Raw genomic sequence first — 1,140,017 nt, forward strand, 5'->3', positions numbered from 1 at the left:
CCTTTTTATAGTGGAGTAATATTCTATTGTACAGATGTACCACATCTTCTTTATCCATTCCTCTGTCGATGGACATTTAGGTTGTTGCCATGTCCTGGCTACTGTATGTAGATGTATTTTTGACGTATTTGTGGGAGGAGGTGAGTTCCACGTCCTTTTCTACTCCACCACCTTGATTGGAGCCCCAATTTTTTGTATTTCTGAATTTTCAATAATGAATATAAAATTCCTTTATAATCAGAATACTAATTAAAAACAAAATATGCTAATATTATTACAAAGGAATAGAATAGTGTCCTTTCTATTGTAAATATTATGAATTTGATTATCTTACATGTAATCTGATATGTATCCATCCAAGAAAATATTTCAGACGCTATAACTATGTCTTTCTTGATTTTATTAAATTAAACAGAACACTATGGATTCCCACAAATAACTGAACAATCAGGTAGTTGTTTGCTATTGGTCTAGATGTTGGTTCTGATAGATGGGAAGCTTCTTGGGGTTACTGCTCACTCAACCAAGTATTAAATGCATTTCCAAGAGTTCACTTAAGTTAAAAGTGTACATAATCTAGGCTTCTAATCTTAGTGTTTTTAAAGAAATATTTATCACAAAAATGATTTTGATGTATTTACCCCCAAGGTAACATGCAACAGATTTCCCTCTGGACAGGAGTAAATGTGGGAAACACTGCCTAACAGTCAGTCAAGTGCTAGGACCGCCTAAGAAAGTGTCAGTTCAGTGCCAGAAACACATAGGTGGACAAGGATTTATCAACTCTTTACTGTCTCAACCCACACTTACCTTAGGCAATGGCCAGAGCTCTCCAAAGTGACTAGCGGATGGGTATTAAACAAAAGAGGTAGAGGTAGACAAGGCTTTAAAACATGTGATATAACTTGCTACTACTTGCCACCCCCCACCCTCAAAAAAACAACACACCCCAAAACAAAAACTAAAAAAGACGAGCCTCACATAACCTAAACTCACAATCCTAGGAAATTATCAACTCTCAAGAATTATGAGCTTTCCATCGTCCCTTCTGCTGACATCCCTGTTCCTTTCCCTGGCTCTGGGCTGTCAGGCACTTGGCAATTTTTGACCTGATTTCCCTTTCAAGGATGCCTTTAAACTCAGATTTAGTCATGGAACCAAAGCCTGGCAATCTGTATATTTCAGCCTGTTGACCACAGAAAAGTCCATGTGAACCAAGTTGAAACAGAGGCCTAATCAATTTTTGTGTGAATTACTAGGAAATAGGGACGCTCTCTTTGCATTGTAATTGCCAGATATCAGGACAATATATACTTGGAGCTTCTGAGCATAAGTGTGGGGGAAAAAGTCCACTAGAGGATAAAACCTGCTTAGAGGAAAGCAAAGCTGAGAGATGGAAAGAGGGAGAGGCGGGGCAGGGGGAGGAGTCGAGTCAGAGAGACGGACAGTGCTAATGACATCGGATGTGATATGAGCAGAAGGAAATCTTTACTGAATTAAGCCACTGATATTTCAGAGTTGTTACAGCAGCTAGCATACCCTGACGAACACACCCCAAAGTGTATAATATGTACCTCCCTTCCCAGTGGTTTTAGAACACTGGATCTTCTACCCATTCTATGTTTCCACTTTAGAAAATAGTTAAGGACACACTTTTTTGGAGGAAGTTTAAAATGTTAAATAAAAACTCCAAACTAGTAGTTATTATAAAATATAGTTTAATTTCACTCTTCATTGTTTACCACAAAATTTTAAAAATACAACATACAGACGAGCAAGTGAAATGGAAAAGAGCTTAAAAATTGTATAAAAGACAAACCAAAACTCAGGATTGTATAAGCAGTGACATACACACCAAATACTCCCAAAGGAGTTCAGAAAGCATGTTCTAGGTTGGAAGGGTTTTCTTTCTAAAGTCAGCTTTTATCAGAGCCACATCTGGAAAGGTCTCTAAACCAAAATTCTTCTTCTATGTGGAAAGGATCTTCCCAGACTTCTCTTAAAAAGCATTTCTTATAAAACAGGGGCAGACTTATTCTAGGTGCAAAAGTCATAAATGCCTCTCCTAGGCCCCATGGAACTTGGAAAAATTAATCTAATGAAAACAAAGCCCTACAGGAATGGGAAAGTGACACCTAGTGGCCACCCGGAGGTTTTCTTTATGCTTCTGGTAATTGTAGATGTCAGCCCTGCTGTGCTTGGCAAATCTGAATCTCTAACCCCAGAGCCCAACAATGACCTACCTGAGTGGTAGACTCCTCTTTAGAGCAGGATCTGAAACTAGACCCACTATGAACGGTCTGATACTTAGAGAGTTGCAATTTTAGATACCTGTGCCCTAGACTCTATAGAGATTTGTCAAAGATTATGACAACCCATGAATACAGCCTTTTCCCATTATGACACTGTAATTAGATACTTTCCTTTAATTCCATTTGTTTACCAAAAGTCTACTCTGTATCTTCCTGTTTGTGCTTATCAAAGGATTTCCAAATTTAGTGACTACAATTGGGTGTCAATATATACCTCAAGTTTTATTTGATTTTAGGCTAATAAAATGTCTAACACTTTCGAGTTTACTCATTTCAGAAAATGTTTAAATTTGATACATGGATAGAGGTTCACAGCTGTCTGCACTGAATCGAGGATCAATAATTGTCCCTTAAACCATAGCCTTTAGAGGTAAATATCATAGTTATAGTATAACCTTTGTTCTACTTAAATAATATCCACTTAATAAAATGTTCTACAGCAGGGCTTTAGAACGGAAATATAATGTGTGCCACACGTTATTTAAAACTTTCTAGTAGCCACATTAGAAAAGTAAGAAAATAAAATTAATTTTAATGTTTAATTTAGTATATCCAAAATATTATTTGAACATGTAATCAATATAAAATTGTTAATGTGATATTTTATATTCCCTTTTTTCATACGAAGCCTATGATATGTGGCATGCATTTTACACTCATAGTACATCCCAAAATGTAGTAGTCATGTCTCAAGTACTCAGTAGCCACATGTGGCCAGTGGCTATTATACTGCGCAGCACATGTCTAACATCCATCAGACTAACACCCGCGTCCTGTGGGTTAGAATCCCAGAGTCAGAACTGGATGTAAACAGAGAGATCAAACCTCTTTTCACAAATAGGGAAACTGAGGTACAGACAGTTTAAATGGCTTGCTTGAGGTCACACAGATAAATACAGGTTGAGCAGGCTCTCCTGATTTCAGGCACGCCTCCCACTCCACTACATCACGGTAGGTAATTCTTAGAATTAAAAAAAATATAGAGAGTATTCCTTTTCAGATATTTTCATTAAACTTGTAGATATTTTTCACCAAAACGTAAAAAATTAATTGGTAGGAGAAAACAGTAACATAGTGTAAAGCATAAAAATATGTCACTCCTGGTAGCAATCAAACATAAATAGAATGCATTTCGAAGAAAGCACGGAGCTTAGAGCTACAGTATCATACAATGCGTGGATTCTGAGTCCAGAAAGCCTGCCTCTCAGATCCCTGCATCATGAAGTTTTGGTGGCTTTTTTTTGCTACTCTCTCACTTTGTCCCAGCTTCCTCTTCGCGCCCCACCCCCCCTTTGTCCTCAAGTCCATTCTCTACATCTTTATTCCTGCCCTGCCACTGGGTTCATCAGTACCATTTTTTTAGATTCCATATATATGCATTAGCATACGGTATTTGTTTTTCTCTTTCTGGCTTATTTCACTCTGTATGACAGAAGTTTTGCCCCACTTGCTTTGGAGCTCATGCAGCCACAATGACCTATCCTGCTAGCACTGGCTTAGGCCGACTCTGGAGGTCTAGCCCAACTTGCAATGGTCCAGACCCCTAAAATGTTACATTTGTAGGCAGACCTCTCTATCTGGCTTAGAGAACAGACGTGATCCTTCATGCTTCCTCAGACTTAACTAGCATGCTTCAGCCACTACAAACCAACATACCCCCCCCATCTTGTGAGGGATTTTTGGCTTATTCTAAAACTAGATGTGTCCCAAGTCCTCAAATGCCAAAACCAGAAGCGGTGCTGACCCTCTGACATTGCTGGAACAGTGAATTGGCTCAAGACAACAGGCCAATACGTTGGCAAGGTTAACACCCTTGCCCACACGGCCGCTGCAAACGTGAAACGTGAAGGCACATTTGATTTTGGTTGTTGCCTGTTGCTGTGCTTGCTGTTAACGTGCCTGAAAGTCCTCAGCTATTACTTACAGCCTAAGGAAATATGCAAGGTCAAAACAACGCAGAGGGGCTCTGAGGGAAATCTGCTGCAGAGCTACAGCACCACACAGAAAAGGAAAACTGGTTTCCATCCCCACATCTGAGCCTCAGGGTTTCCCCATTAGTTTCCTAGACCATCCTGCTTTTACTGATGGGGCACCGAAGAGAATGTATGCGGACACACTTGGTAAACTAGAAAGAGTTATTAAAACTATACGTATTATGGAAGTATGATCTTCAAAAAGGTAGATACACACACAGTATTTTATTTTTTGTTTGGTTTTTTTGTTTGTTTGTTTGTTTTCTTTGGCCATGCCTCACGGCTTGCAGGATCTAAGTTTCCTGACCAGGGACTGAACCTGCGCTCCCTGCAGTGGAAGCGTGCAGTCCTAACCACTGGACTTCCAGGGAAGTCCCTACATACAGTATTTTAAAAATCTTTAATTTTTGCACTCAGTTTGAGCTATCTCTGGGTTAATTACTGGTTTAAAAAAATGCCCGATTTTTAATTATAGCTAGAAAATTGGTTTTTAAATTCTTTCTCATTGCCTCATGGTTTTAAAAACATACTTACCATTTATATAATTACCTTTGGTTACAGGCAATAGTAACTGTAATTGCCTAATAGTTTAAAAAGCCACCAACTAGTTCCTAGGTCAGTTAACTAATCATTTGTCCAGTGAAACTACTGCTTTCCCAAATATGTATAAAGAAACTGGTTTATACACATTAAAAGACATATGAACTCAATTGTGACATTACACAAGGCATTGAATCTGCCTGGGCCTGTTTCTTCCCCTAAGACTAATCCGTTGCTAAAAACCTTTTCAGCATCAAAAACCTGTTCTATCTGTACTAAAAATCTTGAATGGTTATATTAAGAGTAAATCTTATATGCAAAGGTTAATCACCAAGCTCTAGGGCCCAAGATCTTTCCTTCTCTGTATGCAATGCTGAAACTCTCTCAGCTTTTTTTTTTTTTCTAGCTTTAAATAAGAAATCGTCTCATTTAAAATCCATCTCAAAGTGCTCAACTGAGCATAACTATCGTGCTCTGTGCTTGGCCAAGTCTACAGAGACTGCATACAGTATTCACTGTGATGACCAGTACACATTGCACTGTCCCTTTAAATGTTCAAGTACTCAACATTTTCTTAAAGTGGATAAGCCCCATCCTCAATTAAGGAAACATAAAAGGAATGGAAATGTTCCAAATAACACAAATCTTCTATTATAAATCAATTATACATGAATCTTAGACACAAGGAAAATGTTAACACATTAAATTCCCCAAACTCAAAACAACTGCATCAAAAAATAAAAGCAAAACCAAAACAAGACACATGTGGTATTCTTGGATAGAAAGACTTTAGCAAAAATATAGCAACTAGTAGATTTGAAGCCATGTCAATGAGTAAAGTGGTCTATAGAGAATTTTGAGAATTTGAAGGGAAACATCACATTTCTCCATTCCCTAGGAAAGTCAGCAGCAAATCTATAAAAACCAGTCAACCGTTAATAGGAATAAAAGATAAAAACAGTATCAATACAGTACAGAAGAATATACAGTCTTTTGTAAGTGAAATGCTTCAAAATGTTTCTCATGTGTAGAGTTAAAAATCAAATGTTAGAGTGTCCAGTGGATGTCACTGAAGTCCCCAGGGTCTCCCAGGCCTCCCTCTGCTTCTAAGTAATTCATGAAGGCAGCCATGGCTGTGTCGTCACTGTCACAGAGGGCATCAAAATCCAGCTGGGCACCTTCTCCTAGTGAATTAAATTACAGGCTTGTGTAAGTACATTTGGAGGGTAAGAAATAAGTTATCATCAAAAGTGGCAAAGCAAGGCTATACAATGTATTACTGAAGGCAACATATACGTCAAATTGCAGAAGCCTGATATATTTTTAAATGGGTCACCTATTTTTACAACAATCTGCTGTCAGATAAATTGCACTTCACTCATCTGATGCACATAAGTGAGCTGGTCTATGAGTTTTCTAGTAGAAAATAAAAGCTAAGAGGTACAGATTCCCAGAAAATTGGAATCTAGGGGCTGGGGTTTATTCATGTGTATATATAGAGCCTGGAAGGAGAAATTTAACTTTAATCTGCCTTGTGAAAATACTCTGCTTGTTTAACCCCAAAACAAGAAGGCTGAGACAAAAGCATCTTCCAAAAATGTGAAAGATTCTTATAAAAGGGGGGAGGGGGTTCCCAGATTTTTTATTGAAAAAGGATATAAGGAGGAACCATGGAAATGAGATTTAAATCAGAGATAAGGAAGAGGTTCTAGAAATTCAGGGTTAAAACAGCTACAGATTAATCGAAATTTTCTAAGTATCTTTCAAAGTACAACAGAATTTGAGATGATTAACATGTGGCTGTGTGTGAAGCTGGTGTTCAAGTTCCTTCATGCCCTTTGATTCTCTTTAACATACATTTTCAAGAGATGACAGCCAGTTATGGGTAAGTATACGATTGTGTCATTTCAATTTTCTTCATTTGGACTTTGCATAAACACAGTTAAAATGAATAACTGCATCTAAAACGTTTTATGATTGGTATCTTTAAAAATTCTTTTTCTTGAGAATGGACATTTTTTTCCTAAATATGAGAGCTTTAGTTTTATTCAAATTGTGTGTTTTAATAATACCCATAACTGATTCAGAGGATAATCAAATTTTCAATGACAGGTCCATTAAGTAGCAAACACTTAAAAATTAACAGTATGATTACTGTATTTATGATTTTGAATGGGAAAATCTTAGTTTTTTTATTGAAGTATAGTTGATTTTATAACGTGTTTCTGGTGAACAACAAAGTGATTCAGTTTTTTATATATATGTAATATACATGTATTCTTTTTCAGATTCTTTCCATTGTAGTTTATTACAATATATTGAATATAGTTTCCTGTGCTATACAGTAGGACCTTGTTGTTTATCTATTATATATACAGTAGTTTGTATCTGCTAATCCCAAACTGCTAATTTATCCCTCACCACCCTTTCCCCTTTGGTTAAACAAACTTTAACCATAAGTTTGTTTTCTATGTCTGTGAGTCTATCTCTGTTTTGCAAATAAGTTCCTTTGTATAATTTTTTTAGATTCTACATATAAGTGATATATGCTATTTGTCTTTCTCTGTCTGACTTACTTCACTCAGTATGACAATCTCTAGGTCCATCCATGTTGCTGCAAATGGCATTATTTCATTCTTTTTATGATTGAGTAATATTCCATTGTGTATATAAACCACACCTTCTTTATTCATTTGTCTGTCAATGAATATTTAGGTTGCTTCCATGTCTTGGTTACTGTAAATAGTGCTGCTGTGAACTTTAGGTTGCACGTATCTTTCTGAATTACTTTTCCGCAAATATACATCCAAGAATGGGATTGCTGGATCATATGGCAGCTCTATTTTTAGTTTTTAAGGAACCTCTGTACTGTTTTCCATAGTGGTTGCACCAATTTACACTCCCATCAACAGGGTAGGAGGGTTCCCTTTTCTCTCCACCCTCTCCTGCATTTATCATTTGTAGATTTTTTGATGATGGCCATTCTGACCGGTGTAAGGTGATACCTCATTGTAGTTTTAGGAAAAATCTTGGTTTTAAAGCTGTTTGCATCTCTAGAAATTTCCTAAGCCTGAAAATATAGTGATTAAGAAAGAGTTTTTGGAAAACCAAAAAGGGCAGGCAGTTGCCAAAGAAAACTTGCCGAAGAGTGGTGCGTGAGCACGGGGAACAGCAGCACTTTGGTTTTGCTTTGTAGCTTGTAGCGTCCCTATTTCGGAAGGACTTAGTGTAATCAACTCCTTATCTGATATCTGTAAAGAAAGAATAATAAATAGTAAGTTTCCTATTTGAATGAAATAAAGACCTCTTGGCAGTTTTCAGATGTGGGCATTCTGGCAAAGCCCCCACTACCATCAACCACATGGCAGCTGGCACTTAGTATCCTGTGCTACGTGCTCCACAGGCATCATCTCGTTTCACGCTACAAACGCTGTGAGCTCAGGAATCTGAGGCCAAAAGAGTCTAATATCTTGCACAAGTGCTGGAGCTGAGATTCTAACCCAAGTCTACCCGACTCCAAAGCTCTAACATTACTCATCACCATAACTGAGTGACACGTATAAGGAAAAGTTTCGGATTAAAAGTGAAAAGCTATTTCACTTTTGTAAAAACGATGATAAAACAATCTCTCATGTGAAACTACAACGGGAAATACTACTTTGGAGTCGAGAATGGATTAAACCAGAGAATTTTACCAAAAAGTTATCATACTGTTAAATAGTTACGGGCCAAACAATATAGTGTTCATGTAGCTCACCAAAAGAGGAAGTCATTCACCTATCCTGTCTTATTCAGTTGATGAACTTTACCACAGAAAGCCTAGGTAACACACACTACTTGGAGGTTCTTGTATGTTACAAGGACTTAAATCCCTGTTTCGGGTATGTTATCTGTCACAAAATGGGTACCCAGGAAACATTTGCTAAATGTATGAGTAAAACTTGAAAATACTAGATCAAAAGTCTATGTTAATATAAAAAGATATTTTCAAGTTCCCTTTTGTCCCTGGTCAGATTTAATTTCTCTTTTCTCCTTTATTCTTACACCACTTCGTTGATACACCTACCTTAAAGCTTTTTATTGTCTGGGATCCATCAGAATTATACTGTATGTGGGTCTTCCAGACATTCAGCACTACGTTCAGTCGTTTCTGTATATGCAGCAATGCACTTCAAATAGCTAGCATTTGTTCAACTGAATTAAACAGTAGGTAGCACTTAATTTGTAGCTTATATTATTTAAACTTTTTTCCAGACCATAAGGAGTACATTTAATCCACTGAATTGGAATCTATTAAAATAACAATAATAGCTACCATCTACTGAGCACATATTGTGTCCCAGGCACTGGTTTCTTTGTGTATTAAATCACTTAATTCACACATCACTGCAAGAGACTGGTGCTATTATTAATCCCTTTTCACAAATGAGGAAATTAAGGGGCAGAGTTTTTAAAAAATGCAGGAGGTTACTCAGCAGTAAGTGTCTGTATCACAACTTGGACCCAGAGAGTATGGTCCCAGTGACCTCACTATTAACCACTACTCTACCCTGCCTCTTAAAATCCCTGAGCTAAGTAGAAAGAGTTCATTATTTACAGGATGGCCTCTTTTCTCAAAAGAAAGAATCAACAAGGAGCAAATGTTATTGTTTGTTTCACGAATATTATCACTTACGATGGTACTTACATTCCTGCAGTTCATAGTGTGAGTATCTTTCAATAAATCTGTTGGACTTGAATCATCAAGGGATGAAGAAGACTGTAACCTTCAAAAAGTGACACGTAAAACATTTTATGTGTCTATTTATATATATTTTAGAAAATTTTCTACTCTGAATACATAATCTACTGATAAAAATACAGGAAGGAACATAAGACTGAATATCATGACAGTTTTCATAATCAGACTGGCTCACGTGCCAGACTTCTTTTTGACTATGGAGTGCTGAAAACACTATAATAAATAGAAACATAAACTCCAAGGTGAAAGCTCTTAAGTAAATCACGTTACCTGTCTTAGCATGTGGCAAAGTAATGAAATAACAACACGGTTCAAAATAGGCCTTGCCATCAAGAATCAGTTTCTTATTGGGATGCTGAAAAGCAGAACTAAGAATAAAGAAAGATTTCCTAACATCCTGCAACCTTTTTTTAAGTGGAAAATGTGTCATATTTTTACTGTCATCCCCAGGTCCAAAATCAATGAAACACATAAAGACAAAAATATAATCATACACTTTGATTATAGATCTCTTTAAGACTTAATATGTAAAACTGTTAATATGTAAACTTAATATTTTACATTATTTACTTAATATGTAAAGTATTATATGACAGTGTTATATATTATTAAATGCTCTATTACATGAAACATAATGGCATAAACATAACTTTATGTCCTTATGTATTCCCAAGAAGGCAACTGACAAGAAATGACAGAGGCAGAAATTAAAAGAGAAGAATGAAATGAATTAGGTAGGAAACACAGATGAAAAGATGAGTGACACGTCTTGGAGATTTTTCACAATGTAATGTACATAGCTTGGCTGGCTTCCCATCTGAGGTTCATGGTTTAAAATCACCATCTGCTCAATTAGCCTTTGTTTAAAGATGAAAACTACCTGTCCCCATATGCACATTACTGCCAGATGAATCTTCTAAAACATGGCTTTCTTCGTATTAGTCCATTGGGCAGAAACTTGCTTTTTAAGTCCCTCCACTACTTGACTTCGCCTTGGTTAAAAGTCCCCTTAACCGAGTTAAAACTCAGCCGCTCAGCAACCTGCCTCCTCTCTCCACGAGTCTCTGGGATGTTTGCTGAAACCACCATGCTTTCTCCCACTCACCTCCATACACTGGCTGAGGTGCCTTGGTACATAATTGCTCTGCCCACTGCATCCTGCAGCTGCACCCAGCTAGCAACTCCGGCTCAATTTCCATTTTCCTTACGAAGCCCTTCGGCATATACAGTCAAGTGATTTTCAGCAAGGGTGCCGAGACCATGCAGTTGGGGAAGGGACAGTCTTTTCAGTAAATGTGAGAAAACTGAATATCCACATGCAGACTCTAACCCTAATCAGGGTAATTTTTTGGTCGAACTTTGTCCTACTTACACAAGTATTTACAACTCACTCCAGAAATACATTTTAAGCGTTTATTATGGAAAACTTCTCACAGGTATAAAAACAGACAATATAATGAAATCTCATATACCCATCAAACAGCTTCCATAATTAGTCTTTCCTAATCTTGTTCAATGTATTTAACCTAAACTCATGCTTTGCCTCTCCTCCCAGACACTTCACCATTTAATCTGTAAAAATTTCTCACTGCAGAAACACTGATTTAATTGATTATGGGGTGCTGCCCATGATATAACTGTTCTCTGGAGGTATTATACACATCTCTCAAAAAACTGAATCCCAAAATGTTATCTTTCCAAAATCCAGAAAAATTCTAAGTTCCAAACCTACCTGGCCTAAAGGGTTTTAGGTGAGTGATTATGGGCCTGTATATACACATATTCACATGTATCCACACTTATCTTTCTTTTTTGTTCTATTCCTGTGCTTTTTTTCTATTAACCATATAAAGCTCTTTCCATATTAGAATAAGTAGAGCTATCTAATATTTAAGTGTTGCAGAGTACACCATTGTATGGATATACCATAATAAGTTATGGTTACGGTAAAGATTTAAATATTTAAACCACTACTGTAAACAGTACAGCAAGGAACTGTCTTGTGCATGGATCTTTGCACAGTTGCGTAAGAATATTTGCTCCTGGGGCAGAGTCGCTGAGTCTAAGATCATATACACCTATACTTTTCATGGGGATTGTCAAATTGCACTTCAAAGAGCTTGCACTAGTTTATACCCCCATGGACAGTTGAAGAGGGACTGTTTCCTCAGACTCACCAGTATTATCAAATTTCCAAATCTTTGACAATCTCCTAAATGAAACAAGGTGTGTCATTATTGTTTAATTTTGTATATATATAATTTTAACTGCGAGTGGGGTTGAGCAATTTTTAAAGTTTCTTGGCCATCTGCACTTTTTTTCCTATTTATGTCCACTCTCTAAATTTTTTATTATTGAGTTATTTAAATAACTCCTTTAATAACTTTATTCTTTATACTACAAAACTCTTCATGTATTAAGATAATGAGTGCATTTTATCCTATGAAATACATTTTCTGTGGTTTATAATTTGTCTTTTAACCTTGTTAATTATAATGGTTATAGTTATGTTTAAGTTTTGAGTTTTTATACAATTAAATTTACCCATTTTTTTCTTAACGAAGTCTGGGTTTTGTGTGATATTTAGAAAGGACTTTCCAAACTAGGTTGCTACTGTAAAGGTGATCTTCTCTTCCATTATATTATTGAACTGATTATTGTTTACATATAGGAAACCTATTGATTTTTTTAATATCGGTTTCGTAAATATGATGATAATTTTACTTGTGCAAGTATTTGCAGCAATAAAACATCACCTTTGCAAGTCCAGAAGTTCACTTGCAGTATCTGTTCTGATACTACCAGCACCAAGTACTGTTCCCGTAGACACTCCAGGCACGCTAACACAAGACTGTTTAGAGGAGCCTAAATACCAACAAAAGGAAAAGATTCAACTGAGGACTTTAAAAAGTATACAACTTTGCTCAATATCTTTCTTTCAATTCAAATACATTTCCTATTTCCCTCTAAAAGTAAGAAACCAGCTGCATCCTAAAATGTTAGAAATAGTCTTCCTTACATTACAAACATAACTCATGATGGTTTACGATGCTTATGAAGAGTAATGTGAATCAAATATGTAGAAAGTCATTGAGGGTTCAATCATGACCTGTAACCTGTGAGTACAGACAGTTCCTTCCCACTTTAATCTCCACACTAAAGCCAGAGCAATACTGCTTTTTTTCTTTTATTGAAGTATAGTTGATTTATAATATTGTTAGTTTCAGGTGCACAGCAAAACGATTTAGTTATATATATATATATATATATATATACACATATATATATATATACATATATACATTATTTGTCAGACTCTCTTCCATTATAGGTTATTACAAGATATTGAATATAGTTCCCTGTGCTATATAGGAAATCCTTGTTGTTTATTTATATATAGTGGTGTGTATCTGTTAATCCAACACTCCTAATTTATCCCTTTCTTCCCCCTGTTTCCTCTTTGGTAACCATAAGTTTATTTTCTATATCTGTGAGTCTGTTTCTGTTTTGTAAATAAGTTCATTTGTATTACTTTTTTCAGATTCCACATATAAGTGATATCACATAATATTTGCCTTTCTCTGACTTAGTTCACTTAGTATAATAATCTCTAGGTCCATCCACGTTGCTGCAAATGGCAACATTACATTCTTTTTTATGGCTGAATACTACTTTAACTATTTCCTAATATTTTAATTTTTCTTTATACAAATAAGACATTAAAATATTCCTGTGGTAAAGAACTAAGATAACTTCCCCCTTTGTGCTTTTCATTAATTTGACCAACAGATATTTGAGTGCCTTAATGTGTAAAAAGCTATGCTAGCTGCTGGGGATTGAGAATTAGTAAACCACCACTCCGACTCTTGAAGAACTCACAGTCTATCAGTGAGCCAGCTGAGTGAACAACGAATTGCAATGCAATGTAAGATCATAACAGAAGTGTGACCAAAGCACTGTGGGAATTCTGAGGAGGATAACTGAAATCTTTTGGATTTCACCTTGAAATTTTTCCCTCTCCAAGACAGAAAAAAATGGTAACTTAATAATAACCATCTTAGTAATAAGTCTCCATCACCTAAAACTAAGCTTACCTTCTGATGACTGAGAGCTGCAAGGAAGCAATGATGCTTCTCCAGTATCACTATGTCTCCTAGAATTAAGAAACACCATAGGTGATTTTTTTTAAGGTGAAGGAAAATGTTAAAGCAACTATATCAAGCTCTGTGTATTTAAATTATCAGTTCTTGACCCACTTACATTTTATATATACATATTGTTAATGCCACCACCAGAGACATTGATGTGCTAAGGACCAGCCATTTTGCCAGATGTTCTATTACCCTATAAAGTACACATTCTCACAGATACAAACCCTCAGTTCATATACTAATGACAAGAAGACAAGAATTATTGGCATGGGTAACCGGGGATACTGCTAGAGGTACTAAGATTTGGGGGGCTATTTTTTTAAACCAAATATTGTAGACAAAGAACTAGAATTGGCTTGATGAAATCTTATAGCAATTTCTACGGGAAACAGAAAAATAATACTTAGAGCAGGGCCATGCTAGCATATTGAGCAAACCAGGAAAAGCTGACTCTTCCTTCAGGTTACACAGCCATAGACCAGGGCTTGGCAGGCAGTGAATGGGCTGGATTTCTGCTTATCCCTCAGCAAGCCCTCTTGAACAAGCTCATGTGGTCCTGAGGTTCAGAAGGTGGACATGCAAAACAATGTGGAGGGCCAAACAATTTCTCACAATTATATACAGTTTAAATTCATGTCCACATTGTTTTTTGGAGAGACAGGAAGGGTAAGGGAAAAAATGCTTTTTGGAGGCTAGAAAGGGTAGGGGGAAAATGCCTGAATAAAGGCACTTACTATCACATTTTACACCATGCCAAAGGGAACTTATTACAAAAGGGCAAACTTTTGCTTAATTTTGAGGACCAGCACCAATGAGGAGTGAATGAATTACTCAAAATATATACTCAAGTTATAAAGCCAGAGGTTCATACAGTTTTAATGGTTTAGCAAGATGAAAAAAGGGAAGCAAATGCACTCATTTGAAATTAATATAAAGGTCTTAACAACATAAAAAATTACTTACAAAACTAAAGTGTTGACAGACACAATATATTCCAGTTCTCTGGTCCAGGGATTTGTGAAACTAAACCACTGGCTTTTTAAAGTCACGAAAGAGCCATCTTTCACTCTGAATTTGTAGGAATCGGTAAATATTTTCTCTTTACTCTGTAGAACTTAACAAGAAAAGATAATAATCAGCATGACAGTCTACCACCATATAAATCAATCTCTTAAGGATTAATTCAAGGTCCAGATTTCATAGGAATGAAACATTAAGAGTTGAAGCTGTAATTAAAAAGTACCAGAAAACTACCCCACTCAATGCATACCTGCTTTGTGCTTGTCAGTCAAATTACTATGGTCATCTTGGTGAAAATATTCATAACAAGAAGTTCCCAAAAGCTCCTGAGGCAGATATCCTAAAATTGCTGTTGCCCTGGTTTTAAAATTGAAAATAAAGTTCAGAATTGGTGAATGTATTCCCCTTCCAGAATACTGTTGGTCCACCCACGGTCAGGACAGCAGAGAAGTGGACCAGGGGATGAGGAGCCCACCTGCTTCACTGGACTCCCTCTGGCTGCCCTAGACCCAGATTAGAGCTGCAAAGCACAATGGACACCCAGGCACTTGGCCTCAACTTGGCTTGAACAAATTTACTGACGTATCCATATCCTCATTTCATTTAAACTTTATTTCCCATTCTAAAGCCTTAAAAAAAAATCCAGCTGTGCTATGAAGCTACATCTTTATTAGCCTTAAATATCTCATAGAACTCTAATCATTATGGCACATAAATGCTTACCTTTGATCAACATAGACAAATTTTCCATTCACTGCAAAACGGGTAATAAATTCAGTTGGTCTCACTTTAATCTCTCCACTGTTCTGTGGGACAATATATGGATGTAATCTTCCAATGGCAACAAGGCAGGTACAATTACTTCTGTCTTTCCTGTGGTCCCTTTCTTCTTCCATCCCAACAATGTTCGGGGGCCAGCTTCTCAAGTAACCAGTGCAGTGGATAGTACAGAATTTTCTGTGATCTAATTCAAAGGTTTACAAAAAGAGCATCTGTCAACTATACCTCAATAAAAACTAAAAAAAAGATAAAAATGTAAGAAGCATTTGCATCATTATGAATAAATTCTTAAATTTGTTACACTGACATTTATAATATTAACAGTTATAATTGTGCTATGAAATAGTCTTAAATATGCTAAATATGAAAATGGAATAGGATTGCATTAAAAAGAATCATCAGTCATGTTTACTTAACAACTTTATTCCTAATGGGCTATTCTTCTCAAGAACTAAACTATACATACTACATCAAAATGATTGTTCTAATTTCAGCATAAACAGATCTATAGCTATTTCATTATTTCCAAGTTCATTTTTTAAATTATAGTACTTTATATGTTAGAAAAAGTTAAACTTCATGCTCCCTTGCTCTTAGCTACAGAAGTATTGTTTTCAGCTTATTTAAATTTTGGTGTATTATAATTTACATTCATAAATTTAAAGGACACATACATATATTCTTAAATTTCTTATGTTAGCACTTATAATGGCTAATAGACACATATGATTATAATACATTATAGAAACATTTCTGAGAACATTTAGAGAAATTTACAATAAAATGTATAAAAATAAAATTTGACTCAAATTTCACTTTTCAAAAAAATCTTAAGCAATTAACTCATAAGAAAAAGCTCATCAAACAGATCCAACCAGGAAAATAAACAATTGGAAATAATCCATATGTTCAAATATCAGGAAATGTTTACAAAAACAATGACAGTGTAAAAGATAGGCAGGATGCAGATTATGGCAGTCTACAAATAAAGTAACTTAAAGGTTAAAAAGACAGGGGGGAAAAGCTGATAAAAATTACTTAAAACAGTTGCTTGTGATAAGATTTAGAAAAGACCAGAACAGTCATTGTTTTAAGTCAGCACCTTTTGCGAACAGTTATTACAAATCTTTAAAAAAAAAATTTTAATGGAAGATATGGGCTGTCTTATAAGACAGCAACTAATAGTAATAGCAAAGGTGTAGGGACTTCCCTGGTGGCACAGTGGTTAAGAATCTGCCTGCCAATGCAGGGGACACGGGTTTGATCCCTGGGCCAGGAAGATCCCACATGCTGTGGAGCAGCTAAGTCCATGCGCCACAACTACTGAGCCTGTGCTCTAGAGTACGTGAGCCACAACCACAGCCGCGAGCCTAGAGCCCGTGCCCCACAAGAGAAGCCCCCACCATAAGAAACCCATGCACTGCAACGAAGAGTATCCCCCGCTCACCGCAACTACAGAAAGCCTGTGCACAGCAATGAATAACCAACACAGCCAAAAATTAAACAAATAATAAATTTTTTTGAAAAAACTACAAGTCATTATCTCTTTCAACCCCAAACCAAGCCTTTATCACTTATTCCCTATCCTGTTTAAAGGCACCACAATCAACCCAGGTAGTTAAAGGAGAAATCTGGGCACCTCCCTTTACCTCACCCAATATCCAAGATATCTTAAAGGAATTAAAAGTTGGAATCAGTGGAAATACAAGATTTTCATTCATATTAACAAAACTAGATGGCAGTCAAAAATAAAAAGGTTTACATCTGCGACAACATGGGTGGACCCTGAGTGTATTATGCTGAGGGAAATAAGTCAGACGGAGAAAGACAAACACCATATGATTTGACTCATATTTGGAATATAAAAAACGAACAAAATAAATGAACAAAACAAACCAAGCAGAAACGAACACACAGATACAGAGAACAGAGTGGTGGTTACCAGAGGGGAAGGGGAGGAAGGGAGCGGGGTAGACGGGAGGACAAAGTGGGTAAAGAGGAATCAACTGCATGGTGATGGATGGAAACCAAACCTTCGGTGGCGAGCTCACTGTAGGGTATGCAGAACTAGAAATACAATGTTGTACACGTGAAACATATGTTATAAACCAAAGTCATCGCAGTAAAAAAAAAAAAAACTTTAAAAAAGGCTTATACACTGAGTTGGGCATTTCTGATGAGGCCTGCAAATTTACAAATGATACTGACTAAACATATTCTACTCAACTGAAAATCTAAACTGAAAAATGCCTTACATTATCTCATCACACAGAATTTAGCCTCTTTACTTCTCTAACAAGAGGGTTACAACTAACAACTTCCAACTTAATCTGTCCCTCAGTTCTCCCCTTGAACATTTACTTAGTTGGCAAATTTCTAGTTGGGATCGTGTAATTCCATTCACTGATGGAATTTGACCCATCTGATCCATTATCTCAACTTAAAAAAAATTCCCATTAAAAATCTTTTTATCTTTTTATCTTTAGACTTTTAACTAAATATCAGGGTCATGGGCCTCAATCTTCACAAACTAATTATTTACAATCAGCTCCACAGGGTAGATTCACATGCAATCTACTCCATGATTTTAAAAAGAGAAAACAAACAAACAAACAAAAAACCAAAAACCCAAACACCGCCTTAATCCACAGGACATCTTTTCCAAATCCTTTATGAAATTTTTCTTCCACAAGTTGCAGGCTGGGTCTGTCAACTTGGTATCTCACTGGCTTAGTTTGAATTCTCCCAGAAGCTGACCCTGAGACAGGGATTCGAGTACAAGAAGTGTATTTGAGAGGTGCTCCCAGGAAACTCTGGCAGGGAAGCGAGACAGGGAAGACAAAGAAGCCAATAACAGATACATTTTCCAACAGGTCCCCCACTTTGGGAAACTGAAGCTAAACCTACTGGGGCATTTGGGGAAAAATGTAGCACAAGAACCTCAGAATTAACATAGCCTGAAGGGCCTCAAGGAAAAGAGAGTGAGGACATTTATCCATCGGCTCCCCTCAGTCAGTGGATGAGGGAAACGCCCAGGCAGCACTGACTCCCCAATACTGGAGGCCCACCCCTTGCTGGTACAGGCAGAACTGTCTCTAAGGACCAGAGAAAGAGGTCAAGAAGAGAGTCACAAGTGTTGGACACTGGAAGCCAAGTGGCATGCGAGGATGCCACATCTTGCCACACTTGCACAAGAAGCCAATGAATTACTGATTATCTTACCAAGATGAATTTAAGAAACACCTAAGATATTTGGTAACAGTCATCCACCCCTATCGGCATTTGATTTCACAAGTGGAGATACAAGAGCGATCTTACCCCGTCTCAAAAGCTTTTTCAAAGTTTGAATCCATAGCGTTCATGTTCAAATCAGGGTAGAAATAATGTTTTTAATGCCAGTCATAATTTTTAAAAACTTTTTATTATGGAAAATCTCAAACATTCACAAAATCAGAGAGAACAATATAACAAAGCCCCACGTGAGTGACTCGTGGCCAGTCCTGAGAAATGGCCTTTCCATAACTTTAAATTTATCTTCAATTAGCATAAAAAGGGCTGCTTTCTAGTCTCCTTTCAAATTTAAATATATCAAAGGCAAAAACTAGGAGACAAAAAATAAGTGATTGCCAGGGGTAGTTTGGGGGAGAGATGAACAGACAGCACAGAGGATTTTTTAGGGCAGTGAATATAACAATGGATGTATGTAATTATATATTCGTCCAAACTCACAGAATGTACAACACCAAGAGTGAACCCTGAAGTAAACGAATGGGCTATGGGTGACTATGATGTGTCAATGTAGGTTTCATCCTTGGTAAAAAAAGAATACATAAATAGAGCTACCACATGATCCAGCAATCCCATTCCTGGGTACATATCTGGAGAAAACCATAATTCAAAAGGATACATGCACCCCAATGTTCATTGCAGCACTATTTACAATAGCCAGGACATGGAAGCAACCTAAATGTCCATTGATGGAGGAATGGATAAAGAAGATGTGGTACACGTATACCATAGAATATTACTCAGCCATAAAAAGGAACAAAATAATGCCGTTTGTGGCAACATGGATGGACCTAGAGATTGTCATACTCAGTGAAGTAAGCCCGACAGAGAAAAACAAATATCATATATCGCTTATATGTGGAATCTAAAAAAAGTGGTACAAATGAACCTATTTACAAAACAGAAATTGAGTCACTGATGTATTAACAGAAAACAAACTTATGGTTACCAAGGGGGAAGAGGGGGGGATAAACTGGGAGACTGGGATTGACATATACACACTACTATATATAAAACCAGCAAGGACCTACTGTATAGCACAGGGAGCTCTATTCTGTGCTCTATGACGACCTACATGGGAATGGAGTCTAGAAGGGAGGGGATATGTGTATATATGTGAGCAGACTCACTTTGCTGTACAGCAGAAACTAACACAACATTGTAAATCAACTATACTCCTATCAAAATATATGCGGCCTTCTGGGTGGAAGATGTTGATGATGGGAGAATCTACACGTGTGTGGGGCAGGGGTACATGGGAAATCTCTGTACCTCCCTCTTGATTTCGTTGTAAACCTAAAACTGCTATAAAAAAAGCCTTAATAATTTAAAAACTTAAACGTATGTGACACATCACGATAAAGAGGAAGAAAAACACCTTTACTGACGCCAGGCTTTCTTCATCAACAGGGAGCGGTCTTAAAACATAGTGAGTTCCACTGGCTAAGTATTATTGGAAAAAACAATTTAGTAGCAACTCTATGCAAAATATAATCATTTCACTTGCCAGACACTCCCTCTGGATAAAGTAGAATACAAAAGTATCTCACGAGTGGGAAGCCATCCATGTGCCCAATCAGGGCTACATTCTGTGGTTACTCATCCCGGCCCAGGCATCTGTCTGTACACGTCGGTCTACGTACACTTCTCCTCAACTTCCAACTCTTCCACTCGGAGGGAAGTGGAGGAAGGGCCCTGCTGATGGTTAGTCAACACACGCCCTCACCATTCCTTAAGCCAAACAGGCCTCATGCCTTGGACACAGTGCTCTGGAGTGTTAAGTGACTACTTGGTCAAGTACTTGAGCAGGTTAAAAAGTCCTGTTGAGGACTTCCCTGGTGGCGCTGTGGTTAAGAAGCCGCCTCCCAATGCAGGGGACACGGGTTCCATCCCTGGGCCGGGAAGATCCCACAAGCCGTGGAGCAACTAAGCCTGTGTGCCACAACTACTGAGCCTGCACTCTAGAGCCCATAAGCCACAACTACTGAACCCATGTGCTGCAACTACTGAAGCCCATGCACCTAGAGCCCGGGCTCCACCACAAGAGAAGCCACCTCATTAAGAAGCCTGTGCACAACAAAGAGTAGCCCCCACTCTCCGCAACTAGAGGAAGCCTGCACACAGCAACAAAGATCCAACGCAGCCAAAAGTAAATACATAAACAAATAATTTAAAAAAAAAAACAAAAAATCCTGCTGAAAAGATATTTGACTCTGACTGCCACCAACCGTATGGCCCAGCTTGGCATGGGACTGAACACCCGTGTGTGGGCAGTGACACATTCCTACAACAGGAGCCAACCCCTTGCTGTGTGTCTACCGTAGAAACTATCTAGAATGGATCTCTTTCGTTAATAACCTTCGGCATCGAGGAAGCGACTCTAGTAGGTGGCTTGGCATAGTGGAAAGAAGACAGATTTTAAAGCCAGATTCCTGATTCTGTCACTTTCTTTGTGACTCCACAGACAAGTTACAGAACCCCTTTAGGCTTCGGTTTTCTCATTTGCAAGACTGTGGAAGGTTTGCATGAAATTGTTATGCAGATGAAAATAGGTACATACGTAAAGTGCTTCTTTCTGAGCCACAAATAACGGCTTACATGTATTGAGTGCTTCCGAGGAGCTAGGCACTGCCTTGGCCGCATGTAGTCCTAGCTGCTCTGCCACGAGGTGCGACTGTTCCACCCATTGCATCAGTCTGCTCAGGCAGCCATACCAGATACCACAGACTGGGCGGCTGAAATAATGTAAATTAATTTTCCCACAGTTCTGGGGGCTAGAGGTCAAGATCAAGGTGTTGGAAGGTTTGTTTCCTCCTGAGGCCTCTCTCTGGCTTGGAGGTGGCCGGCCTCTCACTATGTCCTCACGTGGCCGCCTCTGTGCCTATGCACCTCTGGTGTCTCCTCCTCCTCTTATGAGGACACCAGTCACACCAGATTAGGGCCCCCCTCTTATGACCTCACTTAATCTTACCTACCTCTTTAAAGGCCCTATGTCCAAATACAGTCACATTGGGAGTAAGGGCTTCTGCATGTGGATTTAGGGGAAACATGATTCGGTCTACCCACGCATTTTTCATATATTGAGGGGAACTTGCCGAAGGCTGCACAGTTTCTAAGCAGCAGACCTGACATTAAAACTCTGTTGAATTCAGAGCCCAGGCCCTTTCTACTCTGTCCTGAAGCCTGTCCACCAGCATGGCTGTTGTGAAGCAGGGTCTAGCATAAGAACCTGGGACACTGGAGGGCCTTAAAAGAGATGTCAGTTCCTTTAACTCACCACAGAATTTCAGCTATAAATTAGCTCTGATTGACCATCTACCAGATATTCTTGAAATACCTATATTTTCCCAGTAGAATTATCAATATTTATTTCAAAGAAAAATTTTCCCTACCTCTTCTATAAATCTCTAAGACTTATAATTAAAAAAACAAAATCCTTTCAGAACCCACACGGAAGGACTAAAGTCTAATTGTTACATTCTTCAAGAATGCTGCTTGAATTTTTTTTTTTTAACCTATGACGATACACATGTGTTTTTGCTTAAGATTCAATATTTGCAAGACTGCTTCGGAATGCTATCACAGTACCATGTGGTTTCACAGAGGACATCTGACTTTCCTTTTAAGGAAAGTCAAAGGGTTAAAAGACCAGACACAGAAAGTATTATACCTCTAAGATCATTACCAGTGACTGGCTGTATATATTCAGTCATGTGCTGTCCTAGAATTTGACAAAAACCGAAATGAAAAAATCTAGGGTGAAAGGAAGGATGAGCCTAGACCAGGCAGAGTCCTACCACTGATTTGTGACGTGCAGTTCCACATTTCAGGACAAATTGTAAAAGACCAATTCAATAAGCACACACTTGTCTTCAGCAAGGCCCGGATTCCTTTGGTTCCCACTGCAGAGCCTTTTCAGGTTTACTTATGAGAATTACGGTAGAGAAGATGCTCCAAGTTGTCTGCTATCTTGGTCAGCTGGGGCCCCCATAACAAGGCACTACAGGCGGAGCAGCTTAAGCAACAGAAGCTTCTCTCCCCACAGTTCTGGAGGCTGGAGTTCCAAGATCAGCAGCACAGCTGAGTGCTGGTGGGGGTGCTCGTCCTGGCTTGCAGATAGCTACCATCTTGCTGTGTGCTCACAGACAGCAAACTCTCTGGGGTCTTCTCTGATAAGGGTACTAATTACATCATGAGGACCCCACCCTCATGACTTCATCTAAACCTAATTATCTCCCAAAGGTCCTATCTCCAAATACTACCACATTGGGCTACAACATATGATTTTAGGAGACAAAATTTAGTCCATAGTATTTGCTAAAAATTTCTTGGGAAAAAAATCTCAAAGTATGTTTAAATTGCTTCTTTGGTGAAAGGAAAACACTATACTGTAGATTAACTTACTGGATTCTTAACTTTTCTCGTGGACTGAAGAGCAAGATGTGGTCAGTGAGTCAGGAACAAAGGACAAAAGGATGGTCACTCATGCCTTCAGTAAATGTTTCAGTGCCCACCATGTGCCAGGCATCACAAAAAGAGAAATGAGACTCTCAGTCCAGTGTGGGAGGCAAATAAAAAATAATTTCAGTACAGTGTGGAAAGGGCAGTGACATAAGAGATTATTAATGGATTACCAAAAGTGGGTACTTGGTAGTCAAGCCAACCAGAAAGGGGAGGGTGTTAGGGAAGATTTCCTGGAAAGCGGTGTCGCCTGCGCTTTAATGGTCCAGGATCTGCAGGTGGGCTTGCATTCTCTGTTCCTTCTAGCAGGATGGTCTGGTGCTGCTGCTGGTATTCTGTTTTGGAGATCTGAATCCACAGCCTCCAGGCCATCCAGGCAGGCACCGAGCCACAGGCTTGACAGGCATCAATCTTTTCTTCCGTACTGGGCACTTGTCAATTCAGGATTAAACTTTCACTATGGTGGAGAAGCACATCACCAAGCTATCCTCTTAAATCTTTCATATCTCCACTGATCATCCTGTAGTCTTCCTTATTGGGCAACAGATCCTTTGAAATATTTTTTATAAATTTATTGATTTATTCATTGGCTGTATTGGGTCTTCGTTGCTGCACGTGGGCTTTCTCTAGTTGTGGCGAGTGGAGGCTACTCTTCATTGTGGTGCACAGGCTTCCCATTGTAGTGGCCTCTCTCATTGTGGAGCACGGGCTTCTAGGCGCGTGGGCTTCAGTAGTTGTGCCACATGGGCTCAGTAATTGTGGCTCGTGGGCTCTAGAGCGCAGGCTCAGTAGTTGTGGTGCATGGGCTCAGTTGCTCCCCGGCATGTGGGATCCTCTCAGACCTGGGCTCGAACCCATGTCCCCTGCATTGGCAAACGGACTCTTAACCACTGAACCACCAGGGAAGTCCCCTCTGAAATGTTTTTGTGAGGTCCTCCCAGCTGGTCTACATGTCCTGGCCTTCTTGCGGTCTTAACATGACGTCCTAAGGGGGGCAGACCCAGGGTGTCGGATTTAGTACTTTATGTCACTATGGTGATGGCAATGGTCGCTTAGCTCCCACTGCACCTAATGTAACATGAAAACATTCATCCTCACTAGCAGGTAAGGGCTATGTTCCTATAGGGGCAACCTGTGACTCATCTGTTTAATCTCTAAAGCAATGGCCTTCAAACATTATTTTGCATGCTATAAAAAAAAATGTAAGCACCCTTCACGTGTATAAATTCTACACATCTACTTTTTTTTTTTGGGGGGGAGGGGTACACCAAGTTCAATCATCTGTTTTCATACACATATCCCCGTATTCCCTCCCTTCCTTGACTCCCCCTATACATCTACTTTTGTACTAATAAATTAAGTGTACTAGCAACACAAAACTACAATTTAAAATATGAGAAAAAGAGGAAAAACAAGGTTTTAAGAACGAATTTTATTAGTGGTAAAACTTTTCTGTTCTTTAAAAATTATAATACATATTATTTAATGCATCAATAAGATTAATCATGCTTATGTAAAACCATGTTTTAACACGTGAAACAGTGATTTGAGATCTGATTCTAAATCTAACGTCTTATTCTACTTTCTCTTTCTTCACAGCACTAATCACTCAGTAAGGTTTTTGTTTTGTTCGCTGCTCTGGCCCTAGAATATAGAACAGAGTTTGGCCCATAGTGTGTACTTAATAAACATTTATTGAAAAAAACTCTTTTTGAACATGATACCATATAATGGTGTATTGTACCTCCCTTCGCTACTCCACGTTCAATGACTTCATGTTGGTAGCTTGAAATTAGCCACACTGTGATGATTTACACCACAGAAATTGGCAAAGCTACAAATTGGGGCTTGATTTACTGTTTGTTCCTTTTTTCCTGTCTCTGAAAGCAATGGACATGCTAATAATGAAGGTTTAACTTAAAAGTGCCTTTTGTCTATAGTTGTTATCTAGTGAATAACACCAAAAAATTGAGTAAATAATGTTCTAGTATTAAAAAACTACTATTTCAGCAGTCACTCATATCATTTAAAAAATGACAAGTTCTGACATTTTTCACTTTTATCTTTTTTTAAATTGAAGTATAGCCAAATTTCACCAACTAACATTACTATTTAGAATTACTTCCTTTTAGAATTTCTTCTATAGTTGTTATTATAGTACTTGAAATCATAGTGTATACTCTGCATTATTTGCATATCATTGCAATAAAAACTTTACAGTGTTCTTACAAATTCTTTATAAATGATTCTAATGGCTGCATAACACAGCATCATGTCGCTGTGTCATAGCTACTTAACCATGCTTCTACTGTTGGAATGTATGTTTGTTTTTATTTTTTCAACATCATAAATATGTATAATGCTTTTATCTATGTGTATAAGACTTTTATCTACTGGTTATTTCCTTTCATCTTCTAGTTATTTCTTTTTTTTAATTGGAGTAGAGTTGACTTACAATATTGTGTTAGTTTCAGGGGTACAGCAAAGTGATTCGTGTGTGTGTGTGTATATCTATGTGTGTATGTATGTGTGTATATATATATATATATATATATATATATTCTTTTTCAGATTCTTTTCCCTTATAGGTCATTACAAAACACTGAGTATGGCTTCCTGCACTATACAGTAGGTCCTTGTTGTATATTTTATATACAGTGGTGTATATCTGTTAATCCCAAACTCCTAATTTATCCCTCCCCCTACTTCCCCTTTGGTAACCATAAATTTGTCTTCTATGCCTGTGGGTCGATCTCTGTTTTGTATATAGGTTCATTTGTATCATTTTTTTCCCACATATAAGCGCTATCATATTTGTCTTTCTCTGTCTGACTTACTTCACTTAGTATGACAATCTCTAGGTCCATCCATACTGTTATAAATGGCATTATTTCATTCCTTTTTATGGCTGAGTAATATTCCATTGTATGTATGTACCACATCTTCTTTACCCATTCATCTGTTGATGGACATTTAGGTTGTTTCCATGTCTTGGTTATTGTAAATAGTGCTGCTATAAACACAGGGGTGCATGTATCTTTTCGAATTATAGTTTTCTCCAGATATATGCCCAGCCGTGGGATTCCTAGATCATATGGTAATTCTATTTTTAGTATCTTACACTAAACTTATCTGGCTTATTAATGTAAAGGAAGATATCAACCATCATCTGTATCAGAACTCTACCCAGAGAGCTGGTTGTTAAACACTGACCAGCACACCACAGGCCCCAGCCCCTGTGGGCCCACAAACCCGGCCCCAGCTGCCTCCCTTACTAATGCCATCATCCACATCTAGGAGCTAGTCACACTGGTCTTTGTTGAGTCCCCCCAAATACCAACTTGTTCCTACCTCGAGGTCCCTATACTTGTTTTTCTGTCGGGAATTTCTTCCCATAGATTTCTATATAGCTGGCTCCTTCTCGTCATTCTGGTCTCAGGTCAAATGTCCCCTAAGAGAGACCTTCTCTGAGTATTCTAAAGCAGGGGTCCCCAACCCAGGCCACAGACGGGTATCGGTCCCCATCTGCCGCTCCCCATCGCTCGCATTGCCGCCTGAACCATCCCCCCACCAGCCCATCCGCGGAAAAGCTGTCTTCCAGAAAATCAGCCCCTGGTGCCAAAAAGGTTAGGGACCACTGCCCTAAAGTAACTCCTTCTTCCTAGTTCCTGTCCTCATTACTTCATTTTATTGACGTCATTGCACTTTCCTAAAATATGTATTAATTTACATGTTAATTGGCTGCCTGCTGTCCCTATAATAGGAAGTTCACTAGAGCCATGATTTGTCTGCCTGTTTCCAGTGTATCTTTTGCATTTGATACAGCACCCAGCGCACAGTAGGCACGCAATGAATAACTGACTGACCAAAACCTATTTAATTAGACCATTACGTCAGGCAACGATCTCAGGCTTATTTCTATCACTGTTCCGTAAGCATAGCCCATATGTAGTAATCTTGTTAGACACAAGATTGTGATAGAAGCTGTGGGAAAATGCAACTGGGGGAGGACTCTCCACCCACAGAACTGCAGCACCAGTCTTGGGCACTGCAGCCCAGGGCATCCCCTCTTCCTCTCCTCTTTCTAGCTCTTTCCCCCTCGTGTTCCCAGAGAATCTCATACTTGAGACAAGAGTTTAAAGCAGTGGTTCTCAGAAAGAATAGAGAGGTGGAGAATCAAGCCCGTGGGGTTGCAAGGTTTAGAAGCAAAACGTAAGGCCAGGGGGCAGAGGGTGAGATCAGGTTTTACAGAAGTAAAATGTTTACCCTGGACACTCGCGATGCACCATGACAAAGAGATGACTGAAAGATTAGTACTAAGTCCATGTGGGAAAATCTTTTCTTCCCGGGAGAGAGAAATTAATCTGGCAGTCTTTAAAACACTTTCAGAACTTGATAATGTTAGCCTCTACGCAACCTGTAACTTGCATCAAACATCACAGACATTTCAGCCACGTTAAGATAGGGCTGCCGTGGTTTTCTCTCACGTGGACTGCTGTGTAGGTGAGGAGATGCGCCCATGGTTGGATCTCTTTAACACGGTCTTGGTTCACCGGGACCAGAATTACTGAGATAAATAAATGCTTTTGGCCTCAATTATTTGCCTTGACCATTCAGCTGATTTGTTTCTGTACAGAAAATATTTAGGACGTTAATTTTATATCCACACCTCCAATCACTTGACATTTCAAAAGGACGATACCTTTCTTCTCCGCGTTGGGTAAGCATTCGTGCTCTTCTTTCACAGGCATTTTACAACCCTTGATTCGACAGAAAAAGGATCGTCTTGAGCCAGAATACACACAAGGCCTTCTGGTGTGGAAGTTACTGTGAGCTTGCAAACCAGCTTTCATAGTGCAAGGAGGCAAGAGAATAGGTAGAAAATAATATTTTCAAATAATTTTGAAACCTATCTCCTAACATTTTCTGGTCGTCTACTACTTGAGATATGGTTATTGACATCATTATACAGTAAACCCCAAAGTGAAACACACCAAAAACATTTGTCAAACAATCACATTTTGATAACTTAAAATCACTTGCAATTTATCTTTATACTTTTCCCGGGGTGGGGGCAGATAGTAAAGATAATTTAAATGAAAAAAACCTTAACTAAAATAGTAATCAGTGGCATAAAGCATCATTATTTTTATGTTATAAATAATTATTAGGCAATAAGCCTTTTCAGAGAAGAGAAGTATTTCTGGAGAAGATGAATACACATACTTCTCAATTATACAAGGTCTTTTACATCGAGCAGACTTAACACATTTAAGAAAGAGAATAACCATCACTCAGCATACAACTAAATTATTAAAAAAACTCCAGCAATTTTTTATCTCAAATGATACTTTCCTATAAAGATTTTATTAGCACATGAAAATTAGAGAATATGAAGTAATCACATTTTCCCCAAAGCGTCTTCAAATGCATATATATGTTTTTATATACGTGTGCAAACACGTGACTTCTCTATATAGTGATATTGTTTTTTTAAACTGAGGTTGATGATTATAAAGTTTACTAAATAATTCTCCTCTTGATAAGACCATAATTAGCTAACTTTTCAAAACACTGTAAAGCTGTACTCTTAGGTAATAATTATATTTACATAAAACAGTAAGAATGTTGAAATGAGTACTTACTTTTGGCATCTAGTAGCTTCTCTCTCGGTGAACTATCAGAGGAAGAAAGTTGTTCCTTCACTTTGGCAACATCTTTTGGATGTAAGAAGTCAAATAAGCTTTGTCCAGTCAAACTAGCCTATTTATAAGGTAGATGTTCATTGAAAATCAGTATCATGTCATTTCTACCTTTCCTCAAGCAGATATATGATACTCTTTCTTTGGTTTAAGGTGGCTTTTTCTTAAGCTCAGATACACTTGCTATACTGGGTGACCTTAACTTAGTCACTGTTAAAAACAGAGTGATATTTGTAGATAGAAAAAACATACATGCACATAGACCAATAACTGGATACATGAAAACCACATACACATGCACAATAACTAATATTCTATTTACTCTTGTTAATCTTGGTAACATCCCCCAATTCATGTTACTTCTAAGTCATATTATGATTTACTTTAAACTTTACCGCTGGTAAAAGAGGTTATATTACAGTATAATATACAAGTCAGAGAATACCTGTGATTTTATGGTGTGACTCAGAAATTTACCATACTGTTTACAAAAAATTACCATATACTATTGCTAACCCAAATCCAACCCAGAACACCTCCCATTTGCATTCCACTCCTCCCTTACACGCAGAGCATTCCTTGGCCCATGGCTTTGCTTGCATGGTCTCATCACCTGGAATTCATTACCTTTTCTCTATAAACTTAGTTCCCTGGCCAATCCAGCCAATTGCCTTTTATTTCCTAGATTCCAAGTTTCCCTCTCCCAACCTGCAATGTCCTCCTCCCCTTCTCTACTCATCTTAAAGCCTAGCAGACATTCTACTTGACGTGTGAAGCCCGCAGTGGTTACTCCTCTTCTGAACTCCTTTATTACCCAAGCAGACATTCCTCCAGAAGGTTAAAAAAAAAATGGAGCAGATAGGGCTTCCCTGGTAGTGCAGTGGTTAAGAATTCGCCTGCCAATGCTGGCGATACAGGTTCAATCCCTGATCCGGGAAGATCCCACATGCCGCGGAGCAACTAAGCCCGTGCACCACAACTACTGAGCCTGTGCTCTAGAGCCCAGGAGCCACAACTAATGAGCCCACGTGCCGCAACTACCAAAGACCACGTGCCTGAGCCTGTGCTCCACAACAAGAGAAGCCACCGCAATGAGAAGCCTGCACACCGCCACGAAGAGTAGCCCCTGCTTGCCTCAACTAGAGAAAGCCTGCATGCAGTAACGAAGACCCAACACAGCCAATAAAAATAATAATAATAATAATAAATAATAGCCTGGAGTGCTTGGCAGTTAGACATCTCTATGAAAACAAAATAAAACAAACAACAACAACAAAAAAACCCAGCAATTTGATTTATACATCAGTCTATTGCATGATTGGCTAAGATAAGTCTATGACCAGAACTCTGCTTCAGAGCAGATCAGTTTCTTTTTAAACTGAAGTATAGTTAATTTACAATGTTGTGCCAATCTCTGCTGTTACAGATGAATCAGATTTCTGAAGCTGAAAAGCTGAAGACCCCCTGTACATGGGGATCCCAAAGTCCTCTGGAGCAGTCAGTGAGTCTCCTGAATGGTCTCTGAAATGCAAAGTCGGTGTCCAGTGGGACTGGACTTCATGTCACAAATTTGGAACTGAAGAGCTACCTTGAATTGTCAAGTATCTTGGCGTGTACATATGTGTGTGATGTTCTCTATTTCCAATCAGAAGATAGAGTAATCAAGTCTTGCCCTGCTTTTGTGTCCCCACCTATAACCAGCTGCACGATTCATCTGGTTTTCACTCTTGTGTAGGTAGGCTCATAGTATCTTTTTCTGTTATTTAACTCAGTGTCTATGAATGCCTTCCATCTCTCCAAGTTTTCAACTTTGGGGGGAATATAGGCTGAGATTAATGAGAGTTATTTAAGATTAAAGCTGTGGGCTATCTTATTTCTATATTACTTATATCTTTATATATATTATATTTATTAGACATCATGTTATTTTAGTTTATTTCTATTTTAAAGGAGACCACACGTGCTAGTGCATTCACTCTGTTGGTTACAGTGCTATAGTTTTTGAGTAACTAGCTTAAATTAAATGGTGTTCAGTAATAAGGAGGCAAATCAATCACACTGCTAGTTAAATAAAAGATGTATTTCAGAGTTTGTTGCCAGCGCCTAGATCAAAAGCTGTTTTGTAACGCGTATAACTTAATAAATAATAATTCTGTCTCTTGGAGGAAACAGAGAAGGGTGACTAATATTTTTCTGACACTCCAATATGGTATCTTATTTAGTGCTTACATCCTGAGAGAGAGGTATTATATTTTCCACTTTTTACAAAGGAGGAAGCTGAGGTTCAGGAAAATGAAATAACTTGCCGAAGGAAGTAAACACTCTTGTCAATAACAAAAATTCATACTCTTTCCACACATCTTCCCATCCCTCTTGGAGTTCTAACCTAGCAGAACCCAATCCCACAGCCCAACGCAAAGGAAGAGTTCAGAAAAACAGCTTCAGGATATGTTTTTTACAAAATAAACATAGTAAGAAAATATCCTGTTTTGGATACCTGATCATAATTAAGTATTTTGGAGACTGATTTAGAAACGAAGAGAATTTTTCCTCTTTCACATCCAACCACAAACAGGAAGCCTTCTGCAGTCTAGGATTTAAAAATACAAAGTGAAAATTTTAAAAGATATCTCCTGTCTCTCTCATACACACACACTCAGATTCTGAGGAAATTATCGTAGCAATAAAACTAATAGAGTAGTCATAAGAGCCAGTAAAATTAATTTTAAGAAATTTTCTCAATACGTAAAAAGATTGATAACATCATATTGAATCCCAGGCTTAACTACTATTTTTGACCTGGAAAGTCCAGGCATGGAATATCCAGTTGAGAGATATTTCAAAACATAAAAATTACCTATGTCAAATTCTATACTTATACAGAAACTCTGTAAAGATACCCAAACACATCAGTAATGGTTGCCTGTGGATGCAATGAGATAGAAGGACTGTGCAGACTGGGACAAAGAAAGCAGCAGGAATACTATATTCGAATTCAGCTGTTCAAATAAAAAAGGAGCTCTTACAAAATTAAAAGAAAAATGGACAAAGGTATATGAAAAATCTTTCTATTTAATTATACTAAGGCATAAAGCCTAGTAGTAACAGCACAAGATCAAGACGCATATTACCTCTGGGGCAGGATAAGCGAATGACATGGTCATATTTTCCACATCAAATAAACCTCTAGACTAGTGAATCTGAAACCCATGCATATGAAATAATGAGGACAGAAAGGGCAAAGCATTGACTCATAACTCATTCCATAAGCAGTGGCTGGCTCATCTGCGGAGAACAGGATCTTGAAGGAACTGAGTCCAAGGCAGCTGGCTTTGCAGGAGGGGTACTAGTGGGGAACAGAGCCTGTGGTGTGCGGCGTGAGTGCAGCAGGCTCGGCATTAAAGACAAGCTGTGCTCTCTCCTTGGAAAGTGCCTACCCTCTGCCTCTACATGCATCAGCCCAAACTACTAAGACAGAGTCACTTGTATAACTTAAATTTTTATATGAAAGGAAATTTGGTAGAACACAGAGTCCTGTGTGTTTAGAACAGAAAGCGAACTAAAAATCTTCCCTCCATTCAAACAAAAATGAAAGGACAAACACGACTTAGACAAATGTATGTCTTAACTTACCTTAAGAATTAAGTGTCTGAGCTCATCATCTTGAATGAATGAAGGTCTGTAATTATTTCCTGCATAAGAGCTTGTCATACCTAAAAATAAAGTAGTCTAATAATTATTAAAAAGAGAGCAGAGATGGAAATGTAGTAAATGCTCAGCGAACGTTAGCCACGCTGCTGCTATTGGTGACAACACACGCTAAGCCCTCTCCTGTAATCATTCTCTTTCTTCGTTATTAAGATTGAAATGTCCTGCTTTCAGACTGTAAATTCTTAGAACTACTTATTCCATTATACTCAAATGGGCAGACAGTGAGAGCTGTATATTGAAAAGTAATAAAATGCAATCTATTATCTATAACGTTATAATAACATGCAACAATATTCAAGACTGGTTATTTTTATAATTTCTTAGCTTATTAAAACTGATTGTATGAATTACCCTGAATAGGGAGGTTCTGGCATCCTACGTAAACTTGATGGATTTCCCACATGACCCTTTAAAGATCATATGGAGACTTGTAGTAATATAAAAAAATGTATAAAATATAAATGAAATAATTCACTTTAAGCCCTTAGCACAGAGATTACTGTATTAAAAGGAAAATCTCCAAAGCAACCAAAAGAGCTGGGAAAATGATAAGGAGTGATCAGGTTAAAGCTAGGTAGAAGTCTGAGCCGAGAGGAGGAAGGGAAGGACTAGAAAGTACGTTTGTCTTGAGAGCATCCACCAACCTTGACTGGGAAATCCCGTTATGGCCACAAGGGGGCGCAGGGGACAGTTTGCCAAGCCGAGGTGCCCTCTCCCAAGATAACCTCCAAGCAAGGGTGATTCAAAAGTAAATCAAGTTCCAACCTCCCTAACCCTAAACCCCTCCTCCTAGGGACTGCAAGGAAAAATGCTTTTGGAAAAGAAAGGTGGGGTAACACCCTGAGACATGTTAACCATTCATTGGCCCTGGGATGAATCTATAGCCCAAACTCACCAATTACTTAAGTGGTAGGGAAGAAACAAAACCAGAAAATCAAACACCCTCATAGAATGATTTGGTAAAGTCTTCTCAGACTGGCAGCACCTCTAAAAAGCCTGGCAGAAGCAAAAGAAATCTCTTTTGGAATCTACCTTCTAGGCAGCCCTCAAAGAACTTCCCCCGATGACTTCTTGTTATTATTAACTAGTACCCAGTAGCCTGGTAGGAGGGAGCTGAGAAAGGGCTGAAAGGTGCAGACCCTGCGTGCCAGGCCGGGCACAGGAATAAATCAACCTGAGCGACGCGGTGACACTCCCAGGCTGGCCTGAAGCGAGGCTGGCTGAATTGTGCCCAGGAAACCTCGTCAGTGTCAGCGTCCGTCAGCCAGGATGCGCGAGCCCTGACGAAACAGGTGAGTGAGGCCGTGAGGATGTGAGCACGCGCCATGGAGAAAAAGAGGGCGGTCAGCGCAGAGCTGCAGCCAGGCTGAGGTGAGCTAATAAAATGCACGCCGTGCAATTCTGCACACCTGCCAAAGAGCAGCGACAAACCTGCCTCTCAGGTTCTGGCGGCAGAAACAAACAAGGAACCATGATCACTTACGTTCATCCTAATGTACATCACTGTCATTATTAACACAATGACAATATGGCAATAATAACGACACTGATCGTTACAGTCAGTACAACAGTGATCGAAACGACAGTACAACTCTTCCTCCTCGTCCTCTGACCACCACCTCCACAACTGAGAAACACTGTGCTCTGGGACTTCCCTGGCGCTCCAGGGGTTAAGACTTTGGCTTCCAGTGCAGGGGGTGGGGTTTGATCCTTTGTCGGGGAGCTAAGATCCCACATGCCTCCAGGCCAAAAAAATCAAAACATAAAACAGAAGCAATACTGTTACAAATTCAATAAAGACTTTAAAGATGGTCTACATCACACACACACAAAAAACCTTTAAAAAAAGAAACACGTGCTCTTTCTCTGATATTTGTGTTCCATGACAAATATCACATGATATCACTTATAGTGGAATCTGAAAAAATGATACAAATAAACTTATTTACAAAACAGAAATAGACACACAGATATAGAATCAAACGTGGTTACCCAAGGGGAAAGGGGGTGGGAGAGGGATAAACTGGGAGCCTGGGATTAGCAGATACACACTACAATATATAAAATAGATAAACAAGGACCTACTGTATATATATGTGTGTGTGTGTGTATACATAACTGTATATCAATATACATTCCGTTATATACACAACTGAATCACTCTGCTGTACACCTGAAACTAACACAACCTTGTAAATCAAGCATACTGCGATACAAAAAGAATAATAATAAAACAAAGAATAATAATAAAACAAAGAAACACTGTGCCCACCCTACATACTCACTATCCTTTGCTCTTAACAACAACCCTATGAGGCAAAGCATTATCCCTGTTTTACGGCTGGGGAAGGTGAAGATCAGAACGTTAAATAACTTGAGTAAGCCCCGTGGCGATTAGGGCAGGGAGCTAGGATCGGAACCCAGGTTGGCCTCCAGGACCCGCGCATGCGCCACTGGCTCCCGGTATCCAGACCCACGCAGGTTCTCAGAAAGCGCCTGCTTCAGAAGAGAGCTTACTCCGCATGTGGTCTGCAAGCCACCGTCATCTTCAAAGTGTGGTAAGATGAGCACAGAAATTAAGAATAAGCATTTAGACACTTTTATGGAAATGTAACACTGTTGTGGCATCCCAGCCCATGAGCATTTTTCCACTAATGAATTCTACTATATTTTACAATGGATGGGCGTGGGGCACATTTGCCCTTCCCCCGGGTAGTTTGAGAAGCACTCTTGTAGAGCATAGAGAAAAAAAATCATTGCCATCCTCTGTCTTCAGAGTAATTACGCGTGGACCATCCACACGCATCCCTCTCAAGACTGGCATCTGGGCATTTGAGGAGCGAGTTGGCATACACTCTGGCTAGGGCACTGGAATGCAGCACCAGCTGCTTTAAGTCATCTCCACCGCAGGTAGCACTGGCTAAGGATCTGGTCGGAATGTGTGATGAGTATGTGACCACCTTGCTTCAGCTTAGAAGGGCCAATGGTGAAATCTATACTCTGTTCCAAAGAATCCCCTCTGGATTTAGGGGGTGTCTCCTCCCGGCTGAGCTTCCCCTGCCCCTCATCCCATGCACACATCCACATAACATTTATCACACTGGGTGTTAATGATTGCTTCCTGGGTCTGTCTCCCTTGTTCACCATGAGCCCCTCCAGCACAGAGATCTTGCCTCCTTCATTTTCCTAACCCCAGAACAGAACAGGAACCGAGTTGATGCTCAGGGCATGTTTGCTGAGTGAGTTGATTGATTCATAGCTTTCCCCTTAGGTCCTCCTCCCTCAAGACATGGTGAATGTGAAAACTGTTGGGTAATTTTAGGGTTGCAAGCAAATGACCTCAGCTGAGCCTGCTAATGTTCATTGCTAAAAGATTTAAGGGAGATGTTGCATACAACTTAGGCAAGACCCAGTTGTGGGTAAAGGAGAATCTTCTTTCACAATAGACTGTTATGAAAAAAAGATCTCCAATCATGCTCCCAAAAGGAAGCCTGCCAGGCAGTCCCCCAACACCTGGGCTGGTCTGCATGGCACTGAAGGGATCAAGGGCGTACTTGCTTTTCCGCAACACCTGCTCTCCAGGTCTGCATGCGCTCAGCTGGTTGGAGCGCTTGAGCCATTTTCCTACCATCTGCAGATATCTAAGAAAGGTGATTTAAAGTGCAACTTGTGGGCTTCCCTGGTGGCACAGTGGTTAAGAATCCGCCTGCCAATGCAGGGGACAAGGGTTCAAGCCCTGGTCTGGGAAGATCCCACCTGCCAAGGAGCAACTAAGCCCATGTGCCACAACTACTGAGCCCACCTGCCGCAACTACTGAAGCCTGCACGCCTAGACTGTGCTCCACAACAAGAGAAGCCACTACAATAAGAAGCCTGCACACTGAAATGAAGAGTAGCTCCCACTCTCCGCAACTACAGAAAGCCTGCGCGCAGCAACAAAGACCCAACGCAGCCAAATAAATAAATATTTTTGCCAATGAAGCAACGGACAAAGGATTAACCTCCAAAATATATAAGCAGCTCATGAAGCTTAATACCAAAAAAGCAAATAACCCAGTCCACAAATGGGCGGAAGACCTAAATAGACATTTCTCCAAAGAAGACATACAGATGGCCTACAAACACATGAAAAGATGCTCAAAATCACTAATCATCAGAGAAACGCACGTCAAAACCACAATGAGGTATCACCTCACACCAGTCAGAATGGCCATCATCACAAAATCTAGAAACAACAAATGTTGGAGACGGTGTGGAGAAAAGGGAACTCTCCTGCACTGTTGGTGGAAATGTAAGTTGGTACAGCCACTATGGAAAACAGTTTGAAGGTTCCTTAGGAAACTAAAAATAGAACTACCATATGATCCAGTAATCCCACTACTGGGCATATACCCAGAGAAAATCATTATCCAAAAAGAAACATGTACCATAATGTTCATTGCAGCACTATTTACAATAGCCAGGACATGGAAGCAACCTAAATGCTCATCAACAAATGAATGGCTAAAGAAGATGTGGCATATATATACAATGGAATATTACTCAGCCGTAAAAAAGAATGAGATGGAGCTATATGTAATGAGGTGGATACACCTAGAGTCTGTCATACAGAGTGAAGTAAGCCAGAAAGAGAAACACAAATATTGTATGCTAACTCATATATACGGAGTCTAAAAAAAAAAAAATGGTACTGATGAACCCAGTGACAGGACAAGAATAAGGATGCAGATTCAGAGAATGGACTGGAGGACACGAGGTGGGGGGGACAGGGGGTGAAGGGGAAGCTGGGCTGAAGTGAGAGAGTAGCATAGACATATATACACTACCAACTGTAAAATAGATAGCCAGTGGGAAGTTGCTGTACAACAAAGGGAGTTCAACTCGATGATGGATGATGCCTTAGAGGGCCGGGACGGGAAGGGTGGGGGGGAGTCAAGGGAGGGAGGGAATATGGGGATATGTGTATAAATACAGTTGATTAACTTCAGTGTACCTCAAAAACTGGTACAAGAATGTAAAGCAATTATATTCCAATTTAAAAAAAAAGGACAACTTGCACAAATTACTATTAAATAGCCCTTTAATAGCTGTCTCTAGTTTTACATCCTAATTTGTAGACGCCCCCGCTCCTCCAATCTGAACAGATTTGCCAGGATTTTCTGGTTCACTATGAAGTAAGAGCCTTTGTGTAGGCTCCAGTTTGCATCTGAAGTCCAGGTAACACCACTCTCCTCTAAGCCACTTTAACTCGACTTGGCAAAGTTCTCTGACCAAAGAACTCCCTTTTCCCTTGAAACAGACTTTCCTTTTCCTCAAATGCCGTATAGGACAGAGATCAAATAAGACCGTTGGTCTTGCTCTGCTTATTCCTTTTTTATACTTTTTGAGCCAGATTTCACTATAATCTTTTAGATCTTTAGCAATCTGCACTTTCAGAGTCTTCTCTGGTCTACAGTGAACTCCCCTGCCAGGTCTTCTGATCGTCTCAATATAAATTCATGTCATTAACATTCCCATATCTAAAACTCAATTGTATTTCCAACATCCTGCCCCCAAGTAGGACCGGGGTTGTTCCCAAACCAGATGTGACTTTGACTGTGTGTATACACAGAATATTTATTACACCTCGATTGAAAATTCGAGCTCAAATAGGGGAACTGCTAGAGTCAGAAATGATCACGCACACCCCAGAAGCATCAGCCGAGGGCCTCCTTCACCCGGTGTCTCATACGTGTGAGAATAGTAAGGTGTGGTCCATTTTCAGGTACCATTTACAAGTGTGAATGAAGTTTTAAGAGAAACTGCTTAAGTTAAGGAGTTTTTCTTTTCTAATAATGGAAATCTGGCAATAACTTAAAATTATAATAATTAACAACATTTAAGAATTTCTAAAATATTGAGAGGTATGTACAGCAGGTATTATTACCACCTTCACAATATACCTAGGAAAATAGGTAGAAATATAAAGACTTTTCAAATTCACATAGTAAACTTAAGATGAAGTTTTTAGTGAAACCGAGTTTTCTGACATCCAACTTAGTAATTTCTCCACATACAGAATACAAACATCAAAATGAATGCCTATAAAGCTGAAGGATACATCTGTATAAAATCTCAGTAGCCGATAACAACCAAACCAAACCATCAGGGACCTCAATTACAGGGAAGACTTCACAAACCCAAGGGTGGAGGCCATTTTCGAACTCACCTTTTAAAGATCTCAAGTGTTGAACAGCCATTCTTAACACTGTCAGTTTGTCCAGTTTCCGGGCCACGGGACTGCACGGAGGGATCATCGCAGACAATTTTTCAATCAGGTTGCTCATTTTCTCTCTCCTCCGCTTTTCGGTTTGGCTATGAGCTTCTCTAAGAAGGAGAAAGAGCCTCTGCTACAGTTAAGATTCAGCAGACCCCTGGTGACCCCAGCGGGAGCACGGGGTGAGGCCAGCAAGCCCCCGCTGTTCTTCCTCCCACTCTTGGCCCTGCAGGTGGCATTCGGGGAAGAGGCACGAGCGGCCGGGAGCAGGAGTGGCATCGTTCACACTGCTTTTATCACCCCACCCCAATACCCTTGCTCCTTCCTTCCTGGCCTCATTCCCTGAAACCTTCAAGAACTAAGACCTATGTCTGAGAGCTGAGACACGTGGTTTTTTAGCTTCCCTCCAGACTTAGAGGAAGAGATGGGTTCGCCTTCTATTCAAAGCTAGCTCCTCTTTTCATCTTTGCTTGAACAGTTTTCAGCATCTTAAGCTCATTCTCTGTCACAGCTCCATTCTGTGCGTCAATAAATGGGCTCGAGTCTCTTCCCGTTGGGGGAAAAAACCCCTTTCCCGAATTCTAGGGATTTTTTTCCCTTGCTACTGTCTTCCCTCCTTGGCCAGCTTCCTGAGAGTAACCTTTCATCTCCCTGATGCCTCTCCTTCTATTAAAATCAACCTCCCAGCCCCCGCTCCACTAAGAACACTCTAGCAAAGGCCATCCTCATCTTATGCAACCCCGGCTGATCCCTGCCTTGAACTTGACACTGTTGCCATTTCTCATTCTTCGCTGGCTTCTGTGACCTCTCCTGCTCCTCCATCCTCCCTACTCAGCTCTGTCTTTCAATACTGGTCCCCCCAGACCCCTCACTTGGCACCACTCTTTCTTTATCCCATAGCTTCACCCTAAGAGATCGCATCTTTCATAAGGCTTTGCAACTACTCATCAACTACTTACCATTCAGTCCGTATCTCATTCATTCTTTATCTAATTCCCGACCTTCAGAACTGGAATTATGCACCTCACTGATTCACAAGCGCCCTAAAACTCAACAAATCCCACACCGAAGGCATTCTCTGCAACTGACCTCATTTTAATTCTCCTTCCTCTGCCAGCCCTGATTACTCTTCCTTCCATAGGGTTTACCTTGATTAGTAACACCACTAGACTCACTCTAAATCCTTCCTTCTTCACCCTGAAGAGCCAAATAGTCACAAACTCCTATGAATTCCAGTTCTTAAAATCTCTCTTAAATGTGTCTTCTCTTCCTCTCCATCCACTCTGTTAGGCCCTGATGACAGCTCACTGCACGACCCCCAAAAGTCTTTGAAACTGATATGCCTGCTGTTTTTAGTGTCTTCCTCATCCACTCCATCCTACCCATGACTTCCAGAACTATTGTTTTAAAATCAAATCATCTAATCCTATTGCATAAGGGATGCTAAGATGCATTTCCACGCCTAAGAGGAAAGGCCAGACTCCTTAACGACATCCCAATGTTCTCATGACCCGGCTCATGACTTCATCTCCAGTTCAGCTGTCTCCCTACAGCTCCGGATGTCGTAGGGCAGCAACGCCAGATGACTTGCTATCCTTCAGCACACCGAGTCGGCTCATGTCTCCTCTACGCCTTGCGGTCTAATGAGCTTCGAATGTCCTTAGAATGTGCTTTCTGCTTACATTCTTGGAAAAATCTATTCCTTCTTCAACCCAGCTCAGTTATTCCTGTGGGAAACTTTGACTATTACATGTTTAATCACTTCCCCTTCTCAGCCACCTCAGTACCTTATTTCTCCAAATATACCACTACTGTATTTTCATCAAATCTAAGACACCATCAACTGTAAGATGCAACTGTAAGATTATTTAATGCATCACAAAGAAAGAAAAATGCTGCCAACTAATAGGAAGATGACATGGATGAGAAGACATGCTTCACAGGTGTTAAAATGTGGGGGGGGGGGCGGGAGGAAATGTATTAACTTTGATTTCAAGAATTAGGTTATTTTACTTTTTACACTTTACTGTGAACGTCTGTCTATTTCTCCTACAACACTCAGATCATGGCAACTCTTTTATATAAGAAGAGTTTGGGGAAGGGAATCTAATGGGAAGGAGGAAAAAGAGGAGACTTGTCCTGATCTGTTTTTAGAGACTTCAAACTAGATGAAAGAGTAGGGGTAAGAGAGAGAAGCACGATGGAGCAAACACGATCCCCCACCCCAACCATTCACGCTTGGGTAATGCCACTCCTGGAACAAAGTAAGTACTTTGGGGTGAACTGGATGGAATTCAAATGACCTGTGTATTTACATAAAATGCAGTGATCTACTCACACTTTGCTCTATTCATGAGCAATTTTTAAAGATGTATGATTTTAAAAACATTATCGTTATCCTCTTGCTAGAATGTTCACCTCTTTTTCTAACAGTATTACTCATTAGCATGGACAGTAGCAGTGGACAGAGATGCCTGATTCCAGGAATGTACAGCAGAAGAGGAAGTGACTACTCTTAGAGCCGGGGTTTGGAGGGAGGACAGGTGGGAACAAGGTCACCTGGGGATAATGAATGATGATGCTGGGAGCTAGGAAACACAGAGGAAGGTGAAATAGCCAGTTGTTTGTTTGTTTGTTTGTTTGTTTTTTAAATAAGGTACTTTACTTGAAGGAGGTGTACCTGAAAACATTTCTTGGAGGATTTTATGAAGAGAGGCATATTTACCCAGAGGCTAGTTCTCTGCTTAATAATTTATCAGGGCTCTAGCTCTTAATTCTGTGAACTGTTACAGTCACTTTGAACCATGTCAGTGCTTTGTAGAGTCATATAAAAAAAATGAGAATAAATGGAGAAAAAGCAAAACTGAGATCTGGCCATGTTGCCAGAAGTAGAAAAAAATTTGTTGACGTTGAAAGAATATGATAAAACAACCGACAAAATTTATGGTGATGGATTCCTAATAATCAGATGCTCCTTATAAGTAATTCTGATTTGCTCATTGGGTGAATTGGGTTTTCTCTAGTGCTTAAAGAAAATAATGGTTGTTTTCACTACACAGCTATTCTGAGAAAAATTTAAAGACACATAAACCAAAATGTTATTCAAGTACATAGAGAAAAAAGATATAAGGTATCTGATGATCACTACTTCTCAGAGCAGAACACATGAGAAAAAGCTAATATTTATGAATTTGTTCTATTCTATCTTGACATCCCCACTTTGGCTGATGGTCAGCATGTGCGACCTTTCCCACCCACCAGGCACCCTCTCAACGGTTCAATATACCTGAAGGACTTCCTTTTTACTTGTTGTTCACCATCTTCCATTCTACAAAAAAGCAGGATAAAATATCAAACTACATGAAACAGATTCCCGGTAATTCTTGAGAAATAAATGTGAGATTAAGTCCAATCATCCTAATTCCTATTAAGTCTTTAATTATACATGCTACCTTGAGCTCCTAATTGAAACAATTATTACTGTCTATGTGAGCTATTCTCCTACTAAAGCTGACAGGTACCTCATCCCCATCAGGTAACAAAACTATGTGAACTGACGATGAATAATAATTACTGCTCTATTTAGAAATTATCCCACGCCAACCTTGAAAAGGAATGTAATATTCATAGAAATAACATTAAATAAAATAGGTCTTTTTAAAACCATTGATGGACTGGCCAAAAATATTTATAATGGCTCTATTAAAATAGCCTGAAAATACATTAAGAATCTCAGACCTTTAATCAAAAGGAATTTATTTTACCTGAAAATTTTGAAAACTGGAAACTGATCACTTGCCAATAATATTAATTTTCACATTAGTATATGCCTTAGCAGAATATACTAAATGTATACGTGTGTGTATAAATATTTATGTATACATATACATACATGTACTTATGTGGGTGTGTGTTTATTCATTCAGAAATGTAGTCGCTAGACTACTACCAAAGTGAAACCTACTGATGGTGATAGAATACTTTCCACACTAAAAAACTATGCAGGCTGAATAGGTTTTTTAAAGATATATATTTTTAAAAATATATTTCCAAATGTATCATTTTTTGAAAGGGCATTTTAAAAATTCAGGGTAAAGTACCCATAATCTCATCTGGAAATAATCACAGTAAATATTTCAGTGGGTCTCCCTCCAATCTCTTTCCTAGACAATGTATCTAGATACATACAAAAAATAGCTTTGCCTATTTAACTCAGCCATGGAGGGGGAGGTTGTGGGGCATAGGAGGATATTTGCGTAGATGTGTGTTCTATCATATATATATCTATATACATATGATAAACAAAATTCAGATCTTAGTGTAAAATTTTTCATGTCTTATCTTATTCACGTAACACTATAAATTTTTCCCATAGCTTCAAATATTCTTGAAGAATATGGTTTGTAATGATTAAATAGTGGCCCATTGGTTAGCTACTCTATAACTTATTTAATAATTTTCTATTATTAGATATCTCAATATTCTTATTTTTCAATATTATAAATACTATGGCTAATACTATTATGGTGCATGCATCTTTGATTATTCTCCTACGATAAACCCTTGGATGTACAATTTATGGAAAACTATGAGGGTGAGTCAAAAATTATCCTCACTCCGGTTATGCTGAAACTTCTGTTAAAACTCCAGCCAGAGTCTGGATAATTTTTGACTCACCCTTGTATTTTAAGGCTTCTGACTCATCTTGCCAAATTTCCCTCTTAAAAGACTCAACAATGATAATTTTCCAGGCTTTGAAAAAAGGTTGACCTACCTTTGAACTGTTTTACTCATGTGATGTATTTTATTTGAGGTTTTAATAATATTTTCCTGCTTAACAAAGATAATACATGCTGCTTATAGAACACTTAATAAAATTTACAGAGATGCATATAAATATTCCAAACAAAAAAGAACCACTAAGATAAAACCTTAATCAAAGGAAGCTTCTCCCTATCACTGTCTAAATAAATAGCATTGATGATATTTTATCAAAAATATTTTTGCATGTGTTATTTGATTCTCACAGCATTTAAGAATCATGTGGGGGGGGAGGAATGAATTGGGAGATTGGGATCGCCATATATACATTACTAATAAGAAAAAAAATCAAATTGTACATTTTAAATATATGCAGTATATGTCAATTGTATCTCAATAGAAGTTCTTAAAGAAAAAAAAAATCATGTAGTTATTACTATGCCCATTTTACAGATGAAGGAATTGAGGACAAGTAAGGTTAATGACTGCTCAAGGTCATAGACTTAACAGGAGGCCAGTGAAGCTTATTCTATGCAGGTCGGTGTGCCTTCCTCTATGCCTTGACCTCTATGCCTACTTCATGGTATAAAATTAAACAGCTTCTTTGAAGCAAAAGAGAGGGTCAGATTAAGTCAGCTTCTTTTTTGTTCTCTTTTCTCTTTTCAGCCTGACTTCATATTTAAGGACTAAAATAGAAAATAATTATATAAATGAACAATTTTCTTCCTAATGGTCTGGAATTATATACACATATACATTCCTTCAATCTCAAAAGGTAAAGTTTGGCTGTTTTAAACCATGCTTTTTCTTGGATTATATGTGTTTTAGCAAATTAACTCACTGACTGAGCTTGCCTCCTTGGTGAAATCCAAACCTATTGTACTTAGGAAATCCAAATACACTTTTATTTAATGGTCCCTTGCAGAATAGAATAAAGGCATGATCTTTTTAGTGAAACAACTAATGTCTTTGTTTGCAGCATGAACCTAGATAATTAGTAAATTTGCTCTTTGTATTTTTTTCCATGCTAGCATTTGGTCTATAGTCATAATATTTTACTTATGAATTTTAATAAGCTCTGATAATAATATTCACATTACTTAGATGCATTTTCTTAGTGCAGCATCTTATATTACAGTAACATAATTTTTTCAAAACACAGTGTAAGCTTCCCTTGAAAACTACTTTCGCTGAATTTTGAATCCCTAAATCAGCCAAAGACAAATAAAACTGGAAGCAAATACGGTCAAAACAGCCTCCAGGGGCCTTCCCTAGTAGCCCAGTGGTTAAGACGTTGCCTTCCAATGCAGGGGGTGCTGGTCCAATCACTGCTTGGGAAGCTAAGATCCCACGTGCCTCACGGCCAAAAACCAAAACATAAAACAGAAGCAATATTGTAACAAATTCAATAAAGACCTTAAAAAATGGTCCACATTAAAAAAAAAAAAAAAAACCTTTAAAAAACAAAAACAAAAAAATAGACTCCAGATTTGCTGCTTTCCATGCATTTCTCTTTTTGAAACTTTCTTCCTTCGGTTTCTGAGATGTCCCTCCCACTTCAGAGCCTTGTCTCCTCACATCCTGGGTAGGCATCCCCCCTCCCTGAGCCCCGTCTTCCCACCCCAGTCACTGCACGTGCTCTCCATACATTAATGGTGTCTGAATCTCTATCTCCAGGCCAGGCCTCAACCTTGAGTTCCAGATCCTGGTTTCCAACCACCTACTTGAAGATCCCATAAATATCACACTCTCATTGTGGTCAAAACTGAACTCATCTTCCCCTCAGCCTCAGTGAACGAAAATACGTACCATCCTCCATCTAGGTGTCCAAGTCAGAAAACTTGGATGCTTCTTACATTTCTGCTCTTCCCCATGAGCAAGCATGAAATCTTAGGGATTCTGTCTTCTAAATGTGTCACAATATGTCCCTCCCTTTCCATGCCCTTCCTGCCCAGGGCTACTCTCTTGGACCAATGCTCAGAAAAACCTATTCCCTAGCAAGCAACCATCTCTCAGCTGTTTGCTCTGCCTGCTGGATTTTCTGCCTTCAGCCCATCCTCCATGCTGTTTCCAGAGTGATTCTTTGAAAACATAAATCTGTACCACTTTACACTTACTAGGATAACTTTTTTTTTAATGGAAGATAACAAGTGTGAGCAAGGAAATGGAGAAATTGAATCCCTCACACATTTCTGATGGGAATGTAAAATGGTGCAGACACTGTAGAAAACCGTTTTGGTGGTTCCTCAAAAACTAAACATAGAATTACCATATGATCCAGCAATTCTACTTGTAGGTATATACCCAAAAGAATCAAAAGCAGGGACTCAGATACTTGTACACCAAAGTTCACAGCAGCATTATTCATGATAGCCAAAAGGTGGGAAGCACCCAAATGTCCAAAAAATGAATGGATAAACAAAATGTGGTATACACATGCAATGGAATATTATTCAGCCATAAAAAAAGAATGAAATCCTAATACATGCTACAACACAGATGAAACTTGAAAACATTACACCAAGTGAAATAAGCCAGAGTCAAAAGGACAAATATTGTTCGATTCCATTTACATGAAGTATCTAGAAGAGGCAAATTCTTAGAGCTAGAAAGTAGGCTAGAGGTTACCAGGGGCTGGGGGAAAGGGAGTTATAGAGAACTACTGTTTCATAGCTACGGTGTTTCTGACTGGGGTGATGAAAAAGTTTTAGAAATGGACAGTGGTGATGGTTGCACAACATTGTGAATGTAATTAATACACTGAATTGTACCTTAAAAGTGGTTAAAATGGCAAATTTTATGTTACATATATTTTACTACAAGTTTTTTAAAACATACAAAGAACAAGCAAAAGTTTTAAAAATGTGATCTGATCAAATTCCTCTTATGCTTAAAATCTTTCCATTTTCCTTATTACATTCAAGACAATTTTCAGATTCTTTAGTTCAGCAGACATTCATGACCTAGTCCATGTTTATCCCTCAGGTCTCATAGCTCATCCACCTCCTGGTGCACCTTCTGCTCCACTGTGACAACCACTTATTTCCTGATCAGCAGTGTACTGCTTCATACTCTGTGCTTCTGCACAGCTGTTCCTTCTGCCTAAAGTACCTTCTCTACTCTTGCTCTTAATGGCTCTTTTCCATTCTTCATTCAAAACTTGGCTTACGTCAACATCTCCAGGAAGCTGTCCTTCACTTCTGATCCCAATATTATTTAAACACTCAACTTTTTCCTTGTTGCCTTCCTAGGGTCCCTCTTATGGAAGTTATCATGATATGTAATAATTATTTGTACCTTTCCCATTTGTACAAATTTCTTGTGTCTTATTTCTTATGCACATCTCCCTCCTGGTCTACTGGGTATCACATAGTAGGTACTCAATAAATGTTTAATGACTACATTCCAGGGAATCTTTATCAATGACCCTTTTAAAGAACCAGCTCTCCATTCAAACCCAACAATACTGCAGAAAAGGTGAACCTTCTCATATGTTCCTCCTTGTTTAAAAATATCCAACACTCAGAGGCGCCATCAATGAAATCAACTTCATGCCCTGAGTCTCTGGGAAGGATGCTATACAGTCAGTACTTTGTAAAATCCATAAAGTACTATGACATCCTCATTTCCTTAGAGAGAATGGAAAATGGTGGGATGAGAGAAGCACTGGGGCAGAATGGATACATAATGAGCAAATCAGTGAGGGGTGCGCTCTCTTCCTGCTGCCCCTTTATGCCCTCTTCGAGTAGGAATTATGTCAAATGATGGTCCAGGACTTACCTGCTGCCACTGGATGCTGATATTTCCACCCTTGTGGAAGGGAGGTAGGTAAAGGGATTCTTAGAAAGTTTTCCCACCACTTTTCTTTCATGATTCCTGACCTGGAATGAAGGAGGCCTTGGGTCACCCCTACCAGACATGCTGAAAATGGACAGCATGGTTGTCCTCATGTGCTAGAAGCACCCTCCCCTCCAGGTGCAGAGAAACAGGAAGCAGGTGTGATGAGGAAACCAGCACACAGACAATCAGGCATTCCAACTAGCTGGAGAATGTTGGGTAAGGCACTTAATATTTCTAAGTCCTAGCTGCTTCATTCTCTAAAATGCAGGTAATTGACCAAATAATCTCTAGTGTTGCCTTCTGCCAAAAAATCATTATCTGTCAGTACTCTACATGTTTCTAGTATTTTCCAAGTCACTGCCTTCATTTTCTCATTTACTCTCAAAACCACAATAAGGTCTCAACCATGGCCCCTACGTGGTGTAAAATCATGACTCTAGTTCTCACTTGAAAGCTACATTCTTATTTAGATATTGAGATAGAACAATGGTGCTTACGATTTGGAAGAAAAAGGAAGAAAATTAAAAAAGACTAACAGTCACTTTTAGCTTGAGGTAAGTGGGGACTAACCAACTGATAATTTAGGATGTGGAACAGTGAACAGTTCTAGATAGATTATCACTTAGTCAACTGTAATTATTTAAACCATCCACATTATTGGAAGAGATTAAGAGAATAAAGACAACCCCAAACAGTAGATAATATTCAAGTTATTTACATGTGGCTTGGGAAGTGCGTTGGTACTTATATTTGAATAACATTGATTCTGCTATCATGGAAACTGAAGCTGAATTTTAACATGTAGTAGGAGGAACTAAGTTAAAAAGAGCTAGGACGTTTCATTACATCCTCATTTTGTCTCTCACTCAAGATTTTCCCCTTCATTCATGATGGAGAACTATCATCAACCTTCACATTTACGTAAAGTACCAGCTTAAAATGAATTGCTCTACATCGTTACATTTACTTTGCCCTATTATTTTCACTGTATAAACCCTATCTTTGGGGAGGTCATTAAAGGATATTTGGGACTGCAAGGTGCATTTGGCAACAAAAATGAACAAAGAGTAAGTATTCTCGCACAGTGGTTAAGAATCGGCCTGCCAATGCAGGGGACATGGGTTTGAGCCCTGCTCTGGGAAGATTCCACATGTCACGCAGCAGCTAAGCCCATGCACCACAACTATTGAGTCTGTGCTCTAGAGCCTGTGAGCCACAACTACTGAGCCTGGGTGCCGCAACTGTTGACGCCTACACACCTAGAGCCCGTGTTCTGCAACAAGAGTAGCCACTACAACGAGGAGCCCGCGCGCCACAATGAAGAGTAGTCCCCACTCGCCACAACTAGAGAAAGCTCGTGTGCAGCAATGAAAACCCAACTCAGCCAATAAATAAATAAGGTAAATAAATAAATACATTTATAAAAAAAAGAGTAAGTATTCTCAACATTGATTGTATTACCTACTTGGCTTAATAAACATGGAAAACAAGAATTTTATTTGATTAAAGTTACCACAGATAACCAAGAGTTGGCTGTTACATAAATGATGTGTAAGGCAAGAAGCAAGTGGTGATTATTATTTTAAGCCAAACATGCAAAAAGATGTTTTCCTCAAGGATAAGTATTTCAATTAGGAAGGTAAATATCTTGCTGTGACCATAAATGTTAAGCAAATTAACCTCAAGTTCCTATGTCTTTCAGACTCCAGTTGACCTTCCTGGATACCTAATAACCTTCAGAGTTGGATCAGTCAATGACAGAGATGGCAGTTGGATGGATAAATAATTGACCTTATTAAATTTTAAATTACTGGATAATTAAAAATAATGATTTAAAAAGTAACCTTTTTCTAAAGAAGATATGGTATATATACACAACAGAATATTACTTGGCTGTAAAAAAGACTGAAATAATGCCATTTGCAGCTACATGGATGGACCTAGAGATTATCATACTAAGTGAAGTAAGTCAAAAAGGGAAAGATAAATACCATATGATATCACTTATATGTGGAATCTAAAATATGACATAAATGTACTTATCTATGAAATAGAAATAGACTCACAGCCATGGAGAACAGACTTGCGGTTGCCAAGGTGGGGAGGTGGGGTTGACTTGGGAGTTTGGGACTAGCAGATGCAAACTATTATATCTAGAATGGATAAACAACAAGGTCCTATTGTATACCACAGGGAACTATATTTAATATCTTGTAATAAACCATAATAGAAAAGAATATGAAAAAGAATATATATCTATATGTATAACTGAATCACTCTGCTGTACACCAGAAACCAACACAACATTGTAAATCAACTACACTTCAATAAAAAAACTAAATAAATAAAAAGAAACTAAAGGTCTTAATTTGTTTTTAAAAGAAAAAAAAGTAATATTTTTCTTGTTTCCCTGGAGGAGAAGATTTCATGGGGTTAGAGGAACAAATTCACTTACTGGGATGGGTCTGAATCACTCCCTTTTCGTTTTCTTGGAAACTCTGTCACGTGTAGATTGAAGGATCCAATAGCTGTTGGTTTTGTCCATGGGCTCAGATGACTGGAAACCATGGAAGCAATGCACTGGTTCCCTTCAATCAACACTTTCCCTATGAGACACAAAGCACAATAAGGCATCTGCTTGAAACATTAGCTTTTACTTTATACACAACCATAGCACACATTTTGAATGGCTTTTTACTTTGATATTTTAAAATGTCTACTAAACAGCAACATAACAAAGAATGAAAGGCTAATCATGTACACCCAAATATGAGTTAGAAATGTATCGTTAGTCTATATTTTTAAGTTTATTTTCCCCAATTGTAAAAAAAATATGGATATTGTAGGAAATATGGAAAACGCGAGAGTAGAAAGGAAAGGGGAAAACCAAATTTCACCAACTAATATTACAATTTAGAATTACTTCCTTTTAAAATTTTTTCTACAGTTGTTATTACAGTATTTGAAATCATAGTGTATACTCTGCATTATTTGCATCTCATTGTGATAAAAACTTTACAGTGTTCTTACAAATTGTTTATAAATGATTCTAATGGCTGCATAATATAGCATCATGTAGCTGTGTCATAGCTACTTAACCACTCTTCTGTTGTTGGAATGTATGTTAGTTTTTATTTTTTCACCATCATAAATATGTATGGTGCTTTTATCTATGTGTATAAAACTTTTTATCTACTGGATATTTCTTTTCATCTTCTAGTTTTTTGGTTTTTCTTTTTTTTTGGACAGCATCCCAGAATGAGTTAACGAGGTCAAGAGACATGAATATTTTTAACCCTGAATTGCTAAGTATGATAGTAAGATCCTTTTGGTCTAAACTGTAGTTTACTAAATGTTTTATAAAATGTAAAAATCAGAATTACTGAACTAAAAATAACTTATAGTCTAAATGTAGGCCTCTCTGAATAACTATATTTCTCATGAGAAAACTGACCTAACAAATTTAAAGGCAATTGTACCTTATAACATAGATTGAAATATATAAGCAATATTTACAAGGAGAATACAATACATCTTACAATAAGAGTGGGAACTTTTAACACATCTCTAGCAGTAACTGATAGAGTGAGCATTCAAAAATAATAACATAAGAAACGTGATCCACACAATAGGCAAGCGTGATATGACAGACTTATAGACCACTACAGCCAGCAGCTTCAAATCCAGTGTTGTTTGTTTTGAGGCACCCATGGGGCATTTATACTGGACCAAAAAGTCTGATATTATACATGAAACATTTTCTGACTACAATGTAATTATGCTAGACACCATAACAAAAAGACAACCAGAAAATCCCTATATGTTTGGAAATTAACATATAAATAATTCATGGGACAAGGAAAAACTCCAATGTAAAATTATAAACTGTTAAATATATTAAACACCAAAATGTGTACAATGAAAACATTACTTAGAGGGGAATTTTAACCCTTAATGTCTAAAGAAAGAAAGATTGAAATTTAATGAAATAATAATTAATTTCATCAATTAGGAAAAGATGACTAAAATAAATCTAAAGAATTAGGAGAAAGGAAATCATTAAAACAATACCAAAAATAATGAAATAGAATACAAATTAGTACAGGTCAAAAAAGCTAAACACAGATTCTTCCAAAAGATTGGAAACGCTAATAACCCTATGGCAAGATTTTTCAAAAAAAGGAAAGAGAGCATAAACAAATAAAGATAGGAATGAAGATGAGGTCATAATTTTAGATGCTCTAGAAATATAAAAGATAATAAATTCTCATGAAAAACATTCTAAATATTTGAAAATTTAGATGAAATGGAAAAATTCCTAGGGAATTTTTTTTATTGAGGTATAGTTGATTCACAATATTGTGTTAGTTTCAGGTGTATAGCAAAGTGATTCGATTGTACATATATATAATGCATGCACTTTTTCAGGTTCTTTTCCATTATAGGTTATTACAGGTATTGAATATAGTTCCCTCTGCTATACAGTAAATTCTTGTTGTTTATCTATGTTATATATAGAAGTAAGTATCTGTTAATCCCATACTCCTAATTTATCCCTCCCCCCACTTCCCCTTCGGTAACCATAAGTCTGTTTTCTATATCTGTGAGTCTGTTTTGTAAATAAGTTCCTTTCCATTATTTTTAAGATTCCACACATAAGTGATATCATATATTTGTCTGTAGAGAATTTTAACTGACAGTAAATGAAGCAAAAAGAAATAAAAACCTGAATATTCCTATATTCTTTCTTACACATACTATTCCAACATATAGTAAAAGAAGGAATACCTTGCCCCTCAACTCTTTTAATGAGGCTTACACAAATTTGACATTAAAACTTGACAATGGCAGCACAAGAAAGGATAACTATAGGCCTATCTCATTCATGAATAAAGATACAAAAATCTTAACAAAATATGAGCAAACAAAATTCAGAAATGTATAAAAAGAATAACCCATCATGACCAAGATAGTTTTATCTTGGAACACAGGACTGGTATAATATTAGTAAATTAATAAATATGATTTACCACAATAGCAGCTTAGCGAAAAAATATGATTATCCTAACAGATTCAAAAATACACTGAAAGAATTCTTTTCACAATCAGAAACAAGATCTTTTATCACTACCCTTTTCAACACTGTATTAGAAGAACTGCCAGCGGAATAAGGCAAGAAAACAATATATGAAGTATAACAACTGGAAAGGAAGAAAAAAAATTGCCCTTATTGGAAATATAATTGAGAATATAGAAAACGCAAAATAATCAACACATAAATTATTAAAATTAGGGAGTGTGTCAAGGTTGGCTGTATGTGAAGTCAACACATAAAAATCAACTGCCTTTCTGATCACCAGTAACAAACTATAAGAAAATGATATTTTTAAAAACATAACATAATAACTTCAAAAAATACAGAGTACCTAAAGAATAAATGTATAACCTAATAAAAATATATAAGGTCTTTCTGGAGAAAATTATAAAAATTTACTTAAAACAATGAAAAAGATTCAAGTAAATGGAAACATGCTTATGGACTGGAAGTCTCAATATCATAAAGACATCAATTCTCCTAAAATAGATGTGTTAATTTCTCTCAAAATATTCTCTCTTTTTGGTGGGACTTTACAGCTGAATTTAAAATGCATATGGAAGTGCAATGAGTTATGAACAGCCAAGGGAAATGTGGGAGAACTGGACCTCTCATCTATCAAGACATTATAAAGCTATGGCAATTAAGACATTGCGGCAGTGTGGTACTGGTGTGGAGACAGATCAAAGGAAAAGCATGGAGAGCCCAGACATGTAAATATGGACATTTGCTAAATGTCAGAGATGGAATTTCAGATCAATGTGAGGAGACCAGCTTTTTAATAAACGGTCCTGGGCCAACTGATTTTCTCTATGGAAAAGAATAAAACCAGATCCCCTGCTCCCTTATGCCAAATATAAAAACCAAACCAAATATAATAATTCAATTCAACTGGATTCAAGACCTAAATGTAAAAGGCCAAAATTAACAGAGAATACTCTGAAGGAGAAAGAATATCTTTATGTTATTGTGTAGAAAGAATTTCCCAAAACACAAAACCTGAAAACAATAATGGAAAAGACAGATCAATTCAATCTTCTTAAAATTAAGTTAATGTTGATCAAAAGACACTATAAAGAGAATGAAACCACAGGTCACAGACTGGGAGATGTTTGTTACACACATAAACAATAAAAGGTTACCATGTAGACCATATGAGGAATGCCTTTGCATCATTAAGAAAAAGACCAACATAAAAACCCAGTAGAAAACTAGATAAAAGACTTCAATGGGCACTTCATAAAAGAAATTCCAATTGTCAATACAAAAATGAAAAGACACTCAATTTCATTAGTAATCAGGAAAATCCAAATTTAAAACTATAGTGATATACTATATACCCATCTAATGGCTATAAATGAAAAGTTTGATGGTACCAAGTGTAAGTGAGAAAGCAAAGCAATGGAAAGAGAAAACTCATGCTTTGTTGGTGGGAAAGTACATTACTACAACCACTTTGGAAGCCATTTTTACATTACCTAATTAACACATGAAAATAACTTGGGTTAGCATTTCATTCGTAGGTATATGGAGAAACTCAATATATCTTAGGAGACATGCACAAGAAATACATTCACAACATTGCTTGCATTTGAACAACAAAAAATAATGAGAATTGGAAACTAATTTCCATCAAGAGATGGATAAATTGTTTACTCATTGATGTAATACTAAGAGTAGTAAAAATGAATGAAGTACTGATATACTCAGCATGGATAAATCTCAAAATAATAATGCTAGGTAAAAGAAATCACAGCCAAAAACAGTAGCACGTTTTTTAAAAAATCATATAAAGATCAAAAGCAGGTAAAACTAATATGTTTTTAGTGATATCTACATAGGTTACCTTTCTATACAGAAAAGAAAGGCAATAGTTAACACAAAAATTAGAATTCTCTTTGGGAGAAGAAAGTGGGGGTGTGATCAGTGAGGGACACACAGGCACGTCTAAGGAATTCATGCTCTACTTCTTAACCTGGGTGTGGGTTCACGGAAATTTGTTTTGTTTTCATCCTTTAAACTACTGGGTTGACCAAAAAGTTCATTCGGGTTTTTACTAAGATGTTATGGAAACCCCAAATGAACTTTTTGGCCAACCCAATACATACATAATTTTTACAATCCTCTGTAGGTATAATAGATCTCACAATAAAGAAGTGGAGAGAACAGCTTTACCAATGATCATGGGGAAAGCCATTTCTAATTGACTATATCCCAAGACATCCAGGCCTGGCCTCCCTTCGTGGCACCAATTTGGAACCATCAGATACCACGTGAGATTAATTATAGTTTCAGCCCCTAGACGCTGTTCTAATGGATTTTGGATGGCAGAATACCATCTTCTCCAGAGAGAAATGTTGTGAAATTTCTTACATTAAATAGCAGATCAATAGGAAAAATTCACTAGTATATGAAACATTAGACCCCTCCCACCCACCTCCCATCCCCAACTCACACTCAAGCAAGCACACTCTTCCCCTCACATAAGTTCAAACAGAAATAAAATGAAGATTTCTTTTTGCCTCTCCTTCTAGGAGGCATGATCTCCACAGTTCAATCGTACTTTCTTATTAACCTTGAAAATAAGAAATGGACTATCTTTAGGCAGACAGAATATTAGACTTCTTTTCACAAAATCAAAATCTGAATCACCTACAGGTCTTTTTTTTTTAATTTTTCACCTTTATTGAAGTACAATTGCTTTACAATATTGTGTTGGTTTCTACTGTACAACAAAGTGAATCAGCTATATGAATACATAGATGCCCATATCCCCTCCCTCTTAAGCCTCCCTCCCACCCTCCCTATCCCACCCCTTTAGGTCTTCACAAAGCATCAAGCTGATCTCCCTGTGCTCTGCAGCAGCTTCCCACTAGCTATTTATTTTACATTTGGTAGTGTGTATATGTCAATGCTACTCTCTTACTTCATCCCAGCTTCCCCTCCCCACCCATGTTCTCAACTCTGCTCTTTACATCTGCATCTCTATTCCTGCCCTGCCACTAGGTTCATCAGTACCATTTTTCTAGACTCCATATATATGCATTAGCATATGGTATTTGTTTTTACCTTTCTGATTTACTTCATTCTGTATGGCAGACTCTAGGCCCATCCACCTCACTACAAATAGCTCAATTTCATTCCTTTTTATGGCTGAGTAATATTCCATTGTATATACAGGCCACATCTTCTTTATCCATTCATCTGTCGATGGACATTTAGGTTGCTTCCATGTTCTGGCTATTGTAAATAATGCTGTAATGAACATTGTGGTACATGTATCTTTCTGAATTATGGTTTCCTCTGGGTATATGTCCAGTAATGGGACTGCTCGGTCATATGGTAGTTCTATTTTTGTTTTTTTAAGGAACCTCCATACTGTTCTCCATAGTGGCCGTATCAATTTACATTACCACCAACAGTGCAGGAGGGTTCCCTTTTCTCCACACCCTCTCCAGCACCTACGGGTCTTTAATTTTATGTTCCTTAATGGGTGGGGGAGTGTTGCCCTATAATTAGCTATGTTCAATCATGAGGCTATGTCAATAGATGTGTATTCAAAACAGGGCTTTCTGTAAACAAAAGGAAAAGATGGGTTAATGGGACTGAGTAGTTCTGGAAGAAAGGATCTGTTCTTTGGAAACAATTCATGTAGTGGATTTTTATTTTTTAGGAGGTGACTCACAATTTAAAGAGTAAAGCTTTCTTTTCTTTTTTTTAAAGCTTTCTTTTTAACCTTCCAGTTTACTTTGCTTTTAGTCTCCACATATACTTATGTAGAAGATAAGACTATGTGCTGAGAATTGAAATTTAACTCTGCTTTTATATAAGTCATTTTGGAGGTTATGATTTAATACTTTGGTATTGTCTTCCCTAGCCAAATTGGGTCACTTCCCAATAGTGAAAGTAATTTGTGTTATTTAACACTCAGTAAAATAATTCGGAATTTAATTTGAAAAAAGATATTTGTGCTTTTATTTAAAATGAGATCCACGGGGCTTCCCTGGTAGCATAGTGGTTAAGAATCCGCCTGCCAATGCAGGGCACACGGATTCAATTCCTGGTCTGGGAAGATCCCACATGCTGCGGAGCAACTAAGCCCAGGCACTGCAACGACTGAGCCTGTGCTCTAGAGCCCGCGAGCCACAAGTGCTGAGCCCAAGCTCTGCAACTAATGAAGCCCACATGCCTAGAGCCCGTGCTCCGCAACAAGAGAAGCCACCACAATGAGAAGCCCAAACACCGAAACGAAGAATAGCCCCGCTCTCCACAACTACAGAAAGCCCTCGGGCAGCAATGCAGACCAAATGCAGCCAATATAATCAATCAATCAATTAATCAATTAATTAATTTAAAAAATGAGATTCACAATAAATTTTGCTCTACTCTACATGCATTTTCCTGGTGATGGTAATCAATCTAACAGTATTTTAAAGTATTTAGTATCAACTCCTCCAGCATGGGAATAAATTGTGGGAAATGAGCTGGTGCTTAAGAGCCATACACAGGGGAGACCAGGCAGCCACTTGGTTCAGGCCCATATTTACAAAGCAGTTCAAATTTAAAATTTGACATTATGCTCGAGAGAATATATACACACATACATACACTTGGGCACACACATTCACAGAAGTGCAATGGCAGGATGGATAAAATATACTTCTTTAAAAACCTAAAAAATTCTTTCCCATTACCTAATTTTCTTGCCAGTGTGCTATATGTTAAAATTTATATAAAATCTAAATCATTCCATGAATTTTTTTGTTAAAAACCACTTGTTCTATGAAAACATTTAAATTACTTCCTAAAAAATGGAAGGGGCCTTTGTTTCTTAACTTCTGAGAGTCCATGCCCAGAAAATATTTTTAATCTGGTCTACACACTGTAAACTGAGGCATCTGGTGATCTAGTGGCTAGGATTCTATGCTTTCACACTATAAACTGTTTTATTTCACCCTTTGGACAAGTCATTTAACATATCTGAGCCTGTTTCTTTAATATAGAAGTAATTCCCTGTAAACCACATGGTTTCTTTTGGGAATCAAATAAAATAATGTATTTGAAATCTGTCTGAAAACCAGAGGTTTAATGATGCTAAGTAACTAGTCCAGCAAAATTTGAGTCCAGTGTTTTTGTTTTACTTTTTGTTTTCCAAAGGAAAGGCTTTTTAAATCAAAGTATAGCTGATGTACAGTAAGTTACAAGTGTACAATATAGTGATTCACAATTTTTAAAAGTTATATTCCATTTCTAGTTATTATAAAATATTGGCTATATTCCCTGTGTTGTACAATGTATCATTGTAGCTTATCTTATACATAATACTTTGTACCTCTAAATCCCCTACTCCTATAGTGCCCCCTCTCCCACTTCCCTCTCCCGACTGATAAACCCTAGTTTGTTCCCTATATCTGTGAGTCTTTTTTTTTCTTTTCTTTCTTTTTTCTTTTCTTCTTTTTATTAATTTTTATTTTTGGCTGTGTTGGGTCTTCATTGCTGCATGCAGGCTTTCTCTAGCTGCAGAGGGCAGGGACTACTCTTCATTGTGGTGCTCAGGCTTCTCATTGCAGTGGCTTCTCTTCTAGAGCACGGGCTCTAGACTCACGGGCTTCAGTAGTTGTGGTGTGTGGGCTCAGTAGCTGTGGCTCACAGGCTTAGCTGCTCTGCGGCATGTGGGATCTTCCTGGACCAGGGATTGAACCCATGTACCCTGGATTGGCAGGCAGATTCTTAACCACTGCACACCAGGGAAGCCCTGCTTTTTTTTTCTTATATTCACTAGTTTGTTCTACTTTTTTGGTTCCACATATAAGTGATATCATATGATATTTGTCTTTGTCTGCCTTATTTCACTTAGCATAATACCCTCCAAGTTCATCCATGTTGCTGCAAATGGCAAATTTTCATTCTTTTTTATGGCTGAGTAGTAGTCCATTGTGTGTGTGTGTATGTGTGTGTGTATAATATATATCATTGTGTGTGTGTGTGTCATATCTTCTTTATCTGTTCATCTCTTGATGGACATTTACGTTGCTTCCATGTCTTGACAGCTGTAAAGAATGCTTCTATGAACACTGGGGTGTGTGTATCTTTTTGAATTAGTATTTTTTTGTTTTTTGTTTTTTTCCAGATAAATACCCAGGAGTGGCAAATTCCCTGGAAGTCCAGTGGTTAGGACTCCACACTCTCACTGCTGAGGGCCTGGGTTCAATCCCTGTTTGGGAAACTAAGATCCCATAAGCCATACAGCCCCCCCCCAAAAAAAACCCCAACAAAACAAAACAAAACACCCAGGAGTGGAATTGCTGGTTCATATAATAGTTCTATTTATAGTTTTTTGCAAAACCTCCATACTATATTCCACAGTGGCTGCACCAATTTACATTCCCACCAACAGTGCACAAGGGTTCCCTTTTCTCCACTCCTTGGCAACATTTGTTACTCTTTTGATGAGAGCCATTCTGACAGCTGTGAGGTGATATCTCATTGCAGTTTTGATTTGCATCTCCTTGATGATTAGTGATGTTGGGCATCTTTTCATGTGCCTTTGGCCATCTGCATGTCCTCTTTGGAAAAAAAATGTCTATTCAGGCCTTCTGCTCATTTTTTAATCAGGTTGTTTTTTTGATGTTGAGTTGTATGAGCTATTTCTATATGTTGAATATTAACCCCTTATTGGTCATATCATTTGCAAATATCTTCTCCCATTCAGTAGGTTGTCTTTTCACTTTGTTGATGGTTTCCTTTGCTAGGCAAAAGCTTTTAAGTTTAATTAGGTTCCATTTGTTTATTTTTGCTTTTATTTTCTTTGCTTTATAAGACAGATCCAAAAAAATTGCTACAATTTATGTCAGAGTATTCTGCCTATGTTCTCTTCTAGGAATTTGATGATTTCCAGTCTTACACTTACATCTTTAATCCATTGAGTTTTTTTAAAATATGGTGTTAGAGAATGTTCTAATTTCATTTTTTTTACATGTAGCTGTCCAGTTTTCCCAGCACCACTTATTGAAGAGACTGTCTTTTTTCCATTGTATATTCTTGCTTCCTTTGTCATAGATTAATTGACCATAAGTGTGTGGGTTTATTTCTTGGCTCTCTTTTCTGTTCCAATGATCTATGTGTCTGTTTTTGTACCAGTACCATACTATTTTGAATATTGTAGCTTTGTAGTATAGTCTGAAGACAGGGCATGTGATTTCTCCACCTCTGTTCTCTTTTCTCAAGACTGTTTTGGCTATTCGAAGTCTTTTGTATTTCAAAATACAAAATTATTTTCATAATTTATTTGAAATAAATTATATTATTCATAATATTTTCAAAATTTATTCCATATAAAATTATTTGTTCTAGTCCTGTGAAAAATGCCATTGATATTTTGATAGGGATTGCATTGAATCTGCAGACTGCCTTGGGTAGCATGGTCATTTTAACAATATTAATTATTCCAATCTAAGAACACAGTATATAGCTTTCTATTTGTGTAATCTTTAATTTCTTTCATCAGTGTCTTACACTTTTCTGAGTACAGCTCTTTTAACTCCTTAGGTAGGTTTATTCCTAAGTATTTTATTCTTTTTGATGCATGATAAATGGGATTGTTTCCTTAATATCTCTAAGAGTTTGTTGTTAGTGTATAGAAATACAACATTTCTGTACATTAATTTTGCATCCTGCTACTTTACCAAATTCGTTGACAAGCTCTAGTAGTTTTCTAGTGACATCTTTAGGATTTTCTATGCGTCGAATCATGTCATCTACAAAGAGTGACAGTTTTACTTCTTCGTTTCCAATTTGGATGACTTTTACTTCTTTTTCTTGTTTGATTTTGTGGCTAGGAATTCCAGTACTATATTGAATAAAAGTGGTGAGAGGGGGGCATCCTTGTCTTGTTCCTGATCTTAGAGGAAATGCTTTCAGCTTTTCATCATTGAGAATGATATTAGCAATGGGTTTGTCACATATGGCCTTTATTATGTTGAGGTATGTTTCCTCTATGCCCTCTTTTTGGAGAATTTTATTTTTTAATCATAAATGGATGTTGAATTTTGTCAGAAGCTTTTTCTACATCTATTGCGATGATCATATGATTTTTAATTCTTCAACCTGTTAATGTGGTATATCACACTGATTGACTTGTGAATATTAAAAAATTCTTGCAACCCTGGAATAAATACCACTTGATCATTGTGTATGATTCTTTTAATCTGTTGTTGGATTTGGCTTGCTAGTGATTTGTTGAGGATTTTTGCATTTATGTTCATCAGTGACATTGGCCTATGATTTTCTTTCTGTGATATCTTTGTCTGCTTTTCGTTTCAGGGTGATGCTGGCCTCATAGAATAAGTTCAAGAGTGTTCCTTCCTCTGCAACTTTTTGGAATAGTTTGAGAAGGATAGATGTTAACTCTTCTCTGAATGTTTGGCAGAATCCACCTGTGAAGCCAACTGGTCCTGGACTTTTGTTTGTTGGGAGTTTTAAAATTACTGATTCAATTTCAGTATTGGTAATTGGCCTGTTCATATTTATATTTTCTCTTTCTTTTTGGGCTCAGTCTTGGGAGATTTGTACCTTTCTAAGAATTTGTCCATTTCTTCTCAGTTGTCCATTTTATTGTCATATAGTTGTTCTTAGTAGTCTGTTATAATTCTTTGTATTTCTGGGGTGTTGGTTGTAACTTCTCCTTTTTCATTTCTGACTTTACTGATTTGGGCCCTCTCCCTTTTTTTTCTAGATGGGTCTGGTTAAAGATTTATCACTTTTGTTATCTTTTCAAGGAACCAGCTTTTAGTTTCATTGATCTTTTCTATTTTTTGTCTTTATTTCTGCTCTGATCTTTATGATTTCTTTCCTTCTGTTAATTTTGGCTTTTGTTTGTTCTTCTTTCTCTAGTTACTTTATGTGTAAGGTTAGGTTGTTTAAGATTTTTCTCCTTTCTTGAGGTAGGCTTGTATCACTATAAACTTCCCTCTTAGAACTGCTTTTGCTGCATCCCATAGGTTTTAGATTGTCACGTGTTCATTTTCATTTGTCTCTAGGTGTTTTTTTATTTCCTCTTTGATTTCTTCAGTGATCCCTTGGTTGTTTAGCAGCATATTGTTTAGCCTCCAAGTGTTTGTGTTTCTGTAATTTTTTTCTTGTAGTTGATTTCTAGTCTCATAGTATTGTGGTTGGAAACAAGATGCTTGATGTGATTTCAGTTTTCTTAAATTTACTGAGGCTTGTTTTGTGGCCTAGCAAGTGATCTATCTGGAGAATATTCCATGTGCACTTGAAAAGAATGTGTATTCTGCTGCTTTCAGATGTAGTGCTCTCCTATATGTATCAATTAAGTCCATCTGGTCTAGTGTGTCATTTAAGGCCAGTGTTTCCTTATTGATTTTCCATCTGGATGATCTGTCCATTGATGTAAGTGGGGTGTTAAAGTCCCCTACTATTATTGTGTTACTGTCAATTCCTCTTTTTAAGTCTATTAATATTTGCCTTATATATTTAGGTGCTCCTATGTTAGGTGCATATATATTTACAATTGTTATATGTTCCTTTTGGATTGATCCCTTGATAATAATGCAGTGCCCTTTTAACAGTCTTTGTTTTAAAGTCTATTTTGTCTGATATAAGTATTGCTAGTCCACCTTTCTTTCACTTTGCATTGGCATGGAATACCTTTTTTGATCCCCTCACTTTCAGTCTGTGTGTGTCTTCAGAATCAAATTGAGTCTCTTGTAGGCAGCATATATACAGGTTTTTTTTATATCCATTTAGCCACTCTATGTCTTTTGATTGGAGCATGTAGTCCATTTAAGGTAATTATTGATATGTATGTTCTTACAGCTATTTGATTAATTGCTTTGGGGTTATTTTTGTAGGTCTTTTTTTCCCTTTATTCTTTTGTTCTCTTCTCTTGTGATGATGACTATCTTTAGTATTATGTTTGGATTCCTTTTTCTTTTTTGTGGGTGCATCTGTTATAGATTTTTGGGTTTTGGTTACCATCAGGTTTTTATATAGCTATTGATATATCTACCTACCTACATATTTATCTATGACTTTTTAAAGTTGCTGTTCTCTTAATTAAAATGCATTTTAACAACTCTCCTCCCCTCATTAATGTCTTGGATATAACATTTTATATCTGATTATTTTACGTATCCCTTAACTGCTTATTGTGGATATAGATGATTTTACTACTTTTGTCTTTTAATCTTCCTACTAGCGTTGTGTGTGGATGATTTCCTACCTTTATTGTGTGTTTGTTTTTACTGGTGAGCTTTTTCATTTCATAATTTTCATGTTTCTAGTTGTAGCCTTTTCTTTTTCGCTTAGAGAAGTTCCTTCAACATTTTTTGTAAATCTGGCTTGGTGGTGCTGAACTGTTTTAGCTTTTGATCTCTCCATCCAATCTGAATGAGAGACTTGCTGTGTAGAATATCCTTAGTTCTAGGTTTTTCCCTTTCATCACTGTAAATATATCATGCTACTCTTTCATGGTTTGCAGAGTTTCTACTGAAGTCAGCTGAAAGCCTTATGGGAGTTCCCTAGTATGGTGTTGCTTTTCCCTTGCTACTTTTAATATTCTCTCTTTATCTTTTTCTCATTTTAATTACAATGTCTTGGTTTGTTCCTCTTTGGGTTAATCCTATAGGGACTCTCTGTACTTCCTGGACTTGGGTAACTGTTTCCTTTCCCAGATTAGGAAAGTTTCCAGCTATTATGTCTTCAAATATGTTCTCAGCCACTTTCCCTCTCTTCTTCTTCTGGGACCCCTATAATGCAAATATTAGTGCACTTGAAGTTGTCCCAGAGGCCTATTAAACTGTCATTTCTTTCCATTCAAAAAGTGTCCATTGTTGATGAATCACTGCAGATGCCTAAGGTGTCAGTCAAGAGAAGGCACTGAATTCAAATGCCTTTGAATCTTTTTTTAATTAAAACAGTTAAACTTTTAATTCTGAAATAATTTCAGACTTGTAAAAATAATACAAAGAATTCCCATATATTCTTCAATTAGATTCCCCAAATGGTAATGTCTAATTTAACCCCAGTCTAATTATCAAAACCAGAAAATTAACACTAATATTATAATATTATCATTTAATTTATACACTTTATTCAAATTTTGCCAGTTTTCCCCCTAATGTCCAGAATCAATCCAGGATCACATGATACATTTTTGTGTCTATTATCTGTCTCAGTTTTCTTTAAACATCCTGTTTTCTTTCGTCTTTCTTGAGATTTTTAATGGGTACTGGGCAGGTATTGTATAGACTATCTCCTAGTTTAACTTTATCTGTTATTCCCCCATGACTAAATTCAGGTTATACACTTTTTTCAAGAATACCACAGAATTGATTCTGTGTCCTTCTCAGTACTAAATGACTTCGCTTTAAATTTAATTGCTTCTAGTGCTTTCTGTTGCTTTATTAAGATCCTATTCTTCAGGATGCCAAATGATGTTCAGCTCATGAAATCCACAGAAGAAGAGGCAGGGGAAAGATTTATGAGATCCTCTATTTAGGCTGTAAGCTCCAACACTGAAAAGCTTTCAGAATCATGTCATCTTTCAGCTCTAAACCTTAGCACAGTGCCTGACACATGGTGTTTAGGGTTTGCTGAAGGAATGAATCACATTTCATTTCATTACCCCCAGACACTTGAAAGAGTAACTGAAAGAGGTGTAACATTAGGACTTCCAGATGCATGTTTTTGGGCTGCTAGGATGACGAAATTCCCACAATAAGGAATATGCAATTCCCCACTATACCTACTTCACAAACAAGGAGGCCTACTCCCTACCATTACTTCATTTTTACCATTTGTATTCCACAAAAGGAAATATATACCTGTTTGTCTGCTGGGGAAAAAAGGCACTGTGTGGCATGAGATTTGGCAATCGAAAGGAGCTTTCTGGAATAACAAGCAGTAGTTGTTTCACAGGTTTGTGCTAATGTGTTACAATGTAAACCAATTACTGTTTCTTACCACTGACAAATTACTGTAAGATGCTTAGTCACATAATAAGAATGCAGTACTAACTGGCACTATTCAAGAAAAATACCAACTCACTATATATATACAAATTATGAAAAAGCTTTTGCTCAGCAGAGACTAAAAACACAGTTTTATTCCACGATATTTATAAAGTGTTTAACCCAAGTGGACAATATGCCTAAAAGGGTTAAGATTTAGTTCTGGTCCTCAAGAAGCTTACGATTCTGTATACGTTTGTGCATATGCAGGTGCATAGACATAGAAATCAAATACTGAATGCAATTAGACCTAGATGGAAGCACAAGCTTATGAGTTTATGCTGCCAGAACACAGAGGAAAGGGCACATAATTCTGTTTTGGGGAGGGAGTAACATTTGAAAGCATTTTTTGGATGGGCGTTTCAGACTAAGAGACCACCATGAACAGGAGGTGAAACAAATGCATTTAGCATGATCTTGTGCTATCATTTAAAATGACACGTAGGTAATGAATCTGGAAAACATAAAGTCAGGTGTTAGAAAATGCATCTGCTGATAGGACTCTGATCAGTAAAACTGACTTTTTCAAAACAAATTTTACCTTCTCACACATGAAACAAAATGCACATAAATTGACAGAACACCTATCAGACCAGAAACCAGATGCCTAATCATCATGCACCATCCAGAAATGCAGATTACTTAGAATATTCAAAATAGGGAGGAGGTTTAGATTCACTGATATTTCATGCAAGTCCATCAAGATTTATTTAACCATGAATCCTTACTACACTTGGAAAATGCAGGCACGTAAGTCTCCCATGACAGGAAAGTCATCGCCTTTCCTGAGTTTCATCCAAAAGCCAAACAAACTCTGAAGAAAAGCAGATATTTAGCCAGACTGGTCTTAACTGAAGCCAGTAGACTATCTTGCTCAAAATGGGGGCTCATAATGGGTGCTGAGATACAAGAGTCTAATTAGGTAAATTTCCAAATTTCCATCCATTCTCTTCAACAGGACTTGTCAACAGAACCTTCACAGTTCAAACACTCCCACTCTTTTCGAAGGGTACTCAATTTCAGACCCCAATGCATGCCTTCCTATTCTGGAAGAACTGCACCTGTGATAACCTCTTTTTTCCCACCATCTCAGCCTCAGTCACCATGGAAGAGGAGGAGAATCTGAACTTTGATTCAAAAGCAGGATTTCTATGTGGGTCTACCTACAGGGAGAAAAATGAAGGAAACCACATGGACACCCAGGCAAGGTCTTATGATGGAGACACTTTGCATTCACTAAGTAAATTAGCATCCTGTTTCTACATGTCAAAAAAATGACATTTAATGTCTCTCCCTATGACAGCAGGCTGCATCACTGGTATCTCCCACTTCCATTTGTTGAAAAATGCAACACCTTTGGCAAGTGGGTGTGGCTTGTAGGAAGAAGTTTCAGGGGCTTGGAGGAAGAAGTTTCAGGGGCTGACAGAAGTTATAGTCTAGGAAGTGCTTATTTTCTTGTAGCACCATTCAGTTGCCACATTTGAAGAACACTCCACTTGGCATTTGCCCTGTTATTTAATCTAAAATCAGAGGGTCTGAGATTTTATTTTGTTTTTATTTTGGTCTTATTTATGTTTGATTCACATGCATTATTTTTCTTTTTTTTTTTGAAATATAAAAATGTTTTACATTGAAGTATAGTTGATTTACAATGTTGTGCCAATCTCTGCTGTAGAGCAAAGTGACTCAGTTTTACATACATAGATATTATTTTTTTATATTCTTGTCCATTATGGTTTATCACAGGATATTGAATATAGTTCCCTGTGATATACATTAGGACCTTGTTGTTTATCCGTTGTAAATGTAACAGCTTGTATCTGCTAATCCCAAACTCCCAATCCCTCCCCCCCACCCCCTCCCCCTTGACAACTACAAGTCTGTTCTCTATGTCTATGAGTTTTTGTTTTGTAGATAGGTTCATTTGTGCCGTATTTAGATTCCATATATAAGTGATATCATACATTTGTCTTTCTCTTTCTGACTTACTTAACTTAGTATGATAACCTCTAGTTGCATCCATGTTGCTGCAAATGGCATTATTTCATTCTTTTTATGGCTGAGTAGTACTCCACCATATATACGTATCACATCTTTATCCACTCATCTGTCAATGGACGTTTTGGTTGTTTCCATATCTTGGCTATTGTGAACAGTGCTGCTATGAACATAGGGGTCCATGTATCTTTTTGAATTATAGTTTTGTCTGGGTATATGCCCAGAAGTGGAATTGCTGGATCTAAAAATCAGATCATAACTCTATTTTTAGTTTTCTGGGGACCCTCCATAAGGTTTTCCACAGTGGCTGCACCAACTTGCATTCCCACCAACAGTTTCGGAGGGTTCCCTTTTCCCCATACAGAGGGTCTGGAATTTTAACCTGACCTGTGGAGCAGAGAGGTTGAAAGTGCTTTACTCTTGTTCAATAACCATGTGCCTTTCTGCCTGGGAGTCTGTCTGGCCCCTTTCCATAAACAATTTTTTCCCAATCGTTATAGCTCTTCAGTAGAAACTTGTGACATGTATCATCATTTGTGAAGTTGCAAAGTCACAGCTTCAGCTATTCGACAGGCTTCCCAAAGTAAAGGCTTTGATCTCCATCACTCTGAGAATCTCAGCAGCAAGCTGCTCTCCCATCTCTCCCTTTCCTGCTGCCCTACCCCACAGGGGGCTCTGAGAAGCGTGCTCCTTCCCAGGTGATGGGCACTCCCTAGTTGGTTCTTTAACAGGCAATCTGAGGCAGAATTAAGAGGATATAATTTTTCCTTAGCACTTATTTGGATGCTGTTATGAGTGGAGTGAATGTGTCCCACAAAATTCATATGATGTGATTATGTTTGGAAGTGGTGCGTTTGGGAGGTAATTAGATCCTGAGAGTGGAGCCCTCAAGAATGGGATTAGCGCCCTTATCAGAAGAGGCCAGAGAGCTGGCTTTCTGCCACGTGATACAACACCAAGAAGCTGGCCGCTGCACCACCATAGCACTCCCTCCAGGACCCAACCACACTGAAACCCTGATCTCAGACTCCCAGCCTGCAGAAACGTGAGAAATGAATTTCCACTGCTGGCAAAAAATAAAATAATGTTTATGAGTTTTATAAATATGGAAAATGCTTATGTAATGTTCAGTTTAAAAAGCAGGATGAAAGACACAGAGACTACAAAATATCAAGAAACTAAGATAATGTATTTTCAGGGGAGAAAAAAAATCCAGAGAGAAACACAGAGAAATGTTTTCAGGTGTTTTGTCTGAGAGGCCAATTAAAGCTTTTTTCCCTTTTTACTTTTCTGTATTGTTCTAAAATTTTATAAGTATCACGTTTTACTTCTGTAAGACATACAGACAGCTCAGAAAGAAAAAAGAATATATATGAAGTATTAGGGAATAGCAAGTAGATCAGTATGGCTGGATACAGCGTGAAACGTTAGGAAATCAAGCTGGAAACGCAGACTGCACTAGTTTGTGGAGGGCCCTGGATGTCCCACTGAGTGAGCTTGGTTTCCAGGTAGCAGAGAGCTAGTGAAGTTACCTAGCACTGTATCACCAAGGCAGGGGGCACACCTGCACTGTTCTCTCTTCTAGGAACTAATCTTCCCATCATAAGCTACAACTTTCACTCTAATGCATTCCACCTTTGCCCACTCTGAATGGCTCACTTCTTAACTAGGTTCCTATTTATTTCTGTGTTGAAGACTGTACTCAGAGCTGTCCTCTGAACCCTTTCCACCTTGGCTGGGAGAATAAGGCTTTGCTGCCAAGCAGGGACAGGGAAAGCCAAAGATCCTTTCACATGGGGCTCAGGGTCCCACCTACAGATAAACCACCACGTATCTCAGGTACAATATTGAAGCATCACAGAAGAATCTAGCACTCCTATGTACACTGGAGGGAGGAAATTTTATTCTCTTGGCCTTGACTTCAAAAGTAGCAAGATGTCTAAAAGCTGGAGAACCAAAGCAGAGAAAATAGGTGGCTTTACCTGCCCAAGGCCAGTCATTAGCCAGGGAATTATGCAGAAAGTCAAAAGAACAAATGAGTAAGTGATGCGTACGACATCCTACAACTGACCCTTGAACAACACGGGTTTGAACTGCACAGGTCCACTTATACACAGATTTCTTTCACTAAACACGTGTTAGGGCACCACAGTCAGCAGCTGGTTGAATCCATGGATGTGGGAGCCACGGATATGGCAAGCTGACTGTAAAGCTATACACGGAGTTTTTACTGTGTGGAGGGTGGGCACCCCAATCCCCACTGTTTTTCAAGGGACAACTGTAGTAAAATAGTGTGTCACAGAGTACAGGCTGGTTAGGACAGCAAGAGACACCGAAAAGGAGCTGAAAGAACAGGCAGGTGGCTGGAATGTTCGTGTAAGTGGGAGAGTCATAAAAATATGAGCCCATGGTCAGCAGAGAGAAGTTCAGACCTGGGGATTCAGAGGTAAAGCATCTGCAGCTGATTCAAGGGGCAAGTAAGAGGTGCCCAAGGGGGCATTGCAGTACAGTGCAGATGGGGTATGTTGGGGAAGAGAAGAAAGGCCAGAGTCATCCACGATGACATCAGGGGATAGGCAGGAGAGGAAAATGTCTAAGAACACAAGGGGCAGCATCCTGGAGGTGAGTAGATGATTAAAATAAGGATAGAAGAGGGCTGAATAAACAGAAAACCTAAATGAAGGCAGACATACCTCGTTTTATTGTACTTCACAGATACTGTGTTTTTTACAAATCGAAGGTTTGCGACAACCCTTAGCATCGTGCAATTCTATCCGTACCATTCTCCCAACCAGCTCACTTCATGTCCCTGTATCACATTTTGGTAATTCTCACAATATTTCAAACTTTTCATTATTATTATATTTCCTACAGTGCTCTGTGATCAGTGATCTCTGATGTTGCTATCGCAAAAAGATTATGACTCATTGAAGGCTCAGATGATGGTTAGCATTTTTTAGCAATAAAGTATTTCAAAATTAAGGTATGTACTTTTTTTAGACATACTGCTATTGCACACTTAGATTACAGTATAGAATAAACATTACTTTTATATACACTGGGAAACCAAAAAATTCCTGTGACATACTTTATTGCAATATTTGCTTTATTGCAGTGGTCTGGAATCAAACCAACAATATCTCCAAGGCATGCCTGTCATTAAGTGACAGTGGGGAATAACGTCTGGAAAAGGCAGTGAGGCTCAAATAAATGCCAACCTCACTTCCTAATTCTGAAATACACGAGAGAGTGATGAGCTTCCACAACCCCACTATGGCCATTCCTTCAAATCTGGGCTGACCACATTACAGATCACCTGAGAATTACTAAAGTGAAAAAAGCAAAACTTTTTTACCCCTATCAAACTGACTTATCCTAATAAATTATTGTACCTGCAAAGGAGCCTTGAAGAAGGGGAAGTGGTTAGAAGAGAGACACTTGACACTCACAGTTTCATATACTTCTTGTGGGAATGACAACTGGGATAACCTTTCTAAACTGCAATTTGGAAAACTATTATCATGGGACACAAAGATACTTACATCCTTTGACCCAGAAATTCTATTTCTTTGAGTTTATCCTAAAAATATTAAAGACGTACATAAAGGCTTTTATACATAGAAATGAATTAAAATATTTCAATAGCATAAACCTGAAAACAACCTAAAAGTATAAACAAACAAGGGAACAACTGAAAAACTAGGCTGCAACCATGTGATGGACCACTCTGCAGCTTTTAAATACAATGTTTTCAAAGTAATTATGAAATAGTAAATGCTATAAAACATTTACTATTAAATTTTATATGATTTATTAAATTTTATACAATTTTTTGTTTATTGTTTAAAAATATAGTATATTAGAAGATTTAGGGTACACTAAGGCCAACAAATGAGGAGATAATTGCCAACAAAAAGACAGACTGCCACTCACAGTTCCCAAAAGGAGGGGGCATCCCAGGCCACACAGGGCCACATGGGGCAGCACCAGGGCCAGTCAGGAGGCAGAGGGAGAGGAGCATCTGTGGGAAGATTCTTTATTGTGGTTTCTGTGGGAAGGCATGGGCAAGACATGCTGAGCAGGTTTAGGATTGGCTAGTATGAATGATTTCAGCAGCCTGTGGGGCACTGGGGCTGTCTCTAGTTGTCTGGTATCTGGCCCAGGGGCAATGAGGACAGATAGACAGTAGCCCAGAGTGTGAGATCCCAATAAAGGAGGTGTCTGGGGAGTGGGCTCTCGATTGGTTAGTGTGTATTTGACAAGTACACTCCCAGGCAAGTTGTTTACTATCAAAGGGCTGATCCTGGGAGGGGCAGTCCCTCCTGAATCAGCAAGGCCCCAGATGTCAAAGCATCAGAATACAGAAAATAAAGAACACGGTGAATGCATTTATTTTCCTTAATTTAAAATTATTTGAAAATAAAAATTTTCAAATTTTCTACAGTTAACACGATATTATTTTTTTAATTTAGAAAAAATAAATATTCCCCAGAAAGTTTTGTGTTATTCACAGCCCTGGGCATTTCTTTGAAAGGATAAATTTATACCATGATTTGAAGAGTCACGTATGCAGCCCTTCTTATATTGTTTTTTAAATGCAAAGAGCAAAGCAGACTGCTGACGCCACGAACCCGGTGTTGCTGAAGATATGAGAACGTACTGAGTCACTTTCATGGCACGTTTTAATGTTTTCCTAAAGAGAAGGGACAGGGAGTTTCTAACCAAATGCACAGGAGTCCAAACTAACCCTTGTCCTAAACTGTGTTTGAAAGAGAGGTCTGTTGGCAAAGTATCAATATTTAAGAAAGAGTTGAGAAACTTTCCACAAGCATTACCTGCCTATAGAGTATTCCCTATGTTGCAGAGGCAGGCAGAGCAGGTAACTGTTCTGATTTCAGAAAGTGGCAGCCACTCTGGATAACTGACTGAAAGCATCCACCAGGCACCACGTTTAATGCTTTGGAAAGAACTGTCACACCACAGAGTCCATAAAGAGCTGCTACTAATGGCAGGGAACAGCTCCCAGTCTGCCAAAAGCCCCGCTTCTTCATGGGGAGTGACTAAGTAACTTGACAGCCTGTGCTGATTTCTGAGGACTCTTCTAACAGAAAAACCTCCTGACTGTAAGGACTTCACGGAGCCTAGCTCATGTTCAGCGCCTGCTGCAATAACACCGTTTCACACCGGTGAGCAGCCCACCACCTCCGCCAACCATGGGACTGAACCATGAGGTGGCACCGGGCACAGCCAAGAGCACTTCTGTCCAAGCCCTCCCAACTCACCGTGTGGCTCTAGGTGAGTGGTTTACCCTCTCGGTGGATTCCTCATCCGTAAAATAAAGGCTATGATACAGACTAGAGTTACCTCGCAGAGTTTGATAAGAAAAAAAATGAGATAAATGTTGAAGCCTCTTGGAATCTATGAAGTTCTGCTGGACAGACAGTAGGTAGGACATTAATTATTTATCTGAATTGGGTATGATGGGCTTATGGTCACACGTAAGATCCAAACGGGCACCGATGTGCATCTCTCTCTACCCTCACACAGTCAAATTGAATGATGACGTAACTGCTAAAGATCACTGAGGTCCGAGTCAAATTAAGGAGCAGATGTGGAGCTAGATTAAATCAGAAGTATAGTATCAGATAATTCAGATTTCCACACAAACACTCTCATATAATTAGTAAGCAATCAATTTCTCCTACCCCTTCTTAATTAGATAATGTGAGATTAATCAATAACCAAACCATAATTCAAAACTGTGATCGTTGCTGTGAAAAAAGCAGTGTGCCCAATATGCAGACCACTAGCAGTGTGACCACTGCACAACAGCTTTCATCATTCCATTCCACTGCTCACAATTCAACAGTGGCTCCTCACTGAATTTTTTTTAATTGAAGTAGAGTTGACTTACAATGTTGTGTTAGTTTCAGGTGTACAGCTCCCTGCTGAATTTAAGATGACATGAAATACAAAGTCTTGTACAACCCAGACTCCCTACAAACCTCACCCCATGCCACTCGCTCATTCATGATCCAGGCAAGAGCCACAAAGCAGTAAGTGACAGTCCCCAGTCACGTCACATTCCTCCCTGGCTCTGCTGCAGGCATTCTTGTGCCTGAAATGCCCTGTTCCCAGATCAGATTAACATAAACTTACCTGTCAAGACACCTGTTATCTCCTACAAAAAGCCTTCTCTGACCACTACCCCCAAACCTGCCACCTAACTGGGTCCCCTTCTACGTAGCACCTTGTAATTGATACCATCATTGACCTGATGTCACTTCACCGTAATTATCTCATCACTAGTCAGTCTGTCCCACCAGACACAGCTCCTTGAGGGTAGGGACCATGTTTGTATTCCCAGTTTAACACAATCCCTGACACACCACCCCACTCAATAATTGAGGAAATGATGGATTACTCAGTAGCTAGTATTAGGTCAATTCCTTAACTGTTTGGAAAATATAAGATCTCTGTTTCCCTCTATTTACCAAAATTAATTTGTGCTGGATGAATGAGTTAAATGTAGGAAAATAAAATAATAAAAGTATAAGGAAAAATGTGAATATATTCATAATCTTAAAGTGAGTACTTTCAAAGTATGATGCCAAAGTTAAAACTATGAAAGAGGGACTTCCCTGGAGGTGCAGTGGTTAAGATTCTGAGCTTCCACTTCAGGGGTACAGGTTCAATCCCCTGTCAGGGAACTAAGATCCAGCATGACTTGAGGTGCAGTCAAAAAGAAAAAGAAAAAACAGCAAAAAAAAAAAAAAACCATAAAAGAAATGACTACCTTAAAAAGTTAAAATTTCTATATGTCAAAAACCACCATAAAATTAAGACATGAGAAAACTGGGGGAAACTTTCCCCATGCCCTTCCCTCCACCCCAATCTCAGGCAAACAGTGACTTGCTTTATGTTTTTTAGCCATTTGTTTGTATTTTATAGATTTTATATAAACAGAATCATACCACATACTCTTTTGAGTCTGAATTCTTTCTTTTTTTTTTAAATAAATTTATTTATTTATTTATTTATTTATTTGCTGTGTTGGGTCTTCGTTGCTGCACGGGCTTTCTCCAGTTGCGCGAGCAGGGGCTACTCTTCATTGTGGTGCACGGGCTCCTCATTGCAGTGGCTTCTCTTGTTGCAGAGCACGGACTCTAGGCGCATGGGCTTCAGTAGTTGTGGCACATGGGCTCAATAGTTGTGGCTCGTGGGCTCTAGAGCGCAGGCTCAATAGCTGTGGTGCATGGGCTCAGTTGTTCCGTGGTATGTGGTATCTTCCTGGGGCAGGGATTGAACCCATGTCCCCAGCATTGGCAGGTGGATTCTTAAGCACTGCGCCACCTAGGAAGTCCGAGTCTGGCTTCTTTCCCTCTTAATGGTTTTGAGATTTGGCCACGTCGTTGTGCAGTTCTATTGCTGAGCTGTACTCCATTTGGGTGGGCATCATATTTTGTTTATCCATTGAATTTATTTGTTGATGGCCATTTGGCTTATTTCCAGGTTTTGGCTACTGTAAATAAGGTTGCTACAAATATTCATGTACCAGTCTTTGTGTAGACAAATGTTTTCATTTATCTTGGGTAAATACTTAGACACAGAATGACTGGGTCGCAAGGTAGATGCATGTTTAGCTTTTGGGGAAACTGCCAAACTGCGTCCCTAGGCGGCTGTGCCATTTCACACTTCCACCAGCAGTGTCTGGGAGCTCCAGCTGCTCCGTCCTCACCATCAATCGGCAACATCAGCCTTTCTAACTTTATCCATGGTAATGAGTGGGTTGTGCAATGGATTACATACTAATCCATGTAATTTTAAGGCATTTTTATTATTTGAAAAGTTTATTTCTTGGAAGGCCAAAAAGTCTGTCTGTAATTTCTATACATCATCCCTATGTCTGGCAAGTCTAATAAGTTTCAATTTAGTTGCGAGTATTTGCAAACTTACAATTGTGCGAGGGACCGTGTTAGATGCTGGAGAGGATGCAAGGACAAGTATGACGTAGCGTTCACCCTCAAAGAGTCCAGGCAGATAAGTACAGAAATAACCCAACTACAAAGTGGAACGTGTGTTTGGAGAAGTCTGGGTCACAGCCCTCCGTAAAGGCTTCAGGAAGGAGGTGGCATCTCAGTTTGCATATAGTATACAATTCCTCAAACTTTAGTGGACAACCACAATATCCCACACTTTTGTCCTAAATTCTTCTCTCTCCTAAACCAAACCATGTGATTCTTTCAAACATTACCCATAGGTTGCCTTGTCACTAGCCTGGTTGCTCTCTTCTGAACATACTTTGGCTAAAAATACTTTGATGTGTGGTGTGATCGGAATTCAACATCCAAGAGTTGTCCACAGAGAGGAGAGTACAACTGTGACTGATAATGTTCTGATTATACTTTCATTATTTATAAGACTGCATTAGCTTTTATTTTAAATATATAATATATATGGGCCTTCACTTGATACTGTTGATTCATTCATTCATGTAATTTTAGAACTGTACCACATTACAGATGGTCTAGTACAGCTCGCTCTTTTTTCAAGAAAGAAGCAGAGTTCCATAGCTGATTAAGTTCCTTGCCCTTTATCATACAGCCACACATGGATGGAGGAGGAATTACTATGTAAGTCTCCTGACTCCCAGATAGGGCTTTTCTGGAGTAAACCCAAACCTGTCTTTTTACAGGCTGTTGTTAAGTCACATCTTTACCATTTCATACCTCTGCGTTTTGTTTTACACTTAGGTGCTGGCCCTTTTTTTGTTAAGTTTAATCTTCTTTGGTATCACCCTATCAACATCTGTTTGGATTCAGATTCTATCTACCAGAATGACTAAGTCTCCTCAAAATATGCCATCTGCAAAAGTGACCAGCATGACATTTACATTTTCAAACCAAATGTCTGTCTGGCATATTGAACAACAAAAAAAAGCCAAAAAGGGAGGAGCAGAGAATTACTGTGATCAAATACAGCGTAGGCAAAGAGAGAGCCCCAGTCAGAGTCACAGAGGTAAGCAAGAGGCTGACACTAGGGAAGAGATATGAATGGTCAGAGTGGACTCAGACAGTCGCTCAGCAGATAGGAAAAAGGACCCACTTTGGGGTGGGGAAAGCAACCTGGGAGTAAGGCAGTGAACAAGGCGAGGGTGTCAGAGAGCCTCAGGGATTAAGCTGTGTTGGCTGCATGGACTATGTTGGGTCTCCTGACTTAAAATGGGCCAGAGGGGAATCTGGTTTCCTGTATGACACATCCTTCCTACTAGTAAGGAGGGGCCAGGCTTGCTCTGTGCAAAGGCATTTATATTCCAGGGCATGTGTGAGTTAAGATGTGGATTGGCTTACATCATTCCCATCAGACAAGGTACTAAAAATGGCCTTAAAATAAGCAGATGCCCTGGCTCTCCTGCACGGCATGTGCTAAGGCTCTCCATACCTGGTCACGAGGGCGCAGTGTTCGGGCTGGAACACAAACCAATTGCATGGGTGTGAATAGGAGGAGCAGATACAGCGGGACAGGAAATCTACGGCTTATAACCCTTAGAATGAACTCAAAAACCACTTCCGCAGTTTGCAGCACAACAGGTATGACACAGCAGGTAGAAAGGGCATGGGAGGAAGAGAGCTAGCCGAGTCCCCTACTGGGCTAGTCACCTGGTGAGTGAGTGGAACCTGTCAGCTGTGGTCCTAGGATGTCCTACACACCATGCAACCAGGACATGCTCATCAGGCGCCTATGAAGCAGACAATGTGCTACAGGGGCTGGGAATACGCTGATGACCAGGACCGCGCCTTCATGGAACTGGAAATCTAATCCATCCTCCGGTGTATCCCGGGATTCTACCAGGTATTAAGCAAAGGCTTGAATGCTGCTGGTGGTGCAGTGAAATGGAGAGAAAGGACAATTATTGGGAAAAGGTATCATTCACCCATTTCAGTGAACAAAACCGGGAACATGATCTTAAAGCGTTAAGGTACATAACCTACTCACCCGCCTGTGAGGCATTCAATGCCAAAGATGTTATTCCTATAGGCTTTAACAGTTCCTCAGTTCGTTCATTTGTTAATGTGTTGTTTCTCATCTGATGGAGTGGGGAAGTGGAGGATTCTCTTGGCTAATTCTTTATTTACTATTTAATTCAACTATAGTTAAATACTACCCTTTAAGTATCTGTTTTGATCTGGAAAAAAACAACTTTTGCTCAAAAGGATAAAAATTACTAAGAAATATTTGGAGAAAACCTTAAAAATATATATCTGATTTTCTAAATTTGCACTAAAAGGTTAAGAGGAGTGAAAAGGAACAAAAGAAATCATCCTGTCCAATTCACTCACCTTACAGCTGAGGAAACGGAGGCTCAGAGTGTGAAACAAGATGCCCAGCTGTGTGCTACATTACCGTTTCAATGAAAGAAACAGAAACAGTACTTACATACAACAGACTCCTGGGGAAACAGTTCTCACGCATATCCCACTCTCAATCGCTACAGAAATCAAACAAACACACAACACTCTGTGCCACTGGGGAAGGCAGTCTTCCCTCCCCGGAGCTTTCAGCAAGCAAGTGGGGGGTGGCACTTTTGAGGAGGGAGGTACGCTACTGCACTAACATACTGAGGAGAGCTGTAAACACAGTGGGCCTGGATTGCAGTAGGACATTTTCTCAAAGATGGAGAGTAGTGAGCTACTTTAATTCTCCAATACAGTCTTGAGAAAAAAAAAGAAAGAAAAAGATGGATGAGACGAGATTTTAGGCAGGAATGTCAGTTAGGCAGCAATCACTGCAGGGAACCAGACCCATCAGGAGAGTGACAAAAGGGGGGATCAAGTCACTACTGTAGGCAAGACCACAGCTGCGGCGGTCACCACTCCCACTCCCACCACCACCATAAATTAAATAATCTTGCGCTGAACCTTTACATGCCAGGCACTGCAACCTTTACATACCCTATTTTATACAATCCTCACAACGCCCCCTATGGTGACGGTTTAACATATGAGGAAACAGGCTCAGAGAAATGAAGTAACTTGCTGTGATGGTCTTTTTGCTGCGTCAACTTGGCTGGCTTCAGTCCTCAGTCACTCAGTCAAACACGAATCCAAGTGTTGCTGTTGAAGGTACTTTGTGGATGTGATTAAACTCCATAATCAGTTGACATTAATAGGGATGACTGTCCCAGATTAGGATTAGGGTTAGAGTGAGGGCCAGGGTTATCCTAATCTGGGTGGGTCTGATTTCATCACTTGAAAGGCCTTGAAAACAGAACCAAGGCTTCCCTGAAGAAGAAGAAGAAACTCCGCCTCTGGACAGCTGCTTCAGCCTGTGCCCCAGAGCTCCAGCCTGCCTTTCCTGATGGCTCACGCTATGAATTCCAGTCCTGCCTGGCCTCTCCCCACATTTGCATAAGCCAATTCCTTGTAGTAAATCTCTTAATATACATATACCTACTGGTTCACCTCCTCTGGTTGAATCCTGACTGGTACACATGCCAAAGATCACACAATCATTAGGTGAAAGAGCTCAGATTCTTTCAAAGCCAAAGAAGGCCAGCATTCCACATGCCTTCCAACAAACGTTCACTTTTAGACATCGGCACATCACAGAAATGGCCTCTCATCCAGGGATCTAGCAGGCACCAAAGAAAAGGATGAAAGCTCTGGAGGCCAGTCTACCTGGGTTCAAATCCTGGTTCTGCTACTTACTATGCAAACTTTACCTGGGGCCCCGTACTTAAAATCTCTGTGTCTCAATTTCTTCATCAGAAACATGGAACAATAACATCTACTTTATAGATTTGCTGAAGATCTGTGACTCATACCACGTAAAGCATTTAGACAACTAGCACGTAGTAAATGCTCACTAAAGGTTAAGAATTCTTAACTATTTAGAAGAACCAAAAGTGAGAATGATCTATGCTAAGCTTTTGAAATGGGGCAAAGGGGGAACAGAAGCACCCAGGTGACTATGAGGGAGTCGGAGTCATGGGAAACCCTGTAGCTGTGATGCAGAATATAATCAGTGATAGAAGCACCACGACTATTCCACAAATGGCATTACAACCTAATCCAGGGAGGGGCAAAAGCAAGACAAAGCAGCTCATCTGAATTTGTTCCACGTTGAAACAGAAAATGTCCCTAACTTAGTCCAGGCCTGATGGATCCTCACGCATGAGAATGCAGGGTTCAGCATCTTCGACATCAGCCGGTTTCTCCAAAAGTCACAGAAAGATATTTAGATTTTGATGGGCTACACCCACATTGTTCTTACAGAGGAAGATACAATTCTTGCAGGTTATAAGTACATAGAAAACACAGTGTAGGCTATTATCATGATTAATATTAGTCAAGCATGATTGGATATGCCAAATTTGATACAGAATCTCCAAAAGATATCATGGTTCCTCACATCTAAAGTATCAACAAGGGACTCCCCTGGTGGGGCAGTGGTTAAGAATCTACCTGCCAATGCAGGGGACACGGGTTCCATCCATGATCCGGGAAAATCCCACATGCCGCAGGGCAACTAAGTCCGAGCGACACAACTACTGAAGCCCACACATCTAGGGCCCATGTGCCTCAACTACTGAGCCCGTGTGCTGCAACTACTGAAGCCTGCATGCCTAGAGCCCACACTCTGCAACAAGTCACCACAATGAGAAGCCTGCGCACTGTAACGAAGAGTTGCCCCCACTCGCCACAACTAGAGAAAGCCCACACACAGCAACAAAGACCCAATACAGCCAAAAATAAAAAAACTAAAATAAAGTATCAACAAAATAAGACACCTTCAGTTAACTGTGAGGAAAAAAAAATCATCAGTGTTCACAAAAATATTTGTGTATCTTTTCACCCAATGGTGATTATTCTAGAAAGAAGAAGACCCTTTAAAAGGAGGTGGGGGAGAAGCACTGACATGGCGACAGGAAAATGCTAAAGTGCTACAAACTGAAATACAATATGAGTTTTAAAAGCAATAAAACCCAACGTGACATTTATGACTTTAATATTATCTACGTATAATATAACCATAGTTACCATGATGATCAGACTCTAAAGCTGCCTTCGGGCTCTTCCTAAACAAATAGCTAATAAAAAATTATTTTAAAACCTCTTGATAAAGAATTTGTCCTAGATGTCTTCTAAAATTTGAGGTGTGAATTCTAATGTCTTTCTACGATCAGGCTGCTTAGCTTGTGACCACATGTCCCAGAGGGAGCAATGGTTACTGCTGAAAGGAACTGGCAAGCCAAAAGTGCTAGCTGAACTCAAGCTGAAAAGTCAAGAAAAGAGAATTGTCATAAAGAAGCCACTAGCCCCAGGTTGCATGGAAAATTGGGTCTGGTCTCTCTTTTCTAGGTCAGTGTTGTTGCCTAGATGACTCATTACAGAATAGATGGCCTCCCTACAATGCAATATTGTTTGTCTCCATGGTAGTGTAAGCACAGCCTACCTTTAGGTACCACCTAACTCAGAGAGGAAATCCAATTCACAACCGCAGAGCTGGGAAGAAAAATAAATGTAGAGCTGGAGACGGTGTTCAATTTTCCAATAAAGACTATTCTCTAGCTTTTGACAAAACAATTACTAATCTTCACAATCTTCTATTCATTTAAACACATGCTGATCTCTGCTCTGAAAAGTATTCAATTTCAATTCTGCCCATGGTATACTGATCTCTTTTTTACAATCTGTGTTTTTATGAAATACATATGGCTTTGGTACCATCTAGGCTCATCAACAATCTCTTTTCCCTATATTCTCCTCTCCTAAGAAAAAAAGATGCAGAGATATTTTGATGTATATAAGAGCTTCTGCTTTTAAGTAACTTCTAAGCCAGAGATCCTCTGCACTGTGTCTGAATCAAAATAAGAACATCTTCTGATGTTATCACACACAGGTGTTTCCAGGAGTGTTCTTTTCACATTAGGAACACGTTTGGACGTGCACGGCAACGGATTTTTTTCTTTTTCTTTTTCTTTTTCTTTTTTTTTTTTTTGGCTTATAAACCTTTGCTGTTTATTTTGGAAGTCAAGGCTGAGAGTGCTGTTCAGCCCTGTCCCACGGAGCTGCGTGGGAAGGGTCTGAGAGCAGGTCTGGAGCATATGTCCCTATGAGGGGCACATCAGTGCTGGGACAGTGGAACAACGTAGGTCATTACATTGGACAGAGGAGGGAAGTCCAGAAACCTGCTTCCCAACTGGCTGCCATGGGAATAAATGAAACAGCACTAGTGATGCTTTTCAGAAGAAAGAATGTGAAGTGGATTTAAAGATACAAGCAGCCACATTTTTCAGGGAAAATAGAATGAAAAGTAGTGGCCCAGATGCACTTGGAGTGAAGGCTAAGACCGTATAATTAATCCTCTAGCAGGAACCAGGACCTCTGATTTTCTTCTTTCTGATCAGAAATATGCCTTTCAGGGTGATACAAAAGCTCCCTTGCCGGCCAGGGACCAAAAAGAGGAAGCATGGATCTTTCCTTTTGGAGAGAAGGCAAATCACCAGCCTGGAACTCAGGCTTTCTGTGTTAAATGTCCTGCCGCATCACAGACATGGGAGGGGAAGCCCCCAGTGGCACTGTTGAGGCGACAGGTCAGTTCTTCCTTTTCCACTTTTCCTGGCCCGACCTGAAGGATCCTAGCATCAGTTCTTCCAAACAAGCACGTCCCTGACAATTTTCCACATCCATGCCTCGTCTCTGTCCCGGATGACTCTCTTTGCTACCTCCACAAGAGTTATCTATCCGTCAATACTAAACTTGACCCCTTCTCTGAAACCCTTCTGTGAGTACCCCCCTCCACGACCTAGATATAATTTCTCCCAACTTTGGGTGGGGAGGCTCACTCCTTGCAGTTTCTGTAAGATTTTGCTAGGTTCTATCTTGTACAACACATATTTTAGCCACTTTTCATCTCGCCTAATACATTTTATTGATATAAGTTTTTTAACCCTTTTGCTTGCTTTTTCCATTTCTTCATCTCTGTTTGCCTAGAACGTAGTAAGTACGCACTTAATGGATACTTTATGAATGAACTGGCCCTACCTGCACCTCAAACCAACATGCACTTAAAATCAAGAAAACTTGATTAGGTATTTAATAGGTGCAAGGAGTTGAAGATTGTAGAAATGAGCAAGAACCAACCCTGCTCTCCTAGGAATATGCCACCCGAGGATGGAGCTGGGATGCGTCCTAAACAACCCGTGGCAAGCAGGCACAAGTGTTCTCATAGGCACACCAAAATCTACAGTGTGGAAACAGATGGGCAGAATCATTTCCATCAGGGGGGTAGGGGAAGTTCTGGGAAGGGTTCATGAGGAGAAGAAGAAAAATCATTTGCCGAACATCAGATTTCACTAAATAGTTTGGAATCATCTCATTTAAGTCACACGTGACTTCCCAAGTGAGGTAATCTTTTTACCCCCATGTTATAGATAGGGAAATTGGGGCTCAGAGAAGTTAAATAATTTAGCTGAGGTCACAGAGCTAGTATATATACTGGCACTCACATTCCCATGGCCTGGCTCCAAAGCTTGTGCGGATTTTCCTGCACCAGCTCTTCTGCTCCACACGCAGATGAAACACAGTGATTCCCGAGCCCAGCCTTCAAGACTCCTACAGGCCCACCTGGAGGGAGGGCAGGGCCATCCAGGAGCAGCCAACAGCCTGAGCAGAGGCCTGGACTTGGGAACTTTAAGCCATATGGGAAAAGGCACATAACTGAGTCTAGGACGTGTAAGGGAGACACAGTGGAGATGTTTTGGAAGAGAAAGCCAGTGGATGATTCCCCACTTTTCCTGTGATAGGCTCAGAACATACGGTAAAGCATACTTCTTATCTAAGTAAAAATATTAATAAAATATTGTAAGCAAAACATTTGAAATGTATTGAAATTGGCAATCATCTTGACAATTGTAAATACTGTATCATGTAAACCATGTTGAGTAGAAGAATGACTCTATATTTCATTTTTCTTGTCTTTGTTTTTCTCTCTATAAAGATACTATCTAGAGATTTAAATCATAAGATTAAAGACTAGAGAAATGAAATGCCAGTAATTTACTTAGATAAATGACAAATTTCTTATCATGCCAACCAACATTGAAGTATTTTCAAATGAGAATTTTAATATTATATAACTGGACTGATTTAAATATTTCAATTAGTTTTAAAATATTTTAAGTTTAAATATTGAAGGCTGGGTAAATGAGATATTATAGCCTAAAGTGATATAAAAATATGTGTCAGAGACCAGTAAATGTGACTTCTACCCAAGTAAGAGAAGAAAACAGGGTGAGGGGTATGCATAGCTAAGTGCTTCATAAATTAGCAGCAAATACCCAGAAACACTACCCACTACTATGGAGAACATCTTTCATCTGGAGTCCCAGCTCAAGAGCTTAAATTGTAGGTCCCTCTAAGTTCTCACAACCTCCTGCCACCAGGAAGGAGAGAGGCACTGGCTGAAGCAGGGCGTACAGAAGGGCTGGGATTTGGGGGGAGCCACTCCATACAGCAGACCTGCAAAAACCAGAGCAGGAAATCACTGTCTCAGAGCGCAGGCAGAGGGCTCAGGTGCACTTGTCTCCTGCAGGGCGCCTGGCTCACTGAGCCCCTGCTGGTGCTGATACTGACTAATTACCCAGATGCCAGGCACCTGCGTAACTCAGCTGCCATGGTGGAAAACTGGAGGTCTTCAGCTCAATGGGACAACTGAAATTAGGGCTATAGAATGAAATGTTATTACCTTCTTTATGATGTCCTGAATGCTATGTAAAGGCAGAGGTTTTGAAAGGATGCTCTAATCAGTGTTCACCACACATAAAGAGACCATGCCTTTTAGAACCAGAAGTCTTTCCACAAGGAAAAAAGCACCTTGAAAGCACTGTATTTACTAATGTTTTGGCTTTCCCATATATTTTAAACATTCAATTTCTTTTCTTTCCCCATATATTTTAAACATTAAATTTCCGTCAAACTTTGATGGGTGGCAGTCCCTACCCTCCCTTCCGTCTCTCCCCCATCTCTCCTCACCTCCATCCCTCCTCAGCCCTCCCCCTTGTCCCCAGTGCTCCTTTTCTTTCCTCCTCTCCCTCATCTCTTCCCCCACCCCGTCCTCCCCTTTTCACCGTTTCTCCCCAGCTCCTTCCCTTTCTCTCTCCTCCTCCCTGACTCTCTCTCCTTCTCTCTCATTACTCCACTCCTCCCCTCCTCACTCCTCCTCCCCCTTCTCTCTTTTCCTCTCTCTTTCCTCCCCCTAAAATATGTGAAAAGTAATTTTAGTCCATCCTGGTTTACCCTGAGTAACGCACGTCAGGCTGAAACTCGGCCCAAGGATCTAGGCCAGGAAAAGTAGGTTGTGCAAAGTTGATTTAGGGCATGACTTTTGATGTCATGAATGATGTCATGACAAAAATGAATTTAAGCCACTGTAACTACAGAACTACACCTCAAAAGAGCTGGGTCTGACAACATCACAGGTGAAAACATGAGATGGTAAAAAACAGGGAGAGAGGAAGGTGAGAAAGCTGCCCCTCAGATGCCTCGACGCAAGACCAAGTCTGGCAGTCAGTCTTGGGAAATGTCCTGCTCCCCCAAGATTGCCTGCTTACTGACGCCAAGGATTCTGGAATCATTTACCAGGAGGACGCCCAGTTACTGGTCAGTTTGCTTAATCTTGGTGTTTACCATAAGCCTGTGAAAAACAAGTGAGCTGGCAATTGTTAGGAACCAGCTGACTTTTGGTGGCCATCTTCAAAACCAGGCCCCCCAGTTTTTTTCAGCAGTGAGACCAAACCTTGAGGAGGTTTCTCCATACCACCAGTCTTAGAAGTTTCTTTTTTTTTTTTTGGCTGTGCAGAATCTTAGGATCTTGGTTCCCAGACCAGGGACTGAACCCGTGCCCCCCACAGTGGAAGCGCAGAGCGCTAATCACTGGACCACCAGGGAATTCCCAGATTTTTATTTTACCATGAGGGCCCTACTGTCAAATTGCCTAAGGAAAAGGATGCTGCAGGGATTTTGTGCCAGGGGAAAAAACCATGGCCCTGGATTCTGATACAGAGACCTGTTTTTGTTTTGTTTTGTTTTGTTTTTCCTCCAGGAATGGGAGAACTTGCAACAATATTTTTTCTTCTCCCTCTTTAGATAAAAAGGGTGTCTGGAAGTGAGTACACTGCTCATTAACCATCCAGCCAGACAGGAAAGAATGGAGAGCCGCCCAGGCAGTAGTCACAGATTTCAGCTTCAGGGTTGTCAGTTTCTGGCTACAGCCTCAGTTTTCTCACCTCATCTGTGAAAGGGAGATAATATCACAGAGCTGGTATGAGGCCAAGGAAGGTCTCCCTCATGAAAGGCCTGGTACATAATAGGACCTCAATAAATGATGTCCCTCCCAGCCCCCATGGAAACTTTGCTTCTCTTACCTGAAAGATTAGTTTTGATCACGCCCAAGTTAACATCTGATATTCAGCTAAATAGCAATAAACTTTGTCCAAAAACGTGTCATAAGACTTACCTGGTGGAAGCCCCATTTTGAATTAGTAGGTGTATTTTCACATCTCTTTTTTTTCAGAGGAGCCCAAATATTCTTCCAATTTGGCCAATTTTAACTTGTGTGCAACAACAATTTCTTAATAGACTAGACAAGACTCATTACTTTCACAAAGCAAATTGAAGCTGTAAGTTAATAACCATATTAAGCTAATATTTATGGAATACTTACTATTTCCCAAGAACTGAGCTAAGCACTTTATAGGTATTTAAATATATTTATATCTCATTTAATAGGTAACAATCCTATAAGACAGATACTATAATTAGCCCCATTTTACAGATGAAGAAACTAAGGCTAAATATCAATAACAACCCAGGTAACACAGAAAAGGGCAGAGTTCAGTCACAGCCAGAGCAGAGAGGATGTCTGAGCTTAAAATGATACATACTGCTTTCTCTTTTCAAACCAGTGCTTGCTTACATCTTCATATCGACCAGAAAGACTTCAAATATGCAAATGACAGAATTTTAGAAATCTCCCCCGATCCAAAGCCCCACAACTACATTAGATTTTCAAAAGCACCTCTTCTCACTGCTCTATTTCAGGGAAGAATCTAAACTCATTACAATATTCCAAAAGGAATGTGGAGACTGAATAAACTGCTTCCCTGAACTCGCCTCTGCCAGTTTTCCTTTAGTTATTTCTATGTTTTTTCCTGCCTCCTGTGCGTCTTAAGTAACAAATATTTTGTGATCAGCCCACAATTAAGAGTAGTCACATGGAAGAGACCACAGAATGTCGCCAGTGAATACTAGAGAGAGGAGAAAGACGTAGCAACGCTTACAGCTCAATTTACAAAAACTCCAAAATAAATATAAAACGAAACAAATTCCACTGATGGCTTTCCTAAAGCTGTAATGGCACAAGAGCTGCCTCTGGCTGATAGAGAGCTGTTGCGGTGTAATCTGTGGTTTTCGAGCATAAGAAATGCGGGGAACCTGCCTCCCCGCGCTCGTCTGCCCGCCCCACCGCTGGGCAGTTTTTGAAGAAGGGAATAGAAGTGAGTATTTCCAGTTCAGGGGAGATGGGCTCGCACAGCCCGAGCTCCTTCAATGGCTGATGACAACTGGTTTACCCATGAGAAAAATAAAATCGAAGTCCGCACAGCAGTCCCTGCAGACGGCGAAGTGGACGCCCCGTGGTGGGCGGGGGGAGGCTGCTCGCCCACAGGGTGGATGGAGCCTCGCCAGCTCACCTTCGCCGAAACGTCCGGCCTGGGGCCAAGAAATGGGGCTGCGGGCAGTCCGAAAGCCGGCGGCGATCGCGGGTGACACTCCCCACCTCCGCTCTCCGGGAGGATGCGCTGGGCGCCGCGCCGCCCCTGTGCCTCAAGGGACGACCTTGGCCCCGGAGCCCATCGGAGGTGATGCCGGGCGGGCGGACAGACCCCCGCCGAGTGCGCTCACCTGGCGTCGCCGCGCCGGCCGCTCGCCCCCCAGCCCGGCCCGGGCGCCCCTCGCGCATCGGGCGCCGCTCCCGCAGCCTCACCTCTCGCCGCCGCCTCCTCTCCCGTCGCCATCGCAGGAGCCACCCGGCCGGCTCCGCAACCCCGGGGCCGGCAGCATTGAGAGCCCCGGGCCCGCCCTGAGCCGGCCCAGGCGGCGGCCCCGGGGCGGGGGCAAGGGCACCCGCGGGGCTCTGCCCGGAGCTGCGGCGGCCGCCACTGCAGCCCTTGGGCGCGCGGCCAGCGGGGGCTCGCCCGCCAGCGCGCGGGGTCTGGGCGCAGCCGGGCCGGGGGCGGGAGCGGGGGCGGTGCGCTGGGCGGAGCCACGACGGCCCCACCCCGCCGACCCCTGCGGCTGGAGGCCGAGGGCTGAGAGGCGCGCTACGCGGCACCTCGAGCCTTTCGGGAAAGCCGCCTGTTTAAAACAGGTTTCCCCGATCACTTTCACATTAGTTGTCTGCCTGTTCCGGAGGTTGGAGTTGTTTCCCTTGGGGGGAAAAGGTAAAGGATGGATGGAGATCTTTGCCTGGTGGGGGTTACGGAGCGAGGCGGGGGGAAGGGTGCCGGGGTGGGTGGGAGCTGGAAGGAGGACGTCCCTGGCCCCTTCTCTTTTCTGCCTTGAAAGGGCTTAGCTGCAGAGGCGAGGGTACGATGACAGAGAGGGGTCACCGAGGAAGCCATTCGGGATCCTGCAACGGTTGTTGGGTAAACCCAGAAGCAAGATCCTTTGGGGATCGCTGGACCGCCCCTCATCATATGTGGAATACGCTGCTTCGCTCCCCTCCCACGGGACCCTAAGATTCCTTGGTCACAAAGGAACGGGAGAGAAAATACCAAAGCTTTGCCTCAGCCAGCCTAAATCTGTTCATTTTCCTACCAGGACTCTTCATTACAGGGTCGTAACTTAGCTGCTTTTTGTGTCCTGAGCGCTACTTAGGACAGATCCTGGCCGTGTTCCCGTCGGAAGTAGGCAGGACCCTGGGAAATTTGCAGTCTTAAGTGGGGACGGGATTTATCCTGCTGGAGGTGGAAGGAGATGTTGCCCTCAGTAACACGCACGGAGACTCATCCAATCAAAACCACTCTTGAAACATCCCAGTCCTAGCTTTGACTTGGAACTCTGCCTGAAATCTACCACACCAACGTATGTTGTCAGCTCGAAAGAAAAATTCCACACAGAACCTGACAGATACTCTTAAAATCTGGCCTAGGTTTCCCTGAACGTGTTCAAACCCTGGCTTCTAGGGTTTTACACTGTACAGACAAAGTGTACACCGTTTTGAGATGGTTTGCCAAGATTGCGGCGGCGAAGGGGATACTCTTAGACCCATACATGTGTTCAGTGCCACCTGAATGGTGAAGTGGAATTGCTACGATCCTGGTTAAAATGTGCAGTACAGACTGTGCATACACTCTTGCCTACAAAGCATTTTCCCCTTTATCATCTCATGTGAGCCTCTCCACAACCTTTGCGAGGTTGTTGAACACCTATAATTCTTGTCTTCTCAGTAGGCAAACAGAGGTTCAGACATGAGTATTTTGGCCGGGATCACTCGGTAGATGGCCAGATGGTAAAAGGCAGATCTCCTTAGGAGTTCGGAGTGGCATTATAAGCTTGCAGGCGAATCACTGCAGTCCTCATTTCTTAGAAATGATGATTCACTTCCACCAGAAGCCTAAGAGCAAGAGAAAGGAAATCCAGAACCTAAACATGATCGTAGGAAGTATAACTCAGGAGGAGAACAGACCCACAGGATTCCTTGGGGCAAATCATCCTCATAGTTTAGTGTGAGTTCTCCCAGTTGTTCAAGTTTAAATTCTACTTTCTAGCTTTTCTGTCTGCTCTGGAGCTTTACATTCTGATATGTTTTTTTTTTTAAGAGTGGTTATGTTACACCTCCTAGGATTAGGCAGAAATAGAGTCACAAAATATCTTGACAGATGGATAGGAAATTCATCTCTCATTTGCAACTAGTGGTCTTCTCATACTTTCTCCTTGGGCAAAATGTCAGAGAAGTGATTTGGAACATAATTTGCAGAGTGCATGGTATAGTTCCTTCTGGTCAATGTGGTTTCCTGGGCTTTTGGCCTTTTGGCCTTAAATAGCTTTGCTCTTTAGGAATTATTGCTAATCCTAGAGGGAACTTAGTTTGTTCAGTAATTTGCTTCACTGCCAAGTACTCAGGCAAGAACTGCCTAAATTCCTATTCTTGTCAGCCTCCTGCTGGGATTGTAACAATGTAATTTAGTTTGGGGGACCCTTTAAATTTGCTTAGATAAATCAGTTGGTCCAGGCCAAAAAAATAAATAAAATTCACCTGCTTTAGAATGTAGTTAAGTTGAAGACACCATTTCCAGTGATGCATAAAAATAAATAACTGCCCATTAGTGAGCTCCTAAGTGACTGAGAAAATAAATTATTGATATTTAAAACTACCCTTTTGAGGCAGAACTATATCATTGACTTCTGTCTTACTTGTATATTATCTATACACATCATTTTTTAAGAAATTATTTTATTTTCATTCAAAAATAATGCATGGTTTAAAAAGATAGATGCTGCAAGAGATTATAAATAAAAAGAGCAATTTCTAAGCCTCCTCCCATACTGCTTCTAGAGACAACAAATTTAAACTCTTAGCCATTTAACAGTCCCTTTGTGCACTACTAAATAATATGCTTATATTGCTGTTATTGGTTTGTCAAGACATTATTTGTAGACTTGCTTTTATGGCAAATGAAGTAGCTTTTTTTAATATATAAATTTATTTACTTACTTATTGGCTGCATTGGGTCTTCATTGCTGCATGCAGGCTTTCTCTAGTTGCAGTGAGTGGGGGCTACTCTTCATTGTGGTGCGCGAGCTCCTCATTGCGGTGGCTGCTCTTGTTGCAGAGCACTGGCTCTAGGAGCTCGGGCTTCAGTAGTCGCAGCACATGGGCTCAATAGTTGTGGCCCACAGGCTATAGAGCACAGGCTTAGTAGTTGTGGCACACGGGCTTAGTTGCTCCACGGCTTGCTCCATCTTCCCAGGCCAGGGATCAAACCCATGTCCCCTGCATTGGCAGGTGGGTTCTTAATCAATGTGTGACCTGGGAAGCCCCCATGGTGTGAAATCAATATCCATTGTTTATATTATATTTTATATATTATACAAATTATATACATACAATTCATGCTGAGCTAAGTATGTATTATGATTCTATTTTTCCTTGAACAATGTTTTTGTTAAAGTTAATTATTGCCTTCATCAAAAAATAAATAAAATAAAATAAAACTACCCTTCTTCCCCATCACTCCCCCACCCCCGACATTCTATGGAGGGTGAATACTGGGGAGGATGCTTGGATTTGCTGAGCAGGTTGATGAGTGGGAGTGCAGTTAGGAGAAACAGGAGGGCCAAATGTGTTTAGATGGGCCTCTAAGTGGGTTCTGGAATGGGAAAGATGGGCTTGAGCTTGGCCTATGGAGGGGAGAAGCAGAAGGTAATTGCAGGAGGGTATACTCATGAGAGAGAGGGCACGCGGCAGTGGCAGCTGCCACAGGGAGTGGACATTGGAGATTTTTTTTTTAATGGTATTTGGGGGGCTTCATTGTGTAATGCAAACCCTCTTACATTATTTCCCCGGATAATAACAACTTTGGCAAAAGCTACACTCCTTTTCAATGCTTTTTGAGTTGATGTAAGTTTCTTTTTAAAGCGAAAACATTTTGAGATTGGCCTTAGAGGGAAAGTAGGGCTGCTCACAAAATTGCCTTTATTTCATTTGTTTGTTTGCAAATGCTTATAGAGCACCTACCCTGTGCCAGGCGTGGCTGTAAGCACTGACTGCTGTACGTCACCTCCTGGGCATCCGTTACTTCATATAGATGTTCTCACAGCAATCAATGAGGCAGGGATTATTTCCCTTTAGAAAAGTCCAACCAGTGTCCTTTTCTCTTTAGCTCCGTAGTCTCCCAAGTTGGATTGAGACTGTATAGAAATTTAGACCCACCCCAGAAATTCTGATTTAGTAGGTCTGGGGTGACACACACTAAATTCTTATTTCAAATAAGCACCCTAGTTGATTTTGAAATAGTTGCTCTAAGTACGTTACTTCAGAAAATATTGCTTCAACTTGTCAAAAATGAATTTTCTTAAGCCTAGGTTGTTCTTGCAAGGGATAAGTTGTGTGTGTGTGTGTATATTTCTATAAGCCAGAGGACAGAAGTAGCAATACACTAAAATTCTGAGAAAAATACAGGGAGAACAAAACTTAGGATAAGAGGGAATAGTTGTGCAGACGTCTCTTTATATATGGAGTTATTGCCTATTTTTCCCTTAGAGATTATGTATTTGTGTATGTATGTACGGGTCAAAAGCTGAACTGATTTTTACTTTTGCAGGTTTTGGACACTCTTACAGCAAGAATGGTGCCCCAGGTTCTCAATCCTCCCCACATTGTACAGAACTGTACAGGAGGCTTCCTCAAGTTCTGTTCATGAGTGTCTTACCCAAGAGGACAGGAAAAGCAAAGGACAATGCATTTCTCCCTTTGGCAGAGACTTAAATGTCATCTCATGTTTATGGGTTTGAAGTTTTAGTATGAACAGGAACTTCAGAGATGACTTCGTAATGGTTAGCACAGCCTCCTGAGAAATGATCTGAATTCTGTTAATCAAAGCCCATCTTCTCAAGTTAGACGAAGTAGTTGAGTCACAGTGATTAGGCCAGTCTTTGTAATCAGGCCCATGGCTGGCTGGATCTGAGGGGAAGTAAGTTGATGAGGGTCCCTATTACTGAGATAACAGCTTCGGGGGAGACGGACCACTGAGGAGATAAATAGCAGTGAGGAGGGATGGCATAGTACTAAAAAGACCAAGCCCTGGTCACTGCGCCAAACATCCATTGTTTGAACGATGTCCAGAGACTCACCCATGCTTCTCGTTCTCCAAAGGACAAGAAACCTGGCATCCCAGCAGCTGAGTCATGGCCTAGCACAGTGGTACGCGGATGGGTCAGGAAAGACATTAATGGACCAGCCTTCAGTTCCTACATAGGCAGTGGCAGAGCCAGCAACAAAACCCAGGTGCGGTGACTTCAAGAACCATTGCAATAAACCTGTATGGTGCCCTTTTGATTATCTTGGAGGTTAACTCGAATTTGGTTCTGGTATCAGGGGGCCCTGTGCTCTAGGGGAGCCCCACTCTGGTACCAGGGATGTGAATCCTGGTAAGTTTTAAATCGGTCACCAGCTTAGGTACTGTTGTAGGAATGGATGGATGACGTAATTATGGCCAACAAATTGTGTGTGTGGGGGGGGGGTACTTAGGACGCTTCTGGAAAAGATTTTCCTTACTCTTAAAAAGAGGATGAACAATCAGTAGTTTCTCTTTTGAAAGACTTGTGTGAGGATTTGATGCTCAGATTCCCTATAGCCATCAAACCCCTCTGATGAAACAAGACCAGGGACATCCAAGACTCTGAGGATGACAGTAGAAAAATGAGAAGAACCTATATTCTTGATGACGTTTTTGAGAGGCTAAATTTACTCTGGAAGTTCCTTATCTTGTATCTTAGTTTTACACAAGATACTCATTTTCCTTATTGCTGAAACCATTTTTACTTGCATCTTCTGATACTTGCAGTCAAAAGCACCCCAAGTGACAGTTCTGTCACGAGCTTCCCATGTGTTTTTCTGAGGTCTACAAGCATATGAGGTACTTTGTCAATAAAGCGCGCTCATGATTTGGGGCAGTGGAAGGAGTACTGGACTTGGTTCGAGAGCAGTTGATTCCTTGTTTGGGTAAGTCACACTCAGCTTCATGTTCATCATCTGTACAATGACAGTAATTATGTTTACTTCACAGAGTAGCAGTAAAAACCAAAATGAATAAGGTAAGTGAAAGCATTTTGTGTCCCGGTGTAAGTTCTTCGAATCACAAGATGCTTTTGAAAGAAGGTAAATGTAGTATCCAAGTCTGCTCCAAAGTTCAGATTTTGATACTCTGTTTTCACCGTTTTGTCTTTTTTTAAAAATTTATTTATTTATTTTATTTATTTATTGGCTGCGTTGGGTCTTTGTTGCTGCACATGGGCTTTCTCTAGTTGCTGAGAGCGGGGACTCCTCTTCATTGTGGTGCGCGGGCTCCTCATTGCAATGGTTTCTCTTGTTGTGGAGCACGGACTCTAGGCGCGTGGGCTTCAATAGTTGCAGCACATGAGCTCAATAGTTGTGGCTCACGGGCTCCAGAGCACAGGCTCAACAGTTGTGGCGCACAGGCTTAGTTGCTCTGTGGCATGTGGAATCTTCCCAGAGCAGGGCTCGAACCCATGTCCCCTGCAGTGGCATACGGATTCTTTACCACTGCGCCACCTAGGAAGTCCCTTCACCGTTTTGTCTTAACAACAGCAGTACTGAATTGATGTCAGTCAGGGAACAGTTGGGAGCACAACTAGGGTGAACAGGATCCTGACTGGCTCCCTCTGAGCTCAGCAGAAAGAATGCCATGATCCCTGATCAGTGTCTCCCATAGGCCAGATGTAGTGGTACCTGGGACACTTATATCCCATGCTATTTTGAGGCATTTCCAGTTTCAACTCTGCCTGCTAATTGGTTTTGGCCTAGTGGGTGGGGCAGCCGTACATAAACCCATACAACTATCTTCATTGTTTAAATACAACTGAATCTTAAAATATTTATTTTGTTCTTGATGTGATCTTTAAGCGTAAAAGTTGGATACATTTACAAAATAGTCTTTCTTGAGTTTTGGATAACACCTATCTCAAAACTCGAAAATATAACCAAAAAAACCTCACCAACAGATATATTATAAACATAGTTTTTATTCTTTTCTTACCTTCAATGAAAAAGGCCTCATGCCACCAAAACATTTCTTTGAAACTCAGTAACTAAACACAGAACTCAAAAGCCTCGAGATTATTTTTCCAGACAGCTGCTGAATAATTTATATTGCTTTTTAAAAAATAACTGAGATCTATTTTTATTACTTCAGTCCTTTTTAAAGCAGCAATATCTCCCTCATTTTTTTTCATAAAAATCTAAAATATCTCTATTAGTCCTAAGTGTCTTGTATTTATATTTCTTCCAAGTGTTTGTTTCATTAAAAATTTTCCAGAAATAAGTGCACTTCTACAGAGGAAATAAAATTTAAATAAATCAAGAGGAAATGATCATGGTTGTAGCAAAATGGTTATTTTGAATGTTCTGAAATCTTAGCAATTCGAAGAGAGAACGTGTTTAGTAGGCAGGGACCTCTCTACTGATTAGAATCTCGATTCATTTATTTGTAGATCATTGATAGATGGATAGCTGTTTCTCCTACCAGTAGATACTGAGTTGATTGCCTAAAGGTTTTCTACAATAAAACACCAAAAATAAATGTACTTAAAGATATTTTAAGATTTACACAAAGATAACAGGTGTTTAAAAAAACAGAAAAAATATATTATAGAAATAAATGAAATCCTATTTTAAGCCTTAGCAACCAAAGAAAGTTTTGAATGTTACACACTTATTATTTTCCATTCAATGAATAGCTTATTAAATCAGACATATAGTCCATTCATAAAAGGCTGATTTATAAGAAATTCCCTATTCTCAGATAGCACTATGCTTCAATAAATTTAAAGACTTAAAGTTAGGTTAATAAGAAAAGCATAAAAGAAAAATAACATAACTTGCTTTAATACAAAGGTTTTTTAATAAAAAAGTCAAAGTCTACATTAAATCAGGAAATCAATAAATCTGAATTATACAAGCTTTCTATATACTTAGAAAAACCAAAAACACGCAGTTTATAACAAAACTCTTTAATTCAAAATAGAGTCTAATTTAAAGAAAATGTCATTATGCTCAGTTGATTAGCTAGGGTTTTGTCATTTAAATTAAGTGGTTCACCTGAAACACGGGAAGTATATAATAGAGAAAATTCAGTCTCAAGGGTACTTTGCAAATTATCTAGGTAATTTGCATCATGAATCAAATTCTTAGCTTCCAAAGGGCAGACACAGTCTTTAATTGCTTTTAGATAGGCACTTAAGAAATGCTTTTGATGAAGAGGAAACCCCAAAGATTATGAATCACTCTGTTAACTCCAGGGAAAAATGAGGCTCTAAACAAAGTAAACTTTCCATAACTGCCCTTCCACTGCCAAGAAACTACAACTATTCCTAAGTTCTTCCTATGAATAAGAATGAAGGACGTGGAAACTAAAATGCTCTATTCTTAGTCAATTAAAAGGTGAACTTAGGTAATTCAGCTCCTTTACATCAATCTCTCTCTCTAACTTGAATTAATGAGATTTTTTCATACTAGCATAGTTACCATATTAGAACCAGAGAATGTGACAATTTTCTCATATCTTACCCATTCACTACCACACTAGCAAAACATCCTTTTTTAAAACCGGGGAGCAGGGGGGAGGGGGAAGAAAAGTCTCATAAAACTGAACATAAGGTAAAGATTTTTTAAAATTAGAGGCAGTTATAATTAGAAAAACCAGAGTTAGTCAAATTGAGATAACCCAGGGATTTTAATAGTTCTCTCTCCTAGATGAGAGATGATCCAAATAAGAGAGATGGAGACAAATTTTGTATGCTAACTCACATATACGGAATCTAAAAATGGTACTGATGAACTCAGTGACAAGAATAAGGACGCAGATACAGAGAATGGACTGGAGAACTCGAGGTATGGGAGGGGGCAGGGGGTGAAGGGGAAGCTGAGATGAAGCGAGAGAGTAGCACAGACATATATATACTACCAGCTGTAAAATAGATAGTCAGTGGGAAGTTGTTGTATAACAAAGGGAGTCCAACTCGAGGATGGAAGATGCCTTAGAGGACTGGGGCGGGGAGGGCGGGGGGCACTCGATGGGGGGGGAGTCAAGGAAGGGAGGGAATACGGGGATATGTGTATAAAAACAGATGATTGAACTTGGTGTACCCCCCAAAAAATAATAAATTAAAAAACAAACACAGAAATAAAAAAAAAAGAGAGAGAGATGGAGATGAACTATTAGATGAAGACGTAGTAAGTATCAAATACTAGGAAGGAAGGAGGGCGAGGGAAGGGAAAAGGGAAGGGGAGGGGAGGGGAGAACAGGGCAGGAAAAAAAAAAACCAGGATGGCTTTCTTGAAACACTGTGGAGCTCCCTAGCAAGCAGCATCATTTATAAAAACTTTTGTAGGTTTGCATAATGATCCTATGCAGTTCTTCCCCACTGAGAAGATACATCCTTACAAATAAATTATCATTTTAGATTCTGATCACAGATCATTTGCGATATTGATAACTGTTGTAGCTAAAAAAATTCTACCAGTTAACAGTTAAGACACACATTAGGCCATTCTCTGATGGAGTATTACTTCTCCACCAGTACTGGTGAAACCAAAACCTCAGAGAGTCATTTTAAAATTAAAATGTTGAGCTAGAAAAGACTATTTCATTCTTAGGGAAATACCCACAGAATTTGCTGCTGACCTCATCTCCCCTGTTCTCTAATCACAACCCCCCGGCCTGCATTTACTTCCTTAATTCCATTTACATTAACCACAGAGATGTAGCTAAACATCAACAATGTCGCCCTTGAGTGCACCGGCCTCTATCAAAGATCTGAAGACAGCATTCTCACAGGACAGTCAAGTTCTCCCCAGCTGTGAACATCCACTCTGTTCAGGATCTTTGGTACATTTGGAGTATAAGAAAATAATGGCACAATAAATACAAGTACTATCAAAGGAAAAATTTTCATCAAAAGAAAGTTAACCAGCCATGATATGTAACAACCTTCTAGAAGACCAAAGTAAACAGTTCTTTGTTCTCTACAAGTCCATTTACATGATCAGAAGTCTGACGTTTAAAAAAATAGTTTAATAAAAATACACGAGTTCTACAAGCAGCCTTCATGGTCATTTCTTAAATTCAACTCACCATAATCAAATTAAAATAATGCCGTGTCCTCTCGTTAAAAAAGAAGTCCTCTTGTCACAAGAAAAGCAACTTTACATTTTATGTAATACAGTACATCTCCCTATGAGTATACAGACTACGTCTATAAAGGTCATCAGTATTTCTGAATGCAAAGTAAATATATTAGTGGAGTGCTTGAGTGAAAGTGTTCAACTTCCTCCTTATTATAAACTTGTCACTCCCTACTGTGGAGTTTGTGTAACAGCAAGATGATAAATTCTATTTTTTAAATAACCAGTGTATTTCCTTTTTAAAATGTCTTAAAACCATTACAGAAATTGTCTTCATATATATGCTATAGATGTCCAAACCAATAGGGCAAGTGTTCTAATACCAACTATGAAAGATGGCTTTTATTGATTATCTAGACCCATGAGGTTTGCAGTAAAACAGCGATACTGCAGGGTTACCTACAGGTTAGCCTATGTTGCTTTCAATGATATGTGTTTCTCCTGAATCGATTAGAGGTGTTACAGTACAAAGCCACAGCACACGCAGGCAGAATGGACCTTAATACGCATGTAGGCAGTGCAGTTAGAAAGGGATGTACATTTCTTTTATTCCAGTACCTTCATATAATAAAGTTAACAAAAATAATAAAATATTAAAAAAAAAAAAAAGCCAGCTGGCACTGCCAACCAATTCCTGTAGTAGTCTTAGAAATCCTAATCCTGTAGAATTTCCTCTTGTAGTCAGAAGCACCACCGTCTTCGGGAGTATTTCAGTGTATTGTTATCTACGCCAAGCAAGCCTGGTGATGCAGCTACCTGAGTTCTCCTGGTTGTGAGCGAACGTGATCTTCATTCATAACTTCCCAGCTTTCATGTAGGTGGGGATAGAGCCACGCTGAGTCAACCCTTCAAACCTTTTATAGGTATAATTGAGAAAAACCCAGTCTTTGGATTTGTAGTCCGGTTCTGTGGTGTTTGGCACTGGAAAGACAGAGAAATTAATCAAGAACAAAAGGAATTTCATTGGTGAAAATGTCATCATCTTCATACCCTTTTAACAGTATTAATTGTGTTGTAGATTGTCTTACCTGGTTGTAAAATATCAGATTCAGGAAAGTCATCGAAATTTGATGTATCATCAATGCTTTTGATTTCAATAGGGATTGCTGCTGGCCTTTCCCTATAAAAAGGCATTGAGTCACCATGGTAAATTTTCTTGAACTCAATTTTCCAAAACATAATTCTACTTGCAAATTCTGCATGTGGCTCTATACATATTAGAATAGTCAAGGAAATTTATTACAGATTTGAAAATACCTGTAGTTAAGCGGATTTCATAGTGGAGTATAATTTTTTGTTAAAATTTTATCATTTACTTGGAATTTTTATTTCTTTATACCAAGGCTTTCTCATACTGGGTCTTTTTTAAAAGAGGAAAAACAAGACTTAAAGAAAGGGAAAGCAGAACAGCAGAGACGTTGTTTTTTTAAAAATTTTATCATTATATAAAGTACCCTAGATATTGCGGGGACTGGATCCTACCTAATGAATTCTTCTAGTAGAGGATCCATAAATCTAGTCATTTGGGAAAATAAGGGGCTCAAAGGGTAAAGGGACTACACATCTGTGATGAAATCTGAATCCAGAAACTTCTCAGTCATATAAATTTTAAGGGAATCAGGGATATTAGGTTTAAAAATAAGTCATGAAAATACCTTCTTATCATGCTAAAAACAGTTCAAAGATTTTTTTTTAAAGAACTTTTATTGCGATACAATCTCCCAATTCATTCCCCAACCCTCCCCGCTTTCCCCACTTGGTGTCCATATGTTTGTTCTCTACATCTGTGTCTCTTTTCTGCCTTGCAAACCAGTTGATTTGTACCACTTTTCTATATTCTGCATATGTGTTAATATACGATATTTGTTTTTCTCTTTCTCACTTCACTCTGTATGACAGTCTCTAGGTCCATCCACATCTCTACAAATGTCCCAGTTTCATTCCTTTTTCACAGCTGAGTAATATTAAAGATATCAATTTTTATTGCTTCTATTTTTTCAACAAATACTTATTGGATCTATTAGGTGATAAGTTTACAACATTATGTAAAGCATGTACGTATTTTCCCCAGAATTATTCCAACCTGTTTACACTTAATTTACTAACAATCAATTTACATTAGTTTAGTGTAAAGAAGCATAGATCCTGGTGCCCTGAGATCTAATCTCTTGTCATTAACTGGCAGGATGACCTTAGGCACTGCGACTGCTCCCTCGGAAGAAACTGGCACGCTCAGATTTGTTTCTCAACTGCTGCTATGCCGGGAAGAGACTAGAACCACTGACAGCAGTGTGGCCACACACTGAATAAAGGCCAGTGCTCACAACGAGCAACTATAAGCAAATTCTTCAAAGCTACTTGCATTTTACTTTTCCCACAGTGTTTAAAAGAGGGACTGTATATTCTTACAAATTAATAAAGGAGACACAGTCTGGTATACTAGCGGACAGAAATGAGGGGTTATAATGTCACACGTAAACGCACCCTTGTTGTGCTAACAGCCTTCATCACGTAACTCCAATATCAAAATCTAAACAGGTACATGTGCTTTTTCCTTAAGGTGGACGTCACATAAAATGAGTCATTTAGCTATAGCCACTAGAGGCTCATTCATTTATATAATCCAGAAAACACTGACATCACGTTGCCTCAGTGCTACTCCTTGTATTTAATCCAGCAGAATCAGAGACAAATTAATCACCAAATCTAGTAAAAAAGTTTTTACTCAGACCTCTCCGTCTCAAAGCCTATAAACATACCTGATGTGCCCCCAATCTACACCTTCAAAAAAAGGATGACTTTTTATTTCTTCTACTCCGCTATTCCCAATTCTATTTTCAGAATCAATACAAAACCTAGAAAATGGAAACATAAATTATCATGTGCAGATTACATCTAAAGTATTCTACTGGCATTATTTCAAACATTTAATCTTTTTTTTCTGTTTACTGAAATTAACTATTGTGGGAAATGTGGAAAAAAATAAAAATCATCTACAACTGCACTATTCAGACACAACTACTGCAAACAGTTTGAAGCCATTTTCTTCTAGTCTTTTATTATAATTTCAAAAATATTGTGTTGATAAGTAATTACCATTTTAGGACTGTTTTTTTCACTTAACATACTGAGAACATTTCCCAAAGTAATTAAACATTTTTCTATACTTCATTTTCTAAAATTTACACATGGAAACACTACAATTTATTCAGTCGGTCCACTACTGTTGAAAATTTAGATGGTTTTCAATTTTTCATTACTAACAACAATATCAGGATAACATATTGTACCTACATCTTTACACATATCTGATTATCTGCATATGCAAAATTCCTAGAAGTAGAATTGCTGGGTCAAAGTTCATAGACAGTTTGAAGATTTTGTATAATATGCTGCCAACTGACTTTTGTCCCTAGGTTGTCCCAATTTGTATTCCTTCCAAGCCATTCACAACAGAACCTAAACACTTCATCTTAGTTGAGAAACAGAATAGAAGCTTTTGCTTAGAAAAGGTTTCATATATACAATTTTGTGATATGAACTGCTACTAACAATTTATTTTCCCTTTCTTTTTAGGGGATAAGGTCACTGTGTTCTAATAGGGGTGACCTTTGAAATAATACAAGACCTCTTCCCTCTTCTTAAGTCTTAACTTTTCTTCCTGCATACTTCCATTTAAGAGTCTGCAATTTTTAAAAAACACCTTTTCTTTACTGACTGTATAGATCAGTGATAGTCTTTTTCCTCCCACAAAGCTGAAATAGGCAATTCAGTCTTTTAGGTCCCTGTGAGGTTTTAAGATACCACAAACTCTTCTAGGGATTTAACTACTAACCTAAGAATTAAGTCCTTGGCTTTCTCAGATATAGGCACCTCTGGAGGAAATACCAGAGTTTCTTTCCAGTTCATCACTTTCCTATATGTTTCTTGAGGTGTTTCAGAGCAGAAAGGTGGATATCCTACATATCAGAGAAAACAAGAGTTTCATTAGCTTTTATGATCAAATATGCTACACCTACACAAAACAGCCCTGAGTGCTCTACTTAATTAAAAAAACTACCATTCATCCATATATAATAAAATTGCTAAAGTCAATAAAATAAAGGATTTAAAGCATTGTCCCTCTTTTACCTAAAAGGTCATGCAGATATAATTTTGATACATGGGAATTCCAGTTAAATGCCCCCTTCCTGACACAGGACCCCCTAGAGAGCTCATTCATATTCATCACTGTGTATTTAACACTGGGGGATGTCAGAAATCAGTTTAAAGTGTTCAGATATTTTAGCCCATAATATCTACAATACGTTCAATCAGTGGCACTCAAGGAAATTTATATGGTATGTACATGAATGACAAAACATACCTATTAGCATTTCATACATAATTACTCCCAAAGACCACCAGTCACACAATTTGTTGTAACCAGTCTGCATGAACACTTCTGGAGCAATGTAATCTGGTGTCCCAACTGTGGAATACGCCTGCAAAGGAACAGCTTGTCAAATCAGTGTTCTCAGAATTTTTTTTTTTTGAAAGATCCGAACATGGCTCACTGCTGGAAAAACCAATATATATAGAAGTTAACTTTTCATTTAATACTTGTTTTGCATGTTTATCATGTAGAAAGGTTTGGTGACAGGCACTGAGTCAGATATGTTATTTAAGACATGAGTTCTGTCCCCCAAAGAGCTCAACTGAATTATTTATGTATTTAGCCCTAAATCCATTCCAAAAAGAATAAAAAGGTTGTGCCCAGTAAGTCTGGCTTCCCCACTCACTAGCAATGTGCTCTCTGGCAAGTTATTCAACCTTTCTGAGCCTCAGCTTCTGATTACATAAAACTGGAGTAATAATACCTGCCCTAACAGAGTGGATACAAGGATGAAACAAGCAAAGAAATGTGTTTGTAAACTACAACCTACTATATAAACATTAGGTATTTTCATTATAAACTCATTTCCAGGGCACTGCTTATCCATTAGAAAGCAATGCAGTTTTTCATTCTTAAGTCATATAAAACCTTACAAAAACTTTCTTTAAGGCAATAATTTTCAACTACAGGTAGTACAGTAGGGGCCATGTGAAAATGTGTGACAGCAGACTTTGACATTTCAATGACCTGTGGGAGGACATGATTGGCATTTAGTGGGCAGGGGATACACGTTCTAAAGGAATTTCCTGTCCCAAATACCAAGAGCCCCTGCTATTTCTTCACTGGGAAATACTGATGTAAATCATGATGACGGGCACGAGAGTACTAAAACCCGCCCTGAGCAATCAGTGTGAATGCTCTGTCATCAGGGGGCACAGAATCCCACCAGAGTTTTAGGCAGTATTCATTTTCCCGTTAAAAAGAGGAAATACTGCAATTCTTTTCTCAATTGTAAAATCTGATCTAAAAGTGACACATTTAAAAGTAGAAGGAAGATTCTGTCACTGCATAGCTCAAAACATTTTAAAAACATTTTTAAAAACTTGTGAAAACACCGTAATGTTTTAAAAGCACAAAAAGTTTACTTGAACTAATGAGAGAAGGAGCTCAATAATGCAAAGGTCATTTTATTTGCTTTGAGAGGATGTCAGACTCTTGCCTTTCAGTCTATTTACCTTTCTGAGGGACTGCTGAATGAGTTTCCCTTCATGACTTGGTTGAATTTAACAAATATTTATAGAGCGTCAATATGTACCAAGCATTGTACAAGTTAGGATATTAAAGTCAAAAGGCACATTCCTAACCTGAACAATGTGCATGGATCTAGTTACCAGGATAAAGGGAAAGAGGAAAAGGGGCAAATGCTTCTAATATTTGCTAAGTAATGGAGGAGAAATAGTGTGGGGTTAAAAACAGACAGTGTTGTTCCACGTTAAAGGAGTCATTAAGTTCACCTGCAGTACACTCTGCGTTCCCATTTTATTTGATCTGTTTCATTGTAACACTGTTAACATGCCAAGCTTTCTATTCACTTCGTCTATGAAGTTCTTAGAAACACACAATAACCTTACTGATGTTGATTGCTATTTGTTGTATCAGGACAGGCAGGGAAAATGGAAACGTGAAAACCACACAGCCTTTGCTAGGATTGCATTCATCTTGGTGAGTTTTACAGAAAATGCCAACACGAGTAAACAGATTACGTGATTATATATGCTCGATAAAATCCTCTGAAGTGAAATCAGAAAGTAAAAATCGGCATTTTCCTTTACGGGCATGGAAGTATTACAAAGAAAACAAGAAAAACTAAGACAACAACAAGCTCTATCACTGCTGTGAAGTTAAGAACTAATCGTGGTGGAACTCCAAATTATCAAGCAAACACCAAATGTGATGTTAGGACCAGGGCACCAAATTCTTTCTTCAAAATGTGGCTACTCACCAGCTGTCGCCTGTTCTTCTTCCATGTTTCTGCTTTCCTCTTTGAGTTCATGTTCTGGAATGCTAATTTCAACAAGACAGAATTGTAATTACGAGGGAAAAACTCTCACCAAAAAACACGTTCACACACATTCGCTGAAAATACACTGGTTGAAGGGGTGGGGAGAAGGAAAGAGGCTTCAGTTCGCAACAGCCCTGGATTAAACCAGCTGTACGATGTTAGACTGCAAAAATCACACTTACAGAAGTCACTTGGTGGGTTGTGTGTAAGATTTCTGTAGAATTCAGTCCTATGCGCCTTCTTTAATCCCGTGCACAAACCAAAATCAGATAATTTTACATGACCCTAAGGAAAAAAAGAAAAAAAACCTACTAAAATCCACAGATTAACTTGGAGACAAAAGCCTTATTAAAAACTCTTCTTCTAAATGCAATTATAAGAATTCTTACAGGTGAAATGTAAAATTATCAGTACTTGATGATGATTATTTTAAGAAGTAGAAAATGCAAGATGATAAAAAGACAGCCGATTTTCCCTCGATGTCATTTCACTTCAGGGCTCTCTCCTACTGTACCATTCTATAAAATAATGCAGGTTAGCAATCATCTAAATTGCAGTTGTTGCCCATTTTCAACCACAAAATCACCTCTATTACTGCATAAAATAATCAGCAACTGGTCATTCACCAGTTTATTCACATGCCTTGGCATCCAATAAAAGGTTGTCTGGTTTAATATCCCGATGGATGAAACCCAGCTGGTGGATGGCATCTATTGCCAGAACAGTCTCTGAAATGTAGAACTGTGTTTCCTCTTCCGTCAAAGTATCTTTCTTCATTAGCAATGTCATCATGTCGCCTAAATAAAGGAGAATAAGTACCGTGTATTAGAAATGCCTCAGGAAGGGAACGGATGCCTTGTAAAAGATTTCTTTGTAATATACAACATATGCCTGATTTTTGTATTTTATGATCCATCCAATGTACCTCCAACCATCTCTAGGTCCAAATAAAAAAGTGATCATTGCATAAGGAAAAGTTTCATGACATTTGATGATTTTAAGGTAGAAAATATGTGAAGTCAGAGCAGAGCTGATAACAAAGTAATATCTACCACTCAACAACCAGCATAAGTTGCTGAGGAAAATATGTCAAATTGTGAAAACGCATCAGTGTAATGAAGCACACCTGGAAATGGGATATATCCTTTCAAATTCAAGTCTCATAAACAGCACTGTTTGGGCCAGAAAAAGTAGGTCATCATCCCACCAAAAGCATCACTTCTAGACATTCTGTTTTCAAGAAATTCTACTCTTTTACAAGGGACAAAGAATAAACACTGGTGAATTTACAACTAAGAATTGACAACTGTTAATATTTTTTCATGATGCTTCAGGTCTTAAAAAAAAAAAAAGTACCACGCAGATTCTTTGTCCTCCATTCCCATTCTATTCCCCCCCCCCTTTCTGCTGAGTAGCCATTATCACGGATTCGGTTTGGTGTATGTTCTTCCAGCTTATTTTTGAAATATGTTTTCATATACATATATGTTAATCTATGAATTTATAGTCTTTAGTATGTTTTTAAAAATTACATAAGTGATATCAATGGCACATATAATTCCACAGCTTGCTTTATTACTCTGTTTCTGAGATCCTACTGTTGAAACAGATACAGCTCCTGACTTTTAACTCCTGTAAAACACTTCATCACATAATTATGCCACATTTTATTTACCATTCTTCTACTGGTGGGCATTCATTTCGCATCTTGTTTTCCACTATTACAACACTGCTGCAGTAAGCATCCTTTTACAGGCCTCTTGTGCACAGGCAGGGAAGACTCCCCAGACTGCAGGACACATGCATTTTCAACTTTACTGGTATCTCTGAACTGCTCTCCATAAGAGTCAGAGATTCTTTGGCATAGATGAGAGGCCAGTTTCCCCCACAGCCTCATCAGACTTTTAATGGAATCTCCTTTTTTTAATTTGCATTTCCGTGAAGATGCGCGAAGTTGAACATCTTCCTATATCTCTGCAGACTAGCCAGAGTTCTCTTCTACATGTTGCCCATCATTTGCCCACTGGGTTGTCTATGACTTGTTCTTAACTCTAGACTTATGATGATCGACATAATTATATACAGTAAACACAGAATAATATTTAAAATGTGCCAACTTTATCATTTCTTCAAAATAATCTGATTTGTGGTCCCAATTAGCATTAGTACGAGAGGAACTATTAGAAAATCATGACTGACTGTGTAAAACCTCAGAGCTAGGGATGTAAAAGTAAACCTAATTGGTAAAATTATAATTACATATAGAGATGTGCTTGTGTCAGTCTGTCATTGCTACTATGTTTGCTTTTACCTCCAGGGAGAAATTCCATGATTAGGTAAAGGTTCCTCTTATCTTGAAAACTGTAAAACATCTTCACCACCCAGGCACCATCTGCTTCTACCAAAATATCTCTTTCTGCTCGGATATGAGCCACCTGGATGAATGTATTTGAAAAAATAATTGTAACACGTTACACATTTTTCAAGCTTCCTTCTTAACAATTATCATATTCTCATTAAGTATGGAGAAGCTCAGGAAATAGTTTATTTTAGCTGATATCTTTAGGCCTGAAAAGGTGGGATGATAAGGGGCCACTGAGGCCTTTGAGGCAGAAAAATGATTAGCCTAAAGTTTTTCTAACCAGAACCTCCACCTAGTCAAGGATCTTGGCTTTGTCACATAAATGCAGGGTCCTGATCTGACTCTTAAAAGTTGAAAGCAGTAAGCAATGCCCTATAGGTTGGTATGACAAAGTCAGGGTCCTTAGCAAACTAATTTTAACTCTTACTAGTCCAAAAAAGGGCCTGACTTGGTTTTTAACCATTAGGTCGTTTTTTTTAAGAAGCAGAAACATTTATAATAATTTTATATCATTTTGTTATAATAAACCTTTGTAATATCTATAAACATGATCTATAGCAAATTACTGTACACCTCTTGGGGGTTTTGCTACTGACTTTCATCGGACACATAATTACTAGAGCTACTATTACGTGAACATTTTGTAGACTCAAAAATTTTATAAAATGAGTGATTTGTGGGGGTGGTATAATCAATTTTTAGATGTTTTTCCACTGATATATATATATATTCTTTCTTCAAAGATTAATGATAGGATTTGATTTTATGCTTTTGTTATTTTCACTGTTTGCCATTATGAACTCTGGCCTAGAGCGAGAACACAGACTCTGTAAGCCTTTTCATGATAACAAAATGTGATCTGCTTAAAATATCTGGGATCACTGTATTATGATCTGATACAGTAAATGCTCTGAGATAAAAATCAAAGCACAAGGATAAACGTTAAAAACTAAGAACCTGTTTTCTGGCATCAAAAAACTTAAAATCTCTCCAGACCTGTTTCATAAAGTGGAAAATGATATCAAAATTCTGACCTATTGCCTTTTACAAAGCATTTTAAGATGGTAAAGGAAAAACCTTAAACTTCTGGTGTTGCCTCTGGTATTGTCTGGATAAACAACTACATCATAAACTTGGATCGATTATTTTTGAGTATCTTAAAGCCAGTTTAAAGGATGTGTTTTCAAAATGGGCCTATGTTTCTAAAGTATAGGAAGTGGATGAACTGGAGATTGGGATTGCCATATATACATTACTAATAGGAAAAAAATATCAAATTGGACACTTCAAATATATGCAGTTTATTCTATGTCAAAAATAAACTAAAGTACAGGAAGTATCATGCCCAGTAATCTGGTATCACAGTAGTGAGGAGAGAAGTTGCTACTTAATTTTGTGGAGTGGTTAGCATTCAAGTAAATGTGATAAAAACTTAAAATGACATATCATATTAGAATTGAGTGGAAAAAAGGTTTTCTAAAGTGAAATTCGACGGTGACAAAAGCAGATTAATTTATACAGGGGGAAAAACAACCTCAAGGTGCAAAACAGACTCGATGTTGGACTCCAGTGAGATTGTCCTGCAAAATATTCTAGCCCACGGCTGTCCAAAAGAAATAAATGCAAGCTACATATGTCATTTTAAGTTTTCTAATAGCCACACAAAAAGTAAAAAGAAATAGGTGAAATTATTTTTAACAATATAGTTTCTGTACCCCCATATATCCAAAATGTTATAACTTCAGTATATAATCAATATAAAAATTATTGAGATATTTACACTTATTTTTTTTTGGCACCACGTTTCAAAATTTGGTGAGTATTTTTCACTCACAGCATATCTCAACTTCCACACGCGGCCAGTAACAAAAGACTACAGCTAGAACTAACTGCTGCCTTTTGTTCTCCCTCTAAAACCCAATCCAGGACTAATCCCTTCCGGCTTAGTTAGAAGACTCCTGTTTATCTCCTGATCTCTGAGGCTCTACATCTTGACCAGACATTTATTCCCCATTATCTGTAATTCTCTAACACAGTTCAGTATCTCAGTCTTCCAAACCTCTTCCCCCATGAATCAGCCTGTGTTCCACAGAAACCCTGTCACCTCATCTCTGGATGGCTCCTGTCACCTTCTCATCCTAACGGAAAGCAGGCTGTCCACGGAGAGTCCCATCTTCCTGAAGAGTGAGTTGTCAGGGGTGACCTGCTTCCTCTCTCATGTCACTCGGTTTCCTGTGCATCCTCATGGCTGCTTCTGAACCACTGTGACACCCTCCTCCTCCCCAGCTCCTCGGCAGCACAAGCTGTCAGACACCATCAGCCGTCATCCTTCCTCCTAGTCAAACCCCTCACTCATTCATGACTTCAGCTCATGGTGCACCAGCTTCCTTCCCATCCTTTCCACTCACGGATGAATTTCAACATTCATAAGGATGAAGCAGCACCCGTAAGGACGAACCTTCAAATACCCCATCTACACAGCTCCTGACTTCTTCCTCTCCTCCAGTGATCTTTTCCTCCACTGCACCTCAGCCATTCACGGTAATCTTCTTGTCCTTCTCATAACCAATAACTGTCTCCCTTCTAAAAAATCTCCATTTTAAGGAACTCTGTTTCTGATCTCTACCTTTCATCCCCCCAGGTGTCTCACTCTTGTACTTCAACCTCCATTCCATGGACCCTACCACTTTTTCTCTATCACTCTCCTCAGAACCTCGTTTCTTTACCCAGCCTCGATTCCCTCATTAGGATGACTCTTCTGTAAACAGCCTCAAATCCCTTGTCGTTCTCTCCCTCTGTTGTATTTCCCTGGCAAAACGCCAACCCTAGTTAATCCCAAATTTCGGTCTATTCTGTACCTGCCCCAAAGCGATTAACTACTACTAGAGAAAAATCACCCAACGATACCAACTGGTTTCACTTTACATTCCTGATTGCAAATCTCAATGGACTTTCAACTGCAAGTCTGCTTTCCCACACTTCAAGTCAACAGTTGTGACTATTTCACAACTTCTCTCTCCTTTCACCTCCAACAAGCTACCTACCCCACCTTTCCTCCGGCTGATGACCTCTGTTCTGTGTGCTCAGGCAGGAACTCGGCACTTTACACGCCACATAAACCACCCCGCATTTGTTCCCACCTCCTCTGCTTTTCCTCCCTGTTCTACTGAATAGGTCCCAATTCCTATCAAGGCTCAACTTCTGTCATCCAGTACACTCCTGTGATTATCTGCCTTCACTCTCCTGCATCTTCAATTTTTCTCCCTTTAATGGATTCTTCCAGTCAGCAATGTCTTTACAAGCAACAACAACATTGTTTTGATCCTAAATCTCACTTTACCAAACTGTTCTTTGTTCTGCTTTATATGAAAGATTTATCTACTCACGGTCTCCACTTCTTGCTTCCTGTTTTTTTCCATATTCCAGTCAGGCTTCCGCCCTCATCTACTGAATCTGTCCTTGTCTAGTGACTCAGAATCTGCAAAGGTGACACCCGTGGCCCATCTGCCTCTTGCTCCCTCTCAGAGCAGTCAACACACCTGCCCATTCACCTCCTCCTGTGAACGCTCTCCTCTGCTGGCTCCCATCACACCACGTTCTCCTAGTTCTCCCCTAACTGATCACATGTTCTCTCTTGGTCTCCTTTCCTAGTTTCTCCCCTGCCTAGTGTTCCCTAAGGGCTTGGATCCAGGCCCTCTCTTCTTCTCTATCTGTATTCATTTCCTAGGCAATTTCATATGCCCCATTGATTTAAATACTATCAATCTACTGATTACTTCCAAATTATATTCCTAGTCAAACTTCTCCCCACGTTCTAGCCAACTGTCAACACAATTATCCCTACTACGATATCCAACAGGGAGCTCAAACTTAATATGCCACAAAGAGAACCCTTGGTTCCCACTGCACCAAACCCGTTCCTTCCTCGGCCTTTTCTACGTTAGAAAATGACACCATCAGGCATTCCATTCCCAAGTAAAACTCTAGGTATTATCCTTGGCTCTTCCCTCCTTTTTCACTACCCTTACCTCTCCTCTCACCCCTCAACATAGAGTACATCACAGAAAATCCCACTGGCTCTTCCTTGAAAACACATACTTAATCTGTTTGACTTTTCGTCCGCTTTGCTGTCATGTAAGCCACGATCACATCCTGGCTGGAATCGCTGCAGTCTCTCAAGTGTTCTCCCTGCTTCAACCCTTGTTTGTCCTTCCAGCAAGCAAAGGGGTTGATTCATCTTTGTAAAACATCCATCAGACATGCCACTTCTCTGTTTAAGCAGAACAGAGTCTTCCCATTGCATCTGGAGTAAGACCCACATGCCACTTCCCGGCCTTCAAAGCTCTGTGAGATCTGGTCCCTGCCTCCCTCTCCCCCTGCACCTCCAGCCACTCTTCCCCACTGAATTCTAGCCACAGTGGCTTCTGTCTGTCTCTGAGCAGGCCGAGATCACTCCTGCCTCAGGGCCTCTGCGCCTGCTCCCTAGATCTCTGTTCTACCAGACTGTTAGGTCTCACTCTTTCTTATGACTCAGTCCCTCATCAGTGTTCCCTTCTCATCTCAATCTTCCTCCTAAAGCCAGGACATCTGCATCACTTTATCCTTCTGTAAAGTTTGTCTTCACGGTACTCGTCAGACATGACTATTTCAGATAGCTGTCTGCCCATCCTCCCCACGACCATCAGTGAACAAGAATCAGGTTTCTTCTGTTAATCACTGTATTCCCAGAATCTAGAATAGTACTGACACACCACAGACACCTAATAAATACTTATGGAATTAATGGAATAGAAATAAAGTGAAACGGGGCAGTGAAAATTCAAGTGGGCCATATTTAAATAAAAATCAACATGATACTGCTGTCACAACAAAGCAAGCTTTAGGTGGGACTGAAGACTGAGGGACGCGTCAGGTACAGAGGGGTGCCACCCCTCCCACCCTCGTGGCTGAGTCCTTCACTCCATGTGATTCACTCGGGGTTCTAGCCAGACTGGAAACCCAGGCGAACACATAAAATAATACTGTTGATGTTTTCAAATTTATGGCCACCTCACACACTGCATCAAGTCACAGGAGACATGGAGAGCACCCAGAAGAACAAAACGGGAGTGCTTACAGGTTTTGGAAATATGTAAAATCAGCAGATTCTCAAGAGACTGGTTTGCTTACTTGGTAGGTGATAGGGACTGAGATCACTGAGAACTGTCCTTTATTTTCACTGAAGTCAGAGAAGAAGGTAATTTGTTAAGGACTGAATGTTCGTGTCCCCCCCGCCCCCCGAAAATTCCTGTGGTGATGTGCTAACCCCAGTGTGACTGGATTTGGAGATGGGGCTTCTAAGGAGGTAATGAAGGTTAGCGTGGTCATGAGAGGCGGGGATTAGTGTTCTTGTAAGAAGAGACCCCAGAGAGTTCCCACTCTCCCCCTCTCGGTGCACACACCGAGGAAAGGCCATGTGGGGACTTGGTGAGGAGGCAGCCGCCTGCACGCCAGGAACAGGGCCCTCACGAGCAACCACACCCTGCCTTGCTCTTGGGCTTCCAGCCTCCAGCACTGTGAGAAAAGAAATCTCTGTTGTTTAAGCCACTCGGTCTGTGGTATTTTGTTATGACAGCCTGAACAGATATGTAAATATGATTACGAATTTGGAAGAAATTTTAAATCAGAGAATTGAGAACAATGAAACAGGCTACTAAAAAGCTTATAGACTACATAGGAAGATGTGAAGGTTTCTTTTCAGAAATCTCAGTTTTGACAGTTACTCTAACACCTAGTCAGTGGCCATTCCTTGGGTTACACGTATTAAAGAACTCATACCTGCTCTTTCTCAAGCATATCAGCTTTTCTCAATATCTTCATTGCATAGATATGGCCTGTATCTTTCTTCTGGACCAGCCGCACCTAGAACGTAAAAATTCATATCACAAACGTCAAACAGTCACTTCTATTTATTTAGGAGTGAAAGGTAGGCTCCTTGAAAGAAAACAGTGTTGTAATTTGCCATTGCTGGTATTTTAGAAATTCTATTAAAATTAAGCTTTTTTAATACACATTTTAATATATTACACTATTTTAATACATATTAAGCTATTTTAATACATATTTTAAACTATCTTAAGATACATATTTTAAACAGCAGTGAATTTAAAAAAGAAGCACACCTCTCCAAACGCTCCTCTTCCTATAACTTTCAGAGACTCAAAGTCATCCAAGCCAAGTCTGGTCCGCTTGAGCCGTAAGAACTCTGTTTCCTTGCGAGCATGCTGTGATCGGCGTAACTTTTTCTATTAAAAAAGAACAGGTTTTTTACCCCGAATAGCCAAAGCAATCTTGAGAAGGAAAAATGGAGTTGGTGGAATCAGGCTTCCTGACTTCAAACTATACTACAAGGCCACAGTGATCAAGACAGTATGGTACTGGCACAAAAATAGAAAGGAAGATCAATGGAATAGAATACAGAACTCAGAGGTAAACCCAAACACACATGGGCACCTTATCTTTGACAAAGGAGGCACGAATATACAATGGAAAAAAGACAGCCTCTTCAATAAGTGGTGCTGGGAAAATTGGACAGCTACATGTAAAAGACTGAAACTAGAACACTTCCTAACACCATACACAAAAATAAACTCCAAATGGATTAAAGATCTACATGTAAGGCCAGACACTATAAAACTCCTAGAGGAAAACATAGGCAGAACACTCTATGACATCCATCAAAGCAAGATCCTTTTTGACCCACCTCCTAGAATCGTGGAAATAAAATCAAGAATAAACAAATGGGACCTCATGAAACTTAAAAGCTTTTGCACAGTGAAAGAAACCATAAACAAGACTAGAAGGCAACCCTCAGAATGGGAAAAAATAGTTGCCTATGAAACAACGGACAAAGGATTAACCTCCAAAATATACAAGCAGCTCATGCAGCTTAATACCAAAAAAGCAAATAACCCAAGCCACAAATGGGCAGAAGACCTAAATAGACATTTCTCCAAAGAAGACGTACAGATGGCCAACAAACACATGAAAAGATGCTCAACATCACTCATCATCAGAGAAATGCAAGTCAAAGCCACAATGAGGTATCACCTCACACCGATCAGAATGGCCATCATCACAAAATCTGGAAACAACAAATGTTGGAGAGGGTAGGGAGAAAAGGGAACTCTCCTGCACTGCTGGTGGGAATGTAAGTTGGTACAGCCACTATGGAAAACAGTTTGGAGGTTCCTTAAAAAACTACAAATAGAACTACCATATGATCCAGTAATTCCACTACTGGGCATATACCCAAAGAAAACCATAATCCCAAAAGAAACATGTACCATAATGTTTATTGCAGCACTACTTACAATAGCCAGGACATGGAAGCAACCTAAATGCCCATCAACAAATGAATGGATACAGAAGATGTGGCATATATATACAATGGAATATTACTCAGCTATAAAAAGGAATGAGATGGAGCTATATGTAATGAGGTGGACAGACCTAGAGTCTGCCATACAGAGTGAAATAAGTCAGAAAGAGAAAGACAAATATTGTATGCTAACTCATATATACAGAATCTAAAAATGGTACTGATGAACTCAGTGACAAGACAAGAACAAGGACGCAGATGCAGAGAATGGACTGGAGAACTTGAGGTTTGGGGGGACGGGGGGGTGAAGGGAAAGCTGAGACGAAGTGAGAGAGTAGCATAGACATATATATACTACCAACTGTAAAATAGATAGCCGGTGGGAAGTTGCTGTATAACAAAAGGAGTTCAACTCAAGGATGGATGATGCCTTAGAGGACTGGGACGGGGAGGGTGGGGGGGAGTCGAGGGAGGGAGGGAATACGGGGATATGTGTATAAATACAGATGATTGAACTTGGTGTACCTCAAAAACAATAATTAATTAATTAATTTTAAAAAAGAACAGGTTTTTTAAAAGGGTGATTTTAAAATCATTGTTTCAAAGGAAGCCTAAAGTATTAAAAGATGAGATACAGTATAATGAGGGTAACATATCTTAAATATTATATACTGGTGTTTTAACTTATTTACCAAAGTTGAATATTTACTAAGCATGGAAAAAATAATCTAAAAAAAAAAAAAATTAAAAAAATTTTTAACAATTGATATATCTTTATTCTTGAGGCAGACTCCATTAAGTATTTCATCTTAACTAGTCCACGTATTCTTTCCTCCATATGCTAACTTAATTCAAAAATAAAGATTAAACTTTAGGAAATGCTAATAGTATTCTGATCTTGATTTCCTATTGTCAAGAAATCTACTTTGATTCAATTCCCTAATTTCCAAGTTCTGTCACAACTACTTAGACTTCTGACAGGAAAATAACACAACAGCAGTATTTCCATATGCATTTATTTATGGTAGAATTTATTCTTAGATAGATTTCTAATAAAGTACTTGAGACTTGGCACACAACTTCTTAAAAATATGAAACTGCAACAAAAAAATAATTACACAAAACATCCTTTAAAATATCCAAGTCAAAAATTCCATAATTCATTCTCCAAAGATGACAAAAAATACTATTAATAAGAAAGATTACAAAATACCTGAAGGTTACACTTGGAATGGGCATGTATTTAATTGTTCTAAACCTCATTTTTTCCCCTCACCAAACAAAATTCTGTTTTTTGACACAGAATTATGTCAAATTACCTCTACCTAGTAGAGGTCACATAGAATGGATAATAAACAAAATCAGTGAAAAAATTAAACCCCAGTTCATCTTCAATTGAACCCTACCAAGCTTTCAGTGGTTCAGGTCTGAGGATGAAACAAGTCAAAATGACTGAAACCGTTCAGAAACATTGCTCCTAAATGCAATTCAAAGATATAATCACTGAATAGTCCCTTCCTATGCCATGTACATCTGTTTCCAAAAGGGTAAGGTGAATTATTAATTAGAAATACACAGGCTTCCCTGGTGGCACAGTGGTTAAGAACCTGCCTGCCAATTCAGGGGACACAGGTTTGATCCCTGGGCCGGGAAGATCCCACATGCCACAGAGCAACTAAGCCCGTGAGCCACAACTACTAAGGCTGTGCATCTAGAGCCTGCGAGCCACAACCAGAGAAGCCACCTCAATGAGGAGTCCTTGGACCGCAAAGAAGAATAGCCCCCACTTGCTGGAACTAGAAAAAGCCCGTGCACAGCAATAAAGACCCAACACAGCCAAAAAGATAAAATAAAAAATAAATTAAAATAAATTAAAAAATAAAGTTTAAAAAAATAAGAAATATGCAAGTATGTATCGTCGATGCAATGGAATTCTGATACAAAGTTACTCTATGAAGATAAAATTAGGAAATTATGTCTTCAATCTAAACATCTTTAAACAGCTAAATGAAGGCACATCAATGGTGGAAACAATGAAGACTTTCTTTGTTTAAAAATGCCTCTTGACTAATAATGGTGAAAAATGAATTATTAGTGTAACGAAAGGATAGCTCAAAAGTAGCTTGTTTTAAACTCTGACTCCAATAAAGAAAAGGCCACATGGTGGCACTATAACACCATCTTTAAAGGCAGCAAACACCTTTTTTAAAATCATGTAAATGAATAAATATTAGAATTTTGAAAAAGTCTGGATTTCTGACTTTATGGATTTAAAACAGTGTACAGTTGGATGTAGATTCAGAAACTTGTCTAATCTGAATGGAAAAGATGACCTCGTCACAGTTTCATAAATCATGCTCAAAATCGACAGACAAGAGAGGCAGCCACAGAAAATATTGCTTGTTACTATTTAACAGGTGCGTAGTACAGTGAGTAAATGATGTTTATGTAGTTTGGGGGACTGCTACTAAATGGCAAAAAGGGAGATCACAGTGTATAGACTATATAATCCTATAAAAAAGGAAAATCACCTACGACATTGTTACAGTACTTTTAAAAAAACCTATCCATGATATCCAAGTCCATGTTGTAGTCCAGAGAGAAGAGAAACAAGTTCACATTTTTGAAGAAAAGCATGTTAATATATCTGCTCACAACCTGTATAGATTAAGTTACCTTGAAAAACAAATAACATTTTTGTGGTAATCACATTCCTTCCTCTCCAAAGAGGACAACAAAAATCTGCAGACAGGCTTGACATATCATGGCTCTCTTGCACCTTAAACTTGCCCAGTTTGGTTTTCCATTAGAGTAAATAATATTCCATGTTTGATAGGATTTTAAATAAGATGAAACTAGAAATATGCCATTTTCTTTTTTCCTCCATTCCTTTCAAACGGATGTTCCTCAAACTCTCCATCTGTAGGGTGCTCAGTTTTTGTAGAAGACAGTGTACACAGAAGCTTTAAGATAAGAAAGGGGTCAGCTAACAATTTCATCTCCGTATAAATGCTTTTCAAGGCCACATTATATACGGTTTCGTTTTCACAAGTAACTTTCACAAATTATTTCACAAATAACTTTCTATTACAGAATGAATTAAGGATGAATTTCTTTCTACAAAACAATTTTACTTTGAAAAGACTCACCCCACATAAAGATAGCTCAAACATACTGTACATTCTACTGAGAGATCATGTCTGTTTCACAGAATGTGATACTCTAGGACCTAGCATGGGGCCAACAAGAAGCATGTGTGGAATTCAGATGTCTTTACTAAAAATTTTAGATGTTTTATAAATGGTTATTATGGGCCACTGAGCATTTTTAGGGGTAAAATCACCTCACATTTTCTACAAGTTATTTAAGAAGAATTAAAGAAAACAGCTCTAGATGTACTTAGTACTTCCTGGAGTGGACCAGAGACTGGAAGCTACAAGCTGTACTCAACTCATAGATGCATTTGATTTGGCCCCCAAGTTGTTTTTAAAACACTAATGACTTGCCAATATTTTAAAAAGCAAGTGATTTCATAAAGGCCTAGATTTCCAGCTTCACTTGAAAAACAGGAACTTGGCTTCACTGGGCCAACAGTACAGTCCTCTCAGTGGGCAGCAGGCAGCTCTGGAACCAGTCAGTCCCTATCACAGCGCCAGTCACCGGGCAACGGGTATCATTGGGCTGGTGCTATTGTTTTCATTCAGTAAAGTGAAAAGTGATATGTCTTTATTAAAAGATAAACTGTGAGAAGCAAATCTTTTAGAACAAGGCAAAAAAAGAATCTCTTTCTTTGTGAAAATGAAAAAAAAAAAAAAAGAGTTGAATATGCGAAGTATGTTAGATCAAAAGAATATAACCTAAGATGTCGCCATGAAACCAGCCTGGCCAGCTTCTCGTTTATGTCACCAGCTCGGCCCTTGGATGACTGCTTTCATACAGTTCATTATTAAAGTTCAATATTCTGCATATGTGCATTATTTTGCATATACCTCTTTTTTTTTTTAAGCTCTTTACTGGAATGTAATTGCTTTACACTCTTGTACCAGTTTCTGAGGTACACCAAAGTGAATCAGCTGCATTTACACACATATCCCCATATCCCCTCCCTCCCACGACTCCCTCCCATCCTCCCCGTCCTGGCCCTCTAAGGCATCACCCAACATTGCGTTGATCTCCCTTTGTTATACAGCAACTTCCCACTAGCTATCTATTTTACAGTTGGTAGTGTATATATGTCAATGCTACTCTCTCACTTCGTCCCAGCTTCCCCTTCGCCCCGCCCCCACCCCCACGTCCTCAAGTCCATTCTTTGCATCTGCATCTTTTTTCTTGCGCTGTCACTGGGTTCATCAGTACCATTTTTTTAGATTCCATATATATGAGTTAGCATACGGTATTTGTTTTTCTCTTTCTGGCGCATATACCTCCTAACGATCGTGTAAATTCTACCTATTTCTTTAAGATTCAGATCAATTGTAATTCTTCCATGAAACCTTTTCTGATCCCCTGAATTAGGAGATAACTTGCGTATTTTCAAAGTCTGTCACATCCTATCATACACACACGCAATCTCTCATTCTAATCTGTAAACTCTTTAGGGAGAGATCCACGGTCCATTTGTTCATTTGTTTACCAAATATTTGGTCTAGCCCTCTTCCAGCCCTGGATGTGTAATGCTAAGTAAGAGGTCATGGAGCTTCTACTCTGGGAAGAGGGTATTTTAAGGCTGCCACGGGGACAGGAAGTGTTCTGTCCCAGGGGACGTGATGCCTGAAGTGAGATGGAAAGCATCTTGAAGAGTGATGGGACTCCGGCAGGAGGAAGGAGGAATTCCAAGCAGCAGGAAAAGCGCGGGAAAAGGTACGCAGGCAAGAGCACGCAGAGGAAAGTAATTAGATATTGCGGGTCATCCTGGCGGTGGGTGACAAGAGATGAGGTTAGAGAGAGGGAAGCAGAGGCCAAATCGTCAAGGGCCTTGTACACCCATGTTAAAGAGCTGGCCTTACCCCGAGAGCACCTGGCAGCCAGTGAAGGGTATTAAGCAAAAGAGTGATGTGGTCAAATCTGGCTTCTGACAGATAACCCTGGTTGAAGTGTGCAGAAAAACTAGGAATGGCAACGTGGCTGAGACTGGAAGAAGAGAGGCCAGTTGCGGGCAGTGATTCTTCAGCTGAAATACATGGTAGTTTAACCACTGGGTTCGTGGCACTGGACTAGTGAACTGTGTGGTTTTAAGAAATACTTAGGAAAAAATTGAAGAAGACTTGGCAATTCATTAACTCTTCTTGGAGTCTTCTTTTCTTATTCCACACACCTAGAATACTGTAGCTACTATTCACTGAATATATGTTCTTAGAATTAAAAAAAAAAAAAAAGCTGTTCCCTTTCAAAGATTTCCATCATAGCAACAAAGTAAGAAGCCCATGTTCAAATATAAAACCCACATTAAGTTATAAAATCACCTGATATCAATACATAAAAAAGTCGCTGGGGTTGCTTTTGTACAGAAATTAGATTTTTTCCCATTTTATTGAGATATAATTGACATACAACATTGTGTAAGTTTAAGGTATACAATGTGATGTGTTGGTTTTTTTTTTTTTTTTTTTTTTTTGGCTGTGCTGTGCGGCTTGCAGGCTCTTAGCTCCCCTGACGAGGGATGGCGCCCAGACCCCCTGCAGTGGAAGCACAGTCCTAACCACTGGCCACCAGGGAATTCCCTACAATGTGATGATTTGATACAAGTATATATTGTATATTGTGAAATGACCACAATAAAGTTAGCACACTCATTACCTCACAGAAGTACTATTTTTCTTTGTAGTGAGAGCATTTAAGATTTAGCAACTTTCCAGTATATAATATTGTTGAGTCATAACAATTCCAGCTTATGTTACCTCTTCATCGGCTAATCCTTCTTCTTCCATAGCCACTTCTAATTTCTTCTGCCTTTTCAAAAGAAAAAATAATTTAAATTTTAGTACGTTCCTATTCCCATTTAAGAAGTGTACATTTATTTTTTCAAGTTTACACTTGTTTGCTATGCTAAAAAAAAATCTTTCAAGTTGAATCAAAATAATCGCTAAGAATAGTGATTAATATATATAAATATATATTTCTTTCTCAAAATATAAACCCAGTCCTAATTTAGCTCTCTCATACTAGCCAAATGAGTAATTTACTTCTAAAGTTGCCTAAATAAATGGTTAGCAAAGGCAACTCATGTTCTAATACAGACAACTCTGTTATCTAATGTTCAAATCTCCAAAGTCATTAACATTTATCAGTGTTTGTACTAGATGTATAAAAAGGTAACTATAGTGACAAAAAGTAAAAAATTTTACTGTGGATATCCCTGTGCTTGAATCTTGGTTTTAACGCTTATAAAGGAGCTTGTCTAAGTCCTTCATGTAAACTCTAAACTTTATTTTCCTAATTAATCAAGGAAAGGTGTTCAGTTCAATTAAGTACATTTTATTCTACTATAATTCTTGGAAAATTGGAAAGTCATACATGTACATTAAAAAAATAACCCATTAACTACCAGAACCTTTGCTTTTCTAGGTATAGCCAAGTTCAGTTCTTCAATATTTTAAAATGCATCCTTGAAGTTACTTACTTAAGCTTCTGGGTGGGGGAGTATGTCTGAAATAACTAGCAACCAGAGAGACAGCTGTGGTTTTGCAGCTCATTTCCAAGTGACTATTAGTATTTTATTTCTATCATATTGTTCTTTTCCCTAAAGATACACCTGGGAGAGCTCCTTCTAACTAGTTTTGGAGCGTACCAGAAAAAGATTAACTTTCAAAGCTTTATCCAAATGGGTATAAGGGCTGAGGATTGAAACCATCATACAAATTTTTTGGCATTTGTTGTTTATGACAAGATGTCCAAAGGTAAGCTCTTTCCTAAACCGTTGTGAAGATCCTTTTTATTTCTTATGGAAAATTCATGACACAAATAACTAAAGCTTGTTCATAAATCAGCATCTATAAGTATATTCTCCACTTCTTCAATTCTAGTCATAAGCACACCTACCTTGGTGCTAACCACACTGATTTTTACCTTTCGTTTACACATTGCTGACCCAAGCCCAACCCTTCGAATGGTCCAAGTTCCTAATACTGGATTCTATGCAGGCCGTGATGCACCTCCAGGTACCTCAGAGCTGCCTGTTGAATGATGTGCGTTTTCTTCTCGGCAGGAAGAATCCAAAGAGTAAGGGGACCATTAACCCAAGAGGGACTACCAATATACAAATAACTTTACTCTTCGGTCAAATCCCCACCGTCCCCTTTCCTCAGTCCTTGCCAAAGTTACGCTTCCCTGCTTGTGGGGAAGAGATGCAATAACTTTCATCCGTTTCCATACTTCGATGAGAAGACCCACGGACTTCTCTTGTACCTTTCTAAAAAAGAGTTTTCCTCCTAAAATGCTTTGTTCTGATTGGTACTTTATTTGGCTTATGCATTTATCCAATGAATTAAGCCTTAAAAATTCATCACTCGTTTCTTAAAGTATAAGCTTTTAGAAGATGGCCGACTATTTAATTTGACTTCCATGGCACAACCATGCTTTCAAAACAAAAACAAAAACAAAAACAGTAGATACTTTTACTCCTATTTTCCTTTGTTTGGGAACAGAGGGCAAAAGTGAATTACTTTAAGGTTTCAGCAATAAAAGACAATGAACTTTTAAAATTCTGATGAATAACTTAAGTGACTGTTGAAAAAATATAGGTCTTCCCTTCCTTGGTTCTCTTTTACTTTATTCAGTCTCCCCTGACGATCTGATCACTTCCAGACACTTTCACTACATTTACAATTAGTATAAATTCTTATATGTTTGGATTTATTTTTAATTTATGGTGTGGTTTCTACTTGTACCTGCTTTTTGGAATTGCAGTTTTTCTTTGTCCCTTGCCTTCTTCTGAACTTATTTTTCTCCCAACCGTATTTTTCCCTTCTATTAGTTTGAAAGTTACAAACTCTTTTTATTCTTCTAGTGGCTACCTGAGAAATTACAACATGTACACTTAATTTGTCAAAGCCTGAAATTAATCAACCTTTACCCTCTCTATGTTGTATCCCTATCCTTAGAGACACACTGATCTCTAAGAACAATTTAATTCCACGGACTTCCCTCCTGATAGTCTACTGCAGGAAAATATTTTTTTTAATACATAAGACATTACCATTATTGTTGATTTTATTTATACAGTCAATTTTGGCTAAGATTTAGCCATATATTTACATTTAGATCTTCTGAATGCAATCACTTTCCCACTGCCTGAGTTGAATCTTCTGGAATTTCTGCTGATGGTGAACTCTTAGCTTAACTTGCCTCTGTTCCATTCTCTTTCTTCCTTTAGGACTTTGATCAAAGATATGTTTGCTCTCCTCACTATTCTCCACGTTTCTTAGCTTTCTTTCATATTTCCTTACTCTAAGTTGACTTCTGAATAGTTGCTTAAGTTTTATTTTCTAGCTCTAATTCTCTCCCCAGCCATGTCTAACCTGTAGTTAGACCTGCCCAAAATTATGTTCAAAACCAGACTCTTCCCCCTCGAGCTCTGTTTCACTAAGTTGTACCACTCTCTGCTTGCCGAGGTTGAAATTTCAGGGCCAGCATTCGCTTATTTCTCTCACATTCCATATTTGGGTCGTTGCCATGTTTTTTCTGTCTTTCTCACTCTGTTTTTCCCTATTGCTGTTGTCATAATCCTAAAGCAAGCCTCCCTTCCACTGGCCTGGATGACAGCACTAGCCTTTCCTGCTTCTAATCCCTCTCCCCACAATCCAATCTATACATCACAACTGAAGTTGTCTTCCAGGGAAACACCAGCGATCGTTTACATCTTCTGTTCAAAAATTTTCAAGGTTCTTTACTACCATGAGAACAGCTCCATTATGAAGCATCCAAGGCTCTCAGGAAATGGTAAAAATCCAGCTTGAGTTAAACTGGACAGTGCCTGACCTGGCAGTGCAGGTGTTTTCTTCTGTCTCTAAGATCCTTCCGCCTGCTCTTTAACCTCTTTCTTCTCCCTTTTATGCATATATAAATAGTACTCTTCCTTAGGGGCTCTGTTTAAATGCTACCGCCATGTATGAAGCCTTCCCAGTTGCCTTGCCCCTGTCCCTTTTTTGCCCTTCCAAAAGGGCACACTTTTCACCCTCTCATGGAATATTCGTGTGCATTTATCCCCCTTACTATAAGGTTCCTGAAGGCAAAATAACATCATTCATTCTTTTTTTAATTCTCCCATTCCCACTGATATACACACAACACTACAAATGTTCCCGGATTAAAGGCAGTCATTCATTAAGGAGCCCTAAAGTATACTAAAAAAAAAAAAGTATAAAGATATGCCATCATTTCACGGTTAGAAATGTTTTGTTTAAAACATCAATTGACACGTGATATAAGCATATGGGTGCCCAGGACAGGACACTATTCTGTGAAAATAAAGCAAGTAACCAGGTACGCTGTCAGCAAACAGGGACGCACAATATTTACACTACTGATGGACAACATGTTTACACCCCACGTGCAGTAGTACTGAACCACACAGAACATTCTGACCCGCCTTTACTATACCTGGTTTCTCTCTCTTCATGCTGTAGAATTAAGTTGCTGTAAAAATTCTCCAGTGTGAGCTTGGCCACAGTCACTCTTTCCCGGGTATGGTTGCTCATAGGAAAGGTGGTTGTAGTCCCTGCCGTCATTGCCATAGTAACAGAACCTAGAAAAACACAGATACAAATTATTTAATAGAAAAACACCTTTCTATCCCTTTTAACAAACTCCAGGAATGGTTGAATTTCTACTAGGCAACAACATTGTACCCTAACAGTTAAGACACTGGTGTCTTTCACATTATAAGTAACGTAATATAATGCTAGTAAAGAAAGAGAAAGATGCACTATTCCCAAAGCAATAGAAATGAATTCTGTGCTGGCAAAACTGGGGGTAAAGTACAGTAAAGAAGCACCAGCGGCAGTCCACACACAACACGGACACATTTGCATACAAAAGGTCATATTCAACAAGCATTCAAAACAAGAAAGCTTCAGTCTATTTTGTGGGTGTCTTACTGATTACTAAATAAAATCCACAAGATTTTGCTAATACTTATGTCCCCAAGAAACACGTCTCCAAAAGAGTTAATGAAGTTTAGGGACGTCCCTGGTGGTTCAGTAGTTAAGAATCTGCCTTCCAATGCAGGAGATATGGGTTCGATCCCTGGTTGGGGAACTAAGATCCCACATACCGCAGGGCAACTAACCCCTCGAGCTGCAACTACAGAGCCCATGCGTCACAACTATAGAGCCCACAAGCTTTGGAGCCCGCATGCCACAACTACAAAGAAGCCAGTGCACCACAACAAAAGATCCCACATGCCACAACTAAGACCTGTGCATGATGCCTTAGAGGGCCAGGACAGGGAGGGTGGGAGGGAGTCACGGGAGGGAGGGGATATGGGGGTATACGTATAAATACCGCTGATTCACTTTGGTGAACCTCAAAAACTGGCACAAGAGTGTAAAGCAATTATATTCCAATAAAGAGCTTAAAAAAAAAAAAGACCGGTGCAGCCAAAAACAATTAAAAAAAAAAAGTTAATGAAATTTAAATAGAAAGAAGTAGCTTCTGCCATATAAATTCTATGAATCATGAAATATGTACACAAACATAAGTCAAAGCAATTCTTATGGGTATATGTTTTAGGGAAAACTACTTTTAGAAACAAGCCCCTTTGGCTGTGCAGCGAGGCACGTGAAATCTTAGTTCCCCGACCAGGGATCGGACCTGTGCCCCCTGCAGTGCAAGTGCAGAGGCTTAACCACTGCACCACCAGAGAAGTCCCAGAAATAAGCCCCTCTGAATGGAGTCCATGGATGTCCTAGCTCATTCTGAATCCTATCTCATTCCAACAGTGCTAGGACAACGTCTGGTACACTATTCCAGCCTGGAAGGTCCATTTCATTTTCAAATGAAACTCAAATGCCTGTAGGAACCAGGCAGGAAACAAAAATGTATGAATCAACCAGGTGACAACAGGGAAGTTTTGTGGCCTTTCCTGGACAATGTCTGTCTACTTAAAGCCATTCAAGTGCCAACTTTTAAAAACCACTTGAGCCAGCCAAACAAAGTACTGGTTTAAAGAAGGTAATGTGGGAACTCTGTGCTTCCACTGCAGGGAGCATGGGTTCAATCCCTGGTCGGAGAACTAAGATCCCACACGCCACGGGGCGTGGCCAAAAAGAGAAAAAAAAAAAAGGAAGATAATGTGGACAATTAGACAAGATAAGAAATGTAAGACTGAACTCTGGTGGCTGCTATAGGTGGGGCACTGACCCTAAGAGACTCGCCTACCATAGTCCGTATCTAGACCAAAAGAACAAAAAACAAACAAACAAAAACCCCCACAAACAAACAACAATAACAACAACAAACCTAGAATAGTTCCATACATTAGAGAGGTTTTTGCTTATGTGGATGGGAATCCACATAACAGACCATCCTAGACAAGACCCAGATTGCCAGGGGGACCATCCAACGCTGCATTCTCAGCTGAAAAGTAACCCCAACACCTACCCCTCCTTAACTACATAAAGATACAGAGCCCCAGATGCGGACCTGGGCTGGGCTATACTCCACGGATAATGGAAGGAACCAAAGACCTTTCCCATTCTTCATGTGAAACAAGTCAAACACAGGTTGAAAGTAAACAATTTAACTATGGCGAACTCCCAGTTCCACTGTTGTCTTAGTGGGTTTTTACCTCAATTTACTACTTGAGCCTCATTACGTCTAAAATTGCATCTATTATTTTAACATCAGAAACCTGTTCCTCTGCTGACTACTCTAACTCTTTTTATAACAAGAAGCTGATCACATTACTTGTTTAAAATTGCTCATGGCAGGTACAGCAAGTTGAATTAGCTTCACAAGATAAACAAGGACAACTCACACACGAGTGCTGATCTGATGTCTATTAGAAACTACATGAGAGTTTACTCGTTGTTAATTTCCCCCTTTCCTTGCCTGAGGATTCAACGCAGTGGCACTCCCAGGCGTGACGGCACTGCTTCCTCACCACAGCCCGGTAAAGAATGGACGTGAAGCTTGGAAAAGGCACACAGCTGGTGAGCGGCGGAGCCCAGCCCCACCCAGTGCTATCTCCAGCTCGCCCTCCTGGCCTTATCTGCCGGTGGCCCTCCCTGCCACTCACTCTTCTCCCAACACATGTGGCCCGTGCACGCCTCCGGGTGACCTCGTCCCGAGCCAGTTGCGTCCTACACTCTACTTGCAGGGGCCCTGCTGATCCTTCACAGCCCCGTTTGGCTGAAGCCTTACCGTGGCAACGTCTCTAAGGTTCCCTGCCAGAGGAGACAGCGATGTGACGTACCAGAAGAGACCAAATGGATTCTTTCAAGCGTGCTCTCCACCATTTGTAACAAATACCCGAGGTCCTGGTGCTGATCGCTTCCCCTGCCTACCCCACTAAACTAGGAGCACATCTGGGCAAGAACTTTTCCTGAATCATTATGAGCGATCCCCTTGACAGCACTGCACTGGATTCATGGTAGATGTTAATGAATGAATGAGCCCACCTATTAAAAGGGGGGGTTGGGGGTGGAGTTGAAAAAACTTAGCAACAATTGCCTATAAAGGTTGGCAAGTGTGGAAAAAGAAGCTCACTGAACCTGGGAGTCAGATGTTTAGAGGTCGACTCCAGGTCCTGCTGCTAACTGATCACGTGGTCTTAGACCCAACCATAGTTGTCCAAGATCTATAGTTTCCTTTCTAAAAGTGGATGGTGAAAAGATGAACAAACAAAACTTTCTTAACGCCCCTTGAAAATAGGACAAAGAAATAACACACCAGTAATACATGTAGAAGTCGGAAAGAAAGATGTATGATGAACTCAGGGTGTGGCCTTGGAAGGCAGCTGACAGGCTGCCAAGGGGCCTTGCAGAACAGGCTGCTCTACTCTGTCAGCCAAGGAGCAAGGTCTGGGCTTCAGCTGCCTGTGTCCCAGGGCAATCGAATTCTGGAAGTTACTGTATCCTCACAAAGTTAACAGGAGACTGATATACAAGACATAATGGCAATTTACTGATTTACACAATAAGAAACTGAGGAACACGAAACAGATACTTGCATCTTTCGGCAAATGCACTCTGTCCTTGCAGGCAAGCTAGATATAAAGACTTAAGAAGACTGCTTGGTGAGCATGGCATCAAAACAGAATGGTTATTCAATTTAACTGTTTAATGGCATAAGGATAGCTGGAAACTTAAAAAAAAGAAAGAAAAAAGATTGATGCTCTCCTGCCCAGGACACCTCTGCCCACTTCAAAGTGTCTGGAGAAGATGGCCAGCATTAAGCCCTGCTGCTGACTTGGCTTTCCCAGATGATGCAAAACTGGGGGGCTAGCAGTGGGCAGAAATATTACAGAGAAAAACTCTAGGGGAAGTTTTTGTGAAACATAAAAAAGTTAGGGAATTGAAAACACTTCCAAACTACAGAAATTGTCTGCATTAACAGTACAGGAATTTGAAATTGTTTTAGATAAAGATTTATGAACCTGAGGTCTTTATAAAAGGGGGGTAAACAGAAGATCAAGTTTCTCCCACATAAAGCTGGAATGAGTTTATAACTCCAAGATCCAGAAGAGGATATTGAGGAATGAAAAACTTCCAAACACTATATAATTTAACCATCATCACTATGGTCTTTCCATTCTAGGTATACAAACATGCAAGTGTGTATGCCTTGTTTAAAAACCAAATCAGAGCAAAACTTAAGTCTGCTCATCTTTGTCATGAAAGTATTACAGCACCTGGCAACGTGCTAAGCACACAGCATTCTGTAAATGATGGTGAGTAACTGAACTCAAATTTAATGGATTTTAAATTATATGTCTCATATATAATAATTTCCTTAGGATTAAAAACTACAGAATCAATTAGTGTTATGTTAACCTTCAGAGAGACAAATCCTATTTGAGAGATACAACTACAGAAAAAGCCAAAATTCCCACCCTGTCTTGACTAAGTAACATCTTTTAGAGATTAGCTTCAAAAAACAAGAAAAAATTATTACTCGCTAACCAGACACAAATAAGCTTTATAAAATTCAAATTAAACACAACTAAGAACAGAAGTGACCAAGTTATTACAAAGAATGATCTTGGATGACTGGCACTTATTATATTGCAAATTTATTCCTCTAATGGATTTCACACTGTTCTTTGTCTTTTACTAAAGCCCTTTCTTTAGCCAGAAAAAGAACAGGATACAATTTGCAAGTCTAGAATTCCTGGACTGATAAAAACAACACTAGGTGCCCTTGAATTTCCTGTTCACATGTTTTCTCCAGACTCCCCTATTCATTAATGGAGACACTACCAACCCTTGAGTCCAGCATTCTTTCGTTTATCAAGCCTGGGGAAAGAAGATAACAAATCTGACACTCAGGCCACCTATAAATAGATGTAATGTCTCCAAGCATTTACCATCGCACTTCTAAAATAGGAAAACAGAGCTGCTTTACCTGACTGGTAAAACACAGTATCTAACCATTGATTTCACATAGTTTTCTCATACTACGTTTCAGAGGACAGAGTACCGTTAATGTCTTGGAGTATAAAAATTTTCCTAGACTCATCATTGGTTGCAACCATAGTGTGCTCGGCTGCGACAGGTCCTCAGGCTGGACACTGTGTCTGCTGTCTCCCTAAGGATAACAGAGCAGCCACAGCTTCTTTCCTCTCTGAGATACAACCCGAAGAGCAAGAAATTCACAGTCAGGTGAGAGTTCAAGTTCCAGCACTAACTTTTACTAGTTGTATTATTTCCAACCAACATTTACTGCAGATGTACACTATGTGCCAGCCCTGAGCAAAGTACTAAGACTGATAAAATATAGGCCCTGCCCTTAGGGAGTCCACAATCCTATGGGGACACAAGGGAAACTTAAGGAAAAGTGTAGTCAGAGGTTTCGGAGAGGAGGAGACGCCTGAACTGAATCTTGGGGGGGGGGGGGGGGGGGGGGGGGCGGGGGGAGGATGTGTAAGAGCTCACAGGTCAGACGGCTCGGGCAGAGGAGGAATAGGTGGAAGGGCATGAACTCCAGCGACACACTCGAGTGTAGAGAATGGCTTGAGTAGACATGGTGAAATAGCCGAAGATGAAGGTGGTTAAGTTAGCTAGGAATCATGATAAAATACCTTCTGTGCCATGTTAAAATATTATCCTGAGTATAAATGGGAGTCATTTAAGGCTTTTAAGTGAAGAACTAACAGCCAATAAAGAACGTTTACTGAGTGCTCACCTAAGCACCAAGAGCTCTTCTAAAAATGCTACGTGTTTTAATGCTTGTAACCCTCCTAACCACCCCTAAAACTCTACCTGATTGGCACGTGGGATAGATTATGCCAGCACAGGGAGGATGGCAAGAAGGCTGGCTGTAGACTAGACTGGAGGAGTGTGAATCAGGTTGGGGACTCAATAATAAACAGTCAGGGGTAACACACTGGTGGCCTGCTGCCACATTTTGTGTGACTTTTACTATGATTCAGAAATTAGAAGATTTCATGTAAAAATCCAGATTTCTGGTTCCTCTCGAAAAATCAAATCTGTCAAATTTGAGCCCACATTCCTGACTGCCAACAGGCAGCAGGGACAGAAGCAGCAGGTCCCCTGCAACCACACATCCTGCCAGAGGCCACCAACTTTCTTCCCTCAGGCCCAGCTGCCTTCACTCACTGTATTACCGGCCTGCTTCCGGTAAGCATCTGAGATTACAACCCTTGGTTTTGAGCAGAATACTAAGGGCCCAATTTAACACAGTAGCAGAAGAGATTAAAAGAAGCACTCAGATACTCAGCTGAAAACATTGAAATCTACAATTCAATTTCAGATTTGGATGACTCAGTACATGTTATGATTAGTAAGAATAGGAAGTATAAGAAGAGCTAATGGTGGGGAAAGATAGTAAGTTCAAGGCTGATCCTGGGTTATTTCACCAGACACAGGATCCACGTCTCTAGAATGGGTATGAACCATGCCAGCCTTGTAGAGTTGATGTGATGCTCCAATGACGGCAGAGCGCAGTGATGAAGGCCCAGGCTGCTAGGTCTGAATTTTGACCCAGACACTCACTAGCTGTGTGACTTCAGGCAAATTACTCACACTTTCTGTGCTTCAGTTTCCTGTTGACTAAAATTAAGATAATGATGGCCAAGCTGTGTATGTGCTTATTATATTAATGCAAGACTTAGAAGAATTATGAAAGTTGATATTTGTAAAAGACTTAGAACAGTGCTTAGCACAGAGAAATGTCATGTAAGTGTCCGATAAATCAATATATACATGAGAAAATATTTTCTGGCTCATATTAAATGCACAAAAATGATTAATTTTCTTCCCTTCCTTACCCATTCTTCCTGCCTTGAGCTGCTGTCCTAGTAAGTTAGCTTGTAAATTTATTCTCTAGTGGATATTCTCATTCTCTTCTAGTCTTAAAACCTACTTGATTTGAAAATTTAGAGTGCTTTCAGCAGAGAGAGAACTGTATCAAAAAGTACTTATCAGTTTTCTAAATAGAAAGCCTTGAAGTACAAAAAGAAAAAAAAAAGGAAAACACAAAGACGACCTTTTGGTATAAGTCTTACTAGAAGTGAGTAGTGATTTAAGGGGTATGACTAGGACAGGAGAAAGTGTTCGAGAGACCTAATCACTCTTCTTACAAGACAGAGTAATTTTCATGAGGCAACTCTATTTATAATCTATTTACTGTGCTCAGTGTCAAGAGCTTCTGTTCTTTAATTAGTTAATGTGACTCCCTGCATGTGCTGTGTGCCCTGCTCACCAGTCCAGAGGAGTGAATTCAGACAGTAGTCCTCCTGTCTGCGTGTCCGAAGCCTGCTGGTGACGCACAGTGGTGCTCAAGTCAACATCGTCGTTATTACTTTCAAAACTGTCTTATAAAGAGGCATTTTTCCCTGCTGACCACAATATAGTTCAAAGGTTGAGCCCCCCAAAGCTTATTTGGCTGGAATAATACTGTTAATAGCAGACTACTTGAGTATGTCGATCCAAATAATTACTAAAAATCCCTCTGCACATTGTTTTTTCAACTTGAAACAGGGGAAAGTGTTTACGAAGCAAATGTAAACAATTAAGCTAAATTAAACAGCTGAAGTAAATTAAATTTTGCAAACAAAGTAGCAGTGATTTTATCTAAAAACTGGCCTGTTTACAGATCTTAATGCTTAAGCAAGGTAGTAACCCATTTTTCTCAAAAATATTCAGAAAGAAGCCATCTATTCTTAAATATATTTACAGAATTAACTTTTTATTGCTCTATCTCTGTGTAGTAATGCATTAGCCCTCATCTGTAAAAGATGCTCAGTGGAGTCTACCAAGTCATAGTTAACTTAAAAGAATAAACTACCTCAGCTGAAATGCTGAACAACTTCAGATACTGATAATTTAGTACCAGAATGGGAAAAAGACAAAGTTTCAGATAGTAGAGGTATCCCTAAAAGAATTTTAAATCAAGTTCTAGTAATTGGTACACATGTAAACACACACAAGAACACACTCACCTTTACTAGATGAAATGAGAAAAAAAAAATCACAATTTGCAAGGCAGGAAGTAGGGGGCACTAGGAAGGTGGGGAGAGTGAGGGAGGATCAGAATGAGGACTTCAAAGCTATCTGTAATGCAGAACTATTCAGAAGTAAAACAAAACAACAAAAATAACATGGTAAAAAAAAAAAAATTAGGGGCTCCCCTGGTGGCACAGTGGTTAGGAATCTCCCTGCCAATGCAGGGGACACGGGTTCAATCCCTGGTCCAGGAAGATCCCACACGCCACAGAGCAACTAAGCCCGTGCACCACAACTACTGAGCCTGTGCTCTAGAGCCCGTGTGCCACAGCTACTGAGCCCATGTGTTGCAACTATTGAAGCCCATGTACCTAGAGCCCAAGCTCCGCAACAAGAAAAGCCTACGCACCACAACAAAGAGTAGCCCCTACTCGTCATAACTAGAGAAAGCCCATGTGCAGCAACAAAGACCCAACACAGCCAATAATTAATCAATTAAAAAAAAAAGAATAGATTATACATATAGAGATACATATTTTATTAATAGTTTATTTATATATAGAATTCATATATTCAGAAATTATAGACTTTACAGACATGAAGTTAGTAGCCTAGAGAAGTTCTCGGAGAGTGAGAGGGAGTGAGGGATTACACTGATTTGGAGACTTGTGGGTGCCCAGATTCCAGATGCGGCTCTGAATTGGGAAGTGGAGGAGTAACATGAACAAAGGAGACATCGAATGTGCGCAAAGAACTATCCCTCCCTTTGCCCTGTCAGTCATGCTCCCCTCTACTTCCAATATCAAATAGCATGATTTTCTGTCTTTTCCCTTCTGTTATAAAGGATATGGGTCAGTGAAAATAAGGCAAGTTATTTTCTAAATAAAGAGTTCAATTTAAAGTTTAAAATTTACATCTTAAAAGGTGAATTTTAAATGTATTCATTTAGAAATGGAAAAGTAATCCTGTTCACAAAAGTAGCAAGGAGGAGGAGACGAGAACATTCATAAAATCCCTAGGATAACCTTGATCCAAAAAAAAAAAAAAAAGCGTTGGCCTTTTAGTGAAGAAAATCTCATCATAGATTGTGGAAGGAAGGGAAAAATTATTCAATTAATGTATTGGCACAAGTGGTTGTATATTTGGGAAAAAAGTAAGTCACATATTCATTCCATTCCAAAGGGCAAAGTAAGTTTCAAATGGTTCAAAAGGGTGAACATAAAAACAAAAGGAAAAAAAGGAAAGGAAGGAAAAAGAAAGGGAAGGAAAAGAAAAGGATGGGAAGGAACAGGGAATAAAAGGAAAAGGAAAAGTTAAAATTTGAAAAAATTACAAGAAAATAAGATGAATAACTGATCTTTAAAAGGAAACCATCACGACCCACCATCAGTCCCTCCCATCAGGAAGCACCCATGAGCCTCCTAGACAGCTTCCTCCACAAGAGAGCAGACAGCAGTATCAGCAGTATTTCGTCTTGTGGAACTGAAAACCACAGCCACAGAAAGATAGAGAAAATGAAAAAGCAGAGGACTTTGTACCAGATGAAGGGACAGGATAAAAACCCAGAAAAACAACTAAATGAAGAGGAGATAGGCACCCTTCCAGAAAAAGAATTCAGAATAATGATAGTGAAGATGACCCAGGACTTTGAAAAAAGACTGGATGCAAAGATTGAAAAGTTTACCAAAGACCTAGAAGAATTAAAGAACAAACAAACAGAGATATGCAACACAATAACTGAAATGAAAAATATACTAAAAGGAACCAACAGCAGATTAACTGAGGCAGAAAGGCGAATAAGTGACCTGGAAGACAGAATGGTGATAATCACTGATGCGGAAAAGAATAAGGGAAAAAGAATGAAAAGAACTGAAGACAGCCTAACAGACCTCTGGGACAATGTTAAACGCACCAACATTCGCATTATAGGGGTCCCAGAAGGAGAAGAGAGAGAGAAAGGACCCAAGAAAATATTGGAAGAGATTCTAGTTGAAAACTTCTCTAACATGGGAAAGGAAATAGCTACCCACATCCAGGAAGCACAGAGAGTCCCAGGCAGGATAAACCCAAGGAGAAACACACCAAGACATATAGTAGTTAAAATGACAAAAATTGAAGACAGAGAAATGTTATTAAAAGCAACAAGGGAAAAATGACAAATAACATACAAGGGAACTCCCATAAGGGTAACAGCTGATTTCTCAGCAGAAACTCTGCAAGCCAGAAGGGAGTGGCATGATATATTTCAAGTGATGAAAGGGAAGAACCTACAACCAAGAATACTCTACCTAGCAAGGATCTCATTCAGATTTGATGGAGAAATCAAAAGCTTTACAGACAAGCAACAGCTAAGAGAATTCAGCACCACCAAACCAGCCCTACAACAAATACTAAAGGAACTTCTCTAAGTGGGAAGCATAAGAGAAGAAAAGGACCTACAAAAACAAAAACAAAACAATTAAGAAAATGGTACTAGGAACATACATATCAATAATTACCTTGAATGTAAATGGACTAAATGCATCAACCAAAAGACACAGACTGGCTAAATGGATACAAAAACAAGACCCATATATATGCTGTCTCAAAGAGACCCACTTCAGACGTAGGGACACATACAGATGGAAAGTGAGGGGATGGAAAAAGATATTCCATGCAAATAAAAGTCAAAAGAAAGCTGGAGTAGCAATACTCATATCAAATCAAATAGACTTTAAAATAAAAAATGTTGCAAGAGACAAGAAAGGACATTACATAAAGATCAAGGGATCCATCCAAGAAGAGGAGATAACAATTATAAATATATATGCACCCCATATAGGAGCACCTCAATACATAAGGCAAATGCTAACAACTATGAAAGAGGAAATGCAAGGCAGAAAAACAGATGTAGAGAACAAACACATGGACACCAAGCGGGGAAAGTGGGGAGGGTTGGGGGGAGATGAATTGGGAGATTGGGATACCAAACTGTACACTCTTAAAAAAAAAAAAAAAAAAAAGGAAACCATCACAATGAAAACAGTGCCAGGTTCCATTATGGAAAAATTCATAATATACATACCTGTATATTGAACAAGATTAAAAGACAGTACTTTTTAAGGGAAATTGCAAAGTAACAGTATATATTAAACCTTTATGCTAAAATTACAAATTATATTTCTTAAAATACATACAAAGTTCATGACAGATTTTATAACATTAAAGCTGTAAAGAGAATAAAAACCCTAATAATAAGTGGATAATACCAACTGACAAATATGTAAGTAAAAGTAGCTAACAAACATACGAAAAATGTTCAATTTTACCAACAAATAGAAGACATGAAAACTTTAAAATAATGCAATATATTCCCTAAGTTTTTTCTAGCTTTACTGAGACATAATTGATAAATAAGACTGTGTAACTTTAAGATGTACAATGTAATGATTTGATATATGTATTATATTCTGAAGCGATTATCATAGTAAGGTTAGTTAGCACATCCATCACCTCACATAGTTACAATTTTTTGTGTGTCCAGTGAGAACTTTTAACATCCACTCTCTTAGCAACTTTCAAATATACAATACTTGCAATACTTTCAACTTTCAAACAGCAGTATAATGTTAACTATAGTCACCATGCTATACGTTATATCCCCAGAACTTATTCATCTGAAAACTGAAAGTCTGTAAGTGCAGGAAGTCAGACAAAGACATATGTCATATGATACCACTTAGATGTGGAATCTAAAAAAAATGGATACAAATGAACTTATTTACAAGACAGAAACAGACTCACAGACTTAGAGAACAGTACTTATGGTTGGGGGTGGGGGAGAGAGACTGGGAGTCTGGGATTGACACGAACACAACAGCTCAAATGACTTCTTCAGTTCAGTCACTGTATACTCTTCAGCCCTAAGATTTCTGTCTGGGTTGCTTGTTTGTTATTGACAGTTTCTACGTTCATGCATTGTTTTCCTAATTTCATCTAGTTGTCTGTGTGTTCTTTCAGTTCACTGAACTTCTTTAAGATGACTATCATAAATTCTTTGTTGGACAGTTCATAGATCTCCACTGTTTCAGGATCAGTTTCAGTTATCAGTTTCCTCGGGTGCTGTCAAGTTTACCTGATCCCTCGTGTTCCTTGATTCCTTATGTCGGCATCTGCACATTAAGGCAAACGGTCTCTTCCTCCAGCCTTTACAGTTTCACTTCAGCAGGGAACGACATTCATCAGTCAGCTGAGCGCGGAGTACCGGACAGGCCAGCTGGTCGTGTCTGTGGGCAGGCAGGGCTTGCTATGGGTTCTCCAGTTAGATGAGGCCACTGCCCACGTTATGAGGTATGTCGGGCTGCTGCTGGTGGGGCTCTGTGGTTGGGTGAGGCTGCTGGCTGGACTCCACATTCAAGCAGAGGTGCTAGGAGGACCCCCTGAGTGGGTGGGGCTGCTGGCGGTACCCACGGTCAGGTGGGGCCACTCGCTGGATTCTGCAATCACCTCTGGCGGGGCAAAGTGGCACGCTGCGTTCCCTGGCAACATGGTGCTGCAGGCTGGACTCCACGAACGGGCCGGGCTACGCAATTGTTCTTGGTTGGGTGGTGTCTCAGCTTGTGTTTCCTAACCAGAGGGTGCTTCTGGCTGGGCTCCACGTTGAGGTGGGGCCCCAGGCTGGGCTTCCCAAGGAGGCAGCCCATTGCTATGTTCTACTGCTGGACAAGGTCACGGGCCAGGGTCACTGGTCAGGAAAGGTTGTATCCTGCAGCTGGAGGAGCGAGACTGTGCTTCCCAGATGCTCAGGGCCACTACCTGGGCTCCCTCCACAGGCGGGGCCGCAGGCTATGCCCTGCGATCGGGCTCCCTGCCTGCGCAAGGCCACAGGCTGTGTTCACCAACTGGGCAGGACCCCAGGCTGGGCTCCGCTGCAGACCAGAGCAGGTGGGGGCTCCACAGCTGGGCGGCACCATGAACTGGCTCCCTGGCTGCCCAGGGGCACTGCTCAGGCCACGTAACCAGGCTGCTGGCTCGGCTCCCCGCCTAAGCAGGGATGCGGGACGGGCTCCACGGCCGCACAGGTTTTCTGTCCCGGTTTCCTGGCCAGGCAGGACTGCGGGCTGTACTCAGCAGTTAGGCAGCACTGTGAACGTGCGTCTCTGCCTGGGTGGGCCTGCAGAATGGGCTCCACGGCCAGTCTGCTCACCGGCTGCAGACTCAAATCAGGCAGAGCTGCTGACTGAGCTCCCTGGCCGGGCAGGGCCACCAGCTTGCCTCTGCCGACGGAGAGAGCCGCTGGTGCTCAGGCACCACGGTGAGCAGGAACGCGGCCCACCAAGATCTGAGCGCTGGTCTCTGTGAACCCCACCCCCGCTCTGTCTCCAGTGGCTCTCAGGGGTTGAGTCCTACAGACGTCCCCAGTGGCTTCCTAGGAAGCGTCCCACACACTGGGGGAGCTGCATGTCCAACCTGGGCTCCTTTCCCTACTGCACTAACTACAGACTCGGGCACCCTCCTGGTGTGGCACCGTGCTGGCCGGGGGGAGCAGCGGGGCACTCAGAGGGTGGCCAGCTGCTCTTTCCCCCTTTAAATGTGGTCCTTCTCCGTCTCTGCAATCCCGGGGCGGGGGGGGGGGGTCAGCCTCACCCCTGGGTTCTGGGATTTTTACAGCAGTGTCTGGTCCATAGATAATTGATAACTGGTCCTCTTGTGAGAGATACTGAAGTTGGCAATGACCTATGTCACCATCTTTTTTTTTTTTTTTTTAAGATTTTATTATTTTATTTATTTTTGGCTGTGTTGGGTGTTCGCTGCTGCGTGCGGGCTTTCTCTAGTTGTGGCGAGCAGGGGCTACTCTTGGTTGTGGTGCGAGGGCTTCCCAGTGTGGTGGCTTCTCTTGTTGTGGAGCACGGGCTCTAGGCGCGTGGGCTTCAGTATTTGTGGCGTGTGGGCTTCAGTAGTTGTGGCACATGGGCTCAGTAGTTGTGGCTCTCAGGCTCTAGAGCACAGGCTCAGTAGTTGTGGCGCACGGGCTTAGTTGCTCTGAGGCATGTGGGATTTTCCCAGACCAGGGCTCAAACCCGTGTCCCCTGCATTGGCAGGTGGATTCTTAACCACTGCACCACCTAAGAAGTCCTGTTTTTGTTTTAATCTTTTGACATAATTCCACTTTCAGGAATCTATGCTAAGAAAATAATCAAAATTGCAGCAAAGATTTGAAAAGTTTTTTTTTTTACATCAAAGCATTATTTAAAATAGCAAATAAAACAGAAGTTTAAATGTGAAATAACTGATGGAATGATGATAGCATACCATAGAAATAATACTGAAGAAAATTTTCCCCCCAAAATTTAACATGAAAAATAACGTTAAGTAAACAGGATACAATGTTTTATCTTCAGATATGAACTCAGCTATATGGGGGGCAGGGGGATAAATTAGGGTGAAATAAGATGTGAAATTATGGGTGATTCAAATGTTGTCCTCTATCTTTTTTTGAATTTTCTAATTTTTCCATAATGGGAAAACAACCATTTTTGTAAGAAAAGAAAAAGTATCTAAGAGTGTGTGAGGATGCGGGTAGGAATCAACTTGCACTTTTCAGCCTACAGAGGTGGTTTTCCAGGTACCACCGTACTTGAATTTTTTCTCTATGAACCAAATTCTTAGTTTTGGTTTAGTGTAGGATTATGAAGAACAGCAAAAAGAGTCTGAGGTCACAGAAGAAAACTAAAGGCAAACCGGAAGACTAATGGGAATTCTGCAAAGTTTTTCAGTCATCTACACTTCTTTTTAGGGAAACATTTTTTTAGTGGCTTTATACCTGTGCCCATTTACAAGGGCTCAAACTGTCACTCTCGTCTCAAATAGCTTTCCTACTGGTGACTCAAAAGGCCCATACCGAAATCGAAAAGCAAGGCAGCACAAATCTCAGCTAAATTAGCTTCAAGTCTTATTTAAGGTAAGGGAACCACGCCTCCAAATCATAAGAAGAGACAAAATGATGCCCTGGCTTTAAAGAAGACCCCTGCTCCCCTTTGCTCCTTCTTTGCCTGTTTTAAAGGAGATAATAATGCCTGATTCAAAACACCAGTACAGCCAAAACTGCCTATTTTGTGCTCAGAGGTTGAAGGTTCGGTGTGATAGGGAGCAACCAATGAATGGGCGAGGCAGGAGGATGATGAGTGGTGAGAGGTGGTGTGACACACTGGTAAAGGAAAGGGGAGGAGCTCTGGGAAGTAGCCTGAGCACACACACATTCCTCAGCAGCCCAGCTAGAAAGAGCTCGGTCATCTCTGCCCTCTTGCCTTTCACCTTCCTAAAGTCAGCTTCTAAGAGGGGAGAGAGACAGAGAGAAACAGATCAACATTCACACACAATAAAACTTGGAAACAGACCTGAGTTTAAGTGAGGCTGTAAAATATAAATTTCCTAAAATGACTTTAATTAAAAATATAAACTCCTCTCTTAATTTTTCCATTCATTCAAAATATTCAAAGCTTCTACATCACTCAACAGCTTCAGGAGAGGTTTATGTACAGTCCTCCATTGTATCACTTTCTTGTATACTTCTTAATTTTAATTTTAACATTACTGAGTTGCTTTTGGCTTGTTGCTTTTCTTTTTAAATAAAAAAGACTCGCTGAAAGAAATCAGACTAACTTAACAACATAAGAGCCAGAAGCAGAAGTCCTTTTGAGGGCAAAGATTGGATTAGACTAAAATTAAAACATGATATCACCGAGCTTACAATGTTAAGATATAAGCAGCTAGGAGTTACTTTTAGTTATTCTGAGTATTTTAAACTTTCCCAAGAGACTCTGGACCATTACAAGTGACCAACAAAAACTGCTCCCAGCTAAAAGCAGACAAACCATGTGACTCATCAGACTCAGATCCTGTGTATAACACACAGAGATTACTTAACTTCTGCAACCGTGAGAAAAATCCGGAAGGTATCCACCTCATTAAGACACCAGAGAACAGTAAACTTTAAAGCAGAAAAATTTTTTTGCAGTGCTAGTGACCTTTATAATTAATACCTGAACAGCTGCTTACCTACATATCAAACAGGGTCATACCTATTGACCTGTGATCTTTAGAACATAATTCTGTTCTAACTGGAAAACAAATATAGAAGAAAAAGTGCCTAAAATGGAAAAAAAGTAAATAATAGTTGTTGTTGTTGTTTTTGTCATCAGGGATATCCTATAATTCCAGTAACCATACTGGCAAACCCTTCCATAAATCAGCTTCTGAGCTCAGTGCTGTTCAGCGTTTTTCTAGACTCCACTATAGGTCTCAGGTCACAAATTTAGTTCACCACCAGGCAAGACTGTTAGAATCACAGAACTTGAAAACAGAAATTCCATTTACCTAATCCATCTCCCTCATTTTACAGATGTGAGGCCCAGAGTCACTCGTCTATCTGAGGGAAAGCCTGGACTGGAAGAGGTTACTCAACCTTCAAGGGGGAGCTCCTCGTCCAGCTGGAGAGTCCACAGTGCAGTGGCAGCTCTAGGACACTGTGTGGCCCCTGCAGAGACGCTGCCCTTCAGAACACTGACAGCCAGGTCAGGCCTGGACCACACGGGTGCCTACTAGCTCTGTCACTGATGTCCATGTCTGACACTAAGCCACTGCTTCCTATTTTAGGAATACGGATCTGTGGGTCAAATAACTGGTTTCTGCCTGCTTTTCAGACAACAGAAGAATGACATTTTTACCCCAAACTTCCTGAAAACCAAAGTATTGTGACTAAAGGCTTCTTAAAGGCTATTAGTACCATAATTACAGAAGTTGGTTACCATTAAGTGATCTAGGTTTAGCTTGGGACTCGATACCTCTATCTATAAATATTTCCTTATAAAATTATGTCCCAAAGTGAGGTTCTCAAAATTGTATATACTGGAACAGGGTCCTGTGTACTCCTTGTCCAAGACACCTGGGCACGAGGGCAAACCTAAGTGTACAAATATTCAGGTCTCTGGAATTTGCCACAGGTATTTTATAACAGAGGAAATAAGGTTTCTAAAACATAAAAATGCACTTTTTTCCCCAAACTGGGAATATCTTTTTCCTATATATGAAAGTAAACTGTCATGTAAAAATGTGAAAATATCCAGAAGTTTATAAACTGCCAAGTGAAAGTGACCTCACCATCCTACCTCCCATAATGTCCAGTTTTAACTCTTGGGTGACAGACTGAGGTTAGACTGGATTAAATTCTTGTTCTGCCACTTATGAACTGTAAGACCTTGCAGGGTGTCAGTGTCCTTATCTACGAAACAGAGATAATGACAGCATGTGAGAATGATTAACTAGTGTTGATTAAGTACTTTACGAAGTGTAGGTATTGTTCCAAGCACTTGAAACATATTAACCAATTTTAATAAAGTGGTTGGTTGATATGCATTAAAGCACTTAGAATAGTACCTGAGATTTAGTCGAGGGCTCATTAAACGCTAACTGTTATGTCCTTCTAAAACTTTAATGCCCATGTAAACACACACGCACATATAGTTTTAACATAAAGAGGTTTATATAAACTGTGCTGTAACTTGCTTTTTTCCCTTGCTATGTTGCAGATATCCTTCAGTGTTAATACTAACAGATCCACTTTATCCTTTGTAAGCAACACACAGTAATAATGTTTTCTAACGTATGACGAATTGTTTTGTGCTAGACACTGTGCTTTGTGTATTATCTCACTTAATCCTCATAAGACCCCTACAATGTGTGTGCCATTATTCTTCCTATTAAAGAAGAGGGAGGTGAGACTTAGCTGGATTAAGTAACTTGCCCGGGATCATACAGCTAAACGTGGTGCAACCAACATTTGAACCTGGGTTCCTCTGCAACTGAGGGACCATGCGCACTCCATTTCCTACAGTGCCATACTTTGTAACCAGTGTCCCCTGACAGATGTTTAGATGATTTCCATTGGGGGGGGGGGCAGGATTTTTAGCAATGCTGCAATGAACATATTAGATCACAGATTGTGCATTCTTTCTATTTCCTTACTATATTCTTCCAGATGTACAATTGCTGAGTCAAAAACATTCACACTTAAAATTCTGATACACACTGCAAGATTGCCTTCCGGAGATACAGAACCAATTGATCAATCACAGTTACATGAGAGAGCCAACACTGGTCACTGTCCATCTTTTTAATCTTTGCCAGCCGGATAGGTTAAAAAGGACATCTTAGTTTTTGCTTATGCCATTTCTTTGACTGTAATGAGTTAAGTATATTTTCATATATTTTAACTAATTATTTCTTCTTTTATAAGCTTCCTGATTTAAGTTCTTTGCCCAGCTAAAATCATACCATAATGCCAATATTTAAATAATTTCAATTTATACAATTTATCAATTGTTCATGTAGGAGCTATATTATTAGCAGCAGGGCACTTTCCTCTAAATCAACAGGCTCAAATCAAAACTACTGTCACAAAACTCAAAGGTTGAGAATATACGTAGAAATATGACTGCAAACTAAGTAGAATTTTCTGTGCTATAGATGTGACATTAGGATCCTGTTGCTTAGACCCTATTTATTTGCACTCGCACGTACAAATTTTTTTAATACGGCCAATTTATTCCTCAGCAGAAAACTTCCCAGCTCGGACAACACACCTCTGGAAAGCAATGAATTGGGGTCCTCACCGTTGCCGTGTGCATCGCTGCCCCCGTCACAGCCGCCATGCTGTGCCAGGCAGCACTGAGAGCCTCACCTCACTTAATCCTCACCACGACCATGTGAGGCAGGTACCACTTCCACATTTTCCAAATGAGAAACTCAGGCTCAGAGAGGGTGAGTTACTTGCCAGAGGCATCTAAACTGGAAAGCAGCAGAGCTTTGAACCCTGCCTGACTCCAGAGCTACTGTTCTATTGTTCTAACAAGGTGCCTATCCTTTATGACCAGACTCAAGCAATTAAACAAAGCTAAAGCCAAAAATAAATCTGTAACTTCCGAAAAGCAACGCCAGAGAATGACTGGTCTTTTCTTACATGATCACCTTACTTATTCTTGATAAATCTTAAACTGCTGTATAATTCCTAGAAACTGAAAAGGATGGACTCGCCCATCTTTCTACCAGAAACAAGGCTGTGCTAACTTTCCTGTCACCCAAGCTGCCCTCTCATCCACACACCTCTGGAAGCTGTTTAAAGAGTTGTATAACCTTGTTGGGAACTTGTGCTGTCCTCATTTACTTGTCTAAATAGGGAAGAAGTATCAGAATGCTTTGCTCTATGAGCAGGATTAACCAACACGGAGAGGCAGGCAGAATCTTGGCAAAGATACCATCGTTCGGGTTGGCGTCCAGGTTTAAGCTGTCTCTAGATGGGCTCGCAGGGGCCCTGAAATAACCTCAGGGGACAAAAAGGTTTCCTAGTGGTGACAAAGGAGTCCTTCTTATCTGCTTGGCAGCCTTACAATCAAACCATTCTTACATATAGCCTAAATCTCTCCCCCTGAAATGCAAACCTATTTTTCTCATATTCTCCATAAAAAGAAAGAACTTCGCTGCAGCAATTAACTTGCTCAAATTCTCACAGCAAATTTTTAAAAAAGGTAGCTGGAATCAGTACTGATTTTCTTTGATACTCCTCATTGCATAATCAAAAGTTCTTAAGTTTTTGGTCCTTTTTGCTAAGGGAAGAAAACTGTGAAACTGGTTTGAAAATAAAGTTTCTTTATTTATAAATCTTCATGACTAGTACCTACTGAGAATTTCAAAAACAAAATCCCTTTGCAGTGCTTTTAAAGGTCTTTATTAACAAAAATCAAACCACAGGTAACTTGTATCAAACACTTCTGTGTCAGGTATAGTGCTAAATGTTTAACATGTCTGATGTTCTTTCATTTTCACAATTCCATGAGGTAGATGTTTCCCGTATTTACAAATGAGGAAACTGAGGCTTAGTTAAGTCACCATCCCAAAGACATACAACTAGTAAATGGCACCAGGTCTGCCTCATACCGGAGCCTAAACTTATAACCCCTTCCACTACATCTTCTCCCATCTGACCTTTATTTTTAAATGGGTAAGCCTCTGTTTATAGAGCACGCTGTTCCTGAAAGCACTAAGTTCTTCATAATAAATTTTATTTTCTTCAGCTCTTTTCAGGACAAAATTTGTGCAAATATAACAACTCCAAGGTTTCAAAAAACTAAAGAGCTTCCCTGGTGGTGCAATGGTAGAATCCGCCTGCCAATGCAGGGGACATGGGTTCGATCCCTGGTCCGGGAGGATCCTACATGGCTCGGAGCAACTAAGCCTGTGCGTCACAACTACTGAGCCTGCACTCTAGAGCCTGCGAGCCACAACTACTGAAGCCCTCGCACCTAGAGCCAGTGCTCCACAACAAGAGAAGCCACCACAATGAGAAGCCCTCACACTGCAACGAAGAGTAGCCCCCACTCGCCACAACTAGAGACAAAGCCCATGTGCAGCAACAAAGACCCAACATAGCCAATAAACAAATAAATACATAAATAAATACATAAATAAATATATAAATAAATTTTAAAAAAAGAATGCAGCAAACATCTTCAAAAACTAAGGAAAAAAAATATGTGCACCAAGATTTAGGAGCCTGAGTTTCAGCAAGTACAGAACTTTTGCACTAGATAACCATCTGGCAACAGTCCATTTTGAAACTCTAGTCTGCTCCCTCAATCTACTTATTTATTTATCCTCATACCTAAACCAAGCTATTTTCAGAGCTGTAAAATATATGTTGACATCTGGTTGGGTAAGCCTCTCCCCTTTTTCCCTTGTTCCCCCTCTCCCCCAGCCTCAATTTTCACACACTCTTTTATCTGAACTTTATATTCTGCTGGTAAAGTTCAGTTAAAAATATTGTGGGGACTTTGATTGGGTATCACTTTTCTGAAACAGGGGAAAAAAGCACAGCTTAAGCAAATCCTGCCTCAGCCCCAGGATTAAAATTACCAATTTGATTTCAGTGCCTTTGCCAAGGTATTTCTGCCACCTGGGAGACAAATATCCAAATTGAAGGTTCAGGTTTTTAAAATCCTTTTTAAAAAGCTGCATCCAAATTTACAGGGTCTGTTACTGATTACAGAAAGAAAAAAACTCAATAAACTTATCAGGTGGTGTTTGCAAGGCAGGCCTTTAGGACAACCAAAGATAGAGACATAGAAGAAAACCAGCTGCTCAAATAATAGGCATCAAAAGCGCCCATCATACAACAGACACTCTGCTAGTAGGAAGAGACCCAAATAGAGAGACGACATGAGCACTTACAATCCCATAATCTGTTGAAAAAAGCAAGACCAACCCACAAAAACAATCCGTGCAGATGACAAACATGCCTGGGTGGGCCTTTCTGATATAAAGCAGGGCTTCCGAACAGGGGCAGATCAGTGTGGGCTGCAGCGCCCAATAAACACTAGTGAGTCTTAGGTAAGCTCAGCTCCAGAGCACCTGAAGGTGGTAACCCAAGTTTAATGACAGCTATTCAGAAGCCCATGGGAAGAAAAACAGTGATGAGCGCAACTTGGTGTCTAAATCATGACTGAGCCAAACTTCCAGCACCCTGATAAAAGGGCAGAGAGCAAGCATCTCTCCCTGTTCTTGCAGCAGCGGCTCCAGATGACATGCAGAAACTGTGGCCTGAACAGGATTAACCCAATGGGAAATCCCCAAATACTTTGCGGCCTGAGGGCTTTTCAATACAAGAACCTTATCTTACTCCCTTAGTCTCAACCTGAAAAGCCCCTGTTCCAGAGGACTGGCATCCACAAAAACTCTACCCAGTTTCCTGACATCATGGAAATTCACTAGTTCACTCAGAAGACCTAGTATGTGGGCTCATCTATTTGTGGAAAGAGGTAGTTCTTTCCAAAAGTACTGAGTCAGAAATTTTTACCAGCACCAGATTTGTTCAAAAAAAAGAAAGAAAAAAAAGAATTTTTTTTTTTTTTAGTTGAATAAACAGGATGAGCACTGTCTCTTTTTCCAAGGAGCAAAAAATAATGCTAAACATAGCTTGGAAAACTGGCTGGGAGGAATTGGGGTGGAACTTTTCAAAAATTTAAATCTATGCAAACTCTACAGCTATTAATTTAAAGCCATTAATTGATAATGCAAAGCAAGATGTCTCAGTGACTTATTTAACAACCTGACATGTCACGTAAGCATTACTTCGGGAGGGTATTTTCTTTGAAAATGAGTAGACAACTTACCTGTGAGTTAGTTTTAAGGCAGTTTCACTAAAATGAGGAAGTTAGGACTATTTAACTGAGGTTCCTTCACAATCCCACAACACTGGTTATACTTTTTAAAGGTAATTCTTAGTACTTTAAATTAAGCAGAGAAACTAGCAGGCTGGGAAGAGCTTTCACACACAAGCCTCAGAACTCAGTTTCTAATGAGATACACTGTAAATCATAAAACATCACTTCATATCCTATAGCTTTTACTAAGTGAAACTGGGTTAATTTGGTGGGTTGTACATTTTTAGAAGTGAAATAAACACTCTATATAGTTCCCTACATACTTCAGGAGTTGTGAAGATGAAGTGGGAGAGGTAAAATTGCTTTCTAAAGGGCAAAACACTACTCAACGGACAGTTATACATGTACCAAACAATAAAATTTCTGCCTCCGGGATAATGGTTATTTCCAGGGAGGAAAGGAAGGGAAAGACTACAAAGGCATCTCCAACTCCATCTGTAGTGTTTTGTGACTTCAATAAAATCTGAGGCAAACAGAGCAAAAAGTTAATATTTGTGCAGCAGGTACACAAATGTTCCTTACATTTTTCTCTGTAACTTTATAATAATTCATAATAAAAACATCATCTCTAAGTTTCTAATGTAATCTTGAGAAAATAAAAATGACAAAGGTTCCAAGGACTTTTAAAAGGTTTCTTGTGGATAAACTTTCCTAAAGCTATTTTACCTTATACTGTACATAAACAGTGTCTTGCTTTCTACTAACAACTATATTTTCCTTATTAAAATCATACCATCTCTCTTCTTCCTTGCACCTCCATCTAGCAGAGTCTAAATAAAAAGTACAACTCTCTCTAGGGCACGTGGACAAAGGAAGCTCAGGGAGATGGGCTCAGTGGACGAGATAGGCTTGGAACAGCTGGGGGTGAAGGGGGTGTACTGGGACAAAGACTGCCCCCCAGTGGGAGAGGCCACAGGTTCCTGGAGCCAAGTCTCCAGTGAGGCTTCATTATTCTGTCTGAAGTATCGTGACTTCCAAGAACACCAGAGAGATCTATATTCAAATCATTAAAAACATTTCCCATACATACTAAAATATTCCTAGATGAAACAATGTACCATCATCAAGAATTTGCTCCAAAATACTATGGAAGGAATGCGTGCGGATATAGATGAACTGAGACTTCTCATGGTTTGGTAACTGTGTAAGCTGGTGACAGTACGTGGCAATATAGTCTACTCTCCTGGGTACTTCTGTATACATTAAACTCTTCCCATGATAGAGTTTTCAAGAAACATCCCTAAACTAAAATAAACTGTTTAATTATTATGACGTTAAAAGCCCTGCCTCATTCCAGTTTATGAGACCTGTTCACAGCAAGGAGATCTGGCAGTCAGACCAGGGTTAATCCTGACCTATATCACTCCTCAGCTGTGTACTCTGGCCTTAGTTACTCAGTCTCTTTGGTTTTGAGCTTATCCATCTGAAAAAAAACGAAAGGGCTGGATGAGATGTCTTAAGTTCCCTTTTAGCTACAGCGTGATTACTGGATTTATAAACCTGATTTAGTTATTGTATAATACAGTTAAGAACTGCATATGTTATTAATAAGACTCTATGGTCACGCAGGAACATCTTTAATCCCTCATTTATCTATTTATTTGACAAACATTCAGGGAATGTGCACTCTGTGCCTTGCAGTGTTACATGTGGGTAAAACACCAAGTTAAGTGATGCACAATCTCTGCCTTCAAGATCCAGTCTAATGGTGGGAGACAGATGTATAAACAAAGGACAACAATAAAACGTAAGTATATGATGATAGCAGTGATGGAGGTGGAAATACTAGAAGGCCTTCACAGTGTGAGAAAGCAGGGAACTGTAAATAATTTCATGTGCAGAGGGAGAGAGAAAGTAAGTGGCAGAAGATGAGACTGGATAAGAAAGTAGGGACCACACTGAGCATAACCCTGTACGTTATGCCAAGGAATTTGGACACTATGTTGAAAAGCAATAAGGAATAAGGAAGGCATTTTAGAGATGTCTAAGCCAGAAATGATGCGGTCCAATTTACATTTTAGATGAATTGCTGGAACAGGAATATAGATTTGGTGGTGGTTGGTGATGTTGGAGGAACAGAGGAGGGTGAAAAAGAAGGAAGTTAAACCTAGCATTCAAGAGATAGCTAAAATGGTCCAGCAGGATATGATGAGGCTTTGAACTGAGGTAGCATGACTGGAGATTCCTGAGATACTATTCTAGCAGTATCTTGAGGTTTGGAGCAGGGAATAGAAAGTATACTAAGTTATATAAGTAGTTGTTAATGTAAATGAAGCAAAGATCTTAGAAATGCATATTTGAGGCACTCTGCTATATTTCTACCCCCATCTTTCAAGATAAGATAGAAACTACAGCATGAGACAACAGTATCTATTCACCATCGGTGGGGGACCAGCTTCAAGCCCTGTGCCACACATAGTAGGTGCTTAATAAATGTGCATTATGTGTTGAACGTGATGAGTTTTAATAAGCTAATGAAACAGTGCCACGTGGTACAGGTGGTTCACTCCCTGCTCACCAGTCGTATCAGCAATGCTTTGATCAAGAGCACCGTAAGGAAAGATGAAAATTCTTTTTCAGGTGCTTTTTATGCCCCTCTTCCCCTAACCCTTCATCCCCTTCAGATTTTTAGACCGTGTCAGCAATAACCCTCACACAATGGAGTGGACAGCTAAGTTCTTGTTATTTGCGTTAGACTACACCTCACATGTAGACTATTACAGATTTTTTTTCCTTATAGATTACATTGTACCTTTTACCTGAGAGAAGAATCAGAAGTGCTCAGTCAGTCCCAGGTGTTGCAAACCACAAGGACTTCTGTTTCAATTTTTACAAAACAAAAGCAACACTTTTTTCCCTGAAAAGCCATTATCTTTATTTGAATAAAGATAAACATAAAGCACAGGAAGGCAGGTCATCTAGACAATGTCTTGCTGTTAATGACTACTAGCCTGAAATTAGAAAATTCTGCCCATCTGTTACGTATTACTTTCTTATACGGTAAGATTTTCTCAGCAGTAAACCTGTGGTACTAAACAATGAAACTTTGAAATCTGATCATTCTATCCCAAACTCATAACTTTATAAAATGTTAATATCACCCCAAGTGTTATGGACAATAATAACTACAATTAATAATAATTAACTGAACATTCATTATGTGCCAGGTAATATGATAACACTTTATATACATTGTCTCATTTGATTTTGATTCCCACATTAATCCTAAAAAGTAGTACATAAAGTTACTGCCATTCTGCAGTAGGAAAAAATGGGGCCCAAAGATGTGTATCCCATATGATATTATACAACCAAAACCAGCCCATCAGGCTCAGTGGCCCAGAACTCTTCACCACTCTGCAATACTGTCTCTCCCAAACCATGCCAGGTCGGGGGGAGGTAATATTCCTATTTAAGGATAAAAAACCTGAGGCTCAGAAAGCTGACCAAACTCGTCAAAGGTCACACATTGAGAAACCGAGCCAGCATGAGGCTCCTGGTTCAAGGCCTCTAACCAGTCTCCCTCTAATACTGATCTGTTCCTTGAAACAGACCATAACCACCCCACAGGAATCAGCAAAGTATAAAATCCCACCCCGTTAAAAAAAAAAACCAAACACAAATGGCTTTGTCAACATAACATAAAGGTCATCAGGTTCTTTAACAACAACAAAAAAAAGAGCCAGTAAGGTTTCTTTTTGACACATCATGGCCACTTTTAACTCAAATCATAAAAGGAGCTAATTTAGAAAATAATGCTTTTCAGATTTCTAATTCTGCATTTATTTTTGCTTTCCCAATATTTACTTGTGTTTCTTTTACAGTCCACATTCAATTGTCATAGTGTTCAGCACTTACTAGGGACTTGGGAAAAGGTTAAAGAGCAATTTTCTGTCCCCAACCCACAGGGAAAACAATGTATACAATTAATCCTCATAAAACCTACTGCCAAGTAACAAGCAGGTGCAATATTTCTGGGCTGCCCCGGGTGGGGTGGGGGCGGAGGGGGTGAAAGTGGGCAGAGAGAAACATTAAACAACAAACCACACTTGGGGGGCTCATTTCTTCTAAGTGACTTATGTCTCATAAGGCATTTGGCTGTTGACAAGATGATCCCGCCCTTGAATACAAGGAAGTTGCACCCAGTCTCACAAAGCACAGATTCAATCGCCCCAAACAGAAGTCTGAACTTCCCTCCAAGACAAATATGGAATTCAATCTGTGTGAGGCTTTGAACACAGCTCATCAATTTGCAATCCTTCATTATGACCATACAAGGGAGAGGAAAGAACGACCTTCCTAGTCCTTCCTTGAGGGGGAAGCCACAGAGGAAAAAGCATATTTAAATTCCATAGCAAGGTTTTAAAACTTTTCCATGAAGATCCACACCCTAGCTGAGTCATCAGCTCAAAACCCTACAGTGGCTCACCTCAGGACTAACTACCTTTCCTACGCATGGTCCTTCCAACTCTGCGAGTTTTAGCCAAAACACAATGGGTAAGAAGCTATAACTTGTTTCATTCTTTTCATTTAGTCATTTAGCCCTATAATTTTTAGAGTAAATGCACTGACCTTAATTCACTTAAGTACTTAATCTATAGCTAAATGAATAAAGAAACTACAGCTCAGTAAAAATTACATCTGAAGACAGCCGATAACCAAAGCGGTAATAGCAACATAAAGAAAATTGCTTCATGAACCAATGCGAATGTTTTAAATCCAAAATAAAGATTGTGAGGGGGGGAATTCTCTTAATCTAAAGTTAACGAGTGGACCCTTTTCAAATATGTTTACCTATTTCCCAAATACTTGTGTAAGATTCCTCTACTAAATCTATTCTAGGAGGGCTCCAACCAAGCTTTAAAATCAGTGGGAGACCTCTGCGGTATTTCTACAGCCCTTTTCCCTTTCTTCCCTCTCCAAATAGTTGAAAATGGAATATGGGGGACTGAACTAAAGGCTATGGATTTCCTGAAATCTTTCACGGGCCATCGTCCACTCACAAAGATCCAACGTCTTCATAATGGAAGGCTGACACATCAGACCACTCCATCTCCAAGCTTTGCTCCTACCTTAAAAGTACTTGATCCCATCTACCATGCTGAAAATGTGTTTTCCATTCTTTCACCATCACATTAAAAAACAATACAGAGTTTTAGGTAAATTCGTCTTTTAAAACTAAACGAAGTCATACTTCTTCAGATAACAAGTTGATAACTATCTTAGGAACCTGCTTCTCAGACTGCAACTAGACTCCCTGGGTTTGAATCCCTGATTCCACTCTTGCTAGCTCTGTGATCTTAGAGAAGTTAATTCACCTGTCTGAGCCTCGATCAAAGAAATTCTTGTCAGTTACTACATGCAATGCCTTTAGGACAGCACCTAACACATGATATAAGTGGTCAATCTGAAGAAACTATTATCACCAATACCACTGCTGTCTATCCTCACGATTGCTAACTTGATAATCTGTTAACATGTCCCTTTTACCATCCTTCCAGAATGTGAAAGAATCTATCAAGAGATAATTAGATCTCTGAACTACTACTAAGCTAAAGAAAATAATGCATTAACAGCTTAGGCACCAAGTTACATATTCGGAAGAACTTAAGTCTGTGATTTAACATCATAAGGACTCAAAGACTCAACTATAACAACAGTTGAGGATTCATTTGAATCTCTCATGGGCCACTGTTACAGATTTCAGGTAGGCCCTAAGTTATGAGTATTCAACTTTTGAAATAATGAAGCCAAAAATGTTTTGTTTTCAGAATAATCACAATACATCTGGAGAGATGGATACATCTATAATAAGGCTACAACATAGAGAATTAAACTATAGTAATTTGAACAGGAATTTTCCTAGGGTTAGGAAAAAACAGCAGCAGCAACAACAAAAAAATGGTACTGAAGATTGAAGAGTTATAGGTTATGAACTACAAGATTTGCACCATGAATTTGCCATGGTGATAAATATGTAATTCAAAATTTTATACAAAACTTAATTTATACACATTAAAATACTAGGGTAGAAAAAACACATTCGCATCACAGAATGAAAAATAAGCCACAAAGTAGCATACGATATTTGCAACACATAAAAACAAAGAATGAAATACGATGGTAACACAGCTATTCTTATATAGTTAGTTTGTATCAGGCACTGTTCTAAACAATATACATGTATCATAAATACACGAAGAATTCCTATGAATCAATAAAAAAATACAAACAACAAATTTTTTAAATGAGCAAAAATCCCAAATAGGAATTTCACAGAAAAGAAAACACAAATGTCCCATACACATAATGAAAGATGCTCAACCACAATTCTAATCAGGGAAATGAAAATTAAAGCCCTGATGAGGTATCAGTTCATACCCTAAACGTGCACACACTGAAAAGGCTGTCAGCATCTAGTTCTATTGAGGAAGCAGAACAATGAGAACTCATCCACTGCTGGTAAAGGTCTAAATTGGTCTAAATAACCACTGTGGAGAAGAGCTGGATATTACCTAGTAAAAATGATCAGCCAATGACCAAGCAATCCCGCTCCTAGGTATATATGGTAAAGAGACTCCTGCACATGGGCAGTGCCTAACAACATTCACTGGGCACTGTTACTACAGCCCAAAAAAGGGGGGGGGGGGGGGGCGGGAACAAAAGATGACCATCAACAGAAGTGGAATAAACAAATATATATATTCTGGTATATTCACCTAACTGAAAACTACACAGCAGTGAACATGAACAAGGTACCACTACATGGATAAATCTCAGAAACATAAAGTTGAAAAAAAGGAAGTGAGTAATAGAATATGCACTGTATGTTTCCATTCATATAAAGTTCAAAAACAAGCAAGCCTAAAAAATAATATTGACTCAGTGGGATATATTCCTAGGTGATGAAACTATAAGTAAAAGCAAGGAAGTATTTACCATAAAATTAAAGACAGCAGTTACCACCAGGAGGAAGAAGGGCATATGGGGAGCTGCTGGGACACTGGTAAAGTTCTATTTCTTAAGCTCCCTGGAAGATACTTTGTTGTCTGTTTCATTATTTTTCCTTACTCTCTACAGACACATTTTATATTCTAATATGTGACACACTTCAAAATCTTAAAAAAACAACTTAACATGTATTCCTTCCAGATAAGCTGTAGGCAAGCCTACATAACAAAGCCATCACTGAAACAAAGTCTACATTGCAGACTACAAAAGTAACTATTTTTAAAAGAGAAAACCTTAAAATCTGCAACAGAAACAAAATCCTGAAACTTTAAAATTGAACCAAACTAATCCACAAGCAGAAAAACAACACAGTAATGACCCAAAGCATCATTTGTCCAAGCATGTTCTACAAAACCTTTTTTTCCTTAGATATCTAAGGGGAAATGGGTAATAGGAGTGAAATAAATTCGAGGATTAATGGGTTAAACAAATAAAGCTCCTAAGGAAGACACAGAATCCCCCAAACTCCTTGACTCTGGTGAATTACACACATATTGATTCTTTTAGGAGCCATATTTCCTATAACACAAATTGGGAAACATTTTATGACACAGAGGCTATACTAGAAAGAATATTACTCCAAGCCAGGTGAGGGCAGGATATACTCTGGTAAAAGGTACTCAGATATCTAAGCCTTCAGCAGCTGGTCTGTCCAAGCCAAACCCTGGGCAGTTGGGATCAAAACCCGTAACAAACACAACCCTTTAATAACTAAGGGAACAGTCACTTGAGGTGCTGCATGAACATGGACACAGCTTTCTGTGATTCCCTTGGGGGCAAAACATGATGTAAGCATAAGTGGAAGCAGAAAAGATCTGGCTGGAATAGAAAGAAATATTTCTAGAGCTTTTAGGGTCATGGTAGACTAACAGAGGGTCTTATTTGGCTTGGGCAGAGTTCAATAGAAGCCTTCAGCAGAAAAATCTCTTTCTCAGTTACAAGGTTTTCCCATTAGGCTTCCCCTAATACAGCTAGAAATTCTCTAGTTTTCTACTGAAGTTTTCCCTAGGCACAACAAATCTGGGACCTGGATCTGCCCATCCTCCACAATGTGCTTCTAATACCAGAGGAAAATAAGATGATAATGCTCTTCAAAAGAAAATATAAGCACTGCATATTTATTTTTAAAACTTCTTTATGATTAGACCACTATGAGACACTTTTGCAAACACTTATTTCCCTTGGAAGCTAACTTATGCGTAGCAGTGAAATGCCGTATTTTCAAGGAAAAAGTTGTCAATGTCTTTGTATCTGAAAGATGTTAAAATATTATTTGAAGAAAGTCAAACATCTGTCTTTTCAGGGTAGCACAGGGATTCAAACTGGAAAATGTGGTCCTGCCACAGGTTTCCACCAGGTGAAGATGGCAGACTGGCTTCTTCAGAGGGCTCTCAACAGATGGCACAGTTACTTGATGATGGACCACAATCCAGACCCAATCTACAGCCTCGCAGATTCAGAAATTTTTTAACCAGCATTAACAAGGTATTTCCTTCTTTTAGAAGCAAACAAAATTAACCAAGCTTCAGCAGAAATCAGAATACAAACCTATTAATACAGAATGACAAACATGACTATGACAGAAGGAAGTATGCCTGTTTGTAGCCCTACATGGCCAACTATTTCATTACAGCCAGATTGATACTGACAGCCAAATCACAATCAGAGGGTTCTTGAGAATCAGAATTCAGGAAGTAAGAGGAATTGAGTATTCAATGGTCTTCTTTCATCCTGGCAATAACTGGGTGTTTTTGTTTTTAAATTAAGCAACTTCTATGTCCGGGCATTTTCTAGGTCCTAGGAATACAGAGGTCTCTGCTTTCAGAGAGCTCATATTAATATTTAAGTAACAGCTGAAGAGTACACATTTCACTGAAGTTTACTGTAATATTATTAATAAGAGCAAAAAAAGTGGAAGCAATCTAAATGCTCAACAATAAAATTGTGATTAAACAATGATACATCCAAATGATTAAAAAATGCAGTTTTTAATGAACGGTACTTTTAATTCATGACATGGAAAAATGATCATGATGCAATGATAAATGAGAAAAGCAAACTATGGAAGTGTACATAGCATATGATCATATGTGCATATATGTGTATATTGCCTATCCCTCTATATGCCTAAGAAAAAGACCAGAAAGAAAGTCACCAAGGTACTGTTAATAATTATCTTTTTTTCCTTGATACCTTTTCAATTTTTCTAATTTTTTGAAATATCACTACATGCCTTTTATCACCAAGGGAAAAAAAATTACTTTTAAAGCAATTTCAATCAACACAAACACTAGAATCTCTTCAGATTTATCTGTAAGAAACTGTCCATGAATGCCAGTCCTTGACTGTCTTTGAACTCTCAGAAATCACCCTTCCCCATGCCTTTAAGAGATACTCTACAAGGAGGAGTCATACACCTGAGTAACACACCCTCTTATCTCTTCATCCTACTGGCAGTCTCGTGTCTCTCACTGTCATCTCAACTTAAACACCTTACAGATAACTCATATTTAATTATGTCCGAAAGTAAATGCCTAACTCTTCCCCCACAGCCCACCTTCTAACAACCCCATTTCTGGCCAGGGCACTAACCTCTCTCCCAATCAGATGGCTTGGAAGGCAGCCTTAATTCATCTCTCCCTTTCCCATTCCAGGTTCACTGATAAAATCTGTCGAAATTTCTCTACCATCCCATCTTACTCATCATTCTTACTTCCATCACCACGCAGGCCAGGCCCTGACGGCACTCACCGTCAGTAATGTGACTGTACCAGTATTCAAGTGGGTCTTCCTGATGCCATTCTCTTACTTCTCTAAATCATGGCTCCTTACACAGAATTTGGATGATGTCATTTCTAGGCTCAAAAACTGGTAAAGCTGTCTCCTTTTTACCATTCCAGTCTAAACCTCTTTGCCTGGCTTTATTAAACCCCATAATTTGGCTCCACCCTAACTACTTAACTTTATTTTCCATCATTTGCCAGTCTCACCCCTCGTCAACCAACAGACATGCCATAATCAATCTCACCACCAAGCCCTGGAATATTTAAATATAAAATGGCCCTTCCTTTCCCTTCTACTTATATGTAAAGAACCTAATGAATTTTCCCTCTTCTACAAAGCTTTCCTTGATTTCTCCAACCTCATTTATGTCTCTCTTTTCAGAACTTGGTGGGTGTGTGTGTGTGTGTGTGTGTGTGTGTGTGTGTGTGTGTGTGTGCGCGCGTGCGCGTGCGCATGCACACACAAGCTCTTCACCTAGTCACCCACTGATGGATACTTAGGTTGTTTCCACATCTTGGCTAGTGTAAATAATGCTGCTTGAATATGGAGGTTAGTGTTTTTCCAGTACATAAATGTATATCTTTACATACACTAACTTTTCCAGTTACTGTGTTTGTTTCCTTTGAACATATTCCCAGAAGTTACTATGTAATTTTGACTCACAGATCAAGTGGACTTTAAGTTTAAAATGGAAGAGGTAGAAAAAGTCCAGATATTACTGTAACTATGAAAGAAGCTGGTCATGCTCCTTAAAAAAAAATTGACAATGAGAATGGCCTAGCAAATTATTTATTGCAGGAAAAAAAAAAAAGGAAAGGGTGTGAACAACACTGTGGTCTTAGGTCCCTGCAAACCCACGTCCAGAATATGGGCATTAAAGAAAGAAAGAAAATTGACATTTTAAAAACAAGTTAATATAATACCAGTAAGCATCGCTGAGGTTTGATGGGATGGGACTCTGAACTAGAACAGAGCAATGGAGGAGAAGCAGAAGCATAAAGAACCGCTGGTTTGGAATATTTTAAACTGAAGCTGACACAGAGCTAAACTGAGCTGTAATGGGGACGTCACCATTTGGAACGTCTGCTAGAATTCTCCCACAGCTAAAAATCGTGACATCTGATAATTGCCTTGCTTAGCCTTCCCTCTCTCACCGAGGGAAAGAAACATTCTGGGTATGAATGCAGCCACTGGGAAGAAATTAGCTGACTAACTGGCATGGTTATCGGGAAACCTGACAGTAATTCTGAAGCTGGTTACAATGGCTGGGGATGGGCATATGGGACAGAATGAGGGGGAAAAATTACAAAAAGTTCAGAGAAAAGTAAATCCTGCTTGAGACCACAGAAGGGAAGATGTGTCACATATTTTAAGAAGTTCTCAAGAACAGAATCCTAGTTAAACTAGCCTTGATTAATTAATCCAACAAATATCCGCTGAGCACCAACTACAGGCCAGGAAGTGTTCTTGGCACTAAGGATACAGGTGACACAAGATACCTGCCCTTATGGTGCCTACACTCTAGCTGGGAAAGGAACAGAAAGTGTGGGGGCTGGGAGGGGCGTTAAAATTTCAGGAAAGTCATCAGGAAAGGTTCCATTGAGAAGAAAATCTGAATGATGTGGAAAAGAGTGATCTCAAAACCTGAAAGAAAAGAGTGCAATACAGGCAAAGGCCCTGAGGCAGGAGCGGGTCTGTGAGAAACAGCAAGGAAAGGAGTGAGCAACCGGGAGTGAAAAGAGCTCGGAGTTAAGAGGCGCCAGAGTTGGGGGGACTTGTAAAGACTGCGAGGACTTCGGGTTACTCCTGAACGATGCCCACAGGATTCCACATGCGCTAGGCTCGGTCATGCTACATGCCTGTGTGAAATACCTACATTTTACTATGTGTTATGAGGAAAATACAAAGGAAGCAGAAAACATGATTACTGCCCTGGAGATAGTGAACATTATAAACTTGGTTGAAAGTAAATTAAAAACTGAAAATGAATTTAAAAGAATAGCGAGGGAAATGTTTCATATCCACACGGGACTTGATAAAACAGCAAGTTTAAACTTGTGGGTTTTAGAGCACTAGAAGTATCCAGGAAAGAAGGCCGAGAGGAAGAGAGAATTAAAGAAAGAAAATAAGTCAGACAAACATGCAGAAAAAGGTATAACCAAACAGGACTGCCCTGTTCACTCTAGTCACACAGAAACTAAGTAAAGCTTGAAATGATTTGGTATAAAGAGAACGCAATTCTGGTCATAAACTGCAAAGGATATTAACAACAGAGAAAACGGAAAGATTCTGAAAAGACTGGCTGCACACAGGGCTCTCCAATGAACTGAGATTTTAAAAGACGCAGATAAAAGACAGGAGGGACACATAACATGGACGCCTAGAAAAGAAGCTCAGGGTGACATCAAGAAGCAAAATGCCCACAGTGAGTGGAACTTAAGAAAACCATCCAGGGCTACCAAAGGGGCTTGTGAATTTAGTCCCAAAGAGAAAATCTGCAAAAGGCCTGGGAGTACACTGGTTAAGGTGAATGGTGCAGTTAATACACGACAAGGAAAAAAGAACCACCTCTATTTCTGCTTTGCTTTTTAAAAATCTTACACTTAAATACTACCTTACAGTTTACATGTTTCTATTTTACAACATCCTTGAGAGGTGGGTACAACCCCTGCATTAAAGCGAACTCTCCGTCCAGTGTGTGTCCCTGACGTGAGCTCGGCCTCCTTCCTCGGTCTCATCCTCAGAACAACGGCCAGAAGCAGAGTCCTTGGGATGAGGGAACCGAAGCCCAAGACAGAGGAGGCCACCAGAGTGCTGCCCCAACACAGTGCAGGTGTTCTGACTCGGCCAGCTGACCAGTTCGCATACCAGGAACCTGCATGTGAACTGCTGAGTACAAGCGCTCTCTGATGGATTATGGAGACCAGAGAGCTCTGCTGAGAGACAGCAGACAAGCTGCCCAACCTTTCAAAATGAGGAAAGAGCGTGAACATTACAAAACACTAACACCAACATTACAAAAGAACATGGATGTTACGAAATACTAACTGTTGTGCTTATCATCCAGCCTGAGGAAAATTCAAGAAAAGATCATAAAGTAGATGGTTTCTGAATAGACAAAGTCGGGTGATCACTAAAAATCCGCACGGATTCAGCAGGGACAAGTCTTGCCTGGTAACTTTCTTTTCTTAGCAAATCTATAAGGCAAACAATTTATGTGACTCTTTGAAAGGTACTTAACAAGCTCCACTCTCCAATTCTTTTTAGGGGGGTAAGGGAGAAAGATGAAGAAAAATGGGCTGCGTAATAGACATGTTTATAACTGATTAAGCAACAAAAACCCAGAATGCTCAAAGTTCTGCAGGACTCACTGGGCTTAGGCAGTTATATTACCAATAAACCAGATAAAGCTTTTGATGACATCCTTATCAAAACGTGAGGATGAGAGACTTTCTAGCTGGCGCAGTGGTTAAGAATCTGCCTGCCAAGAAGCGAGAGAGTAGCACAGACATATATATACTACCAACTGTAAAATAGTCAGTGGGAAGTTGTTGTATAACAAAGGGAGTCCAACTCGAGGATGGAAGATGCCTTAGAGGACTGGGGCAGGGAGGGTGGGGGGGACTCGAGGGGGGGGGCGTCAAGGAAGGGAGGGAATATGGGGATATGTGTATAAAAACAGTTGATTGAACCTGGTGTACCCCCAAAAAAATAAAATAAAATAATAAAAAAAAAAAAAAAAAAAAGAATCTGCCTGCCAGTGCAGGGGATACAGGTTCAAGCTCTGGTCTAGGAAGATCCCACATGCCGCGGAGCAACTAAGCCTGTGTGCCACAACTACTAAGCCTGCACTCTAGAGCCAGTGAGCCACAACTATTGAGCCCACACGCTGAAACTACTGAAGCCCGAGCACCTAGAGCCCGTGCTCCACAAGAGAAGCCACCACGATGAGAAGCCCACGCACTGCAATGAAGAGTAGCCCCTGCTCTCCGCAACTAGAGCATGCCCGTGTGTAGCAACGAAGACCCAACACAGCCAATAAATAAATAAACAAATTTATAAAAAGTAAAAAAATAAAAAACCGTGAGGATGAATAGATCTTAAAGAACAACCAAAAGCGGGAGAGCAGAGTCAGATTCCAAACTAATTTTTAGAGAAGATTAACTTTACCAAATGAAATTTAATAGAGAGAAGGTAAAAATTACATTTAGATTCAAAAACAATCATATGCTAAGTATAAAGTGTGATAAACTGTTACATACATAAAGAACAATGAAAGTTGTTGTTGAGTAAAGCTTGACACGAATTACAAGTGTGGAATGGCTGCCCCCAAAATTTACACGATCTTAATCTTAGGCTGAGTTAGCAGACATAGGGTAGGAACAAGCAAGGCGAATGCCACACTCTGTGCTGCATGGCTGGGCTCCTGTCTGGAGAAGTTTTCAACAGTTTGCAACACCCTATAGTCAGTACAAGGGGACAAAGTAAAATGTCCTGATAATTTGGAAATTAAGTCACCCTCTGGGAGTAATAAAAGCATGAACCAAATGAATTAGAAATAGCGATCAACGTAAGCAATTCCAAGAAAATGTGTAACTGAAAATATCTGAGAACACCACAATCCAATCAAAAGTGAACAGGGTGTACTTTCTGGGAGGCAGGATTAGAATGTGAATTAAGAAAGCTGAAACCTTGTCAATTGTGTTTTCTTCTGGCTAAAGGAAAACTGTGTTAGCAGAAGGGGGCTACATTAATCTAGGGGGGAGAACAGGAATTTAACAAGTAAGAGTTTGCCTGCACTGTGTGAGGCGGAGATGGCTGACCACACCCAGAGCAGCACTGGGCAGGTGCATCCTTACACAAAAGAGGCTCCTCAGCTGCCCTGGCTTAGGGACTCTCCTATTAAGATGACCCATTTTGATTAGAATGACCACTTCCCACATAGGCTGTCCTACTGGGGTGACAGGGCGCTGACCAAATGATGCAAGGTTCCGTTCTACTCACAGTGATACTAACAAATTCATTAGCTGACATTCTCGTTTCTATGTCAGTATCCTGGTCACTTGCTAAATGTAAGTAAATTCCACAATCCTAAATATTTCTGGACACACACACCTACAAGTTCACATCTATGGATCTGGAAAAGTAAGGTCTATACCTTAAATACTTAATATCCTTAAATATCCAGATACTACACACCCGTGAAGTCCTGCTTCTCTTTATGACAACTGTTATTTTACCTAAAACTTAACCACACATTTTAAGAGAGAAAACTAACAAAATGTAACACACAGAGCGTTCAGGAAGGTAAAAAGTCTGGAATCCATGATATTTGAACAAATTAAATGAACATGCTTAGCTTGAAACAAAGATATAAGATGGCTGTCCTCAAACTTCATTCTTACAGCAATACAAAATTATCTCTACTTCTGTGATGAGAACCAGGTGAAAGTTGCATAAGGAAGAACTTTCCAATTTACACTGTCCTGTGCTTGGCACATACTAAAAGCTCAATAAGTTTTGGCACATGGTAAATGTTCACAATGTTACCTATGACTGTGTTTTAAGATATAAAAAATGTCATGAAAGAGGTATGCACAAGATGCTGTGGAAAAGCAAAGGAGGGGCACCTAACCCTGAACAAGAGGTGAGAGGTCAAGGAAGGCATCCCTGAAAGTGCAGATGGCTATCAGAGTACTAAAGAAAGCACAGGAGTTACCCAGAAGAGTGTGGGAGAGGGCATTCCAGAAAGCAGCATGTGAGACGCGAGGTCAGAGAAAGCTAGAGGTTCAGTACAGCTGCAGAGGTGAGTGGAGAGAGTAATGAAAGATAAGGCTAGAAAAACAAAAGGGCACCACTTCTTAAAGGGACTCAGGCTCGCATGCCATTTAAGGAACCTGAAGGAGGCGATGGGGAATCATTGGAAATTTTAACTGTAGGAGTTATATAATTAGATTTACATTTTAGGAGAACCCTTTTGGCAGCCACATGGAAAATGGATTGGAAGACAGCAAGACTGGTAGCAGAAAGATGGCTATTTCAGTAATTTGGAGTCTGCATGAAGATATTGACAATGTAAAAAAAAAGCTGAGATGGAGAGAATTCAAGAGGTAGTAAGGAGGACTTAATAAATAACGATGTGAGTGATGAACAAGAGGAGGAGTCAAGGATGATTTCCACATTTATGGCTGGAGCAACCAAAGAGAGAATAACATCTTGCACTGGAGCACGTAAGAAGCATGAGAAAGATTCTGGGAAAGGAGAGATAACATTGAATCTTGCGGAAGACACCCAGGTAGTGATATCTAGGAAGGAGATGGACCGTGGAGTCTCAAGCTCAGAAAAGCGTTTGATTTGGAAGTCATCATCACAGAGCTGTCACTGAAGAAGATATCAGAGCATGTGAGACCATCCAGACCCCAGAGTGTGTGGAGTGATTACAGGACTGGAGACAGAAGGCTGGAGAACACCAATCAAGAGAATGAAAGTCAGCTCTCTTGCAATCTGTTACGTTTCTTATCTTTAGGCGAGGAACTGAAATATTTAGGCAAAGACAACACCCACTTATCAGGGGTTAGAGGGAATTCACAGTAGAGAACTGGACTATTTGACCTCTACAGCATCTTTCAACTCTGAAAATGAGTCAAAGACTTTAATCCAATCCAGTATTTCTTACAATCTGAGAAAACTTCTTATCACCATTACAGAAAAACTAAAATCATACCTATTTTTATTCTTTGGCTTTGTTTGTCCAATGACGAAAAAACATTTTGAAGAACTAAAGTTTCTTGTTTCATAATGTTTTCATAAAGGGAAGGAGTATGTGGTTGACCTAGAAAGGACAGCACAGGCTCTAGATCTAATTTCCTATTCTATTTTCCCCTCTACGGGTCCAGGTATATGATTGGTATCAGAATGCAGTTTTACCCAAACACATGTGCCTACTTATTCTTCCTTTCCCTTTCTGTCACCTTGTGCCTGACTGGGACTGTACATAATCTATGGTTTTAAGTCTTAAAGGTTTTACTGCCTTTCAGAAATGTAGCTATAATTTTCTCTAATATCAACATGCAAAGTGTGTAGGTTTCTGTTTCCCTTTCTGCTCAATTCTAAAAACAGAGAGACAGGTAAGTAAACAAATGTTTTTAAATTGAATCCAGAATGTTTGATTAAAACAAACTGTCGGGGCTTCCTAGGTGGCGCAGTGGTTGAGAATCCGCCTGCCAATGCAGGGCACACGGGTTCCATCCCTGCCCCAGGAAGATCCCACGTGCCGCAGAGCAACTAAGCCCGTGCGCCACAACTACTGAGCCTGTGCTTTAGAGTCCATGAGCCCGTGTGCTGCAACTACTGAAGCCCACGCACCTAGAGCCCGTGCTCCACAACAAGAGAAGCCACGGCAATGAGGAGCCCACGCACCACAACGAAGAGTAGCCCCCACTCACCGCAACTAAAAAGAAAGCCCATGCACAGCAACGAAGACCCAACACAGCCAGTAAAATAAATTAATTAACTAATTAATTTAAAAAAGAAAAAAAAAACTGTCATTTTTGGCACCACAATACTCCCAGAGTATTTTAGACAGGACTACTAGCCACTCAAGTGGCACCTGGAACAGGTGTTAGAGGTACTTGACCTCCTTCAACCATACACACCTTTTCTTCTGCCCCCAGCCAATGCCTCTTCCGTCCCTCTGCAAGCCTTCCTTTTCTTCTCCTGTCCCTATCTTTCGCTTTCCTCCTGGTAGTAGCCATAAACTTTTATTACCACTAATGGCACTAAGGCTAACACAGCTGTCAACTCCCCCCCCCATCCCCGCAGAAACACAAAGGATATAAATCTAACTGCAGTCTACAGTGACCTTTTGGTTGTCATTAGAAAATAATTTAACTCTATTCTGTGTCAGTGGCCCAATTCACAGGGCAGAAAAAACAAAAGGCTGCAGAAAGTAAACCTCTGTGATAAGAAACCTCAAGTACTTCCTAGCTCTAGCAGTCTAACGTGGAGGTTCCGAAACACGACTTGCAGATGCAGGTTTCCAAATGACCGAGAAAGGTGGAAGCGAGCAAACTAGAGATGGTGGCGGATGCCTTCTTAAGTTCAGAGTCATGCTCAGTAATTATAATACAGTAAGTGTTAGCACAGAGAAGATGAAAAAAAAAATCAAGGCTAGATCCAGAATAAAAGGACTTCAGCACTAGATACTACAATCCTGGGAACGCTTTAGGACGCCATAAAACTTTATGGGAAAGGTAAATAATTATGTTCCTACCACCAGCCCCTCCCCCACGTCAAGTGCTCTCCCCTGAGGCTGCACTCTCCTTAGATGACAGCCCTACTTGCCCCAGGCATTCATCAAAGAAAAGGGTTTTAGTGGATTTCTTCCTGTCTCTCTGGCTAATGGTGTCATTACCTTTGCTGTTTAATTTCACAACATAGAAGCCAGAGACACTTTATCCTGGCAGCAGACTTGCAGGCTGAGAGGGAAGCACAGCAGGGGCGCTTCCACGAGGCTGGAAGAGGCAACAGACACACTTCCTTACAAAAGCTCAGGGTGCTAAAGCTGCATAAGACAAATATGGAAAAACACAGCAAATAAAAAGTTACTTTATTAGGACAAGTTCATTTATCTTATTCAGCCTCTTGTCCCAACACTAAAATAACCCCTAAACAGTCTCTTACATTCTATGCTATAATGTCTTCCTGCTGCTTGCTGGCCTGAAAAACTCCTACTCACCCTTCAAGTCTAAGCTCAAACACTACCAGCTCCCTGGAAACCTTCTTTGATTCTCCCAAATAGGTGCTCCTTTTCCTTGGGTGCTCCCCTGAGTGCACCTTCATTACAGCAGCTACATGCCACTGCAGTTACTTCTAACTCTCTAAGTAGCTCTGCAGGCACCTGCCTGCTTTCTGAGGGCACACCATGTCTTTCCATGACTGTGTCTCCTGGTACACGACACACACCTCATAGGTAATTCACAGCGTCAAAGAACTCCCCAGGTCTCAACAAGAAGGGGTGACACTCATCCATCCAAGTCTCTCCTTTCCAGTCCCACCTGGTTCAGAACCTCATTACCTATCTCTCCTAGATGATTTAAATTAGCCTCTGCATTGGTCTTCCTGTTTCCAGTCCCTCTCCCCTTGAATCCGTTCCTATACCCCCACTGCCTCTGTAATCTTGCTAAAGGACAACGTTAATTAAATGTACCAGGTTGAGCAGTTGATGCAGAGAATGAAGAGCTGAAAAACACCTGTTCCCTGAGCTGAATGGGCTCAAATCCAGAGGGCAGAGAAGTAAATAACTAACATACAATGTATCAGGTGTTACAGAGATACTTCCAACTCATGCTAACCCCTCTTGGCTGGCATGGCCTTCGCTCATAAATGGTCAATTCCTATTTCACTTTCTATAGAAAGCCTTCCTAATCTCTCCCGCCAGAAGCAATCTCTCCTTCCTTTGCTGCCACAGTGCCCTGTTACTTACTTATCACTTTCTGCTTGAATTACAGTTATTTGTACCCATACAGTATGTCTCTTCTTGGATTGAACCTTTCTAAATAGAAGGGCAATACATTTTACTTGTCTCTATTTTGCCATGGCACCTAATACAGTGCCCAGAAAATACTTGATAAATGTTGAACTGTGATGATTAACCTCACTAAAATATTATGAGTCTGTGATTCCTCCAGGATTTGCCAGTATTAAGAACATCAGTGGGTCAAATACATGCAATTCAAGACTGAAATTTTTCCACTCTAGCCACAAAAATAGAAAGTCCATTCTGTTTGGTGAGGTAATAGTGGACATATGGAGAATATCCTCAACCAGATTTAAAAGATGTGTCCAAATGAAACGGATCTCTATTGTAAAAGCACAACAAAAGGCAACTCCCTAGTCTTAAAAACCAGACAACCAGCCCCTGCTGACAAATACAGAAAAATTATGAAGGGCAAACATGGTGTGGTGTTTCCAGAATGCGAGCAGGTCAATGGACAAATGCTCAGCTAAGTAAAAATGTCCACAGTGCAGTAAAAACTAAATTTAATAAAATAAGATACTGGCACAAGATATTTCAAAAATGCATCACTAAATAAGCTCTCTGATCTCTCAAATAATACAACCTTCCAGAGGTGAATACTTGCTGCTTATCCATTCTTTAAGGTTTATCACCAATTCCCTACAATAGTGCCACTGTAAGATACCTCATCAAGCCCTTGTTAGAATCTCCAATTCTTTAATTTCGCTTCTGAAAAAATATCTGTCCTCCCCCTGCCATTCCTTCATCGTAATTACTCTAGTTACATCCAACAGCTGTGTGCGGATGAGGCAGACAGCAACTTAACTATCATTCACCTGAAACACAAGAATCGAGAACTTAAAACATTTTATGGTTTAAAAAGGAGAACTAAAAGTCCAACTTCTCAATTTTGACCAAAAAAGAAGCTGAAAGCTCAAAACTATAAGACCTTTTAAGAAAACGCTGTGCTACAAATGATATGTATCTGCTCCCATTTGGCTTGAATGAAGTCAGAACATTTGATCATATCACTTCTTCAGCATTAAAATTGCTGAGGGCAAGAACTGTCTCATCGACTAACTTTGCAGAAGCTTTAGCAAACTACCTGTGGCAGCTTTTAATCCAAAGACCCGAATTCAAGTTTGCTTTGAGGATTAAGCGAGAAAATGTGTAAAAATGCTTTATAAAATTCTAAAGCACAATACAAATGTAAGGTGTTACTAGTATTATTCTTACAGCTAGCTCTCTCCAAGAGCAAGTCCCCCTCTATAGGAAATCTGCATACAGCTGAAATATTTCTGTATACTTTTCCCAAGAGAATTTATGCTCTACTTCAAAAATGTAAACAACTCCTAAAAAAAGGAGGGAGGAGAGGGAAGAAAGAAAATTCACGTGGTGCTAGAAGGAGGAGGTAAATTAAATAGCAAAGGTGAAGTTTCTGTAACGAAATAAAGCAATATAAGAGAAGGCAAACCTGGGCTTCCCTAGTAGTACAGTGGTTAAGAATCCGTCTGCCAATGCAGGGGACACGGGTTCAAGCCATGGTCCAGGAAGATCCCACATGCCGTGGAGCAACTAAGCCCGTGCACCACAACTACTGAGCCCACACTCTAGAGCCTGAGCCACAACTACTGAGCCCATGTGCTGCAACTACTGAGCCCACGTGCTGCAACTACTGAAGCCTATGCGCCTAGAGCCCATGCTCTGCAACAAAAGAAGCCACTGCGATAAGCCCGTGCTCTGCAACGAAGGGCTGCCCCCGCTCTCTGAAACTAGAGAAAGCCCACGCAGAGCAATGAAGACCCAACGCCATCAATAAATAAAAATTAATTAATTAATTAATTAATTTAAAAAAAAAGAGAGAGAGAAGGCAAACCTGGGTCTTAGGGATCAGTTTCTAACTCTGCCACTTAACTATCTACTCATCTACTCATGCACCCCTGGTCCCTTCACCCCCACTAGGCTCCAGCTTCCTTGTTTGTAAGTAAAGATAATAATTCAGAGGCTTGCTGTGGGGATTAAATGAGATAATATTTAGAGTACTTAGCACTACATTTGGTACATAGTAAGTGTTAACTAAATGATTACTGTTGTTGACAAAATTATTAGACCTGTACCCTGACTGGTGACATTCAGGAAGGAAAAGGAGACAAGGACATGTCAGCAGGGAAGACACACAGAGAGCGAAGTCTATATACCACTGTTGGGAGACAGGGTTTGAGAAGTACAGAGTACACAAAGTATTTTTCATACAAAGCACACAAATTACTTACTGTGCCTCCAGGACTGCTGAAGAATCTAGAGAAGTGTAGCCAAAATCTCCAGGTCATAAAAGCTGAAGAGCAATGACTGTATAGAAGGAGAACAAGACCAAGAAAAAAAAAAGTGCTTATTGATGTGTACAGAAGCATCTCTGATTCCAAACTTTCAATGTTCTAACTATTCATAGACAGAATGAAAGCCAGGCTCCACAGCAAAGCAAGCTCCCTGCTTGTCCAAAACAGATGGTATTAGCATCATGCAGAGTCATTTAAGTTTCTGCCATCTTGTTCTTTATTCTGGGGAAGTGGTTGTATCTGTGGTTGATTCTGAGGTGTTAACCATTATTAACTCCATCATATTTGATAATTTCAAAAGTAGTAAAAGTGTCCCAAAATTAGGAAGAAGAGGAATAGAATCCCCTCCTGAAGCAGAAGCAGAGACAGCAAATAATTGTAAAAGGTGAAAAAACAATGGATGCTGCCTTTGCACGTGGTCTCAGCGATTTATATACCTGTGGAATCAATAAGACTCAGCAAAAGACAAGGAAAACAGGAAACCTTCCGTATGTGTGGCCAGAGAATCAGCACCAATTTGGGTTGTCTGCTGGTCTAGTGTTAATTCAGGGGAAGGCAAGGAGCTTGTTTAAGAATTTAAAAGTTGAATGTGTATAAAAACAGATGATTGAACCTGGTGTACCCCCCAAAAAAATAAAAAAATAAAAAAGAATTTAAAAGTTGAGCACTGTACAAGTGCTACTATCATAAGCCACAGACAAACCGCCAAAGTTCGAGGCCTTTCTGAATTTACACATCAACCTGAATGGTGGGCTCACTAGCTGACCTGCACCTGCTAAGGTCTTAGAGAAGCCACCTATCTCAATGGACTTTCAATGGAGACAAAACTAGCCTATGATGGGAAAAGATGCCCCCAAAATTTCTGTCAGCAAGGAGGTGAGAGTATGTCTGACTTCCCTGTAAGTTTGCCCAACTTGCACTCCTTTTTACTGAGAATAACCCTTGAAAACAAAACCTGTACTTAAAGGAATGTGGAACTTCTTTTATAACAAAGCATAGTGGACGTAAAAGCACCTCCCAGAAATTATGTCCTGAAGATCCCGAAAATTTTATGAATCAGGGGGTGGTAAATGGAAATAATATGCCATCACTATTAATTCAAGCTGTATGGGGAAAAAATTTTTTTAATTTGTTTTGCCATTTTTCTCTTATTATAATAATATACATACATGGGCTTTAAATCCTGGCTTTTGTTCTGCCGCTTCTTCCATTAGGTTTTAAGCTCATCAAGGTTTTCTAGACTCTACCACATTCATGCAAAGAGAGAACACACACACATTCGCAGAGACTGTGCCTCTGGAGCTCTACTTAAAACTATCAGTATGGTCCATCAGGGCACGGACAAAGGTCTGCATCTTGCTAGAAAGGTAAGGACAGGTAAGTACCCCTACCACTGCCTAGACATACTGTTTTCCCCTAACCTTTAAATCCAATTGAGTTTATTGTGATTTCAATATCTAGATAACCAATAACAAATGCAAACCATTCCTGAAACTTCATAAATAAAAGCAGTTGTACCATTCATTCAACAAAGAAGCATTTACTGAGTAGGCCTATACTGGGCCCAGTGCAATTCTACAATACCTTTTATTTCACAATCCCAAAGAGTTTTCAAAGTTGCCCTAACATAAAGTATCAGTGATTGAACTTGTCTCATTTTATACATGTACAACACTACTCAAAACACTGATTTAGGCATTATAAATTTAGCTGTTTGGAAATAAAAACTGAAAGGGCTGAGACTGACGTTCAATCATAAACTAAATTCCAATTTCACAATTCAATCCAAAAAATATGAAGGGCCACGTAGCTTTAAAAAAATTACAAGCCAAAATATACAATGATTCAAACATTCCACTAGGCAAAGGGGTTAATATAGTTAAAACTTCTCAGTTCTAAATCCTTATGGGTATTCTTATTAGGTAATTGGTCAAATTTATCAAAAGTCCCACTCAATAATCATATTTAATTTGCACCAAGAGCAACTTCCAAAAATGGATTAAATATCTAACATGCCAAAAATAACTTATTTACCTGGGTTTTCACTATTTTGGGGCTTTTCCTAGAAAACAGATCCCTAAATTTAGGTGTCAGAGGAATGTATTTTCCCAAATCAAGTCTTTGAAACTACAGACCTGAGAAAGACCACCAAAAGTGGGAGATAAAATAAGGAGAGTGTTTAAGCACGGGGCTGCAAGTATAAGCCAGAATGCCTGGGTTGGAATCCTTGTTCTACCATATTCTAGGTCCCTCAGTTATTCTGTCTGCAAAATGGGAATAAAAACACCTACTCCATACAGTTGCTATAAGGATTAAACCCAGGTAGGTTAGTACTGTAAGGGCTTAGCAGCAAGCAGCATTATATTAAGTATTCGCTCATGACGATTACCATACGACTAGATCATTCAAATCATCTACACAAATACCTTTCCCTGCTGAAAGCCTTCCTTCATCGGTCTAGTAGAATTTAACCTCTCCTCCCTTGGCTTCTCCATAAAATGATTGTGTATTATAGTTATTTGGGTATATTTCCCTCCCATGAGGTTGAAAATAGAGAGCACAGCTCATCTGAGTGGACAGGGCAGTAAATACTATTCATTGTTGCCCTTCGGCTCCCTCTCCCTAAAGGTTCTGAACAATAATACCCTGCCAATTAGCAAACCTTTACCTGGAGAAAGGAGCTTTATGTAATCAGCACACTGAAGCACTGGGCAAACCTTGCTAAATATTCTCTTAAGACTTAAACAAAAATTTGAGGGGGGTGGGGGAAAAGGAGTCACTTAATATTTTTTAACTACTGACCAAGGTTATCTTTCAAAATTAATTTTTAAAAATTTCTTATGCTTTAAAAGCTTACTCTCGTTATTTCATTCAAAAAGTCTACGGTGCTCTTACTACAGTAGCATAATTTCTGCATATATCAAGTCTACCTAATCATAACTTGCCCACCTGCTGATTTGAATGGGGTCTTGTGGTGCGGGGTGATCATATGCTTGCTTGATTCACCCTCCACTGTTTATGTAAAATAAAATCATTTTAACATTACACTGAGATGCAGATCTTTCTGGCTTTGATTTGTGCCCTCTTTCCTCTCTCAAAAAAAGTGCCACACACATCCAAAGAAGCTTCCAACTTATCCCAGGTTACTGGGAAAACACTTTCTGAAGTGTTATCCAACTCCGCCAACAAAATGATGTTGCCCTTACATTGAGAGGAAAGAACTTTTCTGAAAACAAATAGCTGAATTGAGTCTATTGCTTTGTTACCCCTTTCTATAAAGTATGATTCTTCCTTTGTTTTTATAGTGTCTTATCTTTTGAAATTAATTTTTTTCAGCATAAAAACTGCTGAGGACAACTTCTTATTTGCACAAATATTCCTGGTCTCTACTCTTTATTTTAAAACAAATTCAAAAACAAAAGGCTAAAGAAGAATTGCACTCATTTAATGTGGTTTTTCTAAGTCTAATTTTTTCATTCCCCAGTGGCAGGGCCTTTCAAAGGATTACAAAAACTACATCCAATTTGTTTCTCATTCTAAACATACCCCAACCAAATGAGGAACACTCTCAGTCATCTTAACAAGGAGAACACCACAAAGCTAAGCCAGATCAAACAAAAAAAATTTTTTTACCCATTGTACTTCCTTTGAGATCAGGATTTTTTTACATAAAGGTACTTTGATGAACCTATGCAATGAACAAATGTCATCATAACTTAACATCCTATTTTGGACTAATTTCTCGCCCCTCAAATAGTCACAAGAATGGCCATTCACATACAATACCTCTCAGCTACTGGGTAGAGAGTATAATAAACTTAATTGTTTTATAAATTCTGAGGCATACAAAGAAAGGCCAGCCAAACACAAAGAGGTTTCCAGTATTTTATATACATTTACGATTGAGACAAAGAACTTTCAAAAACGGGCCCTCAGTAAGCAGAACTGGGCTTAAAGAACAATAGACCTTGCCTTAAAGCAGGGTGACTTAACAGGTTTAAGCCCCCACTCCACTCACAGCCCCCAAAAGACAAGATCTCACTCCCATCTTACAGATTTTAGTAGTAATAAAGCTAATACTCAGGCCATCTTTTCCAAGGAATTGGCTCCTATCAAAACTTACCACAAGTTGCGTGAAACAGACAAGAGCGCGGGGTTCTGCATTTTATCAAGTGAGGAACAACAGCATCACAGTTGTTGGACAAGCCACTGCTTCTAGCACCACCAGCTCACCCCGCCCCCCTCCCATTTCTTTTTATGTCTTTCCTCCAAATTTACAATCCGAAAAGCGGTCCCACAAATCAAAAGTAGTATCAGTACAGGGGAGGCCACTAGTTTTGAAAATAAAGTTTGCTCTTTGCTATCAACCCGGCAACTTTTTAAAGGTGAAATGTCTCCTACTCACTCGGGTACAACCTTCCCTATTCCCATACGAAACAACCACTCGTTTGTCCCCGATAGTAAAGGTGAAAAAAGGGAGTCGGGGAAAATGATGTTGAAAGGCAGGGGCTAGGGTTCCAGAGGTAGGGACAGATTTTGAGACCGGTTTTGAACACTCCGTGGCTTCTGGGAGCTGGGCGGCTTTACTGTGTCTATTTGAGAAATGTTTAGCAATCTGACGCATCAGTTTTTAGGAATGGTACACAAACAGCCCCCACAATCTAAGATCCATGCCCAGAATCCTTCCCCTCGGCGGCATCCGCTGGAGGGCACGGGACGGGAGAAGCAGCAGATACAGGAGAGGATTCGCGACGTTTGTTATTGTTTATGAAGCCCAGGCAGGGACCGGGAGCGGGGTGCTCGGGGGCCGAGGAGCGGAAGGCGAAAGGAGCGGGGAAGGACAAAGATTCCTCTCCGGGCTCGAGGCCACCCCTCCGGACACCCGGTGCTAGTATCACCCCGGGGAACAAGAGGGCCAAGGCCGTCGCCGGAGCTTCGCCGGAGACATTTCCAACCCCGAAATTAGCCCGGCTTTTCCTGGACACCCAAAGATACCCAAGATCGTCTCCTGCTCCCGTGCTCAGAGTTGCGGCCGGCGCGGCGAGCCAGGCCCCCCGGCCGCGGAGCGCCGCATCCGCGCACTCACCTGCCTCCAGTAGCGCCCGCGGCCGGCTCAGCCTCCGCACGGACCACAGCCGGCCCGGCGCCCGTCCGCTCCCTTCTGTCCGCTCCGCCCTCGCCCCGCCCCCGGGAGGTGGGACCCGCCGCCGCCGCACTGGAATCTCGGGGCGGCCTCCCTGAACTCTCGCGAGTCCTCCCTCCTCCGCTTCTAGGTGGCTGGGCCGGTCGGACTCGGCCCTGACGTCATACGCACCACAGCCGGAAGTAGCGTTTTGTCGTCAACGCAGGCCACCCTCCCGCGCCCCAGCCACCTGCGCCCGGTGAATTCCTGACTGGTCCTGGAGGAGCAGTTTGAAGAGTCACCGCTTCCCTTCCTCATAAGCCTCACCTCACTTCCTTCTTCTGTGCTCAAATCTAGTTCAGGCCACTCTTGAGAGCGGCCCAGTGTGTTTGTTGCCACATTAGTCACGTGCCGTGAATGTCGCCAGAGTTTTTCTTGATGCTTCACAATGCAATGTGAGTGTTAGAGGTGGAAAAGGGCGTAGAGATCATTTCAATTGTTTTTTTGGAACATTTTGCAGAGTAGGAAAGTGTGGTCAACAAAAGTGAATTGACTGACCAAGCTGCTTAGTAGCTGTGGAATCTAGAAGCCACCCAGGCCCTTGACCCTTTTCCTTTTCACCATGACTGGACTGTAGAAACCTGAGAGGGATTCACATTTGGAAAAGCTACCCCAAAAAGTCTGCAGCGTTCATGAAAAACTTGCTTGGGTTATCTTGGAAAATCTAAAATAACTGACAATACTGGGCTGTTTATTTAGGATCAGAGAACTATGAGGAAAGTCACCTCCCTGTAGTAGACTCAGAAAGGATGGCTTTGGGAAGATGATGCGTTTGCGCGTTTACTGGGCAAGCCAAATGAGAGAATCGTTCCTTGTTATTGTTGACAAACTATCTTCTATCTGAATGTTGGAGATTTTATAAGGTACCGTTTGCTTTTAGTCTATTAAGACAATATACAAAGCTAGTACTGTGCTTGCAGAAAATATAATTCAGAGATGCCGGCCATTATCTTTGTTTCGCCAAGAGTAGGTGACACATGCGAAAGATTCAGGGAAGAATCTTAACATCACTTCTCTCTCTCTTTTTTATACTCTGCTTTCTCATGCACAGCTTGATAGTGGAAAAAGCACTATGTAGTCTGGTAATGAGTGTATTCTTGGGGAAATCATTTCCTTCTATATCATGTGGTCATTTTGAGGCTCAAATGACAATAGCCATATTTGAGCATAAGAGGTTTAATTGTGATCAAACATGCTTGACAGAGGCCTGTACACCTCTCTGCCTCTACCAAGTACATACTTATTCAAGTGGGTAGGATTGAGAACAGTGTATGGAGTATTCTATGGCAAATTTATGTTTTCAAACGTGCCATGCTTTTTTCATGGCACAAAAGTAATACGGACTAGTCTAGAGTATCAGACTAGTTTATAAATTGAGGCCATTCCAAACAAATTCCCCCAGGTTGCTGAAGTTACCTGACCTGAATCAAATTAGAGCCAAGTGCCCTTTTGGAAGTTTGGTGAAATCTATGGACCCTTTTTCACACTAGTGTTTTTAAAGGCACAAAATAAACTACCTAGGGCTATAAAAGAAATTGGTTATATTCATATACAGTATTAAAATACTAAAAAAATGAGTTTTTGATATAGTTTTGTGGTAGGCATCTTTTAAGATAACTTCCAATATTCCTCACCTTCTGGTGTTCTTGTCTTGCACAACCTTTTCTTCTTGAGTGTGGGCTAGACCTAGTGACTTGGTTTGTTTTTTTTTTTTTTTAATTTATTTATTTATTGGCTATGTTGGGTCTTCGTTGCTGCACACGGGCTTTCTCTAGTTGCTGCGAGCGGGGGCTGCTCTTCATTGTGGTGCACAGGCTCCTCGTTATAGTGGCTTCTCTTGTTTTGGAGCACGGGCTCTAGGCACTTCAATATTTGCGGCACATGGGCTCAATAGTTGTAGCTCACGGGCTCTAGAGCACAGGCTCAATAGTTGTGGCGCTCAGGCTTAATTGCTCTGTGGCATGTGGAATCTTCCCAGGGCAGGTCTCGAACCTGTGTCCCCTGCATTGGCAGGCAGATTCTTTACCACTGCGCCACCTAGGAAGTCCTAGTGACTTGGTTTTGAAAAAGAAAATACAGCAAAAATGATGGAAGGTCGCTTCCATGATTAGGTTACAAAAGACTCGGCTTCCATCTTGTTCATCCTCTCTTGCTCCACTACTTACTCACTCTGATGAAAGCCAGCTGTCATGCTGTGCCCTGTCTTATGGAGAGGCCCATGTGGTAAAGAACAGAGCAAGGTCTCCAGTCAACAGCCACCAAGGAATTGAGGCACTCAGTCTAATGACCAGTGAGGAACTGGATCCTACCCACAACCACATGAGTGAGCCTGGAAGCAGACTCTCTCCAAGTGGAACCTCGAGATGACTGCAGCCTGGTAAGGGACCCTGAGCCAACAGACCCAGCTAAGCCTTGTCAGATTCCTGGCCCACAGACACTAGAAAGTAATACATATTCACTTTTTAAGCCACTAATTGGGGAGAGCTTTATTACATAGCCATAGAGAACTAAGTTATGTATTTGCTTCTTTATTAATGCATTAAATAACAAGATCAATACCTACAGTAATTTTGCAGTAGTGATGCACATAAACAATATTGAGATATCTATACCAGCTTTAATGTGGTAGAAAATATGTGTGATTTCTATTGAGGGCAAAGTCACAGGTTGTTAATATTATTGTAGTTTGCTGACTATATTCATAATGGAAGAAATGCTAATTTTCAATTAGGGCTTAGTGAAAATATGTTAATGCATATATTTATTATTATCTATGCATAAGTTATACATATCTATATACTGTGTATATTTATTTTTTCATCAAAGTTCACAGACCCCGATTAAGAATGGTCTAAATAACAGATTTTTTTGTAGGGCTTTCCAAAACTCTTGTTATCAACTCTCTTATTATCAATTATAATTAAATAAACCCAGGTAACAACGGTCATTGTAAACTGTATTAACCTACAGTTGAGTATGAATTTTTATCCCCTGTCTTTCACTTATTCCCTCTTCTCCAAATGTATGCTACAGGTAGATAGAGCTAAAATTGTAGGCCAGAGAGAGAGAAAAATGATGATGAAAATCTTCTCAGCACTCAGAATTCATCTGATTTTTGTCTTCAGTGTGTGGAATTTGGTATTACTTTTACTCTTCTAGGCCTACCACATAGTAAATAATCAAAGAATGCCAAATGATGGTAGTCAATGAAAACAGAGGAAACTATTAACAAGGCTCTTCCATATAGAAAACGCGGAAACATAGAAAAGTTGCTTTTCTATACATGCAGCTTTGCAACAGTGGGATATGGTCAAAGTAGTATTTAGAGGACAACTTATTGCTTTAAGTGCATTTAACAGAAAACACAAAAATGTAAACACAAATGAACCAAGCTCTCAAATCAGGAAACCTGAAAAAGAAAACAAAATAAATACAAAGAAAATAGAAGGATGTAAAGATTAGAGCAGAATCCCTTCCAGGTGTCCTAGCCCTTATGTGTACCAAGTATTATAGATCAAATACATAATCACTCCCATATATAACTCTGTTTTTCAAATGGATGTAAATTCTGTTATGATTAACAAATTCAAATACAATTCTAAAATATTAAGGCAGAAATTAATGTAATGGGGAGTAAAATAAAGAAGTCTGAAATTGGCCAATAAGATGATTCTTTGAAAAGTCAAGGAAATAGGAAAAACTTTGGCTAGTGGGTGGGTGGGAGACGCAACTAGCAAGAATGATAAAAGAGATGTAACTGCAGATTTGGAGGTTTTTTTAAGCATTAAAAAATTATGATTAAAAAGAGGGTATCAAAACAAGCTGACTGAACACTCTCCACTGTGTGAGTCTGAGCAGTACTAATTCCTGATCAGCTCCATGGATAGACTAAGTAGCTAATATTTATTGAGTTCTTTCTGTATGCCAGGCACTGTGCTCTTTGCTTGTACTGTCTCATTTAATCTTTAAAATAAGCCAGTGAGTTAGGTAGTATTATCACCAGTATATAGATGATGAAACAAGGCTCAAAGAGCTGTAGTGACTTGCCTAAGGTCACCCAATAGCGCGTGGCAAAGCCAGCAACCCAGATTTCTAATAGTAGGTAAAAGAAGCACTACTGAGCAAAAGTAAAAATACGGAATTTGAAGACAGAGAAACTAGATTGAAGTACTTACCTATTTACAACATGTTCAATGAATGCTGACTGGATAATCCCCGTCCTTTAAATGGAATTAAGAAGACTACAACTGCAAACGTGCAGAGACATGGACAGAAATTCACATTCAGATTACCAAATTGTACACTCTAAATATATGCAGTTTATTGTATATTAACTGTATCTCAATAAAAGTTCTTAAAAAAAAAAAAGATGTGTATCTCAGCAGTACTTATCCGTAACTGTGAAAAGCTGGAACTAATGTAAATATCTAAAGATAGGGATTGGTGTAATAAACTATAGCGGATCCATGCAGTAATAGCATATATGTGTTAAAAATCATATGTAGATAAATGGTTAATGACATGAAAAGATGTTCAGAATATATTGTTAGCTTTGGAAGTTCTTCTAAAGCACGTTACCAACAGTGCAATAGCTTTCGTATAAAAATTATATGAAAAATAATGTATATATTCATAATATACACATTCCATATATATATTTAAAGACTGAAAAGGAAAACAGTAAAATAAAAACTTTCAATTCTGTGATTATGAAAAAAAGATTATGATATATAATGTTATACCAATTAATTTTTTTTCAAAGAGAGAATAGGTGCTTTTCAGTTCTCTTGGAAGACTGTCCTGATGGAAAGCCATTAATTTTTTTATTGTGGAAAAAGTGGAAAGTCAAAGGGATTAAAAAAAAAAAAATTGAATGGACCTTTCCAGTTTGACACGAAGAGTGCTTGACCCCTGGCTCTTTTTCTCATAGCTAAGACTTTCAAAGGGGCTCTTGACCAGGTAGGCTAAATGCAATTGAGTTTGTTTGAAAATAAAGGCTTTTTTCTACAAGCTTCAGGGAACTTTCATTGGACCACTTAATCAAGCACATGACAGTCCATTCAGAACTCTCACCAGACTGACTTCTGCAAAACACTTCATAAACCTGAAAACAATGACTTCTAATTGATTCATGCTTTAATTTTTAACTGGCTTGACTAAACTGCAAATCCTATCACCTAGGGTTTAAAGCATTCCAGGTTTAGCCTATTTCTCCCCTAAAGTTAAAAGCACCTATGTAAGTCAGAAACTTGAAGATAAGCATTAAGGAAAGGTGAAAATATATTACGTCTAACTATCTCTTTGCATTGTATTTATTGCTCTGCAAAGTGTAACAAAGAACCACGTGGGATTTGTATTCCAAAGACCTGATTCTGTTACTACTGTATGACCTTGCACAGATCAAAAAAGTTTTGTGAAGTCCTACTTCCTCATTTGTAAGATGGGAGAATATCAACATGATTGTTGCTGCAAAGGTGAAATATTTTTTGATGAAAGCACTTTGTGAGCCATGCAACACCATTGCTGTAATGGAAAGAATACTGAAGATAGAAAGATTTCAGTTTGAATAATAGCTACTTCTTAGGATTAAATGAAATTAAATGAGATAATATAAATAAAAACATAGCATAGGACTCAGGATATATTCACACTCAGTTCAAAGTAGCTATTATTATTATTATTGTCACTGAGTGGTAATTAGTGATATAACAAAAACACATGTTTCAGAATGAAACCCTTTTACTTTTGTCAACTGCAAATCAAATGGATTGTTTGCATCTACAAAAGATTTTTGGTGATATTTATATCCATGAAGAGAAACTCTCTGTCAGACCTTTCTTGCTTTGATTCTTGTCTACTCTCTGTTAATTTTTACAGAGTCCCGTTACTAACAGAGATACAGTGGATTTTCCATCTTTGAAATAAGAAATAGAGTTCATAAGTAAGATGAGGCTGAGGCTGTGGTATCAGACAATTACAGAATTTTAGTGGCTTAAAATGGTGAGCATTTATTTATTGCTAGTGTTTTATGCCCTTTGCAGTTCAGCAATAAGGCTTTCTCATCAGGATCACTCAGGCTTCCAGACCGATGGAGCATCTATCATCTTAAACTTTGCTAATCTTCATGCCAGAAGGAAAAGACAAGATTGGAGGGTCTCACGTAGATACTTCTGCTCACAGCTCATTGATTGGCCAGAAGTAGTTGGATGGCCCCATACAAGGAAAAGAAAGCCAGGAGGTACAATCTTTTTTTTCCCCCTCAAGCTCTTTATTAGAGTATAATTGCTTTACACTGCTGTGCCAGTTTCTGCTGTACAACAAAGTGAATCAGCTGTATTTATACATATATCCCCGTATCCCCTCCCTCCCGTGCTCCTTCCCACCCTCCCTATCCTACCCCTCTAAGTTATCACCAATCATCGAGTTGATCTGCCTGTATTATGCAGCAGCTTCCCACTAGCCATCTATTTTACATTTGGTAGTGTGTGTACGTCAGTGCTACTCTCTCACTCTGTCCCTTCGCCACCCCCGCCCCGTGTCCTCAAGTCCGTTCTCTACAGGTACAATCTTTTGATATTCCAGGAAGGAGAGAAAACCAGGAATATTTGGCAATAGTACTAATGACCACCACATATTGTATATGTGAAAAACACTGTCCAAATGCTAGATATTTCATGATTCCCTTTCTCTACCTTTTAAAGAAAAACTGATAGTTAAGCTGTTTGCAAAAGAAAAATGCCAGAGACTGTATAATGTTTTGTGATAATATATGCTATATTTGATAGGGTTTAAATTTTTTTAATATATTAAAACAGAAAAAAATAAATTTCTGTTTGATGTCTTCAGTTTCCTAAAAGTGATGTTCATTGACATTAGAAATTCGCTAACATTGTATAATAATATATTTATAAAGACTTTCTCTTTAAAATTAAAAGGTGGGTTTTTTTCCCCTTAAATCTCACTACCTTTCTCATTCCTAGTTTTAGGATTGAGTCCTAAAAATTTTATTTACTCTAGTAAGAAAAAAACACCCCCCCCCCAAAGACTGCTTTTCATCACAGTAGTGGAATTCAACTTATAAAAATACCCATTCATGTTTAATGTAGGCAGCCCAAGAAAGCTAAAATAATTTGAATACATTCTAGGAAGTTATTATAGTCACTTTGTTATAGAGTGTCTGTTCATATTCTGTGAACCTAGTACTTAAAATGATTATACCTTTAAAAAGCAATCACTTTCCAGTTTTAAAAGGAATTTTAATGGTACAACTCCTGTTTTAAAATATTTTTTCATTTATTTTAAATATTATTTACATATTTTAAATATTATTAAAATGTTTATTTTAAATAAATGAATAAATAAATAACTTATTTGGATTTTAGATCTGCACCAGAGTTCCTATACTTTATTTGGTTCTTCCTCTATAATTTATTAGTCCACTTAATATAGAATTTTTTTTAGTTGATCTCTTTATAAGTGATTATGACTCTGCTTCAAAATCTATTTGAATTGTTAAAATGAACTCTTTACAGATGATGTCAGGTCTCAGAAAATCTGTAAACTGAAAGGATTTAGAGGGGGTTTCTTTTTTACACCTCCCATCTTTTGAGGCAGGTATGTCTTTCCTTTTCTTACAGCCACCCTGACTCTAAGTGCAGGTGCTTCTCCTCAGCTACTACATTCTAGTTTCAATCTACTTTCTTTATTTTTTATTTTTATTTTTCAGATTTGACATTCCTGGGACTGGAGGAACAGGCCAGATGGAGAATATCTCTAACTCATACCCCCTTGGTAGCCCGGGTGCTAGTAGATGTTCCTACAGTTCTGTGGTCTGAGCCTGGAGAGACAGTTGGAGGTAGGGGGAATGATCAGATCTATTTTCCACAGTTTGAAGTAAATGGCCTGTGCTCAGAGGTGGAGGACAGGACAGCTCAAACAGTCCAGTAGTGCAAGGGGTCCCGACTGTGTCACTTTGTGCAGTGGGAGGAGGACCACATCTGCAGACCACATCTGGGGTCCAGACTGGGACAAAGGGCTGCGTCCTTAGTCTTGTGGTCTTGGGCACTTTTCTTAAACTCTCTAAACCTCAGTTTACTCATCATAACATGGAAAGTTTAGGAAGTTCTTGTTATCAGAGGATAATTGTTACCAGAAAAAAAAAAAAAAAGTGAATATCAGAGGGAGGGCCAGTATTTTATAGTAACTATGGAAGAACATTTATGTTATGTGTATTTTACCAAAATAAAAATAACTGGAAAAAAATTTCAGGTTACAGTTGTAGCCATGGAGTACTTAGACTGAACAAATGCTGAATCACATTAGGGACTTTCTAAACAGTATTTTTCTGACATTGTGTGATATTATGGCTTGACATCCCTCAGTTTGCATTTGATATAACATCATAATCATATAGAGGGTTGCTCTTAAAAAATATCTTTTCTGAGATCTTTAGATGTTCACATTTTTCTGTTTTAAACCATTGTTTGTAACAGTTTCCACTTTGTGAAAACAGTTAAAACAATTCAAGTTCCTTCTCAGTTATCTCTTCCCACTACAGAGTGTCAGCTTTAGGGCAAATTCCTAGAAGTGGGTCAAAGAATATACACATTTTATTTTTCCTACACCGATTGCCAAAGTACCATGCAGAGGTTGCACTAATTTCCACTGTTACCAGCAAGTAGTTCAAGGAAATTCCCATTTCCCCACATGCTGTTCACAGTAGGCTTTGTCCAGATTTTTAATCTTGCCAAAGAGAGAGAGACTTACAGTCATAGAAAGCAAACTTATGATTACCAAAGGGAATGCAGGGTGAAGGGAGAGATAAATTAGGAGTTTGGGATTAGCAGAGACACACTACTATATATAAAGTAGATAAACAACAAGGACCTACTGTATAGTACAAAGAACTATATTCAATATCTTGTAATTACCTATTATGGAAAGTAATCTGAAAAAGAATATATATATATGTGTATATATATGTGTGTGTGTGTGTGTGCGCATGTGTGTGTGTGTGTGTATATATATATATATATATATATATCTGAATCACTCTGCTGTACACCTGAAACTAACATAACATGTAGATTAACTATAGTTCAGGTTTTAAAAATGATTTTAAAAAAAGAGAGAGAGACTAAGACCTTGGCATGATAGAGATAAACCTTAGTGTTAAGCAGAAGGGAAATTTGTGTGGAGACTCATTTTGTAATAGGTCAATTGGTAGCAATTGTTTTCATGTTTTGATAACTCCCTTGAACAATTTTATAAGAGTGGAGACTCAGAGAATGAATAAGGGCCCCTTCCCTCCATCTGATAGAGTTGTGAAAACTAAATTCGGTAAGGTACATAAAATGACAGCTACTTCATAGGCACTCGGTCTAAGTACCTCTTCTTCCTTTCAGCGCTGGAGCTAAGGTTGGGAACACAGTAGTGTAAGGAAGTAGTCACAAAACCTGTGACTTGTTTGAACATAGAGGATTCAAATAGGGTCCAGGGTAGTGTTGGCTGTGTTGATAATTTCTCTTTGCCTGATCATTTTATAAATCTAGAGACAGGGATTGTGGGGGGGAAGTTACTGGACCTGCCTCTCAATCTGCTACACTTTCCAACCCCCGCTGTGAGTCAGGTTGTTTTCAGAGGGTTGGCCTCATGTGTTTTATGCTGATTTGGTTTCCTGGAGGAAGTTATCCAAATAGGTCTTTCAAAAAATTGACCTTTTTTCTGATTAGGCCACACAGGGCCTTGTGGACAAGATTAAGATTTGTCTTCACTTAATAGCAACTGCAGGCTATTAGAGGGTTTTAGGCAGAGGGGTGACGTCAAATTTGCATTTGAAAAGTACTCTGATGCTCCTATAGAAAACTGGTCTTATGAGTATTAAGTTGTATATTGCAAACTGCCAGGGACGAGAATGCCACTGTAAGCAGAAATGAATGTCTGGTCTGCTTGTAGGTGTGTCCCACCAAGGCTGAATGGTGCAAATATGATCAGATATGATGTCAGATAAGTGAACATTAGATAAATCATCTTGTCATCAAGTACATTTCTGATTTGGCTTCTCATTTAGATTTTCTTATGAATTAAGAGTGCACCAATCAGCCAATAGAAATTTTTGGTTTTCTGGGCAATTACATTTCTCACTGTAAATTGCTACAAGTTCTTTTCTGAGTTAGATTTTTGCTACTCTGTTTTAGTTCCTCTGAGTTAATCACCTCTGACAAAGTTAAATTTCTGGCCATGCAAAGCTAAGGATCAAGCCCTATCCTAAGCAATAGAGACAGTCTCTGTTTACTTCTAAGTGTGCTTGTTCTCTGACTACAAAAGTCTATGGTAGAATGTCACTGGATTAAAATTCTTATAAGAGGATTAATACGCAGATGATTTTAATATGTTTAAAATTGGCCTGTTTTAATTCTTGAAATGATTAAAAGACACATATGTAAAATGGCCCAGTGGTAGGTCAGGTTTCCTGGGGAAAAGACCCTAAAAGTCTCAGATTAACATGCAGGAGATTTATTGGGGAGTGATCTCTGGAACAATTCAGGTGAGCGAGAGAAGGCAGCAGTAATGATTAGGCAGAGGACGAACTTGAACTCAGATGCAGGTGTCATGGAGGCCTCAGCCCATCCTGCAGGGAGCCCCGGAGTTGGGATGACTTTTCCGAGTTGTCCCAGTTGAGACAAGTGGCCAGGCCTTTGTACCCCAACCTCAACCAGCTGTTGAATGTGGGAGAGGCAGCCTCTTGGCTGAGGGGATAACTGAAGAGGGACGTGCCTTTGGGCTGTCAGAAGCCAGTGTGCCCAGCAGGTGTCGATTTGGGTGGTGCCCCACAGCATCCACTGCCAGCCCACTGAAGTGGTCCTGGGCTTCATCCTTGGTCCTAGGCTTGTTTATTGCATGTACCAGTAAAATACTGCCCTTTAAAACTGTTCCACTTTGCCTGCAGGTATGATATACTGAGGTCACATCACTTCTGTCTTACCCTGCCTACCCTCAAATTAATCATGAAGAACAGCAGACAAACAAAAAGTCAGAGAGATTATACAAAATAACTGGCCTATACTCTTCAAAACATAAATGTCATGAAAAAAAAAGGTGGACTGAGAAATTGTTCCAGATTTTTTAAAATAAATTTAATTAATTAATTAATTAATTGGCTGAATTAGGTCTTCGTTGCTGCACACAGGCTTTCTCTAGTTGCAGCGAGTGAGGGCTACTCTTCGTTGTGGTATGCGGGCTTTTCATCACGGTGGATTCTCTTGTTGTGGGACACGCGCTCTAGAGTACAAGCTCAGTAGTTGTGGCACACGGGCTTAGTTTCTCTGCAGCATGTGGGATCTTCCTGGACCAGGGCTCAAACCTGTGTCCCCTGAATTGGCAGGCGGATTCTTAACCACTGGGCCACCAGGTAAGTCCTGTTCCAGATTTTTAAAAACTAAGACAGCTAAATGCAACACTTAATCCCCAATTGGATCCTCGACCAGAATTGTATTATTATTTGCTATAAAGGACATTATTGGGACAGTTGATGAAAATGTGATTAAGATCTGTAGATTAGATAAAGTCAATGTAAATTTTCTGATTTTGATAATCACTCTGCGGTTATGTAAGAGAACATCTTGTTCCTAGGAAATACACAGAGGAATATTTTAGCATAAAATGGTAAAATATTCCATTTGAACAGTATCATTTATTTTTATCTCAAATATTCCCAATTTTGCCCTGGGAAAAACTACTGTATATGTCAATGACATTTTCAGTAACTAGGACTAATTACATCTCACAGAAATATGTTTACCTAGAATGTATACAAGAAGAATAGATATTATTTTCTTTTTTTTTTTTTAAGATATTATTTTCTAAAGGGCCCTTTCTTATAGCTTTTTTTTTTACAAAAGACAGGTGGCTTTATTTATTTTACATTTGTGCAACTACCTCCTTCCTGCCTCTGTCTTTGTTCCTTAGGTGGGCCTAAGGAACGTTTACTTTCCCTCTTTGATATTTTTTAAAAGAACAATTTGTTGTAAACTAGTTCCATATTATGTAAATATTGTTAGTGAACCTCCATGGAAATTATAGTATCTAAATAATGGTAAAAGAATCCCTCCAAGTTCAATCAGTAAGGTGCTTTGAATCCTGCTGAGTCCCTCTGAATACAATAAGAATAATATTGTTACAAACCTTTACAGTTACTTAGCGCTTTCATCAAAGGATCCCAAAGCAATTTACAGGTATTAATTAAGCAATCAAACACTCCTGTGAGCACACTGCATATTACTCTCCTCACTTCAAAGATGATTCAACTAAAGAAAAATTAAAAGGCGATAGATGGATAGGTGCATATATATACACATATACACATAAATGTATATATTTAAGTGCTTATATGGGATATAAAATTAATGGAAAATAATGTTTACCACATAGACCTAATGCCATTTATTTACTTATTTTTATACCACTAATGTATATCTATATAAATATGATAACCGACTCATCCCAGTTTGCCAGGGACTTTCTTGCTTCCAGCATTGAAAATCTTGTGTCCTAGGAACTCCCTCAATATCAGGCAAAGCAGAACCATTGGTCACTCTAAGTAGAACTTTTGCTTTATTTTCAAGATGAATGAAAATTGACTATAAAAGTCAGAGACCTCTCTAGTTAATAAATTATGGACTGGCCTTGTGGTCCTATGCATTTCAGTTCAGTTTGTTCTGTTAAAGAAGTGAGACCTGGGTCAATTTACATGGGCTTTTGCATTTTCCATAAAATATTTTATATTGAAGTTTTTTTGAGAAACTGACTACATAGTGATACAAAACAGAATTGCATATTGCTTCTAGCCTCTTGTGAGCCTAATCTTAAAATTCATAGCTGAGAAACAGAAGTTACTAAAGTTTTAAGGTGCTTGAAGCTTCTTAATAGGAAGGTTGACTAGGAAAAACATAAAATCAAAAAACACATCAACAGAAATCTCAGAGACATTGTGAGGAATAACAAACTTCGGCAAAATAGAAGCAAGAAACATGTTAATGAATGGCTTCCTACAGCACCATTGGATCTTGATCCTAGCATCATCACCATCACCACCATCACCATCATCACTGTCATCACCATCGTCACCATCACCATCGTCACCATCATCACCACCGTCATCACTGTCATCACCATCATCACCATCACCATCATCATCATCACTGTCATCACCATCATCATCACCATCATCACTGTCATCAGCATCACCACCATCATCACCATCACCATCATCACTGTCATCACCATCGTCACCATCACCATCATCATCATCACTGTCATCACCATCGTCATCACCATCATCACTCATCACCATCACCATCATCACTGTCATCAGCATCACCACCACCATCACCATCATCACTGTCATCAGCATCACCACCATCATCACCATCACCATCAGCATCATCACTGACGTCACCATCGTCACCGTCACCATCATCAACATCATCATCCCACTATTGGTACTGTATATACTTTCAAATTACTCATATTTTATATATAAGGACAGATGAGGTCAAGAGGTGACTAAAATGAATAAAACAGCTATGGTATATAGCCATGTATATGACTATTGTGTATAGCAATTAAATTAATTTAATTAATTCATATAACTTTTCCTTAGAAATGAAAACTAAATGGAACAAAGAGGAAGCATACTCAGAAGAAACCAATCCCTCCTTTACACTGTTTGTATCCTGTGCACATTTTAGCATAGCATTTGCAACATTCCAAGCACCTACAAGTGATTATTGAAATATAATGAATATTCAATAAATATTTTTTGAAGAAAAGACTTGGAGAAAGAAAAGCATTCAGGCAAGGGTAAAACAATCTACTGAAAATTAGTTCTTCTAAACACACAGATGCTAACTAGACGATGAATGAGACATTGTTCTTGATTGGTAGGAGGGGTATGAGAACAAAGAAATGTAAGATTATGCCTTCTGTCATTAAGAAGATTGAACTTATATTTAGGGAGCTATGTTTAAAGGTTAAAAATGCCTTGTGTTAGTACAATAGTACCAAGCTCCACAGAAGTCAAAGTCAAATGAATGATAAGGACAGTAAGCGCGAAGGAGGCTGTAAGATCACCATGACCTAGACTAGAATAGGTGAGGTCTTAGTTTAGACTCACCTTCTCCAGGAACCCTTGCCTAATGACCTAAGATTGGGTTAGATGTTCCCCTTATGGCATCATTCTCGTAGTATGGAGGTTTTGAAATTGCCTTTTCTTCTCTTTTTCTGCCACTAGGCAACAATGTCCTTGAAGGTAGGAACTCTATTTCATTCACTGTCACATCTGCAGTAGCTGCCATTATGCTTAGCAAGTAAAAGGCCAAAACTGACTGAGTATATGAGTGAATTAAGAAAGCTTTTGGCTGACTCTTAAAGGGTTTGGAGAAAGTAAAGGATTGGACATTCAGAGACAAGGAAAACAATGTGGGCAAATGTGCAGAAGCAGGAACAAGTGACTGGATGAGAAGCTCCAGGAAGGAGAATTTAGAATATAAAGCTAGAAAAGTACATTGAGTGTGAACACCAGAGTAAGAATTTTTAACTTAATGTTCTAGGCAAAAGGAAGGCAATGAAGATCTGAAACTGGGAGATGATAAAATCGAAGAAATTCTTCAGAGATTGGTCTAGTAGCAAGGAATGGGATGGATTAGTTGAATGAGGGAAGGGAAGACACAGAGATCAGTTAAAAGGCCAGGGCACTGGTCCAAGTCAGAAAGGCAAGAACGTGAGGGTGGCTTTGAAAAAAGAAAAGCAAGGACAGACAAAACAGATATTTTACTTGTTTGTGATCCTACCGTAAAATAGATATATTCAAGAGAGATTTTGAAGAAATGATTTTTATAGTAGATTGGCTATGGGCAAGGCCAGGTAAAGAAGTAAAGAATTATGTTCTTGAGCCTGGATGAATAAGTGAATGACAGTTTTTGCTACATACATTAAAAAAAAATGGTAGGGGGATGAATTTGGTTTTGGAATGTTGCTGTGGTAGCTGGTCTTCAATATGCTTCCAAACAATTGCACGGCTCCCTATACACTCAAGCTACTTCTCCCATCGAGAGGTGGAGCTTCTGACCTCCCCTTGAATCTGACTGGGCCTAGACTGCTTTCACCAACAGAATGCAGAGGAAGTGATGTCCTGGGACTTCTGAACTCAGGCATTAGGAAGGCATGGCAGCTTCCACTCCTTCCCTCTTGGAGTTCTGAGCCATCAGGTAGGAGGTCCAGGATACCCTGCCGAAGAGAGTAGGCCATGGGGATCAGATGACACATGGAAAATCATCAGCCCACCAGACATCCAGCCCCAGCTGCAGCCCTAGATGCAATCTGATTGCCATTGCATGAGAGACTTCAAGTGAGAAATGTGCAATTACCAAGCTAAGCCATCCAGGTCAACCTACGAGTATTTTTTGTTTTTGCTAAATCTGGCCATCTTACCATCAGCCACAATATGGAGGACTCTTTCCTAAAAGAAGACCACATGCAGCCAGTGTGGGTGTTAGGCTTCCCCAGTATTTCTCTTTGCATTCAGGAATTTGGAGGGACCCATGTAAAGTCTGGCTCCTGAGGTGAAGTCAACCCACCAGCAAATCCCACCCAGGTGCACAGTTCAACTTTCTGTTGTCTCATTCTTACATATGAAGAGATAACCAAGCATTTGATGAAAGCCTACAACATTAAAGAGAAAGATCAAGACAACTAAATAGAAAAAGTGGCCCTGGACAAAACAGCTTATACAGGGAGTAGGATAGAACTTTTAAAAAATGCAAATAAAATCCTCAGAGAAATTGAAGTGATGTATTCCTAAAACATGAATGAGATGCCACGGAAAAGGAAAAGTCAGAGAACAAACCTCATTCTTGGAATTTGAAAATACAACTGCCAAAAATATTTAAAAGCTTGGAAGATAAAACAAGGAGGTTTTGCGAATATAAAATAAAAACACATTAAGGTAAAAAATAGGAGAGAAACTTAAGAAATGAGAGATCATTCCAGAAAGTCCCAACTGACTAGAAAGCATGTGAGAAAGAAAGAACAACAACATAATAGAAAAGCTAAATGGAGAAACAAACTGTCTTCACATTGCAAAAGCCCATTGATTGCAGAGCAGGTTGAGTAGCAAAAAAAGTAAAAACCCAGACACATCACTGGGAATATATAAAGATAAAATCTTAAAAGCTTCTAGAAAGAAATTTCACACACACACACCCCCCTCTGTCATCAAAGGCATGAAAGGTAGGCATGCCTCAGACTTCTCATCAGTGGTAGTGTGGTTAAAATTGTAAGAGAAAATGAGTTTCCACCTAGAATTCTATGTCCAGCTATCAATTAGGTTGAAGACCAATTAGAGACTTTTCAAATACGTAAGAATTTGGAAATGTTACTCCCAATGCATCCTTTCTTAGGAAGTATTTGAATACCATCTCCAGCAAAATGGAAACAGAGGTCATCCATAGGACCAATCAAGGAGGGTGATGAAGAGAAGTACAAGCACGGCATCTGCTCAGCTGATGTTAAGAGAGAAACTCCTTCATTTATCCAGCCACTATGTATTATGTTCTAGGCACTCTTCTAGGTGCTAGGAATTCATCAGTGATCAAGAAAGTCATCATAATGCTTCCATTCTGACACAGGAGACAAAAGAAGTAAAGAAATACATATATGAGCTAATTGTAGGAAGTGATCAATGGTATGATGAAAAATAAAGCAGGGAAAGGAGAGGTGTGCTCGTTTCAGCAGGGTGAACAAGGAAAGCCCCTCTGATGGGTGGCGCTTGAGGGGAGGCTTGAAAGAAATGAAGAACTGGCTCATAGGAAAAGCTGGGAGGGAATTATTTCAGGAAGAAGGAACAGGAAGTGCAAGGGCCCAGAGGTAAAAATGAGCTTTGTGTGTTTGCAGAGTGGGAAGAAGGCAACTGTAGCCAGAGTGGTGGGAGGGACACAAGGTGTGGCAGGAGATGATGTGAGAGAGATAAACAGGGGCCAGATCACGAGGGCCTCCTCTGCCCTGTTAACTGTGCGCATAGGTCACTGAAGGGTTCTGAGCAAGAGAATGAAGTGAGTGGGACAATGGAGGAATATAGGAGAAGGAGGGTTTCATGGGCTTGATGGTGTGATTGAAATGATGGAAAATATTAAGGATCAAGCCAAAGAATGAAAAAAAAAAAGAAAAAAGGAAGTTAATTTGAAACCATAGGGGGAAAAGGTGGTAGAAGAAAATTAATGTCATCATAGCACATTATGTGCCTCACCATTGAAAGATATTTAACTCAACACAAAAATAGAAATAATTTTCATTGACTTTCAATTTCAATTATTAACTGACCTTAGGAAAATTATTTAACCTCTGTTCTTCAGTTTTCTTACCTAGGAAGTGGGGATAATAAAAGTAGCTACCTCATATGGCTGTAAGGAGTAAATGATATTTGTAATGTAGATAAAACAGTATTTGCACAGAGTTGGCATTAAATTAGTGTTTCCTTAAATTATGAACGTGGTATGATTAGAGGGCAATAGAAAAGTGCTCCACCTGAATTTCTCCCTCCTACAGGTATGAAATTCCATTATCAGAAATTTTGTCCAAGACTTTACGATCTTTTAGAGTCCCCTGTGCAGTAAAATTTCTCTTGAGAGGAATGACATCTTAAATTCTCATTTGCTGCAAACATGTTTGAATGAATCGAATCCTTTCCAGCCTTGGTTGCTGTCTGAGCACAAAGGCAGCATGGCAGGCAGCTGAGCTAGGGAGAGGGCTCCATGTGCCAGCAGAGTAAACAGCTTCAGCAAGGGAGGCGAGAGAATAGTTCAAAAGGCAACTGACATGGAGAACTCCAAGACAAACAACCTCCCCATGTGACCAAGAGCCAGACTTCAACCAACAGAGTCCTGGCTCCTGTTTCCCCATGGCCAGCCCTGGCTGTGTCACGTTGGCCTGTCTGAACCAAGATAGACCCAGGCGTGAGTTCCAGGTTTGGCACAGGCTCAGGTTATTTATTAACAGACTAAGAAACCACATTATTTCTGGGTCTGCCATGGAGTCAAACCCAGGGACCACTTTCTTCACACTTATTTTTATCCAAGGCTCACTGGCCCCTATGGTGGACTTGATCCCAGAGGATAGTCCCTGAACCAGCTCAGCCTCACAGGCTTGGGAGGGGCTGTTTATTCAGGCAGGAAATGGTTCCCAGAAACTCAACCCGCCTTTGGGAGTGGTTGCCTTGGGAGACCTTCCAGTCCCCTCGGACTGGGGCCTCTGGCTGGCCACACTTCCCTACTATTTCCACAAAAACAGTGTCTGCATTTGAGTGGAAAGAACATGTGGACAAGTTAGGACTTGCTCCTTTTCTAGATGAGAATTTCTGATCTATAGACAGTCTGCTTTGGGAGTTGATGAAATCTGAAATGTGGCCATTTACAGGAAACTTTTTCAGGCTTTTAGGTTTCTCTTGGAGAGAAATATGATATAGGAGGAAACTGTGCTGGCTTAAACCATCACCATCTGTATTTGCATTTAAAGTACAAAAATCATAAAATTTTCAAGCTGGAAGAGACAACATCATCTAGTCAGCCTCCCTTCTTCTTATATATGAGGAAGCTAAGATATGAAGTAGCTGAGAGTGACTGAGATTAAACTCGGGTGTGTTGACTTCCAGGCTAGGAATTCAACTCCTCACACACCATCCATAACCTTGAGGGGATTGGAAATATGAGGTTTGGTAAAAACAAACAAACAAACAAAAAAACTATATTTTTTTTGTTTGATGCCATTATCTACAAAAATGCAAAAATAATTTCGAATACTGTAAAAATTTTAATAGTTCTTAAAGGGTTTAAAATTTTTAAAGACTATAAAAATTTAAAACCATCAACATCTCACAGACACCTATAACCTGTGGCATATCCACTGAGAAATTCTACAAATCAGCTCACCTTAGGCTTCTGAAGTGGAAGTAATTAATGAAAAAAAGAAGTACTAGATATCTCCCTTGCAGCCCCACTTCTACCCAAATGGCCAGACTTAGATATCTGGGTGTTTATGAGGGCAAAAGAAACTTGGAAGCTGGGGGCTGGCAACAGGCAAGGCCATGCCAGTCTAGCCCAGCATGTCCACCATACTGTGGGCCCAAGGGTTGTGGATCCAGAGCACCAGGGAGCTAGAGACAGAAAGCAAGGACAGGAGGGAACAGGAAAGTTTGGGGAAAAACAGGTAGGAATCAGATGCATAGGACTGTGCTCATCTCAGGAGGAGCCCATTACTCTGAGACTTAGCACAGTCTGTCTATGTCCTAAGCTGTAAAGTGTATCCACCCTGAAGTATGGAAATACTAATATTCGATCAGACTGATAAAATGAGCACATGGAGAAAAACAAAGAGACTGAATGCTTAAAAGGGTGGAGGTTGAGATGGAGTGGGGAATACAGGATGTCAGGGAAGAAAGCAAACTTTCCTCAGTAGGGCAGTGTCAGAGAAAACTAGCCTCTGCTACTCAACACTTTTATCCCTCTCTCACTGACTCATCACTTATACTCTTTTAAAAATGAACTTTAGTTTTTAGAGCAGTTATAGGTTTACAAAAAAATTGAGTGGAGATGTAAAGAGTTCCCCTCACAAGCACAACCCCCATCACTTTCACTATCCAGCACCAGAGTGGTACCTTTGTTAAAATCGATGAGCTTACACTAGCACATCCTTATCATCCAAGTCAATAGTTTACACTAGAGTTCACTCTTGGTGTGGCATATTCTTTAGGTTTTAGAAAAATGAATGATGAATGCAATCCACCATTACAATATCATACAAAATAGTTTCACTGCCCTCAATTTCATTTAAGCTCTGCCTATTCATCTATCCCTACACTGTAACCCCTGGGAACCACTGATCTTTTTATATGTCCAGAATATCATATTGTAGGAATCATACAGTTTGTAGCCTTCTCAGATTGGCTTCTTAGTATTATGCATTTGAGGTTTCTCCACATCTTTTTTGGCTTAATAGATCATTTCTTTTTAGAGTAAATAACATTTCATTGTCCGGATATACCACAGTTTATTTATCCATTTACTTCCTGAAGGATATGTTGGTTGCTTCCTTTCCTGATTACATATGATGTTGAGCATTCTTCATATGCTTATTTGCCATCTATACATCTTCTTTAGTGAAGTGTCTATTCAAGTCTTTCACCAATTTTTTATTCAGGTTGTTTATTGTTTACTGTTGAGTTTTTCTTATTGTTGAGTTCTTTGTATATTTTATACAAGTCCTTTATCAGATATGCCTTTTGCAAATATTTTCTCCCATCTGTGTCTTCTCATTCTCTTGGCAGTGTCTTTCACAGCACAGAGGTTTTTAATTTTAATGAAGTCTAGCTTATCAATTATTTCTTTCATGGATAATGAAATGGCATTGTATTTAAAAAGTCATTTACACACCTGAGGTCATATCAATTTCCTTATATGTTATCTTCTACGAATTTTATAGTTTTGCATTTTACTATTATCTATGAACCATTTTGAGTTAACTTTTGTGAAGGGTGTAAGGTCTGTGTCTAGATTCATTTTTTTGCATCCGAATGTCCAGTTGTTTCAATACCATCTCTTGAAAAAGCTATCTTTCCTCCATTTTATTGCTTTGTTTCTTTGTCAAAGTACCTTGCTTGGATTTTTATTGAGATTGCTTTGAATCTATAGATCAAGTTGGAAAGAACTGACATCTTGACCAGATTTGGTCATCCTATCCATGAACATGGAATATCTTTCCATTTATTTATTTATTTTGATTTATTTCATTGGAGTTTTGTAGTTTTCCTTAAGTAGATATTGTATATATTTTGCTATATTTATACCCAAGTATTTATTTAGTGTTTCTTTTGGGGAATACTAATGGAAATAGTATTGTGTATTTTATTTCAATTTTTACTTGTTCATTGCTGGTATAAGAAATTGACTGACTTGTATATTAACCTTATATCCAACAACCTTGCTACGATAGCTTATTAGCTCCAGAAGGTTTTTTGTTTGTTCTTTCAGATTTTCTACATCGACAACTTATGCTCTTTTAAGTTTTGTTATGGCTGTGTTTTGTTTCAGTTACTTCTGGTGGAGCAGCAGAGTTGGGGGAGGGGGTCTGTGGGCAGAGACAGTTTTCCCTCTGATTCCCCAAACTATACTGAGCAGAGCTGTGATTCAGGTCAAGTTTGTGTTTAGGTCAAGGCACTTGCAAGTTTAGTGAAGGGATGAGATAGTGGGTAAATAAGGTAATTACTTCACCAATTTTTCAGATCTTTTGTTTGATTTTTGGCTATTGTTTCCCCTAAGTGCTTTCTTTGCCCAAAGAGCCATGTATGGCTGGAGATGCCATCTTGTTCCCAGGACCTTTGTACAATGCTTCTAAAATTTCTAATATGGAACTGTCTGGTCCTCAAGTTTGCTCTTTTGCAACCGTGGCTACCCAGCTGGTCTCCAGAGAGACATCTTAATGGAGCAAACTTGGAACTTAAAAATATGTATATACCTTTGTGCTTTATCCTATTCCTCTCTGCCAACCTCCTGGAAATCCTGGGCCAAGTCAAATTGTCCTTATAAGCAAATATTCTACAAATATTTGTTCACCATTGACTTGGTCAGGATATATGGGTAAACTTTTTTAAATTAATATAAATGTATTTAGAAACATATTTACTACTAATTCACTTCCACTAGCTGAAGAACAGGAAATGTTCTAAAAAAAATTTTAACAGTCACTTCCCATTTTTCTGAAGCACTTTTGTCTCTTGAGTTTTGTTTGTTTGTAATTTTATGAACCAGAAAACATTTTGAGAGGCATATGAAAAAGTGAGAACAAAACACTCACCCTCAAAGAAATAGCCCTAGGTAGTACATTAATTGATTCAGGAATTTCAGCTGACCACGAGTGCACACATGCATCTCAAAAATATCCAAATTAGATGGGCTGCTACTAGTAAAGAGTGCTGTTTTCATTTCCTTTTGAGGGGAGTGTCTCCCTCAATGAGACTGGAACCAATTTTCATTTCCTTAGCTATATAAGGAGTTGATAGAAAAACCAGAGTTAAAGGACACTCCTTTCCAGCTCATCCCAGTGAACTGTTGGACTTGATTTGTTTTTGCCAATGTTATTTTAACACCCTCTTAAAATCACCCCTCCCCCAACCTACCTCCTTCCACAGCTGCCCACTGTCCTGCCTCTTTATTCTGGCTCTGAAACTTTGTGACCTAGTCCAGTCACCTAGTTTCTCCCAAAAGTACTCTTCCTTGACTTACTGACTTGAAGTTGAGAACATACTCCTGAATAATTTAACTTCTTTCTCGGAACTGCCTCCTCTTAAGACTTCTCTTCACTTTCACTTCTGAGGGTGGGAAGAAAGTGAAGGTGTTAAAGACTCACTGTGTAGCTGGCTAAGGAGCACATGGACCCAACAGCAAGGACTTTTACTCAGTCTAATGGATGGACATGATATAACCCTACCTTGATCAGTACTCATTGCAGTCCCCACCTTTGCTCACGCGAGTGTGACGGTTTGACTGGGATGCTCTCCTTTAGTCAGGAGGGGATGGGGGTATGAAAAAAAGAGATAAGGTTGATTCATACTGTAATTCTACACTGACCCATTGCAGCAATGTTAACTACAATTCAATTCAAAATTCCACATTCCACGAGTATATTTGGCAATATTGTTTTGGGAGGTAATTTGGAAATATGCATCAGAACCTTAGAATATCTGTATTAGTCAAGAGTCTTGGTTGCCTAAAGACAGAAAGCCAGCTCAAATTATTTTAAGTAGAAAGGGGACGTTACTAGGTAAAGCAATTGGAGAAGTCTAGGGGAGCATCTTGCTTCTGGCATGGCTGGAACCAGGAAATTGAATGATGTCATCAGGAATCTCCCTTCTCTCTCCACCTCTCGGCTCTGCTTTCTTTCTGTGTTGGCATCATTGTGGCAAAGATAGCTTTCGTCAGTTCCAATCCTAAAAAGTCGTTGGTGCTCATAACTAAAAAAAAAAAAGGATGTTTTTATCCAAGTATCATTATCAGACTTAGAAAAATTCCCCCTTACTGACCCTGCTTAGATCATATACCACTCCAGTTGCTATGTCTGGAATGGTAGGAAACAGGACACTCTGATTAATCCCAGCCATGTGACAGTAAGTTCCTCCAGGTGGGGGAGAAGCAATTCCTGAAAGGCAGTGCATAAATGGAGTATGAGGTCAGTTCTATCATCTGAAAGAGGGAAAGAATTTTGGGCAGGCAGAAATAAGGGACATCTATATCCAAGGTTCTTATTCTTCTATGTATTTACCCTTAGGAAATATTCAGGGGTGTGAGAGAGTGACCAGGTTATTCACCACAAAATTACTTATAATAATGCAAAACTGGAAAGAATTGAAATATTCAACAATAAGGGATTAGGTGAATAAATTATGGTACATGTATTCAAAAAACACTATGCAGCCCTTGAAAAGTGTGTTGCTGAAAAAAATGACATGAAAAGTGTTCATGTTGTGATATTAAGCATAACAGCAGTGTGCAGTGTCCCAGTTTATACACATTTTTACACACTGTATACATTTCATCTATAAAAAGCATATTGTGTAAATGTTTTGAAAGACTGAATGAATAGATAATGTTGATAGCAAAGTCTATGGAAAGGAAACTAATTAGGAGAATAAATTATTTGCCAGTTTTCTAAGATTAGCTAAGACACACATGTATTCTCCATTATGTCACATTTCCGTATTTTGAGGCTTTATTTGTATGCATATCACTAAGTCTTTCAGAATTAATCAACCAGCCAAGATCCATGCTCAAAGCACAGACCCAGATACCTACACAGAGACTCAAGATTCCTTTCTAAACTTTACAGTTACCCTTGAATGTATCTGGAGAAAGTAAAATGCATTTCTTACTGCTAGAAACCAGGACTTTTTTAAAATTAATTAATTTATTTAATTTTATTTATTGGCTGCATTGGGTCTTCATTGCTGCACGCAGGCTTTCTCTAATTGAGGCGAGCGGGAGCTACTCTTCATTGCAGTGCACGGGCTTCTCATTGCGGTGGCTTCTCTTGTTGCAGAGCATGGGCTCTAGGCACGTGGGCTTCAGTAGTTGCGGCACATGGACTTAGTTGCTCCACTGGCATGTGGGATCTTCCCGGACCAGGGCTCGAACCCGTGTCCCCTGCATTGGCAGGTGGATTCTTAACCATTGTGCTACCAAGGAAGCCCCCAAACCAGGACTCTCCTTGTTTGTATTAGAAATATTCAGATTAGAGGAAACTACTTCAGCAAAACAGAGAGCAAGAATGTCTTAAATGAACAAACCTTAGCTCCTGAGTTGCTTACTCACTTATTGCAGTTTTCCCTGGAGAACTGCCTTTTTGAATGAGACTTGGCATCATCCAAAGAGCCCCTGCGTTATCCCATCCCTGGAGAGAGGATCAAATAATTGGTTTGTCCCCAGTTTACCAATGAAGTACCAGTGAGCCAGATCTTTATAAGCCTAAAGGGAAAACTTTAATTATGCCAGTGACTTTTAGAAAAGCACAAAGTTAGAAGGAAGGACAAAAAGCAACAGTCATGTTCACTGATTTCTACCATTACCCGTGTCCATCATCTCACCTGGAAGCCAGCTCCATTTCTTTTTGAATTACCTAAACAGACGCAGCTTGATGCCATAGGAATATGGCCTACAGGGTGCTCTCTAATGAAGATGACACTTCTGTTTCTTGGCACCCTTCCACCATAGGACACAACTACTCACAGAAGTTTGTTCAACGCAGTCCCCTTTATCTGGCAAAATTGCTCTTGTCACTCGAGAAGGAAACAATAAAGTATATCTGATATGACAATGGCCTATACAATATTCTTTCTTCTTTCTTACTAACAGAACTCCAGATTTCTTTGGGAGGGCAACATGTCCTGCTGAAAACCTCCATTTCCCAGAGTGGCACACATGGAAATGTACCACGCAAATCCCCTTACTTCCGGAAAGGATTTGCTACCCATGTCAAAGAGTGTAGTTAGCTGTCCCCAGTTATCAGCTCCTGGCAACTTTCAAGCTGAGATCCTGCTTTCCTCAGGGCAGTCCCCAGCCAATGACTAAGCAAGGTGGTAATACAAAGACCTAGCCATTTCCACCCAACTCAGGATTCCCCTAGCGGGCAATGCTTGCTCTCACGGGACTGGCAGAGACTGTCAGGTCTGCATCAGGGAATGCTGGCTCCCCCTGCCCAATTTGGCTTCCTGCTTCTTTCACAAGTGTTACTCCCCATTTAACCTTTCTCAGTCCTCACTATCTCAGCATCTGTTAGGTTGGCCAAAAAGTTTGTTTGGGGTGTTATGGAAAAAACCCAAATGAACTTTTTGGCCAACCCACTACTTCCTAAAAAACATAACTGGTGACATCCAGCTTCCTTTGTGGCTTTGGGCGGCCACATGACACAATTCTGGCCAGTGAGATGTAAGTGGAAGTTGCTAGGTAGGAGTCTAGAAAAGCATTGTCATCAGAAGCAGTTTCAACTGACACACACCTTTTGCTCTCTGCTTCTTCTCTTCTTTTTGCCAGGGATACAGATGCATTTTAAAGGGTGGAGCAGCCATCTTGTGACAGTGAGGTAACAAGCAAAAGGTCTAAAACCACATACTTAGGATGGCAGAGTAGAAACCTGGAAAGAGCCTGGCTCCTGGAAAGCATTGTGAACGGGTCATACCAGCCTCGGGCTGTGTATCTCTAGGTTTCTTATTTTGTGTAGCAGATAACCCTCTTACGTGTTTAAGACTTGATATGCAGGCTTTACAGTGGAATGCAAATCTAGCCAATTCATAGAACAGGGGAAAATGGGCTTGGCATTAAGCATGTTGCTAAGCAACACTATAGGTTACAGAGCACATGTAGAGCATGGTCCTCATTATCCGTGTGTCTACATACATGCACACGTGCAGATATTTTTATATACGCATTGTACACATATTATACACATTTTATCTACATAAAGCTAAAATATGTGCTTAGGAAGAGGAGGGGTATGGTGATACCCACCTATCTAGCCAAATTAGTTAAAGGGAATCAGGAGTGACATAGTTTACCCTCCCCTTCTCCTGGAATGGTTTAGGCCATGAGGAATAAAACAATCAGTATGTGAAATATTTTGTGTGCAAGACAGAAAGCAAGTGTTTATTAATTGTGTAATACCCGCATTGATTTACCCAGGGTACTACCAGGCCAAATGCTGCATACAATTTAAGCCAAGCATCTCTTTTCCCAGTGGTGTAAGAGAACTCCAAATGCCTACCTTGTCATCCTCTGGGAGTTCCCAGTGACTAGGCAAGATAGCAAACCATTCAATTTCTGAATAAGGAAAATCAGGCAGCCACCTGTGCCTGGGAGTGGAAAGGGTTTTGAAAATCTGAATTGCAGGCCTAGTGTGCTGAATAACTTCATTGGCAAAGGCGGTAATGTGACTTGTCTTAACCTTTTTCACAGGCTCTTATGAAAATCAAACAAGCTAATTACTGTACCATGACACACAACATAAACTAAGAGTAATAACAGTAATAACCACAGCTAGGCTCTCTGTGTGCCAGGCACTGTTTACATACTTTATACATTTTAACTCATTCAGTCCTTGCACCACCAACCCAATGATATTATGTGATGCGACTACAGGACCCAAAAAACTGGGACCCAGAATATCCTGAGGGCCATTCACCCATTTTGTTCACATGTATGTATTTTTTATGAAGAAAACAGGCTTCACTGGTATTTTCACATTTTAGGAAATGTGTTTACTTACGATCGAATTGCACACTAAGACACTTGTAGATCTTTGTGCTTCTAATTATTTCTGAGAGTAGAAGACACAGAGGCAAGGAAAACTGTAGGAGGGAGGGACCTCCTCTCACCTTTTCCTCATGTGTTTGCCTCCTCCCAGAGGAGAGGGAAACTCACTATACTTCTGTCCTCTCTCGCGTCTCTCCTTTCTTTGTTTCTCCTCTTAGGAGTGACTGAGGTGATTGGTTGGGGACACTCGTTGGGTCGGTTCCACTGGTGGGTGACTGTTTTCAAGGCTAAAGGTCGGTGCTCATGACTGTCCTGTCCTTTGGTTCACTTCTGAGCCCAGATCTGAGTCTACTTCCTGTTGGAGTGGCAAGCACACGCAGGCAGGGCCCGGAGCCTACGTTTTAAAAAGGAACTTGTGGTCCTTGCGGTTTGCCCATTTGGGTGAGTGGCCCAGGGCCTGTTCTGAAGGCTCTGCCTGTGTTTCCCAGCCACGTACCTGAACCTGCAGGTACCACGTCTACTAATCAGTGTGCAGAGGAGGAGAGACCCCAGTGCAGCCTCAGCCAGACTGCAAGTTCAGCCTCTAACACTGCAGTTTATCACAGCCTCGCATTTGAGGGGATGTGTGGCTACTGCCTGGATTAAGAGAGTGGTACGTATCCTTTCCATTTGCCTAGTGATCTTTTCACACGTGCTCCTAAAAGAGAAGAGGGTTAGTGGCACCATAATCCCATAAAAGAAATCCAAACCGAAAAGAATATATACATACATATATATCTGAATCACTTTACTGGATACCAGAAACTAACACAACATTATAAATCAACTATACTTCAATAAAAAAGAAATAGAGAAATCCAAACTGTAACTTAAGAAACTTTATCTCTTCTGCTAAATGGAATCAGATACCCTTCTTCTATGTCTCCAGGTTGTAGCATAGGATTTGACCCATAGTAGCAGCTTTAAAAATGCTTCCTGGATGAATTAATAAATTATGTTTTGTTTTGTTTTTAAGTAGAGTTTTAAAAAAAAATTGGAAAGAACAGGTTTCCAGAAAGATGAGAAGGTAAACTTAGCTTAGACGGAGCAAGGAAGGATATAGGCTTTCACGGAGCCAAGCCAAAGTACTCAGAACTGAAGAAATACTGGACTTTGGAGCTAACAGAAGTATCCAAACTGAAGGGCTAGAGTCCGAACACAAGGGCAGACATCCTCAGGCAGTAGCAGAAATTCAAGTTAGCTGTTGACAGGTGGCTGCTCTCCTGCAGAGCCCCCCACAGGTAGCTCTTGAAATATACACTGTCTGGCTCCCCACAGTTAAAGCATCTTCAGATGCTCAGTCGCAGTATCTGTCAATATCATGTATTTTACACATCAAAGGGGAATAAACTAGTATAGGATAGTTGAAAGTTCTCGAAACATAAATGAAAGATGTGGAGGAGATGGTATGGGCAGTCCCCTTAAAAAAAGTTTAATTAAATTACTTAAATCTTATCAAAATAACACATATGCAGTTAAAACAATCAAATAGTGAAAAAAGGGCTTATAATGGAAAGCAGCAACTCCTGCTCCACCATTCGCCAGTCCCCAATACCTGTCATAACAGGCCATTCTTCACTTTTTATCTATTTCTTTTGGTGTGTTTCTAATATGCTTATATTATTATGTTATTATTATATTTCTTGACTAATTTCAGAAATCTACTAACTTCTTTTGATGGAGGATAAAACTTCAACTCTACTTTCCCTATTCTCATTCTCTCTATAGAGTCAGGTCACAATTTCAGGGTAATTCAATAGCGTTATTATAACTGTGTAATTGTTGACTATTGAAATAAGTAATGTACTTGGGGGGAGTTCTACCTTTTTATTTTTTCTGCAGTTAACCACTGCTTCATTTGTTCATATGCTTAATTTCCAATATTTATAATCCTTAATTTTTTCTATCAATTTGTTGTACTTGTAGCAATGATAATTTTCCAAATGCCAGATACATCAATTTATTTAATCAAATCCATTTTTCCCTAAAGCTCTCTGCTCTAGATCCCCTATTCCCAGCTCCAATTCTGACTGGCTTTTAGGCACAGGCAGACATCCATGGACTTTATTTTATCATTTTCTTATGTTAAATCTCTGTTCCTAGGTCTCATTTCTCAATTGTATTAAGTTGATGGCTTTATACTTTTCACAAATGTCAGCACTAATTTTTCTGCTTTCTACTCATTTTTACCAAATATTAAGGACAAGTTTTAGTTTTCCTAGGATTCCTCATCTACTACAATTCTAATATTAAAATGACTGTATTTTTAGCAGTACAATAAACTCCATCGTGTATTTGAAATTTCCCTTGAGAGGTGAAGAGAGATAGAGGCATTTAGCTCAAACTGGATGTTAAAGATAACTGAGTACTAATATAACTTGTCACATTAATTGTAGAGCCTAAATCTTTGGGTCCACCTCCCAATGTAAAATGTCTTCTATCTCACTGCTTTTACAATACTTAACTCTGGGTTTTAATAATTAACTTTAAGGTAACAAGCATAGGAACAAAAATGGTGATGTAATTATATTAAAAGGAAAGCAGAGGGGAAATAGAGGAAGGTATGGGGAAGTGAGTTATTTCATCATCCATTGTAACAGGATGTCAACATACCATGTTTAACATTGATAAATTAGAAATGGTTAAACATATATTATTTTGAAAGGTTCCTTTTGGGTTTTGGTGGAATGGGGCAGGGAGCTATTGCCTTTCAATATAAATCATTATTATTTGATTTTTTTTTAATCCTGTGATTGAGTTATTTCACTGAAAATTGAAATGTGAAGAGGAGAGCACTGACTATGCATGGGGATTTTATCTTCTTGGAATAAATATGATGGCGTGGCAAGAGAGCTGTTACAATTAATTAGCAATAGTGACCAAGAGAGTGGGCCCTAGTAATCAATGAACAAGGCAGAGGTTGTGTTTGGTGCCCACCAACCACTGCATTTCTCTTTTTACAGACTTTCTTCCTTTCCATCCACCCGAGAGCTAATATTTTTATTCTTCATAAAATTCTCACCTGCAATGATCAGAAATCCACCTACTACACTGTAAATTACCAACAAGCTTAAAGAGTTACTTCCTTCATGGCTATTTTGATTAAAAAGAGAGGAAGCTTTTAAGGTCAAGGAACAAAACTGGGTAGAACTCTGGGTCTCAGTTGTTAGCGAAAAGCTCTCTGGAGCAGCAGGTTTCTCTAGAACTCCTAAAATCAGGCAAAGGAAGTGGTTAGAAAAGATTTGCTTTTTGGTAAGGCTGTCATACTAGGAATCATTTATTTGCTCTAGAACTTTGAGTGATATGATTATTTTAAGGAATTGAATCATTTCTCCAACTTATGTTTGCAATTAAAATACTATACTAAAAACTAAAATAGTCTTGGGCAGAGTAGGTAAGCCTCTAAATCAGAGCCATATTTTAAATCAAGCCATTGTAACACAAATGTAGTTTTAATAAGGGCTGCTTTGAAATAGATCACTTTATAATAATTGCAAGGTATATTATTGCCACTACTGCCAATAGAATTGCTCCAACTTAAACATGCTATTATAGGATACACAGGATGTAATGTGATTTTTAAACCTCTTTATGTTGGTAGAATAGAAGAAATATTTTATTCCTTTTTAGTTTTACAGATTTAAAAATTGAAGTAATTTTACATTGTTTTTGCTCATTCCAAAATAATACACATTCATTGTAAAAATTAAAACAATGCAAAAGTATATATGATATACTGTGGCAGATTGTATTTTCCAAAGGAGGTTGCACCAATACATAGTGCATCCCACACATTCTTCTTTTTTTATGAAGAGATGGAGTCCAGAAATCATAGAAGCACAGAACAAATTGGAGGGTTTAGCTGGGAGCTGGGGCTGGGGGAAACAAATGAATGTGGTCAAAAGACACAAACTTTCAGTTGTAAGATGAATAAGTTCTTGGGACTAATGCACAGCATGGTGACTATAGTTAATAATACTGTGTTGCATATTTGAAATACTGTGTTGCATATTTGAAAGTTGCTAAGAGAAGCTTTAAAAGTTCTTGCCACACACAGGTAATTGTAACTATGTGAGGTGATGGATGTGTTAACTAACCTTATTGCAGTGATCATTTTGCAACAAACACACATATAAAATCACTACATTATATACCTTAAACTAATACAATGCTGTATGTCAATTATATCTCATTAAACCTGGAGGAAAAAAAGAGGTGGGGGTCTAGATGCCTCACCTTGGACCTGGGCAGACCTTTGTAATTGCCTTTGACTAATAGAATGTGGCAGAAACAACTTCCAAGGCTTCCAGTCATAAAAGGCAGTATGGCTTCTGCCTGCTTCTTGCTCTCTTTTGACACGTATCTTTGCAGCCCTGAAAAGCCATGAAAGAAGTCCAACTACCTTGACGCTACCGGTCTGGAGAAGCCACATGGCAAAACCACAAAGGGATAGAGAGAGACTGCTAGAAGTCACAGCTGTGCAAGCCTTCCCAGCCCAGGTATCGGAAGAATGAATGAACAAGCCTTCAAGATGACCCCAACCTAGTCACGGTCTGACTATAATCTGAATATAACAGAACCACCCCACTGAGCAGCTTCCAATTTCCAGGTCCACATAAACCAGAAGAGTTAAACATACTGTTGCCTTGGGGCTTCCCTGGTGGCACAGTAGTTAAGAATCTGCCTGCCAGTGCAGGGGACACAGGTTCAATCGCTGGGCTGGGAAGGTCCCACATGCCACAGAGCAACTAAGCCCATGCACGACAACTATTGAGCCTGTGCTCTAGAGCTCGCAAGCTACAGCTACTGAGCCCACATGCCACGACTACTGAAGCCTGGGCACCACGACTACTGAAGCCTGGGCACCTAGAGCCCATGTTCTGCAACAAGAGAAGCCACCGCAATTAGAAGCCCACACACCACAGCGAAGAGTAGCCCTCGCTCACTGCAACTAAAGAAAGCCCGTGAGCAGCAACGAAGACCCAATGCAGCAAATAAATAAATAAATAAATGTTAAAAAAAAATATTATTGCTTTAGGCCACCATGTTTCAGGGTGAATTGTGATGCAGGGCTAGATGAACAGAACGGCCTCTTCATTTTTCATTCAAGATGTAATTGCAATTACTAGTTGAGTGTCTATCCTTAAAGACATTTTGTTAAATTTTTAACAATCTTAAAAATAATACCAATGAGCTCATACTATGTATAATATTATGTAACCTTTTTTCTACTTAAAAATATATCATGGACATGTTTATCCGTTAGCATATAAATCAACCTCATTCTTTAATATTCACATAATACTCCACTGTACAGATGTCCACAGTTTATTTCCCAATACCTTAGTGGTGGTGTATATATTTCCAGTCTTTTAAAAATAAATATTTATATAAAAATATATATTTTGTAATAAAATTATAATCATACTATCACACTATTTTGTAAACTGTTTTTACATTCAAAGCATTGTAGTTCTCATGATTTTCATTTTAATCTTGGAATAATATATGTTATCTGAATGCACCGAATTTATTTAATGAGTATATTGCTGGACATTTACATTGTTCTTGATTTTAAAAATGCCACAGTTAAACATCATTATATGTTAATTTGTATACACTTGTCCCATTATTTATTCTAAATGTTTAAAAATAAAAATGCTAAACCAAAAAAGTCTGAACATTTTAAAACTTTATAAAAACTGCAAAATGTATCTGAAAAATATTGTTCCAATTAATCCTCCCAACAACAGGAAATGAGAATGTATATTTCTGTAGAACTCTATTAACTCTGATAATTTAAAAAAATGTATTGAGGTATAGTTGATTTATAATATTATATTAGTTTCAGGTGTACAACATAGTGACAATATTTTTATAGGTTATACTCCATTTAAAGTTATTATAAAATGTGGGCTATATTCCCTGTGCTGTGTCTCATACCCTTGTAGTTTATTTCTTTCATAGACAGTAGTTTGTGCCTCTTAATCTCTGTCCCTGTCTCGTCCCTCCTCCCTTCCCTTTCCCCATGGTAACCACTGGTTTGTTCTGTATATCTGTGAGTCTGTTTCAGTTTTGTTACATTCATTCATTTGTTTTATTTTTTAGATTCCACATATAAGTGAAATTATCCAGTCTTTCTCTGTCTGACTTATTTCACTAAGCACAGTATCCTCCAGGTCCAGCCATGTTGTTATGAGTGGCAAGGTTTCATTCTTTTTTACTGCTGAGTAATAGTCCATCGTCTATGTATACCTCTTCTTCTTTATCCATTCATCTCTTGCTGGACACTTAGGTTGCTTCCATATCTTGGTTATTGAAAATAGCAGTGCAATGAACATTGGGGTCTATATAGCTCTTCTAATTAGTGGTTTTGTTTTTTTTAGATATATACCCAGGAGTGAAATTGCTAGACCATATGGTAATTTCATTTTTAGTTTTTTGAGGAACCTCCATACTGTTTTCCATAACAACTGCACCAATTTACATGCCCACCAACAGTGTATGAGGGTTCCCTTTTCTCTACATCCTCGCCAACATTTGCTATTTGTATACTTTTTGATGACAGCCATTCTGACAGGTATGAGGTAATATTTCATTGTGGTTTTAATTTGCATTTCTCTGATAATTAGCGATGTTGAGCTTCTTTTCACGTGCCTGTTGGCCATCTGTATGTCTTCTTTGGAAAAATGTCTGTTCAGGCCTTCTGCCCATTTTTTTAATTGGGTGGTTTGTTTTTTTGTGTGAGCTGTTTATATATTTTGGATACTAACCCATTATTGATCATATCATTTGCAAATATTTTCTCCCAGTGAATAGGTTGTCTTTCATTTTGTTGATGGTTTCCTTTGCTATGCAAAAGCTTTTAAGTTTAGTTAGGTTCTACTTCTCACTCTCTTCATCCATTCATCTCCCAAGTTCTTTGATCATCTTTCGGATCATGACCCTGAACTCTTTCTCTCGTAGATTACCTATCTCCACTTCACTTAGTTCTTCTTTTGGGTTTTATTTTGTTCCTTGGCTTGGAACATGTTCCTTCTGTTGCCTCATTTTACCTCATTCGCTGTTTTTATTTCTCTGTATCTGGTAGGTTGGTTACATTTCCTGACCTTGGAAAAGAGGCCTTTTGTAGGAGACATCCTATTCATCCCAGCAACATACTCCCCTCTGGTCACCAGAACTATATGCCCTAGAGGTGTCCCTTATGTGGGCTGCAGGGGTCCTAATCTCATGGCAGATGGACTATGTGGGTGGTCTGGTAGGCGTGGCTGGCCCTCTGTCCAATCGGTTGCCAGGCCCTGCCTTGTGCGGAGGCTGCTGGCTATTGATTGGCGTGTCCGGTCCCCAGGTGGCAGGCTGCGGAAACCCCGGAGCTCCCAGGGCTAGTGCTGGCCCACTTGTGCGTAAAGCCAGGCTCTGGGGTGGGTGGTTGCAGGACCAGGTTCCCGGCTCTAGCATCGGCCTGCCAGTGGATGGGGGCCAGCTCCTCACACAGGTGGTGTGCGGCGTCCCAAAGCTGGTGTTGGCCTGCTGGGGGACAGGCTGCAGGGCCGCGGTGTTCCTGCCCACTGGTGGGTGGGGTCATGGCCCAGGGGATCCCAAGGCTGGTGCCTGCCCATCGGTGGACGAAATCGGGTCCTGGGTCTAGCAGGCCCACTGGCAGAGAGAGAGCTGGGTCCTGGGGTAGCAAACTGCTGGTGGGTGAGGCTGAACCCCATGGGGCTCTGGGGCCATTGCTGGCTCATTGGTGGGCGGAGCTGGGTCCTGGGATCTCTGGCTGCAGGGCCTGGGGGTCTTGGAACTGGTGTTGGCCCTCTAGTGGGTGGGATCGGTTCCTGACACAGCTGGCTGCAGGGCTGCAGTGGTCCTGGGGCTGGTGTCTGGCCAGTAGTGGGTGGAGCTGGGTCCCAGGGTCTCTGAATGCAGGTCCCAGGGATCCCAGAGCTGATATTGACCAGATGGTTTAAAAATTTTTTAACCTTTGCTGATCTCCGTGGTTAAATTATTTCACTTTTGTTTTAATTTACATTTGTTTGATTATTTTACATTAGAAAGTAGAGCCAACCTTAGTTTTGGTACACACTGTCCTCCAAGAAGTTTACTGGAGTAAAAACTCTCAGCGCCACAGGGTATCCAGCCTAGAGAATTCAGAGCTTTCCTGCCCCCTGGACCATCCTATGGCCTCACTCAGTACCCCTTTGCTTTAGCATTTCTGAGACTTCAAGGTACTTCTCTGAAGCAAGGATATTTATGAGATATAGGTAACATCAGGAGAAGATTAAAATAGAGACCTTTCACACTGGTTATGCTAGGCTACAGAAGGTGTTTAGATCCACCTAGAATAAAAGTGCTAAGAGAGGAAGATCAGACTTGATATTTGAATTGTTCTTACTGGACTATACTTCTTTCTTTTGCTTATCTTTTCTTTTCTTTTTTAATTTTGGCTATGCCAGGTCTTAGTTGTGGCATGTGGGATCTTTAGTTGCAGCATTCAGGATCTTTTAGTTGTGGCATGCAGACTCTTAGTTGCAGCATGTGAACTCAGTTGCAGCATGCAGGATCTACTTCCTGACCAGGGATCGAGCCTGGGCCCCCTGCTTTGGGAGCATGGAGTCTAAAGTATTGGACCACCAGGGAAGTCCGTTGCTATACTATATTTCAAGATGATCTCAACCTATAATCCCAGGGACCTTCTGCAGGCTCTCGGGAGGGAAATGCTCTTATGCTACTGGTTGAGGTTCTCATGATTCACGCAAAGGTCCTGGGACCACACAGGGGTTGCTGCCGGTGCTCCCTGAGGCCCTGCTGCAGCATCTTGCCCCTCTCCCAACATACGCAACTCAGGGTACCACCCTCTTGGTCTGGGGCAAGGATGGGAATATGTGGCATGCCTGCCATTATTCTCCCCATCCTTCCTGCCAGCCCATGGCAGACATTGCTTATCAGTTATGGTAGCCTTTCCTGAGAAGTCTGAATGTGGTCTCCAAATGTTCCAAAACACAGTACTCCAAATATCCACCACCTGCCAAATATCTAGCAGAGCAGGTAGATGGTCCTGTGATCAGTGATTCCAAGTGAACAGAGACGGGTATTTTCCTCTTCATCTAGGAACATCTCTCAGGCATCTACACCTGATGCCATCCTTCCATGAGGTCTGGTGACAAAGGGCTTAAAGCTGAGGCTGACAACCCTATAGTTTCTTGCCAGGTAGTTCTTCAATGGGGACCGGATCTCAGGGAGGTAAACTGGATTCATTGCTAATTAATCATGTTACTTCTTCTCATCAAGGCCAGATGTAGCCTCACAATCCTTCTCAAAACAGCACCAGAGGGGCCCTACCAAAAATTTTGGTCTCCCCCCATGGAGACTTTTTATCTTTTTTTAACTGGACAAACGGGAATCTTGACTGCAGACCGGTAACAAGGGAATCACAGGATGGCCCAGAAGCTGCCCTTATCTCAGCTCGGCCCATTTGAGGCTGAGGCTTGTGACACTGCACTAGCTCATGTGGGCTCAGGCACAGGGTAAAGGAAGTCTCTGCAACAGAAGGCCCGCAAGAAAAGACACTAAGCCAGGATGGCTGGAGACTGGCTTCTTTGGTCTGGACAGAGGCCAGGGAAAGACTTGGCTAAAGAAAAGGGCAGTCAGATAGTCCAAAGGTCAATATTCAAAGGGCAAATCCAGCTTGGATAGGATGACCTCATGAGCAGAGACTGGGCTAGTATAACTGGGGAGTCAGATAGGACATTGGTCAATTATCAGAATATCCGCCCTGATACAGCAGACTTACCACCTGTGAGCAGAGAGTTTGGGGAGTGAGATCCAGCTCCTAGAAGGAAAGACTGGGAGGTGCTAGTCTGAGTACCAAGGTCCTAGTCCTAAAGGGGCACTTGGGTACTAGTCAGGGAAACTCAGGAGGAGAAACTAGACAAAGAAGGTCTATTAAAGAAAAAGAAAACACAGGCATGGAAAATGCTGTAGTGAAGGAATCTCAGAGGGTGCAACTGCGGGAGAACAGTGCTGGTACCACCGGACTCTGGGCCCCAGGACCATGACTTTATTCCAAATCATGTTGGTGAGGCTACATGTGCTAAGCTAGGTCCCGAGGGCAACTAATCCCAGAGCGGGCACCCAGCCGTGTGACTCTGGGAAAGGCAAAGACAGAAAAGAAGTGAGGCCCATAACTATGTATCACACTTTATTCCTCAGTGTCTCCTGCTCCCTCCTGGCCTGGCGCTCCCTTGTCCCTCCTGCCTACAATCCCTTTCCCTCTTTCCAGATGAGCTGATCCTGTACCTTCCAGCCTTTCTGTGCCAGGAATATTTGGTCCTCACTTAGGACACCCCATTTCACATCGTGTTCTGTTCCTCTGCTTACAGATTCCCTCTACTGTTCTGAACTTGGTACTGTGCATTTTGCATTTTCATATTTCTCCACAATGCACAACACAGTGTTGGTAGGTTCTTTTTTATTAAATGCTCATAGTCTTTCCTCTTTCTTTTAGTTCAAATGTCAGCAAACTACAGCCTGTGAGCTAAATTCAGCCCTCTACCTGTTTTTGTAAATAAAGTTTTACTGAGACGCAGCCATGTTCATCATTTATGTATTGCCTGTGGCTGCTTTTGCTCTAAAACAACAGTGTCAGGTAGTTGTGACAGAAGTCTCACAGCCTGCAAAGTCAAAAATATTTATTATCTGGCCCTTTACTAAAAAAGACTTGCTAATCCTTGTCCATTTTTAGTAAGAAAAGAGATGCACCCTTTGGACTTAATCCATTAAACTACTACTGCTTTCCGTCTCACCTTATAAAGTCTGCAAGCATTAGAATTGTGAAGAGGGATATTCATCATAAAATAGAATCTCAGTTTGGGAAGTGTCAGGTGCCAGCTAAGGGCCCTGTAGGAAATTCATGTACAACTGAAATCTCTAGAAAGTGTCTAGCTATCATTGAAAAATAATGACCTGACATTTTAGATTTGTAGGTAATTTTCTCTGAACTTGGATAATAGGAACCTGCCATTTGTGTCCACCCCAGCTGGAGTTAGTCCCTGCTCCCCCAATGCCTCCAGAATACTTCCTTCTCTCTGTTACAACGTCTATTTCAATTGGCCTTGCGTTAATTTCTTTTCACTTGTGTACTTCCAGACTAGGGTTATCCACACCCTGTGGTAAGGAACTCTTACTCAGCTCTGTAGGCTCCATGGGGTTTTCCCAAAGCAGGTATTGATAAATGGTGATTGAATGAATGTCACTAATGCAAATATGACAAATAGGTTTACAATACGTCAATCTTTTGAAACCGTGGGTGAACCCTCAGCAGAGATTCTCCATTCTGTGCTTCACACAGACACATTTTCAATCCTGTTTATTCTGCTGATATTCCTGTGTCATTTGCTTATATATGTGTACGGAAAGGAAGTCATCTCAGGAATGCCTACTATACAATAACCCTCTGTTGTTTAAAAAAAACACAAGACAAAACAATTCTCTTGAAAAAGTAAATGCCTTGTCTGGGGTCAAGCAGTTTTCTCAGGAAGTTAACATTATTGTGAACTGAAACACCCTTCTGGACCTCATTTCTGTAACTCTTTACTGTTAAACTTCAGCAGATAATGAATCCCTTTTAGCAGTCCAAGTGACAGGTGATCATAGGCGTCTGGTTTTCATCTATGTGAAGTAATATTTATAGTCCAGACTCACTGGAATCTAACTTGAAAAACAAAGCATCCCTAAGGTACTTTGCCTTTGTAAAAGTAAAGCTCTTGGTTGCAAGATGATAGAAACACAGCTTGAATTTGCCTAAGAGAAGTGGATGAGCAGCAGGGGTTGCTGGTTCACAAAATCCAAGAAGGAAGTGAATAACCAAATAACGGGGAAAATTGGGATGCAGCAGAGCCTCCGGAACAATGAGAACCAGCAACTGGAAAGCGGCCAGAACTGTCTCCTTCCCCATGTGGAATCTCTGCTTCTCTCCACATGCTACCCTCAATCTCAGTGTAGATCAGTCTCCTCTATCAGGAGGAAACCTAATCTTACACAGCTCCTTTTTTTCCCTCTCTTTCAAATCTTACAACCTTATTCCTGAAGAGGAACAGTGTCTCAATTTTAATTAGAAAAATCCCAGGGAAAACCTTTGGGCCCAGGTTGGATCAAACCTAACAGGAGATGTGTCATATATGAAAACGACACTCTTGACCTAGCCGTGAGGGTACAGAGAAAGAGAGGATGGAGGAGAGACAGTTCCTAAGAGAAGGGGGCTGGAAGGGTATTGGGTCAACCACTCCATCAATGTTCTTTGCTCTTCTGGAGGGCATGGGCTGTCCAGTTTACAAACAAATCCTTAAGATTCTGGAAAGACCAAAAAGGGCTAGTGAAGAGCTGTACACTGGATACTCGACCTCAGAGAACAGACTTTCATCATAATAGCCTCAGCTAAAGGCAGGGAGAGGTGAAATGTTTATTTGAAGTATAGTCAGTGACAGTAGGCTTCCCATCAAAGGGCTTTGAGAGAAACTGACAAGAAGCACCTAATGTGTGTAGCACCTGAAACAGAGCCTACTGGGAGGGGTCTGGTCTGTTTTCCTAATATGAGAGACTATAACTCTGGACTGACTTATGGTTTCTCCACTCCCTGTCCAGGACTCTGCCAGTCCATGCAGCCTCTTTGTGCAAATTAGAAAGGCATGCCTTCGTTGAGGCACACCCAGCACCCGCCCACCTCTCTAGCACCCTGCAAGGACTCCTGTGTTGTGTGTTGAATTTCAGCCTCCACGTACCCCTCAGCCAGGCACCCTTGGGCAGGGCCCCACCTGCACAAGCACCTCCAGCATCCCTGGCCCACCCGGAAGGAGATGAGGTAGGCAGGCTATCCCTTCTCCAAAAGTGAGACTTCCAGCATCAGTAAAAGTAAGGCTCGGTGGTAGCTTGGACTTGGTGATGGAAGACAGTAGCAGGAATGGCAACAATGGCTAAGTTCAAAGGACTCTAGGGATGGACATCCCACTTCCAGTACCAGAGCCACAGGGCCATCTCTGGGAGTGGAGAGGCCAGCAGCAAACTCCATGGGCTGAGCGACGGCAGGAGCAGCAGTAGCCTCTGAGGCTCTGGAGTGATTCAAGAACAGCAGGGATGAGGCTCTCTGCATCCTTGTCTCTCCCACTTACAGTTTTTTTAAAAATCAAGAATTAATTAATCAATTAATTAATCAAAAATTTACATAGCAGAATGCCTTGATAGAGGTGAAACTTTTTTAATTCCTTCAAATACCATACGATATTAGTTATATGTGGAATCTAAAATACAACACACGGACTTCCCTGGTGGTATAGCGGTTAAAACTGCGCTCTCAATGCAGGGGGCCCAGGTTCGATCCCTGGCCAGGGAACTAGATCCTGCATGCCACAACTAAGAGCCTGCATGTCACAACTAAAGATCCCACATGCTGCAACTAAGACCCAGTGCAGCCAAATAAATAAATGTTTAATGAACTATTAAAAAATAATAAAATAAAATACGACACAAATGAACTAATCTATGAAAAGAAACAGACTCACACATAGAGAACAGACTTGTGGTTGTCAAGGGGGGAGGGATGGTTTGGGAGTTTGGGACTAGCAGATGCAAACTATTATATAGAGAATGATGGATAAACAACAAGGTCCTACCACAGAGAACTATATTCAATATCCTGTAATAAACCTAATGAAAAAAATATGGAAAAGAATGTATGTATGTGTATGTATAACTGAATCACTTTGCTATATAGACTATACTTCAGTAAAATAAATTTTAAGAAACTTTTTGTCTCCTTTATTTTTACCTTTGAAACATTAAAAATAATTCCCCTTTGAAGGGGATGGTTGTGTAAGGATTTAAGGAAGCTGTACTTCGAAAAGGTAATGTGAGGATTTAGGAATGCCATTTTTATAAGGTTGTATTCAAAGTTGGAGGGTAGCCACTCTTCAAAGAGAAGCCACACCCCCATTGTCCCCAAAGAGGGAGAAGTCAGTCCATTTAAGGTGGACGTGCAAAGGAAAGGCACTAGCTTCCTGAAGCAGAAATAGAGGGAGGGAAAATGATCGAGGTCAGGGTCTGGGGGTGGGGGACACGAGAATCTGGGTGCCTTCAAGATACCAGGGGGAGATCAGCATTCGCCCTGGAGCTCCTGAGCACCATGGACCTGGGCGATCAGGGTACAGTTCTGCTGCAAACGGGCATCAGGCCGGTGCCTGAAGTAATGGCCAGAAAAGAGCCATCATCCCAGCACTGCAGTCCAGGGAATAAGTGCCCAGGCAGCCTGCCACTGTGCTGCTAGAGCCCCGTCTATTTTTGTCCTTTGAAGGAGCCGCCCATGAATGTTCCAGTCGTGGCATGAGTCAGTCTTGTTCCCCAAGAGCTGCTGCAACGCTGCCTCCATTGCACCCTCTCCCCCCCACTTCCTGGATCCATCTGAGATGCTGCTGTGTACGAATTAGGGGCTGGGCTGGGTCTCATACTCAGACAGCACAGAGCCACAGGGGCAGGGAAATGGGAGAGAACTGGGCACTCGTTATGTGTGTATGTGACAAAAAGTGACATTCAAACCATTGATGAAAAGAATGGATCATTTTATTTTTTGGCCACACAGCAAGGCATGTGGGATCTTAGTTCTGCGACCAGGGATAGAACCCACGTCCCCTGCATCGAGTCTTAACCACTGGACCACCACGGAAGTCTCAAGAATGGATCATTTTTATTTTGTAAAATTTTTAAAATAATAAATTTATTTATTTATTTATTTATTTATTTATTTATTGGCTGCATTGGGTCTTTGTTACTGTGCTCAGGCTTTCTCTGGTTGTGGCAAGTGGGGGCGTCTCTTCTGCAGAGCACGGGCTCTAGTTGCACAGGCTTCAGTAGTTGTGGCACGCAGGCTCAGTAGTTGTGGCACACAGGCTTAGTTACTCTGTGGCATGTGGGATCTTCCCAGTTCAGGGCTCAAACCTGTGTCCCCTGCATTGGCAGGTGGGTTCTTAATCACTGGACCGCCAGGGAAGTCCCGAGAATGGATCATTTTTAAATGTTGGGTAAATGGACTAGTAATTAGGGAAAAAAATATTAGCTCATTACTTTACTGTATTTAATAAATACAAACAGGCCAAAGATTTAATTTAATTTAATTTAATTTAAACATTTAAAATATAAAAGTAATTTTAAAATAGGAAAAACAATGACAAGTAAATAATGTTTAGTACAAACAATTGGCAACTTCTGTGTGGCAAAAAATTTAGAACACATATAAGTTTGAAACATAAGTGACAAACTGGGGAAAATAATAAGGATAATGTGAGGCAAAGGGTTACTATTCATAATATTAAAAGAGTTCATACAAAGTATGAAAAATTAAAACTTCAATAGAAAAAAATGGGCAAAGTCACAAACAGGTAATTAAAATGCAAATAGCCAATAAATATATGAAAAAATGTTTCACTTCACTACTATTCAAAGAGGCAAATTGAAACAAGATAATTTTCACCTATCAGATTGGCAAAGATGTTTCATTGCTGAAACTCACAAATTGACGACATTGGAAGAAATGTGTACTTTGTGGGTTTTTTGTAGGCCTGTAAAATAGTACAACTTTCCCAGAGGGCAATCTGACAAGAAGTATCAGTGTATAAGATGTACATACTATTTGGTGCAACAATTCTGCATGTGGGACTTTAATTCAAATAGATTATTACATACATTTGAAAAGATGTATTCAGTCTTTATCATTTTGAAAAATAAGAAACAATCTTAATATTCCTCAGTAGGGGCTAGTTAAGCAATTGTGGTTCGTGCATCCATGGACTACTCTACAGCCCTTAGAAAGAAGGATATCAATCTATATCGACACAGAAAGATGACTTCAATTATTGATTCTTTGAGGACCATGTCATTCAGTCATCTCAACCACTATCCTTCCTCATCAGTAGAGTTTTTGATAAATCTCCCCTTATTAATTATAGACTTTGGCACTTGGTTCATAGTCTTCCAAACGACTATCATCCAAGGTGACTTAAATGTCTGTGTGGACAACCTGTTCCCTTTCCAGTCTCAGGAATTCTTGAATTCTTCATTTAAAGTAAAATACAATAGATGTTACTCTATTGTCACCTACTTTCTCGACTGTGGTCTGCACAAATTGCCCCATCTCTAAAATTACTAAATCAGGCGTCCCTCTCTCTGACCACTTCCTCTTATCCTCTCAACTAGCCTGCTCAATTCTCATGCTATGTTTTTTTTTTGCTTTTGCTTCAGACTTTCTAGTCCACCCCCTAATCATGGTAGACTTAATGAGTGACCATTTCAAACATTCTCGTGCCAATACTTTAAACTCCATTACCTCAATATTCTCACTGTACCTGCTACAAATTCTCCTATCCTTTGTGGTTTGGATTATCTGTTCTCGTATGTTTCATACCCTGGCTACCAAGCAATACTAGAGTATCCTGGAAGGCAGGTACCACTGTTCATTGATTCACTAATTTCAACTGGACCCTTGTCTTGAGTTCAGATCAAACAAATGCAGAGTCTGAATCAAAGATCTGGATGCAAATGATTTATTTGGAGATAATCCCAAGTAGAGGAATGAAGGGAGGAGAGAGAAGAGGAGAGAAAGAGGGAGAGAGGGATAGGAACAGGGAGACAGAAGCGGGCTTGGGGGGAAAGGGACGAACACAGGGCATGTTAACGAGCAGATTGCCACTGTGGGCAACTGAAACTTGGTTCCACCGGGACCTGCAAGAGACTGCATAGGGCCATCCCTTCCTCTGTGCCCTTGGTTGAGGGCTGCTCTCAGGGGCATCAACTCCCTCTAATTCTAGGTTGCCTCATGCACAGGTCACGTAAGCCTCTAGCCAAAGAACACCCTCAGGCAGAGTGGTGGGTGTTTGCAATAGAAAGCTATCGGCATGTTTGCACCAAAACAGTGGGCCAGCCACAACATATGCTGCAGCCTCAAGGTGGCCCAGCATCCTTGCCCTGACACCTTGGTCACCTGCATCTCCGCTCCCAACAACCATTTCAGAATTCCTTGTCACTTCAAACCTCTGATGCTTTTTGTTATCCCCTCACTCTCAGCAGATGACCTTGCCTCCTAGTTCACAGAGAGACGCTGAAGTTCTCAGAAAGGAGCTCATCGAATTTCTGCTAACAGTTCTACCACTCCTACATCTATACCCACACCTATCAATTCTCTCTTCTCTCCTCTTCAGTAAAAGAGGCACCCCTCCCCCATCAAAGGGCAACATCTCTGCCTGTTCTTGACCCTCCCCTCCGTCTTCTTGGTGACTCTCCTCAATCGATTGCATTTTCCCTGTTGTGAATCTTCAACTTCTCTTCCTCTCTTGCCTCCCCTCTCCCATCTTAAACAGGCAAATGACCCTCCCTAGAATTCACCACCCCTCCCATCTATGGTCCTGTTTCTCTCCTCCTCTTCACACCAGATTTATTGAAAGAGCATCTTATAGACGTGGCTTGCTGTATCTCTCCTCCCGTTCACTTCTTCCTGCTCCATAGTAACTTCTCTCACCAGGGTCACAAATGACCTCCTTATGGCAAAATTCAGAGGATAACAGCCCTGATTTCTCTTGGCATCTCAGCAGCACTTGACTTTGCAGAATAGTTTCTCCCTGGGCTTCCAAGATATCTAACTCTTTTGGTTTTGCTCCTTTCTCTCTGATCACATCTCTTCAGTGTCTTTATTCATCTCTTATATGATGCTGTCCTCAGCTGTCCAACACTCTCCACCAGTGCTCTCGTCCACTTCCACACCTCTAATCACCATGCTAGGAAGAGTGATGTCTAGATCTACAGGAAAAGCCCAGATTTCTCTGCTGAACTCCAGACCTAAATATGCATTTGCTTAATGCACACACTCAGTCTGTCACTTTGACCAACTTATTAAACTTCCCTTAACCTACAGTCTTGGGTGTAAGATGATAATAAGACACCTACCTCTTGTGTCCTTCTTTAAAAAGTTTTCTTTTATTTTGAAATAATTATGGCTTCACAAGTTGCAAACACAGTACAGAGATGTCCCCTGTGCCCATCACCCAATTTCCCCCAATGGTTACATTTTACGTGTAACTATAGCACAACATTAAGAGCAGGAAACTGACATGGGAACAATGTGTGTAGTTCTATACCATTTTATCATCTGTGTGGGTTTATGGAACCACCACTGCAATCAAGGTACAGAACTATTCCATCACCACAAAGAGCTCCCTCATTTGCATCTCTTTTTACACGTTTCTTTCTTTTTAAAAAAAATTCTCATCAGATCCTTGAGAGAAGGGACATCCATGTTATTTGGTTTTGTGTCTTCAGAGTCTCACGTGGTGCCTCGCTCTTAGAAGGCACTGCTAAATGTTTGTGAAAGCAAAGATGGAAGAATGGAAGAGGGATTCTACCCATGGAGGCCAGGGGCAGTAACCCGAGATCCAGGACAGGTTATGACAATGTTTAACTCCAAGCCAGTGGCCAGGGACCTGAGGACAGAGGCCTCTTCCTTGGATTTATCTCCTGTTTGAATAAGATATTGGCAGATGCAAGAAGAGTAAGAATGGTGAGGCTCACCCCACATTAATTCCAATAATCACAGCTCTGTCTGTAGTAGAGAAGGACCTTCTCAATTCAGTACCTTTTATGGGAATCTCTCACATTACACCACATGGCCACTTACCCACTCCACCCATCGTATGTCTGCCCTGCTCCACCTCACATCCCTGGCACATCCTGTGCTTGCTGGAAGAGTCAGGGAGACCATCCTGACCTCACCTTGTCTGCTACCCAGCTAGCATGTGGGGCAACCTTTGTCTCAAGGCTCAAGGAAAGTGTTCAGTCCTAGGGCATGGTTTCAAAATTTTTTCTTAGTAGTAATTGCTATTGATAGATAAGGAATATTTTTGTCTGCTCGGTAATTATTATAGTCAACAGGAAAACTGAAACTGGGAAGACAGGAAAAGCATAGAAGAAAACATTTACAGAAACTGCATAGACAATTATACACATACGTTCATGGCTATACACACCCCATATAGAACATGTATGTGTATGTTTATCATCAAATTACTATTCCTAGTAGAAGGAGAAATAAGGGACTATTTATCGAACATGATCCATGTTATTATAAAAGATTTTAATCAGGGCAAAAGTCAATTTGTGTTCCCTTAAATAGAGTGGTTAAATCCTCCAAAATGAGAAACATTAGCTTGGAATCTCTGTCAGCAGTGAGCAATTTGTGTTGTCTGGTCTGCAATTCTCAAAGGGCAGTTATTTGATTTCCAAGTCTTAAACTCGTTTATCAGTGTTAGTTTATAAACTTGGTGTAGTGATTTGTGAACTGACGTCATGATTCCAGCAGGGTGTTTTGGAAATGGTCCATATGGGAATTCATTGTCTCGTTTTTTTTTCTTTCTTTCTTTCTTTCTTTTTTTTTTCTTTGACCGTGCTGCACAGCATGCGGGATCTCAGTTCCCCAGCCCGGGATTGAACCCATGTGCCCTGAAGCCCTGAAGTGGAAGCACAGAGTCTTAACCACTGGACTGCCAGGGAAGTCCTGGGAGTTCCCTTTTCAATGGAGGACGTGAAAGGCATGGAATTAAGGCAATACCTGGCTCCCTCATCTGGGAAAATTGGGAGGGTTGGAAGTACAGTATGTCTTCTACATTAAGTGGAAGACCCACTGATCTCATGTCAGAGTGTGTATGATTTTAAAGATGGATGTTCACAGAGAGCATACCCAGGATGGACGTGGTTAGAAAGACAGGGTTCTTGTTTTATTCACCGGCATTTCCTCAGGGTTCAGAATAGTGCTTGGTGGATGGTGGGCTCTCAGAAAATTTTTGTTGAATAAATAGTCAATATTTACACTGCATACAAGGGAGAAAAAACAAATCAATAAGTGTTTAATTATCAACCAACCTAGGGCACTCTGAATAATAATGTCACAGCTTAGACTTAGCCACAGAGCCTGCTGGGTCACAGCAAAATGAAAGAGGATTGAGAGAGAAACAGGAGTCAGAAGAATAAGGACAGAGGGGACAGCCAAACCAGCTCTGGAAACCACCTGTGGTCCAGGGCCAGCTTGGGCTGGGTTTGGGCAAGTCAGTCCAGCCTGGAGAGGAGGGCATGACAGCATGAGTCCCAGTGACAGACTAGAAGCAAAGTCAGGTGGATAGAGAACATTCCAGTCCTAGCAGAACCTAGTTGGTGACTGAGGATATGAGAGAAAGGATTTAGTTTTATGTGAGAAGGATCCGGAAAGAGCTAAGAAGGGTGAAAGGATCCAAACACCAGCAAAATACTAGAGTGCAGGACAGTGGAATGGAAATCCACCCAAACTTACTGGGCTGACCTGATAGATGACTGGGGAAGGCTGATATCTGGGTGTCCACAGGGATGCCCAAGGTACCTGGTTTTCTAGGTGATTTTCTAACCCTAAGGGTCCTCCAGCTGATGGGCAAGGGCTCATATCACAGGCAGGGCTGAACCTACTGGTAAAGGGAAGCAGATCAGCCCCCCACGGTGTGCTTCCATGGTATCCTTAACATGCTTTGGGGTAACTCTCATCACACTTGCAATTCCTTCCGTGACTTGTGTTTCTTGCTGGTGCAAGGGGCTGTTTTATTTTTATTATCACTGTATGTATAGCACCAATACTTGGCACATAGTAGGCACAAAATATCAATAAAAGAAAGAACCAGGGTCTCTCTACAGAAGAGGCTTGGGAAAGCAGAGACAGACTCTGAGACTGAGCAGACTTACATCCCGGCAGTATTTCTCACCCCTCCACCTCTTATGTCCTTGCGATGGTCAGAGTGGCATTGAGAAAAAGGAAGGAGACTTGTCATGGCCAGCCTTGCAGAGTAAAGCTCAACAAGGTAGCCAGAATGTATGTGTGTGTGTGTGTATATGTGTATATGTATATATACACACATATACGTATTGGGTTGGCCAAAAGGTTCGTTCAGGTTTTTCCATAAGATGTTACAGAAAAACTCAAACTAATTTGCCAACCCAATATAACTGAGTCATTTTGCTGTACTGTAGAGATTGGCACACCATTGTAATTCAACTATATTTCAATAAAAATAAAACAAAACAAACAAACTGAAAAACAAATAAGGCACCCAGCCACACTGCCCCTTTTTTCCTGAGCAGCCCCAGATTTTCTGTTGCAATTATATACTTTGCTCTTTGAAGAATGTATTTTCATGCCAGCAGTTTCTTCTACTTTACAGAAGAGCGCTCGTAAGACAGTTTGAGTTTCAAGGAGAGGAAAGGTGAGGAGTAGGGAGAGGAAAGTGAGAAAGGAAAGGGAGAAATTGCTAAGGAGAAGCAAATTGGAAATCTATTAGCTACTTTCCATATTTCAAGAAACTTGAAATCACAAAATCTCCAACTTAAGGACTGTTCAGGCTAAAATGTCAAATTGCTTAACCTCTGACTTAAATTATATCAAGTAAGTTAATCTCTCTGGGTATATTATGCCAATCAGAAGTATCATTTGAGAATTCTATACGGAATTGATTTGTAATAATGGAAAACATAAACACTGTTACTTAATGAATACAATTTTGTAGACAATTTTTTCAATGATAGGATGAATGGAGGAAGAGGTATTTAAATACATGGGGTCCTAGAGTCCTCTCACATGCTTTTTGGAAACAGGACATTCATCAATGTGCCTGGCTGATAGATAGTGCTCAAGAGCCACCTGTTGAATTAATAAATAACAGATATCTAGGTTGTAGGCTTTAAAAAAAGGAAGAAAAGAGAAGGGAGAAATTAAGACATCCCAGTACCACTTGTGCCAGGATGGGATGGGATTGCTGATGCCCTGCCCCCATCCTGCCCGCTCCTGACTTCCACTCTCCCACAGCGCTGCAGCTGCAGCAAACCACAACCTCGGAAGAGCCATCCCAGAGACAGAGAGAGCCCTGCCCACCGCATCCCAGCACAGCAGCCACCTTTGTTCTGAGCGCCTGACTTCCCGTACCACGCACGTACACTGAAGTTCCACTTTCCTGGGGTTACTTGACCTTTTAGGGCATTTTTCTTTGTAGCATGAGCATCTCATTCAGTGAGACAGAGCTGGAAGGTCATATACTCTAGAATGCCTCTGAAACCAAAGCTAATAAATAGCTGAAAAATGGGTGAATGGTGGGAAAGAAAGACTCTGTGTGTCTAAGTGAGATTTTAAACTAATGGGAAAATCATTGTAAATAGAGTTGCAACAGGACAAAATCCTGTCCAACAGGAAATTGTAAATAGTTCTAAGAAATAGCAAAGAACATAAATTGTTTGCAGAAAAAAGCTGAGGGATGACATCATCACCTTTAAAAGGACTTGGTGTGTTAAAAAAAATAAACTGACGCATGAAGCAAGGAGATAATGGGAGCATATCTGGAATGTGGGACTCTTTGCCCCATATTTTCACAGCAAGTTAAAAAAAAAAAAAAAAAGGATTTCAAGCCTGATTCTAAGAGGGTGGAGAAAAACAACAAACAAACCAAGTGAACATGCAGTTTCTATTCTAGTGGAGTGACAGGTAATAAACCAATAAACAACATAGTATATAATACAGTGGCATGTAATAATAAGCACTCTAAAGAGTGTAAAGTGATGAGAATGCTTTTTTACATAGGATAGTAAGGAAAAGCCTTTATGAGGTGATGGTATTTGATAAAGATTGGAATGGAGTGAGGACACAAATTGTGTGGCTATCGAGGGAGAAGAGTATTCTAGGCAAAGGAAGTAGCATATGCAAAGGTCCTGAGGCAGGCATGTGCTTGAGGAGTTCCCAAGAGAGCAGAAAGGCAAGTGTGGCTCAAGAGGTGTAAGGAAAAAGGGTAGGAAATGAGATCACAGAAGTAGGCAGGGGCCAGATCACACAGAGTCTTGCAGGTGTGAGGAGGGCTTTGGGTTGTGTTTAAGATTAGCCGTAAGCCACTGGAGAGGGTTGAACAGTGAAGTAACTTTATCTGACATGTGTAGAAGGACTGTGAGGGTGAGAAGGAAAACAAGGAGAGTTGTTAGGTGGCAATCATCCCAATGTGAGATGATGGTGCCTCAGACTGGGGATGTCTGTGGCGTTAGTAAGAAGTTGTATTTGAAGGGAGAAGTTATAATAGCTTTGTGGTCAGGCTGGTCACACAGTGTGAGAGAAAGAGGAAGCACGGAGGTATTTGTTCTGAGCAACTTGGGAGAACGGTGTCGATATTCACCGAGGTGAGCATCATTCAGGAAGGAGCCACTGGGAGAGGGGAGGTGCTGAAAAGTTTAGTCTTGATTGGTTAAGAAGATGTGAGATATATAAATGTAGCGGACTATTACTCAGCTATAAAATAAGAATGAGATAATGCCATTTACGGCAACATGGATGGACCTAGAGATTATCACACTAAGTGAAGTAAATCAGGCAAAGAAAGACAAACATCTTGTGATATCACTTATGTGTGAAATCTAAAAAATAATACAAATGAATCTATATACGAAACAGAAACAGACTCACAGACATAGATAACAGACTTATGGTTTCCCAAGGGGAAAGGCAGGGGGAGGGATAAATCAGGAGTAGGGGATTAACAGATGCAAACTACTATCCATAAAGTAGATAAGCAACAGGGATTTACTGTACAGCACAGGGAGCTATATTCAATATCTTATAAAAACCTATAATGGAAAGTAATCTGAAATATATATACATATATAACTGAATCACTGCTGTACCCCTGAAACTGACACAATATTGTAAATCAACTATCCTTCAATAAAAAATTTGGGTCTTGGACATGTTAATTTTGAAATACAAATTAGGCATTCAAATGCAGCAGGCAGCAGCAACAAGAGTTTAGAGTTGAACATGAATCAAAACAGTGACAACAGGCTACCGCAAGTGTCTCCGCGACAGGGCTCAGGGCCCGTGTGGGGACAGCAGCAGGACAGAACAGGCGCCACCGTGCAGGTGGGGAGGACTAAAGGGGAAATGGCAGCCAGCAGCACAGAGGCCCCTGTGCACTGCTGTCGGGCCGGGCATCGGCCAGGCGACCGTGAAGGGAAGGGCCTTTCTTAGCTGGGTCCAAATAGCTCCAGGATCACGCTTGTTTTCTCCCTGTCTACAGATTCTGAGACCCAGGGTGTGAGGCTAATGTAAATTACTTAATATTCCTAAGCCTCTTATTTTTATCTGTAAAGCAAGGAAGACAGACTGATAATACTAATAAAAACTAATAATTATTGAATATTTTTCTATATGCTATACCCTGTGCTAATTATTTTACATGCATTGTCTCTTTTAAATATCACAGTAACCCGCAAGACATATGTCATTTTACAGACAAGGAAACTGAGATTTAAAGGAGTCAAGGAACTCTCCCAGGGTCACCCAGCTTGTAAGTGGTTAAGGGACAGAGACCAGGGTTGAAATCCAGACAGTCTGACTCTAGTGTCTGCTAAACAGTTTGACATTCAGCTCTCATGCCCCATCACCATAGGATAAAAATGCTACCTCACATAGGTGTTACATATGGCAAAGCGCTTTTTTTTTTTTTTACCAAACTATCATCTTTATTATGGACGAGGTTGATACAGAATGAAATTGATATGCGGAGGCAAAGGCACTTCCAGGACTGAACCCAGAGTGAGGCAGACTCAATGGGTTTTTATGTTTGACTTAACGTACGCTGTGGTAAAGAACAGTAGGGAACACATTCTTGACTAGAATGGGGAGCAAGAAACAGAGACAGAGATTGAGAGAGAAGAGGGAAAGGGAAGAGGCAGGTTCACATAGGCTTATTGTCTGTGTCCAGTCAGGGAACCCAATCTGTCCCCCAGGAAGTATGAGGTGACGTGAGAGGAGAGAGGGCTGTCATATTCCTCCCTCCACTTGGAGAGGTGCCTCAGAAGTAGGGAATAAATAGTCTCTCCTGACACTAAGTGTCTCCAATATTTTTTTTTGATGTACAATAAACTGCATATATTTAAAGTGTACAATTTGATTTTTTTTCTTATTAGTAATGCATATATGGCAATCCCATTCTCCCAATTCAACCCACCCCAAGCCCCCACCCCCACCCCGACACAGCACTGTTGAGAAGCACCGGCATGTTTAACTCAGGGTGACTACGGTAGTAGTAGCTGGCTGACGTTCAATGCTGTGGTGCCCTTCCGTCCCCGCTGCCTCCCTCCCATGACCATAAGGATGTCCATGTCTGGAACCTATGGCTGCTACATTCTATGGCAAAAGGGATTTTGCAGATGTGATCAGATTGGGGCTCTTGAGATGGGGAGCCTGTCCTGGATTATCCAAGTGGCCCCAATGTAATCACAAGGGTTCTTCTAAGAGAGAAGGCAATGTGAAGATGGACGTATAGGAAGACTGAGATTTAAGATGCTATGCTAGGGGCTTCCCCAGTGGCGCAGTGGTTTGAGCCCTGGTCCGAGAAGATCCCACATGCCACAGAGCAACTAAGCCCATGTGCCACAACTACTGAGCCTGCGCTCTAGAGCCTGCAAGCCACAACTACTGATCCCATGTGCCACAACTACTGAAGCCTGTGTGCCCAGAGCCCGTGCTCCGCAACAAGAGAAGCCACTGCAATGAGAAGCCCATGCACCACAGCAGAGAGTAGCCCCCACGCTCTGCAACTAAAGAAAGCCCGTGTGCAGCAACAAAGACCCAGCATGGCCAAAAATTAAATAAATAAATACATACATACGTACATACATACATACATTTATTAAAAAAAAAAAAAAAAAAGATGCTATGCTGGGACTTCCCAGGCAATGCAGTGGTTAAGATTTTGCCTTCCAATGCAGGGGATGTGGGTTCAATCCCTGGTCGGGGAGCTAAGATTCCACATGCCTTGCGGCCAAAAAACCAAAACATAAAACAGAAGTAATGTTGTAACAAATTCAATAAAGACTTTAAAAATTGTCCATATCAAAACAATCTTTAATAAAGAAAAGAAAAATGCTATGCTGCTGGCTTTGAAGATGGAGGAAAGGTCCATGAGCCAAGAAATGCAAGAAATACAAGACTAGGAGCTGGAAAAGGCAAGGAAACAGATTCTCCCCAAGAGCCTCCAGAAGTGAACAGCCCTGCCAACATACTGGCTTAGCTCACTGAAACCAATTTTGGACTTCTGGCCTCCAGAAATATAAAAGAATAAATTGTGCTGTTTTTAAGCTGTCAAGTTTGTGGTAATTTGTTACAATAGCCATAGGAAACTGATAGGACAGGATGGTGTGGCAGGCGTGACAGCTACTGAGAGGGTGATGTAGAATTGGGGAGGTGGTGAAAAGCCCCTGGACGTCATCAAGGGTAGGACAGTCTGTGAGAAAAGGCTAAGAAGTAGCCTCAAGCTTAGGACGGACATAATTTCTAACCAACTCATAGAAGGCTGTGCTCCCAGAAAGGTCAGGAACTGGTTTCCTGCTGTGAAAATGCACGCTAAATCAAAGCAGGTTGTGCCGGGCTGCCCAGGCTTTCTTTCAGGTTAAGGCCTGACACATCTGCACCAGGTGAGATTGGATCCCAGGCTTTGGGGGTGAGGAATGGCACCTAGGTTGAGCACCAGGGACAGTGCCTTGTACATAAAGGGGCTCCAGGAAAATGTGTTCCTTGTTTTCTCCTGGGCAGCATGGCTCAGAAACAAGAAACACATAGACATACAGATACTTTCTCTTTCTAAATTTCTAAATAAAGCCCTGCGGGAAAAAAGATCTCTACCCAAACTTAAAAGATTACAGAAAATAATGACGCACAGGGAGTGGTTCTGATTCTAAGGAAATTCATGCCATTTCTCACTCACATCCAGACTCATGAGCATTCTGCCCACAGGAGGAAAAAATGTCAGCAATAGCAAGAACAAGCACCTGATTTATCGCTGGCTCTGGGGTAACTGCAAACATATGCCAAGATAATTTCATTTTAATCAGCCACCGTGTGACTAACTGAAATACGAATACACTACCGTTTTCCATAGGACTACCTGAATTTCCTAAAGTTGGCCCCCGTAAAGGCTGCTTGCCAAACACTAGGGTGTATTGCTGATTTGCTCCCCAGGAAAGCATCATTCACAGAATGACACTGTATCATTTCAGCACTCCGAGGTTTTTAGAAAGCTTCAAGTACCCTTGGGTTGAATGACATTGAACCTAATGGGCTTTGGTACTCAGTCATTAGAATTCACAAATTCAACACCAGATACATCATTTTCATTATTAATGTTTTCCCGATTATTAAAAACAGTGCATGTCATTGTAGAAAATTTAAGGAATGCAGAAAAGTGTACGACAGGAAAATACAAATCAGCCGTAATAGAACCACCTGGATATAGAACTATTAGCATCTCAATGAATTTTTAATGTATTTTATTTCAAGACAATTTTTTAAATGTTTATATACTAAGGTGTGTGTGTTTTCTTTTTACAACATTCAGAACATGCTGAAAAACTACAACCTGAACTTTTGTGATATCACAAACATTCTCCCAGGTCATTAAATATTCTTGAAAAAAGTCTGAGTTTATTGGTTGTATCATACGGATTTACCATACTTATTAATGATTTTATATTATTGGATTCTAGATTGTTTTTTCAAGATTCAATTATGGGTTTTGTACTTAAATGTTTGTGACCACTTCTAATCATTTCACAAGCTAAATTCTTAGAATTACCCATACCTCCATCTACAGCCTTAGAGACACAAATCTGTCTATTCAATTTATCCACTGAAATCTACCACCACAGACACTGCCAGCAAATGTATCCCAAGTCCTCCTCTTTGCGTGCTTCTCCATCATTCTCTGTTGTGTTGGTGGCACTACTCAAGGATCCAAGCTAGAAACCAAGATACTTCCTTGATTTCTCCTGCACGTTTCTCATTGAATTATAAGCTGCAAAATGTCAGGCCACCTGTGGTTCAATCCAAACATACAATCATATTCCAAGAAACATTAGTCACAACACACCAAAATGGGAAAGCAACACAAATCCTTTTAGGGTTCTCTCAAAGAACACCAACTCAGGAGAATCCATACATAGCCAAGCTTCTTGAAATGTGCTTTCCTGGTCTGAAAACAGTCTTATACACCTGAGGTCTGACAGCTGCTATCCAGTCTACCTCTCTTCTCTCTCTCTAAAGTCCCTCACATTTCCTTGCCATTTCTGCTCAGAGATTCATCTTCCCTTTCTCTTTCTTTCTGACTTTTCAGTACTGTGCAGATAATCTCATTGTTCTGGCTGTCTTGGCCTTGCTTCTGCTTTGCCCCTTACCTAGATTCTACACACACACAAGTCCTTGATCTGACCCAGGAAGCAAGGTTAGAGAGGGAAGATATTGAATATAATTTATAATTCAATATCTTTCCTTCTGTCCTTTTATTCCTTCCACATAATCAAACACTCTACGCATCCTAACAATACCACGTCCTAAATATCTCTGAAATCCGTCCTTTCCTCTTCAAACAACTTTCCTTCACCCAGATTCAGTCTCTTATCATCCCTCATCTGGACCGTTCCCTCCACCCCCAAGTTTTCTCCCTGCCTCCAGGACTGCTTTCTTCAAATCCATCTTCCAGTAGCTTCCCAGGGCTCTAACCAGTACCACAGTCTAACTTTGTGACCCTCCACATATACCTCAATGGTTTCCCATTTTCTACAGCTGTCACAGCAAAGGGCCTAGAGTTTCCCCCAGGCCAACTCTAAATATTTGGTGGTAACTTCTAGAGTCTTGTGTTATGAAGCCATGTCAGAGGTTAATAAATGAACAGCATCTCTCGCTGGTATTGGAAGAAAGAGTGGCAGCCCTCGTTCTGTGTATTTACTTTTTCTGATCTACAGAACAAAAACCAAACTCCTCTGCCTTTACTTTTTGGAACTCTCTTCTCTCCCCTTACACGGAATGGCGTTAAGTCCCCTTCCCCATCATTCTGTTTCTGGAATCTGTGCTTTTGCTAAAGACCTACCCCTACATGGAATGCCCCATCTGCCTCCCATGCTCCCTTCTCCTGGCTCACTTGATCCCATCATTTGAGACTCATGCCAGAATGCTGTATCTCATACAGCTTGATTGGCCCCCACCTCCCCAGCCAAGGGGCGGGGCGGGGGGGCGGGGGATTCTTTCTCTGGGTCCCTCTGCCTTCCAAGTTTCCCTCCCATTGCACACTGTATTGTTATGCCTCTACCCCCACCCCCACTAGGTGGTCAACAACTGGAAAGTAGAAACCATGTCTTATTCAACTTAGAGTGGCTGTTTTAGTGCAAAGCCTGGCTCTTGAAAAGGACTGATTAATAAACAAATGCATAAAGGATATACAATGGAGAAAAGACAGCCTCTTCAATAAGTGGTGCTGGGAAAACTGGGCAGCTACATGTAAAAGAATGAGATTAGAACACTCCTTAACACCATACACAAAACTAAACTCCACATGGATGAAAGACCTACATGTAAGGCCAGACAATATACAACTCCTAGAGGAAAACATAGGAAGAACGCTCTTCGACGTAAATCACAGCAAAATCTTTTTTGATCCACCCCCTAGAGTAATAGAAATAAAAACAGAAATAAATAAGTGGGACCTAATGAAACGTCAAAGCTTCTGCACAGCAAAGGAAACTATCAGCAAGATGAAAAGACAACCCTCAGAATGGGAGAAAGTATGCAAACGAATCAACAGACAAAGGATTAATCTCCAAAATATATAAACAGTTCATCCAGCTCAATATCAAAAAAACAAACAACCCAATCAAAAAATGGGCAGAAGACCTAAATAGGCATTTCTCCAAAGATGACATACGGATGGCCAAGAGGCACATGAAAAGCTGCTCAACGTCTCTAATTATTAGAGAAATGCAAATCAAAACAACAATGACGTATCACTTCACACCGGTTCAAATGGGCATCATCAGAAAATCTGCAAACAGTAAATGCTGGAGAGGGTATGGAGAAAAGGGAACGTTCTTGCACTGTTGGTGGGAATGTCAATTGATACAGCCACTATGGAGAACAGTATGGAGGTTCCTTGCAAAACTGAAAATAGAGTTACCATGTGACCCAGCAATACTACTGCTGGGCATATATCCAGAAAATACCATAATTAAAAAAAACACATGCACTCCAATGTTGATTCCAGCACTATTTACAATAGCCAGGACATGGAAGCAACCTAAATGTCCATCAACAGATGAATGGATAAAGAAGATGTGGTACATACATACAATGGAATATTACTCAGCTGTAAAAAGCAATGAAACTGGGACATTTGTAGAGACATGGATGGACCTAGAGACTGTCATACAGAGTGAAGTGAGTCAGAAAGAGAAAAACAAATATCGTATATTAACACATATATGCGGAATATAGAAAAATGGTACAAATCAACCGGTTTGCAAGGCAGAAATAGAGACACAGATGTAGAGAACAAACATATGGACACCAAGTGGGGAAAGCAGGGAGGGTTGGGTGGGAATGAATTAGGAGATTGGGATATCAAATTGTACATTCTAAATATATGCAGTTGACTTCCTAGGTAGCACAGTGATTAAGAATCCACCTGCCAATGCAGGAGACATGGGTCTGAGCCCTGCTCTGGGAAGATTCCACATGCCATGGAGCAACTGAGCTTGCGCGCCACAACTATTGAGCCTCTACTCTGGAGCCCATGAGCCACAACTACTGAGGCCGTGTACCGCAACTATTGAAGCCCATGTGCCTGGAGCCCGTGCTCCACAACAAGAGAAGCCACTACAATGAGGAGCCCACGCACAACAATGAAGAATAGCCCCCGCTCGCATCAACTAGAGAAAGCCCGTGTGCAGCAACGTAGACCCAACACAGCCAATAAATAAATTAAATAAATAAATAAATAAATTTAAATACATGCAGTTTATTGTCTGTTAACTGTATCTCAATAAAAGTTCTTAAAAAAATAAACAAATGCATATATGGATTCAAATTCTTTGTCACGCCCCATCCCCCGAAGATGGGGTCTATTGCTCCGCCTCCTTGTATCTGGATAAGCCTGCAAGTGATTTGACTGATAGAATAAGATAGAAATGACTTTGTGCTAATTCTGGGCCTAACCTTTAAGAAGACTGGCAAAAAAAAAAAAAAAAAACAACAAAAAAAAAGAAGACTGGCAACTTCTACTTTTTTTCTCTTGCAACTCAGCTGCCAAGCTGCGAGGAAGCCCAAGCAGCCGTGGAAGGACCATGTGGAAGATAACCATCAGCCTTAGCTGACAGCCTTAGCTAGTAGCTACTTCAGTACCAGCTTGCTAGTCATGTGAACCAACTCTCTTAAAAGTGGGTCCTCTATTCTTCAGGAGCAGTTGAGTTACCCAGACAACATCAGTTGGAACAGAGATGAGCTGTGCCTACACATCCCTACCAAATTACAAAATCATAGACAAAGAGGTGAGTATTACTGCTTTAAGCCACAAAATTTGGGAGTGGTCTATTATATAGTATTAGATAAAACAAATGGTGTGGTTCTATTGACTAAAATCAGTCTTTGATTGTAACTTTTCCTCCTTTGTTAATCGTATTGCTTTCTTTCACTTAACTTCATATTTTGATTTTCCCTTGGTCAATTTTTAATAATATGCCTGGGTGATTAGTTAGGATGATTTCTCAACATTATAAAATGCTGTGGAAAAATACACATATGTGGTGTATATGGTTTCCCAGTTTTCAGCAATACAATAATTATTTTTCATTAGGAAGATATGCTTTTTCAAAGACGTGTCCAAAAACATATCAGGTTGCCTTTTGGTGCAATAAGCAGGAATTTATTAAAGTGAAATATAAAGGCATGCTTGTGCTCATGTGCCTCTGACCAGCACATCTTATTCAGGTTGGGTGGAGACTGGCTGTGTTTTCTAACTCAAGGAATGGACTGCTTGTGAAAGCTCGTCTGCCTAATGCATCCAGCCTTGTCAACGAAAAGTGCTAACCAGCTTACTTCTGTCTGTTTGAAGCACTCCAGCATACACAGCTCTAAGAGCTGATAAGATATTCCATGCTGTAAGACTCTAGTAGGATAAAAACTTCCCTCTATTCAGAACTGCTGTAAAAATTCTGATTGGCAAAAAAAAAAGAAGAAAAAATCCTGGACAGCAGTAAATTCAACATCACATAAGGTCTGAATGTTCATAATTCATTTTACTTATTTGCATATATTTAGCACATCACTTGACAACTTTCATGTGCGTGCTATAGAACTCAGCATCCTTTTGCCTTAAAGCCAAGGTACATTTGGATGTCTGTAGGTCTACTCTTCCATTTTAGGAGGAAGGAGGTTCTTTAGAATCTGCTCTATTCATGTGTTTGTAGTAAACCATCTTTCCTAGCCTTCCTTTTATAGCCTATTAACATAAATGACCCCCACTCTCTATGGCTATCCCCCCTCTAGGAGAGCTGTAGAGTTTCTCTCTTGAGTGATGATCTCCACTCTAAGTTGGAAATGAACACTATTATGCATTTGGCAATGTGACTCATTAAGTCAGTCGATAAATTTTTTTTGAACACTTGCTGTGTTTCAGGCATTGTTCTAGGAACTTCAGGTTTGGCCATGAAACAAAGAGACAAGGTCTGTTCTCATGGACCTTAAATTTTTGTGGGGGGTGGGGGGATTCAGTCAATTGAAAATCTGAGTGAACAAGATAATTTCAGGTATTATTGTGAAGAATATATAGCCCTGGGACTTCCTTGGTGGTGCAGTGGTTAAGCATCCGCCTGCCAATAGCAGGCAACAAGGGTTTGAGCCCTGTTCCTGGAAGATCCCACATGCCGCAGAGCAACTAAGTCCATGTGCCACAACTACTAAGCCTGTGCTCTAGAGCCCACGAGCCACAACTACTGAGCCCACATGCTCCAACTACTGAAGCCTGTGCACCTAGAGCCCATGCTCCTCAACAAGTTAAGCAACTGCAATGAGAAGCGCGCACACTGAAAGGAAGAGTAGGCCCTGCTCACCGCAACTAGAGAAAGCCCACACAGCAACAAACAACCAACACAGACAATAAGTAAACAAACAAATAAATTTATTTAAAAAAAAGTTCTTAGTCATTAAAAATATATATATATATTTTATTTTATATATATATGGCCCAGTAATGTGCTAGAGCATGCCAGGGGGCAACTTCATATCTGATGCCAAGGGAAGGCTCTCTGAGCAGAGGGCCTACAAAGGTAAGCTACCCCTCCCACTCCCAGCCTGGTCTGACAAGGAGGGAGTGAGAAAAATTAGCTGAACTTCCCTATGAAATACACTAAATGTTTTCTTCAGCGACAGTAGGGATGGAAAAGAATCTTAGGGAGACACTTTTGATGTGAACTGATTTTCTTTTCTTCTTCTCCCACGTCTTCTGGTTGGAGCCAGGAGAGAAGATGTCAGAGTCCCAGATTTCAGGAGGCAAGCACAGTGTCCTGGCTTCCTAAGGTGCCCATCATAAATTACCACGAGCAGCAACAACCAAAGTTTACTTTCTCACAGTTCTGGAGGCTAAAAGTCCAAGATCAAGTTGTCAGCAGGACCCTGTTCCCTCCAAAGTCTCCTAGGGAGGATTCTTCTTTGCTTCTTCATGGCTTCTGGTGGTCGCAGGGAATCCTCGGTGTCCCTTGGCTCGTGGAGGCCTCACTGTAATCTCTGCCCCAGTTTTCACATGGCCTTCTTCCCTGTATCTCCTGTGTCTCTTTTTATTAAAAAAATAAATATTTATAAAAATGTCCCTCTTTTTATAGACACCAGTCATTGGATTAAGGAAGACCTACCCTAACCCATTATAATCTCATTTTAACTTGATTACATCTGCAAAACCCTATTACAAATAATGTCATATTCACACGTTCTGGGCAGACAAGAATTTACAAGGGCGTGGGGGACACTATTCCACCCACAACAGAGATTCTGCTGGAACTCTCATCAGTGGGAGGAATTATACCCCAGCAACTTGATGTCATCCAGAGACTAAAGAGGAAGGAAGAGTGCAGAAACCTCCTGAGAGGCATGGTCTGCAGAGTCTTGGAACAATGCTATTTGCTATATAATTTTAACTTTTCTCCCAGTGTCATCAATCCCTTCTGTTATCCTCAAGAACTGAGTTAAATTTGTTAAACCGCTAAAGCCTCTTAGGAAGTGCTTTAGGACACGCGCACAGTAGTCGAGTCCATGATTAAGCAGAGTGGGGGAGGAGATCACAGCAGCCCAGAGAGGCAATTGCCACACAGCAGGTTGATCAGCAGTCTCGATTTGAGAGGACAACAAAAACCAGGAGTACCTGGGTGTCTTCAGAAATGCTTGGCGACAAAATCCTTAATGATGCACGCTCCATTCACCCACCCAACAACATTCTTCAAACATAAACATTCCTTGTTGGTGTTGGGAATAAAATGCTGAGCAACAGCAAGCTGATCCCTGCTCTTGAGAAGTTCATTGTCATCAAGGATGGTGAGAATTCGAAGCGTGGTGTTGTTTGGATATAAAGGAAAACGTGACCCCAGGAAGCTGAGCTGAGAACATGACTTACTCTGATTATAAAGTGATGGATAGCGCAACAAATGTTTGTTGATTGCCTCCCATGTGCCAGGCATTGTGCTGGGTACCAGCATTCAGAAGCAGCATCCTCCCTCCTCCCCCTTCTTTAGCTTCTCCTTCACTGTTCCATGGAATCTTTCGACACAACAAATCTACAAGACATTGATATCCCTATGACCTCCCCCAAATAATCCCTTTGATTGGTGTGCCTCATTTGGAAATAGCCCCATAGTAGTATCAAATACCAAACACTTGGTCACTCAGCATTCCAGCCTGAAAAAACCCAAACCAATGACTCAATGTCCCTTGCCTTAACTTCTGTTTAAACCCTGTACCACGGCACAAAGACACATGGCACAATGTCCAGGACAAAGCAGACATTCATTCACATTCACAGTAGAGCTCCAGGCACTGACCAAATGTGAGTTTCCTTTTCCTTCCTAAATAAACATCTCTGGTTTGCTTGCTGGTCATAGCAATGAGTTTAGTATAAAAGAAATAAAATTCTGATAAGTGAGCTCACTGTAACTTAGCCAAAGAAAGAATCACTGTAGTTCAACCTTTCAGAAAAGTTATGCCTCCTCAAAATCTTACAAGAACCCATTCCCAGCTTTTCTTTAATGTTGAATTTTCCTCCAGGCATAGTTCCTGTTACATAATTCTCCTGTCTTCTCTCCTTTCTTGTCTTCTCCTCTGATCCACCATCCAGGATATACAGTCACTCACTATTAAGTTTGGTCAACTACATGCAACTTATAATACTTTGGTCTAAATAAAAGTTAGATGGATAATTTACATCTATCTTATAAGAGCTTCTAAAAATCAATGTCTAAGCCGTCACTTGTAAACATACCGGATCTGACGTGGCTCACTTTTCTTTTACAATTATGGACACCATGATATTCTGGAGAAGAGAGCATAGTGTGATGAAAGACCAGGGCTTTGGGGTCAGGTCTAGTTTTGAGTCCCTATTCTTCCATTTGCTGCCTCAGTGAACATAGGCATGTTCCTTAATTTTTTTCAGCTGGAAATCATAGCTACATTTTTGGGCTATAGTAAGAGCTAGAAATGATCTATGAAAACTGTCTGGCAAATGATAGGCACTTAATTCATGGAGGATATTCCTATTATTCCAGTCATGCCCAGTCATCTACATAATCTCTTGGACCTATTTATGGTTGCTTCTGACATTTCTACTTTTGCCTTTTTTTATACTGGTTATGAATGTACTTGTAAAAATAAAGCTGGTGTCTTCCAAATGCAAGTGGGGAAAAAAAACCAAGTAAGATTACATTGCATAAAATTGTACTGGAATTCAAGCTGTGAGATATTAAACAGATTAACTATCATGGGCTGGTGGTGAGGTCATAGCTTAAAATAATTTGGCAGAGTTAAACCAGAAGAGCACAAACAGACTTCTGAATCGGCACATGGCATGAAAGGTAGTTCTCCTATGCCCAAATAGAGAGGTTGACTCATGCCGTCTGGTGAAACATCTGAGGAACAAAGTGATATCATCTAAGGAGGCAGGATGACATCATTCTGCAAATGTTTCTTGTCTGTCTGGTTTGGGCTGGAGACCTTTGGGCCTCCTATGTCTCATGATTTCCACCAGTTGCTCTTAAACTCCCCTCCTTGAGGGAGGCAACATCAGGTCCTGCCTATCTTTAAATTTCCTGTATGTTATAAATATTTTTCCATGTCTGGCACAGTATCTGGTTTCCACTCTGCTCATTCTATTGAAACTGGTCTCAAAAGTGTTGCTAAAAATAGTCTAGTTGCCCAATCCAATGGCTTCTTTTAAGTTTCCTTCCCACAGAAACTGTGAGCTGTGGCTGACATGGAGATCAACTCTTCTTCCTCGCCCCTTTCTTTGTTTCCTTATACTTTTCTCATGACTCTCTTGATTCTGGAGGTCACTTCTTAGGAGCTTTCTTCACTTGTTTCTCATCTACAACTCACCCTTAAATGTTCTCCAGAGCTATCATTCCAGCCTCTTCTCTGGCCATAGGCCCCCTTGGCAAGCTTATCTCCTTGCTTCCCGGATCTCAATCACTGCTTCTGCAACGACCTTCTCCAAACCAAACCTGGACAGGTCACTGCCCCAGCTAAGAACCTTCCACTTTCAGGATAGAGCACACACACTCCAGGAAGACTGTTGACTCCTTTATAACCTGGTCTAAGCAAATCTTCTGACCTTCATCTCCCACTAAGGAGCATCTCTGCCTCTGGTCATGCTGCTTCTTTGCTTCTCCACCCTCTGCCTCCAAAAAATCTTACAGATCTTCCAAGATCCCATTCAAATGCCCCTTCTACAAAGTCTTCCCTAGCAGCTTTCTCCCTGCCACCCCAGTGGAATCCATGGCTTCCCCACCACATAACGTGTTTTGCATACTACTCGTGGCGCTCTTGCCACATGTTTTGTTACTGTCTATCCTGCTCTTCTTTGTCTGTTCCTGTAGATGGTGATTTCTTGAGAGTAGGGACAGTAACCTTCTTTGTGTTTTTTTCATTATTCACACCACCCAGCACAATGCCTTACAGATAATTACATTCTCAAGAAATACTTCTCCATTTAAACTGAATCTATTTCTCAAAAATCAGTCTTATCATCAGGTTCAGTTGCTTTGCTGCTTGAAACAGAAGAGAGAGATAAACACAGTCTCTGCCACGCACTCCATGTATGTTAGGCCATATTCGACTTTCTTGGCAAAACTCTTTTCCACACTCTATATATAATTAAACTGTGGGTAAAAGAAAGGTGTGTTCCACGCTTTTATGTGTACAACCAACTGCCAGGTCAGCTAACTTCCAATGCAGAATCATCAGAAAGAACCAACATGTCTCATCTACATTACGTGAATACAGGGCTTCCTCCATCAAGTTGAGTAAGCCCTTCTAGGACATCAGGGTATCATTTGGTAAATTTCTTCTCCTAGGAGATTAAATAGGGCCTGGATATATGTTATAATAAATGCACATAAGCTCTAATTTTGTTCAGCAAAATAAATGGTTACTTAAAATTAAGCCTGGATCAACTCAAAAGTATCATGTAGCCAATCCAGACAGAAATAAAGCTCATAATAATGGTTGTGAAGAGGACAGTTTTTCTTCTTTCACCTGCTCCATTCAGTCAAGATCTGCTTCCACAATGATCTCTGCACAGGAATACTGAATGGAGTTCTTTAGCTCAGGATTTCATAATGGCAACAGAAAAAATCTACTGTGAGTGGCTGAGTTTCTACTGCTTAATAACGGTGCATACAATGTATACGTTTCTATAAAACAATGGATAACATATATTAAGCGATAGCATGTATATGCCAAGCCTCAGCTGTATATCTCACATGGACTATCTCATTTCCTCACAGTTAACCCTATGAGGGGAACTGTTATTACCTCCATTTGAAAGATGGGGAAGCTGAAGGTCAAAAGGTCAAGTAACGTCTGAGTGTTACAGAGCTACTGCACAGTCAGCTGGCAGTCAAAGATTGAACTTAAGTCCAGTGAACTTAGTGGGTAGAGAGAGATTTTTGATGTCAGCTGCTAGCACTTGTTTATGAAGGGAAGGATGAGGACCCATAAGCCAAGCGAATACGGAAACGTGGTCAGTCAGGTCTGAGTCTTCAAGCACTTTCTTCCAGCTCAGGCTTTATCAGTTACAGGTACGGAAGACTTTACTTCTTTTTGAAGTGGGAGAGGGAATGGGAAAGGGAGAGATGCCGAGGAAGTTAACATATGAACGCACACTTTCCTGCTCAGACCTCAGCTTACAACTACGTGTGGATGAGTGGAGGCTGCGCTCAAAATCCCTTCAGACCTTGACAGTGGGTCTCACCGCACCTTAGCACAAACCATTCCGCCTTTGCCTGGATCCCTCTTCCCCACCCCCGGGGAGTGCTGTGGCCTGGAGCCCAGGGGACTGTAGTACAGGATGGTCAAGCACCACCATGCAATCACTTCATTTATATGGACATTTCTTTTGTAAACTGACAGCTCGTTCACTTTTTCCAGTGTCTACTGGAAAAATACTCCCACATCCCTTTCCAAGTGGAAGAGCCAAAATATTGAATTGTATCTCTAAAAGTAAGTGTTACCATCTTTCAAACAAATCACTTCAAGGCTATTATTTAAAATAGAATTACAATTATTGTTAAATGCAATAATTAGTGCATGGTATTAGCTAAATATTGCATTTAAAAAATCTTAGATGGATTATTAATGATCAATAAAAATAATAGTACAGCAAAATACAAAGCATTGGCACCACACTAGATTGCTGAGGGTGTGGGAAAACAGACATTCTTGTATATTGCTGGAAGGTGTAGCAATTGATGAAACTTTTCATAGACAGCAATTTGGAAATAACTATTGAAATTACAAATGCATTTACAGATGATTCATAGGTGATTCATTGTAGCTTTTTTTTTGTAGCAGCAAAAGATTGCAGCCTAACTATCCATCAGTAAGGTATATACAATGTAAACCTAGAAAGAAAGACTGAGGAAGCTCTGTTGGTGATATGGAATGATAGTTAAACTACGTACCGCGCGCGCGTGCTCGCGCGCGCGTGCACGTGTGTGTGTGTGTGTGTGTGTGTGTGTGTGTGTGTGTGTGTTTATCCCATGGTGTGCTGGTAAATGTTCAACCACCAGCTTCCCAAGTGTAGTTGTAAGATGAAAGTGAAACAATGAAGATCTATTCTGGAGCTTCACTGGTTCTTCAGTGATGTGAGTGACTTCTTTGCCGGATTGGATAATAATTTCAAATATTGGAAGAATGTTGCCTTAATTTTTTATTATATTCCAGTGACAAACATTTAGGTTTAATTTCTATTATTAACATATTTACCATCATTTTCTTAAGTCTAGACAATCAATGAAACAAAAAAATAAAGTCCTAATTGTATGATATTCTGATTTCTGTGGTGGAAATACTCCCACAATAGCCAATTTCAAGCTACCAATGTGACATCACTGAATACAAAGTTGCAAAGAGATGCACACACCTACATGAACATCATTATGTAGCATTTACACCATTCAGATACAGTAGATGCAAATAATCTCACAACACACATATAATAGTAAAATATAGTAAAATAGGAAGTGATGAATTTTTAGTATTTATTACCTGTTGTAATTTAACTGTAAGTTTCTTTATTTTAAAATAGTGGCTGTGTTTGATAACCAGCACATGAAATTCCTGTATATTTAACAATCAGCTCTCAAGAGTTGGTATGAGCTTGCGCCAGCACACCACCACATATACAATTAGATGGTGTCTCACCCAGTAACAGAAGACACACTTAGATGAAAATATGAAGAAAACGTATTGAAGGGTGTGATCAAGGTTAAGGAAACACAGAGAAAGGCTGACAAATCTGTGCATGTATAAAAAAAGAATTGTACCCTTTGAGTGAATTGTATGGTGTGTGAATTATACCTTAACAAAGCTGTCTTTAAAAAAGAGAGAGATGCTGAGGCCCCCAGGGACCAGCAGTGGCAGGAAGCCACCACCATCTCTAAGTCTTATGGGCAAGAAGAGGGAAGGGTGTTATCAGAGCCTCTGTGAGATAAAGACCCAGAGGAGGTGCTCCCACCAAGAGCTGCAGTTGTAGAGGGATTCAGCCACTGCCCCACCAGTAGCTCTGAAGCAGAAAAAGTCTGAGGGCGGGCGGGGAATAGCCCAACCTTTTTCCTCTCCTGCCCTTCAGTCTACTGATGCCTCACATGGACCAAACTCAGCTCTAAGTCAGGGGATAAGGCAACTTGGGTGACGTTTGCACACAAGTCAACTTCCTGAGCACAGAGCAGACCCGTAAAAGGAGGTAATGAATCTGAGGGCAAACAGAGAATACACACACACACACACACACACACACACAAAAGCATTTGCTAATTAGGTATATGTTTAGTATATTTCTGGAAGAAACACAAGAAAATTGTTAGCAATGGTTGGCTCCCAGGGAACGAGAAAGATCGAAGGATATAGAATTTTTCACTTTATAACATTTTATTGCTGTTGAGTTTTGAACCATGTGAATATATTACATTATCTATTTCTAAATTATATATATAATCTATTTCTAAAAATAAATATTTACATTTTATTTGATTTATTTTTAAGTTTATTTATTTATTTTGGCCGCACCCCACAGCACATGCGATCTTAATTCCCCAACCAGGGATCAAACCCGGGCCCCCTGCATTGGAAGCTCAGAGTCTTAACTACTGGACCACCTGGGAAATCCCAATATTTACATTTTGAAATGAAAGTAAATTTAAAAACAAGGAAGTCTGCGGTAGTCATTAAGGGGTTCGTGAATAGCCTGATACTTTTCTCCTGAGTGCAGAGTAGGACTGTAACTCCCTATGCCTGTTGAAGTTAGGTGTGGCAACATGTCTTATTTGAAGAATAAGATATGAGCAGACCTCATGTGCATCACATCAGGCAGAAGCTTTAAGAGCCAGTGTGTGTATTGCCACTTTCTTTTTTTCCCACCTTAAGGATCATGGAAGCATCATGGAACCCCTGTGAGCCAGAGTCCATGACATACAAGGAGTAGACCCCTACCCTCCCACCCCACTACACTAACATTGGACTTGTAGCATGAATGAGAAATAACCTGTGTTGTTTTAAATGACTGAGGTTATGGGATTGCTTCTCACCACAGCATAAACGGGCCTTATCCTTGCTGATAAAAAATGGAACCAGATGACTCCTGGCATTATTTCCACATAAAAATATTTTAAAGAATATTTACATTTAGCCTCTTGTATTAAAAACAATACACGTATTTGCACCCATGGAGAAATCATTGATTTTTTCTTTTTTTTGGCCATGCAGCTTGTGGGATCTTAGTTCCCCAACCAGGGATTAAACTTGGGCCTTCAGCAGTGAGAGCACAAAGTCCTAACCACTGGACCACCAGGGAATTCCCAAAATATCACTGATGTTAATGACAGTGTGAATATTGATTTATGAATATTAATTCTAAGCTTAAATTTGGCAATTTATATCAAAACCTCAAAAATGCATAACTTTTGACTAAACAATTCTACTCCTAGGAATTAATCCTAATGAAAGAATCAATAATAATGGCTAAATTTTATTGAACAATTATTATGCATCAGGCACTCTTCTAAGTGTTTTGCACAAATTAATCTGGAATGCTCATAGCAACCCTATAATACATGGCTTATTATTATTGTGACCTACTATTATCACACTTTTACACAAGGAGGCTGAGGCTTAGAGAAGTTAAGCAACTTGTTAAAAATTATATAACTAATAGAGTAGCCAGGATTTAAATCAGTCAGCTTGACTCCTGAGATTGTGCAAAATTTCCGCCACTATGATATACTGCTACTTTTTTTTCTCTATTTCTTTTTTGACCTATAGATTTCTTAATTTCTAAGGGTATGGTCTTTTTTTTAGTGATCTTGTTTTTCCAAACTTTACTGAGGAATAATTGACAAATATAGTCATGTATATTTAGAAGTGTATGACATGATGATTTCATATATATATATATATATAATTTTACTTTATATATGTAATGAAATTATTACCATGATCAAGGTAATTAACACATACATCACCTCACATAGTTAACCCTTTGCATGTGTGGTGAGGATGCTTAAGATCTATTCTCAGCAACTCTCAAGTATACAATACCTTATTATTAGCTGTAGTCACCACGCTGTACATTAAGTACTCAGAACTTGTTCTTCTATAACTGAAAGTTTGTGCCCTTTGACCTACATCTCCCCACTTCCCCCTCCCCTTAACCCCTGGCAATCACCATTCTATTTTCTGTTTCTATGAAAGTGGCTTTATTTTTTTTTTAAGATTTCACATATAAGTGGTGCCATGCCTACTACTGCTTTTTAAATAGTTTCAAGGATGTGAATCATAGCACTGCTTTAGAATCACAGAGCTGGGAAACAAATTTAAAGTCCAAAGGTGAGACAGTGTGGAATCAATTGCAGTCACATTGTGTGATAGAATACCACGCCCATGCAGGCGCATGAAAAATAACTGCAATATATAGAAGGAGAATAAGTTAAAAAAATCTTGTCCCCTTTTTCAAAAAAGTATATGCATAAACAACAGTCTAGAAAGCTCATGCTTGGGTAGTAGATTGTGCATGAGTTTTTCTTGTAAGTGTCTACAGGTATTTTTTGACTTTCTATTACAACACATATAAATCTTATATTTAATAGTGCCACACTGAGCTCACATAGTAGATCCTGAAACAAGAGCTTGCACACAGTGATCCTGTTTTTGTCAGTGATCCCAGGGAGCGGGAGTGGGGATGTGGAAGAGTGAAACTGGATGAAAAGAAAGTGAAATCAAGGCTGTGATGTGTTATAAAGCTGATCACCACTGTGGGAAACTGAGGTGTTCTCTCTAGAACTCTCTCTGAAGAGCCAGGTCAGATTGACCTTCCCATCGTTTGCCTGAGGGACATAAGACGGGAGGACTTCTCGGTGGTCCCTTCCCACTGGTCAAGGTTGTTAAGTCCCTCCTGTTTCCAGGTTTGCACATTTGTCAGAAAAGATAAGAGGGTTGCTGCAGGTGACCCACTGCAGAGCAGAGACGCCGCTGGGCAGAAAGCCAGAGGTATGAAGAGCAGCTGCACTGAGATGCCACGGTGGAACTGAGGCAGATGAGGTGAAATGCGAGGGTGAGGCTTGGCACGCAAGAGGTGCACCATATATAGCTTGGTGAAGGTTTAGGGATTGAAATTCCTGGCTCTTCCAGTCATGACTCTCTTTTTAATTAGAATGTGATGAGACCCATGTCTTACCGTGTTTTTCTTTTCGAGTAAGAGCTTCATTGTAGAAGAAAAGGTCAAGTGAGATCCTCTGAAACGACCCACCTCCCCATTCCGCCACGATAGTGGACAAAAACCAAGTCACATCTCAGAGGAGCACAGCAGAGTTAGAGTCATCCTCAACGCTTTAAAGGCTGCAGGGGTGGCGGTTCCCACTTAATTATCATTCTGGCATCTAGGAAAGCCAGATGGTGGGTGATCATGCATTACTTAAACGTAACAAAGCAGTAGCCCCAGTTGCAGCTGCTGAGCTGGACGTGGGACCTTTACTAACGCAGATTAACGGAGCTCAAGGATGTGGTGTGTGGTTTACCTGGTGAGCATATTATTTTCCATATTAATCAAAAAGAAGGACCACAAGCAGTCTTCATCGTCATGGAATGACAACAGTATATAGTCACAGGATTGCCTTGGGACTATGTTCATTGTCCCATTTTCTCTGATAAGGATCCGTGCTATTTGGACATTTCGCGAACATCACATGGGTCCATTATTTTGAGGAAACATGTTAATGAGCCACATACCCTAGATGCCTTGAAGCGACATAGACTCCAAAGGGCGAGAGGTCAGCCCTACGAAGCTCCAGAGCCCTGCCACATCAGCACAGGACATGCAGGGCTTCCCTCCCAAGCGCAGGGTAGGTCAGTGCATCTTCCCCTCTAACCTAGGAGAAAGAAGCACACTACTCGTGAGGCCTCTTCGTGTCTGCCTGCAAACTGTACCATACCAAGGTGCCCTCCTTCAATCCGTTTTCAGGGGGATTTGGAAGGTTGCTGGCTTTGGAGTGGAGCCCAGAACAAGAGGGCAAGTCCAGTGTTCAGTAAAAGCAGCCTTGCAGCTTGGGTCATACCCCACCCCCCGCAGATCCCATGGTAGCAGGAGTACCGGTGGAAGAAAAGGTGCCGTGTGAGTTCTTGGGCAAGTCTCAACAGGAGGACCTCAGTGCAGATCCCCAGTGTCCTCCAGGCGACACCGTGCCACGTGCTGCAGAGAACCACACATCATTCAAAATGCAGCTCCTGACAGGCTACTGGGCCCTGATACAGTCTGAGTTGCGCTCCGTAGGACATCACGTGACCCTGTGTCCAGCCCTGCTCATCCTGAGTTGGATGCTCTCAAATCCCCAGGTTGTAAGTTCGGCCCAGCAGCAGTGGGCTTTTGTAGGAGAGAAGTGGGGCCCTGCAGACGGCGCTTGAACAGGCACAGAGGCCCAAGTAAACTGCGGGAAAGAAGACCCCACCCCCTGAGATTTCCCTCTGCTGTTGCCCTGCCCGACATCTCTTCCTCCGCTCACGGCCATGATATCATGGTGGTTTCCCTATGACTAGCTAACCGAGAAAGAAAAACCCAAGCTTGGTTCATAGACGGATCAGCTGGGTGAAGTTAGTTCAGGTTGATAATGGACTGATAATTCCCATTCAGGTGTGACTTTGAAAGACAGAGGTGCAGGTAAATCCTCTCAGTGGTCAGGCCACTTAAAAAAGTCATTAAATTGTCTTTGTATACATTCACATGTTAACTTTTAAATGTACATTACCTCTACCCACAAGCTTTATATAGGGCTTAAAAATAATATTTGTATTGTTTGTTTAAATGCCCTGGATTTAAATTGCATCATCAATAATAAAAGTTACTTAGCTATTATCATTAACATTGTTGTAAGAGCAAATCAAAGGGAAGGACTTCCAAGACCATATGGAGAACGTGCACAGGAAATAACAGCTCTGAGAATTCTGTTACTGTTGCCTCCCCAACGGGAGATTTAGTAAGCCTTAGCAAATGATCAAGAAGGCAAACTGAAAGAGCAGAAGGCCAACGGGGTTTCAGAACCAGACAAATGTGGCTTTGAGTGAAGGCTCTGCCACTTACTAAGTATATGACTTTGGGAAAGCTATTTAATCTCTCTTAACCTCAGTGTCCTTCTTTGTGAAACAAGGTTGATGATACTCTAACTAGGTTCTTAAGAGGCTTGCCAAGTACACTTGTGCAGCCTGTGAACTGCACAAAGGTACCAAGTGGAGGAAGTAAGAAGGGGCTGACATTCCACTCGGGCTCAGATCCCTGGGCAGCATCTACCATGGAGCGATACCTATTTCTAATTTGCACAGGACCCCTATAGGCTACTTCAGGCCTGCCTGTTGTCAAAATTTAAATGAGATCACATAGGTAAAGCACCTAGTAAGTAGTAATAACTGGTAGCTGCTACTGTATTCTGTTGTCTCAAGTGCATCAGTTACTGAAAGCCTAAGTTAAAAGCAGAAGTCAGAACCCAAGTCCTGCATGACAAAAGTGGTCACACAGGAAGGGCATGTCTCTGATGGAATTGGGCTTCCTCCAATGGACTCTAAAGACCACAAGGCTGGGACCCGCCTCACTTACCTCTGGATGCTCCTGGCACCTAGTACCACTTAATAAATATTTGTTGAATGATTGGTTGAATGAATGAATGGATGGAAGGATAACTTTACTTTTTTAAGAAAACAAAGTAACAGCATCTTGGAAAATATTTGCTTGAAGCTCTTCTTGAGTATCTTCCCATACCTTAATTTCAGCTTGCCAGTTCTCAGCGTTTCCTGTAGTTTTGAGGCCACTTATAGAATAAATCTAGGCCAATGTTGAGAATAAGTTGCTTCCACTGTCTTAAATTTAGAGAGAGAATCCTCAAATAGCGTAAGCAAGCAGTAACAATGCCACAGGTTCTCCAAGCTTGGCTCTTTATCATGTTCACCATGTCATCGAACTGTGTCTTTTGTCCCATTTACATTACACTGATCAAGTTTAAGTCTGATTTATTTAGAGTTATTCAGCTGACCTTTGTTGTCACTTTTAGACTATGTGGAAAGAGTCTGATACCTTACATTAAGCTTACTGAACTATGTGGTTGGTGAAGGCAGCTACTAGAAGATGGAGAAATTGCCTGTAGAGAGTTTCTGTGGTGGAACCCTCTCTGGTCCTAACCAGACTCCTCACCTTCTCAACTGTGCCATGGAGAATCAGATCTCCCTGGGGCACTGTTAGCAGCACAGTGAAGTTCCAGAACAACCCTCTTCAGTGATAAAGAAGGGTTGTTGTGAGATATTATCAAGTCTTTTCAATGGAAGAAACCTTTCACCGTAATTCAGCAAAATAATGTTTTCAGCTCAGCAAATTTAATTTTCCTGTCGTTACCTCTGATTTAGCGTAAGTGGTCTAAACTAGCTCTAAAATATATGTGATAAGATGCAATGTGATAGGGCTTCCCTGGTGGTGCTGTGGTTAAGAGTCCACCTGCCAACGCAGGGGACAAGGGTTTGATCCCTGGTCTGGGAAGATCCCACATGCTGAGGAGCAACTAAGCCCGTGTGCCACAACTACTGAGCCCGTGCACCACAACTACTGAAGCCTGCTGGCCTAGAGCCCCTGCTCCGCAAGAGAAGCCACAGCAATGAGAAACCCTCGCACTGCAACAAAGAGTAGCCCTCACTCGCCACAACTAGAGAAAGCCCGTGTGCAGCAACGAAGACTCAACGCAGCCAAAAATAAATACATAAATAAATAATAAATCTTTTTTTAAAAAAAGGTGCAATGCAATAAGATGCAATGTGATAAAATGAGATAAGCCTTACTCCTGTTGGTCATTTATTCTATTTGTGCCCCCTCCCTTTTGTTCCATTGCCTGGTTTAACTCCTCTCTCCCTCCTACCTCACCACTGACTGGGCTTACTAACTTGTTAGAATTAAATTCTACACGTGGCACTAACAGTTTTAAACACCATTGAGAACTGCAGGTCCTATAACTCTAATAGTGAAAAGGAGCTGCAGAACCTTTCCCACAGAAGGGCAGCCTCAGGAAGGATGAGAAGGGCCTTTGTTCTTCCTCAGAACGATGACTCTCTTGCTAAATTTGCCTTCTACGCAGTTCCAGAGACTTCTGAAGAGTGCTGTTCTTGGAGCATTTCTTTAGTTGCTCCTAAGATATTTCATTGTCATGGCAAGCCAGGTGTTTTGCTGGTTTTAGCTGCCTGTTTAGAAGGTTGCTTTTAGGATAGTCTGCTTTTAAATTAATCTTTATATTCACTAACTTTGATGGTATGCAAGCAGCATTATGTTGTCCTTTCTCTATGACAACAGGATTTCCCAAAATTAATTATATTAAAGGTCGAGATGATAAAGTTTTAGGGCATTTAAGAGAGCCCATATCTGTAAATGCAGTTTAAAAATCTTTTCTTGTTAAGTAAATTATATTAACTCAACTAACTTTACAGCAAAATGGTGAAAGGAAGGAGGAAAAAATTATGTTCTGCATAATTATTATGTTTTGGAAAGCCGCATTATAAAATCACAAAAGATTTGAAGAGAGGGTGATACAGATTTCTTCAGATAAGGTTTTCCATTTTTGGTCTTATCAAAATAACTGATGTCTGGCATTCTGTTCCTAATCTAAGAAGTTCTAGTTTCCCTTAATTCCAAAATGATTGTGCAAGACCCACTCCTTTCCCAGAACCTTCTCTATTTGCACCAAATTCTCTTTCTGGGATACTCCCATGCTGTCCAATTAACACCTCAAATCCCATTTCTCAGATAACCCAGAAAAATGACAACAGAGAGAAGTCTTGTAAGGGAGTGGTTAAGAGCATGGACCCTAATTCTAGACTAGCTCTACCACTTACTACCCGTATAGCATTGGGTAAGTGGGCTAAGCTCTCTGTGCCTCGTTTTCCCATCTGTAAAATAGGGATCGTAACCCTATGTACCCCATAGAGTTATTAGGAGGATTAAATGATTTAATCTTTCTAAAGTACTTGGAATAGTCGAGAGCAAGTACCATATGGGTGTTGTTAAATAAAATTTGTCTAACAAAGTCTAATCCTTATTTTAATTTTCCTCTCCAAAAGCAGAAGTATTTTTATCCCATAAATCCAGTGGAAGAAATTGTTAGTAATTTTTAATGCCTTTTATATGAATAATATATCTAATAAATATCTTCATCACAGATTATAAACAAACGAGATATCCAACAATATACAAATTGCTAAAACAACAGATATTTAAGTGACATATAAATTTATTTTCAATATGTTTAAGTGCAAAAAAGTAGGTTACATAAAAATAATATTTATTATGATTCCATTTTTTAATTGAAATAATATGTATCATATGAGAAGGCCAAAAACAGTCAGAACAGATAGACAACAAAATGTTCATGGTGGTTAGTTTTTGGTGATGAAATGATGGACGGTTTTTATTTTCTTTTTCAAAATCTGGACCTTCTAAATTATCTCCAAGAATATTAACTACTTATTAATAAAGGGAAACTAAAAATTAATAATAAAAATATAGTTTATGATTGTGGAAATTTATTTTCTCTCAATGGGACTCTCTAAGGAAAATGGAGAAATATATTTAAATTCCTCTGATTAAATTCAATCACAACTTCCATAAACCTGAAATTAATTATTTTATTTTATTTATTTATTTATTTTGGCCATGTCACATGGCTTGCAGGATCTTAGCTCCTTGACCAGGGATTGAACCTCAGCCCCAGCAGTGAAAGCACCAAGTCCTAACCATTGGCCCACCAGGGAATTCCCATAAACCTCAAATTTAGTAAGATTTTTTTTTATCCCATTGTTTTTAGATATCTTAAGACATTAAAAAGTATTTTAAACAATCAAATTTATAAGCGTGGATACTTTAATCATTTGTTCTCACTTTCATCTTACTTTCCTTGTGGAAAATGAATGTTTAACGTTGGTTTATTTTGGGTAACCAAACTTTTAAAACAACTTATTACACCAACTTTGAGAGCTGAAGTAGACATTCTGTGAATAAAATAATTTTAATTGTTTTTTCAATTTACCAAATTACAGAAATAAAAAGGTTTTAGGCATTAATTATGAGGCAAGATAGATGACTACTTAATTGGATACATTTTCCAAGAACCAGAGACAAAAATTAAATATACAAAAATTAAATATTATGGAACAGAATAGAGAGACCAGAAATAAACCCACATACCTACAGGCGATTAATCTTTGACAAAGGAGGCAAGAATATACAATGGAAAAAAGACAGTCACTTCAGAAAGTGTGCTGGGAAAGTTGGATAGTTGCACGTAAATCAATGAAGTTAGAGCACACCTTCATACCATACACAAAAGTAAAAATGGCTTAAAGACAAACATAAGACATGATACCATAAAACTCCTCAAAGAGATCATAGGCAAAACATTCTCTGATATAAATCATACCAATGTTTTCTTAGGTCAGTCTCGCAAGGCAACAGAAATAAAATAAATAAATAAACAAATGAGACCTAATCAAACTTACAAGCTTTTGCACAGCAAAGGAAACCATAAGCAAAACAAAATGACAACCTACAGAATGGGAGAAAATATTTGCAAATGATGAGACTGACAAGGGCTTAATTTCCAAAATATACAAACAGCTCACACAACTCAACAGCAACAACAACAACAACAAAAACAACCTAATTGAAAAATGAGCAGAAGACCTAAACAGACATTTCTCCAAAGAAGAAACACAGATGGCCAAGAGGCACGTGAAAAGATGCTCAACATCGCTAATTATTAGAGAAATGCAAATCAAAATTATGAGGTACCACCTCACACCAGTTAGAATGGCCATCATTAAAAAGTCTACAAATAACAAATGCTGGAGAGGGTGTGGAGAAAAGAGAACCCTCCTACACTATTAGTGGGAATGTAAGTTGGTGCAGCCACTATGGAAAACAGTATGGAGGTTCCTCAGAAAACTAAAAATAGAACTACCATATGATCCAGCAACCCCAGTCTTGGGCGTATATCCAGACAAAACTATAATTCAAAAAGATACATGCACCCTTATGTTCATAGCAGCACTACTTACAATAGCCGAGACATAGAAACAACCTAAATGTCTAGTGACAGATGAATGGATAAAGAAGATGTGGTGTATACACACACACACACACACACACACACACACACACACACACACACACACACAATGAAATACTACTCAGCCATGAAAAAGAATGAAATAATGCCATTTGCAGCAACTTGGATGCAACTAGAGATTATCATACTAAGTGAAGTAAGTCAGAAAGAGAAAGACAAATACCATATGATATCACTTTATAGGTAGTATCTAAAATATGACACAAATGAACTGATCTAAGAAACAGAAACAGAATCACGGACATAGAGAACAGACTGGTGGTTGCCAAGAGGGAGGCATTTGGGGGAGGGATGCAGTGGGAGGTTGAGGTTAACAGATGTAAGCTATTATATATAGAATGGATAAACAAGGTTCTACTGTATAGCACAGGGAACTACATTCAATATCCTGTGATAAACCATAATGGAAAAAAATATTTTAAAAAAGAATGTACACTATATATGTATAATTGGATCACTTTGCTGTACAGCAGAAATTAATACAACATTGTCAATAAAGTACACTTCAATTTTAAAAATGTGTAAATGTACCATCTTAGCATTAGGGAGATTGTACCGCATCACTTCTGATTTTGCCCTTCAAGTGTGACTTTGTTTCTCCTCAATCTCAGTCATAATTTTTTTCCAGATTCATCTGTGACCCTTGTGGTTCTTCCTTTAATCCCTTTTCAAGCGTTGAACCAATTCTTAAGTAAAATCCTTACGAAAGTGCCGACAGCTGATCTTTTTCTCTCTTTTTTTTTAAACTACGATGGAGATTATCTTTCTTTCTCATACTAAGAATCATAAACCTAAAAGCCACAATGAATCAGTACGTTGGGGAACTGATAAATCAATACACTTAAAGTTGAGGAAAGTTAGCTGACTTTTGTTCTCCCACAAAACTGAGAAACCAATTTCTGTCTCTCATTAAATCAACTGTTAACCCACTAATTCACATACTTTTTTTATCCATTAGAAATATTTATTTCAACATTGCTAACTCCATGCAACCATCCTCTCTAGCTATTTTGCTTCTTTTGTCCCAAAGAGGAATTCCCCACTGGATTGTTGAAAACTTTCCACCTTTGTTTCTCTTGAATATGTTCTCAGATTTAGAGAAAAAAAAAGTTCTGAAAAGATGACCAAGTTTTTCAGAGTGAATAAAAATTTTCTTCACCAAAGTGGAAATCTTATAGTATTTTTCCCCAGAGCTATAAGATGGTGGGAAAGGAGTATTTTTCTCTTATTTAGAAGTACTGAATAAAAGGTATAAAAAATGTTTAAAATCTTTTAGAAAATCTACCCAGAATCAGTAGAAAACACTCAGAAAACTGCAAAGAGGTTTTTAAAAAATTAAGGGAAAGCCTCTTCTTTTGTAATCTAATTTCTCTATTTACTGAAAGGTTCAATGAGTCTTTCTATTCCAGATCTTACAGTATAAAGACAGTTTATTAACCAATGAGACTAGGTTAGGAAAATATTTTGCTCAAGAAAACAGATAGCCTTTTTATGCCATATAAAAAGAGAATGCTATTTTAGAAAAACACTCAAAGTGTTAAACTCCTTCAATCTATATAAGAAATTTATCAGATTTTGTGGAAAACAGAGTTTTTCATATTGTTTCTGATATGCTGTTTCCCTTAAATGTATTGCCTCTTTATCTCCTGCTGTTAAAGCTGCAAGAAATATTCTGAAGATATTGTTTTACAGTGCCTAAAAAGTTAACTCTAATTTTTTCTACTGCCCCCTCTTCCCCTCCACTCCCAGGAATCCATTCTGATTACTTACATTTAATGTTTTTCATTCATCCACTTATTTATTCAACAAATACTAATTGAGCACTTACTATGTTTCTGTCCCTGGGTTAGGCTCTGAGGATGCTGTGGTGAGCACAGATAGACACGCCCCTGCTCTTACAGAGCTGAACATCAATGGAGCATTCAGATATTAATCACACAATCACACTAATGGAGGTATAATTATGAACTGAGGTTCACTTTCTGAAAAAAAAGAACACAATCTTAGAGCCCAAGCAGCAGGAACCTCACCAAGACTAGAGGGACAGCCAGGCTTCTCAGAAGAAATAAACCAACACAACAATGACCAAACTTGACTGGTCCTATAACCCAAGATTTAATTTCTTTTCATAATGGCATTGTTGTAAGCTAAACAAACAGCCTCTTTATTAATTCTAAAGGTAAGCAGAACAAAATTTAATCTTGACCCTTTCCCCGACAAAAGTATTCCTTCTCGTCTGAGAGGAAATATTTACCATCACTCATCTAAACTGTTATACACTTTACAGGGTGCCCCCCGCCCCCTGGCTATTTCTGTAAATTATCTAAGTGAGAAAAAAAGAGTCCAAAAAAAATCCTTAGCAATTTTTCATCATCTTGCTTCTCTGTCAAATAAATTTACCCTCTTGATATATTTTCTATATTAAAAAAGATGCTTCATGGGTTCTTATTTGCAAAACTATTCCATAGATACTGCTTTTATAGATTCAAAATGTATTCTTTTTTGCTCCCTTTGGAAATCTAAAGCTGCCACCAGCTTTAAAAAAATAAATTTGGGGCTTCCTAGGTGGCGCAGTGGTTAAGAATCCACCTGCCAATGCAGGGGACACAGGTTCAATCCCTGCTCCAAGAAGATCCCACATGCCATGGAGCAACTAAGCCCGTGTGCCAAAAATAAATAAATAAATAAATAAATAAATTTGTCTTCATTTCTCTTATTTTACTCTATCTCTTATACTTATTTTATTTTATTTTTTTGCAGTTTTTAAAAGGAAGATTTATTCGACAAGTTTCACTTAACGCAATACACCTAAAAAGGAAAATCACAATACAATGGAAGATTTAAATCAAGGCCTCAGAATTTCATACAAACACCAAGACCAAAATCCTAAAGTATTGGTATTGCGTCTCAAATTTTCCCCATTAACTTAAAAAAAAAAAAAAAAAAAAAGCTTAAACTTACGTGCCATAGAGGTTATTAAATGAAACTAGAACAAACATGCCAAATAGTTCACTTTTAATTGTGGACACAGCTCCTATATTGAGTTTTACAAAAAAGCATGTCTTTCAACATGCATCCAAACAGTGTTCAATGTAATGTGGTGTAAGAGCAACATTTAACATAATTCAACTGCTTTAACCTAAATACACCTACTGCTTAAGCACAGCCTACAATATAACTAACTTGAGAAAAGCTGAAAATTATTTAACAGTAATAGATTACTCAACCTAGTTGTTACATCCTAGATGAATGTTTGTGTTCAAAAATACTGAACCTTAAGTCTTTAAGACAATCCTGATTTCCACTTAGAGTAAGCATAAATCACAAGCTTGTATTGCAAAACTATTAAAACTTAAGTTTTGTTTTTCTTTTAAAAAATGTTGACTAAGAGTCAGTGATCAGGATCAATTACATTCCCCATGCACCACTCATACTGGACGTGCTAGACATCCCTCCCATTCCGTTCACTCCCATAGACGCTCGGCTTCCACTGCTGTAGTAGCTGCTGTTCACTGCTCCTTGGCTGCCTATGCAATGTTTGATTGAAAATCACTGGAGTTTTCCTGTAAAACTTGGTCATATCCACTCATGCTGCTCTGGCCACCATAGCCGCCTCCATAACCACCACTCAGCTGCTGGCCGGCTGGACCACCATAACTGGACTGGTTTGACAAGCCCATGCCTCCCATCATTTGGCTACCATAAGCACCACCGCTTGCTCCTGCTGTAGAATTCAAGAAGAGTTCTACATATCTGTGTTGCATATTTGCTTTGTCTTTTGACATAGCTGCCACAGCGTCTTCATGAGTTGCAAACTCGACATCTGCTTCACCAGTTACTCTGCCATCAGGACCAGTTTCAATATGTACTCTCACAGGGTTGAGTGGTGAAAAAAAATTATAAATGTCATTCTCAGTAGCTCTGTAAGGTAATCCCCGCATGTGTACACAGTGTCCTGTTGTGCTCTGGAAAGTAGAGCCACCATCCCTGTATCTGTGATCTGACATTCCTGAAAAACAATAATTGAGGTCTCTTCCAAATCTATCTGACCCAAATCCATAGCCATCATTACAGCCATTATAATCATCATAGCTTCCATAACCTCCACCATAAGCACCACACCTCATTCTTTCAAAGCCAGCTCCTCTTGCAATGCTGTTATACCCTCTGCCAGCCCCAGGCCTGTCATAGGGACCTGGTCGCTGCATGGCCATAAGTTTTTGTGGTGGATCATAGTGGGTTCTAACTTCAGCTCGACTGCTCTTAAAGATTTCGATATACCTGTGCCCTATTCTTTCCTTGTGTTTCTTTAGAGCCTTTTCAGCTGTTTCCTGTGAAGCAAACTGCACGAAGGCCTCCCCCGTACTCCTCCCCTGGAAGTCCACCGGCAATGTTATCCCATTTGGCACGATTTCCAATCCTGAGAAGAACTGAACAATTTCTTCCTTGCTACATCCAAAGGGGAGTCCTCTAAGCCGTACAAAGCCATCATTGGCCGTGTCAGGACTATTTGGACCAGTATGCTTCAACACCCAATCCATTTCAACGTTGTTTGACTTGAATACTTCAACATATCTGTGTCCCATAGTTTCTCTGTCTTTTTTCAGGGCCAATTTGACTTCATCTTCTGATTCAAGTTCAACAAAAGCCTCGCCACTCGGTCTGCCTTCTCTGGTGTAGATGAAACGAATACCTTGAGCTCCATTTTGAATTTTGCAGTCGGAAAAAAAGCGCTGCACTTCGTCGGCCGAGCAGGACCAAGGCAAGCCCCGGATCTTCACCACGAACCCCTCGCCGCCTTCGGTGCCCAGCATCATCGTGCCTTCGTGGATCCTGGCGTCCAAACAGACTGCAAGGCGGGGATGCCGGGCGGACCTGCTCACGCAACTTCGGCGCGGCTGAGAAAAAATCTCTTATACTTATTTTAAATTTCTACCGGCTTTTTCCTTTATCTCATAGATTCTATCTTTTTGCTATCAACACAGCATTTCAGTCAACAGAAATCCCTAGGAATGCTTATTTTATAATCTGCCGTTTAAGCTAAACCTTCTACTTTTCTGTCATCAACATATTTGAAAATAATTTCTTCTAAGCCTTCATTTAAATCATTTATTTAAAAATGTCAAACCATTTGCAGGATATGGTAAGGCTGGCTAAAAGAGAAAGAACAAGAATGAAGTAGCTCACTACACAACTGCAGTGAAAAAACAACGGGAGAAAAGTAAAGTGCCCCGCCCTATGGATGTGGTAAAGACTTGTTCTGGGTTCACAGTTGGAAGTCTAGCTTAAAAGAAGGGAGGGAACTGAAACTACACGCGAACCAAAAGCAGTAGGCACAGTGAGAAAAGATGTGAGAACGGGGAACTGAATTCAAACAAACCTGCACAAATCTTTGCTATTATCCAAGGAAGGGCTATATATCTACATGACTGCAAAAAGTTGCATATTGATGCCATTTAAGTCTGCCTGGAACATTATAGTAAAAATACATGCTTTTCTGGTTCTGTTTCATAGATAGGTTCATTTGTGTCATATTTTAGATTCCATGTATAAGTTGATATCATATAACATTTGTCTTTTTCTTTCTGCCTTACTTCATTTAGTATGGTAATCTCTAGGTCTATCCATGTTGCAGCAAATGACATTATTTTGTTCTTTTTAATGGCTGAGTAGTATTCCATTGTATATATGTACCACATGGAATTAGGGACATAGAGAACAGACGGGTGGTTGCCAAGGGAAAGGGGGTTGGGGGAGGGATGGAGTGGGAGGTTGGGGTTAGCAGATGTAAGGTTTTATATATAGAATGGATAAACAACAAGGTCCTATGGTATAGCACAGAGAACTATATTCAATATCCTATGATAAACCATAATGGAAAAGAATATTAAAATAAAAGAATATACTGTATATATATGTATAACTGAGTCACTTTGCTGTACAGCAGGAATTAAAACATTGTAAATCAACTACACTTCAATAAAAAAATTATTTTGTCAAAAAACAAACAAACAAAAACATGCTTTTCACAGCCAAGTAGACGATGGAAGGCAGATTTGATTGCTGACGTTTGAATCAGCAACGTGTGTACTAGTCTACATGGCACCTGTGTGCAAACTAGAAAAAGATGACATTTCCCCAGGCTGACAGAGCTACGCACACCCACCCTCACTCACCCCGGCTCAGGGGTCCCGGTGCTCTGACCACAGAGGGGTTCGCTGAGTCTACAAACCACACCTGGGCTTTGCCAGAGGGCTCGTTGTTAGGCTCTGACAATAGGGGGTGCTAGAGGGAGCCTGAAGGGCTGGAGGAGGACAAAGGCACTTGCTCCCGCCTGTGACCTTCCTGTTGGCTGGGGTTCTTGCCAGCGCGACCCCGTGAGCACTTCCTCCCCGTAGCAGCTGTTAAATCCAGCTGGCAGTTTTCCCGACACTTGCATCCCGCCCCCTCGAAAACGCCGGGCCTCAGAGGTGGGTCCCAGCATCGCGAGGCACCCTCTCCAAACCCAGAGACCCCAGCGCCCCCTGGGCAGCAGCCCCCTTCCTCAGACGCCTGAGTTTCAGCCCCACAGGGCCCCTCCTCTAAGTTTCTACCTCTTAACATTGTTTCACATTGTGTCCTCCATCCTGAAGGTAATTAGTTTCCTGAAGCTGCTATCTCGCCAATACATTCGATTTCTCTCCATACCTTTATGCTTACCAAGCTGACAAGTGTATACCTAACTGACAATTCATTATATTAAATTCTCTGTCAAATAACCGGGTAGTTTCTGTCTCTTGACTAGACCCTGACTGGTACAAAGAGGAAAATGAAGTAGAACAATAAAGGGGACAAACCACATACATGGCATGGTTCAGACGTTGCTTGAAATGCCCTAACAGCCGGACTACTCAAAAAGGGGAACTTTCCATCAGCCTCTTGAGCTGGGGATTATTGCCAGAATCAAAAATCTAGCTGGCTTAGTTGGCAGGCTCTCCTTAGGGAATCCTGATTGGAGAGTGCTAAACCCAGTTTATGTCTCTCCAAAGAGGTTGTATTAATCACAAACAGGTTATTCTACAATAACAAACAACTCTCCAGTTAGCAATGGCTTAGAACATTTACCTATCCTGGAGGTTTCCGGGCAGCCCAGGATCTGTTGCAGTTCTGTTCCATGGCTCTGCTCCAAATACCTTCTTCATTTGAGGGCTTGGGTCAAAGGGGATGCCCCTCTCCTTGTCTCCTGGCAGAGGGAAGAGAGTAAGAATGGGACCAGGCGATAGCTGCTGGGAAGAGGCAGAAGTCGCCTCCGCTTGTGCCTAGTAGTCAAATCAAGTCAGGTGGTCAAACCCATTACCAATGGCGCAGTTTGGATAAAAGGTTAACAAAATCTTTCCCCTGCTGTGTAAGGATCTGACCTTTAGTTAACTCACTAACTCTGTTCCCCTGGAACCAGATGGGAGTAAAATGTTAACAGTGTTCTTCAACAACATTGCTTATAATAAAAATGATCTCGGATTGGAAGTTGCATCTGTACTGGGAGGAATTATAAATGCACGATGGACCCCCGATGGAGGCTGTGTAGCTTTTGGCTTCCCTGAGTGTGGTGACTGTTTTTACTGGGTGTGTCCTTGTGGGGATGCTAGAAGCTATGCCTCTGCAGTTGTTAAAGGAGATCTTGGCTCCTGTTGGGAAGGAGTGGGTCCTGCACCTGCCGCAGGTGGAGCTCATCTTGCACTTGAGGTGTCCATGGGCGGTTGCGTGATTTGATATCCCGTAGAAGAGGAGCAGCTGATGTTGCCCTGCTAGAAAATTGTGGTTCCTATCCTGTGTTCTTCTGAATGAATCCAATGCCAGAGTAATCGATGCTAGTTTAGTGCATCTGAATGCTGAGTTGTGCCTAAAAGTACCCCATGGTGGGCACTGTAGGCGGAAATGTATGTTCTCCCACAGGGACGCACTACAAGGATGTAGGCTCTTCTTACATGGAGAGGAGCAAATAATTAGGTGTGATAATAAACTCTACATGGGAGATTCTTCTGCAGGACTCCGGCACCTTTCAACAAACAATAGATTCACAACTACTGATCAATAGAGGCAAAATGGAAAGAGAAATCGGCTTGTGATCTCTGAGATCTCAGTTAGAAGCCTGGATCTCTTACTTACTGCTCGTATCTTAAGTGATTGAGCATCAGAATCCTCACCTATGAATTTATTATCATTCTGGCCTTTTTATTAAAAAGAAAAAAAGACAACTGAAACTCAGTTAAGCAACAAAGTGGAATTATGTGTTCATGTGATTGGAAAGGGGGGCAGGGGTGGAGTCGTAATCTAATGGACTTGAGTCTCCAGGACTCTGTCTTTGTCCCGATCTCCGATTTTTTTGGCTCATTGGCTTCATTCTATCCTACTTCAGGAAGGATTTTTTTCACATGACAGAGCTGCGGACAGTTCTGGCTCACATTCTTACAATGAGCATATATAAGTCTTTTTAAATTAATGATTTTGTTTAAAAATGTGACTGGATTCTCTCACTATCTCACCCATCTTAATTAGACGGAACGTCTTTATTTAGGCTAATTGTCCTGCTGTCTGTAAATTGAAGACAATCCTTCTTGCTAGAGAAGCTGGAGCAAAGGTAAAAATTAAGTGAACTCTGAGACTTTCTTTTATATGACAGATTATATCTATCGTTCTACAGAGAAGAGTGACTCCATTTTCTAAGTGAGTTGGGAAGTTTTCTCTTGGTTTTTTTCATGACCATGTTATTACTTAATAAAATATGTCCTTCTGAAAAAAAAGAAATTGAGCAAGCTGATTATCATAAAGTTCTATGTATGGTTGAGACCATGGTGATCATCTAGTCCAGGAGTTCTGCCTTCATCTAACCTTATAGCATCCTTCCCAGGATGCTGGCCTAGGCTTCCTTGTTCAAATCATGCCTGAAAGTCTTTCCATTTTTATTGAGAATATTCACAAACTTATGTTTATTCTTATTTAATCTTTGTAGACATCCTAGTGTCTTTATACATTTCTCCTACTTTTTTTCCTTTGGAATTTTTCACATTTATGCAATCAGATATTATTTTAGAATGTTATCCTTTTTTCCCTATTACATAGGGTATTTCCCTGAATTTTTGTAAACCTGCTTTTCTACACCTATCCATTCTGTTAGGATGTAATTTTTTCATAGTAATTTTTCCCATATAACCAGTCTTTTTCCTTGGTAGGGAAAAGATAAGAATATTGGGTCTCCCTTTGACTTTACTTTCTAAGAATGTTTCAGTTAGAGCTCTTGGTTGCAAACAAAAATAAATCTAGTTCAGTTAAGGAGAAAAATAATTTTTGGAGGGGTTGAAAGTTGCACAGTAGGCAAGAAGGCTGAATAAACAGACTTGGGCAAGAACACAGATGGACAAAGCACATCCAAGATCCTGCCAAAAGAGCCATCTGTGTAGGATGCCCTATTGGCACTGACTCTGCTGGAGAGTCACAGCTGTGCTGCTGGCATCTGCTCACTTGGACACTCACTCTCATGCCTCTGAACTCACGGTGTCTCTGTAGGTCCAGTGACTGTACTGATGTTACCAGAATTAACTATTAATTAATCAGAAAGACTATCATTCCCTTTCAGTTTCCACAATGTCAATCAGAGCTCTTCATTTCTTGTTTCTCCCCTTGTGATTCTCCCAAACAGAGAAGATGTTCATGTACTGGGCTACGAAAACAGTAAATGACCGTTACAAAAATATCCAAGAAATGTAAGGATTTGTCAGTGTCATTCCTTTAACATAATTAGTTTTCAGGATCTTGGTATATCTGAATTCTTATATTACCACTCTAACCTGTCCATCTTCAGTTTTTATAATTTATATAAGGAAAGCATCTTTTATATAATCTACCATCCTATGTCCTCATTATAATCTAACAACAATAGCAGTTTTCTTTGTCCCTGTTTTTATCCTAGTCTCAGGTCCTATGAGGTGTTAAAACTGTGTTGGGGGCTTCCTAGGTGCTGCAGTGGTTAAGAATCCGCCTGCCAATGCAGGGGACACGGGTTCAATCCCTGCTCCAGGAAGATCCCACATGCTGTGGAGCAACTAAGCCCCCACCAAAAAATTAAAATAAAATAAAATAAAAAACAAAACAAACACCTGTGTTGGGGGGGTTACCATATAAAATTCAGAAGCCCTACAAACTACAACTCCCTTTTGAAAATTTTCAAAGGACAGCAGATATTAAAGATTTTGAGAAATCTTGAAGTAAAGAAGTGGCTTTAATTTTAACTCAGCTTTGACCATTCTTACTAGAGTATTGTTCTAGTTATTCGACTATTGGCCTTCAACTCCATAATATCCTCCTTTCCGCATCTCAGGGGCTGGAAGGCTGAAAACTACATCTCCCAGACTCTCTCATCTGCTGGGTCTGATGAGGTTCTGGCACGGGAGGTCCTGGCAAGAGGTTAGAAGGCAGGAGGAGCAGAGGAGCCCTTATTTTCCTTCTGCCCTGGCTGGGGTGGCAGCAGTGGCAGGCTATCACAGGCCACACACTGCTGTAATAGTGGCACGGTCGTAGCAACAGTGGCAGAGGACAATTAGCAGCTCCAGCAGCAGCAAGTCTATCAGCAAAAACGGGACTGTGGCTTCCAGAATCCTGAAACATCACTGGCTTCCTGTGAAGTAGCAGCTACGGTGGTTCCAACAGCAGCAGTGCAGCAGTGGTGCTCTCAAATCCCCAGCAGCACAGCATCGTGGGACCTGGGCAGCAACCCTTTCCCTTTTGCTCCTCCAGCCTTACAGGTTGGCAGCTTCCTAGACTTATGGTATCTGGGTAGCATCCTTTCACCTCTTTGCCTCTTCAGCCCTTCTAACACTTTTGCAAGCAATTCTCTATGTTAAAGTCTAAAGGTTAGAAGTACCTGAGTTGTTTCTATTGGTCTGACTAGACACTGAAAGATACAAGCACAGTAATTTCCCCCCAGCAAACATAACATCTTTTACGACTACAGTATCCTGCATGACACAGTTTAGGAAAGGCAAACAGCCCAGATCCTCTCTACCTTTCTTCTGTTTTCTAGTTGTTGTTTTTTCTACAAATAAGTACTTTGGCTATTTACAGTAAGTGAGGGAAAAAAATGGGAAGAAATTAAAAGTGGAAAAAGAGGAAGATTTTATATTTTCTTGAGCATGAACAATCATGTGTGCTTAAAGACCAGATTTATAAATAGGGATACAGAATTCCATGTCCTTGGTGAAGTTTACTAAGAGAAACTAACATTTCACAGATGAACCAATGCTCCTAAGTGTAAAAGTTTTGTTTCTCAAATATCTGCTGAAGAAAAATCATACATATTTCAACACTGTAATGAGTCAACAAGCTGAAACCAGTTTTGCCCTTCAAAGTACTTCAAAGGAAAGGTGTACCTCAGCCACTCCTATATTCTTTTTTCTAGAAAGTAAACAAAGGTGACTAAAGCAATTGGTGATCCGAAGCCTGTATTTTTCTTATACGGACAAAAAAGACCTCATAAGGATTTTGAGTTTCGTTATTTATAATGAGTCCTTCTTTTTATTCTTACAACATGCCACGCTTGATCCCGCTGCCTGAGCCTTGGCTCTTTGCACAGTTGATTCTCTGTAATGATCAAAGTCTTAGCTCAAACCGCCACCCCCACGGATAGGTCTTCCCAGACAACTTTATCTGAGACTTACCTCCCCTGCCTTCGCCACCATTTCTCCCCATCACCCTGTATCACTGTCTTCTTAGCTCCTACTTACACTACCTGAAATTACCATTTTGATGTATCTGTTTCTTTGTTGATTTCATCTCCTCCCTCCATAATGTGATCTCATTGAGAGTAAAGACCTGGTCTGGCTTATTCATTGCTATATTCCAGGGCAGTGCCTGCACACAGTGGGGGTGCAGTAAATGTTTGCATAATGAATGAACAAGTAACAAACCTCCCCTACTGTATTCAATTGTTCAGGCCACTGTGCTGGACTCTCTATAATGTTAAGATGGTCCCTGCTCCCTAGAATTTTGAAAAACTACCACATCAAGTGTGAGCCAATGTTCCTAAGTGTAAAGTCTAGGTCCATAAATATCTGCTGAAAAAAGACAGATTTTGGTATCATGTGAAAGTAATAAAACAATATATAGTCAACAGAAAATTAAATAACTCCAATAATGTATGCTTTGTTCACAAAGGTTCAAAGTTCAAGTTTATATACTTATTTGAATTCTATAAATCCTCCAAATTAATTAAATGATGTTTAAGACTATGTAAGAGACCAAGCTTTCATGATAGTGATTCCTATACTTACAAGATTTAGAATGGAGTATTGGGACGTGCCATGAGTTTGGAATCGGAGGGCCTGGTACAGGCAGGCTCTGCGTCAACAGACAATTAGCTGCTGATCCTCAGTTTACCCTTGAAAATAGTGGTATCTACCCCACAATAACCACAGAGATGTGTGAGGTTCAAGGAATAAACAAAAACCAATTGTAAATAACATTTATTGGCCACTTCATATCAGACTAAATACTTGACATTTATTATTCATATCAACTACATAATGCGATGAGGTAGGTCATTATATTTCTTATTTTATAGATTCGATATCTGAGACACAGAGCAGTGATGTGACTTAACCAAGGTTACATGACTTATAAGCGGTATGGCCAGGGTTCAAACCCAGAGCCTGTGTCTTATGCCTGCTAAATAGTAAAGATTTGTTCAAAGGTGATGTATCAATTCAGTCAAGAAGTTCTTGCAACAATAATCAGGAGATTGCAGTTCTTTCAGCAGTAATCAAGAGACTACATGGTAAGATCCCATTTTTCCTAAGCTCAACTTACATCTACTGAACCTGAAGCCAATGCTTCTGGTATTCTCAGTAGCTACATCTAATTTCCAGCAAAATCATGGGGGTAAAATTCAATGATGAGTCACCATATAAGTCCTGGATTCTGCATAGCGCACTTTGTTGGCAGCTCTTCCTTTGTTTTGATTTAGCCTAACCAAAAAAAAAAAAAAAAAAAAGGCTGACATTGCACTTGCATCTCAAATCTGAAAACAGCCTCTGTGAATTCCTATGGATCAACCATTGTTAGAAAGAATAAGTACAAATCGAGGGAATTAAGTTTAATCCCCCTAATAAATAAAAAGAGTCTCAGACAGGGTTAGGGAGAAATCTCTTCCAGCAGAGCTCTTAGGAAGGATGGGGATTTACTGTGCTGTTTGCGTTATTTGCTGAAGTATTTAGAACAAGCCACTGTCCAAGAGAGCAGACTACATCAGGAAGGAGCTTAACTCCTCTAAAATTAAAGTGGCATTCAATCTCATTGCAGTTTTTTCTTCGAAAAGCACTTGCTTTTAATAAGTAATTTTTTCACTGTGGGTTGAGAACAATAATTTCAAGATCATAGATATGATCCTGGTGTCTAAGACTTTTCCTAAATTTTTAGCTCTAGCAGAAGAAAACTGTAATGTAAGGAGAATTTTCCAACTGCAGCCAATGCTGGGTCTGAGAAATAAATAAGATCAACGTAAATAGTCTGGATAACTGACAAGGAAATGCTTTGTTATCATGCTCAGCAGGGTTTTTTTGTTTTGTTTTGGTTTGTTTTTTTACTTACTTATTGACTGAGTTGGGTCTTCATTTCTGCGCATGGGCTTTCTTCTACTTGTGGCGAGCGGAGACTACTCTTCATTGTGGTGCGTGGGCTCCTCACTGCAGTGGTTTCTCTTGTTGCGGAGCTTGGGCTCTAGGTGCATGGGCTTCAGGAGTTGCGGCACTTGGGCTCAATAGTTGTAGCTTGAGGGCTCTAGAGCGAAGTCTCAGTAGTTGTGGTGCACGGGCTTAGTTGCTCCGTGGCATGTGGGATCTTCCCAGCCCAGGGCTCAAACCTGTGTTCCCTGCATTGGCAGGTGGATTCTTAACCACTGCACCACCAGGGAAGCCCTCAGCAGGGTTTTGTGAGTTATGAGGGTCCCCCATGATGTCAAAATTCTTCTTGCCATAATAAAACAATTAAGATAAAATGCCAAGCTCTAACAGACCTCAACCAAAGGGGAAAGAGTAAGAAGCACAAATGTAATCACTAATTATAACATCTGCTGCATCACTATTTAATGTATCTTCTCCTCTCACCTAGACCCTTAAGCAATCTTAGCAAAGTAAAGGTACCATGCTGTCTTATCTTTCTTTTGAGGTAGCCGTTCTGAAACTTTTTAGTCTTGAGAATCCTTTAAGGCTTCCATGGTGGCACAGTGGTTGAGAATCTGCTTGCCAATGCAGGGGACACGGATTCGATCCCTGGTCCTGGAAGATCCCACGTGCCTTGGAGAAACTAAGCCTGTGGGTGACAACTATTGAGCCTGTGCTCTAGAGCCCTTGGGCCACAACTACTGAGCCTACGTGCTGCAACTACTGAAGCCTGAGCACCTAGAGCCCATGATCTGCAACAAGAGAAGCCACTGCACTGAGAAGCCCACGCACCACAACAAAAAGTAGCCATGCAACTAGAGAAAGCCCATGTGCAGCAGCGAAGACCCAACACAGCCAAAAAATTAATTATTTAATTAATTAATTAATTTTAAAAAAGAACCCTTTATACTCTTAAAAATTATCAAAGACTTGAAAGAATTTTGGGTTGGATGATATCTAATAAAGAGGAAATTGTTAAAGTTCAGGTATCCCTCAGAGGTATGCTTGGTTCTGTTCCACCACTGGAAACGAATCTCACAATAAAGGGAGTCACATGAATTTTCTGGTTTCCCACTGCATATAAAAGTTATGCTTACACTATACTGTAGTTGCAATTTGTCTAAAAAAAGTACATACCTTAATTTTAAAATACATTATTGCTAAAAAACGCTAACCATCATCTAAGCCTTCAGTGAGTCATAATCGTTTTGCTGGTAGAGGTTTTTGCCTCAGTGTTAACGGCTGCTGACTGATCAGGGTGGTGGTTGCTGAAGGCTGGGGTGGCTGTGGCAACTTCTTAAAATAAGACAATGAAGTTTCCTTTCATGAACATTTCTCTGTAGCACGCGATGCTGTTTGACAGCATTTTACCCACAGTAGAACTCTTTTCAAAATTGAAGTCAATCCTCTGAAACCTTGCTGCTGCTTTATCAACTAAATTTACATAACAGTTCTTTGGTATCATTTCAACAATTTTGACAACATCTTCAACAGGAGTAGATTTCATCTCAAGTTACTACTTTCTTGGGTCATCCATAAGGAGTAACACCTCGTTTGTTTCAAGTTTCACCATGAGATTTCGGCAATTCAGTCACATCTTCGGGCTCCACTTCCAATTCTAGTTCTCTTGCTACTTCTACCACATCTGCAGTTACTTCCTCCACTGAAGTCTTGAAAGTTATCCATGAGGTTGGAATCAACTTCTTCCAAACTCACGTGAATGTTGATATTTTGACCTCTTCCCCTGAATCGCAAGTGTTCTAATTGGCATCTAGGATGTGAATCCTTTCCAGATTTCAGTTTACTTTGCCCAGACCCATCAGAGGAATCACTGTCTATGGCAGCTATTGTCTTATGAAATTTACTTCTTAAAGAATAAGACCTGAAAACTAAAATTACTCCTTGATCCATGGGCTGCAGAATAGATGTTATATTAGCAGGCATGAAAACAACATTAATCTCTTTGTACATTTCCATCAGACGTTTGGGTGACCAGGTGCACTGTCAATAAGCAGTAATATTTTGAAAGAAATCTTTCTCTTTTTTTTTTTCTGAGCAGTAAGTCTCAACAGTGGACTGAAATTATTCAGTAAACCATGTTGTAAATAGATGTGCTGGGCTTCCCTAGTGACGCAGTGGTTAAGAATCCACCTGCCAATGCAGGGGACACGGGTTTGATCCCTCCTCCAGGAAGATCCCACATGCCACGGAGCAACTAAGCCCGTGAGCCACAACTACTGAGCTTGCACTCTAGAGCCTGTGAGCCACAAGTATTGAGCCTGTGTGCCGCAACTACTGAAGCCTGCATGCCTAGAGACTGGGCTCCACAACAAGAGAAGCCACTGCAATGAGAAGCCCGTGCACCACAATGAAGAGTAGCCCCTGCTTGCCGCAACTAGAGAAAGCCTGTGCACAGCAACAAAGACCCAATGCAGCCAATAAATAAACAAATAAATAAATTTATTTAAAAAAAAACAGATGTGCTGTGTCATTTAGGCTGTGTTGTTCTATTTATAGAGCACAGGCAGAGTTGATTTAGCATAATTCTGAAGGGCCCTAGGATTTTCAGAATGGTAAATGAACATTAGCTTCCACTTAGTCACCAACTGCAAAAAAAAAATTTTTTAATAAAATAAAATAAAGTCACCCACTGCATTAGCCCCTCACAAGAGAGTCAGCCTGTCCTTTGAGACATTGAAATCAGGCATTGACTTCTCCTCTCTAGCTATGAAAGTTCTAGATGGCATCCTCTCCCAGTAGAGGGCTGTTTCATCTACAGATTGACAATCTGTTGTGTAGTGTAGTCACCTTCGTGAATTATCTGAGCTAGATCTTCTGGATAACTTACTGCAACTTCTACATCACACTTGCTGCTTCACCTTGAGCTTTGACGTTATGGAGGGGGCTTCTTTCCTTAGACCTCATGGTGGTGAACCATGAACCTCTGCTAGCTTCACACTTTTGTTCTGCAGCTTCCTCACCTCTCTCAGCCTTCACAGAATCGAAGGGATTTAGGGCCTTTCTTTGGATCAGGCTTTGGCGTAAGGGAATGTTGTGGCTGGTTTGATCTTCCAGATCACTACACCTTTCTCCACATCAGCAATAAGATTGTTTCTCTTTCTTATCATCCGTGTGTTCACCAAAGCAGCACTTTTAATTTCCTTCAAGAACTTTTCCTTTGCACTCACTACTTGGCTAACTGGTGCAAGAGGCCTCGCTTTTAGTCTGTTTTGGCTTTCAACATGCCTTCCTCACTAAGCTTAATTATTTCTAGCTTTTGATTTAAAATGAGAGACATGCAACTCTTCGTTTCATGTGAACACTTAGAGGTCGCAGTAAGATTAGTAATTGGCCTGATTTCAAAACTATTATTGTGACTCAGGGAATAGAGAGGCCCAAGCAGAATGGGAGAGACAGGGAATGGTTGGTCAGTGGAGCAGTCAGAACACACAAAGCATTTATGGATTAACTTTGCTGCCTTTTGTGTGCACAGCTCATGATGCCACAAAACAATCAACAGCAGTAGCACCAAAGATCACTCATCATAGATCACTTTAACAAATATATTACTAACACAAATTTTTTTGAAATATTGTGAGAGTTACCAAAATGTGACACAGAAAGGAAGTAAGAAAATGCTGTTGGAAAAATGGTGCTGGGACTTGCTACATGCGGAGTTGCCAAAAACCTTCAATTTGTAAAAAAAGCACAATGTGTAAAGTGCAATACAGCAAAACACGATGTGATGAGGTGTGCCTGTAGTAATTTATTCTACAATAAAATAATGAGCCCAATATATGTAAATATAAATAATATAGATTTGTATGGAATTTAACTATGTTTTCCAAAACAAAAAAAAACTAGCAAGAACAGAAAGATTTTGCAAATAATGGACTGTCATATCTGCTTTTGTGTTCAATGTATTATGATATTGTTTTGATTGAAGTGTGTGAAAAAAGTCTGGGTGTGCAATTTGAACAGGGAAGAGTATTTTAATACTCTTTTCAGATAATTGTGTATATTCTTCTTTGATCCTGCCCTGAAAGTCAAGTCACAGTTTATTAAAAGTCAGTTGTGCTGTGGAATCCAAAATCATTATCCGTGAGTTTTCTTACTGCATTATGGTAAAATCCATTGCATTTAAATGGATATTTTGCTGGTGAATTATTTTATAACATCAAGCAATGGCCATTTGGGGGAAAAAGGTTTGCTGAGCTATTTAGATCTTCCCTATATTTACACACTTCATTAAACGGTACTTTAAAAATCACAATTAGTAACATCATCACTGATCTCATCAGAAAGATCTCAGGACAGTCTTTAAGTATTGGGAAGCTGTTGAGCTCATGAGTAGGATACAAGTCTTCCAAAATTCTAATTTTTGCTTGAAAACTCAAATTTTATTATTAGCTACAAATACTGTCAGTTGTGTTCCTTGAAGTGACAAGATTACTTGATTTACAATATTTTTGAGACAATATCTCCCAAGTTACCTAAGGCTGAATAGCTTGTCTCTCAGCCATTAGTAAATGATGTTCCCTGAAAACAAGCATCTGCTATAGCTCACAGGTCAAAAAATTAAGTTCTTTCTCCTTCATACAACCATTATACACGGATATGCAACAGAAGTGCTATATGTATCCATCATAGTTTGTCACACAGAATAATAAAAAGATGTACACTCAAGGGTCAAGATTTAATAAAATTAAATTTTACTGTTTCATCAGGGGTGTTATTAAATGAATAGGCTTTTCCCCCATGTGAGTGTATGACAGTAAAGAAGGACAGTTTATGACTAGTTTGGTTCCAGTGCCTTGATTCACGGCAAGGCTCCAGAAGTTTCACCCACCACGGCTTTTATCCCATCGGTACAAATGCCAACACAGCAGAGAAGGCACGTCGTACCTCAGCATTATTATGGACACCCTTTCAACTTCACAGACCTGGGTACCCATGAGCCACACTTTGAGAACTGTTCTCTATAACATAGCACATCAATACCTGGATTCCAATGTACCACTTTCTATGGTTTTCTTCTTGAAAAGACTGCCCCAGAAAGATATTCTGACTAAATGTTGCTATTGAGATGACCTGATATTTAATTAAGTATAGGGGTTGCTTTGTTATCATATAGGCCTATGATCCCCAAATTTTTCATTGGACACCCCATCCAAACAAATGTTGAGCTGATATACCTGATATATGTATATTTATTTCTTTACAAACTGTATACATAGTGCTGTGTTGATATATTTCAGTTATTATAATTCATACTTCCAAAGATAGAAATTTTAAAAGGATGAGATAAAAATTTAAAACTATTCTTCAATATAGTATTTTATTTTATGTTTTATAAAACATTTCTTTGCCTTCACCAAAGAAATTTTAGTAAGAGAAATATAATTGAATAGTTTTGTTTCTATAAAATTTGGTTTGGTACTATGGGATAAAGTGATATGAAGTTCCGGTTACAAATTTAGTTTATTCCAATATTTGGTGTTCATGGCTCTCACAGATAAAAAATATCCTGTAAAGACTTATCGATTCAAATTGAAAGGTTAGCTGCATTTACGAAATCAGTTCATCCACCAATTATAAAAAAGGTTTTTTAAACATTTGAGTAGTAAATTTCCATCTTCCCAGTTGCCAATAAATTGTTCTTGCAAACATTGAAAGTTTTTGCATTTCCATAAATTTAAAGTTGGTTCAAAACTAACTTTTTGGAAATTTTTTAAATAGATCAGATAGTTTTGTTTTAGATATATTTTAAGTGTTTTGATAAGAGAGCTTTATAGAGGATGAATATCATTTTGGCCAAACAATTTCAATAATAATGGAAATATTTCCAAACATCTGCTATCAAAATGTCTTTTACATTAGAAGAGTGTCTTTCAGACTGCAGATACATATTCTCACTCAGTATTAAGTATTCCCTTTCTCTTGAAATGACAGATTAAATTTTTTTTGTGTGTTTGTTTTATTTTGTTTCTCCTTCTTATTTCCATACAACCACTTTGAAAACAGTTTTGCAGATTCTTAAAAAATGTTAAATATATACCTATCACACGATCAGTCATTCTACTCCTAGGTATTTACCCAAGAGAAATAAAAGCATATGTCCATATAAACACTTATCCCTAAATGTTTATATGCAAATTTATTTGTGTTGGACAAAAATTGGAAACAGTCTAAACGGCCATGTATTGATAAACTGTGGTACATCCACACAATGGAGTAAGACAGCAGTAAAAAGGAATGAACTATTCACACATACTGCAACATGGATGAATCTCAAAATCATTACACTGAGTGAAAGAAACCACACAAAGTACACACTGTATGATTCCACTTATACAAAATTCTAGAAAATACAAACCAATCTACAGTGACAGAAAGAAGCTGAGTGGTTGGGGTCAGAAAGCAGGAGCAGGGAGGGGATAGAGGAAGGAACTTCAAAGGGACATGAGGAAAACACCTCCTGGAGCCGCTAAAGTTAACAGAATGTTACAAGTGTTGGTGAAGGTGTGGAACAACTGGAATTCTCACCCACTGCCAATGAGAAAGTAAAATGGTAAACTTTGGAGAAGAGTTTGGCGATTTCTTAAAAAGTTAAATATATAACTTAAAAAGTTAATATTTAACTGAAAAAGTTAAATACCCCAGTTGTTCCACTCCTAGATACTTACTCAAGAAAAATTATAACAAATTCACAAAAAGACTTGTATAGAACAGCTGTATTCATAATATTCCAAACCTGGATACAGCCCAACTATCCATCAACAGGTGGAAGGATAAATATGTTTGGTACATCCGTTAAATGGAATACTATTCAACAATAAAAAGGAATGAATTACTGATGAACTCAATAACATGTGTAATTCTCAAAATCATTATACTTAAAGAAGCCACATGAAAAAAAAAGAGTACACACTGTATGATTCCATTTATATAAAATTCTAGAAAATACAAACTAATCTACAGTGACAAAAAGCAGATGAGAATTTCCCTGAGGATGGGGATGGATGGAGGGATAAATTAAGAAGGGGCAGGAGGAGATCTTAGGGGTTCTTGGAAATGTTTGTTATCTTGGCTTTGATAATGGTTTCATGAGTATATGTGCACATCAAACTTCTCAAATTGTACACTACACCATCTCCCAACACACTTTCAGTTTATTGTTATCAATTGTACCTGCAGAAATTTGTAAAAATGAAGGACTGGAATATGATGGTTATTGTTAGGTGCTACAATCAAGGAATGGGGGTGGGCGGTTGGAAATGAGAGCTAGAGGTATTAATTACCAACTTAAGGCAAAGCGTGAAAGCCAGAAGGTGCCGTAGACAGCACTTAGCTCTTGAAGCCTGAAGGCAGGAAAAGCTGAGGATCACATTCAGCCTTTAACTGTAAGAGAAGTGAGGCTCCAGAAATATTTGATTCTCAACCTAGGCAAGTCAGCTTCACCAAAGTCAGGGCATTGATTGAGAAGGTGTGTGACCCTCCAACTTAGAATGGGGCCTTCTTGGTTACAGCACTCAAACATCTTGAATCCCCAGGTTCCTCTGGGCCTGAACAAAGCTAGCTCCTGCCCGTTAAAGGCTAGCTCTACTCACTTCTTCGAACATGATGCAGAATCCTCTGCTTTGCAAAATGAATGCCATCCCCACACACCTCTGCTCAGGATATACCCTCACCTCATAGCCTGGCTACCAGATAAGGAACTAGGGTTAGTCACAATTTAACACAGCCGAGGAAGTGCTAGGCCTGCTGAGAAGGACAAGGTGGTGCAGGACCTAGCTAAGCGGTACGGGAGGAGCCAGGAAAATATATGCAAGACCAAGACATAGACTTTATTACTATTTATCAAAACAGTAAATAAAAAAACAATATTGCACTGGCAATATTGTAAATAAAAAACAAATATTGCAAATATTTGTAAATGCTGTAAAAATTCAAAATAAATTTGTAAAATTTTGTTATAAATACTGTAAGGGAAAAACAATATTGCCTGGAACTGTGGCAGAGATTGAAGTCACCCTTAAGGACCCGAAAGATTCAGGCACTGTGATTACCATCACATCCCTGTTTAATTCAATAGTCTAGCCCCTACAAAAACACATGTCCAGCAAATGAACCTATCTATGAAACAGAAACAGAATCACAGACATAGCATACAGACTGGTGGTTGCCAAGAGGGAGGGAGCTGGGAGAGGGATGCTGTGGGAGTCTGGGGTTAGCAGATGTCAGTTATATATACAGAATGAATAAACAACAAGGTCCTGTTGTATAGCACAGAGAACTATATTCGATATCCTATCATAAACTATAATGGAAAAGAATATTTTTTAAAAGGAATGTATAAATATATATATAACATACATATATATACACACACATATATATGTATAACTGAATCACTTTGCTGTACAGGAGCAATTAACACAACATTGGAAATTAACTATACTTCAATTAAAAAAACAAACACGTGTCCATGAGGATGATGCTAGACTACTGCACATGAATAGTCATTTACCGTCCATAACAACCCCATGAGGTAATTAGTAATATTACTGCTATTTTTCAGCTGTGCTGAGACATAGGTAACCTTCCCAAAGTCATACAACTGATAAGCGGCAGCGCAAGCAGGGTGGCACATGTGCCTATACTATTAATCACTTTTTACATTCCCTCTCCACGTAGGGCTGCCCTTCAGCCAGGAAGGAGCGGGTTTCTGATGTGTGGCCTGTCCAACAAACACGCACAAACGTGAATGTGGACATACAAGATAATTTATCATCCAGAGAAAGTGCTCATAGAACTTCCTCTGTGGTTGATGCTAGGACTTCACAACCTCTCTATGAAGAGCCATGAAAGTGTGGGCCTGTCCTTTTATTTTCAGATGAGAGTGGACATTTGGTCATGGATTCAAGTTACTGGCTCCAGGAGGACACTAGTTCAAATCAGAATCATAACACTAGCTTTGAGTAGATTTCAAGGGAATCATAGCTTGTGAGACAGTGAGTCCCCAGGTACCCCTGAAGGTCACAAAGCAACCACTTCCTGAATGGAACCAAAGTTCAGGGTCAAACTGCCCTCTTGTGGTGAAAGATGGATACCTGTTTGGTTTCAGAAGCCCCAACCTGTGTCATCAGTGCCTTAATGGAGCTTTCCCTCCATCTGAGGTCTTTCTCAGGCAATTAGAAGGAAAAAAACAAACAAAAAAATGCAACCCTCAACAGGCAAGGACAAGGATGAAGAGCAGTGACACGGTGGCAGGCAGTTCATCTTCCTAAATTCTACTTACTGTTGAACTTCTGAGGCGTTCAGGAGACTGCGTGTCAGTTCTGCGGAGAAAGACCGAAAGTCCTCTCCCAACAATACGTATAACTGCTACGAGCAAACCAGTTCTGCCGAATCAGACACGGGAGAAACAACATACTATGCTGCTTGAAAGTGTGCTGCCTCACTGTTTACAGCAGCCAACACATGGAAGCAACCTAAGTGTCCATCGACAGATAGACATAAAGAAATTGTGGGGTGTATATATTATACACACACACACACACACATATATAGGTATATCCAATATATATGTGTATATATATACATATACTACATATATAAACACACATAAATAATGGAACAACATTCCATTATGTATATGCATAAGGTTGGCCAAAAATTTCTTCTGGGTTTTTCCGTAAGATATTTCAGAAAAACCTAAAAGAACTTTTTGGCCAACCCCACACATATGATGGAAGGTTACACAAACAAACTTTTTGACCTGAATGAACTGTTTGGCCGACCCCATATATATATATATATACACATATATATGGGATGTTAGCCATAAAAAAGAAGAAAATAATGCCATTTGCAGCAACATGGATGGACCTACAGATTATCATACTAAGCGAAGTAAGTCAGAAAGAGAAAGACAAATACCATATTATCACACATATGTGGAATTTTTTTAAAAAATGATACAAATGAATCTATATACAAAACAGAAATAGACCCACAGACAGAAAATAAGTTTATGGTTACCAGGGGGGAAAGGAGGGAGGGATAGATTGGGATTGACACATACACATTAGTATATATAAAATTGATAACCAGCAAGGACCTACTGTATAGCACAGGGAACTCTACTCAACACTCTGTAATGACCTATATGGGAAAAGAATCTAAAAAAGAGTTGATATATGTATATGTATAACTGATTCACTTTGCTGCAAACCTGAAACTAACACAACATTGTAAATCAACTATACTCCAGTAAAAATAGTTTTTAAATGCGCTGCCTTAAACCTTATTATTGAAAACATGACCCTTAAGTATAGTTTACATGAAATGTTGAGTTTTATTAAATATATTCCTTCCTGTTCAAAAAAAAGAATATTACACTTACCTTAAAAGACCCTCTGTGCACTTCCCGATGGCATCCCCTTCTTTCCACCAGAGAGGTAATCACTGGCCTGAATTTTGTCTTTGGAATTTCGTTGCTTTTCTTTAAGTTATATAAACATACCTTTATAGGCCTGCTCTGAACATATGCAGCCCTGGCCAAGAATACCTGGAAGCCTATGTATAAAATGCATAAAATTTATAAATCAAGCTAGCAAAGTGTTAATTAAAAACATAATAAGTTTTGTCCTCCTGCCTGGAAAAGTGAACCTTCCTGAAAACCTAGAAAGCCAGATTCAAATTCCTCAGATAACCAATGAGGTTGAGCATTTTTGCACCTTTATTGGCCATTCCTCTGCTGTGAAATGATTATTTTGTGATTTTTCTAATGGGCTGTTTTTTCTTTTTTTCTTTTTTTTTTGATTCATAGAAGGGTTTTACATATTCTAGATACTAACCCTTTGTCCAGTTCCAAGTATTGCAAATATCTGCTCTAAGGCTGAGCTTGCATTTTCCCTCTTTTTGGAGTACTTTCGTGAACAGAAGGTCTAAATTTTAATGCATTTAATTTTATTAACCTTCTTTAAATTACTTAATATATTTGAAAGTTTGAAGCAGTGTCTGACATTATTTATTGTAATTTTTATATTCTTTCCCATATTTTCCTAAGAATGTCTTCTAAAAGTTTGAGATATTTGCCCTTCACCTAGAATGAATTTTTTCTCTTTCCTTTTTTATGAGCTTTATTGAGAAATAATTAGCATACCATAAAAGCCACCCTTTTAAAATATATAATTCAGTGTTTTTCAGTAAATTCAGTTGTGCAACAATCACCACTACTTCCAGAACATTTTCATCTCCCCAAAAAGAAACCCCATAAGCACTAACTTTAATATATAGCATGTATATAACCACCATTCCAGCGCAACTTCTATTCTTTCCTCAGTGACTTATAGCATCATCTCTGCCACAAATCAAGTTTTCATATCTGCGTGGATTTCTGTTACATCTCTCTGTTCTCTTCCATTGGCCTATATATCTATCCCTGCACTAATACATGCTGTCTTAATTACTATTATAGCAAGCTGTCATTCTATATTTTCTCATGAGACTTTATTTCTAGTGACACTTTGTACTTCCATATAAATAGAAATAACTTGTCAATTTCCACAGCAATCCCAGTTGGAAACAGTTATAATTTTGTTAAATCTTGGGCTTCCTTGGTGGCGCAGTGGTTGAGACTCTGCCTGCCAATGCAGGGACACGGGTTCGATTCCTGCTCCAGGAAGATGCCATATACCGTGGAGCAACTAAGCCCGTGCACCACAACTATTCAGCCTGCACTTTAGAGCCTGTGAACCACAACTATTGAGCCCATGTGCTGCAACTACTGAAGCCCATGCACCTAGAGCCCAAGCTCCACAACAAGAGAAGCCACGGCAATGAGGAGCCCGCGCACCACAACACAGAGTAGACCCCAATCACCGCAACTAAAAAGAAAGCCCGGGCACAGCAAAAAAGACCCAACACAGCCAATAAAATAATAAATTAATTAATTTTAAAAATTCTGTTAAATCTTGAGGAACATTGATATACTTACAATATTGACTCTTCTGTTTCCTAGAGATATTATTCAATTTTTAAAAATATTTTAAAATATTATATAATTTTTAAATAGTTTTATAATTTTTTCCTTAATTTTTTTCTCCCTAAATGTTTTACATTTTTACTGAAAACTGTAAAGTTTTTTTTCTTGCTATCGAAAATGTTTTTTTTTCAAAAGTATTTTCTACAATTTTTTGCCAGTGTGTGGTGCATGTTGTTTTTACGTCTAACGCCTGACTCTTCCAAAATCTCTCTTTGGAATCTTCTTGATTTTTCTCTCTGGGTAATTATTTCATCTTTAAATAATAAGAATTTTGTTCCCATTTTATAATTTTTATTTCTTTTTAATGCTTAAATGTACTGGTTACTACTGTCAGCACAAAATGAATAGTGCTTATCTATAGCAGGCATCCTTGTTTTGTTCCCAAACTTGAACGGCACGCATTTGATCTTTCCTATGTTTGCTGTATTTTGTAAGTTGCTCTTCACATTTAAAATTTTGTTTCTTCTTTGCCAAGAGTTTTATCATAAATGATGTTGAATTTTATGAAATGCTTTTCCCGAATCAAGTTAGATGATCATGACTTTGATTTCAATCTGTTAATGTGACAAATCAGTTATAATTTTTAATCAAAGATCCTATTAATTCTAAAATATACCATGATTTTATGCTCCATTAAGGAAAAAGTTTGTCCATTGAATATTCCAATTTAAGATACAGTTAAGAAAAAAATATAGGCACTTTAGAATTGATAAAATACAAATTAACTTATAAAGAAAAACTGCCATGCATTCTTGAGATTAAACACAGATTTATTGTGCTGTATTCAATTTTTTATTACCCTCTGGTTTTAATTTGCTATTATTTTTGTATGTTCATGAGTGATATTGGTTTTTTTATTTTTGTACTGTTCCTGTTAGATTTTGGGAATCAGATTTATCTATACTGTAGAATACTGGAATTTTTTTCTCCCAATGTTTAGTAAAACTAATAAAACCCTCTGGGCTTGGAGACCTGTGGGGTAGAGTTTTGACTATTGATTGAATTTCTTTATAACGACTAAAGGATCGTGATTTATACATCTTCTTGAGCCTAGTTGCTAAATTGTCTTTTTTCCTAGGAATATACCTTTTTCATCAAAATTTTCAAACTTATTGGCATCGTTACTTAAATTTTCCCAAATATTTTAAAATCAATGTATATGCATTCTTCTTTAATTCTTCATATTGTTTATGCCATCTCTCTTTTTTCCTTGATCAAACTTGCCTGAGTTGTCCATTTTATTACTCTTTTTGAATCCCAACTTTGGGCTTTTCTTATTTTCTCATGGTATGGTTGCCTTCTTAGTTTCTTCTGTTATGATTTATTATTTCCTTTCTTTCATTTTGAAGCTTAGCTCATTAATTTTCCATTCCCCTTTTCCTAATATAAGCAAGGAACGTAATATTGCATCTCCTACATACTGTCTTAGTAGAATGCCACAAGTTTCTGTATGTAGTTTGTTTTCATTAAGTTCTGAATTATGTCGTAATCTCCATTATCATTTGCTCTTTGATCCCCAAGTTGTCTCTTAGTGTTAGGTTTTTAACATTCATCTTTATTAATTTTATCTGAATGTGCACACAAGATGTTCTGAATCAGATTTCGTACTACTTTAAGGTAAGTGCCTCCACCCCCTTTACCCCAGACTCAGCCCTGGGGCTATGTGATAAGAGTCATGGGGTTTTTTCCCACACAAGTGAGTGGTATTAAGTAAAAACAAACCCAGACTTAGGTACAAGACGTTATTTGAAACTCCAGAGGAACTATGGCAAACGGGCAGGGAGGCTGCAGCAATAGGGAGGATGCTCTGACCATAAGTTCTGCAAGCGGCTCAAAGACAGATCAGATCCTTTCAACAGGAACGAGTAAACAAGGCTAGAAAGCTCTGGGTGTGAGGGAGTGAGGGGAGCAGATGACAGAATGGGACAGTTGAGGAGGGAATTTTTTTTTTTTTGTGGTCAATTTTCAGGAGGTGTTGTTGAGGAAAGACTATTCCACATTTCAGTGCTGGCTCAGGTTGAGGGTGGATTCAAGTTCAGGGGCCTGTGGGGGAGCAGCCTAAAGTGTGATCAAGTCAAGATATCATTTTGTGCAGACTGGTCTTTGGGGACAACCAGTTCAACTAATAATTTATAAGATAAAAAACAGGAATCTGGAGGGTCTAGGTCTGGCTTTGTCATGGGTAGTCAAAGGCGTTATCCACCCATCTTACCTTAGCCCTATTGGGAAAGGTGGTTCTTTGCAGTAAGCCATTTCCTGGAATACAATAAAGGGATTTCTTAACTATTCTGCCCATACATCTATTTCAGCTCTGAGGACCTCCTAACCCAATAGCCATGTCCACAAAATGATGCCTAGGAGAAGCTGCTGCAAACACTCTTTACAAATTATGTTATATAATCTTTATGCATATTTTGGAGTATGTATTGTCCTTTTTCTATAATACTTTAAACTGGGGGGAAAGGCAATTTCAAATATAAAAAGTTTCTTTCAGGTAAGAGTAATATTGTAATAGTAGTCAATCTACCAGCTTAAGGCTGTAACTTTTTTTTTAATAAATTTATTTATTTATTGGCTGCGTTGGGTCTTCATTGCTGTACACGGGCCTTCTCTAGCTGCTGAGAGTGAACGCTCCTCACTGTAGTGGCTTCTCTTGTTGCTGAGCAAAGGGCTCTAGGTGTGTGGGCTTCAACAGTTGCAGCACATGGGCTCAATAGTTGTGGCTCATGGGCTCTAGAGCACAGGCTCAATAGTTGTGGCACACAGGCTTAGTTGCTCCGTAGCATGTGGAATCTTCCCAGAGCAGGGCTCGAATGTGTCCCCTGCACTGGCAGGCGGATTCTTAACCACTGCACCACCTAGGAAGTCCAAGGCTGTAACTTCTTCTTTCTCTCTTGGGACTAACTGTATTGAATAGGATTCAGTATTTTGAAGATTACCTTTTTCAAAAGAAATTTTTTTTTTATTTGGCTGCATTGGGTCTTCATTGATGTGCGTGGGCTTTCTCTAGTTGCAGTGAGCGGGGTCTACCATTTGCTGCAGGGCACGGCTTCTCACTGCGGTGGCTTCTCTTGTTGTGGAGCACGGGCTCTAGGTGTGTGGGCTTCAGTAGTTGTGGCACTTGGGCTCAGTAGTTGGGGCACACAGGCTTAGTTGCTCCGAGGCATGTTGGATCTTCCTGGACCAGGGATCAAACCCATGTCCCCTACATTGGCAGGCAGATTCTAAGATTACTTTCTTTTGGACTTCCTAGGTGGCGTAGTGGGTAAGAATCTGCCTGCCAACGCAGGGGACACAGGTTCGATCCCTGCCCCAGGAAGATACCACATGCGAAGCAACTAAGCCCGTGCGCCACAACTATTGAGCCCATGTGCCGCAACTACTGAAGCCCATGCGCCTAAAGCCTGTGCTCTGCAACAAGAGAGGCCACCGCAATGAGAAGCCCACGCACCATAAGAGTAGCCCCCACTCTCCGCAACTAGAGAAAGCCCGTGTACAGCAACGAAGACCCAACACAGCCAATAAAATAAATAAATAAATTTATTAAAAAAAAAAAAGATTATTCTTTTGTGAGCTCCTTATCGTGTACTTCATTCCAGTGTTTAAAAATAAAATGAATTTTAAGTGATATCAGACAGAATAAGCCTAACATTTAAATTATCTATTAGTGTGGATAACATTTAACAATTTGAAGTTAATGATTCTATAAATTGCCTTACTAGAGTTAAAATGTACCTCTAAGCAATATTTTTTAAGAACCACAGAAAGCTTGATTATGATGGAATTCAAGGAGATCCAAGAGTTAGAGGCATAAGCACACTTGATAAAGCTGACACACACGTCAGCAACAACAAAGTGAGGGCCAATGGAGACAATGATACTAAAGTAGCCGACGTAGTGGAAGTACGTTCTGGACAATTAGAATGCAGCAATAAAGGCTGAGAGGTTTACAAGATCAGAAGATGGAACCTTTGGATAAAAAGAATGAGAAAGAATCAATGACTCGGGAAACATACTTCACTGTGCAAATTAAGGAGAAAAATGGAAAAAAGCAGGCGAAGAGATACGGGAAAAAAGTTGAGAGTGAAGAAAATTTTTCTCACAATAGCATGGGAATTTCAGAGAGAAGAGGATCTCTTATTAGAAACAAATGTGGAGATGAACCAGAGTGTAGGAGGTTCTAGAAAAAGAGGAACAAGCTTCCACAAAAGTGCCCTAATATCTCATCCAGCCACACTAACTCTGTTTCTTAAAAAGCAACGTGGTTTCAGAACCGTTCCTTGCTCACTCAAGCTCCAAATTTATACCATGTCACTGTTAAAGAGGCAGAAAGATATCAACCTGAATTCAAAAGTCCACTGTCTCTGCATTTACCACCTCTCCCCTGGCTTCAGGGATATTTTGATTTGTAAAGACTGTAGAAATAGGACAAAAATACAGAAATTACATCACAAAAGAATTCTATGGTACATCTGTTTAATTACAACCATTAATGCAATATCTGCCTCAATAATTTAACTCAGATAATAGAAAATAATGGCATAATGACAGTTTAAAGCTGGTTGAATCACGATTTTACAAGCTTATTAAGAGTGAAAGTAGGAGACTATTTAAAATAGCTGAAAAGATAATGTGTCATAGTGCTTAATGTTTCTGTAACTGTTGGTAAGGCTTACATCTAACTCTGATGCAGAATTTTTAATGGCACTGAAATGATTCTTCTCTCAGCCGCACGGTATATATACACTGGTGCTAAGAGTCTGGAAGAGACTGGCTATGGGTACCACTTCTTGTCTTCAGCTGGGACTGCGCAATATCAGCAAGTGCGCTCTGTATCTTTTCCAGAAGCATGTCCCCTCGATAAACAACATCCTCCAGACATGTGGCAGCTTCATGATTTTCTTCCTCCAGCTTATACAAGCTGGCAGCCTTTAGAAGACACAAATTTAAGAATCTTTTGAGAAATGAAAAACTTGGAGATTAATGAAAGTTGACATGGAAAGAAACTGCAGTAAAAGTATTAACTTCTAAATCTGATGACTACACAACCATTATGATAAATTTTTCAGTGGCAGAAATCCTAAGATCAGATAAAACTTAAGAGTTTTCCCTGTATGAATTACTTAAAAGATGACTTTTCAATTAGAGATCTCTGGCTGGCTACATGAGACTCCCTTCCCACACTGCTTTCGGACACCACTATTCTACTCCACACCCAGAATGCTCCCCTCCTCTCACTCTTTCCAAAGAAAAGAACCAAACTGAGGAAAATGGCAAGTTTTCTTTGAGTTCAGAATTGGACAACTATATACATTCAGCTCAGTCTCTAACAGACTACAGTAGTTCACAATAAAATTCCCACTTTAAAATTTAGAGTAACTTTGAATATTGTAACTAAAGGTACTAAATCTAACTCCTTTAATTCAAAACTCTCTACTCGCAAAATTCTCAAAGGAAAAGAGATTTTTACCTGTAAAGCAGCTGTAGATTCTTCACTGGGTAAGGAATCTATCAAAACATCAATGTCTTTTGCTGTTCGTGCAATCAGCGCCGCAAAAAGCTGGGCATATTCTAGAGAAAGATAGTATTCATTTAGGGATTAGAGAATCTCGAGTTTTCAGAAAGAGAAAGTAAACTTTAATGAAACTGGAAAACTTCATAACTTTTTCTATACTGGGCCTCTAATGATTAAAGCGTAATTTTAACACATCAACCCTATTATGTTTGAAAATCAGCTTCAGTATTAATTCAAATTGCAACTTAAGAATAATGTATACCATTTCATGGACTGGAGAACACGGGGTTGGGGGGTCAGGGGGCAAAGGGGAAGCGGGGACGAAGTGAGAGAGTAGCATAGACATATATACACTACCAACTGTAAAACAGATAGCTAGCAGGAAGTTGCTGTATAACAAAGGGAGATCAGCTCGATGATGGGTGATGCTTTGAAAGACCGGGACCAGGAGGGTGGGGGGGGAGTCACAGGAGGGAGGGGATATGGGGTTATGTGTTTAAATACAGCTGATTAACTTTAGTGTACCTCATAAGCTGGTACAAGAGTGTAAAGCAATTATATTCCAATAAAGAGCTTAAAAAATAAAAATAATAATGTATACCATTTCATTTATCAGGACAATATGGTGGTCACTTGAATAAAGGAATTTGTAAATGGGATGCCTTTCTTATTTAGGTTCCTAAGGTAAAATTCAGCTAAATTCATAGAATTCTCCTCTAAAGAAGTAAAAAATCTGTTATTTGACATGAAAATTACGAGGTGTTGTGTAAATCGACTGTAACAAATTCTTTTATGACAAATTGGTAGTGATATTCTCAAACAATAACATTTTTAGGAAGTCATAAATAAGCTGAATTTTTCAATAAATCGAATTTTAAGGGATTACAGGTAATGTGAGAGTCAAACGAAGAGAAGGCAAGAAAATTCATTTACCTTCTGTGGGATTTGCTGGCTGGTCTTTGTTAATGGCTGTCTGAATATTACTAAAAGAGGCAGGAGGACCACACTGCTGCAACACTCCAATGGCATTACAAAACTGATCTGCAAGCTTGAGGCCAAAGGAAAGAGGCAAAGTTAGAAAGGATATATCCCTTTTAAGGATTTTATTGGTAACAGCAGCAACAATGTTTCTATAATAATGATCTCTGAGAAAGAAAATAAAACAGAAAGGAGTAATTCTGGGTAACATAACCAAGTTACTAAAAATGATTAAATGTTTTAATCATACAAAAACACTACATTTGGTATCAATTGAGACAGTTAAAAAGAAATACAAAATAATCTTCCTTTTCTTTCCAAGGTAACAGAATGATAAGGGAAATATATGCCTATACTTATTTCAGGCACAAGTAAAGACTTTTGGGGGAGCAGTGGTGGAAAAGAGCAAATTTGATAGGCAAATATCTAAGCATGGCCCCAGGGTAAATTTTAAAATGTGACTCATATACAAAGTATATGACCCCTTTTCTGAAACCAGAGTAGTTACAAGTAAAAAGAATAGTGGGGAAAAGACTGCACCTTATGTATTCTGAAATGTTTTTCTCCAGGACTCAAGCTGTAAACTCCCAGTGCTCTAAAAGTATTCCTTATGTAGTTTTGAAGATTTCCTTCCTGAAACCGTGTCCCGTGGGGTTAATGGAAGCTGTCACCTTAACAGAAATATTGGTATATGGCTTACAGAACAGCAGGTAAGGGAACAGCGTGTTAGAAACCCCGCTGCTTGTAACCTGCCTTTAATGATTAAGAGTGCTTTAAGGTGTTTGTTTGCTTCCCTAATTGCACACTCTCCAAGCTTCACATAGCCCACCTAATACAGCACCAGACTTCTTACCACCCCTAGAGATAATGCTGCTGATGTATGGGTCCCTGTAGTAACAGGGGCTTACGCTGTTTTATGGAAATTTGAAAAATCTGGAGTGGGCTCCTGCCCAGTTCAGACCAGTTAAGAATAACTGGGACCACTAACCCTAAATCTGGTCCTTCGCAGAACACCGATAACCTCCCTTTTTCCCTACCTCCAATCACCTTTCTCCATGCCTGAGACCACCCTGCTTCTTTACCCCATAAAATCTCAAGCCTCTTGCCTTCTGGGGAGCAACCTGAGATCTGTTCTCCTGTCTCCTCACTCGGCTGTCTCCTGAATCAATAAACCCCTTCTCTGCTGCAAAACTCAATGTCTCAGTGTTTGGCCTGCTGCGAGTTCAGCAAACAAACCTGGCTCCGTTACATTCCCATCTCCAAACCTAAGACTCCTATCCTCCCCACCAACTTCTCCCAGTTGTCCGGACCTCTCAAACCTCCATTCCTTATCTCCAATCAGTGAATCAGCATTTCCACTACGTTTCATTGCCACTATTTGAATGACAGAACTCAAAGTCAACTGTTTCCTTTGTTTACTATCTAATTTGTATTGAGAATCTCCCACTCAACCACTCTAACTTCAGACTCAACTTTCATCTTCAAATCCTGCTAATACTACTACAAATCTTTCCCTTTTCCTTCTAGCATCAGTGCTGCTGTGTTAGTTGAACCAATTACTTCATATGAGAACTGTTTACAATAGCCTCATTATTTTCTAGTTCTTATTTTACTCTGCTCAAAAATTTTCAGCTTGCCCTAGCAAGATCTTCAAGATAAGTCTCCAAATCTTCAGGCTATTTCAAAGCTTTCAATAATCTAAGTCAACCTTACTTGTTCATTATCCACTACTCCTTCATATATGCCTGACTAGTGATAAATTCATTCCTGACTACACTGCTTTTGCTCACATTTTGCAAAGGTAGTAGAATGGCAGTAAGTGCTCTGAAGCTGTACAAATATGGATTCTAACTCTGGTTCTGGTAATTCGAGGTGTTTTTTTTTAATTTTTAAATTAGGAACATTCTCACATTATAACATTGTTATGAAGAATAGAGAAAATACACACAAAATATTCAACACAATGACTATTTGCTGTCCTTACCAAGCTCTCAAAATCCATTTATTCAACATATATTTATCAAAAATCAACTCTATGACAAGCACTGTATATAACCGTATAAACAGTATAGTGATATAGTGAACAAGACAGTTTCTGCTCTCATGGAGTTCTCAGACGATAAATTTTATTTTAATAATTTGACAAATAATTCCGGTTCAGATAAATGCTAATAAGATTCTGTTTTAGTTAATATCACTCAACAGTCCACTTTACTTCAGCACTTACAGTTGAAAACTCATCACAACTCCTAATCACATATTGCTTCTGCATTAATTAAATGTCTCTTGGGTATATATGACATCTTTCCAATCAGACTGTAAACTCCTCAAGGAGTATCTCTTTGTAACCATGATGGTGCTTATATCTACCAGGCACCCATACCAGTTAAGCCAGAGGCTTCTCTCCAAAATCCAACGATCAGCTTGCCTACCATGGCGTTAAGGACCATATTCACTTTGTCCTTACTATCCTTCTGGTTAAGAGACATGTATGAATACGCAACATTTCCTCTCAAACGATATTTGTATCCAGCAGCATCATTACAATATGATTTCGTAAAGCCTCAAAGGAATATCTCTCTGAGGGAGACTGGTTGGCAGCCACCGCAAGTCACCAAAGGTAGAATTTATCTTCGTGAAGTCATCAACATTTAGGGGCTGGCCCTAAGCAGATGAATTTCTCGCGAGCAGATTCACACCCTTCAAGTGTACAAAGACTGAGTAATAATACCAACTTACTAGCTTCCAGTGAGAAAAAACTGGCAAGAGACCAGGTACTTGGATTTTCCAACCAACACCTATAAGTATCTTACCTGGGACATCAAACTATAAATAGAATGACAGAAATGTAACTGCCAATGAAAAACAACTTAGCTCTTAATGGTAATAAGTATATGAATTCTTTGGTTTGCATATACTTTCCACGTAGACGTAACAGGAAAAATAATCAGAAGGATCAAAGTAAGGGGGGCTACTTACAACACCTGACCTTTCACAGGGAGCAGACATCTGCAGACATTTTAAAAAACTTAAAGATATATGAAGGTCAGAATTCACTATCATAAAGATGTCCGTTTTCCCTAAACTGACACGCTGGGGGAGTGGCCAAGAGATGGAACCCTTGGTCTATAGGAACCAACTAAGATGAAACAAAACCTTTCACTTTACTATCACTCCCGCCCCAACCTGAAAATTGTGCCGAAGAATGCTCTCGGCTAACATCTAATGACAAAGATCCAATCACTAAGAACACAGATTTCCCTCCTTGGGTTAAAACTGATAAGAGGAAAAAAAGCTTCCGCTTCCTCTCCCCTCCCAGCAAAAGAGGAGAGATCTCATAAGCACCACTGACAAGAAAATAAAACCGTTCCCAGAGAACAGGCCAAGGCCGTGAAGCCGGACAGTGCACGCAGCGAGACGCTCCCCTTCGCAGGCTCACAGGTCGCTGACGCCCGCCGCGCCCCCCCAGCCGGCCTCAGACCTTCCAGACCGCGGCGCCGCCTCCTGCCAACCCCACCGCTTGATGCTGAAGCCCGGCCTCAATCCACTCCCCACTGCCGAGTTTTGTCCCTCGGACCTCTTTTCCTGCCTTGCTTTCCCTCGGGAAACCAGACGACGGAGTGCAACTGCTCACCGAGTTCACAGCGTCCTGCAGCTGCGTAAGCCGATCCGCCATCTTCCTCCCGGAAACAAAGAGTCGCGAAAGCAGCTGCTCATATGCAATTGGACAGCGCTAGGATGCGTCGTGGCCAATCACAGGGCTGCGTTCTTGGAAGGGGTGGAGTCAAGCCGATCTCCACGCTTGGCGCGGAGAGGGCGGGAGTTTCCAGAAGCTTACTTTACTTAGACCACCTCCACCAATGGCAGCAGCGTTGGGCTCACGTTCAGTAACGTGAGGGCTGTAGTGGGTCCACCGTTTTGCGGCCAATGTACTTTTTTTGTGGCTCTTAGACGTTAAACATTTTACAGATTGTTGAATTATGCGGTTTTTTAAAAGTAATTCCCCCTACCCTCACTTGTATCCATTTAGAAACATCGCCTTGAGTGCTTAGGCCGACCACAAAACATGCACAGCAAGCAACTAAAGAATACTTGGGAGTCACGACATCGACTTTGGTTTCAAGATATCCAAATGAAAATTCAGCAAGCAGTCAGGACGGGCTGGGTTCGGGTGCCGCTCTGTTGCTTTTGGGTGCTGAGCGCCTTACCCAGCTGGAGACTGGATGCGTGTTTAACTTTGAGTGTGGGTGTGCTGGGGAATCTGACACACGTGAGATGGAAAGCGTCCAAAACAAGTACTAAAATGAGTTGTAATGGCCATGTTGGAAGAGTACGAAAAAGAAAGGTCTTGTGGGCAAAGGTGAGAGGAGGAAAATGAAAGGTCTTGTGGGCAAAGGTGAGAGGAGGAAGACGGTAAGATAAGAGGTAAGGCAGGAGCTAGGTAACTGATAACCATCTCTTGTTTGTGGGCTAAGCTTGTGACCCTCTCCTCTCACCCCCAGACTGCAAGAAACTCGGGAAACTCAGTAAACAACAGCAGGTTGGCGAGAGGAGAGTGGAAGTTTCACAGTGTGTAGTCGGAAGAGAGGAGGTTCCTGGAAAATAAGCTAGGCGCCGTAGGTGGGGCAAGTTCAAATTTTAGAAAGATAAGCTGTGCAATTTAGGTTTAGGCTTGGGAGCTATTGAGGGTTTTAGTATGAAGAGTGATTGTAGAAACTTGGTATGTAAGGAAAGTTAGCCTTGGATAGTCTGGAAAGAAATGAGGCTGGAATCTGCTAATGGGTGGTTTGTAAACTTCAGACAAACGCACAGACCCTCCTCGTCAGGCTGACTATCCCTGATTGCCCTCGACGGGTTGGGGGAGGGTGGAGAAAACGATCCACTGGGAACGTGGCCTGTTGGATCTACTCCAGCCGGAGCTGGGAAGCCCCACTTCTGTTTCACCACCACGCCCACTCCATCTCCAAACAATGGACAAACCTGCTGGGACCTAATTAGGAACCTCTACAGGTGAGGCACCTCCCCTCTTCATGGGATTTATTGAGAGAACTCTAATTTCTCTGAACTGTAATATGGGCTAGGCTCGTGACCCTCTCCTCTCACCCCCAGCTGAGAGTGTGCCTTACTGAATGCCTGCCGGTGCCAGGAAGTGTGTCCCGTGCTGAGTTTGCAAAGATGAATAAGCCAGGGGCTCACAAGGAGGGGTTTGCAGTCATTCAAGAATGAAGTGAGTTGGACCTAGAGCAGGGTGTTGACCGAATAAAAGAAGACAAGACTAGTTTTGAAGGAAAAATTTACATGGAATGGTGCCTGGTTGGATACAGAGGGATGAATGAGAACGCCCACGAAGGGAGAACACCAAGTTTTGTAGCCTAATTGAGGCGAACTTGAGTGCTTGGTATAGAACCACTCTGAGACAACTCCTTTTACAACCCAACTTCCATCCTGTCATCACCTTCCTTACAGTTTTCAGTAGCTCCACAGAGACCTCAGGTTGATGTTCAGCCATTTCTGCTCGGGTTTCAAGGCTCTTAGGAAACAGATCCTGCCTCCTTTTGCAATTATTTTCTGAATAAAACCACTTCAGATTATTCAGCCACCGCCCCGGAAAACGCTTGTTTTTCCTGGGCTTCTTAAGCCTCTTCAGGCCACGGACCCCTAAAGAATCAGATGAAAACTGTAGACCTTTTCCCAGACCGGGCTTTCAAACGTTTGCATACGTTTTTAAGGGGTTTAGGAATCTCTTGAAGCTGTGGACCTAAAGTAATAATCCGCCTGCTAAATACAGCCTTACATGTGTAGCTCAGGACGTCTCAACAGCGGCTCTCTTGACGTTTTAGGCTGATTATTCTTTGTTCTGGGGGCTGTCCTGTGTATTGTAGGACCTTTGCCAGCATCCCTGTCCTCTACGCATGGGATGATGGTAACAATGCCCCCCCACCCCCCTCCAGATGTGACAGCACCAAATATTTCCAGATATTCCCAAATGTCTCCTGGGAAGTGTGGGGCAAAATTGCCCCCAGATGACAAGCAGTCAATTCTTTACCTTTATCAAAATAATTTCCTTGCTGCTATTTAATTCATACACGATTTTTTTGTTTTACTTTTTTCTAGTAAATCTTGTGAATTACTAGATTCCACATGGACCCCTTCTCTCTCCTTGCCTGATTTTGACATGTTTTTCATATGCTTTTTCACTTGCTCTTCTTGAATCCCCAACTGGATTATATGGTTTTAGGAGGATGAACTCAGTATTATGTATCTCTTACCTTCTAAACACAATTTTGGTATGTTCTTTTGAACTTTATATTATTAAAAGTTCCAAATATATACAAAAGTAGAGAGACTAGTATGGTGAACACTCATGTACCATCACCCAGCTTCACTTTATCAACCCATAGCCAATCTTGTAGTAAGTACTTTGATTTTTTTTAAAAATCTATAGTGATTGTTTTTTCAGGGAAAAAAAATCTTTACCAGTTCTTTAACTTGACATTCTAGATCCTCAACTCCCTTTATTACCCAGTCACAATTTATTAACCATCTAAACTGTTCCAAGCACTGTGCTGAAATACTGTAAATAAGCCTTTGCCATATTAGATTCCTTGCAAATCCCTACAGATGCTTGGCTGTTTCATACTCCTAGGCACAGCAAATAAGACATTAATTCTCTCTTCCTTGTATGAAAAGCCCACACTACCATCCCTATCTTGATTTTGTTCCCTTGTTGATCATCCACTCAGCTTTAAACCTCATTTTAAACATTTCTTTCTTGATAAAACCTTTCCTGAAAACCTAGAGTAAGTCAATTGCTCCCAATCTTCACCACAATTGTTCCTTATACTTCTGTTATTGCACTTGGTGTACTGAGGTCTAATTATCCACACATGACTCTCATTCACTCACCACCATGAGCTACTTGTGGGCAGGAAACATTTTAATTGTTTCCATATTTCCAATACCCACCATCTAACATTTAACCTGACACACAGAAGCCACTGAATGCATATTTATGGACTAAATGAATGAATTTCCTAGCATAATGATTTCCATATGTTACTAAATAAACATTTATTGAATTTAATAAACACAGTCCGAAGAATGTAACCCACAGGAAGTACAAAAGTGTTAAAAAATACAGAGCAAAGGTGAGGTTAGAATGAGATAGGATAAATGGGCAAGCTTCACAGAGGACCTTTCCTGCCTTTCCCCTGGAGCCCTATTCCCATCTGCAATCCAAAATATCTTGGGTTTTCTCAAAAATCTAGGGAAGGTTGCCTGCCTTCCTTCCTTTTCTGAACTTTAAGCAGTCATTAAGGCTCTAGTTATCTATATCTTGGATTTGGGAATCTTGTCAGTTTTTGTGTTTCCTTTCAGTTCTTAGGAATAAAAACTCATCTGCGAAGCTGCTGGGCCCATTTGCTTCACAGGTTGCCAGTGGAACTCTGACATCAGCAAGGAACCCCAGCCAATATTCTTCTCAAGCTGTTACAGTATTTCAGAGCCAAGGTAATGAGGCCCTCTTTTGCTTACCGACATTTCTGTCATCAGCTGTCCCCTGCGGGCACAGGGAACTGCAGTGCAAAAGTGTGGAGGAGAGAGAATGGGGTTAGTTCAGGGAAGTGAAATTAATTCAGCATGGCCAGCACAGAGGAATTGAGTTGAGTTGCAGCAAGAACCTGGAGAGCTGGACAGGTGCTACATTATGCAAAACATTACATGCCATACTCAGGAAGATAGACTGTAATCCTGACCAGAAAACCTTTTTTTTTTTAAATAAATTTATTTATTTATTTTTATTTATTGGCTGTGTTGGGTCTTCGTTGCTGCACACAGGCTTTCTCCAGTTGTGGGGTGGGAGGGGAGCTACTCTTCACTGTGGTACGCAGGCTCCTCATTGCAGTGGCTTCTCTTGTTGCAGAGCATGGACTCTAGGTGCACAGGCTTCAGTAGTTGTGGCACATGGGCTCAATAGTTGTGGCTCACAGGCTCTAGAGCCCAGGCTCAGCATTTGTGGTGCACGGGCTTTGTAGCTCCTCGGCATGTGGGATCTTCCTGGAGCAGGGCTCAAACCTGTGTCCCCTACATGGGCAGGCAGGTTCTTAACCACTGCACCACCAGAGAAGTCCCCTGACCAGAAAACCTTTTACCAGAAAAACTTTAGAACTATATCTTTAAAAAATTTTTATTTTCTTATTCAAAAGCCATACACATTCAACACAGAAACTTTACAAAGTGCAGAAGTGTGTAGAGAAAATCATTCTTAATCCAATCATCTGAAGGTAAACTATTTTAAACATTTTGATAATGTTCTTTCAACCTTTCTATGCATATAAACATGAATGCATATTAAAAAGAAAACAAAATAAAGCTTATACTATATATATATATTTATTGCTTTTTAACTTGCCTTTTCATAAACAGCTCCCGATCAATCAGTTGCCTTTTAAAACAGTTTTGAAGGGCTACACAGTATTCTATTATATGGCTACATTACAGGTTATTTAATTAATTCCTTATTGTTGGGCATTTAGGTTGTTTTAGTTTTTTTCTATTGTAAATAACATCTTGAACAGTCTTGTACACTATATATATATGTAATTTTATACATATTTACATATTTAAATCCAAAAGTGCAATTATCACACCAAAGCTGAGTATTTTTAAGATTTTTGATGCAGCTCATGCTATGAAAAGTTGTATGAAATTACAGTCTCACTAGTTCCATCTTAGAATGTCTTCTCAGCTCATTCATCCACACTCAAAGTTCTTGTTCTTTTAAAATATTTACAGCTTAGTTTCTTAATTTGATTTTGTGTGTGTTACTAGTGAATTTGAACTTTTTTCCATGTGTTTATTGGCCATTTGTGTTTTTCTTTTTTTTCTTTTTAATTCCCTATTCATGTCATTTGCTAACTTTTTACTTTTGGTCATCAACTTCACTTTTCATGAGGTTTATTGTTTATGGTGTTTTTTGACTTGAATAAAATTAAAATTTTTAAGAAGCCAAATCTGCCAATCTTTTATGGTTTCCTCCTATGCTTTTTTGCCTAGAAAGTTCCTCCACTGAATACTTCTAATCACTCTGGTTTGGTGCTGCAGATTCCAATAGATTTTTGCTCAAATGAAGTCTTAAAAGAAAAAGACAGTTCCTCCCATTCTTAGATCAAGTTTTTGTCTTTAAACATGTATTTCTTCTAGCTCTTTCAAGATTTTAATTTTATTTATTACGCTGGGATTTCACTGTGACAATGTGAGATAGAGTTGTAATCCTCCCTCCCAATACAGTACAGCTAATCACTTATCAGACAATGTATTGAATAATCCATCCACGAATCCAAATGCTACCCTTATAATCGCTATCATCGTCTCGGGATTTCATCTACTGAGAGTTACTGGAATGAGGGCATGTGGGACAGTGAATAAACACCATAGGAATAAATAGTACTACCGCAGGTGTGAACATTTACACCAGGCAGAGGAAGGACAGGAAGAGTTGTGCCTCTTAATATTATGGTGATTGCTATAGGTTTTTAGTTTAGTCGTGGATTAACCAGATATGTAATTTTCAACATAGTTGCTCATTAAAATACATAACTGAAAAAGTTAAAGAGCAGGAAAAATAAAGCAGGGCAATCTTCTCCAAATAATTTTGAGTCTGTAAATCTGTTCCACAATGGTCTCACGAGCCATCTGTCACGTGGACTACTGCCCTTTAAACAGCCCTCAAGTGTAAAATGTGAGTGAGGAAGTTCAGATGAAGGTCTTGAGTCTTCGAGGATATTTCGCTTAGAGAAAACGAAACTTTATTTTTAACAGGAGGCGCTCATCACCAGCGCAGCAACCACTACAGAGAGCGCACGGCCCCCGCACTTTCATGCCGACGTCTCCCTGAGCAGCTAAGGCCGCTGCAACAGGGAGAAACGATCAACGCCAGCCTTTTGAGCACCAGATTCCTCTTTTCTCCCTTTTGCAAAGGACCGTTAAACGCGAGAACGGGAGCCCGGAGACGTTAGGCCGCAACAGAAAGGGTTATTTTTTACTCGAACGGTCGTTTTTCGTAAGTGCGAAAGATACCAGAGTGAGAAGTACAAGTTACGCCACAGAACTTCCTGGGGTCGCCACCGCCAGCGGCGCGGGGGCCCCGGGAGCGCGGCCGGTCCGGGGGAGGTGTGCGCCGCCCGGACACGCCCCTGCGTTCCAGTCCAGCCCCGCCCCGCCCCCGCCCCCCCGGGGCCCCGCCGCCGTGACGTGAGGGGCGGGAGGAGGCGCGGGGCCGCGCCGCGGGGCTCGTGGCCGGAACTGGAACCCTCTGCTGGGGCCGGGGCGCGCGCCGGCTCCGCGGGGCGGGCAGGTGTGCGGCGCGTGCACCTGGCGAGCGATGGCGTCGCGCGCGGGTGCCCCGGGGTAGCGCGGGCGAGGCGGCGGGGCCCGGCCCGGGCAACGATGGGGCTCCTTCGGCTGCTGGTCCTGGCGGTGCTGGCGTCGGAACCGGGGGCGGCCGGCGGAGCAGAGACCGTCGGGAACTCCAGCGAGGGTAAGGTCGGGGGCACCTGACTTCTGCAACCCAAACTTGGTCTTGCATTTGTTGCTGGGTCAAAATCCACCCCCGGGACTGTCCGCTCAGCAGGGGAGGCGGTGAGTTCAGAACCGGCTGGAACGGATCGAGGTCCTTTCCTGCAGAAGGCAAGTCCCACGGCTAGGGAGGCCTTACTGTCAACCTCCTAATTGAGGTTGGGGAAATGGGAAGAGATAGGAAACTCTCTTGTTCAGACACATTATTCTCTCCCTTAGGGCGCAGCCATGTTTGTAGGTTTAATTTAACACGCGAAAGCACTCTTTGCTCCCAAAGGGCTGATCTGAGCCTCTGGACTGGGAGGCTTGATGCAGCCAAGCTGCAGCGGCTTTTTGTACTCCAAAATCTAGATGCTTTTCCAATTGGTTATGCTCTATGGAGTTTCAGAGGAAAAGTGACCCCAGAATGGGACTTCAGATCATAGGTCATGTGCTTGGTGAATGGATTTCAGGAATAGTTGGTGGTTTGTTAATATAAGCTGTAAAGAGCGCTAATTGTACCACGCTGATAATCATGTGCTTTTCCGTGAGGTTAGACACATTCTTGGTTTTGTTTGGAGCTTAAGAAACTAGTTGTTCTGAAACATAGTATTTTCTGAATAATGTGATTGTGTTTCTAAATGCTTACCTTTGTAAAGCTCTTGAATAAACTGAATCCTAGAATTTTTGCCGAGCACTTAAGGCCAAAGCTGAAAAGGGCAGTTATGCTTTCGCAGAAAAAAATAGCCTTGTTCATCACAGGGCGCTAACATTCACTGAGTGCAGTATGTGCAGTGTTATTTAATCCTCACAACCCTATGAAATAATTATTGTCCTCACTGGTGGAGGATGATGCCCCAGGCCCAAGAGGATGCTCACTACACAAGTAAACAGCTAAAAGGCGCACAGGCAGCAGATGAACCCACGTGTGTCTTGCTGTAAAGTTCATGGTCCTGCACTTCTACAAAACTGCCCTCCAATGGCAATGTTTTACTTAATATGGTGCTCCACACTTAATTCTTCTCTGAATTCGCATTCCTCAACATAGAGTCTCTTCTCCCGTCCTCATAGGCTATTTCCATTCTTCCAAGGTGAAGAATCTGAGAGATTGAGTTTGCAGATGATCGGACTAGAGAAGTAACTTGAGAAATTAATGTTTTTCAGACACTGTCTCTCACCTCTTTTCTGTGACTGCAGCACTGTTGTTTCCTCAGCTACGGTATTCTTCTGGTCTTGCATCCGTATTGCTGTTCTGTGCAGGAGAGGGACAGCATGTGGGAGCTTGACTGCTGAGGGTTACTGAAAGCTGTTATTCTGCACATCTGTCAGATAAAGATCAGAGTGGAAATTAAGAAAGACTTAGTTCAGGACTTACATGATCCTCCTGGAAAGTGGCTAGATCTCTGAGGATTCTGATAACTATACAAACTCGAAGTTGAGCAGCTGCTGTAAGTTAGGAGGATTTACCCATCTTTTGCAGGAAGAGCTAACTTGACACCTTGCATAGTGGCTTAGAAGCTAAGGAATCTTTAAAGGTGGCAGATCAAGTTCCTAGAGTGTCTGAGGACGGTGGGTTCTGTGACCAGCAGGAGATGAATCAGACATCTGAGCAGTTTTCCCTTCTCTTGTTGTCCCGGATCCTTGCTCTCCTTAACAGCTTTCATTATTATTTCAGTCTCATATCCAGTAACTCACGTGAACTTACCTAGTGACTGGAGTTGAGCAGAGTGCCGTTTGAACCTTCTCAAGTTTGTGCTCTCGGTAGTGCTTAAGGAAGGTGGCAGGCCACTTGTGTAGTTAGTTGCAAGTGTTCTCTTTCTCTCAAAAGTGTGTGCATTTTTGTGTTTCCTTTCACCTTTTAGAGCTAATGAAAATTGTAAGAAGTTATCAGTGAGGAATTAGGAGGGGCAGTTGAATGCCTGCCAGCTCAAGTAGCTGAACTGGTTTTGTTTTTAATATTCCATCTGAAGAGAATTATGAAGACTAAGCGTTGACAGATCTCTCCTAGAATTTGTCTGTTGCATTAAAGTACAAACAATGGAGGTACATTTTAGTAAAATAGTATTTAAAAAGGAAGAGTTGGAAAATTTTGAGGTTGCAAGTTTAGGATCTGATTGAGAAAGAAAAGGAGAATATTGGGATTAGGCAGATCTTTTTAAAATGGAATTATTGGAAGAAAAAAGGGACTCTGGGTAGGCATGGAGGAAGGGTATGAAAAATAGAAAAGAGTCCCCTGCTGTGGGTTAGATGGCACAATGTAATTGTGGCAGAAAAAGCAGAGCCACTGCTTTTTAGAAGAGCTTTGGGGAAGGTGCTCTGCCTTGTGTTAGCCATTTGCCCTGCAGTATCCTTTGATGTGCTGTCTTTCCCGCCCACTCCCCAAGTCATAAGATCTAATTATCCCTCATAAGATGTTTCCCATGCTTCCTTTTTCCAGATGACTTAGAGGTGCAGTTAAGTTCCTGTTAACCTCTTCAGGATATATTTTGTATACATGTCTTCTCTTGCCATGTCTGTTTTTATGAGTAGAAATTAAATGCAGTTTCTGCCAGGCTGGACTGTTAAAGTTGTCTTGACTTCCAGTATATTTCCTCATCACTCTATGGAAGTCACTGTCTCAACTCAGTGTTTATGATGGATGTCCTGGTCATTTATACCAGTTAGTCCTCTTCTTCCTACTAGTTTATTTGTAGGAGGACAATACTGAAAACCTGCATTTCTTTTTTTTTTTTTTTTGGCCGTGCCGGGCAGCTTGCGGGATCTTAGTTCCCCCACCAGGGATAGAACCCGGGTCCATGGCAGTGAAAGCGTTGAGTCTTAACCACTGGACCGCCAGGAAACTCCCTGCATTTTTGGTTTTGGTTTTGGTTTTGTTTTTATGGGGACATGAGCCTCTGAAACATTGGAAAGCTGATGGAAGTTAAAAATGATAGTTTATTGTGTAGTATTGGACAGTTTACCAATTTTTTCCCACTTGATGCTTTCAGCAGCCATGTGATGTGTGCAGCACAGTCACCTGCATTTCTCCGTGGGGAACTGAGGCCCAGAGGATGTAATTACTTGCCTGAAGTCACAAAATTCAACTGTCATTTACTGTTATTCAACAGACATTTACTGTGTGCCAGCCAGGTGCCTGGCATCGTATGGGCTCAGGAACATCAAATATGACAAAGCCCTGCAAGTCAGGACTCAAACCATAACTGGTTTGTTTCATATGCAGTCTTCTGTAAAAACTGAAATGGCTCTTGGATTGCCAGTGTAACACTGCCGAAGGATTTTCACACGGAAGTTAGATAAAGATAACTATAGGAGAACATATCATTATCTTTCCCTAATTCATCAGATGTGGCCTTAGGAACTCACAACCCTGGCTGAACATTAGAATTGCCTGGAGAGCCTTGAAAAAAAAACAGTGTCGGTGAAGAGATAACTAGAAATTGAAATAGAAAATAAAAAGTCAATTTATAATACCATCAAGAAACATTAAATTTTTAGGGATAATTATAATGGGATATGTAACAATATCTACAGAGAAAACTATCCAACATTCTTGAGATAAATTGAGAAACTAGATAGAGGGATATCTCAAATTCATAGGTGACAAAATTTCTGTGTCATAAAGGTATCATTTCTTCCTAAATTAATATATTCAGTGCCATTGCAGTCAAATCCCAGCAGGGTTTTTGTTGTTGTTGTTGGTTTTGGAAATTGACAAGCTGCCTTCTAAAATTTATACGGAAATGAAAAGGGCAAAAATAGTCAAGACAGTCTTGAAGAGGAAGAACAAATTTGGGGCAGAAATTAAAACAGTGTAATGTTGATGTTAGAACAGGCAGATAGACCAGTGGTACACAGTTAAGGGTCCAGAAACAAACCTTCACATACGGTCGCGTGACTTATGTGAAAGGTGGGATTGCTGAGCAGTAAGGAAACTGTTTTCTTTCTTTCTTTTTTTTAAATTAATTAATTTCTTTATTTTTGGTTGCATTGGGTCTCTTTTGCTGCGCACGAGCTTTCTCTAGTTGCAGCAAGTAGGGACTAGTCTTCATTGTGGTGCACGGGCTTCTCATTGCAGTGGCTTCTTTTGTTGCAGAGCACAGGTTCTAGGCATGTGGGCTTCAGTAGCTGTGGCTCGCAGGCTCTAGAGCACAGGCTCAGTAGTTGTGGTGCACACGCTTAGTTGCTCCACGGCATGTTGGGTCTTCCTGGCCCAGGGCTTGAACCCGTGTCCCCTGCATTGGCAGGCGGATTCTTAACCACTGCGCCACCAGGAAAATCCCACAGGGAAACTATTTTCAATAAAGTTTGCTATGTCAGCAGGATAGTCACATGGGAAAATGAACCTTGACCCTCCCGCCTCACAGCATACATAAAAATCAGTTTCAGGTTGATTTTAGCCTTAAATGTGAAAGGTAGAACAAAGTTCTAGAAGTTAACATGGGGAATGTATCTTCCTGATCTTGGTGTATGTTGGCAAAGAATTCTTTAAAATCATAAAAGAAAAACTTGAGAAATTGGACTACATTAAAACTAAAACTTCTGTTAATCTTAAGGTAACAGGAGTGAAAAGACAAGCTGTAAGAGTGGGAGAAGGTATTTGTAACATATCTGACAGAATACTCATATCAGTGATGCCTAAAGAGTTCCTAAAATTCAATAAGGTCAAATAATCCAGTTTTTAAAATGGGCAAAAGGCTTGAACAGACCCTTTCACAAAGAGGATATTTAAATAGCCAATAGGTAAAACAGTGTTCTTACCACATGTTTGTGAGAGTATTGGGCAACTGGAATACTGTCTCACAAGTTGGTGTGGAAAGATATCTAAGATCTATGAAATGGGCTATACCAAACATATTTGTGTCTTTCTTTTTCCATCTGCATCGAGATGCTCATGCTGATATTTGTCTAAATACTGAAGGGTACACACCAAACTGTTAATAGTGATTATTTCTGTAATGAACTTTCTCTACAGTTCTTGCCTTTTAAAATATGGCTTCTATATGATCTGGAACAATATTACCATTTTAAGGGAAAACCAACACAGGTGACACCTGTTGAGTGTTGAGAGTGTCACCGTTTTGTCTAGATTCAGTGTGTCCTTATTTTATAAATTTCATGTGAAGAGTGGAGGTAGAACCTGTGTTTTGAGTGCCATCAAGGAAGGAGGTGTTTTCAAATTGTGCATTTCCTTTCTGATAAGAATGCCTCATGATCGCTACCGAAACTTGTTAAACAATAAAATGTGTAAAGACAAGAAAAATCACTTAACATACATTACCAGGAATACCTACTTTTATTACCCCTACTTATTTTAAGTTACCAGTTGTTTAGTAGTATATTTTAATTTCTGTGGTCCTCTCTTTCCTCACTGTCTTTTAAGTCACGGAAAGTTTTGGTTCTCCAAGTATTTCTGAGTTATGATTAATCTTCACCCTTGTGTGAGAGATAGATTAAGGAAAGGTTAAGAAAACCAAGACTTCACTAGCTGATAGCTTGAATCTCTTCCAGGGCATATAGAGGTTCTAGGTAGTATTTTGATTCAAGGCCCATGTTATGGGAGACAGACGTAAAAGATCATCAAAACAGTTTCTAAGATAAGCTTTAGGGCAAATTTAAGTGTTGATTAAGTGATTACAACCTTTACGAATTTACTTACATCAGTTCTGGTCACAGTATTCAATAGGCAGAGCGACTGGTCCATAAGTACTAAAATAAGTATTTGTCAAATAGAGAAAGTGGGATGGGGAGGGACTGAAAAAACAGAAAAAACGACAAATGTAACTCACAAAGGCAGAGTGGTAAATGAGCTGAGTGCTTTGGACAGTTAAAGGATGGAAATCCAATTAATTCCTAGGAAAACAAACTGAGACTGCTCTTAGACTGGAATTTGTGGTCAGTTTTAGAGACTTGGAAGAGAGAGTATGAATGAGACCAAAATTAAAGTGCAATACGTGAAAGGTCTTTAGGGCCATTTACTGAGATCCACTTAATTTTATGCATAATTTGGTTTCCTAATAATCCTGATGCTGGGAAGACCTGGAAATATTTAAATGTTTTCCTTGTTTCTCTTAAAAAAACAAACAAACCAGAAAACTCCCCACATTTTTTCAGATTTCTGTAGATTCTATTAGCCACTTCCTAATATTTTTACCACTATTCAGACTGGAGTTTTGTTCCACACAGAAGGTGAAATGTCTTTCCGGTTACATACATAGAAAATACACAACCTTCATTTGATATTGTTACAACTATTAAATTTTTCTCTGGAATTTTAGAAATTAAATTATAACCAGAAATAACCTTTTTTCTATCATCAATTAAAAAATTGTTATGAAGGTAATATAATAACATCATGGAGTTTGGGGAAAATTTATAGAGAATAACCTTCTGGTCCTAGCAGTGTTTATGTGTTGCATTTGCCTTTCTTGGTTAGCCTTTCTTGACAGTCTTTTTTTGTTTGTTCCAATCATCTAGATGGAGTACTTGTGTTAACTACAAGAACAACAAAAAGTGTTGAAAAAATTCGCCTTCTTAGGAAATGGTACCTAAGAATGGGTTAGGAAGTTAGTGTCTGAGGTGTTTTCTTTTAGCTCCTACTGACTCAAATTTCCTTCTAAAATAAAACACGAGCATTCCACTGTGGGACTCTGGTGAATATAATCTTTACCTCGACTCCTTTTCAGCTCTCTTAAATTGAAATGTTTTTTTATATTTTTAGGCTCCAGACTGTTTATGTAATGCTTGCAAGCTCTTCTGCCATTTATGCAAAGATACGGTGACTCTAGGGCAGGGGGGAAGATGGGAACCCAGAACCACATAGAAGTGAAAGCAGCCTATTTGGTGGATGCCTTGAGAATTAGGTTGGAAAAGGAAAGAACTGGTGAGCAGCTGGGAAAAAGACACACAGTGAGTGAGTGAAACACAAGCAGACAGTGGAGGCAAGTGGACAGATGGGAAAGCCTAGATGAGGTGTTACAGCCTGTCTTTCATGTGGACTCTGAACTTGATCCTTAAACAAACAAACGAGAAGCTCCTTGTTCCGGAAGGCCTGTGATTCATGAAATTCCTTGTGTGGACACTCAGTAGGCATTTTTGCCCGTGATGGTGACACCTTCCTTTGCAAGCTGGGTACTGTAGTCCCATTTGACAGATGAAGAAATTGAGGTTTAAGGGAATTAAGTAACGTGCCTGAGATCACACAGCTAGTAAATGGTGGGCTAAAATTGAAGCCAGGTGTGTCTCTCCAGCTGGGCTGAATTGAGAAGTCATGAGATGGTAGTATTCTTTAGTACCAGTGCATTTACGATGGTTAGTAGCTCATCGGGCTTGTTAATCCTTAAACTCAGGGACTCTGTTCTGAATAGAGTTGTTATTGCTGCTACCAGAAGGGGGATTTTCCTGGGCTCTGGGAGGCGGGCACTTTAATCAGCCTGTTGTTCACATCTTTTGAAATACCTTTCTTCCTCTTCCATCCTCAGTGCCACCCTTTCTAGCTGAGCAACCCTGGGGGGGCTGCTTCACCGCTTTGAGCTTCCTGGTCCTCATCAGTGAAATAGGGGCGGTAATGATAATATTTATCTCAACAGGATTTTCTGGGGATTAAATTGGCCCTGCATGTGTGTCTAAGTATGTACTTTGTACAAATTGGTGTTAGAGGTATAACTGTTACAATGAAACATTTCTCCCATTGTAGGTCTTCTTGAATTTTCTGTGGGGAAATTTAGATACTTGGAGCTCAAGAAGACCTTTCCAGAGGAGGCTGTGCTGCTTCATATTTCCAGTAATGTCACTTTTCTTATTTTCCAAATACACTCACAGTATCAGAATACAACAATTTCTTTTTCTGAGGTAAGTACGAAGAGTTACTTCGGTAAAAGCCATTTCCACATTTTGGGGTTTTGTATTTAGTGTGAGCGTTAGAATTTGATGCCAGTTTACGTCTTAAATCAAGTTTGGCTCCTGTCAAGTTAGTGGTTTAGACTGGCTAAGAGGAGAGTATTGCAGGCCTTTCTTGAGTGGAAATGGAAGGATTTGATCAAGGAAAAAAGGAAGGAATAAATTATGTTAATTAAAGAGAGAACAGTGTCTATGACCTATACATTGATTTTGCCTGAGTTCTTTGCAGCCAGAGCAGAAATAAAAGCTTGTTAAATTTCCTAACTTTCTTGGAGGAAACATGCCAGTTCTTCGGGGTAGCCAAGTTTTTTTCTGGCGCTTAATTCAAAGGGAAACTTTCTATTCAGACCCTTACATAGGAGACATAGTAAAATGGCATAGAAATGATTTCCTTAATAACATCATAGCAAAGACAACATTTGATGGAAGAGAAAGGATGGAGGAAAAAATGCATTTATATTTATCGCATGCCCATCCTGTGCTAGGCCAGTGGTCCTTAAGCTCCCAGGGCCATAGACATGGAATCTGCTGAAATCTCGGGACTCCCTGTCTAGCAAAATGTATGAGTACATCTGTATAATTTCATGGGGGCCTCTAGGGGTCCTAGTTAGGAATCCTTGCATTTGGTTTTCCGTGTAGTTAATTTAATTCTCATAACAGCTCAACCAAGTAGTTCTAATGCCTATTTTTACATTTGAGGAAATGGAGGTTAGATAAAGGGATGCTAGCATTACGAATGTGACAGGAGTGGCCTGGATGAATAGCGTCGTGGGCCTCAATTTCCATGCAGAAAGGATCTTCGTCATCCTGAATTATAATTGTGGTCCTTTCTTGGACTGCCTTTAGTTCTCCCTGTCTTTGTACTGAGGAGAAGGTGACAGCCAGAACTGCACAGAGCTCTAGAAGTGAGTCTGTGTGAAGAGAACTGTTTCTGTTGTAACTTCCTGATGAAGCGTGGCACCTTGGAGTTCTTGGGTCATCTTGGCAGTTAGTTCTTTGAAACTGTTGACCCTATAGTTTCTGACATAGTATTTGTGTCATTCTCTCTTCTGCTTGTCAGATTGAAACCCATCTGGTACTTTTTCCTTCCCATTTCCTTAGCTTTAAGAAAACACTCTGAATCTGCTACCTCTTAACTCAGTACTTGGTTATTCAGAAAGCTTTCCTAGCAGATGGGGGTAAGGCCGGGGGTGTGAGGAAGGGTAGGAACGGGGGTCTGTGTGTTCACTGTCTTGGTTGTGGTGATTGTGTCACAGGTGCCTACATTTATCCAGACATCTCGTTAGTATTCTTTGCCTGTAGTTTATAATATGTCAGTTGCAACTCGGATTTTTTAAAAAAGCTTCCCAAGAACTGAGCTCGTTTTGTCTTGGCAGTGGTCAAGTTAGTTTGTATATCGGGACCACAAGTGAAGGCAGCCCCAGTGGCTCGGCCCATGTCACACATCTAAGCCTCAGTCAGCCTGCACTTCAGGGAACAGCTGTTAAGGGGACCTAACTTACACCCACCCTCAGCTAGCGCACCTTACCCTGGAAAACAGGACCCGCTCGACTGCTAAGGAAACCTCAACCTCCTAGCCAAGCATGCATTTCTGATGCTCTAAAAAACTAGTTCCTGCTCCAGATCCCTTGGGAAGCGTGCTCCACAGCTAGTGAGGCACTGTCCATGGGTTGTTTTCCCCTGAATTAAGGACACCAGACTCGTTGCTAAATTGTGTTAGTTTTGTCATTCACAGAGTAGACCTTAACCCAGTAGTCTTAGTGCTTGGCATAGTAGATCATAATTGAGGGGATTGAAAAGCTTGGAGATTTTACTGTGTAACTGCTATTCCTGATCAAAGAGCATATATTTTAAATAGTTCCTCCATGTGCATGTGTGGGCAGTGTACACAGAGGTGAAAAGAATTCTTTAATTATCTCAGGAGGGTCTGTTTTTATTCCTTTTTCTTTTGAGAAGCTTTGGAGTAGGGCATACACGTTAGATCTACTCTGGAATTTACACACTGTTCATTTCCTGCTCACGATGACTCGTCTTTCCTTGTTACAGACTCTCCTTCCTAATGCCTCGGGAACAGGCACTGACAAAGGACTGGTTTTCATTCTTAGACCAGAGCAGAGTATGTGCACTTGGCGCTTGGAGACGTTAGACCCTGAGCCTGTCCAAACTGTGGCCATTCTACTCTCCTACTCGGAAAGCGGTAACCTTTCTATCGTCGACTCCCCATTACTCTCCAGAATGCGGGACTTACGCGTGAAAATTTAGGGGAAACTATAATCGTATTAAAGGTGTTTATTATAAGTACAATACATTGAATTAGAAAGGTTTTAACAGCAGGGGAGTCAGAGAATTAGCATGATGATTGAAAGCCCAGGAAGGGAGTAGGAGAACACCTTTATTCATTTGGAAAACATGTAAGGAGCCCTTGGAGAAGCTGTAACAGAAAGACAAGACATGGTCCATCACACATTAGTTGGTTATTCCAGGCAGAGGAAGGCGTGGAAGCAGAAGGAGGTATTTGGAGAATGGCGAATAGTGGGTGTGGCTGGAGCCAGAGTGTGAAGGGCCTGGTGTACCGTGTGAGGTTTGCACTTGATGCTGAGGGAGCACAGAGAGTTTTTAAGCAGAGAAATGATCTGATGCATTTCATCTCTAGAAAGTTAGCTCTAGGAAGTGGATTGGAGGAGACATAGCAGAGTCAAGACAGCACAGCTCTTAGGACTCAAAGTGACAAATGAAGATCTGAACAGAGGCCCCTAGAGGGGGATGGAGAGGAGGGGCTGGATTTGAGATATTCAGAAGGTAGAATCGACAAGACATAACGACCAGCGGTTTTGGATCGTAGAAGTGGGGAGCGTGTGTTTCCCATCTGGGCAGCTAGGAGGTGGTAATGCAAAATAGGCGTCATGGATTGGGTGGCTGTGGTGCTGGGTGTTTTCGGGAGCTGGGATGGAGTAGACGCTCACTCCAGTTTGGGACACACCGAATCTGAGATACTTGTAGGACATTGGGATGGAAATGCATAGGAGGCAGTTTAAAATAAGGACCTGGAGTAGAGGAGTAGGGTTAGATCTCCAACTGAATAGCTGTTCGTGAAGCCATGGAAGTGAGTGAGATTGTCCAGGCATGAACTTAGAGATTTAGGAGGAAAAATAATAGCAGGTAACTTCCTAGTGCCTGCCGCATGCCAGATGCTCTTTCTGGGGGATGCCAACTGCTGAAGAATGATCGTAAGACGAAGGAGTAGACAGGAAGGTAAGAGGAGAGCCTGGACGTCTTGCATTAAGTGAGGAGTGGTAAACAGCACTTCACAGAGAGGTCAAGCGAAGTGACTGAAAGTGTCCATGTGATAGCACAGTCCAGAATCAGTGGGGGCCTTTGATGAGAGTCATGTTAGTGGCACAGTGAGGATGAAAACTAGATTATAGTGGTTGAGGAGTGAAGGTGGGGTGAGGAAATCTGCATCCTCTTAAAGTTCGGTAGTAAAGGGAAGGAGAGGTTGCAATAGCTAGTAAAGGAGGTAGACTCCAAAAAGTGGTTGAAGAAAGACAGTGTTATGTAGTGAAAGTGTAATTACCTGATTAAAAACATGATAGATTTGAAGCTTCCGTCACGGCCAGTGTACAAAGAAAATTTATGAACAGTGGAGTGTCAGTCACAGTACACATGCTTTTCTCAGGTGTGATATTCGTAAATGCAGGAAAAGGAGACTGTGAAAGAAGAGCATAGAGTGCTGAGAAAGATTCCACAGAATATTGAAACAGTGTATACTGGGCGTCTCCATTCCACATCTGCAGAATCCCAGCAATTTATGGAAACTAAGAACCAGCTTTGGGAATGATTGGATGACTGTATGAAGTTGAGATCTTAAAAACCTTAAAATTGGTTTACCTTGTTCTATCTTATCTCAGCGTCCTCACTTGATTCCATTATATACAGTTCTTTGCATGGAATTGAACTAATGTCAAGTAACTTCTTTAGGTTTGTCTTGCTTAAAGGTCATGAGTAGGATTCCTAATAAGAAAAGAAGAGCTGTTTTAACCACATTATTAATGTAAATTAAATACCCCAAATTTATTTTGTGTTTAATTATACACATGCTATTCTAATCCATGGTGTTGGGGTTCTTGAGTTTTTTTATTTTTACTCTTTTATGTGTACACAAAGACTCTTCCAGCAGGAGGATGACACCATCTTTCGCCCTGTTGAAAGAGTCATGTGGGGCTTCCCTGGTGGCACACTAGTTAAGAATCTGCCCGCCAATGCAGGGGACACAGGTTTCGAGCCCTGGTCCAGGAAGATCCCACATGCCATGGAGCAACTAAGCCCGTGCACCACAACTACTGAGCCTGTGCTGTAGAGCCCATGAGCTACAACTACTGAGCCCATGCACTGCAACTACTGAAGTCCGCATGCCTAGAGCCCGTGCTCCACAACAAGAGAAGCCACCGCAATAAGAAGCCCGCACACCGCAATGAAGAGTAGCCCCCGGCTCTCCGCAGCTAGAGAAAGCCTGCGTGCAGCAACAAAATGCAGCCAATAAATAAAAATAAATAAAATTATAAAAAGTCATGTGAAAAGTGGACACCCTTCTTCCATATACTAAAATCTAATAAAGACTTCTCTATCTAGGAGAGGCACACAGTCAACATTTGGCATATAATTTCAGGGTGTTCGTGGAGCCCCTGAAACCCATTCTTGGACCCCAGCTTAAGAATCTCTGTCTCTAGCAGAAGTAGAGAAAAGACTTGAGGACACAGAGGAGGAAGGGGACCCTGAGACATAGTGAGAGAGTAGCATTGACATGTATACACTACCAATTATAAAATAGCTAGTGGGAAGCTGCTGCATAGCACAGGGAGATCAGTTTGGTGCAACCTAGAGGGGTGGGATGGGGAGGGTGGGAGGAAGGCCAAAGAGGGAGGGGATATGGGGATGTATGTATTCATATAGCTGATTCACTTTGCTGTACAGCAGAAACTAACACAACATTGTAAAACAAACTCCAATAAAGATGTATTAAAAAAAAAGAATCTCTGTATCTTCTGACCTTTTCAACTCTAGAGCAGAGGTTGGCAGACTCCAGAGTGCAAGGCAAATCCAGCTTGCTGTCCATTTTCTACATGAAATCTTATTAGAACACAGTCCAGGGACTTCCCTGGTGGGCCTGTGGTTAAGACTCTGAACTCCCAATGCAGCGGGCCTGGGTTCGCTCCCCGGTCAGGGAACTAGATCCAGCATGCTGCAGCTAAAAGCCCACATGCTGCAACTAGGACCTGGCACAGCCAAATAAATAAATATTAAAAGAAAAAAAAGAAAAAAGAAAAGCAAAAATCTGATACTTAAAAAAAAAAAGGACTTCTTTAAAAAAAAAGGGGACTTCCTAGGTGGTGCAGTGGGTAAGGATCCGCCCGCCAATGCAGGGGACGGGGGTTCGAGCCCTGGTCCAGGAAGATCCCACATGCTGCGGAGCAACTAAGCCTGTGCACTGCAACTATTGAGCCTGCGCTCTAGAGCCCGTGAGCCACAACTATTGAGCCCATGTGCCGCAACTACTGAAGCACGTGCCTAGAGCCCGTGCTCTGCAACAAGAGAGACCACCCAATGAGAAGCCCACGTACCACAATGAAGAGTAGCCCCCACTCGCCACAACTAGAGAAAGCCCATGTGCAGCAATGAAGACCCACACAGCCAATAAAATAAATATATAAATTTATTAAAAAAAAAAAAAAAAAGACTTCCCTGGTGGCTCAGTGGTTAAGAATCTGCCCATCAATGCTGGGGGCACGGGTTCGACGCCTGGTGTGGGAAGATCTCACCTACCATGGAGCAACTAAGCCCGTGCGCCACAACTACTGAGCCTGTGCTCTAGAGCCCGAGAGCCACAACTACTGAGCCTCTGTGCCACAGCTACTGAAGCCCACTCGCCTAGAGCCCATGCTCCACAATGAGAGAAGCCACCACAATGAGAAGCCCGCGCACTGCAACAGAGTAGCCCCTGCTCCCCGCAACTAGATAAAGCCCATGTGCAGCAACGAAGAGCCAATGCAGCCAAAAATAAAGATAAATAAATTTATATGTATAAAAAAAGAACACAGCTCCTTCACTTACATATCATCTATGGCTGCTTTCCTGCCACAAGGGAAGGGTTGAGTAGTTGCCACAGAGACCATCAAGTCTGAAAAGCCTCTAAAATATTTACTGTCTGGCCCTTTACAGAAAAGGTCTTCTAATCCCCGTTCCACAGCCCGTAACCTCAATTAACTTGACCCTTAGTCTGTGAACTAGAAGCACTCCAACGTCTGTATTGGGGGTTCTTGTAAGAGTGGGCTTCTGTTTTTCTGAGTGTGATTTGGATATAGAAGAATTCCGTGTTGAGTCACTTCCTTGTATTCCATCCAGATCCTATCCCTGGTGGCTGTAATTTGGAGTTTGATTTGGATATCGATCCCAACATTTACTTGGAGTATAATTCCTTTGAAACAACTATCAAATTTGCTCCAGCAAACCTAGGCCATGCAAGGTATGTTTTGTCTTCCAACTCCAAAAACTCTTTTTAGGACATGCATGGCTCACTGTTGTGTAGATTAAGTTCTTTCAAAATCCATAGTTCTCTTTAGCAAAATTGAATTGCTTCATTGTTGTTTGGAATGAAAGTAATTTAAGCTTTGTTACTAATACTCGAGCTGTCACTTACAGTTGAAATTGGTGCCCTCCATTCTTATGAAGAGCCGGATGTTGAGTCTTTATAATGAGCTTAGAAGTACATCTTAGTTTTTGTAAAGACTTTTAAATATAGAAAGCATTCCGGAGCCGTGAAACACTCATATTTTTGTAAGGATTTTATTATTTTAATTAAAACTCTCCCCTAGTTTCTACTTTAATAGTAATGATGGCTAACATTTGAGTAGCATTTGAAACTCTTCCTGTGTATCATCTGTGTTGCTAAGTGCTGTGTGTTCTTTGTCATTTAATCCTAACAGTTTTATGAAGAAGGGGCTGCTGTTCTTATTTTACAGAAAGGTTCCCTAGGGGTTGTTCAGATTAAGTGACTTGCCCACATACATACGGCCAACAAGTAGCAAAGCTGGCAATTGACTTGACCTGATACTCATGTCTGGTTATTTAACCATACACACTGCCTCTCTTTCCTTGGCGATGCCAAACTTGGAATCATTATTGCAGAAGTTTGAAGTTCCAGCTTTTGGTTCCTTTTTATAGATGAGACTTGGAGCACAAGAGGTTGACGTTCAGTTTTGTTGGTTGGCTTTAGAGACGCAGATCCTCCGCTGTGTGACACTGAGACGGGCCGGGACTCCAGGTGGAGGTTACAGTATGACGTCTATCAGTATTTTCTGCCCGAGAACGACCTCACTGAAGAGGCGTTGCTAAGGCATCTGCAGAGGATGGCCGAGGTGCCCCTGGTGCAGGCCAATGCTGTGAAGGTAACTCTGACTCCCATCATTTGTGTGGCCAGACTATGAGTATGACGCCTTTGTAGGAGTTGAGAAAGGGAGAAGCTACCAGGAGCTTTTTTTTTTTTTAAACTGTTTTCTTAGTCTTTCCGGGATTCCCGCTTCATTCTCTTTTAATTCGTTGTCATCTTGAGAGTCATTGCTCGTGATATCCCAGAGTAACACTGGCATTTGAGGAGATGCATGTAAATTTCGTTGTGTTTTAGTTGCATCCACATCCATGACTGGTACTTGGAGGTATGGACAGAAGTGGGTGGTAATTTTCTGTGGACTCCCATAACTATTAGATTAAACACTTTGGCAAGTCTAAAGGTTATAGTGTTTTGGGAAAAAATAATGTGAAACTGTTTAAGGATATACACGTTACCCTTCATATTTCAACCCAAATGCGAAGTTTCTAACTCGCAGCAAAAATTTTCTCCGAGCTTTTGAATCCCTGAAGACTCTTGCTATTTCAGGTGTGGAGACAGGCCGGCGGCAGCGGCATCACCTGGGAGTTTGTTAGAGTTGCAGACTCTTAGGCTCCACCCCAGACCCACTGAATCAGAGCTGTGTTTTATGATCCCCAGGTGATTCCAATGCACAGTAAAGTCTGACTCCTCATTTCTGCGGAGGCCAGGATTTTATCTTTATGTCTTAAACGGTGCCTGATACCAGTCACGTAAACAAGCTCATCCGTCAGTCGCGTGGTTGGTGGGGACAGTTTTTCTAGACTGCTGTGATCTTCCCAGAAAGTTGTAGATTCCCAGATTGCATAGAAAGAAGCCATTGAAACACGGCATCTGCAGTTCATTTGTGATTAGCCTAGGGGCTCAGTCTGTTCAAGATCTCATTTTGTTGCTGTGTCACCTAGCATGGCATCGCCCCATGCGGAGGAGGGAGCCTTGTGCAAAAAAAAAACCTCACCATGCTCATTCACACATTAGGAAGCTGTATTGGAAAAGTTTGCCTTTGTACATAGGAAATTTTGAAGACCATTTTTATTCGCATGAAGAATGTAAGAATTCATATAACAGTCTTTTTAGGTTAGTTGTTTTCTTTATTTTTTTATATTTTGGCTGCACTGCAGGGCTTGTGGGGTCTTAGTTCCCTGACCAAGGATCAAACCCAGACCCTCGGCAATGAGAGTGTGGAGTCCTAACCACTGGACTGCCAGGGAATTCCCTAGGTTACTTTTTTTTTTAAATTAATTTATTTATTGGATGTGTTGGGTCTTCATTGCTACACACCAGCTTTCTCTAGTTGCAGTGAGTGGGGTCTACTCTTCATTGTGGTGGCTTCTCTCATTGTGGAACACAGGCTCTAGGCACGTGGGCTTCAGTAGTTGCAGCACACAGGCTCAATAGTTGTGGCACATGGGCTTAGTCGCTCCGTGGCACGTGGGATCTTCCCAGACCAGGGATCAAACCTGTGTCCCCTGCATTGGCAGGTGGATTGTTAACCACTGTGCCACCTAGAAAGTCCCCCTAGGTTACTTTTTAACTTTTGGTTAAGAGTTAGAATATTGTGTGCCAGAATTCAAGGAAACCCTCCTCGACTAATGAGGGCATGTCACAAACACTCTAGAGCCTGTTTCAAGAGGCTCACACTGGCCATATCTGGGACATTTCAGTCATCAAAAAGAATATGATCAATTATGTTGAATAAAGAAAAATATGTCTGTACTGATACTAAAAAAAAAACAAAAAGGAAAAATCCTTAGTTGCTACCATTGGAGCAACTTACACAGAATTACTCTGAAAATTTACCCTCCCTTTTTTTAAAGGAGGATCTGTAATTCACCTCCAGTTGATAAGAGAAAGCTCTGTCTTTATAGAAGAGGGCCAGCTAGTAAATGCAGAAGGAATAATAGAATTTGAGAATCACCATTTTGTGACCCTCAGTGAAATAATTCAGGCAAGGATCACCAGGTCCCCTTTCACCAGGAGAAAGAGTTTGGGGGGCAGGATATTCCCAGGATGCCTAACTAGCACCCTGAGATTAATTCTGATTACAAAGGGAAAACTACTTTCACAGTGGAGTGATCCGATGATCTCTACCTTATCCATGTGGTTGAAGTTAGCTGTGCTGATGGTAGATGAACCTGCATTATGTGCTCATCTGAATGTAGGCTGACTATATCACCATCACCTATGGAATATTCTAGCAAAACAGGTTTAACTTGAGTTCCTGTTTACAGGAGTTCCTGTTTACAAGAAATGCATGGGATCAAAGTTCAAGTTAGACACCTTGAGTACAATCTGATGAATTCAGATCATGAAATAATCTGTAAAATAACTTCCTTAGTCTTTCAAAGGAAGGAGGAGGGTGATTCTAGATTACAGAGATTGGAGATAAACATCACACGTGAAACTTGGTTGGATCTTAGTTAAGGGGGAGAAAAGCTATAAAAGACATCTGGGAAAAATTGAATATGGACTGTGTATTAGATAATAAGAAATTGTTAATTTTCTTAGGTGAGCTAAGGTATTGTGAGCACATAGGAGAATATATCCTTGTACTTAGTACCTTGCTATTCAAAGTGTGGTAGACAAATGTGCAGCATTGCATCACCTGAGAGATTCTTAGAGAAGCAGAATCTCAGGTACCTCCTCTGACCAGTGGAATCAGAATCTGAATTTTAACAAGCTCCCCCAGTGATTCATAGACCATTAAGTTTGAGAAACACTGTATTAGGACGTGCATGCTGAAGTATTTAGAAGTGAAATGTCATGATACCTGTAACTTACTTTAAAATGGTTCAGCCAAAAAATATATTTGGTGGGGGGGGGGGGGGGGGGCGGAGCGGCGAGAAGGAGGGAGGGACAGAAAAGCAAATTTGGTAAAATAATAACTGTTGAGTCTAAGTGGTGGTATATAACTTTTTCATTGTATTATTGTTTCAACGTTTCTCTAAGGTTCAATGTCTCATGATAAAAACTTGGGAGGGACTTCCCTGGTGGTCCAGTGAGTAAGACTCCTTGCTTCCAGTGCAGGGGACCCAGGTTCGATCCCTGATCAGGGAAGTAGATCCCACATGTTGCAACTAAGAGTTCAAATACCGTAACTTAAAGATCCCATATGCCACAAGTAAAAAAAAAAGGTCCTGCGTGCAGCAACTAAAGATCCCGCATGCAGCAATGAAGACCCAGTGCAGCCAAATAAATAAATAAATAAATATTAGAAACAAAAACAAAAAACTTGGGAGAGTAGGAGGTAACGTTAACATTCTGTTGGACTTGACCAATCCTTTGCCCAGAAAACATATTTTTGAAGGTTAAGCACTATGTTTAAACAGTAGAGGTTTTCTAAGAGGCTCCCAATTATTTACTCCTGAAACCCTAATATTTAGTTTTCTCACTTCTATTCGTAGGAACCTATCTGTGTATTAGGGCTACAGAGGCTTCATTTTCGCCTATTATATGTATTCCCTATCTAAAAAACAGCCTTTGAAGGGGAATTTTTGAAGTGAAGGACTGCAAGATAACACAGCTGGCTGTACTTGTCTTATTTCACAGCCTGGTAGACAGAAGTAAGGGGGGTGCTGTCTGTGAGATGTTAACCCCCACGGCCTAGGTGGGCTCTGGAGCTCGCAGTGCTCACTCACGTTTGTTGGACACTTACTCCGTGCCAGGTGCCGAGGAGAGACTAATGAGCAGGATAAATAAGGTTCCTGCCTTTATGTCAGTTACAGGCTAGCAGATGAGAAAACGTTTTTTTACATTGTCCTAGCTAGCACATTTTACTTAAATCATTTACTTATGTCACATTTTACTTAAATTATTAACATACACAAAATCTTTAGATGCTTTTTGTGTAATAGCTTGTTCAGGGCTTCCCTGGTGGCGCAGTTGTTGTGAATCTGCCTGCCAATGCAGGGGACACAGGTTCAATCTCTGATCCGGGAGGATCCCACATGCCGTGGAGCAACCAAGCCCGTGTGTCACAACTTCTGAGCCTGTGTGCTATAGCCACTGAATTCCGCGTGCCTAGAGCCCATGCTCCCCAACAAGAGAAGCCACTGCAATGGGAAGCCAGCGCAACGCAATGGGAAGCCAGCGCACCGCAATGAAGAGTGGCCCCTGCTGGCCTCAACTAGAGAAAGCCCGCGTGCAGCAATGGAGACCCAGTGCAGCCAATAAATAAAATTAAATACATTAAAAAAAGAAAGAAATCAGAAAAGAGAGGACTATTAAAAAAAAAAACAACAAACCCATAACATTGTAAATCAACTATACTTCAATAAAATTGAAAAAAAAGAGCAAAGGGGCTGGTGTATATTTTAAATAAGAATTATGCTTTCATATTAGAATTGAATATCATGTACTTGGGGTTATAATAGAAAAGCTTGTGGGGTTTGTTTGTTTTTTAATCTAAACACTAATCATGCATTATTTTTGGCTTCAGGTAGTTACTCTAACAGCTGATGATAAGACAAGTGTTTCTTTCTCCTCCCTCCGGGAACAAGGTGTCATTTACAATGTCATCGTTCGGGATCCGTTTCTAAATACGTCTGCGGCTTACGTCCCTGCTCACACGTACGCTTGCAGCTTTGAGGCAGGGGAGGGTAATTGCTCTTCCCTTGGTGAGTATGTGGATTTGAACTGTGGAAATTCTTCTTTGGCTTTGCAGATCTTTATCAACTATTCCAGACCTTAAGGATATTTACAAGGGCTTTTGTCTCATTCATTCCTTCACACATTCAGCACGTGCCTCCTGAGCCCCTGCGTTACTCCACTCTCTGTTCTAGGCACTGGGATGGAGCAGTGAACAAAGCAGACAAAACACCTGCCCTCCTGGAACCTGCATTTTAGTGGGGGAGACGGAACAGACAAGATACGTTTGTGACGTATACAGTACCTGGAACGAGCGACAGGGCTAGGAAGCAAGGATTAAGTAGGAAGGGAGATAACTGGCGAGGGCGAGAGAATTTGAGAAAGCATGACTAGGGAGGTCCTTGCTGAACAGGCAGCATTAGGGTAAAGACCAGGGTGAGTGCTGCCGACATGTCGGGGGCTGGGGGAGCGGCAGTGCCAGGAGGGGGAAGCCAGCTAGCCCAGAGGCCCTCAGCTGGGAGTCTGCCTGGTGTGGCTGCAGGATTGGGCAACCTCGCAGGTCCTTAGCTTTTATTCTGAGTGCAGTGAAATGGCATTGGAGGTCTTGAGCAAATAGTGCCATGATCCGACTCACGTTTTAATGGGATCACTCTGGCTGCTTTTTTTGAGAAAAATCGGGGCAAGAGCAGAAATAAGGAGATTGATTAGCTGTCTTAGTGTCCAGGAGCGAGAGGACAGTGGCAGTCAGGGTGTTGCACGATCATTCTGTTTGTATTTAGCATTTTATTTTGAAATAGCTTCACAGAAAAGATGCAAAACCGGTTCAAATAATTCTGCATCACCTTCACCAACATTCCTCAGATGTTAGTTAACATGTTATGCTGTTTGCTTTTTATTCTTTATATACACACCTATATATACATTTTTTCCTGAAGCATTTGAGAGTAAGTTGTTGTCCTTAAATATTTCTATTTATTTCCTTATATAACCATAGTAAAATTATCAGATCATAAAATGAACATTGATATAGTACTGTTATTTAATCTACAGTTGTAATCAGATTTCACTAGCTATTCCACTAATGTCTTTTATAAGCAAAAGAAAAAAATTTTTTTCTGATCCAGGGTCCACTTCAGGATCACGCATTGCACTAAACTTTCTTTTATATTCCTCAATCTGGAACAGTTTCTCTGTCTGTTTTTGTCTTTCAAAACCTTTACCTTTTTGAGGAGTACAGGTTATTGATTTATTTTTATATTTATTTATTTATTTATTTTTGGCTGCATTGGGTCTTCATTGCTGCACACGGGCTTTCTCTAGTTGTGGCGAGCAGGGGCTACTCTTTGTTGTTCTGCACGGGCTTCTCATTGCGGTGGCTTCTCTTGTTGTGGAGCATGGGCTCTAGCATGTGGGCTTTGGTAGTTGGGGCACGTGGGCTCAGTAGTTGTGGCTCGCAGGCTCTAGAGTGCAGGCTCAGCAGTTGTGGCACACAGGCTTAGTTGCTCTGCAGCATGTGGAATCCTCCTGGACCGGGGCTCAAACCCATGTCCCCTGCATTGGTAGGCGGATTCTTAACCACTGCACCACCAGGGAAGTCCCCAGGCTATTTATTTTTGTAGAATGTCCTCAGTTTGGGTTTATATGATGTTTCCTCACGATTAAGTTCAGATTATGCATTTTTGGCAGGAATACAAAAGAAGTGGTGAATTGTCCTTCTCTGGAGGTACCTTTTATCTGCTTGTCCATTCCTTGGTTAGGGACATCTGCCAGGTTTCTCCACTGTGAAGTAACTGTTTTTCCCTTTAAGTATCTTTTGGGGAGATACCTTGAGTTCAGGTAAGTAGCCACTTCTCAAACTCTTCCCTTGCTGGCTTTAGCATCCTGTGATCTTTGCCTGAAACATTTATTACCAGCTGGTTGCCAAATGTCATTTTTCTGTATTTATCATTCCTTTTATGTTTATTGCTGTAGGAAAGGGAGGGGGTGGACAGACTGAGCCCTGGGTGCTCCAGTGATTAGAGGTCAGGAGATTGAAGACGATCCCACCAAGGAGACTGAGAAGGAGCAGCCAGACTGGTATAAGGAAAGTGGTTTTGTAGCTAAGAGAAGAAAGTGTTTAGAGGAAGAGAGAGTGATCACCTGTGTCAGATGCTGCTGACAGGGCAGCTGAGAAAGAGACTGGAAGACGACCATTGAGTTTAGCAACACGGAGGCCACAGGTGCCAGTGAGAGCGTTTCTGGGGAACCTGACTCGAGCATGTTCAAGAACAAACAGGAGGAAAGAAACTGGAAAGAGTTCATAGAGCTCTTTTGAGGAGTTTTGCTCTAAAGAATAAAGTCTATCAGTTGTGTTCTAGCCAGGGGTTAACGTTTGCTCTCCTTTGTATCCCGCCCGGTCTTCCGCTGCCATGCGCAAGATCCTTGAGAGATACGTACAGTGCAAGAGACCAGGAGGATATAACGTCTGTGTTTTTGACTGATGGGCTGGATCTTGCCTGCGTTCCTCCATTTGCTTTCCCTCAAACTCTTTGCTCCAAGGCCTCTCCTCATCAGAGCGCACTCTGGGCCCTGTCTTTCCGCATGAGGCAGAGGAGAGAGAAAGGGCCAATCCTACTGTTTCTCCAGCTCAGAGCTGAACCCTCCCGGTGACGTGGGTTCTATTGCTTTTGTTCTCAGGCTCAATGCACGTGAAGATGCCTTTCCTGAGCTTAGAGTAGGGATGATGGATCCACACTGACTTTTAATTAAAACCTTGGCCTGCATCATAGCTACAGTAATGCCGTGATGGTTTAAAAACACTCTAAACATCAGCTCCCCTCCGTCTTCCCATCCCACTTACCCCTTTGTCTTCGTTGTCCTCAGAATTCGGCCCTTGTGTTGTCTCTAGGTTCCACTTATGAAACCTTCTCTCCTCTCTGACTTTACTTGTGTGTTGAATTTTTTCTCACCTTCCTTCCTGGTACTGTGATCAGAGATTCTGCTCAGTTCCTCTTTGCTGTCTTATGTCCTGGAGGAACATGTCTAACTGTGTCAGTTTTTCTTGGGTTGCTGTCTTTGGTGATTGTACCACTTGCTGGAAACTTCCACTAGATTTTCACTTGAACTACATGTTTTTGGTATAAGGATTGAATCGTAGAACTGCAGTCAACCGCAGGTCTGAAATAAGCAGGATGTGGCAGTAACTCATTTCATCTTTCTTTGAGCTCTTCGTTCTCAGAGAAACTGATATGTAGGCATATTTTATGCTCTGCAAATTCTGGTCTTCTATCTCACGTTCCTTATCTGAATGTAGGTCTTCATGGTATCCATCGGAACACTCAAGTATTTTATGTGTTTGGACTTGTGGTGGGTTTGTAACACTTCACATGAATTTGTGTAGGTGCTTTGTTTGTAGTTCGGGGATTATTTTCTTGTGTTTATCTAAAAGGAGTCATGATGGTGGTAAATCTAGTGGACCTGTTTTTCCCTTCAATAGGGCTTATCTTTCAAATTCTGTTTTTTCTATTTGAGTTTGTGCTGATTGAAGATCACAGGATTTGGATTCTTTGGCATCAGGGAGCATATTGTGCTGTATCACTGGTTATTACGCTACATTTTTTTTCCAAAGCAGTATGTATAATTGAGAAGATTGGTAGTAATTTGTTCATGTGTGACTTACAGAATAATATATGTTCTTTAATGTGAGTTTTGGTTAAAGCCTTTTGTTATAGAAAACTTCAGTGAACTTCCATATACCATCATCCAGCCTTAACAGTTTTGATTCATGGCCTTTTCTTGTTTCAGTTATACACCCACCTGTGTCTGCACGCCCAACCCCAACCCTCCTTTATTATTGGATTCTTTTCGAGTGGGTCCCTAATGGTCATCTTGCTTACGAAATTTTAGTACAGTATGTGTATCTTAAAGATAAGCGCTGCTTTTTTTTTTTTAAATATAGCCACAGTATCATTAACACATCTCAGTGAAAAATATTGAAGATAATTCCTTAATAGCATCAAATTAACAGCCAACGTTTACATTTTTTCCAGTCTTAAATGTTTTTCACAGTTTCGTTCGTTTGTTTGAATCAGGTTTCAGATGAGGTCTGTACTTTGTATTTAGTTGACGTGCATCTTAAATCCCCTGTAAGCCATAGTTCTCCTTTCCTGACCCTCTTTTTTTCTTATAGTTTATTTGGGAAGAAACAGAATTATTTGTTTTAGGCACACTCTCGCTCCTCCTCCTTTCCCACTTCTCCCCCACCCCCTCCCCCAAATGTGTCGTGGGTAGTATTGCAGACTTTAATCAGGAAGCAGTGTTGTCTGATTTCTCTTTTTGTGATACCAGCAGCCATTGGTATTCATCACCCACATTGAGTAAGTCATTAGGGGTGGCAAGGATGTTTTTAAAATAAGTTATACACGTATGGAATAAATTATTGTCAGTTCACTTTGCTTTTTTTCATGAAGCTTTGTTCTGTATTAAATGGATACAAAGTATCAAATGGGACGTATTATCCACTTAATTTTCATTATTTTTAGGAAGAGTATCTACCAAAGTGTTCTTCACTCTTTTTGCCCTGCTTGGTCTCTTCATCTGTTTCTTTGGACACAGATTCTGGAAAACAGGTATTTTGTCTAATATACTTGCTATTTACATGCCTCATGGTCTTTTCTCTGAAATACTGCTGGAGTGTTTATGACCTGTAGGGAGAGTAAGCAACTGGCTACTCTACTCTCTTCATAGATTTGTAGCGCGGGTCTTTTAGTAAAGATGCTACTGAATTACAATGCTTTCTTATTTTTTCTCTTTTCTCAACAATGGAATGCAACCTCCTCTTAAGGGGACTATATTTGCTTTGTGCATCCAACTTCTTGAATTATAGATTGACTAATTGACCAAAGATTACTAATTAGAAATCAGGATGTCTGTGTGAAAATATATGCGGATTTTGGTGACGGTGACTGACATGGTTTCGTATAAATCAGGCTGCAGGGCTGCAGCGTACAGTGAGGTTGAAATGTCTGCACAGCCCTGGGAGGTTCAGACGGCAGCTGGGAACCCCATGGTCTGCTCAGTGAAACCCAGTGGAGGAAGTAGAATATGAATTGTGCCCATTGAATTGACTTGAATTCCTTGGACTGCCTTTTATATAACTGTTGTCTGCAATTACTAAAAAAAAAAAAATCCTTATATAATGCATTAACAGGGAGTATAATGGAGAAATAAGGGGAGAGTGTACATAATCCTGATCTTATAAAACTCTTCGAATTTACTTTAATAAATTGTTTGAAACAGCAACTCCTTTCCCTCCATTAACTATGCTTTTTTTCTTGATTGAGAAGAGAATATTGTGAAGAACATTTAATTCCTCAAAATGTAGAATGGTTCTGTAACACAGAATTTAACTGTTAAGCAGTATGCAAGGTCCCAAAGATACTACTGGGTTTCTTTATGGATGAAGACAATGGTAGATGTTCATCCTAAAGAAAAGGATGAATTAAAAAAGACATAAAAGTCACATTTTGCTTTGGAATTTTTTTTTTTACCTTTCAAATTTTATTTTTGCTCATGTAATGAAATCTAGTGTGTAATTTCAGATCAGACATAATGACAAAAGTACTATGTTTGTTTTAAGTAGGAAGTATAAATATATTAAAATGAGCTATGAAATTAGCAATTAACTGATCCATTGAAATTGACATATATACAAGAAAATGGATCCTACAGTTAATACTTTAATTTGTACCCATTTAATAATAATGTTTACTCCCAGTGACTTCTGAATTTTTCCTGCCAATTAGATAATAATTTCTCTTCTCTGAATGCCCTCGTGTAAATTCTGGGAACTGAAGAATGTGTTTGTAGATTATACATTTAAATTGCATTTACTAACCGTAGCTTTTGGTTTTTTTCCTTTGTTGGTGGTTTGCTACTAGAACTATTTTTTATAGGCTTTATCTTCATGGGATTCTTCTTTTATATACTGATTACAAGACTGACACCTATGAAATATGACGGTAAGTGAAAATAATATAGTTTGAGTGTGCAAAAAGGAAGGTGCTCTGTTTACACCACCTTTCCATCCACAGTTTAACCTGTATTGTGTGTGATATCCTTTTATGGTTGTAAAATGACTGGCCACCTGTGCTCTACACATCTTTTTTTTTTGTGTGTGGCGCACGGGCTTAGTTGCTCCGCAGCATGTGGGATCTTCCTGGAGCAGGGATTGAACTCATGTCCTCTGCATTGGCAGGTGGATTCCCAACCACTGCGCCACCTAGGAAGCCCCTACACATCTTTTCTAAACTGCTCATTCAGACCTCCTCTCCTGGGTTTTTAACCTGCCTGGAGAATTCCTTGATACTTAGGGAAATGAAGGGCCATATTGATTATAAACCTGTGTTCTAGCTGCGTGGTGCATTGATGATATGACATGTACAACAAACAGAGTGTTAGGATTTCCTTTACTTGAAAACAAACACAGCCGCTCCTTCCTTGTCACCCCTTCTTCCTCAGTCTCAATTATAGGTTGTACCAAACCATGCCTGTCACTAGTCCTGGGAGGTTTAGCTCCCCGGCTGGTGTCCAGCCTCAGACCGGGCCTCTCCCGGGAGAGGGCGTCCCCGTGCTGGTCTCACGGCGCCAGTGATGCGCCCTGAGTGCCTGACCCAGGGCAGGGCTCGGCTGGCTCTGGTAATGGTATTGTGCGTCTAAACACGCGGCGGGAAACGTTTCCTCTGTCTAACTGCTCATCCTCTCTCCTTGTGCAGTCCGCCTGATTCTGACAGCCGTCGCTGGAAGCGTTGGTGGCATTTTCTTGGTGGCTGCCTGGTGGCGCTTTGGAGTCCTCACACTCTGCATGCTGTGTGTGGGACTGGTGCTGGGCTTCCTCGTGGCCTCAGTGACTTTCTTCACTCCACTGGGTAGGAGATGCATAACTAATGTTCTGTGTGCCCAGTTCCTTGTTTAAAGACTTTATCTCGGCTCTCTAGTACACATACCCCCTCGCCAGGGGTCTCTCCTGAGAGTTCTGGAAGTTTGCACTGATAATGTGGCACTTCAGGGGTGGCAGGCACCGGTAAGAATCCCCCTTTCCTCAAAGACAGCCTGTGTAGGTGAATTCTAGAACCTCTTTGGAGGTAGCTTTGCATCTGTTTATCATGATAAGGGGTGTTTGTGTGTGTTTCTGTTAGTGAAATTAGGAGGTAGAGGGGATTCTTTATATATGACGGAACAGTGTTTTTTGTTTTTTATTTTTGAAAACCCTGGAACTCTTTCTTCCAATGAATCTTGAGCAGAAGCCCAATCCACCCCACAGGTAAACCTGGCGCTGCTCTGATGGCGGCTGAGCCAAGGAACCTGGTGCTTTCTTCCCAGACTTCTCTCGTATCCCTAACCTCTGCTCCCACCCTCTGCCTAACTGCGAGTGTTTTAAGGTACCTACCTGTAGTCATCCCTAGGGCAGTAGCGCAGGGATGGTTCTGGGGATTTTTTTTAAGTTATCCAATTTCTATCAGTTTTTAAAATCTACTTAACTTGTAAGTTAACTTCCTTTTGTAGGGGAGGAAAAATTTTCCTTCTGCCATTCTAGGTTCTTTGGCTGCTCTCATAATTAAATTGAGTTAAGACATATTAATAGGAAAAAAACAAATTTAATTTCGTACCACTAGGGTCCCATAAAAATATAAGACTCAGAGTCAGGCAGGTGAGGCTCAGCTGCCATCCTCAGCTAAGATATGGAATGGAGTCTGGGGCTTCAAAGGCGGTTCACAGGAACCTAAGAAGACCAGATGTTTGCCGTGCCAGTAAGTCTCACAGATCAAAAGTTATGTCTGGTTATTGCTTTCGTTCTGGGCCAGGCCCCTGATCTGAATCCTTTGAGGCAGTTAGGAAAGAAAAGCTCTTCCTGAACCTGCTGGGTCTTGATTGCCTTCAGCTCAAAATAATCCACGTTGCAAAAGGGGCACGTTTTGGGGTACCCTGTTCTTCTCCTTTTCACTTTGCAGTTATATGGTAACTTACATTTCTTGTTTGTTGTCAAAAATGCAAAAAAAAAGAGGAATATCTACACACTACTGTATATAAAATAAACAACAAGGTCCTACTATATACCACAGGAACTATATTCAATATCTTGTAAAAACCTATGATGGAAAATAATCCGAAAAAGAATATATATGTGTGTGTGTGTGTGTGTAACTGAATCACTTTGCTATATACCTGAAACTAACACAACATTGTAAATTAACTATATTTCAATTAAAAAAACAAAAGAAGTATCTACACTCAAAAATACTCTATTAGGCTGTTTCCTTCTTGTGATAATGTTTAGTTCTTATAATATCAGATTAAAGGTGATGAAAATGTTAGATATAAGAATAGCTGTCTCAAAAAAAAAAAGAACAGCTGTTTCTTGAGGCTGTCAGTTCTTGAGAACACAGGATACAGAGTGCAGTTAGCTCTCTAAAGAATTTTTTTAAGACCAGAGAGAATTGGTGACCTGTATATTTACTGACCATTCCAAGACCTTTTGTTTTGATTTTAGCAAACCTATAGGCAAGTTCATTTCCACAAGCCCCTCTGCAGGTAGCTTTTTATCTACCTACAAAGTAGCATTGTTTAGATTTGGCTAAATGACAGATCCCCAAGGATGTTTGTTAAAAATGCAGATCCAGAGCTCTACTCTAGAGGTGCTAAGTCAAAGACTACTTAATGAGCTTCTTCCCTTTTTGTTACTGCTTAGAGGGCGGAGGGATGATGGGGTAGAATTTTTTGTAGTTAATGTCTTGAACTATCTTATTTTTAGTAGTTAATGAATGAACTATCTCATTGCTCAAGGACATTTAGGGTGAGTGTGTCCTTAATGACAGTGGGTGCAAACTCACATTTTTAAGCATGAAAATTTGAAAAAGATTCGGCTGACCTGTCAGATCTAATTGAATGACTGTTTTCACCTTATTAGGTGAACTCTGAAAGGGTCAGTGTTCACATGCTGGCATCATAACTTCCTTTTTTTTAAATTTATTTTATTCAAGCATAGTTCATTTACAGTGTTGTGTTAAATAACTCCTCTTTTTCATCCTGCATTCCTTTTTTTAAAACCACATGTGCATTTCGTAAAGGTTAGTATAGTTGAACTAGAGATATGATCCATCCATTCACCTCACTGCAGCAGGTTGCAGTTTGCTTTCTGAGAATGTGGGGTCTCCAGGTCAGAGACCCTCACTATGGAACTCCTGCTCTTTCAGAATGCATTGGTTTCAAGATACAGGGCCATCTCCAGCTGGACTGAGTGATGGTGCCAGTGTCAGTATGAAACAGTTGTCAGGCTTACATTCTTGCTATTTAAATGTAGTTTATAATAGGAGTTCTAATATATCCGTCCCGGGTCGCCCCAGGGTGTGCTGCACTTTGGAGGAGGTTTAGTAGGGCAGATAAGTGGTTGGCTCCCATCTTTCCTGATGCCCGAGGAAATCCCCTCTTCCAGTGTGCAGTGGCTGGGCAGGAAATGCATTGATGGTAAAAACCTATTAAATGGATTTTGTTTCTTATATGAGAATTCTTATGGTTAACACTGAATGCCACTTACAGTTTTTACTTTGCAGTACAAAATCATGGAATCACAGAAATTTATATCTAGGAGGAATAATTTGAAGCTTGGAGATGAAGTGATTCAACCTTCCTATTTTACAGTTAGGAAGCTGAGGCCCAGCATCACAGCTGGTGAATGGAAGAGCTTGGACTAGTCCAGCCTCTTCTAAATTATCCTGTTAATAAATGCAGAGCATTTATCTGTTTGATTTTCCTCCCACCCCTCTACCTTCTTAGGACACACCCTTCGAAGGAAATTATATTGACAGTTAAGTGAAAAAAACCCATATCTAATTGGCGACATATTCCCTGGTTGTTAAATTAAATCTTCGATGAATTTCTGTGTTCACATGTTGAAAAAATGAAATTTAACTTGAACCTGTTGTTTACTCTTGATTTCTTTTTGCTTTTCCAGGAAACCTAAAGATCTTCCGTGATGACGCAGTGTTCTGGGTGACCTTCTCTTGCATAGCTGTTCTCATTCCCGTGGTTTTCATGGGCTGCCTAAGAATAGTAAGTGTTTCATCAGGCCAGTTTATTCATCTTGTTTTCCTGGGCCTTCAGTTGTTTTGCATTTTTACTCAGTAGAAAGAGCTGTGTGATTATCTGTGTCAGATGACTGATTTTAAATAGCCTTGTTACTGTGAAAGCAAGAGAAGTTCTAGTTACAATTATCACCATTTTTTCCATCACGTGGTGCAGGACGTCACTCTTGACAGCGGGAGCAGAGAAGGTAGGGCTTAGAGGAAGGCAATAGCCTGCTGGATTGTTCCTTTCCGCTGTCTCTCCAGAAAAGTGTTCTTTATCTAATTAGAATTTATTGTTGAAGCTCTTTTATAGGGAAGATATTTTCTATGATGAGGGAAACTGTGTTTTAGGAACTGTAGGTGTGGAAGATTGTTTTCAGTTTATCTTTTCAGGTAACCTTTATTCAGCTCTAAAACTTAGTCCCTTTTCAAGTGCCCTGAGGGAGCAGAAGTGATTCCCTGGGATTGAAGCCCGTGATCAAAGTTAAAAACTATTATTGTTCTACCAGAGGTGACACCTAAATGCTTCTGCTCTTCCACAGCTGAGCATACTGAGTTGTGGATTCATTGGCTCCTATTCGGTGGTCTTGGCTGTTGACAGTTACTTGTACACAAGCCTTTCTTACGTCACTTTGAATGTACTCAAGAGAGCGCTCCACGTGGATTTCCGCAGAGCTTTCATGAATGTGCCTTTCCAAACGAATGGTAAGACTCTAAATCCAAGAACCAAGTGATAGATTGGAATATTTGCCCACCTGTGCTAACAGGAACTCTTGGTGACCAGTTTGAAAGATTGAAAGAAGGTTAACGATAAAAGGTTAACGATAAAACTCACACCATCCAAATGCTCTTAGAGCCCTGTGTTAATAACTTTTTTTAAAATTATAAATTTATTTATTTATTTATTTATTCATTGGCTGCGTTGGGTCTTCGTTGCTGCACACGGGCTTTCTCTAGTTGTGGCGAGTGGGGGCTACTCTTCACTGTGGTGGCTTCTCTTGTTGCAGAGCACCGGCTCTAGGCACACGGGCTTCAGTAGTTGTAGCACACGGTCTCAATAGTTGTGGAGCACAGGCTCTAGAGCATAGGCTCAATAGTTGTGGCGCACGGGCTTAGTTGCTCCGCGGCATGTGGGATCTTTCTGGGGCAGGGATTGAACCCATGTCCCCTGCATTGGCAGGCGGGTTCTTAACCACTGCGCCACCTGGGAAGCCCCTAATGATAACGTATGATCATAGGAGCAAAGAATTTAAATTTGTAAGGTGACTGAAGGTCATACTTCTAAAAATCCAGTAAATGAACTTCATTAAGAAATTTCTAAGCCAGGATTACCAGATTTATCTGGTCAATTCCCAGTTGTAAGAAGAATGCTGAGACTAAAGCTGTTTGGCACCTTGTGAGTGGGGGTGGGGTGAGGGGTGAGAACAACACCCTGATTTTTTAAGCTGTTCCCTTGTCTCCCTCCTGTAAAGGGGCGCATAATTTGCTCATCGAAAGTGAAAGTGATTTTCAGTCAGTAGTTGTATTTTTCCTAAATTGTATTAGTCTACCCAGTAAAGATTTTCCATGAACGTTTTGAAGGAAAAAAATGACTACTAAATGAAATGTTCACAAAGATTGTAAGATACGTTGGTTTCAGAAATGTTAAAATAGGGAGGATGGAAAAGCAGGTCTTAGAATTGAAGATATTTAAGCACCGTGGTGATTGTTACGAATATTTAAGGGCAAATCTTTCCCTCTCCTATCCTGAGCCTGCCCTCCTTCTTTAAGAGGCTGATGGTAGAGACCTTGAAATCCACGTGTCTTGGACGTTTGACAGTATTTTGCCAAGCCTTTTACTAGAAGCGAAGTACAATTTGTTGTATCTTTTCATGCATTTCTATACCTACTCTCCATGAGTGGGGTGGGGTCGCATCTAGGGTGGAATGGGAAAAAAGAGCATCGTGATGTTCCAGTGGTGTACGTGTGTGAGACCACTGCCTTTCCCCTTCCCCTGGAAACACACAACAAACAACAAACAGCTATGCCTGTGGGCACCAGTCATGAAACACTGGAAACAACTGATGCCTTTACAACCTGTCTGGCCTTTCAGGTGCCTGTAATAGGAAATTCCTAGTTTAGAATGTAAGATCATCACTTCCTCACTCATTCCTTGGCTGGTAAATGAGGAAATATACATATATTGAACAAACTCACCAGAAAGTCTAATATTAACTTAGAAAGATGATACAGATTGATGCTATGAAATGTTGTCTTAGATCTGTGTTAGGTTTTACAATACAAGAGTTCAAACTGTGCCTTTCTGCTGTTCTTTAGACTTTATTATCCTGGCCGTATGGGGGATGTTGGCTGTGAGTGGAATTACGTTACAGATTCGAAGAGAAAGAGGGCAGCCGTTTTTCCCTCCCCACCCTTACAAGTTATGGAAGCGAGAGCGTGAGCGCAGAGTGACGAACATTCTGGACCCCAGCTACCACATCCCGCCACTGAGGGAGAGGCTCTACGGCCGACTAGCCCAGATCAAAGAGCTCTTCCAGAAGGAACAGCCAGCCGGGGAGAGAACGCCCCTGCTGCTGTAGCTGCCAGAGGGCTTGGTCAGTGCGATCTCCAAGTACAGCCCAGGCAGTACAGCCCAGGCACTGCCTCAGACTTGGCGTTGCTGCCCTGCTGCTTCAGCCATCTCTGGGCCAGGTCTGCCAAGAAACCGACTTCTGTGTGTGTGCTTTGGACAGTGCTGTGGTCTCCTTATTGATATAGGGTCAGGACATGCCAGGGTGATGACAGTAATCCTGAGTGAGAGTGAGAAAGATGGCCAAAAAGGTGGTGGTAGGGAGGTTTTTCCTTACTAAGAAAAGGTTAAGAAATTACCTTTTGGTTTATAAATATATGTCAATTTATTCCATTAAATAGATACACTAAAAAAAAAAAAAAAAAAGGAACTTGAAAACAATGGTTCTTCTGTGAAAGCCCTGGTGTCTTTTTTTCTGTAACTCCTTGGACAGTTCTCTTACCTGAGTCTGTCTAAACTTGGGGGCCAGGGCACGGAGGGTGGTTTAATTTAAGGGTTGGACTGAATTTTTTTTGTCACTGTGTTTGGAGCTTTGTGTATTTGAAACTGCGCCTTTGGGCTTCAGAGTACAAAACAGGGAGATCTGACTTATTTTCTTACTAATAGCAGTCTGATTATTTAGTTGCACCTTCTTAGTATCATATATTATCAAAAAAGTACCCTTCTGTGTATTTTTAGTTGTGGTAAAATACATGTTTACCGTATCAATCATTTTTAAGTGTATAGTTCAGTAGGTTCCCCTCATCTTTGCCTTTTATTGCTTAATGTGATAATTTAAATAGCTAAATTATTCCAGTTATTTGGAAGTAGTTCAATTTATAGAGATAATAGAACTTTTATATGGAAGATTTATTTATATTCCAGATTTTAAAAATGACCTTTTTCTTTTCCTTTGAAGACCTTTTAAAATAGCATTGACAGCTGATCTCTAATTTAAACTGCATTCGATGACAAATGAATTGTTTTAGTTTTAGGGGGCAGGTTGGCTCCTAGCTTCATCTGTAGTCCCATTAATAAGGAAACCTGTAAAAAATTTACGTTTTGTAGTTCTTTCTTCTAAATTAGTTGTTAGAGCACTGGTACAGTTTCAGAAAATTTCTGTGTGAAGCCTTTGTCCTGTCTGTGCTGTAGAGTGACGAGTGGGGAGTCGGAAAGGATTCCCGTGTTTAACAGAGCTGCTTTCAGTGAGGACCTTGGATTCTGTAAGGGGAGTCCCTTCAGTGTTGACTTTGTTCCACCACAGGAAAGCACCCAGATGCCCTGGGCTGCGTCCCTGCTCCTCGTGGCCTTTTAACTGTCAGAGCCCCTGCCGAGGTTCGGCCTTGCACTTGGAGCTGGGAACTCTGACGTGCCTGAGTGGCCGTGAGGTAGGTTGTGGTTGCTGCATTCCCATTTGTGAGTTAACCACTGTGTAAATGATGCTGCTTTTAAGAGTCTTTCAATGTATAATAGGGTTCTGAAGTTTCAGGTAACTGGAAAATTTTCAACTTTCGCTCTTAAAAGTGTTTTGGAAAGGCTGAAACAAAATGAAACAACGTATAACCATTTCTTGTATTAAAAAATTATACACAGGTGTTTGTTTACTATTTATTTTGTAATCTTCACTGTTTATATAACTTTGAAAACAAACTTGAAGAAAAAATGTGTTTTTTTATAATCCACCATAGGAATTCTGGATTCTGCTGTATTGTTTAAATTCTAACAAAGTTATATGGAATATTTGTGAGTTTTTTCCTATACCATCAAAATGTACTGCCAGTAAAGATTATAAAGACAAAACACACTTTCTTGGAGTGGGGAGACAGATTGTTTAAAAATCTTCATGGTAATTTGTGACTAATAAGCCAGTTTATATAATTTTTTAAATAATAAATACCTATTTTGAAAAAAAAGCTAAAAAGTCTCATTATTATAAAATTCTTATAAAATTTTTTACCAACTGTATTTTTGTACCAAAGTAACAAGACCTGAGAAGACAGTTTCATAGCTATAAAAACAAAATTATTTAATCTGAACAAACAATTCTTTATTAAAAAAATCAGTTTAAGTATAGATGGAATGATGGGAAATGAACGAACTCTGGGGTAATATGTTAAAATTTATATCCTTTGTTAGAAGGAAAGCCATTGTCTTTAATGCTTTAGTTTTTTGTTTTTTATTTGTATTTATTTGTTGTGTTGGGTATTGCTGCTCTCGGCCTTTCTCTGGTTGCAGCGAGCAGGGGCTACTCTGTTGCGGTGCGCAGGCTTCTTATTGCACTGGCTTCTCTTGTTGTGGAGCACGGGCTTCAGTAGTTGGGGCACATGGGCTCAGTAGTTGTGGCTCACGGGCTCTAGAGCGCAGGCTCAGTGGCTGTGGTGCACGGGCTTAGTTGCTCCTTGGCATGTAGGATCTTCCTGGAGCAGAGCTCGAACTGTGTCCCCTGTATTGGCAGGCGGATTCCTAACCACTGCGCCACCAGGGAAGTCCCTGATGCATTAGTTTGGTTGGTGTCATCAGTACTGCATTATCAAACAAGAAAAATAGTGGTGTTGCCAGAAACATGGTTTTACTATTTAAATGTTCTGATTAACCTATTATAGGTTAGCTACTAGGTTGCCAAACCACAGCAGCTAACCAGTGCTATAGACCAGTTGAGTTCTGAATAAAGTGGGAGAGAAAACTGGTACTAACAAAGAAATTGCTAGAATATTAGATGAAGAGTGAACTGTAGAGATAATGTTATCAGATCTTAACATGTTATCATGTTATTTTATACCTGAGGAAATTCTTACCCAAGGAGTAAATTATATGAAGTCACAGTCATCAAATAATAGTGCCCAGACCAAAATTTGAGAACTCCCTATCCAAACATGCTTTATACTCCATCATAATGAAAATGTAAACCATTGATTATTTGCGATTTCCTTCTGCTGGTGAATTGGTAGGAAGCGCCTGTGCTCCTAATGTTGCCATGATCCCTTCTTCTGGGGAGTTATTAATTTTACACAGTGAAAACATCTTTTTCCAAGTGAATTCTCTGCGGTCACGGACCTTTTCCTGTTCATTACGAAGTACATCATAGATACTTAAAATTTCCAATTCCATAGGTATTTCTGCACAGCAGCATTTGTAAAGAATTTTTTGGTATAAAGTTCACTCCGTGATGATGTACTTGATACCTGTTATTAACCTTCATTAAAACCCCAGAATTCTTGTCTCTAATCTCCTGAGAACGGGGTGGAGGCTTTTGCATTGTGCTACAGCCTTTCTTGGGAGGGAGGCGACCTGTGTTTTCCTTTCTGATGTGGACTGAGTTGTGTCCTCCCCTCCCAAATTCATATGAGAGCCCTCACCTCCCAGTACTTCCGAATGTGACTGTATTTGGAGAGATGGCTTTATTAAAGAGGTAATTAAGCTAAAACGAGGCCATTAAGCCCTTACCCAATGTGACTAGTGTCTTTACAAAAAGATTAGAAGATACGGAGACCCTGGGGCAAAGTACGTTTGAGGACACAGTGAGAAGGTGACCATCTGCCTGCAGAGGAGAGAGGCCTCAGAAGGAACCAGCCTTGATCTTGGACTTCCAGCCTCCAGAACTGTGAGAACATTTCAGATGTTATGCCACCCAAGTGTGTGGTATTTTGTTATGGCAGCCCTCCCAGACTTTATGAGTCCTCTTATCCTGATGGTTGATTGAAAGACATCTGGGCAGTTTGGCCAGTATGTTTTCAAGGATCACTGTTTATGAAATTTAGGTTGAGAGGGGCTCGAGTTAGCGGAAACTTGGGCTTACCAGGGACGACCACGTCATCATGACACAGGGGAGGCTGGCAGCTCTGTGTGAAGCTACATTAGCACAAGGGGCAAAAGTGTAAAAACTGCAATACAGTGATTACAGTCCGACGTGGATCTCACCTTCACTCATTCACTCAATATTTTGTTGAGTTCCTAAGTGTCGGGCATTGCCTTGGGCACTAGGAAGAAAACGGGAAACAATATAGGCCTGGTCCCTGCTTCAGGGGCTTAGAGTGTGATAAGTGAGACAGCTACTACAATAGTCACACGAAAGAAGCACAATATGCATTGAAAATTCACAGTAGAATTGGGGGTAGAATCTGGGATGCCAGGGAAGAATTCCGTGAGGAAGTGACATTTAAGTGGAGATTTGGAGGGTGAGTAGGACCACAAGGAGGCTCACTGCGTTCCAATGTAGTGGAGGAAAAGCACCAACAAAAGCCTGGAGGTCTTCCCTTCCCATGTTGGAGATGCCCCAGTGGAGTCTGACTTGTATGCCCACCAGCAATTATAGCCCTTCATTTTGGTGCTTGGTGGGATCAGCTCTCCCATTCTCAGCCTTTGGCATTTTGAGTAGCTGATCCAGACAGGATATTGTCAGGTTTTTTGTTTTTGTTTTTAAATTGAGTTATAATTGCTGTCTAATGTGTAAGTTGAAGGTGTACAATGTATTGATTTCATACATTTATATATTACAATGATTATCATCATAGCATTAACTAAAATCTCTGTCACATAATTTTCATTTCTTTTTTGTGGTGAGAACAGTTAAGATTTAGTTTTATTAGCAACGTTGAAGTTTATGGTACAGCATTGTTGACTATAATCACTACGCTGTGGATTAGATCTCCAGGATATATTTATATTCTAGTTGTAAGTTTGTACCTTTAAACATCTCCCCAGTTCCCCTACCACCTAGCCCCTGGTAACCACCATCCTACCCTCTGTTCCTAGGAGTTTGACATTATTAGACTCCACAGATGAGTGATACCGTAATGTTTGTCTTTCTCTGCTGACATCCCACTGAGCAGAATGCTCTCAGGGTCCATCCATGCTGTCACAAATGGCAGAATCTCCTTCTTTCCCATGGCTGAATAATATGCGATTGTATACACATGCAACATCTTCATCCATCCATCTGCTGGAGGACACTTAGGCCGTTGCCCTACCTTGGCTATTGTGAATAATGCTGCAATAAACATGGGAGTACAAATACTTTTTCAATATCCTGTTTTCAGTTTTTTTGGATATATAACCACAAGTGGGATTGCTGGATTATATGGTAAGTTCCATTTTTATCATCAGTCTTCTCTTCCTCATTAAATTTTAACTGTACTACAGAACTGCACAGAGCACCTCATCTTTTTAGTTACCTTTCTTTTTCCATTCCTCCCAAGACCCTAGAATTTAGCAATCATTCCCTGGCAAGGTAGGTCAGGATTTGTGAGTGACCCACAAGCTGTGGCCCTCAGAATCATTCTTTCTATTCCAGAGTCCTATACATACAAGTATAATGATTGACCTGACTCTACTGCCCCTAGGCTGAATTCCTTCCCCTGGAAGGAGGTTAAAGCATGGCCACAACTTTTTTTTTTTCTTTTTGAAGTCCTTTCCCTTTGAAGTCCTTAAGGGCGAAATGGCCTATTCTGTCTCACATGAGGTTCTCATGGCTCCTCCTCTAATGGACCAGACTCTGTCACCCAGACTAGCTTGAATGTGCTTGTGAACTCGTGGTGCCGTTCTGGGACGCCTGCCTCTGGGAGCTTTGAGGACAGGGACAGAGGATCAGAAGAGGAAGGCAGCTGCGAGAAGAAAGCGAGACACGTGGCAGCATGCCCTGTGTCCTGTGTTCTCTGTGGGCTGTGTTTTCAGGAATTGAACCAGATCTCAACTTTTTAAAGTAAACTAACTGTCTCACTTGGAGGAGACCATATTAAAATTCCTTAAAATGACTAAAATATATGTATTGTTAGGGCCGGGCCTAAGGATCTAGGCGACGAATTTCAGGGGATGGGATTGAAGGCCTTTCTCTGAAAACAAAACAAAACCCCAAACCAAAACAAACAAACAAAACGCACTCTCTCTCGTCTTGCTCATTAATGCTGGAAGGTTTTTCAACAGAGGACAGTTTCCCATCCCACAAGTAGAGCTACTCAACCTTTCTTCCAAACCAGCTCTCCCTCCTAAATCCCTGCAATGATATATACCAGTGATTTTCTTTCTACCGAACAGAGAGATTTTTCACCTCTTATGTTCTATATATGTCTGGAGTCTGCATTAGCTAGGAACAAAAATCTTAGAATCGCTGAGGTAGGTCTTAAAATGAACATATTCTAGGGGAAGTAAATATTTGAGAAAGTCATTCAGTTGCTCTCACTTTAGCCTTTGGTTTGACAGGACTGAGCACTTGACCCCTGAGTGGTGCCAAAATGTGAGACAAACCCGCTGGCATTTAAGGTGGCCAAAGGCTACCAGCCCTATTCATCGACTGTTTATACAAACCAAAGCAATGTGCTGAGGCTCAGGGTTATGTACAAACATGCCAGAGACACGTGCTTAGGAACGCCGACTCTAAGGAGCTTTCCTCTTTGTTAGTTTCATAGAAAACCCAAATGTAGCCTACTGATCTCAAGAAGTATACCCTATGTTTCAGGATTAGTGCATTTTTATTCTGGGTATAACCCTACCCACTGATACTAATTTCCATATGGTGAATTTTCTGAGGGCTTTTGGTTATTCCAAAACAGTTGCTTACTCTTTCCCTTTTGCTCATATGGAAAAAAGACTTGCAAGGGATGTCATTAACTAAAAGGAAAAACCACGGTGAGGAAGGAAGGCAACCTCCTATATACGTAAGATTCCAATTGTGTGTGTGTGTATTTCAAAACATATTTTAGATAGATTTTTGTGATTCACAAGAAATTTGTAATAACCTTCGGAAAGATGTAGGCTGTAGGATGAGGTTGACTTACTCTGAATTGTGTATTTTCTATATGCTGGATTTTTAACCATATACACTTATTTTTCCTTTGTGTAAAAAATAAAATTATAACAAAAGTGACCATAACCTAACAAACTTCTGGGAATTTTACACCAGGAATTAAATTACAGTGCATAAACTATATAAATGGATGTTTAACGCAGCATTGTTTTGTGTTAACTAAAACTGCAAACAATCTGAATATCCACCAATAAGGGAAAACAGTTGAATAAATTTTGACACGTGTATCCAATGATGGTTACAAAAAACTTTGGTGCACAGGCAACAGAATCTAATTGGCTAGAGTATGTTAACAATGGAATAAGTTGTTAGAATACTGATGTTATTTGCTTTTGGACATTTCTCCCAACGCATTTGATTTTTACATAGTTGTAATTGTATGTGCAATTTAGTATTAAGCTTTTTATTATGCAAATTTAGGTACATATTTTTCTTACTGTTGCTAGAATCATCAAGCCATAGTAAATAATAAACTGCACTGAGTAGGTATCAGTAATTTATTTTTAGATTAAAACACTAAATTTAAATTAATTAAATTTACTATTTCCCTGTTGTGTTTAGGTTGAACCCAGTTTGTTCACCCTAACACTACCGTGGCTCTAGCCAGCGGAAGCAGTGGAGATGCTGAGCAATGGTTAAGATTCTGTTATACAGATCACCCTTCAACAACGCAGGTTTGAACTGACTTTTTCAATAGTAAATACTACAACACTGCATCATCCATGGTTGGGGGATCCACGCATTCAGCACCTCAGATACACAGGAACCCTGGATGTGGAGGGTTGACTCTACGTTATACTCAGATTTTCGACTGTGTAGTCAGCACTCTTAAACCCCACATTGTTCAAGGGTCAACTGTATTTAGAAGGGAGAGTCGACAGGATTTGCTGATGAATTGGGTGCAGGATTTAAGAAGTGGAGTCAAAGATGCCACCAAGGTTTTTGGCCCTAAGAGCTGGAAAGGAGCTGTCATCAACTGAGATGGGGAAAATACGGAGAGATCTGAGAGTAGACTGGGAATTCAGCTTTGGACATCATAAATTTGAGATATTGGATGAGTCTGGAGTTAAAGAGAGGTCTAATGAGAGCTGTAAATTTGGGAGTCATCTGGCATACAGGTGGTAATTAAAGTCATGAGATTGGGTGAGATCATCAAGGAAGTGAGTACAGATACAGAATCGGAATAAGGAGACTTGTGGTTCTCTAATGTTAAGAAATTAGAAGAAAAGAACAAAGGAGACCGAGGGGCAGCCAGGGAGTTAAAAAGGAAATGTCCCCTCAAATTCCAGTTAGAAATTATTCTTCATCAATATTTCACTAAAAATTGTACTCCTGTTTTACTCTGGTAGTCAAAAAAGGTAGTAGTCACGACAAATTAAGGATCTATGATCTTCCATTCATTATTCAGTTTAGAAACACAAAATTTTGTAAGTCATCTTGATATTAAAGACTGTCAATTTGAGCAGAAAACATTTTATCTGTAAAGCTATACATAATTGGTTTTTTAGAATTGCATTCCTTTTATAAAATAAATACTGGATAGATGATAAAATAATAAATGACATTGATTTCCTAGAGCTGCTGTAACAAATCACTACAGGCTGGGTAGCTTAACAGAAATTTACTCTGTCAGAGTTCTGAAAATCAAGAAGGCCAGAAGTCTGAAATCGAGCAGGGCAGGTCCCTCCCGGAGGCTCTGAGGGAGACGAGGTCATTCCATGCATCTCTCCTGGCTTCTGGTGGTGCCTCATAAACCTTAGGGCTGGGAGATAGGATCAAGATGGCGGAGTAGGAGGACGTGCGCTCACTCCCTCTTGCAAGAGCACCGGAATTACAACTGACTGCTGAGCAATCATCGACAGAAAGACACTGCAACTCACCAAAAAAGACACCCCACTTCCAGAGACAAAGGAGAAGCCGCAATGAGACGGTAGGAGGGGCACAATCGCGTTAAAATCAAATCCCATAAATGCTGGGTGGGTGACTCACAAGCTGGAGAACAGTTATACTGCAGAAGTCCACCCACTAAAGTGAGGGTTCTGAGCCCCATGTCAGGCTTCCCAACCCGGGGGTCCAGCAACAGGAGGAGGAATCCCCAGAGAATCAGACTTTGAAAACCAGCGAGATTTGATTGCAGGACCTCCACAGGACTGGGGGAAACAGAGACTCCACTCCTGGAGGGCACACAAAAAAGTGCTCACCAGGACCCAGGGGGAAGGAGCAGTGATCCCATAGGAGACTGAACCAGGCCTACCTGCTGGTGTTGGGGGGTTGCCTGCAGAGGTGGGGGGCAGCTGTGGCTCACCTAGGAGACAGGGGCACTGGGGGCAGGGGTTCTGGGAAGTGCTCATTGGCATGAGCCCTCCCAGAATCCACCATTAGCCCCACCAAAGAGCCTGTAAGCTCCAGTGCTGGGTAGCCTCAGGCCAACCAACCAACAGGGTGGGAACATAGCCCCACCCATTAGCAGACAAGCAGATTAAAGTTTTACTGAGCTCCGCCCACCAAATTGGATTAAAGTCTTACTGAGCTCCACCCACCCAGCCCTACCCACCATCAGTCCCTCCCATCAGGAAGCACCCATGAGCTTCCTAGATAGCTTCCTCCACAAGAGGGCAGACAGCAGTATCAAGCAGTAAACCTTAGGGCTCCTTGATTGGCACAACTCTTTGCCTCTGTCTTCAGATGACTTTCTCCTCGTGTGCTTCAAATCTCCTCCTTTCCTGCAGGGACACCAGTCATTGGATTTGGGTCCCATACTAAATCCAGGATGATCCTATCCCGAGATCCTTAAATCAGCAAAGACTCTATATGCAAATATGCTCACATCCACCGGCACAACAGGTTAGGACCTGGACATATCTCTCGGGGGCACTATTAAACCCACCACAGATGATCAAAAGGTCTGCAGAATCAGCAATAAGTTGCTGACCAATTCCTAAGAAATGTGGAGAGAAGTTGTTGCTAAGTACTAAGTTTGTGGTAAGAAAAGATAAAAAAAAAGCCCTAAAACTAAACTATATGTAAGAATAAACGTAAGCATTGTTTTCAAATTAACTTGGAGACCATACCAATTTTAATCGCTCATCTTTATTGGTAAAATAGATTCCTAGCAGTACATATTCTCAGACATAAATTTAAGGTTCTGCTTAAACAACAAAAAAGTATGGGATAGAACACTGTTGCTATATAATAAAGTAAACGTCTTTAAACACCAAGTTCTTAAAATAATATCCAAGTAAGAAGACCAAGAATAAATTAATTCAACTTATTTGCTTACAAAAATAATTATTTATCAAGTAATGTTTTATAACAGAGCTGCCCCCAATGAATTGCCTCAGACTTACTCTAAATTGTGTAGCTTATTTTAATTCTGACTTAGGATAAAAACTCTGTGAATGAATGTGCCATCAAATTAAAGGATACTTCTCCCAAAACCAATAGAAAAGTTTAAACATAAAAACTGTTACTTGTTTATAAAATATCAATTAAGGCCTCTGAATGAGAAAAGGAATATACTTAATGTTTGGGCCAGCAGCCCTTTCCTATTCAATTAATCCCATCAACCCCACTTACCCCCAACTTATGATAAAAAATTCCAAAGTGAAAAGTAGTTTTGAATTTTACCAATATATGAAATTATACATAAAAGTTACCATGTGAATATTACTTTAACAAGTTATATACTCCAAAGTAGAATTTTCAACTGTGCTAATTTTAATATGTATTTAATATAAATGAGTACAGTATATTTAATAATCATATTTGACACTCACCTTTTCTTCAATAATCACCACAAAACATGAAAAATTTAGATTTCAACTGATGTTAAAGCACATTTCTATTTCTAGTGGCTTTTAAAAATCTGTATACTGGATATATATTTTGTAAAAAAGAAAACACTTATAAATCCAGATTTCCCCGCTGCCACCCCCCAGCCCTTTGACTGAAAGGTTGCAAGAAACATCTTTATAGGTTATGAGAACCAGATGGAGCTTAAGAATAGATCTAGAAAAAAATTTTTTTTAAATTTTAATTTACTGTTTCTGTATCTCTTAAGAGTAATCACTTAAAAAAAAAAAAAAGATTCTGAGGCAGAGGAATTCCCAATTTACTTTGAAATTACCACACCTGCATCAAACATTTCAACTGTTAGCTAAATGAGCTACATAACATCCGTAAAGATCAACCAGAGAAGAGAAAAATCTCATCTTCATTACTGATTTAGAACCAAAAACTTATTCTTTCAAAGAAGTAGTTTAACCTACTAAATACATCTCCTATAAGCTCTTCTTTCTTAGAAAGTAGTATTCCTTCTCTTTCATTCCTGAAATGATATTTCGCATACTTAAGCAAGTCATGGACAACTGTTAGCTCAGTATTATGATAGATTAGCTAAAATTAAATTACCTCTTTTATTTACGGTGCATATAAAACATTCCTGACACCCTTTCAAACTGAAATCTGACAAAAATTTACATTAACGAGAAGGTAGACAGGCAACCATTAAAGCTGACATCTCACGGTAAGCCATCTGTTCACCGTCACCAAGTAGGGAGGATATAATTTAGTATGACGATTTTCCAGTCACATGTCTGTGGCAAAATTTGTATTTTAAAATTGGGATGTTTTTATGAATTCCTGGACACTTGCTGGGAATATTCACGTTTTTCCAAGTGTCAACCAGAAAGCCAACAGCACTGCCGAAAGCTCTTGATACGTTCACCAGTCACTGTGAAAATCTTTAACTTGTTCACCAATTAACAAAGGCTTAGTTTCTACTTTTCAATTATATTTTGGAATAACATCTATGACCATTCATATGCATTTTTTTGTTGTTATCTTTTAAAAATGTCATTGCCAGTGCACTGTACGTATTACAGAAAAAATAAAAGGGTAGCTTGAGATGGATTTTTCTGTTAATTCGTTCCTTAGTAAGCCAGTCCCAGTGTCTGTTTGGAGCCTTGTAAGAAGTTCACAGACTTAAAAGCTCTTCAGCTCTTCCTCAGACTCAGGTCACTATTGGTCACTAATGCTGACAAAGATGTACTCTCAGACACATCATCTTTCCTGAGGTTCAAAAATGACTCTCGAGTTATTTGGAGGATCTCTCGCAAGCCTTTATTTTCTTGCTGGTGAGAAAGCAAACAAAAACAAAGAACAGTCACCAAGGTGCTACAAGAGTACAAACATATCCTAAGAAAAGCCGAAGGTATGATAAATAAAAAGCAAGTACTGTAATTAGCAGAAATGTATTAAATGACATATGCAGCTGATGCTGACAACTTGAATCCAGAGAACACTTTTTTAGAAAGGTAGGTAGGAGTCATGTGTTCAGTGTCTTCCACCACTGCAAAGCCTTTTTATTTATGCAGCTGTAAGTGCAGACAGAACCCCAGAAACTGCCTTATTTTACAATTACAGTATAGATGAACAAAATAACACCTATATTTATATTCCTGTAAACTCAGAAAGTCTGTGAATAATACCCTGGGGCTAAAACCTCTCAGTACTTTAGTACTTCTATTATTTTCCATGATAGCATGGAATTCAGGGCAAGCCCTGGTTTGCTTCCTTCACTGGAATTTAACAGCAGCAGGGATGGCTGAATAGACTGTGATATTTTTTAAGAAGGAAAGTAAGTGACTAAATCTAGCACTGGTAAATAACTTTGCCTTCTTCTTCTAGATTAGTTACTGTAAGAAATTCTTAGACATTTAAAGATAACTTCCATATTTATTCTCTACTGCTTTGTCTTTGGTCTTACTTTCTAAGTTTCAATGGTATAAAGCAGGGATCAGCAAACCATGGCCTGCTTGAGGCCTGTTACTGTAAATTACACTTTACTGGAACACAGTTGAGTCCAATCTTATTTTTTGTGTGTATGGCTGCTTTCTTGTTACAATGTCAGAGCTGAGTAGCTACAACAGAGATTGCCTGGTTTGTAAAGCTTAAAAGATTTACTATCTGGCCTTTTACTGAAAAAGTTTGCTTACCTTTGTTATAAAGAATGAGAGAACTTTACACACTTAGAGAAATCATTTTTTGGCCCTCTATAACCAATTTCTCCACCATGATTTCAAAATGAAGCTTTTAAAATTATAAAAGTCTATTCCACTGATTTGAGTTATTCAATAATGACTTGTGCTTTTGCTACCACAAAATAAAGGACAGATGCGATAAAAGCTTTTATATTCCCCAGAAAAATACAAGTGGCCAAAGAATGTTACTTGTAGATTAAAAAATTTCCCCCAGCATCACTGTGATCTCTAATAAAATAAATTTAAAAAAAAATTACTAAGCTGAAGAAGTATATTCAGCTAATAACAGAAAAAACACAGTATAAAAAAAAAATCAATTTTCTCAATTACTGGTATAAGTTTACTATTGAACCTAGACTCTTGCACTACTATATAAATGGTCCTGCCTTATACACCCATATAAGAAATACCCAGATGAGGAAAAAGAACATTACCAGTATCCCAGAAGGGGTGTGTGTGTGTACACACATTTTTCTTTTTAGGATTTTTTTTTTGATGTGGACCATTTTTAAAAGTCTTATTGAATTTGTTACAATATTGCTTCTTTTTTTTTTATGTTTTGGTTTTTTGGCCACGAGGCATGTGGGATCTTAGCTCCCCCACCAGGGATCACACCCCCTGCATTGGAAGGGGAAGTCTTAACCACTGGACTGTCAGGGAAGTCCACAGAAAGTACACAGTTTAAAGTGGGATATATTTTCTGGCGTAAACCTCTGTACGGCCAGTTTTCACCTACATATGCAATTTAAAACTTACTTCAAGTTGAAATATTCGTTCCTGTTCCTTGCAACCCTGCTGCTCATCAATTTCAATGGCTTTCCTCATTACTGCTGCCATTTCAGTTATCTGGTCAACATGTGCCTGTAACTCCTGAAAAAAACATGACGGAAGTTGTGAAACAGTGAAATACCTTTTTAAAATTTTGGGGTCCTCCCCTTTTTATAAAATCTGCATTGCCACTTAATATGAATGTAGTATCTTTACACTGCCATTTAACATAAATGTAATATACCAAAGGGATATTTACAAGAAAATTGACTGACCACGAATGTGCTTTTGAAGTTAGATTTCCATTAGGATTAGGATTAAGGATAAGCAGCACAAAAACCCATAAACAGGAGGCACACTCGTTTCGTTCCTCTCACCACAAATGATGAGCAGCTTTCTCTTTTCTGCACCTACATACCCCCTCAACCAAAGTAATGGGAAAGATAAACATTCCATTCTCTTCCTCCCTGAAGTCTTCATGATTTACAAATATTTTCTGTATTTTCCAGTCCTAAAAAATTTTTTTCTTTTTTTCTTTTAGATTAAAATTTTTTAAAGGTTCTCATTAGTTATCTATTTTATACATAGTATCAATAACACATATATGTCAATCCCAATCTCCCAATTCATCCCAGCCCCCACTTCCCCCTTTGTTCTCTACCTCTGTGTCTCTATTTCTGCCTTGTAAATAAGATTGTCTATACCAATTTTCTCAGATTCCACATATATGTGCTAATATACGATATTTATTTTTCTCTGACTGACTTCATTCTGTATGACAGACTCTAGGTCCATCTATGTCTCTTTGAATGATGCAGTTTTGTTCCTTTCATGCCTAAAACTTGATCTCAATTCAATCTAGAACCTTTTCTAGGTTATAATCCTCATTGAGAGCAGGAACTGTATATTGCTTCTATTTGCCTATTATTTGATGCTAGGTACATAATAGCTAATAAGTATTGAGTAAAATGAACAGAGCTCTGCTTTTAAGTACTGAATATTAAATGGCCTTCTCTGCAAGCTGTTCAAAATATAATCTTAGTATAAAATAGACATCCACATTTGTTTGGCACAGCAAGTAGCATACATTTCTTCCAATCTCATTCTCTTATTCTTTTTCGCACACCTATGATGAACCAGGCACTGTGCTAGGTGACAGGAATATGAAGCCTGTTAAGAAATGTTTCCCTGATTTCAAGGAGCTTACAGTCAATCAAAGAGACAGACAGAAGGTTTATAATCAACAAAAACATGATAATAATACTTTTTTTAAATGAACAACTTCTATAGATCATTGTTCACTAGCAATTGAGGGTTATTTTGTTACACTAAGGCAAAAACAGATAGAAAAGTTAATAGGTCCCCAAGTAAACCATTAAGTCTCTTAAACAGTTGTATATACTCTATTTGTAAAAAGGATTTGAACAAGACCCCCAAATACCTACAAAACTAGTAAACTATGGAAGGACTATAATAGAGAACAAATAGGAATATCTTTAGCAAACCACACATTTAATATCTTCTTAACCAACAAAAATACAGATCCTTATGTTATTTTAACACAATCTATATACAAAGCTAGTATGCAGGAAGAAGGCAAAATAAAAGATTGCGCTGTCCAGTATGGCACTATTTAAATTTAAATTATTTGAAGTCAAATACAATTTTAAGAAATTAACAATTCAGCCCCTCAGTTGCACTAGTCACACATCAAGTACTTAATAGCTACATGTGGCTGGCAGCTTGCATACTGAGTAGCATACAGAGAGAACATTTCCATCATTGCAGGAAGTTCTATTGGACAGCTCTGGATTAGATGATGACAGCAAGAATGATATCAAGACAAACATCTGTCACATTCTGTGAATAGTTTTAAAAAATGGTTACAATCTCTCCCACTGTAAAGGCAGCCTAATGTTTAAAAGCAAGTTAAGACTGCAGCAGCAAATTGAACAAGGGTAATGAGTAATTTGAATACCGGCAGCTTTCTCAGTTTGTGAGTTGGTGTCTCTTGGCTCTGACCTAGGTTAACTGACTACAAGGAAGCAGATAATTACTTGCCTTTAAAACAGAAGAAAACAAACTACGAATATTTTCAGGACAATCTGTTCTAATAAAATCATCATAAGAGAAAAACCCCAATACTTCAAACAGAAGTGTATTTTTTATAGGTCTGGTTCACTTATTACAATAAAATCTTTAGGGAAGTATCATGGATCGCTTAACAGGAACAAGAGGGCAAGACCTGTGCTTTCGAAACTATCTAAAAAGCAAGTGCTACCAACATAATCCTTGCACTGTCTTGAAATGCCTTTCAAGAAAAAAAAGGCAGTTAAAACACAATAGACACAGTGGAGAGGGTACTACTGTACTTAATAATACCTAGACAAAGGCAGTTTTATTGTGAACTCAAACTAAAGGACTATAAACTATCAAAAATCTGAATTAAAAGTTTAACAGTTTGATGGAACAAAATTTTTAGACAATCAGATTAAAATTATTGCCAAGGAAATATCCTTGATGTCCAGCAAGAGGACGACCGTTTGAAGCTTTCTGAAATTTTGCAGTTACAGCTAACAGAACAACACAATGAAAGGCTGGCCCAAAGAACCTGTAAAGCCTGCAATTATCTAACAGGCTATTTATAATACAATACATGGAAAATTAATGACAGATTTACAGTTTCTACACTGAGTATTTTTGCAAGGCCATCAAAAGCACAGCGTTTTTTTTTTTTTTAACAGCAATTTCATTTATTTGCTGATTTAATTTAGGAGGAGAATTCAACATAAAAGAACTTTTTAAATGGACCCCCCCCTTCCATCCAGACCCCAAAAGGTGACTGTTTTATTTAGTGTACATTCTGATTTGCTTCCAAGTGCCTCCTCTCCAGTCCATGCTGAGGTGCTCCCAGGATGTGTGGACATGCATCAAGGAAGAATCCTTCGGAGCTGTTACGATGCACCATGTCAATCTGTGGCACAGAGTCATTGCAACGTTAATACGGACATTATCCGTAACCTAGGAACTGCATGAGTGTTAGTTCATGCATGTTAGCCAACGGTTTGAAATGTTTGCTTTTTTAAGATTTCCAAAAAGGTAGCAGTTCAAAAATAATGTAAAAATGAGTACTTTGATGAAAATGAGTTCTCCTCAAACTTTTTACTGGTTTTTAAATGTGTGCTCAAAAACTTCTGGGTGAGGGCAAAATTCTTATGTTATAGTAGTCTCAAAAGGGTCTCATTCCAAAATGCTGTTATGTGTAACTTTGTTTATTACCCCTAAATGTGTCATAAAATTATTTCTGTGTTTAGGCATATCAGAGGGCTAGTACCTAAACATATCTTGGAAGCTCACAGTTATCATACAAGTTTCTCTGCTCACCCACTTCTGCTTGTGGACTCCAATAACTAAGTCAAGGCTAGATGTAGATGGACCTGCTACCTACCCCGGCCACTTTCCCAGTCTCCTCCTGAGAACTAATCTTGCTTCCTTTAGTATTCCAGTAATAATTCAGATCTCTATTTTAGAATTCCTCACATCCTACCTTATATTAGGTAATCATATTTGTGTCTGTCTCTCCCAATACACTGAAAGCTCCTATGGTAGAATAATGAAACTTATTCATTCATCTTCTTATTAATAATAACTAAGCCAGTGCAAGTGTTAATAAATATTTGTTTGAATCAAAGTTTCTCCTTTTTGGGAAAAATCAAAATCACAAACATTAATGTGTATTAGTTAGAATTAATAACAAGTAACTGAATTGTCATTTCATGGAAGGCAAGAATCAGCATTTAGATGAAGAATTCAATCTACATAATGAAAAACGATGGTTTACAGCTATCTAAAGAAATATTTAACTTTGCTAATTAATAAAACAGCTGTGGTAAATGGTAAAATCTAAAGTGTTTTAGAAAACATTTGCTTCTGTCATAGCTGCTAGCACAAGGGACTAGCTGGCTTCAGTATCTTATTCTTAAGCACTTGTTTGCCAGAGTATTCTCTTTATAGCTTAAAAAATTTGTTAGATTGTTAAACATAAGGGCCTTTGGAATGTCTCAAGAATACACTTATTTTACCAATAACTTAACCTCTTATATATTTAAAATTAAATGTTTTTATAATAATCTCATTAACAACAGATACATTTTATACTCAAAAGATTGCCATTTAACTACCCAAGGTTTCCTTTTGGTTAGGAGATGAATCACATAATTAGATAATATTAAAGCCACATTTATTAATTTACTATTTGACTATTTGACACAGAGCTGTCTATTACTAAGTTCCCTAATATGTAAAGTTAAATTTACATATTAAAGCAATTCACTACGTATTTAATTTTAATAGAATTAATAATTTAAAAATACCTACAAGCACCATGATGGAAGAAATATGTTAAGGAATCTAAAAAATGTTTCAATAATCAATAAAGATAAAAATGTCCCAACAATCAATATTTCTTAAATAATATTAGTTGTAACTAATAGTTAGCTCACCATTATCCAATACAGATAATGGCCTAGGAGTCACCATCTATTCTAATATTTTTATTTCACACCAGCGGTTAAAAATCAATTTAAAATGAAACTTAAATGGAAAAGGATTATTCTACCTGTTTTCAAAACAGCTGCTAGTAAGCTCAGGGGTCACAACGAGTATGATGCACAGCAGGAACAACCCTAATTTCTAAGCACTTCAAGTCTGTCTCTGAAGATGATGTTACATGATAAGTGATGGGGAGGGGGTGGGCGTGGGGAGGCAATATATTCTAATATGTTGGTTCTTCTCTCCCCAACCTCATGGCACTTCCATTAATATTCAAGAGTATCTATAGTCTGGATGAATTAGCCTCATTCAGAAAACAGTCTTAAGATAAACAAATCTACCTTTAGCTGCCTTCAGATTTTTTTAAAAGTTTTGAGCATTTAATTTTTGTTTTTGCAAGATATATCAAGATACAAATTAGAAGAAATATTTCTTAAAAGCAGATACCCTTATAAAAATAATTTTGAATTCAATAGACTTACCTTTATTTCCCAAATAAAGTTTAGTTTTTAATATATATCAAAGCTACTAGGGAAGAACAGGAGTTAGAAGAGTAAATCAAACAGAAAATGACACATAACATGAAAAAATGAGAAGAAAATGTCAAAAAGAGAAGTACTCAATATCATGTAAGATACCTGGGAGTTTTAAAAAATCTGAACATAAGTTAACTGATAGTCCTTCTTTTCTATTTCAAATTATATTTGCAGAATGGATCACCTTGGTATGCTGCTCTTTTAACTTCATGATGATGCCCGGATCATCTTTTTTGCTAGCCATCAGCAACCGAAACATCTGCTCTCGATACTTGCTCATTATAAGTTCCAAGGCAGACTGATGTTCTTCCAGGGATGTACGTAATTCTATTAAAAATATCAGTATATTTTATTCAGACTTGAGTTCAAGATGTACAAAGTATTCTCTCCCACATTACATTTATCAGAAAAGCAATTTATAAAGGAGGTATTTTAAAAAGAAAACAGGAGGTACAAAAATCTAGCCACATGGAACACCACATGGAGTCCTTTATCAGTTCTCAAATGACCATTTTAAACTCACTTTTTGAGAATCATTTTAACAAATATTTACTGAACAACAATGAAGTATCAGATCCTGCTCTATTTTACGAATACCAGAAGGCCATAAAGCTCAGAGTCTAGTGGATAAAACAAAACATAATTACAATACAATGTGGTAAGTGTAGAGTGGAGCTCTACCCAAATACATATAAAAAGTGTGTGAGGAAAAGTTGGTGAAAGCGTCACAGAATATAGTATTGAGGTGAACTTGCGTTCCTTGAATTGAAAAATAAAGGACAGAGCATTCTAAGCAGGGAGGTGTGAACGTGGATGGTGTGTTCAGGAACTCGTTCGGGGTGGCAAGAGCAAAGGTTTCATGGAGAACAGAAGTATGGGAAGAACACAAAAGAAGGCTTGGCGTCGACTATGAAGGCCTCTGGATACGGAGACAGCATACATTGAAGGTTCCTGGGCAAAAGAGTAACGTGATCAGGTATATTTTTGAAAAATAAATCTGATGCCTGGGTTGAAGATGGACTGGATGGAAAAGAGACTGAAATCAGGGAAAACAACAAGGACAGTTCAGGCAAGAGACTATGAACACCTAAGCTGGGGGCCAAAGCGGTGGGACTGCAGAGAATGAAAGTGAGTTATTTCACAGGTAATGACAATGGTGCAAACTGGATGCTGAGGGTGAGAGTCTAAGATGACTCCAAGCAAGGCAGACATTCACATGCAGGACAGGATAAAGAGGAGTAAGTGTGATTTAGGCATAATGCACTAGAAATGAGATTAATGTCAGAAAGTAACTTTAACTGGCTATTTTCCCATTTCATTTTATTTATTTACTTTTTGGCAGCGCCTCGTGGCTTGCTGGATCTTAGTTCCCCAACCAGGGACTGAGCCTGGGTCCACAGCAGTGAAAGCGTGGAGTTGTAACTGCTGGTCTGCCAGGGAATTCCCTATTTTCCCATTTTAAAAAATATTAATTGGTCCCAAGTGGAGAGTACAATTGCAGATTAAAGCTCTCTTTTGATTTGCTGTACACAGTGATAATATAGCTTGCCTTTGTTCTCTTGCTGCAATTCTCTGATTTGTCTGTTTTCTTGCTGGATTCCCAGAACTAATGTGGACCGTGGCCGATGTCTCGCAACTTCATTAAGTTCTTGAATTTCTTCTTGATACTAAGGAAAAGATTTTTTTTTAAAATATAAGAGAAAATATTTGAAAACATGTATCTGATATACACACTCACACACACACATATATTTGATAAAGAACCCTTATAACTCAACAAAAAGAAAAATAACTCAATTTAAAAATGGACAAACAAGCGAGTAAGTTCTGAGGGTGTAATGTTCCTCATGGTGTCCAGAGTTAACAATACTGTATTATATACTTGGGAGTTGCCGAGAGAATACATCTTAAATGCACACACACACAGTAATTATGTGAGGTGATGGAGGTATTAACTAACTTCACTATGGTAGGTGATCGTTTCACAATATATACATATATCAATATACGTTGTATACCTTAAACTTACACCACGCTGTATGTCAAATATATCTCAGTAAAGCTGGAGAAAAATGGGTACAGGATTTGAAGAGACATTTCTCTAAAGGAAATACACAAATGTCCAATAAACAGATGAAAGATGCTTAACATCATTAGCCATTTGGGAAATACAATTCAACAGAACAAGGAGATACCACTTCACAACCACTAGGATGACCTTAATCAAAAAGCAAGAGAGGATGTGGAGAAATTGCTAACTCTGTTGATGGGAATGTAAAATGATGCACCTGCTTTGGAAAACAGTCAGGCAGATCCTCAAAGGTTAAACATAGAGTTTAAGAACCATCCATTCTAATACAACTAGGCATACACCCAAGAAGACTGAAAACGTATGTCCACACAAGTATCCACAGCAGTATTACGCATAACCGTCAAAAACGGTAACAATCCAAACGTCCATCAAGCAATGAATGAACAAACACAATGTGCTGTATCCTTACAATGAATATTATTTAGCAATAAAAAGGAATGAAGTACTGATACATGCTACAACATAGATGAAAACTGGAAACAGTACATTAAAAAACCAGTCACAAAAAGCCACGTATTGTATGACTCCATTCTGTGAAATGTCTAAAACAGGCAAACCCACAGAGATAGAAAAACCCATGGTTGCCAAGAGGCCAGGGAACAGGAGGCCTGGGGAGCAGCTGCTAATGGATACTGGCTTTGGGGGTAATGAAGTGTTCTCAGATTAGACAGTGATTACGGCTGCAGAGTGTGTGAATACACTACAATCCAGTGAACTGCACCTTCCAAAGGGTACACTTTATGATATGGTTCTTAGCTCTGGTTGTCAAATCCCCTTTTTTACAACTCACTACCAGATATATGTGTTCACTGGAATGCATGAATCAAGCTAGACAGGGAGGTATGCAATGTGCTTAGGGCAACAGTGTTGCAAAGACAAAATAAGTAAACTTGCTTCACTATCTTCAGCAGCTTGGTTAAAAGCAGTACCCCAGGTTGCTTCCTTTTACAAAAGGGATGCCTTTCAAAACAGAGTAAGGTGTGAATACACATTTTCCTCCAGTGATTTCCATCATAATATCAGAGATTTTATAACTCTCTTAGAGTTGAAACTCTTTATCAAAGGAGGGCTTAAAATAGTGGCTCACTAGAAAGTTCTTATATACAACAGTAAGGATAATAAGAAGTGAAGCCCTTTTTATTTCTTCTTTAATTGGCAGCATTAAATGAAAAATAAGGTAGCAAGCACATATGCAGTAACTGCAAAAGGTGGCAACCAGATATTTCTTTGCATTATTTTCAGAAACAATGTTTAATAGCATCACCTAAATACTCATAAAGAAAAATATTTCTACATTATAAAAATAGGAGACAGCAAAATGTGTCAATATTAGTAAAAAATATTATCTGGTCTTTGTCAAATGTATTTAGACCTAAAAAATTCATATATTTTCCAAACTCAAACGTGCATCACTGTCAGAAAAATAAGTGATCAAGTCTACATGTTTTAGAATATATATTGAATATATACACATACACGTCAGTTGAACTTGACAAAAGTATATTTCAATCTAAAGTAAACTGAAACATACAAGTCAAGCTACTTTTAAATTTTAGAGAACATAGCACAAGTTTACAATTCAAGCAATGTATAAATGTCAAGACTACTTTTTTCAAATGGAATCGACAAGGAAGAAGGTCAGACCTGCTTCATAGCTTCTACTCGCTTGTTGAGAGCTGTGGTTTGCTCAATCAGAGATTCTGCTGCGTCGTCGTGATCTCTCAGTCTTTCAACAAGGGCTTTGGCATCGGCAAGTGCCTTCTCAATTGTGCAACTCATTTCTAAAGGAATACGTACAATCAAAAATGAAAATCAAGATTCAAAATAAAGCTGCCGTATCATCTTAATTTAGTTTCACGTTAACACAGATACACTTAAGCTACATTTGCTACTGGATTGTTCACTGTCTCGGAAGAAAAAACATCTAAAAACACCTGTGGTTTTGATTCCGTTAAGATGGGACAAACTCAAAAGTGAATTTATAATATTCAAAAAAATTACAATGTGTATAAATATATATAATTATATAATTACATATATATACATATGTGTGTGGGGGGGCATATATATATGATTTGCAGACATAATCAGAAGGTATTTAAAACACCATGAATTTATAGTGGGGAAAAAAGTACACATCCAATGAATACATTTTTTTTTTTAAGCTCTTTATTGGAATATAATTGCTTTACACTCTTGTACCAGCTTTTGAGGTACACCAAAGTGACTCAGCTGTATTTATACATATATCCCCACATCCCCTCCCTCCCATGACTCCCTCCTGCTCTCCCTGTCCTGGCCCTCTAAGGCATCACCCATCATCCAGTTGATCTCCCTTTGTTATACAGCAACTTCCCACTATTTTACAGCTGGTAGTGTATCTATGTCTATGCTACTCTCTCACTTTGTCCCAGTTTCCCCTTCGCCCCCCACCGCCCCAACCCCGTGTCCTCCAGTCCATTCTCTGCATCTGCATGCTTATTCCTGCCCTGTCACTGGGTTCATCAGTACCATCCAATGAATACATTTTATGTTACACAGAAAGTGTGCTCTTCATGAGGGCAATCCCTATTTTGTTGTGCAAAACGTTACTTTATTAGTCTTTATTCTGCAGTCCATGACTGTCAGGTCTCTGACCATACGGCCCTTCCTAGCCTCTGCTTACTTAGTCAGGTGACCCGAGACATCATTCACAAATGCACACTGCTGACCAGCCGAAGTGGCCTCTATGTGTCACGCTGTGCTGAAGTGTCTACCTTCTTCTGGAGGAATTTCAGCTTCTCATATAAAATTGTGTTATAATCTTAACTCTTGCCTTAGAAACTGGCAAAGAAAGTTTTAACTTAGAACACTGGCCACTACAGGAAACTTCTGATATATTAAAATCAATAATTAATATGTATAAAAGGAGCTCAAAAAATTAGGAGGTAAAACATGAAGAAGTCAATAGTTATTGTAGTTTCTTAAACTGGTATGCTGAGACCTCAAAATAAAATTTTAATCTTAATCTCTCTCAAAAACTTTAACCTTCTGAAACTTACCATTCTTGAATTTTTCTCTTTTTACTAGTTTTACCTTACCTTCTATATGAGCCACCCTTTCTTCAAGATTTTCTCAAAAAATAAAATTACCTGTAAAATTACTAGGCCAGAAGCCAGGTCTATACCAATTAAATTAAAACTCAGGTATAGAACCTAGTTTAAGGGCTATAATGAAGGATTTTCATTAAGTTTAGGAAGATAGAAATTTGCTACAGAATGCAGGACTTTGTTAGATACTACTGCACTGGACTATAGTTCAGTTAATTATTAGCCCCTCAAATACAGAAAAATGCAGCGAAGTACGAAAGAGATTTAAACCACCCAACTGTGTAACATTTTAAAAGAAAGAAAGAAAACACATCAGGCCATTTTAGCAGGCTTTCATTTACAGTTATACCTAGCAAAGATTTAAAATTGTAAACTAAATAAAGATGAAAAAACATTCAAACAGTATTCTTGGTTGCACACAACAGCTCAAGCAAAGGGTATATTGTCCTGTTATTATAACCAGGTTCAAAGCTGAATAAAAAGATTTAATCAAAATAAATTAAAATATAAAACTGCTAATTCAGAAAATATTCATGACTAGACATTTCCAGAGAGCTTTAAGAATTAAGCTGGAAACTAATACAATTTCTGTCTCTCTAGATAAAACAACCAAAAGATTTGTCTTCTAAGATTTAGAAGACTTAGATAATGGTACTTCAAAATACAACAAGCAAAAGGGTCATTAAACAAACCAATGCCTCATACTGGCTAAAACACAAAAGGACAGCCATTCAACATCTATCTAAGATGCTGCTCCAAGGGAGCCCTCAGCCTCCAACGATGCCTTGCCCTTCCTCTAAACTTCCAAGGGGAATTATCTAAAATTACAGACAGGTAATAGTACAGCTTTCTTATTTATGTGGGAGTCACTATATCTCCGTATCTCCCATTAATACCACTACTATAGAACACCAGAGTCTTCAGAGTAAAATTTTAAAGTTATTTGAAAAAACAAAACCAAAAACCAAAAATTAAAAACAGAAAAAAAATTTGTCTTACAGTAAAAATAACTGGTTGTAACACATGGTGAAAGAAAATAAAAAAACAAAGTCTAGAGAACGTTGTAAAAGATCTAAGAGAAGTAAGTTTATCTTGATTTAACAGAACAACTCAAGTACGAGGAATCTCTGACAGTCCTAGGTTCCAACCTGTAAATGGTACTGCTGGCACTACTATCAGAAGAAGACCTCTTTATGCTTTGTAACAACATGACATCTACAAACAATAGATAGGATGTGTTTCCAAACAAAATGCACTAAAGTTCCCATATATGATCAGATGACAGCTGATCTAGACATGAGAATACCTATACTGTGTGCAATTCAATAACTTGCCCTCTCCCCAGAAGCCATGCTCCCAGAATCCTCTGGGCAGAGGAATCTATAGATTAACTGAAGCAGAGTCCTGAATCTAGATGGAATCTTTGCAGATAATCATAAATCTTTTTGAAATAAGAAAAAGTTAAGCTGTGTTCGGGGGTTATCAACTTGACAACATGGCACCAAGGACCCACTGCCTATTAAATCTTATGCTTCGATTCAGTAGCTAAGGCTCACTCTCCTTGCCTCAGAGCAATCACAGGCCTCAATGAAATTAGTCAAAGCATCTTCAAAGTTTATTCTAGGTCTTTAGACCTAATGTTCCCATATGTAGTAAATCCCCATTGCTAAATGAAACCACCCTAAATTTTCTACTAGTTGAATAATTATGAAATATTGTTACTTTCTCCTTTTCATATTACCATCTTTTGGTACAACACTCTTATTCCAACGACCATACCCACTGAAAGAAAATCTCATGACTGTGTTTCCATAATTCAAGATGTGTCCAAGCCCAAAGCAAAACTTCTGAAGTCTCTAGTACCACCTCCCGACTTGACTGTTTGTTAACAGGTTTTATATTAAACATGAAAAGTGACATGCATCAGGCTTGATATTCACTAGGTACTTCAGTCATGCTGACAAAATTCAATTTCTTACCAGAAGCTAAATTGATCAAATGACTTAACTGGGGCCTTCTCAGATAAATTTGCTAAAATAAAAGAGTAAATATATATACTAATAGCTGAATTGTTTTTGGAATAATTCATTTCTTTAAATGCTGTAAGGATGTTCCTCAGATATCCTTTAAAAAACAACAAAGACACTTACTTGATGGCTTGATGCTACCTAAAATAATAAGGTAGAGCCACACAGTAAAAAAAGATACTATAGGAGCTAGTATCCTACATCATAGATACTATGTAACTGCTTTAAAGCACACTGTTATAAATATTCAAACATTACTTTTACTGAAAGTCCTATGCAAGGGCTTCACATAAAGCAAAAAAATCATAAGAAATCCATGGAGAAGTCAAAGAGTCCATCATAGACACACAAAGTCTGGCCTGCCAAATTCCAGAAAGAAATATAGGATGATCAAGTTATAAAATCCATGAGTATAGGAGCTGACACAATCAGAATGGCTACCTGGCAGCACCAGACAAAACCTCGAATGAACACTAAAATCTTCATGAAGCATCTCATTCCAGTAGAGAGACTGGCCACAGGAACATGACAAACTGATTCTTGAAGAAGGTGTAAAGGTTAAGTCAAAGAAAAAAGGATAGCTTTTAATCAACCCTGACATAATTCTTAAAATTTTCACAAAAATTAACTCCAAGTGGACCATAGATGTAAACGTCAAATGAAAAATGGTAACATTTTTAGAAGAAAAAAATAAGAGAAATATCTTTGTGACCGGGGGTTAAGCAAAGATTTTTCAGACATGATACCAAAAGCTTGATTCATAAAAGGAAAATTCAATAAACTGGACATCATCAAAATTAGAAACTTCTGCTCTGGGAAAGACTGTTAAGACAGTCCGAAAAGACAAGCTATAGACTGGGAAAAAATACTTACAAATCACATATCTGACAAAGGACTCGTGTTTAGAAAACAAAAAACTCTCAAAACTAACAATAAGGCAATACTCTAATTTTTAAAAAATGAACAAAGACTTTAATACTTAATCAAAAAATATGTGGATGGCAAAAAAGCACATGAAAAGATATTCAACAACATTAGCCATTAAAGAAAAGCAATTAAATCCAAGATGAGCTCCACTACACCCCTATTAAAACAGATAAAATAGAAAGCACTGACATACCAAGTACTGGCAAGGATGCAGAGCTACTGGAACTCTCACACAATGCTGGTGAGAACGCAAAATAACACGGTTACTTTGAGAAATGGCTTAGCACTTTCTTACAATGTTAGATGTATTCTACCACATGACCCAGGAATACCACTTCTGGGTACTTACTGTTGAGAAACGAGTGGATAAACAAACTGCAATACATGCAATCCGTTAATACAGGCAACAACACAGATGAATCTCAAAAGCATTATGCCGAGTGAGTGAACGAACACAGTCTCAAAATGTTACATACTGCTTCCATTTACCTGGCACTGCCCAAAGAACAAAACTATAGAGAGAGATAAGCGATCAGTGGTTGTCAGGAGCTGGGAGTGGGCGTGGGGGAGGAGGGTGTGGCACAAGAGAGTATTCTGAAATAATGGGTAGTGCTGTATCCTGACTGTGGTGGAATCTGTATACATGTTAAAATGAATAGAACTATATTCCAAAAAAGCGCAATTTCATAATACGCTAATTTTAAAACTTAAAAAAAAAATTACCTGTCCTCAAGGTTTTGTCTTTGTCTTTAATTCATCTGCTATTTATTTGCATGTGTGGTGTAAGGAAGATATCTAATTACATTTTCCTTTTCTCATGGGGACAGCTAGTTGCCCCAGTCCCCATTTACTGAATAGCACATTCTTTCCCCACTGACTTTTAATGCCACACCTGTTGTATATCTTGTCAATAAATGTACCGGTATGTTTCTGAGCTCTCTATCTCTGAATCTATTTACCTGTCTTTACATCAAAACGCTGCCTCAACTGTTATAGTCGTAAAACAACTCCTGCTGTCTGATACGGCAAGTCACCTTTTCCTTCTTCAAAACTCTGTTAGCCTTTTCTCCACCTAATTTAATCCAGCTGGACCTCTAGAGCACTCCAGAGTAAAATCAAACTGCTAGGTAATAATTTTAATTAATTCCAACTGTTGGGAGCTTTCTGAACTTGCGTAATACAACCTTATACTGAATCTTGCTCACTGGGATAACTGTTATTCCCATTTTATCAATGAGGAGACAGAACCAGGACTTCAAAGGTAAGGAGCGGACGGACAGCACCACGCAGCAGGGAAGGAGCCAAGCTAGTCCCGGAGACAGAACTTCTGGCCCCCAGTCTAGCGGATGTTCATGAGCCAAGACGGCTCTCCAGGGCCCCGTTTGCTTTTACCTATAGAAAGACCATTTTGGTCTTCTGGGTGGAAAAAAAAAGCAAACTCCTTGACCCTACTCCACCAATGAGACTTCCAAATTATATAAATTGCATTTCAAACCAGCAATAGGAAATAAACCTAAGTGTGAATGAAGATGAAAAACTAACAAATTCCTAATATTTTTCCTCATAACCAGTAAAAGCCTAGCACCTATTTTAACCAGCCATCCCAGTTAATTATAAGAATGTTAAAAACAAGAAAACAGGCCCCAAAATGCCATGTCACTGATGTCATCACCTAACCAAGACTTAACTTAGTTTTGGCCTCTTCCAGAAAAGGAAAATTACATCAGTCAATCACGAATCACTGTGAGGTAATGTGTCTGACAGACCCCTGCCATCCCCTAAAGGAAAGTGACCTTGTCACAACCAATCTGCTTTCTGCTAGTACAACTTCCTGTCCCTTCTCCTACAAAAGTCTTTCATACTGTACAGCTCCTTGGAACTCCTTTCTGCTAGATGGGATTGCTGTCTGATTCATGAATTGTTGAACAAAGCCAATAAGATTTTTAAAGTTTACTCAGTTGAATTTTGTTTTTTAACAAGACCAATTAGGCTTTTTGAAACTATAATTAACATCCACTTTAAAAAATTCTTTAGATTGCATAATGAAATACCACTATCAAAATGAACTACATTTAAAATTTGTTTTGTTACTATAAAAACATACCTATTCAGGGAAAGGAATTGTAAATAACAGGTAATTAAAAGCATACTTTTATTAGCATTTCAGAAAAACAGTGACACAAAGTTTCTAAGAATCTGCATGTTCATTTCCTGTATGTGAAACCACAGAAAAGTTTAAAATATTTTATAATATGCATGTACTTCGCCACCTTTTTTGAAAACCATTGTGCTTTCCCTCTCTTTCTGGCTGGTAAATGGAGTGGGAGGAAGATTGTTTTCCACATTCTTTAACAAGTTTTAAATTAAAAAAAAAAGACTCCAATTTAAAAAAAAAAGATATTCTCAATTTATCTATTTTCAGAGTGCACATCTTAACTAGTCACACAACTAGTGTACTTACTTACACTGTCCTCTATAGGTAGATTCATATTACAGGTAAAATGTTTTTAAAGCAGTTCCCTGCCCTACCTCCCCCTCCACATTAGCCACATTCTCGCCCACTTTACCACCCAAAGACATTCACAGTCAGACTTCTGGCAGAGGGTTCAGAACATTCTGCTGCTGATAAAAACCACCACCCACCCAAGAGAGAATCTGCCAGCTGTTTAGTTTTAGATTTTGGTTAAGAAAAATTTAAAGAAATTCAAATCACTCTTCTTTCCCCTTTATCCACAAATCCATTACCCTATAGCTGGAACTACATAGAAATACTGTGACCACTGACACATCACAGATGTGTCAATAAATGTCAACAATCCAGTTTAGTTAAAAATTTTTATCGTTCTGGCAGGTGCCCCTAAAGTTAATTAGTAGATAGTATTAACTGACACATATGGAAATAGAAAAATAAAAGGGCATAGTTATGGCTTTCTTAGAAACTTATAAAGAGACCAAGAAAGAAAATATGTAAATTATAAATTACATATTTTTAAAAAGTATCTTATACAGACATATCACTGTATTTGAAAGCACTAAAAATTTTCACTGTCCTTGAAAGTGATGGAATGAACACACTGGAGTTCTATGAAGCAGTTTTATTTAGAAAATGAATTTTTAAAGTTAGAAGAAACAGAATTTGAAAGTAAGGACACAAGAGAATTTTTTTTTAAATTACGTTACCTTGGAATTGTGGCTAAATATAAGTTGCATATACATATATGTTCAACAGGTATGACAATTCAAGAAAACTAACAATCTAAACTAGTTATTTCTAACCTATGGGCAAGGAATCATTGGAAGGTTGCATGGACGTACATATACCAAGTATGGTACATAATCTAAATATTTCTCTCCCATATATATCCCACTGTTTTTAAGAGATAAGTAATAATAAAATACAAAATCACTTAAAAGCATGATAGTTTTTTGCCACTATGCACAATCTCAACTAACAGATACTAAAAGTACAATTACTTGTGCGTTAGGGTTCCTCATATTCAAAACAGGTCAGGGTTCTTTAAAGTAACATACAAGGTTCCTCTGGCTCTAAAATTCTACGCTTTTAAAGATGCTAAGGACTCCTACTCCTATGATGAATCTTCAGAACTATTACATTACAAACATGTATACATACGTATATATAAATAATGCCTGCTATATGCCAAGCATTGGACTAACACTTGTTACAAACATGAATATTCAAGACGTGATTCCACACTCAAGCTCAAATTGGCATAAGAGACAGATACTTGAACAAATAATGTTATACAACCTAAAAAATGCTGCAGAAGTACCGTTTCAAGTGCTTTGGGAGCACAGTGCTACTATAAATGTCATCTGTGGGGGTCTGAGAAGACAATGGTCTATGAATTGGTTTAAAAAAAAAAAAAAAGGAAGAGTAAGCATTCAAGACCAATGGTACAGCACACACAAAGGCACAGAGCTGTGAAAGTCTCGGCGTGTTTGGAGAAACATCCAGCAGTCAGGCATGACTGGATATTGAGATATTTGGAGGAGAAGCAAAATAAGAGGGGAAAGGTAGAATGGATTGGGACAGACAGTAAAAGCTCTTAAGTGATATGCTTAACGATTAGGACTTAATTCTGTCAGCAGTACAGTTATTCAAAAAGTTTAAAGAAAGGATATGAACAGATATGTATTTCAGAATGGTAACTCTAGGGAAGGATGATGGTGGGGAAGCCATCCGGTGAAAAAAGAAATAGCATAGTGCAGTGCAAGTGGAAATACCATCAAGGATGAGCCTTAGGTTTCTGCCTGGACAGCAGGATGGATACCGGTATCATTATCCGAGATGGGATTCAGAAAAAAGGCAGGAAGAAAACCAAGAAAAGAGCAGGATTCTTCAGAGGGCAGTTTCAAGACAGTATGGTTATCCACGAAGAGGACTGGGGAAAGAGTCATATTTCTCGGAAGGCGGTTTCAAGAAAGAGGGAATGATTCTCCATGTCATATGCAAAGAGGCAAACGGAAATCTGAAAAGGACCCCTTTTCCATCCCTGCACACCACCCCCTACCCCTCCCCGCCCACGGTGAGCTTCCAGGTGGGTTAGGCAGGAAGAAAAGAGAGAGGGAAGGTGTGTCCACCGGGTTAGGGCCAAGGCTTTTCATCGAACTTTCCGCACCTCAGTTCCGGAAAAAGGTGCTCGGAGCTGAGAACAAGGAGAGGAAGTACCGCGCTCAGGAACGGGCAGCGGGTATTTCAAGAGGTGGTGCAAAGCACCATCGGGGACGGAAGCTTCTGACTCCCAGCGCCCGCTCTGGTCCCTGGATTGCTTCCACTTACTCTGGTCTCAATCCCTCGCAGCCGTCAGCTGTGGCGGTTAGGACTCAAAGCCTCTGCCAATGGGGACCTATGCACCCAAGGGAAGAGACTCCTCTCGCCTGTTCAGCTTCTTCAGCGAGCAGACGCAGAACGAAGCAGAGGCAGTGAGGAGGCACCCTGGGTGATCAAAGGGGTTCAGCCCCATCACTGGCCAGAGACAACCTCCGCTCACCGCCTCCGACCGGCGCGCTCAGAGCGCTTCAACCTCGCGAGACTTCCTTCCTCGCGTAACCGTGGGGGCACAGCCCGGCGACTATAGCTGGGCTCTAGCTGACATGCGCGAAAGGTAGGGGCGGGCCGCTTGACGTCCCTCCCCACTAAACCGCACTCAGGCTTTCGCTTGGCCTCTCGCAAAGTCTCGCGAATTTTGCTAGGGGAAGCGGGCCTGGGCGGAGAGACGGAGAAAGGGACATCTGGTGGGAGGGCCTTGCGTTTAGGGCAGCGAAGCTGGTTTAGCCGGTGCTGTGGGTTGGTACTTTGTTGTTGGGGAGGCTCTCGTATCACCCGGATCAATCTTCCCAATGGGTGATTGGGAAAATTAGCGGGTAGAAAATCTTGAGGGTCGCAGGCATTTTTTTCCTTGGCTCCACCCTCTTCCTGTTAGAGACCTGGAGGTCGGCTCCGCGGAGGGGGAAGGGCAACTTGGCGGGGCTGTGGGGGAGTGCTTTGCGCACGCGCCAGGCCGAGTGTGTGCGTGTTTGTGTTCACGCGCAGGCGCGCGCGCTCTCCTGCGTTTAGGAAGCCTGGGAAGGACCGCTGTGCTAGGAGATGAGCGGGGAAAGCACAGTCCCCTGTCTCTGGTACCAGACACTCCTGTCTGGGCGCTGACCCTCCCCACCCAGCCAGCAGCCTTTTCCAGAGAGGCTGTGGTCCATAGCCTCTGTTCGTTTTCACTGCAGGACCAGGCACGAAAGTAAGCGAACCTCGATCCTGAGGTCTTCCTTATCCACTCCCCTTGTACTTTCCACCCCCCACCCTCCAGCAGAGTGTGTCTAGGTTTCTCAGAGAAGAGTTTTGCATGAAGGGGAAATGCGTTTGAAAGCAAGAGAAGAAAATAGCTGGATTGTAAAAAGTCGGTTCGTTTTGAGGAACACTTTTGCTGTGTTTACCATGTGCTTTTCGAATGTGGATTGTCTATTCAGTGTAAGATTTTATTAGCGAAGCAAGGGAGTTCTTATAAGAAAAAGTTTTAAAAGTTAGTCCTTCCCACCAATGTGATGGTAGCACCTAAGTTTTTCTGCTGTTTTAGAAGCTAAGCGGTAGAGTGTGAATTTGAGGTCCTTATCCTAATGCCGAGACCAGATATGCAGTTATCTTAGGAGATGTTTGTTATGTTTTGGGCTTCCCTTTTGTTGTCACTCCTCTTTCCAGTTCATTCTTTCTCCCTCCCACCCTTTTTCAGAAGTCTTGAGGTTTTTTTGGAGGGAAGCCCCAAAATGCTGACTTATGTTAGTTTAGGGGTTTATATGTGATTGATGTCAGTTAGCAAGGATCATCAAAAGTGTATTTGAAGAGTATTTGTCATTTATTTTATTTGGTATCATGTAAGGGAAACAAGTACGATTATTTGTAAAAGTGTTTTCTTCTGGCAAATTTAAGTTTATTCCAAAAGCAAAAAATATTTGCATGTGTTGTAATCTTGCCTGCGTGTGGTAGAATGACAGGTTAATATGGTGTAGCTCATCCCTTGCATTGATAGTTGCTTTCTGGTCATGACCTAATTAAATCTTGTTCTTTGTTCGAGAAATTTATTTGAATACTGATTATTCATGTTCCATGTCAAATCTTGAGGAAAAGATGCATTCATTAGAAATAACTTAAGGTATTAAATGTTACGTATGGATATTTGCCTAATGTATTTTATCTCTTACAGATAAAACCAAAATGAAGATTTTTTCTGAATCTCATAAAACAGTATTTGTTGTGGATCACTGCCCTTACATGGCAGAATCATGCAGACAGCATGTGGAGTTTGATATGCTGGTGAAGAATAGGACCCAAGGAATCATCCCTTTGGCCCCTATATCGAAATCATTGTGGACTTGCTCAGTAGAATCTTCCATGGAATATTGTAGAATAATGTATGATATATTTCCTTTCAAAAAGCTGGTGAGTGTGAAGTACACGTAAAATCATGATTTGGGGGATGTACTTAACTGCTTATTACACTCTTTATGTATGAATTTGCTTTAGATTTGAGTTACAACTTTTTTCTATCTTTTTTTTTTTTTACAGCTTTAAAAATGTAGTATATAGAACTCCCCTTTGGGATTCATGTGTTATGTGTATTTAATTGGGGCCAACAGCAGTAATAGCAGCCAACAATTATGGAGCACTTACATGTGCTTCATATTTATCAAATCCTTTAACTCTCACAACAGTGCTATGAAGTAGCTACTATAATTACTGGGACAGTATTCAAAGTGTATAATAACCAGAATGGAACAGACGCTGACCACTGAGAACTATCGCCAGCCTAAGCAGAAGGGATGTTGGCTGAAAGCACTTTGTCAGAATATGTTGGTATGTTCCATCTGAATATCAGCCTTGTTTATTACTGCCATGCTGGAGATGCAGAAACTGAAGTAAAGAGAAGCAACTTGCCCTGAGTCATATGGCTAGTTAGAGGCAGAACCAGAATTTGAACCTGGCTGGTTACAGTTTTAGTGAAAGTGTCCTAAACTGCTGCAGGATTTGGCCATATTGTAAAGAATGCTATTAAGAATGTAAAGGGAGAGATTGTTTTTATCAGTAAGAAGAGAAACTGAAGATGGACAGAAATTCTAAGTGTGAAATTATCTTCAGGTTTCAGAATCTCAACGGTTTTATTTGGGGAAAGTCATTTGGTTAGCCACAAGTGGAGAGTTTGCTTTCTGTCTCATCTGGAGCAGCCTGGGCTGGGACCTAGCCAGTTCATGGACTGGCACAGGCAGAGCAGTAACAGGAAGGCTGAACATCGAGAGTCTAACATATATCATATATTCAGATATCTTCCAAATTAAAAGAAATTATTTTTAGTCCCTCTGTAAATTGTGTATCATGTAAGGTAAAAAAAAAAAAACAAAACAGTATATATGAGGGGAAGCATAATGTAGTGATTTAGGGCACAGGTTTTGGTTCAGGTCCTGACATCATTAAACTACCAGCAGTGTGACCTGGATCTTTTTGCTTCATCTCTCCAAGCCTCAGTTTCCTCCCATGTAAGCATAACGCCTCCTTCCTATGATTGTTGTAAGATTTCAACGCGGTACTGTGAGTGAAGTGGCCAGTAAAATATGTTCCTGTCAGATAAGCTTTAGGGGAAAAGTATGCTTATCAAACTTACTGGGGAAGCAAAACTAGTATTTCATGGATAATAGGAAAAAGATCATGAATTAGATGATATTGTCCAGGGGAAAGAAAGAATCTCACCCTTCTCCCAAAAGAGAACATAGCCATCATTTGATATATTTTCTAATATATCCTCACTGTTGTCATCTTACCTGATAGTATTTTTTCTGTTTGCATTTAACTTTAAAGTTTAGAATAAAGTCCAGGTCCATTCTTTCGGCTTTCAATGCCTTAGGCAGTATGGCTACTGCTTATTTTTCTGACCTCATCTCCTACCTCTCCCCACTCTGACCTTCACCCTTTTGAAGGGCACACTTAGAGGCCTTTGCATTTGCTGTTTACTGTACCTGGAATTCTCTACCTCCAGCTCTTTCCCTTGCTGGTTTCTTTTGGTCATTTTGGATACCCCGCAGTTGCTGCTTCTATAGAGAGCCCTTCTCTGATCACCCAACCTAAGGAAGCTAAACAACTTCTTGTTCATAGCATCTCTCACTCTCTGAAATTATCTTGTTCATTTATTTTTGTCTGTATTCTCCCTGCACTACCCTCTGTCTTACGACACCCTGGAACCCCTGGCTTTCCCCACATCATGAGTGGCAGAACTGTTGTATTCATCACTGTATTTCCATATCCCCAGAGCCGAGAATAGCACCTGGCCTCTACTAGGCATTCTGTAACTATAAAATGAATGAATGAACCAATCAGCAAACCAGAGCTAGAGGCTGCACTCTCTATTTATGTTTATATTATATATAGTAAAAGGTATTTATAATAAATATTTTAAATATGATGTGACTGAGTAGAATTGGAATTGAATACTAATTATTTCTTTGAACTCTATTAGGTGAATTTCATTGTGAGTGATTCTGGAGCACATGTTTTAAATTCTTGGACTCAAGAAGACCAAAATTTGCAGGAGGTATGCTATTATCTGAATGTGTTAATACTTTCTTAAAAAATAATTAATTTTTTAAATCAGTGTAGTATTTGCACATAATTTTAAAACACCAGCTAATACTAGAAGAGAAACAGCTGTCTGCCTTCCAGTCTTTCCCCACTTGCTAGAAGCAAGCTTTCAGCTCTTTAGCTCATCTAGTATTTACTTCCATATTTCTAAATAACAGGTTTTTATTGCTATTTACAGAGTTCTCAATTTAAACTTTATTTATTATTATTGTCAGTGAGGATTTACCTTTAATACTGCCTCTCAGCCATACCACTCTCACTGCTTTCTTCCCTTTCCTGATTTTCTCAATATTGTTATATCAGAAGTTTTGGTTAATTCAAAATTTCGTGTTTACATTATAATGTCTACATAAAATATTATCCACTGCTAAGCCAAGTAGTATATGCAGTTATTTCCTTTCTTTTCTGTTTTGTTAAGGTTTTATTGAGATATAGTTGACTTACAGGACTGTGTAAGTTTAAGATGTATAGCATAATGATTTGACTTCTGTGTTCTTTCCTTTCCTGTACAACTTCTTGGTATTCCTGGAATTTAGCATTTCCTTCTTTTCCCCTTTAATATGCTTAGTTTTCTGAGAACATATTGCTGCTTTTCCTAATGTCTCTACAAAACTTCTCAATATATTTATCATTAACATATTAGAATTTTAGTAGTTTGATATTCCTTTTTCCCTTGCAGAACTTCTTGGAGTGCAGTCTTGGGCTGCGGTTTGAACTGCTTGCTTTCTAGGCCTAGTGCACTGCTGTCATCCTCCTTGCTCCCTGTTTTTCAGATCCCAGTTTTTATCCTCTTTGTGTGTGTGTGTACTCTCTTGTTTTGGTAGAATATAATCTCCAGAATTCCTGTAACTTACCTTACAGTTTATTGATACTTGGGGTATAAAAATTTCAGGTCAGAAATAATTTTCCCCTCAAAATTCTGAGGGCCTTACCCACTGTTTTATAACTCCCAGTGTTGTTGTGAGGTCCAGTATCATTTTTCCTCATAATTTCTCCCTCAAACCCTTTAGAATCTCTTCTTTCCCCCTTAGGTTCTGAAATTTCTCAATGATTAGCATTGGTGTTGGTCTTTTCTCATTCATTGCGCTAGGCTTTATATTCTCCAGGAAAATGTCCCTGTATTGTTTCTTTGACAAGGCTCTTGTCTCTGTGTTCTGTGTCTTTCTGGAATCTATATGAGTAGGATGTTGGACCTCCTGGATTAAATTCCTTATTCTTTTTCTCATTGGTCCTCTCACTGTTGTTCTTTCTGGACCTTTCACCTATTTCCTTTTAAACCTTATATGGATCTTTTTATTTAATTTTATTTTTAATTTCCAAGCACTTTTACTTATGCTCTAATTATGTCTGTTTTTGTCATATCCTTTTCTTGTTTTATGGGTATACTTTTTAAATCCGAAGATAATAATAGTTTATTTGAATTTTTCTTTTGATCTCTTTGTGTTCTTAGTGATCTTTTCACGTTGAGGCTTTTCTTAAATGCCTACTGATATTTATTTAGCTGTGCAACTTTGTTTAAAAGCAAGGCACTAAACAGCAGGTTAGAAGATCTGCATGTTGTAGAGTAGGTATTGCTGACTGGCCTTCATCATGGTTTAATTTAATTGTTTTCCCTGGGAGACCTCCAGATGATAGACAGATCATTTCTCTGGGATTGCTCAGGGTCTCCAGAGAAGATCTTCCACCCTTCTACCTGTATTCTATAAACTTGGTTGTCAGCCTTCTGGGAGCCAGGGGAAAGGGTAGGTTCTACCATCCAGTAGGCGAACTTTCACTCAATCTTTCTGTTTTTGGTCTAGTACTATACTATCCAATATAGTAGCTACTAGCTATATGTAGCAATGATTAGCTATTAAATAGCTACTATTTAAATTTAAATTAATTAAAATTAAATACAGTAAAAAAATCAGTTTCTCTGTAGCACTAGCCATGTTTCAAATGTTCAATAGGCCACATGTGGATAGTGGCTACTGTATAGCGCAGATATAGAACATTTCCATCATCACACAAAGTTCTTTTGGGCAGCACTGGTCTAGTGTCTTACCCTTACACTTTGCTGTGCTTTGTGATATCCATGCTTGATACCTTTTTTGTTCATTTCCTCCAAGCAATGTGAATCTGTATCTGGGGGGATCAGAGAGAGGTAGGTCACTTGCATGGGTAGGGTGTGAGTAAGACTGGGAGTCAAGTTGTTCCTTACACTGACGTCAAGTCATTCACAGTTTTTAGCGTCTTGCCTCACCCCTGCTTTGTAGGTTCTTGATGCCTCCAGTTCCGGAACTTCTCCTGGATTCTGAAAAGCACATCATCTTGTTTTTTCCCCTGCAGGCACTTAGATTTCAGCATATTCAGTCTTGCTAAGTCCATTATTATTCCTCCATCCATTTTCATACATTCTTGCTGACATCTCTCTCTCTCTCTTTTTTAAAATTTTTATTTGTTTTTATTTTTTGGCTGCATTGGGTCTTCGTTGCTGTGCATGGGCTTTCTCTAGTTGCAGTGAGCAGGGGCTACTCTTCATTGCGGTGCACAGGCTTCTCAGTGCTGTGGCTTCTCTTGTTGCTGAGCATGGGCTCTAGATGCGTGGGCTTCAGTAGTTGTGGCACGTGGGCTTAGTTGCTCTGCAGCATGTGGCATCTTCCCTGACCAGGGCTCGAACCTGTGTCCCCTGCATTGGCAGGTGAATTCTTAACCACTGCACCACCAGGCAAGTCCCACAGACATCTCTTGATTGCTCTCTTGTCTCCTCCTCCATTCTCTTCATCTTTGTGGGTTTATGGTGTGTTTTGTTTTGTTTTTTTCATTCGGTGTCTGCTTGTTTAAATTAAATTCCTTTACTGCAGTTTTAGTGGAGTTTAGGACGAAGCAGATATAAACCCATGCTCAATTCATCAAGTGTATGCTTTTTAAACATGTGTCTAAGGATATGGAGTTTGTGGTAGATTAATGTTCTTTGCTGTTGTTTAGTTGGATAGAAGATTTCAGTCTACTAGGTTGTGAACATGAGAGACAGGCATTAGTGAAGTATTTGAATACATTATTTGAACTATATCATGTTAAAATTTTTCTGTTAATGGATACCCTTTAATGGAAATAATCTCATCCAAATGTGTTTTAAATGGAAACTTTTAAAGAAAATGTGTTTATCACAATGTTTGATCTTAAAATGTGATTAATATTATAATATGTAAATATTTCTAACCTTTTTTTCTTTTGAGGTAACTCACTGAAGAGGGGAGCTCTTATTTGCTTTGCTTTGCATTTGTATTACTCCAGAATGTTCTTTATTCTTTCATTGCTTAAACAAATAGTAAGGATTCCATACATTCCCCCGTACTATCTTTTTGAAATAGCATTATTCAGCTTTGTTCTTTCAAGAGGTATTGTGAAAGAAGCCTGAAGCTTCTCTAGTTGTGTATGAATAAAAATAAGTACTAATCTGTAAAGATTTTCCTTATTGTATCTCTGCAGTGCAGTAAAAAGTATGTGTTTGATAATGATGAAAAGAGAATTACTACTTCCTTCTGCTTCCTGAAGTTGAAGACATATTATATGACACTCATTGCTTTTAGATTATGAACAGAAGGGGAAACTCCAGTTGCGAAGGCAACTATATAGCAAATCATTGATGATTAAGCTGATATAATTAACATTTTGTATAAATTATCTATCATCTTCTCTGGTAACACACTTAACATTTAGCTTTAGTTATCTATGTCACATCTTCCTCTAGTTATTGTAAATTATTGTGAGAAACAATGGAAGTAGATTGATTGAAGAATATTCGGGCTGGAAGGAGTGTAGGTATCTTTTACTTAGACTCCTTCTTTCTGCAGGTGAAGAGCTGAGGCCCACAGGGGCCAGAGGTAGTTTGACTTACATACCTGGGTCCAGGACACTTTCTTGTCACAGCAAGTAACTTTATCCTCTCCATTGTAGATTTTTTTACAAAAAAGTTGTGAGATTTCAGGAGTTTTGGTCTTGTTTTGTTGGCTAAATTAAGGTTTGAAAGTGTCATACTAATGTGGGACAGGTTCTATTCTTAGTTTCACTTTCAGGTTAGGAAAAGGGCCAGGGTCACACAGTACTAAAGGGCAGAGCCAGAATTTCAGTCCATATTTATTTGACTCCGAAAGTTAAGCTTTCTTTCTGCTGCTTTCCCAGGACCATAACACCCATCTCCTGAAAAGCAGCTTTTTATTGTTTCTTCTATGTACCCGGGACTTTTTATAGCCATGTATACACATTAGGTTTTCTTTTTTGATTACTTTTTATGAATAGGTAATACCTATATAGTTTAAAAATAAATTTTACATATATACTTGCACGTATGCGTGTGTGTGTGTGTGTGTGTGTGTGTGTGTGTGTATAAGTAAAAGCTAAACCTTGAAAAATTTTCCACTCATCCTCTGTTCCAGTTAGTGATGTGCTAGACCTGCTTATACCAGCTTGGGAGAGCTGAGTGTGTGCATCTCCTGTCAACTTTGTGTTGAGTGAAAGCTTGAAATTAGCAATCATGGGAGCATTTAATCATAGATATTGGCAAACACTATAAATTAGGGTTTTTTTCCCTTTTGCAGAGCTGATTTACCAGCCCATCACTGTTTATTCCCACCACTGTTAGTTTTTAATGGGTCCTTCCGGTGTATCTTTATGCATGTAAAAAGCAAAGTCCTCACACTTTGTTCTTGTCTAAGATTGTTTTAGCTATTCTGGATGCCTTGCAATTCCATGTGAATTTTAGAATCAGCTTATCGCTTTCTACAGAGAAATCAGCTGGGATTCTGACAGGGATTATGTTTAATCTGTAGTTCAGTTTGGGTAGTATTGTCATCTTAACAGTAATAAGTCTTCTGGCCCATGAACATAGGATGCTTTCTATTCATTGTGTTTCCCTTGTTAAATTTATTCCTAAGCATTGTATTCTTTTTGGTGCTATTGTAAATGGAATTCTTTTCTTAATTTCATTTTTGGATTGCTCTTTGCAAGTGTATAGCAATACAGTTGGGTTTTGTCTGTTGATTATGTATCCTGCAACCTTTCTGAACTTGCTTATTATTCCTAAGAAATTTCTAATTGATTCCTTAGGATTTTGTACATACAAGATCATGTCATCTGCAACACAGAGATAGTTTTACTTCTTCCTTACCAATCTGAATTCCTTTCATTTCTTTTTCTTTCCTAATTGCCCAGGCTAGAACCTTTAGTACAGTATTGAATAGAAGTGGTGAGAGTGGATATCCTTCTGTCTCTGATCTTAGAGGGAACACTTCTAGTTTTCACTATTAAGCATGATATTATGTGGAGGTTTTTCATAGATGCCTTTTATCTGCTTGAGGAAGTTCCCTTCTGTTTCTAGTTTGTTGAGTGTTTTTATCATGAAAGGGTTTTAGATTTTTGTCACATGCTTTTTCTGTATTTATGGAGATGATCATGTGATTTTTAAAAGTCCTGTTGATGTCATTTGGATGTTAAATCAACTTTGCACTCCTGGGGTAAGTCCCACTTGGTCATTATGTGATCCCTTTTATATGTTGCTGGATTTAGTTTGCTAGTATTTGGTTGAGGATGTCTGTATCCATATTTATAAGATATATTGTTCTGTACTTTCCTTTTCTTGTGATGCTTTTTGGAGTTTTTGTTTTTTGTTTTTTTAGAACTTTTATTGAGATATAATTGACATACAATAAACTGCATAAAGTGTACAATTTGATGTTTTTTCCTTATTAGTAATGTATATATGGCAATTCCAATCTCCCAATTCATTCTTTCCCCCCCGCTCTCCCCACTTGGTGTCCATATGTTTGTTCTCTACATCTGTGTGTCTGTTTCTGCCTTGCAAACCCATTGATCTGTCCATTTTTCTGGATTCTGCTTATATGCGTTAATATACAATATTTGTTTTTCTCTTTCTGACTCACTTCCCTCTGTCTGACAGTCTCTAGGTCCGTGTGATGCTTTTTCTGACCTGTGTTTATTCTTGTCAACATTCTTGTTTTCCCTTTTGCTTAGCTGATGGCAGCACTGGCTGCTGTGGGGCCCCCTAATCCCCGGGCAGATCCGGAGTGCTGCAGTATTCTGCATGGTCTTGTGGCAGCCGTGGAAACCCTCTGTAAAATTACGGAGTACCAACACGAAGCTCGCACTCTACTCATGGAGAACGCAGAACGTGTTGGAAACAGAGGACGAATAATTTGCATTACTAATGCAAAAAGGTGAGATGTTAATCACAGTAATTCTTTCACTGAGGGAATTTTTGTGTCTTATTGTAGTTCTTATTAAAAAAAGCAGGAGCAGCGTATTAGCAGTTAAATATATCACATGTGACCTTTCTAATATTGAAGCTGTGTTTATCCAGTTCTAAAATATTCAGTTCATCTCAGTGAAAACTGTTTAAATTGATCATGTAGATCAGTTGGACTTTTTTTCTCACTAGTATTTCTTTCAGCTGGTTGTTTGGTATTGTATTGTGAATGAGCACGCTACAGACAGTCCTTATTGAAGTAATTTTCAGTGCCTGTAGCAAGATACTACAGCTGATAGTATGTTTAATTTTTTCCCTGAGTTTTTATTTATTGAAGTTGGTTCTATCTTTTTTATTCCATAGTGATAGTCATGTGCGAATGCTTGAGGACTGTGTCCAGGAAACAATTCATGAGCATAACAAGCTTGCTGCAAATTCAGATCAGTGAGTATAATTCATAAATGAAATAAATGTTCCATTTCATAGTCATATTTATGTCCTTATAATTATTCCAGTAATTTAAATAGTAATTGGTAGCTTTCCCTTGAATTCTCTGCTGGCTCTGCAGATTAATCAAAAAACGTATGTTTGATCAGAAACTCCTTGTCCCATTTTCCCTTTCACTTTATTTTTTAAGCTTTATTTTTATTTTTTACTTATTTATTTTTGGCTGTGTTGGGTCTGCATTGCTGCGAGTGGGCTTTCTTCTAGTTGCAGCGAGTGGGGGCTACTCTTTGTTGAGGTGCACAGGCTTCTCATTGCAGTGCCTTCTCTTGTTGCAGAGCACAGTCTCTAGGCATGCAGGCTTCAGTAGTTGTGGCACAAAGGCTCAGTAGTTGTGGCTCATGGGCTCTAGAGCACAGGCTCAATAGTTGTGGTGCACAGGGGCTTAATTGTTCCTTGACATGTGGGATCTTCCCAGCCCAGAGCTTGAATCTGTGTCCCCTGCATTGGCAGGTGGATCCTTAATCACTGCACCAGCAGGGAAGCCCCTTCCCTTTCACTTTAAAATTTTACTTTTTGCTCTCAGGAAAGGTGAGCAGAAAGATAAAATAATACATAAATTTATAAGGCATATTATTTTTGATGGCTTGCTCTCAAACTCCGTATTACAAATCTGTAAAATGAGCAAGTCATTGGTGGTATCATTCAGTATGTACCAAATCAAAACATAACAGCTAATTACATTGTATGAATTTTTTAAAAAGAAAAAAGCCAGACTTCCCTGGTGGCACAGTGGTTAAGAATCCGCCTGCCACATATATATAATGGAATATTACTCAGCCATAAAAAAGAATGAAACTGAGTTATTTGTAGTGAGGTGGATGGACCTAGAATCTGTCATACAGAGCGAAATAAGCCAGAAAGAGAAAAGTAAATACCTTATGCTAACTCATGTATGTGGAATCTAAAAAAATGGTACTGATGAACCCAGTAACAGGGCAAGAATAAAGATGCAGGTATAGAGAACAGACTTGAGGACACGAGGTGAGGGGGGACGCAAAGGGGAAGCTGGGACGAAGTGAGAGAGTAGCATTGACATATATACACTACCAAATGTAAAATAGCTAGTGGGAAGTCGCTGCATAACATAGGGAGATCAACTCGATGATGGGTGATGCCTTAGAGGGCCAGGATAGGGAGGGTGGGAGAGAGTCACAGGAGGGAGGGGATATGGGGATATATGTATAAATACAGCTGATTCACTTTGGTGTACCTCAAAAACTGGCATAACAATGGAAAGCAATTATATTCCAATAAAGAGCTTAAAAAAATTTTAAAAAGTAAAATATTTTGTTAAGCAAAAAAAAAAAAAAAAAAAAAAATCCTCCTGCCAATGCAAGGGACACAGGTTTGAGCCCTGGTCTGGGAAGATCCCACATGCCGTGGAGCAGCTAAGCCTGTGCGCCACAACTACGGAAGCCCACGCGCCGGAGTCCGTGCTCTTCAACAGGAGAAGTCACTGCAGTGAGAAGCCTGTGCACAGCAACGAAGAGTAGCCCCCGCTTGCTGCAACCAGAGAAAGCCGACATGCAGCAATGAAGACCCAACACAGCCAAAAATAAAATACAAATAAATAAATAAATTTATTTTTTTAAAAAAGAAAAGCCACTAAAGATATGTTTGGGACAGTTACAGTGTGGAGACTGTGCTACTATTAATTTTCTGGGTGAAGTGCTGGTAGTGTTAAGGAGTAGGATTGTTCTTACTCAGAGAAGGAACCCTCCTGAGGTATTTAGCAATGAAGTATCATTTCCTCTGCAACTTACTCTCAAGAGACTTAGTAAAAAAAAAAAAAAAAAAAAAGAATGTACATCTATTTAGGCATTTATAGTGAAAACAGATACAGTTAACAGCAGATCTAAGTTAAGGATATATGGGTGTTCATTGAATAGTACTTTTGTTTCAATTTTCCTATAGGTTTTGGAATTTTAAAATAAAAAGTTGGCTCACAGATATGAACAAATTAGTAGTTACCAGTGGAGAGGGACAGGGGGAGAGAAGCAAGATAAGGGTAGGGATTAAGAGGTACAAACTACTATGTATAAAATAAATAAGCTACAAGGATATATTTTACAAAGGGGAATATAGCCAATATTTTATAGTAACTATAAATGGAATATAACCTTTAAAAATTGTGAATCCCTGTCTATATCTGAAACTTTTATTATTGTACATCAACTGTACCTCAATTTAAAAATAAAATAAAATAAAATGGAGGGTGCAAAAAATAAATAAAATTAGAAGTTGGGGGTAACTTTTTAGTATTACAAATTCTGTATTCTTGGAAATAACCAATTATAGGTCATATGATTGCCTGATTTTGTCCTTGAAAAACACTAGTAATAAAGAGAAATTAATACACAATATATTCATTTTCTCTGTGGCAGTTATCTATTGAAAATTATACCAGAGTATAAGAATTTTCCCTTTATTTTATCCTTTGAACACACAGAAAATGATTATTTTTGCATTTGAATTAAATTCATATAAATTATTCAATTCATATAAATTATTCAGTTCATATAAATTATTCGTTAAATGTTCATACAAGTACAGCAGTTATACAGTCTTTCTGAATATTTAGCTTTTGTGTTAACTATAATATCTGATTATAGAGATATACTGTTTCAGTATATTAAACTTTTTATAATTTACCTGCCTGAATTCTTTACATAGTCTGTATTCTAATTGAAAAGTTAGAATATTAATATTTCACTTAATATTCTAAGTGAAAGGTTTCTCTTGAAGTCTCATGCAGATTCAAAAATGTGAGCTAGTCTTGATCCATACCTACCCAGTTGGTGAAGACAGCCTTGTATCTGATCGTCCTAAAAAAGAGGTAAGTGCAGAAGTAATGGAAGAAGAGATCATTGTTAGTTATTAATAATAAATGCTGAGAAGGTTTAGCATAAGAATGATCATATTGCCAACATTTTCTGCCAAGAAAACATTTAGAGCTTTGAAACCAACCTGTATTGCAAAATACCTAGATTGGTTCTTTATGTTATAATTGTAGATTTTGAAAGTTTGTTCTGTTTTGCTTGCCTGTTGAAGTTTATTTTAAATAACTTTGTTGTCAAACCATGCACAATTTGTATTGTTCCTCAAATTTCAATTACTGTAATGGATTTCAGTTGCTTTAATGACTTCTTATTCTGTAAAACTAGTTTTTTCACTCATCAGGAAAACAATACACTCTTTAATCAAAATACACTCCTATAAGAAAGAAATTAATTTTACCCATCCAGGGGGGGAAAGACTAATTTCCAACCTTGGTTTTACTTTTCAAATAAATGTGAACCATTTTAAAGGAGAAGATGGTCTGTTGATTGTTAAGTGGGTTCACATCACATAATATTCTCCATTGGTGGTCTGTTTAGAAATGCAGATATATGTGTTTGTATAACTATATTAAATGTGTATGCTCTTATTTCTGTTTTTTTTACTTAGAATTATTTAATATAAACGTGTGAAGTATTAATTTTTTTATAGCTGGTTAGTTTTTTTTTTTATATAGCTGGTTAGTTTTTTAGGTTATTATCTCTATCGTTGTGTTTTAGGTCTTTCCAGTGTAAGCCCATTTTTTGTTAGCTTTTTTCTGACTCTTGTTAACATGACAACATATTGGCTTTACTTTGAGATAGGTAAATAATTTACTTACAATAACTTATTGCCCTGGAATGAGTAAAATTTTGTTACCTTGTTATAAGTAACTTTTGGCTGCCTTATTACTTTCCTTGGTGACAAAATATGATTGTTTGTAGCAATTTTTATTCTTTGTAATAAGTAGTATTATCTGCAGAGGTTTGTCCTTGCCACAAAATTAATTATTTTTCCTACAGTATTTCTGTGGGCCATTTCAAATCAATTTTGCATGTAGATAAATAGAAGTAAAAATTATAAATTAAAACATAGTTAAATCAAAGACTGTTCTACTCTAAGTTTCGAGAGGACAGGGATTTTGCCTGTTGACTGCTGTATCCTCCAATAGCTCACACAATTTCTGGCACTTAATACAGTAAGTTCTCCTTAATACCTATCTGTTGAATGAAGGAATATATAAAAATATATTATTAAAATAATGATTATGGTTAATTTGTGGACCTTCCCCCCATAAATTCTCAAAAGTAAAAGTACTTAATCTTCATGGGTTGAAGTAAAATATTTAGCACTAAGTCACAGTGTATTAATGTTTTATGGGTTATTTTTTCGTACTTTTCTATAGTTGTCCCCCGTTTTAACCAGCGAAGTTCATAGTGTTCGTGCAGGACGGCATCTTGCTACCAAATTAAATATTTTAGTACAGCAGCATTTTGACTTGGCTTCAACTACTATTACAAATATTCCAATGAAGGTAGGCAGCTCTTCTCCTTGCTGTTTTGAAAGCTCTGCTTTGCTTTTTAAGTATTTGTTTGATATGTGTTATTTATTTTAATGAACCTTAACTTCTTCTCCCTATATCATATTTTCTGTTTTGCTAGCCCACATTCAGTGTCTTTGACCAGGTTAGTAAATAATGAAAAGCAACAAGAAAGGATCACAGAACAATACGCTGTATTGTTTTTTCTAAGAACACTCTATATCAGCTTTTTTGTTTTTAATTTTATTCTCCTTATTTTCATCAAAATATAATTTCTATCTGAAATGATTACTTTTTCTGTGATTCTTTTCCTGACAGTTGTTATTAGATTTTACTCACTTTGTGTGTTCTAGTAGATCTTTTGTTTCCTGTATTTTTGTTCTTGCCCTACCCAGTATAAAGGTGTTTGTAACTATAACTAGGGAAAAATAGTTTATAGTTTTAAACAAGTTTATTATTCAAGCTGAAAAACAATCCATATGAAAATTGTGATTTTACTAATAGATTTTTCTTAGGAATCTATTACTACCTTGTCATTTTTATTATATTATTTAGTTGTTTAAGACCAGTACAGTGCCTGGCCCATAGAAAGCTTCAAACGGATTTTTACTGAATGGAGTTAAATTTAATTGTATTGATTATGTTTACAAATATAAAGTAGCCACTATATCTAAAAATTTAAATTGGCTTTCTTATAAGTCCAGTTTCATTTTTTGGCCACCATATGATGAAAACTAAATTGCATGAGAAATGTAATCTTTTCTTTAATTTCCTCCTTATACCACTGGCTGGCTCTTTAATAGAAATTATAGCCTTAACCAATGGAACAGTTGGGTGAAGAAGCAATCAACAAGTGAAATAGCATAACAGATGTACTTTAATATGTATAATTTCATGAGTTATACGAAAAAAATATTCTGAGGGTGACAGATACCTTGCCTTTTAAACTTGCTCATATTTGTGTGCTACTGGTGTGACTCCTCAATCTGTCTTTTTCTTGTAAATAGATAATGTTGAAGTTTCTATTTACTATTTAGTGAAAACAAGTTACTAAACTTGTTTATTGGTCTGTATTTGCTGTTTTATATAATTGGTGCTTGCTAATTTACTATAGGTATTTAAAGATGCTATTTCCTCCTTTAAACAACTATTTTACATTGAGTAAACTATTTCAGTTATGTGATATTTGTGTATAAAAAGTATTACCAGGACATTCAGAGTAAAAAAATTTCTAAAATTTCCAAATGAGTAATCTGTGTTAATTCTGACACAACAGAAGAAAAATCACTACTTTATTACCGATATGTAGCCAGTATTTTAATACAGTTTATAGTGCTGTGGAAAATTATTGCATCTTTAAATAAATTACTGAGCAAACTATCCCATTATTACAGCTAATTATTGTTGGGTATATTTGACCTCACTTTAAGCAAAATTAATAAGTAATTACTTCATTATTTTAAAAACAAAATCAAGTTATTTTAAATTTTGCTTTAAGGAAGAACAACACGCTAACACATCTGCCAATTACGATGTGGAGCTACTTCATCACAAAGATGCACATGTAGATTTCCTGAAAAGTGGTAAGTAAGAGATGTTGGGAAGTATTATTTTGTAAGATCTAACATAGGAAAGCATACTAACAGCTTTGAGAAGTTCTTGAATAAATAAATGTGATTGACTTTAGTTCATCTTGTTCCAAAGTTGTCTGACAATATCACCCATTAATGGCCACAGAGCTAGTGTTCTGCTGAATTTACTCTGGGGAAGACTAGGCTAATGGAACAAATACAGGCATACCTCATGTCATCATGCTTTGCTTTACTGTGGCTTTACAGGTGTTGCATTTTTGTGAATTGAATGTTTGTGGCAATCTGGGTTGAGCAGATCTGTTGGTGCCATTTTTTTCAGTAGCACTTGCTCATTTCATCTCTCACATTTTGGTAATTCTCAAAATATTTCAGACTTTCTCATCATCATTATATTTGTTATGGTGATCTGTGATCAGTGATCTTTGATGTTGCTGTTGTAATTGTTTTGGGGTGCCACAAACTGTACCCATATAAGATAGAGAACTTATTCTGTAAATGTTGTGTGTGTTCTGACTGCTCCACTGACTGGCTCTTCGCCATCTCTTTCCCTCTCCTTGGGCCTCCCTACTCCCTGAGACACAATAATGATGAAATTAGTCCAGTTAATAACCCTACAGTGGCCTCTAAGAAAGGAAGAGTTGCATGTCTCTCAATTTATTTTTTTCATGGAAAAAGTCATTTTATTTTAAATATAGCAGTGTGTACATGTCAATCCCGAACTCCCAATCTGTCCCTCCCCCTCTCCCTTCCCCCCGGTAACCATAAATTCATTCTCTAAGTCTGTGAGTCTGTTTCTGTTTTTTAAATAGGTTCATTTGTATCATTTTTTTAGATTCCACATATAAGTGATATCATATGATATTTGTCTTTCTCTCTCTGACTTTCTTCACTTAGTATGATAATCTCCAGGTCCATCCATGTTGCTGCCAGTGACATTATTTTCATTCTTTTTCATGGCTGAGTAATATTCCTGTGTATATATGTACCACATATTCTTTATCCAGTCACCTGTCACTGGACACTTAGGTTGCTTCTGTGTCTTGGCTATTGTAAACAGCACTGCAGTGAACACTGGGGTGCATATATGCTTTTGAACCATGGTTCTCTGGATATATGCCCAAGAGTGGAATCATTGGATCATAAGGTAGCTTTATTTTTCGTTTTTTAAGGAACCTCCATAGTGTTCTCTGTAATGGCTGTGCCAATTTACATTCCCACCAACAGTGTAAGAGGATTCCCTTTTCTCCACACCCTCTCCAGCATTTATCGTTTGCAGTGTTTTTGTTGATGGCCATTCTGACTGGTGTGAGGTGATATCTCATTACAGTTTTGATTTGCATTTCTCTAATAATTAGTGATATTGAGCATCTTTTCATGTGCTTCTTGGCCATCTGTATGTCTTCTTTGGAGAAATGTCTCTTTAGGTCTTCTGCCCATTTTTTGATTGGGTTTGTTTTTTTTGATATTGAGCTGTGAGCTGTTTGTAAATTTTGGAGACTAATCCCTTGTTGGTTGCATAATTTGCAAATATTTTCTCGCATTCTGTGGGTTGTCTTTTCATTTTGTTTATGGTTTCCTTTGCTGTGAAATGTCTTTCACTTTAAATCAGAAGCTAGAAATGATTAAGCTTATTAGTGAGAAAGTCTTGTCGAAAGCCAAGATAGACCGAAAGCGAGGCCCTCTTGTGCCAGTTAGCCAAGTTTTGAACGCAAAGGAAAAATTCTTTTAAAAGTGCTGCTTCAGTGAACACACAGATGAGAAGAAAGTGAAAGAGCCTTGCTGGTATGGAGAAAGGTACAGTGATCTGGATAGAAGATCACACCAGCCACAGCATTCCCTTAAGCCAAAGCCTGATCCAGAGCAAGGCCCTAACTCTCTTCAATTCTGTGAAGGCTGAGAGAGGTGAGGAAGGTACAGAAGAAAAGTGTGTAGCTAGCAGAGGTTTGTTCACAAAGTTTAAGGAGAGAAACCATCTCCATAACATACAAGTGCAACGTGAAGCAGCAAGTGCTGATGTAGAAACTGCAGCAAGTTATCCAGAAGATCCAGCTCAGATCATTCATGAAAGTGCTACACTAAACAACAGATTTTCAGTGTAGATGAAACAGCCTTCTATTGGAAGATGTCATATAGGGCTTCTTTGGCTAGAGAGGAGAAGTCAGTGCCTGGATTCAAAGCTTCAAAGGACAAGCTGACACTCTTATTAGGGGCTAATGCAGCTGGTAACTTTTAAATTGAAGCCAATGCTTATTTACGTTTCTGAAAATCCTGGGGCTAAATTATGCTAAATCTCACGTGCTCTATCAGTGCAACAGCAAAGCCTGGATGACAGCACATCTGTTGACAACATGGTTTACTGATTATTTTAAGCCTACGACTTAGCCTGTTGCTCAGAGGTTTCTTTCAAAATATTACTGCTCAATGACAGTGCACCTGGTCACGTCAAGAGCTCTGTACATCTGGAGACGTACAATGAGATTAATGTTGTTTTCATCCCTGCTGACACAACATCCTTTCCGTAGCACATGGATCAAGGAGTAATTTTGACTCTCAAGTCTTTATTTCGTAAGCTATAACTGCCATAGATAGTGATTCCTCTGATAAAGCTGGGCAAAGAAAGTTGAAAACCTCCTGGAAAGGATTCACCATTCTGGATGCTGTTAAAAACATTTGATTTTTACAGGAAGAGGTCAAAATAGCAATATTAATAGGAGTTAGGAAGAAGCTGATTCCAACCCTCTTGGATGACTTTGAGGGGTTTAAGACTTTGGTGTTATCATTTTAACATCTGTTTACTCTAGACTCCATTAAGGCAAAAAGTGCTCACTGTTATATCTTCTTATATATTTACCTTATAGATTCCTCATTTTATGTTTCTTCTGATAAACTTATTAGGATTCAATACAGTCAGTTGTGCATTTTAGATTCCTGAAGCTTTCTACGTATAACCATGTTATTTTATCATTTAATGGTGTCAGAAGGGAGCAGTTGTGGATGCTTGAAATTGAAAAAAGTTTTGCTGTTGATTTTTAGTGTAGTGACTGAAATGATTAAGTTAATTAGTGAGAAATTTGGAGGAAAATAAAATATGCATTTCAATAGTAACTATAATATCCAAACTGTATTTGGTATTTTTCTAAGAGACTTTCTAGAAAAGATGTTCTCTTACAGAGCTTTAACTCTTTGGGGAATCTTGGCAAACATTTGAAGTTTGTGATTATTTACTAATGTTATTATTTCTCTAAATTATTTTTAAAGGTGATAACCACTTAAGTGGAAGCAGTAGAGAAGGCTCATTTAAAGAAACAATAACGTTAAAGTGGTGCACACCAAGAACAAATAATATTGGTAGGTATTTAACAAGAATTGAAAGAGAAAAAAATGTATCAGAGGTTCCTTAAGTATTGTGCAGGGATCATTTGTTTGTTTTTTTTTTTTAAGTTTTTTTTTAAGCTCTTTATTGGAATGTATTGCTTTACACTCTTGCATTTGTTTCTTTTTGAGTTTTTGTTTTTCATTGTTTTAGGGGTTCAAGGAACAACTTTTTGTTTTTGCTTGTTTTTCTCTCTTAATTGTGGAAGTATTTCTTTATATTCTTTCAAATCAGTGTTTTCTTCTATTTCAGAATTACACTATTGCACTGGCGCTTACCGAATTTCACCTGTAGATGTAAATAGTAGACCTTCCTCCTGCCTTACTAATTTTCTTCTAAATGGTAACTTTCATCATTTAATTGTTTTGACTGAGATTATGACATGTGAAGTCATTAGTGAGAATATGTGAAAATGTGAGTTCTCGAACAGCTGTTTTCTTCAATATAGTCTAACCATTTTATTTCCCAAAGCTGTTTTAAACTTATATAATTGTAAATACCCTTTAACAGTTTTACTGATGTTTAAAAATAAGTTGACTTTGTCTTTCAGACTCTATAGTATCTAAGTAAATTTATTTAATATATTTTTTAGTATTTTTATTTTAAAAATTTGACATTTAGAGTCTAAGTTGATTTTTTTTTTTGGAAGGTAGAATAATATAGACTGTTTATCTTGGCCTATTGAATTTTAAATTACAAAATATATATGGACTTATTTCTCTTTAAACACTATATCTTTATCATAAATAAACATCTTATTTTCAATAGTATATCATATGATTCTTATAGATAATGACTTTAAATCTGTGGTTTGGTTGCTTGTATAAAATTTAAAAAAAAACCTCAAATTATTGAATTCCATTTGCTAAGTCTAAATTCTAATGGCTCCTCTGATGATTCTTAAAATAACTAGCTTTTGGAACCACTGTTGTCAAGAGTTACTCTGCCTTTATCATAAGGTTAATTTCATTGTTATATTAAGTACAGTTTGATTATCAGATTATGTGAAGTCCAAATTAAATAGCATTAGGTCATGTAAAATATAGAGAGTAGTTACAATAACAGCGCCGATAAGGAGGAATGGGAGAAGTGGTTAAGACTTGCTTTCTCCCCCAAAATGGTTTGTAGCTTTGATAACCTAAGGGTTATATAAGAGTTGTCCCACTTTTCTTCTTGATGTCCAAGAGAAGAATTTTGTATGAATTTGTAATTGAATGAATAATATAAACAAACATTATACCAGAGACCACTGTACTTATTTTCGAAAACTATCTATATAACTATGTAAGTTTGGAGTAACCAAGAGAAAGCTAAGGCTAGAATTCAGATTTTTAGGACTTGATATGCAGATATACTCAATGAGCAATGCTGGTTAAAATATGAAGAGCAATAAATAAAATGAAAAATCTAGACATAAATCTTAAGGGTAAAATCAAGAGCTATTTGAATATCATCACTGATAGAGTAATCTTGTTTTTGACAGGCCGTTCTGTTTTATTGGAACAACCACGAAAGTCAGGTTCCAAAGTCATTAGTCATATGCTTAGTAGCCACGGAGGAGAGATTTTTTTGCACGTCCTTAGCAGTTCTCGATCCATTCTAGAAGATCCACCTTCAATTAGTGAAGGATGTGGAGGAAGAGTTACAGACTACCGGATTACAGTAAGACTCTAATACCTATAAATTTTGAGTCTGTCATTCAGCAAGTATATAGAGTACCTATTATATGCTAAGATCTGTGGCAAAAAGAAGTTTAGAGAAGTTGATTTTTTATTATTATTTTAATTAGGTGAATTTCCTGAAATACTTGCTCAAAAGAGCTGTTTATCACCATGTCATCTTCCTTACGTATTGTATGCTGAGAAGTATCTGCATAGCTTTCACACGCTGAAATTACAGGAAAGAATGGAAGTTGATTTGAACTAATATTTTAAGTGGAATTTTATTTCTAGTAACTTAAGTGCCAAGCATAAACATTTGAATGTTTGGATTCTGCTACTTTGAAATAACACTATAAATTTTTGTATTATTGAGAGGTGCATACAAAGAAATAGTGTGTATTTTTGGTAGAAATTGTATTGTTCTGATTTGAATTTTTCACTCTCCCACCCCTCTTTTATATTCTATATTTCATGGCTGTCTACTTTTTAAGGTGGTTGTAAAAATTAAGGGTGAATGATGTGTATGAATATACATTGTAAACCGCAGAGTGTTATGTACTGTAATCATTTTTGATTAGGCTTTTCATTTTTATTTTTATGTAATTTTTTAAATAAGGAGAAAGCTAGTAAGTATTCATTGCAGAAAATTTAGAAAGTATAGATTCTTTTTAAAGATAAAAGCAAGAACAAAGACTATCAATTACCTGTAATTCCATCATTCAAAGATAACCACTGTTAACATTTTGATATTGTGTTAAGGCAGTTTTGAAGCAAGCAAAATGGTATTCTAATGTGATGAATTTATTCTTTTATCTGCATATAATAGAAAAAAGTTAAATTATGGAAGTGAAGAAAAATGAGTGTTTTTAAAAAGTGGAAAGAACCATGAATGTATTAATGTTGGAAGTTTTCTTCATCTCCGTTGAATAAAGGCTGATAGGTTTCATGTTCAAAGAGAAGGGAAAAACAGTAGTTTGTGGAGGATGGGCTGTTGTTGCATATCACCAGACAGCAGACATGGGGAACAGACTGTTACATGTAATCCATCCTGAAACCTTGGGAAATCGCTTCTAATTGTATCTTATTTGGTTACCATTAGGATTTTGGTGAATTTATGAGGGAAAACAGATTAACTCCTTTTCTAGACCCCAGATATAAAATCGACGGAAGTCTTGAGATCCCTTTGGAACGAGCAAAAGATCAGTTAGAAAAACACACCCGTTACTGGCCTATGATTATTTCACAAACCACCATTTTTAACATGCAAGCGGTAAGTGTCAAATAGTTTGTTTTTCTTTTAGATTAGTTGTATATTCTTTACAAGTAACATTTATCAAGCAAAGAATGAAATATAAGCGTTTGCTATAGTTAAAGAATTAGTAATAGAAAATGAAAGTGATGGTTATAGATTAGCTCTCCATGGTGAGGTTTAAAATCAAATTCTGTCTAGATGCTTTGATACTTATTTTTCATGACATATTTTCCTTTTCTTTTCTTTTTTCTTTCTTTCTCTTTCTTCCTTCCTTCCTTCCTTCCTTTCTTTCTTTCTTTTTAATCTAACAGGTAGTTCCATTAGCCAGTGTTATTGTGAAAGAATCTTTGACAGAAGAAGATGTGTTAAACTGTCAAAAAACAATATACAACTTAGTTGATATGGAAAGAAAAAATGATCCTTTACCTATTTCCACAGTTGGTACGAGAGGAAAAGGCCCTAAAAGGTAGGTTTTTTTCTCTTTCTTTCTCATATATCATGTTTACTTGATTCTTAATGTTTTGTGAGCTAAATTATTCCACAGGTAAATTATGTTTGGGGGTGTGTATATACACATATATATGATGAAGATGAAATGATATAGAATATAAAATAGCAGAATCAGATTCATTATCACTTAGAATTGCACCATTGGACGAGTAAGGAAGCCCATGTTTAATTATTTCTTTTTACTGTATCAGTAACGCGTGCTACTTGGAAATTATTTAAAGAGTTTTTTGTAAGAGCATTATTTTAAATCTTTACTTTAGAGATGAACAGTACCGCATCATGTGGAATGAATTAGAAACCCTTGTCAGAGCCCATATCAACAATTCGGAGAAACATCAAAGAGTCTTGGAATGTCTAATGGCATGTAGGAGCAAACCACCAGAAGAAGAAGAACGAAAGAAACGAGGAAGAAAGAGGGAGGACAAAGAGGACAAGTCAGAGAAAGCAGTGAAAGATTATGAACAGGAGAAATCTTGGCAAGATTCAGAGAGGTGATTTGTTGATATTAGCATAGCACCATGGTGCCTTTTTGCATATCACATTCTACATATAGCACATTTGAACAATCAGACCTTATTTATTAGTAGTTCACTTAATGTGTGTTTATTGTATTTTATAATTTATTTTATCATTCTTCAAATCTGGAAGGTCTTTCTTGGGCTTAAAGAGGTATGATTTTTTTACTCTTAGGGGCAAAGATAGTGTTTAATTTTTTTCCTAATTCTGAAAATCATAATACGTGATTTTTGGTATCCGTAAGTGCTTTTATGTGTTTTGAATATCAAAGGCATAGTTTTATTTCTTTATTCAGTGAATATTTATTAAATGCCCATCGTGTGCCAGGCAGTTGGCATTAAGATCCCTACCCTGGAAGAATGTACAGTGTTCTGTAGAGGCAGGCCAAAAAATGAGCAACTTACAGCATAGTGTGGAAGATGCTATTATAAAAATAGGCATAGGGAAACCTTGAAAGCACTGAAGAATCATAGTCCTATTCTGAAAACCCTCCTTAATCGTATACTCTTTTTCCTCAGTTCGTGATTTGTATAGTTATTCAGGTTAAATTTGAAAAAACACAAAAAGTAATAAAGGTCTATAAATAAAAATATGATGACATATTAGTTGGCTTCATCTTCTAGCTTCTTGCCAGAAATCAGGCAAAGAACCAGGTAACCATTATAATGGCAATGTGGTCAGTCCCTTAAAAACAGAACTTACTATGGAAAATTTCAAACATATACAGCAGTAGAATAAATAGTTACCTATTATCTACTTTTGAAAGTTGATCAATTCATGGCAGATTTCATTTCATATATATCCACATCCATTCCCCTCACCACCACCCTCCACCTCTGCCATGTGAATACTTTGAAGCTAATTCTGGAAAGTGTACTATTTTATTCATAAATAAGTAGAACACTTATCTCTTTGGCCATAGAGGTTCACCTCTTCCTTAGGGCTGCTGAGTTTCTGAAACAAAATTGTCTTGCTTCAAGAAGAGGGGGAAAAGAGTATTCTTATTCAGATCCCACCAATCTTCAAGTATATGAAACTCAAAATAAGCTTGGAGTTAAGTTCCTAACATATAGAACATAAGTACATTTCCACAGTACATAAACTAGGGAACAATTGCTAGTAGATTTCTTTTTTTAAAACTTTATTTACTTTTTATTATTATTTTTTTTGGGGGGGTGGGCTGCATTGGTCTTTGTTGCTGTGTGCAGGCTTTCTCTAGTTGCAGCGAGTGGGGGCTACTCTTTGTTGTGGTGCACGGGCTTCACATTGCGGTGGCTTCTCCTGTTGCAGAACACGGGCTCTAGGCGCATGGGCTTCAGTAGTTGCAGCACGCAAGCTCAGTAGTTGTGCCTTGAGGGCTCTAGAGCGCAGGCTCAGTAGTGGTGGCCCGTGGGCTTAGTTGCTCTGCGGCATGTGGGATCTTCCTGGACCAGGGCTCGAACCCGTGTCCCCTGCGTTGGCAGGTGGATTCTTAACCACTGTGCCACCAGGGAGGTCCCCTAGTAGATTTCTTAATCTTATTTGTAATTTGAAATAGTATTTTGTCCATATCTTCAGAAATTAAAATTGTGAAGTATTTTTCAAAGATCACATTATTTCTGACCTTTAAAATTTTACCTCCATATCTTTTTTTTACAATTTTAGCTCCATTTTACAGCTAACTGCATTACTAAAGGAAGGAGAAGGGAAACTTGTGTTTAAATTCATTACGTTCTCTTACCTGATTTTAAATTGAGCTTTAGTTTCTGATTTATTCCTAGGCTTATGCTGTGAGAGCAGGATCTTTTATTATGACTGATATGTAAAGTCTGGTTTAATTATTGAACCATTTAGATTTCTAAGAATTTAAACTTTCACGTTTTTATTATTTGTCCCTCTGAAAGATTAAAAGGAATGTTAGAACGTGGAAAAGAAGAGTTGGCTGAAGCTGAGATTATAAAAGATTCACCTGATTCCCCAGAACCTCCAAATAAAAAGCCTCTTGTTGAGATGGATGAAACTCCACCTGTAGAAAAATCAAAAGGTAAGGTAGAAGTGTGGTAACTATGTAAGAAGTTTTCCAGTTTAGTTCTGTTGTACAGTGTGTCCTTTTCTGTTGTGTTTCGGAAGAGCTGCTTGCTGCTCCTGATGTTGTTTAGGAGACCCTTTGTTCACAGCCTTGGAAAATATAGGCAGTAAATACATTTGTCAGCTTTAAAGGAAACATAGTGTCAAGCTTTATTAATGAAGCCTTTGCAGAATAAGCACTTTTACTATAAAGTCTGTGTTTTAAGAAATTTTAATTACATTAACTTAAATATGTTTATGTTCCTAACACTATACTAAGTGCTAGGTTATTGAAGACAAGACTCTTCTTTAAACTCTTCCTGAACTTAGGGAAGGATCTCTTATCACCCCATTTATTGATAAATTAAAATGTCATGTGAATGAGTTTCAGTAAAGGTATTATAAACAGTATTTTTATTGTATAGCCTTTTATGTCTTATTTATAGGCTGAAAAGCTTAACTTCCTCTTCAGGAATTCTAGGAAGCAAACCTAGGATTTGGGTTTGGGAGCGCCTGAAAGTCATTGTAGGCCTTAGTTATCTTAAAGGTAAACTAAATTCAGTGTTTTGAGGATAAATGGGAAATGGTATGACAAAGGACTGAGTTCTTACCACTGTGCCTTTACTAATACAGTAAGACCTCAGGGCTGGCCAGGTTACAGTCATTGCAGCTCATCCTAGGGAGAAGGTAGGCTTGTTTTTTATATACTCCTGTTGTTGTATATATTGCAATACACGTTAGTATTCTCCAGTTCCCTGATTTCTTTGAAATCAGAGATAAGGGCAATCTTATATTTGTATTTCAGGCATTTGCCAGTGTACCTGGAAAATAATGGGATTTAAATAAATGTGTCTTGGTAAATTATCCTATTACTCACATGCCACGGCTGATTAGAATGAGGTTAATTTAGATTTAATCTAAACAGTGCTTAAACATTGTTTGGAAAGTAGAACTCTAAAAATTATTATTTATAGTAGCAGAAAGTTGCAAGCAACTGAAACACATATTAGTGAGAGGATGACTTAAATGATGGTGTGTCCATAGGGTGGAATTTATCAATATAAATCCCCAGAATAACTATTGTCACAAGTGCCCGCTTTTCCCTCTTGCTAATGTGTATCATTCAGATTTTAACTTAAGTAACTGCTTTTTCAGGAAAGACTTCCCTGACCTCCTTTCACAATTAAGTTAGGTGCTGCTTCTTTGTGTTTCCATTGCATCCTGGGATAAATACTGTGGTAGCACGTAGAGTACTCCATTGACATTGCTTATTGACAGCTTGCCTCTCCTATTCAGCTGAAACATTTTAAAGGCGGGGACTTTTAAAAATTTACAGTTGGGACTTCCCTGGCGGTCCAGTGGTTGGGACCTCACCTTCCAGTGCAGGGGATGGGGTTTGATCCCTGGTCCGGGAGCTAAGATCCCACATGCCTCAAGGCCAAAAAACCAAAACATGAAACAGAAGCAATATTGTAACAAATTCAATGAAGACTTTAAAAATGGTCCACATCAAAAAAAAAAAAAAATTTTACTGTCGTGTCACTACCACCCACCACAGTCCCTGGCCCATAATAAAAGTTCAGTTATTATTTGTTGAATGAATAAATGAATGAATTAATATATAATAAGTTAAATTTAAAATGCAGGCTAGACAGCCATATATATCATAATCTCCACTTTGTTTCAAAAGAAGCTTTTATACACATATGCACTAGCTTATCACTTAGATGGAATGTCAGCTATAATTCAATTAAATAGATCCCCGAAGCTTTTCACCCTGGAAACACTATATAGTGTGGCCCATATGAGAAGCAACTTGATTGCAAATCACTGTCTGCCCTTAAAACTTTCCATTCAAGACTGGTACTTGGAACATGTTTGGTTTTTTTTCTTTCATTCTGTTGACCAACCTAAGTCATATGTCTCTTTTTCTTCCTTCCTTCCTTCCTTCCTTTCTTTCGGCTACATTGGGTCGTCTTTGCTGCATGCAGGCTTTCTCTAGTTGCAGAGAGTGGGGGCTACTCTTCATTGTGGTGTGTGGGCTTCTCATTGAGGTGGCTTCTCTTGTTGCAAAGCACGGGCTCTAGGCGTGCAGGCTTCAGTAGTTGTGGCACACGTGCTCAGTAGTTGTGGCACACGGGCTTGGTTGCCCCATGGCATCTGGGATCTTCCTGACCAGGGCTTGAACCTGTGTCCCCTGCATTGGCAGGTGGATTCTTAACCACTGCACCACCAGGGAAGTCCCTGTATGTCTCTTCTGGTCAGCAGTTTTATATGGGTCTTTTATTGTACCTCGATTGCATCTGCTTTGGAAAATAACTTCCTAGGACTCTCCAAAGTGAATTTTGTGCATGCTGTGTAGTCTGCGTGGAAGGTTGGGCTCTTCCAAACACACCCTATAGATTTTGTGAAAATCCATTCAGCTCTTTTTGTATAATGCAGTAACAGAAAAACTAAAATGTAATTGTATTGCTGTAGATGGGCGTTAAAAAAATAAAACAATATGTGTAGTTGTTAGAGCAGTAGTATTATGGGTGGTTTTATCTCCTCTTTGTATGTTTTGCTGTTTTCTGCATTTTATTTAATGAATATGTATTAGTTTTATAATAAGAAAAAATTCTTTGTTAAGTTATTTATGGAAAACTTATATGCAGTAATATTAACTCTCTTTGGTGTACAGTTCTGTGAGTTTAGACCTTGTATATAGTTGTGCAACAGCCACCACCACAATTAGATATAGAATAGTTTCTTCACCCCTTTGTACTCATCCTACACTCCCCTGCCGCCAATCCCTCATAACCATTGATGTGGGTTTTCCCCCCTATAGTTGTGCCTTTCTCAGAATGTCATGTAAATAAAATCATAAAGTGTGCTGCCTTTTGAGCTTGGCTTATTTCGTATAGCATAATGCATTTGTGATACATCTGTGTTGTGTGGTATCATTAGTGTGTTTTTTTTATTCCATTGTATATGACTGACTTTATTAGGAACTGCCAGCTCACTTTCCCAAGTGGCTGTGCCGTGTGCATTCCCACCAGCAGTTAGTGAGAGTGCTGGTTGTTCTGCACCCTCGACAGCACTTGGCATTGTCAGGACTTTTTTTCTCTTTTAATAAGTATGTAATAGTTTTAATTTATATGGTTTTGATGGTTTTAATTTATATATAATTTATATTTTAATTTAATTTATATTTAATTTATATTTATATTGTTTAATGGTTTTAATTTATATTTTCTCTCATGCCTGATGATGGTGAGCCTTGTTCATTTGCTTATTTGCCAGCTGTCTGTCTTCTTTGAAGAAGGGTCCATTCAAATATTTTGCTCATTTTTAAATTGGGTTGTTGGGGGTTTTTTTATTGTGGCATTTTGAGAATTTTCATTTATTCTGGATACAGATCCTGTGTTGGAGATGTGATTTGCAAATGTTTTCTCCAAGTCTGTGGATTGTCCCTCTCCTGAGAGCAACTTTTGCAGAGCAGAAGTTTCTAATTTTGATAAAGTTCAGTGTATAAATTGTTTTCTTTTATGATTATGCTTCTGGTATTATATGTAAGAAATCTTTGCTAACCCAAAGTCACAAAGATTTATTTCTGTGTTTTCTTTTAGGAGTCATATGATTTTTATTTATTTATTTTTATTGCTGTATAGTTGATGTACAATATTATATGTTACAGGTTTACAATATAGTGGTTCACAATTTTTAAATGTTATACTCCATTTATAGTTATTATAAAATATTAGGTATATTTCCAGTGTTGTACAGTATATCCTTGTAGCTGACTTTACATATAATAGTTTGTACCTCTTAACTCCTTCCCTCCTTCCCTCCTCCCATTGGTAACCCTCCCCGCTTTCCTCTCCCCACTGGTAATTACTAGTTTCTTTTTTATATCTGTGAGTCTGCTTCTTTTTTGTTATATTCACTAACTGGTTTGTTGTATTTTTTAGATTCCACATATAAGTGATGTCATACAGCGTTTGTCTTCCTCTGACTTTTTCACTTAGCATAAATACCCTCCAGGTGCATCCATGTTGCTGCAGATGGCAAAATTTAATTCCTTTTTATGGCCGAGTAGTATCCCATTATGCGTGTGTGTGTGTGCGTGCGCATATGTATATATATGTGTGTGTGTGTGTATATGTACCATATCTTCTTTATTCATCTGTTGACGGACACTTAGGTTGCTTCCATATCTTGGCAATTGTAAATAATGTTGCTGTGAACATTGGGGTGCATGTATCTTTTTGAATTAGTGTTTTTGTTTTTGTGGGATATATACCCAGGAGTGGAATTGCTGGGTCATATGATAGTTATATTTTTAGTTTTTTGAGAAAATCTCCGTACCGTTTTCCACAGTTGGCTGTACCAGTTTACCTCACCACCAACAGTGTATAAGAGTTCCCTTTTCTTCACATCCTCGCCAACATTTGTTATCTGTGTTCTTTTTGATGACAGCCATTCTGACAGTTGTGAGGTGATATCTTACTGTGGTTTTGATTTTCATTTCCCTGATGGTTAGTGATATTGAGCATCTGTTCATGTGCCTGTTGGCCATCTGCATTTCATCTTTGGAAAAATGCCTGTTCGGGTCTTCTGCCTATTTTTAAATCAGGTTTTTTGTTTGTTTGTTTTGATGTTGAGTTGTAAGAGCTGTTTATATATTTTGGATATTAACCCCTTATGGGTCATATCATTTACAAATATCATCCCATTCAGTAGGTTGTGTTTTCATTTTGTTGATGGTTTCCTTTTCTGTGCAAAATCTTTTAAGTTTAATTAGGTTCCATTTGTTTATTTTTGCTTTTATTTCTTTTGCCTTAGGAGACAGAAAAAAATAATTGCTATGATTTATGTCAAAGAGTATTCTGCCTCTCTTTTTCTCTAGGAGTTTTATGGGTAATGGTCTTACATTTAGGTCTTTTTAGAGTTTATTTTTGTGTATGGTCTTAGAGAATGTTTTTTGCCTTTTCATATTGTGCAGAAAAGAGTTAACCATAGCAGGCCTGAAACGATTGTCATTAGAAAAGTCTGCTTGCAAGTTTGGCCCTTGGCTGATGTCTGGAGATGTGGCTTTTGAAACATTCCCCAAATGATGAAGTTATTTTGCCTTATATCTGAACTGAACACCTGCTTTCCTGATAGGAGTCTGGAATTTTGGTAGTTGTAGTTAGGAAGAGAATGTCTGCGTGACCAGTCTCCATGAAAACCTTGAACTCTTTTGAGTCTTAAATGTGCTTTTCTGGCAGAAATATCGTGCACACGTGGCTGCATTTTTGCTGCTGGAGGGAGTATGCACTCTGCGTGAACCCTCATGGAGGGAGAGAGCGTGGAAAGCCTGCAAATGGAGTCCTCTAATCTTTACCTAATGTGTCTTTCCCCACACTGGTCTGGCTTTGTGTACTTACTGTGCTGCTGTGATGATTCTGAGCTGTGATTGTAACTTTATATTTAGTCATTTGAGTCATTCTGGCAAATCACTGAACTTTATTTAGTAGATGGTCTTGGGGACCCCTAAACACGTACAGATTTTAGAATAAAGGGAAGATGATATTGCTTAAATTATATAAAGTGAACAATAGAATTAGGGGTAAATTTGTTACATTTGTAAATTTTGAAGTAATGAATTGTTCTACCTTTTTTCTCATCTTTCGAATATTACACCAGGGCCAGTGTCCTTATTATCCTTATGGAGTAATAGAATCAATACCGCCAATTCCAGAAAACATCAGGAGTTTGCTGGACGTTTGAACTCTGTTAATAACAGAGCTGAGTTATATCAACATCTTAAAGAGGAAAATGGGTTTGTATTCTTTATTATAGAAATTAGTTTTGTTAATTGCCTTGTAGTAAGTTTAAAATAATAAATTCTGCTTGTTTGTTGTGTTCAACAGTTTTTTTATTACTAATATTATGAACCGATACATGTTACTTATAAAGAGAAAAAAATTACCTTCTTTGGTTCTTGGTACTTGTAAAAGACCTGATATTATTAATTGTAACTGTGAAGGTTCAGTAAACATCATAGAGAGAAAAATTAGAAAACTCAGCATGCAACACTGACTCTTATATAGAATAACAGGGAGGAAATATTTTCCTAGTAAGTAATACAGTATTATGAATATTGATTTTAATTGAATAAATCTAAAATATAAAAATAATTGAAGATTTATTAGAATAAATCTAAAGTAATATAAGTGGTTATTTTCATCTCTTTTGTAGGAGAAATTCTCTTAAAAGTGTATTGATAAAGGAGATTCTTTAGTGGAAAAGGAAATAAATCCTTGTCTAAATGGTAGAGATTTTTTTCCTTAATTTTGCATGGAGCCAGTATAGTAATAAAAACCAGTGGCCTTTGAAATGAAAGTTTGGGAAAGTCATGTAAGCTCTCTGGGCCTCCCTCAGTTTTCACTCATTTGCAAAATGAGGAAGTTAAACTAACCAGGGGGAGCCCTAACTAGTCACTTTCTGAAGTGCTTATTACATTCTTCTGTTCTATGAGTATATTAGATTTTAATTTCATTTAAAAGATAAGGAGAAAAAATGTGGGTAGTTAATGAATGTTTTGTTCTACCAACTCATTTTTTTCCTCCTGTTTTTCAGAATGGAGACAACAGAAAATGGAAAAGCCAGCCGGCAGTAAAGAGTGACTTGAGCAGCTGGATTTAGTATATTGCATAAATATTTTGGATGGAATTTGATATAAGAACTTTTTCAGCAAGATTGTATAGTTATGTTGCCTGGACTGGTTTTTACATTTTTAAAATATTTCAAGTAACTTTATCTTTTTTGTATTAATTGTAAAATTGGCACATATGTCAAAAATATACATTTGTCCTCCCAAATTAAACAAATTTATTTTATGGTAAAGGGTGTTCCCTCCGGAAATGTTTTTAAAAAAATTCTCAGGCTTCTCTTTGCCAAATAAAACTATTAAAATATCTGAAATGCAACATATCAGAGTATTCCTTTAGGAAAAAGAAAATATTCATATAATGGCTGACAATTTTGAGAAGTTTTTAAGAAATTTTAACAGAATTTGGGTGACATTTACAACATTTAATATAAAATATTGCCTATGAATCTGCAACATATGCAGTACTTTTCCAAAAAATAGTTTTATTTATTTTGTATTTTAATTTAAATTATTTTGTGTGTGTGTTGCCCATTTAAAAGCAGCGTTTTCAGGTAGTTGGGGTAAATTTATGTTTACCCATATTGGATGATGTTATATATGTTTCTTCTAAAAACTTATTGTTCATTAACTTTTCTTATTGAAAGAGAAGCATGAAGGAGATTGCTCCGCAGACGTGAAAGAAAGAAAAGTTACTATGTTACTTGTTTTAATCCCTGAAAAGAATCTTGGTCTCCTCATCTCTCAGAAAATGTCATGGTGTATGTTTGGTGAGTCTTCTTCTGCTGCTTCTGGAAGCTCATAGCATGTTGCAAGAAACATGTTATTTCAATGTTAAATGCTAATTCTAGGGTTTTCATCTTTCCTTGAATATCTATTAGAGAAGGGGAAAAGCTCTTTGTTTAAATACAGAGGTTCAGTATTTTCTATTTAAAACAAAAAACAAAAAACTGGTGGTTAAACAAGGGTTCAGCAGGCGCCCCTATCAATGCAGTGAAATTTACATAGATCTCCTTTATCAACTCCTGTATCATTCTTAGCCCTTGCATCTGCCCTCTCCCCTCAGCGACAGCCATTTTTATTCCTTACCACTGTGTTTAGATATACACCACTCAAAAGCATGACCAGGCTTAATTAGTGCCAGGACTTGCAAGATTTCAGAGCTGTAACTCAGTACTGAATTATTGGATCATATTTACTTGTGGTTGAGTTCTGATCTTTTGTGTCTTATCCTCGATACCCATTCAAATTGTACCAAGTTGGAGTCCCTGGTGTAGTTCTTGATTCAGAAATCTTTTCTTCATAACCCATTTCAGAGAGACTCTCTTTTACTCTCAGTTTGTGCTTCCTCCTTTCTCATGTGCCAAGGCCATGCTACTTGTTGACAGTCTTACCTACATTTCAGTCTCCATTTTAAGTATTATTTTTGCATATATACTACTGTTAAACTGTGTTCTACCAACTGGTAGAATGTTTCTGTGGGTGCATTTTTGAACTACTGTTCCAGTAGCTTTCTGTATTATTCCATATATTATTGGTGGTTAAGATTGTCCAGCAGACTCATTCTACCTGCTTAACTAGATGCCCTTCGAGCACCTAAAATTGAGCCCCTCCTCCACCTCCCACAGAGCATCAGGCTATGTATTCCTGGTCTTATTTTGAGGTACATGTTACAGCGTTTTGGTGGAAGTGACTGGTTTAGACAAAAACAGAAGAATGAGTGTTAGTTATTGGCTCTTCTAAAACAGGGTCTACATTGAGGATTTACTAGTCAAGAGACGTGGGCAAAATTTAAACTAAAAAAAGGTATTACCCATGCAGTACTGGAATCTAAGCTTAAGTCCAGACTTATTGATTGTGGGAATCAAAGTTATCCTAGAGAGAACAAGTGCACTTTCAATTATAAAGATTCTGATATCTGTATCATGATAGCAAAAGATGCCCCTCATTTTTGTCCCCCTACTCCCCAACAGCAGCAACAACAAAAATTTGGCATCTATCTATGGACAAAAGTGCCTTTGAGGGAGCTGTCGCATCCAGTACCCTATGCCAGGTGACATGAGAAGAGTCTCACCCACCTGTGTGTTGGATAAATAGGCAGACAAACCTTAGCTGTGGACCCTGCAGTGGCCCATGAAGAGGCTCTGTACCCTCAGCCACAATCTGGGAACCCCTGGAAAATACTGTCTTAGGCAGTCATCCATGGACATGAGAGCCTTTGTGGAATCCAGGTTTCTAGGTGAAAGATCCAGTTTCTAGGTTCTAGGTTTCAGCACACATCATTGGAGCAAAAAAAAAAAAAAAAAAAAAATCTGGAGGTATTGGAGTGGATAAGAGAAACAGCTTGACTTTACCTGCGTTACCCTTCCTCCAGGGTGACACAGCTTAGGGCTAAAAGAGACCTCAGCGCATGATTTCTCCTGTGGGGGGAAAGGGAGAGTGTGTGAGGGAGCACCCAACTTCCTGAGCTGTGTGAAACATTGCCAGGGACTCTGGATGGGGCTCATTTCTTTCTTGCCCCATCCAGAGTGCTGAATCATGAGCTACCTGACAAGGGTGTTGGTGGGAGGGTGTTGGAAGATGCTGGGAGAGCAGCTGCTAGGACTCTCAGGAGGGCATTAAAGGGATAAGGCTCTTACTGTGTTGTAGACTCTATCAAGAGTCCATCAGCTCCTGAGAACACCTCACCTTGGATCCACCCAGCTGGCCCATAGACAGCCCTCAGTGCTCTGCGTGCCTCACCCAGACACCCCCACCACCCTATGGCCAGCTTCCTTTGTGTGCTGCTGATGGCAGCAGCGAGAGTGACCTTTGACAGACAGCTAGTGAGCATATGCAGAAAACTGGCTTGAAATCTGCAGGCAAAGGCGAAACCATAAACTTGAGCTTTAGCCACTTTTGGGAAAACAAAAGAGATGGTGTCAGCACTTGGCCTGGTGTATTTCAGAATCCAGAGAAGGCAGATAAGCTTAAGAATTTTGCTGCGATGGAGTAAGAAGCATGGAGCAGGTGTACTCACAGAAGTTCTGAGATAGCCTTTTAGCAGGGCTGACAGAAGATATCTCTCTCCTACAGGCAGTTAGTAAAGACTAGAAGAGGTGACTGCTACTTAAAAAGCAAAAAAAAAAAAAAAAAAAAAAAAAAAAGCAATACAACCCTTCAAGAAACGAAAAATCAAGGTAACATGACACCACCAAAGGATCACAGTGTTCCAGTGACAACCCCAAAATGTGGAGTTATGCAATTCACCCAATAAGGAATTTAAAATAGCTGTTTGCCAGGAAACACAATGAGCTACAAGAACACAAAGGCAGTTCAACAAAATCAGGGACAAAAATAGATGAACAAAATAAGTTTAAGAAAAATCATAAGAAAGAACCATAGAAATTCCAGAGATAATACGAGTCAAATGAAATAATAGAAAATGTACTAGAGAGTATCAAAAACAGAATGGATCAATCAGATGAAAGAATCTGTGAGATAGAAGACAGAACGTTGAAATTATCCAGTCGGCAGTACAAAGAAAGAAGAATGAGAAAGAGTGAAACAAGCCTATGTTCTATGGGATAGCCTCAAAAGAGCCAATTTGTTAATTATTGGAGTCCCAGAAGAAGAGGAGGAGGAGGAGGAAGCAGGAAAGGAGCAGAAAACTAAAGAAATAAAGACAGAACTTCGCAAACCTGGGGGGAGATTTGGGTATCCAAGTACATGTACTTCATATCTCATCAAACAAAATGAACAAGCTCCTCTCCAAAACACACTATAGTACAAGTGTGAAAAATCAAAGACAGAGACTCCTAAAAGCAGCAGGGGGTGGGGTGGGGGGGAGCTAATAACTTACAAGGGAACTCCCAAAGACTGTCAGTGGATTTCTCAGCAGAGACCTTATAGGCCAAGAGAGAGTGGAATGATGTATTCGAAGTGCTAAAAGGAAAAAGCTGCCAAACAATATTTTATATGGCAAAGCTCTTCTTCAGAAATGAAGGCAAGATAAGGAACTTTCCCAGACAGACAAAATCTGAGGGAATTATCACTTCTAGACCTGCCTTATGAGAAATGCTGAAAAGAATTCTTCAAGGTTGAAATGAAAGGACATTAATTAGTAACATAGAAACATAAAAATATAGTGGTAAAGGTAAGTGTATAGTCAAATTCATAATACTTTAATACTAGAACATTGTGGAGTGTTAACCACTTTAGTATAAAGGTTAAAGAACAAATGTATTGAAAATAACTATAGCTACAATAATTTGTTAATGCATATACAAAATAAAAGAGGTAAGTTGTGACATCAAAATCATGAAGGGGGGAGTAAAAGTGTAGAGTTTTTGTATGTGATTGAAGTTCCTTTCAGTGTAAAATAGAGTGATATATGTATAAGATATTTTATGTAAGCCTCATGGTAACCACAAAGCAAAAATCTACAGTAGATTCACAAAACATAAAGAGCAGGGAATCAAAGCATACCACTCCAGAAAATCATCACTTCACACAGGAAGGTAGCAAGAGAAGAAGAAAGGAACAAGAGAAATACAAAACAGCCAGGAAAAAAAAGATGATGTTACTAAGTCCTTACCTATCAATAAGTACTCTAAATGTAAATAGATTGAATTCTCCAATTAAAAGACATATAGTGGCTGGATGGATTTAAAAAAAAGAAAAACAAGACACAACTATACACTGCCTACAAGATACTCACTTCAGCTTTAAGAACACACATAGGCTCAAAATGAAGAGAGGAATAAGATATTCCATGCAAGTGAAAACCAAAAGAGAGCAGGGTAGCTATACTTATATCAGAGAACATAGACTTAATGCCAAAAATCATAACAAGACAAAGAAGGTCATTATATAATGGTAAAGGGGTCAATTCATCAAGAAGATATAAGAATCATAAATGTATATATGTATCCGTAATTGAGCACCATAATATATTATGAAAATACTAATCAATCTGAAAGGATAAATATTATTGTATTGTAACAATACAATAATAGTAGAGGGCTTTGATACCCTAATTTCAACAATAGATAAACAATCCAGTTATAAAACAAACAAAAACTGGACTGCAACCAACATTACTTAGACCAAATGAACCTAGCAGACATACAAAATATTCCATCCAACAGCAACAGAATGCACATCCTTCTCATACACAGAATATTCTCTAGGATAGCTCATATGATAGGTCACAAAACAAATCTTAGCAAATTTAAGAAGGTTTAAATCATACCAAGTATCTTCTGTGCCCATAATGGTATGAAACTATAAATCAATAACAGGAGGAAAACTTAAAAGTTCACAAAAATGTGGAAATTAAATAACACTCTCTTGAACAATCAATAGGTTGAAGAAGAAATCAAAAGAAATATTAAAATATCTTGAAACAAAAGTGGAAATACAGCATATCAAAACATAGTATACTACAAAAGAGGGAAGTTTGTAGCGATAAACACCTACCTTAGGGGAAAATAAAGATCTGAAGTAAACAACCTAACTTAACACCTCATGAAACTAGAAATAAAGAAACAAACTAAGCGCAAAGTTAGCAGGAAGAATGAAATAACAAAGATCAGACATTAAAAAATGAAATAGAGGCAAAAAAAAAGTCAATAAAACTGAGCTGGATTTATTGAAAAGATACACAAAATTGACAAATCTTTAGCTAGACTAAGGAAAAAAGACTCAAGATTATAATGAAAGAGGAGACATTATAACTGATAATACAGAAATAAAAAGATTATGAGACTATGAACAATTATATGCCAACAAATTGTATAACCCAGAATAATTGAGTAAATTCCTGGAAACATACAACCTATACAGACTGAATCATGAAGAAATAGATCTGAGCAGACCAATCATGACTGAAGAGATTGAAGCAGTAATTAAAAAAAGTCCCCCAAAGAAAAGCCCAGGACCAGATGGTTTCACTGGTGAATTCTACCAGACTTTTAAAGAAGTAAAGCCAACACTTCTCAAACTCTTCCAAAAAAACTGAAGAAGAGGAAACACTCTCAAACGCATTCTTTGAGGCCAGCAATACCCTGATACCAAATCCAGATAAGAATACTACAAGAAAGGAAAACTAGATCTTATGGATATAGGTGCAAAATTTTCAATAAAATGTTAGCAAACCAAATTCAACAGCAAATTAAAAAGTGCACACACACCATGATTAAGGGGGATTTATCCTTGTGATGCAAAGATGTTTCAACATATGAAAATCAGTAAATGTGATGCACCACATTAACTGAATAAAAGATAAAAACCATATAATCACCTCAATAGATGCAAAAAAGCATTTGATAAAATACAACATTCTTTTGTGATAAAAACACTCAACTAATTAGGTATAGAAGTAACATATCTCAACATAATAAAGCCCATATATAACAAGCTCACAGTTCACAAATGTTCATTGATGAAAGGTTGAAAACTTTTCTTCTAAGATCAGGAACAAGACAAGGGTGCCCACTCTTACCACTCATATTCAGCATAGTACTGGAAGTCCCAGTCAGAGTAATCAGGCAAGAAAAATAAATAAAAGGCATGCAAATTGGAAAGCAAGAGGTAAAACTGACTTTGCAGATGACATAATCTTAAATATAGAAAAATCGTAAAGACTCCACACAAATACACACAAACTGATAGAACTCATCAAAAATTCAGTAAAGTTGCAGGATACATTAACATACAGAACTCAGTTGCATTTCTGTACACTAATAATGAAATATCTGAAAAAGAACTAAAGAAAATGCCATTTACCATAGCATCAAAAAAAGTAAAATATCAATACTTAAGAATAATTTGACCAAGGAGGTGAAAGATCTGTACACTGAAAACTGTGACACTGATGAAAGAAATTGAAGAAGACACAAATGAATGGAAAGCTATTCCATGTTCATGGATCAGAAGAATTGATATTGTTAAGATATCCATACTACCAACAGCCATCTATAGATTCAATGCAATCCCTATCAAAGTTCCAATGACATTTTCACAGAAAAAAAAAAAAAGTCCTAAAATTTGTGTGGAACCACAAAGCAATCCTGAGAAAGAACAAACGTGGAGGCATCATACGCCCTGATTTTAAACTATACTACAAAGCTATAGTAATCAAAACAGTATGGTACTGGCATTAAAAATAGACACATAGACCAATGGAACAGAATTGAGAGCCCAGAAATAAAACCTCACATATATGGTCAACTGATTTTTGAAAAGGGAGCTAAGAATACTCAATAGGGAAAGGATAGTCTCTTCAATAAATGGTGTTGGGAAAACTGGATAACCACATGTGAAACTAGATCCCTATCTCATAAAAATTAACTTGAAATGGATTTAAAACTTAAACACAAGACCTGAAACCATAAAACTCCTAGAAGAAAATATGGGGGGAAGTTTCTGACAATGATTTTTTGGATATGACACCAAAAGCACAAGCAACGAAAGCAAAAATGAATAAGCTAAATTTAATAATAAATTAATCAAGCTAAAAAGCTTCTGGACAGCAAAAGAAACAATCAATAAAATGAAAAGGCATGCTTACCTTTGGAATGGGAGAAAAACTTGCAAATTATATATCTGATAAGGGGTTGATATCCAAAGTATATAAAGAACTCATACAGCTCAATAGCAGAAGAGGGATTGAACAGACATTTTTCCAAAGAAGATATACAAATGGCCAACAGGTACATGAAAGGGTGCTCAGCATCACTAATCATCAGGGAAATACAAATCAAAACCACAATGAGACATCAGTTTATATGTGTTAGGATGGCTATCATCAAAAAGATAACAAAATGATGAGGATGTGGAGAAAAGGGAACCCTTGTGCTCTGCTAGTGGGAATGTAAATTGGTACAGCCACTATGAAAAACATTATTGAGGTTCCTCAAAACATTAAAAATAGAACAACCTTATGATTCAGCAATCCCACTAATGGGTATATACCTAAAGGAAATGAAACATGATATTGAAAAGGTACCCACACTCCCACACTTATTGCAGTTTTATGCATATTAAGACAAGATATGGAAACAACATGTTTCCTTCAACAGATGAACACACAAAGAAACTGTGTTTTATATATATACAATAGAATACTATTCAGCCATAAGAAAGAAGGAAATCCTGCCATTTTCAATAACGTGAATGGACCTTGAGGGTATTATGCTAAGTGAAATAAGTCAGACAGAGAAAGACAATTACTGTATGATATTACTTATATATGGAATCAATAAAAAACAAACTCAGAGCTGAATGGTGGTTACCAGGAGCTTGGGGCGATGGGGAAAACATGTTGGTCATAGGACACAGACATCCAGTTACAAGACGAATCATTTCTGGGGATCAAATGCATAGCATTGTGATTCTAGTTAATATTACTGTATTATATATTAGAAAATTTCTAAAAGAGTAGATCTTAAATGTTTTCACTACAAAAAAGAAATGATAATTACACTACATGATAGAGGTGACAGCTAACCCTATGGTGGTAATCATTTTATAATATATAAGTGCAGCATATCAAGTGTACACCTTAAACTTACATTATATGTCAATCATATCTTAATAAAGCTGGGGGGAAAAGACTCTACTGACTAAAAGCTCTTTTATTTTTGTAATCATAGTATAAGGCAAAATTTTGACAATCCTCTGATAATTGCGTGGTTTGTTTGACAAGTTATTATAGTCATAAATACTGTGATATTTTACTCCAAAAATTTCCAGTTTATGTGGAGATTATTCAAAATCACTGTGTGGACATGTGCAAAACTCATTAATGCATAGACTTATTAATATATGGATTGACACTTGTATATCATGTAAGTATTAAGAATAAGCCTGAAAACACAACTTAGCTTTAGAGGAAGGTCACCAAGTGTTTGAATTCTTGAATACTGCACTTGTATTCCTGACTTTATAGTACTAAGGTACCCTTAGTTGAGGGCAAAACAATCTACAGTACTTTATTCAAATTGTTTTATGAGGCGCTGTGTTATTTGCTTCATTATTTCTGGAATATTTCAATTAAAGTTACCAGTACAATTGCACAACATATAGAGAACAAAAGTGTCCAGATGCTAACTTTGTTATGGAGGTGCTGCTACTGTGAGCTAATCTAAAAACTTCCATATTATTGTAAAGATTTGAAGCACTAGACTTAATTTTGGGAACTCCAGGATCTGAATTTATACTTATTAGGTTTAATTTCATTGAGATCTATTTCCATGATTAAAATGAACATATTAGATTGAACCCACGCAAAATTGTCATTTTTATATTCAAAACAAAATTGAATATTGGCCACTTCCTATGGTTCAATTTATAGATTTGTTTTCAGATTCTTTCGAAATATTCAGTAGAAACTAAATTTAACAGGTTGTGTCTATTGAAGCAAGTTCCTCCTAGTGAAAGGTGCAAACTTAATTTAGTATCTGATTAGGAGTGTCTTATTTGTAACATTTTAAATTAATTCCATCACTGCTGTGAATCCACTGGAAATGAAAAGCTTTAAAGGAGAAAGGCATTTTGAATTAAAACACCCTTGTAATTTGTTTCTTAGTAAGGAACAGGGTAATAATCAACTATTTAGATTATAATATTAAAAGAAGAGAGAAAATATTGTCCTATTTAAAAGTAGACATCACATTAAATTTATGTACTTACCAAGTTCAAGGGCAGTCCTTGGGGATATATTTTAAGGGATAGAAGAGAAGGAAAGATAAAATCAGAGAGGTCAGAATAAAGAAGTGCCACAAAAGTTGCAGAGATGTTGAGAAGACTGAAGACTTAAACAAGGCCAACCAAAAGATATGCCAACCAAGATGCTGGCAATTACTTCCAAAAAGCCATTTCCATGGAGTGGTGAGAGTAGAAACTAAATTGCAGTGAATAAACTTCTAACTTCTTGAATGAAGTTAGAAGTATAGTATATGAGTCAGCTCTTTCAGAAGTGTGGTGACCAAAGTGCCCATGCCTGTTATGGTAGCTCAATAAAAGAGCAGAATTGAGGGAAGGTTTGTTGTTATTTTTTGGTAGTCTTTTTTAAAAAATCAGTATGATGTGCTTGTTTGTGAGTTAAAGGTAAGAATACAATGTAGAAGTCATTTTAACAGTATTACTTCTTCTAATCCATGAGCACAGTATGTCTATGTGTCATTTTCAATTTCTTCCATCAGTGTCTTATAGTTTTCCGAGTACAGGTCTTTTAGCTCCTTAGTTAGATTCATTGCCAGTTGTTTTTTGTTTGTTTGTTTTTGCCACACCTCGTGGCTTGTGGGATCTCAGTTCCCCAACCAGGGATTGAAGCCAGGCCATGGCAATTGAAATCGCTGAATCCTAACCACTAGACCACCAGGGGACTGCCAATTCTCAGGTATTTTATTCTTTTGGTTGTTATTGTAAATGGGATTGTTTTCTTAATTTCTCTTTCTGATAGTTTTTTGTTACTGTATAGAAACACATCAGATTTCTGTACATTAATTTTGTATTCTGCATTCACTGATGAGTCTAACAGTTTTTTGTTGGCATCTTCAAAACTTTCTATGTACAGTATCATGTCAATGGCAAACAGTGATAGTTTTATGTCTTCCTTTCCAATTTGGATCCTTGTATTTCTTTTAGGTATCTGATTGCTATGGCTAGGACTTCCATGTGAGAGTGGCATCCTTTTCTTGTTCCTGATTTTAGAGGAAATGCTTTCAGCTTTTCACCATTGAATATGATGTCAACTGTGGGTTTGTCCTCTGTGGCCTTTATTATGTTGAGGTAGGTTCCCTCTATGCCCACTTCCTGGAGAGTTTTTAATCATAAATGGATGTTTAATTTTGTCAAAAGCTTTTTCTTCATCTATTGAGATGCTCATGTGATTTTTATTCTTCAATTTGTTAATGTGATGTATCACATTGACTGATTTGCAGATATTGAATCATCCCTGCATCTCTGGGATAAATTCCAGTTGATCATGGTATATGACCCCTTTAATGTATTGTTGAATTCAGTTTGCTAATATTTTGTTGAAGATTTTTGCATCTATGTTTATCAGTGATAATGACCTATAATTTTCTTTTAGTGTGTGTGATATCTTTTTCTTGTTTGGAAGCATTCCTTTCTCTCCAATTTTTGGGAATAGTTTGAGAAGGATAGGTGTTAACTCTTCTCTAAATGTGTAGTCGAATCCACCTGTGAAGCCATTTGGTCAGGACTTTGGTAGGAGGTTTTTTAATTACTGATTCAATTTCATTACTGATAAGTGGTTCATTCATATTTTCTGTTTCTTCCTGATTCAGTCTTGGGTGAAGAATCAGTATTGTTAAATAACCATACTACCCAGGGCAATCTATAGATTCAATACAATCCCTATTAAAACACCAATGGCATTTTTTCACAGAACTAGAACAAATAATTCTAAAATTTGTATGGAAACACAAAATATCCTGAATAGCCAAAACAATCTTAGGAAAGAAGAACAAAACAGATGTATCAACTCTCTAATTTAAAACTATACCACAAAGCTACAGTCATCAAACAGAATGGTACTGGCACTAAAACAGACACACAGATCGATGGAACAGAATAGAAATCCCAGAAATGAACTCACACTTATATGGGCAATTGTTCTATGACAAAGGAGGCAAGAATATACAATGGGGAAAAGACAGCCTCTTCAATAAATGGTTTTGGGAAAACCAGACAGCTACATGAAAAAGAATCAAACTGGACTACTTTCTCACACCATATACTAAAATCAATTTAAAATGGATTAAAGACTCAAATGTAAGACCTGAAACCATAAAAGTTTTAGAAGAAAATATTGGCAGTATTCTCTCTGACATCAATCTTAGCAATATTTTTTTGCATATATCTCCTCAGTCAGGGCAACAAAAGCAAAAATAAACAAATTCAACTACATCAAACTAAAAAGCTTTTGCACAGCAAAAGAAACTAACAACAAAATAAAAGGCCACCTACTGAGTGGAAGAAGATAGTTCCAAATGATATATCTGACAAGGGGTTAATATCCAAAATACACAAACAACTTATATAGGTCAATATCCAAAAACCAAATAACCCAATTTTTAAAATGAGCAGAGGACCTGAATAAACATTTTTGTGAAGCAGACATAAAGATGGCTAACAGGTACATGAAAAGATGTTCAACATCACTAATCATCAGGGAAATGCAAATCAAAACCACAATGAGATATCATCTCAGACCTGTCAGGATGGGTATTATCAAATAGTTAACAAATAACAAGTCCTGGTAAGGATGTGGAGAAAAAGGAACCCTTGTGCACCATGATAGAATTGTAAATTGGTGCAGACACTGTGGAAAACAGTATGAAGATGCCTCAAAAAACTAAAAATAGAAACTACCGTATGATCCAGCACTTCCACTCCTGGGCATTTATCCAAAGAAAATGAAAACATTAATTAGAAAAGATATATGCACCCCTATGTTCACTGCAGCATTATTTTCAATAAGCCAAGATATAGAAGCCACCTAAGGGCCCATAGTAGATGAATGGATAAAGAATATGTGGTATACACACACACACACAAAATGGAATATTACTCAGCCATAAGAAAGAATGAAATCTTGCCATCTGTGACAACATGGATGGACCTCTAGGGTATTATGCTAAGTGAAATTAAGTCAGACAGAAAAAGACAAATACTATACAATCTTACTTATATGTGGAATCTAAAACCAAAACAAAACAAACAAAAAACCCAAAACAAATGGACAAACATAATCAAAGAGAAACAGAGTTATAGATTCAGAGAACAAATAAGTGATCACCAGAAGGGAGGTGGGTGGGGAGAAGAGAGAAATTGGTAAGGGAGATTAGGAGGTACAAACCTTCAGTTACAAAATAAATGAATGAAGGGGATGAAATGTAGTGTGAGGAATATAGTCAACAACTATGTAATATCTTTGTATGGTGACAGGTGACAAGTAGACTTATCATGGTGATCAATTTGAAATTTATAGAAATATTGAATCACCATGTTGTATACCAGGAACTAACATAGAGTTGTAGGTCAATTACACTTCAAAAACAAACTAATAAACAAACTCATAGAAAAAGAGATTAGATTTGTGGCTACCAGTAGAGGTACACATGAAGGCAATCAAAAGGTACAAACTTCCAGCTCTGCAATAAATAAGTACTAGGGATGTACACTATGATAAAGATAATTAACACTGCCATACGTTATAAGTGAAACTTGTTAGGAGAGTAAATCCCAAGTTCTTATAACAACGAAAAAAATTTTTTTTCTGTTTATTTAATGTATCTATATGAGATGATGGATGCTCTCTGAATCTATCGTAGAATAATTTAATGATATATGTAAGTGAAATTACTGCTTATACAGTGCTGTATGTTAACTATATTGCAATAAAACTGGAATTTTAAACAAAAATTTAAAAAATACAGTGGAGAGGTAAACATTTAATAATTCTTTCCTGTACACAGTCCAACCTTAACCTATCGCAGAATTTACTATTTATAGTTAAATTATTTATGCCTTCGTACTGACAGTTGTAACAAGTATCTTAGGCTGGCAGTTTACAGCATTTTTTACATTAGGAAATGCTGTTGCCAGTGATACAATAACTTTCCATAATGGATGAGTCAGTACACAATTTGTTTATGGTAGTGGTGCCGTCGGTAGTATAAATTTATAATTGACCATCAGGCTTCTAAGGAGACATAAACAATTAGAATTAATTGATAGTATGTTAATACAATTAACATGGAGGATGAATTATTTATTGCTTACAATTTGACTCAGCAATTGTTTTTTTTTAAATTAATTTTATTTATTATTTTTTGGGGGGTACACCAAGTTTTTTTTTTTTTTACCTGCTTTCTAGATCAATTATCCCTGTTTCTCACACAGTTGTTGATACGTTTGGATTTCTGCTAGTATTACTCACTTCTCTCTGTGAGTGTTACTCACATTCTCTCTGAAATGAGATCCATTTCATTATGGAATGGGAGTGGATGTTTTGGAGGCTGGAAGATTGACTACCTTTCGGTCTGCAGCAGAGGTCATGTTTTCTCTGTAACGTTGATGTTGAGAAGACAGTGGTGCCCCCGTCCATAATCCAGGTGAGGGTGGAAATTCACACTCCAGGACAGGGGGCTTTCTTGGCCTTAGCACATACATTTCTTGGTCTGAATTACTTATTAAGGTTCTCCCTTGAAACCCCAGGGACTGAGGAATAAGGAAAGTCTTATAGTTCCTACAGAAATGGTAAGCTACACTTGCTGCAGCTGCCACAGTCAGTATACACAAACCTACCAACGAAACCAAAATAAGATTTCTAATCCAGGGGCCACTGCCTATGTTAGAGGAGGCAAGAATGCTGTTTTCAATTGACGACCCATTATCCGGCTTCAGAATAAGGCAGATTCCACTATATGTGATGTTCTCGATCATGCCAATTTTGTATTCTGGTGACATAGCATCTGCAAAGTTTGGATGGACATTTCCATCAGGACTTCTTAGTTTAAACATCACTTCCTGAATTTTTCTGTGAGGGCACTTTTTCAGGGAACTGCCGTTGGCTACACATAAGGTTCTGTTATACCAGGATATAACAGTAGACCCTGGTCTCAGGGTGGTTAATACAATTTGTTCAGGGCTACTGGAGTTTAGATAGTCAGTGAGTTTAGCAAAAAACAAACTAATTCTCTCTCTCTTCTTTATGAATGAGTAGAAGCTGTTTTTTGTGTGCAGAGTGTAAGTGTGGCAGGGTGCACTTCTGGGCAGCTTCAGTTCAATGGTGAAAAGCATCTGAGCAGCCAGGCCCCCAGAATCAGTGGCACGAAGAATAAATTCCTGAGGGGAATATTGAAAATCCAGTTCTAGGGGATATCCATATAGTATTTGGTGAGCAGAATTAAACTGCAGCCAGCTTTCTGGGCCCAAAGGATATTCATTTACGGCTTTTATTGCAAGTGTCAAATGAGTTGAGCTGCCATCTTCCTGATCATAAAATGTGTCAGGAGGGATTGGGAAATGGAGTCTGTGCCCGACAGTTGCTGTTATCAATTGAATTGGATTAACAACTGTTGGAAATGTGTTGGGCTGACCTAGAAGGAGCAAACAAGAAACAAATTTCAATAAATACTATTATTATTTAAATGTTTAAGGTTGTCTTGATGGTTGACTTATTTCCCCCATATTCATTTTTGGACCTGATTTGCATAGGAGTGTGGGAAAGCACATATATCCTGTATTTGGGTACCACATAAGTAGTTCCAGGAAGGAGTGAAAGGGACTGACTTTTATCTCTGTTTTTAGCCTTTGATTTAGGGACATTTGCTCCATCTACTCAAGGGTGAGGTTCATCCATCTTAAGCTCTGTGCTTTCTATTCTGTTTTCTTTCTCCCACTTCCCTCCCCCTCTCCTTTGACCTTCTTTATCTTCTCTCTTATCATCAACTAATAGATTTTGCATTATAGCCTTGATGCTGCTTCTACGTATTCATGGAGTTTGTTAGTTTCCAAATTTCCTAATCTTCTCAGCCTTAAATTATAGTATGGAAGAGGATCTTGAGATTAGTTCATTAGTAGTACCAATAACTAAGTCTGGGTTAGAGAGCTTCAGAAAAACAATATTTTGGCAGTGAGCTCAAATTTCTAAACTGTGTGTGTGTGTGTGTGTGTGTGTGTCCTGTGTGTGTGTCCCTGTGTGTGTGTGTGCTTAAAAGCTCAACAGGGACATTTTCTAAAGTTAAGGATATAACAGTTGTATAATCGTACAGGAACATAGTAATGAATTAGTGCTTTAATTTCAACATACACATTTAAATCTCAAAGAGGCTAGAAAACAATTCAAGCTCTGCACAGAAAAGGTTTGGTGTTGTCCAAGACAGATGATGAGGTAACTGATTATTGCAAAAATGGGAATATGCTGCAATGTAACAAAGGCGGGTGGCTTTAGATACTGTGAGTTGCACTAATTTGGAAAGAAGAGTGTCATACTAGGAAACAACAATGAATCTAGAACACAGAGTGGGGCAATTACTTGATGAAGAGAAAGACTATTTTGAAGTGAGATCTGAGCACTGCTGCATATTTCATGGGACTGACTAACAGTATATGTTCTAACTAGCAGGGAGATAAGTTTCAAACAGGCTCAAGTTCCATCAGCTTTCCCTCCTTGGGGATAGAATTGCTTACCTGAGGGTGACATGTCCTCGGGTTTCTGAGATTCTGGTTGAAGAGCACATGTTTTCAGAATCTTTGTTGCTTGAAGCAATTCATATTCAGTGAAAGACACACTGGTTGTACCTTGTCTAAATGATGTCTCTGGGAACTCTGTAGTGAATCCAGATAAAATACTGAGCATCACTTTAGATTAGATGTTTTAATTCAAACATAGGAAATCCCCAAGAATTAAAAATCATCCATGAAATTTTCCATGGAAGTTACCATACAAATATGCTTCACCGTGAAACAAGTTCTGCAAGAATCACTCTGATATGAGTTACCTAGTTCAGAAAAGAGAATATGGGCAGACATAATAGCAGGTCGCATTTAAAGAACATTCACCTGATGCCAGCTACTGTGCTAAGTGCATTTTTCATTTTCTCTGCACAACAAATATATTGGGATAATAATTACCCTCAATTTATAAATGATGAAAATGAAATAATAAAATTAAGTAGCTACTCAAGGTCACACAAATAGTATATCATAGAACTAGATTTTGAACCCCTGTCTGATACTGTATTCTTTTTTAAATTTATTTAATACATTTATTTTTTAAATTGATATATAATTTATTTATGATAAAATTACCCTTTAAAAAATATACAGTTCTAAGGTATTTAGTACTGTCAAAGATAGTACAGGTACAACCATCACCACTATCTAATTCCAGAACATTTCCATCACCCCAGAAAGAAACCCCACACTCATTATCAGTTACCCCCCATTTTCCAACCCCGTTTTCCAAGACAACCACTACTCTACTTTCTGTCTTCACTGATTTACCAATTCTGGACATTTTTTCAAATGGAATCATACTATACATGCCTGACTTCTTTCACTTATTGGAAGTTTTCAAGGTTAATCCATATTCTTCTTTTTTTTAAAAATAAATTTATTTATTTATTTATTTATTTTTTGTTGGCTGTGTTGGGTCTTTGTTGCTGCACACGGGCTTTCTCTAGTTGTGGCGAGCGGAGGCTACTCTTCATTATGGTGCACGGGCTCTTCATTGCGGTGGCTTCTCTTGTTGCAGAGCACGGGCTCTAGGGAGCACAGGCTTCAGTGGTTGTGGCACATGGGCTCAACAGTTGTGGCTCATGGGCTCTAGAGCACAGGCTCAATAGTTGTGGTGCATGGGCTTAGTTGCTCTGCAGCACGTGGGATCTTCCTGGGGCAGGGATTGAACCCATGTCCCCTGCATTGGCAGGTAGATTCTTAACCACTGCACCACCTAGGAAGTCCCTAATCCATATTCTGATACTGAATTCTTAATCACAGTACTCCTGTGTTTAGAGTATATGGTGAGAGGGAAGATGGTTTTAGTTTTACCAATAGAGATTGAATTTGTTAGCAAGCCTTTCTCTAATTATGGTGAACCATGAGGCTGCAACAGATGATCAGTGTCTTTCTGAGATAATTAAGGAACAATAGTAACTAGACAGAACAGCATGGTCTAAGTGATGGCTTAAATTTCCTTCCACGTTTATGAATCTTGGATAAATCTGAATTGTATTTAATGTGTGGAGGGCATAAAATGGGTACCGTACTTGTCATTGACTTTTCTTACATATTTTCTTAAAATTTTTTCCTCCTGAAAATTGCTATGCTCCTTAAAGAAATTTTGGAAAATACAGAAAATATAGGGAGAAGAAAATCAAGCACTCATAATGTCACCACAGCTAACATTAGGCACTGTATTTTAATCCTAACACTCTATTTTAATCTGAATATTTTAACCAACATTAGTTGGTTACTACTTGTCAGTATAAAGAGTCACTGAAAAATATAGCAAATAGAAAACCAAGCAACTACCACCATCTTACCTTGCATGTTGTTAACGTCAGAAATAGTCCCAAACCTTGTCAGTAAGTTTTGGAAGGTTTGTGGGTGACTTACCACCATTTCAGTAGAACCCAGGTTAAACATTGTGTTGCCTGGTGAAGTCTGGCTAGCTCTTGAGAATTTGCTAAAAGCTAAATGATCTACACCTGAACACCAATCACTATGAAAATGCATTACAGTCTTTGAGCCCATACTTTCAGGTAACTCAAATACATTTGCAAATCTGGGCAGCTCAGAAAGGGATGAATCTGGTAAATGAGTAAATGATGAGGTCTCAGAGTAGGATTGCGTTTTCATAATCACATCAGATGATGAGTCTTCCTCTGATGGGTTGCTGGAGGAATGATCAGTTTCCCGCAGCAAAAGAGTTGGGTCAATTGTACTATCCCATACAAATTTTGTATTTCCGCTCAATGCAAGAGGTGAAGTTGTTTCTGCAGGAGTGGGGAATGAATGAATCCACTGAGAAACTTCCGGAGTCTCAGACACATGACCATGGTCATGAACACGCTTCTGCCTCAGCCAGCTTGACAGGGGCAACTGGCTCAACTCAAGCAGGAAGTGGGAGGCAGCCAGCGTCTCCCTCCCCAATGCTGCAGGTATCGGGAGACTGCTAGGTGACTGTACAAACTTTCCCAGGTAGACTGGGTGAGAGCCGCTCCATGTGCAGGGGAATGTTGTCACTGAATATAGTCCCTTGGAAGGTGTGCTGGTTTCCTGTATCACCTCCTCAGAGACTGAGGACCCAAGGGAATGAGAGTACACGGATGAGGCAAGGAGGGCTGGTGAATACCAAGATTGACTAACTGACTCTGAGACAAGTTCAGATAAAACAGGATGCTTTTGTGTTCTCATTCTGTGGGTTTGGGTGTTGCCCTTTATTTCCCACTCTGTCAAGTCTAGTTTTCCTAATAACATTGAAACTGTAGAAGTTCTACCCTGAAGGAAGTCAGAATCTGTGAATGAAGTAGCTGTTAATAGCATAGAAGGAATGACCTCAGGCAGAGCAAAAGAATATTCAAGGTTTGCTGTCAAGGACATTTCCTTTAATGAATTCTGTGATGCTACTGTGTGCAGTGGACTTGTCATCTCTGTGTACCTTGGAGTACCTGGAATAAAATCAGGATGGAGGACAGGAAGGATCTGTCTTAAGGCAGCAAATAAGCCGGAAATTGACGAGGCCTCATCTTTTGGGTTCCAGGGATTCACTAAGGTGGAGAATGAAACAAAGAAAGGCTTGTTTGGTTTTCTTGTCACTTCATTCGGCCCCACTGTTGTGATAGGGATAGCCCTTAACTGCCTGGGTCTTCTCTGAGATTTTTGAATTAATCTCCAACCTTCAATCGTATAGCCTAAAGTTTGAGCAAGGTACTTAGAGAAAGCATGCTGTTGCAGAACTTGCTTTAGCTCTGGCAGTGTTGTAGAAACTGCATGGTCCACACACCTGTGGAATTGTACAGGGTGACCTTGTAAAGGAATGACTTGCCTAGCATCTTCAGCCAACACTGGAAGTTTCCAGAGGTGCTTGTTTACCTTGCTTCTGAATGAGCTCATATTCACTAAAGGAGGATCCAAGTGGAAACAGTCTGCCAGTATGTGTACCAAAAAGAGATGGTCTTGAACACCAAGAGTTTTGGCAGCTGCTTGAAGAATAATTTCAGCTATGATGGTGGAAAACTCCTTTGAGCCTCCTTGGGCCCTAAGATTTAAAAGAACAACACAGCATGGATTATTGCTTTATTAGCAATCCCTTATTTTTATGCAGGCCTTCAGAGTATATACAGTATTCTCACATACATCATTTATTGTTACCTCCAATAACTAGGAGGGTAGGGAGGACAATGATTATAATCCCTAACTTATAGTTGAGGAAGCTGAGATTCAAGGTGTTAAGTAAAATGTCCAAAGGCACAGAGTAAGTACCTGATCCTAATTCAGGTGTTCTGACTTCAACTCAAAAGGTAAGAATATCAGTGGAAAACTTGTTTTGGAATTAGAAAGTCTGGAGTTATTTAACGGATTTGAGCTTGAGTTTCTTAGAATAGAAAATGGGTATAGCAATTTCCCTTGCAGAGATGTTCTGAATGTGAATTGACATACAGCACTTTGTGAGTTACCTAGCACAAGGTAAGTCTTTCACTCCACTGCACCCGTCCTGTTCCTTTCTGTCCCTTCTCTTCTTTTCCCTGTGACCTTTCCTATCCTTCCCTGTGTCCTTCCTTTCATCCTACCTTGTATCCTCTCCTTCCTGGCATTCTTTTTCTTTTATCCTTTTGTATCCCTCTCTTCCTTGAATCCTTCCTTTAGCTTTGCTCTCTTGTACTTCTTTATCTCACATCTTTTGCATCTAGACCAATGGTGGGTCTTCTCTTAAAATGGAAGTACTGGTTACTAGTCCCTGCAGTTACTAAACGCGCTCTTTTACATAATAGCCCATGATCTGACTTCAGTCCAGAGCTGGGGTCGTGAGGCCAATGTCTCTAGAAGCTCATGGCTTTGCTGAATGAAACGTCAAGTAATAGCTCCTGCAGACCCAGGAAGGATCTGAGCGTAGGATAGCCCTACTCTACTGCTGAAATGAGCAGGGACACTTAACCAAAAAGTATAAACATTTTTTAGGTCTTTCAAGAAAAGGAAAACAAAATTTATTTCTAGGGTGAAATGATTAGATTCTATTTTGAATGAATTCTTAAGGCTTCTGTTTCTTCCCTTCATCTCCAAGACTTTCGCATGTGCCGTAGAGCCTCCAAGGCTTTTTGAGATCCAGTCGCTGCTAACCTCTCCAGCTTCATGTCCTGCTACTACCCAAGTCACCCTATGTCCCAGCAATGCCAAATTTTGTGCAGTTTCCCAAACATATTCTGTTTAATGTTTTTGTAACCATTCAACAGGTCCTTCTTTGACCCTACAGTGCCTTTCCTCCTTTTCCGGCTAGCTGACTTCAACTTTAAAAGTCCATCATGGAAAAAAAAAAATCTATCATGGACATTACCTCATCCAAAAAGTTTTGCTAACATCCTCCCCCCAGGTGAGTTAATCTACTAATTTAGCCTCTACATCTTACACATATGGTTCTGTCAATGCCTTCTTTGCGCCGTACTGTGATTTCGTGTCACACACCTGTATCCCCCACTGGACCGCGTTCCCTGGCGGCAAGTTAGCCATATTATCTCCTACTCCCAGCTCAGGGAACTGGCAGACAGCAGACACTCACTAAATTCTTATGGAATGAATGAGTGAGTAAATGAAAAAAGATGCAGTGATGCATGTGAAAACATCTTATAAATTGTGAGTTGCTGTGTAAGAGTTCGTTATCATCAGCCTAAACTAAAATTTTCTTAGTTTTGCATAAAGATTCTTTGAGACGTTAAAAGCAACTTTCTTTAGAAAAACGTCAAAGTTTTAGATTAAGAAGGATATTAAACAGCATGTTTATCTCCATATTGGAAAATGACTTAAGGAAAATAAAAAATACTCAAAATGTGAATTGTTAAACTATACAGAATTGCCTTTTAATCGATTTTAAAACAGATAACACATGAAAATAATATAAGATTCACAAGGCACGGGAATGAAAATCATATAAAATACACAGTGTTCCTTTTTCACCTGCTCATCCGTGTTGCCCAATCTCCCAGTTTTCCTCCCTTTCTGCTACCCTACTATTTCCATGTATTCTATGCTTACAAGGCATACGTGTATATAGGATGCTGCCTTTTGAAAGAGAAACAGAGAAAGGACTGTTCTCAATGAGTATGTGGTCCATGAGTGTAAAATAAAATGGAATGAGAAACAGAAACTTAGTTCCCAAGAGTCCATTTATTTGGGGAGGTTGTAAGCTTGAGCCTAAGAGGCTGTTTATCAGCAACATTGTGAAACGTGTCCTATTCTCCCCTTTGTGACGGTCTTCTGTTCCTTATTCTTTCTTTAGTACAATGTTTTGCTTCTTCATATCCTGCCCTTGCTCTTTTGACTAAACTCACAGGCTGAGCACTACATACAGCTGCCCTGGTACTTTTTTAATGAGGACACTTACCCACTTGGAGAAAGAATCGAGCTTGCTTCCTTTACTTCATCCCTAACCAGCACAGGAAGGGTAAAGGTGATGGAGGTTGTTTGTGTTTGCTGGAAACAGAAATCCCCAGACACTAGCACCATGATTTGGTAATCTCTTCCTTCATCTTCTAAGGGCAGTCCTTGCAAGGTCTTGATAGAAGGATTATATTCTAGCCATCTTGGCAGTCTGACGTTATGAACCAGTGCAACCTGTTCAATTACACGTGAAATAAAGTCTGAACTTATCTTTATGAAGAGGTTTTACATTTGTTTGCTCTGTCCCTGTGGCAGAGCTATGATAACAAGAGTTAAAGATCTCTGTTGAGTTATACATTTCAGGTTTAATCATAAACCAGTTTTTTTTTAAACCCTAAGAATATACATTCTTTCATCTCAGGTTTATAAAGTTCTTTAGAAAAACATAAACTTTGAGTAGAAATCACAGAATAATCACTAAACTCATTAATTAAAATACTTGGTCAAGAATTTCACTAAAAAAAATTTACCAAAACCTAGGAACTATTTAATATGTTTGACAATTAAGGCTTATGCCTAAAAATGCTATATTCTATTAAATTCAAATATTGAATTGTTTTCTTCTTAAAGACTAGGTTCCTTATAGTAGCTCATTATTTGTGAGCCTTTAAAAGTACTTTCACTTTCTTGGATAGTGACCTGAGACATCTACATATACATAAATTATTACAGGGACAACCTGGAAAGCTTGAGTCCTGTTTATTTTTAACATCAACAGAAACACAATGCTGAATAAATGGGTTAGAGATACTTAGATGCTTACCTGAAACTGACTTATTTTCCCTTGGAAGGCATATGGAGAAATTGGATAACAGAATAATTTTCCAGTGATAGTAGCTGTGTCTGGCATGCCGTGAAGAACTCGGATCTCTTCACAAGAATAGTGAGTTGTCACAGCCAGCACATGCATGGAGACAGATGTCAGCACCAGCACAAGATGTGGTATCGCTGAAACTCCTCCAATCCAGTTCAGGGACAAATGGGTGCCGGCAAGTTCTGCTCCTGTGCGTTTCTTACTGGTATCCATGGCTTCTGTATAGTTAGCTCCACTTGGGTAACTGGATATCGCCTATGAACCCCAAACTGCTTCAAAACAAAAGCAACAACATTTGAGCTCAGCCGATTAGTGTTTCTTATCTTCAGAGCAACATTTAAGGCTTAGAATCCTTTTGTTTTCACATGTCATTTGCATCAACTCACAGAGGATTAAGGATTCCCACTCTCTCAAAACATCCCTGCTCTGTGGGGACAGTACAGTGAGGGAGACCACTGATGCTTTTTGACATAGTCTGCCTTGCATGGCTTCCTTTAGTGATCTCCATCAGCTCTACCTAGAGATTAATACGGGGCTCATAAAAGGAAGAGTTTATGTAGTAATACAGTAAAAACAAATATGAAACAGCAACAAGAAGCCTTGCGCAAAGACAGTCTTCTTCCCATTTTCGTCTGTACCCCCATCATAGACATCAGAGGTTTCTCAGCATCCCTGTCCCTCTTTTGGTCATAACAACCTCCCTTTGGGAAAATTTCTCTTGCCTACCTCGTGACCAAATGATGTTGCTCCCAATCATGGTCACCCCTCTCTCTGGCCAGAGAGGTGAGCCAACAACTCTGGGCTGCTCAGTCAAAATCCTAGGTGCCTCTTTCTGTGGGGAAAGCTCAGATTTGGGGAGGAGACCCAGGTTCGGCTTTTGCTGTTTTCTGGTTGTTGTTTTTTTTTAATTTTATTTATTTATTTATTTATTACTTTTGGGGGGGTACACCAAGTTCAATCAACTGTTTTTATACACATATCCCCGTATTCCCTCCCTTCCTTGACTCCCCCCCTCCTCGAGTCCCCCCCACTCTCCCCGCCCCGGTCCTCTAAGGCATCTTCCATCGAGTTGGACTCCCTTTGTTATACAACAACTTCCCACTGACTATCTGTTTTACAGTTGGTATTATATATATGTCTGTGCTACTCTCTCGCTTCGTCTCAGCTTCTCCTTCACCCCCCGTTTCTGGGGTTTTTTATGGATGTGCTGGGACTTAAAATCTCTCCCTCTCCTCTAGGGTTGCCTGGTGACCTGCAGCTGCCTCTCAGTACTCCTTCCCCTCCCCACCCCACCTCAGTCCTCTCCAAGCACCCTGACCCCAGCCTCCTCTGGTTTCTGGAACTTGTTATAGAATAGCCCAGTCCTGTACAGGCACTCTGGAAAACCTCGAATAACCCACGGTGCTAGTTACAACGCATGCCTTTTCAGCTTCCAATAGGCTGGTGTCAATAGCATTCCTTCTTTATGGTGAGCACGATGTTAAGCTTGGCCAGTAGAGGGCACTGGAGAGACACTGTAGGAAGAAGGCATCTGGTTTCCCCTGCGCTCTTTTGCTTTCGCCGGCTCCTGCTGTAGGGCTCAGCAAGGTTGTGTGTGGAAGGGGACATCCCTTGAGCTCTGCACCAGCCACGCACTGCCCCTTGGTGACCTTGCAGCCCGGCCGAGGCCCAGCTGGCCACTAACCATGACCCCCATGCCTGGACGCCGGCGTGTTCCAGACCTCGTGTCAGCAGTGGTACCCACAACCTCTCTGTGCATCCGCCCACCAGCCTTAGCACATCTGTACCTGGAAGGTTGTTTCCTGCTGCCCGGTGACTTGACCAGCTCTGGCTCAAACAACCCAGTAAACTTCCCTACCATCCCGTGGGTGGCAACCATCCTTTTCTCTAAAGAGATCTAAACCGCAAGTTTTCTCCTCCTCAGGCACACTCCAGCAGCCGTAGGTACCCTTTAGAGTTCTCTCTACATCTTTTTTAGCTACTCTCCTACTCTAAGTTAATAATTCTTTACATAAAACCTTTCCTGTTCAAATTACTGTGTGTCCTGTTTCCTGCTTGCCCAAACTGATTCACCCCTTATTCTTAACATTACTTTTAGTTTCTGTGATTGGCTCGGTTCTTTTCTTATCCTTAGGTTGGTAATGTTTTATTGTTACTATTTCACCACTGGTCTGTGTAAAATGGGAGAAGCAATGCCTGTTTTACCTGTTATCATGCATAAGGAAGAGACTGTAAGTTATAAAGTGATATTTTATGTTTGTTGTTTTTATTGTCTAACAGCTCTTCTCTCTTATTTTCTTTGGCGTCATCCTCTGAGTGTTTCCAGGAGGTTGGTTCTTGACTTTTGCCTTCTGTCTGTGCCTTAGCTTCTCATACCCAGAGCTTCGTCTTGATCTCTTGCCGGAACTCTAAGCTTGTGTCTCTAGGACTCCCTTCAGTTATTTTCCACGGATTAGATGCTGGAAGATAATGTCCTAAATTTTTAATTTGACAGTCAAGACTTCATTAATTCAACATTCATGAGGGCCTGTGATGTGCAAGGGACTGTTGTGGGTGCCCGGCAGATAGAAGTGAACATGATAGGCAAAGCCCCTATGTTTATGGAGTTTATATTCCACAATTGAACCCTAATCTATCCTGCCAGACTCATCTCCCTGCATTAACATGTGCTCGAGGGGGAAGTAAACAACGCCTAGTCATTTTCCTGTCTCTCCACCAATTATCAAACTTGAAACGATCTTCATCCTCTCTGTCTATCAAAACCCTATGCTTTAAGACCCAGTTTAAAACCTTCCATGAATCTTCAGTAGACAACTCCCAAAGAACTCAGAGCAGTGATTCACAGCTTTTCCCAAAGCAACTTATCTGAGAGTTAAAATATGTCCTTTTGTAACAATGGCTCAATATGCATTATCCTCAATGGGAAAAAGGAGGGTTTTTGCCAGAATTTCAGCACGTAGGTGTGGGGGGGCATGTATATTTTTAAAGAGTCTCCACAGTGATTCTGACATGTCTCAGTAGAAGGGCATGGCTCCTTCCCTGTTAAGAATCACTGGTCTGTACCTTATGTTTCTCAATGAAATGTGTGCTTTTTTAAAAACATTTTCTATTATTTAGATTCTCATATCTCATCTCTTTAAATAAATGGAAACACATTAGAGAAGAGTCAGTGGGTCTACTACTTCTTGAGATTCTTCCCTGCCCACAGTTACTGCTTGTGTATATTATACACAGAATGTCGAGAAGATTGAAATGATTATTGGGTTTACTTGTCAACTGCAAAAAACAAAGCAAAACAAAATAAAGCACTACTTTTTTTTTTTTTTTTGCCAGAGATTCCTAAGCCCATTCCCTGGCTTGTGCCCCACACTTAATTTTAGGTTGAAAAATTGAAAAATCAAGGTTGTATCTAAATATGAGCTAAAACTATAAAACTTCTAGAAGAAAACTTGGGGAAAAACTTTATGACCTTGGGTTAGACAAAGAATTCTTAGGATATAAAAAGCACATAGTTACCAAAATGGTTCATTTTTAAGTTGACGATATTAAATGCTGGCAGTCATATGGGGAAACTGGAACTCTCACACATTCTAGTCAAGTTAAAGAATGCCCCCACCACTTTGAAAAACACATTGACAGAGCTATTCACACAAATGCAGAATTTATCAAATATACAGTTTATTATTATTTCTAGTGGTAATATAACATGGCAGAACTCCAAATGTGAAGTTGCCTTAAAGATTAGCATTTTGCTTTTTAATGAGGCAATTCCTCCTTTTTAAAAAAATTAATTAATTAATTTCTTTATTTATTGGCTGTGTTGGGTCTTTGTTGCTACACACGGGCTTTCTCTAGTTGTGGTGAGGGGGGGCTACTCTTCACTGTGGTGCACAGGCTCCTTATTGCAGTGGCTTCTCTTGTTGCTGAGCACGGGCTCTAGGTGCAAGGGCTTCAGTAGTTGTGGCGCACAGGCTTAGTGGCTCCTCAGCATGTGGGATCTTCCTGGAGCAGGGATTGAACCTGTGTCTCCTGCATTGGCAGGCAGATTCTTAACCACTGTGCCACCTAGGAAGTCCTAGCAATTCCTCCTTAATGTATTTTTTCTGCACTTAAGTCACCACTTAGCTGTCTCTTCTTAGGTAAACATCCCCACCTCACTTGACTTCTGGAGAGAAACCACTTCCCATCCTTTAGGCTTTTTACTTACTTATCTTAGACCCTCTTTAATGTCTTCAACATTCTTTCACATGAGGAGAGTAAAAGTAAACATCAAGGAAGGGTTTCATCTTGTACAAATATAAAAAGACAGTTTCACTAAATAATTACCGTGGGAAGTGTGGCAAAGCACTAGCAACGTTTGAAGCCGCCTTTGGGAAATTAGCTGACTGTGTGAGCATGACTGCCACCCCTGCAGGTTTGCCACCTCTGCTGAGGTCCGCCCTTTGAACTCCCTGTGAGTAGGATGGTGGTGCCAGGAGGGAAGGCATGTGTGTCTCAGAAAAGAAATGAGGACCTGGACAAGCTGCCATCTGTTTCACTGTAGCGTCTGGGAGTTAATGACCCAAGAAAGTTAGAATCCATCATTCTGATGAGTCCTGGAAACAGCTTCCTCCAGTCAACAGTTTGTACTCTTCTTATTAGGCATTTAAGGCTTTACCAACAGAATGATAAACGGAAAGTGGAGGAATGAATGGAAAGCTCTCTGAATTGGAGGGAGTTCTTGTCCCTTTTGCAATTAACCAGCTAGTACGCTTTGGAAAAATCACTTCCTTTCTCGGGGTCTCAGATCTTGCAGTTGTTGAGTTAGAGAGGGTCGAACCAGAAGTTCCCTATGGTCTCTTTTGGTTCTTACCCCATTTTATGAATTTGTAGTGGTAGGCCTCAAGAACTTACTAAAGTGAATGCTTCTCCCTGTGGCAATCATAAGAGAAGTAGCAGAAGTAACTGGCTTACTTGGCTGTCTTACTTGGAAGCACTTCAGTGACTCCAGAGGGTTGAAGAGACCGAGCACTTCAGATTCCATTTCATAATGCACGCTGTTAAAGAAATCCTAAAACAGATTTACTGGATAACTTGAGAATACGTGATTGAGTGCGTTAGAAAGCTACCGTTCATTTAAATAGGTAGGAATTTAAAGGGCGTTTTCTATTCTCTGAGACAAGGGATAACAATTAGAATATAAATAATAGTATAACTTTGCCAGAGTTTTAGATTCTGTGTTCCTTTTGGTTGGTGACTAGGATAAATTGAAGAAGTAAACAATAGAGAATGATATCATTCTTAAAATCTTAATATTAAGGTACTTTTCCAAAAGAAAAGTATATTTCATGTGCAAGATCTAAAAACCATACCAATAAAAAAACATCTATAGCTAGAAAATTCATGAAGTTTTGAGCTTAAAAAGAGCTGCTTTTTCTTCTCTCAGAACTTCCGCAGCACACAGATACAGTGTGTGCAACGGTTGCCTAGTAACTGCTTATTTACAGTGACTGTGGGGGCCACTTGGCTGTAGCCTGATTCTAAAACTAGAAAATTCAGGGAAATACAAACACTACATCATTTGTTTCGTTGATTATTAGTTTGAATTTCAAACGTTCTGTTAATACCAGCTTTAAACAGCAAATTAAAAAAAAAATCCAGTCTGATATTTACTTTTTTTGTAAGTGGGAAAATTTGATACATTTTCATTGATTGTAGTTATTGAAATGTTAGGATTGTAGAAATAAATCTTATTATGTCCTTTCTCTTTGTGCTACCTTTTCTGCCTCCCCTCTTTACTAGTGCTGTCTTTCAAATACATTGAGTTTTCCCTTCCTCCCCTTATTTGAGTCTTTTGCATGTACTAACCTGGAAATAATAAGCTCTGTGTCTTTTATTTTGGTGGCTGTTCAGATGATTTTAATGTGAACACTTGTCAGAGTTTGTGGTTGTTCAATATTTTTACCTTCCAGAAATTACAAAGACCTTAGAATGTTTGAATTCTGATCACCCCCTCACTATTTATGAGCTACTCTAATGGTGTTTTAGGCCAGTTATTCCCATTGATTACATGACAATCTATGTAATCAATTATTGTAAATAATCAATGTTGCTTTATTTTACCCACGTATCACCAATGTCTTTGTTCACCATTTCTTTTGCAACAGAGTCCTTCCTTTAATATTCCTTTAGTGAGCTCTTTGATGGTATAAAGTCTCTCAGTTTTTATTTGTCTAAAAATTATTTTCTAAAAGCTAATAGATTGTCAATTGTTTTCTCTCAGCCCATTGAAGATGCTCTACTAACTCTGGCTTGTCTCTTTGCTGTTGAGGAGTCGGTTGTCAGCCTAATTACTATTCCCGTGGGAGGTGCGTCCCCTCCCTGTGGGCTGTTGCAGGCTTTTGGTCTTTTGGTGTTTTGAGGTTGTGAGTAGGTATGGAATTTTTTTTCCATCCAGGTTTTTGCTGTTGTTTTCATTTGGTGTGGTTTTCCTGGATCTGTGTCTTATAACCATTCTGGGAAATTCCCAGCCATTATCCTGACAAATGTTATTTCTAACCTATTCTATTACCTCATTCTAGAATGATAGTTAGACCTCACTCTACACTCCACGTCTTTTAACTTCTATTTCACATTTTTCATCTCTGTCTGGGATATTTCCTGAATTTCTTTGTATCTTTCTTCCAGTTCGCAAATTCTCTCCTCGGGTGTAGTTAACCAATCATTCCAGTCCATTGACATTGTATAAATTCAATTGCTGACCTCTAGAAATTCTGTTTTGTTTTATTTATTTATTTATTTATTTACTTATTATTTTTCACTCTCGCATTTTATTGTCTTTAAATTTTTTTAAAATTTTATATTGGAGTATAATTGATTAATAAGGTTGCATTAGTTTCCAGTATACAGCAAAGTGATTCAGTTCTACATACACATGTATCTATTGTTTTTTAAATTCTTTTCGCATTTAGGCTATTACAGAGTATTGAGCAGAGTTCTCTGTGCCATACAGTAGGTTCTTGTTGATTATTTTAAACATAGCAGTGTGCACATGTCAATTGTTTGGCTGTCTTTTGAGTCTGTTGTTCTTTACTCATATTTTGAGGTTTCATTTTTGTTCGTTTAAACATAATAAATATGGTTATTTTATATTCTGTGTCTAATAATTCCCACATCAGAAGCCTTTGGGCATCACTTCCGCCTGTTGTTCCTGCTGTCTCTTATTCATGGTGCCTTGCTTCCTCGTGCTTTGTGATGTTCAGCTGTGAGTTACTCCTTTTCCTTGGGTCTTTATCTATGAGAATTTTTGAGTCCCGAATTTCACTCTCTTCTGCCAACCATTTAGGAGGCAATATCACCACTTTGAATAAAACTGTCATCTTAAGTTTTGTTTTGTTTGATCACACTGACAAACTGTAAATCACAATTCAAGCTGTAAATCCCTGTGAGACAGGCTGTTAATTTCTGTCAGAGAGGGCTTTTGCTTGATTAGAAGATCTGAACATTTCTTACTTTCCTGCTATTTTTATCCATCACTTTGTTTCTGCTGAAAGAATCATTTAGGGCATCTAATCTGCCATGCTGCTGGAAATGGAATAATCTTATAAAATTCCAAGATGAATGGAATTTATTTTCATCCCTAGAATTTCTTTTTAGACACAAAGTGCCAGTAACTAAAAAGCCACACAATTTGGATCAAGCTTAGCAGAAAGAATAAATGAGAATCATTACAACCTAAACGGGACTGTAGTTCTATTTCTTGTACCATCGGTGGCACATAGAACCTGACACTTGCCAACTTTCAGAACTTACTCATGATCCGTATCATTGACCTTAAAGAGTGGAATGTTTTAAAAGAGACTCGGATGGAATCCCTCCTAGTAACTTAATGTTAATAAACAAATTATACTGATTTAAGTGCAAGATCCACTCTGGGAGTGGTTCCTACCTAAGACTGGATCTAAAGTATCCAGACGGTAGAGCCAAGTGTGCTGTGATGACACCCAGGAAAATATTCCTCCTTGCCTTCCCGTTTTTCTTTTGACTTAGTTGCCCTGGGGTCAGAAACGGGTATTGCTTTGGGAGAATAATTGTGAAAAATAGTGCACTTCGGAAATTCACATGAGCAAACCACTCTTAATGCCAAAAGCAAGTTGGTAAACACCATGCTCCTAGAAAAAGGCAAATGACTCTACCTCTGTGGCAGTGGTCCCGAACCTTTTTGGCACCAGGGGCTGGTTTTGTGGAAGACAATTTTTCCCATAGGTGGGCGGTGGGTGGATAGGGGGTGGGGGGTGATGTTTCAGGCGGTAATAGGAGCGAGCCATGGGGGAGATGATTCTGGCGGTAACGAGGGGATGGAGAGCAGCGGATGAAGCTTCGCTCACTCTCCTGCCGCTCACCTCCTGCTGGGCGGTTCCTAATAGGTGCTGTCTGCGGCCTGGGGGTTGGGGACCCTTGCTCTACGGGACACAGAGAAACCTGCTGTTGTCTTAACAGTTCCTCAACCAAATAACAAAAAGAAGGAAACTCCTTACTCAGCTACTGCATCCTGTAGCCCGCATAGACCCAGGATTCCATCCAGCTTAAAAATGCGATCATTTCTTTGGTTTACTGCAGGCTATTAATAGAAACGTCCACCATCTCTGGGAAAGCAGTTCGCTGAATGAGGCTGTAGCTGTAGGGAGAGTGAGTGGCCAGTGATGAGACCACCGCTGTTCCCCCAAGTCCTGTTCACGGGGGCAATCTAGAATGTAGGTCGAAAGAGACAGGTAAGCAGGTCAGAACTGAGTCAAAGATCTCACGAACGGCGGCTTATTCAATAATTTTAAAAATATTTATTGTGTATCCAGTGTGGTCTGGCATTGTTCTAAGTGCTAGGGATGCAGCAGTGAGCAGAACAACCCCATTCTTACAGCTGACAGTCCTCGAGTGGAGGAGAGTTGAGACAGGACACGATTCCATCACTAGAGTTTAATGAGGGCTCGGATGGCGGTGTGGGAGCTGCTACCCAACCATCTCTGTGTTCACCCTTAGTTTCCACACGCAGCTTTTCCGTCGTCACAACACACCATACAAAACAGGGTGCTAGAAACTATGTTCCTAGAATAAAAGAGACACAGAGGGTGGAGTGGGAAAGGGAGCGAGGAATGATGGTGACAATATTACAATTATGTGACCCCTTTTCACCTTTCAGAGAAGTTTCAAATATATCATGAAGGTCGGTTAATAAATAACACATTGGAATACTTGTCTGGCACACGTAATTCCTAGACAAGAGTGGGAAAAGGAAGTGAAGAAAATTTTCAGTTTGGAACTAAAAAATCAAATTTTAGTATTTTTCCATGTTTACAAAAATAGCTTTATTTTCAAAATTAAATCCCTATGTAAAGAATTTTTTTTAGGGAAGCGAAAATACTCTGTGTGATACCATAATGATGGACACGTGTCTTTATACATTTGTCCAAACCCATGGACTAGACAGCACCGAGAGTGAACCCCACCATAAACCATGGACCTCGGGGTGTTATGAGGAGTCAATGTTAGTTCATCAAGGTAACACATATAGCCCTTTTGTTGATAATGGGGGAGGCCATGCATCTGGGGGGGGGGGGCAGGAACTATACGGGAACGCTCTGTATCTTCCACTCGATTTTGCTGTGAACCTAAAACTGCTCTTAAAAAAAAAGTTATGTTTGAAAAAAAATATTTTGCATCTTGGTCGCGAGCTCTGAGCACAGCCCCCCTCATAACGCAGCCGAGTGAGTGAATCAGGTTATTACAGAATGAACAGCCCATCAACATACAGGCTCTCAAATGAGCAGGAGTGGCTCTAGCACTCGTATGTGTTAGAGTTTTCTCAGGAATAACAGATAAAGCTTAACACTTCCACTGGAGCATGAAGACCGTTTTCTCTCCTTTTTCAGTCGCCGAACCCGAGAGCTGGCTTACTCACCTGCGCCCCCTTCCGTTCGCGCCTTATAACTTGGTCGTTGCTGCCTGTCAGCACCTGGCTTCCTGTGTTCTCTCTTTTCGAGCTCTGGGCACAAAAGTAAGTTGATAGTGAAGTATTTTAGCAACTGTCTCCATGGTGACTGTGGCGGGATATAATTGATCCTTCCTGTATTGTTTGTAGTGAAAGCCTGACTCCAAGTCTGGGAGCTTTCCTCTGTACCTTGCCTGGAGAAGCCAAGATTGCCATGTTTTCCCTTGGGCCCTGGCCATCTGGCATTGTTTTCTCTAGATCAGGAGATTGGGCAACCACCTTTCACCCTGAGGGGGAGCAGGTGGAGAGGGTGTGGGAGTGGAAAAGCCTAGTTTTAAACAGGGAATATTGTGGGCACCATGCTTACCGGGATAGCCTGGCATGATGAGAAATCTTTATTTTTTTCATATCTTCAACTATATTCTTCCGATCAGTATGCCTTTCTCATCACTAGTCCTATCTGAAATTTTTACACTATTCTGTTTTCCTGAGAAAAAAAATCTGTATTTAGTTAAAAAACATTACATTATTGAGAGGGCAAAGTTTAAAATACTTGAACGTTTGCTAGACATTGTCACAAAAAGTTGTCGTAACAAATGAGACAAAAGATTTTTTTTTAAAATAAATTTATTTATTTACTTATCGGCTGTGTTGGGTCTTTGTTGCTGCACACTGGCTTTCTCTAGTTGCAGCAACTTGGGCTACTCTTCATTGTGGTGTGTGGGCTCCTCATTGTGGTGGCTTCTCTTGTTGTGGAGCACAGGCTCTAGGTGAGTGGGCTTCAGTAGTTGTGGCACAGGGGCTCAGTAGTTGTGGTTCATGGGCTCTACCCAATAGTTGTGGTGCACAGGCTTAGTTGCTCTGCAGCATGTGGTATCTTCCTGGGGAAGGGATCGAACCTGGGTCCCCTGCATTGGCAGGCAGATTCTTAACCACTGCGCCACCTAGGAAGTCCCAAAAGAATGTTTTGAAAGTCCCAGGGAAATGAAATGTTATTTCTTAGGACATAGGCTGTAGATGGGCTGCTGGTGATAGTCTTGGCGGAAGTGAGTTAGGCATCAAGAGAAAGGGGGGATATAACATAAAAAAGATAACTTGGCTTACCTCACATTTGCTCAGGGCAAAATTAGCACAGACCCCTGAGCATGCATTTACCCAGAGGTACCTTTTCTACTTACCAGCAGGGGGACCTAGCTGACTATAGTCAGGTGATTGCATTTTGAACTCTTCTTATGCAGCAGAAAAACCAGCTGGTTTTTAGTATTAATTTGGGGACCTTAGTTTTGCATGTACCTTTTAAATCAGATGCAAATTTATGCTTTATGCGAACCTTTAATGGTAGGTTAAATAGCTTGATTAGTTGATTAGACTGGGGTTTTTGTTGTTGTTGATTCCAAGACAAGTTCAATTTTCACTAAGTCAAAAAAATATTTGTTTCCTTTTTTTTTGGCTGCACTGGGTCTTGTTGCTGTGCGTGGGCTTTCTCTAATTGCGGTGAGTGGGGGCTACTCTTCATTGTGGTGCATGGGCTTCTCATTGCTGTGGCTTCTCTTGTTGTGGAGCATGGGCTCTAGGCACACGGGCTTCAGTAGTAGTGGTACATGGGCTCAGTAGTTGTGGCACACAGGCTTTGTTGCTCCTTGGCATGTGAGATCCTCCCCAACCAGGGATTGAACCTGTGTCCCCTACATTGGTAAGCAGTCTCTCAACCACTTGCACCACCAGGGAAGTCCCCAAGTTTCCTTTTTCTTTTTTCTCTTTGGCTTCTAGTTAGCCAGTTTCAGTTTTTAAACTCAGCTTCAGGCACATTTGATTCATTCATGTGAAATTTCAGGCAAGTGTGGCCTGCACAGACATTAGACCTGACCCTTTTCTTTATCTCATACTCTACATCCAAATCCTGTTGGTTCTACTTTCAAAATACAGTATATTCGTAAATTGAGCATGTCTCAACATTACATCTTAGTCCAAAACACCATTATCTATTTCCTGGACCACTGAAATAGACTTGTAATTGGTTTCTTTACTCCCACTACCTTCTACCACCTTTCCACCCACCCAGCTGTCAGGTTGGGCCACTGAGCCTCCAGAGGTTCAAATGACAAAATTTTTTCAAGGAAATTGGCTTGGTGGTCCCTCCCCTTCTCCAGTTTGTTTTTGCCGTATCTGGATGGTCATCCCTGGGTCATCCCTGACAGGGGATGGACGGGAGACTAGAAATCATTACTTGAGTAAGAATAAGGAGCTGCTATGGAGTCTGGAGTGCCCAGAGAAGAGTCATGAAAAGAATATCCTAGTTCATGTTGGACAGGAGGATGTTTTGCACCCATAAATGACTCTCATCTTAACAGCTTCTGCTTCAGAATAAACCAATTCCAGGACAAAAGCTTAATATGATTTGAGACTCCGAGGGGTGCAAGCAGACGGTCACGCAACTCATGAGGAATAAGGTCCAGGAACTTTCAAGCAAAGACAAACATGGGGCTATACACACAAAATAGGACGATATGATCATGAATATGACAGCATTAAACACAGGGGCCAAGTTGAAAGGGACAATTTGTTTTTAATGAATTTTCCCCCCTAGATTTCCATGTGTAAGCTTTGTGTACTGTTCCCTTCTCCACTCTATCTGAAGTATGACCTTCTAATAAAGATACAACTGTAGCAAAATGAATGCCAGTCAGCAAACTGAACTGTGCAAGAACTCTGTTTTTCTACAGTCTCCTGTTCTACTAGCTGAGCTATGGAAGGGAGTACAGAAGTCTGCTTTTCTTTCTTTCTTTATTGGCCTCACCCCACGGCATCTGGGATCCCCATGTGGGATCTTAGTTCCCAGACTAGGGATCGAACCTACATTCTCTGCAGTGGAAGCATGGAGTCTTAACCACCGGACCACTAGGAAAGTTCCCAGAAGCCTTTTTTTCTATAATCTAATTTCTGTTTTGAGCATTCTTCCAATGCAGCAGAAATTAATCTCTGTCAATTCAGGGATTTCCTCCCACACTTGCCAGAGTTGCACTGAATTTCTGGAGGACACTCGAGTGACAAGAGGTTGGGGGTGGGAGTACAAGGTTGAGTCTGACCTCTGGTTACCATTTGTCCTTGCTGGCATCACTGGGATGGCCAACGCTGGGAACGTAAAAGACTTCCTGCCACTCCAGCTCCCACAGGGACCACACCCTCAATATCTATCTGCTGGACACACCTCACAGTCATTTTTCTTCTAGCTTATTCTTGCTCTTTCCCTTTGATCTGGGAATCCGCAAACATATCTGGAGCTTTGGTAACGCCTCCTTCCCACCTGACACTTGACTGGGTGAGGGAGAAGAGAAGGGGGTGGGCCCATCTTGGGGCCATATTAGCATCTATGTTCTGACTTCTTCTTACACCGGGAAATCTTTGTGTGGGAGCTCTTCCTCTAAACTACTGAGCACATTTCTACGTCTTATTTATGCCTTGCACATTTGCCATTCCCCTTGGGACCTGGATTTTGGAGACTCAAAAGCCAAAAGAAGCTCATTATTTTCTGCTTTCTGTTAACTTATTTTGCCTGAGGATAATAGAATTCAAGTAATCTATCTGCTGTTTGGAAGATGGTAAGGATGAAGAAGTAGAGAAAATAATAGAGGAAAACATTGGCTAGTACCTCAAAAGTGTATCCTACCTCATAACTTTCTACTGATTAATGCCCTAACAGAGGTCTGAAATACAGACTGGAATGGCATCTGAAACAGACTAAAACTCTTAATGCATACTAAATGATGATCCATGCTCTAATATAATACATATAAGCTCTTTTTTTAAAAAAATGTTTATTTATTTATATTTATTTTTTGGCTGTGTTGGGTCTTTGTTGCTGTGCGTGGGCTTTCTCTAGTTGTGGAGAGCGGGGACTACTCTTCATTGTGGTGACTGGGCTTCTTATTGCAGTGGCTTCTCTTGTTGTGGACCATAGGCTCTAGGCGCTCAGGCTTCAGTAGTTGTGGCTCTCAGGCTGTAGAGCTCAGGCTCAGTAGTTGTGGCTCACGGGCTTAGTTACTCCGAGGCATGTGGGATCTTCCCGGACCAGGTATCGAACCCCTGTCCCCTAAACTGGCAGGCAGGTTCTTAACCACTGTGCCACCAGGGGAGTCCCCATGGGGGCTCTTAAAAAATTTTTTGCAACAAACAGAAATTACTTAGAATATAATTAGATGATACGGGGTCCAGCTCTGCTATGATCTGACCATACAATGCTAGGCTAGTCAGTCGCTTTACTTTCTAAGCATACATTTTCCCATTTGTAAAGAGGAGATAATAACCTCTACTTCATAATCTTTTTGTGGGAATTAGATCATGTTAAATAATCAAGGATGACACCGGTCAGTCAGTTCTTACTTGCTCATTCATCCATCTGCCCACTTATGTGTTCATCCTTTCCTTTGTCAGGTGTGCATGCCTTCCTCCCGTACAGCGAGACTAACCACTGTTAATGAGCCTTTTGTGATGTGTATTACAAATGGGTCCTTGGATGGGTGTGACCGCCCTAGCTATTTATCTAGTCAGCTACAGATGGAAGCCGTAAGTAAGAGCAGGGAGGATAAGCCCTAGATTCACTCTTCCCATGGGTCTGATGCACGACACTCATGACTAGGGCCTCCCCATCACCTTTCCTGGCCTCTAGGGAACGAGTAGTTTAGAGCAGAGACAGTGACTTATGGACAACAGCACCCCCGCACCTCTCCTCTAAATAGATGTTATCAATGATACTTTCTGGGCTTCACATAGAGAGTTGGATGAGATAAAATCTTAGACCCAGAGCAGAGTTCATAACTATTCTTTCCCTTTTGATTGAAGTATAATCTTTATACGTAAAATGAACAGATCTCGTGTTCAGTTCAATGAGTTTTTGGCAATTCTGTACACCCCTTTAACTACCACCCAAAACAATAATGTGACAGTTTTATCACCTCCCCCCACATTGCTCTCATACCCCTTTCCAGTCAATTCTCCTGTCAATATGGCAGCATTCTTTTTGTTATTGTAAAAGCCCCAAATGTTCTCAGGGATGTCTTTTATTTTATTTAACATTTGAATTCTCATAACTTTCATCTGTTGGGAGTAAACTGACAGCCAAGGTTTGCTGCATCATCTCAATACCCTTAACTCTCCTATGAGGTAGGAACTATTACTCCTTTCATTTTATAGATGAGAAAACTGAAGCTTAATGAGATAAAGTGAATTGCCCAAAGGTCAAAAAGCTCTTAAGTGACAGAGCTGGAATTTGAACTCAGATGGGCCTGATTCTAGAACTTAACTTTTATTTTATTTTTTTAAAATAAAAGTTTAAAAAGACTCATTTATTCAGCATCACGATCAGACTATTACATTTAGCAATCAACAGCATGGGTCCAAAAAAAGACCCCCAAAACAAAAAAACAGCATTAAACCCTCTGTTGGAATGCTTTATACTTTCCACAGAACAGAAACCGAAATAACCTTTTATACAATTCATCACAAATACAATCCTTGAGGTTTTTTTTGTCCATACACATGAGTATTGTCTAAAGCATATCTTTTCTGTAGCAGCCAGGCCCTGCCACCACTGTGCTTGGCTGAGTTCACAAGTCTATTGCAACCTGTAGCTTCCCTGTCACTGCTCTCGCTCTCCTCTCCTGCTAAGCTTTGTTTCCTGGCAGTAATTAAAATCTCCTGCCACTGCCATGGCCACTGCTGCTGCTGGAACCACCAGAGCCACTGCGGTTTCGTGGTTTGGCAAAGTGTTGGCCTCGCCACCATTGGAGTCTGAACGTCTGTCTCCAAAGTTTCCTCCTTTCATGGGTCCAAAATTTCAAGATTGATTGTTGCAATTGCCAAAATCACTGTAGCTTCCACCACCTCCAAAATTGCTTCCATCATTACCAAGTCCGTGATAGCCATCCCCACGGCCACCATAGCTGCCACCACTGTGGCTGCCACCAAAGCCACCTTGACCACTGAAGTTTCCTCCATGACCAAAGCTGTCATTCCCACCAAAACCAAACTCTGAGACCACCACCAAAGTTTCCAGAATGACTTCGACCTCTTTAGCTGGAGGAAGCACTAGCCATCTCTTGCTTAGATAGGGCTTTCCTCACTTCACAGTTGTGGCCATTCACAGTGTGACAACAGTCCTGTCTGCGGAGTCATGGTCAGCAAAGGTTACGAAAGCAAAGCCTCTCTTTTTGCCACTGCCTCGGTCAGTCATGATTTCAATCACTTCAATTTTCCCCTACTGTTCAAAACAATCTCTTAGGTGATGTCCTTCAGTGTCTTCTTTAATGCCACCAAAAAAATCTTTTTCAAAGTTAAGTGGGCACCAGGTCTTTGAGAATCTTCTCTTGAGACAGCCCTCTTGGGTTCCATGACTCTTCCATCCACCTCATGTGGCCTTGCAATTCACGGCTGCACCCACCACTTCCACAGTGGCGTCTGTGACAAATCCGAAGCCTCTGGAGCGCTTGGGTGTTTCCTGCATTACCACACAGGCTGTGAGCAGTCCTCATTGCTCAGAGTGCCTCCTCAGACTCTCAACAGTTATTTCAAAGCTAAACCTCTGATGAACAGCTTCTGCAGCTGTTTGGGCTCTTTGGGAGACTCTGACGTAGACATGACCGCAGGGTGGGGGTGGGGGGCAGGTGGGTACTTTAATGATGTTTACTTGGTGGCGTCCATGGGCAGAAAGGCTAGAACTTGACTTTTTTTTTTTTTTTGAAGTTAAGAATTATGTTTTATTTGGAACATTACTGAGGGCAATAGCCTGGAATACAGCCACTGAGGCGTTTTTTTTGTTTTTTTTTTTAAGAACTTTTATTGAGATACAATTGACATACAATAAACTGCATATATTTAAAGTGTACATTTTGATTTTTTTTTCTTATTAGTAATGTATATATGGCAATCCCAATCTCCCAAGTCGTTCCTCCACACCCCCCTGCCCCCCCCACCCCACTCGGTGTCCATGTGTTTGTTCTCTGCATCTGTGTCTCTATTTCTGCCTTGCAAACTGGTTGATTTGTACCATTTTTCTAAATTCCACATATGTGTTAATATATGATATTTGTTTTTCTCTTTCTGACTCACTTCACTGTATGACAGTCTCTAGGTCCACCCATGTCTCTACAAATGTCCCAATTTCGTAGAACTTGACTTTTAAATCACTGTGCTAAAGAGCAGGTACACCCTGAAGTTTGGCTAATGATTGCAATTTTCCTGGGTCTGGATTTTGTGCATCTGCTATTATGACAAAAGGACAACGACTAAGTTGGTTGACTTAATACCATCATACTGTATAACTTCCATTTCTTTTATAATATCCTCACAAGCCTTCTTACCCTTTCATTAACCTGTGCCTGCAAGATTTTTACTAACTGACTGTTAAGAACCATGATGGAGAGCATGATAGTGATGAGAATTATGAAAGCAAACACTTCTGAGCATTTACTACGTCTCGGGCACTGTGTGAGGCACTGCACCTGAGTTTCCTTATTTAGTTCTCATATCCTCTTTCAGGGTAGAATCCGTCATTAACATTTTTAGACTACAATTCTGAGCCTTTGAGAGCCTGAGTGACTTGCCCAGTGCTGCCCAGTTAACAAGTTGTTAGAGCCGATTTCGAATCTTGTCAGGCTGTCCCGAGACCCTGCATTTCAGCCGCTGCCGTGTACAACCTCATAATCCTCTATTTACGTCCTCAGTCCTGTTAATAAAGAATGGTCTTGGTTCCTGCCCCAACTAGATTTCACCAGTATAAATATGTGAACGTGAACTCTTCCAGCTGGCATTCTTTTAGATAAGATCCTGTTAGTCCCAAACACTTAAGTCCACCTGGTCTTCAAAAACTTGGAAAACAGCCAGGCTGGCCCTTGGCCAAGCTGTGAAGTGGAGGAAGTTTGTCTTGGGCACTTTTTATACTCCTCTGCACTCTGCCATACCCTCTAAGTATCCTGTCAACCAAAGACTCTTCTAGTTTTCAATTCCTGGTGCCCAGATCTTGCCAGAAGGACTGGGTTCTTCAGCCTCTGCCTGTTTGCTTGTTGAGACTCCCTGACACTCCTCCAGCTCCCACCTACCCCAGCATGTTGAGTTCCCATCTGTATCTGAGTCACTTTCATGCTAGCTTCCCATCCAAGCCTGTGTTAATGTCCTTATGGAGGGAGGTTGGCGGAGGCCCTCCACACGCCCGAAGCTTTCTAGAGGTAGGACCCTTATCTATTTTGGCAACCGGAGTTCTGTGTCTTCCAGGACTGATAGGAAAGGAAGGGAGGGCAGCCTTAGTAATCACAACAGCTAATCATATAGCATTTAATGTGTGCCCTGTACTGTTCTAAGTACTTTATACATCTTAATTTATGTAATCCTTGCAACAGTCCTTTGAGGTATGTTAGTCAAGCCTCTAGCAAGAAATTGAAGGCACACAGAAATGGAATTCTGAAGAGAATTCAGAGAAGGGACTTCTGCAGGTGTGTAGGCAGATTGAAGGGAATCGGTCAGGAGTATTGAGGTACCCTGGAAACTAGCCATAGTAGGAAGCCGTTCCTTCTCCTAGGCAGGAAGGGCAGTCAGAGGAAATGGTGTAGTTAGAGCTGATGAGGAGCTGTTCCAGGGAGAGCTGCTCTGAGGAGCCGACCACAGTCCTGGAGGGAGGAGGCCAGGGTCCCAGGGGTGTGGGGGCGGCAGGGTGAGCAGCCCCTGAAGTGAAAGGGGTGGGGTGGGGTGGGGTGGGGAGCGGGGCGGCTGAGGTGTCGGGGAAACAAGTGCTCTCCGTCCTTCCGATTTCCTACTGGCTTCCTACAGCTGGAAGCCTGAGGACAGGAGAGGCTGGCTGATGGAGGCTTGAGGTGCCGATCTCTGTGGGGCTCGGGACAGGGCACAAGGACAGAGAAGAGCCAATCCATGGAGAAACTGGAGCACAGAGAGGTACAGCAATGCACCCAAAGTCACAGAATTAGGAGGTGGCAGCACTAGGCTCGGAACTGAGGCTGTCACCTCTGCTGTAGCGTTGAGTTCTCCCACACTTACACAGCGTCTTACAGGTTCCAAAAATGCCCTCGGGCTCCATTCATTTGTTTAAAATGTCTTTGTACACGGTAGACCCCGAGCAGAAATTACTTCATGACAGGTTTGGGTGACACTGGTAGGCCTTGGCCAATTCGGTGGGTTATGATAACTAACAATGGTCAAGTTTATGAAACAGAAAGATCATGAAATAGTAAGTTTGCCAGAAAACTGCTGAGAAGATGGGGAGAATCATTTTGCCTCAACTGAGGAGAAACGGAGACTTGTGGTTTCTGCGTGAGAGAAGTCAGTATGTACTCAATGTGAACAACTTATGCAAAAAAAAAAAAAAAAAAAAAAAAACTACCCACCTGGGTTGAACCTGCTGGTGGCAGAACAACTGGCAGAAAATACGTGCATCGCGTGGAGACATTTCCTGTGAAAGGAGGGGCAGAAAAGCACTCTTTTGTGAAAAAGAAAATTCAAGAGAAATGAAATAATTAAAATAAATCCTTCTTACATTAAAGAAGCGAAGCTCTAATGATAGCCCTTTAGTATTTATTTCATGTCTAATTGAGTTTTTGTTTTCTTCTTGGTAAAATTAGGCAGCAAGCGAAAGTACACTTTTAACGGCGCCACAAAGTGGTTTCTACGAAGAAAAAGGGTGAAGCCGGGAAGAGGGAAGAGGCCCAGGATGGTGCAGTAAGAGACACAAGAGTGTAAGAAAAATAGCGTCTTTTCTTATGTAATTTAGCAGCAGAATTGTGTCGCGTGTAATACGGTACCATGTCTTGGCATTATCCGTGCAATTTGAGAAAGAAAAGCAGTCTTACAGACCCAAAAGTCCTATGATAGAACTCTGTGAAAAGTAAATCGAATGTACTCAGCTTATAACCAAACCAAATGTTATAGACCTAGAATACTCTTTCCTACTAGATATTTTTCTCTCCTACCGTCTGTTCAAAATTGATTCTTGTAAAATCCTATTCTATTAAGCTGTTGGAAATGTGAAGTTGGCTTTAGGTAAGCAATCTTTATCATAAAGATGGAATATAATTGCCTCAATTGTTATTCTTTCCAGGATTTAGCTATTTCTAAAAGCTGATTATCAATAATATTTATTATACAACTGGTTTGTTTCAAGCCATAAATACTGGACACATATATAAGTAGTCAAATAGGCATGAAAAAGGCACTCTCCATCTTTCTTTCCTCTGGACTCCAGATATTTTAGGATGCTGTAGCACTGGGCATGATCAGAGGGGACTCCATTTGGGCAATGATTTCAGGAAAGGAGAGTCAAAAAAATAATCTCGTGTGTATGCATCCAATCCTTCAAAGGGCTGAGATCTAATACCCACATTGGAAAGTAAAAATGCAAATGTCATCCAATGTATAAAATAGAAGATAGGGCTGAGTAATATCCTTAAGAATCCTAGAAAGGGTTCACATTTAAAATACTACTTAAACCCAAGGACATTTGTTAATAGTTGGTACATACAGCAAGCGGCCATGATTATGGTCTGTAACCAATGTGATCAACATTGTTTTCCAATCAGACATGTATGATTTGTCTAATGGGCTGGAGAAGATATATATGCTATGCGTATGCATATATAGACGTATGCTATGCATCTACTGTATGCTTTAGGAGGTAGGGAAAGGAGCATCTGTCTATTGAGCTACGACAATACATCATCACTAGTTACCTGTTAACTGTCCTTGAGTTAGGGCTGAAAGGCAAAGTTATCCTTAATGGGGGTATAACTGCTAAACTATAGGCTATAATTTTACTATAGCACTCCTCTGTAGGACTCCTGTGCCTGCTGGTAAGGTGGGGCTTCTGTAAGACACATCCACCCTTTCCATTCACCCAGGCACCCTTTGCTGGAATCTGGGACCAATCCTTGGGAACCACATGTCCCCACGCCCCAACCCTTCCTTAACAGATAGCTGCCTTCCCAGCCCTGCAGTCCCCTCTCCTTCCTGCACTCTTCTTGCTCTGACTGCCTGGACCCTCCCTGCCCGAGGTAACCGGTGTGTCTCAGGAGAAGATGACACCCAGCACAGGGGATGAATGTTTCCAGTTGTAAGAGACACACTTAAGGAGGCAATTTTAAAGTAGGGACATTTTAGGTTAGATAAAAGACACAATATTAGAAAATCAACATTTGCATTTCTCAATCCAATGCTAATTTCTCATTTATCTTTGCATGTCGTGATTCCAATGAAGGCAAATCAATGAAGTTTGTGTGATGAGAAACTGACCTATTTAGCAGAGAATAAAATGTAAGCAGTTTTAGGACTGTCCTGATATTGAATCCTATCTATCTAATAAAAATATTGTGATTATATTGTGAAAGTCATTGTATTTTGCTTTATCTAGTCATTTTCTTATTGCTCCTTACTCTCCCTTTCATCTCTATAAACCTCTCAAAAAATAAGTTGCTTTTGTTGAATCTTTACTATTTGCCAGAAACTGTGTAAGTTCTTTACACATATCGACATATTTCATCCTCACAACAACCCTATGTTTATATCTCCCAGTTTATAGAAGATAAAAACAAGAGTCAGAGAGGTTAATGTTCCCAGGGACACACAACTAGTAAGGAGAGAACAGGATTTAGTTTACTTTTAATTTAATTTTTATTTTATATTGGGGTATAGTTGATTTACAGTGTCGTGTTGTTTTCAGGTATACCGCAAAGTGATTCAGTTATACATGCACATTTATCCATTCTTTTTCAGATTCTTTTCCTGTATAGGTTATTACAGAATACTGAGTAGAGTTCCCTGTGCTGCATAGTAGGTCCTTGTTGATTATCTACTATAAAATATGGTAGTGTGTATATGTTAATCCCAAGCTCCTAATTTATCCCTCCCCGCTCCAAACTTTCCCCTTTGATAACCATAAGTTTGTGTTCTATGTCTGTGAGTCTGTTTCTGAGAACAGAACTTAGATCTCAGAGGGTCAGTTTCCAGAGTCTAAGCACTCAGCCACTAGGCGGAAGTGTCTCTGCATACTCTTTGGTGGTTTACACTGTAGAAATGGTTTGACTGCTTCTCATCCTTCCTCTTTATGTATGGTAACTTACAAATGTAACTGATGGCCTAAGAGTCTATACTGTGTCCTCTTCACTTTCCTGCTCTGTGTCCTGACTCCTGTCTGTGTTCCTTGTGTTCTCCCTGTGGTCACACCATCTGATTCTGCAGTATTCTGAGCACCATATGAGGAGAAGCTCAGCCAGTTGGTGAGTTTACTGCTGATTACCCCACTCTCCAGATACTTGCACTTGTAGGAAATCTCATGTCAAACCAGAGATACAGGGAAAAAGAAAGACTAGGTGTCCTGAAGTCAAGTATTCTCTATGGATATTGGAAAAGGGGCTAGCCCTATAAGTTCCCAGGCCTCTTTAGATTGGCTGTGAACTTGTGGCTTTCAAAATTCTTGATCATAACTTACCATTAAAAATACATTTCTATTGCAACTCACAACACATATATTTACATACAAGGAACTGAAACAAAATATCATAAGACAACGCTTACCTTTGCTATGCGTTCTGAAAGTTTCTATTCTATTTTTTTTTAAGATGCTGGTTCAGAGCCAGTAAATTGATTTCACAACCATTAATGGGCTATGACAGGTATCGTGAAACACTACCATAATTATTTCCAACTCAACATACAATGAGTTTTTGCTAATAATAAATTTAGGCCAAAATATGGTTCATTCCTTGATTATCTATGAAAAATTATGCAAATTATTTGTGTTTTCCTCTGTTCCCTATGCTGACGAGAGGTCAAAATGTCAGTAAGGGGGAACATCATGTGAGAAAGATTTTAAGATTAGATATATCTTTAAAATGCAAAGAAATCTTGAGAAAAATGAACAAAGCTGGATGTATCTCACTTCCAGACTTCAGACTACACTACAAACCTACAGTAATCAAAACAACATGATACTGACACAAAACAGACACATGAATCAATGGAACAGAATAGAGAGCCCAGAAATAAACCCACACACTTATGATCAAAAGGAGGCAAGAGTATACAAAGGAGAGAAGACAGGCTCTTCAGTAAATGGTGCTGGGAAAACTGGATATATACATGTAAAATAATAAAATTAGAACAATTTTTTCACAGCATATATAAAAACAAACTCAAATGGATTAAAGACTTATGTGTAAGGTTGGAAACCATAAAACCCCTAGAAGAAAACACAGGCAGAACACTCTTTGACATAAATCATAGCAATATTTGTTGGATCTATCTCCTAAGGCAAAAGAAACAAAAGCAAAAATAAGAGTGGGACCTAATAAAACTTAAAAGGTTTTGCACAGCGAAGGAAACCACCAGCAATATGAAAAGACAGCCTACAGAATGGGAGAGAATATTTGCAAATGATATGACCAATAAGGGGTTAATATCCAAAATCTATAAACAGCCCATACAACTCAATATCAAAAAACCAAACAACCTAATCAAAAAACGGGCAGAAGACTTGAATAGACAATTTTTTTCCAAAGAAGACATACAGATGGCCAACAGACACATGAAAAGATGCCCAACATTGCTAATCATCAGAGAAATGCAAATCAAAACCACAGTGAGATATCACTTCACACCTGTCAGAATGGCTGTCATCAAAAAGTACACAAATAACAAATGTTGGCGAGGATGTGGAGAAAAGGGAACCCTAGTAAACTGTTGGTGGGAGTGTAAGTTGGTGCAGTCTCTATGGAAATCAGCATGGAAGTTCCTCAAAAAACTCAAAATAGAATTATCATATGATCCATCAATTCCATTTCTGGAAATATGTCCAAAGAAAAGGAAGACACTAATTCAAAAGGACACGTGCACCCCAATGTTCATAGCAGCACTATTTACATTTGCTAGGTATGGAAGCACCCTAAGTGTCCATCAACAGATGAATGGATAAAGAAGATGTGGTATACAGGGGAATATTACTCAACCAAAAAAAAAAAAAAAAAAAGAATAAAATCCTCCCGTTTGCAACAATGTGGATGGACCCAGAGGATATTATGCTTAGTGAAATGTCAGAGAGAGAAAGACAAATACTGTATGAGGTCATTAATATGTGGAATCTAAAAAGTGAAACAAAAGAATGAGTATAACAGAACAGAAACAGACTCATAGAAATAGAGAACAAACCAGGGGTTAACAGAGGGGAAAGGGAAGGAGGGAGGGGCAACATAGTGGTAGGGGTTTAAGACGTGAAAGCAACTATGTACAAAATAAGCAGCAAGGATATATTGCACAGCAGGTGGAAATATAGCCATTATTTTGTAATAACTGTAAATCAAGTTTGATCTATGACAATGTTGAATCACTATGCTATACACCTAAAACTAATCTACTATTGTAAATCAACTACACTTCAATTAAAAAATGATTGACATATGGGGGTTGTAATTGTGTTTGGTTGTACATGAAGGAGATTATGGCCTTTCTGGAATACATGCTAGCTATGATTGCCTCTACATTGTTATTATAATCTTTTAAAATGTTAAGATTTGGTCAGTTGCCTATTGGGGACAACTGGAAAAGTTTGAATGTGGTCTATTTTATAAATTCTTTGCTTGGTTTCTTTTCATTCTCAGGGGGATAAAAATGTCATTAAGGAAGTACCTGGACACCATATTGATAATTTTTATTTTCTAGGTCATAATTGGTATCCTAATATTCTGCAATATCTGCAAGAAAGAGAGTTAAAATTAGTCAATATAATTTTTAAAGATAAGTCACATGCAGATATTCTGATATTTATTAAATATTGTAAAAGAATTTATTAAGCATTTATACTAATCAGACTGAAGTCTATGAGTGCATCATTGGTGCTGGGTCATGTTAGTAAAGTAGGGATTTATGAGCACCTAGAAAAGAAAGTTATGGTCACCAGAAACCAGCACAGATTCACAGGCAGCAAGTTCATTGGACTGACTTCATCTCTTCTTTGATAAAATTACTATCAGGGAAGTGTGGACCAGTTCAAGCCCTATGTGGAAGTCTCATGATATTCTTTTGGATACAATTGAAAAATATAGGTTGTGGGCTTCCTAGGTGGTGCAGTGGTTGAGAATCCGCCTGCCAATGCAGGGGACACGGTTTCGATCCCTGCTCTAGGAAGATCCCACATGCCGCGGAGCAACTAAGCCCATGTGCCACAACTATTGAGCCTGCGCTTTAGAGCCCGTGAGCCACAACTATTGAGCCCATGTGCTGCAACTGAAGCTCACACGCCTAGAGCCCGTGCTCCACAACAAGAGAAGCCATGGCAACGAGGAGCCCGCGCACCACAATGAAGAGCCCCCACTCACTGCAAGTAAAAAAAAAAGAAAGCCTGGGCACAGCAAAAAAAAAAAAAAGAAGAAAAATATAGGTTGTGAACTTCCCTGGTGGTGCAGTGATGAAGAATCCACCTGCCAGCACAGGGGACATGGGTTTGATCCCTGGTCTGGGAAGATCCCACATGCCTCAGAGCAACTAACCCGGTGTGACACAACAACTGAGCATGAGCTCAGGAGCCCGCATGCCACAACTACTGAGCCCCTGTGCTGCAACTACTGAAGCCTGTGTGCCTAGAGCCTGTGCTCTGCAACAAGAGAAGCCACCGCAATGAGAAGCCCACACACCACAATGAAGAGTAGCCCACACTCATCACAACTAGAGAAAGCCTGCATGCAGCAATGAAAACCCAATGCAGCCAAAAATAAATAAAATAAAAATTTTTAAAAAGAAAAGAAAAAGAAAAATATAGTTTGAATGAAATACCAGGTCATTTTTAAACAATGATTTCCAGAATCTGGAGGTAGGTACATCTTCTGTGGTTTTCCCCTTTGTCATCCCCTATTACACATTTTATTGGTGATTTGATTAATGATACAGAAAGAAATGCTTATAAAAATATCAGTAGATTCCATGAATACTTGGATCACAAAATCAGGTTTTAGTAGTTTCCTGATAGTTGAAGGGATGAGATGAAGCAAGCAAAATAAAATTGATGTAGATGATTGTTAAAGTTTTGTTCTTATATTCAGAAAATCAACCATGTAAATGTAACATGGAGATTTGTTACAATATATATAAACAAAACCTATATCAACCTAAGAGAAATATTAGTATATTTGTTTCCTTGTTGCAGCTATATAAAAATTATCACAAATTTAGTGGCTTAAAGAATCACAGATTTATTCTCTTACAGTTGTAGAGGTCAGAAGTCTAAAATGGTTTAGCAATGCTGCATTTCTTCTGGGAGCTCTAGGGAAGAATCTGTTTCATGCCTTTTTCAGCTCCTAGAAGCTGCCCATATAGCTTGGCCTGTGGCCCCGCCATCACTTGGACCACTGATTCTGTTGTCACATCTCCTTCTCTGACTCTGATCCTCTTGCCTCCTTCTTGTGATTACACTGGGCCCACCCAGGTAACCAGGGTAATTTCCCCTTTTCAAGATCCTTAACTGCATCTGCAAAATCCTTTTTGCAATGCAAGGTAACATATTCACAGGCTCCTGGGATTAGGTTGTGGACGTCCTTGGAGGACCATTATTCAGTCTTCCACAATGATGCTATGGCCAAAGTTATGAGATCATTGGCTGCATTAATATTTTGAATAAAATATTATTTTGATAATATATGATAAATATATTGATAATATAGCAAACAATAAAAATAACATAATGCAATACTTCAAATGAAACAGGTTATAGTTTTACTCTACTCTTCCTTACCAGAAAATACCGAGAAAATTAAGTTCAGCGCCAGATACCATATTTTAAAATACAAACAGGGACACAATCAAAGTCATATTGTGGTAGCATTGACATATATACACTACCAGATGTAAAGTAGATAGCTAGTGGGAAGCTGCTGCATAACACAGGGAGGTCAACTCCATGACTGGTGATGACTTAGAGGGCTGGGATAGGGAGGGTGGGAAGGAGCCACGGGAGAGAGGGGATATGGGGATATATGTAAAAAAAAAAAAAAAAAAAAAAAAAAAAAGAAAGAAAAAAGACATTATGAAAGAATATAAGAATGAGGAACTAGAATGAGAAATTGGAGATGTCTACTGGAGAAAGAAGATTGGGGTAGTATACAATAGCTAAATTCCCTCTTTGAGATGATAGCATATGAAATAAGCATTAGAGTTGCTATGAAAATTTTTAATGGGATAAACTCAGGAAAGAGCTGGACACATCAGGGAAACATTTCAGTTCAATGGAAGGAGGAGCGGTGCAACCTGGAACAGGTTCCTTTGAGAGCTATTGAGTTTTCTTTCACAGGAGACTCATGCGTGGACTTTCTGTGATTTATATAAAGGTAATGCAAACATATGGAGAGTACCCAGCCAGATAAATTTCAGTGCCCCTCCCAGATTTCAAGTTCCATGATTCCAATGCCTAAATGTCTGTCCCTTTTTTAGGAAAGGGAAGAGAAATATAGCCAGAGCACAAGAGCCAGTGAGCAAATAAAGCCTTTGTAATGGTTTGAATGGCCTGATTTAATGACTGACAGATTTATGGTGGAATAATTTCCTCTGTTTGTCCTGTAATGAGTGTTTGTACTTTGAGTTTGCAACAAACTTGCTCTGTGAACATTTCCAGCTGGATTTCAAAGAAAGGAAATGGTTTTGCTTAAATGACAATTAACAGAATTCCTGCTGGTTAATTTTTTTCTGTATTATTTTCATCACAGGCAAATAGGCAGCTATTTGTTACAGTTATAAACCTAAAACCTTATCATTTCAAGATAAAAGTTCATATTTAATTTATTTACACAGCATATGATTTCCTTAATGCTTAAACTTTATGTGGATCCTTTTCTTCTGAAAACAGAGAGACAAAATTTATTTCTACCCAGCAGCATCCTAAACATACTCTCACAAAGAATGTTATTTGTGTTAATCTGCTCATTTTCCATCTTACAAATAAGATTTTTTTCTAATAAGTTCCCCCTCTCTCTTTTTGATTATTTAGCATGTTTTCCTCTCTATTTTAACCTTCTCGCTTTCTCCCACTTCTCTCTCCTTCATCCCATTTCATTGAGAAAAAAAGGCATCGGGTGGTGCTCTCTGATTATCCCATGAACAATACTGTGAACATATCTATTTCTGCACCCATCTTCTTCCTCTTCCCTCCTGTTTCAATTAAAGAAATGTTCCTCTTTTTTTTTTTAATTAAAAGCAATTTTTGATGAAGGTAAAAGAAGACTAAGTTCTATGTTTGTGAAGAATCAGGGGATGTCACTGTAGAAAAGAACTGGCGACTTATGAACAATAAATAAGAGTGAGGCTTATTTGTTTCCATAAAAAGAGAAAAATAAAATGATTTCAGAATTCCTGGGACTTCCCTGGGGATCCAGTGGTAAAGAATCTGTCTTGCAATGCAGGGGATGCGGGTTTGATCCCTGGTCAGGGAACTAAGATCCCACATGCTGTGGGGCAACTAAGCCCACATGCTGCTAACTACAGAGCCCATGTGCCCTGGAGCCCTCATGCCACAACTAGAGAAGAGAAAACCCGCATACCACAACTAGAGACAAGCCTGCACGCCGCAGAGAACAGCCCATGCACTGCAGGGAAAGATCACGTGCTGCAACTAAGACCTGACACAGCCAAAAATAAAAAAGTAAACTAAAACCATTAAAAAAAAAAAGAATTCCTACTGAGCCATCTAAAATTTGGTTGCATTAAGCTTGTGACATGGAGACAGGCATTTATTGCCTTTTTCCTCGTCGTACACTGGAAATAGTTTTATATTTGGAGGAAGATGTATTAAAAAATGGGCAGAGGACCTGAATAAACATTTTCCCAAAGAAGACATACAGATGGCCAACGGGCGTGTGAAAAGATGCTCAACATCATTAATTATCAGGGAAATACAAGTCAGAAATACAATGAGTTATCACCTCACACCTGTCAGAATGGCTATTATTAAAAAGAATGCAGATAACAAGAGATAGAAAGGATGTGGAGAAAAGGAAACTTGTGCACTGTTGGTGGGAATGTAAATTAGTGCAGCCACTACAGAAAAAACGGTATGGAGATTCCTCAAAAAATCTCAAAATAGAACTACCGTATCATCCAGCAATTCCACTTCTGAGTATATATCAGAAGAAAACAAAAACACTAATCAGAAAAGATATGGACCCTTATGTCCACTGCAGCATTATTTTCAATACCCAAGATATGGAACCAAAGTAAGGGGCCGTAAGAGATGAATGGATAAAGAAGTGGTATATATACATGATGGAATATTACTCAACAATGAAGAAGAATGAAATCTTTCCATTTGTAACAACATGGATGGTCCCAGAGGGTATTAATGCTTAGTGAAATAAGCTACATAGAGAAAGACAAATACTGTATGATTTCACTTATATGTGGAATCTAAAAACAAAACACAGGAACAAACAACAAAACAGAAATGGCATTATAGGTAGTGAGAATGAACTGGGTGGTTGCCAGAGGGGAAGACAGTTGGGAGAGGAAAGAAATAGGTGTGTGGGATTAAGAGGTACAAACTTCCAGTTGGAAAATAAATGAGCCACAGGTATGAAATATACAGTGTGGGAATATGTCAATAGCTATGTAGTATCTTTGTATGGGAACATACTATGACTAGATTTGTATCGATCATTTTGAAATGTATAGAAACAGTGAATCACTATGTTGTGTACCAGGAATTAACGTAGTGTTGTTGGTAAATTATACTTCAAAAGCAGACAAACAAACAAATTCACAGAAAGAGGGATCAGATCTATGGTTACCAGAGGCAGGTGTTGGGGGAGGGCTAATTCGATGAAAGTAGTCAAAAGGTACAAACTTCCAGTTACAGGATAAATAAGTACCAGTGAGGTAATGTACATGGCAGAGATAATTAACACTGCTGTACATTATAAATGAAAGTGTTAAGAGTAAATCCTAAGAGCTCTCATCACAATAAAAAATTTTTTTTCTCTTTCTTTAATTTTGTACCTATATGAGATAATGGGTGTTCACTAAATATCGTAATCATCATTTCATGATATATGTAAGTCATATTTGTATGCTGTACACCTTAAACTTATATATCCAGTGCTGTATGTCAATCATAACCTCAATAAAACTGGGAGGAAAAAAACAAGAACAATAACAAAAAAAAGATTGTTAAGAAGTGATTGGTCTTAGAAAGATAATACCTTTCTACTACCCTTACGCCACAGCTTCCCACAGGACAATTTGGTTAATTTTTCTGACAATTTGTGATGACTCTGAACATAGGGAGATAGTGTCTTTTTATAGAAATTTTTCTTTCTCCCCACCTCTATCCAATCCATCATCACATCCTTTGATTCAAGTTTTCAGATAATTTTTTTATTATTTTTTAAAATCTTTTTTAAAAAACTTAATTTGTTTATGGCTGCATTGGGTCTTCGTTGCTGTGCATGGTCTTTCTCTAGTTACAAGGAGTGGGGGCCTTATCTTCCTTGCAGTACATGGGTAGGCTTCTCATTGTGGTTGCTTCTCTTGTTGCAGAGCACAGGCTCTAGGTGCTTGGGCTTCAGTAGTGGCAGCACATGGCTCAGTAGTTGTGGCTCATGGGCTTTGTTGCTCCATGGTATGTGGGATCTTCCTGGCCCAGGGACTGAACCCATGACCCCTGCACTGGCAGGCAGATTCTTAACCACTGCGCCACCAGGGAAGTCCCCAGATAATTTTAAATGAGTCAACTTCTCTTCATCTCTACCACCCTCACTAAAGTTCACACTAATATTATTTTTCACCTGGGCTACTACATTAGCCTTCTCAATAGTGTCCCTACATCATTTCTTGCTCTCCTTGAATCTTTTCTTCACATAGCAGCCAGAGCTGTCTTGTTTCAAATGCTGCTGACTGGTAGGACTGAAAGTGTCTATCAGACAAACAAGTACAAATGTCTAGGCAGTTAGATATAGACTTTGGAATGAAAGCTGGAGTGGAAAACTTGTGAGTGAAGATAGAAGAGAAGAGGTCTAATGTCTAAGCACTGGGACACGCCATTGTTTAGATGTTGGGTATCTAAGGAGGCACCAGCAAAGAAAGGTGAGAAGTAGTCAGTGAAGTACAAGGAAAACCAAGAGAGTGTGGTGTCCTTGAAGCCTACTGAAGAAAATGCATCAAGGAAGAGGGAGCCATCCACTGTGTAAAATGCTGATGATAGGACAGGTAAGATGAAGACAGAGGACCACTGATTTAGCATCATGGAGGTCACAGGTGACGTTGACAAGAGTGGTTTCAGTGGACGCATGGGGGCAAAGCCAAAGTGTTCAAAAGAGAATGGGAGGAGACAGCAGCTATGCACAGCTCTGTTCAGGAGATTTTCTGTAAGGGGATTAGCTGGAGTGGGGTGAGTTCTTAACAGAGCAGAGGGCACAGGAAATGGCAAAAGTGCCTTGTCGGGTGTTCGCTGAAGTTCTGTTTCAATTGCTTCTTTCCTAAGTGAGCTAGGACATAGGCTATCAGCAGGATGAGAGTCAGAGCTGGGGAGCAGCTGAGGAGGGAGGAGATGTGAGCAGTCATCTAGAGGAGTGGGAGAGGGAATGAGTTAAGAGAATGTGTTATGACTGCTGCACTCCCTTGAGGTCTAGTAGAATGGGGCTGATCAGTGTAGGTTTACATTTTTTTTATAGTAATATTAGTTAGTGGTGGGGGTGTGCAGAAAGCTGGATATTGGATTGAGCCAGAGTTGGAGTTGTCTAGGTGAATAATACAAAGAGAGAGAGGAAAAAGAGAGCTGAAATAGTCATGCATGGTGATGATGGACTCTAATCCAGCTGAGTAAAGAAGGAAAATAGGGCCAGTGAGAGGCGAGTTCCCATGTAATAGTGGTGGATCAGTGGGATTTCATCAGGCCAAAAGATGCTGGAGTAGGATAGTTAGAAAGACAGAAAGCAAATGGTAGTAAGGGAGTGAGCTTCCTGGGACTGCTGTTATGGTTTGTAACCGCTGGTAATCATAGGCTCCACGACATGCTCACAGAGTGAGCAGCTAAAGTAGAGAGGAAAAACTGGGGTTAAGTTGGAGACCAGGCTTTGAGAAAGATCATTTATGCAGATTCTGAATGTATTAGGAGTTATGATCCAAGTGTTGGCAAGAGCTATAGTGACAGGAGGTAAAGCTGCAAGGAATTGAGAAAGATGACTCAGGGGTCTATAGATCAGCAGTCCCCAACCTTTTCTGGCACCAGGGACCGGTTTCATAGAAGACAATTTTTCCATGGACCAAGGAGGTGGAGGATTGTTTCAGGATGATTCAAGCACATTACGTTTATTGAGTACTTTATTTCTATTATTATTACATTGTAACATATAATGAAACAATTATATACCTCACCATCATGCAGAATCAGTGGGACCCCTGAGCTGGTTTTCACTTGCCTCTCACTGATAGAGTTTTGATATGAGTCTGCAAGCAGTTGACTTATTATGGTCTCTGTGCATTCAGACCTCTCTGCTAGTGATGACCTGTATTTGCATCCCCTCCCCAGCACTGGCATCACTGCCTCAGCTCCACCTCAGATCATCAGGCATTAGATTCTCATCAGGAGTGTGCAACCTAGGTCGCTCGCACGCGCAGGGCACAGTAGGGTTGGCGCTCCTAAGAGGGTCTAATGCCGCCGCTGATCTGACAGGAGGTGGAGCTCAGGCGGTGATGCGAGCGATGGAGAGCGGCTGTAACTGATGAAGTTTCACTCGCTCACCCGCCGCTCACCTCCTGCTGTGCAGCCCAGTTCCTAACAGGCCACGGGACCGGTCCCAGGGATTGGGGACTCCTGCTATAGATGACTGAAACAAGGATGATTAATGTGTATTAATAGTTGGTGACATAGAATATTCAAACCTGGGCATCAACGGATAGTAAAACTAAAACCATCATGCTGGAATGTAATGGATCCCATAAAAGAAACACAAAGTGTTATGGCCATGGTTCTCAAATTTTATCGAGCAGCTAAATACTTGTTAAATGATTCGTTAATATATGGATTACTGGGCCCCACCCTTCAGAGTTTCTCATATAGTAGGTCTGGGATGGGGCCCAGTGATTTGCATTTCTAACAAATTCCCAGTGGCACAGATACAGATGGTCCAGGAGCCACATTTCAGGAATGAATGTGCTATGAAAATTTACAGTAAGGCGGGACTGCTTCTGGCTGGAGAGGTCAAGGAAGGTTCGTGGAGAATATTCTTTATTTCTCTGCATACTCTCAGAAACAAGAGAGTTTGACATCATCAGATACCATATATTGACTAATAAGAAGAGAAGTCATAATTTTGGGTCATACATTTACGTACTCTGCAAGTCAGAGGAGCAAGAGGAAACAGGGTTCCTTCATTTGTTTAAAACTTCGCTGTATCAGATGAACACGTTGTACACCATAAACGTGTGCAATGTTATATGTCAATTATATCTGAATAAAGGTAGAAAGAAAAATAGAACTGTATTGTCTAAAACGGATCCCATCCTTATCCAGTCCCCACCTGCTGGATGACCAGAAAAAAACGGATTTTGGTCCTTTCTGTTTAAACTTTGATCTAGTTACATAAGTTTAAGCAATCTTTAGGTAAATATCTAATCTCTTTGGGGTGAAATGTTTGGTCTTTTGGATTTCACCTGGCAGGATGTGGTTTTGTGACCTTGTGGTCGTGGGGGGATGGCGTCCCTGCCTTGTGCTCTGGCTTCTCTCTTCTCTGTGGCGACGTCTCCTGCCTGCCGGGGTGCCGCTCTCTCTACTGACATTCTTGGCTGAGGTCTGCGCTGGTGTAACTCATGGTCTGGTCACCGAGCTTGAGCTGAGCGCAGCAATTCTCGTTCACTGACTTGGCATGACCTTGCTCGCTATGGTCCCCTCTGGCTTTCTGCCCCGTCCCCTAGCTGGCCACTGGCCCAGTGGATTAGGGATCGTCTCGCCCTTCGCCAGCGTGGGGGAGGGATGTGCTACAGTGGCCCTGTGGCAGCCCCACTCCGTTCACGTGACTTCACATTCTAACCCTCGGATCAGCACTTTGTATCCCTTCTCTACCGCACGGGAGTGAAAGCAAACTTGGGGGATCTGCTTTCAAGCTTCCCTCTCTGCTCAATTACACTGACTCACTAGTTTTTCTCTGACATGGTGTCCTGCCTTCCTGGTTAGTGTGGAAGTTGCCCGAGAGGCAGCCTCCTTTTGGAACTCTCACTGCAAGCGAGGCAAGACCCCTTCTCAGCCCTCTGCGTTGCCCTCAAGCTAGCCTGGGAGTCTTCCTCCGTCCTCCTATCTCTAAAGCCCCAGAGTGAGGCGATCAGAGCATCTCACCCCGCCTCCCTTGCCTGCTTCCTTGTCTATTCTTTTCCTGTACTTCATGCGTTCTAAGAAGCACTCTCCACCCCTCTTTATATCTGAACATCTTTGAAATTGGGTCTTAGAATTCATGGCATGTCCTGGTTTAATTAGGAGAATTTTTTCTTTCTTGGAGGTAGGATGGTGCATCTTACAATCAATGTTGTCTCAGAGTCTATAAAATGCTGTCTCTCTCTCTTTTTCCTCTGTCACATTCTCCTACTTGCCACCTTATCCTCACAGCGGAGTCCACTAATGTCATCAAACACCGTCCCTACTCTGTGACAGGTGTTCTTTGTTCAAAGGGAGCTAAAGAATTTAGTAAGTTCCTTCTCCACCAGTCTGAATTTCTAGTTTAATTGTCTTAATCAAGAAACCCCAAACAGGCCATTCTAGCCCTAGTACAATAAAACTTCCAGGGCTTGGTCTCTGAGAGCAAGGCTGCATTGAAACCTGATTTAGGAGACCTGGGGGGAGGGAATAAAATGTATCTATTAAATGGTTGCAAAATGAATGTGATACCTGTTACATATTTAAAACAGCAAAGCAAAAATACTTTTTTTTCATTTTATTTATTTATTTATTTTTTGAAGTACACCAAGTTCAATCATCTGTAGTTATACACAAATCCCCGTATTCCCTCCCTCCCTTGACTCAAAAATACTTTTATAAATATTGCTGGTAGTGATGGTAACAATTTCATATATATAGTATTTCAATAAATTTTAATTGCTAATAATGATAGCTAATTTCCTAAAATTGGAAAATATTTGTATAGATTGGGCCATCTTTAAATTCACTTTTTTTTTTTTATTAGAGTATAACTGATTTAAACTGTTGGGTTATTTTCTGGTGTATAGCAAAGTGATTCAGTTAGACATATATATATATTCTTTTTTATATACTTTTCCATTATGGTTTATTACAGGATATTGAATATACTTCCCTGTGCTATACAATAGGACCTTGTTGTTTATATATTTAAAATAGAGTGGTTTGTATCTGCTCATCCCAAACTCCTAATTTCTCCCTCCCCCAACCCTTTTCCCCTTTAGTAAGCGTAAGTTTGTTTTCTGTGTCTGTGAATCTTTCTGTTTTGTAGATAGGTTCATCTGTGTCGTATTTTAGATTCCACATATAAGTGGTATCATATGGTATTTGTCTTTCTCTTCCTGACTTACTTCACTTAGTATGATAATTTCTAGGTAAATTCAATTTTTCTGTAATTGAAATAAGCATTTGAGAAGCAAGGCAAATAAAAATTTACTCATAATGGAAGTATGATAATGATCTACTGTTTAGTGAGAAAAGCTAGTTTCCAAAAGGTTTGAATAGGATCATCTTTTTCTATTGTTAATCTTATTTTCTATTTCACTACTAATAACATGATTTCTTTGTATATTATTATAAAAATTAGGCATAGTTATCTGTTATTAGGATTAATAAGGAAAAAGATTCTAATATGATATCATCAGACGAGAATGAGAAGGTTATGATTTCATTCCTGATTTATGGACGAGTCACCTGATGTATTTGGTCCTTAGCTTTCGTCACTTGTGAAATGAGAAAAAGACGACATTCATCTAGGCGTGGAGATGTTATCAAGCCTGGGAGTGTTCTGTTTGCAAAATCAATAGGAAAACTGAGCTCAAAACAAAACAACAAAACAGAGAGCAAAAACAGACACCTAAGGTTAAACTCAAGTATTTGGCTACTTCATTACAGTGTGAATTCCCCCGGGAATTGCTTTAGGTCTCTGCCTCATTTTGCACTGCTAGTGATCATCATCGGAAACATCCACAAATGTTTTAACTGTATCACCTATAAAATCTTAAGAAATTTAAAAATATGAACTGAAGAATATATATGGAAGTAGTCACCTTATTATTGCTATCTTAGGGATAGTAAGATTAATACTGATGATTCAATCATTTCTCATGATCAGATTGAATGATATAAAGTTCACAATCATTGAGTCCTTTCACTTCTCTCAGGCATACCCTCTGCTCTTATAATACATCTTGGAGTATGAATTATGTTGAAAAAACTGGTGAATAAGGAATTTCCTGTTCTTCTGGAATATGCAAGTGTTACAGTGAAATAAAAGAACTTTCATTTTAAGGTTAATGGCGACTTGTTAAATATATACCAGGAAGATAGATCCGATCCTTGCACAATTGCTACAAATTTAAATGACAGTTTTCTTCAGATTACATAAAATTTGATGATACAGTCCTTAGGATTGTACCAAATGGAGAATAGATGCATTTTCTGCTAATAAGTCCAATTTGAGACTTTCTCTAACTCAGAATAAAGATGAAAAATCTAAAAGTAGACAAACTAAGTATGCAGCTGGAAGCTGTTTGGAACTTTTCACTACAAATTGAGGGACTGATAAAAGATGAGAAAATGCAACTTATTTTCCCAAAAGTGTTACCAAAGAAACAAGTTCCAGTAATCTATTAATATACATTACAGTTTTTTTTCGCATTTACAAATACCCTCCCTATTTTCAGACATAATTTTTCACATTTTCTCCTTTTATTCACTGTATCTGAGTGTAGCTCAACTAGATATAGAAGTAATTCTGAAAATTGTAAAAACTGTTAAAATATATGTTAAGTGGTAAAGTTGTTCTAAGCAGTCCTTGTACAAATGGTTAGGCAAAGAGAATTTTGTTATGAGAATTCATATTAAATATGAATGCTTCAATGGTCAAATCTCTATTTTATAAGCAGACCATGTTACTGAGGAGGGATTGTGATGTGGAGGATTTTCCTTTCTGGCCTTCAGAGAGGTGCTGGTCCAGATTCACTGAAAATTGCCAGTGGATAATAGGTAGCTGATGGTATGTGATATTTGTTGATTCGGAATTACCAGAATTTCCTGCTTTGCTTTGGCTTTGTGAACATGTCTTTATTATCCACGTTAATACAAACTAACTTCAAAAAGGCCTAAGATCAGTCAGCTCTGTGCCCACAACTGCAATTTTTGCAGAAGTGACATAAATCCAAAAATATATTATAGATTTCATTAAAATTAATGTGCAAGTTTTTTTATTAGTTGTTAGGGAACAAGCTATATCTTGGAAGAAATAAAAAGCTTGAGAGAGCAGAGTCAGAAATTCTCAGTATTGGTAAGGGTTTTGCTGTTTAATTATTACACAGAGGAGGCAGTTATTTTCAATCAAAATGCAGCCTTTTATTCTTTGAGAAGCATTCAATAAAAGCATCTGTGGCACTGACATTCTGAGATTCAAAGAGCAGATGCATCCTAACAAGTAAGGTGATCCTAGTAAGGCTGGCTCTTGCTGCCTCGGCCTGGCTACCTTGTTCTGCATCGCATTGCGGGGGTAGGGGATGGGGTGGGAGTGTGGGGGGGTGGGGGATAGTTTTCTTTATTGTGCCCTTGTTTCCCGCTCCTCCTCTGCCCTTCTACCCTCTCCATTCCTTTTCCTTCCATTCCTTTTGTTTTCCTTTCCTTCTCTTTCTATATGTTTTGTGTAGCTTAAAAAAATTCCTAGTTTTGTCTTCTTTCAAACTGATGAAACACATTTGTAAGTGTCACTATGCTATTAAAGATACTTTACCAAAGTAATATTTGGTTATGATAAATTCACACAGATAGACAACATTATGAATGTATTTCAATTTGGGATAAATTATGGAAACAAATAATGAAATCTGTTGGACTTATGTAAGTAGAAAATACTATGCACACAGATGTTGAACTTTATTGATCAGCTATTTTACTGAGCTAATATTTTAATATATTTTTAATGTGAAAATATTTGACATCCTTAAAGTGTCATGCAAACCACTCAAATCTGCCTTTTCTAGCCTTAAGAGCGTCTACTTAATAACTATCTGATAAATTTTTTGATTTTTTTGTATGTCTGCTTTAGAGGACATATGTCATTATACTTATTGTTCATGGGTGACAGTGTATGGTTTGTTTTTTTTTTCCTTAGAGCACCAGCTTTCTAAATTCTCATTCCCCCATCAAATGCTTTCTTAATAATATACACAACAATATGTCCCTATCAGAGGAAAGTGTCAGTCCAAAAAATTCAGGATCTTAGTCTTTTTTCCCTCTGGTTTTATTGAGATGTAATTGACATACAGTACTGTATACATTTAAGGTGTACAGCAAAATGATTTGATTTACCTTCATCATGAAGTGATTATCACAATAACTTTAGTGACCATCTATCATCTCATATAGGCACAAAATTAAAGAAATAGAAAAAAATGGGTTAAGAACGCTAAGAATTTGCTCTCTTAACAACTTTTACATATATCATGCATCAGTGTTAATTATATTTCATCGTGTTGTACATTACATCCCTAGCACTTCTGTATCCTATAACTGGAAGTTTGTGCCTTTTGACTGTGTTTATCCAGTACCCCCACCCCCCACCCCCGCCTCTGGTAGCCACAAATCTGATCTCTTTTTCTATGGATGTGTGTGTGTGTGTGTGTTTAAGAATTTTCATTGAGATATAATTGACATACAATAAACTGCATATATCTAAGGAGTACAATTTGGTATTTTTTTCTTATTAGTAATGTATACATGGCAATCCCAATGTCCCAATTCACCCTACCCCACCCCCCTGGATGTGTTTCTTTTTGAAATGTAATTGACCTACAACCTTTTGTTAGTTTCTGTTACACAACATGGTGAGGCGATATTTCTATACACCTGAAACTGATCCCCATGATGAGTCTAGTTTCAATAAGTCACCATAAAAAGATATCACATAGTTATTGACCATATTACCCATACTGTACATTTCATACTCAGGAGTTTAATCTTTATTATGATGTTGAAATACAGCCAAATTTAATTTAGACTTTAATATTTTGTTCAGAAAAAAAGAGGGAAATAATTTTAGCAGTGGAGGAGCTTTTGCTGCCTCTCGCTGGGGATAGCTCCTGGGGATAGCAGGAGAGGGGAATTGTTCTCTGAGTAGCATCAGACCTTTGGGAGTGGGAGCACATGACCGTTCTTGAAGAGATTCACATGCTTAAAGGATAATTTTTTTTCACTTTATTCAATGTTCACTTTAATTCTGATTTTAGAACTCACATTTCCTAAGGACACTTAGATCAAACTTCTTGAGGGCAGAAACAATTTCTTGTCACTCTTGAATAACTACCATGCAGCATAGGTTGGGCACGTAGTAGGTGCTCCATGGATATTTGCTGATTGAGTAAAATGACTGCCAGTGAGTCTCATTAACTTTGAATAAATTGTTATGTTTAAAGTATTTAAAATGTTCACGTCGATTTGCTTTATAAAGAACATTGTCAGGTGAATGACACACAATTAGTTTTATGTTTCTAAAGCCTGTGTGCAAACTGACCTGGTCATGGAGGAAAAGCACACAGGGAGACTCAGTTTGGGAAAAAAAAGAAGGCTGAGCCTTCCATCAAGTTAGTGGAAGAAGTTGATGGATATATGGAAGTGGAGAAACCTGAAAGCATGTAACCTGACACAAACTTTAACAGGACTCTTGAGAAAGGTCGAACGCTGTATCAGAAATAAACATGAAGAGTGCCTGGTGGATGATGCGCGTGGGTTGGTGGGCTGTGCTGCCGCAGTGGTGAGAGCAGAGAGAGTCAGCACTCTCTTCTCTCTCCACATCCCTGTCTTTTGGTCCCAGAATATGTCGACAATAAGAAAATCTGTGAAAAATGTAGGGGAACATTAAGCTAGAAGAAAATACTAATGACTAAAAACAAATGACTTTTTTTTCTTTTTAAAAAAAATTGATTTTTTTGAAGTATAGTTGATTTACAACATTGTGTTAGTTTCAGGTGTGCAGCAAAGTGATTCAGTTATACATATACGTATATCCACTCTTTTTTAGATTCCCATATAGGTCATTACAGAATGTTGAGTAGACTTCCCTGTGCTCTACTGTAGGTCCTTGCTGGCTATCTATTTTATATATAGTCGTGTGTATGTGTCAATCCCAATCTCCTGATTTATCCCTCTCCTTCTCCCCACCCCCCACCCTGTAACAATGTTTGCTTTCTTCAGCTGTGACTCTGTTTCTGTTTTAAAAATAAATGATTTTTAAACTCTAAGAATACAAAGTAAAGTTAATGTAGATTTGTAATGTAGCTGCCAAAAAACCAATGTGGTGTAACTTTATACGGCGTTGTGTATGCCTGTGTTGGCGAAGACGGCATATATTAAGAAATCTTAATATCAGAGCCATGGACCCCTATGGAAAGACTCTAGGGGAGAGTATTCCAAATGCTGTGGGAATGAAGGAATGGCATGTTCATCAGAAGCCAACAGAACAGGTGCTGCTAGCAAGTTTTCTTACGAGTTCTACCACGTTCCCTGCCCATCCTCTAGTTCCACCCATTGCCGTTCACAGCTTCTCTCAGAGATTCTACAACGCGGAGACAGACTACAAGGAAGTGAGAACCTAGTCAAAACCTGCCGTCATGTTATCTCAGTCCACCCACAAACATGGGTAGGAAATGACGTCTGAGGCAGGTGTCCCTCCATTCAGGGAAACGAACGTTTCTGTGAAGCAGCTGTCATGGGTGCCATGTCTGAAGGAAAAAAAATTTTTCCACTGTAAACTTACTTCAATAGGAAAAATACTGGATTCAATTTATACAAGAGCCTTTAGTCATTCTTAAGAGTAGGTGCAATCGGATTTGGGAGAGTTTTGGGGAGCTGAGTTGAGGCCCGTATATTTGAATATCTGTCGAAAGGTCTTATTGAATTTTAGCATTTTATCTCTCTATCAATATTTTTATGACATTTATTGCAAGGTTTATTCAATATCAAGCCTGCTCCAGTATGATAAGCAGAGACTGTAATGGTGAACGTGGCCAAATCCTTGCTTAGCTGGAGGCCCAGGGCTAAGGCAAAAATGGCAGCAGGTTTAATTGCAACACTTTCCTGGAACACGGTACCCAGAAATAACTAGACCCCAAACACTGATAAGATTGTCATGGAGAACTACATTCCAATCTTAAATCTGTTTTTGCCAGGAAGGGTGGATGTGAATTCTACAGGCTTCTTGAATTTCCACTTAGCATCTTTGTCTACTGAGATGTTTTCAAAGATGCCAGGAGACACTGGGCCAGCCAAAGCTGAATTATTGAAATGCCATGAAGCTGTATGTCCTCTGCTTGTAATTTCACCGCAAAGACTGTGATAAATACTCTCTTAAAAATATGCATTAATAAGAAAAGATTCATTAAAACACCAGAATCAAAAGACAGCTTCCTAAGCATGTCTTCTGCACTACTGAATCTTATGGTTCCATTTTCTCCTGCTCTGCTTTCACTCTACTGTGTCAACTGAAACTTTGAAAAATCTTTCTCATAGTTCCTTCTTTAGATTTTTTCTATTTAAAAGCAAATGTCATTTATTGCTGTGTTTTTTTTCGTTTAAAAATAATATAAATTCTCTAAAACATTAGGAAAGTAGAGAAAATTAGCCATAGTTTTTTCATACAAATCTTTTTTTTCTAGTATGTTGTTTTTCCCTGATGTTTTAGTGACCAAACTCAATACTTTTATCCTACTTTAAGTCATGATATAAATCTTTAAAAATTAAAAAAAAATTTTTTATTGGAGTACAATTGCTTTGCAATGCTTTGTTAGTTTCTACTGTACAGCAAAGTGAATCAGCTATACATATCCACATATCCCCTCTCTTTTGGATTTTCTTCCCATTTAGGTCACCACAGAGCATTGAATAGAGGTCCCTGTGTAGGTTCTCATTAGTTATCTATGCTATACATAGTATCAATAGTGTAGATATGTCAGTCCTTAAATCTTTTTTTTTTTTTGATGTGGACCATTTTTATTGCCTTTATTAGATTTATTACAACATTGCTTCTGTTTATGTTTTGGTTTTTTGACTTTGAGACATGTGGGATTTTAGCTCCCGGACCAGGGGTTGAACCCGTACCCCCTGCAGTGCAAGGCGAAGTCTTAACCATTGGACCGCCAGGGAAGTACCAATATAAATCTTTTTATATATTATTACATATTCTTAATAAGAATCACTGGTACATACCATGTTAACTACTACTTTCTACATCATTAATTTGCTATGTTCAATACTTGCTTTGTTTCCAATGTTTATTATTATTAATACTATGACAAACATAATTGTGACTAAAGTATTTTTCATATATAGGATTATTTCTTTAGAATATACTCCGTAGATCCATATTATCATTTAAAATGGTTGTACGGATACGAGATGGGCTGTTTCACAGGTTATTACAATTAAAAAAATATTATTTTGCTAATCTGACACATGAGAAATGATACATCTCTATTATATTACTTTTATTTCTTGCTTACAACCAACCTTTTGCCTATAACATTTGCTGCATATAATTTACCCATTTTGTTGTTTTCTTAAGTTTTGTTTATTAGAATTTTGACATAAGAATTTATAGTTAGAGGAATCAAATCTACTTGATATTTTGCTTTATTTTTTTATATTAATGCATATGTATTTCTAAGCTGAGCAATCCCTTATTCATAGAATTTTAAATATTAAATCCCATTTTTGAGTTTTTATATTGAATAATCATATATTCCCCTGAATTTATTTTCACCTTAAGATATTATGTGATATCCTAGAACTAAACTAAAATTTTCAGCCAGCTACAGTATGCCAAAATGGTACAACATTTCATAGGTGTGTGTGTGCCTGGGTGCTGGTTGAATCTGCAGACACAAAGCCCACGGATAGGGAGGGCTGACTGTACCAACTATTTTATATGTTCTGGGGATTTTGGTATCCAAGGGGGCTCCAGGAACCAATCCGCACATACTGAGAGACAACTGTATAACAAGTCATACTGTGTACACAAAGGAGAGGAAACCAAGGCAAATTGGGGAAAGGTCAAGGGGTCAGAAAAAAGACTTCAGGAAGGTCTCGTTGGGTTTATTCTCCCTGTTCTTGCCCTTTTCTGAGTTATGGTGCTATTTTTTCTTTTCTCCCCATGTATCTTCCTACTTGGGTGACCTTAGGTATGTTCCTTAACCTGAGTCTCAGTTTGTTCAGCTGTTGAATGGGATTGATAATACCAACTATCCCCTGAAAGTTCTCAGGTAATATATGAAAAGAGCTCAGCACAGAGACTCAGATATATGTTATTAGTGTGTATTACTTTCCTCCATCTCTTCCCCCTCTACCAAAACTTGCTTTCAAATCTTTCATTCTTGGAGCTTCCCTGGCAGTCCGGTGGTTAAGACTTCACCTCCCAGGGCAGGGGGTGCGGGTTTGATCCCTGGTCAGGGAGTTAAGATCCCACATGCCTCGGGGCCAAAAAACCAAAACATAAAACAGAAGCAATATCTGTAACAAATTGAATATAAAGACTTTAAAAATGGTCCATGTCAAAAAAAAAAATCTTAAAAAAAAAATCTTTCATTCTCTTTGGCATTTACCAATTGAGTTTGGCCTTGGTAGTCTGTTTCCATGCATTAAGACAAGGTTAAAATTCCTGAAGTAAACCTTTAAGAGCAACCCAGAAATCCTGGGGCATCTGGGAAACAAGGATTACATGTTGAGAAATTGCTCTTAGTTTGCATTTTAGGACCTTGACTGCCCCAGCTGCACTTCTCACGGTACCGGAAGTCTGTAAGAGGTGAGGGCCAGAGTTCTGCACTTCATCTTCTAGTTGTCATGCTGGCACCTCCAGCATGACAGCCTTCTCTGGTGTCAGATGGCAGTTCTCTCCATGGGGTTTATCTGCCCCCTTCTGTGAGGAGATAAGACAGTCAGCTTGTGGAAGGCCGAGTTCCCACGGGACACTTTGGGGTGGTTTCATAGCACCAGGTTGGGAATTTAGCCACTTTTGTTTCTTTTGTCTCAAAACTAGTTTTCTCTATCATGTCTGAAATTTCCCTGTTAAAAATTAGATTTCTTTCTTTGATAGAAATTTAAAAAATTCCGGTATTCCTGAAAGAGATTATCAGGCATTTACTACTGTTTACTGAAGGGACTGAAGTGTAAATGAAGGAGCTATTGACTCAGACTCTCTGGAGACAGGTCTGGTGCTGGGTCCGTCACTTGTGTGTCTTCTTGCGCAGGTCGCAGAGTCTCTGATGCTTGGCTTCCTCATGACCTTTAATACTGCTTTTCTCTCAGATGCTGACAAGCACGAAAAGAGCTAAAGTGATTGAGCGCTTACTTTGTGCCAGGAACCTGGCCAAATCCTTTAAGTGTATCTTGTAATCTAAATCTCACAAGGACCTTAGGAGGTAGGTACTATTGTCCTCATTTTACAGGTAAAGAAAATGAGGCATCAGAGGTTGAATATTTGCATAAAGATCGGCAGACGGTAAATTAGTGAGTTAGTAACTTAAAACAGGTTTTTGTGATGCTTGTATTAAGTATTCTGGTGTAGTTGTGATTGATGAATGCTGTCCTGATATCTAGGTGAGAATATGAAATTATATTCAGGGAAGAATCGTTGCAAACTGAAGAAAGCAAGAATTGAAATAGTCGAGCAATTTAATAGCAGGTAGTTTAAATATTTCTAAGATTTGTGACTTTATCAAACAGATTGGGAGAATATTTTAATCAGTGGGGGCATTGAATAGATGCAAATTGTGAAAGGAAACATTTGAGTTGGGCTGTTGGAGATGAGAGATGATTTTGAAGTGCTTTGGAGTGAGCTGCTGCTGTGTTCTGAGTCTGCATCCCCAGTGTACAGGCAAGACCTGTGTGTGTGTGTGTGTGTGTGTGTGCGCACACATGCGTGTGTGTTAGGGGAGAGGGTGTGGAAGGGATGATTGGCTCTCATATCTAGTCTAGCGGGAAGAACTTGAAAGGCACCACTGGGGAAGGTTGGTATTTGTCCCCTGCAGGTAGGGAAACACAATAGACTAAAGTCAAACTCCAGCTTTGGAAACAGAGAAGTTAAAGGTCAAGAGATGGGTTGGACACCATTTTTGTCAGGAAAATCAGCCTTGCTGCTGCTTTGAGATTGGCCTACATTTCTGGAGTTTTCTCAAGCTAGGAGAGTGTTTCTTGTGGACCAAATATTGAAAAGAGAGCTGGTTTGGGATTATTGCTAAACTCTTCTCCACTACACAACACTTTGGCAGTGATCAAAACTAATGTCATAAACAAGGGGGCCCATGAACACCGTCTGCCTGAGGTCAGTTACCTGAGAAAGTACCTGTCATCACTTGTGTACTATTCTAGCTGGAAATGCTAAACCTAATCTAATTATGAAGAAATGCAAGACAAACCAAGTTGAGGACTATCCTATAAATAAATGGCCTGATTCTTCAAAAACATCAGTGTCATTAAAGACAAAGGACAGCTGAGAGATTGGTACAGATGAAAGGAGACTGAAGAGAGATGACAATTAAATGCCATATGTGACCCTGGATGGGATTCTGCCCTGGAGGAAAAAAAATTACTATAAAGGATACTATTTGGATAGTTGAAAACATTGGAATATGGACAGTAGATTAAAGTTTTAGATCCACGCTAAATTTTCTGAGCTGGATAGCTGCACGATGGATATAGAAGAGAACATCTTTGTTCTTAGGAATCTACAAGGTGTTAGGTGAAGGGGCATGATGTATGCAGCCTATAGTCAGATGGCTCTGAGAATAAATTGTGAGTGTGTGCAGAGAAAGACGATGATGAAACAAACGTGGCAAATTATGAAAATAGATAAATTTGGGTCAAAGTGATGTACTCTTTGCAAAAAGTTACTCTTTTGTAACTTTTCTGTAAGTTTGAGATTATTTCAAAATAAAAATGAAAAACAAGTCATTTTCTCAGCAATGCGTTCCCACTAACCAAGGTCTGTTTCGCCCCAACGCCCCCCACCCCTGCCCACAGATAACCTGCCCTTCAGCAATGCTGGTAAGCCCCACTCTAGACCTGTTAAGTGAAAAATCTCATGGGAGGGGGCTCGGGGAGCTGTGTTTTTTTTTAATTTTAATTTTTAATAGATTTATTTATTTATTGGCTGTGTTGGGTGGTCTTCGATGCTACACACGGGCTTTCTCTAGTTGCAGAGACAGGAGGTTACTCTCCATTGTGGTGGCTTCTCTTGTTTGTGGAGCACAGGCCCTAGGTGTGTGGGCTTCAGTAGTTGTGGCACATGGGCTCAACAGTTGCGGTGCACGGGCTCTAGGGCACAGGCTCAACAGTTGTGGCGCACGAGCTTAGTTGCTCCGCGGCATGCAGGATCTTCCTGGAGCAGGGATCAAACTTGTGTCCCCTGCATTGGCAGGCGGATTCTCAACCACAGCACCACCTAGGAAGTCCCAGGGAGCTGTGTTTTAAGATGGTTCTTATACTAATGTTTGAGAAGTACTGGTTTAGACTACTCAGGACCCATTCTTGGAGTTGGGGGGTGGAGTTAACCCCACTCAGGCTGTTAGACATGGGGGAGAGGTGGACGGCTCTCTGGGATCTAACTGATGACAGTGGTCGAGGATGATTAGAGATTCTCCTTTACATTCTTCCCTGTATCATCATCTACTCTTCCCCTTCCAGCCTGCACCTGGAGGCAAGTTACAACATTTTTTTAGTCCAAAATTTCACAGCAGGCCGTATAAATGACTCAGATACATTTGTTAGGGAACAAATCTACAGAACTCTCCCTAGTGAATATGGAGATGGGATTCAGGAGGAAGGAGAACTTTGCCCTTGCAGTATCTGGGAAGCTTCACTGGGGAAATGGAGCTTGGGCATGTAGAGGTGGGAGAAGGGAAGGAGAAAGGGGAATTTCTGGCAGAGGGACCATCGCACTCAAAAGCATGGAAACGAAAAGTGTCAGATTATATGTGGGAATTCTGGCTTTCCATGAGGATATTAGGAATAGAAGAGTAGAAACGAAGGAGACCAGGTCATGGTTGGTGTAGAATGCTAGGACACAGTGGTGGAAATCCATTAGATGGACTGATTTTTACAATATCTAATATTCACACCAGCAGGTTAAAGACTTTGAAATTTCTTCTGTAGACAAGGGGGTGTCATGTAAGTTTGAACAGTTTTGATCAGATCAACTTTGTAAGGAGAGTTCTCTGGCTTGCCATGAGGATGGTGAGTGGGGGAGACTGGAAGGGTGGAGACCTGTAAGCAGGCAACGGTATAGAACAGAGCAAGGGTAATGGGGAAGTTAAAGATGAGACATTCTTGAGATAAAAGAAATAGGTAGAGGAAAAAATAAAGAATGACTTCAAGACTTTGTGCCTGAATTCTTAAGAGGTTGCTGATGCCTTTTGATGACAAAAGTGATTTTCATTGGAAGATGGGACGTTTTTGAGTTTGCGTAGTCAGTGATTAATGAGGCATTAAGTAATGTTTTACCCCACCTACAGCTTCCCTGAATTCTTTGTATTTTATTTTATTTTATTTTATTTACTTTTTAAAGTCCTTTTTGGGAGGCACCATTTTTAAAGTCTTTATTGAACTTGCTACAATATTGCTTCTGTTTTATGTTTTGGTTTCTTGGCTAAGAGGCATGGGGGATCTTAATTCCCTGACCAGGGATTGAACCTGCACCCTCTGCATTGGAAGGCAAAGTGCTAATCACTGGACCGCCGGGGAAGTTCCAGAATTCTTTTTAGTTGTACCCTAGCACCCTTTCCCCCATCTCGGCAGGTAGGTATGAGGTTATCCTTGCTTGAAGTAGGTGTCAGGTGGAACCAAGAACACAGAGGTCAAGTTAAAGGGAAATATATGCTGAACAGAGGTGTAAATTTGAAGAATACTTTCTCATCACCCCCAAAAGAAATGCTGTGTCCTTTGCTAACCCACTACAGGCCCTAGGCAACCACTGATTGACTTTTTATCTACATCGGTTTGCCTAGTCTGGACATTTCATATGAATGGAATCATATAATATGTGATCTTTTGTGACTGGTTTCTTTTACTTAGTATAATGTTTTCAAAGTTCATCTATGCTGTAGCATGAATTGACAGTTCATTCCTTTTTATGACCAAGTAATATTCCACTGTGTATTTACCCATTCATCTGTGGATGGACACTGACTACTGTGAGTAAAGCTACTATGAACACTTTTGTACAAGCTTTTGTGTATACATATGTTTTCATTTCTCTTGGGTATATACAAGAAATGGAATTGCTGGTCAAATGGCAAGTCTACATTCACCTTGTTCAGGTACTGCCAAACTCTTTTCCAAAGTGGTATACAATTTTACATTTCTACCAGCCATAGAGGATTCCGATTTTTCCATATCTTTGTCAGCACTTGTTATATTTTCTGTCATTTTTATTGTAGCCATCCCAGTGGATATAAAATGAAATCTCATTGTCGTATTAATTTGTGTTTCCTTGATGATTAATGGTGTTGAGCATCTTTTTGCCTGCTTATTGGCCATTTGTATATCTTCTCTGGAGAAATGACTATTCATATCCTTTGCCCATTTAAAAAGTTGTCTTCTTCTTGTTGAGTTGTAAGGGTTTTTTTTTTTAATAGTCTAGATACAAGTCCCTTATCAGATACATGATTTGCAAATATTTTCTCCCATTCTGTATATTGTATTTTCACTTTTTTAAAATAGTGTCCTTTGAAGCACAAAAATGTTTAACTTTGGTGAAGTCAAATTTATCTATCTTTTCTTTTGCTGCCTATGGCTTTGGTGTCATATTTAAGAGACCATTGCTAAATTCAATATTATGAGCATTTACACCTATGTCTTCTTATAAAAGTTTCATATTTAGGTCTTTGGTCCATTTTGATCTAATTTTTGTATATAGTGTGAGGCCAAACTATTTTTTTGGATAATTTAATCTGTTTTAAGTGCCTGTCTCTACTGACAAGGGCAAACTTAATCTGTCCAGTTCTGGATAAATTCAGTAACTTCAGGTTTAAAACTAAACTTGTAACTAAAGCTGCAATCTTTAGTCTCAGTAAATTCTGGACTCTCCCTTTTCCTTCATTCTCCTCTCATGTGGGATTTAGCTAAATCACAGTAGGTTAATGGTACTTATTGACACATAGTGTAGAGTGAGTTAGAATCAGGATTAGGTTTAAGTGGGGAGGTCTCTGTTCCACGATTAGCTTCAAAGAGAAGACAATGAGAGAACATGAAGAAAGTTTGGGGAATCTGAGAATAGGGTGAACATGCATCTTAACTGAAGTATGGTCACTCTTGGTGGTAGCAAGCTTCTCAAGCAAGGTCCTGAGACTCCATAAAGATGGTTTACTAGGTGATTTTTTTCCCCCATTCACTCAACATATATTTATTAATTGGCTCATAATAGTGCCAAGAACTCTTTTATAGCAGTGGAATAAAGCAGTAAAGAAAATACACAAATTCTCTGCCATCATGGAACTTATATTCCAGTAGAAGACAGGACAATAAATAAGCAAATAAATGTATAACATGCTGTAATAAAAAAAACCTAAGAAAAATAGAGTAGGGGAGATTGTGAGCAAATGGGGCTGAGGACAGTATTTTATATAGAGTGATCAGGGAAGGCCTCTTATTATAGGGTGACATCAGAGCAGAGATTTGAAGCAGGAGAAGAACTAAGCTTTGCAGATATATGTGGGAAGAACATGCCAGGCAGAGGGCACAGTAAGTCAAGAGCCCTCAACAGGGAGCAGGCTTGGCATATATGAGGGTAAGCAAGGAGGCCAAGGTGGTTTGAATGGAGAAGGTCAAGTCAGTGGCAGAAGATGAAGTTGGGGAGTGGGGGGGTGGGCTCTCAGAACCATTGTGCAGGTGTGTACTGCTCACTGCTCATTCATATGTAAGGTGCCACTCATGTGTACCTGCACAGATGTACCACAATACGTCGGCCCACGGGGCAGATTAAATAGGGCCATCTAGGCCATGGAAGTGACTTTAGAATTCACTCTGAGATGGGAAGTCACTGCAGTGTTTTGAGCAGAGACTTGATCTAACTTCCCTTTTAACAGCAAAAGTCTGGCTTCTTGGTTGAGAATAGATCATAAAGGTGCAAAGGTGGAAGTGGGGAGATCAGTTGCAAACCAGGAGAGAGACCGATGGACCAGGGTTGTAGGATTTTGTTTATAGTTTGAAGGCAGAGCTGACACAGGATTTGCTGAGGGACTGAAAGTGGGGTGTGTGAGAGAGGAATCAAAAATGATTCGAAGGTTTCTGAGCTGAGCAAATGAAGGACAGAGTTGCCAGAATAGCTGAGGCTGGGAAGAGCCTTTTGAGGAGGTTTGGCCACCATGGAAGGCTAGCCTACACCTTTGGTGGTTGGCGGACTACCTCTGCCATGTTAACTCAGAATTGTGACCAGACCCAGGCCTCAGACTATATAGGACACCTCAGTGGGTGGTAGGTGGGGTGAAGAGGAAGAAAGACAATGGTCTTGGGTGTGTGGTTTGCTGTTTGTACCTGTTCATCAGCATAAACAATCACCCACTTGTTCTGTAATGTCTTGTTCACTGATAGTTTGTACCTAGAGGAAACAAATAAAAACATTTATAACTTTGGCCAATAATTGTGGAGCATCCATTTGAATGTATGGTACAGGACTGTGCAACACGGTAAACCACTGAATGTAACCCATGGTTCTCTTGGGTAAACAGAAACCCCTTTTCACGGTCTGCATCTTGCTCCATCTCAAACTTGTAAATGGCTCATCCAATGTCTTGGAGGCTCCCAACAATAATATCATGTATCATGTAGACAGAAGAGGGCTTCTATCACATAACAGGCATTTCTGAGTTGCTAAGTAACCATTTCCAAAAGAGAACCCAGAAGTAAAGCGAGATCTGTCCGCTGCATGGTAGGAGAATGACTGGGTCCAGTTTATCTCAACACATACAGGCTTTGTGCTGGCATTTCCTGGATTCTGGGTCTAACACTTTATTCTCCTTTATCCTGCAGGCTTTCTAAACACAAATGTCTGAATATTAAACTTATTCTTTCATATTCCATTATGTGATTGTAAGTCTCAACCCAAACCATCTTCAATCGGTAAGACAGGCTCGAACTGTAAATTTACATTTTGGTCGGTCACACCATTTGGCACACACAGAGGTGTGTGCCTTGGGTTCCTCCACCTTTCAGCAAACCTCGCTCTGGGGGATCACTTAGGTCGCAGTTGTTTGGAGAGCTGGTGTCATAACCGCTGTCCAAGTTTGCCTTCTCCAGGTCTTTCGGAAGGGTAGGACAAAAGTCTTCTAAAATGATAAGATGAGGGTTACCAAAGCAACAGAGAAGGAGTGGAGACGTGTCCCGCCGCCAGTTTCATCTGTGACCATTGGAGCTTTAAGAGTCAGAAGCTTTAAAAGTAAACAAACCAAGACTGTTAAAGGGACTGTGACAGCGGGCTCCTCCCAGAGGTGGAAGGTTAAACCTGGGCTCGGGGTTAAGAGCAGGAGGCGTGGCCTCGGAGGCTTAAGAGAAGGTTCACTGCCAGGGGTTGGCTAAAAAAATTGCTGCCTCGGCCAGGTGACTTTCACCTCATGTCCACCTGGACATCCGCGGACGGGTCAAGCCTCACTACCGCCCTATACTAGAGACACAAACCTAAACTACTTACTCCAGATAGAGACAGATACTCCCCCGCTCCCGCCTTCCCCTTCTTATTTTCTTTCTTTATTGTCTTTTTAAAAAATTCTATTTTTTCCTTTAGTTCGACACCTTCCTTCCTCTCCCTGTGTCAGCAAATTATCCACCCCACGCACCCACCTCACCCGGCTCCTCCTTTTCACCCCCAGGCGCATCGCCGGCTCACCGGGCTCGGGTCCTGCGCGCCCGCCCCATCGCCACTTCTCATCCTCCCCGCCCCCTTTGAGACTAGGGAACCGGTCTCCGCCCTGCCATCAAGGCGGGAACTGTCGCACCCCAGGTCTCGCCACGCCAGGGCGGCCCTCCGGCGACCGCTTCCCGGCTCGGGGCCCGCGCCGCCCCTCCAGCGCCGCCCCGCGTCGGGCCCGCGCGCGCCAGGGCTTCGCGGGTCGCCCCGCCCCCGCAGTCGCCCCGCCCCGGCCCGGCTCCGCCCCGGGCCGCCGCCGCCTGATTGGCCTCCGCCCCCCGGCTCCTCACCTCCCCTTCGCCCAATGGGCACCACCACCTGGTCCAAAAATTCCCCCGAGGGGACCGAGGGGCTCCGCAAGCACCAGCTGGGGCCGGGCGGCGGGGCGCGGGGCGGGGAGGGTCCGTGGAGCGGGGAGCGGAGGAGGCAGGAGGAGGAGCAAAGGTGTTGGAGAGAAAACTTCTGAAAGGAACAGGAAACCTGCCGGGGAGGCGGCGGCCGCGGCTTTCGGGGCGTCCGGGCGGCGCACGTCGCGGGCTGTCCGGAGCTGCAGCCTCGCTCCTGGCGGCTCCCGCGGCGCAGGGCAGGGCTGAGCCCGACGCGCCGTCCCTCGGGCCGTGCCCGCCGCCGCCGCCGCCGCTCTGGGCGCTGCAGGCGGGCGTCCCGTGCCGCCTCTGCCGGGCGAGGGCGGCGAGGGCGCGGAGACCAGGAGGGACGTCTTCCTCGGGGCATGAAGAAGCATGTCCGATAAAATGTCCAGCTTCCTCTACATAGGGGACATCGTGTCCCTGTACGCGGAGGGCTCGGTCAACGGCTTCATCAACACGCTGGGGTAAGCCGGGGCGCGGGCCGGGGAGCGCTCGGGCCCCTCGGAACCCATCCCGTCCCTCCCGGCGCCGCCTGGGGTGGCCGGGCGGGCTCTGCGCCCGCGGACAGCGCCGTGCGCTCGGCTCGCCCGCGGCTCGCAGGAAGCTGCTGGGAGAGGCAAGACTTTCTCAGCAACTTCGTAATCTCAGGCTCAGAGAAGCATCTGAAAAGGAGGAAGTGATTCAAGAGCCCGGGGACAGGCCCGGTGAAGAAGTCCTCGTTGGCTTCTCCGTTGGTTGTTTTGATTACAAAAAAGAAAATTATATCTATCTATCTATCTATCTATCTATCTATCTATCTATCTATCTATCTATCTATCTAGATATATATATTACCTTAGAGGTGAAACAAAACGCCTCCTCTCCCCATCTTTGCTCGCTGCCCCTCTCAAGCCCTGTCCCTCAGGCCCGGGTTTGTAAGAGCAGTCGATAAAAGTCCGTGGCCTTGGACGTGAAACTCAGGCGATGTGGCGAGCCGGAGTGTGGCTTTGCCCTGAGGGAGGAGCTCACCGTCCCCGCTTCGCTGAAGTAATTTCCTTTTGGCCTGGCCAAACGGGGACTCGTCCCGCCTCGGGGGCAGCCTGGGGGCTCCGATGGCCTCCTGGGTTCTAGAACTCACACCTGCTTTCTCCCCTCCCCGGGCCTCGGCCCCCTGAAGTGCTCAGCCTCTCCTGGGACTCGGCCAGGTGCAGGGCTCTTGAGATTGGAGTTGATTTATGAATGGGGGAAATAGATATATAAACATAGCCGTGTGCTAGATGGTTAAAGAGGACTATCTTCATTACTAGTATTCTCTCTCTGTCCTGATTGTGAATACCAGCTCACAGCTTACATGCACACTGCATTGTTTTTTGATGTGCACATTGGTGTTGTTACAGCCTGATCTCAGTAGCTAGACTCCCCAGTCTTGGAGATTTCAGGCTGAGAAACTGGTGTTTCCACTTCCGACTGGTCACTTTTTTCTGCTGTTAGGTTTTAGGGCACGTGACTTAACATGCAGTGTCCCTGGACGGTGACTTTAAGCCATGCCATTAACGGAGTGGTGTCTACCCGACAGGGGATGTGGAAGTCACCAGAATTTTCACAGTTTCTGTTATTTGTGCATCTCCCTTAATGGGTGAAAGAAGGGAGGTGGGTTTAATTTAATCCCTTTAAGATCAAGGTTAATTAATTGTGAAACTGAAGTGTGGAAGAAAAAAATAGCCGGGACCAGTGCTTGTGCTAGGTTTGTAAGTCAAACGCTGCCATTTGTGTCTGAGAGAGTTCACAGCACAAGGGCAGTGTTTGGGCCCTCACACCGTTTTGCAGATGGACTCTGCTGCACCTCACCCTTCCCCTCTATAGAGTCTCTAGGTGTGGGTGACCTAGTGGTTAACCAGGAGGGGCCTGGGGTCAAATCCCGGCTTCTCCACTTGTGAACCTTATGACCCTGGGCAAGTTACATAATTGCATATCAGTTTCCTCACGTCTGAAAATGGGAGGATCATGGTTACTACCTCATAGGATTGTTCTGAGGAAGAAGTGAGTTAACATACGGTCCTTACGTAGCACAGTATGTGCTGCATGAGCACTTGTATAAAGCGTTAGGCAATGTTATTGTCACGACCTTGGTGACTGTGTGTGATAATTCCACTCGTGGACAAAGTAATAAAAGGATTAGGAATAGAGTATAAAACCCAGTCAAATAAAAAGCCGTATTTTTGTAGTGTCTTATATGTTTGGGTAACTACATACTTTAGCGGTTGTGGAGTCTGTCCTGCTCATTTTGGAGATCAAGAAACACAGGGGACGAGAAGTGAAGTGACTTACCTATGAAGCAGAGAATATTAATGCCAAAAGCTGGAACTTGCAACTCTGTCCCCAGATTCTCAGCCAAGTGTGTGTTTCTTTGGTTATACATTTTTATCTTTAAGCCTCCAGAAAAAGAAGCTTGATCTTTAATGTAGCATATAAGTTTGTATAAAATATTTGTCTTCAACATTTGTTGCTGGTGTTTTGGAAACTGAGTTGCCTTAGAGAGTGTTTGTGCAGTATTATTTTTCTGTTGACAAACTTGTTGAGGTTCACATGACAGGACCTCTGTGCAGCTCGATTCTAAGGTGAGAATGGATCTTTGGCAATGTTGCTACTGGTGGAGCCTGGTGCTTTGATGGGATATTCTTTTTCTTTAACTCATGGAACTACGTTGGCCTTAGAGGGTTTTTTTTTTTTTTTTAAAGGAGCTTACAAACAGTGGAATGGCACCATATACACTTAAAAATTAAAAAAGAATATTTTTTTTGGCAGCATTTTGGGTCTTTGTTGCTGAGCATGGCTTTCTCTAGTTTTGGCGAGCAGGGGTTACTCTTTGTTTCGGTGCATGGGCTTCTCATTGCAGTGGCTTCTTGTTGTGGAGCACAAGCTCTAGTCTCACTTCAGTACTTGTGGCACGTGAGCTCAGTAGTTGTGGCTTGTGGGCTTAGTTGCTTCCCGGACCAGGGCTTGAACCCATGTCCCCTGTATTGGCAGGCAGATTCTTAACCACTGGCCACCAGGGAAGTCCCCAGCCTAAGAGTTTTAAGAGTTACAAAGCTGGCAAGAGCCTATGTCCATGCCACGTGAAATGTTATCTAGGCAAAGTAGCATCACCTCTTTGTTAGCTTAGAAGAAAACTGGTAGATATTTTACTTTACAAGTTCGTTGTAGGGCCATGAAATCAAAGCAGCATTATAGTTTTTCATTATATTGTTGTAGGGTCGTTATTTATACACCTTTTCTATCAAAGACAGAGTGCACACTTCACGTTGAATTTCCCTGCTCTTCTGTAGCTGGAGGTCAGTTGTGTAAGGTCTGTTGCTAATTACGACCTAGTTCATATCATTTATTCATTTTGTGTCAGCATGTCTTTGTGGAGAGTAAGAGAATGAGTATATGCTGCTCCCACCCCTGGAGTATTACAAAAAATGAGTGAAGGAGACAGAAAGGAGACAGCCCATGTTTTTTTTAGAGTTGCTAGGAAAATCCACATTATGCTTATATTTTTGTGGCCCTTAAGTTTCTTCAAAGGCATGTGAATTGTTAAAGTGAATCAGAGAGCTCTATTGGAGATGTTGGCATAGTATCTATTTAGCCAGCATAGTTTGTTCCACTGTAATATGAAAAACTCAAGGAAAGAGCTAAACATGAGGCTGAAAGTTTCTGATTTCTATTTTCACTCTTTATCCATTTGACACTTTTGGTCACTTGATTGTTTTTCAGATTCAGCTTAGAAGGTAGTTAGTGAGAATGGAGTTTATGGCATTACAAGGTAATTCATACACATTTATTTGCAGATAAATTTTGTCTGATTTTAGTATCTAGTGTTTGGGAGGATACACACTGTTATTATTTGGCTTTGGGGAATTTCTGTAATTAGGTAATGCATCTATCACCTGAAAAATATTACAGTTTCACTGAGAGTTTAGTCGGCCCTTTTAGAGGCCTTTCCAACTGGAAATGTAGGAAGATTTTTGTAGGCTCTGTGACCTGGCTTTTAAGTTTGATTTCTCAGTCTGAGAAATTAGACAGCTCTGGTTGCAAAGATTTGCATTTCCCTTTCCCCCCCAGTTATCCTTTAACCAGGATTTACCTGATGTTTCTGAACCCTGAGTTGCTGCTAAATGAGGTAGAGTATTGTAGTCCCAGGTTGCATTGCTGCAAAAGGGGCCTGGTTTATATTTTCTAACTTAATTTTTCATGTAAAGATCTATTTAGGAACACTTATATTGACTTAAGGAAAACTGCTTTAAATCCTATTGGATGAAGATGGTAAATATATTTTAAATAAACAATTTTTTTTTGCTACCGTACATTTTAGGGTTATGGTTTTTATTTTTCTTTTAAAAGAGAAGGAAGGAGTTTTGGGATATGCTGTACAATTTCAAATGTGGTGTTGCTTTTGTTTTTATTTTTTAATTCAAGTATAGTTGATTTACAATGTCATGTTAATTTCTGTACAGCGAAGTGATTCAGTTATACATATATATACATTCCTTTTTTTAATATTCTTTTCCATTATGGTTTATCATAAGATATTGAATGTAGTTCTCTGTGCTATACAGTAGGACCTTGTTGTTTATCCATCCTATATGTAATAGCTTATATCTGTTAACCCCAACCTCCCACTTCATCCCTCCCCAACCCCCTCCCCCTTGGCAACCACAAGTCTGTTCTCTATGTCTGTAAGTCTATTTCTGTTCATTTCTGTTATATTTTAGATTCCACATGTAAGTGATATCATATGATATTTGTCTTTCTCTTTGTGACTTACTTCACTTAATATGATAATCTCTAGTAGCATCCATGTTGCCGCAAATGGCATTATTTCATTCTTTTTTATGGCTGAGTAGTATTCCATTGTATGTATGTACCACATCTTCTTTATCCATTCATCTGTTGATGGACATTTAGGTTGTTTCCATGTCTTGGCTATTGTGAATAGTGCTGCTATGAACATATGGATGCATTTTTTTTTTGAATTATCGTTTTGTCTGGATATATGCCCAGGGGTGGGATTGCTGGATCATAAGGTAATTCTATTTTTAGTTTTCTGAGGAACCTCCATGCTGTTCTCCATAATTGCTGTACCAATTTACATTCCCACCATCAGTGTAGGAGGGTTCCCTTTTCTCCATATCCTCTCCAGCATTTGTTATTTGTAGATCTTTTAAGGATGGCTATTTGATTTGCATCAAGTGCAGTGTTAATTGTCCCTTCTCCCTTCCTCCATTTTCTTTATATTGAGATTTATTTCCCTGGTCATTGACACTTCTGACACTTACATCAACTTGACCCATAGTCAGGTACCACACAGTGGAAGTGAGCATGGCAGAGTTCCCAGGATGGGTGGGACAGCAGAACCAGTGAAAAGTATATAATTGTTTTATTGTCTGTTCTCCATGTGGTTGAGAGGTTAGCGAATGACACGTGTGCACCTGTATGTGTGTGTATATGTGTGTGCTTATATACATCTGTATACATGTGTTTAAGTGATTGTTGCCTTTGGCCTGAGGTTTCTTCTCGGGATCTACCAAGGACAGCACGCATTAGTTAAGGTCTGAGAAAACACTCAGGTGACTACCCATTGATACAGTGACTGCCAGGTATCATAAAAGTTTCTTAGCCAGAGTGGGAAAAGATCAGGGCCCTTATTGTTAGTTCCTGCTTGATTTTGGCCAATTCGATGAGCTTTTTAATTCCTTTGTTTCCATGTTCAATGATGGATATCAGGTAGGGAAATGATGGGTCACACAGTTTATAATTCTGACTTAATTACTTGGATGAACAAGACTGTGTAAAGTCTTATGTTTTATTTTTCCCAATGATAGTCCCTTGAAGTCCCCTTTTTGATCTTTTTTCTGCTTAAAGTTTTTAATATTTAAATGTTTGCAGATTTGACTTATTATTTAGTTTTTCTTCTTTTGCTTATTTAATTTTGCTATTCTTATCATAGTTTATAAAATCTTTCCCTTAATAGGACTCTTTGATCAGTAGTCTCTTCCGAATAGAACCCTTCCAAGTAACAGTCACTATTTTCTGTAATAACTAGGTGTATAAACTTAGCTTTGTTTTGACTAGGGCATATGTAACTGTGATCGAAGTGTCTAAAAATCCATTGGATATTTGCATGCGTGTTTACTGGGGAGGAAAAAGACAGTATAATCTCAAATACTGAGTTGTTTTGGAAAGTCTAAGGGCTGGTAGTGTCATGTTATGGAACTTGAAATCAGCTGCAGTACAAAGACAGTTTCTGAAGTGGTGAACATAAAGTCTATTTTAAGCTGAAAGGTCGACCATTTCTTAAACTTTGAAGTCATTCCATAAACAACACTGCAGCTTTTAGACCCTCTCTGGTGAAGAGCTCAGTCAGGTAAACAACCATTTTTCCTTAAGTGCCCCTGATCTGTGGCTTTGATAGAATAGAAATCAGAGGCAAATGCTTGGCCTTATTCTAGATTTAATGGAGCTTTTTTGCTTAATTTTCTTTTCTTTTCTTTTTTTGCATAGGTAGCACTTTTCACAGTCATGTTTTCCCTTTGGAAGTGTTCTTGTACAGATAGCGTGTATATAGCTTATGGAATATAGACAGATTACTTTAAAACTTTGAAGTTAAATTCAAACTTTAAAACTTAAATTCCAGGCACAAGGTGTATATTCCTATATATTAAATATAAAGGAAGTAACAGTGGACTTCTATGACAAATTTCTAGCATAACAATAGATTGAATTTTATTCCATTTTTTACATCAGAACTTGGTAACAGATCACCAGATTATAATCAGAGTAGTGAAAATTTAATGGTCATTCATTCACTTATTTAATGAGTAAAATTGTGCCTTTCAAATGCATAGCAATTATCTTTCTACTCTCATGCAGATTTAGATGGGAACGTTTTTAATAGATGCTTTTAGAAAACCACAATTCTAATTAAAAAAATATAGAAAATAAGATCCATGGAAAACAGTGAAAGAGAATGCAGCAGCATGTTTATTAACAGTGGGGACACTGCATGGTGCATGCGTGCATGCTTTTCATTTTCATTTTCATTTTCATGTCCCGTATATTTCCCAAATTCTATATATGTTTCTTTAATTAGACATCTATTACTGTTACAGTCAGGAAAGTTAACTAAAATGGAAATAATGTTTTTAAGGATTCTTCACTTTCTTATTACTGTTCATCAACGATGTTTATTTAAAAAAGCATAAATAAAACATTTTCCTGGTCGTGGTCAGTGGAAGAAAACCACAAACTAGGAAACTGCATGTTGCTGAAATAGACGACCCTATGTTTACCACAATTCCTACTTATTTATTGCTGGTATTTTAAAATGTATTATGGAAAAATGGCCAGTAATGCTGAGCCTTTATGAATGGTTGATTTAACTTGTGCAGTAAATATATAGTCTGTTTTATTTTAGAAGTCTGTTTATACATGTACGTGTATGCCTTTCAGCATGGCTGACTTGTTCATTTTAATAATATTAGTATCCACTATGGAACTTCTATTGTCTGTCAGTTTCTATAGGCATTACTTTGTGAGGGATGTGTGTGTGTGTGTGTGTGTGTGTGTGTGTGTGTGTGTGTGTGTGTGTGGTGTGTGTGACTGAAATCATTTGATTAAGTGTTTTTATTGAATATATTTGAAATGGGTGGATTAGCTCTCTCAAAATTCAAATCAATGATCGGTTAATAATAGCTGCTTTGTAGTTTATCCTGACACAAATCTTCAGAACCCCACCCCTGAATTAAGACTAAATGATCAGTTGATTCAGGAAAAAATTTAATCATAGAATTGAAAATGGGTCCGCATCATGAATCCACCCTATGGACCGTTTCTGGTCATGTGTTTTATGCTGGAGGATGCTGCAGACTGAATCATGGGTTCACCTGACACGTTTTTAACAAGCCCTGACTATGTGTTAGGGATACAGCCTGAAGAGATGCCAGGTATTGTGCTGTGTTTAATTATTATCTCAAAAACTCAAACTTCCTTTGAGAATTTTCGGTATGACACTTGACGAGGGTCTGTGTAGACTAAAGACATTTGATGCCTTTACTCTCAGAGCTGTAAACGCCGCAAGATCAGGAAGTGACTCGGACTTTGTAATCCTTGTATACTTAGCACCTCACACGAGTCCTGGTACACAGTAGGTGTTTAATAAATAGTTGTGAAATCAACGTAGTCATTATTTAGTCCTGGAGATAAGATTGGTGTTGAATAACCACAAGATAAAGCATTTCTTTTCAAATAAAGATGATTAAAAACAGTATCATAGGCAAACAGGAGAGGATTCTTTCTCTGGCTGGTATGACCTGAGGAGGACTTCAAGGGGGAGGTGGTATTTAGCTGAACTTTGGAGGATCATTAAGATGGATATTTGTCTCACATCTGCATCCATAATTTGATCATATTTTCTTGGTCCTTTTTTCTTTTATTTAAAAAAATTGGTGAAGTTTTACTGTTCATTTTAATAGCTCCAAAAAAGGAAGCAAACAATTTGATGTTATTGAGATATGCGAAGACAGAAGAAATGATCGAAGGACATATTTTGTGCTTATTTATCAAATGTGAGAGCTTGAAGTTTGATTCAGACCCTCTGAGTTTATTTAGACTGCCTTCAATGCTTGTCATGCGTACCGAGTTTACTGAGACCAGAGATAAAGAGGGCAGGATGTAAAGCCCAGAAACCTGACAATTATTTGGCGGAATTTTACATTTGCATTGTAAAATATTACAATGTTTGCACTGCAATATTCAAAATATTCTATTTTACTCTCTTCCATTTTCACTCTTTTCCCCCTTGTTTCTCCTCATTCTGAGTGTTTCATAGTTTTTCTTCGTTAATCATGAACTTCAGTAGTCTTCTAGATCCCTGGAAGCTTTGGCAATAAGGACAACTTTCCGTCTAAAATGGTTCTACATTTATTTTGGTCTCACAGTGCCGGTGACTATTCAACACTCCCCCCCACCCTCCACCCCCCCAACTTGGCACTGAATACGCTTCTGGCATATGTGGAGTCCACCATGCCCTCATTTCCTGTTAGTGTTTAACAAGCGATAGAGGCCAGATAGATTCCCAGGAATGCCGGGAAAGGCTTAGGACGTGAACAAAGCATAACCTATCTTCGTATCTAAATTTTTAGAATTCAAACACGTGTTATTGAGGTTCTGTCTATTAAAGTGTTTGAGTCATTGTTAAAATAGCATCGTAAAAATCTCTGTGACAATTACAAAGTGCTGGACTTTTATTGTATATTAGTTATCCAAAACAATTCCCTCGTGGGCGCCTAGAATAAACTTTTAGGTTTTTTTTTTTTTTTTCCTCATTAAGCTTGTTTTAATGGGTCTTAAATTCTGTGGCAGATTTTTGGTCAGGTTGTTTCCATTAAAAAGTACTGATTTTAAACTAATAACTTAAAACTGCCACACATAAAACAAATGGTCCACAAAACATTCTCCTTTCCTTCTGAAGAGTTTACGATGCACTGTTATCATTAACCAGTCTTTTACTATTAAACTTAAATGGCCAGTTGAGACAACAGTTCTGAGACCGTTCTTCCACCACTGGTTAACACTGGGGTGGCAGGTATTGGAGGTAACATTCATATTTAGCCTTCTGAGCTTTCTGGGCAGACTTGGTGCCCCTGCCAGCTCCAACTGCCTTCTTGTCCACTGCTTTGATGACACCCACAGCAACCACCTGTCTCATGTCACGAACAGCAAAACGGCCCACAGGAGGATAGTTGGAGAAGCTCTCAACACACGTGGGCTTGCCAGGAACCATATCAACGATGGCAGCATCACCAGATTTCAAGGATTTGGGGCCATCTTCCAGCTTTTTCCCAGAACAACGATCAATCTCCTTCAGCTCAGCAAATTTACAAGCACTGTGAGCTGTGTGACAACCCAGCACAGGGGCATACCCGGCACTGGTCTGGCCGGGATGGTTCAAGATAATCACCTGAGCTGTGAAGCCAGCTGCTTCCGTCGGTGGGTCATTTTTGCCGTCACCAGCCACACTGCCATGACGAACATCTCTGACGGACACATTCTTGACATTGAAGCCTACGTTATCCCCAGGAGGGGCTTCACTCAAAGCTTCATGGTGCATTTCAACAGACTTCACTTCAGTTGTTACGTTGACAGGCGCAAAGGTGACCACCATGCCAGGTTTGAGAACACCAGTCTCCACTCTACCCACAGGGACAGCACCAATACCACCAATTTTGTGGACGTCCCGGAGGGGCAAACGCAACGGCTTGTCAGTTGGGCGAGTTGGTGGCAGGATGCAATCCAGAGCTTCAAGCAGCGTGGTTCCACTGGCATTGCCCTCTTTACGGGTGACTTTCCATGCCTTGAACCAGGGCGTGTTAGCACTCGGCTCCAACATGTTGTCACCGTTCCAGCCAGAAACTGGCACACATGCTTCTGTGTCAGGGTTGTAGCCCATTTTCTTAATGTAGGTGCTGACTTCTTTAACAACCTCCTCATATCTCTTCTGGCTGTAGGGTGGCTCCGTGGAACCCATTTTGTTGACTCCAACAATTAGTTGTTGCACACCCAGAGCGTAAGCCAGAAGGGCATGCTCACGGGTCTGCCCATTCTTGGAGATACCTGCTTCCAATTCACCAACACCAGCAGGACAGCACAGTCGGCCTGGGATGTGCCTGTAATCATGTTTTTGATGAAGTCTCTGTGTCCTGGGGCATCAGTGATGGTCACATCGTACTTGCTGGTCTGGAATTTCCACAGGGAGATATCAATGGTGATACCATGCTCACGTCCAGCTTTCAGTTTGTCCAAGACCCAGGCATACTTGAAGGAGTCCTTTCCCATCTCGGCAGCCTCTTTCTTGAATTTTTCAATGGTTCTCTTGTCGATCCCACATTTGTAGATCAGATGGCCGGTAGTGGTAGACGTCCCCGGATCTACGTGTCCAATGACAACGATGTTGCTGTGGGTCTTCTCCTTTCCCAGTTTTGCTTAGGGTTAGCGGTGGTTTTCACGACACCTGTGTCCTGGCAGCAAACCCATTGCGAAAAAGCAAACTTTTAGGTTTTTAGTAAAGTAATTCCTAGATATCTAGCTCTCCAAGACCTTGTGGTAATGACTGATTATGAAACAAACGCTAAGAGCTGACACTACTGCTCTCCACATAGTCTCTCCTGTTGAAAAGAGGATTCTTCAAATTATATAAGGAACTTGTGGATCATCAGAGCTAAATATATCAAACAAACAAAGAAAAACCCAACAAAAACAAAACTGGATTAAAAAATTGTTGACCAACATTTCTAGTAGTAAATCAAAATGTATTATTTATAAAAATTTGAGACACTAAAGTGCCCTCCAGCTCATGTTCCAGTTCACATTTAGTTAAATTATTTGCAAGCCTTGTAGTGAATTGTCTTGGAACTCTTGAAAAACAATCTGTAGGTATCCCTTGCTAACCTAATTCTTACTATCTGATCACAAAAACTCAAAAGATTTGGAAAGGAAAGGATACTTACATATCCCTTTGCCCACATGGATAAAGCTTAAGAATTGAAAGACTATATTATATTAGAAGTAAGTTTCTATTGTTTGTAAGGAATGGAAACCATCTTTGGCTAGCTTAAGCAAAGAAGGAAATCTATTAGTATAAGGTTACTGGAAGAGCTCTCAAGAAACTGCATGATGAGCTCAACCACTGAGCATTAAGAAAAGCAGAAACCCAGGGCTGCTGTGGGCATCTCAATAGCAGAACCTTGTCTCTGGGTTCTGCTATTTATGTGACTAGGATACAGCAGTTCCTATTCTTTGTATCTCTCTTCTTAGTATTCAAAATACAGACTGATAGAATTTGACCCGACGTGGATCCATGAGGGTGAGTCTCAGTGCCAGATCTGATTCCCCGGGAAATCACTGTGAACAGGGCTCCAGTTTCTGCCTGCTTCTGGGACATTGTGGTACGGCAGAAAGAGAGCACAGAGGACCTGGGCATGAGTTGAGATGTCACTGCTTAGTAGGTAATTTAATAGTAACTTCTTAGCACCTTTTAAAATAAATTATGGTAATATATATAACATAAAATGTACCATCTTATTCATATTTATTTATTTATTTAGACTGCATTGGGTCTTCATTGCTGTGCGCTGGCTTTCTCTAGTTGCAGTGAGCAGGGGCTACTCTTCTTTGCAGTGTGAGGGCTTCTTGTTGTGTTGACTTCTCTTGTTGCAGAGCATGGGCTCTAGGTGCGGGGACTTCGGTAGTTGCGGCACAGAGGCTCAGTAGCTGTGGCTCATGGGCTCTAGAGCGCAGGCTCAGTAGTTGTGGCACACAGGCTTAGTTGCTCCACAGCATGTGGGATCTTACGGGACCAGGAATTGAACCCGTGTCCCCTGCATTGGCAGGCGGTTCTTAACTACTGCACCACCAGGGAAGTCCCATCTTATTCATTTTTTAAGTGTAAAGTTCAGTGGCATGAAGTCCATTCACAATATTGGGCAACCATCACCACTATCCATTTCCAGAACTTTCTCATCATCCCAAACAGAAACTCTTTACCCTTTTGACAATAACTCCGCATCTTCTCCACCCTGCTACCCATCGCCCCCTTCCCCTCCCCACCCCAATTCCTGGTCTATGTTCTGTCTCTGAATTTACCTACCTCATATAAGTGGAATCATACAATGTTTGTCCTTTCTGGCTTATTTTACTAAGCACAGTGTTCTCAAGGATCATCCACATTGTAGCATGCATCACTCATCCATTGCTTTTTAATTAATTAATTAATTAATTGGCTCTGTTGGGTCTTCGTTGCTGCACATGGGCTTTCTCTAGTTACAGTGAGCGGGGCTACTCTTTGGTGCGGTGCACGGGCTTCTCGTTGCTGTGGCTTCTCTTGTTGCGGAGCACAGGCTCTAGGCGTGCGGGCTTCAGTAGTTGTGGCACACAGGCTTCACTGCTCTACAGCATGTGGGATCTTCCCAGATCAGGGATCGAACCCATGTCCGCTGCAGTGGCCACCAGGGAAGCCCCTAATCCATTTCTTTTTATTGCTGAGTAATTTTCCATTGCAAGGATACAGCACATTGTGTTTATTCATTCATCAATTGATTATCGTTTGCTTGTTTCTATTTTTTGACTATTATGAATAATGCTGTGATGAATATTTGGGTATAAGGTTCTATGTGGAGATATGTTCTTAAGTCCTTTGGGTGTATACCTAAGCAGAGGAATTGCTGGGTCACATAGTACCATGTTTAACATTTTGTCTCAGCCTTTCCTGTTCTCTTTACCCTGCTATACCTTTTTCTTTCATACCATCTTATTATATACAATATAATTTACTCCTTACTGTGCTCATTGTTTATCACATGTCTATCCCTGGTAGAATGTAAGCTCTTCGAAGGCAGAGATCTTTTGTTTTGTCCCTGAGTATCTCAAGTGCTTGATTCCATAAATGTTCATTGAATGAATATTTGTTGAATTAGGATATGCATATTCCCAAATCTCTAAGTAGCTGTTAACATCAGTCCCTCTCCACAAAAAAGTCAATGTCACTGTAAAGTCAGTGTAATTATTCTTATTAAATATTTTAAGAATCCACATGGGTAATTCTTTTAAAATGGATGAAGGTTGTGCCTGGATTTATAGTGCTGTTAAATCGTGCTGTAATAGGTACTTAGTAATCTCTTGGGTCATATCTCTGCACCTACCTAGCTCAACATGTGATAAAACTTACAGCCTGGAAAAAGTAATATATATAGCCGTATTTAATGGTTTGCATGTTATAGACACATTAAAGTTGATATTTCTCAAAGTTGAGTTTTGTTTCTATGTGTGCAAAAAGTGAATTTGCAATCATTTTGTGAGACCATTTCTTAATTTCGATCAGCCCTTTCTCTTAGTGGATAATATATAATACATCCAGGGAAATATTTTGTACTTCAGCAGTTATCAGCAGAAAAGTTTAGTTGAAAGTAATTTGCTAATATGAAACCAGAGAGAACTGAGGAATTTATATAAGTTTAGGAAAATAGAAGAGGGCATGTAACAACTTGTAATTTTTATTTTTGAAATGTAGAAGTAAGTGTCTGGAAGGGGATAGGCACTTGAATATAGGTTGAGGAGAACAAATGGGTGGTATTTTTGTTCTTCATTACTTTATATTCTTTCTGTTGACTAAGTCTGTTAATGACGTGCTTTGCCTCAATCTTATTCCGAAAGACATGTTCGGTCATTCTCTTTAAGAACTTGAAATTGTTCAGTGTTGTTATTCACTCTTGTTCTTGGAATCCTCACTGGTAGCAATGTACGAATGAGAACTTCTTTGAGAGTGTATTTGCATATAGGAGAGAGAAATAAAGTGAAAAATGTAGAGGTACAAATTACAAGATAATTTAAAAAAGTAAAACAAGGTCATTCTATTCCCTCTAGTCCTAACATACTATGATCCACTAAGATAGATGTTTAAAAATATAATATCTTTAGAAAAGTAATTTTGAGATGAAAGATGCAAAATATTGTCAGAGTTTTGCTTCATTTCTGTAACATCCAAATTAAGCCAGTTGAAGTATATCATACCAAGTAAAGACAGTGACTTAAAAAATCTCTTACCCAAATCACCAAACACAGTTACATTAGAAATCCAAAGTAGGTTAATGATTTAAGGACTAGTTACTTGTGTTTGGCTAAGGTGTTCAAGGTCATTGCTAGTATCAGGGACATAACTACTTAAACATTTGCATTTCAAGTGGACTTTTGGTTTCAGCCATGTTTTTAAAGAGGGTAATTTCAGTCTTGGTTTGTTAAAATAGGCAGGGAAGGTAAAGGAAGGAATTCTCTTGTATTGAGGACTCTACTTGTGGCTAGGAATGGTGAAAACTGTGACATTTTAAGTCAAATCAAGACTCATGGTCAATGAAAGTGTTACTTATTTAAAACTTTACTTAATTCATCCATCTCTAGAATTAATAACAAATGATAAAAGGCCTTTCTTTACCTTTCTTCCCTATTTACCTGACAAGGCACGATTTAGCAATTGAGTTCCAATTCTAAATCCATGTCAAGAATGGGCTTCCTTTCCTGGTCAGTACAAGTGAAGTCATTGTTGTCTGTCAGGGTGAAACCAGCTACTTCTTTCCGAGGGCTTAGCTGCTTAAAAAGTATCAAATTGCAAGTAGAAAAACACTGTTAATTATTGGAGAATCTGAATAAAGATTGCTTAAGTCAGTTGACACCTACAAGTTTTGAGAGGCAGTAATTACTTTGGCAACAAGATATCCCATACATTTATACTGTAAACATTTTCTAAGGAGTAGAACAACATTCATTGCACATTTTTTCAAAACAGAAGTTGTAGTAAACTCGCAAAGAATTAGTATCAACTACATCATTTAGTTTGAACCCTATTTAAGGTAGCAAAATGCATATTTAATTTTACTTTCTGTATCAGAGACTGCTAGTTAGTCCCCTGCATTAATTTTTCCCTCTTCCATACTAATTGAAGTACTTGAGTTTGTGGATGCTGAGAATAAAGACCATGTTTCCTAGCTTCCCTTGCAGCCAGGTGTGGCCTCAGACTGTAATCTGTGGTTAGGTCCTTGAAGGAGAGGTTTACTCCCCTTGTCCCTTTCCCCCTAGCCCACCCCCATTCAGCTGTTTGTAATGTGTCAGGGAAGAAGCCATCTTGAACCATGTGGATGAGGCCAATAACTTTACGAATAATAGAATGTCAAGAAATGAATCTGTTCTCTGGACATTCTCAAATCCTGGCTCTACCGTATTTGAACAGAAGATGAAACTAGATGGCGGACAAGGACCAGATCATGGATTCCCCTTTAGGCAATGGGAAGCCATTGATGGATTATTAAGTGGAGAATGAAATAATCAGGAATTATTTTGCTCTAGCAAATCAGACAGTGATTAAGAGAAATAGAAGGAGGCTGTAAAAGGCAGGCATGGGAGGAATCAGGTGACACATGAAGGTGGCCTGAATCCAGCAGCTGGAGTGGGGATGAAGAGTAGCTTCTCATCAGAATCATCGAAGGGACAGTATCTATGTTTAGTGTTTAACTTTAGACCAAAAAAGATTTATGCATTAAAATGTTCATCGTTACTTTATTACTTTAGAAAATGGAATGTATAGACTTGAAAGACGTTTCCTCTTCATTTGCTTACAGGTAGAATGTCATTAAGCCCAGTATGACCTCAGGGTTTCCGTAGTTCTGGGAAGAGGTACAAGCCTTGTCTTGTACCATGTTTCCATCCCCTGGCTCTGTTTCAGGCATAAGGCCTTTCTTCCCCCTTTTTAGTTGCACAAACATTCTGAGCTCCCGCTTCCCACAGGGCCTTTTGACATGTTTGTTTTCTCCATCTTGTTGGTTTCCCCTCTCAACCCCCATGCCTTTCACCTAATTAATGCCTATTTATCACTCAGATTTCAGCTCTGTGACATTTCTGCGGTGACCTTTTCCTGATCTCTCAGACTGTGTGAGCTCCCTTTGCTACGTATATGCTCATACAGCCCCGTATTTTTTCCCTTTAGAAAATTTATCCCAGTTGTAGTTTTCATTGTACTTCTTTTTATAAGATTATTGGATTATGTTTGTTTGTTTCTGCCACTAGACTTTAAACTCTGTAAGGGCAGCAACTGTGTTGTTTACAGGTATGTCCACAGTGCCTTGCACAGTGTCTGTCACATAATAGGTATTCAAGAAATATATTGAACAAATGAATAACGTTTTAGCATAATGGTTAAGAAGATGAGTTTTTGATTCAGACAAACCTGGTTTCAAGTTATGGCTCTACTGCTTCTCATGGTAAGATCTTTGGAAGTTACTCAATATTGAGAACCTCAGTTTTCTCATCTGTGAGGTGGGATTATTGCCTGGTTTATAGGATTGCTGTGATGACTAATGGCATTTAACATATGGAAAACACTTAGGAGGCGTCAGGCCTTTAGAATTAGGGTGGAAACCGCGATTATTATTATTGCTACTACTACTATTATTATTATGTCTGAAAAATCAGCAGGAGTCTCTCTGGAAGCTTGGCCAAGTTCGTGTTGCATTGGTTTAAAACTTCTGTTGTAGTATGTTTATCAAAACTTGCAGTAAACCAGTTTTTCAGCTGGTATTTGTTTAGTAGGCTGTTCAAAGGCACTCCACCTTATCTATTGTTTATTTTGGTTTTGGCTCCCTTCTCCCCCCTTCCTTACTTTGATAATGCATACTGCTAAACTGCAGGCACTTATATTTATCTTTTATTAGTGGTTGGATGCATGCTATCTTTTTGATGTAATGCAAACACCTAAAGTGTATCAACATTAGTAATAACCGTAGAATTGCTTGGCATATATACACCATATCTTCCTTGACTAGAATTTTCAAATCTTGTTAACTTTTAAAGCCAACATGTTATTTCAGTTGCTAATGTTTCTTCCCTACTAGAACATAGTGGTAAAAGGAAAGAGTTTTGTTTTATTTATTGAGGCAAAACACATGTTTGCTTTGGAGCCATTAGGATGGAGGTTTTGTGCAAGTTTCCACGGGGTAGCTGGTGCTGCTCTCCCTTCTCTGAAGTTTCCTATTGGCCGAGAATTCCTGTTAAACTTCTGTGACTGTCAGAGAGATTAGCAAAAACATTTACCTAATTTCGATACCTAATCAGTTTACAAATAAACAAATTTGTCTAGGACAATCTTGTCAAATTTTAAACAGTAATCAAATGATAGCAGTTACTTCTCTTTAGAATGCAAATGATTTTTAGACAAAATCATAGGGATCTGAAAGGCATAGAGAGTGTATCTTACTCCTGCCTCTTAGATATACCTAATGAGCAACAATTATCCAGGCTGTAGCCTTCTTTTGGTTATGTCTGGTAAATACTAAAATCTCCTTTTAGTATTTACCAGAATCTTAGTGTGTTTATACACACAAACTATTGAAGAACTCTTAAAAATTAAAACATTAAAAAAAACTAAAAAAAACCAGCTTTGCAAACGCTTGTTAGAAAATTTCTCTATGAGAAGGTATTTCTTTTTACTTAATATAAATTGCTTAAGGTGCAGTTTATGCCAGTTTGTTATTTCTAGTCATATTGGACTAACTAGTAATGAATAAAAGTGCCACATTCCTTGTTATGACAGTGAATTAGTCAATCTGAAGACTGTTCATTACCCAGGATGTTTTTTGGTTGCAAGAAACAGAAAACTCAATTGGAACAATTGTCAGCAAAGAAGAGAATTTTTTGGTGGAGGTAGCTGAAAAGTCTATGCATAACATTGTTATAGACTCTCTCTCTTTATCCCTGCTTCTGCTTTGTCATCAACATTAGTTCCATCCTCAGGCAGGCCTTCCACCTCTGGTGGGAGCATGGCTGGTAGCCGCTTCAGCTTACCTTATCCCATCGTCTTACGTCCAGAGCTGAAAAGAGAGTGCCTCATTTCCTCAAACTCTACAAGTGAGGCAGTCATCACTGTTGCAATGACCGGGATAACAAGCTCATCTTCAGCCAGACACTGAGGCCAGGAGATGAGGTGCTCTGATGAGAGAGCTGACGTCATCATGCTCTGGTGGAGGAAGAGCCCTTCTCCATTCTTTCAGGGCTCAGCTGCCAGAAGGAAGGCAGTGGATGCTGGAAAGGCAGAGATAACACGTGTCCGCTGTGGCCAGACAGGATCACCCTGCGGCCCTGACAGCATGTTTCCCATGTCCTTACCATCAGGTTTCAAAATGTGAAGCCCTTAATTGTTTTTGGTACTTATATAAGACTCTTCTCTTTCCAGTTTACTAGTTTTAGGCTTTATGCTAACACTGTTTCAGGCAGAGTCTACTTCCTGATGAAAAGGAGAATTATCTGAGTATTTTACATGCTGTAGTAAAGCCTCATTACTCTGGTCTGGTCTGAACTTTTCTTTGGCATCGGCTCCTGAAGGAGAGGATTCTGAGGCTATCAAGGATGGAGGTTGTGGTGAGGGGTCAGAATGGGAAGGCAGCATTTTATTGTAATGTCGATGCAAAGTTAAAAAAGGGAAAGGAGTCTAGGAAACAAACTTTTTCAAAATGTGTACATTATTCTTAAGTATATGAATAAACCTGCTTTGATAAATGAATCTTATCCATGAAGGTATATGCATTTGAACTTCTTTTTCACAGTAAATTTGATTGTGAACGTATTTGCTTTTAGTTGCAATAGCTTTTGTTTAGAGAGGAGTAGCTTATCCACTTTATGGAGTAATTGTGGTACCTTTGTACACGGTGTACAAGAATTAATTATTATGATGGAGATGTGTACAAAGCAAGGGGTAATATAAGCAGGATTTACTTTTTTTTTTTTTTTTTGCTGTGCATGGGCTTTCTTTTTTTGTTGTGGTGAGTGGGGGCTACTCTTCGTTGTGGTGCGTGGGCTCCTCGTTGCCGTGGCTTCTCTTGTTGCGGAGCACAGGCTCTAGGCGCGTGGGCTTCAGTAGTTGCAGCACATGGGCTCAATAGTTGTGGCTCACAGGCTCTAAAGCACAGGCTCAATAGTTGTGGCGCACGGGCTTCGTTGCTCCGCGGCATGTGGGATCTTCCTGGAGCAGGGATCGAACCCGTGTCCCCTGCATTGGTAGGTGGATTCTCAACCACTGCGCCACCTAGGAAGCCCTATAAGCAGGATTTAAAACACGAATTTTAAAATTGAAAAATTATTGATTTAGATATCAAAAATAGAAAGTATTTTTGCTAAAGTGCTTTTAATTAAAAAGATCCCCTGTAAAAGAAATTTTTTTGTGCCAGAGCTAGATATGAATTATAATTCCTATTTAATGTGTAATATTTGAAATGTGATTTTTATGTGACATTTAGAAAACACAGAGTAAATCTTTCTAACTCTTAAGAGTCAGTGTCTTCAACTTTTTGTTTTTTTTTTTTTTTGGTCCTATCTTAAATATTTAAAACTTGGGTCCATCTTTTTTTTTTTACTTTTAGACATATTTATTAAATAATATTTATTAAGCACTTACTAGGTGATTAGCAGTGTTCTATACACAGCATGAATTAATAAAGATAATCTGTGACCATACAGGGATTACAAATGTGTGGAGAACACAGAGAAAATAAAAGTGAGTAAATAATTTTTAAAGTCTAGTTTGTCACATTGATACTAAGCATACAACCAGATGAAGAATTAGAGAAAAACTAACAGGAATGTCTAGAGAAAGTCATCAGGGAAAACATGTCTAAAGAGGTAAGCGTTCATCTGAAAGAGAAGAAAATGAGATGGAGCCAGCCACCAAAAACTCTGGGAAAGAGAATTCCAAGCAGAGTAAGAGGAACAAAACCACTGAACTGGGAAATGCTTGAATTATTCAAAAGACAGGATTAAAAATAAAGAGGAGAGAGTCTAAGACCTGGCTTCACCCGACTGTCTGTAACTGCCAGTGCTGGATACCTCACACCAAACTACAAACAAGACAAGAACACAAAACCTCCCATCAGCACACAGACTACCTAAAGCCGTATTAAGCCCACAGATACCCTGAAACACACCACCTGACATGTCCCTGATCCTCAGAGAGAAAAGACTCAGATCCACACACCAGAAAGCAGGCACCAGACCCTCCCACCAGGAAGCCTACTCAAGACACTGGACAACCCCACCACAGGGGGCAGAGAGCAGAAACAAGAGGAATTATTACGAGGCAACATAGGGCAAGGAGACAGAAAATACTATAAAATATACAAAATGAGAAAACAAAGAAACACCATGTGGGCAAAGGAGCAGGAAAAAAACTCAAAAGACTAAATAAATGAAGAGGAAATAGGAAATTGCCTGAAAAAGGATTCAGAGTAATGATTGTAAAGGTGATCCAAAATCTCGAAAGGAGAATAGAGAAAATACAAGGAACATTTAATAAGGACCTACAAGAACTAAAGAGCAAACAAACAGTAATGAACAGTACAACAACTGAAATTAAAAACAATCTAGATGGTATAAACAGCAGACTAACTGAGGCAGAAGAATGAATAAGTGAGTTGCAAGAGAGAATGGGGGAAATAACTGCCACAGAGCAGGAAAAGGAAGAAAAGAATTAAAAGAATGAAACACAGTCTCAGAGACCTTGCTGACAACATTAAGTGCACCAAAATTCGAATCATAGACACCTCAGAAGAAGAAGAAGAAAAGAAAGGGTCTGAGAAAGTATTTCAAGAGGTTATAGTAGCAAACTTCGGCAACATGGGAAATGAAATAATTAATCAAGTCCAAGAAGTGCAGAGGGTCCCATACAGAATAAACCCAAGGAGAAATACAATGAGACATGTAATAATCAAACTAATGAAAATTAAACACAAAGAAAAATTATTAAAAGCATCAAGAGAAAAGCAACAAATGACATATAAGGGGAAACTCATAAGGATAACAGCTGATCTTTCTGCAGAAACTCTGCAGGCCAGAAAAGAGTGGAAACTTGGGTCCATCTTGAACTATTGAACAAATTGGTTATGAAATGACTATCTAGAAATCATATTTAATTTCAAGTTGAAGTCAAACCATTGAATAAATAGATGCTTGATAATGAGTTTTTAAAGGCAATATGGATTTTGGAAAGAGCTGTTTAAGTGCTTAGATTGGAACTCTAGTCTACCCTGAAGAGGTTGAGAACTTGGACAAATCATTTAATCTCTGAATTCAATTCCCCATCTTTAAATTGGGGGTACTACTAATACTGGTCTTCTGTTCCTCAGTGGTCCTTTGAGAGTATGAAATGATGTTATACTTGTGTGAGTATTTGGAAGCTATACTGGTACATGCTGGATATTTAAAAAGTTAGTATTAGAGTTTAAAAATATTTAAAATTCAGTTTATTTAAACAAACAAAAAAAAAAGCTCACACATTTCCCCCACTCCCTTCCTTTTGCAGTCACCAATCTGTCCTCTCTATCTGTGAGTTCATTATTTTTTTAAAGAATCCACATATAAGAGACATAACATGGCATATGTTTTTTTCTGTCTGACTTATTTCACTTAGCATAAGGCCCTCAGTGTCCATTCATGTTGTCACAAATGGCAAGATTTCATTTCTTTCTTATGGGTCAATAATATCCTATTGTATATATTCATTAATATTTTGTTTCAATAATTTATTGTATGTGGTGTATACCACATTTTCCTTATCTGTTCATCCATCAATGGACACTCAGGTTGTTTACGTATCTTGGCTGTTGTAAGTCATGCTGCAATGAAATGGGGTGTATATATCTTTTCAAATTAGAGTTTTTGTTTTCTTCAGATATATACCCAGAAGTGGAATTTCTGGATCATATATGGTAGTTATATTGTATGGTTTTTAATTTTTGAGGAATCTCCATAATGTTTTCCATAGTGGTTGCACCAATTTACATTCCCACCAACAGTGCACAGGGTTCCCTTTTCTCTACATCCTTGCCAACACTTGATATTTCTTTGTCTTTTTGATAATAGCCATTCTAACAGGTGAGAGGTGATATCTTATTGTGGTTTCGATTTGTATTTCCCAGATAATTAGTGATATTGAACATCTTTTCATGTACCTGTTGGCCATCTGAATGTCTTATTTGGAAAACTGCCTATTCAGGTCTATTGCCCTTTTAAATGGTGGATTGTTTGTTTATTTTGTGACTGAGTTGTATGAGTTCTTTATATACTTTGGATTTTAACCCTTAGATATATGATTTGCAAATATTGTCTCCTGTTGAGTAGGTTGCCTTTCATTTGTTGATAGTTTGCTATGCAGAAGCTTTTTAGTTGACGTAGTTCCACTTGTTTATTTTTTCTTTTATTGCTTTTACTTGCGGTGTCAGATTCAAAAAGTCATTGTAAAGAGTGATGTCAAATAGGAGCTTGATTACTGCCTTTGTTTTCTTTTAGGAGTTTTATGGTTTCAGGTCTTACGTTCAAGTCTTTAATCCATTTTGAAATAATTTGTGTGTATGGTGTAAGATAGTGGTCCAGTGGCATGTGGCTGTCCAATTTTCCCAACACCATTTATTGCACAGACTCTCCTTTCCCCATTGTATATTCTTGGCTCCTTTGTCATAAATTAATTGACCATATTTGTGTGGGTTTATTTCTGGGCTCTCTATGCTGTTCTTTTGATCTGTGTGTCTGTTTTTTGTTTTTGTTTTTGTTTTTCTTTTTCCAGTACCATACTGTTTTAATTACTATAGCTTTGTAATAGAGTTTGAAATCAGGGAGCGTGATGCCTCCAGCTTTGTTCTTTCTCAAGGTTGTTTTGGCTATTCAGGGTTATTATTATTATTATTATTTTGGTTCCATATACATTTTAGGATTGTTTGTTCTACTTCTGTGAAAAATACCATTGGAATTTTGGTAAGGATTGTATTGAATCTATATATTGCTCTGGGTAGTATGGGCATTTTAACAATATTATTTTTTCCAATCCATAAGCACAGAATATCTTTTCCTTTATTTGAGTCTTCAATTTCTTTTGTTAATGTCTTGTAGTTTTCAATACACAGCTCTTTCACCTCCTTGCTTAAATTTATTCCTAGGGTTTACAAATTGATAAAGTCATAAAGAGGTCACCTAAACCTATTTATTAGCAATAGTTGAATCATATTACACATTTTAATGTCAATGGTTTACTTTTCCAGATTTGCTATAATTTTAAAGACAGAAAAATGATTCCCCTGTAGCAGTGATGCAAATAAAGGAAAATGTTGAATTAGTCACATAACTCAGTATTTTCTTGATTGTATTTTGTATTTATTGATATAGAAATATTTGGAAAAGAGAAATAATTTATATTAGTTACATATATAATTAAATATCTTGTTTCAGGCAGTGGTTTTAAAACTACACTCCAAATATCCTCTGATTACAATTCAACAGATCAATCATGATATTTGGAGTGACATTAAGGTAGCCTACCTGATTACTTTTTTTTTTAACCTTGAAACGTGAGAGAAGAGATGAGATATAGATTTAAGATTTGTTGACTCTTAAAAGAAAATCTAGTCAAGCTATTTCTTAAAATTGCAGTGTTCAGGGAAGCTTAAAGGGCGAAATACTAAGCACAGTTATGTGTCTACATCAAGATATTTATACATAAAAGGAAATGTAACATTAAGTGAGGGAAAATAAAGCATTTCCAATCACACCCTTTCTTTTCCCGTTTTTATATGCCAGGCTCTTTAGAGAAAACTTTAGTCACTTAGCAATTCTTTAGGCCATGGATGGAATACTTATGAGTCTGGCCTAGTAACAGCCCCTGTACTGCCAAGTTCTTTGAGTTCAGATTTTCGACAGTCGGGGAAGAGGCTTTTGATTGGTTTGTGAAAAGAAAGGAGAACTGAACATCCCTGTGGTGCTGTGCTGAGGAGAAGGGAAGAATTAGGGTGGACGCCGGGGAAGTGGCAAGTTCCTACTCCACGGCTTTTTTACATTCAGAGAGAATTTAGTGGTTTAGAATGTTGAATCCAGCAGGTAACTGAAACGATGTCATTTCACTAATTTAACACTTAAATATAGGACTCTCCATGGGAAAGACTGTAAGGATTTTGGGGGACCCTTTACTGTAGGGACTATGTAGAATTACTATGAGGGAGGAAACTAAAAAAGGAATGGGGTGATTCCATTGGTAATACTAAATCTCGGTCCAGGGTGAATCATGAGCCTTTTTCTTAGATCTTCTTCAGACAGGACAAAAGCAAGGGCCAGATGTGATGGTTAAGGTTCTTTATCCTTTATGGACTAGGGTAATTCCTACTTCTCCCAGCAGCGGTTCTCAGCATCCTTCCAGTGACACAGCCCTTAGTGTACAATCCAGAACCAACACACAGCTGCAGAACTGCTTGTCTCCTAATGGATGTATTTTTTCTCCATGTAATTTGTTGTTATGAATGGTATTGTTACTTAACGTGCCAAGCTAAAAACTTAAAGAAAAAAGCTGAAAGTTGTACTGGTTTGTGGGAGAGATTATGTTGCTAAATCTGCGTTTGTTCCAGTCAGATAGGGTGACTGTGGAGGTTTATCTTTTTCTTCTTGATTAGAAGTTTAGTTTGAAATCATCAGTTTGGCAAGATGACTGGGCCCTAAAAACAGTTGCTCTAAAAGACAGTTTAAAAAATATTTTGAATAAACTTTACTTAAAATCTGTTGAAAGCTTGACCTTATAAAAAGGAAAGAATGAGAGAGGCAGATATAGATAGGGTACTAGGGGACCGTGAGTTACCTAAAAGGCTGTATAGTTGGTTTTATTCGTGGGGCAAAGAGGCTGCTGGTGACATTGTTTTTCTCTCACTTTTCCAGGGGGGCAAGAGTGTTGTACCATCTTGGGAATCGGGAAAATCTTACCAAAATGTCAAACGTTGTGTGTCCCTAGGGAGATATCTTTTAGAGAAGAGTGAAGGTAGTGGGTCCTTGGTGAACATGAATGAGTGAATTATTGGTGCAGGATAAAAAAATTCGTTGTGTATATTTGGTTACTTAGTTTCAGTCCCTTAGTTTCATTCATTCAGGAGGTTGAGAAATGAGTTGTTTTGCCTTGAAAAGGAATCTGCTTTTGGTAGCCTAGAAGGTGGAGCAGCCAAAGTGAAAGCCACCAGATCACATTCTTAGAGACAGTTTTGGTGAGAAAATAATTATAATGAATTAGTGGCTGTTTAAACATCTCCAAAGACCTTTTTTTGAATAAGGGAGAGCAGTGACCCTGGTTCCTGTTTTTCTGTTCTTTTACCAGATAGGAATCTGATCAGTATCAATTTAGAAGAAAACCATTTTGCAGATGAAAGGAGATACCTTTTCTTTTGGGGGCAGGCAATGCAAGTGTGAAACGTAACCTATACAGAAAAAGAATTAGAAAATAGGGCAGAATATTCCCGTCCATTCAAATGAAGGGAAGAATGCAGATGATGATACCTTTCTTGAGTTTATCTTTGTAAAAGTATTTTCCTCTCACTTAAAATTCTAAAGATGAGGCATGCAACTTCAAGAGAAGCTTCTATAATGGTGATTTCCCCTATGACTTTTGCTTGTTGCAACTTGATTTGCTCTGTAGTTGTATTAAATTACTACATGGAAACTTCCACATACAAAGTAAGTTGCTAAGGGAGAAGAAAAAATATTGGCTGTTAATGATAGCAATATTTGTAAACTGGGCCCTTTAAAACTTAATGGGGGTGGTGGAGGAGTGGAATATTCCTTTTTAAAAAGAGATGTGTAATACCTTTGCTTCCCATCAGCTTTAAAAAAGTTATTGAGCTATGTGTTGGCCACGAACAGCTTCCTAGGAAGATGAGACTATGTGATCTTGAGGAGAGGATCTATTTTATCCTCTGTTCCATACAGCCCTTAATTGAGGTGCTAATATTTGAGATACTCTCCAGCTTGTTAGGGGTTAAGGCAGCCACTTATTAGCTGTTGGTTTTGTTTCCATAGAAAAAGGAATTATGAAAGGAGTTAGCCTCATAATACACTTTCAAGGAGGGCGATATTTCCGTAAAAGGCCGTTGAACGGAGTGTATCTTCTTTGAACAAAACTATGCTAAGGTTAAGATAGGAGAATTTCCATAATAACTTTGGAACATCTTGATCCTAAAGTATGCTTATGTTCCAAGAGTTTTTCTTAATATTTATTGGGGGGGGGGAGGTCATGTTTCCATTTGAGACTAAGAGAAAATTTATGTTGCAACTTCTCATGAATATACACAAACATAAGGTTTACATATATTGAGGGTGTTCAAGATTCCCTAAAGTCCACTCTGTGGACCCAAGCTTTGCAAGCACTTGTACTAACATGCAATAATGGTCCTACATTAAGATGTAAGCTCTGGGTCTGGTCTGTCTTGTACTCTGCTGTGTCCCCAGTGCCGAGGACCGCGCCTGGTTCACAGTCACCACTCAGTGAATGCTTATTTTTTATTTATTTTTTTTATTTTTTATTTTTTATTATTTTTTTTTTTGGGGGGCACACCAAGTTCAATCAACTGTTTTTATACACATATCCCCATATTCCCTCCCTTCCTTGACGCCCCCCCCTCGAGTCCCCCCCACCCTCCCTGCCCCAGTCCTCTAAGGCATCTTCCATCCTTGAGTTGGACTCCCTTTAGTGAATGCTTATTTAATGAATGAATCAAGGACAAAACGAACATACTTTATTTTTGGTTCTGTGGCTAGCCTGGACTTTCTGGTTGCTTATACTTTATCAGTTCTTTTCCAGCTCTGTGACCTTCATGGCTACATTAATTTCTTTTGCAAGGAACAGAAACCCAATCCATCGAAATGAAATAGAGGCTTTTGGTTTGCATTACTGGGAAGTCCAAGAGGAGGTTCTGGCTTGAGGTACGGCTGGAACCAGGGATTCAGTTGATGAGACCAGGGTTTTGCCTTTTTCTTCACCTTTTTCCTTTCTCTAGGCATTTTTTTCTGGCAGACTTTTTCCACATGCACTCTCCCTCATGGTGCCTGATCCTGGAGGAGATGAGGGCCTCTCCCTGCCCCATTCGTCCTTTGCATCTGCCTCTGTGAAGGCACTTTGGCCCTGCTGGGGTTGTGTACCCTCACTCTCTGGACCAAGCACTGTGTCTGGGGGGATGGGAGAAAGAGGGGCCGGCCTTGGTCTCTTACTCTCCCTTGGGTGGTGGCGGGGTCCTCTTGGTTCTTAACCATGCTATGTTAAGAGTTTTAAGTGGGAAATGGAAATTCCTAAAAGGGTAAGGGGCAGAATAAAGAGTAACATATGTCTAAGGCACCTTTCGTATATAATTAGTTCAGTTTAAGATTGATATTGCGGTCTTAGAATGTCAGTGGGTCCCTTACTGACCAACTAGTTTTCTGGATATCAACAAAGGCAGTTATGTCCTCAAAGGAAAGACTCTTATCTTTCTTGCAGAATTATTAAGAATTAAGAGAATAAATACCAGCACTAAACTAGGCAAGCATTATAGGAATCTTGTGAAATGTATTGTAAATCAGAGAGAGCTTCTGGCTTCAGGTTGCAGAGACAGTGATGTGGATTTGCTGCATGTGACATCGTGTTCTAGCTTTGACTTCTCACCAGCCATGTGGTGCCTCCAGCAGGGCATCAGCATGTGCTGAACGCACTGTGCTTGGCAGGGCTCATAAATGGAACTAGTGCGGGTTGCCTCTGGGTGGGGAAGGAAACGCTTTAGAATATATGAGTGTTGTTGGAAATACTTTTCTGTGTATTTATTTCAATTATAATTTCAGTTATTCTCTTTGACATCTATTTCATTCAACATTGATTTTCTAATAATGCATTTTTTTAAAGAGAAGAGGAATATTTTCTTTCTGTTATTATCATGCAAGTTTGAGAGTAACTTGAGGAAGATTCAGATGCCTTTAAAATCTTAAGATATATTTTGATAAGTTAGGATGGTTTAGTTTTGAAAGGCATAATGTTCTTAATTTTCTGTTTGGGCCATTGTGGACCCATGCTGAGCAGGGGACTATTAAATCCTGGATGCAGTGCTGACTTTTGAAATTTAGCGTTTCAATATGCTTGGATCCTCATCCTGAACTTCTTTTCCTGTTTAGTAACTAAATGTGAACTTATTTGGAATTTTTCCACACCTTTATTCTTTCTTTTTCCCTTGAGGTTTTGGTTTAGCGGTTCAATTAGAATCTACTGTGCCTGACACACAGTAGGCAGTCAGTTGTCTGTGTTTAAGCGAAGGATGAGCGAATGTAGATGAATGTGTAACAACGTGCAGCAGTGTCACAGGGTGCTCCACGAGCAGCAGGTCGAAGTCACATTTTTTTCCTATTAAAATCATGTTTAAAGAACATTTCCCATCAAGAAGTTGCAGTGAGAGAGTAGCACAGACATATATATACTACCAACTGTAAAATAGATAGTCAGTGGGAAGTTGTTGTATAACAAAGGGAGTCCAACTGGAGGATGGAAGATGCCTTAGAGGACTGGGGCTGGGAGGGTGGGGGGTACTCTAGGCGGGGGGAGTCAAGGAAGGGAGGGAATATGGGGATATGTGTATAAAAACAGTTGATTGAACTTGGCGTGCCCCCCAAAAAATAATAAATAAATAAAATTTAAAAAAATCATGTTTAAAGAACATTTCCCATCAAGAAGTTGAATAAATTAATTTACAGAATTAAATAAGTGATTATGAAGTATTTACTGTTTGTCAGACTGGTTTTTGGATTCTGAAATACTTAACTCATTTATGGTAAATACTCTATTGCTACAATACTGGTTGCTGTAATACTATATGGTGTGTATATGTATATATATTTTATATTAGGTAAAAATAATATGTAAAATTCTACCTGGAAACCAGTATAACAGCCCTTAAAGAGACAATAGCTATTCGCATCTCTCCAGACTTTTCCTGCTCTTCTTCTTTGTTAGGATGTTGATAGTTGATGTAAGACACGTGCGGACCCCCAGTTTTCTCATCCGGATGTCTCTGCTCATCTCCAAAGTGGGCTCCTTACCTCTGTCTCTCTCACTCCCACCAGCCTATTCCCAGCTCAGCAACCAGAGAGATCTTTTTTACAAAGAAGTCATATCACATCGACGTTGCCCCAAACCTTCCAGGGGCTCCAATCTCGCTCACAGTAAAAGCCAGAGTCATTACTGTGACGTCGGAGGTCCTATAGGATCTGGCCTTCCGTTCCTTGGCTTTTCTGACCCCCTTTCCAGTCTGTCATCGTCTCACTCCCGTCAGCCATATTGGCTTCCTTGCAGGTCCTCAGCCTCGGCAAACGTGCTCCCACTGTAAGGTGTTTGCACTGGCTCTTCCCTCTGCCTGGAATGCAGTTCTTTTGCCATATGTTATGTTTCCTTTTTTTTTTTTTTTATAGCATTTATTCTTTAGTACACTGTGTAGTTAATGGATTTATTATGTTTATTGTTTCTTATTTGTCTCCTTACCGCTCCCTGCGAGAGTGTTGGTTTTGTTTGCTCTAAGAACAATGCCTGGCACATCGTAGCTGTGCAGTCAATATTTGTGGAATGAATTTTCTGATGAAGAGATTTCAATTCATGTTTTCTGAAGTGATTACCTTACTGCTGAACTTCTTTCAACAATTAAATGGTCATGATAAATAACTGGGATGAAAATGATGAACCCTAATGATGACTGAGAATGTACTTTGTGCTGAGCATTTATAATAAATAACATTGATGATGATGATGGCTAACCTTTATCGAAAGTTACCTTTGTACTAGGCATTTTGCATTATCAAATCAGTTGTTTTTCATACCAACTCTTTGAAGTTAGTACTGGAGTTATCTCAATTTTATGGGTAGGCCAGAGAAATAACTTCCCCAAGTTACACATTTATGTGGAATAGATTCAGTAGCGATGTTAGAATCTTGAAAGGAAACATGTATTTTTTAAAGGAGAGATATGTATATATATAAATAAAATATTTATTATTTTTATTTATTGTCTTTTTTTTTTTTCGGCTGCGTCTGGTCTTAGTTGTGGCATGTGGGATCTTTTCCTTGCAGTGCACGGGCTCTCCATTGCGGCATGCAGGCTTCTCTCTAGTTGTGGTACATGGGCTCCAGGGCACGTGGGCTCTGTAGTTTGCGGCACGAGAGCTCAGTAGTTGTGGCACACAGGCTTAGTTGCCTGGCGGCATGTGGGATCTTAGTTCCCCGACTAGGGATCAAACTGGCGTCCCCTGCATTGCAAGGTGGATTCTTTACCACTAGACCTCCAGGGAAGTCCCAGGAAACATGTATTGTTAAATTTATATTATCCCATTTTTGTCTTAATCTAGTAGAAACCAATATGTCTCTTCAGGAATGTTTATTTGTGGTTTTGATGATCAGTGTGAAGGATTAGGGATTTGAACTAGGAGTATCCTTGCATTTATAAATAAATTCATTACCTAGCTTGATTACAGATTCTGCTTTTAGAGTACTACTATTTCCGCTTCCAGGGGTTGGAAGAAAATTTGCCCAACCTGGAAGCAAGAGAAATAATTTAATTTAGCACATACATGTGTGGGCTCTTTTCAGTTGTCATACTTTACTGCTTGCTTTTGTTTACCTTAGATTTTACCCTCAGTTGGCTCTGCTTTTAGACATCATGTATGTTGCTTCATTATTTTCGAGTAAGGATTCATTCACTCCATCCCAGCAAGAGAGGGCTCTGCTCTTTAATTAAAACACTGCTTAAGAGGGTATATCTGTCATTTCAGCTACAATTAGACCCTTGGTAATAACACAAATAAGTCTGGGATTATTTTCTTTGTGCACAGAAATGACTTAAAAGAGGGTTTTTATGCCCATTGATTCCATGCTTATCAAATAACCAGTCACTGTTAACTAAATGTTGGAAGCTATGTTTCTGTGGGAATTATGTGAGAGTGTGCAGTTGTTTTTTTTTCCAGTAAGAGTTTTTAGCTCTCCCCTTTTCTGCTAGTTCTTAGAAATGTCCCAGTTCTTATTGACTCAGAAAGAGTCATCTGCTTGTAGCTTTAACAAGGTAACTTTTATACCCTCCAACTTTCTGGAAAAAAAGGTCTAGTTTCTCATGCTAATGACTGTGGAAATTGGTCTATAGTTGCCAGAGGTTTTTCTGGCCAGGGAACTTCTCTTGCCAACTATTTCCTCCTTGGTATGTTTCTCTTTTATGTCTGATTAGTCAGGAAGTGGTATTTGGTTCTCATATTCATCTCTTTTTGAAGAAGGTAGTGTACTTAAAAGAACAGGAACGGGGCAGGTCCTTACAGCTATAAAACTAATCGCCAATTACGTTGTACTCTGGCGATTTCAAAGGAAAGAAATGTTTTTGGCTAAATTATGTTCTGTTCTGCCTAGGAGCTCCTGCTTACCGGATTCTTTTTTGAGGGCTCTTTTAGCCATTCACTTCCAGAATATAGAGTTAAATGTTACTTTATGGCTTGCTAAGGCCAGTGAGCCAGTGAGGAGCAGTCTTATCATTATTGCTACTTAATTCATCTTTTCTTCCTATGTTCTTCCTGCTTCATCTTCATCAACCTCATTTTGTCTTTTGGGATTTGTATTCTTTACCTTTGTGGTCCATTGAAGTATACAAGTTCATTCATTCAGCAGTTATTTTTATGTACCGACTAGGGCCAGCTACTGTGCTAGGTATTGAGAATGTGAAGGTTAAGTATATACTGCTGCAGTCCCCAAGGAGCTCACTGTTTATTAGAGACATGGAACTAAAAGTATCATACAGTAAATAACAGCTTGAAAGGGTACATATCAAATGTGGTGGGATCACAGAAGGAGACCTTAAGCCTCTAGAGGATGGCTGAATATGGGTTTTTAAGCTAAACATAAGTGCACTATGAGCCAAGAGAATTTTTTAAAACCTTGCGAGTTCAGGCTTTATTTTAGAAATAAAGTAGGGGTACGAAAACCATATAGTTTCTGAAAAGAGTTGAGGGACCTGGTATGTTAATGTTCTATATATGCTTAAAAAGAAAATATTTTCTCCAGTTGTTGAGTTTTATGTATTTCCATGAGCAGTTATATGTTTTATGTATGTCTGTTAGATCAGGCTTGTTCATTATAGGCTTCAAGGCACATATCCCTGTCTGTTTGCCCTGTCAGTAATTGAGAAGTATGTGGAAATCTCCCACTATGATAATATCTGTGTTAATTTCTCCTTATAGTTCTACAAATTTTGTTTTGTATAATTTGAGGCTGTTACATTTAAATTTAGAATTGTTGTCTATTCTTAGAGAACTGAAACACTTCTCATTATTTAATGGCTTTATTTGTTCTGAATAATGCTTTTTTTTGCCTTAAAGTCTATTTTTCCGACCTTATCACTGCTACCATAGCTTCCTTTTGATCAGTATTTCTTTGCTGTGCTTTTTTCTGTCCTTATGTTCTAGGTATGACTCTAGTAAATAGCACATGGTTGGATTTTTTTCATCCAGTCTGAAAAGCTTTTTTTTTTTAATCTTTCTTTGAAGTAAGTTAAAAATTAAATTTATTATGATTAATATAAACTTATTTTTGCCTTTTTACTTTGTGCCTTATATTAATCATGATTTTCCTGATTTTTCTTCTCTCAATTCTTTTTTGGATCGATTGAATTTTTGCTTATTTTTCTTCTTGTTCCATTCATCCTTCTCTGTTGGCTTTGTATTTATATACTAATTCTGTCGTTTCAGTATTTTCTGAAAAATTATACTACACACACTCAATGAAGTATAAAGCTAATTGATATTTCAGCTCATTCCTGTACAGTTCAGAACCATGGAACTATTTAACTCTCATCACACCCTTTCTGCTTATATGCACGTCTGATATGTAGTGCTGTGCTTTTAAAAATGCACATGTTAGTAATTAGTATTCTTTCATAACAACAATGTTTATTTAAATCTATTCACATGTTTAACAGTTTTTCCCTCCTATTTCTTCTTATAACTGATATTTTTGTACTAAGATGATTTTCCTTCTACCTGAAGTATATCCTAGAAGGTTTTTTTAGTGAAAATCTGTTAGTGGTAAATTTTAGTTGTTATCTATCTAAAAATACTTTGGTCTCTTCTCTGCCATCCTCTGTGTGGTTGAATTAGCTCCTCACCATGTCTTCTCACAAGACTTTCAGGATCAAGTGATTCCTGGCCAAGAAACAAAAGCAGAATTGTCCCATTCCCCAATGGATTCGAATGAAAACTGGTAATAAAATCAGGTACAATTCCAAGAGAAGACATTGGAGAAGAACCAACCTGGGTCTATACGGAGCCTCGCAGATGAAGTGGCACACATTTAAGTTGTGCCACGGTCACTTGCATCTCACCATATCAGAACATCACTATTGTCGGAATAGCCGCACTTGTCTGGAAATGGGAGGAGTGGAATGTTGCCTCTTCTTTTCTCGATCTGTCCGCACCAGTGCTCACTGGCAGGCCTGCTAATAAATATGTGATACCTATTAAAAAGATATATAAAAAAATACTTTGACATTACCCTGTTTTTAAAAGTTAATTTTGCTGGACACACAGTTTCAACTTGACAATTACATTCAAAGAAATGGTTCCAGTATCTTCTGGCTTGTATTGTAGAATCTGAGTAGCGAGCAGCCCAATGTGCTGTGTTTTCTGTATTTGTGGATTCATCTGTCTCATTCGTTTAGGAAATTCTTAGCCATTATCTCTTCGAATATTGCCTCTCTTCCACCTCTCTGTTCTCCCCTTCCAAGATGCTAAATGTGTATCCATGGTTACCTTCTCATCCTGTCCTTTGTATTTCTTAACCCCTCTTTCATATTTTTTCTGTCCTTCCTGTCTTCTGCTTCGAGTAATTCTTAAGATCTATCTTCTCAGTTACTAATTACTTGTGTTTAATTTACTGTCTTGAACCCACCTACTTAATTTACCAATTTTTTTCATTCCTAGAAATTCTTTATCAAATCTGGCCATTTTTGATGGGCTCTTACTCTTTGCTCTTTTAGGAAAATTATCTTTAATGTCTTTAAACATTCATAATGATTATATTTTTAGTTGGTAATTAACAGTATCTGTTGTTTTTGCTGATGCACGCATAGCAGCTTGTTGCATTGTCTTATTAGTAATTTTTAAAATATTTGAACTCATTTCTTGAATTTAATCTTCAGTGTAACTACTAGGAACTCTGGACAAAATATAAAAAACAACTATGTGAAAGTGTGAGGCGGTGACCAAAACCAGGCAGAAACCTGGGGCAGGGGAGGTGTCTATTCTTGCAATAAGAGAGTGTCACTAGGTGAGTTTCCCATTTTATAGCTTTTTTCCTGAGAGTACCTTTAAGTTGGTGCCAACCAGGTGGCAAAAACTCAGATAGGAATGACAGTCTGGTAGTCGTAGTAGTAGGAGCAAGGTTCTGGACCTGAACTTTGCCTAGTGCCAATAATTTTCTAGCTCTCTGCAGACGACTGAGAACTGATAGTACTTAAGGTCACCTTAGTCATCAGTACGTAACTGATCTCAGTTGGTATAGATGCCCATTCATGTGCTGAGAAAGGCACTTTACAAATGTTTTGACTTTCATGAGAACAGTAATGGACCAGCTAGAACAAAACGCTGCACATACTGTTGCTGACTTGCAGTAGCATTGGGTTCAAAGAGGCAGAGAGGATCAAGGAAAGGAAGTTATTAGATGGAGAAGGAAAATCTGAGAAGGAAAAATCAGATTGCTTTCTTTGGCTGGATTAGGACTTGAAGCTTTCAAAATATACAGGCAAATCCTTTCTGAAATCCTGGTTAGATATACATGCTTCTCTTTGAAAGGCAATGTGTAACTCTTATAGGTCCCCCCTCCCCCGCACCGCATCCCCTGTTTTACTAGCATCCATACTCTGAATACAATTATTTCACAAAACGATGCTTCTTGCGGTGATTTCTAAAAAAGTTAATATGTGAGGGACAGCATTGCCTTTGTACTCCTCATGATACCCATTTTGTTTAAAGGTTTTTTGAGTCATTTGGTCTAGATGATAGCACTGATCAAAAATTTAAGCATAAGGATTCATTCAGTATTTTTAGAGGTTTCCATGTAGTAGTACTTGAAAATTTAGTGTTTATTCTATAATTTATATGTGGTTTAGATTAATTTTATCTTTCATGGAAGAACAACTGGAAGCATTTTAAATACCTCAGAGCAAGCACAATTTCAACTTTGGAAGGAACCAATTTTAGAAATATTAGCAGTAACAAACCCATGCATGGTTGAAAAAATATGTGGAATGAAATATACTTTTAATATTTAAAGTTAAAATATTTGTGCTAATAAAAATATATTATTGAAGTAAGAAATCTAAAAAGAGAAGATAGTGTTAACCTTGATTGATTTAACTTTTAAAAAGCTCACATTTCCAATAGCAAAAGGGGATTTAACTCTACTTGTCATCATAGGCAAAATACGAGTACAGCTATGAGTGAATTTTCTATGTTGCATCTGCTTTGCATTTACAAGTGAGAACACTTTTTGGCAGAAAGTTTTACAATGAAATTACTTCCCTCTTTGCGTGATTAGAATTGTTTATGGCCTTGTGCAGGGGTGTATCCACAGGACCTATCAGATCTAAGGTATGGAACTGGACATTTGTAGAACCTAGTATTTCCTGTTAAGTTACTCTGAATTATGAGACAGATTAATTGGCTTACAAACAAGAATCTACAGGCCTGGAGGCTGACTCCTTACTTAGGCAACTTGAGTATTGGTCAGTAAAAAAAGGTCCCTATTACTAAATGGCAAGACATTAAGCTGCTAAAGTGATGTGTTCTAAGATGATGGTGAATGACTGGTACAGAAATCACATACTGGTACTTTGCTTGGAATGATAAAATAATGAACAGACTTTAAAAAATTGATTCTAAACCGTTAAACCTTCAAACGACAACGTATAAAGTCAGAATCTACTATTGGAAGGTGATTCCACAAGCCAACCTTGATTACAAAACAGGATCAGAGAAACGAAAAACCACAGAAACAGAAGGAATTCGTGAGCTCGCAGCTGCCCCATTTAGAAAACGAGGCACAGAGAGGTTAAGTGGCTAGCATAAACACAGCTGGTTATCGAGTGGCAGACCAAGGATTCGAGCTCAAATTTTTTCCTTCTACTCTAGTACTACTTCTAAAGGAAGGTGGAGGAGGGGGTTGACTGACGTGTCAGGGTTGTGGGGGCTTTGGTGATGGTGGGTGGTGAGGTGTGGGGGGTGGAGGGACAGGTTTGCTAAGAAGTCAGAAGTTTGCATCTCAGGGAGAAATTCATGTGGATAGTGATAGGGATAAAGTGATTTGTGACGGAGTCCTGAAAGTACTGTAAAGGCAGTTCCACCATACTTATGAACCCAGCCACGATATTAGCCTCCTTTCTTACTAATAGTTTTTAATAATACCCACTGTGGATTCCCCACCTGCTCTCTCGCCTCAAATTCATTTTATTAAATGACACTGAAGTGTCATTGCATCAGTGTTAGAAATGAACTAGATCACTTAATTTATACAAATATCAGATATATGTGGTAGACAAATATTTTAAAAACTATTCAAGGTAGAAATACCATTTGTGGCTTCATGAGGAAAAAGGTACGACTAAGGTATTTTGTTTATTTTGTGGCATTTTCTTTGCAGTTGGTGAAGTAATAATATAATGCACACAAGCATGTAGAACAGTACTCTGTACTTAATAAATGCTAACATTTACTGTAATTCAACCCACAGGCACAGGAATACTAATCATACATGTAAATATTTGAATATCAGGTATAGGCAGCTGTTCTGTTGGTATCAGAAATTTAAGGATTTCTCTACTGACACAAATTGTGGATGACCTTTCGGTATCTCAGCATTGTTTTTTTTTTTAATGAAAATGGGGATAATGCTACCTATGGGGCAAGATTGTTGGGGGATAAGAATGAGAGGGTGTATGTGAAAACATTTTGTCATCTTAAAGGTGTTATGTAAATATCAGGTAATATCATTATTGTTCTTCGTTGAAATCAATAACTAACAACTTAGTTGCTTCACACAGCACTTTTTGAATTTTATCAGAAATTTAAGGATTTCTCTCCTGACACAAATTTTGGATGACCTTTCGGTATCAGCACTGTTTTTTTTTTAATGAAAACGGGGATAATGCTGCCTATGGGGCAAGATTGTTGGGGGATAAGAATGAGAGAGTGTATGTGAAAACATTTTGTCATCTTAAAGGTGCTATGTAAATATCAGATAACATCATCAGGAATATCAGGAATAATAATGGACTAGAGACCAAAGAGTAATTTGCTTTCTTTTGCAAGTCTAATTAAAAATCTGAGAGCCATATATTTTATGCAATAATTTGTTTACACTCCATGTGTATTCCTGAAATATATGCTGTTTAGTTTTGCCTACTTATACCTTCTATATAAATTGAATTACGTAACATTTGGGACTTGCGTGTTTTTATTTGTTTGTTTATTTTTGCTGCATTGGGCCTTCGTTGCTGCACGCGGGCTTTCTCTAGTTGTGGTAAGCAGGGGCTACTCTTTGTGGTGGTGCACGGGTGTCTCATTGCGGTGGCTTCTCTTGTTGCGGAGCTCCGGCTCTAAGCACATGGGCTTCAGTAGTTGTGGCACATGGGCTCAGTAGTTGTGGCTTGCTGGCTGTAGAGCGCAGGCTCAGTAGTTGTGGTGCACAGGCTTAGTTGCTCCAGGGCACGTGAGATCTTCCTGGCCCAGGGCTCGAACCCGTGTCCCCTGCATTGGCAGGTGGATTCTTAACCACTGAGCTACTAGGGAACTCCCAACTTGCTTGTTTTTAGCTCAACTTCATGTCTTTGAGATTTTCAATGTTGTTGCATGCAGCCGCAATTTATTGACTTTTTAAAATAGTTATCTTTTGTGTGAAATTGTTCACTTGTCATAATTTATTCATTCATACTACTATTACTGATGGACATTTGGGTTTTCCAGCATTTGCTGTCATGAACAGTGCTGCCTTAACACTCTTGTATGTGTCTCCAGATGCACATTTGCAAGGTTTCTCTAGGGGGCATGTCTATCTAGTTAAAATCTGATTCACATATATTTTTGATTCATATTTACATATAAAATCATTCAAAGTAGCTAATAAAGTCTCCTTATAGATACCTTGGAGGGTCTAATTGTTGAATGATATTTTCTTATTAATTAAAATGAGAAAATAATTTATAGCTATAACCTTATGTAGAGAAGATAGATATGAAGGATAACAGATTTTATGTTAGCTGAGTTTCAGCGACCGATTGAGAATTTCACGCTATCGCTAGAATTGCCTGTTTGGCTTATTTGCTAATTCAGACAAGGGAAAAAGAAATGCAGCCCATTAAAAAGTGCTCTAATAGATTGTGTTGAAAGGTGCTATGTAAGATATTGTTATTTAGAGCCGGCTACCTTGGCTTTTCTCAGGATTTGACATTTTTGGTAACTTTCTGAGACACATCTGGCTGGGGAATATTTTTACCCTTTCTTCCATTTACTATTAGGTAACCATTTGTTAGTTCCAGTTATTTTTACTGTTTTTGTGATCCACTAAAAATAATGTTACTGATTTACTCGGTTATCCAAAAAATGACTCAGTCATTTACTCAATTAATAATTATATGGCATCTTCCACATTTGAGGCCTGATAGTTAGATTTGGGCATACTTTGGGGAGCAGAACAGAGACTTGCTGGCTCTCTTAGAACTTGTAATTTCTTCTGCTAGTGAAGTGTGCATGTGTAAGAAATCCTGATGGGGTGTGATAAGTTCTCTTATAGAGGATAGCCTTGGGTACCATGGGAGTGCAGGTACTCCTAAAACATTCAAGAAAGGTTGGAGAGCCTTTAAAAAATACAGATTCTTAGACCTTGTCACCAGAATTTTGCTTTGTTAGATCTGGACCAAAGAAACTTATTGTTATTATTACCTCCTATATATATATGGTTCAGCCAATGAGCCAAATTTGAGAAACACTGTTTATGAGTGAGAAAAATGGGCAGTATTCATGAGAGGATATTTAAATGACTTAGGGATGGAATAGATGGTTTTCAGATGATTTCTGCTCATAGGCCAAAGTTTCGTCTTTATATTTGTGCCTATTCAATTGTAAATTCTTGTTCGTAAGTTGTAGAAGTTAACTGCCCCAGTGGTGGATGAGAAAGCCTGGCTGCTCAGTAGTACGTGTGAAAAAAACCTGGAATTGTTTAGCTATACACCCAGTGAATGTCAGAGGTGGGCGTCACTGCCACGGAAGCTACTGTAATCTTAGATTGCTTAACTGAAAGCTTAGTGTCAGAAAGAAGGAGGCAAGAGTCCCCTGACCCCTGCACTTGTTCGGGGCACATCTGGACTCATGTGAATAGTCTCCAGGATCACATTTAAGGGGGATGTTGACATCTGGGTGTATGAAAGGATGTTGATTGAGCTCCTTGGTAAGTATCCATATGAGGAAGAACGGGAGAGAAATAGTCTTATTCATCCCAGAAAAAGAAAACTTAGTCGACGTAGTTCCAGAAGAAAGAACTGAGACCAAAAAGGGAAAGTTATTTGGGAAAGCAAGTCTCATTTTTTCATTTATTTACTTATTTATTTAACAATTATTTGTTTAGTGGCTACTATAACTCATTCTAGTGGATGCCAAGGATATAATGGTAAACAAGATGGATTTAGTTTCTGACTTCATAGAGTTACAATTTATTGGAAGATCAGGCAATTAAGCAAGTGGTTATAAGAAAATATAAGTACTGTGATGGGAAAAAGACCTATAAAAAACATTTCTAATGTTAGGACTCACAGAAAGATGGTAAGTGATGAATACTCTGGCTCTGGAGGTAAAGAAGAGGCTCTTGGAGATATTGTAGAAGTTGTGCTGACAGCTACCCATTAGCATCCTGTTTAGGGAATTCCCTGGTGGTCCAGTGGTTGGGACTCTGTGCTTCCACTGCAGGGGGCATGGGTTCCATCCCTAATCAGGGAACAAGGATCCTGCAAAGCCGTGCAGCAAGGCCAAAGGAAAAAAAAAAAAAAAAAAACAAACAAAAAACAAAAACAAAAACGGAAAAGGAAAAGGAAAAAAAATCCTGTTTTACTTTTAACATCAATGATCATATATGTCTTTATAACAGATTCACACTGCTTGTTTCTTTTTTCACGCATTTAATCCTAACCTTCCCTTTCTTCCATTCTCTCTAAACTCAGTTCCATTTCTTTAAGTCTGCATGATGAGATGACTTTCTTTGTCATATTCACAGACCTTTGTTGGGACAGGACAAATTCTTAGAATTGAAGTCACTCTTAATTACTGTGTTTTTATCTGGGCTATCAGATAATTGAGGATAGGCATAAATGTTTACATAAATGCACTGTGACCTGATTGATGGCTTTAGTTTTCCCCATTCCTCTTGGTGGCTCGCCCATGCAGGTGGGACTCTTCGGGGCATTCTAGGGGAGCCTGGATTTCTGTGGGACTGGCAGACATGAAGAATAAGTAAAATATCAATGCTACTTTTAAAATAATTTTTATGTGCTCCAAATGAGACTATGTATTTTTTTGATTATGTTTTGAATTCTTAATTTGTCTTAACTAATTAGAAAAGCTCACCTTCCCCTCACAACCTTTTTTTTAAATTTAAATATTACATTGTGGCATTCTCAGGACTCTGAGGCTTTCACATTCAGTATTACAGCCTGAAGTTGGATATTGTGGAGGTTTGGGTTTGCTTTCTCTTGACCTAATATGACTTCCTGTTTCTAAGAAAACAATTTTAAAGACTCTTAAAAGGAATTTCTTGCATGCTTGGCAGCTCTTGTAAAACCACATTTTAGTAAACCAGTGTGAATAAAGCATATTAAAAAAAAATCAAAGAATCATATTGCTTGATCATATTAGCATTTTTGTTTTGTGGAAATTGGATCTCATAGAAAAATCCAGTGATTTGGGAAGTGTCTGCTTTCATAACTAGAGAATTCAGGAACCAAAAATTTCATCTTGATTTGGTTAATCATCCTAGTTCAAGGGGACAGTTGGTCACAAATTGGGGTTTACTTTGTGCTGGGGTTAATGCATACTTGTCAGTCTGGTTAATATGTTTTGTTTTCTAAAAAACAAAGTTGCCACTGGTGCATCTCTCTTCAAATGAGCTCACAAATTTGGAACTAATTCACACGCATTCTTACAATATTCTGGAGAAAACCCTCCATCACTTAATCAATGGAGAAAATAAACATTAGTGGGTCTTTTGGTAGTTAGAGATTACTCTTTGAGCAGGAGATTCATGTCTCCTGGCTCTCAGGTCAGAGATTCAGCTTCTCTCAGAATTGTCCTAGAAATTGGCTTCTCGTGAAAATTTTAATAAGGACATGTTTTTGTAACTAGAAAGGTAATTTATGCATTTGAGTAATGTTGGTTGGATACTCACTATGTGCCAGGCACCCTTCTAGAGGCAGATAGTATAGTGAAGAATAAGGCAGGCAAAGTCCCAGATTTTATTTATCTATTAAACACTTATTTAAGGGCTTACTCTATACCAGAAGTATAGAGTACTGTACTAGGTACTTTTTTGTTTCATAAATTTATTTATTTATTTATTTAATTTGTTTATTGGCTGCGTTGGGTCTCCGTTGTTGCACACGGGCTTTCTCTAGTTGAGGTGAGCAGGGGCTACTCTTTATTGTGGTGCACAGGCTCCTTATTACAGTGGCTTCTTTTGTTGTGGAGCGTGGGCTCTAGGCGCATGGGCTTCAGTAGTTGTGGCATATGGGCTCAATAGTTGTGGTTCGCGGACTCTAGAGCGCAGGCTCAATAGTTGTGGTGCACGGGCTTCGTTGCTCCGTGGCATGTGGGCCCTTCTCGGAGCAGGGCTCGAACACCGGTCCCCTACATTGGCAGGTGGATTCTTAACCACTGTGCCACCTAGGAAGTCCCTGTACTAGGTACTTCACAGATATTAAGTCATTTAATCCTCATAACAATGCTGTGAGGTGGGTACGCTTATCCTTGTTTTGCAGGTGTGAAGAAGGAGGCTCAAAGTCACCTGGCTAGGAAGCTGAGCCAGGGTTGCACACAGGATGGTGCTCTTTACCTCCACTGTGGTCACCCTGTAAGCCTGATCTCATAGGCTTGCACAGTCCTTATCAAAACAAAACAAAACACACGCACACACACACAGGAACATAAAAACCATGGGCAGTCTGACCGCTGTTAATGTTTTGGTGTCCGTGTTCCATCCAGTTGTCATCATATGTGTCTGTGTAGAGGGTGTGTGTGTGTGTGTGTGTGTGTGTGTTTAAATGTAAACAATATCCTATGGATTGGTTCCCACTTATCTTCACAACAAATTATAAATGTTTTGCAGGTCAGTGCATTTGAAACATAGAATCGTAAATAGCCCTACGGTGTTCCGTGGTTTGTCTACATCATGATTTCTCTAACCAGTTTCCTACCACTTAACAATGTTTCTTAATTTTTGAATTTCGTAAACTCTGCTTTAATTCATGCCTTTATAACCAAGGCTTTTTACAAACCCATGACTATTCACACATTTCTGAGTGAAGAATGGTATTAAAACTCTTTTGTAAATATTTACGCAGTATCCACATGCAGTCTGTGCTCTGTGAATATGATGATGTCAACATGTGCACACGCTTTGCTTTCTAGGCTCGTGGATGATAGATGTGTGGTGCACCCGGAAGCGGGGGACCTCGCCAACCCTCCCAAAAAGTTCCGAGGTAAGAAAGACCTATGTTACGTGCCCTACGTGGGGGTATTTTTGTGTCTTAAATGAAATAATGTTAGAACTTTATTCAGTATGAGACTTTCAATTAGAAATATGTCCCCTGAAAATTCTTTCAAAAATTTCCCCATCACTTTTCTTCTTTTACACATGGAAGGATTGATACTGAAGGAATAGTTTCAACTTTCGTTTTGCTGGATGATAGTCTACGTGTTGAAAGGAAGTCTTGGTAATTAACTGTGAGAGGCCACTTTTCAAACCAGTAAATACGGGCGAATGATATGTATTTATACGTTTCCGTGACAGTTGTACTATAAATGTTAGTGTTTCATTATCAGCTCTTTAATTGATCTTTGTGAAATCTCCAGGATGGTGACACTGATGTGTTAGCTTTTAAAATGTCACTTTGGATGGTACATAATAACTAACAATTGTCTTAGAACTCCCTTCTAGATATAATTTTAGAGATAGCGGCATACTATCAACTAAGAAATTGTTCCTAGTAGGAGACTGATTATGACTGTTACAAGAGACGGATTAATGGAGCTTGCAGAGAATCATAGACAACTAAAACAGTCATTAAGAGCTTCTGCAAATCCCTTTCATAGTTTGTTATACTTACAATAATAACAATTTAAAAACAGCATTCATTTTGAACACGCTGTGTAAGCATTCCTCCTCACCATGGTGAAAAGCAGCTTTAATAAGGGACATAGCTCCGGAGAGGGAGTCAAAGGGATTCGCTTGAGCCCCAGATGCAGGTCAGCAGGTGCCCTCCCTGCACTGGGGGAGGGAGATGCTTACCATTTGGTACGTTTCCCGTGCTTCCCTTTCTGTGATAGGCACTTTCTACACAATTCTTATTATAAGACTATGCAAGAATATTGCATTTTCATCTTGCAGAGAGAGTGACAAGCACAGTCAATGTCCTTTGAGTGAAACTGGTCACTTTGAATAAGTGACCCGGATGTCTCCCCAGTGGAGAAATTAGCAGAAAACAGACTGTGGGAGGTACACCACCATACCAGTGCTCCGTGGGGACACTCCCCCAGCCCTGGGCACGTGAGGTCTTTTCACCATATGCAGTCCCCACGCAGGATGGACTCACAATGGAACTACATGAAGGAGAGTCAGCTGTGGTGACAAACAAGATGCAGAGTGCTCCCGGACACCCCGAGAGACTGTGCAATAAGCGTGTGGAAATGGTTTCAGAGACAGAAGCAGCTGGAGGAGTCTAACGGAAGAACGGACACTATGAAAAAGAACATACAGGGTTCTAAAAGTCATGAGCTAGTGTATTATATAAAGGCGAGGAGGCATCGTTGTGGAGAAGACAGCTGAGGAATTTCCTGGAATGCAGTGTGGAGGAAAGTATGAATGAGCCATGAGGAGCGTGGAGGAGGGCCTGAGAGGACCCAGCAGCATCTCATCACATTCCAGAAGGAGAGGCTGGAGCACATGAGAATGAGGCGACATCAACGAGATACGGGGAGCTTCCCTGGTGTCGCAGTGGTTAAGAATCCACCCGCCAGTGCAGGGGACACAGGTTTGATCCCTGGTCCAGGAAGATCCCACATGCCGCAGAGCAACTGAGCCCGAGAGCCACAACTACTGAGCCTGTGTTCTAGAGCCCGTGAGCCACAACTGTTGAGCCCGTGTGCCACAACTACTGAAGCCCACATGCCTAGAGCCCATGCTCCGTAACAAGAGAAGCCACGGCAATGAGAGGCCCATGTACCACAGTGAAGAGTAGCCCGTGGTCTCTGCAACTAGAGAAAGCCCGTGTGCAGCAACGAAGACCCAACGCAGCCAATAAATAAATAAATAAATAAATAAATAAATTTGTTTATTAAAAAAAAAAAGAGATACGGGCGGGAACCTTCCTAAGTGGCAGAAAGGCACTGTTCCTCAGGTGGAAGAGACACATTGAGTTCAGAGTAAGGATGATAAGCAAATCCAGACCCACAGACGCTCTCTTGTGAACTATAGGATGTGAAAGATAAAAAGTTTTAAAAGCAAACTGGGACAGTGCATCTGCATTTGTAATAGAAAAAAAGCTTGGGGTTCGGGTTTTAACTGCACTTCTTGCTGACTGTGTCATCTTAAGTAGGTCACCCAACCACTTAGTGTCTCTGAGGACATTGGCTGGTGAGATGAGGGCTGGATAAAAACAAGAATAATCCTACCACACAAGGCTTTGTGAGACTTGGACTCTTTCCAGAGAATAAATGTAAAAGTGTTTTAAGTCATTATACAAATGGTAGCTAACTTATAGTAGAGAGGCATCATATATTTCCTTTAAACATACCTGGCTCTTCTCTTGCATTATAACCTCTTCAAGGGCAGGATTTTATTTTTTTTCTTTTTGTGTTTCCCAGGCACCGAGCTTTGCCCATAGTAGACATTGAAAAAAAAATAGCCATTAGATGTTTGTGGGTGGGAGACCCAAACTTTCCCTGGGATCATGTGATACAACTTGGTTCTCAGGGGTGCTTCATGCTTCCCGGCCATGAGCTTGGGTAGCCTTATGCCTCTGTCAGTCAGGGGAGGTTCATTTGTCAAAGATAAACCTTCAGGGTTTGTGGCTGCCTTTTTTCTTTTAGATATTTTAGTGTATCTGAGGGAACTCTGTGGTAACAGCTCTGTACCCAGGAGGTAACTATACACAGATACTTGGTGTCATAGGATTCAGCGGGCACTGGTTCAAAGTATGAATCACTTAGGTGCTCCGTCCTCCCTGGCAGCTGGCTTTTCCTGTAATCGAATACTTTAGGTCATTGTCCTTGCTAGTTTGCTCTCATTTTCTACATCCTTTTAGTTTAAGATGAAGGCATTTATCTCACCCCACTCATCATTAGAGAAGGAGGGTATTTTCCTGTTGGGGATTCAAGGTTCCCTTTTATCTTAAAGCTCCGACTCTTCTGCTCTGATTCTTGGAAGCCCATCCTGACGGCGCTCCGGAGGGGGATTCCCTGAGACAGGCATGTCTCTGTCCTGGTCGTCACACTGCTCGGCTGCCATCAGCAAACCTTGTTTTCCCAAATGCATTGTCCTTTTTCATGCCTTGTTCTTTTGCAGCTTCACCCTTCTCTTCCTGAATGTATTTCTCCCGTTCCCTTTGGCCTGTAAAAGCCACCACTGTTTCATAGATTTGCCTCCCAAGATCACCACACCTGCATTTTCAGACTCCTCTGCCAAGTTTCCAGAGCACTGTCCCTTCTTGTTACTTTTCAGATGATAATGAAGAAACAGTAGTGTATCAGCAGTTAAGCCGCACCTCAGTTCCTCTTGCCTCAGCCAAATGATGTTCTGAAACTTATTTGAAAAGATTTTTATTTTTCATACTCACTTTATGTTTTGTTCAAGTGAATCCTAAAATGTTAGAGCTTCTAGGCAGTTAACAGTAACTCTAGTACAGCGCCCCCACTTTTTTGAGTGGGAAGCCAGAGTTTGAAAGGGGTTAACAAGAGTCTCCTCAATGCACACAGTTGTACAAGCAATGCTCCTTTGACTGTGTTCTGTGTCACGCTGCCTCTCATATGAACAGAGGAAATGAAGTTTTAACAAATAAACAACCTCCCAAGACTTATTTAAAAGCTGGCGAATGGACAGCTATTTTCAGTAGAAACCACACAATCGGAATAGTATTAACTGAAGCACATTGGCTTTCTCTTGTCAATGCAAAATTCTTTTCATGATCAAATATTCTTTCATTTTTTAAGATCAGCTTTAAACTCTGGAATACATTTCGATGTAAGAGGAGTTGTAAAAGTAGTACAGAGAGTTCCATTCCAGCCAGTTTCCCCTACCTCCGCATCTTCTATAACCGTGGCACATTTGTCAAAACTAAGACATTACCATTTGTACATTACTGTTGACTGAACTGCAGCCTTCCTTTGGATGTCACTAGTTTTCCATTGTCCTTTCCCCAGTCCTGATACCAGTAGTCGTCACGGCTCCTTAGTCTTCTCTGGCCTGTGACACTTTCTCAGTCTTTCCTTGTTTTTTTATGACCTTGATACTTTTGAAGGGTACTGGTCATGTACTTTGTAGAATGCCCCTTGGTGTGGGTCTGGCTGATGGTTTCGTCTTGATTAGACTGGGGCTTAGGTTTTGAAAAGGAATAGCTCTGAAGTTAACTGCCCTTCTCCTTGCCTGGTATCAGGGGAACATATTATCAACATAATTTATCACTGGTCCTATTTTTTGATATACAACTTAACCCTCCTCCCACACACTAAGTGATAGCAGTTATTTTTGTCGACTTTATATTCTTTCCTTTTTTTTTTTTCTTTCCTAGTTCTTTTATGCGTCTCCCCCTGTTCTCTAGAAGACTCCGCTATAGATTTTTCCAAAAGTTTGTGTCTGTGAATACGTGTGTATTTTCTATTAGGAGGAAAAACAGATCTAAACCAAACAAGAGAGGTTTGCGTGTCCTTTTGTTACCATCATGGTGATAAAACACAGAAGTAACTCAGCACCTAGGGGGCCACTCCCCAGGAGAGCCGAGGGACGCGAAGACAGCCCCTGCTCTTGGCTGATTCCATAATTCACGGCCTTGGGCCCTTTGGTCTTGAAATTTCCAACTCTGAGACACTGTGGTTATTTGGCACGTGACTGTTTCCTCATCCACTAACTCTCTCAAGTGGCCGCTTCTGGCAAGCAAAAAGTCATTCTGAGGCCATAAGTTAGAGTGCTTCAGGAATTGAAACAGAGACTGTCTCTGCTGTGCGGTGCACATGAAAGCAGGTAGTGAGTACCAGGGACTTGAGAGCACACTGCCAAGACCATTTCTTTAACTCACTTCCTTCTTTGCATATCATTCAGAGACGTCGTCTTGAAGGCTGGCACTCTCACCTCTTGGCTCTGCTCGTGGAGGTTGCACACTTAAGAGCATCAGTGAAAAAGCCATCCAGCCAGGGAGAAGCTTTGACTTTTTATGTAGTTGAACATCTCAGCCTTGTCTAACACAGTAATTCTCCAGTATGAGCCAGTTATAAATACTTCCTCTACCAGCTTAACAGTTACCTTATTGAATTTCTTCAGATTTCATGTTAGTGTAATTTTTGGGGGGATGAAAACTGAAACTATTTCAGACTTGAAATCACTAACATTTATTGAGCATTTAATGCATGCTACACTGGGCCTGGGGCTTCCTGTGCACTAATATTTAGTCATCACAGTAACCCTATGAAGTTGTTGCTGTCCCAGTTTTGCAGTTCAGACAGCTAAGTATAAAGAAATTATACAGCCATTTTAAGGTCACTGAGCTTATTAGTGGTAGAATTAGAACTCAAAACAAGTTTGACTCCAGAGCTGTTTGTTTTCAACCACTATACTATACTGTCTCTTGAATAATGCCCTCCTGTAAACTTCACCTGTTGGTCCACATAGATTCCATCTAATCTCTCTTCCATACAATGGAGCTTTGAGTATTTGCTTAGAATGATTATATTCCTATAGATCTTCTACGCTCTTAATTAAAAAAAAGTTCTTTCACCTGTTTGCAGCTACAGATTCTTCAGTGATTTCTCTCAGCTTCATCACACTGCCATCTTTGTTTCTGATTAGGCTCCTGTTTGTCAATGTAATTCTTAGTGGTGTAGGAAGAACCGAGCATAGTACATTTGGATGCGGTCTGATGAGAATTTCCCTCTTTGCTGGATGCCACGTTTGCAGCCCAAGAGTCCTGGGCAGGACTTCCTCACTCATCTGCAGCTGTTAGTCAACCCAAACTCCTCAGGCTTTTTCACTTGCATCTCTGGACCTTGTTTCCCTCCTCCTGTGCTGCATAATTGGTATTTATGAACCAAGTGGAGAATCTGTTATGTTTCATCTTTCTAGCAATGGTCATTGTTCTAGCCTGCCAAACTTTCTCCCCACCCTCCCTTGATCTTAGATCTTATCCACATTATTTATTCAGATTTCTAGCCTCATGACATCTTGAAATTTAAGGTGATGAAAGGGATATAGGTGATACTCTCTTTTCATGTGTTATTCTAGTGTGATTGAATGTGTCTGAGGAGAAGTAGATTAGGACTGTGTTAGTTAGAGCATCTACACAGCAGCCCCTGGAACACATGGATGGAAGGAATCAGCTTGGGAAGTGGTCCTGGGAAGCGTGAGTGAGGGAGTGAGGGAGAGTGAGCCTAACAGAATGAAAGGTGGTAAAGTGTGCATAAGACCTGCCACTGTGGCAACTGGAATGCAGTCCCGCGGGGCCCTCTGAGAAACCACGCGGAACGTGCCTCAGAATCTCGTACCCAAGGATGGAAAGGCTGGGGCCAACTTCCATCCTCTGTGGGTTGCATCGTCACCCGCTTCCACACAAACTTCTGGACTGCTCCTGGTTGCCAGCTGAGCAAGTTCTCCAAGTGTCAGGGAAGCCCTCGTGAGGACAAGAGGAGAGATGTGGGAGCTTAAGCTTGGAACCTGCCCACAGCCTGGGAACCGTCCACTGTGCTTGTCAGTGAACTTGGGCCTGAGGCTGCATAGTGACATTATTGTGCGTGCTCAGAACTCACACCCGTTTCTTTGTTTGGAAGACCTGCAATGAGACTACAAACTGTGTGAGGGTAGACTGTGCTCCCTTGAACTACCAAGATCAAGAGTAGCGTCTTGCATATCATTGGAGCTGAATTAATTTTTGTTGAATTAATGAATAAAGTTCTAGAAAAAATTATAATTCTTAAACGCAATATAATTTCAGTTCTATCATCATATGCTCTTTTTTGGAGGTCTTAAAACTACCCAGCATGTAACATAGTTGTTAGCTGATTACTTCATTTATGAGGAACCTGTTCTGTTATTACAGTTTTATATTCTAGGTCTTTAAATTTCAGTTCATTGCTGTTAAATGTGCATTCTAACACACAAATCTGTAGTGTGAATAGCAGAAGATGAAAACTTCTGTGTGAATTAAGTGAGGTTCTTTTAGTGCCGAGACCAGCTCGGCGACTCGAGGTGAGTGACGGGTGCTGCAAGCTTGAAGAAGACACAGACACAGACTGAAGAGAAAAGTGGGACCCGGGGGGGCTCAAGACCTCTCGGATCAAGAGCCCCGCTGACTCATCCCAGGCTGCTTTTATTGAGTTTGTGGGCTAACATTCTCAGGTTACACTCATAAACAATCAAAGGCCTCACATGACTGAGGCAATTATCTTTGTTTACTTCCTGGGTCCGAGTTGAGCAGGTGTGGATCTGAGCTGGGTGTGGAGAGCAAAACAGCCCTGGGGGCAGGAGACCTCTCTCAGATATTGGGGGTCTGTGCCCCACCCATGTTGGCCCCTCTGCGACTGTGCCTGTCTTAGGTTGTTCCTCCCTTGAGGAATCTTACCCGTCTCTGGCTAACCAGTCATCCTCCAGGGCCAAACACGGTGATATAAGGAAGGTTCTATGCACCACCCCTGTTGGCCCCTCTGCGGCTGTGCCTGTCTTAGGTTGTTCCTCCCTTGAGGAATCTTACCCGTCTTTGGCTAACCAGCCATCCCTCAGGACCAAGCAGGGTGATATTAGTCTCCACGCCCCGCACCCTCAGCTCCTCCACTGCTCAAGCAGGACATTCTGAATCCCATCGCTCGGCCCACATACTTCAACACTTTCAATGCTTCAAAAAGGTTCCAGAATGTCTTCCCACATTTTAGGTTGTAGCATTTTGTAGTTTGCTGCTACTCAAAGATGTTTAGAAAATTGCAGTGTATTTCCAAGCCAGAAATTACACAATTTATTAAAAAACATCTTTAAAATTCTCCAGTTGAATATTACAGCTGTGTGGATTCTGTGTATTTGTGGTAAGTCATCATATTAAGAAACTTCTACAGCTAATCCCCTATTATTAAACTCTTAAGTGGCAGTGGAAATTAGATAAAAGGTTATTCTTTTCAGTGAGTTTTCGGAGAAGGGCCAAAGGATGAAATGAAAACAAATTGCTTGCCTCTTTGCTTCTCCTGCTGAAGCTAGTCAGGATTGTAAAAGGGCTTGCACTTTAAAATACCTCAGTCTCTATGGAGGGGAGTTGCTGTGCTTCTGAATGGTCAGGTAGGACTACTTTGGAAATCTCATGAATTGCTGTTTGGGGCAGCGCTCACACAATTAATTGTGTGTCTAAAATATATATATGCTGTATGAACTTTGATTGATTTATGGCTTTGACTTGTGAAGTTTAATTTTCTCCCTGAAGAGTGAAAAGTAATGGGCAGAAGATGAACACCCGTGATGTATGTGATTTAGTGGCTTTAGAACAACTCCCTTGCTTCCTGATCGTGTATCCGTGGCCAGTTTTCCTGAGCTGGGGGCTTGTGTGTAAAAATCTCCCTTCCAGTGTTGTGTATGAAGTGAAATGTGTATCTAAATTTTTTTGTAAGTACTGAATAAATGCCTTTTGTCTGCGAACACTTTAACTTCATAACCAAGATGGCTCTAAGAATAGAAAGTCCTAGATATTGCAGTTCTTAACTTTGAGTGCTTTTGATGGCCTTTGTCCATGTTACCTTATAGCCTCATTTTCCAAATGTGGAAACCACACTAGAGAAGTAAAGGAACATGCTCGAGGTCACACAGCTGGTCGTGGTGAGGCGGGCTTATTTGAAGCTGGTGTTTTCAACTCTGTGAGATCTTGACACATTTAGTAGAGATTTATTGATTATCCAGTATGTGCAGTGCAGTGTGTGAACTCGTCACGAAGGTTCAAATGAGTCAGAAATGAATGCTGCTCTCAAGGAATTTATAATTTAATGAGGGAGATAAGATGTGTGTATAAATAGTTGCAGCCCAAGGCAGAAAATGATAAGGGCTAAATAAAAAGGTGTGCTAAAAGTATTGTGGGAAGATGGAGATTTTAATTTCCTGTTTTGGGAGATGAGAAAAGCTTCTTAATTAAGATAGCATCTGACCTGTAACTTGAAAGATTTGTGTCTGCAGGGAAGGGACATCTAGGCTTTCCAGGCCCAGTATTCACCTTTCCATGAAAGTTGTTCCTAGGGTAATAGTTGGTATGCAAAGTTAAATTGCATTTCCCTTTTAAACAGTAACAGAATGTTTGGTATTTTTTCAAGTCCAATGCTGAGATGAAAGTGCCAAGCCATGACCACCATAACTTTGGTCTTCTGCCGGAGATAGACAAGCCAATGATAATTAAATGTGAACAGGGCTACTCTACTACCACTGCTGCTAATCACTGACATTTATTTAATCCTTAACATATGTCAGGTGGTGTCTGCAATGCTTTATACTCTATTAACCCATTCAATCGTTATGCAACCCTAAGAAGTATGTATTGTTATTAAGATATTACCTGCATATATTAGGTAAAGTGCTAAAACAGAAATAAAACAAATACACCAATGGTTTATAGAAGATAGACGTTTCTCTTTCACTTAATAGTTCGTAGGTGAGTGACCCAGAACCTTCTTGCAACTCTACTGTCTTCAACACGTGGCTTCCAAAGTTGCTTCAGTAGTTGCTATTTCTCAGTCAGTAGAAAGGGGGCAAGAGAAATCCGGGGCAAGCAGAGTCTTCTTTAAGGAGGACTTCTGGAATTCCGTGCATTACTCCTACTCATATGTCATGGTCACATAGTATATTGGGCTGAATGTTGCTCTCCCAAAAGGTAAGTCCAGGTCCTAATACCTAGATATTGTGAATATTATTTTAATAGGAAAAAGTCTTTGCAAATATAATTAAGTTAAGGATCTAGAACTGAGATCATCCTTGATTAGCCAGGTGGGCCCCAAATCCGATGGCAAACGACTTTATAAGAGACAGAAGAAGAGGAGACACACACACACACAGAGGAGAGACCTTGTGAAGATAAAGACAGAGAAAGGAGTTATGTTGTCACAAGCCAAGGAATACCTGGAGCCACCAGAAGCTGGAAGAGGCAAGAGAGGATTCTCTCCTAGAGCCTTCAGAGGGAACGCGGCCCTGATGACACCTTGAGTTTGGACTTTTGTCTTCGAGAACTACAAGAGAATAAGTGTCTGTTGTTTTAAGCCACGAAGTTTGGTGATTTGTTATGGCAGCCACAGGAAGCTCATACACATTGCTATATCTGCTGCAAGGAGGCTGAGGTGTGTGGTGTTGGTGGGCTGGCTGTGTGCCTATCTAGAATTCAAGAATTCTGTTACCTAAAGGAAAAAGGGGATGGATACTGGGGGAGGATGGGGAGTAACGTTCTCTGCTACATCTCATTTTATAGATGACGAAATTTAGGTACAGAGAAGTTAAGTAACTTGCCCAAGGTCATACAACTAGAAAGAAGCAAAGGATTGATTAAAATTCACACAGTTAACCACTAACTATACTGCCTTTGAACCCAAAGGACTAAAGAAGTAAGAGAAGAGGATTGTAATTGCCTTGGGAATCCAGAGGAAGAATGGAGGTGATCTGGGGCTACGGAAGAATGGACGGTTGTTAATCAGGTGGAAAGGAGGGGTTGGGGAGAAATAGGCACAGGGGTGTGGAGTCGCAGTGCTCATTTGTGGTTGTGGCTTTTAGGAATGTTAAAAACTGAGGGGAATGTGGAAGAGTGGCAGAGATGAGCTTGGAGGAGGGTCCAAGTGCCCAGTGGCCTTGTGTGCTGAGGCCTTTAACGTTTATGTCAATAATAGTGGAGAACTATTAAAGAATTTTAAGCTGGGCTATGACATGATCAGAATTGAAATTTTGAAAGAATATTTTCTTACATGGAGAGGCTGAAAATGTAGAATGGAATATCAACTAAGAGACTGTTACGATAGTTGACACAAAGATGGTAATGGATAAAATAGGAGCTAGACTATTTAACTATATTAGGATTTGATGGCTCCTTGTATGTGGGAGTGCGGGGGGAGGTGGGAATGAGGGAGAGGGTGCATCCTGGAATTCCCCAGGTGTCAGACTTGGGCAGTGTGGTCGATATTAGTAGGCTTTATTGAGATATGGAATATAAAGCAAACTACTTGCCAAGGGATGGTGATTATATCAGTTCTGTATTATTGTGTAACACCCCCTCCCCCCAAACTAAGTGGCTTTCTGAGCATTCGTTTACGTAACTCATGAATCTGTGGGTTTGCTTGTGGATTCTTTTGTTCTGAGCTGACCTGACTGATCCCTGATGAACTTGCTCATGTATCTGTGGTCAGTTGGCAGCCGGATGGTCTGGGCTGGCTTCACTCACGTATTTGCCTGTGCATAGGTTGCTGATGGGGGTGGCTGGGCCATGTATCTGTCATTATTTGGCAGGCTTGCTCAGATTCTTCCTTGGGGAGAATGTGAGAACAGCAAGAAGAGGCAACTCTCAATGCTCAAGTATTCTTCAGACCTCTGTGTCACGTTTGCTAATGTTATATGGCTAAGTTCAGAGGCAAAGTATGAAGAAATTGACTCTGTCTTTTGATGGGAGTACCTGCAAAGTCACCTGCAAAGGGACATGCATACAAGGATGAGTAGAATTTATGGCTGTTTGCAGTTTACCACAGTAATTAACTTGGTTCTGGCATCCTTTCTGCCAGACGGGAAGATCTAGAAGATTGCTGAATGTGTTAATCTGGAGGCTCAGGAGAGAAATCCAGATGGAAAATACAGATTTGAAGTTTGATAGCATATAGATAGGATTTAAAGCTGTGAGAGTAAGAAGAAAAGAGTACCCTAAATGGAATCCCTGGGAATACCAACATTTAAGGTGCTGCCCCCAAAACAACAATATCAAGAGCCACAATGAAGTACCACTACAAAATGGCTAACATAAAAAAATGACAATATCAAATGTTGACAAAGATGCAGATCAACTAGGACTCTCCTACATTGCTGGTGGTGTACAAGATGCTGTGGCCATTTTGGAAAAGAGTTTGGCGGTTGCTCATGAAGTTAAGCACACATACCATATGAGCCCCAAATCTCACTCTTAAATATTTACTGAAAGCAATGAAAACTTAAGTTCACACAAAGATCTGTTCCTCAATGTTGACAGCAAAACCTGGAAATAATTTTAAAAATCTCTTTCAGTTGGTGAATGGATAAACAATACATACGGTGGAATACCACCCAACAGGAAAAAAGAATGAACCGTGGGTACACCCAGCAACACAATGAATCGCAAATGCATGATACTAGGTGGAAGAAGCCAGTCTCAAAGGCTGCAGGACGTATGACTGCGTTTATATACCATTCTGGAAAAGGCTGAGGCCGGAGGGGTGAATGTAGCCAACTCGAGATAGAATAGTCTGTGGGGAAAAATAAACTTGAGGTTGTTAGAAGTTCACTTGACCCCAAAATAATCTCTTGACTTCACTGAAAAATAATGAAGTCTCCCCACTCATAGGAGGGTCCTTAGTGAGGTCTTCAGATATTTACATGGTACAGTGTTAATTTGGGGGAAAAGAATGATCCTTATGAAAGTACAACAAAGCACATTTTAATCACTTTTATAGGATGTTTGTTCTTCTAAATATATGGAGGGTTAGAGTATTTCTACCTGTGCTATATCTGTTATTATCTTTGTATTCCTTAGGAAAATAATTCCCAATATCCAGTGGAATTCCCTATGAGCAGTGCATTGCTTTTATAATGTAGTTTTCAGGAACACATTGTGGTAAGAAGCATGGTCTGCTTGTAGAACGAAAATTGGCTCACTCAAAAACTCTTCAATGAATTAAATAGTAGCTATTTTTAAATAAACTCTTTCCGTATCCTCTCTTATCTTGTCGTGTATTAGGCATATTAAAAGACATATTAGGAAGTCAATCACTCCAGTATTCATACACTGTATAGCGTAAAGTATCTCCAGTGTGAGGGAGGGTGTCTTACACATATTTGTTATTTTAAGTGAAAGAATATGTGAATTAAGATTATACTTGTATGGTTTATGGTAGGTGGGCCTTACTTGTTTTACTCTTTTGAGTATTAAATAAATTAATATATGTTTTGTTTATGAAAGTCTCCGTGCATCTCCATAAAGCTTACTAATCATTAACTTATTCAAGCTACCAATAAGATAAAAGATTGATTTGTACATTGTGTGTTCAAGTCCGAGTCAACTACCTTTTCTTCCCAGGTGTTGATTTAGTGAATGAGCAGTTTAAAGATCTTCTTTGATCAGGTGCCCTTGTTTACATTTTGTGGTTTTCAAGGTAAATACAGCAATTTCAGAATAAAGCAAACGGCTGGCGGGTGGCAATGTTTGTTTTACAAATGCTTGGAAGTAGTTTTGAAACGTTGCCTTCTGAAGAACAAGAGGTAAAAACTGAAGAACGCAGCCCTCCAAGTAGAGATGCAGCCTTAGTTGGCGATGCACCACCCTCTTACCTTGTTCTTCTCAAGCCTCACTGTCCTTTTTCAGCTGGGGACCCCTGCAGAGAGAGATTTATGCCCTGCAAGTGAAAGTGATGGGTCCCCAGGAGTTCATGGAGTCTTGATACTTCTCTGATATTTTGCTATATGACTGTGACTGGTGGTGGTGGTGGTGTGTGTGTGTATATCTTCCACTGGATGACTTAGAGCCGGTTAAAAATAAGCTTCCAGAGGCTCTCAAAGTCCATGAATAACCGGAAGATAATAAACGCATCCCGAGAGTGTGCTATCTTGGAATCATAGGTGTAGGCAGGCTAAAAATGATTTTTAAGCTACTACTTTCTAAACGACGGAAGTTTCAGCTCTGTTGAGAAATAGGGCTGCAGAATTTGTCCTCCTGGTTCCATTTGAATATACTGCTTGAAGCGCAAGTCAAGCGATGATTGTTCTAGAAAGCTTGTAACTTGTACTCATAGTATCTGCATAATTAGAACCTCATGTGGATAAATATTGGAAGGAAAGGAGTTAAAGTTAATTACGTGGTTCTGTTGGAAGTTAGGTTTTGTAATGTTACCATATAAAAGAAAAAAATCCAGTACCTGAAATGTCATGTTGAAAAACAGTGTGGCTGTCGGGTGGGCAAATGTACAAATAAAGCAGAGTCACTGATTGGGTGTAACAGATATTTTGACTTAAAGCAATAACAGTGGAAGTTATTTAATTCCTATTTCTTTCTCACCCCTTCTTTTTTTAAAAATATATATTTGGTCAGCATTGTTAATAAAACTAAAGGCAGGTACCTTCACTAGTTGGCTTCCACGTAGACAAGCCAGGAGAGCAAGTGAGTTCCCTACTTTCACCTAACGCAAGAGATGGGTAGCATGTTCTAGTGGCCTCTCTGAATATTCTGCCTGTCCCTTCCTTGTCCTCCTCCATAAGATTTATTAAACAGCTTAGAATTCAAGTTTCATCATTTAAATAGCCTAGAACATAAGTAGCCTAGAAACATTGACTTAATTGAATAAGACCTTTAGGACTTGGAAACTGATCACTTTTTTGCAGAGCAAACAAGGCAATTAGGGGCATTTATTACACGTGCCCTGTGAGCTACACTGTGATGGTTATATAGCAACCAAGCAAGCTGAAGACAGTCCCACCGTGATTGCCATGGGCCCTAAGAGATGGTCAATGCAAAGTGTGAATTAGTCATAGGACAAAGACTTAAATGTAGTTCTCTGTCTTGGGAGTCTTCAAGATCATTTTGAGAGGGTCTATGGGATCAAATTATTTTCATAATGATACTAAGGTGTTATTTGCCTTTTCCAATCATTCTTGATTGTACAGTGGAGTTTTCCAGAGGCTCTGTGAAGTGTGATGCTGTCATATCTCTGTTGGCTAATGAAACATGCTTGTGTTTTATGGTGTTGGGAATTTCTCAGTTTTAATCTGTCATACAGTAAACACTGATAGAAACAGCTCACAGAAGAAAGTCTCTTAAGGGTCCTCAATAATTTTTAAGTGTGTAATGAGGTCTTGAGACCAAAAATTTGAGAACAGCATGCTAGAGAAACAGTCAAGTAGCAAGAGTTAGGAATCAGCTTAACTGAGCTGTAGGAAAAGGCATGTGTTAAAAGCAGTGAACACACAGGGAATAGGTGAGAACTGTGGCCAGGGAAAGTAATTAGAGGTCAGGAAGCCAGCAGGTATACCGAGGAGGCGGGACACAATAAGGGGGTAGGAGAAATAGCTAGACAAAATGAGAGGACAGGAGAATATCTACTTTCCATGAGCTTTTCTAGTTCAGCTTTGTATCCGTAGCACTGTGCCTATAGCAGGATGGGCCTTTGGTGAATATTTGTGAATGATTGAGTTAAGTATAAAGATTATAGGACCACATAAAAATTTGAGAAATGTGTGAGATGCATTTTATCTTCTTTACCCATTAATCTATTCTGTTGGTGGTCCCTTAGGTTGCTTCCATATCTTGGCTATTGTAAATAATGCTGTAATCCACATAGGGGTGTATATATCTTTACAAAGTAGTGTTTACATATACAATGGGATATTACTCAGCCATAATTAAGAATGAAGTTTTGCCATTTACAACAATAGAGACGGACCTAGAGGGGATTTTGCTAGGTGAAGTAAGTCAGACAAAAACAAATACTGTATAATTTCACTTATATGTAGAATCTAAAAAACAAAACAAATGAACAAAAGTAACAAAATAGAAACTGAGTCATAGATACAGAGAACAAACAGGTGGTTGTCAGAGAAGGAGGCAGGTGTGGGGAGGAAAAAAATAGATGAGGGAGATTAAGCAGTACAAACTTCCACTTGCAAAATAATTAAGGCATGGGTAGGAAATGTACAGTGTGGGGGATATAGTGGATAACAATGGAATATCTTTGTGTGGTGACAGATGGTAACTAGACTTCTTGTGGTGATCATTTTGAGATGTATAGAAATATGGAATCACTATGTTATGTAACAGGAACTAACATAGTGTTGCAGGTTAAAACAAACAAACAAACTGATGGAAAAAGGTAACAGATTTGAGGTTTCACAGGGGCGGGGGAGGGTGAGAGAGGGTATATTGGAGGAAGGCAGTCAAAAGGTACAAAATTCCAGTTATAAGATAAATAAGCTCTAGGGATATACTATACAACATGATAAATATAGTTAACACTGCTGTATATGAAAGTTGTTAAGGGAGTAAATCCTGAGTTCTCATCACGAGGGAAGAAAATAGTTTTTTTTCCTTTTCTTTAATGTTGTATCTATATGAGGTGTTGGATGTTCACTAAACCTATTGTAATCATTTAATGTATGTTGTATGTAAATCAAATCATTATGCTGTACACCTTAAACTTATAAAGTGCTGTATGTAAATTGTATCTCAATAAAACTGGAAAAAAGAGAAATATGAAGTGGAGAAAGCTTTACATGTAACTGTACATATAATATATTTTCAGTTATCTAAAATATATATGCATGTGTAAGTGTATATTTTGGTAACTGTATCTGTTTGCTTTTCTCTCTAAGGATATACATCAAAATGATAAACATAGTTAACTTTAGGGACATGAAAAGAGGTGGGACTTTATTTTTTCTTTGTATTCTTCAGATTTTCCGAATTGTTTTTCAATGATCACATATCAGTTTTTTATTCAGGAAAAAAAAATTTTTTTTTTTTAAACACACACAAACATAGAAACACACTTTTTAAAAGCCACTAGAAAAAAATGTGTGTTGTTTCATACGGAGATCATCTTCTGTCTCAGGCTCAGAATTCTTTTATTTCTTCGCTGCCGCTGTGAAGCTGGCCTGATGTCCGGAGGTGGCAGAGGCAGGTGAGAGTTCCAGGCAGAGGGGCGGGGGAGTACTGGCAGCCAGCACTGCCCTGATCAGAAGCAAGGCCAAAATTCCAGAAGCTGTTGTTATTTGTTCTGAAATACCTACTGCTCCAGGCTCAGGAGGAGGCCTGACTGCTGCAGCGGTGGCAAAGACAGGACAAGAAAGTTTGTAGCATGAGAAGTGGAAAGTAAAGAAAAATACTTGTTGATCTGAAGCTTTGCCTGCCCTTCGCCATTTGGAAGGGCTAAAAACCAGGCCTATAATAGGAAGAAAAATAATAATAATTAAAAATACATATCACACACATATATATTCTACTTGCTAAAGTTTTTAGTGGTTTGAGTTTTCAAGCAATAGCACATAGATTGTCCTTTAGTGTTCCACTTTTATCTTTTTTCCTCTCTTCATAGTCATAGGAAATCTTTGGATGTTTAAAAGTGAGAAGACCATACACAAAAATTAAGTCAAAGAGGATTATAGACTTAAATGTAAGAGAAAAGTATAAGACTATTAGAGGCAAATACAGGAGTAAACCTTCATGACCTTGAGTTATGTAGTGATTTCTTAGATATGACACCAAAAGCATAAGTGACAAAAGAAAAAAGTGGATAGACTGGACTTCATCAAAATTAGTTATAAAAACTTTTGTGTTTCAAAGGACAACATCAAGGAAGTGTAAAGACAACCCATGGTCTGGGAGAACGTATTTGAAAATCATATATCTGATAAAGGACTTATATCTAGATTGTATAAAGAGCTCTTACAACTCAATAATAAAAAGACAAATGACCTAATTGAAAAGTGAGCAAAGGATCTGAATAGATATTTCTCAAAAAAAAAAAAAAAAAAAAAGATACAAAATGGTCAATTGAGAACATGGAAAGATGCTAAATAACAGTAGTCATTAGGGCAATGCAAATAGAATCCACAATGGATATCACTTCACACTTGCTAGGATTGCTATACTCAAAAAGATGGATAATAACAAGTGTTGGTGAAGATGTGGAGATATTGGAACATTCATACACTGCCTGGTGGGCATGTAAGATGATGTGTGATTTTGGAAAACAATCCAGGAGTTCCTCAAAAAGATAAGTTGTTATTCGACCCAGCAAATCCATCCTCGGTATGTACTTGAGAGATGAAAACATACGTCTACACTAAAACTTGTACACACATGTTCATGGCAGGATTATTTATAATAGCCCAAAGTGGAGAAATCCCTAGTGCCCATGATATATCCCTAGAGTGGAACATTATTTAGCCATAGAAAGTAATGAAGTACTGAGACATGGTACAGCGTAGATGAAACTTGAAACCATCATGCTAAGTGAAATAAGCCAGTCCACAAGAGACTCCATATTGTATGATTACATTTATATGAAATGTCCAGAATACACAAACATACAGAGACGCAAAGTAGATTAGTGATGCGTAGGGATGAAGGGAGAGGATGTGGGGGGCAGGTGGTGAGTACAAGATTTCTTTTTGAGGTGATGGAAATGTTCTAAAATTAGTGTATGGTGATGTTTCCACAATGCTCTGAATAGTTTTAGAACCATTGAATTGTACACTTAAAGGGGTGAACTTGATATATAAATTATATATTAATAGAACTGTTATGAAAAAGCAAAAGGTTATGTAGCTAATATGTGATAAATGTTAAAACTCATGGTTACAAGTTAAAACAACTTGGTGTACCATTATGATTGTCCAATCGGCCAGAAGGTGTGAAAATTGTAAGCTCTAGAGAGGCTATGTACTTCCCCCTCTTAAAAAAAGAGAGGCTGTGTGGAAATAGACACTCTTACACTCAAGGAGAAATTATAGATTGGCACAGACTTTCTGGAGAGCTGCCAGATGAACCAAATATATTTTACAAGGCTTTGGCTGAGGGAAGAAAAAGACAAAATAACCCACAAGCAAAGAATTCTGATCTTAAATATTAAATAATAAAGTTCCATCTCTAGCTACTCTGAGCGTACGAGTTCTGCAGTGAATGAGCTCATAAAACCTATTACTGACTCATAAAGTATATTATTAACATAGGCTGTTGAATCAAAATAGGATGGGCATAATTCAATGCAAATGAAGGTATCTTTAGTTGTTTTGATGTTTGTCACATAGAAAATAGTATTCTGTTGGGTTTTCACACAAAATTCTAGGGTATTTCTTAAGTTCCGCTTAGACAAAGACATGTTGCAGGTTATGGCAGTTAGACTTTCCTTACTGTCCTATCTGACAACAGCTGTAGATGGAACGGCTTGGTAATGTCATCAAAGCCTTTGTTCCAGTTGAGTCTTAGTGTAGCCAAAGAGCGGATAGAGAACTTGCAGAATGTTTTTTTGTTTTGTTTTGTTTTGTTGTTTTTTAAAGCTGTGTTCCTCAAAATAGCTAAAAAGGGAAAACAAAATATTCAACAATTTAAGAATGACTAAGTAAACCCTGAGATATCAATGCCATTGAAAAGAAGCATATGCGCTTTTATGACACCTTCATAGGTGTACATTTCTTCTACGAAAGTAAAAACTCTACAAGGGGACAAAGTGTAACCCTCTTGTTTATTTCTTCATCCCTAGCAAATATCATAGTGCTTGGCATATACGAGGTACACCCTAAATGTCTAACAAATGAGTCTGGAAAGCTTTATTTGTTAGGCTTTTCTGTATATTTGAAGCAGTTCATAAGTAAGAAAGATTAAAAACAAAACAGTGTGCCTACTGCTATTGTTACTATGTAACATTTACTTTATTAATAAGGATTCAAAGAGGATATGTTACTTTATGTGTTGAAATATTTTCCTTTAAAAGTATAAGTATTATGAAAAAAATAAGAGCAACACATACTTTTTGTTATCCTAGAACATTGGGAGTTACTATTTGGTGCAGATTCTACTTTGTTCAGAGTGTCACCACAGTCAACAAATTGAGAGTCCCTTATCAGTCCTGCTGCTTTCTAGTGGAAGTGCAGGTAAGGTGTCAGGATCATTTCATGGGTGAAACTGAAAGTCCAAGGAGTAAGAATGAGAGAGAGAAAGGGTCACTCTTCTTTTACTTGGTAAATACAACTTAATGGAGGAGGAGAAAGGGAAGAGGAAAGATGAAAACTGCCAGTATTAGGTCGGCTAATATAGAATTAACTGGGCAGAGTCCAAAACTAGCCTTGCTGTTTTTTTATTAGACACTATTTTTAAGAGCAGTTTTAGCTTGACAGTGAAATTGATTGCAAAGTACAGAGATTTCCTGTAAATTTCCCATATCAACATCCTCCACCAGAGTAGGACATTTGTTGCAATAGGTGAACTTACATTGACACCTGTAGTCCACTACTTACTCGAAGGTTCACTCTTTACGGTACATTCTATGGAGGTTGACAAGATGTATAATTCTATGTATTCACCATTATAGTACCACATAGAGTAGTTTCACTGCATGTGTGTTATCCACCTATTAATTCCTCCCTCCCCCCAACCCCTGAGCCTTTTTTACAGCTTTTGAGATACAATTGACATATAATATTGCATTAGTTTAAGATGTACAACATAGTGATTTGAAATATGTATATATTGTGAAACAACTGCTACAAAAATTTTAGTTAACATCCATCACCTCACATAGTTAGTCTTTTTCTTGTGATAACTTTTAAGATTTACTGTTTTAACTTTCAAATATACAGTATTGTTAACTATATTGTTAATATTGTAATATTGTTAACTATGGTCACTGTGCTGTACATTGCATCCCCAGAACTGATTTATTTTTTAACTGGAAGTTTGTACCTTTTGACCACCTTCACACCCCACCCCCCATCCTGCCTCACCAACCCCCCACCTCTGGTCACCATTTTTAAGATTAATTAATTAATTGGCTTTATTGGGTCTTCGTTGCTGCACATGGGCTTTCTCTAGCTGTAGTGAGTGGGGGCTACTCTTCATTGTGGTGTGTGGGCTCCTTATTGCAGTGGCTTCTCTTGTTGCGGAGCATGGGCTCTAGGTGCATGGGCTTCAGTAGTTGTGGCACACAGGCTCAATAGTTGTGGCTCATGGACTCTAGAGCGCAGACAATAGTTGTGGCGCACGGGCTTAGTTGCTCGCGGCATGTGGGATCTTCCTGGAGCAGGGATCAAACCCATGTCCCCTGCATTGGCAGGCGGATTCTTAACCACTGTGCCACCTAGAAAGTCCCCTCTGGTAACCATTAATCTGTCCTTTTTCTGTGAGTTTGGTTTTTCTAGATTTCACATGTAAGTGGAATCATACTTTGATTTGAAAGAAAGTATGTGTCTTTCTTTGCCTGACTTATTTCACTTAGCATAATGCCCTCAAGTTCCATCCATGTTGTCACAAATGGCAAGATTTTTCCTTTTTTATGGCTGAATATTTCCTTGTGTATATTCCATTAATATTTCATTCCAATAATATCCAGTTGTATGTGGTATATATTCCATTTTCTTTATCCATTCATTCATTGATGGATGCTTAGATTGTTTCCATGTCCTAGCTATTATAAATAATAATGCAACAAACATGGGAGTGTAGATATCTCTTTGAGATAGTGATTTCATTTCCCTCAGACATACACCCAGAAGTGGGATTGCTAGATCATATATGGTAGTTCTATTTTTAATTTTTTGAGGAATCTCCAAACTGTTTTCCATAGTGGTTGCACCAATTTACATTCCCACCAACAATGTACAAAGGTTCCCTTTTCTCTACATTCTCACCAACACTTATCTCTTATCTTTTTGATGATAGCCATTCTAACAGGTGTGAGGTGATATCTCATTTTGGTTTATATTTGCATTTCCCGGATAATGTGATGTTGAACACCTTTTCATGTACCTGTTGGCCATCTGTGTGTCTTTTTTAGAAAAATGTGTGTTCAGATCTTCTATCCATTTTTTAAAAATTATATTGGGTTTTTGCTCTTGAGTTGTATGAGTTATTCATATATTTTGAATATTAACCCCTTATTAGACATATGATTTGCAAATATTTTCTCCCATTCAGTAGGTTGCTTTTTCATTTTGTTGATGGTTTCTTTTGCTGTGCAGAGCTTTTTAGTTTGTTGTTGTCACAGTTGTTTATTTTTGCTTTTGTTACCTTTGCTATTAATGTCAAATCCTCTATTTTTAAATTGGATTATTATTTTGCTGTTGAATTCTTTGAGTTCCTTATATATTTTGAATGTTAACCCATTATTAGATATATGTTTTGCAGATACCTTCTCCCATTCTAACCTCTGATCCGTTTACCTTTGATGTAGTTTTGCCTTTTCCAGAATGTCATATTTTTGGAGTCACAATATGTAGCCTTTTTAGACTGGCTTCTATTACTTAGTCTCTGCACTTAAGGTTCCTCCTTGTCTTTTCATGGCTTTGATAGCTCATTTCTTTTAAAAATATTTCTTTATATTTTATTTTTTTAGTTTTATTTTTAAATTTTTATTTATTGGCTGCATTAGGTCTTTGTTGCTGCACAGAGGCTTTCTCAGGTTGTGGCAAGTGGGGGCTGCTCTTCGTTGTGGTGTATGGGCTCCTCATAGTGGTGGGTTCTCTTGTTGTGGAGCACAGGCTCTAGGTGCATGGGCTTCAGTAGTTGCGGCACAGGGGCTCAGTAGTTGTGGCTCACAGGCTTAGTTGCTCCATGGCATGTGGTATCTTCCTGGGGCAGGGATCGAACCTGTGTCCCCTGCATTGGCAGGCAGATTCTTAACCACTGCGCCACCTAGGAAGTCCTAATATTTCTTTTTAGATATTATTTTATTTTGTCATCTGGATGTCCCACAGTGTATTTATCCATTCACCTACTGAAGGACATCTTTGTTGCTTCTGAATTTTAGATATTATGAATAAAGCTGCTGTAGACATCTGAATGCAGGTTTTGTGTGGATATAAGTTTTCAGCTCATTTGGGTAACTACCAAGGTGCATGATTGCTGGATCAGATGTTAAAATTATGTTTAGTTTTATAAGAAACCTCCAGATATTCTTTCAAAATTGATATACTGTTTTGCATTCTCACCAGCAATGAATGAGAATTCTTGTTCCACATCCTTGCCAGTATTTGATGGTGTTAGTGTATTGGGTTTTGGGCCTTCTCATCGTTGTGTAGTTGTATCTCATTGTTTTAATTTGCAGTTCCTTAATGACCTATGACATTGAGGATCTTTTCAGTTGTTTATATGCCATCTCTATATCTTCTTTGGTGAAGTATCTGTTTAGATCTTTTGCCTGGTTTTTAATTGGGTTGTTTATTTTCTTATTGTTGAGTTTTAAGGGTTCCTTCTATGTTTTGGATAACAATTCTTTATTGCATAAGTTTTTTGCAAATATTTTCTCTCAGTTTGTAGCTTGTCTTCTCATACTCTTGACAGTGTGTTTTGCAGAGCAGAAGTTTTTAATTTTAATGAGTCCAGCTCATCAATTATTTCTTTCATGAATTGAGACTTTGGTGTCATAGCTAAGAAAGTCATCACCACACCCAAGGTCATCTATGTTTTCTCCTATGTTATCATCCAGGATTTTTATAGTTTTGCATTTTACATCTAGGTCTATGATTCATTTTGAGTTAATTTTTTTGAAGTGTAAAGTTTTTTATTTTATTTTATTTTATTTTATTTTGTTTTATTATATTTTATTTTTTTGCATGTGGCTGTCCATTTGTTCCAGTACCATTTGTTGAAAAGATTGTCTTTTCTCCATTGTGTTGCTTTTGCTCCTTTTTTGTCAAAGATCTGTTGACTGTAATTATGAGAGTCTACTCCTGGTCTCCCTATTCTGTTCCATTCATCTGTTTTTCTTTCACCAATAGCACATTGTCTTGGTTACTATAGCTTTATAGTAAGTTTTGCAGTAGCCCTTCTCTTTTCCATTGAGGACAAGTTGAGCGGGGGTGGGGGGGAGGATGGATACCAAGATTTCGCCTTTTATAAGAGAAAGGCTAGGTTTGAAGATTTGGCTTTAGGCATTTTGGCCAAATGCGTATGCTGATTGTGAGTCCAGAATCAAGTAGAAGTCTTTACCCAGTCATAGGCAGCATTCAGGTGATCAGGTAAGCTCCTTCACTTGCCTGGGGGAGGCGGGAAGCAAAGAGGTGGGCGATGCCAGTTTCAGTATTCAAGTTCCCATCACCAGAGAGAGACAATGGAAGTGTAAAAGAAATCCCGCACTAATAGTGCTGTTAGAACAACAGCAATGTGAATGCTGATTAGCCGGCTTCAAACTAGAACCTGCAAGTACCTTGGAAGCCCCCTGTGTGCCCGTAATCATCTCCTGCCCTTTCTTCCCCCACAGAGATAACCACTATTCCAACTTTTGTGTTAACCAGTCCCTTCTGGTTTTATCATTTACAGTGTATGTATGTATCCCTAAATTAAATATACATGCCTCATTGTTTTCTGGGTCCATGAAGTTGGATGGAAAAAAGTTACATCCTTATTTTCACTTGCCTTTTTTCCATGAGTTTCACTATTTTTTATTAGGTCATTGCCTTCAATTATGAATGTAGGTAATAAAACGTTATTTGCAGAAAGGGTCTGTGGGCTTCCCTGGATCTCCAAAGGCCCATGGCACTTTCCTGCAGGGTGTTTCCCTGGGAGTGGCATTACTGGGTCTGAGAACATGTTTTCACACTATTAGCAGGAAACGGCGATGCTCCATTCCAGGCCTTCTCGCCAGGATTCCTCATTCACCACAGAGCTCGGACAGTACTGTGAGGGACTCTCTTCTCAGTTCTCCAAAGGATGGCATGTCACCCATCCATTCTGTTACAGCGTAGGAGAGAAGCTGATTCGTTTTCTGTACTGAGTTCCTTAGGCATTGGGGCTTACTTCTCTCCCGGAACCACAGTGTTGGCTTACTGGGAACTTCTTTTTTCCTGCACTGGGTGTAATGGAGTCAGACTGAGGTTTAGACCCTGCTTGTGTCACTTACTAGGACTGTGACCTTGCTGAGTTACTCCGTTCCACTCTGTGTGCACACTGTAAAATGATGGTGACAGAGACATCCTGGGGTTCTCTGAAAATTAACGTAATTTGTGTAAAGTAACTAGTACAGTGACTGACTCAAGGTAGGATCACTAAGGGTTGTTTTCTTCCTAACCCCCATTCCCTATATTTTAAGGAATCAGAGATACAGATGGTAAGCTATAGTTAAATTTCCCTTCTTTCCTTCCCCTTTTTCTTGAAATACTGAGTTGGATTATATATATAATATATATATATTTATATATATATTTACATATTTATATATTTATATAGATTTACAATGTTGTGTTAATTTCTGCTGTACAGCAAAGTGACTCAGTTATACATAGATACATTCTTTTTTATATCCTTTTCCATTATGGTTTATCACAGGTTATTGAATATAGTTCCCTGTGCTATACAGTAGGACCTTATTGTTTATCCAATCTATATATACTAGTTTGCATCTGCTAATCCCAAACTCCCACTCCATCCCTCCCCCACCCCCCTTCCCCCTTGGCAACCATCAGTCTTTTGAGAGTTGCTTTTAATTTCATCTTTATTATTCTAATGCAATCATGTTTGATTCTGGTGACCTCCATATTGCTCTGACTTTCTTTAGTTCAGACTTTGCTTGGGCTTAGTGGACTTAGTGGAGGAGTGAAGATGAGTCACTGCAGCTCTAGAAAAGATGGTGTGGAGGTCACACACCTTGTTCCTGGCCTTGTCCAAATCTGTTACTTCAGTGTCTTATCACTCTGTTGTTTAGGCCTGCTCCACCACCTCTAATTACTCTTTAGTCTTTGAAGGAATCTTTCTTGTTTTTCATTAGGTAGTTTGTGTCAGCTCCTAGTATTTGTAATTTTGTATTTCATTTGTCTGGATTTGCTTGGTGTTTGCAAATCTTGTGTAATTTCCTTAGGTAAGATATAGTTTATAACAGAATGATACCTTGCAATTTAAATAGCAGCTGTTGAGGGAAGGCAGACAGTTGTAAACTACTCTTTCTGTTCTTTTGCAGAAGAGCTATGCTGTGATGAAATTAGAATATGTTTTATGGCATACCTGGATTTGCTACTGTGGTTTGATTTACATGGACAAAGGAAAAAAAAACCCTAGTCATTTGAATTTGTTTCCAAATGCAACACAAGTTAGATTCCTGTGAGGGAATTTTGAAAGAATAACTGTCTTCTTCCTGAGAGAAGGAAATACTTATCTGTTTGTTCTTGCATAAGGTGTGGCCCATCACGTACTTCTGGGGAGGGGGTGTTTGTTTTGAAAGGTGAGAATTTATATGTGTGTATCATTCATTTATTTCTAAATTATTTAATGAAGACATTATGTTAGATACTTAAAAAAATTTAAAAAAAATTTTCCCAGCTTTATGGAGGTTATTTGACTAATAAAATTATGTCGATTTAAAGGGTACAAGGTGATGATTTGATATATGTATATGTTAAGTTCTTTGATAAATACTGGAGATCTTAAAGTAAATCTTAATACAGATACTGTTTCTGCCCTCATGGTGCAAATGGCCATTGATGCCCAAAACATTTAAGGTTGACCTCTTGACTTTGGTCATAGAGGGTCAGATGTGGTCCACAGAGGATCAGTAACTTGTTTGAAAAGCCATATGTTTTGTAAATATTTCATTTTATATTTCCCTTGGCATTTAATAAGAAAATTTAAAAGAAAATGCTGGCTTATTTCCTTTGCGTTAAGGAGAATATAGAAAATCCCTCTTTCCATCCATGTGCCTAGTTCAAAAGGGGAAGCCATGGATCATAGGTTGCAGCAGGGGAAACACCTTGGTGGCAATTGAAATTCAGTAGGATAGTCTGGCTACTGAATCAGGTGCCCTGTTCTACCTGGGGCTTCTCTTTCTGTGTCTGATCTGTAAAGACATGGGCATTCTTTTTCCTAATAAGAAGTTTCATATACTGGACTCGTGTCTTTTAACAGAAACTTTGGAAAGTTGGGATTTTTTAGAGCCATTGTGGCTGTGTTATGGGGAAAGGGTAGTGTTAAGGTGGGGAACCCTTTTTTCTTCATTAAGGGACATTAATCCTCACAGAATGAATCAAGTAAGGGCCAATTGCAAGGCAAAAGCAAACAACAAACAAAGAGGGGAGGACTAACATTAATAATCATCTATTATGTACTAGGTAGTATTTGGTTATGTCTCAGTTTTCTTGTTCACCTAATCTTTTAAAACTGAGAAAAGGAGACATCAATGTATGCTAAATGGATACTTAAAATATACTTTTACATGCTCTGTCTGGTTAATGATGAGAGAAGATTAGAAGGGGGAGATGGAGAGTGAGAAGGATGGAGGGAAGAGAGGATGAGGAAGAGATGGCTCCAGGTGATAGAAGAGATGGAGATAGAAGAGCCGGCCACGTGGGGGGAGGAGGAGGCAGGAGGACAGGTGCTCACCCTGGACTATTAATTTGGGTAGTTTTTTTTTTTTTTTTAAAGAATCAAATGTTATTGACTATTATTGTTCTGTGGAATTCTAATCAATGCATAAGTGATTATTCCTAATGCTTCAAAAGCTATCTTTGTCTTTCTACAAATTCTCAAGTAGGAAAGTCATAGCAGTCACCTCCTATCCTCACTTCTCCATCTTCTGTATCCTGAAGAGGGTATTTTTCTAAGGATTCTGTCTCAGGCATCCTCACAACATAGAGTACTTCCTGAGAGTCCAATAAAATCAAACAGAGATGAATGTGGATCAGATAAAGAAGAGGAGTTGAGTTAAATAAATGTTTTCATGTATTCGAAAAGTGATGCAAATATGAAAACTAACTAGTCATTACCTCAACTGAGGATGTAATAGGAGAAACAGGCTTAAGATTCGGAGGAACTTGGCATAGACAAGAAGAGCTTTATTATTAACCAAGAAGGCTGTTGAAAGTAAGATGAGTTTTCAGATGTGTAAAGTGAAATCTTTAAAATAGTTTTTAAAAAGGAGATTGTTCAAAAAAAGGAAAAGGAGATTGTTTACTCATGAAGGCTTATTATTAATCCTGCATATGCATTTGACCTCTCCTGACTGTTAAAAGGTAAACTGAGGCATATTAACATTTTTTTTTTTAAAGAGTTTTGTGAGCAAACATCGATTCTAATCGGACAGTGTCAAATCAAAAGTGGTCAGTGCTCCAAGGACAGGACAGGAGCTAGGGGCAAGGTTTTTATAGAGAAGATGCAGAAGCAAAGCAAAGCAATTATTGGATTGGTTATAGCTTAATTGCGTGCCTTTGGAAAGCCTAGTTGGCTGTTTGCGATGGGTTGTTCTTAAGTTTCACTTTCACAGATTTGAGTCCATTGATTCTGGCTTAGGTGTTGGTTTGCTTACTTAGGCTACCAAGGCGTTAGACACCCCCCCAACCCCCAGTCTGATGGCCTCCTGTTTAAACACTTTAACAAGACTATACACACATAGTTCTATCGTTCTGTGGGATTGGTCAAGTGGTAAAAATAAATTTATGGGTGAGTTTAAACTCATGTTGTTTAGTGGTGTTTGTTTAGGACCTTTAAAACTTCTGGTACAAACTGATGCTTTTTGACCGTTCATACTCAGCTGATTTGAGTTGAGCGGAGGTCCTGCTGGAAGGTGTAGAGAAGTGAATCTCTGTCACCAGCACTTGTGCTCCATGGCTACAACGCTAACTCTAATGGTGTGAGATGAGTCCTGTGATGCCACCGTGACTGTAGGACTATCTCCTTAGAAGTTGGCATCCATTGCTCTGAACTCCAGGGCAGCGGTCTTTCAACTTTTTTTTGATCATATGCCCCATCAGACACAAAGTGGGAATAATAGATACGTGTTTACTTATAAATTGTGTATTGTCTATTACTATAATACTGAGTAGTATACATTATTGAACATACACAAAAATAAATTTTAAAATAGGGGCTAAATATGAATATAAACTCAGTTTCTCGCCTTTTCTTCCATGCCCTAGTGGGCCGTTTGGGCACTTCCTGAGAATGTGCACACCTTTGTGGGAACCTGCTGCCCTGGTATTTTGCCATTCCGATGACTCAGCTGTTTTCATTGCCTGAGTGATGTTGACTAGCTACCTGATCTTGGGCAGATATCCTCACTTAACGCATGTGTACATTTGGAGGTAACTGTAGCTATCTCATGGAATTACACTAGGATATTGCAAGTTGTTAGCAGTGTCTGAAATGTTACCTGCTTCTCCTGATGCCATTGATGAGTTTCTCTCCATTTCTCTCTATCTCACCTTCTCTGTTCATTCATGATATGCGCTCCCTTCTCTTCTGCCTTGGGATTTTAGCTTACTAGTGTCCCTCCGTATGTTTCTGTTGACTTTCCCCCCAAGTCTTGTATACAGAAGATCTGTTCAGGCCAGTTTGTTATAATGATATGTCCAGTTTTACTGAGTCAATCCTGGTTTTCATCGGAGTGTACCAGTGTCATTACAGTGGTTCTTTTAACTTTTAAACGTATCCTGGTTCAGAATAAAGGACATGGTCCCCCTATGAATTAGTCACCATCAAGTACAGAGGACCTCTGTGAGAGCAGACCTCTTGAATGAAGGTCACCTCCTTGGCACTGCACAGCTGAGACATGGTTACCTTCAGGTGAGCTGTTAGTCTCTAGTTTATCCCACCTGTTACCAGAAGACAGGGGTCTCTTGACTTACCACTCAGATTGCAGAATGAACATCAAGAATTTATTGGGTATTGAACTTGGAGATCTATATCTGCGACCCGAAGCTTGACATCATGGGGAACGTTCTCTAAACTGTGAAACAGGTCTATCGATTTGGAACGAAATGTGCTGTTATTATGTGAGCTTACACTCAAGTTCATAACAGGAGTTAGAAATAGGTCTTCTTGTTCTTCCCCAGGCTCTCAAGAAGGAGCAAAATAGTTTCTTGTTCTCCTAATGGTTTTACTCAGGACTGCTTCTCCCTGTCTTGGTGTTTTTTTTTTTTTTCTCTCCCAATTCTGGCTCTGTGCTTTACCTCTGTTGGACACTCAGCAAATATTAATTAGCAATTGTGAAGGTTATTCTAACAGTGGCAGGGGGAAAAACTGCATGATTAGCAAATCATGCATGTCTTTTTCACTTTCAAATGATCCTATAACCGTGTCCCTGGGACATAGAATTTAAAGTTATAGATTATTCAGGGAATCATAGGTAGAGGACTTAGGTCATAATAAAGAAAATTAGTGTTTTGGTATTTATTTTGACTTTTGTGACATTTATGGGAACTGATTACATAAGAGACTAGTAGACAAGTTAACTTTTGTGTTACCTAAAATCTATAGGCTTGGTTTCCTAAAGTGAACATAATATTTGATTGTGATCCTTAGATTTGAAATGTTAACGACCCTGAAACAAGACTGGAGAACAAAAGTCTTTATTTCCTCTCATAGAATCAGGAGCAGCGGTGAATGCAGTGGAACATATCAGCATTTCGTTGTTTCTCCAGGAGAAACAAAACAGGGATTGAAACTGTATGATGAGCACACTTAGAAATTAGTTATGACTTAAATGGGGCTACCATTCAGATTTTCCCACGAATGCTTGACATTTTACATTGTAGAATAAGCAGTGACTTTCCCTTTAGAAATTTACATGAGTAATATGTCTGAATGATGGCTGCTTTGGATCACAGTCTATTTTTAATTTTCTGACTTGGACATTTCATAAGTCAGTGCCAACCTTCGTGAGCTCAGTTTTGTCCTTTAGTTTCCATATTGGGCTTACTGAAGAGCAGGAATGATAACCCGTAAGAATTTAGTAGGGAATCCAGATGATACTTTTGGAGAAAGGCTGCAGGTATTTGAGTACTGTGTGATACCATACCGTCAAATCCCAGTAATGAGCCTCACTTCTCGTAGTCATTTAACACGTACCTAAAGATATAGCTTTCCTCAGGTTTTGCCCTATTCCATTCTCAATTCTTTTCTTTCCATTTTAATATTTCATTTATGCTTGTGGTTTAAATTGCCATCTTTCTGCTGATGGGCTCTAAAATTTGTATTTCAAGTTCCTTATAATTTTCTTCTCTAGTGACTCATCACCCATGGGTTTCCTGAAGGAAGTGATATTTTGGAATCCCATCTAATGTTTCACAATTTAAAAACAAATTTATTTAAATATTAAGAAATGATCATTGTAATTCACATTAAAACTAAAAAGACGGTCTTATGTGGAAAATGGCACACCAGTGGACATGCCCTGCAGACAGCTGGGAGATCATGGCACTGAGCCTTTGTGAGAGGATGGTTTACAGATACACGTTTGAAATTCAGGGAGGAGCAATTGTCAAAATAATGAGAAAGAATGATTTTTTTGATAGTATTATATTAGTTGAGTGTTACAAAATTAATTAGGGAAGCCTTCCTGGAGAAAGTGGTTCTTCAGGGTTTTGAAGTTAGAAGGGACTTGACTTGATGGGAAGTTGATAGGCTGAATTTTTTCTTTTTTTAAAAAAATTTGGCCACACTGCGTGCGCGGCACGTGGAATCTTAGTTCCCCGACCAGGAATCGAACCCATGCTCCCTGCATTGGAAGTGTGGAGTCTTAACCACTGGACTGCCAGGGACGTCCCTAGGCCGAATTATTTAGGTGATAGAACAACACACATAGGTCTTTTAGGAAGGAAAAACAAGCTATGGGTTTGGGGCAGAAATATTTTTTTTTTTTTGTCTGAAGCAGAGAATCTGTTGAACGATAATGAGAAAAGGTTGATGAAGTAATGATATGAGATAGGTGACTTGGTGGAGGACACTCCGGATGTGGTAAATAAATCTGCATTTGATGTGGAAGAATTCTTAAACAGGAAACTATGTTAAAAGCAGTTCTGGAAGAAATTGACCTAATAGTCTTGAGACTGGATTGGAAGGGAAGATATTCGTGATGGAGACTCAAGCAAGGACATAGTTACAGTTGCCTTGCTGAGAGGTGATGAGCTGTGAGCTTTGGCAAAGTTGTGCAAATAGAGAATGGTAGCTGTAAAAATAGAACAAGAGACATGTTAGAAAAACTGTATGGAATTCGATTAGACAAAAATTTATAATATTTGAATGAGTAATATTAAGACGAGAGGAGTTGAAGATTTTTTTTAAATTCATTTATTTTTCTATGTCTGTTGTTGTGGAGCATGGGCTCTAGGCGCAGCCTTCAATATTTGCAGCACGAGGGCTCAGTAGTTGTGGCTCAAGGGCTCCTGAGTGCAAGCTCAGTAGTTTGGTGCACGAGCTTAGTTGCTCCGTGGCATGTGGGATCTTCCCGGTCCAGGGCTCGAACCCGAGTCCCCTGCATTGGCAGGCAGATTTTTAACCACTGCGCCATCAGGGAAGCCCTAAAGATGTTTTTAATCATACATTATGTTTGAACTGTATGAAATTACCAATATTTGACTTTTTAAATCTACCAAAGTAGTAGCTTTTTTTTTTTTTTAATATGTATGTATTTATTTGGTTGTTCCAGGTCTTATTTGCAGCAGGCAGGCTCCTTAGTTGTGGCACAGGCTCCTTAGTTGTGGCACGAGCTGCTTAGTTGCAACATGCATGTGGGATCTAGTTCTCTGACCAAGGATCGAACCTGGGCCCCCTGCATTGGGAGCACAGAGTCTTAACCACTGAGCTACCAGGGAAGTCCCCAGAATGGTAGTTTTATATGATTCCTTGTTATACACACCTGGTTAGCGATAACTACTCTCAAAAATGGATACTGGCATCAATAAGGAACCAAGAATTGAAGGGTAACAATGCTGCCAATTAAGTGAGGATGATGCTTTTAAGTGGTGGTGAGTGTCTTCAGAGCTCTGAGCTGGGAGCTAAGTAAACTGTAGAACTGAGGAAAAAATAAATAAACAAAGGCAGATTTCATGAATAATTTTTCCTTGAAACTTTAAACATGTTCCTATTTAGGTACCAACTCAAAGTCCAGATAAAAGAATATGACCTTCAAAACTGGACTAAGTAGTCTCCTTAACCTGTGTCAAGAAATTTTGGAGGATTGATTACCTCTTCAGACAGCTTTGCCTGGACCTGGGCAATTGCTCACTTTTGATTTATTTGGATATTGAGCAAGAAAAAGGATTCTTGTGAATTTGAAAGGGAGTCTGGAAGCATGCTTGTCACTTTTACAGTCATTCTTATGTAGCCAGTAAGAGAATTAGGCTCAAGTCAAGCAAATAAAATAACACTCTTAAACACACACACACACACACACACACACACACACACACACACACACACACTCACAGCTGATAAGAGAACGCTTGAAATCTTTGGAGGAAAGGGCATGTGTATACAACAGTGCACTGTGTTGAAATACCCACTTTGACTGAATTACTTTGATAATCCTTTACTTTTCTTTATGTGGATCTTATTGGTGATTATAAATTAGTCATAAGTGGCCTACATGAGCTCCACTAATAACGAAAACAGTGTTGCCAGATTAAATTTGTGATGCTCTCAGCAAACCAGGGGTCGTGTGAGTCTCTGGATGAAATCTCCCATGGACTGCTTCGAAAAAGACGTGAGTCACCAGACCTGATCTCCCAGGAGGCAGGCCACACCAAGTGGGACTGAGCAGCAGCTGAGGAAAGAAGGCTTCATGGTTCAGAGTGGCAAATTGTCAGGTTGTTTCCGCTCATTTCCTATTCAAACTCACGTCCAGCGCTTCCTGCACACCACGGAGAACACTAGCCCTGTCTTCTCTCGCTCAGTCAGTGGGGGACAGGGGGTGAAATAGAATGGGCCCATTCTCTAGGTGGCCTCCATCTGCATGCAGATTTTGCTGGGTCTTCAAAGCAGCAGCTCATGGAAAGGCATGCAAGAGCATATGTGTGTGTGTGTGTGTGTGTGTGTGTGTGTGTGTGTGTGTGTGTGTTTTGTAGGAATGTTACATTTTGAGCTGTAGGTACTCCCTTGGGATAAATGGGGTGAGATGTTTTATATTTTGCCCCACTCCGTGTCCCCCTGATTAGGTGCTGTTGGGTTATTCAAAAGCAATTTAATGTTCAGTCTCTGGATTTGAGGGAGCTGGGAGGTAAATTTGTATAAAATAAAGAACAACAGAAATCATTTGTAATCATTGTTGGATGGTAAGGATTGGAGGGATCTGAGAAAGGAATTTCTTATGAGCTGCTGTAGTCAGGATGGCGTCTTGGAAGAATGAGGTTTATGTTTTAGAATTAAATTTCAATTACATTGGTATTTATTGAACATCTCCTATGCCAGTCTCTGTTCTCAGTAAGGACTGAATTGTGAGTTATGAATAACGACTCTGATGGAATTCTCTTTGTATACGTTCGATAGAGCTACTTTTTAAGAATTGTAGAATTTAAGAATTTAAGAATTTAAAATAACATCATGACCACCACATTTCTCTCTCTTTTTCAAACCAAACGTTCCTTAATTTTTGCGTGGTGAAATTGTGATTGCCCTGTAGACTTCTCTATGTTAGGATTTTTTTAAGGCATTTCTTCTCCTTTCTTGAGGCGGTGGTTCTGGGAAGGAGTTCAAGGGCGCTTCAAACAGTGTGAGTCAGCTTTCTCGATAGCAATTGTTCTAATAAGCTGAGAGTTCAACTCTGCCGTTTGGATTTTCAAAAAATAATCCCGTGCCATTTACCACATTGTTAGAGCATCCAGAATTTATGCCTCAAATAAACTTTTATGTCTGTGGTGCAGAGGGTTGCTGCCATCCTTTGCCTGGATTCAGAGTGGGAGCTGATATCACTGCATGTCATCATTAGAAGTGCAGTCAAAACTGCGCCTCTGTTGGGCCAGCTTGCATTTAGCGAAGTCACAGCTGCTTTATGTCTGTGTTTGTTCAAGGATAAAAGGCAAAAGCACCTGGGCTCCTTTCTGTTCCCATGTTTGCATCTGGCAGGCGAGGAGCACGGGAGGTCTGTTGTTCTCTGTTCCTGAATCACATCAAAGCCCGCCTGTTCCTCCAAAGCCACGGCTAATCCGTGGGCAGGCCAGGCCTCTGTGACCCGTGAGAACGTTTATAATGCTGCTACCTGGGAAGGCTCTCTCACTTCCACAAAAACATTTTAGCTCAGAAAAGTGGCACCTACCATCATTTGCCTAACTTTTTAACAGAGGACTTCTCCGGGCAATCTGTAAATGAGTAGTAACATTTTGCCTGCAAATGTATTTTCCTTTATTCTCACATTTTCCTTTTAAAGGATCATGGGAACCACTTTTAAGAAAAGACAACACATTTCCTGTGCTTTATTGTTTTTGTTGTACTTTTTAGGCATATCATGGGTAGGATCCAGTTAAATTGCATGCTCCTGTGGTTGTGCCTTTATGTCTCTTTGTTTATGGTCAGAGTAATCCACACTTATGAGGAAAAATTCACATTGCACCAAAGGTTGTGGGAATTTATTTAATATCACTTATTTTTATTCATTTCTTTCAGTCCTTTGTTCATGCATATGTGTTCATTTATTCAGGAAACATTCATTGAGCACCTGCTAAGTGCCAGGCATTTATCAGGTGGTGACACGCTAGGTAGAAAAATAAAGCAGGGTAGCCAAGAGTGCTGGCTGGAAAGGGGGGGCTATTTTTACAGCACCAGCAGAGGCCTCACTGATATTTGAGCAGAGACCTGAGGTAGGAGTCAGAGTTGACCATGCAGAGATGCTGGGAGAAGACAAAGACAGAGGGAGCAGCAAGGTCAAAGGCCCTGCGGTGGGGGTGTCCTGGATGGGTGCCAGCAGTAGCAAGCAGGGAGGGTGGCTGGGGGGACCTCTGGAGTTGCCTGGAGGTGGCAGGTGAAGTCAGGACAGTCCTTGGGGATGGAAGACCAGAGCCACTGGGGAGGTTTTGAGCAGAGGCTGACTTGTGTTTCAGTGGGTCCCCCCGCCTTGTGGAGACTCAGCAGTCAGAAATGCAGAAAGAGGGAGGTTTGTTAGGAGGCCGTTGCTGCAGCCAGGAGAGAAATTGTGGTGATTTGGATCAGATCGATGAGTTGGTAAAAAAGCAGACTCTAGATATATTTTAAGGGTTGAACCTATACTGTAGGTTTTTTGTTGTTTTTGTTTTGTTTATGGTTTCTTTTGCTGTGCAAAAAAAAGCTTTTAAGTTTAATTGGGTCCCATTTGTTTATTTTTGTTTTTATTTCCATTACTCTAAGAGACGGATCCAAATAGATACTGCTGCGATTTATGTCCAAGAGTGTTGTGCCTATGTTTCCCTCTAGGAGTTTTATGGTATCTGGTCTTACATTTAGGTCTTTAATGGACTTTGGGTTTATTTTTGTGTATGGTGTTAGAGAATGAAATAATGCCATTTGCAGCAACATGGATGGACCTAGAGATTGTCATCCTAAGCAAGGTAAGCCAGACAAAGACAAGTATGACATTGCTTAGATGTGGAATCAAAAATATGATACAAATGAATTTATATCCAAAACAGAAATAGACCCACAGACATAGAAAACAAACTTATGGTTACTAAAGGGAAAGTTGGGGAGGGATAAATTAGGAGTTTGGGGTTAACACACACACACACTACTATATATAAAATAACCAACAAGGACCTACTGTACAGCACAGGGAGCTATACTCAATATTTTGTAATAACCTATAGGGGAAAAGAATCTGGAAAAGAATAGATGTATCAATATATATGTATAACTGAATCACTTTACTGTACACCTGAAACTAACACAACACTGTAAATCAACTATACTTCAACAACAAAAATAAATTAAAAAATAAAATTATATCTATTCTAGTGGGTTTTAAAAAAAAGAACCTAGAGGGGTTTTATTATTTTGGACATAAGGTACAAGTGATGGGAGTCAAAGGTGCCTCTAGGGATTTTAATCAAGGCAGCTGAAAAGGTGAAGTTGCTTCCCTGAGCACGTACTTTGCACTGGATACGATTCTGTGGGGTTTACAAGCTGCAAGTGTTATGGATGGCAAGAAGACCTTTCTTCTCCAAAAAGTTGTCTGCTGAAATAATTAACTTACATTCAATAAAACATATAAATATTCAGTGTAAGCGCAAGTGTATCAAGTGTAAGTCTGACAAATTTCTACATATATATATTGATGTAACTACCATCTAGAGCAAAGAGTGTCATATAAACTATTTCAGCCTGAATAGGTTTCCTCATGGCCTTTCCTGCTCCTTCTCAGTTCTGCTGCTTAAAGTAACCACTGTTTTTACCCTCATCACCATAGAGTAGTGTTGTCTGTGTTTGACCTTTATGTAAATAGAACCATATCTTACATACTGTTTTTTGAATTTTTTTGAGCTATGATGTACATACCATAAAAATTCACATTTTAAAGTGCACAATTCAGTGTTAGTTAGTGGACTTACAAATTTGTGCAACTATCACCACTCTCTAACTCCAGAACTCTTTCAACATTCCCAAAAGATAATGTAGCCATTAACAGTCACTCCCCAATCTCCCCCACTTCTGCCCTGGCAGCTGTGAATCTACTTCCTATGGATGTATATGTTCTGGACATTTCATATAAATGGCAACATATACTATGTGGCCTTTTGTGACTGGCTTCTTTCACCTAGTGTAATATTTTCAGGGTTTATTTGTCTTGTATCATGAATCAGCACATCGTTCCTTTTTATTCCTGAATAATATCCCATCATGGGAATATACCATATTTTGTTTATCTGCCCTCAGCGGCTGGAAGCTTGGGTTGTTTCCACTTTTAGGCTGTTGTGAATAGTGTTGCTGTAAACATTCATGTACAGCTTTTGTGTGGACATATGTTTTCAGTTCTCTCGGGTATAGACCTAGCAGTGAAAAGCATATCCTTGCGTGGCTGGCTTCTTCTGATCAACATGATGTCTGTGTAATTAATTCATTTGTGTTGTTGTGTGTGCAGCAGTTCATTGTTTTTCATTACTTTTTAGGATTCTCTTCTATGAACATACCACAATTCATCCATCTCCGATGGGTGGACATTTGGGTTGTTTCCAGTCTGGGGCTATGGTGAATAATACTGTGGTGAACATTCTTTATGTGTCTTTTGGTGGAAAAAGTGCTCATTTCTCCTGCGTAAACACTCAGAAGTGGTGTTGCTGGGCCAATCTCCTTCATCTGTCTTTCCGCATCGTTCTGGCGTGCTCGTTCACGTTGGTGCTGGGCCGCCCTTGGCTTCTTGCCGACCTGCTGCAGGAGTCCTTCCTTGCCTGCGCACACATTTTAGGACTGATTTTTCTTGCGTGGAGTCTGTCTGAAGCACCTTGTAACAGTCCTTCCCGTCATTACACACGGTTTCTCCTGCTGATTAGCAAAGCAGGGTTTAGCTCACGCCGGCCTACGACTCACTGTTTGTACAATTACCAGCTTGAGAGCCTAAGATGATTTATAAAGGTGCATCACCTTACTGTAGTGGTCACTACAGGTTTTTGAGGGGCCTAGATCCGTTTTAGAATCTGAAAAAAGCTATAGGCCCTCCCATAGGAAATGTACACACACAATTTATCTCACACCTTTAGGGGATTTGTGGACCTCCTTGAATCCCATCCAACTGTGTGTTCTTGGTTCCCAGTTTAAGAATCTTCTCAATTTTGGGGAATTTCCTGGCCGTCCAGTGGTTAGGACTCCATGCTTTTACTGCAGGGGGCATGGGTTTGATCCTTGGTTGGGGAACTAAGGTCCTGCATGCTGCATGGCACGGCCAAAAAAAATGAAATGAAATGAAATAAAATAGTATTAAAAAAAAGAATCTTCTCAATTTTGTAATGCCTGAAAAATATCAATCCTCTTCAGCCTTCCCCTTACTCATTAAGATCTTCTATTCCAAGCTGTCATTGTAGCTGATGTACACATAGGGAGGACCTTATATTCATAGGTATAAAACTGGCTAAGACAGAGATCCTGACCTCACAGGCGAAAGGGGTAAGAATTACCAGCACTTAGAAGAGTCACTGTTATTGTGGTGAAGTCCTCATTCTTTCAGTTCTGCTAGCATTTGAGAACTTTTCTAATTGTGTCCTTCACCACTCATGTTAAACTCCTTAGCTGGAGATTGAAAGGGATACATTGCAGTTGAACTGGACGCTCCTAGGCTGAGAAGGCGTGGCAGTGGCTGCAGGCACAGCTGGCATCCGAGTGGGATGTGGGTGCCTCCAGCTTCCTCCCTCACCAGGAGCCTTCCCCTCCTCAGCCTGGGAGAGTTCCCTGTCTCGCATTTTCTTCGTGGGTGAATCACTGGGTGCCACTCAGTCACAGAGTTCCATGGAAAAGGATGTGTGTGGACTAAATGAAGTAGACAATTCAGTAGTCCATGAGAAGTTAGATCTTTTTCTTGGAAAAATGAAAATTTTTTGTTTAGAAAAATTATTGGCGTAAAATTTTTATAAAAGCAGTAAAAAGCATAAAGTGAAAATCATTTTCCATCCTCTGCAATGCCCATTTCCATTCTTCAAGGCTAATAGTTTATCTTCCTGCAGTTTTTATCAAGCATATAAAAGCATGGTAGAGATTTGTTTGTTTTTACAACACTGAGATCACATTGCGCAGTGTGGTGCGGCTTGCTTCTTCCACTTTGCAGAGTAGCACAGACATGCTTCAGTGTTTGTGCTGCTTATGTGCTAATTTACCTTCCTCTTTTCTTGTCTTTCTTTTTTAATGCTTAGTTTCCTTTACTTACTTGTATTTAGAGCAATGAGTTGGTACCGATCTCCGAAGAGGACTAATAAATATTTTTCTTATAACTATGAATTCATGGATTTTAACATATTTGATGTGCTTTGATCCAATTTAGTCATTAATCTTTGTGCACAGGTAGGCTCATCCTTGTTCAGTGGGAGCCTTCTCAAGTCCTTTTGATATGACTCACTCTGTGTCACTCACTTTCAGGTAGGACAAGGTATTCCAGGCTGTTCTTTCCTCCAAATTAAAATTAAAATTTGGATTAAGCCTCCATTTTATTGTGTGCCGTGTTTAGGAAAATGTGTCTCACTGGGTTTAACCAGACCTCCCAGCTGCACCCCTGGGTGTGCCTTATCAGTCCATCACAAGTACCTGTGAGAGCCTCCAGGTGCAGGGAAGGCAGCTAGAGCGTGTTATGTAGCCAACAAGTCACCCTGTCTTCCTCTTCCTCCCAGACCAAGCAAGCCACGACCCAAACAGCAAAAACAAATCCTTATTACGTCCTCGGAGTTTATCTTTTATCTTAAGAATATTTATGGGACATCACTGATCCATTGAAAAGTAAGCAGTTGAGGGCTGTCTACAAATTTATTGATTTTTTTTCAGTTTTATTGCACAATAACTTACATACAATCACATTCACCCATTTCAAGTGCTCAGTTCAATGAGTCTTGGTAACAGTTGTGCAGCCAACACTATAATCATACTTCCATCACGGCCCCCCTCCCCCCCCAAAAAAAATTCTTCTTGCGCCTTTGCAGTCAATCCTTGTCCCCAGCCCAGTGCCAGGCAAACCACTGACTTTCTTTTGGATGCTCTAGTTTTGCCTTTTCTAGAATTTCATATAAGTGGCATTGCATGGTGTATAGTTTTTTGTGTCTGGCTTCTTTCACTTAGTATATGTTTTTGAGATTTATCCATGTCGTTGTGTGTATCAGTAGTTCACTCCTCTTTTTGGCTAGTAGTATTCCATTGTATGGATGTGCTACCACATTTGGAGTTGGGTTGTTTCCCTTTTCTTTTGGTGTGGCTATTATGAATAATGTTGACATGAACGTTTGCATCTGAGGCTTTGTGTGGATGTGTGTTTTAATTCTCTTGAGTAGATACCTTAGAATGGGGATTGCTGAATTATATATTCAGTGTATGTTTAACTTTTCAAGAAATTACCAAAATGTCTTCTGAAGTAACTAAACCATTTGCATTCATACCATGAGTGAGGGTATGTATATATGTATGTGTGAGGCTGAGTCAAAAATTATCTGCACTCTGGCTATAGAATTTATTTATTAACTTTTAGAAAAGACAAATGCATCATTTTTCGACATAACCTCCTTGCTTTTCTATACACTTTGTCCATCTGTCAACAAGCTTTCATATTCCCACATTAAAAAATGTTTTAGGCTGAGCTGTGAGCTGTGAGCTGTGAATGCACCTCTGTCTTTACCTCATCGGAAGTGTATCTTCATCCTCTTAGGGCTGCTTTCAGGGGACCAAACAGGTGAAAGTCTGATGGGGCAAGACCAGGACTATAGGCAGGATGCTTTAACATCTCAAGACAAAGTTTTTGCAGAGTGTCGACACGGTGGGCAGAAGTGTGTGGACGTGCACACCCTCAGACTACAAGAAACAATTCACTGCATGCTGCTCTTCTTTCGTGCAAATCACAAGTGGGGCATCCATTTTCACTCACACCCCAGTTACAAATGAACTGATGTAATACGTTCACACCTGCACAGCAGTGACTGGGGAGACAGTAGCCTTGAACAGAAAGCGCTGATAAGACAGTGCGGCCAGCAGAAATTTTGATATAACTGGAGTGCGGATAATTTTTGACTCCTCCTCGTATATACCATGTATGAGGCTTCCAGTTGCTCCACATCCTCACCGACATGTGATACTGTCATTCTTTTTTATTTTAGGCTTTCTAGGGGGTGTGTAGTGTTATGTAATTGTGGTTTTAATTTGCATTTCCCTAATGATCAGTGATGTTGAGTATCTTTTCCTGTGCTTTCTGGCCTTCCATGTATCTTTTTTTGGTGAAATGTCTGTTCATATCTGTTGGGTTGTGTGTGTTCTTTTATTGAGTTGTAAAAGTACTTTCTATATTCTGGATCCAAGTCCTTTGTTAGATATATATTTGCTTTTACAAGTTAATATTAAGTTGAGTGTTGATAAGAAAATGTCCGATTCATCTATATTTTATTTGAAATACAAAAGATATAATCTTATCCAATGAAAATAATAAATACTTCTTAAGCACAACTTTGTAGTCATGTAAGGAAGAGAAAAAAAGAAAAAGGAAAAGAGAAAGTTCGGAGAAGAGATAAAGGGAAGGAGTAAAATGAGAGAGAAAGGAAGAAAATGATTAGAAAAAAGGAAAGAACTAGGCAAACCAAAGAGAGAGATGGAATGAGAGAGAACCTAAGAAGTGAAGGAAGAGGACAACAACAAAAAAAATCTACAGTTGTGGAGGAAAAAGGAAAAAGAAAGGAGAAGACAAAAAATACAGGGAGAAGAAAATGCCTCCCCGATGCTTTGATTTCCCCTGCCCAGTCTCCTGCAGCAGCTACTCTGTCACCCTGTCTTTCAGTTTCCTACTTCTGAAAAGTAGGAAACTACTTCTGAGAAGCAAGCTCGTGTCCGGGCTGCTTTCTGCCACTTGCCAGTTCTTCCATATCTTACTGCTCTGACTTCCAAATGTGCAAAATAGCTGGGTTATGTGTGTCCTTTCCACCTTTAGCCTGTAAAAGCACAGACTCTGAAGGTAGTAGTGTGGGTTTGAATCCCAGTTCTGCCACTTGTTTAACTCAGTGACCCTGGGCAGAACCTAACCTTCAACCTCCAGTTTCACCATCTGTAAAATGGAAATGATAGTAGGACCTGTCTCTCATTTTTCTGTAAAGATTAATGAGTCCAGGTGAAGCTCTTATTGTAGCGCTTGGTACATAGTGCTTGATCATTCAGTGTTAGCTGCTGTTAGAGTGTGTGTGCGTGTTTTGTGGGGAGAGGGTGTTTCTTGGTTATCGTTCTTTAAACTTTGGTTTTTTTTTCATCTTCTTTTCATCTGGGAGTATCTTATGAAATTAGAAAACTTAAGAGACAGAATGTCACAACAAGCATCAAGCTTCTGAAACTCCGAGATATAATAAACACAACTGTATTTGCTCATCTGGAATGTGCAGATGGAAGTAATAAGAGTGGATATTTATGTACTGCTTTAACTTTGAATGCTTTAACTTAGTACTGACAGATATTTAATAGTGGAAAACTTATAAGGTTCAGGGCTGCAACTTCCTGGGCTCTGTAATAGTGAGATGCCAGACCAATCCACAGTGTGATAAACACAGCTGGGGCAGGTGTGATAAACACAGCTGGGGCAGGTTAGCTGTCTGAGCTTTTTATCAGTAAATACAAGACATGAACTCTACCCTTTCATGCCAATCATGTCTGCCACAATTCCTGTCATAAAACAGAAGGTAGTAGGTAGTATTTGGAAGGGGCCGTCTTCCTGATGCAAGATCCCTTCGACAGCATTTCTCATCTCCCTCTGCTTGAACACTATTGTAAAAGTTTTCCTGTCTGTGATTAATTTGTGTTTTTGGGACATTTCCAATTGCTGGCAAGATTTTCCTTACATTGAACTAATTGATGGTGAATTAGTATAGCAAACAATGCCTTCCCCCTTTTACATGTAGACTTTCAGTTTTATAAAGTAAGATTATGCCTTCTATTTCTTGTCTCTGTTGGGCAGTGTTTTCCAGTTCCTACCATTGTTCTCCAAATAACATGATCTCTATATTATGCCTGCTTTCCCATTTGCCCAACTTCGGATACAGGCTACTTTGTCAGGTGCCACTTAAAATGTGGCAGCTATAATTGAGCCCAACATTCTAGACATAGAATTTTTTTTTTGGCTACGCGCCATGTGAGATCTTAGTTCCCCGACCAGGGATTGAACCTGTGCCCCCTGCATTGGAAGCACAGAGCCTTAACCACTGGACCGCCAGGGAAGTCCCAAGGTGTTTATAATTGAGTCTAATATTCTGGATATGTCCCTGCTTCTCTGGTTGAGGCTCCATTCTTCCATGAGGCAGTCTAAATGGCTCCATCAGTTTTCCAGCTGCTACATCGTGGTACTCATTTATTATATTTGGGGTGAGCATATACTATATCATTTAAACCAGGACACTTTTGAGAGTGAAAAAGAACACAATTAATAATTAGGATCAGGCAACAGACATAAACCAGAATTGTCCTGGGCACATAGGGCTGTATGGTTACTATAATTATATGAAGTTGAACTTAGGTCTGTCTCCTACTTAAGCAGTTGAATTTTTCTGAATTTAAATGCAGAACTCTATGTTTGTTTAAAGTTTGTGTTGATGTGTGTCCTACAGAGATTATTTAAAATCTAGATTTTTGTCTGTCAAATTAGTTATTCCTCTCCAGTCTGCTCTATCTGAAAATCTGATGCACACCTTTCCTGCACATCCTTCCCAGGTGCTGGTAATGTGAAGGGTGCTTCCCCAGATCTGCAGCACAACCCATCTCCAGTTTTAAACTGAGAACCAGGATGTTAGTGTGTTCCCTTCCCAGGTATTTGCATTTTAGTAGGAGACAAAAAAGACTAAAACCTTTCAGAGCAGAAAGAATAGAAATCTAATGATTGTTTCTCAGGCAACTTGGCAGGAGTTTCCTCTGCAGAATCTGAGCATCTACCAAATACCAGATAATAGGTGCTGAGTGTAGCGTTACATGCAAACATGTTAACTAACGAAAGATACCATCTGATGGATAGGTGCTGTAGTAGAGGTAGAGGTCGACTAGCGTGGGAGTGGAAAGGAGGAAGATATATTTAAAAGGACATCTTCCCGTTTCATTGTAATTGCCTATATAAAAATTTGATGGAGAATTAATAAAAAGTTAGTTTTTTTATTTCAAAATAAAAACTGGATTTCAAAGTCATTATAGAACATAAAAAAAGGTCCCTTGGTTGTCTCAGTTTTCTCTCCTCTTGACCACAGGATTCCTTCCTCCCTCCCTCCCTCCCTCCCTCCATTCCTTTCTTTCCTCCTTCTCTTCCTTGCTCCTTCTCCTCCATCCCCCACCGTTCCTCCTCTCTTCATATATATATATTTTAAAAAAAATTTTAGTTCCTTAACCCTAACCTGTATACATGTATAGTCCTCTAGAATAGTGACTTTCAAACACTTTTTATTGCAACTCTTAGTATGGAATACTGTACATTTCACCTTGTAATCCAGCATGTACACACACAACACACACACACACACGCATACCAGAAATAAGTTTCTTGAAAAGATTACTTGCTATTGCAGTGTCCTCTATTTCTCTTCCCTTCCCTTCCCTTCCCGTTCCATTCCATTCCATTCCATTCAAAAAGGGCTGATTGAAACCAAATTGACTTGAAACCTGCTTTGCATAATTACAGCTTTTAAAACACTGCTCTAAGGTTATTGTCCATTGACTTCTAAATTATTTATAGAAATAGAAGCTTTGTGGCTGTAATAATCAACAAAAAGCTAGTCTCACTTGGGCGTGTCTACAATAATAATGATGATTAGGACTTTATGATCTTTTTTATTCTTATGGGTAAATATCTGCTCACAGAGGACCCTATCACAACAAACTGATTTTGTTTTGGTTCTTTCAGATGAGAAGAGCAATTGATTTAGTAGCCAGACAATGAACCGCGAGCAGTTCTTCAATCTAAATATTACAGAAGTCTCCATTACATAACTGTACCTTGGCATAAAATAACCTGTGTTCAACTTTAAAAAATTTAGGCCAGAAATTATTATTGCCATGCTAAAATTGGTTTAAAAGCCTATCTCTGTAAAGTTAATTTACCTGTCTTAAGAATTTAGTTGTTCAGCTGTTTGAAAATTGTGACTTTCCATGTGGAGGCCTTGAGGCCATAAAATTCCCTGCCCACCTGTTTCTAGCTTGCTACTTTGTTACTTTTATTTAAAAAAAATTTATTTATTTATTTATTGGCTGTCTTGGGTCTTCGTTGCTGTGCGCAGGCTTTCTCTAGTTGTGGAGAGCAGGGGCTACTCTTCATTGCGGTGCAGTGGCTCCTTTTGCTGCAGAGCACGGGCTCTAGGTGCGTGGGCTTCAGTAGTTGTAGCACACGGGCTCAGTAGTTGTGGATCTCGAGCTCTAGAGCACAGGCTTAATAGTTGTGGCACACGGTCTTAGTTGCTCCTTGGCATGTGGGATCTTCCTGGACCAGGGATCAAACTTGTGTCCCCTGCATTGGCAGGTGGATTCTTAACTACTGCACCACCAGGGAAGTCCTGTTACTTCTATTAAGTCATAGTTACAGATACTCACAAAGTCTCTTTTTCATACACTTTGGGGTCCTTGTAGGAGAATTTCAGCATGTCTAGAAGTATGAAACCAAGGAAAGCTAGACTATCATGTTCTGTGTTTAATTTCAGTGAATATACCTGCGTGTACCTTTCCAGCATGTATCAGAATTATATTCTTTTTATGGCTAATATTCCATAGTAAATGTAAACCACGTTTTGTTTATCCATTCATCTCTTGGTGGGCATTTGGACTGCTTTTACTTTCTGTCTATTGTGAATGATGCTGCTATGAGCCTGAGGCCCTACTTTCAATTCTGTTTTATACTCAGAAGTGGAATTGCTGGATCTTATGGTAGTCTTATGATCAAATCTTATTTTTTTGGAGCAGTTGCCATACTGTTTTCCATAGTGGCTGCACCATTTTATATCCCCACCAACAATGCACAAGGGTTCTCATTTCTCCACATTCATGCCAACTCTTGTTATTTTCTGCTCTTTAAAAAAAAGTTGTGTTCTAATGGATGTGAAGTAGATGTATTTTTTTTAAGTTTTAATTTCATAAATATGGAGTATCTTCTGTGAAATTACAAAGATGGACTTTGGACAGAGGTTGATCTGGACTAAGTCTAAAAACTAGTTTTGAAACTTTAGGATAGATCTTTAAAACATTCAGTTTTTCTTTCTTCATTTATCAAGTTAATGCTTGCTGCTAAGGGTTTTTAGAAGAATTAAGTGATAGATTGTGACAACCACTGATACATAGGAAACACTACAGAAGTATATTATATACTTATAAATGAAAATACAAGTAAACATATATAGAATATATATATAAGTATTGTGTATGTGTATGTCTATATGTATAGACACACATTTATGTATGTATAAATTTCCATTACTTTTCTTTCAGACTTGATATTTGTGTAATGGGATTTGGAGACTTGCATTTTATTTATTTATTTATTTATTTATTTATTTATTTTATTTTTTGGGGGGTACACCAGGTTCAATCATCTGTTTTTATACACATATCCCCATATTCCCTCCCTTCCTTGACTCCCCCCCTTCGAGTCCCCCCCACCCTCCCCGCCCCAGTCCTCTAAGGCATCTTCCATCCTAGAGTTGGGCTCCCTTTGTTATACAACAACCTCCCACTGACTATTTTACAGTTGGTAGTATATACATGTCTGTGCCACTCCCTCGCTTCGTCCCAGCCTCCCCTTCACTCCCCGCCCCCTCCCACACCTTGAGTTCTCCAGTCCATTCTCTGCACCTGCATCCCCGTTCCTGTCAGAGACTTGCATTTTGATTTTGTAATCAGTCTGCTTATTATACTTTAAAAAATTTTTATTTATTTTTATTTATTGGCTGTATTGGGTCTTCATTGCTGTGCATGAGCTTTCTGTAGTTGCAGCGGGTGGGGGTCGCTCTTTGTTGCGGTGCGTGGGCTTCTCAGCACGGTGGCTTCTCTTGTTGCGGAGCATGGGCTCTAGGTGTGTGGGCTTTGGTGGTTGTGGCACGTGGGCTCAGTAGTTGTGGCACACGGGCTTAGTTGCTCCGCGGTATGTGGGATTTTCCTGGACCAGGGATCTTCCTAGACCAGGGATCGAACCTGTGTCCCCTGCATCGGCAGGCGGATTCCTAACCACTGTGTTACCAGGGAAGCCGTATTATACTTTTTTTTGATTATCAGTGTTAATAGGATACTTTGAGGATGGGAAAATTAGTTGAAAAATTATACATTATGATGTTCTGGTAGTGAATTCTGCTTATGTCTAGTGTAATGGTTTGCTGACTGCTAAAATTTAAAATTTGACAAGAATGAAAATTAGCATTGGTGTATTTGAATTTTATTTTTCCTCCTTATTCCAAAGGAAGCAAAATATAAAGTTTCATTTGTTTTGATTTCATTTCCTACAGTAGCCATTAATGTAGGAATCAGGTAATTAATGTTTTTGAGACTAAGATTTTGTAACGTTCCTATCGATGTCTTAACTTTTAATTAATATATATACACATGTGGCATATTTCCTGTGAGAAAACATAAATGTTGCTTGTGAAGTGTTACAACTGTTTTATATCTATCTATCTATCTATCTATCCATCCAGATATCAGATATCTGTATATCTATGGATGTAGATAGATATAGGTATATATCAGAGGATCTCAGTTCAAATTCCAGCTCAATTCCTTACCAACTTTGTGGACTTAAGAAAAGTCTCAGTTTCCTTCTCTGGAATATGGAGAAAATAATCCTGGCTAAATCTCGAGGTTGTTGTGAAGATCAAATGACCTTTTATCATCAATATGTAGTGCTCTTTATAGTTTACAAAGTGCTCCATGGCTGTAAACTGTAATGAGCAAACCAAGTATGGTATTTAAAATTTATTTTTATTTTTATTTTTTAATTTTTATTGGAGTTTAGTTGATGTACAATCTTGTGTTAGTTTCAGATGTACAGCAAAGTGTATGAGTTACAATATACATATATCCACTCCTTTTTAGATTCTTTTCCCATATAGGCCATTACAGAGTGTTGAGTAGAGTTCCCTGTGCTATACAGCAGGTCCCTACCAAGTATGGTATTAACATCCCTGCCACTGAGGGGCCAGACCGTCACTTGTCAGGGCTTTCAAGCATCCTATGTGTGGTTGAACTTGTTCATATTTATAAATTATTTTAATCTAGAGATTCTATTGTGAATGACTAAGGCAACATACTCTAAGTTTGTGCTTCTCTATCTCAGGGAAGGGAAAGGTTGGATTTTATCTGGGACCCCTTCGAGTTCTAACATCTTTGTTGTCTACAAGCCTGTAACTACAAAAGGCCATTTCTCTCCCTCCTCAGTAGTAAAATAGCTGACTTTTGCCTAGAGGAAGTTATCCTCAATCTTCATGGTTGTCCAGCCACGTATTGTGATAAATTTTCATGTTTGCTAACAACTGCAATAAATTTTCTTTGGTCTTTGTAACATTCTAGAGGACACTTTCCCTCTTAGATAACCCTCTCTATACTTGCTTTTGACTGTGATCAAAGGAGTAGATGTTTGGTTTGAAATTTCCATGCATAAACAAAACAAAACAGACTCCTTTTTAAAAACACACTCTAAACATAGGAGTTCTTAGAGAAACTGAAAAACAAGAAGAGAGCTACAGTTATATTTTTGGCTAATGGACGTGTACCTCTCCCCTGACTCTGAATTCTAATTGCTGGTGTCCAGTGGCCCCTTGTCTGCCTGTCCCTGACCCTAGGGAGAGTTTTGTTACCACTTTCCATTTTATCATTGAGAAGGTCCTGTTGTCTTCATGGAATTCTGCTCCATCCTGTTTGTATTAAAAAGAGAAAAAGAAAGGCTCTAGATGCCTTCCCTCCGCACCTTCCTCCATGTGGAGGTAATAAAGCCCTTGGCAACCATGTTCCCTGTACTCAGTATGAGGTAATTTACAAGCTACCATGAAAGAGCCTTTTGTTGAATGCCCGCGTTGTGACAGTCATCTGCTGATGGTTTAATATGTCTTGCCTCATTTAAATCTTGCAACATCTGGGACGTCCATGGCTGTCCAGTGGTTAAGACTTCTCCTTCCAATGCAGGGGGTGAGGGTTCAGTCACTAGTTGGAGAGCTAGGCTCCCACATATCTCTGGGCCAAAAAACCAAACACAAAAAACCCAGAAACATTATTGTAACAAATTCAATAAAGACTTTAAAAATGGTCCACATCAAAAAAAAAAAAATCTTACAGCATCTTTTGGAGGGAGGGGAAACGAAACAAATTTTTCTTTCCACCATTACCAGAGGAAATTGCTGGCCACTTCCTAACTTGAACTGCATATATAATAGCCGGGACTGGAGTCCTATAGACAGTTTCTGGGGTGCAGAGGCTGCCTCAGATACAAATAGTTTAGGAAGTACTTACATATGTACAAAGCAAAACATTTCAGAACTATTTAGTGAGGTATTTTGCGCAGAGGTTTAGACCAGTTTCTATCCAGACGTACATGGAATCTCGTGGGAAGGTTAGTTCTTTGATTTACAGCCTTACATACTGTGGAGTGCGTGCTCCACACCATTTGAATGGCTTTCATATGTCTTCCCTCCACGAGCATTTATTAGCAGGTTAAAGATGCCAGCAGATCTTTCAGTTTAATGTGAACATTTCTGAGAGGCTTGATTTCCTTTCACACTAGTAAAAAAAAACGTTCTAATTCTAAGGCATTGTTTTTACAATATTGCCTGACTGAACATAGCCCATTTTGTCGAATTTCTAACATTTCCTGAACTTTCGTAATTCTGCAACATTGCTGGCCTTAGGTCTTAAGGTTAAGCTTTTTAAAAATTTAACTCAAATTACTTCCTTCTATTTGTGCTTTTGGTGTTTGCTCTATGAAGCAAACCTTTCCTTTTTTATTTATTTATTTATTTATTTATTTATTTATTTATTTATTTATTTATTATTCTTTGAGTCTTGAATTGTTGTTACCTAGTTAATAAATGACACTGAGCAGGTTTCTAATTGGAAAACCCTCTAAGACCTTTTTTTTCTAGCAGTATATACATCTGTAATTTTAGAGAATGAGCAGACAAGGGATTCTAGAGAGCTAGTTCTAGAAGCAGGGTGAGGAGGGCGGTGAGAGTGGAGAGCTCTGAAGTCACTGGGTTCCTGCCTGCCGGAGAAAGGCAGGCTTTTTGTCACAGGCTGCGTCCAGGCTGGTGCTAGTGATTGCTGCTGTGTATTGTAAAAGATGGTACAAAGTAATGGCGATTGCGCCCCCCCCCCCCCCCCCATGCCGTGCTGTTTCAGGGAATTCAAGAACTGTATACAAAAACACATCGTGACGTCTTAAACCAAAGGGCTGAATACCTTGCGGTGAGTTGGGCACTTTTGGGTTATGTTTGATGTAACCTGAGAACTCTGCTTTTTGAAGCACTTTGCTGAGAGCTCTCTAAGGGTTTAGTCACCTCTTAATCTTAGTGAAGCTGTTGCTGAGTGAATGAAACAATATTAATACCCTACATTTAACACATAATAAGGCTTTCGAGTTCACAGAGTAGTTTCACAGATTCTCGTTTTTGCGCATCTCAGCAGCCCTATGAATTAGGCGTGGCAGGTATTATCAACACTTTTATTATGTAGTAAATTTAGAATCAGACAAAATACGTGACTGGAGCAAGGCCAGCAGATTTAAAAAAAATGTTTTCCAAAGGAGGCAGAGGGAGAGGTAAACACACGCACACACCCCGCCCCCACCCCCATCACTGTCACCACCACCACCACCACCACCACCAGCACCAGCACCACCAGCATTTTTACAGACATCTGCATGCCCTAGGTTCCCTCCCATCAACCAAAATAGTACTGTGATATTAGTTCCCACACAGAAACAGATCAGTTATTTACAAAATGAGACACCTCCTGGGGGAGGTTGCGAGGAGGATGGTGCAACTCAGGGCCTGAGAATGGAAAGGGCTGTGGACATGGAAGGCTTAGTGTCTCAGAGGGAGCAGGAGGAAGCCTGATTGGCCCGCCTCACCCTCCCTCTCCGTCACCCTTCCCCACCCCTCGCTAATAGATACGACTACGCCTGTTGGTTCTGCTGCTTTCTTTTTAAACCGGCAGCTACCCTAGGACTCCCATTCCCCCAGATTCACATCCTCCCCGATTCTCATCACGTTGTCAGTGGGTGCTGGGCTTCTCACCTTGTTATTCACATCACACTTCACGTGCTGTAAGAGCTGGAAACCCTGTGTAAGAGTTGGGCATTTTCCCTGGGGTCAAGTGCATACTCCGAGTCTAGAACATGGTACCCGGCAGACTGCGATTTCAGCTGGCTTTGCCTATTTCATTTCACAGCCTGTGCTGTCGTTGTCCGGTATGGTTGGCAGGTCCCTGGGCAGTCTCCTTGTCTGCCCTTGTACAGGCCATGGGCTCTGTTTGGGACATGCCTCCCCTCTGAGCATTTGAACCCTCTTGCCAATGTGCTGAATTAGTATTGGTTTTTAACTCGTGACTTGTATCTTCTTTTTTGGAAGATTTTTCTGGCCTCCCCTAAAGAATGTGAAAGGTCACATTCATCTTGAACCCCCAGCACCTTCTCCAGAGCCCTGTCGCGAAACTTTAGCCTGTTTCATCCGCTAGACTGAGCGCTTTCTGGGGACAGGGTCTGAGCCCCGGCACCCAGAAGCACAGCCTAACCAGGAGACCCTTGTTGGCTGGATGTTTGACTTTGCTTCACAATCACTTTAGCTGTGGATCACAACACACAGTTTCTTTGCTAGTTACCCAAGGATACCACTAGTTAGGAGTGCTACTGGTGGTCTAGAAGTTAGGACAAATATTTTCTTTGTCAAATGACCATTTCCTAATGAACTTAATTAGGAATTTGAGGTAATGGAGAACACATTTTTTTTTCTCTTTTCATAGATAAAGGAAGTCAGAAGTAGAGACTGCAGATTATAGAGTTCAGTTCTACTTGAATATGGACTTCTGTTCTTAGTGCACTAAGTAATAATGAGTTTGGCCACTTGCCTAATATAGGACAGTCAAAACAGTCTGCTGTATTAAATTGGGAGTAGTCTTTTGGAGCTATCTGTAAACAACTTCTATATGTGTACTTGAAAAAATTGTGTATTCTCTTTGTAGATACTAATATATAGGAAATATTTTCTAGGGCTTATTAAATATGTTGCCAAGGAAAACAGTTTTCAGGTCTAGTTATTTGGTTTTCACACACTTGTGCCTAGTGATGATTCCTGTACCGTATTGTTTTATAACAGGCTCTCAACCTACTTTCAGCAGTTAGAAGGTGTCTGTTTTCTGTTGCTTATGAAATATTTACTCATCCACATCAGTAACTTTTAGACCAAAAATTAATAATGTTTTCTGTAGCTTTGTATGTGTAGCTGGGAGGTAATCAATAGAATTTGTGTTTATAATTACAAGTTATAGGAAAAAAGTCATTATTTCTTCTGAATTTTAAAAATTTCTTAAAAAAATCTAGTCATTTTCTTGATCATGTGTGCCATTAGAATCATAAGAAAGTGAGATTTCAAGTGAGATTGTCTCATTTAATTTTATAATTAATTTTAAAGACAGTAACAGAATGAGCATATATAATATAGTCAAGAATGTGGCTAAAATGGATATTTCAGTTGACTGAATTTTATTTTTGTGAAACGTTTGAAAAATGAAAATGACTGTAAATATTAACACATAAAACAAGGTAAATTTGTTATGTAGAAGTCTTACAACTTTTGTGAGAAAAATGAAAGTAATGTTTGGATCTTCTATGTCAATATGCCTTTATTATAGAATATCGGGAATTGACCTTTATTGTAGATTATAATCCTTTCCACAGATGTGCGGAGTCATTAGCATATGAAGGCATTGTTTAGTCAGGCTTTCCTTTTCCTCATTAAACAGGAAAAAGAAATTTGATATCAATAACTATGTTATTCCACTATGATTTCCTAACTTGGTATTCAGTAATAGAGTTAGGACTACAATCTTGGTTTAGTTTTTTGTCTCTTTGTTTTGCTTTGTTTTTCCCTTATAATATACTGCATCTCAGATTTCCGCACCATGTTCCCCCCGGGTATGTGGAAACTTGGGGAATGGATGACTGAAATGTGATTGCCTGATTACTGTGGTTGTTTCTACTTCTTCCGTCACTTTGGCCATCAAAGATGCATGCCATGAATAAGTGATTGATTGTGCAAGGTCAGATAAGGCAGTGAAAGACACTAATCTCATTCTGTTGACTTCCTAAGACCAGGTACCCCCTTATAATTAAGAAGGGCTTTATAATGATTACATTGGTTTGATTTCTTTATAAATCACACTATGATTTCCTTTAAATTAATGCAGAAGGTGGTATTTTAACAGGCTAAATAATTATTTGAAAAGGATGTTTTGAGGGTAATTTAAGAGCTGATTGGAGTAGGGGCTAGATGATGTTTAAATGTTATTTATACTCAGGGCTCCCAAGATTCCAATGCTAGTGTATAGAGGAAATCTGAGAAATGCTGGTCTCCTTAGTTACAGTGTTTTCGTTTGTTGGTCTGTCATAGACTGCCTCTTTAAGGTGTGCCCTATGAACCGATATTCTGCTCAGAAACAATATTGGAAAGCCAAGCAAGCTAAACAAGGGAACCACACAGAGGCAGCCTTGCTGAAGAAATTACAGGTAAGGGCCAGCCTTTCACCTGTCTGGCTTAGGCTAGCACAAGTACAGCAGTAACAAAAGATCTGTGCCATAGCTTAGTGATATCACTCAATACATGGAGGTTCAGAATAGATGTGGCAACACATTGAAAGTGGAAAGGACTTTTAAGTTACAGGGTGTGACTACTGATTTCCTGGCACGTAGCTAATGCATTTCTGCCTTTTTTTTAGGGTGTGCCAGACTAATTCAGATACATCACACTGAAAACCAGTTCAGAATCTTTGCAGGAGTATCAAAGCCAGTTATGCGTTCCTTGACATAGTACCTATTTTTTTTTGAAAAACTATTCAAAAACAATTGAAAGTCTATCACTTCTGATATTTGGACTCTGGGTAAATTTAATAGACCTAAATTTGTGTCATTAACATTCCTGTTACTTTCAGAACTGAAATGGAATTTTGAGGCTTTTGAAATTGACCTACTATGTTTGATTTCTCTAGCAGTATTCCTTCTGAAAATAATTTTATAAGACCAGAGTGCCTAGGACTTTTCTGAAATTCCCAGCATAAAAGCATCTCACTATTTTTGGGCTACATTTCAGCATTAAACTGAGAGAATTCACACATTATAATCATGTCTTTAATTATTGCCTCTCTTTTCCCGAAGCACCAAGAGTAAAGCAACCCACCTATTTTAGTCTTGGTCGTATTCTTTGTTCCTAAAATAAACCTTATTTCTTTGTCAATTATTGTTCTTTGTTTACTGTGATTCCACACTAAATATTTGATAATAATTTTATAGCATGCCGCAGAACTGGAACAAAAACAAAATGAATCAGAGAATAAGAAGCTGTTGGGAGAAATTGTGAAATACAGTAATGTTATACAAGTAAGTGTCTATTTACATTTGCTTCAAAGAGGTGACTATTTTATGGATAATTTGCATTTGGTAGGAATGCCAACCTGCATTAAAATTGAGGGGTACAATAGTTTGTTCTTTGGTGGGAATTGTACAGACAGTGTGGTGTTTTCAGTTGATGTTCAGCATACCTCTCTGCATGAGTAAATCTGGTGTATACACCTAAGGAAGTGAGCTTCTCTAGAGGTATGCACAAATTACTAAATCAAAAGGAAGAAGATAGGGAAAGCCTTTAATAAAATAGTCCTTTAGAATTAATGGGACTAACCTGTAACATATGAAGCTTTATCTTTTCATTGTGTAGAGAGGAAAGTTTTAAAATTGTTCCTTTAGATGCGAACTGGCCTTGAGTTATTAGATCTTCTGTTTCAAGTAGTACTCACACTGTTTCATCCCAGCAGCATTTCTTTCTCATGCTTCACTTAGACCTTTTAGCTTTTCACTTGGGTAGCTGTTAATGGACGCCACACCTTGTTCCAAAAAGAATGTAAGGCATTTTTGAAAATACATTCCACACAACAAGATAAAATAGTAATAGAAATAAATAAGGCAACTGGATCAAAGGGAAAATGATTGCATAAATAAAGTCAAGTCGAGGGTGAGGCATGTTTATAAAATCCATGTTGTAAAGCCTGGTAAACTTTGGCTCGAAGCCTTTTCGTTGCCTGCCTACCTATAAGGGCAGCGTAAAATATTCACATAGGAGGGCATTCACATAGAAGGCCTGTACAGAGAACTAAGCCAGAAGTTTGGAAGCACAAACATTCCCAGGAAGAACACCAGAGAACTGTTTCTCCAATGAGCTCTCATAAAGAGGATACTGTTTAGTATAGTAAACAATGGCCTTAACAACTTCCTTACCGTAAATAGTACAATGAGGTGTTTCATAGAGCTGTTTTCAAAAATAACATCCCTGATGTTTTGGTATTGGCCAGTGGCAAAGTGCCAGAGCACAGGACCAGCAAAGCATTTCTCTGATGGGACAAGAGGAGAGCCCTTGGGTCTGCGGCTCCCCAGACCTGTGAGTTAATCCAGTGATAGATCGTGTGATACCTGTGGCTGCATGTCCCTTGGGCGGTCCTCTATAACTAGAGCTTCTCTTAATCAAGTTTTGATTCATAGTAAGCGCCAGCAAGCAGACCTTATGTTTCTTGTCAAGACCCTGATGTGCAAATGTTTGCCTGGTGAGGTAGGGGCTGAGCCACGTCCTCTAACAGGGTGGATTCCAGAAGGAGTGGGGTTGGCCCATGAGGGTTTTCTGGAAATTTCTGAGATAATTTCCTTCTTATATTGTGGCTATTAAAAAGACCATTCTTTTTTTGAAATGATAATAGTAACAGACAGGAAGGTTATTTGTTTTAGTTTTCCTACTCAGTAGAATAATGTCTTGGAAAGGTTTTGCCTGTGGAACCCAAATAACCTGAACAGTGGTGCTTCTGCCCTCACCTGAGAAAGAGCGGGATGGCGTCCTCTTGTGGAAGCGGCAGAGTCTGGGTAGGCTAGGCAGCTTGTCTCCTCACCCCGGGGGCTGAGGGCTGTCTTCGGCAGGGCTGGTTAATAATACGAAGGGGGTTGGTGCATTATAACAGTTCCTCAGTTGTTCTTTAATACGTTCTGTTTTTGTAGCCAGCAGAAATTGAGAAAGAATGTAGTTTGCAGGGGACCTCCTGGTCTCCTTTGGAAAGCCTGGGTTTAGCATATTGTTTATCAGTAGATGAAAATCATTCAGAGGTATCCGCCAGTTTGTTTCCCTCATGTGCTCACTTCATTATGAAACAGAATTGGGGGTGGAGGTGAGGAGGAACCAAAGAAAGTCAGCTTGGAAAGATGGTGAGTGTGGAGTCTGAAAAGAGCTTCTTTGTTTAATCTCTACCCCGAGCCGTGTTATGTGGGCACATGATATAAACACATACATGTAATTAACAGAGGAGATCAAAGAATAAGGGCGCTAATCCATATCTTTCTCCTACAGCTGCTGCATATAAAAAGCAACAAGTACCTGACTGTCAACAAGAGATTACCCGCTTTACTGGAGAAGAATGCCATGCGTGTGTCCTTGGATGCTGCGGGGAATGAAGGGTCTTGGTTTTATATACATCCCTTCTGGAAGCTGAGAAGCGAGGGCGACAATGTACGTAACTATAAGATTAAGAGAAAAACAGTGTGTTCTTAAAGACAGTAGTTCTTAATAATAGGGAATCCAGAAAGTGCAAAGAAAGGAAATATAGTTTTCAATCTTCAACATATTATTTTTATGTTAATTTCTTTAATAGTTCGAAAGCATTTATTTATGTACAAATTGTGCTCAGGTATCGTGAAAAGACAAAGATCAGATTAATTTAAAATCATCCTCCAGCCAGAATTTGTGTGAAAGAATTTAAGTAACATTAATATTGGCTGAGACTTAAGGGAGAGCGAGGCAGAGTTTGCTTCTCGGCCTGTTCAGGAGAGAGCATAGTTGTAAGGAGAAAGAGCTGTGTTTAGAAGATGGGGTCTATTCCTTTAAATTGATAGAGCAACACAGCAGATCATAACAATACGTCATTTACTGGCTGTGGCCAGTTGTTTAGTCTGTACATCTTAATAGACATGTAACGAATGAGGAGCTATAGATTGGCAGTAGCTCACTGATGACAATATGTAAATATGTTGTGGAATGCGAGCGTGTTGTATCATGAATTTTAGTAGTTGCTAAAATATTTTCCTGCTACTTTATAGAGTAGAGAAAATAAAATTATGTACAGTGATTCAGTAGGATCAATAGTTAGATATTTTTGTGTGTAGTAAGTGAAGTAGCAGGTGACAGTCCCTGGCACATGGGAGATACTTAATAAATTCTGGTTGACACCAAATACAGAATAACTTTCATGAATAGACTACTTTACAAATATTGGGTCAGGTGATCAAGAAAAGTAGCTGAGATTAAAAAAAATAACAAAAATTCAAAGTAATATAAAAGTGTAATTATTCTGACAGTTTTCTCAGTCAATACGGTGATGATACTTTAAAATGTATTGGCTGTTTCTTGTCTTAGAAATGCCTTCTGTTGTAGTGAATCTATTTTTCCAGTGAATTTTGAAGTCCAAATTCAATTCCACAGGATGCAAGCTTCATGGTTTAATTTTGTTGATAAGTTATCTGATGATACCCTCCTTAGGTAAGGTTTGGGAGAAGCATGGCATGCAGGAATGTAATGCACTTTAAATCTTGTGTTGGTTTCCGTAAAAATAAGTTCTTTTTTTTTTTTCCTTTTGGCATCAAGTGGTGTGTGCTGTGAGCATGACATATATTTCAATTTCAGTAGGTAGTTAATTACAATCAACTCTCAGTTATTCAGGGACTGGTTATGCAGTTTATGAACAAACTGTGTCTTTGGATGCCCTGTTTTGTAATGCTCGGTCCCTTCTCCAGCCCCCGCACTGAGTAGGGTCCCTGTTTACAGGTGGTCAGTGAATATTAAACATCAAAGCAAACAAAACCTGAACTCAAGCTCTAAAGGAATGCGTTGAAATGATTAGATACATTGGGGCCTTGAGATTAGCTTTGGATTTTGTTAATTCATTCTATTTTCTCATCCTATCTATTGCTTTCCCTGCTCCCACATGCCTTTACAGGGTCAGAGAGAGTTGAATGTAATGAACTATTTCAGATGATTAGCTGTACCGGGTTGTGGGATGGGGAACAACCTACCACCCAAACACTCCATCTTGGTTATATAATGGGCAGTGTGATTGTTAAGTGCGATATAGAGATCCTCCTTGTGTAGATGTGCTCTGTAAAGCATGGCTAAAACAAGCTGACACATCGCTTCTTGCTCACTGATTTTGCTCTCCACTGTAGCTTTTGTGTGCGATTGAGGTTGCCGTGAAAGCAGAAGCACATCCATTTGCCACGTAAATAATTGTATCGTAATGCTCATTTTCTTTCCTAGGAATAGGTAGCATTTTTCTAAAACACAAGCCTACTGTATTTTATTGAAGGCAATTGGAAACGCTGTCATTTCATAACAAGTGGTATAATTACTATTGATTTTTTAAAAACCGTATTAAACTAAGAGGAAGAAATTGCAAGGTTTAAAGGACTTTTAAATTTCTATTTTACTATTTAGCAATTAGTTAAGTTGCGATTTTAGGTTGTAAGTATCCACAAGATGTTTCAGTGATCAAAATGAAATGTAAGAATGAGGCTGATGATAGTCTGGGAGAAAATTGCTCATATCCTCAAAAATCAGTGATTTCTATCATTTAAGGACACCTCTGTCATATATCCTCTAGAATTTTGGGGTGGATAGTTTTGGGGGAAAATAGATTCATGGATCCTTCAACTTTCAGCTGTATAGAAGTCCTTGCTTGCGGTTGCTCAGTTAGAAAGTCATTGGGGACAAACTTGAGCAGGGTACATAAATATTTCATTTTCATTTATTTTCCCATGATTGAGTAGTTAATTTTTCATCTTCAACTTTAGTTCTTTACCTTGATGGTAGATTTTAAAAGGGAGAGAATGCCAGACATTCTTTCAATCAAGAGAAAATAACCCAACCCTTAGGGAAAACCTCTTTATAGCAAGTAGATTTTGCTGTTTTGCAAAACTAGACCCCTTGGAATGCTGGTGAAGGCGGGACTCCATCCCTGGTGTTTTGATTTCTATTGCAATGTTCTTTTCACCACACCAGGTACCACTTCAAAAGAAGGGTCGCTACCAATAGCATTATGTTGTTCTTCATTTTTGGTAAAATCCCAGTGTGAATCTTACATGACTGTTACGTACAATCAACAGAAGTGCTTTTGGAACTGCAGTTTTTTAAAATGTTTATGCACCAGGGTGAATGCATTGTGGCAGAAAATGACTTCACCCTCAAGTTCTGTATTAAATCTATGACTTCTCAGAAGGCATCTGACCCCATCAGTGGATCAGGCTCCACGCCTGCACTCTTCTGAAAATATTACCAAGTTCCATATTTACCAGGTTATCTAAGCTGATGTGAATTCCCTGAGAAGAGAGATTATTCCTTACACACTTGTGTATTATTCCTGGCACTTCTTACGGTTCTTTTCATATCTTATGATCAGCATCCCGTCCATTTCATTTGTCAGTTTTATTCAGCATGGGTAGTCAGAGTAACCACTGTCAAGAACAAGGCCTAGGACCTGGAGATTAGTGAATTAATGTTAGATTCTTCTTATGAAAACCATTCTTTTGAATCCTTGGAGTTGGTGACATTTGGGCTATATGGCTAACCTCTTAAAATTATATGACTTTACAGGTGGCTTTAAAGAAATAAAACTAGCGGAGGGATTAATCCAAAGCTTACAGACAGCTATAGTAAGAGTAAGACTTAGGGACTTCCTAGGTGGCTCAGTGGTTGAGAATCCACCTGCCAATGCAGGGGACATGGGTTCGATCCCTGTTCCACGAAGATTCCACGTGCTACAGAGCAACTAAGCCCATGTGCCACAACTATTGAGCCTGTGCTCCGCAACAAGAGAAGTCACTGCAGCGAGAAGCCCTCGCACCACAATGAAGAGTAGTCCCCGCTCTCCGCAAGTCGAGAAAGTCCGTGTGCAGCAATGAAGACCCAATGCAGCCAATAAATAAATAACTTTATTTAAAAAAAAAGAGTAAGACTTAGAGCAGTGAATATAGGTACAACCAAAAGTATTCTTTTAACTGGAAAGATCTAGCTAAAATATGTCATTATATTTAGCAGATTACTGGCTAATATTTGTATGGTACAGATAAGAATGGCAGTGATGAACCAAATCGAATGGTTCTTTAAGAAATTGTAAGACCAGGTGTAGCACTGGCAGAACGTGGTAGCAAGCCTCAGTGTTTATAGTATGGAAGACTACTCAGGCTTCTATGTGATTCTGAGACTTGGAGCTGCCTTGGTGTCATGTGAAATAACACATTTTTTGGTTTTTTAAGGGGGATACTGAAAATATGTCTATGTCATGTTGACTTTCATTTTTTTGTTTATAATATAATTGTTTAAAATAGGTACAAGTTCATGGTTCACAGATAGAAAACAGTATAAAGATATATTGGGAAAAGTCTCCCTCTTATCCTTTTTTTCCACGTCCCCAGTTCCCAGTTACTGCTTTCACAGTTAACCAGTGGGAGGATTTCTTGTGTGTACACTCCTACTGTCTCTCCCTTTTTGCCACAAATATAGCCCAGTTCTGCCCCCTCATCCTCTCACGTAACACAGTTTCTTAATGATTTTTCCTTATCTGAACATGTAAAAGCTTCCATGAAGGGTCTTTTTGAGTCACAGCATCTGCCTGATTATGGACTTGAAAGGCAGAATGGTGAATTGCGACCAGTCCTGTAAATAACAGAAGCTATTCCTGCTAACCAAAGAAGAACCTTCTTTTGCTCCATTAATGAACTTGAGGCTTCTCTATCATATCTGAATCTCCAGATATAGTTTGTGCCAACAGTACTATAGGTAAATGTAGACTCTCATATATAATTTATATTGAAAATGTGAAATTGTGTGCCTTAAAGTCTTGGTCTAGGTTCAGATCCAGGGAGAAAATGTTCTGTTTTTATTGTCTAAGTCCTAATTTGTTTTTCAGTTATCTACTAATCTATTCTATTATTTAGTTGATATGAAATATGCAAAGGGAAGATACTGGTTTTCATTTCTGAGCTGGTGAGCAGTACTGTGGAGGAGAGTGTAGGTACCACAGCTGCAAGTCTTCTAGCGGAACTTAACGTCAAAAGTAACTTTAACAACTATAAAATAACTGTTCATTATTACCATTAAGAAAGCATAACTTCATTTCCCCACAATCTGAGTTATGAATAAAAATACTTAAAGATCAAGCAGACATTGTTAATGATAGCATAAATAAAAATTCAGCTTAAACTTACTCCTTTAGAGCACTTTTCCCATAACGAATCTCAGTTTTTATCTACAAATGAGCACCAGGTTTAAGGAGCAATATTAGTGTTGGATGTTTAAGATAAAAGTGAACCAGTTGCCCAAGGTCCAAACTATAACGTGTTCCTACCAGGTCATACCTGATTCTGCATTTCCCGAATCCAGATATTAGCATGTTTAATAAATTTCTGAGACCATGGGGAAGATCAAGTAGAACAGATTTGTTTTTAATTCCAGAGATAATACAAATGAATAAGATTTTCTGCTTGCACTTGAACTGGTTCTACTATTTAGGCAGATTGGGGTTTTGTGGCGAATGCATTCACCCTTTGTATCTCCTGTGTACCCGGCATAGGACCTGGTGTGGAGGGGTGCTGACCTATTTATTGACATTAAGAAAGCTGTAGTTGAAATGGGAGATAGATTAGAAAAGGGTCTAGGAACTTCCCCAGAGGTCCAGCAGTTAAGACTCTGGGCTTCCACTGCAAGGGGCACTGGTTCAATACCTGGTCGGGGAACTAAGATCCCATATGCCGCTCAGTGTGGCCAAAACAAACAAACAAACAAACAAACAAACAAACAAAGGATCTACACCAGCTTTATGAGTCCAGACTGATAGACACTGCGGGACATGATTATATAATCATTTATCAGAAGACATTTTACCTGAAAGAGAAAAAGAATTGACCTAAAATTTGTATGAAGTCCTGCATGAGGACTTCTGTGCAGTTATTCTTAGCTTCAAATATAGCAGCACAGATCCATGCAGTGTCTCAATGGCAACTTATTTCTGATTTGCAGATTGTTGTTGGAGACAAAGTTGTTTTGATGCCCGTGAATGCAGGACAGCCACTGCATGCCAGCAACATAGAGCTTCTCGATAATCCAGGGTGTAAAGAGGTAAGTTTGGAGGAAAGGAAATGAATTTGTTGGTATTCTCATGAGAGGAAAAAAAGTCATATAGTGTCTTTCATTGTTTTAGCCCAGTTATGCCAGGTATTAGTCCTAAGGTACCTGTAGATTTCAGATGGTCTTTTGAAGGTATTTTTTGACATACATACCCCGTTGTCCAAAGTTGTTCTTTTTTCTCCTTCTACTAGTTGAAGTAATAATTCCTGGTATAAAATGGAGTCTGCAGTCTTATAACTTAACATTTTTTCATTAATAGGTGAATGCTGTAAATTGCAACACTAGCTGGAAAATCACTTTATTCATGAAATATAGTTCCTATCGAGAGGATGTACTAAAAGGAGTAAGTATATGCTACATAGAATATTTGCTGGAAGAATTGGAGGTAGTCTTACTGAGCTTCTAGATGCAAAACCTTTGTATTCACTGGTGTTTGAAGTTTAGAATGTGACTATAAATCTTAAAACTCGTATTGAGTTTCCCCCGCTATATTTGGAAATGTATAAATAATCGTTAAAACCCAAGTGTTAGCAGAAGGACCCAGAGTATCAAAACTATGAAGAGACACCTACTTCTTAGGTCTATTTGTTCAGACTTTTGTTGGAAATACAGTTTTTTTGACCTGTTTTTCTAGGGTGATGTTGTTCGATTGTTTCATGCGGAACAAGAGAAGTTTCTGACTTGTGATGAATATGAGAAAACACAGCACATTTTCCTTCGTACAACCTTGCGCCAATCAGCCACTTCTGCTACCAGTTCTAAAGCACTCTGGGAAATAGAGGTGTGTACGTATTTTTTGGCTTTTAATTAATACTTATATCAAAAATACAGGGTCACTAGGCTGTTTGTTTTATTGTTATAGCATCATGGTAGACCCACACAGTAATTTTTGTGAACCAACTTGTACCTCTTTACTGCTGTGACCCATTTGGAATGCTACTACTTCCTTATCTTCTCAGGGGCATCTCTCTCTCTTTCTCTCTCTCTCGTTTAATGAGGGCATATGTATGCTTTTGCTTTTTAAATTTCCATTGTGAAGTGTTGTCAAGACTGATCAGACTGTAGGCCTTTTGCCTCGAATGGCACTGGAGTTGAGATTACTAGTGAGCATCAGAAGTGCACAGTCACTGAAAAGAACGTTTGTGTCTTCTGGGGATGCCATTTCTATTGGAGTGAGGGGACCCATAGTTGAGAATTCATTCATCCTTTAAGAGGTATTTTCTTAAATGTGCCAATGTGATAGAGTAATTGAGAAAATGTAAGGCATGGATTTTTCTTCGAAGGACCTTTCTATACGATGGAAGAGATAAGATATACGTAATTAACTACAAACAACCTGATAAGTTCCATCTTGATTTAATGGACATCCAGACCCTACAGCAGTGGTTCTCAACCATTTCAAACCCATCACCCCTCTTTTACAGCATATATTTTGTTACACTCCCTTTATGTCTGAAAATGAAATTCATAGTTAATGTTATTATATATTCTCATGATTAAAAATTAGTAAAATGCCCAAATTCTAATATAAAGAAGAAACAAAAGGAAAATAATTTATAATAAAATAAATATGTATTTCAATATGTAAGTACCTACTCTAGAAGATATAGTACTTATACCTATCTTTGATGGATACATTTGGATTTGAGAGAAGTGGTAGAAGAAGAGGATCAGAAGACATTCTATGCAAGTACAGGGAAATGAAAGAGCAGAGGTAAATGTACACCCTCAGATAATATTACCTAGTATTAGGAGAAGTAGTAACAGAACAGACTTATTTGCACATGATTTAAAAAAGAAATCACTATTATTGAAATAGGGATGAGGCAAATTACAAACTATTGAAACAGAGGAAGTATAATGTTTATGCAAATAAGCTGAGCCTTAATTATAAATGTAACATCAAAATAATTCTCTAAGTCATTCTCTAAATTATGACATGGTTTAGAATAGAGATGAAATAGCACAGAAACATAGTTTTCATCTTGAAACCCCACTCATGTTGAGGCACACTTTGTCTCTAGCATTCAGAAGAGACCATGTCCTTCAATATATTTGGAGACGATATCCTTCACTAGGTGACAGGGAATTGAGACAGTCTGAGGAAAACAACCACCGCTAAAGCTACATGGCATTCTTCCCAGAAGCCTCCCTCACAACTTCTCTTATCAGCGTAAGAGAAAGAGACCAGGCAGCCGGAAAATAAATACATAATTAAAATATATATTTTTCACACCATAGATTTCTTATCATTGTGCTTCCAACATTATCAAAATATAGAGATAGCAGTAATGTGAAATATTATTTTAAAACTTTATTAGCAAAATACAGTGATGAAAATGTCACAAAGCAACTTCCCTACACAGTGAGTTCCTTGCATTTCGTGTGTCTCTATTTAATGTTTGATTCTAGGTCTGTTAAAAGGAGTTTTGAATCTTCTCTTTTATATATTTGCTATTAGTTTTATAGGTTTTGCTGTAATTGTACCACTGCATTGAAATCCTTTCTAACCAAATATGTGGTTGGAAATGCTATGACCTATTGAGCAGGCAGAATGGAGAGAGTGAATCAATTATTCAGTAATTTTGAGATAATGTCTGGAATTCATTTAAGCTTTCTTCTCCACAGTGAATTTCTCTGAAGTTATTAGCCTTTTCATGTAAAAGCTTTTTTGTATGATTATATGTTAAAGCATCACCAGTTTATATTTGTGGTAGGTTTATTTCTGTAGGAGATTTGAAAGCAATACTCTGGGACGTTTCCGTATTGTGTGCTGCATCAGCCAGGCTTCAGTCTGGAAGCCTGAGCATCAGGTGTTTCAAGCAGAGAGGTATTTAATATAGGAAATCAGGTTTCAACGTTGTTGGAAGGATTGGGTGGGAAAAAGTGGGGTGAGGAATGTGGTCTTATCTGAAGATCTGGTGGTGCCAGAAGCCACTGCTGCCTCCTTCTGTGCTTCAGGAGTCCTCACCCACGCCTCCCTGTGGGAGCCTGCACGAGGCAGCTGCCACCACCTTTACTGGAGCCCTAAGAGGAGCCTCTCTTTCACTATCCTCTGTTTCCCGCCCCCATGATACAGGGGAGCACTTAGAGGGGTGGGGATGGTCCTGAGTGTTGCACACAATATCTAGCCTATGCTGAACTCTCCTGTGAATTGCAGGATATATAATATCTTGGCCACTGCCCATTCATGCCAGTGGCATCCCTCCAAAGTCATTGTGATGAATGAAAACACCCTCCATTCTCTGTCTTCATATTGTCCCCTAGGGAGCTGTACTACTGTTGCTAGACCCATTAGTGCATAGGACAGGAGTTCTTAGTCTGTGATTCATGGTGAGTTTCAAGTTATTTGTTAACTTCTAGCAACTGTATACAAAAGGTGTGTGTGTATGTGAGACAACCAACAGATTTTATCAGATTCTTAAAGATATCTATGCCTCTCCCAAAGGAGTAAGAGTTGAAACATTGACAAGATCATAGTAGCTGGTGGGATTAGCAAAGGATTGGTTGTAGAAGGTTGATCTGACAACTGAGCTTTGAAAGATGGGCAGGCGTTTGGCCACAGGGGGAGCATTTTTGTAAGACTTCATCCACTTTGAAGTATTTTCATAATTATCTCATTGAGCTTTTGGAGTAGGGGAAGACAAAGGAGCTGGAGTCTAGCAAAAGGCATTAGAAAGTCCTGTACATTAGCACATGGAATTTGAGGCTGGGGCAGGAGGCAAAGAGTATTACAAAGAAGAAGGTAAGCTGCTGGAGAACAGTGGAAAGTTAATCTTCACAACAATCCTATGAATTAAACCCACTTAGTACAAGAAGAAACAGGCTCGAAGATGTTACATTACTTGCTGTGATCCGTACTCACTGGTGGAGCTGGGACTCAAAAATCGTCACCTCTGGACTGGAAGACCTGAGCTTTGCTGCAGCACCGAGCCACCTGTCTTAAGCGACAGTTTCAGACCTTCTACCGTTTTCATTCTCAATGAGCCTAGTGGCTCAGCATCTGGGGCGAGGCAGGTTTCTAGGGCGGCTGTCAAAGACATGGTGTTGGTGAACAAGCAACATGTGGAACGGGCCAGGAATTAAGTTAGTTCAGACCTCCAGGCCTTGGCGTTTGTGGTTCTTTCCGTCTGGAATGATCTCTCCCAGTCTCTCTGCATGACTGTCTCATCCTTCTCTGCAGAGTGCCCCTGCGGATTGCTGTATGGATCGAAAGTAGCCTTCTATTGGGGGATTGGGATTGCCATGTGTACATTACTAATAAGAAAAAAAATCAAATCGTACACTTTAAATATATGCAGTTTATTGTATGTCAATTGTATCTCAATAAAAGTTCTTAAAAAAAGAAAAGGAAGTAGCCGTCTCTAGGGACGTAGTCACGTGCTCTGTTTATTTCCTCCTGGCACTTGCCAAATTTTGTTCACTGAAAGCTCTAGTCTTATTCATAATTGTGGTCCCTGCTGCCTAGAAGAGTCCTGGCACATAGTGAGCCCTTAAGATAATCTGTTGAACGAACGAATAACAAATGTGGGGAAACCCCACAGTATTTCTGGTTTGGGCCCAGGAAACATGTCCTTTGGAGTAAGGCTGTATTTGCAGACGTGAGGCGTGGAGAATCGTGCAAGCCCAGTAAGTTAACTGTTCTCTTACTCACTTGTGGGGAATTTTGTTTTTCTGCCACATCATACTTCCGAAAACGTATATTAGATTTGACAAGTTTAGCGTGAACAGGCGGGCACCCCCTGTAAACTGTTGGCATTTGCTTGCCGGGAATATGCATGTCTTTTAGCCACTATTTTCGTTTCTCTTTTTGTCTGTAGGTAGTTCATCATGACCCATGCCGTGGGGGTGCAGGACAATGGAACAGCTTGTTCAGATTTAAACATCTTGCAACCGGGAACTATTTAGCTGCAGAGGTAAGGCTGATAGATACAGTGCTGTTAAATCTCTAATGCTGAAACAGTGGAGCAGGCAACACAGAAGATGTTGTTTTTGAAGGAACAGTTATTATACACATTTGATTTTGTCTGTCATGTTCTGGATTGGCAGGTCAGTTGTTCTCAAAATGTAAGTATGAATTGAAACCTTAAAATAATTTTTGTCTTGAAAATAAAAACAGCAGCAGCCACCACAACAGAACCTTGTGGTTGGTTTGCTGTAAGGGCATCTGGAAGGGGGTATCTGATTTGCATCTGTATGGGATTCATCCTGAGATTTGCTATGTAGCTTCACTCTTTCAGAATGTCTGTATTGGAGCCATGATCAGCTCACAGTTCATGGGTATAGTTAGATCGTTTCTGGTTGATCTTCTGTGGCTGTTCTTTCACTGGTGGGTGGCTTTCATTGTTCAAACCATTGGGGAGGAAAGGTTTTTTTTTTTTCCCTGAGATACTGCACTGTCCAAAAACTGTCAATAAAAGTGGTAAAGACATAGAAAGGTCTTTTCTTTCTCCACTAAATGCATGTTGACAACCAAAATGAAGAGTGGGTAGAAATAACAGTACAGACGTTTTAGAAATGATTTAATTAAAGTTTAGTTATCTGATTTAAAACATTCTGAAAATATTTTTTTTAATCTTTTAATTTATCTTTTTCTTATATCTTTTTTAAAAATTGATGTATAGTTGATTTACAGTATTGTGTCAGTTTCACGTGTATAGCAGAGTGATTCAGTTATACATATATATACATATATGTATCTATCTACTTTTTCTCAATTCTTTTTCATTATAGGTTATTACAAGATACTGAATATAGTTCCCTGTGCCATACAGTAAATCTTTGTTATTTATCTGTTTTATATATGGTAGTGAGTAGAAAATACTTGTTTTCAGATGTATGAAAATATCCATTCTACTCTCAACTCTGTTTTTCAATTTAGAGTTTCTTTGGGTATTCTAAACCAGAATTTGGTCTTGGTATTGTTAGTATTACTTACCTAACTTTTGGTTTTGGATGTGACTGAGGGTAAAGAAGTGGGGCTGGAGAGCTGATGAGAAAAAGGTGGTGGATACAGGAAGTTTCTATAACATGCTGACCCCAGTCTAAGCTAGAACCCTGTTACCCTCTCCTTCACGGTAATCTGTGATGATTTTCTTTATAGTACTTCCCACCATCTCACTTACTATGTTTTATTTTATTGACTTTCTCTGTCAGAATGGACACTCTCTGAAGGCAGGGATTTCTTTTTTTTGTAACATCACCACTGTGTGCCCAGCACCTAGGACAGTGCCTGGTACTTGGAAAGCATTTAGTGAATGTTTTTTAAATGAATGAATGAATGAATGAATGAATACAAAGAAGCTATTCAAGCTTCTCTAAGCTTAGAAAATGGGAAGAAGACAAATTCGGGATTTGTATCTGAGAGGCATTTGGAGCCATATTTGGGCAAATTAATCTCCCTAAACTCCCATTCCCGGCCTGGAAAATGGGGGTATTGACAGTATTTGTGCAATAAAACCATTAAGAGAATGAGATGAGGTAAAGTGCTTGGCATCAGTGTGTGACCATGGCAGGCATCCAGGAAGGGATGCCGGCATGATTAATTTTATTATATGATAAGTAGAGATTGCTCTTACTTTTATAAATATCTGACTCAATTTTACTGAGTCTGCTCAGTCTATGGGCTGTTTATACCATAAATGTTTTGAAGTAACTGTTTTGGAAAAGAAACCCTTTGAAAAATTAAGCAGCAAGGTAAGAGAATCTTGTGTAAAATAAGAATTAGAAAGGTCTACTGGATGTCCTGTAAAAGATTAGGAATTAGGATGAAAATTCTCTTGGAGATCGGGAGGCACTCAGGTGCAACACACCTTTGGTAGAGGATGCCAGGCGGTACAGGGAAGGGCTGCTGCCTGGTGGGTGAGTAAGGCAGATGGGGAAGAGAGAGGGGCGTGCTCAGGCAGTGAGGACAGTGAGGTGCGTGGCATTGTACATTTCATATCGGTAATTCATGTGTGTATCCCGTGTGCGATGTGTGTGAATTTGGAAGTGGTGCTAGAAGGTGGGAGGGGAGTGGTGGGTCCAGAAATGTAGCGCAGCTGTTTTTTTCAAGCCATTTATATTAAGCCAAGAGAATGGGTTTTATCTTTAACTTAAAGAGCAGTGTTCTAAGGACTTTCTAGGTGGTGCAGTGGTTAAGAATTACCTGCCAATACAAGGGACACGGGTTCGATCCCTGCTCCAGGAATATCCCACGTGCCACGGAGCAGCTAAGCCTGTGCACCACAACTACTGAGCCTGTGCTCTAGAGCCCGCGAGCCACAACTATTAAGCCCATGTGCCACAACTACTGAAGCCCACGAGCCTAGAGCCCGTGCTCCACAACAAGAGAAGACACTGCAATGAGGAGCCTGTGCACCACAATGAAGAGTAGCCCCCTCTCGCCATGACTAGAAAAAGCCCATGTGCAGCAATGAAGACCCAATGCAGCCAATAAATAAATTAAAAAAAAAAAAAAAAAAAAAAAAAAGAGCAGTGTTCTAAAATAATCTGTGTTCACAGCAAGCCCCAGGGTGGCACTGTTCAATGTGGTAGTCACCAGCCACAAGTTGGCTATTTAAATTAAGATTAATATTCTTTTCTTTAAACAGCTGTTTATTTTTTTTAATTAAAAGTTTTTCATATATATATTTTCTTGGCTGCACCGTGCGGCATGTGGGATCTTAGTTCCCCGACCAGGGATCAAACCTGTGCTGCCTGCCTTGGAAGCATGGAGTCTTAACCACTGGACCACCAGGGATGTCCCTAAAATTAATATTCTTAAAATTAAGCAAAATTAGAAAGACTGGCAGCCTGAGAAGTCATAGAAGCAACTGGAAAATCAAATGGGCTGAGTCACAGATGCCAAGCAAGGGAAGATAGAGTTTCAGCAAGGAGGGTGTGCTACCGAAAAGGTCAGGAACAAAATGTCTTTACAGCATTTGGCAAGAACGTGGCCATCTGTGACTTCACTGAGAGCATTTTTAGTGGAAACCAGGATGCAGCGGGTGGAGGAAGGGATGAGGAAGCCAGGAAGCAGAAGGAAGTTCAGACTGAGTTTGCATATAATGGCTGAGAAGGGGGAGGAACAGAGTCATAAAAGGAGGGTAAGGGTCCTGTTAGACAGATTTTTATAAAGTATTTTTAAAAAAGTAACATGGATGAGCTGTTTTTGGATTAAAGGGAAGGATCTATCAGAGGGCAGAACTTGGCGAAATATTACTCTTTTCCCCCAGCTTTTCCACGCTCAACACACCTATTTGTAGTTTGAAATATTAGTTTAATGTGCTTGAGGCACCCCTGGTAAATTGGATGATGTAATTCTTGAGTTGCCTTTGAGTTTATGGTGTTTATATTGGCCAGTGTGGCAAAGAGAGCCTAGTGTAGTGGGAAGAAAAGTCCCAGGTAGACTGCTCACAATCTCTCTGCCTTTAAGCAAATATTTAACCTCTCTGAACCTCAGTTCCCTTGTGTGTAAAAAAGGTGATAATATATATTATACGGGATTTTTTGGAACTAAAGAATATCTTGTGAATTTTCAGCACCTTGTACATAAAAGATATTCAGTAAGTGTTGCCGCTTCCATTGGGAGGAAGGGGACAGAAAATATGTAGTAGTGTTTATTATCGCCAAGTCCTGCCCTTAAGTTATCTGATTGACATTTCTTTGTCAATCAGATAACTTAAGGGGGAAAAAGTTTAGGGGCTCACCACTGGCTACCTTGTGCCTAGAACAGGGTCTGATATTTAGTTTACATTCAGTAAATACTGAATAGTCTAATGAATGAATCATAGAGACAGTGAGGTTGTAAATCCAATGATTTCACTTTGCAGAAAAGGAAACCCAGACTCAGAGAGGTGACCTGTTTTGTCCAAAGTTAAAAAACAAGATTAATGGTAGTATTCAGGCTGCATGCTACACTTACATTGCTTCATCTGTATCAGTGGTTCTCACTGGAGCATGATCTTGTCCCCACGGGATATTTGGCAATGTCTGGAGACATTTTTATTGTCATGGTTGGGGAGAGGGAGCTGCTGGCATCTAGTGAGTAGAGGCTAGGGATGCAGTTAATCATGCTATAATGCTCAGGACAGACCCCGCAACAAAGAATTATCTGGCCCCAAATGCCAATAGTGCCAATCTTGAGAAACCCTGATCTACGTTATACTGAAATTACATAATCATTTATCGACGGCCTACCAAGTGGAAGCACTATTTTGTTACTGTGAAGACAACAAGGATGATTAACATTTTGTCCTTGTCCTTTAAGAGTTTGCGATCTGGAGGAGAATTAGATTAACTCATCACGGGGACATCTCTTTTGCAGTTGTTTGCAGCATACATAAACATTCGAGATAACTGATTTTGTGCAGTGTTTAAATTATTGACGTCTATTGGTGACCACGATAAATCTCACAGTAAATTTAAAGGGCTGCAACATTGAATCTAAGCACACGTGAGAAAAAACAGCTAAAAGTATCACTTATACATGCACTTCCTAAACATGATACTCTATTTAACCAGTACTTACTGGGTGGCTGAGTTATTCAGAAAAATGTAATAAGCTTATTGTTTGTTTAGAAATGAAAGGAGAAGTAACTAAAGAAAATTAGACCATTTCATGTGATGAAGATTCTGTAGTCTAACTATAAACACAAAACACATAAATTGCAAGCTATTCAAGAATAGCACCATATTTTGTGTCTATTTGTGTGAATTGTGGAGAACATCTAGGAATTATATAAGGTATAACACGGTTTAGATTTTATTCTCTAAATTACTAAAGTGAACCAAGGTTTAGAAATGGGCCCTTATTCAATTTGAATATCTCCAACAGTATTGTCTTAGGGAATTCAAGGTTTATTTTTGAGGAATATGCAGTGCTAGAAACTCATGGACAAAATGTGGAACAAAGTATTTAATTATGAATTAGGTAATAAAGGCATTTGTGACTGCATCAGATAACGCATTACGGTACTGTATTATTAGACTGTCTTCCTATAATGTCAGTTTCTGTGGGCCATACAGGAAATGAGGTGACATGAGGGGAAAGTAAACAGTCATATATTTTTTGCTTTTAATATGCAGCACAGTTGCCAGCACATTTTGCTGTGGATCATTTTCTTGTATTGCCTTATTGGCTCAGGAGAGCTCGCTACCTTGTCTATGGGGGAGAAGGTAAATGTATCTTATGTTGAATAGGATAATGTGAGAACTGCAGTAAACAGTTCTTCTACAGTCATGGGAAGAATTACAGATCAAACACCATAACTTCTGACCTGCTGCATTTTCTTTCTTTGGACGTTATTAAAGCAATAACTTTTGATGATCCTTTCCAAAACAAGATAGAGCAACAAGTGCAAAATAATTTTGTTAAAGATTTTGTAATTGCCCTTTTAAAGACAGCTAGGTTATTTGTTGGTAGATAGGCCAGACTTCCACCAGATGGCAGTAAACACATATTTCCTAACGATACAGTAGTCTTTGGATTTAATTAATTAGCTAACAATGTAGTACTCAAGAACCTGTACATTAGCATTGAATCTTATGCATACTAGGGCTATAGTTTTAAATATCTCAATGTTTAGTTCTCTATCAAATGTACCAATCATAGTATATGAAAAGGGTCTCTCTCTCTGTCTCTCTCTATACACACACACACACATATGTATATATACACACACACACAAAATATTTATATATAATAGAGGAACATACATACCAGACCCTATATACACATATAAATATATATCAAAATAGAAATGATGCCTGGCACATATAAGCATCCAGTAAAGGTTATTTTTCCCTTCTTTTCTAGACCTAACAATCGGAATAATAGGTTGGCTCTGAAATGCCTAGTCATTCAAAAGAGGAATATATAATTATTTACAAATACACATGTCATGATTTTATGACTTCAGTGTTATATGTAATAAAAATTGATCAAAAGACATCTCATTATAAAAAAGTAACTTTTTAATGAAATTGAACAACAATTATGGACTTACAACTTGTGGTCTGCTTCTTGCTATTGTGTTAGAGGGACAGTTGCAGCTGTCTTTAATTTGATAAGTGGTACAACCAGGACTTTCAGTCTCATTTTCTCTCTCTCTCTTTTTAAAATTTTTATCTTTATTTATTGGCTGCATTGGGTCTTTGTTGCTGCACGCAGGCTTTCTCTAGTTGCGGAGAGTGGGGGCTGCTCTTGGTTGCCGTGCACGGGCTTCTCATTGTGGTGGCTTCTCTTATTGCAGAGCTCAGGCTCTAGGCACACTGGCTTCAGTAGCTGGAGCACACAGGCTCAATAGTTGTGGCTCCTCGGGCTCTAGAGCACAGGCTCAGTAGTTGTGGCACATGGACTTAGTTGCTTCGCTGCATGTGGGATCTTCCCAGACCAGGGCTCGAACCTGTGTCACCTGCATTGGCAGGCGGATTCCTAACCACTGCGCCACCAGCGAAATCCAGGACTTTCACTCTCCAGGTGTTCATGATATTACTCTCTCTGCTGCTTTTCTATTCTGACCTGTGACACTCTACCTGACTTCATTCTGATCCTCTTTGACCTCTTAAATGAGGACTCCCTTCAAAGCTTAGTGGTGGCTCTTTGCTCTCTCTCTTCTCTGTTGCTCACTCCCATGGCCCCAGTGGGCCATGACTCTGATCTCCTGTGTCCCACTGCCATTGAAACTCAGTAATCGTATCTAAGATGGAATTGTTTCCCCACAAAGAGTGAATTTTCTTACCTCTGGGTTAAAAACTTGGGAGTCATGATAAACGTTTATTTCCCCTCTCAGTTGATGCATTCAGGTTCTCCAGACTCTGTCTCTGTAAAATCTTTCACCTCCGCTGTCTCCTTTCCATGTCAGCATTGGTGTTGTTGCCGGGGCTCTACCACCTCTTACTTGGACCCTGCACTTGGTTACTTTGCCTCTTTCATCATCTGTCTCTGTCTCCTACTAACTATGTCCAAGTGAGGCTTTTTAACACACTATTTCTGCAACATTTTCCCAGTGATATTCAAAATCTTTCTGAAGATGCAAACCCTTTAGCCTGTGGCAAAAAGCCCCATCAGTGTGGCCTTCCTTCCTACCTTGGATCACACCACCCCTCATTATGGAGGTGAGAGGGAAGTTATATGCTACTGGAACGAAAAGATGTAGCTTTGGAGCCCTCAAACCTGTGCTTCTGAATAGCCCTGCCACTCGCCAGTGGTGTGACTTTGCATGGAATATTTCACTGGATGTGCCCCAGGTGCCTCCTCTGGAAAATGGGGTTAAGGGTCCCTTCCAATAGGATAATTGCATGGGGAAATGAATGAACCTTTAAAAGCATATGAAAAGGATTCCATAAATGACATTTATGGGTCTTCTCTGATCCAGGCTCATTTTCTCACCTATTTGGCATTGGCTTCCCCTGTACTGCCTGTCCTCTTCACTCCCTCTTGCTTCATTTTTTTATTTGCAGTTTTGTTTCATTTAATTTAATTTTTTAACTTTTATTTTATATTGGAGCATAGCTGAGGTACAATGTTCTTTTAGTTTCAGGTGTACAGCCAAGTGATTTAGTTATACATAGACACATATCTATTCTTTTCCCATATAGGTTATTCAGAGTATCGAGTAGAGTTCGCTGTGCTATACAGTAGGTCCTTATCAAGAATCAATTTTATAGGGATAATCTTTCCTTTTCTCCCAGTTATACAGAATCATTCTACCCATGCTTCAAGCCTTTGCTCATCTGCTACCTTCTCCATGAATAATTCTTCTATAAGTTTGCCCACCAGAGATCCCTCCTTCTTCTGACCTATATTATTTATAAATTATTCATTCCTGTCTTGTATCTCTTGTCACATTCTATTTTGTATTACCGCTAACTGGATTCATGTCTTATTTTCCTTCCTAGATTGTAAGGTCCTGTGGTCAGGGACCACATTCTCTTTGTCTTTGCTAAAATACCTTATGCCACCATGCTTTGCCCATTATAGATGCTCTATAAATATTTATTGAGTAAATGATTGAATAGCATATTAGATCTCTCTCTCCAGTGCCAGATTTATAATTTATTTTTTAACATAAGGAAATATTTCCTTTAAAGTCCTGAAAGATTCAGGAACCTCCACATCACTGTGTCTTTTTCCCCCTTCTTTAGACATATATTTTTTTAATTCATCCTTAGTCTAATTACTTAATTACTGTTATTACTATGGTTAGAAAAGGAAGTCAGCAGTATAATTAAGACGTACATTAAAGCATTTATGTATTTGGCCTGTAGTTCATATTGGGGTGAATTTAAGTAGCTGAGGGTGTGTTTGGGTGCCTCCTCCTCCTCCTTCTCCTTCCTCATCTTCCTCTCCTCCTCCTCTTCCTTCTCATTATTAGCACTTTAAAGAATTTGCTGAAGAAATACGTTTATATAAAAAAGACCACATTGCAGCCTGTGAGACACAAGATGAGGCGAAATCCAGCTGGTTGGCACCATCTTTAGTGTTGTTGCCGAAGACATGAGTATATAAAATTTACTGACGTGTAATTAGTAGGATTAGGCTTTAGTCATAGACTTTTCTGACTTTACAGATGAGGACCCTGAGTTCCATGGTGGTTAGGTGACCTTTCCTAAGGCCCATGGTATTTCCTTCCAGACCAGAGTCTGGAATTCAGTTCCTCACACATCCCTCAGGGGCTGAACTGGGTGATCCTAAAAGGGTGAAACGTGTGAAGCCAAGGTTAGAAAGTGACATCGTCTTTAAGGTAGACTATGACCTATGTCTTAAAGGGCATACATGATTCCTGTTTGACTTAGGTATGTTAATTCCTGTTTCTGTACACATTCTAATTATAGATACATCATGGCTTCTAACATGAATTTAATATATTTTACAGTATCTGTAACCAGTTTGTCTAAATGCTTATTGAGTGAAAACTTTGACCATAAGGTATATCTTGGTTAAACATGTTACGTATCTTTTGGATATAATTTAGCTATAATTTTAGTATGTATTTTTTTAATTTAAAATCCGAAAACAAAAAAAAATAAAACAATGATCCTTTTTTTAAAAAGACATTTTATTTTATTTTATTTTTATTTGCCCGCACCACACGACATGTAGGGGTCTTAGTTCCCTGACCAGGAGTCAAACCCGGTCCCCGGCAATGAAAGCCCTGATTCCTAAGCACTGCACCACCAGGGAATTCCCTAAAACAGTGATCCTTGACTAAAATGGCTGAATAAACCCCTTCTGTGCACTATGCTGGAACTTTCATTACTACCAAGGAAAAGTGTGTCTTTTTGAGCTTGATTAATTAGTAGACAGGAGGCTGGTTAATTCACTGTCTTTTTGGCTTTCTACCTTTTATTCTTGGATTCCAAAAACAAGAACAATCCTGTTTCGGAACTGATTCTTTTATTCATAATTCAAGGGAATTCAAGGAGCTTGAGGTATGCATCTCCATAAAAAAGTAAAGTTCAGCCTCAGATCTCCCCAGTTGCTGGCCCAGCACCAACAGGCAACTGTAACTGGATTCCTATTGTATCACCCCTCCCCCACCCCCATTGTCTGTCCACTCTGAAAACGGACAGACTACTGCTGGTGGCTCTTGGACTGGGTTCTGCTTTCCAGCTACTCATCTCATCCCCACACTCGCTTTCTGATTTGTTTAACCATAGTTTAGTTTTGTGTGTTCTTAGATTTCATGTAAATGGATTCATACCGTGTCTGCCTTCTTCAACTTATAATGTTTTATGAAGTCGAGATATAATTGACACATACCATTGTATTAGTTTTAGGTGTACAACAAAATAGATAGAGAGAGAGAGAGAGATAGAAATGATTACCACAGAAATGATTACCACAGTTAATCTTGATAACATCCATCACCACACATGGTTATACATTTTTTTCCTTGTGATGAGTGCTTTTAAGATCTACTCTCTTAGCAACTTTCAAACGTGCGATACAGTATTATTAAATGTAGTCACCATGCTATACATTACATCCCGAGGACTTATTTTCTTATCATTGGATGTTTGTACCTTTTGACCCCCTTCACCGATCTCTCCCACCCCCACCCCTACCTCTGGTAACCACAAATCTGATCTCTGTTTCTGTAAGTTCATTTTCTGGGTTTGTTTGTTTGTTTGTTTCAGATTCCACATGTAAGTGAGGTCATACAGTATGTGCCTATCTCTGGCTGACTTATTTCACTTAACATAACATCCTTAAGGTCCATTCATGCTGTTGCAGATGACAGGATTTCCTCCTTTTTTATGACTGCGTAATAGTCCATGGTATATGCTTTTGAGATCCATCCTTGCTGTGTACATCAGCAGTGCATCACTGTATTACTGGGTAGTACCCCACTGTTTGAATACGCCTTATTTTGTTGATGCCTTCTCCTGTTACATGACATGCACGTTTGTCTAAGCCTAACTTCTGGCTCTAGTTTATGTCCCTACCATTGTTCCCCCCACCTTTCGCATCATCCTCCAATGAATGTGTCTGTTTTGGTTGATTTTCCTGGAATGCAATCACCTCCGCACACACAGTCCTTCCTTCAGCTGAGGAGAGCTTTATTTTCCATTTTCTTTGATGATTGGTGATGTTCCACTTATTTTCTCTTCCTTCTAGTACTCCAGTTGCCCATTAGTTGATACCCCATCCTCTGCTCCTGTGTAACTATTTCTTTTTTCCTGATTTTCATTTCTTTACACCGTTCCTCGATGTTGAAAGATAGCTGTTCAATTTTTATGCTTTGCGTGACTCATTTCCTGTAACACCACCTGTGCTTGCTCCTGCTGTCAACGTGGACTTCAACTTTATGTTTATGTTCTCATTGTTACTGAGCTCCTCCTTAATTTAACTTCTTGTTATATTGTGATTCTTTCTTATATTATTTTATTATTTATCTGATTATTTTTAAATTATACTTTTAGCTGTTCATCTGCTGCTGCCTTCATATAGAGGCAGTGTTTACTTGCACTTTCTTGAATGTGCCAAACCATTTCTTGAACATTTATTTTGTATCATGCTGTAGATAGTATTCAGCAAGACTCTGAGAAATAATTCCCCCATTTTAACGTACTTTTTAATCAGTTCCACGTTGTTTTTTCTTGCTCTCCTCCCTTGTTATCCTCAGACGAGTGAGCTCTGTGCAGAAGCAGGAGGGTTGAGTGGACGGTCTTTTTGTTCCACTTCTTTTTTCTCAATCTCTCACTAAAGCTACAGGGCAGCCTGCAGGGTCCCGGTGAACTTCCCAGTTGCAGCAGGTGTCGACTCTGCATCCCTGGGCTCTCTTGTGGTTGCTTCTCTCCCAGGCTCCTCTGCTATTTCTCCGTTATCACGCAGTGTCATTGCAACCCGCAGCAGGTACCGTTCTTTCTCTTCTCTCTCTTTTTTCAGGCAGCGCTTCTTAGAAAGCCCTCTGCCATCATCTGCTGCCTCCGCTTTCTGCGCATTTGCTTTCTGAGCTTTGTTGTATCTCTCTGGTCATGAGAAGACAGGGAGAGGTAGTGGACAGTGGGTGGCAGGATGGGGCAAACAATTTTCTGCTCCATCTCAAAGCAGCTTCTCAGTGATGGAGAAGCACTTCTGTATAGGTCTTTGGTTGGTATTATTATTATTTTTTTTAAATAAATTAATTTATTTATGTACTGGCTGTGTTGGGTCTTCATTGCTACATGCCAGCTTTCTCTAGTTTTGGCGGGAGGGGCTACTCTTCATTGCAGTGCGCAGGCTTCTCATTGAGGTGGCTTCTCTTGTTGTGGGTCGTGGGCTTTAGAGCGCAGGCTTAGTAGTTGTGGCACATGGGCTTAGTTGCTCCACAGCATGTGGGATCGTCCCAGGCCAGGGCTCGAACCCGTGTCCCCTGCATTGGCAGGTGGATTCTTAACCACTGCACCACCAGGGAAGTCTCTGGTTGGTATTATTTATCTGACTATTTTTATATTCAGATATTTGGGGTCTCTGGGTCAGGGAGCATATAGTGGAACTGCAGCAAGTATCTTCTGAACTGTGTTCACTTGGCCAGTAGCTTGAAGTCAGGCTGAGGTTTGCCATGAAATGACAGCGGGGGAGTTATTGCCTCTCCCCCAGCACTGTTGGCTTTATAATTACTGTCATTGAAGATTTGGGGTTTAGATTGTTTTCAGCCTCCGTCTTCAAAGAGATTGAGAGTGTTTTGCTTTGTTTTTGATTTTTTTCAGCACCTTCATTAATATTTAGTGATAAGTTTGGAGGTGCATTCCTCAGAGCTACTAGCCAAGTGTCGTTCTGAGAAACACTCCTGGCCTTACGTTTTAAATGGTGACTTTCATTACCTGCAGTTGTGTATTGTATACACCAACTGATTCACATTAATAGGATTACATTCAATTGGACAACTTGTTATTTTGAGAAAACACCATATCAACCAGATGTTTTACAAATGATCAGCGAGGATGTCTTTTAAAAACCGTGAAGTCAGGTGGGAGTCAGGGGTTATGGATGGTAACCAGCTGGAAATGTGTGGGACAACATTATGGCATACCCAGGACCCAGGCTTTCTCACTGGAATGACCCCAAAACTCTGCAGTCCAACTCAGAGACCTGTGTTCTTGTTTGTTAGTTTCAATAGTCCTTATGCATTAGCTGTCGTTGCTGATATATAAATTTTCTTTTGCTTGACTTTCTTTTCTTGTGTGTACAGCACATGAAGCATGATCTTGAATCATTATTAAAACTTCCCTTTGGTCTGTTTTTAAAAATCGGTGTCTGCATTATTGGTCAATGGCAGATTTTGTGGTGGGCACAGTGAACTCTCTTGAATGTTTCATAAGAGGTGGTGAGATTGTCAGCTCTCACTTTTTCAGAAATGTCAGTTGTTTGATATAAACAAAGACCGTAAATTTGGCATTTTAACTCTTGTCTCCTGCAACTAGGGTTTGAATGTATTTACTAATAGTTTCTTTCTTAGCCTCTTTTTATGTTAAACTTAGTTAAGTATGCAGTGGTGAACTGGAGTTAAAGATCACTGGTCTTGTTAATGTGCTTTTAATAGCAATTCAAAACTAGTTTTGTTTTTTGTTTTTTTAGCTTAACCCTGATTATCGAGATGCTCAAAATGAAGGAAAAAATGTGGTGAGTAAAATTGATTTTTTCCCGTCAAATACAAGCACATTATATATATTTTATATGAACAAATTGGAAAGTTATTAGAAAATTTGAAGACTTGGGACTCTGAGAGAGAGTCTCTGAGTAGAGGCTGTGGATTGAAGATAAAAAATAAACGATGATATGGCTTAGATTGTAAGATGATCAGTAGTGGGTGTTTAGGGAGATTTCTAGCAACTCGGAGGCCATTTATGAAAGAGCACTGAAAGCAACTGGATATGGGAGGTATGCTGGGTCTAGGAAGAGCATAGAAATTAGGAAGGAGTGGAATTCTGGCATAATATTAAAGTAGGACCACAGAACAACCCTTTTCAATCAAAATAATTTGGGTTCTATATATGGGCAGAAATTGAAGCATGAAAGCAGCTAGATAATTCCTATTTCTGATATTCTGCAGTGTGCTGCCCCCCAAAAAACTCAATCTTAGTTTAAAGCCAGTTTTCATTAAAAATAATTATTATTATTTATCCTGCTCATCCCATCACCATTTGTAAAGAAAATGACTTAATGATGACAACATGATTTAATGCAATAGAAAATTCATAGGGAAAGGGAGTTACTGGCGGGGATGGGGTTGGGGTACGGGTGAAACTGTGTGGTGATGGATGGCAACTAGACTTGTGGTGGTGATCACTTTGTAGTATATAGGATGTCAAATTATAATGCTGGTTATTATAATTAGCCACCTGAAACTTATTAAAAAGTTCAGAAATTCAGGACAATTTGATGTGATCCAAATAAAGCCTGGATGATGGGCTGGATTTCCTTTTTTCCCCTGTGTTTCCTATTAGCATTATCATTTTTATGATTGTTGGTATATTTTTGATTACTCCTGCAGCTGCTGTCCACTGCCCACGGTGTCTGCTGCTTCCTAGTTCTGGTTACTACCTTTTCTGTGTGTGAATCTCAGCAGGGCTGGTTTTCTTTAAAAGCAATTTAGTGAGATATTTTGATATAAAAATAGACACAGTCTATAATACAATTTTGTTAGGAATTTTGCAGTCCCTTTTGGAATGGGTAGGTATTACTACCGCATCACCCAAAATTCTGCTCTTTGATAGAAACTGTTGGAATGTTTCATTAAAATGCTACTGTTTTACATTGGCACACAGATTTGTGTTTTATGAGGATACTGAAATGGGGAAGATGAAAAATAAGAATTTCTGGGCCTGAGTCAATCCTGTTTGACTCCTCTCTGCATATGATTATCATGTTTACAGTAGAAATAAGCTACAGTGTCAGGTCATTGACCCAGTGAAAACTTTAATTTGTGTCAAAATGTCTTTAGATATAGACGTAGGTTTGTTAGATCAATTGAATCTTTTATTTATAATTCAGTTTTATCCCCCCGTGTGGGCTTTTCTCCCCGTGATTTTCAGATAGCTGCCCCAGGATCGTTGGGTTCTTACCTTCCTATGATTTTGGGAGATGCTATCGGTAGCCATGTTTAAAAAGCAAAGTGTGAATCATAGCTTCTTTGGTTCTTCCTATAAGATTGTCGATGGTCTCAGTGGTTTCCAGCCAGAGACCACCAGGAAGATACCCGTTACAAGTGGGGTTTGTAACTCACTGCACGCACACCATGGGGAGCCATGGGGCCTCTCAGTAAGAAGCCTTAGAAGGAAACTGCTATAGGATTTGGGCTTGTGCAGTTGATTTTGGGGAGGATTTAAAGAAGTGGGGCTTTGCTATGGATAGGAATGCTGTTAGGAAGAGGAGGTATTTTATCTATGGGTAAGTCAGGCTAGATCTGTAATTGCTAAAGAAGCAGCAGTCGCTCATAGTTGCTAGAGGAGAGGAACAGGATTGTCCTTTCTTTTTGTGGCTTGGACAACGTTCACAGTCTGTCGGTGTTCAGACATGGTTATGGAGTGATGCTGTTTTGTCTTGATCCATTCTAGTCATGCAGTGGCCTTGCCTGGTGTTGCTGTTTGTGAAATTGTCCGTGTTCATCAGGAGAACACCGTGGCCCAGCTAGAGTGTCAGGCCAGCTCGTAGCAACACCAAGGCCTGGCTCATACACCAGGCCAGCTGTTGGATGTCGGGGACTGCTTTTCTCTTTGTCAAGGTTTATTTTTGTGATATTCTATGTGACTTCCTGAGCGTGGCGTAGAGACAACGCAGCTCTACTGTAGCACCACGATGAACTTGTGTAGCCTCGGACAAGTCAGATACTTTTCCCGAGACTTAGTTGCTGCAGCCGTCTGATAGGATGTGGATGTTTGCCCTACCTCCCTCACCTGCATGCCGTGAGGAAAAAATGCCAACAGACAAATGGAAAACTCTTTGAATAAAAGGTGTTCGTAGGCTAAAAATGTTAAGTTGTTTCTATTAAAAGGGCATCGTATCAAAGCTTCAAATTGTGCAATGGAGTTAAATCTCTGTGCTCATTTCGTTTCGGCTACATACCATTTGGAGATGCTACTGATGATTCTGGGCAGAGCTGAGTGGGAGAATATAGCGAATGAAGATTTATGGAGCAGCACGGAGCATATAAATAAGTAATAAATCCATGGTGAAGTTCACTCTGTGTTAATCAAGCTTTTGGTTAGACTTGCTAGGTTTTTTTCCTTTGTATTCTGAAGTACAGTTTCTTTATCCTCCTGTAAAGGTGAGAAAGAGACTCTCCTGTGTAAGCAGTGTTACTAGCAGTACTTTAATTGCATACAACACAGGTGGGTTTGCTTTTGCTGTAGAATTTTATGACTGGATCTCATCCATCATCTCAGAGACACATCCAGCTGGAGACATTTGATTTCATTTTGTTTCTCTCTAAAACCCCTAGCTTGGAAGTAAATAAAGTGAGACTATGAAACAGAAAAGCTAACAACATGGCTTCTCATTTTATACACCATTTACCGCCTAGCAATAATGATATTAATGTCTGAAAAAGAAAACAGAGGAGCATTTAGAGGGTAGCCTGTGAAAAATGAAATCAGTTTCCCAAAACAGTGCTATCTCACCTCAGATCTGGGTTCCAGTAACGCTGAGTTCACTGTGACCACGCTCATTATTTTCTTTCCTATTTCCCCCATGTTGTCTGTTTAATATCCAGTTAATATTTTTCCTGTAATTTAGAAACCTTTATCAAATGTTGCCTTCCATTTTTGAAGTTTCAAAGGTTAATGGATGGTGCCACTGAAATGAGGTGGAGTGTGTCAGAGCTCCCATTAAGACCCAAATTGCTGTATTTATTCTACAAAGAAGCCTATTATTTCCAGTCTTACAAATGTACGGCATCCGCAGGGACCCTGTAAATATTGGAACTGTATCAAGCCCAGCTGGGAACCTGACAGTCATTAGTTTTTGCTCCGTGAAAGCCTGCATCTTTTCAGATGGCTCTTTGAAGGGGATTTTTTTTTGGAATAACACCACCCATTTTAACATTACCTTATTTATGTGGAATGTGATCTGATTTTCCAGGGAATGTCTGTTGTCTGTGCTGGCGATTCTCAACCTCAGCAGTACGGATATACTGATGTTCGAGCCAGATCATTCTTGGTTGTGGGGGGCTGTCCTTTGCATTGTAGGATGTTTAGCAGCATCTACTCACCGGATACCAGGAGTGGTCTCCCTGTTCTCCTGTTCTTGTTGTGGCAAGTGAAAGTGTTTCTGGAAATTGCCAAATGTCCCCGGGGAGCCAAACTCTCTCCCTTTGAGAACCATCAGTCTTTGTGCAAAAGCATATATTAAACAGAAATGTCCTAGGAAGCACGAAACTTTGCTGAAATGGACTTGAAAATTCTATTCTGTAGAATTTTTCTTTTGGGGGAGGGTAGCAGATTCTGAAAGAAGATCCCCACATTTCTTTGAGTTTTACTATATATTCATCGGTGGCAAGATGATAAAGAAAAGAAAGAAAAAAAGGGTCATATTAGGAATTAGTTTGAGAGTACCTGATTGTTAAGGAACCGTGGCAAGAGACGTGTTTGCAGCTTTAAATGGCAGGGTTGTGTCTGTTACATAAAGTCTGCAGAGAGCCCCAGAGGGTCTGGACCAAAACGCAGATGCCTGCACATCGTTATGCTGTGGTGGCTGCACACAGGTCTGAATCAGCCCTGAAAACGCATACATTATTTCTTACCGAATGTCTCTGGCTCCTCACAGCAGAATAGCAACGTGATGTCTCTGCTGAAAATCTGATGACTCACAAATGAGTCAACAGAGAAGGTGTTACAGGAGGCTCTCTGCTGTGCGCCACGGGCAGGGCCCCGGGGAGCGGGAGAAGCTGGCGAGCCATTAGTATCCTCTCTGGCTTCTCATATGGGATTTTCGACTTGTGTCATCTGAGAGGCTGTGTGCCTTTCCTTCCAGGTGAAAATGCTAGTTTTCTAAAAGCCCGGCAGACTAGGTTAACATTCTGAGGCCCTGCATTCCATAAATTGAGAGTGTTTTGGAGAACGAGCTGATGTTAAATTTAACACCTGTTTAAGCTCTGTTGTACCTTAATGTATTTTGATGATGCAAAGAGGGAGGGCAGTGTGCTTCGGTAATTCTCTGCAGGAAACTAGTGTTTTGGGGCCATTTTTCTTACTTATAAAGAGTTGTGGGTTTATAAAGAAAAGGCACAAGCCCACAATTTTGAACAGAACTGCCTTCATATTATTGAAATATAATATTGATTTTCTTGTGTATTGAAGCTTGATCCATTCATTGAAAAATTGTATACTTATAACTCATTATTCATATTTCATTATTTAAAAATCCCAAGGGGCTGGCTTGAAATTTACTGTCAGCCTGCTTATGATGGCTTGCTAAGCAAATTAACAGAGTACAGGCGATTAATAGCAGAATGCTTAAGACCTCAGCACCATTTTAAAACCCTTCTAAATGTATTGGAAGCTCTTATTCACACATAAACAATTGTTATGCTGTTTATAAATGGAACTTATCTATTCATTAAAGGTTTTTTCCCCCAAGGACCTAAGCAAATTTTGGGGGGATTCAATAGTACATTCCACTTATCCTATGTAATTAAAATGAAGCCACAAGTCTTAAATAGTATGAATAATTTAGAGTGACCTCTTTTAGTTAGCCCTAATAAGTGAGGTTTTTCTGTGGAAAAGACTTTTATTATTCACTGTAAGAGTGTGAAAATAGAGAGGTCTCTGTAGGAGGGCAGTCTCTAGGAATCTGGATCTGCTCTCCTTTTTTAAGTCTAGAAAATTCATTTTATTAGCTTTTCAAAAGGGGGAAAAGGAGAGTGCTTACAGGAGGACTGACTCCACTAAATGAATTCACAAATGACTGACCACAGTGCCAGCTCTCAGTGGCTAAGTAGATCTAAATCCTTGGGTCAGTTAGTGCATTTTCCCTGAAGGAAAATCTATATCAAAAGCTAAATTATGATTAGAAGATTGGTGTGGAGGGGCTCAGGAAATCAGATGACACACATGCCTTTCAGGCTTATGGAATTCTTCCAGGAAGACTGGAATACCTGTTTGCTGCATCTGTGCTGGCCTACGGTGAGAGACTGTCAAACACTTGTTCATTGACTCTCTGTTTATTTAGGTTACCTGCTTATCTTCTGTTCATAAAGCCTTTCTTCAAATATGGTTCAATATAATTGATTAGATTTTATTTTCCTTAGCTAAAATCATATTTTAATTGTGCCTTTCTAGTACAGCTCTTAAACCACTTGTGCTCAAATCCCTTTGTCTACATACTCACAAAAATCCTTTGAGTTTTTTCTACAACTGACTGATTTCATCCATTATTTCTGCGTTCTTATCAATACATTCTGAGGCAGTCTTCCCTCACATGTATTAATAACCCTCATTTTGTTGGTGGTTCTTTCTTTGGGCTGCAATAGCATTGCCAGATACAGAAAAGAGCTCTTTTATAATATTTCTTTGTGACAGTAGCTCTCCTGATCTATTTCTCCCCAAGTTTTCATGTTATAATAAAAAACAAACTTCCTTTTCCTTATTTTAGAATTAGCACCTCCTCTTCCTAAACCTCCCCCCTTCCTCTTTCTCTGCTTTCTTCTTCTTTATAGTGATAATTACCTTCAATTTCAGATGTCACCACCAGTTTTACAGCTGAGAAGGAGTTCATAGTCGCACATGGTATTCTGTGTAAGAGGATTGTGCAGATTGTCTTGGGACCTTCTTGACTCAGTTATTTGGGGTTGGACAGAAGTGTGATTCCTGTGTCACCTTTACATTTCAGAGCCTCCAGGGAAAACTGCTGCTTTGCCATCCATATCTTAGAATAACACCTGGATTTTCACGTTGAGCTGCATGGCAGAGATCAGCGAAACAACACACTTTTTTTTCCCTTCTTTTAGTTTGTTTGTTCATTCGTTCATTCCTTCCCTCCCTCCTCCACTGCCTCCCTGTCTCTCTCATCTTCTTTCCCTCCCCCTCTCTTTTCATTCCTCTCTTCCTTCCTTCAACAGCTTTATTGAGATATAATTCACATACCATAAGAATCCTCCTGTTTAGAACTACAAATCAGTGGTTTGTAGTATATTCACAAAGTAGTGAAACCATAATCACTATGCAGTTTTAGAACATTTTTATCACCCCCAGAAGAAAGCCTGTATCCACTAAGAGCTCCTGGCAACCTGGATCTACTGTCTCTATGAATTTGCTTTTTCTGGACATTTCATAGGTGGACTCATACAATATATGGCCTTTTGTGTCTGGTTCTTTCACTTAGCACGTTGTTTTCAAGGTGCATGAGGTTGGAGCATGTATCTGTGCTTCATTCCTTTTCATGGCCAAGTGATGGTCCCTTTTGTGCATGTACCACATTTTGTTTATCCATCATTTGGATGATGGTTATTTCTACTTTCTGGCTATTATAAATACAGCTGCTGTGAACATTCATGTGCAGGTTTTTGTGTGGTCATATACTTTCATTTCTCTTGGGTGGATACCTAGAATTAGAATTGCTGGTTATATGTTTAACATTTTGAGGAACTGCCAAGCTCTTCTTAAGCGGCCACACCATTTTGTATTCCCCCAGCAATATCTGAGTGTTACAATTTCTCTGCATCTTAACACTTGTTATTGTCAGTGTCTTTGACTATAATCACCCTAGTACGTTTTCCTAATGAGTAATGATGTTGAGCACCTTTGCATGCCCTTCTTGGCCATTTGTATATCTTCTATGGAGAAATGTCTAGTCATGTCCTTTGCTCAATTTTTAATTGGGTTACTTGTCTTTACAACTATTGAGTTGTAAGTGTTTTTTATATATTCAGGACACAAGTGCTTATCAGATATATAATTTACAACTATTTTCTCTCACGACTGTGGGTTTTTTTTAATAGACACCTTTTTTTTTTTAGAGCATTTTAGATCCATAGCAAAATCCAGTAGAAGGTACAGAGGAGTCCCACATACCCCTGCATGCATACAAGTATAGCCTACTATCAACATTCTGCACCAGAGTGGTACATTTGTTATACTGGTAAACCTGCTGTGATACATCATCATCACCCAAAGTCCATAGTTTACCTTAGGGTTCACTCTTGGTGTTGTACCTTCTATCCGTTCGACAAAAGTATAATGATATGTATCCACCATTATAACATCATATGGAATAGTTACACTGCCTTATTGTTTTTCTGATTCATCCATCCCTGCCCCATCCCTGGCAGTATATTCACAGAATATATATATATATATATATATATATATATATATATATATATATATAATTTATTTATTTTATTTTTTATTTATTGGCTGCATTTTTATTTATTGGCTGCATTGAGTCTTTGTTGCTACACATGGGCTTTCTGTAGTTGCAGAGAGTGGGGGCTACTCTTCATTGCAGTGCATGGGCTTCTCATTGCCATGGCTTCTCTTGTTGTGGAGCACAGGCTCTAGGCGCACGGGCTTCAGTAGTTGCGGTGCGTGGGCTCAATAGTTGTGGCTCGTGGACTCTAGAGTGCAGGCTCAGTAGTTGTGGCACATGGGCTTAGTTGCTCCGTGCCATGTGGGATCTTCCCGGACCAGGGCTCGAACCCGTGTCCCCTGAATTGGCAGGCGGATTTGTAACCACTGTGCCACCAGGGGAACCCCACAGTATATTTTTATTGTGTTCATAATTTTCCTTTTTCCAAATATCATATTTGGAATCACACAGTATGTAGCTTTTTCACATTGGCTTCTTTCACTTTGCATTGAAGGTTTCTTTATGCCTTTTCATAACTTGATAGCTCATTTATTTTTAGTGCTGAATAGCATTCCATTGTTTGGATGTTCCGCAGTTTATTTATCCACTCACCTACAGAAAGATTTCTTGGTTGCCTACTGTGCATGTTTTTGTGTGGACACAGCTTTTCAGTTCGTTTGTGTAAATAATAAGGAGCGTGATTGCTGAATCATATGTTATAGAGTGTGTTTTGTTTTGTGTAAAACCTCTGAACTGTCTTCCAAAGCTGTACTGTTTTGCATTCCCACCAGCAGTGAATGAGAGTTCATGTTGCTCCACATCCTCATCAGCATTTGATGTTGTCAGTGTTTTAGATTTTGGCTGTTCAGTAGATGTATATGGTAACTCATTGTTTCGAGTGATATCTCATTAGAGAATTTGCTAGTCCCGAGTGACATTTGATGTTGAGCATCTTTTCATGTATATATTTACCACCTGTATGTCTTCTTTGGCGAGGTGTCTGTTTAGGTCTTTTGCCCATTTAAAAATTGGCAATTGTTGAATTTTAGGAGTTCTTTGTATATTTTGAATACAAATCTTTTGCAAATATTTTCTCCCAGTCTGTGGTTTATCTTCTCATTTTTTTGACAGTGTCTTTCACAGAGCAGAAGAAACTTGTTTTCATGGAAACCAGTTTATCAGTTATGTCTTTCATGGAATTTGGCTTTGGTGTTGTATTTTTCTTGCAAACTCTTATTTTTCTTCTAGTGTCCACACTCATCTCCCTTTTCTTTTCCTTCCCTTATTCCCACCTTCTCATTCCATCTATTTCTCTTTCTTTAGACTCTTACTGTCAACCTCCCGTGAGAACTGAAATACAGGAAAGAAACAAAACTGTACAAAGGCTGTCTAAATTTCAGTGGGGAATAATTAAAGACCAATGTTTTCAAGACCCAAAGGAATACATTCCAAGTAATAGAATTTCACTTGACCAGCTGCTGCCAGAGATTTATTTGGGAAGAAGTCTTTTTAGCTCACGGATGATATATAAAGATCCTTCCTGAGCTTGAGATTCCGTGAGCCTAAGGTATTATGTTCCCCAGGCAGCCTTCCTTCCCAACTTATTTGTCTGGCCAGATTACTCTTATTGGGTTATTTAAAGACATTTAGGTTTTCTAATCTCAGGCTGTGACAGTGTTTTTGCGTTTCAAAGAATTTTGTCTTCAGTTCACAGATTTCCATGCCCTTATTGCAGATCACTGTGAAATGGGTCTCCTCACCCATGAGAATTTTTTCAGAAGACTCGAAGAAGGTTCTCAGCCATGAGCTCATGCCTGCCCTTTGAGGAGTGACTCATTATTCAATGCTTGAGGGCTGCAGGCCAGGCCTCTGGCTTAGGTTAATTTGGATTGAGGTGTGGCTAGTTGAATTTGGGGTTGAGCATTCACTATAGCACCCACTGCTCCCCTCTCCTTCCTCTTCTTTTCCCCTTTTTATTCCCTCCTCCTCACCACCTTTCCCTCTTTCTCCTCTGGTCCTCCCCTCCTCTCCATCCTCTTTCCCTCTCTCCTTCCCTCATTGTTCATCTCCTGTAGATAATGGCAATCATCTCTTTGTTTAAAGGAAATAATGCTCATCTTCCTTCTTCTTAAATTTTTGTTGTAAAATTAGTTGAGAACAATCAAGGGAATGGTTTTGGTATTGTGAGGAGTTTTGTATAGATTCAAAACTGTGGTTTGCTTACTGCTTTTGCATTTCCTTCTTTCCTATTTCTCTACACTCCCTTCTAATGTATAGTAACTTAAGTATACCTTTTTCTGATGAATGAACATAGCTCATATTTACTGATAAGAAACAAGTCTTATGAGGGTCAAACCACCTGGGGAGAGTTTGCTAGACCCCTATCTTCATTTAAGTCTGAACTTAGATCTCTGCAGAAAACTTATAAATCAAAGATGACAAGAGCTACTAGGTGCTGCTGGGCTATGTGAGATTTAGCAGATAACAATCCTGCTTCTTCTTAAGAACGCTAGCGGTTCCTCTGCCCACTCTCAGTTCAGTGGTGCTACCAATTTGTGCACCATTTACAGAAGATGCCAGCATGAAATTGCAAGGGTTTACTGTTCCAAGGGCAATGATTTTCCCAGTCTTGGGATGGAGCTTCAAGTGAATGTTTTGGAATGATCAGATGTAGTATTTCATTGTCATGGCAGCCTTTAAAGAAATGCCTGTCTTTGGATATGGATGGCTTTTATTTGCCTTTGAGCATCCCTTCCTGCCTCTATTTTCTTTCAATTTCCTGTGATGGTACAATGACAATCTTTCTCCCTCATTTTCAAATTTAATTTGCTTTAATAATTATGTGTGAGTAATTATATTTATGTACTTTATTACCAAGCTTACATTACATTTGCTGTATCATGTTTTGGTTTTCTTACACATCAGATTCTTCCATGGGACATTGGAACTTGGGGAGGTTCAAGTGAAAATATACAATCATCAGTCTTGTGTTGTTCTCTGCTTAAAATTGTAGGTGTGTGCTGGAGATACTGACTGTTTTACGGCATCATGAAAGCTTCTATTCCATTTGATTTCACTTTTTATCCATTATGGTATATTCTGGAGTCTAATGGAACAAGCCGATGAACTGAATGGGAATGTTGCTGTTGATTCCTCTTTGTTCCAAGTTAATATCCTGATGGTGTTTTGGGAATTAGGCAGGAACTCTGAAACACTTCCATGCCTGCTCTGTAATTTATGAAATCTTGATGATCCAACACACTGCTTCTTCTCTGTGTTGTTTTAATGTGGTTGGTCAAAATTACTAACGTGAAAATAGCTTTAATACCAGGGAAGGACCATAACTGTAGTGACTGTTAGTGGCTTGATAATTTGCCTAGATCAAGTCACCCTTCCAGAGTGTATGACTTATCACTGTTGATAATAATTACCTGAAAGGCTGTTAAGCCTGACCAGCTCTTTCTGGATGGTATGAACTAGACATCATTATAATCCAATGAAGAAATAAATGCAGATTTAAAACATCTTCCAATTAATTGGAAAGTTTAGTAAGAGACCTATAAAAGTAAAAAAACCTTGTACCTCCTCAACAGAGAGATGGAGATCTTCCAACTTCGAAGAAGAAACGCCAGGCAGGGGAGAAGATCATGTACACTTTGGTCTCAGTCCCGCATGGAAATGACATTGCGTCCCTTTTTGAACTGGATGCCACAACTCTTCAGAGGGCAGACTGCCTGGTTCCAAGGTAAAAGAAAATATGGTTAAACAATAATGTTTCTTTGAAGAATTTAACTGGTAGGTAAGGAATTAAAATCATAATGTTAATATTTTTGTGATATCAGGAGAGCAAGAGTAAGTGAAGAACAGGAGTGTAAAGAATCATGCCTCTTTTGTGAGTATATTAATGCAGTCTGTTTTATTCTTAAAATAATTAAAATGTGCAGGACAAAAGAAATTCCAAAAAATTCATAAGAATCATTCATTCATATTACTCGTATGGTTTCTAAAATGAAAAATAATCTAGAAGCATTTCCATAAACACTTATGGAATTTTTATTAGGTCAAACTCCAGATTTCATTCATTCATTCATTCATTTATCCATTTGTTCATTTATTTAGTCATTCAGTCAACAAGTCTTTATTGAACATCGATTATATTCCAGGCTTTGCCCTTGGCGTTGAGAAGACAGCCATGAGCAAACTGGTTATGTACTTAAATTCAAATGGGAGAGAGAGGCAATAAACAAATAAACATAAGATATAAGGTCAGGTAATAAAAATGCTTTGAAGAAAAATTGAAGAGTATAGAGAGTTCTATTATGAGGCCTTTCTGATTTAGGACATTTGAGAAAAGATCTGAATGATTTGAAGGATCAAGTCCTCTCCATCTGGGAGAAGTGCTTCAAGCAGTAGGAACATGAAATGGAAAAATCTTGAAATTTACTAGGTATGCTGAAGGACCAGCTAAGGGACCAGGGGAAGAGAGATTGTTAGGGAGGGAGTCAGAATTTAATGAAAGAGAGTATTTTACATCCTTTTGCTTGGATTCGATTATTTTAATTAAGATTTTTTTTGCCTACAGTGGTCTACTTGCCAACAACAGCACTATGATGCAATCTCTAGATGCATAGAGGAGTGTTGCCCATATTATTAGGTCTGGTGGAGTGGTTCTAAATTGTCCTTGATCTAGCATGATTGTCCTTGGCCTTGGACAGATGGCAGCAGTTAGGCTGAAGGTACCTGCTCAAAATGCAGACATTATTGTGTAGGTTACTTTCAGGGAAGGTAAAAAGTTGCTGTACTAACACTGCTGAGAAGCTCTGCTCTTTGGGCTTCCTGGGCTGTTCATGGCTGTTGTCATTCATGAGAAATGTAGCCACACCACCCTGATGCGCCCGATTTTGTCTGATCTTGGAAGCTAAGCACGGTCGGACCTGCTTAGTACTTGGATGGGAGAAATGTAGCTGAATCCTGGACTTATATGAACATCTTTCACTCTGTTGTACCAATAGAAGCCTGTAGAGATCCCCTCTGAAGCTTTGACCTGATGCTGGTCTTTGACCTTCTCTTCTTTGACCTTCTCTTTTAACTCAGCAAAAATAGAGTCCTTTTTGAACTCTAACCAAAAAGTTTGCTTAGGGAAATGATATAAAGTTCTTACTCTAATGTGTCTAGGCCCTGAGCCTCACTCTATTCCTATTCAGAACTGCTGCAGCCCTTCTCAGTATAGAACAGAAGTTTGTATTAATATATATTCATTTGTAAGTAATTGTTTTAGTGCTAACACTAATTAACACAAAAAGTAACTACTATTATAACTCTGGAGCGCTTGCTGTGCTAAGCGCTATATCAGGTTCTTTATAAATGTCTTATTAAGTGCTGACAGCAACTCTTACAGATCAGGAACTAAAGACAGAGCAGTGCTTTTTAGTTGGCTCTAAGTTGGAATCACCTGGGCAGCGTTGCACCCTCTCCATGCTCTGGCCACACCAAGACCAGTGAAATCAGAGTCTTGGAGGTAGGATGCAGGCTTTATGTTTAAAAATCGGCACCCAGGTGATTCCGGTGCAGGGTCAAACTTGATATTGTACTCTGTAATCAATGCTTCATAAACTTTATATGATAGTCTGTAATCAACACTGGTCACACTTTACTGTGTACTGAATCACCTGGGGATCTGATGGCAGGGCAGATTCTGATCCACTTGGTCTAGGGTGGGGTCTGAGGTCTGCATTTCTAACAGGCCCTCAGGCAATGCTGATGTTCCTGGTGTTTGGACCTGAGGTATCGAGGGCTTAGAGCAATGGTTCTCAGTCTTTGCTGCACATTGGAACACCTGGGGATCTTTAAAAAATACTGATGCCTCCTTTTACTCCTAGACATCCTGGTTTAAATAGTGTGGGGTGCAACCAGGGCAATAGGATTGTGGAAGCTTCCCGGGTGATTCTAACGTGTGGCCAGGTTGGGGAACCACTGGCATGGTGTGATTTGGCTGATTGGCCGGGGTCAAGCTCATGCAGTGGAATTTGATCCAGGAGTGTGTGAACTCCAAGTCTACACTCTTAACCACTATGGTACTATGCCTTCATATTCTAGACACTCCGATTATATCAGTGTTTTAACAGCGGATTTATGTGGTGTAGTTTCTAAAGAGTTATTCATTTCCACAATTCTTGGAAATTGCAAATTCTTGTGCTCAAAGCGTAGTCTAGTTTGGAACCCAGCCGTCTAGGTTGACTCCATCAGCATCTATAGAAAGTACAGGGGTAGGAATACGGGGAACAGTGCAGAGCTGAATAAACGATGGCCCCACGTTCCAGATGTGTACGATATCAATACAGTGGGGAGGAAAACTGAGTCCAAACGACATCTGCTGTGTAACTCCATGTGGAGGATAAGCGGTAATACCACGAGGTGTTTCAGGATTGGACCCTCACTGATTATTTGGACAAGGATTGGACCTTTGTTGTTTTAGATTTTTGAAACTCAGTCTCTATTTTATCTGGTTTTGTGAATGAGAAGAATCACGATGTTTGAGAATGAATCTCTTTCCCTGAAGTCCTTGCTGCTTTATTTATTTGATTTTCTCTTTTTGGCCTTAATGCTTTCTGCCTCATGTTATATGATTTATTTGTCTTATCTTTCCTACTGAACTTTTAGCAATTTGAAGGCAGAGAACTTAACACTATGGCTTTCTTTCTTTTTTTTTTTTTTGATTTTTTTTTTTTAATTTTTTTTTTGGGGGTACACCAAGTTCAATCATCTGTTTTTATACACATATCCCCGTATTCCCTCCCTTCCTTGACTCCCCCCCATCGATATGGCTTTCTTTTAATAGACACTTTATCCATTTTGTTAAAGACATGATGATAATAAAAGATTCATTAAAAATGATAATATTTGAGTTGGATGAAGCTCTAGCTGTTCTTTCTTATACACTCTCTCCCAGTTCACATATAGTTGGTTCGTATTATTTCTGGTACATGATTTAGCAAATACTGACCCATTGCTCCTAAGGGAAATAGAGAGTTAGGTTCCTGCAAGCCTCTGGGCACAATATTTTTGTCAATTGGTCAATACTCAATCTTGTTTTATATGTTTTTGTTTAAAGACACCATATTTAATATATATCGTTGATTTATTAGCATTGAATGCACGACTGTCAGTGCTACAACTGGTGCCTGAGTGAAGCTTCTCTAACGAGTTATTTTCTCTTGTAATGCACCTCACAGCCTTGCTCTATAGGAGCACAAGACAGCACTTCAGCACTATGCTTAGACTGTTTTAAACAATGAGTTCACCAACAATAGACAGTGAAAAACAGGGCACTAAACAGACCGCAAAAAGACACGTTGACAGCATGAGAGCAGAAACACGAAGGAAGAGCATCGCCTTGTTTAGCCTCGCTGGGATGTGAGTGTCAGGGAATCAAGTTTATTGTCACTGTGTGCATGTCTGAGAATGACTCCCAGAGCTGCCTAAGTATTGATCTGGGGGTTACAGATAAATTTTTGTGAGGTACGGCATCTCTGATTAATGAGGATTGACTGCACTATATACTTTTACGTGCAGGTGATTAAACCATAAAAGGGACTACAGTCGGACAGTGGTTTTAACTCAGATGGTTACACAGTCCATGCTTCTGACTTTAGTATGCATCAGAATTGCCTGGAAAGGCTGGTAAAATACTCACTGTTGGACCTCACCCTCGGAGTTTCCGATTCAGTGGACTGGGATGAAGCCTCGGAATTTGCATTTCTAGCTAGTTCTCAGGTGATGCTGATGCTTCTGGTTCAGGGACCAGATTTTGAGAACCACTGGTCTAGGTAATAATACTGAATGCTTTGAAATAGCCTATAGTTCAGATTTTCCCCTTAAACCAGACTGATCTACACTTCAGTCAGTTACCAGTCTAAAATATATTTGTATTCACAGCATATGTGAAACTGGTAAATATGGTTAATATGTAAGTGTGCTAATTTTGTATAATCTGTTTTTTTAATATTGTTTTGCTTTTAGGAACTCATACGTTCGGTTAAGACATTTATGTACGAACACATGGGTAACCAGTACTAGCATCCCCATAGACACAGATGAAGAGAGGCCTGTTATGTTGAAGGTAAATGTTGCTGAGAATGGTTTACTTTTCAGCCAGATGTTGTGTGAATAGGATTAGGGGGTGACTGACGTGTTCTTACAATTAAGCTTCACCAGTATTAGAGATTATTGCAATTCATGTCATCAAGCACTCATGCCCACCAGTTGCTTTAGGTAGCTGAACTTAGAGGCTTGACTGCAGCAGGGCTGTGATACAGGAAGATGCACCAGAGATACCAAAAGAGTGGGAGCAACATATAGAAAGGGAAGAAGATTCCAGGAGGGCATTTTCCCTCCTCTGTTGAAACTGAAGCAAAGAGCAAGTGTGAAAGGTATACATTTCTAGTTGGGCTTTGGGAACAAGGCAGGAAATGGACACGGGCAATCTGTGTCCCTACAGGCTTTCATAGTGGATGATGCATTATCTACTCCTATTTTGTATCTCTTAAACGGTACTGAGATGTGTTAGTAATTGAAGAATATTGCATAGTTATTTAGTAAAGCAACTAATCTTAATGCAAAAACACATTGCAGATCGGAACTTGCCAAACGAAAGAAGATAAAGAAGCTTTTGCCATTGTGTCTGTCCCGCTGTCTGAGGTCCGAGACTTAGACTTCGCCAATGATGCAAATAAAGTGCTAGCGACCACAGTTAAAAAGCTGGAAAATGGCACAATAACTCAGAATGAAAGGAGGTTAGTAACTTGCTAAAATGACTTGTGAATCCTCAAGAGTCAGCTGTCAAGTCTTGCAGTAGACCTCAGGTGAACGAAAGACTCTAAGGGAGTGTGTAGAATGGTCTCCACAGCAGCACGGCTGCTTCTGAATGAGCAGAACCCAGTGAGTGAATGAAAATGGCGATGTTAAAAATTCTGGTGGAATATTTACTTTTTTCCATTTTAGCTTGGCTTGAACACAGTTGTTTTCAGTTACCTTCTGATCTTTCCTTTTAAGTGTTACATAAGAGATGGCTTTTGCTGCACTTGACTTGATATTTGAGTTGGGAGTTCTAAAGGTCCTAAAAGAAGTTTTATATTTTTCTGTTCTTATTTATTCAAGATACATTTCTCTGCTCAAGTACCACAAAACAAACATGTTATGTAATACCAGCAAACAATCTGCAAAGTGTACCTCTGTGCCCTTGTAACTCCCTTGGAGAAACTGGATCTTTGCTTCTTCAACTCTGGTTTTGAAAATAAATGAGACAGAGAATGATATGGGTAGCTATCAATCATTTCATCCCTACTTTATGCTGGTGCCGCGTTAGGCACTGTGACTATATTTCTCTACTCCTTCAAACAGCCCCGAGATGGACATTACTCCCATCTTACATAAAGGAAAATTAAAATGTTAAGCAAACTAGGTAAGGTCACACAGTAAGTGGAGGATTCAACCATGTGTGGTTTTAAAGCCCATGGGTTTCCGACACACTAGAGCACAGGCATTTTTCGCATTTCTCCACTTCATGGTCTGCTACGTACCTTTCAATTTGAACAAGAAAAGCTATTTACCAATTTCCCAGGCATTCATACGTTGGAACGCGCATGGTGAGCTGATAAATGGTATAAGCACTTTGGAATGTAGTTTGGCAGTAACGAGCCAAGTTAAAGAAGCACTCGCGCCTCGTGTAAGTGGGATCCTGTAGTGGATGCCCTCCGTGACCGGCTTACTTCACTAGCATAACGTCCTCCAGGCTTACCCACACGGTCGTGTGTCACAGGATTTCCTTATTTGTTAAAGCTGAATAATATTCTTAGAACAGTTTGCTTGTGCAGACTGTCAAGATGATGACTGAAACAGGTGTGTGCAGATGGAGAGGGAGGGCACAGATTTCTGACATTAAAGTATTGGCCTCCACATTCTAGTTCTCCTGATGTCACAGCTGCGTGGGGTCAGAACTGAGAGAGCGGGCAACTGGATGATTTGGTTCCGTTTCTTAAATGCATAGGTAATCTCCAGATGATCATAAAGTAGAGTAAGGAAAAACTGAAAAAAAAGTTGAATAATGTTCTATCATAGGTATATACTGTATTTTCTTTATCCATTCATCCACTGATGGACATTTGGGTTCCATATTTGGCTGTGGTTAATAATGTTGCAAAATAGTCTAACTCATAGAAACAGAGACCAGAATAGTGTTTGCCAGAGGTGGGGGGAGGGGGAAATGAGGAGTTCCTGTTTAACGGGTATAAAGTTTCATTTATACAAGGTGAATACGTTCTGGAGATCTGCTGTACAACACTGTGCCTGTAGTTAACAACGCTGTATTGGGACTTCCCTGGTGGTGTAGTGGTTAAGAATTCGCCTGTCAATGCAAGGAACACGAGTTCAAGCCCTGGTCTGGGAAGATCCCACATACCACAGAGCAGCTAAGCTCTGAGCCACAACTACTGAGACTGTGCTCTAGAGCCCACGAGCCACAACTGTTGAGCCCATGTGCCACAACTACTGAAGCCCGTGTGTCTAGAGCCTGTGCTCAGCAACAAGAGAAGCCACCGCAATAAGAAGCCCACACACAGCAAGGAAGAGTACCCCCCGCTCGCCACAACTAGAGAAAGCCCATACACAGCAATGAAAACACAATGCAGGGGCTTCCTAGGTGGCACAGTGGTTGAGAAGTAGTTGAGAATCCACCTGCCAATGCAGGGGACACGGGTTCGATCCCTGCTCCAGGAAGATCCCACATGCTGCGGAGCAACTAAGCCAGTGCACCACAACTATTGAGCCTGTGCTTTAGAGCCTGTGAGCCACAACTGTTGAGCCCACGTGCTGCAACTACTGAAGCCCACGTGCCTAGAGCCCTGCTCTGCAACAAGAGAAGCCATGGCAATGAGGAGCCCACACACCTCAATGAAGAGTAGCCCCCACTCACTGCAACTAAAAAGAAAGCCCACGCACAGCAAAAAAGACCCAACACAGCCAATAAAATAATAAATAAATAAATAAATAGATAAATAAAACACAATGCAGGCAATAAATAAATAAATTAATTAATTAATGTAAAAAATGCTGTATTATGCACATACAAATTTAAAATGGTAAATCTCATGAGTGTTCTAAACACACATACACAAACACACACACACACAAGCAAATTCTCTATGACTTACCAATTCTGCTCCTAGGCTGGACATTGTTAAACATCTGTCCAAAAGAAGCTCCTATATATGTGCACTAGGACACATTTAAGAATGTTCAGCCTTAGTCTAAGTAATCCAAATTGACAGCTATTAAATGTCCATCACCAGTTGAATAGGTGAGTATAGTTTTGGTATCGTCACATGGTGGAATACAGTATAGCCATGAAAATACATGACCTACATCTATGTATAACTACGTGGATAAATCTAATAAACTTTAGGCTGCGTGAGAACTAGACACACATGTATTCACCATAAGATTATTTGTAAAGTTAAAAATCAAGCAAAACTAAACCCTTCCTTTGGGGTTTAAGAAATTGGCAGAACTCTAAAGAAATGCAAGGAAAGAACTGTCACAAAAGCCAGGATGGTGTTCTGGGGCGGGATTTGAGGAGGCTTTTTCAATGTTCCATTTCCTGCTCTGCGTGGTGGCTTGATGGGGTTCACATGGTAAGCATTGCATAAAAAAACATGTATGTTTTATGAACTGTTAGATTTCTATCCTAAAATACAAAGGAACAGAAAAGTCCAAGTTCCTACCTTCCAACCCTATCAATAGAAAAACAGCATAACTATGCAAACAAATGGAATAGTTATTTCTCAACTTCCTCTGTTCTTACCTCTGTTTCCCCCCTAACAAATCTGCATTTGAGAACCACTGTTGTGTATGCAGTCTACTTCCAACCCCATTGGGGGAAATAAAGAAAGGCCATAAGCAGAAGCAACTGCTCCCCTGTTCTGGATGACAGATAATTAAACATCAGAACTAAATTATGACAGGCAATGGAATCCCATGTGTAGAAAGCCCTTTTTTTAGGTCTGCTATTTACCTATTAACTCTGCTTTTGATGAATCTGTTTCTCTGCCTCTGTCATTGTCACATATGCGCAGAAATTTCCTCAGCCTCGCTAAAAAGTCTCCCTTGCTAAGTATTAAGGCATTCCTTGAAGAAAAGGACAAATAAAGATTGATTATGAGCACTCCACCATGGCCGACTGTAACTTTTCTTCTGTTACTGCCCGAGAGAATCTTAACCTCTCAAGATGCTTCTCAGGAAGGTGGTGGACCAGGACTGACCAGGGATCATGCATTTTTATTTCCCTGCTATTTTAGAGTGAAAAACATCATCGCAAAAAGAAAGTCTTGCCTGAGAAATAGGAAGTTGCAATGATTGATCTTCATTTAGTAATTTCCGAAAAGCCACCTCCCATCAAAATGCGTTCAAAGCTGCCTGTCAGTACAGGGGAGCTTATTGGCCTGGTTGAATGTGCTTATATTATTTTCTTGGTTTTCAAATTTGATATAAAATTCTTTCTGAAAATTCTGCACAACTCTGACTCCCCCCGCCCCCCCCGCCCCCCCCGGAGAATGAAATTATTTTTAGAGATTCTTTTACTCAAAACCAAGAAGAATGATACAGGGTCAGAGGGAACGTATCGGAGATCTGTCTCCAAGTGCTTGTGTTGTTCTAATCCTCCCTGCCCCCAGCTCCCCTTTTCTTCACCCTAGGAGTGAACTCTGGAGACACAGCTCCTGCATTCTGCTCCAAGATCCTCAACCTCAGATATTTTTTAATGGAATTTTTTTCTGCACAGCTGCACCAACAGAATAGACAGTATTGGGAACATATGGGGGTGGGAGAGGAGAGAGGAGGGTAACTGCTGTTCAGAGCTGGAGGAAGTGACTCATGCAGTCGTAAACCAGAATTTCTGCACCATGTTTTGCCTCTGAGGGTATAGAAAGAGAGGTGGGGTTCCTCTGCCACCTTTACAGTTCAGTATCTGTTTGTTTTCAGTATTACTGAACTCCTGGTCCATGCCAGGCACTGGGCCCTGCAGCTGTGTACACATGGTGCCAGTGCAGTGGTGAACAGCCCAGACCCCAGCCAAGTCTGCAATTTGCAGACTTGAGTACTGATTTGAATTCCTTGTGATAGGAGCTCAGGATCTAGAGTAGGGGTCATCCAGCATGTGATCACCAGATCAGATGTCCTTCTGATTCAAAGTTAATATTTTCAAAATATTAACTTTGGATTTTGGATTTTTAAAATCTCATCTGATAGTTTATTTGAATTTGCTAAAGTTTAATTTCCACTTGATAAATAATGTGTTTGGACTTATTTTAATACCTATGGGTATCTTACTTTGTTATTTTCTTTCTTTGATGTAGTTTTTTTTTTCTTTTCCTCCACTTCTTTCTTGCTTTCTGTTAGATTGATGAAGTTTGTATTTTCTCTCACTTTTCCTTTTCTACTGGTTTAAAAGCTATAGATCATATTTCTCTTCTTTCGCAGGTACCCTTATGTTCCTGTCATACATTTCAACTGTATATTCCTTCTTACAGAACTTGAAGATATTAGGTATTTCTTTCTCTCGTGGGAGAAAAATACCTCAGAATCCTTTAATTATACACTGACATTCTACCTCCCATCTTTTTTTTGGAATAGTCGTCTGGAACCATAGTTTTGTATTTATTCTTTAAATTAGTTGTGTCATGTAAATTATGATTGTATCAGTTTTTTTTTTAACTGAAAATTCAGTTCCTAAAAGTTATTTTTCTGTTATTAATTATATTTCTTAATGTATTTTACATCTTGTTCTGCTTGCTTTTATTTCTTGCATCGGACTCTGCTCTGGGTTCACTTTTCTTCTTGTTGAAATTTGTTCTTCAGTCTGTTCAATGAGGTTATAAGTCTTATTAATCTTAACATGTGGAGAATGTCTTTATTTTTCCTCCTCCCTTAAGTTGTACTTTATGTATGGAATGCTAGCTTGACAATTATTTTTCTTTAGTATTTTAAAGTTATAATTTAATTATTTTCTGTTATCTCTTGTTGCCATTAAGAATTGTTATTCTTTATTGGCATTTTTCTTTACTTTATGATAATTTTGTAGATTTTTTCCTTTGTCTTCAATGTCCTCAAGTTTCACTACAGTGTATTTACAAGTAACTTTTATTTTTGTTTTTCCCACTTGACTTAGGGTGTGCTTTTGATCAGAATACTTATGTCTTCCTGCAATTCTGGAAAATTGTCAACCGTTTTCCTTCAGATATTACTTCTTTGTCTTTTCCTCTTATCGCTCTCCTGGAACTCCTATTAGATGCATGTTGGATCCTCTTAATTCATCTTCCTTATCTCTTAACTTTCCTTTTATACTTTACCTTTTAAAACGTGTGCTGCTTCCTGGATCGATTTTTTGTTACTGTCTCTACTATGTCACTACTTTTTCTTAGAATGTGTATATAAGAGTTTACCTTCATTGAATTATATATATATATATATTTTTCTAATCCCTCTTTTTTTTTAAGCTCTTTATTGGGATATAATTGCTTTACACTCTTGTACCAGCTTTTGGGGTACACCAAACTGAATCAGCTGTATTTATACATATATCCCGATACCCCCTCAATCCCATGACTCCCTCATGCTCTCCCTGTCCTGGCCTTCTAAGGCATCACCCATCATCGAGTTGATCTCCCTTTGTTATACAGCAACTTCCCACTAGCTATCTATTTTACAGTTGGTAGTATATATATGTCTATGCTATGCTCTCATTTTTATTCAAATGATTATAATTTTATTTCTCAGATTTCTATTGGTTCTTTTGTGTAGCCACCTTTTCTTCATTTGTATCTGTCCTCTTTTATGTGTGTTGTCTTTTTTGGTATATAATTATTTTCTTTATCTATTTGAGGATTAGAAACACACTTATTTCAAAGGTATTTTGAAATTGTTCTGTTACTTGCATTTTGTTGGTAACAAATTGGCCTCCTGACTTTTTAGTATGATGGCTGGCTTTCTTAATGTCAGTTTTTCTCATGTGCTTTGGAATTTAAGTATGCAGGCTCTTCTTGGGTGGGCGATTTTTGCTTATCCTCTCTCTACATTCACTTATCTTATTAGTTTTGTAGTTGCCTCTGCCTAGCTTGCCTCAACAAGTCCAGAGCCAGATCTGATATTGAGGGCTGAGAGTTCTTGTCCTATGGTAATTTGAGGTTTTAGCCGTTGAGATCGCAGGTAGGTAGGTCCAGTCCTGTTTGTGTGCTTCTTCTCTTTCCTCCTACCACTCGCATCACAGCCACAGCCTGAATAGGGGTCCCCACCTTTTTAAGGTTCCCTTAAGAGATGGAGAAGCCCTGCTTTAGTCTCTGCTTTTGAATCTTTAGTTTATTTCCCTATCACATGCTATCAGTCCCTCTTGTCTTCCCAGTACTGAATATTGTACTTGTTTATCTCTGTCTTTCTTATCGTATTCCTGATCCGCAAAGCTTTTTATTATGTTTTTAGGTATGTCTTTTTAAAAATATATTTTCTCTCTCATTGCTGCATATGATAAAGAAGTCACACAAAAATTTTTTAGTAAAAGCAGATTAATAAGATTGAATGAGTTAGTGGGACCTAACCATCTCCCAGTATAGAATTGTAATTTGATTTAAACTGAAAAACACCAGCTTTGTTTGCCACAGATGGGATGCTTGAAGTGAAAAGACAAAAAAACAAAAAGGTTTCAACAGTTTTGGAGGTCAAAAGAGAAGACTAATTTTCTTGGCTCTCATTGCCTCATCATCGGGAAGGTGGGCTCTACAAACAAGGTTAATGTATAGTGATCCTTGGTCAAGACTCTTAATTTTCTTCATCATTTCATTAACTATCACCAGTTTTTAGACCATTTGGAAGAGTTTGAAGCAGAGTCATTTGTAGTTGCTCCCATAGTTGTGCTTTCTTAGGTGTCTAAACATTTGAATGCAGTATCTTCAAAACAGCAAGAGAAAAAGAATAGTAATACTTTTAAAAAGAAAATGCAGGCATATTTATGCTTGGACTGGACTTGTAGATTGAGCAACTGAAGTACTGAGGTTCAACTTAATTTCAGTTTGTTTAAGAAATATGAGCTCAAAATATATGTTTTACTATTTCTTTTAAGAATAATAGAAGGGGGACTTCCCTGGTGGCACAGTGGTTAAGAATCCACCTGCCATTTCAGGGGACATGGGTTCGATCCCTGGTCTGGGAAGATCCCACATGCCACAGAGCAACTAAGCCCGTGTGCCACAACTACTGAGCCTGTACCCTAGAGCCTGTGAGCCACAACTACTGAGCCCATGCACCACAGATACTGAAGCCCACGTGCCTAGAGCCTGTGCTCCGCAACAACAGAAGCCACCGTGATGAGAAGCTGGTACACTGCAACAAAGAGTAGCCTCCACTCGCCACAATTAGAGAAAAAGCCTGCACGCAGCAACGAAGATGCAATGCAGCCAATACGTAAATAAATAAATAAATACCATTAAAAAAAGAATAATAGGATGATTTAGAAGACATTGAGTCACAATTTCGAAAGAAATTCACAGAAAGAAATTCAAGGTCCTGTACAGTAGGACCTTGTTGTTTATCTATTTTATATATAGTAGTTTGTATCTGCTCATCCCAAACTCCTAATTTATCCCTCCCCCTCACTTCCTCTTTGGTAACCATAAGTTTGTTTTCTATGTCTGTGAGTCTGTTTCTGTTTTTTAAATATGTTCATTTGTGTCATATTTTAGATTCCACATATAAGTGATATATTTGTCTTTCTCTGTCTGACTTACTTCACTTAGTATGATAATCTGTTGGTCCATCCATGTTCTGCAAATGGCATTATTTCGTCCTTGTTATGGCTGAGTAGTATTCCATTGTGTATATATACCACATCTCCTTGAATAAAGCTCATTTAAATATTTGTTGGATGGCTTTTGTTGTATTAAAAATTCACATATGGCGCAGCTCCCTGGTGGTCTAGTGCCTGGGATCATAAAAAAAATTCATATAGAAAATGATAAAGCACAGGAAGGAGGAAGAAAAAGGATAAGGGAGGAAGGGTTCTCCAGACACTTTAGATACTAGATGCCACTGAAATTCAAGTAATCATTAAAATAATAACCAAAATGTAGAATTAAAGGTGAGCATTAGTGTATGATTTCTAGAATATTATGATTTTTATAGGTCAATTAATACTTTCAGAACAATTTAGAACATCTGATTACTTAATCTAGTCTCTGTTTGCAGTTCAATTAAGTTTTTCCTCTTTGGCACAGGGAGAAATTGAAATGTAGTAAAGATTAAGAAATGTACTTTGAGTTAATGGTAAAAAAAAAAAGAAGAATTTGAATTTAAGAATTTAGGTTAGCTATTCTTCCTTAAAGCAGAAATACTCTTCTTTGCTAATCAGTCATGGAAAAGCACCTGTTGGTAGGTAGTATGCTCTCAACACATCTGTTTTTGGGACTCATGGGGTTTTATTTCATAGTTGTCTTTGCAAATATTTGATTAGAGCTGGACGTGGGAGTGGGGGTTGGAGGAACAGAAGAAGGTATACTCTTTTGCAAAGATTTAAGTAAATGTTAATTGCATTAGGTGTTTTGTTAATTAAATAATTTTTATTGTAAAATACTTTCACTTTTGTAGTGTTTTAGTCCTTAGTGTTTATTTAAAAGTATTTCCAAAATTAAGCACACCATAATGTTTCCTTTTCATTTGATGATAGGTTTGTGACCAAATTATTGGAAGACCTTATCTTCTTTGTGGCTGATGTACCTAACAATGGACAAGACGTTCTGGATGTGCTGATCACCAAGCCAAACCGAGAACGTCAGAAATTAATGAGGGAACAAAACATATTGGCACAGGTGAATGTTTCCATGTACTAATTTTGCATATTTTACCTTTTTGAATTGTAGTATCAAAAGAGTTCTTGTGTTAGTTATCTAATGATGTGTAACAAGTTACCCCAAAACTTATCGTTTGAAACTATCAGATACTTACAGTTTCTGTGGATTAGGAATCTGGGGTGATTTAGGTGGGCAGCTCTTGCTCAGGGTGTTTTACAGGCTGCAGTCAAGGTGTTGTCTGGGCTGCAGTCATCTCGAGACTCAAATGGAAGAGGATTTGCTTCCCAGCTCACTCATGCAGGACTGCCTCAAGACCTGGCAGCTTGCTTTAGAAGTGAGAGATCCAAGACAGACCAAGAGAGGGCCTTCAGATGGAGGCCATAGTCTTTTTGTGACTTAATCTTAGGAGTAACATCTCATCATTTCCACTTTGTTCTCTTAAGGTTAGAAGTGAGTCAATAAATCCAGCCCACAGTCAAGAAGATAGGATTCTGTTAGAGTGTAATGCCAGGAGGCAGGGATCACTGGGGGCCATCCTGGAGACAGCCTACCACAGGCCTTTAAACACCTGCATGGTCAAACTGTCTCCAGAAAATATGCTGTAATAATTTTCCAGGTAGAATTTTCCAGGGGAACTTGGAAGCTGCCATCTCCATCTGCTTCCTACTTTTTTCCCTTTCTTCCCTTGAAAAGTAGGGCAGTCTGTTCATCAGCTCACAAGTGCTCTATACAATATTCTGTTTTTTTTCCTGAAAGTCTGGAGCTTCTCCTATGCTATGTCTTCCTGAAATTGTTTATAACATGCCAGTAAATGCCTACCTTCGTGAATTCTTTTTATTCTGTTAATTGCTGTATAAGGTAATGGGCTTCTGCATTAATTGTGGACTGAAGGAAGATACTTAAATATAAAATTTATGTTATTAATATTCATGTTCTTGTGGAGTTGGGAAAGGAAGACAGTAGGCATATTGTCAATTAATATTCTATAGCTGATTGTCTGAGTGTATAAAATCAACATTTTTCTCAAAGAAAATAAAGGTTGCAAATCTAATGAGACAGCCTTTTCTGGCATCAGCATTTCTTTTGTATAAAACATTTGATTTCAAGGACTTTTAGGACCTTGCATGATTTATTGATATTATTTCAACCAACATATGTCAGACATTTTATTTCAGTATTATAAATATACAATTCATGGTTTAGTGAATATGGAATTATTGAAGAAACTTTAATTCATATTGTATTTCATGAACTACAAAGGATAATTCTTTTCCATTCCTGTTCTTGTCTGACTCCTTGTGTGTTTCCTGGGTGCTCTTTCATACAGTTTACTCACCCTCCCAGTTCATCTCCAGGTGATCCTACCTGCTGTCTTGCTGCCTAAAAGAGTTATGTTCCTCAATGCTTTTTAAATACTTCTCAACTGTTAATCTTCTTACAAGAAGAATCTGAGTCACTGGTGTCACCATCTGGCCGTATGGCTCCATATTTGTTTTGAATGCTGATACAGTCATCGATTTGGCCACAACTTTATGTATAAGAGACGATAAATTAATTCTTTTATGAAGAGGTTTAAGAGCAATATTGGGAGGAAGTTTTTTTGATAGTTTCAGATGAAAAGTAAATATTTTTCTTATTTTTATTTTAGAAAGTTATAGAAAATAATAGAAGTAATTATAAAGCCTAGCGAAATCAAACTAAATTTTAGTTCATCTGAATATGTTCGTGTAACTTGGTACAACCTAACATCTTTATGTTTTTTATTTTAATAAAATAAAATTTCTAAACAAAATTAGGCATTTTATTTAAATGTCTTTTTTGTTATTCAATTTCAGGAATCCTTTTAGCAGAATTTTTCTGTCCCTTAATATGTTTGTCTTGTATCCTAGAAAAAAAAATCATTTTTTTTTACTTTACATTAATTCTATTCAAATATTAGAAAAGTGTTTTTCAGTCAGTTTGTTTATATAAAAAGTTAAAATGTTGCAAAACAGGTACCTGTATTCATCAGAATAAGTGATTTTTTGTTTTTTTGTTTTTTTCCTGATAGGTATTTGGGATTCTTAAAGCACCCTTTAAGGAGAAGGCAGGAGAGGGCTCAATGCTCAGACTTGAAGATCTGGGGGATCAAAGATACGCCCCCTACAAGTACATGCTGAGGCTGTGCTACCGTGTGCTGAGACATTCGCAGCAGGACTACCGGAAAAATCAGGTTGGAGGGTGGCCCTCGTTTTTACCTCTGTTTTACATCTAAAGTATGGACAAGGTTCTTTGGTTACTGTTCTAAGACATATAAAATAGGAACAGGAAATTCTGCTTTGCAATGAAATGTTTTCTCTTGGCAACACAAAAAAATGACCTGTAAGTGTATGTGAGCTGACATATGTATTTATTCTTCCATGTAAAATTAGAATCATCGGTGGAAGATGTCTGAGTCCTCGTATGTGCATGGTATTAGCTCCTGCTGGGCAGGAGGCATGCTGGATATAGTATGTAAAGAGGAATGAGACATTTCTTGGCATTTCTAGGAACATGTGAGGTACCACATCGTCACGTGTAGGCCAAGAGTTCATCATCTGGTGCAAAAGATATGACACGTGCCTCTGAAACATAAGGTAGAGGCATAGAAGGGACAGGAGAGATAAAGGACAGCATTGTGAGAATTCTGGAAAGAGAGGAACTCAGCTGAGGGTACCCAGGAAGGGTGCTTGGAGAGGAAGCATTTGGGGAGGATGAGAATCATTTTCAGAAATTGTATGGGAACAAGCATTTTAGTGGAGAGAGATTTCTGAAAAGAGAATGATAGATCCTAGAAAGGGCACTTTCGTCCCAAGATATTCCTAACTGTGGAGGACAGGGAATCCAAGCATATCTAAAAGTTGCCAACTACATGTGAAATTTCTTTTCGGTCTCATTTTTGTCTGAAAATAAATATATTTTGCAATGTGTTCAATAATACACATTTGCTTAGTACAAAATTGTTTTCAGTTAATTATCATTTGGTACGTTAGTTTCCTATGTTTCTCTTAGCCAGCTGGAGAGATGAGTGCATAGTCAATAAACTTCACGGACAAGTTTAGTTCTTAAGGAAGGATGGTGTGAGAGAAAGCTGGGAAGGTAGGTAGGACTGAACCATTGAAGGCCTAGGATGTCGGGCCTGGAGGCTGGAGGTTTTTTGGCAATAGTTAGTAGTATTTACTGAGTGCTTACTTTGTACCGGGCTCAGTTCTAAGCACTTTTCACAAAATGACTTGGTTAATACTGAGTTTAGATGAAGAACTGAGGTTAAATAAATTGCCAAAGATTATACAGTTTTGATTGGAGTCAGTATTCAAATCCAGGCTCTTAATAATCATAGTACTGCTTCTTAAGGAATCTAAACATTCTTTGGCAAGAAAAAAAATTGCTTTTTAAAAAGAGTATGAAAATGCTTTGGTTTTGAAATTCAGTTTGAAGCTTAAGAAAAAGTCTAAAAGGACTATATAAAACAGATTAGCCAGAAGATAAATAATTTGACAAGGAGCGAGAGTGAGGAAGCAGACAATATAAACAGATTCTTAAATGCTTTTTAATCTAATCCTAGGTATAAACATTTTTCTTCCCATTTGAAAATGCTTGTCATTGGAATTTTTCCCAACTTCACTGCATTCCTTTAAGATGGCAAGGTAACGTAGGTAGAGTTTTCTTGTTTTATTAGAAGGAAAGTTAAGTTCTAGAATGTCAAATGACAGACCTTCAAGCGCTCAGAGGAGCAGCATCTGAGAAGCCGCAGACACCAGGGCCACGTTATTCAGCAGAGGACAGGGATGGGGGCGGGGCTTGTGGTTGCTCCGTGGCCTCATTTCCCTTCTTGAGTCTGGAAAGATCTACTTTGCTAGACAGGCCACCCCTCCACACTACATGCAGTAGTCTACGAGAAAGATTGAATTAACTGAAAAAAATAAGCAGGTCTACAGGGTTTACCTGGTCCTTCTGAACCACGGGTCCCCCAATGTGCGCATCCTCAATTGTGCTCAGTCTTTGGGAGGGTCCTGTGGACCCTCTTACCGCAGCACTGCCCTGTGCTTCCGTGCCGGATCTCCTTGGTGTGGCTGTTCTGCTAGTACCTAGTAGATTGCCCAGGCAGCACGTCTCAACTGGTGTCCTTTCCCAGTCCCTCGAGGTCTGGCACAATGTTCTTTCTCAGTCCCCTCTGTAGAAGCTGGGGGCTCACATGCCTGGTGTCCTGAGCACATGTAGTTTCTCCTCTGAAAACATTCCCCCTTCCGACAGGTAGATACAGACACACACACATTAACTTACTCTCACATTCTGCTCCTATAATTTCTCCTCTCTTTTGTTCTTGGTTCACCCCAGCTGGGTGCATCCCCTCTCCAGGCAAATATTTATTCATTTTGGGAGACCAGCTTTCCAGTTTCTTTAGAGCAGTGGTCCCCAACCTTTTTGGCACCAGGGATCAGTTTTGTGGAAGACAGTTTTTCCACAGGGTGGGAGGGGGATGGTTCAGGTGACAATGTGAGCAATGGGGAGTGATGAGGAGCCATGGGGAGTGATGGGAAGCTGCAGATGAAGCTTCACTGGCTCACCCCCCTGCTGTTCACCCCCTGCTGTGCAGCCTGGTTCCTAACACAGGTACCAGTCCACGGCCAGGGATTGGGGACCCCTGCTTTAGAGCATGTCAGTGTAGGTGGGCGACTCCTTCTCTCTTTGGGAATGTCTCCCCAAGAGGTAGAGCACTGAGCTGACAAAAGAACAAAGACTCCCCAGCATTTATTGAGGGTGAGGTTTTATTTTTTCTCACGTTCTCTGCCTGCTCCAATTGAATCTCACTGATAGCTGGAAAATATTTTTCTCATTTCTGTTGAATTAAGAATGCTTTATGTTAAGTACAATGCAGCTTTTTTGATGTGTTTAGAACATGATTTTAAAGCATGAGCAGAAAGACTTTCTACTTTTTGCATAATTACCTTGGTTTCCTTTATCCTCACCTATATTTTATAGAGTCCTGATAGGGAATTCTTTTGTGATTTAGTGTTGACTTTCTGTTTATTGTTATTTAGAATTTGGTAACATCTCTAATTTCATTTGACTATTTATTGACATCCTGATCTATTTATCAGACATGTTGGAGGTTTGCCTTATAGCAGGAGCTGATTACAGTAGTCATACACGCATATAAATCAATACATATCTTAAAAAGGATACACTAATAGAAGATGTTTACTTTACTTAACTGGTACCCAATATACAAAGCCATCATTTTGAAAAAGGCCACAAAATTGCTGCCGAGAATATAATGAGATATGTGCAACCAGTATCATTTTCAAGAAACAGGTAGTTTCCAGTAAATTTTACTTAAGGCAAAACCACGTTCTAATCAGTAAATTTTCCCATCATAGAAGAAGTCTCCAACAAGAATCCCCAAGAAATTAAAGGGAAAACTTTGGGTGGTGGGTGGGGTGTAGCTTTGCAGCGCCGTGGCCGTCTGAGATGTGGCTGGTGGGAAGGAGGAGGAGCAGACGGCATCACGCGTGAGCGGCTGTCTCTCGCTCTGAGGATGAACGTTTCTGTCTGCACGGCGGCTCGCAAGCCCTCGCCTCCCGCGTCAGCTCCTGCCTTCTCCTCGCTCACTGCACTCCATCCGCAGTGGCCACCTTGTGTTTACAGAGCTCAGGAGGCTGGGGCGCCCCAGCACAGAGCCGTCCCCTCGCTGCTCCCCCTGCCTCGATGGCGTCTCTCCCCTTGTCTGCCTCCTTTTTATCATTTCCATCATTTCATCATTTTCACCACTTCTATCCTAGGTCAGGTGTCGCCTTTTCAGAGTCTACCCTGTCTAAATGTGCCACCGTTCTCCCTCCCTCTGTTTGTCTCATTTCATTTATCAACATGTAAAGTGATCCTGTTTACGAGTTCATTGACTGCCCTTTCTCACTAAGATGTGAGTTCCGTGGGAGCGTATCTGTCTTGTTTGCCGCCACATGCCTAGTCTCTCAAACAGTGCCTGGAATGGCTTTCCAGAAATATCTATTGGATGAATGGATCTGATCAGTAAAGTGATCAACCACATTATCTCGTTGGATAGCTTTTTAATGACAAAAAGTGCTATGGAATTTTATCATTATTTTAAAGAGATTTAATATATCATCGTGGTACGTGTACAAAAAAGAAATCACCTGTCACCTGGGATCTTCATGGAACAGTATAGAGCTCATGCTTCATGAGCAAAATGTCTGAGGGTCATTTTCATTTCTATAACTATGCCAGAATCCTAGGTTATGACTTTTAGTGAGTGTTCGAAGAAGGGCCTCTGTTACACTGATGAAATCTTTAGTTATCATATCATAGAAATTGTTATTTTAACTAGGTTTATTTCTGTTTTTCTCATTTGTAAGAGTGTAAGCACCTGTATTAAAGGTTATTTTTAGGCATGAAATAATTTTTGGTTATAATTTGAATGAGGTATATGCTAATATATTTCCATTTCCTTCCTCAAATATCCTATTTATTGAAGAATTACTTATTTGCTCTTCTTTTGACAATAATTTTTAGCAAGTTTTCTGTTATGAATAAATTAATCCGTGTTGCTGACCCTAATGGAACCTGTTATTTCTAAGCTCTTTGCCATTGCATTCTGACAGTCTTTCTTCTTTGCAGGAATACATTGCTAAGAATTTCTGTGTCATGCAGTCCCAGATTGGTTATGATATTTTGGCAGAAGATACCATCACAGCTTTGTTGCACAACAACAGAAAACTACTAGAGAAACACATCACAGCAAAAGAAATAGAAACATTTGTTAGTTTACTCAGGAGAAATCGTGAGCCAAGGTTTGAAGTTGTTCATGCAGTATTCTTTTCTTGTGGGGACTGTGGCTTTCTGCTTTATTTTTAGAACTTTTTAAAAGTTAGAATTCTTTCATGGACAAAACAACGTTGGGCTTATTGCTCTAATAATTGTATATCATAAAGTGTTGTTATCTCATAGGAGATCAAAACTCTATAGACGTATTTAAGTGTAACTGATTTTTACTCTGATAACTTGTGTTTTTATAGTACTCTGTAGTTTTTCCAAAATATATTTATATACATTGCCTCATTTAAATCCTTGCACATTCTCATGAAGTACACTGGCCATATAATAGTATCTGCATTTTATGGATGAGAAAATAGGAGCTTAGAAAGCAACTAGAAACAGAATTTAGAGTTTCTGACTCCACGTCAAGTCCCCTTTCTCTTATGCCATGCTGCCTGATCGGGGAGAAATGAATGCAGAAAAGTCAAGCAGATTGACAAAATTTTCTTCATTAGCACAGCAAATAGTGGTAGAAGGTAGAATTGGGCCTCAGACTCGACGAGGCTGTATTCACATTAAGTATGTGCTGTATGTCTGTTTTACTCAGTACAACATTAGCTTTAATCTAGCTTTGTTTTGATATTGTAAATATAACAAGTTACAGTGCTGTGGGGTGAATATTACCAAATAAATAGAAGCAAACTTACACCATTTTTGGAAATAAGATTTGTACTAAATACAAGGAATCCGATGTTTAATTTGATTCTAATGGTGCAGTAGGTAGGCAGCACGTTAGAAAAATGTTGCATTGAAATAATGTTAAAAATGTATCTAGAAAGTCAGTTTTGTGATATCCCAAAGTATATTTGGGGGGATGATTTTACAAGATGCTTTTCATTAACATTCAATTTAATTTTTTCTCTCGTCAGGTTTTTGGATTATCTATCAGATCTGTGTGTGTCTAATACCACAGCTATACCCGTAACTCAAGAACTGATCTGCAAATTTATGTTGAGCCCAGGCAACGCAGACATTCTCATTCAAACTAAGTAAGCCCAGATGATGGAGGCATCCTTCTCTGTTCATTATTTGTAAGCAGGACAGTTCCTTATCGTGTTTCTAAGTGAGCTTGTTCATAGATTTTGTGCGTGTTATTTCTTTCAAGGCTGGTCTCAATGCAAGGAGACAACCCCATGGAGAGTGCCATCCTTTCAGATGACATTGATGAGGAAGAGGTTTGGCTCTACTGGATTGACAGCAACAGGGAACCTCATGGCAAAGCTATCAGGCATCTTGCTCAGGAGGCAAAAGAAGGCACCAAGGCTGATTTAGAAGTTCTCACCTACTACAGGTTAAGTATTGCAGAGCATCATAATTCTCAGTCGCACATATTCATTGAGAGATGGTTCTCTGAAACCTCTAAAAGTTAGATATCAATGAAGAAGAAATTTAAGAAGTTGTGTCAGAACTAGGGTAGCGGAAATATTTAATTTTATTTAAAATAATCACAATAATGTAAACATCTGTGTTTTCCACTATACCACCTGCAATTTTCTAATTTTCCACTCGTTTGGAAATGTTGTGAAGCAACGGTTTTTTTCCTCTTGTTGACTGGTGAGGGTGCAGATGAGAGACATGTGGGGACCTAGGTAACTGAGTTGAGCGGGAGATGAAACTGGGGCTGGGGAAGCTGATCCGGTCGTAGGGGTGGCCTCAGAGAAAGTTAGCCACTAGTCATGTACTGATCACTTATGATTACGTGAAGACCTAGGGCTTCGGGGAAACTGGTGTCTTTAGCTGTGAAAGTTCAGCGGTGGCATATGGCCGTCTAACTTTCAATGATGATTGCTGGTGGTCAGTATCTTGGGAGCAAGAACCTAGCTGGCTTTTTTGAGCCTAAGGCATGGAAACCCAAGGCAGAAGCCCTTGGCCAAGTTGGGCCCAAATGACAGGCATCTGAGAAAGGCAGAGAATTCCATGTGTTCCCTGGTTTCTGCAGGTACAGCTACCACCCCAAAGGCTGCTTCCAGATTGCGGAGGCTGAGGACTCCGAGTATACTGCTGCCGTTTAGACTGCTCACGTCTGCTTTGGGCACTGAGTGGGTCTACACTTGGAGTGGAGATACCAGAGCCTGGCTGAGTGAGCCTGGGCAAGGCAGAGGGAGAGTTTCATGGAGTTGTTGTCCGTAGCCTTCAGACTTAGTGTATTTGCAGTCCTAGGAAACCGAGAACTGAGAACCTGGTGACACTCTCCACCAGATACATGTTGCTGGAATGAGTGAGAGAAGTTGCGGCTGAGTGGGCATAGAGGTGACTTCATCAATGTGTTGTCATTTGATCACGTAACTACTACCAGAAGAGCTCGACTCCAGTGTCACATACACTGGGAAATACTGCAATCATAAAATCAGATGCCGATTGGTACTAATATTTATTAACTTTATCCAGATAAGACAAATAATGTAATACGTTTAATATTTTTAAGGTACCAGCTAAACCTCTTTGCGAGGATGTGCTTGGATCGCCAGTATCTGGCCATAAACCAGATTTCTACGCAGCTGTGTGTTGATTTGATTTTGCGGTGTATGTCGGACGAGAGCCTGCCCTTTGACCTCCGAGCATCTTTTTGTCGCCTGATGCTCCACATGCACGTTGACCGGGATCCCCAGGAGTCCGTGGTGCCTGTTCGCTATGCCAGGCTCTGGACAGAAATCCCCACGAAGATCACGATTCATGAGTATGTTTGGAAAAATTTCTCAAGGACTTTAAATTCAGCAGATGAACTCAAAATCAGATGTTTTCAATGTTTTAAAAAATTTATTTTATTGAAGTATGTTGTGTTAATTTCAACTGTACAGCAAAGTGATTCAGTTATACATATATATATGTTCTTTTTCATATTCTTTCCCATTATGATTTGTTACAGAATATTGACTATAGTTGCCTGTGCCATACAGTAGGACCTTGTTGTTTATCCATCCTCTATAGAATAGTTTGCCTCTGCTAATCCCAAACTCCCAATCCATCCCTCCCCCAAATATCTTCAATTTTGAAAAGAAATATAAGGAAAGGCATTTCTGTGTTCAAACGAGGCTTGTTCATCTTCCAAATGCAAAGAAGATACTCTTTTTGGAAAGTAAAATGACAACTCTTGATAATAGAAACATTATTCTGGAAACCAATAAACAGAAAGCACATTGATAATAGGCATAACAATTTGTTAAGTCCTTACTATTAAGGTAGACTCTGATTTAAGTGCTTTACGTGTATTAACTCATTTCAAAATAGCCCCATTTTACAGATGAGGACATAGCATCTAGAAAGCTTAATTGATTTCCCCAAGCTTAGAAGTCAGGAGGTTAAAGTATATATATTTTCCTATTTTAATGATTACAATCAATTTAACTTACTTTACACTCTTTCTGTCTTCCCAGATATGATTCTATAACAGACTCTTCCAGAAATGATATGAAGAGGAAGTTCGCACTGACAATGGAATTTGTTGAAGAATACTTGAAAGAGGTTGTAAATCAGCCTTTTCCTTTTGGAGATAAAGAAAAAAACAAACTGACATTTGAGGTAATTTTTTGAAACAATTAATCCGTGATTATTCAGTTTACCCTGTCTAAAACTGAATACATTGAACATCAAAGATTTTTTTCCCTCTAATATTTAGGATGTTTTGGTAATTAGGTAGTTAAATGCATAAATATATGATTTCCTCTGCCATTGATTAAAAGATAGATTTGATGCTTTAATTATACCTGATATACAATGCAAAATATTTTATTTATGACTGTCAGATACTCATTTCTTTGATTTTTTTTGGTTTCATTTATTTGTGTAAACTTTATTGCATTTAATGAACAAAGGCAGTTTTGCATATTTATAATATGTTTGGATACTTTTTTTTTTCGTCTCCATGAAGGCGATATTTTTAAACATTGTTAAACTGAATTGAAATACCTCCAGTTTTAATATCACTTTGAGCATATAGTGACAAAACTAGAGAGAAGATGCCATTACATGATAGGGGTATTAGGTGCGTACTGGTGTATAACAGATTACCCCAAAACTTAGCAGCCCAAAGCAACAAGCATGTATTACCTCACAGTTTCTGTGGGTCAGGAATCTGGAAGGGCTTATTAGGTGGTGGTTCTGGGTCAGGGTCTCTCATGAGGTCACGGTCTCTCAAGCTGTCTGGGGTTAGATGATCTGCTTCTGAGCTCCCTTGTGTGGTTGTTGGTGGCTGTACTTCCTTGCTGCCCAGTGTCTAGACACCTCATCTTCTTGCTGTGTGGGCCTTTCCATCGGCTGCCTCCATGTCCTTACAGTGAGGCACCTGGCTTCTCCCAGAGCAACCATTAGAGAGAGAGAGAGAACCCAAGATGGAAGTTGCAATCTTCTGTAACCTAATCTTAGAAGTGTCATGTCATCGCTTCTGCTGTGTTCTGTTGGTGACACAGACTAACCCGGGGGCAATGTGGAAGAAGACCCAGCCTTGGGGGCCATCTTGGAAGCTGGCTCTTATACCTAGTGTGTCCTGCAGTATCCAGAAGACCACACAGTGGCATAGGGAACATATATTTCTACACAAATTTCAGGGATAATATTAATCTATTAAAGTAACTCATTAATGTAACTGTTTATTAAGTGGTATCCTACTGACTTAAATTAATATTTAAGTAAGAGGTAAGTCATGCTAATGTAAACCTCTTTTAACCACCCTGATACAACTATAATCTTGTCTTCTCATTTCCTTGCTGACTGCTGACCAGACACCTCGTCTTCTTGTCACATGGGCCTTTGATGGGGTTGATGAACTGTTCTTATTTGGATTTAATTCTAAACTTGATTAAATTGGAATTCAGTGGTTGCTTCTGCACGTATTTTAATTCCTAGGTATTAAAGAATTAGAAAGATTAGAAATACCTGCACTAACTTAGATAATAAAAAGTCAGTGCTAATTTCTGTTCCTAATGTTTTTTTTTCTTTTCCACTCCCCCCGCCCTTTTAAAATTAAGGTGGTCCACTTGGCTCGGAATCTTATATACTTTGGATTTTATAGTTTCAGTGAATTATTAAGGCTAACAAGAACACTTCTGGCTATCTTGGATATTGTCCAGGCCCCCATGTCATCGTATTTTGAAAGATTAAGCAAATTTCAAGATGGAGGTAAGAACTTTGGAGAAAAGTTGTAATCTTTTTGGTATTACTTTGAGGTGAGATAGAAAACAAACCTATAGAGAAGTGGCTGTTAACATGTACCTGCTAATATACGTGTGCAAATGGAGCGTCATCCTGGAATGTCATGGTAGGACTGAGTGACAAGAGGCTGGATTAACAAACATGCTTCTCTGTTTTTAATGAAAACCTTTAAAAGACAACTTCATAAGATCAGTGAACTCCATCTTTAGCAGCTCATGTTATACCACTAGTGAAGTATTATGTGTTAAAAAATAAAAACATCTTGCTGTTTTTGATCCTCCTGGTGTGTGTCCTGCGCTGGCTATGCTTCATAGCCTGGCACAGAAAAATGCAGAGAATGGGCATATGCAGGGTCACAACAGAGAAGCAGTGAGTGCAAAGCTAGCACAAGAGGCGCTATAGGAAAGTGGGTAAGAGAGCATGTGCTTTTGAGTTAGAGTACCTGTGTTCAAATCCCGCCTTGACCTTTTATTTATTAACTTAGGCATGGTACTTATCTTCAGCAAGAGTTTCTTTTCTCATCTGAGATGTGACAGTGATATTAATAGTGTCTTCCTCACTGTTTCCTTGTGAGAATTAAGTGAAGGTGTACAACATATATTCAAAGCACATATAACAGTGCATATCTAATAATTCAATACAGTTTTTTCCGGATGATGATTAGGTTGAATGCCCTGAAGATACCCTGCGGTATAGAATTGTTTTCAGAATGTATATTGAAGAGTGCATTTAGGACATACACCTGTAAGGAAGTGGAGAAGGTAGGACTGGGCAGACAGAGAAGCCGAGCCACAGTGAGGTTGTAGTTGAGGTCTTTACTGATCCTACAGAAAGCTCTGGAGCTGGGAGGGCACTTCAGAGTGGTCACAAATGAAGGCAAAGGGCCTGAGCTTTGTGTCCTTGCATTAGCCAGCCTTGACTGCTGGCTTCATCACAGAAGGGGTGTGTAGCCTTGGGTAAGGCAGTTCCCTTTGGACAAGGGTCACTCTTAGTGAGAAACACAGCTTTGAGAAGGCAGCAGCCAGGATGCCCAGCAGCTGAGGAAATAGATGCCTCAGCTCTGCAGAGGTGATGTGGGTGGAGCACAATGTATCCACTGCAGTATCCACTACAGGATTAAACCCTGAAGCCAGAAATCTAACTTGGAACATGGGGAAGAAATATCTGAACTAAGAGTGATACACACCCCCTCTGAGATGAAGCCAGAAGTCCAGGCTGGCTAATGCAGGGATACAAAGCTCAGGCCCTTTGCCTTCATTTGTGACCACTCTGAAGGGCCCTCCCAGCTCCAGCTCCAGAGCTCTCTCTGTAGGATCAGCGAAGACCTCAACTGAAACCTCACTGTGGCTCAGCTTCTCTGTCTGCCCAATGATAAATGATAAATGAACAGGTAGCTGAGGTCATTAACTGCTGCTGCCTAAATCGCAATTCCTGCCAAAAATCTGTACAGATCAATAAAAAGCAAACTACATCCCATAAATCCCTCACCTTCAGCAGAACTAGAAGACAGAGGACAGTAAGAACTTCAGTTATTGTAAGTGGAAAAGTAACATCAGTTTTTAGTGGCAGTGTCTCACTGTTCCTGCTGCAAGCCTCTGTGGACAGTTAGGGGGTTCTGGAAAAAGTATGTGGAAGAGACAAGAAGGGATAGTGTGAAAATCACCCTTAGAATTCCTTGGTGGTCCAGTGGTTAGAATTCCTCACTTCCACTGCTGGGGGCCCTGGTTCGATCCTGGTCAGGGGACTAAGATCCAGCAAGCTGTGTGTTGTGGCAAAAAAAAAAAAAAAAAAGAAAAAAGAAAAAAATCACCCTTAGAAAGAGAAAGTCTATTCTAAGGGTGAAAATATTGAAAAAGAATCCAGCTAGATGTGAGCACTGTGTAAAGAGGAAGGAACTTGAAAGTGCACAGGTAGCAGTTGTGGAAAAGCAATGCTTCTAGGGATGAACAAGGTTAAAAGTAAGGAAGAGGCACCCTTTGGAGCCTTGTTGGTGAAGGGAAAAAGAAGCAAGGTGTGGAAATCTAGAATACCACAAGATAAGAGAAAAAAGAAGTGAAGAAAATGTAACTCCTCCTCCACTGCCCCTCAACAAAACCCAGACTTTAAAGAAACTGCACTTCATGACTCAGACAGAAGAGGGTGCTCTTGAACTAAAGATCATGTAAACCAGCTTATGCTGTTGCCTTGTCCATGCAATGCAGAGATGTAGTCAGTCTTCATCTATATGAAAGGACTGTGAGATCAAAACAGAATTGAGAATCAAAACATTTCAGTTGATGGAAATTTCTCTCTGGACATCAACCATGAAAGAGAAGAAAATTGTAACATAATACTCTAAACTGAATTAAATATCTTCAAACGTGAAAACGTGAACATGTGAAAAACACCTTGAATCATAAATTCAAGAACTAAGGTTAGACCAACAAAAATCAGTAAGAAATGAAATGAAAGTTGATTGAACTCAGAAAAGAAAAAGACTATTTTTAGAAATAACAGACTAAATTACAAGGTGTCAAAGGGAGAATAGATTTGAATGAAACTATAGTAAGCACCATTGAAGAAAGGCAGGAGAACAGTGATGAGAATGTTAAGGATTTAAAGAAACAAGGGGAAAAGGTCAGCGAGAAACTAGTTGACATGGAAGAAAGGCAAAGAAGAGCCATCATATGAATAATCGGAGGTCCTGAAAAAGCAAAGCAAAGCAGTGGAACAGACCTGAGACTTAAAATTCCAATCCAAGAAAACATTCTGTAACTAAAAAATAACCTGAATTCTACATGGTGAGGTTGTGCAGAATGGTAATCTCCAAGACTTAAGATACGGAATAATGAAACTATTATATAGAGTATATATTCAGAGAGAGTGGTGAGGGGGACAGGCAGGCACTATGAAAGCAATTGGAGAAAAAAATGAAAGGAAAGGTGCTTCCTGGTATGATGCTTTTACAATATCCAGTTTTCTTTATACCAGACCATTCTTTAAAAAGTTAGAAATTGATTTTGACTTTTGTTCTCAGTGCTTATACTCTGCTTTCAGAGTTTTACCCTAAAGAAAAGTATTTTATTCCTTTGAAAATATGCTGATATCTTGTATGTCCATTGTCCTGTGCATGTCTGCCCTCTAAGACACATTTTTTACGCTTTTCAATATTTTATAATTCTCATTTTTTTCTCATGAACTCCATTCACCTCTGGATACCTTAATTGTTCTTTCAGCTATCTGAGAACCATTAATTATTCAGTAAGAACTTATCGAGCAACTGTTGCATGCCAGACACTATTCTAGTCACTGGAAAGAAATGACAAGATAGAGTCCTTAGGGGGAACCGACAATTAATAAATAAATAGGCATAATCCTTTCCCTCTCCCAATTAGGGGAGACAGTCAGGTAATAAACAAATGAATATACACTGTTACATTCAGTAATACTATGGACAGAAATCAAGTAGGACAATACAGGGCATCATGGAGAAGGGAAGGGCAGTTATTTTTAGCTAGAGTGGATTTTTTTAAATTGAAGTATAGTTGATTTATAATGTTGTATTAGTTTTAGGTGTACAGCAAAGTGGTTCAGTTATACATACAAATATGTCTATTTTTTTCAGATTCTTTTCCCTTACAGGTTATTATGAAATATTGAGTATAGTGTCTTGTGCTATACAGTAGGTCCTTGTTGGTTATCTATTTTATATATAGTAGTGTGTTTATGTCAATCCCAATCTTCCAATTTATCCCTCCACTCCTACCCCCTGGTAATCATAAGTTTATTCTCTACATCTGTAACTATTTCTGTTTTGTACAGAAGTTCGTTTGTATCGTTTTTAAGATTCTACATGTAAGTGATATATTATATTTGTCTTTCTTTGTCTGACTTACTTCACTTAGTGTGACAATCTCTGGGTCCATCTATGTTGCGGCAGATGGCATTATTTCGTTCTTTCTCGTGGCTAATATTCCATTGTGTATATGTATATGTGTATATATATCACATCTTCTTACTAATCATCTGTTGCTGGACATTTAGGTTGTTTTATGTCTTGTCTATCGTAAATAGTGCTGCTATGAACATAGGGGTGCATGTATCTTTTCAAATTATGTTTTTTTCTGGATATATGGCCAGGAGTGGGATTGCAGGATCATATGGTAGCTCTATTTTTAGTTTTTTAAGGAACCTCCATACTGTTTTCCATACTGGCTGCATCAATTTACATTCACACCAACAGTGCAAGAGGGTTCTCTTTTGTCCATACCCTCTCCAGCATTTATTATTTGTAGACATTTTGATGATGGCCATTCTTACTGGTGTGAAATGATACCTCATTGTAGTTTTGATTTGCATTTCTAGCTAGAGTGGATTGAACAAGCTCTCTGACATTGGAGCAGAGACCTACCCACATCAAGGAAGACAGCCCTGAGGCAGAGTGAACTTGATGTGTGAGGAGCAGCAGAAAGGCCATCTTGGCTGATGTGAAGTGAGGGAAGGGAGAACATAGAAGAAGTTGGAGAAGCTCAGATTGTAGAGATTTGTAGACACTTGAATTTGAATTCTGTTCTGAGTTTGATGGACAACTTCAGAGGGTTTTGAGAAGAGGTTGGTATGATTTGATAACTTTGGCTGCTGAGCGGACAGTGGTAAACATCTATGTGGGCATAAATGTTGGAAAGACCATAGAAAGGAGGCTGTGGCAGGACTGGGTGATGGTGTTGGACTAGGATAGAAGTGGTAGAGGTGGTGAGAAGTGGGTGAATTTGGAACGGTACAGTCCTGACTGCTAGGACTTGGATGTGGAATGGGAAAGAAAGAAGAGAGTCAAAGATTATTCCTGGGTTTCGAAAGCAGTTGGATGAATATGAATGAACGTGGTACTGTTTATTGAGGTGAGAACGACTCATGGATACGTGGGGTTGTAGGGACCGTCAGGATTTTTGTTTGGGCACATCCGGTGTGAAAGGCCTATTGGGCATCCAGTTGGGAACGTTATGGTGATGTCGGATATATGAATGAACTTAGGATATTGTCAGTGCAGGAAATATGAATGTGAGAATTGGTGCATAGGAGACATTAAAAATATTAGACTGAATACAATCACTTAAGGAGTGATTGTTAATTGGGGATAAGTGATGTCTAAAGATTGAGTCCTGGATGTACCAACATTGAACAGTGAGACAGAAGAGGAGTCCGCAAAAGAGACTGGGACAGAGTGCCAGTGAGTAAAGAGGAAAACCAGGAGAACACGTTGTCTTGGAGGCCAAATGAAAAGTAATTGTAGTTGTTAGTTGGCTTGTATAACATACTTCCTAGACAGCTGCTATTCATGGAGTACTTTATGTGTGGAGTGGTTTTACACAGATTAGCTTCCACGTAGAGAAACTTCTGCTTCACACTGACACAGTTTTACTCCACTAGTGAAATATGAGACAGCATAATTCTACTCCAGTATAAAAAGTGATTCATGGTACTTTTTATCAGCCAATTATAATTCTCTAAGAAACTTCTTGTTGTGTTGGTAAGAAATACCTTTATGTGTCCTGGGTGAACCAAGACTCAGAGTTCTCTTCCTTCTGGGGAAATGCAGTGTTGTCTCTTTATTTGGGGAAATGCATTTTCCTAATTTCTGGAAAAGATTTGTGGATTTTGGCTCGATTTTTGGAATCTGTAAGAATGTTTTTATCCCTCTATTTAGTAGTAAATACCCTAGAAATCTGTTATTCTAGTTCTTGGTGTATTGAAATTAAGTTGAATTTAAGAACTATAGTTTAAGATCCCGTCTCTTTATATTTGCAAATCAGAGGGTAAATTATTTCTTTTATACACTCCTATTATTGGAAACATAATGTAAACTGTGAGAAAATACAGGTTAAGCATGATTCGATAGTGATAGTTATACTACACAGATGCCTCTGAGAGAATTTGTTACGGTGTGCTTTCTTCATTTCTCTCCTCTCTGAGAGTCCTTCGCAAGGAATCATTTTTGCTTTTACTCTCACCAAATGTTTATTTAATATCATTATCTTGCATACATATGGAAGGACAATGCTTTTATGTAAAACACTCTAATTTAGGTTACTTTGGAGCATAACTATATGTACAGGACAAAAAAAAAAGTACTACACTTGCTGTCAGTGTTGCCTTGAGGTACATTTGAAAGAGTGAGTATGTGGCTTTATTTACATCATATGAAACAGAAAAGAATGTATTCACAGGGATACATCATTTCCCTACAAATGTTGCCAGTATGCGAATGTAATGGAATTGTGTCTGGATTCCGCACTGCTTTGTAAAAAGTTTCTTTTTAAAGTATCAATATAGAAAGCCATATTCAGGGAGATTAATTAACTTGCCTAAGATTCATTAGAAAGTTAGTAGCATTGCTAAGAATTAAAGTGCAAGAAATTAGTCTTCCTATCTTTTGCACCTCTTGATTATTTGTTAGTCTAATGAGTTAATATTTTAGAAAAATTGTTATCAGGGTTAGAATTTTGGTCCATAAATTTTTTTCAGGTTTACACTTCTGTAGGGGCTCAGTCTTATAGATATTCTTTAAGCTAAGTAAACAAAATACAGAGTTGAAAATAAAATTTTAAAATAAAAAGATAATAAATTTGGGACAAAGCAACATCGTTTGCCTCTAGATGTGATGTACTGAGAAGGACACAATGTTGCCTATTTATTATTTCTGACAAAAATTCATAATCTCTATCTAATCAAGAAGAAATATCAGACAGGTACAAATTGTGGGGTATTTTACTGAACTGGCTTGAATATTTCAAAAATGTCAGTGTCACAAAAGGCAAAAGTTGAGAAACTTTCAGAATAAAGGAATTTAAAGAGACATGACAACTAAATACAGTATGTGGCTTTGGATTGGGAAAATTATTATCTACAGAAGACATTATTGGCACAATTGGTAAAATCTGATTATGGAGTGTGTATGGAGTTATAGTGTTGTATCAGATTCCTGAATTTTATAATTGTACTGTCCTGTGGTTACATAAGAGAATGGACTTGTTTTTAGCAAATACATGCTGAAGAATTGAGAGTTAAAAAGGTCATGATGTCTGCAACTAACTCTCAAATAGAACAGGAAAGATTGTGTGTGTGTGTGTGTGTGTGTGTGGAGAGATAGGATGCAAATGTGGCAGAATTTGTGAAGCTGATAGATATGGGCAGAGGGTGTTCGTTATGGGAGTTCTTTGTACCATTCTCCTCTTTCCATAAATTTGAAAGTATTTCAGAACAGAAACGTTAAGGACTTAAATAATTAGCTGAGTAGGAAAATGACTTATTATATGTAAGATGACACTTCAAACTCACAGCATTATCTTGCATTATCTTCTAGGAGATGTGTTATTACAGCTGAGTTCTGTTAGGTTATAAATTCCTTAAGAAGTCCTATTAGATGCTATAAATTCTTAGCAAAAGAAGCAAGAGAGAACACATTTCTGGAATTTCCAAATGTGGAGGCAGGATTGTCAGGCCTGGGAAAAATTCCTGTGGTACAGGGTGAGACTGAGGTTGATGCCAGAGAGGAAATCCCAGATTACGGGAAGTACCTGGAGAAAAAAGAATTGTTATTCTAAAGGACAAGTCAGGGAACCATAGCGTTATTGCCACATTACAGTACCCGGTGTAGCATCATCTTGGCTCTTGTATGTTAAAAGAGTTTGGATTATATTTTCTTATTTTTAGTAGAACTTTATTTTTAATTGGAAGTCATTGGCAAAGCACAATTTTTAAAAAATAGGAGGTACTTTTATAAGCATCATTGCTAGACAAACCAGCTCTTTCAAGTAAGTGATAACAGATTTCTTTTCTCATACTGTGTCTGGAAAATTCTGTGCAATAGAACTATGTCTTTTTTTATCCTTTTGATCTACTTGCCACTTAGGAATTCTGCTCCAGCACAGTTGGGGTTGGACATCCAGAGAAATGTGTCTGGTCATTGTTCGGCAGGTCAGACCCAGGGGAGAGGAAAGAGAGGCGTGTGGAGAAGGTAAAGGCTTACAGTTCCCAGAGTTCCACTCTGTGCCGGCCCCAGTGGCACCTGTCTTAAATAGCGTGTGCACACAGCATTCATGTGTTTTTCTGGGAAATCCTGTAGGCTTAGATGCCAGTGATTAGCGTTTGAGGCGATGGGGAAAGTGGCAATTACAGAAGTTTTCCTCTTCTGGGTCCTTGGTTACAGTCCAGCCCTCCATGTCCCTGGGAGCTGTCCTCACCCTGGAGCTGGTGGGCAGTCTGAGTCCAGCTCCCAGGCTGTGACTGCTCACTGTCACGTGCCTTTTTGTTGGCACGCTTAGCAGAAATTGCTAGGCTCAGACGCAGCTTCTCATTTTCGTGCCCTAGAGGTGGTCCTTTCAGAAAATTATCCAGGCATACTCACCCGGAGACAAAGGGAGGGAGCTGGCGCTGCTCTGGCCTTTACTGTAGTGAGGCAGAAGATTCTCGGCTTCGGAACTATCAACTGTCAGCCTTTCATTCGCTCTGGACTCACTTAAGGAAAGAAATAGTTTTCAAACAAATGTATTCACTCCCAGCAGGCTATGTTGTTTAGTCAATTTGCTTTGCCTAATACCTGTCATTTAGTCTCAGTGATTTAACATGCACAGGCACCACTCAGTGTAATTGATCTTTTGGGTCGGAGGAGTATGTCAAGCGGTGCTCTTCTTTGTCATGTATAGACATTCAAAGCAAATGCATATACAGGCTGATAAACTGGATATTTTCAATATACTTGTGAAAGTACATTTCATCTAAAAAATCATACCTCTTTTTATGCTTGCTGAAGGATGTACAGCCCAAGGATTGATACTACTGCAGGCACACCTCCTTTTACTGCATTTAGCTTTATTGTACTTCACAGATGTGTTTTTTTTGTTTTTTTTACAAATTGAAGGTTTGTGGCACCCTGAGTCCAGCAAGTCTTCTGGAGCCATTTTCTCAACAGCATTTGCTCACTTTGTGTCTCTGTGTCACATATTGGTAATTTTCACAATATTTCAAACTTTTTCATTATTAATGTATTTGTCGTGGTGGTCTGTGATCTTTGATGTTGCTCCTGTAATTGTTTTGGGCCACTGCTAGCCGCACCCACAAAAGCCAGCCAACTTAATCAGTAAATGTTGTGTGTTCTGCCTGCTCCACCAACCTGCCATTCCCCATCTCTCCTGCTCTCCTTGGGCCCCCCTATTCCCTGAGACACATCAATATTGAAATTAGGCCAGATAATAACCGTACAATGGCCTCTGGGTGTTCAGGTGAAAGGAAGAGTTGCACGTTTCTCACTTTAAATCAAAAGCTAGAAATGATTAAGCTCAGTGAGGATGGCATGTTGAAAGCCAAAACAGACTGAAAGTGAGGCCTCTTGCACCAGTTAGCCAAGCAGTGAATGCAAAGGGAGGGTTCTTGAAGGAAGCGAGAAGTGCTACTTCAGTGAATACACAAATGATAAGAAAGGGAAACAGCCATATTGCTGATATAGAGAAAGTTGCAGTGGTCGGGATAGAAGATCAGACCAGCCATAACATTCCCTTAGGCCAAAGCCTGATCCAGAGCATGGCCCTAACTCTCTTCACTTCTCTGAAGGCTGAGAGAGGTGAGGAAGCTGCAGAAGAATAGTTTGAAGCTAGCAGAGGTTGGTTCATGAGGTTATAATGAAAGAAGCCCCCTCCATAACATGCATGTGGAAGGTGAAGCCCAAGTGCTGATGTGGGAGCTGCAGCAGCTCATCCAGAAGATCTAATTCATGAAGGTGGCTGCACTAAACAATGGATTTTCAGTGTCGACAAAACAACCTTCTATTGGAAGAAGATGCCACCTAGGACTTTCATAGCTAGAGAGGAGAAGTCAGTGTTTAGCTTCAGAACGTCAGAGGACAGGCTAACTCTTGTTGGGGGCATGTGCAGCTGGCGACTTTAAGTTGAAAGCAATACTCATTTACCCTTCTGAAAATCCTAGGGCCCTTCAGAATTATGCTAACTCTACTTTGCCTGTGCGCTATAAATGCAGCAACAAAGCCTGGATGACAGCACATCTGTTGACAGCACGGTTTAATGGATATTTTAAGCCCACTGTTGAAACCTACTGCTCAGAAAAAAAGATTTCTTCCAAAATATCACTGCTCATTGACAGTGCACCTGGTCACACAAGAGCTCTGATGGAGATGTACAACCAGATTAATGTTGTTTCCATGCCTGCTACCACAACATCCACTCTGCAGCCCATGGATCAGGGAGTAACTCTGACTTTCAAGTCTTATTATTTAAGAAATACATTTTATAAGACTATAGCTGCCTTAGATAGTGATTCTTCTGATGGACCTGGGCAAAGTAAATGGAAAACCTTCTGGAACGACTTCTCACTCTAGATGCCATTAAGAACATTTGTGATTCATGAGAAGAGGTCAAAATATCAACATTAACAGGAGTTTGGAAGAAGTCAGCCCTCAGGAATGACTTTGAGAGTTCCAGAACTGCAGTGGAGGAAGTAACTGCAGATGTGGTATACATAGCAGGAAAACTAGAATTAGAAGTGGAGCCTGAAGATGTCACGGAAATGCTGTAACCACAAGTTAGAACTTGAACAACGAGGAGTTGTTTGTTATGAGCAAAGAAAGTGGTTTCTTGAGATGGAATCTACTCCTGGGGAAGATCCTGGAAGACTGTTGGAATGACAACAAAGGATTTAGAATGTTATATAAACTGAGTTGGTAAAGCAGTGGCAGGGTTTGAGAGGATTGACTCCAAATTCGAAAGAAGTTCTACTGTGGTTAAAATACTGTCAAACAGCTATGGAGAAATCTTTCATGAAAAGAAGTCGATCGATGCAGCAAACTTTTTTGTTGTCTTGTTTTAAGAAGTTGCCACAGCCACCCCAGCCTTCAGCAACCACCACCCTGATCAGTCAGCAGCTGTCAACACTGAGGCAAGAGCCTCTGCCAGCAAAGAGATTATTATTCAGTGAAGGCTCAGATGATGGTTAGCATTTTTTTAGCATTAAAATACTGTTTAAGTTAAGGTGTGTCCATTGTTTTTTGTTTCTTTGTTTGTTTGCTTTACACATACTGCTTTTGTACCCTTAGGCTAAACCATGGTGTAAATATAACTTTTATGTACACTGGGAAACCAAAAACATTTCCTGTGACTCACTTTTATTGTAATATATGTTTTATCGTGGTGGTCTGGAACTGAACCTGCAATAATCTCTGAGGTATGCCTGTATGAATGTGATTAATTAAGATCACTTATTGCAAGTGCATGGGTGTATTTTGTTCTGCTAGAGAGTCATTTAAATAGTTGGGACAAATGTGAATCCTACTTACACAGTCTTCTAAGAGCAACACAACATGTTAACTCAGAAAGGTGAGACTGTCACTCCATTTGCACAGAGTGTGGAACTTAACAGCTTGGAAATAGTTTAGGTCTAATTTGTTTTTTTAAATTAATTAATTAAGTAATTAAATTTATTGGCCGTGTTGGGTCTTCTTTGCTGCACGTGGGATTTCTCTAGTTGCAGTGAGTGGGGGCTACTCTTCATTGTGGTGCACGGGCTTCTCATTGCAGTGGCTTCTCTTGTTTCAGAGCACGGGCTCTAGGCGTGCGGACTTCAGTAGTTGTGGCTCGCGGGCTCAGTAGTTGTGGCTCACGGGCTTAGTTGCTCCGAGGTATGTGGAATCTCCCCGGAACAGGGATCGAACCCATGGCCCCTGCATTGGCAGGTGGATTCTTAACCACTGCACCACCAGGGAGGTCCTCTAATTTATTTAGTTATCCTGTCAATATATTTTCATGTATCTGTGTGTTGTTTGAATGGAACTGGGGTTCAAATTTAAATCTCCAGAATCGAGCAATGAAGTCTAACCATTGAGTGAAACTTGGGCTCGTTCTGTGCGGGCCACCACTGTCATGTCTCTCTCAAGTGTCCCCCCACCCTTGAACTCACCACAGTTTGAAAAGACAATAGATCAGAAAACTACCAAAAGACCAAACAAGAGCCGAATCGTTTCTTTTCATCTTGTATCATTTTGCTTTTTCACATCTCCAAATTCTTGGGAGTTTCCATAGTCAAGCCCTGAAATGTGGGCCTGTTCCCAGTTGGTAACCAGATAATCTCTTTTTTTTTGGCATGTATGTTATACTATTGAAAAAGGGAAATCACCAAAAAAAAAAAAAAAAAAAAATCAATGGAAATTCCATTTACTTTTAGGATTTCCTTTCCTTTGAGATTTCAGGGTTGGAGTCGAAGTGCCTTTGGTCTTAGAGAATAAGAGACAGGTAACCACAACAGCCTGAAATTATCCTCCTGCCCTAAACGCATTCCAGCTGCACTGGTGACTCACATAGCCCTGTGGGCCCAACCGAGGGTAGGGAAGAGATCAGGAGGGAGGGTAGTGGGAGACGCCTTGGACACGTGAGTGTCTGTCCAGCAGCACTCCTCACCACGGGAGACTGGGGGAGGAGAGTAAGGGTGCTGACTCCCCATCTAGAGGCAAAGACCAGCTGCTTCAAGTTGACTTTTTTTTTTTTTTTTTTTGCCTTGGCTGGGACGTCACATGATCCACCTTGAAATGCTCTTGCTGGCAGCATAGTTGCTTTTTAAAAGGAGAAGGGAAATTGAGATGGGAGGTGGAGCAGAAACATTTTTAATAGTGTTATATGGGTGGGAAAGGAAGAAAATATTTGCAGCAAAACGTCTGCCAGAAAATAGTTTCTTCCTTTATAAAATCAGGAGGTTAGTCTACATGAGATCTTTACGACTTCTTTCAGTTCAAAAATGTGATTCTTCAAAGATTTATATATAATTCTCATTCACTCACTCAATGGTGTTCTTTTTAATGTGTGCTGCAAAACACTCTTTTTAGCAAATATCCGTGAAGCATGTCTCCTGGTTAAGAGCTGTGGTTGCTCTTTGTAAAGACACCAGCTATGATGCCTTGAAACCAGGAGCCGTAATTCGCTTCAAATATCGAGTATGTCACAAAAAAAGCAAGCGAGTAAGCAAGCAAGAAAGGCTTACCTGGGTGCAAGGTGGGACCCCAAGGATGTGTGGAGGTGGAGGTGGAGGATGAGAAAGAACAGAAATGAGGTGTAGTACAGTGACCGTCACTGAAGAGCAGGTAGCAAAGGTCCATGCATCTTCATTTCAAGGACTCTCTCTAATGTCCCTTCAGCTCCTGTTAATGTTTTATCGGACCGAGGTCCTTCCAGGTTGGTATAAAGGACATACGTTCACGTAGCAGAGCTCACAGTGCTCAGAAGTGTCAAGCAGGTTGACTTGCCAAAGGAAGATGCCACGGTGACCAGTCATCATTTGAACATCTCTTTCATGGACTTCTGGACTTAGTTTTCCCCACCACCATTCTGCCCCTTGAGATGCTCCTTTTTAGATGGTCCTCCCTCATCTCTGCTTCCAGGTCTGCTTCAGGCAGGTCTGTCTCATTCACTCTGGGTCTTGTTCCCCACACCTGCCTGCCTCTCATATGCTTCTCCCTTCTGCCTACATCTTCTCTCCATCCATATCATATGCTTCTAGTGAAGGGAGCTGGAGGCTCGAAGAGGAGGCAAGGACACATGTGAAACCTTATCCGCAGTCCTCTGTGTGTGCGCCTGTGTTAGATGCGTGTGTTGTTCTCATCATGCCTCGAGATTCTTCCCCTGACAACAACCCCCAAGGAACTCTAGAGTTCCTTACTGCAGGTTGTGTTCCCCAGAAAGCAGACTCTGAACAGAGATTAGCACGTAGGAGGCTTGTTAGGGAGAGCTCTTCGGACCAACACAGGTGGAATGGAAGGGAGAGAAGCAGGGCTGGGCCAAGGGAGAAACTGGGTTGTGTTGCAGTCTTAGTGGGAGCCTCTGGGCAGTCTGAAGTTGGGATGTCCTTTCAGAGTTCTCTCTCGTTGGAGGGAGGGGGCTACGTTTTTATGCCCCCGTGGGCTTCCCTGGAATGATGCGTGGCCTTGCTTGAGGCAGCTATCTTTAGACCAGCCAGTCCCCACAGGGCTGACTTTTTATTTTTCCTTAGATATTTGTTAGAGTATAATTGTTTTACAATGTTGTGTAGTTTCCGCCATACACCAAAGTGAATCAGCTGTATTTACACATATATCCCCATATCCCCTCCCTCCTGAGCCTCCCTCTGCTCCTCGCTATCCTGCCTCTCTAGGTCATCACCCGTCATCGAGCTGATCTCCCTGTGTTATGCAGCTGCTTCCCACTAGCCATCTATTTTACATTTGGTAGTGTATATATGTCAGTGCTACCCTCTCATTTTGTCCCAGCTTCCCCTTCCCACCTCCTCCCGCCCATGTCCCCAAGACCATTCTCTTCGTCTCCGTCTCCTGCCCCGTTTTTTTTTATTTTTCCATATTCTTTTTATTATTCCATATATATGTGTTAGCATACAGTATTTGTTTTCATCTTTCTGACTGCCTTCACGCTGTATGACAGACTCTAGGTCCATCCACATCACTACAAATAACTCAATTTCATTCCTTTTTATGGCTGAGTTGTATTCCCTTATATATATGTACCACATCTTCTTTATCCATTCATCTGTTGATGGACATTTAGGTTGCTTCCATGTCCTGACTATGGTAAATAGTGCTGCAATGAATATTGTGGTACATGTATCGTTTTGAATTCTGGTTTTCTCAGGGTATATGCTCAGTGGTGGGATTGCTGGGTCATATGGGAGTTCTGTTGTTAGTGTTCTAAGGAACCTGCATACTGTTCTCCATAGTGGCTGTACCAACTTACATTCCCACCAGCAGTGCAGGAGGGCTCCCCATAGGGCTGACTTTTGAGGGCTGGCCCCCAAGTGGCACTCCCAGCAGCTGAGGCAATAGTCCCTCGTTCCTGAAAGGGAATCTGGGCAGGACCATCACAGCATCCACCAGAGGTATTTTCCGCAGAAGTGCCGTGATTGGAAAGAACTGTAGGTCAAGATTAAGGTCTCATAGGAAATGCAGATTAAGAAGAAGAATTAAGATGATTCAGATCGTATAGAAAATAGAGATGAGGGAGACAAATAAAAACAACATTGAGACATTTAAATGCACAACAAAGTTCTAGAAAAAAATTTCTAGCGGCTACCTACTTCCAAATGTCCCAGAATCACTGGCATCAGAAACCTACTCTAGGCAGCAGGTCTTTTATGGAATCCTTTTCTTCAGATATGAAGGAAGAGTTCTGTGACATTCTGATCTTCTGAGTCTGGTTCTCCCACCAGCTTTGTGCTGTGCTGACTGTACCTTTAAGTCCATTCTGCCTTCATGTATAGTGTCTTTTACACTTTTTTTGTATATTTTTCTCCTTAAACTTTTACATGTTTTAAAAAACAGTGCCTATAACTGTCAGGTTTTCTCTTAGTTATCAATGGTGCCTGGGAGGACTTGTTTTCTCCTTCTGGGCTTAGTCTTCCCTCTCTGTATCGAGAGGTTCTCAAACATTATCTACCCTAGATCATGTCCCTTTCAAAAATCAAATGCATGTATAAAAATAGAGAATAACTATGTAATATATCTACTTCACACTGAGTTTCCACCATTTGCCAGACCACACATTTGGCAGAGGACTGCTACAGAAAGGTATCTATTATTTATATTTAACACCTAGCACACATCTAGATCTTGCATATTTTTATCTGTAATCCTTGTCACAATCCGGCATGTTAGGTATTATGGTCACGTTTTGCCCAGGAAGTAGGCTCTTACAGAGGTTAAATACTTGCCCTGAGACCATACAGCTTGCAGCTTGCTGAACCAAATTTTGAATTCAGGTTTCTTTCTCTTTTTCTCTAGTTCTTCACAAAAACCGACAGCCCTGCCGTGGATGTGCTCGCTGCTGTTTCACTACTTTCTGTACAGATGACTCCTTCATCTGCAGGGACTCTGCTTTCTACTTTTTCCAAGTTTTCCAAGAAAGTTTAGTATGAAACAGTAGGTGTTTACTAAGGAGTTTCGATTTAACTTGAGGTGATTTCACAGGTCAGATCCAAAAAAATTTTTAAGCCAAGTACCTTGCCGTCATGAACCACTGTTTGGCTTGTCTCAGAAACAGAGTTTCAATCACAAGTCTTAAAACTTTTAGCACTTAAATATCTTGAAGTTAGATGTTCTCTTCTCTCCCTGCTGGTCTCCCTGACTCTGTTTTTGGCTCTTTCTCTACATTCCCACATAAGGATCCTTCTGAATCACATACTCTACCTCTGACGAGTTCTCATCATCTCCAGGTCCTTAAATTAGTGCCCACAGGTCTTCATGTCTCTGTTTCGGTCTCTTGCTGATTCCCCAGTAATAAAAAACAGTTTTATCCTCTAGAACACCTTGCTGTGAACTACTTCTATATTTCATACATACTTTCAGAACTCGCTTATCACTAGGATGAATGTATATGACGTGCCTTGTATAAATATGCATGCATTTGAAGGAGGGAATAATATGGTTCAAATATTCACTTGCTAACTGTGTAGGTTCGTAAATTTCAGAAGGGTTTCATGGATGTGATGCATGCATAAGTTCCATTCCACACCAGTCATGAAGCAACTCTGTAACTTCCTTAGAGTTCTCTCAGTTGGGGGTCGCTCCCTGTAAAGTTATGATACATAAAAATATTTTTGTTATACTTTGTAATTAATTTAACTCAGTAGAGGCAGAAGACTCTGATTGTAGGTTCATCTGACTTTCTCTGGGATGTGTCAGAAATATAGTCATCGTCTGTAGTACTTTGGATTTTGGTTTCCCCAAGACATCAGCTGCACAATGGATGAAGCACCTTCCACAGTTCAGTGTGGAGTTTATTCTTATTCTTTAAGCTATAAGTGACTCCGAAACCTCTGGAGTGCTCTAGGAGTGGTGTGAATGATTCCTGGCTGCCGGGAAGAGCTACTGACATCACCGGGTGGAGTTAATAGGACAGAATCAATACCTAGATGACCTCACAAATAATGAGAATGACTGAAGAGGACCGGGTGGTCCTCACCTTCTCTCTACTCAGTTATTTCCTCCAATTGTAAATACTGTTTGAGCTTGAAGGTGTTAATACACTGGGGTAGGTTTCTTCAGTTCCCTCAATTTCTCATCAAGTGCATCGACCAGTGGACCCTACAATAAGGCACCTTATTGGAACCTAATCATAGATTTGTAGAACATTAGCATGTAAAGAGACTGTAGAAATCGTCTACACAATATATAACTTCACATCTTCATAACACCTATTGCAAATGGTCATCTGGGATCTTTCAGAACACCTGAGTGACCAAGATTTTACTGCTGCAAAAGGTAGGTCTTTCTTATTTACGACAGCTCCAAATATTAGATCTCTTTTGTTAGGTTATCCTAAATATACCTCCCTCTCACTTCCAACAAGCTGCCCTAGTCTTGTTCCCTGGAGCCATGTTGAAATCTAGCCTCACTTTTCACACGTCGGTTCTTTCTGTGTTTGAAAATGGCCAGTGTGTCACTTGAGTATCACTTCCTCTCTGTGTCCTCACCTGCAGTTCCTTTAGGTAATCCTCTTATGATTCAAATATTTATGATCATTGGTTTGGCAAGAACAGTTATTTTCTCATTCACTCTGAACACTACTTTTGTAATATAGTCTAGGTGAAAATGAGTGTTATTAGTAATTATGACAGTATGATTTCTACGGAACTTGAATGGAACTAAAGTTGTAGTTTGTGCTCTTTCAACATCACAGTTTCCCCATCATATACTTGAGCTGGTTTTATTTGGACCTAAATGGCAGGGCATTTTATGTTTTGATTTTACCTTGTTGGATTTAACCCATTCGTTTTCTTTTCTTTTGTTAATGTGGTGTATTACATTGATTGATTTGTGAATGTTGAACCATCCTGTGAACCTGGGATGAATCCCACTTGGTCGTGGTGTATGATCTTTTTTGTGTTTTGTTGGATTCGGTTTGCTCGTATTTTATTGAGAATTTTTGCATCTGTATTCATCAAAGATACTGGCCTGTAATTTTCTTTTCTGATGGTGTCTTGTCTGGTTTTAGTATCAGGGTGATGGTGGCTTCATAGAATGTCTTTGGGAATGTTCCCTCTTCTCCAGTCTTTTGGAAGAGTTTGAGAAGAATCGGTGTAAGTTCTTCTTTGCATGTTTGGTAGAATTCACCTGTGTAGCCATCTGGTCCTGGACTTTTGTTTGCAGGGAGTTTTTTAAATTACAGATTCGATTTCACTTCTAGTGATTGGTTTGTTCAAATCATCTGTTTCTTCTTGATTCAGTTTTGGTGGGCTGTATGTTTCTAGAAAGTTGTCCATTTCTTCTAGCCTGTCAAATTTGTTGGCCTATAATCAATTGTTCATAGTGTTCTCATGGTTTTTTGCATTTCTGCAGTATCAGTTGGGATTTCTCCTTTTTCGTTTCTTATTTAGTTTATTTGGGCTCTCTCTCTTTTCTTCTTGGTGAGCCGAGCCAGAGGTTTGTCAATTTTGTCTACCCTTTCAGAAAACCAGCTCTTGGTTTTACTGATTTTAATCCATTAGTTTTCAACCTGTTCGTGTAGTTTTGGGATTTGATGGAGTCCTTAGTTATCTTTCCTTGTTTCGTGTTTTCTTTGCATTTGCAAAACTTGCTCTTGCTGACTTCACCTGTCACTGACAAAAATATGTATCTGGTCGAGGCAACAACAGAGCAGCAAGGAACTAGAGGCCCTTGTGTACTTTCACAGTGATTGTTTTAATAGTACTCTTTGGCTATAATAATTTAGCTAAAACCTTACCTATGAAACTGTACGTTATTCAGTGTATATCTCTATGGTGTGATAAATCAGAGAAGTGGTTGTTTTGGGTGGTGGTGGTGAGGGGGAATGTAGAGTGGATTAACTGGGAAAGCGTACGAAAGAGCTTTCTGGGGTAATGGAAATGTCTGAATATCTGGATGCCATGTGTTTTATATGGGTCCTTCCTTGTCCAAACTGCTAAAACCTTTCATTTAAGATCTGTGTATTGCACTGTATTTAATTTACATCTCAATTATAAAAATAGTGTGTAAATCCACTTTTTGCTTGCGTTGCCAACTGTTAAGAATTAAAGATCAGTTTGGCAAATTAAGATGAAATCTTTAGGTTTGGAATACTGAAATGACTTTGTCAGTATTTGACAGTGATGGAATCTAAAATAAGATGTAGGACTCAACCAGTGTTTTGTATGAATTGCTTTTTCAATTCATCCTTTGAATAACACTTCTTTAGGGTGTGGGATGGGAAATAATTTTCTTCTAAGCAGTCTACTTGGTATTCAGAAAAAGGTGGCTAATCACGTTACTATACTTTAGTAACATGTTTCCAGTAGGTTTTGCTTTGTTCTGTTTCTGAGCTCTTGGGAAGTTGGAGTCTGTAAATGGCTTAGCAACGTGCTGTGTTCATTGAATGTTTATTCAAAATGAAGAAAATCAGGTGTCACATCATCTACTCTGTCCATTGAGTATTCTCCTCTGCAAGACTTCTCCTTTTAGAAGTGATATTTTGTGTCAACCATGCCATAGTGTAAGAGATTATGAGTTACGTGTTGGGCCACGACGTGCTCATTAGTAAGGTGGTGACCACTGTCATAGAACATCATGAAACAGAGAAGAGCTGTTTTTCAGAGGTGCAGAGAAAGCATGCATGTGTTCTCTGTTGTTCATTTTGAGGTAATACCTTACAATTATATGGTATTTTCCATTCTTCATGATTTTCTTGCACACATTATAGAATTTTATTCTCACAAGGAATTGGGACCTATTTTATTAGGATTAACATTCTGAGCATTGGATGGCAAAATGATTTGCGAAAGATCACAGTACCCTCAATCCTTCACTCCATGCAAAGCCTAGTTCAAAATTGTATCTCTTCCATGAAGCTGCCTTTCACTGTCCTCACCCTAAGATGCTTTTCCCAATTAAAAAAAAAGTCTGAAGCAATTTTGTATACTGTCCATACTGTACTATTTCTATCTTATTCGCTTTGTATTTGTTCTTCAACTGGGGAGGGGGAAGACATGTATTCTTAGCTATATTATAAACTCTCTACTTCTCTTAGGTCCTCCCATCCTCGATATCCCTGATATAGAGCCAGATGAACATTGGTTACTTAATACATACTTTCTGAACAGGGGTTGCCCTTAGAATTAAATTGTGTAATATAAACATAATGCCATGAGTAGTGTTGGTTCATTTTATAATAATAACTGGTTGGATAAGCTTGCTTGAGAATAATGTGAGCAGATTCATGATATAATTAATAGTAATTCCACGTTTCTAGTATACAGTTTTAACTGGGATATTTTCTTTTTTTAAAAAAAATCAATTAATTAATTAATTTTATTGGCTGTGTTGGGTCTTCGTTGCTGTGTGTGGGATTTCTCTAGTTGCAGCGAGCCAGGGCTGCTCTTTGTTGTGGTACGTGGGCTTCTCAGTGCGGTGGCTTCTCTTGCTGCCTGGCACGGGCTCTAGGCACATGGGCTCAGTAGTTGTGGCTCATGGGCTCTAGAGTACAGGCTCAGTAGTTGTGGTGCACGGGCTTCGTTGCTCCGCAGCATGTGGGATCTTCCCGGACCAGGGGTTGAACCCGTGTCCCCTGCATTGGCAGGCGGATTCTTAACCACTGCACCACCAGGGAAGTCCCAGGATATTTTCTTTCTGCGCTTGGTAGGTTTCTGAGGGCTAGTATGAAATCTTTGGAAACTTGGAAGGTGATTGCCTTTGGTGAAGCTACATGGTATGGGGCAAAGGTGCACATTGACATTAGCTGACCTGAATCTGAGGCTCTGCCGCTTTCAGGCTGTGTAAAAAGGGATGGGTCCCCCACCCCCCTACCCTGCTGTGAGTGGTGTATGTGGCCTAGCAAAGTACCTGGGGTGTGATATGCCCTTCAGAAAGTCAGATTCTCTGCTCCTTATTTCATTGTTATCTATTGTGGTAAACATTTTTTTCTTTTTAACCAACATGTTTTTAAGTAACATGAAATTATATATTATATATGCTTTCAGAAAAAAATTAGGAAATTCAGAAAGTATGAAAGCAGAAACCCACCTTGATGAAACTTACCATTAGTGTAATATTTTATATATAAGCCTTATAAAAATTTTCATTTTTAATAATTCCTTTGTTCATCCAACTTTTTTTACTGGTGCAATAATCTAACAAGCATGTATGGAATGACTGCTGTGTGTCAGACACTATTCCTGGTGTCAGAGAAAGAGCAGTAAAGCAGGCAGAATCCCTGTCATCATGGAGTACATGTTCTTTTTGAGGAGGGGTACAATAACCCCCACATAAACAAATATAAAATATGATGTGAGATAGTGATAATGCCATGACTGAGATGCAAAGCAGGATCCAGAGTGGTGGCAGTCATCGTTAGAGAGAGTGGCCAGAGGAGGCCTGAGGAGGTGGTGCTGCACGAGAAATCAGAAAGGATTTTGAGACAGCAAGCCGGTGACCATCTGGGTGAGAGACCTCCCAGTGGAAAACCAAGTTCCCTCCAGTTCCAGGTCTTGGATTAAAAACTCTGTGTGATCGATAGATGAATGGATAAAGAAGATGTGGTATGTACACACACACACACACACACACACACACACACACACACAATAGAATACTACTCAGCCATAAAAAAAGAATGAAATAATGCCACTTGCATCAACATGCATGGACCTAGAGATTATCATACTAAGTTAAGTAAGTCAGAAAGAGAAAGACAAATACCATATGATATCATTTACATGTGGAATCTAAAATATGACACAAATGAATTTATCTACAAAACAGACTCACAGACATAGAGAACAGACTTGTGGTTACCAAGGAAAAGGGAGGGTGGGTTAGGGTTGGGATTAGCAGATGCAAGCTATTATATGTAGAATGGATAAACAACAAGGTCCTACTGTATAGCACTGGGAACTATATTCAGTATCCTGTAATAAACCATAATGGAAAAGAATATGAAAAAGAACATGTATGTTTATGTATAACTGAACCACTTTGCTCTTCACTGGAAACTAACATATTTTAAATCAACTATACTTCAATAAAATAAATTAAAAAAATAAAATATCGAGCAATAAAAAAAAAATCCTACGAGGACTGGATATGTAGCTCACCAAAATACTGTGATCTGAGTTTGAACTGGGAAAACTGGTTATTTATTGTCTTCTGGGGTGTTCAATCTTGATCTTTCTTTTAATCCAGCTTGATACCATGTTCCCTATTACTCTGATTATATCACTAGCTTAACTAAGGTTTTGATCTCATGTTAATGTTTTTGTTTTCTTTGCATTCAGAAATGTCCTTTTATAACCCGGACCCTAACCACTGGGAGGAAGCATTGCGCCAGAAAATGTTCAAAGTAGAAAACTGCTCTAGTTCTGGAGGGTGTAGGCATTTTCCAGTACGTGGAGGTTTATAAGGAGATGCTGAGCAGGGAGGGGAAGTAGGAAGACTTCCTGAAACATGTCTTTATGGTTTAACATCATTCTGTTTCAAATGAATTATAGTAACAGCAGATAGGTTTTTCCAAGTCCAACTATACAAATATGTTTCAGGGAAATAAGAATGATTTGGGGGTTATCTGTTTTTTGGCTTCTGTTACTCTAAAGCATTGAGAGTTGCCTTTGGTAGTCACAAAACAAGAATATTGCTGTGGACAACTATTCACACAACTCTTATCAAATGTTTGTTATCTCTTATACATGCTGAGAAGATTTCAGGAGTGTCTGTCTGAAATCTAAACAACCGGAAGTTCGAATGATCATTTTTATTGTTATGTGTTCATAGGGGGAAAGTGTTTCTAATAGAAAGAGGTAACAGATAAAGATGACTTCAAATGAGACACCAAGGGGTATCAGGCATCAATAAATTCAAATCAAGTAAGATTCTGTTACATCTCTCATAATGTCTATAAATCCACAAAACTGCTGCTGATTGCTGAACCCCGTGGTGATCACCAGCAGTAAGATAACTGTGGAGTAAGGAACAAGTGAGTTATGGTCCACACAGCTGTAGTGTTACGTGCATTCCTTATTGCTGTCCACGTCTCTGTGATGGGTGATGGAAACTGGGCTCACTGGAACCATCAAAGGAACAAAACAATACACTCTCAACCCGCTTCCGGTCACCATTTCTAGTATGCATTGACAGTCCTTCTCTTACTTGTGGGTTTTTCTCTTGAGGGAATTAGGATTAGTGAAAATCTATAAAATCATGGAAGGAAAGAACCTGGGAAATCTGTCTCCTTTTATTTCTAAGCAATTCTTTCCCCTGTACTTTTACTTAACAGAGATTACTCCGTTTTTCAAACCATCTCAATACACTTTAGACGTAAATTCAAATTCTAGTTGCTGGGTGAATATAAAAGACATAGAAAACCTGAGTTTATCCAGAGGATTTATATTATAATATAGTAGCCCTTTCACTGAAACCTTTTTAGTAGTAGTATCTAATTACAGTTGAGAAGAGGAATAGTAAGATTTCTTCTTTTGCATTGTTGAAGACTGATCACCTCTGACTTCTCTCAACAGTCTAGAATTAGAAATTTTTCTGTGGAAAAACAGATACCAGGCGCCTTGCATGTTTGTAATTTATGTGGTGTTTGACTTACGTTTTCCAAGCTGTAGTAGTTCATAATTGAAGCACTTCTCATCACCACCAAGTGACTCTAGAAAATATAACATCTTTTAATTTGTGAACTCAGAGTTGGCCGTACACGGAGATGTTAGGAGAGTTTTGTGGCAGCTACGTGCCACAGGCATCTAAGGATGTGGTACCACTGGAATGAACCCTCCCATTTCATTGACAACATGTGTTATGTATTATTATGGCTCTGGCCTCTAGATTTTAATTTCTTGGTGACAAGATCTGTATTTGGGGGTACGAATTTTCTGGGTGACGTTTTGTATGTAACAATAATTGGGATTAAATGATTATTTTCCATGCAAATCTAAATAAGATGCAGACACTGTGGGTGCCAAGGATTTTTGTGTGAATCAAGGGTAAGGATAACAGAGGCGCCTGTCTTGGTGCTGAGAAAGCATCTCTTGGAGGCTAACATACATATATATAGTGGAATCAAGGCTTGGATAAATGTACTGGTTGAACATTGATGACCCCAAACTATTGCCAGCAACTAGATTGCATCCCTGCGATCGGTGGGGGGATTTGGAAATACTTAACTGGTGTAATGGTTTGAGAACCACAGACAGTGAAGCATTCTGCCTTGAGGTTTTTCTGTTGGAAAATGGGGCTGTCTCAAATCCTTTGTCTCAACCTTGTCCAAACTTGGAAATTATCTTTCATATATTTTTTTATCCTTTTTTTTTTTTTGGCTTATGCAAGCAGCAGTGTAATAAAAGGTCCTAGACTCTCAGGATGAAAACCCAAATTAATTTCTGCCTGAACGATGCCACTCTAGAAAAAAATGTTCCTTCATTGCCTACTCAAAAATGTATTATTTGAGCATTACCCTTTTTTATGTATACTAATTTCATCTATGGTTAAGATAATGAATTTTAAAAGGCATTTCACCTTTTGCAATGTACAAATAATATTGGTTACCACTGGTTCCATGGTAATTGCGGTCTGTGCACAGGACCATGAAGATTCTCTTGAGTCATCCTTTACATATTTTCCTTTTCTTTATTTGTTTGCCTTTCAATCCTGTAGGTATTCCCACAGTTTATGCTCTTCACTTAGAGCTGAGAGTTTTATCTCAGCCCATCTTATTTCCATTTTCCTTTCTCTGGGTTTACACCCTGAGACACTTGAAGAAAAGAAAATTCTTTGCCAGATTCTTTGGGCTTTGCTTGAGGCAAAGCTTGACGAACACCCACGAAGCAAAGACCACTGTTCTGAAAGGAAAGTAGACAGTTGTTCTTTCAATTCCTTGTTGCTTGTTGTAGGGATTTAGGAGTGAGAAGCAGCCGTCAGGCTGGAGAGGGTAAATTGTAGCCATGGCAGGAGGATGCTTTGGTACAGCTGCTTGTGGTCAGTGTGAGGAATGAGTGCGTGGGCAGCTTTATTGGAGGACAAATTAAATGCGAAGCCAAACTCAAGAGAAAACGCAGAAGAAGAGTAATACCTCATTGAAAATGATCACTTGTCAGTAATTTGTTTCTGTAATTATCTCAAACATAATTGCTTTTTGTGGATTTTGAATTATGATTTTCTATTCAAATTGATGAAGGAATGGATAAAACAGTGCTTCCTTTCTAAATAAGAGTTTTTCTTAAAATGAAGCTATAAAAATCCTCCTCCCAAGCTCTTTTCACAAGTATTATGAAAGCAAAGTCAAAAAGTCCTTGGTCTGAGGGTAGGATTAGGACACTAATTTAAGTGCTTTCATGTAGTCTTTGTATCCTCACTTGCAACGCACTTTATCGTAGATATTGGTAACCTTTCTTCCTCATTATTGTAAGAGTTACTGCCTGTTGGTACGGTAGTTGGTAAGACTTACTGTGTTCCAGAGGACCTGATGTGGATATTGTTAGAGCTGCCAACAACTCACCTGCAGTGTGTCATTTGAAAGCATTTTCTGAGAAAAGGAAACTTCCGTTTCTAAAATCTGTCATTTTGAAATGTGTCTGCACTATTTTAACTTTATCTGCAAGGAAAGAGCTGGAGCAGGGCTGGTGCCACGCTTTGCCATCCTTCATACTCTTCCTGCCACCTTTTCAGTCTGGTTGTGGCCAGCTGGATATAACAGCTGTCTCCCGAGGTGGCATGTGTGTTGACTTCGGGACTTTTCTCGTGCCAGGAAACAATGTCATGAGAACCATCCATGGCGTGGGAGAGATGATGACCCAGATGGTGCTCAGCAGAGGCTCTATCTTCCCCATGAGTGTGCCTGACATGCAGCCCAGCCTGCATCCCAGCAAGCAGGGGAGCCCCGCCGAACATGAGGATGTCACCGTCATGGACACCAAGCTGAAGATCATTGAGATTTTACAGGTATGGGGCCTAATGGAAGGGAAGTGGCAAACACCTAACTGAGCCTGTTGGTTTAACTTCTTCCACTTTTTGTTCCAGCTCACTGTGTCAGTATTCTGAAATGCTACTGATCTAATTTTATTTCTTTTAAGTTGATAAGCCTGGTAAGACATCTCACTGACACTTTTTAACATATGAATTACGAGTGTGCATTCCCACTAAATATAATATACTGGTGATGACCTCTAACAAATGTGGAGTGCTTTGAGGTTGACATAACTTCTTTCATATGTATTTTCTCATTTAGCATTGACCCTGATTTAATTTTACCTAGATTTAAGAAAGATTTCAGAGTAGGCGAAATGAAGATCGAATTCCAACTTTTTCTATTTTTAATTGAATTGGACAGATGATCCTACTTTTACGGATTTATCGTAGTAAGAAACTCAAAATTTTATTTGTATTGACAAACATTTCCAAGAGGCTAGGAATAATATATGTATTTTAACATTAACCTAGTGTAATACCTATCTCTATGAGTTTAAAGGTGGTAAATTACTATTTCATGATCAGTGGTTTAGTGGATAAATTCTCCATTACTGTAGCTATGAATTCTTAGCATTTTTTTTAAGTTTGGAAAGTAGTTTTATGATATTTTAATTATAGCATTTATTCCAGATTTGAAGAATGGAGCCTGGAGTTTTTGAGGATCTATTAAAATTCTGGAAACAGTTTACTAAGTCTTTCATCATAATTTAATGTAGACTGAGCTACCAGAAGTGTGTTAGTCGTCCTGGAAGGGTCTGTACATTTTTATTTAAAGTAATTAGATTTATAATCATAAAAGATTTCACAGCTCCTCCAGGAATTCCAAAGGCTGAATCCCAAGAAATATTGGCAGGCCTCCCAACCCGTTGCTCATGACCCTGAGAAGTCACTCAGTTGTCCTGTTCTTAACCTGAGGAAGGTGGTGATCACCTGACCTGTGGGCCTATTGGGTCCCCAGCTTAGCGTCATCCTCCCTACGGGACAGCCTCTGAGATACATGCCCTCATTTTAGCCCAGTAACAGTTACAGAAAAGCAGCATTTACAAAACAGTCCCTGGCAGCTGAAAAATGATGCGATGGAGATACTATGGCAGGCAGGCTGGGGCTGACTTCCTTTAGCAGCCCCTTTTAGGTTCTTTACGTATTTCTTGTGGAACGTCTGTTCTCGCTCTGATTTTTGTGTCTCAGAGTCTGAGTCTGATTCGCTGTGTCTGTGTTCCCGTGTGCTGCTCTTGAATGTTTCTTTCTTGAACTTCTCTTCAAGAATTTCTTTGTATCCACGTTCCTTAAGCAAGTCTCCTGCTTTCTGCCCTCTCTTCCTCCTCTCAGCCTCTTCCTTTCTTTTCTCCATCATTTTATGTATCTTTTTTAAAATCTTTTCATTTCTCTCACTTTCTCTTGCTCTATTTTTGGCCCTCCCTCAGCTCTCTTTCTCTGCCTTTCTTTTCATTTTTCCCTTTCCCCCTTCCCTTCTGCCTTCCATTGTTTTTCATAATTAAATATAGTAAAGGATGAAAGTTTGAACTTTGGCTCTATTTATAAAATATAATTCATGGAACACTAATCTTCACCTAAAAGCTAATGTGTTTCATTAACTCATGTTTTAATAATTTATTCTTTACATAGGTTTGTTTAAAAAACACGCTTCTTTTTAGGCACCTGCAGTCTAGCTTCTGCTCCCACCCTTCTGCTCAGGGCCGCCAAATCCACTCGCTCTTTCTCAGCCTTCTTCTCCCACGATCTGTCTCTTGCTTTGAAAATCCCCATATTAAATGGAATCATTCAGCCAATATGTGTTGCAGTGCTTGCTGCATGATAATAAAAGAGTCTTTGGTGTTCACTTCTGCCTCTGGATTAGATGCTCTTCAAAGGCAGGTTTTATATCCTTGGCATCTTTTCTGTACCCTTGGTACCTTCCTCAGTATCTGCCTCAACAGGTTTGTTGAACTTGATGAACCATAGCTGGCATGGAACATGGCTGCTGCCAGGAGCATAAAGGTGCAGCAGAGGGTGGGGGGGAAGAAGGGGAGCAGGAGGGAGGGGGAGGGAGGGAGGCAGAGAGAGAGGGAGGGAGGGAGGGTGGGAGACTGATTCAACGGTGGACCTGTAGGCGTAAATAATGTGTTGGGTGAGCAAAAAGGAGAAAAATTGATTCGGACTGGGGAACGAGGGAAAGCTTCATTTCAAAAGGGATTTAAATAGGACCTTGGAAGATATCTCAGAAGCTGGTTATTATGGGGTGGAGGAGAAGAATACTCAAGGTAAAGTGAACAATGGAAATGAATGTGCGGAGGCAAGAGGGAAACCGCAGGCATTCCATCCTGTGCTGCTGGCACGGGGAAGAGTGGGAGAGAGAGTGAGAAAGGGGGCGGGAGGAGGGAGGGAGGGGGAGGGGTCTGATGCGATGGTGGTGTCCTCAGCGAGAGATAGGGTTAGATGGTACCTCCACATACCGAGTTTTCTGAAAGTTGCGTGCCCATTGTTTGCTGTAACAGTGAGAGTCTCTTAAGAGAATGTAGGGGACACTGATAATAATTATATTGGGCGCGAAAGCCAGCCCAGGCCTCCGCCAGGCAAACTGGGATGGAAGGTCACCCTGTGTAAACCCGCCTCTCTGCTGTTTCCCATCTCCACTCAAATGTCGGTAGTACGTATTTCTTCCCTCTCTGATCCCCACTGCATTCTGTACCACGTGAGGTAGCCCTCAGTAGTTTCCTAATTATTTGAACAATGCTATATCTTGTGTTCCCAACTCCATCACTGGCACCTTGAGGGCCCTGGGCTTCGGGCATTTACATCCTTGTCAGTGCCGAGCACAGATGGGAACCTCATTGGCACTTAGTTTCTATCGATATGTCCATTAAGGAGAACGAGGACGAGAACACACACCCAAGGAAAAAAGGCACCAACGAGGCACATCCCTGGTACACTAGATGCTGTTACTTAAGCTGCTCTTTTGTCACTTAGATCCAGGACTCGTTGTGGTGTAGCCAGAATCCACCCTATTGTAGATGAAATCTTGCCTTTCTGTGCCTGAGTGAGAGTCACAGCTCCAGCCCTTTTCTTGCAGAGCTGGTGGAAACTCTGCAAAGTGCTTGGGAAATTAGGTCATCATTACCTCTTCATCCAGACCCATCAGAAACCTCTACTTGGAATATTCCGAGAGTAATTGTGGGAAGTCAAGTTTTCTTCTTTCTTAAAACTGTTCAGGGATTTTACTGACATTGGCTAATGGAAGTGCATCACTTTTCTTAGTGTTATGACCGATGCTCATGTATGTAACAGAAGTGTTAAGAGATGACCAGTAATGTTTCTAACTAGTTCACGTGACTTGTGGATCGTTACCTTGTCCTTGCCATCCTGTGATGAACTGAATTTTTCAACACCATGCTGATGAAGGAAACTTACGTTGTTTTTCATGTTTCTTGTAGTTTATCCTGAGTGTCAGACTAGATTATAGGATCTCGTATATGCTGTCCATATATAAGAAGGAATTTGGGGAGAACAATGGAAATGCTGAAACGTCCACCAACGGCTCTCCTGATACACTGATGCCATCAGGTATCTCCTTTGTGACATTTCCTCTTTGGGTGGTGTTTTCCTGAGATGTGAAAGTTCCTTTTATGTTTTAAAATAAGAAGTATTCCTGTGAGATAAAAATGTCAAAATAACCTCCACCAATGAAATGAAGGAACTGAGACAGAAATTAAATAACTTGCCTAGAATGGCAGGGAGGGAGTTTGCCACTGCTGATGCTTGGTCCTTTCAGTCTCTCTTGTAATCTTCACACCTCTATGAGGTCAAGGTAGTGTTTCTTGTGCCATTTTACAGATAAGAAAACCGAGGTCAGAGGGCTGAAGTTACTTGCTAAAAGTCATGAAAGTAGTGGAAAAGGGATTCTCTTTGAGGTCTTTCCAATTCCAAAGTCTGAATTTTTAAGCATTATGCTATTTTGGTGAAAATCCAAGGGAAATTTTTTTTTCTTTTTTTTGGCTTGATCAAAGAGCAGTGTGAAATGCAGCTATCAGGAGGGAAGGTATCTTGCAGGCATCACCCAACTCAAGAAGAAACACATTGCATTCCCCATAAAGGCCTGGATGTGGGTGTTGGTTTCATTGTGTGTGTATGCATGTGTTGGTTCTTTATTACCTTGCATGGTTGTGAATTGGTACTATATTTCAGTTTTTCACATTTAAAATGTGAAAGAATGAAGCCGCTCTACCTGTGAGTGTAGGAACATAATAACCTAAGAGCATGAAAAGTATTGTAAAAATTTTGTGACTCTAGAAAGTACCTTATGAAACCAAAGAAATATTTAATTACCATTTTTCTGGATAGATCAGGCCAGTCATGGCAAGTCAGAAGCTATGTATTCGTACTGAAGATTGAGCCAGTTAACAGAATTCTTTTTGCTGGGGGTAGGATTTATACACAGATATGCAACTTTCTTTTAACCACAACCACTGTGACAGCATCAGGAAGTCTCCTCTTCTTTGTGCATCAATCGATTTGATAGGAATGAGTCAGTGATTATAAGTGTGTCCTGCTCTCTGACTCATCTGTACCATCCAAAGGCAGTGTGCCTCTAGGAAGGAGTTAAGCTCTCCTGAGCTAGAAGTCTCCCTGGAACATTTGCAACAGTGTTTTTTTTTTTGCTTCCCAGAAGTGTAGAACCCCAAAGGGCTGTTTCCAGGAATGTTAGGGCAGAACCAGAAAGTCTTGCTGGCGGTCGCATTGACACTAGCATAAAAAATATTGGCTCTCAGAAGCCAGACTTCTGGAAACAGGAGCTGTAAGTGTCAGTAAACGTGTGGGAGGGAAGGTCTATAGGAGCAGCCCCAGAAAACCAGTTCTCTCTGATTTCCCTGATTTCTTAACTTGGTTGTATTCATAAGAGGTAGCTTTCTGGGAAGAATTCTTTTTACCTTTTTATATCTTGCTCTGTTTTCGTTTCATACTTTTTGGAGATGAGAAATAAATTGTGCACTTATCATAGATATCTCCAACATGTTAGTGGCAGGGATGAGTGAAGAATCATGATTAGTTCACATTAAAAAAAGAAAAAATCAAGCACCCTGTCCCACAAGAAGAGAGGATGGAATTATAGACGTAAGCTCAGGTTAGAAGATCATGTTGTTTGGAAGTACCACTTAGTAGCAAGGTTCCTTATAGGTATATTGTGATTCTTTAAAAAATATTATCCTTCCATGTCATTATGCATTTCAATTAAATGTGTGTATACGGGGGGTGTGTGTGTGTGTGTGTGTTTAGTTGATATATATATACTCATATAGATGAGGAAACTTTGTAAATGGTACTTCTGATCTTTTAAATGTATTTTTGACTATAATAATATGTATTTTAAAATGTAAACTTCAGCTTAAAATATTGACTGATAAGAGGAACTGTATTGTGACTTTCTAAAGTGTTGACTTTTGGTGGCATAAAGAAATTAAGACAAAAATATTTTTAGGCATGCTAGTATTATAAATATTGGGATTCCTAATTATAAAAAGATAAAGAATGGATTTTACCATTTATCTTTGCAGCTATTGTTCCTGATATAGATGAAATTGCAGCTCAGGCAGAAACTATGTTTGCTGGAAGGTACAGTAACATTTATACATCTTTATCTCCTGAATTAAGTTTTACTTAAAATTCTATTGACACTTTGTTTGTTTCCCTATATCTATTTAATTTTAGATCCTTTATCGTTGTCAACATAATTTCTGCCAGAAACGAAGCTGCTAATTTACTGTATTAGACAAAGCATAGCTGTTCTTTAGGTCAGGTGAAAAAAAAAGACAGGAGCGATGAGGTTGGTGTATTGAACTTTCCGCTGAATTCTTTGCTTTTCTTTCCTCAAATAATGACAGCACACGAATGCCCTTTAAGTCCCCTGGTATAAGTATCGCTGCATCTTGCAAAACATTGCTTCCCCGACTCTGAGAAATTTGAGGCAAGAAAGTAACTTCTTTCAACGTTATCATGAACTTTATATGTGAGAAATAACGCTGTTTTCTGCCAATTGGAAATATCCATGATTAAAGAAAATGAAACGTCTCTGCCATGACTACCCTCCTTTGCTATCAGAAGCCCTGCTCTTCATTGTTTTTAGGTTGTTTCTTTTCTTTTCTTTTTTCAGAAGTGAAACTAATAGTCAAAAAGAAAAGCAAAAAATGTAAAATGTCTAAGTTACAAATTAAGTTTCTGGCATTCATTTTTATTGTGGATTTGACATGAGTACCTAACAAATTTCTATGCTAAGGCTTTTGTTGCATTTTCTTTGGTTAGCAAGAAAGACAAGAATAAAGAATCAGGGGAACCAAAAAGGATTTTTATCTCTAGTGAACGTTTGGTTTAGGTTTGCTTTTACATTGTTTTGCCAGTTTTTGCTTTTGTTATTGTTGCTTCGTTTTCCTATTCAAGTATTTCATTATTCATGAGAAGAGAGAATAAACCAGTGTATGATTTTCACCTTAAAATAAGTGGACTTTTTATCAGAGGACTCTTGCCCGGAGTCCGAATACACTCAACTCGCAGAATTACCGTGGTGCCGCCTGTGTGCCTCTGCGCATGCGCACTGCCTTCCCCGCGCCTCACCACCTGTCCTGGGGAGGTTTTTGAACTCGGGGGAAATTCAGTCCTTGATGTACATCCAGCCAAGTATGTCTTCTCAATAAACGCTTCTGGATTGATTCAGGTTCTATCTTTTGTCTGTGCCTAGATGGTTTGTCTGCTGCTTTCCCAGTGCAATCACTGCAAGTCCCCTATCCTGGGACTTTGGTCACCCCTACTTTCATGGACAAACACAAGCTTTTCTTTATGTTTTGTCTTCTCATCAGTTACAGGAGGCCAAAAAAGAGTAAAAAATTATTCGTTTGTATTTTCCAATTTTTGGGGGGCGTGAAGTGGAGATGGGGGTGTGATATAACTCAGAATGTACACAAATTTTAACCACGTATGACTACATTTTATGTAAATATAAGTTATTTTAGAATGATTTTTGGTTTTATAGAAAGGAAAAAAACCCAGTTCAACTTGATGACGAAGGAGGCAGGACGTTTTTACGGGTCCTCATTCATCTGATCATGCACGACTACCCTCCTTTGCTATCAGGAGCCTTGCAGCTGCTGTTCAAGCACTTTAGCCAGCGCGCGGAAGTTCTACAGGCATTTAAACAGGTGAGAATGAGTGGCCCTCAGCGGTTCCACAGCAGAGGCTCTGGGAATATTGTTTATAACATCCAACCTGACTTCATGGTTGCAGAGTTAGTGAGACTGTGCAGCTTTTCCTGGGGACACTTTCTATTTTTAAAGATAGAAATGGCCTTGTCTTAAGCCAAGACATGATCTGTTTTAGAAAGAGTTCCCCACAAGTGATTTTTCAGTTAATATCTTTAATGTGAATGACAGGCCCTAAGATTTAGGAAGGCACGGGGGGGATAATACCGTATTAGGAATTTTGTTGCCACCGCTGTTATTTTGACCCCCAATTTTGCTGATAAATGTGGGTACTGCACTGGAATAAATGTTTTGTGATTGAAAAATGTGTAAATCCAAAAGAAAGGAATTGTGATCGATCTAATCTTTTTCTTTATCATCTTTGAATGATATCAATCTTGAGCAGGGCTTACATGTATTTCCCTAATATTTATCTAATAGAGCATTGATCTTCATTAGGAAGTTTTACAAGAATATGTTCAACTATGAATTAAGAGAGTAATTATATAAATAGATATAATTATTTATATATTTCTAAATGTCACAGAATACATATAAATTAAAGTTTAGACTGTATCAGTATTTTCTTCCACTTATTTTTATGTTTCTACCTCTTTTCAAACAGAGAGCATCTCAGAATAATTAACTTTAGCAGTAAAATTAGAGTTAGAGTATCTTTTATTTTAAATTACTCTTTATAACACTTTGAAAAGCTTTGGTAGGGCTCACCTTATTTTTTTTTTTGGCGCACGGGCTTAGTTGCTCCGCAGCATGTGGGATCTTCCTGGAGCAGGGATCAAACCCGTGTCCTCTGCATTGGCAGGCGGATTCTTAACCACTGCGCCACCTAGGAAGCCCAGGGCTCACCTTTTTTATAATTATAATTATAATGTATAATTAATGTATAATGTATAATTATAATGTATAACTCTTTATAACATGTGAATGTATTGAGTAGAGCTCACAGATATGTTCAGGTAAATTTTCATGATCAATATACATCTAAAATATCCATAAATATTCCAGAAATACTAAACTTCAGCTGAGGGACAAATATGTTTTAAAGACTTGGGATTTTTGACATAAATGAAATAGGAATAAGGAAGTTCCATAAGTAAATTAAGGGTGGAAATTCTGCTTTCAGGTGCAGTTGCTGGTGTCCAATCAGGACGTAGATAACTACAAGCAAATCAAGGCAGACCTAGACCAGCTTCGACTCACTGTGGAAAAATCCGAGTTATGGGTTGAGAAGAGCAGCAGCTATGAGAATGGAGAAATGGGTGAAAATCAAGTAAAAGGTGGTGAAGAGCCCATCGAGGTTTGTTTTCAAGATCTATTTTGAAATAATCCAAACAATATCTTTTAAATCAGCATAAAATTTCCATTTGCCAGTCAGTTGTCTGCATAAACTTGTGCTTTGGTTAAGTCTTATCAATTGCTCTCACTGGTTACCTCACCTGCCTACTTTTTCACTCTTTCTCCTTCCCACTGTAAATCCGAGAATCCAGGAATCAAGACAACAGGAGGGAGTGAGGTGGAGAAAAAAAGGACTGGGTCCTACGCCAAGACCTGTAAAGAGAGGGGAATTTGTGTTTTTACCATTCATGGTGGCTTTTTCTTGCCAACCTGTAAATCATTCCTTTCATTATTGAATATCCTCATAAATATGTAAAAATACCCAAATGGAAGGGCAACGTGCTTTACTGCCAACGTAAAAATCCCCCAAGTCCGTTTGATCTAGAGAATGGTAAGACGGTGATCATAAGTCTTCTGTTATATTGGTTTTAGTTTTCAGTGGGTTAATTAGTTGCTGTTTTCACATCTTGCTAAGTACTAGATAAACCATTAAAATTTTTAAGCAGTATTTTAGCAGACCAGTGCCAACACCGTAATTGATAATGTATTGAATTTCTTAAATACCTGTCTAGTATTTTATTTTGTTGTTATTTTAATCTGGCAGGAATGTAAACTATTTAGAGGGGTTTACCTACTCCAACTTTTCCATTTGTTGGAATACCTAAAATATTTTGTAATGCAGGGTGATGAGTGGGAGGTAACCAGTGGGAGTGGGAGGTAATCAAAGTCATCGAAATACGGAAAAGTTCCAAAGGGAAGTTGAATGGTGGGTAACCACTTACTATTTATCTCAGGACTAATTACCACTGATATGCAAAAAGGTTTTAGGAACTTTTTCTGTGATTTTATAATGTACGTTAGTAGAATGGAGAATGTAGAATTTCTACAGCTTTTTTTTTTTTTTTTGGTTGAAATAGAGTTCTTCCATAGTATATTTAAGAAATTAGAGAAAATTCACTGTTTGTTTAGTATTTGCTATATACCAGCTTTTATAGCAGACACTGTCATGCATGGTATATCTTTTAAAAGGTTACAACAAACTTTGGAGATAGTTATAAAGATCACATTTCTGAGGATGAATCAACTGAAATTCAGAAAACCCAAGGATTTTCTCACTGTCAAGCAACTCCATGTGATTTTAACTCACGTCTTTTTGATGATAAGTTCTAGGCTCTTTAATGTAAGATTGTACTTTCTGATATAATATTTAAAGTTATTGAGATATGTATTACGTTTTCACGAAGTTAGAATACCTTTTCCTTTTACAAATACATATTTTGTAAATATTCTAGAGGATAAATATGATGTTTACCCTTTCAGAACATTTCATTCTTTTATTGTAATAGAGAACTGCACTAAACCTTAAGAAAATGCAGTATGCTCTTTGTAAAAGTTTGCCCAAAATAATCACTTAAGAGTAGAGGTGAGATGTTCCATGAAGGATGTTAGTCACTAGTCTGCAGTTTAAGTTCCCAGTCATGAGGGAAAGTAGAGAAAGAACCTCTGTTGTAGTGTATATCCATGGCATCCTTGTAGCAGTTTAATAAACAGTTTGTATTGATGGGAGAAAGAAGATGAATAAGTCATCTGAGGATAGTCATCTTATTAAAGATAAAACTGCATTACATGTGGGCTATAAAACTATTTTCCTAGGGACTTCAGACGAATATAAGTCAATGAAGCTGGAATGTATTTATTTATTTGTTGAGTTCAGGATTTATCAGTTCAGCAAATGGTAATAATTTTAGGTACTTGAAGCAGGAAATGATTTAATACAAGGAATTAAATTTTTGCACAGTCTGGAGGAACACGGTTCAGAGGCTGCCACTGGCCTATTGATTTCAAGGTCAAATAATCATAGCTACGATTCAGAGGTCAAGAGGCTGCTTTAGCTACTGCCAACACTGCTACCACCACCACCACTGACTCATACCTTAGAAGTATGTGACCAGATAATGCAACCCTCGAATCTATTGAGATTTTCTTTTCAGCACTCACAGCCACAGGAAGGTGGCCTTGAATGGATAGTGTATTAGGAGTATAGGCTTTGGAGAGAGACACCCCAGAATTTACCACTAACTGTATGTGTGACTTTGGGCAACTTATTTTAATTCTTTCAGTTTTGTTTTCATTGTCTGTTCAGTAGACTTAAAAACGGTACTTAGCTCACAGGATTACTGTGAAGATTAACTGAGCAAACTCTGTGCATATGGTGTGTCAGTTAATATGACTTCAGTAGGAAAATATAAACAACAAGGTGACATATTATTTACCAACAAGTCAAGGAGTAAGGCTCCAGTTTTAACTGTTGTCTCAATGCAATCATCATGGACCAGTGGCCTTACTTGCGTGACTGATCTTTCTCACAGTGGCATCATGACAGCATGTGATGATGTCTAGGATGCTAGACATCACAACACTGCCGAGAAAGAATATCTGTGCTTTTCTAGGTCTCGTGTTTAGGAGCAAGTAAACCTTTCTCAGGCGCCCCTTAGAAGATTCTATCTCATGTCTCCTTGGCCAAAGCAGGACCACATGTTTACCTCTAAACCAATGGACTGTAAGATTAGCTTAGACTAAGTAAAAGATGCTGTGCAGGCTAGGATACTCTCCCCTGAGTTACATGGGGGAAGGATAAACAAAATCAAAATCTACTGGCAAGAAGGAAGGAAAGGATGTAGGTGTTTGCCGAAAGAACACAGTCAATGAAAGCTTGTTATAATTATTATTGGTTTTTATGTGCAGCATATTGTACTGTTTACTATGATGCATATGGAATTATGAAATTTTAAAAGATACTTGTTAAATTAAAAGATACTTGTAGGGTTATCACGTCCATTTCCTATGTAGTATTTGTTCTCTCTAGATAGCTCACCTAAGTGAGATATTTCTTAAAACAAACTTCTGTGGTGGGAAATTCACTACCTCCTGAGGTAGCACATTCTGTTGAAATTAATGTAGAGCTTAAGAAATAGAATATTACCAATAAAAAGTCCCTGTAGTCCATCCCTATATTGCAGAGGAAACCATTATCATGAGTTTATGTTAATAATTTCCTTGCTTTTCTTAAGTGTTTTACCATGTATATCTGTGTTTCTAAAACATTTAACAAAATGAAAAGTATTTCATTTAGTCTGTTTTAGATATGTTTTTGTTCTCCATCTTTATCGTTGTATAGCAGTGACATTCATTTTCTCTAATATACATTATTACATTTTAAACACATGTTTATCTAGTAAACTGTTGATGGATATTTTCATTCTTTACAGTTCTAGTGTTTTAAAAGAAAATTTGCTACCAAAAGGAGCTTAAGGAGCTTAAAAAACCTTTAATGTCACCTGATACATGTTTGAGAGTCCCTTCAGGATATATATTTAGGTGTAAACATCTGGTATGTTTACCTTTACCAAATAATGCCAGTTGTTTTCCAAAGACCAAATGATACTCCATCCAGAGTGTATAAGAGTTTCTGTGATTCCCCATCCAATGACTGCTGGTTTCCTCACATTTCTATTTTTGTGTACTTGGTGTGTGTGGTATATTATCCCTGTTGTGATTTTCATATTGCTGGAATTATTATGAGGTTGAACATGTTTTTATATGTTTATTGGACATTTCACTTCCTCTTCCAGTTTAGATTAAGCTAAATTCTGTGTGGGCAGGTAGTTAGGCCCTACCAATATATATATACCTAAGTTTAAAAATATTTTGACATCAAGTCATGTGATGCTATAAGTTCAGAATTGAACACTATCTTTTCATCTATTATTTCTTTTTTCTTGCTTTATTGTGCTTGTAAGATTTTCCAGTACAATGTTGAATAGATGTGGTGATAAGGGGCATCTTTGTTTTGCTTCTGATTTTAAAGGGAATAATTTTTTTTAAACTGTCCTTTTTTAAAAATTATTTATTTTGGTTACATTGGGTCTTAGTTGTGATGCACAGGCTTCTCTCTAGTTGTGGCTCGTGGGCTTCTCCCTAGTTGTGGCGTGCAGGTTTTTCTCTCTCTAGTTGTGACACACGGGCTCCAGAGCATATGGGCTCTGTAGTTTGCAGCATGCAAGCTTCTCTAGTTGAGGCGCGTGAGCTCAGTAGTTGTGACATGCAGGCTTAGTTGTCCCTCAGCACGTGGGATCTTAGTTCCCCAATCAGAGGTCAAACCTGCCTTCTAGTCTGCTGCATTGGAAGGTGGATTCTTTATCACTGGACCACAAAGGAATTCCCTTAAAGGGAATAATTTTAATATTTCACTATTGAACATAATTTTATTGTATTTTTTTTGTAGATACTTTTTATCAGTTGAGGAAATTCCCTTGTTTTTTGTTTGTTAATTTTTACCACAAATGATTATTGACTTCAATTAAATATAGTTTATGCATCTATCAAGATTGTTATTTTTCTTTAATTTCAATCTGCTAATTTTAATAATTTGAGTCATAAATAGAGCTTCTACCATAGTAACCTTGCATTCTAGAATAAATGTATCTTGGTGATATTTTTTACAGCACTACATCCAGTTTGCTAGTATTTTGTTTAGGATTTTGCGTCAGTGTTGTCAGTGAGATTGGCCTCTAATTTTCCTTTCTTGTACTGTTTCTGTCAATTGTTGGTATCAAGGTTAGACTAATCCCATAACAAAGTGAGTTACACAGTCTTCCCCTTTCTTTGGGTGAGATTGGAATTGTCTCTTCTGTGAATGTTTGGTAGAACTTGTCTAAATTTGCCCGGGCCTTACATTTAGTTTGTGGGAAGATTTTAGCTAGTAATTATTTTTTAAGGTTATGAATTCATTACAGTTTTCTCTTTTGGGTTGACTTGTGTATTTTTCTAGCTATGTACTTTAGTTTTCAAATTTATTCATCTTCTTTCATTGTCTTTTGCGATTTCTGCTATATCTGTAGCTTCACACCCCTTTTTCATTCTCTTCTTTCTCCCTTTAGATTTCACTCTTTGTGTTGTACAATTCTATTGATTTTGACAAATGCATGATGTCAGCTACAATCTCACTAGAGCAGTACATATTCTATTCATCCATTTAACGAATCTATTTTTAGCTTTCTTGAGCTCCTGGGTTTGTTCTATTTCATTGTATTTATCCTACTATACTCTAGCCTTTTATGTTGACATACTTTTCAGACTTCAAAAAAATTTAATGCTATACTTTCCTTCTAAGGAGCTGCATGCCACAAATTTTGACAAATGGTATTTTTATTATTGTTCAATATTCGATATTTAAATAATTTCATTATGATTTCTTCTTTGGCCCATAGTAGTTTCTTGGAAATGAGTTTTTAAATTTACAAAGGCATTTATAAAATTTACCCTTTTTTTGGGTTATTGAATTCTTAATTAATTCTTAATTATTCTTAATTATTGAATTCTTAATTAATGTGATTAACGTGGTTATGATGATATCAGTTCTCCAAAATTTGTTGAGATGTGCTTTTTGGTCTATTATATCTTCAGGTTTTAGAAATATTTCATGTGGGCTCGAGAAAAATGTGAATGGGTGTAGGATGCCTTATATATGACTAGGAAATTGAGCTTATTGTATTTAAATCATCTATCTACTCACTAATTTTTTTGTTTTCTTGATGTATCTGTAATTGAGATTTGTTGACATTTCCCACTATAATGGTAGGTTTATCAATTTCCCCTATAGTTCTATCAAGCTTTACTTTATATGCTTTAAGGCTATTTTATTAGCTGCATGTAAACTTAAAATTATTTTTAACTAGAAACAAAAAGCTTTTATCAGTTGGGAGTTATTTTTTCCCACTTCTGATGAAGATGTTCCATGTCTTCTGGCTGGGTTGCTGCTGTTGAGAAGTTGGTTATGTGTTGAATAGTGGTGCTTTAATTCTGATTTTAAAACTGATTAAATGTTTGTTAAACCTTATTCTTGCCTCCACATCTATTAGTTTCCTTTTTAAATTTTCCATACCTGGGACTTTGTGCTGCATTTGAATAATTTCTTTAGACATGTCTCAGTTGCTCTTCAGGTATGTCTTATCTGTAGTTCACGTTCCATCTTTTTTTTTTAATTAATTAATTTATTTATTTTACTGGCCGTGTTGGGTCTTTTTTGCTGTGTGTGGGCTTTCTTTTAGTTGCAGTGAGTGGGGGCTACTCTTCGTTGTGGTGCGCAGGCTCCTCATTGCCCTTCTCTCGTTGCGGAGCACGGGCTCTAGGCGCGTGGGCCTCAGTAGTTGCAGCACATGGGCTCAATAGTTGTGGCTCACGGGCTCTAGAGCGCAGGCTCAATAGTTGTGGCGCACGGGCTTAGTTGCTCCGCGGCATGTGGGATCTTCCTGGAGCAGGGATCGAACCCGTGTCCCCTGCATTGGCAGATGGATTCTTAACGACTGCGCCACCTAGGAAGCCCCTCACGTTCCATCTTGACTTTTAATTTCAACCATTCTACTTTTTCACACCCACCATTTGATTAAAGAAATCTTTTTAGTCATTTTTTATCACCGTCTGTTGCCTGCTAATGTTTGTAATTTCATGTGGCTATTTTTATAGTCTGTATGTAATACTCATCCCAGGATCTGAAGTACTTGGGAGTTTCTTAACGATTCTTACCCATGTGGCTTGTTTCGTTATGTACTTGGTCATCTTTAATTATGAGCTCATATCTTTTGGTTTTTTTGTGGCTGCGCCGCGTGGCATGCGGGATCTTAGTTCCCCAATGACCAGGGATGGAAGTCGTGCCCCCTATGTTGGAAGTGAGGAGTGTTAACCACTGGACCGCCAGGGAACTCCCTCTTTTTTTTTAAATAGACTTTGTTTTTAGAGCAATTGTAGGTTTAGAGAAAAATTGCACGGAAAGTTCAGTGAAAGTCCGTCCATTTCCTCCTCCCCTTCCTTCAGTTTTCTATGATTAACATCTTGCATTCATTAATGTGGTACATTTGTTGCAATTGATGAGCCAGTGTTGATCATTATTATTAACTAAAGTTTATAGTTTACTTTAGGTCTTGATGTGTGGATTGCATGATTCCATGGGTTTTGACAAATTCATAATGCTGTGTGTAGTATCATATAGAATAGTTTCATTGCCCTAAAATTCCTCTTTGCTCCACACCTATTGGTCCCTCTCTTATGAATCCCTGAGCCCCTGGGAACTCCTGAGGAACCCCTGATCTTTTTACTGTCTCATGTATCATTTTGCCTTCTCCAGAATATAGTTGGAATTTTACAGTATATAGCTTTTTCAGACTGGCTTCTTTCATTTAGCAATATGCATTTGAGGCTTTTCTCTGTCCTTTTGTAACTTGCTAGCACATTTCTTTTTATCGCTGAATAATTCTCCATTGCCTGGATGTACTACAGTTTGTTTATCCTGTTCACCTATTGAAGGACCTCTTGATTGCTTCCAATTTGGGGCCATTATGAGTAAAGCTGCTATAAACATTTGGATGTAGGTTTTTTCTTTTTTTTTTTAGCTCTTTATTGGAGTATAATTGCTTTACACTGCTGTGCCAGTTTCTGGTGTACAACAAAGTGAATCAGCTGTATTTATACACATATCCTCTCCCTCCCACGACTCCTTCCCACCCTCCCAATCCCAGCCCGCTAAGTCATCACCCATCATCGAGTTGATCTCCCTGTGTTATGCAGCAGCTTCCCCACTAGCTATCTGTATTACAGTTGGTAGTGTATATATGTCAATGCTGCTCTCTCACTTCTTCCCAGCTTCCCCTTTGCTCCCCGCCCCCCCACCCAGTGTCCTCCAGTCCATTCTCTACATCTGCATCTTTATTCTTGCCCTGTCACTGGTTCATCAGTACCATTTTTTTAGATTCCATATGTATGTGGGTGTAGGTTTTGACCTTTTAGACTTTGAATTTGGGGCTTGAAAGCTGGCATGTTTTCCTCAGTATTTGTGATTACCTCCTCCCGTGGCCAGGGGGCGCTGTGAGCCTGCGATCACGTGGCTCCCTTCCCACACACCTGTCTGAAGGCAGGAATCTCGGGTTTAGCTCCCTGAACTTGACAGTTGCTTAGAGCTGGCTTGTCTTTCTGGGTTGCAGAGCTAGTACTACTGGCATTTGCCTTCAGGGAGACTTACCATGTTGCCCTGAAGCTTGGAAGTCTCTGATCTGGTTTCAGGTTACTTTTTCTCTTTGTAGTTGGAGGGTGGGGTCCTTTGGAGTTGTCCATTTCCGGTGAGTGCAGAAATGTACTTAAAATAGGCTCTGTATCTAGGATCTAGTGGTTTTGTAATAGGAAGGCCATTTGCAGTTTTCAGTTTGCTAGTCTTGCTGAAGTTCTTGGGACTGTGTTTACGTAGATATTTAATAATTTAAAAATTGTGTTAAGAACGTAGATTCTTCGGAATATCTAAGTTCTTCTGAGGTTTGTGTTTAGTCCAGAGAAGATTTCGTTTGCCTCATGGAGGCCCTTTGGGATATGACATTTTGTAAACATGTTAGACAAAATTTTTGGCTTGAAACTTTTGGGGACCTTTTATTAGTGGCAATTCTAGTCCCAAAGCTTGAGTGAAAGTAGGCTTGTCTTTGTACATAGGAGCTCAAGAGAGTTTTTCTCCCTTCTTTGCCTTTGACCAAGCCACCCAAGACAGGTACCCCTTTGTTCTTTTACAGGCCACGTCTTTCCTTAGGGTGTCTCTTGATTACTGCTTGGAAATTTCATGCATTTTTCTGGTTTCTGGCATCCATTTGCTGCCTTCTCTTTACTCAAAGGAGATAGTTTAAATATTTTATCTATCACTTCTGAGTGTTGTTTAGTCAGAGGGGTTTCTCTGCACTTCTATTTCAACATTTTCTATTTTTGACCATACTTAAAATTAGAAAACTCTTCTTTATTTTCAACTCATATATTTACCCTTGTAATGTCTGTTACTGATGCTAGATTTGAGTCAATGTGGACCATATCTGAACCTATTCTACTTGATTTGCTGTCATGTTTCTCCAGAGAACCCTTCTTTTGAACATTTTGCTTAAAGTACAATTTTATCCCTTCAACCATCATGCTTCCTTGACTTTGTACACACCTGAATTTCTCATTTCCCTTCTTGAAGTTTGATATCTAGAATCAAATCTAGTATTTGAGATTTAGCTCTTGCTCTCAAAGAATGAATACACAGGATAACACACATAAAACAATATGACGAATGTGTGATTAAATATTGAACTGTTGTAGTACAGAGAAGGGAGCAGTCATTGTGTTCACTGTTTTGAAAGATTGGGAGGATTTTGTTAGCTAGTGACTCAAGAATAATCACAAGAGAAGCAGAATTCAACAAAAATAAGTGATTTGTATTTGAAGTGGCTGTAAATTGGGAGCCTTTGAAGATTTTGGGGAAGGATGATTCAGCAGAACAAGAGACTAAAGGTGGGGACCAATTAGGAGCCTTTTGCCCAAATTCAGATATGAAGTTAGGTAAGTATGAACTCTAGGGAAACAGCACTAGAAATGTATACTAGCAGGCGTGTTGAGAAGCCAGAAGAATGGTATGAGGGTGAGTCAAAAAATTATCCGCACTCCAGTTATATTAAAATTTCTGTTGGCCCATTGTCTTATCAGCACTTTCTGTTCAAGGCTACTGTCTCCCCAGTCACTGCTGTGCAGGTGTGAACGTGTTACATCAGGTCATTTGTGACTGTGGTGTGGGCAAAAATGGATGCCTCACCTGTGATTTGCATGAAAGAAGAGCAGCGTGGGGTGATTTGTTTTTTATGGTCTGAGGGTGTGCATCTCTGCACACTTGTGCCCACACTGTCGACACTCTGCAAAATCTTTGTTTTGTGGTGTTAAAGCATCCTCCCTATAGTCCTGATCTTGCTCCATCGGCCTTTCACCTGTTTGGTCCCCTGAAAGCAGCCCTACGAAGACGAAGATGCACTTCTGATGAAGTGAAGACAGCAGTGTATTTGTGGCTTGCAGCTCAGCCTAAACCACTTTTTTAATGAGGGAACACGAAAGCTTGTTGACAGATGGGCAGAGTGTATTGGAAAGCAAGGAGATTATGTCGAGAAATGATGTATTTGTCTTTTCTAAAAGTCAATTCAAATAAATTCTATAGCCAGAGTGCGGATAATTTTTGACTCACCCGCATACATTTATAGTAGATTAATACAGGGAGAAAAAGTAAGAAACTACAAAGTTACTAACTTGTACACAGCCAGATAATCTACATTATACTATGAACCAACTGCCAGATAGTGAGAATTTGTTGTAAACAGGATGGAACGTATCACAGTGTCAATGGAAACAGCCAGTAGCAGGCAGCGTGCACTCTGGCAGGCCAACATAGATAATAATCCTTTGTTGTTTAGTAAATCTTGACAAAGGCTCTAAACACAGGGTGATTGGCATTGTTTTAAAACAGCTCATAATGGTCTAACTTTGTGCCTGCTTAGATATCAGAAGACCAGGTGACATGAAAGTGAGTCTTCATTTTAATAATGAGAAATGTTTCCACTAACATGAAAGTGTGCTTCCCCTCAGTGGTAAATTGTGTGCTTGTTGGCAATAAGTGTGAATTCATAATCCATCTACAAACACTGAGAAGTCTCAGCGTAGCCAGAGTTATCCCATTATTGTAGCTGATCTCATATAAGCAGGGAGGAGGATGGGGTGGATTTGGTTTTCTGGTAAGCCCATTGCATCCCTGGCACCTATGAGCCTTATTACCTATTATATCTTACAGGGTTTATTAACTTACCTTCCAGGGCATTAAAAAACTATACCATTGTTGCTGCGAGCTTAAAGGCTAGGGTATAGCACGTTGACAGTCTCGGTAGTGTTCCTAGCTCATCACATTCAAATATGTGTTGACTGCTAAATATAGGAAGGAAGGATTAGCTCAGGGAACCGTATCCCAGTGGGTCAAGTCAGGATTGCCCTTGCTGCTCATTCACCTCTTAAGAGCTGAGAAGCAGGCCACACAGGCATCACGTGGCTTGTAAGAGAAGTTCCCACTCATGTTAAATATTTTGGTGGTGGTTAATTTTTCTTCACAATGATTGCGTTTCTGTGTCGGTATATCTGTATTTTATTTATCTCTACATCTAGCTACCTACCTATATGTGGTTGCCTGCTCCTTTAAAAAAACTTACTTGTGGTCTTCACTGATTTAATCTCTGATGTTTAAACCATCTATCTAGTTTTCACTTCAAGGACTATTTTTTTTTTCCTTTTTGGGCTTTCTTTTTTTTTAATTAATTAATTCATTTCTGTCTGCATTGGGTCTTTATTGCTGCATGTGAGTTTTCTCTAGTTATGGCGATGGGAGGCTACTCTTTGTTGTGGTGCACGGGCTTCTCATTGCAGTGGCTTCTCTTGTTGCGGAGCACGGGCTCTAGGTGCGAGGGCTTCAGTAGTTGCAGCACACGGGCTCAGTAGTTGTGGCTCGCAGGCTGTAGAGCACAGGCGCAGTAGTTGTGGTGCATGGGCTTAGTTGCTCCACGGCATGTGGGATCTTTCCGGACAAAGGATCGAATCTGTGTCTCCTGCATTGGTAGGCGGATTCTCAACCACTACGCCACCAGGCAAGTCCCCTTTTTGAGGTTTCTAACTGATTCTTTTTCATATCTCTGCATTCTAGATTTATATCTGCCCGTTTTCACTTCATAGTTTTTTGCTCTTTTAAGGTGTGTGATGTAAGGGGCAGAGTTAACTGGAAAGCGTCTCTGGGGGCTCACTCGGGGCTCCCTGGGCAACAAGTTGGCTGGCTCTTTGCAGGGTGGGGGTGGGGTGGGATGGGGTGGGGGTGGGGCATCGCCATCTCTGCTAAGAGGCTGTGCACTCATTTGGCTTCTCATGGGACCTGTGGCTTCTGCCTCTCAGTCTCATTTCTGTGGGCCCCATCGCTGGTGTTCCTGATCAATTGCTATAAACAAGAGGCACCTAATTCCAGACGGCCTGGTGCCCGAGACATTTTGTGTACGTTCATTGCTGCATCGCTCTCAAACTTGCCGCGTGGAAAGTCGCTGTGAGGTGGGAGCAGGGTGGTTACTCAGAAGCGTGGACCCAGACTGGTGTCCGACCGAGCAGCCATACCTCTGTGTGGGCTGATGGGAGGCTGGGGGACACACGCCCGCTCTTCTCTGCTGACCCGTGGCTTGTAGCTCTCCCTTCCCCAGGGAAGCTCTGCCTCACCCCTGCCGAGGGATGCTGTGGGGTCATCCGAGCGGCAACCACAGAGGGGTCCACCGGGGGTGAGAGATGTTCTTCCTCACTTTATGATTATTTTAAACACACTTACACTTAAAAGTCCTTTCAGGATATTCCTTGCTTGTTTGCATTTCATTGGGAATGACATAATCTCATTACTGAGTTTTTGTTTTCTCTCTTAGCATTAACTTTCCTCTTAGGCATTTGAATGTTAGTTCGCAATCTTATCTTACTGAGAGAATGAATTTAATTCCCTTCCTTCTCTCCCTCCCTCTTTCCTTCCCTCCTTTGCTTTTTCTCTGCTTGTCTCTCTTGGCATGCGTTCCTCGTCTGGTGGTTTTTCTCTTGCCTCCGCATCCCATTACTCTTTAAAAGCAAAACCCGGCTTCCATTCTTTGCCGACCACTTCTGATCTTTTTTCTTTGGTGAAGCAAACAGGCAAGGAGGCTGATCCCTCTAGAAAGACATCTTGAAAGAAAATTGTGCTTTCCCAAGTGTTAGCACTTTGATTCCGCACAGCAGGGAAATAGTTCTGTATAAACTTGGTTTCTTCAGCAAAACTTAGGACTAACTGACAAAAGTAACTGGTAGAATGTTTAACCTTCATGGCCTGGTACAGAAAGACTCCATGAGTTTCAGACAGGATATTCCTACAGGATCTGACCAGTGAGGGACACTGTGGTAACTACATGGAGCACTTTTATCTATTCATTTGGGAGAGTGGTTTCCTGAACTTTCCTTTTATGGAATTTGTTTTCTTGTCTCCATTTTCTGTTTTTGCCCTCAACCTCCCTGAATATTCATTTTGCTTGTTTATGTCACGTTACATATCTCTGTCCTCTATGGCTGAGCCGATGTTACTGAAGGTGATTGCTCCATGAGTGTCACTCAGTAAGTCCTTTCACAAGTCATGCATCTGGAAACTAATTTTTGGCTTTGAGCCACATGCTACTTATTCACATCCTCATTCTGTTTGATTGTAATGCAAGTTCTTCAAGGTAATGCTTGTATCTCCTGAATTTGTTTTCTTTGAGTTACTTCCTGGGTAAGAACCTTTCCCCCCTCTTGTCTTCTGGCTTACATTTAAAATTAATGACATTTTAGCATAAACGTATTTTTTTAAATTTATTTTATTTTTTATTTATTGGCTGCGTTGGGTCTTCGTTGCTGTGTACGGGCTTTCTGTAGTTGCGGAGAGCGGGGGTTGCTGTTCGTTGCGGTGCACGGGCTTCTCATTGCAGTGGCTTCTCCTGTTGCAGAGCACGGGCTCTAGGCGCGTGGGCTTCAGTAGTTGTGGCACATGGGCTCAGTAGGTGGTGGCTCGTGGGCTCTAGAGCACAGGCTCAGTAGCTGGGGTGCACGGGCAGAGTTACTCTGTGGCAAGTGGGATCTTCCCAGACCAGGTCTCAAACCCATGTCTCCTGCGTTGGCAGGCGGATTCTTAACCACTGCGCCACCAGGGAAGCCCCCATCATAAATTTATTATTTCCCTTTATGTTTTAGAGGACAGTTACTACTTTCTTCATTTTTTTCACTTTGACATTTGTTCTCAATTTTGTATAAGTTGATAGCAAGGTTCCTAAGTTCCTATATGTTTTTTTCCTCAACAACTGGCTTACAAGGTAATTATGGAAATTGATTCATTCAGATCAGAGTGTGCCAATATCGTTGGGCCAAGCAGCAATGATTGCTTGCTGAAGAGGGAGTCGAAGAGAAGGTGCTGATTCCTTCTCCTCACCGGTACATACAGCCCCCTTCTCACAGCCACATCTGGGTGTGCTCTGGGATGACTGTGACTAGGGATGGTTTCTTCACGTAACATCAGGTACCAGACATAGTCTGTAAGGGCTCTGGTATATTGCTGTTTTCATTTCCTGCACAGCGCTTTGTTATTCTTTGTCACCCTGATGACTAAAGGGTTGCCTGTCCTTCCTACATTTCATATAATACTGGTGAGGAGCATATAAAAAAGTATTATATAAGTGAAGTATTATAGAAAGTATTGTAGAAAAAGTACTGCACATGGCTGTGCTACCGTGGGTTCCTGTTGCACTCCTATGAAAGTAGCTATTGGTTTACATTGAACATACCTGTCATCGGTACAGTCTATTTTTTTTAGAATATATCTTTAAGCAAAGAGAATGCACTCCAGTAGTACATCCTTTTTTGTTTCCTTATTATCGGAGATAACGATAGTCGAAGAGATCTGGGGTGTTTTCTAGGACATCTGATTAAACATCATCAAATACTAATTAAAATGGCATCAAGTGAATCAGAAAATGCCATATTTGTATTTGTCTTGGGATGAAGGGAAGGAAAACAGGTTTGGAGTAAGGCTAAGAATTTGCATTTTAGGGACTTCCCTGGTGGTGCAGTGGGTTAGAATCCGCCTGCCAATGCAGGTGACACAGATTTGAGCCCTGGTCCGGGAAGATCCAGCAACTAAGACCTTGTGCTACAACTACTGAGTCTGCACTCTAGAGCCTGCAAGCCACAACTGTTGAGCCCATGTGCCACAACTACTGAAGCCCTCATACCTAGAGCCTGTGCTCCACAACAAGAGAAGCCATTGCACTGAAAAGCTCTCGCACTGCAATGAAGAGTAGCCCCTGCTCACTGCAACTAGAGAAAGCCCGTGCACGGCAACAAAGAGCAAATAAATAAATAAATAAATTTATTTAAAGAAAAAAAGAATATGCATTTTACCATCTAGAGGGGCAAGGATTTGTGCCTAGGTTGAGGGAAATCTGGAGGGAAGTTGTCCTCCAGCCTCTTCCCTGCACTGTGGATCTTGGGCTAAGTCTTCAAGCCGCCTTAGGTGCCAACCAGGGAAGCAGAAACTGTCGAACAGGACCCCATGATGGTCTGAATTAGCTTTACAGGCAAGGTCAGATAAGTAGGTCTAGGCTGATGTTAGGGTCTCTGCAGCCCCCTGGATATCATCCTAAATGGCTGGTATATGATGTTACTCTTAGAGGGGAGGGAGAGAAAAGACCTCATCCTCCCACAGCAAGGCTGTCATTCAGTTGTCTGGAGGAGGTGGTATTTACTAGGAAGAGCTTCAACTAAATTATCATCTGGTTGGTCAGTCAAGCATAAAAGACTGATTATTACATGTTTTTTCTTGTTTTGGTGGGAGGTGGGAAGGGGAAAGGATGGCACCTGACATCTGAAGTTGGGAGGAGGGTGATTGGTAAGTGATGCTGCTGATTGGGTTGACCAGTGGATACAGGAAGAGAAGGCTGGGGTCCAGAGGGTGAGCAGAATACTTCCTGGTCTTGCTGACTTGACGATGTTGCTGAGGAAGGACATCTTTTCGCTTCACCGGGGTGGCAACAAACAGAAGACATGCACTGAGCTACTTTAGTCACAGCTGTAGTAGATGCAGGCATTTCTACATTGTAGGATTTGGAAAGTTCTTTTTTTAAAAGCATGATTGCCCTTGTTTAAACTAAGGAGCCAGATCTTCATTAATTTGTGCTCATGTTTAGTTCACCGTATAGTTCATGTAATATTTTATGTCATCTTTTCTTTTTTCTTTTTTTTTGGCACACGGGCTTAGTTGCTCTGTGGCATGTGGGATCTTCCTGGAGCAGGGATCGAACCCGTGTCCTCTGCATTGGCAAGCGGATTCTTAACCACTGCGGCACCTAGGAAGCCCAATGTCATCTTTTCTGTTGATCTGAAAAGAGTTTCCTTACCTGATGTAAAATAAATTTGGGAGCAGTGCTGTGTTCAGAACCAGTATTTGTTTAGGTATTTACTCTGAGTCTGTCTAGATCCCTGCTGCCCATCCAATTGCTGGACTCCTCCAGAAATTTCTAGACCCTTCTAGACTATCCTTGCTATGTTGTTTCTGAATATACTGCTTTATGTTACAGTTGATAGGAAACGGTTACAATAAAGTGCAAGTACTTTGGGAGCGCCATATTTATTCTTCAACACTATCGTCAAAGGGATAATTTGGATATTTACTATAAGCATGGCACTGTTCTCAGTGTTTCACTTTTTTTTTTCTTTTCCTGAGACTGCTCACCTCTGGGACTCTGCGTGAATCACACTTCTACATTTTGCACCTTACTAATATTTTGTCATTAGAATAATGCCAGGGATTTGTAGATTTTTCCATTGACCTAGGACCAAAGTTGTATAGGGTGTAAAAAAATATAATCAATCTCTTCCCTTTCCGGAGGAAGACTCTTGGAACATCTTTACTTAGAGCATTTTGGCATCAAAATAAGGAAACAAAACCTAACTGTAGTTATATAGTTTACATATTTCTTAAATTCCCCCAGTTGCTGCTTTGGGATCATCCAGATGTTCTGTGAGTTAATATTTTTGTTTGATTTAATTATATTGAATTATTTTCTGAAATTTAAAAGGGCTGTTTATTGCATTCTCTGGCGTTGCCTCCTTTTGTTGATTGCTGGCAATTTTAAATTAAAATAGTTTTTCTTCATAGTTCCCATACTTAAAGTGTTTAGCATTGTCTGTATCCTCTCTTGGGTAGAACTAAAGAGCATAACTTTTTGTAATGTAGTACATCTTGCCCGAGATTACTTTTCTTAAAACAAGACAGGTGCTTTTTCTTCAGGCCGTTGTTTGAAAAATAAACTTAAATATATCTGCCAAAGCTTTGCCTGTATTTTTGACTGATTTTTTTTAAAGTTGACATATATCAGAAAGATCTCCTTTCCACCTTAGGAGCTTTGTCAGTCTTTAGACTTGGTAGCATCTTAATCCTGGCTTGAAATACAAACTTTTTTTTCCTTTTAATATTTCTTCTCTTCCAGAAAAAAAATGAATATGACATTCATTTTTTGAAATTGAAAATTTGAAATTCAGCCTTTACCTTTGTGTTCAGAAAAAGGAAATTTAATTATATTTCTAGCTTTGCAATTTCTACTTCTCATCAATAAATTATTTTTGCTATCAAATAGAAACCCTGTTTGTCTCGTGCTCTGACCTCCAGCCTCTTCCATCTAAACTCTTTACATTCATATGAGCCACTGGGACCCCTTCCCTCTTCTACACTGGTTTCACTTACGTATATAGCTTTACATTTTCTTCTACAACTTTCTCGGATTCACTTAGTGTTTATTGTCTTGTAGATAATATCTCCCATTCTTTTTCTCTTTCATTTACCTGGGTTGGAGATTGGATTGCTTTCATTTCTTACCTAGAATTTATTATCATAGCTGACACAACCCTGGAAGGTAATGGTAACAGTTTGAATACTTTCAGTGTTTTTATTCTTCACTTTTTGCAATTCCAGTTTCATTGAATGAAAGGGACAGAGTGGTCAGAAAATCTTGGAGAGTATCCTGTCACAATAAAACAAAGTGGGATTTAAAGAAAATGGTAGTGAACCATAGAATCAGATGATAAAGACAGTTTTAGTAATTATGAGTCATTGACACATAAAACACTTTTAGTATAGTAGGTTATTATTTTGAGAAATTTAATGGGGGTAATAATCTGAGATGCAAGACTGCTTCCCCGAATGGGCGATATCTTGGAAAGTTCTTAGCCTCGACTTGGCCTTATTGTCAGAGTTCAGAAAGAATCAGTAGAAGGTAGAAACCATTCGTGCACCAGCAACAGATGATGCAGAGAGAAGAGGCAGGGGGAGATGGAATTGAAAAATCCATGCTTTGAAAATTTTTTTCCCTGAGACACAACGGGGAAGGTAGACAGTTTTGTGGATCATCCTGGACATTTTCAGATGGAGAAGAGACAGTGTCCTATAGGGGAATTTCCATATGCTCAGTAAAATGGGAGAAGAGTTACTTGCTAAGATGGAGTTCAGATTGAGAGCCTGCATCTTGGACAGTATTTGCCTGGAGAGAAGTCAGAGAGGAACACAGAGCTTACTGAGCAGTGGGGATGGATCCACACAGACCAAGTCACTCTCCTGCTTGAAGCCTTCCATCAGAATTCTTTGACTAGCAAAGAAAAAAATATATATATATTTAACTTGGTTGCATTGGGTCTTAGCTATGACTCTCAGGCTCCTTAGTTGTGGCTTGCCAGCTCCTTAGTTGTGGCATATGGGCTCCTTAGTTGTGGCAGGTGGGCTTCTCAGCTGCGGCATGCAAACTCCTAGCTGTGGCATGCATGTGGGATCTAGTTCCTGGACCAGGGATCAAACTCAGGCCCCCTGCACCGGGAACGTGGAGTCCTATCCGCTGTGCCACCAGGGAAGCCCCAGGAAAATATATATATTTTTTCTTTCTTGGTTTGCATTAATTTTGTGATTTTTCATGAAACACAGTAGGAAAAACAGGGGCAAATAAAATTCTATCAATTGGCTTCACATATTTTTAACTTTTTCCTGACCTTAGCTTGGAGTCCCCTTTAACTATGAGAGTCTAACATCTTCAATGTAGTCAGGACTTTAGGGTGTTTTCTAACCCACGTTGAACTTGACATTTGTCCCAAGTGCAGTTTTTACCTGTTGTAAATCAGGGAGGTGGTCAGGCCCCACTCCATCTAATTGCTCACTTTTGCAACATGCTGTCAGTTCTTGTCATTTTCTACACACTGTTGTGCGTTTCTTTCTACAGCACTTTTGGCTAAGGTGACTTCTTCACCTAGCAAGTGTCCCCCTACCCTTCCACGTCTCTCATACTTAACTAAATAGTTTTCATCTTTCAAGACCTTGGCTTAGACTTGTCCTCCTTCATAAAGCTGTCTGAAGCTATAGCTAGCCTCTGTCTCTCTCTCTCTGAGTAGTGAATTTTGCTCAGTTCAAATCTTTATTTTCATATTTCTCCCTGTTTTCTTAGGTAGACTAATTTTCTTGTGGGAAGGACCATATCTTCTATTTCTTTTATATCCATTCACCATTGTCTAGTACCAGGCATGTATTGTCTTAATAAATGTTCAGGTATTAAATTGTTTGTAAATGGTGTTTTATTTTCATATAGTAACTCCAATAGTTGATATTTAAAATATGTAACTCCCTATGTTTGTTTTTTTATTATATTTACAAATAGTAGTTGTTGTGATGAAATGTTTTTGGTGTTTCAGTTCCTCTTAATAAGCTTTATTAATTTCGTAATTTAAAATATTATTTTTAATTTAAATTTTCTTTTATTTTTTTCATTTTCATGGTTCTGTACATGGTTGGTTGGCCTCCAGTCATGACTCAAGGTTGTCATGGTAACCTGTCAGCGAAGTCTTGGGTTAAGGTTTTTTTTACCTCCCATCCCTGAAGTGTTTTCCACTGTTACGATATGCTCCTTCAGTCTTCTTTTTTTTCCTGCAGTTTATCCCCAATAATAAAGTTATGCCTCCTATGCCCTGAATTTTTACTATTCCTTTTCCTATAGGCAGTATAAAATCATGATATGTTTGATACAATTAGCATAAGGAAATGCACTGATAATGTTACGTGTAATACCTTTTCCTTTTTAACTTAACTCATTTATTAGTAATGCCATAGATCTTGTATTTGGTTGTTATTGGGAAGTGGTCATTTGCATGACTCCTTTAAGCCAAGGAACTTTTAATGGGATAAAAAAATACAAAGGAAACATTTAAGTTGAGTAATAAATTCACCATAAAATAATTACAAAATGTATTTATTACAGAATAAATATGTTTAATACAAAGCTATATAGGGCATAAAATACATCTTTGTGTTTGTTTTAGGATTCAAACATTTTAAGTCCAGTGCAAGATGGGACAAAGAAACCTCAGATTGACAGCAATAAGAGCAACAACTACCGGATTGTAAAGGAGGTCAGCAGATGTAAAGTATTTCTGTATGGGTTTATATCGGCATGGCAAAGACGTTTTCTTATTTATTATATTTAATATCATATTTGTTATATTCAATGCTTTCCTTCTTCTTTTGAAAGATTTTGATTAGGCTAAGTAAACTCTGTGTTCAGAATAAAAAGTGTCGGAATCAACATCAACGATTACTGAAAAATATGGGCGCCCATTCAGTGGTGTTGGACCTGCTGCAGATACCCTATGAAAAGGTAAGTTCTTAGGTCCTGTTTTCCTTTCTTAATTTTGGTACAGTTTCAATACAGCAAAGTTACAAAGAAATTTTTTCCCTGAACTATTTGCAGGTAAGTTGCCAACCTGATGCCCTATCACCCCTGAGCCCTTTAGTGTATATTCCCTTACAGACATAACCAAGTAACAACCTTCCAGATGGGGAAAGAGCATCGCGCTCTACTGCTACCTACCTCAGCCTCACATGCCATTCACATTGCTCCCATCATCCCAATCAAGTCCTGTTTTACAGAAAGTTCCACTGCAGAAGCAGGTGCTGATTGGTGTCGTGTCCATTTAAATCTCCTCACGCTGGAACTCTCATGACATTGACACTTTTGAAGACACATCAGCTGTTTTGAAGACGGTCCCTCAGTTTGGGTCATCTGGTGTTTCCTCGTGATTCGATTCAGTTATGCATCTTTGGCAGGAATGTAACAGAAGTAACACTAAGTTTTTCCCACCACTTCCTATCAGGCAGCATACGATTTTGATTTGCCTCATGACTGGTGATGTTTACTTGGGTCACGTGATTAAGGTGGTGTCTGTCAGGATTCTCACTGTGAAGTACTCAGTTTCCCTTTGTAATGGATTTTTTGTGGCACGGTTCTTTGAAACTAAGTAAATATTCCATTTTTTAAAATCAAACTTTCAATTTATTCATTTATTTTTATCAGTATGGACTTATAGATGCTCATCTTATTCAATAGGTTATATTAGGTTTCTACGTTGTTTATTTTGATTGTCCCAGATTTGGCCAGTGGAGCCCCTTCAAGGCAGCTGCCCTGTCTTCTAACACGGCCACGTCGTTCTTCAATTAGTTCCATGCTTTGTTGCACATTGAAATATTCCAGGTGCACCTTGCATTTTTCTTGTTCCACCTCTGGAATTGGCTATTTCTTTAACAAGCCCCAGTTCGATTTGGGGGAGAGTGGTATTTGGGAGAAAAATTCTGGGAACTAAATGTACTCATTGCTGTGGGGGTTTTGCCCCTCCAGGCCTTCTAAGTAGACAGATCTAGAGAATTTATGTGTGTGTGACTGTAGTTACTTGCTTACTAATATCCTGTTTATAACTCATCTTCCATCACCACTGCTGCCCATTCCTCCTTCTGAATGTCCTCTGCACCTCACTCAGGCTCTGACCACCCCCGCCCCCCAGGGTGGATACCCTCTTCATCTCTCTTGGTCACCAACCTGCCATGCCAGGCCCCTCTCTGTGGACACCCTCCCCACTTGGACTTTTCACTTTTCATACTGAATTGCCTCCTCTCTGATTTAGTTACATTCTAATATGTAAATTTATAAGGTGGTATAATTCAAACTATGTTAGAGAATGCAATAAAAGAATTATTGAAAAGCAGCAAAAGGTATTAAATCCTTAGTATTTATTATCCAAATTATTATATCTTTAATATTGCAACACAGGCATTGGACATGTGATCAAGTCCCTTTCTCTAATAATATAACTGTAGTGTTGAGTATTTTGCTACTGCTTTGTGTTTGTGGGTTTGCTGTTTTGTTCTTATTATATTTTTATTGAAATGTAATTCACTTGCAATATTATATTAGTTACAGGTGTACAGCAGAGTGATTTGATATTTCTATACATCACAAAATGATGTTACCGTACAAAGTTATTACAGGATTATTAACTATATTCCCTATGCTGTACATTACATCCCTGTGACTTGTTTATTTTATACCTGAATGTTTGTACCCCTTAACCCCCCCTGTTTCACGTATCCCCCTCTCCCATCCCTCTCCCTTCTGACAACCACCAGTTTGTTCTCTGTATTTATGAGTCTTTCTGTTTTGTTATGTTTGTTCATTTGTTTTCTCTTTTAGATTCCACATATAAGTGAAATCATACAGTGTTTATCTTTCTCTGCCTGATGTATTTCACTTAGCATAATGTCTTCTAGGTCTATCCATGTTGTCCCAAATAGCAAGATTCCGTTCCTCTATGGCTGAGTATTGTTCCATTGTACATATATACCACATCTTCTTAGTCCATTTGTCTATCAATGGACACAGTTTGCTTTTGTATCTTGACTATTATATAATAAGTAATGCTGTAGTGAACATATGGGTGCATATATCTTTTTGAATTAGTGTTTTTGTTTTCTTCAGAAAAGTACTCAAAGTGGAATTGCTGGATCATATGATAGTTCTATTTTTAATTTTTGAGGAGGCTTTATACTGTGTTCTGTACTGGCTGCACCAATTTACATTTCCACCAACAGTGCACAAGGGTTTCCCTTTTTCCACATTATCACTAACACTTGTTATTTTTTTTTGATAACAGCCTTTCTGACAGGTGTGAAGTGATATTTTACTGTAGTTTTGATTTGCACTTCCATGTTGATTAGTGATGGTGAGCATCTTTTCATGTGTCTGTTGGCCATCTGTGTGTCTTCTTTGAAAACATGTCTGTTTAGTTCCTATGCCCATTTTTAAATCAGGTTGTTTGTTTTTTTGTTGTTGAGTTGTAGGAGTTTTTTTGTATATTTTGTATATTAACCCTTTATTGGATATATCACTTGCAAATATATACTCCCATTCAGTAGGTTGCCTTTTCCTTTTGTTGATAGTTTCCTTTGTTATGCAAAAACTTTTTAGTTCGATTAGGTCCCTTTCATTTACTTTTGCTTTTGTTTCCCTTGCCTGAGGAGACATATCCAAGAAGGATTGCTGAGACCCATGTCAAAAAGTGTACTGCCTATATTTTCTTATAGGAGTTTTATTGTTTCGGTTTTATGGTAAAATTAATCCGTTTTGTGTCTATTTTTGTATGTGGTATGTCAGGTAGTCCAGTTTGATTCTTTTGCACGTAGCTGTCCAGTTTTCCCAACACTGTTTATTGAAGAAGCTGTCTTTTCCTCGCTGTGTGTTCTTACCTCCTTTGTCACTCCTTCCTGATGTGTTTCCACCAGTCTTCACTAGCCCAAGATGTCTAAATCAAGTGATTTTTACTTGTATCACCTAAAGCTTGAATAAAAGGTTGAAGAATTTTTCTGCACATCACTGAAAAGCACATACAATGTGGCATTGTCTCTCTCAGAGCTCATTCCTGGGTTAATTGACTGTATATTCTTAGGTTTATCTCTGGGCTCTCCATTCTGTTCCACTGATATATGTGTCGGTTCTTGTGCCAGTATCATACTGTTTTGGTCACTGTAGCTTTGGAGTATAGTTTGATATCAGGGAGCATGATACCTACAGCTTTGTTTTTCTTTCTCAAGATTTGTTTTGTCTATTCAGGGTCTTTCATAGTTCTGTATAAATGTTAGAGTTATTTCTGTGAAAAATGCCATTGGGATTTACTTGGTTTTAATAACTAGATTGTTCAGAAACAAACAAACAAAAAGACAATTTCAAAGAAATACCAGTTCCAGCAGAACTGGCCCTGATGTTGTTCTGCACTGTCTGGCTTTTCTGTGGGCAGTGGGTGGGTGTTCCTGCAGCTGAAGTTTCTTTGATGTCTTTTCACTATCCCTGGATTACACACATAAAGGAAAACATTAGTAAATTTTGAAATAAACACTTCCTATTTTCAAGATAGGAATGGAGATTTTTAGACATATTTATCAGCCTAGTTAGTTCATCTCTATTTTAAATATGAGGAAATGAGTCTGTTAATGATCTTAGGCTGTTTGTTTAGTTATAGATGGCATAAAATATAGACTCTCAGATTAGGAAAAAAGAAAGCATTAAATATAAACTCTTCGTCAAAACACAAGTTCATTTTGTATATCTGACACTGACCACATGATCTACCCAGAAAAATTTTAGGTTGTTTCAGTGATATTGTTAAAAGACCACTTTTAAGAAGAGAACATTGCATTCTTTGTTGAGTTTTGAGACTTAAGTTTCTTATTGAGATTCTTATTAGCAACGAAGCACCTTATTGTAGGACTTTGGAAAATGACAATAAATAAAGAAACAAGTTAAGAGTATGTGTGTTAAGAAAGAGGTGGATGAAGAAAGAGAGGAAACGAGGAGGGCAGAAAATGAAGAGAAAAAGGAAAAGGGGGGCACAGAGAAGGCAGAGGAGAGACTAGAGGTAAGGTTACAAATACATATACAGAAAGAAATTTACAGAGTGGGGAAAAGAGGGCAAGTGAGTGGAGAGAAGAAAGAGTAGGGGCAAAGCAGGAGAACAGGGATTGAGAGCAGGAAAAAGGAGCAGAAGTAGCCAGAGGAGGAGGGATCGATGCCTCCTAGAGGAGTAGAAAGGGAGGAGCTGGAGAAAGAGGGGGACCAAGATGGTGGGGAGAGAGGAGAAACAGAAAACAAAAGGAACAGGAAGATCCAGGGACATGGAAACACTGGGAAAGACGGGAAATCCAAGCAAGGGGAGGAAAGAGAGGGATTGGAGGGTGCGGGACAAAAGGGAGCAGAACCTGGGAGGATGAGGGGGCCAGGGAGAGGAAGGAGGGGGTGGCAGAGGAGGTATGGTTACAGAGACAGGGGAGAAGAGGCAGCTTTGTACGGGGATGGGAAATTGTAGTGGACAAGCAGGAAGATTGGGGAGAATGAGAGATGGACTGTGAAATAAAAAGGGGGATGAGAGAGTGGAACAGAACAAATAATTGGAGGAGAATTAAGAGAAGGGGAGAGGCATCTACCAAATGGGGAGGGTGGATGCAGATGGGGCCAGTAACCAGGAGAGGTGTGGACACAGAAGGGGAGCATAAAATAGTGGCAGAGAGGAAAAAATGCATGTGCGAAAAATATATTTTTTGATCATATTTTCGCTTTGGCGTGTTTCTCTGTGTCACATGTTACTTTTTAACTTCCAGAATGATGAAAAGATGAATGAAGTAATGAACCTGGCCCATACATTCCTGCAGAATTTCTGTCGGGGAAATCCACAGAACCAAGTTCTCCTCCATAAACATCTGAACTTGTTCTTAACCCCTGGTGTAAGTATATGGGTGACTGCATCTCGCTGGTTTTAGCAACACTGATGGGTGGAATTGTATTCATCCTCATGGCCTCATTTTTTCCCTTGTAGGGGGTTCTCCTCCTGAGAGTCAGTATCTTTTATTTCCATTAAGGAAACATTTAAAGAAACTTGAAAGATTGCACAGATCTTACCTGCAGATGACAACTTCACTTGTATGTACATTATGTTAGGGGAAAGATATGGTAGGACAGAGACTGACTCTGATGCCACGAGTAAGTTAGATATGGACAACTCGAAGGTGGAGTTAAGTCTGCTCTTGTAAAGCGTGTCAGTGAATACTAAGGAAGAGCTACCTTTGAATAATACATAATTAAATTAATCTCAAGAACACTGTTGCCAACACGTTGACCTTCATAATAAGCTCTCTTTTCCAACTAAATTCCTTTGTGAGCTCATTTTTTTTTTAAATGCTGAATGATCTCATTGCATTTTGTCGAAGGCTTGCACAGAAAACACTACAGTTTTGCATAAAATAGAAATCTGATCACAAGCGGGGCAGTTGGTCTAAGGACAACTGTAGAATAGAAAATTGATCTTGTCAGAGTTACAAGGGCACATTCCTCTGTGTGTAGCTCCTTGAAGCAGAAACTATGCGGCACATCTTCATGAACAATTACCATCTGTGCAATGAAATTAGCGAGAGAGTTGTCCAGCACTTCGTGCACTGCATTGAGACGCACGGCCGCCACGTGGAGTACCTGCGGTTTCTGCAGACGATTGTCAAAGCAGATGGTAAATATGTGAAGAAATGCCAGGATATGGTGATGACTGAGGTATGTTCTCAGTTTGCATTTTATCAGCTTCACATAAACAGAATGCTCAAATATGGGTTTTCTGTTAATTTAGAGTGAAAAAAATCCCCCAACAACATAGGTTTAGAAAGTAATTTAAGTATGACTACTTAAGCACAGATGTATTTTGCTTAGACCTAGGGAAGTAACATGTCATAAATTGATGTTATTTTCTCGGAGTTTATTTTTCTTTTTGATTCTTAATGAATTTGTGTATTTTAAATAATGGGTAAAAGCCTGTGAAATGTTATAGATTTAGAATGAAAGTGATTAAATTTAATATTTTTAAGTTTCAGTATATAACAAAAATGGATTAAGCTCTGCTTTTCAAGTGCCTTTATTACTCTGTTCCTGAAACACAGAATGGGTGTTCTTTGCTACTATTTACAGAGGGCTTTGAAGGGAATGAAACTAATTAATAGAAATTATCCATCCATGATTTATAATATATGGAAACTTAGCTATTTAGAGTAAGTTAAAAACTTAAGAGAAGCACATGGATGAAGTACTTCATTTATTTTGCCCTTTTCATTATGATGTTTGGCATTGAGCAAGATTTATGCAATGAATGCGTTACTCACTAGGAACCGAGTGATGCTTTGGAGAACACTTTGAGCCTATTTGGGTAAATCATTGCTCTGTGACCTAATGGTTCTCTAAAGGCCTGTGTGGGTTAGGCAGCCTTCAGCCATGGCTACAACGAGTTATATAGTAGATTATATTGATTTGGGGGAGAGTTTCACAATTAAATACCTTAAATTTGGGAACGGGAGTAATTTCTATATTGATACAATGTGAGTCCCTCTTGCCCCACAGAAACCTTAAAATTAATTCAGCTTAAAGCCTTGAGTTTTTAATGTAAATTATTGTTATTAAACATTTAAGGAGCATTTTAAACTTATAAAATTTACCTCATCTCTATTTACATTCACATTAGTTCTTCATTGCCTAGAAATGTGGGAATTAATTTGCTTTTGGAAAATCATCATGGAAAGAACTAAAATGGGAAAGCAGCCAATAGTGAAGCCAGTCCTATCGCATTTATTAGGTGAAATGTTTCTATGTGTAAAGAAGTATTTATAACATTATGTTATTATATAAATGTTGACATATACATTCCCTTTCAACAACACTTTCAGTGTAAGCCAATTAATTATCTTATCAATTTAAATAGGTTACCAATTCAAATAAAATAGAGAAAAAAATTATGTAATCTGTATTACCTGCCAAAATAGTTCCCACTGGGGTCAGAAAATTGGTACTGGAATAGACAATAAGAATTGAGGCCTGCGCAGGTCCTGACCTGTCTGTGGTTTGGGGTTGCTATCTGCCTCGTAAAGCAAAGGAGAGGGTTTGTCTTCTGGGAGGACCAGAGTTGTCTTTTCTGCAAAAGCCTCTTACATAGTCAGCCTTGGCATCTTCCAGGAATAGGAGAGCAGGGATTGAGACCTCCTGAGTCTGGGTTTCCAGCTGAGGTAGAGAGAGAAGACAGTGGTTATAAAGTCTGGAGTGGGGTGGGGTTCCCTCCAGAACTCTTCACTGTCAGCTCCGCTTGGGCTTCGTGACAGTCGAAGTGGATTCCTTAATAAAATAATAATACAGTTTCTCCCCCAAATAGACAATAAGTCATTATGGTGATTGAACAATAAAATTGCCACCTGCTGGAATTCTCCACTAAAATTATATAAGCAGAACGGGAAGGAAAATGTATGTCCTAGAAGCCCCTACTTATTCATTCTTTGTCTCCCTCTCTCTTTTTTAAAAGTTGTCTTTTTCTCTTTATTTCTCCCATCTCTGCTTTTACCTCCATTCTCTACCACTATCCATGACACATGGAATCTCCAGATTCTTGTAGAGCTGCATTTGGTTCAGGGTACTTGCTTACATATTCTGTCACTATTGAAGGGATTTTAGTCTACAGTAAAATTAGACAATGAGATTTCTCATGCTTGACAGTGGAGTCTGCCATTTGAAGCAGGAGGAAGTAGCTTCATTGGAATATTTTGCAGGTTTAATGTCAGTGGGTAACTCACTGAACAGTTTACTGTCATCGGTGTCTTTTATTCTTGACCCCACCCACCTCTCCCATGTCTCCCCAGCTGCTTTTGTTAGCATTCCTAACAAATCACTTGACACATGACTAGAATCCTTTTACCGTCCTGCCTTGGTGTAGTTCTGCTCTTGCAATGTTATCTGTGTTTTTACAAAGAGATGTACGTATTTCCAGATAGACCAAGCCTTTGGAAATAACTGCGAGGATGAACATTTGGCCTGCTATGTAGACTCTCTTATTATCATTTCAGTTGATAAATGGGGGTGAAGATGTGCTGATATTTTACAATGATAGAGCATCATTTCCCATCCTTCTCCATATGATGTGTTCAGAGAGAGACCGAGGGGATGAGAGTGGCCCCTTAGCCTACCACATCACCCTTGTGGAATTACTGGCAGCATGCACAGAGGGGAAAAATGTCTACACTGAAATCAAGTGCAATTCCCTTCTGCCCCTGGACGACATAGTGAGGGTGGTGACCCACGACGACTGCATCCCTGAGGTAAGCCTGGCAAAAGCTTAGCAGCCACAGAATTGCTTTTAATTTTTAATAAGTGCCAGAAGCCCTCCTACTATTATTTATAATGAGATAATATATTTAGTCAAGGAATTGTACTTAGCTATTATAATTAGGAAACTTTAAAAGAGCTTGAAAATTTACTTTTTTGTTCTACAAGGAACTATGAAAAATGATAAACCTTTTTAAAGTATAGCCACTGTTGGCTTACTAGAAGCTGCTATAGAAATTTCTAGGTATGGCATTGTGCTCAAACTGAAAAATTGACTTGTAACCCCTAGTATGTTCCTGAGCATAAAACAAATGCTTCTTAAATAATTCACAGTCATCAATAGGAGAGCCTGGGATGGTGCTGCTGGATCACTGTTAGATTCTTTAGATTTACCTTTGCTTTATGGAATAGGTGCAGTCGTGGAAATACGGACACACATTGTGCTTTATTCACACATTGTCTTTTCCCCTCCATCGTTGTTTGCCATTATGGCAGGGAAGAAACTCATTAAAAACTGGTTGTCTGCCAACAAGATTAATGAGGCTTCCAGGAATGTACATTGCAATAATTTTTTTCTTTTCTACAGTTGTGGTGTATTGCTGCAAAGTTTATAAATGTGTGATACACTAAATCCAAACATTTTTAATCATGGTAACTTAAAAAGGTATCAGGTTAGGTTAACTTTCTTACTTCCAAATACTCCTACATAGTGATGGACTTGAAAGTATATTTTTATGAAATTTTGTGGAATCATTGACACCTCAAACCAAGGCACTTCATGCCTTGATTGATTTGAAATAAGATGACAAAGAAAGGAAGCGTAGTGTAGTGATTAAATCTGTGGGTTCTGTCTTTATTTGAGGTCGTGTTCCGGCCATGCAGTTCCCTCTGCCACACCACTCTTATATTCATCTACTTCACCCCTCTTCATCCTTCAGATCCTGATTCAAGCATTACTTCTTTGAGGAAGATCCTCCTGGCCTCTCACAGTAGAGTCTACAAGATCCATAATTTGAAATTTGAAGTTTGAATATTATTAGTTAAAAATGTCTGTAGCCTTCACATTCTTTCCCAAGACTATAAGCTCAGTAAGAGTAACCAATGGGTCTATTTGTTGTCACCATTATGTTGTCTGAGCCTGAGCTTACGTTTAATAAGTATATTTTGAGTGAATGAGTGAATGGATTAAAGAATGAGTCAGAATCTTGGATGCGTTACTTCCTAGCCATGTGACTGATTCCAACAGGTTACTTAACCTTTCTAATCTTCAACTTACACAAATGTGGAATAATTGTAGTATGTACCTGATAGGCTTGCTAGAGGACTAAATTAAGATATTACATAGAGAATGCTGAAGGTGTTCGGCATGCAGCAAGCGATGAATGAATGTTAACTGCTGGGAAGGTGATTAGGAGACTGCACTGACGGCTCTGTTGCCTCCCTGCGCCACGATCCATCCTTGACAATGAAGGTTTGCTTTAGACCTCAGTGGAGCAGAGATAAGTTCTAAGGGCATGAAAGCTGGCCCTATGTTCCTGACGGTTCGAACTTGAATTCTATGAATCATCTGAAATTGTTTACATGATTTTTTTATGTATGTGTATTTTTCTGGGGAGATTTATATAGCATTCATCACATTTTCATAAAGAGAGGGTGGGGGGAAAGAAAAGAAGAGAAAAGAAGAGGAAAGAAAAGAAAAGGAAAAACAAAAACTCTTGCCCTGTGCACTTTAGAAATGGTATATGTTGGTGAGACTCATCCCAGTCTTTATGGGGAATTTTGCTAAATCTATAAAGGAACGTTACTACATCTTAAAGTAATACAATTTTTAATTTTTAGTGAACTGTGAGCCTGTTTCTTCTCAGAAATAGCAATTTAAATGTTTTTGAATGGCAACAAAGTATTATTTAGTCAACAGATTTAAGCATTGTATTAGATCTATCTTGGTTGCAAGTGACAGAAACCTAAATTAAACTATCAATAGTTTAAATTCTAAAAGGAAATTTTACTGGCTTCTGTATTGGGGAATTTGAAAGATAGTTGTTCGAGAGATGATTCAAGAGGTTCAAGCTATGTCAGAGTTCCTTCCATCTCCTGCTTCCTTTTCCTTTGTGATTTTGCCTCATTCTCTTCATCTGAACATAATTTTCCTCTACAGACCTGGAGAAGATGGTTCTTGGAATTCAGGTTTATCTTGTTCCATTTGGACAATGAGAGAGAGAGTGAGAGAAAGAGAGAAAATGAGTGAATGGATGGATGAATAAATGACAGAGGCAGAGAAGGGAGGGGAAGTGGGGAGGTGAGGGAGAGAGGAGGGAAGAGAGGGAGGGAGGGAGGGAGAGAAAGGGAACACTTTTGACTCCTAGTGTCTTAAAGATGATAGACTTGGTTTACATGAAGCTCACATTCTCACACCAATCACTGGGCCCAGGGGAACGGAATACTAGGTCACGTATTTACTCTGGGTCAGGGGGTGGAGTATTTTAGTAAAAGAAAGGAGACGGGGGTGCTCTCTGGGTAGACATAAAACATACTGTAATTTACTATAGGAAATAACACACTTTTATTGAACCATTCATAATAGATATTTGAAAATGAAGAATAAAAAAGAAACTCACTTTCTTTTATATTTGAAACTTGCACAGGTTAAAATTGCTTACGTGAATTTTGTTAATCACTGTTACGTTGACACTGAAGTGGAAATGAAAGAAATCTACACGAGTAACCACATTTGGAAGTTATTTGAGAACTTCTTGGTGGATATGGCAAGGGTAAGTTACACTTTGAGCCTGAAATACTGCTTCATGTTTAGTAAGGTTGTTGATACATATTTTGACTCAAGAGCGTCAAACATCTGGATGAAACCATAGAATTAAAGCTGCTCTGTTTGGATGTCATCTGTTACATTCAAAAAGTTGTGACTGAGTTTCACAAGACTGTGAGTGAGATTTAATGAGTTAATGTACACAAAATACCAGTTCAGTGCATGTGGCAATCAGGTGTTCATTTTCACTTTTACAGTTGGCTACATTGGTCTGTTAGCAAATGGAATTTCAGTAGCCTTTTTACCTTGGTTAGAGATGGTATTTGGCAGAGGTCAGTTTGTATTCAGCCTTGTGTCATGAATGCAATTACAAACCGTAGGTGGAAGGGATCTCATGAGGTCTTGACTACTGCTTTCGGGCAGGTGGGTACTTGACCAGACTATTTAGGACCTAACACTGCCCGCTGTTGCCTATTCCATGCCTTCTTAGGGAGTGTGCTCTAGTAATTGAATCATCTGGTGTTTTCACTCAAGTCAGTCAAAAGGCAGTATGTTTTTTCCCTTTGAGTCCATTTTCTCATGTTTGGCTTTTTTGGGGGTTGGGGAGGACACGTGGAGCTGGTTGGCCTTTTCTAGATACTGTCTAGCATATGTTTTTGCTCTGTTAATATTGAATAAATGAATGAATGAAGAAAGGAAGGAATATTTGAGAGCACTTAATTTTAGTTAGTATATGTCAGCCCTTCTTTTGCATGCTGAATTATCATAATGTCAAAGTCTATTATTTTAGTGTTTTTTTTTTTTTCCGGGTCGGGGACTGGTCTTCTCCAGTTTTCCCTTTAAAGTTACGGGACATAATATTCAGATAAGGGTTTCACTAATAGAAGGTAGTGTACAGCTGACTCCTTAGACCTACTGTGCCTTATGGTGGCCCATCCCAGTCCTTTGGCTTCCTACAAGCCTGAGTGCTGGTAGTTTACGTGGGCCTCACTTGCACGTGTTGGAGGAGAGGGGTTGTGAAGTCCACCTACATGGGTGCTGCCTGCTACCCAGGAGCTCGCTGCCTTCCTACAGTTCCTTCTGGAAGGAGGGAAGACTAAGGGGATGTCATGAAACATTAACTGCAGACTCAGACATCCAAGAGCAATCTTAGATAACAGAATAAATCGCATATTCCAGTCCAGCAACTCTTTTACTTAGTTAAGGCTTGCAGGTGGAATGTACTCATTTCACCTTTGGCACGGCATAGTGTAAGTGAGCTCCGCTGTGTTCACACGTGTGAAGTAAGGCAGTTCCTGCTTTACGTCATTTCCGTAGACCTTAGAAGCCGCTCGTTACCTTCCTCAGGTAGACCTGCACCTGCGGAGAAGCCATCCTGTTTTCCGCAGGACTTCCATACCAGTCTGTCTACCCCCATGACCTTGTGAGAGCCCATGTAAATGACTGGCCACGTGTGTCTCCAGAGACCTTGGAGTAAACGATGGTTTATATGCTGATGGCTGAGCTTTAAAATGGCACGTGCAGGAAGACATGAAAGAGATTACAGGCTGATTTGCAGAGTTGCACGGTGCTATGGACTAAAGATAAGCTTGAAAAGACCACGGTCACATTCAAGGCAGCATGCGCTGCAAAGCTGAAAGGATTTTTATTTTTAAACCAAAGAAAGCTGATGATAACTGCCATTGATTATGCTACCTTGGAAACAGTCTTTCCATTGATGTGTTTATTCATAAGGCTAGGGGGGCATATGTTTTTTTTTTTAATTACGCATATAGGGAGGATTTTTATTTTCACTATTCAATATTTTGATTAAGTAAACATCGTGTTATTAGTATAGAAAGGCTCTAAGGGAAGTTCAAGATCTTCTTGGCCTATTCAGTCATTGTGTCTAACCACAACAGCTTAGCTATACTGCAGAAGCATTTTTTTTTCTTCCCTTCTCCTTTCTCTCTGATTTATGTTTTAAAGCAGCAACTCCCCTCCCTGAGAATGACAAAGAATCACCCTTCCTACTTCAGGAAAGGGACAGAAGACCTGACTTTTCCATATCCGGGATTTGTCTTCCTCCCCTTTGAAGAAAGATTAAGGAGCCACCACACACTTTAAATTCAAATAGAGAAAAAAATATGGTTAAACAAGTAGAATGTGGCCTTTTAGGCAAATTTGCAGATCAGTAGAACAGTCGTTCTCAAACTTTAGTGAGCAGCAGAATCACCTGGAGTCCTCACCACCAGATTCTTTTTGTTTGCTCTTGGTAAAGCTCTCTAAGAGTCCCTTTAATTAGCATTGTTCATTTTCCTGTTTGTACTCCCTTGTCATTTATCTTAAGACCCATATGAAAAAAGCTTCCTGAAAGACAAGTTTTTAACAAACTAAATTTGTGTATTTTTAATTATTTTATTTATTTTTTATTTATTTGTGCTAGATTGTTTCATGTATTTATTCTATTCTGATTTTTCTGACAGAGACGGCATCCATGCCCTGTAAATACACCAGATTTAGATAGGCAGCAAAGCTGTTAGACACATGAAAAGCTGTTCTACTGTCTTTTAGAGCATTTAACGACAGCCCACTTTGATCTCTGTGCCAGTGCAGCTGAAATTGGTGTTTGTAGGGCAGAAATGCTTTTCTTTGCCTTTATAACTGATGGTTGTTGCAAAGTCAAGAGATTTGAGTCATTACTAGAAAACATATGGAGGGGGGTGGGCTCTAGTGAGTGTTAGCTTCAGACTATTTTTTCTTTTGAAAATGTTCTCAATTTTACTATCAATTCCAAGATTCCGTAATGGCAAACAGTACCCTAATGACAGGTGAAATTTGACCAAGGGGTAACTTAGAGACACACCTAACCCAGTGTCATGTCACTGTCCCATCGATCATTGCTAAACAAGACAAATCAGAGTATTTCATTTCCAAATAGATCACTTGAGCATTCTCTCCCTTTGTGTAGCTTACCAAATAGGTGGGAAATAGGAGTAAAGATAAAATTTATATGTACTTTGAAACATGCTTTCCAGGTTCTCTAATTTGATGGAATTGAATAGGTTTTCTCTGCTTATTCAGTTGATTCCATAATTTCCTTCACTTTATGAAGTTGAACGAGCCATTGAAAAGTCTCATTTTAAAGCCTTCTTTTAATATGCCCTTATTAGCTAGCATTGCAGGCAAGTGAAGAGTGTAAGTATTCTGTAAATATTATTTTGTGTGTAGCACCTTTCCCTCAGTTGTAATTCTGTCTCCTCAACTTTCATGCTGAATTATAATGATGGTGTCCGAGTGGAATGAACACTTGTTTGGCTCTTGTTGGTTGATGATTGGTTGGTCCCTATCCTGCGTCATACTTTCAGCTCTTCAAGTCAACTTAGGCATTTATTGTAGTTGATCGGTTCCCTCTTGAAACACGTCCTCACTTGGTTCCCAGGATATCAGTCCTGCTCTCTGTTTGCCTCCCACCTCACTGGCCACTCCTTCTCAATCTCCTTTGCTGTTTCCTCTGAATCTTCCCAGCTTCTAAATGTTGAAATGTGGGACTTCCCTGGTGGCCCAGCGGTTAAGACTCCGCGTTTCCAATGCGGGGGGCCCGGCTTTGAGCCCAGGTCCAAGAACTAGATCCTGCATGCTGCAACTAAGAGCCTACATGCTGCAACTAAAGACCCCGCATGCTGCAACTAAGACCTGGCACAGCCAAAATAAATAAATAAATATTAAAAAAAAATTGAAATGTGCCAACCTCAGATCTTAGACTTGCTCCCTTCTTGGACTAAGGTCACTTTCCTGCTGATCTCATCCACTCTGTTAGCTTTAATCCCAGGCTGGTTGAAACTAGGGTCCTGTCCCTGAGAGTTTCACATATCTCACTGCCCACATGACATCTCCAGTTGGCTGTTGAATCTCAAACTCTTCGTTCACTTTCATGGCCCACTAAAAATTAATTCCTTCTCAAGTCTTTTGCTTCTCAGAAAATGGCAATTCCATTATTCAATCAAGGCATTCAGGCAAAAAAATCTTGGTGTCATCTGTAAATCTTATTTTTTTGCCCTCTAAATTTAATCCTTTAGCAAATTCTGCAAGCTCTAACCTTAAAATATTCAAAATCTGACTACCCCTGAATACTTGGATCACTGCCACCTTGCAACAAGGTACCATTAACTCTCATCTGGAAATTGCAGTAGCCTCATAACCTGTTTTCCCTGCTTCTACTCTCGCCCCCTCCCTTCATCTATTCTCTCTACAGCAGCCATAAAGATGAAAGAAGAGGAAGAACATTGGCTCAGGTCAGTCCTCTGCTCGGATTCCTCACAGTGTAGAACCACTACATGATTGGGCTCCCTTGTCCAACAGCCACCCGCATCCCCACCCTCGCTTCCCTGTGTCCTCTTGTTCTCCCCCTACCTAGCTCTCTGCTGCATCTGGTGGCCTGTTGCTGCTCCTCATATATGGCAAACACACTCTCATCTCAGATCTTTGCGTCTGTCTGGGATGCAATCACCCCCCAGGTACCCTCCATCCTTGTGACTTCTTTCAGGTCCTTGCTTAAAGTCTTCAGAGAGGCCTTGGTTGACTACCTGCTGTAAAGTAACAACCTCTTCCTCCCATCCCCCCCTCATTTGCTTCAGTTTATCCCCACCTGATATTTTTATATGTATTTGTGTTTGCTTCTGCTGAAACAAAAGAAGGACAGAGATTTTGTCTGGTTCACTGCTGCTTACCTGACCTAGAACAGTGTCTCACACATATAGATACTCAGTATTTGTTTGCTTGTTTGTTTGTTTGTTTCTTTGTGCATGCTGCACTGTGGGGCCTGCGGAATCCCAGTTTCCTGACCAGGGACTGAACCTAGGCCACGGCAGTGAAAGTGCTGAATCCCAACCACTGGACCATCAGGGAACTCTCAGTATTCGTGGAATAAATAAATAAATACCATCTGAAATTAAAAATATTTAAAAAGTGAATTTGAAAACAAATTAAGGGTAGTTTTAACATAGAATTAAGTGGGCATATTAATGGAATGGAATAAGTAGCCAGAAAAAGATTTTTACTTACGGAAGATATTAGGATATAATAAAGAAATTGTCACCTGTTAGTAGGTAAGTGATGGGTTATTTCTGGTGATTAGCAGACTTTTTTTGTAATGGTTGTGATGGTTAATATTTCAGATTTTCAGGCTGCTGTCACAACTCATAACAAGTACTAAAGGAAAAGGAGTCATAGACAATATATAAATGAATAGATATGGCTAGATTTGACCCATGGTAGTTTTGCCTATCCCTGGATTATTAAATTCATAATAATAATTAATAATAGTAAACTCCATTAAAGTTGTGATTTTTGTATATTTTGTTGTTCACTGATTGACCCCAGGTACACAGAATGTCCTTGGCATGGAATATGAGCATTAAGTAAAAATTGTTGATTTGAATGAAATCAGAATGACATTTGAAGACCCTGGCTACTTGGGGTGAAATGAATTCAGTTCATGTCTTCACATCCTATAATAGCATACATTGCAATAGATTTTAGAGATAAATTTGAAATGATAAAAATGGTTAGAAGTGTGTGTGGGTAGTTATCTGTCTTTGGATGGGAGAGTTATTTTTAAGCATAAAATCAATAGATGAAATTAGTTAAGGAAAAAACATTTTACTATTTGAAAATTTAAAACTTAAGTATGTAAAAACATCATAAAAATAAAAGACCATCAAAATACAAAAGGTTGCTCTACATTGAAAAAGGGCTAATTGCCTTCACACAAAGAACATAGATAGATAGATAGATAGATAGATAGATAGATAGATAGATAGGTAGGTAGATAGAGAAAAACACCAGCATAATCTAATGATAAAATGGGTCAAAATCAGGCAGACATACAGGTAAATCCCTGAAAAAATAGTCAACTGTTAATAATTTTAAGAAAATACAAAGGAAATAATGTCTAATTTCTAACTGTAAGGTTAAGAGTAAAAAGATAAAAGTAAAAAGATAACATTAAATGTTGGTTCACGGGAGGGTGCGGGGGGTGAAGGGGAAGCTGAGATGAAGCGAGAGAGTAGCACAGACATATATATACTACCAACTGTAAAATAGATAGCCAGTGGGAAGTTGTTGTATAACAAAGGGAGTCCAACTCGAGGATGGAAGATGCCTTAGAGGACTGGGGCGGGGAGGGTGGGGGGGACTCGGGGGGGGGGGAGTCAAGGAAGGGAGGGAATACGGGGATATGTGTATAAAAACAGTTGATTGAACTTGGTGTACCCCCCAAAAAATAATAAATAAATAAATTTAAAAAAAAATGTTGGTTCACATGCCTTGCTAAGTGTAAATTTATGCTGTCTTTTTAAAAAGCATTTTGGTAGTACATTAAAATAAGCTTTCATACCTTTTTAATGTGTCAAGTAATTTATCTTCCAAGAATCTGTCCTTAGGAAATAATAGGAAATAATTAGAAATAATATCACCGATTTACAGTCAAGAAAGTTCAACATACTTTTATAATAAAATATAGTAGGAAATAGTTTACATATTTAATAATAGAGAAATGGTTCAACAAATTTTGATATATCTATATGACTGAAGTTATAGTGTCACTGTGATTATTTTTTGAAGATTTTTAATGATATGAAAAGTGCTAATGATTGATGAGTATAAAAAGGAGAATAAAAAACTGATTATCCAGAATTATTTTAATTATGTAAAATATATAGGGCAGAGCAAAAAGATTAGAAGATGCCAAGATGTTAACCATGGTTTTGTTTGGATTTTGAAGATTATGGATAATTTTTGTTTTCCATTTTGTATTTTTCTATTTTTTACAGGGTACCTACAATTAATATTTTTCTTAACATCAATATTTATTACTTTTTTAAAAAATGAATTTAAAATTCTAAGAAAGCCAATTGCGTATAGGCACAGATGACTCACATAAAAAGGAGATATAAAAAGCGAATGTTTGGAAAAGTTTTGGCCTCATAAATAAAGGAATGCAAATTAAATATACGCTATCACCTCAGATATTTATAAGAACATTTTTACTGACTATGAGGAATAAAACAATGGTTTTGTAATCCTTGGTCTGTATGATCAAAAATATATTACTGGCAAGAGCTGCTCTATCCAGTAGGGTAGCAAGTTGCCAAACTTATATTTAAATTTTAATTAGATAAAATAAAATAAAATAAAATAAAAAATCCGTTGCAAGTGCTCAGTAAGCACATGTCTAGTGGTTACTGTCTTGGGCATCCCAGATATAGAAGATTTCCATCATTGCGGAAAGTCTTATTGGACAGGGCCACTCCAGCATATGTATGATAACTTATTTAACCCAATCTGTCATCTTGGAATAGTGACAGTCACTTCTAGAGCAGAAGAGAGAAGGGACATTGTATATACAAGGGGAGAAATCTCAGAAATAATTATATCTAGAAATTATACTTAATATTTATTTGTTTAACCAATAATTTTAAATACCTACTATGTGCTAAGCTACTGCATGTGCACTGGGGAGCAAGACAGAGCAGCTCCTGGGGTCTAGGGACTTATATTCTAATCATGGAGACAGATTTTTACTTGCTCTTCCCCCAGAAACTTCCATGGCTATTTCCTCACTTCCTTCAGTTCTTTGTTAAAATGTTACCTTATACAGAGAGGTTCTCCAAGCAATTTGGATAAAATAGTAATCCTTTTCCATACCTACTCCTCTTGCTGTATTGCCTGTACTACTTGCTTTTTATTTTTCTCAAGAGTCTATTCATTTGCTCTACTTTCACCACTTATATGTTTGTTAAATTGTTTACTGTGTCCCTCTTGGTTAGAATCAAGGCTCCAATAGAGTAGGGACTTTTTTTTTGTTTGGTTCACTGTTCTAACTCCTAGTCTAATAGTTTTAATTTAATAATTTATGTCTGTAAGAGTTAACCCATGAAATTTTACAGATACATAGTAAGACTCATCTGAAAGTAGAAAAGGACAGATATTTCAAATGGTGGATTTTTTTCTTGGAAAGGACAGTAAAGGTAGACTTGTTTTTCCAGTGTAAAACACATTACAAATTGAAAATCATTTCATTCTTATAGAATTGAATTAAAATATTTAAAAAATAATGATACATGGAGTATACTGGAGATATAGGGGGAGATTTAAACAGCGATTAATGAGTGATACACTATAAGATAAACCTCAAGTAACCTAAGAGTGAGGCAAGAAATTACTATGAAATAAATATTTGGAGGACAATTGGATTTCAGTATGGAAAAAAATTAATCAGAATGCATAAATCAGATCACTTACAGCAGGTAATTCAGACAGCTTAAAAAGTTAAGTAGGAGTCAAGATATGAGAAGGACTCCAATAAAAAACTAGAACAAAAATATACAGAATATTCTTTTCTTTTGTGGAAGGGATTTTTTTCTTCTTTATATTAAACAAATGGAAATGACCTAAATAAAAAAAAGTAGTGCCTGAATGCTAAAAACTATTTTACATACTGAAATGTAATGAAGAATATTCTAAAGAGTCAGAATGTGAAATGACAGCTGAAAAGTTTATGTAAAATATGTTTACTGATATGTAACATACAGCCAGTATCCAGATTTCATTTTAAAGTGGTTTAGAAAAACGGGTTTGAATCATCTCTACGTGACAAAATATAGGCATGAAATGATTATGTGAAAAATGTCCTGCCTTGTTAGCAATGTCAGAAATGTCAGATAAAATAACTTTTAGGTATTTTTGCCATTAAACTGGCAAACATAATTATAATTTACAGAGATAACAGTTCTAGCAGCAAACAGATGGCATGCTCCAAGAGGTGTGGGCAGGTGAAAGGAACTAGATGTGATGGGGAGCCTCCCGCACTTGGGAACAGTGCAAAGCTGTTTCCACCCCAGGCCTGAAGGAGCAAGAGTGGCACCAGTGTTACCAGAGCCCAGAAGGAACTTGGAGACATTGCAGCAGGGCTCCAGTAGAAGCTATACCCAGAGGTACAGACACTGCTGAAGCCTCAGCGAAGAGATGGAGATGGGGATGCAGGTTGAGGCAGAGGCAGAGTAGGTACCTGACTCCTTTCTCTTCCACTCTGTGATCTCCTGCTCGTGCCTTGCATCAGCTGAACCTAACCAGAGCCTGAAGCTAAAGCTAGTTAATGGTAATGAAGAAATAGCCTGTGTATGTACAGATAGGTTGTTGATATCATTGTAAATTTATTATTTTACAGGATGAACCCAGCAAGTAATATTAAACTGTCTATATACCCTCATCTGGTGATTCCTCTTTTGGTGAAATAAACCCCTAAAATCTGAAAGTAAAAATAATAATTTTGTACAATTCTGTATAATAGCAATGGGGGGAGAGGGTATCACATAAAAGACTCACAAGAAGGGAATAACTAAGAAAATAAGAAAATGATTTGTATTTTTTAACTACGTATACCTCAACTCATTCCAAAAATGGATTAAAGCCTGATTGTGCATTAGAGTAATGGAATAAATATAGCCTTTTGAAATAAGTGTTTAGATAATGGAGATACATGAGAATGTTTGATATGAAATAATGGTGTGAGAATAATATCTGCAAGTAGAGACTTTAAAATATACATATATTACACATAAAGTTAATTTAATGTGATGTCATTAAATTATTTGAGCCATATCTAATCTTTAGTGGAAGGAGACAGGAAAAATAAATAAAAGACAAAATAAATATTGTTACTAATTAGGTTCTCTTTTTCCTGAAAAGTTTTTAAGGACTTTAATAAGAAAAGTGGCTTCCTTATCTCTTGCCTGTCCATAATATTGCAGTGTAAGATGCAAGCTCTAGAGGTGAAAAAATTGTCATTCGTCTGAGGCATAAAAAGTATCTTGAATGATTATTTGAATTTCTTGTCCAAATGAATTGAGGAATAGGTTCCACACAGTTGTATAAACCCAGAATTTCCGTGACCAGGATTTCAAGGAAAGCCTTCATCTAGAAGTATTACAGATTACTTTTATTAGTCCACTGGCTGAAGCAAATCTGTGGGATTCTTTAGCAAATGTCCAGTTGCAGGTAATGCAGTGTGATGCTGTAGTAGCTCCCATTCAGTTGTGGGACTGTCACTGGATGAGGAAGAAGCTTCTTCAGGCTGCTTATGGTAGAATTGTTCAACCACCTATTCAACTTTAATATATTTTTATCTTACGCATCAGAAAAATTCACCATAAAAGCCAGTGCTGGAACGATACTAAATGAAATAAAACCTACTTAATATCCATCATGGGAAAATCAATTTTATATTAGTTCTGGGACCACATTAAATTTTCACCAGAGGTTTGGTGTTCCACAGATAGAGTCTAACTCTGAGTTAACCTAAGATAAAATGAGTCCTTTCTTATTCTCTCTTATTCTTTCATTTAAAAAATTAATTAATTGGTTCATTCATTTTACAAACATTTATTGAACATTTTGTATTTACCAGGTGTTATATGTTATATTCATATAATATATGTTATATAACTATATGTTATAACTAAAAGATGACATAACTTGACATAATTTATTTCTTTTAATTGCATCATTCCCTACAATAACTGTGAGCTTAGACACACTAAAAACCTTTTAGTTCTGATAATGCCCCTGTCAGGTAGGTGTCATTTAATAGATGGGGAAAAAGTGAGTTGTCCCTGACGGGAAGCGACTTAGAACCAAAACAAACCCTGTGCTCTTTCTTCTCTCTGCGTTCAGCAAACACTGTTATTTTTCAAACCAAAACATTGGGACACATGGTTTGAGGAGGGAGATTTTGGTGATTTTATTGGTGTGCAAGGTTTTAAAGCAATATCAAATTCAATTACGTTTCCTTACTCTTTTGATCAATTACCTTATTGAAAAGAATAAAAAATTACATAAAAATTCAAATTGTCTAAGAACATCTGGAACATCTGGCCACCATACTGACCCACCGTAATCTTGTGAATATTTAAACATTCTTCTTATTCTGCCCAATTCTTGAGTCTTTTCTAACACCCTGTGTTTTCCCCAGCTCACTTCTTCTATCTCCATGTTTTGTTTTTTTGTCACCACCCAGCTTTTTTTCATTTGGTTTTAATCTAGTTTATCTTAGCTTTTGCAATTTGTCAACCCTGACATGGTTGGAAATTTACAGTTCATTTAGCAGAATCACCAATTTTGGCCTCTTTGAATCCCACATAAAGGTCAGAGCCCATGTTCTTTGCTCTAGTGTCCTCTCTTCTTGCTTAGCCAACTCTGAGAAGAAGGCATGAACACACAGTTTCATGCTTCCCAGGTAATCTGTGGATGAACAAGACAAAATTGTTGGCAAGGGTTTGACCTCTTCTTAGCTTTCTGTTTTCCTTTCCAAATATTTTCTGTGTTTGCATCCTCCAATCTGGGCCAGGTATTTGAAGTGAAAATGTATAGAGATGTGGGCCACCATTAATCACTTTCACTTTCTTGTACTTACAATGGCTGTTTCCCTTTTGATTTCCTCACATCAGGTGGAAAAGAATTTTCTAGCAAAGCCAGGCTTGAGAATGGGAGGAGAAGGCTGTGTGCAGGAGAAAGGAGAGGCAGATCAGGACAGGGGTCTGGGGTCTGTGAAAGAATTCTGGCCCAAGCATGAAGGCGAAGCTACTCCTGAATGATAAACTTCGAATGGATTTTAGGCAGAAATGTTTTTATTCAAAGCAACTTTCAAAAGCAGAAGAAGTGTTATAAACAACCATTTCAGGACAATTTTTAGAGGGTTCCAGTATTGAGTTATAATTCAAAGATGTGGCAGAACACATTGCGTTGTTTTGTTTTTCTCTCCAGGTTTGCAACACAACCACAGACAGGAAACACGCAGACACCTTCTTGGAGAAGTGTGTCACTGAGTCAATAATGAATATTGTGAGCGGCTTCTTTAATTCTCCCTTTTCAGACAACAGTACCAGCCTCCAGGTAATGTAAACAAACAAGTACACAACATTCTGTCACACAGAATTTCTGTACCTTATTTGAATGGAGAAAACGTCAACGTGGCCAGGAAGTCCTTTCCTGCACTTCTGATGATCCCTCCTCTTTCGTGTTATTTGCTATTACGCCCCTTTCTGAGTTTCCCAAACTTTATTTTCAGTAAAGAGGCTCCATCTTCAAACTGAATTATCTTTGCTCTCCCTCTAAGCAAAATAGCAACTTCCGTATCTGTAGATTGACTGTTTGCCAAGTGTTGAAATAACTGATGTGATTCTTTAAATAGGTAGACATTTTGACTCAATAATTCCACTTTAGTCAATCCTGAAAGAATCAGCAGGGATTTTTATATAAGGTTTTCATCAAAGTATTTATAATTCTTAAAAATTGACATCGACATTAAATGTCCACAAACAGAGGAATAGCCAAATAAATTATGATATATCTGTAGATGGCTTATTACCTAGCAATTGAAAATCATGTTTTAAAAGAAAAATTGATGACCAAGAAACTGATCATGAAGCAATATAAAGTGAAACAGACCACAAAATTGCATCACAGTATCATCCAGGTTTGTATGTGTAAAGAATATATGTGCATGTATACATAGAAAAACTCAGGAAGTAATTATCTTTAAAATGTTGGTACGAATTATCTCTACATGTTAGGGTTATTGGTGAGTTCCATTTGTATGGTTGCCAAATATTCTACAGTGATTGTGTATTGCTCTTATAAAAATATTACTTCAATTATACTTTCTTTAGGGAAAAGTTTTGAACTATTAGAATCACGTAAAATGGTTTTTGTAGGTCAAAATTGTTGTCTCCTTTACTTACCCATCATATGAAAGCAAAATATACAATCAATGAAACAAACAAATAAACCCAAAACACCTGCTCTATTTATACTTGGAAATAAACCAGGGAGTATAAAAAATGTACTTAAATTCATGTCATTAGTGTCAAGAAAGGCCATATTTTCCTGATTAAGAATATAGTGAAAATAATTAACTTCCTGTAGTGTCTGGTGTGGTGCGTGTCCTGAGATGGGCACATAATAAATGTTTGTTGAATGAGATGTTCGTTAAATAGCACTGAGACTTAGAAAACAAGGTTGTACTTTATTTTGATAGGTCTTTTTTTGATAATGCATAGATACTACACCAGGAGCGTTAATGGTTTAGTGACCTGTTTGCCTCTTTGCTTTCTGTTCTCAGACACATCAGCCAGTTTTTATTCAGCTGCTTCAGTCTGCCTTCAGAATTTACAATTGCACCTGGCCAAATCCAGCACAGAAAGCCTCGGTGGAGTCCTGTATCAGAACTTTGGCTGAAGTGGGTAAGTCAGAGTGTCAGATTTTACTTATTTTTACATTTTGTAAAATAAATCAGGCTTTTGGCTAATAGGCAGTGCAATCAGCTTTCCAGTTTTCAACTTGAAAAGAAAGCAGGTGTGATTTCTATAAAGCTGATGAGCAGTGGTCAGCAAATGAATCTGAATGATGCATCCTTTTGGGGAGGGGAATATAATTGCTGTATTTCTTCTTTTTAAATATTTTAAAATATATTAATTTATTTTTAAATTATTGTATTTCTAAACTTAAATTTAGTATTGCATATAGTGCCTTAATATAGCTCAGTAAGATGAGTTACCTCAGATTTCATTATGGAATTGTCTTGTCTGTTAAGTGGCCTGATTTATTAATATCTTCATGTGGCAGGAGAACCTTTTGAGGGGTTTTCAGCTTTCTAATTTTCTGTGAAATTCATCAGTATTTATTGAGGCTCTATTACACATAGAAGGCTTCAGAAATTGCAAATAAAATGGGATGCAAGGCGATAACAGCTAAGGGAAGGTTAGTACATTCTAGAAAGAATTTCTTATAGAGTCCTCTTTTTTTTTTTTTTTTTAATAAAGTTAATTAGGGCTGTCCTAGATGGCAGAAAGGAGGGGGGTGGGGGAAGAAATGTAGAGTGGGCTGGACTTTAAAAAACAAACAGAGGAGCTGGATCATCCTCTTGACTAGTGGTGGTTCTGCAGGCACTGGGAGGAGGGGCAGCTCCTAGTGTGTTTCCTCATCATGGATGTCATCAGTGATGACATTTGTCAGCACGCACCATTTGCAGCACTAAGCAATTTACATGTGTTATCTCATTTAACCCTAAGATAGGCTCATTGTTTATTTACATTTTATAGTTGAGGAAACAGAATTATCTAGATTAACTAACTTGACCAGGGTTATAGTATGTGCTCAGTAAATATTTGATAAATGAATAAATGGTTTAATTAATGACCACTTAAAATACTTTTACTCTTTTCTTCCCATCTGCAATTTGGTCTAAGTAATTTAATATTAACAAAATTTAATGATGGCCCAGTTTTAATTTGCACACATTCAAAAGCAGTTCTAACCCAAGAGGATCAATTGAAAATTATTAGAACTAAGAGATTAATAGAGTTCATCTGGGTGATTAATTATAAATAAATATTAAACTTGATAGATCTTCTGTATGTCCAAAAAGGAGAATACATGTGAAAAAGATATGTCACAACAACAATAAAAATATTAATTGCTTAAGAAAAAACTTAACAAGAAACACAAGAGAATAAAATTCTATTGCTATTTTGACGGATGTAAAAGACTTTAATAGCTGGAGAGTTATACTCTTTCTGGATTAAAAAATTCAACTTGTAAGGATGCCAGTTCCCCTCGAGCTTATGATCTTAATGCTTTACATCTGGGACCCCTCCTTCACACATACGCTCCCGTCCTCATGGCCCCCTTGGGCTTAGGCACCCCGTGTAGAGCCACACCCCACAAAGACGCATCCTCTGACAGCCTGGCCCCTGCCCCCTCCTGCTGTCCCCACTGGTTCCCACAGTCCGTGTCAGCCTGCTGCTCTGACGGACGTCCTCGTTTCTCGGGTGGCCTCTGACTCTGCGCTGTATCCCCTCTGACGCCGTGCCAGGCTGACACCCTCCTCACCCGACTCAAGTCTGATTCTCCACTCTTGGCGGCCTCCTGTGCAGACGCCTTCCACTCCTGTCTGAGCCGAAATTCTCTGGACCCCCTTGGCCCCTAATGCTCCTTGTCCAGCGCTGGCACTTGACTGTGCTCTGCTCCTCCTGCAGGTTTTAGGATGGAATAGGTCAGGAAGGAAGGGAAGAGATAAAGGAAGAGCCCACCGTATGTATTGTCAAAAAGAAAGCAGGACAAAGAGGGAACCTAAATTTGATTTTAAGAAGATGCACATAGCAAAATGTCCAGTAGGATATAAATAAAGTATTAACACTGGTTATCTCTGGGTGGTGGAATTATAGGTCAGTCTGGTTCTGTTGTTCGTGCTTTCATGCAGCTTCTGAGCTGTTAATAATATACTTTTCGAAGTACTAGAAGCATTTTCATTTGGATCCAATCAGCTGGGAAATATGCTAAGCATCAAAAGATAAAATCTAAAGGAAAAGCAAAAGAAATATGATGACGTTATTTCTTTACATAGGAATACACTGTCTTTGCTGCCAAGTAGATTTCCATAGTTTACATTTTAAGGCAGTCTCCCCTCTTCCTCCTCTTCTTCCTGCCTCCTCTCTCCCCCCTCCTCCTCTTTTTTCTCCTCTTCCTTTTTTCCTCCTCCTCCTCTTCCCTCAGTATTTAGCAAATGCAGTGGGGGAAAACACCAGTAGGCCCTACACAGGGCACAGAGGGCATGCTGTTCAAACCACTTACAAATTGAGAGGCGAAGAGTTTTAAGCCACAGTGAGATTGCATGCTGTGCTTTCCATCCAAGTTGCTACTTTAGTGGTGTTCCCTGTGTATTCAGACCAGTTCTTGTGGAGCAGGATGGCAGAGCTTTGGAAGTTTAAAACAGTCACTGAAACTGTATCAATCTAAAGCTATCTTTTATTTCTAAGTTATAAGATTTCATTTTCTACCATTTCCTTTATTCTTTATGATTTAACAGGAAATTTTAGTCTCTTTTTGTATGCTATAAAGACATAGGTGATAGGAAGTCTAAAAATAATTATATCTAAGTCTATAATCAAGGTAGGTTTGGAAGAATGCTGTTTTGGTATAAAACCTCGGTTTTATCTTTGCGTGAAAGCATTTTTTAATTGAAATATAGTTGATTTACAGTGTTTCAGGTGTACAACAAAGTGATTCAGTTGTACACACACACACATATATATATTCTTTTTCAGATTCTTTTCCATTATAGGTTATTACAAGATATTGAATAGAGTTCCCTGTGCTGTACAGTAGGTCCTTGTTGGTTATCTATTTTATATATAGTAATGTGTATACGTTCATCCCAAATTCCTAATTTATCCCTCCCCTACTCTTTTTCCCTTTGTCAATCCTAAATTTGTTTTTTATGTCTGTGAGTCTCTTTCTGTTTTGTAAACAAGTTCATTTATAGCATTTTTTTAGATTCCGCCTACAAGTGATATCGTATATATTTATCTTTCCCTTTCTGACTTAACTTCACTTAGTACGATAATCTCTAGGTCCTTCCATGTTGCTGCGCGTGGCAAGCATGTTTTCTTATGCATCCTTGTTTGTCTTTTGCACCTGAACAGGAAAAGCCACGGAGATTCTATCCCCTCTATCCCTCTGCATTCGTACTTCCCCCTCTGTCCCCTCCATAACAGCCTAGCTTGACTCCTCTTTGCTTCCTTTTTGGACCATTGTAGGCATTCAGTGTTCTTTCCTTCTGTCTTTCCTCCCTCAAATAAATCTGCTGCCAGAATAATCTTCTGGAAGTGAAATTCTGTTCATTTAAAAGCATCAGCAGCCTTCAGCACCATCCTTTGTCTAACATACTAAGGATGGATTCCACTTCGCAACATGCGTGGCCTCCACAGCACAGCCCTGCCTCCTCTTTTGACCTTGTTGCTCACTGCTTCTCACCCCGCCCAGCAAACTGAACTATTATGCCCCAGGCATTGCTAATACAATAACTTTCTTCCTCTTTCTTTCACCAGTTTTCACCATTGCCACCTCTCAGCATCTTTTCCATCACTCATTTTTTTTTGTTGTTGTTTTTTGTTCACATTCCTCCAGAAAAGCCATTTCTGACTCCCAGGTCCAGATCTGCACTCACCTCCATCTGACCGTTTATACTTTTCTTATGGTCTTTACCTTATCCTAGCTTAATCATCATAGGTATGAATCTTATCTCCCCTACTAGGTTTTGACGGACAATGACTAAGAAGTGTCTGTCAAAAAGACATTAATAAAAGCTATTGTCTAGGATAAAGAAGGTGAAAGCAAATTGTGCTTTGTGATAGGTGGGTGGACCACAGTTTTTTTGTTTGCTGCTGGATGGTCTTCATGGAAAAACACATAACCAAGATGAAAGGCATTCAGAAGTGAGCATCCATGGTAGTAAAGGGATGTAAATCCATCTTACTTGCATAGTGATTGAAAACATTTGACATATTTAGACAAAGAAAGGAAATCTGAGGGGGAACATAATTATCTTCCAACGTTTGCAGGTGTGAATGGACTTCTTTTACCGGTTCCCAGGAATAGGATTATAATTAACATATGGTAGCTGCAAGAGGCAGATTTTTGTCCCAATGTAAAGAATAAATATTTTACAGTTGGTACTCTTTTAAAACCTTCTGAATCAAGTATGATTTTACCCTTTTGTTCACTTCCATTAAATACAATAGCAAGTTCTATTCATTCCACTTCCCAAATACATCTTTTTTTTGTTCTCTTATGGGACACTCTTGTCCAAATGCTCCACGATCTGATATGGATTACAGAAGTCTCCTTACTGAACTCCCCAGCTCCACCCCTGTCTCGCTGCAATCCATTTCCTACACGATACTTAGAGTGATCTTAAAATGTAAATCAAATCATATCATTCACCTATATAATTCTCCATTGCACTGAAAATTCTTATTCCTTATCATAACTTAGAAAGCCCTTCATCATCTGAGCTTCATCCACTACTACTTTCCCCCATTTCCTTACCCCCACTTCTGCTTCACCCACACTGGCCTTCATTCTGTTTCTCATCTACGAGCTTTTTTCTCATCTTAGGGCATTTGCACGTGCTGGTCTCTCTGTTTGGCTCCTTATCTCCCAGATGGTCACACGTTCAAAAGTTAAGTGCTCAGTGAAGTGTTCCAGCTCCTCCTATCCCAGCTTACTGTTTTATTTTCCTCTTCGCATTTATCACTATTTGAAAGCACCTTGTTTGTTTGTTTGTTGTCAGCTTCTCCGATTAGAATATAAACTATGAAAGCAGGGACTTGGTTTTATTCACTGATCACTACTGCCTAAAATTGTCTGGTTCTGATGAAGCAGGTTTTTGAATATTGTAGACTGACAATAATCAATGAGCTAGATATTTTGCAGACAGTGAAATTTAGGCCTAGAAAATTTAAGAAACTTGCCTGATTAACAAGCAGTTGAGCCAGATTTGAAATCCAAGTTTCTGTTAGTATGAAGTTGATGTTCTACCAGGTTTCCCTGGAATTCATATCTTAGGAAGCAAGCAGTTTGGCTCGCTGGGTAGAGAGCTGTCTGAAGTTTTAAAATTCAGGGGCAGAGGGACTTCCCTGGTGGTGCAGTGGTTAAGAATCTGCCTGCCAGTGCAGGGGACACAGGTTTAATCCCTGCTCCAGGAAGATCCCACATGCCGCAGAGCAACTAAGCCTGAAAGCCACAAGTACTGAAAGCTGTGCTCTAGAGCCCTCAATGAGAAGCCTGCACACCGTAACAACAAAAAGTAGCCCCTGCTCACTGCAATTGGAGAAAGCCCGCGCACAGCAACAAAGACCCGATGCAGCCAAAAATAAATAAATGAATAAATTAGAAAATAAAGTAAAAAAAAACAAAGTTCAGGTGCAAAGTCATTTTTGTGTTTCAGCAAGTCTTTAAGCATACAAAGGGGCACTTTTATAATTCAAATGTGTAAGAGTTTATAGTATTGAAACAAAGAATATACATATTTAAGAGAAATATTACAAAGTCGAGAATACTTAGTTTTTATAAAGCAAATTTTTAGTGCATTTACAAATTGGTAAACACATTCCTATAAATGCAAATAGCTCTTATATGATCTATTATGGTTACATTTATATAATATTTTGCAACTTGTAGAGTGCTCTCAAGCACATTGGCTCAACTCATCTATTATAAAAATATTTAATTCTCTTCCATATTTGTACATTTGACACAAAAGATAATAAAAACAGCAAAAGCAGTTCCTAAGTCAGCACTTACCTTATTGAGAGCAGAGAGTATTTACTAGTGTTAGACAGTGTGGTAAAGCCTATGATGTGGACATAATCCTTACCCCATTTTACAGGTGGGAACATGAGGTGAGCAAGGTTAGGCAGCTTGCAAGGTCACACAAGCAGATGTGAACCCGTTCTAGAGTGACATGCTACCAGGCATTTGTGATGGTCTACCATCACCAATCAGTTTAAATAAACATTGTTTTATACCTTTAAGGTACAAAATATTGATCAAGATGTTAATGCCCTTGGTCAATTACTGTCCCTCAGTTTATTCATTTGTGTAAAATACAATAGCACATGTTAGAAGTACTTTGAGAAAAAGCGTCCAAGGATTACTCCCATGTTATTCCACTTAAAAAGGAATTTTGTTCCATGTGTTTCATAATCTTCGAATGATTTGGGGGGATTAATGTTGGGTACTTTGTTGGAAACAATCATTTTTTTCCAAATGGAAATTCTATAAAGTATCTTTTACAAATGGTTTGAATAATGAACATCAATCTTCAAGCCAATTGTTTTCCCCCACAAATTTGAACGTGTATAAAATATTAACCCTTGGAGAAGAGAAATTCAGTCTCTGCTAAAACCAGCGTCTGTTTTCATCTACCTAGTTGCTATGGCTGGTTGTATAAAGGGTTTGACATAATACATCCCTGTAATTATGGTTTTAAAGTAATAACGGAAATTTTAAAACATTTATTTATTTATTTATTTATGGCTGTGCTTCACAGCATGTGAGATCTTAGTTCCCTGACCAGGGATTGAACTTGCACCCCCTGCAGTGGAAGCTCAGAGTCTTAACCACTGAACCACCAGGGAAGTCCCTCCATTATTACTTAAAAAAAAATGAAATCTGATTGAGTTAAGAGATAGAACAAAATCTTATAAACTTTTGCACTTATTTATTAATTCAGCTATTTATAATGAGCCCTAATCCTCTGCAAGACATTATTCTGGTTTTTAGGGAAATGCAGTCAGTCAAACCATATTTCCTGCCCTCAATGAATTTCTAGTACATTGGGGGTAAATGTAACATGTACGGAAATCTAGTACATTGGGGGTAAATGTAACGTGTTACGAAATGTACCAAAGTACCTTATCTGTTACAAAGCTCTAGAGCCTGACACTGTACCTAGAGCATGGTAGGTACTCAATGAATATTAATTGTATGAATAAAATACCTGGGTAAATAAAGAAATGAATGACTATCCTATTCTTGTCATTGGTGGCATTATATCTTATTGCGTGCCCATATTATAATTTATTTAACCCCATTGTTGGTTATTTACGTTGTTTCCAGTTCTTTTGCTCATGAGAAAGAGTAAGGTAAATACTAGGGGTAGAATTTCTGGGTATTCTAATTTTGACAGATACTGCCCTCTGTAGAGATTGTTCCATTTATATGCCACAAGCAATGTAGGGGAGTATCTTTCTCCTTGATAATGTGGTGTATTATCAGTTCTTCATCTTTATGAATCTTATAAGTAAAAGTATCATTATAGTTTTAATATGTGTTTCTCTTCTTAAGAGTGAGGGAAAAAATTTTTCATGTGATTGAGTCATTGGTATTTGCTTTTCTGTCACTTTGTGTTTTGCTTACTTTTTCTAAAAGTTTTGTTTTTCTCAATAGTTTGTATAGTGCTTTATTTATTAAGAAAATAAACTCTTTGCCTGCAAGTAGCCAATTGATTTTCAATTCTTCATTTGTTATTTGGATTTTTTTGGCGTGGAAAAATTTATTTTCTTTTAGGCTTTTTAGGTTTTCTTTCATCTTCAGAATGGCCCTGGTCAATCTAAGATGCTTTTTAATTCCCATTGAGAATTTTCATGGTTTTAGTTTTTCTCTCTGTTTGTGTTTTTGATGTGGCTGTTTACAATTTTGAGTTATCTGGAATATATTTAGTTGTAAGGTATAAGATATGGAATCAACTTAATTTTTTCCAGATGACTAGTCAGGTATGCCAGTACTAGTTCTTACATAACCATAAATTGTATGTTCTTTTTTTATTGAGGTAAAATTGATATGAAACAATATATTAATTTCAAGTGTGCAACATAGTAATTTGATATTTGTATACACTACAAAGTGATGGCCACAGTAAATATAGCTTCTATCCGTCACAATGCAATTGAGCCTTTCACTCTTTTCACCCACCTCCCAACCCCCTTCTCCTCTGATAACCGCTGATCTGTTCTCTGTATCTATGAGTTTTGTTTTGATTTGTTTGTTCATTTGTTTTGATTTTCAGACTTCACATATAAGTGAAATCATGTGGTATTTGTCTTTGATTTATTTCACTTAGCATAATAACCTCAAGACCCATCCATGTTGTCCCAAATGGCAAGATTTCCTCCTTTTTTATGGCAGAGTAGCATTCCATTGTATATATATATATATATATATATATATATATATATATATATATATATATAACACACATCTTCTTTATCCATTCATCCATTGATGGATGGATACTTAGGTTGTTTCCATATCTTGGGTATTGTAAATGATGCTGCAGTGAACATAGAGGGGTGTATATCTTTTGGGGTTAGTGTTTTCGTTTTCTTTGGATAAATACCCAGAAGTAGAATAGGTGTATTATATAGTAGTTCTATTTTTAATTTTTAAGGAACCTCCATACTATTCTCCATAGTGGCTGCACCAATTTTACATACCCACCAACACTTGGACAAGGGTTCCATTTTCTTCACATCCTCTCCAACACTTGTAATGAAATTATTTTATTTATTCAATTTAGGGATCAATTAAGTATAGTTTGAGTACCAAACAAAAAAGATACATTTTGTGTGTTTAGTTTCTTCATGTTAAGAACACTAGTGTTTCAGTACAGATTTATCCTGGATATTTTGACACTATTTAGAAAAGGTACCACTCTCTGCCCACTTCCTTGAGCACCAGCTGTTCTTGTTCTTCTGGGTGTGTTCAAGAGGGCTTGACAACAAAGTGTTATAATTAATGCTCGCCCTTTCTGTTGCCTTTTCCCCCTACCTATCAGTTTATCTATCTAAGCATTTTTTTCCATGGAACTTATCAATGCAGTACATGTGTTCTCAGAGATTTTTGTCTGGCACTTACCACCAGTAGTTTTGTCTAATTTAAAATTTTCACATAATATGCAATATTTAATGAATAATAATTAGAAATAAATTTCAATTACACCTTAAAATCACTGCAAAGTCTTGTCATATGTAGAGAATTTTCAGGATTTGTAAGCCTAATTAGTCAGCCCAATAACCACAATACCTGTGAATAAAGACAGCATGTTTTAGAGAACTAGCTATCTCTGGGCAGAACTCTATAAAAGATAAATGCATTAATAACAAGCCATCATCTCTCTTATTAGTTTTTTGTTTGGTTTGGTTTTTTATAAATTTTTTTACTTATTTATTTATTGGCTGTGTTGGGTCTTCGTTACTGCACACGGGCTTTCTCTAGTTGTGGTGAGCAGGGGCTACTCTTCGTTGTAGTGCGCAGGTTTCTCACTGCGGTGGCTTCTCTTGTTGCGGAGCACTGGCTCCAGGCATGTGGGCTTCAGTAGTTGTGGCTCGCAGGCCCAGCAGTTGTGGCTCATGGGCTTAGTTACACTGAGGCATGTGGGATCTTCCCAGCCCAGGGATCGAACCTGTGTCCCCTGCATTGGCAGGTGGATTCTTAACCACTGCACCACCAGGGAAGTCCCCTCTCTTATTAATTTTTAAAGAACTCCATATGCTTTTTCTCTGACAAAATACCCTTAACAAGATAGTACCTTAGTTGCACTCTAACTTAGGTGTGAAATAAGAACATGCATTTTTTTTTAAACATTTTAAACTTCAGTGTGATCATCAAAGCACAAGTTTGTGTTAATGCTATCTATGTGCTGGAAGAATGAGTGACTGTTGGTAAATTCATTGGTTTTTCCTTATTAGGGGTGAGGGGTAGAATAACCATTAACCCCGAGAATAGGTCCTAGTTCATATTGTAATATACTATTTATATCAGAATTTTTTTCTAGATTAATAAAAGGAAACTAAGTTTGGATCATATTTCCAGTTGCATTTGAAAAATATTATTGTAGTTATTAATGTTCTTGTAAGTGAGATCATGAATTAATTCCTTTCTTTTCCTGGTCACAATTTTCTTTTCTGCTTTAATTTTTAAACAATATATGAAAAGCTTAATTAGCATTGTCAACTTTGCTTTCATATTAATCTTTATAATATTTTGACAGTGCAGAGAATCTATTTCAGGCCCTGTCTTTAAGGTATTAATATTTTTACAATTGCTTGAAAAAGTTTCATCATTATCTACACAACCGACTTATTTTAACTCAAATTGTCCTTTCTCCAATTGCATAGTTAATTTTTTTTATTGCCTAGAAATAGTGATTTAGCCTTTAGCTAGAATTTACCTTTGGGCGTGAGAAAGGTAGTATACTTTACCCAGTTAATTTATATTGTGCCTTTTGTGCTAAGATAGGAGACTAGAAAAAGACAACTAGAGTGGTACAGTTTGGGGACCAAAAAAACCCTTTCAAGAAAGTTTGGGATAGTGGCGTCTCCTCAGTCTGGTTTGTCCGTGCTGCTGGCCATAGTGGAATAGTGGCAGCTGCCCACGGGAGTATCTGAGGGTGAGGAGTGAAATTTTCCTGACCACACTGATAGGAGGAGGGCTGCACTGCTGGAATAACAGAGGTGCTACCATTGGATTACGTTCCCACTGGTGTCATTGGAAACATACTCCTTGAGCACATCTTTCTGTAAGTGATGTTCGTAGCAACAGATCCTCAGTTGATGGTTAGTTGTATCTAAGGTACCTGGTTCCTAAAGGGGAGGTGAATCCACCCCCCCCCTCGCCCCCGCCACCTTTGTTTAAACGTTAGTGGAAACTTGGTTGTAATATGTTTTGAGTAACTTTAAGTTTCATAATTTTTGTTATTTTCTGTTGCTTGCAAAATAACATATAAGGAGTATTATCTTCTGTTTGACTTTTAAATGTTTAGAGCAAACCCAGCTTATGTGTGAAGCAGCCAGAAAGGGGTGAAAGTCTTGCCGGGATTTGATTATGGGGCAGGATTAAGTATTTATAAAAATATGTGCAGCCTGGCCTTGTCGAGGCTGTCGGTCCTTCAGGGGGGACAGGAGCGCAGTTGCTTTGCTGTGTGTGATGGACAGAAACAGAGACATTGTATGCTTTGGAAAAGGGAGATTTATAATGAATATTAGGAAAACATTCACTAGGGAAATTTGGGCAGTGGTGCAACTGATTGTTTGGGGTTGCCTTGGAAATGTTATTATTCCCTTAAAACTTGCGCTTGAGCTCTTGCTTAAATTGGGATTTTTTTGTGTTGGTAGCTAAAATTATCTATTTTCAAAGAAGTGTTTAAGTATCTCTGAGCTTCAGAGAATTTTCATCAGCAGGACGTGTACTGCGCCCTGCTGTTGCCTTCCTTTCATGATGTGAGGCAAGCCACATTCTCTCCTTCTCTCTCCCTCTCCTTTCTTTTTCTTCCTTCCCTCCTATTTTCATTCATTTAAAAAAAAACAACCTTCTGGTGACTATCATTATAACTTTAAAGAAAGTCTTTGCATCTCTTGAGTAACAGGTCTGAATAATATCTATATCTCCATACTTGAAAAATCAGAAAATTACCATATCCCCTTCATTTTTACCGCTCCTTTCCGTGTTCTGTGTTCTGATTATTGCATGATAGATTATTGGTTTGCATTGTTATGACTTGTGATATTTGTATTCTATTCGGAAATATAATGAAATCTCTATAGGTTGATAACGTTTAAAAATCAGTTTTTTTCTGAGGAAAAAAATTTCTGAGCCTCGCATGTTCTGAAATGTTTTTATTTAGGTATCACTGTTGACTTTTAGTTTAGGTGGGTATAAATACCTAGTTTCAAAACTAGTTTTGTCCTTTGGTCTTTTTTTTGTGTCTTTATCTTATTTTAAATTGAAGTATATGTGATTGACAATTTGTGTTAGTTTCAGGTGTACAACACAGTGATTCAGTATTCTTAGAGATTATACTTCATTTAAGTTATAAAATATGGGCTGTATTCCTTGTGTTGTGCAATATATCCTTGTAGCTTATTGATTTTATACATAGTAGTTTGTACCTCTTAATCCCCTACCCCAACCTTGCACCTCCCTGCTTTCCCCACTGGTAACGACTGGTTGGTTTGTCCAGCAGTCTTTAAAGATATTATTCTGCTGACTTCTAGCATCCAGTATTGATGATGAGAAGCCTGACGCCAGTCTGAATTTCTGTAGAAACCCATTTTTCCCTCTGGAAGTTCTTGCGATTTTCTTTTTGCTCTTGGCCTTTACGCTGATTTCATAGAGCAGCCGTAACACACGATCACAAATAGGGGCCTTAGAAAACAGAAATTTACTGTCTCGCAGTTCTGGCTCGAAGGCTGAAATCAAGGTGTCAGCAGTGCCACGCTCCCTCTGAAGACCTTAGGGAAGGATCTGTTCATGCCTTTGTCTTAGCCTCTGGTGTTTGCTGGCAGCCCTCGGCTTGCAGATGCATAAATCCAGCCTCCCTCCATCTTCACACGGTGTCCTTCCCTCTGTGTGTCTCTGTTTCCCTTCTCCCCTTCTTATAAAAACACCAGTTGTATTGGATTAGGGCCAACCCTGATTTAGCATGAACTTAGCTTAACTCGATTCTATCTGCAAAGACCCTATTTCCACGTAAGATCACCTTTCCAGGTACTTGGGATTAGGACTTCAACATATATTTTTTGGGAGGCACAGTTCAACCCACAACAGCATTATAAATGTTTGCTAGAACACAGCCAATGAGCTTATTTAATCCTATTTAACACACACAGTAGACCTTTTCAGTGTAAAGACTTACATTTTTCTTCAGCTCAAGGTAATTAATTGTTTTCTGTGTTTTCTTAATATTTCTTCCCGTCCATTGTCTCTTTCTTTTTGGAGCTTACATTTATTAGATGTTTGACTTCCCCGATGACCCTCCCTATTTCATATTCTCCGTTTTATTTTCCCTTTGACTCTTTCATGCTCTAGAAAATTCCTTGACTTTCCCAGATTATCAACTTGGTCCTTATTCCTATCTTTTTCTTTTTTGGCCAATTTTGAAATATTTATTTCTGCAACCATATTTTAATTTCCAAGATTTCTTCCTTCCTTCCTTTCTCTCTCTCTCTCTCTCTCTCTCTTTCCTTTCTTTCTTTCTTTCTTTCTTTCTTTCTTTCTTTCTTTCTTTCTTTCTTTCTTTCTTCCTTCCTTCCTTCCTTCCTTCCTTCCTTCCTTCCTTCCTTCCTTCTTTCCTTCCTTCCTTCCTTCCTTCCTTCTTTCCTTCCTTCCTTCCTTCCTTCCTTCCTTCTTTCCTTCCTTTCTTTTCTGCTAATTTTTTGGAGGCAGTATATGCTCACATTTTCTGAGGACAATACTTAGAATTATTTAAATATTTTTTGTGCCTCTCTGAATCATTTCTGTTTTCACTGGGGCTAGTTATTCCTGTTTTTGGTTTTCCCTGTGATTCTTGGTAGTGTGTCATAGTTGTAAAGGTCTATAATGACTGGCACAAGCTTCCACTGCAGTTTTTTTAAGAACTTTTATTGAGCTCTAATTGACACACACTAAACTGCGTGTATTTAAAGTGTACAATTTGATATTTTTTTCTTATTAGTAACGTGTATATGGCAATCCCAATCTCCCAGTTCATCCACTGCCGTTTTGAGGGTCTGTTTCTCTGCTAGCTTTCTCGTGTACATGACAGAGCTTCCCTGAGTTCTGGGTGAGGGGCTCAATAAATGATACACAGGCTTCCTTGGAGAGTGTGTGTGTGTGTGTGTGTGTGTGTGAAGCAGAAGACAAGCTGGGAATACTTACACGTGTTCAAATAAGGAGGGCTTTCCTCAAGGGTTGGAATCTTGCATATTTTCTCTTTTTGCTGGAGTGCCTCCTCTGCACCCCCCCTCCCCCCCCCCACCCCCAGTCCTACTGCTTATTTGGTGAAGATCTTTGGAGTTACTTCAAGCTCTGTTCTGCTTCTCTGTCAATGCCTAACCCCTTCATTTGGCATTCTCTCCAGGCAGGTATTCGTGTTTCTTGAGAGAACATTTCTACATTTCTCCACTTTATCCTCTGGGTAAAAACCTCTGCTGCCGCGGCTCTGTTTGTGCCAGTCAGAGGGAGGAGGGCCTTCCCTCCCCAGCTATTCAGATGCTATTTTTTCTTGAGTTGCCAGATGAATTTCGCATCCCCCGTGACCACTCTTTGTGTTCGGCTGGGAACCTAGGAAGGCCTCTTCTAACTCGAATCTCTCATAGAGCAGTTTCTTCTCTTTTCTTTCTCCGATGGACAAATCCCATCTTCATTCCGCTTGCAGAAATGCCTCAACCTTTCTGTTTTCCTTACGGCAAGCATTCTCATTTTTCAGTCCTGTGATATGTCTATTAAAATACAGATTTCAGTGGGTCTTGGGAAGAAGGACATGTACTGTGTACCATCTTCCAATGCAGATTTTTTTTATGCTTTTCAGTTTTTTGTTTCTCCTTTCAGATGTTTCATCACATGCAGTTTTGTACATTTGTGCAGTTTGTGCACAGACACATACACGTGAATTCTATTAATGAAATGGACTGGCAGGATGTTATCATGTGTTTTCTGTTTGCTTTTTAATTTTCTTTTGCATCTTGGAAGGTACAAATTTACATGGTGATTATACAGTGTTTTGCCATATTGGTGCTGGGTAGAGTGCATTTCGAACATTAACCATCAAGAAATCAAATAAGTTCTTGAATGTTTAATGAGCCCACTTTAGTAATTAGTCTTACAAATTGAGGTACTTTCAAGTTAAAAACTTTTATAGTTATATAAAATAACTTAATGGCAGAATTTGAAGGTTTGATATTTTTCTTTTTCCCCCCAGTTTTATTGAGGTGTAATTGACATACAGTATTGTCATTGATATATGTATATATTGTGAAATGATTACTACAATAGATTTAGTTAACAATCACCTCACTAAGTTATAATTTTTTTTCTTGTGATGAGAATATTTAAAATCTACTCTCTTAGTAACTTTCAAATATACAGTACACTATGGCTAATTACAGTCACCATACTTTACATTACATCCCAGAATTTATTTATCCTATTTTTTCTTTTTTATTTGTTCTGTCTTTATAAGATTATTTCGATAACATGCAAGTAGCTGTAGTCAAATTAAGAGGAAAATATTTTAAATCTTTCTTTTTCAGCAAAGAATCGTGGAATTGCCATTCCAGTGGATTTGGACAGCCAAGTTAACACTCTTTTTCTGAAGAGTCATTCAAATATGGTGCAGAGAGCAGCCATGGGGTGGAGACTGTCAGCTCGCTCTGGACCACGCTTTAAGGAAGCTCTTGGAGGGCCTTCTTGGGATTATAGAAATATTATTGAAAAGTTACAGGTACAATAAGAGCATGAAATGGCATTAATATTTTCTAAATTATAATTTTTAATATGTGTAGTCACATAAATAAAATATGGTTAAAAATATCAAATTCTAGTTCGGTGTCCTACCAACACCACCCTTTTTAAAAGCGTAGCTTCTGGGTAGGAGTCGTTGTGAGTTATTTTTGGTGAGTATGTATTATTTAATGTGCTCTGATAGTAGAGTAATGGGTCTTAATATCAAAATAATAACTATAATATATTTGGTAAGATAATTTACTGTAAAGACTCATGTAGTAAATTAAATATTCACAGCCTTGCTTCAGTTCATCTCTAAGTATCCTTTTATACTCCTTTGGTGAGAATGGTGTGAGCACCTTTACTCCCGGATTATTTGCATAGTATCCTACTCCTGTTTTTGGCCTGGATGTTCTGGGACACTGAGTAAAGAGAGACATTGTATTAATCTGCTCGGACTGCCATCACAAAATACCACAGACTGGGTGGTTTAACCAACAGAAATTTATTTTCTCGCAGTTCTGAGTTAGAAATTCAAGATCAAGGTGTTGGCAGGTTTGTTTTCTTCGGAGGCCTCTCTCCTTGGCTTGCAGATGGCCTGCTTGTCACTGTGTCCTCATATGGTCTTTCCTCTGTGCATATACACATTCGTGTCCTAACTCTTCTTATAAGCACACTGGTTGGGTTGGACTAGAGCCCATCCATATGAATTCATTTTAACTGAATTACCTCTTTAAAGGCCCTAACTCCAAATATAGCTGCATTCTGAAGTACTGGGGTAAGGGCTTTTTATCCTGTGAGTTTTGAGAGGGACACAATTTAACCCATCACAGACGTCTTCCCACTCACATAATTACTGGAAGATTTCATGAAAGGAACTGGGGTGTGGCTTGAGGACAGTTTTTGGCATGAAGAATGGTCAAGATGTGAACTGGAATAAATATTGTAAGTGGTAATGAGTAGATTAATTGGTGAAGGTTGAGTTTTGATAGATGAGTGTTATACATGAGTAAAAAGACAATTTGGGGACTTCCCTGGTGGTCCACTGGTTAAGACTCCGCACCTCCACTGCAGGGGGTGTGGGTTTTGATCCCTGGTTGGGGGATAAGATCCTGCATGCCACATGGCAAAACCGAAAAAAAAAGAAATACATAAAAAGGAGACACGTTAGACTCAGTCTGAAAACTTGAAGGTCATAAGTCATTAAATGTTTTGAGGAAAATGTCGTTGTAAATGAGTAAGCAGTTATTGGTTTCAGGATAGAAATATCAGGAAGAAACTAGAGGAAGGCAGATTAATAAGGAATTACTAAAGATATCAGCCAGGTGGTGGTATCAGTGAAATGAAGAAACAGGTGTTATATACAATAATGAAAGCAGAGTCAACAGACCTGGTGGTTCTTGGATGGAGACAGAGAGGGGACGTGAGGAGTGTGTAAGAGGAGCTGATGATTGGAGACCAGGTGGTGGTAGAGACTCTTCATTGTCAGAGAGAAGAGAATACAGTAGGAGGATGTTGGCTGTGATCATTGAACGTGCAGTGAGTTAGGTTTATAGGCTACTGAATGTATTGGCAGGTAAATCTGTATTTGGAGATAATAGCTGGAGTGAGGATAGTGGGTGGTGTTGCTGAGAGAGAGAGTATAGTGATCGGAAAAACAAATATTTTGTGAGCGGCAGGAAGTGGCAGAATGGCCAAAAAAAGTGAGGGAAAAGGCACAGTTAGAAAGAAGGAAGTCAGGGTCATGAGAGTCAGAGGAGTAGACATTTCAGGGGAGAGGTACATAGTCATGTCAACCAGCAGAGAGAAGGCGTGCTTTCAGCTTCTTTTAACACAGTCATTGGCAATCATTGGATAAATATATATTTGATGAAAACTCTGTTCCAGTCATTGTGTTAAGTACTGGAGATGGAATCATGAGGTCTGTGCCCTCATAGGAAATGCATTCTAATGCATTAAGTAAATGATATAATGTTAGAGGATGAAAACTGCTATGAATAGAAGAAATCAGTATAACAGTATGATGGGGAATCACTGGGAGAGTGATCCTGTAGTGAGGGAGGTCTCCCCCTTTCTATTGAGGAGACATCTAGTTGAGACCCAAATAATGCAGAGGAATAATCTATCTGAAGATATGAGGACAGAGAGCTTTATGGGGAGGAAAGAGTAAACTCAAAGATGCTTATGCAGGAACGAGGTTGGGGGTTTGAAGAACCAAGAGAAGCCCATGGGGGCAGGAGTGAGCAAAGGAAGAGAGTATTATGAAATAAGGTGCCAAATGATGTAGAGACGTCCACGGTAAAGCATTTGGACTTATTCTAAATGTGATGGAAAATCATTGGAGAATTTTAGCAGAGTATGGGCATGACTTGGTTTACCTTTAAAAAAATCTGTGGATTTCGAGTAGTGAATGGGTTATAGTGTCCAGACACAGAAGCAGTGAGTCTAGTGTGTTCGCTGTTGCATTAATTCAGGCAAAAGGTGATGGTAGCTTGACTTTAGAGGGTGACAGCAGCAATGCAGATAAGTAGATGAATTTTGATTTAGGTGGTTCTGGGGCCAGTGGGACTTGGTGAATGCATGGATGAGTGCGGGATGTTGGAAGGAGGATCAAGGGTGAGCCTGAGTGTGATGTGATTGGGGCATCTGCTAAGACAGGGAAGAAGGGGAGAGTTGGAATCAGGGGTTCTATATGGAGAATTTTAAGTATGAGATGCCTGTGTCAGTATCTATGTGGGTAAGTCAGATAGGCTGCTGGATGTATGAGTCTGGATGGTTTGGAAAGATGTCCATGCAGGAAATATAAATGTGGGAATTTTCGGCATACATATGATATTAAAACCATGGAATTGCATGAGATTCCTCATAAGAAACTGTACAAATAGAAGAAAGTGGACCAGGAGCTACCAGGAGTTGGTAAAGGAGTGGTCAGGACACAGGTGGAAAATAAGGAAAAATGTAATGTTACAGAAGCTCAGAGTAGAAAGTGTTGGCAGATTAGGGACAGTGTGTAAAATGCTTAGCAGTGATTGGGTGAGATGAGCACAGAGAAGTAACCACTGGATTTGGCAATAGGGTGATGACTGCAGCTAACTGGTACTCAATAATTACTAACATTTATTAAGAAATAGTACGTGGTCAATACATGTTAGAGGCTGTTTTCTTTTTTAACCATTTTAAAAAATTGAAGTATAGTTAATTTACAATGTTGTGTTAGCTTCAGGTGTTCAACAGTGATTCTTTTTCAGATTCTTTTCCATTATAGGATATTACATGACATGGTAGAGGCTGTTTTATGTATTTACTTTTAATCCCATGTAATTGCTAGTATCATTATCCTGGGTTTTCATGTGGAGAAATAACGAGTCAGAGAGATTACATAGTTGGCCCATGATCAAAATAGGAGATAAAGACAAAATTCACATCATACTAGACTGAGTCAAAAATTATCCGCACTCTGGCTGTAGAATTTATTTGAATTAACTTTTAGAAAAGACAAATACATCACTTTTTGACATAATTTCCTTGCTTTTCAATACACTCTGTCCACCTGTCAACAAGCTTTTGTATTCCCTCATTAAAAAATGTTTTAGGCTGAGCTGCAAGCCATGAATGCACCGCTGTCTTCACTTCTTCATCAGAAGTGAATCTTCGTCCTCATAGGGCTGTTTTCAAGGGGACCAAACAGGTGAAAGTCCGACGGAGCTAGATTGGGACTATAGGGAAGATGCTTTAACACCTCAAAACGAAGTAATCCATGACAGACTTAGGTTTCGAAAAGTTTGTGCGAGATGGGTACCAAAACAGCTCATGGGAGAGCATAAACAGAAGCATTTGGGTATCTGCAAACAAGATCTGGACCATACTCTAAGGAAGGTGAAAGTTTCTTAAAGAGGATCATTACTGGTGAGAAGACATGGATTCATCACTACGAGCCTGAGAGTAAATGGCAGAGTGCGGAATGGGAACATACTCAATTGCCAACGAAGGAAAAGTTCAAAGGTCAACCATCAGCTGGAAAATTGATGCTTACAGTTTTCTGGGATTTTCAAGGGCCTGTATTGGAACATTATCAGGAAGAATGTTCAACAATCAACAGTGTTCATTACAGTGAGATGCTTAATGAAGAGCTGAAGCCTAAACTTTGGATGTAACACAGAGGACTGCTATCCAAGGGCGCTGTGATCTTGCGTGACAATTCATGTCCACACAGGTCTGCTCACTCTGTCGACACCCTGCAAGAACTTCATTTTGAGGTGTTAAAGCATCCTCCATATAGTCCTGATCTTGCTTTATTGGACATTTACCTGCTTGGTCCCCTGAAAGCAGCCCTATAAGAACAAAGATGCACTTCTGATGAAGTGAAGACAGCAGTGCATTTGTGGCTCACATCTCAGCCTAAAACATTTTTTAATGAGGGAATACAAAAGCTTGTTGACACATGGACAGAATGTACTGAAAAGCAAGGAGACTATGTCGAGAAATGATGTATTTGTCTTTTCTAAAAGTTAACTCAAATTCTACAGCCAGAGTGCGGATAATTTTTGACTCACCCTTGTAGAAGCCTGGGCACAATTTGTCTAGTAAATGAAGTGAAGAGGAGAGGTAACCTGAAAGATAGGTATGTTTTAGTGATGTTTTATGAAATATGGTCACATTTGACAGGCATATTCTCTTCCCACCTGTGTATAATATCTAGTTTCCCATTTATGTGATTTCCTCCCTGGTAGTCTCTCTTAGCTGTCATGAGGAATTTCTCAGAAAGCTTATTTAGAGTAATTGAAGTAGAAATGATCACTTTTGCTAAAAGGGGAGGAGAGAGTTAAACAAGGGTTACCTCCTGTAATCTAGCCATCAGAAATCAAGAGAGGACCAGGAAGAAAATAACAAAAACATGCGCGGCTATAGCTGAGAGTAACAGTGAGGAACTGGCAGTCAGTCCTCTGCTTAACAAGATAAAGCCACAGGGATGGGCAAATGAAGTATTGCTTTATGTGCGCTTTTTGGGTTTGCTTTCTAACTTAGTTATTTTAAAAACAAAAAGGGGATGCTTTAATCATTAAAGAATGTTCAGTAAATTATCATCGCGTATAGTCCTTTTTAGAAACATGTCAGATGCTTTTAGCTATGATTAATACAATATTCAGCTAAAAGTGGCTTAAGCAATTAAAAATATATCTTTTCACATAGCAAGTGAATTTGGAATTGGGGCTCCTCCTGGGGTGTTTGGTTCAGTAACTTGACAGGTCGGGGCCTCAACGCCGTTGGTCTGTTGCCTTTGAGCTTAAGGCTGGTCTCCAAAGGTCATTTGAGGGCTGCCTCATAGTTTGGATTTTCACACTCTGGAGCGATCTTGAGAGCCATAGGTCGTTTCTGAAGAATCTGCCCCGCTCTTCCCCTCCCCCCCTCCCCCCCCACCGCCCCACTCAGCAGACGTCACCTGATGTCTTATTGGCCAGGACAGTGTCACAGAATCATTCCTCACCAATCACTGGCAGGGAAAATGGGATGCTCATGACTGGCTTAACCCAATCAACCTTGACTCTAAGCTGAGGGGTCTCATCTCCCTGAGAATGCTGCTCCCTGACTGAGACATGCCCTGGAGATTCTGTCAGCGAGAAGGAGGATGAGGAAACGCTGTTGGTAGCTGACCCATAGTATCGATCAGAAAACTTAATTTGAAATGCTGTTAAGTGTCATTGAACCCTCGTGTAGTACTAATGCTGCTTCAGATAGTATGTCAAGGAATTTCCTCATTGGAAGAAGTGGTTAGCTCTGGATGACCAATGACACATATGAAGTCTGTTTTAGCTGTTCGCTAACTAAGCATATCCCAATTTGATGAATACCTGCATTGTCTCTATTACAGTCCTAGACACTGCAGTGCTTGTAGCAGTGGCTTTACTGACGTTTCATCTTGTCTGTATATCCTTGGAAATCATAGAGCTACCCACCCTTCCTTTTTCATATAAATGAGAAAGGAGACCCAGGCAGTGTTCATTCAGAAAGCCAGCCTATGCCTAAAGCACAGACATCTGGTGCCATGGGAAGCAGGGTACCTCTTCTCTGAAGTTCCTATATCTCGTTCCTGGTTAGTATTCTTCAGCTTGTCGTATCTTCAAAGGATGAAATCTGAGTTAGGTCTTTACGTGGGTTCTTTTGTGCTTTCTTCCGTAGGATGTAGTGGCCTCCTTGGAGCACCAGTTCAGCCCCATGATGCAGGCTGAATTCTCAGTGTTGGTTGATGTGTTGTACAGTCCAGAACTACTGTTTCCCGAGGGGAGCGATGCGAGAATAAGATGCGGCGCTTTCATGTCCAAGTAAGTGGGTACAGCCTGAGATGCTGCCGGCACTGCCGCCCTGAGGTGGCCTCTGATATCCCTGCTTTTTACGCTGCTTGTGCCTCAGGACAGTCTGCAGAGCACGTGGAAGGTCTAAATTCCCCGGTAAAATATGCTTCCAAAATAATTAGTGTGATTCAACGGAAATTGTGTTTTGGTGATGTTCACGTTATCATATGTATTAACATTTACTGAAAGTGAAATGTCACTATTGGGCACCAAATATCACATGAAAGAATACCTTGGTTCTGATCCCTTTCCTATATGATGTCAACTTTTAAAAGATTCCAGTTTAAAGTCACCGATTTTTATTAACAAAGAGAGGAAGGAAGGGGAACTAGCATTTATTGGGGTCTTACTATCTGCGTTACTGTCCTGTGTGTGCTTGTGTGTGTTGTCCCGTCTGCACACATGCTCTGGGAGGTTGAGTCTCATTTTCGAGATGACAAGCCTGAGGTTCAGGCATGATTCGGGGACCAGCTGTTAAGTCTCGACCTGGCACCTGCCCTGCTATCTTGATGATCCTCCTCTGTGGCTCTTTCATTTACTTATTTCTCTGAGCCTTTTTGTGGCATCGTCAGGTCTGTTACAGCAGGTGTGTTTATCTCAGAACATTTTCATTTTAATGGTAAAGGAACCATCCTCAAGGAAATAAAAGCGGTTGTGAGAAAAAGTGTAAGTAGCTCCGGAAAGAAAAGACATGTCTTAATGTTGAGGACCCTTCACTGAGTGATGTGTACAGGTAATCACATGGAAACTCAAGATGGCCAGTTAGAGGTGCTTGGTCTCCTTGGGGACAGTATCTGGATGGAGAGTCAGAGAGGCTTCCAACACCCTTGACCGTTACCCAGCCTGTTTCTGTGGTTGAGGATGTGGCCGAAATGGTCTCAGAACCTCCTCTGTTGGCTGTGACATACTGAGGCAGAAACTAAAGAAGGAGGAGACATGAGAAATGTGTTCTTTTCTTTTACCAGTTAAAGCTGGGGTTTGGGGCGAGAAAAACAAGGTATGGGATGAGAAGAACTGACCTCAGGGATCCTGTTGAAGAATAAGTGAACTTTCTATATTACGGCCAGAATCGTGGCGTCTTGGCTCTTGATGACTGTATCTTAAGGGGCCTGCGAAGAATGGGTTTGTCTGGACACTGGCCAGTTTTCTAATAAGAATTTTTAAATGAAGAGGTCCAGGGTGTCTGCATAACTGATGACTGTGGAAGCCACTGGAAAAAAAAAACAAAAAGTAGAGGTATTGCCTGATATAAAAACAGGGTCTTTGATAAATACACTTTACCGCCCATGAATATATAGCAATGTTTAGAACATAGGTTAAAAAGTGGGTAATAAGCCTGAGAATTTTAACTCCAAGGTATTTGTGTGATACTATAGCTATATCCCAGAGACTTGAAAGTCTAGACAAGTGGTTGGCCAACTCTGGCCTGCAGGCCATTGATCATTTTTGCAAATAAAGTTTTGTTGAAACACAGCCACACACATTTGTTTACATGTTGTCATCGGTGTCGGCTTTCATACTATTATAGCGGAACTGACTAGTTGCCTGGTCTGCATGGCCTGCAGAGCCTAAACTGTTTACTGTTTGGCCCTTTAGGAAAAGAGTTTGCTGATTCAGTGTCAAGAATCAGAATGTCAATACAGTAGCTACTAACTATACACGGCTATTTAAATGAAAGTTTAAGTTAATTACAATAAAAATAAAATATTTAGTTCTTCAGTCACATTTACCACATTTTAAGTGCTCAGTAGCCATATGTAGCTAGTGGCCAACAACGAAGACAGCACAGAGATAGAACATTTTAATTATCACAGAAAAAGTTCTGTTTAGACAGCACTGGTCTAGAACTTAAAGATATACGTCTGTAAGGTCATATAAAGTAGCTCAGAATATCAAGAAAATATTGACCTGTGCAGAAGTGGGGGATGTCTGTAGCAATATTAGGTACATTCAGAGGAGAGAAGCAGAGCGATAGGATGGGACCATAGCACAGGTCCTACACTCGGGTGGAGGAGGAGAATGTCACACGCACTGGAGTGGTTAGAGGAGAGATTTTTGTGCTGTTGTATGTGTGTGATTATAGTATGGCCAGAGGCTCAGGGATGTCTGTTTATGTGCTCCTTCCTTAATTCTGGGAAGAACCAAGAGTTTTATTTGCAAGGATATCTAATAATATTAGAATCCAACTTCATTAATTCATGTAGGCCTTAAGTAGGGCTTTTGACATCCTCAAATGAATTTAGTTCTTGAAACTTACTGAGTCAGATGGGTCTGCTGGAGAATGTGAGCGCTAAACCCCAGGAAAGGAGCAGATTTCACATTAGTCACGTGGAGTGAGAGAGAAGAGGGTAAAGAGGGAAGAGAGGTCGTTGTGGATGTTAGCTTTTATGTGGCTGTTTATGGTTCATTCTTATCAGCACCTACTTCTTCCTTATGAAGGAGGAGCTCAGTGTTTCCCCAGCTGTGGGATGTGACTTGTGGAGAAGAGGCAACTGTTAATTTTAAAAAAGAATTAGGAAAAAATATAAACTATCAGAGTGCATCTCATATAGTAAAGGTAATTTTTGCATTAGTTTAACAAATACACTCACATACATGTAGTTGTATGGTGGGTTCTTTAGTGAAACTTATTTTTCACTTAGATAGAGAAAAAATTATTTGAAAGCCACCTGATCTAACTCAACCAAACATTATTTGGTAGATGAATACCGTATATAAGTCCCGAGCAAGTGGTCTTTCATTCCCGCTGATATTTTCAAATGGCTAGTGAGCTAAATATTTTATCTACAGAAGAGTTAATGAAAATGGAAATAGCCTACGAAAGAAAAAAAAAATCAAAAGAAATTTACAATGCCCACCAAACAATTTTCATGTATTTAAAAACTATTGGGTGAAAAAAGGACTAAATGGAGGAAGTTTTAGAGAGGCAGGTTTTTTTTCTTGCCAGGAGAACTTTAGAACAGTGATTCTGCCTTGCTGGACCTGAGGCGAGGACATATAGCACCTGGCCCAGATGTAACATGTCTAAAAGGAAATCACTGTTCCTTCACGTTGTGCTACTTCTTCAGCATTAAAAAGTATCACTGTCCATCTACTGACCCAGCTCATACGTTTCAGGCATCTGTGGTCTCCCTTCCCTCTCTTCTTCCACTTCCTGTGTGTCACTGTTTGCCAGATCTTGGCCATTTAATTGCTGTATTGCTTCTCATATCCTTACCCCATCACACGCGCTGTGCATCTCCCGCTTGTCCTCACTCTTCTGTGCCCTTGTTCCCACTGCCATCTGACGCTTCTTTTTTACCGGTAGGCAGAGTCATGCAGGTCCTTAATTGGTTCCTGATTTTCTATAAATTCCAGACTCTTTAGTATAATATTCCCAGTTCCTTCTTTTCAGAACGCACTTCTTACACTCTCCTCTTCCATGTCTTTAAGTGTTAGCTGGCGATCGGAGTAACTTGTTTCCTGGACGCGCCATCAGCTTTCTGCACCTGCCCTTTGTTTGTTTCCTTTGCACACATGCCTTTTCTCTCCACTCTTGCCTGCCAGGTGAAATCTTCGTAGTTAAGTGTTACCTTCTCACTGAAACCTTCTCTGATCAGCCCTTGGCAGCTCCCCCGACAGAAAGTAATGGTTTCTTTGTCCAGTTTATGGCCTTTGCCACTGCCTCTGCGACAGCACTTACCACGCTACGTAAGAGGCAGCTGTGTACAGCCTAGTGTGTGTCAGGACTCTTCATCGGTGGAATGTCCTGTCTCCACAGAGTGGTGCTTCAGAATGGTGGCTCTGAAGTCAGATGGACCTGGGTCTGTTTCCAGATCCCAACACTTAACAGTTGTGTAACCAGAGGCACGTTAACTCTATCTCTTTGGGCCTCTGCTTTTTCATTAGCAAAATTAGCCTGATAATAGAATCTATCACGCTGGCTTGCTGTGAGGAGGAGAGGAGAAAATCCACGGGAAGTCCTCATACTTCACCCTGAGACCCATAAGCACTGACTAGCCATTATCTAGTGAAGACTCACTTTTCCTCTGGGCTCTGTCCCACGGGACTCCTGTTATGTCACTGAAATCAGATCATTCCATTATATTCTACATCGTTTTGTTTTTCTAGGAGGACATGTCTCACGGGGTCGTTTTGAGAACCAGCTTTTTAACAACATGAGCTGTATGCTGTATGTGCGAAGCTGTAAATTCTGATTCTGAACAGCTTACTTGATTCTGACTTTTTGGAGATGTTATGTAACTGTGATCCTCAGACTTCTCTTGACAGAACACCAGTGCAGAGGTCACCACTCTAAAATTAATTAGAGCCTTTACACAAATTATAGTGGATGGACTGTCTTGATGTTACTTTTATTTTTCTTTTTTGCTTCTAATCACAAAAACTGCCTGTTTCTACCAACGCCTAGCAGTGAAAAACAGCAGTTATTAATGGAAACTGGAAAGCAGCCCATCAATACTAAGTTTCCAAAGTTGTATACTGCTACTGCTACTATATAGTTAATGTGATATAGTACATAGAAAATAATATAGTATGACAATATACTAAAATGTAATGTACTGCAAATATTCATATTTCTCTACTAGTAAAGTTGTTTTAGTTCATGTAATAGACCTGAGGATGATCAGTTTCATTGTTTTTTTAAAGAGTATTGTGTTTCACTAAAAGTATGCTACCTGAATAAATTTGAGAAGCACTGGGTTATACTGACTATAAAACAAAGGTTTTATAATACAAAGTTTGTAAGCTGAAGTATAATTTTAAAACTTTGACAGCATGTATCTGGTTTGCTTTATACTCTTAACTAATAGTGTGATTTTTTTTTCCTTTAGAATATGATGTTAGTATATAGCTTAAAGAGAAACCACTGTCCTATTAAAGCTTAATGTTTTGTTTTAAGGTTGATTAATCATACAAAGAAACTGATGGAGAAAGAAGAAAAATTGTGCATAAAAATTCTTCAGACTTTACGAGAAATGCTAGAGAAGAAAGACAGCTTTGTAGAAGAGGTATTTAAAATTTTTTCTTAGTATTTGAAAATAAAATAGAATTGCCCAGAATATTATAATGAATGAATTACAATAGGCTATTATATAATTACTTGCATTGCATATTAATAATATGTGTACTTAGATGAATTAAATAATTTGAGTTTTTATGTTATTTATCTCTCTCATCTGCTTTGATATGAGAAGTAGCTAAGATTAGAATGACCCAAGTATTTGGTTTATTTGTTTTTTTATTATATTTTATCTTGATAGGCATATTTTTCTCATTTAACATCAGTGGGCCAAATGAGTTTTTTTAACAATGAGCAACTGAGATGTATTATTAAGATTTTGTATAAAGTTCTGCTGCATATTGAAATGGTCAGTGCATTTTGGAATATGTTGATTTTTCATTGTAAATATATGTTCATGTCATTTTCTATAAAACTATGCCAAGTATTATAAAATAATACTTTTTAAAATAAATGGAACTGTAAGTTTCTATTCTTAACTGTATTAATTTAAGTATTGCACAGATGATTTTCAGGGAATATCAACTTATAGATAATAATTGTCAGTCTGTTATTAAAAATGACGGCTCAAGTGCTCATTAAGAGATAGCTAGCAGCATGTTTAATACCCGAGGTGATACACTTAAATGTAAAATATAAATCTAGTGTAGTTTTTTTTTCAGCTAGCTACCTTTACCCTTTACTTTTATGTTGGGTATCAGACAGAATTTGTGCCATGCTCCTTAATAATTTTTTGGTCTGTTTCTGTAAATACTAATCATCAGCTGTGTTTAAAATTGGAAGGATTTTATTTTTATTTATTCATTTATGTATATGCTGTCTAATTCCAAAAAGGTTGTAGTGGTAGGGTTTTTTAATGTATTCGTGTAGAAAAGAAATGCAGTGGAATCTTGGCTATTAATAGAAGGGGTATAGCTTCAAAATACAGCATTTGAACCAGGTGTTTGCTTCAGTAATCAAAATGATGAGTTCCCTTTGCATTAGTTCCCTTCATCATCTAATCTATATTTGAGGAACATTGTCAAAATACAGGTGGTCAGTGCGGTTTCAGCAAATGTTTCTGTGACATAGGACTCAAGAAATATAAATTTGAGTATATGGCATGCTTTTAAAAAATGGTACCTAGAGTTCTGTGGGACTTGTTGTTGTTTTTCTTTGGTTCCTCCAGATATTGCTGTAGATTGTTTGATCTTGGCTGAAGTACTAGATCCTAAGATAGAAAAATGGCATCATGTGAATTTTTGACAGAAGAGTGAGGTTTATGATCACAGTAACTTGTGCTTAACAGGAGATACATGATAAGCCTTCCGATTTTATATAATAGATTATTCTTGAATTACTGAAAAGGAAAATAGGGAAGCAGTCAAGTAAGATTTTACTCTGACTAGTCAAGAGTATTTCAGCGTATCTCCCAAACCACCATAAAATAAATCATGCTGGCATCTGTTTTTCCTTTCTATTCCCAGGGCTATCACTAGTTCAGGCTTTCATTTTCTCTCGTCTAGAAAGCTTGAGTAGCCCAGTTCCCTGAGACTTCCTTGAATGGAGGCATGGCTGCTGTTTTCATAACTCTGGGGACACTATTCCCATCACTTATGATGTGAATGGCACTCCCAGGACACGGTCCTCAGGGAAAGGGTCAGATAAGGAAGGCTATTTGGGCTCCTTCCCTCAGTCAGCTCACACACTTAATAGTGAGCAACTGTTGGAAGCTGGTTCTCATGCCTGGGAGCTGGGGAGAAGGTGATGAACAGCACAGCTTGCTAAGGGCCACCGCGGAGTACATTTCACGTGCTAGTGGACTGCTGTCAGAGTCTGCAGAGATCACGACAGGCTTTCAGGAAGCTTCAGGGGCTCTGCACTGCCTTGGTGTTTCAGGCCCTCCGCGGTGTCCCCGATGTTTTTTCCCCACCCTTCCTCCTTCATTAGCCTCCAGAAATCTGTGCTACTCAGTGTGCCTGCCATGTCCCTGAGGCTTTCCCTGCACTGAGCCTTGCTGCATCTGGAATCAGGACTGTCAAAATCCAAACAAGCCTCCATACCCCTAGTGTTATCTTTGTGAAGGAGCTAATGAGGAGTACTTATCAATAGTTTTCACCAGTGGTGACTACTTTCTCAATAGAATTAGCAAAATACTTTGTGCCTCTCTTTTAAGACACTGTATCTGGGTGTTTAGTTCAGGTTCCTTGTTTTATAGAGGATGTCACTGAGACCAGAGAGGTTATGTGATTTGCCCGAGGTCACACAGCAGTGCCAGAACCAGGGCTCCTTCCTCTCTGCCTAATCTTACTTATTAGATCACATTCAACTTTTGCAAATGGTGTATATCGTTATTAAGAAGGGTTAATATATTTTGTTGAGCACATTTTAGGGTCCAGATTTTAAGTCATAGGCAGACAGAATATAGCAGGATATAATATCCAAAATAAAGATTTAGAAAACCTCTAAGAAAATATTAAAGAGTATGGAAATGTAGTCATTAACTTAGAAAGAAAAACCTGAAAGGGTCTTATTAAGTATCATTTCTTAATTTCCATGTCTAATAAAGACAAAATAAGAAAAAAAAAATTGCAGCTGAAAGAATTCTAGATCTCGGACAACTTTTTAATTCTAGATGTTTTAGAATGAGAAATATTTCTCCTAGTGGAAGGAGAAGACTCCCCCCCCCCAAGAAATTTTTAAAAATTATATTAGATCTAGAATGATTCAAATACCTACACTGGGAGAGAGGCAGGACTGGACGATCTCTACGTGTTGTCACTCGGTCCGTCTTAAACAGCGGATGCTCCCTTATCCATGCCAGTGGAGGGGATCTAAAGGACTTGCCAGTCTGGGTGAAGTGGCCTTGGGTAACAGATTCAGAAACTGGTCAAATCTATTATTTTACAACTTATTGCGTGTTCCCAGAAAAAAATCCTGATTATCAGTCCGAGGATAACAGGCGATTGTGTTTTCATGATTATATTAGTTTCCTATTTACAAAAAAGTTAGTAGTTTGCAACACACATGTTTATTATCTTACAGTTTTGGAGGTCGAAGTTTAAAATCAAGGTGTCGATTGCGGTCTTTCTGGAGACTCTAGAAGAGAATTTGTTTCTTTGCCTTTTTTAGCTTCTAGAGGCCTCCTGCACGCCTCAGTTCATGGCTTCTCCCTCCATCTTCAAAGCAAGGGCCTTAGTGTCTTCAACCCCACCCCCCACCCCGTCTGTCTTTCTCACACACACACACACACACACACACACACACACACACACACACACACTCCATTGTCACATCCCCTTCTCTTACTCTGACCCTCCTGCCTCCCTCTTATAAAGACACTTTTGATAACATTGGAACTACCTAGATAATCCAGAATAATCTTTCCATCTTAAGATCCTTAATTTAATCACATCTGCAAAATCCTTTTGCCATGTATGGTAACATTCCCAGCTTCTGGTTGGTTAGGGCATAGATATCTTTGGGGAGGACCATTATCCAATCTATCACAATGATCCTTTTACTGACATTGAGAACTGGCATGTAGAATGTAGATGGAGAGCTTACCTGTGGCTGCTTAAAATGTAGGGCAGTTTAAATGTGAATGAATATGACAAAATATGCTTTGACTTTATAGCACTTTGCTATTTTCAAAGTATTTTAAAATATTTCGCTACCTTTCAACAGTTCTAGGAAGTATATAAAGCAGGCAGTGTTGTCTCCAGGTCTGCCATGTGGAGAGACTCAGAGAATTGAATTGCATTGTCACATAGGTTACCTAATAACTGGTTGTCTAACACTTAACTGGATTTCTACCATCTGTGTATTGAAGCATTCCCAAGAGATCTCTCAGAGATCTTAAATCAAAACAGAAAACTCACACCAGGGTTTCTCACACTAGCTATCCTAATACTACATTTGAGACTTTACTTATTTAACTTTAAATTGTTACCTTAAAAGAAAATCTCCATTTTCATTTTTGTTTCTTTGGTCTCCGATACTGGAAGTAGTGTGTGTGTGTGTGTGTGTGTGTGTGTGTGTGTGTGTGTAGCTGGTGAAAATTTAAAAATAGAGCAATGAAGCAAAATTGCTTCATGGTTGAAACCAATGTCCTTAAAGCAATTCCAACTTTGAGACCCTAGTTTTCTACCCTAATTTTCTGATTTTATTAGCCTTCTCTGTCATAATGTAACTACATTTTATCTGGCATTTAGTCTATTTTTAAAACATTTACAATTTATAATCCCTTCGATTGTAATTCCTAAATTAATTTTACTTAATATTCTTCCTTGATTCATGTTCCTTTGTGCCAAAAGGATGAGAGAAGAGATGGGGCAATATCTTGAAGATTCCAAATAGAATATAAGTAAATGAAAATTTAATTTTCTATTGGGCATGCCTGTGTGAAATCCTGTGATCATCTATGTACCATTTGTTATGTTACAGTACTTATTTTTATTGAAGGTTAAAACATGAAAACTGTATATTGAAAGTCCCGAAAGGGGAAAGTTAGCTGAGTTTTATAAAAATTTTATGACATTTTGTTTGTTTAGGCGATTCTGGTAGAAAAGCAAAAAGGTGCAAAGGATACGTGAGTGAGTCAAAAATTATCTGCACTCTGGCTGTAGAATTTATTTGAATTGACTTTTAGAAAAGACAAATACATCATTTTTTAACATAATCTCCCTGCTTTTCAATACACTCTGTCCATCTGTCAACAAGCTTTCGTGTTCCCTCATTAAAAAAATGTTTTAGGCTGAGCTGTGAGCCACGAATGCACCACTGTCTTCACTTCATCAGAAGTGAATCTTCGTCCTCATAGGGCTGCTTTCAGGGGACCAAACAGGTGAAAGTCGGATGCAGCAAGACCAGGACTATAGGGAAGATGCTTTAACACCTCAAAACGAAGTTTTTGCAAAGTGTTGATAGGGTGGGCCAAAGTGTGCGGATGTGCACACCCTCAGACCACAACGTTGCTCTTCTTTCGTGCAAGTCACAAGTGGGGCATCCATTTTTGCTCACAGCCCAGTTACAAATGAACTGATGTAACACGTTCACATCTGCACAGCAGTGACTGGGGAGACAGTAACCTTGAACGAAAAGCACTGATAAGACAGTGCAGCCAACAGAAGTTTTAATATAACGGGAGTGCAGATAATTTTTGACTCACCCTCGTATATAAAAGTCTACCGTGTTCCTTTGGGATGGGCTCTATTTGAAAGGCTCCTTTTAGGTAACAACATCAGGCATGTTTATTTGCACTTTAAAAATTATGTAGGTTCTGCTCTCATTTCTGTGACTCGCTACCACGAAAAGAAATACCTATTAGGATGTGTGTGCTATTGAACAGTGTAGCTTAATTATAGCACCACACCTTAGTTTTGTGTACTTCAAGGTATTTTAGGTCCAGATCTGAGTAAGGGTTCACCTTAGGTGGTCAGGAGATAGCTGTGTGGGTTGGATAGAGATGGGCTGGTAGGGGTGGGGAGCAGGAAGTAGGAAGAACTGGGTTCAGGGTATTGGTTTGCTTTTAGGATCTTTTTTTTTTTGATCAATTTTCTTCATCTTATACTCTTCAGTATATATTTTCATTAAGATTTATAGAGCATTACAAATTATTTCTCTTGTAAAAAGGGAGAAACATATAAATCATGAATAGTAAAGATGTCTATAAGATCTGATCCTGAATATATAAAATTTGTTGCTTCTGTACAGTAGAATTGGAAAAGATAATGAGTGCTGAAAATATTCCCTGATAGCCTGTGGGACTGATGATTTACAGTCTCTTTCCTTACATTGTAGTCAAAGAAGTTGACCTGTTTAGAATGCCAATCATAATTTCCCCTGTGAATATATTCCTGTCTGCTCGTAAGTTACCCTGACAATACACAGAATCTATAGGACAACAAAGATGTTTAGTCAAGTTCAATATTCTTAAAATGTTCAGGTTTGAAGTGCCATATATCCTTGGAATATTATCGCGAAGCGATCTAGAAACCACTTCTGCTCTGGTGTAGTTTTATGCTCTGGTTTTTATAAAGTAAGGATAGCTAGCATTTATTGGAGGCTTCCTAAAAGTTGGATACTGTTCCTGATCCTTTATATGTGTTATTTAATCTTTAACTCTTGGTCATAGGTAGTATTATCTCTCTCTTTTATTGATGAGGAAACTGAGGTATAGAGTTTAAAGTCACACATCTAGTAGAGCAGGAGCTGGTATCCCACCCAAACATTTTGGCTCCTGAGGTCTTAACTAGCATGTTAGAGCCGAACAGATGATACGACTTACAATCACAACTCTTCTATTTTCTCAGATACTCAGCTAAATATTCTTTAGTTTTGTCCTTGATAAAATTTGTATGCATGTGTACTAGAAGACATAAGGCATTTATTCAGTGAGCTGCTAAGGAAAGGCTCGAAGATTTTATACTGAGCTGTTCTGGAACAATATGGTGCAAGAGCTCTGCGGATTTTTAAGATTTATTTTTACAGACCTACAGATCAATATCAGAGCTCCCCAAGCCCCACCCTGTGATCAGGGTCTGAGTTGCTAGTAGCCTGAATATTATATATAAAAGTCCTAAACAATGCTTTGTAAGATGACATAGTAAATAGCCCCTTGTGAAAATGTGGCGTTCAACAAACAGCATAGCATCTAATTGAGAGCTGTGATCTTTACGAATGCCCAGGTGGGGTAGGTGATATTTACAGATTGAACAATGATGGCAGACAGAAGCTTCTTGATTTGAAAGATGGTATCTGGATTGATATGGAATAAAGATCTTTAAGAAATGATGCCTTGAGTTGTTTTAAAGATATCTTCCATCTTTTCTTTAACTCAAAAATTTACTGTCAGCTGAGTTAACTAGATTTTATTTTTCTCCTCAGCAGGAAGAAAAAATCATTGTAATTAATCTTTTATTTCTGATTTTGAGGAGCAGCAAAAAGAATGTCAGAAACATACCAAGGAACTTAACTCCTACATCAAATATGCAGGCTTGTCAGTCCTGGCACTAATCACATTATTGTGAATTTGTAAACTGTATGGAGCTCCTTTTATTGTAAGAGCCTGTGCAGAATCATTCCTCTTCTATGCATATACTCATTTCACTTTTTAGGAGGCAGATAAACAAATTTAAGTAGAATTGCTACACAGAGTTCATTGTAGCTTAAGAATTTGATAATAACTGTTTTGCTAAGGGAAAATAAATTTCAGTTTTAGCATCAGCTGCATTTTGTAGAATTTAAAAAAAAATGCATTTTAGAGGTGAGTGCAGTTTTCCCCCTATGTTCTAATGTTGTTTTAAAGTAGATTCAATAAGTGATACTGCAATACCACCATTTCTGTACTGTGACTATGTGAGTGTGAGTGTGTGTGTGTGTGTATGTGTGTGTGTGTATCGTGTTTTAACTACTTAACTAAATGGGTGGAAATATGAAAATATGTTGATGTCTCCTTGCAATAAGAGATCTGTTTTAGAAATATAATTAGCATACTCTTCCACTTTGGAATTCTTATTTTATATTTTTATCTGGGCAAAAAGACTTTGATCATTAAGGTGGGCATAAAGGAAACAATTACTTTTAGAAATTCACTCTTCAGTTGCTGGGGCTGGACTGGCTTGGTTGCTTGTTAGACTATCAAAATAATACATTTGTCAGATTTATTAAAGTCATTGTAACCTCATTATTAAAAAAATATAGAGTTCTTAATTACAGCTTGCCTTTACTCTCCCACTTAAAAATCTGACATAATAACATCACTGCCTCAGTGATTTTTGAGCTATGCTTTGATTCTGTGGAGAGCAGTGACTGAAACATCATATTGAAAATATTGCAAATCCTCAAAAATTAGCCAACTATTTATGCCTCCAGTAAGACATTTGGTAGTTAATGATTGTAGGTAAAAAATGATACTGTGATTAAAAAGTAAGCATGGATAATATAAATAGTTAAAAAAAGTGCAAAAAAGAAAAAAGAATAAAAGAAAAAAACACTAAAATTAATATATTACTAAATTATGTTAATTATTTCTGCCTAAGTCCAACCTAAACTCTTTTTCAGGAGGTATTCCATGATCAGTTTCTTTTAACTCTACATTATTCTAGTTTGTAATCATTTCAGCACTTATAAAATCACCTCTGTCTTGTTCGTGTAGACCTCTTATTATCTTGTCTTGGGAAGGATGTCTTTGGTGTGTGCTGTTATTTTAAATAAGTCACAGACTCCTTGAGGATGGGTCTGATACATACGATGAAGAAATGCCCTGAAGGCCTTTCAGAGCTGAGAGTCTGGGGGGTCTAGTTCTGGTTTTCTCTCCAGCCCACTTCACACACCATAACCGCTGCACTACTGAAGGCAGAGACAGGCGATCTTCTTTACCGCAGTGTTCCCTGTGACTGGCACTGTGCCCTGCATGAGAATGACATTTATACACAGTAGAAATACATGTGAGCAGCCATCTGCCAGTACAGCACATTACTATTCACTAGTCATATCCAAGAAGTAGGTTCTAGAAGTATCACTTCAGTTCTACTTTGCATCTCTTTGTAACCCAAGATGTGGTAGGTTTCTTGGAACTTGACACACCTGCAGAGTTGGGCCAGCTGCAGGGAGACCTATGCACAGCCTTGAGGGCTGGTGAAAGGGGTTATCGTGCAGCAAACACTTTGTCTGATGGGCTGTGTGGTCTCTGCTTGCTGTCTGGCTTGGAAGGGGAAGAAGTGGGGGATTCCCAGACATAGTAACGTGGGCGCTGAGCTCAGGGAGGCTGCAGCAAGGGAAGATGACCGGATCTGAAGACAAACATATGGGAGGAAGGCTCCAGTGCCTGGGCTTTGCTCTCGGGAAGGGCCTGTTCCCCGAGAAGGCACCTGGGAAGCACAAGCCAGGAACTCAGGCCACACAAGAAGCGGGACGAGCCCACTGTAAAACCAGGGGAACGGGAGAGTGACTGGGGCTCTGTAGAGAGGCTGAGGCCCAGTCAGTTGAACGGTCACTGAGTTTGTCAGGTTAACTAGCGTAACTAGTCAGAGCCCGCCAACTGTTGGTCTCAAGCAGCACCAGGATCTGCTGCCCCAGGACAAAACTAGTGTTTGGAACTGTTCTGCTGTCACCGCCGTAGCGAGGAAGAAGGAAGTAAAGGCTGTGAGGCTGATCGGGTCTGAGACGTTTCACTTTTTCTGTCTGATACCTTCATCCCTGGACAACTGTTTGAGGAGGTCCTCGCAGGGGAGATACCCGACCTAGTATATGAGCCATTGGAACCACATTGTGGTCCTTGCTTGTGCATCTCTAGAGGAGCCACTTGCAAAGTAACAATGTGCCTGTGGGCATTTGGAGCCTCACAGTAACTCTGTGAGATGGGAAAATATTTTTTCACCTCCATTTTATAGATAAGAAGACTGAGGCCCAGAGGGTAAAGTGATCTGGTAACAGTCATAACGATTCATAAGTGGCAGAGCTAGGGATGTGAATCAAGGTTTTTCTCATTCTGCTCTGTATATGATGCTTCTCCACATAGTGAGGAATTAAAGAATGCTGGAGAAAATAAATAATCATTTAAATTTGACTTTACCTTTTGAAACCACCTCTTTCAGACTTTCACTTCTTTTCCCACCTCTAGAAACCTGGAGGTTCAAGCAATCTTGAAAAAAATTTAGAAAGGAAGTGTCTTTTCCTTCTTTTTTAGGTATATACTGTAAATAATGGTAACAGCTATAACTTCTATATAGTATATAGTAAAAGGCAGGTGCTTGTATAAATGCTTTCCAATGTTAATTCATTTAACCTTCATAACAACATATTGAGAAAACTGCAGCACAGAAAGGTTAAGGAACTTGCCCAAGGTCACACAGCAAAAAAAAAAGTGGTGGAGCTAGGATGAAAACTCAGGCCTTCTAGCTCCAGAGCCCAGGTTTGCAATCACTGCGGGAGATTGCCTTTCATTCTAGTCTGCTATCGAGGACGTCACTCACGGCTGTCAGAAGGAAACTGTTTTCTTGTTTCGGGTAATATAAACTGCCTTAAGATATTTCTTCTCGTGTTTAATGATTTTGAACAGCTACCATGTGCTGATTTCTTCAGGGTAGGCTCTGTTTCTGCACATTCCATCTGGTACTTGAAAATCTCAAGCATTTTTGGATGAATCTTGGTTACTTACAACAGAGCAGCATACAACATTTTGAATATTTGCAGACTGCTCAGTGCGATGTGAGGTTTATCTTTTCTCAGTTGCTCTTAGCCTTTGGCTGAGTTTTTAATTAAAACTCAAATTACAGACTATACTAGTTGTACAGGCACGGAGTAGGGAAAACAGACGTGATGTGTTAATGAACACATCCTGGTAGCTTGGTTTAATGAGTTGGTGGCACAAAAAAATCTAAATGAGGGCACGTGACAGTTAAAATCAAATTGAATGCTTATAAGTGACATCAGGCAGATGAAATAATATTGATGATTCTAACTCAGAGACATGTACTTGTAAATTTTCATCCCAGGTATTGAGTCAATTTCCCTTTCTCTCAAAATGCCAGAGCACGTTTGTATAGTAACCAGAGATGTGCTTGCCAGAAGGTATGTGGCAACCAGCAGTAATCTCACACTTGGATGTACCTTTGAGAAGGATGCTTTCTTTAGGCTTCTCAGCCTCTTCCACCATGGTGCATTTGTTCATTCAACAAATGGGCTGCAGCATATGTAGAGGTGGCTGAGATTCCCCATCCCCTTGGCAGAGTTAGATGAGACCTCTTGCTGTTGGCCAATTGCCCACTCTCTTGAAAGAGACCTGTGATATCAATTGCATAAGCTTTTGCCACTCTGGGCACAAAGTGTAAACACTAAGCCCTTCCTCCAGTCCTGGTGCCACTGCTGTCTCCACGGCATTGCCTGTCTCCTTGTCGTGACACGGCTATTCCTCTTCTCTTCAGTCTCCCAGGCTCTTCCTTTCCACTCTGTCCCTCTCAGCAGATGCCCCTGTGTCATTATCTTCTCCTCTAAGTGTTCCCGCCACCTTTTTTGAAAAAAATTTATTTATTGAATTATACTTAATTTATAATATTGTATTATTTCTGGTATACAGCAAAGTGATTCAGTTATACATATATACATACTTTCTTTTTCACATTCTTTTCCACTATGATTTATCCCAGGATATTGAATGTAGTTCCCTGAGCTATAGAGTAGGACCTTGTGGTTTATCCATTCTCTACATAGTAGTTTGCATCTGCTAACCCCAAACTCCCAGTCCATCCCCCACCTTCTTGCTTGAAATGAAGAGTCGTTCTCCCTGAGGCCACCCCTCTTTGTCAGCAGCTCCGTGGATTAGAGCTTTTCACTTGTACCCACTGTGTGAGGAGGCTTTGTGTTCTTGTTGCTTCTCATGGTTCCTTCTAGACCGACTCCTCTGCCGTCTTTTAAAATCCGAGGTCCCCTGTCTCGATCGCCCTGGCTCTGCCAGCATCCCAGTCCCTCCCTCTCATCTCTCCAAGGTGCAACCTGGCTCCCGTTCCGTGTCTCCACCCCCAGACCTGCCATCATCAGGGTGACTTCAGTCCACGTGGGCCGTGACCCGACACTCTGGCTTCTCAGGCCTTTGACCCCTGCATTTGCACTGACCTTCTCCCCTCCAGGTACATCACCCACTTCTTTGGCAACATTTTGGAAGTTTTCATCACCAGGAACCGCTTCTTCCCTGCAATAACGAATTCAGACATCCTATTGGCTGCTCTGTCCTCTTTCCTGTTCAGCTTGCTTATTTCACTCCACCCATTATGACTGTCCTTTGACCTAATCAGAATCACTGACCCCTCTAATTTCCCAATTGCCCAGCTTGCTCCCTTCCTCTGCCTGTTAACCCAAGATTTCATAGTCACAAGCCCAACTGCTGAGCAGCTGTTTCTGGCGGGTCACTAACAAGCAGTCCTCACAAAGCAGCATGGAAGACAGGAGGGTGGTTCCCCGTGAGAGAATTGGAATATTGTTGCCAAAAGGTAGGGGGAAGGGTGCCAGGAAGGTCAAAATGACTGATGACCACTCCAGTTCTTCTGCAGTTTCTGCTTCTTGACAGATTGAGTAATTTAGATTATTTAAGTTATTTGGGTGATCTCATGTTCCGCCTAACTGTATATGCCACGTCTTTCCAAAACGAAACCAGAATTCTTGGCTCAAAGTGCACTGACAGAAAAGCTTCTGCTTCACTGTATACACAGGCACTCAGTGTTCTCCAGAACTGAAATGGCTGAGGGTATCTTTTCTCAGGCTGAGGAAACATATGGAGGAGAGTTTGCTACTTCTCGTTGTCTGTAGCGTTTTGACAAGACATCTGCTGCAACATTTTTTGCTCTTGGATCCTGGATTGTTGTTTGCCACTTGTTTTCATACATATTAATCTTTGAAATCTTGACTGATGTCTAAGTTGTTCTTTTTTGGATTTTTTTCTTCTTTATATGCACCATCTTTAAATAATTGTGTCATAACAAAAAAAGGTTTTTCTTATGAAAAATTCCTACTTTAAAATCAAGGGCTAAAATTTCTAATTCAGTACCTTACATCCTTTTCTTTATGTTTGAATTCTCCCTTTTTCCTTTACTTGACTAAATGTATTGCCATTGGAATAATACTTCTGCATTAGTGTTGTGAAAAGTAGTCTTTCGTTTCAGCCCTTGAAATCTCCCCAGGCAGACACTGAAGATCAAATCCCCCATGCATTTGACTGAGACCCAAGGTTGGTAACTACACCTTCTTTGTCTGAAACTATGAACTTGAGAACTGGATCATGATTTGGAACTGGGCTACAAATAGCCTGTTCAAGATGTTCACTAATGGTCTCAATTTCTAATCATACCTTTGTGTGAGCAGATAATTGACAAGGCTGCGATGGACGATACAGTGAGCACACCTTCCAACCCAGGGTGTTTTCCTGGACCTGGGTGGCCTCTGCCATGCTCTGGGCAGTGCATGGAAAGCAGTGTGCATGCTCCATGCAGCTTTTTAGGCTCGTTTTTATTATGCATGGTAGTTCCTGCTTGCTGTGCCGTTAACTCTGGGGACCAGTAATTCAGCCCACTTTAAATTGTTTCCCTTATTCCTCAATCAATGAAACATTAAAAAAAATTATTGAAGTATAGGAGATCTACAATGTTGTCTTAATTTCTGCTGTACACCAAAGTGAATCAGCCATGCATACATATATATATATGTACACGCACATCCTTTTTCATATTCTTTTTCATTATGGTTTATCACAGGGTATTGAATATAGTTCTCTGTGCTATACAGTAGGACCTTGTTGTTTATCCATCCTGCATATAATAGTTTGCATCTGCTAATCCCAAACTCCCAGTCCCTCCCTCTCCCCCACCCCACTTGGCAACCACAAATCTGTTCTCTATGTCTGTGAGTCTGTTTCCGTTTCATAGGTAAGTTCATTTGTGTCGTATTTTAGATTCCACATGTAAGTGATATCATATGATATCTGTCTTTCTCTTTCTGACTTACTTCACTTAGTATGATAATCTCTGGGTCCATCCATGTTGCTTCAAATGGCATTATTTCACTCTTTTTTATGGTGGAGTAGAATTCCATTGTGTGCGTGTGTGTGTGTGTGTGTGTGTGTGTGTGTGTATCACATATTCTTTATCCATTCACTTGTCAAGGGACATTTAGGTTGTTTCTATGTCTTGGCTATTGTGAATAGTGCTGCTGTGAACACTGGGATGCATATATCTTTTCAAATTATGGTTTTCTCCAGATATATGCCCAGGAGTGGGATTGCTGGATCATATGGCAACTCTATTTTTAGTTTTTTGTGGAACCTCCATACTGAATAAAACATTTTTTAATCGTAAGAATGAAAAGCACTTCATACAGATACCTGATCTCAAGGCCTATTAGCAAAGAGCTATCTGTGTGTTAAGCCAATATGCCAAACACAGCAAGAGACTTGTTTCAAAAGGAAACTGTTTGCTGACAGTGCTGTGGGATCTTCTCTTCCTTAGTAAACTACCTGTTCAACATTGAATTTAATCCTTTTTTTTAGACTAGCTTGCAAGATTGCATTACAAGATCTTGAGAGGGATTCTTCATTCTTGGGTTTTCATAAGAGTATTTTTTTTCTCATTTTTAAAGCCAGAATAGTCTATTATTAAAGCAGAGTTAATAAATTGGAAAATATGGTAACTCACTGATGTGTGATGAAATTGTTATTTCTTCAACTCTATCTAGAATCATGTAAAAATTAGAGTAGAAGAGATTTTTATATTTTGCTGTTCTAAAGGGTGTGTCAGGGTCTGGGAGTGTATCTCACCGTTGAGCTCAAGCATAATTCCCTCTGAGGGCTGTTGGCAAGAGTCAGCTCTCCTCGACATCTGACGTTTTCTAAAAGTAAAATGAGATTCACATGTTTGCATGCCATCCTGCTGATTCTTGCCAGGGATACTTTCTGGAAAGAGCATACTGAATATCTCTGCTGTGCCTCTATTTTAGGGAGAAAAGGGAATCTCACACAACTTGGGAACTATTCCAGGGTTGGGCCAGAAGTTGAGGAGTAGGTGAAGGGCCCGCCCCAGGGAGGCCTCCTCCATGGTGGCCAGTGATTCCATGCGACTAAGGGATGGATGTGTTGAGCGGTGGTGTTCCTCTGGGTCAGGGATGAGGCACCAGAGAGAGGACTATTCGGAGAAAAGCCTGGCCTCACTTGTACCATTCGAGTCAGATAACCACACCTCCTGAGAACCTGCCATGCGCTGTATCATACTCTGTGGTGAGATACTAAGGGTTGACATGATACCGCCTTGCATTAGTTTTCTGGGGCTGCCATAACAAAGTACCACAGACTGGTGAACAATAGAAGTTGATTTTTTCAGAGTTCTGGAGGCGAGATGACCAAGATCACGGTGTTGGGGAAGTTATTTCTTTCTGAGGGCCGTGAGGGAAGAGCTATTCCAGGGCTGTGTCCTTGCTTGTAGATGACTGTCTTCTCCCCACCATCTTTACATGGTCTTCTCGCTGTACATGTGTCTGTCTCCAAATTTCCTCTTCATATAAAGACACCAGTCATATGGGATTAGGGCCCACCCTGGCGACCTTGTTTTAATTCACTTACCTCTTTAAAGCCCATACCTCCAAGCATGGTCCTATTATTCTAAGGTAACGGGACTTAGGACTTCAGCTATGAATTTTGGGGTGACGTGATTCTGCCTGTATTACCACCTTGGTCTTTAATCTACTCATAGATAAGACATGTACAACCATTTTCTGTGTATGTTTCTGTTTTGCTCATTTGGTTGAGGGCAACCCAAGTGCACTGAGCAGATTGCTGGCATCTACAAACAGAGATTTAGGGAGTTATTTCTAAACATTATTATTTCAATCAGTCTACACCAGCAAAGAAACATAGAAAAAGGATTGTGCCTTCCTCTTGTTTTATATCTTGGATTAATGTTGAAATAAAACCTTTGATTGGCATAAAAACTCCAGTGGTGTTGGGAAGTACACGGATAAAGTTTTTCTACGTCTTGTATATTTAAAATCAAGTCTCTTATACTAACAAAGGTAAGATAAGTATTATCAGAAAAACACTTCAAGATACATTCACACAGTAATTCCTTCTGTTCATAAACAAGTGACTGTATAGCTAAATTAAGATTATTGATCATTTTTGTTTTGATTTTGGTATAATCGCTCCCATGGGATTCTAAATGTTTACTTCACTCATCGCACAAGAAAAGGGAATTTTCTTAGATCATTCAGGTAAACATTTATACATGTATATAAAGCAGTAAACATGAGGCATAGAACATGGTAGTAGAAAGTCAAAGGTGTATGTGAGAAAATATCACCTATAATTAAAAAGTGGACTGAGGTACATTGTTCCAGAAGTGGAATGCCAGTCTGAGCTATATAAAAACAGCCATCATCAGAGCATTGTTATGGATGTATCACAAAGCTAAAAGGACTTAAAAGAACCAGGAGCATTTTTAAAAACCACTATTTATTCCTGTCCACTGCTGAATTTGTCTAAGTTTAGTTTTTCAGTCCAATTTAATATACACTACCATTATGTAGTAAATGAGTGGTTAGAAGTAGGTTACAGACTTTAATGTGAAATCTTTTTTCTGATTTTACTGTTCACTGCTGTTATTTTCAATACGTTTATTGAAATGTCTTTTACACGTAATGCTATAGTGTGTTATGCTTGTTTGTACTTCACATTTGCCTTGGATATTTCAGTGGGCAGAATACAATGAGGTGCGTTAGGAAAGTCCCATGAATATTGATGGTACTCGAGGGAACCACATACAGAAGTGAACTTGCTCCAGGACTTCCCTGGTGGCGCAGTGGTTAAGAATCCACCTGCCAATGCAGGGGACACGGGTTCGATCCCTGCTCCAGGAAGATCCCACACGCTGCAGAGCAACTAAGCCCGTGCGCCACAACTATTGAGCCTGCACTTTAGAGCCCATGAGCCACAACTATTGAGCCTGTGCACCACAACTACTGAAGCCCATGCGCCTAGAGCCCGTGCTCCACAACAAGAGAAGCCACGGCAGTGAGGAGCCGGCGCACCACAACGAAGAGTAACCCCTGCTCACCACAACTAGAGAAAGCTGGTGTGCAGCAACGAAGACCCAACACAGCCAATAAATAAATAGATAAATTAAAAAAAAAAGTGAACTTGCTCGGCCCCTAGACATCTATCTTTTCTCTTACTCTTAAGGATATTTAAGATAACAGTTTGCTGTAATTGATTTATTTCAACAAATACACTAGATATACTGGATAGAGTTCAGTAACTTGTGAAGAAATGTTGTCCCCGTCAGCTTCCCCCTTCAGGTTTTCATAAGGATGGGTATTGTTATAACAAGTGACTAAGGAAGACTGTGGGAGAGGAGAATAGGATAGATGCTGTTTTCCTGGCATAGATGCAGCGTTCCTGGATGATCTAAGTGTGTTGGATTTTATGTTTAGCTCTGTAGCCCCAGATGAAAATCCAGCACCCTGTATGGTTCTAATTCAAACTATCTGTTAGTGTTAGAGTTTGAGAAGGCCCCTTAAATAGCATCATTCTGCCAGGATTTGGAACTATTGAGAGACATAGAAGTCACTCAGATTGAGATCAGAATGTCAGCTTACTAACTGGAATATCCAACTGGACAACATGCTTTCAATCTGTGGATATGTTTGCTAATATTTTGCCCCAACCTAATAACAACCCCAGATTCCCCCAAAAGGGCAAGCCTCAGAGTGGGGCAGAGAGCAGCCCAGAATTCACCTGCCCTTGTGGTCGGAAGAAGTCAGGAGAGGCTTTGCTAAGCATCTTCCTATTCCTTCCTTCTAACTCACCAAACAGATAAGATACTTCCCCTTTTTAGGGGGGAAGTGAGTGAGTGGGCAGAGAGAGGTCAGAAGTGTCACTAATAGGAGTTCCTCCACCCAAGACACGTGAGGTGAGGAAAAAGGAACTTCCCCACTGACCTTTCTCCATTTGAAGTTTTATTTCATTACATGATAAATTTTAAATAATTGCCTTTATATCTATGCCAAGCTCACATTCCTATAAGAAATACGGTATATGTATACTCCCTGCTTTATAGAACAGGAGCACTAGGTCTCTTTCCTTTTTTCACAGAAATATATTGAGTAATAACATCTGGTCAGTCTTGGTACCTCAGTCTCTGCTACTGCTAGACTGTGCATAATTGCCAATTTCACTGATGCTAAATCTTTTCTTTTCTCTGTGAGCTTGAGAAGCCCTAGCTTAGGTCCATTTTAGTCTAGACTGACTAAAGAAAATTTCTCTAAAATGAATATTTGGAACTGATTTTTTCAGTAAGCTTACCAGTAAATATGAATTGAAAGATATCGTCTGATTTCCATTGCTCAAAATGCTGAGCGTTCAGCTATATCTGAACCATTCTGATTGGTTGGTTGGGCACTGTTTAATAGAATTCTCAGGATGTGATGCTGCTGTTTCTCTTCATCATCAGCAACAAACACTTATCAAGAGCCCGCTTCCTACAAAGTACAAGACTACCAAATTCTGAGGCATCAGGAAGTTTCAATTATCTGTGCTCTAATGTAGAATGCATGCCGGGCAAGTACATGTGAAAAGTAAATAACGTGCATTAAGTCTGTGCTACCTGCTAAGTGAATTATATAGGTGTTAGAGGCTGAATGTTGTCATGCACCAAATACATTTTTGACAGGTTTGGGATGGCTACAAGCCATTTCCTAGGAATTATTCATAAAGTTTGAGACACTAAAAGTGTTACTGTTAACTTTGCAGGAATAGATTATTATGAGATTATTGGTCCTAGGAAATTTCAGGAAGGAGGTGGAATTTTAGCTGGTCGTCCGAAATCCCAAGGACCAAGTTGTTGGTACCTTTCTCATCCTACATTCCGCTTATTAGTAAGTAGCATCGCCATCCACCAAGCTGCTCATATCAAAACCTTTGGGGTCATCCTTGATCCCTCTTTCCTCTCATGCCTCATACAGCAAATGCAGCAGCAGGTGCTGTTGATTCTAACTATGATGTTTCTTGAACATACGCAGCTGTCTGTCTGCTCTGCAGCTCCCTGGTCTGGACCCATTGTCCTGACCTAAGATGTCATCATCTCTGCCTGGACTACCCCAAGGTCTCCTGATTCATCGCCCCTCTTCCATTGTTTGTAACCTCCAGTTCATTCTTTCCATAGAATAATAGTTGTAAATCATAAGTCAAATGATGCCATTCTCCTGGGAAAACCCTTTGATGTTTTTCTATTGCTCTTTAAAAGTCATGTTTCTTACCAGAATAAATAAGGCCCTGCTTGATCTAGCTTGTGCCATCTTTTTAATCTCTTTCCCTTACTATACTATAATGTAGCCACATAATGTCCTTTCTGTTACTCAAACAAAATGATCTCTTTCCGTTTAGAGGCTTTACATTTGCTATTCCTTCTGCCTGGAATGCTGTTGCTCTGGCTGTTAGTGTACCTGTTTCCTTTTATCCTTGGGTCTCAGCTAAGATGTCACATTCTCAGTTCAAACACCTTTTTTTGATGACCCCATCTAAAAATAACTGCCATCAGTCGTCTTCTGTTATATTATCCTATTCATATTTTCATAGCAAATTTTGGAAAATATGGCCAACTAGTTCCATTTTTATTATCTGTCTCCCTCTATAACCCTGTAACCCCACGAGAATAAGAATCTTATCTTCTGTGTTTATTACTCTATCTGCAGTGCACATCACAGTGTCTTGGGTTCCTCAGTAAACATTTGTAAAATGAATAAAGAATGCAGCTCATACAAGCAGAGGAGAAAGAGAGGGCATTCCAGCCAGGGTGAGAGTGTGAGCAAAGTGCAAAATAGTTCAAGATGTGGCTTGTGAACCAGTTATCCTGAGCACTGTTCATGTTGCGAGTAATCTTGTTTACATGGTGCACAGTTTTCTGTTAATTGTACTGGGATATAAATTGGAAAGTAAAACTCACTTATAGACGATCTTAAAGCTAAAGCTGTGGGAATAGAATTCACCATCAGCTTGAAGCTACTGAAGGAAGATTTTTTTTTAAAGCTCTTTATTGGAACATAATTGCTTTACACTCTTGTACCAGCTTTTGAGGTACACCAAAGTGAATCAGCTGTATTTATACATATATCCCCATATCCCCTCCCTCCCATGACTCCCTCCTGCTCTCCCTGTCCTGGCCCTCTAAGGCATCACCCATCATCGAGTTGATCTCCCTTTGTTGTACAGCAGCCTCCCACTAGCTATCTATTTTACAGCTGGTAGTGTATATATGTCTATGCTACTCTCTCACTTCGTCCCAGTTTCCCCTTCGCCCCCCGTCCCCCCAACCCCATGTCCTGCAGTCCATTCTCTGCATCTGCATCCTTATTCTTGCCCTGTCACTGGGGTCATCAGTACCATTTTTTTTTTTTTTTTGGGTTCCGTATATATGAGTTAGCATACAATATTTGTTATTCTTTTTCTGGCTTACTTCATTCTGTATGACAGACTCTAGGTCTATCCACCTCATTACATATAGTTCCATTTCATTCCTTTTTATGGCTGAGTAATATTCCATTGTATATATATACCACATCTTCTTTATCCATTCATCTGTTGATGGGCATTTAGGTTGCTTCCATGTCCTGGCTATTGTAAATAGTGCTGCAATGAACATTATGGTACATGTTTCTTTTGGGATCATGGTTTTCTCTGGGTATATGCCCAGGAGTGGGATTACTGGATCATATGGTAGTTCTATTTGTAGTTTTTTAAGGAACCTCTGTACTGTTTTCCATAGTGGCTGTACCAACTTACATTCCCACCAACAGTGCAAGAGAGTTCCCTTTTCTCTACACCCACTCCAACATTTATTGTTTCTAGATGTTTTGATGATGGCCATTCTGACCGGTGTGAGGTGATACCTCATTGTGGCTTTGACTTGCATTTCTCTAATGATTAGTGATATTGAGCATCTTTTCATGTGTTTGTCGGCCATCTGCATGTCTTCTTTGGAGAAATGTCTGTTTAGGTTTTCCGCCCATTTGTGGATTGGGTTATTTGCTTTTTTGGTATTAAGCTGCATGTGCTGCTTGTATATTTTGGAGATTAATCCTTTGTCCGTTGCTTCATTGGCAAGTATTTTCTCCCATTCTAAGGGTTGTCTTCTTGTCTTGTTTATGGTTTCTTTTGCTGTGCAAAAGCTTTAAGTTTCATTAGGTCCCATTTGTTTATTCCTGATTTTATTTCCATGATTCTAGGAGGTGGGTCAAAAAGTCTCTTGCTTTGATGTATGTCATAGAGTGTTCTGCCTATGTTTTCCTCTCGGAGTTGTATAGTGTCTGGCCTTCCATTTAGGTCTTTCATCCATTTTAAGTTTATTTTTGTGTATGGTGTTAGCAAGTGTTCTAATTTCATTCTTTTCCATGTTGCTGTCCAATTTTCCCAGCACCACTTACTGAAGAGGCTGTCTTTTTTCCATTGTATATTCTTGCCTCCTTTGTCAAAGATAAGGTGCCCATATGTCCTTGGGCTTACCTCTGAGTTCTCTATTCTATTCCATTGATCTTCCTTTCTGTTTTTGTGCCAGTCCCATACTGTCTTGATCACTGTGGCCTTGTAGGATAGTTTGAAGTCAGGAAGCCTAATTCCACCAACTCCATCTTTCCTTCTCAAGATTGCTTTGGCTATTCAGGGTCTTTTGCATTTCCATACAAATGGTAAGATTTCTTGTTCTAGTTCTGTGAAAAATGCCATTGGTAATTTGATAGGGATTGTGTTGAATCTGTAAATTGCTTTGGGTAGTACAGTCATTTTCACAATGTTGATTCTTCCAATCCAAGAACATGGCATGTCTCTCCATCTGTTTGTATCATCTTTGATTTCTTTCATCAGTGTCTTATAGTTTTTCGCCTCCTCGGTTAGGTTTATTCCTAGGTATTTTATTCTTTTTGTTGCAGTGGTAAATGGGAGAGTTTCCTTAATTTCTCTTTCTGCTCTTTTGTTGTTAGTGTATAGGAATGCAAGAGATTTCTGCACATTAATTTTGTCTCCTGCTACTTTACTAAATTCATCGATTAGTGCTAGCAGTTTTCTGATAGAATCTTTAGGGTTTTCTATATATACTATCATCTATCATGTCATCTGCAAAGAGTGACAATTTTACTTCTTCTTTTCCAATTTGGATTCCTTTTGTTTCATTTTTTCCGATTGCTATGGCTAACACTTCCCACACTATGTTGAATAATAATGGTGAGAGTGGGTACCCTTGTCTTGTTCCTGTTCTTAGAGGAAATTCTTTCAGTTTTTCCCCATTTAGAACGATGTTGGCTTTTGGTTTCTCATATGTGGCTTTTATTATGTTGAGCTAATTTCTGGAGGAAGATTTCTGATCAGGGAATGACTCTATAAGATTAATCCTGCAGTGATACCATTGGTGAGAAGTCCTGTAGGCAGGAAAGTCATGTAGGAGAGGATTGCAGGTGTCCATCTGAGAGCTTCTGAAATGTATTTCCAGACTCTTTCACTTGAAAAGAGTGGACTTTCTATGTCTGTCATGGATTCCAAACTAAAACTATTCAAAGGGCGTTATCATGCAGTGACGGGCTTGAAGACTTGGACCTTGGGAAGCTTTAGGACTGGAAAGGTTGGCAGGAACATGAACATCTCTTCTTTCCCATTCCTTGTCTTCCATGTCCCCATGGTAGTGATACTCATGTTTTGCACTGAAATCTTTTGAAATTTCCTTTTTTGTTTCTTCACTAAGATGTTAAAGGCACCAAGAACCTATAGAGCTGGGCTGCAATGTTGCAACACATCAGTAGGTGTCACCATATCACAATGATTGATCCCACTGTGAGAATTTGTCAGCTCTAGAGCTTTAAATTGTATAAAATAAATGACTGTTTTATTTTATTCCGTATATCTTTTGAGGTCTCACTTCATAATTATAAATATTTATTCAGGTCATATGAAGTCAACAAATTTTTTCTAAATCTAGTTATAATAACAGTCACATTTTATTCACAGTTCTGTTGTTTTGTGGTACATTTTAACAATTGAAAGTCCACTTAATTTTAGCTGCTATAGTATTAGGTTTCTTAGTTGGATAATATGTTAATATTTGGTGGAGCTATCAACACATCTTGGAACTAAGAAAAAATATTGTTTTGTGTACTTAGTTTTTTTCATTTTCCTGTTTCCTTTGTTGTCTTTTCTTTTCTTTTTTTTTCCTCTCCATCTGACATTTCCACCATTACAGAAAGTTCCTGTCAGCCCTGGTATAGACTAAACTGATCTCTTTTGTTAAAAAAACATCTGCAGACATCACCATGTGCCTGGGTTCAGGATCTTGTACATAGATATGTTTTTAAAATTTTAAAACAAAAAGGAGGTTTTGTTCTTTGTTTTGGGAGTTTTGTTTGTTTAGTGTGTATTATAGTTCACTCTCAGTTTTAGAACTTTTTTTTAAACATTGAGGTGTAACATTAGCCGTACAATGGAAAGAAGGCAAGGGTTAAATGTCTAGGTTTATATGATAGCTCAGTGTTTTCAAATTTAATAACGTTACTTGAAAACTAGATATACTTAATATTTTGAAATTGGGCATATTCTAATCAATCCTTGGAAATAAATTGATGAGTGTATGAGGCTGGGAATTTATGGGAGCCCCTGTAGTGCATTTTCAGGAGTAACCAGCTCATGTTTGACAATTGGTTATACTCTATGTAGCTAGTTGTAAGTATAATGTAAATGCTGTGTAAATAGTTGCCAGCCTGTGGCAAATTTAAGTTTTACTTTTTGGACCTTTCTGGAATTTTTTTTCCAGGTACTTTCCATCTTCGGTTGGTTGAATTTGCAGATGCAGAACCTGCAGATAAGAGCTGACTGTATTTTCCTTTACTCTCATACTTCATTTCTGGCCACCAAATGTATAAGTCCCTCCCCCACCCCCACCGCAGCTGACTAATTTTCCACCACCAGCTGGGTGTCTTACCATTTAACTCATTTCTGACACTGACTACCTAGTGACAGCATCAGATTCCACACAGGTTAAGGGCTCAGTCCCACAAGACTGCGTCCCTCCTTCAGATGCCAAAGCAAGTCCAGGTTTTTATCTGTGCTTCTGACACACTGGCTATGAACCCAAGATTCCCATGACCCCCTCCTCAGGTTGGTTAATTTGCTAGAGTGGCTCACAGAATGCAGGAAAAACAGTTTCGTTACTAAATGACACATTTATTATAAAAGGATACACACTTAGAAACAGCCAGGTGGAGGAGGCGTGTAGGGCACGTTTGTGGGAAGGGGTGTGGCGCGTCCCTGCCCTCTCCCAGCACGTCCAGGTGTTCCCCAGCCCGGAAGCTCCCTCAACACAGTGCCTGAGGGATTTTTATGGAAGCGTCATTATGTCGGCATGATCGACTGTTAACTCCTTTTCCAGCCCCTCTCCCCTCTCTGGAGAACGGGCCTTGGGGCTGAAAGTTCCAGACTTCTAATCATGCCTTGGTTTTTCTGGTGACCCGTCCCCAACCAGGAGCCCCCCGAGAGATTCCTCATTAGAACAAACGATGCTCCTGTCACCCAGGCAGTTCCAGGGGACCTAGGAGCTCTGTGTCAGACACGCCTGTTACTTAGAAGATAACAAGGATTTTAGGGGCGTCTTGTCAGGAACCAGGGTCAGAGACCAAAGGTTAGCAGAAACCGTGGGCAGAGACTAGTATTATTTCACCGTTATCCTCATCATCATTATTATTATTCACACTAATTATACAAAAAGTGGAATATTTGATATTTTCTATCTCTCTTACTTGCTTAGGAGCTGCCGTGTTGTATCTGTCTTCTATCCTGGTATAATCTTATGTGCTGTGTGACTGGTTTTAATGAACTGTTTCTACCAGTAGGGAAATGGTCCCTGTTTTATTCACTGCTATGAAAGTCTCAAAACATGTGACCATCCATGTGAACAGCCTGTGCAGATTAAAGCTGCAGGGCATGATTGGAGGAGACACAGACTGCCAAGCCACGAGGCGGCTGAGCAGGCGTCCTCTGCCAACGACAGCATGGGATTATGTAACGCCTGCAGTGTCTGGCACCGTGCTCCACTGGGGACACGTCACGTGGTGTGCAGTGCTCTTGGCCCTGAAATTCAATTAGATTGCTTTGAATGATCCGTGAGTCTGCATGAGATAAGCTTTTACTGCTCTCCACTAGAAAGCAAATGGGTTGATTAGTCCCACATAAATTGAGAAATTGCCATTATAATTCCAGCAAGGATAGTTGCATTATATATACATCATTGTGCCACGGAAGGGCAGAATTTAAGCATTATGTAACCTGGATAAATAATGGGGGGAGGGGGTGGGATACAACCCTCATGACTAGAAAGAAAAATTTTCTTACAGAAGCTTAGCAGTAGGTTTTCTTTTGTAAACATAGGTTTGCCATCGTCTGGGGGAATATACCTGAAGGCTGCCTGTGTGGTGGTGTTTTGTTTTGTTTTGTTTTAATGCCATGATCTGTGAATGAGAATAAAGAAATTGACAGAGTGATGATTTGGTGGGGTGGAAGGAGCTTTCATTAGAAAGAATTTAAAATTGTGAGTCCAGTGACCTTTTTATACTGAGTGAGTTTACTTTCTTTGTGAAATCGTAGCTGACCAATTTAAGGAGTTGGGAGCCATCTGAAATTAACCCCATGTAGTTTGGCTGTAATTTCTTGATATCTTTTCACAAAAGAAGATCTGGGATGGAGGAGGGACGGTAATAGTAGATGTGGAGAAACTGAAATCTTGGAATGAAGCTGAGGATTATTAACATACTATGGTCTTAAAGGGCCGCTGGGAAACCACCAAAATCAATGAGGTGAGCTTGACTTTCCGAGGTTCTTATACCCCCATTTTCCTCCAAATGGGATTTAAGGTGTCAACCAAAAGCCCTGGTGAGACGTTAAAGTTCATTCAAACTGTTTGGGACACTGAACTGAAACCGAAGGCGCTGAAATGCTATGCAGAGAGCTTCTGTTTTTTTATATCAGCAGGGATTAGGAGTACTGTTCCTTTGTGGTTTTAGGTAAGGTGGCCTTGAACTGCAACAAAACTACCACTGTTGTAGTTTTTTCTCTCTTGAAAAAGGCTTTAGTTTCTCTCCTATCCTTGGAAATCCTTAGGACACGAATTTGCTCCATGTAACCGTGTATCCTGCCTTAATGTAAGTGGATATTCACGAGTGGGTTGCTTTCTAACAGGTCATAGTAAAACCCAGATTTTAACCATTTTTCTTTTTGATAGATTCTGTAAATTTTGTGAGGTTTAACATGCGTAGGTATTTCTCACTGGTTTAATTGTTCTAACTCTCTGCAGTAGGTATTATTGCTATTATTTTTATTAACCAAAGGGAAAATTGATGCTTGGAGAGGTACAGTGAGCTGCCCGGAGTGACACTGCAAGGAATGAGTGGATAGGGGTTCCAAAGCAGATCACAAGCATTCTCATCCCACGAGGTATTAATGGTCCCCAAATGCTGTTCCATGGACTGGTGCCAGCTGGCCCGTATTTCAAGGAAATTCTACTTTATGATGCCTCGCGTGAAGATCTGGGAGTCTGTCTTTTTAAAATAGCTTCCCAGGTGATTCTGATGTAAGAAGAGAGTTGGTAGTTATTTCATGTTTAATATTCTGAGCTATAGAGATATCATTAGAACATCTCTATTTATGCTCTACTTCAAATATATTTTTTGTCTGTTCATCCTTCTGAGATATATGTGTGTGCATATGTGTTTATGTGTGTGTGTTTGTGTATATATATGTATGTATATCTCCTATATATTCAAACCAAATCATAGAAACATAGTTCACTCTTTTTTTTGTTTCTTGGTAAAACTTTAATAGAAAATATATCTTTCCAAAACAGACATAAAATATTTTGTAGCTAACATATTAGTATTTTGTAACATTTCAAAAGAATATAGTAGGGAATGTAATTCAACAAATGGCATCTGCTGTTAAAAGGCTAGCTACCCTCCAGGTCTTAAATTGATGCTAGCTGGTATAATTTTTTTGATGAGTAAATTCAGAGTTGGTTTAATGAGTGGTGTTGGAGGGTTGGCTCGTTATCATCAGTGGATGTAACTTGCTGCTGCATCTTTGCAAAATAATTAAAAGGGACTAGCGCATCCCCTACCCTACCGTACCTGGATCTTTTTTTCCCCTTTCCTGTTTGCGTCTTTAAAAGAGGATGTGTGATCCATCACTGCTGGGGCTGGGGCGCCATGAGCATCTCTCCTTCCTTCATCTCGTTCCTCACCTCCAGCTCCACGCGCCCCCCCCCCAGCCCCACCCTATCTTTTTGCAAAGATCATCTTGTTTTGTACCACAGATATTTGTTTCAAAGGGAGATGTTTGCAGAGGCCAAATTAAGTCTGTGAACCTATGTGCTTCATGGCCAAGCATTGTGGCTTGGGCTTTGGATAGACTCGGAAGGGGGCTCTGAATGCCTGCAATGAATCTGAAAAATTTTGACAGTTCTAACTAAGTTAATAACCAGGGTACAGGCAACTTTGCAGAACATGTACTTTCTAGAAACACAATCTTAATGTTTCAACTGTCACAATGCGTTTGCCAAGTATATGATTGGCAGCTATTTTGGCATCTCTTTTACTTAAATTTTAGTATTTATTCAATTCATCATGCTAGTATTACATAAAAAATAGGAATAATTTTCATGTGTTATAAAAGTAAATAATAATAAAGTGTGATAATAAAGTGTGAAGTTTTCTAAACTTCAGTCATGAGCAAATAAACTTTTCTTTACAAATGAACTATATACTGTCAGTTTTTCACAACTGTTGAAAATGCACCATCTCAAAAAATGTCTTCAGGTAATAAAATAAATGAAATCAGCATTATTACGCAGGCTGGTTAGGTGGAGTCTCTTTTTGAGGATTTATACCATAGAAAGGAAACTACTTAAGGGCAGAATCTTGGTCTCTAATGTACTTTCCTTCGCAATGATTCATATTGTTATGTTAATGTGATGATGTTTGGTCCAGGAAATAATTTATTCAGGTACTTTAAAAAGAAATTATATTTCTTACGTAAATGAATTCTCCCTGGTTCCTGACTTGTTCTGTATAGTTTTTCAAAGTTATATCAGCCTATAGAAGGCCCATTCCCGCAAATATCTAATCAAATTCATAGGTAGTATGTGCTTCAAAAAATTTAGAAAAAGATGTGCTTGGTATATTAATCAGGTTTGAGTCAGGAAAAAGAAAAAAAACACAAGTTATTTTAACAGATTGTATACTATAAAGAATTGCTAATTAGGAATTGAAGAAATGAAAGGCTAAAAGAGAAACACTGAAGTGTGATATAGAAAATGACTTTAAGAAGTAGCTATCACCCCAAGGCTGGAGCAGTGGGAAGAGACTGGAGTCACTAAAACTTAAAAACTTAGCAGAGGGGACCCGTGTGGCTGGATCAGACTTCTGAGGCCTGTGGCAAAGGCCAGGAACACATGTGTTTTGGGGAAAGGCATGATGGAAAAACGACAAACTGGGTTAGGTGTAGCTGTGGACAGGAATCACCCCTGCCAGAATAATGTGTGGCTTGAAAGCCACTCACAAGAACAGGAAGTAAAAACAGGAAGTCTACAGGAAGCCCGCAGGAAAGAGCAGGCCCCTTCCTCTGGCCCTGCACTCCCGCCCTCTCCTGCCTCCTATTGGCAGAGCCTCGTTTGGATCCCGCCAGCAAAACAGAAATGAGAGTTATAAAACCCCAGCCCTGGCATCACAAGGGCCGGTTTGGAGCTGAGGAGCAATTGCTTAATAACTGGCATGCTGGACTGAGTAACTTAAGAAAATTCTCTCAATTAAAAATTATTTGCAATTTAATTTTTGAACAGCTAATGTACCACGTGGTACAAAAATATAGAGAATGATTTCCCTCTCACCTTCACACCCTGTTCCTGTATCCTGTTCCTGCCTTCCCATCTACCTGCAAGTAGATGATCACAGTTGTTTGTTTCTTATGTACCCTTTCAGAGTGTCTTTGTGCATTCACAAGCAAATACAAACGTGTTCTCTATATTTCATTGAAGTCCAATGTTTATTGGTTTACAGTGTTGTGTTAATTACTGCTGTACACCAAAGTGATTCAGAGAGAGATATATATATATTCCTTTTTTGAAAACTATTCTTTTCCATTATGGTTTATCACAGGATACTGAACATAGTTCTCTGTGCTATACAGTAAAACCTTGTTGTTTATGCATCTTCTATATAAACGCTTACATCTGCTAACCCCAACCTCTCAGCCTATCCCTCCCCCATCCCCCTCCCCCTTGGCCACCACCAGTTTGTTCTTTTTTTTTTTTTTTTAAGGACTTTTATTGAGATATAATTGATATACAATAAACTGCATGTTTAAAGTGTACAATTTGATTTTTTTTTCTTATTAGTAATGTATATATGGCAATCCCAACCTCCCAGTTCGTCCCACCCCAACCTCCCCTCCACCAGTCTGTTCTTTATGTCCGTGATTCTGTTCCCTTTTCATAGATAGGTTCATGTCATATTTTAGTTTCCACAAAGAAGTGATATCATATGGCATACAAATACATATTTTTATCTCATATTACTTCTCATACCAATTTTTGGCACCTTAGTCTTTTTACTTAACAGTATATCTTGTTAATTTTGCTGTACTCATACGTAAAGAACTCCATCATGTTTTAAAATCTCATTGCCTTAATGAATTCTCTTACTATTTTCAGTAGTTTTGAATTTTATTCTCTTTGGTGTCCTCAGGATAAAATGACATCATTTGCAAATACTGATCGTTTCCAAATTTTCTATCTCTAAAATCATTTCTCTCTGCTAATTGTTTTGGCTTGTACATTCAGCACAATGTTAAATATTAATGGTAATAGTGAACATCTTTGTCTCTTTCCGGCTTTATTGGGAATGCTTCTAATATTTCCCATTAAGCATGGTGTTGGATTTGGGGCTAAGATAAATATATTACTTTGTTAAAGGAATTATCCATTTGTTGAGCTTATTTTTTAAAATCAGAAATGAGGTGGAATTTTGTTAAAATGGCTTTTCAGCATCTATAGGGCATGACCAACCACATGACTTTTCTTTTCATACTTAATGTATTAAATGTATTTCCTTTAACTTCCTATATTGTTAATAGATTTCTTAATATTTCTAATAATGAGCAATCTTTGTATTCCTGGAACAGAGTCCACTGAGTCATGGAATTGTTAACACACACACACACACACACACAAAATGATATGTGAGAAAAGATTATATGTATTTGTTATTGTCGACCACTATTCTTCAAATTTTTATATCAGTTTTACTGTTTCATAAGAGGAATTTGGAAGTTGTTCTTGTTTTCCTCTCCTGAAACAGTTAGATAGCATTGGCATGATCTCTTCTTTAAAGTTTGGTAGTTTCCCTGTGAAACTATCTGGGGTTGGTGCTTTTGGGTATTTAGCTCTTTGGCAGTTTTCTTTGTTTCTTCTATGGAAATGGACCTTTTAGGTTTTTTGTTGTTGTTATTTCATCATGGTTCAAATTTGTTGAATTATATTTTACTAGAAGATTATTTATTTAGGTTTTGAAGAAAAAACTTGTATGGAGATGAATGATGATATTGATTATAGAAAATATTGTCTTTTTTTTTCTGTTTCTTTGATTATTCCCCCTTTTCAGTGTATTACTTAGTGTTTTAGCATTTTTTCTTTCTTTACTATGTCGGATGGTTAATCTTTCTCATTTTTCCCAGAGGGAAAGTTTTTAAAAATTTGTTTATCAGTGCTATTTTCTTTTCTAACTCATTACTTTTTACTTCTATATTTCAAAATTTATCTGGCTTACATTTTTGCTATTTTTAATTTTTGAGTATGACACTTAATCTACTTTTTTTGCTGCAAATGTTTAGGGCTATGGATTTTTCTCTTTGCACTGCTCTACTTATATCCTGTATCATCTTTCTCTATATAGGAGTTTATTCCTTGTTGTTTTCTAGAAATTTTGCAATTTAGTTTGAATTTTTTTCTCTGGCCCAAAAGTTTGAGAGTCTGTTATTTACCAGGTGCAGGGGATCTTCTGTTTTCAGATTTTAAAAACTAATCCCTAGCTTTCTTGTTTGTTATCAATATTATACTCTTAAAATCTTCTTTACATTCAGGAAAATTCTATTATGTTATTTCTTTTTAAGTATTTGTTCTCTTCCATTTCTTTGGTTTTCTTCCTCAGACCTCCAATTATGTGTATATTGTTCTCATTCTCTATTGTCTTTTTTTCACTTTCTCTTTTAACTTTTGAAGAAATTACTTAATGTCCATTTTATTTCTTTTTCTCATATCTCTCTTCAGTGTCTCTCTGTTTTCTGTAGTGTCCTTCCAATTATTTATTCATTTCTGGAGAAATATTTTCTTAGTTTCATCTGTGTTTTCCACAGTCTCTTTCAGAATTCTTATCTTTTTGCTCTGCTGTGTTCTTTTATAGAGGTGATTTCATCATAACTTTAAAAAGTGCATGTTGAAATATTTTGGTAACAATTTTAATTTGTATGTATAATTCATAAGAATGACATTTATTAGTCAGTTTTGCTGCTTCATTTCACCTTTTTCATCCATTCAAGTCCTTTTTTATTTATTCTTTCTGTTGGTACAACCAAGAACTTTACAGGAGGTCTTAAAGGTCCAAAGCGCTTTCCTTTTGTCTCACCACAAAAACAGAAGGATCCTATAAATGTGGCGACACTAGTTCCTCTGCATGTCTCATGTTGCTTTTCTTCACTCTCATTCTGACATCTAGTGATACAGTGTGGAATGTAGCTTCTGCATTTGGGGGGGTGGGGGGGTGGTCCATAACTTCAGGGGATATATTTTTGCCTTTCCTTTTCAGCTCCACTGCAGGACCATCTTACCACTTTTTTTTTTTTTTAATTTATTTATTGTCTGCGTTGGGTCTTCATCGCTGCACACGGGCTTTCTCTAGTGCTGTGAGCCGGGGCTACTCTTTGTTGTGGTGCACAGGCTTCTCATTGCGGTGGCTTCTCTTGTTGCCAAGCATGGGATCTAGGTAGTTGTGGCTCATGGGCTCAGTAGTTGTGGTGCACAGGCTTATTTGCTCCACAGCATGTGGGATCTTCCTGGACCAGGGCTCGAACCCGTGTCCCCTGAATTGACAGGTGGATTCTTAACCACTGCGCCACCAGGGAAGTCCCATCTTACCACTCTTAATGCTTCTTCCTGTCACTTTATACTGCGTGGCTTCTGCCAGACAGCAGCTGATGTGGGCAGCCTTTGTGTGTCCTTTGTAGTCTTCAGATTATATCTATCTCTTCCTTTTGCTGAAAATGGAGTTTTCAGGGTTTCATTTTATTCACTGTTGTTTTTGTTGATTTCCACAGAAGTATAATGATATTAAATTAATTACCCAGGCACATACTAGAAGTCAGCATGTGCTTTTAAAGAATAGCATTTTAATATTGGGCTTTGATGGTTTACACAGGTAATACAGTAGTTATAGCAGGCGCTGTTCAAATGTGCAAGCAAAATAATGTTCAGACTGTCCCCAAAAAGTCATTGTAGAAAGGAAGAGAGATGCTGCTTTTCTTTGTCTTGACTTTCATTTCCTTAAAATAAATAGTTTTATTATTGGAACTTGGTGCTAGTGTTTTGATAGGCCAGGAAAATTATTTTCCTTAATGAATGAAGCTTCTGGTTTTTTGTGTGTGTTTTTTTCCCCTAGTTTCCCTTTTTTAACTTGTAGGTTCTTCTTTTTCTCTTTCTCTTCTTCTCTTGCTGGTATCAGACCAAATTGGCCCAATTTGAGTAAGATTTTATGGACCCTGTTTTTCACTGTTTTTTAGGTGTCTTGTTTCTTTTGATAGTGCAAAATACATTAGTAAGTACTGAGGTAGAAATTACTTTGGGTATTTGTTAAACTGTCCCTAGTTTAGGAGAATAATTTTCTACCATCTAACTTCTAGTTGATGAGAAAATAACCCAGATTCTGTCCTGTTTGAAGGATGATTTTTTAGACTATTGTTATATGAAGAGCAGTGGATAATTATGTTTTGTCTGAAGAATTAGTCATAGTTTAAAAATGCAAGTTTTAATCGATAAATTGAAATAAGGAAAGTTAAGGTCAGCTGTTCATTAGATCTTGTTCCTTTTTGATTATTGTTAGTTACCAAGCTTAAATGGCTTGAATTAAGATTAAAGGTGAAGCTTTAGAATTAATTTCCCTTGTAAAATACAGTTCTCCAAGGCAGTCAGAAAATAAATGAACTGAAATCAGTGTTCCAGAAGTGTAACTACGCCTGCAGTAGCGAGTTACCGGAGCTGACAATTTTCAAATGATAGTAGCTGGTTACGTAAGTCACCCAAGATGGCTTGATGTACTGTTATTTCCAGACAGAATTAGAAATAACACGTGCCAAGGTAACAGGCAGTCAGACGAAAACATAACAATTTACTTTCCAGTAATTATCATTGCCTCTCGCCAGGCTGGAACTTGGTTGCTCCAGTACAGAAGAGCATCTTTTCTGTATGGATTTATTTCAAGCCCAGAAACATCATGACTGTAGTAGATATTCCTGTAAATCATTTTTTTGGATTTCATTAGAAGAAATAGCAATAATCACTTCATTTGTGTATCAAACTAAACTGATACAAATTCCAGCCAGTCCGATTCATCAAGTCATTTGTCCTTATTTCTGTCCCCTCACTCTTGCTTTTTTCCCTCTCTGTCTTTATAAAAAGTGAAGTTAACTGGAAGCTTTTTACATGAGAACTGATTATGCTAAGAAATTTAGCTCATACTTCTTCCCTAGTTGGTAAAATGAAAAATAAAAAACCAAATCTTGCTTCATGTTGTTTGCAAGTATCATATTGTTCTTGGAATACATGTTTAACTGAGGGATTTCTAATACTTCCAGAGGCTTATGAAGCCTTAAGGTATCACTGTGGAAGGGACGTGCTTTCAGAGGTTCAAAGATGGGACAAATGAAAACACAAGTGACAAAGTTGGTGGAGACATAGCTGAGTGCTAGAGAGTTTGAAACAGCTGATGAAAGTCAGTGGATTTTCCTTCTGTATATCCCTGTATTCAGGGTCAACCACATGCGAAAGAAAGTGTGTGTGTATGTGTGTGTGTGTGTGTATGTGTGTGTGTGAACTGTAGTAATGGGGAATTGGAGACAATGGAAAAGTGGGATAAGAGAGAGAAGGCAAAGATGCTGGAAAGAAGGAATGCTGTGGTAAGCGAAGGGAAACCTGGAAACACTCTCATGTGGATGAAATTTTATTCCCAGATGACTTTTTATGGCAGCTTCATGACTAGCTTGTGCTCAGAGCCAGAGTTTCTCCAGACAGAGGTGGGTCTGGACAAAATACCATAGGAAGAGTCACAGCTGGAGCTGCCAGGGACAAGAGCAGCGATTTCCCATCCAGGCCAACCCTCACCAGCCTGTATCATTTAAGGTAGCACTGGCTAAGGGAACAGATGAACCCAGAAACCTCTGTAGCTTTACAGTAAAAGCTCGCTTATGTTTTTGCATAATGAAAGTTGAAATCCCAATATGAGTGTTCTGCCCGGGCAGCTCCCCAGCAACCCAGGGCCCTAGGTTCCTTCCTTCTCAGGGCTCTGCACCTTCCAAGGCTGCTGTGCCTTTCTGCATCAGGCTACAGTAGAGGGAAGGATGCAAAATTCCCACATGGGCCGGATCCCTGTCCCTTCTGTTCCCCTTCATTTGGGTCAGACTCAGTCACGTGGCCCCACCTAACTGCATAGAAGTCTGGGCAACGTAGTTGAATTGTGTGTCCAGAAGAAAAGGGAGAGGATTGGTACACAGCAGGCTAGCCTCTGCCTCTCCTAGCAGTAAACCAGAGCGTTTGTCTTTTCCTCTCTTGTGTGGGTAATGTCAGACTTACAGGGCAGGGATAGTTGCTGCTATTTTTAACAATGGATTTTTTTTAAAAAAAGTTCTGTGTTTTCCAAAAGGAGCAACTATACTAAGATCCATTTTTTCAAAGGATAAAATGTTAGCATCATGGCAATATCACAATGAATCTTAATTCTGACTCAAGCGGAGGCTTTTAGAATGCAGGATGGAAGTGGCTTTCACAGACCGGAGAGATGCCCTGGGTGTAAACGCAGCACACTCAGGATGGTACTGCAGAGCCTCTTCCTGTAAAGCGTCTGCTCAGGTGCTTTAGAGTTAAAAATTGGTGCCCTTCTCTGTTCATTGAGGGTAAAATATGGGCAGAGGGACATTTGTGGCTGAGCTTGGAAATGAGGTAAAGAGTAAATGAGGCAGAGAGGTACCAGCAGGTGGTTCCAGGTGACAGAAGTTGCAGAGCATGAGCTTTTAGTGCTGTGCAGATTGTGTGGCGAGGCAACGAGTGGTCGGAGCTGAAGAGGCTGATGCAGGCTGAGGAGTGGAAGTGGAATACAGAAACGGCTTAGGTTTCAAGACTTGATTTTCAGCTGGAGGGGACGTGTGGAAGTGCCCTCTGCCCTACCATTTGCCAGTTGTTTACACATTGGCCCCCACGTGTCCCCAACATGGTCACACGTATGTTTATGCATTGGTCCTACATGTGCTTGAGAGCGATTCTTTTCTGCTCATCAGAGGCCAAAATAGGATGAGGAATATTTATTTCAGAGTATGCCCTTTTAGGCGATTTTGAAAAAGAAGAATCGTATTCTAAGAAAATTTTTTTATTAGGAAATCACGAAAATGACAGAATGCAGAGATATTTGGAAATAGAAAAAAATGGATGAGACAATATATACTTACAAAAAAATTACTGAATATCTGCTAATGCCTGAAGATGTGTTGATGAACAATCTCTGTTACACCCTCAGAGAGTGTAGTTTAGTGAGAATGTCAGGTACCAACCAACTAGTTGGGCAGGGATTAATTAATTTTTTTTTTCTTTACTTAATGACTCTGAGGAAGAAGTCCTGAATGGTGTAGGAGTACGTAACTGGAGGATACAAGTTAGGCAAGGGGAGGGGTATCCAGAAAGTGGTTTTTCCAAGAAAGTGACCTTTAAGCTGTTGGTGAAGGCAGCAAGAGCAGTGGAATGGCACAGGGTGGAGGGAGCAATGGGTTCAAAGGCTACTGTACCTTGGATGGGACGGTACTGGTACAGATCTCGCCTCCCTTTAAAAAATTAAACATCCAGAGGCAACAAGAACTGTAAGGAAGGAACTGGTTACAGCTCAGGTGAAAGGAAACTGAGAAAACAGGAAGAAATGGCGGGGGGCGGGGATCGAAATGATAGAGAACGAGAAATAGGGAAAGAGAGTTGGCAGCAGTAGAGAAAACTTGATTTGAGCTGAGTTCTATGTAATGAGTGTTTTTCTGGGTAGAGTTCTTTTTACTATCAGTTTCTGCCCCCAGCATCTTTAGTGAATGGTTTTTATTTTTCAAAGTTGTCTTTATTGTAACATAAAATTAAAACAAATACACACTTTTCAAAAATATTTGGGAGGAGCATATGCAGTGAGTTGACTCTTGCTGCTACGTGCGGTGTTAGGTCAGTTTGCTGTCAGCATCTAATGACCTATTTGTGAAATTGTCCTGATATATATCCAATATTGGTTAAATTTGATTAAAATTTACTGATTCATGTATCTCCTTTATTAAAACAATTTGTATTCTTTCCCCTCACTCATGGTGGATCTCATGTAATGACAGGACTAAGTGGTCCAAAGAAAGCAACCACATCTTTATGCATGCTGGTTCTCTCTGGAGTTCTGGGAATGAATCCTAACTTAGTTGCTTAATAGGGGAAGTGATTTGGGGACATGGAAAAAGCTGATGCTATGACTTTCTCATTCTTCTCTAACCTTTAAAGGTGTGAACAGACAGGTGTATAGTCAAGTCTTCTCAGCAAAGTGGAGTGGGGAATATCTTCTTTTCTTATGAAAGCTACGTGTGTTCTTCTCATGCTTTATTTTGTTTAATTCTGAAATGGTTGTTGAATAACATTGCAGCTTTCGTACTACATCTGGAAAATGTGTAGTCTTATTCCATGGGAAGGAGCAAAAGGATGGTGGGTGGAGTAACCTGGTTGTAATCACAGTGTACACTTATTTGGAAAGATCAGCATATTAGTGTGCAGTGGCCAGATTAATTAAATTCAGCTGCAATAATTCAATATACTTGGTTTCTATAAAAGCTAAATATCTTTAAAACTCTTGAGATTTGCTGTAATGCTTGTTGAATATGTCTGTCCCACTGCTATGAATTCTAACACAACTTAAAAACTATCCTTTTAAAAACCTTGCCTCCCCCTACCACCCCCGCCAAAACCTTATCCACTTATCAACAAAGTAAATTTTAGCATCTTTCTTCAGGAAAATTAGTATTTTTAACTAATATATTTTGTGAAGCATAATTTTCTTGAGGTTGTTTATAAATTTCAGTTTCTACACCTCAAGTAGTGTGAGGTATCCATGGAAACCATCCAGCCTATATTCAGCACACTGGACTGCCTTCCCACACAGGTCAAGACACAGTCTTAGATAGGAGTTCAATTTATTGTGCCTTAAACATTAGACAGTTTTTAACAAGAAATTGGCTCCTAATTGACACATACAATTTTATATTTAATTAACAGTTTGAGCTGCTCTACATTTTACAAACAGATGTAACGTTCAAAACATGTGCCGTTATGATACATCTGCTGTACAGATGCACTTAAATGCAGGAACTTTGTGGCAAATAACAGTAATGGCTCAGCTGCTTAGCAAAAAATTGGGCAGAACTGACATTATTTTCTTTAAGATATGTATTTAAAAATCATTTAAAGAATTTCTTTAATCTAATAGATATATTTTATTTTTTAGCAGCTTTATTGAAATAGTCACACATCCTGAAATTCACCCTGCTGAAGTATACAGTTCAGTGGTTTCTAGCATATTCACAGATTTGCAAACAACACCCACTGTCTAATTTTAGGACATTTTCATTACCCTTAAAAGAAACCCCATGCCCATCAGCAGTCGCTCTCCATTCCCCTACCCCTGTCAACCATTAATCTGCTTTCTGTCTCAATGGATTTGCCTCTTCTAGATGTTTCATATAAATGCAAATAAAATATCTGGTCTTCCATAACTGCCTTCTTTCACTAGTATAATGTTTTCAAGGCTCATCCATGTCATAGCTTGTATCAGTACTTCATTCCCTTTTTATTGCCACATAATATTCCATCGTATGGATAGATCATATTTTGTCTATCCATTTATCACTAATGGACATTTGGGTTGTTCCTACTTTTTAGTTATTATGAATAATGCTGCTATTAACATTCCTGTACAAGTGTTTGTGTGGCTGTACATTTTTATTTTTCTTTGCATATCCCTAGGAGTGGAATTTGGGGTCATATGAAAACTCTGTGTTTAATTTTTAGGAACTGCAAAACAGTTTTATGGAGTGGTTGCACCATTTTATTATGGTCAGAGGTGTATAACAGTCCAAATTTCCCCACATTCACAGAGTTGTTGTTGTCTGACATTTTTTATTTTAGCCATCCTAGTGGGGGTAAAGTGATAGCTAGGGGTGAATATTTTAAAGGAGAGCAATTTAAGATTGCCCATGCTTCATAAATTAGTTAAGTGCGTCTCGCTTACTTACTTACTTTTCCATGGCTCTTGATTTGTAAGTAAAATATACCTTTTGTCTCTATCAACATTGTCATTTTGTTTACTGATTTTAATGTAGGCCCAATTCAGAGCATATGACACTGAAACATAAGATAGTGGTGAATTGAAGTATTATATAGAGCATGTATCACTAAAAGAGGGAAAACACTGAAGACACAAAGTTTGATTATGAGATTAAATCCCTAAATCTCTGGTATAATTTCATCTTGCTTTATATGAACTGAAAAATGGGTGTGATAGTGATACCAGATACTGTGAAGCTTTGCTGAGTTCCAATGCCAGATTAAAGATATTTTTTCATTCAACATGATACATCTCATCAATTCTAATACACCATCAGTTGTATCACTGGAAAAAGAAAAAAATATCGTCAGTTGGGCTATGATACACCATTCATTTTAGAGTGACCTGTGATTCAAGAATGTTAAAATTTGGGGACTTTCCTGGTGGAGCAGTGGTTAAGAATCCTCCTGCCAATGCAGGAGACACAGGTTTGTGCCCTGGTCCGGGAAGATCCCACATGCCATGGAGCAGCTAAGCCCGTACACCGCAACTACTGAGCCTGTGCTCTAGAGCCCATGACCCACAACTACTGAGCCCACATGCCACAATTACTGAAGCCCTCAAGCCTAGAGCCTGTGCTCCACAACAGAAGAAGCCACTGCAATAACAGCCCTTGCACCGCAACGAAGAGTAGCCCCCGCTCACTGCAACTAGAGAAAGCCCGCATGCAGCAAGGAAGACCCAACACAGCCAATAAATAAGTTAATTTTTTAAAAAAACAATGTTAAAATTTGGGAAAAATTTAAGAATTTTGTTAGAATCATTGAAATGTGATAGGAGATGTGTTAGTGCACTTTTTTTTTGGAGGCAACCAAATCATCTGTACTACCAATACTCACAGGAGAAAGCAAGACTTTTAATGCCCCAAAGATTTGATACATGCCTTTTACACATATTAGTGTCAAGTAGTATAAAAATGATATATTACACACATGCACACACACAAATAAAGAAGAGGGGGGGAATCATCACTTCTTATTTCCTGGATTGGGAGTATGAAATTAGCAACCTATAGTTCACTGAAATTCTTCTTTTCCCAGTATTCTTTAATTTACTAATTGAAAGTAGCTGGTTTATCTCAAATCAGTTTTTTTCAAGACTGTGCTTTCTTTTCAAGCAGAGAATGTTTTGTTTGTTCCTTTCCAAAGCTAACTAGACAGGTGACTCACAAGCCTGTGAAAATGTTTATAATGCAGATACCTTGCACCCCAGCACTACCAAGCAGCTCTGCTTCCATAACAGCAAAAGTACTTTACATATTATTAGACATAAACTGTTACTGTCTTAGTGCCCTGGATTCCAGTTACAGTTGGGGATATGTAAAGTAGTGGGATATCTGCTCTGGTGTATGCCAGAGGGAATCAAAATGGCTTTCAAAATAGTGTTCACGAGACTGTAATAAGCCTAAAGACTTTCTGACAAAGCCTCTTCCTAGGGTAGGCATTTGACAGTTTGTCTTTTAATCAACTCAGGCATCTTTAGGTTTGTTTGAATTGAGGTCTCATTTTCTTTTGGTAATAATTGTATTGGTGCTTTGAACTGTTGTTGAATATTTATGGAATTCCTGGTTTCTACTAGTTCTAAATCATTGCCTTATAGTTTCTCACTGTGGAATTCTTTGAAAATTATGGTTAACATATAGAACACAGTTGGGAGGTATAAGCAGATACTTGCTTATATTAAAGTAGGCAAAATATACGGTCTCATGACAATTTGATGCAAGAAATCATCAACATTAGACCTACATAATTTTTTATTGCCATAACAAGCTCTAAAGAAAAAAAAAGATTTTCATTTAATGAGGGGAAAATGAGATAAAATAGAATTATTTTAATTTTATCTTGTTATAAATTATGGCACACCCAAACATAATATTTTTAAAAGAAAATAGTGACCTTGTATCTTTTTAAAGTGATACATTTATATAAGATTAGGGATTACATTGCTCAGTCAGATCCTTGCAATGATATACAGCATCAAGGTGGCTTCTGTGTTTTCCAGTGAAATATGAAAATCCTATTTCATTAGACATACGGAGGCAGGGAAGAACTTAGACTAGCCTTTGGGCATGTTAGTGTTTACTCTTGCATTAGGCCCTAGCACAATCGTTGATTAATATTTTACCTTCCAATTTTTCAGACTGAATGTTAGAATTGTTTATCTTTTCTTTTTAGTATTCTAACATTTTGCTTGTTGGATTCCAACATAACTTCCTTCTTTCAGCCATAGAACCATAGTTAATGAGTTTGTGTACTAAAAATATTTGATATGCAAGTAACATTACATATATCTCAAATATCTTCCCAAGTTGTGAGACATGATAGATATATATTGCAGTCCTTAAATAGATGGCACTCAGTACCAGTCTTTTTTGGTAAATAGTGATCTCTCATTCAGAATCACTGGTTTAGAAATTCATTCAAAAATATTTATTGAGTACTTAATGTGCCGGGTTTTGCACTAGGTATTGGAGTTGATAGCCAAAAAAAAGGGAAAAAAGGCACAGCCCCTGTCCTTGTGGTGCTTATAATCTATTAGAAGGAGATAGAAACCATTCAAAAATTGATATAAATAACTGTAAAACTAAAATACATGGTGAATGAAGTGCAGGATATTGCGAGAGGATTGAATGAGAACTAGCTTAGTGAGCTTACAGAGGATGACTGATATGGTTGAGTCCTAAAGGTTGAGTAGGAGTTAACCAAGCAAAGCTGGGAGTACTGGGGGATGGCTTGAGGGGGGAGGGCACAGAAAGCATGGCTGGCAAAGTGCAGATATCTTGCACCCCATCATCTGCTAATGCCTTGAGGAAAGGGAGACATGATGAGACACTGAAAGGCTTGTGTGGCAGAAGGAAGATGTAGATTGATTCAAAGAACAATGATGACTGTGGTTCAAGACTTGTAGATGTTGGATCATGAGTCCTCACCTAAGCCATGCTGTGGATTTGGGTCAGTATTCAAGAGCCACAGAACATGATGTGCAGGAAGCAGCCATCATGATGCTAAAATAGAATATTGACTTTATATGAAATAGTATATGCATTATTTAAAATTATGAAGCATAATAATATAATGAAGACCCATGAATCCCCCAGCCAACTGAAGAATAGCTTGTATCTACCTATGTGTGTTGGCCTCCCCTTCCACATGCAACGAGTACCTCTCATTTTTAATACCACACTACATGTCTTCTAGGACTTGCTTTTTTTCTCTCTCAAGATCATGTTTCTGAGATTCATCAAGGTTGTTGTGTGTTGCTGAGGCTCAAGTTCTTCTATGTTTACCAAAGTATATTATCACACTCTTGTACTATATACACAATTTACTGATCCATTTTCCAGTCAATGGATATTTGGATTTGCTCCCATGTTTTGGTTTATTTTTGGCCTGTTTACTTTACTATCTATGCTAATATAAATGTCTAGGATGTGGTACTGTGTGTCTCCTGGAGCACAGGTTTCCTTGGGAATGCACTTGCTGGGTGAGAACATGTTTTCTAAAGTGGTTGTACTGTGGAAACTAACATAACATTGTAGAGCAACTATATGCCAATAAAAATTAATTAAAAAAATAAAGTGGTTGTACCGATTTTCATTCCCACAAATGATCCACATCCTCTCCAGCACTTTATTTTGTCAGACTTCGTAATTTCTGCAAATCTACTGGGTGTAAAATGGTGGCTTTTGGTAGTCTTTTTTTGATATTTCTTTTTTTTTTTTTAATTAAAGTATAGTTGGTTTAAAATGTTGTGTTAGTTTCAGGTGTACAGCACAGTGACACAGTTACATATACATTCTTTTTCAGCATAGTCTTAATTTATATTCCCTAGTTACTAATAAAGGTGAGCATTTTTCTTGTTTATTGGCCATATGGGTTTCTTATGTGAAATGTCAGTTCAATTCTTTTGTCTACTTTTCTACCAGATTTTTTTCTCATTGATTTGTAAGCATTTTATGTGTTTATATTCAGTTTTAGTCCTCTGTTGTTTTACAATCATCTGAATAACAGAATGTATTAGGGGGGCACCAAGTGCATATGGGAGACTAGTTAAGAAGCACAGTCTTTCCTAATGGACATTGTGTGATAGTTTTATAAATGTTTTTAATAGTTTTCTTACATTTCTTATGTTAAAAACAAATATTAGGAAGAAATATTGCTCTTTTCTAAGAGAACATTGGACCTGCTTAACACCAGTTTAAGAAAAGTTGATCTGAATTGGCTTCTGAAGAGTTCTGCTTTGTACGCACACTAGGGTTACTTGAAACTTATGCATGTGTATGTATTATTTTTATGAAATCGTAGCGTCCTGATCAAGTTGGCTTCAAAGTGATCTTCTGCGAAATGAATGCTGTTTTCCATTTGCCTTTTCTTAAGAATGTATAGAAAGTTGGAACTGGATATTGATGTCAGAAGCTAAAGCTGTGAGAGTCTTCTCGGCGCTGGGCATTGTCGTATCCTGTATATGCCAGTTGTGCAAGTCTTTCTCAAATGAAGCTTTTTTTTTAAGCATTAAACAAAATATTACAATAACTGTTTATTTAGTACTTATTATGGGCTAAGAACATACAGCTTTCTACTTATTACGGGCTAAGAATATACAATTTCTAATTCTTAAAATAGTCTTGCAGTGTGGATATTGTTACCCAAAGATGGGGGAACTGAGTCCAAGGGCAGCTAAATGAAATTGTTGAGATCACAAAGGCAGTAGCAGAACTCAGATCCAAACCAATTACATTGGTCTCCAAAATGTTATCATTTTCACTAAGTGCACAGCTTTCCAACGCTGAGCGCTTTCATAAATTGCGTGATTATGTGTTACACTATGTGTAGATAGATATCATCTCATCTAATGCTCAAGAGCGTCCCTTGAAGTTGTGCTACGCAGAGCTCCTCTTCATTCCATTGACTCCATAAATACTTCTATCTGAGGAACTTCTAAATATATTCTGAACTTATTAAAATTTACCTTCATACTTCCTTTGTCAAAATATTTGCATTGATTGATAAGTAATGCAAGCGCTAGCTTTCTCCTTCCCTTTCAAGGACAATTTCTTTCTAGTATTTTTGGGACAAGGGATTAGGTTTCTCTCTCTTCCTGTGAGGGGTGGGTATTCTACCAAGCTGTCCTCTTGGTAACTCTTCCAAGTCCTGTGCTCCTCTCACTGCCCTGTGGGGGCCAGGACCCTCTTGGTTGTAGATGGTAAATCCCAGCGTGGTGTTCATGAACTGCACTGAAACAGGAAGGTGAATATAGGACTGGAGCGTGCTGGTCTTACCTCTCCTTTTTTCTTTCTTTCTTTCTTTCTTTATTTTTGTCTTGTTTTTTTTTTTTGTTTTTGTTTTTGTTTGTACGTCTTTAGCTTTACTGAGAATACCAAATTGTTTTTCAAAGTGGCTGTACCAGTTTGCCCAGCTCCCAGTGTGCTATTTGCTCACATCTTTGTAAAAGCTTGATGTTGAAAGAATTTTAAATTTTTGCCAGTCTTGTAGGTGAGAAATCTTATTGCAGTTTAAATTTTCATTTCTCTAATTACTTGTGAGGTTGATTATCTATTTTCTTATGTTTATTGGCTACTTGTTTGTCTAGAGGCTGGGATATTTGGTAAACCCAGAATGATGACTGTAAGCCACTCTTATCTCCAATATCATCATCAAATGTTTAAATATCATGGTTTACTGTTTAAATGTTTAAATTTCACAAGTGAAATCAAATGGTCTGGTGAGGATTATTTATGTTGAAAAACAGTGCCATATGTCTCAACTCTACATATTTAAAAATTCTTTTAGCATATGCTGCAGAATTGCTCTTTGCAACCCCTTTCCTAGTTCCTGACACATGGTAGAAATATAATGCCTTTACAGTAAATTAGAAAAAGGGAAGAAAGGAGATGGAAGTAGATTTTCATTGCAGTGTATCAATAATTGGTTTTAAAATTTTCTTTCTTTCTTTCTTTTTGGAAACTCCTTTACTAGAATTACTGAAATATCCGTATGTTTTTCAAGATTATCATGATTATGTCATTGGGTTGATGAAGACTGTCTCATGAATGTATATGATAACTACTCCTGTTGAGGTTTGTGTTTCTTATCTTAAGAAAGTAGGGAAAACCTTCAGAGGAAAGAATTGGCTTATATTCCTTGGAGTCAGTGACCAAGAAATCCAAACCATTAGTCAGTTGGATTATAGGAGGTTGGCCACACTTCCCCAGAGGAGTTCCTTGAAGATGTAGTTGATTATAATGATGGATCTAATGTAATTCCACTAGGATACAGCTGTTGCAATAATTTATTTGAAATTAGAAATATGTCTTCTTAACCCCTGGGAATTCAAATGAGGAAAAATATCTAATCAGACAGCCTATCATTAATGAAAAGGTTAGCGGAACACCAGTTAGACTAATATCAAGTTTAATGTTGAGATAGGATTATCCAGAGACTACAGATACACATAGTCACCTCCTCACAGATCTCATCAATGCTGATTAGCAGCTCATTGTTAGTCTTGGAGGAAAAACCCTCAATTAAGCATCTTTTGTTGCAATTTTCACTACCTTTTGAATTTCTAGTTGAGGGCTTAGTTTTCTAGGATTCTGGTTGTGGTGACGTATTTTGATGATGTCTTGATGTCTTGATGATATTGCACACAGTGGAAAAAATATTACTTTAGTGTATGATTTTTCCAAGGGAACAAGAACAGATGTGGAATCAGTACCTCAAACATCACATCCTTGAACTCTTCACTCCTAATGCTAACTCCTGTTAAGGCAAATAGGGCTATGCTTCTTCGCAAATCAGAGAAAATCTTTAGTCCTTTCCAAGACTAATACATTTTTGCTATCCTTTCTACCCATGAAAGGTAATCATTTCTAAGCTTCTTAATTTTTGATCCATTGGAGTTGATGCAACAGTAAGTGGCCGGAAAAAACCCATCCTCTCAGATTTTCACAGACTGTCAGTGTGACTTCTCTTTTTATGGAGATGTTTTGTTGTAATTTCAGAAGGTGGTTGTTAGTTATGTTGGCTACATTACATTTAGCGCATCTGGGATGTGTTCACATGAAGACATTGGCTAAAAGCTGTGTCTTGTGGCCTGGAATTGACTCTGATATTGAAAAGACTGAGAAGGACATTCCTTGCTGCTTGGCCTAATCCAACAAAGACACCTTCCATGGGAAGCCCAGTCAGGAATTCATTTTGGAATTGAAGAGCGGGTACAGAAGTTGAACTTCTCAATTGCTGTAGAATTCTTTTCAAAATGTGTTTTTAGTTATTTCCCAAATTTCTGCCATGGCAATTATAGCTCTGAGACTATTATTTATAACTCTGGCACGAGAATTTCTGACTGTGGCTCTACAATTACTTTATTTGAGTTAAAGGAATTTGTATAAATGACTTGCCTCTGAGCTGTGACTACTGTAAGACCACCAAGAATGCCCTAAGACAGATTGGGAATAGTACTTGCCTCCCATCCCTCAAGTCAGAACTCACTATTTGACAACAGAAATCAGTTCTGCTAAACTTGTGATGTAGTAATATCTAAAGTTTTCCAATCTTAAATGAGGACAGTTAAGACAAACATATATACAATGGAATATTACTCAGCAATAAAAAGGAATGAAATTGACTTTTTGTAGTGAGGTGGATGGACCTAGAGTCTGTCATACAGAGTGAAGTAAGTCAGAAAGAGAACAAATATCATACGCTAACATATATATGGAATCTAAAAAAATGGTATTGATGAACTCAGTGGCAGAGGAAGAATAAAGACACAGAGGTAGAGAACAGACTTGAGGACATGGGGATGTGGAGAAGGAGAAGCTGGAACAAAGTGAAAGAGTAGTATTGACATTTATACACTACCAAATGTAAAATAGATAGCTAGTGGGAAGCAACTGCCTAACACAGGGAGCTCTACTCGATGATTGTTGATGACCTAGAGGGGTGGGATAGGGAGGGTGGGAGGGATGCTTGGGAGGAAGTCTCAAAAGGGAGGGAGTATGGGGATATATGTATAAATACAGCTAATTCGCTTTGTTGTACAGCAGAAACTGGCAGAACAGTATAAAGTTATTATACTCCAATAAAGGTCAGAAAAAAAAAAAAACCAGAACAGACTCCTATTCCATCTCTGCTTATTCTTCATTCATGTTTAGCAGCAAAGTTTGTTTTTTATGAAAACTATGGAGTTTGAACCAACGTAGTATTTTTTCCACCTAATTGAAGTTGGAAAGTCCACCGTGAGCCCTGGGTTTGTTAGCTCAGTGGTCTCCAACCTTTTTGGCACCAGGGACTGGTTTCGTGAAAGATAACTTTTCCACGGTCGGGGTCAGGGGGTGGGGGGATGTTCAGGTGGCGAAGCAAGCAGTGGGGAGCAGCAAGTGAAGCTTCGCTCGCTCACCCACTGCTCACCTTGTGCTGTGCGGCCCGGGCCCTGACAGGCTGCGAACCGGTCCTGGTCCGTGGCTCGAGCTGGGGACCCCGACGTAAGCTCACGCGTATTTAATTCCAAGGACTGATTAAAATAGTAGACAAATGAGGATTTTCAAGTAGGTTATCATTTATTATTTCCGCCTCTTTCTTAGGATGTGGGATGGTTTGGTATGAAGTGAGAAGGTATGTACAAAATCACCTTGTCAATTGTAAACTATTCTGTGACCTGAATAATATTAATACTAGCAACAACAGCATCAATTTATACAACTTATATAGCACTTACTACGTGCCAGGAACTGTTCTAAGTACTTTACATATTTCCCCTATTTAATCATCACAGAAGCCCCCGAGAGCAAGTGTTATGATCATGCCAGTTGACAGTTGTGGGTCTGAGCACAGGGCAGTGAAGTAACTCGCTTAAGATATCTCAGTGAGTATGTAGCACAGCGGGGATTGAAACACTGGCCGTGTCCCTCCAGAGGTGAGAACAGAGATGTAGGGAGCCCCTTCCCTTCCAGTGGCGTTGTGAATGTCACATAGTTAGAAGATGCTTCTAACTAGGCCGGAAGTGGATAAGAAGAGTGTTGCTCATTTAATTTTGATGTTTATGAATCTGGTAAGCACCCGTGATTTCATTTTATCTGCCTGAAGAGAATTTAGAAATATTTTAGAAAATATGGTGCTTATTTCAATTCGGTATGAAACACTTCCACTCTCTGATTGGTTTTGAACAGCTTTATTTTTCTAGCAATATAAAGAACAGTTTTAAAAACGGAGGATAAAATGTAGCTTTCTGTAATATTTCTCCTTGAAACTATTGTTTTTCTATCTCTTGGTTGAGTTCTTGCCGTAATGTGGTTAAAAGGCTCTTACAGAGAATAAAAAGGGAGTTAGTTCACACAGACCCAGGGCTCCACTCACAACAGCTTCTCTTCCAGACAGTGACACTGACTTGTGCCATATCAAGAAAAACAGTCCTGTGTTTTCACGTTTGTTGGTTTTACTTATTACAGCTGGGCCATGTATGTTACAGGTTAGAGTGCGAAGCAATACATTGGTCTGCAGAGGTGAGAACCATAAGTAGTACAGCAAGCTGAGCTGCCCTCTAGAGAAATTAAGTGCTTCAGTTAATGTGTTCTCACATCTTTCTCCCCAACTTACAACTTCAACCTTATAATTTATGGGTCTAAAAAGGTCTCTCATAGCATCTCTTTCTGCTGTAAAGAGGTACACAGTAATAGCTCATTTGACTCCAGAGAAATATCTTATTTTGTTTTTCCTCCCCTGTCGGAAGGATCATTCTTTGGCCAGATGAAATTAATTCGGCTCAAAAGGCTTTCTTCTAGAAGAAAAATGGACTTTTCATTTCCATGTCTTCTCTAAGTGCCCCACTTTGGTTTCACAGGGGAGAGTTGAGTTCTCTTCATCAGTAAAATAAGCTCTTAACACCTCACTGTCTCTTCCAAGACTAGTCATCACTTTTACTCACAACCCGTATAGGAAAAAGTGTTAGAGGAAGAAAACATGAAATAGGAAGCAATAATAAATCTCTGTGTTCTAAAAAATTTGTGTCAATAAATGAAAGTTGCTCTGAGGCTCTGGGTGCCTGTTGAAATTCTTGTCACTGTGACATTTAGGACATATTTGCCCCACACTGACTGTGCATAAGACAGCTTTTCTGGGATGATCATCTGGGCTTGCAGGGGAGGTTTGCCATGTGAAGCCTCTTCCGTATCGGCTGTTTCCCCTTAAGAGCTCCCGTAGGACTTAGTATACCTCTCTATTATGAAACTGATTATAAATTCTTTCAGGGGAGGGTTATATTCTTATTCACTTACGATAGTGTCTAAACACAGCTGATACCTAATGAGTATTTGTAGAATGGAGGGAAGATAGAGCATGTCCGTAAATAGGATGGAAGAAGAGCTTTTCAGATAGAAAATGTGATGTGAACAAAGAGAAAGACTTAGAAAACTGTGGTTGAGGAATCATCACATAGTTCAGTTTGGTTACAGTGTAAAATGTGAAAACACTCTTGGAAGTGACCGTTTAAAAAGTTGAATAGGTGAGGTTTCACAAACAGGTGAGAATGGGGGGGTTAAGAGATGATCCCTTAAGTTTGGAGCCCAGAAGACCAGAAGGATGTGATCTCCTTGAAATCAACTGAATTTCTTCAATTTGAGAGGAAGGCAGATTTAAGAGAGAAGGACTATTCCGTTCTGAAAAATTGAGTTTGAAGTGCCAGTAGAAATCTCCAGATGTAGATGAGGAAATGTAAGAGGAAACAGGATGAGAGGCCTAGGAGAACAAGGTCAAGGCTGGATACACTTGGCAGTGAGACCTGCACAGCTGATTGTGCAAACAAGGGTCAGATGAAGTTGCTGATGGGGAGAGGAAAGCTGAGGGGTGGAGAGCTGAGGACAAGACGTGAAGAGCTGGAGAAACAAGGACAGCTAAAGCATGAGAGAGAGCGAAGGAGCAATGAAGCCACCTGTCTCAGCATAAAAGGCGCCGGGGAGAGGGCATGAGCGTGGCACAGGGAAATGGCGGGGTTTTGCTGTCAAGAGTTGAGTTCAGGTCTTACTTTATCACTTGTTAGCCGCACGATCTGCAGCCAATAACGTAAGCTCCTGGACCACAGTTTCCTTATCTTGGTCGTTGTGGTGTTAATTTAAAGAGTTTAAACATATAGTCTTAAATAATACTTTAAAAATTACTCCTGTCTATTAAAATAATAACTAGTAAACTGGATGATTTGGAGTTATCTATATTTCTTATGTACAGGCAAGCAACTATACTGCAAAATATATTGTCTTTTTTTTTTCACTTTTTTTTTAAACTCTTTATTGGAAAATAATTGCATTACACTCTTGTACCAGCTTTTGAGGTACACCAAAGTGAATCAGCTGTATTTATACATATACCCCCATATCGCCTCCCTCCTGCGACTCCCTCCCACCCTCCCTGTCCTGGCCCTCTAAGGCATCACCCATCATCGAGTTGATCTCCCTTTGTTATACAGCAACCTCCCACTAGCTATCTATTTTACAATTGGTAGTGTATATATGTCTATGTTACTCTCTCACTTCATCCCAGTTTCCCCTTCTCCCCCCATCCCCCCAACCCTGTGTTCTCCAGTCCATTCTCTGCATCTGCATCCTTATTCTTGCCCTGTCACTGGGGTCATCAATACCATTCTTTTTTTTTTTTTTGGATTCCATATATATGAGCTAGTATACAGTATTTGTTATTCTTTTTCTGGCTTACTTCATTCTGTATGACAGTCTCTAAGTCTATCCACCTCATTACATATAGTTCCATTTCATTCCTTTTTATGGCTGAGTAATATTCCATTGTATATATATGCCACATCTTCTTTATCCATTCATCTGTTAATGAGCATTTAGATTGCTTCCATGTCCTGGCTATTGTAAATAGTGCTGCAGTGAACATTATGGTACATGTTTCTTTTTGGATTATGGTTTTCTCTGGATATATGCCCAGGAGTGGGATTACTGGATCATATGGTAGTTCTATTTGTAGTTTTTTAAGGAACCTCTGTACTGTTTTCCATAGTGGCGGTACCAACTTACATTCCCACCAACAGTGCAGGAGAGTTCCCTTTTCTCCACACCCTCTCCAACATTTATTGTTTCTAGATTTTTTGATGATGGCCATTCTGACCGGTGTGAGGTGATACCTCATTGTGGCTTTCATTTGCATTACTCTAATGATTAGTGATGTTGAGCACTTTTCATGTGTTTGTTGGCCATCTGGATGTCTTCTTTGGAGAAATGTCTATGTAGGTCTTCTGCCCATTTGTGGATTGGGTGATTTGCTTTTTTGGTATTAAGCTGCATGTGCTGCTTGTATATTTTGGAGCTTAATCCTTTGTCTGTTGTTTCATTGGCAAGTATTATCTCCCATTCTAAGTTGTCTTCTTGTCTTGTTTATGGTTTCTTTCGCTGTTCAAGAGCTTTTAAGTTTCATTAGGTCCCATTTGTTTATTCCTGATTTTATTTCCATGATTCTAGGAGGTGGGTCAAAAAGGCTCTTGCTTTGATGTATGTCACAGAGTGTTCTGCCTATGCTTTCCTCTCGGAGTTGTATAGTGTCTGGCCTTCCATTTAGGTCTTTCATCCATTTTAAGTTTATTTTTGTGTATGGTGTTAGCAAGTGTTCTAATTTCATTCTTTTACATGTTGCTGTCCAATTTTCCCAGCACCACTTACTGAAGAGGCTGTCTTTTTTCCATTGTATATTCTTGCCTCCTTTGTCAAAGATTAGGTGCCCATATGTGCTTGGGTTTACCTCTGAGTTCTCTATTCTATTCCATTGATCTTCCTTTCTATTTTTTTTTGTGCCAGTACCATACTGTCTTGATCACTGTGGCCTTGTAGTATAGTTTGAAGTCAGGAAGCCTAATTCCACCAACTCCATCTTTCCTTCTCAAGATTGCTTTTGCTATTCGGGATCTTTTGCATTTCCATACAAATGGTAAGATTTCTTGTTCTAGTTCTGTGAAAAATGCCATTGGTAATTTGATAGGGATTGCGTTGAGTCTGTAAATTGCTTTGGGTAGTGCAGTCATTTTCACAATGTTGATTCTTCCAGTCCAAGAACATGGCATGTCTCTCCATCTGTTTGTATCATCTTTGATTTCTTTCATCAGTGTCTTATAATTTTCTGCGTGCAGGTTTTTTGCCTCCTTGGTTAGGTTTATTCCTAGGTATTTTATTCTTTTTGTTGCAATGGTAAATGGGAGAGTTTCCTTAATTTCTCTTTCTGCTTTTTCATTGTTAGTGTATAGGAATGCAAGAGATTTCTGTGCATTAATTTTGTCTCCTGCTACTTTACTAAATTCATCAATTAGTGCTAGCAGTTTTCTGGTAGCTCCTTTAGGGTTTTCTACGTATAATATCGTGTTATCTGCAAAGAGTGACAAGCAAAATATATTATTTAAAAAGCCTTGTAATCCATTCGAAGTTGAAGACAGGAATTTTTGAATTGCGTGTTTGATACACTATCTTTTGCCCACTGTCTTGTGAATAAAGCTCTTGGTGTTTAAATATAATTTTCTCTGTCTGATCAACCTTAATTTTTTGAGAGCCTGCTGTATACCTAGCACTTTTCTAGCTCTTTTTACTGAGCCCCTGTAACTAAGGCTTTTCCTTTCCAATTCTTACAGTACTTATTAATCTATGTTTTCTTTAGGCACCATGAATATTCTTACTGATACTGGGACCTTCAGCTTTTGAAGCAATTTTAAATGTATAGTGTTTGTGATTTTCCTAGTATATTCTATTGAAAATACTGTATTTCTATTCTTTATTTTTGGGAGAGGCAAAATTATTATTTTCATGAGAAATATTGGCAAATTTTTGCCTTAGGAAATATTATGCAGTATAAAACTAGTTTTTTCATGTTTCAACCTCATTGATAAAATGCATTTTAAGTGGCACTTTAATGTATTGATATTTTTTTTCCTTTTAATAGAAAAAGAAACAATGACTAACACTTTTCTTATCCTTTTTATTAGGGTAATACATTAAGAAAAATACTCCTGAATCGCTACTTTAAAGGCGATTATAGCGTCTGTGTGAATGGACACCTCTCTGGAACCTACGGCAAATCTGCACAAGGAGGAGGCAAGACATTTTTTTCCCTCATTTTTGGATTTTTGTAACACATCTGCATGCCAGGGTTACTCTACTGTTTTACTTAAAATAGCACAAATGTAAAACATTCATTTAAAAAGCACTATTACCAGCCATAGCAAAGAGAAGAGAATCCTGCCATTTGCTACAGCGAAGATGGACGTCGAGGGCATTATGCTAAGTGAAATAAGTCAGATAGAGAAAGGGGAATACTGTATGCTCCCATTTATGTATGTAATCCAAAAACACCAAACTCATGCAAACAGAGATTGGATTTGTGGTTGCCGGAGGCAGGGAGTAGGGAGGAGGAAAATCAAGTGAAAGTGGTTGAAAGGAACAAACTTCAATAAATAAATCCAGGGGATGTAATATACAGCACCATGACTACAGTTAGCAATACTGTATTGCATATTTGAAAGTTGCTAAGAGAGTAGATCCTAAAAGTTCTCATCACAACGAAAATAAATTGACTTTATGAGATGACGAGTTTAGTCTTATTGTAGTGATCATTTTGCAATATATCATATATCATTACATTGTACACTTTAAACTTATACAATGTTATATATCAATTATATCTCAATAAAACTGGAAAAATGAATTAAAGAGCACTATTAAAAACCTTTGCACAATTTTGGGTTCATAAAACAACGGATTTGAACATTAGAGCTAGTTTTGCCTTCTGATGAAAGTTTGTTTTTCCCAATCACAGGAAGCTTTTCTGGACAAGATTCAGATAAGATGGGGATATCCATGTCAGATATTCAGTGTCTACTAGATAAAGAAGGTGCATCTGAACTTGTCATTGATGTTATTGTGAATACCAAAAATGACAGAATTTTTTCGGAAGGCATTTTACTTGGCATTGCCTTGCTTGAAGGAGGAAATACACAAACTCAGGTACCTGCTTACCATCCTGACCCTTTGTTACATTTCGCTATTTTGTATTTCTTATTTACTTGTTATAGAAACCCAGGGAAAGTAATGTTTTTTGGTTAAGCTTCTCATGACTGTCTCATCTCCCCTCCACCCCCCCACAAAAAAACAACTTTGTATCACATTTTCCTTATAGATTTATTTGATTGCTGTAGTAACTACATAGCTTCACAAATTATTCGGTGAAGCAGAATATTCCTTGGCAGCATCCTTTCTAACATTTATACCAGAAATTCTGGTTTGCACAGGGAAATTTTAGGCTGACTTTAAGCAGATGAGGATAACATTTTAACTTATCAAAGAATTAAATGTAAAAGAAAAAGAACTAACTTCACTAATTAAATGAGGTAATATACATAAACTCCTCATACAGTATTTGGCATTAAAACAAGTTCCAATAACATTCACCACCATCTCAGATACTTTTTTAGAAGTTTAGGACTCTACCTTTCCCTGTGGCCCCAAATCTCCTAGTGCTTGTTTACCCTGTTGCCTCTCCCTGCTTTCACTGGTGTGGGGAGAGGAGAACCACGTCTTCTTTTCTCATTCTGTTTGCGCATTCAACTCAGGAGGGGTGACTGGAGAGTCATCGTTCATCTATTCAGTGCTCTGCTCCAGTGAGCAACGTGCTCACCTGCATGCAGGATCAGAGCACTGCTTCCAGAAAGCACACAATTCACTTTGAAATTACTGCCAAGTTGCACCTGGACCCCCCCAGACCTAAAGGCAGAGTTCGCTGTGTGATCCCGAAAGCTGGGAAGTGTTCCCAGGGAACAGGCATCAGCCTCCCAAACCCTACCGCTCACTATTCTGATATTTCCAGATTTGCCTTCCTTCAGGAAGGGAACGTTGCTTAAAACTAATTGGAAATACAGAATCCATTTTCCCTGTTCATGGCAAGTAGAAGCCACATCTAATTCAACACTAAAAAAAAAAAAAAAAAAAAAAAAAAAAAAAAAAAAATCATGTTGCCTCTAAAGATATCTTTCCAAAACACACATAATTTTCCTGCTTAAAATCAGTCACTTTCCCCATAAAGGCAAACTCTACCGTAGTCCATAAGATCCTTCATGATCTAATCTCTTCAAGTTTCCCAACTTCCCTTTCTCATTCCATCTCTCCCCTCCTCCCTCCTCTGTCTTGTGCACCAGCTGTACTAAGCTCTTTGTAGTTCCTCAGATGTGTTGTGCCATTTCTCATGTCACTATTTCCTCTTTGACAACTCAACTCATGAACTTCTTTTGATCCCATGTCCCACTGGGCAGAACTGTCCAGTAGTTACTGTATGCTTCTGCTATATCCTGCAGACGTCTTCAGTAGCATTTCTGATTCCTTAGAGGCTGAGCCCATGTGTTTCCCATCTTTGCATCCCTTGTCTGGCACCATGTCCAGCCCAGCCTGGGGATTCAGTAAATGTTCAGGAGTGAATGGCTCTGTGAATGAATGGTCCAAATCAAATTCTACCTCATTCACAAAGCCTTCACTGTCTGGTTGGCGCCTTTGGGACCACTCCTTTATCTGAGCTCCCTTGGCATTTGTTTCTTTTTTTAAAATATTTATTTATTTATTTGGCTGAGTCAGGTCTTGGTTGTGGCACACAGGATCTTTGTTGAGGCATGTGGGATCTGTCATTGCGGTGCACAGACTCTTTATTGTGGCACGCAGGCTCCTCTCTAGTTGTGGCTCGCAGGCTTCTCTCTAGTTGTGACACGTGGGCGCTGGAGCGTACAGGCTCAGTAGTTGCGGTGCGTGGGTTCAGTTACCCCACAGTATGTGGGATCCTGGTTCCCCAACCAGGGATTGAACCCATGTCCCCTGCATTGGAAGGCAGATTCTTCCCTGGACCACCAGGGAAGTCCCAAGCATTCGTTTCTTTGATGCTCACTCGGCACTTTGCCTGTGCTGCTTTGTTTGGTTATATATATGACATCCTGTCTCTCCAGTTAAGTGTCATCTTCTTTAAAGTAGGGGATGAGGTCTTATTCTTTGTATCTATGGTGCTTTGTAGCCATTCAACAAATATTTGATGATGAAATAGCATTCAATGATTCTTGTATTTGAAAACCTTCTTTTAAGATGGGTTATGACAGTCTCATTTACCAGCCTTACACTATTTAGGTTTCTCACTTATCTACATCATCGTGTAACCCAGATGTCAACTGTGTGCTCCTGGCCCTAAGAGATCTAGTTGAAGTCAGCCTGAATCCTTGTCCTCCCCAAGACTTCTGCAAAATCCAGAGGGGTTTACATTCTCCTAGGCTCGTTGGCCACTAACGTCTTGTTTTCTGAGTTCCTGGATTGTCTTGACACAGCTTTTGTAGTACTGAGGTAGGAAGCTGATCCCCTTCCTTAATTTCTGTCCTCCTAGCTACGTACATCAACTTATATGTTTAATATCTTTTATTAAAGATTGGTTGAGAGGGAGAGGAGAGGAGGTGGTTAGATTACAATTTCAAATTGCATGCGAATAATAGCACCATGGAAAGAATACCTCCTAAGTACCAAGCTCTGGTCTTAGTGCTTTTGGTGTATTAACTTGGTTAATCCTCACAACAACGTGGGTGGGAGCTTGTGTCCTGTCTCGTCTTACCAAGGAAGAATTTGAGGTATATCTGAGCTCACATAGCTGGTTAGAGATCAAGCTAGGACTGGACCCCGAGCAGGCTGGCTCCAGAGTCGTGCTCTTAACCACTGTAAACATCTCCTTTCCAAATATCCTTCTAACACCTCGCTACTGGGAAGTTTCACTGGCTGACCACCCTGCATCACACCCTGGTCTTACTTCATCTCTCTGGTTCCTCGCTTCGTTTCTCTTCTCTGCCCTTTCATGTCTAGTCGCCTCCTCTCCTTTCTGGGGTTAAGTCCTTCCTCTGTCACATAGATATGTTAATCTGTCACCCTTGGCTCCCCCAAAACCTTAGAGTTTCCCCTCCTACTCTGAAGCATATGGAGGTCGTTTCCTAATCAAAACCTGTAGCTTTTGTGAGGGAAATTGTTATGCTACCTGTTGAGATTATATACATACATAAAAAACATACTGTTTATCTTTTTGGTATCAAAGTAATATTAAAGTGTAGATATTAACAGTATTAAAATCACACTGTTCAGCTTTGTAGAGCCCTGGTTTTTAAAAGTCTATGCAAATCATCTGTTATTTTGAGCTTATGGGGTTATTTTATAAATTTAGTGATTTAGGGTCAGAGGATCTAGATTTAAAGCCTAGCTCTACCACTTACGACTTGTATAGTACTGGGCAAATCATTTACATTCACCAAACCTTATCTTATTGATCTACAAAATGGAAATAAGAACACTCCGTTCATCACACAGTTGCACTGAAAGAATCAATGAGATAATATATGTCAAGGAACAACATAAATTATAAAGCTTTGTTGTAATAGAACCATAGAGTTCTATAACTTCCTCATTAATATATAGGAATCCCTTTCTACCTTCCAACCCCATTTTTTCTAACCCCATTATATCGAAAATATTAGGGTTCAAGCATCAGCTTAATTTATGAGACCATAGAGGCCTCTGAATGCTGCATTTATCCTTTGAATTAACAGAACCAGCTTGACTGTTTCACTGTGGTTGCTATGGTTACTGTGGCTTTTTGGCCTGCTTTCTTGAGTTGTTGCTAGCCCTCTGCTTAAAGCTTCCCCCTTGTAGGTAGGAAGCCGACTTGTAAGACTTCATGAAACACTTTGAGAATATACATCACACCGCCCACATCACAGATCACAGGTCAGGCATCCATTTCAAGGCCTGATGTCATTAGAGTCTCAGCTACAAGTTCCAGGACCTTTGAGTCATGGTTTCAGGCATTCTTTCAGGAAAGCATATCTGTAGGAGCCAAACTCCCCAAAATTGTGTTTAGATTTATTGGATTATGGTCAATTCTACTTGATCTGAAAGTCATTATTTCTTCAGATGTTTTCTTCCCATTGTCACTCATCAAGGTTATATAACTCTTTTTTTTTTAATTAGTACAGTTACTGGTATTACTATCTTCATTAATTTTTTTTAACTTTATTTTTCTTGTTTGTGTTGTGACTATTGAGTGGTTTTATTCTTAATAACTTACAATTTCGCCACCCAGTGTGAATCTGGATTTCTCTGGAGTGTATCACCTTTCCTATCTCCCACCTCATCTGGTTAGTTCCAGAAGTCACTAAGCAGACCATGATGAGGGCAGATATTCTCAAGGTTCAGTATTTCTACCTCTCAGTGAGGTATGTTTTATCATACTTTGGATATTGAATCCTTTGTACATCATTATTTACTCTAAAGCAGACTGACTTCACTGTATACATTTTACAGTGGGCTTATCCTAGACCCCATGCAAAACAGTGTAGCTAATAAATTACCAAAAGAACTTAGTGCCTACTTATCAGTGGGTTCCCGTGAGTGAGGCTGCCATGGTAACACATTCTAAATTAAATGTACTGTAATTTAGATAAAGAGAAAAATAACTCTTTGTAGACTCACATTTACTATCGGATTAGTGATTGTTTTCCACGCTAGATTACAAAGTCATGAGGGCAGAGGTTGTAGTTTTTTTCCTGTTGGTTCTCTCCCGTCATAACATGGGACCTGGCATATAGCAGGCCTTCAATGATTAGGTGTTGAATCAAAACATAACTTCATAATAGTATAAAAATCAAAGTGCTCTTCGCATACCACTTCTTACAGTGCCCCTGTAAAATTTTAAAACAACTAATCAGTAAAGATGAATTCAATAACATGAAATTATGGTGGATTTTAGTGGCAAGTGCTAAGCAAACACAAGCTATTATTAGGACACAGTAAATAGGACAGGAGACCGGCAAAGCTGTCAGTTTATGAAATAATCATGGGTAGCACAGTAAATATGGGCTTTTATCCATCATGCTTATGTTTATCTCAAACATAAAAACATTATTTTCTCCCCTTGGGTATTGATGTCTTAAAATATGTTTTCTTGTAGTATTCCTTCTACCAGCAGTTGCATGAACAGAAAAAGTCAGAAAAGTTCTTCAAAGTTCTCTATGACCGAATGAAGGCTGCTCAGAAAGAGATAAGATCAACAGTGGCAGTGAATACCATAGACTTGGGTAACAAGAAAAGGGATGAGGACAACGAATTGATGACATCTGGCCCGCGAATGAGAGGTAAAGAAATAGCTGAGTATTCGGGAGAATAGAGTGAGAGACGAGGGTAACACGCTTTTTAGATCTCGCTTATGTTTGTCATCTCACCTGACTTAGTCTAATTATCCCAGCTGTGACTCTGTGTAGGGGACTCCATCCTTGAATTATTGTGGTCATGGGGGTGACCTCGAAACAGCTCTGTAGGGCCACGCTCGAACAAGGAGTTATCAGTGTAAAGCAAGAAGTGACATGAAAATGTTTGATTTCATCATGAAATTCCTGATAAAGAACAGCTGCCCAAACCTTCTGAATGTTCGTGAAATTTAAACTGTAAGAACAGGAATTACAGTACGAAACTCTGCAAAAGATTCTTGGTATTTGGAATAACAGTCATCAGTGTAGTAAATATAAATCATCTAAATATTAACATTTTAAAGTTTGCCCTATTTTCCCACCTTCTTGTGTTCAAGAACTCTGATACTTTATATTTATCAGAAAGACAGGAGCCCTTCTAAAATTGGCTAAGCATTAAGATCTTTTTAAAATATCCCTGTGCAAATTTAATTTTTTAGTTGCTACCTCAGATTCTTTTGGGGAAATTTCTGTGCCTCTTGTCAGGTGATTTTAAATTCAGTTGTTAGAGAATTTGGGTAACTGTCTTTTTTTAATTAGCAAAAGGAAGTTAATTCATAAATGTAAGAGTGCTGCTTTGCTTTCAGTAAGAGATTCATCACTGCATTTAAAAGAAGGCATGAAAGGGCAATTGACAGAAGCTTCTTCGGCCACATCCAAAGCATACTGTGTGTACAGAAGAGAAATGGATCCAGAAATAGACATCATGTGCACAGGACCGGAAGCGGGAAATGCCGAGGAAAAGTCCGCGGAGGAAGTAACGATGAGCCCTGCCATTGCCATCATGCAGCCGATTCTGAGATTTCTGCAGTTGCTCTGTGAGAATCACAACCGGGAACTGCAGGTATTTGTTCTGTTTTGGGTGAAAGACAAGCACACAGCCTATGATTATAGGTAATTAAATTCAAATAAAACTAACAAGTAATTTTGGAGAGAGTTTGGAAGAGAAAATACAAACAATTGTGCTCTTCTGAAATGGGGAGAAACTGAGAAACTTTGGTATCTAAGTGAACAAAAATGAGAGGAAAATTCCTTTATGCATGAAAAAGTCAGGCTCCTACAGTATCCTTCTTTGCCTTCTCAACTCACATCTCTTTAACTTCAGTGGGCATCATCTAACCTTTGGACTCTGGGATTTGTTGAGTAAGGTCACATTTGCCTCATCTGTATCTTTCACGGTTTTATAAGACTTGGAGTCTTTCATCATTCCCAACTCAGTTCATAGTTCTTGAGTGAGGATACAGAGTATCTTTATATGTCTTCATTAGAAACATAGTTAATATAGAAGAGGACTTTTTTTTTTTGCTTTTGAAGTATAGCTGATTTACAATATTGTGTTAGTTTCAGGAGTACAGCAAAATGATTCATATATATATATACATATATATGTATATATTCCTTTTTAAAATTCTTTCCTATCATAGCTTATTACAAGATCTTGAATAGTTCCCTGTGCTATACAGTAAATCCTTATTGTTTATTTTATACACAGTAATGTGTATCTGTTAATCCCATACTCCTAATTTTTCCCTCCTCCTCCCCTCTTCCTTCCCCTTTGGTGACCATAAGTTTGTTTTCTATGTCTGTGAGTCTGTTACTGTTTTGTAAATAAGTTCATTTGTACTATTTTTTAGATTCCACATATAAGTGGTATCTCTAGATCCATTCATGTTGCTGCAAATGGCATTATTTCATTCTTTTTTATGGCTGAGTAATATTTGTGTGTGTGTGTGTGTGTATTACATCTTCTTTATCCATTTGTCTGTTGATGGACACTTAGGTTGCTTCCATGTCTTGGCTATTGTAAATAGTACTGCTGTGAACATAGGGGTGCATGTATCCTTTCAAATTAGAGTTTTTTCTTTTCTGGCTATATGCCAAGGAGGGGGATTCCTGGAACATATGGTAACTCTATGTTTATTTTTTAAGGACCATCCATACTGTTTTGTGTAGTGGCTGCACCAATTTACATTCCCACCAATAGTGTAGGAGGGTTCCCTTTTCTCCACACCCTCTCCAGTATTTGTTATTTGTAGACTTTTTGCTGATGGCCATTCTGAGTGGTGTGAGGTGATACCTCTTTGCAGTTTTGATTTGAATTCCTCTAATAATTAGCAGTGTTGAGCATCTTTTCGTATGCCTGTTGGCCACCTGTATGTCTTCTTTGGAGAAATGTCTTTTTAGGTCTTCTGCCCATTTTTCAATTGAGTTGTTTGCTTTTTTTGATAGTGAGTTGTATGAGCTGTTTGTATATTTTGGAAATTAAGTTCTTGTTGGTTGTATCATTTGCAAATATTGTCTTTTTGTTTTGTTCATGGTTTACTTTGCTGTGCAAAAGCTTATACGTTTGATTAGGTCCCATTTGTTTATTTTTGCTTTTACTTCTTTTACCTAGGGAGACTGACCTAAGAAAGTATTGCTACGATTTATGTCAGAGAATGTTTTGCCTGTGTTCTCTTCTAGGAGTTTTATGGTGTCATGTCTTATATTTAAGTCTTTAAGCCATTTTGAATTGATTTTTGTGTACAGTGTGAAGGAGTGTCCTAACTTCATTGATTTACATGCGGAAGAGGATTTTTTTACAATAGTGAAGGTTGATATCTTCATAAATGAATATAATCCTGGTCTTACATCTTCTTTGGTACATTTTCTGTTGTAAAACAGATGAACTTAAGGTTGCCTAGGAATTTCGGCCCCCTTGTTTTGGGCATTGTTTGTACATGCTGCTTATGTCACCATAGGAAAACCACATGAGTGGTGACATCATTTCTAAGAGCACAAATCCAGTATTAGAGAGACAGCAGAAAAAATAGAATATTATTCAGCCTTAAAAAGGAAGGAAATTCTTACTGCTACAACATGTATGAACCTTGGGACACAATGCTAAGTGAAATAAGTGAGTCACAAAAAGACAAATACTGTGTGATTTCACTTGTATGAGATACTTAAAGTAGTCAAAATAGTGAAGACAGAAAGTAGAAGAGTTGTTGTCAAGGGCTAGGGAGAGGGAGAATGGGGAGAAGTCAATAGGTATAGCATTTCAGTTTTATGAAGATCGAAGGAGTTCTAGTAACGGATGCTGGAGATGGTAGCTAAACATGAATATGTTTACTATCCCACTGGACTGTGTACACTTAAAAATGATGATGATAGTAAATTTTTATGTGTATTTTTCCACAATACAAAAAATTGGGAAAGAATCACAAATACAAACTAAAGGGAAAAAAGAAGAAATGAATTCAAATGAATTAAATAGTAAAATTCAATTCATGAAAATAAGGAATAAATTAAAATAAAATAAAGGTTTCTGTCTTTGCTTATCCTTTCACCAGGTTTACTCTCCCATGAAATCACTCTTAACAGGTTCTGTTTCCTTCCAGAAATTTTTATGCACATATAAGCATATCGATCTGCACATGTAAACCTTTTAAAACACACATGCAGTTTAATGCCCTTCCACTTACTTTTATCATTTAGTAATATATCTTATTACTAAATTACTAATTACTAGATTATGTTTATATCAGTACATATTGAAGTACCTCTTTCTTATAGTTTTGAAATACTCCAGCGTTTGGATATACAGTTATTTATTAAATCAGTCACACTGTGATGGGTATGGTGTGGTTTCCAGTTTCGGCTGTTATAAGCAGTATGCTGTGAACCTCTTTGCAGTTGTAGGTTGAATGAAAGTATTGATAGGTGCTTCCAAGTGGCTCTCCGTAATAGTTGTATCATTTACTGTTTGAAGCTGCACTGTTTATAAGGATCATTTAGTTGAATATTTGATTGCTTCTTTCCTTAATGAACTTCTTTCCAGTTTCCTTTTTCCTTCTCCTTTCCATACTACCTATCATTTTTGCCCTTTGTATATAGTTTTAAGACAATGACACTGAGAAGTATTTATGAACCATACTGATAAATATAGATGCTTGAAAAAAATGCATCTTTTTTTTTCTTAAACCAAGGAGAAACTTAATAAATGTGAATGCTTCCTTATAAAGAACAGTTCCATCCCACATTACCATGGGGATCCTCTTGAGTTAGAAAAACACTCAGAGAGAGAGAACTGAAAACAATTAACACAGTGATTTTTTTTTAATGTCTCGAGTATGTTTTCTTTTGCCTTTAGAACTTCTTGAGGAATCAAAACAACAAAACAAATTACAACCTTGTCTGTGAGACCCTTCAGTTTTTGGACTGCATTTGTGGAAGTACGACGGGTGGCCTAGGCCTCTTGGGTCTCTACATCAATGAGAAGAATGTAGTACTAGTCAACCAGACTCTGGAGAGTTTGACCGAGTATTGCCAGGGCCCGTGCCATGAAAATCAGGTAACCGTGAAAGCAGCCCTTCACATGAAAGTGTTCTGACCAGTCAGCAAAAGGATCAGATTGGTGCAGGAGCCAAGCTTTGTGTACATTTCAAAGGTCTTTCTTCTTGCTTTGCCAGATATTTTTCCTTTTGTAACAAAACATACAAAGACTGAATTATGCACTAACAAATATTTTGCCATGTGTTAATTTAATTTCACTGTAAAAGGAAATTCCCATGAAAACGTTCCAGATAGCATTCAGAAGAGTAAAATACATTTTTTCATCATTGATCGTTTTCATCTTTAGCCAATCTTTCCAGGATTTGTGGCATCAACTCCCTTTGGCTTCTTCAGCCCCACTGCCGTGGGTTGTGTATATTACCTTCTTTATAGTCACAGTAAAGTTATGAACTAGGTAATATTGCTCCCATTTTGCTGATGAATAGGTTCTGACTCAGAAACTGAGTGATGTTCCAGAGTCTCAGAGTAACCGAATCTGCAAGTTGCAGGGCCATTCTTAAAACTCAGGACGTGTGATGGAGTCTAGAGTGTGCTTTTGACTGCATTACAGTTTCCAGGTCAAAGTTTCGACTCCCTCTTCCAGAGCATTTTACTCTGATTCCATTTTCTTGGATATCACAGATACATAGAGGGAGTAGAAGCTAGAACACTGGGCTAGTGGGGAGAGGGGCGGCACCTTGGAGTTTGTTAATTGGCTATTCATATCCACTCACGTGTTATGGGGCTACCATCACAAGCATGGATCCACCCTGGGAGGAAGAGTTTTCAAATCCCAAACATTTCTGGGTATAAATTTTAAAGAAGCCATTGAGACCAAATGTCAGGGAAGGATTGTGAAAAAGTAATCGGCTTTTCTATTGCAAATTATATGACACATACATACAAAAAAACACACATATACGTGTACATACCTAGGTATGTAGAACAGAAACACAACGGTTATTGAGGTAAATAATTTGTTGTGCGGATACTTTCCCTCCATAGTATGCATATGACATGTGGTAAAAGAGTTTACGGATTTTCCTCTGTATTATATTTTACTCTCCTAGTGCAATGATGCAAGAAAATCTAACTCTGGATTTAAAGTTAAGGAAATATTTGCAAATTCAAAGATTTGTTTTTGTTGTTGGTTAAAATCGTTTATATCTATAACAGAAAACATGTGTTCTCCACTCTTGCTCTTTTAAGAAAATGAAATGAGTTTTGAAAGTTCCTAAGTCAGGTAAGCTCTAAAAGCAGAAATTAATAGTAACATGAATCCTGCATACTCTAAGAATGCACTTACTATGAACCCCATGCTCTAGAAATGTGTGGTGGGAAAGAAAGTTGCTAGCAAATTCCCGAAATGATCTGCAAACTGATTCCCTCTAAGTTTAGCAAACATTTTAATGATCAGAAGACCCTCAGGAGATGTAGAAGATGGATGAAAAACACCTCTCTTTGATGTCAGAGGAGTAAAAATTTCCTTGTATGAAGGGAGAAGTGAAGCCCATTCTGAAAAATAACAATCCTTGCAGAGTTACCTTGATTTTCCTCTTTCTCATTTGTCTCACCTGGGTTTCAGTTTTTCGAACCCTTTGACACTGGGTGCTGCATGGTAAGATGTAGTTCCACAAATTCCAACACACTAGTTCCTGATTTTCAAGTTCTATAAAATGAATTAAATTCAGAGCCCTAGCACAGTAGATCCTAATCTTCAAAATACATTTGTTTCTCAAGATATTTTATAAACTTTTCCCAAGTCAGATTCCTCTATAAATCACTTAAGTTTAAGGACTCAGCTGACCTTTTCCTTCAACCACCATCATTCCCATAACCACCAGAATGTTTTTGGAGGAGACGTCAGAAGGTGCCTGTATGCCCTGTCTCCTGCCATCCAGCACAGTCAACAGCATCACTTGTTCCTCACTTAGCATTAAGTAGTGTGCCGAGACCAGCTCGGCGACTCGAGGTGAGTGACGGGTGCCGCAAGCTTGAAGAAAACACAGACACAGACTGAAGAGAAAAGTGGGACGGGGGGCTCAAGACCTCTCAGATCATGAGCCCTGCTGACTCATCCCAGGTTGCTTTTATTGAGTTCGTGGGCTAACATTCTCAGGTTACACTCATAAACAATCAAAGGCCTCACATGACTGAGGCAATTATCTTTGTTTACTTCCTGGGTCTGAGTTGAGTAGGTGTGGATTTGAGCTGGGGGTGGAGAGCAAAACAGCCCTGGGGGCAGGAGACCTCTCTCAAAAGGATTAAGGGTCTGTGCCCCACCCGTGTTGGCCCCTCTGCGACTGTGCCTGTCTTAGGTTGTTCCTCCCTTGAGGAATCTTACCCGTCTCTGGCTAACCAGTCATCCTCCAGGGCCAAACACGGTGATATAAGGAAGGTTCTATGCACCACCCCTGTTGGCCCCTCTGCGGCTGTGCCTGTCTTAGGTTGTTCCTCCCTTGAGGAATCTTACCCGTCTTTGGCTAACCAGCCATCCCTCAGGACCAAACAGGGTGATATTAGTCTCCACGCCCCACACCCTCAGCTCCTCCACTGCTCAAGCAGGACATTCTGAATCCCATCGCTCGGCCCACATACTTCAACATTTTCAATGTTTCAAAAAGGTTCCAGAATGTCTTCCCACAGTAGTGGATACATGAAAATGCTACCTCAGTACCAGTAAAATTTACTTACAAACCTTCAGCATAAGGGGCACGTTCCTTTTATAAATAGGACTATCCTCTTAGCCAGGATAGGTCAGATCTTAAAACTGTAAATTTAAGGAATTCCTCCAATGAAGGGCATATTAAAACTTATTGGCTGAAAGAATGTTTTACTTAACCATTGTTTTTTGAAATTCTGTAAAAATGGTTCATTTGAAAAGATACCTGTTTTGTGCAATGCCTCTCTCTGTGTTATTCATACCAAGCCATTTAATTAACACTAATCAACTAATAGACTCTATGCAGAGGAAGAAGTTAATGTTAAACCTTATCTTAGACTTAATCTCAAAGTTAAATTTTATTTGTATTTTAAAGGTCGAAAAGCTAAGGTGATTCTGTTATTTTATGTCATGGCTTCTAGTGCTCTTATGTTGTAAATAGAATATTGTTTTTTAAACATTTTGTTTTCTAGACATGTATTGCTACTCATGAATCTAATGGGATTGATATCATCATTGCTTTGATTCTGAATGACATAAACCCTCTTGGTAAATATCGAATGGACCTGGTGCTCCAACTAAAGGTAGAGTAAATCCACTATTCCAGGGGGTAAATGACATTCTCTATATAAAACTCCCTTTCAGAGCTGACTCTCAATCTCCAGGTAGGTCTTGTGAAAAGCAAGGTATTTTATTTTCAACTAATGAATTGACAGAAAGGGATAGTAAAAGCACAGTGAGCACGAAATTCCTGATGAAACATCACATGAGATTTGAGGTAATGTTAGCAGGAGGGTACTTTACTGGAAGTTTTCTTAAGCAGCCACATTGTTGCACTGCTTTTCTTCTGCGTTTATTTTCTATTTTTCATTATATGGCGGAGCAAAATGTTCTGGACATACACTATCCCATATATTTTTAATTCATCTTGACTACAGAATTCTATCTAGCAACTCACAATTAATGAGACTATGCCATAGGAGGGCTACTAAAATGTTTTACGTCTCTCTACTTTCTAAAAGTTGTTTTCTTTTATATTAGAATCTTATTTTTACCCCCAAATACTCTAAGCCATTTTCACACTCCCTTTGAGAAGTTGCTCTAACTTAAACCCTGTGCGTACTTCCCAGCAGTTCCATTTATCAGAGGTCAGGAACACAATGGCATTTGAAGAGAAATTTCTTCAACTTTTTGTTTAAATAGAAATAGATTAATGAATATACACAAGAAACTATATAATCCCGAATGTGAAGGCATGATATTCAGTTGAGATAAATTATTAAAGACGACATATGTTTAGTGTTAGACAGGCTTAAAAATCATTGGTTAAGTAAAATTTTTCCATAAAGATGGGTTACCTTCTTATGGGTAAATTTATGGCCAAGAAGAATAGAAATGATATTTTTTAGAATCCTGTTACTAAATATAGATTTAGATATATAGTGGAATATATGTGTGTCCTACTTATGTGGAGATTGTGCCAATGGCTCTTAATAAGCAAATAAAAAAGTAAGTGTGTGTGTTTTCATTATTTTTATTTGCAATATGTATCAGCTTTGAGTCCTTCTCTTCATAGATTAGAAAGAAGGTGATCCTTATGTAGACAGCACTTGGGTCCTTTTCTTCATCAACTTCATGCTTCACTTAGTAAAGCCAGTGTAGGCCTATGTGACAGACAGCTTAATTTGAATTACTATAAAACATTATTGTATCTTGAATTCATCTTTAACCATAATTCATAAAGAAACAGTACATAGAAACCTTAGCTTTTGGCTTTTTCAAATCCTTTATTTACCTAAAGACTATAAGACTATATACCTTTAAATCCGTCTCTATCTCCTTTTTTTTTTTTTTTTTTTTTTTTTTTTTGGGCTGCGCTGCGTTGTTTGTGGGATCCTAGTTCCCTGACCAGGGATTGAAGCCGGACCCTTGGCAGTGAAAGCACGGTGTCCTAAACCACTGGACCTTCAGGGAATTCCCTAAATCTCATTTTTAATAGACATAACTTAATGGGGGAAAACACTGAAGGATTTGTCAAACACAGTATAGACATACACATTATTTATAAATCCAGACCTATGTTAAAAAAAACCTAAATTAAATGATGGGGTATGACTTAACAGTGCAAAGATACTCTTGACTATTCAAATGGAAATCTTTATTGAAAAAGAGTTATTTAAAATTTCATTTGTGTTACTAAGCATAATTTATGTATACCTTTTCAAAATATGACAGTTGGTTAGATCAAGGTATATATAAAATACAAAATGAATGAATTTGACTTGAAATATTCATAGTTTTCTACTATAAGAAAGAGGTGAGTGTACGTTTCTAAACAAGCCATGAGGCTTTGTACATAATGGCCAATATGAGAATAGTGTTTGTAAGACAGAATGATATAATGTATTGGCAAATTTTAGAAGGTATATGCAGGCTGCTTTTAATTATAAATTCTCTGGTACATTATAGATATTCTATATTAAAAATGTTCAGGTTTTATTGGGTATCATTCACCCTTAAATTTAAGTACTTAACCAGTTACAATTTTAAGTGTATTTAACTTTACTCATTTAATATACCATTTTATGAATTTTCTCGTACATATGTCTTATCCCTTTGAATTTATATTTTATAACTGATCTAGGACTATAAAGTGCTGAAATAGGTAGGTTTTTTTGTTATTATTATTGGTTTTTTTTTTTTTCCTAAGGACTCCAGCTTCCTTTGGAAGAAAATCCTCTATTAACACACATGAATTTGACTTCTTAGCATATATAGGCTCTTGTACTTTCAAATTGATTCAAATTTCAGTAGGTCATTTACATGATTTCTATTCCTCCAACATAGTATGAAAAATATTGGTCAGAAAAAAATACCACATTGCCAACAGCATTCTGAAATTGGATGTATTTTTAAGCTATTATGTATTGGGTCTGCTGAGTGAGATTCATTAGAGAGTACTGTTAGTGTTGTCAGGGTTTTAGCTTTCAATTCTATGGGGTCAGTTCATAGTGCTCTAAGGATCTAAGCTCTCCACTAACGCTGGAGCCTTATTTTTTTAAGTATGTTGTTTTCATGGAATGCTAGATTATAAAAAAAGAATTTTATGGTTAGTACAAAAAAAATGGTTTATGGTTAGTACTATAAAAATTGAATATGGAACAGAAAAAATAATGCTACCTTTCTCACAAAATCCTAACATCTTTTCAGGATGGGTTAGTGATGTTAGTATCCCCATCACCATCATCATCATCGTTACTAATATTAGCCATTTAAAGATAGTCAATAGGCTGTACTTCTGAAAGAAAAATAGTTGGATAGAATTTGGTACTAAAAATATCCAGTATAACTTATTTGCACAACTTTAACAAAATTTGTATTGTGAATGCCTGCATCACCAAACAACTGATTCAATTTAAGTTTTCATCCCATACGATGTTAATTTTGAGTCACTAAGAAGCATCTTGAGGGACATTTGACTCTGCGTGTGTGGAGGTTGAGGTTTTTATCTAAGTGAATATTACAAAACCACTGTAGAAATCTCTCCCAAGTAGTTTTTATCATCTTGCAGTTTGACACAATTCTAGGGCAGTGCTATTGAAAACATAGTATAAGAAGCATCATTCCAGGTGTTGAAGATATTGTGCTTTGTATTGCAAGACTGTGGTAACTGTGTGGTATCCGTTTTGGATAGTTAATTGGCTGTATCAGAAACTTTTTATTTCTATAAGTAAGCATGTTTGAGACAATATATTTATAAACCAAATTAGAAAGCATCAAAGACAACATAAACTGATTTTATTCTCTATTAAACAGAAATAGAAAATATTATTCTTCTACAACCCAGATGGTAAAAATGTTGCATATATAACACCATGTTGGGAGACTAGTAAACTGTTATCAATAAACGTATATTTTGTTGCCAACTCATGAATTTAGAATTTTATAGATTAATTTTCACTAATTATTTCTTAAATTTATTTAAAATTTTGATTTGCTAGTGTGTTAATGCTTCATGTTAAAAACAATTGTGCTAAATTCTTTGTAAATTATATGCCATTTTGTGAAATATGGCATTGATACTGGTGTCTTGTAAAGTGTCATCATAGAAATGCTTATTTAGGAAATAGTGAAGGAAGATATGATTCGACTTTAATGCATTATATATAAACTCAATGTTGTGTTTAAAATGCTGTTTCACCAATATTTAAAATATCCTTTGTAACATCTTGCTCATGATTCATTATTTTTATTTGGTGGTAACAATAAAGTAAAATACTCTTTTAAAATGTTAATAAGCCAAACAAAACTAGCAGTTTAAAATTGTGCTTGATTTAAAAAAAGTAGTCCTGATAATCTCAATTAAAACAAATTCAAGGGATCCTTAATCCATGAAATAGACTTTTCATGTGTCTCAACTCAATCTATATCTCTAGAACAATGCCTCCAAGCTTTTGCTGGCCATCATGGAAAGCAGACATGACAGCGAGAATGCGGAAAGAATTCTGTTTAACATGAGACCCAGAGAACTGGTAAGAAAATTTTTGAAAGCTGTGTTAATAATGTGTAACCTAAAAGGGACAATTTATAGTATGCATGTCAAGGGAAAAGTCTAGTGGCTTTCACTGCTCCACTGAGGCAGGATGGCACATGAAGACCTACCATTATAAATACCTCAGAAGGCCCATGAGAACAAAGGCTTGTGTGATTTGGGTCCTTATGAATTCATTGGCTTCATCCACTTTAAGTGCTTTTCTTAACCAGACTGTCACACTTGACTAAACTATCTGCAAATTATTTTTGCCAAAAAAAAAAAAAGTTTAGTTTGTGTATTAGAATATAGGTAACGAAGGTATATAAAATGTTTATACCCCTCAAAAGTTTTATTTATACCTCTTTCTGAAAACAAAAACAAAATAAATATCTTTTGTAATTGTTCTTACTAGTGAAATGTTGCGCAGTGCTCAGCCTAGAGGAAATTATGTGGAGACCTGATGGGAATTCCACAGAGATCATTAGTGTGTCTTCCCATTGCAGAAATTACATTTTCCTCCTCACCTGTGACATGGAAATTATGAAGAAATATCAGCATGCTTTAAAAGCATTGGGTTTCAAAAACACTGAGAACATTCTCGAACCATGGAAGCCAGTGCCCCAATGACTAAGTCCCAGTCTCATGAGCACCACTGTTGGTGCTATGGGGAAATCTATGAAGGCACTCTTTTGTTCTCTTTAATAGTAAGGAATGGAGTCAAAGAAGGCAGATAAAGAGAAAGATAAGATGCAATTTGATTGAACATATATTTAATGAGAACATAGTACCTGCAAAAAACAAAAATAAAAACCTCCATCCATGGAAGGCAGTGGGCTAAGAGGAACAAGACACTCCTTATCCCTATGGTTAAATGGGGCAGTGAGTTATATATTCATTCAACAACATCTCTACACAACAGCACTTTGAAAGTACTGTTTCCTTTGTCTGCAACAGTTTTATCCCATCATCCACTTCCTCTTTGTGGCCCGCCCTCAACCTCTTGGCTGCGTGAGTGCCCCTGCCCTGTGCTTACTGAGTGCCTCACCCTTAGCCCTGCTGCAGGGAGGACTGTTGTGTTGGCCTCTTGATTTGCTGACAGTAAGTTCCCTGAGGGCAGATACTCTTGTGTCCACTGTTGGATCCTCAGGGCAGAGAACGGTGTCCAGCACCATGTGTTCTTGTTATTTGTGGGCCTTTAATAAATACCAGATGCTTCTCAGGGTTCCAGCATCTCCCAATTCATGGGAACTTCGGCACAGTCAACATTCAAAAACCAGAATGAAATTTTCTAAGGAAAACAGGGAATATTGTAGGAAAATACTTCCATATTCATTTAAATACAGATGGTTTCCAAGGCCATTTTCATTTAGAATGCTTTTATTCTTTTCACATCTTAGGAAGCATTCCAGGTTTTAATTATACCTCATAAGTGATGTAAATGCATGTTGTTGGTGGCATTTCAAGCCCTTATGGTTCCCATTTGTTTTCTGATAGGTGGATGTGATGAAGAATGCCTATAACCAAGGACTGGAATGCGATCACGGGGATGATGAGGGCGGAGATGATGGTGTTTCCCCAAAAGATGTTGGACACAATATCTATATTCTGGCCCATCAGGTGTCACATTTTATATCTTTACATTGTTTTGCTAATCTTATCAACTGTGTCTTGTGTCAGTGCTTGCTATCATATTTTCGAGTTCTGGTCCCTCCATTTTTTCAGCACTTACCTTCCTTGCTTTGGGTCAAGGAGAAGACAAAGCTTCCAGAATGCCTGGTTTTGCCCCCAGGGCTGTGCTAGGGTCTGTTCCACAAGAAAACAATACTTGGTAGCAAAAACTGGGCCAGCAGTGAGGAGACGGTCCCGTGCCAGAGCCTGAGGAATAGGTAAACCATGGCAACAGATGGAAGTCTTGAAAGAGAAAGGAAAGAGGTTACTGAGAAGATGGAGAATGTGTAGTATGGGAGTGCATTCAGGTCGAAACAAGCTTCTGGCCTCTTTGAATTGTAGGTTGGCATGTTTCCTGCAGAAGCTGTAAAGTGGCAGCCTCTAACTGTTTTTCATTGGACTGCTAATAAATATGAGGCTAAATTTACATTCTTTTGAAGGAAAACCATTTCTATTTTATAGTATCTTATGAAAACAGGTGCTTGATAAGTGTTATTGGATAAATTTAATTCCATTAACCTGAAGATCAACTTTAAATTTGCATCTTCTAATGCAGAGTTGTTTATAAATTTATTTATTTATTCATTTGTTTATTGGCTGTGCTGGGTCTTTGTTGCTGCACGTGGGCCTTCTCTAGTTGCGGAGAGAGAGGGCTGCTCTTCATTGCAGTGCGCGGGCTTCTTATCACAGTGGCGTCTCTTGTTGTGGAGCATGAGCTCTAGGTGCATGGCCTTCAATAGTTGTGGCTCGAGGGCTCTGGAGCACAGGCTCAGTAGTTGTAGCGCATGGGCTTAGTTACTCCATGGCATGTGGGATCTTCCCAGACCAGGGATCGAACCTGTGTCCCCTGCATTGGCAGGTGGATTCTTAACCATTTCGCCACCAGGGAAGCCCCCTGCAGAGTTGTTTAGAAGTTAAAAAATTGAAATGTACATATGCCCATTTGATTTTGTCTATATAGCTCTCACTTTTTTTACAGAATAAAGTCTAAACTTCTAGACTTTCCCAATCTCTCTTTCTAGTGCTTTTCTCACATTGACAATCTCTTTCTTTTCCTGCTTCCCTGTACATCTTATCAGACAATTGAACAATCATTGGTAGATATAAGACTCTGAGTAGGTTAATTTTTATTTTTTAATTTTCCATTTTTGAGATATAATAGACGTATAGCACTTTGTGAGTTTAAGGTGTTAAAAGTTTCCTCTTAGACAGTTCTTGCTCTTCTCTGTCCTTTGTGTAATTGCCAAGTATATATAACCTTGAGTATAATTTTTACAAAAAGTTCAGGGAAGGAGTCAAATTCTAAAAGATATTAATACAGAAAGCTGCTATCGTTTTGTAATATAGTCACACCACTGAGAAGATTTTTAGGTCTCTCACAGTATAGCAAAATGCACATACAGAACAGAAAAAGATAAGGGCAAATGGATTGTAGCTAGGAAGACAAGGGAGAATTTTAAGTATTGAGAAACTGAAAGCTCATGTGAAGGACACACTGAATGGAGTAGAACACAGAGATTTAGGATGTGGAAAAGGTATCGTTTTAGAGAGAAAGAAATTGGGTGATGGGATTTGAGTCAAGCTAGAGAAGGACTGTCCAGAGATTGAATGAGGGTAGAGAGAGAAAAAAATCACAAACTGAGAATTAAAATCATGTTGGCTTCTAGAACGAATATAGAAATGCAGTGACACAGAATGTGTACATGCTCAAGGAGTGATTTCAGAAGCTGTAGCAGTGTGGAAGGAAAACAGCAAAAAAGAGAAGGGCAGAGTGAGCAGTAATAAGTAATATTTTATTTATTTATTTATAAGATTTATTTATTTATTTATTTATTTATTTATTTATTTTTCTGCATTGAGTCTTGGTTGCTGCACGTGGGCTTTCTCTAGTTGTGGAGAGCGGGGGCTACTTTTTGTTGTTGTGTGCAGGCTCCTCATTGTGGTAGCTTCTTTTGTTGTGGAGCACAGGCTCTAGGCACGTGGGCTTCAGTAGTTGTGGCATGCAGGCTCAGTAGTTGTGGCTCATGGGCTCTAGAGTGAAGGCTCAGTAGTTGTGGCACACGGGCATAGTTGCTTCACAGCATGTGGGATCTTCCTGGACCAGGGATTGAACCTGTGTCCCCTTCATTGGCAGACAGATTCTTAACCACTGCACTACCAGGGAAGCCCAAGTAATAAGTTTTAGAAGAAGAAAGTTGGGGAATACAGCCACCCGTGTTCTCTTGACTGAAAGCTAGTCTTGCTCTGTCTGGAAAGGTGGTCCTGCTGCACGAGTAAGCAGCTACACGAGCAAGACCTAGCCATGTGTCTTTTAAGTGGGAAATGAACAACCAGCCCAGCCCAGTCAGCACTAGAACAAAGGGAGGAGTAGATGTTTGAGCCAGATTGCCTCATGCCCATGAAGAAGACATTTAAAAATGCAGTCTCATGTTTCTAGTCATAGTATGAGTAACAATAAAAGTATCAACATTGAGAAAAGACCTATGTTAGGTCAGTTCAGTTTTAAGCAGATTAAGTATGAGAGTAGAGAATACAGATTTTTTTTAAGAACTTTTATTGAGATACAGTTAACATACAATAAACTGCATATATTTAGAGTGTACTGTTTGGTAAAACAGGTTAAAGTGAATGTCGAGAAGAGTGGAGAATAAGGACAAAGAATGCAAGAGTTAGTCATAGATTGAAAGACAATGATTTAAAACATGAAAGAAGTTAAAAATGAAGACAGCATAAGGTCAATTATTTTGCTAGATTTGAGTTTATGAAAGTGCTTGGAGAGAACAGATTAGATTCAGTGATGATGGTGGAATTGTCCAAGGAGCGGGAATTCAGAAGAAGTTAAAAAAAAAAGTAACAAGGGGTTAAAAACAACTTACTGAAATGAAGAGATAAAACAGTGGATGTGAAAATGGCCTGAATGAATATCTAGAGGTTTCTGAATTTCCCCAAACCAAAATGTAAGAAAAGCATTCGATTGCAGAGCTGGGAGGCTACAATATAGAGGTACATAAGTAAAGCCAGCCTTCAGGATGGAGGAGAATGTCAGACTGAGGGGAAGGAGATTTTGGATTGCTGAATACTTAAGGCCTTGTGGTTGAATTGTGAGAGTGTAAATATGAAACGAGAGTCCATAAGAGTCCCTTCTAGGAACTCAAGGAAAGGACAGGAATGGCGAAACATTTGGAAGTGTATGTAACCAGCAGTGTAGTTAAGCAACGATCTGCTCACTTTCTTACAGTGACACAGGAAGTTGTTCCCGTGCCACTTTATAAATGTATTCTCTATGGGGTGACTCCTCGCATCAATTTTAATGAAAAACTCAGTTTTCCCTCAGAAGAGAGCCCACTGTGCTCTTTTGATCTCTCCACAAATGACTCCTTTGGCTTTCCCTAGGCCAGGATATTGGTTTCTTAGGAGGCCAAAGATGGTTTGCTGAGTTCCTTGTGAACCTGTGGTCCAAATAGCCCCCACACTGAAGCACAAATGCCAAAGACCGTGTGAACATTGCTTCAGAAGTAGCCTTGTAGCTGTGCACCAAGAGTTGTCTTGCATCCAGGTTTGGCTGTTTTCATTGTGAACATAGACTCGTTTGGCTCCGGCATGCTGATGACCGTGCAGGTTGGCTTCTGCCTTTGCACAGTTCAGTAATTCCAAAACTGAGCTTCAGCTTCCTCCTTGTTTTACTATAATCATCTTTTGTACAGACAGTTTATTTCGGTACCCTCAGACTTTCAATTTTTGTTGTTATTCTTTTCATGGTAGTGGGGTAGTTCTGCTTTTTCTACCATGACATCCTTTTGGCTCTTCCTGTGGTTGGTGTTACAAGAAACAAATAATGCTTCTTGTAAGTGTCTTGTCTGATCTACATAGAACTATAAATACATCAAAAAGGGAATTTCTTAAGTTCTAATACCATAGTGTCGTGCAGAGAATTTCCTTAAAATTCAGCTGGGTGCCCTTTTAGACTTTCTGTCCTCCACATGCTCTTCTCGTGCATCTCTGCCTTCTCTCTCTGCTCTAGTTTTGGTCTTTTATTTTCTGCTTTCTTCCTGTTCCTTCTTTTTATTCCTGTCTTTCTATAGAACTGTCACTGCCTGCAATCTAGTACATTGCTCAGTACTTTAGATAAGTTTAACATATGTCATAGTGTTTCTTTGATTCCATGTAGCAATTTCTGTATTTCTGAGATTTGTTTGGTTTAGTTTAGTTTAGTTTCTTCCTCAGTTTTATTGAGCTATAACTGAAGGGTAATACTATATAAGTTTAAGGTGTTACAGCATGTTGATGTGATACATTTATATGTTTCAAAGTGATTACCACCATAGCATTAGTTAACACCCCAGTCCAGTAACATAAATACCATTTTTTATTTTTGTGGTGAGAACATTTAAGATCCACTCTCTTGCCAACATATCACTGGGCTGTACGTTAGACCCTCAGAATTTGTTAATCTTATAACTTGGAGTTTGTACCCTTTGACCCCCATATCTGTCTCTTTCCCCCACCTCCCAAGCCCTGGTGACCAAGACTCTACACTCTGTTTCTCTGAGTTTATCATTTTTAGATTCCACATATAAGTGATATTATACAACATTTGTCTTTTTCTGTCTGACTAATTTCACTTAGCATAATGCCTTCAAGGTTCATCCAGGTTGTTGCAAAACAAAAAGATCTCCTTCTTTCTCATGGCTGAATAAGATTCCATTGTGTATCTATACCACATCTTCTTTATCCATTCATCCATTGACAGACAGCTACGTTGTTTCCATATCTTGGCTATTGTGAATAATGCTGCAGTGAACACATGACACCCTTTATTTCAATACCTACTAGAATTAAGACGTGGATATATATGTGGACTATAGAAAAATGGTACAAATCAACCTGTTTGCAAGGCAGAAATAGAGACACAGATGTAGAGAACAAACATATGGACACCAAGTGGGGAAAGCGGGGAGGGTTGGGGGGGAATGAACTGGGATATTGGGATACCAAATGTACACTCTAAATATATGCAGTTTATTGTCTGTTAACTGTATCGCAATAAAAGTTCTTAAGAAAAGAAAGACAGATGTGGAGAAATCTTATGTGCTTTGCAAGATGGAGAGAAATATTAGATAGCAAGCCCATGGAAAGCAAAAATAACTCTTGGCTGTTAAGGGAAGAAAGAATGGATCCCTTTAATTGGATATATGAAACTATTTTTTAAATGTAGGCTTTAAATTTTTTCATCATCATTTCCCCATGTCATTAAATAGTCTTTGAAAACACAATTTTAATGTCGGCATAATTGTTCTTTGTTTGAATGTACCATAATTTATTTAATCACTCTTTATTGTTAGACATTTAGGTTTCTAATGTTTTTCATATTATAAATTATGCTATGATTAACATCCTCATGCATTAATCTTTGTCTGCTACACTGACTATTTCCCTAGGATAAATTCCAAGAAGTTTAATTACTAGGTGGCAGGGTAGTAACTATTTTATGGTTCTTGATACACATTATAAAATTGTTTTTCACAGTGCGATGGTAGTCATCTTACTGAATCCTAAAATTATTACCATTAAAAAAAAGTTTCGACAAGTTGATAGTGTCAGGAACATAGTGACCATGCAACGTATATTTGTTTAATGAATTAATGAGATAGATGAAAAGGGATCTCACTTTAATTCACATCTTTCAGATTACTAGTACAATGAACTGTCTTTTCGTATGGCCATTTCTATTTATTCTCTGAATTACTTGTAAGTGTGTTTATCCATTCTTCAGTTGGGGTTCGTTTTTTTGTTAGTGAACTTTAATTAATGTTAGTAAATCTTAGTAGTTAGATCTCCTTCATCCTGGTTCACTTGGTTTTTAATATTTTAATGATAGTTTTCTTCCACCACCTTGAGATCAGTTAAAACACTCACCTAGATTTTCTTCTAGTGAATAATTAATTCAATTTTTGCTTTTAATTATTTAATTTTTCCATGTTATAGTGCAGGAATAATAAAAAGGTAAGTTCTTATGCTAATTTTTCTGTAAAGACATAGTCCAAGGTTTGGTAGTAACAGTGGTCCATGAGGACAGGGTTTGTAGTAGTTACATGAGTGTGATGTAGGGCATGTGAGACCTTTACTAGAAGAGATCAGGGCTAGAACCCAAACCACCTTCAGGGCCAAGCAAAAATGAGTGATGTGGGAACAGGTGAGGCTGGGATGATCTAGTGATCTGGTAAGCCGTTACTAGCTCTACCAACTTTTCAACTGCAGGCTCTGAATTTCCTCTTCTTCCACTATTTCAAAAAGTATGAATTTTGAAATCTAAAAAAATGTGAACTCTCTTAATTTTCAAAAATTGACCCTCCCTATCCCATCCCTTTAGGTCATCACAAATCAGGAGCTGATCTCCCTGTGTTATGCAGCAGCTTCCCACTAGCTATCTCTTTTACATTTGGTAGTGTACATATGTCAATGCTACTCTCTCACTTTGTCCCAGCCTCCCTTTCCTCCTCCACCCCTGAGTCCTCAAGTCTGTTCTCTACATCTGCATTTTTATTCTTACCCTGCCATTGGGTTCATCAGTACCATTTTTTTAGATTCCATATATATTTATACCACAGTGTTCATTGCAGCACTATTTACACTAGCCAGGACATGGAAGCAACCCAAATGCACATCAACAGATGAATGGATAAAGAAGATGTGGCACATATATACAATGGAATATTACTCAACCATAAGAAGAAATGAAATTGAGTTATTTGTAGTGAGGTGGATGGATGTAGAGTCTGTCACACAGAGTAAAGTAAACCAGAAAGTGATTCATTTTTTGTGGTCGGAGGCTGTGCAAGTCTACACACTTCTGTCCACACTGTTGACATTCTGCAAAAACTTCATTTTGAAGTGTTAAAGCATCCTCTCTATAGTCCCAGTCTTGCTCCATCAGACTTTCACCTGTTTGGTCCCCTGAAAGTAGCCATACAGGGATGAAGATTCACTTCTGATGAAGAAGTGAAGACAGAGGTATATTTGTGGCTTGCAGCTCAGCCTAAAACATCTTTTAATGAGGGAATATGAAAGCTTGTTGACCAGTGGACAAAGTGTGTTGAAAAGCAAGGCGATTATGTCGAAAAATGATGTATTTGTCTTTTCTAAAAGTTAATTCAAATGAATTCTACAGCCAGAGTATGCATAATTTTTGACTTACCCATGTAGATTGGCTAATCGGGAGGGTTTTCTCTGGGGAGGTGAAATTGAAGTTAGATCAAGCAAAAGTCAGCATTATGTAATGGGGCAGTGTAGGGGAGTGTCCCAGAGATGGCTGAAAAGTGGCAATGAGCTTGGCATGTTTACAGGAGTAAAAGACCTGTGTAGCTGGACCCTCAACCAGCTACCAGCACTTGAACACCATAATAATCACAAACACTGCACCTGACGTTCATTTATTATAAGATAGTCATTCAGGAACATTTATTGAGCACCTCTTATGTCAGGCAGTGTTTCAGCTGCCAAGATAGAAAATGAATAAAGATACCATCAAAAAGCTCACGATTTGATGGCACCTTTATTCATTTTAAGTGTGTGTTGGAGGGGGAGAGGGAGACAGATAAATCATTATAATTTAATACACTTTTGTTAAAGTGGAGGTGTGCACAAGACACACTTCTCTAAGGAGTCAGGAGAGAATTCATGGAAGAGGTAACACTTAAACTGAAACTTGAAGAATAGGGGGAGGGGGAGAACATTCCAGGCAGAGGCAAAAACTGTGCACCATAGATATTTTAGAGAGACGAACTTCTTTGGGGAATACTGGTAAGGATTTTGTATGATATCTACTTACGTGTTTATATGAAGTGAATTGCAATAATTTGAATTGAGTCTACATCTTTGATAACTGTAATGACCCTGATTGTAGGCATTTAACAAATATTGCATAAATGAGTGAATGGATGAATAGGACATGATATACTTTAAAAATTCAGTGTTTATAATTTAATCATTATAAGAAAAAACTAAAGATGTTTTACTGTTATCATCATCATCAAATATCATAATCAAAATTATAGATATTTTTCCCCGCTGGAGTATAAATCTTTGTGCACAGACAATTATTTTTTCTGTTCCTGTGCCAAGTACATACCTAGCTATAGTAGATACTCAACAAGAGTTTGAGGGAATAATATCTTGCAAAAATACATGCATGCTGATAATATTTTTATATAATACAGGTACTCTGTAAGACGTATAGAATCGTACATAATTGCTGTTAGCATTCTGGCAGTCAAAGATCTTATTCAACTGCTATGGACTTTCTTTTTCATTTTGTAGTTTATTCTTTGCCAATCATATCAGCAAACCCTATATGGAGAGGGACCTAGAATATCTTCCCTCACGTCGGGAACTTTTTTTACTTTCATTCCTGATGCCACCTTTCCTCTAAACTAATAAAATATCTCCTCCTGTTCTTAAAATTCATTGGGTATTACCTTAGCTCCTCTAAAATTCAAATATAGACCTACCTACCCCATTTCCAATCAACAGTGATCTTTGTTTTGAGTTCTTATGTCTGTTACGTTCAACACAAGCTGCATACATTCTTTCATGCTTGCTTTTATTGTGTATAATTCTAGAATTATTCCTTATTTCGTGTATATAGTTCTTGGCTATGTAATTAGTAGTAGATTCACAAAATATGGGCACCCATAAGGCCTCATTAAAAAAAAGAAAAAAAAATTTCCACAAAGAAAAATATCAGAAGACAAGAGGGCAGACAGCAGTATCAAGCAGTATCAGCAGTATTTCATCTATGGAACTGAAAACCACAGCCACAGAAAGATAGGAAAAATGAAAAGGCAAAAGACTTTCTACCAGATGAAGGGACAGGATAAAGCCCCAGAAAAACAACTAAATGAAGAGGAGATAGGCACCCTTCCAGAAAAAGAATTCAGAATAATGATAGTGGAGATGATCCAGGACTGTGAAAAAAGACTGATGCAAAGATCAAAAAGTTGCAAGAAAAGTTTACCAAAGACCTAGAAGAATTAAAGAGCAAACAAACAGAGATATGCAACACTATAACTGAAATGAAAAATACACTAGAAGGAACCAATAGCAGATGAACTGAGGCAGAAGGGCGAATAAGTGACCTGGAAGATAGAATGGTGATAATCACTGATGCAGAAAAGAATAAAGAAAAAAGAATGAAAAGAACTGAAGACAGCCTAAGACACCTCTGGAACAATGTTAAATGCACCAACATTCGCATTATAAGGGTCCCAGAAGGAGAAGAGAGAGAGAAAGGACCTGAGAAAATATTGGAAGAGATTATAGTTGAAAACTTCCCTAACATGAGAAAGGAAATAGCTACCCAAGTCCAGGAAGCACAGAGAGTCCCAGGCAGGATAAACGCAAGGAGAAACACACCAAGACATATAGTGGTCAAATGGACAAAAATTAAAGACAGAGAAAAGTTATTGAAAGCAACAAGGGGAAAACGACAAATTACAATGGAACTCCCATAAGGTGAACATCTGATCCCCTGCAGAAACTCTGCAAGCCAGAGGGAGTGGCACAATATATTTAAAGTGATGACAGGGAAGAACCTACAACCAAGAATACTCTACCCAGCAAGGATCTCATTCAGATTCGATGGAGAAATCAAAAACTTTACAAACAACAGCTAAGAGAATTAAGTACCACCAAACCAGCCCTACAACAAATGCTAAAGGAACTTCTCTAAGTGGGAAACTTAAGAGAAGAAAAGGATCTATAAAAACTAAAACAAAACAATTAAGGAAGTGATAATAGGAACATACATATTGATAATTACCTTGAATGTAAATGGAATAAATGCACCAACCAAAAGACACAGACTGGCTGAATGGATACAAAAACAAGACCCATATATATGCTGTCTACAAGAGACCCACTTCAGACCTAGGGACACATACAGACAGAAAGTGAGGGGATGGAAAAGATATTCCATGCAAATGGAAATCAAAAGAAAGCTGGAGTAGTGATACTCATATCAGATAAAATAGACTTTAGAATAGAAAATGTTACAAGAGACAAGAGAGGACACTACATAAAGATCAAGGGATCAATCCAAGAAGAAGAGATAACAATTATAAATATCTATGCACCCAACATAGGAGCACCTCAATACATAGGGCAAATGCTAACAACTATGAAAGAGGAAATCGACAGTAACACAATCATATGGGGGACTTTAACACCCCACTTACACCAATGGACAGATCATCCACACAGAAAATTAATAAGGAAACACAAGCTTTAAATGACACAATAAATCAGCTTGATTTAATAGATATCTACAGGACATTACATCCAAACACAACAGATTACACATTCTTCTCAAGTGCACATGGAACATTCTCCAGGATAGATCACATTTTGGGTCATAAATCAAGCCTTGGTAAATTCAAGAAAATTGAAATTGTATCAAGCATCTTTTCTAACCACAATGCTATGAGATTAGAAACCAATTACAGCAAAAAAAAAAAAAAAAAAAAAAAAAAAAAAAAAAAAAAAACTGCAAAAAACACAAACACATGGAGGCTAAGCAATATGCTACTAAATAACCAAGAGATCACTGAAGAAATCAAAGAGGAAATAAAAAAATACCTAGAGACAAATGACAATGAAAACACAATGATCCAAAACCTATGGGATGCAGCAAAGGCAGTTCTAAGAGGGAAGTTTATAGCAATGCAATCCTACCTCAAGAAACAAGAAAAATCCCAAATAAACAATCTAACCTTACACCTAAAGAAACTAGAGAAAGAAGAGCAAACAAAACCCAAAGTTAGTAGACGGAGAGAAATCATAAAGATCAGAGCAGAAATAAATGAAATAGAGACAAAGAAAACAATAGCAAAAATCAATAAAACTAAAAGCTGGTTCTTTGAGAAGATAAATAAAATCGATAAACCTCTAGCAAGACTCATCAAGAAGAAGAGGGAGAGGACTCAAATCAATAAAATTAGAAATGAAACAGAAGTTACAACAGACACTGCAGAAATAAAAAACACCATAAGAGATTACTACAAGCAACTATATGCCAATAAAATGGACAACCTGGATGAAATGGACAGATTCTTAGAAAGGTATAACCTTCCAAGACTGAATCAGGAAGAAATAGAAAATATGAACAGGCCAATCGTAAGTACTGAAATTGAGACTGTGATTAAAAGTCTCCCAACAAACAAAAGTCCAGGACCAGATGGCTTCACAGGTGAATTTTATCAAACATTTCGAGAAGAGCTAACACCCATCCTTCTCAAGTTTTCCAAAAAATTGCACAGGAAGGAATACTCCCAAACTCATTCTATGAGGCCACCATCACCCTGATACCAAAACCAGGGAAAGATGTCACACAAAAAAAGAAAATTACAGACCAATATCACTGATGAATTTAGATGCAAAAATCGTCAACAAAATACTAGCCAACAGAATCCAACAACACATTAAAAGGATCATACACTATGATCAAGTGGGGTTTATCCCTGGAATGCAGGGATTCTTCAATATATGCAAATCAATCAATGTGATACACCATACAAATAAATTGAAGGATAAAAAGCACATGATCATCTCAATAGATGCAGAAAAAGCTTTTGACAAAATTCAACACACATTTATGATAAAAAAATCTCCAGAAGGTGGGCATAGAGGGAACCTACCTCAACATAATAAAGGCCATATATGACAAACCCACAGCAAACATCATTCTAAATGGTGAAAAACTGAAAGCATTCCCTCTAAGATCAGGAACAAGACAAGAATGTCCACTCTCACCACTACTGTTCAACATAGCTTTGGAAGTCTTTGCCACAGCAATCAGAGAAGAAAAAGAAATAAAAGGAATCCAGATTGGAAAAGAAGTAAAACTGTCACTGTTTGCAGATGGCATGGTATTATACATAGAATATCCTAAAGATGCCACCAGAAAACTACTTGAGCTAATCAATGAATTTGGTAAAGTTGCAGGATACAAAATTAACACACAGAAATCTCTTGCATTTCTATACGCTAACAATGAAAGATCAGAAAGCGAAATTAAGGAAACAATCCCATTCACCATTGCAACAAAAAGAATAAAATACCTAGGAATAAACCTAACCAAGGAGGTAAAAGACCTGTACTCAGAAAACTCTAAGACACTAATGAAAGAAATCAAAGATGACACAAACAGATGGAGGGACATACCATGTTCTTGGATTGGAAGAATCAACATTGTGAAAATGACTATACTACCCAAGGCAATTTACAGATTCAATGCAATCCCTATCAAATTACCAATGGCATTTTTCACAGAACTAGAACAAGAAATTTTACAATTTGTGTGGAAACGCAAAAGACCCCGAATAGCCAAAGCAATCTTGAGAAGGAAAGACAGAGTTGGTGGTGGAATCAGGCTTCCTGACTTCAGGATTTACTACAAGCCTAGAGTGATCAAGACAGTGTGGTACTGGCACAAAAACAGAAATATAGATCCATGGAACAGGATAGAAAGCCCAAAGATAAGCTATGGTCAACTAATCTATGACAAAGGAGCCAAGGATATACAATGAAGAAAAGACAGCCTCTTCAATAAGTGGTGCTGGGTAAACTGGACAGCTACATGTAAAAGAATGAAATTAGAACACTCCTTAACACCATACACAAAAATAAACTCAAAATGGATTAAAGACCTAAATGTAAGGCCAGTCACTATAAAACTTCTAGAGGAAAACATAGGAAGAACACACTTCGACATCAATAACAGCAAGATCTTTTTCAATCCACCCCCTAGAGTAATGGAAATAAAAACAAAAATAAATAAGTGGGACCTAATGAAACTTCAAAGCTTCTGCACAGCAAAGGAAACTATAAGCAAGACGAAAAGCAGAATGGGAGAAAATATTTGCAAATGAATCAACAGACAAAGGATTAATCTCCAAAATATATAAACAGTTCATCCAGCTCAATATTAAAAAAAAAAAAAGCAACCCAATCAAAAAATGGGCAGAAGACCTAAATAGGCATTTCTCCAAAGAAGACATATGGATGGCCAAGAGGCACATGAAAAGCTGCTCAGCATCACTAATTATTAGAGAAATGCAAATCAAAACGACAATGAGGTATCACCTCACACCAGTGAGAATGGGCATCATCAGAAAATCTACAAACAGTAAATGCTGGAGAGGGTGTGGAGAAAAGGGAATGCTCTTGCACTGTTGGTGGGAATGTAAATTGTTATAGCCACTATGGAGAACAGTATGGAGGTTCCTTGCAAAACTAAAAATAGAATTACCACATGACCTAGCAATCCCACTGCTGGGCATATACCCAGAGAACACCATAATTCAAAAAGACACATGCACTCCAATGTTCATTGCAGCACTATTTACAATAGCCAGGACATGGAAGCGTCCTAAATGTCCATCAACAGATGAATGGATAAAAAAGATGTGGTACATATATACAATGGAATATTACTCAGCTGTAAAAAGCAATGAAACTGGGACATTTATAGAGACATGGATGGACCTAGAGACTGTCATACGGAGTGAAGTGAGTCAGAAAGAGAAAAACAAATATTGTATATTAACACATATATGTGGACTATAGAAAAATGGTACAAACCAACTGGTTTTAAAGGCAGAAATAGAGACACAGATGTAGAGAACAAGCATATGGACACCAAGTGGGGAAAGCGGGGAGAGTTGGGGGGGAATGAACTGGGAGATTGGGATACCAAATTGTACACTCTAAATATATGCAGTTTATTGTCTGTTAACTGTATCTCAATAAAAGTTCTTAAAAAAAAAAAAAAGGAAAGAAAATTATAACAGGGAAAAATGCTTAGGTATTTAAATCCTCCAAAAGACTCCTACGTATCTTTCAACAGCAACAGAGAATCTTAGGATCACTGCCATGTATGTGACCTCTCAGATTCACTGTGAGTTGGAGCAATAAAAAAATATAGTCCAGGAAATGGATTGAAGTTGGACTTCTAATTGTTAGTTTGGTGTGGGGATCTTGAAGCCAAGTTCAATGGAAGCAATTATTTTTCTGCTTAACTTTTCACGTTTGGTAGATTTATTTCTGAGTGACATAATTATTAGAGTATCAGTCTGAATTCTAGCAACGTGAGAGGCCTTTGCCGTGTCTTCAGCTTCTCCTTAGGTCTGCTCTAATTTCAACTATATTCATTGAATTCAAAACCTATTAGAGATACCAGGCAGGGCTGCTTCTATATATTTTTCCATGTGGGGAAATCCATACGTCTCCTAGCATATTTGAGATCTTTGATTTGTTACCCTGTCCCCAGCCAAAGCCAGTACCTCTTTTCTTTCCTTTCAGGGGAGAGAGTATGGTAGGAACTGCCATCCTGTTTCAAGGACTGGGATGTTTTCTGTCATGCTAATAGAATTTGCTAGATATCCTGATAGTCGTCATTAATCTGTGTTTTTGTTTTTTTTCTTAGAATTTTGGTCTTATAGCTGCAGTTGCTTGAGCTGTATTCATTTTAAGTGCTGTGCATATACATTACTCTAAGTAGCTAACTTTTAATTTCTACTGAAGTCATATGAAATGTATATGTGGCTCAGACTACTTAAAATGTTTTCCTTAGAGACTTAGGCTGCTTCACCTCTTTGCCGCTTCTATTCTCTTATGCTAATATGTAGTAATCAGCATTGCTTCATTTACTTTATTTGTAGAAACAGAAGGATGGGCTTGTAATTGGATACATAACTTCCATCTTTAATATCTTTGAAGGGTTTTAACTAACTTACAATTACTTCATCTTTATTATTGCTTGTAGTGCAGAGAGTAGAAAACACAGCTGGGTTTTCAGCTCACAGAGGCACTTGTAGCTCAATAGTAGTTGGTTAGAATATAGTACAAACAGCTTAACTCTTATTCACCCCTGAACCCTGTATTTTCTCCATTAGCTGATTACGTCACTCAACTTCTCTGACTTCAGCTTTCTTCAGAAAAATATGATGAGTATCCATGAGCTATGTTTGCAGAGCCAACTTGCAGAGACCTATTGGACACTAATTAGAGAGTAGTTGGACCATGATGGCTGTTTTACTGGAATAGATTATGTTTTAAATAGTGTAACAAAGTAACTAACCAGCTACTGGATATTTACATATTTATTTATACCATACCTACTTATAAAAGGAATTTGAGGTTGAATAAGAATTGCACTTGTATAATTAGGCAGAATACAAGATCAAAGCCTTGAGAAGGAAAGGAATCTACGTATGCCAAGGGTCTTGGCCAATATCCTTACTGTTTATCAGTGGTAACTCTGAGCTTCTTGGAACCAAGAGTAAAAAATAATGGGCAATACAAGTCATACCTATACTATTCATTTATGACCAACTTATTAGTGGTATTTAATTCTAAAGGAAATGTAAAAGCAATTATATTCCAATAAAGAGCTTAAAAAAAAGAAAATAAGAAATATAAATGCCAGATTTCCATAAAACAAAAGAAAAAGAAAAGAAATGTGTACAAGGGCAGAGAACAGCATGGTAAACAGTGTTTTCTAAACTGTTCGGCAGAACACACCAGAAAAAAAATGAACATCACTATTTTTAGTCCTCAGGGATAAGTATAATGATCTATACTTCTGAATTATAATCGAGTTGAATATAAATAAACATGAAGTGTGTGCAATACGACAGTCATTCTGAAAATAGACATGTAAGGTCATTTCACAGAGAGACTTTCGTAATGTAGAAGCTTTCCAATGTGTGAATTTAGTTGAAAAAAAAAACTTTTTTAAATATCAAGAGATTATTTTATCAAATCACAGAAAATAGGTTTATCTTAATTGCCCAACTACATGGAAAACCTGCTGTTAGTCTTGGCAAATAGACATGTAGAAATGTAAGTAACTGAAGGAACTTGAAAACTTAACGTAACTGCAGGTTTTCTTTTCTGAAAGAAATAGGGAAACCAGGATCAGCTGTTTTCCCCCTACAAGGAAGATATTTTTCTGTGTTGCTATCAGAAGGAAGTTTGATGTAATAAAATATGTAATTATTAACTAATGTTACTTTGAGCATTAATTATTCTGTGTTTCTTGGCAACCAAGGCAAAAAAAAAAAGAAATATTTAAGTTACATAATACATATATAATATAAAAATCTCCACCCAAATCTAACCCCCCCCCAAAAAAAAACCCAAATTGATTATTAGTGAAGCACATTTCCTTTTTTTTAAGCTCTTTATTGGAATATAATCGCTTTATACTGTTGTGCCAGTTTTTGCTGTACAACAAAGTGGATCAGCTGTATTTATTTATTTATTTATTTATTTATTTTTTTTATTATTATTTTATTTTATTTTTTTGGGGGGTACACCAGGTTCAATCAACTGTTTTTATACACATATCCCCATATTCCCTCCCTTCCTTGACGCCCCCCCTCGATTCCCCCCCACCCTCCCTGCCCCAGTCCTCTAAGGCATCTTCCATCCTCGAGTTGGACTCCCTTTGTTATACAACAACTTCCCACTGACTATTTTACAGTTGGTAGTATATATATGTCTGTACTACTCTCCCGCTTCTTCTCAGTTTCCCCTTCACCCCCCGCCCCCTCCCATACCTCGAGTTCTCCAGTCCATTCCCTGTATCTGCTTCCCTGTTCTTGTCACTGAGTTCATCAGTACCATTTTTAGATTCCGTATATGTGAGTTAGCATACAATATTTGTCTTTCTCTTTCTGACTTACTTCACTCTGTATGACAGATTGTAGTTCTATCCACCTCATTACATATAGCTCCATCTCATCCCTTTTTATAGCTGAGTAATATTCCATTGTATATATATGCCACATCTTCTGTATCCATTCATTTGTTGATGGGCATTTAGGTTGCTTCCATGTCCTGGCTATTGTAAAGAGTGCTGCAGTAAACATTATGGTACAAGTTTCTTTTGGGATTATGGTTTTCTTTGGGTATATGCCCAGGAGTGGGATTACTGGATCATATGGTAGTTCTATTTGTAGTTTTTTAAGGAACCTCCAAATTGTTTTCCATAGTGGCTGTACCAACTTACAGTCCCACCAACAGTGCAGGAGAGTTCCCTTTTCTCCACACCCTCTCCAACATTTGTGGTTTCCAGACTTTGTGATGATGGCCATTCTGATTGGTGTGAGGTGATACCTCATTGTGGCTTTGACTTGCATTTCTCTGATGAGTAGTGATGTTGAGCATCTTTTCATGTGTGTGTTGGCCATCTGTATGTCTTCTTTGGAGAAATGTCTATTTAGGTCTTCTGCCCATTTGTGGATTGGGTTATTTGCTTTTTTGGTATGAAGCTGCATGAGCTGCTTGTATATTTTGGAGGTTAATCCTTTGTCCGTTGTTTCATAGGCAATTATTTTTTCCCATTCTGAGGGTTGCCTTTTAGTCTTGTTTATGGTTTCTTTTGCTGTGCAAAAGCTTTTAAGTTTCATGAGGTCCCATTCGTTTATTCTTGATTTGATTTCCATGATTCTAGGAGGTGGGTCAAAAAGGATGTTGCTTTGATGTATGTCAAAGAGTGTTCTGCCTATGTTTTCCTCTAGGAGTTTGATAGTGTCTGGCCTTATATGTAGGTCTTTAATCCATTTGGAGTTTATTTTTGTGTATGGTGTTAAGAAGTGTTCTAATTTCATTCTTTTACATGTTGCTGTCCAATTTTCCCAGCACCACTTATTGAAGAGGCTGTCTTTTTTCCATTGTATACTCGTGCCTCCTTTGTCAAAGATAAGGTGCCCATATGTGTTTGGGCTTACTTCTGAGTTCTCTATTCTGTTCCATTGATCTTCCTTTCTATTTTTGTGCCAGTACCATACTGTCTTGATCACTATGGCCTTGTAGTATAGTTTGAAGTCAGGAAGCCTGATTCCACCAACTCCATTTTTCCTTCTCAAGATTGCTTTGGCTATTCGGGGTCTTTTGCGTTTCCATACAAATCGTAAGATTTCTTGCTCTAGTTCTGTGAAAAATGCCATTGGTAATCTGATCAGGATTGCATTAAATCTGTAAATTGCTTTGGGTAGTACAGTCATTTTCACGATGTTGATTCTTCCAATCCAGGAACATGGTATATCCCTCCATCTGTTTATGTCATCTTTGATTTCTTTCATCAATGTCTTAAAGTTTTCTGCATACAGATCTTTTGCCTCCTTAGGCAGGTTTATTCCTAGGTATTTTATTCTTTTGGTTGCAATGGTGAATGGGAGAGTTTCCTTAATTTCTCTTTCTGCTCTTCCGTTGTTAGTGTATAGGAATGCAAGAGATTTCTGTGCATTAATTTTGTATCCTGCTACTTTACTAAACTCATCAATGAGTGCTAGCAGTTTTCTGGTAGAGTCTTTAGGGTTTTCTATATATAGTATCATGTCATCTGCAAAGAGTGATAATTTTACTTCTTCTTTTCTAATTTGGATTCCTTTGATTTCTTTTTCTTCTCTGATTGCTGTGGCTAACACTTCCAAAACTATGTTGAATAACAGTGGTGAGAGTGGACACCCTTGTCTTGTTCCTGTTCTTAGAGGGAATTCTTCCAGTTTTTCTCCATTGAGAACAATGTTGGCTTTTGGTTTGTCATATATGGCTTTTATGATGTTGAGGTAATTTCCTTCTATGCCCATTTTCTGGAGAGCTTTTATCATAAATGGATGTTGAACTTTGTCAAAAGCTTTTTCTGCATCTATTGAAATGATCATATGGTTTTTACCCTTCAATTTGTTGATATGATGTATCACGTTGATTGATTTGCGTATATTGAAGAATCCTTGCATCCCAGGGATAAACCCCACTTGATCGTGGTGTATGATTTTTTTAATGTGCTGTTGCAGTCTGTTAGCTAGTATTTTGTTGAGGATTTTTGCATCTATATTCATCAGTGATATTGGTCTGTCGTTTTCTTTTTTTGTGACATCTTTGCCTGGTTTTGGTATCAGGGTGATGGTAGCCTCATAGAATGAGTTTGGGAGTGCTCCGCCTTCTGCAATATTTTGGAAGAGTTTGAGAAGGATAGGTGTTAGCTCTTCTCGAAATGTTTGATAGAATTCGCCTGTGAATCCATCTGGTCCTGGGCTTTTGTGTGTTGGGAGATTTTTAATCACTGCCTCAATTTCTGTACTTGTGATTGGTCTGTTCATGGTTTCTATTTCTTCCTGGTTCAGTCTTGGAAGATTGTATTTTTCTAAGAATGTATCCATTTCTTCCGGGTTATCCAATTGATTGGCATATAGTTGCTTGTAGTAGTCTCTCATGATGTTTTGTATTTCTGAGGTGTCCGTTGTGACTTCTCCTTTTTCATTTCTAATTCTGTTGATTTGCATCTTCTCCCTTTTTTTCTTGATGAGTCTGGCTAGTGGTTTATCAATTTTGTTAATCTTCTCAAAGAACCAGCTTTTAGTTTTATTTATTTTTCTTATGGTTTCTTTCCTTTCTTTTTCATTTATTTCTGCTCTGATCTTTACGATTTCCTTCCTTCTGCTCACTTTGGGGTTTCTTTGTTCTTCTTTCTCAAGTTGTTTGAGGTGTAAGGTTAGGTTGTTTATTCGATCATTTTCTTGTTTCTTAAGGTAGGACTGTATTGCTATAAACTTCCCTCTTAGAACTGCTTTTGCTGCGTCCCACAGGTTTTGGGTTGTTGTGTTTTCGTTGTCATTTGTTTCTAGATACTTTTTGATTTCCTCTTTGATTTCTGTAGTGATTCCTTGGTTGTTTAAGAGTGAATTGTTTAGCCTCCATGTGTTTGTATTTTTTGCAGTTTTTTTCCTGTAATTGATATCTAGTCTCATGGCGTTGTGGTCTGAGAAGATGCTTGATATGATTTCAATTTTCTTGAATTTGCTGAGGTTTGATTTGTGACCCAAGATGTGATCTATCCTGGAAAATGTTCCGTGTGCACTTGAGAAGAAAGTGTATTCTGTCGTTTTTGGATGGACTGTCCTATAAATATCAATTAAGTCGAGATGGTCTAATGTGTCATTTAAAGCTTGTGTGTCTTTATTTATTTTCTGTTTGGATGATCTGTCCATTGATGTAAGTGGGGTGTTCAAGTCTCCCACTATAATTGTGTTACTGTCGATGTCCCCTTTTATAGCTGTTAGCATTTGCCTTATGTATTGAGGTGCTCCTATATTGGGGGCATAGATATTTACCATTGTGATATGTTCTTCTTGGATGGATCCCTTGATCATTATGTAGTGCCCTTCCTTGTCTCTTTTAATAGTCTTTACTTTCAAGTCTAATTTGTCTGATATGAGTATTGCTACTCCAGCTTTCTTTTGACTTCCATTTGCATGGAATATCTTTTTCCATCCCTTCACTTTCAGTCTATATGTATCCCTTGGTCTGAAGTGGGTTTCTTGTAGGCAGCATATAGAAGGGTCTTGTTTTTGTATCCATTCAGCCAGTCTGTGTCTTTTGGTTGGAGCATTTAATCCATTTACATTTAAAGTGATTATTGACATGTGTGTTCCAATTACCATTTTCTTAATTGTTTTGGGTTTGTATTTGTAGGTGTTTTCCTTTTCTTGTGTTTCCTACTTAGAGAAGTTCCTTTAGCACTTGCTGTAAGGCTGGTTTGGTGGTGCTGAATTCTCTTAACTTTTGCTTGTCTGGAAAGCTTTTGATTTCTCCCTCAAATCTGAATGAGATTCTTGCTGGGTAAAGTATTCTTGGCTGTAGGTTTCTCTCTTTCAGGACTTTCAGTATATCCTGCCATTCCCTTCTGGCCTGCAGAGTTTCTGTAGAAAGGTCAGCTGTTATCCTGATGGGTTTTCCCTTATATGTTGTTTGTTGCTTTTCTCTTGCTGCTTTTAATATTTTTTCTTTGTGTTGAATTGTCGTTAGTTTGATTAATATGTGTCTTGGTGTATTTCTCCTTGGGTTTATTCTGTATGGGACTCTCTGTGCTTCTTGGACTTGGTTCATTATTTCCTTTCCCATGTTGGGGAAGTTTTCCACTAGAACCTCTTCAAATATTTTCACAGACCCTTTCTTGTTTTCTTCTTCTTCTGGGATGCCTATAATTCGAATGTTGGTACGTTTAAGGTTATCACTGAGGTCTCTGAGGCTGTCTTCTAGTCTTTTTATTTTTTTATCTTTTTCCTGCTCTGTGGCGTTTATTTCTTCCATTCTATCTTCCAACTCACTTATTCGTTCTTCTGCCTCAGTCATTCTGCTGGTTAGAGCATCTAGAGTATTTTTAATTTCAGTTATTTTGTTATCCATTGCTGTTTGTTTTTCTGAGTTCTTATGAACTGTTTCTTGTACTTTCTCTAATTTGTTATCGAGATTTTGTATCATTTTTACTATCATGACTCTAAATTCTTTTTCAGGCATTTTTCCTATTTCCTCCTCATTTATTTGGTCTTGTGGGTTTTTTTCCTGCTCCTTTGCCTGCATGGTGTTTCTTTGTTTCCTCATGGTTGTCCAAGCTTTTGGGGTTGCTTCTCCTGGTGATAGAGGTGTTTATAGAAGACTGTCCAAGCCTCAGACTAATGTCCAAGTATTGGATTAGACGAATATTCAGTCTTCAGAATCGGAGCACAAGTCAGCCAAATTGAGAAGTGTGGACTTAACGGTGACTTGCTGAGGATGAGATTAGTATACACCTCCTGCTTAGCTTTCCACTGGTCCTTGATAGACACGTGCACGTCTCACTGATGCCAACGTACTGACTCCATCACGGGGAGCTTTCCTTGCTGCAGTAACAGCTGGTGCCCATCACATAGAGCCCACATCATTTCCAAAATGAGTTTCTATGTTCTACTTTGTGATGATGCCTTGCGACGCCGCCGCGGCTGGGACTGCAAACCGCAGGTTGCAAGAGTTCATTTGCCGCCGGTTCTCTGCTAGACGCTGAGACCGATCAGCTGTATTTATACATATATCCCCATATCCCCTCCCTCCCGTGACTCCTTCCCACCCTCCCTATCCCAGTGCTCTAAGGGAACCTTATTAGTGATGTTAATTACTGGTGATGTGATAGAGGTTTAGATTAATACAATTCAGTAATTTAAAAATGCCTGTCCGATACTAGATTAAAAAAAAACTTAGCTGTATCCTGTTGCCATGGATACTCTGTGGTAATAAAAGGCAACCGAATTTTCAATAAAAATTTTAACATGATACTATAAAGACAGTCGTCTCCACAAATATTCCTACATACACAATCTAGCACCTGGACAGAGCCTGGTGCATCGGAAGTACTTCATCAATGTTAAGGGTCATCAGATTTATTTATTTTCATGACTTTCCCCAGTTAAATTCATTTTCAGTTCATTCTTAATTCAGTGTAAATTTATGGATCACGTACTATAACCTGGCTGTGTTCTCAGCAACCAGATCCAAATCCTCACTCAGTGAGCCTGTATTCTTGTGGGGACGTCATCCTCCTTGAGATCACATTGCCTGTTCCTTTTGGGGCAGTTATTCTACAGACGTCAGTTGTGCCACAGATGGGGAATGCTGAGGGTGTGAAAATGAGATGTAGTCTCTAGTCTCGTGGAATTTACTCTTTATTAATGGGAGACATAAAGACAGTCATAGCGCAGCAGCCCTGTGGAAGATGTGTCCCTGGGATGTTCTGGGATCTCAGGCTAGGAGTGTGCATGAGAAAGCGAGTGTGTGGCCGAGACAGAGAGGGAGAGAGTCAGAGGAACAGAGATAACTTTCCCCTGTACTCGATTATTTGCTCAGCATTCAAGCAGGCAAATCAGCTTCTCTAAAAAACCCCTAGCCCATTGACCCATATCTCTGCTCCCTTTTTTTAGCAAAACGATCAAAAGTTGTATACAATTGCTACCTCTGTTTCCTCTTTCTGTTCTCTCTTAAATCCGTCCCTACCAGGCTTTCACCCTGACCATGCCATCAGAACAGCTCATATCGAGGTCACCAGTGACCGCCACCTGAGTAAATCTAATGGCTTGTCCTCAGACTCCATCATGTTTGTCCCGTCACTAACATTTCACACAGTTGGCTGCTCTCTTCTTGAAATACTTAGCTTTCATTCAGCATGGTTGACCTTCTGCCCTTTCTGCTTCCTTCCCGGCCCCTTCTTCTCAGTTTTCCTCACTGGTTCCTATTCTTCTCCTGTTTCTATCAGACGTGTTCTAATCAGAGTGTTCTAGGACCCATTCCACGGCTGTCTCGTCTTCTCAATCATACTCACTCCCTAGAGGGCCTCATTCAGTCATGTGACTTTAAACACCAGCTGTACCATAATAAACTCCCAATTTATATCTTCCGTATGAGCCTCCAGACTGATACATCCAACTGCTTGTTTGAGATCTGCATTTGAATGTCTTTTTAGACATCTCACACTTCACATACTTATAATGAAACTCTTGATTCTCCCACAGTCTTTTTAACTTAGCTATAGACCCAGACCCTGTGACTCTAACCCAAGGCTGGGTTGATGCCTGGGCTCTGCGCTCCTGTCACACACTGTGCGTACTCTGATCACGGATCACCTGTCGCTGAATTATGGTGGCCTGTTTACTTGTTTGTTTCCACTAGACTCCACGTTCAGCAAAGAGAAGAGTTATGTTTTATTCATGAATGTGTCGCCCAGTGCACAGGACTGTGTTTGATACAGTACATACTTGTGATTGATTGACTGAGTGAGGAAATGAGTGACTATTACAGTTCACCAGTGCCATAGATGACTAGAAAGGGAAGAGGTTAATACTGATGTTACTGTAGAGGGCTTTGTGGAGGGGCTAACATTTTAGACGAACTTTGTGTATTAATAAGTTTTAGATAAGCAGAGAAAAGAGAGGAAGGCATTTCCATCACAGGGGAGGAATGAGCAGAGGAACAGGTAAGGGTCATCCTGTTCCGTGTGTGGAGCTCTGGGACATCACATCGGGGTGTGGAAAGCAGTGTGGTGCACATGCGGAGGGAGCAGTGGAGGGACACATCTCACCAAATCCTGGAAGTTTTAAGTGCCAAAAAATAGTTCAGTTGAAATATTTATTGAAATATAGTATAAGTTTCTGCTAAGCTGCTCCTTAGGGTACTTAGTTCTTATTTATGTTGCCATAAAATTAATGAGACGTTGAGGATTTTGTAGATTGCTAAACACGCTGACATGAAGACAAATGACACAGAAGTCTACTTGAAAGATGTCCATGAACTCAAAAGCATTATTACAAGGCTTCAGAAGATCTTTTAATGATTGTACTTTTATTCATGCACTAATTTATACCCTGACATTATTAAGCAAGTATTTAAAGATAGAGCAATTAAAAATGAACCCATGGGAAAATATAATTAGTAAACATGTAAGCCAATATAAAAACGCTTATGTCAAAGCACAGGTAGTGTTCTGGATGTATGTGTTTGTGTGTGTGCTTGCATGTATCTGCCTATATTTATTGGTTAACTTGTTTTTCCAGCTCAAGCGTAAATGAAGAAAGGTTAACTATATAGCTGACACTTTATTCCAAGGACACATTGTAGAAGTATGAGATGGGATGGCAGGACAAAGGGATTCACTTTTCTCTTTTGGTCAGTAGATCCAGTGATGGAATGTTATGGTGGTGTATTAAAATAGTTTTTTTTCTGATTTAATAGTCAAGAGACTTCTGTAGGTGTGTGAGTCTTAATAGTAACATGATGAGGTTGCTCAGCCTTTGTGTTTTGTGATTGTTGGTGTTTGGAGTTGCAGAATTACTTACAGAGGCACAGAAAAGTGAAAGACCGTAGTGACAAAATAATGCTAGAAGATAAACTGTTGAACTAAAAAGTCAAGTTTCTGAAAGGGAAATAGTTATCCTCAGCCACACTGAAAAAGTCCCCCTTCTACATCACAACCAAGTAGTTATTTGAAATTATAAGTAGGGGAACATTTTGGAAAGTCCCTTTTTGGGATTTATGTTATCAATGAAATATCAATTCTAGAGATATAAAATTGTTTGGTTCAAAAGATATCTTTTTTCTATCATCTATCTATCTATCTATCTATCTATCTATCTATCATCTATCTATCTATCTGTCTATCTAACATTTTGTCAGTTGTATGAGACCTGTAAAGTATTTGCAAGTTTGTTTTACTTTTTACTTTTATAGGTAACTTGTTGCAAAGGGCCACATAGTAAGTATTGTAAGCTTTTCCGGTTATACAGTCTCTGCTGCAAACAGTTAACTTGACATTCTAGTGCCAAACCAGCCATAGACAATACGTAAAGGAATGAGCATGGCTGTGTTAAAATGAAACTTCATTTAAGAAAGCAGGTGGCAGGCCAGATTTGACCCACAAGCCATAGTTTGCTAAATCCTGCTTTAAATGTTTTTTAGAATCTTCACAGTCAGAAGTTTCTCACGTTTGAAAAATCTTTATGAGTCAGAATTGGTAGGTCATTTCTTTAAGTTTTTTTCATGTTTATATTTATAGCATTTAACTCACTTGGTATATGAGTGTAACACACACATATACACACAACAGAGAGACACACAGAGTGTCTGCCTGGATACAAGCGAACTCACTGGAAGTTCTTTCTTTCCATTGCTGGGATTCTGTGATTTCAGTCTTCCGTGAACAGTGGAAGCCTGATTCTAAATGACAGTTGACTAACCCACTGACCAGGCAGCGTATGTTGAATCGTTAGATTGAGAGTATGAATGAATCAAGTAGAACAGAAGCAGAAGAGGGGACATGAAGGCACACGTACTTGGAATGACACAGATCTAGGGGTGGAGGTGAGAGGACAAACTGAAGACACTTCACTGGGGGAAGAGGTAACGTTCTGCTTCCATCTGGGACCTAACGAGGAAAACGCTGTGTGTTAAAGTTGAGGTCAAAGCAGTGGTTCTCACGTTGTAGTGCGCATCAAACTCCTGGACCCCGTCCCTAGACGCTTTGATTGAATAGGTCCAGGGTGGTGCCCGGAATTACCATACATCCTGCGTATTTTTATGCGAGTTGTCTGCAGCCTGCAGTTTCAGAAAAGCTGCCTCAGAGGTTTGCCCTGGTCAGCTTCCTTCCCTGATTGTCCCAGAGCCTGGTCACCTGACCCAGATACAGCCTCTCTTTTGACATTTCTACCTTCCTGCTATCAAACTCATCTGATCATCACCTCATTTTCTTTTATGTGAAATTAAAGGAATTAATCTGGGCTATTTATCAACAGAAAGAATCTTTTAAAAAATAACTCTCATCAAAACAAACAAATAAAAACCACAACTCTCTCCTCCCTGGGCATGTGTTCTTCAACCCCCTCCCCACCATGGCCGTGGGAGAATCCTGAGTCTCTCACTGCTTTATATGAAAAATTCCTAAGGACCAAACAAGAAGAGAAGTCCAGAATGGCTGGGGCACAAAGTGGGAGAGGGCCAGAGACGAGCAGAGGAGGTTGGCAAGGTCAGACCAGAGGGCGTGTAGAGCTTCCTAAGGGTTTGGCCTTTATCCCTGGAGAAATGAGAAGACATCACCACCATCTAAATGCAAACGCCACCTCCTCTCTATGTCATGTGTGACGAGAGTGGGAATGATGGGAGTCTTGGATAATTGCCAGGTGTAGAGTTGGTGGCTGGGTAAATGATGGTGCATTTCACAAGACAGGAGGTAGAGAAGGCTGGGAGGTGGAATAGGGAGAGAAGAAGCTTGGTTCTAGACCTCCGGTGTTTGAGGAGTTGATGGACATTGGGCCGGAGGTGTATAACCTGCTGTTCTTCATATACCTGGTTCTCAGGAAGGAGAGCTGGGCTTGGAACGTGGGTGGACAGAGATATTAGTATAGTGATGCTATTTGAAGTGGTGCATGTAGATGAGATTTCTCAGGAAAAGCGATTGGAATGAGGGGAGGAAAAGATGGAGAAGGGAACACTTCAAAGGAAAGGAGGAGGAAGGGAAAGCTGTAGGTTGAGAATGAGAGATCTGAGTGAATGGGACATGAAAGCAAGAGAGGAGAGAGACTCACAAAGGAACAGGGGACCAGGGTCCCCAGCGAACTCAATACACAAGGTGCAGGACTTGGCGCTTAACAGGTCATCAGCAGTCTCACTAAGAGCAATCCATGCTGAGTGGTGCGGGCCCAAAACAGACAGCAGTGAGCAGAGGAGGCTGTGCGATTAATACCTAAAAAGTAGATTCACTCTAGGTGCGTGTTAGAGTCAAAGAAGCAGTGAGTCAAAACAGCTTAGCCAGTGTATCCTCTTCTGGTCCCCTAAGCAGAATGAGAGTGAAATATCAGTTCTAAATCGTAGAGGGGAGGGAGGATTGGATAAACACTGGTGGCATCACAACTCAAATTGGCTTGCGATCACCGAGCAACTTTATTTATACCCTCAATACACAGCAGTTGCTCTTCAGAAGAAGTGCATGTGTGTCTGTGTTGTTCAAAATGTCCATCCAAGATTTCCGAAGGCTCCTCGTATACGTTTGCCTCTGCTCTTTGCCCAGTGGCCTTACCCAAAAGCACCACCAGTGAAGGGCTGATAGGAAATACAGGTTCCCATTTGCAAAAGAGCTTTAGCTGCCAGACAAGGGATTTGTTTCAGCTGGTACCCACCCGCATGGTGCTTTACAGTTCCCATCTGGTAACACACGCTGTGGGATCACAGCAGTGGTGCTAATTAAATGTCAGTGGGCTCGGGAGCGGCAAGAAGGCCTTCACGCCTAGATTGCTGAGACAGAAGCCGGAGGGAGAAGCACGTCAGCCTCCCTGAAGCTCATTAGGGTTGGGGAGGGCTCGAATTCAGACAGCTGCCGTGACCAGATCCTAAAGGGATGCTGCAAGAGGGCCACAAATGAGCTCCAAAAGGAATAAACAAACATTTATCTGTATAGTTTTAAAAGAAAACACTTTCTTTGGGCAAGTTTTCCTTGACATCCTCCATCACTCCCTATTTTATGGACTGTATCCCTGGTTCCAGAAGTGCATATTTAACTTGTTTTTAAAGTTGATCACTCCCACGGGTTCAACACTGACACAAATGAAGGGAGAAGTTTTCCAAAGTGATAAATTAAACACACAACCTATCAAGGAAAAATCGGTGCTGAGGCTGCAGGTGGGAACAGGTGGACAGGCCCCTCCCGCTTCTTCTGAGGACCCTGACCTCCTCCTTTCTTGTGTGTCTCAGTGTGTATTTTCTGCAGTGCAGGGAAACAGTCTGAAAATCATCACCGGCCTCTCCCCAGAACTAGGCTTAAGTCCCCTTCTCAGTGAGCGGCATGGTTCTCTAAGCAGTTACCCAGCTAGAAAGCTGGCATTCATCTTAACCCTTCCTCCTCCCCACCTGAACAGCATGCCCACCGGTTCTACCCTCTGGACATCTCTCAGGCCTGCCCAGTCTCCCTCTTCCTGCCTGTTTCCTCCTTCTGCCTGGGCAGCTGCAGCAGCCTCCTTTCTCTTTGCCTGCAATCAAGTCCCTTTTTCATCCACTTTCCACAGGAAGGTCAAAGGGATTGTTCTAAAACACCCACTGCTTGTATCTGTCTCCTGACCAAACTTTTCAGTTGCTTTCAATGGAACTCACGAACTGGCCTTGGGAGACCTCTGATGATCATGTGCCTGATTACTTTTTTATTTTTTTATTTTTTTTTTTGGTTGCATTGGATCTTCGTTGCTGTGTGGGCTTTCTCTAGTTGCGCTGAGCAGGGGCTGCTCTTTGTTGCGGTGCTTGGGCTTCTCAGTGTGGTGGCTTCTCTTGTTGTGGAGCACCGGCTCTAGGTGCGCACGGGCTTCGGTAGTTGTGGCGCACAGGCTCTAGAGCGCAGGCTCAGTAGTTGTGGCGCATGGGCTTAGTGGTTCTGCGGCATGTGGGATCTTCCCCGACCAGGGATCAAACCTGTGTCCCCTGCATTGGCAGGCGGATTCTTAACCACTGTGCCACCAGGGAAGTCCTGCCTGATTACTGTTTAAAAAAAATTTTTGGCTCATAATTATCAAGTACTAAGTGCTGTGCCTTGTGTAATCATCACCATAACTCTCAGGAAAACATGAACAAAGAACTGTTCTTGGACAGGGTTTGAACCAAGGTCTGTCCAGAGCACCTGATGCTAACCACTGTGCAGTGCTACCCTCTAGCCGTCTCTGCCAGCATCCCTCCTCTTGCATATATATTCCAGAATCTGTCCACATCTTTCACTGCCACCTGGTCCAAACCACCACCATCTCTCACCTGTGTTATTGCAATAGGCGTCTCACTGTCCTCCCTGCTCCATTCACCTCTGCGTTCCTCAGTGTCTTCTCTAACAGCAGCTGCACTGAACCCTTAAAAATGTAGTGCAGATTGTGTTACCTCTCTGCTCACAACCTTCTGATACTTCTAGTTTCTAAACAAATCTTGGCATTGGCTTCAAAAGCTTCCCAATATGATCTGGCCCCTGTGCCCCCTCTACCTACCTTTCTGGCCACCCTCTTTCTCAAGCCACACTGGTCTCATGGCTGTGCTTTGAAGCCAAGGAACATAATCCTGCTTTATGTCATTGAAGTTACTGTTTCTTCTGCCTTTTAAGTTTCTGTTGCAGTGTTCTGACCGTTTCACTTGAAACAGCAGCCTCCATCCCCCTAGTGCTCACGACTCCCATCCTCTGCTTTACTTTCTTCTTAGCACTTTCCCCTTTTGATAGACCATATATTTGTCTGTGTATGTCTCCGCCATGACCAGAAAGTCCACTCTGTAAAGGCAAGAGTTTCGTCTGCTTTGTTCACTATTATAATCCCTAAGCTTAGAGAATTACTGGACACACACCATAGTTTCATGGAGTATTTTGGAATGAACACACAAGGCATACACCGATCATAGTATTTAGCTCATGATTGCTTACATTATAAAGAGAATTTTGTTGTTTGGGTTGGGGATAAGTGGGTCTTTATATGTTATGTTAAAATTGCATATAACGTGCTTTATGGATCTAACAGTATTGTTTCATTTATGGATAATTCATGACGTCATCACGTAATACCAAAAAAGCTTAACATGCAGGCAATAGCTTTGTCTGTAGTATCTCTATGCTTCTGTTCAACGCCTGTATCCTTAGATGTCTGCCAGTTAACTGTGTATTTTTTAAGAGAGGAGAACAAGTCTTTCTAAGTGAGTTTGTCTCTAATTTTCTTTCCTCCTTTTCTCTCTTTTCTTTGTATGCCCCCTCTTTGTCTTTTCATTTGCAACCTGGGTAATTTAACTTCTGAATGACTAGATGACTAGATTTAAAAGGTGTAAGGTGTCGCAGAATGAACAAGCAACAAAATACGTCTGTTTGAAATTCTTTGTCTCTTTTCAGTTTGATTCAACTGATCTGAATCCTAACTTGGAGTTGAAATTTACCTCGCCACCTCATTGCCTCCTTTATTAGGTTTGCCTTTGAAATGCAGAAGTTCACTTGAGCAATAATTCTCTCACTTTTGAGAACCACTCTATCTAACAAAAGCTGACCTTTTTTTTTAAGCAGCTGTTGATTAGACAGTTAAACATAGGGGCACTGGCACGATATTTCTCAGTCTGATGTAACTCAGAAATAGGAAGCTGCAGAAACCTGAGGTTGAAATGCTTTCCAGCAATTGAGCTTAAAGTTCCTGAAAATTATCTCATAGTGCTTCTTCTCAATTCCCCACATTCCACCCCCGATTTTACATCTGGTTCATTTGTGCACTTCAGATTGGATGCCTGAGCACACTGGCAGTGTGAGAACTGTGGTGGAACTCATCATTAGGATTCCAAGCCTTTAATTAGGCCACTTTCAAATGGCTTTGTCAAGGCTAGAGCAAGAGAAAAGCAATTGACTCATTCTTAGAAGAGGTTTATAATAAAGGAGAGTAGAATAGTAATACTGTGCTCTTTACTAAGTCTGGTTGGTTGAGGAATGTCAGGGGCATGAGAAGCACAGATTCCCCAGTAATTCTTTTCGATATGGTATTGTAGGTATTATTGTTATTTCACAGCCAGGTAAATTAGACATAAAAAGGTCAAGTGATTTGTATGTGTTCCCATGAAAGGTCAGGGACAGAACCAGAGATAGTCCCTCAATGTGGATAATAATCCCACTCGCTCCAACAATTACTTTGAGAGCAAGGATTCTCTGAGTTTTCCCAGCCAATCATGAGACCTACTTTAATATAGTCAAAGGCCTCAGAAAGATGGATTTCTTCATCTCTTGGTGCTTTCTTTGGGGGAAAAAAAAAGAATCACTAGAAACAGTGAAAGAATTGGAATGCTTTTGAAGAGAAAAGCAATGTTATAATTCCTAATTTGTTTGTGTTGTAAGTAAATGACTGCTTTATTCCAGAAATAGGAATTAGAACATCTTTAGCATAGACAAATTGTAATTCGATATTTTCTAAAAATCAATCTCTTTTGGAAAATTAAACACATTTACCATTAAAAATTGAACAGAAACTCTCTATGCCTGCCATCCACCCATCCATCCATCTATCCATCCATCCAATGAGTATTTATTAAGGAGCCTTTCTATGCTGGACACAGTTGATACATGGGACACAACTGCAAACAAAACAAAGTTCCTGGACTTCTCTGGTGGCACAGTGGTTAAGAATCAGCCTGCCAATGCAGGGGACACGGGTTCGAGCCCTGCTCCAGAAAGATCCCACACGCCATGGAGCAACTAAGCCTGTGCGCCACAACTACTGAGCCTGCGCACCACAACTACTGAGCCTGTGCTCTAGAGCCTGCGAGCCACAATTACTGAGCCCACGTGCCGCAACTACTGAAGCCCACACGCCTAGAGCCCGTGCTTCACAACAAGAGAAGCCACTGCAATAAGAAGCCTGTGCACTGCAATGAAGAGTAGCCCCCCGCTCTCTGCAACTACAGAAAGCCCGCACACAGCAACGAAGACCCAATGCAGCCAATAAATAAAACAATAAAATAAATAAATTAAAAAAAATTCCTGTCCTCTCAGGACTTATATTCTAGGTGATGGAGATACACTAACATAAAATAAATAATAATCACACTTACATTTCATTATTTTAATTATCATGGAGAAATACCATTCTGTTGTGCTTGTGTTTCCCAAGCCACGTTTGAAAAATCACCAGCGAGGGGATGTGCGGGTAAACATTCAGCAAATTTATTGCTAGATGCTTGAAAAAGCTCCTAAAATATGATTATCCTCTTATCTCTGGGTCTGAAGAAATGCATTACTTCCTTTACGGGAATAGTAAGACTCAGAAACTTCAAAGACTTGTCTTTATTTACATCAGAAAGAAATAGAGTCTGAAGAAATGTCTGTCTCTCATCAGTTCTACAAAACAAAAGCAAAAACTCTGAGTGTACATCATTTTGGGATTTCTTTGAGATCAGTTGCTACCTTCATTGTCTTATATTAATGTTTATCTGTATTTTGGATAACCTCACTAAACATGTAGAATTAGTTTCTTTTCTTGCTTTTCCCCATGAAATATTTTATTTGTTTTGAATAGGACACTGCCAACTATGATTAATATAGAATATTTTTGTAAAATACTGATTTCAGAGATGACCTGCTTAAATAGTGTACTTTCACGTAGCTTTAGTCATTCAGAAAATATTGATATACATTCTTACACTGACATCAGAAACAGTGCAGCATTATACTTCTTTAAATTTTGCATGAAAAAATGTAAAATAACGGGTATTTTCCCTTAAAATGATAAATTCTTGATAAAATACTAATATACATAGCTTCTAAAGTACTAAGGGGGAAGAAAGTGTGACCTGTTTTAGTTGAAGAAATGGAGCTAAAGAATAAATATGACAAATAGTTGTTGGGAAAAAGCTTGCTTTAGAAGGTAATCTCATTCATCTACTTATGAAAATACACTTATAAACTACTTTTATAAGCTAATAACTTATATATTATAATTATGTAAACCTTCTAGTAAAGTTTGTTTTTACTTGAATGGGATTTTAGTACAGAAATCTTTTAATTTATTTTTAAAATTTTTATTGCAGTATAATTGATTTACAGTGTTGTGTTACCTTCTGCTGTACAGCAAAGTGAATCAGTTTCACATATACATATATCCACTCTTTTTTAGATTCTTTTCCCATATAGGTCGTTACAGAGTATTGAGTAGAGTTCCCTGTGCTCTACAGTAGGTCCTTATTAGCTATCTGTTTTATATATAGTAGTGTGTGTGTATGTCAATCCCAATCTCCCAATTTATCCCTCCCCCTCTTACCCCCAGTAACCGTAAGATTGTTTTCTACATCTGTGACTTGATTTCTGTTTTGTAAAGAAGTTCATTTGTACCATTTTTTTAGATTCCCCATATAAGCAATATCATATGATATTTGTCCTTCTCTGTCTTACTTCACTCAGTAAGACAATTTCTACGTCCATCCATGCTGCTGCAAATGGCATTATTTAGTTCTTTTTTATGGCTGAGTAATATTCCATTGTATATCTGTACCCCATCTTCTTTATCCATTCCTCTGTCAGTGGACATTTAGGTTGCTTCCGTGTCCTGGCTATTGTAAATAGTGAGTGCAGAAATCTTCTTAAAAGAGCAAAGTGAGCTCAGAAATTGGAAGCCATGAGTGATAAGTGACCAATTTTTTTAAATTAAATGGAATACTTTTTATTTGTCTGATCCCAATTTCAATTTTTTTTGAAAAATGGATTCAGTAAACTACTGTTATTAATAAATGTTTACATTTTTCTTATAGGTTTTTAAAGGAAAAAAAACTTCTTTTAAAAAAGTTGCTTCTTTTATGTTTAATTTTAGATTACAAAAAAGAGGATTTCCTGTCAAGAATGCAGATTGGTCCTGATGATAAAACGTATTAAGGATAAGGATTCTGTTAGCAGGACTGAAATCTCCTGGGGGCTGGTTCAGCCAGGTTGCTGGGCCCCACCCCTGCCAGTTTCTGGTTCCGAAGATGAGGTGGGGCCTCAGAATTTGCATGTCTAATGAGTTCTCAGGTGATGCTGATGTCGCTGGCCCTGGCCACACTTTGAGAACATTTATGTTGGGATGAATATTAGCAATCAGTAGGAAAGCCAGATTCTTCATCACAGCAGTTTGTAATGCTTTATGTGAAAACCTGAGTACAAAGAAAACTTACTACCTTCAGTCATTTAAAAATGCAGTTTCTTGCCTTTCCCCCCCTCCTCCTTTGCCCTGCTTCAAGGGTTGAGCTATCAAATATTTATTTATTATAATCACTAAAGGTCTTTTATTGATTTTCCTATAACTTCAGACAGAACCTCACAAATAGGAGTCTAGATCATCTGGAAATTGGGAGTTTTAAAAATTTTGGCAATTTTTTTTTGTCATTTTACATGTATCTTTATCTTAGTTTGGCCACCATTGTAAAATGCAAACAATAAACTGATCTCTAAGAACCATAAAGAATTTATTTGAGGTATTATATAAGTAAAAGATATGTTTTTAAACTCCTTGGATAACAGTGCTCTAACGTAGGGTACAGCTGGCTTTCCAGGGTCCCTCCTTTAGTCCTGCAGGGTGAGAGAAGGGCCCCGTTTCTTACTCCCCTATGGTTGTGTGTATGTGGCAGGGATGAGAGAAAACAGTCTTGAGCTCTCCTGCTTTCCTCTGGGTCTGGGGTCCTTTGGGCTGGTGGTCCACAAATCCTCCACAGCTGCCTGGCAAGGTGCTCAGGAGTTTGCCCTGTCTCTTTCTCAGGGTGTCAAACCATATTTCTCAGAATGAACGCCCCCTCTATTCTCTCTCCTGTCCATGCAGCTTCCCTCTTGGTCATGCTTTCTTTGGGGCTTTCTCTTTGGATTCTCAAGAGCCTATCTGGAAATCCAGAAAAAAATGAATATTGCCTTTTTTCTCTTTCATTCTGGTCACAGTCCAGATTCTGCTCAAGATAATATGGACAACTGTGTTTGACTAAGGAACCGGGAAGTCTGAGAAAGAGAAAAGGGGACTTTTTAATTAACTTTGTAGGAAAGACTGAGACGCGTTGCTTTTCCCAACTAACCGATTCCATCACACTGTTTGGTGGTGAATCGGTACTTTCCTCTGCTTCCCATAGCCCAGCTGTCATACTCTTCCCAGTCCCTCTCATCCTCATCTGACCCCTACCCCAGTCTCTAATGTTGTCACCTCCCTCCTTTGGGAAAGGCCGTCATTTCCTCTTTGGGAAAGGAGCCCTTCACTACTTAACCTCCGGCATGGGCTGAATATTAATCGGGGTTTCCTGCGGCCTGAATTCTGCTGCCTGAAGTGGGAGGCATATGCTCCTGCCTCCTGGGGGCGGGGGGGCTGAAGCTGACTCTCTGCTAAAGTAGCTTAGTGTAAACACTCCCTGCCACGGTGACTGTTTTCTTGCCGAGACCACAGGGCTGAACTACCTCATGTGAGAAAACCATTTCTTCTTACCATGCCTTTGACCCTGCTTCTAACGGAATAAAAATTCTGGCATCCACATGCTAGAAGAAGAATTCTTTCTTCTTTGATCTGTTTTCTTTATAAAGGACCTCACAGTCCTGAGAGTAGCTCTGGACAGGTGGTACTACCACAAATGAATTCTTTCTAATCCCCCAATTCCGTTTCCAGGAGGAGCAAAATAAATAGGTAAGGATCTCAGTTTATCTTGCCACCACTAAGAGAAAGATCCCTTTATGGTTTGTATTTGTATTAGCTTTTGCTGTAGATTGAATGTTTGTGGCCCCCCGAAATTCATGCATTGAATGCTGATGTGATGGTATCAGGAGGTGGGGCCTTTGGGAGTGATTAGGTGGTGATGATGGGGCCCTTATGAATGCGATTAGCACGCTTATACAAGAGGCCTGAGAGAGCTCCCTTGCCCTTTCCACCAATGAAGTTATAATGGGAAGACATCTGGCTGTGAGGACGTGAGCTCTCCTTAGACATCGAGTCTGCTGCTGCCTTGATCTTGGACTTCTCAGCATCCAGAAATATGAGAAATAAGTTTCTGTTTATAAGCCACCCAGCCTATGATTTTTTGTTACAGCAGCCTGAACAGAGTGAGCTTCCTCGGGCTGCTGTAACAAATTACCACAAATTTGATAGCTTAAAATAGCAGGTTTTTATTCTCACAGTTCTGGGCGCTAGAAGTTCTACATCAAAGTGTTGGCAGGGGCCGGCCCTCTCTGAAGGCTCTAGGGTAGGGTGCGTCCCTGCTGTGTCTTAGTTGCTGGGGGTTGTGGGCAACCCTTGGTATTCCTTGGTTTGTGTCACTCCCATCTGTCCTGTCATCAGCCCACCAATGTCCAGTATGACCTTATCTTAATTTCATTATGTCTGCAAAGACCTTATTTCCAAATAAGGTCAGTTTCACAGGTCCTGGGGGTGAGAATGTGAATGTATGTTTTTAAAAAATTTTATTATTTATTTATTTATTTATTCTTGGCTGCATTGGTCTTCATTGCTGTGCACAGGCTTTCTCTAGTTGCAGAGAGCTGGGGCTACTCTTTGTTGTGATGCTCAGGCTTCTCATTGTGGTGGCTTTTCTTGTTGTGCAGCACGGGCTCTAGGTGTGTGGGCTTCAGTAGTTGTGGCACTAGGGCTCAGTAGTTGTGTATCCTCATGGGCTCTAGAGCACAGGCTCAGTGGTTGTGGTGCATGGGCTTAGTTGCTCTGAGGCATGTGGTATCTTCCCAGATCAGGGGTCGAACCCGTGTCCCCTGCATTGGCAGGCATATTCTTAACCACTGGGCCACCAGGGCATTCCTGAATGTATCTTTTTGATGGACACAATTCAACCCACAGCAGTATTCTCTATTCAAACTCCTCACATGGGCATTTAGTGTGACTCCAAATTCTAGTCCCACTTCCTGCTGTCCATCTTCTATGACTTTGTTCATGCAGATTCCTCTCTACATAGAATGGCTTCCTCATGCCATCCTCTCCTTCCCCTTTATACCTGTCGACATTTTATCTGTTCTTTAAAACCTTTATCAGATGCCTCTCTCACAAGATTCCCTTCCTAGTACCACCAACCAAATGTGATTGCTTGTTTCTGCGCTGTTTTCCCTCTTTTAATTACATTTCTGTAATTGTTTTAATTTCTCCAACTAGAAAGTAAGTTGCTTAAAAGAAGAAAGTGTCTACTTATCTCTATAATCCCACAATAGTTCTATGCTTTGCACGTAACAGAATCACAAAATCGGAGAAAAATAGATGTCTTGAAAATACAAGACGTGTATTTTAAGCCTGTTAGAATAGGTAAAACCTTAGTTTATAACCCTCTTTTGCTGATTTTTCTCTGCTTCAAACAAGAAGAGTGTTTGGTGTAAAAGCAGTGTACCAAACCTAAGCAAATAAGGCAATTATTCTGACCCCAGGCTCCAGCTCACTTTGTGATCTTTGGAAAGCTGGTAGCTGTGTCAGTTTTACCAATTAATAAAAGTGGAGCTTACATGAAAAAGTTCACAGATGAGAGGTGCCAAAGAATAATTATTGTTGAATAACATTCAAGTGCAATTACTTGATTTTTTAACTCCAACCTTACTTGGATCCAAACTGAAATGAACACTAAAATCCTAATGATAAGAAGACAAATGTGAAATGGTTTAATAAGGGATGCTGCCAAAAATGAAAAGCCCAAGTCTGTCATCTTTATTCCCCAATCTTGGATTTTAAAAACTGCACAATGTTAGTCAAAGACCCTGTGGTAGGTTATATGTGTTTCCATATAATGTTTGTACTTACAAGTACGTATATGTTCATATACGTATTTTAATTTCTATTGTGTTGCGCATGTATTTAAATCACAAATATATCATAATTAATAATGAGGTACATGATTTTCACTTTTCTTTTCACCATATAGTGAAAGAATCCCTAGCCCTTCTTGGCAGTCTTTTGCTATGAGGATGTCTTGATTCTTTTATAAGGCTGACTATCCACCAAAGCTTCTATCCCTTCTTCACTAATATATATGCATATATGTCCCCATGATGACATTGCATTTTGTTTTAAAATTTTTCTATTATGATAGACAACAAATTATCTAAGGGCTAATTTTTCTGTTTGTAATAATGAGCTAATGAGAGTTCTTTATCTGTAAAATTATTTCAGCATCTCTTACTAAGCAGGTATGACACATGTAAACCCCATGCCCACATCGTGTATAAAACAATTGCTACTCTTTTGCCTCAAAAAGATTGTTATGGGTGACTGGTTTTCCTAGGACCCAGAGATTTCCCGTCTATGTCATTATCCCTTTTAGCATTCAGTACTGTTGCCCATGTTCAGATTCTCATTATTACTCAATATTGATTGTTGGTTGGTTTTCCAGACGATGTGGTATCGTGACATCAGCTGATTTCGAGTCCTGTGGTGAGGGCCTCTGTCAAGTCAAGTTGGATGTTGTAATATGGCTGCGCTAGATTATTTTATTGAGCTGTTTTCCAGTCTTTCATTGGGATTTAAATTAGATTTATTACTGTGATGGCTCTTGACAGGTGTGTTATACTTGTCCAGAAACTTGTCAAATGTTTTCACCTTTGGTTTCCAAAGCACGTGATACTCAAGGATGCCACTGCATCTTTGTATGCTGGGGTTGTTTTTCTTTATTTATGTCATACAAAAAGGTGCATGGCACGTATAGCCGACAAAATGTGGCTGGAGTGAAGACCCCATCTCTAAGGAAAAACTGATGTCTCCGGTTGGCAGTGTGGCCATTCTACATGATTTTTTTTATAGATGTATAAATAGAGGACTTAAATCTTTCTTTAAAAAACAATTGGGTATGTATTAATTAGTCTCTGAAAATTTGTACTGTGCTTTTAGTAAACTGATAAATTCGGACCAAGAGAGCTCTGACACCAGTCATTTTCATGCATTTCAGAATAATTGAGATACTCTTTACTTCTTTTGTATTTTGTCTGTATTATAGGAATGCTATCCTTGCTTCATAAAGGGTTCAGTTCAACATTTTTTAAGTATCCAGTTCTTTCCTCTCCAGATAGTTTATAATGATTAGTAGAATGGATATAAGTACATGAATAACTATGAGACAAGAAAAAATATGAAAATATTTTATTTCTGCAAACGCTGGAAATTTTATCGTCATCTGATATCTAATCAGATTTCTTTGGCCTTTTTTATTGAGGAGAAAACAGAGAGATAATTTTATTCATGAGTCCTTGCTCACTTAGGTGCATAATGAATGTCATTAATTAATCCATTTCTTTACTGATTCAACAAATCTTTATTTTTGTCTATTTGATGTACCAAGTTCTGTTTTTGCCTCTGAGAATGTAGAGGTGAGTAAGATCAGGTGCTTTTTCTCAAGCATGTCACAGCCCGGTAAAGAGAAATAATAGTTACTAAGATACAATATGAGAAATTGTACAGTTTAAATATGTACAGGGCACTGTCTGAACACAGAACAAGAAAAAAGAAGCGAAGTGACTTTTGTCAGGAAAGGCCATCAGTTACAAAGAATATAAAAGACATCCAGGTAGAAAAAAAAGGTTCAGTTACTTCTATTTTGTTTTAATTTTTTTATTTATTTAATTTTTTAAGCTCTTTATTGGAATATAATTGCTTTACACTTTTGTACCAGCTTTTGAGGTACACCAAAGTGAATCAGCTGTATTTATACATATATCCCCATATCCCCTCCCTCCCGCGACTTCCTCCCACACTCCCTCTAAGACATCACCCATCATCAAGTTGATCTCCCTTTGTTATACAGCAACTTGCCACTAGCTATCTATTTTACAGTTGGTAGTGTATATATGTCTGTGTTACTCTCTCACTTCATCCCAGCTTCCCCTTTGCCACGCACCCCCCCAACCCCTCGTCCCCCAGTCCATTCTCTGCATCTGCATCCTTATTCTTGCCCTGTCACTGGGGCCATCAGTACCATTCTTTTTTTTTTTTTTTTTTTTTTTTCGATTCCGTATATATGAGTTAGCATACAGTATTTGTTTTTCACTCTCTGGCTTACTTCACTCTGTATGACAAACTCTAGGTCTATCCACCTCATTACATATAGCTCCATTTCATTCCTTTTTATGGCTGGCTGAGTAATATCCCATTGTATATATGTGCCACATCTTTATCCATTCATCTGTTGATGGGCATTTAGGTTGCTTCCATGTCCTGGCTATTGTAAATAGTGCTGCAATGAACATTATGGTACATGTTTCTTTTTGGATTATGGTTTTCTCTGGGTATATGCACAGGAGTGGGATAGCTGGATCATATGGTAGTTCTATTTGTAGTTTTTTAAGGAACCTCCACACTGTTTTCCATAGTGGCTGTACCAACTTACATTCCCACCAACAGTGCAGGAGAGTTCCCTTTTCTCCACACCCTCTCCAACATTTCTTGTTTCTAGATTTTTTGATGATGGCCATTCTGACCTGTGTGAGGTGATACCTCATGTGGCTTTGACTTGCATTTCTCTAATGATTAGTGATATTGAGCATCTTTTCATGTGTTTGTTGGCCATCTGCATGTCTTCTTTGGAGAAATGTCTGTTTAGGTCTTCCACCCATTTGTGGATTGGGTTATTTGCTTTTTTGGTATTAAGCTGCATGAGCTGCTTGTATATTTTGGAGATTAATCCTTTGTCCGTTGCTTCATTGGCAAGTATTTTCTCCCATTCTGAGGGTTGTCTTCTTGTCTTGTTTATGGTTTCTTTCGCTGTGCAAAAGCTTTTAAGTTTCATGAGGTCCCATTTGTTTATTCCTGATTTTATTTCCATGATTCTAGGAGGTGGGTCAAAAAGTCTCTTGCTTTGATGTATGTCATAGAGTGTTCTGCCTATGTTTTCCTCTCGGAGTTGTATAGTGTCTGGCCTTCCATTTAGGTCTTTCACCCATTTTGAGTTTATTTTTGTGTATGGTGTTAGGAAGTGTTCTAATTTCATTCTTTTACATGTTGCTGTCCAATTTTCCCAGCACCACTTATTGAAGAGGCTGTCTTTTTTCCATTGTATATTCGTGCCTCCTTTGTGAAAGATAAGGTGCCCGTATGTGCTTGGGTTTACCTCTGAGTTCTCTATTCTATTCCATTGATCTTCCTTTCTGTTTTTGTGCCAGTCCCATACTGTCTTGATCACTGTAGCCTTGTAGGATAGTTTGAAGTCAGGAAGCCTAATTCCACCAACTCCATTTTTCCTTCTCAAGATTGCTTTGGCTATTTAGGGTCTTTTGCTTTTCCACACAAATGGTAAGATTTCTTGTTCTAGTTCTGTGAAAAATGCCATTGGTAATTTGATAGGGATTGCGTTGAGTCTGTAAATTGCTTTGGGTAGTACAGTCATTTTCACAATGTTGATTCTTCCAATCCAAGAACATGGTATGTCTCTCCATCTATTTGTGTCCTCTTTGATTTCTTTCATCAGTGTCTTAAAGTTTTCTGCATACAGATCTTTTGCCTCCTTAGGCAGGTTTATTCCTAGGTATTTTATTCTTTTTGTTGCAATGGTGAATGGGAGAGTTTCCTTAATTTCTCTTTCTGCTTTTTTGTTCTTAGTGTATAGGAATGCAAGAGATTTCTGCACATTAATTTTGTCTCCTGCTACTTTACTAAATTCATCGATTAGTGCTGGCAGTTTTCTGGTAGTTTTTAGGGTTTTGTATGTATAATATCATGTCATCTGCAAAGAATGACAATTTTACTTCTTTTCCGATTTAGATTCCTTTTATTTCATTTTCTTCTCTGATTGCTGTGGCTAACACTTCCAAAACTATGTTGAATAATAATGGTGAGAGTGGACACCCTTGTCTTGTTCCTTTTCTTAGAGGGAATGCTTTCAGTTTTTCACCATTTAGAACGATGCTGGCTTTTGGTTTCTCATATATAGCTTTTATTATGTTGAGGTAGTTTCCTTCTATGCCCATTTTCTGGAGAGTTTTTATCATAAATGGATGTTGAATTTTGTCAAAAGCTTTTTCTGCATCTATTGAGATTATCATATGGTTTTTACCCTTCAATTTGTTGATATGATGTATCACGTTGATTGATTTGCATATATTGAAGAATCCTTGCATCCCAGGGATAAACCCCACTTGATCATGGTGTATGATCTTTTTAATGTGCTGTTGGATTCTGTTAGCTAGTATTTTGTTGAGGATTTTTGCATCTATATTCATCAGTGATATTGGTCTGTAATTTTCTTTTTTTGTGTGAAACCTTTGCCTGGTTTTGGTATCAGGGTGATAGTGGTCTCGTAGGATGAGTTTGGGAGTGTTGCTCCTGCTATATTTTGGAAGAGTTTGAGAAGGATAGGTGTTAGCTCTTCTCGAAATGTTTGATAAAATTCTCCTGTGAAACCATCTGGCCCTGGGCTTTTGTTTGTTGGAAGATTTTTAATCACAGTCTCAATTTCCATTCTTGTGATTGGCCTGTTCATATTTTCTATTTCTTCCTGGTTCAGTCTTGGAAGATTGTACTTTTCTAAGAATATATCCATTTCTTCCAGGTTATGCAATTTATTGGCATATAGTTGCTTGTAGTAGTCTCCCATGATCTTTTGTATTTCTGCAGTGTCGGTCACTACTTCTCCTTTTTCATTTCTAATTCTATTGATTTGCGTCTTCTCCCTTTTTTTCCTGATGAGTCTGGCTAATGGTTTATCAATTTTATTTATCTTCTCAAAGAACCAGCTTTTAGTTTCATTGATCTTTGCTATTGTTTCCTTCATTTCTTTTTCATTTATTTCTGATCTGATCTTTAGGATTTCTTTCCTTCTGCTCACTTTGGGGTTTCTTTATTCTCCTTTCTCTGATTGTTTTAGGTGTAAGGTTAGGTTGTCTATTCAATATTTTTCTTGTTCCTTGAGATAGGACTGTATTGCTATAAACTTCCCTCTTAGAACTGCTTTTGCTGTGTCCCATAGGTTTTGGGTTGTTGTGTTTTCATTGTCATTTGTTTCTAGATATTTTTTGATTTCCTCTTTGATTTCTTTAGTGATTTCTTGGTTGTTTAATACATATTGTTTAGCCTCCATGTGGTTGTATTATTTACAGTTTTTTTTCCTGTAATATCTAGTCTCATGATGTTGTGGTCAGAGAAGATGCATGATATAATTTCAATTTTTTTGAATTTACTTAGGCTTGATTTCTGACCCAAGATGTGATCTATCCTGGAGAATGTTCCATGTGCACTTGAGAAGAAAGTGTATTCTGTAATTTTTGGGTGAAATGATCTATAAATATCAGTTAAGTTGAGATGGTCTAATGTGTCATTTAAGGCTTGTGTGTCGTTATTTATTTTCTGTTTGGATGATCTGTCCATTGATGTAAGTGGGGTGTTAAAGACTCCTACTATTATTGTGTTACTGCCGACTTCCCCTTTTATGGCTGTTAGCATTTGCCTTATGCATTGAGATGCTCCTATGTTGGGTGCATAAATATTTACAATTGTATATTCTTGGATTGATCCCTTGATCATTATGTAGTGTCCTTCCTTGTCTCTTGTAATAGTCTTTTACTTTAAAGTCTAATATGTCTGATGTGAGATTGCTACTCCAGCTTTCTTTTGACTTCCATTTGCATGGAATATCTTTTTCCATCCCATTTACTTGCAGTCTATATGTGTCCCTTGGTCTGAAGTGGGTTTCTTGTAGGGAGCATATAGAAGGGTCATGTTTTTGTATCCATTCAGCCAGTCTGTGTCTTTTGGTTGGAGCATTTAATCCATTTACATTTAAGGTGATTATTGACATGTGTGTTCCTATTACCATTTTCTTAATTGTTTGGGATTTGTTTTTGTAGGTCTTTTCCTTCTCTTGTGTTTCCTACTTAGAAAAGTTCCTTAAGCAGTTGTTGTGAGGCTGGTTTGGTGGTGCTGAATTCTCTTAACTTTTGCTTGTGTGTAAAGCTTCTGATTTCTCCATCAAACCTGAATGAGATTCTTGCTGGGTAGGGTATTCTTGGCTGTAGGTTTTTCTCTTTCAGGACTTTCAGTATATCCTGCATTCCCTTCTGGCCTGCAGATGTTTTTATTTTTAAAAATTATATATTTCAAAATTTCCAAGATTTTTATAGATTACTTACATAATCATGAATGAAAATATTATTTTAAATGTTTGAACATGTGAAGGGAGGCCTAGGCATTTTTTAAAGTGCCTTTTAGAGTACCTCTTGTCTGCAATCAACCAAGACAAATGTCAGATCATTTCATTAAGACTGAAGGAAAGAGAGAGGCCCTATCATGTTTTTGTTAAGCAGGATGAAATGAAAATTATTTGTATAGATTTGTACTATTAATTATATCACATAAAATAGCATTATTGGTTTCTTAAAATAATGATAGCAATTTTGACACTATAAAGTGACTATAAAGAAGTAAAAACTTTTATTACAAATGAACTTATTTACAAAACAGAAATAGACTCACAGACATAGAAAACAAACTTATGGTTACCAAAGGGGATAGTGGTGAGTGGGTGGAGATAAATGAGGAGTTTGGGATTAGCAGATACACACTACTATATATAAAATAAATAAACAACAGGGATCTACTGCATAGCACAGGGAAGTATACTCAATATCTTCTAATAACGTAAAATGGAAAAGAATTTGAAAAAGAAGATATTTATTGAAACTAACACAGCATTGTAAATTAACTGTACATCAATTGAAAAAGAAAAAAAAGAAGCACAAGTGTTTTAGTAAATAAATTTTAAAGAAATTATTCAAATTAATGTTCACTTGGGAAGCTATCCATAATTTAAGATTTAAAGACTTACATTCACTTGATTAAACAAATATGTGTTGAGCATCTAATATGTACCAGACACTGTTCTAAGCCTTGGAAATAACAGCAGTGAACAAAACAGATGAAAACCTGTGTCCTCTAAGAGCATACGCTTGCTTTCTTTAGAGGGAGATAACCGATAGATCGATGATAAAATATGTTGTGTTGTAATATGTGCTGTGGAGAAAAATAAAGCAGGAAATGGGGTTAGATGTTTTGGGGGAGGTGAGCGAGGTGGTCTCTGAAAGTGTGGCTGTTGATAGGACAGTTTTTAGAAGGAGTCCTGAAGTAGGTGAGGGAGCAGCCAGGTGGGGATCCAGGGGAGGGGAATCCACGCACAGGGACTAACCGGCGACTGCAAAATCCCTGAGCTGGGACCTGCTTCTTGGGTTGAAGGAATAGGCAGGAGCCCAGTGTGGCTGGGACTGTGGGAGGGTGGCAGGAGAAGAGTCCAGAAAGGGAGCGGGGCCAGATTCTGTCGTCCTTCTTGGCCACAGTGAGGACGGGGCTCTGACTCTAAATGAGAGGGTTTGGGGCAGAAAAGAGGCATGATCTTATTAAAAGGATAACTCTGGCTCCTGGGTTAAGGCGACTCCAGAAGACAAGGGTGGAGCCGGGAGATCAGTTACGAGGCTATTGCAGAATTCCAGGCGAGAGGAGGTGGTGACTGGGACCGGGGGGGTGTGGAGGTGTGAGAAGCAATGAGATGATAGACACTCCTTAAACCTGGTGCTTACCACTCACTGCTCCCTGCACTCTGTCAGGAAGCTCCATTTCAAGTATCTCACTCTGACTAGCCCTTCCTAACTAGTACTTCCTTTTATCAGCAAACTCCAACACATTTTTTAAACACTAGAAGCTACAATTCGTTGATCCTGTCACCTTTTCATTGTCCCTCCTGGCTTCATTTCCTTCCTTATTCAGCTTGGAGTCCATGGTCCCATATATAGTCCTTGCATAGACTCTTAAATTCTCTCTCTCTCTTTTTTGTGTGTTGTTGGCCTCACCCAGCAAAACCTCAGTCTCTTTAGTTACAGCTCTGCTTACTCCATGTCTGGACCCTGACAGCTGAGCATCGTGGGAAAACACAAAGATGCTTATTGGACTCACTTTGATCTTGGCCATAGTAGAAGGGGGACCCTTGGGGTTTCCTGACAATCCCATTTTCCAAGTCCATTCACTTTCCCTAGCAGACTGTTCCATCCCTTCTCTTCCTCAGATTCCCAGCACCTCCTCTCTCATCCTGTCAGCTTTCTACTCCACTGAGAAAGTAACCAGAAAAGAACTACTCTGTGTTTCCACCACAACTGCCCACCCCTATTCTCTGCTGTCACTATGACTGAATTTGTTTCCGAGGCAAATTCTTCTACTTATATACTAGATCATTCCATTCTCACCTAGTCAGGACATTGCTTTAGCAAATGTTCCTTCTCTCTCAAAGGCAAGCAAACATGATGTTGTAATTGCCATCTTAAAAAATTCCCCCTTTCACCGTTTCTTTCTTTAGCTACCACCCTATTTCTTGCCTTCCTCCTCACGACAACACTCTTCAAGAACTGCCTGCACTTATTGTTTATACTTCCTCTCTTTGTGTTCTTACTGAAACCCACTACAGCTAGGGTTGGTGCCCACCACTGCCTGAACTGCCGCTGTCAAGGTTACCGTAACTTCCGAGTTGGTAAACCAGCGACCACTTCCCAGTCCTCATCTGATGTCGTGCAGATGATCTCTCCCTCCGTTTCTGAAGGTCTTTCTTCATTTGGCTGCCAAGACACCTGATTTCACTGATGTTCTTCCTTTTCTCATCGTTCTAGCCTCTATCAGAGTTCCTTAGATCTCCTTTCTCTAAGTTTACTTCAAGTGACTTCACTAAGGTTCATGGTTTTAAATATCAGTCGTATATTGACGTCCTCTAACGTTTAGCTCCAGCCCCGACCTCTGCCCAGAACTCTCAACAAACATCAACAGGCTGCTCGCTGTTTCCTTTTGGAGGATGTTTAAAGCCTCATGTGTCCAAAACCAAAGTCCAGATACTCACCCCGTAAATAAGCTCCTCCTGCATTTTTCCCCAGTAAATGGCGTTTCTAAACTTTCAGTTGCTCTGGTCAATAATTTTGGAGTCATCCCTAACTCCTCTCTTCCTCTCATGCCCCAGACCCAGTCTGTAAACAGTCATGCCAGTTCATGCTTTCAGAAAGTGACCATTTCTTAAAGCAGCCATGCCGATGTGCCTGAATGATTACCATAATTGTATCCTTTGAAACTCATTTAGATTTTTAGAAACACCTACAAGTCACGACAAGTTTTATAACTATGATTTGTAATAAAATCTGTATAATTCACGTCAGTCAAAAATAAAATGTAAATATAAAACAGGAAATGGCTTTCTTGAGTGATTTATAAATATCCCTGAAAGCCAGTTCTAAAACAATAGTTTCAAAAATGAGGAGCAACATCAATGGAATGAATATTTAACTTATCAAATTATCACTAACAAGGATGATATTTATTTAGTTTTATAGGTTCTGGATTATTGTTTAAAATTTATCTCCGTTCTTTATACTCACAATTTATAATGACATTTCATGAATAATACAGAGACTTATTTAGTGCCCTTTAATGTTGATAAGAGTATTGACTCTGGGATCATCCTGCTTAAGTTAAATTCTGATTCTATCGTTAGCTAGAAAGCTACGTTCTCACGGACAAGTTCCTTAAATGCTGTGTGCCTCCGTTTTCCTATCTGTAAAATGGGTAGTGAGTGCTTACCCCAGGCTTTCTTACTAGGATCAAGTGTGCTCATGTACTTAAATGTTTAGGTTAGTGTCTAGCACAGGGTAAGAGACAGGAATGGTCCTTGGAATAAAAGAACTATATGGCAGATGTTTTGTTACTAGAAGCCCTCAGGGAACTTGAGGCTTCATAGAAAATCTGAAAGGTTAAAGACATTATGAGGTTTTAGAGATTGTTCAAGACAACCATAAAAGAGATCTCTGAAGGCAAGAGGTATTAGTTATCTACAAAGTAAGAGAACTGGCCAATAAGTGTCATAGACATTCAGATGGGAGAGAAAGATTACTTCTCTCAACAGCAATTTAAGATAATTTATGATGAAATTTTTGTTTTACATGTTTGGTTTCAATGGCAATAAAACTGAGATCTATACTCATAAAGTGCCAGTTTTGACATATGAATATGCAGAAACATAGGATTTTAGTACAAACTGCTAATTGTAGAGCTTTGATTAAATGCTGTAGGGAATAGCAACACCTATTTATGTGTATATAGGAAGCTGCCATTTATATTGGTGTCACTCCCCACTGAACTATCAGTGTTCATCAAGTTATGTGTACATGGAGTCTAAATTTATTATAAGGAGTATCAATTATATATCATTGTGGGCTTTTCTTCTTCCTGGCACAATTATACATTTATTGAAAATATATGTTTAATCAACAAATAGTAATTGAATACCTGCTCTGGGCAAGACAGTCTTCTCATGCTTAAAACCTATATCGCCAAATAAAAATGCAAGATTGCTATAGCAATTTCATTGTTTATGCCTTTCAAATAGACATGCTTTCCTGAAATGAAAGTAATTGCTATTAACCCCAGAACTGTGAAACTATGTATCTATGTATACAATTGGACAACTTATTTTCAAAGTTTGTCCCCAGGAAAGGGGGAAGAAAGACCTCACACATTTTTCCTCTCTTTTCCCCTCTAGTTGGCCCGCCACAACAAACTCTTACAGCAGATGCTCAAACCAGGGTCTGATCCAGATGATGGAGATGAAGCCTTAAAGTATTATGCCAACCACACCGCACAGATCGAGGTAACCGTCTATGATTTCTTGAATGGGACCAACTGTGAAAAGATGTTTACTTTCTCTTTCAGGCCATTTTCATAATTGTTTACTAGAACAATGAAGTAGAATTGAGTGATGTAAACTGTAAAAGTATATACCGAAAGAGGAGATGTGAGTGGTGATTTAAAAGAAATAGATGTGCACATCTTTCAAAGTTGTCTTTATTTTTTGACCAGAACTATATGTAAATTCTCTTTTGTGGTTCATAAGGTTGTTTTTGTCTCATTTTGTTTTGGTCCTGGAAGAAATCATCGCAGAGCAGTGATATTTTAGAGACAAGATTATTGTAATAGATACTATCATTCAAGAAATGGTTTCTTTTTAAAAACTATGGAAGGCTTATTAAAGTAGAGATCTCTGTGTAAGGAAGTATTCAGAGGGGTGGGAAACTCAGAAGGCACTAGTAAAGTTTTCTTATTGAGAGCATGAACTTGACGTGGTTTAATAGTTTCCATTTCATTCTGCAGCAGTTGAGCCCCACCTCCGTAAGTGAGACCTTATTTAAGGGCTAGTAGCAGTTCAGGAGGTGGGGGTCACATGGTCTTAATCATTATGTGTGTGAGACATCTGGTTGGCATTGACTAGCTGTGGAATCATTTGGACACTAGTTGGCAGAGCTAATCAGGCAGAAATGAGCAGAATAGTTGACACCTGTCACGTGTTAATTTACATTCCCTCATTCACTCACTTTGGCAGATATTTTTTAGTTTTCAGCAAAGTGCATGATGGCATCACTGCTATTAACTCTCAAGGTACAGAATCACTGTACCTTCTTGTTTACTGTTGCCAAACCTTTGCAATAATGAGTATCCTTACCTTGTGTCAAAAAATGCATCGGTTGCTCACGTTTATAAACATTAATAGCTTTGTTGGGGACTTGACCTAGTGCAGTCCATGAGCTGGACCAGCAGTAAAAACATTGCTCACTACATCAGTTGCTTAGGAACTGGGAAGCTGGAGAAATTGACACAAATAGATCATCAAACCACCAAGGTTCTGCGGGAGGTCCCAGAAGCCAAAGTACAGAGCTAGTGATTAGAAGAGAATATCAGGAATGGTAGGCAGAAGGGGCAGGTAGAATAGTAGGTGGACCAGAGGTAAGGGTTGGGTTAATACTTATGTGTGAGAGATGGAGGCTTTTGTTGAAGCTGGACTTTTATTGGTTCCCAGCTGTGAGGAGATTTAGCTATAAATTAGGTAATTGTTTGCTGAGCCTTTACTCTCTACCAATGACATATACATAGAGAAGGTCATTCTGTGTTGTAATTGTATAAACAAAGGCCCAGGAAATTTAGAGAAAATAGTAATTAACTGTGCCTGGGGAATTTCAGGATAGATTTCAGAGAGAAGGTTGTCAGAAAGTCTATATTAAAGATTTAGGTTTTTCTCTACTAAAGTTTGGGCATGGGATTTCAGGTAGAATTAAACGAAGGGAAGGTGAAAGAACGTGGGAAGGGGAATGACTTTTTTCAAACGATTACTCACGTTGCTGTTTGGAGAAAGGATTGGAAAGGGAATGGGGCAAAGAATGCAGGCAGATGAAATAGGAAGATATAATAGAAAAGAGAGGTGGTGGTATTGAGGATGATAGATTGGAGAAAACACACACACATATGTTATAACCCACACATACGTACATGCAGGGCTTGATGCTTGTTGTTGGATTGTGCATGTAAGGTGAGGAAAATACTGGGGAAAAGGGTGCCTCCTGGGCTTCTGGTTTGAATAAATGGACAGAAATTGGTGTTATGCATGGGGATCCTAGGTTTGGTAGCTACAACGTAGGGAAAGATCATTTGTTGATTCTTGGATAAATTGAATTCGAGGTGACTTTGAAGAATGCATGAAGTTGGATATAGTTCAGGGTTCAAAGGAGTGGTCTGGGCTGGTGATCTAAGTCAGTTCTTCACATTGACCTATCCTCATGCTCATTCAAAGACCAGCTCACATGACCTCCTCAGAGAGGATGCCCCTCCTTCCTTCAGGCATTCATTCGTTTCATCCCACTAGTTCCCACAGCAGTTTGCTCATTCTCTTAGTTTAGTGTGTCATGTTGGAATATTGTTGGATTCTTCTGGGTCACTGGTCCCCTACTTGAGGCAGGAACTGGTCTTGATCATCTTTTTATTTCCAAAAATGAACCTTGTTCTTGGAACATAATCATAGTAATGAATATTGTTGAAAATAATAGTTTGTCTGTATGTTATAGACTCAGAGACCCTGGGAAATAGGAAGGACCTATGGGTTACGTAGTCTATTCACCTATCCAAGGAGGCATTGCTTTACAATGGTCTTGTTTCTGCTTTAAATTCTTCCTGTGATAGCGATCTCACTACTTCAGGAAGAAACATCCAGTTTGGAACAACCATAATAATTAGAAAGTTATTTTTTGATAAAGCATGCACTGGAGCCCACTTTCATGTTTGCCCACTGTTCCGAATGTTTGCTCCCGTCAGCAAAACAGCTTGGCTCTAACATTTGAAGATCCATCGTGATTACTAAACAATGCAAGCTTTTATAGATTGGGCTTCGTGTTGTTTTTTCGCTTTGAATTTCCCAGGACTCCTTGCCTGAGGACTGAATAAGCATTTGTTGAATAAGTGTGTTGAAGAAAGTATCCATTTTTGGCTTTTTACAGTTAACACATTCGCATCTCTTTCAGTAATCCCTCCAGTCTGTCAATGCCCTTTGTAAAATGTAACAACCAAGATCAAACATAACATGTCATAAAAGGGCTGAAAAGCTTGGCTTATTGTAATCAGGACATTATTTCTTAAATGCACCCTGAGATTTTTTTTAAATGTTTGATACTATTCCATCAAGTAAACCTTTTTTTTTCCCCTATATAGTTGCTTACCATACCAAATATGTCCAATTTTTCTTTTGTACAATTGATTTTTTTTAACCTATGCTCAAGAATTTTTATTTACCGCTACAAATTTCTTCTTTGTTTTATGATAGTATTCTAGTACGTGGTTTGCATATGTAACATATCATTTAGGATAGCTTCAGTTACCAGTAAGAGAATACCAGACTGACAGTTTTTAAACAATAAAAATATTTGATTATCCTACATAATGGGAAGTCTGGAGGTACCAATATTTCTACAATTCATTCAATGACTCAGTGATGTCTTCAAGCACTCAGACCTTTTCCATCTTTCCTGCCTAAATCTTCCTTATTACACTAGTGAGATCTCACCTCATGGTTGCAAAATGGCTGCCAAAGTTTCAAATATCATCACCACCTTTCGTTCTAAGCAGGAAGAAAGAGGGTACAGGCAAAAAAGAAGTTTTGTGTTGTGTATTTGATTTTTTTGTTGTTATTTTATATTTTATGAGACAAATATCATGTGGCTCTCTGTCTTTTCAGGAAGCAAAATCTTTCATGGGAGTACCCCCTAACCCCAGGATATTTCTCCTTATGCCTCATTTTCCAGAACTAAGCCATGTGCTCATCACCATACCAATCAATAGCAAAGGGAAATAGAATGACTCTTTTGGGTTAGACCACTCCTGATTCATTCTTGAGGGCTAAGTAGAGCATGTAAATATGAACCTTGAGACTTAGTCTACAGAAACCCTTGTGACATAAGAAAGCCGTATGAAAACATTTACCCTGTTTTTTGTTTGTTTGTTTTGTATTTTGGGTTTTTTTTTCTTTTCTTTTCTTTTCTTTTGTCTAAAGTTAAACTGTTACAAATGCCAAATAAGAGAAGTTCAAAATAATGAATATTCACATCTGGGTATATGCTCGAATGGATGTTATACCTACAAAAATATGTTTTGCCATGAATAAGAAATCATTTTAATGACATAAAGCATTTTTCTCTGTAGAACTCAGGGCACATCATGTTGAGTATGTCATTTGTTCCCCAACAGCCCTTTCTAGGAAGAACAGGCTAAGAGCAAGATATAAATATGTATGTTTTTATACATAGCTAATCACTTGCCAGATAAGACCCTCTTAGTTCTCTGATGTATTTCATGAAAATAAAATGGGTGGCAAGAGTTTAATGCTAATCCAGAAAGAATAAAGATTTTGGTTTTTGTTATTTATAACAAAGTATAATACTTATTATATATTAGTTCAGTTAATTTCTCTCATTTAAAGAGAAAAGTTCAGTAAAGGACTATTTCAGATACTTCAAGTTAGCCTATTTTTTCATAACTGAATTCATAAAATATCATTAATAAACTCATGCTAAAAACAGAAAAGAGTCTAAGACTGTCCCAAGCCTAAGACAAATGCAAATTAATGTTTTCAGATTGTTCGCCATGACAGGACAATGGAACAAATAGTGTTTCCTGTCCCCAATATATGTGAATACCTCACGCGAGAGTCCAAGTGCCGTGTGTTCAATACCACAGAGAGGGATGAACAAGGAAGTAAAGTGAATGACTTTTTCCAGCAAACGGAAGATCTCTACAATGAGATGAAGTGGCAGAAGAAAATCAGGAGTAAGTACGATGAACTGAAATGGTTCGTTTGCAGCATAATGATAGACACCTTGGTGCTTTGAGTTACATGACAGTGTTCATTTCAATTGGTTCTTAATTTCTTGCGATCTGATGTTACTGAAATTACTTATAGGCTTAAGCACGTAAGCTCCGTCTACAGCTGGAGCCAGGACACCTGTGCCTTAAGGGAAACAGAAAACTCTGACTAATTAGATCGTCTCTTAGTGCTGATCCTATAGTTTTATAAATATTATGACATCCAAGATTGCAGCTGTATGTTTCAACTGTGGAACAGCTGCAGGTTTGACGTCCATGAATAGGCCCTGACCAGCCTTAACAATCAGTGAATGGGGCGGAGAGACTCTTTTGTCCTCTTGTGTCTGTGATCTTATGATCGGGGAGATTGTTTAATGTTTTTCATGAAAGTCATTCTTTCTTTCAACATATCTGAACCTCAAAGTAAAAATTGTGTGACACTTGTATTCAAATAGGGCAAGGTTATAATGTCACACTTAAAAGTTACCATAATACCATTCCCATTACTTATTTCTCAAGTCTCAAGTCTATTTGGAAATATTATGTAATAACCTAAATAGGAAAAGAATTTGAAAGAGATAGATACATGTATATATATAACTGAATCACTTTCATATACACCTGACACTAACACAGCATTGTTAATCAAGTATACTCCAATATAAAATAAAAAGGTTTAAAAAAAAGGCTACAAAATTTTTTTTAATTTTCAAATTTAAAATAAACGTTTGTATATTTCGCCAGATGAGAAATCTCATGAATTTTTAACAAAAATTTATAGGGGAAAACTTTTGATTATGTCTTTTCTGACCTTTGGGGAGGTTTTCCAGACAAGTAGATATATGTCTCAATATCTCTATTCAGTAGTGCTTCATCATTTTAGTTTCCTGGGAATTTTACTGATTGTGATGTATGAATTTGGTTGAACTTGAGGCATAACATCTTGGATAAAGATTGTAGCATGTGTTGTCAGGCTTTCTTAGTGGAATATTTGAAAAAATAAAGAAATTACTCTCCCTGAGTATTTACCATGCAGAAGCTTAAGGAATTCAGAGAACATTTGGGGTGTCCAGAATACATATGAAAACTCAATTTGATAAACATACTTTTTATTCTTTCTTTTCCCAGCTCTTTAGTGGAGTATAATTGCTTTACACTGTTGTGCCAGTTTCTGCTGTACAACAAAGTGAATCAGCTGTATTTATACATATATCCCTATATCCCCTCCCTCTTGAGCCTCCCTCCCAGCCTCCCTATCCCATCCCTCTAGGTCATCACCCGTCATCAAGTTGATCTCCCTGTGTTATGCAGCAGCTTCCCACTAGCTATCTATTTTACATTTGGTAGTGTATATATGTCAGTGCTACTCTCTCACTTTGTCCCAGCCTCCCCTTCCTCCCCCACCCTCTGCCCGTGTCCTCAACTCTGTTCTCTACATCTGCGTCTTTATTCTTGTCCTGGCACTGGGTCATCAGTACCATTTTTTTAGATTCCATGTATATGCGTTAGCATATGGCATTTGTTTTTCTCTTTCTGGCTTACTTCGCTCTGTATGACAGACTCTAGGTCCATCCACCTCACTACAAATAACTCAATTTCATTCCTTTTTATGGCTGAGTAATATTCCATTGTATGTATGTGCCACATCTTCTTTACATACTTTTTTATTCTTGACAAAAAGTAAATTGAATAATGGACTAGTGCTGGTGGGATCTGTGCTTTTTTAGATAAAATTTTGTCATTTATCATAAAACAAATATTAAAATAATTTTCAATATACAGTTTTCTTTTAAAATTTGGAAGCAGCTTATTTTGAGGTTATAGACGGAATCTAATTCATCTGATGGATTTATTACAAATGTATGCAGTAACATCTAATTTTGTCTTAATATTCTGCTTTTTAAAATGACGACTCCTAATTCAGGAATGATGGAGATGCAGATGTTTACAATTTATGACACATTAGTCAACTAAATGCCATGGCTAATCATAGCCTACTCCAGTGTTGGAACGCTCCATTCCAAGAGAAGGAAAACAGATGTACTGAAGGGAAGTGTAGTTTATAAGTAAATAACAGACTTGAGACTGGAATTCACAGAACATAATTTGAAAGCTTAAAATTTCTGTTTGAAAATTGAGATGTCTTTCCCCCTCAATTAACTCCAGTATTTTAAATGTGATGTTAAAGATATTAAGAGTTAGAGAATGGACAAGACCTGAATAAGTCATGTGTCAAACATATGCATGACATGTCTGTTCGGTTTTTTAGGAGAGGTGAAAAGAACTGGGTTTCGGTTTATGTAAATGTAAATTGTGTTCAGTAGATGCATCTGCTCATTCATTTCTGATGACAGATACAGAATCCCGTATCTGAAAATATTCAGCAAAGCCTCTCCCACTTATTGGTAGTTCTTGTTGTATCTTTCATTTACTTCTGCTGTTGCATACCCAACAAGTTCTCGGGAAGCATAAAGGTTTAAAACTTAGAAAGTATTATAAATCACTAGTTCTCAGTAAGCAGTGCTATGCCATGCTATTAAGTTTCAGAATTTCAGGTAACTGTGACTGTGATTTGGAATATTCACCAGAGACATATCTGTGAGAGGGATGGGGGTTTTTATTTTACTTTAAGACATGGGAGTGAGACCAATTTATCGATATTACTAAATTACACAGCAGTGTATACCATTCCATTAACAGGGGCCCCAGGCGACTGCTAAACTGTCTTCCCCCTAATCTGCTCTAGGAATATATTAAAGAGAATTAATAGAGAATCATCTTTTCTGACCACTTTTAGCAGTCGCAGAATTACTCATCCTTCTACAATGGCTTAGGTGTAAACTGGCTAAAGGAGAAAAAAGGAATCAAATAGAAAACTCGTTTATGGTATTGATTATAAATGTTCTAAAATAAGTCATTAAATGTTTATTTAAAGATGCTTTTATAGTAGTTTACAAAAATGCATTTAGTAAAATGTTATTCTGGTAGGGCTCCAGTGTTGAAATCAAAATTCATTTTCTCTTCTGTCCCACTGCACGTCTTTCCCACTAGGTAACCCTGCCCTGTTCTGGTTCTCAAGGCACATTTCTCTCTGGGGGAGCATCTCCTTCAACCTGGCTGTGTTCATCAACTTAGCTGTGGCTCTCTTCTACCCATTTGGGGATGATGGAGATGAAGGCAAGTGCTTGTCTATCTTTAAATGATAAGTATTTTAGAGTCTAAAGACAATACTCTTGATGCATGCCTTAGCTATTTAGAGCTTCCCAATTACAACTTCATTCTTGTTAAATAGATTTTCTTTATTCATTGGAAGTAAAGGATGATGGCAGAGTAGGTGGAAAACGAGAGTCAATATAAATATTCTTCAAAAAACTCATATACAGAAGCGCTAGTAGAGCTATATTATATATTGACAAAGAAGGCAATGAAAAAATTTTTGCTACCTAATTTTTGTGACCAAAAGCACTTTTAGACTGTATCAATTATGTAAATATATGGGAAAATGAGGGATGGATGCCAAAATGTTGATTGTGATTGCCTGAAATAGTAGAGTCTCTATTTTACTCTCTTGCTTTTGATGTTGTTAAGGTTTCTAGAGTGAGCATGCAGGTAATCTGGAAAACAGTTTTTTTTAAAATGTGCAGCATAAGACAGAGTATGGTCATAGGGCATAAAGGATATTGACTATGAGGTCAGTATTATTAAACTAATAATGTCTGCGGTTTTTGCAAAAGCAAAGACGAGAGAAGTTACCCCAAGTTAAAGGACATAGGAAATAATAGGCGAGGGAGGCTAAAGGGCGGGACTGTGGAAATTAAGTTTCGTTTAAATCTGGCAAACGTACGTGGGAAAATATGTCACGGGCTTGGGATACAATGAGGTCAGTAACTTTGGAATGGGCATCGAAAGAATGGCTTGGAGGATGAGATGGGAGAAACCAGCAAATAATAACCACACGGTGCTTTTGCATTTCACGTGTTCATAGGATTGTGTGAGACTCTAATGAGATGCTGTAGGTGAAGCACTTAGAACAGAGGTTGGTAAGCATTCGCTAAAGCCTAGTTGTGGATGTTGTCATTGTTTCAAGGTAAATACTACAAAGGGAAGCTCCGTGAAGAGGATGGTGTGATAAGAGTAAGAGGTATTTAAGCCTATTTCAGATGAACCGGAGGTGAGCAGGAAGGGAAATGGGAGCGTGGTAGTAATTTGTTATTTCAAAGGTCCGTTACAGACGGCAGATATCAAAGTTCTGAGTGGCCACGAGAAGGTCTGATTTTTTAGAAGGTACGTCAATGCTAATAAGGGAAGACTATCTGGCAGTGGAGTAGATGTGTGAGTTAAATAGCAATGAAAACATAGCAAGTATTTGGCTGTCCATTGTGGGGAAGTTGCAAATACAGCAGGAAGTGGAAACAGCTTTCCCTTTACTGTGTTTAGTCTCGCTCAGTGATGATAGCCCTTTTGGCACAGAAGAACGGAGCGCTTGCAAGGAGAGAAGTCCAGCCTGGAATGATGAATTAGTGTCATCTGCACACGGAATGCTGAGAGTAGATCGTAGTATCCCAGTGAATAAAAACATAAAGTCTTAGATATGGAAGCAGTACTGGAATCATCTAATATCAAACCATCATTTGACGTATACAGAGATGGAAGCCCAGAGAAGGTAAAACGTGGCAGGTCTCAGAGTAGAAGGTTCATGCTTTTGTTTACCATCTAGGACTTTTCTGCGTGGATGACTAGGCTGGAAGCTTGTAGATAACAGGTGCCCCTTTATACATGACATCATCCTGCCTGCATACCATTCCATGATATCCCTTACGAGACCACCAGAGCCAAAGTACACAGCCTCTGCTGCCACCTGTTGTACATGACATATAATGGTGGTGGGCACTGCCCCCCCATCACCATCTACTCTTTACTCATTTGGGAGAAAGTAGAACACCTGATACTTTTTCATCCTTGCCTGGCTAGTAACAGTTACAATAGTGATACGGATGAGGATGACAGCAGCTGTTATGGTTTCCCGTTTAGATTGGATCAGGCAAAATGCTAAGCATATCACATCCATAGCTTCATTTAATCTTCCTGACAGTCCTGTAAAGTAAGTACTTCATCCTCATGGATGAGGAATTGGAGGCTTAGGAAGATTTGCCCAATAATTTGGGCCTAGAGTCTGAAACTGTGTAATTATTTAACAAGTCCCCAAGGTGTTACTAATACAACTGGTCCTTGAACTGAACAAGAACTTGAAACCACGTATATAGTAGAATTTGGAGTGAGGCTCCAGCCTCAAAAAGAAATAGGACTCACACAAACCACGCAGGAAAACACAGTGCTTCCTCATCAGGTGCAGGTGCAGACTTCACTCTTCAAAAGGGACTGAATGGAAGTTCACAGGAGCAACCGAGATGGAGGCTCACTCTTAGGTGTCTGCGGGTGGCTGTGGCGCTAAGACAGGTGGGAAAATGGCAATATGGAATCCCAAGGTTGTGTTTGAGTAATCTGATTACAGTTCTACATGGGTTATTTAGTTATAGCTCCATGAATAAGGTTACACTTTTGGTTAGGATTGGCTGAGCTGCTAACCTTCAGTTACACGCTGTGTATAGCTAGGAAGGCTGAGGAGGCAAAGTTAAGACTGACCAGCATATTTGGCCATCGGAACGGGCTGCAGAAGGTAAATTCTGTCCTGGACGTGCAAGTCTCTAATGCTGGATTTTGTCAGGCATAGGCCGGTTGACTCCTTGGCTGGAGCACTTTGAGGCAATTTAAAGATGAATTAGCTGATCATTAAGATTCCTTTCAAAAAGCGTAAAAAATAGTGAGGGGGACATGTCAAAGAACACAGGATTCAACTTGAAAGGTTTCTCAGTGGCCAAATCTGTGGCAATTTTGAGAGAAGAAATATCAACTGTAATACATAATAACCCATAGACTGAAACAAGAATCCACAAGTCCATATTGATAGCAGAGAACGCTCTGTATCCCGATGAATCAGTGTAGAAGCAATATTGGAAGTAGAATGCCACCGTTTGGCAAGCATCATACAGTATTAAGGATCGTCAGTGGATGCTAAAATTAATAGGTGAGTGTTAGATTTAAAAGTATTATGAGAAACAGGATGCTGGCGTAGTCAAAGTATATTTCTCCATAATATACTTATTACAAAAGAAAGAAGAGTGACTTTAAAGTGGAGAAATCACTTTAATTATGTGATCAATGTTAATGTCACCAGTAATGAGACACAGCAACATTGAGTGCCTCTTGACATGATGTGCTGACAAGGACATGACGTCATTTGCCAAAAATGCATAAGCTGAGGAAATTTCAGACAAATACAGAATGAAGAACATTCTACAAAATAATTGGCCAATATTCTTGAAGCTTATGAAAGTCAAAGAACTATTGAGGAATTAAAAGAGACTAAAGAGACATGACAACTTAATGCAATGTGTGATCCTGGTTCAGAAAAAAGACATTATTTGGGCAATTCATGAACTTTGAATAAGGTGTGTAGATTCACGTGGTATATCATATTAATTTCTGGATATTGACCATTGTAATCTGATTATGTAAGGTATTTGGGGAACCTAGGTAAAGGGTATATGGGAATTTTGTATTATATTTGTAACTAACATTGTCAGAAAGAGTTTTGAAATAAAAAGTTAAAAAAAAATAAGTAACTTTGAAGACTGCGTCTAACTCTGAGGTTCCTGGATTCTGGGTATAGAAGTTGATCACAAAATCGCCTGGTGAATCCTGGGCCAGAAAAAACCTGTGGTCAAAGTGGACCACCTTTCCCAACCCCAGACCCTAATACAGGCTGCTCTGGAGTCACTGGGCTGATGTGGCCGTGAGGACAGAGGGCCTGGCAGGGGGAGTGGGCCGTATGCCTTCTCCAAGGGTATTTTCCAGCCTGACCACACCGGAGCTACTGGGGATCCCTTGTGCCCAGACATCTGGTTCACACTTGGGTTGTAATATTAACTGAGAGAATAGTGTCATCCTTCAACAGGGGTAGTGAGTGGAAGGGTGATTCTCAGAGGATCAGCTTGTAAGTCACCCACCCTCTCAACCCTCTTGCAGATATTCTCCTGTCATCACCAGGCCTGGGTTTCTTCAGGGATCCAGGGCTTATTTGTGTGGCTGTAGGTTTTGGCCTGGGTTTCCTTGTTTGGTTGATAGGCTTAACATGTGCGTCTCTAAAAAAGAAACTTATGCCAAAGCTGAGGAATGATGCTTTGCTGGTTGTGGCAGAAGCCACACCTGTTGATGCCGGGGAATCTCTGAGATGTCCACTTAGAAGTTGAGCATTGCCACGCCAACCATCCCTGCCCGGTTTGGCAAAGGCAGACCGGTTAGCAGAGAAAAGTGCTGCCATGGGAATTTCTTATATCCGGATAGCATGTGATTTTTTTTTAAATATTGTGTTCAAATTTTGGGTGTCATTCTTTTCTCCCTGCAAGTGCTTTGTGTTAAAGGAAATAAGTTCTTCAAGGTGACTTTAATGCATTCATCTTAATAACAACCGTTGATGGAGTGCAATTGGATGCCAGACACTGTGCCAGGCCCGAGAGATACAAAGGTTGGGAAAGCTGTCCTTGTCCTCAAGGAGCTTATAGTCTAGTTAAGGGAGGAAGAAGGGAGTGAGGCACAGTAGTGAAGAACACGCGTAGATTCATCTGGTCTCTGTTAGCTGGAGGTGGGGGAGACAGGAAATTCCGATGTGGCTTTGCAGGAGGCAGAGGAATGAAGAGACGCGAGTAAGAAGCAGCACGTTCTGTAAGGAAACGAAACAAGTCAGCGTGCGGTGGATAGGAGAGTTGAATTGAACGGAGGTTTCCAATTTTTCTATTTGAATTTTCTTTTATTAAGGACAAACTTTATACTTTCTAATATTTAATAATGTATAGGGTGAATTCTAAAAATGTTTTCTATTATAAAAGTAATACGTGCTGATTATAGAAAATTAATACAAATATCAAGTATGGAGAAGACAGTCCCCCATTTCGATTCTTAATGGATAAAAAATGGCTTTGACAGTCTGTACCATCTTCTCTAAAGTTTGAAGGGTTTCATACTTTAGAGAAGTTGTCAGTTGTGATCGTCAATTATTGTCACTTATCCATAATGTTGTCAATTATCAATACTGTAAATTAGTAGCCATTTTAAGTAACGTTTAAATTTATCTACTATTCACAAATATATATTTATCACTAAACTATGTGCAAGGTACTAGGCTATACACTATTTGAGTTCCCTCTACACAGGGATCAAATGCCCAGTTTTAAATGCATGGTTAAAATTTCATATTTAATCAAGGGGAAATCTCAGCAAGCCAGATACTGTCTTGGAAAGAGTGGTCAAGGTGTGGTTAGCTGATCAGGCGTGAGAGACATTGCACAGCGTGACTATCAGTGCCAAAGCTGAGACTTTTAAAATAAGAATGTCATACCAAGTCATTGCTTACGAATTATACTGAAGGCTCTAGTAACTGGCTGAGAGTTGTTAAGTGTGCAAAGATGTTGGCAGTTTTAGTAGACTTAAAAGTGTAGCTCTATAACTTGGGGAATTTATAGCTGGAGACTTAGTTACTCAGAAAGAGCTCACAGGTGATGTTTCTGTTTATTCATTTACTCAACAAATATTTAGTTGTTACTGCATGCCAGGCACTGCGAAAGGCCCAGAGACGGTCCTCAGGCTTACAGAGCTCACATTCTGTTGGCACCCCCGTAAGCACGAGAGAAGGTTGAAGACCTCGTTCTCTCCGTGGCGCTTTCAGATCTGTGAAGCCAGGGGAGTTGGTATCAGGCTGTGTTTTGATAGACATGGAAGGCTTACACGCCAGCGTCTTAATAAATATATGAGTTGGTGACCCATTTTGTTCATGATGCCAGAGGACAGGGATTGAAGGTAATTTCCAGAGCGAACAACTTACCCTCCTTTTTTTCCTCCATCTTCAAAGTAATCTTATCAGATCATAAATTTGGTGAGAGGGCAGATCAGTTCTCTCCTCCCAGTCTCCTTTCATCATTGCTTGCGTTAAGACGTAACGTAAGAACAACATTGCAAAAATAAACCTGTCGAAACCAGTTCTGCTCACTATCTGACTTTTGCTTTTTAATGGCTGACAGGATCTTCCTACCTGCTTTTGATCTATTACCACTCGCTGTGAACTAAGGCTTGTGCAGAATTCATTGATGGAATCCAGATAATCCCGTGGTTTCCATAATATAGAAACTCTGCTCACCAGGGCACTCGTGGTATTTGCATGCAGAAGTGAATTTTATAAATAATAAAAAGAGGTGTGGCCCGAAGAAATCAGTAGTGGAAAATCTCTATTTTGTTGTTTCCCCTCTGACTTCATCAGCCTAAAGACATATGTTTGAGATCTAATCAGCCCAAGAATGTTGCCCCTTAATTTACTTCTGCAAATACAGCACCACATGACCTTCAGAGGGGGATTCCTTGAATCCACGTCAGTGTGAACATCAGTGAACTGTCCTTTTCCAAAAAGGAAATGTATTTTTAAACCCCATTTCTAAAGAAATTTCTGCTGTAATGGAGTTTAGTTCTGAAACACTTGGAACTTTTGTTTTCTGATGACGTAAATAGCTGAACATTTGTTTTAGAAGTTGAGTTGGCTTTTAAATAGACACATACACATGTGCATATATGTTCATACACAGAAATACACTCACTTGTTTTAACAGTTAAAGCTTAGGTCTGTTTCATTATATTCTGAATTCTTTAGAGGAATCTATAATATGAAAACTTGATAATAATAAAACAGGACAAGGTATGAGTTCAGTGCCTGATTCCATATGATTTAGCTGAACATTTAATGGTCATTAATCATAAATTTTGAATTAGGATTCCCAGATGAGATACTTCTATCTAGAGTACTTAGCATGTTAACTCCCATAGAAGAGAAAGATGAACCAGTCTCAGACTTAATGAAAGGAGCATTGACTAGTGAGTATTTAAGTAGTCTGGGATGCATCACAGACTTTCTGCAAATGTAATAATGAGTAATGTGTACAAAGACATTTCCTCTAAGTATACAATGTGTACAGTGGGTTATTTTGAAATTCAGTGTCTTACGGCTTATCTTGCTGTATTATATAAAGTGGAAAATATTTTAACATGTTCTAGTTTTATTCTTAATGAAAATAAACTTCTTCCACATTTTACAGGTACACTTTCACCGTTGTTCTCAGTTCTGCTGTGGATAGCAGTTGCAATCTGCACATCTATGCTGTTTTTCTTCTCCAAGCCTGTGGGTATTCGGCCATTTCTGGTGTCAATAATGCTCAGATCAATATATACAATAGGTCTTGGGCCTACATTAATACTTCTTGGTGCAGCTAATGTAAGTACTTTACTTAGCCTTGTACTGTTCTAGATTAATGAAAAGTGTACTGAATATAAAAATATAATTCTATGCTTTTAACTCTGTATATACAGTAAATTCTAATTTATTGTGAATCCAAATTAACCAGAGTGTAATTTGTACCTTCTTTATTGACTTCTGAGAGAAAGAAAAATGGCAAGTGAAAATTTGATATGTTTAAGATGGTAGCATTTGGGACATGACCCAGTTCTGCAGTCGATTTAACCCAATCCAATTTTAACGCCTTCAGCATCCCATATGGGCAGCTATTGACAAAAATGACTCTGAACTGCTGTTAACATCCTAAAGTAATTTCTAAATCATCCAAGAAAAATTAAATTATATTCAGTAGAATTTTAGAAGTGAGTAGTACCTTTTATAAAATGACCAAAGGAAAAGGATTGCTATAAGAGAAAATATGAAATTGGGCTCTTTTTGTGTGAACAAAACCTATTAACTTGAGAAAGGCATAGATGAGATTAATTTTTTTTTCACTAAATTTTAAAATATTAGAACAAGGGAGCACATTTCACAAGTTGAGCTAGATAACTTTAGAATAAGTAACCCAGACTACTATTGCAAATAGCAGTAATTTTGACCAAAAGATAAAATTTTAAAGGGACTAGACAACTTTCTGTGTAGTGCAGCTAAAAAGGGATATTAAGAAACAGTAAATCACGAGGTCAATGAAAGAACAAGTTGCCAGGTAAATAAATCTTGCTAATATGCCTGCTGAATACCTAAGTACTTTCTATATTTTTACCGGGTTTCTAACATAATGTCCTATATTCTGGTATCTGTATATCTGTATCTGCTATCTCCCCTACTATGTGATACAGTTCTTAAGAATAATGATTGATCATTCAGTGTCTGAAACATCATTTGTACTCAACAAATATTTCTTAAGTAAATTAACTGAGTGAGTAGGTGAATGAGTAAAAGATCATCTTTGTATTCTTATACATTTACAGTGCCTTGCACATAAAAAAAGTGGCAAATTATATTGAAAATGAATAAATGAAATTATTAACCAAACTTTTGAGAATTATAAAGCTGAGCTAGTATGGCCAAATCTATGTTTCTGACCCCTATTATATTATAATTCTTCAAAAACTGGACATGGTATATATGACAGATGTATACATATATATGCATATGACAGATATATTTATATGTGTATATATATATAAAAAACTAGAACATTCAGGTCACCAAATTACTAATTATTCCTCAATCGTGAATAAAGGGAAGTGTACTATACATACAAAGAATTCTATCAGTAAAGAATTCTGTAAAGTACCAAATATATTATTCTGTAAGTTTCTTGAGGGCAGGGGTTGTCACATTCATAGATATAATCCTGTCTCCCTCACTCACTCTCTACCCCATTTTTCTCCACCTTAATACCTAGCACTTAAACATTCTAAAATTGTTTACATGAGGTGAACTTGTCCTTTCGGTGCTTTGGAAATAAGCTCATTTTGCAATATTTCCAACCAAGCGAATTAAGGAAATTTCATGGATTTATCTGATTTTTTTCTAAGCCTATTACTACATCCAGCTTACTATTTTTTCTTTAAAAAATACATTGACTGTTGAGCCCAATTATTTGAAGAAGCAAATAATATTTATAAACTGATAACTGACCCTCAATAAGACGTTAATCCAAGTGAGAAAAGCCACATTTGATAAGTGACGTCATAGCTAGACAGAGTTGGGCCAAAAATAACAGCATTTATTGGGTTATTTTTGGGTCTCTGTTATTTAATAGGCACTGATAATAATAGAGGATTTGTGGTCCTTGCCATCCAGAAGCTTCAATAATAGATAAAGAGAAAAGGAATAACATTTTAAAGTGTATTGGGAAAACCAAAAACATTGGGAGAATTTTTCTGCCTGGTTTGGTGAGAGTAGTTCCACCATAAGAAATGACGATTCGTACGAGTGGCAATTTTTATACTTTAATTTCTTCATGGGAAGAAATCTCCATGGAGATATAAGCTGTGGGTACTCTAATAGCCTTCATAGCATAAAACACTTGTTTGCATAGCCCCCAAATGATGCACTATGATCTGCCTGTCCAGGGCATTTTGACCAAAGAAAATAATCAGCTTTCATTTAGGACAAATTGAATGGAATATTTGTAATTTTGATGTGATAAATATTGATAGAAGAGTTTTTATCTGTAGTGTTGATATTATACAAATGAATAAAAATGTTTTAGCACATATTACTTACCTTAACCTTTAACTTAACAGGCTCATTGCAGAACTATCTATGCTTTACCATTTCCTAGCAGATAGGGAAAAAAACCCATAAATCAATCTTGTTTGTACCTTAGATTTTTACATATTTATTAACTTAATTTATGCTTAAAACTTTGCATTGTGAAACAGGTGGAAGTATAACTGCTAAAGTTATAGGTATCAGAAACAGAAAAGACAGTCTACCTGAGTATTAAGCCTTAATGAGAGAATTCCAGACCTTAGGCAAATAGCACGTCTCTGGATTTCGTTCCTCTCATCAGTGAAATGAAGATATTAAAGCCTAGTCTATCCTTACCCGGTTGTTGAGAAGATCAGTTCAGAAGATTAGTGTGAAGATTTAGAAAAGAACAATAGCAGTGATAATGATATAATAGCAATAAAGGCTGCTGTTTACCAGGTACCTAATACGTGAAGTAGGATTTAATTGTAGAATGTTTCTGTCATGATCGTAAAAGTGTTTGTGTTTGGTTCACAGGGACTTGTCTGTTTCTGACTCAGTGTGTTCCACAGTGTTAAGCAATACGGAAAGTCCCCTTTTTGGAAAAAGAATCAAGTGGGAGGAAGAACCTCAATCTATATTCTGAGCGCTTAGAATCATCAGTTTCTGCTTATCATGATGCATCATCTTTATCGTCTTTACTAGTTGCTAAAAATCTAAGTTTTATTTAGCTTGCAGCTAGCTTCTCTGTCTTATCACAAGGGTTACCTCAATACATGAGGTGTTTTAAAAAATTCCAGTACTTTTCTCTGTTATAAAAGCGTATCTTATAACCTAGTACAGTTTTCTTCCCACCCTCTACATTACATTTTTAATTACTGGTAATAATGGAAATTAACATACTATTTTGGCAAATATAAACACTTTTTCTCAATTTGGGATCACTTAATATTTTTTCATACCATTAAACGTATTTGTAAATCTAATTTTAATAATGATAGTATTTCCAGTTGTATAGATGTTATATAATTTATGTAACCATTCCATTAATTCATATTGTTTAGATTTTTAGATATTTTTATAATAAATAATAATACAGTAAATACCTGTGGAACATATATTCTGAGTCAAAACATTCATATTCTGTTCCTTTCTCTCGCTCTCTCGTCTCTCTCTGTCTCTCTCTCTCTCTCTCACACACACACTCACACACATTATTTCGTATAATACAGTCACTGATGCTCCTACTTCTGATATTCAGCTGCAAAAACAGAAAACTGCCCCAGTGCTGGGAGAATACTAGCACGTTTTGAACTTAGGGACACTACAGTTCACACCACCCTCATTTACTGTACTGTCTTGTTGGCAACTTAAAAGATTTCTTGGGTGATTTTGACTACATGACAATTTTGCCTTAGGCTTTGATTGTAGAACTTCATTCTGCCCAAGATATAACATCACTGAAATGGAGATTTTCTACCAAATAATCTCATTTTTAGTAAGAAAGTTGATGGTTGATGAATATATGGTAATATAGTTAAACTGGTAATATAGTTAAGACAATAAATTTAATTTTACTTTTCAATAAATAGTAGACAATTTTTTTGTTATAATTTATTCCTGGAAAATAAGTGGGAACCATGTAAGATGGGGATAGAATTACTGATCAGGGACATAGAACCAAATAAGACAAAAAGGATAATATAAAGGCAGCTATAAATTTCTATGATCACATAAAACAGTAAAATTTAAAGGATGCCACATAGAATTCCAGAGCTGGTGAGGCACCTTAAGGCTTATTCCCTTCTAGTCATTTCATTTTGGAAATGAGTATACAACATCCTATAGAGACCAGGAGGATTTACCAAAGTAGTTAGTGGCAGAGCCAAGACTGGAACCCTGATCGCCCAACCTCTAAGCCAGGGTCTTTCTACTATACTGAACTGCTTAAAAAAAAGTCCTCCAAAGACATATCAATGAAATATAAAATATCTATGAAAATATTACTGTACTGTATAATTAATTTACATAGTTAAGATTAATGAACTTGTTTTAGTATACATTAATTAACAAATAAATTTTAATTGTGCTATTTTAGAAGACCTATTCCTATATCATTTGGATGATGTGTCTATTTATTAATTTATTTAATTTTTATTGGCATATAGTTGATTTGCAATGTTGTGTTAGTTTCAGGAGTACAGCAAAGAGAATCAGTTATACATATACCTATATCCACTCTTTTTTAGATTCTTTTCCCATATAGGCCATTTCAGTGTACTGAGTAGAGTTCCCTGTGCTATATAAATAGTAGGTCCTCGTTAGTTGTCTGTTTTATATATAGCAGTGTGTATATGTCAATTCCAATCTTCCATTTTATCCCTCTCCCTCTTACCCACTGGTACCATAAGTTTGTTTTCTACATCTGTAACTCTGTTTCTGTTTTGTAGATAAGTTCATTTGTACCCTTTTTTAGATTCCATGTATAACTGATATCATGTGATATTTGTCTTTCTCTGTCTGACTTCACTCAGTATGACAATCTCTAGGTCCATCCATGTTGCTGCATTATTTCATTCTTTTTTATGGCTAATATCCCATGTATATATGTACCACATCTTTTGTATCCATTCCTCTGTTGATGGACATTTAGGTTGCTTCTATGTCCTTGCTATTTTACATAGTGCTGCAGTGGACACTGGGGTCTTGTATCTTGATGTGTCATTTTTAAAAGGCTATACAGAGAGCTTACATTGCTGCTGTTTCCCTCCCCTGCCTGCCACTTTTTCCCCCAACCTTCACGCAATTTACCCCATTCTCAATGAAGAATATATCAAGGGCAGCATTGAAGAATAGGCAGAAAGAAAAAAGTATGTGGGACTGTCGTGATCATTTATATCGGTATTTGTGCGCTGACTTGATGGTCCTTCCAGCACCAGTTCAGAAGAACATGGCCTTCTAACCACCTTGCCCAGTTCCCACACCCCCATTTATTGTTGCCCACGTGGACCCTTGCCATAGAAACGATGATTGCTCATGTAATGGTATTGACAAACAAAGGACTGGTTAGACAATGTCAAGTAAGTCATGACATGAAATGGGAGAATGTTTTTGTAACTTCTTCATTTCCATAAATATTCCCAGCTTTCATGGAAAATGCTCAATAAAACAAATTTGCAAATTTCAAGGTAATGGGGCAGGAAAAACCAGCATTCGAGTTCTTTCCTCCCCAAATCATTTATACTTATTTCTTCATGGTATGAACATTTCAAAACAAAAAGACAGCAATTTCCTTGTTCCTGAACTGGGCAGAAAGAGGCAGCTGCCACTGCCAGTGTCAAGCCCACTTCACATGGAGCCTTCGTCAGAGCTTCGTCAGGAGCCTATCCATCAACATCAAGCTATAGGTCAAGGTTCAAAAAAACTCACCTGAAAACAAATAAGGCGAATCTTTATTTTTCATGCAAAAATGGCAGAGGTCCTTTTAGGCAGAAGTGTGTCCTTGCTTTTGCATTATTTGAGAACTGAAATATGTTGCTCTTTTTCAGAACGTGAATTCAGTGTATCCCTTTTCCTCAGTATATGGGACTTATAGTTTTCCTACATAATTTTTTTATGACTCAATTTAAAGACACAACATATTAACAATTTGTCTTAAACATATGTCATCCTTCTGAAGTCATAGTTTTAATTTTTAATTTTATTTTTTACAGAACTTCTTATCTCTATTTCATATTGATGACATGGGTAAATGAATTAAACTTGCTCTTGGGTAGTAAACATAAAGACATCCATTAATACTGTAGCTATATTTAATACTAATGTAAAGGTATGATGATGTGACACTAAATAGTGAAGTAAGACTTTCTATTTGACATTATTCAAGTTGTTAACAAGGTGACAAAATTAGCTCTTCGGTTGATGAACAATGCAGTGATTCTAGAACCAAATAGATGGCACTAAGTTTATGATAACCGCGTTCTTTGGAAATCATTGCGTGGGTCATTGTTATTGCCAAAGATATTTCTGTATTCTAAAGTTATGCCACTCGATGATGGGTGATGCCTTAGAGGGCCAGGATAGAGAGGGTGGGAGGGAGTCGCAGGAGGGAGGGGATATGGGGATATATGTGTAAGTACAGCTGATTCACTTTGGTATACCTTAAAAACTGGCACAAGAGTATAAAGCAATTATTTTCCAATAAAGAGCTTAAAAAATAAATAAAATAAATAAAATAAAATTATGCCAGAAAAGGCAATTTTAATGTAGTTTTAATTTAAATACTCTACATGGTACCAAGCATAATAAACACTCCAAAATGTTTACTGAATAATTACCATACATCGAGCTGAGGAGATACATGCAAGTATTATATTTATTTTAATCTAGGTAGATAAGTATATTTATATTTGTATGAATGTAGAGTAAAATTAAATACAAAAATAATTTTTAATGGCTTGCTTGTTTAAAATAATATTCAGTACAGAAAGTCAAGGATAAAAAAATCAAGGACAAATCTCTGGATTCGGAAAACATATTTTTCTATTTCATTTACAGTATAATAAAAACATTGCATTATTGCTTTTAATATGGAAAATATAATGAGTAATATTTCAAGAGTCATTGTATTAAGGGTTTCATATGCATTATGAATTATTTAATTCCTTGAAGAGTTCTATGAAGTGGGAATTCCTTTATTCCAATTTTTCAGAAGAAACAAGCAAGGCCTACAGTTGCATGGCCTGCGTCAGATGATAGTAGTGGGAAAACTGGGATTTAAATTCAGGTCTCTCTTGATTGCAGAGCTGGGGTTCTTAATCACTCTTCCTCTCTTTTCCTGGAACTGCAAAGAATACAAGTTTTGTCTGTCCGGTGTTTACATGCAGATTTGTAAGCAATGCTGAAAAATTACAAAAGGAGAAATCATAAAAGAAAACCACAGACTTTGCGAATAATAGGTTTTGTCAATGACCTGCTATTTTTGTAAGTTTCAGAACAGATAAGACAGTAAAATTGTCTCTTTTCCTCCCTTTAGCTTTGTAATAAAATAGTATTTCTGGTGAGTTTTGTTGGAAATCGTGGCACGTTCACCCGAGGGTACCGAGCGGTCATCCTGGACATGGCCTTTCTCTACCACGTAGCGTATGTCTTGGTTTGCATGCTGGGCCTCTTTGTCCACGAATTCTTCTATAGCTTCCTGGTGAGTACATCTCTATGTGGACAGTCACTGCTGAAAAAATGCACAATGCTGCTGCTTCTTATGCTCCTTCCTTTGATTTTTTTTTTTTTTTTTTTAAGCAGAGCCTGGCATTTAGGACAAATTATGTTATTTTTAGACTTGCCTAGGAAAATCATGCATTACTATTATCTTTAGTGCTTTTCTCTGAGGAACGGCATAGGTGGTACAATTCTTTATGTCCTTTCTGACACCCACCTCTTGACCCAGGCTCCGTCTAGCAGGCTGCTTTGGGTTTCAACCAAATCGTATTTCCCTTAGAGATTCTTCCACAAGAAAAGGGATGTATTTTCTTGGTATTGAATTCATTGTATTTATTTATAATAGCACATATTTTGTGTATTTTTAGAATGGCAGATAAATAAAATGAGGGGGGAACGCCAACTTAGACAATGAGTTGTTTTAAGGGCAGTCTTATAGTTTCAGATTTAAGATGTTGTTGTTGTTAAGCTTATTTACATGTATCTATTCATTAGATGGATTTTCAGATTTCTTCTAAAGTTGTTTTTTGGTTTTGGTTTTTTTTTTTTTTTTGCTGCTTATCAGTTTTCCTTCCTACATGTATGTTCTATAGCCATAGACCAGGAGAGGAGTCAATACAAGTATATGATAAGTTTTGAAACTTAGAGCATTACCAAGGTAGTATCATGATGCCATAGGAGCAGTTTCTTTATATCTTCAGCTCATAGTTGATATGCAGAGAGCACTACCCAATAAAATAATTCTTGAAAACGAGCTGAAGATCTAAAAACATTATGCGGACCTGGGTTGCTTGGGCCGTGAGGGACAAATTCATTGCCTTCTGTTACCTAGCAGACCCATGTAGGAAGAGTCCACAAGAAGATGATTTTTCATTTACCCTAAAACACTTAAAAGAGCCATAGTGAAGAGCAGATGTGTCCTTTATCAACATAAGGATACAAAACTATCTTCCAGGCAGTTAGGTTAGATTAGTATTCAGCAATCGAAAGTAGATTTTGTTTTTTCTGATCCAGAGATCTGAAAGAATTCCTTCTTTGCTCTGATTCACTCCAAAAATCTGCTTTTTGTGCCTATGACGTGTCGTCTCATTATACCCACCTCTTTCCCTTCCTGTAATATGTAATATTTATTATAATGTTTTTGTGCTTTAACTTCCTTGTCTATAAAATGGATAGGGATAGTATGAGAGCCTAAAGGATGAAGAAGCATTGAAGAAATGATGTGAAAACCATATGAAATGATGCATGTAAATCTTTGTTACTTAAGAAAAGGTTTTGGACAAAATAAAAGTGTATTTGAGTTATTTTATGTTATTAATAGTAATGCTACTTTTAACATATGTTAACCTTATTTTCTAGTTGTATTTTCCTCTTGTCTTTTATCTTTCAAATCGTGCTACACTGCTGCTGATTTGTTTTCATTGGATTGTTTATAAAAAGGATATATTCCATTTTCATGTTTAGAGTATTAGAAGGAAATTTTAATGGACATAATGCCAAAATGGCATCTAAATGTATTTTTAAAATATATTTTTGTTTTAAAAAATATGTGAATATCCATTCCCAGTTATGTCCACAAATGCCTGTCCTTTAACCAGTAATAAAAACCACACTCTAGATTTTCTTTTCAGAAAACAGAAGGAACCATTCACCTGTCCAACATCAATACCTTTGCATTCTCAAGATTCTGATTTTGATGGGGCCCAGGCACATGCATTTTTAGCAAGCATCCCTTGGGCTTCTGGAAACTATGAACTTTCAGAAACTATCCAGACATGAACTGGAACTCATTGCCAGACCTTTTCTTTAAGCCACTGTTGAGCTGAGGGAAAATGTCCTTTCTGCCAACTAAGTGCTTAAATAAGTTAAATAAGCGAGGTCAATAACTTGGAATCTGAATTTGCATTACTTATTATCTTTACGGAAGCATAGGGACTTTGTTTCCAAAGATTGTATCTCCCTCCAGGATATAAACAGATAGCAAAATAGTTAAACATATGTTTTTGTATTTGACCATCAAAAAATATCAGTGTCCTAAAGTGAGCAACGATGTTACAGTGTAGTATCTTTACAGCAATGATTTGCAAGACTACAGTTAAATTGGGAAGTAACTGTATAAGCCTCAATACTCAGCAAAATAGAGTGCAAGACCCTGGTGTTTCTAAAAGGATGAGTGACACTGGTATTGATCATTTCAACCAGTTCAGAAATTTTAATCATTGCCCAGAGATAACAGAAAACAAACCCCAGTTATTCCAATATCAAAAAAATACTATTCATTTCCAAACCGATATTTATGCCTTCTTTAAAGTAAATATCAATTTATTGCTTTTAACCAGCTTTTAATAATGAAACATGTATTTGCTAATGTATGATTTCAACTTTACGATATAACAATAAATAAAATTGTTCTTAAAATTGACTGCAGATAGCAAACACATACTAGTTATGAACCTACTTGACTAGTGCATATGGATTTTCTACTACTAAACACCAAATGGATAATAACCCATTAGAGGAAGTGAATTAACACTTATGTATTATATTTGTGTTTATACTTTTGTTTCCAAAAGTATATACTAAAGTAATAGGTTTTGCCCTCATTCTACCTATTTAGTAAGAAAGATGTTTGCATTTCTCAAATATTGTAAAATTACACACCTCTCCTATTGTAGTGGGCTCATAAAATCGGATTCTTGTCACTCACCTCTAATCCCTTGATTAAACAATACATTGAGTGAATCTGTCAATTATTCATCACTTAGGTGAACCTAATTCAGCATTCTCCTGTTAGCCATTTTACATACTCCAGAAGCAACTGCAGAATATCAGAAAGACTAAAAATGGGGAATAAGAGCTAAGTTGCTTGCATATAATATTACAGTTTTTCTAAATTCAGATTGGAAGCTATGCTATTACCATGTCTTAAAAAATTGATATTATGTTAGTTATGAAACCAGCAGATGCACATCGTAGATTGTGTTAGAGTTATCTTTATTGAGAAACAGTTTATTAATACATTCCAGCTGGAGAAGTACATATCTTGGTTCATTTTTAAGGTGTTATTTATACTGCTATTCTCATTAAAATGGCCTGCATTTGTATTTGTGATTGCCTTTGTACATATTCGCCTTTGGCTTCATTGCATTTTCTTCCTTGTGTTCTGTTTTCTTTCTCTTTGTAGCTTTTTGACCTGGTGTATAGAGAGGAGACTCTGCTCAATGTCATAAAAAGTGTCACACGGAACGGCCGCTCCATTATTCTGACTGCAGTCCTCGCCCTCATCCTTGTCTACCTGTTTTCCATTATTGGGTTCCTTTTTCTGAAGGATGACTTCACTATGGAGGTGGATCGGCTGAAAAACAGAACGCCTGCTACAGGTATTGCTGTTACCGCTAAACGAGCTTTCTCTGATGCTGGCTAAGACTTGTACATGGCTTATTAAGAGGGTCACAGATAGACACTAATGGAGGCCGTTTTCTTTTCACGCCTTTGAAAACATTTTCTTGTTCACGAAGAGCTCGTGAGTGTGAAATACCCATGGGCTGTATGTTAGCTGACAGTGTGGATAGGAAAATCTTCATACAGGAAATGTCATCTAAGTTCAGTCTCAGCATGAAAGTTTCAGCAGTGTTTACTGTACTCCAGGAGGCCGTTGACAATTTCATTGCAGGGTAATAGCTTTGGGATTCTTTTCTTCCTTTCCTCCTCTTTTTCCCTTGGAGGACGTGTCCCCCAAGGACTTCCAGCATCATTCACAACCATTGTTTCATACGTGTTCGCTCACAGTACATTACATTATATTTGAATAATGAAAAGTATAAATGCTTTGATTTAGAAACCATCAGATAGCCAGAAAATTTGCTACAGAAAAAATCCTCAAACAGTTGTCATTAAGGGGCTCTGTCCGTGAATGCGTGGCCATCGGAATTCCTGTGTTATAGTTGTTTTTGTTGTCGGATTGGCTAGACAGCACCCATTTCCACTCACTGTGATTCTCGTGGTATGAGGGGTGGTTCTTTCCATTTTACTTTGGATTTGTTATTTATTATGGCCCCTAATGGTTTCTTTTTTCCCCCTTTCCTATATTTTGTTGTTTTGATTACATTTCGTTCTTACTTTCTTTCCTCCTCTCCTGTTTTACTAACGGGACGTCGTAGTTTTGCACTTTGCTGATAGTGTCTCTGGGTGATTCCACTGCCTATGGGCTGCAGAGAAGGGAAACCACAAAATGACTCTCTCTTTCTTCAAACCATCAAATTTAAAAGCAGCATTTAATTAGTGGTGCTTTTAGAATATGGGATAATTAAGTGGCATTTAGATCTATTGTTGAGTCTAAATGATACAAGCACAGAATAGAAACGTCATATACATAGATTGAAAGTTATTAAACTTGAGACTGAATTTCAGACCTAGGTATAGTCTTTATTTACAGATACATGATATATTTTCTGTTATGGGCTTTCTTGTTCTCCCTTAAATATTGTCCAGAGTTTTACAGGTATAAATATTTGGAGGAAAAGCTCATGTGTATAAATATCCCCAAAAACGCCATTTGTACTAAACTATTTGTGAATCATAAACTATCTGTTCTGAAAAATCTTTGTCTTAATTATTTACTAGGCATGATCACATTGAGTTATACAGTACAGAGTGAATCTAACCCTGAAGCATCAGAATTTATGAATTCAAACGTGTACAGTTGTTATTGTTTTATCAATCTTGTAGTAAATAATTTTAATTGTTATTTAAAAAGTAAGTTAGTGTCATTATATTATGAATACATTTTCTTTAGAAATGTAAAAAAAGTCTTCTCTCCTGTTTTTTTACAGAACAGGGAGCACTAAAACTAAAATGTCAGATCTTCACTAAAAATATTTATGCATATTTATATAAAAAGTTGTTGAACAAGAGAAAGCGTTTGTAAATACTATGAAAATCTGGCATACAAGAACAGCTAACAAAGTTGAACTCTTGATTCTTCATAGATTGAGAGTTTTTGTTTCATAGAGAGTGTATGTGGTATACCATGCCCCGAAAGAAGTACTCGTATTTTCATTACATTTTAAATTTAACTTCTAATACTATATATTGTGTTTGGGGATATATAGCATAAAGTTTATTCTTTCAGTTATTGAACACTATTTCTCCCAAAGTTGAGTGAAATTATCAAAGATAGTTCACCTAGGGAGCGAGTGAAATTGGGAGTGTAGAAGCAAGTTCTTCAGTGAACTTGAAGAAATCAGGGAGCAAAGTGAGGAGACTGAGGTTCTAGAGCTGAATGGCAGGAGCATCTCAGGTGCATATGAGAGCAGAGGACTGATCATTTGCAAATGGCCTTGGGGATTTAGGGCACTGCAGATCCCACCTCTGGGACCAATGGAATCTGGCTGTATAGATGCATGAACCTGTACCTGACAGTTTTCGGGGAATTCGTGTCTTAGACAAGCCCAAGGAGTTGGAGGGAAGGTGGTGTTGACAAGTGGAGGTTCCAGTGTCTCTCCGACTGTCCCCTGTTCCCCACCCTCAGGGATGCCTTCCTGTTTCTCACCCTTGCCTCCTCTCCCCAGAAAACTGCAGAAACCTCCCAGGTGGCTTCTCCACCCTCAGCGGCTCTTCTGTTTCTCCAGGTCTTTCATTCTGACCACAGTTCTGGCTCTGTGTCTTATGGGTTTGAAAGCTTTGCTGGGCCCTGGGCTGGCTGCGGGATGCTTGGTTTAAAATCATTAGCCTAGAAGCCCTGCCTTGTCTGTGCTTTTGCTGACCTCTGTGCCTTTCGTCATAGGATTGTACCTGGAATTGCCCCCATTTCTCTCTACCTCATCTTCCTGTGTGTAAATCCTGTCTCCTCTAGCTTCTCCAAAAAGCTTTGTTTTTTTTTTTCCTTTCTAGAATTCACCTCTCCCTCTCTTAATGCACTGTCTCACTTCACCTATACTCCACTTCCTCCATTCAACTATAATTATGTCTATACCTCTCTGTGTTCCCTAATTGATTGTGGGTTCTCCAAGGTCCCGACTGCAAGCCCTCAGAGCCTAGCATTTATTAGTTAAGGGAATGAGTACCAGGAAATACTCAGGAACCCCACCTCTCTCCCTCTCTGACTACCTGACGCTCACTCCACACCTGTGATACGCCCATCCTTTCCGCCATGCTGCCCCAGTCAGGGAGCAGGGAGAGATGGAGGTAAACTCTGCAGCCACCCTTCCTCATGGACCGGAGCTCTCTCAGCTCCACTGCTTGTGTTGGTGGCAACCCCAGGCCAGGTCCGTCTCCTCATCACACATCCTAAGTCCAGCCACCAATTCCCCTTGTATCCTCACCTCATCAAACAATCAGGCTAACCTTGATGGGATGCTGCCCTGCAATGTGCTTGGCTGTTTCTTCAGTATATAAAAATGAACGTAGTCCTGTCCCTCCATCTTCTGGACTTTCCTTGGTGGCTCCATGTGAAAAACAGGTTTGAGGGGAATGAACCTCTTCACGTTGTATTTGTTACCAACAAGAAAATTTGTTATGTGAAACTTTTGTTTACACAGATAAGAAGGTGACTGTTTTCTTTTCCATCTGAGCCAGGGAGATGGGGCTAAGCCAGCAAGTAGATGGATCCTTGGGGACTAAGGAAGAAAAGAAAGATTCTGAACAGGGATCTGGTAGAAGATTCTTGCTTCCCTGAGATGTTTTATGTCCTGTTCCTGGGAGCCCACAGTTTACTGTTAGAGATGCCACCTCCTGCTGGTTCTACTCAGCCGTGGGCACCAGTGGCTGAGAGCTCAGGGGTACCAGCCATGCGGGGGGAATGTGTTTTGGCATTTGCAATGCAGAGCCCTGAATGCATTTGGCCACGGGAACACTGTTACACAGGGTGGTTAGGGCCTGCTGTATTATTAATGCTTTATCTCGGCCACTTTAAAAAAGATGGAAAAGGCTTTTAGTGGGTTGGCCCGTGAACTTATTCTCTATTTATAAAATTGCTTCAGTAGGCAAAACTGTATTCAGAGCTCCACACTAACTTAACCAAGAACTTTAGGAACACAGCTAATTTGGAGCAATAGTGCCTTTTATTTATGTGCCTTTGTAATTGCTCATTTCTTGTCACTTGCATATCCGTCTCTATACCATGTCTCCATTGTGTGTTCTCAGGTAGCAATGCATTTTCTGCTATGACTTTAACTTCGATCCTGAAAACATGTGAAAAGGACAACTGCCCACCCACAATACCAGCTTCAAATACAGGTCTGTAAAAAGGGCTCCAGGACAGCATGAACTCGATACTTCTGAAGTTGTGTTTATTTGATTAAAGTTATGAAAGCTTAGAGAGTTGCTGTAAAAACTTCATGGTGAGTTGAAATAGAAGAATGGAGGGTAAAAGAACCTAAAAGTTTCCGACTAGAGAAAGGATTCTCATATCCGTCCTTTTGTATCCTCACCTTGTTTGTTATGTTATTTCTAATCATGAGAATTTTTCAAATTTACCCTGTAGTGCATGCCGCCAAAAATTCTGTTACCATGTTGCAAAACCACACCACACTAAGCAGGCCCCCTTCCGCTGTATAGCCTTTAACTAACAGTGTATTGCCTTTAATTTAAGAATCGTACTTTAACAAAGAATGGAAAAGCATGGGCTTAGAATTCAAAAGGCTTGATTCTAATCCCTGACATGCCACTTTCTAGGTCTATGTCTTGGATATGTTATGCAGATTTCCTGGGCTTTGTTCAGATGGCTTGTCCTAAAAGAGAGGAAGGAAGGGAGGGAGGGAAGGAGCGAGGGAGAAAGGAAGATAGATAGATAGATAGATAGATAGATAGATAGATAGATAATAGATAGATAGATAGATAGATAGATAGATAGATAGATAGATAGAGATAGATAAAGTAGATAGCTGGGGCATATGATACTTTCCCTGCCTCCAAAGGAACAAATGGAACCATGCATATAAAAAGAATTTTTTTAACTCTAAGTTGTTCTCCTAGGATGTGGCAGGAATCTGGAAACTGAAATTTAATGAACTGTAGAAAGAATTAGTGATCTGTTTCCAGAAGCAGCAAAGATTCAGGGAGCATTTAGATATTTCAGGAGTTCTGTATATAAAAAAAGGAATAAATTTAGTCTCTGTTATGTCTACAAAGGACAAAATCGGACTCAGAGACAATGAGGAAGGCAAGAGTTAAGCAAAGCGTAAGGATGGATTTCCCTGCTTCCATCTGGAAGCACGTTGTTGGTCATAACCATAGAGCCTTCTTCCCCAAGTTGCCTTTTACCTTCAGATGCTGGACTGTTGCTTGAAGTCCAACAACACTGGACAGTCCCTTCTACTGACGAAAGGTTGCAAGACGTCGAGTGCTGCAGTCGTGTTCAGGGTAGTGCAGTTTGCAGTCGCACCACACTCTTGACCCCTATTTGACTGACTCTCGGCTAAAATGCCGTTCTTCCCTGGTTCAGCTGTCAGGCCATTAATGCCTATTCTGTACTCACATAATTGGGAGTTTGGGATTTCAAGTATAAAACCATGCATTTATATCTATATACTTCTGCCAACCCTTAATCCCAGGCTGTCCCAGGTTGTCCTGTGAGTAGAGCAGGGGCTTCTTGACCAGATGCTCTCTGGGTTTCAGGTCCCTTCTGATGCTTGCTGCCATGAGGCTCGTAGTATCTTTATGGTTCCTGCTTCTGTCGAGCAGTATATTCGTTCACTCTCATGTCAACCTTGAGTTCAAGAAGCTGTAGAACAGGGATTGGAAACTTGGCCCAGGAGGGAATCTGAATTGTCACCTGTTTCTGTACAGCCCTCCGGCTAAGAATGGTTGCAACTTTTTTTAAAGTTTCTTTTTTTCTTTAAAGAAAAAGATGCAGTGGAGACTGTACGTGACCCACGAAGCCTAAAATATTTTTCATCTGGCTCTTTACAGAAAAATAATTTGCCAACCTCTAGAAGATTTTCATTAAAGGTGCCAGAAATGCTGCATGGGGACAGGGCTAAGGACAGAGTGCTTTGGCATGCGGCCACAGGAAACATGCTTTCAGGTTGACATAGTCATGTTTCGGGCATTATTCACCCACAAAGAAATCTGCCTTAAATAAACTATCATTTAGCCCATGTTCCTCCATCTTTGAAAGGAAATGTATCATGAGGCTCCTTTTCAAAGCCTCCTTGCCAAAGCCCAGGCACCTGATGGCTGCCGTGTGCCCAATCTGAGGTTGGTCTGAACCCACGCTGACTTCTCTTGATCCTGACTCCTTCCCACATTATCCCTTTCGTGACATATCTTATCTGGGGGATCAGCTCAATCTCACTTGTTGGCAGTTTGCAGAGTTTGTCCTAATCCCAAATTCAGACCTACAGATGTTTCTCTCCTCTTCCCATTATCCATGATTCAAAAAAATCACAGAGAGATCTATTTCCAAAACGTAGACATAGTTTAAGTAGCTGGCTAAAATTAAATAGCTCTTAGGATCTTTCAGCCACCGTGAACGTCAATTTATTGTTATAAGTATTCAGTACTTGTTATCTCCTTTTTAATTCAACATTCTTTCTCCTTGACAGAGTATGAAAAAGCATATGCTAAAAAATTTACTTTCTTGTTAGCAACAAGTGTTTTAACAAGATGGTCCAAGTAGAGTAACCCTATTCCTGCCTTGCTCATCTAAAAATTATTTCCTTTTTTAAAAGGCAAATATACTGTAACAGTGGTTTGATTTTAAGAGCAAGATATTGGTCTGCCAGTGAACCAACAAAAAAGCTAGTGCTCCTTCCTCCTGCCAGAGTCTATAAAGGCGGCTGACCCAGGGGCCCGGCACAGCAGCTGAGCCAGTGGTGCTCACCCACTGCTCGGCACCCAGACGCCCTAAGGGGCAGTGAGGCAGCTGCCGGGGGCCCCACTCCGAGAATGAGCTCCCCCAGGTCGTGCACGTGTGGGCATATCCCAGGATGTGGCTGCCCAGCTCTGTGCAAGTTGCAAACCTCAGGCTTTATACAGGTCCCCAGGCATTGCTGTAGATGCTCAACCGGGTATTCTAGTGTAACTGTGTCCTGCGTTCTTACTAATTGTGACATTTCGATCTTAACATTTAACAAAATGAAGTATTTCTGTAAAATAGGAATTGAGTTGTCAGATCAGTACAGATCTTCAGTGATCATGATGGTGACGGTGACAGTAACAATTATAAAAACCTTGTGTATTTCCTCACTCATTCGTTCATTCGTTCATTCATGTCGCAGTATTTGTTGAGCCTCTGCTAATAGGCCAGACACCATATTCAGGACAGTGTTGAATAAAAAAATAATCCTGGTCATTATGGAACTTACAAAATAGTGAGGGAAGCATAAAAAGTTACAAAATATGATACTGCGAATGGTGCCATAAGTAATCACAAGAGAGCCTGGCTGTAGATAAACAGAGAGTCCCTTCTGGGGAGGGATTCTTTAAACTGAGACTTGGAGGATGAAAGGGGGGCCAGAGGCTAAGAGGAAGAAGAAGCCATTCTGGGCACAGGGAACAGCATGAGTGAGAGCCCTGGAACAGGTCCACGGATAGATAGATGCTACAAACTATCCTCGTGTGATAGGTAAAAACACAGAAGGACAGAGACATCACAGCTAGTAAATCAGTCAAGATCTCTGATTCCAAGGCCCGTGTTCCAACCTTGTAAATTTTATTGCCTCCTAATTAGTAAAGGATTAATCTCTATAAATTATTTCTTTCCTCACCAAAATTTAGAGATTGTTAAAATTCTGCCTATCATATTGCCTTCTCCCTAGAATGCTTGGATAGGTGTTCTTTATGTATATTGTCTTCTGAAGGCAATTTCTTAAAAAAAATAAATCTTCTCTATTATCTATTTATCAACTGGAGTTGATTCTCTCTCCTCTCCCCCTGCCCTGGGGACGTTTGGCAATGTCTGCAGACGTTGTTGGTTGTCGTAATTCTGGGAGGAGTTTTATTGGCATCTAGTGAGGAGGGGCCAGGGATGCTGCTGAACGTCTTACAAAGCAGAGGACAGCCCCCCCACAACAAGGAATTATCCCGCCCCACATGTCTACAGTGTTGAGGCTGAGAAACTCTGTTCTGTCACAAAGTCTGTTTGGATATTGATTTATAGCTCTGAATGTAAGTGCATTAAAGACTTCCCATAATACTGCTATACCCCATCATTTTCACCTAATATGTTACACAAAGAACAGAACTTCCCTTTTCTCTGTAGGCAGATGGGGACAATTCTTCCAGGCTTTTACCCCAGGGACAAAGTCTGCATTTTATTAGGTTCAACCTGAGCTGGGAGTTGTGGGAGAAGGTGGGTGTGATTTTGCAGGGAAAGCTCCCAGACTGAGGAGGAGAGAATCCTGGAGGGATGTCAGCACTGGAGGTGTGGGAGTGGCACTGGTGGGAGCCAGAGATGGTGGCGTAGCTTTCCACGAATTAGGGATCATTCGTAAATCAGTATGAAAAACTGCAGGAAAGCCTGTGTTCATCGACTCTTTCTTCTGTGCCCTTTTTTACATTTGACATGGTATAAGTGATAAAATCCACTTGACTGAAAATTCCATGGATTTGATCTTGTAGGCCCTGCCGCCTTTAAATTTTGGTCACCTGTGTTTAACTGCAAAAGTAGAACGAAAGCCAGAACCTAGTGTTTGTGGTGCAGCATGTGTCACTTAGATTTAAAAATAACTTTGCTACATCTGAGACCAGGATAAAAAGTTTTAATTTGCAAGCTCTAGTGTGCATTTGTGAAGGCTTTGGTTTGTCACCTAGTGGGCAGCAGGTCCACATGACAAAAGGCCCGGACACACACAGTAGCTCGATAACAAGCCTCGCGGGGAGTGGGCGTCTGAGCGGCCCGCTCCTGAGGAAGCTGCACAGATGCGGGTAGGGTCATCCTCCGGGCCCGGCAGACTCTCATGGCCACTGGCAACCAACTGTGGTCGAATGAAAAAAACAAAAAAAACTTTTATTTCATTTGCTGCAGACCTCTCTGACTCCCTAGACAAAAATATTCTCTTTAAAAAGAAACAAAACTGGTTTTCTAGAAAAGTAGAGGCAATCTGTGTGTGTGTGTGTGTGTGTGTGTGTGTGTATGTAAATATATATGGCTGCAATTATTTCCTTAGTGAAAATCATTTGAATGCACAGGAAAAAGAGGAAGTTTACAGATGTCCAACATTTATGAGTTATTCAAATTGAATATATGTTGGTATTTCACTTTAATAAAAAAGATTGATGTATGGCAGAACCAGTCAGTCTTTATGTCACTCTTACCTTTTGGCTTCCTACTGGGTGCCCAGTGTTTTAAACTTTTTTTCCCTAAAGTTTTTTTAAATCAACAATTCCACATTGAGTTGATTGTGATTAAAGGTTAGGCCAACAAACAAGAGGTTCTTGGTGGTACTCAGAATTTCAAATATGTCTCAGTGACAATCTATTGCTTTCTAAGAGACCATTAAGAAAAAGGAATAACTTTATTGTTAAAGCAGAAAGAAAATGGCATTAATAAATACTTTTATCAGGCATGTCCAGTATTTAAAAAAAATTTTTAGACTAACACCTGAAATCAGGGGGAAATATTTCAGAGTCAATAGAATATATTTTTATTCTTTTCTTCATATGAAATGTTCCTATTATGAATTAAGAAAAAATCCTTTCTAATACCACTAAACTGAAAATGAGGATAATTTAACCTCGTATTGTTTAAGTATAGAATTTGTTGATTACATTAAGACAATAACTTTGCATGAGATTTGACAGCCGTCTATCAATAATGATGCTAATTATGATACCTGGAATTTATTACACCCTAAATATAGGCCAAGCAATGTTCTAGGTTCCTTAAATGAATGTCTCCCCATTAAAGTCTGTTTCCACTAGTTCTTCCTTTTTGCGTGTAAACAACAAGAAAGTGTCCTCTCACTTCTTTTATAACCACCTCTGTTTTCATCATTACTCCTTGGCCACCATTAGCTCGATCATTGTTCTTGCATCTGGAATCTTTTCCTTGCAACCATCTGTTCTCTTTCTTCTTATATACACTCTTGGGTCCTAATTGAACCTTCCTCTGCATTCTCTCATCCCCCCCAAACTAATATCCTATTAATGTCCTTCCTTTCAGCACTAAATTTTTCTATAAAACAATTGACCTACACTCTCTCCTTCAATTTCCGAATCAACCATCTTCTCTTTCACTATTTGTCATCTTCCTATTGTTCCCTGATGACCTAATTGTTAAACCCAGTGGCCTTTTCTCGTTTCTCATTGCCTTTCACCCTTCTGTAGTTTCGATGTTTTTTGATACTCTCTTCATCTTTAATTTATTGTTTTCCATAAGTTTGGATCACAGTACTCTCCCTGCTCTCTTGTCCTCTCTATCCTTTTAAAATGTTTTCTCATCGTCTTATCCTAGAAATGTAAAAATCCTCTGAGATTCTTTCCTTGTCTTCATCAAAACACCAGCATCCAGTTCTTCCTTCCAAATGGTCTCTTTCTGTGGTTTAATGAGACCATCCTTTCCCAAGTCTGCCTGGACGCTTCAGTCTAATACTTAATGTTGTCGTCTCCTTCGTGCCAAGTCCCGTCAGCTCCTGTTCTTTCATCCTTTCCATTCTCACAGCCATTACTCTGGTTGAGGCTCATAGCACATCATGCCTGAATTATTGCAGCTGCCTCCTAAGTGGTCTTTCTACCTCCAATCATTCTCTCCTCTTCAGTTCACCCACTATATCACCACTAGACTACTTGTCAGAAGTCACTGCTTTGAATATTTCCTCCCCTACTCCAACTCAAGATCTCCACGATGCTCCACTGCCTGCCAGCTAAAATCCAAACTCCCTGGAGCTTTTCAGAGAGCTCCCAGTTTATCTCCAGCCGTATCTTACACTCTTCTACATACCGGTATTGTTGGCTCTTCATCATATAAGTAATTTGTTTAAACTCTGGGGCTCTCTGCCCTTGCCATGTGAAATGCCTGTCCACTGCTGTCTTAGTGCATTGAATATTCAAGGCGGACTCAGAGTCTGCATTAATTAGAGGGACCCCCCTCTCATCATGCTTAATATTAAAAGTTCTCTCTCTATTCTGATCTCTTTGTACCACTCTTGTGGCTTTTATCACGTGTTAATTTGTCTGGCTTTTTAAGTGTATCTTTTATCTCATACTATTTTGCCAACTAGATGGTAGATCACCGTCCTTCGGTTTAAAATTCTCCAGTGGCTCCTCATAGCTTTCAGGGTAAAGTTTAAACTCCTCAGCCTGGTGTATGATTCTCTCCGGCCCCTACCTGCTTCTCTTCTTACAGCTCTCCACTCATCTACATACCCCAGTGGCCTAGCCATTCCAATCCCCCTGCCATTCCCCAAACACTCCAGATGTTTTCATGACTGTTTGCCTTTGCTCACCCCATTTTATCTTCCTGGAATGTCTTCACTGAGCTTACTGGCCAAGCTTGCACCTCTTTCCATATTCAGTCCAGGTGCCAGCTCCTTCAGGATGCTGCCCTGATGCCCCGGCCCACGAGATGCTCATGCATCCTGTCTCCTCAGTACCCAGGCACGGCACCTGCTCATCGGCTGACCCACATCTCCTAGGGGACCATAAGTTTCCTAGGGGCTGCAGCACTCTCATCTTCCTGCCTGTATTTCTAGCACCTAACCCAGGGCTCTTGAGGAAGGAGAATGAGGCAGGTTTGGCATGGGGAAAGCCAGCTGGTTATGTAGGTAGGTCTCCACAAGGTGGCATTTACTGAGGTGAATTCACCATGACTCAGGGCCTGGCTGTCAGCCTGAAGGCCTGGGAACTTGGCTTAGCATATTGTGAGTAGATCCGTCTCACAAAGGTAGAACCTTATTAGCCAAGCTCATAGAGGCTACTGTGTAAAACCGGCAGGCCCAAGCACTAGCTATGGAGTGGGTGGACTGGACTGTTGCTGGCATTGGTCCTGACCTGGGCACTCTACCCTTGTTTACGTGTCACACAGAAAACCAGTTCTCATTATGTATTTGCGGCCAATCTATTTTATTTCACAATGGCTAATCACGTGAATTGTGTGTGGATTTCACTAGCTCACCTCTTAAAGAACAAACATGCTCACTTCTGAGTTCTTGGGGAGAGATGGGAGCACTTTCCTGTAGCTTCCATAAGCTGATTAACCTGGCACTTAATAAGTCTTTAGTAAACACTGGTGTCATATGACCAGGTAGCTGCTGATTAAATAAATGAATGGCGATCCTGCCACTAGATAGAAGACATTGAAAGTCTAACGGCAGCAAAGTAGCATGTAGACATACTGCACATGACTGCATTACTGGAAAACTGTATCTCTTCAAAAATTCCTTTAACTCTCTTACACAATTTTAACTCTCTTCTTCCCATTCTTCCTAGTCATCACCACCACCAGGTGTCAGGGACCTAACTGGGCACTTTGCAGACTGAGTGTTCTCGCTGGCCTCTCTGCCTTTCTCGCCCCTTCTGCTGCTCTGACTGCTGCCACCACAAGCTTTCCCTTTTCCCTATTTCTCCTGCTTTCGAAAGTGGTTTTATTGCTTCTACTTTCTAAGTCAGAATGTGCCTTGGCGCTCACCTCTAAGGCAGGTGGTCCAGCACAGACTCTGCTGTTATCTTTAGTGCTGCACTTGGTGCGTTCCCATCCCTGACTTCCTTCCTCCTCTCAAGGTGTATATTTTAGAAAGAAGCTGCTCTGAATAAAGGGAAAATACCAGATCCCTCATCCACGTGATGTTAAAGTCAGCTTACAAGAAGAAGATCAACCTTTTCATAACAAAGTACCAAGCAGGCTGTTTGTAATGGATCATGTACACAAAATTATCAATAGGAAGATCCTTTTTCTTTTTCCTTTGGTGGTGGTGGTTTTTACATTCACACCTTGACCTGCAGACTGGTCACACAATTCCAAAACTCAGTGCCACTGTGGTTCTTTAATCTTGTAACAAGAAAAGTACATTTCTGCTCACTTCTCAATTCAGGAAATCCTCATTCTTATATCCAATTTGGTGTGAACTTTTTATCGTTTTAAATGACTGAGAGATTACTGCCAAATTTGGTAACTTTATCTGTAAACAAAATAAGACTAGCAATTTTTCTGTCACATTATATTTTTTTCTCTCTCCATTTGTCCCTAAATATTTTTGCATAAGCACATTCACATAAGATAAATTATTTACATGAAATTAATTGTTCACATAACCGTATCGTGATTCTTGTCTGTAGCTCCATGCTGGTCATTCAGAAAGCTTACACACTTACCAAAGTAATGAAACAGTATCTGCCCCAATTTGTAAGCACTTACTTACTATGGGTATGCCAATCTCTGCGCAAAGTGTTTTACGTACCTTAAATAACCCTCCAAAAGGTTTAATCCTTAAACAGACCTCCCCGTTTTATAGATAAGGACGTTGAGGTTAAGTAACTTGCCCAAGTCCCAGTTCTGGAACAGAGTAGAATTTAAAGCTGGGCTCACCTGGCTTCCTTGTACAGACTCTTTCCCCTGCAATACTTTTTCGTCCTGGGTGCGTTGATTGTGTTTTCAGAAGGTCTTACTGAAATCTCCCTGCACCACGACAATGCACAGTGAATATTAGCTTTCTTATATTCTGTCCTTTTCATTCTGTCCTTTTCCACCGATGGAAGCAAAAGTGATTTGGGGATATTCAATGTGTGGCTTTATCAGTCTATGTCAGTCACAGGCTGCCGCATGGAAAATATGTCACATGACTTCAAGAACTTGGGTCCTGGCACGGTTGTAAAGAAATAGATCTTTGACGGTAGATAAGGGTGTGTTTTAAAAACGTAAGCTTGCTGTACTGTTTGACCTGTGTGTTTTTGTAGCTGGTGAGGAGGACGAAGCCGGAATTGAAAGAACATGTGACACTCTCCTCATGTGCATCGTGACCGTCCTGAACCAGGGCCTCAGGAATGGCGGTGGCGTGGGGGATGTGCTGCGGAGACCATCAAAAGATGTAAGCCGGAGAAAAACAGTTTTTCAAGAAGCACATGATTTTTTTTTTTTTTTTTTTTTTACCTTTCTTAACAGCATTGATAATACGGTTTTTGTTTTCAGGGTACTATATATTATGTTCTTTGCTTTAAAAGTATAACGGTGACCGTTGAAACCAATTTGTTGTATGCTGGGATTACATAGAAATAGCTAATGTCCTAGAAATCTACGTATGTTAGTAGGGTCATGAACTCTTTCCAACTTTGAACTGTATATTGTATCACGGCAACAAAATCATGACTATAGGCTTTTTTTTTTTGATTTTTGGCTGTGTTGAGTCTTCGCTGCTGCATGCAGGCTTTCCCTAGGTGCCGTGAGCGGGGGCTACTCTTCATTGTGGTGCGTGGGCTTCTCATTGTAGTGGCTTCTCTTGTTGTGGCGCACAGGCTCCAGGCGCGTGGGCTCAGTCGTTATGGCGCAAGGGCTTAGTTGCTCTGTGGCATGTGGGATCTTCCCGGACCAGGGCTCGAACCCGTGTCCCCTGCATTGGCAGGTGGATTCTTAACCATTGCGCCATCAGGGAAGTCCCCATAACTATAGTCTTTATGGAGGAGTTGATTGTTACGTAAATAACAGAAACCAGGCTCTCTCTTGTCTATCAGCTTTCTCAGGCATGAAGATTTACTCTTTGCCTCTAAATAGGAGCAACCTCCATTATTTATCCACTAGGAATATCAAATCTGAACAAATTCTAACAGGAGTTCATGTATTAAGATGGCAAGGCTGCAAAATGTCTCATTGACTGCAACATCTCAAGCACCACGCTGGGAGCTTGAACAATCTCTGTCCTCCAGCAGGCCAGCCATGTCCATTCATCTCATGTTTCCTCTTCTGTGAAACATCTAGACCATCTGATCTCTAATGCGTATTTTAATACCATTTGTCAGGTAGAAATGAGCTTGAGTTGAATGTACTTGACCCTATAAGGCCAAGAACAAAATCTCCTCCAGAAATGGACAGATCATTAGATCCTCCTCAAATCTCTAATCTCTGACTTTCAGGGCTGGTATTTATCTACCTTTTGTGCAGCTTCTGGGATAGGGGCCCACTTGCACAAAAATGCATTTCGCACAATGACGTGTAAAGTGGTTTTTAATACACAACAGGTCCTTCCCTTGGAGAGGAAAGGTGCAGGTCTTAGGGAATGGAAGGGGTCTGGGAACAGCCTGGAAAGTTTTGCTCACAACGCTTAAAGAAAACAAATATAGATAGTGGGTCTTATTTTTCCAACTTGGAATACTGTTTGTATTTATTTAGCAAACAATTATTGAATACATATTTTCTACTAGACGACATGCTAAATCCACATGCCTTGGAAATGTGTGTATGTGTACATGTACACAATGGGTTTTTTTTAAATGTTCTTAAATTTTTTATTTCAGGAGCCCTTGTTTGCCGCCCGAGTGGTGTATGACCTTCTTTTTTATTTCATTGTCATCATTATTGTTCTTAACTTGATTTTTGGGGTTATCATTGATACTTTTGCTGATCTCAGAAGTGAAAAACAGAAAAAAGAAGAAATTCTAAAGACCACCTGCTTCATCTGTGGTAAGTGTTCTCAAGATTCTAAAATCATAGAGGAGGAAACTGCCCAGTAGGAAGGAGGGGCTAGAATGATTTTTGTTTGTCATACTTTGGGAAAAATTATTTCAAAAGGAAAGCTGGACAAAATTCCGATTATGTAACTGAGCTTTGGGCTGGAATACACTGCTTCCAGAAATAGACAGAAGAATTACATCCCAAAGCTGTCTTGTCATTATTTCTGCAATTTGTATGATTCTCTGATATAGTGTGTGTTGCAAAACGCCAAAAGGTTCTACCAACTGGCAAACAAATTTTTAGTCACAAGAACATATTGATTAAACAATAGAATGATTTTTATTTTATTTTGTTAGGTTATGAAGCCACAAATGATTTTCCCAGCAGCTGGAGCTTCTGCTCACTGGCAGCACTTTGTTCTCGATTCTGAATTGTGCTTTCTCTCGGCTTCTGTCTCTCCCTCCCTCCCTCTCCCTCTCACCCCGTGTCCTACTCTTCTTCCATCCTTAGCTCTCTCGGGCCCACCGAGCCTTCTCTTTGTTCTCATTATTTCCTTTGGCTCTACCCTCTGCTTCATAGACCTCAGCCCTTTCTGGCTTTGTAGCTGCCTTAGTCACCCTGGGATCCTTCCGCCAGCTTGAATACTCACCAACTCCCAGTGATGCTCACCATCTATTTTTCCATGCCAAGCTGAAGACTCTTTTGATGAAAGTCGCCAAATAAGCATATGGGCTTCACTACGCCATGTATTCTATGTAATTTAAACTGGGCCCCCAATAAATCCCCTTCCTTCCTTGGATCATCTTTTGTCAACTGTCTCGTTTCCCTGAATGGCTCTTCCAAGCTTTTCTAACATCCTTCCCGCAGGTGGAGGTGTGCCAGATATTAACCTGTAATCAAGCTCTATTCCAAGGAAACAAGCACAAGTTAGACATGCCGTTCTTCAGGGTGTCCACAGTCGGCTGTGGAATACAGACACAGCAAATACCCTCGCCATCTAATGCATTAAGGGAAATGATGGAGAAGCTTCCAGGTTGTTAACATCTCGTTGGGTTGTGGTAGGGGCAGGTGAGAAAGTCAGGAAAGGTTTCTTAGAAGAGATGTTGATGGAGCTGATGGTAAAAGATGGAAGGGGGTGACCTTCCTGGTGGTCCAGTGGTTTAAGACTGCACTCCCAATACAGGGGGCCCGGGTTCAATCCCTGGTCGGGGAACTAAGATCCCACATGCCACATGGTGCAGCCAAAAGAAAAAAAAAAAGGTGAAAGGGAAAGAGCCGTATCCAAGTGAGCAGAAGCAGAGTAGCCAGCATAAGGAAGGGCGTGGAGGAGAGAAGAGCACAGGAGATTCTTCATTTCCTAGAAACAGCTCAGTGTTGCTGGAGTATAAGTTTCAGAGCAGGGCATGCCAACAAAAGAGACTGGCCAGATCATATGTGGCCTTTTATATTAAAAAGCTTGGACTTCATTCTATGGACTTATAGAGGGTGGCGAACCTTCAAAGGATTTTAAGTAGAGAGTGCAGGGTCTAATTTTCCTTTTCGAGCACGGTGGCAGCTATGGGAAGTTGTTCATTGGGGAACAATATTGGAGGCAGAGTAACTAAGGTAGAAGGTTATTGCCATAGTCCATGAGAGGTAACGAAACCTTGGTCTGGGAGAGGTAGTGGTGGCAGTATTCAGCATAGAGAACAGTTAAGAAATACTGGGGAGATAGAATTTTTAAATCTCACTGGCTTGGAATGGATGTGAAAGTGTGTGGGTACCTGGGTGGATGGTGGCGCCAACAGTTGAGTTTGAGAATAGAAGAAGAAAAAACAATTTTAGATAGGCATATGCTGAGTTTGACTCTGGAAGTACTGAAATTGAGGTATGTACTAAACACCCCAGCGGGATATACTCAGCACAGAGGTCAACACATAGGTCTGAGCCTCAGAGGAGGAAACAGTATTGGGGAATCCTGAGCCCTGGGATAGAAGAAGCTGGAGTGTGGAGGAAGGCTTCCAAGTGAGAGGAGGAGATGATGGAGTTCAAGTGGAAACATCAGCATTGAAAAGTTGAAAGAGCAGGGGGATCACACACTAAAAAACAAATTGAGAGGCCATCTAGGTAAGTTAACATGAGAGCAAATTTAAATAGTATTTTTATATTAGAACAAATACTTTGTAAAGTAGAACAAATTCAGTCTGAACATTTAAAATAGAATAGAAACTTACTTAAATATTGAAACATGTTTCCAAGCTCTTTCAGCTGCTAATTCCTATGACCTCAGTAACATAAGGGTTCTTTATTCTCTCCCCTCAAGGGGCAGAAACATGCGGAAAGTGTTGTGATAAGGTGTATCTAGATATGCATTCATTCCTGGAATCGCTTGCTACGTATAAGATCTAATATATACCATATATATTAGAAGAACTTAATTATAAGAATGGTTTAAACATTTGGGATATTTGAGGGTTATATTAGTAGGCTACAAAATAGTTATGATTAATCTAGAAATGGTTCTTGGAAGAGTTTGGTGTTAAATTGTGATCTAAAGGGGGATAGAGTATCAAATAACAGAGGAGAGATTCTCCACAGTAGGAACTGGCCCAGGCATATTCCAAGGATACCCATGGTAGCAAGAGAAGAGGTAGGTACTGTGACAGGCAATGGGAGCGAATGGGACTTTCTTAGCCTTGAAGACAATACCAGATGTTTCAGAGTTATGACTCAGAAAACAGTTGCTAGTGGTCCAGAAGGTGGTCATGATAAGATGATGGGGAGCAGGTGACAGAGCTGAAGCGGTATGCAGGAGAACAAATTGACTCTGTTGTCCATATTAACTATTAATTTTGAATTACTAGAGGCTGAAAATCCAGTGAAAAGGAGACGTTGACAGACCAGGTGTGACAAAATAACCAAGTGGAAAAAGGATTTGATGATAGGTCAGAATTCCTATCATAAGGAGAGTCAGGTTCCTAGAATTAAAGATCTTTCTAGATGATTTAATAGGAAATCAAGGCTATGTTGTGAGAGGGACGTCTGTGTTCCTCTCTCAGTATATTAGTCCCTTCTTACTTTATGCATTATTTCATTACCTTTTTTGTCTATACTGATGCATGAAAGTCATTCATTCACCTGTTTGTTCCCCAGTTACTTACTGAGCATCTACTATGTGCTAAGGTATTGCAGTGAACAAAAACAGACAAAAGACACTGCTATCATGGAATTTATTTTCCAACATACATAGAATGTCAAATAATGACAGGGACTACGGAGAAAAATAAAGCAGAGAAGAGGAATGGGGATGCCTGGCTAGTGGGTGGGTGTGTGCCCTTACCTCAGTCATACTGGGTGGGAAACAGGGTGTAAGCGTAGTCTTATCATTTTTCCTGAAAAGTTTGTATTGTGCACAGAGCTCTTCTTAGCCTTCCTTTCTTTCTCCTTTAGTCATCTCACCAATGCTCTGGCTTTCATTGTTCATTTTATATTATTTATGCTTGAACTTCCAGCTTCCTACCTAACATCCCAATGTTGGTTATCAAACACATCCTCCCTTTAAATTCTTTTCCTTCCATTCTTTTTCCTCTTGATTTATTGATATTACCTTAAACACAGTCATTCAACTCAGAAAATTCATTCTTGATTCCTCCTAAATCAGTACCTCTAACTGGACATCAAGGCCTCTTCAGTCTTCAATCCAGAGTCCTCATCAGTCTCTCTTATTCGTATATTCAATTATTCTGTCAGCTTTAGTTGAGTTCCAACTGTTTGCCAGCGCCTATGCCAGGTGCTGATAATACAAAGATAAATAGGACAATAAGGTAGTAGAGCCTAAGCTAGAAACAGACAACTTTTCATAGCAAAGACACAGAGAGGACCAACCAGGAGAGTCAGAGTGGTAGCAGTGATTGAGCTGGCTCTTGGAGAAGGAATTCCTGTAAAGCGGGAAAGAGACTAGGTGGAGGCATAGAGTTTTCAGAAGATCTGATTTGTTTGGAGAATGGTGAGAAACTCAGAGTGTCTATGAGACGTGCAGAGTAGATCATCGGTGTGTGAGTCTGAGGGCAACTTCAGGTTCCCTGGTGGGCGGGGACTTCATTAACAGAGGGGAAGAAGGGCTGAAGAAACAAATCTTTGGGATTTCCCTGGTAGTGCAGTGGTTAACAATCTGCCTGCCAATGCAGGGCACACGGGTTCAATCCCTGGTCCGGGAAGATCCCACATGCCACAGAGCAACTAAGCCCGTGCGCCACAACTACTGAGCCTGCACTCCCAAGCCTGTGAGCCACAACTATTGAGCCCATGTGCCAAACTACTGAGTCCATGTGCTACAACTACTGAAGCCCATGCACCTAGAGCCCGTGCTCCACAACAAGACAAGCCACCACAATGAGAAGCCTGTGCACTGCAATGAAGAGTAGCCCCTGCCCGCCGCAACTAGAGAAAGCCCGTGCACAGCAATGAAGACCCAACACAGCCAATAAATAAATAAATAAAATTTTTTTAAAAGTTAAAAAAAGGCCCAAATCTTTGATGAGTTGAGTTTGACATGCCTGTAAGTTATCCAGGAAGCAGCTGGAAATAGAATCTAAAGTTGAGAAGAAAGGTTGCTACTGGGAATAAAGATTGAGAAATCATCAGTGTGGTGATGGTTGAAACTGTGGGAATGGACAATATTGCTTAGGGAGCAAGACCCAGTGAAGATGACAGATGACCGGTTTCCCTCCATTACAACCCCTCTCCCTGCCCTACCCACCTGGACTCCCAACCTTAGCCTTTTCTCTCACAGTCCTCCTCTAAACCCTGACACAGGAAGTTACTTAAAGCACAGCTCCCAGTATGCTAGGCTCCACTCAAAAGCCTTCAGGATAAAGTGCAGACTCCTTAGCTTTGTGTTTAAAGCTTTTCATGGTTTGTGCCAAATGTACCGTTTCATCTTCATTTCCGAGTGTTCCCTCCTGGTCAAACCAGAGGAATTGACAGTCCCCCAAACAGGGCATTTCCTTTCATCTCTAGCTTTGCTGTGCTATTTCCTCTGCCCAGAAGCAAATGAACATGGCTTTGGAGTCAGGAATATTTTTATTTAAATACTCACGGACTTTTCCACTAAAGAGAGGTGTTAACTTGAGCAATTACTTGAATCCCTCTGAATCTCTTTTCTCACGTGCTAAAAGGTCAGATTGGATCATTGTAATTATTATAGTGTATTTGGACATCTTTATAGATGTCTGCATAAATAGGTGCTCAGTAAAAATTAAGTACCTTTTCTTAACATTCATCTCTTCTCCACTTGCCATGAGCATGTTTCATAGGCCAGACATTTAAAGCTTTATGCATCATTGAAGCCTTTTAAAATGTACACGGTCAGAACTCATTTTGCCCTCCTTTATGTTTCCTTGGCAGTTTATACCACTTCAGAATATAATGCAAGTTGTCTGTTTCTTCTGCCATATTACAGGTTAATTGACAGTAGACATTATCTTTATAGTCCTATGTATCTTGCAACAGGTAGGGAATTGTTTGAACTGAATTCTAGGAGAAATCTACTTTAAAATTTTCTCCCTTTTTTGGTAATAGCTCTGTTGAGATATAATTTACATACCTTACGATTCACCCATTTAAAGTGTATAATTCAATGGGTTTAGTATATTCAGATTTGTGCATCCAGTATCACAGTTTTAGAACGTTTTCATTGCCCTCAAAAGAAACCTCATACCCTTTAGCTGTCACTGCTCCCTTTCTCCCCACCAAACCTTCTATCCTCCTCAGCCCTAGGCAATTATAGATCTACTTTCTGTCTCTATAGGTTTGCCTATCCTGGACATTTCATATAAATGGAATCATATACTATGTGGTCTTCTGTGACTTGCTTCTTTCACTTAGTGTGTTTTTGAGGTTCATATTAGAGCATGTACCAGTACTTCCTTTCTCTTTATTACAGAAAAATATCCATTGTATGGATATGCCGTATTTTGTTAATCTTTTTGTCAGTTGGTGAACATTGGGTTGTTTCTACTTTTCGGCTATTATGAATAATCCTGCTACGGACATTCATGTACATGCTTTTGTGTGGACGTATGTTTTTCTTTTGTGTACATACCTAGGAGTGGAATTGCTGGTACACAGGGTAACTCATGTTCAACCTTTTGAAGAACTGCCGAACTATTTTCTAAAGTTGTGCTATCTTAAATTCCCATCAGCAGTGTAGGAGGGTTCCAATTTATCCATGTCGTCTTCAACACTGCTATCATGTTTTTGATTATAGCCATCCTAGTAGGACAATATTTTATTAGTGACATATTCTTTTTTTCCCTTAAAGAGAATTTTTTGAAACAATACATGAGCAATTTAAGATAACAGATGCAGTAAGCAAAGAGCTGTCATGGAGAGCCAGGTGCTGTTCATGAAACTAAAGCAAGACCCGCAGCGCCACCATACACTATTACCCAACAGCTCTTTTCTCAGCTTCCTCCTTTCTTTCTAGGGCCATTCTCACTGCCTCTGTCTACTTGCTGCTGTACCTCCTGGTTTCTGCCAAGTCACAGCTTCTACTGCCTCATTGCTTTCTGCTTATATCCTACTCTTTCCACATCTCTTCAGTTCTGTTTTATTCTTAGTGACACTTAATTCACTCAATGAATACTTTATTCAGTGCCCACTATGTACCAGGCAATGTTCTAAGCTATTGGGACCATTGGTGAAGAAAAGAGACACGTGTCTGCCTGTCGACATGCAATATATGATCAACATAATAAGCTCATATCTAAGTTCCTGGATAAAATGATATTCCTTTTTTCTGTGCTAATTAGCAGGCTGGCTTTTTCTTGCACAATCATATTCACCTCTCTGTCTGAAACTTGTGATCCAGGTTAATTGAACATCTTTGATATGGCTCTATTCAGTCTGTTAGCAGGTGGTCAGCACTCTAGGAAGAAGAAGGGAAAAAGGAAAGAATGATGGGAAGTATTGGCAAAAGGGAAGGGACAGACTGTAGGATTAAATAAAGTGATCAAGTTGAGCCACATTGAGAAGGTGAGATTTGAGAAAAACTGGAAGGTAAGTGAGTTGTTCAAAGAGATATCAGAGACATGCGGGTGTGGACAGAGCAAACAGCCAGTTCAAAGGCCATGAGGCAGGGATCTGGGTGTGAGGAGCAGCAGGGAAGCCGTTGTGCCTGGATGAGAGTTAGCAATGGAGAGGATAAGCTGGGGGGACACATCACTTAGGGTTTAGCAAACAGATATTGCATGGGATGTACTCAAACTCAACAAGTATTCATTGTTCTTCCAAACTTGGAACTTAACTGGGCATCCTGTATTTTCCCCGGCAACCCTACTTGTAGGCCACTGTAAGAACTTTGACATTTATTCTGAGGAGTTGAAAAGCCACTGCAGGGTTCGGTACAGAGGAGAGACACCATCCTACTTAGGTTTTTAAAGGGTTACTCTGGCTGCTGTGTTAAGAATAGGCCATGGAGAATAAAGGTTGAAACAGAGGTTCTGGGGGTAATTTGGGTACTCCAGATAAGACATGATAATGGCTCAGGCCATAGTGGTAGTCATGGAGGTGGTGAGAAGAGATCAGATTCTGGGTATATGTTGAAGATAGAGCCAAAAGTATTTCAGCATGAATTGGATGTGGCATGTGTGTGAGAGAGAGAAAGGATTCAAGGATGACTCCTAGACTTCTGGCTTGAAAACTGGAAGAATGGAGTTGCCATGGAATGAAAAGAGGACATGGGTGGAGCAGGTTTGGGGGAGAGGATTGGATTTTATTTCAAGCATGCTGAGCTGATGATAGGTCAAGTAGGATGTGGCATAGCCATCAGCCAGCTAAATTTTATGGTGTTTCCCGTAAAAATATCCAATGATATAATTTAAAAGGTCACGCCTTCACTGGGGACAGATTTTTCACTTATCTAACTTTGCATCTTATTGTTGAAAGGGTCTTCTTCATGCCTAAATGGCCAAATGACCTCTTTTAAAAAATATATATGTTTGGGAAAAGAGTAGCCAGGTTTGGAGTTCAGTTTCCAGATTTCTTCTCCAGTATCTGAACTGCAAAACCAGACTGAATCCCAACATGCCATTTTACTTGGCAGTCTCATTCATTTTTCCATAGATGTTTTTCTTCATCTCCATTCATTTCCTTTCATCTACCCTTCAACCTTTGAGGGAAAAGAATCTTACTACCCAGTAAGATTACTCCTCAGTGTCCTTCCAGAGGCTAAAAATACGCCCTGGAAATTGAGCAGACCTTCCCCTCCCCAAAACACCTGGAACACAGCCGTCTGAGGGGTGGGGTGAACCTGTAAGTCCTTTGCACTCACAGCCCAGGTCTCTGTGGACATTCGTTTGCCCTTCACTGATGACAAGTGGTTTTAAAGAGATGACTATTAGCTGCCTCTTCTCTTTTTACCCAAGTTCCTGGATAAAATGACATTTTCTTTCTGCCCTGATGAGCAGGTGTGCTTTTTCTTGCACAGTCATTTTGATTCCTTTTTCTTAGACTTGTGGTCCAGTTTAATTTGACAATTTTGATACAGTTATATTTAAAATTGTCTGCAAATGTTACATCGATGATAGGACTGTGCATTTCTAAGGATCCATGGGGGGGAAAAATATTAGTTGGGAAGAAATTAAAAACTCTGGCCTTTTTTCTGGAGGTCTTGTGCATGGCATAACATTTTAAATTCTCATGCTCTTTCAGAAAGCGTTTTTTCACAATAATTATTATGTTTTGTTTTTACTGCCAAGAAGTGAGTGCTGATTAAATGACAAATTACATCCATTGTGTCTCCTGTGTTTCAGGACTCGAGAGGGACAAGTTTGATAATAAAACAGTTTCTTTTGAGGAGCACATCAAGTCAGAACACAATATGTGGCATTATTTGTACTTCCTAGTCCTGGTGAAGGTGAAAGACCCAACTGAATACACCGGACCTGAAAGTTACGTGGCTCAGATGATTGAGGTGAGTGAGAAGAGGTTTTGGAACTGTGACTATGTTGCATTTTGTCTGCTTTCACCTTCCCTACCTTGCCTTTCTCCCAGAACATAAAGGTTCTAGCAATCATTTTGTGGACTTTTAAACAGGACTGGCAGTCATTGAAGAACCCCTATCCTGGCTAAATCATTGGTTCCTAGTGGACTTCTTGGTTATACAAACCAAATCTAAGCCTCAGGTGTGCAGATGGTATTTCCTGGAGAGTTCTCTGCGCAGTGAGTTCAGTCCTGTCTGTCATCCTCTGACCTTATGCCTCCTGTCATCACTAATGTCTCGATTCCCCAAATCTGGAACTTTCCCATTGGCAAAAGAAGATTCATACTTTAAGAAATTCCTTGAATTTCAGAAATCAAGGATTTAAGCAATTAACTTATGTTTAGGGAAAGGATAACGTTCTGTCCCAATGGGAGAGCACTGGCTTGTTGTCCACATACATTTCGGGTGGATTGACTGATGTTGTTGATGGCTTTGCACTGATCCTGCTGCATCCAGTTGCTTGTAACTCCTCCTCAAGATCTGTAGCCTTGCACACAGGGCTTGAAATTCCTTCTGCTTCATGGAAGAGGAATACAGGCTTAATGAGAAGTCAAAGTTACAACTTTCGTGTGTCCATGATACACGTTTAGTGAGTGAGTGTCATTGCATCTGATGTGAATTCTTGTGTTCTTGTAATAAGCATAGCCATATGTTGGGTTTTTTCTCAAAACCCATCCTCCAAAATGGTGTTAACTATTTGAGAATGAGGCCTTAGAAGAGTCATGACCCTCTTTGATGCTCAGTCCCAAGGATAACATTTAGTAAACACCAAAGTGTGAGAAGAGCCAGGTAACAGTAGGTCTGTGTCTTCCCACCTGGGAGCTTATCGTCCACTTAGGAAGACGTAAACTACAATATAAGGAACAACCAAAGAACATTTTCAGAGGCTAACATCTTACCAAGTACAAGTTAATATTGCAGTAGTTTACCTCACCTGACAATATTTATGTGTCACAGGAGAGCTACCTGTAGGTTGGATTTTTGTAATTCAGCATTTTTCATCCTATTTGATTATTGATGTGCATCCTACTGTAAGTTATTTTCTCTCCATTCTTCATGTTACAGTGGGCAGAATCTAATATTGTTTCTTTTCCCCCACGAATCCTTTTCTGCCCTCTCTCCCTTCTCAATTAGGGAAAAAGGTAATCATTTTGAGGCTATGCACTTACAGTTATCATTTATACATTCTTGATTTCAAGAGGCTGAGACTGTTTGTGTGAAACATTTTGTTTCTGCTTGCTAAGGGAAAATCATATAAAGCATTACATTTAAAATGTGACCTCATACTGCTATATTTTATCAAAGTTTGAGTAAATTTAATTAATATGTATTTATCAGGCATCCGTTATGTCCCTTGGACTAAAAGATTTCGGGGAACACGCTGAAGAGTCTGAAACATTCCTCCTCTGCCAAGGAACTTAGAGCTTTCTAAGAAGAGGAGGGGAGTAAGACACCAGAAGTAGAACAGACTAAGCACCCCAAGAGCAGAATAGAGGAAAGTCTGTGAAGGCTTAAAGATGTACAGCGATATCCAGCTGGAAGGTGGTAGAAGGAAATTGCTCTGTGTGTGTGTGTGTGTGTGTGTGTGTGTGTCTGCATGAGCATTACATGAGACAGGGTAGAGTTTGTGCAGATGGAGAGTGTCTGCTGGATTAAGAGTAAGTTCCTATAAGCGGCAGCAGCCTGAACAAAAGCATAGAAATGGGACATTCACACACCCGGGGGATAGTTAATTGCCTGGTTTCACTGGCATACAGTTTATTTGTAAGGAAGCTCTGAGAGATGTGGCCCAAAGAGTAGGTTGGACTTTTGAGTAAGAAGTGTAGGTATTTGGACATTACTTTCTCTCAGCAGTGGGAAGCCATTGAAGGTTTTCCCTAAGGGAATAATGCGGCCCGGGCAACAGTACTCAGGCAGAGGTGCATAGGCTGGTCTGGAGAAGGGAAAGCCGAAGTCAGAGGTGGTATCTGGCAGTTGGTGAGATTAGGAGGGGGGCGTGGAGGAGCAGGGGAGAGGAGAGGACTGCGAGATGCGCTGAGACAGCCAACATTGTGAGCCGGCTCCTTGGGAGGAAGATGGTGGACAGGTTTCAGAAGGTCTCTGTTAAGGGGAGAAACCAGTCACAGAAGAAGACTTGTTGATTTTGAAGTGAGACCAGAAGCGGAGTCATAGGTTGGGAGGGATGGTGTAGTGACAACAGCATGAGCCATGAAGATCCGGACTCAAGCCCTTGTGGCTCCAGCACATGTCTGCTGTGTGGTGTTGATGTCTTGGGTGAGTCTTTGAACATCTCTGAGACTCTGCCTCCTCACCTAAAAGGCAGACTATTGGTGTGAGATCAGTGAGCTGACGTGTAAAGTGTCCAGCTCATGGTAGGTACTCAGAAAGTGACAGATTTCACTGAGATCGTCCACATGGAATGACAATTGAAGCCGTCAGGTTAGGGAGAGGTGGGAGAAGGGAGACATGTAGAGAGAGGAGAAGGGAGACATGTAGAGAGAGGAGAAGAGAAAGCCAAAGACAGAACCTGGGGGATCTCCTGTTCAGGAAAAAGGAGGAAGACAAGTAAAATAAGTAGAAAAGAGGACACTGAAAAGGGTAGAGGAACCAGGGAGTGGAGTGTGCGAGAAACCTAGAGATGAGTATTTCCATGTCAAGCGTTCACAGCATCAATTTCTGCAAAGAGGAGACAGATCCAAGCCTTTGGATTTTGTGATAAGGAAATCACCAGGTGACTTCACCTGGTGCTGGAAAGGAAATCACTGTGAGAGAAGACTGCTGCGAAAATGTTGACCCATCTTTAGCTTTCACATTAAAACCAGCATTTTGCCGGGCTCTTGTACTTGAATTTTTAAGACATACTGATCCATGTGTCTGTCCATCCTCTCCTGTCGGCGCTTTCTCCAGAAGCAGGACAGGAGGGAGGAGAGCCCACAAGTTTATTCCAACATGAAGTGTCTCATTCTCATCCAAGCAGTGCACATCCAAGAGAACAGGCACTGGTCCTGGGTTTTAATGGGCAGGAGAAGGAAGAGTGATATTAAGCTTTGGAAGGATAGAAACAAAAAGTCATTCACCTGTGAGAGTGTTCATTTACTGAAATAGCCTTTTTGGAAAACTTCTGAAAATCTGTAGCTGATGAACCCAACTTGGAAAATCTGTTACTTCAAGCTCTGCGGAAATTATGGCCTCCTAATCTTGATTCTCCTAGAGAGAGAAGATTTTAGAGCACAGGGCAGGTCGAAGCGTGTCTGTAGCTCAATGCAAAGACTATGTTTTCTCTCCCTCCAGGTCAAAGGTAACTACTCTTAACAGTTTAGTAGAAAACCTTCCATTTTCCTTCCACTTTTATTTTTGATCCTTAAAATAGGTGCATTTACTAAGTTGATTTAAGCACTTGTTTATCAGTAGAGCTTTAGAAGAAGTCTTTAATTCTTCGTAATTGACATGGTTTTTACCATCAAGGATTTATGCAAAAGAAAATAAGGAAGTTCCTCATATTTGTTCACAAAACAACTCATCTGAATTCTGCTGCACTTTAAGTAAACCTGGTTTTTACATAGGGGCCCTTAGTAAACGCTTCCTGTCTTCTGGTGAAATGAGAAAAACAAGAATGTAAGTTTGGGGCTGTTTCTCCCCTCTGTATATTTTTTCACCTCCAGTGCTTCAACATTATTCTTTATCACTATGTTCCATAAAGAATATTTATACTAATATGCATTATAACATACATTATAAATAAATTAATAGATTGCTTCTAGGGGTTAGAATCTTAGGAAATATATTTGTGCCTCTATATCCACCCAGTGACAGGATCAAGGCTATGAAATAGTAACAGAAACTTAAAGCTTCCTCACCCCAGCCTTCAAACCCTATACCAGACTGTTTGACTATCCACTGTCTGAGCCTTTGAATTAATATAAAGCCTCTTCTGGGATACTATTAGGGGAGATGTGAGTAGATCAAGGTATTCGGGGAATATATTTTCTTCTGGCAAACAAACTCATTTTTGATAAGAGAATTGATATTTTTAACTAGTATTTATTGGAGACAGAAAGTGAGAGATAGAAAAGGAAGGACCATGTAGGTAAGTAAAAATAATGAAAGAGAATGCAATAAACTAGAAGGAAAGGGCCTACGAGGATAAGTCCTGCAGCCTGTGCTAGTAATGGCCTGTGAGCATCACTAAGTCCTTTCGCTTCTCCCATTACCCAAAGGATGATACCAAAGAGGAACAAGCAAAGTAGAAATCATTAGAAAACATGCCCAAGGCTTTTAGAGGTTTCTCTAATATTTTGCAAACATTTTCAGATTTTCAGTTGCTCGTTTGTCGAAGTATTTAGTACTTAATTTGACAAACAGTGGGATCGAGACCAGAGGTACCTGAAGGGCAGTTACTGAGCGTGTTCAGAGACCTGCCCGTGTGCTCCGGTGTACTGGGCTGTGACCCAGACCTTGGCTGGCCACACCCCATGACCATGGTTTTGTGGGGACCAGTTCCTCATTTCAGTGCGTGGCACTTTTAAGTTCTTCTGCTTATTTGACTCTTGACTAAAAATTCTTTGTGGACATCATAGTGGTGTCAGCTGGGACAATTTAACTAATGTTTTTTGTTTCAGGGGAGTTTTGTTTTGTTTTCTAAATTTTTATTGGAATAGAGTTCATTTACAATGTTGTGTTAGTTTCTGCTGTACAGAAAAGTGAATCAGTTATACATATACATATATTCACTCCTTTTTAGATTCTTTTCCCATGTAGGTCATTACAGAGTACTGAGTAGAGTTCCCTGTGCTGTACAGGAGGTCCTTATTAGTTATCTATTTTCTATATAGTAGTGTGTATATGTCAACCCCAATCTCCCAGTTTATCCTCTTCTTCCCTTCCTTCCCGTCCCCCTACCCCGGTAACCATAAGTTTGTTTTCTAAGTCTGTGAGTCTGTTTCTGTTCTGTAAGTTCATTTGTATCATCTTTTTAGATTCCCCATATAAGTGATATCATATGGTATTTGTCTTTCTCTGCCTGACTTTCTTCACTTAGTATGATAATCTCTAGGTCCATCCATGTTGCTGCAAATGGCATTATTTCATTTTTTTTTATGGCTGAGTAATATTCCATTATATCTATGTACCACATCTTCTTTATCCATCCGTCTTGGATGGACAAAGAAGTAACCATTAGGTTACCTCCATGTCTTGGCTATTGTAAATTGTGTTGCTGTGAGCATTGGGGTACATGTATCTTTTTGAATTAGAGTTTTCTCCAGATATATGCCTAGGAGTGGGATTGCTGGATCATATGGTAGCTCTATTTTTAGTTTTTTGAGGAACCTCCATACTATTCTCCATAATGGTTGTACCAATTAACTCATGTTTTTGTTGACATAATAATTGTCTTGATACAAAAAATAATTGTAAGTTTCTTGAAGGCCACAACCAGGAATAGAGTAGCTTTTGTTCTGTATAAGACCAGGGCAGATGATATCTGTAATATATATGAAAAGCAGTTTGATAGACACTGAGTGCCTCTCATGTGCTAGCAGCTTATTTGATAGGTAAGGATACATAAGAAGTAATCTCAGGGAGCTCAAAACGTTTATTGAATGAATAAATAAAATAATGAGTGAATGAACAAATGAATGGTTTCTTCTTCGCCCTCTGGTAGTTAGATGTAATTTACAGAAAGATGCACCAAAATAGCTGCAGGAGTTGAAAACATGAATTTCTCATTAGGCAAATGCCATCGTTCCCCTCTTTTAAAGTCGGAAGATAAAGACGCAGCAGGGAGGTTATGCCACCTGAACCAAGTATAATGAATGCAGTATTAAAAATCAGATGGCTGATTTGAGAGACAGGCGATTTAATCTCCCTGTGGTCTCTCTCAGTGTTCCTCCCGTACGCGCACCAATCCTCCGGCGTCTGCCTGAAGCTGCCGTCCCAGCAGCGGGGCAGGCGTGCGCACGGGTGGGTTGTTCAGCCTCATTCACCCTTCCGAAGGAAGTCGTCCTTGCATAATCTATGAAGGCTCAGAAAGAGAGGGATCGTCCCTTTAGTGAGACAGAAGAGAAATCTAGTCACCCAGAAGGAAGGAAGAGAACGAAGAACTTTCCAGATGTTTCCTTTGTCTGGAACTCAAAATCAATCTTATTTAAACAGTATTTTTGAGCAGTAACTGTCTTCTAGGATGTATATGCCCCCCTCCTGCATTAGCACCATTGGCCAACTTAATTTCTGCGTTATTGTCATGGGTCCTAATTATGAAATTACATGTTCTGATTCTGTTATTTCCAATTTACGCTAATTGTGTCATTGGATCTAATTAAGCCAATTATGTAACTGCTCAATCTTTAAAACCTATTTTAAAGACGTTAGAACATAATAAGACGCTTTTAAAATGTTTACATTTCAAGGCAAGCTGGAAGCAGGAAGTTGTAGCTTCAGAATGCACAATTAAGAAGTAAGAGCTACATTCAAGGAGACACCACGTCTACTATCCACATTTTAAGTCTAGACATGTGTTTTCAATTTAAGAGGGATCTTTTTCAGTTCCCAACTCTGGGTTTCATTTTTGTTGTGGGATCTATCCTCTACATTATCCTCATTTCCTATTTAGTATTCATATGTATGATCCATTAGTTACCACATTTTTGTGCACATGTTAACGTCTTTTTAACCCTCTTCTCATTTTGCAAAATAGAGATAGAAATGGTGACTATTTAACTGTGTGTGTCTGTACACCGAGTCTTCATCTCAGAGACTGTCCTCAGCTCCGGAAGTAAGGGTGAAAGGATTTGGGCCAGATTGTTTCACATGAGATTCAGGGATGGACGTGGGATGGGGAATCAGGATGAGGGCAGGCGCGTGAGGTGTGGACTCTCAGATGTCATTGCCTGTTTCCTGAATTGGTCAGAAACTGAGTCTGCTGGTGTCCAGGTAACAGTCCTCAAAGCTTAAGAAGCCAGCGTGGCTCTTGTTGGTTTTTCTAATCCGTGTCTGAGGAAAAGCTCAGTGCAAGAAGGAAACCTGGGCCTCACATTCTGAGGTTTGACTTCCTAGGATTCTCAGGTACAAGATTGATGACTTCATTTATTCCCTCTGCACTTCACCTTACCCTTCGGTGAAGACAGTGTAGTCAGCCAGTCAGCACTCAGAATGGAACGAGATGAATTGTGTCTGGACCCTGGAGGCCTCCTGCTTGCCAGACCCTGCCCCGTTAGCCGCCGGATCTTGGGGAGAAGGGGGAGGCAGGGCTCCCAGGGAAAGAACCTGGGCAGAGAAGGCTGCAGGGTCATGGGGGTGGGGAGCGGGATGTGGAGGGCTTGGGACAGCAGGTAATTTGGCAACTGGAAAATACGGTAATAGTTTTAGCAACTAGTATAGCCGTATCTATGCAAACCCACTAAATAGCGACCCCATATATAATAAGACTATCCTTGCAGAGTTGCTACCAGCATTAAATCAAATCATACATACTAACAGTACTACGACTAATGGGACTTCCCTGGTGGTCCATAGTTAAGACTTCACCTTCCAGTGCAGGGGGTGCGGGTTCAATCCCTATTTGGGGAACTAAGATCCCACGTGCCTCGCGGCCAAAAAACAAAAACAGAAAACAGAAACGGTATAGTAACCAAGTCAATAAAGACTTTTAAAAAACTGGTCCACATCAAAAGAAATCTTTAAAACAAACAAACAAAAGACAACAACAAAAAAAGTACTACAACTGGTATCAACTGACATTTGAGGAGCACTGTGTGCTCGATGCTGTGCTGTTTGACGTGCATGATCTCCTTAAAGGCCTTGTGTCACCCCGGGAGGCAGTCTGTTACGATTATTCCCATCCTGCACATGAGGAAACTGAGGCTCAGAGGGCACTGGTAGCTAGCCCCCAGATCGCACAGCCTGCGGAAAGGGATGCTGTGTCGGTTACGTGCGGGGCACGTGCACGTGGCCAGCGTGCGTGCTGTTGTTCCACTCTGCTGTTGGTCATGTAAAGCTGGCAGCAGTGCTTCCTACGAGGCGCGTGCCGAGCACAGACCTCATGCTCTACAGAAGAGGGACCACAAACGTGCCCTGCAGGCTGGGGCTGCGAGCAACCTGGCTGGGAGACAGGAAGACAGCGGACAAGCCTACAATGACAGGAAGGCCTGAGAGGAATACAAATAGGAAAACTGTCCTTGTTCAGAGCTGGCTGGCAACTGCAAGCTTCCTGCAAAGATTAAAAGGGTTACAACTACAGTTATTATAGTTGCAGGCGAGAAAGAGGCTACAGAACATTTCCATTTAATCTGACAAGCATTTAGTAGGAAGGCTATGCACAAGGCACTGATGGAAACAAGAATAAAACGTCATCACTGCCCGTATAGAACCACAAGGTGATAGAAAGAGCAGCTATGTTCACCAGAAACTGCAGTGCAGATCAGAATTCCCATGAGAGGGATAGCAGACGTTCAGACACATAGTTAGGGGCAGAAATCGTAAAACAGATTATACCAGTACGCCCCTGATTTATTAAAACCCTTCGGTGGTACTTAGAATAAAATTCCGACTCTTCCGCGTGGCCGCCTTCTGCCCTCTGGCCCCAGCCTGCCTCACCAATCTGTTCCATCCCGCTTTCCTTAGCCCACCGCAGGTCAACCACAGTGGCCCTTTTCTTGTTCTCGAAAGTGCCACACTTTCCCCCGATCAGAGCCTTGGTGTGTGGGTGCCCTCCATTTGCAGTTGTTGTACCCCAGCTCTTTCCACGTTTGACACCCTCCCTGACACCCCCATTCCAGCTACTTCCTTTCCTAGTACCCTTTAAAACACAGATGCATCTGACTTAATATTGTTTCTCTGCTTCCTGACATGCTTGTTCCTCTCCACCATGACTCTGGTGTCTTGCGTGTCTGTTTTGTTCCCTGCTGATTCTCGCCCCCTAAATTAATGCCCAGCACACAGCAGGCACTCAGCACAGGGCTGTTGAACAAAGCGAATATGGCATGAGGCGCTGGAGCCCGGGTGACAGGACAGTCCTTTCTGGCCGAAGGCTCCAGGGACAACTGTACAGAGAAGATGAGGAGGAGAGTTGCACCTTAGAAAACGAGGAGGATTTTGCCGGGAGGGATGGAGGGGAATATCTTCCAGGTGAAGTGTGTATCTTAAAGGGAAAGGGTGAGCAGAGAAAAGGAAGGGAAACTAATTCAGTGTATGCTGTGTGCGAGCAGCTTTGCATGGTATCTTATTTAATTTACCTGTTTTAGGTACATCGAGGCACAGAGAATTTCATGACTTATCCAAGGTGCTTAGTAAATAGGGCTTGAACCAGGATCCAAACACACATTTTTCTGGGGCCTGTGGATGTGATTTTACCTTTACCTGTGCCATCTCCTAGTGAAGAATCAGGTAGGATGACTAAGGTCAAGTATATATAAGTCCAGTGTTGGAGAAAAGGTAGGGGAAAAACCCCAACTGAAAGACATCCTTTGGAAGGAAGAAAGCTCTTTCTGCTTCTCCAATACATATTTTAAGGAATTAGAATCCTTAGTTTTTAAGCTGCAATAGTTGAGGTATGATCCAAAATGCCTTGAAAATGCAGACCAATAAATCCTTTTCCATCAGTTAAAGATTTACTCATCTTATGAACACAGGCTCACAGGCTGAGTGCTTACTGTGCTCCGGGCACTGGGCTGCCTAGGGATTCAAAGCAGCAGACAGAGAAATCAGATAAAGGAGTGGGGACGGCACAGGCAGCGGTGGAGGCTGCTGCGGAGTGGACGGCCTGGTGGGGAGGCTTCACGGGGTCAGGCCTGCATGCTTGAGTGAGTCCGTAAATGAGGTTGGAGCAGGTAGAGGGAGCATGTTGGCCTGTCTAGGGAAAGAGTGAGGCTCTCCAGGAGGAAGTGTAACCAGGAGCCAAGATCACAAGGTCCTTGGGTGCTTGGAAGTCTCTACTTTACCCTGAAAGCTAAGAGAAACCCCTCAGAGATATTAAACCAGAGAGAAAAGGTCAGATGTGCATTTTAGAAAGTAGGTTCCACGGCAGCGTAGGAAATGTCTTCAAGGGGGCCAGCCTGGGGCAAAAAACAGGTAGAAAGCAAAAAACAGGTAGAAAGATTTCCTTACCTAGCAACCATGATGAGAGCTGGCATGAAATGCCACTGGGGATTGAGAAGAAGTGATAAAGGTGAAAAGATTCAGGCAGAAGACTTACTGAAGGTAAGAGGAAGGAGGTTTCAGTCTCTGGCCTTGGGTAGTTGGGGGTGGTGAGTTGAGCAGTGGGGCCCAATCCAACTCCTAGGGTTTCTGCAGGGGCCAATTGAGGAGATGTGATGATCTCAGTTTGCCTCGTGGTGTCCAAGTACACAGGAACAATTTGGGCTTTGAAGTGCGTATGTCCAATAAGAAACTGACTAGATGGGTCTCCAATTCCCACAAGGAGTTAAAAAAGATCAGCGACCGCAGGGGAAGATTTCTGGAGCATAGAACAGTGCCTGGTATATAGTAAATACTGAATAAAGATTTGTTCAGTGATCATAAAGTTTATGCCCCACTGGAGTATACTTGATAGCTGACATCACGGACTTGGATGAAGGTCTCCAAAGGAAAATTATACAGAGAGAGTAAATCAGAGAAACATCCTCTTAGACAGACAGGCACAGAACTATAACGGTTATTTAATACTGACAGTAACAACTAATGATAATAATAATATTTAGGACCCACCATCTAGATTTCACTCCTCAAAAAGTAGAACCAAAAAGGAGAAAAACAACTTTCATAGGAGGACACCAAAATAGGAATTTAACTTTTCATCAGTCAGGAGCCGTAGAAGTGTTTTGGTCCGTTTGTGACTATCTTGTAACCCAACAATGATTAATAAGTTTCAGTATGGAATTATGCCACAAACCCAAATGTTCAGAGCAAAGTGATTTGGATTTTGTTCAATCTACAGAAGCCTCTCTGAAAGGGTGACCCATCCTAAGGCATTTATTTGAAACTTACAAAGGGATGCTCACAGCTCTGATTCTCATAACCTTAATAAAAAGATTTCTTCCTGCTGTGCGGAAGAAAATTCTTGTTTCCCAGTTCTAGTCATTACCGTAAGATCTTGTTCAATTCTCAGTTGGCTTTCTGGAATAATAATGTCCACATTGTTAGGACTGATACATTTTACTCACAAATTCTGGCTTTCTTCCAGAGAGTAACAGATGCCATCAAAATGTAAGTTGTGGGAATGAGAACTATATACCGTAAAGCCACACAGCTTCTGTCTAATGGTTTTTAATAGACCGGCATAGCCTGTGCCGCAGCACGAGTAATTAGTCAAGATAGCAATTAAGCTGGAACACTGCTCTTGTGTTAGGGAAGGTTATCAGGCAAGCTAGTTTCCATCGGATTTCGGACTGGTTTTATCTAAGGGAATTCCTGAAAAATACTTGCTGGTTTTTACGAAAATGATTCAGCACTTGTATTTCAAAGATGAGTCACTGAATGTCATGTTCGTGGAATCAGTTATTTTTATGGGGACTTAGAGATCAAGGTGTTTTGAAATAATAGCATCTGGGGTAGGTCGCCCCACTTCTGAGTCGTCTTTCCTCACCTGTAAATGGGGATCCTTCTTCTCTTTCCCAGGATTCCTGGATGTATTCAGCAAACCCACGTTTATCCTTGTGTCTAACATGGTGTCTGGTTCCTGGTCATTGCTCAGGAAATGTTTGATCCTTCTCATTTAGGTCTCCACAGAGCATTGAGTAGGGTTCCCTGTAGCTGATCCACTTTGCTGTACATTATAAACTAACACAATATTGTAAAGCAACTCTCCTCCCTCGTACTTAAAATATTGGCGTCTTAAAATAATATGGCTACATTTAAATAGTGCTTTGCAGATTCAGAGCATTCTTAAGGCTTTTAATGTTCAAACCCTCTTCTGATTCAGCATCATGTTCCTCTTAGAGGTCAGGCAATGGTCACCTTCATTTGTTCAATAAATACTACCTACCACGTCCTAGGCACTGTGTTAGCCCCAGGAAACGGGGGCAGAGCAGAGCAGGACAGGCGTGGCCCGTCACCGAGTTTCCTGTTTAGAACAGAAAGCAGATCCTAAACAAGTCACCACAGTTTTTACATAGTGAATGTTACCACCAAGACAGGCCGGGCAGAGGGACCTTCCTATCTTCTGGCCTGACTCAAACTCAAGTCCATTTGGCATCTGTTTTCTTTGTTATGTGAAACTGAAAGTCGGGAGCTCACGTAAACATTGAATTGCTTGAACCATTGAATCCATTTGAGCTCTACAAGTGATTTTAGGATGGATCTTACCACAAAGAAGTATGGTGTGATACCAGCAGGAGAGTCCCAGAGAGGACACGGGGGCAGGGCTCTTGTGGCAGGAGTGGCAGGAGCTGCCACTGAGTCAACGAAGGTGCTGGGAGAACAGATCTTGTCTCGCTTACTTCAAGTTCCCCCTGGAGGGTAAGGAGGGAGCGAGCTTTGCCTTTATCTAGGCTCTGTGGTGGGAGCCACAAAGGAAGTCTGTTTCATTTCCAAAGGGTACATTTTAGGTTTCTTCAGGTGAAGAACTTACAGCATTGTTCAGTCGTGTAATCACCTTTTTCATTTTTTCCCAACATTTGAAAAAGTTCCAATAAAAAGCACAAATGTCACTTTAGGAAGAATATCCGTCTGCATTGGTGGTCTGCTGTTGTTATTAACTCTTAAGAAAGAGTTCAAAGTGTTTGTGTCATTCTATGAGATTATTGATTTAGCATTTCAAACACAACTGACATAAAAAACCACCAGTTCACCAGGATCTGAAATTCAAAAACAGCACAATTCAGGGGTGGTTTATTTGCAGAGGTGCTTTTAACTCAACAGAGAGATAATTACCAGGAATTTTCTCTCGCCAGCTGGGTACCACGCTGTGGTATAAAGGCCCTTGGCCCTGGTTCTCCCTGTGGCTTTGAGAGGAGACTTGACTACCATGCACAGCAACTCCTCATTCACAATGAGATTCTAAGTGGTTTCCAAAGTCTCTTCATCCCAGTTCTAAAATGCTGACAACTCTAATACTTAAAAGATTTCTCTATACTAAATTTTGAGGACGTTAATGTTTGTATTCTATTACAAGCTGCAAGCAGTTACGGTAGGAATTTTGGAGTGGTCCAGATTCGACTGGTTCCGTTTTCTTCACCGGGAGGACTGTGTGTGGACTGACCCCTCCCCCAACCCTTGCTGGAATCTGGCTGATAAACGGTAGATCGGGGTCCCCAACCTCCGGGCCACAGACTGGTACCGGTCGGTGGTTGTTAGGAACCAGGCCGCACAGCCGGAGGTGAGCGGCGGGCCAGCGTGTGAAGCTTCATCTGTTTCTACAGCTGCTCCCCTCCGCTCACATTACCGCCTGAGCCCCGCCTCCTGTCAGAGTTATGGTGAGCTGTATACTTATATCATTATATACTACAATGTAATAATAATAGAAATAAAGTGCACAATAAATGTAATGCACTTGAATCATCCCGAAACCAACCACACCACCCACCCCATCCATTGAAACACTGTCTTCCACAAAACCAGTCCCTGGTGCCAAAAAAGGTTGGGGACCACTGCGGTAGATGGTCTGCTGTCCACATGATGACACGTCCATGCTGCTAGGATTCCCCAAAGGACAACGCTGGTTAGGACCAGACCGTGAATTTTCCTCTAAGACCTGGAGCCTCACCTCTGAGAGAAAACTGAGCTGTGGTTCCCGTGGGAGGTTGGGACATTTCCCCTGTCTCAGCTGCACCTGTGCTGCAGGGCCTCGGAGGACACCTGTTTCCTGAGCTGAGGGCCTGGTACCATTTGGAAGCACTAAACCCAGTTTGAAATATCATTTTAGCAGACATAGTGCCAACAGATATGTAAGATAACTCATTTTATTGGAGAGGATAAAAGGTATTGTTACTTAAGAAAATCATGCCTTCCTCACTTTGTTCCCTAGTGCCTAACTCACTTGTGCCCAAGCACCTGAGGCTGAAATAAGAGTGTGGAGTGTTGAAAGGGAGTTACTGGAAGGATGCTGTGTGTGAGAGAGACACAACATGGCATGGTGTTTAGACACGGACTAGGGGGCTCCTGCAGGTACTTTAACCTTCCTGTGTCTCAGTTTCTTCATCTGAAAAATGGGTAATCATACCTACCTCTTTGATTTTTATAAGATTAAAGTTAATATTTATGCAGTATCTGACACATAGTAAATGTTACATGAAAATTTAAAATACATATGTGTCAGGACTTCCTAGGTGGCGCAGTGGGTAAGGATCCGCCTGCCAATGCAGGGGACACAGGTTCGAGCCCTGCCCCAGGAAGATACCACATGCCACAGAGCAACTAAGCCCGTGCCCCACAACTACTGAGCCTGCGCTCTAAAGCCCATGAGCCACAACTGTTGAGCCTGAAGCCCATGCATCTAGAGCCCGTGCTCCGCAACTACTGAAGCCCATGCACCTAGAACCTGTACTCCGCAACAAGAGAGACCACCACGATGAGAAGCCTGTGCACCACAATGAAGGGTAGCCCCTGCTTGCTGCAACTAGAGAAAGCCCGTGTGCAGCAACGAAGACCCAACACAGCCAATAAAATTAATTAATTAATTAATAATATATGTGTGTGTGTGTGTCTGAGGATCAGAATAGCATTTCAAGGCTCAAGAAATTATTATGTTCAACAGCTTTTATATTTAGTGCCTACCATGTTTGTAGCAATGGGTTAGATCATATAGGAGAGCACAGACAAAGGAGAGATGAATTCCCAGCTGTCAAGAAGCTTGGGCCTAATTTGGAGAGCATAATGTATGGTCATGAAGGTTGGTTGATAACACCAGGTGGCAACGTTTGATGAGCTGCAGATGAGGAGTTATCCTGCAGGTTGGGGACAGGATGCTGTGTGTAAAGGAAAGAAGCAGATTTGAGTAATGATATCAAAGTGTAGGTGGACCCATCCCCAGATGAGGTTGTGGTGAATGGTAGCAGTAATTCATTGTTCAGGTTAAAGAGTTTCTGTATGATCTTGCAAGCAAATGAGAGACATTGGCAGCTTCTAACTAGAGAAGTTATGACTTTTTTAAACGGGATTTTTTTAATGGAGTGTCATATAGTTCATAATAGGGTGTAGTGAAAGGGAAAAAGGCTAGAGGAAGTAAAACCAGTGAGCATTGCTCTGATGGAAAATGTGATGGAAGGAATCTGGAATAGAAAGGAAGGGTGTGTTGGGATGAAGACTGGACCAGGAGTAAGGATGGGCTGTTGTCCTCCTACCCAGCAACCAGGCGGTCTTGCCCCCCACACCTGCCTCTCTCCCTGTGCCCGGCCTGCCTAGCTTTTTTCCTGAAGTTTCCAATTCTGTCAACCTTGTCTCCTGCTGTTCCCTTCATCTGGAATGCATATCTTCAGGAACTAAGATTCTCATTCCTGGCCAAGCCCACTAAGACCCCAGGCCTTTTATAAGAGCGCCTGGTTATATTTTTACACAGTTCTCACCACTGTCTGAAACGATTTACCTTGTGAATGTGTTACCTTTTTTTGGTCTTTGTTTCCCTGGGAACTGGACTCTTGACTGTCCTGCTCACTGTTTTCCCAGTACCTAGAACAGCTTCTGGAATAAAAAGGATCTCGACAAATATCTATTGAATAAATGGATAAACCACTGATCTCTGAGGTCCTTTCATACCTGATTTTTGACTCTCTGGTTGTGCCTGACAGATGAAAGAAGGAAACAGCTGACAGCGGATTTAAGAGAAAGGAAAATAAGATTAAGGTTTCAGGTTTGGGTGACTAGACAAATCCTTTTTTCCCTGAAATATCAGTAATTAACCCCTCCCTCCAAACATGCAGGGAAACAGTGATTTTGGTTATCACCTCATTCCATGTATGATGACAATGGGCCGTCCATCCTGAGGCTAAAACTGGGGCCCAGGAGAGTAAACTGACCAAAACTGAAGATGAGTTATGCAACTCATCTATGAAATTCATGCTGCTAACTGGAGGTCATAACAAAGATTGATTTATTTAAACTATTAGTGTAGCTATTGATATTTTAGTGAAAACCCTACATTTTCATTCAAATAACCTAAAGGAATATTTTAAGAGCTTTTAGCATGGTAAATCAATGTTAACATGTCATAGTTACGTGAATTTGCTCACTGTTTAGGACAGAATGGTGGTGGAACTAAAGGACCCCCTTTTTGTTAGGACCCGACTGTGGATAAATCTTTCTCCCCAGGTCCATTCTGTCTTGTGCAGCCATGGTGACCTGGGATGCTATTCTGATACCAGCCATTATATTGCAATACAATTCTTTTTTTTTTTTAATTTATTTATTTAATGTATTGGCTGCATTGGGTCTTCCTTGCTGCACGCAGGCTTTCTCTAGTTGCAGTGAGGAGAGATACTGTTCGTTGCTGTGTGTGGGCTTCTCATTATGGTGGCTTCTCTTGTTGCGGAGCACAGGCTCTAGGTGCGCGGGCTTCAGTAGTTGTGGCACACGGGCTCAATAGTTGTGACTCACGGGCTCTAGAGCACAGGTTCAGTAGTTGTGGCACACGGGCTTAGTTGCTCCATGGCATGTGGGGTCTTCCTGGACCAGGGATCGAACCCACGTCGCCTGCATTGGCAGGCGGATTCTTAACCACTGCGCCACCAGGGAAGTTCCTGCAATACAATTCTGATGGTAACCACCCAGAGTTACTCTGACCCCACAGGTTACACGCCATTGTCCCCAACAAGACTGCCCTGACTTCAGATGCCAGCTGCACTTTGGGTGTTCCCAGGCCACCTACACTTCTGACCATAAATTCAGAGATTCCTATGAGCCCTTCAGGTTTGGTAATTCACTGGAGTGGCACATGAGACTCAGCGATGCACTATACTTACAATTACCATTTTGTTATAAAGGACTTAGATGGGAAACAGCCAAATGAGATCTGGGTGGGCTGGCTTCTGGGCCCTCCCTCTGTGGAACAGGCTGCATTGTCCTCCTGGCACAGAGATGTGTTCGCCAGCCAGGAAGCTTCACTGAGCTTTGGTGTCCAGAGTTTTTATTGGGGTTTCAGTCCATAGGCATGGCTGGCTTTTTGTGACATTTGCCACATGATTGAACTCCATCGCCAGCCCCCGCCCCGCCCTGGAGGCTGGGCTGACTCAAAGCCCCAACCCTCTAATCACATGGCTGTTGTTTCTGGTGACCAGCCCCCATCCTGAGTTATCTCATCTCTCAACATCCACTGAGGTGTGGCCCAAGGGGCTCATGAATGACAAGTACACTTCTATCAGATTAGAATCTCCCTCTCTAGAAGCAGGGACAAAGACCAGTCACATTCCTTATTATACAGCACATGTATTCCCCATTTTCCACATGTGCGTTTGTTGCATTTTTTTTTTTAGCAGCTAATTGGAAAGGAGTTTTAAACCTTAATTGGACACTAGGACTACTCATTCCTCTATCTCACTTATACACAATGTACACTCCATCAAAGTACTTCATCTACACCGTCCAATGAAATAGATACAAAGCTACTATTCCCAGAACTCCCACCACTCTAGTCCAAATAACCTTCCACTCTCATTTAGACTGTCTCAGGTGCCACTGAACTGGTCTTTCTGCTTCCATACTTGCCCCCTTCCTGATTATTCCTCAGGGAACAAGGTGATGAATTTTAGAATGTAATTCAGAGCGTGTCACTTCCCCGCGCAGAAGCCTCCACTGGCTTTCTAAAGTACATAGTATAAAAGTCAGACTTCTTGTGCAGGCCTATACACTCAGCCACCTGCCATCCCCTGCCTCTGCCTCATTCACTGGCTCCAGCCACACTGGCCTTGCTCTTCCCATACTGCGCCAAGCCCGTTTCTGCCTGAGGGCCTTTGCGTTTGGTTTTCTTTTGGCCCGCAACACTCTACGTATTCTTTCACATCCTTCATGTTTCCGCTCAAACATCACCATCTCAGAGAGTCTTTCTCTGGTCACCTTTTCAAAAGGAGTCCCTTCCCCTGACTATATCATTCTTAATCCTCTTACCCTTCTTATTGACTCCCCCAAACACTTACTGCAATCTGACATGATATTGCATATTTATTTTTCATTGTATGTCTTCCTCATACGTACATAACATAATCTGCATTAGGGCATCAAATTTTTTTTTTTTTTTGGCACACGGGCTTCGTTGCTCCGTGGCATGTGGGATCTTCCTGGAGCAGGGATCGAACCTGTGTCTCCTGCATTGGCAGGCAGATTCTTAACCACTGCACCACCTAGGAAGCCCCGAATTTTTTTTTTAATTCATTGCTGTATCATCAGGATTCAGAGCAGTGGCTGGCACATAGTAGGTACTCAGTAAGCACCTGCTGAATGCATGGATGACTGAGTGAGCAAACAAATGAAAAAGAAATAGGAAATTATCTCTAGTGGCTAAGCTTAGGTTCCTAATAATGCAGGTGATGGCTCGTGAGCAAAATGGGATCGTAAGAAAAGCACAGGCATTAGACTGTCTGAGTTCACATCCCAGCTTGGCTGCTTCCTAGCTGTGTGACTTTGGGCAATTTGCTTAACCTCTCTGCCTCAGTGTCCTCCTCTGTTAAAAAAGAAAAGAAAAGAAAAAACTGTAATCTACCTTAACACTTAAAACTATGTTTGAAGACCTCTAATAATGAGGAAACTACTCCCTCCCAATATTCATAACTCTCCAATATACACACATTCAAGTGCAACCTTGGATCAGAGGATCCCACGAGTCTAAAATAAATCTCGTGGACATAGAAGACTGAATTAGAGACTAAGAGACGTGAGAGAGATTGGCCATGTTTCTTAACCTCCCCTTGCTTCCCTGTATGAAAAACAAGAGAGTTGAATTAAACTATCAAAAGACCCTTCGAGCTCTGATAATCTGTGGTTTTATAAGCAAAGCTATGAGTCTGGACAGACTTGGAAGCCAGAGGTGGATCAGAGAATCACACACCAACCTTGAAGAAAAGTAGTGGCACTCTCTTTCTTATAAGGCTCTGCTCATTCAAATGGTCACCGAGGAGTCCTACAGCGTCAACTAAATTTTCTTTGTGGGACATAAAAAGTCACTGAAAAGCGTGGTTCCGTTGCTTATGATTAGGTGGCCAGTTCTGGTCTGTGCAGAGAAATGGCAACAAAAATGGAGCTGAAGGTGGAGTCAGTGCCCATGTCAGCATCTCTTTTCTCTCTTACTTTTTCTCTGATGAAGTACTACCTAAGAAGGAAGAAAAATTAGTTTATATCATTAGTGAAAGATGGTACTGTCTAGATTGAAACAGTGATGGAAACATGGGCTAACACATGTGAATGCAGTTTTTCCATCTGGCAATACACAAATTATTTAATCTGTTCAAATCATACTAACATTGTCTTCTCAGAATACATAATCGGTTCCCTACTGCTCATTCTTAATTTTGTCCAGGTTTGGTTCATTTACCAGATTTCTTCTTTTCACATAATATCCTCGTTTCATTAGTCTTCTTCATCTGCATTTAGCGTTTTTGTCAGATTTTTATATTTGGTTGCAAACCTGCTTCATGAAATCCTACCCTTTCCTATCTTCATCTTGCATCGCTCTCTTATTCTCAGTAGTTTTGTGGATGTGAATGTGATAGAAGCTAAGATCACATCATCTTTAATAAAGGAGAAAATATATAATAAGTGGAAGTCAGGTGAGCTACACAGAAAGAAATCAATCCGGTTGGCAAATTGCATCTGTGGGACAAAGTGCACAATGCTCTTTTATTGAAGAAGTTTGTGGAGAAGATGGTTAAAATGTGTATGGAAAAGTAAAGAACCATTTTGTTCAATTTAAATGACATCAATGTAGTTTTTACATTATGAAATCTTTCAATATTTCCAACAATCCTTGGTATAGTATTTTACACAATCGGCTCAAACGGCCTTCAGATATAAAAGTGTATATCTAAGGTTGTAAATTGGGTATGTCTGATCTGTGTATAATAGATACCTCTGCCGTCACTCCTCAGAGTTCAATAGATCAAGAATTGCATTATAGCTTGGGAATTTGGGGAAAGTTGAGGTTTTGAATAATCCTTAAAGCCTACGGTTAACTAGCAATGTTTTTAACGAGTCCAAGTTTAAAATGGCACATGGGTGATTTTCTGTAAGATGAAGTGGTCATCTTATGCTCTTTTCTGTTTACTGTGAAAAAGAAGTCATAGTGCTGATTTTATAGAGCCAGAAAATGTATTCTTCCAAAATGAGCAAAGTGACAGATTGACTTTTCTTTCCTTATGGTTGTGGCAGCTCGCATTATGGGCATCCTTTTCAGAAGTGACTGCTCAGTAGATTGTTTTTATTGTTGTTTCTCAAAAGGAAACATTTAAGCAAAGTACACCCTCCCAGGTAAGTGGGTGCTTCCTACCTGCCATGCCTGTAAATAGGGGTGTACAAGAAGAGGAAGAATAGTCTCAAAGAAACTTGCATTCTCTTTAGTGTTCTTAGCCTAAAAGAAATTCTAAAACAATAGTGGAGAAGAACATGGTAGATTGTATTTGAGTTATTCCAACAACAGCAGAAGAATGCATTTTATTTTGAAGATAGAGCAGAGTTAGGACTATAGTCGAGTGGGTCCTGATAAAGACATCCCAGCTAATGAAAAACGTAAGCATAATTCAAAGCTACTTTCTGTAAAACAGGTACTTAATAAACATTGAAATATCAAACTAAAATTAGCAAAAAGAATTGTCGACAAAGGCTTTATTTAAAAGCAGAGTGTGAAACAGTTGCAACAAGGTGTGAAATTTTAGTTACAGCTCACATAGCCTTTCATGATTTATTTGCAGTTTAGTTGGATTTTCCTGTTTCCCCGCTTGTTGCTGTAATTAGCCATTAAACCAGCAGAAACTACATTTTCTGCATCACATGGGCAGTGTCTTTAAAGTTTGCAAAGAGAACAAGGAAAGCAGACTAAACCATTTCATGAAGAGTCCAACTAATGTAGAAAAATAAGAGTATTTGTTGCATAAATACTGAAAACTTGTCAGCAAGCAGAAAGAGGATATTTAAATGGTAATTAATTTAAAATAGATTTCTCTTCTGGTATCTTTTTAAAGAAATCCTCTGTGTTATTTTTATTTTCTAGTTTAATATAATTTATAGTTTTCATGGTGAATTGGACAATGTGCAAGAATAATACGTATTACCTAAAAATACTCAACTCAGAAATGGTTTCTATGTAGGCAGCAGCTGGGAGGCCAGTGTCGGTGGAAGGTTTCCTCATGCACACTCACTCACTCTTGTGCCTACACCCCTTAGCTGCCCTCATCTCGTGACATCATCTTAATCAGATGGAGCTGTTTTTTAAGAAGCATCCTATTTAAACTCTTTAGGTGATAGATTTGCCTTAAGGAACATCTTCCTTTCTGCTTCTCACCTTCTAGAATAAATACACAGATGAGAAAACTTGTTTTGGGATTTAAAACTGTAAACTCATATATATATAATGGTAAACAAGTACTAGCAGACTTACATTTCAAGGATGTCATGTATGCTTAATGAAAATCCTGATCTATTACCTCTGAATTCCCATGTCTGAAGTCCAGGGATAGAATATGTCAGGAAAAATATAAAAGTGTCATGAAAAAAATGATTCATGTAATTAAAGTTGCAGGAGCTGTTTCTTGAATCTTTGCATGTTTGGGGAATGCACAATGCCTTACTCTCATAGTATATTAAAAATACTGTTAGGTACTCAGGCTTCAGGAATTACTAAGCTTTAAATTTAATTTACATTCTATATAGTGACATTGTTCATTTTCCTTTCCTCAGGTCCTCTGTGTTCAAGCATGAAAATTGTCTGAATTGCTTACAGTCTCCAGGTTAACCTTGCTAGGAAACCCTGCAATAAAGTTGTGGCTTGCTTTTGTACTCTTAGCATGGTACCAATGAGCTTCCTTTCACGATTCCTGTTCATTGCTGTCATTCCCAAATTACATCAGATAACTGTAGTTAGAATACTGCTTTGCTAAAAATGCTTTATCCCAGATCAAATGGGACTGCAGTGGTATGGGGCCACCACCTGGGGAGGCTGACCTACAGCAGGTCACCAGATGGCATCTCAGGGGAAGCACTCCAGGCAGGCCCTTTCCCAGGTGATAAAGTTCTAGATCCTGTTCTAAACTTTGCAGGCTCCCATCCTAGATACCATCAGGATACACAGAATGAATTGGGGTGGGAATATACTAATCAGAGTCAAAAGACAGAGCTGTGGAGAAATCAGACTGCCTATGCATTGATTTAACAAGATAAATTATAATTTCCAAGCAGAACAGACGTGCATGCTGGCTGGTCAGTGTACTTTTTTTTCCTGTGAAATCAAATTATAATCAGAAGTTTGCTTAATGAGCAGAGGTTTGGAGCAAAGGGAGTTACTTGATGCATGATTTGAATGTTTAGTGGGTCAGATAAGCTGATACAGCCTCATGGCTGCCTGCATGTTGCTGTAGACTAGAGTGTAAAAGAGAAGTTGAATCCCATGGGTAAGTCCTGGCTTTACCACTGACCAGCTCCACGACCTGGGAAGCAATCACTCTGTGTAACAGTTTGCTTCTCTGTAAAATGAGATAGGACTGGTGCCTACCTTAGGGTTATTGTGAAAGCTCATTCCTTTGTTCACTCATTACCAGGTATTTATTAAGTACTTATAATGAACTGGGCATTATTTTAGGCACTGGGGAAGCAGCAGTAAACAAAACAGACAAAAATCCCTACCTTCATGAAATTTACGTTCTAATAGCAGGCAATCAACAGCACAAGTAAATAACATAGCATGCTAGGTGGGGATGGCTGCTACAGAGAAAAATAAAGCAGGGAAGGGAAAATAGCACAGTGGGGTTCCTTTTAAATGCAATGAAATAATGCATGTAACTATGACAGCCCCCGGACCGGTATATTTTTCATTCTAGATTGTTATTACCACTCCTCTCGTGTTCTCTTCCATGAGGAACACACAGCCTAGGCAGATATCCGCAGGAGAGTGCTAGGCACACAAGCCAGTTCTGCTGACTTCTACCGCCTTGGTCCAAGCTCACTGCCTTCCTCCCGGTTGAGTTGCTTTTAGATGTGTTAATTCCATTGATTAATTAAGATTGGGTCTTTCTTTGTTCTTGAAGACATTTTATCCTTAAGTTGTTGGAATACAAATTTCACTTATCACAAGTTAGTTTTTAAGTCTAACTTCAAGCATTTTAGAGGCAGCTACGTACTTAAAGCAATTTGTAGGATCTTTTTCTAAGATAAGATCATGAAAGGGATTCTGATACTTCATGATCTCCAGAGAAAGGGTCTTGGGACCTGGGAATCAAAAGCCTGTATCCTAGTTCTGACTTTCTCATCATCTGTGTGACACTGGTTAAGCAGTGACAGCTGTGAACCTTGGTTTTCTCTCCTGTGTCTTGGGGTGCCCTTCACAAAGTTCATGTGAGCTATTTAAAGCAACTATTTAGAGTAAAGAAGTATTTAAAGTATTATGTGATTGAAGTAGTACCAATTTTAATAATGTTTTCAGTGGTTTCTCCTTCACTTTTCCTTTCACATCTGTACCAATATTTTGCCCACAATCCTAAGTAGTAGTTAAGATGATAAAGCATAGGCTTTGAGAATCTTAGGGCTGTAATAACTAGTCCAGCCTTCCAGGCCAACTCAGGAATTCCTCTCCCAGGAGAGGATCAGAGAACAAAAGTATTCACCCAAGATCAGCTGCCAGTAGGTTCCCTATCTTTTGTCCCCCAGTTATGCATTCTTTCAACTACATTACAAAGAGGTGATGAGGGAGAGTGAAGGTGCTGAACAGGATACAAGGAAAGATGCCCTTACATGAAGTTGGGTAGCTGCCAGGTAGTAGGGCTTTAATGTTATGTCAAGAGACCAAAAAGTTTAGATGTGATAGGTTAGAAAACGATGGTGTTTAAGCAGAAGAGGAACTTATTGCAATGGTTTAAAGGAGTCCTGGCAGCACTGTAGCACTGATGACAGACAAAATAAAAACATAAGTAATCAGTGACTAAGTAAAAATAGCAGGTGGGGAAGTGATGATAGTAAAAAAATCTATCCACATTCTTGCATGTGTGCATCCAGCCCCAAATATCTGAGTGCTTTCCGGGCTTGTGTGCCAGGTGCTAGGCAGAGACAAATCTAAGTGGTCATTAGGTGCATGTGAGGTCAGGAAAGCATGGAAAGACGTTTTCTAAAATGTTACATTGACATAACCTAGGCTCCAGAAGCACTATGTAAATTGTTCTATTTTTGATAAAGAACACATCCTTGTGAGCTCTGGGTTTGAGCTTCAGCTCAGGCTGGAGATAAATTGCCAGTGACCAGCTCTGAGGGGGAGCCTGTCCAGTGCTGTCGATGAGCTGGGCCAGGTGGCAGGCACCCTGTTCTGCACACTGTCCCACTCAGCTGCCTGTGACTCCAGCCTGTTTCACGGGGCTTCAGCACTTTGACCGCAGCCGGAAGCCAGGGAATGCAGAAGCAGGGCATATCAGAAACACGTCATTGCCTTGCTCCAGTTGTCACAAGTGTACTTATTATAATGGGATTCTGTGCAAGAGGGTAGTGATGCTGTGACGCAGGGAACAGCGCAGGAGGCTCTGTATTAAAAGTGGGGTTTGGCTGGTAGAAAGTTTATACTGCGGATTGCATCAGCTGCTTTCATCCCATAAAATTTGACTTTGCAATAAAATGGCTGCCAGTATAAATAAGATTTTGCTAAATTAGCTGCTTAACCTGACTGTACACATCAAAAAATCTCTCCCTCGCTTTTTACCCTGGACACCTCATTGGAATGTTAAGTGTAAATGTATATTGTGCTTAAAATTGAAACATATCGATACTTACAGTGTACCTGGGGAGTTGTTACTTAAAGAAATCCTGTTGTGTAAAGATTACCTTAATCTTTAGTATTCCTTAAAGATTACTTTAAGTTGTTACTTAAAGATTATTCCTTTAGGAAAGAAGCCTTATGAAATGAATACTGTAGTAAACGATTTTTGTTTGGTTTTGTAAATCTGGTTTTTATATAGCACATTAGCCTAAAGACACATGTATTTTAAGTTATAACATTATCTTTTTTCCAGTAGTTGGTCATTGTGCACAGTCTAAACCAATACAATCTGTATTATTTAGTTGTATTGCCAACTGATTCCTCACATTTTTCAGCAAATTTAAAAAAGAGTTATGAGGCATTGGGGCTTAGGATACAAAGATTACTCTGAGGAACAGAAATGTGGAGAAATTATGCTAAATCTTATATGATACATAAATCATGACCAAGGATATAAATCATAACCAAATACCATAAGTAGTGTTGAGTAGATGTTGCTATAATTCCAATAGATAATATAATTTCCAATCCAACACAACACAATTAAATGTGAGGCTATTTGGTAACATTGTTTTATATCCTACATAATATCCTAAACTACAATGTCACGTAAAATTGTATTTATAACTGTCACATGAAGGTACAGTCAACTTACATTTAAATCACCATAGAAAGAAAAATATATATTCATATCTACCTGGTAAACATCTACTGAGGAGCTAAGGATAAATTTGAGTTCAACGGGACCTTGTAAGTCTTGGCTACTAACACTGGCAAAACCATCAATTTTCCATTCCTGGCGATAAATATTAAGTCCAAATAAATCCTGTTTGTTAGGGCACTAAAAAGACTTGTTAGCTCAGAAGTTAAGTAGGCATGCATTCACTGGCAGCATATTGATGCCACAAACTAGGCCAAAGTGCAGACATCTCCTATAATCTAATTTTCAAGCACAAAGTTAAGGCAAAGCCAAATATGGCTCCAAGAGCAAGGCTTCTTTAACACAATTCATAGCATGACCCTGGGCTTTGAGACCAGGCAAAGCCAAAGGTCGACATCACTTCTTGCTCTAAAACAGTGAGCCTTGAAGAGAGGTGACAAGGAGATCAGAGTGGGAGAGGGAAGAGATAAACTTGATGTGTGGAAGGGGTTCTCTGTGTCCTCTTGGGTGAGACAATAAAGGAGGAGGAAGTGGGAGAGGATTAATAATGTGTTTAGTAAAATGTGAGGGGCTAAAATACCCTGGAAAAAAGCCTCATCACTTTCTTTCAAAGTAACAGACCAGATACACCAATGTTGTGAGCTCTCCCTGTGTGGATACCACCCCTGGGAAGCCTGACCACAGGCTTGCAAAGAAACAGAGAGAAAAATAGACTTCTTCCACTCTGAGGTGGCCTCCCTCTTCTCTTTGTGTGTCCGTGATTTTCAAACAGTAGATTCTGAAAACCATGGTGACTTGAGGAATGTACATTTTAAAAAGTGGGAAGAAACAGGCAAAAGTTGTATGTGGAGATCTGGAACAAATGAATAGGCTCCTCATTCCCACAAGGTGACTGCTAACCATGGGGTGGGGCAGAGTGGAGTGAAAAACCCTCTGAAATTCCCAAAGAGCATTTGACATGGGAAAATGTTAAAACTCAACATCAGGGTGACTCCTTGTGCCTGTCCCTGAGCGTCTGTTGATTTCAGTGATGTCATGATCTCATGAGGCCCGTTACAGACCAGCCCTCCCACTCTCTCCATCCTCTTTGCCCCAACCATATGTTCCCACATCCTACACCTACACTGCCCTGCCTGACTCCCATCCCACTCTTCTCCCACCAGAAACTTGCTATAAATATTAGCTTTTGTTCCCCACAAGACAAAATCATTGCGCTAGTTCTTCTACATCATTTCTTCAAATCCTACACAAGTCCTAAAAGATAGGTATTATTATCCCCGTTTTGAGGGGACGAAAGTAAGCGATAATCTTCTCTGATCACGCACTTAATGAGAGGCAAAGCTGGGATTCAGACAGAGAGTGGGCTGCCTCCAAAACCCCTGCCTTTTCAGTCACAGCCTGCTTTACTGAGTTCCTGCTTGTCGAAGCATTCTCTCACTTGGGGACTGTCTTGAGTGGTTGTACGTAGACCATCTCTTGTGGCACAAGTCACTTCAAGTTTTACCTGAATATTCCTCACCTCTGATGCTCGAAAAACTGCAGAGCAGAAAACTCTTCTTCCTCTGCATCCTCCATTTTAGCCTCTCCATTTATTCAGCTAGCATTGATTCAGAGCCTGCTGTGTGCCAGACCCTGTTCTAGGCTCTAAGAACAATCCAGACGATGGCGCCCTCCTAGAATGTGCGCTCTATTCCTGGAAACAGACAAATAGCTGTAAAAGGGAGGCAGGTCGGAAAATGATGAGGAAGAACATGTGATCATCTCAGTAGATGCAAAAAAAGCTTCTGACAGAATTCAACGTTCATTCATGATAAAAGAAAAACACTCTCAAAGTGGGTATAGAGGGAACATCTCTCAACATGATAAAGACCGTTTACAACAGACCCACAGCCAACATCATACTCAGTGGTGAAGAGCTGAAAGCTTTCCTGCTAAATTCAGGAACAAGAATGCCCACTCTCGCAGCTTCTATTTAACATAGTATTGGAAGTCCTAGCCACAACGGTCAGACAAGAAAAAGAAATAAAAGTATCCAAATTGGAAAAGAAAAGGTAAAACTGTCACTATTTGCAGATGACATGATACTGGATATAAACAACCCTAAAGTCTCCATCCCCAAGCTAAATGAATTCAGCCAGGTTGCAGGATACAAGATTAATATACAGAAATATGTTGCATTTCTATACACTAATAATGAAATATCAGAAAAAGAAAGTTAAAAAAAAAAAACCTGTTTAAAATTGTATCCCTCACCCCAAAAAATACAATACCAAGGAATAAACTTAACCAAAGAGGTGAAAAGACCTACACTCTGAAAACTATAAAACATTGGTGAAGGAAATTGAAGATGATTCCAAAAAAAAAAAAAAAAAAGGAAAGATATCCTGTACTCTTAGATTGGAAGAATTAACATTATTAAAATGGCCATATTAGCCAAAGCAATTTGCAGATTTAATGCGATCCCTACCAAAATACCAGGACATTTTTCACAGAACTAGAATAAATAATCTTAAAATTTAGAGGGAACCACAAAACCCCAAATTGCCAAAGCAATCTTGTGGAAAAAAGGCCAAACCGGAGGTATGACCCTCCCAAACTTCAGCCTATATTACAAATCTACAGTAACCAAAACAGCATGGTATTAGTACAAAAACAGACACATAGACCAATGGAACAGATTAGAGTGCCCAGAAATAAACCCAGGCACCTATGGTCAATTAATCTTGACAAAGAAGATAAGACTGTACAATGGAGAAAAGACAATGTCTTCAACAAGTGGTGCTGGAAAAACTGGACAGCTACATATAAAACAATGACATGAGAACATTCCCTCACATCATATACACAAATAAACTCAAAGCGATTTAACTAAATGTAAGACCTGAAATCATAAAACTCCTAGAAGAGAACATAGGCAGAACACTCTTTGACATAAATTGTAGCAATATTTTCTCGGGTCAGTCTCCTTAGGCAAAAGATATAAAAGCAAAAATAAACAAATGGGACTTGATTAAACTGATGAGGAAAAACGAAGTCAGCTGAAGAAGTAGAGAGGAGTGGAGGTCTGTTCTCTTGGAGTGAGCGAGCAAGCCATGGGACGATCTAGGGACCAGCAAGAGCCAGTCCCTGACAGGAGTGGGCTGGGCACGAGGGAGGACCAGCAGGGCAGCCCACGTGGCTGGAGCTAGTGAGGCAGGCCAGTGGCAGCCAAGGATGTAGGGTGGGGGAGAGGGCAGCGACTGGACCGTGCGGGGCCCCCTCCCTGGGCTGGGAAAGGAGGTCACATTTCATGCTAGGAAGATTTATTCTAAAAAACTTATCAGTGCCTTCCCTTTTTGATTCAGTGTTATCAATAGTTTTCATACATGAAATTCACTCCCGACAAGGAAATGGGTAGAACATACTGGGGTAGAGAGCTCAACTCACAGAACATTCATAGGCTGGTAGATTTCAAATTGCTCCTGATCCCTCAAGCAGAAGGTAAGAGGTAAAGAGAGTACTTATTTAAGATGGCAATCCAGCAGCATCCTTTTTGCTTTATTCTTTTTCCATAAACACTCCCTGGATAAATCTTTCTGCCTTGCATGGTCATATCCTAAATGTGTATATAGCTCGTGTTTCTGGGTATAGTCTGTCTTTCTGCAGCTCTCTTTAAAACAGTCCAATCAAGTATCCTATATATATATATATACATATATATGTCTCAAACCAGCTACAATTAGCAAAACTGAGGTCCAGCTGGCCCAGTTTACCTGGAGTGCTTGTCCTGCAGCTTCTTCACCGTTGCTTCCAGGGCACCCTGCCCCTCTGGCTGCCTGCAGCCACTGATGGCCACATGGCCCACAGCCAGAGGCGGTGAACAGGGTTGGTGCCTATTCTAACCCCAGCTGTCCCATCTAGGGGCATTGCAATCCAATTCTGGCGCTAACCACCCAGAGCCAGTGCAAACCCTGTAAATCAGAGAGAACAGTCCCCAACAACACTGCTTGGACTTCAGATGCCAACTGCACTTTGGGTGTCCCCAGGTGACCCACACTTCTGACAGCATACTATAAGTTCAGGGGTTCCCATGACCCCCTCAGGCTCAATAACTCACCAGAACAACCCACAAAACTCAGGAAAACACTGTAGTTATGTTTACAGTTTTATTATAAAGGAGGCAAATCAGGAGGGCCAGCAAAATGAAGAGACACAGGGAAAGAGTCTGGGAGGGAGCTCAGCTTCCATGCCCTCCCCTCCACGGAACAGGGTGTGTTACCTGCCCCGCACATCCAACCAGGATGTTCCACAAGCCCCAGCACCCAGAGTTTTTACTAGGCTTTCTTTACATGGGCCTGAGTGATTGAATCATGGACACATGCTTGAACTCAATCTGCAGCCTCCCTCCCCGCCCCTGAGGTCAGGCTGGCTCAGAGTCCCAACCCTCTAATCAGGAGTGCTTGGTCTTTCTGGTGGTCCCTGTCTTGAAGCTTTACAGGGGCCCACCTGGAGTCACCTCATTAGCATAAACTCAGCTGTGATCCAGGGGGTTTGTGAATAACAAAGACATTTCTCTCATTGGGGAAATTCCAAGGATGTACAGTCTCGCCCTGAGAACCAGGCAAAGACCAAGACCAGCTTTATTCTTTATTATAGAACAGTGACTCAGCCAAGAAGAGTGACAGGCCTGGGATTGGTCAGTTGGCAGTGGGAAAAAGGGTAATGAGGGTGGAAGTAATTCGGAGGAGAAATATGAGATCAGAAATTGCCTGTGCTACTAGCGGGGCCACATACATATAGATATATCCATGGTTTCAGCTCTTGAGATGTGTACCACCTAAATGAGGAGGCAATTTAAAAGTCAGCCAGTATTCATCATAAAACGTCTCAGGACAGTGTCTGAGTTCTCATCAACGCGGAGCACCTGTGTGCAGCAGCCAATCATCACCAGGCATCACGGAGTTTCATCGACTAGCTCCATCATGTGTCAGAAATGAGTTTTACACGTAGGCATTGCTTCAGCATCTGTTTTAGGTTTTGAAGTCTTGTGTCAGATTGGCATTCCATAAAAACAAATAATCAGGGAAATGTTTCAAAGATGTAAAAATGGATAAAACGCATAAATAGCCTCAGTTGGAAAAATGGGGAGTTTGTGAAACTGCACAGAAATTAGAAATGCAACACCTACCTCGTGATCAACGATTGTTACCACGTTGCCTTTGTGTCAAACTGCTCTCTGACCTATGGCTGCAGTTCCTGTTCACCAAGACCCTGTGCCTTTTTTGACGTGGCATCTTATCATTATAATCAGCCAACAGTCATTATTCAAAAAGAGCCGCCATGCTCTGGTGTTCTGGTACACCTTCCTCTTCTCCCAGCCTCACTCATGTCCTGGGCAGCCCATAGCTTTGGCGTCATTCGAAGTTTCCCTTGTCCATTCCACTTGAGATGACCTCATTTCTTCTCACATTTTTTTAAATTTTTTAATTTTTTTGGCTGCATTGGGTCTTCGTGGCTGTGCGTGGGCTTTCTCTAGTTTCAGAGAGTGGGAGCTACTCTTCGTTGCGGTATGTGTTGCCTTCTCAGTGCGGTGGCTTCTCTTGTTGCTGAGCACGGGTTCTAGGCATGCGGGCTTCAGTAGTTGCAGGACATAGGCTCAGTAGTTGTGACTTGCGGGCTCTAGAGCACAGGCTCAGTAGTTGTGGTACACGGGCTTAGTTGCTCCTCGGCATGTGGGATCTTCCCGACCAGGGATCGAACCTGTGTCCCCTGCATTGGCAGGTGGATTCTTAACCACTGTGCCATCTGGGAAGTCCTCTTCTCACATTTAACAGCTGCTGCTGGGCAGAGCTATGTGTCATCACCTACCCTGCTGGGCTCCCTGTGTTCAGGATGACATCTTTGGATGCAGCTGGCCAGCTCTTGGTACATTGGCAGCCTTGGTAAAATTCTTTTCAATGTGTGTACCATCCTGCAGTTGTACTAAGTCCCAGAGCCAGCTAGACAGTGGTCACTGCCATACTCTGCAAAGCTGTTGTCCAACTTAGAGGTCACCCCCATGTGGACATCACACCCCGCTTGCCTCATCTCAGACAAACATATTGGTTTGGATTCAATTCAGAGTTTTTTATTCAGCATCCCTCAATCCACATGATGTCCTATGCAAAAAATATCAGTGAAGAAATGTTAGCTCATTGACGCTAATGAAAAAGTTTGACCTGAGAGTAAGATTTCTTTGGTACCAGCTAGCACATTATCTTGGTCCAATTCTGAATCTATTTTTAGGTTTCTGTATTGTGCTAACCCAAAGAGCCACTCCAGATCTTTTTTATTTTCTATTTTTTTATGGAAGTATAGTTGATTTACAGTGTTGTGCTAATTTCTACTGTATAGCAAAGTGACTGTTATACACATATATATATTCTTTTTAATATTCTTTTCCATCATGGTTTATTCCAGGAGATTGGATATAGTTCCCTGTGCTATACAGTAGGACCATGTTGTTTATCCATTCTAAATGTAATAGTTTGTATCTACTAACCCCAAACTCCCAGTCCATCCCTCTCCCTCCCCCACTTCCCCTGGCAACCACAAGTCTGTTCTCTATGTCTATAAGTCTGTCTCTGCTTTGTAGATAGGTTCATTTGTGCCATATTTTAGATTCCATGTATAAATGATGCCATATGGTATTTGTCTTTCTCTTTCTGACTTACCTCACTTTGTATGATAATCTCTAGTTGCATCGATGTTGCTGCAAATGGCATCATTTTGTTCTTTTTTATGAATGACTAGTACTCCATTGTATATATGTACCACATCTTCTTTATGCATTCGTCTGTCGATGGACATTTAGGTTGTTTCCATGTTTTGGCTATTGTGAATAGTGCTGCTATGAACATAAGGGTGCATGTATCTTTTTGAATTATAGTTTTGTCTGGGTATATGCCCAGGAGTGGAGTTGCTGGATCATATGATAGCTCTTTTTTTGTTTGTTTTCTGAGGAACCTCCATACTATTTTCCATAGTGGCTGTATCAACTTACATTCCCACTAACAGTGTAGGAGGGTTCCCTTTTCTCCACACCCTCTCCAGCATTTGTTATTTGCAGACTTTTTAATGATGGCCATTCTGACCTGTGTGTGGTGGTACCTCATTGTAGTTTTGATTTGCATTTCTCTAATAATTAGTGATGTTGAGCATCTTTTCATGTGCCTACTGGCCATCTGTGTATCTAATTTGGAGAAATGTCTTTTAAGGTCTTCTGCCCATTTTTCGATTGGGTTGTTTGTTTTTTTGTTGTTGAGTTGTATGAGCTGCTTGTATATTTTGGAGATTAAGCCCTTGTTGGTCACGTCATTTGAAAATGTTTTTTCCCATTCCGTATGTTGTCTTTTCACGTTTGTTATGGTTTCCTTTGCTGTGCAAAAGCTTGTAAGTTTGGTTAGGTCCCATTTGTTTATTTTTGTTTTATTTCTATTGCCTTGGGAGACTGACCTAAGAAAAGCCACTCCAGATCTTGATCGTGACCATGCTCCAGCTCCTCATGATAGATTTTTGAAACAATTCAGGGACTGGTAGAGAGGCCAGTGATGATAAAAGCTAAAGGAAAAAAATTGGATTTTTTTAGGAGAAGGTCATTGGAATCAAGGACAAATTTCAGGGGAGTATTAATATCTATCCACCTTATAAGAGAAAAAGAGAGAATGGGAAATAATGAAAAGAGAGTGGCAGGTATGGACTACTCCCATGAAAAATATATCAAAACCCATTTTTATAGGCAATTTACAAGTGACCAAAATACATATGACTTCATAGTAGGTAATATCTCACAAACATCCTTTCAGCAATTTATGTACATAAATGCAGTTTCCTAATCTACAGGCTGCCCAGATACGGAACTCTTTCATTCTCCTAACTAATTCATCCAGATACCATGAATGTTAGTCCGAGTTTTAATGGAAACCAGAGGGATCATGGTTTTGACGGGAGCAATCCTGGTCATGCCTTTGTCTCTGCACAATTTTTAATAACACTCCTTTCATGCTCAAATGTGTCCCTATTTAGCCTACAAATTATGTGATTACTCAGTGTGTAACAGGAGTACAGTTAAGGATTTTCCTTAAGGTTCATCCAATGGTTAGTGATGTTAAGATATCACTGGTTAGGTCTTGATTATTTAAAGCGGTTGTTCTCAGACTTTAGCATGCATCAGAATCACCTAGAGGGCTTGTTAAAACACAGATTACTGGGCGCCAGCCTTCCAGCTCCTGGTTCTGCAGGTCTGGGGTGTGGCCTGAGAATTTGCATTTCTGTCTCCCATTTGATATTAACACTGCTAGCCCAGGACACACACACTTTAAGGACCACCAACTCTTCCTCTGCTTGGGTAGTATTTTGAAGATAAGGGGAAAGGCTTTAGGATAAACCGAGCAAGAAAAAGAACAATTTGATAAAATGTCTTAATGTCAGGGGCTGGTGTAAGAACATCAGCTGGTGAGCTGGCTGACTGCAAACTCGGTCTAATCAGATTATGACAGATCAAGCCCCTCGAAGAGAACCACGTGCTGGATCCTTCACTGATTTGTGTGTGTGATTCTGACATCTGGCGACCATTCATTAAAGAGTTTGCTCTCAAGGGAGGGAAAAAAAAGAGCATTCTTTTGTTTTTTGTTTCAGAGAAGGAATTTAAGTAGTCTTTTAGAAGATATACTCATTTTTTCGTTGTTCAAGACAAGCCTATGTGTGCTGTGTATATACACATACACATACATATATGTGAAATATAAAAGGCAGTGAAGTTCAAACAGTAACAGGTGGAGTTACTAAAATAGATTTTAATTCCATTTGGTTTTTTTTAATGGGTTACAGCCTTTTTTACTTAATAAATTGATCATTTATTACAGAAAATCCTAGGATCTGCTTTTTTTTTTTTAAGCTCTTTATTGGAATATAATTGCTTTACGCTGTTGTACCAGTTTTTTTTCTGTAAACCAAAGTGAATCAGCTGTATGTACACATATATCCCCATATGCCCTCCCACCTAAGACTCCCGCCCACCCTCCCTATCCCAGCCCTGTAAGTCATCACCCATCATCAAGTTGATCTCCCTATGTTATGCAGCAACTTCCCACTAGCTATTTTACATTTGGTCGTGTTTATATGTCAATGCTGCTCTCTCACTTCATCGCAGCTTCCCCTTCACCACCCACCCCCACCCCGTGTCCTCAAGTCCTTTCTCTACATCTCCATCAGTATTCTTGCATTTGACTCTGATGTTAAAAAATTTCTGGGAATGTTTTTTCTCTAGAAATATGTTTTCTGTATAGACATTTTATTTGTATGTGTATGTAAAATTTTCCTTGAGCTCTACATATAAATTTACTATTATTTTTAAAATAGATGTGCTATTCTTAATTCTCCTCCTAATAATTCACCTACAGTGGAAATGAATATGCTGATGATATTTGAGAGAAATTTCGGGAGAGTCTTGTCAAAATATTAGGAAGAAAGGCTTTGATTTACATTTTAGATAGAAATTTATCAAGTTGTCGATTCACTGAAACACGCACTGAGCCAAATTATTATTGTTTATAATTAAAGCACAAAATGGTTGTGCTATTTGAACCTCAGCATGGTTTGAAAATCTGAAACCCTCTCTTAAGGTGGCTTTTAGAAGATGAAAGGATGGAGATATTCAGACTCTCATGTGAAGTGTGGGGGACCCTTCTGTAAGAGTCTAGCCAGAACCTCTCAGATCCGCTGCTTCTCAGGCCACTCTGAGTCTAGTGTCACCACTTGCTGTTGATCTTTAGCACTTTGTCAACAGTATTGAAATGTAAGTTGCCTTTGTTTGTTTTCATTATTGGCTTTTTTTGATTTTAAAGAACAGGATGATGTTCATCTAAACATGCTTGCCATTGTCCTAATTGAGGAGAGTAATATCCAAAGCACATGTGTAAATACAGAGTAACTAAAAGATTCAGAAAAAAAAGATTAACCCATAAACCCTGTAAACTTAAAAATTCAGGTGGTGACACGTTCTAAGGTCAAGAGACTTTTAAGGTCGGAGTGTCTTTGACGTATCAGGAGTCCTCCATTGTCATCCTGGTTCTGCCATGACCTTCTGATTTGTGACTTTAGGATTGGTGGTTTAATTTAAACTGTCTTTAAGGCTTCCTCCATCTCTATTAGTAAGGGACATTCTCCAGCAGTGTGCTAATGTTTAAGGACCAATTTTGGCGGTGGCGAGGAAGCCCTGATGGTCTCATTGCCTATTTCCATGGTGTAAGTGCCCCCACCGTGGCTGATTTCAGGCTGCCAACGTGGCGTCACCGAACACAGAGGTGGGGCACAAGGGCACAACCCAGTTCTCTTCTGTGGGAGAATAGCTGTGGAGTTCTGGCCCGGTCATCCATTCAGGGGCTGAATTAGCCAGTCAGTCTGTTCACATGAATCATGCAAACCAAATATTTTGAGCTCCATGACTGCAATCTTATCCTCCAGGAAAAGGTGTTGTCTGTCAAGTATGCATTTCCAAACACTCATTTGCTGACTTCACAGCCCCCCAGGGCTGACATTATTGTGGTAACACATCCCTGTGTTGCACTCCTGCCACCCTTGCCAAAGCCTCTGTGAATGCCCACCTGGAGATGGTGGTCTCTAAATGGGAGTCTGCCGTGGCTGTTCTTCATGCAGCAGCCAAAGTGTTCTGTTTAACTTTATTGTTATGTATGTATGTACGTGTATATATGTGTATGTATTTGCTGTAAACGAGGAAATGCCATTCCTCTTTTGGGAGCCAAAATCCTCCTTGGCCCCCACTGCCTCCAGGCCTCTCGGTAACTGGATCTGCTTCTGATACCTCATCAGTGGTATCTTCTACCACGCTCTGTCTCTCACTCCCAGTTCAACCTTCTTTCTGTTTTTTTTCTTTTTCTTTTTTTTTTTTTTACAGTTTGATTTTTTTTCTTATTATTCATCTATTTCTTTCTCTTCTTCAAATATGCCAACCTCATTTCGAGCCTTGGGGCCTTTACATGACTGTTCCCTCTGCCTGAAACTCTGTCCCATCACTTCAGTGCAGAGCTATTTCCTTCTCAGCAGCCAGGCATCACCTCCTCAGAGTAACCTTTATGGCCTATTCAGTCTAGTGTAGCCCCCTCTCTCCAAAGACAATGTTTCACACCACCTTTTCCTTCATAATATGTACCTTTTTCTGAAATTTTCATTTATTTTCATCCCCCCCTCTTCGTTCACTTTCCATTGGAATGTAAGCTCTAGAAGAGCAAGGACACTTTCGGAGCTGTTCATTGCTTTAGCCAGAGCTTGGAACAGTATTGACTACATAGTAGATGCTCATTACATGTATTTGAAGAAAGGAAGGAGGTCTTTTTGCTTTGGATTAGTAAAGAACAAAAAGAAAGGGGAATTGTTCATAGTAATAATATGCCTTATTGAAAACATCAGGTTACTGTGTTTACCTGTAGTCATTTGTACCACATACAACTCCTAATCATCGATCCAATTTTACCAACAATACGTATCAAGCGCCAACAACATAGAAACAGAAGATGCAAGAAGAAATAAGAAATACTGCCCTCTAAAGGGTTTATAAACTAAACAATTTACAGATTTCTCCTCTGTGTAATTGATGACCCCATAATTAATTAATAATTTTAATTATGTTTGACATTTATGATATGACTGATATTTGATTTATGGTATGATAATAATTATCCCAAAATTATATTATTAAATATGATTATTATGTAATAATTAGTTAGCTGTATGACTTAGATAAGGACCTTAGTCATTCTAGCTTAAAGTTTTATCATCTTTATTCTGGACAAAATTGGCCAGTGTTAAATTAGCACCTGGCCCTATTAGTCACTTGACACTTGCACCAGTTGGGGGTCTTTAAACAATAGGGACTGACTCTGGCTGTCTTAGGGGGAAAAGGAATTTGTGGAAGGGGAATGTGCAGAATGAAGAGGAAAGTGACAACCAGGCTCAGCTGGTCAGAATCCAAGCAAAGTGAGGGGCCAGAAAGGCCCACCTGGGGCCAGGCGGGCTGGAGGGAAGGCGCCACTGCCACTGCTGCTGTGTCCTGGAAGCCGGCCCGCAGCCAGAAGTCACTGTTTCAGCCATTATGAACAAAAGGAATTCTGCTTCTTGGTAGCCCTTGTTCCACGTCAAAATCTCAAGCAGGAGCAACCGATGGGCCACACTCTCAGGTCATGCGACTGCACTCTAGGTGCCATGGTGAGGCAGTCAGGGTATCAGTCTTTTCAGCTTCCACATCTGGACGCTCAACCCAGCCTTCCACCATGGCCTCCAGTGGAGGTTGCCTCAAGCACAGAAGGACGTCAGATGTCAGGCAGCCAGAAGCTGGACAGATGCCCACTTGAGTATTCAATACTCTGTGCAAAATACTTTGCCCCAACCTCACCAGGAAGAAATCACCAGTTTCTTTCTATCCCAGTGAAACTTGCAAGTGCTCATACTTGAGATTATTTGCAGAAGAAAATAAATATTTATGTTCTCTGATAAAGAGGCCAAGAGAGAAACTTATGAGAGTAAATATGGAAATTAGCAGATAATAAGATTAAGAAAGGGTTAAAGCCCCAAGAATAAAAATAGAGATTAAGTGGAGTTATGAACTGCCAGGAAGAGAAAACCACAAACAGGAAGGGAAATGCCTGGCTCTAAGGAAGCCCACAGGTAGGACCTTGGAGCTGCCTGGCGTTCCCCAGCAGTCTCTGTCACACGAGCTTTACTTATTTATTTTCCCGTTGCGGTCAGAATACTAACAGCAATAGGGATCTGGGCGAGTGTCAGGCAGGCCCTTTGGTTGCTCCATTGCTCACAGCCAGTTGGCAGACGGGCCTCCCATCACTGCATCATCAGACCTTTGACTGGGTTTCAGTCCCTGCCTCTGCGGCTGCTGTGTGTCTTGGAATCAGCTGGCCGATGGCTCAAAGCATCTCGAGGTGCTGGGCTCCACTGCCCTCTCTCTCTGAGGGATTCCCCACCCTGGTCAGTGCTCAAGGAGGGGCCCGGAGCCTCCAGCAACCCCGCAGCACAGCCGCCCCCACAGCCAGAGCCCTTCGGCCCCTCAGTGTTCCTGGTTTCCAGCCTAGCAGCCCTGCTAGTTATTGACAAGAGGGCTGCAGCTCCCAGCAGCCCCTGAGTTGCGGTTGGGTCCGGGCCCTCTTAGACCTTCCCAGCCATGGACCACGCTCTCTCCTCAGTGTGGATCCCTCCCTGGGTGCCCTGTGAGCTGAGAGCACATCAGAACCCCTCCATTTGCTGATGTAGCTGATGCATTGTGTAGACACCCAGGGGACATGGTTAGGTGTGTCGGGGTGAAAAGACTGAGAGCCAAAGAGAACCCACGAGCAGTTTCACTTCCACGTGCAGCCCCTGCCTTTGCCTCGTGGACAGACAGGACGTAGCTGAGGGGGAGCACTGGGAAAGAGGGAAGGAAGAGGATCGAGCCAGGAAGCAAGGTGGGTACTCCAGGGCTGTGCTCTCTGCTCACGGTCCAACCTGCGGTCTGCGATGAGACCGGCTGCTCACCCCCCAGGGGCACAAAGCTATTCCAGGTCACTGCTGAGAGCCCTGCTTTTCAAAATCAGTGCATTTTCAGGTTGCTGGGATAGGTAGGCCTTGAAGAGCACAGTTCTCTCCACCCCCAAATGGCCGGGGCCCACCATCCAGCACGTAGACCATGTGAGGCAGTGACTTTCTGGTTGGCCTAGTGCATGTAGTGCCTCTTGCCTGTTACAGGAGGCCGAGGTCTTCATTAATGTCTGACTCTACCAGCACCTAGCTCCCCCGCCCGTCTGGAAATGTTTAAGGACAGAAATCTCCACCCATGAGTCTGAAACTCCAGAGCCCAACACTTTTTCTGACACTCTTATGTAGAAGTGTGATGAACTGTTTTGATCCTCTTTTCAGCCGAGGGTGGGGTCCACCCTCACCCGCTTCACTCTGGCTCCTGAGGTGAGGAAGCCACAGAAGGCGGGGCCTGCAGGCTTTCTGCTCTGCAGGAGCTGAGCCTGCCAGGCCTTGATGCCCTCCTGCACACCCTGTGCTGGGAACGGGTCAGCCACTCCCACGGTGGCTGTGCTGAGTGTAAAACAAGCGTCCAGTCCCTCCCAGCTGTAACTTTTTGACTGCCAGCCTGAGGCCCTGCTGAGATCAGTGGCCCCGTTAAGTCGTTTTCATCCCAGCACACCCTCCTTCATCGGCGCTTTGGCTGGACCTATTTTTCTCTCTGGCCTTGGGAGCAGTGACTAGATTAAATAGGTCTTATCCCTGGAGGGCTCCCCAGCCAGCAGTCCCCTTCCCAGCAGCGATGCCCTGGAGGTGGGGCTATGGAAAGGGGCCAGCAGGAGCACTGCAGTGATGCCAGGGGCTGTTGCTTTTTGAGCATGTGTTAGGTACCTCTAAGGGACAGGCTCGAACCTCTGTGTGATCAGCTCAGCAGTCCAAGGATCCCTGAAGTCTGTTTAGTGCTCTGTAAGGGTCTAACCACTTTCACATACATAATGCAAATTTGATGTCCAAGCATGTAGATTTGTGAAATATTTTAAGGCTTGACAATGACACTGTAAAGGGATTTGTTGCTTTACAAAAGCATCCCATGCAGATTTGCCTTGGATAACTAACACATTTTAAATTTCTCTGTCCGTGCACAGGAGCCAACTGAAAGAGCTCTCACTGGCCAAAAATGGAGCGACAAGATAAAGTAGTAGTGGCTTAGAACCCAACAGACAAAATACATATCCATGAGTCCGTCCTGATATAAGTAAATATTGAACAGATTAGTAAATGGGGAAGAATAGATAAATCTCTAAAAAAAATAAATAAAAATAAACTTCTCCATCCACACAAATATGGTACTTTACTGAATTTGCAGGAACTCAGTTGCAGAAGAAAGATACAGATGCAGAATAAACAGGGAGAGACGGAAGGAAGATGCAGTTAGTTAAGGGCTGGCAAATGAAGCTCGTGGTCCTGGGACCTGTTATTTTTCTAACGCAGCAAAATTTACTCTTCTTCTCTCCCTTTTTTTAGAGTGAGTGGCCAGGGTTTTCATTTTTTTGTCAATTCAGGAATCGCATTTTAATTTCAAAGGACACAGCTGGATCCTGTCTCTCACCTCCAGTCCTGAATGTTTGTCAGACAAGAGTATGCTTTCCAGCTCATCCTTCCTTCCTCATAATCCAGGGCCTGCATCTGAACCCCTGTGAGAATCAACCTTTTTCTTGTCCACCTGGAGCAATACGTGTCACATCCAGGTGGGGTGTTCACTAGGAACAAGGAAGCCCGGATGCCAGTGCTGTGGGTGTCCCTTACGTTTTTGAGATAATGTCTCACCTGCCAGCAAGGCCATTGTGTTGGCCGGAGGGTGGGAAGCCCACCACGCCCCTCCTTCATTGAGCAGAGGCAGGGATGGGGTACCTGAAGCGCTTCCCCTCAGCCAACACGCTTGCTTTGACTTCAGAAGGAATCCTTGTTCCAGATATTGTCCTTGGTCTGAAGTTCCAGGAAGGCAGGAATGGTGTCTTTCCCTCAGGGAACTTCCAGTAAGTCGGGATTATTAGTGTCACTGGCGTTGCCTTTGAGAGCCGTTTCTGCTGACGTCTTCAAGCCGAACGTGCAAAAAGAGGAACGCAGTGGGGCCCACTGAGGCTTTGGGGAGGTGGTTATACTGGTCCGCCTAGGAGGCTTTGCGTATGATTTTAGAATGGAAAATTTAGTATAAACTTACGGCTTAGAAGACGATGGTAACCGAGAAAAACCTTTGCTAATGGTCTTGTGACAGTGTATTTTAAGCATAGAGAGTCTGGAAGCAGAGGTGAAGGTACACGTTAGATGGTTTATTGATGTTCCAGTACCACACAATACAACGCGTGGTGTGGTCGCTGTGGTCCCCCTCGTGAGCAGTGTTTTAGAGCACTCTGCAAAATTGCAGTGAATGTCAAGGGTCTGTCAGCCCGTTTCCACAGTGTGTGCATCTGCATCTCTGATACAATACCTAAAGCATTTGTATTTCTGATTTTCAATGAATAAACCTTTAGCATATCCCCAGAAGAAGTAATCAGGGGGCTTCAAGTTATAAACTAAATTCTCCTTGTAGTTTCTGTTTTCTTTGACACGTTCAGAATCTAAGCACTGGCGTCTCCGTTGGAAGTGGAGACATAGTCCAGTGCAGGGAAGGGAGCACAAGATTTCCAGTCGCACAGAGTGGAGGCCAAAGCCTGGCCCAGTCCCTGACAACCCCTGTGTGGCCTTGGCAGGTAACTAATCCTCTTCCTGCCTCAGCTATCATCTGTAAAATGGGGATGGTAACATCTCAACCTTATGGAATCATTCTGGATTTCAGCCATAGCATGACTAAAGTGCCTGACACTTGCCAGGCAGTCAACAAGTGGGATTGTTACTATGATATATAACTACAGTGCTTGCTTTCTCTTTCACTTACGTGCAGGCTACTTTGTTTTTTAATCTTTTTTTTAACGTTTTTTTAAATCTCAGTATAGTTGATTTACTGTTTCAGCCGTACAGCAAAGTGATTCAGTTACATATACATACATATAAATGTATGTATGTATATATGTATGTATGTATTCTTTTTCAGATTCTTTTCCATTATAGGTTATTACAAGATATAGAATATAGTTCCATGTGCTATACAGTAGGTCCTTGTTGTTTATCTATTTTATATATAGTAACGTATATCTGTTAATCCCAAACTCCTAATTTATCCCAGATGACTTTTAATGTATACCTGGTAGAGCTAAAAAGACATAAGACAGTTTCTCCAATCTTTGACTCACTGAAATCAATCTCATTCTACTTTTCAATCTCATTCTGATACAGAGAGGAATCATTACAATCTTCACATTTTCTCGAGCCTGTTGCCAGTTAAGCACCAGCAGGGCTAGATTATATAAGAGCTATTATTCCATTCCGTAAATTTGGAGGAAATTGTCCAGAGGTGGAAATCAAGTGCAGGGAAATTGTTGAAAGACCTCAAGGAAACCTAAACTTTCTAGCTTTCAGACTGGGCATTTGTAATATGCCGAGCTTGGGTTATGCGGTTTCAAGGTTGCTTCTAGCCTAAATACTGTGTTTCTGTTTGCTTACTTGGTGGGTTTGGGGCTTGTCTCAGCAATTTGGTTTTTAAAGTTTTGAATTCATAGCTCGCAAATGACGAGCCAGAAGAGACGTAGAGCCCACCCAGGGTAACATTCTGGTTTTACAGATGAGGAGACTGGGACTCAGAGAGTAAGGCTTCGCCACCCTCCTTATATCACTAAAGCCAGAACCCAGGTGTCCTGACTCCTAGATCAGTGCTCTGTCCTTTCTGTCGCATGGCCTCTTTCCTGCAAATGGGTATCACATTTAAGAACAAATATGAAAACATAGCGCAGCTAAGCTCTGACGGATTCTGACAACCTAATCATTTACTGAATAACTACGAAATTAAATAATCAAATTGATCTGACTGTTGAAAGGACTATTTGAAAGGTTTTCACACTTCAGTCTGTCTTCTAGTCATCTAGAAAGATACATTATTATTAGAATTTAGGGATAGCAAGAGGGTTATGGCTGGCATGCTCTCTGTCCCTTCACCTCTGGGCTTTGCCTTGAGAAGCTCTGGATTCCCACTCACTAATTTTCTAGGTCCATATATTGCAACCTCAGAATCTAACAGTTAATCTGCAGCTTCCCTGACTTTATATTACCCTGTGGTTAAGCATTTTCATTCCTGGTGAAATAAGGAAATGATATCATATTGACTAACCAAAGTCACCATGGGCATCTACTAATCATGAGCGTGATCACGAGATGTGTGTAACATATGTGAGGAGCCAAGAGGTAGCAAATCATATCAAACTACTTTGATCGATGGCGGACACATTACAAGTCGACGCAGTGAGGAAGTGGTGTCCTGTTAACCGGTCACCATTTGGGGTGTCTGTCCTGCGGTTCTGGCTCAGATGAAAGTCTGGGACTCTCCTTTCTCACCCTGCTCAGGCTGAGCCTTCTGTGGAAGCCACTCTTTGTGACATTGGAACATAGAGAGGAACCTTGGGGTATTTTATTGGAAACCACTTTTAGTGAGAAAGCACGTGCAGCATTTATTCTAGGAACTCTATTGGATTAAGTTAATTTTGGTGAAAAGAATATACTTTCTGCACTGATTTGAAGAAACGCCAGTTGTAAAAATTTATTTTTAAAAGACTGGCTTTTTTCATAAAAAGGGGATAAAAATCAATTTAGCTTGGTTATTTTTTGCCATCTTAGTGAGATGCAAACATTCAAGTTCCTAAAAATTAAGAAAAGGAAGCTGAAAGCATTCAATGTTGAAAAAAAATATCTTAATGACACATTATATTTTAGTCTTAGATTATGATCAGTTGATATACGGAGGAAGAAAGGAAGGAAACCAGAAGCACCAAACCAGGAGAGAGAAGGCTGAGAATCAGGCAAACCAACCAAAACAGAGGAGGATACAGGTGATGAAAGGAAGAAAGATGAGATAAACCAAAAGAAGATTAGAAGAGAGAATGATTTTTAGGGACTAGGAGACAGGACAACAGAGCTGGCGGCTTTCCTGGCCAGCCCTTAAGCCTGGCTTGTCACTATTTTCAACGTCTCTGATTAAAGTCTTACTCTCCACCTCGACTATCGGTTCCACCAGCACAAGAATTGCACTGGGTTTGGCTCCCTATTGTTTCGCAGTGCCCAGCACAGACATAGGCGACACAGGAAGAATTAGTCAATGAATGGCTGAACAAAGGAACAAGTGAAGAAACAGTGTGTAAGGAAAGAGTCCCGTGGCCCAACCAGCTGGGGCAGTGGTCCCTGAGAACTGCCGTTGTTTCCTCAAAAGCAAGAGACCATGGACTGGGCTGACCCGGCCCCCGCGGTACCTACAATAGCATTTCTTTGAAGGCAGTTTCACCGTCTCACCCATGGTCTCTTTGCTAAGCATTAGAACAGTGTTTCGTCCCTGTTTCTCCTGGAAACTTTCTGAAAGCTGAGGTTTTCACCATCCCCACCTTGAGTATCACTGTGTCTCCCGGTACCTTCTCACCCCAGGCCCAGCTGTCTGAGGTTCTCAAACCCTTCTGGTCCATCAGCCCCCCTGGAATCCTGGTCCTGATACAGACCACCTCTCCTCTCCCACAAGGCTGCCTTCTTGGCTCTCTCAGGAGGAGTCCCCTGTCTTTTAGCCCACTGGTGGCAGCTACCTGTCTTCCTGCCCCCTCCGTAGGAAGGTCCCCAGAAGAGAGTCAGCAGAGTCGACTCCCCATGCCAAGAAATGTGATCTTCACCCTCATGTGAAAATGCATTTTTCAAGCCTTCGCATCACTGTCCTCTGATAGCCGCTGGTCACTCCTGTGCATTCTGCACAGATTTTCGCCCTCGGCCACCAGCAGCCCCTTCATCCACCGCATCTCCTGACCTCCGTCAGGATGAATTCACAGATTTTGTGTGTGACTCATCCAAAAGATTCGCCTCTGCAGGTTGTGGTTTTTAAAATCTGTGGTTTGTAAAATATACATAACATACACTTTTACCATTTGACCCATTTTACATGCGGAGTTTTGTGGCATTCCGTGTATTCACATTGTCATGCAGCCATCACCACCAGCCATCTCCAGAGATTCTTTGTCTTCCTTCACTAAAACTCAGTGCCCGTGAAATACTAACTCCTCACATTCAGTGATATTTTATCAGTTTTCAGCTCTTTTCACTCTGGAATTTTTATTTCCTGAAGTTGTTCTACCTTCAGAATTTTAAACATTATTATTCCACTTGCTGTCCACAGTCTCCTTTCTTGCCAGGAGGCCTGGATGCAGACAGGTCTGGGTGGGGATCCCAGCTAAACTATTTGCTAGCCTCAGTGTCTTCATTTGTAAAATTCAGATAATAGGTAATGCAGTAAATAACATAGATACTAAATAGATAAGAGGACTGGAGCCCATTGGATGGTAGAACGGATAAAGTGCTTATCGAGCATTTAGCACAGGTCTGTGCTTCTCCGTCCCTCCTACCAGTTCACACGCTAGTGCTCCCCACTCCAGCCACTGCCCTGTTGACATCCACAGCTTCCCAATCCCTTTGTCTTTCTGATACCCATTCCAGGGACACACCGTCCTAGATCAGTCAAGCTGTCTGCCTCAGCTACACACCCACCTGGGCTGTTGGTGAACAGCAGTCTTTCCTGGAGTCATTACAAGGCACGGTCTCCCACTCTGCCCTGCAAGCATTTAATGAGCCCCTATGTGGCTTCCTCTTCCCATTCCTCATGCCAGCCATTTCAGATCTTTCCTCTTCACTCCGTCTCCCTACCCTACCACTACCCCAGTAGTTATCATTTATCTTCTATACCTCCATGGATCAGAGTTCTTAAACTTTAGTGCACATAGGAATCATGCAGGTCCCCAAGAGGTTCTGATTTTGTAAGAGGCATTGGGGTTGAAATCTGTGATTTTAACAAGCAACCCCAGGGGATTTTGATATGCAGAGTGCCCAGGCCACTTTTTGTGGAGGGCCGTCCTAAAACCACAAGCTCCTTGAGAGCAGTATTTTGGCTTATCTGATTTTCATATCTAAATATCTGGCAAGAGATGTTGAAGGATTGATTGAATGAATGAATCTGGCTGTCACTCTGCTCTTCAGAGTAAGTTACCATTCTCCTTTGTAATGCTGATTAGCTACAGCTATTTAAATGCAACGTAAATCTCTTTAATATGTTTTATCCTATCTTTTATCAGCCCTTTTCACTGCCATTGGGGGTAGGGAACTATAAAGAACGTGTTATTCTCTCTCTAACAACTACTAAAAAGGAAAAAAAAAAGAATCCAAGGGCCAGATGAGGTTTAGACAGAGGTGCAGACATAGGTAGGTTGGGCCTTTACTCCCCTTTCCCTTCAGGGAGTAAAATACTCTGCTGACTCCTGTTCTAGGGAGATGTCTTTGTGGCCACTGCAGTGGGCTTTTCTGGTGTGGAAAGAATCTTACGCAGGAAGGTCACGGCTAGGGATATTGGGAGAAGGTGACTTAGAGAAATAGGCAGAGATACAGACTGACATATCCAGTCAATTGTGGAAAGGCTCACCTGCCTTCAGATCCCGGCTCTGCCATTTCCTAGCTTGCGATGAGGGTAGTTAGCCCGCTGGGGCCGCTTGATTTCTCATCTGTAATATGGGGACAGTTTCTTACCTCTCAAGCTCTTTTGAGGATTGAAAGGGCATAAGTAATTCACAGTGCTTCTGTGATGGCAGGCAATCAGGCAGAGTTTTCAAGAGAGGTGGGTGTCTTGTTAACCATCCGTCTTTACCACATGGAGGGGACACACACACACACACACACACACATGCGCACGCCCAGCCCTACACTCAGTCAGCCTGGAAAAACAGAAGAGGCACCGGCTATTGCCCTCTGGGGAAGTCTAACTCTAAAACCTCACCCACACTGTAATAAAATGTTTCCAAAGGGAGCAGACGGGGTAACCTAGGGCCGTGCCCTGCCTCTTCCCTCTTCCCTGAGCGGCGCTGGGAGCCCGTCTTGGGGAAGTGGGGGGTAAAGGAGCGGGGGCGGCCGGAACCGAAGCATTTCTCTTGCCGCCCGCCTCTTCTGCCACCCCTTTCTCCTCTGCGCCGGGGCGGGGGTGGGGGTTGGGGGCGGCGAGGATAAACAGCTCAGACCTTTACACACACACTTGGATCTGCCCTCCTCGGCCTCCAGACCCTTCCTCGCCATTCATCGGGATTCACTGACGGCCCTCAGGGTTCCGCGCGCTGCTCTAAATACTTTATCCAGGACCTCCCTGGGAGCCCATAGGAAGTTTGTTCCACATCTAAGAAGACCGATGTCTAACCCCCACTTCATACCCACCCTCAACCTCGCCCCACTCCTGACCAGAAAGAGCACCTTTGGCTTTGTGTGCTCAGAAACGTCGATTTAAGTGCTAATAATAATGAACACATAATAAACATTCTTCACAGACTTCCAGGAGCCCTTCCGTATGTATTCCCTCGTTCCCTCACATGCATTTGCTTTCAGGAGAAGAATTTGGACTGGTTTCCTCGGATGCGAGCCATGTCCCTTGTTAGCAATGAAGGTGACAGTGAACAAAACGAGATTCGGAACCTGCAGGAGAAGTTGGAATCGACCATGAGTCTGGTCAAGCAGCTGTCCGGGCAGCTGGCGGAGCTCAAGGAGCAGGTGAGCGCGCTGGGGGCGGGGCATGTGAGTGGGGCGTGGCTGGAGACCCCCCGGGAGCGAGATTGTTGTCCACGGGGGACTGTAAATTCCCATTAAAAAAAGCCCACGCTGTGTTGCAAGAACCACGTCTCTGCAAGCAGAGGCTGCTTCTGCGTATCACAGCTCCCCATCGTGCGTGGCACGTCTACGGAACGGGGAAGGAAGGAGGAAATGCCAAAAGACAAGGACTTCTAGGGACATTTTAATAGACAGTCGTATTTTCTGCCATCATAGCAATTACTAAATTCACCAGAAAGGCAGATCGTTATTAGTACCTGTCATTGTAGTGCTACAATCAACCCCTTCATCGTGTAAAATTGTTAGCATTAGTAAAATAATATCAAAAGTAAGCGTGGTAGCTTTTAAAATGACTAAGGTGATCATATGTGTGTGACAAGCAAGGGCTGCTTTAAAAGAACCACGGTTCCTCTTTCTTAACCACAGAGAGGGGTTTGCTCTGTTTCTCTGCCTATGGAAATTCACTTTAAAAATATTTTCCCTTTTTTTGATAAAAACATTTTCCATCTTGCCGGACAGACAGTAGATGCTTGAGAAATATTCATCCGACACTGTGTGTCCCACCAGCACTAGGAAAGAGTGAGAAAATCAGCTCAACACACTCTCTCTTTTCCCCCAGATGACAGAACAAAGGAAGAATAAGCAGAGACTGGGCTTTCTCGGATCAAACACACCCCATGTGAATCATCACATGCCACCACACTGATACCATGGGGGCAGCCGTGACTAGCCTTTCATCAGTGTCCTGCCTGATCACTGAATAAAGAACTGAGACGGAGGGGAGTGAACAGTGCCTATTGTTGAAAAGTTAAAAACAACCAAGTGCCAAGATGTTGAGTGGTTTAGCTCCGAGAACAATTTATAACTGTGTTTTCATGGTTGAGAAGATCAAACTTAAAATGCAGCCGCTAGAAAGCACGCATCACGCATTCTTACTGCAAAGTGAAGTCGCTGGCTCAAATGGACGGAGAGGGTAGCGGGAGGTGGGGTGGAAGGAATGCAGGGCGGAGAGAACTACCTTTGGCTGAATCGATGAGTCCGTTTTGTCTTCAATGCTGACTGCAACCTTTGTCATGGTTGGTTGGAATTTCTTTCTTTTAATTATGGCATATAGATCAGTGATACAGGAAGTCATATTTTGGTGGCTAAGTTTTACTAAGGGAAATAACTGAAAAGATTAAAAATGAGTCACAAAGAAAAATGTTAATGCTTCCAAACCGTAGCTGTCACAGGGCAATTTCCTTATTTATCACGTGCAACACAATGGATTGACAGGTCTAGGAACTAATGCTTTGGAGCTTATGCCCCTTGGACTGACAATGCGAGTGGAAAGTGATTTCCTTCTCCCAGATTCAGAGGGGCTCTGTCAATATGAAGCACAAAAAGAGGTTTTCGTATAACTTGTTAAAAACATGTTTAAAGTCATGTTTAAGGTTTTAAAAGGTTTGGGGACAAAAAAAGCTGACAGTAAACCCCAGGAAAGAAAATTTTGAGAACATATGTATGCTATTAAAATACATTGAGATTAATAAATGAACACGCTTAAAGCTGACAGGAAATATTGAGAAACTTATGATAGTGGCATTGCCTTTTATAAATATGGAGTAAAAGCTATTTGGTTCATGTTTGCTGTGCTTAAGAACTGAGTGGTTTTATTTATCCTATTCCTGCATTTAGGAAAAAATCCAAGAAATGTACTGAATACTCAAGAAAAAGCAGCGTTTCAAATGCATATTTTAAATTGTATCAGTAAGAGCTTTTCAAAATGTAAAAAGAGAATAATCTCTTCCTCAAATTGTTTTTATGTTAAATTATGCAACCAGAATTTGTGGAGGGAAAAAACAACTGCCATGCTTGTGTTATTCTTAGAGACCATGCTTTTAGAACATCAAAGCAAAATTCAGATCATGAAAGTGTTAGGAGAACTGCCACGTGGCAAGAGAGCAAGGCACGTGACACCAGACTCTGGGAGTTGCTCTGCAAGCTGACCTTCTGGTCGCTGCCCCCAAAAGAACAAAAAATTGCTTTTTTAAACTCTCATGTTATTACCACCAAGGTTTAAGTTCTGGACAGGATTTGCTGTGACCATTTTTAAAGCTTTTGGATTATTTTAATATAGTTTAAGCTATTGGCTCCTAAAATTCTCAAATCATGGTCCAGGTAGATGATAAAGGATGCCTGAACCAATCCTTCTTCCTCACATTGTTAAAATGTAGACTTGGAGGAAAGCTGTTGAAACCCAGAGCAATGAATTTTTGAACTGAGTCTGCTGGTACACCTCCTCTTCCACTCCAGATGCCTCCCCAAGTGGAGAATTCCTCACTCTGATATGATAGTATTTTTCCTGACCAGTCGCCAAAAGGTTATGATCCAGAGATGCTCAGAAACTGGGATGTATATATCTGTATGCAGCACAGAACTTTGAACCTAGTAGGCATTCAGTAAATGTATGTGAAATTCCACTGTCATTCAACCCTAATGCTTCATGGATACTTTAAACTATATCATATGTTGATTTTTTTTAATGGCTTTACCAAAACTGAAGTAGACCAAAGTAGCCATTAAAAAAAAAAAAAGAATCCAAGACCATTATTCTAATTAACAGTATTAGATGAAAAGTACCTGTTAAAGTATTGTAATCAGGCAGAGAGTTTTGCAGGTAGGGAAAAGAAGGGAAAGGTGGTAAATATTGACTATATCCCAATGTCAGAACCTTTCTCTGTTTAGCACAAACTAAAATATTTCTGATGGATGTTCCGGCATCGAGAAAATAAGTTAATTTGTACAGATGAGCGCATCCTGTCTTTCAGATGAACTATCCAATCGTTTCTTACGTTTTTTTGTAGAGAACGAGCCATTAGGTATGTAATTGCCATCAAGAAATGGCCTAACCTCTCCAGCCATTGTGGAGTGGCAGATCACCATGTCACCGTGTGTTTTCTCCTGTGAGAAGTATTCAAAAGAGATTGCAACTAACCAGACTCTTATTTAATCACAATTGAAATATTTCTCAGGTGTGTTTCTCTTTCTTTCCTGCCTAAATACTTTAAGATTATAAAGCAAAATAAACAAAAGCAAACAAAAAAAAGCATTTTCAAGGCTATTAACTTTATGATGGAGAAGATAATAATGGGAAAATTTGACATTTGCTATAAATTTATATTTGTTTTACATATGTTTGTTAATGCAACTGGAATATTTGACCTGGGCAAGTATCAATTAACATTCTCATATTTATATAGTGATAGTAAAATATAATCATCTTTGATTTTGATGTTAAGGAAGATGTTTTACTATTTAGTTATTAAAACCCATATTGCCTTAAAAGTATGTTTCTGCTGAACATAGTTTTTAATTTCAAAAGGATTTTATTCCCCTACGTGTTTCATTCTGAGGCCCAAGAGTTTCATGCAAGTATGTCTTGACTATAATATTAAAAAATAAATTTTACACATGTAAAACATCATATTTAAACTAACTTTAAAAAGTTACGTTAGACAGGGCTTATTTTCTTTCATACTGAGATTTTTCTGTTGGTGATGAGGATGCAGTTTCTAGTGGATTATTAATAAATCAGGAAGATATTTCATTCAAGTCAGAACTAATTGTTTGCTTTTTTCCCATATTCTCAGCTCACAGCTCATTGTTTCAGCTGCTCTTTTTAGCTAATAGTTGTTTTATTATAAACAGTAATGCAGTAGGGCCTCCCCTCCACCCCCACACCCCAGGGCTGAGATTGAGCAGAGAGGCTGGGAATCTGGAGACTTGGGGAGGGAAGGTGCAGATTGGGACTTCACTGTAAGTAGGGGAAAGAAGGAATAAAGGGTAGATAATAGGATTAACAGGGCTTAGCCCCCCAGGGACCCAGTAGACTGGGACATGAGTAAGTCAGTATTGCACAGGTATAATGATGTAACAGATTACAGGCTCAAGAGATAACCCTTAAACATTCAAAGAACAGGGCTTTGTGGAGAGCAGCTGTAAGAGATGTGTTCCCTCCAGCTTTCTTAAATCTTTACAGAATAACAAATCAGCATATTCTGTCCACAGACCTGTTGCAGGATGCCCTGACGCATGATCCAATGCAGAAAGGGGTGCAGCAGGCATCTTAAACACAAGCACAGGTGCCTACAGGAATCAGGCAAATGGCTCAAATGCGGGCACGTGTGAGGGGCACACCATCTGTAGGGAGGGGGGAGCCAGTGGGGAGCTTTCTTTTTTTTTCTTAATTTATTTCATAGACGTATACTTGATTTACAGTGTTTGTGTTCATCTCTACTGTACAGCGAAGTGATTCAGTTACACATATGTACACATTTTTTCATATTCTTTTCCAGCGTGGTTTATCCCAGGATGTTGAATATAGTGCCCTGTGCTCTACAGTAGGACCTTGTCGTGTATCCACTCTATACATAGTAGTTTGCATCTGCTAATGTGGGGAGATTTCTAACCGCAAAATTTGACACCTAATTCCACTTTGAAGAAAATGTCTGCGGCCAGTTGAGGGCCCCTGGTCACTCATTTGTTATCGCTGAAAGAATTGTTGATAAAGCTACCCCATTTAGTAGAAGAAAGCACACTACACCAAAACCAAGCAGAGGAGCTAAAATGCACGTGAAACTTGAGAAATCTGAAAATAAATCCAGGTTTCACCTCTGAACTGGAGTGTTTCCACAGACTTGAATAATTTATAAAATTATCATATCAGCTCTTCTCGTTTTACCAGTAGCCTTTTTTTCCCCCTGCAGTAGAGGAATGCTATATTTGCCTCAAAAAAACATGATTCTAATACATATCAAGACCAGATAAGTATAACTTATAAATTATTATTAATAAAATTGAATTTGTTTAATTTGTATGTGTGTGATACTTTAAGTGCTTTATTCTTTTCTTAACGTTCCTAAATAATGTATCCATTGGTGTGCAAGTCCTTATTATTGCTATTTTATATAGTGAGACACGGGGGACAAAAATTTCAGCAACTTGAACCACACTGGTGAGCTAATCCAGATGGACCATTGTGTCCAGCGTTTACTGAGAGTTGGCCAAATTCCCAGTTGGCCAGCATCTACTTGTATATCTACATTGTGCTGATACCCAGCCTGGGCTCCGTGGGCAGAGGCCGTTTGGTCATCCAGGATTTCCTGGTTCTTAACCCCCAGAGCATGGGACAGCTGAGATCAAAATGACTTGCATGAATCACATGCAAACCACGAAGAGAATTCTCTGCTGCTCACATGGGCGTTTTCTAGTGTCCTTGAAGCTGTGTGGCAAGAATCGTTTTTTTGTTTTGTTTTGTTTGGGAGCCGAGCAAAGGTTTCGAGAGGGAAGTTGGACAATGAGTTCTTCTTCCAATGAGAGTAATTGGAAGGATGGGAGGATGCACATGGAGGGGAGTGTGATGGGGATTTGAAAGTCACCCTGCCTTGGACGGTCCACTGCAGTGCTTTGAGGAAGTCTTAGGAAGGCTAGTCTTCAGAGCACAACTGCAGGCCAGAAATCTGTGTACAGGAACCTCCCTTACATCCCTGCCAACAGCAGAGGAGCTGGCATGTCACCTGGAACCTACCACATGGCAAACAAAGAAACAGACCAAATTTGATGAAGGTAGAAAATTGATAAGAACAGAGATGAGTTGTTGAGCCCTGTCTGACTCAATCTAACAGAAAATTCTGGTCTTTACATTTCAATGTGGATTTCCTAGATAAGCCTGTTCTCTTTTCACTGTGGTCCTTGGGGTAAAATGAGCTCCAGGTGGAGTTGCCCTCCTCACAGCTGTGGAAATATGGAGACAGGTGTGGGCTTCCTCTGCACCTCCTTCCAAAGTTCTCCTTTCCTCAAGCCTATTTGTGTCGGAAAAAGCTTCTTCTGAGGCTGCTGCCTGGTCTAACAACTGTGGTTTTCATTTTGTTTTTATAATTGTCTTCACTGTGGACAGTTGTGTCTGCCTTTCTGTCTGCCGAAACCTATTCCTTCTCTTTCCATGTGGATCAAATGATTTTTTGTGATCCTGGTCTTCTTGGCAGTATATTCGAATACAAATTTTGTGAACACATTACCTTAAAATTAGATTCTGCTCTGTAAAAAATACTGATGAATTTTATATCAGTTAGGGCTTTATTGGAGAAGAAAAATCAGGTTGGGTGGCATGGACTGAGAGATTTATTTTAAGGATTTGACATCATGCAGTTGTGGTGAAGAGCTGGTGAAGACCTAGATGGAAGGCTGCTGCTTCTGCATCGGTGGTGGGTCTGAAGTCACGGTAAGTCAGTGGGGCTGGTGGTCAGGAAGAAAAGCTGGGTGTGAGGCATGAGAGAGCAAGAACAAACTAGGACCCATGAAGATAAAATCTGTATCCAGCGCTCGCTACCTCCAAACTCCATAGCTCATGTGACATAAAAAGGAAACAGGTGTCCTTCACCACGGAGATGTGTGTGCATCTGACCCAGGAATCCGAGGAGCTGAAGAGGCGATCTGACGGGAACTGGAAGACGGAAGACTGTGGACTGGCTGCTGCCCACACCAGCATGATGAGCAGATCAGGCTTCACTGAGATCTGTTGCCTACTCCTTCTGAACTTAATGACTGTTGCTTCACTCCCACCTTCCAAATCTCATGCAAATATCTGCTGTGGTCAAAATTAACCTATAATCCTGTGAGAGAGGGGATTCTGGGAAATGTAGTTCCAGCTAAGCTAAACTGACGTAGTACAAAGCTGCTGGAGTAGAACTTAATGCTCACCAATAGTGCTGCCCCTCCTCATACTGGACACAAAGGACACATTTCCCAGCACCTACTGCAGTTCAGTGGAAACACACAACTGGGTCTTTTTTTCTTTTTTAGATTATTTTTAAGGGTTTGCATTTTTTTAAGGGTTTGTTTTTTTGTTTATGTTTTTGCTTTTGTTTTGGCCATGCCACACGGCATGGGGGAATCTTAATTCTCCAACCAGGAATTGAACCTGTGCTCCCTGCAGTGGAAACACAGAATCCTAACCACTGGACCACCAGGGAAGTCTCTACCTTTGTTTTTTATTGAGGTAACTTGGGTTTATAACATTATGTATTTCATGTATACAATATTATATATTTCCATTTCTGTATGCCCTACAGCCTGCCCACCACCAAAAATTTAGTTTCCATCCATCACCATACAGTTGATCCCTTTACCCATTTCACCCCTCTGGTAACCACTACTCTGTTCTCTGTATCTACATGTCTGGTTTGGTTTGCTTTGTCCATTTATTCTGTTTATTTTTTATATTGAACATATGAGTGATATCATGTGATATTTGTCTTTCTCCATCAGACTTATTTCACTTAGTATAGTACCCTCAGGGTCCAACCATGTTGTCACAAATGGCAAGATTTCATCTTTTTTATGGTTGATTAGGATTCCATTGTATATCTGTGCATACCACATCTTCTTTATCCATTCGTCCATTGCTGGGCACTTAGGTTGTTTCCATATCTTGGGTATTGTAAATAATGCTGTAATGAACATAAGGGTGCATATATCTTTTCAAATTAGTGTATTCATATTCTTTGGATAAATGCCCAGAAGTAGGATGGCTGGATCATATGCTAGCTCTAGTCTTAACTTTTGAGGAATCTCCATACTGTTTTCCATAGTGGCTGCACCAACTTACGGTCCCACCAACAGTGTACCAGGGTTCCCTTTCCTCTACATGTTTCCAACATTTGTTATTCCTTGTATTTTGTTGATAGCCATTCTAACAGGTGTGAGGTGATATCTCATTGTGGTTTTGACTTGCATTTCCTTGATAACTAGTGATATTGAACACCTACAGGCCATTTGTATTTCTTTGGAAACATTTTTAAACAGGGTGTTTGTTGTTGTTGAATTGTATGAATTCTTTATATATTTTGGATCTTAACCCCGATCAGATATAGGATGTGCAAATAAAAATATCTTCTCCTATTCAGTAAGTTGTCTTTTCATTTTGATGATGGTTTCCTTTGCTGTGCAGAAGCGCTCTAGTTTGATGTAGTCCCATTTGTTTATTTTTGCTTTTGTTTTTCTTGCCTGAGGAGACATATCTAGAAAGATATTGCTAAGACCAATGTCACAGTGCATGCTGCCTGTGTTTTCTTTTAGGAGTTTTGTAGTTTTAGATCTTACATTCAAGTCTTTAACCCACTTTGAGTTGATTTTTATGTATGGTGTGAGCCAGTGGTCCAAAGTTTCGTTTCTTCGCATGTGGCTTATACGACTGCTCCTGAACAGTGGATTGTGAGTGAAATTGACAAGCGGAGGCAGTAAAAAAGTCCCTGTACAACCTCAAGTTCTTTCCCCACCACATTAATCATGGAGGCCAAGATGGAACCAGCCTAAATCCCTGAGTCACCTCTTTGACGGGAACTACTCTGGAGATCCTCAATACACTAGCAGAATTGATATGAGTGAAAGATAAACTTTTATGTGCTAAGCCATTGAAATTTAAGGGTTTTTTGTTTGTTGTTAAGTAAATGAGATCGGGGTATATATGGTTATTGTAGCATAACTGAGCCTACCTGACTAATACACACATATATATTAGGCACCAGAAAATTCACCCAAATATACAACTTCTGGGATGTATCCAAGAAAAATATAAAGAAAAATCTATATAGGCAAAATTGAATTATTTATTATAAAAAAGTTGAATGCAGTCCAAAGGTCCAGTAATTTGGGTATGTTTTAAATTGTATGATTCAATCATAGGATGGAATGTTATGAATCTATGAGAGGTATGTAAACCAAGGCAACATTGGAAAACAGGCAGGATGAACTTTTTAAATGTCTACAAATTATATGTACACTATTAACTGTAGAAAAGCATGTTTCTCAAAAAGACTTGAACAAAATCCACTAGAGGGGTATTTGTTTTAAAATAGCTATAGGATTATACATTTTCTTTTTTATTTTCTAAGCTTTTTCTAGTTTTTTAAATTGTTTTATAGTTTAATAATAACATTTTTAAAAAGGAAATGAAAGTTGTATTAAGTCTAGCAAGTGTTTAATAAGAACAAGTTTTCCCAGATTCATTTGCATTTTTATAGGATCATCGGAATTGTAGATTAAGTAACTACTATAGCCACAGTTTATACTGATTTCAACAAGACATTTAAGAAAAGTTGCATGATATTCCTATGGACAAGATGGAAAATTTGTCCTCCATGAGAGAAGAGTTCTACAAATATGCATGCAAGTGAACAATTTTACTTAACATGAGATTAGAGTAAAATATCCTTGGCCTGTTGTTAGATCTCTGTCCTTGGCCTTTTCCTGACCAACATTTATTTCAATGTCTAGAATAAAGGAATCGACAGCAAAATTATAAAATGTGGAGATGACAAAATTGGGAAGTAGAATAAACATGATGGATGACAAAGTAACTATACTGTCAGAAAACTAGACTGGTGAGCGAAGCTATTGTGATGAACTTTAACTGGGAGAAATGTGAAGTTTAGCTCTGAAGAGTTCAGTTGCAGGATAGAGAAGACAACCACTCATGTAGAAATCAAACAAACCTTGAGATTTTTAATAACTTCTAGTTCTATAATTACATAAGCATTTATTTCAACTTATGTTTATTTGGTATTTATTATATTTAAGGAATATTACAGAAGTCTAGGCAAGATATGATAAGGGTTTTATCTCAAGTAGGAAGCACTGGGGATAGAAAGATGGGTTGGTTACAAGAAATACTCAAAAGGGAGAATCTACAGAACTTGGTGCTCAGTTGGATGCTCAAGGAGGAGTAATTGAGAATGATTCCTGGGCTTTGGGCTTGCTGAATGGGGAGATAGATATGCTGTTCATTGAGCTGGGGAATACAGGAGGGGTGGGCTCTAGGTGAGAGTGAAAGATGAGCTTATTCTCAGACATACTGAGTTTTAGTTCTTTAAGTTCTTTAGGAGTTTAAGTTTTAGTTCTTTCATATCCTTAAGATATTCCCGGAAGGAGTATCTGTTAGACAGTTGAATATAAAAGTCTAGAGTCTATGAAAGAAGTCAGGGCTAGAGATAAAAGATATGAGTCATCAAGAAATACATGACAGTGATTTGTACATTCAGTTGGTTTGCAATTGACTTGTTAGCCAATTACATAGTGTACAGTACAGATTTGTCACAGGTCAGATCACAGGGTTGAAGGAAAGAAGTACCTTCCTGTAATTAGAAAGGATCCCCTAAACTGCATTCAGCTTAAGACATCGATGTACAAGAGCACAAAAAACATCGTAATAACGTGGCTCCAAGGAACACAGTTGTGATAAGGAAAATAACCTAGCGTCTGTTTCCCATTTTCATTACTGAAATCTCTAACATGACTTCACTACTTAAAGTTTTCATATCTCAACACTATTCTTTAAAGATTTCATGTCATAAAAACTAGTAATGTATACAAAGGGGGGGGAAAAGAAATACATGACAATGAAACCAAAGAAGTAAATGAATGCTGAAAGGCAGAGAATAGACATTAAGAAGAGAAGAAGATCAAGGATAGAACCCAAAAAACATTTAGCAAGAGAAGCCAAGAAAGAAATAAAAAAAGAAGGAAGGAAGGAAGGGAGGGAGGTAAAAAAAGAGAAAAGAAAAAAGAAAAGAAAAGAAAAGGTCAGAGAGCTAATGTGAGAACAAAAAACAATGATGTTTCAGAAGTCAAGGGAGGAGGGAATTTCAAAAAGGTATGGAATTTCCTATCAAATATGCTAGTAGAGTATCAGAGCCTCATACATCCCTTCCTAATTTTCTATTCATAAACATATAAAAACTAGAGAGTAATAACATACCTAATAATATAATATAGAAACAAAATTCCATCATCACACATAAACTAGATAATGCCATGATTAAGCAAAGTCTATTAAGGAATTATTCGGACTGCAACTGGGCCACTTCCTTGGCATTCCATTCCCAGAATCAGTTCATGGACAGCCCAAGGTAAGAAACTAGGGGAAAACTTGGACTAACTCTGTTTGTCCCTAACCCAGCATATGGGCCGCTCTCACCTGAAAAAAGCAAGTGGCCATCCCATTCTGTATGAGAACTGTGCTCTGAGTCAGTCCCCATGTCAACCTTCCCCTTCTCCCTTCTGGTCCTATCAAATCTCCTCATTCTACCTCCATAGGTAAACGTCCTGTATATAACCCTACGGGAAGTAGAATGAGGCAGGCGAGAAGCAAGGTCCATCTTGGCATGCCTGCTCAGTGGAGGAAAACTGCCGTGAGCCTGGACCGGAAGGTTGCTGAGAGTAATGCTTACATCTAGTGAATTAAAACTAATGTGCTGCCCCTAGAGCTCTAGATGTAGAGAATGTGGCATCCGTGTAGGAAAGCACTTTACAAAAATTGTTTGCTAGGTACTGCAGTTGGGGCTGCCAGCATGCACATCAGCCTGCTCAAGCAAGAGAAGTAAAGTGGGGGTGAGGAAAATGGTCTTCTTCTACCTAAAAGAACCCCATGTTTTCCTTCCTCCAGCATTGATGATTGAGGGCAACTAAGGATGTAGCACAGAATAGGCTCAGTGTAGCACAGGACGCCCTCAGGAACCAAGTCCTGGCCTCCCTTTCAAGATGACCTGCACATGGTAGAGATGCAACTGAATGCTGAACTGAAAAGGAAGTGGCAGAAGAGCCTTCCCTGCATCTGAATTTTTTTAATGGAAGTATAGTTGATTTACAATGTTATGTTAATTTCAGCTGTACAGCAAAGTGATACAGCTATACATATATATATTCTTTTTCTAATATTCTTTTTCATTATGATTTATCATGGATATTGAATATATGAGGGTGAGTCAAAAATTATCCACATTCCAGTTGTATTAAAACTTCTGTAAATTCTACAGCCAATGTGCAGATAATTTTTGACTTTCCCTTATAATTCTCTGTGCTATACAGTAGGACCTTGTTGTTTATCCATTCCATGTATATATAGATAGATAGATGATGATAGATAGATAGCTAGCTAGATAGATGATAGATAAATAGATAGATGATAGATAGATGATAGGTAGATATAGATAGATGATAGATGATAGATAGATAGATGATAGATAAAGGCTTACATCTGCTAACCCCAACCTCCCACTCCATCCCTCCCCTAACCCCTCCTTAATTGGGTTATGTGAAAAATTACAGACAAGTATAAGCTCAGGAAATTTTAAATGAGAAGCATATTACTATCACTAGTTCAAACTCACTTCATAATTGCAGGGCGCAATTTTCTGGCTTCAAGATACACAACACATGACAATTTACCTGCTTTTCGATAGTTTCAACTGTTTCTATTGTTCTGTTGGTTTGGTCTCTACCTTTTGATATGTGCCTTCTCTTAGTTTAAAATAATCCAGCAGTACTATGTGTGGACATGCATATAGACAAACACACAAATATTGGATGTACTATCCTACAAAGTTAAGACTGACTTTGTTTGTGCCCCGCACAATCTTATTCCTCTAGGGTCACCTTCAAGACCCTGGCTGGCTCGGCGAACGACATAGAAGGGCAGTCAATCCAACACAGTGCAATGGCCAATTCTGTGACGGCCACGCCCATCCTTAATTTTCCAGACTCCACTGTCTATCTGATTTAAACTGTCTGTTATTCAATAATCAATAACTTAAAGAAACTTAAGTTAAAAATCATTGTAAAAATATAATAAAAATGAATTTAAAAATAAAAACAAAGTAAAAAACTAAAAAAATTTTTAATTAAAGATAATAATTTGTGCTGTGTGTGGAGGATGGAGATAAAGTGGAACACGCTCTGTAAAAAGGAACTCATCGACGGAGAAAGGTAGGCTCAGAGAGGTCTTCTAGGGAGCCCAGAAGGAGGAGCTTGGAGCAAAAGGAGCGGAGTCCACAGTTGGAGCACTCACAGCTGAGCTAATATTAGTAGCACATTCCCTGAATGCGCACCAAGAAACGCGACGTGCTAGACATGTTTTAACTCACTTAATCCTCCTGTAACCCTATGAAGTATTATAATTATCTCTAGTTTAAAGATGAGGAAACTGAGATATGGGGAAGTTAAGCAATTTGCCCAAAGTCCCACAGCTTGTACCATCTGAACCAACACAGTCTGATTCTAAAATCCATCCACTCAGCCCATGTGCTATCCCGTGCACTGAAAAACAAACAGAAGCTGTAGGAAAATTCATTCGGAGGAGAGATGGAAATGTGGCAGTGTGGTTAAATAATTAAAGAAAAGTAGAAGTAAGAGAGGCAGGAGGAAAGCTAGGCGGCTCTGAAAAGGTGAAGATCAAGGACAAATGCCTGAGGAATGAGAGGAAATGAAGACAAGCTCTGCCTCTTCCTACATTTATTTATCCATCAAACATCTGTCAAGGTCACACACGGTTCCAGGCACTGAGCTGGGCACTGAAAATACAAAGACAAATAAAATATAACCACTATTCTTGAGAAGCTCATTTCTGCAGTGAGACCGGCTATTGTATATTTCAACAGAAGGTAATAAATACTGTGGTTAAAGTATGGAAGGTGCCACAGCCGAAGTGCAGAGAGAGGTTGCACAGAGGAAATAACACGGGAGAATTGAATGGGAAATTAGAATTGGCCTCGAGGAAAGGGCTCAGGGACAACAGGCATTTGAAGTCTCAGGCAGAGTGAAGGCAAACAAAGAGAGACAAGAAAAAAGGAACTGTGTTCATGAAATGGCCAAAGTCGCAATGGCTGATGTGTCGTGGAGGAGTCGTAAGAGCCAGGCCATGAAATTGTCCATGTTATTATCTTAAAGAGCATTGGGAGAGCGGCTACAGAAGCTTTTATAGGAAGCAGAACGTGATCATGTTTATTATTTTATTTTTTGGCTGTTAGAATATTCTATTTTATTTTATTACTTTATTTTATACATCTTCATTGGCATATAATTGCTTTACAATGTTGTGTTAGTTTCTGTTGTACAACAAAGTGAATCAGCTATCTTTATACATATATCCCCGTATCCCCTCCCTCTTGAGCCTGCATCTCACCCTCCCCATCCCACACATCTGTGTTGTCAAAAAGCACCAAGCTGATCTCCCTGTGCTATGCAGTAGCTTCCCACTAGCTACCTATTTTACATTTGGTAGTGTATATATATCAGTGCTACTCTCTCACTATGTCCCAGCCCCCCCTTCCCCCTCTGTGTCCTCAAGTCTGTTCTCTATGTCTGCGTCTTTATTCCTGTCCTATTGCTAGGTTCATCAGTACCATTTCATGTTTAGTTTTAGAAAAGTAACTAGAGGGACTTCCCAGGTGGCACAGTGGTTAAGAATCCGCTTGCCAGTGCAGGGGACGCGGGAAGATCCCACATGTCTCGGAACAGCTAAGCTTATGCGCCACAACTACTGAAGCCTGCAAGCCTACAGCCCATGCTCCACAACAAGAGAAGCCACTGCAATGAGAAGCCCATGCACTGCAACAAAGGGTAGTCCCCACTCACCACAATTAGAGAAAGCCCGTGCACAGCAAAGAAGACCCAATACAGCCAATACATACATACATACTAAAATATTTTAAAAAATAAAGTTGTTGAATAAAAAAAAAGTAACTAGAGGCAGAGTGAGGGCTGGATTGGAGAGGAAGAAGTTATCAACAGGAAGGCCAGTTCAGTTAAAAGTTGTTGCAAATATCCACCCAAGAGAAGGCCTGTGCCAGGGTGCTGGTAGTCTACAAAGAAGCATGGACAGACCCAAGAGACCTTGATGAGTTAGAGGTGCAGGATTTGAGACCAATAGAGGGAGAGTTATTGAGGATTATCTTAAGATTCAAATTTGGGAGAGAGGGTAGATGTCCATTAGCAGGGAGGGAAAATTCTTCATAGTGGGTATGTTTGTGACGCATTGAGTTTGAAGAACCTACCAGGCATCCAGATGAATATTATAGTAGACTCTATAATTGCTGAGCAAAATAATATCATCATTGTGATCTCCTAACACTTTATTTTCAATGCCAGATAGCTTCCCTATGAAAACATTAGTAACGGATTGTAGATATTTGGCAACTGAATTAGTTTCCCGAACGCTGTAGATAGAGATGCAATAATTGCAGTGTATTTTGAGTTCAGTTAAGAACTAAGATTTGCATTGTTTTACAATGCTTTAACATATGGTATTACTTTTAATCTCGCCAGCAATTCTAAAGGTAGGTATTTAATATCTTTCTAAGCTGATATTTAATATCCCTTCAATTTTGAGGAATCGAAGTCAGTTGTGTTAGCTATCACACAGTTAGTTAGCAGCGGAGCTACAACTGGACCACCTCTTTCTACCTTTGCCTGTAGAGAGAGACCATCCTCAGGAGACTGCAAAGCCACTGATGTCAGAACTGGTCCTGTTAATTCTTGTGATTCTGGTGTTTATCACAACACCAGGATATGGTAGCACCAAATCACTGGCTTTATTCACTTGTAGAATGAAGACCTGGATGACACACATCTAACGTTCCGTATTTCTTTACTTTGTTAAATAACATGATTACATTCTTGAGTAAATATTTTCATGGAAATGAAAAATTAAAGGTATTAGTCAAGCAGGTGTTATTTCTTGTGAAAAAGCTTGGAAGAGAGTGACGATTCCATTAGCTAAAATAACACATGTGGGCGAATTCATGTTATAAAGCAAATATGTAAAAAGAGATATTTCCGTGTAATCTAATTCATTTCCCATGATGCTGGCAGGAAGACCCTTTCCTGAATCCCACCTGAACAAGCCTTTTCATTGCTCACTTTCCAAGGGTGTGTCTATACACAATGACTCCCCACCTTTGCTGCCTGTCTCTATTTTATTACAGGACATTTTCATTGAGCTATCGAAATTGGATGTGTCAGACACATTAAAAGCAATGGCAATTGTGGCAAGTTAGTTGATATATTTTAAAATAAACCAAGAGGGCCATGTAGATGTCAGGGGAATAAATTGCTCTGTTTAAGCAACAAGTGATTTATTTAACGGCAGTAGACAAGGTCCAAGGGATACAAAGCTGCATATATTTGGGGAAGAGCTGAGCTGTTTTCTCAGAAATCTTTCATATGGGACCAAAATAAGAGCCGGAGAAGTTTATGAGAATATTAATTACATTCTTGATTTGGGAATGACCCCAAGGAATGAATTTTATTTCCCATGGGCTGCAAAATTGACCTTGTAGCATTTCTGACAGTGAGACATGTTCTAGAAGCATCAGGTATGAGCACTGACCCAAACTTCATGGGTTTCCCTCAAACTGCAACAGCAGCATTTTCTTGGCTCACCTTTGAGGACAAAAGCATGATGTTTCCAAAAGTGTGAGAAGCAGAGAGGCAGAAGTCTGGGATTTCCCTCCTTCTTCCTCTCCCCATTTAACCTTGATTGGTGACTGCTAGATACAAGGTCATCAATATAAGTGAATTGACTGAAATCTAAAGTTGCAGAAGGATAGCATAGCAGCTACAATCATGGGTCGCCATTCTAGAAAGCCCTGATTGGCATCTGGTTCTGCCTCTTATTCACTGGGTGACCGTGAACAAGTTTCTGGCCTTCCTGTGCCTCATTTTTCTCATCCACAGATGAAGACAGTAATAGTACTGATCACATATACTTAATGTGATGTTAAATGAGTTACTATGATTACAGAGAGGACCACCTGCTATTGTCCCTTCTCTTATTTTATCATCGACCATTCCCTCTCCATTGGTTAATTCCCCCCAGCAGCACATCTACTGTTATAGCTCCCTTGAAAGAGAATCCTTGATCATACGTCCTTCTCTAGTTTTGATCTTCTTTCTTTTCTCTTATTTACATAAAAACTCCTGGAAAGGATTGTGCACTTGCTCTCTGATCCATTCCATTCAGACGTTTATCTTTGCTATTCCAATGAAATTGTTCATCAGAATCACCAGTGACCTCCATCTTGCCTAATCTGAAGGTCAGTTCTGAAGGTCTTCTCATGGGATGCAATGTTTCAGCAGCATTTGACCCATCCTGGATACCCTCATTCTGCAACACAACTCTTTCTTGGTACTTTTCTTACTCCAGTGGCCACTCTTCCTTAGTCTCCTTTGCAGGCACTTCCTCACTGGACTGCCCCAGGTGTCAGTCTCTGGAACTTTTCTCTCCTTTTTCTACACTCCCTAGATGATTTCATTCAGTTTCATGCTAACTACAGATGCTAGATTTAAATACATGGCAATGACTCCTGAATCAATACCTCCAGCCCCAGTATTTCCCCTGGAATCCCCCCAAATCCAACTCTTTTCACATTTCCACTTGGGTGAATAATAGGCCTCACTCAATGCAGTCAGCCCTCATTATTTGAGGATTCCATATTTGTGAATTTGTCTACTTGCTAACATTTATTTGTGACCCCCCCCACCCCCAAATCAATACTCATGGTGCCTTCTCAGTCATTTGCAGACATGTGCAAAGCTGCAAAAATTTGAGTCATCCAACGTGCACATTCCAACCAAGGTCGGACACAGCAACACTCTGCCTTCTTGTATCAGCTCCCATAATGTAAATAAGCATCCTTTAGTGATCTCTTTAATACCACATTTTTAAAAGTTGTGTGCTTTTTCTTGGTGATTTCACTGTTTAAAATAATTCCTAAGCATTGTGCGGAAGCACTGCCTAGCATTCCCCCAGGCAAGAAGGCTCTGATGTGCCTTATGGAGAAAATACATGTGTTACGAAGGTTCATTCAGGAATGAGTTACAATGCTATTGGCAATGAGTTCAATGATAACAAACAACATATATTAAGTAAGGTGTCTTTAAACAGAAGCATACATAAAACAAGGTCATGTATTGATCAGCTGACAAAAGCATTGCAATCAGGGGCTTGCAGGAAGCTAACCCTCTATCTCCCCTAGGAGCAAGGGTTCAGTATTCATTAACTCAGTGTTCATGATGAGTTTGTAGAACATAACTATTGTGAATAATGAGAATCGACTGTATATCCAAAGCTTAACTGTGAATTCCTTCCACGGCATTCTTAATCTCTGAAAATAACTTCATTCCTCTAGTTGCTTGGGCCAATCAATTACCTTTGTTCATCTTTTCCTCTTGCCTCCCATATGCAATCAGCCAGTCCTTTCATATCTTCCTTTGAAATTCCTCCACTTCTTGCACCTTCATTCTTTCAAGCCTGGTCCACACCGTGATCACCATGATAATAGCAACAGCATCCTAACTGGTTACCCTGCTCCCATCTGCGACCCTCACATTCAGGTCACTTCGCGTCACTCCTCCTATGAGAGCCCTCCGATGGTTTCTCTTCTTATTCAGAGCAAAGGCCAGAGTCCTCACCACAACTTTCAGCTGCACTCTCCTCTCTGTTGATCCTCTCACACAACAGGACATGCTCACCCCTTAAGACCTTGCATTTTCTCTCTTTTCTTCAGACATTCATCCTGCAAGGATTCACGTGTCTCACCTCCTCGCCCGCCACCTTTGTGTGTCTCGTCCAATGTCAGCTTATCAGAGAAAGCCCCCCTTGGTACTACTCCATGTAGAGCTGCACCTCCCTCAACCTCTCTCCCCTTTCCCTGCCTTAATTTACTTCATATCAGTTATCACTCAATATATTATACATCTGTTTAATGTTTCCTCTCAACAGAATGTAAGCTTTTTGAGGGCAAGAACTTTACCTGTTATGTTCACTGCTGTTTCTCCAGTGCCTGACACGAAGTAGATGCTAAATAAATGAGTATTCTGACTCTTTGATTTCTTTTACATGAAATGGAGATAATATTATTCCTATTTCACACTGTGATTTATCTGTAACAATGTTAAAATATACTTGCAACTGCCTTCCCTCTGTGCTGGGCACGCCCCTGGGCCATCCTCCACAAGTTTGCTTAGGGAAGGCACATCCTCACTATTGCCCTAAGCAATGCATCCCAAGCCAGTTATCAGGAATGGTGAGATTATCTACTGCCCCTGCTTCTTGACTTTGGTAAAGGGGATTAAGAATGCTGGTGTTGCTTCAGAATATCATCTTGGAAGCTCTGTGGATGTTGGGCTTGGATTGTCCCGTAAATTACCTGTTTTCTTCCCAGTATGAATTATGGAGGAGACAGCTTTCTTCTCAAAGGAGGATGTGCCGTTTGAAAAGCTTTGCTCCCACGCAGGGTGCACCACTGTGAGATTACCATCCAGCCAGCCGTGGAATTGTGGCTCAGGACATTCATGTGGATTTGGTGCTTAAGAAGTTAACTGCATAATTCCCAGCTGTTAAGGCCCCTGACCAAGGATGTTTGCTTAACTTTGAAAGAAAGCCTTCCTTTGGAACATACTTCCCAGTGAACAGCATCAGGGGTTGCTTAATAGATATTAAATAGATACAGAGTAAATCGTGGGCTTATGCAGGGTAATTAACTGCTTAAGCAAACTCACTCTTCAGTTTTGGTCAGCAAGGCAAAATTTCAGGGCAGTCAGGGCTGGAAGCCACGTGCATTGAGGAGCTATGAAACCACCCACAGAGTCATCATTCTTCCAGGCTCAGACTTCTCAAACAAAAACCCCACTCTGTTCCCAGGCCAGAGAGCCTCCAGGGTTGGAATTGCTCAAGCCTCAGTTCACAGACATGTCACTGTATTCATTTGCTCCATAGGTATGTGTACAGTTCGGCCCCATACATGACAGTCCCAGTTAACAGAGACTCAGGGAATTGATGTTTATGGCAGAAAGAACACACGTTCATTGTGAAAAGTTTGGAACCTACAAGAAACATCATGAATGAAAAGGGGCTCATAATTCTAAGGCCCAGAAACTAAACTGTTAACAATTTAGTGTGTATCCTTCTAGCCAAAATATATGCGTGGTTTATGTAGTTTTAAATAAGTTTGATTATTCTCACGTTGTTTTATAATCCTTTTCTACTTATTATTTTACGATAGACATTTTCCCAGGTCATTAATTATTCTGCTATAGTGATTTTTTTGAATAGCTGTCTACGATTCCAACATATAGATGAACTATATTTTATTCAATAATGCCTTACAGTTTAACATTTAGATAATTTCCAATTTTCCATTTTAAAAACAAAACCGAGGTGAACATTGTTGAACATTAATGTTTGTGTACATCTTGGATTATTTTCCAAGAATAAATTCACTGACGGGAAAGCATACAATCAAAATGTATGAACAGTTTTAAGGCTTCAAACAGTTTTTGGCCAGTGTATACTCCTCTTCACAGGCAAGGGTCCCCTTTCCAAAGGTGGCTTTTAGATGAGGCCACCCTGGAAGTATCTCTCAGGGTCCCCCTGCCCCTAATGGATCTAACCTGTCTCCCCCAGAAGCTGCCCCAGGGCAGTTGTGAGCAGAAGGCTGTCTCTGCCCCTCGGGGCCTTCCGGGCCGCTTTCGCTCATCTCTACAGCTGGGCCAGCTGAAGCATGTGGAGGTCAGGTGATGTGCGTGGGGTCATGCAGCCTGCGGTGACTCAGCCAAAACCACTCCAGCTCCTGAACCTTGCTCAGATCACGAGGTTGAGAGCACTTGCTTCCCTGAGGCCCATTATTCCAAAATAATTAAAAGAGGCTACTTGCACTTGTTTGTGGATATTCAGTTTTGGAACGACTGGTTCGGTCCCATGACTTTGCTAATTGGTGACACTAAATGCTGTACAATCCTGTTTTCTTTTTCCTTTTTGGAACCAGTGAGAGAATGATTGTTAGTTTCCCTCCACAACATAATTTGCAATCCAACTGTACGATAGGTGTCTCCAGGTGTCCACCTGAAACTCTCAGCCTCAGAGACGTAACTGCTGAACTGGATCAAAACAAAAATTCTGATTCATTATGACTCACACATAAAACCCAAGCTGCCTTGTAAGGCACCAGAACACCCTTATCAACATAAGAAAACCTCTGGTGACACAGATTGGCCCTAAGATGGAGGCCTCTTGCCTATCCTTCATCCGTTAAGGTGAATTAAATTCAGGTGACCCACAGTCAGCAAACCTAGTAAGACTTAGTCTTCACAGGTGATCTGGCCAGTATGAGGGATGACTGCATCTGATTCATGGGGCGTCCATGCTTCCAATGGTTTGCTGTCCCTGGATTGCTCCCTGGAATGATGCCTATGAGTTCAGGGTCCTCCGTGGACATTGTACTTTGTTCTGATATTCAATGCTTAGCCATAGACAGTGGGGGTTGAAGCCCAGATGTTCCCAAGTGCCAGCACCACTTGTACAAGGGGTAAGACAAAGTGGAAAAGATGCCATTTTTTAAGTAGATACAAGCCTGTTCAGAGTATTTCTCCTTATGTAAGTTTCAGCAGATTGTACCTTTCAAGGAATTGGCCCATTTCATCTAGGTTATCAAACTCGTGGTCATAGTATTCATGGTATTCTTTGATTATCCTTTTAAGGTCCATGGGATCTGTGATGATGTCCTTTTTTCATTTCTGTTCTTCATTTCTGTGTCCTCTCTCCTTTCTCAGTTAGCCCGGCTACAGGGTTTATTGATTTTATTGATCTTTACAAAGAACCAGCTTTTGATTTCCTCTTCAATTTCATTGATTTTTGCTTCACTTTTTACCATTTCTTTTCTTCTGCTTCTTTGGATTTAATTTACCCTTCTTTTTCTAGCTTATTAAAATGGAATCCTAGATGGTTGATTTTAAATCTTTCTTTTTTTTTTGTTTTAAGCTCTTTATTGGAATATAATTGCTTTACACTGTTGTGCCAGTTTTTGCTGTACAACAAAGTGAATCATCTGTTTTTATACAAATATCTCCATAACCCCTCCCTCCTGTGACTCCCTCCCACCCTCCCTATCCCCTCTAAGTCATCACCCATCATTAAGTTGGTCTTTCTGTTATATGCAGCAGCTTCCTACTAGCTATCTGTTTTACGTTTGGTAGTGCATATATGTCTATGTTACTCTCTCACTTCGTCCCAGCTTCCCCTTTGCCACCCCCCCCACCCTGTCGCCTCAAGTCCATTCTCAACAACTGCATCTTTATTCTTGCCCTGTCACTGGGTTCATCAGTACCATTTTTTTAGATTCCGTATATATGAGTTAGCATACGGTATTTGTTTTTTTTCTTTCTGGCTTACTTCGCTCTGTATGACAGACTCTAGGTCCGTCCACCTCACTACAAATAACTCAATATCATTCTTTTTTATGGCTGAGTAATAGTCCATTGTATATATGTGCCATATCTTCTTTATCCATTCATCTGTTGATGGGCATTTAGGTTGCTTCCATGTCCTGGCTATTGTAAATAGTGCTGCAATGAACATTGTGGTACATGTTTCTTTTTGGATTATGGTTTTCTCTGGGTATATGCCCAGGAGTGGGATTGTTGGGTCATTTGGTAGTTCTATTTTTAGTTTTTTAAGCAGTCTCCATACTGTTTTCCATAGTAGCTGTACCAATTTGCATTCCCACCACCAGTGCAGGAGGGTTTCCTTTTCTCCGCACCCTCTCCAGCATTTATTGTTTCTAGATTTTTTGATGATGGCCATTCTGACTGGTGTAAGGTAATACTTCACTGTGGCTTTGACTTGCGTTTCTCTAATGATTAGTGATGTTGAGCATCTCTTCATGTGTTTGTTGGCCATCTGGATGTCTTCTTTGGAGAAATGTCTATTTAGGTCTTCTTCCCATTTCTGGATTGGGTTGTTTGTTTTTTTTGAAATTGAGCTGCATGAACTGCTTATACATTTTAGAGATTAATCCTTTGTCAGTTGCTTCATTGGCAAATATTTTCTCCCATCCTGAGGGCTGTCTTCTTGTCTTTTTTATGATTTCTTTTGCTGTGCAAAAGCTTTTAAGTTTCAGTAGGTCCCATTTGTTTATTTTTTATTTTATTTTCATTATTCTAGGAGGTGGGTCAAAAAGGATCTTGCTTTAATGTATGTCATAGAGTGTTCTGCCTATGTTTCCTCTAGGAGTTTTATAGTGTCTGGCCTTACTGTTAGGTCTTTAATCCATTTTGAGTTTATTTTTGTGTATGGTGTTAGAAAGTGTTCTAATTTCATTCTTTTACATGTTGCTCTCCAATTTTCCCAGCATCACTTATTGAAGAGGCTGTCTTTTTTCCATTGTATATGCTTGCCTCCTTTGTCAAAGATAAGGTGCCCACATGTGCGTGGATTTATCTCTGGGCTGTCTATTCTGTTCCATTGATCTACATTTCTGTTTTTATGCCAGTACCATACTGTCTTGATCACTGTAGCCTTGCAGGATAGTTTGAAGTCAGGAAGCCTGATTCCTCCAGCTCCATCTTTCCTTCTCATGATTGCTTTGGCTATTCGGGGTCTTTTGCGTTTCCATACAAATTGTGAGATTTCCTGTTCCTGTTCTGTGAAAAATGCCATTGCTAATTTGATAGGGATTGCATTGAATCTGTAAGTTGCTTTGGGTAGTACAGTCATTTTCACAATGTTGATTCTTCCAATCCAAGAACATGGTATGTCCCTCCATCTGTTTGTGTCGTCTTTGATTTCTTTCATCAGTGTCTTATAGTTTTCTGCATACAGGTCTTTTGCCTCCTTAGGCAGGTTTATTCCTAGGTATTTTATTCTTTTTGTTGCAATGGTGAATGGGAGTGTTTCCTTAATTTCTCTTTCTGCTCTTTCGTTGTTAGTGTATAGGAATGCTAGAGATTTCTGTGCATTAATTTTGTCTCCTGCTACTTTACTAAATTCATCAATTAGTGCTAGCAGTTTTCTGGTGGAATCTTGAGGGGTTTCCATGTATAATATCATGTCATCTGCAAAGAGTGACAATTTTACTTCTTTTCAAATTTGGATTCCTTTTATTTGTTTTTCTACTATGACTGCTGTGGCTAAAGGTTCTAAAACTATTTTGAATAATACTGGTGAGTGTGGGCACCCTTGCCTTGTTCCTGTCCTTAGAGGGAATGCTTTCAGTTTTTCACCATTTAGAATGATGTTGGCTGTTTGTTTGTCATACATGGCTTTTATTACATTGAGGTAACTTCCTTCTATGCCCACTTTCTGGAGAGTTTTTATCATAAATGGATGTTGAATTTTGTCAAAAGCTTTTTCTGAATCTATTGAGATGATCATATGGTTTTTATCCTTCAGTTTGTTAATATGATGTATCACATTGATTGATCTGTGTATATTGAAGAATCCTTGCATTCCAGGGATAAACCCCACATGATCATGGTGTATGCTCTTTATAATGTGCTGTTGGATTCTGCTTGCTAGTATTTTGTTGAGAATTTTTGCATCATCAGTGATATTTGTCTGTAATGTTCTTTTTTTGTGACATCTTTGCCTGGTTTTGGTATCAGGGTGATGGTGGCCTCATAGAATCAGTTTGGGAGTGTTCCTCCTTCTGCTATATTTTGGAAGAGTTTGAGAAGGATAGGTGTTAGCTCTTCTCTAAATATTTGATAGAATTCACCTGTGAAGGCTTCTGGCCCTGGGCTTTTGTTTGTTGGGAGATTTTTAATCACAGTCTCAATTTCCATTCTTGTGATTGGCCTGTTCATAGTTTCTATTTCTTCCTGGTTCAATCTTGGAAGATTGTACTTTCCTAAGAATTTATCCATTTCTTCCAGGTTATCCAATTTATTGGCATATAGATGCTTGTAGTAGCCTCTCATGATCTTTTGTGTTTCTGCAGTGTCGGTTGCTACTTCTCCTTTTACATTTCTAATTCTGTTGATTTGCATCTTCTCCCTCTTTTTCCTGTTGAGTCTGGCTAATGGTTTATCAATTTTATTTATCTTCTCAAAGAACCAGCTTTTAGTTTTATTGATCTTAGCTACTGTTTACTTAATTTCTTTTTCATTTATTTCTGATCTGATCTTTATAATTTCTTTCCTTCTGTTCACTTTTGGCATGGTTTTTTTTTTTGTCCTTTCTAATTGTTTTAGGTGTAAGATTGGGTTGTTTGAGATTTTTCTTGTTCCTTGAGATAGGATTGTATTGCTGTAAACTTCCCTCTTAGAACTGCTTTTGCTGCATCCATAGGTTTTCAGTCATCATGTTTTCATTGTCATTTGTTTCCAGGTATTTTTTAATTTCCTCTTTGATTTCTGCAGTGACTTTTTTGTTGTTTAACAGTGTATTGTTTAGCTTCCATGTGTTTGTGTTTTTTACAGTTTTTTTCCTGTAATTGATATCTAATCTCATGGCGTTGTTGGAGAAGATGCTTGATACGATTTCAATTTTCTTAAATTTACTGAGGCTTGATTTGTGACCCAAAATGTGATCTATCCTGGATAATGTTCTGTGTACACTTGAGAAGAATGTGTATTCTGTAGTTTTTGGATAGAATGTCTTATAAATATCAATTAAGTCAATATGGTCTAATGTGTCATTTAAAGTTTGTGTTTCCTTATTTATTTTCTGTTTGAATGATCTGTCCATTGGTGTAAGTGGAGTGTTTAATAGATCTTTTCTCTTTACTAATATATGCATTCAGTGCACTCTAAGCGCCACTTTCACTGCATCCCACAAATTTTGATATATTGAGGTTTCATTTTCATTTAGTTAAACATATTTAAAATTTTCTCTTAAGATTTCTTCTTTGATGTGTTATTTAGAAATGTATTGTTTAATCATTTGGGAGTATTTAGGAATTTTCAGCTGTTTTTCAGTTATTGATTTCTAGTTTAATTCTGTTGTGGTCTGATAACAGATTTGTATGATTGCCAATCTTGTAAATTTGTTAAGGTATGGTTTATGGCCCAGAATGTGGTCTGTCTTTGTCAGTGTTTCATGTGAACTTGAGAAGAATGTGTATTCTGCCGTTGTTGGATGAAGTAGTGTATAGAAGTCCATTATATCCAGTTGATTGTTGATGTTCGTTGAGTTCGAGAATGTCCTTGCTGATTTTCTGCTGGTTGGATCTGTCCATTTCAAATAGAACGGTCTTGAGGTCTCCAACTATATTAGTGGATTCATCTATTTCTCCTTGCATTTCTATCAGATTTTGCTTCACATATTTTGGTCCTCTGTTGTTAAGCACAGAGCACATTAAGGATTTTATTCTTGAAGAATTGATACCTTCATCATTATGTAATGTCTTTTTTTATTCTGGATAACTTTCCTGCCTGTGAAGTGTTCTCTGTCTGAAATTAGTATGGCTGTTACCACTTATTTTGAATAGTGATGGTATAGTATATGTTTGTCCATCCATTTGCTTTTCATCTACTTGTGTCTTTATATTTAATGTGGGCTTCATAAAGGCAATTATATAGCTGGGTCTTGATTTTTTGATCCACTATGACAATCTCAGTCTTCGAACATAAATTTTTATGTGTATTTCTGATGAAATTCATATACATATAACAACGTATTTAATATTGTGCCTATCCACTTAAAAATCAAATTTATCTTGTTATAAGTAGTATATTAGTACCATTCACATATGTAAGTATATAATTTGATGACTTTTTATAAATATATATATCATGTAACAACCTCCTCAACCAAGATATAGAATATTTTCATCTCCTCAGAAAATTCCCTTTTACTTCTTTACAATCTCTCTCCCTTCCTCATGACTTCCTGACAATCGTTGGTGTGATTTCTATCACCATAGATTAATTTAACCAGTTCTGGAAAACTTCGTAGAAATGGAATCATACAGTATATAATCTTTTGTACCTGGGTGATTTCACTTAGGATAATGTATTTGAGATTTATTCATGTTGTTGTTTGTATCACTGTATTCCTTTCTATTTCTAAGATTCCATTTTATGAGTATGCTCCAATGTATTTACCCATTTTACTATGGATGGCAATTTGGGTTGTTATCCAAGCTTTTACAAATAAAGCCACTGTCATTATTTCAATACGAGTCTTTTTAGAGACATGTGCTTTGTTTCTCTTGAGCAGACACCTAGGGGCGAAATTTCTGGATGGTTTGATAAGTTTATGTTTAAATAAGAAACCACAAAACTGTTTTCCAAGCTGCTGTACCATTTTGCACTCCCATCACCAAGAGTTCCCATTGTTTCACATTTTCACCAAAACTTGGAATTTTTGTCCTTTTAATTTTAGCCATTCTAAAGGGCATGAGATATCATCATAGTATTAATTTTCATATCTCCAATGACTACTGGTAAGTACCTTTCCATGTACTTGGCCATTTATAGATCCTTTAAAAAATGATTGCATGTTTCAGGTGTACAGCATTATAGTTCAACATCTGTATACACTGCAGAGTGATCAGCCTCACAAATCTAGTTACCATCCATTGCCATACATTGACCCCCTTCACCCATTTTGCCCACACCTCAGCACCCTTCCTCTTTGGTAACCACCAATTTGTTCTCTGTATTTATGAATTTACTTTTGTTTGTTGGTTGGTTTTGTTTAGTTTTGTTTTTTTATTCCACATATGAGTGAAACCATATGGTATTTGTCTTTCTCCATCTGACTTATTTCACTTATCATACTACACTCAAGGTCCACTCACGTTGTTACAAACGACAGGATTTCATTCTTTTTTATGGCTGATCACATTTCATTGTATATAGATATACCACATCTTCTTTATCCTTTCATCTATCAGTGGACACTTAGGCTGTTTCCATATCTTGGCCATTGTAAATAATGGTGCAATGGACATAAGGGTGCATACATCTTTTCAAATTAGTGTTTTCTTGTTCTTCAGTGGAATAGCTGGGTCATATGGAAGTTCTATTTTAAAATTTTTGAGGAGTCTCCATACTGTTTTCCATAGGATGCACCAGTTTATGTTCCCACCAACAGTATACCAGGGCTCCGTTTCCTCAACATCCTTTCCAGCATTTGCTATTTCTTGTCTTTTTGATAATAGTTATTGTAATAGGCATGAGGTGCTATCTCATTGTGGTTTTGCATTTCCTTGATAACTAGTGATGTTGAACACCTTTTCATGTGCCTATTGGCCATCTGTATGTCTTCTCTGGGAAAATGTCTATTCAGCTCCTCTGCCCATTTTTAATCAGGTTGTTCAGTTTTTGTTGTTTAGTTGTGTTGAGTTCTTTATATATTTTGGATATTAACATCTCTTTGGATATATGACTTGCAAATATCTTCTCCCATTCAATGGGTTACCTTTTTTGTTTTGATGGTGGTTTCCTTCGTTGTGCAGAAGGTTTTTAGTTTGATGTAATCCCATTTGTTTATTTATGCTTTTGTCTCCCTTGTCTTCAGGGTGAGATCCACAAAACATTCTAAAACCAATGTCTTGAGGTTACCATCCATGTTTTTTCTAGGAATTTTATGGTTTCAGGTTTTACATTCAAGTCTTTAATCTATTTTTATTTAATTTTTGTGTATAGTGTAAGATAGTGGAAAGTTTTATTCTTTTGCTTGCGGCTGTCCAGAGTTCCCAACACCATTTATTGAAGAGACTGTCCTTTCTCCACTGAATGTTTTTTGCTCCTTTGTATTAGATTAATTGTCCATACACATATGGGTTTATTTCTGGGCTTTTGATTCTATTCCATTGAGCCATATGTCTGTTTTTGTGCCAATACCATACTGTTTTGATTACTATAGTAATCAAAGTATAGTATATACTTTGTAATATAGTTTGAAATCAAGGAGCATGGTATCTCAAGCTTAGTTCTTCTTTCTCAAGTTTATCTTGGCTGTTCAGAATCTTTTGTGCTGCCATACAAACTTTAGAATTATTTATTCTAGTTCTGTGAGAAATGCCATTTGCATTTTGATAGGGATTGCAATTGAATCTGTAGATTGCATTGGGTAGTGTGGACATTAAACAATATTAATTCTTTCAGTCTATAAGCACAGAATATCTTTGCTTTTTTATTTTATATTTTGGTATTTTCTTCCATTCTTTTCATCATTGTCTTAAGATTTTCAGTGTAAAGGTCTTTACCTCCTTGATGAAATTTTAAATGGGATTGTTTTTTTACTTTCTTTTACTAATGGAATGTTATTAGTATATAGAAACACCACAGATCCCTATATATTGGTTTTGTATTCTGTGACTTTACTGAATTCATTTACTAATTGTCAGTTTTTTTGGTTTTCTGTGTATTCTATCATCATCTGCAAATAGTGATAGTTTTGCTTCTGCTTTCCAATTTGGATGTCTTTCTTTCTCTTTCTTGCCTACTTGCTGTGGCTAGGACATCCAATACTATGTTGATTACAAAATTGTCAAGACTGAGTATTTTTTCTTGATCCTGATCTTAGAGGAAAAGTTTCCAACTTTTCACCATTGAGTATAATGTTAGCTGTGAATTTGTCACATCTGGCCTTTATTATATTGATGTACATTCCCTCTATAACCACTTTGTTGAGAATTTTTATTGTAAATTGATGTTGAATTTTGTCAAATGCTTTTCCTGCATCTATTGAGATGATCATACTTTTAATCCTTCATTTTTATTAATGTGATGTATCACACTTGTTGATTTGCAGATGTGGAACCATTCTTGCATCCCTAGAATAAATCTGACTTGATTTTGGTGTATGAGCTGTTAAATGTATTGTTGAATTTGGTTTGCTAATATTTTGCTGAGGATTTTTGCATCTTTGTTCATCACAGATATTGGCCTATATAATTTTCTTTTTTGTTGTGTCCTTATCTGGTTTTGGTATCAGGGCAATGCTGGCTTTGTTTCCCTTCTCTTCAGTTTTTTGAAAGAGTTTAAAAGGATAGGTATTAAATCTTCCTTGAATGTTTTATACAATTCACCAGTGAAGCTGTCTGGTCTTGGGTTTTTATTTGTTGGATACTGTTTCATTCTCCTTACTAGTAATTGGCCAATTCAGATTTTCTATTTCTTCATGACTCAGCCTTGGGAAATTTTTATGTTTCTAGAAATTTATCCATTTCTTCTAGGTTGTCCAATATGTTGGCATATAACTGTGTGTAGTAGTCTTTATGATCCTTTGTTATTCTGTGGTATCATTTGTAATTTCTTCTCTTTCATTTATGATTTTATTTGTTTTCCTTTTTCTTGATTAGTCTTGTTAATGTCTTGTCAATTTTGCTTATCTTTTCAAAGAACCAGCTCTAAGTTTCATTGATTATTTTTATTTTTTGTCTTTATTTCACTTCTTTCCTATCTGATCTTTATTATTTCTTTCCTTCTACTAATTTAGGACTTCATTTGTTCTTCTTTTTCCAGTTCCTTTAGGTATAAATTTAGACTATTTATTTGGAATTTTTCTTGTTTCTTGAGGTAGGTCTGTGCTGCTAAGATCTTTCCTCTCAGAACTTCTTTTGCTGCATCCTATAGGTTTTGGTATGTTGTATTTCTATTCTCATTTGTCTCTTGGTATTTTTTATTTTCCCTTTGTTTTCTTTGATGACTCTTTGGTTATTCAGCAGTGTGTTGTTTAATCTCCATGTTTTTGTGGGTTCCCCCCCCCCCCCATTTTTTCTTTGTGATTGATTTCTAGTTTCATACCATTATGGTCAGAAAAGATGCTTGATATGATTTCAGTCATTTTGAATTTATTGAGACTTGTTTTGTGACCTAGCATATACTTTATCCTGGAGAATGTTCCATGTTAATTTGAGAAGAACATGTATTGGGCTGCTTTTGGATGCAGTGTTCTGTTTATATCTATTAAGTCCATCTGATTTAATGTGTTACTTGAGGCCAGTGTTTCTTTATTGACTTTTTGCCTGGATTATCTATCCATTGATGTAAGTGGAGTATTAAAGTTTCCAAATATTATTGCATTGTTTTCAATTTCTCCCTTAAATAGTTAATAATTTGCTTTATATATCTTGGTGCTCCAATGTTTGGTTCACGTACATGTACGGATGTTATATCTTCTGCTAAATTGACACTTTTATCATTATATAATGCCCTTCTTTGTATTTTATTAGTCTTTATCTTAAAGTCTATTTTGTCTGATATGAGTATAGCTACTCCAGCTTTCTTTTCATTTCCATTTGCATGGAATATCTTTTCCTTCAGTCAGTGTGTATCTTACTTCTGAAATGAGTCTTCTGTGAGCAGCATATAAATGGGTCTTGTTTTGTCATCCATTCAGCCACCCCATGTCTTTTCATTGGCAAATTTAGTTCATGTAAAGTAATTTAAAGTAATTGTTGATAGATTTGTACTTATTGCCATTATATTAATTATTTTCTGGCTGTTTTTGTGGTTCCTTTCTGCTCTTTTATTTTTCTCTTTTCTTTTGTCCCTTGTGTTTTGGTGGTTTTCTTTAGTGTTATGTTTAGATTTCTTTCTCGTTTCCTTTTGTGTATTTACTAAATTTTTCCTGTGGCTATTGTGAGGTTCACATGTAACATTGTATGTAAATAACAGTCTGTTTTAAGTTGGTAGCAACTTAAATTGAATACATCCCAAATTTTTACCTTTTTACTCCCCTGCCCCACATTTTAAACTTTTGATTACATGCTATATCTTTTTATTTTATATCCCTTAACTGATTATTGTAAGTTTAGTTAAGTTTACTACTTTTGTCTTTTAACCTTCATGCTTGCTTTTTAAGTAACTGATTCACTACTTTTATTATATATTTACCCTTTCCTTTGAGATTTTTACTTTTGCAGGTTTTCTTAATATTAATTAATGCCATATCTTTTTATTTTAAAGAAGTCCTTTTAACATTTCTTACAGAGCTGGTTTAGCATTGGTGAACTCCTTTAACTTTTGCTTATCTGGGAAACTCTCTTTCCTTCTATTCTAAATGATAACCTTGCTGGGTAGAGAATTCTTGGTTGGAAGGCTTTTACTTTCAGCACTTTGAATATGTCATTCTACTCCATTCTGACTTGTAAGCTTTCCTCTGAAAAAATCTGATGATAGTCTTTTGGGATTTCTCTTGTATGTAATAAGTTGTTGTTGTTGTTGCTGTTGTTGTTGTTGTTTTCTTGCTGCTTTTAGGATTTTTTCCTTTATCTTTAACTTTTACCATTTTAATTATAATGTGTCTTTATGTGTGTCTCTTTGGCTTTATCTTTTTATAAATCTCTGGGCTTCCTGGACCTGGATTTCTCCATCCCCAGATAAGGGATATTTTCAGCCAGTATTCAAAAATATTTTCTGGCCCTTTCACTCTTGTTTCCTTCTGGGACTCCTATAATGTGAATGCTGTTCCACTTAATGTTGTCTCAAATGTCCTGTAAGGTATCTTCACTATTTTAAATTCTTTTTCAATTTTGCTGTTCTGTCTGAGTGAGTTTCATTGCTTTATCTTCTAGCTCACTGATTTTTTTTCTCTACCTCATCCAATCTGCTGTTGAACCCCTCTAGTGTATTTTTCAGTTCAGTTATAACTTCTGTTAGGTATTTTCTGATATCTTCTATCTCTTTGTTGAAGTTCTCACTGTTTTCATACTTTTTCTCCCAAGTTCAGTGAACATCTTTATGACCATTATTTTAAAGTCTTTATCAGGTAGACTGCTTGTCTCTATTTCTTTAGTTGTTTTGCTGAGGTTTTGAACTTTTTCTTTTGATTGGAACATTTTCTTCTGACTCCTCATTTTGCCTAATTCTCTGTTTCTGTGTATTAGGTAAATCATCTACCTCTCCCAGTCTTGAAGGAGTGGCCTTATATAGGAGATGTCTTGGGGAGCTCAGAAGCACAATCCTCCCTGACCACCACAGCCAGGTGCTCAAAGGGTGTCCCCTATGTAGACTGCATGCACCATCTAGTTGTGGCAGGGCCATGGCTGTTGCTGTGGCATGCTGGTGGGCACAGCTGGCTCCCAGAATGGCAGCAGAGCCTAGATGTGGCAGCTGCTGTATACTCATGTGTTGCACAGACCCTCAAATGGCTGCAGGGCCTGGCCACAGTGGCTGCTAGGTGCTGGAGAGCAGCCCAGCCTTCTGTGATGCCCAGCTGAGGGGTGAGGTATGCCCACTGGCACAAACAGATCAGATGGAAATTTCTGAAATGGTGGCGACCAGCACCATTATTAGCCAGGTAGCCTCAGGTCACAAAAACGACTTCCTCCAGTGTCTCAGTCCTCACAGATCATCCAAACTGGTTCCTGCCTCTCTAGCAGATGCTTCAAGATAAGAAAGTGGGTCTCCTTCACCAACTGTCCGTGATCTTTTCAAGCTGGTATTTCTGTGCTGGTTTTCAGGTCAAGTGAGCCTACACACAAGCCTTTACCAGTGGATTTTCTGTTCTCCCTAGTTCTATAGTTTTCCTAGACATATTCCTCTTTGGTTTTCAAAACCAGGTGTTTTGGTGCCTCACCTTCCCTATGTAGGATTTAAGGGTTGGGACACCTGATGTGGAGCTCAAATCCCTCATTCTTCAGGGAAAGATCTATATCTTTATGATCCTTCTGATTGTGGATCACCGCACCTGGGATGTGGTCTTTTTCCTAGGCATGACCATATTTCTGTATCTCTCTTTCTCCTATCCATCTCAGTACTGTCCTTTTACCCTTTGTTGTGGAGACTCTGTTCATTCAATTTTCAGATCTTTTTCAGAAGGAATTATTCCATATGTAGTTGTAGATTTGTTGTGTCCACGGGAGTAGGTGACTTCAGGATCTTCTCATGCTGCCATCTGTAACTCTCTCATAAATCTTTTTTTTTGTGAACTTTCTATTCATGTCTCACCCATATTTATTTGTGTTACTTCTTACTATTGAGTTACAAGTTTTACTATTTGTGTTACTTCTTACTATTGAATTACAAGAGTTTTTACTATTCTGGATTTAAATTATTTTCCAGATGCATGTATTGAAAATATTTTTTCCCAATTTGCCTTTTATTTTCTTTCTTTGAAAAGCAGGTTTTAACTTTATAAAGTCCAATTTATTGATTTTTTTCTTTTACAGCTAATAAAATTAAAGTTTTATATGAAATTAGGAAATGGTATCCATTTATTTTCAACACTCTAAGTAGTCTAAAGTTTACAATTGACCACATTCTATATGATACTGAGCAAAGGACAAAGCAAGCAAGGAAACAAACTTTTTTTTCAAAAGCTTAACTACAAAGCAACTTATCTTAATCCAAGAAGTCTGAGGTTTAGTAAAAGGATCAGAGGTACTAATTAATCATTTTCCAAAGCAGAAGACAGCACAATAATATCCACCCGTTGTATACTTGTTGCCATGCACTTCAGTCTTGAGAAGTTCTCTGTTGTTTAGCTTTCTTGTTTAGCATTTTTTCCACCTATTGACTCCCTCAAAGGGGGGAATTTGGAACCCATATTGCTCCCAGAGGTGTTTTCTTGTGGCTGAAGCTGTAGAACAACAAAGTAACTACAGGTTTTGTTTGCATTTATTTGAAAATACAGTTGAATGCCAGTTTTGCAAATAATGTAGAAACATGTAGAAAAGTGGACAAAAGCATGGTGCTCATCTAGGCCTTGCTACTGCATAGACAGATTAAAGACAGACAGTGTAAGGGTTGCCACAAGTTCCACTGGCTATAAACATCATCAGTTTTCTGCAGAAGCTGAAAGCTCTACATTAATAAGGGGACAGGACACTTCGCTTGGGTTTGAATTCAGGTTTCTTTGACTTTCGCAGGAAATAAATTACCTTTCCTGAGGCTCTGTTTTTTCCTTTTAAAAGTGGAGATGCTACCTTTCCTGGTTGTTATAATCATTAAATGATATAACACTTGTGGGAACATGTAAGACAAGGCCCTGTGCTATCTAATAGGGAAGGTACTCAGTAGAATATGTTACTCTGAATGAGTTGCATATTCAAGGTTGCTATTTAAATCAAAGGACTCTATTAAGCTACCACAGGCCATTAGCACCTTATTTCAAAGTAGCTTTTCGGATTTGCCTGTTTTCTAGCAAAGACTTATGGGAATGCACCACTAGACAGGCACTTTTGAGCAGGGAAAAAAGTCATATCCAAAAATGAAGAAAAAAAATATCAAAGACATAAGGTGTTTTCCCAAAGTGGTTTTTACCTCCCAAGTGGGGTTTCGCTTTTTGACTGAGGTTTCACCCTAGGGCAGCCAGAGTGGGTTACGTTGGCTGGATGCCCAGGGAGGGAGAAGAGAGAGCCATAAGGGGCAAGGTAAAAGAAAGAGGCAGAATGCACGATCACCAAGTCAGTGTTTTCTTATTTCACATTTAGCCCTTATCTTAAACCATTTATTATTTCAACAGCCTCTTTTTCAAATCACAATGGACCTAACATTCCAGTGCCCATATTCTCCAATAACTAAGCCATATAGATATAAAATAGTGATTCAAGGCCGAAATTATTGGCACATTTTAATGTGTCAACTTGACTAGTCTGTGGAATGGTCATATATTTGGTCAAACATTATTCTGGGTGTTTCCATGAGGATGTTTTGGATGTGATTAACATTTAAGTGGTTAGTTTGAGTAAGGTTAGTTTGCTCTTACTGATGTGGATGGGCCTTGTCCATTCAATGAAAGTTTGAATAGAACAAAAAGACTGACCCTCCCCTGAATAAGAAAGAGTTCTTCTTGCCTGAGGGCCTTCAAACAGGAACATCAACTTCTTTCCTGTCTTTGGATTCTAATGGAAACATCAGCTCTTCCAGGGTCTGTAACCTGCTGGCTTTCAGACTGAAACTAAACCAATGGCCCTCCTGGGTCTTCAGCTTGCTAAATGCATATATTTGAACTTGCCAGCCTCCCTAATTATATAAACCATTTTCTTACAATCTATATACTATAAGGTGTATATTATACACACATCCTATAGGTTCTGTTTCTTCAGAGAACCCTAGCTAAAGACAGACCATGAATATCTTAAAAGTTAAGTTCTGAAAGAGGAGATGAGGTATCAGAGTAGAGCTGCCAATGAAGGCTTATGAAACAAGTATTGGAAATATGATAGTGAGATTAGTCAGTCCACGCAGAACCCCTCTCAGAGCTCAAATGTGTGGGCTGGTGAAGGGGAAAGTGTTACGTCTGAAGAATACAAAGGGCACTGGGTTTCCTTGGCCCTTTAGACCTTGAGTAAGTCTCAGTTCTAGCTGAGGCAGGAGGTAAATGGGCCCCAGGCTGAGCAGCCGGAGTTTGTGCCCTGTGTACAGATATTCCAAGATGAAGACAATAGCAGAAGGGAGGAGAGGCTGAGCCCTGCCCAGATAAGAGATAAAGGGACTACATAGATCTCCTTCTCAAAGTCAAGGCGACCTTCCCAACTGCACTCATGCAGAAGGCTCCTTGGAGGTCAAAATGGGAGGGGAGCCACCCCATAGCAGGTGATGTCAACCTACCCATAGGCCTCTTTGCTAGAATCCACCTTGGCTAAGAGATGCACACACACAGAGGAGGACCCTGAGATTACCAAATGCGGACTCAGAACCAGGGAAGGCAAGATGATTGACCAAAGGAAACTTGGAAGAAATGTCCCATGTAAGTGATTCAAATGACCATGAGGGTGTGACTCTCTGAGTCTGCCCATGTGAGTCTATTCACACGTACCCTTTTTCCTCCTAATAAACACTTTACTTCAATGATCCCCAACCTGTTTGGTACCAGGACCCGTTTCATGGACGACACTTTTTCCATGGACTGGGTGGGGGTGGGTGGTTTTGGGATGATTAAAGGGCATTACATTTATTGTGCACTTTATTTCTATTATTATTACATTTTAGTATATAATGAAATAATTATACAACTCACCATAATGCTGACAGGAGGCGGGGCTCAGGCGGTAATGCGAGCTATGGGGAGCGGCTATAAATACAGATAAATCTTCACTCGTTCGCCGCTTACCTCCTGCTGTGCAGTCCAGTTCCTAACAGGCCATGGACCAGTACCAGCCATGGTTCAGGGATTGGAGACCCTGCCTTTACTTGTTTCACTACTTTCCATCTCTTTGTGGGAATTCATTTCTACAAAGCCACTGAGCCAGGGGCTTTGTCACTGGTCACTGTCCCTGGTGGTCTAGTGGCTAGGTCAGTGCTCTCACTGCCACGTCCTGACTTCAGTCTCTGGCCAGGGATCCAAACTCCTGCTTCAAGCTGCTGCAGGCTGAGGCCACCCGAGATCAGTGTTACCCCTTGACTGTTAACCCCACTGCAGAAAAAAAGGCCTTCTTTGCTCAAATGAATTAATTTCTTTAAAAGGAAGTGAGTAACCTGGTATCTATTGTTATCTTTCACTCTAATCTCTCTAGATGTCATGTAGGTTCTTAAACTTAAAAAATAATATAGCATAATATTATACCACATATAATTCTAAGATAAATATTTTTTACTTATAACATGGCCTTTCCCCATGGCCATGGTATAATGGTCAATGTTTTGCGGTGGGGCTGGGGGAATGGAGGTAAGATGGAAGGGGAATAAATAGGCATTACATGATTTCAGCAGCAAAGACTTGGCTGAACTCAAAACTGCCTCTCTCCTTTGACGTTAACCCAAGGCTCTTAGACAACATTTATGAGCTTATCTTCCCAAGACTGATTTATTTTCCAAGAGGCTCATCTGTCTCGCAAACCAACTAATTTTTGATAGTCACTTGACCACCAGTCTCCTAAATACATTAAAATTTTAAAGCTGAATAGGACTTAGACAAAAAGCCTGTACCCCTTACCTTGTGGGGACGGCTATTAAGTAGCAAGGAACCCTTAGTCATTTGCTCCTTAAATATTCTTCTAGTGGCATCAAGGTGGGGACTGTAGTGGAGTCGTCATGGCAATTAGAACATAGCCTTATGTCATGACCACCTTGTGCCAGGAACTACCTGTGATTCACCTTCCACCAGCATTGGTCTCCTCACTGCCAGCCAGCAGTCAAAATCCAATTTCTGCCTATTTTATAGGACCACTCCTAGAATGGGTTCCCCAGAAGGAGACACTGAAACAGAATTTGGAGCCAAGATAAGTACTGGAGATGAACATCTATAAAGGAAGGGTAAAGGAGCAGGATTAGGTAGAGAAATTTGAATGTGGTGGGGAGTTCTTGAGCTAGGATTGCTCATCAGTCATCCTGCAGGGGGTGAGATAGCTGGGACTTTGTTGTTGCTTTTCTCAGTCACAGATGTGGGCCACTCATACGGATGTGGGATCAGGCAAGGCAACTCTCTACAGCTGAAGTAGACCCTGAAGGAGCGGACACTGAAGATTGTTACAGATCTCATTGCCCACAACTGGGCAGCAAGTCATTCCTTCAAGGGGGATCTGGATAATGTATCTCCAACTCTACCACAAGACCTGAGCCCAGATAGATACCATAAGGTGTTTTAGATAGATGATAGATAGATGATGAAAGATGATAGCTAGATAGACAGACAGATGATAGGGAGATATAGATAGAGAGATGTATGTATTCAGACATACACACAGAGGGACAGAGAGAAGAAGAAGAAAGAAGGGAAAAATTATGTAGCCCATCAATATTTTCTATAAATTAAGAAGGCAAATTAATTTGTGAAGATCAAGGATAACATGGCTAAATGTTTGAAGAAGATGGAGCATTTGGAAATATTGACTGGGAGCAATGTTTTAGGTCTTCTGACAGAATTTTTAAATTTCCCTGCAGATCAGGTGAAGTTTGCAGTATAAATCTGGAGAAGACAAATCCCACAAGAGTTTGAATCTTTATTCCACGGATTCAGATTGAAAAGGGCAGGTCCAGAGAACATAGTGGATGCAGACTAGAGTTTGGGGTTGGCATGATGGACTTGGCAAAATGCCAAATGGATAGAGGCACCTAGGATGATGGGGGCAATGTTATAATAGTTGACTATGGAGTCCAAGCCGAGTGAAGCATCAAGAGGAGCTAGAAGGGCTCCTGGGGGTGCTGGTGCTGTAGAAGGAATAATAAGTAATTGAAGCTAGCGAAAGGGTAGAAGAGGACTTTTAGTACTTGTGAGTGAATGGAAGAGAGACTAGATGAGGTTGCAATAGAGAAATGAAAGGATCAATTTGAGATCTTGGTTGGGAAATTTCTCATGAAGAGACTCAGGATATAGCTATGCAGATTGAAAGCTGGTTTGGACTGGAAATGGAGGCCCATAAAGTCATATAAGGCAGGTGAATGTGAGGTCAGCAAGCTGTCATCCTCCTTGTCATTAAAAGCTTCAGTAAAGGCTGGAATAATCAGATTTGAATTTTAGGTGCTGCACAGGGCAAGGTAATAGATGCCATGTCTGGCCACGAGTAATTTGTCATCAGAAACCCCTGAACAGAGGTGAAAACCAATTTCCCCATTCCTAGAGAAAAGTCCTCACTTGCTTTTTCCAAACTGAGAGGAAACAGAAGAATGTTTTGGTGACAAGTATCAGGTCTAAAATGTGAAAATATGTTGAAATCTACTTTAGTGGATTGAGGTTCAGAACACACTTTTTAAAAAACAGACATTGAATGGCTTCTTCTTCTTTCACTTTCTGCCACAGTGTCTGCTAGGCAAGGAAAATGACTCATTAATACATTTAACACTAGAGGTCTGACTCATTCAGAAATCCCTTAACAACCACCTCACCTAATCTTACTATACTTTAGCTAATGATATTCTCCAGCTCAGGCTGCCAGAATTACGCCTCACACGTGGGTAATGGGTATTATAGCTTGTACCAGAAGTAGGCTAGTAGTATTAACTCCTATTTTAGTGATGTAGAAGCTGAGCTAAGTGAATCACCTTTGGCTAGACATTAAACAGAGGTCGAAACCATGCTTCTTCTTACCACCAAAATTAGCAAAGTGTCCACAGGGAAACACCGACTTCTAGAGCAGACACTCCAGGTGATGGTTTGAGGTCTAAACCCATTGACCACACAGAAATAACTGCTACCACATTTGAAGAAGTGATAGCATGTTTACTAATGAGCAAGCTGAAGGAAGGAATATTTCTTATCCAACTTTCTATTTCCTGGGCCTAGCACACAGTTTGGTAATAAGTATTCAAAAAATATGTCAAACGCGTGAATGAAATATATTTATCAATTTTGTGATTGCTGTCTTTCCTGAGAGGAATATAATAAAATGCATGCTTTGTCACTTAGACAGACTTTGTAGTTCTCAGCAGTGAATTGTACTCAAGTAGAAGTATCAAAGAAAAAGATCTGTTGCATTACAGAATTTTCAGTCTCCTTGGTCTTACTCTTTTGATCAGAGTTTGATGCTAATGTAGTCTGATACACATGTAGTCCTGAGGGAGAGGTAGAGAAGGAATACAACATGATTCCAAACAGACCTCCAGCTTTCTGGGCTTGGCGTTATCAGCTAAAACTTAGAAACTTCCAATGCATCTTTGGTGCTCATGAGGTAGAGAATGCAGGTGAGTCTCAGAGAAGTCAAATCCAATCAATAAATATTTACTGACATCTATAATAAAGTCATTTGGGGGTTACCGTGTGGAAGATATAGGCTTTCTCTCAAGGTGTTTGCCATCTCCCTGGGGAGAAAAGATGTAAAATGTATGGAAAGGTGACAATAAATGGGATAAATAGTCAATTCAAGATCATGAACTTCTTCACAGGACAGCTTGTGACTGTGCAGCACGTCCCTCCCCCTCCCCCTTCTCGATTCCTACCAGCAGCTCAACTTTACTCAAGTATCCACCCCTCCCAGGTGCCAGAGGGGAAGATGACCTTCTCCCCAGACCGGGTTTAGGTCCTAATTAGAGAAGACAATTAACACGTGGCATTCTCCGTGTTACTGTCATTGGTCCAGCAGTGGACATGTGGCCAAGGCTGGCCCAAGCCACCTGAGGGAAACTGCTAGCCACTGCTCAGGGGGAGGGTTCTCACCCTCTGCCACTAGACGTGGGCAAAGAGGAGTGTCACCCTAGCTGCATTTGGCAGCTGTCTTATGATCACGAAGAAACCAGACTCGGGATGGCAGAGTGGAGAAAATTTGGGTCTCCAATGATGTATTTGAGTCCCTGAATCAAGCTTGGAGACGGTCCTAACTCAAGGCTTCCTGCTACATGAGATAATGAATTTCCTTATTGCCTAAGCTAGCTTGGTGGGGGATTTGTTTCCAAAAGGATCTCAAGGAGACAGTGACCAATTGCCAAATGCGTGGGCAGATAATAATTACTGTGAGAGTTCAAAATGGGGAGAGTTCACATCAGGCCAGAGTGGTCAGGGCGGCATTCAGAGAAACAGAGCCTTTAAAAATGAATAGAATTTGTACAGAAGGAGAGGCCAGAGAAAGACATTCCAGGCAAAAACCAGGAGATGAAAGGAATTTGAGGAGTAATAAAGGAATAGAGGGTGCAGAGTGAGAAAGGAAAGGTCAGATCAGACTTTAGAATACCTTGAAGATCAAGTTAAAGTACCAGGGACTCTGATATTTAGGCACCAAGGCCACAACAAAGATTTTTGAGCAAGCAAATTGTCCCTGCCTGAGCATTTGAAGCCAGATCCACCCACCACCACATTATATTCCTGCTGGTCTATAAAAAGAGTTTCAAACATTCATGGGTGTTTTAAGCAAATGCCCACTGCACCCCCCCCAATGCCCCTTCACCTTGACCTGCCTGCACTTTGGTCTCATTTCGTTGGCTCCAAACTCGTGGCTCTGAGATTCTGACTTTGATCTTATGTCTTTGGCCTCTGCAGATGAATCTCTCATCCTGCTCACCCCATCACTTAGTCCCTGGTTCTTCTCTCTCATGAACTCTGGGCTACTGTGCCTTCCGCAGTGGAGCCCCACCATGTTCTCGTGGGATGCTTTACTTCCTCACAGACGAATCTCCATCCCAGGCATTCAGGAGAGAAGAAGGGTGGGGAGGATTCAGGTAGAAATGACAGTGCAGAAGTGAGCTAGACAGGGTTGCGCCCATGGTTAGAACCAAGGTTGTTTTAAGGGCAGACACATAAGGAGTTAATATATTTGCTATACAAATAACTCTTAGAAGTTGACAAGAAAGATACAAGCGACCCAGTAGAAAAATGAGTATATGGCTAGCCAACATGAAAGGGTACTTGAATTCCTCAAATGATGGGAGTGCAGATTAATGAAATATCACGTTACTAATACCTATTACTTTGGCAAAAGTAAAAGAGAGCTCTATGACACATTGCTGGTGGGACTGTGGGGAAAATGCTCTCATACATTACTAGAAGAAACGGAAAGACTCGCAGCCTTATTTGGCGAGGGCAAAATGGCAGCATCTCTTAAAATTAAAAATACATACAGCCTGCGATCCAGCAGTCTGCTCCTGTTTGAATCTCATAGAAATAAAAGCAGCAATACAAAAGATGTAAGTACACATACATATTGCAATGCTATTTGTATGAGGGAAAAACTGGAAAAAAAGAGACTCTCAAATGAAGAGGAACTGAGTACATTGTAGAATATTATGCAGTCGTTACAGTCAATTAGCCCTCTGCCAGTTACGTGAGGAATAATAATGGCTGTGGTTTATCTTGTGCTTACTAAATGCTAGGCACAGTTCTAAGAGCTTCACATGTGTGAGCTCATTGGTCCTCATAATAATCCTATGAACTAGGTATTGTTATAGAGAAGTTGAGTAACTTGTCCCAAGATACACAATTAGTGATTGGAGAGCTGACATTTGAAAGCTTAGGGATGCAGAGCTGCTGAAATGAGTAGAGTAGGGAGAATAAGAGGGGAAATCCAAATCTAAAAAAGGAAAAGAAACGTCAGACTTAAAAAAAAAAACAACCCAACAGGTATGACATAATAGCATTCATACATTATAAAACCATATAGTTGCGTGTATAAAGAAACGACTTTTTAAGAAAGCCACTGCAATGCACACCACAAACTGCTGAAAACAAAAGGTTTCAGAAAAGTTTGAAATCATAAAAAAATAACCAAAGGGGAAAAAACACATAGAGGGGAATAACGACAAGAACAAAACCCTCAAGATGCTGAAAAAAAAAATATTGTCAACGCAGATTCTGTGGTCACTGAAAACATCCTTCACAAATGTGAGTAAAATAAAGACTTTTTTTAGACTTTTTTTTTATAAAGACGAACTGGCAGAATTTGTTGTCAGCAGACCTGTACTACATGAAATACTCAAGGAAGTTCTTCAGAAGGAAGGAAAATAACACCAGATGGAAATTCAGATCTACTGGCAGGAATAATGTGTTTGGGAAATGTACATGTATGGCTAAGTGTAAATGAAAAAAAAAAAGAAACGACTTTTTAAAAAACAAGAAGTCATGGAATCACAGAACCTTATGGTTGGCTGGGGAATATAAAAATCATGTAATGATATCACTCATCTGAGGCTTGAAGGACTTCCATTATTTGTGTTCAGCAGTTGCCAAAAATATACTAGCATGAGAAACAATATATTTTTCAGATACCCCTTATTTTATTTGAATCTCTGATTTTTATCAACTAGCCCTTGTTTTATCACTTGGATGTCATATAGAATAGCCTGTTTTCTCTTCCACAAGGGAGCCTACCAAGTGCTTTAGGAAAGATATCATGTTTCCTCTAGGTATTCCCTTTTCCAAGTGCCGAGTTTCTTCACTGAAGCTTCAACATGGTTTGAGTTTCCATTTAATTGATCATTCCTTTACAAATATAATCTGGTTTGTCTGTATCTCTTTTTCAAGGATGGTACTCACAGCTGGACACAACACTACAGGTATGGCTAAAACACATGGTTACCATTTGCAATTCTGACCCTATGTTATGTAAACTAAAATCCTTTTAGTTTTTGTGATCACTGATCCATGCTGTTGGTTCTAAATGGGCTTACTGTCAACTAAAATCACTGTCTTTATCACTGCAAAGCTTTCTCACACACAGTTTACGGCGAGCTGTTTTTCAGATGCAAGTGACATCGAGTAATGATCTTTGTAGAGAGATTGACCTTGAATCTTGTATCTTGGCTCTATCATATCCTATGAAACTTCAGGAAAGTCCGATCTCAGTTTCCTTAACAGTATGGTAAGTATAAGGATTCCAGTACAGAGTTGCTTTAAGGGTTAGAAATAAGGTATATTGAAGCTAGCCCATACAAGTATACAATAAAAAAACAGATTTTTTTAAACCAATTTATTGCCATTAGTAGATTTAGGTCACTGTAAGAACATTTGGGGGCCATTTGGGATTCAGATTATAGCCTCTTTACGTTGCTCCTTCATCCCTACTTCTTGTTAGTTGCTACCAGAAATATCTTCTGATTAATCGTCATCCTTTGGATAGGATCAGCAACTATTTATGTTCCCATCTAATTATCCTTTTCTTCAGTAGTCCTTTGGCTATTTTGCAGAGAAAGAAGGTAGCTTCTTTCTTGAAGTCAGAACCTTTACCTGTTGCAAACATTACTGTATTTTTTCACAGTTCCACAAAAATCACCAATATTGAATACAGTTATCTCATGAGCCTGGAGACGAGCTCATTTAGAGCAGTTAAGGGAATCAGACCACTTTCTCTCTAAATTCCCATCAATTTCACTTTTGCCAAGACATTCTTCCTTGTTAAAGTGGAAGTTCTCCCTGTCTCTCCCTCTGTACTGATTGATGATTCTGTCAATGGAGTAAGATAAGAATTTGTCAGATGCTCTACTTTTAGCCAAATGAGACCCCATGCAAGTGCCCTCTTGGTTAGAGCAGGCTTCTGAGCTGTGTTGATATCTGGGTCAGGAAAGTACCCTCTCTGCCAGCTGGCCCTAAGTATGTTCTTCTTGAAACCACCCATATGCCCGTCTGGTGTTCTCATCCCTAAATTTATACATTTTTACACTTTTACAGAGGTGTACAACTTTCTGACAGGCAGCGAAACTGCATCCCCTCCTGCAGGGTTAGATCTTTTTTTGATCTATTGAGCCTGGAAAAGTTTCGTCATCCCCCTTCATGTCCCTACTTCCCTCCTTAGTGAGCTTAAACCCCATCATTAAAATAACTTGATAAGCATCTCAGGCCTCTTCCTCTTTTCCGCTTCATCATACTCACTTGGTTAAAGTCTGATCCGGATTACATTCTATATTGTGCCTACAACCTTAAGTCTTAACATTGCTGGAAAAAAATCACACAACCATGCTGAGTAGTCTCACTTAAATTCATGACCACAAACCTCAAATGGGCACACAGCACTGCTTGGCACACCACATCATTTCTCTAGTAGTAGATTTGTCACTCTCCTAGTTGACTTTTTCATACATCTCTTCACACCTCAAATACCCAACATCCACTCCTCCTCCCTCCCACTGACCTTCTATGTACTAATGCCCTTTCTGTTCATTTGTATTTGTTGTTGCCTCTGCCTTGAAGGTTTCTTCTCCCGACCCTCTTAACTTCATGACTTACTCCATTTTATTCAGGTCTTTGTTCAGGTCTTCCCTGAACAACTTAGCTAGGAGGGCACTCTCCATCACTAACTCTCTTTTCCCTTCACAGTACTTATTTCTACCTGTGTTGTTTTATATACATATTTTCTCTACTGTTAGCTGAAAAATTTTTTTGAAAATTCACTTTCATAATGTGCATATGCATGTTTTTAATTCTTTCTGGATGCTCCATCACATTATATTATCTACCCTATTGAGTTTGGGTACCTGTCTCCTAAGCCCCCCATCCTGCTGTTTTAAGCTATACAGGTTGTTCTTAATGTAGGTTGTATAGTCATGACCCTAAGTCTCCACCGTCTCCTAAGCTGAATCCACTCTTTTCTAGATACGGTGTTTTGCTCTTTCATAGTTTACTCGTTCTTTGTGCTGGAGCACACCTTTTGGGAACTAGGGCCTCTAGACTCACGGAGCTCAGAGTTGTAGGGACAAGAAGCACACCTTTCCCAAATGGGTCACTGGCAATGATGGTAAGAAGGACCACGCCTACTTCCCCCCTTATTTTCTAGACCCATTTATTCTCCTATTGGAGGCATAGAACAATATAACGGTCATTGATTCATGGCAGCTATTCTTTTTTTTTTTTAGTATTTATTTACTTATTTATTTTTATTTTTGGCTGTGATGGATCTTAGTTGCAGCACACGGGATCTTCACTTCAGCATGCAGAATCTTTCGTTGCAGCTCCCAGCCTTCTCTCTAGTTGTGGCCTGCGTGTTTTCCCTTCTCTAGTTGTGGCATGTGGGCTTCAGGGCACACAGGCTCAGAAGTTGTGGCATGTGGGCTTAGTTGCCCCATGGCATGTGGGATCTTGGTTCCCCGACTAGGGATTGAACCTGTGCCCCCTGCATTGCAGGACGGATTCTTTACCACTGGACCACCAGGGAAGTCCCCTATGGCAACTATTCTTAACAAGGATTCTCCATGATAATCAAGCCCTAATGCCCTATCGCATCCATTATATATAATGAATTCTTTCCTACTAAGAGTCTAGAATAGACTATTGATCGTCCTTGAGAAAATTGACAAAATTGTCATTCCATTAATTTTGGGGGTGGACTAACTCTCTCTTAAATTTTGGGTGTGGAATTCTGATTGAAAAGACTGAGGGTATATCATCTACCCCAGAGGATATCTCACCTACACAAGGTAATATCTCCAAGCAGGCACTGTACTTTCAAAAGACCATTTCTTCTCAATAGTACAGTATGTGATACAACCAGTAGATATTATGGTCAGATGCCCAATGCCACATCTTCTTTGCTATTAAAAAAAAAAAAAGCAGTTCTCAAGCATTAGTGTACATTAGAATCGTTTGGAGGGTTTGTTAAAACACAGACTTCCGGGCCCTAGCTCAGACTCATTTAAATTCTTGGGTGGGATCCAAGAAATTGCACTAATAAATTCCCAGATAATGATGATGCCACTGGTCCAGGAACCACACTTTGAGAACCACTGCTGTAAAATGAGTTTATAGATCCAATGTGTCATTGTATAAGATTCCAAGTCAATGGATCAAACACTCTATAAACTTTTCAATAGCAGTGCAGGCTGAAGCCCTGGGAAAGACAAGCCTACAACCAGAGTACATGCCATTGTCCCTTTCAGGTGGAAGGGACCCAATGTAATCAACTTGCCATCAAGTGGCTGATTGATTCCTTGAGGGATGAGATCATATCAGGGGCTTAGAATTGGTTTCTGTTGATAACAGATTGGACATTTGGTAGTAAGAGTCTCCATATCAGTTTTAGTGAGTGCAAGTCCCTGTTATTGAGTCCATGAATAGCCTCCAACCATGCTACTATGGTACTCCATTCATACAGCAATTGTGCCAGCACTGGAGTGACTGATGACAGAGGTTTGCTGATGTCAACTAGTTCAGTCATTCTGTCTACTTGATATTTTGTGCTTTATTTGTGGTTGATGCTATCTGGGGGTGGACTAACTCTCTCTTAAATTTTGTAGGTAATACATAATACAAAGATTTTCACACTTTGTGTCCACTCCCATATGTCCATCCAAATTATTTTCTTGAATTTGTCAAGACTTGTTTTGTGGCCTAATATAAGATCTATTCTAGAAAATAGTCTGTGTGTGCTTGAGAAGAATGTGTATTCTGCTGCTATTTTATGAAATATTCTGTTTATGTCTGTTAGGTACGTTTGCTCTATAGTGTGGCTCAAATCCACTGCTTTCTTATTTATTCTCAGTCTGGATGAGCTGTCCATTGTTGAGAGTGGGGCAGTAAAGTCCCCAACTATTATTTCATTGCTGTTTATTTATCCTTTTAATTCTGTTAGTATTTGCCTTATTTAGGTGCTCAAGTTGGGTGCATAAAGATTTGCAATTGTTATATCTTATTGATGAATTGACCCATTTATCATAGTATAATGACCTTCTTTGCCTCTCATGACCCTTTTTAGCTTAAAATCTGTTTTGACTGGTATAGGTATGGCTATCTCTGTTTTCCTTTGGTTATTTGCTTTGACTATCTTTTTCACTTCTTCAATTTCAGCCTAAGTGTGTCTTTAAGGCTAAGTATAGACAGCACATTGTTTTATCTTGTTGGTTTTTTTTGCTTTCTTTTAGTCATTCAGCCATTGTATATCTTTTGATCAGATAAGTTATTTACATTTAAAGTAACGATTTATAGCTAAGGACTTACTATTGCTATTTTGTTCATTGTTTTCTGACTGTTTTGTAGTTCCTTTATTACTTTCGTATTTTCCTGGTCCCTCCCTTTATGATTTTTTAAAATATTTATTTATTTATTTATTTATTTTTAATTTATTCATGTATTTATTGACTGTGTTGGGTCTTTGTTGCTGCACATGGGCTTTCTCTAGTTACAGCAAGCGGGGGCTACTCTTCGTTGTGGTGTGTGGGCTCCCCATTGCTGTGGATTCTCTTGTTGCCGAGCACGGGCTCTAGGCGCGTGGCCTTCAGTAGTTGTGGCACATGGGTTCTAAAGCACAGGTTCAATACTTGTGGCACACGGGCTTAGTTGCTCCACGGTATGTGGGATCTTCCTAGAACAGGGCCTGAACCTGTGTCCCCTGCATTGGTAGGCAGATTCTTAACTACTGTGCCACCTAGGAAGCCCTCCATTTATGATTTGATGGATTTTTGTGGCAGTATGCTTGATGCCCTTATCATAATCCTTTGTGTTATCTACTACAGGTTTTTCCTTTTTGGTTATAGTGAAATTTGTATAAAATATCTTATAGTTATAAAATCCTATTTTAAGCTGATAACAACCTAACTTTGATAGCATACTGAAACTCTATACTTTAACTTTTTCTCCCCTCACATTTTAGGTTACTGGTATTACAATTTAAATCATTTCTATACTGTGTGTCTACTAACAGATTACTAGAGTTACATTTATTTTTAATATGTTTCTGTTTTAACTTTTCAATTAGAATGGCAAATGATTTGCACAACACCATTAAAAAGTCTAATTTTGACTATTTATCTTACTAGTGAGTTTTACACACTCATGTTTTTATGATGTTAATTAGCATCCTTTCATTTCAGCTTGAAAAATGCCTTTAGCATTGCTTGTAAGGCAGGTTTAGTGGTGATGAACTCCTTCAGCATTTGTGTGTTTGGGAAAGTCTTTATCTTTCCTTCATTTCTGAAGGACAACTTTGCCAGGCATAGTATTCATGGTTTATAAATTTTTTTCTTTCAATATTTTGAATGTGTCATCCCTCTTTCTTCCAGCCTGCAAAATCTGTGCTGAGAAATGCACGGATAGTCTTATGGAGGTCCAACGGCTTCCTATTATACTTAGAAAGAAATCCAAATTCCTCGCCGTTGCTCTCAAATAGCTGCGTGATCAGGCTCTGCCTACCTTTCCAACCTCTTACGACCCTCCAGTTACTCTGGCTTATTTTCTGTTTGAAACTTTCCAGGTAGGGTTCTCCCTCAGGGCCACTGTGAATGTGGTTCCCTCTGCTTGGATCATTCTGTCCCCATTTCTTCACATTGTGGATCCCGCTCATCATTCAGGCCTTCATTCAAATAGTACAACTTCAGAGATGCTACCCTGACCACCTCCCTCTTCGGGCTGACTGCACACCTCACTATATCTCCACTGGTAGTCTCTCCATCTTTTTTGTTTTTAAAGATTTTTTGTTTTTGATGTAGACCATTTTTAAAGTCTTTATTGAATTTGTTACAATATTGCTTCTGTTTTATGTTTTGGTTTTTTGGCCGTGAGGCATGTGGGATCTTAGCTCCCTGACTAGGGATTGAAACTGCACCCCCTGCATTGGAAGGCAAAGTCTTAACCAACGGACTGCCAGGGAACTCCCAGTCTCTCAATCTTATCACTTTTTTTCATAGTACAAATCACCATGTGAAATACTCTTATTAATTGAATTACTAGCCTATTTATATTTTGTCTCTTTCCCTCCCATTTTTTAGTTAAGCTCCATCATTGAAAGGCTCTTGCCTCTTTCATTCAGTGCTCTATCCTCAGCACCCCAATAAAGTCAGCACTCAATTCATGTTTTTTGAATAAATGTCAGTAAGAAATTCTACCTAGTTTTATTAATATGTTTGAAATTAAGCCCAAAGATGTACTTATGGCCCAGCCATAGACCATTTAACAAGGCAACCTCCACTCATCACCTCCTAAGCATGTACATTAGTCAGTCTGAATAACCCTTGGCAACCTGGGGAAGACCCAAACTACTTCTTGAACCCAGTCACTACAACCCACTCCGGGATCAAATTCACAAATGGTTTCTGCCTCACTGCCTCCTGGCCTCTTGCCTTATTCCCCACCTAAGCTATGCCCTTGCTTTGAAGTTTCCTCAGGCCCCCACGACAGAGGACCACATCCCTGCGTCATCATCTCCAGCTCCCCTTGCGAACTCCTCACACTCTACGTGCTGATACTGAAGGCTGCTCCCCATCACACGTGTGACTCACCATGCCTTTTCCTTCTTGATTTCTTCTCTCCATGTTTCTACCTGCCACCCTCCATGGTAACTGTTTTCCCAGATTTATCTGTTTTTCTCCTTCCCCCACAATATTGAGTTAAAAGCCTTCTAATTCTGTCAGTCTAGCCTCTAGGCAGACACATTCTTTCTGTGCCTGTGAAATGTGAACCACTGGTGGCCAAGAACCCAGTATTCCAACATCTTAAGCCAAGGGGCCCCCAGTCCAAATTCAGTTCATCAACACTATCTGGACAGGTGATTATTGATCTCTTAGCTCTTTCTCTTTCATCTCAAATCCATCCTCTCAGTAGAATTAAGTGATAAAAACAGCACCTGTATCCCAAGTAATTTTTTGTTGTTGTTCAAGAATTTATATTCTCTAAAGACTCTTTCCTGAGAGCCTCTGATTTTCTCTGTTTTCAGACTCAAATGCTGCCTCTCTGTTTTCTCTTGGCAGCAGCCAGGTTTCCTGTAGGCAGGTCTGGGCTTTGAGCATCTCTTTACAATCAATTTTGACACAGGCCAACAATTTCTTTGTCCCCGTAATTTCCTATACCTCAGAGATCTTTCCATCAGATATACCAGAACTATTCATGTTTTAAAATGTGGTTCCTTATAGAATTGAAATCCCAGAGTCAGGAGACCTTCAGGAGAGCTGAGGGAGAATGAGCAGGTGAACACAAAAAAGAAATGATAGAGGAAAATGAGCCCAGTTCCTAGGCAAGAATTATGAAGCCCATGGATTACCTGAAAACTTTTAAAACATCATAATGAAAATGGAAGAATCAATGAGGTCAGCTCATGTTGTACTTTTTTGCCTTTTATCGCATACCATAAACTTTGCAGAGTAACCTACCACCGAATCGAAAATTTTGTTGGAACATCTGCCCCATTTAAGTTATAGATACAATATTAAATGATAATAACTACTGGGAATATAGACCATCAAGCTCTTTTCCAAATTGATTAGTCTGTTTATTTATGTAATTATGAATGCAGCTAGTGTTTCAAGCTGTAAAGCTATAGCATAAAGTATTAGAAGAAACGAGTAGTTCAAATTATCCACTACCAAGAGCATAGAATCCAGCAGCCCCATGGGGTTTAGAATCAGGCCTAGAGGGACTTCCCTGGTAGTGCAGTGGTTAAGAATCCGCCTGCCAACGCAGGGGACACGGGTTCCAGCCCTGGTCTGGGAAGATCCCACATACCATGGAGCAACTAAGTTCACATATCACAACTACCAAGCCTGTGCTCTAGAGCCCGCAAGCCAGAACTACTGAAATCCACATGGCTAGAGCCCGTGCTCCACACCAAGAGAAGCCACCGCAATGAGGAATCCACACACCGCAACAAAGAGTAGCCCCGCTGGCTGCAACTAGATAAAGCCCTTGCACAGAACGAAGACCCAATGCAGCCAAAAAATAAATAAATAAAATAAATAATAAAATAAAATCTTTAAAAAAAAAAAAGAATCAGGCCTAGAGTCGAATGTCAGGTCTATCAGTTACTAGACTGTAGCATTTTAATCCCTCTGAACTTTCCTATACTCATATATAGAGTGGAAGTGAAGCCTCCTTTCTGGGTTGTTCTAAGGATTTAATGACACAATCTGTAGGAAAAAGCACCAGCATAGTGCTTGACTCCTGATTACTCAATAAGTGTTTACTCTTCTTCCTACCAGATGACCAGCCCAAACTCTGAGATTTTAGACCCTATATAAACATTAGACATTCATAGCTCTTCCCCTTTAGAAAGTGGAACAAAAGTAGCTTTGTTCCATCTCCCTAAGAGGTCATTGGTTGGAACAACCCTTCTATGCCTACTCAATAATGTTTAGAAAGCAGAAGCTCAAGTTTTACTGCCAGTGGATGTTTAATGTTGGAATATAGGGAGTATCGTGGTATCAATGCTTTAGCCTAGTGGGAATTTCAGTTCCAACTTTAAACCAGAAAAATCTTAATCTTATCCAAAAAGTGTGTACATAGAAGAGGAACAACAGAAGGAGATGAATCAAAACTTGTTGAGAACAAAATAATCAGATACACTGATTTTGTTTATTTGATTAGTGATAAAAATCTGGACTTTTATGTCAAATCTCACCCCATGTCCTTAATTTGCTGTGGACAGTTTTGTTTAAATTCATGTAAAACAAAATGTATAACTATGGTTCTTATTTCAAATTATGGGCTCAGTCATTCTTGACAAAACATTTGGCTGTCTTCCTGAAGTTAACGAAGCAAATCCTCAGGAAGGAAAAACCATGGCCACAGCCACTGTGCCTTCAGTCTCCCCTCCTGTTCTCACAGCAGACATCACACTATGTCACTCATTCCTACTGACCTTGGATGTGATGTCACAATTGCAGTCAAGGTTGCAGAGCCCAGAACAAGTGAGGGCAGGTGAGCAGCTCTGGTTACAGGTCTCTTGTCTGTCTAGGTGGGCTGCACACCATGTTGGTCGCGGGTGGAGTTGCCTTCACGAGGATGAGGAAGAGCAGGCTCTATCAGAGGATGCCAATCCGTATTTGCTCCTGATGGGTCCCAAAGAGCTTGCTTCTCTGTTTCTACTCATTTGGTTTGGACTTTTGACCTTACCTCCTTGGATATCACTACCCTTGTTCCTGCTCTTCTGCAGGGCAGGCCCGCCCCTATGTGGTGCACAGTTCTGCTCCTTCCCTGGCACACACCTAGCTCCAGACCTCACTCCAGATGCTCACTGGGTGCTGCTTTTGCTCATTGAACACAGGTCTCAGGACTTCCCTGGCAACCCACTGCTTTCTGCTACTCCTCCTGGGCAGAGTCTGCTGTGGCTTAGCGGGTAGCCACTCTCCACTGTCCTCACCTGGTCTGATTAACCCAGTTCTGGGAAGCTGCTCTGTGGGGCCCAGCCTGGCCCGCCCTGGCCTCGTCCGGCCTTGGCACTGGGGGGTCTTCACAGCTCACATCTTTCCTCAAGGGACAGCCTGAACCTGAGTCAGCCCATGCCAAAGGGGGGCCTCCTCTTCCTTTTCTGGATTTGTGGTTCGCTCGTTATTCCTCAAGCCTACCACAGTTGCCTTGGCAGCAACACACCCTGGGGCCTGTTGGGAAAATTCCACCCTCCGGTTTGGCACCTGTTCCTGGTAGCAGACAGGCCTGAACGGCTGGGGAGGAGCAGAGCCATGAGGAATGAGATACTGAACTGATCGGGGCCACAGTGGAGTCCCTTTCTATGACAGTGGCCTGCAAAGCAGTGTTAGGGAAATGTCTCCTTTTCTTCCTTCTGTTAGCAATAAATCCTTGTGCCCCAGGACGGCCTCAGCTTGGCAGGTTGACACCCAGATGATTTCTGATGGCCTACGTGCCGACCGCAAGGCAAGCTTGAGCGCTGCCAGCTCAGCCCCCACAGAGAATCCCTTCTCTGGGGATGAGAGGTGCCGCTCCAAACCCCAGCAAACTGGAATGTATCCAGTCCTACCCCTTGCATGCAGCTACAGTGAACAGTGGTCAGCCGAAGCAGAAGCGCAGAGGCATGCCCTGTCTGTGCGGGAAATGTTAGTCTGTGCTCTGAAATCTGAGACACAAAGGGAAATTTGGCCACGGAAGAGCTGTGGTTCCAAAACTGATAAAAATGTTCCAGAATCTTGCTCTGTCATATGCTTGATTAAACCAATGCTCAGGATGACAAATGAGCTTCCATCTTAATTATAGCTTGGGAAAGGATACATAGACAGTTCTTTGACTTCTGTTTTATTCTGTCCATTCCAAATAGCTACTTCCAAAAGCAGGAATGAACAAGAAGAGACATAAATAACACTCCACGGACTGTCTCATTTGCTCTGGAAAACCCCCTAAAAGGTTAATGTTGTGTCTCATGCTTCTGGGCATGTGTGGGTCACATGCTGGGAGCCAGGAAGTAGCTCCAGACTCCTGCTGTGGCGATGCCCAGCCAGGCGGATAGGGAAGGACACCAGGCTGCACAGACATAGCTCTGGTAAACCAGTGTTGACTTCAGGATTACGTCCATGACTAGAGATCACATGAGAAGAGAACTCTCAGTTTCCTTCCCTGGGAGAAGGATGGAGCAAGAGAGGAAAGGGCACAGTGATTGAACACTTTCAAGGTGTGGAGAAGGGAGAAAAACCCTCAAACCATGTGGAGAAGGAAGTCACTCTCTCCAGAAACTTCCAGATGATGCTGGAAGCATCTGAATCCCCAAGGAAAAGGGGCACCTCACTTCCTGGTTGGCATGAGATGAATTTCCAGTGCCAAGTATCCTGACCAAGGCATTTTGTGGCAAGGAGAAAGGAGAGGAGGAAACAGATCAAATCCCGCTGGAGACTGTCTCATGGGAAAAAGCCAAATAGCTGAGTTACTCTATTTCCCTGTAGTCTAAGAGTCCTCACACTTAAGGCAGAGAGCCCAAGCCTCACACAACTTCATAGGCATTACGATGCCAGGGAACCTGGCCAGAGTTGCTCTTCTGTGGGGGAGAAAGTGGCTACGTCCTGCTTGAACGTATGGGATTCCTTTGATGAGGATGTCAGTGGAGAAGGTATAGAAGGCACCCCCAAAAGAGTTACAGACAGAGGATGCCTGTGAAAGTGAGGCAGAGAAAGCAGCCAGAGCAGGTTGAAGGCGTATAAAGCTGCAAATGCAGCTGCTCTAAGCCCGCGAGTGGAGAAACGGACCAAGGCCGCTGAGGGCAAGGAAAGCAAGATGTGGTGAGTCTGGCACCAGGATGACCTGGGCGTCAGAACTCACACCCCCTCCCCCAACTTGCCCTGCCACCTCCCAGCCTCATGCAGTTTTCATGTGCCAGCAGAGGCTCTTGGATCCATATGAAATCTGCTCGCACTGGTGCTGGAGGTGGGCGGCGCGCCCGGATGCCCTATGAATCACCTGCAGCAGGAGGAGATCATCACTCCCCCATCTGCTGTCCCGGCTCTCAGCCTCCAAAAGAGAGCTGGCAGCTGGGAATGGGTCCGAGACCTCAGCCTTCTCGCGCTCTCCTGCCCCGCCCACCGGAAGTGGTGGGCCTCCACCATTAGCCTTACTGCGCTCTGGCCACCGGTGTGCGACCAGTGTAGCTACCAAAGACCCCCCACAGATGCGATTGCTTGTGAATGGCATTAGAATGGGTCCCTGGAAATGAGGAAGTAAACAGTCTGTCTGGGGACTCCAGGACCAGCCCCTCAGGGATCAGGAGAGCCTCATCTGCACTCCTAAGGCAGGTGGCTGGGGAGGTGGCATAGGCATGGCTGTCTGAAGGAGCCGGTTTTTGTCTCCTTGTTTATTTGTTTTTAGCTGTGTGGGAGGGGCAGGCTGTGGCAAATTCCTGTTGTGCTTTTGCTTCTATTAATATTCTTCAACCTGACCACATTTATTTAGGGAATCGGGGACATCCAGGGGGTCTTCTGGCCTGGGCTCTTGCTTCCAGGGAGGTCTGTGTCATGAAATCAAGACAGAAGAGGAATGATTTTTAGCAGCAAAGATCTGTCCTCCTCCCACCTCTAGCATCTGCCAGATGCCCTGAAAAGTTCACAGATCAAAGAGTCTCTCTATAAAAAATAATATGTCCTCAAACAAAATAAAATTTATAGTGGAAACTTGGATTGATTTCTTTTAAAAAAAGTTATTGATTGCTTAGTATTTACCAGTCACCAATGAAACGGAGGCTTAGAGAGATTTATTAACTTCTGTGTAGACATAGCTAACACGAAGGAGGACTGGGATTGGAACCCACATCTTCTCAACTCCCAGTCCAGGGCTCTTACCATAATGCCATAAAGGAGGGAAGGAAATAAGACATCTGATCTTTAAAGTCATAACTAGGGAATTTCTTTTAAATGATACAGTTTGCAAAAAATATTTTGCCAGTAAAATTCATGAGAGACTTAAATCATATATAATCAGTGCTTCTGAAACTTAAGAAAGCAACGTTTTCACAAACAAGGTGAGCCTGGTCTTGAAGGTTTGGTCTTCTGACGCTGTACTTAGCAAAACCCTTTCTCTTAGGCACCCACATCTTTTTTTTTTTATTTTTTTTTTTTAGCTCTTTATTGGAGTAAAATTGCTTTACACTGTTGTGCCAGTTTCTGCTGTACAACAAAGTGAATCAGCTGTATTTATACAAATATCCCCATATCCCCTCCCTCCCACGACTCCTTCCCACCCTCCCTATCCCACCCTCTAAGTTAGCACCAATCATCAGCCACTCACATCTAAACGAGAATGAAGCCAAATGAGTGGGATCCCGAGGAAGGAGGCTCATGGCTTCTCCTATGATGAGGTAGAATCACTATATGGCCACGTGATCCACTGATACACTTTCTTTAAGAATCAGAAAGCGGGAATTCCCTGGCGGTCCAGTGGTTAGGACTCTGCACTTTTACTGCTGAGGGCCTGGTTGGGGAACTAAGACCCCACAAGCTTCGCGGGCATGAAAGAAAGAAAGAAAAAGAAAAAAAGAGCTTTTGAGAGATGAGATCAAAGGCTCTTTCCCAGCTGGTCCTTCTCAGCAGATCTTCTACTTCGGAGCGCGTCAACTTGGGGAAGGTAGGCTGGTACTCTCCCATCCCTCACGCATGACAGTCATAGCTAATTTGGCATGGCTCTCTTTCTCACTGACCTTTGGGGTGACTCAGAATCCTTCTTAACACAGCACTCAAGACAGCAACTGTCAACAGACAGAAGTGATGTGTGAATTGACACCCAATTGCCAGCATGCTCCTTTTTGACTCAGATGGGCACCAGATGCTCCCATTTTTCAGTTTGTTCTTTGCTGTCATTTGACTGTGGTAGGCTCACAGATTTACTTTGGGTGCACTGAGATTGTAGATAAAAAAGTTTCATGTTGTGCTGCAGCTACTCTAGTCATCCTTAGTGGACAATGAGGAAGGGACAGAGGAGTCTGTACTTTAGACCAGTGCATCTGAAACGTCTACGTGCATCCACATTAATCACCTAGGGACCTACTTAAAATTCCAATTCCGATTCACAGGGCCTGAGTTCTACATTTCTAATGAGCTCCCAGCCGAAGCTGTTGATTTGGGGCTCACTTTTTGGGTAGTAAGGCTTTTATACACTACAGTAAACTTAGTCTGGTATTAAATTTCAACAGTCTCCTTACGTAGCTCTTCAGTCTCTCTTACATTAAATACTTAGCCCATCAGAGGTCCCTTAGACATCACGGTGGAATGGGAAAAGGGTACATACAAATCCCCAGGGAATCCTCTGGCTCACCCCTAGCCTCTGGTATGAAGTGGCTGGTCTGGGCTGCTCTACAGACAGGGGACCACTAAGGTTTAACTAGTGTCTTCTCTGGGCCTGTGTTCAGACTCTCAGAAGCAAACCTGATAAACTGATCTTGTGAAGATATGATGAATGTCCTAGGCTTCCGGTGCTGACATAGACAATCTATGAGCATTTAGAGAATTGTAAGCAAGATGGGGTAGGGGTGTTTTCAATGCTCTCAAATCACAGGTGGTTACCTATGGCTACCTAAAGACATTGAGCCTCTATGAGCACATTAAAGGCTCAATGTCTCCAAGCCTTAGTTTCTTTTTTCTGTAAATCATACCCTTACCACAGGGTTTTTGCCCGACACAAACTGTAATTTTCCCACAGCTGCAAGGAAGCATAGTGAATCCGCTTTTGGTTTCACCTCAATCCAAGCGAAACCTGAACTCTGCTGAAGTAAGAGGATGTAAGTTAACATCAAGTATGCCTGAGGATCCTAACCCCCAAATCTTGAGAATTCCAGAGCCAGGGCGAAACTTAACGGTAGGTGATTTTCTGCTAACCAAGATTTAGTCATCTGTGGGTCCATCTCTGGCCGGAAACATTTGTTAAGCATTTAAATGTGACACACGCAGAGCCATGCACTAGATATGAGTCAATCTTTTGAGGTAACTGAACATATCAAGTTCAAGGCCACAATTCAAAGGAACACATTTCGAGTTGCCTTAATTTTAAAAAGGAATATAGCGTGATTTCATTCCCACGTAAAACTTGCTTCAAAATGGTCTTGACTTAAATCTTATTGAAAGCCACTCTAAGTAACACTCTAAAGAGTCCCTGACATTCTCCCTGGATGCTGCAAACCAGAGGCTTTCAGAATGCTCCACAGACTGCTGATGAGGGCTCCCATTTACTTGCAAATTCACTTGACTATCAAAAGTGAAATGCGCAGAGGAGCCAAAGTCTTGTAAATAGAAAGAGGTCATTACTGCACTGATGCAACCAAGTTGCTTAAACCTTTCTACCAAACTAATGAATTCTCCCTGCTCCTTTTTGGGTTGTTTCACATTTTGGAAAGAAGGAGCAGACAGATTGGATGACTTGCCCAAGGCCAGAGAATGTACCACCACCAGGCTTTGAAATGAGACATAGCGTTCTTGGCTCTCACAACCTCTCCTTGACAGCCGTACCTCTCTTTGGCTACAGGGATACTGGGGTTGCTATGAACACGAAAAGAAACGAGTTAGAAAGAGTCACGCAGCTGGATAATTTTTATATTATATGTGACATCTGCCCCTTGTGAATTTGTCCAGTACATGAGGAACACTGAGGATTTCATGATTCAGACAGCAAATGAGGCCTGGTCACCAGTCCTGGGACTGACGGGAGAGCTGCCAATCCTTGAGTCTTTGAAAAGGGAATGCCGATGGGCCTCCCCTGCAACCCGATCTTGACTTGAGCCAACTGGGTCAAAGGCAGGCGGCTTAGCCCTCTGCTATGGAGCAGGGAATTGACTCGTGATGTCAGTAGTCCCAGTGTTGGAGATGTGAGCGGGTGACACCCTGTGAATGAGCAAGTGTATCTCATCCTCGGCACCCCTGCCTCTCCCAAAATGTTGACCCAGTTCACATGATGAAAATGACTTGTCTTGCCCAGCACCTTAGCAACACACTAAAAAGGGAAGACAGTCCTAAGGCTCGCATCCCTCATCCGGCTCTTGCAACCTCCCAGCCCTTGGGATCCAAGGGCACTGGGTGGATTCTGTTCTTCAGCCAGTCAATACCTGGCCAGATCTGGGGCTGGAGTGGACAGCCCAGCAGAAGCCACGCTGCTCTTCACCTCCCGCACGTCACTCAGGGTTTGGAACTCCCATAGGGAGCCCAGCCTGTGGGATGGCCTCTCCCTGGCACCACGGTGAACCATGCTTGACATTCCAGTGCCCATCGAATGCTCTGGACCCTGTGCCTCGGGCCTGTGCCTCCGCTGGCTGAGGTCGGCCTCTGCAGCTGCATTGCTTCTCTTCCACCCAAGCCTTTGTCTTAGCATTCTCCTCCTTCCCATCCATAGACGTTTTCGCAAGTGTAGAAGGGTGCCCATTTCCACTGTGACAAGGTCAGTGTGGAGCTAGATGTGGGACTGTGTAGCAGAAGCCATAAGAGTAGTCTGGGGGTGACAGAGTGCATTATGTAGGTTCCTTTCCCAGGGCTGTACATCAGCTGCTGGAGAAATGGCCTCAGTGACCCCATGAACATGACATGCATAGGACCACCCTCAGATGTGGCAGCTGGGCCCCTGCTCTCTATCCTGCGCTTTAGAGGTGCCTGCTCTGACCCTTACCCAGATGAGTGAGGGGCCGCCGGTCCCACCCAGCACACCTGCTGTCCCTGCTGACCACTCTCCAGGGGCCTGGAACTCCTTCAAGGCCCATTTTCAGGACTGGCCTGGGCCTTTTCCCCAGCATCATCCTTGACTAGTGGACAGTAAGTACTGCGTGTGGAAGAGGTGGTAGAAATTGCGGGTTGTACACAAGGGGCTGGTGTCTCCACACATATGTACACGAGGCCCCTCCTGATGTGGCTTTAGAGCCTCGGTGTGTGTTCCCGTGCGTGGGCCCACGTAGGCCAGGGCATAAGAAATTCCTAAATATTCTTTTCTGGAATAATGTTCTACTGCCCATCTACTAGGTCAGTTCATCCATCCCCATTGGTTATACCAGCTTCATGCTAACGGCATCTTAATTTATATTTTTTATTTGCGGAACTCTAGGATATCTACTTGATAGTCCCAGTTGGATATATCAGATGTCTCAAACTTAACATGATTGAAACAGATTTCTTGATTTCTGCTCCCCCCCCCCCAAATATTGTGTGTTCATTGTGCTTTTTCATCTTAGTGAATGGTGCCACTATCCACCCAGTTGCTCAAGTTAAAGACCTAGGAGCATCCTTACTTGAACTCTCCCCTTCCACCACCACCGCGGCCCCCAACATCAAATCCACTGGCAAATTCTACTGGTTCTATCTCAAACCTCTTTCTTCTCTCCCTTTCCATTGCCATCCCTTTGGCCCAAACGACCATCCCCTCTTGCCTGGACAACTGAAGTAACTTCCTAACTGGTTTCTCTGCTCCCATTCTTGTCCTCCTACCATCTAGCCTCCCAAGTGACAAAAGTGCTCTTCTTTCCATGTACATTAGATCATGCCTTCTCACCTGGCCCCTGTGCAAAAGGGGGAAATGGCTTCTCACCCTGGTCTCATGCATCCCTCCTTCTCTTTCACTGTCTACTCAGGCCCTTCAGTTCCTCCAGTGTCCTCGGCTTTCCCTCACCTTGCATGGCCAGCAGCGTCTTATCGTGAGGCCTCATCTTGAATGTCACCTCCTCCGAGAGCCCTCCCTGAGCCATCCAGCTGAAAGGGGTCCGGATCCCCCACCCCCTGCATCAATTCTCCTTCTCAGCCTCTTATTTCTTGCATAGCACTTAGTATATTTGAAAATATTATTTTAAATGATTGTTTTCTAGTCCTTCTATCCTACTAGACTTTAAGCTCTTTAAAGGCAAGGCCATGTCTGTCTAGTTCACAATTCGGTCCCCCGTGACCACAACACTTCAAGCCATATAGTCAGCTGGAGAAACATTTGTTGTACGTATAATGAAGGTTGGGGCAGGATTGGCAGATGTGACAGACACACAAGTAAGAATAACATCTTCTACGTCCCTCAGGGACCCAGGCCTAGTCATCTTTCCACACTCCAAAGGTCAACCGCTGATGGCTGAAGTTCCCCTTTCTCCTGACCGCTCATGTTGGTTTCTAGATCTTCTGTATGTGTTCTCAGAGGGCCCCTTCTAATCTACAGAAAGAATATAAGACCCTGGCTAAAGCTGAAGCTGAGAAGTGCCACTGGGCCTCCGCGATGGAAAGAAAGCCATCCCTACCCTACGAGGGACAGGCTATAGCTCTGCTCACAGGGCAGCCCTGTCCTGAGAGCCTGGTGGGGTTGCTTTGGCACAGAAATTACAGAAAGCGTCCTGTTTGGGGTGGGTTTTCTTCGCTTTGTTTTCTTGTGTGCTCGGCGGCTTGTTCCTAACTCACGGCCAATCACCACACTGCCAGATGGTGCGAAAGATTTACTGGAATTTCGTTTTCAAATAAACCACAAGCTTGGATGAGCTAATGTTGTTCCACATAAAAAAGCCACAAAACTGGACAAATTAGCGTTGTTTCAAGAAAAGAAACTTGTCCAAGCCATCAGCTCTGCCCTTCTCAAAGGGTTTTGATAGCTACATGAAGACCCTGGGAGTGGGGTCGTTCTCGTGTGAGGCCACCACACCAAAGGATGGGTGGGGAGGGACCACCCCCTCCCTCTCCCGCTGACTCCGCAGAATGACTTGGCAGTTCTGTGGGGGAATTTCATTCTCCCGTGGAACTGGATCGTTTCTGTCAAGTTCGTCTCAGTTACACAGAGGATGGCAACGGCCTCTTCCAGCCTGTCGGCAACGGCTGCAGTCCGCCCCCAAACACAGACTGGCTGTGAGCTTTCCTGGACAGCAAGTCACATGACAGCTGCCCAGCAAGGACGGAAGGACAAAGGATTTGTATACCACAGCTGCAGGGGGTGTTCCAGGTAGCATCCCCTCCCCAGCAGTAATGGTAATATAGCCTGGTAGACAATGCTTCCATGATCAGAATCTAGATTCTAACCCCAGCTGCACCAGTTACATCTGTGCGTTTATGGGCAGGTTGCAGTTCTCTAAGGATCACTGTTTTCTCACTGTTTAGATAGAAATAATGATACTAAAACAACAGGGTTATCTTAAGAATAAAACTGAGAGAAGGGTCCTTTGCGCTGTGCCTGACATATAGTAAGCGCTCCCTAAACGGGGGGGGAGGGGCTGTATGGGGGGGATGGTGATGGTGGCAGTGCTGGGTATGTGGCTGCCGCCCCGCCCCCATCCTACAGCATCAGAGCCAGCCTCAGAGGAGGTGTGTCATCTGCTTCCTGTGGTCAAAATACCATGAAGTAAATCAAGCCAAGAAAGCGATCAATATAACTTAACCGAAAGAGCCCTTCTTAAAGAATCTAAAAAATATCGCCTTGTCTTTTATCCTTTCTTTTCTTGACCACACATCAGACTAGGTCCCTTATGACCTTTGTGTTAAATTAGAATGCTACCGATTTGCCTCCCCTTGGAAATGTTATGTCATAAATATATGTAGAAATGCTCTGAAGGGATGTCTGTGATCTGGGTCTTGGACCTTCATTTCGTTATATGGGATAAAGAAATCTGGAACTTATTTGAGCAGAGATTCAGGTGCATGAACTTGAAAATTAGGACTGAGTACTTTCCAAGCTAAAAAACTTTCTATTCTTTACTCTATTGAATCTCCACTATAATTCTGCAATATTTTCCCCATTTTACAGATGAACATACTAGAGAAAAATTGTACTAGTTGTAAAAAGGCCAGATCTGCTTCACCATAAAGCCTGCTCTTGCTGTTCTACTTACGTTTTGGGGTAGAGGTCACTAGAGAGGAACAAAATAACAGTGAAAATAATAACAGTAATATCACTGTCATTATCATTATTGAATGTTTACAAACCATTTAAAATGCCTTAAAAGTTTTGCCTCAGACCTCACAAACACCCTATAAGGTGGAGACTCTCATTGACTCCATTTTACAGACGAGGGAACCCAGCAGAGAAGCTAATGGCACAGCAAAGCCACTTAGCTGGTGGTAGGTAGCAGAGCGGGGGGGTTCAAGCCCAGCCCAGGCAGTCTGACCTTGACCTCTGTGACATGTGACTTCTCAAGGGCAGAGCTCAAAGCCTCCTGGAGCTTTGTGCACTGAAGAAAGCGTTCCCTACATCGTTCATCAAGCAAGATGTCCTGAAGCTCCTGGGGCAACCCCACAGCATAAGGCAGACTCACCTGGCCCGTAAGAGATCCCTGTATAAGTGCACAGGATTGGGTTGTGACTTGCTAAAGAGGCACAGGAAAGGCTGTGACTGCTTCCCCAGCATGTTGAAAAAGCATCTCAGGGGACGGGGAAAAGGGGTCACGAGAAATCATTTCCTGATGTGAAAAGTCTACAAAGTCTGACTGAATTTCTTGGACACATCAAGAGGGACAGATAATTTTTGGTCCATTTTCGTAGGGGGCTTAATTTTGTTTCCTCAGGGATTCCTCAGAATGTGGTACACAATAGCATATCTTAATTTTTGTTTCATTTCTGGCTGAAAGCAAACCTTTTAACTTCTCAGACGCCCCTCCTCTCGCCTCTCAGATTCGTTTCCTTTCTTAGGGTCCAGATGAGGTCTGGAGAAAGCGCAGCTCACTTTGAGGCCTCATGTCCGGGGCCTGGAAGAAGGCTGCAACCGCCCAAGAGAGGAAAACCCCCGCCAGGTCAGCCACGGGCCTAAACAAACAGTGACGCTCCTCACTGAGTGCCCAGCCGAGCTCCACATGCCCCCGCAGTCCCGTCAGCGGCTCCACACGCGGGTCTGGCAGGACCTGCAGTTCAGGCCCCTCTGGGGTGCTTTCCCTTCCCAGGGCTGCTCCCACCAGCCACCGACTCACTACGTAGCCTCCTGTCCTAGAAGCTCCGGATGAAGCAACGCAGGGGAGAAACTCACTCTTTCTAACTCCCTACATCTGACCATGACTCATGACTCAGCAAACACCAAAGGGTTCCACATCCTTCCCCCAAGAAGGAGGCACCGGGCGGTTACACACGCAGCCGTCTACAGCTGCTCTTGGGTAATTGAAAGTGAAGCCCTTCTGACTGGGAGCCTGGCTGGGAGGGACGTGACTCTTTCCTCACCCTGTGATACCCATCTTTATGAGGGGAGAAGCCTCTCCTGGAGAGGGCCCCCGAAGCCAGGGTGTGCGGCAGGGGGTTGTTTTTTTCACACAGTAGTCCTGACGGTGTTTTCTGCCTTGTTAAAACAGGGCCTTCCGCAGTGTCTCTGATCTTATCTCTTGACAAGCTGGAGCTGAGCTGCGTGAGGCAGGATCTGCCCGGCACGCTGAGCAGAGCAGGAAGCCTGGCGGGGGGCTTTCTGTGCCCAGGGACCCACCCAAGAAGGACCACCCAAGAACGAGCATCTGAGGGAAAGGATTCGCGAGGGCTGTTTTTGTGTAATAAGCTCAGCACTGTGATCATAGAAAATAGAGTTGAATTGCAAAGCTCAGTGTACAGAAGACAGTTGTTTTCCTGGTTCAGGGAGAGGAGAAGTGACTTTAACTTGCTCTATGAAAGAAACAGAGGGGTTAGACAGATCTTCGCTGGGCTCCGTAACCCTGTCTTCTTTTCCAGCCTGCATGACCAAGGCATGGCTTTTGAGGAATGGTGGGAAGAAAAAACAAATTCTGAACATCCATTTCTAGAACCTGCTTCACACAGAGAAGGCCTGCTTATAAATACCACAGGAAGTACCAGCTGATGAAGGGAAAGCTGTCTTTTTGAATACCGTCCCCGAGGGGCTTGGGGTCGGGGAGGTGTATACCTCACTTCTTGGGCAAGACCACAGTTCCCCTTAACTGGGCCTGGCTGTCTGCTTGAGTGGAGCTGGGAAGGGCCTGCAGGGGAGGAGCAGGGGGTGAGGGAACACGGTGGCCTCCAGCTTGGCAATGCTGCCGTCATCAAGAGGAATGTTCCAGGAAACATCCCCGACACACAGAGGAATGAGATCCTGGAGAAGACTGGCCTAAAGAGCTCAGGAATGCCAGTAGCACTGGAGCATTTGGTAAGAAATAGAATGGCGTTGTTGGGTTATCTAAATATGGTGTGTGGCCATGAGTAGGGCCTGCCTTGAGGTTCTCAGCCTTCCTGAAAGTCGTAGACATGGTATCACAGGCTGAATCCTGTGTACCCCCTCCCACTACCGAATTGATATGTTGAAGTCCTACCCACCCCACCCCCTGCCACCCCAGTATCTCAGGATGTGACTATACTTGAGATAGGGCCTTCAAAGGGATAATTAAGTTAAACTGAGGTCATGGCTGGGCCCACTCCAGTATGACCAGTCTTATAAGAAGAGAGGATCAGGCAGAAGGAAGACCGTGTGAAGACACAGGAAGAAATGGCCATCTGCAAGCCAAGGAGAGAAGCCTAGGAAGACATTTACCCTGCCAACAACTTGATCTTGGACTTCCGGCCTCCAGAACAACAAGACGTTAACTTTCTGTTGGTTAAGCCACCCAGCCTGTGGAAGTTTACTGTGGCAGCCCTAGCAGATTAATACATGTGGTGACCCTGCCGTGGCCCTAAATTTGGAGACCTTGGCTTTTCTTTATAGCCCAAAGCCTGTCCCTTTTACGGTCGTTCTTGGAAGAGACGCTAAGGCAGGCAGACAGAGAGGCCTTCCTCCCCCCGTTACAGTCCTGAGTATGAATGGAACTGTGGAGATGGGGTTCCTCAGTGTTTTGAGAAAAATTACAGAGGCTCATATGCCCTGGTGCAGGTAAGAGTCTCCAGAGGCCCTCGTTAAGGAAATGCAGTTCTGTGGGCCTTCTGCTCCAGGGTGTTCTAACCAGCACTGTCTCAACAGAGTGTGCTCGACCCAGGGGGCCTTCTCCTGCAGCCCCACTTACAGCTCCTTTACGTGGAGACCAGCCAGGCCCTCCAGCAGCCCCTCTCAGTTAAGAACCTGCCAGAGAAATGGTTTATCCATGTGCCTCGTGTATGTCAAGGGAAACTACTCTTAGGCTTTGGCAGAGAGGGTCTTAGCAGACCCCTGAGGCAGGAAACTTGCCTACTACACAGGGTTAGATAGCTGGCTGCTAGCTTTGCTGGAGCTCAGTTTCGTGTTCTGTCTCCAGTGAGGCTGGGGTTGGACACGAGCAGGAACAGGATGGATGCCTGGGTCCCTCCCACTCCTCCCTCCTCCACCGTCTCAATTATTCCAATGTTTGTCTTTTCTAACCTTCCCTAAATCTGATATTTTAACTCAGCAGTCTGGTTTTGCCTTCTTCCTTCCTTCCTTTATTCCTTTTTAAAAGTCTATTTGAAGTAAATGCTCTCTGGCTCCCAGCAAAGCTAACCTCCACGGAGCAGGCCCCGGGAGTGGGCAGGAAAGGATGAGTCCTAGCTGTCTTTCCAGGCCGCCCACATCTCTTCCCCCTTCCACACCACCCACGCCAACGTGAGGGTGAGGACAACAGGGCACCATGGGCCAGTGTCTCAGGCCAGTTCCCCAGAGCCACTTCCCCTATCACTGCTCTTTCCTCAGGGCTGGCAGGTGTGGCTGGGGCCTGAGAGAAGCTTCTAGCCTCATCATTTTCTTCGAGACAAAATTGAGAGAAGCTTCAAGAAGAAAACAGAGCATAAACTAGTGTCTTAGCATGTGTAGCCTTTCAGAGACAGCGTGTGTTTAGGAGGAAAAATGCAACCCTGGACCCATAGGTAAGAGCTAAATCCTGACATAAATGCCTCATAAAGTTGAAACTTCCAACCCAGCCCTGAGAATGCCGAGCTCTCCCACGCACTGACAGCAGGCCTGGCCCTTGGCCAGGGAGTGCAGTTGCAACGCTGGAAACTCCCTAACTTAAAACAATGTCTGGGTGTTTTCTGCTTCCTAGGAGCTCAGAAGGAGGGTGAAAGGTTTAATAAATGTGTTACTTAATTTGACTTCTCCTACCCCGGGTTTCACCTGCCTTCATTAGATGCGCCAGCCATAAAAGGCAGGCTGTAAAAAACTCAGTGAGCCGAGCGGAGGGATTGCTTCATGGTTCTTGTCCAGCATGAGGCAGTGTGCTTGGATGTTGCATAAGACAAGCACCCACCCCTTCAAAAAAATAGGACATAGTCCCTGCTTTCTTGGAGTTGATAAACCAAGATGTCCAGATGGAAGGCTAATCAAATAGAAGGCGTTTCTTTAAAAAAGATTTTTTTTTTAAATTTTCCATTATGGTTTATTATAGAATATTGAATACAGTTCCCTGTGCTAGGAAATTGCTATTTATCCATTCTCTATATAATGAATTGCATCTGCTGGTCCCAAACTCCCAATCCATCTCCCCGCTGCCTTCCTTTCCTCTTGGCAACCACGAATCTGTTCTCTATGTCTATGAGTCTGTTTCTGTTTTGTAGATAAGTTCATTTGTGTCATATTTTAGATTCCACATATAAGTGATGTCATATAGTATTTGTCTTCCTCTTTCTGATGTCCTTCGCTTAGTGTGATAATCTCTAGGTCCACTCATATAGCTTCCACGTTTTGGCTACTGTGAATAGTGCCGCTATGAACATGTGCATTTCTAATACCCATTTTCTTTTTCTGCTTCCCCTGCTTCTTCCTCTTCTTAATCCCCCTATTCTTTCACCTCCCCTCCCCTTCCTCCGTTCTTTGCCCTTTCCTCCTCCAGGTTCTCCTTTACTGGGCTAGAGGTTAACAGCTCTTTCATTGCTGTCAGTGTCAAGGGTAAAAGGAAATGACTTGGAGTTGTCTTACCTTCTCAACCCAACTTCTCTTGGCTGAAGTTAGCTTTTAGGAGGAGTAAAATAAGAGAAGAGAATAGATGTGGGAACACCTCATCAAAAAATATTTGCTGGCAGGGAAGAATACAGGTGAATACATAAATGGTAAATCACAGAACTCCAGAGAAGGAAGAGGACTTTGAACCTTGAAAACTTACTCCCCCATTTTTACAGGTAAGGAAAATGAGACCCAGAAGGTTGGTAATCTTCACAAAGAGAGAGCATCATCATAAAAGGGTCTAAGACACAGGACCTCTTGTTTCTAACTCAGTGCTTCTCCCCTGGGTAGATTTACTCCTAAACACCAGATAAATATATGTGATTGGGAAAACCATCCTTGGGCCTAATCCTACCCCACCTTTGCCTTTGCCTGCAAGTTCTCTCTTATCCCGTCACATTAAATGAAACTGCCTGGGGATGTCATGTTAAGCTCTTGCCTATCAACTATGTCTCCATGTAAATGAATAATGTGAGAATGGTGGTTTGGAGAGAACGCTGAGTTAGGACCGCAAGTTCCGGCCTGCCTCCAATGATCTGCGCAGAACAATCTGGATCAGTGCTATCCAATGGAGTTATAATCTGAGCCATGAGGGAGAGTCACTTGGGTAATTTTGAATTTTCTAGTAGTCACATTAAAAAAAAAAAAGGAAAATGAAATAGGAGAGATTCATTTTAATATATTTTTTGCACCTAATTTGCCTAAAATATCATATTAATGGACCATCAATTTAAAAATATATCAATGAGATATTTTACATTCTTCTGTTTTGATGCCAAGTCTTTGGCATTTTGTGTGTGTGTTGCACTTACAGCATCTTCAGTTCGGACTAGCCATTTCAAATGCTCTGTGGCCACATGTTCCTAGTGGCTACCACATTGGACAGGGCAGATCTAGACCTGTTTTCTCATCTGTAAAATGAGAGGTTAAGACTGTCAGGGATTTTCAAACTTCTCTGCTTCGAGTCCTAGGAATTCTTTAGAGGTGTCTCAAGGAGTGTGTGTGTGTGTGTGTGTGTGTGTGTGTGTGTGAGTGAGATGGATTTGGGTGGGGTGGAGACGGCTAGCTTTGGATCATCTACTTCCACTTCATTCCAAATACTTCTAGCATTAACTGTTTTAAATATTGGACTTTGGTGTGAGATTTTGTTGGGAGAAGACGTTTCACAGCTAAATAAAGATGCTAAAATTCCCTGAATAGCATAATCTTGTAAATTTCACCGAGTACCCCAGCCTAGCTTCTGGAAAAATGGAAAAGGAGAAAACAGTTACCTGCCAGGAAAGAAAAGGGCTAGGTGACAAGCATGGGAGTGGCTCCACACTCCAGCTGGTTGTAAAAGACATGGCTGTGCCCTGTAAACTAGTGTGTCAGGCACAGACTGACTCTCTTCCACCTGGTCAGGTTAATGGATAACAATTTGACTTATTGACCGGGGCTTTGTCTTGTAGGGCTGTCCTGGGGCCCTAGCCTTTTCCATAGGCCAGACTGTCTGGAATCTGGGCTGATTGGTACACAGAGGTCACAGAAGGACAGGCTTTCTGTGGAACACAGCACCTTGGCTCTCTTGCTCCCTAAGCATCCCAACTTGAGGACACCCTGATCATGGAGGCTCCACTTGTGGCTCCAAGGATTTTATCCTGCTCTCTTCATTTTAAACTGTAATATACAAGAAAATACTCACAACCACAAAACAGCTGCAAGATTCAAACAGCTATATCAGCAAAGGATGCAGTGTTGGAGGATATCATTAAATCCAGGTTCACGGCCAGCAGACAGCACACCCACTCACTTCCCAGGGCCAAGCCAGTATGAGATGGAGCTCGTGGCCACAGTCCTTTGAAACTCAACTGCTCAGGAAATTCACAAATTTTTGTTAGATTATTATTCTTCATATAATGACTTATTAAGTAGCCCCTCTGAGTTGAGTTAGACACGTGGTCCCCACCCTTCTGGAACTTCTTAAATGTTATGGTAAAATGAAGATGTCCTCTTCAGTTGGTTAAAAATTCCCAGAATCTTAGGCAAGCTAGAGATGAAAAAATATATAGCAATCATGACATGTTTATATTACCAAGGAGACTTTTAAAAACATAGCCTGAAAAGGCTATTTCCTCAAAAAATTAAAAATAGAGCTACCATATGATCTGGCAATTCCATTTCTGAGTATTTATCCAAAGGAAATGAAAATTCTAACTCAAAAAGATACCTGCATCCCCATGTTCACTGCAGCATTATTTACAATAGTCAAGACATGGAAACAACCTAAGTGTTCATTGATGGATGAATGGATAAAGAAATGTGAGATAAACACACACACACACACACAATGGAACTTTATTCAGTTGTAAAAAAGAAGGAAATCCTGCCATTTGCAATGACATGGATGGATCTTGCGGGTATTATGCTAGGTGAAATAAGTCAGACAAAGAAAGACAAATACTGTATGATCTCACTTATGTGTGGAATCTTAAAAACAACAAGGTGACTATGGTCAATAATACTGTGTGGTATATTTGGAAGTTGTTAGGAGAGTAGATTCTAAAAGTTCTCGTTATAAGAACAATTTTTTTTAACTTTTTGTGGTGATGGATGTTAACTAGACTTGTGATTATCATTTTGCAATACGTGTCTATACTGAATCATTATGTTGTGCACCTGCAGCTAATGTAATATGGCAGTCATATCTCAAGTTTTTAAAAAGTGAGATCTAGTCCCAGATCTATCCCTTAAAAAAAAAACACAATAAAGATGTTTCTAAGAAAAACAACAACAGCAACATAGCCTGTATATTCCCCTCTTTCCAAGTCTTCTCCATTTACCTACCTCTCTTTAGTGGTATCTGCATCTTTGGATCGAGTATAAATAGAAATCCTCTAGATGTTTCTTCAGGTACAAGGGAAGATACCACCTAAGTATCTGGCAACAAACAAACAAACAATAATAGTAGGCATTTATGTGCCAGACCCTGTGTCGTACATTTACTCCGACAGGTTGCTTCATTTAATTTTGCAACAACCTTTGCCAATAGCCCACGATTTACGAGAGAGAGACTGGCTCCGTGAGGATGAGAGGCTTCCCTGCCATCACAAAGTTAGGGTGCAGCAGAACCGGGCTTCTAACTCAAGACTAAAGGATCTGCCAGAGCCTCTGTGCCTTATGCAGAGCATTCTCTTGCCACCCTGTAAGTGGCCCAATCTGCGCATTTTTTAAGAAGGCAATTCTATAGAAATTTATTAGCCATAGTTGTACAAAAGAGGACAACAAAGTATGTTCCTGCTCAATACTTATTAATTTGGGAGGGGATGTTAACTAAATGACATATACTTAGGTTTGATAGGTGCAGAGAAGGCCCCCACAATTGTTAAGTGTTACTGTTGGTCTGGAAAAACTTACTTCCTGTGGGAAGCCGCATTCTTCCTCTCTAAGAACAAATGTCTTTCCTTACCCCACTCTTTGATTCCTGCCAAAGGCCTGGACTTATGTCACATTTCTATAGGGAAAAAAATGGGCCAAGTGGGTCGAGGAATTATTTTCCTAATATGTGGATTTAATTATATTAAATCTTGCAAAGATTTTTCAGATGAATTATACTGGGTTCTACGTTAACAACTTACTTTTCTTGAAAAAAAAAAAGTAAAATGAAGTAAAATTTAGATTTCCGAGGAAAAAGAAAGTAAAAGCATCAGGACCTGTGGGGTCTTACTGCCGAGTGGTCTGACAACTCAGACCCCTTTTGATAGGAATGTGCTACATGAGAAAGCCCGCTGCACAGCACTGGGGCTTCTAAGTGTCTGCATGTTAATAGGGTCCTCTGGAAAATCAAACTTTTCCAGATCCCACTAATGAGATTGTAATGATGGGCTGACCTGTGGCTGAGCTCGTTTTGGATAATAGTCCTCATTTTCCTAGATGTTCATTTCACAACTTAAGCTCTCCTCAAAACTCCAATACTTCTTCTGACCTCTTTCAGCTTATGAATTTTTTTTTCTATTTCACTGAGAAAAGAGAAGCAATCAGGAGAGAACTTCCACAAATGTCAACCACATCTCCCTACATAATTGCATCTATCACCATATAGCCTGCCCTCCCTCCATTTACCAAGGATGAATTTTCTCTGCTTCTAAGTCCAAGCCCTGTACTTTATCATCTCCTCTCATCAGCTCACTAACTTCATTTAATCTCCTGTCTCCTGTATCAACCTTTTTTTTTTTTCTTTGCTATTGGACCATTTCCATCTGCATACAACTATGCTGTAATTTCACCCATCTTTAAAGTAAAAGAAAATAACAACCAAAAAAAAAAAAACCAAACAAAAACCCTCTGTTGACCTTATCTATACTCTTCTCTTACTATTGCCGTATCTCTCTATTCCTCTTTATAGAAAATGCCTCAAAAGACCTCTCTTTATTCATCACTTCTTATACTCCTCCTCCTGTTTTCTCTTGACTCTGCACTCAAACTTTCATCACTACCACTCAGTGAAAAAGCTCTTTTCAAAGTAACCAAGAAATAAATTCTCAGCTCCCTCTTCCTGGATCAAGCTACAGCACTGAACACCCTCTCCTCCTTCTCTTTCTTCACTTGGCTTCCAGGATGCCAAGCTCTTTGGCCATTACTCTGTCTACTTTGATACTTCATCCTCCTGCCCTTCATCCAATACCAGATGGCCTCAGGCTTAGTGCTTGGCCCTCTTCTCTGCTGGATCTCTACTCTCCCAGAGATGCCATCCAGTTTCATGGTTTTAAACGCCATCTTTACACTGAGTGTGTATCTCCAGATCAGATCACTCTCCTTAACGCCAATCTTGCATAACTAGCCACCTGCTTGGCATCTCCACACAGCTGTTTCAGTCTTCTCAGCCTTCACATATCAACTTGAACGTGCTCTTCACATAGTCCTCTCTCTCTCAGTGAATGGCAGCTTTATCCTCCCAGCTTCTTAGAGCCAAAACCTTGAAGGCAGGAAAAGGAGGACAAAAATAGTACCTATCTCATGAATCTATTGCAAAGATTAAATGAGTCAATATTTGCCAAGAATTTGGAACAGTGCCTGGCATATAATTAGTACTACATAAACTTCTGTTAAATAATTAAAATAACTCACCATCTTTGGCTCTTCTCTTTCTCTCACACCCTATATCGAATCATCAGCTGATCGTGCTGGCTCTTCCTTAGAAATATGTATGAAATGTGGTCTCTTCACATCTCTCCCATCACTCATACCCTGATCTAAGCCACCATCACCTCTGGCCTGGATTATTGCAATAGTGTCTTAACGGGTCTCCCAGCTTCTGCCTCTGCTCTACTACAATCAATCGCAACACAGCAGCCAGAATAATCCCTTTAAAACAGGAGTCAGATTGTATCACTTCTTTGTTCAAAATTCTGCAGTAGCTCCCATTTCACTCAGAGTGAAATCAAAAGTCTTAAAAAATGTCCTGCAAAGCCCTTCATGCTCTGCAAGCCACACCACCTCTACCACTCTGAACTAATCTCCACCATGTACCCCATCCACTCTGTGTCACAGCCACACGCGTGCCCTTCCTGGTCTCACATGAATACACCGCAAGGGCTCCTGCCTACAGTCCTTTGTATATGGTGCTTTCTCTCTGCCTGGGTAGCCTCTTCCCAAGGGAGCTGCATGACCCGCCGTCCCCACCCCCCACCCTTGCCTACAGATGTGCTAAATGTCATCTTGTTAGAAAAGCTTCGGGCACCCACTCCACATACAGTGGTGCCTGCCACGTCCACATTCCCATTTCTCCCCTTCCTGCTTTTCAAGGTTTTCCAAAGCCTTACAGACCAAACATCAGCAAATGTTTATTTAGCGGTTACGTCTCCTCCAACTGCAAACCCCGCGAAGGCAGGCTGCATCTCCAATACCTAGCACAGTGCTTGGCACAGAGCAGCTGCTCAACAAGTATTGGCTGAAGAATTAATGAATGAAACCCCACTGCCAGTGCAGCTGCCCACTTGCTCCCTCATAAGATTGGCTTTTGTGTGCATACAACCCACATTTTGGAAGAATTCTGGACCATGAGATCCCTCATATTCAACTTTTGCTGAAGAAAAGAAAAAGATTTATTCTATGCGTGTGAGTTAAAGTTGTCTAAGCATATCTGATAAAGGCCCTCTTCAGCTTGTGACTACCCAGTGAACCCTGTTTACATAATGAGTTTCCCTCTCTCAAACTACCCTGAGGTCTTTTGATTGCAATGAAGCTACAAGTGTCAAAAGTACCACCTAGTGGATGAGGGGCACAGCATAAGCAAAGGTTCAGAGATGAGAAATCAGTACAAAAAGCTGCTTTGAGGCAAGCAGAGTAGATAGAAGAGAGTAAGTTGTAGCAAAGACATGTAATAACTTGAATGCCAAGCTATAGGTTGTATAGTCCACGGAACATGGTTAATTTTTCAAATCTCAATTGAGGAAACTACTAAAGATTGACTGAGCAATCTTAGTGCTCCAAAGAGAGCATAGTAAAGATACCCTTCTTGCCTATAGCAGCTTCTACTGATAAGAATTAAACATCTTAGGCATTTTTTTTAATAATAGCTACACTGAGGTATAGTTTGTGTATAATAAAATTTATCTATTGTAAGTACCCAGTTAGATGACTGCAGTAAATTTAGGGAATTGAGAAAGCATCACTACATCCACAGGTTGGAGAAATTCCCTCCTATTCTTGGTGTGTTGAGAGTTTTTAATCATGAATGAATGTGATGTTTTAGCAAATGCTTTTCCTGTATCTATTGAGAATATCATGTGGTGTTTGTCCATATTTTAGGTTGATTTTCAGATCTTGAACCAGTTTTTGCATTCTTGGATAAATCCTACCTTGTCTTCATTTTTTAGGTTGCTGGATTCAGTTTGCTAAAATTGGCTTATTACTGTGTCTGTATTTATAAAGGTTATTGGTCTGTAGTTTGCTTTTCTTGCGATGTCTTTGACTTTGGTATCAGAGTAATACTGGCCTCATAAAATGAGTTGGAAAGTTTCTGCTTTTACTTTCTGGGAGATTTTGTAAAGGATTGTTATTACTTCTGTAAATATTAGATAGAATTCCCCAGTGAAACTCTCTGGGCCTGAGCTTGTCTTTGTGGGAAGATTTTTAATTACTGATTCAGTTTCTTTATTTGTTATAGATCTATTTCAATTTTCTATTTCTTCCTGAGTCAGTTTGGGTAATTTGTGACTTTCTAGGAATTTGTCCACTTCACCTAAGTTGTTGAAATTATTGTCATACAGTTATTCATAAAATTCCCTTTTAATCCTTTTAATTTCTCAGGGAAGAGGATTAGCTCTCAGCCTAAACTTCTCTGTACCATCTGATTTTTTAAATTATGTGCAGATAGTATGTTGACATAAAAATGTTTAAAAGTTTACTGTTTTTTCAACAAATGAAGAATCTATGCTTTCTATAGGGTTAGTACTAAAATTATACCAGCCAATGTGACCCAGACATTATCCACTTTTCTTTGACGTTATGTGTACTAAACAGCGAGATAAGTACTGTGCTTTACTTCTTTGATACAGAAATCAGATGATGTTCAACGCTGGCTCATTAAAAAAAATTCTCCTCCCTCCCCCCCCCCCCCCAGCTATTTTTACTTCAAGATGTCAGCCAGTGTTAATTCCGAATGCCTTTTTGTATCGGTTTCCTATGTCTGCTGTAACAAATTACCACAAATTGAGTGGCTTAAAACAATAGGGACTTATTCTCTCACAGTTTGGGAAGCCAGAAGGCCGAAGTCAGTTTCACCACCCCGGAGTCAAGGCATTGGCAGGGCTGCGCCCCCTCCAGAGGCTCTCGGGAGGAACCCACCCCTTGCCTCTCTCAGCTCCAGTGGCTGCTGGCTCTCCTTGGCTTGTGGCCACAGCACACCAGCCTCTGCCTCCGTGTTCACGCTTCTCCTCTGTGTCAAGCCTGCCTCTCTCTCCTCTCTCTTGCAGGCATACAGGGGATTATGCTTAGAGTCCACCCGGACAATTCAGGATAATCTCCCCATCTCAAGATCCTTCACTTAATCACATCTGCCAAGTCCTTTTTTGCCGTTCAAGTTCACATTCATAGGATCCAGGGATTAGAACCTGGATACCTCCTGGCGGGGTGGGGGGCCATGTGCAGTCTCCCATGCGTCGACGGCTGAGACTTTTAGTCGTTGGGTTAACGTCCAGTGTCTATTCAAATGAAGGAATTCTCTCTAAGGTAAAAATGACGTTTAAAAATCTCACTTATTTAGGGCTCCGAATCACTGTGAAAACAAATTACGTGAAGGCAGAGAGTGTCCACGTTGTTCAGAGTTGAGTATTCTGCTTAAAGTAGCTTCTCCTACTCTTTTATGCATAGTCTCTCTGTCTTATTTAATATTTGTATTTTACTCTCTTAAAATATTTTGTCTTTCATTATGCCTTTAAATTGGCAAAGGATTAATATGATGAACCGAATAAAAATGTATCTACAAGTAATTCATGTTTTCATTTATTCTTTGTTAATAACGACTCTGCTCAAGTCCATCATAGTTTTCCTTCAGACATTATGTTTGTTGTATATAAAAAGGTAAGTGTCTGACTTTTGTACCTATTTGCTTTAGACAACAAGAAATTCTGTGGATATGCAGTCTCTGTTTACTTGTAGTCTTAAAAATACCTCTAATCACTAGGTGTATAAAACTTTATCCTTTTACAAGAATAGCATTATGTAATTTTAGCCATATTAGACATAATCACAGTTTGTAATAAAAATCATCTCCCTTTTCTCTCAGATTTTCCTTTCCTTTCCTTAAAATTCTTGAAAAAGAAAGAGAAAAAGAAAAGAAAAGAAAAGGAAAGGAAAGGAAAAGAAAAGGAAGAGGATAAGGACAAGGAAAGAAAAGAAAGAAAAGAAAAGAAAAAAAGAAAAGAAAAGAAAAGCACTTCCCTGATGGTGCAGTGGTTAAGAATCCACCTGCCAATGCAGGGGACACAGGTTCAATCCCTGATCCAGGAAGATCCCACATGCCAAAGAGCAACTAAGCCCAGGTGCCACAACTACTGAGCCCACATGCTGCAACACTGAAGCCCGAGTTCCTAGAACCCATACTACGCAACAAGAGAAGCCACCGCAATGAGAAGCCCCCACACCACAACAAAGAGTAGCCCCTGCTTGCCTCAACTAAAGGAAGCACAGCAACGAAGACCCAAGCAGCAAAAAATAAATAAATAAATAAATTAATTAATTAATTTTAAAGAAAAGAAAAGGAGGAATGAAGGTGACATAGAAAAGGAATATTTGAAGGAGTCTCATAGGTCAGCACCCCAAAACATTTACTGTACTTGTTCAAGTCCTTTCACTGACTGGGTCTTCCAGCTTGGTGCCAATGTCCTAGAACAAAGAAAACCATTGTGGGTAAACAAGTGAGTAAAACTGAAGGTTCTTGTCTGGATCTCCGAGGGAGACCTGGTACTCTCTGCAAACACAGATAAACCACGCTGCTTGTAAATTACTGGTTATTCGTTTCTTAAACCAAGTTGTGCCTTCTCTTAATGGATGTGCAAGCCCTGGGGACTTAGTGAGAAAGCCATCTAGCTTCCTATTCCCTGTCGTGTCCATGTTCTAGCCATAACAAAATATCTTAAGAGCTGGCTTTGGAAGATTAATGCCCCCCGTGACGTGTATGGATGGCACTGTTCCATTTCAGGTATTAATTTTATCAAAAGGCCTCAAGGAAACATGTGCCTTATTTTCCAACCTAGCCCTTCTTGAATTTTTGAGAATGTGTTCAACCTTCTAAATATCAAATCTAAAGTAACATCCAATTATACAAACACAAAACATTCTCATAACCCAAACTCAGTTTCTACCCTAACTACATATGTTCCCTGTGTGTGTGTACAAATGCGTGTGTCCTGTGTGGGAACGGCAGACAGAGGGGTAAACTTGCTGTGACTGCACTGCTTACAGGCACTGCAGTGGCTCCTAAACTCTTTTCCCTGGCCTACGAGCCCCTCTGAGATCTGACCTCAGCCTACCTCCTCACCCCCATCTGGTAGCAGCCTGGCCCTCTGACACGCTGACCAAACGTCTTTCATCCTCTTTCCCTTTCTCTGGTTGCCTAACCTCAGTCCTGCCATGGACTCTTGCTCTCCCTTCTGCCTGGAATGCTTTTCCCCCCAGTCGCTGCACGGCGCATTCCTTTTCCTTGCTGAGGTCCCAGATCAAATCGTATGTCCTGAAAGAGGTCTTCCCTGAGCATCTCAAAGTTGCTCTGCCCCTTCGCTCTCTCCCATAAGACTCTGTTCTTCATAATACTTACTGTTATCTAAAATGTTCTGCTTATTTGCTTATATTTTCATTGTCTGTTTCCCCTGCATGAATGTAAGCTTTGTTAATCTCTACACATCCAGCTCCTAGAATGACGACTAACACAAAGTAAGTATTCAATAAACACGTATTGGAGTGTTGAACCTTTTGCATTTCCTTTTCCTCTTGCCCTTGTTTTTTTATCCTGTGACCAAGAGGCACGGGTGTTCTGGAAAAGCTCAGAGCATTCAAAGATCTATGGATCCAGTTACCATAAAAGGCACCTTGGGGCAGAAGATCAGTTATGGGCTTGGAGTGCTAAGATGTTGAACACTTGGGGATTTGGTGATGAGAGGTAATACCCACCCTTCTACTCACCACATTCCCACCCATCTACCCCAATCTCAGCTGGCCTAGCACAGCCAAGAAACATCTTCCTGATCACCTCTTCCCCGAAAGACACTTGGAATATGGAGGACATAAATAATTTAATGATCCAGGTGCTATTGGCCATTTCTAGCAGATGAGCTTTGGGACAGCGTGAATAAACAGGCAGGAAAGAGGGCACACACTCCCACAGCCGCGTCAAAAGCTCCCTGCCCTGTTCCCACCCTGCAAGGGGCTGCTTGGCTGAGTCACTCTGGGTGAAAGTAAGGCTGGGCAGAGGAGCCAGCTGTGGGGACAGCCTCCTTCTGGAGCTGTGTTTTTCTTGCCTCAGAGGAGGAGAGCTGAAATGGAAACGTCTAACAAAATAAAATTGGAAGGTAGGAGGCAAGGCTAGTGGTGGTCCTGTCTTTCTGCCCCAGGCTCAATGACTTTCATTATTGCTCAATTTGAGTTAGGTTAAAAGCAGACAGATTGTCTTTTCAGCCTTTTTTCTCCTTTCAGTAGGTATCCAAAAGTCTAGAAATTGATATAATTTAAAGTTAATGAAAAGAAAGTTCAGCAGCTGCATCGTATTTCATGCCATTCTTTCCTTCTCCTCAGTCAGGCCTCTCCCAGCTCCTCCAGCCTTCTGTTGTGTTGCCAAGGGCACCGCACTGAGCGGAGGAGTCTGTTTGGAGGCCATGGCAGGCTTCGCCATGGCTGATCTCATATTAGTCACTTGTTCAGCAGGAGATAAGCAGGAGCCCAGTCCTTTTTTCACGTTGAGGAGGTAAAGAATGTTTCTAACTTTTCTGGTGACATTGACCAATGATGGTGCTTGTTTCTGTTTTACCTACCGACTCCGAAGTCCAATGTGTTCTAGCTTTAAGTTGCATATTTGATTTCTCTGCAAAATGCAGTGGGAGGGATAATCCTGGTTGCTCTGGAAGGAGTTTATGCAATCCATCTGCTTCTCCAGTCATTGTGTGTGTTGCGTGTTTGCATTGGTGGTTGTACACAAGAGAAAGATGAAAAAGCAGAAGCAGTGGAAGGTTCTCCCGCAGCACGGTTCCATTAGCACCATCAAGGATTCCCAGATCACTGCTTTTCCTCCTAGCATAAAATGGCCTTCAGAATCTACTGGTGTTATTCCAATTAATTGCCACTGGAAATTTTCTTTACCTCCCTTCCCTACCTTTTTGTGTTATGTGATACTTCCTGAGAGGTCCACTGCAACCCCACTAAAGGCAAAAGGAGTGAGACAACACTGGAAAGATGGATGATTTGACGAAGCAGAGAAATGTCTCATTACTTGCACACCAAACCTCTTCATGCATCTAGAAGGGCTGGTTCCAAAATCCTGGCGCTTTTTGGAAGTATCAGCATGTAGCTTCCCAGAGAACAAGTCCAGCTTTGGAAAGGACATCACCAAAGGCACAGGAAGGTAACTGGGAAGAAGCTGCTACTGCTTATTGACAAGGAGCACTTGGAGCAGTCTAAAAGTAACCCCACATGTGAAGACTTGAGGTTGGTGGGACTGTCATTCCCTATGGTAGATTTCATTCCACATTAAGAAAACCCAGTGCATATCAGATACAGAGAGGCTTGCTGTATTAATGAGAGACCAGACTTTAAAAGTTTGACATCTACCAGAAAGTTCTCTCAGAAAGCATGTTTTGGAAACTGCTCTCTATTTTGAATGTTAATTGTAAGTGTGTATGCCTTGATGGTTAAAGCTGGCTTTAGGGGTAGGAGAAAGGATTCCTCCTTGTCCAGGCAAGACATAACTGCGTTGTTTTCCTGAGCACCTGGTCAAACATAATAAAACAGTTCCCCTCCTCTCCCGTCTTTGGCCTATATTTTCAGATTCAAAGTTGGGCTGGGAAACAGTTTCATAATAGGTAAGACTAATAATAAGCATAGATTGAACCCTTAGAATGTTCCAGGCACGGTTTCTGGCACATTACAGATACGAACTCATGCGATCTTCACAACGACCCTGTGAGGTAGGTGCTCTTATTACTCCCATCGTATGGATGAAGGAATGTAGGTACAGAGCAGTGAAGGAATTTGCCCCAAGTGTCTGTAGCTAGCAAATGGTAGGAAAACCTAGACCTTTGGCAATCTGACTGGTTCTGGAGTCTGTGTCTTTAACTGGTCCCTTGAGGATTCCAGTGACCAGCCTCATCTAATCAGCACCAAGTGCACAATCTCCAGGGGCTGCTCGGTCTGCCCCTCAGTGTCATCCAGCCATGCAGAGCTGCTCCTCTTCAAGCGGGCTCTCGAGTCCCCCTGAATCAACCTTTTCTTTCCTCTGCTCACCTGGGGTCATAGAAGTTGAGAGCAGAGGAGTAAGTTTTATTTTATTTTATTTTATTTTATTTTATTATTTTATTTTATTCTAAAAAAAAGTGTAGAAGAAATGTCCTGGGATAATTAGCAAAATGAATGTGGGGCTTTCACCCTGTCCCCAAAAAAACAAAACCATGCTTAACCTCCTTGAGGATATTTAGCGGGAGTTTCCAATTTGTTGAAATCAAAGTGTGTCATTGCACATCCCACTCAAACAGTGAAATATGGAAATGAAAAAGAAAAAAAAAAAAGAAAGAAAGAAGAACTTATGCCAAACGTTTATGTTACATAGAGACAAAGAGAGACTGAGCTGAGTAACCATGAGCAAGTCATTTACCCCTGACTGGCCTCAGTTTGCTTTTCTGTAAAAGGAAACACGTTAGATGACAGGCTTCCTTCCAGGCTGAATGCAACAATTTTAAGGTAAGAAGGAAACGCCAAGGAGAAATCTTTGGGAGTAAACTAAAGAAATTGTAAAACATTTTCTTTTCCCTTTTCATATTTTTTCCTTATTACACTAAAACATAGATAATAAATAATCCTGTAAATAAAAAGACTCAATGTTGAGAACTTGAGAGCAAACATTCTCCTTTTTGATTTACGTCAAGGGCCCTGACTGCACTTGGAGAAAAATGCGAGGATGTCCAGAATGGAAGGGAGTATAATCTGGGGGTCAAAGAAGAGAAATACCATTTCTAAAAAACATTTTAAAATCTGATAACTTCCTTAAAAACAAACAAACAGAAAACAACAAACTAACAAAAAAAAACACCACGTGAAGCCTAATTCCTCTTACAAAAAGGTACGTGAAGCTTCAGTAAATCCTAGGTTTGCATAGAGCACAATCCTGCTGCTTCTTTGAGCCCCTCACATGTTTACTCACGCTGACGGTCCAACCCTTTTTCATCCAGAACTGCTTCTGTGTTACAGGAGGGAAGAATACACAACTCCGCGGGCAGATATCCTATCCCCACCCCAACCCCAGCCCATTACAGTCAGTCTTCCCCTGTGCGAAGGAAAAGCAGTGGAAGAGAGTGAACTTGGGGCAGAAGCGGAGGTGGCTTGGGGTCAAGGGTAGTGTTGGCTATGTCCTAGTTCCACAACTGTCGGAGTCATGGATGTGGCTTGGAGTGTCTGCTGGTGATCAGATGAGATCCCACTACATTTCTCCTGAAGGCCGGGAAGGGACCTTCCCTCAGCGGGATGGTTTGCTCCTGTCTGCATTTAATTTCTATTTTTAAGGCACAGGCATGCTGTGAATCTAAATCTCACCTGTCTTAGCTCTTCAGAGTACCCAAGGTGTCAATGTACAGAACTCTGCACTGAGGTTTGGACAGAGGAGGCTTGCATTTTAAGCCTACTTCTGGCACCAGCCCATGGGGCCTCTGAGGCAGGCAACATGGCCTGGTAAGAACAGCTTTGAAAAAGTCCTCTGCAGATTTTATCTCGGGTTCTAGGACTCACCTTGGCTATCTAGACATGGATCCAGAAAGTTCAAAGATCCCAGTTTGCTAAATAAGCCATCTTACCGTCACACAGGGGTCCCTACTAGGGCTTAGCCAAGGTCCTGCCCCTGTGTGAAGCCTGGTGCTGGGCGAGGACTCAGAGCTGATGGGTGGGTAGGAAGAAAACAATTCTGCCAGCTAGGTTTGAAGAAAGAAGTCACATGTACCTGTGCAAACACTTACTCATAAACCCACCAGTGTCTCCAAAGCAGAGATGGTGGGTTCCCTTTCCAGGGGGTACTGAGCATGGTCGGAAGTTCTCTGTGACGTTTTTTACTCCCTCAAAGGCTACATGAGGTATTTCTTAAAACCTGGAGTCCCCTGGGAGTAGGGGCGTGGCCCATGGGGTGGCTCTGGGCTCTAAAAGTCTTACTCTGGCCCTGGTATGTCATCCAGTGAGGCCAGTGAACCTCAAGCTTCCCAGGTGCCAGGACTTTAATGCCCTGATCCAGTTTTCCCACTGAGTAGAGGTGAGGGCTGGGAAATAAACACAAAAATATCATCTGAGTTGCACTTCCAACATTTGTAAGGGGCAGAGGGATCACTGTTTTGTGCTTAGGCTCCAGAAGATAGAAACGATTAATTTGTGTGTTTCTGCACCGTGCTTTGCTATAGCAACTGCAGGTGCTACCACTGTTTTCCTGGTTTCCTGATGCGCCCCTGGATTTCAGTTTGTTGCAGTTTATACTCATCAACATCATCATCATCGGTTACATAACATTGACCACAGGCATTGTTCTAAATCTACTATAGATAACCATTTATTCATTCACTCATCGGTTTATTCTTCACAAAAACCCTTAATTACCCTTCAAATGAGGAAACTGAGGCAGAGAGGCACAGAGAAGCTAGTTGGCTCACCCAAGGCCACACACTAGAGTTCAAACCCAGGCAGCCTAGTTCTAGAGCCATGTTCTTAATGACCATAATATATATATATGGCCTCTCAAATGCATATAAACACTGAATTCAAAGACCCCTTAAAATAACGTTCTGGGATTCCCCAAATCTAGTTAAACAGGAATGTGTTTTTGCGTATTATTTTCATGCATATACTTAAAATAGGTATCTAAGCTTAAGGATTTTTTTCATTAAATTTTATTTTTATTGCTACCTTAAAATAATAACTTGATGTTTCAAATCTACTTCTGTTTACTGTCCCTTAACTTCCCTACTTTTGAATCTTTCTCCAAAATTCCCCAAGTCAGAAATATTTTTAGAAATAGAAGAGACCACGAAGGACTTCCCTGGTGGCACAGTGGTTAAGAATCTGCCTGCCAATGCAGGGGACATGGGTTCAAGCCGTGGTCCGGGAAGATCCTGCATGCCACGGAGCAACTAAGCCCGTGCGCCACAACTACTGAGCCTGCACTCTAGAGCCTGTGCCGCAACAAGAAAAGCCACTGCAATGAGAAACTGGCACACCGCAACGGAAGAGTAGCCCCCGCCCTCCACAACTAGATAAAGCCCATGTGCAGCAACAAAGACCCACACAGCCAAAAAAAAAAAAAAAGAGGAGACTAGGAGACAAATAAAAAGAAACCTGTTGGTTTGGTAAATTCCCATGATTTACAGTTGAAAGAATTTTTTTTTATAAATTTGGGGTAGGATTTGAATGAAGCCATTCTAGAAACAGAGTTGTGTACTATTTTATTAATAATCTTCAGATAAGATTATTTAATATTCTGAAGGAATTGGGATTCTACAATTTCTCCTGGTTATTTCTTCCATATTTTACACATTCATAGTTAGGAATGTCGTTCTAATATGTATTCTAAATCCTTCCTACACAACAAGTTAGCATTAAAAAGGAAGATGGATTTGTAATGACACTTCCATTAGGTACGGTGAGTTGCCTTCTGAGTTGTTTTTACAAGAAAAGTGGTCCTCACCCATTTTGGGATGCAGGTTGCGTTCAGATAAAATGGAAACGATCCGATTTTCTCATTTGAGGTGGACTTGAACTCCACTTTGTCTCCTGGAAATCAGAAACCATAAGAAGCAAACATTTTTTTCTTATTATTTTACGATGGGTTGCGATTTTCAAATTACGTGCCCTAAAATTTTTCCCTGTAATGTAGGCAAGTAGTTCCCACTTCTTGTGGGAGTTTGGGCTTCAGAGATCTAGTGGAAATTGCTCTTGTTGAGCCAGAGTGGAAGGCCCCTTCCACTCTCAGCTTTTTCTAACTCAGTGAGCTGAGTATGAGGAGACCTGGAGCCTCATTTGCACACAAGGCCCAGCAGAGCAAAATTTCCTACACGCTTAGTTTGGCTGCAGCAGTCCAGAGAGCCACGCGTTGCACTTGGTAGACTAGTACCTGACACAGAGGCGCTAAGGAAATGGCAGGGGGCAGCTGATACTGGGGAGGCAGCCCCTCACCTCTTCTCTCCAGGCTGTCCGGGATGCTTCAGGAGGCAGCTGGAGACGGCGGCACTTCACCACGTTCAGAGAGGGATCCTTTTTGAAAGCTTGGCTAAGGGCTCACATGCCACCAAGCAGGGACAGAAATGTGCCTCCATCTGAAACTAATCACATAGCTCGTCCCAGGTGAGCAAATGTCTGCCGCGGAAAGAAATGAGTAAGAGCCTTGAGGGATCCTTGAAAGGCTATGAGGTCCGTGGGGAGAAGAGAGAAGGCTGCAGCAGGCTATCCCCTCTCTCTCTCTCTCCAGCGCCTCTCCCCAGGGCTGCTCTGGCAGCAGAACCAGATGGAAATGTCACCGAATGCAGAGTGTTTTATTCGTCCTTGTCTACGCCCCTGCCTTATACGGCGAAAGCTCCTTGGCAACACCATGCAGACATTCTTCTCGTTTTTAATTGAATCCTAAGAGGTATATTTTTTTCTAGAGGTGCTAGCTTAAAGTAATTACCAGAATTCCCAACATGGCTAATCAGAAATTCATAGAAAATAAAGATGGAGAAGAAGACCTTACCCAATGGGTTTCTCTCATTCTGCTCAGAAGGTTCTTGCCGTCCAGGGCAGTGATCACAGTTCTTGGCGTTGCCGGCTATTAATAGGAGAGTTGAAATAAATCCCTGCCCAGTGAGATAAGAGACACTGATTTCACTGCCTGGGTATCTCTCCTCTGGTGACCAGACACCTTCCATTTTCATCAGTTGTTTATCAAAATCAGATTAGTAAGAGAATCGTCAGATCAGAATGGTTCACGCCTGTCTCAATCTTGAAATACAAATGACTTTCTTGTGCTTCTTCAGCCAAAAAAACCGTGACCTACAGATGAACCAGGCTTTGTATTTCCTGCACCTTGTCCTGAACGTATAATTCCCCAAAGACCACAGTCATGAAGTCTTGTCGGTAATCACTGACCTAAGACAGGTGAGGCTCGCTCTGTGGGGGCTGCGGCTCTGTGGGTAATAGATTCCATCTTTGTGATAAGTCATAAGTCACCCATGGGTTATTTTGAGCTCTTCCCAGTGGAAGACAATGGAGCATTTAGTAGGTTGTGTGGTTACGTAAGATCTCTTTCCAAACAAAGAGGAGGCAGGACACCCAGCCAAAGGATTGAGCACAGGAGGCTGTGTGGTCTGGTGGTTCCAGGGAGAGACGTGGGGCCAGGGCTTCCTGGGTTCAGCTACCAGCCGAGACTCTGACTCAGGGGGCGCAGAGCCAAGTCTCTTGGCTTCAGGCAGAGAGACTGTAAAACCCAAGAGAGAAAACCGCAGGTCTGTGCTCAAGGACTCTGGGGGGAAAGCACATTTAAGAAATGGAAAAAAAAAAAAAAAAAAAAAAGATCACTCTGTTAAGTTACAATTTGGGCGTCTTTCAATAAGACATGAGCATTTTTCTTCCTGCTTATTGCCTGACACGTCCTCCTCCGGGCAGCAGCGTGAAGCCAAGCCAGGCTCCGAGGGTGTTCTGTGTGGGATGAATAGAGGAGCCCGGGGGTCCGAGCAAAAGCAGTCAACCCTGGTGCGTTGTCACAGGCAGAGCTCGGAGAGCTGGGCACTGGGGGCAGCGAGGTTGTGCATGGAGTCTCCCCTTCGCCTCCCCATTCTGCCTTCCACAATGCACGGCCCTCTGAGACGGTGGGAGGAGGGAGCCCCTCCCTCAGACTCTGCACGATTCCCTTCCACGGGGCTGAGCCCACGTGTGCTCAGCTGTAACCAGCGGCCGGAGCCTCTGCAGACCCACTGGGTCCCCAAGCCACAGCCAGAGCCGGGGGCCCGGGGCAAATGTTCTCCACGTCCCGCCAGCTCTGGACCTCCACTTCCTCTGCCCAGACAGAGTAGGTGGCTGCCTACGGGGTTGGGTTGGAAGGACAACCGGGCAGGTGTCCCCTCCCTAGCAACATCCCTCCTTTCTCTGGACCTGAGGCATTTTCTGATCTTTAGGAATCTGCTATGAAAATGAAAGGCATACGCACAGGGATCTCTGTACTGAAGGTCTTCACTCTCAGCACCAGAGTTCACAACACCTTAGTCGAGTCTCACAGACGTGGGCCAGGGCGTGAAGGAGGGGCAGGTTTTGCTGTGGAATGAGGTGGTGGGCGGAGCAGTCTCTTCTGCTCTTGGAAGAGTAGAGATCCCAGGAGAGAGAGAGACATCCCAGAAATGGAGGTGGCTTTCTTGGTCATTTGACCCAGAGCTGTGGGGGCAACTTCAGAATCTGACCGTGGTGGGTGTGAGGGTTGTACCAGGATGGTTGCTGTTACTCTAAGCCAAGCTAGGCCAAGTGGAATCCGGGGGCTCACTCATGATGCCCTCATCCAGGCCCCAGACACACTCAAGATGTCATTCTTCCTTATTTTTGTCCAAGGGCGTGCTCCCAGCCTCTGGGTACACAGCCGAGCGCCACGTCCCACATTCTAAACTTCTCTACATTAAAATAAATAAGTGCTCTCTCTCTCTCTCTCTAATTGTATAACTGCCCTTTGGTCACTTTTGTTGCAATCTAGCAAAAAATTTAATAAAAAATTGGACGTCTACTCTTGCCCATAAAGGTATCTGAGCGAACATTGCCCATTATGTAAGAATATGTGAGTTCTATCCTGAGTGAAAGAGAAGTAAAAATAATCCACCGAGGCTAGTGACAACTTTAATCCCATAATTCTCATACGCTGGTTCCTCGACTTCTGACAGTTCACTCTGGCTGGCGCACCACCCTCACACCCTCTCTGGGTACCGAGAGTCGGTTAAACACATGCCTAGGAAGATGTAGGAAGACAAACTGGGGTGGTTTTCATGTGATTACAGTAATCTTCTCTGGTCACAAGGCCACTGCTTCCTGTGGTCTTTGAGAGTCATCCTCTTCCTCTCTACAAGGACACCTGGTCGGAAAGACAACACACTGAGTTTCTGGGGAGAAGGGTCTGGGTTTCTGGGGAGAAAGTCAAACAGTAAATAGAGCACCCCACCTAGAGACAGGTGTCTCCAAAGTGTCCAGGTTCAAAGACCCCCAAAGTGCCCGCTGGCATCTCATTGTTTAGCTGCTCATCAGGCACTGTCTGAGCCTCCTCCATAATTCCTGGCAGCAGCATCCCAGGGACTCCTGCCTCCTTCCCCAGCAGGATCCACGTGGAAGAGGAAGAACCAGCACAGGTCCCACAAATGAATCTCCAGACCTCTTCAGCCCCACGTCCCCCCTCACCCCAATCATAGGGTCTTGTTAAACTAAAGGCTTCATGTCTCAGTTGAAATCATGTATTTGGGTTTTTGCCCTAGTCAGTATCTGCTTTTCCCCAAGAATAACAGCTGAGTATATACTCCACATCCCATTGATGAAAGGATCTTTCTGATGACCTTTCCAAATAAGAAGAGACTTCCTCTAAGAACCCATGCTTTGGGAGGGATCAACAAACATATATAAATATCTGTTGGAAAGAAATAGAAGAATGAATTGTTGTCTCCAAGCTGGCATCCCCATACATTAGTTTTATTTTCATTTGCTTACTATCTGAATTTCAAAAATGCAATAGCTGATATTAATCCTGCACCTCATAAATACTAACTTATAAAAGATGAACCTGTCAAATGAAAAAAAAAAATTACAAGAGTTTGTCATGAACTACAAAGATAGATAGACTCTGTCAAGGGAAAAGTAGATTTCTGGCTGCAGTGTTTTAATAATTAAATTTGCCACAAATTTAAAGATTCATTTGAGTGTTTTCTTACCCAGCCTGGAGAATGAAGTTCCAGCTGGTATTTTCTGACTATACTCAAAAGTAAACCCTTTTATGATTCTTGAATGAGAATCAGTGATCCACACAGTCAAGCATATTAAAGATGCTTGATGGTTGGTTTTCAAATAAATAAGGGATTGTATTTGTTACAACCTAACATGCAGTAGACTGATAATGTACCAAAGCTCAATAAAGTTTCAAATGTAAAAGTTCGGGTTAAACATGCTCTGTTACATTAAATTCAAAGGGCTATGAAAATCAGGAGGAATGTCTCAGCTTCTACTGCTGCCTGAAAGAAGAGCTGAGAGAGGGTGGCCACATTCAGGAAACATCCAGATGTGTAAACCAACAAATATGGACCCAACCAGCACATGATTCCACGCACATCATCAGTAAGATTGGTACTATCTTATTTTAAAAGCAGAATTTCTATTTGAGGCCCATTTGATAATGTTTCACCAGGGCTTCCCTGGTGGTGCAGTGGTTAAGAATCTGCCTGCCAATGCAGGGGACACGGGTTCAAGCCCTGGTCGGGGAAGATCCCACATGCTGTGGAGCAACGAAGCCCGTGCGCCACAACGACGGAGCCTGCGCCCTAGAGCCCATGAGCCACAACGACTGAGCCCATGAGCTGCAATTACGGAAGCCCACATGCCTAGAGCCCACGCTCTGCAACAAGAGAAGCCACCACAATGAAGAGTAGCCCCCACTCTCCACAACTAGAGAAAGCCCGCACACAGCAACAAAGACCCAACACAGCCAATAAATAAAAATAAATAATAAAATAAATCTTAAAAAAAAAAGGAAGTCCCAGAAGGGGATAGCAAAGCGGAGACACTTTTCGAGCTGGATGTGGGGACAGAAGAAGGCTACGTAGAACCCAGCTGGAAGGAGGAAACCAAATATTCATCAAGCCCCTTCTACGAGCCACTTTGCTAAGTGCTATTTCATGTAACCTTTCTTGTGATACTGTGAGGCAGTTACATTTTTCTCCACTTCACAAATGAGGAACCTAAAGATTAAAAGGTTTGTCCAAAGTCACAGAGCCAAAAAGTGGCCGTCAGATTTCCAAGCCTAGGACCTTCAGCTTTAGGACTCAGGATAGGAAGTCCAGCTCAGAACATGTGTCCTAAATTGTGATCCCTTTCCTTTGGCATTCTACAAGCTTTTCTAACTACCTTAGAGAAAAAGAACCACAGGTTGCCTCAGAGTCGGTAAGAAGGAGCCCTTGCTTTCAGATTTGAAATGGAATAGGCTGTCTGTTTTTCTATGTAATTCAATGTCAAATATGATTGAGCATGTAAGACTCGACGTATATCCCATTCTTTAAGCCAAACTTCACTTGACATTAATAGGTATAAATGAAGATCAGCATTCCAAGTATCTTTTGCAAATTTTTTCTTCCCAGCTCAGGCTCCCTTTGCCTGGGGAGTATGTACAACCTTGACTTTGACAATGTACCAAAAGAGAGACAGCCCCTGGAACAAAATGCATATTGGTCCTTGTCTATCCCAAACTCAGATTTTTGATGTAAACATTAAGTTGAGAGATTTTTATGTAGACCAGTTCATGTGCAGCGTACCATCACTTTAAAACACATCCAAACACAGTTTTCAGAGATTATGAAACTTTTATTAACAAAGAAAATTTGCATTATACACACCCCCTTAAAAACAACCACCTCAGACATGTAGGAAACACTTTGTTTTCTACTCATTATTCCCTCAATGCCAGAAGAACGAAACCACAACACCAAAGTACAGACCAATATTTTTGAAGGGGGATAATTGTTTGAGATAATAAAATACTAGAAAATTAGAAGAAACCAATCAAGGTATTTGTTTCACAGGCGAAACCACTGAGTCTTTATCCAAATGAATGTTTTCACTGTGAGTCAATCTATGCGGCCATCAGCTCTTTGCAGCACTACCCAGAGTACCCAGTGTACATCTAAAGACATGATCGTGTCCTTTGAGTACAGTAGGAACTGAGGGCCAGCCTGATTTACAGAAATGCACAGCAACGGTTCAGCGACAATCACTAGAAAATGTAAAGGTACACTTCATGATAGGATGCGATTGTTTTTTCAGGGCAACTTTTAAGATCATTTCTGATTATCGTTAACTGACCCATGGCTGCCCCTCGGAATCTCCCTTGGATACCCTCTACCCCACCTTTACTAAACAAATCTATAAACGTATTCCAGATATACTGCATGCAAGAGAGGAAGTACAAGAATATGAACAAATTCTGACGTCCTGGATACAAACAGAAAACAAACACACACATAATGGGTTCTCGCTGTGAGAACACACTGAAGTCTGCAGCTGAAAGCCCCTCAAAAGAGATCTTATGGAGGTTCAACTCAAGGAAGGAAAAAAAGTTAGGCCTGTTACTTGACTACAGTTTCTAGGGCCTGGTGTAGCTATATTTTTAGGAATGGCTCCAAGGAGCTGCCTACACAGATTTGGATGGAGCGAGGGAGGCACAGATGGTGGTCACGTGAAGGCACAGACCGATCGGGTGGGCTCAGTTACAACGTCTGCACATTTAGGCTGCTGTATTCCTCCTATTTCAAGTGCTGCCAAGTCCCGGCTGTTCCCCTTCTTTCTAGAGTCTTGATTCATTTAATTCTCCTGAAGGAGGTGGAAGAGGAGGAGGATTGCGCAAATCTTACTGCTTTATGGTTTAGAAGAGACAGTCACCATCTTGGCTCCTTGTCAGATTTTAAATGTAACATTTTGCTAAGTGTAAAACTCTGTATCTGTTCCTTTTCTGTTGCCATTACTGTAACTTCAATATTTGCAAAACACAACCTCAAAATACTTCAAATCCAGCCCAAAGCAGTTTGTTATTCATGCAACACAATTCTCACATGTATCAATACACAGTTTGCAGCAGAGACATCTTCTTTCTTTCCTTTTACATTTTTTTATTTTATTTTTTGTTTCTTCTTCACTTACGAATCTTTCTTTCTTTAGGGATTTAAGAATGATTCAATCACACAATAGCAAAATCCCCATTATATATACATCATATATATACATACCAAGCTTATCACCATGTCAGTTCTTACTGGTTGCATTATTTAGAAAAAGGAAGCACATAAGCTAGAGTTATTCTACCATTTGAAATACCCTGTGAATCGCTTGTAAAGCAGAGAGCACCTTAGTGTTGTGTAGAATTTAATCTTCTGATAGAAAAATTTGTAGTGTTTGCTATAAAAAGGCATTTCAGGTATTCAGGGTGTGCTTCCAATGGTGCCTTATTCACAGGAATTAGCATTAAAGTACTGGCTTCTCACTTTTTAAAAAAGAGCCCACAGATTATCAGTCATTTTCTTTTGTAGGAAACTGTCAAAATCAAAATGGATTCAGTTACTGGAATTTTTTCTAACAGGGCACAAAGTGTTCTTCTAGGTCATCGTCTGGAAGCTTGGGGTCGTGTCGATGTAATTTTTGTTATCAAACCTCTGCTCCAGAGTCATCCACTAAGCCCCCAATGTGCATTTTTGGCCTGAGCTAGTGTGCAGGAAGGCCTTTTTTAAAGCAAGTCAATACATAAAAAGGTTTCAACATCTGTTACTCAGGTGTTTTATCTGGAGGGCATAAAAAATATTCACAATCCTCCAACTAACAACGTTCCCCTTTTTATTTGGATATTTATATCATGTAATAATGGACACTATTGTCACAATCAATGGAATAATTCCTATACCTTTGAAGGCAAATGAGGAAATGATTGTTTTTAGAGCAGGATTTAATGATTAGTAAAATATATCAATAGGCAATGTGGAGAAACAAATTGCAAACAGTTATAATCTTGAATTTCTGCTTTCAACAGAGCATACTGAGAAAGCTCTTGGTAACATTTATGCTACCTGAACTGGCATTCTGAGCTCCTCCCTTAAAACACTGATACTGTTCCAAGTTCAGTGATAACACTAATTAGAGAGGAAAGTCTCCCACCATAGGGTACTTGTGCTATTTTAAGCCCCAGTCACTTCGAAACAAACCAAAAATCTACCCTCCAAGTCAATGGCCAAATGTTCAAATAAAAGACCTCAATATATCAGTTTAAGGCTCTAGCTGACTGTGCCTACAAATCAATAACAGGATTACCTATCAAATACAGTTTCATGAATGGAACACGCCAGCAATACCCAATCTTCCTCAAAAGTGCTTAGCTGCCAAGAGAGATACTTTACAACGTATCACAAATGTGCTATTTGTATAAACAGTTCCCATTACAAGTGCTCTTGTTTTTATTTAAATGAGTATTTTTAACCTGAGCTATTAATAAAAAAAAATTTTTTTTTCTCCCTTGTAAAGCTTGGCTTTCAGAAGAAAGAATCTTTAAGCCTCCTCTCTTGTGAAAGTAATTTCTCCTAATACCGACGGTGCTACTATGTAAGTACAGCCAGGGCTCATTAAATAGACTTCTGAGCATAATTATAATTAACAATTAGCTAGAAATTAGTTTTAATGATTTGTTTTAGATGACAGAATAGAAGCATAATGAAGTTATTTTTAAACCTTCTACATCATTAAAAATAAAACTACCACCAACTTTCAATTATTGAGAAGCAGTCATCCGAGGCATTTACTAAGTGATCTGCTTACAAACCCAAACTAAGGCAGCGGAGGAGAAGGGCCGCTGCCCCAGCCCAGGTGTTTGTAATTATTTAGCCTTTTGCAAAGTCTCTTCCTTTTCTACTCTGCTCTTTCACGCTGTTTTGTGCCTTGAAGGCATCTCTACCAGGGAAAAGAGAGTCACCCTGGCCGTTCAGCTCTCCCCCGCCTCCTGCCCCCCCTCTTTCTCTCCCGCCTCCTGCCCCCCCCCCGCCCTCCACCCCCCGTCTTTCTCAGCGTTGCAGTGACAGTCACAGCAGGAGGGGCGAAGGCCTGGAGGAAGATTCTACAAAATTTAGCAAGTGGGCCTGAAACTGTCCAAATCAAACTGGACTAACAGGAAAAAAGATTATCTGAGTAACAGACAAAATGGGTATTAGGAATAGACTCCAGACTCTAGATAGGTCTATACCATTCTTTCCCTGTTCCGTGTTCTTGTAATATCCCAAAGTCAATTTAGATCTTAAGAATCTTTTTAAAAATACTATGGAAACCTGAAGAAATGCTCTTTCATTTCCTGAAAGATATAAAAATATTCATTTAGAACAGTGAATATTAGTTATTGTCAAAAGTTTTTTTCTTCCTTTTCTTGCTCTTTTTTTCTTTTCTTTTCTTTTTTTTTTAAATCTCAGCTAGTCAGGATGCTGTTTTCTCTCCCACCTTTGAACAAGAATGTTAGACCTTTTGCTGCTGACCATCAGAAGCTGTCAGGGAACACATCCTGACACCCACATAAAAGACCTGGTACCTGTGTTTCCACATCACAAAGCAGGCCAACAAGCACACAAGCCCGCAGACCAAGTTCAGAATCATCTGAACAAGTAAGAACAGTTTGAAAGTGCCAGTGATGCTAGTACAGTCAGTCACATCCCGGTACACAAAGGTCCTGCTGAGGGGCTCGGAGGAGGGCAGTTTACAGTGGCAGGAGTCGAGTGCGGTTCCGCAGGTAAACTGTGTGAGCTGTGCATAGTGGTGAGTGGCGAATGCCACAGCCAGCACACACACCGTCAGACCCAGGGCGCTCAGCAGAAAGTACAAGAGCTGCAAGAGAGCAGAAAAAAACCTTTCCAGTTACAGAGAATATTGGATGACTGTTGACAAAGCTAGTAAAGAAAAGCTCTTCTTCTTCTCTCCCAAGAAGTTCTCTGATAGAGGGGCTGTCTCCCCTCAGAAACGTGGTACCCAAGACATGACAATGGCTCGTTATGGAGTGTTAGTGAACAGTCGTGGAACTCTGATCATATTTTCATTTGTCGTACAGATGGCGGGTGTTTTTCATGAATTGAGCCAACAATATTAGCTTGATTTGGGGATGTTTGTACATGGATGTAGCCGGCAGCTGAGATGAATCCCAAACACAAGAGCTCGATACCAGCTTCATCACGTACACGTCTCACCCCAATTCCACCTGTAACCATGTAGTTTTGAGAATAAAAATAAACTGTAAATGTCCCTCAGCCACCAAGGTTCTGAACGCCATTGGCCTATGCATTAGCCTTGGAGTGGAAAAGTCTGGTTAAAATTCTAACTCTGCTGCTAAAGAACCATGGCATCCCTGAACAACTCAGACATTTACCCTACACCTGAAATATTTTGATCAAAAATTGTGAGTGCTTTTGACATGGCCACCATATAAATCATTTGACAGAACAAGAAATCCTCCTGTGCTTGGACTTCCCTACTGAAACCTTTCTCTTAAGGGTGCAGCCTACTGAGGATCTCGATAAGGAACCTAGCTGTTGGGACTGATGTACTGAACCCAGTTCTTAGTGCAAGATTTACATTCCCATAGTCAAAAGTTGCTTGTAGAGCAGTTCTGGCGAATGTGAACTCCTCAAAGGAAGATTAGTCATGTCCAGGCTCAGATTAAAGTTGTGCTGAAAAGATGATGCCCTCCTCCCCACCTCCAACTAAATGCAACTCAAAATCAAAACATATATGCAAGATTATTAAATATGTGTGCCTAAGTCCTCCAGATGAGTGATTTTGCACACAGGGACGATTTCAAGTGTTTTTCAAGTCTTAAATATAGAATAAAATTTTATTTTCTCTTTCTTGACTAGCGTGCATGTGTGTGTGTGTGTGTGTGTGTGTGTGTGGTGTTGGTGCCCTGAGCATGTGTCTGGTTTGCTTGGAAGCTTCCCTGCAGACACAGGAAGAGACTGGACCTGGTTAAAGCTGTTTCGTCTTTGTATGACAGCGCAAGCAAAGAGTGCAGGGGTTCTTTGGATCTTCTCATCAAAAATATTTTAAACACACACTCTCTTTTTCATTTTCAAATCATTTGAAGGATTGTCAAATATAACCCACGTTTCTTCTTGTGTGACACAGTTTATGGAAACGTCTATCTCAGGAACACAACAAGGATAACATATGCTACATGTTTAGTCTCCCTTGGAGGAAGGGAACCAGAGAAACACACAGTGGCAACATTTGAAAACTTTAAGAGGAAATATTTAATTTGTGATATTGAATGCATTGCCTTGGTCCTGCCTGTGCCCCAAATTTTCAGTGACCATATTTTCTGCAAAAAAAAAAGAAAGAAAGTAGTTCTTAGGCCAAAAAGTATGGATTTATTTTGTGGGGCCATTGGGGCAGAATATATGAAATATTCTGAGTTGTTTTGAAATATTCAGGCTTGATGACTGACTTCAAACTCTTGATGCCAAGGACCAAATTAAACTGTGCTGGCCGTGTCGTTCGTGCCTGCCTGTGGCAGCTGTGTTTCCAGGGCCAGCGGCATGGAACTGGGAACAATTTGCTCTGGGCACATGGATAAATGGGTGACTCTACCAGCAGGGAAGGCCCAAATTAAAGGGATAATTTTTCACCTGAGAGTCATCAGCTTAGCAGAATGGCCCCAACTGGAGTTTTCTTTACATATTTTATTGCCATCAATCGATGGGACTAAGGAGGTCTTGTCATAACCCTCCCCCACCACACACACATCCTTAGATAATTTCTGTAACATCCATTGGGGCATGATCTTGAAACAACGACAATAATCCCTCATTCTGGATCTGTAAATTATTTCAATAGTTGCAAAAACATATTCTCTCCTAACCATCACAAAAATCTATTTGCTGAAGTGAGAGTTTTGTCTCTTTTTAAATGATAACTTTTTGGCCCAAAGATCAAAAGATTTGCCCAAGACATTTACCAAATGCACAGCTGGGCGGGGGAGATAGTTACAGGCATGGACTGGAGCCAGACAGCCTGAGTTAGAATTCTGGTTCTCCCCTCCCTAACTATGAACCTTGGGCAAATTAATCAATCCCATGTGTACCTCTGTTTCTTCATCTAGCACTTGCATCACAGGATTACTCTAAGGATCAAAAGAGTTGATACCTGTAAGGGGCTCAGAACAGTGGCTGATAGGCAGTAACACTATTTAAGTATTTGTGAAATAAATAAACACATTAGTAGATGTGGAAAGAACTGCCAGTTCTCAGGACTTTTAGGATAGCAACCCTACTGGCTTTGTCCTATTCTATGTCATGTGAGAGTAACAACACATGCTTGGGTTGTAGAAAGGATGTAAACATTTACACAAACGCAGAGACTGCTCAGTTTTAATTGAGCATCTTAAATATGCTAGAAGCCTCAAGAGCACAAACAAAAGCCATGGCCCTCAGTTTCTTTAAATATGAACACATTTTCATTGGTGCATCAGCTCACACATTGTGATTCTGCTTCTCCCACTGCAGGAGAGCATCGGGCCAAGTAAACATGAGTGAGCCACAGAATCAAGTTTCTCATCCATTTCAAGACATAAATACAGACTTGATCGGCCAAAGCCTGTGGGCTACATCTGCAGCGCTGTAGCATTTTTCCTTCGCGGCTTTTCACTCAGCTGACAGCAGCAAGCTTCTGGGTCAGAATCTGTAATTTAAAATCAAGTGGCTTGTTTTACCTACACGGCACGCATAAACTATCAATGAAGGTGTTTACGATGACCTTGGGAATGCCAGCAAACAGATCTTGTTACCAGCGGGGCTCGGGACGCATCTATCTTGCCGGTGTCAGCCCGGGCGGCCGGCGCTGGGCGAGCGGGTGGAGGCGGGCGCCCCCGGCGCTTATGTAACCGCAGCGTCCAGGCGCGGCCCCGCGCTCGCTGCCTCTAATTGGTACCCGGCCGCCGCTTCAGCGTTCGGTGACTTCGGGAGGAGGGCGGTTGGACTTCGATTTAATTACCTTCCTGGTGGCAGGCATGGTAAAGCCCCTCTGCTCCTCGATGAGCAGGAAGAGGCTGTGGCAGCAACCCGGGGGCCTCCTGGATGTGGGCACCTGGCCATTGCGCCTGCGATGCCCTGGTGGGGAATGTGTCCCGGAGTGTTTCTGCAGAAACACTCACGAACCGGACACGTTTCTGGAAATCGTCAGGTGAGCCCCGAGAAAATAGGGCCAAGAGAATAGGCAGGGGGCCCAATCAGCAGCCGGATGGCCCACCGAGCTCTGGAGCAGAACTCAGGAGCTTAACCCAGGGAGAAAGATGGAAGGCGCCGGCGGCTTGCAGGGCCTGCCAAAGGGCCGCCAGAGCAGACTGTGCTAGATTGAGATGAAAAGACAAGCCCCCGTGGCTATTGTCTGTAAGGAAAAGGGAGGAGGGGTGGGGGTGGGGGTGCGCGCGCACGCGCGCACAGGCTGCAATAAGGCACTGTCCTCACCCCCCCGCTTGCTTGTCCTGGTTAGCTGGACGTTCGACAGAAGGAAATAAATTCTCCACCAAAGCTTGGGCCGGGGTATCAGCACGTAAGCACTAAAATGCGGTTTTGCTAGTGAGAAACACCTCATGAAAGTGCATTCTATTCCTTCTTCCCCAAATAATGTGAGAAGCACAAGGGAAGTCTGCTGTAACCTGTTGTGACTTTGGAAAACCTGGAGACTGACTGAAGCTCATTTTCGACTTGAAGATAATAAAGCAGGCACCTTAGAGAGCTGGCAGCAAGCATCACTAAAGGTCACATTCAGGAGAAGAGAAAAGTGTCACTGTATTTGTCAATGCCTGTCACGGGTGAAAAAAAAATAGTTAATGAGATCTTCCTAGTGGGGAATTCTCAACCTGGCTGACACTGGCAGTGACTTTTTATTTTATTTTTTAATTTCTTTGTCCTTGCCCCTTAAGTGCAGACACTGAGATGGCTTTAGGGGCCTCTGTGAAGATATTGCTGTTGCCTCTGCTGTTTCCTGGGATCATTCTGTGAAATGAGGGCATTTCACAGAAATTGATGAACCTAGTTTAGGCCCCTTTTTACCTGATGAATGAAGTTCCCATACTTTAACAGATCATTTCTTACAGGCTCTCTGGCTTAAAAAAAAAATCATCACTAAGCCTTGCAATTCATTCAGACGTTTACCAAAATGTAAACATGGACTGATGTCTGCTCTATCTGGCCTTCTTTTAAGGAACACCCCCAGAAAGAAGAAGTAAAATTTCCAAGGATGGGGGGGCATATCCACCAAAATTCTAACTCTATCAATTTTTAAAATAGCATCCATTGGAATTTTAAATTAGAAAAGTTACATCTAACTATTGGAGAATATCTCAAAATTGAAGGAAAAAACTACACAATGTAGCTATAATCCCACCACTCAGAGAAACTATTTTTTTCTACACACCTAAGAGCTATTTTTTTAAATTTCTGTAGGACCGTACCATACATATTGTGTAGCCAATTTTTTTTGCTAGTTAAGATAACTTGAATATTTTATTCACTCATTACTCTTTTACAACATGACTTAAATGTATACATATATGTGTATATCAGCACAATGCTATTTTGTCAACAGCTTTTGTCAATATACTAGAATATACTAACATCTTATTTTCTGCATCTTCATAATTTCCAAATGATATAGCTAACTTACTCTTATGCCTTATGCTTTCTTGTTTTAGTGAACTAAGCATGGTATCCAGTTTCTATGTGTTTTCTTGTAGAAGAAAAGTAAACTGTGACTGGACCCAAAAACAAACAAACAAACAAAAACCAACATTACAGAAAGCTTTTTGTTCTCTACTACAGGAGTTGAAAGAAAATGTAGGAATTTGATTTCTACTAACTCTGATTGCTGAGTGGGGTGTTTATCTCCCTAAACTCTGAAGGGGTGTGTCTGTGTTTCCCTTTGGAGCAGATTCTACTGTGCAGTGAAAATACTGTGTACTTGAATTGGTTCCAGCCAAACACACTGTCTTTAACAGAAAAAAGACACACAGGAAAGACACACACACTTGCTAAACCAAGCATAGCGCAACCTCCCACCTCTGCCCTCAGACTCTTGGCCCAGGTCATTTGGATGCACCCAATGTACTTTTTCTGTCTCAGTGATCCCACCTACAAAGGGAAATGTACTTAGACCACTTCATTATGAAAACGCTCTTTAAAAAAAACCCCAACATAGGGAAGTGGGCACTGATATAGACACCTTTACCCTAGCCAAGTGTTTTGTTGAACTGATGAATTTTCAGTATCCCTTTTAAGGGCATTGGAGGACAGACTTCATAGTCTCCACGCCAATCCAGTTCATGGAAATTAAGACTTTGAAACAACAACAACGGAAAAAAAAAAAAAAAAACAGCATTACCTCTGGGATCTGGATGAATGCCCTCCTAAAACATTTTTTGGCCTGCCTAAAAATGCAATTTCTAGAATAATCAGATATACAACCCCTTGAAAAGTCCTCCTTGATTTTGGACTCGTGTTTCCTTCTATGCGATGATAAAAGAGGAAGAAAAATGACAACTTACTTTCATGGCAAACTGGATGCATGTCCGTTCGTCAACTTGATAGGAAACACAAAGCATAAACAAACCAAGATAGGCCACTAAGCAGACCTGCAATGGAGAACAGGGATGAAAGGATGTTATCAGGGCAAGCCGTGCATTCTAATGACATCAATCTCAGCGTCTTTTACCAGTAAAATAACATCCTTGCTATCAAGGTGTCCATTTCATTTGCTTATCTTTATGTGCTATTTTTTCTCGGCTTGGGGAACAGCATTTTAAGAATAGGAAAATCAATTTATTTCAATTTAGCCCGTATTAAGTCCTTTTGATGTGCCAGGTATTCTACCAGGTCCTTCAGCACATACAATGATGAACAAAATTTCCTCAACCTTAGTAACTGTACAGTCCAGGCCAGACCATGATAAGTGCACACACTATTCCAAGGCAGGGCATTCTGTGTCAAATGCTATTCAGAGAAGTACAAAAAGAGGACAAAATAACATTGAGTTGGGCAATTAAAAAAGCTTTCACTAAAGAGTGGATTTGAAATCGTCCTTGAAAGGGATATTAATAATAATCATCACCACTAACGGTTACTGGATACTTTGTGCTGGGGCTCTTCTAAGGGATTTGTACGGATTTCCTCATGTAATCAGCACAAACCCCCATGAAGTAGGTGCTGTTATGATCCTCATATTATACATGAGGAAACAGAAGCACAAAGCTAGTCAATGATGGAACCAGCCCTTAAACCAGGCAGCTTGGGTGAAACACCACGAGCACAGGCAGATGCAGGACTGGGTGTGGAAAGAATAGCAAACATACATCCACAGTGGAAATAACAAAATATAGAGCAGAAAAGCTAGGTGGAAAGTCTGGGGACGTAGACCTGATTTAGGAAGTGGTGAGGCTCCCTTGAACATATCTGAGCAGGGGAATGACATGATTGAAGACGTTTCAGGAAATGGAGCCGTGGTGCTGGGTGGGTTGGCGGTGAGAGCATCAGAGTCTTGTTTTACTAATCTAAGCAACATTAATTTATCGGGGGGCTGGAGCTCAGAGGGTGGCAGACAAAATCGGAGAAAGAGGTGAGAGAAAAGGTGTAGTAAAAGTAAAACCTGTACATCTTGGCTATTGCATGAGCAACGGGAGGACACTGGAATGGGAGAAATAGAAAGCTATGTACAAGTTCTTGAGTGTCAGTGATGGAAAGAGTAGGGGGTGCTGACTGAAAGAAGGCTGGCAGGAGGCATGGCAACTTTGAGAGAAAACATACTCAATTCTTAAAACCATTTTAAAATTGAAGTATAGTTAATTTACAATGCTGTGTTAGCTTCAGGTGTACAGCAAAGTGATTCATATATATATATTCTTTTTTAGGTTATTTTCATTATAGGTTATTACAAGACATTGAATATAGTTCCTTGTGCTATACAATAGGTCCTTGTTATTTAGCTATTTTATATATAGTAGTATCTGCTAATCCCAAACTTCAAGTTATCTTCCCCCCCCCCATCCCCTCTGGTAACCATAAGTTTGTCTTCTATGTCTGTGAATCTATTTCTGTTTTGTAAATAAGTTCATTTATATCATTTTTTAAGATCCCACATATAAGTGAAATCACATGATATTTGTCTCTGTCTGATTTACTTCACTTAATATGATAATCTGTAGGTCCATCCATGTTGCTGCAAATGGCATCATTTCATTCTTTTCTATGGCTGAGTAATATTCCTCTGTGTGTATGTGTGTGTGTGTGTGTGTGTGTGTGTATTTGAAAAGATACTTGCACCCCAATGTTCATAGTAGCACTATTTACAATTGCCAAGATATGGAATCAACCTAAGTGTCCGTTGACAGATGAATGGGTAAAGAAGATGTGGTATATAAAACATACACAATTTGATTTTCTTTTTAGTGCATTGGAGTTTCTTAAACTGTGATTTAGAGTTTCTAATCAAAGCATATCTATTCACACTTAACCTTGGAAACCTGAAAAGTTTGCTAAGTTCTACTTTAGGAGGGAAAACGTAAGCCACGGAATTGCTTTTTCTGACAAGCACAATTTTCCTAGAGGTGATGTTGGAAGGGTGGCTGGGAGTCACCCAGCAAGTCGTTTGATGGCTGGTTTGGTGATACTCATAACTCCTACCCCCAGGGCCGACTTTGAACCTCGGACCATCCCTGCTAGGGTGATAGAGCTGTTTACTGACAAAACCAACACAGCATTTTAAGGCAGCACCTCTATCCTATTCTCCCTTTGATTACAAATCAATAAGTGACTTGTGACTTCGTGGGTTTCCAAGTTGAGAGTTGTTCAGGTTTCCACTGGGCTGTGAAGCCAAAAGCCAAGCCTTCTTTGAGTACAGGCTGTTTGTAGGGTTTTCCACTATTAGGACAGGCTGATGGTTTAATAGCATAGATGACATTCCTGGTGGAGAGACACAGCGTGGGCTGGAGAGGGCTGGGTAGAAAACAAAGCAGATACAACCCAGAGAGGCAGCTTTTCAGCAGAGCCCTGACAGATGTGGAGGTAACGATACTGAAGTTGTTTGTGTAACCCACAACATGGCCTTATTTCCAAATCAGGGATGAAGTTCTTTTTCAAAGCTCATTTAAAAAATATATCTAAAAATATATTTAATTGAGGTATAAGTTTGATAAAGCCTGTAGGGGCTTACTATGTATTTTCAAATTAAGAGTTTACAGAACTGAAACAATGGAAGAAAGACCTTTTTTTTTGTTTATTGGCAACAAACCCAATGGAGGGTTTCTTCTAAACTTGCTTCCGTGGGGACTGTTAGATCTCTAAGCACGTGCCTGGGCTCCCTTCTTAGCATCTGTCTGCAGGTGCACAGGGTCAGGCTCTCTCCTACAGAACTGTCTTTGTCCCTAGAGGCTGCTGAGAAGTTGGCAATTGCCAAGAAAATTGGGCCTAACTGACCAGTATCTTAAAAATCTGATTCTGCCTTCCTTGAGCAAAATTTTCTACTTCAGCTTCACTTCTGTGAAGGCTTAATTTAGCCTGGCTTCCAGCAAGAAGTTGCACGGGAACATAAAACCTCACTCTAGTGTATTTCACTTCGTCAATGGACAGAACTTTTTTGAGGCCAGACTCTTTAAACAGCTCCAGGAATTGAGCAGTGAAAAACCAGTCTCAGCCTTCCAGGAGCTCTCAGTCCAGTGGGGAAAGAGAGGAGAGTGAGGTCACAACACTGTGTGAGTAGTAGGACTGTGTCTGCTCTAATACATGGAAGGAGTGATTAACCCGAAGGCAATTTGAAGAAACTTCCTGGAGGAAGATGGATTTTGAAAAGTAAGCAGAAATTAAGCAGAAAGATGCTAGAGTAGAGAGTACTGGTAGTACAAAAGTGTGGAGAAATGCAGAGTAAACACTGGAGTTCTCCCATAGCTGTGGTGCAGAGGATGGGAGAAGAAAAAGCAAAAGATGAGCTTGCAGAGATGGACACAAAGTAGGTCACAAAGGACTTTTATTTCAGTCTAGGACATTTGGAGCAAGGGAATCGTGTGGTCAACATTGCCTTTCAGAATGGTCTTTCTGGCTGTGAAGAATGGATTGGGAAGGGAAGAAGACCAGCTAGGAGGCTGTTCTCCATCTATGGAGAGATGATGAGTGCCTGAGCTCAGGTAACAAACAGCAGGGACAGAGAGTAGGTGTGTTTGAGTGACGTGAAGGAAGCAGAATCCAAGGCTCTAAGAACTGATTACATGTGCGGGCTGAAGGAGCAGGAGGGGTCAGCAAGGTGCTCAGCTATCTGACTTGAGTTGCCAGGTGGATGGAGTGCATGTTTAATAAGGCACAGGATACAAGAGGAAGAGCAGAATGGGAGTGGAAACCGACGTATGCCCACATGAACTCAGAGCTCAGCCAGGTGGGCCTAGAACTCAGGAAAGAGGTCAGAGCTGAAGATAAGCCCCTGAAGCAACAAAAACCATCAGAAATGCTGGACCATCCAGAGACAGTCTAAGGAAAACAAAAAAGGGCCAAGAAGTTACCCAGTTACGAAGAACCTTTGAATATTCTGAGTAGGAAGCACTTCAAATACACTTCTTATAACTTTGGTTGTACATCACTACATGTTCAAATACTATGAAACTGATCATCCTTTTGGATTTTTGAAAGTTTCACTTCTAGGTCCTGGTGTAGAATATTTGCTATAAAGCCTGGATCAATCCAACATATTTTAATTGCGTGGCCTTCAGATGGGGCTCAGTTGGCTCTGGGAGGGGGTGGGGGAGTTCATTTTCTTACCTACAGCTTTGCCTATTAGAACAATACTTCTTTGTCAGAGAGTTTGTTGGAGTTTAGAATGGAAGCATCTTATAGGAGAGTAGTACTTCTTGAACACTTAAAGCTGAAGGCTTTATGGCCACGGGGAGGAAACCAGATTTCTCAAGCCAGACTAAGGGTCTTGTTTCCTGAGTAGGCAGAATGGGGGTACACCAGGAAGACAGGGTGTTCTGACTTCCCAGAGCGGGGAAGGGGGGGCTCTTGTTAATGAGTAGTGATACTCGCCAGGCCTCTCTGGGAAAACATTCTTGGATTGTGGTCCAGGGCTTCCATTAGATATGGTGAGGTGAGGCCCATGGAACAGGAAAAAGGCAGTTACGTAAGATTTTCAAGACAGCCCCATTGGACAAGGGGCGGACAGGTGGTATCACTGAACACAAAACCAGACAAGACCTGGGTGGCACTGGGAAAACTAGTGCTGAAAGGGCAGCTAGCCTTGGAGAGCTTGTACAGATGGATAATTATGTTGATAGGAAAAGCTTGAAAAGATTTTTTTTAATGAAAAAAAAAAAACACCCTACTTTTGGATGCATGTTTTTGCAATCTGTTTAGCAAGAAGAGAAAACCTAAGTCCCAAATTCCACATTCTGTCTAAAGATATTCTCTGTCTGCTCAGAGTGAAGACTGCATTCTCTCTTGTGAGTTAGAAAGTGAAGCAGAGTTGAAATGTTCTCTGAATGTTAAATCCATTTCGAGATGTACGAGTCCCGAGTCTTGTCACGCTTTGTCTTTGTTGGTGTTACTCGGCCTGTTGGACCTGCAGTGGTACCTTTTAAGGGTTGACTTATTATGAATAAAAAGTGAATGCTGGGCCTGAGTCTTGGAGATTTACCTACATATCATTTTTTTCCTTTTCATTTTGGCATAGCTAGAAGGTATCACCCTAAAGCATTTTGTGAGAATGCGAATTATTGGTATTTACTTTGCCGCATGTCATTGATATTCTGGTCTTGTGACATTCACACATCCTCCAATTTATTTGCTTTCTTCTTTTTGTTGTTGACAGAGCTACTTGACAGGGCTATCCGGGGAATACAACCTCCCCTGTCAAATGCCTTTCAAGGTTTCTCTCCTCCTTCCATCCCCCCTTTCATTTGTGAACCTGAAATGTGATTTCTATTTCTGATAGTTAATCAATGTTCACCTTTGTATTTAAAGTGCTTTACTTCAGTCAATATAGCAACCAAATGAACTTTCTTCTCATGTTTGCACAGTCAATTGATCAACAAGAGACGGAGCAGAACTATACATGTGTATCTGGATATTTCTTAAGAGAATTTCTTTGGGTATTCACTTACTTAATAGAATTTAAGGTAAAGTATTAGAAATAATTTTCAACAAATGATAGCTATATTGCAGTCTGCCAAAAGAATTCAGTCTCACTCAGGAGAATTGCTTATTAATACAAAGTTTATCAGAGTCTTAAATAATATACAAGAGAACATTTCATGAGAATCTATTAAAGGGTGTTTATTGGATCAAGATTTCAGAAGGATGGGATAGAATATTTTAGCATAACTTAAGCATTTTTACTAGATTCTCATTGCCACTGCCTCCAGTAAGACAAAGTCTAAGCTAGTGGTTCACAGTTACTTGGAGGGCTTGGTGAAAACTCCCTTATCTCCAGAATTTCTGATCCCATAGGTCTGGGGTGGAGAATTTGCATTTCTAACAAATAGGGCCATACTTTGAGAACCACTAGTTCAAGGTAAAAACATAGTCTTCTAAACACTGATGCCTAGTATGGGTTTTACCTGAATGGTTAGGGTTTAGGACCAATACACTGACTAGTGGAGTTTCCTGTAGAAAAGTTGTTTATTATAAGTAATAATGAGATGTAACAACAATAGTTTCCCCATAAATAAATTTAGTCATGGCTGTTGTAGCAAAATTCCTTAAAATTGGAGAGAAAACCCCTTTGTGTTCATTGCTACTTAAATATGATCTCATTCTCGAGCCTGTAGCCTCAGTGTACGTGGTTGATGATTGGGGAGCATCTCTAAATCATCAATGTGATGTGGCAACTCTGTAACTGTTGACAGGCACTGCCCACTCCACTCCAACCCAAAGCAAGGCAATCATCCGGAATTGGACCATCTCTCCAGTGGGGTGCTGGTAAACGTTTAACAACTAGGGGAGGGGGTAAGAGCTGCTTTTTGTAGCATTTGCTAATGTCCATGATGTAAATACTTCTACCAGTGCTGTCATCATTCTACCATATTTAAATCCTGTCTGATTAACAGCAAACATTTTGCTGTCTTTAAAAAGCAATGCACAGCAGGAAAAAAAATCACAGTTGATTCAGTGTCCCTTACATTATAGAAAGCATGAAAGGTTTTGATAAGTGATCAGGAAGGAGGGGTTTGAATGAGCTGCTGAGGGCTGCTCATTTTTACACCTGGCCTAGCCTGCTCAGATGGCATTACCCATGGCAATTAATTTTCCTGTGCCTCAGGTTCTCTGCAAAGTGAGGCTTAAACTGTAAATTTCTGAAGAGCAATGACCATATCATATTCTTCTTCATATTCCTAGTGCCTACCACAGTAAAAGCTGTTGAGCTCAACTCAGCTGGGGAGTGATACCTACATTGGGGTGGCCATGAATAACAAGAGCTCAAAGATTATGGTGTCACAATTCTTACTCCATTTTCACTAATTAGTAAATGAGTACTAGGATTTCTCGCTGGTTCACTCCCCTCCACCTTTATACTGATTCTGTAGGCTGGTTTCAGAGATTGCAAATGACTAATAAAGAGTAATGTGCCAAATTTTACTCTTTAGTTACAAACTAATCCCACTTTGTAACCAGATGCTTCTAAAATAAGAGGAGGGACTCCAAAGAGGCAGACAGTGTGGGAGGGGTGCAGGGTGGGCCAGGACCCCTCTGATGGGCTCGTGAAAGCTGATTGCGCACATCTTTTCCCAACTCCATGCTCAGTGACTTTACAGTAGTAGCTTGAAAAAGTCATCACCTCCCCATGTTTATTATTATTAATTAATATTATTTTAAATTGCATTTTAAGGTAAAAGCAAGATATAAAGGACTAAAAAATACTCTAATAAGATGAGGTAAGAAAGGTAAAAATAACTCTCAAAAGCATGAAATATCAAGTATCAGTTCATTCAACAAGCGGTTACTGCTTCTTTAAGTTTTGTTAAAACCAAGGCTGGAACTATAATTAAGGAGACAGTGCTGCATAATGGACAAATGTGGGCTTTAGAGTCTGAATCCTGACCTGCTCCTTCACTAGCTAAATGATCTCGGACAAAGGAATTTAATTCTTCTTAGCCTCGGTTTCCTTATCTATGAAATGGACACAATAATGCCTTCTCCTGATGGTTAATTCAAGGATTAATGATAATGTAAGGAAGAGGCCTAGGATAAAACCTTAACAGATCGCTGGAGAATAACCGGTAGTGGTTACTGCCATAATTATTACTGCAATTAGACTCACTCGTACATTTATTACAGTAGGCCAGATTTAGAGTATATTACAGGGGTCAGAGCTGTATTACCAACTTAGCAGGTTTAGAACTGATAACACACATGCTGTCTTGGTTACAAATATCTCACAGTCTACTTTTTATTAGCACCAGTGGGTGTGGTCTTTATGTAAGAAAAACTGATTAACAAATCTAGATGGTTTGACAGTTTAGTGCTAATATTGAGCAGTTTTATGTGCCAGGCATTAAACTAAGCACTCTTTGTAAATTATCCCATTTGGTCTTCATAAAAATCCTTGACATAGTCGCTGTTTATTAGTCCATTTTCTAGATGAGGAAACTAAAGCTCAGAAAGGTTTTATGCTCAAGGTCACGCAGCAAATACAGAGCTCTAAGCTGTATGTGGCTCTTAACAACTGCACATCCCAGCCGCCTCCCTGGAGGAATCTGGACAGCCCTATAAGTGAAGTGAGAACTGCAGAAATCTGAAGAATATTCCATCAGCTGCTCCGCTCCTGTGCGGGATGGCAGGAAGCCCTGCTCCTGAGGCATCATGTGAAGACCGGTCTTTGAGATCTAGACACTGTCCAAGCTTCAGGAATGGGACACAGCCTTTGAGACTCAGTCTCATCATTTATAAAATAGAAAAAATATTATCTTATAATTTAAGGATCATAAATAATGTGCCTGGAATGGTAGTAGGTATTATTTTTTCCATCTCATATGACCTCAAACTGTGCCAGTACAATTTACTCTGAAATTAGAGCTGAAATGAATAATATATATAAATGTAGCCCTCTCTCACATCTTAGAAATAATCTCATTCTCTTCATTTAACAAGTTTTCATTGTGTATCTACCATGTGCCAGAAAGTCTTTGAGGCTCTGGAGATACCACAGTTAACAGAAGAGAGAAAAATTGCTGCCTTGCAAGTGCCAATGCTGTAAAGTGAAGAGGCAGACCGCAAACAAATGAGCAAGCAGAAATATAACATGTCAGTTGTTGAGAAGAGCTATGGAGAGTATAGTATTTACCATCATAGCTTCTTTTTCGCACAAACATGACATATAGTAATTAGCAAAATACAAACAATAAATCCTTGAAGTGATATGTTCTCCCTAAAAAAAATGAATTGGGTAATCCCAGCAACCCCTTAAGAAAAGATGGTAGAATCACGGTTGTTTCTCATGAGAACCTTGTGGACTGTTATACCAACAACACGTATCCACCATAAGCCATCTAAGACCTCACAGCCTCCATAAAAGAGAACATCTATGTGCCCCCAACAGAGGGTGACTACAGCAAGGTTCACAGCAAAACGGGCTGCATTCCAAGGATAGAAACTGGGGCAGTATATCTCAGCTCTGGATCTGATAGACCTGGATTCAAAACCCACCTCTACCACTTTTCAGCTTCTTGCCTTAGAGCCTCAGTTTCATCATCTGTGGGATGATAACCACAGTGCCTACTTCATAAAGTTCTCTGGAGATTATATAAGACAGCATGTGTAGAAGGCTTATTATAGTACCAGCACATATGAAGCAGTCAATATGAATTTGTCGAATAAATAAATGAATCCATTCATTGAGAGACTTGGGCTACTTTTGCTTTCATAGCAAGGACCCACTTTTCAAAAATCTTTCTAATAATGTTGACATAAATAGTTTGCAAATACCTGAGAGTTATAAAACCTCTTTTTCTGCTTCTTCTCCTTGCTGCTACAAGCCTATTTATTAACTACTGCTCAGGAAATGCCAGTCTTGGTAACATGCTGAGCTGTATGTTTCTGGGATTACACTATTGTGGTTTTACAAAGATAAGCATTTAATTTCTGAAAAAAAGAATGCCATTCAGCTAAAAATATTTGCTGTCCATAATAGATCCAAAATTAATATCACTTAAAAAAAATTGTTTCAGCCAAACCTAGTGCACAGATATTAACAGGAAGTTCCAAAAGTGATAGGCATGTAAAAGTAAAGTTTCCAAATCAACCAGAGTTTATGGCAGAATTGAACGTCAGGATGAGAGGGTAACGTGCTTATCATCAATTAATCTACAACAATGGAGGCAAGAATATACAACGGTGAAAAGACAGTCTCTTCAATAAGTGGTTCTGGGAAAACTGGACAGCTCCATGTAAAAGAATGAAATTAGAACACTCTCTAACACCATCTACAAAAATAAACTCAAAATGGATTCAAGACCTAAATGTAAGACCAGAAACCATAAAACTCCTAGAGGAAAACAGGCAGAACACTCTTTGACATAAATCATAGCAATATTTTTTTGGATCTGTCTCCTAAAGCAAAGGAAATAAAACCAAAAATAAACAAATGGCACCTAATTAAACTTAAAAGCTTTTGCACAACAAGGAAACTATTGACAAAATGAAAAGACAACCTGCTTAATGGGAGAAAATATTTGCAAATGATATGACGGAAAGGGGTTAATATCCAAAATGTATAAATGGCTCATACAACTTAACACCAAGAAAACAAATAACCCAATCAAAAAATGGGCAGAAGACCCGAACAGACATTCTTCCAAAGAGGAAATGCAGATGGCCAATAGGCACATGAAAAGATGCTCAACATTGCTAATCATCAGGGAAATGCAAATCAAAACCACAATGAGATATCATCTCACACCTGTCAGAATGGCTGTCATCAAAGAGAACACAGATAACAAATGTTGGCGAGGGTGTGGAGAAAAGGGAACCCTCCTACACTGTTGGTGGGAATGTAAATTGGTGCAGCCCCTATGCAAAACAGTATAGAGGTTTCTCAAAAAACTAAAAATAGAACTACCATATGATCCAGCAATTTCACTCCTGGGCCTATTTACATGGGAAAAACCAAAACACTACTTTGAAAAGATACATGCACCCTAATATTCACAGCAGCATTAAGTGCAATTGCCAAGATATGGAAGCAACCTGTGTCCATCAAGAGATGAGTGGATAAACATGATGTGATATACATATACAATGGAATATTACTCACTTATAAAAAAGAATGAAGTTTTGCCATTTGCAGCAACATGGATGGACTTGGAGGGTATTATGCTAGGTGAAATGTCAGCCAAACAAACATACTATATAATAATCAGTTATATGTGGAATCTAATACAACAAACTAGTGAATATAACAAAAAGAAAGCAGACTCACAGATATAGAGAACAAACTACTGGTTACCAGTGGCAAGGCAGGGAGGGGACAATATAGGTGAAGGGGATTAAGATGTACACACTATTATGCGTAAAATAAGTTACAAGGATATATTGTACAACAGAGAGAATATAGCCAATATTTTATAGTAACTACTGGAGTATAACCTTTAAAAATTGTGAATCACTATGTTGTACACCTGTAACATAATATTGTACATCACCAATACTTCAATAAAAATGTCAACAAGAAAAAAAAAGTTGAGGGGAGTAAACAGTAACTCTCTGTCTCTAAACACTACAAACATAACAGTATAAGCATTAAAATCTGGAACACTGATTATAATTTTGAAAAAATGTTTTTTTCTTGGTTTCTATTCAACTAAGCTCAAAATAGCAGCTTCTTTTTCACTACAAATAAAACTATAGCTAGCAACAACTTTTTATAGCTAGTAAGTTTCACTAAGGAGTGTTTTATTTGGCCTATCATATATTAGGAAGATATTCAATGCCTTTCCATTTGCAACCCCAGAGCTTCATTGTTCTACTCTTTTCATTTTTATTTTTCCGTTAGAGTAAAAGTTGCCAATGAAGAACTGTAGTACAGAAACAGTCTCTTCATCTAAGGATGAAGTCCCACCTGGCCCAGGAAGAGTTTGGGTTATGCCACACACCCCCATCTGTGCATTTATTTCTTGGAGGGAACAATTTGTAATCTTTAGTTTGCAAGTAAGATTATTTTTAAAAGAAGATGGGAGAGATCCACGTCAAAATTTCTCAGCAAAAAGGTAATTCTAGATGACAGATTCTCTCATAGAAAATTACGTCTTTGCAGAGTCTAAAGAGAATAGACACTTGCTGAACCACACCTAAGGTGAGCTCGTCTATACCCTCCCCGCAATCTTTTTCTTTCCCTTTACTATACTCATCGCACTTTTGCCCAAGGAGCTGATACCTGACAGATCTATGTCTAATTACTGTAACGCTAAGGATTTTTCACACATGAGTATGCAAAGACGTTCTGATTGAATCAAAATTAATGATCTATGTACTCATTAATTAAATTTAAAAACAAAAGCAGGCCTATCATCACCTACAACTTCCTTAAATCTAGATCGCTTTGGAAAATAAATTGTAGAAATAAAATTTCTAAGAATTTATGAGGCAATTCTTCAGGAAATTAGTGTTCATGCAATTACCAGCAATGAGAATAGATTCACCTGCTTCATTGTGATAAAAGGTCCGATTGGTCAAGAAGTATGGAGTGTTAAAAAGCACTTACATACCAGACTGAAGTCCTTTGCTTGGTAAAATACATCCTAATTCCAAGCGGTGGGTTTTATCATGATTTTAAACTATCCAATAATCAGAATTTTATACCTATATCTACATCTTTATTTTGATATTCATTTAGCTATATATCTTTATATATATCTTTATGTATAGAAAGATTATATATGTAGAATTCATGATATATAGAAGCATAGATTTTATACATGTATTTAAAAAATTCTTTTACGCAGTGTTGCATTGTACTTTGCACTGATGTGTAGGTTAGCCAGATCTGTTGTACAAATAAAGAAAGAGTGGGAAGGACAACGTGCTTGTTAAGTGACTGCCCTGTTTCTTAGCACACATTGTGCTTTGCAGATGTTCACTTATATTTCTTATGTTGCTTTAGAAGATATTAGAAAATTATCCTGATGGAACTGATAAAAAGCAGTTGGAACTTGTGACCAGCAGCTGGATGAAGGGAGCCTGAATCCCCCAAATCCTATGGATATAGTGTGCTGTCCTTGATGTTCCTGCCAAAGTAAGACTGGGAAGCTAGGGAGACTTGCAAGGGCTGTGCCAGCACAAAGTCGCTATGATTCCCAAGTTTCAAAACCCTGGCTTCAAAATGACTGCAAATAGCTCATAATTTTATACCAATGAATCTCACATCCGAGTGTTTCTTCGCCAAATCACTTTACAGAAAACTGAGAGAAAAATCCGACAACTATCCTAGTGAATGACTTATCATGCAGACATTCAAGTAGAATCCCTTTAGTTTGGGTCTTATTTTAATACTACAATGCAGATTTGTATATCTATGCTAAGATACATATTTTATAGGAACTGCTGGGAATTTTGCAATTATGCCCTCAAAAGGTTGAATTAGGGGCTTCCCTGGTTGCGCAGTGGTTAAGAATCCGTCTACCAATGCAGGGAACATGGGTTTGAGCCCTGGTTCAGGAAGATTCCACATGCTGGCAGGACAACTAAGCCCGTGCGTGTGCCACAACTACTGAGCCTGTGCTCTAGAGCCTGCGAGCCACAACTACTGAGCCTGCACTCTAGAGCCTGCGAGCCACAACTACTGAGCCTGCACTCTAGAGCCTGCGAGCCGCAACTACTGAGCCCATGTGCCACAACTACTGAAGCCTGAGCACCTAGAGCCCGTGCTCTGCAACAAAAAGAAGCCACTGCAATGAGAAGCCCAAGCACTGCAACCAAGAGTAGCTCCTGCTCGCCGCAACTAGAGAAAGCCCATGCGCAGCAACGAAGACCCAACACAGCCAATAAATAAATAAATAAATAAATAAATAAATAAATAAAATTTATAAAAAATTAAAATTAAAATTAAAAAAATACAAAAAAGTGGCTCTTGGATCATGATACCATTGGGACATTTGGCAAGACAAGCCATCTGGAAAGGTTACACCCTCAAATAGCCCACATCAAATTATCACACATAGAGCCGCTTAGAAAATGAACTCACAGACCAATTATAGCAAACATACGAAAAATCAGTTCATTAGTGAAGGCCAGCACTCACACGCATGTACGTGTGTATGCATGTATACACACACATTCTCTCTCTCTCACTCTCTCTCAGAATTAAAGCCACATGAATTTCAAATAGCAGAACTAACAAATAGAGCTTATAAAAGTACATTCAGTATATAACTATACTATTTGTTTACAAAATGGTTTTATATATGCGATTTGTAACTATTTTCTTACATAACCATCTACTGTGAACATATTTGAATAAATAAACATTTTAAAAAGTACATTCAGAATAAACAGATGTGAAAGAAGGAATTGAAAACATGAATAAAGAACAGGGCACTTTTGAAAATACCAGGAATATATTAAAAAACCATCAATAACAACAAAATAGGAGTCCTAGAAATTAAAAATAAAATCATTGGAATGAAAAACTAGACAAGTAACAGGTAGATTAAGCTCAACTGAAAAGGGGAATAGTAAACTAGAAGATAGATCTGAGGAAATAACCTAAAATACAGCACAGAGGGACGCAGGGAGATGAAGCACAACAGAGAGGCTGAGAAATAAGGAAAATAAAACAAGCATGTCCAAACATATGTCTGATAGCAGTTCCAGGCAAAGTGACTAAAGGGAAGAGGGAGACAATACTTGGAAAAAAATAAATAGTGGCTGGATTTTTTTCAAAATTGATGAAAGACACAAAAATCTTAGAATCGGGAAACATAATAGAATCCACAGATAGGCATAGTATAGCTAAACTACAGCACCCCCAAAACAAAGAGAAAATCACAAAAGCAATCAAAAGAAAGAGGCATGTTATCTATAAAGGAACAACAATTAGATACTTACCAAACTGCTTAGCAGCAATAACCGAACTCAGAAGACAATGGAATGACATATTTTCTTAATGGGAGAACATAGCTATTAACCTAAGACTAGCGAAATATTTTATAATCATTATCTTGTACATAGTTATTAAGTAGATTAAAAATGTTTAATGAAAATGGGAAAAAAACAAGGAGAAATAGATTCATCAAATGTTGGGAAATTTGAAAACACATCTCAGTAATCTTTAGCTCAAGCTGAAAAATATTAGTAAAGATGCAGAAAATTAAACAACATGATTAATAAGCTTGATTTTTAAACTGAATACAGAACCCAAAATTTCAAAATGAGAGAATCCACATTTTTTCCAAGCATAAATGCAATGTTTATAAAAATTAGTCGCATACTAGATCACAAAATAAGTCTCATATAATATCAAAGAATTGATAGTACGAAAAACACATGAACTGAGCACAAAGTAATTAAGATGAAATCAATATTCAAAAGATAAGCAAAAAGGACATTAGAGAAAAACCAAATAACTGATGAGATATTCTCTGCTTGCATAGAAAGTACAAACTGAATGAAAATACCAAAAGTATTTTTCTTGGAACTTGAGAAGTTAGTTCTAAAATATTGAGAATTTTGGGCTTCCCTGGTGGCTCAGTGGTTAAGAATCTGCCTGCCAATGAAGGGGACACAGATTCTAGCCCTGGGCCAAGAAGATCCCACATGCTGCGGAGCAACTAAGCCCGTGCGCCGCAACTACTGATGTGCTGCAAATACTGAAGCCCACTCGCCTAGAGCCCATGCTCCACAACAAGAGAAGCCACTGCAATGAGAAGACTGTGCACCACAACGAAGAATAGTCCCTGCTTGCCACAACTAGAGAAAGCCCGCGCGCAGCAATGAAGACCCAATGCAAATAGTTGCCAACGAAACAACGGACAAAGGATTAACCTCCAAAATATACAAGCAGCTCATGCAGCTTAATACCAAAAAAGCAAATAACCCAATCCACAAATGGGCGGAAGACCTAAATAGACATTTCTCCAAAGAAGACATACAGATGGCCAACAAACACATGAAAAGATGTTCAACATTACTAATCATCAGAGAAATGCAAGTCAAAGCCACAATGAGGTATCACCTCACACCGATCAGAATGGCCATCATCACAAAACCTGGAAACAACAAATGTTGGAGAGGGTGTGGAGAAAAGGGAACTCTCCTGCACTGTTGGTGGGAATGTAAATTGGTACAGCCACTATGGAAAACAGTTTGGAGGTTCCTTAAAAAACTACAAATAGAACTACCATATGACCCAGTAACCCCACTCCTGGGCATATACCCAGAGAAAACCATAATCCCAAAAGAAACATGTACCGTAATGTTTATTGCAGCACTATTTACAATAGCCAGGACATGGAAGCAACCTAAATGCCCATCAACAAATGAACGGATAAAGAAGATGTGGCATATATATACAATGGAATATTACTCAGCTATAAAAAGGAATGAGATGGAGCTATATGTAATGAGGTAGATAGATCTAGAGTCTGTCATACAGAGTGAAGTAAGTCAGAAAGAGAAAGACAAATATCGTATGCTAACTCATATATACGGAATCTAAAAATGGTACTGATGAGCTCAGTGACAAGACAAGAACAAGGACGCAGATGCAGAGAATGGACTGGAGAACTCGAGGTTTGGGGGGGCGGGGGGTGAAGGGGAAGCTGAGATGAAGTGAGAGAGTAGCACAGACATATATATACTACCAACTGTAAAATAGATAGCCAGTGGAAAGCTGCTGTATAACAAAGGGAGTTCAACTCGAGGATGGATGACGCCTTAGAGGACTGGGATGGGGAGGGTGGGGGGGAGTCGAGGGAGGGAGGGAATACGGGGATATGTGTATAAATACAGATGATTGAACTTGGTGTACCTCAAATAAATAAAGAAAGAAAGAAATAAAATGAAAAAAAAAAAGACCCAATGAAGCCAAAAATAAATAAATTAATAAATTAAAAAATATATATATAGAATTTATATTCTCCCCTGGCAGTCCAGTGGTTAAGACTTCGCCTTCCAATTCAGGGAGTGATGGTACAATCCCTGGTCAGGGAGCTAAGATCCCATGTGCCTTGAAGCCAAAAAACCAAAACATAAAACAGAAGCAATATTGCAACAAAATTCAATAGAGACTTTAAATTCACACACACACACACACACACACACACACACACACACACAAACAGAAGAAAATATGGCTAAGACTCATCAACACAATTTTGAAGAAGAATAAGATGGGGGTAGGGAGGAGTGGGGTGGGCTGCTTATGCCATCATCTTTAAAACAAGATGCATCATAGTGCTATTTTAATTTGGACAGCATGATATCAGCACAGTGATAGAGAAACATAACAATGGAATTGAAGAGAATCAAAGACACAGTCCTCAAATCTAATATGGAAACTTGACAGATGATAAGTGGAAATAGCAGATCAGTGCGAAAGGACTGATTAGTTACGGTACTGAGACAATTAACACTCCAAAAGTAAAATATGGACACTACCTCACATCCATTGGCAAAAAGACCGCTTAGATTAAAGATGCAAATACAAAAGCAAACTTTCAGCATTTTCAGAAAACAATATAGAAAAATATCTTTTTGACCTTGGAGTAGGGGGAGATTTCTTTAAAATATATCAAAGCACATATGACAAAAAGATTAATATAGGTAAATACATGAAAATTAAATCTTTTCCTCAACAAAGCTACCATAAACAAAAGTAAAAGACATGATACCAACTAGAAGATATTTGCAGTACCTAAAACCACAAAGTAACAAACATAATAAATCTTATAAATCAATAAGTAAGAGCAAAACAACTATAGAAAATATTTGTTGAAAAAAGGATAGAAAACAAAATTAAATGGTCAATTAACATATATGTTCAACTCCAGTAGTAATCAGAAAAATATAAATTAAAATAAGATATCATTGCACACAAATAAGATAGACATAAAACTAAAATTGTCTGCTACTTGGTCATAAAAAATAGTGAAGTTTTGCCACTTGCAGCAACATGGATGGACTTAAAGGGCATTATGCTAAGTGAAATAAATCAAACAGAGAAAGACAAAAGACAAATATAATATGATATCACTTATATGTGGAATCTAAAAAACACAACCAACTAATGAATATAACAAAAAAGAAGCAGACTCATAGAACAAACGAGTGGTTACCAGTGTGGGGGGAGGGGCAATATAGGACTGGGGGATGGGAGGCACAAACAATTGGATGTAAGATAGGCTCAAGTATGTCTTGTACAACAAGGGGAATATAGCCAATATTTTGTAATAACTCTAAATGGAAAGTAACCTTTAAAAATTGTATTAAAATTTGTTAATTAAAAAAATAAAAGTTTTTTAAAAAATTAGAATTGATAGTAACAAAAGTTGGCATGTATGTAGATCAGTGGGAATTCTGACTTACTGGGAGTGTAAATTTGTACAACTTTGGGTTTGTGGTACTGGTTTGGCAACATCTAATAAGTTGAAAATGCCTGTATCTTAAGACCTAATAATTCAATTCCTAGGAATATTCCTTAAAAAACTTTGAAATACATGCATAGAGAGCCATGGAACAGAATGTCCATTGTATCACTGTTTGTAATTGCACACAAAAAAATAATCTTTTGAAAACCTAAACTTTCATCAACAGGAGCATGAATAAGTTAATTGTTGCATATTCCTATAATGAAATATAGTACAGAAAAAAATGAATGAATGATATCCATGAACTATTATAAATAAATCTCAAAAACAATATTGAAAAAATATTATGCTACCATTCATATAAAATTTAAAACATTGAAAACATTAATTATTGGTTATGGATATATACGTATAAAAAGTATGAAAACATGCATAGGCACAACAGATATCAAATTCAGGATAGCAGATACCTCTGGAGAAGAAGGGTGGGGTAGGAGAATATGATTAAGAAAGGAAACAGGCGACCTCAATGTATTGCAATGTTTTCTTTCTTAAAAATGAAAACAATTGTGACAAAATATTAAAACCTGACGAACCTGGATAGGTTTATTATTCTGTCTATGCTATTATATACTTAGAAATTTTCATAATTAAAATCATAGGATTGTATAGAATTGCCCGTACTTGTTCAAACCCGCACAAAAATAAAAATAAAAATCATAACCTAAGTTTTTTGAAAATGGTAGAGCTGGGATTCTACCCACATTTGTTTTATTCCAAAGCTGCAGCCTCTCCTACAATTTCAGGTCCCTTCTCCTTGCCTTTTCTGATTTTCCCCGGGCAGGATTAATCACACCTTCCTCTGTGCCACCTTCTTCAGAGAACCACCTGAACACCTGGTTTTTAAAACTGTACTGTAGTTGGTTGTGTGTGTGTCCTCTCCCAGACACAGCTCGTGGGGGTAACATACCTGGCATATGGAAAGACACAAGGAAAATGACTAGATGTGAAAAGTTTCTGTTTTACAAGTTAGTACTCTCTCTTTTATAGACTTCTGTTCTGTTGCTTATTAACCACCTAACTCACTCTTTTGGTGACATCAGAAACTAATCATAAATAGGTTCTATAAATATCTACTTTTGCAAAACAATCCGTTTTCAAAAAATATAAAAGAAACAAAATTGTGTTTCAGCACTTCTCATGAATCAACAGGAGGGGTTGAAGTGCTACCTATTTGTGGGAAAAACAAACTATAGTTCATTTGTTTCACTTTAAGAGTTTTCAAGTCTTCAGAAGGGAAAGGAATCTTATAAGTGTGGATTTAGCTGACTCCAGAGGTACAGAGATAGGCTGGATTTTATGATTCAGGCATAATTAAGTATGTTCTCAAGTTAGATCCTACTTTAGAAATGATTGTGCAGATAATTCTACGTTAATACTCCTGGTTCCATCTATCTGAAACAGTACAATAAATAAAATTTGGTGAAATGGTACAGTATATAGAAATTATACAGTAAATCAACAGAAATTCAATTATAACAGGAACATAGATGAGAGACCTCCTGTTCAACTTTTAAACAATATTATCAAGTGGCTTTTCTAATTAACAGCACTTTTTACAAAAAATGAAAAAAAGAAAAACCAACCAACAAAACAGGATATAATGGAACGTTAAGTATAGTAACATTACTTCTTTAAGAAGTGTTTTGTCCTTTTCATCATGAGGAGGTCAGTGTCCCCAGGCAGCCTGCAGCCTCTCCCCCGTTTCCTCTCTTGCCTTCCATGGCAACATGGGTTAGCTAGACACTGAGCTTTTTGTGATGTGTGTGTGAGGACGGCGAGAAGGGGAGCGAGGCTTCAGGGAGGTCTCCAGGTGGAAAAATTTGTGACGCACTAGATTCGGTGACTGAATGAGAAATATTTATCGAGGGTTCTCGAACACAATAGCTACGGTCAACCATGCTCACTTTTAAAATTCTGTTTGGTCTCAGGACCCTTAACTCAGATCGAAACCCTTTCATAGGCATCCCAAACCATTTGTTCATGAAAAGATTATGCGACAAAGCCAACCTGTGTGGGTTTGCACCTTCTGTTTCAGAATCTGAGTAGCCGAGGGCAAGAGAGACGTACATGAACTCACTGAACGTGGAATGCGCACACTAAAATGGTTGAATTCTGTCTTTCATCCATATGCAGTCATGGAGAAATTATTTTGCACTGATTAGAAAGTGTCCACCTTACGGAGACCTAGTTTGCCCTTTCATTGCCTCGGATGCTGCACCCCTTCACTGAAACAGGGATAGTTGCCCTGTGCTCCTCTCTCTAACTGAGCACCCTCCACCCTCCAACAGAAAGGATGAAGGCTGAAACGCACTTTCCCTTATCTTGGAAAAGGCCTCTTTCATAACTTTCCTGGCACAGCTAATGGCCTGATGTGTGTGCCACATCTGATACTTGAGAAGGAAGCTGGTAAGTGTTTTTTCCTTAGTAATAAAGCAAAAATTCTCTCCCTAGTCAGGGTCTAGTTCACACATTAGCAATTCCCCCTCTGTTCTTGTCACCTGTCATAATCTTCCACACGAGACAGAGCCCTTGGTAACAACCTATCTTACAGGGATTTTAATGGCTCATTGCAGTGAATGCTGAATCAAACACCTTCACAACAACAGCTGAGTGGGATGCCGCTAAAACAGCATCCTCCAGGTTTCTGCAGCCTCTCCCAGCCAGGGGGAGTTGCTCATTTCTGCAACAACAGAAGCAGCCCCAACAGAACTTCTTCAGCAAAACATGAGAATGCTTATTTGTGAATAAATCATTTGCTTTCTAACATCAAGTCACTTACCTGCCTTTTTCCCCAGCACAGGAAACACAGCACTGAAACACTCACATTCATGACTGTGTTAGGCAGTGGATGTGGCTCTAGCAGCCTTCGATCAGTGAGCACCAACTTTAAATATGCTAAAAAATCAAACCCGTGATATTCCAGGATGCCTCTGGAACCACAGCCTTGCCTTTTGTTTGCTTTCGTTTTGGACTGAGATTGGACCAAAAGGCAGCATGTTAGATGGTTCTGGTCAGTCTTCTCATCTTTCCGTCTGGGATGATCTGGATTTGTGCAGCACCCATTAAAGTAAAGCAAAGCCCAGTTCAGGATTTTTAACCTGGACAAACAGGATCAAATGAGAAGCCCTGACAGCGTACCAAAGGGGGACCCACCAGGAGCTGCATGCTCGTGCTGGAGGCTGTGACAGCATGAGGCCTCAGGTGGAAGCATCCCCAAGGGTTTTATTTTGACCCATTCCACAGAACAAAGAGTGTTAATCTAATTTTCAGAAGCATCATCAAAAATGAAAGCATCAGCTGCATATTTATAAAGAAGACCTGAGAGCTGGCTTCCCTTGAGTTCTAGAAAGACCAAGCCTGAGGTCACTGCTCCCAGAGGCCAGGGGGCTCATCTAATTGCTGAAAATCTGAGCATCCCCCACCGGCAGGGCTTAATCAGCCACCCTCATTTCCTTGCCTCAGAAGCCAAGGTGTCATGTAGCTAGATCCTCACAGCGACTCACTCCCCAGAGCAGCCAGGAAAGGCAGAGGTTTATAAACGATGGGTCCTAAGCCTTAAAGAACTAAGGCAACAAATGAAATGCTTAAGCTGCCCTTAGAATTGTATGCACCGGCTGAGTCTACTTGATTTTATTTTTACTGAAATTTGACCAAAGAAGCAATCTGTAAATGCACTGAAAACACCCTCCTCCGTATGCTTCACTCCTGGCACGCGGCTGAGCCACGCCACCCCACTGCACTGCCAAGTGTCAGCTTACCGGCTCAGAACCCTCATCAGAAACATTCAGACTTCGAGCTGTTCTATGAAAGCCACAGGGCCTTCATGAATAAGCTGAGAAACACGCTTAAGAATCACTGAGGCGGTTGTACAAATTGATATTCCTCATGGAAAGGGCCTACGGATTGAATTATGCACCCCCCGCCCAATTCATATGTTGAAGCCTTAACCCTCAATATGACTGTGTTAGGAGATAGGGCTTTGGGGAGGTAATTAAGGTTAAACGAGGTTAGAAGGGTGAGGTCCTAGTCCTACAGGACTGGTGACCTTAGAAGAGGAAGAGAGTGAGGTCCCTCCCCTCTCCAAGCACATGCACCAAGGAAGGACCATGTAGCGAGAAAGCGGCCACCTGCAAGCCGGGAAGAGAGCGTCTCACCAGAACCCCACTGTGCTGGAGCAGACTAAGACAGAAAGAAAAATGTATTTTAGTTATTGTCGTACATGTAAGTCTACACATATGAATTTTAAAATCTACCAGGGTGATCGAGTGAGCTGCCTCGCTCAGGCATCTGACAGTTATTCCTGCCAAGTTTTATCTCAATACACTGAGATCTGAGGCAGCATCCACACCATCTGAAAGAGGACATGTCCCTGAAATAGGCTTTTATATAGTTTATGCTACAAATACTGTTCCCAACATCCATTTTTTAAAAGAAGTTCACCTTCAGCTTATGAACTCATTGTAATAAACCTAGACCTGAATAGTCACAGCAAGTGATAACTAGAGGGTTAAATATGACATCACAAGGTCTCATCTAACTCTGGATTTTGAAGGACTTTTTTGAGCAGCATTTCTCTAGTTGGCCAGGATCTAAGTCCTAAAAATGAACTGTGCTTTGCAGTGAAATGGTGTCTAATTGAAGTTTAATGACCAGATTCCATTCCTATCCTACAGCAACATAGAAACATGCACACTGAACTCTTCACACGCCCTTGTGTGTATCCTCTAATGCTGATGCCAGCCCTTCAGGGTACAACACAGGCAAGGGACCCAGTTAAAGAAAACCCTTAATAGAAATGTCATGGACAAGGCTAATGGCAAGAAAAAGTCTAGAAAACATTCATTTCCTCAGACCAAATTGCAAGTGGACATCATAATGGCAATCTATGAAACAATAGGAGCAAAGATTAGGGAAACCTATGGCATTGCTTTCTTCGTAGAAGGTAAAGTTGGTAATATTGACATCTAGCATTCAGCCACATCAATCCTAATTTGTCCTAATTTATTCAAGTTAGGGGAATGCAAAATGGGCTAAGTGACCCTTTGTTTCTTTTTTAAATCCTGTAGTCATTTTATAATATGAAATAAAATATCTCAATAATGCTAAATTAACATATTCTTAATATTTCTGGAACCCAAGAGCCCAAAATGGAGTAATAACACACTCATTATTACCTCTCAGTTCCTTTCAACATTATCAATAAACTTAAAATTTTCTATGTTGGAAAATACAACTGTATGTCATTTCTCAAACCATGGTTTAAAATGGATATATATAAGTTCAAACAGAAACTCTGATAATGGCAATCCAGAACAGAGCTCAATTTAACACATTGGATACTGTGGTGTCAGGGATACGTAATGGCCCCAAGGACATATAATATACTTAAAGGGAATTAATTGCTTTCCTTTTTATTTGACTATCCCCAAATTTTATGCACTACGGTTTCTACCATAAAAAAAAAAAAACAAAATAACTGTCAATATTAAAAATTTCTAGAGATTGACTTTCTAAGTTGAATATATCCTCAATACAGGATTGAAAAATATCAGAACCTGTCTCTTCTCCTCATTTTAAAAAAGAGAAAGAAAAGATTCAGGGATAATTTCCTCATTGTATACGCACTCCCTTGGCCTTTCACCTCTGGCTTAGTATGAGGCTAGCAGTAGAGGTGAAAATATCTTCTCCTAATGATTCTAAGCATCTAATGATTTTGTTCCAACTTTATTCTTTTTTTATTTTGTTTTCTTTTTTTGTTGTTGTATTATTAACTTTACTTATTATTTATTCAGTATTCCTAAAATTCTTTCAGGGAGCATGTCACAAAATTCTTGAATATTCCCTTTTATGTTCATACACTTATTAAAATTAATTTTTTGCCAAGTTAATTCAATTACATTCCATTTCTGTACTTACTATGACAACTTTACATACCTGTAAGATAATTATCCTCCCATTATTTATTATACATACTCCATGGAGACTGAGTTTGCCTATGTAATTATCACTCCTCAGTTCCTAACAATCCTGTGACAGTTGCTATAATAAAAATTATTTCCCAGTGGTACCAGAGATGCAATATTAAGTTCTGGAAGCATATTAAAGCCCCAATATGAAAAATAATGTACTACTATGCAATGTGTTCCTAAAAATATAATTCTAGATTAAATTCTCAAATGTCAATACACCTATATAGAAAATTGACACCATTTTTTTTCTTCTTGTTTGAGGGTCTATCCAAAACCCCAGTGCCAAGCCTTTCTCACTTCCAGTTTTTCCTCATAACCATCATCAAATCATTTAGTGAAATCATCATGTCTCAGTTTCTCCACTCAAAAATTATATATAATGACAATATCTGTTCCTTACTTGCTTTATGTCATATATCTACTTGTGAATTTCACGGTATATGCTGCTTTAAGATAAATAACCACCCAATTTTCCCTTCCATTAAGTCAAGATTAAAAATAGATTTAAAAAAATCTGAATACACCTGCATTTTGAATTCCTTAGAGTAAGTTAACATATGAAAACTGTTATTGAAATTCTTGACAGAACTCTTAATCATTACAGAGTCATAGGATAAGTTTTATGAATGACATTTAGGAAAGGAAATATTCTTCCCTTTAAGCCCTTTCCTTAAACTTTCTAATGTGATTCATGTAGTATATATCTCAGGGATTTTATTCCAGCTGGATGGGGTATGGGAGTAATGGAACGAGAGTGAGGAAAACTAAAAACCACAATAAGGCAAATAAATTCCCACTTTCCACAGGAATATTCCCTACAAGGGCCAAGAGACTAACAAACACTAAACATCCCCATTGGGGATGAGAAGCAAGAGTTTGCTCTTAAATTGACTTCAGAGTAGAGATGCCAAAGCAAATAAATCACTGTAAGTGAAATACTCTGAAAGGTAAATGGACTTTAAAAATATTTGCGTAGCTTATATTTTTTAATTGGAAGTATTCATTACTGTCAGATGTGATAAGGCCACATGTCCATCAGGATCTCTGGAGATTTCCTCCTTGTATATGATTCATTATTTTTAGACCAATGCCTACCTCAGCAGACACCCCCAACAAATGTTACTGAATGAAGAAAAATAAGCCAAAGTTCAAACATGTTATGCTTCACCTAAACCAAAATTGTATTCGAGAAAGAAGTAAGTAAAGGTCCCAAACTTCTTAGATTTCTTCAATCCTTACACATTGTTTCATCAATAGGAACTCTGGAATGATGCACAAACTTTAATGTCTATTCCACTCAGCTACTCAAGGCATTAACTGAATAAAATGAAGAGCAAACTTCTGTTTCCTAGGACCCCTTGCCCTAGCCAAGTTCATCCTCAAAGACACTTTTTCACTTTGTATTGTCCTTGTGGAGTGACTTGCAACCCGCAAGCCATGTAGAAAGAATTTTAGAGAAGAATGGCACTTTTACAGGTTACATGGTCTCCATAGAGGCTCCATTCTTTTTTTTTTTTTTTCTTTATGGAAATCTTTTGTATTTGAAGTAAAAAGACTTCAGTCATCTCTATGATGGAGAGTGAGAGGAGTCATATTTACAGGTAGGTAAGAAATAACCTATCTGTTTTTATAAAATTCCTCTGGACATAAATCTCTGACTAGAGATTACCAATAGCTTTTTTATAACTAGAATTTCACTGAATATTCATCAGGTTACCCAAATATTGGTCAGGAAGAAGTCACCTAAGTGAATTTATCCATATACTTAGGTTCTATCATGGAAATGGTGATACCCAAATCCCAAAGTAATGCGATAGCAAACCTTGTAAAATGAAATAAGTGTAACCTGATCAGAGGCAACCAATTTAAACAGAAGAGTGAAGCAGGTCAAGCTGTCGATCTGCTTGAATTCAGCGTAAATTCCAGAAGCAGGTTTGACTCTGCCTCAGCCCCAGGGACTGAAGCAGGTCTGCTAAACAGGGCAAACTTTCCAGTACTCCCTGGGGGATATACCAGACCAGAATAACTACATGTCCCTGGGGAAAATGACCCTGAGGAGGTCCTTTTCCCCCAAGTTAATTTTTATAAACCTCCAGAGAGATTCAGAAAGTACTGGACTCATCTAATACCCCTAATAGTAACCTGGCTGAGATCAGAGAAAGGTGAGATGGCCGAGCTGATATTTCCTTTAGGTTTCAAACTGGTCTGGGAAATGGAGCAAGTCCAAAACAACTGTTCTGCATGATCAGAGCTAAAAGAGAGCCACTGCTGCTTCGAAGAGCACCACTACCAGTAACTGCTCCACTCATCACTAATAAAAAGCGCGAACTCACTGAACGCATACCATGAGGTAGCGCTGTTCTAAGCATTAGAACATACATTCATTTATTGATTCCTCAGGACAACCCTAAGAGGTAGGAACTATTATTACCATTCTGATTTCATCAGTGAAGACACAGAAGCCTAGAAAAGTTCAGTAACTTGCCCAAAGTTAGTGAATTATGGCCGGGCGGCTGCTCAACACCAGGTGCGATGTTTCCGCTTCTGCACTTCACCATCCTGCCTCCCTGCCTTTTCCCTTCCCTGAAAGCTTGGAAGAGCGCCCCAGGACCAACCACAGACAGCCTGAGGAGAACAAGCACGGAGTCTGTGGGAGACGGGGACACGTTGCCTGCAACTCTGGCCCAGCTGGGATGAGGTTTTCCGCGCCTGGCTCCTCAGGGCCCCTCCTCACTTGTCTCAGACCATCTCCACTAACTGCTCTGCTCTACATACACTCTCTGTTGAAAGACAAGATTACAGATATCATCACAGATACCACTGCAAGAAAATTTCAAGTGGATCCCAGATTATAACCTAGAAAACTGGAAAAAAAAAAAAAAACCAGAGAACTGGCTGTAGATAATGCTCTCTGCACCACACCCAGGGAGCTTCCAGGGCAACCAGGAGCATGTGATGCTCTTACGAGGAGCTCATGAAATTTCAGAGTTGCAAGGTTTGTACGTCCCTGTCTTAAACACTATGACAAATTTTTCGCACCTAATTTGCTTTTTTGCTACCAGTCTTTTTAAAGTTAAAATAAGAAAGGATAAAAAACACATTTGCAAATGATATTCAAAACGACTGAATAAGCTTCATTCCTTTCTTCGAATTCGCCAAGCCTTGAAGAACATTTTTTCCCTCTGAGTATGTTGACAGTCATGCAAGTGACTAAAATACCCAGTATATCTTAGTGAAAAGCTATTTTTAAAATGACTTGATTTAGAAAACTCCAATCATGATAATTTCATGGGAATTCTTAGTACACAAATTAAAAGTTTTAAATTACCCTGCAAGAATTTGTGAGTTCGAATCATCTTAAATAGAAAATACCTGCATCAATGCATAGTTGATCGGGTGTTTTTAACATCTGCCCCTGATACAAAATTATCTTGAGGGTTGTTTTACAAGTTACAGTTTCTGTGGTCAGTAATAGCAGAAATGATGCAGTGTGAGACTAGGAGCCGGAGGTGTCGATTCTGGTCTCCCCTAACTCGGCTACTTTTCACCTCTGGGCTTTGAGAATGTCAATTAACTGCTCTCGTCCTGTGTCCTCGTATCCACAGATGAGTAACAGTTCCCACCTCAAAGTGCTGTTGCACGAACCAAATGAAATAATGCACGTGAAAGAGATTTTAGAAAGCCTGAGGCACTATAATAAAATATTAAAATTACAAACTAAATGTGGGAGCAGCGTGGCTCAGTGAGGAAAATGCAGATGTACTCTGGCGCAAAAAGGAATCAACTTGGCTGATTTGCCAACTTTGCCAACTCATGACCTCTGGTGGGTTTGCCCTTGGTTCTCTCCTTAGAGAAATGGAAGGATGATAACTATCCCAGAAATAAGACACTTTAGGCCTCTAGCAGGACAGGCCCACAGTAGGTGCTCAACGAACAGCACCCATTTCATATCAGAGAATCCGTTTAATTACGCCAAGTATGCTGTGTCCAAACACTCACAACAGCTGAGCGGTGTCCTGCTTAGAACAGTACATCCATTAGCAGAGTCCCAAATAGACTCCTGCCACGGCCAGTGCCCTGGGCCTATCCCACTTTAGACTCCAGTGGATCAAGGCTGTGCTTGCTGTATTCACATTTCCTGCCTTCCACCACTGTTTTATAAACTTACTCATGGAACGTCAGATTTAAAAAATAAAAAATCAATTCTACCCAATGTGGCCACTCCAAGTACAGGCTTTTCCAGGACGAACTTATTCCCTCTCTTGCTACTTCTGTAGGGACGAGGGTGGGGTCCCCGGAAGAGCAGCAGGAGAAAGCCCAAGTGAATCTGCTGTTGTTACTGAGGATGTTCAACGTGACCAACACACGCAGGCTGTGCCTCGCCTCCCCAGCTCCAGCGCGGGAGGGTCAGGCCTGTCGGAGGCGTTCGGAGCCGCCAGCAGGACGAGGGCACGAGCCCCGCCGCGCCCGGCCCGGGCAGCCCCGGTGCGGCGGGGCCTCGCTCCCCAAGCAGAGCGCGAGTTAGAGGCGTGGAGCCGGGGAAGGGCGCATGCAGGTGGGTTAGTGGTAACTCGACCATGCGGCGTGGCATTCCTGTCTGGCAGACGCGCTCAGGCAAAACAGACTCGATGCTTACAATGATCCCAGCCCAAAACGGAGTGTCTCTGACTAGCAGGGAGGAGCTGATGCCGGCCATGAGAAAGCCCACCACGGTCACGGCGATGCCCAGCGCCAGCTGCAACAGCGCGAGCAGCAGCGGGAACCGGCAGCCGCAGCACGTCCGGGCCTCCTCCTCCCCGCTCTCCTTGGGGGCCCCCGCGCCCCTCTTCGGCCCCATGTCGTCGGGCCCCGCGGCGTCGGCGGCCGGCGGTCCCCCCTGGCTCCGCGCGCCGCGGCCCGGCCGCTCCCTGCCCATGGCGGCTGCGGGGGGCGGGCCGCGCCGGCCGGGCTCGGCGAGTTACGGAGGCTGAACAAATATGGAAAACGTGCGGAGCGACGCGCCGGGCCTCCGAAGGCCACGGGGAGCCCGCGGCGGAGGGGGGGCGGCGAGGGGGGTCGCCAACTGCCAACGCGCCGGGCGGCACGCAGCGCCCGCCGCGCCCCGCGCGCTCGAGACAGGCTGCGTGCGCGCGCGCGCGTCTGCGCGCCGGGGTGCCTCTGCGTGTCTCTGAGTGGTGTCTGGGTTCCCCACTCCAAACCCCAGGATATGTTCCGTTTTGGTTTTGTTTTCTGAGAGGGGCGATGCAGGGTGACCAATGTTTCAATCATTTGAGTTTCATTAGTAGAGAGTTGAATCCAGAAGAGGCGTTGCTAAGCTCCAAGCTGCGAAGTCGTTCCGGGAAGTTAAACTGTTCTTTATTTTCCAGCAAAGGCATGGGCTCTCTCTTTTTAAGTTCTGCAATCCAGCTGACAAATCAAGGCATTTTTGCCATCGAGGTATATGCTTTTGAAATTACTGTTTATAGAGATGCTGGGCTAATTGGGACCTCTCTCACGTGTATTTGTTTTGAAAAGCTCTTTTAATCGTTTATATAGAGTCCCCAGCCAATCTTCGCTCATCTCCACAACGGTGCCTAGGGGGATTATTATACACCTTGGATGTGGAGGACTTAACTCAGTCCACGTTTGGGATATTTTTAACGCACCTGCAGTGTGCTAGAAAATAAGGATGCTCAATGTAGGTTTGGTCCCTGCCCAAAGCCACCGAACAAATCAATGAAACCTATTGTTCTTATTCCCACATACCTCTCCTCAGTAGCACTTAGAACAGATTGCAGTGAAACCACTAAGAAATGATCCCATCACTTCGGAGTATTTATACCTTCTTTGGTATGGTCATTTTAGCATTCAGAGAGCTTTATGAAGAAATAGATGATGTTGTTAAGATGCTAGGATAAAGCCTACTCCTAGATTATTTGCAATCATCTAATTTAAAGAAAATCTAACTCCCTGCTTTGTCTCCAAAGAATTAGAAAGTAATCATCATCAGCTCTCCTCGGGTACCTTTGAAGGTATAAAATATATTCTAATTTTATGAACTTCAGTGTTTTCCTTATACCTTCCTTCCAGATCAGTGAGTCCCTGGAAGGAAAGCAGTAGCTTAAAAAGCAGAAAGCAAACTGCACATCCCAGTGCTCCACCTAGAAGCAGTAGAAACAGAGCTCACTCTCACAAGAGGAGCAGAGGGCATGAGGAAAAGGCCATTGTCAGCTTTGGGGCCATTATGCCATTAGGATTTCTAGTGAGAACAGACAAATAAAAGCTGGTGTTACCCCAAGGTACCCATGTGACTTGTGCCTGATTGAGGCAAAAAGAGAACAATACTTGGTTTTTCTACATAAACCTAGAAAACATTTTTAGGAAGTTAACTGACTACAGGGAATCAAGTATTTGTTCTTACGAATAATACAGCTACCAGTTCCTGTGTATTCTGTATCAAGCACGTGCTAGGCACTTTACATCCTTGACTGTTACTCCTTACAATCACCTTGTAATTATAGTTTCTTCTTTTAAAGATGAAAAAGTTGAGTATCAGAATCATTAAGTAACCAGATTATTGAGCCACTCACCTAGTTAGGGATGAGTGAGAGGAACCAAATGTGAACTCTTGTGGGTTACCTGTTTTATTAATTATTTCCTGTAAGCGAGCAAGTGGGTGGACTGTTTCAATCATTTGTGATATTAAACAATTTAATGATCATAGGTAGTATTTTATCTATGAATTCAGAATTCACTGTGAGCCTTGAATCTAAGAGTATTTGAGTACTTTACAAAAAATATCTTGATCTACCACCATACTATATATGATAGTTGATTGAGACTGTTATTTCTATTACTGATTTATAACTAGATATACGCTCTATTTGCTGACCATACTGCTGGGTTATCAGTTAGTTAAGAATAGGGACTTCCCTGGTAGTACAGTGGTTACAAATCCGCCTGCCAATGCAGGGGACACGGGTTTGAGCCCTGGTCCAGAAAGATCCCATGTGCCATGGAGGAACTAAGCTCATGTGCAAAAAAAACTACTGAGTCTGTGCTCTAGAGCCTATAAGCCTGAGTGCCACAAGTGAGCCCGAGTGCCACAAGTGAGCCCGAGTGCCACAACTGACCCCAAGTGCCACAAGTACTGAATCCTGCATGCCTAGAGCCTGTGCTTCACAAGAGAAGCCACCACAATGAGAAGCCCACGCACCCCAACAAACACCCAGCACAGCCAAAAATAAATTTATTTATTTATTAAAAAAAAGAATAAACTATTCTTAGCTTTTCCCTCAATACCTTAAATTACATGTAAGTTAGAATAAGTAAACAAAATAATAGGATATTCCTGTAGGTTATTCCTGTAGGTTTGTCTTCTAAGTTTCAGAACTAGTATGGCTTACAATTGCACATACATTCTTACGATGAAGGCTTACTTTTAATTGCCTAGCTGAGACAAGTTACAAATGAAACCAGGAGCAGTGAACAACAGCCCAGATAAATTGTAATCCTTCTAGTCTGATTACAGCTGCCCACTTTAATTTTCAGCTTCCAGCAAAGGAAGGTGGTAGTAGTATGCGGAGCCTCACACCTGCTCACATTCCCAACCTCATGCTTGGATCTGTGCCCAAGGGAGCCTGGTCTTTGACAGTACCACTAGGTTGATAGTGATGCGGGTGGTATTTTCATTTAATTGATGTGAGGAAGTAGAAACAAAGAAGGTGAGAAACGTTGTCAGAAAGTTAGTGATAGAAAGTAATCAAGGCTAAAATGGGATCAAAGGGTCTTTAAGGACAACAACAAAATAGCTCTTCCTTTAATAAATCCTTTCTGTGAGAAAAATCACCATTTCCAGCTCATCTCATAGTTTAACAGAAATGAACAGGATTTTTTTAGTATTCATAAATTATAATGTCTCTTTTATAGGTTAAGCAATAACCTCTTCAGATATTTATATTACCAGGAAAAAAGGCATAGTAGAAGCAAAGTGTTCTCAGATATTCTATTGGCTGCTCCCATAACAAAACTGACAGAGACTGTAAATTAGAAATTGCAGGAGAGAAGTTAATATAAGGTTTGAGTTTATTTTGATCCTGTGGGGAAAATAACAAAATAAGCCTAGTACTTCTGTGTTTGCTATATTTCAAATTCAACATTATTTGGACGTATTTATGCTTCAGAATTTCAGAACTGGGGAAAAAAATTAGTCATTAACAAGATGTCCTTAGGAAATATGACTAGAAGTAATCTCTATACCAACATATTTCTGAACACATGATCTTAGATTCACCAAGAACAAGATTTCATAGGAAAAATTATTACAGTTTCAAGGTCTGTTAGGTCTCTTTAGTATATAAATATATTTTAAATGTTCAATTAGATTTGATTGAAAGAAGTATCAAATAGTCTACAGAGAATAATTGAGAACTCGTTTATGACATGCAGCACCATTGGTCTCCATATCTAAAGTGACTCTAGGGATATTGCTGACGTGTGTGTGTACAACAAATAAAAGAAAATCTAATTTTTTATATTTTCTTTATTTATATATCACTAATTCTAAATATTTCTTTTGGCTCAATTTTTTCGCCAAAGAATTGACCCATTTATGATTTCTATATGGCAGTTTGCCTTTTCAAGTTAAACGTCATGTGTGCAGTGTACTCTATGTGCAGTGTACTCTCTACGGTACACAGAGGGCTTGTAACTTTCCCACTCTATAGAGAGTCTGTAGCGACCATAACTATCAGTCTTTTCCTAATGCTTTCCACCTCTTTATCTGATGTTATTTATAATATCAAATTTTTCTACATGTAATTTTATATGTATTTTTGTCTATATAATTTCAATGTGTCCACTGCATATGATAAGGTAGAAATAACTAAATTTATTGTAATTAAGCAATATAGCGAGGGGACTTCCCTGGTGGCACAGTGGTTAAGAAGCCGCCTGCCAGTGCAGCGGGACACGGGTTCAATCCCTGGTCCAGGAAAATCCCACATGCTGCGGAGCAACTAAGCCCATGCGCCACAGCTACTGAGCCTGTGCTCTAGAGACCACGAGCCACAACTACTGAGCCCATGTGCCACAACTACTGAAGTCCGCATGCCTAGAGTCCATGCTCCACAACAAGAGAAGCCACTGAGCTGAGAAGCCCGGGCACCGCAGTGAAGACCCAGCGCAGCCAATTAATTAATTAATTAATTTTAAAAAAAGAAATATAGGGAGAAGAATGGGTAAAAAACTGTGGTGTATTCATACAGTGAATAGTACTTGCTAATAACAAGGAATGAACCATTGATATAGACAATGACTTGAATGAATCTCACTGACAGTTTGCTGAGTGAAAAACTAGACACAAAAAATACATTCTGCATAATTCCATTTATATAAAAATGAAAAAGGCAAAAATCTATGATAATTGAATTTAAAAAGTGATTGTGGAGTTGGGACGAGAGAATTGACCAGGAAGGAGCAGGAAGGGATTCTCTGGGGTGATAGAAGTCTTCTGTATCTTGGTTTGGGTGGTGGTTACATAAGTGTAAACAATTGGGAAAAACTCATTGAACAACAGAAGATCTGTGCATGTTATTGTATGTAATGATATCAATTATATGTAATTATTTCAATTTTTGAAGTGGAATAAAAGTAGAAATATAGGAAGTCATATATCCATTGGTTATTAACAATAGAAAAAGTAAAGTTTTTTTAAATCTAAATTATCTTACTAAACTCTTCACTTCTGCCATTCTGATTTCTCTGTATTAATTATCTATTGCGGTATAATAATTCACCCACAGCTTAGTGGTTTGAAATAACAGCAGTTCTTTATTATTTCCTAGTTTCTGTGGGTCAAATATTCAAATAGGATACAGCAGGGATCGTTTGTTTCTTCACATTTTCTGGGGTCTCAGTTGAAAGACTTAAAGACTGGGGCCTGGAACCATCTGAAGTTTTGACTAAGGTGGGAATATTTGCTTTCAAGGTGGCTCACTTGTCTGGCTGGCAGACTGGCTCCTTTCCATGTGGCCTCTCCATGCATTGGCCCCTCCACAGGGTTGGTTGAGGGTCGTTACAACATGGTGGCTGACTTCAGCAAGAACAGAGATGCAGAGATTGAGAGAACAAGATAAAAGCCATCCTTTTTATGACGAAGCTTCAGAAGTCACTTAGCAACGCTTGAGTCACACTCTATTCTTTAGAAGAGAGTCACTAAGTCCAGCTCACATTCAAGGGGAAAAGAAGTAATATCCATCTATTGAAAGAAAGAGTATTAAAGGTTTGAGGAATATCAAAAGCATATTTTAAAACCACCACATTTAGATATCAACACATTGAGATATGATTGATATACAAAAAAAATTGCACAAATTTAATGTATATATCTTGATGAATTGGATTTTTTATTGCATAGGGAAATGGCATTTACACTACACATTCCATGACTTCATGAAAGACTCCAAAATCTATCTAAGGAGTCCAAACTTCTTTCCTTAGTTCTGGATCTGCAAACATAAATACCTACTTACAACTCCACTTGAATAACCCAAAGGTACCTCAAATTCAGCCTATCCTTGAACTTAACAAAGAAATCAAGTAAGATAAACATGAAGTGTCCATAGACTGTAGAGACAAGATGGTCATTGGTTGCCTTGGCTAAGAGGAATCTCATATAGAGTTTCAAGATTCCAGTGAGTTTAAGAGTGAGTGGGAGGTGACGAAGGGGTGCAGGGTATCTATGGAAAAGCTTAGCTACAAAGGGAAAGAAAGAGGAAAAGCTGTAGCTAAAGGGATAATAAAGTTTGCCTCTCTTTTTTTGTACAATTGAGCAGATAAGTTCCTTGAGGTGGGAGAATTAGTCAGAAGGAAAGTCCCTTCACAAGCTGAGATGGAAGGAAAGGAATGTAAGATTAGATAAAACACAGTTAAGTTAGCAGGTGTGGGAGGAAGGCAGTTGAGGGAATTCATATCTTCTGGCCTTGTCTAAGATATGTGTGCAATAAATACAGCACCATTGTTCTTCTAAATGATGCAGATTTTAGATACAGAGCCATTCTACTTCCATAGCCATCCCACAGCACATTTTATTTGCTATATCTTATAAGTATGGATAAGTTTTAATGAAACTACATTATTTTCTGAAAAATTTCTCTAAAAGAACAAAAATGTAGTTTTCTATAAATGACAATAATGATGTCTGGACTATATATACATATATATAATACACACACATACTTACTATATTTTATAGGTTACAAAGTACTCAAATTATTACTCTCTAAATCTAATAAAAAGCTTATGAAGTCGAAATTGATTAAGTGGTTAAGTGACTTGCTCAAGGCATTTTTTTAACCATTAAAAAAAATTGAAGTATAGTTAATTTACAATGTTTTGTTAGTTTCAAATGTACAGCAAAATTATATACATATAAATATATATGTATAGATAATATACAATATACAAATATATTCTTTTTCAGATTCTTTTCCATTAAAGGTTATTACAAGATATTGAATAGAATTCCCTGTGCTATACTGCAGGTCCCTGTTGTTTATCTGTTTTATATATAGGAGTATGTATATGTTAACCCCAAATTCCTAATTTATCTCCCCGACCCCTGCTACTCCCTTTGAAGGCTACAAGTCCTAAGCTCTAAGACCACTGCTCTTGCCATTTATATTTTAGCTGAATAACTTGGATTTTTTTTTTTAGCTTTATTGAGATATGATTGGTACACACAAAAAAAATCACACAAATTTACTATATATATCTCAATGAGCTGGATTTTTACTGCATAGAGAAATGGCATTAACACATTGCACACATATGCAGTCATGCATGGTAAGGGCACATGTGTGACAACATACATGTTAAACATGTTACTATGCATGTTAAATATGCATGTTTAGGGCTATGCTCTCAATTCCAATGTGTGGGTTTTCTCCCCACACCACCAAGCAATTCTCCAACAACAGCTGAGTATCCCACAATTCAACTCAATTCTGACACCATCTACCCAGAGACAGCATCAGTTTCTAGGGGTTAAGGGCTCGGTCCCATAAGACTGCCCTCACTTCAGATGCAAATTGCAAGTCCAGATGGTTCTCTGTGCTCCTGACCCATCGGTTATAAGTCAGAGGTTTCCACAACCCCTTCCTTGGGTTCGATTAATTAAGAACTCAAGAAATAGCTTACTCACTAAATTGTCTATTTATTACAAAGGATATTAACATATATGAATTAATAGGCAGATGAAGAGACACATAGGGCGAGGTCCCGAACACAGGAGCTTCTGTCCTCATGGTGCTTGGGGCCGAGCATGGTGGCATGTGGAACTGTTGTTGTTCACCAACTTGGAAGATCTCCGAATTCAATTTTGTTTTTTTGTTTTTGGGGTGTTTTGTTTTGTTTTTATGGAGGCTTCATTTTGTAGGCAAGATTGATTAAATCAATGACCATTGGTGATTGTTTCAACCTGGGTGGGGGTGTGTTTCCCCTCCTCCCTGGGGCTTGGGGGTAGGAGGGTAGGACTGAAAATTCCAACTCTCTAATCATGTGGAATCATGTGGTTGTTTCTCTGGGCAACCAGCCCACATCCTTAGGTGTGTTCCAAAAGTCATCTCATTAACATAACAGAAGACACCTTTGTCATTTTCCTCACTTAGGAAATTCCAAGGATTTTAGGAGCTCTGTGCCAGAAATGGGGACAAAGACCAAATATATATCTTCTCTTGGAGATCACAATATCACAAGCGCATAAGTGTTTTGTGCATAGATACCCCTGCCAAGTCCCAGGGTAGTGAGAAGATGCTGTGGAGCCTGCACCACAAGCACCATGAGGGCAGACATCTTGCTTTCTTTAAGCATCATTGTTTCCACAGTATCCAGCACAGCGCAAGAACATTGTATGCTTTTAATAAATATTTATAGATCCTAAATAGTCATACAATTTACACACGTTTCAACTGGATTCAGATATTTCTAATATAAATATCTTTAAAATCCTTGAACTGCATATTTTGTCCATTTTTATTTTTTTTTAAGAGTTGTCTTTAGAAATAACTCAACTGAGACACTTTGGATGGATTATAATCAGGTTTTCTAAATAATAATATTAAAAACACCATAAAGTCATCTTAAATATCCTATATGTTATAAGCAAAGTATACGATTTTCACTTTCGAAAGCGTGCAACTCAGATGGGACTTGAACCCACAGGCTGGGCCCCAAACCCAGCCAGAATTCAGATTGGGACTTGAACCCATACAGCTGGTCTTAGGACTTAACGAAGCTCAGGTTCTTTACATTTCAGCGCAGAAAGAATTCAGTGAGAGACAAAGTGATACGTAAGAAGTGGATTTATTTAGAGAGATACACATTCCATAGACAGAATGCACTCCATCTCAAACGGTGAGAATAGCCTTGGGAGAAACACACTCCACAGGCAGAGTGCGGACCATCTCAGAAGGTGAGAACCCCTGAAATACAGGGTGGTTGGTTTTTATGGGCTGGGTAATTTCCTAGGCTAATGAGTGGGAGGATTATTCCAACTATTTTGGGGAAAGGGTGGAGATTTCCAGGCATTGGGCCACTGCACACTTTTTGGCCTCTGATGGTCAGCCCTGAACTGTCATGGTGCTGGTGGGTGCTTCATTTAGCATACGCTACTGTATTCCAATGAGCGTATGATGAGGCTCAAAGTCCACTGGAAGTTGAATCTTCTAACATCTTGGACCTAGTTGGTTTGAACCAGTTTTTGTCACGTCCTATGACTATGTCATTCTTTTAAAGGTTGTGCTCTGCCCCCTTCCCTCTTGTTTCACTTTGACCACTAACCTTCCTCTTTAGAGTAACTGAGTCACTGTCTGACTCTAAGCCAGACTGACATCTTTTTTCATTTTTACAATATGCAGGTTTCCATAGACTTACAAATCCCTGCATTTGGTTCCCTATCCAGTCATCATCCCCTTTAAAGATGTCTTTGTAGGCTGTGTTCTTTTCCTCTTATCATTTTTCTATGAATTCTCTCTCATTTTTATGCAGCAAAGGGAGCAAACACTGGACTCAGACTGAGTTCCAATCCCAGCTCCAGTTCTTTTTTATTTAATTTAATTTATTTATTTATTGGCTGCTTTGGGTCTTCGTTGCTGTGCGTGGGCTCTCTCCAGTTGCAGCGAGTGGGGGCCACTCTTATTGTGGTGTGCGGACTTCTTAATGCGGTGGTTTCTCTTGTTGCGGATCATGGGCTCAGGCTCATGGGCTTCAGTAGTTGTGGCACATGGGCTCTATAGTTGTGGCTCACGGGCTCTAGAGCACAGGCTCAGTAGTTGTGGCACACGGGCTTAGTTGCTTCACGGCATGTGGGATCTTCCCAGACCGGGGATCTAACCCGTTTCCCCTGCACTGGCAGGGGGATTCTTAACCACTGTGCCACCAGAGAAGTCCCCCGGCTCCGATTCTTACCAGCCATGTGATGTGGACATGTTCCTTCACCTCTCTAAGCCTCGATTTCCTATCTGTGAAATGTGAATATTAAAAGTACTTATCTCAGAAGATCTCTATGAAGTATAAATACAATAGTCCATGAAAACAGGGAGGACATTTCCTGGCATGGATAAGTAATCAGTAATTGTTAGTTATTATCCTAGCCCCGCCCTCTTTTCTAATTCACTTTTCCCTTCCTCTGCATTATCTTTCTCTGCAGTGTCTCTTTGGTAAATCTGTCCTTGTTTCTCCTCCTACACTCCCCACAGAACGTTTAACCCTCCCTGTTCTCCTCATATACTCAGTGCCTGATATTTCTGAAATTTCAACTACTCAATCAGTGCTTTGCTTCACAGAAACGTAATTTTATTTTTCACAACGTAATTTTATTTTTCCTCACCACCATCCTCTCTACTCGCTCCCAACTCTGTAATTGGGTCTTTTCCAGAATGATCCCTAGAGAAAGATGAGTCATCCCCCTTTCTTCCAGTGTTTGCTATTTCTTTAGAGTGCCCCAATCTGACCTTTCATCCCACCCCCTGCTTCAGGGAGGTGACCAGACTCAAATACTGTTTGTCACCCATCCCAGCCAATCATAAAAGGATTGTTGTTTTATTTATAATCTTTTGCTATGCCCCTTGTGAAGGTTACATCAAAATAAATAAATAAACAAACAAACAAACTTGATTTCCCCAATTGATTTCAAATTATTCCACAGAAATTACTGAATTGATGGCACTTCGAAAACAATGTTTTGGTCATCTAACATTAAGCTACATGAGTGAAATCTTGACAGAAAAAAGTTCACATTTCTCAGATGTTATATTTCCTAAAATAGCACACAAAGTATAGCAGTTGTCATTGATTTTGGCCTAAAATCCCTTTTCATGCTGGGGAATGACCCTTCACCCACCCTGACTGCTGCTCACCCCATGACCACAGGAATGGCTTTTGGACGTGGTCTGGCTAACTGTAGTATCCCTGCCCCTGCCCTATGTCTAAAGGCCGGGCACAGCAAGGACTAATTCAAAGCAGGATGAATCAGAATTCTTCCATTAGGCACGAGATAAGGATGCTGAGATGGGGTGTGGTCCTTTCTCGCTTTTGGAAGGAAGGCTGCCAGTTGTAGGGTTTCTTTCCCATAACCTGGAGGCAATTTTTCTATGACAGGTAAGAATAAGGCCAATGAGCGAAGAGAAACAGGCGCTAGAAGAGTCAAAAAGTTGGGGGGTGGGTAGAGAGAGAGGTTTGATGACATTATTTGAGCTTCAGAAACAACTGTGCCTAAAACAGCTCATGGGTGCTTGGACATCCCAAGGCAGGAGGTGGTCTTGTTTACACCGCAGCATCACTCTTGGCCTACACAAGGGGCTCAATCAGTATTTGCTGAATAGTTAAATAAATAAATAAGTCAACCGATATTCCTTTGTTTAACTATTTCTATCCCTTGAAACTGAAGGTACCCTGACTAATGTGCCCGCCCAGGTGAATCTCAACACTACCTGTGAGCATCCTTGTCTCTGCAACAGACCCGCAGTCGCATAAGAAAAACATATAGGAGTGACAATTAGTGAGTTCATTTCCAAGGACATGAATGTTAAAATAACAAGGTTGTTCTTTTTTTCCCTGTCAAATTGTATAAGAAGATATGAAGCCACTGTAGGGCAGGATAGATATTTTATAAAGCGCCTGTTAACAATATTTTTGCAATGTGGCCTATGAGGAAATGCCAGGTACTACTTTATATCTACACTGCCTTCAGCTTAGGTGTATTTGTATGAACAGTATGCTCAACTAGCTAATTACACCTGGAACTTTTGTTGCTCTTTTATTAGCCTAAACATAAAATTAAGTAGGAGGCTAACACATACTTGTATGCACTGCTTTTAAGCTAGGGGTGCAGGTCAGAATCGCCTGTAGAGTCGTTAAAACATGTTTTTGTTTTTAATGTCTGATTTAGTTATATTTTAGTTACATTTATAACTAGGCAGTTAGTGTGCTTGAGAGGCACCCTTGTGAACAAGTCCTGCTCTGAAAACCTGCCCAGGACACACTTCAAGCTAAGCTCTTGCCATCCCCTAAGGCAATAAGAAACATTCATTTTTCAAAGACTCACTGTAACTTTATCATTTCATTTCTTCTTGGTAGCTCTTTCTCAGGAGTGAGTACCTGTGCAACATTTTTTCCTGAGTTCATTCAATAAACATGTACTGAATGCCTAATCTGGCCAAGTAAGCCAGTAGGAACTGATGGTAAGAACGCGGCAGGCTCCTGCGCTCAAGGAGCTCACATTCAACTGACAGGAGACAGACACATAAACAGAGAAGTGTAATACAGTGTTGCATGTGCGAGGACAGAATTATGTGTACAGTACACACAGCAAGGCATGAAGGCACCGTGCCTCTACTAGAGAGCATCTCAATCTAAGGCACACAGCCTGTGTACCTGGGAAACGTGTGGCATAGCAGAATGAGCATTCGCACCGTGTAGATTTTTATCTCTGGGCTGACTCTGGGGTGTGTCAGCTTGGACCTACCAGTTCAGACTTACTGCACCGTGTCACCCAGCCAACAGCTCCTTCCCTATGCCTAGTCCTTGGAGACAAACCTTACTAGTTTCACTTTCTCGCCCCTCCACCTCAGGATACTGAAGGTATAATCAGACCAGGACAAGGTGAGAGGAGCTGACTGACTCAGTACCCAACCATATTGCTGGCCCCAGGAGGAGAGCCCTCTCTCAGCTCTCCTGAATACTGAAGAACCAAGATCTTGCTGGAGTTCATAAACCCCATGCCTGCCAATCATTTGCAAGTTTCTTCAACACCTATTTTTTACTTAGTCATATATTTTATCCCTAAGCATTCTGTAATAAACATGTAATACATCCTGCAAGGAAGGGGCATTTTTTTCAATATCATGTATTATTTTTTGTTCTGTTCCTAAAACCCTAAACAATCCATATTTTAAATCAAAATAATTTAATTTTCTTGTGCATCCTGTTTAGAGAGAGTAGGGGAAGCATGTGAAATGCTTATTGAAGGAAGTTGCTTGAGGTTTAATAAGAATGAAACTAGCACCTAGAAAAAAACCCATCAAGATGCTAAAAGCAGTTGCCTGGGGGCAATGGGACATGAATGATGTTTTCCTCTTCTTCCTATTTTTCTGTTGTCCTCAAATGGGCAAATTACATTATGATGTAACCAAAACAAAACACAAACCAAACCAAACCAAACACCCCCCAAAACCCTTAGTTTCCAAAAGAAACTCACTTCAGCAGAGAATTGGGTCTTAGGTTTATTTTAGAGTCACTTAAACAATAGAAAATTAGGTACATAATGGATGCTCAATTTAAAAGATATTAGGGACCTCCCTGGTGGTGCGGTGGTTAAGAATCTGCCTGCCAATGCAGGTTCAAGCCCTGGTCTGGGAGGATTCCACATGCTGTGGAGCAACTAAGCCCGTGCACCATAACTGCTGAGCCTGCCAGCCACAACTGCTGAAGCCCGCACACCTAGAAGCCCATGCTCCACCACAATAGAGGCCACCACAATCAGAATCCCGAGCACCACAATGAAGAGTAGCCCCCGCTCACCACAACTAGAGAAAGCCCTCGAGCAGTGACGAAGACCCAAGACAGCCAAAAATAAATAAATAAATTTAAAAAATAAAATAAAAGATATTACACTTGGTAGAGAAATTCTCTCTGGACTGAATCTTCATATATTAATTGAATTTAGTTTCAATAATGAGATGCTGCTAACAATATTTTTTTTAAAGTGTGAAAAGAAGAGAGATATAATACACTAAGATAAAGGTAAAAATCTCTGAAAGTATGAGGGATTATAATAAGCTAGTGGTTCTTATCCTTGACTGTGTATCAGAATCACTCATGATACTGTTTTTACATACCTGTGACCTAGACCTTCCTCTAGAGAATCTAATTCAGGAAGCGAGTTGACATATAGCATCTGTACTTTTCATAAGGCTCCGCTGATACGCTTGATGTATGGGCAGGATTGTAAGCCATTACCCCAAATGAAATGAGTCAATCAATCCAGGCACTAATTAATGTATCTGAAATGACCCAGGTCCTTCAACTTTGTCAATTAAAAGAAGTTAAGTTTTTACTTAGTAAAGCTATAGTTGCCCAAACATTTGGAACTTTTCTTTGGGAAATTTCATCAAAGATGATTTAAGAGCTGCCCAAGATAATCATCCTTATTACTTAATGCTTCTGTACACCTAGCCTGCTAATTTTATTTTATTAAAGACTGATTACCAACTTAGGGGAGACGTGTAAAAGCAGAGGTAATCACCTTACCCCTCCAGTCCTGTTATCTGCCCCTCACAGTGAGTTCTCGATTAGCCTCTACTGAATGAATGAATGATTCTGCTTCCTCATTTTCACAGATGAGCCTCAGTTTCGTCCTGCCACTTGCCCACAGACTCATTACTAGTTGATGGCAGTGTTCGGACTCAAAATTAAGAAAGCCCATTCTCAGTGCTCAATTCCTCCCACCCTGCCACATGCTTTACTTACCTCTAAACAACTGTTGAGTGTCCCGAAAGTTAAATCCATCCTTTAGCTTCCATAGAGAGCATTAAAAATAATGTACCACAACTCTATAAACATAATTAACAAGAATACTTAGAGCAACAGTAACACCATGTGAGTGGAATGTCTTCCAAAGTGTCTACTTTGAGACACACGTTGATTTCTACATGTAAGTTCTGGTTTCTTAAAACTCAGTCTTTGGTTTGTTGGGGGTTTTTGTTTATTTGTTTGTTTGTTTTGTTTTCCAGCATGTACAAAGCTGTTGGTTTATTCAGCTGGGGAAACGCTTCCTTTTGGAACGAACAGAAAAAAAAATGTGTTCATGAACAAGGCACAGGGGCGCAGGTCAGAGTCTCTACTTCAAATCCTGGCTACCCAAGAAGAGAAGGGGTCCTCATCTAGGCAAGCTGATTTTCTTAGCGTGGTCTCAACTGGTCGTGAAATTATGAAGAGATGCTTTGTGTACTCTTTTTTGTTGGCAGGGATATTATATCCATTTGGTAATGAAAAGAAACTCAGTGGTCACCTTCTTTGTCTGCTGGTACAGCAACTTGGTCCAGTGAGATATTGGCCTGAAGGAAACTAGTAACTAAACCTGCGCATGGATGCCCCTCATTGGAACAATGTATAAGTAGAGGATACATTGTGCAACTTAGAAATCAAAGACTGGGTTTCTAAGGGGAGAGGACATTGGCTCCCCGAGAAGTGGTACCCACTGTAGCGCGAGCCCTGGGGGGAGCAACTGTTGGAACAGAGCTGGTGGCACTAGGCTTAGTCTGGTGGTGCAGGGGGACGGCGGGATGAGCTGTTAAGGATCTGCCTGGTGTGCAGGGATCCAATGTTTTCCATAGGTGGTGCAAATGCCCTGGGAAACCGGTGACTTCGTTGTCGGACTCTCTGGAAAGGTAGCCTTAACCCATGGAGAATTCTTTCTTCTTCCTCGCCTCACCTCCAGCCACAAGACTTGACTAAGCCTAGTGCCACCAGCTCTGTTCCAACAGTCGCTCCCCCGCAGGGCTCACACTGATGGGTACCAGCTCTGGGGGAGCCAATGCCCCCTCCTCTTAGAAACCCAGTCTTTGATTTCTAAGTTGCACAATGTATCCTCCACTTAGGCATTATTCCAATGAGGGGCAACAATGTGCCAGTTTTAGTTACTAGTTTCCTTCAGGCTATTATCTCATTGGACAACTTTGGCTCAGATCCCCTACCCCCCCCCCCAAAAAAAAGATGGCTAAACTTTAATCTGTAATTAATTGGTGTCTCTGTTTTCACAATTGTATGTTTTTAGATACAACTGCCAGATTGCCTTCCTAATTGGCTTGTGTAAACTGTCCTGTAGAACCAAGAGAAACTGTAGTTTTTTTGTTTTTTTGTTTTGTTTTGTTTTTTAATGCATTCTCACCACACCCCTTTTTAATCCACCATGGGGGAAAAATTATAACAATGAGACAGCACGAGAGGGTTACCATTGTTGACCAATCTCCCTCCAACAATAAGAATGTTGCAGTAGGACTTTGGTCTTAAATAATAACTTTTGTTTTACCACATAATTTTTGCTGCTATCATGTCTGAATAGAAGATAACACAGAATTCGGATAAACAAAGAAGTGGATACAGTTAAAGTCGCCCCAACTATATTGAGAACAGCTTCTTTGGACAAAACAGGGGGAAATGAGTATTAAAGTCTAGGAAAGGAAAAAGATTTTCACAGAGATCACAGTTTTTTACTGATATGACCAAAGTGAGAAAGAAAATAGATCCCCATTAAGCAAAAGTAAAACTTGTATGAGATTCTGTGCAGTATAAGAGAATCATTCTGGTTTTGGTTAAGCCTGCTTCTTGTACTCAACCAGTATCTTCCCTGGAGCACAGCCAAACCAGCAAGGATCATGGTGGGTGCATCACTGCATACATCTGAATGGACTGGCTGACAGTAGCGGTTGTTTCCCCCTTGGAAAATTTTAATTCTTCCTTCCAGACCTATAAATTCTGCTGTATATCTCTCCACTTTTATTCTTACCCTCAAGATGGTCTATGCATGCAAACGATCCTTGATGGATAGATTCAGCTTAGGGTTGAATTCAACATTTGTTGAGTCCCTTACTTGTATGAGATGCTGTATGATTCAGGAGAAAATGAAAAGACAAAAAAATCTAATTTCCTCTCCACTCCTCTCAAGAGATCTCAAGCACCTTTTAAGTTTTCATGTACCTTAAAGTAATGTTTCTTTCACTCCAGAATATCTCTCTGGACTAAAATGGCTTAGTTATTAAACCGTGAAGTTTAAGTTTTAGATCCAGGAAAAATATACTGTGCACCCAGAAAACCCAGGGGACAGTTAAATGGGAGGAAGAGAATCTCTTAACGTCAGAGGGGCAGTTTACATTTTGTAGCATGAGGTTGTGTACGTCATGTTGTCTGACGGCGGGGCTTTCTGAGGTGGTGTGGGAGGCAAGTAAAAAGTCCCTTCCTTTGTGTTGCCTCTGACGAGATTCCGCAAGCACCCTAGTGTCTAAAGGTGTCAGGACACTCTGTTCATTGTGTCAAGAAAAGAAACCTCGCCGCTCTGTGCCCGATCGTGTGAATGAATATTCAGCACCTCCAACTCAGATTCATGGCTAATGATCTCGATTCTGAATTTTCAAGGACCAATTGTGTGGCCTCCTTCTCGCATGCTGCCTTTCTTTCTTAGCAGTTTCATTATTTGTTCACACCTCCAGGAGAAGAGGTGGAGAAAGAAGATGAAACATAAATTCACCAACTTTTTTCGACTCCGTCCTCAGTCTTGCCAAAGTTCTCTGGTTCCAGGAGGACTTGTGGGAGAGGATGGAACAGTTGAGGGGGGCAGTCTTTTTCTGTGCCAACAAAAATGTAACACAGGGCACACTTCCTCACATCAGGACCAACTGAATCCTCTTCATACAAAAAGACAGCATCCGAAGTAAATATTTGAGTATGGCACTGAAAAAAAAAAAAAAAAAAGCCTGGCTAAACCCAGCATCCAACCATCTGAAGGTTTCAATTACCCAGTGCTGACCTGAACGGAGACACTGCAGCACTGTGTGTGTGTGTGTGTGTGTGCGTGTGAGGCAGACACACACAAAGTGTACACAGCTGAAAATGGATTGGCTCTGTTGCCTCTTTCAACAGGTAGCCTTAAACTAAGAAGCATGAAATTTAGTTTGTTCTTGATGACTTTCATATAGTTTGCTGGCACAGTTTTGCCAATGGGAGGCATTTGGAGGTAAGGTATTACACAGTACAGCCAGTATTTCTGAGGCTGTTATGGGTACGGTCATGAGAAACTGAAAATACGCCCACATGGGGCTTTTGTTTATTGGTGATGGTTTAAGGAATACAGAGTCAACAAGCAAAATTGTGAAGTAGAGGGGATTTCTTTTGACACAGACACGCCTCACTTTTGAATCCTCCTGTGTCCTGATGGTACGGTCCCCCAGCCCCACCTCGACCCTATGTCACAGTGCCTGGCTCCTGTCCCCAGAAAAACAGGAGAGGGCAATCCACCAGTAGGAGATCCAGTCCATAAGCGACAAGCTTAACCTCTTCCAACCCTTTGCATTACCCTCAGTATGAAAGTGCAGACCTCTTAGCCTGCCTCCCCTGTGGCCCCTCCAGCCTCACCTTCTCCTCTCTGTCTGTCTCCAGCCACACGGGGGTCCTTTCCTTCCACAAGCTCTGCTCCCTTCTTGCTGCTGGGCCTTTGAACACCAGTCTCCATGCCCGGAACACTCTTCTACCCCGTCCCCCAGCCACGTCCCAGGAAGCCTGCCTTGACCCTGCAGGTTTGGTCAAGCTCTGCCCCTCCAGCTGTTTCCTAGAGCATCTGTGCTTCTGCTTTGAAAATCCCCGCATCATGGTTAGTCCTTCATGTCATGTCGTGTTCCCTCCTCAGCTGTCAACCTGTGGGTGTCAGAGCTCCTACATGTTTATTGCCGAGGTCCCAGCCCTGAGTCCCAGCACTGCTGTGGGCCAAGTAAATATCTGCCATGCTCTTAACTACACTGTTTCTCGTATGTTAGGGATGCCTGTTGCCCTGACTACATCATTTTCTGCAGGAGTCCTCACCTTTAGTTCCTCCTAAATGAGCATCGAGGTATATGACCTTGCATTTCATGGCCTCAAGGACCTGGACAACTGCTAAATAGCTGACACAGGAGATTTGATCCGTAGGCCAACAGTGAACTGAGACTTGGGGCCTTGTCCAGATGACAATATAGACCAATCAGATTCCTCTCTGGAAAGTCTGGAATTGGGAAATGAGCAACTAGTCCTGTCATCAGTGGATGTCAGAGATAGCCAGTACTGATCTAAATGACAGATAGAGAACTGGATGGGGCCATGTTGGGTCTTGTGTGCTTACTAGAGAGCTGGCTGAAGCAGAAGAGCAGAGCATATAGTCAGAAACAGATGTGAGAGAGACCATCTGTTACTTGAGACTGAGAGAGACTAACTCCAGTTCCTCATTTTTCTCGTTCCCAGTTTCTGGGATTTCTGTTCCTTGTAACCAAAGGATTTATGATTAGAACCCATTGCCTCAAGATTTCTGGTCCCCAAGGACCCCAGTTAGTCCTTCCAGGTGAGCCCAAAAGGAGAAAACAAGGAGCTCTTTGGTGGGAGGGGAAGCAAAAGGTGGAGCTGATCCCCAGGGGGCTTCCATTACCTCCACAGTCCCTCTAGCAGGATGACCCTGACTGAATAGCCACGAGGCAGCATGACTGCTCAAAGCCGAGCACCTGTAAAGACTGGGGATGCAAACAAAGGTGCCCAACGGTACAGCTTTTATCTGAGTGTTCAGAGCCACGTAGCCACCAACCCCATATGCCAGGGTTTCACAAGCCTAGGCTAGAATAGCAAGCCACTTAAAAGTGAAACTCTGCTATTCAGTAATGCCAGGGATTCACTGAGAAACAGAAAGCAACAATACTAATATGATAATGGCATTAAAATAACATTTCATGTTTCACGAAGCCCTTTTACTTAAGTCACCTCATTGGATTCTTGCCACAACCCTCCATTTGGTCACTGAGCCTGGCTAATTTTATATTTTGAATTTCTTTTGATTCTATCTCCCTCTGTTCTTATATTATTATTTCCTTAAAAACAGCATTCAATGTGAAGAGCCTTGCAAAGTCACACTAAGAAATTTGGACTTTATTCTTAAGGCAATATAAAGCTATGGCCAAGATTTGAGCAGGAGAATAATGTGTTTAGATTTATATTTTGAAAGCATCACTGGGCTACAGTGTGGATAATGGACTAATGGAGGGAAAGAATGGAGGCAGGCACATCAGGAGGGAGGCTGCTGCAGGTACCCAGCAGAGAGACAATGGTGGCTTGGATAAGGTAGAGAACTGCGTATGAGGGTGGAAAGAAAATAGTACCCAAGTATCTGACTTAAGCAATGTGGGGATGGTGTTTCCATGATAGAGGATTAAGTTACTTCCAAAGAATATTGAGATCATGCAACTTCAGTTACTTTTGAAGGAATATATACTTTTACTCTGCACAAGCACCAAGAATATAAGAATAGAAGTGATAAAGATTTTTGATAAAGAAGTTACTGAGTAGAGTTGTCAGGCGATGCTCAGCTTCCCATTGCCTGTAGAAAGAGGTAGAGCCAAGTCTAGGGTGCTGGCTTTAAAATACATGTCTTAAAAAAAAAAAAAAATATATATATATATATATATATATATATGTCTTGAACATCCTTATCTAGAGCTTGTCTTAATTCCAGGATTAAATTTAGCAGAACTTTTATACCTCTATAAGAATATAGAGAGCCTTTTAAAAGGGATAGGGCCATCATCTCTGAATGTGATTCATAAAGCCCAGTAGTCTATGGCCAATCTAATGATTGACTCTTCTATCTATAAAAGGAATGAAAGATGCACAGACTGAATAAATTATTTAATTGGAACAATTCAGGTTAAAATATCTAAATGAAAACAGAGAGAAAGAGACAGCCAAAGCAAAAAGAATTCCTACATCTGAAATTTTTTTGTAATTTAAGAAATTCAAAATACATTTTTATACTCAGAATATATTCACTTTTAAAGCTATGAAAATACAGCTTTTGTAATTTTTTAATTTTAAGAAATAAGGTCTGTTTATTATACAGAATTGTATTACCCATAATAACTAACAATTCTAGTAAACTGCCTCTTTGAAATGTAGGCTTGAAAGGCTGAGACATCACCTTGAATTTTCTGTATAGCTCTCTAAGACAACTGAACTGGATGTGATTGTCTAGGTATGATTGTCATCACTGTTTAAAAAATGAAAATTCCCTTAAGGATCACAAAAAAAAATTATCTAGATGGTAAGAGAAGGAAAAGACAAACCAGAGACTGGGAGAAAATATTTGCAAATCACACACTGACAAAAGATGTACCCATAATAAATAAAGCACTCTCAAATTCAATAATTAAAAAACAAATAACCCAATTAAAAAATGGGCAAAAGATTTGGATAGACACTTCAAAAAAGAAAATATATGGACGGCAGAAAAGCACCTGAAAAGATGTATAATATCATTACTTATTAGGGAAATGCAGATTAAAACCACAGTGAGATATCACTACATACTCATTAGAATGGCTAAATTTAAAAGATTGAGCATTCCAAGTGTTGACAAGAATGTGGAGGAACTGGAACCCTCATACACTGCTGGTAGACATGCAAAATAGTACAAGCACTATGGAAAAGAGTTTAATAGTTTCTTAAAAAGTTAAGTATATATGTGACCCAGCCCAAGAGAAGTGAAAGTGTATGTCCACACAAAGATGTGTACACAAATGTTCATAGCAACTTTATTTGTAATAGCCCTAAAGGGGAAACAACCACACGGCAGAATTAAAAATAATTTTTCTGAGAGAAGGAAGCCAGATTAAAAAAAAAAAAGTATATATTGTGCTATGAAAGCCTAGAAAATGCAAACTTATCTATAGTGGCAGAAAGCTGATCAGTGGTTTTCTGGAGGTGGCAGGGGAGATGGGGAGGGGGAGGAGGGATGGATTACAAAAATTTTGGAGGGTAATGGACATGCTCATTATCTTGATTGTGGTGATGACTTTATGGGTGTATACACACATTGAAAATTATTTCATTGTACATTTTAAGTATGTGCAATTTATTGCACATCAATCAAACCTCAATAAAGCTGTTAAAAATGAAGAAAAAAAAGTGTGATCAGTATTTGTGGTCTAAGTAGAGCCTGAAGAAAGATCAACATTTAACCAAGACAGTATTTAAAGATCAGGATTGTAAATAAGTTAGTGATGATGCCCTGAAAGTGTGAGCTCGACCTTCAAATGTCTAACATTTTTCATGGCTACTGTGAGGAAGTTTCCTGATTTATTTTTACTTCATCTTTACTAGGTTGTAAACAACGTGTATTTATTTTCTTGGTGACCAATGAAACCCTTACCATTTCCTCCCTAGGATGCTTTTAAACACGAGAGCTCTGCCTTCCATGTCTTAGGATGTTCCACTAAAAGAAATTTATGAACTTAATACAGAATCACATGTATCACATATTTCATTTGTTTTGAAATGGTTGCAAATGAATTTTTCCTTGTCTATCAGTTTTATGATATTAAATAAATCTCTATTTCTTCATTCATCCTTGAAGACACTATTTAAGCTTAATCATCCACATACATGGGCCACAGGCAACATAATAACAAAAAGAAATAAGAAAAATGAAGAGGGCAATGTATTTTAATATACTGGGATTTCGCTCCAAAAGTTTTTGAAACATAAAATTTGAAGATGTATTGGCTAGTCCATCAATCCTTAAAATAGCTTTTTAAGAGAAATACCATGGGCTTCTATTTGAGATAGTGATTGAACATACATATTTGCCTATCCTGTTTCCCAAGACCCTATTGAAACAGCCATAAAGAAGTAAAAAAAAGAAGGAGAAGAAGGGGGAGGAGGAGAAGAAGAAGAAAGAGGAGGAGGAGGAAGAGAAGGAGAAGAAGAGGAGGCAGAGGAAGAGGAAGAAGAAGGAGAAGAGGGGGAAGAATAAGCCTATAAGAGCAAAAAGAAAGGAAAGAGAAGGAGTTGTCAGCATATAAAGGACATCAACAAATATTTGGACATTGGGAAGAGGAAGGGAGAATGTTGACAGGAGGACCATTCCTGATTATCCCCAAAAAGAAGGGTTCCAGAGTCGGGATTCTAAGGACAGCACTAGGGAGGCTCTGAGCTCTGGATCTGCAGGAATCGAGGGCAAAGGTCAGACGTGGACGTGAAAACTGGGGACTTAGTTAAAAATCCCTTTAGAGAACAGCTGCACTTGTCATCCCTATCTCCACCTCCACTCTTCAATCCTTACACACCACGCTGACATTTACCCCCACGCTCTTTTCTAAAGAAATGAAATAAACTGAGATTCCTAGCTATTGGGTCATGCCCCAGAGTAAAGGTTCCCCTTTTCTGGAAGTTGGAAGTCACCTACCAGTCATTGTATCCTGTCCCTTTGTCCAAGCATGAACAGGCAACAAAGGACCACAGAATGTGTAAATAAAATCAACGGCAAAAAACAGAAGGGTCAAAATGAACAGTCCTCAAAAGGAACAGGGAGAATGGGGGAAACAGAAGACGACCAGTGAAAATTTTTCATGTGTCCTCAGGCTATCAATGAAGATATTGCATCCATAAAATAATAATTGGAAGCTATCAAAATAGCAGACTGGAACAAGAGGTCATAAGATTCAGAGAGAGAAAATGAGAGAGATCTCTGTAAAGGAAGTAGATTTCTTGTAATTAACGATTAAAAGTCAGCGTATTTTTGAGTATATGTCGAAAACACATTGTCTTTTAGGCCAGAAACCTTCTCCAAAACTTCAGCTGTTCAGTGACAGTTCAATCAACAAATAGACATGATATAGGAAAAAATAACTTGATACAGGACAAAAATGCTATCAGCTTTGACAACGTGAAGTGTATACTTCAGAAATAGGAAAGCAGAAGAGAAGGAGAAAGATTGAAGGAAGGCTAAGAAAGTTGTATCTTTCACAGGGTAGAGTCATGAGACTGTCTAAAAAGGCAATGGAGTCAAAAAGGAGGAAGAGATAGTGGGGCAGCGAGTAGAGTCCTAATTATCTTATTTATATTTAAAATGATATATTAGCATCTAATTAGGGATAATACACTGAGCTATATCCCCATCTTTCACAGCAGGGACCTTTAAGATACTGCCTAAAATTTCCAATAAATGTAGAAGAGTAACCCTGTTATTTAGAGTTGTGATGGGAACTAGCCGTGGAACTGAAAACAGCAACGGATAAGAGCAGATATTTCCCACTGGGCAGTGCGAGTGATGGACTAAAGACCAGGAGATAGTTTTTCCACCAAAAGTCCTTCTGGAATATTTGGATTTTTTACCATGTTCTTGAATTATTTTCACACATATTTTTAACAATCTAGAGTGAGTGTATGTACTTCGCACTGAAATAAGCAAGATCTATTGCCCATCAATCATTATGAGTGACTTTTGTGACTTGGGGCAATTTCACACACTTTATCTTATTTGAGCTACACCCAGGGAGCAAGGAGGTGCTGCTTTCTTGTATCAGGGAGAAACCAAGATTTGGTGCGTTTAGATGGCCCCCCGCATGCACAGAGTATCCCGGGATAAGTGGCAGAGGTAAAGCCTGAGCTGAAGTCCTCCGATGCCAATTTCAATATTCTTTCTTCTGTTCCAGCGGTCCTCAAAAGTTTGGTTTTTGCATTCCTTTACACTCTTAAAAATTATTAAGAAGCCCAAAGACATTTTGTTTAAGAGGATCACACCTATTGATGTTGACTGCATTAAAAGTTCAAACCGAGATCTTTTAAAATATTTATTGATTAATTCATTTCAAAACAAAATAAAACCCATATAGTAACATAAATATTTTAATAAATATAATTTCCAAAAAAAAATAGTGAAAACAGCGACATTGTTTTAACTATTTGTAAATCTCTGGATTGATGGAAGACAGCTGCGTTCTCATAACTACTCTGCACTCATTGTGTTGTGATAGCCTCTGGGAAGATTCCACTGTACACATAAAAAGGGCAAATAATATCTTAGTATAATTAAGAGAATAGTTTTGAGTTTATAACCCCCATGAAAAGGTTTCAGGGACCTCCAAGGGACTCCAGACTCTACTTTGGATTCCACTTTTTCAGGAAATTTTCCATGGTCTCCCCAGGAAGAATTCAATCACCTTCAGTGTCGTTCCCACAGTTCATTCCTTGAACCTCAAGTAAGTCCTAATGCTTGTACAATAGTTGTTGACAAATCCATGTCCTTTACTAAGCTGTGAACTCATCTCTGGTCTAGCCCCCACCCATTGCCTAATACAGGGTATATACCTAGGAAATAATCACTGTGGAATAAATAAATAAATGAAGCCCAACACAATGTACCACAACAGTATGAGCTACAGTGCTCTGGTAATGAAGTAGGACAACCAAGCTAGAGTACAGTGGCCCTGTTAAGAGAAGCTAGCAAGTTAAATGAATGGGTTTGATTTGCATCTCTGCCACTTGCTAGCTGTCTTACTTTTGAGCAAGATACTATGTCTCAATTTCCTCATCTGTAAGATAAGGATAAAAATAATAATAATAATCCCTACTTGTAAAGTTACTGTGATGGTGAAATGTGATAATTTAAATAAAGTAATTATCTCTATAATGCTTGACAAACTGTGAGCACTTTTACATTTATGATCACCTCTGTCGCTGAGGGGGCAAAGCTGTCGCTCTCTCAATCTCTACCCTTTGACTAAAACGCGGGAAAAATACCTCACTCGGAAGAGGAACTCAACAACTATTCAATGAATTTTAAAATATAAAATATCAGATTTTGAATTGAAGCAAATTTCCTCTAGCTTACTTGGAATTAGCGAATCATAGACCACAGGGGAAAATTAGAGTAATGACAATAGATGATCAGAGAAAAAGAGGTGAGGAATACAATTCGGGGATGTTTGTATAGATATTTCATAGTGCTTTGTTACTTTGAAAGGATTTCAATAGTGGTGATCAATCCACTTGTTTGGATCTTAGTAAATACATGAAGACTCTTAAATTAGCTCTTTATTCTGAAGTCTGCTTTAATGTCATTGGAGGAAGATGGTCCGATAACGGCTTAGGACAGTTCTTACTTAGAGCAACTGGAAATAATGCCATACATCTTGAAGACAAGTTTCTTAGTTCAGCTTTATCCTATATTTACTGAGTTACACTGAGAAAAATTTATTGCAGTTAATCCTCATTTAACTCGTAATTTTAATGATGTGTAGTAGTGCTGAATATTCACTCACATGGTATACACTCAGATGTACCAAAAAATTCAGTTTCTTTACTTCATTATAACTTTTCAGATTTCTTAAGTCCCCACATCGTTGGGGTGGTTGGAGGATTGGAGAGTATGAGGGTGGCCAGTGGGTATTTTGTTTAATCTGCAGCTGTTAATCCTATCCAATCATTTGTACTATCTGTTCAGATAACTCAGCTTCTGCTTGGATGACTTCAGGTAAGTGCTCAGCCATTCAGAAGTCCCCTCCCTCCTCTGTTCTTCTCTTTGAAAACTTCTGGGTATAGGAAAGGGGGCTGAGGCTTTGCATTCTTAAAGGAGGAGCTTAGGGGAGATGCAGGGGGTGCTTCTACTTGGACTGGTTACTGCTGATGTGTGACAGGTATTGTCTGACTTTTGAAGGTGAAAACTTAGTTCCCAACACTGGAATCTGTGGTTCAGGTCATTTGCCTCTAAGTCTTCAACTCTTTAGCTTCCCCTCTCTGTACCTAAGCCTCTGCTGGTCTACAGGCTCTTTCTGCACTCCTGGGACTCTTCAGGGAGGGTCCCCTTTAAGGTCACATATGTGAGCAGGAGGAACCAGTTACTCATCTCTTGACCCGAGTTGTCCTCTACCCCGATGCCGTCTCCTTCACACCATCTTGGATGTGTATCAAGCCAAAGGCTGGAGCTTCTTCTAGGAGCCACAGCTTCTTCTACACTAACCTCAGAAAAGTAAGACATCAGTCCAAATGTCCTTCAGCTTCCACATACATATCTGGATGTTTCTAAAACCTTACTTGCTGCGCTTTCAACCTCACTTGGGAGATAGGAATGTGAGTTTGATTATCTGACCTCCTCAAACTTCTTGTCTCCCTCCCCAGGAAGGAAGGATTCAGGCTTTCTGGTTCACCTGTGTCCTCTTTTCTCCTCAGTCAGCCATCCTCATGGCTTAACTGTCTTAAGGGGGAAGAGCTATCCTCTCTGCACTATGGAAGAAAATCTATGATTTGAATTATCATGGCTTAGTCTCAATAGTTAAAGAAATTTAGAAAACTCTTTCTTTCTGGGCAAAATCTGGCTTAAATGACTATTGTCTTTTTGAAAATCCTATTTTAATGTTAGAGGTTAAAATACTAAATCTAGGAAAGCCCTTTGTATTCATTCCTTCTATAACATTCCTAAATCCTCTCAAGGCAAATGGATACTTCTGGAAGAAAGAGGAAACTAAATGTGAAAACTTAATTAACATATTTCAAAACTATCCCCTGTCATGAGTGATTGTCATTACTCCAAATCCAGGCAATATTATTGGACAACATTAATTTGTATATTAACTGAGAGCCTTCCAACTGCTTTTGAAAGGCTGAAACAAAGAGCCAAAATTGTCAATAGAAAGCAGAACCAATTCTTTGGGAGTTTCAAAACTAAAGAAATGCTTACTAAATATAGGCATACTTTTCAAAAGTTCCCCTAGAATTCCATAATTCCAATCAACTAATGAGACATTTGATGTTGGATGACCCACCATTATCCTGAATTATTTTTTCCAAATCTCAGCTCAGAAGTTTTCTTTAAAAACAAAACAAAACAAAAAACTAGCTTTCTTTCTTCATCTTTTAATCTTGCTAATGGTACCACATTTCTCCCAGCCTTACAATCATCTTCAGCCCACTTCATTCAAACCATATTTGAATGGCAGGTACCATGTAAGCCACTGTGGCTTGTCTAGAGCACAAACTCTGCCCTTAGGGAAACTTCTATGTAATGTCCTCTATCTAATCAATCACTAAGTCATACAGATTTTTCCTTTGAAATGTGTCTCATGTTTCCTCTTGTTCCTCTTTTCTACTGTCACCATGTCCTCATGTCTGAATCACAGCCATGGCAGTTTGATGCCCACTCCCTCCACACCATCCTCCTCCTGCTGCCCAGAACACACCATCTTCGACTTCTCAACCTCAGTGTTGTTGGTGCTCAATACATACTTCTAGATTTCATTCAGGTTTCCAATCCCCATATAGAGGACTCTCATCAGTATAAGAACAGTATCCAGAGGTAAGGAGAGAGGACTATCCACTGTCGATATGTCAATATGATTTCATTCACATGGAGCAACCATCCACGTCTGCCCACTGCTCTCACTGGGTGATCCACTACTGCCTCAGAATACTGGGTCAGATCGGTCCCTCTTTGGATCATTCTGGCATTTTTTGAACTTCTTTTCTCCATCTTTCTGTGGATGCCTTATGCACACAATAGTTTCTTCGTGTCCCTTCCTTCGTGGTTTGTGTCAGTCACAAATTTAATCCTGTGACTATGTTTTCTTTGCTATTTTCATTCTTACTGTCTCAAAATATTGAACCAGCAATGTTAAGGAATGTTGATACTATTATCTTGAAGATTGCAATGTAATGTAATTACTGGCCATTTTCCTCCCTGGGGAAAGAGGGGAAAGAGGAGAGGGGATGTTTGGTATCCAGGTTCCGGAACCACTTCTACTTCAGAAAAACTCCCACTTCCCCTTGCTCCCATGTAAGTCTTTAGATCATCATGAGGAACACAGAATATCACTAAATCTCTTCAAAGAAAAACTTGCAGTTTGCTCAGATGGTACAACTGTTGTTAAATAAGCCTATTCATCCTTCTTGAATGGAGGGAAATTCTTCCATGCCTCTTGGCTCCTTGGGTAGGTGGAGTAGAAAGCAGAGAAGATTTTAAAGAGAAGCCTGCTCTTTTCTTTTATAAAGAGAAATATGGTAAATAAGGAGATAAGAACTGAGAAATTGCTAGAGCAGAACAAGCCACAGACCCCAATGTCAAGGGCCCTCCGCAAACCCCACCAAGCAGTTTCAGTCTTATACAGAGCTGTTCATTGTCTTCTTGTGCATTCTGATGCTTTTCCCAATCTTTTTCAATAAGGTTTTTAATATGTAAGTAACATAAATATCATACAGGAAAAAGTCAAAACAGAGATGAGAAAAAAAATCAACAAAATCTATCACTTTTCTCCAGTCATTATAAATGCTTTCTAGATTTTTTTCCTCTCATGTATGTATCTCAATAATATTCTAGCCTCCAGTAAATGTTTGTTGGATAATTAAATTAATTGAATGATTAAAGGCTATAATCATACAATTATACGTCGGTGCTCTGATTTTTTTTCCACTTTAATTAGCATAACCATTTTATTTTTTGATATTGTTAGTCATTGCCTTCCTTTCTCATGGTTTTGAAAAGTTCCACTGAGTGGATATGACACAATTTACTTAATAATTCCTATATGCTTGGGGAACATTTACATTTTTTCCCCAATGTTTCTATTATGAATAACACTATGATGACAAGAGTATTCCATATTTTGTGGGCCACTTCTTCTGGATAGATTCTCTAGATCAGGAGTAGGCAAACTTTTCTTGTAAAGGGCCAGATAGTAAACTTGTTTGGCTTTGCAGGCCATATGGTCTCTGTCTCAGCCACTCAGCTCTGCTGATGCAATGCAAAAGCAGTCATAAATAACACATAAATGAATAAGTATGTCTGTGTTCAAATAATACTTTATACGTGTGCAATGAAACTTGAATTTATTTAGTTTTCAATGGGTGATGAAATATTAGCCTTTTAAAATTTTGCTTCAACCATGTAAAAACTATAAAAACCATCCTTAATCCACAAGCTGTACAAATACAGGCAGCAGGCTAGATATGGCCAGCTGGCCTAGAGTTTGCTCTAGAGTCTAGGGATTGCTGAGTCAAAGGATATACAATCAGCCAGGTCCTTTCTGGTAATTCTGATGGCTACCTTCAACCATATCTCTTGGTTGTTATATTTCTAAGTTTAGGTATTTAAATAGTCAATGTCTTCATCCTGAACAACATAATTACTAAGAGACTATGCAAAAGAGCTACCCTTGCAGTTTGTTACCTCTAGCCAGTAACTGTTTTCTTGAAATGGACTTAGAGTGACAAGATTGTACGAGAGATCACCTAGTCCAACCTTTTGCAGTGGCCCTCTGAAGCAAGAAAAACCGTAGTTAAAAGATGTCCAGCAAGTACATTCCAGAATTTCATCATCTAATCTTAATCTTCCAAGTTCAAACACATTTCATTCTAATTCTTCAGTTGAGCCTGAGAACACCTGGCCAGCTGCCACCTTGAAACACAAAGACAATTATTAACTTAATCCCTCTGCATTTCTTTCTCTATCCTGGGTTAATAATGATGAACAAGAACTATTTCCTTTCGTGGATTGTGAAACTAAAGTATAAAAGTACCTTTTCTCTGACTGCATGTGACTCAGAGAAAAGGAAAACTATGTTCCCTGCCTCTAGGGCTAACTGTCATAGTCATAAATTAATATTTATTAAGCATCTACTGCTTACATTCCACTGTGTAAGGCAAAATGGCAATTAGTCCCATTCATTACTGTACATTTTTTTAGTTTTTTTTAATTTATTAAATTGTATCCTGGGTAATTAGATTGCTTCAGGCCATAAGCACAAAATTGAAAATATTCAATTAGGACACATCTAACAAGGCAGAGCAGTTAAAACATGGTGCATTAAAGTATCAGCTTGACAGTTACTATTCTCAAAATCTAGAAGGGACACATTTACAAGATGTCCTGAAGGCCAAAGGACTCGGTCAGACCAAGAAAGAGAGTGAATTCTTTGCAAAGAGGAAACTCTCCAGCTCTCTATAGATGAAATTTGGGGCCCAAGATTTGTAATGGCTTATGTTCCAGAGGTTTTCTAAATTATTTCTTAATTTTAAGATATGAAGAAGGTATTTATTCTTATTCCAACTAGAAGTTAAGAATCTTTCAAATAAAAATACTCATTCAAGAACTCTTCTTTATGTAACCCCACCACCACCATGCTCTAGTATTTTTTTATGGGATGTTTGTATAAATCAAGCAATAAAATACAAACAAAGAAAACAGCCATTTCTCTTTATGGAAATATCACAGAAGTTAAGGCCAAAGTTACTCATGGTTGAGGATCACTAATGGGTAGGTTGGTATTCCACAGAAATCAGTTTGAAGAGAAGAGTTAGAAGGGGGGTTGCTTACCTGTATCTTTACAAATAAAAGAAAAAATCAAATGTGGGCTTAGTAAATATGTTACTGGTTCTAAATCATATTGAATTGGTGATAAGTACTACAGAGAAAAGAGGTAAATTCAAAATTGCTTTAAAAAGATTTGATTAGATTTTTTAAAGATCAAAATGATGAAACTTAATAGGGACATTTAATAGGGTGAAATCTAATAGGAACAAATATAAAAGGATACACATCAGGGAAATGAAAGTCAACCAAGAATACAAATGCAATATAGGAAAGAACTGGTTAAGTCTCCATAAGATAGAAAGAACTTGGGATCATATTTGACAATAAAGTGAATTGTCAGAGTATCATTAGGAAATAAGCCAATATAAATTTAGGATATTTTGATGTTTGTCATCATGTCATAGGTTCAGATGTATAAAAATCATTCTGTGTTAAACCCAAACAGCATGACTCTGAAACAATGCCTAAGAACTACTGGAGAGTTTTCAGAACAAAGACTCCAGCACCCAACACCGCGATGTGATATAGTAAGTACTTAAGAAGGGTCTCAAGAATCTGTATTTTAAACAAGCTTGAAACATAATTCATATTCAGGTCAGTCTCTGGACAAGGCTTTGAGAAGACATTACTCTAGAGGGTAATCAATTCTTTTTTAGACACTCTGTCTGCAGTTCAGGCATCTACTCTTGTTATGTGGTACTGCTGTGACTTTCAGTTGAGTGATCTGCTTACTGAGCTTTGTACAGATCGGAGAATTAAGAGTAATTACATTCGTGCAAGTGATCCACTTCTGTTTTTTATTTCTTTTAAAACATAACTCTTTATTAAAACAACTGCTCAAATGATATACACTATAATCAGAATATACCTCTATCCTCTAAGCTTCTTGAAAGCAGGGACTGTTTTTGTTCACCCTGGTGGCATTAGTGCTTAGCACAGTGAAGCTCAATTATATTTTTTGTTGAATGTTAGGCACAATGGTATTGATTTATTAATATTATGAGATATGCTATATGATATATAACTTATATCTGTATTAAAGAAATATAAATCTTTGAGTAACAGAGGTTCCCACTTATATTCAAGCTTTATCACTATGAATAGAAAACTTTTTCTCACTTATTCTAGTGCTCCACATTCACCCAGTTCTCCTGCTCTGGCTGAGGGCTTCAGAGCCATTTCAGATTATCTTAACAATTGATTATAATTTATTAGAGAAAAGGTATTGATTGCTTTCTTAAGAACAACACTGTGTCTCACTAGCCTCCCTACACTTAACTCTCAGTCCATTCAGGTTTAAACCTGCACTGTCTCAAGAAAAGCTGCTTTCCTAGCCTGCCAAACTAAGTGGGTGGGCTTATCCTAGGCTGGCATTCCCCCACAGCCCTGGCCTGCCAAACCCAGCAGGTGTGCAGTGCACATAGGGGACATCCCTTAAACATCTGGCTCCAGTGGCCAGGGGACTTGCATCTTTGGGCCCCACAGGACTGAAACAATCAGAGAGACGCTCTTAGCTGGCTGAGGCCCCCAGGGCACTGCACAGACAGCAGACTGAAATACAACCCCAGTGTTCCTGTGACCACTCTTTCAAGACTGGAAGAGGTAGCTGTTTCACCTAATACATAGAAACAAACACAGAGAGTCAAGAAGAATGAGGCAGCAGAGGACTATATTCCAAAGGAAAGAACAAGACAAAATCCCGGGGGTGGGGGGGTGGGGTCCTTAGTTAAACAGAGATAAGTAATTTACCTGATAAAGAGTTCAAAGTAATGGTCATTAAGATACTTACCAATCTCGGGAGAAGAATGGGTGAAAACAGAGAAACTGCAACAAAGAGATAGAAAATATAAGAAAATGCCAAACAGAAGTCATGGAGCTGAAGAATATAATAGCTGAACTGAAAAATACACTAGAGGAGTTCAACAGAAGAGACTAGATGAAGTTGGAGAAAGGATCAGTGATCTGGAAGACAGGGAAGTGGAACTCACCCAAACAGAGCATCAAGAAGAAAGGAGAATTTTTAAAAATGAAGTTAGCTTAGGGGACCTATGGGATGACATCAAGCAGATCAACATTTGTATTATGGGATCCCAGGAGGAGAAGAGAGAGAAAAGGGACAGAAAAGCTATTTGAAGAAATAATGGCTTAAAAATTCCTTAACCTGGAGAAGGAAACAGATATCCAGATTCAGAAAGCTCACAAATTTCCAAATAAGTTGAACCCAAAGAAATACTCACCAAGACACATTATAGTTAAAATGTCAAAAGTTAAAGGGAGGCTCTTAAAAGCAGCAATAGGAAAACAATTTGTTACATAAATGGAACTCCCAAGTTTTTCAGCAGAGACTTTGCACACCAGACAGGAGTGGCATGATATATTGAAGTGCTGAAAGCAAAAAACTTCCAACTAAGAATACTCTACCCAGCAGGTTATCATTCAAAACTGAAGGAGAGATAAAGAGTCCTCCAAATGAGCAAAAACTAAAGATGAGCACCACCGCTAAACTGGTCTTACAAGAAATATTAAAAGAACTTCTCTAAGTTGAAAAGAAAGGGCACTAGTTATCAACAAGAAAGCATATGAAAGGAAAACTCTCACTAGTAAAAGTAAATGTATAGTAAAGGTAGTGGACTAATCATTTATAAAGTGAGTATGAAGGTTAAAAGACAAAAGTAGTAAAAATAACTATAGCTACAATAATTAGTTAAAAGATCCACAAAATAAAAAAAGATGTAAAATGTGACATTAAAAAAAAAGATGTAAAATGTGGTGGAGGGAGCAAATATGTAGGGTTTTAGAATGCACTCAAATGTAACAATATCAACTTAACTAAACTGATATATGTATGCCTCATGGTAACCACAAAGCAAAAGCCTATAGTAGATACAAAAAAAGATAATGAGAATGGAATCTAAACATAACACTAAAGAAAGCCATCAAACCACAAGGAAACAGAACAAGAGAAGAAAGGAACAGAGAGAAACCACAAAAACAGCCAGAAAACAATTAACAAAATGATAATAAGTACATAGTTATCTATAATTACTTTAAATGTAAATAATAATAAGTATACACTTATCTATAATTACTTTAAATGTAAATGGACTAAATTCTCCAATCAAAAGACATAGAGTAGTTGAATGGTTAAAAATATGCTGCCTAAAGAGATTCACTTCAGATGTAAGAACACACACAGATAGAAAGTGAAGAGATGGAAAAAGATGTTTCATGCAAAAGGAAACCCAAAAAAAGCTGGGGTAGCTATACTTGTATCAGACAAAATAGACTTTAAAACAAAGATTGTAATAAAAGACAAAGATGGGTGCTACATAAATGATAAAGGGTCAACCCAACAAGAAGATATAACATTTGTAAATATTATGCACCCAACATAAAATCACCTAAATATATAAAGCAAATATTAATAGACCTAAAGAAAGAAATTGACAAAAATACAATAATAGTAAAGACTTACTACACCCACTTACATCAATGGATAGATCATCCAAACAAAAATCAATAAGGAAACATTGGTCTTAAATGACACATTATACCAAATGGACTTTATAATAAACACACACACACACACAGAGAACATTACAAATCACATATGTTATAAGGGGTTAATATCCAAAATTTATAAAGAACTCAATAACAAAAATACAAACAATGTGATTTAAAAATGGATAGAGGATATGAATAGACATTTCTCCAAAGAAGACATACAGGTGGCCAACAGACACATGAAAAGATGCTCAACATCACTAATCATCAGGGAAATGCAAATCAAAACCACAATAAGGTATCACCTCACACCTGCTAATATGGCAAGGATATGGAGAAAAGGGAATCCTTGTGCACTGTTGGTGGGAATGGAAATTAGTGCAGCCACTATTGAAAACAGTATGGAAGTTCCTCAAAAAACTAAAAATAGGAGTACTATATGATCCAGCAACTCCACTCCTAAGAATATATCCAAAGAAAATGAAAACACTAACTTGAAAAGATGTATTCACCCCAATGTTCATAACAGCACTATTTACAATAGCCAAGATAAGGAAGCAACCCACGGGTCCGTCAACAGAGGAATGGACAAAGAAGATGTGGTATGTATATACAATTAAATACCACTCAGCACTAAAAAAAGAAGGAAATCTTGCCATTTCCAAAAACATGGTGGACCTTGAGGACATTACACTAAGTCAGACAACAAAAGACAAATACCGTATGATTTCACTTATATGTGAAATCTAAAAATACAAAACAATCACTCAAAACGAAACAAAACTCATAGATACAGAGAAAAGATTGGTAGTTGCCAGAAGGGAGGAGGTTGGAGGGTGGGCAAAATGGGTGAAGGGGGAGAGGTACAAATCTCCAGTCATAAAAAAAAGTCAGGACATAATGTACAGCATGGTGATTATAGTCAACAGTATTACATTACATATTTTTTAACTTTGTATGGTGATAAGAGGAAACTAGACTTATAATCACTTCATAGTGTACACAAATCATTATGTTGTACACCTAAAACTAATATAATACATGTCATTATACCTCAATTTGAAAAGAAACAGAAAGAAAGGAAGAAAGAAAAGATTGCTTTCAATTTCTTCATGCTGTGATGCTGTGGTTATATTTGTACTCTAAGTTCCAAGGTCCCAGGCCTCACGCTTTCTTGCTCTGTTGTTAGCACACCCCCCCTCCCACCCACCCCCACCCCCTGCCCCCACCACACACACATTGAAACGTGCAGTGTTTGATTCTGCTTAATCCTCTTTATCTAACTTCTCTTGTCCACTGTAGTTAAACTTCCTCCTACCCATTTATCAACTTCATTTGGGTGTTATTCTGTATAACTTGTTTTCAGACAACATATTAACTCATCTTCACAAGCTTTCAAATCATTTTGAAGTTGTATCTTTTTTTTTTTTTTTTGCCACACAGTGTGGTGTGTGGGATCTTAGTTTCCCAATCAGAGATGGAACCTATGCACTCTGCATTGGGAATGTGGAGTCTTAACCACTGAACCACCAGGGAAGTCCCTGAAGTTGTGTCTTAATGGGATTTCTCCTACCATGAATATTTTAATGTTTAAACCAAGCAAAACTCTTTTAAGACAAATTATACTGTTGTTTCCTCATAAAGACCATCCTCGCTCAGCACTGAAGTCTGAGCTTTAGTCAACTGTTGTAGTCAGTAAATCATTGTGAAATAAATTTGTTAAAGTGGCATCTTTTCAGAAAAAAATTAGGTCCCCTGGAGAAAGATTAATGATATTGGTCTATACACCAGAATGCTGAGGGTTAGATTTACTTTCTTCAGCTACATGAAGGGCTTCTTGGGAAGAGATATTTGGTGACTAGTTATTCATGTCTGGAGAGAATAAAGAAGAAATTCAGGGCTTAAATTAACTCAAGAGAGCCACAAGTTTAACAGCAGGAGGAACTCAGCTGCAACAGTCAACTGAGAACAGCAAACTCATTGGATTTTCACTTGCCTAAAAGTAGGACCTGGCCGAGAGGCTCTCTTGAAGCCTTATAGAACTGGATGAATGATAAAAAGAAAGCACAACTACATGGGTGAATATGGAAATGATTTTTCTCAAGTTGAAAAAAAAAAGGATGATTTGATACATTGCATGGAAGATGATCAAATGAGTTAGCAACAGGTACCCAAAGGACAAACAGGGTGATGACTAAAAGGACTGGCCAGTGATATGTTACACAGAGGGATGACAAAGGTTTAAACAAGCTAATGTACCACTAATACTCGTTTGTTCACTTATTCACTTAGCAGTATGTACTGGGTGCCTACTACATGCCAAATATTGTTCTAGGCACTTGAACAAAATATAGATCCCTGTCTTTGTGCAGTTTATATGCTATTAGAGGGACACTAAGAATAAGTAATAAATATAATATATAAGTAATTCATAAAGTATGTTAAGACAAGAAAGAAAGGAAAAAGTAGAGTGGGTTAAGGTGGATTGTTGCTGATCCAAACTGGGGTTCACTTGCCCATGCACAGTAAAGCCAGTCTACCAACATGGGGTTGTGGTGCAGGAAAGAGCAGTGTTTATTGCAGGGTGCCAAGCAAGGAGTCCAGGCAGCTAGTGCTCAAAACACCCAAGCTCCCTGATGGTCTCAGGAAAGAATTTTTAAAGGCCAGGTGAGGGCAGAGGAGTCCCAGGGTATGTGATCAGCTCATGCACAATTCTCTGATTATCAATCTCTAGGTGCCAGTCAGTCTCGGGACTATGTGCTTATGGTCACCAAGTAGTTAATTTCTTCCATTCGGTGGTGGTTTTAGCAACTGTAAAACAACACAGGAAATGTACATCAGATACTATTATTTAGGTACTGCAGAGAGGAGTAAAGCAGAGGATTTGGGGTAGGGGTCTGTCCCGAGGAGGCCCCATAGGGTCCTGCTCCTTACAGGATCAGGCGTGCAGGGGTGCATGCTAAGTTGCAGAATTAGAGAGGTCAGGGCAGGCCTCACTGAGAACAAAGATTTGCAGAAGACAGAGAGTGAGCCTGATGGCTGTCACTGGGGAAGACTGCTCCAGGCTGAGGGAAGAGCTTACGCAAGGGTTCTAAGGCACAAAGCACTTGATGGCTTCCAGGAACAGCATGGAGGCCATGTGGCTGGAAGGGAGTGAGAGAAGAGAAAAAGGAAGAGGTTGGAAGTAAGAGGGGTGAAAAAAGATCTTGAGGGACTCTGTAGACATTGCTCGAGTGAAACAAAAGCCATGGCAAGGTTTTAAGCAGAGGGGTGACAGGATCTGACTTTTATTTTAAAATGCTCACTAGGACTGCTGTATTGGGAACAGCCTGAAGAAGGGAAGAGCAGGAGCAGAGAGACCTTCCCGAGGCTCTTGCAGTAAGACTACAGATGGTAGTGGCTCCAACCAGGGTGGTAGCAGTAGAGGTAATAAGTGAGGGGAAACCAAGCAGGTTGTAAAGAAGGAAGAAAAATGGTCCAAGAGCTACCATTGACAAGTTGTACCTATAAAGGAAAAATGCACAATTCCTTTCTTTTATCAAAGAGACAATACAATCCACTGTATGTTTATGCTGAACGTTGCTGCTTGTATAATTTCTCAAAATGACTGACAGCCTTTGATGTAAAGATGAGCTTGCTCTGGCAGTTATTATAGAATAGCAAAGTAATTTCTCTTACAATCTAACACACTGATGTTATTTGTGTTTAGATGGCAGTGATTACTTGGGTCTGCAAACACTGTAAATTGAGTTAAAAATAAATTGGAAATAAAAATTTTAAAAATTTGAAAGTAAAAAAACGACTGGGGGACATGGGAAAATGAGGACTATAAAACAAGGGTGTATTTGTACACTATATTGGCAGGAGGGGGTGGTCATGTTATGCGCATGGAATGAGAACAATCTTTCAACAGCATTCATCGGGGACTCAGAGCACCTGGCTTTAAAGGGGCCACTATGTGACAGTGGGCAAATCAGAGTGTCCTGGACATAAATGCTAAATGGGCTGCTAATGTTCTGCTTTAGGAGCAGCCCTTCCTGCTGGGGCTCTCTTTGTTCAGCTACCTTCCATCCAACTTGCCTCCGCTAGGACCTTCTCTGCCTCTTCTGGTTACAGAAAGAATTACCAGGGCCTTTTAGAGTCAATGAGCATAGTCAGAGAGACTTCCTGCAGATCTGTGATGCAGGTAGTAAGAAGCTCTCTCATTCAGAGCTTGAAGGTGCTACAGCTAAGCTGTTAAACCATCTCCATCCTGACCAGTTTGTTGCCCGGGGATGTTAGATGTGGCCAGGAAGGTTCTGTGTCTGTTTATAGAACCTGGGCAGGGTGGGCTCATACAAGGTCATGTCCTGGGGAAGAGGAGGTTCAGAACAGGAAGTAGGTAAGGATGTACAAATACTGAAGAGTTAAAAACAAAAGGAAGGAAGGAAGGTAGAGTAAGAGGAAGGAAAGGAAGAAGGGAGGAGGGAAGAAAGAGAGAGACAGAGGGAGGGAGGGAGGAAATACAGCAAGGTGGGGAAGAGACGGGACAGTGAATAGAGGTTAGCACTGAATCCTCTCCCACATCAAGCTGCACTGATTAATAGCCCATGTCTGTCTTCTGTTATATTAAAACAAACAGGTCTTCTACCTTCTAAAACAAAACTTATTCTCCATTTCTAGTTGCCTTGAATTTGAGATTTGGAACAAACACAAAAGATAAAGTAACTACCCCTTTAAGATGACTTTATCACAGCTCAGAAGGTAGATCATGCGATTTGTGTGCTTTTTCTTGTAAAAATACTTTGAATCCTGAACAAACCATGTCAAAAGGAGCCATAATCAAGCACATCACCCATCTGGACTCAGGAGAGAGCTGATTCTTCGTGAAGAGTCTGCCTAGTGGTCAAGGCATTGATTTTTGTCCCCTGATTTGGAGTTGCCATGCGGCCAATGAGCCACTTAACCTTATTGATACCAGAGAGTGTGTGTTTTACCCAAATAAGCAGGGGTGTAGGGTATAGCCATGGAGTGTCTAGACACATTCAACAGTAAACTTTAAAATCACTTTGACCATAATTTCTAGTGTCTTCTTCTCATCCTAGTACAGAAATTGGGGCAGGAGAGCTGGGCATTCTCCCAGATTTCCTTAAAGAAGGAGCAAAACTAGCCATCTGAACAGCCCAAGAGTGTCAGCATGCATTGATAATTGAGTATATCAATATAAGGTTTTGTGGGCCAAAATGAGTTGATTCTATTCTGAATGGGCCAGAATTAATTCAGTCCATTTTACTCAGACATGCTTAAGCATGAAACAAAGACTCCAGGGTTGGGGCCGGGGCCGGGGGGACAGTGGCCCTGGTGTATTTTCCAGCTGTCAGTTTACTTCTGTGAATGACATTTAGCTGGCCATCAAAGAATTGCTTTCCAGAGGATCACTGTATCCTGCAAACAAAAGGACCTGCAGTCAGGTCCTCAATCACTTTGTGAAGTCAGCGACCACCTTTGTTAATTATTAGCCCATACTAAGTTAAGGGTCTATACAAATCTGCACCTGGAAAACACTACCACAACCAAACACAGCACTAACAAGGGTGAGCTGAATGTCATTTGCAACTGGAAAACAAGGTTTTTTTGTTAAAAACCAGATAATTTTCTAAAAAGAGCTACCAGGATAGCACAAAGTAAAGAGTCCTGCTCAAAACTATTTCCGCCATGATCTGAATCTCCAAATTCACCATTAGAAGCATATTTCTTTAAGTGGCAAATGGTTCAGTGTCAAGCATACTTGATTTAGAGTCTGACACTTTGAGTCTAAAACTTAAGGCACCACTAGCAAGTCCTCAAACTCGATGGGCCACAGTTTCCTCCTATGCAAAGTGGTGATAATAAAACCTACCCTACCGGCTTTGCAGGGTTGTTTTTCATCCCCAGCTATGCAGCTCTCTATCCTATACAGTAACCACACTTCCTGCCAAGCACCTCTAGAGAGTGTCTTCCTGAGCTCCTCTCTGTATTTATCCCTTCTTAAAATTATTGTTTTCTATGAAACATCTGTTGCAGTCAGCAGTATGTCAATTGTCTGGAATCTCTTTCTTGTCACAGTTTGGGGTTTCTCCAAATCACGTTTAACATCTCTGAACATTTCATCTTCGACCCATGTTGGCCTTTCTGAGCCACTCGGCTGGTTTGTTTGTCACTCAGAGGCTTGAAAAGAGACCTCTTTGGCCAAAGGAAAAACAGGTGGTGTGAGCTTAATTATCGCCCTGTGGTCCTCCCTTTCTCATTTCCTTTTTTTGTCTTTCTAGTCATGCTTTATTTGCATTTTTGCCCCACCATTCGAAGGAGATGCCATTTCTGCTCTCTCACACCCAGCCTCAGCACTTCCTTTCCCAAGGCAGCTGTTCGAATGGAAATACTGTGGGCTTTCTAATGCTGCCGACAGCGGTTCTAATCCTGGCTCTGGTATTTACGAACTCTGTGATTAACGGTGACTTCTCTGCACTTCGATCTCCTCATCTGTGTAAACGGAAATCATGTCTATTTCAAGGGTTCTTGGGTGATGAAGGGAGATTATATATGTGCTCCTGGGTCTACAAAGTGATTAATAAATATGAATTCCCTTACTCCTTTATGAATGTTTTCATCTTTGCTGGGTCTTACTTGAACGTTCTAAAATTCTGTAACATCAAAGTTCTTCGTACCCACTTCCTGATCCTTTCCAGATCTTCATTGTCTTCTCTCAGCTCTTTGGGTGCTCTGGAGGAATGCTTAAGCCCCTGAGCTTTTGTCTCAGAGAGCCTAGATGTGAAACTCAGATCTCCTGCCTTCCAGGTCCACCTCCACAAGGTCACCAAGTTACCCTGTCAAATGGGGCAAACCCAGGACTCACCTTCTGGGTTGCTGTGGTTCAGTGTGGCGGTCTGTGTGAAAAGCTTGCCATGGAGGCATCACGTGTAGTGAGTACATGGTCACTGCTGTTAGCTCTAATCTTTATCCCCCTGATTCATTATTAAATCTTGCTCTTTCCTTTACATTCATCATGAATGATCTGCTTTCATGTTCTTCTAACCTCAGATTTCCTCTTTCAGATTAACTCTTCCCCTTTCTGCCAAATCACTCTCTCGCCTACACACCTATTTCAAAACCATTCAAAGGGCATCAGTCTATTACTGGTCCAGGAGACACTTGCTTAAATGTTAAGGTATTTTTCCTTTGACATCTTAAAGTTGTAGGTTATAGCTCTTTAGGGATACAGCCTGGGTCACTTTTACACTGTTGAAGGCTTGCTTATCTCTCATTTTTTCTTCTACCCCCAACAATCTCCTTCTATCTCAGATACCTCCTCCTAGTCCCTTTTTCTGTGGCTCTCTCTTCTGTGTTCACAGTCATTTTTTTAAAAATTTTTTCCCCACTTATCTAGTAATTTACCTCTCCTTGATCAATCTGAACCAGTAACTTTAACTCATGACTCACTCTCTATTATTTGACCTACCCAGTATTAGAAGAAACAGAAGTCATCCAGTGACCTGGCTTTATAAGATGAATACACTAGTCATTAGTTTAAAATCAGCCAGCAGCCTTGTTTTTCTAATTCAGTGGTCTTAGAACATGATTTTTTTTCCCTAAAAAATATTCAGTGAAGAATAGAGATTCTCCAGTAGTTTGATAGCTGTCCAGATGTCACTCCTAATAAAATTCTCCATCTATGAAAACTGACCTATTCCTGGGTTTTCTCTGTCATTCTACTGTCATGAGCAACCTTCTTACTACACACCTACCACCATGGTGCCCCAACCTCCAGGCCCAAACTCCACTTCTTCCTAAAGTGGATTCTGGCCCAGGACCCAGTCCTACCTGTTCTCTAGACATACCCCTGTCCCTTAATCTGTTTGCTGATAATATGCAAACAAACAGCACTCTACAGCTTCCAGTAATTGAACTCATAGTAGGTACCACATTCTGGGCTAGAATGTTCTCATACTCTATCTCAATTAATCTTCATAGGTACCATTTTTATTCCTATTTTACAGATTAGAAAACTCAGAAATTTTAATGCCCTATGAGGAAAGTATTGGAGTTCCTTTCATTTATCAAGTGGCAAAGTTGAGGCATAAAAAGGCTAAGTAATTTGCTTGAGTTCATGGAAATAAGGTACTGTGACAGAGAGTGGACATATGAGGAGTAGAGCTACTTTAGATAAAATCACCAGGGAAGACTCTCCTAGGACATTATGTTGGTCAGGGTTCTCCAAAGAAACAAAACGAATACAGGAGATAGATAGATAGATAGATAGATAGATAGATAGATAGATAGATAGATAGATGATAGATAGATAATAGACAGATGATAGAGTGATGATAGAGAGATAGATGATAGATAGATGATAGATAAGATGATAGATAGATAGATAGATAGATAGATAGATAGATAGATAGATGATAGATAGACAGATGATAGAGTGATGATAGAGAGATAGATGATAGATAGATGATAGATAAGATGATAGATAGATAGATAAATGATAGATTAGATAGATAGATAGATAGATAGATAGATAGATAGATAGATAGATAGATGATAGGTAGATGATAGATAGATGATAAAGAGAGATTTATTATAAGGTGTTGACATGTGATTATGGAGGCTGAGAAATTTCACCATCTGCCACGTGCAAGCTGGAAACTCAAGAAAGCCAATGGTATGGTTCAAAGGCCAAAGAGCCAGAGAGCAGTCCAAGTCTGATGGCCTGAAACCAGGAGCCAAGGATCAGGAGAAGATCCATGTCCTAGCTCCAGTAGTCAGGTGAAGGTCGAAATCCTCTACCCTTTCGTTCCACTCAGGCCCTCAGAGGGTTGGATAAGGGACACCCACACTGGGGAGGGCCACCTGCTTCCCTCAGCCACCAACTTCAAATGCTGATCTCTTTTGGAAATACTCTCACAGACACACCCAGAAATAATGCCTACCAGATATCTGGGCATCCTATGGTCTAGTCAAGTCAACACATAAAATTAACCACCCCAAGTCCACTCCTTGCCAATTTGGCAGCATACACATCTCCTTAAGCCATCCTTAACCCCCAAATAAAGACAATAACAGAGTCATAACTCCAACTAACATAGTCTATCTATCTTGCATACAACCTAAAACGTTCTAACCTCTTCCTCAGAGGAGGAAGTTGAGTGATGTTGATTCTTCTCCTTGATATGTCGTAACTTAAATACTGTGATGTAAAATGAACGATACTTAAATACTATGGTATAAAATTAATACATCTTATGTTACACGATAAGGGAATAAGAGAGGAAAATAAAGATATTTGATACACACACACACTCATAACTAACTAAGGAGGAAATACTCATTATAGTAACAGTCCTCACTTCTGTGACTGATCACAGGGTACTTATAACTACCTTCTTCACCTATGCACTCCATATTTCCCTTGCCTTCAGGAAGCACCCAGCAAACTGAACAACCAGGAGCACTGTTTGAATTTCTGCCCCCTGAGAGCATTTCCCTTCACCACTGTCCTTCAGGGATTTCGCAGAAAGGGGCTGTAGCGCTGCAGCCATCCGCCTTCCCATGCTGCCTGCATATCGCGCAAAACCATCTATATGCCAGGCCTGAGTTTTCTCTCTTCCTCTGTGAACTCATCTTAGGGGAGTCCCCATGAGGCCACAGGTACAGTCTGGGAGAGAGAAGCCAGTGCAGGAGAAGTGGGGACCATGGGCATTTGGGCCACTTTTTCATGCAGTGTACTCGTGTCTTCAGAGCCTGCTCGGGCCTGATCAGAGATACTCAACTCCCATCGGAGGATGGAGTGCTCCTGTGCGTGCCTGACATCCCTGTCTGCCACTGCCACTTCAAGGACCAGTTCATGATGGGCAGCTCAGGTTGACTGGTAACTTGGTGGCCCGTGGTTAGGTGTGCAGTCTCTACTAAGACCCAGTAGCAGGTCAACAACTCTTTCTCAAAAGGAGAGTAATTATCTGCAGAGAATGGCAGGGCTTTGCTCTAAAGTCGTAAGGGCCCACACTATGATTCTCGTATGGGAGCTGCTAACTGCCCCAAATGACATCCCTACCTGCCACTGCCACTTCAAGGACCACTAGATCTGTTGGGTCATACCCAAGTGGCTTGCACAGCAGCCTGGACCAGTGGCAGTCTTCTCTGGTTCTGGGTCCCACTCAAAACTAGCAGCTTTTCAGATCACTCAGTACGGGCACCACAGCAACACACCCCAAATGAGGAATATGTTGCTTCCAAAGTCCAGAGACCCACTAGGTGCTGTGCCTCTTTCTTGGTGGTAGGAGGGGCCAAATGCAACAACCTACCCTTCACCTTGGAAGGGATACCTGGACATGCCCCACACCCCAGGATCCCTGGAAATTTCACGGAGGTAGAAGATGTCTGAATTTGTGTCAGATTTATTTCCCACCCTCTGGCATGCAAGTGTCTTACTAATAAGTCCAGAGTCGTTACTACTTCTTGCCCCCTCGTCCAGCCAACATAATGTCCTCAATTTAACAGACCATCTTGGGAAAGAGAGAGATGACAGAGACCCACACAAACTAAACTAAAGGACGTCGGGCTGGAGAGCTGATACACCCCATGGTAGGACGGTGAAGGTGTACTGCTCACCCCGCCAGCTGAAAGCAAACTGCTTTTGGTGGACCTTATGGACAGGGGTGGAGAAAAGGGCATTTGCCAGATCAATAGCTGTGTACAGGCCAAAGGGAAGGTGTTAATTCGCTTAAGCAATGAAATTACACTGGGTAAAGCAGTTACAATTGGAGTCACCACCTGGTTAAGTTTACAGGAATCCACTGTCAGTCCTCAAGTCTCATCTGCCTTCTGCACAGGCCAAACTGGTGAGCTGAATGGAGATGCAGTGGGAATTACACCCTTGCATTCTTCAAGTCCTTGATGGTGGCCCTCATCTCTGCAATCCCTCCAAGTATTGCTTTTGGTTTACTTTTTCTCCTAGATAGAGGCAGTTTGTAGTTTTTAATTTTAGTGGCACGTGGCCTTTCCCACCATCATAGCTCTCGCTCCACAGGTCAGGGAACCAATGTGGGAATTCCACCAGCTGCTGAATATATCTATTCTACTTATGTATTCTGGAATGAGGGAAATGACCATAGGATGGGTTCAGGGACCCTCTGGACACACTGTGGGAAGGACCTTAGCTACAACTCTATTGGTCACCTGAACTTCATAAGCCCCTATTCTGACTAAGACCACAGTGACTTTTGGGTCTCCTGGAATTAGTGTCAGCTCAGAGTCAATGTCCAATAGGTCCTGAAAGGTCTGATTATTTCCACTCCCCCAATGCACAGTTATCTTGATAAAAGGTCATAGGGCTTTCTGGGGAAGGCTAAAAGAAAGATCAACACAATAAGTTTTTGGTAGCATGCTGGGGTCCTTCCTTGACTTTGTCAGCTTGGGCTAACATACCACTACCACAGACTGCGTGGCTTAAACAACAAACATTCATTTCTCCCAGTTCTGGAGGCCGGGAAGTCCAAGATCGGGGTGCCAGCAAGCCTGGTGTCTGCTGAGACATCCTAACAGGTGTGCAGATGGCTGTCTTCTCCTTGTATCCACATATATTGGAGAGCAGAAAGAGAGGAAGCAAGCTATCTTGCATCTTGTCTTACAAGGACACTAATCCCATTCATGAGAGCTAACTACCTCGCAGAGTTCTCATCCCCAAATACCACTACATTAGTGATTAGGCTTACAAATTTAAGCGGGACAGAAACATCCAGTTTGTAGCATTCCTCAAGGGAACCCAGTCTCCCCTTCATTCAGGGGGTTTTCGGTCTGTAAACTGGCTCAAGTCTGGGATTTGATTAAAGGGCTATAGTCCTGTTTGGGTTAGACCTCAGTTCACTTGGCCTAGAACTTTTCTGCTTATTCAGATCAAGTAAGAATGTAGTAGGCGTCCTATCTATTTGATTTTTGGAAACACCATGGTCAACACAACAGCCAACTCCACAAGTTTGCATGAGTCAGTCTATACTGATTGCTGCTTTGATTCTGCTGTTACGACCACGCTCACCTTGCCATTGGCGTTGAGTGCCACCACTTGGCCTCGGCCACCTGGGGACCCCATAACTCCCATTGCATTTAGGTTTCCTGATTCAGTGACTACAGCTCCCACGGGGAGGACTGGCCTTCAAGAGAACAATCGCAGGGCTCTAAAGGATGTCGGGGCTCCTCTCACAAACTGATTTCTCACAGTATTGGTGAAAGGTATGTCTTCTCGATTCTCCCAGTAGGGGCAAGTGGATCTTAAGTGACAAACCCACTCTAATATTCCAATATCTCCAAGCCTTTCAATCTCTTCTGCTACTTTAAACCAAGGCAAATTAGGCATTTTTAATTCACTGACTTGCGCTACCTTTCCATCTCTGTTTCAGCCAACCAACCAAACTTTCTAGCTCCCTGAGCTACCACATTAAATACAGAGTCTCTGCTGGGTGGTCCATATCAATCATGTCAGTCGGATGCAACCTTATGTTCCTTTCTCCTTTCTCTCACATTCTTTGTAGCCATGCCAGCACATGTTGTCTGGCTTTTTATCTGCATAAATTAGAAAACTCAAGTAGTTCTTTTGGACTGTAGTGGACTTCCTTGTGGGTCACTCTTCGTACCTCACCTTTACGGGCCTGCTGGGACTGGAGTCTAGTTATAGGTCTAGGGGCAAAGCGGGGTGGTAGGAGTGGGTCTTGAGGAGAAGCAGCATTGTCTTGCATGACAGCTGCTTCAGGAGAGGCCTTTACAGATTCTCAGGCAAACAGGGTTAACCCTCTGAGATGGGAGTAGAAAGGTCAATACCTCTGGGGGTGGGGATGCTATAGCCAGTGGGGTTAAGGAAACCACCTCTACCAGGGGGGCGAAGAGGTTACTTCCACTGGGGTGGGGAGATCACTTATACTCGGAGTGAGGGGATCTCTTCCACTGGCAAAGAGGGCTAATCAGAATTTAGCAGCTCAATGTCTCCAGCTTCATTAGGGTCTCTCCCAGCTTCATCAATGCTTTCCCACATGTCCCCATCCCAACTTAGAAGATCCAGTTCTTTCCCAATCAATGCCCTTACTTTTATTATTTTTTTAAATTTATTTATTTTATTTTTATTTTTGGCTGTGTTGGGTCTTCATCGCTGTATGAGGGCTTTCTCTAGCTGTGGTGAGCAGGGGCTACTCTTTATCGTGGTGCATGGGCTTCTCATTGTAGTGGCTTCTCTTGTTGTGGAGCATGGGCTCTAGCCACTGGCTTAGTTGCTCCATGGCATGTGGGATCTTCCTGGACCAGGGCTCGAACTCGTGTCCCCTGCATTGGCAAGCAGATTCTCAGCCACTGCATCACCAGGAAAGCCCTGCCCTTACTTTTACAGTAGACACCTTGCAAGGGTGGAAGTTCAACATACGTTGTAACTCAGCCAGTCCCAGGATGAGATTCTGCATTTGATTTTCAGCAATCTCAGCTCTGCATCTCTAAGGGTCTCATAAAGGCACACACAGAAGCTTTCAGGCCATTTGTACAGCATTTGAGCTGGGAATTCAAATCCCTGAGCTCATCCTCTTCTTTTACCACTTTATCCAAAGACATTAGGAGCTGCCAACCAATATCATTATATTTGTTAGTTTTCCCAAAATGTTCAAAAGCATCACATACACAGTCATTCAGCTCCTTGCTTCTTATAAGTGGTTGATTGGGAATACCCAGTAAAGATATTTTGCATACTTCTAGGACCAAGTTCACTCCATTAACTACCAGTGCTTTCTTTACTATTGGAAATAAAGTCATTAGTACCTTTAAGTCTAAATAGATGAGAAGGCCAATTCAGAAACCCCAGAACCAATTCAGAACACTCATCCTTAAAATTCTATTCCTCTAGAACCATTCAGTACCAAAATCTGTATTAGTCAGGGTTCTCCAGAGAAAGGAAACCAATAGGAGATTATATATGTATATATAATATATATATTATATATATATATAGAGAGAGAGAGAGAGATTGACTATTAAGTATTGATTATAAAGTAATGGCTCATGGAATTATGGAGGCTGAGAAATCTCACAATCTACCATCTGCAAGCTGGAGATTCAGGAAAGCCAGTGGTATAGTTCAAAGGTCTGAGAGCCAGAGATTCTAGTCTGAGTCTGAAGGCCTGAGAACCAGAGCACCAAAGACAGGAGGAACCTGATGTCTCAGCTCCAGGAGTCAGGCAGAGAGTAAATTAAGACTTCTTTGCCTTTTTATTCTATTCAGGTCCTCAATGGGTTAGATGATGCCCACACGCACTGGGGAGGGCCATCTACTTTACTCAGTCAATCAATTCAAATGCTAAGCTCTTTGGAAAAAATCTTATATATACAACCAGAAATAAGAGCCAGACATCTGAGCATCCTATGGTCCAGTCAAGTTGACACATAAAATTAACCATCACAGAGTGATTTCACAGAAACCTAATGAGAAGGAGCCAGGCCTGGAATGTTGTGAAGGGAGAAGAGCATTCCCAGCAGAGGCAACAAGTGCCAAGACCCTAGGATCACTACATTTTAGAAAAAGAAAGGCCAGTGTGTCTGGAATGTAGTGCTTGAGGAGGACAATGTGCAAGATGAAGTGTTAAGGGAGGCTGTAGCCAGATGACATAGGGTCTTATTGGGCACTCTACGAGCCTGGGTTTTCTTCTAAGGACAACAGGAAAATGTTAAAGAGTTGAAGATGGGAAGCAATACTGATATGATGTGATGTACATTTTAAAAATATGACTCTGGCTCTTGTATGGAGAATGGACTGCAGATACATTAGAAGTGGAGGCAGAAAGAGCAGTCAGGAGGTTGCTGCAGGAACACAGGTGAGACGTGCTGGTGATGAGAACTACGATGGGAGCAGGGAAGGGAGGGATTCAGGGTATCTTTTAGAGAGAAAGTCAACATAATTTGCTGTTGGAATGAAGGAGAGTGATAAGGGAATTAAACAGATCATTTATTTATTTCTTTTATTTTTTTGGCCACCCTGGGCAGAATGCAGGATCTTAGTTCCCCACCCAGGGATCTAACCCATGCCCCCTGCAGTTGAAGTGTGCGTGGAGTCTTACCCACTGGACCACCAGGGAACTCCAAAGGGATCATTTATGATTTACTATGATTTTGGCCTGACATAGTAACTTGTGACAGTCAATTGTTAAATTTTTAGGAATTCTGCAAGCCAGTTGTTAAACATAGACATAATTAAAGATTAAATTATATAAATTTATAATTAAATCATATTAAATTTTTTAAAAGGTAACAAACTCTCAAAATTCACCACTTTCTAATTATTTTACTTCTACTACATGTTTACCACATTTAGGATCTTGAAGTCATCTATAATTACGTGTATGTTTGGTGAACGTAGTCCATAATGATGAACTGTTGCACATCTTTTCCTACATTCAGTAACGTCACATTGGTACCCTGAAACCAGCCACAGTCAGAGGTATTTACACCACGGAAACTGTAAGTGTATAATCAGGACTTGACTTATTGTCTTGTTGATTGTCTAGACTTACAAAAATGATGGGGGAAATGGTAGAAATGCCAGATAGACTTGAAAGTGTGTTGTGTCTGTAGTCATTGAATTAAGAATAACACAAAATATTGAGAAAATAGTCTTCCAGCATCCAGAAGTATTATCTGATGCAGCACTTCTTCTTTCAATCTAGAGACTAAGTACTACCCAAAAGCAATAGTTAAATTGTTGAATTGGATGAGAAAACAAAAAAATCTAGCTGTTTTGTTTTCATTTTCTAACAGGCAGGGGCATATAAGGAAGATTAGATCACGTATGGACAAAATTTTAAAAAATATTTATTTCCTCCATGTCTGAATGTAATGTGTTAATGAATTTGCAGCCATGCTACAAGTAATTTGTAATCGACCCCCTTAGGCCACAGGGACCCTTTAAGCATGCTGAAGTCTGGGTTTTGTCATGCACAGATCCGTTAGATGCTCTGTGTGAGCTAAACTGCAATGTTCATGAGGGCAGGGAGTCTGTCTGTTCACCGATGTGTCCTGAGAACTTTGAACAGCTCCCAATACACACGAGGCATTTAATAAATGTGTTGGATTTTTTAATCATGATAGTGAAACTTTACATGAAAAAGTGCCTCCAAGCAGAAGTTTAGACACTCAACTGGGGATTTTAAGAAGCAGCCATGCTGGGTAACAGCAAGAGAAATATTAACACAATGTATGTGACTATTTTTTTCATGGTTGAGAAGAGATCTAAATAGGAAAATAATGCCAATACGATTCTAAATATCCCAGAATGAACTTTATTCCCTTCACTTTCTCTCCTTGCTCTCTTCTAACATCTCCAAAAGGATTTGGTAATGTTCGATGGTTTTATTTGGGTATTTTAACAAAAGCTGATCTCATGCTGGCATTATAGCATGACTCTTTTTCCAAAAAACCTGTTCAGAAGACTAACAGGCACTTAAAAGTTCTCTGAGAGAAAGAACAGTCATGGAGATCTTTAAATATATACTAGCCCCTTTATTTCTACATCCCACCTGAAAACCCCACCAAGATTTGTCTTTCTAGGGCCTGAAAAGCAATGAAGAAGAATCTCTGTATCTTAACAAATTGTGGAGATGTTTGTTACAACATATCATTTCTCAACCACTGTTCACACTGGCTGGTGAATAGCATTCTTGAGTTCTCTAGTGAGCAGAGCCAAACAAGTGACTTCAGACCTGAAAATCTCAGGAGTGATTTTGGCCTGGCTCTGACTTTCCCAGAGGCAAAATTATCCTCATGCAGAATACATCACAAATCCCAATGATGACTCTCTTTCCAGGTTTTAAGACAGGTCTGAAAAAGCAAAAGCCTTATGCCTCCTTCCAAAATCCACTCGCATCCATGGCACTGGGCCTTGTGCTCATCATTACAAAGCGTCCTCGGCTCAGGGGCTTCCAGGGTCGCCCTTAAGACTTTTTTTTAAGTAGGCAAGTAGATTATAATGATTTTGATGACTGCCCAAATTAAAAATGTACAGGGATTTGCACAAAAAGAAAAAATATGATTTTTCACTTGACTTTTTTTTAAAAGGGCACTTATAAACAAACTCTTTTTGAAGCATATTTAGACTCTATGCATAGCACAAAGAAACAATTTAGTCATTCCTGGGAAAATCAGATCATTAGCTGAAGTGGAAAAAATAACTAAACCAGTTTTATAGCATCAGTATGTAAAACTATAACCGGTTAATAGACTAAAAGGTGAGGGTGTCATTTTGGGGAGAGTGTCACGTAGACATTAACAAAAGCTCTCACTGAAATGTGTTGCTCAGGGTTGGACTATTTAGCTGTGTGATGTTGCCACAGCGCTTTGCGTCACGTGTAGTGTGTGTGAGACGTGAAGGACAATCCCAGCATCCCTGTGCTGCCCCAGAGTCAAATCCACTTTTGGCTCCCTCCAAAGTGCTTTCTTTCATCGGGCGAATGCAAGCTTGGCCTTGAGCCCTCCTGACACAATCAAGAGGGAGCTATAAACCATGGGCGCCCTGGGTTAAGACGGCGTTCAGTCAGCCGAAATTGTCTTCACGTTTGAGACAGTACACCATATAGCATAGTTATGCGCCCATGTTTCTTCCTACCTCTGAGAAGACATGAGACAGTACTGCCCTTGAGAATATATGTATCCCAATATAGGAGGATTTAAATTCTACAGCCTCCCCTTAAAAACTTCAGGTGTAGTATGGATGGACTTGCGTGTGTGTATGTATGTGTGTACACGTCTGTACACGTGCATAGCTACATATATTACCTGCATAATAAAAGGTATAGTAATTGAGTCACAGGGTATCATGCTATGTGGCTAATAAAGATTACATCACGCATCCTACATAGTATAACACATATTTCCAAAGTATTATTATTGTTGCCTTTGCTATTGTTGACAATGGCAAGAGGCACCGTGTACAAGTTATGTGCCAGAGAAGTGTATGTGTTGGCTTGCTTAATTCTCACAAGAAACTTCTGAGCTAAATGTGATTATCGCTGAAAGAGAGAGGAGATTATTGCTGAACGAGGCTGAGGGGTGAAATGACTTGCCCACTGTCAGAACTAGAAAAAGATGAAGCTGGGCTTCAAGTCTGATGATGTTTGACTTCTCCAAAGTCTATTTTTTATGCTAAAATAAAATGAATTAAATATTGAAATCTTTAGGAACAAAATTGGTTCTTTCTGGGCTTCCCTGGTAGCACAGTGGTTGGGAGTCCACCTGCCAATGCAGGGGACACGGGTTCGATCCCTGGTTAGGGAAGTTCCCACGTGCTGCGGAGCAACGAAGCCCGTGCACCACAACTACTGAGCCTGTGCTCTGGAGCCTGCGAGCCACAACTAATGAGTCCATGTGCCACAACTACTGAAGCCCGCATGCCTAGAGCCCGTGCTAGAGAAGCCACCGCAATAAGAAGCCCATGCACCACAACGAGGAGTAGCCCCTGCTCTCTGCAACTACAGAAAGCCTTCACGCAGCAGCGAAGACCCAATATAGCCAATAAATAAAAATAAATTAATTTTTAAAAAATTGTTCTTTCTTTGATGATTTTTAAAAAATCCCTATTGTCCCAGTGCCTCTGAATCACCAATTTTGTCACTAATTACCACATATGGTAAACACATAAAAAACAGAAAGCATTAAGATTTCCAATCCTGAGAGTTATAAACGAGTAAACGTTTATTGGATGCTTACAAACGCAGCAACACAAGCAAAGAGACATAGTACTTTTGAGGTGGAATTTATAAGCTGCATCACCTCTATAGCCAATTGAAAAACAGTTTTTATACACCAAGTAAAGGGAGTAAGCCTCATATTCATCAATTTATAGTAAGTGCTTCTCTACAAAAGATAAATGTTCCAGAAAGAAAATCTACTATTACTTTAAAATACAAGAAAGCTTGCTGTTTTTCTAATTGCAAACCTTAAACAGGAATAATGCTTGATGGGGAACAAAGAGAATTTGTGATTTTAAAAAAAAAATCCAGACATTTGCATGGGGCACCCAGCAGGTCTGAGTATGTAACAAAACAGATGAGAACAGTAACTGCACCGAGATCAGCCAGTAATGATCGGGCAGACACAGCATTTTGTCCACTGTGATTCCTGTAAAGTCTTCATTTATTTCCAAGACATTTCTGAATGGAAATGTCACCTAAGAGCACAACTGAGAGACTCTCATAAGATAAAGTAAGCTTTTTTAAAAAGAAAAATTCACCACGTTACAATCCTTCGAGTTCTTGTGTTTACTTGATGTAGACGTAGTTTTAGAAAGTCATGCTTGAAACAAGGTGGAATTGAGCTAAAATGTTATGGAATGTGAGATGCCAAGATCATAAAACCTGAAGCAGAGGAACTCTAGTTTGCTTCAGCCCCTCGACTTTTCACTTACGTCCACTCTATAAAGCAGCACATCAAGTTGGTCTATTTTTTATCATTACATAAGCTTACAGTGTTCATATTTATTTCACAGAGTCAGTTCTAAAGCATGCAACAGGAGTATTCACTGCCTTGATTTTTATTCAGATCGATTTAGGGTTTCCTCCCCAGCAGTGCCCAAAACAAAACTACAGACTAGGCAGCACCTTACTTTATTTACACCACAATAGCATGAACCTAGGCCATTTCTCTTGATTAGAATCTGGGGAAGAAGCCAGGTGACTACTCAAAGTAAGGCTGAGATACACAAGGCCACAGAGATCAATTGACACTCAGCGAATAACAAGAAGAGTGGTTGGAGAATGGAAAAGCAGCCAGGGCCAGGTCACACAGGTCCTTGAGAAGGGCGTTGTTATCCATAGATAAGATCTTTCAGTTCCTCCCTTAACAGAAATTCACATAACAGAATTCCAAACCACAAACTGTATGTACTAATTATTTTATAATCCCTTGGCCATTTCTATTTATGAAGTGAAGCTTTTGCTTCATGACATAAATATTAAGAAGTATTCTAAACTCCAAAAAGTTCTCTTAGATACAATGTAGACATATATTGCAAACACTACTTTTTAGGTTGACTCAATCAAGTCTTAAATGATTAAAGTCACTTAAGCTTATTGCCAATAAATGAAGAAAGATCAAGACTTCACATGCCTCACTTTGACATTTATCATGTCATCTATTAAAATATCCTTTATGATGTGGAAAAATGAAGACCCTCATATACTTCTGGTGGGAGTGACAGTAATGCAGCCACGTTGGAAAGCAGTCTGGCAATTCAGTTACCATGTGACCCAGCAATTCAACTCCTAGGTCTATACACACCAAGACACTGGAAGCACTTGTCTACACAAAACCTTGTACATGAATGTTGACAGCAGATGACTCATAATAGCCAAAAGAGGAAATAGCCCAAATGTCCATCGACTGATAAACAGATAAAAAAAACTGTGGTATATCCACACAATGGATGCTACTCAGCCATAAAAGGGGATGAAGTACTGATACATGCTGCAACAGCAAGGAACCTTGAAAATATTATGCTATGTGAAAGAAGGCAGGGACAAAGGGCAACATGTGATATGATTCCATTTACATGAGATGTCCAGGACAGGCAAATCCTGGGCGGCTGCACAGGACTAGGGAAACGGGGCAGGGCTGCTGCTGAATAAGGCATTTCTTTTTTGCATGATGAAAATGGTCTAAGTTGATTGTGGGGAAGGTTGCATAACTCTGTGACTATACTAAAAACTAATTGTACACTTTAAATGGGTAGATTTTACAGTTGGTGAGTTATATCTCAATAAAAGTATTATTAAAAAATTTACAAACAAGGCAAGTTAAGTTTGCCTTAACTTGCTCTCTGCATGGTTTAAAAAGTTAATAGTTGCGTGTGGGGTGGGTGAGGTTCCAATTACTACTAAAGTTAAGGTGGATTTCAAGAAATGTGGAGAAATTAAGACCCTCATAGACTGCATTTCAAGAAATTATGCAAATGACTAAATCAACTGATATTAAAGGATCACTCCTGGGGGATAGAATTTGTCAGCAGACACGTCCTTTACATCCCTTACATTGAAATGGTCCCAACAGAGGTCAGAATGAGGGTGAGACTGAGGGTGCTCCGAAAACCACCTGCAGAGTGAAGGTAACTAACCCAATCGCGCATCTGAATACGACGTGGATTCCAGTCCACCCACCAAAGTAGGCTGTGCACTCTGGAAGAGAAGCATTCCTTAGAAGCAACTAGAGAACCCAGACCCAACGCAGGCAATAAGTTAAACAACAACAACAACAACAACAACCAAAAAAAAACAACTGTCTGAAGGCAAGAGTGAGAACTGCAGACTCCTGGTGGAAGGCCATGGGGCAGCTCTGAGTTCTGTCTTCATGGAGTGGGCCATCATCTCCACCCCCACCCAATCCAAGCCTGTGGTGATGGCGCCACGGCTGCCCCATATGAGGAGTTTCAGGAACATGCCCAGGCCCCTGGGATCCACAGTGGGGAATGAAAGCCAAGACGGAGTTTTGGATTCTTGCAGGCATCCTGACCATTCCCAGAAGTATCGGTGGACAGAGGATCTGTACAAGTCAGAACTGCGTGGGAGCTCACAGCCATCAGGGTATGAATGCTGATGTCCTGGGTATAGGGGACACCACCATTTTGCACCTGCCCCGCACTCTTCCCGCACTCCTTTGATACAGATCCCACCTCATTCCCAACCATAAGGGTAGACCCATCGCTGAGGCGAATGGATCAGAGCCCGCCACCAGTCCTCTAGGACATAAAGATTGATCAACCCGGCCCAGGAAGAGCCAGTTAGCGTCCTTGTCCAGCCCTTCTTGAAGGAACACTAAAAGGATTAACCCTTCTTTTCTCTGACTACAAATCTGTGAAGATGTGTCTTCAAGCTGCAGCCGCGGCCCCCCACCCGCATTTTAGCCTAGGGGAACAAACTAGCTTGAGAAGATAAAGCTCATTTGCAGAGAGCACTCAGGAGAGCTGGAGAGAAAAAAGTCCAGTGATGTTCTTGTCTGTAGTTCTGTCAACCTTGCCCTCCGCTCCGTTGGTTACAGTCACCTCTAATCTCCTTCACAACTTCAGCAAACCTGAATCTGGTTTCAGCCGCTTGCAATGGGGTGAGTCCTGAATAATACAATGGTGTAATCTGGCTGGTGAAGTCTGAGATATTCCAGTTACACAAATGTAGATGTGACAGGAGTTTGACAGGCATCAATTCTAGTTTTCTTAATAAACTGGCAAAAAGATAGACTATATACAATTCATGGACCATGGATTTGCGTGAGTGGGTCTGACAGTATTAGCATTCTTTTCTTCTCCAACATAAAATAGTCAATCATTTAAATTTGCTCTATTATTCAATTAATTGAAATAATAGCTGAAAAATACCTATAGGGTGCAATAGGAGTGATCACATACTAGCAAATTTATCATTATGTTGAATAATCTGGAAAAGCAAACATAAAATGAATAGAGTTTGTATTGCATCGGCAGAGAAAAGAAGTGGCCAGCTCCTAATTTTTTAATAGGACTTTAGACTGTGAATAAAATAAGATACCTTTGAAATGGAAAGATTTAGTAGATAATCCATTTCACCTGTCAGACAGTTGGCCCATTCTATAAAACCATTCTTTCAGCAAATATTTACTGAGCTCCAGATCTGTCTTGAAGGTCAGTGGTAAACAAAAATGGCAAAGCCCCTACATCCTAGAGCTCATACCTGCCTCATGTTGCAAAAATGGCTACAGATTGTATCCTATTCATTGCTAGCTCTCCTTTTGTATTTGTTGCAGAATAATAGGAAAACAGCTCTGTTCTTCAGGGGCTCACAGTCTGAGAGAGACACAATTTCTATGTTATAGGTTACAATTTTAACAGGCCAGTGGGAACAGAGACCGCTCCCCACCTTGCTGTTAGACAGTAAAGAACCAGGAGGACTGGCCATTACTGCTAGGGCTACAGTAACAATCTCTCTTAAAGCTCCGGACTTTGGGCACTAAAACCTCTTTGGGTCTTTTACTCCATTAAGTTCACTTGCTTCTTCCTTAGAGCAACGGTCCCCAACGTTTTTGGCACCAGGGACCGGTTTCGTGGAAGACAATTTTTCCATGCCTGGGGGTGGGGGTGGGGGTGGGGGAGGGTTCAGGCAGTAATGCCAGCAATGGGGAGCGGCAGATGAAGCGTCCCTCACTCGCCCACCGCTCACCTCCTGCTGTGCGGCCCCGTTCCTAACAGGCTACGGACCAGTACTGGTCCGTGGCCTGGGGGATGGGGACCCCTGCCTTAGAGCATGCTGGCCAGGATTTGATTTTCGTGCTTTTGTATACCATGGCAAAATTCTGCATTCTAAATCTCTTACTAAATAAATTGATCTTATTCTAGTATTTGTTTCAATCAGCAAGTTTTTGTCTTACGGTGCATCACAAAAAAATGCAACTATTTGTTTCAGATGCAAATATATCAGATTTTTATTTCTAACCATTCAAAACACATACCTGATGCTGGGCAATTACATTGCAGAATCCTTTTGCAGGTCTTTGAAGTGCCCCTCTTGTACCCTACTTGCCTTGGCTCTGGATTTCTTACAGTGTCATCTGAAAGGCACTAGAGAGATAAGAGCTCTGGAGACAGGCTTCCCATTGTAAATCTTAGACTTTCATTGACCGTGTGATCTTGGGCATGTTTCTCAACCTCTCTGAGATTCCTATCCTCCATCTGTGAAATGGAGTAATAATAATAATGCCAACCCCATAGGTTATTGTGAAGATTAAATGAAACCATATGTATAAAGTTCTTGACAGAGTGTCTGCGACCGTTAAGTATTCAACAAATAATTCTCTACCATGACTACATGGGAACTCACAGTGATCAAGTGTATCAACACGATATATTCCAGTCATCTTGAAGAAATTCTTTGCTTAGCTGTTTGGTATCACCTATATTTATTCACATGATTCCTGTTTTCTTTAAAATATGAATAAATGTTGCTTTCCCAAATATTTCATACATTCAGTGGTCATATTTGTTTGTGATAAAGGTGATATGTGTAAGATATTCTACTGAGAACTACAAGACATAAAAACTAAGTCATAGTATCTGCTTTCAAGAAATTTACAATCTAAGAGGAAGACAGTTAGACCAAAGCACAAAAAAGTTACAGTATAACAATCACCATAAAATTGGTAGAGGTAAGGAGTGGTAGTGATTCAATAAAAAGCAATGGCACCCATTTGAGAGAATCTGAAAGAGGCAACATTTGAAATGGATGCTAAATCACAGGTGCAGATGAAGAAGCCAGGCATTTCTGGCCATGAAAGTACATTCCTGATTCTTTTCCTTCCTTTCTGACTACTCCATGTTTGTCCCATTCTTGGATTAATCTTCTTCCATCCAATGCATACAAATTGATATTCTGCAGTGTTCCACCCTCGACTCACTTCTCTTCTAATCTCTATGTCTGTGGAACTATCTCAACCACTCACATCATATATGCCATTGACGCTCCAATCTAAACCTCATGCCCGATCCTTCCCCCGAGCTTCAGATCCAATTATCCAAGTGCCTCTGACATGTCACCTCCACCCTGACCTCAAACATGTCATAGTGAAATCTGTCTCATATCCTCCTCGTGTATTCCCTATTCTTGTTGGTGGTACCACTCTCTGCCCGGTCACCCAAGCCAAAACCCCAAGAGGCATTCCTAACCCTTCTTCTCCCTCATTCCACACAATAATTTGGCCTCCAGTCCCATGAAATCTAGCTCAAAAATATTTCTCAGATCTCTATCTTCATTGCTACTTCCCTAGGATCTTCTATCTTGACAATGGCCACATCCACCCAAATAATGTCCTGCTGCAGCACCCCTCCCCTTCAGTCTATTCTCAGTAGTATCCTGGGCAGAAATTTTTTACAGTTCAAAACTGACAAAGCTTACAACCCTTCAAGGGCCCCTCACTGCCACCTAGACAAATTTACAATCTCTTTGTAGGTCATACAATGTCCTCTGTGATGAGGCGTTTTCTTACCTTTCACTTTAGGCTCCCAGGTAACCAAACCACCTGCAGTGCCCATAATCCCTTTCTAATTCACACCTTTGTGCCCTTGCCCTTCCAACATCCTCTGCCTGAAAATCCACCTGCTCTTTTTTTTATTTTTTAACCTGGCTTTACCTTCCCCCTTTGTTTTCAAGATTCTTCCCAGTAGTTATTCCTCTGGAAAGCCTGCCAAGGTGCTTTTCCTCTTGATGCCCAGAACACCCCACATAAGTCCCTCTCACAGAACTCATTACATTGTTCTATAATAATCGTTTCATTCGTCTTCTCACCCACAGACTATGCATATTCTGAGGCAAGGCCCCATGTTTTCATTCATTTTTTCAACAAATATTCTCTGAGCACTTACTGGGTGAACATGGTAGAAGATCCCCGATTTCATGAAGTTTCTATCTTAATGATGCATGTCTGGTAAGGGGTTACAAAGACAATAAACATATTATTAAGACAACTTCAGATCCTGATTAAAGCTATATAGAAAATAAAATGCAGACTAAAAAGTGACTAGGGGATGGTGCCTTTTTAAGGAGCTTTCGAAAATCCAAACGATGGAGAGCCAGCTCTGTGAAGATCTGGGGAAGAAACTCGTAGGCAAAGGAATAGCTGGTACAAAAGCCCTAAGAAAGGATCTGCTTGTCGGTAGACAAGATGACATGTAGGTGGCTAGAGCATGGTGAACAAGTGGAGAGAATGACAGCAGATGAGGTCAGAGAGACTGACAGGAAGCAGATCTTGTAGGGTTTTGTAGGCTACTGTATTAGTTTCCTGTTGTTGCTGTATGTGACAAATTGTCACAAATTTAGCAGCTCAAATAACGCAAACTTGCAGTCCTATAATTTAGAAAACTGACATGGTTCTCACCGGGTTAAAATCAAGGTGTTGGCAGGACAGCATTCCCTTCTAGAGGCTCTAGAGAAGAAGCCACTCCCTTGCCTTCTCCAGCCTCTAGAGACTGCCCACATTCCTTGGTTCTTGCCCCGCTTCCTCCATCTTCAAAGCCGGCAATGTCGCATCTCCCTGATCATTCCGTAGTCACATCTCCCTTTGACTCTCTTCTGCCTCCTTTTCTCACTTTTAAGGACCCTTGTGATTACACTGGGACCACCTAGATTATCTCAAGGTCCTTAAGGTAGTCACATCTGCAAAGTTCTTTTTGCTGTGTAAGGAAATATTTATTCACAGGTCCCAAGGATTAGGACACGGACATCTTTGGGGGCCCATGATTCTGCCTACCACAGACACAGAAAGAAATTTGGACTTTATCCTAATAATATAAATACTCACTAGAGAGATCTTAAGCAAAAGAGTGACACGAGCTGGGTTATGTTTTTAAGAGTTAATTCTTCATACAGTGTGTAAAGCTAGATAAGGGAAAAGATGGAGCAAAAAGATCAAATGAGAGTCTCTTCCTCGTCCCAAGGGGAGAGAGTGGAATTGACTAGAAGATGAAGCAGTGAAGATGGGGATGACTGTCCACATTCAGGAAATATTTTGGTACAGAAAAATACTGGACTACCACAAGGGGAGGAAGTCAAGTTTAAGACAACTGGTTTAAGATATGCAAGGGGGGGGTCCTCAAGTAGGCAGCTGGGTTTATGAGTCTGGAGTTTGCAGTAAAAAATGGAGGTGGAAACCTAAATTTGGAAGTCATCAACATAAAGATGGCATTAAAGCCATGAGCCCAGATGAGATCATCTAGGGAGAAAAAGTAGGTAGTGGAGAGGTCAAGGGTGTATCCTGGGCAGGCCTTGTTCATATTTATAGCGCCAGCACTTAGTCCTGGCACAGAGCAGCCCCTCAGTAAACTGCTGATATGCACGGGGCTAATTCTGGGCTAGCCATTATTAGAAATTAGGTTATATGAACATAACTAAATAAGTCATATTAAGAACGAAAGTAATGAATACTCAAAACTCAACACTTCCTAATTGTTTTACTACATTTTACTGTTCTCTGTGCTCTTGAGATTAATGTCTGTTGCAGCTTCCCAACTCCGCGTTCGGTGATGTTGCATTGGCAGCTTGAATGCTAGTGCCGGGAATGTGTATGCTGCGGAAAGTGGCAAATGCTACAGATGAGGGCTTGACTTCTTATTCTGTCAATTGTTAGACTCAAGAAAGTGATAGAGAAAATGTTAACCATGCGGACTGAACTTAAAAGTGTGTCCTGTCTGTAGTCATCATATTGTGAATAGCACAAAAAATTGAAGAAATATTTTTCCAGAATGTGAAAATTATTTGGTTTAGTAAAGAAGTGGCTCATATCACTGGTGAGTGAGTAAGTTTCTAACAAACGTCTTCATTGTTTCCCTTTTGCCTCATTCATGAACGTAATAGGACGTAACATTAACATAGCGACTCATAGCATAACAAATAAAAAGTCAACCAGTACTCATGTAGGAATTACACTTGTGAATTAATTGCAATCATAGGTTGGCAAGAGATAAAGAGTTTGGCAAAAATCAATAAAAGCATTCAGTGAGAATCAATTGGCTACATGGAGTTTAAAGGAGCAGTGTAATTTTAGTGTTATGTGTAAATGTGTGCTCTGCTACCTAACATTTTTAACAGTAAAATGTATACTAAACTATACACATACACACAAACATACGTGCACCAGTTAATCTTTTACAAGCATACCACTGCTTACACACAAACCCAACAGGCATGTGGTATTGTTTGCAGTCATAAAATTATATTACTATCTACTTATGGGAAGTGACTAAAATATTCACAGCAAATTCATGATCAAAACGTTGAGTGTATAGCAGAGGGAACTCTAATTCATCTTGCTGTTCAGTAGAAACAAACACAATATTGTAAAACAACTATATCCCAATTTTTTTAAAAAGTTGATAAGTTATATCATTTGGGATCCAGTAAAATTAAAATGGTTCTGTCAAAAATCATAAAAGCTAGAGGTTGAGGGCTCTACCTTCTCTTGTTTTGTTTTGTTTTGTTTTCTTATTTTATTTATTTTTTTTGAGGTACACCAAGTTCAATCATCTGTATTTATACACATATCCCCGTATTCCCTCCCTCCCTCAATTCCCCCCACCCTCCCTGTCTATCTTCTCTTTATTTGCCTAAATTTGTGCTTGATAATTGATATTTTTTCTTTCCTA

At 39.6% G+C, this 1,140,017-nt stretch overlaps 10 protein-coding genes, 1 long non-coding RNA gene and 1 pseudogene across 49 annotated transcripts; 3 read left to right on the forward strand and 9 right to left on the reverse strand.

The window, feature by feature from the left end:
• Positions 1 to 5,229: 5,229 nt before the first annotated feature.
• BMAL2 (basic helix-loop-helix ARNT like 2) lies at positions 5,230 to 86,936 on the reverse strand. 10 transcript variants are annotated; one of them, XM_057702741.1, is made up of 16 exons: positions 86,705 to 86,936; positions 49,992 to 50,142; positions 42,222 to 42,263; positions 38,888 to 39,045; positions 32,602 to 32,681; positions 31,466 to 31,558; positions 28,912 to 29,029; positions 27,969 to 28,112; positions 15,461 to 15,701; positions 14,988 to 15,094; positions 14,681 to 14,831; positions 13,661 to 13,719; positions 12,323 to 12,431; positions 9,513 to 9,591; positions 7,968 to 8,076; positions 5,230 to 6,009 (listed from the first exon to the last, which is right to left on the reverse strand). In XM_057702741.1, the coding sequence occupies exons 1-16, from the start codon at positions 86,733 to 86,735 to the stop codon at positions 5,873 to 5,875; spliced, it is 1,809 nt and encodes a 602-aa protein (XP_057558724.1). In that variant the 5' UTR covers positions 86,736 to 86,936; the 3' UTR covers positions 5,230 to 5,872. The 10 variants fall into 10 exon arrangements, 9 of the variants coding, with proteins under 9 accessions (XP_057558724.1, XP_057558723.1, XP_057558727.1 ...); XM_057702740.1 differs by lacking the exon at positions 86,705 to 86,936 and adding an exon at positions 86,623 to 86,682; XM_057702744.1 differs by lacking the exon at positions 86,705 to 86,936 and adding an exon at positions 86,412 to 86,519.
• A 7,388-nt stretch (positions 86,937 to 94,324) lies between these two features.
• On the reverse strand, positions 94,325 to 171,509 carry STK38L (serine/threonine kinase 38 like). Of its 6 annotated transcripts, none has more exons than XM_057702018.1 (16): positions 171,416 to 171,509; positions 166,267 to 166,342; positions 122,403 to 122,547; positions 118,703 to 118,754; positions 111,607 to 111,729; positions 111,263 to 111,346; positions 105,395 to 105,518; positions 103,726 to 103,880; positions 103,266 to 103,368; positions 103,024 to 103,085; positions 101,013 to 101,130; positions 100,482 to 100,605; positions 99,406 to 99,501; positions 97,675 to 97,766; positions 97,403 to 97,567; positions 94,326 to 96,345 (listed from the first exon to the last, which is right to left on the reverse strand). In XM_057702018.1, exons 3-15 carry the CDS (start codon positions 122,534 to 122,536, stop codon positions 97,440 to 97,442), a joined length of 1,395 nt encoding a protein of 464 aa, XP_057558001.1. In that variant the 5' UTR covers positions 122,537 to 122,547; positions 166,267 to 166,342; positions 171,416 to 171,509; the 3' UTR covers positions 94,326 to 96,345; positions 97,403 to 97,439. The 6 variants fall into 6 exon arrangements, with proteins under 6 accessions (XP_057558004.1, XP_057558006.1, XP_057558001.1 ...); XM_057702020.1 differs by adding an exon at positions 162,890 to 162,989 and having other exon boundaries at positions 94,326 to 97,567; XM_057702019.1 differs by adding an exon at positions 162,890 to 163,039 and having other exon boundaries at positions 94,326 to 97,567.
• Positions 171,510 to 251,534: 80,025 nt separating this feature from the next.
• Positions 251,535 to 253,625, reverse strand: LOC130833806 (heterogeneous nuclear ribonucleoprotein H-like). Its single transcript, XM_057703855.1, has 2 exons — positions 252,318 to 253,625; positions 251,535 to 252,267 (listed from the first exon to the last, which is right to left on the reverse strand). The coding sequence occupies exons 1-2, from the start codon at positions 253,554 to 253,556 to the stop codon at positions 252,148 to 252,150; spliced, it is 1,359 nt and encodes a 452-aa protein (XP_057559838.1). The 5' UTR covers positions 253,557 to 253,625; the 3' UTR covers positions 251,535 to 252,147.
• Positions 253,626 to 278,938: 25,313 nt separating this feature from the next.
• MED21 (mediator complex subunit 21) lies at positions 278,939 to 284,681 on the reverse strand. 2 transcript variants are annotated; one of them, XM_057704263.1, is made up of 4 exons: positions 284,607 to 284,681; positions 280,928 to 281,042; positions 279,950 to 280,050; positions 278,939 to 279,408 (listed from the first exon to the last, which is right to left on the reverse strand). In XM_057704263.1, the coding sequence occupies exons 1-4, from the start codon at positions 284,646 to 284,648 to the stop codon at positions 279,232 to 279,234; spliced, it is 435 nt and encodes a 144-aa protein (XP_057560246.1). In that variant the 5' UTR covers positions 284,649 to 284,681; the 3' UTR covers positions 278,939 to 279,231. The 2 variants fall into 2 exon arrangements, with proteins under 2 accessions (XP_057560246.1, XP_057560245.1); XM_057704262.1 differs by having other exon boundaries at positions 284,550 to 284,652.
• Positions 284,682 to 291,255: 6,574 nt separating this feature from the next.
• On the forward strand, positions 291,256 to 324,464 carry TM7SF3 (transmembrane 7 superfamily member 3). Of its 4 annotated transcripts, none has more exons than XM_057701912.1 (12): positions 291,256 to 291,509; positions 299,220 to 299,374; positions 301,469 to 301,619; positions 305,822 to 305,942; positions 306,693 to 306,864; positions 311,281 to 311,458; positions 315,950 to 316,036; positions 317,348 to 317,428; positions 318,182 to 318,334; positions 321,418 to 321,515; positions 322,072 to 322,234; positions 323,846 to 324,464. In XM_057701912.1, the coding sequence occupies exons 1-12, from the start codon at positions 291,419 to 291,421 to the stop codon at positions 324,106 to 324,108; spliced, it is 1,713 nt and encodes a 570-aa protein (XP_057557895.1). In that variant the 5' UTR covers positions 291,256 to 291,418; the 3' UTR covers positions 324,109 to 324,464. The 4 variants fall into 4 exon arrangements, with proteins under 4 accessions (XP_057557895.1, XP_057557896.1, XP_057557897.1 ...); XM_057701913.1 differs by having other exon boundaries at positions 317,363 to 317,428; XM_057701914.1 differs by lacking the exon at positions 318,182 to 318,334.
• A 9,489-nt stretch (positions 324,465 to 333,953) lies between these two features.
• On the reverse strand, positions 333,954 to 355,981 carry FGFR1OP2 (FGFR1 oncogene partner 2). 3 transcript variants are annotated; one of them, XM_057703570.1, is made up of 8 exons: positions 355,712 to 355,981; positions 346,509 to 346,645; positions 344,322 to 344,439; positions 342,957 to 343,099; positions 340,546 to 340,659; positions 339,664 to 339,720; positions 337,674 to 337,787; positions 333,954 to 336,008 (listed from the first exon to the last, which is right to left on the reverse strand). In XM_057703570.1, exons 2-8 carry the CDS (start codon positions 346,641 to 346,643, stop codon positions 335,871 to 335,873), a joined length of 819 nt encoding a protein of 272 aa, XP_057559553.1. In that variant the 5' UTR covers positions 346,644 to 346,645; positions 355,712 to 355,981; the 3' UTR covers positions 333,954 to 335,870. The 3 variants fall into 3 exon arrangements, with proteins under 3 accessions (XP_057559553.1, XP_057559554.1, XP_057559555.1); XM_057703571.1 differs by lacking the exon at positions 339,664 to 339,720; XM_057703572.1 differs by lacking the exons at positions 339,664 to 339,720; positions 340,546 to 340,659.
• A 154-nt stretch (positions 355,982 to 356,135) lies between these two features.
• On the forward strand, positions 356,136 to 389,048 carry INTS13 (integrator complex subunit 13). 3 transcript variants are annotated; one of them, XM_057703069.1, is made up of 17 exons: positions 356,136 to 356,663; positions 357,624 to 357,859; positions 359,925 to 359,999; positions 366,059 to 366,261; positions 366,654 to 366,734; positions 369,543 to 369,633; positions 371,020 to 371,148; positions 372,653 to 372,737; positions 376,005 to 376,094; positions 376,354 to 376,461; positions 377,603 to 377,781; positions 378,880 to 379,050; positions 379,344 to 379,498; positions 379,803 to 380,033; positions 381,942 to 382,081; positions 387,772 to 387,907; positions 388,708 to 389,048. In XM_057703069.1, exons 2-17 carry the CDS (start codon positions 357,635 to 357,637, stop codon positions 388,745 to 388,747), a joined length of 2,139 nt encoding a protein of 712 aa, XP_057559052.1. In that variant the 5' UTR covers positions 356,136 to 356,663; positions 357,624 to 357,634; the 3' UTR covers positions 388,748 to 389,048. The 3 variants fall into 3 exon arrangements, with proteins under 3 accessions (XP_057559052.1, XP_057559053.1, XP_057559054.1); XM_057703070.1 differs by having other exon boundaries at positions 376,372 to 376,461; XM_057703071.1 differs by lacking the exon at positions 356,136 to 356,663 and adding an exon at positions 358,132 to 358,273 and having other exon boundaries at positions 357,737 to 357,859.
• A 61,115-nt stretch (positions 389,049 to 450,163) lies between these two features.
• On the reverse strand, positions 450,164 to 464,543 carry LOC130833682 (serine/arginine repetitive matrix protein 1-like). 10 transcript variants are annotated; one of them, XR_009048521.1, is made up of 4 exons: positions 464,102 to 464,543; positions 463,056 to 463,233; positions 462,443 to 462,506; positions 450,164 to 452,643 (listed from the first exon to the last, which is right to left on the reverse strand). XR_009048521.1 is itself a non-coding variant. In XM_057703562.1 (4 exons), exons 1-3 carry the CDS (start codon positions 464,541 to 464,543, stop codon positions 462,490 to 462,492), a joined length of 567 nt encoding a protein of 188 aa, XP_057559545.1. In that variant the 3' UTR covers positions 450,164 to 452,643; positions 462,443 to 462,489. The 10 variants fall into 10 exon arrangements, 3 of the variants coding, with proteins under 3 accessions (XP_057559545.1, XP_057559546.1, XP_057559543.1); XR_009048518.1 differs by having other exon boundaries at positions 450,164 to 451,758; positions 452,525 to 452,643; positions 462,443 to 463,233; XM_057703562.1 differs by having other exon boundaries at positions 463,126 to 463,233.
• ITPR2 (inositol 1,4,5-trisphosphate receptor type 2) lies at positions 464,507 to 953,971 on the forward strand. 7 transcript variants are annotated; one of them, XR_009048516.1, is made up of 58 exons: positions 464,507 to 464,643; positions 507,281 to 507,351; positions 560,994 to 561,109; positions 561,890 to 561,976; positions 563,979 to 564,137; positions 569,694 to 569,792; positions 570,061 to 570,144; positions 570,436 to 570,582; positions 574,622 to 574,717; positions 587,848 to 587,892; positions 599,148 to 599,299; positions 603,574 to 603,673; positions 604,186 to 604,346; positions 613,316 to 613,457; positions 615,490 to 615,651; positions 620,094 to 620,266; positions 621,161 to 621,280; positions 621,397 to 621,582; positions 622,717 to 622,968; positions 623,666 to 623,810; positions 625,256 to 625,406; positions 651,185 to 651,378; positions 654,837 to 654,966; positions 656,955 to 657,012; positions 658,424 to 658,589; positions 659,773 to 659,946; positions 679,785 to 679,874; positions 679,994 to 680,119; positions 684,943 to 685,065; positions 685,682 to 685,882; positions 688,204 to 688,455; positions 691,108 to 691,233; positions 703,029 to 703,157; positions 704,386 to 704,506; positions 719,675 to 719,865; positions 726,045 to 726,187; positions 731,118 to 731,226; positions 783,447 to 783,555; positions 784,277 to 784,464; positions 789,470 to 789,653; positions 790,352 to 790,608; positions 793,897 to 794,097; positions 797,214 to 797,324; positions 801,177 to 801,272; positions 802,769 to 802,891; positions 851,297 to 851,404; positions 855,705 to 855,897; positions 858,985 to 859,110; positions 866,130 to 866,305; positions 873,567 to 873,731; positions 876,933 to 877,128; positions 880,892 to 880,984; positions 890,582 to 890,712; positions 892,133 to 892,298; positions 901,082 to 901,242; positions 948,903 to 949,064; positions 949,741 to 950,197; positions 951,968 to 953,971. XR_009048516.1 is itself a non-coding variant. In XM_057703555.1 (57 exons), exons 1-57 carry the CDS (start codon positions 464,552 to 464,554, stop codon positions 949,825 to 949,827), a joined length of 8,106 nt encoding a protein of 2,701 aa, XP_057559538.1. In that variant the 5' UTR covers positions 464,507 to 464,551; the 3' UTR covers positions 949,828 to 953,961. The 7 variants fall into 7 exon arrangements, 5 of the variants coding, with proteins under 5 accessions (XP_057559538.1, XP_057559539.1, XP_057559542.1 ...); XR_009048517.1 differs by lacking the exons at positions 949,741 to 950,197; positions 951,968 to 953,971 and adding an exon at positions 901,365 to 901,490 and having other exon boundaries at positions 948,903 to 949,040; XM_057703555.1 differs by having other exon boundaries at positions 949,741 to 953,961.
• On the reverse strand, positions 473,806 to 475,048 carry LOC130833681 (elongation factor 1-alpha 1-like; annotated as a pseudogene).
• Positions 953,972 to 1,033,049: 79,078 nt separating the features above from the next.
• LOC130832557 (uncharacterized) lies at positions 1,033,050 to 1,034,772 on the reverse strand. Its single transcript, XR_009048323.1, has 3 exons — positions 1,034,710 to 1,034,772; positions 1,034,315 to 1,034,417; positions 1,033,050 to 1,033,359 (listed from the first exon to the last, which is right to left on the reverse strand). It is a non-coding gene; the product is annotated as an uncharacterized LOC130832557 (long non-coding RNA).
• Positions 1,034,773 to 1,042,776: 8,004 nt separating this feature from the next.
• On the reverse strand, positions 1,042,777 to 1,077,862 carry SSPN (sarcospan). Of its 2 annotated transcripts, none has more exons than XM_057700756.1 (3): positions 1,077,569 to 1,077,862; positions 1,048,898 to 1,048,984; positions 1,042,777 to 1,043,193 (listed from the first exon to the last, which is right to left on the reverse strand). In XM_057700756.1, exons 1-3 carry the CDS (start codon positions 1,077,845 to 1,077,847, stop codon positions 1,042,828 to 1,042,830), a joined length of 732 nt encoding a protein of 243 aa, XP_057556739.1. In that variant the 5' UTR covers positions 1,077,848 to 1,077,862; the 3' UTR covers positions 1,042,777 to 1,042,827. The 2 variants fall into 2 exon arrangements, with proteins under 2 accessions (XP_057556739.1, XP_057556740.1); XM_057700757.1 differs by lacking the exon at positions 1,077,569 to 1,077,862 and adding an exon at positions 1,069,743 to 1,070,009.
• Positions 1,077,863 to 1,140,017: the final 62,155 nt, after the last annotated feature.

This window comes from Hippopotamus amphibius, chromosome 12, assembly GCF_030028045.1.
Source record: "Hippopotamus amphibius kiboko isolate mHipAmp2 chromosome 12, mHipAmp2.hap2, whole genome shotgun sequence".
NCBI lineage: Eukaryota > Metazoa > Chordata > Mammalia > Artiodactyla > Hippopotamidae > Hippopotamus > Hippopotamus amphibius.

Coding starts and splice junctions, on each gene's coding strand:
- BMAL2 (XM_057702740.1), bottom strand. CDS start 86,680: ATGCGCGAGGGGCGCCCGGGCCGGGCTGGGGGGCGAGCGGCCGGCGCG. Junction 42,264..49,991: donor AGTGATTCAGACCCATCCCA/GTAAGTGAATTT, acceptor GCTTTTTTGTAG/AATGGAAGATGGTGAACAAC. Junction 29,030..31,465: donor AAATACTTAATTATGATCAG/GTATCCAAAACA, acceptor CCTTATAAATAG/GCTAGTTTGACTGGACAAAG.
- STK38L (XM_057702021.1), bottom strand. CDS start 122,536: ATGGCAATGACGGCAGGGACTACAACCACCTTTCCTATGAGCAACCAT. Junction 118,755..122,402: donor CATGAAGAGAGAGAAACCAG/GTATAGTAAAGG, acceptor TCTTTTGAAAAG/GCAGAAGAAATTAGAAGTGG. Junction 103,369..103,725: donor ACCTTTTATTGGATGCCAAG/GCATGTGAATAA, acceptor TTTTTTCCTTAG/GGTCATGTAAAATTATCTGA.
- LOC130833806 (XM_057703855.1), bottom strand. CDS start 253,556: ATGATGCTGGGCACCGAAGGCGGCGAGGGGTTCGTGGTGAAGATCCGG. Junction 252,268..252,317: donor AGAGCAGCATGAGTGGATAT/GACCAAGTTTTA, acceptor AAACATTGCATA/GGCAGCCAAGGAGCAGTGAA.
- MED21 (XM_057704262.1), bottom strand. CDS start 284,648: ATGGCGGATCGGCTTACGCAGCTGCAGGACGCTGTGAACTCGGTGAGC. Junction 280,051..280,927: donor GCCAGCAAATCCCACAGAAG/GTAAATGAATTT, acceptor ATCTTTCTCTAG/AATATGCCCAGCTTTTTGCG. Junction 279,409..279,949: donor AATCTACAGCTGCTTTACAG/GTAAAAATCTCT, acceptor TGTCTTCTAAAG/GCTGCCAGCTTGTATAAGCT.
- TM7SF3 (XM_057701912.1), top strand. CDS start 291,419: ATGGGGCTCCTTCGGCTGCTGGTCCTGGCGGTGCTGGCGTCGGAACCG. Junction 311,459..315,949: donor GGGTAATTGCTCTTCCCTTG/GTGAGTATGTGG, acceptor CATTATTTTTAG/GAAGAGTATCTACCAAAGTG. Junction 322,235..323,845: donor TGTGCCTTTCCAAACGAATG/GTAAGACTCTAA, acceptor GCTGTTCTTTAG/ACTTTATTATCCTGGCCGTA.
- FGFR1OP2 (XM_057703570.1), bottom strand. CDS start 346,643: ATGAGTTGCACAATTGAGAAGGCACTTGCCGATGCCAAAGCCCTTGTT. Junction 339,721..340,545: donor ACTTGGAAGCAAATCAGAAT/GTACACTAAATA, acceptor GCTTCCTTGTAG/TCAGTTAACCTAGGTCAGAG. Junction 336,009..337,673: donor AACGAATATTTCAACTTGAA/GTAAGTTTTAAA, acceptor CTTTCTCACCAG/CAAGAAAATAAAGGCTTGCG.
- INTS13 (XM_057703069.1), top strand. CDS start 357,635: ATGAAGATTTTTTCTGAATCTCATAAAACAGTATTTGTTGTGGATCAC. Junction 369,634..371,019: donor CTGATCGTCCTAAAAAAGAG/GTAAGTGCAGAA, acceptor ACTTTTCTATAG/TTGTCCCCCGTTTTAACCAG. Junction 377,782..378,879: donor TTACAGACTACCGGATTACA/GTAAGACTCTAA, acceptor GGTTACCATTAG/GATTTTGGTGAATTTATGAG.
- LOC130833682 (XM_057703560.1), bottom strand. CDS start 464,543: ATGCCCCGAGGAAGACGTCCCTCCTGGTCTCCGCGCCCTCGCCGCCCT. Junction 463,234..464,101: donor GCCCATTGGGCGAAGGGGAG/GTGAGGAGCCGG, acceptor TTATCATTTTAG/AAGACTTTTGTCCTACCCTT.
- ITPR2 (XM_057703555.1), top strand. CDS start 464,552: ATGTCCGATAAAATGTCCAGCTTCCTCTACATAGGGGACATCGTGTCC. Junction 464,644..507,280: donor GGCTTCATCAACACGCTGGG/GTAAGCCGGGGC, acceptor TTTGCTTTCTAG/GCTCGTGGATGATAGATGTG. Junction 790,609..793,896: donor ATCACAACCGGGAACTGCAG/GTATTTGTTCTG, acceptor TTTTGCCTTTAG/AACTTCTTGAGGAATCAAAA.
- SSPN (XM_057700756.1), bottom strand. CDS start 1,077,847: ATGGGCAGGGAGCGGCCGGGCCGCGGCGCGCGGAGCCAGGGGGGACCG. Junction 1,048,985..1,077,568: donor CGTTTTGGGCTGGGATCATT/GTAAGCATCGAG, acceptor TCTCCATTGCAG/GTCTGCTTAGTGGCCTATCT. Junction 1,043,194..1,048,897: donor GCATCCAGTTTGCCATGAAA/GTAAGTTGTCAT, acceptor GCTCTCTTGCAG/CTCTTGTACTTTCTGCTGAG.